Raw genomic sequence first — 1,064,753 nt, forward strand, 5'->3', positions numbered from 1 at the left:
GCACAAACCAAGGCTCAGTTACTCCACCAATTGTTCCAGTAAACATCTTATGATTTAGAAACTGTACAGTATAGTTTTTTGCCTGTCAATTTTTATTAAAGAGAACGGGAAGCAACAGCATCCTGATGGTTTTTCTGAGTGATATTTTTTGCTGTGCTTTCTACAATGCTTGCTACTGAGTCCATAATTTTGCTTCTATCTATCCTGAAGAAGTATATAAAAGTCTCTTCTATGTTCTGTAACACGCTATCAAAGTTTTTATAGGGCATAAAGAAAGAAGAATTATAAATACCCTAAGGAAACCTGTGAAATGCTAGTAGTGAAAATAGTGAAAGAATTTCTTCTTTTTTCCTCACCCTCAAATAGGCAATTAAATTTTGCTCTTGCAAGTTTTAGCGTATTCCTTACTTTGGTTTACATAGCTTCAACTGTCAATTATTGAAAATAACTAAAAATTACACATAAGCATTTCATATGATGAACTTCCACATCTTTGATTAAAACAAGGGGAGTCTGTTCTTATATTGTGCTCTTTTTATTTTTAAATATTATAGCTTTAATTTTGAAACTTTCAGCCTTATACTTAAGGATAAAATGTATATATCTACATTTACATCAGTGTCAATGGCATAAGAGCAGCAGGTTAGCATTCAGCTAACACATTGCTCTAGAGTCGCACTGTAGTCAAGTTTAATGAATGCAAATTACAAATAAACTCCTGCTCTGACTCGCCTGTGTTTATTCCCTAATCATAAAACTTTATCTGAGTATTACTTGAATGCTCACAAAAGCACAGATACAGTTTTTTTTTTCTCAACTGCCAACGATCATATTGAGAAGAGCACAGGACTTCATGACATGATATTGCTATTGTTTACGTTGATGTGCCCATTGCATGTCACTATGCACTTATCTTCATAAGGCAACGGAAGGCAGAATCTTCCTCTGAAATCAAAAAAGTTAATACTAATTCAAAGCAGTATGATAGTTGGCTCTTAACTACTTGGTACCCTCACGTTGTTTATTTGTTAAGGCTCAACAACTTTTAATATCTTCTGAAATTGAAAATGCACATCTAAGCATAATAGACCATTTCAAACATTGTTATTGCCGTGTTCAGCAAGATCAATGTTCATATTAAGATGCTGTTAATGAAAAACTCAGACATATGGCTAATTTATGCTTCTTAAACATCTTTTGTAGGTTAGCTACTGTGACTGTCATAAAATATATTGTTGTCCAATTTATCCAGCTAGATTAAAATCATGGTCATAAATGACAGCTTTATACTTTCACTGTTGGTCTGCACAGCAATGATACAAAATGCAATTTTGCTAACACTCTTATTTAGTTAAATAAAGAAAAATGAAAACCAAGTGGAGCTGTTATTGCACTTGACTTACAAAACTTTGAAGATAAGTCAAATTCAGTGTTAACATGCTATCTTGGTAAACTGTGGAAGTTGGCTGATCAGCATCCTGATGTACAGATTAATGTATGTGAACTCTCCTAGTGAATGTGCATTACTCAGCCATAAAACACTAGTTTAGTATAAGTCACCTAAGCATTTTTTTTAATAATTAAAAGTATTTTTAACAATCTTTTCCTCAGCTCAAAGGACCTACATTCAGAATGTCAGCTTTAATCTACTTTTGATATCATGAACCTTCTTAAAAATGATTCTGCTTGCACTGATATAGCACTAAAATGGTTTCTGTTAAAAAAGTAGGGGAAGTATTTTGAAAGCAAAAATGATGAAGCTGTTTTCTGTTACGAGTATTTAGTTCGACTCTGATATGTGATTTACAGGTTAAGCAAAAATATGTAAGCTAGTAACAAACATAGGACAGTCACAGCTCCGAGAAGACTGTTGAAGATGAGTGAGAATTAACAAGACAGGAAGAGAGCCCATTAAAATCTTAAATCAGCGACACAAGCTTATTAAAATATTTCAACAGAGTATATCACCAAAATATCTCACCATAATATCTCCTCAAATATTTTTATGTGTGTTCTCTCAATGTCTTGGCCTAGCTGTATTTGGGTCATGATTTCTATCTCTCAATGCTCTTTCAGAGACTTTTTCAGTTGTTCCACACATTTGCTGCCTACTGATGAAGAGTTCCCAGGACCTGTTCTGGAGACTGGTCAGAGGTATGTAAGCCATCACTGTACAGAAGTAAAATATGGCCTTTTGAGGTTGACTTGGCAGAATTTGATAGATCTGGGACATACATATGAGTAAATAAAATACTTCGCTGAAACTCATAGGGGCACTAACCCTTGTTAATGCTAGAATTCTGTGCTTCGTGATTTTGTAACAACATTCTATTTATCCAAAGCATCTGAATGTTGATGTTTGTCAAGGTAGTTCCCCCACTAATGGAAATGTCCACCTGCTCCAGATTCAGGGATTTTGGAATTAAAAAAAGATTCAAGATCCCAGTTTGAAAGTAAAGATAAGAATGTACTCACATTGGGATATACTACCCAGAATGATAGATTTTGGGAACACCAGACTGCTCAGTAGCATTAGTATTCTACTCAGCCTCTGAGTCAACAGCAGCAGTATAAGTGGTAGGAATACCAATGAAGCCGCAATGAAGTCTGCTTCATTTCATGTTTTGGTGTTTTGAAATGAGATTCTGTCTGCTTTCAGTTAATAGGAACTTTGGAAATTGCGACTTCGGAGATATCTAGACCAAAGTCAAGATTAGGAACAATTCATATTTTCTGTGAATCACTAATTCTATTTTATTTTTTTCTTGACAGCTTTATTACCCCCTTCAAAAACATTGATGGAAACAGCAAGAACAAATTTTTATTTCACCTGGCCATAGACAGAGTTGCAGTTTCTGCGTCATGTTTATGTCTGCATGCTAAGCAGAACAGAGTTGATCAGTAACAACAAGAAATCACCACGAGAAGCATAAGAAAATAAACAGATAAGTGATATTTGCTCCTAAGATATGAGCTTCTTTCATAAGCTTCTTTGTAACATTTCAAATTTTAGGTTAAACATTTTTTTCTGTCTGTTTTGAATTATGGTAATCTTGACTTTTGCTTTTACTAAGAGTGATACACATAGAAGTAACTTTCTTAAACTATGTAATATGCATTGGTTTTGCTTTTGTATTTTCTTTTTTCTCAATTATTTCTAGTATTTTTTTCATATTTATTTAATAAGCTAAGTGCTTTTTAATGACAGTTTAATTTCTTGAACTGTAAAATCCAGCTCTTCAGCTCTTATCTAGCAGACTTTTAAACTTTCTGAATTTGAGCCACATATTAATTCAGTATTGGCATAGAATCTCATTGATATGTGTTGTCATCTACACTAGAATTTCTTCATCTTTTTATCTTTATCTCTTGAACCAAAAGAAAATTTTCATGTCTCAACAGCTCACCAAGCAGATTTCTTTGGCCAGTTTTTCTAGCTCATCTTCTTGAACTAGAGTAATTAATTTGGTAACAGAAATAGATTTAAAGGCAAATTTCATTGTTTAAATAAAATACTTCCATAGAGTGTCATAACAAAATTAGTACAAACTTCACTAACAAAACTTAATAAATGCCAAACCAAAGACATATAAGTTAAATGAAAATATGTAAGTAGTGTCACAAGTTTCTCTGTCTTCTTTGTCTTATCATTTCTGTAGATAGATACAAATTCCTGTACATCATAAGGAAAAAAACAAAGGGCAAGCTCAGTGAAAAAAAAGAGAAAGCAAGTTCAGGCAGCAGACTCCTGTCCCTCAGAAAATGGGGAACTGAACACCTTAGTTTGAGCAATCCTCTGGCAGATATCCTTCTTAACTGTAGCCTCCTGCAGATATCTTACAAATAGCCTTATGTGCAGTGAAGCAGGTCCTACTACAGAAGGAAGGATGGCCAAGGTATGTTCATGAGCATTTTTCCACTACTAGTAGCCACAACACTCACAATCAACACTCTCCAACCCAGAAACAAGAAGACCAGTAGAGAGCTTTCAAAAGCTATTTCTATAAGACATCTATCTAGCCCTTTTTGCTTCTTCTTTAGTTGGAGCTTCATCTGACACCACCACAAAATTGCAGAGAAGGGTTGAGGTGTATTTGAGTAAACTTCTACTGCAAAATCAGGTCTGTGATTAAAACCAGATTCTACTTTTGGGTGTCTGTGTAAGCGAAATAATTCAGGAGAGAGTTCTTTAATTACTATCCATCAAGTATAAGAATATATCCCACACACCTGCAATGTGTGTATGTTTCCCATTGTAAAATGGGAAATTTTATCCCACATTTCTCTGCATCAATGGAATACTGATACTGATATAAGGAGGAACCAATTAGATTTGGTATCACCAAATATTATCATACAGTCACATATTTTGCTTCAGAGACTGTAACTTGTCCAATCTGCAGCTTTTCAACAGATCAACAGGTACATGCCAATGTGTACCAACAGGTACATGCCCAACTTCAGAAATTCATTCTCAATGAATTTTAAAATTCTACTCTCATTATAAGGAAATACTACAGCTTTAGTTTAAATAACTTGAACAAGTGAACTTGTGTTCACTTGTGATGAGAGATTCACAAAGCACTGAAAAAAGCTCCTAGGGTTTGGAGATTAGGTCAACACAACACTTGTACAAAAACCACGATAGTAGGCCACAGTTAGTCTGAGTTACAGTGTGCCTAGTCCTCCTGTGGTGAGGTATAGCTCTGCCTTGCTTCCCATTCAGAGCTTCAGAGCCAAAGTACAGTACTTCAGTGAGTTTAAGGAATGACTGAATATTTCTAAAAGTAAAATGTATCTAAAACATAGGACATGAAAATCTGTTATGAATTCTTTAGAGTTTTTATTTGTTGCATCAATTATTATTCTTGATACAGTTAGCTGATTATAAGAAATCATGCTGTACTATTTGTAGCAGATCTAGATTCATCATAAAAAAAAACAATTTTCTCATGTGGCCTCCAGCATAAATAGCCAATGTCATATTAAAGAAAATAATTGCAGATGGATAAGCAGTATAGAATTTATTTTTGCAAGCTGCTCGAATTTGAATATCTAGAGATATGTTAAGAGGATGGCACTGATCCAAATCCTTCAAATTGTATTTAAAATCATTTGTGCTGAATATCCTTTTCTATTACATACATTATATTTTTTTTCATATTACATTTGGTCACCTCATACAAGAAGAAACTTTTATATGACTTCCCTTATTTTTCTGAAAGTGTATTCTTGCCTTACTGAAATCAATTCCAGAACTCCCCTTGAGCCCTTGGCAAGCAGACTGAGAGGAATTAATGTGCTTAATAATTGTGATAAGAATTTTATCAACCCATTAAATCAGTAATTTCTCCAATTATGTTAATCTGGCTGAAACATTAGTTTATTCTACCTTGGAAATTCCTCCTTGAAAGTTTTTACTTATTTAATAGACTTCATTGAATTGAGTCCCTTTTTTTTTCCTGAAGTTCTTTATCCAAGTGTTCATTGTGTCCCTGTGTCCTATTTCAGAGATCAACAGAGGATTTGCAGGAAGCAAAAAAAAAACAGAAAACATCTCAAAACCAGGGAAGTTATAAGTGAACTGCTTACAGAAAGAAAAAGATATTTTAAAACAAAACTATCACAAGCACATTTTATGTCTACTTTAAACTTTCAGGAGTCTTTTGTCTTTATACTACATAAAATAAATTCAATACATGATTTCAGTTTTATTACCTTTTTACAATGTACATCAAATAAATCTACCTATGTGAAGGTCTTTCTCTGTTTTTTTTAAAGATCATTTTTGAAATGAAACTTGCTTTTCATTTCAGTGCAACATATCCTGTTTTAATAAAGAATTTTTCTCCCTATTGACAGTATTTTAACAAAGTAATACAACTGTGGTTTTTTTGCCATTTGATTTACCATTGGATCAATAGAGTTAAATGTAAGTACTCTTAGTATTAAAAATCTCAAATTCTAGGGGAAATGGAGGTTAAATTGTAAACAAAATATTTCACTGGCATTGATCTCAAAAGCAGACTGGCAATACTGCAGAAAAAAATCATCAGCTTTCACATATAAATCTCACCAAAGTGACAAAAGATGGATTTTTTTATTTTGCTTTGCAAGGGTCATTCCTTTAAAGCTGGAAGAGTTTATCAATTTATAAAAGATTAAATGAACCATATTTTCCTTTCGTTCCTGTCAAAATTCTTGTTATATTCCAGGCTTGATCAGGTTTTGTGAGTGACTGGTTATTTTGATCTCTATTTTATGCAACCTCAGATTTGCAGAATTTATTACCCATACTAGATCATTTGTGATAAAAGACTACAGGTAAGTTGTACATACTTAGTTTAATGTGATACACTGCCAAGAATTATAGATATAATAATGTCTAAAGAGAATGAAGGAATGCCCTGGTAACATTGTCCTTTTAGGCAAATCCACCAAAATTACAGTAAAAGCTTTTTTCTTTAAATGAATAAATGCAATTTCTTTGTTTAATAAAAAAAAAAAGAAAGTCTCCTTTACTTGACCTTTTCCTCTTTCAATTGCTCTAACAAAAACAAGAGTAGGCTAGTTCTTTAGCTCATTGGTTCCTCTATTTCCATCCCTAATTGCAGATGGTTCTTAATGAAAAAGAAATTGGAATACTAACAATGTACAAACCAAGCATGACATCTTAAAAACTTCTGTATGGAATCTCTGGTGAAAGACTACCTTTCTCTGAAAAGCACATTTAATAGGGTCATTATTTGGATTCTCACACCCTCAAGACCTTAAAACTGTGGTTATGTTTTTGTTCTGCTGATATCAATGGATCAAGCTGACACCCAGTCACAGTAGATCAATACCTCTGCTGTGTTGATGTCAAAGCTCTCCAGGAATAACTTAGAATTCTCTACACAGTGTCCAGTGCCCAGAAGGCATAAATTCCCCCCTACTACTGATGTTCTTTCTGCAGCTTTGACAGTCAGAATAAAGGCAAGAATCCATGTCAAGCAACGATGGTACAATGATAACTAAGATCCAGTTTCTTGTGCAGATGTGGTACAGCCTTCCAGCTGATAAATTCCTACAGCACAGTCTAGTGAACTGTTTTTGATGGTATATCTGTAAATATGAGGAGAAATCAAGACTGAATACTAGAATAATGAAAACAAAGTTAATGAAGTTGTCTAAAGAATAGCAGAAAAATTTCTCATTTGAAGCACATTCGCATTTCACTAAACTATAACACAATCTAGTTTTGGACTACTTTTGGAGAATTGCCTCTTGACTACAGTAATAACCCAGGAAAAGCAGAATGCTTCTATACTGAGTACCATCTACACAATTGATTCTCACAGTAGATTCTTCACTAAGTATACTGAGAAGGCTTTGATTTACTAATTATTTTTTGAAATGAAAGAAGCATTTGTTAGTTGTTACTAGCACTGTTCTGTCAGCATTTTGAGACAGCTGGTCATCAAGAATTTAAAGACGCTTCTTGACTCTTTTAAGAACATATTCTTCCTTCTCCCCTAATCTCAGGTACCTACAGTATGGTAATACTAGGAAATAGGCCATTTTCTAAGCATTTACAGCAAAAAAAATCTCTTTCTCAAGAACTTATGATGATCTCTGAGCAGTGTGAAAAATATAGGATTATTAAAAACAGGCATTTATTCACTGCACTTAGAAGAATTAGAGTCTACTTTCACCACATTTTGGAAACTGATATCCCAATATCCCATAATATCACAAATTTACAAATTACATCCATGAAGCAATGTTTTCTGACATGGATATGTTAGATAGATTCTACTGAATTACGTGTATATTTACTAATAAATGAAGAACAACTTAATATCTTAACTGTAGTCCAAGACTGGTTTCATCCAGTTTTTTACAATAAGGATGGTGAGGCACCAAAACAGGTTGCCCAGAGAGGTGGCAGGTGCCCCATACTTGGAGACACTCAAGGTCAGGCTGGATGGGGTCTGAGCAACCTGATCTAGCATTAAGTGTCCCTGTTCACTGCAGGGACCAGATGACCTTTAAGGTCCTTTCCATCTCAAACAATTTTATGATTCTGTGTCATTCTCGCAGCATTATGAAGTGTTTTAAATAAGTTTGTGACCTTTCTGTGCTTTCAAAAAAATTGCTCTCTTTGCATCATTTTCTTGCAATATACATGGACAATTTTTGACGCATAACTCTTTGGTCATAATTCATCATATTAAGATGTGCTCTTGAAAGATGGAGAATAAGAAAGACAGAAAGGAAGTGACGTGTACATTCTCTTTCTGACTTTTGTTCCAAATCAGAACTGGTAGGAGAATCTAACAGCTTTGTCCAAAAAGTTTGACTTCAAACATATTTAGCATGGCACTATCCTTGTTTGATTTCCAAGAAGGGGTAGCTGACATTCTGATCTTGAAATTCTTATTCAAGAAAATCTACTCCTTTTTTACATTTCTTCATCTATTCTTGGCATCTTATTTTTATTTTTCAGTATCATTGGAACAGCTTCAAATCTGCACTACTACCATTTTAGTCAGTACTTGTGAGTTGTTGGTTTATAAAAATTGCAGCTGTTCAAACCATCCTTTATTTAAATTGAATTAAAAAATGTTACGCTACACACTAGTTTCTGTTACAGTTCTACTTTGTTTTTCTGCACTAGCACTTTTTGCAGTAATTCAATCTAATAAGAGCGAGCTCAGTTGAAAGAACAGCAATTTAATTTGCTTTCATATTGTATTTTCAGTTTCAAAGTTCCTCCATCCCTCACTCTCCCTCTTATATTTTTTTTTGTTTCAGATCCCTTACAGCCATTCTAAACATATTTGTGTCAATATTTAAAAGGTTCCTGAATTTCAAAAGCTATTAATTGCAGTTGGTATTTTATAGCATATACTAGCAACTCATCAATTTTTGGTAAGTATTTCCAGTAGTCTCCTTCCATTAATTCACAGGTAATCTGCCCAAGGCCACCGTTCATTTAAAGCCAGAGTATTTTAACGCATAGGTCTGTGAGAGTTTTCTCTATCTTTTCTATTTTTTTCAATAAGATTTCAATTTTTTTTTTTGCTTAGTTAACCAAGTACAGGGTTTTATTAACCACCACATTGAATAGTAAGACAGAAACTACAACACTAGAAGATTTGATAAATAATGTTTCAGTAGTATATTTACCAAAGTGACTCAATGCGTTAAGTAAAAGTTAGAAACTTGTAGGTACTGAGGAAAATGACGAGCAAACTTTTATATATTAAAATTATATTCTTTGAAATTATTAGATTGAAAAAGAAAAAGAGAAAAAGACAAGGAATTAGTCTTTAAGAAAAACATAAAACCCTTTTACATCATGTGTGTAAAATGGTATGTAAAAGATAATAGTATTTCTGTCAAAGACCTCATCTCATGAGTTGCATACTTGCAAGTCTCAATTACCCAGTAATAAAGCTTCACTAGGATTTCAGAACTGGTGAAAGTTGATAATCCTAAAAAGTTTTTTTGTGTTCAATAAAAGGGGAGAAAAAGTCATTTTGACATCAGTTAAGACACAATAATAATTAGAATGGAAAATGACATTTTCCAAAACTACTAATTCTGAATAATCAGAAGTGCTGATTTTTGAAAGCAATAAATTGCACATAAAAAATGAAATCAAAACCAATGTAAGTAGATCCTGTGTCTTTTCCTTTGACTCTGTGCTTTTTTGAAATCTGATTTAAATTCTATTATGAGAAAATCCCACCATATGAGCAAATATTAAAAACCTGGTCACTTTTATGTATCTGTTCATTACTTTTTGAAATCATAAGTTTAATGCCCTCTTGATTTTGAAAATACATTGTGGGTGCTCCAGTGGATGTTTTAAATATATTACTGACAGCTCAGCTAAATCTATGTGCACAGAAAGCATGAGCAGAATGATGACTGACAACCAAACCAGTTTTGCGTAGTGCTCTCACCACAAGTTCATAACAATGGTACAATTTATGAAAGATCTTGCTGACACGTTGAAGAGCTTTATTTTAACACTGGAAATGCAGTATTAAAATAACTTTGAGATACAGAAATATTTTAATCAGCAGAAAACAGCTGGGGTTCCTAATCCCCATGGAAGAAAAAAGGAAAAGAAAAAGACGAGAGAAAATCTATTCAGAAAGCAGTTTTGATCCTAAAGTTGCTGGACTACTTTTTTCATGTATTTCATTCTTCAAAATTAGAATAAAGAACTCTTTATTTCAGTCAAAGAGAAATAGGTGTCTCCACATAGCCTGAATTTGTAAAAAAACATGTTTTCCAACAAGCGTTAATATAAAATTTAAAACCACAGTAAACACTTAGTGAATGGCCTAACTCAAAACACTCCAAATTAGGGAAAATACTTTTTTTTTTTAAATGTTGTTTCCTCTTTCATTCTGTATAAAATACACAATTCACACTGAAATGTGTGAATTTATAGACCTTGTTTGAGAAACACAGCCATAATGTAAGTAACACAATGTATCCATCTGCTATATTCATTTCGGTCTCTATATATGGGATTTTTGTGTTTTGCCAATCCCATTAACATCAGTTACAATGAATATAAACTTTGGATGAATTTTTTGCATTTGGAACAGGTTCAATTAAGTGACTGAATCCAGCTTAGGACATTAAAATAAAATACAGACTGCATACAGTGAGTATATGGACCAAGTTTGTTTGAATAAAAGGTGAGTGTTGTAAGGAACAGTTACATGCCTCAAACGAGTTCAGATTCAAGATGCAAATACAACTCAAAAGACAGAAAGTAAGGTGCAATAAAGACAAATCTCCATTATGATGAAATGAAAAGTATTTCAAATATGCTCCTCCCACTTGCCCCTACTGTGTTTACAGTTTAAAACAGAACCTGTTGTAACATACAGGCACAGTCACTCCACCTCAGATTTCAGAGGGCAATCCCACAATAATGACAGAAGATAGATTGATTGTAAAATACCACATGTTAAAATTCCCCTCCTCTGTATTTCTGTATTTCTATGATGCATTCACAATAACCAAGAAAGCCTGTTTACTTTTCTGTACATCTTAGGTCATTATAAGAAAAAGCATTCCAAAAAAAAAAACAAACAAAAAACCCACACTACAATGAAGTCTAAGGCCAATCCAGCTCCATAAATGTATGATTGGTACTTCCCAACTATTACATTTGATTCCTGGCTTAGAAATGAACGATGATCATCTAAAACTTTTGAATGATTATATAAACAATGTTCTTTGTACTCTTGAACGTTCTAAAAATACAATACAGACTTTAGTCTTATATACACACATTTATAACCAAAAGTGACAGACGAGCTACTTACATGAGCAAAAGCAAAGTGTGTACAGCAGAATTCTTTACTCTGGACATCCATCCTCTGGTACTAGTACCAGTAAGAGAATTCTGCCACTGTTTTTGGCTTTGGTACCACTGTGACATTTCAGTCTCATGGAAATTGTAACAACTCTAGGGACTGAAATTAATTGCTTTCATATATTAATTTTGATGCTGCCTGAAAATACCTTGATGCATAAATCTGGAAAATACATATAATTTCATGTATATGAAATCATGTTTTAATGAAAACTATTACATTTGAGATATATGAAGGCAAGATTGGGAAGCTTGGTATTTTTTGTGTAATTTTTCTTAAGATTTATTTTTTGGTTTAATTATTTCATATATATATTCAGCTCTCTGAACTTACTGTGACCTCGCTTTCAGCCAGTCAGCAAAAACTATAAACAAAAAAGTTTGCACATAGATTTATGTTTTCACGTAACTGTTTACAAGTCAACATTCTTGTCTGACTCACTAAAATAGAACAGATTTCTCAGGAACAAGAGGGAGGAGAAGCACAACAACATGCAGCTACAGCAGGCCAATGGTTTATGCTACTGTTTGCAGAGCAACAGACAACTGGCCTTATTTAAAGAATTTAAACGAAATTCTCAAATGACAGCTTATATTACGACGGTTTTTATTATTGGTAGGTTTGCTGACAGTAATACAAACTAATATTTTCGTGAAACTCCTAGATCTCAAAACATTTTACAAAGTAAGTGGCTTTATTATCTCTACTTTATAAATAAAGCAAGTGGCATGAGGTAATGAAATGTTTATGATGTTCGGTAGGCCCATGATAGATTTCAAGATAAAAGCTCAAGTTTTCAAATCCTATATCATTGATGAATTCATGTGCTTTCTTCTTTAAAACAATTTAGAGAGGTTTAAATAATCTATTTATATTTGTTTGTGAGTATAAATTCAACTAAATTTAGAAGGGAACCAGGAGTTTTCTCACTGAAAGCATGCATAGAGGAATACTTTGTTTTGGGACAAAAATGGAGTATCTGAAAAAATGGAGTAGCTGAAATGGAGTATCTTCTTCTCCACTGATCAGCTAAACAGACAGGCTGCCAGAACAAGAAAGCACCACATTTGCACTTTGGGGAACAGAAATGATCTGTTTAAGTGGACACTGTTGAGAATTTGAGCTTTGTAAACCTGCTGCAAGAAGAACTCAGTCTTGCTCCATCCTTTGCCTGAGTTACACCTCCAGTCAGGCTTGAACTCATGAGCACAATGAAATAGAACATACTCTTACAGGCAGAATGCCAGAAAATACTTCTGCCTAAATTACTTACTCTTCAAGGGTCACAAAATCTTAAACTATATAATCTAGTCTTGATAATCCTTTAAACCAGTTGCACTTGTAGAAAAGATCTTAACTGAAATTTGAAAGAAGTAACCTTTTTTCACCCATTTTCCTAGCTAATTTTTCACTGAGAGCTCTGCAGTATAGGCAATATCAATCACACAGGACTGCAGTGCGTCATACAGTATACTAAGACATGACTGATTTAAACTAATATTACTTTTCAGAACCATTTGTATTACTAAAATACGTCAGAAGTCAAAAGACCACACTTGTATGTGGTAGAAAGTGACCTTGCTTGATTGGGTTATTTCAGTAAGAAATTACAAGACAGCACACACTTAAGCTACCAACTCTATGCCATTAGGTTTGATCATGATCATTAGCTGTATTGTTGCACTGATCATGTAACAAGCTGATGTAACACATACTCTTCTACAGATATTCGACTAGCCATAGAAAATTACTTCCTTGAATACAGGTGGTAGAAAATTTTCTAAGCAGAATTGAAGTGGTACTGTTTGGCAAAGAAAACGTTTCAAAAGTTTTCCTTGAGTTTATTATTTCTATCTGTTGACTTAGAACAAGAAACAGTTGGGGTCCTTGTTTGGGTCCTTCCAAATCCTGGAGCTTCTCATGTTATCACTCTCCATAACATTCATTGATTTTACTGGTTTAATTTTGTCTGAGGAAAGTTTCTCTAAATCTCCATATTTATCATCAGACCAAGAAGGCATGGCATAACTTAGTTACTAACTGCAGACTTAAGTCTGTGCGATGTATGTTGCTAAGTTCCATACAACGTGACAAGCGCTTGAGCAAAGGTAATGTTCTGACTCATACATAAGAACTTAAAACGTGTGGTGATGTGATGTTTTCATTAATGCAACCAAAATGAGGCTGTCCCACATTATACATTTAGGACAGTAAAAGCAGCAAACTTCAAGGCCATATTTTTCTGAAATAGTATGCAGTGGGTAGCTCATTGCTGTTCCATCCAAATATTCACATCAACAGACAGACTACTAAGAAGATGTTTTTTTCCAAACTAATCTAAACTGAACGTTAAAACTCAACATTCCATTAATATCTGACTTTTTTTCCTCATTAACACAAACAAAATAAAACAAAGAAGCAAACAAAAAATCCACAGCAAACTGCATTTCTTCTAAACTGCAAAATGATCAGCCAGTTAACCCTTTCTCTCAAAGAGAGCTAGCTGCTATGATGTTCCTCTGTTGTCTGGATACGGGGAATGTGAATTGTTAAAAAAGATATATTTTGTTTTCTCTTCAATTAATAGTGTTTATCTAAACATTAAATTGTAAATTACCATTTTATGAACATATATTTAAATTAGAACATTAACTTCATGAACATAAAAGTCATTCAACCTAACTGTTTGCTCTAGTTATCCATTTAAAATTTCCTCTTATTCATGCCTCACAGAAACCAGCTGATTAAATTTTGTGGTTGGTTGTCAGCTATTTCCATGTATACTGCAATGTACTTGAATTTCAGCCACCATATTGTAATTTATTTTCCCATCATGCAGATGGGAAACTTTGAAGAAGAAGAGCATAAGATAGAGGTAAGATGCACACAAGACAGAGCCACAAAATGGAAGCATATTTGTAGATATATTCTGTAACCAAGAAGACTACTGTTAGATTTGGAAATAAAGACTGTTCCAGCTGGCATAAGCTTTACTGAGCTGTTAGTGAATATAATATATTTGAATATATTGGATGGAACATCCAATTCTGAACATCTCTTCCATGCCAATGGCATTGAAATTAGATGATCCTTGAGTTCCGTCTCAAGCCAAGCCGTTTAGTGATTCTATGAATCTATGACACTATTCTGAAAGACTAAATTGTTTCACCTAAGCTTTATCTTCAAGCACATTTTTCTCAAACGAACAAAAAATTCAAAGCCTAGAGGCAAACTGCAAATTGCTTTTTTCTTTTCTAAACTGTTTGTAAGAATTGACATTAACAAACTTTCTCTCAAAAAGTTAACTGATCCTTGTCAAGATCAATAAATTTTTCAGTGGTAACAGAGATGCTTGTATGTGTGTGTGTATTGTTGTTGTGCATTGATTTTAAACTGCTGGCAGTTGCCTGAGTTGAAGTATCTGATAGATTTAAAAGGAGAATGGAAAACCAGAGGTGCTTCTTTCCACTTATTTGATGATTGCCACTTGGATGACTTGCTGTAACAATTATAAACATTGCAAGATTTAGGTAAATAGGAAACAGTAGTCTACTATGATCGCTATCTTCCAAGCACAAAGTATATATGAGTTAGAGACCTGTTAAAGTCAAATTCTACTGTGAGTTACATGCAGGCTGCATCAAGAACTTCTCTGGATGAGATAGATGTATCCACTAAGAGAGACCAATCAATTAGGTTAGTTTCACAGAGGAGAGGTTAAAAAGGAGGAAAAGAAGATTCACTATCCATTAAGTCTTTTTTGTAGTCAAATCTTCCATTTATAGACCATTGCTGCTTGCCAGCCCAAAAAAAACTTGATTGACGACTGTTCTGATTTGGTATACTACTCTGTATTTACACTTCATACTGGTTATAGGAGCTGACGCATTTATTTCAAATCAAATTCAGCATTTCCATTCACAATTAAGACAAAAATATGCACAGATAAACTGGGTAGCCCTTCATAGGGATGGAAATACATACAGTTTATACTGTCAAATAAGTGAATATACTAAATTTTAATAATATAACAACACTAAAAATATAAGAAAATATAGTAAAATATTATATTTAAAAACATACGAAATAGTGAAAATCACGCAGAATCACATGAACTACCTAATCCTTTCTTCTTTTCTCTAAAGATTAGATTATTTTTCTGTGGTGATTGAAATGATAATATTGTAAGTACACCATACTGTTAGATGTCACCCATGCAAGTCCTATCTAAATAAAATTATAAAGATCATACATGATTCCTTTATTTCTTTGCATGAAAAGAATTGCTCATGATAATATCCTATCACACACCAAACGTAACTTCTGCCCAACTCATCTGAAAGATTAATGCACACCCAAACCTCCAGATTCTCGTTCTCTGAGTTTTCCATAATATGTTTAAAAGACAAATATCTTCACGTTCATCAAAAGAGCGAATTTACAAATACTGTAATAAAAAGAGAGGCCTTTCAGAACTATCAAGGCTATTTCTAAAATGGAAAAGCATTGTGATCCTGAGAATTTAAAATTGCAACTAAGTTGAAAACAATAAAAGAATGATATTCAAATGTTAAATTCTTAGAAAAGTATGTCCAAAAGTTATTTTTCATAACTTAAAGAGAAATTTAATGTCAGTTCCATCTATGATTTTATCTCTGTTCACACTGAACATGTTGTCAGTATCACGGTTCTCTAGTTATGGGGCAGAATATAATTTTTACTTTGTGAAGGCTGGAACTCAGAACAAAATCATGCAGTCTTAGGTTTTAGAAATAAAAGCTAGAACTGGTTTTAAGATGATTGTAAAAGGAATTTTTTTTAACAGAAGTGTGCTACACAAACTATAATATAGTTAGTCATACTGTTCTGTCAGTTTTCTGAATATGCTTTAAAAGCTTACTTTCATTTACGTTTAAGCTGCCTATCACATACATTCCCAGTAAGTCTCATGTTAGCGTGTGTGTACGTCCTAGGCCATCTATGAAGGCCTATCAATTTTCATCTCCCATTAGGGGTTTTGTATCTTGGGAAATCCATGTCTGTATTTCTTTTGCTTCTTTCTGAACGAGTAATTATAATTTTTGAGTTTGATACATTATTTTATGAGAAGAATTCTCATGAGAAAATATAAAGCCTACAGTAACAGTTGGAAAGGAAGAAAATAAAAAGGGAAAATAAACTATTTTGGAAAGTATCTAGTTTAGAAAATATACAAATTTTTGAAATTTCTTATCTAGAATAGAAAAGAGAGTGTATTTTATCCAAAATTGTTTCATTCTTTTACTACATGGGAAGTTTTTGATGAAAAAATATTTTAAAAAAAATTGTCTAAATTAAGTGCACTGCCGGATGTAAGCATAGAACTTTGTTGAAATAAGAATTCAAGTACAAGAGGATAAGAGTGAAATAAACATATTGGAATACAGGTAATTTAGTCCGAATATTTCAACTTCTCTTTACTGAGTAATCATAGAATTACAGAATGGCTTGGGTTGGAAGGAACCCAAAGGACCATCAAGTTCCAACTCGCCCTCCTCCAGGCAGGGCCACCAACCTCCAAATCTGGTACTAGACCAGGCTGCCCAGGGCCCCATCCAACCTGGCCTTGAACACCTCCATGGATGGAGCATCCACAGCCTCTCTGGGCAGCCTGTTCCAGCGCCTCACCATTCTCTTTGTGAAGAACTTCCCTGACATTCAGACTAAACCTTCCTTCCATTCCCTTTTCTCCCATCACTATTTACCCTTGTAAAAAGTGAATTCCCCCATTCTTTTTTATAACTCCCTTTTAAATACCAGAAGGCTGTAATGAGGTTTCCTCATAGCCTTCTCTTCTCCAGGCTGAATGAGCCCAGCTCCCTCAGCCTGTCTTCAACTAATAGTGGTTTATTGGCTGCTATATCAAATACATAGAGGTGAAATGTTACCTAAGAAACAAGAGCTATAAAGACATGTGAGAGTGTCTTTACAAAGAGTGAAAAAGACTCATAACACCTTTACTATATTTCTGAACAAATACTCACAAAAGCATTCTATCAGCATAACCATGAATAACAGACATATATGGAAATAAATAGATGTACTTTGTGCACTAAAACAATCATAGAGAAAAACAAGATTTGAAACTCATCTTCTAAAATTTAACTTTCTGAAATCTACTGAATCAGTCAAATTCATTTAGTAATTTCAGTGCTTTGGTAAGGGACATAAAATAAAGATGTTTTGTAAATAATGGAAGTTTATAAATAGTATTTGTTTTCTTATTGGACAACCTCTAGTGAAGTTCCAAGGCTAAGTCAAATTAAGAAACTAATTGCAGACTGTAAGAAAATAAACTTTTTTTGTAGTAGAGAACATTTCCATAGATTGTTTGAGCCAATTTCAACTTCATTAATTGAAGTAGTTATTCAACATACATTAATTCAATGCTCAGAATTTAGGCAACTAATCAATAAAAATAAATTAATATTGATATTGTAGGACTTTTGCAATGTTGTATTTATAGTGCCCCTGAAGCAAGTTAGATCTTACATTAAAAGATCAATAAACTAATGCAAAAGGCTAATGCATTGCATTCAAAAAGTCTTGGTGTCAGAGGATAAGGGGAAGGAAACTAAATATTTATTCCTGTATTTCTGATGAGATTGCAGAACTTTTTCCCCTTTCTTGTGTGATTGAATTTAGGACATTGATTACCTTTCTAGTGGAGCGCAATGACATTTTACAACGGTCAGTCTGCATCCATACATTAGAAAGGGTCTTCCTTTTCTTTAGTGTTTCAGCACTCAAGTATGTTAGTCACTAAAGAGAATGAGAAAACAAAACACCACTTTAAATCATCAAGCACATAGCTGTTTATATGTTGCTGAACTCACTATTCTACTTTCCAAATAAAAGAAGAATAATAATGAAACCAAACTCCTCCCACTGAAGAAATATAAACAAATGGATGCAAACACCAGGCTAAATAACTTGAAGCACAAAATTCAGTAACAGCAATCGACTGCTTAAAATATGGCTTTAAAACATAAAGTATTATGCTTAAAACCTTGATTAAGTGCTAGATTTTATCCAGTAAGAATAATATAACATAATGTGTGGATACATTATACACACACCAAAAACCCAGCATATTAATGCACAGTTTAATTTAGCACTTGAGTACTCAGAATATAAAAGTAGGCCTATTGGCAGTTAGAGTTTTGGCCTGGTTATTACATAGGAGTATTAGCTATGACTGTTATTGGTTTAGACCAGTCTTTGTTGTTGGATCTTTAATTTTTTTTTTAAGAAACACCACAGACCTCACTCTGCTAATTCTGAAATTCTGATGAACATTGTAATCTGTCCTTAAAAGGCCACTTCTTTTTAAATAAAGACTTTAAATTCCTGGCTGAAAATAATATAATTCAAGTAGAAGAATAGTCTTTGTTCAAATTCCCAATGTTTTGACAAGATATAAGAACTGATTCTGTTTCTAAATGTTTGTACTGAAATTAAGATTGATGAATAGGTATTAGAACAAAATAACTTTGAGTTAAATGCAATAACTTTTAATTGCATCATTTAAATTCTTAAGCATTTCAATTTTATATTCATTCAGGGTTTTGCATAATTAATTTTCAGATTTCCAGAATGCATTAGGATGAAACTTTTAAATGGATGGATGGTTATTAATGGATGATATATTATTCATTATTTTTGATTGTCATTGTAAATTGCATTGAGTGCTTCTGAACTAATACTAAATTTAACATCATCCCCTGAATTCAAAAGCAAAATGCATTCTCGGTGATAATCTGCTGAAATAGAGAAGGCTTCATGTGTCATTTCCTAACAAATACTCTGTAACGAAGTGTTAAAATTTGTTAATGTCACACTTTCTTTCCCTGTAAAATGACAAGATTGTCCAGGTAAAAAAGAATGTCAATTAGTCAAACTCTTTAAAGCCTTCTTTCCAGGCTCATCAGGTCTAGTTCAACAATAATAGACAAAGATATTCCCAAAGCTCAAATTTACTAAGTGATACTTGTTAACATTCGTAGGCTGTCACAGTGCCATGGTAGGGAATAAGTCTTTTGTTAATAAAAAGCAAGCAAACAAAACAGAGAACATGTGTAAGATGATGATCTCAGATAAATACTGATACATACTAAAGCAAGAAGAGGAAAAAAATGTAGTCTGAATTAAAGGCCAGAAAGCTCTGACTAGTGGTACTTACAGCAGGTGACACATATTTACAAACAATTCTTATCAGCTAGAATTCAAGCACTCTGTAAATCTCTTTCTTTGTTTCTTCTGCTTTTTTAATCCTTAAGTTTTATGCCAGTGCTAATCATTACTATTCTGCATAAAATAAATAAAGAAATATCCTGAACAGCAGTCTGTAAAAATTCAAAATACAAAGAAAACACATGGTCTCTTTAAATGTGAGAAAATCTAGAAAACGTTTAAGATTTGCACTGAGGGTACTTATTTATGACTGGTGAGTACCAGCAAATAGAGAGACACTCAGAAAGTAGACTCCTATTTCCAAATGCGTTTGAGACACCTTTCCCAAGAGAGAACTATAGCCATGCATAGGTAGGCACACATTGATAACATAGTATAGGAAAATCTCAGAGATTGCTTGAATGCTGTTTTTCAGTTTAGATTATTTCCTATAGCTATTTGTACTGGGTTTGGCTGGGATAACGTTAATTTTTTCACAGTAAGCTTCTGTGGTATTGTTTTCAATTTGTATCTAACACAGTATTGTTAACACACCAGTGTTTTTGCTGGTGCTGAGCAGTGCTTACACAGCATCAAGGTCTTCTCTTTCTCCCACTCTCTAACTCACTCAGTGAGTAGGCTGGGGCTGTGTAGGGAGCTGGGTGGGAGCACTGTTGATGCATCTAACCTGAACTGACTTAAGAGTGATATCATACATGAAAAGCTCAGGGAAAGGAGGAAGTGGAGACAGTCACTGTTATACTGTTCATATTCCCAAGTAACTACTACATCTACTGAGGCCTGATTTTCCAGACACCTGCCTGTCTGTGGGAAGTAGTGAATAAATTCCTTATCTTGCTCTGTGTCCACGTGCATCTTCATAAATTAAACTGTCTTCATCCTGAACCATGATTTTTTTCACTTTTGCTCTTCTAGTTTTTTCTCCACCCTTCTGAAGGACAAGTGAAGACAGCTTGGTGGATGCTTTAGTTACTGGTCAGTTGTAATGAGTTGCCAACTCATCACACTCTTTCACATGGAATATTTTTTAATTCTCTAATACTATATGTGTGCCCATGAAAGGAAAATGATTCTTTATGGCATCTGACACGAGCAAGTTGTTAAGCTGTTCCAGGGACCGTGCTGCATAAAGTCAACAATTTTGTTTTCTGCCTGAATCAAGCAGATCTGTCAGGCATCTCAAGCTGAAATGACAGAAATCTCCTATGTTAGTACTAATCCTTCATTGACTAATCCTAAACTGAGCATACTTCACAAGCCATGATACAGGGGAGTAACAAAGAGATTTGTAGTAATCATGGATGGACTAAATCAACTTAGAGAACAATGCACCTAAGAACTAGAATCAGTCATGTCAGAAACCAGACTTTTCTGGTTACCATTGTTCTGCTTAGAATTGCAGATCTTGTGTGGAACATATTAGCATATGAAAGATCATCTCTGATTAAATGTTGTCAGTCCTATTTAGTTTTTCATGTTCAGTTAAGCAGATCATATTTGCAACAGGTGAGCTTGTACTAAAAGTTAGAGGAAAGGAATAAACAGAACAATATACAGTTTGTAACATTTCCCAGAGAGCAACAGGTCTTCAGAAAACCCCCTTTCTGCTTTAGATTTTATTTTTACCTAAATACTGTGATATACAGGCAAAGATTTATTTCACTTTGTTCTGGTGGAATAAAAATAATGGAAATGAAACCCAGCAAGCGGTTGAGAGGCAGCCAAAAGACCCAAGCCCTGCAGTTACTTAACATTTATAGCTTTGTTAAAAATGCATTGAAGTAAGGGTTAAGGGCAGATAGAAAACAAGTAGAGAGCAAAATTATTTTTTTGAAGAGAATATGCCTTGAAGTGATGTTTTCAGGCTCTCAATTAAAAGACAAGAGGATACGTGGAAATTATCCTTTCCACTACAGTAATACAGAAAAAGAAGATTAGCACTGAAATAGAATGCCAGTGTAAGAAGTATACTGGCATGACTTTTGACAGTGCTAATGAGAGAGTAAAAGGGTGATGCCCAAACACGCATCACACTCAGCAGTATTTTATAATCCTTTTAAAATACACAATCTCTAATGAATTGGGAATTGTATTTGTGCAGCTAGTTTTATGTCCCCAGTTTTCTCTTCTAGATGGTGGCCAAATCTTTCCATAAGCTGTCACTTTCCAGCTGATCACTGAAGCAATTTTTCATGCGCGTAATCAAACTGAGTAGTCTTTCGGAACTTCAATCTTCCTCCATGTGAATTATGGTCTCAGTGCTTTGGCTGCAGTGAAAGAATTCCAATCATGTAAATCTTTAGCAGCCCTTTACTTCCACTACTGAAAATATTCTGCTATTCCTTAAACTTCTATTTTCCCTCCCTTTCCTCCTTTTGACACCACCTCTCTCATTTTCTGTTTCTCTACTCCTAATGATACTTACAAGAAGTGAAGTTTCAGTGAGTTTTGCAATCCTTGAAACTAGTTTTTCTAGAAGCATAAACAAGAGAACCATGTGAACATTAAAAATAATCAAGAATAGAATTAAAATATCTTAAGTGCTTTTCCAATTCTTTTGTTGCTCAGACTGAACTTATCATAAAGCAGTGTTTTACATTGAAGAAGCAAACACAAATGTATTGAGTGAAAAATCATGTCATATAAATACCACAGTGAATTAGGTATCTTTTGCATGTTTTGAAACTATTACAACTATGAGTCCATTTTTCCCACCAGTTTAATCTAGATTTCTTCCTATTTCACTTCTGGGAAGTCTGCTGCTGAATGCCAATAAAATGTGCAAACCAAAATGTTACTGTACTTTCAATTTTCATTCATGAGATATGTACTAGCCTCAAAATGCCAAATATTCTCAAGGCACTTGCCACTGGATTTCACTGCCTTGGCTAGTCACATTGTGATAATTCCAGCCTCCATGGACTGATCTCACTGTGTTGATAGAAAGCCATAACACAGTTTCCCCTTCTCTCTGGTCCAAACTTGGTTTTCTGATTCATACACACAGTTTGCAAAGCTATACATACCAAATGACCATGCCAAGAAGTCTGGCCCTCATGATTGAGGAGAGGAAGGTCCTACTTGCTAATACAACCTGTAGGAATTGGTCCCACATGGGAAGGAAGCTACTATATGTTTTTAGCTCGTATCAGTGAATTAAAAATAGTTCAATAGCATTAAATTTTGCACATAATACATTCTTCACTGGTCTAAAAGGAGCTTTCTTTCAGCCTCAGTTTGGGAGAACATCTGGATGAAAAACAACTTTCTTACAGGTGGATTTGCTCTTAATTTTCCAGGGAGAATATATTACTGCTGCTCTTGTAAATGTGTAGTCTATTACAGCAGGTAATGAAAAATCCATCTGTCCGCAGTAGTAATCTCCAGTGAAAGCAGTCTTGTGTAAAAGTTCCTACTCTCCCACTGGATGCAATAATAAAAAAATATAAAGCAGAAGGAATATGATTCCTAAATATTTATTGATTATCCAAAATAAAGGGAGTCAGAGGGACCAAATGCACTCTACAGAAGCAGATCACTCATTTAAATGAGGTATTCTGCTAAAAGACAATTGCTCATTTTTCAGAGGATTTCACAGCAGCTTAACTGTAATGTCCAATCTAATGTTTATGAACTAACAGTCGGCAGTCATCTCTTAAATATCCATTATAAGTGTATGGCTGTTGGTTGTATGCTGACAAGCCAGTTAAAGGGATCAGCCTGACTTTACAATGAATACAATGCCTGTATTCAAAAAGTACATAAAAGTAGAAAAGTAAATTGTATTCTTATGTTATCAAAAGATAATTCTTAGTTAAGATTTATTTGTAAAAAAAAAAAACAAATAAAAATAAAATAAAATAATTAACAACCTATTTAGTCCTACTCAGAAAGCAATAGAATGAATATTCTCACACCAAGCAAGCTCTCAATTATAATGATAGTAATTGGCTCATGAAGCCATCTTGGCAGACAAAAGTCCTAAAACAATGAAAAACCAAAATATATTAAGAAAGTACTAGGTAATTATATAGCCTTCACCTCTTGAAAGAAAGGGAAAAAAAAAAACAACAACCTAGTTTATCATTTCCACTGGACTCACCTTATACTTTGACTTCAGAATTAGGTTATACACACTGTATTTTACTCTAAACTGTTTTAAACCAGTTGCATACCTACAGAAGAGGACCATAAGACAAATCTAAAAATTAAAAGCTTTTGATGTAAGTTTAATGGTGATCTTGTTGTCTTTTTCTTTTTCTTTTTTTTTATTTTTATTTTTAGTTTTTTTCCCCTTTTCTATCATCTCCCTCCTTTCTTTTTCAAGTACTGTTGTATCCATCATTACCTGGATGAAACTTCTATGAACCTTTCAAGTATGAAATTGGAGCCAGTGTGCACTAAGTCTGTGCTTAGAGCCAAAGCTAATTTAGCTACAGCAAAGAGACAATGCTGGCTGCTGGTGAACAGAACTGGCTAAGTTCCACCATTAATATCTCCCTGCATGGTATGCTGAAGGATAAATTCAGAGCCAATTTTAACTATGATGGTAATCTGAGAAATACTGTGGGACAAAAATTAGATAATGAGAAATCTTCTCTTGTCTTTGCACACAAAAGGGAAAGTCTGCTAGTTTTCTCTTGCAAACACATAAATTCCTGAAAAATATATTTGCATGGGCCATGATGAGAATGACATCCAAGAGATCTGGAAAATGCCAACAGCACTTCTTTACATCTGAAAGTAACTGAGATAAGTAGAGCTGTAGCAAAGAAATAAGATATGTCAAAAAATATGGGAACTCCATGTTTGGGAAGCCAAATAACTAAAGTAGTTCTAGAGATCAAAATGAATTGATTCTGTAATACTATTTCTGCAGAGCTAATTTTTGTACTCTTGGTCCAGTTGTGAAGCAATGACAGAAAAACAATTTGGTCAACAACTGCAGTTCATAGACAAAACTTGAGCAAATGAAGAAAAAGTTAAGTTCGACAGTGTTGTCATTTACATTGTGCTGAGTCTTGTGTTTAACTGATTTAACATAAAATCAAAACATGCACTACAAAGAAAAAAAATGAATGACAATGAGATAATCACTGGATCACTACTGAGAAGAAAGATGAGGAAAAAAAGGTAGGCAAAGCCTCTAGCGAGGAGAAATTATCAGTGGGAAATATGAATTGATCTTGTTATATTAGAAGAAGTATTCTGCAGACTTCAGATGCAGCACTACTGTAAATCTGCATAGACAGCAATATAACAATAAAACTATTACAAGTTAAGTCTTTATACTAAAGTATCATGCAGTTTCCCCGAAAGAGTTTTGTGGCTCCATCTAGAAATGTTTCACATACAGTTTTTGGATAAAATTCTGAAAGAATATTAAATATTCACAAGGCTTTTGATGACTGATAAGCAGACAGTTACTTCACAATACATACATTTTGCATCACTAAAGAGTCTTTCCATTTTTTCCCCCCTAACATTAATGCCCTTTTTTGTGTTTTCATGAATGAAAAGCAAAATACTGAAGTCAGTTGTAAGTGTAGGGGTATTCTAAAGGTCATTCAGAACTTGAAATCAAGTTCGGGATTCAGAAATAGCAGCTGAAGACTAAATATTCAGATGATGCAGTTAATAAATTCTCTTCCTTCTACCAACAATGCAATATACAAGAAACACACATCTGTTTATCTTGTGCTCATATTCTGTAAGATGCTCAACAGTATTCTGTACTACAAATGTCATGAGATCATTCTTCTATAATTAGATGTAAATCGTACTCTTGGCCTCTCTAGGAACTGTTCAACTCTAGTGAGAAACTTTGGAAATATACCAAAGTTATTTAAAGTGACATGTTAGCAACATGAAATAAAGAAAAAGGTTTTATTTTCTTTCCACACACACATTACAGTAAACATATTTAACAGTGAAGAGTCACCACAGATTTTTTAAATAGGCTTGTGGCTTTAAACTTGAAACCTTACCATCTGTTCTACACTAATTAAGGATGCAAAGAGAACATGTTTCACAGTTACATCAGCACATAGTAAGATTAAACTGTTTAAATGACTAGGTAAAAGCTTTCCATGCTCGCATAACAATATTTCCAGCAGTGTTTCCCATGTTCATGACTTAAATAAGGAAAAATTATACCTTAGATATCATGAAAGCTTAACAACTCCTAAATACTTACTTGTATCTGCTATTAAATACAATGATATGTAAGCTTAAGACTGCAATACCCACAGCAGTCATTTTCAAATCAAATCCAAATGTTAAATATGCCTTTATAGTTATTCATTTGCTTAGACTCAGTCTCTGTGGATGCATTCCGAGCCATTTTCTATATAAGGAACACTGCAAACGCTGAGGCGGTGTTCTGAAAGGTAAGGCTGGGGACATTTGACTGTTACACCTAAACCATTGTCTGGAGTTGAGCAGTAACTTCACTGCTGAGTCTGAAGGGTATTTTTCAATTTTAAACAATACTGACTACAATCTAAAACTATTTATTCACAAAAAGTTTTTAGATCTGTGTTTGATATTAAATAGATGGAACAGTTTATACTATTTTCAAATTTCCTAACTTAACTGCGGTTGTGTCAGTTTGTTCTTCTGAATCCAGGAAATTTAACAGGTCAGAAAATGACACCTAGCTGGTGATAGTCATAAAATGAGATATTCATTTTTGAAGAGTAAAATTGAGTATGTCTGAAGCTGAAGAAAATCAAAATGCGGAACATAACAAATGAAATGTAAACAGAGAAATTAAAGAAGTAATCAAAAGAACAGAAATTTATACATGTGAAATGCAGTCTGATTGAAATGCAAAGGATGGGATTGCAAAACTGTAAGAGAAAAAGGAGGCAAACACAAGAATTTCTTGTCTTTTATTGAAGATGAGATTCTGCATCTTCTGCAGCAAAGCATTACTGTGTTTCTTAGGCTTCCACAGACTGTTATAGTTTCAGATTAAATAAGGGACCAGTTATGGCTTCTTTCTGATTTGTAAGCTGTATAGAATCATCTAGACTTCTGACTATAAAACAATAATTAGATATGTAGATGATTAGTAGAGATGAAAAAATAATTCTTGAAATTACTCCTGAAAGCATACACTGCATAACCTTGCATTCAATGTTAAATATACTGTATTGGAGTTGCAGGGAGTTTTCATGTTCTGATGCTAATTTCTTCAGATTTTGTAACAACATATTGTTTTAAAAACGTAACTTGTCTATAAAAACAAAAACCACAGTCTTCAGAATAAAGTCATACCCACTCCTTTCTCAATCTTTGGTAAGTTTTGTACCAACACTGCTCCTACATTTTACCATACTTACAACCAAACACAATCAAACACAATCAGACATTCTCCTTGCAGAGAATGTGTACATTTCTGTTTTCAATCTCTGTATTTTCCCCAAACTAACTTGGACAGAGCACGTAGTTGTGCAGGCCTGTTATTATGTGTGATCACAAAAGCTGAACCATCATGATTATTCACTCACTTAATGCTAGCCTGCTGCAGTTACAAAATGTGATTTAACTTAGTCATCTCCCATGGACTCTATAGCACTGTATTTAATGCTGAGGTGAAACATTTATAAACCCTTGGACACGGGCAGCGGGGGTTGCTGATAGCACAGCTCGCAGTGCAGTCCTTGATAAGGAACGTGGCTGTACACCTCACCTTACTGACTCAGTTGCTACCATCATTTGAGGAACATCGAAAAATATTCTTCTGAAATGACTTGTGAAAAGGTTTGAGTGAGACCATCTGGCACCTGAATCAAATGGGGCAACCAGAGGTATTCTGCTCGCTTTTGTTCTGGGAGCGGCAGAGACATCTCCCCCCAGCGGGGTGGTTCCAGCTCTGCAGCCGATCGGAGCAGCTGCCCACAGGGCTGCGGTGGTGCGTTTCATAGAACTACTCATGTTGGAAGGAACCTTGAAGACCTTTTCTCCAGCAGGTCTGCTCCAAAGCCTCCTGTAAGAGGAGAAAGACTCAGGAATAACTCACCAAAAGCACCCGACGACAAGCAGCAACAGGCTTTAAGCGCAATTATCGCCGCAGCGCCCAACCTATCGCCCAGCTGAGACAAGGCTCAGGGCAGGCTACCATTTCCTTCGGGAAGTTTCCCTGCGCGGCGGTGCTTACCGCCGGTGCGCGCGATGCTGAGCGCGAGGCGGTGCTTCCCGCCGGTGCGCGCGATGCTGAGCGCGAGGCGGTGCTTCCCGCCGGTGCGCGCGATGCTGAGCGCGAGGCGGTGCTTTCGCGCTTCCTTCCCAACCGGCCGCGCGGTTCGGAGCTTGCTCTCAGGTCAGTGGGCTTCAGCCATCACGTGGCGGCGTATCCTTCTCAGAGATTAACAGTAGGTTCGGTTTTACCTTGCCTTTGTCGTTGTAAGTTGGTGATGTTGTTCGTTGTAAGATGCTGTGAGCATCTCCCCCTACCACCTATGATTGCTTTGCTGTGTGTCCCTGACTGGCCGGTGCTCACGCAGCCACTCTGGGCTGGCAGGGGAGGGTTAGTATTGCTGCTCGTCCTCGTTAGTCTCTTTTTGTTTAATAAATTGGCAGCAGGGTGCTAGGGAAACAAATTGCAACTACTAATGCGTGTTTCTGCTGTATAAGAAAACAAATTCATGATTCTGTTTTCACTGGAGCTCAAAGTCCCTTAAGGGAGTGGGATGGGTTTAAAGGAGCTATTAAAATTATTGCTGGGAAACGAGATTTGATTAAAAAAGCAGCAGTGAAGTTGCTTAACAAAAGCATTCTAGTGAAATAATGATGTTTTGGGTCATTACTTGAGTTCCACGTCCTTCTTTATTGAAAATATAATATTTCTGGCAGTTATTAAAAGAAAAAAATTCCAGGTGGTTACTTAATATTTGAACAACAATGGCAGGTTGCTACAAAGTAAAACAATGATCTTCCCATTTAGTAAATACATGTTCTTCCCCTAACATGAAAGGAAATGACCATCACAAAATAGAGCTGCATTGTTTATATATATATATATATATATATATATATGAATAAAAGTTTCACACTGTGCAACTCAGGAACTTGAGAAATGCTCATTGTTTTCTCTCTGTTTCATTCCAAAGGCTTCTCAGTCAGACTCTTAGTGATGTGTGTTGTTAGGTGTCGTTACGTGACTACATGCAATATTCTGGTACTTCCTGGCTGCTATTAGGATTTACTTAATAAATGTGCAAAGAGACAAAAGAAATGCTGGTAGTGTTACCATGATTGCTGCACAAGTCATCTGAGTCTCCAGCAAGGCAGTCTTTCATAATTAATGATATGAAAAGATGAGAAGACTCAGGGTGCAAGGTGGCTTTCTAGTCTTTTTTTTTTTCCATGTGTGAATTGGTAGTAGTCATGTTTATACATCTTGAACTACAGGTGGGCAGTCATCATTGTAGTTTCTCCTGCCAGTTTTCAGAATTGTCATCCTGAAATGCTGTAAAATGAAAGCACTGAAAGTTCTTAAAAGCTATGACTATGGGGAATGGAAGTCTCTGGGATAGTAGTACATCTGGTGATCAGGCAAATAGCAGCTTCGGTTGGTTGTTTCCTTTTATTGTTCTTAGCTTTTTTTATACTTGGGCACAAGACATCTCTTCCTAGAACTGTGTCCTAAAGTCCACGTGTGAACGCTTGGTATACATGCTGAATGTCTATGCTCTGTGATCCTATAATATCAGGACTGAAATAAGCCAGCTTTTTTTTTTTTTTTTTGGACTGATGCTGTAGCAATTGGACAGATCAGTATAGTGGGAAAAGTTGTTTCACCAGAGGTGTAATGACAGAAGGACCAGCACAATAGAAAGGTGCTATAAAGGAAGGGAAGAAGATTGCTCACCTGTATCAGATTTCAGGTTCACAGGGGAAAGCTCCACCAAGGAGAGATCTCCAACCAGAGATCCAGTGGCAGTCAGCCCTTCAATGAGTTCTAAGAGAGGTGCAGCCAGGCTCCACGCCTTCTGGTCACACAGCTGAATTGCCTTCACCTGTGCTCCCAGGGCTGACCAGGTCCTTTCCCCAAGTGCTCAATCAATGGGTCAGGCCATGACTCAACAGTTACCACACAGATGCTAAATCCATATTTAGCAGGGATTGGTAATAGTGCCTGTAAGGGAACTAAAATGCCAAGTCAGTCATTGTCTATAGATAACTTACTGGCAAGCTGTTGGAGGTGACAGCCTGTAGTACCACTTGACCCTCATAGAGCTGGTATTAGTTCTAATTAGATACAAGTGGTAATGCAAGCTAAGTAAGGAGTAGGGAGATCATCTCCGTTCTGTTCCTCCAAAATTGATTGTGAATTGTGCGATGCAAATATTTTGTATGCTCATCTTTATTTCTACTGAATAAAGAAATCTTTTGTTAGAGGGAGAAAAGTATGGATAGGACAAACACCTGAAAGTAGGAAGTGGGGTTTATGTCCCTGGTTTGCATACCACAGACCAAGGAACTGAAAGTTATTCAAGTCTTAGGTCACTCTGTTTTTAATAGAAAATAATAATAATAAAAGTCCATGATATGGAATTAGAAAAACTCTAGCTCAGAATTTTGAACAAATGCAAACTGTGACTCAGGTGTCAGGGAAACTTTCATGGGTAGTTTAGAAATCATTTATTATGATTTAAACCAGCGGGCAACTAAATGCCTCACAGTCATTTGTTTGCTCATCCCTCTCACCCAAATTGAAAGTGGGAGAGAACAGGAAGTAAAATAGAACCTGTAGATCAAGATAGAAACTATTTAGTAAGGAAGAACAGAAAAATGAAAACAAAAATCTAATGATAATAATGTGTATACATATCTATATGTATCTCTATATGTCCACAATGCAAATAATTACCACACAGAAACAATACAATGGCCCACAAATAAAACAAGATCTCACCTCAGCAATCCCAAAGCAGTGGCTGCTCGCAGCTTTATGACTTTCTGCTCGATGTCAGGTGGTATGGAATAAACTTTAGCCTAATTTAGGCCTCCTGTTCTGGCTCTATCCTATCCCTACTGCAGACCGATGAAGGTGGTAACTGTTCCCAGGTGTGCTCAAATCATTCAGTAACAACCAAGATTCTGGTTTGCTATTAACATTGTTTTGGCTGAAACCAGGACATCTGTAAACAAGCATAAAATTGTTTATAGGGCAAATAACTGTGTCTTTCATATGATAAGTTATCTATCATAAAATACTGTTATTGTCTTCATAAAGGAAAGTCTCAGCTAAACTGGTTATGTTTGTGTAATTAATGCTTGTAGCATCAACTATTAGAGCCTCAATTCTAATACTTGAATTAAATTGGCTTTATATTATTACATTCCCTTTCAGATGTAGCAAATTTGCTGATGTTTTATTATGCTGATAATTTGTTATGATCAGATCCAACTTTTTTCACAAATCTGAATGAATGTTTCCTAGCTTTTTAGTTTATATGATAGATGAGTATATTTCAATTTTTCTCCTTTGTCTGTTGCAGCCTACTTTTTTAACAAATGCGTATCATTATTAGTAATATTAAAAATTACATAAACTAGAACGTTAAAGTGCAATATCTCTTACTTCCATTAGGTATTAAAAATGTGTTTCATAGAAAATTTGGTTTGTTTTGTCCTCCAGTAAGCTTACCTATAAATGATTGAGCAGTGGTAATACTTGTATAAACTCCTTCCCTTAAGGGAACCTGAGCTCCTCAATGTGGAAGTTGTGCAACTCCCTGAAATGTTCTGACTTTTAATCTCTGTGTGCATTTAAGTTCTAGTGTTTCATAACAATAGTGGAGATATGTTAGGAGAAAGGAGTTTAAAGTCAAGTTAAAAAAAAGGTGGATTCATGGTTCATTGATAACTTATCATGGGATCAGTAAACTTAACTATTTAGTTTCAGTTTCTTAACTCTGTTGCTTCAGAGACTTTCATTTTATTTTTTGTTGAGGAGCTAATACAGCATTCACAGATTTGTTATGTGAAAAATATGCTCCCTTCACAGATAGCAAATGCTTATAGGCTAAATTCATATACATGTTCTTATTATGAATGTGTTTTTTTTAATAAACCTTTTATATTTATCCAAGAATATGGAAGAGTTGCATGAAATGAAAACTATAAAAAAATTAATCGGTTCATCTATCCTTGTCTATATTGTGAGGAAAGCCTGTAGCACTGTAATTATTTCATGCATAAAAATCTTGCATTCAGATAATTACACACTTATTCAACCCTAGTATAATGCATAAGACTATCACAATTAAATTATAGGAATAGATTAAATACAAAATGTAAACTTCTAAAATATTTGGCTATTTCTATATAGGACATTATTTTATTCATCTGAAAGCATAATAAAACTTCAACTTCTCCTTTACAAATGCATCTGCATAATTGCTTACTGCTATTAAATATATTTCTTCCACAGAGCTAATGATTCTAGAATGCCCATACAATAAAGCATTTTCACAGTTTAAAAGAAGGTTGGAAGAAAATTCTACATGGTCTTCCTCCTATTCTGAACTCTGACAGGGTTTAGACAGTTCCTTTTAGGATCAGTAGGTAAATTAGAAATATGCCCCATGGACCGCTATTTACACAGTCTTTTACTCAAATTGGCACTGATTTTCCCACAAAGAAGCCATTTATTTAATTATTTTTCAATTCTGTGCTCTTAATTTGTCCCCTCTTACTACTACTGCTTATTATTAAGTCTGGAATATATCTTTACATTAGGCACAGAGTGCAATAAGATGAACATACATAATTTCTTTTCTAATTAACTTGTTAGTTGTAATGGGAATATTTATGAACTAATTACAAGGGTAATATGTAGTTTGTTTTTTTTTTTAATTTCTTATTAAGAAAGAATAATCCTTCAAGAAGTGGAAGTACAACACACAGTTCTAGCTTAGACCTAGTGACATGCTTCACTTTGTACTCCTATGTTATTTATTTGAGGTAGTTATTCATATTGTTTAGAGTATGTTGCTTTCTGTATAATGAGCTCCAGTATACAATTTAGCATTTTTCTTAGATTCAGGTTTTGAATTCAACATATACTGTAAGGGAAAGAATATATTGTAGGAATGGTAGATGTAGAGGAAGGAAATTAAAACTAACTTCAAAAATTGCAGCATGATCATTAACTAGTCATTACATTTTGTAATGTGAGATATACAGGGGTTCCTTCCTTTGCTGGTACATTGCAATGCGACAACAACCTCTGTGTTCCTGTTTTTCACTAAGCTGACAGCACATTTTGCCATTATGTTCTTTTTTCTTGGAATCTAAAAGGATTTTCATAGCTAGCCTTAAGTTTCCTTAAGTACCTCTCTTTGGTTACATTTCCTTTAATTTTATTTTTTCATTTACTGTCTATCATTGTTACCAGATTACATGTGTTCTTTCCATTCATAGTGAGAAAGAAAAAGGAATTCTGTTCAAATATCTCAAATTTGAAATTAAGGACAACTAAGACTTCTATGTATCTTAATTAAGAAGAGAGAAATTATGGAGAGAGAAAAGCAGTTAGCAGCAGACTAAGCTGTCTGTGGTAAAGTCAGTAGTTTAATAATACATTCAGTGAATTTATTCTTTTTTCTTGGAACAATGTGAAACAAACAGAATTGTTCAATAAAGTTTCAGTGTAGGCACGTAGCACAAAGTATCTATTAACCTGTGTAATGAAACAAGGCAGATTTTGTTGAAAAAGTTTGTGTTCCTGTTGAAATTGAACATTCTTTCACAACAGTTTCTAGTTGTCACATCTGAGATGCTAACGTGGCAGTGAAAATTGAATGAAGTATTTCCCTGGTTTTGCAAGGGTGTTTGTTCCATTCTTTTCCCCTGAGCACTGTTAAGCTCAGTCAAATGGCTAAAATTATTGAGCTTATTTCTCGACACATCAGCAAAACCTCTGGCACCAAGGCTTGTAATAATGACCCCCCTATTTACTGAGGTATCCATAATTTCTGTTGAAATGTCTCAGAAGACTTAATTTCTACTGAATAGAAGCATGTATTTCATTTTAATTTCTCATTAAAGATCAATGCATCTAACTGAATATAAAGTTTCCTTTCTCTAAATCTAGTGTAAGCCCTATTTCAAGGACTTAAGTGAACTAAAGAAATGCCTGGGACCCTGTTTGTCCCTTTATTTAGAATAAGCTTCACCTTCAAAACGTACAGTATGTATGAGCCCAATCCTGGTGGGAAAAGTAGTTTAAAATCAGAAGCATAACATGGAGTTTCATAATATTACTGAGTCTTTCAGTTGACTGTATTGTTCTTTTGATCATGTTATTTCCTTCTGTATGCATTCTAAAATGTTCTAGAAATTAACCAATAATATGTCAATGTTTGTCTCTTGAATCTTCCAGTTGTTTGAAAACTAAATCTTGTCTTATTTGAACTCTATCCAAAACTGTCCTAGCACTCTTTTAATTAAACACAGAAGCCAAAACAGAATTCATATTTAAATACAAAATGGACATAAAATACAACTTCTGTAATTAGTGCTTCTAGACTACTAGTGCTAGCCCTACAACAGAAGGTAGTGGTGACATAAATTGAATGTAATAACAGGAAGAAAGTGTGAGATAGGCACCTTGTCTGTTATTTGTCAGCCTTGTACGTATGTCTTTATTTGACTTGATTTGGTGGGCAGCTGTATATATGAACAAGGAAACACAGCACACGGCAAAATGCAACTGCAAAGTGCGTGTAATTATCCGTAAGGAAGGATAGGTGGTCTTCTGTTATAGTAATCAATGGACATGCCTTATTACATTAGCAGTACTTAAATGTAGTTATAAGCTTTCCAAGATTTGAGTAGAGTTTTCTCTATATCTTTTGGTATCAACCAACTATCAGACAGAATGTGTTCTATGCATATTTGTAAGTCAAAAACACTAAGTAGGGTAGATTATTTTAACTTCTCATTGTGTAAATGAGAAGTTTCAGCTGAATTGTTTTCACCAGTTAAATATTGTTTAATTAAAGCAATGTGTTTCATGACCTGATTTCAGCTGAAACAGTTTTAAGAGCATACTGATGTTTTGGGTTCTGCTGAATGATGCCTGGACAGGTTGCTCAGCAGGAAAGAGCTGCTGTCCTTGTGGTGTGGCAGCAGGGAGCACAGCGGAGTCAGGTGGGCTGAACTAGGCAATGCTGCGACATCATGTGGAAGGCTACAAAGCTGTGGGGACATGGCTGAGGAGCGGCTGTCAGTTTACAGTGGTACCTTGCATTGGTGGGGGGCAGTTGTATTGTTAGCTGGGCGTTGGCCAGCCCACGGTGGCTAATTGCGTTGTATATGTTATTGTGCATCTCTTTTGACTTTCCTCTTTTGTCTTAGTAAATAGTTTTTATCTCAACATACTTACGGCAAAGTACTTTGACATTATAGGTATTTTTTCTGTTGAATGTTAGTGTAGCAGCCCACACAATATGTCATACAGCATGAAAACTTACAAAAACTTACGTAGAAAGTGCATTAAAACAGATCCTTAAGAATGCAATAAAGGTAGTTACAGCAAATGTCTGTAATAGTGATTGTAAAAAGCAATCAAGTCTGGATGTGAAGAGTGTACTGTGATTTGTGTGATCGTGTAAGAAATGCATACATGGGTGACCATCAGAATTGTAATAAAAATGGACTGCAAAAGCAGGCAATAGTAAAGTAAATAGAAGTTCAAGTAAACTGTAAAATTAAAAAGTAATCTATGCCTTGAGTTATAAACAGATTAAATTAAATGACACTCCAGCATTGTGAACTACTGGAGATTAGACTGGGAGCAGTAATTTTGGATATTCAGCAATGCATGCTAATTGCAATTGAAGTTAGAATGATAAGGGAGAGAAATGAACAGGAGTGATCAGTCTCAGTTGATTTAAGATTATAGCAGATATTAAAGCCACAGGGCTAAAAAGACTAATTCAGAAATACAGTGTTCCATAAAAGCATGAATAGCATGCAATGCAATTGAAATTGCATTTCAACTCAGAAATTCTTGGGAGGTCCAGGATTAGAATTCTTTTAAGAAAGAGTTCAAATGCAAGGATTATAGATCTTACCAACTCATTTGTAGAAAGTCTTAAAGAGTGGTGATCTGATGAGACAGATACATTGTAACTTCCATTACAGCAACCCTAAACTTCTGCCTTTGCACAAAGAGAGGTGAAAATGTTCAAGTCTTTTAATGGCAGAACATACAAATTGATTTGGGGGAGAGGTTCCAGTCCACACATCTGGAGTGGATGAAGGTGAAATTGTAAAGGATTTTAACATTTTGAGGTATCAGATGTTAGGCTGATGGGAGGTGATTATATGCAGCAATAAACAGCTCCTTACTCAGTGATGTAATTTGTCCTATTCTGACATGGTGAATTTCTAGTTTCCCTTTAAACAGGGCAGACAGATTTTATTTCAAGAATATGACCTCCTCAGGAGCCAAAAGATGAAGTTTTACACCTAAGTTTTTTCTGTGTACCTAGCTTAACGGCTTAGCTGGTGATTTCTGTTTTTAATGATTTTGCTGATTCATACTAAATGAACAGTTCCAACCTTTTGCTGAAGTTGATATGAGGTTCAAGTTTGATGAACTTGGAGTAGCTCCATTCTAGATTTCGGTATGCCTCGTTTCAATTGTTGTATAAATGAATGTGTGTATTTACACGTACTTCAGAATTCAGTATGAGAAATAAAGAGCTCATTGTGGCAGATGCAACTGTACCTTGAAATCTTAAGTTGCTTTTCAGTGCAAAATACACAATTTTTCCAAATACTTCGTGTTTCTTTCCTTCTTTAAAAAAAGAAAAAAAAAAAAAAAGACCTTCTCCAATAATTGTTTGGTAAACATGGGATAGTCCAGAAAAGATACATTGGACCCTTTTGCTTTAAAGGTTGCAGAGCTGCAGCTTGAGATAAAGGATTTAGTTTTAGTTTTAAGAAGAATGAGGACTTTTCCTTCTGCATCTGGGAATAAAATTTTAGCTGTATTTTGCTTCATACTATAATTTTTGAGTTAAAACCTCCTAGGCATAAATATTTAAGTGGAAATATACATGCAGTATGGATACCAAGCAAACAAACAAAAAAGAATAACGTCCTCTTCTTTATGAACTAATGCTTGTAGCTCTGAAAGCTTTTCAGAATCCCTACTTTGGGAAGAAATTAGAATAAAGCTTCTATTATCTCTCTCTGCAAGTTTTTAAGAAGTCTGGAACAAGAATAAAGAGGAAGAGAGTATCATGACAGAACATGCCTTGACCTCCCTATCCCATCATTATATTTCCTCTGGTGGTAATCTGCATTTTATGGTTGTATGAGAAAAGGAGATGTTTATGTAATTGTGTCACAGTTCAGCCTAGTTCCATGACAAAAAGGGTGAAGACCCATCCCCGAGAAAAGGAGGAGTGGAAGGGAAAATGTAGGGAGATGGGTCTAGATGTGGAAAACAGCATCAATGAGCAAAGTAAGAAAACTTTTTTTACTAAATATAATAGCAGAATATGAGATAATACAACATAATACAACATGGTTGGAATTGAAGCTAATAAACAAAATGAGAGAGAGGGAGTTTCTGAAACCAAAGTCCTTACTCTAATTCTGTGGGCGATGTGTTGAGGGAGCAAAGAGCAGTCTTGTGACTCCCAATCAGTTTTATCTTTCCCTCTGAACAGAAAATGGAAATGAAACAATGAAGTCTTCTGGGAGTTGTAGTTCATCCTTCTCTTCTGAGACCGAGAGACCAGAAATATTGACAATCCTTGGAACTACATTGTTAACTTTCTAACTCCCAGTATACTGCATGATATTATGATATGGAATACCAATCAAAAATCATAAAACCACAACAAATTGCTGCTTAGTTTCCTGTGTGGAAGATACCGGATCAGTAAGTGATAAGTCTTGGACTCTTCTGCTGAATCTGCTGGCCGATGTAGCCAAGCTAGGATAGCCAGGACACAACACATTTGAGATAGTATCTGTAAGATACACTTACAAGCTTAAGGATTTGTTTCTGTGCAATACATGACCAACTGGATTGTGTGGTTACATAAATAAACTGGTGATGTTGATAGTCTTCCTAGACAGAATAAGCTCTGTTTTGTATCCTGAAGGTTTAGTGCTAACGTTAACCCTGGAAGTGTGGAGAGTGGGTAGTTCACTGTTGAGTCACTTTTGTCCTCACCCTATGCTGTGTTCCCTGGGTAGATAAGTCCCTAGCACCAGAACTCTGTTCAAGCAGTTTATGCATTTCTTCGGACTTTCTGCGGCCTTAAGAATATAGCAGTGTATTTCTGTTGCTCCTTAATGTGTGTACAAACAGTGTATTACTGTTTCTTCCGGAGTGATGCGAGTGAATTAAAATTTTTAAGATGTTCTGAGCCTTCTGTAAAAATAAGTCATTGCAGAGTCAGTTTTGAGAGGTTCTTTTTGAAAATATGCATACTTGTAGCTAACAAATCACTTTCTTCATCGTCTATTACATGTCTCAGATCAGATGCATGAGCTTGCAGTTTCTGTTGATATTGGGCTTCTGTAGAAAGAATCCAACTTGTTTAAAATGCTGCAGAGTTATGGTGATCTTGTGTGCCTTAATATTGGCAGTGGTAATTGTGAGATATTTCTTGATATTGAAAAACACTGAAACTAGCTTTAATGTTCCTTGAATGTGGCCTATGCAAGAATATTTTAAAAGTAAAAATTCTTCTTCGATTTTACACAAAAATTATAAGGCATGTCTAGATTTATTATTATTTTTTTCCCCCCAAGGAATTGGTGTTATTTATCAGTTTTCAGCCAAGACTGAAGAATGTGAGACAACATAATGAAATCTTGCCAGGGCTCCATTGGATTTTACAAGAAAATATAGTTAAAAATATAAAGTCTGTAGCAAAAGTAAAAGTAGCTTGTCCTGCAGCAATCTCAACTACAATTAGTTGTCATTAATAATGCAAAACTGAAAAAGTTTGCTAAAGAAATCCAGAGCATTAATATTTTATGGTTTCTAATATGCTTTGATTTCAGTTAACTTTTTCCTACTTGAGCCAGGAAGAAGTGATTTTGAGTAGTGTTTTTCCATATGAGTTGAGAAATATTAAGCATTTTGTCAGGAAACCCCATGGGAAGTTGCGTCTTAGAAGACTTATTTTCAGACTGCTTTCTCATTCAAGTTGTTGTGATTAACATTACATGAGTCTTTCGCTTTTAAGTCCAAGTGAGAAATCTTGGTCTATCAAAGCCTGAGGCAAAAGTTGCCTGGTTATATTTGGAATGAAATCCTGACCCTATAAATAACCAAAGCTTGACAAATGCCAAAGATTTGAATGAGCTCAGATACATACAAAACTCCTTTCACGTAACTAACAGTTAAGAATTGAAACTTTTTTTTCCCCCCACAGTCCTGAGGCCAAACAGCTTCAAGTCAAGTCTGCTAATCTGTTTTTATCTTTATCAAAACTAGTTTCATAATCTTGGATGGTAACTCACAGTGGTAGGTAAATGTACTGTGGTAAAAGAAATTGCAGTCTGTTGAATCAAAATGAAAGGGAAAGGAGTTTTATTTTATCTATATTTCAGAGGGGAGGTAATGTGAAAATACATAACTGCATACTCTGCTCATGGCAGCAGGTCTATATGGAGAGTACCACCAGAAACCCAAATCTTTCTGAAACTGCAGAGGTAGCTACAGACAGAATGCTAAGAATCTTCATTAAAAACTTACTGTAAATCTCTCTGAAATCCATGAATTACTGGCAAAAATAGTCTAAGACTGGTGTTTTTGATGTTAGGGTTAGTCATTCCAGATATTTAAAAAGTTGCTTTTCTTGCTGTGAGTTTTTCATTGGGTTAGAGCTAATTCTATTTCAAAGTCACGTATGATTACCTATTCTGATTACTAATAAAGGAATTGGTCCTCTCTTATCATAAAGCAGTATCATAAAGTGGTGGTTTTGCTGTTGTTTCACTAGAAAGAAAGTACTAAGACACTGTTCATAGAATTTTGCTCTACCCTTAAAAGGACAGTCTATCTCTGAAAGATGGAAATTTCTCTGAACAGCTACTGAAATTAGATGTAGTGATAACTACAGCATACAGTAATCATTACATTTACGTCAACATGCCCCTTTTCAGTACTTCACATGAAGGTAACATTTTGGGACATGCTTTTATTAGAATTTGAAAAAAAAACAACACACAAGCTTATTTATTTCCTTTTTTATTTATTATGAAGACTTTTCTCAGTTTACTGTTGTCTGACATTTCTTCATCTACCTGCTCCAGAGAGTACTTTGCCTGAAGTGTGATATTGTATTTGGCAAATATTACTGGAATTTTTTATGCATGAATATACAAAAATTGGCCTTATTATAACTCTTTGTAAAACAATTATGTTTGTATTTTATTAAGTCACAAAAAATCTTCCATTTACCTCCTCCTCCCCTCCAGTTGTTTATTTTTTTTAAGCTGTCATTTTGTAGGAAAAAAATAACATCCAGTTGGTGATTATTTTGGCACTTTGTAGAGATGTAAGAGCTATTAGATTTAGCTTACTTATTAATTCCTGCCAGTATTTTTCCAAAAAAAGCATAACGTACCTGGTATTTTAGTAATTTTTAAGGATGTTTCTTTGAATCAAGGAAAACTCATTCTATTTTTACTCTACAAAAAAAAAAAAAAAGCATTATCAGTAAAATATGCTATCTTCATTGTCTTAAAATGACATTATAGAGGATAATTACTTTAAAGATTTATTTACTCAGAAACGTTCTAGATTACCTCATTCATTAATTCCCAGCTTATTAATGGCCTTGTCAGCATTTAAGACCAGCATGACTAATCAGATGTCAACAAAATGCAATTACTACAAACTGAAATATAATTTTCCTCCTTATACTTACACTTCTAATGAGCCCAATAGAAAGCAAATTCTCCTTTAATCACAGTGTTTCTCAACTACTCAGCATAGTTACAGCTTGTGCTTCCTATTACTGTAAACTATTTCTGAAATGATTTTTTTTTTTTTTTTTTTTGAGCTTTATAGTTAGGCTGATTAGTCCCTTAAAACCTTAAAATACATTTTTTGTTTTTATTGATTATTGCTGATTAGTTTTCCAAAATACATAAGAGGTATTCCTTCCAAGATAAATTTATTTAGGAATTCAAAAGAGAGTTTTAGCATCTTTTTGAGCTCATAATGGAAAGTAAAATCTATGTGAAGTTAACTTCAGTTTCTTTTGTAATTCTGGGGATTGGAAAAATTAGTCAAACCTTAATCTGAATGGCACATAGGCAGATTTACAAAGTTTTTATACAATGAAGTCATGATTATGAGAACCCTCGTCCATTAGGGAAATGAAAGTGGGAGAGCCGCCATTCCATCAGGCTTCCCTAAACTGTGGTCTAAGTCCTCTTCTTGGTATGGCTGGGCATTATCTTCTCTAGCATCCTGGTTACTTGCAGTAATTACATCAGTCCTGTGCTATTTTTATTCTCTACTCTGATCACTACTTCTGTGATTTCTAATATTTCCTCAACTCCCATTAAACATCACCTTAATCTCCTCCCAAGTAAGACTTCTGCCAGAAGACTTGCCTTTTCCTTCTGACTCTTCATTTGTCTATCTCTTTCTCATCTCTTCGATTACACAAAAACATGAAGAATCCCACTGATTTACTTTTGCCTCCCTGGGGAATACTTAGAAAAATATTTGATGATATGACTTCTTGAGATGAAATATTTATAATTATAAACATATTTTGGTATTAATATCTCTTTTACTGTTTTTTTTTTTTTTTTTTTCCCTTCTTCCCCAAACTGTTTTATTGTTTTTTTCTGTGTTGCTAACAATTGTATTTCATCAACTTCTTTTAGGTTAGGGTGGATGCCATAAGTCATCCATTGTATGGAACAGAGGCTAGGTTTTGATATTTGCATTTCCTGTATGCTTTACTTTTGTATGCACTCTGAAGAACAGTTTCCACTCCTATGGTACATTCCAGCATTAGAACAAACACAGAATGTTCCTTAAATTGTTAGCAGTGAAAATTTTGATTTGACATGTGGCTTTTTGCACTAGCTGTTTTTCTTATATAATCCGCAATTCTATTTTTTCAGTTTGTTGGAAAAGAGGTGGAAACACATGTTTAGTTTTTTTGGGGGGATGGTTCTAAAGTAGCTCACTTCTGCTTAACTTTTTTACATCTAAGTTCTCTGTGTTACTCGTAGCACCAATCAGAATATCTCACAAGAGACATATCAGAGCATGTCCAAAAGGTAGCAGTAGTTAACTTATTGTTACCTACTGTATGGGGCTGCTGAATCATGGCCTGAACCTCTGATTGATCACCTGAGGCGAGCAATGAGTCAGCCATGGGAGCACAGGTGAAGGCAAATCACCTGTGCTGCAGGAAGGCGTGGAGCCTGGCTCCACCTCTCCTAGACCCATTTAAGAGCTGACTGCCAGTGGGGAAGGATCTCTCTGGAGATCTGCTCCATTGGAATTCATCTTGCGAGCCCAGGACAGGGTGAGTGACTTTCTCTCATTACTCCAATATAAATTATATTAGCCAAATTCCTGGACAGACAGACAGACATACCATCTGTATATCCATTGACTATATACCATCTGTATATTCATTGATTATACACCTACTAAACCTTCTAGAACTGTTGACCTTTGACCAGAATTAAAATTCATTTTTTTGAAAATTTTTTGATACCTGGAAATTATTACTTTTTTTTTTTCTTTAGAATATGGTAAGCATGGTTAATTCCAAGAAGAATGTTTGCTATCTCCATGATTTATTTAAACCATTATAGGAACATAAGAGAAATGTTAATTAATTTATGTACTATATATTAAATACATTTCTGATTAGATCTTCCTGACTATGTTCTAACCTAAGTCCTATGATATGACTCTGTAATGGAAATCTATCATGAATTTGTCAGAAATTGTTTTTAACTTCTTAAAAACTATATGAGGTAAGAAATAAAATTCTTCATACAGATTCCATGTTTTGTCATTCTAAAAAAAAAAAAAAAAAAAAAACTAATCAAAAGTGAGTATTTTTGGAGAAGGTTTTCTTGAAAAGACATTCACATAGGTAGAAGCTTAGAAAACTTTTCTTTCACAATAGCAAAGAAAAATTGGGTATGATTTTGCTCTTAACAGGTGATTCTGTTCTTAAGAGACTTTTCCTCTGGAAGATATGGTTTCTGAGGTTAAGTAAACTGTCTACTACTGTCAACAGAAACTGAGACTGAAAGTCTGAGACTTTCTAGTTTGTGCAATGGAGTATGGTAAAATTCAGTACAAAAGTAGTTGACAGCAATCAAAAGAAAGGCTAGAAAGGCTAGACATTCTTATTGAATAATTAAGAATAAAATAGAATGGATTCCATGAATAAGTGTACTGATTTATAATGCAAGCTGACCTGATTGCCTTTTGCAGCTAAAAGTGTTATCTTGGATTTCCAAAAGATCTTAATCAGCTTTGGAAGAAAGTTGCTCTGAAATGTTTGTAGAGGAAATAAAGTTAGTTGGGAAATGAGATCAGACTTCAGTTAGCTAAAACGAGAAGAACCTAATCTGGTATTCTGCTGCCTGGGTAATCTAATTATTTACACTTAGTAAACTTTAAAGATTTTCCATAGTATTTCTTTTTGTTGTTGTTTTTTTCCTGTGGTACCACACAAACCATGCCATTAGTTAATTTTATTTATTTATTTTAGGTGTTGGAAATGTACCCTGTCTCAAAAGATATTTATTCCTCTTCCAGGTAAGGTGCATTAAAATTTGGCTTGTCTTGGACATCAAAATTTAAAATCGGGACCCAACAATTCTGCGTGGCATTGTATTTTTGTAGTGTGTTCATAGACTCTTATAGTAGCTTACTGCATGTCTTCTATAGCCCTGGAGCTACAGATAACCTCCTTTTTGGTATAAAGTCCTGCTCATGCTCTGAGGAGGGGAGTTCTAGAGAAGAATGTCCATGCAGACCTGATCTATCCCCAGTTCTGCCCAACCTAAGATCATCCCTAGAGTGAGATGAGAGGCCTAGTAGCAGCACATGCATGCAGGTGACTATCTGGAAAGAATTACTGCAAGCATCATCATATTATTTTGGTCAAATGTAATTAGCTAAGTTGCGTAAGTTTCATCCCAAGGCAATTAAATGAAACACAGTGCTTCCACAAATGTGAGTTACCTAGTGAGCTTCTCAATGACACCTAGAAAATTCTGAAGATTTTTTCTGTTAATCTGTAAACAAAATCATTTAGTATTGTTAATCTGTACTTATCAAAAAAGGGAGGAAAAAAACCCCAGGAAAAATAGCTCACATATATTGCTCTACTTATGCAAATGGTACATCTGGTGCTTTTTGAGGTCGTGCCAGTGGTTATTTCACAGCAGGCTTAGACGCCTGCATTCAACTGATGGCAAGATCAATCAAGACCACATTCTGCCATGCTTCAGTTTTTATGGCATTTTAGGGGAAAGTAAGCATACACCCCACCTATATAAAAGTATAAAAATGTTATCTGAAGAAATATAATTAAATACAGTTTATGACTTATAACATGATCAAAGTTGCTCTTGTGGAACATTCAGATCAACTTAATTTTTTGTGTTCAAAATTTTCCCTTGTCAATCTCCAAGTCTTAACCAAAACAAGAAGGAAAATATTGTGGCCTGTACTAACAACTTGATGAGTACAGTACAGGAAAATTAGGGGAACTACATAGATAAGTAGATAATAAGTAGATAATAGATAAAGTGTCTGTGACTTAAAAAAAAAAAAAAAAATGGGCAAAAGAGGAAATACCAACCATGTTCCTACTCTCTCACCCATCCCTGAAATGAAAAGAAACGGGGAAAAAACAAACAAACAAAAAAAAACAAAACAAGAAACCCACAAGCCTTGTAGCAATGTGTCCATTGATCTGTTTTCTTCATTTTTTTTTTTTCTTCATGAACTCATTGGGAAAGAGGGATTTCACAGGGCCCCAGCTCTTGGTGATGCATGATAAGGCAGATTTGTTTGATTGTTTAGTGTTCATTTCTTGTCTTTCTTGTTAACACCTGCTGCTTTTGGTATTTGGATGTATAATCTTGAGTACCTTATTATATGAAGCCCAAGGATTGCTGGCTCTTCAAGCAAAAATAGCAAGATATTTTTTCCTTATTATGAATGTAATTCTCCCAAGTATATACTGCTGAATCTATTTTAGTCAGGAAAATGAACACAATATTTACAGATTGGGGTATTTATTAGTGTGAGTGCTATGTTTGTACCAGTGCAATTGTGAATTTGGGCAATGTTATTATTTTAATCCTGTCCTGTCTGTATTTGCTGCAGCAGAAGTGATGCTGAGTTCTGATATAGTTGTATCATTGAAATCGCTTGTTTTACTTTGTTGTTTGGTTGAGCTGAAGGCATTTATTCAGATTTTTCAAGCTAAACTGAGTTACCACAACTCAAGTATGTTTGTCCTCACCTGCAGCCTCAGTACCAGATATAATTAAATTAAGAGATACTGTATTTTCAGAGTTTTATATTGCCAAATGAGGCTTCTGGTAACCAACTCTGACAGCTTTTATCTGTCTGGATGTTGTTCTGACAAATTAAACTTTGTCTTTTGCTGCTTGCACAAAAAAATTGTTTACTGATTTCTAAAATACTTTTTGAGGAGATTAACAGATATTACAAGAAAATGACTGCTTTTGATAAGCTACATGACATATCATTTATTTTTCCAACCAAATTTACAGTGCGTGTATTCAATTCCCAAAGCCGTGTACTTTGCAAAACTATCACCTCCCAGTACCCTAGTACCCTCAGTCAAGTAGCTGTAATACGGTCAGTAAAACAAAATCAAGATAACAGTTTGGACTTTGAAACTAGCCTGGCATCTTCTCATCATTGTGGCATAAAGTATAGCTGAGGCAAGAAAACATGATCCTAAGTCTGTGAAAGTATTTATTTTGTTTTTAATTGTTTTCTACAATTTGATTAGGAGAAGTTCAAATGTCAGAAATTCACAATACGTCTTGAATTAGTTTGTAGACTAAGTCAATTTTGAGTCTAGCTGTAGAAGCTGACCAGATCTTTGCCCCTCTTGGGAGATGTTATTTGTTGACACATCTCCTGACTAGTGGGGTACAAAACTATTGCTATTGTGGGTTGCTTAAATTGAATTGATACAGATTGTTGAAAAGATGGTTAAAGAATTGATATAATTTTTCAAGCAAGAAACCAGTGTCTATTAAAAAAAAAAAAATGTTATTTGTCCATATCACAGAGAGCTTTAATGTAGCATAGACCTAACTTTCCATTTAGGATCTCAATCTAAAGGGATAATGATAAACTTCTCATTCTTCTGAAAATGGTTTAGATAATGAAAACAGACTGTTAGATTCAGGATGTTGTGCTGAGCTACTCAAATAAACCTTGTAAGTTTTATTCTTTTATACACACACACACACACACACACACACACACACACACACACACACACAAAATTGTAAGTTGTTGTCAAGACATGATTCAAAAAAATGTGTCACATGCTCTGACAGATCTAGAAGAATTTACATAAGCTGAAAATCTGCCTCTGAATTTTTTTGTCAAGAATTAACTCTGCACTGAGTGATCAAATAAGCAATCATTGATCAAAACTGTTCTATTTAATTATCCTTCAGTACATGCGTTTTCTACATGTTATTTTCTTCTGATTTAAAATTACCACTGATTTTATTAGGTAATCTGAAAAGCTTTTATGATAGCTCTTGTTTGCCTACTTCTTCTGAAGTTCTTCCTGTTTGGTTTTAAGCTGTTAACAAGTAATACTCATTCCTTAATGTCTTGGTTGGCTCATAGCAGCCTATGGAGAGGCATAATATTTTTCAAAGCCAGATGGTAGTATATTTTGCATCTGTAGTAGAAACAAAATTAGTACCTTGTGGAAATACCTTCTGCAGTTTATTTTGATTAATTTACTATGTCACTAGTCTTAATAATATTGTGTGTTTGCTGAGGGAGAAGAAAGGGATAGTTAGCATTTTCCATCAATATATATGCATTTTTTGAAGTTGGTTTCCTTCAGAAATTCAGCTTGTGAGATCCCACCATTTTGACCTGTTAGTTTATTCAGTTAATTGATTTGAGACTACTGGATAATTTCAACAAAATGGGTGCTGCTAGTTGTATGGGGCTGCTGAATCGTGGCTTGAACCTCTGATTGATCACCTGAGGCGAGCAATGAGTCAGCCATGGGAGCACAGGTGAAGGCAAATCACCTGTGCTGCAGGAAGGCGTGGAGCCTGGCTCCACCTCTCCTAGACCCATTTAAGAGCTGACTGCCAGTGGGGAAGGATCTCTCTGGAGATCTGCTCCATTGGAGTCCATCTTGCGAGCCCAGGACAGGGTGAGTGACTTTCTCTCATTGCTCCAATATAAATTACATTAGCCAAGCTCCTGGATAGATATACAGATGGTATATGTATATTGACTATACACCATCTGTATATCCATTGATTATACACTAGTTGTATCTGAAAGTTTGATGAACAGCTAGAAAATGCCTAATTAACAAGGACAGAGTTCAGACTTGGGTCATATGGTGCGTTTTCATTTCTTAAACATCCTTTTTTCTCTGTATGTATTTATTTAAAATGCATGTCCATGTAATAGTAAATCATAGATCTTCTTATTGATTTATAGAATTATGAATGGGGTATTATTTGAAGCTTTGGTGATATAATTAATTCTTCAGGATTCTGCTTCTCTTATGGAGATTCTAATCCAAACAAGAAAACATGGCTAATTTATCCATCTCTATAGAATTTCATGATTGTTGATTTTTTTTTTTTTTTTTTCCAAGTAGTTTATCTGAGTCATTTGCAGGGACTTTTTTCTTATCTAACAAGCAGACATACCAGGAAGTCAGAGTATTTTGAATCTCTTTGAAGTTTTAATTCAAAAGATTGTAGAACTAATGAGAAAGGAATTTTCTATTGGGAAACCAGATGTTCTTTGGTAGTAGTAAAGTGCATTTTTTCCTCATTCTCACCTATGTTGCAAAGTGCTAATATCATTTATCTTACGGATGAGTCTTAAAAGTGTTTTGAGCAATTTCAGTACTTGTTCAAAGTTCACACTGTTAGGCAGAGATTCTGTGAGAATATGAGAACTCATGGAAGTCTCAGATTATATATTGCTGCCACATGTATTCTTGCATCTGATCTGAAAGTTATGAAAAAACTTCAGTTAGATTTATTTTGATAATCTGGTTAATTCAGTCAAAGAACATGTCTCATGAAAAATGTAAAATAATACAGGTAAGGCTGGGCAAGATGAATATCACTTCATAACTTAAAAAACAGTTGTTCATATTCTGAAAACTTAGAAATTTTCTAAGTATTTTTATTTTAGTATCTTCTAATTATAGTGAGAACTTTTTAGGAGATGGTGGCTTTTCTACATTAGAAAAAGGATGAGTATGTCTCTTATAAAAAAAAAAAAACAGTTCTTTATATTAAAATGTGTTTTCAATAATTATATTAAGAGAAAACATTAGGGAAGGGGAAATGTGCATATATATATATATATATATAATATGCTTTCATAGAAATATGCACTCTAAATTCTTTTGATTTTCAAGTCAAATAGTGTGCAGTGTATTACAAATTAAAAGTTATATCAGAGACACCAGAGCAAATTTCAGAACCCAGAACTAGTTGTAACCTAATTTCTTACTTTGTGGTGCACTTCTTCTTCAAGTTATTACTGTTAGAACTGCTTTTGCTTTAAATTGTTAGGAATAAGAAATATATTTAGAATCACAGAATGGTTGAGGTTGGAGGGGGACCTTAAAGATCATCCAGTTCTGACCCCCTGCCATGGGCAGGGCTACCACCCACCAGACCAGGCTGTCCAGAGCCCCATTCAGTCTGTCTTTGAAAGTCTCCAGGCATGGGGCAGCCACAACCTCTCTGGGCAGCCTGTGCCAGTTCCTCACCACTCAGTAAAGGATTTCTTCCTAACATCTAACCTAAATCTCTATTTAGTTAAAACCATTCCTTCTCATCCTATTGCTATCCAATACTGTTTTATTACCTCCTATACTGAGGGAGAAAAAAAAAAAATTGTTAAAAGTTTTAACAAAACTTTTGTTAAAAGATTCTACAGAAGTTTCTGAATGCTTGTATTCAGCTGGTCTGAAAACCAGCTGAGTAGAGGGTGCCAATTACTTCCTGCTTGTTTGCTTGCTCAAAGGAAGCTGGAAAAAGTGCATGCCCTAAAACTCCACATGTAAGTGTCGGTGTTTGTTAGCTGGAAGAAAGTTATGTATGTGATTGTCACTGGAAGAAGAGCTGTTCAGGAAAACAGTGTTATTAAAATAGGATAAAATTATTAAAAATAGGCTGTTGAACTTGGTATATGTAGGGGAACTGTTAGGTCAGGGTTTGAACTGGTGACTGAGCACCTGCTGAAGGGGTGTGGCTGGCCCAGGGAGCATGGGCAAATTGTTTGCACCTGTGCTCTCCACCTGATCAGAACAGGTGGACCTAGGGTAGAGTGACCCTGGGCTCATTTAAGGGCCAGCCACTGAAGGGAGGGTTTCTCTTAGACCTGGACTGTTTCCTGAGAAAGAGTGCTGTGAAGACAGAGTACTTCACTAGTTGGGTGAGTTCTGTTCTTCTTTCTATATCTGATTTTTGGCCTAACTGTGAATATTTTGTCCATTATTGCTAAAAGCCTGTCAGAAACCATTTTGCTTCTCTGTAAGCAGAACAATATATTTATATGTATTTTTCTAATAAGTTTCTCTGACCACTTGCTATATACAAGACCTCAAATCATTCTGGACTGTTAACTGTCTTTAAAGATGTTCATGGAGATTAGTTGAAATGAGGAAAAAAAAAATTTATTTCTGCATTCTTATAATCAAAATTTCTTGTATTCAAAAGTATGTACTTGTACATTATTTTTTCTAGTGCACATGTAGCGTTCATCCTAATTGTTACAGTTGGATTCAAAAGTTGCTTGCTTTTAGTAGAGACTGGACAGCATTCCTTACTCTTAGAACAGTGTAATTTTGTAATTTAAACTGAGAGGCTATGGTTGTTGTTTTTTTTTTTTCCATTGTTAGTAATCCTTTCCTCATGTATATCTACTCCTATGTACTTGTGGGAAATCTTTGAATGGCATTCTATTGCTTCATAATTAAATGCAGTCTTTAACTGTTCTGCAGCTTCTAAAAATTTATATTAAAAAAAAAGGAAAAAAGGAATAAATATGTAATAAAGTACTGAAGCAAAGTACTGGTTTTGGAAAGAAATATGTACGTTTATTTACACATATATGACAGTGCATATTTAATTACACAGAAATCATTGGTCTGATTCTGTGTCCTTAGGACAGCAGAATAAATTCTCAACAACTTTCTGAAGAGGATTATATCCAGTATTGAATTAAATTATCTTATTACATGTATTTGTATGTATTAAAAAAAAGTAGATATTCCATGTTGTTTTGTTGGAGATCATTAGGTATTGTAATAGGTAGATGAAAATCACTTAAACTACTACTCATGCATTATATCACAACTTCTTGAAAGGCAGAAGAATGGATAGGCCCTGCAAAATAGAATGAAATGAGGAAATCAGTTCAGATGTTTCCTTTACGCATAGGGAATTGGACAATTTAAAACTTTGTTCTGTTCAGAACTTCACAAAGGCTGGTCACTAACCAGTGATTGCTGCGATTAATGGAAATATTTTTCTTGATCTTAAGGAGTTTTGTGTCATACGTTGTTTACTAGATCCCGCAGGAGAGAGTCAAATTCATGAGAGAGAGAGGTATCTTGTATATTTTGCTAGTAGCAAGTAGAAAATTCTTATTAGTTTGGTTTTTGCAAAATTTCTAAAACAATCTGTTGAGAAAATAAGGCTTACTGAACTGCTACTTAGAACCTGGAACTAGACTTTTTCTTTCTTTCATTGTGTAGACAATGTTACCAATCCACACCCTCCATAGTTGTGCAGGGGTCTTGCATGCATTGCTCTCCTGCATGTTTTACCTATTGCGTTCCTTATTAAAATGTTTCAACATGATTTTTAATTCCTTGTAATTTGTTTGTTGAGAAATGTGGGTACCTATTAATGAATGTAAAGGAGTGGCTGTTGCAGAGGAAAAGCTAGATTCTCTTGGGATCAATATTATTCGTAATAAATACACCTTTTCTGTTTTCTCAGTGTTCAGGTAAGCAAAGCTGCTAGTAGAATATTGAAAAATACTATTTCTTTTTTTGTTTGTGTGTCTTTGCCCTAATTATAGTGGAGGAAATGAAAGCTATCTTCATATCCAGTAAATCATATGCAGAGGCTCAGGAGTAGAACCAGATCATTATTATTGTGTTGTTTTTAAACTTTGATGCATTTGTATTTAACTTACAAGGCTGGGAGTGGAAGCTTACTATTGTTGTGCAAACCAAAATAAATTTCTTTGTACTTTATTTGATGAAGTGTTTCAGTATGAATGTGAGGTGTTGATGTGTTGACTTGTATGTCTGTATTCTTCCAAATGATTATTCCTATTTAGATGACAGCAACAATTTATCTAAGGTATAACAGATTGAAAATAACGTGAGTTATCACGCAAGCAGATGGTGCACAACAGTAACTATGGTTAATAAGGCATTTTTCCCCTGAATACCGATGTTAGCAGATGTGTCCAGACAAGTGAGGAATAACAAACCTGTTTGGAAAGCAGTTCCATCGCAAATTTGGTCTGAAATGAGCTGTTGAGTGTGATTGGGACATCTTTTGAGATAAGTTCCTTGCGGAACTTATTGGTGCTTTTAGTGGTTGTAGAATACAACAGCAAAAATGTACTATAGTGTGTAGTGAAAGGATGAGTGGCATTGAACCCAAATTTATAGTATGAGAGATTCTAAGTATGAGGAAGAACTTCTTTTATCACCGAGAGGGTGAGTACTGGCAAAGGTCCCAGAAGACTTATAGCATCAGTATTTGGAGAAGCATTTATTGTTGAGCTGGGCAAGCCCTGGCATCCTAATCTAACTTGTCTGCTTTGAGTATTGAAACTGAATTAACTGGCTTTCAGAGTTACTCTCTCTCCTGAATTGAATGAGCCTGTGATTAAAAAAAAAATAATAATAATAATAATAATAAAAATCTGTATGCTGAAGTTCTCAGCAACACTGATGTGAAATTCTCTAATTTTGAAAGGTTGGAAATAGAGTTGGATTTTTACACATTCCTTTTGGAGTAAGGGCTGTGTGGAGGAGTTTTGAGTAAATCATACAGTAAAATTAGCTTTAGGATTCAGAGAATTTAAAATAAAAGCAACTTCCATCTGATGTGAAATGTCAATTCAGAATAAACTTGCAACACTGGCTACAAAATGTTGAAATATTTTTGTGCAAAGTTTTTGCTCGCGAGCTCCATGTTCATTAAGGTAGCAGCTGTCCAACCTTTTCTTACTCTATTCTGAATCATGCATCACTTGTCCTCCTACAACTGCCATAGAAGTGGAATGAAGTTATCATTAACTCCTTGTCTATTGTGGCAGACTTTAGAAAAATTTAATCCTGTTCTCCTATCTGATCTTGATTGTATTTCTACTTTTTTGTAATCTGAGGCATGTATTAAATTATGGAACGCAACCTGGTTCTACTTTGAGTTTTCCTTGAATATCTGTAGTGTTTATTGTGAATTCTTACAGCCACACCTACCAGCTTAATCATCTTTGAAGATAAATCTTTGAAGAAATATTAAAGATGTAGTACTCTACCCTTTAGTTTTCTGAAACAAATTTCTTCCTGTTCCCTTACACAAGCTAGTGAATAGTGTCAGGTTTCTTTGCAAGGAGATGTGGATGTTCTAAGGGCTAGCATTTAAATGAAAGTGAGAGAGATGTGTTATGTATTTTATGTTCAATGAGTGATTACATAAAGGAAACTTAACATGGTCATCTAGTTGTATGATAACTCTGGATAGCAAAGGCACGATTCAGATGAGCATGGCACCTGAAAATGCCAGAGAATTCTATTGGAAATCCAGAGAATTCCAGGTACGAATGCAGTTAGAAGTAAGGCAGAGAAGAGTTTGTGAGTTAGTATGATTTTTTTGTTTCTGAATTCATTGTGTAGGCTAAAATGTAGAGTGATTGCTTTTGAAACTCCTTATAAGGTTAAACAATTTTATTTTTTTTACTTTTTAAAATTTTTGCAAGATTTTTTTCTGCTTTGTTGTATATGTTCAAATTTATGTAATACACTATCAAGTCTGAACTCTAATTTTTCTTAAGTTGTGAAAAACTTTGTTCTAGTGATTGACTGTTTCAAGGCTGATTGTATAAAAACAGCAAAAATAAAAGTTTGTCATTTATATCATTACTCAAATATTGACCTTAACAATAATTTGAATAAATATGAAATCCTTTTCCTTCTCTCAGTATCATTCCTATCATTGTCACTTGAAGTTGTAGTAATTTCTTTGTCACCAGTATGGAAGCTGAAGTTTTTTAAAACGTATTCTAGAGTTTGTGGAAAGTTTGCATTCTTATGAGTTGACTCTGTTTCAGTAAACTATAAACAAATTAAAAAAAACCACCTAGGTATCTGTAAAGATAGGTGGCAGCAGATATAGTTGCCCTAAACCAGTTTTGGATCACAGAATCAAAGAATTGTAAGGGCTGGAATGGACTGCCAGAGATTGAGTCTAATCCCCCTGCAAAGCAGGCCTCCTACAGCAGGCTGCACAGGCAGGCATCCAGGTGTGTCTTGAATATCTCCAGAGGAGGAGAATCCACAACCCCCCGGGCAGTCTGTTTCAGTGCTCTGTCACCCTTACTGTGAAGAAATTCTGTCATATGTTGATGTGGAACTTTCTGTGCCTGGGCTGTTCTCTGCAGAGCTCCTCTCCAGTAAGTCGTGTCCCAGCCTGTACTGATACTTGTTTATTCCTTCCCCTGAGCAAGACTCTGCACTTGCTTTAGTTAAACCTCATTTGGTTTATTATTTTATTATTTTCTATTGCTGAATGTCTTTGTTCAGTACAAATGGTCAAGATGACATAAGAAGTGCTTATTTCTTAGTCTTTAGCTGATAATAATCAGAAGAACTATACATGATTTATGGGGTGATACAGGGAGTGAATTGGGAGTACGTGGACAGGATGTAGTGCACCTGACTGTTATGTGCTTGGCATTCCAGGGAGGCTTGGGTACTGTGGGAAAGGTAATAAGACTATGAAAGGTATTGAAGTGAAAGCAGGACATAGAGCAGAATAATACTAAGTAGAAATTTAGTAGTGGATTATGTTGTTTGTTCTATAATTTCAGTGAGGCAACATGCCTTGATAATCCAATAAGGGGGGAGAAAGACCACATGGTAGAAAGGGAGAATAATGCTTAGAAGCGCTTCTAAAATGTTAAAAAAAAAAAAAAAGTGAAAGAGCAAGTCCATGTCTTCAGTGCCCACTGGTGATGGAATTGTGCATTGGCGAAAAAGGGGTAAAGGCAGTAGAACTGGATAAATATGGAATTTCATATCCTATGTTTGTTGTTGACCAGTTCTTAGTCCAAAGGTGGAACATACATCACAATATTTAAGGGTTTGTAGTAAGTTCTCAAGAGTAGTTTCATTACTTCCTGTTTTACTTGAATTTAAGCGTGCTCAGGGATTATTCCCATGCATCTTTTTCTAAAGCAGTTGATTTTAAGATAGACATTTAAAAAAAAAAAAGTTCTCACTGATCAAGTGAAATTCTAGATATTTTAATTTAAATTTTGTTTTATATTATTGCTTGTCTCTTAAGTTGTAAATAGTTCTACTTTGGAGTTCTTTTACATGTGTTACACTCTCTTTAGGTGATGCAGAGGGCTTTTCTACAAGGATAAAAGGAAGGTTAGTTGAAGGTTTCTGACAGGGAATGTTTTGTTGCCAGTTGGAGTTAGTGACTGTCTGTCAGATCTATCATCTATTTATTCTTATTGGGCATGCAAAGCACAAAATGTGAAGGCATCATACTGGTTCAGTGGGATTTTACTGGACTGTCCATTAAAGTCTGTTTTAAAATCCCATCAGAATACAAATCATGCTTCAAACAACGAATTTGAATCATCCAGTGGGAATACAGACTTGTTTCAAGCTTCATTTCTTGAACTGAGAAGTCTCAACTAAAGCTTTTATTTGTAAATGTACAGAGCAACTGCTGATTTTTCTTCTAAGAAGCTATGAGCTATAACTATTCACATGTAAAATGTCTCGGGACATCTGAGTTGTGCTTTAGGGATTTCTTAAGTTACCAGTGAACATCTGCTCTGTACCTTTTTTCTTTCCCTCTATGGTGTCATGTTTTGATGTCTCGGGCTCCTTGATCTACAGCATTTTTGCAGTACTCTATTTTTTTTTTATTAAGGAACTGACGTACTACAAATGTGTGCTCTCTCCGATTGAAAGCATGATTTCTCTTCATTGTAAAGTCCCCTCTAGATTTCTCACATATTCACAAAAATACTTCCCTGGCTTTGATGCTGTTTTGGGAATTTCTAATTAGGCCCACAAGCAGTGGTGATAGAGTCTAGAGAGGATATTTTGTTTTGCAATCAAGTTGGCGTAGTTCAGCACAGGCATAATTAAACAGCTGTATGTAATCTTTGCTTCATATGGGCACTACTATATTTCCTAGTTCATGGGGAGAAAAAATCACATTTTCTCCCAAATGTAGAAGCTAAGCCATCTGTGTGCAATTTCCCCTCCACTTCCTGGTCTTATGTTGGTAATGTCTAGTTTCTACTTCTAACCTGCAGTCTTTAGTCCTGGTCTCTCAGTTCTTTGTTTGTGGTCACAGCAGCCTACTGATCAGTGCTTTTCCTTTGACAAACTTTTTGTTTTGTTTCTTTTATTTTTTTTCCCCTCCCTCCCTATCTTCCAGTTACATTCCTTCTCTGGATTTCTCTCATTACCTTCCCTGGCTGTTTAGTCCAAACAAATTAGGTAGTTTATTCAACTACTTACTGCATGAGTCACCTCCTTTGGGATAGTAGAATGTACTCTGAGATAATTTTTTTTCCATTCCAAGGAAAAGTCTGCATTGTTGAGAAGAGCACAAAGTGTACTTTAACTCTTTTTTTGAAGGTAAATCTTTCAGGCATGTGTTTTGTATCCAGGATCCACACTGTAAAGCTGAAAGTGTAAATGTTTGCTGACAACATATGATCTGTATGTTTAGCTGTTATATTGGTTATTTTCATACCAAAAATACGGTATGAAAATCCACTAAATACATATCTCATGTGGTGTTATTCTGACACCACTGAAAACTTTTTTGTTCTAACTTATATCTGATGGTTTATCACAACTTTTTTTTCTTTTGAGCAATAGTGTATGAGGATGCAGATAGTAACTTTTCGTCCCTTTTCTTTCTAGTCTGCTCCTTTGTAATTTACTTCATAACTGCATTAGAGTCTGAGTGCCTGAAATGTTTTACTATTATGTTTTCAAGGTTAACCTACATGAAAGTTGCATCACTCTTCAGTTTTCAGTTTAAATACAAAATAAAATCTGTGAGGACAGTAGAGTATGTCATGTCTATGAAACTGAGTTTGGGATATAATCTATTGTTAGATAGTACTCTACCTGCAATAAAGTATATATTAGTGGAGGTGAAGGAGGAAAAGATTCCTTTGTTTGTTTTTGCTTGAACATAGCTAATTTTTCTTTAAAAGTACTTTCACTTTTCAGTGCAAGTGAGTAAAAATAACCAAATGAGTAGCTGTTACCTGATGATAATGTTATAGATCAATAGTCAAACTCCAAGTTTGAATTGGCAGAAATATTAAAGTATGATAGACTACTTAAGTGACAAGAATTTCTTATATGAGAAACAGCCAACTCCTGTCCTTACTTGGATCTCATATGTCCATTTCTTACAGAGTGTAAATGAATGTTGCAGCTGGGTAACAAAATCTCAACTAAAACACTACTTGGTTTTCGTGTACAGTACAGAGTTTTTAATACAGAGTTTTTGTGAAATTTTAATAGTCTCCTGAGGTAAATGCAACATGTACCTGTTGTAGTGAGTAGCTGTGAATGTTTCACTTCTGTATGCTTCTGATGGCTCTTACTGGCACACATTTGCCTAATGCTTTGCTTCCTACTTTTATTACCTCCTAGACTTTTCTTATCTGTAGTGGTGTGTACTGATCGCAGTTATTGGAGGTAGACATCATGACTTCACATAATAAACTAACCCAAGAAAAAAGTGGTTAAAAAAATCAAAGTTGAAAAATATACTTCCTTCTAATTGCTTTACCTGCAGCCACTGTTCTATAATCATCTTCTGAAAGCAGGAGTTCAAAGAAAACCTTATTTGTGGCCATTAAAACTCCTGATCAGGACTTTCAGGAGATACAACCCACTAGGGTTGTCAGTACATAGAAAATTGAAAACTTTTTGCTAGGATGGATACTTCATGGCAGGTTGCCATTCGGAGGGCTAAAGGGTTTGAAGGCAAGGAAGAAAGTGTTGAAGGTCCCTCTGTAGGAAAGACTAAATTCAAATTCCTACTCTTGATGGTCTGGATGTATTTTATCTAGTGACAATGTGGTGTAAAACATACAGATATGCCATAGAGAATAACACTGGCCTCCCTTTGACTAAGTCACCATTTTTCTAAACAGAAACTTGCATCTGCTTTTTTATTCTCCCTGATTTATGACTCCTTAATTCTTCTTTATGTGTGGCTGAAGAGTTGCTGATTAAGTTGCTGATTACATGGTTGCTGATGCAATCTCACCTGGGGAAGATAGTGATATCAGCCTAAGTTTATGTTCTCTGGTGGAGGCCCAAAACAGCTATGCGCGAAGTATATTTATTACTTGAATTAAACAAAAGAAGCAAGACAATTGCTATTTGCCTATCCATGGCAATAACTAATATTCTGGAGTTGTTTCTCATTTTGCAATTTTTCCTGTTGACTGGCTCTGGCATGCCACCTTCTAGTGTTTGTCACAAATCACCTTCTTTGGTACATCACCTTCTGGGTAGAGAAGAGGAATATTGTGAACTAGCCTTCAGTGGTTGAGTATTAAGTCTTAATTCTGTCATAACATGCCAAAATCCAAGTGTCTGCACAAATGTGGATGTTAGTAAAATGACAAGAGCTGCCCTGAAGTGAGAGACACTCAGTAGTGTGCAATAAATCTCCATGCAGATGACAAATTCATTCTCTAGCCCTGTTTTGGGAATTGTTCACTTGGTTTCCATAGAAGAGGGAAAAATGCTGCTTCCCATCCAACGATAAGATACTACTTCAGATGATCTGGCCTGAAGTTGCTGTCTAAATATGTCTCTCTCGGAGAGAATTCTTGACAATCTATGTCTTGCAATTTTTTCCAATTATCAATACGTAAATATATGCCCTAGTTTAGGGGATCAAGAATGGAAGAAGAAAATCTCCTTGCTAAAGTCAGAGTGAGGAAAAGTAAAGAAATAAAATGTGCTATACTTGGTGTCCAATTTCAGTGCAACCTAGTAGAGTTACAAGTGGCTGCGTGTGTAAAGCAGCGCTACAAATGACAAGCTTCCAAGCTGCAAACTGGTGCTTCTCAACCTTGACTTGTATTGACTTTCCCAGTGATAACAAATCAGTAGTTGATACAAAAATCTCTGAAGTATTTCTTTAGTGTAAGTTAGCTCTCTTGATGCACTCGTTTATCAATTTCTCATTTTCTTTGGGATGCTGCGTCAGGTAAACTGGAGATTGTACTCTTTTATGATGCTTGCATGTATATCTACACATCTATATAGTTTTCATCATAGTAAAATACTTTCCTGCAGTATGAACAGTTTTGCATCAGGAGAAAGCATATTGTAGAATCATAGAATCATAGCCTTACTCAGGTTGGAAGGAACCTCAAGGATCATCAAGTCCAACCGCAGCCTAACGATAGTACCCTAACTTTAACAACCCTCTGCTAAATCATATTTCCGAGCACCACATCCAAACAGCTCTTAAACACGTCCATGGACAATGACTCAACCATCTCCCTGGGGAGCCTATTCCAATGTTTAACCACCCTTTCTGTAAAGAAGTGTTTCCTAATGTCCAACCTAAACTTACCTTGTTGATGTGGTCTACCTGAACTTCAGTAAGGCCTTTGACACTGTCTTCCATAACATTCTTGTGGAGAAGCTGGCTGCTCATGGTCTGAATGGGTGTATGCTCCACTGGGTGAAGCACTGGCTGGATGGCTGGGCCCAAAGAGTCGTGGTCAGTGGAGTTGGATTTAGTTGGTGGCCGGTCACAAGCGGTGTCCCCCAAGGCTCAGTACTGGGGTTGCTTCTGTTTAACATCTTCATTGATGATCTTGATGAGGGGATTGAGTGCACCCTCAGTAAGTTTGCAGACAACACCAAGCTGGGAGGGAGTGTTGATCTGCCAGAGGGGAGAAGGGCACTGCAAGGGGACCTAGACAGACTGGATCGATGAGCCCAGGTTAATGGCATGAGTTTCAGTAGGGCCAAGTGTTGGGTCCTTCATTTTTGTCACAACAACCCCAGGCAACCCTACAGGCTTGGGGAGGTGTGGCTGGAAAGCTGCCTGATGGAAAGGGACCTTGGTGTTCTGATGGACAGTTGGCTGAACATGAGACAGCAATGTGGCCTGGTGGCCAAGAAGGCCAATGGCATCCTGGCTTGTATCAGGAATGGTGTGGTTGAGCAGGACTAGGGAAGTCATCTTGGCCCTGTACTCGGCATTGGTGAAACCTCACCTTGAGTACTGTGTTCAGTTTTGGGCACCTCAGTACAGAAAGGATGTGGAGGTACTGGAGCACGTCCAGAGAAGGGCAACGAGGCTAGTGAAGGGCTTAGAAAATCAGTCCTATGAGGAGAGACTGAAAGAACTGGGGCTGTTTAGTCTGGGGAAGAGGCAGCTGAGGGGAGACCTTATTGCTCTCTTCCAGTACCTGAAAGGTGCTTACAGTGAGAGCAGGGTAGGTCTCTTCTCAATGTTGACAGGTGTCAAGAACGAGGTTAAATGGCCTCATATGAAGCTTTGCTTCTTTATTACAAGAGTTAATGGAGAGGTCTGAGTTAGGACTGTAAATATACTAAAGAGGCGAAGAGCAATAGAGAGGTTCAGCATCCCCTAGATACGTACAGAGTATAAGTAATACAAGACTTGAAATGTTAAGAAATATTTAAAGCTACTGAAGAACAAGGTTAAGACTTGATTTTGATGCAGTATGAAAGATTATTCTTTAAACTGAGTTGATCTGTATTCCACTTTATATTTTCTTTTCTGCATTACTTACTACAAATATGACTGTGCAGCTAATCTTTCACGTGTGTGCGTGTGTGTGTGTGTGTATATATATATATATACACATAATATTGACAGAGGTATAGATCTTTTTGTGTGTGTCCATAAAACATTAAGAAAAGCTGAGATTTTGCTATAGTATTCAGTTAGTGTTGTAGGGATAATCCCAAGAAATACCAGCAAGGTCAGGGGAGTGTCAGTTTGAAAGATTTATGTTGCAGAACTGTTGCTTTAATTGGTAGTAATTAGTCTGTCTGTTAGTGAACTGTAAAGAAGCCAAGAAATACTTTAAGTGATGTCCTTCAGTGTGATAAAACCATGTTCATGCATTTGCACTCCCTCAGACATCAATGACTGTCAGCCTCACATTCTTCACCAAAACAAAAAGTGCTAAAAGCTTTTATGGAATTTAACTGGCAAAAAAAAAATAAATCTGTCATACACAATCCTGTAGTGAGCTCTGTGTGACCAGACACTTTGTCCTGTAGAAGAAAAATACTCATTTAAGAGGAACTCATTTGGGTTTTCCCTTAAATACCAGCAGCTTATTCATGGAAAATGAGTGGCTCAATATAGCTGTGCTTGATGTTAAACCACACTTTGCTTCATTATCATATAAAAAATAGGAAACGAGACATCTGGAAACTTTTATGTTATATTAATGACTTGGAATTATAGTTAAAATGTGGAATTAGTTTTCAGGATGTAAAACCACAGCTGTTTGCTCTTCAGAATCATACATTCACATCATGAACTGTCTTCTCTTTTTTTTTTCTTCCATATTTGTTTCCCTGAATTCTGAAGAATTGAAGTAACTGAAGTAGAATTCAACTTAAAGAACTCATTTCACTTGACTTTATTATAAAACTGCTTGATAGGAGAGGCCCAACAAATGTAAATGTGTGTTCCTCTTAACTTGTAGCAGACTACCCTTTTTTCAAATAATAGTCTCCTGGATTTTCCAATGTGTATATTTTAATAGTTGATTTCAGCAACAGATATCTATTGGTATAATTTATTGTTTTCTGCATTTACTCAATTTTATGAAATCAAGTATTTGTCTTTTCTATTGTCATTTGTGTATGAATTCATGTGTTCTTTGTACTATATAAAAGGAGGTAATTTTCTGATAAAGATTTAGTGAAATATTTGAGAAGACTAGGATAAACATGTGATTTTTTTTTTAGTCTGTTTTTCACTAAATCACTACTACAGTAGCATACATCTCTGCTTTTCATTTCCTGAACGAATGTCTGGTGACCTGTTGACTCTTCTGAAGCTAACTCATTGAAGAATGTGAGTTATCCTTGTGCTAGTGTTTAATATTAATAAAATAATATCATAATATCAAAATCATCTTAGTCAGCTCTCCATATTGCATTTAAATTGTCATGCTTTTGCTTTGAAAAAATATTGAGAGTTGTTTTTGTTTCTTTCTTCACCCTCAGGCGTGAAAATATCTTTTGTAAGGTTCTGGTTTTATAAGCATGTTTTTTTTTATGGTGTGGTTCTAATTACTCTTTGATAAGCATAGCAACAAGTTTCCCAAGTTGCTTCAGATGAGTTGATGGGTTACTTTATCATCATTTATTGTACACTTCCAGAACTTGCACTCTATAAATATTCAAGCCACTAATGGTTTTAGCAAGCAGTTGAAATGCCCAGTTGTTCTGCTGAGCCAAATCATAGCACACATTTCCTCCAGACTAGATGGGAGATATGGCTAGCATTTGAAGCTAATCTGTAGTGAGACAACTAGGGTTAAAATTGCTTTTACATTAGAAACTCTAGTAACTTTAACTTGAGACCTGTAACTGTTTTCATATTACGTGTTCCTGGCAGAAAAAAAGCGCATCACTTTTGGATGTTAAAATAATTTAAAACTGATTTGTTTAGAACTTCAGATATTTTCTTCATTCTAGTGAGTCATAGTTGTCTAAACACCATTTTACCTTTACAGTACCTCCCAAAAATGTTCTGGCAGCTGTAGCTTAGTCTCACTCATAATTTTGATACACTGTCCTTAATAAATGCATTCTTAGATAGCCAGTTGTAATTACCTTTAAATGAATTAAATGTAAATGAGTAGCATTTATGAAAACCTCTAGAATAGCTCATGTAGGAACACAAATTCCTAGAAAGTACATGAGTTAAGAAGTTAAAGCAGGAAACAGTTTCCTCTTTTTTTGCATATAATTAGTTTCTCTCAAGCCTACTCTAGTGTCTTTACTGTCAGCTCCCCTTAAGGCTTCAATCTTCCTGCACGGTCAGTTACATTCATGAGACAGAATTTTTAGCTTTTTTAATGTATGTTAGCATTTGCAGATAAATATATTTTAGGTCTGAGGAATTTTGATAGATTTAAGTTTTTTTTTTTTTCCCCACAAAGTTGACTCTTCCTAAAAGCATATTCACTTTTTATGGACCTCAGATATCATCTCATTGCCTTGTGACCTGACAATTATATCCACTAAACCAAAATAATTTATCAGTACAGCACTAAGTAATAAATCCTCTTTTCCTTTTAGATGTGCAATCACTTCCCTTTCATGACTTGATCTTCAGTTTTTAGTGTGGGGAGTCTTCTATCACTGGCATTAATCCACATAGTACTTTAGAAATCATAGCTGAGAAACATTTATATTGAATTTGTATGTGAATTTTATTATGAAGAACAGTCAACCACTCTTGCGTGGATGCACCCTTTTTTAAAGATTGATTTCATTATCAGAGCACTTACCCTTTTTTTACCCTGGAAAGACATTGCATAGCAAAGGGAATTTTGCAGAAGGGAATTGGTGCTTCATTTATGTTATTGAAATTATTCTGCTATTTTCAAAGTAAAAGTGATTAAGAAAGTGGTGATGTTTATTTGAGTGAAATACAGAGAGGGAAGATACAGTCTGTATTTTCAGAGGAGTTTGGGAGTTTGAATGCTATGTTTAAGCAGCACTGTGAAGTATCTGTTTTTTTCATGGTAGGAGATTTTGAAGACTTTCTGTTCCCTAGTTTTTCTTAAAATCTTATATTTGTAGCGTGCTGTGGAACTTGAAGAAATACAGCTTAAATCTACAAAATCAAAAATCTACTTTCCAGTGTCATCTGTGGCTTAAATCCTTTTACTCTGAGCCTTGCAGGCTGTTAGTTTTTGGTTGGTTACGTTTAATCTCTTTGAACTAATGAAGTTCTTTCTCTTATAATTCAGTGACCTATAAGGCTATCTTACATCAAAATAGCATTAACTATTTTTTTCCTACATGTACTTGTATTGTTTTGGTTTTCTTAATGATGGTTTAGCAAAACTTTTCTGCAACAAGAGTGTTTTTGATCCTAAAAAAGAACTTCTTACTTAGGGTCAAATTATGAATCTTTTATGTTTCATTGAGCTGTTTCATTCAGCTAGTCAGGAATGTCTTCTCCACTAAGGATTGAAATAGAAAGGACGTACCCCCTGCAGAATGTAATAGATTCTGCATTTGCTTTTACCAAAGGAAATGAGAGTTGTGAGAAATACAGTGGTGATCACTGGCTATGGCGCAAGGAATTTACTTTTAGGAAAACATGAAGATAATGAGGGCACTTGAAACCATTGCAGGGCATATTTATTGACAGTGACAGTGGTTTATGATATTTAATGGAAATATGTTGTGGAGGTAGAGGCTAACAACAGCAGAAGAGCTAATGTTTGCCTTCTGGCCTTATACCAGACTCCAGAAGAAAGGCTAGCAGAAATCCAGTGCAGCCTGCTTCATCAAGTGGTTGGAGTTAAAACAAAGCAGACAGGAAGCTTTTGAAGACTTCTTCAATAAAGCTCTGACACTGTTATTTCATTGTACACGTGTCAAGAATCTGAAGAGGAATGAGTCGAAGGAGCCGGCAGAGGGACTCTGTGAAAGAAACAGAGGTTATGCAGGTTATAGTGAGAACCCATACTGGGAAAGTGATATTTTTGGTATATTCATTTGCTGCTACAAACATTTTCCAGATCGAACAGAGCATATTGAAGAAAATGCTCTTAGAGAACCACTTGTAAATTTTCCAGTTGCAAGCTGTAGTTTATCTGTTGTAAGAATGGAAAATGGGATCAGATTCATCGAAGAAACTGGACAATAAGCCCAGCATCCTACGGCATGGATGAAGAAAAGGCGTAAAATAATTATTTTCTTTTTAAAGTTCTTTTGAGAACTCTAGAGATGTGTTCCCTTCATAAGGGCAAAGATGAAACTGCCAGTGAAAGTTCTTCGTAAAATTTTGGATTCTTCTTAAGCTGTTCTCTTCAGATGCTGCTCACTAAAAGAATGCTGCATATCACCAAAATGGCACAAAGATGATATTTGTATTTGCAACGAATTTCACATCAAATGAAAGAGTATCAACTCTAGCAGCTTCTCTGTGAGCTTCAGAGTTGCCGGTGCCTAATCTGTCATGATTCCTTGTTTTATATTCAGTAGAGGATGAAGGATTAAAGGTATTCTGGGAATAAAAAAAGGAAATACTTTGACTGTTTTTCTCCATCTTGTGAGAGATTAATATCATCTTTCTGTTTAGAGGCATTCAACTTCAAACTAGTTTTTTGTTTTCCTCTATTGCTCTGCATTGCTAAATGAAGTAGAATGCAAAGTGTTTGCTTTACACAGGTTCATATAGGTTGTAAAGAAAATATCTTCAGATTAAATTCTAAAACTTTCCTACGGAGGCATCTGCCATGTGTCATAGCAACAACAAGAGGACAAAAAAATGTGGTTAGCAGGAGGATGGAGTACTAGAAGGTTCATGTGTAGAGAAAATCTGGAGTTAAACTGAGGGCTGGCATTGATTTATGCTTCTTGCGGTGTAATATTACAAAAAGTATTACCAAAAAACTGTACGATGTAACTCTTCACAGACTCCTTTTTTTCTTTGTGTGGTTGTTGCAGTGAAAAATTCAAAGCTTTAGGCATGCTTGCCACATTGGTGTCTGTGTTTTACCAGAAATAGTCCTGATAGTATACATTTCTGTAGAGACTTTGAACTCTTTTTCATGTACTGTGCACTCCTGAGGTTTTATCTTTTCCAGTAGTTATCTACTTCATACGAAGATAACTGTTACTAATTAGAATTGTTGTGTATCAGATCTGAGTGGTGAAATATTCAGTAAAACGTAATGCCTAATATTAAAGAATTTATGAGGTTCCTTAATTAATCATTAATTTATCTGTGTAAATTAATTGCTATCTAATAGTGTATTACCAATATTCTACCTTTTCTTAGCTGTGTGAGTGATGTCGTTTTTCAGACTGGAATAAACATACAGAAAAATTTTATTTGCTTTTCTTTACAAATTTTACAGGTTTCTTTATCTTGCTCCTTTGCCTGTAAGTAGATCAGCACTAAGAGTATGACTGGAATCTAACCCATATTTTCTTAAAACATTGTTTAAAAAAACAAAACTAAGAAATCTTGATAAGAATAGAAGGAATTTTTTTTTTTTGCAGATGGTAGTTGCTCAGTTAAGTCCCATAGTCTATATTTCATAACCTATCTTCGAATGGTAGTAATTTTCTTTCTACATCATTAAATTTTGAATTATGACTACTCAATAGATTTTTTTGTCCATTTGTATGACTTTTTTTTTCTCCTACCAGTAGAAGTCCCAGACTAGTTGAATTTTTACCTTTAGAGTTAGCTGGTGCCTTGGGGCCTGCTTTAGAGAACAGAACCTTGAAAGACTGCCTCATCAAGACAAATTGTCCCACACTTTGAGTCTTCTGAGCCTTGAGAACCTGCAGTTGTAGATTTGTGAGTCTTCAGACTATAAAAGAATTATGTGCAGTGGTGTCTGCAGAGAAACACAGGCTAGGATAAAGGCAAATGTGTATGGAAATTGTAGTTAAGTCATGTCTCATGCAAGTTTTTAATTATTCAATTTGTCAGAAAGTGAGGTTTTGAAATACACTGCAGAGCAAGTTAATTCCTGATGTTTTTGAATATGTGAAGTGACATCTAACCTAGAAGCAAATTACCTTAAATTAAAGCATCTGCATCTCAGCTGTCTTCATTTTGGGTTTTTTCCTTTTACCTTTATAGTATGCTGATACATCGCTTGTAATTAAAGTGGTGGACAAAAAAAGGTTAATTTTGAAAATTTGTATGTGTAAGCAAAATAATTTAGTTTCCTATTCAATGCTTCAGTCTTTAGAGTACTAGAAATAGTGTGATTCTCTTATGAGCAGTCTACTATGTATTGATTTTGTATAACTGATTTTAATTCTTTTGGACAATTGTGACACAGAAGAGAACTCTGAACCTGAATATCAATGCTGATGACTTTTACGTTTGTCACACTGAGTTAGAAACTTCTGATCACTTGAGACCAGTTTTAAAACTGCAGAATTTCATGCATATTAGTAGTGTTTCTACTGATCCAATAATTTCTATTCAGTTTACGCTAAATGCTTGAAATTTGAATGAGTTAGTGGAGGTGGTTCTGTGGTCTTTTGTCTGTAGTTGGAAGACTTTTGGCACCAATTAATACTGACTGTTTTAAAAAAAAAAAAAAAAAACTAGAGTGAAAAAGTCAATGCATGGATCGCAAGAATTCTACTGAGAGATACTTAATCTGTTTTGATAATTGTTTTTACAAAGTTTGAAGAAAATTCTTAATTTGAGTCACCAAAATTTCAGGAAGGTGTTTTAGGTAGAGATATGGAAGGTGGAAAGCAAATTCTTATGTCTTTTGTGTGCAGCTCTTAGCACACAGGACATTTAATGAGAGATACAGAGGAAGGATTTCTGTGAATTCTTTTGGATGTGGTTGACAACACCTCTGTGTTACCTGGAACTGAGTTCAACAGCAAGAAGTGTGATGCCCTGAAGATCTTAAAACTTGAAGTATGTTAGTGACATTAGGGTATGTCCATGCCATAAAACCAAACACAGTGATATTGCTAGACAAGAAGCAGTATGTGGCAGGTGAGCTGCAGCTACTGCGTTAGACTAAAAGGGTTATGTCACTTTCTGAGTTTATGCGCTCTGATAGAAATATAAACTTACTGATTCATTAGGAATTACTTTAAATATTTCTGTATGGTGCTGTTGTATATTTGTATTATAAAGCAATGAAAATTCTTGTTGTTCTGATGCTTTAACTTAGTAGTAACCTTCAGTGTAAGTTTATCTGAAGTTTAAAAGATAAAAATGTAGTCCCATTTCTGAGTAACTTTTCACTGATGCAGAAGAAATTGTATTTTCCTGTGACTAGAATGGAGAGCTGAGTCTTCGCAGTGGTTTTCTTCTACCATGTTTAAATTATAGATGTACACTGATTCTGAATGTTTGCTGAAATTTTAACTTAGGTTTGTATTATATCGTGTGGAAAAATAACATGAAATATATGTATGTTTACTTTTCCAGGAACGTGCTTTAAATGATAAAACACTTTGCTGACATGTTTATGAGAGATAATGAAGTTGCATTAAAAATGCACTATATATCTTTTTATTCCTTGAATATTCAGGATTTATATTTTGGGGAAATACAGTTTTCAAGCAAAATTGTTATTTAATGTTACAGTTAAAGACTAAGAAATGCAAAAATGTGCAAAAATGTTTAAAATACTTTCGGTAACATCCATCTCTATTCACAGGTGAAATCTGCATGTAGGATTGTCATTTCATAAAAGAAACAGGAAACTTATCAGTGTTTTCAAGCAGATTCTAATTACAATTTCTGACATCTGTAATGCATGCTGTATGAGGACTGCATATTAAATACTGAGATGCACAAAGCTGAGAGCTTAATGAAGCTAAAAGATAAATGTATTTTCTTCAACCTGGGCAACCTGTTGCTAAACTTATTAGTTTATATGTACGAAACACAAATGTGTTCTGTTGTTTTGTACTTAGTTTTACAAAGATAAGATATGACCAGCAGTCAGAAAGTAATGAAAATCTCTATTGAATATAGCTGCAGATTCTCATGCAAAGCAGGCTCTCAGCTGTGAGGCCATTTGTATGCAATTGCTATGCCTATTTTTCTGAAGTTAAGAATACAGCCAGTATACACTACTGATAAATTTGGACAATGTATATAATAGAATACTATTTTAAAAGTCTCCTGAAGTGATGGGGAGAGATCTTTCACAGAATGTTGGTATTGTTACTTGGGAAACAATTTTTCTGTTATGTGAGAATGTGGTCTATCGCAATTTGTTGCTTGTCTCTTACATGGGGACATAGGGAGGGTGAAGAAGTGGCAGCACCGTTTGAAGGTAAGTCACCAAAAGCTCTTCATATGTTAATATTTCTGTAACTAAATGTGTTGTCTTAGTATTATTACGCAATACCTAGATTTATGAAGTTATTGTTGCTGACTTTGACCTTAATTACTGGAAATAGTGTTATTCCCCTAAAATTTATATTAAGATGCTTTTTTTCTATTAAAAAGTCTAAATTTTTTTGGCCATAATACATTTAAAGAAAACAAAGTAATATTGTGTGTGGGGGGGGAAAAAATCATATGTAGGCATAATTATAGAAAGATGGAAAAAAGAGTGACAACAGCTAGTATCTTTACTGTTGTTTTTGATGTTTAATTTTATCTTTGAACTTTCATTCTCTATTTCCTTTTCTGAATCTGAAACAAATCATTGTAACAGCTAAAGGGAAAAGAAAGTTGTTATAATGTTCTCATCTTCAAAAATCCCTGCAAAATTATCATTTACTTCTTTTTAATGTAGTGTGGCTCTAAGATAGTTGCATCCTACACGTTAGCACAAAGGTATAGATTCTCAGCTTTATGACTCTTTTTATCCATCTGCATGCAGTTCTTACGTTTCTCCCCTCTCACGTATTATCGCCACAGGTTTCTCTAGATGAAATTTGTGAGTAATTTACAATGTAGAATTCTTGAACGTCAGAGGAACACACTGCTTTTTTTTTTTTAATGTTCGTGTTACTCCCTGCAGACAACTGGCCAAAATAATTCTGTGATGGCTAAATATATTTTCTCAAGCCATATTAATTTTGATGAGGTTTTTTCTATTTCAACATCAGATAATTCCTTCTTTTATTAAGTGCTTTGTAGTAATCTGATTTGTTCACAGCTACGCATTTAGTAAACCCCATTTCTCTCTATACATCATCTTGCAAACTCAAGAAAGATAAGTTAATGTAATTTTATCTTGTCCAACTCATCATTTGAAGAATATTAATTGTAGCTTTTTGAAGTGATATCATTGCTTTTTATCCTGAAATGCCTTGTTTGAAAGAAGTACCCCTAGACAAGGTGGCTGTCTTCAAGTTGAAGTAGTATCATGTGGTTCTAGAAGTTGTGAAGTATTAACTTCATATTTTCAACAAAAAATGTTATACTCTGCATATATATATAAAGCCTGTGCTGTAACTATGATGTGCACAGTGTTAGCAAAAAAAAAAAAAACTGCAGCTACCTTTCCTGGAGACCATATAATTGTATCAGGCAACCTATTGAGATAAGCACAACCCAGACTCAGATTACTGCTATGTATTGTTTATTTTTAAGTGGAGAAAACATGTTTCTGTTGTTATCTGTAAAAGGCTGTAAAAGAGCTGCTGTTATTGCCAGCTCTCTCAAGGGTATGTCATCGTCCAATTTGTGGCTTTTTCAGCTGTGAATGGAGTTCTTTGAAAAGTGATTGACACCTGAGTTGTTGGGTTAGAGCCTGTAAAATTGCAAGTAATTTAATTACACAGGTAAGAACTTGCCAGGAAAATATTGAGATAGACAGGAACGGAGCAATGACACTTTTGTCACATCACAATTTTTTCCTCTCTAATTTATCTAGAGATTTTATCATAAATCTTGCTTTGAAGTAGACTACTTAAAGTAATTGACAGAAATTGGCTGCTTCATAGCTTTATTTTAATATAGTCTAGATTGCTGAATTTTTGGACAGTTTTCAAGATGATGAGTTACTTTGCAGAACTGTCTTTTGGAAGTATGTGCCTAAGTAATTAGTATTTTATTTCTGCTGCCAATCCAACACTGTCTTTGTCTTGCAGATTTGAGGAACTGAACTTGAGCTTAAGCTTGCGTACGTTTGCAAGGATGATATATACAAATGAAATGGGTTGAAATAATAGGACACACGTTTTAACGTAATGGATTAAGTTGCCTCCATAATTAGACATGATTAAATTGGCACAGGACAGTTCCATACTTCCAGTGATCGTGGCATGATGAAATCCTTTGATCAAAATCTGATAGCCATCCTAACTCTAGAGATTTTTGCCCTCTGAGCTTGTGTTTTCTGAAAGGTTATTCCTTGGCCATATCTAAATTTAATTCAATTTCTGATTGCATTTGGCTTATGAGAAATAATGTGGGGTTGTGACAGTATACTGAATTGTACAGCTTGCTGCTTTCCGTAGTTCCTTTAGAAGCTGAGAGATTTGAATGATATTCCCACGAAATAGCTTCTGTTTCACTGATATAATGAAGGTAAAAAGTTCTTTGTCTTCACCTTGTCTGATTATCTGTCAAAACCATTTCCTTCCAGAACTGCAGACAGCTTCTTCATCCTAACATGATTGCTGCTGTTCTGTGTCTTGAGAAAAGGCTGGCTTCTCCATCCATAAGCAGTTTTGAGGTGACACAAAAATCCTTTCATTTCTCCCCACTCTTCCAAAGTTCTAGATGCATAGATCTCTGGATCAAGTGGGGGGCAATGCCATCCAGAAAAAACACTATAGATTTCTTTAGATTCCAGAAGTTATATAAAAATTAGGAAACATTCTAAAAATTACATTAGAATAAGCTCTCAAAAGACAAGTGAGAATTCTGCCATTACACCTTAACCACTTCTCAGATGGTTCAAAGGGTATGTACAAGCATCATACCGGAATCTGAGGATCAATGGATATACTTTAAGAAATGTTTGCTTTAAAGCCTTAGAAGTGAGGACTGTGCTGGAGCAGATATCTGCACTGCAGCCCGTAGAGAATCCCATGTCAGAGCAGGGAGATACTACCTGCAGGAACTGCAACCTATGGAAGTGATCATAGAGGATCATTTTCACCTAACAAGAACTGCAGCCTGGGATTAACTATGCTGAGACAGTGGAAAAAAAAAAAAAGGAAGAGAAGTGGAAGAGAGGAACACTTAAGGACTGATCACCCCCACTCTCCTTTGTCCAATTGTGTAATGAGAACAGGTAAAGGAGTTATGGATGATGGGGTGAAATTGACCCTGGCACGATGGGTTGTGGTGGGAAAGGTATCTCCGGTTTTCTCTTTGTATCTCAAAACTCCTAAGTCAATTCTGTTTTGACTTTTTAGTAATTGGTGATAAAGCTCTTTGCCTTTATCTTGACTCATCAGCTTTTTCATTGTATTATCTCCCCCTATCCGGAGGAGAAAGGGCAGCAGATTGGCTGTGTGAGTATCTGGCAATTAGGCAAGGCTGACCCACCCAACTCAGTGAGAGAAGTGAGCAGGGAAGAAGCAAAGAAATTATTATTTAAGTACTAGTCCTTATATTGAATACATTCCACTTCAGTAGGCTTAGTTGTAGTCACAATTTTAATTTTGGTAGTCATAGTTGTAATTTTCTTTTTGTTATATTTCCTAGAGAATCTTTAAAATGGAGAAAAATTCCACTTCCTCTGAACAGGCACATATAATTGGAAGCGCAGCTGGTATTTACTGTTCTCTGCAACAAGAGAACTTTTGACTCCCAACAGATGTACAGCCCCATAGCAATCAGTGCATTTATGTGAAATTATGATAGTGATTCCTTCAGTTACTATATAGCAAAAACTAGTTATGTGACACAGATGAGACATGGATAGTATAGTTAGTGTAAAAGAAATTTTTAGATTTTAGAGGATTTCACTGCAGTGAGAAACTTTTTTTTAAAGATTCATGGCTTCTGCAGCCAGCTCATTATTAGTTGTTTTGCTGAATGGTAATCAGATGAATTCTTAAGTTCTATTTCTTTTTTCATCTCCTGCAAGTTCCTCACTGTATACTGTGAGGGCTCACTGGGTAATAAGAGGTTAGAAACAAAAGGAACTGAGCAGAAGATCTCAGTCTTTAGTGATGGCAACCATACTGTAAGATTGCCTTTCCTCAGTTAATGAAGATTTACTGTAGTCGTGGGGAAAAAAAAAAAAAGAAATGATGCAGTTAATTAAGTTCAGGGTCATTTTGGAGATTTTCTGGACAACTAAATGATTCAAACAATTTGGAAAGCTCTTAATTTCTTCTGAATAGTATTTGCTTCAAAAACAAACAACTACAAAAAATCAGTATAGCTATCTGAAATGGTATAATGAAAATTCTACATATTACATAATGTGCAATCATGCAGTTTTCATCAAGATAATAAAGTATACTTCCTATTTAAATTTACTGTTATTTCTGTGAAAACAGATGCTGCTACTGAGCATTGTTCTCATTGAAAGATTTTAGTAAGTAGCTCAAAAATTGAATCTTATGTTTTAGTGATGTACCAAAAAAAAAAAAACCAGGAAATCACATCAGTGGGCCCAGTGCATTTCATTGTAGAAATTTACCATGAGCAGTTGGCATTCCTAAAATATAAAATAGAAAATGGCTCATATTCTGAAGTTCATCACAGCTGTAGACAGAATAAGAGGATTAATATTTATGCAAAGGCTTAATCCCATGAAAAGCTAGAACTTGATTCAATTGGAAACACTTCCATGATAAGTATTAATATCTGTAACACTCTGGTTAAGTCCTTTTCTTTGAAGAAAAGGTATAATTGTCAGCAAATTTTTCTCCTAAGTGTTGTATATTTTAACATATGGTGGCCCTTAATTATTTATCTGTGCATTTTCATGAATAGTATTAACAAAATATGTAATCTGAAATTTAATCATATGTGGAGCAATATTCACATATGATTAAAAAATTTAGAACAACTTTGTCCTATCCATCTTAAGCATTGTGAGCATATAAATGCATATAAATCCTCTATACCAGGACTTCCCTGTTACTTTCTTCAAAATTAAGTTTCTGACCCTATGAACTTGTTTGTGTTTTAGTAAGCTGGATAGCAATCTTGTGCGTTGTAGTACATTGTTACTGACTGATAGTGGTAAATAATCAATAGGGATTCAAGGCACAAATGGAGGCTAAAAACGGAAGACTTCTATATTTCAGTGTGATACTGCAGGATTTTAAGTGGATATTCCCCAAAAGGAACAAAATAGATTGAAATCAGACCTTTTCTCCCATATTTTCTTTTTTTGTTTCGTTTAAATTGAAACAGCCTTTGATGTGAACTGGAAAATGTAGTTAATTTGGTCAAATCAGGTCACATAGTCTAAGTAGTGCTCTTTCAGAGTCAGCTCCATGACTGTTTAACACTTATCAGGTATTTACATAAGGATTAATTTTCTAACTCTGGTACAACCTTTCACTGTTTTCCCACAAATAGAGAACTAGTAAACGAAGATTTTCAGACAAAAGGAAGAATCAGAGCTGTTTTGATTTTTGCATCTTTAATGTTGATGCAGTGACCTACCAATTTTCCATTTGAATTCAGTGAGTGTCTATACCCCTTTCAAATTCCAGATGATAGACATATCCCTGGGGAGATGTCAGAAAAAGATGTTGATATGCTGAATTGAATATAAGAAAATGTGTCAGAACTGGCTGTGTGTCTGTGAGTCACCAGTGAAAAGGATGTAGTTGTGATCATGGGAATGAATTAGCTCATTCAATGAAAACTTCTAAAGGAAGATAAAGAGAATACAAATGGCATTATAAAGCATTATTGCACAGAGACTGAGTTATTTCTGATCCAAGCAGGGAATACTAACACAGACAGAATGCTGTGCCAGTGTAATTGTACTGCTTCTAACATCAAAGTAGGTAGCTTAAATATCCCTGCACACCACTGTTTTGCCAGGTACTATTTTGGATGGCACAAGTGTCAGAGATACCTAAAATAATTCACTGTCTCTGTGGCTCTGTGCCTTCATCAAAAGGACAGGGATTCTGATTTTTTGACTTAGGTTTTCTATTTTTGGTACAAGGAGTTGAAACAGTTGAGTCCTGAGGGAGAAAAATAACTTCGTTATATTCAGCCACAACCTTTACTGATTGGAGGGCATATATGTGGCAGATACACAGAGGGATAAATACTCAAAATTATGAAAGGCCACAATCGATTTGGTTGCAGGCTTCATCTTAAAATAACCTGCAGTAAATTGATTCCTATAAAGCAAACAACATAATAAAATTGAGCAACCTGAGCTCATCCATTAGTTCAAATTCCTTCTGCTATTCGTATGGTTAATGAGCTGGATGACTGTTCTTTTGAAACGGTATTCATAATTGCTGTCTCTTTCAGTGTGGCTACTTAGTACCCCAGCTTTACCTTTAAAACAGTACCAGTGTTTTTCTGATGGTTAAAGTTTATGCTACCTATCCTTCTAGAATGATACAACCTTAAGTGTGCTCCTCTAGTCCCCGTATAAATCAAGGAATTGGAAGAGTAACATAGTACTGTCACCTGACGATAACAAGTGATGATATTGGAGGCCTAGAATTTAATTAGAAGTATTTTCTATTTTATTATTAACCAATTAATGCATGTCTGATTTTCTTTTTCTGTGTGATAACTTAAACTTTTTATTTATGTAGAATTGAACATGTGATAAAAATCAGTTTGCTGCTGTTCAAAAAGTAGCTTTGCTCTCCTGCTCTAAAAAGTCTGTTGTGATTCCTTCCTGTGCAAGTTTAACTTCTGTTATGGTTTTGGCCACAACCACAAATTTGGAAACGACTGCTTCACACAGATGAATGTTTAAATTAATGATTCTGTAAACATTCTTTTTTTTCTTTTGCTGGGCAATTAAGATTAATATTAGAGTGGTTCCTTCACATGTTTTATTTGTACCCTGGCCTTTCCTTGAGATGATTTTCTGAAGAATTAGCCTCAGAACTTCTATTAAATAGAAACATTAAAAGTAGAAAATCCAAGAGTGTTAGCGTCAGAAATACAATAATGTGAAGAAACATTCTGAAATTACTCTCAAATTAAAAAACAAAGCTGGATATACTCATCTGGAAGGTAGAAATGATGATGTTATTTATGTTTAAAGGAAGTGAAAAAAGTGCTTCCCACTTTATTTATTATGGGTCAAGAAGTCATGCTTCTCAGTTGTGTTAGGAAGAAAAGAATATGTTTTCAAAAATCTTGTTTTGGTCTTTCTGATTGTACTTACTGACCTAAGCGACTTATACTTCATAATTTTACTTCTAAAATTTTATAGCAGCTTGCCTTATACTTCAGATGAAAAAGAATGCCCTCAATAATTCTACTATAAATCTATAAATATTCAAGAAGATGTTTTTTAAATGAGATTTACTTATAGAAATTAGTTGATTTTTGTATTGAGTGGAAGGCAATTAAATAACATTGTGTAATACGTACAACAAAAGCAATAAAAATCAATGCATTTCTATGTAGTTATTTTATACTTGTATTCTTTCAAAAAACAGAGGCAGTTATGCAGTCTCAAAATGCTACTAAGTTTGCATAGTTTCAGTTTTGATACTTGGGTTGCAGAAGTATTTAGTTATTCAGTGATAGAAACTCTTGCATATGTTTGAATCTTAAGAGCAATATTGCTTTTTAAAGTAGAGCAGCTGGTGTTTCTTCCTCTTGTATTTCTCAAATGATGTAATTGATTGCCTTTTTTGTTTTATGAATCTGACTTTTTCTACTACTGAACTACCTAACAGATTATTTCCTGACATGCTCCTAAAAAGTAGGAAGATGCTTAAGGTGGCACTAATGTACTTGTTTCGACTTACCTTCCTGATGAAACCTATGGAAGAGCAGAATTCGACTTTATTTGAATTCTGGGAATAAATGTTACTTATCCTGTACGCACCACTGATTGGTAGATAAATTATTGTAGGTTCTTTCCCAGATCATTATTGCAGATCTGTAGGATTTATGCTGCCAAAAATCTCCAGACAATTTTACGGTTCCTAATATTTTGTTTCTTCCTCCTCCTTGTCTTTTTTTTCTCCTTTCTGGTTAGGATTCGATTTTATTGAAATGGATTTTATTTATCAAATCTATCCAGACATAAAAGCTGGAAATTGAATATAAGAGATTGCAATGTGAAGAAAAGTTATTGTAGATACTACAGAGCAAATTAAGACTCTTTCACATTAGAGAAATGTGAAAAATCATTAGGTTTTTCTAATTAGATTCTATTAGTTTGGACAGGATTAACATTAAACTGTAAAGTTTAAAAACTAGAATGTCTTTAGATCTTTCACAGGTAGAATATCAAGATCTGATGCAGTCGTTAACTTGCCTGAGTTTGATCACAGTGATTGAACAAGGCTTCAGCATAGCGTCTATAAAAGTGCTCTGAGGTTTTGAGCAGATTTTCATTGGACTGCAGTGCTTTATAATATAGTTTGCAAGTAAAAAAGATGCAGGTTTAAATAGATACAAAACTCTGTTTAAAAATCCTTTTTTGTGCATATTCTGTGGAGGCCTGTCCACAATAGTTTTACTTTATTAGAGTGAGCCAATTCATTTAAAACATTGCTTTTTGTCTCACTGTAGAAGTGCCAGTAAAGCTCGCTTGGGGGGGGGAGGTATGAATTTTGAACTACTTCAAATTCCAAACTGAATGTTTGGATTCACAGAGTCCCAGATAAATGGTATGATAAATAAAGCACTAGATTTTATTTTTCATTGCTCTGCTCTATCACAAATTAACTCAGACTTTTTTTTCCCCACAGTGGTGTAGCACAAGTAAATAGCTATTGAAATGGGCATCGTGGATTATGTAATATAGTTTGATAATTATTTCTTTACAGTGCTGTTTTGAGGATATGGTTAACAAATCTCTGAATTTGAGAATTTGGATGAGGTAGATACTGATTGAATTACAGGAAGATTTATGTTACCCAGCAACATTTACTTCATTGTATGATTTTTTTTTTTTCCCTAATATCCAAATTCTTGTTTCTTTGGTTTATGTAGTTGTTCTCTCTGCAAGCAGTTGCAATGAGAATAACAAGGCAGCACACTTGCAATCATGCTTTCATAGTATTACCTCTTATCTGCATTGCTATGTTTTTTTTTTTTTTTTTCAATTTAGGAGGAGAAAGATGAGTTATAAATGTGACAGAACCACAAACTTGTCAGAACAAATACTTTTCCTGCAACTCACATATAGCCTCAAAATCCTTAGAATAGCTTGCAGATCAATGAGCTATATGAATTAATCTTGGCTACTAAACCTTTTGCTACCTGTAGGGAACAGTAAGTTAATTCCCACTTCAAAGCATCAAAATATCTGGTAGTTTTTCTACAGAAGTATATCCTTTTATGTATATATTCTACTTTTAATATATTTTCAAAATACAACTTAATGTATTCTTTCAGATTAATTTTAAAAAGATGATTATTTTTTACCTGCTAAGAGTAAAATACTGCATGTAATTTACAGGGGCAGATGTAAGCTGAAATCTAAGGTGGTGATCTCTGAAGCTCTTCAACAAAGATAACTGATCTGTCTTCATCAAAGTTATAAACAATTCAAATAAGAATGTTACAACAATTGTCATTTGTTGTTATTCTCAGGGAAAGGCTCATGAAAGAATGGATAGCAGAGCATGAAGAAAATTACTTTTTTATAGTGACAGTTAAGCGTGAAGACAGTTTGCATCAGTATAGGAATCTCTAAGCCAAAAATATTCAGAAACAGTTTCCAGGTCCCCAGTTAAGAATTAAAATCAGTTTTGATATTCAGCCTACCTGGAAGTCCATTAAAAGCTGTCCTGCTTTCTTAGGAAAGGCATCTTAGGATGCCTCCTATCATGTGCTTTCACAGCTTTCCACCTGCTTTTGTGGGTGGCGTAAAAATGGCCAGAGTAACTTGCTTCCTGATGGCTCCTGCCCATCCACAGTATAACTTTTCTGTTCATTTTTTCTCTATGTTTGTGTTTCATTTTATCTTTCACAGAACTTTTGGACCTTAAAATACACATAGTGCTTGAACACCGATTTTTATCTTCTCCAGTCAGTGGTTACTAGTATGGGTAAAGCGTAATTTCGAAGTTATTTTCTACCGAGATTATTGAAATTTTGTTTGTTTAATTCGGTGAAATATTTGGCAAACTGTTACTGACTCTTAAATAATAGGAACCGCATCCACAAAAAGCAATCACTTAGAAAGCCAAGCTAAGGCAACTCTGGAACACCAAGCCAAAATCTGTGACCAGATCCGCAGTGCTTGTCACAAACTCGGTCTGTTTGAGCATCAGGATACAGATCACCTCTCCGATTCTTGATGGTTTCTTTGGAAACCTACAGTGCAGAGTTAGGCATGCTCACAGTCCTTGCTGTTGGAGTGATTGGCTCCTGGCTGTGCCTCTGCAACATAGAAATTAAGATTGATTCCATGAGGTTTGCTTTTCTTACATTTAATTAGGCAGAATTAGGTTCCTCACAGAACACAGACCAGCTACTTTCTTTTTCCATTACTTCTTGTAAAGTATCTTACATCTTACCCACTCATGTATTTTAAGTTAGCCAATTAGTGATACTGAATAAAATACCTCATCTTAAATTACTCCCTTCTTGAAAATGATATTCTTTAAGTCTCCTGATGAAAACACTCTTTTTAGTGTTGAATAATTAAATTTAATAATGTGTAACTCATATAGCGACTTTCTGCTCCATTTGTGCTGCTTCAGTATGGAAAATGTAGCTAGTAATAGTTATAGTGTTTAACTACTGATGGTCTCTGTAATTTTAATTTCTACTTCACAATTGGTGTAATTTTTGGAGGGCTCTTTTTCATATGAGCCAAGGGAATGAAGTGGATGTAGTTTAAAAGAGAGGAGGGAGAGTATGGTTATGTTGACTTCATTGTTTACCATTTGCTCTACTGATGGTGAGAACCGGTATTTTACTCTCTTCAGTCAGTTGTAGATTTTTGCTTTTTAAACCCAGCAACTGGCAGCAGTAGTAGACTATGCTAGTAATGAAGTGATAGGAGCAAAAGGAGTATGATCATGTAAGATTGATAAAAGGAAGGTAGAAGATCTTAAATGAAGATCTCTTCTGGTTGGAAAAGACATAGGCTGGGGAAGAGAAAGAGAATAGGTCTATGAAGTCATGAAAACAATGAGTCGGTACCTAGACGGTCTCAAATGAAGTAGCAAGCCATAGATTTGGAAGAAAAGGGATACTCCTTTGAAACTCCTTTGAACTGTGTAGTTAATCAGTGTAATTTTTTTTGCAACAAGATTTTGAGCAGACCAAAAATTTGTATAGATTCAAAAAGCATCTAGATAGATCACAAGAAAAACTGTCTGAGGGCTGTTAGAAGTAAAATGGAGTGTTTAGCTCAGATAATCTATAAATCATGAATTATTAGAGATTGGGAAAATGTCCTCAGGAATTATTGCATGTGTTGCCATGCCGCTGTACTTTTTCATAGAAGACTTTTTTTGCACTGGTAGAAGACAGATGATGAAATTAACTTCTGTTTTGACTTGAAAGGGCTGTATTTATAGTTTCTTATATTTTTATCAGTTGTGATGCTTAATTCTAATAATAAACAGTCTTTCTGTAAATCCCATTGAGAGGGAAGAAGTTACTTGTTAGATGCCTAATGTAGTAATTACATTGTAAATGCAAGAAACTTATGAACCTGAGTTCAAAAGAAAGTATAATTTCAATTATGAATTTTAGTCATTGAATAAAGATAAATGGATATAATAGAAAAGCTATATGAAATCGAGTTTACTAATTATTTTTTCAAAGCTTCCATTTCATTCATTAAAAGTTGGTCTTTAGCACTGCTTTCTGTAGGAGTTTTTACCTATAAAAATCTGGGAAGTAGGAACATGAAGATTTTTGTGCCACACTTGTGTTCAGTATGCTCAGAGGATGCTGCCCATTCTATGCGTAGGATCTAACTGGTGCAGAGAAAAGAGATGGATTCTTTTTGTTTTCATCTTAAAAATATCATATATGTATAAGGTTGTCATTGCTTATTTTATGGCTGAATAGATACCAGCAGTCTTATAGTTTATAAAGCAGAAATTAAATTTGAACACTGTGGATACATTAAAAAATGATGATTTTTACTTTAAGCGTTAACATATGTTTATTCTTCGAAGTTGCTTATGGGTTTGACCTTACCAGCATGATAAAATATAACTGACAGTATTTTGAATATCGTGCTGCAGAATGACCACTTCAGTAGTCCTTTCTAATACCTTTGTGTAGATGAGGCTTTTTAATCAGTTTAATTATCCTCTTTGAAAGCTCCTAGTGCTCTGTATTGACTGTTATAGCCAGCTTGTATATACTCCTCAATGATATCTTTCCTGGTTTTGTCTTCAGAGTTGTCTTGAAGAAACATGTGATTCTGGCTGTAGTTGTTAGCTGCAGTGAAATACAGCTTATTTTTGCATGCAGGGACAGAAAGAGGGTCTAGCTGTCTACTGATAGTTGGATGTTAGGAAATACAACTTCCCTGAATGAGTGGTCAGCTGCTGGAGTCACTGGGGAGTGGTGGTGGGGAGGTGGTGGAGTCACTGCCCTGGAGATGTTCAAGGAACATTTAGACACTGTGTTGAGGAACACTGTTTAATGAGAGCTATTGCTGATGGTTGTATGGTTGGACTTGGATGATCTTGTAGGTCTTTTCCAGCCTTGGTGATTCTATGATCCCTATGGTAAAGGAAGCATGGGAGCATAATTTCAAGTGAGAACACAAATATTGTGTAACAAGATCACTTTTACAGGCGATTTAAACTTTAAATGTGGTCTCAAAATTCATGAGATGGGGCCATGGTGAGAGTCTCAGTGATTGTAGTGAATAGTTATTTTGAGCCATTAAGTTTTGGTAACCCTAAAATAAGTTCTTGCTGTCCCACGTTGAAGTCACTTGCCCTATTTGAAGCACACTGTGTGAGCAAATTTTCTTCATCTCTACCACAATGAGCTCAGGGTAAACAGAGGAAGAGAAGGACTAGAACATGGTGATGGAAAATAGTGTTAGCATTGGAGAAGGGGGGAAAAAAAAAAAAGGCTTAGCAGGAAAAAAGTGTCAAGGAAAGATGGTATGAAAGAGAAACAAAGAGGACTGATAATATATTCTATTTTTCTTAAGAATGCGACAAAAGGGGGAAAATGTTGTACTGTATAAACCTGTTTTCTTAATAACAGTGGTTTGGCTTCCACAGTGAATTTTTTTTCCCTTAGCTCCTCATGACAGTTTGAAGTGTAGTAGCTTGCATAAGGAAATACTAACTCAACAGAACTTTGGTTAACACACTGAAAGGCAGACAGTTTGCAGGTGTCATAGATTAACAAACAGGCACAGTTCAGACACTTTTGTAGAACCATAGAATCATGGAATGTACTAGGGCTGTAAGGAATCTTAAAGATCATACAGTTCCAACCCTTGTGCTGTGGCAGTGTTGCTACCCACCATAGATGAGGCTGCCCAGAGCCCCAGCCAACTTGCCCTTGAGGATCTCCAAGACTCGGACATCCGTACCTTCTCTGGGTACCCTATTCCTGTCCCTCATCACTCTCTGAGTAAAAAAAAAAAAAAAAAAAAAAACAAACAAAAAAAAAAAAACACTTTCCTGATTATCTAATCTAAATCTCCCCTCTTTTAGTTTAAAATCTTAGTTTGTATTCCATCAGAATTTATGGGTAACATTACTTTAAATAAGAGTGTGAGACTGAATCAAGACTTAATAAAATAAAACTTTTAAGGAGATAAAAAATAAAACTGCGTTACTATGCACTTTAATGCAAGCCAGCAAGTTCTTCTTCACTGGTGGTTGTCAGTACACTGCTTAGGCTTTATTTCGTAAGCTCATACTGTCCTAATTTAAACTTTGACTTCCTATTACAAAATACAAATCAGAAGATTAAAAACTTCCTCCAGTAGACTTTTTTCTTTTAATAGAAAGTGACAGTTTAATTTGGAAGAGTTGAGCTGAAAGGATACTTAAACTTAGTAAAGAGTGCCAGCATCAGCATCTCCAGAGTAGTTGAAAATGAAAGCAGAAACATGAATAATTAACAGATAAGCTCAAGCTCCTTAGATGTTTTCAAATTATTTACTTCAGAAAAGCTTTTTCCTCCCGTGGATCTCAGTTCTGTTAGTCAACCTGGTTATAAAAAAAAAGTATTTCTATTTTTTTCAAGGATATTTTTTGACTTAATTGAAAGAAACTCATATCATTTGGCTCCATTTTATTTCTTAATTTATTATACTTGTGTTTATGTCCAAACATTCAGTAACTTTTAAAAATAGATATATTCATGTGAGTTTATTGGCTTCCTTGTTGCTAAATGATGTGTATTTTTCAGGTAAGAAATATGTGAGCAATTGTAGCCTTGTCAGTAGGATATTCTACTCTAGTACAGCTTTGTGTAACAACACTGAACTCTTAGACATCTGAATTATTCCATGTGATTATAATAAGGAGTATGCAGAAAGCTCTCATCATGACAATAGCACTTTTTTTGTGTGTGTGTTTATACTGCCTGTTATGTGCTGTGCAGCAGCTTTACAAAGTAGGATATAGTTCAAGCACACGCTGGAATCAAAGCTGCTAGTTTCCATATCAATCATATTAATATGCAAATTCACCATTTTCAAAAGTTTCACTTATGTTCACTTATGTATTCAGACCAGAAGAGACTTTGCTAACTCAGCTTTTGATTTCAGTTAAGAAATTTGTTTAGAGCATCTTGGTGGGTAAAATGTATATAATTTTATTTTTAAAAATATACTGCTCAGTGCGTTGGATGGAAATATATTTTCTGTCCAATCCCCTCTTATACTGTAACTTGGAAATCTGAGGGAGGTGTGCCCTTAATACGAGGAGTGAGTAAAATTAATTTTGGTCCTACTGCTATGACTTGCAGTTAAGTGAATTTCCAGTTAGCAAATCCAACAGAAATCTAGAAAGAATACTACTCTTTTAATGGTAATTCTAATGAATTTTACTGTGGAATGATTTTTGATTAAATCAGTATTGTCCTGCAGCCTCCAATGTAAATAAATACATCAATGTTTTCAGCAAATTAGTGCAAGATTTCTCTCGGTATTACAATGTACATGAGGATGGTCAACATCCTGAGCAAAGCTTCTGCCAACAATATTAATTGTCATCTATACTCATAGAATTATTTAGGTTAGAAGGGCAGCAGGAGTTCAGTTAGACTAAGCTTCCCACTGTGAGTGGTTCCAACTAGTTTAGCTTGTTTTGAGTATTGCTAAGGATGAATACACAGTTCAACTGAGCTGCTGATTCCTTTTGTTTTATAGAATCTGTTCCTACTGAAATGATGCTGCTCATTCAAAAAACAAGATTTAAAGGATAAAATGAGAAAAGCAAACAACTCAGGTTGATGCAGGAAGGTGGCTGGTTTTCTGTAGCATAGTCTGCTCTGTCCTTTATGAAATTTTTCATTATACCTGTTTTTATAGGTGAGAATGGAAGAAAAGTGAAAGGAAATAACTGCATGTGTGCTGTTCACAGGAAGTCATTAAAAGCAGATGTAAAACCTCTCCTGCTACAAATCCATTTTCTGGGGAATGCATATTGCATGAAACAGTAGGAAATAAAAGATGAAATGACCAGGTGTAGACAAGGGTTTGGTCCTTTGTATATGCACCTTTGAGGCCAGGTAGCAATTCTTAGTGGTTTTATTTCTATTCTATGAGGGTACTGGATTCATATTTCCATAGTCTGTAGTAGTTTTCACAAAATTCCTGTTAGATCCATAAAGCCATTGTGTTGTGCAGGAGAATCTGTCCTGCTCCAGAGCGCTGTGTGGTAGCAAGCACTGGCTGCTGAATGTCATTGACACCAGCAGACAACCTGCCATGGGGTGGTCACACACCTGCAAAGGCCTTTCTTTGAGCAGCAGCACAGTTTTCAGTAGTTCTGCTGTCGTGTTCTGGCATGTGTCTGTGCAAGAGGTGGTACATCAAGGATATTCTAATCTGGAATGTTTGTCAGAGTAGTAGGCCAAAAGTCTTTAATATCTATTGATTCATGAAAAGTGTCATTTTTCCCTCAGTAACATGTTATTTAGATTGAAACAAAGCAGTTATGGTGTATGTCACAGATGTATAGAGAAAGGAGTGAATCAGAATGTTCTAGCTGGAAGAGAATTCAGAGGAAAATAGTAGATACAATGTGGAAGCAGTGATTAACATATTGCTTCTTTATAAAATAGTTTCTTCTATTTCAGCATATTTTAAACGGTCTCTACATAGTTGTATTTCCTCTCAAACTTTTACATGATAACCATGTTATCTAATTCTCAAGAAGTGAGCATGTGAAATTAATGTAATTATATGATGGTAGAAATCTTTCTAATTTTATGGACGTCTGATTTTTTTTTTTAACACTTGATGACTGCTGTAAAAGGCAAAGAATTGACACTTAAAGGCAGTAACTATGCTTTCTTAAACTTAGAAATATTGTAGGAATCTTTGTGTATGTGTCAATAAATTAACTTAGAGCTTCTAAAATCCTTTTGTTAGACTATGTATTCTTGATTTCCTAGGAATTAAGAGGTACAAGCTCTATTATCTTTGTAAAGCCATCTGGTAGAAACCTGAGTGAATTTATAGTAATGCACCACCTCAACTACCTTAAATGATGCATCTCTCGGAAGTAACTGATAGACCATTATAACTTTAGTTAAACAGTATCTCATGATTGGAAGAAGAGTCTGGTTAGAGTCTTTACTCCTTCTGAACATTTAATGAATAAAACACGTTACTTTGAAGGGTATAGGAAAGGATGCTGAATCATTGGTATTAGAATTGTGTTGAGTGCTGGAGAATTTGAAATGATTATTTTGAAAGATTAAGCCTTTACTTTATATATCTTTTTTTTTTTGTCCTGTTTGGACAGTGTGATTAAAAAGATTACTTTAAGAAGTTCTTTACCGAATGCTTAAGCTACAGAAGGGGATCTTGAAAGGAGAGTGCACAAATTCAAATTCTGTAGGATATACTGAAATGTACTTTTATGTTATGGCCAGTATAAAATCAGTGTTTCCTTATTCTGTCCTGGAATGCAAAATGAAAGCTATGTTTTTAAAGATAAAATCCATGAATATGAAATACCTAGAGAAAACTGCTGTTACAAGTGTATTTTGCGTGAAAATAATCTGATAGTGAGATATAAGGGTTAGGAACGTTTAAGAAGAAGAATGCAGTGATATATCAAAGAAATTCTGGTAAACTGTTTGGTTTCTAATTTATATTAGTTTGTTTTCTTTGGTTTCTAATTTATATATTAGTTTGTTTTCTTTGGTTTCTAATTTATATATTAGTTTGTTTTCTTTGGTTTCTAATTTATATTAGTTTTTCTTTTCACATGCACCTGTAATAATTCCTGTAAAACTAAATATCCAAAGTATAGAAAAATAAAACAAAATAAGAATTTCATGTTAATGATAACTTAAGGTATCATGACCTGTAAGATTCTTTTACTAGAAAAGAACTATGGCTTTTCATTGGCTCATCATTATACTTGAAATCTAAAATGATTGCCAAAGAAGTAGGGAATATTAGATTATTTTTGAACCCTACCACTCAGAAAGTAATGAAAAATATAGCTCTTTTCCTTATTACCTGCTAAACAGCTTGAGTTCTGAAAGAAAAATATACTTCTAGTTTCTTTATGAGTATATATCTCTGAAGGGTAATCCAGAATAAAAATGTCTGCAGAAATCTGAAATTTTGGGAGTCTAATTCCCTATCCTGCAAGAATGCTTTCGTCAAGCATGTCAGCATGGAAGCAGTACGCAAGCTGGAAAACATTGATAAAACATGACAAAGAGCTTTTAGTGTGTTTGATGTGTCGTTCAAGTGTAAACAAATGCTGCAGCATAAAGCAAGAATATATGACAAGTAGATGGGAAAACAGTGGAAATGCCTTCTCCAGAACAACAAAATAAGCAAAAAGACCATTTTAAACCTACTTTCCTTCTGCACTGTACCTGTGAATGCTGTGCAACACAATACTTGATTTTTGCTTCTGAACTAAGGCTCATAAGCAATGAACAATAACAACTTCCAACAACAATTTCTGTTTTGCAATTAATAATAGCAAAGTCAGCAATTCTCTAATTAGCTGTTCAGAGAAATACTGGCACAGGTACAATGCACTGGAATTTGTTGTGAATTATATGAAGAAAAGGATGGGTGTATTTCTGACATGAAGACAGTTGCTACTAAACTGAATTAATTTACTTCAGAATGCAAGGAATGAAAACATTTATTCTGATATTTTTAGAAACCTTTCTGACAAGTACTGAACTGGCTTTTTTTTTTTAGTATCAGTGACTTCATTTGTGCTTCATTTTTCCTTTGGGGGGGAAAAAAAAATCCCTCGAATGTGAAGGAAAATAAGATATATTCTTTTAACGTAGAAGGAACTGCACCACTGTGAAATTCTCTAATTGTTGACAAAATGTCTGTGTGCGCCAATGACCAATAATAACATGCTTCTAAAGGAAAAGCTGTGATGTGCTGTAGTATTTTTTATCATTATGTATTGAAAGAGGAGGTGGATAGGAAAAAAAAAAAAGCCTTAAATTCTAGCAAGTGTGAACATTTCTTCTCTCATTTAATATCAAATTATTCTGTAAAGAGACTGACGCCCATGGATCGTGCCTCCATATCTCTCCAACCACCCATCCTGTCTCCCATTGAAGTATGCATTAAGCTCATCTATTGTGAAATAAATCCTCACAAATCTCTCCAAAACAGACTTAGAGGTGTAATGGACTGAATTAAAATTGAGAGAGGCATATTTTTTTTTTAAATACTAGGTAAAAATACTTAATCCTGATGAAAGGTATTAATACCTTGCCTGAAGTAAAGATAACTTTGAACTATAAATAATGTAATACATTTTAATCAGTTTTATTGCACCAATTTTATCTGTGAAAGAAGTTATCTTCCAAGTTCTTTTAAAGTAACTTGGAAGAAGGATATAATTCATTTGAATAGTACTGTAGTGGTAAATTCTCCTTAGTGTGGAATCTGAGCATGTTAGTAACTGCACACTTTGTTACCTCCTTTTGGAAAAAGCAACTAAAAAAGTAGTTACTTAAAGTGACAGCAAATAGAATTTTAGAAGAATAGTATTTCTTGTGAAAAATCTATTGATTGAATATTTATTCCAAAAGTTGTGATTTACTCTATCAAAACTTAGTCTCAAGCAGAGAACCAGCGCAGTGTTATGGAACATTGAATCTTGTTGTCCTTGCTTATATTAGAAAGATGACCCCTAACACAGTTTTATATCACTGATTTTGATGTCTGATATGTAGGTAGCTACAAAAGTAATTCCTCATTTCCATGGAAACTATCACCGATAAAAAGAGCGCAATAACACTATTTAACAGAGTGAATTCTCAGGTACACCATGCCATTTTTCAACATAATCAACGCAATCACCACCTTTCGCTATATATTTTCACTAGTGAAGAACAAGAGCCTGCATGCTATGCTTGTAAAAAAAGCTGCACCAGCGTAGATGACTCATTGTCATCACTGCTGAAATGGACCACATCTCCTGTTTGGTCTCCTTAAACATTAAGTAAGCATTGTGGAATATCACTGGATGCAAATCTTTCTGCGTGGAGGAATTCAGTGTTGTGCCTTTTCTTCATATGCCCTTCTGTGTCAGATGCTATTTGATCAGGGTGAGGGAGAACACAACAGTGAGGAAGCTTGTCATTTCTAAAGTACAGATGAATGGGACACATTCTTTGTTATCCAGTTTCTTGTGTAATGCTTTGCATTTTTGAAGCAGTGATGGAAAAATGTTAAATGTGTCCATGCTTTGGAACATATGATAGATTTGCACAGCTGCTTGACTTCATTTCACAGCTTTAAATATGATTTAAAATAGTATTTTAAAATATTTTTCATCATAGAATGGTAGTATTTTATATCAGCTAGATATAGCTAGAATAAATGTTGCCTAGTAGACTACAGAAATAAGTTCAGTATAGATACTGTGAATGAAATCAGAGTGTAGCTGAGGAATACAGACAGTATTGTTCTCAATTGCTTGCTCTTAACACTGGAAGCCTGTATATGTACTGCACGTTATACTGCTCTGAAATTAATTTGATTTTTGAAGAGAGAAGAGTTCTTATGTTGGTATTCAGTATCAATTTTGATGCTAACTAACTTCAGACAATTTCCCTCATTTGGCAGAATTGAGAGAAATGAAGTAGGAGACTGGAAGTTGCCATGCTGTTAGTAGTTTTTTGTGAGTTTGAGTTATTTTAATATTTAATGTATTAAAGCTAATCTTGTAATGATGTATATATTTAGAATTAATCTGTGTGGGCATTTTTTTTGTTTGCTTTCTTGGTGTTTATTGTGAAAGTAAAAATTCTTAGCAGCACAATACTTTACAGGAAAAGTATGTTACAGAAATATTCTTTGGAGTAGGTGGTACAACCACAATGCTCATTTAATAACACAGATCAGATTTTTGGAAGTACTGTGTAATACCATAAACTGCGGTGCTTTCTACAGTTGGTTAGTTCATTCTTTGAGTTGTTTGTATTCAAGAATGCTTCCCTCTTTTTAATATGTACTTTTTAAATATTAATAAATAAAATAGATAAATTCAAATTCTCCCAGCTTTATATGTTCCTTTTCTTGCTGTAGGTCTTGTTTTGTGTCCAGATTGAACATGGATTGGTAATGGATGGTAGTAAGAATCGCTTGTGATGTAGCACCAGTTCCTGAAGCCAGAGTGAGGTAAAAGCATCATGCATATTGTAACACATTTTGGTGGGATTTTCTTCTCTCTTGTTGATGAGCTGCTAGTAATGCAAGAGGCATGCAGGCATGATGAAAGAAGCTGAAAAATTTTTAATAGCTTCAAGGTACTCAGGTACTGAGTTGTCCCTTGAAGGTCACCTCCAGCTAGTCATAAAGACAAAAGCCTGCTTGGCCTCAAATCCATGCAAGGAGAGGTTAAGCGTGACCATAGATGATCATCTTTGTATGCTGTTTTGTCATTCAGAGTAAAACTGTAGCTTCATTTGTAGCTGTGAATGTAAGTCTCTAAATATAGACTGTTGTGAGATTCTCCAATGTTAGAGGAATTTTTCCTTTTAGGAACTTCGTTGTTTAAATGAGGTAGACGATCGTTATGACAGAGTACTTTAAGAGGAACAGCCTACCTGTAGACTTGTAGTAGTAGTAGAGGGAGCTGGGGGAATAGAATAAGAATGCTCTGTTATTTCTTCTTTTTCAAGGTATGAATGACAGTTGCAGCTATGATACTCTTTAATGTTGGGTTCTCTAGACTGCCTCAAAGTAGGCATCAGAGGAAAGTGGTAAGATTCATGTGATCTTTAGATTTCTCTTAACCAGATGTGTTTTATGTGAGTCTAGGACTACCTTGCCTGTGGTAAAGCCAAGGATAAAGTGAACAGTTAAAAAAGTTGTACTTTTCACAAGCCATGTAAAGGATAAAGTGACACACGGGATGAGGTGAATGTTCAAAGTCTCAATCACAGAGAAATACTGTGACTCTTGAAAAAGACCATACCAATAATAGTAAATATAAAGGAAAATTACTTTCAGGTCAGTTGTTAGAACAGTTAGTACCCCTGTCTGTGTTGTTGATCAAGATGTTGAAGAGCACCAATCCCAAGATGAACTTCTGGGGGACACTCTTTGTGACCAGCCTCCACCTCGCTGTTAACAACAAGACTCTGACTATGACCATCTAATCAATTCTTTATCCACAGAATAGTCCAGCCTTCAAATCCAAATCTTTCAAATTTAGAGGTATAAGGGCGTGGTTGCTGTGATCATGTCAGACTTTGTTCAAGCCCCGGTAGACAACATCAGTTGCCTTTCCTTTGTTCACTGATGCTGTTACTCCATTGTAGAAAGCCACCAGATTGGTTAGGCATGACCTGCCTGTGGTCATGCTATGCTGGCTGTTTCTACAACTTTTATGTGCCTTAACATATCTTCTAGGAGGGTCTGCTCTGTGATCACCTCACCTGAAGTGAGGCTTACTGGCCTGTAGTTTCCCTTTGATTCATGTCATTTGGCCCTGTGGATTTGTACATGTTCAACCTTACGAGGAGAGCATGGACTTACTTTCTTCTTAGAGCAGAAGGTATTTTTCTTCCCTGATATGCAACTCAAGATCCCCAGTTCAGGGATATGAGATGTGAAGGAAGTAATTCTGCTGACTTTTCTTTCATCTGTATTTTAATGACAGCTTTTCACAATCATTTTAATATAAGCCCATCCCAAAATAGATACCTAGAATAGTCATTGTTATTGAAATTATTTCTGTAAGAAGGAGGATACAGTTTAACATGTCTACAATGCAGACTTAATAACATAGCTAATGCTGACTCTCCTATAAAATGCCAGGTAGTACCTATAATAAGCAGAATTTATTTAGGAACAATGAAAGGCAAATATTAACCTTGACAAATTAGGTCAAGAAGATGAGATACAACACAGAATACAAACGGTGAAACACTACTTTTCATTTATAGTATTCCAACCCTGAAAGGGGAGAGAAGTCATTAGAAAGTTTTGAGCTTTCGTAAACTCTGTAACCTTCTAAGTAAACTAAAGAGTTTTTATTCCTTAGGAACATTTTTCAGACCAGATATTATTACCACTAATACAGTTCATCCCTCCCACTTAAATGTTTGTAGCGCATAGTCTACTTGGATGTTGTTTCTCCTTGTGTATTATTACTGGTTTTGAGAAAAAGGTGGAATCTCTTATTATTGCTTTATTTGTAGTCATTGTAATTGACACTGAACAAACTTTTTGAATGATTGTGAAATAGCATTACTGATTTTATAGAGGTATAAAGCTGCCGTAAAATATTTTTCTTCTCATAAGCGAGCTTATCTCTAAGTATTGTAAAACATGGGTTCTTACTTATTTTCTAGTAAAAAACACTATGCTATCTGTTACACTACAAATTCAAGACAGCAAAATCCTGTGTCAAACAATTTTATAGAGAAAAGCCTTTGTAACAAAATGTCAGTGATTACTGCTTTCATTTGTAGTCAGTTCAGGTGCCAGAATAATTCTGATGGAGTTCCACTTATTCAAAAAGAAAGGCTTTTTCACAGTTTATGCTAAGGACTTTATGGATAATTAATTGTAATAGACACCTTAAAACTGAAAGCACTTTATTTGTGCTATCATGGGCACTTGGGATAGTACACAAGTATTTGAAATAGGATTTCATTTTATATGTTATGCTGGAAATTAAATGATGGCTAGCTTGCGTATAAATCAGATTAGCTACTACATTTACTATAGCAAGATATTTCCCACCATAAAGCCAATACTGTTTAGTTGTGCAGATGGACTACAAAACTGCTGAAATCAAAGCTTTCAATGAAGTAATTGTTTAAATAAAGCATGCATTTGCACCACAGCTAATACCAAAATAAGTTATTAAATTGGAATTTACTCTGTAATTTTCTGAAGTAAAGTTTTGAGGTACAGCAGTGGGACTTAACAGTTTTTGTAAAGGTTATATTTTTAATGTAGACAGCAAAGTATTTGTTAAAATGGTTTGAGGATTTTGCATAGTCTTACCACTTCTAGTTTATTGTTCTGCATCCTTTGCACTTGCAATATTGAATTGGTTCCTCTTCTTTCCTTCCTTCCTTTGTCATAATCATGATGTATTTTTCCTGAGCTACTTCTAGCCTGAAATGAGTAAGTCTATAACATGCTGACTTCACATTACAAGCAAAATCTTCATTTCTGTTTTTCATCATTAATCTAAACACATTTATTATCCAATTAATAAAACTACTCAAGAACTAGGAAGATTAGACCTGATTTCATTATTCTAAAACTGCAAGATAAAAAGCACTTCCACTTTTCCTAACACTACTTACTAAAGAAAACTGGCTCTGCCACATTAATTTGAGTTTGCTGCTGGTGTTCTACAGCTGTTTGTGGAGAGACCGAGTATTCTGCCATCTGACCTATCATTCCATTCTTGAAGAGTGGAAAGATCTTTGCCTCTTTTGTTTTGAAAGTGATGTGTTGTGGTTTTAATTTTGCAATATCTTGCTCATGATGTGCTGCAATCAGATACTAAAAACACTGTATTGGTAGTTAACAGTCCATAAGAACACTGTGTAGGCAAACTTCACTAAATGAATATTGTTCTTAAATGCTGGACTGGAAATGAACAAATTGACTACAAAAAAAGTTCTTTGACTTAGGTAACGGTACCCAACTTTGTGTAGGGAGTGAGGTGTAGAATATATCCGGAAACCATATTTACACGCAAGAAAGGTATAAAATGATAAGATCAATTTATCGTGACAGAAAACATTTATAAATTCACTGAGTTTGCTATGTTCTCGGAAGTACATGAACTTTGGAGTTGAATTCTAAAGGGAGAAACAATTTTTCTCCCTCCTGTGTCTTTAATTTTCAGGCTGCACTTCTGATGGGTGATGGATTAAAGGGGAGGTGTATAGGGAACAATTAGAGGGACAGCTGAAAGTACGCTGACTTACCTATGCTATGTTGTTGTATATAGAAGACATCCTGCTTATATCATGAAGTGACTGCAGTGTGACATAACAGTCTGGGCCTTTTAGCTTGCCTACTTATATGGCAGGCAGTCAGTGTAATCTGCATCTGCGGGCTACAGAAATTCCAGGGTAGGAAAGGAGAAGATAGATAGGAAAGGCATTCTATTTTACTTTTTGATAACACTCTTCTGAAAAAGGATTTGAAAGCATTCTATGTAAAAGGCCTTTTGTCAGTGATGTATACATAGCACATTGCTGAAGAATGGAAATGTCTGAAGCTTTAGTGACTGGCTGAGAGGCCAGCAAGAGCAATGCTATACAGGCCAGGCGAGCTACAGAAGTGGTTATTCGAGCATGATAAAATAGCTTGAATAAACATTTGCTATGTAAGAGGGGAAGTAACGCCTCTGAGAGACAGCAATCCCAAATTGAATAAGCTTTTCCCTTTGGTGCAGAGAAGCAAGAAAACAATTGTTTCTTGATGAAACATCTAGCAGATATTAGATATTTTGAGCTATACTTTAGAAAAAGAATGCATGCACACTTCAACTATGTAGTGTTTGTTTAGCTGCTTATGTTTGAAAATGTATGAAGTTTGCACCAAGAATGCTTTGCTTATTATCATGAAGGGGCGGTTTGTTAATGAGTCTTAACATTTAATTTGACCTTTCAATAGGCAGTCCATATACATCAGGCAGAATAGCATTCTAACAATATGTATCCGCTTTAATTTATTTATTTAAATGAATCTTATTTGTGATTATCTTAATTACTGGTCTTTTCAGTCACCTTTCTCCTTTGTATTTTGATCAAACCATATCTGTAGCAACACTTTTCTCTTCAGGAAGCTAAGTCACTGAAGCTTGAGAGGCTTGAGTCAGCCGATGAGTGACTGTGCATTATGTGATTGCAGCTCACGCATAGCAGGAGAATTTGTTGTCTGGATGAACAGAAAACAGACTTCTGCGGTTATGTACCCTAGACTCTACAGTGCATATCTACTTTTTCTCAGAAGTTATACCACCTGGTTTTTATTTAGTGAACAAGAAAGATGAAACACATTCTGTCCTACCTTTTAGGTGCTGGCTTGAGACCAGAGTGAGCAATCCTTTCCAGAAGTACTTCTGGGAGGCATAGCAGGTAGAAAGCTAAGGGAGTCTAAGCTCATCCATGTGGAGGTCAGTATAAGGAAACAGCTAGGATGTGAAGCATCTTCACAAGTCTGTTCAGTTTTTACACCATCAGAGAATGCTGTTTTTTTTTGTTGTTGTTGTTCAAGATCCAAGATGTCTTTCAGGTGGGGAAGGCTGTTTGAGGAAACAGGTGCTCTGCAGAGGTAACCTAATGTCCTGCTGATATAAATGGAAATCTAATTCTACTTTGATTTGACATCTTACCCTGTCAGTTGTACTTAATTTATGGCCCAACAGTAGTTTTAGAGTATAGAAATGTCATATTGCTATATTGGAGGCATTACTTTCTGAGCAACCTATTTATTTCCATGGAAAATATCACAGATACAAGGAGCACAAAAACACTACTTGATAGAGCAAATTCTCAGCTATGACACATTATTTTTCAGCATAGTCACCACATTTGCTATACCTTTTCTCCAGCAATAAATGTGAGCCTGCATGCTGTGCTGTGAAAATCTGCAGCAGTGGAGGTGACTCACTGTCTCTGTCAACACTGCTGAAATGCACCACCTCACTGCTCACATCCACTGCTTGGTCTCCATAAGTATTCAGCAATCACTGAATATCAATCATTGCAACTTTTTTCTGTGTGGAGGTGTTTGCTGACACACTTTTGCTTCATACATGCTTCTTTGTCAAATGCAATTCTGTGAAACTGCCCCACTGCTGCTCTGTGTCACACAGTAAGAAAATGTAATAGAGTACCGGTGGGAATGTTCAACGTCTGCTGCCATACCACTTCTGACAATGTAGGCTAACATAATAAATCAGGAGGCCTTACTTTTGGAGTACCCATTGTAATTAATCAGTTCTTCTGGTAACAGAAGCTGTATATATGTAGCTAAGGTAATTTATCTCTTTTCCATTAATTATTATGAATACTCTTTTATCCGCTAGCATCACAACTACAGTACATTGGATCATACTTCTGTAGCAGGATAGGTATTCCAGTTCAGGATGCTTGTGAACTGGAAGAGTAACTGTATGACAATTTCAGGTTATAACACCTCACAATTTCACTTCAGTGCCACTGTGGTTGTGACATTTCATTAATATTTGTTCATAATACATTAACCAGCATAACAGAGCTTGAACCAAATTCTAGGAAGATGTGATTTGCAAGCACATTGGATCAATTATTCACTTTCTCCAAAAATGTAGCAAGTGGATGTGATTTAGAGGCCAAATATCAGTAAACTCAACAAGTGCATTGTTCACTAACTTTTGAGCAGGAAATAATACTTCCTTATAAATAGTCATAAAACTTGCAGTCATAAACCTGTTGTGTGCTGTTAGCTAATTCAAATCATTCTCTGTGAATAGTATTTTCAGATAATATTTTTGGTAAATTGCAGCTTTTACTCCTTTTGTGAGATGGTAGCCATCCCTTCCTCTCTCACTCACAAACAAGGCACGTAAACAAGTTCTTTAAGAAAGTGCAAGTCTTTGAAGTGATGTTATTGTCTTACACTATGTAAATTAATTTAAAAATTCATTTTTTCAATGAATTAACTAAAAATTAAAATAAAATCAAGGTTAAATTAGTACTCAAAGCTGTCTGCAACGCTGAAGACATAAGGCTTGCATTAACACTTCTGCTTTTGCCATTTTCCATTTAATTGTTTTTACAGTTTAGGCTGATAACAGTCACAGATTTTCAGTTCTTTAGCTTTGCCTAGAAAGCTTAATGCAAGCAGCAGACAGTTGAATGAAAGATGATGTCATGGTTCTGGCCCAATTTGGCCTGGTTCCGTGACTAATGGGACAGAGTGACCTGTGGATCCATGCCCCAGGAAAGGAGGAAGGGGAAGATAGGGAGGTGGACACAGAGGAGGAATGCAACAATGGCAACAAGCTAACGGAGAAAACTAATATACTAAATATGATATCGGAATTCAGGATAACATAATGCAGTATAATTGGAGTTAAAGCTAATAAACCAAATAAAATGAGAGTGCAAAAAATCAAAGGCCTCACTCTGATGCTGAAGGCAGGATGGCTAGGGAGCATGCACTGCAGAGATGAGCAGAAAGGAAAAGGGAAATCTCATGTCTACTAAACAGTTTTATTTTTCCCTCTGAATGGAAAACAGAAATGGAATAATGAAGTCTTTTGGGAGCTGTAGTTCTTTCTTTCTCTTCTGAGAACAGGTATGTGGAACTGTGGATAGTCCACAAAAATGGAGCATTAACTCCCAGTGCACTACCTGATATTATGGTGTGGAATACCAATAACAAAAATTGTAAAACCACAACAGAGGGAGAAAACATAGTACAGTAATTTTGCTCATTTTCTTCCACAGTTCAGAAAATAAATAAATCATGGCACTCTTTCTGGCAGTGTGGATCTAGACAGTGAACAAAATACCCCATAAATCACAAGTGTTGTCCATTCTTTCTTCAATCATCTCACCCATCTTCTTGCTTCTCACCTCTTCTGTGTCAAAGGCAGAGATGGAAATAAAGGTACAGTATAATAAGCCTTGGAGTGCTTTTCTGATTGTCCTGTGGTTCTTTAAAGCTCTTTATTTAATTTTATATACTGACATAGACAAAGGAAGAAGTTGAGTCGATAAGAAATCTCCTTTTGATTTTTAGGTATCGCTAGCAAAACTTTATTCTGAGGCTGAGCTGTACATGACCTACCTGAGGAGGCAGAAATATGTTTAAGAATGAAGAGCAAATTTATCTGTGGGATTTTATGGGTGATGTTTTACTTGTACCAAGTACTCTGAACACCTGATAGAGGGATTAATTACTAGGAAAATCTTTGAATGTGTGTTACTGCTGATACCATTACAAATGTTAAAAGCTTCCTTCCCTGTAGCCTTCTGGAAAGATGACACGCTGCTGAGGAGAAAACATGGAGAAATACGTTAAATAGATTCTGATAGCCAGAGGTGGAGGAAGCCATTTGGAGGATGAAGCATACCTGGGATACCTGTTGTTAGATAGCTGTAGTTAAATGGCTTCATGTCAGGTTCTTACAGTGTTTTCAGAAGATTGATGATGCTCCTGTGTATTCTCAAAGTTATTAAATAATAATTCTTAATTATTAGTGCAGTTGTGACCATGATAAAAAGAAGGTATTATTAAGATCCGATAAGAAAAAACAATCTTGTTAATACTCTGTGAATAACAGTCTCAAGTGATTTATCTCACTTTAACAGTGCAACAGCACACAGATCTGCAAGGTATACTCTCATTATTAAAGTCTTAGTGCAAATATTTAAACGTCTAATAATTGAAAGACTTGACATTTATTAGAATGTAGATTTGGGAAGGGCTTAATAATGCTTTTAATGTAACTTGACAGCACTAAAAATTGTACATTAATTCTATTATTGGAATGCCTTAAAGAAAAATTACAAAGCAATGAAACTTTCATTTGTACTTTCCTTCCACCTTCTTCCAAGTCTCAACTGAATTCTGTTGTGATTAGAATTCTTTTCTTAGAATAATGAGGCTGTACAGAGTCTTTAAAGAGTCTAAGGTTCAGCATTCATGGTATTTACATGCCTGTACAAAGCAGGAGTAACAAGACCAGGAGTTACATTTAAGAGCACAGATTCCATCTTTTCTGCTGCAATCAATGCATGTTGATTGGCATGTAAATTTGATGTTTTTGATAAAATACCAATTATTATTTTGAGAAGGAAAAATATATGATTTCATTGAACAAATTTATTGAGTTTAATATAAGAATCTGGGGCTGCCATTTTTAATATATTTTGTGCAAGCTCTGGAACTGAAGGATTTTAGGTTTTCTCTGTATCTTGGTGTTAAGTCATTACTTTCAGTGAGGTTGTTCAAGGCTTCCTAGTAGTGAATGCTGGATGTTCGTTTTATGGAACCGTAACAGTGAAATAAGCAAAAGCTTGAGGTGAATTAATAATATTCTGGGGGCTTAGGGAGGGGTCAGTGGTGTTTGAGGCAGTGGGAGGATTTTGAGATATGAATGCTTGGAGCTGTAAACCTTTGAGATTGAGACGTCTATGTAGTTAATAGTGGAGAGAAAATTTAGGAGTAATCAGTGCATCTTCTAATACATTCATGTTCACCTCCTTCAGACACAGAATAATACGAGCTTTTCTCAGACTTTGGAGCCACATAATTGTACAACAGCATTCATTATTTTCCAAGCTGATAGGAGGAGTTTGGAATGGAGGACTTGTACCATCATAGATGTTTTCTCTCTAGGTAGCAATAGGAGATTGGAGAAGGCCTGAAAAAAGAAACAGAAAGTTTCTGTAGCCCCTGGCATTGCATCTCCTTGCTTTCATATGCTTATGCCTATGCTGCTTGTGCATTGAACCAACCCTAATAATTCTTAGAAAAAACTTTTGAACACTGTAATACCTGAGGTACTTCAGTAGTTAGTTTCTTTTTAACTGTTACAGATCTTTACAGTTTAATGAATGATGACTGTTCATGTAGACTAGTTCTAGACAGTAAAAAACCACGTTAGGGTATTCATGCTGCTTTTTTCCATTTAACTTTAAAAATGGATTCTCTCAAGCTGCTTCTTTTTAAAAGAGTGCATATTGACAAATGACAGTCCTTTAACGCTTTCTGACAATTATAGTGATTTTTGCCAATTTGAGCTGCTAGAAATAATGACTGTCTGTTAAAATAAACAATTAATGAATGTCTCCAAATGACCTTTTAGCAACTACTGTCTTTTAGAGTCAACATTAGTTTCTCTATATCATTTTCAGCAATTTTCTGTGAAATCAACCATTTTCTTATAATTTTAAGTGTATAAAGGTAAGTAATGTAACTGACAATTTGTATATAGGTTAGTTTGAATAACATTGCTAGTGCTAATCTAGTCCTGCAACTTACTATGAGCACATAGGTTTACATCAACAGGTTTAACTAGGAGTACTAATATTTGTGAAAATGTTTCATGTAGAAAACTAAAAAGTATAAAGAGTTGTTCTTTTATTTTCATGTCAGCACAAATGCTTCTGAAATAACTCAATGGCAACATCAATTTATAAAGGAAACTGGGAGTGTATGTGAGCAGTAGTGGCTGTGCTGACCTCCATAAAAGTCTCACCTCATTCTTGATTTTATAAATTCTTTTAAAATACTTCAAGGCTCTTTTCACTGATTCATGTTAAAATAAAAAAGTGTAAGTCTCAAATCAGTGCCACTTCTCTGTAGGCACAAGAGAGAAAAAGAAATTCCTTCTAATCAACATCTGCAGTGTGCAAGCATTAGGGAGTGAACTACAGAGACTATTGGACTATATACGTCATGTAGTTCAAGAGCCTTTGGAACAACACACATTCCTAGAAAATAGAAAGAAAAATATGTTCAAGGGACAGAAGCTAGAATTCAGGAGTGAAATTTCTATCTCAGTAGCATACTTCCTGTAGGGTCCATTTAAGCTTCTTAATAACACAACTCCTTGTAATGTGTGTATTACTGTTTTTCTGTTCCATGTAATTTATGCTATACATATCAGGGAAGGTTCTGTTCACCACTGTTTGGAGATGACTGCAGTATTCCTTTGTCTGGTTATAAGGATGCAAAATTATGGATTGGTAAACCCATCAGCAGATTTTGAAAATGCAAGGGGAAGAAAATGAAGTAGGACAAAATCATATTTCTATGACTTTTACTTTGCCCTTTAATTAGTCTTGAAGCTTAGCGGATAGAAAAGGTTTTTAGCCCTTGAGGAACAAGCCAAACATGAAATATATTTACAAAAATGGCTCAGAGAATTTCCAATAAAATAAGAGAAAAATGGCTCAGGGAGCATACCTGCCTGCTATGTTTTTGGTTAGTACAGTAAAATACAAACTGTAGATTATCCTTTGAATGGGAAAAACTGTAGGTGAACAACACAGCTGCCTTCATTCATCAAACAATGGATAAAATATTCATCCTGGCTAAGTATTTGGATAGTGTTCTTTATTCCCAATTACCTATCTGTGGCTTCCAACTCAAAATGAAAATATTTGAAGGAAGACCATAAGCTTAGTTTTAGAAGAAAGCAAATATCTCATTTATTTAGAGAATTGTTCTCCTGAGGCTGATGAGAGAAGATGTATCTTGTTACATTGTATAATCAAAATTTCATATAAGTGCAAAATAATGGTCAGAGAATTAAAACTTAAACACAACAAATGCTAGCCTTGGGATACTGCAAAATAGGGTGTTCTACAGGAAAATATTATGTTATGAATTTGAAATTACATTTCATTTCTACAGTATTATGCTATAAATTATTTTCATTAACCTGTATTTTTTTAATTATAAACCAATGGTTCTTGCTAAATATTTTTAGCTATAAATTCATGAGTCTCTTCACGTATTTAATTGAAACTATTTATATGCCAAAAGTTAAACCTGTATGTTAATTCTTTTAAAGTAGAACTACAGTTGTTAACTTGTAATATATTGCAATACTATTCTAGGTTTGTTTTTTTCATGACATAATACATGTTGTTTAATCTGTGAAACAAATACAGAATGTGTGATCTGAAGTACAGTGCAAATAGGTTAAGCCAAGTCCTCCTGTGGCGTGAAGGACACCTCGTGCTTCAACACTAATAAAGTGAACATGTATCTTGGAAGGTTTCTACAAATTTAACTCTGGTTCATATTATAGAATTAGACCTGGAAAGTTCAGATGAAATTTTTTAAAATTGCTTTCCACACAGAAGCATTAGCACAAGCAGTGGCATTTCTTTGTTCAGCTGAAAAGGACTGAAACTGTTCTGGGATTTCATCATACCTTCTGGAAATGAAGTGTATTCTCTGAAGTCTGATAAAAGTTGAGGCCGTATTCAGTTATTCAGTGATGAATTTTAAGTTAGTCTTAGTTTTGAGCTAATTTAAATTAAGAAACTGAGAATCTTGCATATCCTTTCAATTATATGAAAAGAAAAAAATCAGTATAAAATGGCTTTTATTGTTATGATACACACTATAAGAAAGCATCCTGCAAATAAATTATCTGCCTGTTACTTTGAGTCTGAGGTGATCTTTGATACATTTGCATAATATAGCAGAGCACCATGCAGCTATGTACTTTTAACTATCATGTGATTGTTTTAGTATTAAAATGTGGTTACTTGAAATAAAATATTACGTGAGTTTTAGTTGTAAACTTATTCTTGATATTGTTTGTTGAGGTCTAAATAATACAATCTGTATCTTAGTGTACATTGGCTTTTGACACTTCAAAGACAATTTAGAGTAGAATGGATATTGAGAATGCTAAACGTTGTTCAGAAAAGGCCGTAAAATCATCAAGCTGTCACAATTGTTTTGTTTCTTTCTTTTTAGTTAAAAGCTGTCCAAATAGGTGAATCACTTAAAGTAACGCATGCATAATACCTCAAAAACCTGAACATTAACTGTTGAATATTATGCAAGTAAGAATTCAAAGTCATAATTTTCTGAAGATTGGGATAAAATCACAGCTGAATACTAGTGTCTTGTGCGTGTGTTTGTTTTTTAAGTTAACCTCAAAAATATTTCTCTAGATAACACTTTCCTTTTTCTGCCTTGGTATTTAAGTGCAGACCTCCTCAAATGCTGAAACAGTGGAATTCCTGCACAATAAAGTGATGACGCTTATTTTCACTTCAGTGTTCTTTTTATTATCGAAATACAAAAAAGTGCAGTTGTATTTGCGTGGTCCAATTACTTGTTATCTACGTGAGTGACTTTAATATAAGAGCATGGTGAAGTTTGTGTTCAGTTTGTGCAAACAAAATTAAAGCAGATGAGAAATATTGTTTATTACTAAGATATTTTAAATACAGAAAGTAAAATGGTATGCTATACTGGCTTCTTGGCAAATTACTACAATGGACAGATGGTTTTTCATTATCTGTTATACAAAAATACAAGGATTGCAACAATATACTTTGTACTGATACTTATTCATCTGTGTGAGAGTAATTTTCAGGCTGCTTGTCCAGAAAACATTCTAAATCTTCCTTTGCATCTGCAAAACATCTGCTTAAGCTAGGATTGTCAGTGTCAGGTGTTTTATTTGCTAGTAAGCCACAGGCTGTCTTAAAATCTTTCCGAAGCCAAATAAATGAGTATAGTATAAAATTTCGTGGTTATCATCCAACGTTTACAGTCTAGATGTGTTCCTCACTTTGGATGATTTGTAAAATCTTACTCAATACTCATTTTACTTCTGGTAGCATATGGTCTTAAAAATTAGCACAGGAAAAAAACAATTTCTCTTTCTAATAGTTTGCAAATGATGGGAAAAAAATATGCATTCAGCTTAGATATTTATTTAAACAATGCCTGATAGCAAGATAAATTGTACACAGTAAAAGGCCTTGTTATAAACATCTTTGTAGGATGCATGCCTCAGTTTATTACTCTAAGGAGGGAGGAGTGAATTTCACATCTATGTTTACGTTTTTTAAAGCTACAAATGATAGTCTCTATTTGAAAGTCTCAGTATGGAAGTCACAATAGATAACTAGACATGTTTTTCAGTTCCTCTAGTCATCTTATAAGCAACAAACTGGTAAATTTATTTAGAATTGAGAAATGCATTAGAATTGACAGAATCATTCACATCTTTTTTTTTAATCAGTTCCTGTTGCCATTAAGTGGAAGTGGCTTGATAGAATGAACATTAAAGAAGAATGGAGTTTTTCAAGCACACAGGTAGCAGTTCAGTATCTAAGTTTTGTTGGCTTTGGATAGAAGTGGAATGGATACAGACATCGTGCGTTTTGAAAATAAAATGTCAAGGATAACATTTGCTAACACATTTACTAAAGGGTACGGAAAACTGTTGATAGATCTGAAGATGAAGGTAGTTTGACTGACACCCTTGCTTTCCTGTATAATTCTAACTTTGTGACTGAAAAATGCTATAAACCATTTTCTTTTATTTTACTATTTGAAATTAAACATAAACATCTTTCTTCACAAAAATGGAGATGCTATTATTACTAATCTGGAGTTCTGATACATAATACCCAAACATACATATTCAGCCTGCAAATTTACATTTGTCACACGGACTTGAGCATGGAAACTTTATTCTTTATGCTTTTCTGTATACTGAGCTTCACTGATATGTAACATTTAATATCACAAAGAAGTGGCATGAGATTTCTCAATCAGTATTTCGAAGTTGCAAGTTTGAGACTGGAAATCTCATAATAACTATGGTGTAATTAGAAATTAAGATGAAGTAATTTTATTTATGCATGCAAATTAAAGAATATGATAGTGACACAAACTGGTCATACTGGAGCAACCAGCTACAAAGGGTAATTAATTATTCTACCTAACAGCTGTTTTGCTTGAGGTGTGGATGATATGAGTAGAATTGAGACCATGATATGATACTTGTCTCTTTGTACCCACATCTTATCTTTATAATTAGAGAAGGCTTATTCAGCTTCTTAGAATTTTGTTTCATGACGTGTTCTGGTATTTGATAGTGAAACAGCTCTTAGTCCATAGCAACGTCTCTGCTTTATTCAGAATATTCTGGTAGCATGTGCTGAAATGTAAGCCAGTTGTTTCCCTGTGTTACAATGTAGTCTTGAGTGAGGTGATCATATCTTTCATGAGATCACTACGTTTTCTGGAAAGAGAAGAGACATGTACATACGCATGCAACAGTAAGAATGCTGGAAGAAATTCTGTGCTAAAAATTTTGACCACTGCTCATCGTATGGTATGGTATATGCCTTTGGTTCATTTGGGTCAGCTGTCCTGGCTGTGTCCACACGCAGCTACTTGTGCACCCCATCCTTCTTGCTGGGAGGTCTGACTGAGAAGGTTTTTGGCTCTGTGTGAGCACTGCTCTGCAACAAGTTGCTAATTATCACTACTAATTTCATCAAGAATCCAAACACAATGCAAAACACAACACCATATTAGCTACAATGAAGGAAATTAGTTCTGTCCTAGCTAAAACCATGTTACATGTGTATTCTAGACATGAGAAAATTTCATTGCCTTTATTTTAGTTAAGTATTCTGAAAGTGCGGTTTTTATTTCTCCCTAGGAACTTTACAGGATTTTTCTCTTCTGCTCTCTTTCAAACCTAAGGTAAGCACAAATGTATTTCCTGACATATATTACTAAGACATACGCAATTACCCTGCCTATCTTTGGAACTCCTTAGTTTGCATAATGATTGGTTTCAACTCTAATGTGAAGAAGTATACTAAAATAACTGGCTTAGTCAATGATTCTATGAGATGGCTAGTGATCTTCAGCTGTGTATGCAAGAGCATAAATACAAAAGTTTTGTTTCTAGATCTGTATTTTGAGATTGCATCTTGAGCGAAATCTTGTGTACACCTTCAGAGATGCTCTGTGTTTTTCATTTACTCTGGTCTTAAAAAGTCTACTTAAAAAGTCTAGTTCAAAAATGCGATTCTTAGATTCCTTTTTGTCCTGGTTTCAGTTTTTGCTAATTATGTTTCATAAGTGCATATATTGATAATGTTTAGTGCTATGACTGCCACAACTGATGAAGTCTCCCTTCTTGAATGCCCTTCACCTATTCTTCATTTTCATACAAATTTGGATTTTCATTTGGGAGTGCAAAAGGAATTGCCTTCCCTTTTTCGGTTGTAGAAATTGCGAACGTTTGATAAAATGATGCAATCATAATAGTTGCTCTTAAATAAGCTGCCTTTGAAGATTCTGGAATCTTTGTACAGATAGCTTCATTAAATGTCAATAATAGCGCTAGGTATAATTGGATGATTTGAAAGGAATTTATATCTTTCCCATTTCATAATTTGGCTGTGATACTTGTGATTGTAAAGTAAGAAAAAAGAACATATTAAGAAGTAAATGGTACAAGAAACCAGCTCTTAGTTTGTTTCTTCTCTACTTTTCAATTTGTAAATCCGTAATATTTCAGTCTAAAATGAGTAGGCAAAATGATGGAAAGTCATTTAATAAAAAACCATTCAGTCTGCTGAAAGTTTAGGTTTCATAACTTTAGATACTATTTTCAAAATTGTAAATGATGACATAAAATAATCAGACTAGACTTTTTTTTTTTAATTTTTTAGAAAGCTTTACCTAATTTCACCTACATGGTATATTTCCTTAGATTTTTCTGATTATGAAAAAAAATGGTGACTATTCTGATCTGAATTGTTTTATGTTTTTTGTTTTTATCTTTGACTGAAATGATCTTTTCGATCTCCCTTGATTCAACATGAACTTTTAACTTCAATATGAACTTCTGAGCTAAGGATTTAATTACCTACACCCCCCCTTTACAAATAAAGTTGTCTTTCTCAACTTAATTTGATCAAAGATCAGCTTGTAAGCATACTCCTCATTTTCTAAAAAAGCAAGCTTTTTTTTCAAAGTATATTATTTTTTGTCTGGATTTCAAATAGAAGACATAGAGTAGATGAATAAATGAGTGTTCTACTGTATTAGCAAAATTAAAACAAGCATTAGGCTTTTCTCTAATATTATATCCTGTGAAAATAAATCTGTAGTTTTATAAACCAAATTATACTAATTTATAGTAATTGAAGTAATTTAAGGTGTTATGTAGAGACTGTACCTTTAGTTGAATTAATTCTTTGAAAAATAAGTATTAAAAAGGACAGAAATAAATACTTAAAACGCTATTTGCAAAAATACATCTTTAGTATTATATTTGCTCATTCAGATAACTATAGCAAAACCAAGCATATTGACTTTAAATATTTAATCAGAATTTTTACAGAGAAGATTTTACTTAAAAGCTATTCAAGTAGATACATTTTTTTTCCTGTCGATACTGAAAAATTTTGTCAACATACCGTAATATTAAATCCAGTACTAATTTGATGCTTAACAAGGCAGGTTAAGAATTACTGGTGAGATGAATACACTAGCTTTCATAATACTTTTTAGTCAGTGGTAAATCTGTATTGTTTTTAAACTTCAGTTTCATCAAGTGGATTTCTAATATTTGTTGAATCTGCAGTTTGAATGGCAACTTGTAACACTTGGTACAAATAGCCAATTGAAGAGTTTAATAAAAAAAAACAAAAACAACATGCTCTAATGGGAGCACCTCAGTGTGTCTGCAACCTTCTTTTTTGCAATGTCACCTTTTAGCTTAAAAATAAAAATATGGTTCTCCAAGTTTTATAAGTAACAAAAGAGTTTTGTGAGTTTTTTTCCAAAGTGACGTATATAACTTGGTATCACAATATGCCTCCAGCTTTAATATGCCTACGTTTACTCAAAACTCTCTTTACTGGATGTTTGCATCTGTTGTCCTTATCCTAGTTGTGTTTGGAGTGTGCCAGTTGAAAATATTTAGATCTACATTATATGGAATTCTACTAACCTCTCAAAAAGCTCTTCATATATATAGCAGAGATCTTTCCTTAACAGAATGTGTCGCTTTGAAAAGGTGTGGTCTGGACTTCCAGATAAGAAAGAAAATATATTGTTGATTTAAGAAGCCAAAACAAATAGTTCTATGGTTTTAAGTAATTTAATAAGTATTAAACATATTTTTTTTTCTGCTGAGTAATAATGAGTGGTGTTTTAGATTTATACATAGCTGCTTTGTAGAACTGTCCACAATATGTGTTCCAATCCAGAATTGTAGAGGATGACAATAGTGCTCAAACTTCTGTAGCTCTAAATGGATTTTGTTTGCCCTTGAATCCACTTTTCCAAATAGCCCTACAGAAAGTTTGGTGCATTTTGTCTAGAGTTAAAAATATTATAAGTTACTTTGTTCATTTTTGCCCTTAGTTTAAATGACTGTTTTTGAAGGGCAGTACGTTGGGTTATGCAAGCTATCTGTATGTGTCATGACTCTACTCATGTATTAAAAAAAAAATACTATCTTGTATATTAGGTAAAACAAAAATATCTGAATTAGGCGTTAGATATTATAGTACTGCTGTATGTCTTCCCAAGAGCATTTTCCCTAGAAACTGCATGGCTTGCATTTCTCTCCCACTAAGGTTTCGTTAGCCTAATTCAGCAAGATAGTTGAGCAAATTAGTAACTGTGAGAAGGACAGGAAGGTCAATGAGTCTACTTAAATGAGATAGATGGTTAAGTACCATCCTGATTCGGAGTATTTTTTCTGATTGTGTGACATGTGCTACTACATTAGTAACTGAAGATGTATTGCCAGAAAAGCAAAGAGTTTCATCCTATCTGGACCACATATTTTGTGTGTTGAAAGGAGAAACTGTAATTTCTTGTATTGAGAATGACTCTTTGTAGTGAAAATCCTGACACTGAAAAGGTTTTGGCCCAGCTGCTAATTTAGCAAGACGCTATGAAAAGACTCATTCTGCTTTAGTTGCACAACCTCAATGACACTGTAGTAGACATGAAATGCTTGTGCAAGGAAAGGCTATTAACTATAGAGTATAAAAAACAAGTTCAGAAGAAAATCAAAGCTTATCATTTGCCATCTTGCAATGGTGTATTCTTTTCTTAAATACACAACAGTGTATTTAAAAGAATTGTCACAAATTTGTTGATCTTCACAATGCCCCATTCTTTTTATGATTATCACTGAAAGTTTACTGTTGGTGGTTTAATTTTAATGATCATGGCATTTTATCTGCTTATGGAGAAACAACTACGTTTATTTACTCTGCATTAATTAATTCTACATATACATAGAACTGAGTACTGGAAATTGTGGAAATAAAACTTGAAAATAGACATTAAGGTTACATAAGAGAAAAATTTATAATTGAAGTATAAGACCTTTGCTTACATCAGTAGCTTTTTTCTAATGTTAATTTAGTGAAAAAAGAGTTTGTGGGAGAAAGTAGTAGAAAAGATACAAGTAGAGCATTTTACATTCTTGAAAAACATAGATGTTAAAGGCTAAGTCTGAAAAATGTTCAGATTAGTTCTAACGTAGGAAATGTGTAGAAAATAATCATGTCTGTTGATTTTCATATCTTCTTCCAAATCTTTTAAGGCTTAATAAAGTTTGAATATCCCATCAACATATAAGCTCATTTCATGTAACAAATGCATTAAAATGCATGTAGAAGTTTTTTCAACAGATGAGGAATGAGTCCTTAAGGAGGCTGTATTTGTGTTATTTTGTTGTTGATGTTTGATTGTTTCTTTAATTGTGGATTGATTTTTTTGTTGTTGTTGTTTTGAGTTTGTTCTTTTTTTCTTTTTAATTGGCATTCATTCTGTTTATTTGTGTATACCTTAATTTTGGTAGGTTCCTGGTATTACAGATAGTGTAAAACTAGGATTAAATCACCTGTGAAAGATAAAAAAAAAAAAAAAAAAGAATATTTTATAATTTGAGAAAGAATCATTTCTATAAGGAAAAATTAACCTTAGCTGTAACAGCAAATTGCCATGTTGAATGTCACTAGAAACTAGGATTTTCAGTCTTCAACTGAAGCAGTGTTTATAGGATGCATGTAAAGAACTAAAGCCTTAGTGCTTCATAACATATTGCATGAAACAGAATCCATTTCAGTTAAAAAATTACCATAATAAAATGCAAGAATTCTAAAACTATAATAAAGTTAATACATAAAAAGTTATTTAGTCAAAACAAGAAATAGGGAAATATGAGACAAATTTTACCCTGAAGCAGCTTTCCGGCTGTACACCTCTACTGTCCAGCTGTTTGTCCTAGAAAGAGAAGTGTGTGATTCTATTTATAATTTTTTTTTTACACTACTTTATAACTAGTTGTTTTGGTACTGTGGCTAGGTATTTTAGAGAAAGTACTTTTTAAAGTTTTATAACTGAAAAATATGGGAATTCCTTGGATAACAGTATTAAATTAAGTGTAACTCAGGACATTGCATGAAATGTGTCTTCAGGGTTATGATATTTCCTTAACAACGTGGTCCTTTCCTTTGAAAACAAACATTGCTCCAAAATAGAAAAAACAACAAAACTTTGGGTAGAACTCAACATTGTTCCTAATAGTTCCAGACATATTGTGCCTAAATACTGTTTCAGGATAAAACACACAACTCAAATTCTACTTGACAGCATTCATGGTAGAGGAATAGAACTCCTTTATTTTTCTTGGTGAGACTTTCATGTGGCCAGGTATTGTGTGTTCACTGGAGAAACCTGTTTATAGTCTGCTTTTACCCTTCCAGTGTTAAGGAGAGAGAAAAGCTAGGAAAGAGGAGCTTTGTCTCTTCCCTTGGGCAGTATGTTGTATGCTGCAAATGTGTTTGGTATAAGGTGTTAATTAAAGATCCAACAGAACTGATGAAAAGTATTTTCTCTTCTTCCGTATCCAAGAGAATAATTTTCCCCTGTGCTTAGTGAGTCTGTATCTGCATTGCCCTTTGGCAGTCACTTAAATCCTTAGCTGACTGAAATGTCCTCATTTGCTTTACTTTTCTCAGTCTATAGATAATATTCTTATTTTTCTGAAATTTTAATACCACACCAAGAAATGTTTTGCTGAAGGAAAAGGAATCACAAAGCGTTGTTTCACTTGGGTAATGGGAGCTGAACAGGTCATTTTCTTCATGAATTCTTCTTATGTTTTTCCATAAGATAATAGTTTTAATTTATTTACAAGGATGTTATCCCTGTAGAAATAGCTGATAACAGATACAGAGGCGTTCAAATCTTCAATTTTGTGCAGTTAATTGATGAGAAATAATTGTAGTTAAGGCAATTAATAATAGAAATAATTGTAATTAAGATTTCTTAGATGTCTTTCTAAGAGTTGCACAGTTTCTTAGCGTTTGTACTGCTATGTACCTATCCTTGCTTCCATGTATAATGTGTTGTGACATATTGAATGCTATATATTTCTGATGATTTTTCTTTAGGAATTTGACTGAACACAGTAACTGTAACACTTGTGCATGTGAAATCAAATTTATAAAATTAAAACATGTAATTAGGATGTAGTATCTTTCACATAAATTCTGGGTAATGTTAGTGTGACATAAATTTTACTTCTGCTCTTTCTAAGTTATGAGTTGTGTTGCTAAAGAGTATTAAAAAATCTTTGATCCTTGCAGTTGGATCTTTGGGGACAACAAATAGCAGGGGATTAAAGAAAAGAGTGTACAGCAATAATTTGTTAGGAAAATCTATAACAAAAGGATTAAGTAACTGTCCCTAATGAGAAAGAAGCATCTGAATGTATCTTTTTGACTGAAAGACAGAAAAAAATTTAATGTAGTTTTAGTCATTGGGACTTGCAGGGTCAGCTGAGTACTGGAGTTTAAAATAAAATATAGTGTCACTGGAAATGCTATTGCATAGGTTCTATTCTTTGTCCCATTACTGTTTGCTTAATAAATTGCAAGAGAATTTGGATGTGATAATCTCTGTCTCAAGCTAAATGCAGTGTAGAAAACTAAACTTCTGATTTCCTGAAGTGTTTGAGCTTTTCTCTAAGTCTGTTTACAATCCTCTGTCGCCTGCAGGAAGAGATTTCTTAAAACTCTCAGAAAGACAACGTAGTAAAAAAAAAACAAACAAAAAAACACCAACAGTATACTGAAAAATGGTAAAACCTTCTAAGTGGGAAGAATGACTGTGAATAGGCAGTGAGGCAGGAACTAGCACATCAAAGAATTTACACTAGTTTAAAATGTTTGCTGTTTTGATGTGTTGATAATACAGCATGAAACTGAGTTATGTTTCAGTTGACAAAGCATATGGCTGCACTGTCAGATGGAAACATCATCAGGGGACTTAGTGAGGCATTATCCAGTGATCTTCAGATGATCTCTTGCTCTAAATAATTTTTCTTAGTTTATGTTGATAAGTACTTCGTATTTTAAAGAGTATCCTGATTATTTACTACCAACTAACATTAACTTTGAAGTCATTTGAGGCATAGCAGAGGTAATTATACTATTGGGCCAAGAGAATGCAACACACTAAACATTTATCCAAATATATTTTTTCTTGATCCATCTTTATGCATTGCTCTTGTAGCTAGAATGCAAATGACTCTTCTGCTTGCTTTTAATACCTACCACATTCTAAATTTATTATTGCCAGTGAATGCAGGTCTTAGTCTGAATTAATTTTGTAATTCCGACTTTTTCTTAAAGATAGTGTTGTTACTGCTGTACAGGGAAAGTTACTGTGGCAACCATCAAGTTTCTGAATTAACATTCTTAGTCTGAGTCCACATGCGTAATACCAGTTACAATGATTAAACATTGGTGGTAAATGCACTTGTGAAGAAAGCTCTAAGAGCCTGATTCCATCTGCTTTCCCAATTTAATTAAGAAATATTTTTTTCCATGTAATCTGTGTGCATCAAAGAAATTGAGGTTTTAAGTTAAAAAACAAACAAACAAAAAAACCAACATACAATATACAGAAGAAAAATTGTTATAGAAATTTTTAGCAGCTAAATCTATTACAAGCAGTATGCAGTCTTGAATGTGTCACAGTGCTCGTTTATCCATCATTGTCTTTCCAAGTTTGTATTACTACTGTCTGCTTGGACTGTGACTACTTCTGTGTTAAATCATACTTGGGTATTACTGAAATCTTCAAGGAGGCGTTCCCTGGCTAGGATGTTCTGTGAGCATCTACACTGCAGGTCATCAGAATGTCTCTAGACCACCAAAGGTGGTAAGCATTAATTTCATTATATGCTGTAAAAGATGTCCTTGAACCCCTACTCCACAGATCCTTGCTCTGGTTGAGATGTTTTTTGTGAACTCCAATTTATGATTGAATTTGATTTCTTCAGGCAGGATAGTTAAAAGACAGTGCAGATAGGGCACAAATAATTATCTTAGCAATTATCTTGCTAGAGAAACTTTGCTGTCTGCACCCGCTCTGAAAGAAGTCATCTTTTATACAATCTTGGACAAAGGCAAGGCCTTCGTGATGGTAGATATAAGGCAGTGATTTTTTTAGTCAGCTAAGTCATATGAAAGTCAAATTATTTGTCAAGAAGGTAACACTTTTTTTGTGTTCTTTTCAGAAACTGCCATCTGTTAGGCCACGAAGCACAAGCAATATCAGAAGAAAATTCCAAAGTAGCCATGCTCTGAGAGTATTTTGTCCTGAACTGAGTAACACTCAAGTAAGAAAATAACCTTTCATGTCAGTTTGTCCTTCTAAATTAAGAAATAACCCTGCTTCCCCCATATAATTTTGAGCAGACCTGAATAGAAATAATACAAGGTAGCCCATGTTTTAAGGGAAGGTCCTTAGATGAAGAAGTACAGAAAACACTGCAAAGACCTTGAGATGTCTGATTTCCATTCTTGCCTGAAGCTCTCAGGTTTGTGAGCTATCTTGAAAGCAAGACCTGGCCTTATTCTTGTATTGCAGCTGTACTTGTCCATCCTGGCTGTCCTTGATGTTCAAGTGTAGGAGCGATTGCTAATTCCACTGATAGAGTCCTCTTCAGTCTGTTCTTGAAAAGCCCATGTGGGATATCCTGTGAAGTGTCAGGGGCCCCTATCCCAGTATCATGCTGTGCTATATGTTAGGGAGTGATGTCGCGGGGCCATTAGTGTAGGGAAAATTGAGCTGTAGAAGAATAGCCCTTTGAATCCATGCTGTAGTTGAAACAGATGAAATGTTCTGCCTTCATTGATTCAGATCCAGTAAATGTTGTGAGTCCAAGATTTTAATGATAAATAGATTTGTATTTTCTGTGTGGTATGGTGAATAATTGAGAAGTTGAATTGATTTTGTTATTTCTCTTTTCCTCTGATTTTTACCCAGATGTTATCTGAATGTTGGAAGAAACCATTTCAAAGAAAAATCTTTACAAGCAATTATGCATGCTGAAGCAATCTACATAGCATACAGAAGATTATGGTAATGTAGTTTATATTTGATTTTCACAACCCCCTGAAATACAAGGGTTAATTGTCTGTGCAACTGTGGCATGTGGGTTAATTTGAACAGATTAGATTACTATGATTAGCAATGCCTGGGGAACAGTATAAAATGATTCACTGTCTAAACTGGTTTGCTGCTGCTAGAATGAAAACAACCTATGCAGAAAAATCAAATGTTCATCACTGAGAAAGGAAAATATTAATGTAAGATTTTGGGGTTATCTTTTATATGTCTAATTTATCCCACCTAAAACAATTTCTAGATTGGTAACAAACTCAGAAATTGTAGCCGAAACCTTGAGGCACTGCAGAGAGATGGACTATCTGGAATATTATGCTTTTAAATTACGTATATGAGAAGTTGAAGATTCTTGTTTGTTTTCTTTTTGAAATAGCTTAATTTCTCATCAGGTTCTATTTTTATTTCAAATAAACCTATTGATGATTTGTCTGTAGCATGTGTTTGTTACTTATATATACCTTTACACTTGTCAATGATAATTTTTTTTTCTACAGTAATCCATATATCCACATCACTGAAGAAGTCTGGTGAAAACTTTTTTAACAAGACTGAAAGATTAACACAATACAGAAAGTCTTCTTAACAAATATTTTCTGATTTTTTTTTCCATAGCTGTGATTATGACAATCTGTTCAAATTCAGTTTTAAATATGTAAAGTAGCTTTATAGGGAGAAAGGTAAATTTTCCTCGTATGTCTGAATTGGTCAGCTAATTCACCCACCATTTTTCCTTTCCATCTTTCCAGATCATTACTGGCATATGACGATTGTGAATTTCTGCCACCCGGATCATGAGCACATGATGATATTTGGATTTTGGGATAATTGATTGTTATTCAGGTCATTATATACCACCTCCAAGCACAGCTAATTCCCTCAGGTACTGAATACTTCTTTCTATGGAGTCGAATCCACATGATGAGCAGTCACTAGAGCTATTTCCCAGGGGTCAGTATTGGAGCCAACCCTTGTTTGATATCTTTACTGGTGATCTGAATGAGGGAATTGAGTTCAGCCGCAGTAAGTCTACAGATGATGCTAAGCTGGAAGGAAGGGTTGATCTGCCTGAGGGTAGGAAGGCCTTACAGACAGGTCTGGATAGGCTGGATCAATGGGCTGAGGCCAATTGTGTGAGCTTTAACAAGTCCAAGTGCCTAGTTCTGCACTTCGGTCACAGCAACAAAGCTGTTTTTCACCTAAAGCCAAATCATAGCCCCATATCAGATGTTATGAATTAAATCATCTTTATCCCAGCTGAAACCAGCACATGAGGTTTGTAAGGTTGAGTGAATTATTTATAGAAAATTAACTCAGATTTGTTTGGGCGGTGTGTATGGCACTTCTTAGACTGTTTGTGATATGAGTTGAATGAATTCACCAAGTTCTGGCTTTAGTTAATGCCAGCAGTTTGTAGTGGGTTGAAGCAACTAGCAGACCCCACAGAAACAATAGCATGATCTATAACATGAATGCTTTATTGTCTCTCCCATTTGTCCAAAACTTTGGAGGTGTCATATTCATATGAAGGTTGCTTCAATATGTGCTTGTTGTATCTTCACACTAAGGCAACCTGAAAGGTTGTAGTTTATCCAGGTAATCTCAGGGTCTTTGAAAATATCCTTTTTTTCCCTATTACTTTGCATGGTTTGTTGAGTTTCTTAAACATTTGCAAAATTACTGGATGGTAAATCTCTTATTACTCTAGCAAAATCCTACATTAATAATTTATTTTCTTTAACATTGTGTATGTTAGAACCTTATGACTCACGGGCTCTTAGAAAGTTCAAACATAAATTAACACTTCAAAGATTTTTTTTTTTTTGATCAGTCCAACTATGCTAAAATAATGAAGGATGTTAAAAGAAACCCCTTTCTGTAAGATATTTCTTACTATATATTTCTTACTATATTATTTTCAGCTGTTTTGGGTTCATTCTTGACAAAATTTTGAGTAATTCTGAACTTCTGTGACATGCTCAAAACAATTAAATATTTATGCTCATAGTGCATTTTTAAAGAACAGTTTCTTTTTACAGAAATCAGGTTTGCTTTCGTTGTATGGCGTCTTTTGCAGATTATAAGATACATTGTTTCTCAAGAGGGAAAAAATACCTCTTTTTGTTTGCAAAGACTTGTTCAGCTGAAAAAAATGATAGATGGAATTTAGCATTCTGTGTTCATCACTGTTTCTCTTTTATAAGTTCTACTATTTGCAATAAATTTAGTTTCTACTAGGCCTGGAACCGGAAACGATGTAATATATAACAAAATCCCAGATTTTTTCCCTGTTACTCTAACAGCAACAAGAGTATGCTATTATGGTTTGAAATATAAACGAAGTACAATTTTGGATTTTCAGCAGGTACTCAACTGGAACTTCTGCAAGTGAAATACCATGAGTGAAACATAGCTGCTGACTCTACTGCAGACTGCTGCTTTTATGAGTCATTTATATCCCCCTGTTTTTTGTTTGTTTGTTTGTTTGTGAGTGATTTCTACTGACTTTGTGGAAAAAGAATTACTTTTTCTTTGCCTTGTAATTTTTGAGGTCCAGCCAGGCATATAGGAAATTGGCCATAGTGTATGGCTAGTGTAGGGGAACTATTAGGTCATGGCTTGGTGATTGGTGATTGAGCACCTGGTGAAGGAGTGTGGCTGGCTCAGGGAGCATGGGAAAATTGTTTGCACCTGTGCTCCCCAGGTGACTACAAGGGTTGGAGCCTCACTGGGCTCATGTAAGGGCTGGCCACTGAAAGGACAGCATCTCTTGGACCTGGGGTGGCTTCCTGAGAAGCACTGCTGCACAGTCGGATATCTTCTTCACTGGTTAGCTGAGTTCAGATCTTTTTTTTCAAAAAAAAAAGACTACTGGCCTACCTGTGAATACTTTGCGTGGTCTGCCACGAACCAGTCAGAAGCAGTTTTGCTTCTTCATGAGCAGGATTTTTAGATTCGTTATACAGGCATACAGATGTAACCAGGATACGTAAGGTATTATGTTTGCCCTGTGTCTGCAGTGCCCAGATGATCTTCTGGAAGTCACAAGAAGAAATAAAGAAGTCCAATGTAGAGACTCAAATGTTGAAATAGGTGAAAATTAGAATATGCCATACAAAGCGATTGGCAGTGGTTTTGAATGGCTGCAGTATGTATTCATTTTCTTTATCTATGCTAATATATATTTTTTTCTGCATTATTATTATGCTTTGTTTCCAAGGATGAGGAAGTGCCCTGTTACAAATTCCTGCATTTAGCAGTCAGAGCTGCATGTTTTGGACCAAAGTCAAGGATTTCAAGATATTATCTTCTATTCTTTTTGGCGAACTATTCCCTTTTTCATCTCAGTTCATCCCCATATTGACACAATCACAGAATGGCCAGGGTTTGAAGGTACCTCAAGGATCAGGAATCTCCAACCCCCCCGCCACATGCAAGGCCACCAACCTCCCCATTGAATACTAGACCAGGCTGCCCAGGGCCCAATCCAACCTGGCCTTGAACACCTCCAGGGACGGGGCATCCACAACCTCTCTGGGCAGCCTGTTCCAGCATGTCACCACTCTCTCCGTAAAGAACTTCCCCCTGACATCCAACCTAAATCTTCCCTCCCTCAACTTAAAACCATTTCCCCTTGTCCTGCTGTTATCTACCCTTTCAAAGAGTTGATTCCCATCCTGTCTGTAGGCTCCCTTTAGGTACTGAAAGGCTGCAGTGAGGTCACTCCGCAGCCTTCTTTTCTCCAGGCTGAACAAGCCCAGCTCCCTCAGCCTGTCTTTATAGGGGAGGTGCTCCAGTCCCCTGATCATCTTTGCGGCTCTCCTCTGGACCCTCTCTAACAGCTCTCTGTCTTTCTTGTACTGGGGACTCCAAACCTGGACATAGTACTCCAGATGGGGCCTCACAAGAGCAGAGTAAGCAGAGTAGAGGGGGCAATCACTTCCCTGTCCCTGCTGGCCACCCCTCTTCTAATGGAGCCCAGCATACCATTTGCTTTCTGAGCTGCAAGAGCACACTGCTGGCTCATGTTAAGTTTTTCATCCATCAGGACACATAGGTCCTTTTCTGTAGGGCTGCTTTCAAGACTGCTCCTTCCAGTCTGTATAAATGCCTGGGATTCCTCTGGCCCAGGTGCAAAACCTTGCACTTTGCCATGTTGAACCTCATTAGGTTCATCCGTTCCCACCTTTCAAGCCTGTTGAGATCCCTCTGAATGGCATCCCTTCCTTTCAGTGTGTCAACCTCACCACTCAGCTTGGTGTCGTTAGCAAACTTGCTGAGGGTGCACTTGGTTCCATCATCGATGTCATTGATAAAGATGTTAAAGAGCACTGGTCCCAAGACAGACCCCTGGGGGATGCCGCTTGTTACCAGCCTCCACCTGGACACCTGGACATAGAGCCATTGGTAACTACCCTCTGTCTGCGGCCTTTCAACCAATTTCTTATCCATTGGGTGGTCCACACATCATGGGATCATCAGTTAAAAAACAAAACAAACAAAAAAAAAAACCAAGACAAATCAATACTGAACTTCTGCAGACTTGGGTAGGAAAGTTTTCTCCTGTGAACTTTTCACACAGCAGGAAATGGTAGTATTCCAAAATGCTTGCTTTTTTGGCTTCCATCGCAGCTTCAATATTAATAATAACTTCTGCTTGAAAGAAGAATGTCAGGATGTGAGTTTCTCACATTGCCTAGAATATATATACTATGTATGTATTTAAACAGGCACCCACTAATTACTTTAAATATTATTGCTGTGTTACTGAAAGTTGTTACAGTTATCTGATACTGAAAGGTAGAGACTCCTTCCTTTGTGGCCTGGCAGGTAAATAAGTGTCTACTTATTGCTCTTAGCAGGAGTTATGTATTGTTTAGTCACAGTTGCTGGTTGCAGAAATGATTAAGTCATGGCTATTTATGAATTCAAATACAAAAAAAACCAAAGACAACGAACTTCTAAGAGCAGATTAGTTCTCAGTTAGGAGTGGTTTGGGGTTTTTTTTGTTCTGTTTTTTTTTTTTTTTTTTAAATTTACATCCATATTCTCACAGGAACTACAGAGAGAGCAGAAAATGTGGATTGATTGAGAGTAGAGCATTGTTTAAAATTTCATGGATGGTTACCTGCATTTCAGGTACATTATTTAAACAAGCTCTATAATGTCAACAAGAAATCATAGAATGAGGCTGAATTTCTACAATGTATTCATGGCTGTCACTATCATGCAGTTTCCATAGTTTATGAAGATATTTGTCCTATAGCTTTTGCTTTCTCTTAGAATTAAAACAAAACAAAAAAAGCAATGAATAAAAATATATTTGCTTATAACTTTTAATTTGCAGTCAGATAAGATACAGAAATTAAATACTCACATGCCCTGATCTTCCATAACAGCAGATTTACAATGCAGTTGTATAACATGGAAATGCGTATTATCTTGTAGCAGTATAGTGTCTTTAAAAAAAAAAAAAAAAAAAAAAAAAAAAACAACAAACGTTTAAATAGCAGAATAAACATCTTCTGTATTGTGGTTGTTGTAAATTATTGTAATGCTATAGAATCTCATTCTCTTTTTTTCATTTATTTACGTACTTTTTTTTTCTACTAGCAAGGTGTTTTTTCTTTTGATTAATTGTGTCAGAATGCTTGTGCAAGCTCAAGATTTTATGCTGTCACGTTTGTATTTCAGTATCCTTACTTACATATAATATATTGATAAATAATACATTCTGTGTGACCATTTATCTGAGGAAAGTATTCTCCTTAAATTTTCTGAAGTATGTCAGTGTGCCTCCTGATTCACAAAATTCAATCATTTGGGACATAATTTCAATTCATTAATGTTAATTAATAAGAAGATTCTTTACTAAATGAGGAAATTGTAACTACCTTACTATAAATAAATTGCAAATGTTTACATAACTGTTAAAATGTCTTGTTAGAGAAGTTATTATATGGTTGCTTATTTCATTCACCTTATTAAAAGTAACATTTGGTTTCTTGAGTAGTGAAGGCTATAGTGAGAAGCTCATAAAGATAGGAACTTTGAAGTAGGAGTTCAGTCCTTTCTAGCTTTACACTTTGCCTCATTATTTACATCTGTACACAATGAGTGCAAAACTACTATCCTGTCAGGAGGACAAGATTTTCATATCCTATTTTGCAAAGGCAGAAATCATAGTTGCAATAAAGATCAACATCTGAGAGGCAAATGAATCATCAGGAGAGTTCTGTTTATTCAGAGGTAGTACTGTCAGATTTGAGTACACACTAATCTCCCACCAATTGTGAAACATCGGTGGTTGTTTAAAAAATAAAAATAAGAAATTACAGAATTAAGGTAAGTACTACTTCATTTGCAGTAGGGATGAATTTGATGTGAATTTGTGTTTTCTGTTACTATTCAGTGGATTTTTGTTCAGTCTTTACGATCAGGTCAGGTGACTGGATCTGTTAAAATGTTGATGTAGTTAACATTGTCATTTTCTTACTACCTACCTAGTCAAATACCATTTTTTGCCTTGGTTCCTTTTCCCACTAAACTTTGAGCTGTGTACTGATCCTGAACTGAAAGTAAACAGTAATCTAATATAATTCCTTTGTAGTTCATGAAACCACATTAACCTCTCTTTTATTTTAGAACATAAACATTATTTGTTAAAGCAGTTAACTGTAGCTTTACCTATGCCAGCTAAAGCAAGCTCCTTTAGGATTGGGGAGGAAGCTCTAAAAGGCACTGAGATTGAAAAGATCCTGAATCATTTGTTTTTCTAGAGAGTTTCTAATATGTTCTCCAACTAAATCAATTATTATATCATAGACCTGCTCTTAAAATAGAAATACCTATGCAAATAAAGTAATTGTTGTTCAGAACTTTGAGATTACAATAGCAAGTACTGTAATGATACATGTGATAAATACTTCAGGAATAATACTGTCTCAGCTCTCTTACATTAGTTTAAGTTTTTAGCAAGTCTCAGTAAAGACGATAAAGTACTGATATATGTAAAGATAATGAGTTGGAGTAGAAATTAGCCTTTAATGCTGTTACTTTTAGACTCATTGTTACTAGCAAATTCATATAGTAATCAAAATGTTTGTTCATATTTGAGAAACAAACAAAAATTGCAATTATTTATATATACTACTAAGAATTAAATAATTTCTGTAAGTTAATTCCTCAATTCATTAGGAAGTGATCTGTTCTACTGAGTACTATCTAAAAACGTAGTCATCATTTCACTTTTCCTGGATTGATTTATTTTTATTCTGATAATGAGTCAAGCAGCTGTAGCGGTACGAGCAGCCATGCAAAATGTAATCAGTTTACTATTAGAGTGCCAGTTAAGAATATTATTGTAAAATAGTGGAAAATATTAGATATTTGTAGGTAATAGAGGAGTGGATAAATAATTAAACTCTAAAGTGACCACAGTAAACTTTTCTCTCAACTACCTTTTCAAAGACTAATTTACATGCAAAGATATTAAAAGGAAATCACTACAAAAACAGAAGTTCAAACTGACTGAAACAAGAAGCAGGAGAAATGGCAAATTCTCTGAACAAAAGGAGGAGAGAAAGGTGAGATGAGTTTGGCAGTGCTCTGAATTCATATTTCAGAAATATTCTTCATTCTTTAAAAACAGAAAGCAGGTTAGGATTTTATTTTTGTAGGCATAATTCTTGTTATACAATAATGTTTAAACAGATAATATTTTACATATATTAATATTGTTTTCATAAAAATGTCTATAGTTTTTAAGCGAATGGCCCTCCTTACTGAATTTTCTAACTGTACTCCAGCAAACAGTCCTGGGCTGAGAGTTCAAATTAGAAATTTTTGTCCCAGTTTGAGGTGAGATTCCTCTTACCTTCCATTTCTCTAATAAAGCATGTCTGTGAAAGTTATCAGATTTTCTCATACAACTGTTCTTCAAATGGAGGGCAGCTAAGGAATGGAGAAGACTGGAAAAAAGTAAATCTTATGTGCACAGTGAAGCTCCCCAGTATTTTTCAGATTTTTTTTCAATGTGAGTGAGGAAAGTGTTTAAAACACGGAACATACAGAAACTAAAATGCTTTTGTGTCATCCTGAAATAGTCAAAAAGACTTGGAATGTGAATACTTTCAAATGGCAGGGCCACTTGATTTCAGATTGTGGGTATTCTATATCCCATATGGATTTTCTTGTACTGGCACAGTCTAACTCAGGCTTACTTGCAGTATCATGATATAAAATGCCTATGACACAAATTTGTGTCTTCTTAGAAGTAAGGGTCAGGGTCATGGAAATTTTCTCGTCAGCTGAAAGGTTTAGCATTTTGTAACCAATATTGTCAGTGACTTCTGTTTTACAAATTGTCAATTTTTGTCAGTTGACAAAAATTCTGTTTGTCAGAAAATACGAATGTTTTTAATAGTTTCATCTTCAATGCTATTTAATGTTTTACATTGTTGAAGCACTGTAAGAAGAACTTGCACACTGCTTCTTTTTATCTGATCTCATATTTTTGAAAGCATATGCACAAATACCAAATTACTTTAGGCCATCTTCTGGCCCAAATGGACAAATAGATTTGAGAGGGGAATAAAAATAGAGCAACAAACACAGCAGCTCATACTGAGTGTAGTTGACGCTGACAAACTTGCAAAGCTGAGAATAGGAATATCTACTACTGTGTAAATCACCATGAAAGTGTGTTGCTGTTTATATTAAAGCAGAGCAGGAGGGTTGTTAAAATTGTCAAAGTCACACAGAAAAACTGAAAGTTACTTACAGTAGCCTAGCTAGAGCTCTACCAATTGCCTGTGTCTCATTATTTCAAAATTGGCTGTGCTAATTTGTGCATAGTCACCAAAGGCATAGTGCTTTTTAGAAAGGCTGATGTACACTGCTGTTTGGGTACTAATCTGAGTTCAAATGCCAGTGTTGCAGGGCCTTTTAAATCAGATTCTCTGCAAAGATAATTGTGTTATTTCTTTGTGGATGGTGAGATTTCTTTTTTCAAAAATGCCTAATAACTGATAATAAATTGTTAGTGCTTACAGTCTCCTGTGTTGTACTAAGAGCATTCTTAGAATGCCTTTGTGTGATTGATACTTTAACTTTTTAAGATGCAAGATATTTAGTACTATAAAAAAAAAAACAGCAAAAAAAGTTACCTCTTCTTCTTGTGTGTATAATCTGTCTTTTTCTTATAATTTGATATGAAGCAGTGGACAGAATGATAAAAGATGCAGAGTCCCATGAGATAAGGCTTCAGGAGCATGAGGAAATTGTTTAATATAAAAGAAGTGAAGATGATTCTTACGAAAACAATTAGAAATTTTGGAGATTCACCTGATTGAGAGACTTGGAGGGAAATTTTCTTCAAACTCTCAGTAGAAAGATTTTGGGGGGCCGACCAGAGAAAAAGAAGTCAGCTATGAATGTTCATCTGTGGTTTTTTCATGAACATGATTGATAAAGGGATAAATACTTGATCCATAAATGTGTTGATCGTGATAACGTACCTTTCCTGCACCTTTGGTAAACATCAAAAAAAAAAAAAAGGCCCTTTTTCATGCTGGATTTGAAAGAAAATATTGATAAATAAATAGTGATAATGTTAGAAGTGACTAGTAACATAGGAATGATGTTTTAAAAGATGTCTTAAAAAAACAGCCCTGAAGTACTTGCAATGAAATGTTGAAGTACCCTATGTTCAACATCTCAAAAGTAGCATGGATGTACTACAAGCTTGTTTGCAAATAACGCTTCAGCAGTGATCCAGAACTCAGTCCCAGATAATAACACATGTTAATCCAAAAGTAGATATCAGAATTAATAGGTACCTATAGGAAAAAAAAAAAAAAAAAGCAACATTTTTTTCCGTACAAATTCTCAGTTACATTAAATATTTCATGCTCGCTTCACTGTTTGCATCTCTAGTTCAGGGCAAAGGAAAATATTTGTGGAATCAAATTTTTATTAAGAATTAAAGCATTTTCATTGACAGAAACACTTCTACTGATCTCAGTAGATTAAATTTTACAGTACATCTCCAATTTATGCAGAAAATCAGATTAGTTTCTCACCTTTGTCTTTTCTGAAAATGATTTGAAATACCTCAAGAACTGTTTAAATCATCCCAGATTATTTAAAATCTGGGGAAGCCGGTCTACTGGATGTGTCAGGTGGCATGGAATTTCACTTCTTGTTGATTTTATTTAATTGAATTATAAATTGTTAAATTATAATTAAATCAACACCAAGCTGTTAATAATTATAACTCCATTCTACAGTATAAATTCATTTCAAATAATTGAGGAATTGTAATGACCTTGTTACTCACTCACTAAAGCTATAATTTCAATTTTGCATTCATAGGGATTGGGCATTGTCCGCCAGAGAAGTCCTCATTATACCTTTATGACAAATAATTCCTGCCTGTTTTCACAGACCCCTAGATTCTTCTGGTCTTTCTGCTTGCACGACAAGTGGGTCATATTGAAGTGGAAAGATAACTTGTAGCAAATATGATAGCTCAAATGCTTCCTAGTAGGTGATATTTTATAGTATTTGTGATGTAGTTGCCTGAATGATCCATATGGACAGTTAATATCATCTAGAGATTTTATTCAGATATTAACATAATATTTTGTTGTCAGATTCAAACTGCGTTTCTAGATTAATTCAGACTGTTAACTCCCATGTCTCTCATCAAATAATAGCTTTTCCTTTTGGAGTAGTCCCATTTTATGTAACTACTTTAGTGTTCAGTAAACTAGAGAAGGGCAAATAGTAATTAGACTGTCTAGGAGTTAAAAGACTTGAGTTCATTCCTACTCTAACCTTAATGTTAAAAGAGAGTTTTAAAAAGTTTACTTCCTGTAAGTTCTGTCAAAGGATTCACTGTCCTCCAGTATGTTTTTACGTACTGTTCTTCTTTATAAATTTTCCTTTGTGTCATTCTTTAGATTGAAAGCAATTTGCTGTAATAGTCCTTTCTGTTGTAAGACAGTGAGAATTTATCATTACAAAATCATATATGTATTTTGTTTTGAAGGCAGTGGGAAATAGCATTAATATTATTTATGTTACAGTTGAGACTCCTTTGGAAAATTCATATGTCTTCTAGAAAGGATTGGAGAATTGAAAAGTAGAAGTCTGTTGCAGAGTATTTAACATCCTGCTAGTCAAAACATCCTGCTAGATCTGGATGACTGAGAATCACTTCAGTTTGATAGCAGAGACTCAAATGCTATTAAATCCCAACCTAGGTGAAAGCCTTGTAATCTGACCTACCTATTAGCTTTCATTCAAATAGAACCTTTTCTTAGCTGTTATCTTTCTTTATTCAAATACCATTTTAAAATACAGAAGTCTGCATTCTTTATTATGGGTAAATGCCCTTTACCAAGATAATTCAAATTGTCTGCTTAGGTAAATCTAGAAATGACTGTTCTTTGTGATCTAGAATAATGTACTTTGCACAAGAACCTGAAATCGCACTGGAAGGAAGGTATAAGGGCCACTTCATCTTAATTGATTAGCAGCTCTCATGTGGTTCATAGGACAGTGCTGTAATTTGAGTATGAATGGGATGAACTTGTCTTTATGATCACAATTAAGAAACTCGTGAATCAGTTGCACATTAAATGTATGGGATGTTTAATGAGTTTTTGTCGTCAGACTGAATGTCTTGCATTTTTTTGCTCTATGAAGACTTTATGTGATGCAACTTTAAAATGTGTCTTGTCTGTACCACTTCAGTACAACCTGCAGTTTTTTTCCACCAAGTAACTCAGTGCGTTTTAATGCTTTGACAATTTTTTTACATTATCAAAGTTTGTCCAATGCAGTGTCAATGGTTTACAGGCTGGTTTGGCCATCATAAAACTATAACATGCAATAATAATGGAATGTTGTGATGCTGGTGTTCATTCTGAATAATTTTAAACATCAACAATAATTAAAATTACTATTAAAATCTTAAATTCCTAACTTCTCAAATTGATGCTTCTAAGGATACGAATATTCTAGGTTCAGAGAAATTTGGTATTATTTTTCTCATGTAGTTTTGTGTAAAAAAAAAATAAAATAAATAATAATAATAAAAATCACACTCTGTGTGTGTGCGCGCAAGACAACTTATACAGTGGGAAATCTCTCATGAGTGATATTTATTTATAGATCGACGTTTTCAAGCAGTATTAGTGAGAGCAGTAGCAGTTCATAATCTTAAAGGATAAGCATCACATTTCTTTAAGAATGTGTTTTCACCTAGCTTATATCAAAGTGATTAGCTTTTTTCAATGTTTCAGTCTGATTTTGGCTTAACACTGAATTGTTTTAACAGTGACATAACTTAAAATATTCAGCAACTGCAGGAAGAGTTCACCAGAGAAAGCTAGAACAAGTTTTCAGGAGATTTGTTCGTAGTGTTCACTGCATTATGAGTTATGTGATTAAATCCCTTAGTATTATTGGGAGATATTGAATTCTGAGGAGTTGGGGATTAGACTTCTGAGCTGGTTCTGTTATTCTAGGTACAGACTAGAATGACTTGTGGAAATACTCTGCGTATGTCATAAGACATCTGAAAAAAGCAAGTCCTAGAAGATTTTAAGAATGTTGAATGTAATTCTGAAATTGTGTTGGTGTGTGGAGTGTTTTTTGAGACTAATTATATTATGTATTGGAGATTGGAAGAAATTTGGAAAGGATGTAAGGACTTTGTAGAGAGAATTATTGCCTATCAGTAAAATCATCATATCATATGATATGTTTTGAAAGATAGGCTGGAATTCCTTTCATACAGTCAAGATGTTGATGGCTGGCAAACTGGTGTTTAAGTAATAGGCTGTCCTTTCAACAATATTGTACCAGAAGATGGAGCTGAAGAGCCTGTAATCAACATCTGTGCTGCGCAACAAAACTTAAGTTTACTAGTGTTCATCTGAGTTTTGTAGTCCCCAATGATGAGATTAAAAAAGGAAAACTGTGATTGTAGCAATTTCAGCATTTTATAGTCCTGTAACCTTAAAAACAGTTAAACAAGGTGAAACCAAGATGAAAACAAATTCAAACTAAGCAGTTAATGAGCGTGTTTCAATGGGAAATATTCATACAATAATATTTAGATTTTTTTGTGTGTGTTAGAAATATGCAAAGAATAATTTAAAAACTTGGTCAAAGAACTCCCATAGGTTAAACTGAATGGAGTTAAATGCTTTTATTATTGTTCATACTAAAATATTTGCAGAACTGTGACATTATTTAGGTTGCAGACTCACATCCCTTATTTTTCACAAAATTTTTAAACAGAATGACTCCATATAGCGAGAATATGCTATGGAATTTTAAAGAAAGAGGGATAACTCCAATTGGTATGAAAAGATTATGAACATTTCTATGGCTGATGGATGGCTCTTGTAGTTAGTATTTTCTGGCATTCTATTTTATAGCTTTGTTACAGAGCTGTGCTCATGAAATGTGCACATTCTGTTTTTAGAGTTTCTAAACAAAATAAAAATATGTAAATCTTATTAACAGAGATGACAGCATTTTAAAACTGAATCGTAGTCATCTACAAACATAGGAACTTCCCCTCTCTCTCCCACTAATGCAGCAGTAATTAAGGATTAACTAACCTTAACACAGAAACGTTAAAATATCATCATTTCCCTTTTTCACTGTAGCAACACTCCAATAAATAGATGTGTAAAGAACAATATTTGGCACATTAGGCTGACTAGAACTGATTGAAGGCTTCCAAAAGTTTCTCTGCTTTTCTATTTTCAGTACAAAAAATGTTTAAAAAGCACTTAGAATATTGAAAGTACTATTTTGATATTTAATTTAAAAAGCAGTATATTCTGTCACTCTATTTATTCAGTGGAAATAAGCTCAGGAAAGAAAGAACTTTACCTTGTCTGTGAACTTGTACATTTTACGTTAGGTCATTTTGCTGTCAGCTGTGATGGAAATCTTGCTGCATCATTCTTCTCCATCCAGCCTGCTGTGTGCTCCACCCACAATGCCAGTCTACCAAAATTATTAGGCCAGAGCTTTAATGGGCAATTATCTAATGAGTTCCTCTAATGAGTAACACTTTGACTTACATTCCTTCTGCCTGTAAAGTTTAACTGTGCAGGATTACAGTTCAAATACTCTTTTGTTCAACAAAAGCTAAGATCATAAATATTCCTATGCTTTCCAAGCTTTTATTTTCTTTGTTAGTAGATTAGAAATGCAAATGGAGAAAGGTTCACCTGTCTCAGTCTCTATAACCAGTAAGAAATATATAGTAAATGATCACTTACTTATTTGCCCAGAAAGATTGTGCATGCCCCCTGCCCAAAGTTCAAGGCCAGGCTGGATGGGGCTTTGAGCAACCTGGTCCAGTGGGATGTGTCCATGTCTTTAGCAGGGGAGTTGGAATTAGGTGATTTTAAAGGAAAAAAACAAATACTGTTTTTGAGGTTACTGCTGGAATAGATAGCTGTTTAAGCTTTTTGCCGTGTTTAACCATTCTTTCCTTGTTTTTTTTTTTTTTTTTTTTTTTCCCCTGTAGAACTTCGTTGTGCTTTGTAATTATTGTAGACTTTGTAGACTTTGCCTCCAATAAAATAGCAATGGTTCTAGTTGTCACTATTTGACCTTGGTTTTCAAGTTTGACATAGCAGTATGTGGGTCTGAATGAATGATGTGCTATTGTAGATTTTTGAGAGGATAACTGCTTTGAATTCAGTAGAATTATCACAATTTGGAAGTGAGGTAATGTAGTGATGAATCAGTATAGAAATGAGATAATAAAGGATAGAATCAGCCTTACTTCTACTGCCCATAATCCTTAAATAACCTGTGACAATAAAAGTAACTTTCTTGCAGAATTCTTTCATAAATGGATGCGCTTGAGGAAGAGTCTGAAGAAGGAAGAATGCTCAGAAGACAGAATTGTAAGTACTTTGATTAATATTCAGCAAGAGTGAAAGACAGAAGTCTTTTCGTAGGCATTTATGTCTTAATATTTTTCTGGAAATATTTTATAAATCAGCTATTTCACAGGACATTCTCTACGTTATAAAGAAGTGTACTGAAGAAGTGCTAAAGAAAAGCATTTGTTGGTCATACTCCGAATCTGATCACATTCTGAATCCCGTCATTTTTTTAGTGACTTTGCGAAAAGACTTAAATGACAGAGGTTTTATAACTGTCTGTTTCACTCACTTATTCCATTAAGTCCTTAAATGTTTCAAGCGTTTCTTGAAATTAAGCATCTACCACCTCTCTGGAAAGCCTGTTCTGGAGTTGGTCCACCCCCACAGTAAATAATTTTTTCTTAGTGTCCAGTCTGAATGTCTCCTTGTGTAGCTTACTGCCATTCTTTCTCATTCTATTGTTATTTTTTCACTGCTTGAAAAAGCTTAGTCATATATCATACAAATCAAGACATTATTATTACAGATAGCATATTTCTCTTGAGGTATTTTTGAAAAGTAAAGCTTTACCATATGGTCTTTTTATGTATGGAGTTCTCAGGTAAATCTGAAGACAGCTTGTAGAGGTAGTAGGCCTACTGTAAATTTACACAATAGGTCTACAACTTACATCAGGTTCTATCTGACTGCCTTTATTCTATGCATAAAGTTCTCCACCTTCCTGGTTGTAATAAACATGACTAATGAGCAAAACATTGTTGCAGGGGCTGCAGAAGCCATCTTAAAGCCATATCTCATTATTTTCTATGTAGAAAATGATTTACGTACATTTTTGCATGGAATTGCTCTCCATTTTTTAATAGTATTGCTATTACATTAATTCAATTGAAAATCAGTAGTCTCAGTCATATTTCTCATGGGCCTGATTTCAGGGTCTTGTGTACAATCTGAATCTTAACCACGTGACTGAGTGACTGCTACAGTGAAAAACTATCTATGCCAGCTTTCTTTGGGGAAGAAAGTCGTTGCATTATCGAATGTACTTAGGATGACTGAAAGGGATGTCTCTCAGAGCACTAATACCGTTAGTAGTATTGGGGTCCACAGAAAATACAGTTAAGATAATCTTTTATGAAAAACTAAGGAAGGGAAGAATCAGGTCATAGTTTTCCAGTTTAGAATCTTGTTTGGTTGAACTAAAGTTTATTGTGTGGTATCATGTTCCTAAGGATGTTACTCTGAAGTAAGAACACAGTTAGGTTGTGACCTCATTATAACTGGTTTTTACATTTGCTGTTTTGCACTTTTGCAGTTGAGATAAAATTGGAGGGGGGGAAAGCTGATCTCAAAGGTGAATAGATAATAAATCTTGCAGACAATTAATAATCTGCTAAAGCTCACATTGCTTTATCTTATGTTTTTTTTGTCAAATGGTTATATTCTCCCAGACGCTTTCTAATTAGCCTCTTTCAATCTCCCTCTATCAGTTCTATTGGTTTCATTTCCCTGTACTACACTTAGCACTCACATTTGAAAGCCTGTATTTTTATGCTTAATGCTTCTGCTGCATAATTAATTTGTCTTAAAAGAGACTGTGTATGCATAAAACAGATTAACATTCTTTCAGTCTCTTAAAATCTGAATTCATTTTGGAATATTGTTAAGAAAAATTTTCTCGCTCTGTTTCTGTCCTTGAATGTAACTCCCTTGGCAATATTGAATCTTTTTTTACACAGAGGAGAGCAAATAATTCAGTTACTGCTGCTAATTCTCCCAGAATGTCTTTACTGATGCTGCACCATTCTGTGTAACCTGACTGTATTTTTAAAGTATAAAGGTTATAAATAACACTAATGTAAAAAGAAAAAGAAAAAACAAACAAAAAAAAAAATCCACAAAAAAACCCCCAAACAATACAGACTAAGCTAAATATACCTAAGCCAAATATCCTCTCCTTTTGGTAGACACCTTTCTCCTCTAGCTCAGTTCCATTCTGTTTTTCCCCTTCTCTGCACAAAATAGAAGAAACACATAAGTTTTGATGCAATGCCCACTGAAGCCCACTGAATTTTCTCTGATTTCAGTGACCTAACTACCCCTTGTAAATCACATGATGCTTTAATTGTATGGAATTATAGTTTTAAAAGTAGCAGGGTAACTTTTTCTTCAACACCATAAAGAGTGTGGCAATAAGTTTTTGTTTAGTTCTGAATTTTTAGTTTTATGGAAGTTACGGCTTCACATATTTCTTTCGATATCCTATCCTTCTGTTACATTTCACTTTGTAGTCTTCATTTTAACTCTTCTATAATGACTTTAGGTAGCAGTGTTTTCTTAGTTTGGAGTCAGTGACTCTGTTGCTTAGTTAAGGCTATAATTATATGATAAATGAGAAGTGATTAAATAATTTTAAAATTATTTAACAACTCTTGTTTAAATGTGCTTTGTTGCACTACAGGCTTTAGAATATTTTGTTGCTTACACAGGTCTGAAGTCTATAACCTATAAAACAAGGAAGAGGTCTAATTGCTCTGTGCATGGATTATTTATAACTAAGTGGTTTATGTAGAAATAAGAGTCCATAAAAAGAATGCCACTGAGCATTAAAAGCAATCTGTTTGTCTCATTTTAACTGGGATAAGAATATTAGCTCATAGATTTCAGAAATACAATCTTATATATGTGATGATTGCATTCTAATTTTAAAATTAGAGTTAAGATTAAAAGTAAGTGTCAATTAAGAAATCTCATGTATCAGAGTGGAGGCCTTGAGAGAATTATGTCTGTCTTATTTGTTCAAAAACTTGGAATGTATATGCTATCAAAAAAGGGGGGCTTTCTCATATTTTTCACTTACTTTAATGCTCTTTTGGTGAAAGAAGGCAGGTGGTAAAGATCTCAGCCTTGTGAAAACAGATTCCAGACCACTTGCTGCCTAGATTAGAGAGTCATTTCTTTCAGGGGAGTGGAAAGTTCATTTTACTGTTTCTGCCATTTTAAATATTGGAGTCAATCTCCTTTCTCAGATCTGTAGTATTAACATTTAAATGCTTATCCTAGTTATTTCTTTATCATAGTTAGGAAAGTAAGAACTCAAGACATGAATTGGCAATGCATTCTGTTAAAAAATCTCAGATACCTTTTCTAATTTGAAGGTCCAGCTATTGGAAGATAATATGTGGCTGTGTCTTACAGGCCCTGAATAGAGAGGAGAAACTTGTGAAATACTAACTTCAGAGGAGTAACACTGATTTAACTGGGAGGGGAGGTACAACTCAAGATCTTTTTAACATGGGATTTTCACAATAGTTATGCCTGCATATGTATTGATACGGACATAAGCAGGCATAACTCTAGTATGCAGAGAATGCTTCTGTCAGCCTACTTCTTTCTCTCTTTTCTCATTTTTATCCTGATTCAGAATTTGTCACTTTCTCCTTTCTGAACCCATACATCTTGACTTTTCAGGATATACAATTCCGCTTCATTTTTCTTATTCTCACTAGCACAAGATTCTAGAAGCATGAAATTTGAAATAATCTTGGATGAGATTTGGTTTCGAGTTGGCAAATAGGGATATCAAGCACGCAAAATATGCTTAATGTTTTTGAATGTGTAAAATTATTTCCTCCTGGTTTACTACAGTTCAGCCAACAGTCATGTTTAACACCCAAGTAATTAAAGAAATAGTAATATCTTGCCATTTAATGGTATGAGCCGTTTGAATTGTTATTAATACATAATTAAAATCTGTCTTTAAGGTGATACTTGATCACACTTGAAAACTGCTATGGACACTTGAAACTTAAGCTGATGCACCAATACACTAATGCTCTCCTTTTGTTAACCTGCTGGTTACTTAATCACATTTAATTTACCCCTTTGCTGAAGGTATTGCTACTAGGGTACATGCACTTAATAGTTTTCTTGATTCGTAGCTTAGTACTTATGTCTTTTGAAAAGTATAGTTTGGGGAATGCGTGATGGCTTTCTGTGTAGTAGAAGCAAGAAGTTGGCATTAACTATATAGTACAACCCTGAAAAGAGGGGGAAAAAGAAATATAAATCAGACAAATGTAGTACACGACTCTTTTTTTTATGTGCATGAGAAATGGAAAGAGCTGTATGGAGAAAGTAGATGGAGTGGTAAATGAATTTTCTGTTCTGAGAAGTAGGGTAGAGTAATATCAGAATAGTATTAGTACTAGAAGATCAGGAAGAAACAGTCTATTTTTACTTTTTTAACAAACTATTTTAATTCTGATTTCATGCTTCTAATTGGCAGCACAGCACAATCTATATCTAGCAATGACAACAATGTGTGTCTATATTCGGTTTATCAATTTTATCCATACATTTTGAAAGCAATACTCTTAACAAAAATTGAGGTGTAAAGTGTGAAGTATGTTTCCTTAGTCAAGCTGTTTGTTAAAATATCTGTAAAAAATGGTGCTTTAGAGTGCTTCGTAAACATGATATGCTTTGCTGCATGCATATATTGATGTAGTTAGTAACACTGCCAAATGAAAATACTCATGTCGTTAGTAGTGTTCTTTCCAGAGACCCCAGGAAAAATTAAGACAGTAATTAGAATTTTTTCTTAAAACAACAGCAACAACAACAACAAAAACCTTCATCATTGTCCACCAGTGTTGAAAGTTATGAGATACCACATGCCTTCCTATACCTTAATTTCATCTACCTTGAAATCCCACTTTAAATCCTTTTCATTCTTCTGTTCCTTACGTAAAAGGAAAAATTGAAATTCAAGAGAAGGTATAATATGATGTGATATGTGTGAAACACACTTCTCTTGAAATTTCTGTTGACCTGAAGCGATCAACTATATCTGGTGCCTAGTCTGTATGTTTCTTTAGATTTCGGTCTGATGTTACAAGTCTGAGACCCTTCTCAGACCTCTTCCAAAGGAAAAAAAAAGTTCCTGTTGGCCAGATATACATGACTACATGAAAGTATGTTACATATAGGCTGGAGCATAGAGCAGTTAGAATACATCTGAGATCCTAAATCATAAACATTCCTACACAGGAAAAGATTGACTGTGGGAATTGCATCAGTACAGTCTTCTGTTCAAATCAACAAAGATGGAAGGCTGAATGAAGTGCTCTGAAAGTCATGTAATACATGTCAATACAAAGTCATTAATACATGTGCGTTCATATGTGTCCCCAGTTTTTTCTTGTATTTTACATATTGATCTTGTTCTTCACACTTTTTTCAGAGAACCTAAAAAGATACCATGACTTATAGAAGCCTGACTGTTAAGACTGAATTACAGGTACTCATACAATTGAAAACAAGTAAACAAAGAAAATCTAGTTAACAAAACTCCTATTTCATTTGATCTTTCTTTTCTGACCTATGATGGTAGTATGTCATAAATGTTCTAGATGAAAGTTTGTTTCGGGCAGTAAAGTACCCTTGAAATACTGTTAAGTCTTTATGTAGAAAACAAATCCTAGGCTGACTGACTTGTACAGTTTATGATTCAGTCATAGCTGCTGGAGCTTGGAGCAGAGAGTATATTCTAAAATGCCATGTTATCAGTGGATTGTCAAGTCATTTCTGATTTAGCCTCTGGCTCTAACCAGACTGTCCTGTTTTCTGAGATAGTAATAAAAAGATAAGCCCTGGGAGTTAGAGGAAAAAAAAAAAGCCTATTTGCATTCAGATGAGTGATTTTTTTTTCCCCAGTATCTCTTTCTATTTTATCTTAGGAAAATTATCATAGATTTGATCAAAAGTAGAGGGAAAAAGCATAAATCCAAAGACAGGTTAACAGAAGTATTTCTTATTATGATAACTTCAGTAGATAACTCATGCATACAAAAATGTCTTTCCACTCACTGAAATCTAGTGTACAGTATATTACATTATTGATCGAGAGTATTAAATGTGACACTGAAATGTCAAATAACTTCAAAACAACCTACAACACAGAATTTCATTTTGAAAAGATTCCTCTCAAAATGTTGCTATGGTTCCTCAAATTTAATGTCATAAGTCTCAGTCGTTCCTGAGAGCATGCAAAATATAGTGGTATATTAATGTGATCATAATATATACACTGGACAATATTTTCAGCTATTTTCTCAGATATTCTTCTGGTAATAGCCAATAGGGCAACTTGTTCATGAATTTACATAAAGAAATCTAATAATGTAAATGTCCTCATATTCACTTAGTAGAATGTTAACCAGTGACAGAACTTGGTAGGATGGAGAAATGTTGATTTTTTTCACGTAGGGCTGTCCCTTTTCAAGGCATACTTAGGCTATGTGTAGAAGATTACCATACAGGGATTAGAATTTAGTGGCAGATGGCAAATGCTTCTCCTTATTTCTCTCTGAAAGATATTATTGCACAGGAAGTCTACTTGTAGTAACAATTTTGAACAAACAAATGAAAGTGAAATTCAGTAGATAAACACCATTGAGCATAAATAAACTAAGAACATATATTTTTATAATGTTAGCTTTCTGTAAGATACAAAGCAGATACTGTTCTTTCAGAAATGTTTAATGAGATTTATGTGTGAAATGTAGAAGTGGTTATATCATGGCTTGTGAGGAAAAAGAACGCAATTGAAATTTCTGCTCCCAAATAGGAGTCAGCTGTACATCGCAGTGTATTTTTGTATCCTGCAATACAAGCATTTGATATTAAAATGTGTTAGAGGTCTGAGCTAGACTTAATTAAGTTAAATTGCATTTTCTGTGATCTGAGAGCTGCTTTCCTGTCTGTTTTCACAGCTCAGATAGCATACAAAGTGTAATAGAGTCAAACAATGATTTGTATTGGAAGAGACCTTTAAGATCACCTATTTCCAACCCCCACGCTGTGGGCAGGGACATCTTCCACTAGACCACATTGTGTGAAGCCCCATCCAACCTGACCTTGAAAACATCCAGGGAAGGGGCATCCAAAACTTTTCTGGGCAGTCTGTTCCTGTGCCTCACCACTCTCTAAGTAAAGAATTTCTTCCTAATGTCTACTGTAAGTCTACTCTCTTTTAGTTTAATGCCATTACCTCTTGTCCTATCACTACACTCCATGAAAAATAGTTCTTCTGTAACTTTCTTTTAGGTCCACTTTAGATACTGAAAGGCCATTATAAGGTTTTCTTGGTGCCTTCTCTTCTCTAGACTGTACAACTTCTCTCAGCTTGTAACCATAGGCTCTCTGATTATCCTTGTGGTACTCTTCTGGAGTTGCTGGAGGTCTGTGTCCCTTATATGTTGGGGGGTCCTAGAAATGAATACAATAGTCCATGAGAGAAGGGTCTCATGAAAGCAGAGTAGAGGGGGATAATCACCTCCCTCTCCTTGCTACTCACACTTCTTCAGATGCAGGGCAGGATACAGCTTGCTTTCTGAAATGCAAGCAAACATTGCTGGCTCATGTTGATTTTTCTCATCAGCCACTATCTCCAAGTCCTTCTCAGGACTGTTCTCAATCCATTCTTCAACCAGCCTGTATTTGTATAGTAATGATGAGTTTTTTATACTTTATTCAGTAAAGTGATTAATATTCCACATCTCTTTACATTCTGCTGTTTAAAGTCTTGTTCTTAATTATGTAATCATGTCTAGATGTATTTCATTAGTCATCCAGAGTGTAGGCAAGGAAGACACCACTGGAAGATGATAGGAACCATTCCTGTACAGCTTGGAACTCTCACATAACGAACTTCTATTTCTGTAAGGAATGTTGAGGACATTAATTTCAGATATATGTACATAAAGACAATCTGTAAAGAACAGAGAGCTTCTATAGGAATGATTGAAGGACACATAGAGTGTGTCATAAGAAGACAGCAGGAAAGATTCTGACATCTCTGGTATTCTGTATTGCTATAACAATGGACAGTTTGTTAACTGAACTTGGAGTGGAGGGGAGGAATTTATAATGATTGCTTTTTTTTCTTCCTTTTTTTTTTTTTTTAAACCATTCTTTGGGTAGGCCTTATCCCTTTGTTCCACCACTGAAATACATTCCTTTCGTTGTACAGTAAAAGAGACTTCTTCTTAAGAGGAATTCTCCTGCATTAGTGAATGTAGTACATTATGAATGTTCTGAGCACAACTTTCATAAGGGTTTTTATATTACAATAAGGCTAAATATATTTGGGTACAAAGTCTAATAGTTTTAACCATTAAAATGAAACCACTTCTAGGTAAAGGACAGGCATTCTTCCTGTTACTGAGATTCTCTATAGAGCAGTTTACACAAGTTGAAGAAAAATGTCTGTTAGAGATGGATGAGAATGTGCATAAAGGTGATCATCTCAGGAATGGTTAAAAACTTCAGAGAAATATTCTCAGTTCTGATGGTATGAATAACAATATGCTGTCTTGCAGTCATAACATGATTTTTTTTTTTTCTGTTATCATCTATAGTAAATCTTCTCATAGTTAAAAAATGAATATTAAAAAATTGAAAAACAGGCTGAGTCAAAAATGAGGTGGGTTTTTAAACTTCCTTGTTTTCAGAAAGTTATGAGAGTCTTTGCCTCTTAGCAGAATACTAGGCAGTGCCGGTCTATGAAATGCCAACCGAAGGCTACATGATCTTGCTTCCAGCAGCTACATTGAATCAAAGTGAGTAAAAGTAAGTTGCTTTGACTTTTGTGGAAGAAATTATTACTGTTGCCAGAAGGTAGTTGTGCAATGGCAGGGCATATGCATTATGCTGTTATTCCACAGTATGAAAGGATTTGAACATAGCAGTCATATGCAAATGATAGGTCTATGTATGTAATTAAAGATGAGTTCTCAATTGGAATAAAATACTTCCACCTAAAGCAAAGTATTACTGCGTTTTAAATATTGGTGATAAAACTACGAATCAATCAAATAAATCTTTCTTTGCCTTTGGCTTCTAATAATTCAAAACATTGCCCAAATCCTCACTTACGATAACGTTTCCTTGAAAACAAATAGATGCTGCAAAGCACAGCTGTATTTATTTGAAACATGTACATATCACTATACTTCATATATATCTATATGCAGCATTTCTACATACATATATACAAAATAAATGTGTCACAAATTTACACATGCAATATCACATTGAAATAGTCACAGGAAGTCTAAAAGTTGGTGTTTCCCATCACTACTACATCAACGCTTCAAAATGTTGCTGTAAATCTGTACACAGCTGTCTTGGCAAATGAACTAGAATGTTCTAAAAATAAGAGCTAAAAAAGTGTTGTTTTTAAACAGACAAACTATTTGAGTTACAGACAACATTTGATATTGTTTCTGCAAACCATCTAAGAGGCTGTTGTTAATAATGCAAACCTCAAAGTGTGTGTCTGCTTAGTACCTTCAGGGCTGAATTCAGAGAGAGCAGTGTTACAGAAAGAAAGGTTAAGTTTTTTAATAAACTATGTGTAAGTTATATGGAACACTAGAGTCAACGTCGCTAATATTATAAGTACATACACACAGGTTGCTCCAAAAGTCATGCCTCCTATTTAATTCTGTGAAAACCACAACAGATACAAAGAACACAATAAAACTTTTGATAGAACAAATTCTCAGCTATAAAACAGTATTTTTCAATGTACTAAAAAATGTTAGCTATGTATTTTTACCAGTGATAAACAAGAGCCTGCATGCCATGCTCAAAACAATCTGCATGGTCATCCTGAACGTGGCTTGTTTTTCATGTTGCTGTCACCACTGCTGAAATGCACTGTCCACCACCTCAGTGTGTTCACATCCACCGTTTGGTCTCCAAAAGCATTTAGCAAGCATTGATGGATGTTAATGGGTGTCATTTTTAATTCATGGAGAAATTAATTCTCACACCTTTTTTTCATAAGCACTTCCATGTCAGATGCCTTTTTGTCAGACTGCTCCTCTGCTTCCATCTGTCACACAGTAATAAAATACAGAGGAATATTGGTGAGAAGGTTTAACTTCCACATACTGCCGATGTCTGCATCTGATGTGATGGGCCAATGTAATCAAATAGGCAGCATTACTTTTGGAGCAGCACTCGTATCAGGAAAAAAAAAAATGTTACAGTGTTAGCAGAAAAATGATATGCAGATAAATGGCTTGTTGCAGAATATTGAGCAAAAAATTTCTCCTGCAGTATATCTGAGAAATCATGGGATATTCTAGTATTCTGTTTGGATTACAACTTTAATTTCTTCAATTGCTGCAATTTGAACTTAAAATGAAAAGTGGAAAAAAAAAAGTTATTTGACAGGTTCCACGGTCTCTGATTAACAGACCTTCTGTTACTGTACTGTACTTCCTGGATATTGCTGTAAATAACTTGCATGGTTTTCTCCTTTGAACGTGTTCTTGCACAGCTATGATCTAAGAATTTATTTCTGCAGGAAGCTTTCTAAGCAGTGAATTACCTGTTTAATCAATGTTAATCCTCTAAAATGGAGTAGGAGCTGGTGTTGGAAACTCGTAGCAATGTATAGACTACAGCTGTAGTTCTAGAGGTTAGCTGTAGTCTGCGCCTTTAGACGACTCTACCTGCATAGCATTTTTGTTTCTAACTTCAAGTAATTTTACAGGTTGTAAAATTTCACTCCTAGATGAAAATATATGTAATTGTGGCTGTTGGCACCCTGAGGATTACGTAAATGTAAAAATTTAGTTATGCTTAATTCTGCCGTTTGTTTTTGGAGAAAAAAAAAAAGCTATGTTTGCTGAACTGAGATTGCAGATGTCTAGGCTCTAGTTTTAATTGATGTGTGAGCTTGGGAAACATTTCAATTTGCCTGTCAACTAGCTAATTGGGACAGTGATAACAATTCACTTCTATGAGAGTTTTTAGGACTATCAATAAAATGCACTGTAGAAGAAAAGAGTTTGTTCAAGTTTTTTAAACAAACTCCTCATAGAATAATTCTAATAGATAAATATTCTATCTGCTCGCTATATATGTATTACATAAGTATTTCGTGTGTCTGGATATTCAGTGATGTAAATTTAGGTGAATAGTCTTGTGAATTAGACTTGTGAACCTTCAGTTGAGAGCTCAAAAGTGAATAGACTATTAGACTATGAATTATTCCTTCTATCCATTTCTGAAAGGAGACTTACTGCATTTTTTATGTACTCTAACAAGTGTTTTTTTTCTTTGTTCTGTGCTCTCTGTGATTATTCCGTTTTCTTCAGGTTATTCTTATTTTCATTCCTTGCTTTGTTCTTTAGTCATATCCTGACATTTATACCAAACAGTGACCTCTTCAGTGCATCTACTTGAAACCTTGTTGAATCCTTAGTGCTTCAAGGGAAACAATCACAATCTAAGCAATTGTGCAATGTATTATACAGTATTACTTTTATAATGATAATCAATGACACAAATGATAATCAATGAAACAAATGATAATCATTCTAAACAGAGTAGCAAATCATTCACGTGTTTATTATTGTCATGATATCTTAAATAATTGAGTAATTTTCTTCATTAAAAATTCCTCCTGGATAAGACAAAAATTCATTGATTGTCAAAAAGACTGAGCAGTGAAAAGGCTTTCCCAGAGAAGCAATGGAATATTCCTCATGGGGAAGTCCCAGCTCCTTCCCAATTTCCACTTCAGGGCCTCAAGTGAAAAGATCATGAGCTACAACTATAGCCTTCTTTTCAACAAAATCTTAATTTGTTCCGTTTTTAACTTTCTTATTCAGTGACACTGAGAGTTTGAGGATGTTTTTGGTATTATCTATTTGAATTACATCTTAAAAATTATTAATCCTTTATTACTGTAGCACTATTTTTATTTTAGAAATTTATCTGAAGCCACAGACTGTCTTTAAAGATGGTTCATGAAGGAAGTATACTTCTAGCAAAGTGTTCTCACAAGTTCTTAGCTCTGGTAAAAGAAGTTCTCTCTAAATTTTGATGTGATTTATTGATGTGATCCTACAGTATTATCAGAGGTTGTATTGTAGAATGAAGATTTTGTACTGTAAGCAAGAGGAAACTATTTTGTTAGTTGAGGAAGTTAATTTAGGAAGAAGTTTACAGTAATCTGAGTGTAAGTTTTAAGATTGTTTCATTTTCTGATTTAATATCCTCATGATTTCTCTTCTGAGATTTTCTAAAAGACACATTTGTATGTTCTCACTATTTTGAGACTGCATATTTTGAAAATAATGGATGACAAATTGGACATGGAAAATTTATAGTCAATATGGCAAGAGCCTCAGTTTTATTGTGAGTTTAAATTGATGTTCACACATAACATGACAAAAAGTTGTCCAGCAAATACAGAGCACTACATTATTGTCATAGTACTGTTTTGATTAACTTTATTACAGTTTTACCTGTCTTCCCAAAGAAAAACAATAACAAACTAGGAACATTCTTCTTTTTTAAATTATTATTTTTTAACCTCTTTGCAGTAATCCTTTAACTGTATCTATACAAGGAAAAGGATAAAGAAAACTTCCCACCACGGCTATCTTTGAGCTCTACAGAATGAAGATAGCTTTATTTGAACTGCCATGTGAACATTTTAAGTTTACTTTATGCAAGTCTCTCAATGGAGGTATGATCAGCAAGGTGTTAAAACTTTTAAAAGGGCTTCTGGTACTTTTCAGAGTGGAATCATTATAAACACATGTTGAAAGTTTAAAGACAATACATAAAGTTAAAATGGGACAGCAATACATAAATGTTAAATAAAAATAAAAATCTGGGGCAGTTCACATTAGACTTAATCCTAGCTAACAGGTATGCAGACAAAATGAAAAGTGTGGATTAATTCCACCAGCTCTTCTCCATTAGCTGAAATGGCCTCATGGATGTAGAGGGAACTGGATCAGTTGGCTGACCTGATGAGCAGATAAGCCACTAACAAAAAATGTTCATTAGCCTACAGTGAGATTGCAGAGGAACAAGAGAGTACGCCCACAAGCACTTTTCATATACTGAGATGTCATTACAAATGTTCTTTTCCTTTTAAAACTTCAGTATTTTGGATTTATTTACTGTGTTCTCTAAATTTCAATCTTCTGTGTTTTTTATTGTTTTTCCCAGCTTTGGTAGCTTATGTGGAAGGAGATAGCTCTGTGCAGAAGTAGAATCTTCCTCGAGACAGTCTAACTATTTTAAACATCTCATTGGTTTTGTGTAGGTGGGATTTCAATATCCATGTTTCTCAAATTAACAAAAACAAACAAACAAAAAATAACAAAAAACCACAAAAAAACAAAACAAAAAACACCTGTAATTTTATGTTTTAATCTCTTTTCACTAAAAGGAGACATTTTTCTTCCCCTTGGTTCTACAACTTTCTTATATATTCCTGCCAGAGTTCTGAGCCTTTTCAAGTTCCATGTGGTGAAAAGTCATTGCTATGGAGAGCTGAAGTCAAAAAGGATCTTTCCTGACTTATTTGAAAAAGTAATTGACACAGGAAATATTTCCTCATCGAATCAGAAACAGACCTTTGATTGTATCCTACATCTGTGAAATAGGAAGGAAAAAAAAAAAAAAAAAAAAAGGAGAGGGGAAGATAGTAGCTGCTCCTCTCTTTTAAAGACGGATTTTCAAAGAAGGATATAAAATTGCATTTGAAAGGTGTTCCGATTCTTTCATGTGCAGTCTAAGAATTGCAGTTTTACAGGTCTGCTTATTATTTGGTCCATAAAAATCAGTCATTTGCTTTGCATTTTGGGATCTTAGGCCACTGAAGATGATCAAATGCTGCATACTCTGTTCTTCCTTTAGTACAGTTTGTTTATTGGGTTTTGAATTTCAGTCAAAGAAATACAATTTTTTCTGTTAGCAATTAGACAGTTGTTGCATGGAGCCCATTTCAGGTTGATTTACTCTAGAAAAATAGGTAGTACATTAGCTTCTGTGCTGTCTAGTCCTTCTGCTTCATGATATACCATCCTTATAGGTAGTATGGGTGTCTGTGACTATTCTGAGGTCTGTAGTGTTCATGTGCAGTTTGCAGCATGTGCTTTTCAGTATTAAATACATAGTAGGTTTTATCACTTGTGGAAATGAGTAATCTTTGGAGTAATTTAATCTAGCCCTGCTTCTTCTTATGCTTATGTTTTGCTACCCCAAAGGCAAGTTAACCACGCTTCTGTGGAATCAGGTTCTACCTCATATGATAATAAATATTAGATTATGCCCTGCAAAAAGAATCTTTTGTTTTTATTTTCTTTTATTCAGATTAGTGATTATTTATTTTAACTGGTAGTAAATTAATTTGTTCAAGTTGAGCCTATTTCATCTGTGGAGGTAATTAGTAAGAGATTTTCCCGATCTTATCTTGAAACAGTTTTATTTTTTTTCTCATTTTTCCTATTTTCTCACCCTGTCGTGCTAAATAAGAAGCTGGGTGGTGGGAGTTTGCTAGTGAGGGCCATTCCATGCCAATAGCCATGTATATTCAGTCTTAGGGATCTGATCAGGATTTTACTGTTGTTACAGTGTAACCCTGGCAGCCAGCACAACATCACACAACTATTCACTCCCTCTCCCCAGATAGGATGGGGGAAAGAATTTGAAAAATAGAAGTACAAGAACTTGTGGGATGAGATGAAAACAATTTACTAGCTAAAGCAAAAACTGCACAAGCAGGCAAATCAAAACGAGAAATACACTTTTTATTTTCCATCAGCAGGCAAATGTTTAGCCATCTCCTGTAAAGCAGGAGATGAGGAGGGCTCATCGAGGTAATGGAAAGACAAATGGAATCACTCCAAATATTCCTCCTCCTCCTCCTTTGCCCAGCTTTTATTGTGAAGCATGACATCATATTCTGTGGGATATCCATTTCGCCATTCTGGTTCAGCTGTCTTGGCTGTATCTCTCCCAGTTTCTTGTGCATCCGCAGCTCCTCACTGACAAGGCCACATGAGAAGTAGGAAGTCTTTGGCTCTGTGCAAGCACTGATCTACAACAAAATAGCAACATCTCAACTTCAATGAGAAAAGTTAATCCTGTACCATCCAAAAACTAGGACATATGCATATATGTTATTTCTTAGCAATATTTGCCATCAACGTGTGACATGATTAGTAGATGATAAATCCAATCAATTCCAACTCCTGCTTTCTTTCAGTTTATCTGTTCTTACAGTACTCATGTGACCTAAGGACTTGCCTCACACCATACTGATGAGAAATTATCGGAGAATCCATTTTCTTATTGCCAGTCCTGATGCTTCATTCTGATTTCCTCTCCTAAGGCTCTGTCAGCTTATTTACAGACCATTTGAATAACACCTCAGTTACTCTTTCCAGACAAGAGTAATTTAGAAAACTGTTCTATAGCTCTAGCCTTGTAGTAACACTATTGATGTTTGCTCTGCACCTTAACAGGTGCCTTGAAAACATTGAAGCAATGTAGAAAAAAATTTTACAGAGAAATTTGGAACTAATGAAATGCTCTTTTGGAAAAGGCTGTGGATTAAAGGTCTCTGAGCACTTCAGCCACTGATTTACAGTACTTATGGGGAATCCTTTCATCATCACCTACTCGTCCCAGTCATACAGACATAAAATTAAATCACACCATCTGCTCTAGATTTGAATGAAAGCAGGTACACTCTTACCATTTTGGAGGTTTGCCTGTATTTGGCTTGCTAGCAATTGTTTGAGAAGATTAGGATTCAAAGCACGTATTTGTCACCATGCAAAGCAAAGATGGATTTGGTTGAAATCTAGGTTTACTGATGTTTCCTTTTCCACTCATCCTCACTTCAGCTGTTTGGTGAATGTGAAGAATTGACATTTAATTTATAAAACTATCTTTGAAATTATCATGATCTTCAGAATTATTGAAGAGTAGTAATTGAAACTGATTCATTGCAAAGAGTGAAAATATAGTTTTCATAGGTAACTCATTCGTGTAATCAAATCCAAGAACGTACACAGTTTTAATCTGAGATCCTTCCTGAATGAGACCATAAAGAATATAATATTTATGCTTGCAACATACTGTCGATAGAGTAGAACAATTTATAAGCAGTTTGGAAAGAAAGAGATTTTATCTTTGCTGAACTTCTACTAGCAAAATTCATTAACCATCTCTACAGTGGAAAATATTTTTTCACTTTTTGAGACTTTGTCTAGTTTTGATGGTTAGTTTTTACTAGTCCTGAGACAAGTAGGATTTCTCTGCTTTCTAAGTGGAAGAATGAGCAAACACTTAAATCTGAGTTTGGGGAAGATTGCTGCACATGACTTTATAATATGCTTCTGAAAAAACTCGATAATGATGACTATTTAACATAGCAAATTATATTATTTAATATCAAAGTATGTACATGAATTTATTTTTAAATAAATATGGGAGAAAATAATTAAGGTTTTTTTGGCGTAAGCATGAGCTGGATTTTACATTTACATTTTACATGGTAACTTCAAATTCTTCTCCTTTCTGCTAGACTTGTTTTGAATCTGTTCTAAATTTATACACAAATATGATATCTGATTTTTAAATTATTTTCCTTCAAATAAGAATTTTCTTATTTGGTGTTGATATATTTTCTTGAGTGAGCAAAGAAAAAAATGGGAAAAGTAAAAACAGCTCTGTTTTGTTTATAATACAATTTTTCTACTGCTTAAGTGACCCTCTCTGAGTTTTGCTGAGCATTGAATCAGGTTAAAACTGAGTGGATAACGCATACTACTCAGGAGTTAAAACTACATTTTGTTTCTTGTGTTATGGATTTTCTGTGGCCCATACACAAGAAAGTAAACCAATCAAGTTTCACTAAAACTCCAGAGAAATTAGTGTAAAAAATTGTGCTATTTTGAATTTATTTGTCCTTCTGTAATGTCTTACCAGCTGTAAACATTTGAAAAAACTCCAAATACATCTTCATTACTCCATATGTCATACTGAATATTATCTGTCATTGTAATTGATATTTATTTATTATTATATTGAATATATCTGAGGAACGTTGGTATCAGCAGTGATGGTAATAACATAGTTGTGAGAGATGAGTGAAACAAAAGTAGTTATTTGCAAAAATTAAACAAATACATGCATTGCTTCAATGGTTTAGTTATATGTTCCCAATTAGTAACTGCATTTTTTATGAAACAAAATTAGATTTTTCCCCAGGTGTTTAATTATCTAGTACATATATAACTGCTTTGAAAGAAGCAAATACAAAGCACATTTAAAGAAAAACATTACTGGCTAATGTATTTATTTTTATTGTATTGTTTTATTCACAAGCAAGTATATATTTGTTTTAAATTTCAGCTACCTTCAACCTCATGTCTTATGAATATTTCAATTCAGACTGATGGTTTTTAAATAAAAAACAGATATAAAATTGTTCTGCTAATTCAGAGGCAAGCTATTTTTTATAGATGTTTATTTTTCCTGTTCAAGAAATGCCAAATATTTATTTATTCAGCTTCCTCAACATTCTCCACCATCATTATTTGCAGTGATCCCTGCAGTGATAAGTGGTCAGTGACCCTAGTGCAGGGTGAACCACAGCAATCTCTCAGAGTTGCCCGTTATTCATCATGGTGTTAGAACAACAGCGACAGCACAGTGACATTTTGCTAAAAGCACACATTTTTCCCAGTAGGTTATTATACAGGTGGAATAAAATCTTTTCTTAAAGACCAACCACATCTTTTCTCCCTCTGAAAGGTCACTTTTATTTGTTCTTTCTTATTTTGTTGAAAGATGAAGTTGAAAAAATGAAGAGAAAACTCCAAAACCACAAAATGCTAGTATTTCTGTGTATCTCCATTTACATGCTCTGACTTGCTCTTGAAGAATTCAGAACTACTTTTATTTACTTTTCATCTTTACTTGCTGCTGATTATCTGAATGAGAGAAATGAATGTTGGTTCTGGTTGTTTTCTGTATTGTTTTGATATTGCTTCAGAATGTTACCACTACTGAAATCATTGTTTAACATTAATTAATAGCTTTTACATCTTTGAAATTGTGAAGTTGAGTTGTGATCTTATCTCCATTTAGATTTGTATAAGTAACTAATTTTTTTGGACAAAGTACTAAGAAATTATTTTGGAGTCTCTCAAGGGAAATTTCTTTTGTGAAAATGAGGTTAAATACATTGTAATAAAATGCAATCTGCTGCAGATTGGGTTCACTGCATCTCCTCCTGTCACTGTACACCTCATAGATGAGGCTAGCTCTCCTTTCTGTTCCCTCCAGTACTGATCAGAGTGGAGAATAATGATTACCTAACATCAATGACTCTGCTTTTGCTAATGCAGCTGAGGCTGCAGTTGGCCTTCCTCGCCACCAGGGTACACTGCTGATTCACCGCATTCACTTCTTTGTTGACTAGCACTCCCAAGCAATTTTCTGTACAGCTACTTTCTAGCCAGTTCGCCATGTAGGCATGGTCAGTTTTGCACCCGATGTGCTTTTTGGATGTGCTTTTGTTGAACTTCAGAAGATGTGTGTATGTTCGTTTCTTCTAGGCTGTTAGAATTGATTTATCTCAATAGATTTATCCTATGGAATCTTGATGACTGTCCCTTAGCTCCCACCCACCCTGCTTTGCTATCATTTACCGGCTTGCTGAGAGTGTGCTCTACCTCACTGTGCAGGTCATTAAAAGATATGTTAATGAGTATTGGTTCCAGTATTGATCCCTTAGGGATGCTGTTAACTTGCTGCCAGCTGGATTTCTTATAGCTGATCACAACCATTTGAGCCCTGTTGCCCAGATATTTTTCCACCCGACCTATTACCTGCTTTTTTTTTCAGTTGATATCTCACTGATTTTGGAAGATCTGATCTGGTGTTTTAACCCTGATGGTGAAGCTATACACTGCTCTCTCACTCCACCTCCATAAAGGAGAAGGGGGAGAAAATCAAATGAAAGAGAGCTCAAGGGTTGAGATAAGGAAAGGGAAATAACTCACCAATTACTATCATAGGCAAAACAAACTCAATTTAGGGACATTGGTATAATTTATTCCTTATTAGAGATTAGAGCAATGAGAATTAAAAGCAAACTAAAAACACCTACCACTTTATCCACCCTCCTCTACCTTCTCCTCCTCCTCTTTAGCAGTTCAGGAGAACAAGGAATGGGGCTAAGGTCAGTCCATCATGCTTTGTCTATGACACTCTTTCATGGTTACTCTTCGTATACTTCAGCATGTGAGTTGTTGAATGGTGCTCCTTAAAGATATCAGTGGGCTATTTACAGCTGAGGAACAGCTATGCTGAGCTATTCAGCCACTTTTGGATGGTCTAGACCAGACCAAGCATGCAGCTTGGGACCGCTAGTCATATCGCCCCATATGTTCACAAACCTTTTTAATGCTATTATGTGAATTTTAGTTATATTTCTCATGAGTCAGTTGAGCTCAACTTGAGTGCGGATTGCATAAGTGACGGCAGAATGCTGTGGAGGGGAGGGTACAATGCAGTACTAACTCTGCCTCTCATGCCAGCCAAATATATTCAATCAAATCAAAATGAATATATTAAGCATTATGTGCATTTGTGATGCTTTGTGAGTAAAACTCAGTGATTGCCAACAGTTTTCCAACCTGCCTAATGTCTCAAAGGAAAACAGAACCCAAAAAGGAGAAATCAGAGAAAGAGTGTTAAAAAATACTGATTAGTATTTTTTTGTCAAGACAAATAGTATGGCGCTATGCCTAATTTTTAAGGAAATCATGTTAGTTTTGAAATATTGCAATTTGCAAATATGTTATATGCAAAAAGGTACTGCCAAATTTTATGCATATCAAGGAATGTTTCATATAACCAAAACAGCAGAACTGAGAAATAATTTTTTTAAGTTACTCTATTACGCCTAAAAGCTAGATATGTGATAGTAAATTTGATTGCAAAATAATCAAAACCATTTACTGATGGCGAGTTTATTGAGAAATATATGGAAAACATAGCAGATGTAATTTGTCTTGATGAGACAAATTAATTTTTTTAATATAAAATCAGTTTGTCTCATCAGACTATAGCCAAGTGAATTGAAGAAATAGGAAAATCTATCAAAATAATTTTGGAGAGTAAAGCAGTTAATTTCAAATATTCTGTTTTGGTGTTATGAAAGTATTGATACTACAGATGTGGCTCAACTTGCCATTTCCATTAGAGGTATTGATGACAAATATAAAGGCACTGAAGAAATGTCTCCTTGATGTCATTAAAAGATACAACTAAATTCCTTGTTATGTATGAAGCAGTCAAATTTACATTAAAGCTATTTTCTTTAAATTTTTTGGTATAGCTACTGATGATGCTCTGGTGGTGGTTGGTAAGAAAAAGAAGTTTTATAAAATTAGTAGAGAATGATGCGGTTGCCACTGCTCACATTTGATGAAATATCACTGCATTTTATGTAAAGAAAATTTATGCATGAAAGATTTAAAAATGAATAAATGTGTGCGAATAGTTATCAAAGCTGTGAATTTCATAACTTGAATCTTTACCATTTACAGGAATTTCTTAAAAGTATGTCTGCTTATTACAGGGACATCATTTTCTTTTCTGAAAAAAGGTGGGTAAGCTGGGGTAAAACGCTAAAAAGTTTTTGTGATTTTTGAAATGAAATTAAGTCATTTATAAAATCAAAAGGAAGATTTGAGCCAGAACATGAAGATAAAAAAAATAGCTCCTAGATTTAGCATTTTTGGTGGATTTGACTGCTCATTTAAATGAGTTAAACGTCTCGTCAAGGTGAAAATCAACATACCTGTGCTATGTTTCGTCCATAATGGCATTTGAAATGAAACAAATTATGGTAAGCTCAAGTTATGGTTTCTGCATTTTGATGAATTGGCTAAACGCTGTCCTGCAAACAGTAAAAAAAAACCCATGCAGCCATGCTTTCTGTTTTGATAAAGGAATTTGAGAATAGATTTCAAGATTGACCAAAAAAAAAAGAAACAACAACAACAAAAAACCATCAATTTTTTGGCATATTTGCAACTCAATTTTCAGTCTAAATAGAATTTATAGAACTGCAACTAGACACTCAACTCAAAGAAAAATTTGACCATGTCTCTCTACAAGACTTTAAATAAGACCTATCTTACCAGAGAGAAATATTCCTTGCTTCCTGATCATACCTTATTCATGAAATCACTTTTTGACAGTAAGTACATTTCTGAAATACTGTTTTCAAGGATGAAGTATAAGAAAAGTAAAAGTTCATCAAAAATCTCTGTATAGAACTAGACAACCATTCTTCACTCAGTGCAGCCCAGGCAAGCCAAAAGGTTGTGGAAACCCATGGTCTAAACAACATTCTCTTAAGGCAGCGGATAGATTTTGCACCTGACAATAACCTGCTATTCATCAATCAGCAGCCATCTAGAAATAGAACTGACAGACGTGCATCAGCCTGTCAGTCAGGTAACTAAAAGTAACAATCTGAGAAGTGTACCATCCCAACTTAAGCTCTGGATAGCTCTCTTGCAATGCTAATGCTGTGGTAACAATGATGGTGAACAAAGTAATTGGCCACTGAACAAGCAATGTTTATGGTCTCTTCCAACTCAAAGCATTCTCTGATGCTATTCTATAGTTCTATTTTTAATCTGCAAACTGATTTTTAGACTTCTCAGAAGTATACTTTCTCTCATAGCTGAAGCATGTGTGATTCGTTCTAACAGGGTGACTTTTATTGTTGCTTTGGTTTCATAGAAGAATAGTCTGGAGAGATTTTTCTTATTTTCATGTCATTTGTATTATATGTATTACAGCCTGATAGACTGACCTTTACAGGTTGCATGTTGTGAAGTGTTGCTACTAAGGACAGTTGATATCAAAATAGGCTCTTTTCTAGCTCTAATTAAAAGTATTGAAAGAAAAAAGCTACAGAACTCTGTATTATTACAAACTGGTCTAGTTTAAAAATTTATACTACTTCTCTTCACATACCTAGGAAGACAGTGTCAACTGAAATTCTGAAATAGTACGTAGAATTCATTAGTTGTCACCATAAGCGATGTTCAACTTTGAAAGATATCCTTTTTGTTTGAAATAGTTGTTCTACTTTAGTGTTATAATCTTATATCCTAGACAGGTAATACTTGTATGGCTTTGCACATCTACTTGTGTTTTATATTAATTGTGTTAAGATTGGAGGATTATAAACACAATACAGACGAAAATTCAGTATTCTTTTTGCTATAACGTACTTCTAGAAAAAGATAAATACACTTCTTTTTAAATAAGACTGAAAATTAACCATATATACAAGGAAATTCTAGGAAGAAGTTAACTGTTAAAATAAGTCTTTGCAGAAAAATCTGAGAACATTTAAGATTGAAAGCAATTTACTGCGATAGCTGTTTACATTGCAAGAGAGTGAGAACCCGTCACTACAAATTCATAATATTATCAAAGGCAGTGGGAAATAATGTGCTAGTTTTATTTATGTTACAGTATACATTTAAGCGTTACCCATTAGTTTATACAGAAATTCCAATGATTCATTAAGGGAAGTGACTGTTAAAGTGTTTAAAAATATCCCATAAATACATTTTTACTTCCGGTATTAACCTAGTACATATTATGTTTTTTATTCTATCCATCTGTATACCTCAACATACTAGAATAAAAGTTGAATGTATTAGTGGAAATCTAACTACCCATTCAGTACCAATAACCAGTACAAATTAGAAAATTCTTCTTGTGCCACTGCAACAGCCTTTATATTTCTTGTCTTGTTTTCATCTTATTTATTTTATATTTTCTGAGGCTGAAGCTTCTCTCTGTGTCTTCATAATAAGTAACTTGTTGGATCAAGTCAAAGCTTTTAAACAGCTTTATTAGTAATATGAATGCAATTTTGTCTCTGCCTGTTTTCCTATCTAGAATGGATCTATAGAGACTGGCAGATTTATCAGTAGTAATTTTTATTTGCAATCATCCAGAAAAAAACTGCTTACTTATCTTCGACATATTTTTTTTTAGGAATATGACTGGTTGTATTTCATAACTACCAACTGTGCATACATTGATTTTCTTTAACTGAAGATGCATATATCTATGGTTATCATTTAATTTGGACCTTTGTGACAGTTACTATCTTTGTGGCTGCTTTGGGTACATAACATAACAAGATGAAGTAGATAAAATGTGGTTTAAACAGACAGCAGTTCAGTGATTACAGCAATAGCATATCAGCATTCTTCCCACAACTCTTGTTTGTTGCTATTTGTAGTAGGCCTGGAAGTCAGTCTTCCTTCAAGTCACTTGGTCTCAGTTTGCTGGCAGTCCTGCATTCTGCTCTTTCATAGGACTATAAGGTAAGCTGATGCTGTACAGAAACTGGAATCCTCAAACTTCTATACCACTTTAAGAAAAGTGTCTTTTAATAAATATTCCTCATATTTTATTGAGGACTCTCATGAAAAAAGCGCCTTCGCTGAAAATCTAACCAAATAAGAAAAGAACACAATATACCTTGACAGTGTAACCTTTTATTTTCTTTCCAACTCCAAAGCAAGGAGGGGTCACAATGTGATGAGAAAAAAGCAGAGCATGTAAGTCATCCTCTAGACCTGGAGTTAGGAGTGTGTAATAGGAGCATACAGGAGCTAAGTATATTTCTCTTTGGTCAGTTCCTTCTCTGTATGTTTCTGGTGATGATGAAAGACAAAATTCTAGAAAATGTGTCTCAGGGAGTACATTTCTAAGCCTTCAAAATTTCTTACACCTCAAAAGCAAGCAAGTTCATCTCTATTTTTTGTTTCTCTTCTATGATCTTTTGCGTTCAGTTTTCCAATAATTTCTTCCTTCAGTGTTATTCTGCAGGCTTTGCCATTGAGTTTTTACAAACCTTTGATTTCTTTTTACATTACTTTGTTCATCTATTTTTTGTCTTCTCCCTTTAGAATATTTTTACCATGCAGTTCATAACTCTTGTTTTCCATTTAACTTTCTTCATTTCCTTTTTGGCTTTTTAAGTCAGTGACAAATGAGAGCATGACAGCATTTAGAGGGAAATAACATATTTGTGTACACAAATAAACTTCATAGTAGCAACTTGAGTGTGTTCCAAAGAACCTGGGTGTGTTTTGCATTTCTCTGAAGTGCTGACACCCACAAGATAGCACACTATATGCATCAATGATCTGATATGGTACAGCAAATCTCGTTTTCCTTTGAAATTTTTTTGCATATATGGCTATCAGAATAAAGAGATTTTAAAGAGCTACAGATGCTATGGTTTTTTTATCATTTATTCTTTTTTCAACTTTCTGCAGCATGTGTAAATTATTTTCCTCCAAGAAAACAGATTCAAAGTTGAGCATATCATATGATGTTCTCTCAGATCTAAATCACTGTTGGAAGACAGGAAGATAGGGCGAGTCAGAAAATTCATTTTTGTCTGGAATTTAAAGACAACATGAGTATGTCTATATACTTGATACTAAGCAAGCTGTTGCCATTTAATCATAATAACTGTCTTCTCTAGACAGCTAGAAGAAAAGAAAATGGAAACAAGTGAAAACTGGAACTAGGCGAACTCTTTGTCATTAACGGGCTGGAAAGAACATTCAGATACTTCCTATATGCAGTATCAGAGCTTGTTACCCCGTAGTCTCTAATCAGAGGAAGACAGAGGAAGCCAGATTGGGTTTTCTTGCTTTGCTAATATGTCCATGGAAGAATGGCTTATGGTTTACACAGATGGTTATAAGAAGCGTTCTAGAAAATTACTCAATCATGTTTCCCTATTTTACCTAAATTTGTAAATGTAATTTACTGTAACTATGATTTCTGCAGTTGTACTGAAATAATAGCATAGAATGGGTTTTGAGCCAGTAATTAAATGTAGTAGCAACAATCAGAAAACAGAAGTATCAGTTCTGTAAACTCGCTATTAATTCCAAGTGTAGACTACTTTTACTCAGGTAATTTCAGGTAATTCTTTCACAGTAAGACTAAACTTCACAATATTCAAATATTCTGAGAATGTGTAAGGTATGAAATCTAAATCAACCAAGGCTTATGTAAGGCTTTAATGTCATTGGACTATTTGGGATAAAGCAGGAAGTGTGCTTACAGGCCTGGTAATTCAGTTAAAGCCATAGCCTCCAAACCAGCCTTATATTACATAAAGAAAACAACCAAACAAAAAAAGAAAATTCAAGGTTCAGTAGCTTTGACAAATACTTGTGCCAGAGTAAAAGATTAATACTGAAACACCCATGCTTCACTTAGACTATACACTATTTTAGTTAACTAATGCAGGAGAGGAGTGTTCTGTTTTGTCAGTCTGTAAAGTCATATTCTATACAGTATCATTTGTCAGAAGTCCATTTCACTTTTACAGTCCTTCTCGTTTCCTATTTCTGAATTATAGTTTTGTCTATTTCCATTACATGGGGAACTCTTGGTGATAAAAGAAGTGTATGGTACATAAGGTATTATATTACTGATTGGATTTTTTTTTTCTGATTTTGTTTTGTTTGTTTATTTGCTTATTTGTTTTTTCATAGAATCATACAGCAGCTCAGGTTGGAAGAAATTCTGAAAGATTGTTAAGGTATGTTGTTTCAGTAATTATAATTACCTTTTGTTTCTTTCATTTCCTTTATTTCTCTTGTGGATAATTGACTTTATAGTTTCTTGTTTCTTTGTTTCTTTTTTTTGTTTGTTTCTTTTTTTTTTTCCCCCCTCAATTGCTAATCGTGCTCAGGGGCTAAACCAAGGAAATAAACATTTTCAATGAAAACGTATTCTTATTTGCCCCCAAATTAATTAAAATACAGTTATATTGCTCTCAAGTACTTAATTTAATTTGTAGAGCTTAAAAATCATGTAAAGTGAAATAGCTGCCTTTGTGATAAGTAGTCCACAGGCTTAGTTTGGAGATTTACTTTTAAACAATATTTGTTCCCTCTACACATCTCACTTTTTAATTTTTTGTGTGGATGGTTTCCTTTCAATATATATATAGGAATAAATATTCCATAGAATTTTTAATCTGGACTGAATGTGTTTCTTAGAGCTTGAGAGTATATCTTCTTTATTTTTCTTAAGTAATAAAGAACACAGAGAATTCCTCCCCTGTTGTCTGAGGACAGCAGTCATTTCTGTTTGGCTTCTTAAAATGCTAGCCACAACTGAGCTGCAACTCTCAAGGGCAGGGACGTTCAAGTAGGGTAAATAAAAAATAATTTATATAATTTGGACTGTTTCAAACCTAACACTGTGGAGTTTAACATTAGAATAATGTTTATCCTCAATTCTGAGTATAGTGACAGTCTTAGAAGGTTTTGCTGTTCAAATGTTCTAGTCTAAGACGTATGTAAGGGGTTTACATGGGGATGAGCAGTTTGTGAGATTTGGCCTTTCTCCTGAGGAGTCTTACAGTATTATGCAGAAGTGGTAAGAGGTAGATGGATGTGAAATTTAATAAGGATTTGAAGATTAATAAATCTGTTTCCACGGGAAAAAATATTCTGATGTCATGAGGCCATTACTAAATAAAGTATTGGAATAGGCTCTGAGAAAGGGTGTTTCCATTGCATATAGTTTTTCTGGCATGCAATGAGGCATAAGATTCACTATAACTAATAGGATTGTAACGAAACAGAATGCAGACATTTTTCTTATAATTTAGTGAGGCATCTTTTGATCTTTGATCATCCCTGAGCTGAGAGCTCACGGTGCAAGGCTGAAAGTGAATGACATGCTCTAAAAAGATTTTGGTCTTTGTGACCTTTGGAGGATGAATAAAATATAATACCTTTGCTCATTGGGGCTGCATATTTTAGTTTTATTTCACTTCTATGTTTCTAGACAGTGCTAAAAAGGCATGTTATTTCCATCTGGTTGAATGGCAATGCAGACTGAACTAATTAGTGTAGACTACTAACTTACACTAAAAGCTTTTGTGAGTGGAATGAGAGAAAAATATGTTCTGTTTGAGAATATTCATTGTACTCTATGAAGAAAATGAAGTGTACATTTTTTCTTAAACATATTTAATGAACAATGTATTAAACAGAGTCCCCTGAGATAAGCAGTTCAATGAGGAGTCTGTGAAGCCACAGCATGAGATGAATCCTTACACAGAATCATCATAATCATAGAGTTTTTGAGTTGAAAGGTACTGTTAAAGGTCATCTTAAAGGTCCATCAGTATCCCCAGGTCCTTTTCGATAGAGTTGTGCTCCATCCTTACATCCCCCAGCTCGTACTAATAGCAGAGATTTCCACAATAGTTATGCAATTTTATCAGCACCAATCAAGTCTTTACAAGTCAATAATGTGTCATTTCTTAACCTACCTGCAAGGGAATTTATGCTGCCTTAACATAAAGTTGATGAGTGGGCTATTACTTTTCAGCCTAGTTGTACAGATAGACTTTCCTATCAATAGGACAGGTCATTCCTCAGGTAAGAATTACCTTGGATAAGCAGTTGCAATTTTAATTTCTTCTTCAATATACAAAGTGAAAAATATTATTGCTAGTCAAACTGAAGTCTGTTCTAATAAATACAACAAACTACTGCTATAAACATTTCAGTTACAATGATAGTCACACTCCCAGATGACACAAAATAGTCTAATTATCACTGAAGTCTTAGTAATAGTATAGTTTAAACTGTGACATTGTCAGTTAGTAACACCCATCCCCTTCTTCCAGTGGTATGCTTACATTCCAGTGTTTTTCTGTCTCCTAGAGTGACAGTGTTATTCAAGTAGAGTGGCTACTTGAATAGTAGTAGAGTATTCAAGTAGCTTTTACTGTTAATGTTATAAAGAGAGCTAAGGTACAGCTGCCTCTTTGTCACTAAAGAATTGTTACCACAGCTACAAGAAGCTAAAACCTACTAAGACCAAGAAAAGCCCAGAAACTTGATTAGGTCTGCAGTGCTAGTACAATGCTTGTAATATTTTACAATAGCAATGACAAATCATATACACTGGCTTTTAGACGCTGTAAATTTAGGACTCCTTAAGAAGTGTATTAACTCATAAAAATAAATCTAATCAAGTCAGCCTTAATTTTTCAGCTGGGAAAAAATTTTCTGGATTCCTTACAGTCACATGTGACATCACATCTATTTAGTAGTTTATAAATGTCAATCAATACTTTGCATCTTTGAGGAGTATTATATAATCAATATTAGTAGTAAATTATATTCTTTCATCTGTCCCTCCTCCACCAGAGACTTTAAAACTACTTAAATGTACATTCAAGATGTAGTGGCTTTCATGTAAGAAACTGCAATATTACATAGGTTGCTCTGAAAGTAATACCTCATTTATTTACATAGAAACTACGACAGATACAAGGAGCGCAATAACACTATTTGATAGAGCAAATACTCAGCTACAAAGCAGTAATTTTCATCTTAGTCATCACCATTAACCATGCATTTTCATCAGCAATGAACAAGAGTCTGCATGCTGCTTGTAAGAATCTGCACTAGCGGAAGTGACCAGAGTTGTTGTTGTCATCACTAATGACACCACCTCACAGCCACAGTTTGGTCTCCATAAATGATCAACACGCATCAATGAATGTCGGTGTATTTTTTCCACACAGAGGAATTCAGTGACAGACCTTTTCTTCATACATACTTCGACATCAGACACCGTTCTGTCAGACTGCCCCTCTTGCTGCCATCTGTCACAAGACAACAAAATGTAACAGAATATTGATGGGAAGGTTTAACCTTTACTACCATATCACCAACAATCTGCATCTGATGTCACAGGGCTACATCATAAAGTAGGAGGCATTACTTTTGGAGCAGCTCTCCTAAAATCTATCCAAGCTTAGGAAAGTACATTTTCTTAAATATTAAATACATAATCCTATGTCACCTGGAAACCTTTCTTGCGAAACTGTTAGCAGACATAGCTTTTAGGTTGCTTGAACAATTGCCTAGCTTCCTTAACTTAAAAGCTTTAGGGTAAAATCACCAGTGTTTACGAAAGTGATCACTGGAATAAACATGCAGTCATGATGTCTGATTCTTTTTAAAACTGCCTTATTTTTCCCAAAATAAATATTTCAACTAAGTTGTTGTATCAGAAACTGATAATTCAACTATAATCAAGGCTTTTTCATTGGTGACAAGCATTTCAAAGATTATGTTTTGTCCCAATTACAGCTCTTCCTGTTCTATTTTCCCATAATAGATGCATACCCAACACACCCTATCCTCATATTTTCCCCTGACTACATCTTGTTACCTACCTTCTGCACACCTTTGCTTTCTCATCAGAAGGAATCACTAAAATGGAAAACAAGCAAAAATGGTCTTACTGAGTTTACTTCATTAAAATAATTCTTTTGCTAATTTCTAAAATCCACTTTACAGTCCATCTTTGGCTAAATCCTAGTGCTGGAATATATGTAAGGTAGTAAATCTTTGTGAAAATACTGTGCTGAACCTATTGTAAATACATAGAGAAGAATTCTAATTGCTTTATTTCTATGGAAAAATTTGAATTGAGCCTGTGAAAGTTTGCCTGACAGTGCTAGCTGGCACCTGTTGTTTGTAATGCTTAGTAACCCTATTTATTTAGTTTTTCCAAAATGAAAGAGAACTTGCTGACTGATAGGGTCATGTAATTACTGCAACTTTATGTTGCCATAGCTGGGTGTTCACAAATGAATAGTTCAACCTTTACACTCCATTTATGCATAAGATTATTGCAACACGTTGCTATGGTGATGCCAATTTGATACAAGTGTAAATTTGTTTAAAAAAAAAAAAAAAAAAGAATAGCAGATTTGTTAGCCTTCTCAGAATACTTGCTTTTGCAAGGAAAGCTTTCATGAATTGTAATCCTACGATACCTTTTCTGTGGGGGAATGTTACATTGAAAACAGAAAAGTCCAGTATTTTTTTTCAGCAGAAGTATGTTCTCTCTGGCAGAATTTCATGATCTTGGAACTAGGTTTTTAACACAGCAGCACTAGTTCTGATAATTTCATTTTTTCTGTATCCCTCAGGTAGATTATGAATCTTAGAAAATCTTGGGAGGGTGGGGTGGGGGCTGGATTTTGATTTTTCTGTGGTATTCTGTGGTATTTCTGTGGCATAAGAACAACTTATCTAAGAGGTTAGGACATACTTTCATGATTCATTCTTTTGTTCCCCAGACATTGATAGGAAAATCCTTAAATCCCACAACGTTGTCTCAGCACAGCAGCAGATACGTTCTTCCCAAAGTCCCCAAAAAGACCAGAGAGAGCCTCTTTTTCCATGTTTGGCATGTATGTCAGCATTTTCTTTTTCACTGCTGGTTTAGCAGAACATACCTTCTAAATCACATTCCAATAGCTGTTCATCTGTTTCTGTTTCTACCTATTGAAAAGAAGGAGCACTTCAATGTCTATATTTTCTTTTCCATAAAGCTTAGGAATTGTGAGTAGAATCTGTAGTCTTGGAATATTTCTCATGGTATACTTCAGTAGTCTCAAATCTTTCCTTTTTTGTTGATAACATAAAGCAAACATAATGTAGTTTGTCCTCCATTTTTATTTATTCTTGAACTTCGAGCAGTTAGGCTTGTTAGTTTATGGAAGGTAGCAGGAAGAAAACATGATTTTTAATACCCTTAGGATATGTGTGTGCACATATGTGTTAAAAATAAAAAAGCAATGAATATTCTGTCAACTGGTATCTTGGTTTTGCAGTAGATGCAGAGATTGATTTTAAAAAGTTTACACAAAGTATAGACAAATTTAATAAAATTTATAATTATATATTATATAATATAAATATACAAATTTATTATTTGAATACTATTTAAATGCTGTGACTACCACTTTCTAAAATATTGATTTTGTATGATTGAAGAAGAGAAGTGAATCTCATATTTCCCATTTTTTTGAGATCTTTAAAAAGAAAACTTTTTTAACTTGGCTCTCTCTGCTGGATATGTAGTGGAATCACTTGATCTCTTGTTTATCATGCTGGTAACACAGTTTAGTAGATCTCCAAGGTATGGAATACACCTCAGCTTGCTCTTTTCCTTGGTAGCATCCTGAGATCTGTCATGTAGAGTCAAAGGGACCAGTTATTCATCTCATCACTGCAACACTTATGCTTTAGCAGGCATAAGAAAACTCAGTTGTTTTACCTTCTCTGTTGCTTTCAAAACAGTTTCCCAGCTGGCTGCCTGTAAAACTTCTGCCATTCTGGGCATCTGGCTTTGTATGTATTTATATCTCATTTCTCTAAAACATCAGGAGGCATTCTAACTACAGTGTGGCTGAACTACTGGCTGAGCTACAAAAGAAGACCATAAGAAATTTATAAATAAGTCTTGAGCAGCTGGCTGCCAGCTTTATTTTCAAGTATCTTTTTCACCCTGCATGTGTTGTAGAAGTCAAGACGTCTGTTAGAAAATGTTGCCTTTAAAAAAGCAACAATAAAACAAAAACAAGCAAACAAACTCCAGAAAACCCAAAAAGCAGGATATTCTGTGAATGTATTGTTAATGTTTCATTATTATAATTAGAAGTAATTTAGCATGAATTTAGGTATATTTTATCTGTGGGTTGATGGATCAAAAAAATACAAAATTTGAATACATAAAAGAAAAAGGCACAGGAAAATGTAATTATCTTTTCTTCCATCTCCCCAATTTCCAACTATCCTATGTATAAAATGGATTAGCTCAAATAATCGAATTAATGGAATTAACGGATGTGTTTCCTTATGCAGAAGGAGATGGCTAGTGGAAGAGGGCACTGATTTCTGCATTTTAAAGTTCTGTGGCAGTTCTGTGAAAATTTTAACTCCCAAAGAAAAAACTAAGGTCTGAATTTTACCCTCAAATACTTTCAGTGGGAAATATTTTCTTAAGGCTTTTTCTATTCCTGTATTACTCTTCATTTTTGCTCTATGAAATAGTGTTATTATGCTCTTTGTAACTGTTGTTGTTTCCATGGAAATAAATAGGAGGCATGACTTTCAGGACTATCTATGCATGCTATTTCAGGTTGAGTTGACTACAATGAAAATCCAGATCTTTGCACAGATGTGCCTTTAAGCTGTTGAGTTTTGAGATCTAGAATTAGTGCCAGACTGTCTCCACACTTTGCTATGTTCTAAGGGCATCTATTCAACAAAATATTCTTCAGCCCTTTATCTCTTTCCCATACACTGATAAGTCCTTCTGCAACTTTCTTACAGTTTTGTTTTTGTTGTTTTTTAAACAGTTTATAGTGTTCCTGTAGAACAAGACTTAAACCAGTGGAAAAATGCACAACTTGCTAGTATTTTTAATCAGCACCTATATTGGTATTCAATCTTTAAGTCAGATTGTTTTCAAACAGTTAACTGTTTAACCAATTGAATGTTCTAGCATAATCAGGCTCATTATGTTCAAGCAGTTGAAAGTTCAGTACACAAAGAGGAGGATAGCAATTATCTTACCCACATCCTTCACATGAACCACAGGTGGTGCTTGTACTCAAGACTGGAGTCCTGGATAATTTGTATCATCAACACAATTCTGTTTTTAGCTTTCTAATGTGTTTTAGAAGAAAAGAAATCAGCATTGAAATGATTGAAGTCATTTTTATGTTAATCCTCAGACTGCTGTGAGTAGGAGATGAATGTGATTTCAGACTTTCAGCAAATAAAAGTGAAGCAGTTAAGATTCTAAGCTCTGAAAATGCAAGACAACTGCTTATTCCACATATTCATTAAAACCAGATCCTAGCATATCCTAAAAATTAAAAATGAGCTGTGAAAGAATGTAAGTTTGCAGCTAAGGCAGAAAAAGAAAGCACAACAGCAGTAATACATTTTTCTTTGTTCATTAGGAACAGGTAATGTCACAACCAGTAATTTGACATTTTTAAAAACAATCATTGTTTTCTAGAATTTGCACAGGCCAAAGAAGTAAATTTACTTCAGCAGAACTGTTCATGGTAGTGTAAAATTTACCTGAGAACAGAGTGAAGGAAAGATGTATTGAATTGGAATGAAAATTATATTCACAAGACTTTTTGATGACAGAGTTACAAATAGTTTATTTCTTAAATTCAGCTTGACTTCTAGTTTTAGAATTGTTTCTTCATGATTATTAAAAATTCAGTCAAAGTAGACCATCAATAATGCAGTATTTTCCAGAACATTGTCTAGATTAGGTGTAGTTAGAACTGTATTACATAGGTTATGAAATTCGTACTAGAAATGCTCCCATTCAGAAGGGAATATAGCTTTCTTTGTCCTGATATTGAGCAGTAGTGTGACTTATTAAACACCTAATGTATTGGGGGTGTTACAGGCTAAATGCCACATGCTGGATTCCTCTGAGCAGTGCTTAGAAACAGAAAAGGACAGTAGACCTTTTTTTTTTTTTTTTTTTTTTTGAGACCTTAAAGGCTTAAAGGAAGTGCACGAGTAAACCATGGTTAACCACCACAACTGATTTGTTCTTAAACCATCATAGCAGAGGGTGAATACTGTAAACAGCAATGTAGGCATAAGTATTACTCCTTTTTTCACTAAAATAATTTCATAATTCTTTTTCTAGTGGGAGATTTAAACCAGTCTTATTCATGTAGTTAGTGTGACTTTTTTTCCAATAATAACTTTTTCAATTGTCACTTTTCCATCTTAATTTCAGGGGAGTAGTCTATTTATATAAAGGTCACATGTGCTATGAAGCACTGTGGTCCCCACTCATTTGAATGAGCATGCTGATGTTCCTGTTATGTATAGGCTAAATCATAGCCGTGTGATAATTTTTAAAAAATTTCTTTTAGTAAAAAGGAAAAAAAAAAAGTTTAATTTGGATGTGCTTATGTTTGAAACTATACTAGATGCTGAAGCTTTTTGCTATTTTAGAACTAGAAGTTTTGTCTGAGTATTGGCTTAAAGATTTTACCCTTCCATTACAAGTATTTGAAATACTTTCAAATTCAATTAGAACCTAATGAAATTCAGTTTCAACACAAAGCCTACATAAATCTAAAAAGAGAAAGATAATGAAAGAGACAAAAATCAGAAGTCTGCCTTTTTGTTAATAAATCTTTGCAATCTGTCCTCTACAAGAACCACATTTTCCAGTAATATTATAGCATTATAGACAATGGATGAATTACACCATTGTCTGGTTGATTATATATACAGGAAAAGATTAATGAAGTCAGGTAAAAGGTTGAACAAATTTAAAACAGGAGATTTTATTTCAATACACTTGTAGAGAGAGAACCTTCCTACCAATATTCCAGTACATGTAGTTGCTGCATGACAAACGGCTGCAGAGGGGCAGTCTGACAGAATGGAGTCTGACACAAAAGCACATATGAAGCCGAGGTGTGTCACTGAATTTCTCCATGTAGAAAAAATTGCACCCATTGACTTTCATCAACGCTTGTTGAATGTTTCTGGAGACCAAACAGCAGATGTGAGTGCAGTGAGGTGATGGGTGATGTGTTTCAGCTTCAGTGTTTCACCTTCACTGGTGCAGATTCTGAGAAGTGCAGCATACAGGCTCCTGTTAATTACTGGTGAAAATATCTAGCTAATGTGTTGAAAATTAGTGCTTTGTACTTGAGTATTTGCTCTATCAATAGTGCTATTGTGCTCTTCGTATCTTTTGTAGTTTCCATGGTAGTAAATAGGAAAAATTACTTTCAGAGCAACCCATGTACTTCATATGTTTTCGTGATCCTTTCTGCTGATAGAAACTCCTAGCTAACAGTAGATAATCATTGGAAGTATGGAAAAATTGCAAGATATGTGTAATTTAAACATAATCTTTTAGTAGACACAGATTCTTGCTTGTAAATATTAGTTTAATGTAGAGATCAAAGCACAAGAAAAACTTGATCATAATTAACAGCATGTAATGATTCCTTCTGTAAATTGTCACTGATTACACTGAGGATTATATGCTCTTCTGGCTAATGTTTCGTAATGCAAATATGAAAAAATGAAGTGCATGCAATCTGTTATTTTCTGAACACTCTCAATTGAAGACGTTTGCACAAAATGTTTTTCTGTTAATTTTAAGTGCATTTCTTCTTCCTCTGTCATACCTATAATATTCAGTATTCAGCTGACAAACAAAATGCATGATGTGCTAAAATGAAGACAGCTTTCACAGAAAAAAATGTTTCATGCTGTGGAAGTCTTCTCTCTCAGCACCTATTAATTACAGACCCTTTTTGTAATTGGTGGATATTAATATTTTTAAATATGTATGTGTGATTAGGAGTTTATAGATACCGATGTTCTGAATGAGCTGGGGATTTCAAGCGGTATACCAGAAAAGAATCTGATTTAATATCATGAAAAACCAAGGCCCCTGATCACCTGAGAACAATGGAATATAGTTTCTTGGCTTGTACCTAGAATCAATCACAAGTTTAATTGAGTTGTACTCACTGAGGAGCAAATTCATTGGGGAGCAAATACCTTATCAGAATCATTTGCTGGGATACCCCCACGTCTACAGAAAGAGAATTTTAGCTCCGACTTTGGAAGAAACACCTCTCCCGTGTATATTTCTGCATAAGAATTAACGATCTGAATTTATTTTGTTGCATAAAGCTTGTTAGTATATTCTCCATTTTGCATGACAGTTTTTAGCACTGTCTGAGGCTAACACAAATGTGTTAAGAATACAAATTACCCCATGTTCTCAGGCAAAAAGACACTGTCAAAGACTGAATTGTCAAAAGAAAAACTGTTAAGACGTGTTGATAAGTAGATTTGCAACAATCCCTATGTGACCAGATGGTGCACATAGGAAACTTCAAAAAATTAACCGTTTTGTTTTTTATGTTGGTAGCAAAACATATGTTTTCTATATTTAAATAAGATACTTTTACTGAAGAATTTCAAAGTAATTTTGACTTTTGTCAAAATGGCATTAGAAAAACTATTAGGCAAGATAATACAGCACTAAAGATGCTAACATTGTTTAGCATTTTAGAGAGCCTGTCTGAATACAGCTGCATCCTTCTTCTGTTACTTGTTTTATTATTTAGTCCAAAACTTCTCTTCCTTGTCTTTTCTATTGAGCATTGTGAATCTTGCAAAGCATCATCTTGTGGCATAAACTGGCCAGGTGTTTGGCCATATGGAAGACTTAAACATATATTAAAATATTAAAAAAAAAGAAGTAAAGCAGACAGTACAATTACCTAAGAAGAATATGGGAGAACAGGATGTTTTAATATTTCTTAAATTATTCATTTGAACCTCAGTCTTGATGATACCTAAAATAGTGTCAGGTCCACAATTCTTATCTTAAAGAATTCTAATACATTCTAATTAAACTGTTGTTTTGTGTGTCAGATCGCTGTTTAGAAGGCTGTGAAAACAGATACAAAGAGCACAAAAATGCTATTTGACAGAGCAAATTTTCAGCTGAAGAATAAAACAGGAGGCATTACTTTCAGGGCAGCTCTCACAAAACATATAGTTAATATATAAGTTACAAAGCTTATACTAATTACTAGTTTTTATAATTTTTTTTTTTTTAATTAAAACATAGAAAAAATAGAGCAACAAAACATAAAACTAGTAGTAATGGATTCACATTCTGGCAATGGTTTCCATTTTTAGTGAGGTTTCAAGGAGTTCAGTAGAGATCTTTGTTGAAATTTTACTCTTCCTGTGCTTCATCCTTGAAAATAACTGTTCACAAATGTATGTAACTTCCAAAAACTAATGGCATGAATACTGAGTGATTATGAGGTGAGGCATGTTTCTATCTGGTAAGATAGGGCTAATAAAAGTCTTCTGAAGAAACATAATCAGATTTTTGCTTGCTACTCTGTATATTTCATTTGAATATTCTTGAGTAACTTTTTTTATGTTGACTGAAAATGGAGTTGTAAATAAACAAAAAATGGATTTTTTTTTTCCCCATCTTGAAACCTCTTCTCAAATTTCTGTATCAGAAGGAAAAGTATGGCTGCATATTTTTTTTGCTGTTTAAAGGACTGTTTTTTAGCCAATGTATTAAAATCCACAAACTTATTTGCTGTAACTTAAGTTAGCACTGCACTGCATGCTCCTCGTGCTCTGATTTCAGCTTACAGGGGATTAATAGCACAGCGTTGTTTAGTTGGTGCAGAGTGATAGTTGCATGCCTGGGGAGGGTCACATGACAGGGCAAAGCTGCTGCCATGATGGCAGTGAGCAGGGGGTGAGCCAACTGTGAGCTGTGCTCAGCCATGTAGCCTGAGATGTGGGCTGGACATGCTTGCTGTAGTGATGACAACCCTACCCTTGACGGGGGGGATTGGAACTAGATGGTCCTTAAGGTCCCTTTCAACCCAAGTCATCCTATGGTTCCATGGCTTTATTTATTATAACGTGAAGAAGAAAAAAAAGAAAGAGCAATCAGAAAAAGACTGTTTTTTATAACAATCTGGCTAAATGATATGGTATTACCATCTTCCCTTCATGCCAGTGCTACTGCTAAGTCTAGTAGGGATGACATGCTAAGTCATATGTACTTACAAGGATTTCATCTGAGTCATCGCTACATTTTGTTTTTCAAACCTTTACATCTCTGATCCTTTTTATATGAAGAGGTTTATATTCTTTTGTTCAGAATTAAAACAGACCCATGCTGTTCTTGAGCACAGGTGATGTCTTCTTGTTTGTCTCTGGATTGTCCTCATTATGTCTGAATATACCGAATTAACCGTAGAACATGTAAAGTAATCTGGTAAGGATTCATGATTATGATTCTATGATTCTTCAGACATAAATTTTTCAGTATTTGGTTGACTGCTAGAGCAAAAGTTAACAAACAAACAACAACAAAAAAAGAATTTTTTTTTTAAACTGTCAACTCTCTTTACTTTTTTTCTATCTTTAAACTGGCACAGTTCAACTACAAATTTTTTTCAGAGAGAACATTTTGTCAATATATACACATAATTACAAAAATATAATTTAACCCCTAAGAGAATGTAGAATTACAAGCATTGTGCCTGGAGTACTCTGAGCATATTATTTTCCCTGTGAGTTACATGTGAGAAGATTCCCTTTATGAATATTTTAAGAATAAATAATTTTATGCAGTTTATTAAAGAAGAAAAGAGTTATCAAAAGTTTGTTGGGTTTGCTACACTTTGCTCCAAGTAACATTTTCTTTGGGTAACAGAGTTCTTTGGGTAATGAAGCCCTTCATTCTTGCCAATAATAATAGAGTTTGTAATGAGCATTTAAGTCCCAAAGGTTTTTTTTCCTGTCCACTGCTTAATTATGGTAACAAAATTATTTCTATCCATACTTAATTATAGATCTAGGAAGAATTGTGTTTTATACTCAGTACTCTTCACTCTCAGAATGTAGTCTTCAACTCCAATTAAAATCAAAGGAAATGCAAACATAAATAAAAAAAGATGGCATGTCATTTTACTAAAATTTTGTTGAAGTGCAATTTTACACAGACAATGGGTTTAGAAGAGCATAAAATCAATATAAAAATCAGGTTAAGGATGAAGGGAAGGATCATTTTTTTGTTTAGCCTCTATTTCACTTCAATTTCTCTCTTTGTCTTCCTTTGCTGTTTCCACACTGACTCCTGTTTTGCCTCTCCTTTATTTTTCTATTATCTAGTGTTCATTGTGCAATGTAATTGAAGATACTGTTACATTTTTCTCAAAAAGCCAATCTTAAACCATGTCTCACATCTTTCTCTCAGCGGTGAAGATCTGTTTCTCTTGCACATGCAAAAACATGCAAAAAAAAACCCAAATATGTTAGTTGATTTTCCTTCCTTCTTCCATTTCCTCACAAGAGAGGGCTAAAATGTTTCTGATGGATTTACCCTTGAGAGATAAATGAGAACATCCAAACCTTTATGAATTGGAAATCAATGCACATAAAGGAAAAAAAATAGACAAATTATCAAGCAAATAGTTTGCACAGTTAGTTAACTATTGAAAAAAATAAGACCATTTTATTATCCCTAGTTAAGCTGGTAAACTGCCGTGTGATCAATTCCAACTACATTCTCAAGTCTTACTGACTTAAGTATACACTGATAGAAGCTTAGTGCTTTTCATGATAGTATCTAATTATTTTTTAAAATGTGATCAGCAATAATATTTTCCTTTGCATTTGGAATGGTTGTTCATGCTTTGTGTGCAATTTTTTAAAATCTTTTAAAGTTTATACTGATATTTCTTCACATTGCTGTGCTAAAGTTCCATATTGGAAACTATATTAAGGAAAATATTTGTAACTGAGAGTCCTGTAACCAATTTTATATCAGAACATCAGATGTTCTTTTGCATCATGGAATGTGATTTTTTTGCATTGGTAAGGCCTGTATACTTTTACTGATGTGGAGGAATATGGAATGAAGTAGGGAAACAAAAAGTAGAACCAGTCAGACAGGGTACTGGAAGTAGGTTAGAAATGGGCTAAATCTGGAAAATGTGTGATACTATTATGTCATTAGTAAGGGAATCCATATGTCTCCCAAGGGATAGTTAAATCGAAAGTGACAAAACCTTTTTATTTTTATCTGAGTCAACAAAAACAGTATTTCATAAAAACATAATCTTTCATCAACTTGACATTCTAGTACACTTCTTCTTTCTTCATATGGATTATTTAGTCAACTCCTTTAATATCTTGTTGCATTAATACCTAAAGATGGAAGTGTTCAGTAAGATGATCATTATACCAGACTATTTATAATATAGGTTATACATGATATACAGGGATGATTAAAAAACTGAATGACAGGGAGAGAATTAAACAGTTATGGAGAAAATACTTTCCCAAACTAGCATACACAATTCAAACCAATGGCTACGTCAAGTAGGAAATCTGTGCACATTTTTCAACCTTTAATATATATTTAAAAAAAAAAAGAGTCAATCGTCAATAATCATATGTCAGAAAGGTAGCAGATCTCCCAGTGAGGCTTGTGTAGGCAGGAATGATGGAGTGAAGGATGTTAATTTTCTCTGAAAATTTAAGGAAAAATGGTTTCCTCTGAAATATTTTTTTTTTCCAAAATATAGCATACATCAACCAACAACGGCTGCTTTGTTTAGAACAACTATGGGTGGCAAGACCAGAAGAAAGAAAATAAAGAAAATTCTTAGATGTCAGTCATCATTTATTGGAAAAACAAAACAAAACAGAGTTTTATTTCACATGAAAATATACTTTATTCAGACTTCTTCCAAGAAATTGGAATTTAAGTCATAAATGCTATTGTCTGTGGATATCCCAAAATTATGTATGTATATATATACAGAGAGAGAGAGAGAGAGATGTAGCAGTGTAGATCCTAAAAACCTAAGCATTTTTTTTAACTAAATGTGCATCCTTCACTAATTTTGATTCTTGAGGTGATGTGAGGGAATAAACTCATATGCTATTTCAAAACAGTAAGAATGGAAAGAAAATGGGGGGATTATACATTTAATAGCTTGAGCCTTGACTCAGAGTTCACATATTGATTGTTTTAGAACCATCATCTGTTCTAATTTCAGAGGGATATTTGATTCTCTTCACCCACTATGGATACGGAATTACTGTATATAGCAGTAGCAGAAAATTTCCTTGCTTATGTTAAGCACTAGTGTAAAAACAGATTATATTTTATCTGGATTGTCTTCTAATGTTTAAAAAACGTGTATTTCCATTTTTTTTAGGGGAAAAGTTTCGCATTAAGCAATAATCAGACCAGACTCAGCATCAGCAAGGAAAAGATCAGTGTAAGTTCCATTTAGTGATAAAGAAACCTCAGAACATTATTTTCTTACCTAATGGAATAATTACATAGAAGTGTTAATGGAAAAATCTGTTGGAATCTTTCTTGTTGCCATATAGTTTTACTTTGTTCCTGCAGCCTTTCTCTCAGCTTTTTTTTTTTTTTTTAATTCATACATAAAATTAAAATTTTTGTCTTGTCTCAATTTATTTCTGATTTCTATTTCCAGTGGATATGATATTTCTGAAACTTAATGAAATTAGCTTTTTAAAATCTGTAGTATGTTTTTTTATTCTTCTCGGTAATTTCTATGATAAATATCAAGTGTTTGTGCAAATGCAAGCATACACAAAGAAAACTTAATCTAGCTATGGAAGAAACACTATCTAGGACCAAAATACTGCTGTCAGTATTGCAGGGCTAGTATGACGGATTATCTTAAGGTATTTCTTAGTAGATGTGAATTTATTGTGAAGTTATCAAAACTTGAGACTATACTTTCAGTCCTGCCTAAAAAACAAACAAACAAAAAAAAAACCTGTTTGAAAATGCTAAATAATTTGGGACTTTTTAATATAAAATTGCCTGGAGATTTTTGGATTATTTGCAGAAATAACTTTGAACTGTGACTTTGGCTTAATCAATACATTCATGAGCCTTAGGCTTCTGTACTCTTGTTTGTTGACCCACTGCACTATTTTTGTGACTGGATGTCAGCTTTGAGAAATGACCTGCCTTTTCATATGAGTTTAGGAGTGTGTGCCATATTTGGAAAGGTTTTCATTAAATTCTCTCTACTGTAAAAGTTCTCATAAAAGCAACATATTTTAAGAAGAGGAAAAACAATGATAGAAGTTTTAGCAGCTTGTAACAACTTCAGGGACTTTTCAAGGGTATCATATTGAAAACTTGGGGGCACATAAGTGAGAAGATATGTAAGAAATAAAGGCCAATGGTTGGGAAATGCTTTTATTAATTTTTATATTTGCTTGTAAACGAAAAAAATCAGCAAATAAATCATAAAGATATGTAATATTTTATTCATGACAGCAAGAATTTATTTTGCAAATTGAATAGGTGATCTGAAGAAAATGATAAAACAGGAAAAGAACTTGCTATAAAAGCCATGGTTGTGAGAGACCAAGAAGACAACCGTGAAATAAAGGCGGGTGTGGTTGTAGAATGTGTCCAGTAAGGTATTTCCAACAGATAGAAAAATATTAATACTGTTGAACAAGATTGGAAAGATCTCATTTGGGAAGCAGTATGCAATATGAGTCACCAAATAATAAAAGATGGGGGCTGAAGAGATGCAGAGGACCAAGAAGCGAAAGAATAAAAGTGCTTCATAGTCTAAGGCACAAGGGAGACTGAAAAAGGATATTATATGTATATTAAAAATGTGTCAGAAGTATGACAGAGACGAGTTTTGGAAGGTGTAGGACATATACAAATATGTTTCAACCAGCCATAGGTTAATCTGCTCTGAAAATTAAAATTAAATTTCTAAAAATCAAATGTGGCAAAGTTTGCAACAATTTTCAAAGAGGAGCTTTCAAAAAATTGCAAAAATTATCTAGTTGCTGAGGTCACAAGGCACTCAAAAAATTTTACCTTTTACTAAGTAATAGCCTTTTTTTTTTTTTTTTTTTTTAACTATATGCGCTTAAACTTTTATCAGCAATGCTTCTTGTCTGCTCTTGGATATTGCAAATGCAAACACTTATGATTCATTGTTTACAGTCAACACTGAACAGGCGTAGGTAAATTACCAAGTGGTTACCTTGTGTCATTAATGAAAGATTAATGTCACGGTGTATTCTTGTTTTATTATCTGTTTATTTTAAATCACTGAATTTAATGACAGGGTAGTAGAGTTCCTAGAAGGAATAAACATCTGTTACAGATGTTAGTCTGAGCATTTTCACTCCATAATATTTTTGTTCTGCTCTCTGCTAGTAAAGTGAAAAAAGCACCACAAAGTTACATGTGAGATGATGGGTTTGGACCGGTGTGGGAAGAGACTCACATCAACGTACAATATTTCAAGCTTCTTTTGCCAGATCCAAAAACATCTCTTCTGTAGTAGTTCACAAACAATATGAAAGATTACATACTTCATGAAAAATATGAACTACAATTAAAATGTAAATGAAATTGTAGTATCAAAAAACATTTTTAAATGAATATATTAGTCTTGAATCCATATATTTATTTTAAAAAAATAACAACTTCACTCCCCCCCACCCCCAACTTTAATGACTATTGGTACCTTTTAGGATAAGTTTTACAACCTAATGTTAGATTTCCTCTCAGTTTAGACGACCAACTTCTGACCTGTGTCTTTGAAAAGATAATGAGGGGTTACATTTACCTATGATGATTGGTATTAAGTCTACAAAATAGACTTAAGAGTTCTTAATTGTCACAGTTCACCATCTTTTTTGTTCTGAGATCTTACTTTCAGGTATGCTTATAACTTTAAAATGAAAGAAAATGCAAGCACTGTGTCCTCTCCTCCTCACCCCCAGCTGCCTCTTTTACATATCTTGTTTTCCTGCTATTTCAGCCTAGCTGTTCTCTGAAGCATAATTAACGAATAATTTGTATTATCCATACTAATAAAATCATATAACCATTTAATCCAAATGATCCCATATTTTCTTTATGTTAAAGAAGATGCTTGAGATGAGAGGAACTATCTTTTGCCTGTATAGGTTTTCCATCTAAGAAATTTGTCTGTCAGGTCTCTAGCATTTTACAGATATTTACTAGAAACATACAAAGTTTTGTAGCTGATGTCTCTGAAAATGCTCTTGGCACTGAGCCTTCAAAAGAAATATGAGTTCTGAGTCCACTGTTGCTGTTACCATTCTTCCCCACTGCAATTAATTTTCCTTCAGGGATTCAGACAAAGGGAACTTTGCACCTTGAGTTTCTCACTTGCTCCGTAACAGAATAGTAGCTGCAAATGGTATCTTTTCTCTCATCCAGCTGAGAGAAAAGTTCATTCTTTCCTGACTGGAGCAGCTGATGTTTGATGGTCATGCTGTTATTAGTTCTTGATTATAGAACATACTGGAACAGTAAAACATTGATTACTTTGGACTCTGCAGCTTGTATAGAAAACTTCAGGGTTCCCTTGAATGTGGACTGAGGAGAACACAAATGAGATCCATTACTTACACACTGAACTAATTTGCTTTATAGCATTTAATTAATTAAATTAAAAGTCCGGGTACTTAGATATACTTTTCTGATTTTATGAAAACTGAGTTCAAGAAGGCTTTCTAGATGGGTGACTGTTTAGTGAAACATTCTGTCTAATATTTTAATTTCCCTTCTGCAAAGTGTTTATAGGAAAAGGACTAAGAAGAAAAACGAAAGTCATCTAGCTTTTGTTTTTTTAATTCTTTTTGTGAAGGAAACTCATTTTCTGTAAAATTTTAATCATAGTGATGAACATAGTACAAGAAGTGGGAATTACTAGAAGAAAAATCAGGCCCTTTCAGGAAATGAGATGCCTCTGACTCAGCTCTGTGTTTAGACATGTGGTGAGCAAAGAGTATTAAAGTGAATGCTGAAAATTTGTTCACTTACAAACCACAGAGCATGTAGATCTCATCTCATTGTACACATGAACATGTTCGCATATTGTGCATTCAGATTGCCTTTAATACATACCTCTTCACATTATACTGTCATGACATCTTTATTATCTTTATTTGCTAGGTTGCTGTAACAAATGAGATAACATCACTATTCTGCCCCTCCCCTTCTTTCATCACACAAATTATTAAACATAAAGTGTTGAACACATCAATTTTAATATTGGAGAGAATGTCTTTCTTTTTTTTTTACTTTGATGCCGTAACACAGTCAATCAGAAAACTGTCTAAGACCACATTCTTTACTATCTCCTTGGTTCAGAGACACAACTCTGTCTATTAACTGAATAAAAATTGCAGGGCAGGGGTATCTATCAATGAATACTAGCAAGCTTAGCTATGGATATAACTTGCTTCAATTCTATCATTCTTTCAGGGATATTTGTCAAGGTCAATTTTTCTTATACATGTAAAAGGATGTAACACAGAAACCATCTGAATCATATTTTCCAAACCTTTTTTCTCATCTTCACTTTTGTTATCTGCTTGGTTTCCAGTTTGTTTCTTTAAAATGCCATGTCCCACACTGAATCCAGTCAGTCCTGCTGTTGAAACTTGAGCACTGCTGAGCAGAGCGAAGGCTTATTGTACTGATTTGACGCATGTTGTTATTGTTAAGATAATCAAATACGGCATTTGTCTTTTTTTTTTCAGTATAAGCATCTTATAATTGATTCTCTCTCAATGTATAATGACCATATCTATATTTGTATGAATGTTTCTTGGCTCACATTTATTGTAAGTATTTGCTTTTCATTTAATATTCAGAAGCATTGCAAATTTTTAGACTGTAACATATATATTAAAAAAAATGCATATGAAATGTGATAGGTCGTGAAAAACTAAGGCAAAATAATTTTGTGTAATAAGGAATATGCAGATAAGATATTACAGATTAAAGGGAACTTTAAAAAAATGCTAAATCGAATACTTGAATGGTTTAAAATGGGATAATGTGTTTCAAGGGTCCCCCAGCAAAAACTGTTTATCCAAAAAAACAGGAGCCATTTGAAATTATGAGCTGGTTGCAAGTAGGTGCAGAAAACTGAACAGAAGATCCAAACAAGATAGTTAAGTTCAGGTGAAAAGACATTACATAGAAATACTCTTAGCAGGCACTCTTGCTGCAAAGAGAGCTCTCCCAGGAAAGCACTGTTGGATATTACTGGATAAACTCAGTAATGCAAGTCACTGGTTCTGAAATGCTTCAGCATAACTGAGGTAAAGGCTTATCTATTCACTTGAAAACGTACAGAATTAGCAAGTCTTTGTTCATTATTCTGATATCTGATGTCAATCAGTTGCAGTCTTTTTAATCACAGATAAAGACTTCAAATCTGCAGTAACTTTATTGAGAATTACTATTCAGGATAGGTAGCAATCAGGCTTGGTATCTTAACCACTCTGATGCTACAGTATTGCATTCCCAAAAATATTGCTTTTAATTGAGAAAAATTGGCACAATAACAGTGACGTTTGAAACAGAAGGGACAGTAGAAACGTAATGGTAGAGTTCAAATATTTGCTACCAAGTTGTCTCAGCTACAGATGTCACCTTTCAAGTGCTGAAGTTTATTTCAAAATCAGTAGTTGAAATCAGTTGAAACTGCTACTTTAGTTCACTTTACTTTTGCACTACTAAAGAGACATACAGTCATGCTCTGCTATGGATGTAAGTAACATAATAGATGGAGTTAGGAGGGGAAAGGCTAATCTAAACTGGTTTTTAGATTGTTGTATATAGTATGCCTGGTTGTCTCTTTATGTGAAATAGTCATAAGAAGCCCACAAAAGATAGCATTGTTACTTACGTTGCTTTAGTACCCAGTTAACTCAACAGGTCACACTCCTGTCATAGTATACACTGTACATTTAAATACTCTCTTAGATTCAACCTATGTAAATAATATTCCACACAATTTAATTTCTGCTCAGTCTTTGAGAAAGTGATCTTTTCACTTTGCAGTTGAACCTGATTGATCACTTGAGGCAAGGACCTGGTCAGCCCTGGAAGCACAGGTGAAGGCAATTCAAATGTGTGACCAGAAGGTGTGGAGCCTGGCTGCACCCCTTCAAGACCCCGTGTAAGGGCTGACTGCTACTGGAAAGGTTCTATTTCTGGAAATCCTTCCTTTTGGGCTTTTCTATTGCGAGTCTAGGACATGGGTGAGCATTTCATTTTTGATTGTTCCTTTCCACCATGATAATCTAACTATAAACCTGTAAAATACCTTCCTAACCATGCCACTCCTCTAACTGTACGTTTGTTAATTGTAGAGTAGTAGACCATATACTTGGTCTCTTCAGCATGTAAATTCTAAGGATGCAGTTGGCAGATTTATCTGTTTTCTCTGCTTTGCTGAGGCTAGCCAATGTAAATATCCCCCTTTCCCCAAAAATGAATAAAGCTCTTCAACTTTCTGTTGCTGCTCTCAGAGCAGACTATATACAAATTTACTGGTGACTCTGCTGATCGTGGAAAATGATAGATCTTTTCTGAAATCATGAATTCCAAGTGAAAACTTAAGAATATTTGCTAGCTATGGGGCAATGATACAATCAAAGCTCACAGGTGTTAAAAATAGTAGGAAATCAGGAATATGAGATAACCAGTGAGTGTTACTAATGAAAATTGTCTGATATTTAGTTTAACACAGTTAATCTCCAAGAAAGTTATTATCTGGAATGTAATCACAGAATCACAGAATTGTAGGGGTTGGAAGGGACCTCTAGAGATCATCGAGACCAACCCCCCTGCCAAAGCAGGTTCCCTACACCAGGTTGCACAGGTAGGCGTCCAGGTGAGACTTGAATATCTCCAGAGAAGGAGACTCCACAACCTCCCTGGGCAGCCCGTTCCAGTGCTCCGTCACCCTCACCATAAAGAAGTTCTTACGCACATTCGTGCAAAACTTCCTATGCTGTAGCTTACGTCCGTTTCCCCTCGTCCTGTCTCCACGTACCGCTGAAAAGAGACTGGCCTCACCGCTATGGCTGCCACACCTCAGATATTTATAAACCTGGATCAGGTCCCCTCTCAGTCGTCTTTTCTCAAGGCTAAACAGACCCAGTTCACTTAGCCTTTCTTCACAGGGGAGATGCTCCAGGCCCTTCACCATCTTTGTGGCCCTCCACTGGACTCTTTCCAAGAGATCCCTGTCTTTTTTGTACTGGGGAGCCCAGAACTGGACACAGTACTCCAGATGAGGCCTTACCAGGGCAGAGTAGAGGGGGAGGATCACCTCCCCCGACCTGCTGGACACGCTCTTTTTAATGCACCCCAGAATGCCATTGGCCTTTTTGGCCACAAGGGCACACTGCTGGCTCATGGCTAACCTGTTGTCCACCAGGACGCCCAGGTCCCTCTCTGCAGAGCTCCTCTCCAGCAGCTCATCCCCCAGCCTGTATTGGTGCATGCAATTATTCCTCCCTAGGTGTAAGACCCTACACTTGCTTTTGATGAACCTCATCTGGTTTCTTACTGCCCAGCTCTCCTGCCTGTCCAGGTCTCGCTGAATGGCAGCACAGCCTTCAGGCGTGTCAGCCAATCCTCCCGACTTCGTATCATCAGCAAACTTGCTGAGGGTGGCCACTATCCCCTCATCAAGGTCATTGATGAAGATGTTGAACAAGACCGGACCCAGCACAGACCCCTGGGGGACACCACTGGTTACAGGTCTCCAGCCAGACTCTGCACCACCAACGACGACCCTCTGCGCTCTGCCAGTCAGCCAGTTCTCAACCCACCTCACTGTCCACTCGTCTATCCCACACTTCCTCAGCTTTGTTATAAGGATGTCGTGGGAGACAGTATCAAATGCCTTTCTAAAATCAAGGTAGACTACATCTACTGCTCTTCCCCCATCTACCCAACATGTGACAGCATCATAGAAGGCCACCAGCTTGGTCGAGCACGACCTCCCCTTGGTGAACCCATGCTGAGTACTCCTGATAATCTCCTTTTCTCCCAGCTGTCTGGAGATGGTATCCAGCACAAGCTGTTCCATCACCTTTCCAGGGACAGAGGTGAGGCTGATAGGCCTCATAATATAATTTATGTGTGAAGATACTCATGCCTGGAGCTTTATTTTTTCTTATACTGTACTTTTGTGTGTTGTTTTCAACTATTGATACAACTTTTACTCTCTCTACAATATTTATTTGTTAATTATGAAATGTGTTTCTCCTGTAACTTAAACAAACCTTGCCACACAAAACAAACAAAAAATCCCAAATTCTCCTATTTCCTCTGTAACAGCCTAAAGTTTAGACGATCAAGATTAAGCTAAATTTTCTTCACTTGTTTGAATAGCCTCAATGGCATTTTTTTTTTTTTTTTTTTTTTACCATTTCTGTGAGTAAATATGAGTAGCATTTGAGTTCCAGCTGTAAAATACACTGAACAGCCCCAGTTTCCAATAAGTAAAAGTCTTATTCAGAATCATCTGGAATGACTATTCAGTAGTATTTCCCCTGTGAGCTTTATAATTCTAAGAACATTAGACTTTAAGTTCAGTCCCTAATTCATTTCAGAGGCTTCCATCTGCATATGAGCTCTTATCATTCTTTATACCTCATTATGTAATCTCGTTCTGCAAGAGAAGTCAAAAGAAGCTTTCATGAATAGGACAGGTTAAAATCTCACTGTGGGCTCTCTTAGCGTTATGGGCATTTATTATGTGTGATTGAGCCAATAGATAATAATTTTTATTTCATCATCAGAGAAGTTTCCAGTTTCTGAAAAGAAACTGAATAGCTTACAAAAATGCTCGCTATTTCTGTTGCTTTAATTCTATTAGAGAAAGTGACTGGCATTTGAGGAAAAAAACAAATATTACATTAACATATTAACTAGTTCTAGCACTATCAAACTTCCCTTACTTTTCATTATAAAAGTGGTGAACTCAGCTTTTTATGGTAGTTGTCAGTATCCTGGAATGAGGAATAAGATATTGAGATATTCTCTATTGGACCATTTTCAGTAGGTGAAATTTAGCATAATGCTCTCAACAGAGGAAAAGGATTCTTGAGAGCAACTCTCCAATGCAGTTTATTCAGTTTTATTTTAGAGAGAAAGAAAATGCATATAGATTAGAAAAATGAACAAGCACAGGGTTTTTGAGATCTGTCTTCTGTTCTTTTGTACTCTGACACTGTCACGGTTGGATTTTGATCCCTGAGGTGGACTTTGCTGCAGTAGTATGGAGTTATATAAAACCACTGAAGCTACTGAAGTGCAATAATGCTTATTTCACGACTAGACAGTATCTCCGTGGAGACAAAAAATACCTGTAAGCAGGGGAAGATTCATTTCTGTCTAGAATCTTCTTTTGAATCCTTTAGCCTGGAGAAGACCAAAGGGAAGAGAAGGAACACCTGTGTCTATGAAAGTGTCTACTTCATAGAAAGATCCCAGGGGAGTATCAAACACTGTGCTATAGAAAGTGGAATTTGTGGAAATTATCAAAAGTCAAGTGAATTGTTCTGTGATATATGCAACAAATTTTGTTGGTGTAACTTAGAAAACAATATAGGCAAATCTGTGCTGTATGCTTCAGCACTAGATCACATGTAGTGTCTGCAGTCAGTAATGAATGAGTAAACACTGTTGTGGGTAAAGGAGCAATACATTTCCATCTGAATTGAATAGGCTATTACTATGTACAGAAACCCGATTTTAGGTTTTTATAGTTCTAGATTTTATATGCCCAATTTGTCCTTCTGATTAAAGAAGGGTGAAATCTTATGGTAAAGGTCATAAGTGAGAAATCTATGTAAAGTACTTTGATAAGAATGCAAGTATTCTGATTTTGATTACATTATATTAACAATGCAAAGGTTTAAAAAAATTGTGGCACTTAGGAGCTAAATAATCCCATTGGATCTGCGTAGACTGCATGGATTGTTGTGCTGTTGCTTTGTACTGAAGATTACAACTTAGTTCCATTCAGGCATTATGAATTTCTCTTTCACTCAGGAACAAGTTGAGAATGATTTAGCTACCCAATGCAAACTGGAAACTGGAGCTAACCTGCATTTTCTTCTCAGATGGATAAGCTGATTCTTTCATGTGTACTCTGCATTATAAGTTATATTTTGTTTTGCTTATTTTGAATATTATTGCAAGTCTTTATTTGCAGAACTCTACCTGCACACAATTTAAAATGAGGATGATTGTGCTATCAGGCTATTACAAAATATACTTTGAAATACACACACACACACATATATATATATATATTCTGTCAATAAAATTTAAGTTGTATATGGAATCAGATAGAGATAAAAACTGTGAGGTTTTTTTTTTTTTTTTTTTAAATTCAGGTTATAATTTAAGTAGAATATTTCACGTTTAGATTGAGAATACTTTTCACCTTTAGTTTCAGTGTAGTTCAAAGAAGGGTTATAAAGAAATGGGAGAACACTATTAGGTAGGAATTCAGAAAGAGTTATTTGGTGTGTGGGAGTCCTGTGCAAGCAGTTAAAAAAGTCTTTAGAAAAGAACCAATCTTTCTGTGAAAGTTGTATTGATTACACAGAGGAAAGTCCATTTTAAATGCTTTTATAGTGCTGCATTGCCCGAGGAAATAAAATCTACTATACTTGGATTATGAACTTTTTGTTTATGGACTCCATTTTCTTAGTAGACAGCTGGAAGAAACAAGCATTGTTATTCCTTCTATTAAGCAACGTTATTAAGAAGTCTCTTTTTCCTATTTTTGTACTGCTGATATTTTCAAAACATATGTGGTTTGCCATGTGCTCCAGCCAGACCCAGTGTACGTTGGCTCGCAGAATGATTTTTCAGGACAGCCAGTTTTTCAGATCCAGACCCTTGGGGCAATGTATGTACAACACTGGATAAGATTTGGGCTGCAGCTCCTCATTAATATTTTTCTAATTACTCAAGTCACTACAGGCATTCATCCAGCTGTAGTTGATTTAGTTGTGTTAGGAGCATGACTGAAATACAACTATGATTAAATATGATGTGAAAAAAGCTACCCAAAAACTATCACTCGTTAGTGTGAATGCTGCTGCCTTATACGAAGAGATTGCATATCTCTTTGGCCTACGGAAATATTTAAGGAAAAAAAAAAAAAGAGAGAGAAAAAAGAGTAGTTCTTTTTTCTTTCTCTTAAGCTGGGTGTATATTAAGCTGAAATTGAGGATGTGAAATCAGTTTGGAAGCTTTGTTCCTTTGTAAGTGAAAGCTACAGGAAAATCCCATTTTATAGTGAGAATGACAGATGCTGGTGCTATAGTGGTAATATAAGAGTATGGCAAAATTTGAGTCTCAAAAAAGGTAGAGTGTCTCAGCTTAAATCAGCAGTGACTGCAAAACTCATGGACTGTACAGGTCATCTTTTTGTGTGTGGTGGTTGAGATCAGAGTCATTGGGACTAAACTAATTATTGGAGACAGAAAAAGGTGAATTGCATGCATACCATGTGTTCACCCATTTCTTGTTTCCATTAAGGGGTCTGACATAAATGCCTCATTGATGCTGAAATGATGTAACCTGCTTCTTCTGGATGGATGGGGGAAGAGCAGTAGATGTAGTCTACCTTGATTTTAGAAAGGCGTTTGATACTGTCTCCCACGACATCCTTATAACAAAGCTGAGGAAGTGTGGGATAGACGAGTGGACAGTGAGGTGGGTTGAGAACTGGCTGACTGGCAGAGCGCAGAGGGTCGTCGTTGGTGGTGCAGAGTCTGGCTGGAGACCTGTAACCAGTGGTGTCCCCCAGGGGTCTGTGCTGGGTCCGGTCTTGTTCAACATCTTCATCAATGACCTTGATGAGGGGATAGTGGCCACCCTCAGCAAGTTTGCTGATGATATGAAGTTGGGAGGATTGGCTGACACGCCTGAAGGCTGTGCTGCCATTCAGTGAGACCTGGACAGGCAGGAGAGCTGGGCAGTAAGAAACCAGATGAGGTTCATCAAAAGCAAGTGTAGGGTCTTACACCTAGGGAGGAATAATTGCATGCACCAATACAGGCTGGGGGAAGAGCTGCTGGAGAGGAGCTCTGCAGAGAGGGACCTGGGCGTCCTGGTGGACAACAGGTTAGCCATGAGCCAGCAGTGTGCCCTTGTGGCCAAAAAGGCCAATGGCATTCTGGGGTGCATTAAAAAGAGCGTGTCCAGCAGGTCGGGGGAGGTGATCCTCCCCCTCTACTCTGCCCTGGTAAGGCCTCATCTGGAGTACTGTGTCCAGTTCTGGGCTCCCCAGTACAAAAAAGACAGGGATCTCTTGGAAAGAGTCCAGTGGAGGGCCACAAAGATGGTGAAGGGCCTGGAGCATCTCCCCTGTGAAGAAAGGCTAAGTGAACTGGGTCTGTTTAGCCTTGAGAAAAGACGACTGAGAGGGGACCTGATCCAGGTTTATAAATATCTGAGGTGTGGTGGCCATAGCGGTGAGGCCAGTCTCTTTTCAGCGGTACGTGGAGACAGGACGAGGGGAAACGGACGTAAGCTACAGCATAGGAAGTTTTGCACGAATGTGCGTAAGAACTTCTTCACGGTGAAGGTGACAGAGCACTGCAACAGGCTGCCCAAGGGGGTTGTGGAGTCTCCTTCTCTGGAGATATTCAAGTCTCACCTGGACACCTACCTGTGCGACCTGGTGTAGGGAACCTGCTTTGGCAGGGGGGTTGGTCTTGATGATCTCTAGAGGTCCCTTCCAACCCCTACAATTCTGTGTTTCTGTGATTCTAGCAATGTTTGTTTTTTTCTTATCTTCAATTTCTGCTCAATACAGCTGAACTTGGTATCTGGAAGTTCTTTAACTCCCAGGAACAGTGCAGTTGATTAAATTGATTCAGAACAAGTGTCTTCAAACAACACTTTTTCCTTCCCTCAAAGGCTCAAGGCATGTAGAGAAAGCGTGAAAATGATTTAAAAACAAACAAACAAACCTTACTTACTTTCACCTAAATCTTTGGAGTCTACAGTACTTTTTGCTTTGACTGACCTTTGTTTCTAACTGTAAGAAACAGAATGTGCACAGCAGGTTTTCTCTGTCCTCTTGTAATCCCCTTCCTGACAATTCTCAATGACTCTTTGAATTTTTTTTTTAGCAACAGAATAGGAAGATATGTGAAAAAGATTCATTGCCTGTAATACAGAAATTTAAAGAATATTCATCTGTGCAGAAGTGCTATAGTTATTATTTTTCCAGGGCTTGCAGTCTCATGCCAGTTGGAGACAAACACCTAGAAAGACTGAAAATGCCTTAAAGCATTCTCAGTTCTGTACTTTTTTAGTAACCTTTTGTTTTCAATATAACTGAGTGGTAGCTTTAGCAGTAGAATTATGGCAGGTTAGTAGATATTTAAAATAGTTTAAAATTTTTTCTTAGGAAAACTTTTTGTTTGTTTGTTTGTTTGTTTTAGGGGAAAACAGAAGATTCTAGGAAAAATTTAACGAGGATGTAAATTATAATGAAAGAAATGACAGAACAGTTATGAGTTAATGAAATCCCTTATCTTAATATGTAGGTGTACCACCTTTCATGACATTCTTGCTAGCTATGGGCTGGCATTTTTCTATAGTAATACAATATACGTAATCTGATTTATTTTTTTTTTTTTAAAGTAATATATCCTAATATGGACTGTGTGTTTGGATATGGGAACTGTTTTTCTCTCAAAATGGATTTATTTATGAGTTTCATGCCTACCAGCAGAACTTCAGAGATTAATTTGCACTGGTGACATCTTAAAACATTTGCCATGCTTTAATATTCAGAAATTCAGAAAAAAGCCTTTGTAGTGACCAGTGTGGGAATTATTGGTGTTAGGGAAAGATTGCTCCTGATTTTAATTAACTAATGTGTTCTGAATGATAAAATATACATAATTCTGTATCCCCAAATGGATCATTCATGTTTGCTTTCTGGTATAGGAATTGTTGGTGAAACTGTCAATCATTCTAAGTGAAATGATGCAGAACCTGGAGCTCAAGGAGCAGGCTGACTCAGGTGTATGGAAACTATCTTCACACCTTTCTGATTTTGGTTTGCTCCTGTTTGTGAAGTACCCTTCACTATAGTTCAGATAGTCATCTTTACACAGATAGGAGTAAGAGATGCAACAGAGAGAAGCATTCTAGAGACTCTGGACACTGCTGCCTTTAGAAGATACTTCCTTATCAGACAGCCCCTCCAGACCTTCTGCGTTCTTTCCACGGGAGGGAAATTCTCTCAGAGGTGTCTTACTACTTTGAAAGAAAGAAGTGAAATATAATAGAGAATTTTATTAAGTCTTCTAAAATCTAGTCAAGTTGGATTGATAAAGGACAGAATTTTTAGTGTGGTTTTTTTTATGTGCTTCTCGTGTTTTTGTTTCTTATTTCATTTTTCTTAAAGGCTACTGCAGCATTATTCTCCTCTTGATATAAAGGCCTCTTATGTCAATGGAAAAGTACTCTCATGGTGTGCTTTGATTTGTGTCCCTTGTATTATAGTGTAGCTGAAAGCATTCTCAGCTGGTAATTTGTATGAGACGGTGTAAATACTCATACATACTTAACATTGGTATTTCTACAACTATTATTTTGTATGAGGAAAAAAGGTGCAATGTCACATGTTTTGGCAGCCAACTGCAAGTTCTGCCTTTTTTTTTTTCTTTTTATCTCACAAATTACCTTAATTTGAGGCTTCTGTCTCACAAGGACACTTGAGCTATTTCTGTTGTCTAAAAAATGGCTGCCTGAAAGGGGGAATGGTATTGACAAACTTTAAATGGTTGTGTTTGGCTTAAGTGAATTTTAATTAAAAAGCAATTGGAGTTCCCTAAATTAACCACTGGGAAGGAAGGTGATATTAGTGGCAAATTGAGTGGGTATTTTACAAATATACCTACAAATATGAATCTGACACAAATTGGACTCCTTCCAGGCTATTCTAATTGAACTTAACTTCTTTGACCTTCATCTATACTTTTGTATAATGCTAATCTTATAGGTTTAAACAGACTGGTATGGGATTCTTCAAATAATTATATGAACAGTTGTTATGTGCTAGGTACTGTGTTGAAAACGAATTATGTGCTCATAGGAAATGTTAATGGCTCAGATTCCTTCTGAGCCTTTCCTGCTTCTTCCATACTCTAAAAGAGGAAGCATGTAGTTTTGAACAAGAAGCATCTTTCTTCCTCTCCAATGCCTGGAAATGGGCATTCCCTATGGTTGCTCATTGTAGCAGGACTGCTTAAATTTTAAATTCTATGCAGGTATGAACCTCAGATTTCAGTGATTTAAGTGCCTTTTAGGTTTGTCTTCTCTAGATAATTTTTTTAATCAAGAAGTGTTTTTAAGTAATTAGTTGAAGATAACAATTCTTGTTCCTCCTGTTTCAAAACTTCAGGTCAGAGTTTGGTGTGGTACCCACAAGGAAGCAATGGCATGCATGATGCTGTTGAAAAAACACATTCAAGAGATGAAAAGCAGTAATGTAAGTAGTAAGACTGAAAAAAGAAGAGCTCTTGGCTTTTCTCTGAAAGTTTTCTTAGCTCTTTGGTAAGATTTTTGATAGATAGCATGTAACTGAAAATAAAACTTTTATCAGTAAGTTTGATTAGCTACATGATGATAAAAGCTTTCTTTCGCCTCTCACCTACTCTATCCACGTATTAAATTATTTTTAATATAACAATGTAACAATCTAAATCTTTGAACAGAATATAAATTGTATATAGCCATGCCAATTTATGCTAAATTAAAAAAAAAAATTAAATTAAATCAAGCACATACCTCATTAATCTGATTTGTAGGAAATGGAGAATTATCAGTTATAAGTAGAATGCTTTAAATACAACTTAATTCCATATGTGAATACATTAGCTAAATATGGCTCTGCTACTATAAAAGTATTTTGGCTTTCCTTTTAAATCAGCATCTTTTTATCTCAACTCTTATGTCTCAGAAGCTGGCCTTTTCCCTTCATCTGCATTTGTAGTAGAGATATAAATAATTCTCCATTTATTTCCTTGCTTACTGGTTGTAAGACAGGCATTTGAAAACTGAGTTAAAGACTTTTAATTATATTCTTAGGGGCACATTTTCTCAGTTGGGTTAAATTCAGTATCTTTGGTTATATGGAGCTCATCTGAGGAGGCAGAGTTTATTCCTCAGCTGTAGTGAGGTGGAACTGCAGGGCATCCTGCAGCAACGTGGTGAGCACCTCCTTACCCATAGCAGCCACATCCATTCCCAGACTGCTTCCCTGCGCTGAAGGTCAGATCACAGCTGCAGATTGGCTCCAAGGCCAGGGGCACTAGTGTCTGGTGAACAGTTCAGCACTTGGAAACAAAGTGGACAGAGTGAACTAACATGGGTGCCAATTCCCATCTCAGCTGCTGGGTTGTACTAAAAGAAATCTCTGAGGTCATTGGTTTTATCACAGAAGTTGATTTGACTTCAGCATTTAGTGCAGAAATTAACGAGATCACTGCCATCTATGAGACATCTTCATCCCATATTGCTTATTAATGTTTTGAAACATTTCCTTTCAATTACCAGTAACATGATGTGTGAGAAAAATCTGGAACTACTGGAAGTTTGCTGTCTTTCAGTCTCTGATGCAGTAACATGCCCCTTTGGAGTCAGCAGTGTGGTTTCCAGATTTCAGTAGCTGATCCATTTAGAGTCTGAATTTGAGATCATCAAAACCAAAACCCATAAAGTAAAACAGAGCATCCTTGTGCAAACCTTCAAAGGGGCACAACTGTCTGACTCTTTCAGCACTAAAAAGCCTCCCCATCACATACTAGTTACTGGATGTTCGTAACTATAGGAGTCAGAGCAAGTTCACCAGCACTCCGTAGGTCTTCTCAGCTTTAGTCAGCTTTTGTAGAATAATAAAATGGCTTAGGTTGGAAAAGACCTTAAAGATCATCTAGTTGCAACATCCTGTCATGGGCAGGGCTAACCCCAGATCAGCCTGCCTAAAGCCCCCATCCAGCCTGGCCTTGAATACCTCTGGGTTGAGGCATCCATAACTTCTCTGAGCAGCCTGTGTCAGGGCCCTATCACCCTCTAAGTAAAGAATCTAACATCTAACCTAAATCTCCCCTCTTTTAGTTTGAAGTAGTTCTCCCTTGTCATAACACTATTAGAGCGTGTAAAATGTCACTTGTCTTTGTGTTCAATTGTGAGATAGATTTAGCTCATTTCTGCATTCCCTCAGTCTGAGAATGTAAGCTTTTTCAAGTTTGGACACAAAATGGTGTTTGTGATGAGTACTTATGTAAGCATATGAAATGTTCATTGTGAAATTAAAGCTCTGACAAATGCTTTCATGCTGTGTTGTTTATACTGGGATGTATAAAGTTTGCTTCTGTCTGGGAAGATGTCTTGATAGGCTATTCCCTGATGCTCTGGGAGCTCTGACATCCAAACAGATTTTTCATGTCTGATTACTCTGAATCATGTATAGCAGGGATTTGAACATGAGCCTCTACAAATGAGGCAGTTGTCTTGATCTTTTGATCCTAAGCATTAAAAAAGCACATAGAGGAGCCTACTACTCCTGCTGAGTAGTTACTCTTTCTGATTAGACTGTTCATAATCCAAAAATAAGTAGAGGTTATCTTTTTTTATGTCTAAGTGAACATTTCATTTTTCTGGAATCTTTCTTTTGTCCTATACTGAGTTAAATAAATGTTTCTTATTCTTAGGAAGCATTTTGTGCTTTCTGTTGATGGGTAGTCTTATTCTGCCATCATTGATTACTTTGAAAAATACTTCTGAGTCAAGATGTTGTTCTATACTTTATCCATTAAAAAAAAGTCAGAATTATACTTCATAAGATTTTTATTCTGTGGTGTTTGAATACGAGTCATGCTTGATGACTTTACTGTCTTAGTTATATGCATCAAGACAAAATGCATTTTCTGAGCTCCAACTGCTTCCGAATAATCTGTTACTTGATTCTGAACCAAACAACAATTATCTTCTTAAGTATTAAAATATTGTGTTAAGATCATTATTGAGAATCAAATATAATAATTTAATTCTTCCACTAACTGTAGCGTGTATCATGTCTCACCTGTGAAGAGTGGGAGGGATGACCAGAATTTGGAAATTCCCCCAGATAGATTTAGGTGAAATGACAATCAAGGTCCAAACATAATTGTCAACTTTAGTGAAAATGTCTGTACAATTATCTTAAAAAATATTGGCATTCTTACAATTATATCTATATAAGCTGTGAGGTTAATATATGCAAAATTACTATATGCAAGAAATTGAAATAACCTTGGGTTACTTAACAATTTCTCAGAAAGAGAAATAGTGCTCTCATCCAAGTCCAGAAGTTCCAAAGTACCAAAGTCTCAAAGTTCCTCACAGTTCAAAGTCTTCCCAGAGCCCCTCTTTTTCTTTCTTTTCCCTCTAGTGTATGTGAACACGTGGGTATGGCTAGCTCAGTGATTGGATAATTTCTCTTGCTTTTGTTTAGTTTGACAGGTGATGATACACACTTTTTTTTTTTTTTTTAAGGAGTTCTGCCTCTTCTCCTAAGTTTTTATTACACTGAATAATGCAAGAAGATGAATGAATCCTTTTCTTCCAGTGATCACTCAGCTTTGCTGGGTTAGGCTGGAGATTTTGTAATACACATCAAAGGACATTCCCATATCTTACCAGATAAATTCATTTGAGTACAACAGAAATGTAGTCTTAAAAAACACCCACAATGGGGAAGGCACAGAAAAACCTGCAGACTAAATTGAAACTTTGTTTCTTATGCAGGTTGCTCCCAATATAAATATACTGGGTAGGACTGGGGCAAAAAAATTTTCTGACTGATCTCAGTCAGCACATCAAGTTTAGCTTGTCGATTCTGTTACTGTTGCTCTGTTTCCAGTGTATAAGCCAACTCAATTTTCTTTTACTAATACAGATTTTTCTTTTAAGAAATTAATCTACATAATTTTTCTTATCTTTTTATTTTATTTTCATTTTTATATGCTTTATAAAAATGAATGTAGTGTAAAAATATTTTCCTGGTTTTAGCTTGTCTCTGGATGATGTTAATGGATTTATTTATAACAGTTTTAATATTTATCTATTAAAAACCTTCAGTAGTCTCAAGTAACTGCAATATTAGAAAATTGAAAATATATAGAGTGTTCCTCTTTTTATATATCTATTTTTAATTTATACAAAAGAAGCAGACAAACTGCAATGTTCCATTCGTATGTGTGGATACACAGTGTACTGCATGTCTGACAATGTTACATACTTACAGTTATATCACAATGAAACTTTAATATTCTGGAATCCATATACTATTTCATGTTTCTGTGTAGATCTATTCAAACTGAGACAATTTATATGTTATTAAATAGATACTTGATTTGAAAGAGATGAAGGAGCTCGAGGAAAATTGCATAAATCTGAAGTAATATCAATAGAAATAAGAAACTTTATTTACTAAAGAAAAGGATGATACAGAAATCAGGACAAAAGATTGTGTTAACAATATTGCTTAGACTATGGGACTCTTTAGAATAACTGAAAAATAAGATCTCTGCTGATTTTGCAATGATAACAGGTTAGCCACGTGCAGAAGCCAAAGACAGATAATTATTTGGAAACATTCTTGCTGCAATGGTAAGTATAGAGGTCTTGATATAGAGATATCAGTTAAAGGTAGGTTGACAGATGAGGTTGCCATGATGTATGTGTGGAGGAAAAAAAATGCATTGAAGACTGAGAGCAAGGAGTGTCCTACTGAAAGCTAGAGGAACAGTGAAACATTTTGCAAAGGTTGAGTTAAAAGAGCAGTGACAGTCACAGACAAAGGACAAGCAAGAGATGGGTGAGAGAAGCCAGGCTGGTAAAAGATAGAATGAAAAGAAATATAGAATAAGTAAAAAAACTTTGAAGGTGATTGACAGACCAGAGAGCATGAAAATCTAGTAATGGATCAGGGACTGATAAAGAGAAGGTCATTGCAGACTGTCAAGTGCATTTTCTGTTAGCAGATGTATTTTGGTTGGTGCTGATGGAAAGGGACCTTAGGCAGGTGCTGTAAACAATGAAAGGTGAGAGGGAAAGAAGTGATATTTGGTCCATGAAGCAGGGTTGAGATTGGGGCATTCATTCTTCTATTTAAGAAGGTCAGATATATCATACAATGTCAGTGAGGAGTATCATATTTTAAGGGAAGAGCTAATTCTAGTGCACTCAATTTCCAAATTGCATTTTATCTCAAATAGAACAGAGTTTATAGCAAGATCAAAAACATGAGTAGAGGAGTTTAATTGTGGGCTGCATTCACTGATTTTCTTTAGTGTTCATAAGACTTTGCCATGTTATCATCTGTACATCGATACAGTGTGTAAGAGTAGATAATGCATAGAACTTGCTTTTCCCAGAGTGAGAGTGTGAATTAAAATTTTTGAATCCTGTAATCCATGAACATAAATTTTACGTGTTTAGAATACATTACTACATGTATTTGGCATCTAAAACTTTTTACTTTAAATAAATGCCCAGCATAACACAACAATATTTCTATATAAAACACACTTGTATATTTCAAATTAATATCTCAACTCCTGTGAAAGCAGTTCATTTAAAAATTTTGTGGTTTCTATTTCATCGTATACTCTAAATGTTAAATGATGCTAAAAGTAAAGTGTGACAATGTTTGATTTTGATGTTCATGTTTTACCATTGAAAATTTCAATTTCTGTTGAAGATCTGAAAGTAAATAGAAAACTTCCCTTAAGGCATGAGCATGCTTAGTTGTTTGGTTTATCTGTCTATAATGTAGGTTCGTCATTGTTCAATGTAAGTAGTTTATAAGCTGGTACTGCTACTTGCTCATATGTAACCACTGCAAAGGTCTGAAATGAATTGCTTCTGTATCCTCATTTCTTACTTATGATTTCCTTCTTTTCTTCTTTTTTTTCTTAGCCAGCTAAGTTTATGGAGAACTATCATTGTCATCCTTTTTTTTTTTTTTTTTTTTTTACTATTCAGTTAAGATAGTAGATTGCAGCAAGACTCTTCTATTACATCTGCACAATCATTTTCTTTCCATCCAATCACACTAATCTCTCTTCTTTATGTAATTTTCTAAGGTGATTAGAGAAGTAAGATGCCAGAGCTATATTTGTCCTGTTAGAAGATACAGGACCTCAAAAAAATAAGGTCTTCTGTAAAATGAATCTTTATTATGTAAGCTGGGCATGGATTCAAAAACTCTATTACACTTTGAACATAAATGTGTTAAACAGGAATAACAAAATTACAGCAGACAATAAATAAAATTCCAATGGTGCAGTTTTACAGCCTTAGCAAAATTAAATCCTTATAATCATGGGAATTATCTTAATATCACTAATGGAAGAATTTTTCTGGGAAACAGACCAGACTGTTTCATTTCAACAAATTCAGATATCATCCATCAGAGTTCAGTGAGTGCCATTCTTCTCTCTGTTGCAAATTTCCATATACAATTGTTGTGATGGAAGCATCAGATAACCAAAGCAAAACCCAGTAAGACATATTCAAAGAAAACCTTTCTTAGTTTATCCAAGTATGATATTACTCTTTTGAAAAGATGTATGGGTTTTCAATGTTAAAACACAAGAAAAAAAATTTCATCAGAGAACAGTATGTTAAAATAGTTAAAAAAGGATTATTATTGGTAACTGCATAGTTAAAGCTCTTTTATCAGCTTTCACTGAAATGAATGTGGTTTCTCTGCACACTTCAGTATAATATTTAGCTGAATAAAATTGGATTTGAGTGCAAGATGAGAACAAGAGAGACAAAATTTACTAAAGAACTGATGTAAAAAGAACACCATGTCTGGTCTCTGAATCAGTCTAAGATCTGGATGTACTGAAGTTCCATTTGATAGCTTATTTCAGAGATCTTAACTAAAAGGATCCTCTTTTATCTTTAAACATTTCTCTTTACAAAAGGAATTGTTTAAAGTAACATGACCAAGAGAGTTTCAACATTGTAGAAGGATAATTTGTTCCAAAATCAGTCCATATGGATCCAAATTTTTGACAATTCTAAGACCAGTACATATTCTGAAGACTTTTTTTTTTTATTGCTGCAAGCCAAAGCTTTTCAAATTAATTATCATTTTTGTATTTTGTTTATGTGCATTTAAACTACATTATAACAGATAGGTAAAATAGTGTGTCATGGTTGTCTTTAGATCTATCTGTGTCTGTGACAGGGGGGCAGTAGCCCAAAATCCCACTGGTCCAAAAGGGGGGGGAGGGAGGAGAAGGGGAATGGGAACAAAGAGTTTAAAACTGTCAACGGTTTACGGGCTGGTTCGGTCCGGTTCCGTGACTAGAAAGGCAGAGGGATCCACGGATCCGCGCCCCTGGAAAAGGAAAATAATTGAAATAATTGAAAACAGTGGCAACAATCTGAGGTGAAACAAACTAATTTACTAAATATAGTATCAGCAGAATATAAGGAGAGAGAGAGAGTGTGTGTCTGGAAGGTGGATTGGCCTCACCACAACGCTGAGATGAGAAGTGCAGTCCAGTTGAGCCGATGAAGAAGTGCAGGCAGAGAAGCACAGGCAGAGAAGCGCAGGCAGAGAAGCGCAAGCGAAGAAGCGCAGGCAAAGAAGAGAGAATCAGGTGACCTTGCTGGGAGTTATATCTCCTTGCTGACCGCAAAGCCCCCTGGGGAAATGTAGTTCTTCTTCTCCTCCGGACAGGCACCCGGAACTTGAGCATCAGCAGTCAAATCCCCAGTGCATTACATGAGGTTATGATGTGGAATACTGATAACCAAAAATCATGAAACCATGACAAAAACAAACAAACAAACAAAAACCTAACAGTGGCAGTGATCTCAGGAGGAAAATTAGCTTGCTAATCATAATAGCAGAAATACAAATTAATTGGGATTGAAGCTAATAAATTACATAAATGAGAGAGTTTCTAAAAACTGAGGTTCTTACTCTCGTCCACCAGGGAGAAAAGTCTCGTGACTTCCAGTCAGATTTATCTTTCCCACTGACTGGTAAATGGAATCAGAGCAGCAAAGTCTTCAGGCAGCTGTGGTACATCTCTTCTCTTCTGAGAGACTCCCAGTGTTCTAAATAATGTGATGACTTGGAATACTGATAATAAAAATCATGAAACAACAAGAGAGTGTTAGGGAAAAGTATATATGTTGATAATCGTAGTAGATGCAGCTCCAAGAACTTTGGGAAACAAGTAAGGTGCAGAATTTTTATCGATACTGTCTCTACTCAGAATTGCTTCTTCATGTGCAGAATTTCTCATGGTCTTCCTTAATAGTGTCACTTTCCTCCTTTGGAAGTTTTTGGACAGTTTGTGGGAGAGAAGTCAGTATTCAGTCTCACGCTCTTATAGCTTCCTTTCAGAGCCTGGTCATTAATTATTGACCACAATATTTGGACAATAAGTACTTTTATCCAGGAGTTTAGGTTGGACAATTGTAGTTTTTGTTTTTAATGTAAGAGAGAAGTGTATTTTAAACCTTCACTTAACTGTCCTTATCTGAGACGACTGTGGCCAGGCATCATCTTGAAATTTTCTTGGAGATCATGCATACAAGGCTCCCTGTGAAATTTAACTTTACTAGCTATTAAATCCTATAAATACTGGCCAAGAGAAATGTTATATAACATCTGACAGAGAACCTTTCTGTAAACTGATTAAGAATGATTGTAGATTTTCACACAACTAAGTAACTGTGCCTATTTGAATGAGAGGAAAGTGATCAGTATTTATATATTTTATTGTTTTCCACTGCTGGACTTCTTATTTTCTCAGAAATAGCAGGCAAAATTTAACTATTTTGAACTATTAAACTTTTATATATATAATATATTTTATATTAAAATTTTATATTTTGCAGCTAATAAATTGAAATTTGGGGAAAATTTTCAGTTACTGTATTTTCTGCATTAATCATTCTGTAGGGCTAAGAGGATTAAATTTGTATGGAGTTTAATTGATAATGGCTGTGCTAGCAGGGGTCCCATAGCACTGTTTATTTCAAACCCATGTTTTCATCTGTGAACAGCCAAATACATTTAAAAAAAATAATAATAATAATCCACAATTCTATTAATTCTACTCTGGTGACCATTAATTTCATGATCTGTTCTGCTTTAGAATGCTGTTTGATTTCTTACATTGCTAGTAGTGTGTTTTTTTTCTTTTTGTTGTTTGTTTTTAATCACTTCAATCATGATTGGGATGGTCAGGAATTGATTGTAGCATACATAGCATATCGTCTTTGACTCTGTGAAGTAATCCCTCTCATCTACATTTTAGAGTACCAACTGGTCAGATTCTACTTGAAATAAAGACCCCAGAGCAAATCTGCAATTCTTTCTAAAGCTTCAGTACATAGGTGGAAGAGACTGACATACTGCTCTACTTCAAAATTTATAATTCTTACACTGAGATATTTAACAGTGAAAACATGAAATGTACTTGTTGAATTTAAAGGGACTAGAGTTTAACATATTTCATGGTAAACAAGTAGAAAGTAACATAATGAAGTGAAAGTACCATTTGAAATTTTGGCATAAGCTGAAAATTAAATGCAAAATCAGATTTATATATTTCAAATAAGTGCAAGTTTCAAACCATCTAGCTTTGTGTTGTATCTGATTGACACGCAGGTTGTTGGGATTTTTCGTTCTCTATCTTCAAGAGAGTTTGAAATCTCAATAATGCATCTAATGCCTAAAATATCCTCTAGAAAATAAAGTTAGTGAAGCTCAAATTGCTTGTCTTGACCTGTGGTGGAAAAGATCTTTGACTGCTAATTATGGTATCCCTGGTGACAAATGCAGCCTAAGGAGCAGAAACTACAGGATCTGTACTTATAAACTGCAGGATCTGTACTTCTGAAAAGAATTAATTCAGGCTTTTTTGCACCCAGAAGGCATGATACAACTTAAATTCATGGAGCTGAACCCTCTTACCCTCTCAAACAGGATGGCTGCATCGAGGTTGCCAGAGGGGAGCAGTCCCTGGGCCGTGCTTGTGTTTGTCTTATGCTCAGGAGCTGTTTTGGATAGCACTAATTGGTAATGGCCAAAATCAGGCCAGGGTTATTGGCACAGCATAGCTGTAGTGTTCAGAAATGGAGTTAAGGAGAAAATGTTCTTCTTGGACTTAACTCTGAAGCATTATTTTTCCTAGTTCATAATAGTGTCTCTCACCGTTAAATGAAATTATTTTCATGCTTTCTCTTACTCCAGATTTGCTAGGGGGTGGCTGGGAAGACTCTTACGATGTTTATTCTTTAATGTGTGAAAAGAAGTCAACATCACTCATCTATATTCTAGCACTTCATCAAGCCATACAGCTAAGCACTTTTCATATGGGAAGGGTAAATCTTGATATTTGTGTTCTGACAGACCATTTAGCATAATTATGTGAGGAAACTAGACCTATGCAATTATATGGTGAATGGTGGAGGAGATGGAGGAAAGGAAGGAGTCTATTTGTTTCTGTGACCCCATTCTTGTGCCCCTGGCTGTTCTTTCCCCCTCTGTTAATTGACTGCACTGGAAGGCATTAGCTACTCTCAGGTAGGTCTAATAAAGGATACACTGGCTGCTGAGTAGAATTTCAGCTCGGAAGTGACTAATGACTAAGTGAACTAAAAGAGAAGTTGCAGAAGAAACTCATGCCCTTCTACTATTCAGAAAACCGTTATCAAAGACTTCTGAATGATACCTTTATGTTCTTCAACAGTGGGAGGAATCTTTAGCCAGGCCTTCTTTGGCACTGATGTAATCAACTAGCAGATTAGTTGAAATTCGTAAAAAAATAGACTAATTAATTGTTGTATTGGCAGAACTGCCTCCTTCACTCTTTTTTTTTTTTTCCCCTCCAGAGGAATTTCAAAAAACAAATAAAAACAACTTTCCAACTTTCTCTATGAAAAAAATCAGTTTTGCTGAGAGTTTTCTCAAATGAAAATACTTCAGATACTCTACAAAAATGTACACATGTATATACAGTACATACAGATTTTTTCCATGCAGTGTAAGCACGTGTGCACACATAGCACTGTTTCTCTCTGAAGAAACCTTCATAGTTTAAAGTTGTGTGATAAGCTCATTATATTCTTGCTATGTTTTTCTTTCTTCAGTTGGTAGATTCACATTTTACAAAGTGGCTAAGATATCCTAGCCTTTCAATTTAGCAATATTTGAAGTTTCTGTTTTTTGTTTTTTGGTTTTTTTTTTTTGTTTGTTTGTTTGTTTGTTTTTAAAGAGTAATATTGTTTTCTCTCATTTTGCAGCTGTCACTTGTGGAACTAGAAAATCTTTTTGCAAAATAACTGAACAGGTCATGAACTGCTGATAGAATGGGAAATGACAATCGTTAGATAAATTAGTTGTGCAATGGGTGCATCTGCATATACATGAAAGTTCATGTTGCAGTGGAGATACTGCAAGTGCTCCTCTGACTCATTGGTAACACTGAGGCTTTGTCTCAAATGAAACATGGAGAAGAGCACTTTAAGGAGGAAATAAAAATACTGAATACTAAAACATTCACAAACATTGATTAAATGTAGTTTGTGGTGGAAATTATGCATTTTTTGTTTTCTATGAAATTTTGGAGTAGTAGAATGAATTGAAAATAGATTTTAAGACTCAAAAGTTGTCAAATGTTATGCAGTTGCATAGATCCTGTTATGCTGAAGATATCAGTGAAGCAAGAAACATGCAAGTTTATTTATTTGTTTGTTAAAAAGAATGCTTCTTTCTAAGAGCCATAGGTAACTTTGTTGTAGCAAAACAGGAAAATCTCTTGAAGCATCTGAGTTCTCATTGAAGATTCACACTTTAAAAGTTGAGTTAGAATTATGAGGAACACTTCTCTGGGTTCTTCCCAGATGTCAGTATGTAATTCCTTGTTTGTTTAAATGAATAAATGTCCATGAATCACACTGGCGTTTCAAATCTGTATTCAGAGCAGTGCTCAGTAAAGGAAGCCTGAGGCCACACGTTAAATGAAGTGGAGAAAACTGAATGCTGACTGGCTGCCCATTTGTCTGAGCATTGACCACTCTGCACGGAGAGTTAAGCAGAAGTGCTCTGAAGAGAGTTTGTCCTTGGGCAGTTACATTTATGTTTAGAGCAGCTGCAGGTGTGTAACAAAGCCTGCCTACCTTCTGCATTTACCAATATTTTGATGCTTGTGTTTGCTTTTTGTATCACTCCTAATTAACATATATTGGAAGGGAATTGGAAAGAAGCTTGCTTGTTATACTTTATTCCTTTCTGTTATTTATTTCTGAACTAGGGAGTCAGACCGTGCATGTTACAGAATCACAGAATTGCAGGGTTGGAAGGGACCTCCAGCGGTCATCAAGGACAACCTCCCTGCTAAGGCAGGTACTCTACAATAGATCGCACATGTAGGCATCCAGACAGGTTTTGAGTATTTCCATAGAAAGAAACTCTGCAACCTCTCTGGCAACCTGTTCCAGTGCTCAAGAAGCTCTGACAAAGTGGACCTCCTTCTTGCAAGAGACTTCTTTGCAAGGAAGCATGTAGCTGAAGGATGTAGTGGTTGAGCAAATTTACTGGCAACATAGAAGACTTCTACTAGCACTTGTCACGCTGGCACACATTTCAAGGCACTGTGATGTAGTGGGGCTAACAAGGTACTCTCTGCTACTTGCTGGCTTGTGATTGCTGCCACAAGTGCTTGTGCGAAGTGCTGAGAGCAAGAGTAAGGCTGCAGGGTGGTGCAAGGAGGAGCAATCCCATCCCTTTTTGGGAACTTCAAAGTCACTTCAAGAAATCTTCATAGTCTGTCACTTGAGCTTGCTGCCTTTTGTCCATGTGATGGAATTTGTGGAATTATGCTTTTATGTTGGAATTGTAAGTAAGGACACTGCACAGGGTAGACAGATTCTTAGTATATCTATATTGATTTTCTTTTGGACCTAAATTTCTTAAAAATGTTGACAAACAATAGAGAAGAATGATGATGCTGATACCTGTAATTTTTTCAGATGCAAGGTTCACAAAGAACGTAAGAAACGGGAGACGTGGTTCTGTAGCAACTGCTTGCCACCATGACTGAGAATGTGGACATGTCATTGATAAAGCAGTGAGGAATGTCTTTCAGGTATTCTTTTTTAGTGCTGCCAAGTAGCTCTGCTCATTATGAGGCTCAAGCCTGAAACTTGAAGTACGTATATAATGACACGCAGAGATCACATCTATCTCTAGAATTTGTGGACTTCGGATCCTATGTAAACTTGGGAAGCAAAGTTATCTGGAATACATCATTGTACCATGAAAATACAGTGCACTAAGGTAATCCCTTACGTAATTAGTGAAATATACGTGCATGTTGTGGTTTAATTATACTTGCAGACATTTAAGAATTACCTTAAAAATACATCAATGATTTTGTAGTTTTCTACTGTTTTCCTCCTTTCCCTCTTTCTTAATACATCACAGCATGATTTATAAGAATTAGTAGCGATATGTAGTAACATGCCATTCAGAAAGGAAAAGGAAGGTTCATCTTGTTAATATTCCATATTTCATTTGGCTGGCTCAATGAACCTTTACCTGTGTATTCATGAGACTGTGCCTCTAGATGAATGCGGAGGTGGAATTACCAACAAATATGGTGCTGAATATTAAAAATGAACTGTAAAAGGTTTCAAATTTTTCATTTCTGTGACAGGAGTTATAACTACAACAGACAAGAATTATAACTGGAATGAAAAATGGCAACAGATAAATTAATTGTAATGAAACTGACTGTAGCAGTGGAAAAGAAAAATTGGAATCTTTATCAGAATTTAAAACTTTAAGGTCATTACATTTTGGTTGCTTTCAGATGTTCATCATGGAGAATGCAATGATTATACGAAAATGGAATATATATTAGTTAATTTTATACTATTTTTTTACTAAGGCTGCAATTCTTGTGTTTAGTATTGTTCTTTTAAAATATTTTTTCTGTTTCTTTCCTATTCAGTACTGTTTTGCAAATAGTTTACATTGAACAATAAGAACTGATTTTCATTCTTACTTGCTCTGTATTCATTTGAATGACAAAAATCATAACTAAAGGAAAAACTAGGGCAGATGTAATTCATTCTAATATCACAAATCATTAAAAAAAAAAAGGATAAAATAAGCCAACAATTTGCTTTTGACATGCCAGAATTACTCATAAGAGTCACTACTTTAATTGCTCTGTCAAATTATTGTTTCACTCATGCAGTGGTTTAAAAATAATTCTTGTGCAAAACCATTGCATCAAGCTTATAGAATGGTATCTAAATATTCCTTTCAGAGAAATTTTAAACCTGCAAATTTTAGGATTTCAAGGATGTAAAATGTCATAATCTGGCTGCACAATGTTTGTAAGTGCATTTGTAAGCACTAATTTTACAAGTTGAAGTTTTCTGCAACATTTTTGCATCAGAATACTTGGAATAAAATATTGCTAAATATGCAGGACTTAACACAATGCAGTGTATTACTTTTAGAAGTTATTTTGGTATATACTAATTAAAAATAGAAAGTTTCTCAAAACACTGTTGTAGTGTGAGTTAAAGTAGCATAGAATATATATTTTAAACAACTTTATATTAAAATGTTTACATTCTTCACCTCAACTTACAAAAAGCATCTATTAGACTTATCTAGAATTCATATTATTGTTTTACATATTTAAATGCCTAGCTGCATACCTTACCAAATTATTGTAGCTCTGCAATGGATTTACATTAGGAAATGTTCCCTGATGTCTTTGTCAGAGAAGAGGAACAAAAAAGGGCACACAGTTGCCCTAAACATAGTTGGAACACTATGTAGTACAACTTTGTGAGCTTCATGTAGGTGAGGGTTACGCCAATAGTTGTGAGGATGCTTTCTCTACTACTTGATACAGGATGCAAAGTTAAAAAGAAGTGCTGCTATGATGCTGGATAAATCTACATATCAAAAAGTGTCAGCTTATCCTGACATTCTGAAAACAGAGAAACTATGCAGGATCCTGGAATCTCCTACACAATCTAACAGGATCCCAAGGAAAACACCAGCATATGCATTTATTTTTTACTATATGTGTACCTAAGTCAGAAAAGTCAGCTTTCCAATACTTTGTCTTGAGTCTAGCACGAGTACAAATTACTGGCTAGAGCAGCAATTAGTGCCAGGCATGGTTGGAGCACTGTTTGTAACCTTTCCACCCAGCATCAATCAGTGTGCAAAGGATCTGCAGGAGTACAGCTTCTGCTGTTATCAAAATGGAGAATATAAAGCAGATATTCATCATTCAATAAATTAGCCTTATTGCTTCTTATGTTGTCTGATAATTTTTTAACTGTCTTGGAAAACTGATTGCTTGAGCTATTGTAATTTTACTTTTTTTAGTCTCATAGAAGAAGTTATCTAGCTAGATAACTAGATTACTTTCTCCTTAAATTATCACCCATTTTTAAAGTGCAGAATACCAGGTAGGTTTCTTTTGCCTGCCATTTTTATTTAGTATCTTATAAGATCTTATGAACACTGAATTATTTCATATGTATTGTACGTGATGTATGATTGTTAATGTGCCTTTTCTTAAAGTCTGTTTATTTTCGTAATTGCTAATGTTGCAGCTGTTTTAATGCGTAATATATAACATTTGATGTTAAGATTTTTCTGATTTCTTCAGCTTGTCACCAACTTTAAAATGCTTTGTTTCTTCCAGGATGAAAACATCTCTTTACTTTCTTGTATAAACTCTGTGCAATGTAATCTTAGCAAACTAGAACACCTACGAGAAATTAAGAGGTAATTGAAGGAGTGTTATTGTATTTTGTTCAACTTTTCAGACAGAAAAAATAGGTCATGTACTAACGGTCCTAGTTGTAATGTGAAGGAAATGTTGAAATTTGGTAAGAATTCATTTTCAGTAACATGAAGAAGTTATGCTCCTAGCCATTTTTTAGATAAACTAAACCCTGAAAAAGCTATCAGAGATAGGTGAGATATGAAACAAGCTTTGGTAGTTAATTTCATGTCAGAAATGCCATCAGTAATCCAATGGTGGAGAACATTTACAAAAATACATAGAGGATGAGAAAGGGCTGTATGAGCAGTGAGAGTAGTCTTAATTCTCAAATTGCTTGCCATTTTCATGTTTCAGTGCTACATTTCAAACTGTGATTCTGATTTTATTACTAAGAGATGATATGTGCATGCATGTTTATTCTTCATAGTGGCCTGTTAAAGATGTGTAATTGTCAGAAATATTAGACCTTATCAAATCTTTGAAAGCTTTGTCTATAGTCTGGCAGACAAAGCTATGCTGTTTTTGGTTTATGCATGATTAATTTTGCAACAAGAACTTAGTTTATGCCAATGCTGGCAAACCAAAATTGAAACCACCTTACTTTCCTAGAGCTCTATTAACTTTGAAGTGCTAGCAGGACTTGAAACAAGTAACCATTTATTTTAGTTACTAGGGTTACAGCCATGTCCCTGAATGCACTCAGGTAGTAGCTCAGTTAAATAAAAGTATGTTCCATTTAGAGTAGAATTGTGCTTTAATGTTGAATGAATGCTAATTTGGGGTTGCATGGGGCTACTTCACTTTGTATGATATACAGCATTCTGCAGTGCATTGATGGTTGCTTAGCATGGCAATGTATAAACAGAAGTACCTTCCAAATGTGTTTCCAAAGTTTTTCTTGCTCACATATATCTTCTCATACTTAAATTATCTTATTTAAAACATCTGCTTTGCAGTCATGGGAAACTCAATATTAATAACTGTGTTTTTAATCAAATATGTCTTGAATTAATTCAGTTTCTCCAATGTGTATAGTTTGTTTTTTGTATTACAAGCAAATATTTGAGGATGTCTGAAGTACAGTATGTAATGTTTAGTGAAGGATATGCAGAAAGTAGTATTAAATTAGAAATATGCTGCTCAGATATTAAACTGTTCTCATTTCAGTGAGGTTTTTTGATGACTACTGTAGATGTCTTCCATTATCTTCCTATCCCATATTTATATTACCAGATTTCATTTTAGTACAACAGTCCAATGGTTTTAACTCTGAAATAACTCTGAGATTCATTATTTTTTATTTGCATACCTGAATTTTGATGTCTTCCCAAAAATTGATCTTATAATATTCTTAGCCTATCACTTTCTATAAAGGTTTAATTTCAGCAACTGAGTATGTCAGGTTAGCAACTGTGAAGAGATCCCAGTTTCCAAAGGCTTTTTTTTTGTTTTACACTTACAGTACAAAAAGCCAGCTTCTCTCCCACTGCCCTCCCCAATCTAAAAGATTGGTCAAAGAAGGTCATACAATGCTGTTAATCTACTGAAAAACAAACAAACAAGCAAACAAACAAACAAAACTGGCTATTCATACACTTATTTGTGATATGAATTTATTGTTATAATAAATAAGAAAAAAATGTTTTGATGTTACGTAGTTCAAAGTGAAAGGTTGAGTAGTCAGGTAATATAGTTTTAATCCTCTTTCCTTATTTTCTGAATTAAAAGTTAAATCAGCTAAAACAGTGTGGATGGATAAATATGCTAGAAGGCCTCTGGAGGTCATCAAGTCCAACCCTCCTGCTAAAGCAGGTGTGCTATAGTTGGTCACAAAAAAAAGTGTCCAGGGAAGTCTTGAATATCTAAAAAGAAGGAGACTTCACAGCCTCTCTGGGGCAGCTTATTCCAGTGCTCCATCACCCTGAAACTAATTCTTATGTAACTTCCTGTGTCCCAGTTTGTGGCTGTTGCCCCCCATCTTGTAGCTGAACACCACTGGAAAGAGCCTGTCCCCATCCACTTGATTCCTGCCCAATAGATATTTATGAACTGTGATCACCTCTCAGTCTTTTCTGAACAGCCCCAGGTCTCTCAGCTTTTGTACTGGAGAAGCTCTAGGCCCATCACCATCTTTGTGGCCTTTGCTGATCGATGTCTAGAAGTTCTTATTTGAACTGGGGAGCCCGGAATTGGACTCAACATTTCAGATGTGGCCTCACGAGGGCAGAGGAGGGGGGGAGGATCACCTCCCTGACCTGCTGCCCACATCTTGCGCTGGTAAATTTTTTAAAAACATAGACAAATTTTATCATCTGTTAACTATTCTGGAAGTCAGAAAGCAGGTTATTCTGCAATTCTGTTTCTGAAATTTGAGCACCACTAAAATGATACTCCGTTGATATTTTAATATATTAACTCTGTAGCTGCAGACTGATGTGTTTGATGACAGGTTCTTGTTCTTACAGCACATACACTGGATATTATGCTTTCAGCACTAACAAAGGAACAGTGTTTTGAAAAGCAAACAGAAGCAGCAGTGTGAGGGAAGGCAGATTGGTGGCCTTTCATGGATAGGCAGCTAGTTCCTCTGGCTGTGCTGCATGGACACTCAGTCTTCAAAGCCAGCTTGCACCTCCTTAATGTGAAAGCTGGAAGCAGAAGGAAAGGAACATCATACTTCTGCTTATCTGAATAGAGTAACATTCCTTTGAACTCCATCCCTGTAGGGCATAGAGAAGGAGTGTCCACACAGTTCCAGCACTCACTGACTGAGGCTTGAAAGGCAAAAGCAAAGTAGAAGGCTTTGTACAACCCTGGCAGAAGGGTACAGGTTCTCAATGGAATGAACTAGTGTGTCAGTGAGCTCTGAGAAATCACTGGATTGGCAAAATTTCAATTTTCCTGATGCTGTTAAGATCTCTAGAGACAAGACTGAACACCTGTGTTTTACCTCACAGATACATTTGAAATTCAGCTCCAGAACTGAGCTTTCTGGACTTCATGCAAATCTTTGCTAAATATTCCTCCAAATCATGTTAAAGTCCACCTGAATTTTTTGACTAGGGATTTCTAATTTTATCTTCTTAGGTATAAGCAGTTTTCGTTTCTGTTCAACACTGCTGATCAGTTTTGTCTACATACCTCAGGGGTCAAAGATTGGATCCAATCCATCTTACTTAGCAAGCTTGTGTATTGCATTCTTTAAAGCAGAAATAGCACCATCATTGACAATACATTTTGCTTTTCAGATGGGGAATCTGAGAAGGAAATGGTACAAGAGAGACAGATGCAAAAATTCAGGTAGGGTCCATGAAAGAAAGGTAATTGAGAAAGATTGCGCTATGTCAAAACACTGTTGTTTAACTCCAGACTCCTCAAAATCTCTTTGCCGTTAGAGAGACTATAGAATAAAAGTTCTACAAGTTATTTTCGGGTTCTACCCAGATGTATTTTGGTGCTGAGCAGTCTGGATCTTTCAGTACGTCTCATGTTTAAGCATAGTCAAAGAATTTGGCTCTGCCTTATTCTCTGTAGTGACTAATGATATAGATCTTCCGAGAGCATTTTTAATGTTTCTGTTGAATGGTAGAGAACCACTGTGACAGTTCAGCTGTTTAGATTATGTTCAGTGGTAGAGTGCTTAAAAGCTGTTGCTCAGAGCTGTGATAACTCTATCCCTTGATGGAGCAAATCCCTCTGCTTTGTTCCACCCAAATCTTTGAAAAAGGAATTATTTTTCCTCAGGCTGTCTGCTTTAGGGAGGTGGGGAGAGGATATCATCAACCTGCAGTGTCAGACTGTATGTGTAAAAGCATAGCTCATTTTGACTTACTACGTCAGCAGGCTGTCTGGCTAAATTTGCTGTCTGTTTTTATGTATGTGAATATTCATTATTGCCTTTATTGCAGTTATTTTTGCATAAATAGAAAGAACAAATTTACTGTGGCATTATAATGACCTAAAAGAGGAGGTTCCAGCATTATAGTAAAATAGCAGTCATGTTGCAGTCATCTGAAATTGATATCTCTGTCCAGATACATTAGAATCCCTCTTGGAGCTGCAGTGCTGCCCTGCATAATGTCATTGTACTTGCTGAATCTGTCTCTGTCTACCCAAATTAATAAACAAAGCCAGAGCGTTCTTGCATGTGATGTTATGCAGAGAAGATGTTAGTAGTTTTGGTATTAAGATATCACAGCGACTTGTAATTGTATGAAAATTCAATACATATATTACATCAAAGTTACATCTGACAACTACACGAGTTCTCACAATAATATATATATATGTATGTATATTTTATAGCATTACAATTATAACTTGAATTTGGATTATCATTGGACATTTGGAGTATCATTGCACATATAAGAATGGTATATTTTTTTATAACTGAATAAGTTAGATATCTTTCATAATAAGAGGATACAGTGCTTTACTTTGTTTCCGGAGAAAATGAATTATAAGAAAATAGAGAAATGGCTGTTTAAAACTCCTCCTGCTATGGAGAATCTGACAGCATAGTTTTATTTATGTTTTATATAAGATAGTTAATAGTCAGTGATATAAAATTTGGCTTCATCAAGGACATGTGAGCCAGTCCCATTATTTGCAAAATACTCATAATTCAAAATCAATCAGTACTATTTTTAATTATTGCATGCATGGGGGGGGGGAAAAAAGGTAAAGAAAAAGTGAAAGAAAAAGAACTATGTATGCACCAAACTATATATATGCTAAAAATCCAAGTTTCTTATTCAGGCTTCTGAAGTGGAAGTCTCTAAACACAAGTACTGGGTGCTACACCATATTGAATACACAGAACATCGTTCAAAGGGTAGACTATGGTTTTCACTGAGTGGAGTAGACTCATTTAGAAACTTACAGTTTTGGGAAGCTGCCTGAAGCAGCTCTCTCTAGAGTAAGCAGAAGGAAAAGGGACTCTGGAGGGTTCCTTGTTTGATTACAGTTCACTGATTTCCACATCAGATTTGCTCAGCCTACAAGTACAAATATGGTTTTCTCTCTGGTTTCTTTATTTTGTGAGCCTGCTCAGAATGTTCACCCCAGGATCTGACAGTCATCCGGGTTCTTTCCATTCCACGTCTCATTGCTGGTAATAGATTCTCTGCAGGTTAGTTATGCCTCCAACACATCTCCGTATGGTTGTCTTCAGATTATGCCATCAGTGACACTTGTGTAACCCTATTAGTCTTCAGTGGTGTGGTTAAAACACTGTGAAAGGCACAATCTTGAGTGAATATACAAGTGGAATCTTTCTTATTTCAACTTTATATCTTATGTCCAGTATTAGATATTTATGAACATTATTTCATGTGTGGCTTTACAACAATAAATAGGAGGCTGACATACAAGAAAGTCTTCCACCACCTGCTATCTTCTTGCCTCATTCTTCACAGCCTCACAGGTGCTGCCTGTGTGGCAGAAGCAGCAATAGCAACATACCCTGCCAGAGAGACAGCAGGCACAGTGCTAGGCATTGGTGGAAGCAGGCTAGGGGTTTCACCGGCTGGATCAGTGCCTTTGGGAGATTACAGCCGAGGAAGCAGGTGAGATGGAGAGTCCTGGGTATAAGAAACCAAGAGGAGATCCCTGTCAATCTAAAATGTTTAAGATGAAAACAAATGAGTTACGCTCTGCTGTGAAATCAGGTTTGAGGACTGAAAACGTTTACTTCAAAACTAAAAAATGTCATAGAAATCCATAACCTGATGTTGCCACTACATAGAAAATCAGTGCTGGGATTAGTTGTGTCCTGAGATATGTAATTTCTACAGGTAGTTTGTTTTTTATTTTATTTACTTATGAAAATTCAGACTGCATTGACATTTTCAGTAGATGCCCAAGATGAAAAGCAACTGTGAGGATGCTCTGAATTACTCTTGGGTGAGTTCATCCTGTCCAGCCTAAAGTTCAGCACAAAGTAAACAGGTTCAAAGGTTCTTTCTTGTCTATTCCAACTAGAGCCTCTTCACAGCAGGAAGCCTGATCGTGCAGATTGGATATCAGGCTGCCCTTTTCCCAGACAACAGAAGGCAGGCTTTGAGATGAGCTGCCATACTCTGTGGCTGAGAACAAACCTCTTAGGGAGGGGTAAACTGTACATGTTTAAAATTGAGCTTCAAGGGAATGAAAAGAAGAATTGGATCAAGGAACAATAAACACTAAAGAGACTTCTCTGAAAATGACAGTTACATACCAGTTATTGAATCCCTGTGTGTGGTAAAACAAAGCAACAAACAAAATCCTTCCAGACTATCTCCTATCTTGTGCAAACCTTGACCCTCTTTCCAAATTAACTCTTCAATTTCCTGTGCAAGTTCTGATAGCAAAAACTAGGTGATAGTATATATCCGCTGGCTGAGAGCTAACATTTGAGCATTCTTGAGGCTGCATTCAGCTTGTGTCATGAGTTCTGGCAACAGCATAGCAGCCTGTGTGAGAGAGATGTTAGAGTACGAGCTGTTTTCCTGACCTGGCAAGTAATACGTTTGCAGATGAAAAGAGGAAAATTCTAAATTGTATAGCCTACTGATGATTTTTCTTCAATCATGTAAGTAAAGATTATTGGACAGCGTAACTGAGGAAATTATTGTTATTTTCCATAGTACCTCAAATGGGAAAAACCTGGCAAGGCAGGAAGAAGGAATAGAAAACATAAAGAAAGCTCTCTTGAAGTATTTTGTCACACAAACTTCCTAAAATTGTCATCACTTCTGCAAAGGAAAGGTGGGCTATATAAACACTGGAGACTTGGTGCTTGCGTAGACCCAGGATCTAATTTATATGTAGAGCTTCTGGTTTTCTGACTTTACCTCCTTGTGAGACTTTCCAAGCAATAGCTGCCCTTAAGTGAATTATCTTTTGAAATCTAGCCACAGGGAAAACTGTTCCCAGCCATAACCTCCAAACACTTCCCAAACTTTGAAGCTGCTGCTGAATGAGATCTTCTCCTTCCACAGTACCATACATCCCCATTGTAAAGGCAAGACCTAAATGACTGCTTTTTTGATATATATACCTCAGATTTAAATTGAAAAGGATATTTAAAATAGGGATAATAAACCACAGGTATGTCTTCAATATATTGCAGATTGCTTTCTGCAGGGTGCTTCTCCCTCCTGTTGTGGCTGATTTTTCTAGGATGGGAAAAACAATTTTTTTTGCATCCTTGTAAGAGTTGGAAATGGCAGTCTGTACAATCTGTACCTGTGTTTTCAGTCATGTCAGATTTCTTAAGAACAAACTGCTGAATGATTGTTTATGCTTTCTTGGAAGATGTGACATGCAAAAGGCAAAATCGCTTTCTGTAGCTTTTTTTGTTTTAGATCTGCATGCTTACCAGCTTCTGAATAATTCTTCATTTTTTTTCCCTGGTGTTTTATTTTCAGAGAATACACTTGTATTCATTCACAGCTGATTCACTGCGAGTGCATCTATTCTCTTAAATATTTGACCATGTAGACGTTATCTATGCGGTTTTAAAATTCCAAGCAATGAAGAATTCGTTAACCTTAAGAGACTTGCAAAAAATAGCTTGGGATTTTAAAAATGATTCTTACGGGTTTGTAAAAACCAGTGGTTTTGTTTGTTTTTAATGTACGCATCCAGAATCAGTAAAGCCTTTAATACTTCAGTGAGGTGAAATGGTTCTATTTCCACTGTTATTTTCAAAGAAGAATTTCAGCAACTGTCCCTGTTATTGCTAGGCTGGTCCTGAGGAAATGTGTGTGAAATGAAACAATTCGGTTGAACTATTCCCAATACCTCAGGGAGAGGTGAAAGATAAAAATAAATTGTGTGAAATCTTCTTTTTTATTTATTTTTTGTCTTTTCAAGAGCCGTCACAAATAAATGCTTTGGAAGCCAGCTATTATTTGGAAGAATGTAAGCTAAAGTATCTGATTTATTTGATGGGGAAAAAGAATTTTAAAATCTAGTTTGGGCATATTTCAAAAAAAATTGCAGAGATTTGATTTACAGTTCTGTAGTTGTACAAGTTCCTAAAGCTTGAATGTCACAAAGGATTGACTATAAAAACATAACTTCACCAGTGTTGTATCCATCTCATTTTATTTTGAAGATCAGGATATCACTAGCTGATTTAACTTAGGTTCAGTTCAGATCACAACTTTTTTTCTATTCAGTAAATATAGTAATTTCTCCAAGAGCCAGCTTATTCTTTCAGTGATTCCACAAACCCTAAGTCGTAAGGAAGTCCAATTCAGGGACTAACATCTATTAAAGTAGTTGAATAAAATGTGTGGTATTTGAATAAATGGGTGTGGTGAAAAATAGCAATTTTCTGACCAGGTTAATGTTTCTCGCTTTAGGCTTTATTTAATCACTTCCTGTTATGTGTTTCTTTTCTCCCTGTTAGGGTAACGGTAGAAATATTTCAGAGCAAGATTTCTTCATTGCATTTCTGATGAAAATAGTAACTTTTTTTTTCTTTTTGGAGATTATTACATATTGTTAGTGGTAAAAAGATGCCTGTTGTCAGATAATTTATCATGGAGTGCTTTGTTTGATTAGTGGAAGCTAGTTGAGTATTTCCAAAATTGTTGATGAGTTAACAGTTGAGGTTTGGTGTAAGACTGCAAGTCACAGAAAGACAGACTATTTCATGTGTACTTAGATGGATCAGTATTTCCAGGTCCTACGATAGATTAACTTCCTGTATCCATACACTGTATTGTGTAGATGTATGTAAAACTCAGAACAGTAGTTATAAAACCAGTAAATCTTCTGAGTAACTGGATCTTAGCCTAACAATTTAAAACTTTTCTCCTAATCATGGATATAAGTGTAATTCTAATTATTATGGTATTATTTTTAATAGTAATATTCTGATGTGGACTATATTTATTACTGCAGACATTATTTTAATGTAAGACCATTCAGGTATGCATATAAAATTTGAATTAATAGAAACCATAGAGGTGAGTCAGCATTGGAGATTTCTGTCTGTTTTAATGTAGTAAAAAGGATGCTCTGAGAGGGCCAAAAAAAAGATAATTTGCATTCCCATCATTTAAGAAGTAAAGCTGTTCTCAGCAGCACCTGAATACCTTTAAGGATGTACAGGAGGGCTTTTAATAAATTACCTTGTGCATTTGAAATAAAGGTGCTTCAGAGTAATTATGTAGGACAGTCTAATATATTAGGGCAGGAAATTACTTGAATGCCATTAATTTCATTTGTGTCCTGTCAGAGAAAAGTCAATTAGAGGTGTACATCAGGGAAAAGCACTTCTAAAGGAAAGATAGAATGTGTAAAAGATCCCATTATACGTCTGTTTCCCTAGATCACTATTTGGTTAGAAGACTTGACATAAGGTGAGCTAACACCAGCAGCTATCACGGAACTAGTACCGCATTAATTAATAGGGCTTATATTACTCCATTAAAATACTATGTGAGGACCTCAGAGATTTCAATGCCTATACCTTCACAGCAAATCAGAGACAAGGAAATGTTAAGAGCCCCTTTATACAGAAGGAGATGAGACAAAGAGATTAATGTACTTACAGAATGATTTCTGTAGTCTTCTGCCATCTAAACTAGTTACCTAGGATTCCCTTACAGCAGCAGAAGAAGAGAGAGGCAATAGTATGGAATGATTAATTCCACTTGCTGAAGGATGGGATGAACCACCTTGGATGAAGTGTTCTCTAGAGAGGCTCAATTTAAGAGAACCAGGACTTCATTACCCAGCCTTTTCTTGAGAAGCCCACCCTGAAGTTGTCCTCAATGTATATGCTGGACACAAACAGGTGGAGAATACCTTTGTTCTTGAAGACTGAAGAACATTTGCAAACATGCAAAAGCAAAAATGCAGGAGTTAATGGAGTTAAATAGATGAGTTTGGGCACCTCAGGAATTGTAGTTTTGGGTCTGGATATCAACGACAAATCAATTTATATATAAAACTTGTAGATTTCATCCTAAATGAACTTCTAGTAAAGAACCACGCAAGAATCTGTGGTAAAACATCGTACTTAGTAGGAGATCCACTGTTTCTGTTAAGGGAGCAAGAAAAATGTGCCACTTTTTACATCTTTCTCACCACTCTCACTTCTTTCGGATCTGTTTTGGAAGCCTTTGTATACTAAGCTCTTAAGAGGGACCTGTGGTCCAGAGAAGAGAACAAAAAACAAATTCTTAGTCAGAATTTTTCATGTATAGTCAGTACTGCAGATATTAATTAATGCAAACATTAATTTCTGAGGAAAGCAACATAAATATTAGATCTCATGTTCCAGGAGAGCAAAGTATTTGAAATCTAAATGAAAGCAAGGGTCAAGTTAGAATTCTGAACATGAACTTCTAAACAGAAAACTCAGTCATATTTAGGTCATATAAACATTTGTGGTACTTGATAAGACATCGGAAGATGCACTTTCTCTTTGACTGCTATCACTAATAAATAAGAAACTGCTCATGAAGCTTCCGACCACTGTCAAGGTTGACTTACAATATCATTTCTTCATACTCTTTTCAAATAGATGAAAAATTCCACATGTAGTAATCTTAGAAATGAAGCAAAACAGTTCAAATGTGTTTTCTTTGCTGTCAACTTAAACAAGTCTAAAATCTCCCAACTGGAAAAGTCTTGCATTTTCTTTTTTCTACATCAGAACATATGGTTTGGCTTCTTCAGAGAGCTGTAAGTCAAAGTCTTAAAGTAACATAGTGCTCCTGCTTTCTATGCTTACCCTGATATCCTTGTCACTTACTGTGCATATATTGTCAATAACAAATGTCAATGAAACACTATAGCATAACATCAATTATATTAGTATGTTCAGTGAAGTACAAAAGGATTGCCCTTCTGTTAAGTAGTTTCTTCCCTAGAAAGCCCTGAGGAACTCTGTTGTAGACAGTGATGTAAAATTCCTAACCAGAAATGCTGTCAAGATTTATCAGAGCTTCAGCTCTTAAATTTGTCGTGGTTCCATTTACTATATTAGAGCCATATCAGCTTACATCAGATGTAGCACTTACATAATTATATTCTTATTATATTTCTTTCTTTCTTTCTCTATTTCTTATTTATTTCTTGTTGCATATTTTATGTGATAAAATAAGTTAGTAAAATGATCATGCAGACATGGGAAAAAATAACGCTGCTCTATGGATGGCCATTGAAAGATCCCATTAAGACTATGATAATTGATAATAGATATTTTCTCATCTAATTCTATTTTCCTAGATCCTGAAATGGCAAAATAACTTTCTTGAGTTACTTCCACTTGAGAAGGTGACATAAGAAGAGCATTCAGATTCCCCAATGAAAAATTTCTTCTGTTCTGCTTCTACCCAGAACCTGAAACTATTGAATCTACCCAGAAAAACTTGGTAAAAAGTGATTGCTTTCTCACTTCAATGCAGTATATATAATCTGCAAATATTGCACTCTGCCCAGTGATCCACAAAGTTTATTTGCTCATTTATCTGCATTAGCCTTTTGCTGTTTGTTTTCCCACCAATAAAATATTTCATACTGCACAAGAGTTGGTGAGGTGAGTGTTGAGGAGAGGATGAATGTGTGCATATGTCTGGCATACACCATTACAGAGAAATATGAGTAGTTTCTCTGAAGTTCTTTGAATATAATGAAGAAATCTAGGACTTAGCCTAGATCTTCGAACAAGGAATTTCTTGTTTGAAAGTGATATTACATCAGATTCATAAGGATTTAGAGAAGGATACACACTTCATGAAAACTGGTCAATGTCCAGTCTAGGTCCTTAAGACCACATTAGTCAAATGATATGCTGTAACTGCACGGATGTTTAAGATGGTGGTAGCCCAAAAGATTGCTCCGTGATACAGTGATTTTGTTTCATCTAGAGCAATGAAGAAGTGTCTCTGCTTGGCCACAGGCAATAATTTAGTTCCTGGATAGCAAAATAAACCTCCTCGAGATTCAAATGTTTGTTTGCTATCCTTACGTTGTTAATATTGTGTTGATTCATTTTTGACTAAAACGGTCTTACACCAGTTTAGTCAAGGACCAGAAAAACAGCTAATTTGGATAAATATCTCTTGTGGTTGTTTTAGAGATTGAGGTTTCAGTGCTGTCCCAAGAGCAATAAGAGAAACTTATTCAGGTTTTTAGATATTGTGACAGATCCTACTGAAATATTCTAAGGCAAATAAACACTTAGCAGTTGTCACTTCATGTGTGTTGGTCAAGGTTTTCTCATAGTTATGACACATCATTAATGGTTAGATGGGTAACTTACTCCCTTTTTGTGGAACATCTGTAAATGATTGGCTTGTGGCAGTTTTCAGTATTTCACTTAATTTTGCAAGATAATATTTTCAGTTAAGTTTTTGTATCTGAAAGTAGACAATTTCCAATTTTTCTGTCTCCCCTTTTTTCAAGTAGTATGTTGTCATTAGTTTTCATCTTGTTTGAGCTAAATGAAGGCTGCAACATCTTTCTACCAGCTTTCTAATCTAATGTGATTCCCATAAGATTATACAGAGTCCTGTTACACGTGTAGTTACATAACATTTTGAATTGATGAATTCTTGATAAAATACAAACTGAATGATGAAATCCATAAACTTTTTTGACTGTTTTCTTCTTTAGACTGATCAGGAGCAGGTACCATGCTAATAAATATGTGATAACATATCAGCAGCTATGTAATATCATCATGCATTAAAGCTGCGTTCTTATTTTCCTTTCAAATCTATTTCCCGTTTTAGCAGCAGAATTTTTATCTTCCTTACGAAATAAAGTAATTTAAAATTTCATTTACATATTATTGAGGAAAGAAGAATCAAAGAAAAAGTGTTTAGGAATTACTGAAGCGTACGATTAATTGTAGGCCTTTTCTCATTCAGTTACACATTAATCTTGAATTGCTGCTTCACTCCTGGTGACTGAAAGCTCACCATTATTCAAGGGACTTTTCCAGCTGTTGGAGTTCGTAGAAATAAATGACAGTCATAGGTATCTGCTAAGAAGCCGCCTAAATCTGAAAGCAAACAGTATAGCAGCATCATGACAGAGCGAAAAGATCCTATGGGGCTGTCTAATCAATCACCTGCCTGTGAGAGGAATACAACAGTTTGAATTTGTTTCTGGCAAAACAAATTTGTGTCTCAAATCCCAGTGGGCCAAATTTTGTTGTCATAACACTAGTAGAACTGGTGATTTACTCTGTTGCAAATAGGATGGGAATATGACTTAATGTTTTTATATGGCACTACTGAACAGTATTTATTGTCTTCAACCATAGATTAAATGGTGATCTTCTAGAAAAAGTTCCAGCCTTTTCCCTGTCTTTCCATTCCTCCATCTAAATAACGTTAAACAAACTATATATTTTCTGTATTTCCTATGTTTTAACTATCCTGCAATAAGTCTTCACTTTGTAGAAAGAAAACTTAGGTTTTTCCCATTTTCTCCTTTTAATTAGTGCTTTTCTGTACTGTAAGCAATTACATTTATATGATTTGAATGAGACAGCTGTCTTTGCCTGAGCCGTAGGCATACAGAAGGTGAGCAAGAATTCTTAAGGTACGAAAACCAGGAAGAGTTGGAAATGCCTCTCTCTTATGTGCCTCCAGTATAGAGGCAGCTTCTATAGGACACAAATAGTGTTTCTCCATCTGTGTGTACCCTGATGTAGTTGTTGGGGCAGGGTGAGAAGCTGCATTGCAAATTGTGCTGAAGAAGAGAGCTGTGAATCACTCCTGCTGCTATAATCGTTTTCATAGGCTCCTTGCAGAACTGTATTAAGCTGGGCAGGTTGCAGTTACTATAAATGCTGCATGTTAAGGGCTCTTCTCTCTCTTGCTCTTACTTCTCCCTCCATTTCTAATACGAAATTCAGAAAGACTGATTCAGATGGAAGCAAAATTCAAACCAAACCCTGCTTAAAATCCTTTGCTCTCTGAGTCAAACCTTGGCTGTTTTTTTTGGTGTTTTTTTCCTCATCTGAGAAGTCATCTTTAGTGACAACTCCTCTACTTTAGTAAGCGTGCGCTTGTTAGGGAGGGAATTATGTTACTTTGGGAGGTAGGATGGAAGCAGGACTTCTAGCATTTGTAACAGTTGTCTTATACAAATTCAGAAACAAATTACTACATTTTCAGCCTGGTCTAAAGGAGGGCCTTGTCCATGTGGAAGTTGCTAGGGAAGAGCCAGAAGACTGTGGTGCAATTGGGAGCTCCTGGTTTGCAAAATGATCGAAGGTGGCATTGCAACTGCATGGATTCTGCTTGTCTTGAGAACAGCAGCTCAACTCTTTAAGTCTGTGTATCCAAGAGATGGTCTGAGGAGGTAAAACCCACAGTTAGCTGGCAGGTCCGCTGCAGTGTTCCTGGTGTGAGGTTCTGTGCCTGCTGGAGCTCAGAGAAGAGGTATGAAGCTGAGTCCCAGTTTCTTGGCTCCTTTCTGGGCTTTCCCACACAGCATAAGGCATAATATGGTAGGATGATGGTAGTAGGGAGTCACCCTGCCATACAAGGAACAGATTCTGCCACTGCTGGAGGGGTCTGTTAAGAATTCCAGGTGTGTAAACGAGACTTGGGTTCCCAGGGGTTTGCTTCAGGCAAGAAACCTTAGTGACTATTCAGCTTCCTCAGCATGGTGCAGAGTGGAGATATCTAAATACAGGCCATTGGAAGAACACTGGCAGAGGCTGTTGCTTGGGTAAATGAAAAATTCCAAAGAAACTCTTCCAAGGCTGGATATGGGTTTTGATCTTGACCACTGGTGATGCTGAGTATTTTGGTCCTTATTTTGTTAGAAAGTATTTGAGTGAAGGGGCTGACCAAATTAAAGTATTGACACTTTGTGACCCTGAATTCTTCCCTGAAGTGTCTTGGACAATGTCTTCTTTTTTTCTTTCCAAATATTGCAATTGGAATTTGGGAAACTTCTTTCATTGAATGTGATTGCTACATTAAACTACAACACATAAGTAAATTGGAACGTTATGACTGTGTTTGCAGATTAAATTGTGCTATGTACAGTTAAGATAATACTCACTGAAAATGGTCATTTATGTATGATCTATCCAATTCAATTTAACAGGAATTGGCTATTTATTGAAAGGATCTAATGAGCTGTGAAAGATTGTTTCCAAACACGTGTCTTCCTCCAGCTTACACACAGTTAAATGACAAGATCTATAAGTTTAAAACTTAATCTGTGGACTCTGGTCGGGTTTTGCAGATGTTTTCAAAGCCTGTTGGTCCCCTGACTTTATCACATAAAGTAAGTATTGATGTTTGCTCACTGTTCAGTGAGCATAAGCAAAAAGTAGGAGTTTCTGAGACAGATGGGATGTGTAGGTGTCAAGCTTTCACCTTACCTGCTTGAGCCAGTATTCACATAATTGTAATCCCAGAATAAAATAATTTGAATAAAACCTGGATACTGTGGTGGCTAAAGTTGATGATCCAAGATAATGGAGTAGAGAGACATGAATTCATTGTTTATGAACATATTTTAAAATATTTAAATTCAAGTCCACAGCATAGAAAAATGTTGGACAGGTACTGTTGAAACTGTAGTATTGATGGGACTGATTTTCTTAAGGCCAATGAAAATGGTTTGCTCAAATCTCAGTTAAAAGGTTTCCATTCCTTCTGTATAACAGCTTCAGTCTTACAAATTGTCGTTATCCCCATTCTCCTTTAAATGACCAATGTTTCTGCAATTGCAGTGGGACTACTCACTATAAAGACTGGACAATATTCCAACTCAATCATTTTGCACATGGATAAATTCTGTTAACTTGAATAAAATAATTGATGCAGCTCCCACAAAAAAATAATCATATTATTTTCTGTACTACAATTTGCTTGGCAGTAACTGAACCTTCTTGCTTTGAAAGTTGATCTTTGTAGATGTTATCTCCTGCCTGTCACAGAAAAGCCTCTTCCAGTTCTTGGATAGGTACGTTCTGGATGATACTGGATCTCTCTATTGGAACGGAGAGAAAAAGAATGAATGCAAGGGATGCAGAGGTAAGAGGGCAATGTGTGTGAACACACATAACTCTAATTATTGGAGTTTATGAGGACAGTTACTTTTTACCTCATTCATTACAGTACCCAGTAACTATACACATTAGCATTGTGTTTACAAACTCTTCATTATAAATGCAACAAATGTGTACTGAGATAATGGGAAGAGATCAAGTCTTTAAATGAAAGCATTTCTTTATTTTAGTTAAAGTCTGACCTGTTTACTGATCTAAATCTAAACTTAAAAGCAATGTTATTTTCTTCCATGTATATGAATAAGTTATTGGAAAATGTAGTGTTAAATATAATATTTTATTCTTACTACTAGCAGTATAAGTTTGGTATTTAGACTTGTTTCCATTAAAATCAACTGAAATTTTGTTTCTTACTTCTCTTAGACCTGAATTGAACAATTCATATTGATGTAGGAAATGGCAATCACTACATTTTGAATGTGATTAAGCATGTGTAATAGAACATAATATCATTGTTCGTCTCAATAGTCATAGTAAAAAAACAACAACAAACTATACTTTTCATAGAACCTACAAGTCATACAAATGATTTACAGCCATTTAATTGTAAAATATTTTAAAAGTGATGATGAAAACTTAGAAATAACTGCTATGCCAAATTTTAATAAGATAATGACAGCTTCATTAGCTTTAAAAATGTGCCTAATTTACAGGAAACTTGTATTAGTATTGAGGTGACATTTTCTATTTTATTGAGATTAAGATTGTGTAAATAGTCCATTTGAAATGCTCACATTTTATATTAAAATTAAGTATCCAGAAATTAATTATTCAACTTCTCGTGAGAGTTAGCCTTATTCACAAAAGTAGTCTCATTGACTAATGCTATTTCTCTGTCGTGATCAGATGACAGTGAAACAAGTGAAAGAATTACTGGTGAAAAATACCAATTCCATTTTTCTTTGTTGAAACATTTACTGATAATTGTTCTCTTCTTCCAACTAACTACTTCTTTTTTCAGTGCTGTACAACAGACAGTGGGAAATTCTTTCATGATCTCAGTGGGTAATCTGTTTCTTCCCTGACACATGATATGATTAAACTAAATACTGTAGAAAAAAAGATGAAAGTGTGGAGGCGATAAGGGAAGGACACAGGTTTTTTTTTTTACCCAGGTAAATCAATATAATCTGTCTAAGAGCATGCATCGCATATTTGTGAGTCCAGATTAGTAAAAAGCCTTGTTCTGTCTTGCAGTCAGATTGTTTTTGAGGCATGTGCTCTAAGCAAGGTGGACAGTTCTAAGAAAAATTTCATTGTGAATAGTTGGGACTTACTCCGGTCTTTCAGTACTGATCAACACTACAGATGGATGCGTCTCATTTTCTCTCTTATAGCCTTGTAAAGGGGAGAAAATTGGGGGGAAGGGCTTCTTACAACAATTTTTATGATCTAAACCAAATAATATATTCTTTTAGCATTAATTATTGTGACATATTTTTATAAACCATCTCTAGAAGATCCATTTTTTTTTTTCCTCTGGAGTAGCTTAAAGTATCAGAAAGAACAGAAGTCTGCTACTATGAGTGAATTATAAGGAAATTCTCTCTGAGACAATGGGCTGCACATATAAGGCTTCTGGCTGCTAAATTAGGAATATCCAGAATTGTCTGAATCCAGTGCTTCTGCATTTCCTCTTCCATTGTTCCTGGCAAAATGTTAGTCTTCCTACCTCATACTGTTATTGAATACACCAAAAGCTGACTGAAAAGGCAGCAAACATCAGATTCAGTCCTACTCACCCCTCCTAAGCAGTGGAAATATATAATTTACTTAAATGGATTCAATATTTCACCCTCCTTTTTTCTGTTACTGTTTCTTGTCTTCTACCTTTTTTGTGCATGTTGTTGAAAGTAGAACAATTAATATTTTTATTGTTATAATTTATTTTTGCAGAGCGGAGGGAATTTTAGCAAATATGCCTATGCTGAGGTAAAGAAAATGAATACAATGGTGAGGACAAAACACAAGAACATAGACCTTTATTAATAAATGTTTCTGTTTGTTCTCTGGTAAGTACAGCCTTACTAAATGGTAAGTAGTTTGTGTGGTGTTTTGGCCACAGCTCTCAACAACAGTGAGATCCCCAGAGTAGATGATAGCCTAAAATATGATTCAAGTGGTTGGCCTAAAATTCAACTTCGTAATGTAAGTGCACAGTGAAGATAATTGAGGAAAAATACAGGTTGTTGCTGCCTGACATCAACAATTGGTTTAGTCATCTGTAACATATTTCATTGCACATCCCTATAAACATCTGTTTTGCTTGCAGATTTCTCATTACTCTGCAGTAAAAAATCTTTCAACAAGCTCTGAAAACTAATACGTTACCACCAAATAATTTGTAGACCATTGGCTGAAAAACAGTGGTTCAGCTGATGCATTAGTTTCATCCTGCCTAGTATTCCATGTTATTGTTTTCCATTACTTATTAAAAGGTACATATATTTGAAATGAAGAACATCTTAAGCATTTAAAAATCTTTATCCAGTGATATATTGACATATCATGGGATTTACATGAGTCACTTGTTAAAATATGTCAGCTACTCATCCTGTTGTTTATAAACAGAGACTCTTCATCAGAAAGAGAGTTGAAAATGTTTCTTGAAGCAGACTTGTTAGCTTTGTAACAGATCAGATTTGTTCAGTATGGAAAGTAATTCAAAATAATAATAGAAGAGGAAGGCTGTAGATCCTCTTAAAGGACTATTTCTTCTTATTAAGTGTGAAGACTACAATCTCCTATTATACTGATATTCAGAATACACTAAAACATTTTTTTTGAAAGCAGCTTGCATTTTGCGCATTCTTCATAGTTGATAATGAAAAATAGTTTGTTTTTTTTATTATTTTCTTTTTGTCCAAGAAGACTTCTTAGTACACCACATTTTTTTTTGCTTGCAGCAAGTTTAAAAAAAAGGAAAGCACTGACAACTACTGTGAACTCTGACTGCTGGATTCAGAAGCACACTCCAAAAGATTTAAAAACTGGTATTCAGAAATGAAAATTCAGCATAACACTGTATTCTTGTTTGTGTATTCAACTGCTTAAATAGCAGAATCTTTTATTCACCATAAAGAAAATGTTCAACATTTGAGCTGATTTCTTTCAGTTAAGAGCGGTGCAAATCTTAATTAATTGAAACATTATTTATATTCATATTCTTGAAGTGTTTGAAAGACCCCAGTAGTATTTCAGCAGTTGAATTCAGAAGATTATCAGAGAATTTCTAAGGAATTTACACATTTTTTTAAAACACCATTTTGGTTATTACCCTTTTGAACAGGAACAGAGAGGTTGCTGCAAAAAATGAAAATGGCAGTGTGCAACTATATGAAGAAATATCAAAGTCATAACATGGAGTCTTTTAAGCAAGCCAAAACTTTTTATTAATACATGGAATTTTAAAAACAGGATGGAATATCTCTAACATGATATGGAATCACTTTTGCCACATTAATTAATTTGCCCCTGTGTCTTGTAAATCATTTCATGCCACAAATAATTGATTAGAGACTGAAGAAGAAATGAACAATTCATCCTGTGATTTAAAGGGAATTAATTCTTAATTAAGTTGGCTTACTTTGGATTTTCATCTTTAGGGAGAGTATGCTGCTAAGCTTTCACAATGCCTTCACTTAGTTTAATATTAGGGAAAGACTTCATAAGAGATTAAGGCACTCTTCACATTAGGGAGATCAGAATGAAGTAGCTGAATTTATGACTAAGAACTAGAACTCATCAGTGTAGAGGGATCTGGTGTCATCCACTTAAGTGATCTTCAATTTATGTCAAGAAGTGATGGAAAATTGAAAGTTCTATGTTTGCATAGGAAGCAGACAGTTAATCCAAAATTCTTTGTGTGATGATCCCTCCCTCTGATGTATTTTCCTAATATAGCTTTTATCTAGAATTTTGAGTAAGAATAGTGCAGTCCTTTGTCATTTAATTGCAGTATATTATAGGTACTTTTGTATAAGAATATTGAATGTTATTTCTAAATATTTCTATAACTATATATACTGTTTTAAAAGCTCTGCTTCCCTAAACCTTATAGTTCTTTTATGGTAATTCTTATACTGCCCTTGTGTTATTTGTTCAGAAATGGATATGTGTTTTCATGTTATTTTATAACATGGTGTGTAAACTGGATTAGTCTAGCTGATTATTATGAGAAGAATCTTCATTATTTCTAGGGACTGAATAATCAATTATTCTGCATAAATGCAATAACTGCTGAAAAAATATGCTCATGTATACAATACACATGTATAAGAACAGTTTGAATCATGCAAGTCAAAATATTTTATCTGAATTACCTAGACTACAACAGGCCATTACAAATGAGCTATTTAAAGGGTATTCAAAGACCTAAATGTTGAGAAGGCTTCTGGATGGGTTCTTCAAAAATGTGTAGATGTTTAAATTTCATTGTTTGGAAATCTGGCTCTTAATTTTTCATTGCTACAAAAATTGATTCATGCTTGCATTTTATTAAAAGCGTATAAAATTCTGAGTTTAGCAGTTTGTAACCGAACAGTAGTACTCTCAATTTAAAAAGTGCTTTTTTTTTTTTGCCTAAAAAGTAACTTAAAAATCTTTCACCAGTACCAACTCCTCATAAACAAAAAGGATAACTTAATCATCGAGGAGCACTGTGTTTTACAATGCTTAACTGTAAACTTTTCTCTTTTGTTAAATATGAGGAAGTGAAACAAATTTGTTAGGCAATGTTTAGGAATATCCTAAAGACTGATTAATAATAGAAAGGGAGCAACCTGACTCCCCTCTCCACCTCCCCATATCAGGAGGTTGGAACTAGGTGATCCTAATGATCCCTTCCAACCCAAATCATTCTATGATTCTATGATACACTTTGACAAGAGAATGTATTTGTTAGGAAACAGCAACAAGGAAGATGAAACTGGTTGCATGGCTAAGGATTTAGAAGGCATCATTGGAAAGAGTAATAATTCAAATTCATTCAAAATAAGTAACATAGAAAAACCACATTATAATTTTGGTAGAATTTTGGTACAGTTTAATTAATATCAGATGCTAAATCTATGTTTGAATCTTCTCTTTCATCATAAGTCCTAGCGTTCATGGTGAGTTATTAAAGTAATTGTGTATTTTCTCCTACTGCATGAGCTGTGATTTTGAGGACACCAGAAACCAGAGCAAAAGTAAACAGATAAATAGTCTGGTAGATGTTTGCAAAGGTAGCAAACAATGTTAATATGGGCTGTCCTGCAATTGAGGCACTTGCATTTGGCACATCTGAGTGAGCTATGGTGATTTTTTTACAATATTAATGTTTTAATTAGGTTTTAGCAGAAATGTGACAGTTAATCTTTGTTTAGGCATTGTAAGGATTCACTGATCCTGAAGAATTAGTATTTCAATATAATAGAAATATGGTAGGTGATAGGGTAGAAGTATGGGTAGTTATCTTGCTAATTGCTGCTTAGTGATGGATCTCTCTGACTACTAAACCTCATCAGACTGTAATTGAAGTAGAATAGCAAGTCTTAACAAAGAATCTAGGCTCTTAGGAAGTTGTTAACACTTATTTATAGCCATCGAGTAACAGCAAAATGGTCAAGTGAATCCAAGAGTCATCTTTTTCATCCATCTGAATATAATTTCCTGAGGACTCATGTTTTTAAGACTTCCTTACCTCACCAAAAGGGACAAGAAATTACAAGCTGTGTGACATGCGTGCCTGTGGATTAGGCACGTTTTGGATCAATCTATAGAGTGAAAACTCTGTAGAATATTTCAAAACAAATTTCTTCTTTACATTAATTTTAGTCTTGGAGATAGTCATGTCGTATTTGTATTTTATAGTAGGTGGGCTTTTTCAGAAATTGGGTCTCCATTTTTACTGCTGGAATATTTAAAAATCAATTGTGTTTTTATATGTGTTGATGAGATTATTGGGATGCTGTTCCTTCTCTAGTACATTTCAAAATTACTCAGTGCTATTACCTAACAGCCCAACGTATTTTAGTAAGTTACCTGATTAATTGCTTACAGTATTTGCAGAAGTCAGGAAATGAAGCATCATGGTCAGTTCTCATGATTTTATTGCAATGCTTTCAAAGACATGTAATTTAGATCATTTTCTGCTATTATGTTTTTAGGTCTTGCAGTTGTGAGGAAAAGGCAGGAGATGTGATTCAGAAGACTGACAGGAATAGAAAGCAAAGAATCATAGAACTAGCTCAATCAGGTTGCCAAGTGCCTGACCTTTAACGTCTCCAGGGGCAGGGCACCGACCACTTCTTTTGGAAACCTGTGCTAGTGCCTCACCAAACTTATTGTGATAAAAACTTCTTCCTTATAGTCAGCCTAAATCTCCCCCCTCTTTAAATTCAAAACCATTTTCACTTATCCTATTAAAAAAAAAACAAAAACAAAAACCACTATGTCCCCTTCTTTCTTCTAGCCCCCTTTAGATACTAAAAGGCCACTGTCACGTTTCCCCAAGCCTTCTCTTCTCCAAGCTGAGCAGCCCCAGCTCTCTCAGCCTGTTCCTGTGGGTAGGAATCAGGAAAGACTCAAAATAAATAAACACCTCAAGACAGTGGTAACACTTCTTAGGATCTATCTTGTAACTGTTCAGTATAAATAGCATTATGAAGATAGAAAACGAAGTCTGATTCAAGAGTTAGTTTTGTTCTTCATGTACATTAGGGTTTGTGTTTCTGTAATGGAATGCGAGAGTATTTGTTTTTTCAGTAAACACATCAGTTTAAAATTTTTTCATAAAACAACTTTCACTCATGGCTATTCTTGAAGATTAGTTGGTCATGAGGCAAAAAAAAATAACAATAATTAAAAAGAAAAGGACAATGTTAAAGGAAAAAAATGGAAAAACCCTGATCTAAAAAAAAAAAAAAAAAAATAGAGAAAGCTATTTTATCTTTCTGCTGTACATGCATATTGTCCTCTTGACTAAGTTTTTATGCATCTTTTACTGTGTTTCTGTTCATTAGTGTCTCCAGACAGAGGTAGTTTAGCTTTTAATTAAAATACAATTTTCAGGTTTTTTACTGTGTTAATGAGACAGCAAAAATGATTTCATTGAAAGAGGAACAGATATGTAGGCCTTACAGCAGTGCAAGTTAGAGCCTCATTAGTTGCTAATTATGCAGAACATTGTATATAAATAGAGCTGTTATGGCATTAAAAAAAAAAGCCTCAATGCATTACCTAAAGACATAAAATGTTTACAGTCTGTTCTGAGTATGGTATAATGTCTTAGTGAAGTAATTAATGGCATATTTAACAGTGACACTATCACAATCACAATTCCTTTGCCAGGTACGTGTTGAGGGCAAACGAATGTTAAAAAAAAAAAAAAAAAGTCTTTGAGAAGTAGGTTATTTGTTCACTAATAAATATGAGAGTATTAGAAGATAAAGGAGGAACACATGATTTATTTGTAAGTTGGAATAATGTCTCTTTCTGACAAGGGTGGAGTGCATAGTATTTTTATTTTCTGTTTTTCCAAAATTACGAGTGAGATGCCAGAAGTCCAAACTGTCACTTCCAAAAAGAGCAGATTCCTGAGCACTGAGGTCCCTCTTCTGATAACTAAGGTGGAAAGGGTTTTGGAAATCTTGTTTTTAGATATAAAAATAACAAACAGGACCAATTATACAAACAAGGTGAAAAAAAGAATTTTTTATTTGACTGTAAGGGCCCAGGTAATTAGGCATATTGAAAATAATACTCTTATAGCAAATTAAAAATGTTTCTTATATGTTGAAATTTAAACTCTATTTTCACTCTGATTAACGAGAACTGCATATGCAGCTTTTCAGTTAATTATTATAAATAATAAACATCATTATGCTTCCATAAAGTGATTCTTCATACTAAGAATAAAGGAGTAAACAGAAAGAATAAGTTCAGCTGCTTGGTCTCAGTGCCACAGCAGCCTTGGTAGGGGAATGGCTAAAGGAGAACATTACATTTGGGAAAACATACTGGCTATGAAACCAGTCTAGCAGATCAGAAATAATTTGGTTTTCGGTAGAAAAAATATTGTGAAAAGCTGGAGAAGGTGAGGAGGCAGATGAGGAAGTGTTTATGCAAATAAGAAAGTCCTTGAAAATGATCTGAGCATTACTCATGATGATTTCACTCACTGTTGTATTGACTAGCAACCGCAGAGCCACAGAATCAATTATAAGTTTAAAAATACAAAAAGCTATTTCCTTGATCAATTTGTTCAGCAGTCAAAAAGTTAGAGTTTGTTCTGGGTAAATATTTTGGAATGATGATTAAGTGAGAAAGCGGTTAATGTCTTGCTGTTGGTAGGTAAATTTGAATGATTTTGCAATTAATTCTATGCTTTATTTCACATGTGTGACACTTGGTGAAATAATCTAGAATTATGGAAAATAAAGCATCTGTATATGCAGCACTGCATGTACTAATGACATCATCAGCTATATTGGGAGGAAGAGTTAATGTCTTGCCAGACTGTATTTTGGCAGATAGACAATGGAGCTATTTATTACTTGTGGGTGAGGATTTTTTTTAGCTCATTGGTGAAATTAATGTTGTCTTCATAAATAGTCTAGGTCAGCCACAGATGAAGCCTTGAGATACCTGTTACATTGTGGATGCAGTCAAAGAAATGACAATGCCAGCCTTGCAGATAACTCACCAATTTTCTTAGTTTCTAACTGGCAGATGTGTGTGCATCTGTGTATATCTGTATTGATTATTTTTCCTGATCACTGAGTCCTAAACTTTTTATTACTTTTGTCAGCATGAATGCCAAACCCTGGCTGGGATAATGCTTCTTCTAAAGAATGAATAGAGTTAGTACAAATTTGCTGAAGAATCAATATGTATTAAAAGCAAAGGTAATCAATTATGTATAACAAACTTGCCCATAAAAATTGGTAGCACACTTCCTGTACTGGAAGTATTGAGCCCATTAAAAGAAGTACTTTCCAAAATGCTTTCAACCTTTGCTAAAGGACTTTTCTCTTGCTATATGACTATGCAGAGAAGTGATCTTAGGCCAGCTATGGATCTAGAACAAACTAGCAAATATTTGTGGCTGCTCATAGATACGTTGCCTCTAGTAAGATAATACAGTCTATCTTAGTAGATCTTACATCCTACTTCCATGTTTTGTCTTTCTTGGAGGAAGAGAATGCCTGTAGCATGGTGCAAATTGTGTACTTTTAGTATAATTTTTGTCTACATTGAAGTAACTTGTTCATCTAGCCATGATCATGGTTCAGTTCAGATGTGCCTGGGTTGTGGCAATTAATAGACTATGTATTTCCTTATCATAAGTAATCTAGTTGCCTCTAGGTAATTTCTGGGTGCAATGTCTTTAGCTGAACGAAACTGTAAATTACAGTCAATTCAGATTCCTTGTAAAACCCTCAAATTTGGTGCATTCAAATAGAAATTTATTCAGTAGAAACTCGTGAACTTTTTAGCAGTGCAGCTCTGAGTCACCAGTGTACAGCAGTCCACTGGTCATCTGAAAATCAGTATTTATTGCTATTTTCAGCTAAGTATTTTGAAATACTTTGTGTTAAGAGGTGCCGTGGTATGTAGACATCTGCCTGTGTCATCTTATACAAGAGGAAAGCTACAAAGCTAATGCAAATCCTACTTTCTATTCTGCTCTGCCTATCTCAGAAAGGCAAGCATGTTCTGTTCTGCAAGTCATCCATCCTTAATCTAGCTTTTTGTTTAACAGCTGCAATCATCTTTTGGTCAGTCTGTTTCTTTGGCAGATGCTGTACACCAGGCAGGCAGACTCTGCACAATATGCTGCTCATGGTTTCAGGGTTTAAGCTGCTTAGGCTTCAGTCCACAGCTGTCTTCCACCTTCATTCTTCCCTACGTACAACAGGCCTGCATTCTTCTTCTCCATCCTCTGGCAGTGAGACGTGGCCAAAATGTTCCATTTGTGTTTTGCAATATGCTGTTGGTAGTGGTGGTTGCTATAATTTACATAACTTACTTTTGCAGACCTGAGATGAAGCTGGGGAAGAGTTTCACAAATAGCCACTGCAGAACAGCTGAAAAGGGTTGCATAGAAGTCCTTTCTTTACTGACCATAAAGTATGGCCATAGAAAGCAAGGGTCCATGTTTGGGGAGAGCTTCAACATAAACATTACTCTGGATATTAAAAAAGTTTATATTTGAAATTAATTATCAGTGTGGCAAGTGAGTGACTCAGAAACTTTCCAGATATAAAAATAATTCCTATACAGTATAATGCAGTTGCATTCCTAACTTTCAAAATGGCGGTTTCTATCTGTGCTGTATAAATATAAATCGAAATACAGCAGAATTAGATTATTGGCTGACTGTGTAGCAGAATATAAGGAAATAAGTCTTCATTTCCTCATCCACTATGTTTTGTGGAGAAAACAGATGATGGATTCAATGTTCTTAGTATAGAATATAAAGTAAAAGTGTGGCTAGTGAAGAATCTTTCTAGGAAAAATAGAGAACCCTGTATGGATAGATACAAGTCAAGATGAAATAAAGAAACTAAGAGTAGTGCTTACTAGGGAGTTGGGGATCCCTCCTACTAGTATGTCTATAATCATTGTTAGAATATGAGCACAGAACTTCTTAGGTAGTAAAATACATCTACAAAGCTAATCCACACGAGCTTTCACAATAGATCTCATTGAAGGGACTGGTAGGAACAGATGAATCCTTAATGCATTAATTACTTCATTCTCTTTCTAATTTTTTTTTTTTTTGTCTTTTACTTCATTTGTTTCTTTTATCTTATAAATTTCCTCTACTGAACCAACTGTTTTCACCTTTTTTCTTTTTTTTTTAATTTATTTTCTTCTAGCAAATAAATTGTAATAGAGCCTAGGCACATGGTCCACAAAGCAGTTGTATTCATTATAAGGAATATTACCAGCTGTTTAAATTGAGAGACAGTGTTGGAGAATTGCATGGCTTGGGACTGGTTTTCTAAGAGATGTGCAGAAGGAAAATATTCAGAAAGTGAGAGAAGATATAGAAGCATCCTTCGCGTAATGGTAGTACTGATTCTGTTTGTTGCCCACCTCCAGGAATCCGGGCCTCATTTTCCCTTTCTGAGATGTTTGGGGACTGATGTCTCTAGTATACTAGAGGAGGAGGTCTCATTAAAAACAGACTTCATTCAGCATCTGGCTTGCAAGTTTCAGTTCTCTTTTCTCAAGTTGATGATACTTTTGCTCATCACTGTGCTTTAGCTACTTTGTACTTGAGGCCTTTTCTCTTCTTCTTCCTCATTAACTTAACAGACAATTTTAACCAAGAAAAGAGAAGATAGCTATCTTGTGCTTTCATGAAAATCCATGACTGAGAAGTGGAGGGATGGCTAATGTATGGCTCACTGAGAAGAAGCACACACAGTGCAAATTTAAAATTCAAAGCCCATCTATTCCAAGGGCACTTGCCAGCCCATAAGTATTAGCAGTAGCCAGTGCCCTCCTGCTTCCTCCAGTCCCTTTAACCAGTGAAAGATTGGGAAGGTAGCTGGAAGTAACCGGAGACTGGAAAAAGCACTGAAGGTCTCTCGCTTACCATGGGGAGATCGTGGGAAAGATACGGAGAAGGAGAAGTAGGGAATACTGCAGTGGAAGGAAAACATCACAAAAGAAACAGGACAAATGAAATTTGTGCCGCGGGAGACTACATAGTTGTTTCATTAGCTGGATAGTATTGCTGCATCAAATATTTGACAAAAAGATGTGACAAAACTTTTTGGTTTTAAATCCAATGTGTTCTCATCTTCTGCACCAAACCAATTATTCTTTTTTTTTTCTAGCTTGCTGTTTGTATGACAAACTCTGAATTACTGTATGCATGGCAGTGATGGCCACAGGGAGATGGTGGGGCAGATCTCCATAAACAGTAAGGAAAAGTCTCTGCGTTGTTTTTCCGTATTCCTATCTTTCTTTATCAGAGTGTCCTGCTGTTTGGACATAAGACTAGAGGGCGTAAGATTCAAGGACTAGAGAGGGCTAGCAAACTTCACTAAATCATATATGCTAGAAAATTTTGATGAATACAAATAATTATGTTTTATTTAAAGCATTCAGTTCTATTAATCTCAAGGAAAAAAATTTTGGTCAAAAATTTTTTGAATTTGGTTGAAAATTATTCCTCCTAAGATTTTGAAACCTGATTACTTTCTTATTTATATGCTTATACAACCTCTGGCTTTCCTTTGAGCCCTGATCATGGGAGCTAGAGATACGTTCCTGACACTGAAAGAGCTGAAGTCCTTACTCCCATCCCACGACGTAATGTGTGAGCTCTGTGTCACAAGACACAGAGTAGCTGTAGGATGAGGCTACTGTCAAAATACAGCTATTTCCAAATGGCAGTAGCCTCCAAAGAGCTGCAGGAGGCCTCAGGTTGACCTGCTCTGCAGGCTGCCGTCTGCGTATTGTGTTCATTGCCCTTGCAGCACATGCTTTACAACCGTTTGCTGGCTTTTGGGAATAACTGGCAGGATCTTTTCTAGTTGTCCCATCACTATATATATTAAATTTTTTAACTAAATTGTGAAGTATGATAGTTTCAGTGGTTTAGTTCAACGATAGCAATTAGAAAGTGATAGGGTATTATAATAAGGATATAATAATTATTACCAATAAGACACAGTATTCAATAATTAATGGCAATGAAATAGTGTCTAGTTCAATCAGAGTGTTACAGGGACTTCCACAATCCCTTTTTGAACTTGAAATTGAGTTTCCTTGTTAGCTGTATGGTGTTACAACATAAATAGTCAGTAGAAGAATGAGATGGCATCTGTTAACTTGTGTTTTTCCTTTTTTCTTTACCAGGCAGGAGAAGCATCCTCACAATCCTTAATTGCCTAGAGAGTAAGAACATTTTTTTTGTCCTGGCTTTTCTTTTTTTCTTTCTGAAACCATTAAGGAGAGTCTTGTATTACCAAATACATGCAACTAATCTATTTTACGGTTATTTAAATCTGATCTTTGGAAACGCTTTCTGCAGAGGTTTTGATATTATTCGTTTTCATTATGAAATAAATAACCTGTATGATGGAGTATTTATTAATGGAAATTATTTCATGTATTGGATCGATGATGGAATCAGCTAGTGGGGAAAAAAAAAGCTCTGGTAGATTAATCTTGATTAGCAAATTTATGGATCAGAATGGTTTGGGTGATGGTAATGCATTGGGACAAATCTTTATTTTTATAGCTACTTTTTAATTGAAAAAATGACTCAGGTTATAATTCAAAGACTCTTCTCTATTTCTTCATTAATTCACATATTTATTAAGAAAAATATGCCACTGCTAAATGTCTATGAAAAACATTGAATTAATTCTAGGTGATTCTAATAATGATGAAAAATTAAGATCCTACTGTTCAGCCTAATGTACTGCTTTTAAATGATAATTTTTATAATATAATGAAGGAAACACTGGATATTCTTGCAAAAAAGTTATGGACAATGCTCTTTTCAGTACCATGCATATAATATCTCCTTTTTTTTTTTAATTTATTATCACATGTAAATGATTCAAAAAAGTCATAGATTGATAAGAAGTGCTAGTTCATATAAGATACCTCAGTATTCTTAGATATTATTCTGATATTTTTATTTACTCTTCGTATGTGAAAACTTTCAGCTTAGTAAATATAAGCATTTCTGTTCCTATGAAGCAGACTTTTTAAAAACTATAAAATTATAAAAGATTAATAAAGACTTTGCTGTGTAACTTATACCATGAAGGCCGTGTGATGTGTCAATAAACCTATGCAGTAAAGGTTTACTCATATCCACTTTTTTGTTATATGTAAATGTGTGCAGAATTAAAACTTCTGAGATATTCCTATTCCTCATAGGAGAAACCATATTTCTTTAGATAATTTTGTACCACATTTTGTCATTTGTAGACACTCCTTCAAACTCTGAATTCGTTAAGTCAAATTAGAAGCTTCAGTTTTATTCTAGGATTTTCAACAAGTTTCTGTCATGAAGGTGAGATAAATATGAAATCATTTATATGGTTTTATGTTAATTGTTTATGTTAGTCTTTGCAGTGGCATTCACAAATGCTTGATTACAGTGATTACAGTGACAAAAAGAACTTGTTGGGAAGCCTACATGTGTGGAAAATTGTCTGATATAAAAGTGCTGATACAAAACCACTTACTGCTTTCAGTTTTCTCTGCTGCACCATCGTTTTAGTGCTCTTGTCTTGACTCCATTTAATTTCTGTGACAGGATATCTATTTCACTTGTGAGTTACATAGAAAAACTGAGATAGTACTAATAACATCCAGAGATGTTCTTCTGAAATAGAGAAAATATTCCAAAACAGGAACATTTAAGAATTAAAAGTAAAATGTGAGCTTACCTGGTGTGAAATGCTGTTAAGCTTGTAAATTCTACTAAGTCAATGGAGATCTCTTTTGTGTTATAGAGAGTATTTGGTTCATTTTTAAAATTAATTCCAGTTAGGCACTGACAGCTGTCTAGGTGATTGAAAACTGTTTACCTGAATTCTCAAATCTTTGTCCAAGGAGCAGAATTACATTTGTTAGGCAATTCATTAAACATAGTGATTACGATTGTTTAGATGATGAAATGCATTTGAAGCAGGTTAAAGTCAGCCCTAGAGATATAAGTGGTTAAGAGTTTAAACCCATATATCAATACATAAGTAAGCATATTGTCTTTGGGAATTCCAGGGCATGTTTCAGAAATGCTTCCAAAATTACAGAATAATAAGAACTAACGTGCATCATCTTACAAAAATCCAGGCCTTGCTTAAATTTGTCCAAAATATTTCTCAAAATATCCATTTCTTCACATCTTTTTTTTTAACCTCAGAATACTCTTATTCCTGTAATTTTCTCCTCTCCTCTGTGAAATAAACATAAAACATAACAGCAGGTGAGGAGAAAAATATCCTGTGTTTTGTATCATGTTGTTAGTTTGTAAAGAAGAATTTTGTAGTGTGTGACAGTGTGGTGTCCTATATAGCTAGAAGTCAACAGAAATGTCCAATAAGTTCTATGGCCCATAGAAGTTATGGTGCAGTTCATACTGACTCTGATTTGCAGGCACTGAGGAACAAGACAAAGGCAGAGGCCTATTACTGGATATTACAGAGAACTTCTGATGTTATCCTCAAATGCGGACTCACCTGCAGCTTCATTCACATCACTGCTGGAGCACATGGTCCTCAGTGCAGAATTAGTAAGTCCCTGAGTTTTACTGTCATTTATACTGCAACATGGTTATAGCATTGTTTATTTTAGAGCGATTCTGCAGGATTCACATACAATTCATGTAATCTCAAAATACTCAAAAATCTCTGTCTTTGAGTGTTTTTTTTGCTTTTTACAGTTTACCTGGAATGTCAATAATCTTAAGAGAATATCATGCCTTTTTGTTAAAACAGTGAAAGAGGGACATAAGAGCTAGTTCTTTAATGTTTCAAGCATTAAACACTTAGGATTCTTTTGTTAAGTGAAAAGAGAGACAATCTCAGACTGGTCAAAACAGCTGATAAACTTTTATGCCCTTCTTTTCAATGCCATAGGATCACACCTATTTTATCAAACTGATGAGACAGCCTCGTGACCCTCCCTGATGAGATATAGTAGTGTTTCTAGACCTGATTTCCTGGACAGTGATGTAATAGCAAAGTATAAGTATATTGTTAGTTGATAGTTTGGTTTTACCAAAAATAGTCCAAAAGAAGGAAGGTACCACAGAGACTTTCTTTTAGCAGCTGGGATTATTAATGCAGATGTTATTGCATAACTGCTGTATAGATTTTTCCCAGATCCTTCGTTTCATTTTTTATTTTTATTTTTTTCCTAGAATTCATGAAAAAGTGAACACAGTAAACTTAGGGAAGAACGTAAATTCCAAGTGGATGTTAGCTGTCATCCTGATGTGAAAAGACATCAATGATATAAGAACTTATTTGAACAAAAATGAGGCAATAGTTAGAAATGTATTTTTTGCAAGTAGCTACAGAGAATTCTGAAACATGGTTGTTCTCTTCATCATGTACCTCTGTGATGATCCTGATAGAATAATAGCTCTGAGTTTTCATACTCTATTTACTTCATCAGTAGAACAAAATTTCTACAGAAGAGATGAACAAGATGAGGCAGCTTGCGAGATTTAACCTACTTTCTTTACATAGGTACGATAATGTGAAAACAATCCTCATATTTTTACTGTGAATACTAACATTTTTATCTACATACCAAAGATGTGAAAGGAATAACAAAGAATTCGTATTTGTTATCCAGATCTACTTTCTAGAGCACAAATTGATAATCTGTTCTCTATTTTGTTTATTAAAACGAGTAAATCCCTTGACTTAAATGAATTGATACCTGTGAAAATGTAATGTAGATGAAAGCAAGGTTAAGCATCCAGATGCTGAAAGTATGGACACTTAGAGCACCTATAGCATGTTGAAAAAGTGTTTAGGTCTTTGTAGCAACAGAAATTGCTTACCTGGCAAGATCTGGGTATGTGAAATATCCTCCTTTACTCTAATTTTTGTAGTGAATGTTTAATATTCTTGTCTGATAGACAGTAGTGTAATGCCCCTCATTCAGTCTTGTATTATTAATGGCCTCATTATTCAAGTTAAATATTTTGAGAATCAGTGCAAAAACACTGAATACTGTGGAAGTACTCCACTCCAAGATGTGGGTGCCTACTTATCCAACAGCACATGAATGCCTGAATTTATGTGATGAACAGGTTCCTGAACTAGGAATTAATTTGGATTTATTTGTTTTATTTCTGGGGGGAGAGGAGATTGCTAAATTTTTCCTACCTATATGCCTGAAAAGTCCTACTGAGTTCATTTTATTGCAGATGTTTTTTCTCAGGCAGTTTCCTCACAAACCCGTAACTGGCTCACGTGCTTTTTTCCATAAAGATTATCCTGGTAGTTGAAAACAGTTGGAGAATAGCATTCAGACTGGGGAACTTTACTTAATCGTTGTTCTTAATGCAGTTAATATCTGAAAAGTATCCCTCTATACTGGCAATAAAAAACAGTGAAGGTTAAAAGAAACACTGTAAAAAAATAAAATTGTTATATAAGGTGCCAGGGACATATAACAAATCTAATACTTAATAGATCTCAGAAAGTTTCTATTTTCAAAAGAGAAAAGCAAAACTGTATGTGATAAGCTACAGTGACTTTCCTTAGTCTATAAGGAAGATAAAATCCCAGGAAACACGCTTTTTTTTGGTTGGATAAAAGAATGCTTAGTGGAACCATTTAACATGGTACTAAAAGGAAGTTAGTAATTACTCTTGGGTAAAATGACAAGATCTGTTGCACTGCAGAAACATGGGTGAAACTGTGTACAATTCATAATGAAAGATAATCCAGAAATTAAAGTGGAAGGCCAAAATGAGAGTAAAGTTGTTATCTAGTTTTAGTAAAAAGAAATACAACTGGAAGAAAAGTTAACTGCAAAGCACAACAAATATATGTAAGCACATGTTAATAAGCTTCTCTGAATTTCTTCATTTTGTAAGCATTCATTATACTCTCCATCTTCAGCTGGAGAAAAAACTGAAAAACAGAGTATATAGTCCCCTGAATGACAGTTCTGATAAGCCATAGTGACAGCCTGGCTTGTGTAAGCAGGAAACGAAGGGAGCAGAACTGCAGCCATTTTCATATTCTCTGAAGGAAATTAATCACATCTCCAGAAATATCAAAGACTGAAGCAGTAACTTGAATAGAGGATTTTTGTAGCACTCATCAAGTGTGATAATGTAAAAAAAATGAGCTAATCTATTAAAGTACTGTACTCATTCCTACTAGTAACTACATTCTGGGGAAAGGCATGCCACACACTGCAGCCTACAACTACTTAGCAGTTGGAAAATGCTTTTATTCCAAAACAGTGTCTCCTCTACATGCTGTGACATACATAGGAGTGTGTCATACATGGAAGACTTCTTCTGCCTTATGAGCCATATATATATGGTATATGGTTGTATATGTATATAAAAGCCTTATATATATATAACCATATAAATACATGATTAAATGTGCTGCTCTCTAAATGGGAGTAACGTCAGGATTCCAGCCCAAGAGTAAAAAATTTAATCTCAAAAGCACATTATGCAATGCTTTAGCAAAAAGTGAGTCTTTCCTCCTAAACATTTGAAACAAGTGTGCAGCTTTTGATTGTTTTCATCATATCTACCTAGGCTATGCTGAAAACATTTGATTATTTCTATATTCTAAAATAATGAGCGTATTTGTTTCTGCTGACTGGGTCACCTATAAATCAATTGTCATGGCATACTTTCCAGTGGACTGCAGGTATATCACTGACTCAAACTTTTTGTCAAAGTTCTTGATTCTTGTAAGCAAAAGTAACAATAGAAAGAAAAGAAACAAAAGCCTACCAAACGACAGTAGAGAGATACTATCTCTGAGATTGGAAAAAAAAAAAAAAAAAATTCCTATGAAATATACCTAGATGTTTTGATTATTAATTGCAATCTTTAGTTAGTTAATTCTTGGGTGCCCTTGAAACAAGGTAAATGAGATTGTGATTGATAAATAGCCTTGAGATAGAAAGTAGATGAAGCCTATTTTCAGTTTCATTTTTGGTGGTGCCATGTATTAAGGGAAAGACTGTGAATCCAAGAAGACTTTGCCCAATTAAGGAACTGGGGATCAGCTTAGAGAATATACAGAAATCTAAATGCTTTACATGAAAAAAAGTTTAGTTGGTACAACAAAGCTATGCCATGCTTAATAAAGGATTTGAATTTAAATAGCTTTCATTTATAACACATACAACCTTTTTTCAAATATAAAATCATAGTGCTTTTTTTCTCTAAACTTTACTGGGGTTAAATGCATTATGATAAAGTTAATAGTGCTTTCTGTAGTGATATATTATCTGAACTCCATCCCTTTTTTTTTTTTGGGGGGGGGGGGGGGGATATGGGTTATCTATGTCTTCCCAGTTCTCCTTTTTTCATCTTCTGAATTTGTGAGTTGATAGTACTATTTAATGATGCTGGCAGTTGCTTCTGTTTTAGTTAGAAATAATGCTTGATATAATTGGTTTTAATATGTATTATGAACTCCCATTTGAGTTCACTGTACTTAGGTTGTCCCTAAATGTTTCTAACTTTCATTTAAACACGGAATTGTAAATGCATGGGTATTGGCTTGTAAACTTTCTTCAAAAGAGAAAAAAATGTACATATGACAGGTAGAATAACAGAAGCTTCAAAGCCAGCAATCCTATCTCAGTCTTCATTTTTAAGCAGTTATTTGACAGTCATCAGTTAGAATGGTTTACATTAATGTGGCACGCTGATTACATTATTCGCTCCTCCCTCCAGGATTTCTGTTTATATTGTAGGTATTGCTTCTTTCAAGCTTGAGTTTATTGTGTTGTGCTGTGTTTTATGTGTCAATAAAACAGGGGAATGTGGACTATAATGTGACCTTTTTTTTTTATATATTACAGCACATCAAATACTTTTCCACTGCCTGCACAAAGCACACAGAGTACTGGACTGTATTTATTTCAGCATGATTTTTATGGATCTATGGGATACTTTCTTTGGCACTGTATGGCTGACTCTTTAAGCTAGTATGGGTTAGGACATCATAAAGCTTTATCACAGAAGAGTATTAATTTATCTCAGATGGCATCCTTTCAATTTGAGCTTAATGTACACACAGGGATCTATTTTGAAGTCTGGAAGGCAGTTTCAGTAGCAACCAACGGAGTTCTTTGGGTAGGCACAAAGCCACAGTCAAGCCCAGGCAGCACTTTGAATCAAGCTGTTGTTTTGCAAGGAGTTAATTAAAGGGTTCTTCTGCATAGCTGGATATCTTGAGTGAAATATTGTATGCATTTAAACTTTGTAACTTGAGACTGGACTCCTATTACTGTGTGTTTAAAGTTTATTTGAATATTCTCCATCTAAAACAGTCACAGTAATCTTGGGACGGCTAAATAGGTAAAACAAAGCTGATAAACTGTCTTCATAGATACGTTATTCTGTTGTTGAGTAGCCATGTATGCAAGAGAGAAAAAAATAAAGTATTTGTATTCAGTTCAGAACAGTGTGAAAGCTTTTGAAGTAGTTCCCATCCATAAATCACACATGCTGTAGTGTTGCCTGCAATGTTGCAGGGAATGGACTGGAGAAATAGTCAGTTGAACACAGCTGTAAAAAGGAGTTGCTAAAGCATATAACAATGTAGCCACTGGGATCAATTTTTATCATGCTCAGTGACTCAAAGATACTCAATAAGTCATTAACAAGATTAATGAACTCTAATAAAAAATGTAAGATCCTGTTTCATATTTTATTCAGCTCACTGCAGCTTAAAATTGCATTTTACGATTTTATTAAACATATTACTTAATTTTTCTCAAATTGATCATTTTATTTAAGTTAAAATATATATATTTTTTTTTTCCACAGAGAAATAAGATTCTTTTAAAAAGTCTTTATACAGTAAAGTACCTTTATACCATAAATAGTTATCTAATCAATAGGCTCAAGTCTGGTCTATTGTAGCGTAAGACTTAGAGTGAGGCTTTGAGACTGCATGAGTGCATAATTGCACTACTTTACCGGGTGTCTGGAGTATAAGGAGTGTTATATCCCAGTCATATATCACCTAGTGAAGATTATTTCTTTTGGTGACTCATACATCGGTGAAGCCCTGCTAAATCTTTATCTAATCACTCTTTGCCCTTCTGTTCAAGAGGAAAAGAGCCTTAGGAACGTCTGCAGAGATCTCTTCCAACCCTTATGATTCTGTGTAGGATCACCTGGACAAGTTGTGCTGAAGGTGATGTTAAGTTGGCTTTCCTTCAGTAGGAAGCTGGTTTTCCTCATCAGAATATGCCTAGCTGTGTTTCCATGAATATCCCTCTACAGTACAGTATCCTCTCATTGGCATTAGGGTCACTGGGACATTCACAAGAAACACAAACCCCTGTGCCAGATTCTGCTATAGCTTATAACACACTGCTGTCTTTCATAATTGCACTCAGTGGCCACAGCAGACTTCTTGACCCTACGCTCTACCTCACAAGTAAATGGCTTCAAACTTGTTGAAGATACTGCAGATACAATTTATAGGAGAATATTTCTTGCTCTTGCTGACAGCTGTGGGATTCCTAAACTGACAGAAATAAATTACTCTTTGCCAGTGATTAAGACTGAAGGAGACTTAATAACCATCTTTTTGCATCTGGCTTTAGTTGCATCTAGTCCTATTTTACCTTATCTATATAATTTAAGGATTATATCTGAGAAGCTGCTTGTCTTTCATATCCTTCTTAGTGAAAAATTTCTATTGTGGATTTTTTTTTTGGCCTTCCCACTTTCACGTGTATTCATAGTATGCCATCTCTAAATACTCTAGTTCTTAAAAACAAAACAAAAAGACCCAAAAATAAGTACTAGTGGTAAAACTTAGTGGGCAAAGTGGCCTTTCCTTCAAAAAGTGGTTTTTAATTAATGCACTTGCACTTCGTGACTGACTTTCAGTTGACATACGCTTTTACGCTCCTCTGTGATTCTTCTGAGCAAACCCACCCCAGAGAAAGTGATCAGTGTCACAAGAAAGTTGGTTACCATTCATTTCTCCTTATGTACAAGTTCTACTTAATTAATAACTACCTTGAGTCTTCCTTTATAAAGCTTTGCTGTGGGGACTAGATCTGAGTGTATTTTTATGATTTAAAAGTTAATTTAAAGACATATTGGATGTCACACAGTATGAGAACAAAGCTTGTTTTTTGATTCTTATATCCTAGATTGATTGTTTTAATAATATTTCCTAATAAACAGTGTGTTTTATTCCTGTGGGCTTGCAGGATAGAGAGTAAAAAGTTCCAGTTCATAACTTTGTAGCTTTGAATTAGCAAAAGTTATGAGATCTATGCCATGCAGTTATTTGAAAAATGTCTCCAGTATACTCAAATATATATTCTTACAAAGTATAAGTGAGCTTGCAAATGTAGTTATCAAATAGATTCTGGGTATTTATTTAGATGAGATCTTCTGTTTTTCCATTCTTTTGTCCATAGATGCTGCGGTCATGGGGCACTACTTCAGGAAAGCCATCTTGGTTTGAGGAATTCCACCTATTTCCTCCATTGTGAGTTAACCTAAATATTTGATTCATAGAAAAATCTCTACCCTCTCTCTTCTCCCCTCCCAGTTTTTTTCTTTTCAGAGCACTTACAGTATCCATCTCAGTTCTACTTGTCTTACCTGGGAGGGGGGGGGGGGGGGGGGAACACTTTACCAGAATATTTAAAATATTGCATAATCACTTTTGCAGAGTGCTGAATTCTACCCAGTGTTACATTATTGTATTCTTAGAAAACATCTAGAAAAGCTCCTGTTATATGGATTCCAGGATAAGCATGAGAAGTAACCTTCTAACTGCAGCATACTCTGGATCTTAAACCTTATTTGTTTGAGGCATGTCTTCTGCTGAAAACTGCAATGAGCTTCTAAAAATCTCCTTTCTACTTGAAATGTGCACATGAAGGAGACGTGCTTAAAATTACTAAGAAATTGTGGAACAGGTTTCTCACACAGGGCTATTCCTCTCTGCTCAACAAATGCTACAGCTCTCTGAGATTTCATGTGTGAGCAATGAGGTGCAGAAGTATATTTACAAAAGTGTTATCATTTTGTATTCTTCAAATGAGTGAGAACCTAAAGTGCATGAGTTGCTTGCAACATTTTACATCATTGGCTAACGTATATCAGATGCCGTGCATATCTATGAAGCAGTATACAGAGAGCAAACCTGCAAAAGGAAATATGTAGGTGCTAAATTAAAGGAATGCCTCTGTAGGAAGACCAAAAAAAAAGGGTCCTGTACAAATACTCCTACTTTGCTGAGGCAGGCAATAAGTCTCTTGTATTCTTTTATTGCAAAGCTGTCATTCCTTTCTCATTGTATGAATTTCTGGAGTTTATACTTTTATACTTTCTGTGCATCAGAGGCTCATGGAAGAGAGAAAAATCATTTGGAACATGAAACTTGACATACTTCTTTAAAGCTTAACAATGCAGATGTAGCAAATTCTGTAATTGCATGATTGAGGAAAATTATTTTGGATTCTCCTAAACTAGTAGCAAGCAATGAATACAAAATACATAATCATTATGATTCTTAATAGGCATAAGTAAACACACAATTTTGGTTGATTTTTGCTATTATCACACATCGTTAGGAAGAATAGGTTCTATATTTTGAAAATAAAAAGGTCCTCAAACGTTTATGATTTGAGAATGGAAATTGAGAGTTTTTGTCATTTAGAGAAAGAAAATTTAAGATTCACTCTCTTGAAATCGTATGAAAGATGTTTGAAAGGCTCAGATACAAGCTCCAATATGAGAAATCAAAATCCAGAAACAAACAAGTAAACAGAAAAATATAAAGCAAAAAGGAAACAAATTGAAAGAGAAATAACATATATATGCTCTTAGTGATCAAGCCCATTATATCTATTGTTTGCAGAACTTTCCCTAAAAGAAGTTTGATTCTGACAATTTTTGGAGAAATTTTAGCAGAAATAATGAACAATACAAAACTTCCCGTGTGAATATCAGAGGATTTCCAGTCGCAGTTTAGCCACATCATACATCTCTCCTACCTAAGATTTGGAAGCTTTTTGGAGTAAAAATAATGATCCTTCCTCCCAGTTTCCTTCTTAATTTAAGTATACACAGGGTCTTCCTCCTTCTGCCCTGAGAATGTCTTCCCAGAGGAGATGATTTCTTTGCCGTCTTATTTTTTCAGTGCAAAATATTGAATACTCAGGGGCATGCACTAACAGCAGAGTCATGCTACAAGTCTGGGAAGAATGATTATTTTATTTGTAATTTATTCATCAAAAAGGTCAGCTCAGACACACATCTGTTTTCTGCTGTGATCCTGATTTCACCAAATAATTTTATATGCTGCTGAAGTTTTCACTAAAAAGTCAAGATTACTTACATGTTTCAGAGGACTTTCAAAAGTAATCTGAAATGCTGTTACTCTGCATTTTGCACATAGCGAAATCATTCCAGGTGAGATACATCTTAGTGTCTTACAGGGAGAAAATTGGGAAGAAATACCATGAGATGAGAGAACAGATCTGATTTGAAGGAGAACCATAATGGCACATCATTTACACACTTTTCAAATTGGAGAATTGAGCCTTTGGTAAAAGAAGTAAACAAAGTGAGCTTATAGCCTAAAAGTGTTTTAGTTAATACTTATAATGCGCATCCATCTTTCTGTTCCCTGGCTACGTGCTTAGCATCGGTATTGGCTGGACTCACATAGTGAAAATGATTGTACAAAGCAAAGTGATTAATGTCTGTTGAGGTAATTGAAAGGCTTTTCTCTTCTTTTACAGTGCTGCTTTATGCACAGCCTACGTGCGTAGTACATGAGGTATTCTACTAACAACACAGATAGATATTTATTGATCTCCTTCTGTTACACTTCACAAACTGGAGCTATTTTCAATGAGGCATAGCAGCAGGATAATCAAGTATGCATTTAATGCTAAGAGTGCATGTGGCTATCAGGTCTAATGAATTCCAAAACTTAAGGAGAAGAGAAGACTAAGGGAAAACAAAAATATTTTAATGGTAGCTGTGCTGAAATGATTTAAAGCATGTTGAGGACCTAAAAATGGCAAAGACAAATGGTTCTCTGAAATTAAAAGATATTTTGAGAGATTTTGAAAATTAAAGTTGTATGCTCTAAACTATATATAGGATTTTGAAAACACTGTCACAAAGTGACAAATTTTGTTCAATACAAATTAAAGAGAAAATTGGTGAGTAGAAATGATGAGAAACAAGGGAACTATCACTATATATTTTCAATATTTTTTTCAACTGACTTTTTCTATATAAAAATGTAAGTACTCGATAAATATTAAAAAACAGATATGCCTGAGCTGGCTTGAAGCACCAAAAATCTAATTAGAGTCTGAATCATTATTAAATAACAATTTTAGTAATATATTTTCCTTGTAGACTCGTATCTCGTACTCGTACTGGTATCACTCGTATTAAAATAACTGAAAAAAATATATCTTTACGTGCAAGAGTATACATATTATTCAAATGAATTCAGTTAAATGTATATCAAGAATCTTTCTCTCACAAATTAGGAAGTATCTAATAGTAGCAATCGCAGGACATCCATAATGTATTTTCACTTGTATTTTGGCAATATTAATCTCATGGCCATAGTGGTTTTTTCATGGCCATATTATTTTTCCATTAGGTATCCAATATAATGAACTATTTTCTAAGAAATTTAAACATATAAACAGCAATGAAAGTAACTAAATAAGCAAAGAGAACGAAAACAAAAGACAATTTTGAACACTTTACTCAGGAAGTGGCCTTAATGTAATACTGCAATATCAGCTCTTAAATTTAGTTTTATATTTTTACTTTAAATCCTGTGAAAATGCATAAGCTAAATTCATACCACACACTGTATAGTGAAGTACTGAGAAAACACTGTGATGATAAATCCATTAAACTAGACCCAGCAAAATTACCAATAGTGAAATAAAATACATTGATTTCCCTTATTATTATCACAACATGAAAGCTGTTTATGCAAACGTTCCTAACAAATCCCATCATTTTATTAAATAGCTGCTCCTAGGAAGAATTTTTACCTGCTTTGTACAGAAGAGGAATTTAAGATGCTAAGACACAAAGTTATTCACCTGAAGTCTCACTGGAGCTGAGATGTGAATTGGGATTTCCATTTTCTAGGTTGGCATCTGGAGCATAAAGCTATAAAGGGAGACTTTTGGTCTAAATTGGAGGGAAAATAAAGACATTTTTGGATATAAGGGAATTCTGATTTTGTCTGCTAGAGATAAGAATACCAGTCAGCTCTGTTTAGAAACATGTACGTAAGGCACCATTACTTCCTGGCTGTTTATACCCACAGGTATACCCACAGGCAAGTTTTGGAATCGCACTTATCTAAATAACTATTTAAAGCTGATACCAATATTTACTTATCTGTAAAGGCATTTACTAATACTCAGACAAAAGGGACCTATCAGCAGGATCTCATATGAGAGTGGGCTTGTACCTTCAAAAGTATGTATCAGGTCTGCAGCTGTCTGGTGAAAGAGGACAGCTGGAAAAAAGCCCTTGTGAGGATGAATTGTGCTAGTGGGCTGCAGGCTGCTTTGCAACTGAGCAGTATTGCAGCATTAAGCGGGTGAAAGCAGAGCGAGTTTCTGCATGAAGAAGTTTGGTGGAGAGTTTTGTTGTTTTTTTTTTGTTTTTGTTTTTTTTTGTTGTTGTTGTTGTTTGTTTGTTTGTTTTTAGACTAGAAGACTGCAATGTTTTGGGTTTTTTTTGGATGGTAATCTAAATGAAAGATATCCAAAAAGCTGGTCAAGAAAAAGAGTCGTGACCAATTGCCCAAAATTCCTCTAATAGGACCTCTGAAAACTGGTAAAAAACACATAGAAACCAGCTTTATAGGATATAAATAGATTTTGAAAGCTTTTTAAGTGCTGAATTTTGCAAACAGGCTGTCTCACTGATGCATAGAAAAGTCAGCTGTCTTTACTTACAGTTGAGTACTACGGGTTATCATTGCTAGATGGAGGAATTTTTTTAGTATCTTACATAATTTGATAATAAGCCCAATTTACTCTAAAGCCTGTGTTCTGATAAAACATCAAAGAGAACAACATATAGTATTCAGTACTTCCAGGATTTAAATATGCCACTACTGTAGTTTATATATATTTCAAATGTATCCAAGAATTTTATTGTTAGGTTGTGTTGATTGTGATATGAATATGATAAAAAAGGAGCACTAGGTTTCACAGCAAAAAAAAATTCAGAAGTCCGCATAGTAAAATTGAAATTGATTTCACTCATTATCTTGAGTATCAAAGCAAAGGAGAATGAAAAGCAGTGGAAATTATAGGTTTAAAACTTTTGCCCTAGTTAAGAGTTTAAACTGTTTTGAGTAAACTTTTGAAGTACATGGTTTACGTGATCAAAATTTTGCATCATGAACATCAGGATAAATATGTGTAAGAAAAAATATTTCTGTTGAAAAAGCGTTCTTGCTTCTTGAGAATGACTTGATTTGTTTTTCATTTCAAAAAGGTATTGTTACTCTGGGCTGTTTTTCAGTCAATACTAATACCCATGGATCAAAGCTCTTTAAAAAAGTGCACTTTTTTATAGGATCTACTAATGTAAGTCATTGGCTGGTAAGAAAATCACTTAAGTGTACCAAATTATGATTAAGTACTGTATTTACTTGAATGTTTTATTTTGATTTCTCTCTGTGTTAGTGGCACTGTAACAATCAGAAAGATCATCGCGGTGGAATGGTGATACAGGAGGTGCAACAACAAAGGGCCTAACACAATAGAAAGGTGTTAAAAAGTGCTCACCTGCCTCCAGAGATCTAGGCTCAGAGGAAAAACTCCAAGGGAAGGATCTCCTTCCTCAGCAGCAGCCAGCCCTTAAAAGTTGGCTAAGAGAGGTGCAGCCAGGTTCCACACCTGTGCTCCCAGGGCTGCCTAGGTCTTTTCACCAGGTGTTCAATCAGTGGTTCAGGCCATGACTCAAAAGTTACCATGTATACTAATAGTGTTTCTTGTGTAAGTGAAATATATAAGGATTGTTCCTCAGTATTAGAAGATTCCCTTGAAAATGCAGTGCCCATGTGTGTCTCTATCACCACCATCAATAGTATTCTGTGGAATTACAATTTCATAGTAAATTGTCAGGAATGCTGTCCAAATCCTTTTGGTTTTGCATATCTTTTATTTATTTTTAAATAAAGTACTACTTTTTTTCTTTGTGATTATTGAATTTCTCTGTGTTGAGCAATTATAAGAACGTACAAACTACCACAGTGACTCTGACTGCAGAGGTCTCTATTTCAATCCAGTTCCAGACATAATGGTCTTCACTGATTTTTTTTTTTTTTTTTTTCAGAGAACGTACCAGAAAAGTTCAGGAAGACAGGAGTTTATGGGGTAAGCTACCTAAACTGGGTGTTTCCCCCTAACATTTAGTAAATGAGTATTGAGTTGTGTTTGTTTCAGAACAAGTTGTTTGTTTTTTTTTTTTTCCATGTAGGCATTTACAGTAGCTGAATTGTTCTACGATCTATTACTTGCACCTCCTCTAAATCTTGCAACTTCCTACTTTCTGATGTAGCTTCCCATTTCCATTTAACCTCCAACATTTTTCCATGTCAAATCCTTCACAAGGCAAGGTTTAGATTTTCCTGCCTTAGAACCATGTAATGGCTGTTATGCCTTTTGCCAATATCTTAAATAGCAAGAGCAATTTATGTCAGACATTTAAAATCTTTGGTGATTTTTAGAAGAAAAAAACCAGTGCTTATCACAAAGCCATTATGGAAATTACTTTAAAGGATGTGTCCTGCAAGATCCAGTGCCTTTGGATCAAACAGAGGTAAAAAAAAAAAGTGTGTAAAATAAACAAAATTATGTATTTCTGAAAAGTACTGTGTCTGAAGTAAATGTCAGCGTGAGAAGAAAATTTCTTTATATTGAATCAACATATTTTAAGTATATGTATGAACAAAGAATATACTAAAATGTGTTATTAAATTCCAATTAATACTATGCAGTAATGAAGCAGCAGGTAAAACTTGCTCCAGTAGCAACAAGAATTGTTCCATAAATCGAAGAAAAATATGCTTGTGAGAGAATGCTTATCAGGCTCTTTACACAATTGAGCTACTTTAGCAGTATTTTTCTTATCACCTGTACAATCCATGGGTGGTAATGGTTTCTAAACAAGTGCAAATTCCATTCAGTTATGGGTACCCTGAATTTTTTAATGTCCTGTGTAAATACTGAATTTGCTAGTTATTTAATAATGATTAAAAACATGATTAAATAAAGTTCTGGTTTGATATAGTTAACAGAGCTGCTTTCCAGATAACAATAATATTTATTCTGTGACAAACGTATAAGCCGTAATGGAGCTGTTAGAATTAGCTGGAGGATTCTGATCAAAGGAGCAATTTCTTATCAGAAGGCGCCCAAACATCTTGCCTAGCAGGGCACAGACTTCCCTCCCTGGAGCCACCCTTCAGGGAGGGGCTTAGCAATAGTTGGGAGCTGTTGTCAGAATTCTGTGACTGGAATGGAGATATGCCTAAAAAAATGAATGAAACTACAGCGGCCCTTACTTTTCAGGAACAACATGCCTTTGTGTGCATATTCAAGGGAAGGTGTTGATAATTGATGAGGATGAGTGATTCCACAACATGGCAAGAACACCAAGCATCAGCTCAGTGAGTCAGTCTCAGTCAGCCAACTATCATCTGAAGGCTTGCAAGCTATTTTTTATTCTCTCTCTCTCTCTCTCTTTCTTTTTTTTTTTTTTCCCCCATCCCCTGAGAGAAGTTGGCTTGCTTGTGCTCAGAACCTCTAGTTTGAATTTTCAAGCTTAACTGATTGGATTTGTCTGGTTGCAATATCCTGCAGATAAAAGAACTCCTTCAGTTAGCCCTGTCTCCAATAATTAGAACCTGAGCTTCATAAATATCTGATTTTGTCAATGCTTCTGTGACTATAAATGGATGAAGGCATAAGCTACTCTGGTTGTAGACTGTAAATGAACTAGTAATATTTACTGAATGTGATAGAAAGTGGGAATCTTTAGAAATAGTGAGCAAAAATCAATATTAAGGAAATAATCATAAAATTTCAAATCCTTTTTTACTCTGATAAACAGATTGATTCCTTTGGGCTCTTCAGCATGGCTTAGTAATTCTACTGGCATAGGACTGGAAATCTGTAGATTTCCTTCTCAACTTACTTTGCTATAAAATACTGACAATACCTGCAAGCTCATGTATTTACTTAAAGATTTCCATATATGCTCAATACTAGTGCTTTCAGATCTTAGAGGCTAATGTTCTCCTGGAGAAGCACATTTCTCCTATCTATAACAAACAAAAATACGTGTTTAGAATTAGTAGTGTTAGGTTCAGAATTTCTCTACTTTTTGATCAAAATTTCTATCTCTGATTTGATCATGTACATGGAATTTTTCCCCATTCTGATCAATGCAACTATTTTTTTTTTACTCTACAGAAAAGTGCCAATTATTTCTATTCTGAAAAAGCTCCCACATGAGCACTTTTCTGGCCCCCAAGGCCAAGATTATCTCAGTCCTCACTGATGCATCAGATCAGTTCTCTTGGTATCAGGCATAACGATGCTTGTTGCTATCATTCAGTGTATTTTTTTCCTATAATCGACTAGAAAAAGTATGCAGTATGACATCTGCCACGCTATGTCTGAAACAGTCACATTTGTTAATATTATCCATGGAATGCATTTAGCATGATTTTTGTACTGTATGACACTCAACAATTAATTAGGATTTAAAAGCAGTTTTCTAGCAGTGGGATCCAGCAGCCTTGGAACACATCTTCCCTGACATAATTGCAACTGACTGCATGTCCTGTGGCTGACTGAGGTCCTGCAGAAGGGATGCCTTGGACCAGAGCAATATATACTCACATTGGAAGGTGGCTATCTTTACCTGCCTTCATATGAGAGATACAAAGCTAGATCCTGCAAATTTATTGGAAGTCCACTTTTCCAAATTCACCATCTGTGATGGGCTACTTTGTTCACATATGTATGTAATTACCCAGATGTAAAATAATTTACAGTTAAATTTCTTGACCATTTATTGCACCTCCTTTTCCTGGTGCATACTAGTGGCTTGAATCCTAAGGTCAGCAAACATGGTTTCACTTCCTTGTTCCTTCTGAAATGTGCTGATTCTGCATAGCCTTCCTCTCCTTCTAATGACTAGAAGAAGTGTTTTGTCTTCCTGGCATTTGACAGCCTGTATGATCATAGCTGATGATGGATGTGTGAATTAGCTCTCAGACTCTGAAAGTCTCTCGTTCTCCACTTGCTTGAGAAGCCAAATTTGACTTGCCACTTAATTCAAGTTGCCGTATCAAATGTGTAAGGCTAAATAGAGCAAATACTCCTAATAATGGAATTTAAATATATGATAAAAAAAAAAAAAAATGACACAAGAAACTTATGTCAAAAGTAATCTGTTGGTAACATCTGCTCTTAGAAAGTATGATCAATGCACACCACAAATGGCTTTCTCCACCACCGATTCTAGAGCTCCCAATTTTTTTCATATCAGCATAGCAGCTAGAGTTAAGGCATCAACATTACGAATTACTGCAAAAAATGCAAAGGCAGGGAAACCATTGGGAAAAGAAAAGCCTTTTCTTTGATGGTAAAGATTTTATTATATTTAAGCAACAGCTGAAAGAATTTGCATTCTGTTGAGATTTATTTTATTCCCCCATCTGTTGTACCCTTTTCACTATATACTTTCTTTTTTTCATTTTAAATGTAAGTTCTGATTGAAATGGAATTTGATGAAAGGCATTGGAGAAAACATATGTGTTGATGGAATGAGGAAACTTGTGAAAATAAAGGGTTTGAAAGTAGAAGTGTTTTTTAGTCAGAAAGTTGAAAAGAAATGCAGAGGAAAGAAAATTATCTGAATATTCAGAGACGTTGATATAAGGAAAAGAGATTTTTCTATTCAAAGCCATTATATAATAAGATAGATGAATATGCATTCAAATCACTGTTACATATCACTTTCCAGGGAAAGAGTTTCTCAATTCATTTGTGGACATAGCCTGTTTATTTATTTATTTTGTCAGGCTCTGACTCAAGACTAATTAAAATCAAAGATGTAACTCCAGTAGTTGGTAAAATATGTCGATCTACCAGTTCCTGTCAAAATGAATCAAAATACAGCAAAAAATGGTTGGAGACAAAAGGACATGAGCAAAGTTCAGCTAGCAGGAAATTTTGGAGCTTTGTGGTTCAGAAATGTCTGCATAGCTGCACTTTATTATTACTGGCAATGTTTGTGCAGCTCAGTGGTGGGAACCCCTGTTTATTTAGATATTCTCTGTATTTTATATTCTGAAATTCTTTCAGAAAAACAACCTTGCTAATACAGCATTTAAATCTACATTCAATATTGCTTAAATCTCAGTGGGACTTATATTTAAATGGTATCCTTATGAGATATTTTCCTGAGGAAGTCATTTTCTGGAACACAGCTTGTAAATGCTCTGAAAAACAGCACAGCATCTTTGTCTTCCTGATACAAAACCTTCAGATCAATTATAAAAATACAATTTTTAAAAGTTCTTCAGCATGAGCTATTTTTCTGTCATGCACATGGATGTCAGCCTCATTTTCAGCTGGCAATGGGAAAACCAACCTGCCGAAGCAGCTACCTTTGTCATAAATTTAGCTTGACAGCTTCTCTGCAGAGCTTTCAATTAGGATCTTAAAAACATTAAAAAGAATGAAAGTGTCTGTCCAAACGTGATGAGTAAAGGCTATTTTATGGCGGACCTACACATACTACCTTTTTGTTCAGACTCCATGACAATCTTGAACCTTTAATGTCAAGTGTTAAATGGAAAGCATTATGCAATACTTAAAAAACAAACAAAAAAAGACAGATCTCATTATAGCCAAAAAACCTCCACCTTCCAGTTAGTATTGCAGGGCTTGGTTTTGCTGCTGTAGCAGACACATATATTGGATATCATGCAGAGGCAGCAGCTTGCTGGGAATTCCTGCTGAGCTGAGGGATGCAGGCAGTGGAGTGGATCTGTGATGCCACTTAAATTGATCAGATCTCTTTCACTTAGAGATTTGTACACATGATAGAAGAAATTTCAAGTAAAACCTGTTTCAGTTGTTGGCTGCTGAAAGCTTTTATTATGAAGCAATGAGAGCCCGTGTGCCTAGAAAGAGTTGAAAACCTCAGCTGTGACAGGAGGCACGCAGAGCCTCAAGTGTAAGGTGCTCGGCAGTGCTGGCAGGACCATTTGGTCAGCTTATTAAAGCTGCAGCCCTTGGCAGCTCCCTTCCTACAGCTGCCTACCAGGAAATCCTCTCTGACTTTCAATCACAAGCGATTGTGTCTGACCTTGTGTCAGGATTGCCACTGCTGCCTGCATCTATCTTGGTAAATTTTGTCATTCAGGCCCTGGAACTGTAGGTTTTCTTGTGATGTGTGGAGAGAAAGATAATAATTAAATTTCCAACTTGCAAAATGGTAAAAATAACCTCAAAACCGCTATTAACTGTAAATTGCTTCAATGCATTCTGCCTGGATCTTCAAACAGTCTTAAACAGTGCATTTGGAAGGTGTGAACAGACATGCAGAAACCCCTAAGTCTGTCTAAATGAAGGGCCAGGTTTTGAAATCACACAGACTTTAGATTCATCTCTGAAATGTGAAGCTGGAAAACTGGTAAAAATCTTTGGCTAGATGCAAGAGGTGAATGGGCCAAACAGCACCCTAGCACAAATACCACACATACTTTTTGGGTTTGTATCACTCCAGCATTCCTTCCTCACTTCCTCTTTTTCATACCTATTGAATCTTTAACTGTGATAGTGTAACCATCTATGTGCTAAATTTGTTAAATATACTTTTTTTTTTAAAGCTATTAATATAGGTGGGCAACAGTGTAATTACAGAAATGGACAAAGTTCAAAAGTTTGTTGGAATTTCTCTGCACTGTAATTATCCTGTCTTAGTTTGAGTTACATGATGATTGTCTTGCAGAAGCAGTTAAAGGGGGGGTTGAGGAGGGGATGAACTGACAGTAACTTACCATCAGCACATTCTTATAACGGGTGCTTTTGTGATAGAGAAAGTTATTATGAAAAGGTATTTATAAGCTCTCCATTACTATGCACGTGTATTCACCCAACTATCCTGACCGTGCCTTTCCTTCCTCATTAACTTGGGCCTTGAGCCATTTAAGAGTGCCTTGGAAAGCTCCCTTGAGTTGCTCTCTGGAACAGACAAAGCCAGTTACAAGCTCTGTTCAACAGCTTTGACACCCTTATATTAAGCCTGTATATGCCTGAAGGGAGGACAGGGCTCTCTGTAAGCATTTCCCACCATTATTCCTGAGTGAGTTTGGCACATTGCAGGGTGAAACAGCCCTTCCATGAGCAATGTGTCAGCACTCAAAGAGATACTTCACAAAATCTCTCACTTGGCACAATAGAAACATATTTCTTAATTTCAGAAAGTGCTCTTACTACCTACCTTAGTGTTAATGAGTCGGTCTCTCTCTTCTTCATCAGTATTGATCTGCTTCTCATTGCAAATAAATAAAGGGCTGTGCCAATCTGTAGATAATTCCTCCCCTCTGTGTTTGACAAGATAAAAGCTTACAGCTAGACTGTATGATTTCCCTAATAATACTCTATTTACTTTCTCACTGCTGGTATTTCTGCAATCTATAAAAGAAAAATAATGCATGAGAAAACTGATTGATGCAGCATGAAGTTCACTAAACAGTGCTTTGTTAAATCATGCATAAATTGTGCATCTATCTGAAAGATGGACGTGACATAGTATAATAACACTCCTATCAGATTGCCATTTTGGATTGAGTTAACTTGTGTTAAAGTTTTCCTGCTGTTCCACACCTCATCTTCAGCTGTTCATCACCCCTTCCCTGAAATCACCAGCCTCTCAGATCTGTCAGTGTAACTGCACATATAGTTTTGCCATAAGCCAGTTTTGCTAAAATGAGCTGTGTTAGATAACCCCTACTATTAGAAGTGTTTTAACTGTTGGATTCCTTTAGACAGAACTGGGTTAGAAGCAATTACACATGCCATTAGTTGACAGTTTGGAGAAGTCTGTAACCTCCAGTAGAGATGAAATGGGCAATGGGATCAGCAGAAAGAAGAACATTAACCTCTTAATGTGACACAATTTCTGCCCAAGTAGTCTTACTTAGCATGAAGGATCCCACGTAGGTGGTTGCACTCATTAATACTGAGAAACTAATGTAATTATTATACCTTAAAAACTAACAGGGTTGTTGTTCTACCCACTACTTGAAAGTGGCAGAATCAGACTTGCAGTTACCCTCAAACTTTTCTGTTATGTTAGGAAAACAGTCTTTTATTAACAGGGGACCCTATCTGATTCTGGAGAAGTCAATGGCTAAAACAGCAGCAGGTTACCTTCCTGCTCATTAAAGAAAATAGATGTCAGGAGTGTTCTACTAAACACTAAAAGTACAGGAGCCAAACAGCTAAGATGAGGTGAGTCACAGCAGGTTACACTATATTATTTCTGTGAAACTTCTCTTGACTGTATGAGTGATAACAAGATTGGAACAGTTGTCACAAGAGTTGTTATAAGTTTTCCCTATCCCTAATAAGCTATTTGTGAACTAAGAAAGTGTCCGTATATTTGTGTGTGACATTATTTTCAAATTTTCAAAATGAGAATCGGTTTTAGTGTTGAAAGAAAAAAAAAAAAAGAAAAAAAATTACAGAAACTTTGAACAGATATAAATGAATGAAGAGGCAACTTTTAAAAAATCATAGATGTTTTAAACTTCAGTATTTAGTGCACTGGAGTATTAACGTAGCTAAGGACAGCATTACAGATGCAATTAATCGAACAGAAGTTTACATTTGCTTTAAAATAAAAATAAACCTGATTTTGAATGCAAGATTATATGTTTGCTTTTAACTTAGGAAGTTTTAATGAACAGTTACATGAAAGTGAATATTTTTCCTAATGATATTATTTTCTCTTTTTAATTTTCTCAGATTCTCTTTGTCAAGCTATGACAAAACTATCCAAGGTTCAGCTCAGATGGGAGCAGCCTCTCCCCTCCTGGCTGAGGCAGGAGCTGCAAAAGGTGAGATGGCACAAACATGGGAAACTCGTGCAGCGCTGCTGTCACATGGGAAACTCGTGCAGCCTAAAAATAGATATAAGATTGAAAACTAAATCATGAGGTGCAGGCAATAAGAAGTGTATTAGCATTTCCATGTTTACTTAGATTCTTCTGTAATTAGTTTAGTTGCTGTAAACTACTCTCAAGGGAATAAATTACAGAAGAAAAAAAAAAAAAGTCCCTTCATAAGGACTGCATCTAGCAATGTAAAAGAGCTGATCTTAAAAGAACAGTATTAATCCAGGAGAAATGGTACACTGTCATGTAAAAGATTATCATATTTTTCTACGCTAGAAGAATATATTCCGGGAAAAAAAAAAAGTAAAATCCCAAGAGCCTGCTTCTGACACACTTAGCAGCATGGAAGGGTGGAGGGGTCAGGGCATTTCTTTTGCATCCAGAGGTGGCTAATTGACATATGAAACTCACATCACATTTTCTTCTAAGTAGTGTAATCCGATATATGTACCATGGACAATATGCACTGCTCTGCATGTGACCTGATTAATTATAGTGTAATTCTGAGCATTATGTAGGGTCCATTATAGTAAGGGAAGAACACTGAGTGACCAAATTCTGAAGCTGTTTTTTTTTAAAAATTGTGTCTTTCTAGCTGATAATTCTTCCTTGAAGAATGAAAAAAAAAGTTCTAAAAGTTATGCCCCCGCCCATTTTAAGAAAAGGAATTAAAAACAAACCTTCTTACAGAGTAGAGAATGTGACCACATTTATAAGATCTAGTGATGAGAGAAGCATTTCAGTGTGTGTATTTGAAATAAATATGCTTTCGTAGTTTCAAGAGCTATTTCTTGGACTGACAGTAGTGACGTAAGGAAGGAAAAGCAGTTCTGCTGGTAGGAGGGTTGAGTTTGTATGTATTTCTGTGTAAAACATTTTGTACGTGTGCTAGAGTTCTGTGAACAGATGTCTTTTTTATAAACCCAAATAAGTACTGAGAGAACCCATAAACACCTGGGATGGCTAGCAGGGTGGTCATCTGTTTGAGCCTTCATTTGTGATCTCCTCTATAGTTAGTTGTCTAATTGCTTTTCTCAAGTTGCAGCTAATATATTTGCAAATGTAATTAATTATACTTAAAAAAATATACAATAACCAGTTTCAATTGTTTGTCCTTCTTTCTTCATTTCTGGAAAGTCAAACTATGATGCTACTGAACTGCTATCTTGTTTATTTATGGACTGCATTATGACTCCATTCTGGTGATGATGAAGAAAGACATATGAAACCTAATTATTTCTCAGGCTAAGTAAAAAAATCAATTGCAACTAAATTAACTATTATGGCCAGTGGTGGGCAAGACAGGAATACCTGGAGAGCATGGCTGGTGAGAAAGCTAGCCATGATTTTTATACTGCTATTTAATATCGATAAATGATCCCATTGACATTCAGTAGCACATTTGTATTTCTGAAGAGGGTTTTTAACCTTACTAGCTACATGAGGTACTTGGCAAACTTCTGGTAGGGGGTAAAATTGTAATTTTCACTTCTGGAAGAGTTCTTGGTCTACAAAGTGCTTCAAGACCAGCTTTGCAGATGTGTCTTTCTACATGACACATGTGGCAATTGGCAGTGGCTGCAGTGCCTGTGGGACAAGACCATTGCATATTGTCTGGTGCTCAGGTATCCACTTTTGTATTTCTGAAGCCATGGCTGCTCAAGGTTCTGGCTGCACTCTTCTGGAATCTTCCGTTCTCAGTTACATTTAAATCTGTATTCGGGCTCAGATCTTGGTGAGCTATTGGAATGAGCTTCCCAGGGAGGTGGTGGAGTCACATCACTGAGTGTCTTCAAGAAACGTGTACATGTTGCATTGAGCGACATTGTTAATGGTATGAAAGTGACAAGTTGATGGTTGGACTACATGATCTTAGTGGTCTTTCCAACCTTAATGATTCTATGATTCTATGATTTCAGGATCCCTGTGTATATGTCCTTTCCTGCTTCCTCTCTACGAAAGAATCAGGAAGGAGTTCATGACCAGGTTGAGTGGAGCTCTGGACAGCCTGATTTAGTGGTTAGTGACCCTGCCTATGGCAAGGGATTGGAGCTTGATGATCTTTAAGATCTCATGCAACCTAAGCCATTCTATGATTTCTTCCAATTTCCTTTTCTGTCAGTAACCCATGGAACTGTCACAAATTCCACCTTTCCCTTCCTTTTCACAGGATGTATTGCCCTATGGATAGCACTTCTAACTTCATTAGGACAGAGAAGAGAGGCTGGGAAAACCATTATGATGATATTCAGGATACAGAGTAAAATCAAAGCTAAATATAGCTAAATAGCTAATAGAATCAGGCAGTGATTAAGGTTGGAAAGACCACTAAGATCATCTAATTCAATCATCACCCCCAATCAAATCCATGTTTCTCAGAATTTGTTTTTGTTTTTGAAGTGACATCTGTGATATAGTCACTGGGAAGTTTGAGTGAAAAAGAAGATTGAGGGAGAACTATCAGAATAGTTAATAATTATTCACAGCTGGTGAATGGATTCCAGAATAAATGGTAGGGAACAGATATGTCCATGACTGTGAGGTGGAGCCACCTGAATACACCTTACTGCCAAACCTTTTGGCAGTAAGTAGTATTAAGAATACTTCTTGTTGTGTTCACTGTGAAAGATTAAAAGCTCACTATATTCTGGGAATAGAACTTCTAAGGTGACAGGCTGAAGATCTTAAGATGTAAAAGACATTAGATCAGATACTGATCTCTACTTTAATCTAAAACATAAATGCTTTATTGTGATCAAACTCAACTTTTGGATTCAAAATCAGTATCAAACAGATCAAACTCAGACATATTGAGCAAAAGTAATAAGAAACTTAATCCAAAAGCCTCTTTGAATAGATAGCTGGAGTTTCATAGGGCAGTTCTGCATAGCTCTTTGTGATGCTGTGACAAAAAAGTAGTTCAAGCCCAGAAAGTGACATAAGCGTTTCAGAATCTGCAGGGATCCATGCCACAGCCAGTGCTTTTTCTGCAGGAGAGGAAAAATAACTGCTCAGGAATAAAACTGACAGGACTAACTTACTGAAGTATTAGAAATGAGAACTGTGACATTGCTCAGTTAGTCTTCCAGACCTCTCAAAAAATAAGAGAAGTTTAAATGTCTTATAGCCAGTTCATTGTTTGTTAATTCTGTAACTTTAATGATACATTAAGGGTAAACAGTGGTATTTTGTGAGACTTAGCAGACTATCAGAGTATCAGCACTCACAGATTCGGGTTTGTTGTTTTTGTTTTTTTTTTTTAGTTGTAAAATATTATATAAAATATTAAAATATATATATAAAAGGTAAAATATTAATTTACCTTTATTCTTAATGGTTAGTTAATTACTATAACACCACTTTGAGACGAGAACTGCTCATTTAACTTTGTTTTGCTATTCTGAATCTTATGTAGTTGCAATTACTATTAGAAATAGTGAAATAGGAAAGTTTGCTTCCCAGAAAACTATCAAAGAAAATGAAAATAATGTGAACTTGCAAGTCAGTATACAAAGAAAATGGGGAGGCTGAAAATACAGCAAAGTAAAATATATTTGAGCAATAATACAAGCTCACTGGCTGAGTTAGGGTAAAAGATCATTCATTATAAGAAGTGGATGATTTGAGAAGAGGTACAGGAATTCTGCAGTAGACAGTTACAGATTCATCTTTCAGGAGGATGAATTTATTCTTCCTTAGAGACTCCAAATCTGTAATACAAGATTATACATTCTTTTAGAAAGTATTTAATGATAGTTAATAGTTAACTCTGAAGGCTGTTATTATCTACAGATATCCTATTCACCCTTGGAGCCTACTAAACTATTAGCTTCAGTAATGTGTTGTAATAGTTAGATAAAAACTGCTTTAAGGATTGAAAGAAAAAGGAGAACCCAACCCGTAGGAACTTAAGATGGATCATGGTACTTACCTAACTCATAGCAATACTTGAGAATAACATCTTATTAGAGAAAATATGACTAGGTCTCAGCACTTCTCCCTTTCCCCCCCAAAAAAAAACAAAACCCCCCAAACAAACAAACAAAAACATACACACAAAACCAAACACATCACAATGCAATGATTGCTATAGAATTTAGATAGGAAAGAAAAAGTTAACCACACAATGAGGTGGTTACTGACTTGCCAAACTCTGAAACAACCCCTGGTGTCTGGTGCCAGAGGAGATGCCCAGCAGTGGCTGCCCATCAGCAGATTGCTGCTTAGGGGAAGGCTGTGCCGCTGGCAGTGAGTAACACCACACAGTGTCCTAGGGGCTGTGGCCCTGGCAGGACTGGGACTCAAGATACAGGAAAGGAGTTTGACTCCAGGCAGAGCTGGTAGCTGTCTCCTGTCCCTGGTAGAGGCAGAAACCTGTCAGAACAAGAGATTATACTTGAATATTTCCTCTGATTATATGTATATCAGGCTAGTAATAACTATTAGGTGGTACTAATGCAGCTACACTGCAGTTAGCAGCTGTGATTCCCAGAGGTGAAATACTGAGCGAATGTTCTGCAGAAATTTCTGCTCTTGATTACTTTAAGCTGTTTACATAGAGTTAGATGTGAAATCAAAGGAAAGAAGTTGATTCTGTACTGAACTTTTTACCTGCAGCCATTTGGTGATGATAGCTCATACTCATTACTCAGGGTAAAACTTCCATAGCTTCATTTCTATCATTATGAAGAAATACTGCTTTGCTTCAGATCTAAAGAGTGGCATAGGCTTATCTTCTTTCTGACAAATTTTCCCCGCGGTGTAACTGCTTCCTTACGCCACTCACCACTGAGCTACCTGTATTTTTTTCTCTCCCTTTTTTCTTTTATTTTCTGGTTTAATTTATGTGGTCATGTGTGTTATCATAAATGACCTGTGCAGTGTATTTGAATCAGCTTCTGCAGTCTGTAAGCTGATTTTTTACAACAATTTAAGGTATTGTGTGACATATTATATGCAGTGTTAAAATAGAGTCGACAATTTTCAGATTAGTCTGTTCCTATAATAGAATAAATCTGAAAAATTTTCATAGAATAAAACTGTGTTCCTTAGTCCATTTCCAACCACCAGACTTCAAAATGCTCTTTTCTGTGTTTGCTTTCAGCACTGACTCTCCAGGCAGCCTTATTTCTGTCTCTGAGATGGGGAAGCTGAACGAGTGGAGAGGGGAATTGTCGAAAGCCATTGAAAAGAGTCTGACAAAACTCTGTAAAATTTGCTGAGCTTAATGATAAAGGCTGTCAGGGGAGTGGCAAGGGGGGCAGAGGGATGGGACAAGTTCATGAATGTAGGATGTAGGCATGTAGGTGTTTGGCTGTAATCCAATTCCTGTCAAGAAACATTTTATATATCTAAAGCTTGTAATAGTTCCAAAATTCTTTATCTTATTAAATAGAAGCCATAGCTGTAGAAAACTGATTTATCTTATTTTATGTATTTTATTTTATTTCTATGCTGTTGCCAAGGTTTAAGTAATGAATATGGAGACATTTGTGGAAGGATGAAAGAATTCAGTCATGATCTTATTTTAAGCATTTGTAACTTTGAAGATGTAGTTCCTACATTGTGTTCGCCTAATGCAATTCACAGTGGACAAGGAGACATTTTGCCTGTACTATAATGGCTTCTGAAAAGTCAGATATCTTGGGCTGTTTTGCATCATTTTTATTTTATAATTAATCATTAACTGTTGCCCTTTATAAAATAAAAATCAGGCACAGCAGCTGAGCTATTTGCCTTTGAAAAGCTGTTATTATGCACACAGCATGCCTTTCTTCTTGTCACTAATAATATTACAAAGATGTAAGGAAGGAAAATGCTGCAGTGACATAGTGTCATGTCCAGTACAAATGAAAGTGCCATAAACATTTGAAAAACATATGAGTAGAAAGGGCTTCATTGACAAATGCTTCTACTGGGCCATTACAAAAGATGATTCTGAATGTGAAGTTTGTATACATGGATAGAGGCTTAGGAAATGTTTCTACATGATTGTCAAGCCATGTTCTGAATTTGTTTCTCTTTACACTGTCTGTTTACCTGCACAGTTGTGGTATTTTTGTTCCTCAGAGAGAATTAAAGAAGTCATTAGCGGATACATTGTTGCAGCAAGACCTGAGCCCCTGAGCATCTGCTCTAATAATGTCAGTGCCCACTTTGACCTAGTGAATAGGTTAAACATTACCACCCATAATATTCATAAAAGCTGATATAAGTTCTATCTCAGTTAACTGTTCTGACCCCATGAGAAATATTAGTATTTAAAATGCACAGGAGAGGCACTAGTGTGAATCATACAATATAATAACATATGAGCTCCCTCCGAAGTCAAGTCACAGTCCATTATGCTCAGTAAGCTGTCTCCAAAGAAGGCTTGGAGTTGGGTGAAGAGAAGAGAACCTGAAATTCTCCTTAGGTTGACTATACACATGAGTCTTTTGGAAATCAGAAAGAAAGATTCTGAGGTAGTCAGTGCAGAAAAAAATATTCAGAGAGGTCACTGGATTTGGAAATTTACATAAAGGGATATGTGAATGGGATGTTAAAGGCAAGGTACTGCGTGAGTTTTTAGGACTTGCTCCTTCCCTAAAGGCTTTTTTTGCTGTTCTCAAACTGATGAGATATGGACACCTACCACACTCTAGCTTTCTTCTTGAATGCCAGGCAGAGGTGACCCCCCTGCACTATCCTCCCTCTCCCCCAGGACGTCCCTCTGCCCTCTTTGTCTTTACTTAGTGCTGGTACTGGGGAAGTAGCCAAGCTGCCGTCACTCCTGGAGGTACATGAAAAGGAGCTGACGAACCACAAAGAGTTGGATTTTGGGTCCTAACTTTGCCATATGTTGGTAACATATCTATCTTCTCCTTGCTTGTCTGAACCTTAGTACTGTATAACTTGCTTTTCTCAATTATTTCTTTTAGATAAAGGTGGTACACAAATGAGTGTTTGTGACCTGCAGAGCAGCAGAGGGAACTCAAATATTTTGTTATTAATAGTCCATCTGCACACACACATACAAAATCCAAAAATCTATTTAATTTTAAAATGGCCTAGTCTGTGTCTTTGACTGCTTTTTATATTGTTAAATAAAATCAAAGTGTGGTTGATAATCTACAGATCCAGATCTAGGCTTCTAAACTATCCAACTGCATCTGCAATCTCATCATGAGAACACCCTGTCATCAAATGCCACATCTTTTCAAGATATGCTCACATATCTCTAAAGCTCTCCTTGGTAATTAAATGACTTTATCACCATTATAACAAATGCCACTCATAATGTTAATGAAAGCATTAGGCTAGTGTTTCAACTGAGAGCTTAGCAGGGGACATTAGTGTATTTTGGATTCTATTTTAAACTCTTTGCTTTTTTTTTTTTTTTTTTTTCCTTTTTAATTGGAAGCTTAATTTGAATATGGAATATGCAGACTTTCAGAAGTCTCCTAGCATTTGAATATTTTTTCCCCTGCAGTGGCCTTTTCAGATTTTTTTAAAACACTTTTAGTACAAAAGTCTATCAAGATAATGCATACAGGAGATGGACAGGGAAAAATACAGCATCAATACATGTTGCTGGTTGTAAGCTTGACAGCTGTCAACTTACCTGTATGCATTTATCTTCTACTATATTATTTATTCATCTGAAACATATTTGAAAATCAAACAGATGAAAGGTAATATAAGATAAATTAAGCCTATTTATTGCAACCAGAGATTAAAACTGAGTAAAATACCTGTAAGTCCAGAGCATCTGGCTTTTGATGGCTTCTTCCATACATGAAATGTTTCACTTAAAAGCATTACATGAACTGTTCAAGACTAGCTAGCATTTCTACCCCATAGCATGTTTAGCTTATTCTTCTGAGTGTGCATATAATAAATATTTTGCATTTTAAACTTTGAGTCTTTAAATGATTGAAGGAAGGAAAAGGGGAAGAAGGGAAGGAGGAAAAAAATACAATGCAGGTGAAGATATTTATGCTTGGCAGCTGTGTCCTGCTACAAGTATGACTGAGGTCAAATAGTGATGAAGTTGTCTTAGATGTCCTGTTATGCTGAACTAGATCATAAAGTAAAACTAGTGGAGTTTCAAAGTTTCTCATCTTCTTGTGTTTAAATTGTAATTGGCTTCATTCAGCTTAGCTCAGGCTAACAGAAGTGTTTGAGGTATCCATATTTCTCAGCTGCTGTTTAGTTTTGAGCTGGGATATTGCCATTGCTGCTAGATGTTGCGTGAAGGATGATAAGTTGACCTCTGTCTGAATGCCTTTATGTGGTGAAGGGCTCTTACCACTATGGTTTGCATTCACCTTGCACTATTTTATCCCTATTATATTGTAGTAAATGGATGGGGAAAGCTGTGTAAACTTTTATTAATCCTAACAATGAAGTGCCCTGAATTGAAAATCAACATTAAGTGATTCAAGCTGGATTTGTTTTCAAACTGCTGGTTACCTGTAATTTCCTGTATTTGTTACCTGTATTTGTTTCCTGTATTTAATTAGCTTGTTTCTTTATATAAGGAGTAAAATTTCACGTATGATTCAGGCAGTGTGAATTGAGTCTGTTCTCTGCCTTTCTGTTACCTCCTACCACGTTAAGACAGAGCTACTCTTCACAGAGCATTGCAGTCTTAGAAATACATCTACAAGATCACCAGTAACTCTACAGACTCTTGATGACTGGTTTTATTATAGATCTGGGTAAGTCAGTAGCTGTACTGCATGCTCAGAGATCTTAAAACATAAGTCAGCTGTTCCATTTCAGTAAAAACATCAAGGAAGCCTTTGATGAGATGACCATAGGTTACAATGGCATTTTTTAAATTCAAGTCCTGTGGCTGGAGTTCTCTATCAGGATGTGGGAGCACTATGATATCTTTTCAGCATTTTGCACTTAAACTTTCAGAGCTTGGAAACCCTATCAGCAGTAAGTAGATTAGGTGGAAAAAGTTGTCTCTCCCTGACTTTGTGAAGTCCACCCTGGGTTTTATAAAATATGTGAGTATTTATTGGAGCAGTGAGAGAGCTTTAGGGGATATATAAGGGAAAGATCTGGGTTCCAGGCCCCGCTTCCTTCAATTTAACTATAATTTAACTATACTATACAGCAAAAAAAAAAACAAACACCCTGACACATCTTTAAACCCAATTGTTAGAGATAACATTACCTTTATGTTGTCCCTGACTTACCAAATCATTCCTGTTGTCACTGGGCAAAGTAACACAGCTACACTGCTTTTGTTATCAACAGCTGCTCACAAGAAGCATCCTATGGTAACATTGCTTTGAGAGTCTTGGGTCGTTTCTAATATTTGTGAGATGTCCTTTACTCAGATGCTTGTTTTTATGAACTTTAACTAAACAAATATTTTTCAACTCTTTTTCAGGATAGAATTGTTTCTGACTTCCCATTTTAGTGACAGTGAAGCTCTGTAGACTGTTCTATCAAGGAAATGTGTATTTTGTCATAAGCTAAATCTGTTCTGTTGTGTTTTGTGCTCACCTCACTTTTTTTTATTTCCTTTGCCAAATATGACAGTAATACATATATTCTGGGCCTGTATCAAGATTAGTGCAGTCTCTGGGTGCATCAGGATTCTTTGTATCATTTACCTCATTTCTGTAACTCACATGCTTTATATGAAATTTAAGAAGAGACATTCTCTCAAAGTAACTTCTATGTTTTTTTTAGATCATAAATGTGTCTGGAGAGCTGTGTTCCTTATTCTACTGAAGATTTATAGTATTCCTATTCCTAAAACTTGAATTTCAAGTGAAGAGAAGATTTACTAGCATTCTGCAAATGTAAGTATTTCATAATGTAAGGCTTTTCCTGTCCTTTCAACATACTATGGTACTGATGCTGCTTTAAGTTGTGTTTGTTATTAACCACGTGACTTTTTTTGTAGTTGGGGTTAGCATAAACAGCTTGAACCTCTCAAGCTATGTTTAGTAATAACTAGTAGTAAGAATCTGTAACTTCGAATGTCTATTTTATATGGGTATATTTAAAGAAATATAACTTTGTATAGTTCAGATTTTTCCCAAAGTCTGAATAAATGTATCCAATAAATGTTACCTACTTCTATCGATTCTCTGGTACTACATAAAGCACTATTTCTTCAAAGAATCATAGAATCATTAAGGTTGGTAAGAACCTCTAAGATCATCTAGTCAATCCGTCAATCAACCACCAATATCACCCACTAATCCATGTCCCTAAGTACCACATCTAAGAGTTTCTTGACACCTCCAGGGATGTTGAATCTGCCACCTCCATGGGCAGCCTCTTCCAACATCTGAACACTCTTCTGGGGAAGAATCTTTCCTAGTATCCAACCAGAAACTTTCATGGCACAACTTAAGGCCATTCCCTCTCATCCTATCAATTTTTTTTAGAAGAAGGTGATACTCACAATGTCCTCCTCTGTAAATAAATGACAGATAGTAATCAAGCATACTTTGAAACAAAATACAGTTCAACCTGGTACTCAGATTATTTTGTTGTAGATGTTTAGAGCTTTTTCTTTCAAAAATGATCAGCGAGGCCTTAATATGGCTTTAAAATGACATGATCTCAGTAGTGGTGTTCAGAAGTGAAAAATGGAAGACAGTCCTCTGAAAATGTGTAATGCTAAATTTCCAAACAATACATTCATCTAGTCTAGAGAATATGTTTGTCTCTGAACTAGGAATCAAAGTGGTTATTATTATTATTAAAATCTCATTCTAGTTTGGTTTGATGCATACTATAGTTATGGAGTTTTAGAGATTTATTTTTTAGTATAAAAAAAAGAAATGAATGAAGTGGCTCTAAGATTGGGGTGGCTACTACCAGTAGAAATGGAAATACTGTCATCACAAACCAAGCAGCTATGATGCAGAGGGAGAAGACTGTATTTTTTATGTCAGTGAATCCTTTTCAAGCTAATGTGAATGTACCCCCCTTTTGTGAAAAAGAATTTGTTTTCTTTGTGTTTTTTAAGAATTGAGTTTGAGTTGACAACAGTGCAAATAGATTGAATATTATCTTGAAGGGGAGGTGAGTGTGTACTGGAAGTGAGCAGTCTTTCCAGGATGTCTGAAAGCAATGCTATTAATCTCCCTACTTCTTAGAGAATGTCACTCATCCATCATCAGCAGTTTTTATGGTGTAAGATAGATGTTGTCATTTCAGTGATTGCATTAGCTTAGTTATTCTTGTGAACATTAGCCAAATTCATCATTTAGTTTGCTTAGGAAAATAGGTTAGGGACTACCTTTTGTAGGACATGCCAGCAAAAACAATAGATGTTACATTTGGTTTTGTTTAGTAACTATCTGGACTGTCTACTTCTTCATGCAATTTATGTTATGCTGATTCCAAAATTCTTTGCATTCTGCATGCCTGTGCCCATATATCCTGTGTTCAACACCTTACCCTGCCTGGATCACAGGTTTTTGCCCACCTTTAAACTGTATCACTTTTCTTCCCTCCACCTGCAGTTTCTAGGCTAGCATGTTGCTGGTATGGGGAAAGGCACAAGGATCAAATTTTCTCAGTGTGGGTATTGTAATGGTCACTCAAATTTACTATCCCTATTATGCTGGGTGCAGTTTCCTTCAATTCTGTGTCCATCCTTCCCCCTGCCACAAAAGGAGCAGGTATCCAGATGAACAACTTAATTTCTGGTGCAGTTTCAAAACAGACTACCTTAAGCTTCCTTCTTAAGGTATCAGATATGTTGAAGCACTGAAGTAATATGGGCTTAAATAGGAAAACAAGCCTTGGGACGGAGCAATCTTAAGAACCAGGATGGACCCCAGGGCAACAAGCCTCAGCTAGCATCTTTATCAGGACAAATTTAAAAACCAAGACAGGGAGGCCACAAAAAAGATCCTGTCTGTGTTTGGCTGTAACTGGCTTCACAGGGTCACCTGGCCTGAACAATGCTTTACGGATGATCAGCATCTCAATGTAAGGGTTGAGGGAGATGCTTCAGTGTTGTGCCTCTGGAAAGTAAAATCTTCTCCATCCATCAGCAAGACCCAGCTGTACTCAAGTCTGAAACTGCTTTGACACATTGATCTTAACTTTTAAAAGTCCTTGACTCACATTTGAGTTTCTCCATTTTTAAGATAGAGATATCTAACAAAAGCCCTCACTTACTTAACTGCTTCTCAGAGGTTTGAGACACTGTTAGATGATATGCATAGCACAAATTGAAGATGAAAAGCACAAAAGAAATGCTAACTGCTGTAAATATTAGTCCATATGGGAATGAAATGATAGTAAATAAAGGATAAATGTCCCAGACATTTAATAGATACACTATGTGAAAAGTTTAATATCCTTTGAATGCTTCAGAAATCAGCTTTCAGTACTTCAGAGAGCTCTGGCTCTTTGTTTCATTTTTATCCCCTCAGTAGAAGTGACAACAAGCTGAAGTATTATTCTAATAATCTTATACTTCTTGTTTATTGTTGCTTATAAAAGGGCTTCTGGATAAATGTTCATTGCTTTTTTCTTTATTTATTTATTTACGTAGTCGCAGCTAATATATATCATGACTGTAAAGATACACTAAACTAGATGACCCATTTAAAAGTTTTGAAGACAGTTTGAAAAGGCATAATATGCTGGAAAGTAGCATATATGCTGTATACAACTAAAGGAAACCTCTTATTCTTTTGGAAGAGAATGGCAAAATAATAAATTGTGACTGGTGACATTTCCCCATGCTACCATGTATTTGTAGCACAGTTATTTAAAGTCTGCATTGGCCATATCCATTCATCTTTCCTCTTGGGTCAGTTATGCTGTTTGCATTCAAATCAATCCCTTAATCAAGCCCATTGATAATTGCAGCAGTGCAAGAGAGATGTAATGAAGGCACTTTGTTCCAGTGCAGCAGAGTTTAATGTAGTGTTGCCACAGTGGGCCATTTATGCATACGCATGTAGTTAATTTTCCTAATCAACAGTCTCAGATGCAAGCATGTTTGTGCCCCACTGATGGAGTTAGAGGGGCATGATACTAGCCTACCAATGGCTCCAAGATTTTCCATGTAGTCTCTTGGCATTGCTAACTACAGGAAGTTTCAGTAACTATTCTTGTCTAAAGGTTACATTGACAATGATTTCAGAAACAGTCTTAATTCCAGAAAAGCTGCTTCTCACTCCGAGGGATGCTTTGGGTAAAGTTGCTAGTGAGAAAGTTGTTGTATGCATGATGATGTGAGAATGTAAGGGACAGGGTTTATGAGGAAATAAAATATCTCCAAGTAGAATGAAATATGTAGCTAGGAAAAGCCCAGTCATATGATCTGGACCACTAATACATTTCCAATTTGAAACAAAAATATCAAGCTGTAATCTGAAGATAGGACTTTGGAATTCCCATCGTCTTACATAAGAGATGAACTCGGGTTTTTCCTTTTTGGCAAGGTCATTGTAAAACTTTGATTTCTTTGTAAACTGTAAACACATTTGTAACAGTTAGCTCTTAAGTAACTTGTTAGGAAATTCTAACAAAAATGTGCTTTTAATTGACCTTGAGCAAAAAAAATCCTGTTACTTTAATAAAATCCAGGTAATTTGGATGTAATGAGCTGAAGCAGGTGGAGCCACAAAGCCAACATGCTTTTGCTGTCTTCTTCAGTTCTCTTTGCAATGTGTGTTACATCCAGTGCAGAAGGCTAGGTCCAGGGGGCTAATGACAGAGCCCATGCATCTTTTGTGACAGCTCTCTCCCAGTTTGCTGACTAAACAGTGCAATGCAAGAAAAGGACGAGAAAGGTGCCTTTCTCCCAGTCTCAGCTGAATGAGAGCAGTAACTCTTGCCTTCAGGCTGTACACATAATGAGGCTAAAATATCTTCCAGTCTGCAGTGCTCATCTTTTCCTCTCTCTTCTTTTATAAAAGGTCTGGTTAAACAGGGCTTGCCTTGGTTGTATCCTCTAGCAGTTAGCAAAGTGTAAGTAACATTAGCCAGTAAATTTACGTTTCTTTTAAGGGAATTCAGCAATGTTCTTTAGTATTTTAGCTGCTAGATAATGGCATTATGTACCGAGATTCCTTAGTGTCCTTTCAAAATATCCACGTGCAGCTTTAATACAGAACATCCTACATTCTTTTGTACTTAAAGGTTAATTATAATTAAAAATCTTCATTTTAAACAAATACAGTTCTGTGGAAAAAAAGAAGACATTTTAATTGTAGAAAAACACATAGCTCAATTCTAGAAATATGGTACCATTCTTCAAAATAATGTTGTCATGTATAACATCAGAACACAAGCTTAAATGGATGTGATGAACCTGAGCTTACAGATATTAATTCCAAAGAAATGAACATTGAAACAATTTATTTCTGATGATTCAGTTTATTAGCACATACTTCTTTGTGCATCCAAGCCTCAAATAGAGCTGTATCGAGGTTGTGTTCATCATTTAGTAAGCATTCTTTGAACTGCCATTCAACTCAGAAATGCTCTGTAACTGCCTCAATTTCAATTTCACTTTTTATTTCAATTCACCAGGCTTCATATATCCTACCCTCAGCCGCCATTTTCTCTGGGGATCCTGTACAGTCTAAAAAAAAATCCATTTTATTGCCCTGGTAATGGTGTTATTTGAGACTACCAATTGGTTAGGAGTATCTCAAGTAAAATTTTAAGTGCTGAAACTTCAAAACAATTGTTAAAAAATTGCAAAGAAGAGGCTCCTTACTTGTTCTGTTTCAGACTAAAGCTGAAATTCTGCTTATTTTAGAGTTTACTGGCACTTTTCTGGATTAGGTTTATATGAGTAACCTAAATTTAAAAACATTTCCAAATCAGAGATATGTAGAAGATTTCTGCTGAGGCTAGTTCAAATAAAAGGGATGATTAACCTGCTGATGTGTATTTCTATGGAGAATAGACAACATAAACAAATTCCCCTGACAACTTTTTATGACAATTACAATATCAAGTAAAAAAACCTAGACACTGATGTGACAATTGAGTCTGAATTTTCTGATCAACTGGGACAACTCCCTACTGTCTTAATGGCAGATTTTCCCCTAGTTCTTGTGCTGTAAACCAAATAATAGAAATGCTATATTACTAGCAAAGAACACAGAAAAGAACTGTTGGTAGGACCACAGTGTCTCAGCTACAACCTAGTGACCTAATACCAGCAAGTTTGCTAAATGGACCACAAGCCAACTCTAATAAACAGATTGGGACTGCCTGCTGGCTTAAATTTAAATCTAAACCTATGTTCTACAGAACTACCAGAGGAAAAAAAAAAATAATTGCCTATAGTAGCTCTCCCTGTAGTGCCAAATACACTTAGCAGATCTGCCAGCAGAATTCAAAAGCAGTGTGGTTTTTTTGGTTCAAATGAACAGAATCATCATGTTCTGCTTCCTCAGAGCTGCTCCTTGATCCCCTTAACACACTTTTCAGTCATTGCCATGTTCCTGCGGTCCTTTCCTCCTGAGTGTCTCTAGCAACGTAGTACAGCTGGGGCATTATGGGAGAGATATGCCTACATTAGGTAGAGATATGAAATGCTCCATGAGTTAATAAGAGATGACTCTTAACGTGGCTCATTAATTTAGAGTTGGGTGTTTTGTGAACACATCTCCCATATTCCACACTGCTTAGATCTCACTTCCATGCTGCTGCGAAAACCTTTGTAAGGTGTATCTTCTATTACTGAAATTAATGCCCAGTTAGCTGAAAAAGAATGTGCATGTGTCACTCATGCTCAAATCTGTCGAGTTTTTCTAAATGCTGTGAGCTACATTCACATCAATTTAATTCATAAATTGTTTGGCCAGGAGTTGAGTTCTCCTATCAGAAATTGCAAGAAATATTGAAGTCAAGGAGAATTGTGCATTTGACAACAGATTTGGATTTCTTGTGGCACTACTTAAAATTTCAGTTTCAGATGGATAATCAGGCATATTTCAAATACTGTGAAGTTAAAATTACAACTGTTTTTCAGAATATCCACTCTTAATATTGTTGGGCAGAGAAAATAACTGGGAGTCATTAGTTCCTACTGAACACCAGAATTTTGTAATGTCAACATGTGATGCATTAGTGGATATTACATAGAAGGCAATAGGAATAATAATGTTGGTTTAAGTCACTATTGACCTCCCTTTACTGTGACACTCCAAGAATAATTTGAGATACTTTGATTTCTGAGCTGTGGTCGCACGCTGTTTATGCAAAGTAAATAACCATACCTCCAAATGCTCGTTGGTTACAGAAAGGAAATCAGGACAGAAGACAACAGCACAATAGCACATTCTCAGCAAAACATAAACCATGTCACAGCATAGCAGAGGAAGGCTTTGGTGGACTCAAATGGAAGACCCCTGCTGCCTAAGGTGAGTGACAAGAAACAGCCAGATCACAATGATAACTAGTGTGAGTTTTTTAAAATACATATATATTGACTGTGATTTTTGAGACCTGTGGCACTGAGCTGTCTAGAAACAGCTTTCAAGAAGCCTAAAATGATCTCAATCACAGATTGATGGCTGCGAGTGGAACTGTGGTACTTGGTGCCTCTGAATGGAGGCTAGCACTGTAAATGGGACTGATGGAGACATAGGAGATACCTGTGGAATAACAACCATTTTCCATGTTCTGGTACCAGTACACCACAAAATGACAGCTGATTGACCGGCTTTTTTTCCCTCTTGTATACTTGGTTTGTTACCAATATTGAAACAGAATGCGAAGTAATGGTGGAAAAATGTGTATACTAATTTCAGTTCACACTTCTGATACAGATAATGAGAGCAGAACTAATAATAGTAGAATGCATGAGCTTAATATTCTCCTATTATGTTAATCGCCTCTCACATTTTCATGGGCCATAAATCAAGTGTTTTCTGCACCTTTCAGACAACAATGTATGAAGCTGAATAAAACCATGGGGACTGTAAGAATTTAAAAAGAGGTTACCTGATACCATTAATGCTCCACCTGCTTCACAATAATTTCTTGTTTATAAAAACTCACCGACTGCCTTTTTTCCCACGAGAATTAACAATTTTAGCTTATCCTATCTACCATCAGTAGAATAAACCAATTTTCACAGTACAGAATAAGTTAAGAATGTAAGTAGATTGAAACTACAGAAGTTTAAGTAAGTGACTTGGAAGGTACCTAGTTACTGATAACAATAATGCAAATAAATTGACTTTCAATTCAAGAAAATGTAGTGATCTAATTTAGGGGAAATGGTCTCTTTAAGAAACATCTCAGACTGTTGTCTTCAGTTAGCTGTTGATGCTTAATCCAGGATGAATTGTGACTTTATACCTTAGTACACCTTAGTACATACTGTCTCATCAGTTATTCATTTTCTGCCTAGAATTAAAATCTGCCCGTGCTGTAACTGCTGCATGCTCTTCTGCAAAGAGATTATTATCAGAAAGGAGCACTGAGCACCCAAACAAGTGCAAGAGGTCTGATGTGCCAATGGGAGAGGAGCCTGGGCTCCTATCCCATCAGAAGCAAAGCTTAGGACCTTTGTCACACAATTACGCTTAAAATGGAAATGAGTGCCTCCAAAGAGATGCAGATACTACAGACATTTTGTTAGGGTGAAATGGAGATTAGCTGAATGCATGAAGGAAATACCATACCCTAATTTGAATTCAAAGATCTCATCTTTGCTTTGTGAAATCTCTCAGCCACACTCTGTGAGAAATTAGGAGAGCAGAAGAGAAATCTCACTATATACTTGATCTAAGTTCCTACACTTCTCTGGGTAGACATCCCTGTGATTTAGAATGGTTTTTCTCAGATCTGCAGAAAGAGTGGAGTCTTTCCTGACCAAACCCCTTTCTGATCTCCTAGATGCTTTTGGAATCTGAGAAAGCAAGTCTTCCACTTCACCTCCCCACTGAGTGACATTTACTTTAGTTAGCTTGAAGTTAACATCAATAGGTTTTTGGTTAATAAGGTTCACTGTACTTCTTTATGATGTTATTGCTCTTAAGATATTTATGCATCTGCATTTGGTCAAAGCCCTGAAGTCTTCTGTTTCAAGGTAATAATACAGCATTAGCTTTAAAGCCAAGTTCTTCACTACTTTAGAAGAAACACTTTAAGTCATATTTTTCCAAGAAAGAAATGATCTCATCACTCAGTGGCTAATAGTGTAGGTCACATTTCAATCAAAATCTTACTACTATTGCTTTAAAATGACACAATTTGTAAAATTGCATTTGAATTGAACCTTTGATATTGGAGGGTGCATCATCTCTACTGGCACAAACAGAAGGAACATAGGGGGAGTAGGAAAAGCTTCACTGAAGGAATGTGTAAACGTGTAGAGAAGAAGTTAGAGAGAAATCATTAAATATCTTGATTCTTATTTATTTATTTATTTAATTTATTTATTTATTTTGAGGAGACCTTTGGTATGGTTAAGGAAAGCCTGGTACTGAGATGTTTCTCAGCTCTGTTTTCAGAAGTTAGACCTAACAGCAATGTTTCTTGTCAGGTCTGTGGTCCCTTTAGCACCCTGAGGCTTACGTAAACAGAGGTTACACATTCCAGCCCAGCCATGATGTTGATGATGGCTGGTGCTTCTCCAGCATATGGTTTTCCCTGAGCAAGTGCTAATGTAAAGCAACCAGCTCACTCTGAGATCAAGGTTTCACGTATTGCATTTATGTTTATCCCTGGGGAAAAATCCTTTCTATTTACCTGAGGTATTAGTTACTTCCCTTATTTCTAGAAGGGTTATTACAGTACCCTTCAGTAAATGTTAGCCATCAGAAATAATTAATATCAGGCCCAAGAGAGCACCTGGGGAAAATGAACTCATGAAATGTTTCTGGCTAAAGACCTTCCATGGATAAGGAACAGGAAATAAGTTACTCATGCTACAGCAGTCATGGGTCATTTTTTGTTTTAGGAAAGTGCTATAAGGTTATTATATCTTTGAGATGATTCTTGGATGGCATTTTTGTTTCTCAGTACAACAAATCAACTTTTCAGAAATGCTCACTAAGTAGTCTTTATCAATGAAAAATATAACCTAACATATTCAAATGGAATAATCCAATTTTTCAATATTTACCATTTCTAAAGAATCTAGCAATAGGAATATTAATAGGAAATGTTCCTCAACACAGATGAAAAAGTTAGACTGATTTTAAAATAAAATTAATTCATGCCAGGTATATTGTTACGTGTTCGGTGGACAGATTTCTGTATTGACATTCGAGGAAATCACATAAAGCTGTGGCCAGACAATGTGATGTCCCCTGTAAGGAATTTCTCCTTGTTGTGGAAAATCTATTTTGATTGAACATCCCCAGAGAAGCCATTGGCAAGTTCACCCAAAGGGGGACAATACAGGGTCCCCTGGTGTTCTGAATCTCAAGCCCTGCTGTAACCTGTGGCGGGACAAGGGCACTCACCACTATGCTGAGAGCCAGGGTAATGTGCCACTGGGTCATCTGGGGTTGGGCAGCAAGGAACTTCTTGACTACATCTGCAGTCAACCAAGGAGTTTGTGCCTGACTAGAAAAGCTGCATTTCTATTCTTGGTTATTTTCATTTCTTTGAAGTCACTGTCAGTGCAGCAAAAAGTGATCACTTCCACTGCAATATATAGCATGGCTGGAGCTGGAGCATGAGGGTACTTGAAGCCACAAAATCTTATCATTCTTATTTCCAGCAAACCCATTATCTTGAAGGGGAATTTAGGATGGATAACACAAAACAATGCAGGCATGGTCTTTTCTGCTGAGACTGGATTAACAAGAAAAATAGATGTCTTTGCTTTAGAGAATGTCAGTTTCTTCATCAGCCCAACAGAAAAGAAAAAAACAAGATCCTGAGGAAAAACTTGTTTTTTGCTCTCCTTATCCCACTGGTGCAGCACTGATGGAAGTAGCTCTGCCATCTCTGCATAGCAGTGATGCCAAGAAGTTTCAGTGAAATCACTGCACCAAGCATGCAGGCAAGCCATTTATTTATCCACTCATTCTTAGAGAAACGTGATTAATAGCATGAAAAAAATAAATGGGCAACTCTTTAGAGAACCCGGATATCATGATACTGTGAGGATGTGCTTTTGCTTAGTCTGAATCCTTGCCTGTGCAAATATTAGCTTATTTTCAGTAGATATGTTTCTGTAAAGTGTAAATGTCTAAAACCCTTTTTGACTAAAACTAGGGGAATGCAAGTTTGCAAAAAGCTATTCACGTTCTGAAACTGTATGTTCTGGTAGGTTTTGCTTCAATTTTTATTTTTGCTGTCAATATTTCACTGAAAAAATCCAGGCCCAGGGATGTCCTTGGTTGTTGAGTGCTGAGATCAGTGGTGGAGTAGTGTTTTCTACTAGATTGCCCTCCTGGTTCACTGAGGCACCCAAAACTGGGATCTGAAAGCTGCAGGGGCTACACCTGCCTTCATTTTACCAGCTTTAAAGTAATAGCATAGGCCTAATTTTATCTGATGAGGAGATTTTCAAACAGCAGTATGAGAATAAGTATGGATAAGATAGCAGAAGGCAGGAAGATCTAATAATCTTTGGGTAGGTAGCGCCACAGCTGCTCTGTATTGTTTTTTTTAAAGATGTGAGTATAAGTGGTAGTCAGGAAAGTGAAGAACAGTGATCAAAACTCCTGTTAGTGTGGATGGGGGCAGGAGCTTGCCTGTGCACCCTCCAGGTGGGACCAGGGCCCAAAGATGGACTGTGTGTTCCTGTGTTGGCTCAAATAAACTAAATCTTGCTTGAGCCATATCTCCAAAGGCCTGATGTACTGGGTAGCACAGGGACACAGGGGCACCGTGGCAAGAAGCCCCAGTGGTGTGGGTTACAAATCCCCAACTGCACAGTGTGGTGAGGCTGGAGAGCTGGCAGGAGAGCAGCAGATCTGGGAGATGGCAGCCCAGCTCACATCTGCTCTGAGCCAGTCAGCCACAGTCTCAGTCTGTGCCCAGAAAAATCCCTTGGCTGCTAAGTTTCTTTGGAGCAACAGTGACATCTTGTGGGTTAATTTTAACTGTGCTCTAAATGGAAATGGTTTCCATCGCCTCTGCTTGAGCAGCAACTCATCAGTCTGAATTCAAGTGGCATCCTCAGCCATCTGTTCAGCACATCGCTAGGCCTGACAGCAGAGCAACTGATGGATGGCAGAGGTGCTCATAAAGTACTATGCCAAGGGCTTGCTAGGAAATTCAGTTAGCAGGATCATATTATTTGGAAATAGCGTTTTAATTGGAAACTAACTTATAAGTGGATATCACACATATTTCATTATGAGAACATATAAAAAGCTTAGTTCCACATGGACAAGAGGAGACTAAAGGATGTGTTAACATGAATGTTTTTGAAGATGATTGTAACCTGGATTTAATTTGAAAGAATGCAGTTGCTTCAGTTTTCAGTCTCATCATGGTAACACTTCTATTTTGGTTTTCATTGCTGAGCATAACTTCTGCTACTGTGCTTTGCAATATGCACCAGTCTGATTGTAGGGCTTTATGTGATTCAGACCTATTTTTATTATCCTGGCATATTGAATTGTTGCTCCAGCGGATTTTTCATTCCAACAGGACTTCAGTTATTCTCTAATTCCCACATGGACTCATAGTTTGAATGAGTCCTATTGTAATTTGCATTTGTAGACTTCCAAGGGGTAAACATTCTAGCATCTATGTTCTGTCACAACCTTTCCAATGGCACTCAGCTCCTGCTTGTCTTGTGAAAAAGAGTGATGCTTTGCATAATACTCTGTATGACATTTAGTTATGGTGATCTTCACATTTAAAAAAAAAAAAAAAAGTAAAAGAAGAGCAATCAGCTATTAATTAACTGTCTGGTGCACAGGACTCATGCTGATAGTATTGGTTCCCCTGTTATGACTTTATTCATCCAGAAGAAAACATGCCATAATAGATACCAAAAATTCATTTCAAAATGATACTGCCAGCTTAAAAAATGGAAATTATCCTTCCAGTTCATTAATATTTTTATTAGAACAGTTTTAAGTAACAAGTTTGGATTTCTTTAAACTACATATTTCCAGCAAACTGGATGATAACATCTTCATATGTATGCCAGCATTCTAGTGACATGCACATGTAAAGAGGGACCTCCTGAGCTCATATTGAAGTCCTTTGCACTTTTTTCCTCATAGCATGTGCCTACATACACATGAGCATGTCCACGTTTCTCTGAACATACAAAGGAACATAACATTTCTTTCTTTCCAATGAAGTTTTGAAAATGAATTTTAACAGCATGCATCTCTTGATCACCTCCTCTTCCTCATTTCCTTGCATCATCCTTATTTTAAAATTCAGATCCTAAATCCCTGATGAGACATTTTCACAGGCTAGGAACCATCCAGAATATGGTGACAAGTAGGTAGGCAACACTTAAAATGAACTAGAGTGTGAAAACACAAGTATTTTTTCTCTAAACTCTTTCCACGTGACTATTATGTGATAGTGGCACAGGATTAACAACTAGAAGTAGCTTCTGATAGGAAATATGATTTTGAAGTAATGCTGCATGTTAAAAAGATGCTTACAGGCAGTATTTTTGAACATATGAGCTATTATCGAAGTGGGTGTTCATACACTGCAGATGCCATGCTTGGGTTGCTTAAATTCACAGCAGTGAAGTTTTCTTATCAACTACTCCCTGGCCATAAATGTGAGGCTTTCCCTGGTGCACCTCCTTAAGGGAGCCAAAATCTCATACCAGGAGGTTTCTGCAGGGCTGACTGACATGCTGCTTTTTGCCCAGGTCAATAAAAAGCTAACCAGGACTTTCAGAATCATCACATCTCACCTTCTTTGTAAAAGCAGCAACATCTATGAGGGTTCTCTTGTTGGAATCAAAGCTTTAGAAGTGAATAATCATGAGAGAGAGCCCACAACCCAATAATCTACTAATCTTCTAAAGTGGTAATTCATCACAGTGCCATCTAGTTAGAAACGTTATAAATCATGTACCTTCCCAGTACCTATAACTATGTTTATAGAAGAGGGGTGGTTTTTAATCTATTAAAGAGAAATTAAGGGAGATAACAGTCCAGCAATCTATCAGTTTCAGAACTACATTCTGCTGGGCATTAACCATCAAGTAATTAAATAATATATGTGCAGTTTGTCATTGCTATAATACTTTTTTTTTTTTTTTTGGTTCAGTTGATATTTCCCTTTCATAAATTGTTGGAGATTATAATTTCTGTTCTTTTGGTGATTTGTGCACATTAACAGGGCAAGGCAATGCATGTCTGTCAGAGCAAAATATACTGCTACATTATCATTTAGCATTTATTCTGTTTTCTTTGAAGGAAAAATTTATTTACCATGATTCATTTTGCAGAATAACTCAACTACTCTTTTTGTTGTTTGTTTGTTTTCCAGGTTCTTCTGGCCTTGTTATTTTTTATCTAGTGGCTTTCCTACCTGAACTTTTGCATGCTTACTAAATCAGAAGGATGGAGGAAAGATGTTGTCCAATGTATTTGAAATTTGTCTTGCAGGTTGGTTCAGCTGGGAAGGGGTATTGACCAAGTCAAACTTTCCTTATGCTTGTGATTTGTGCCTGAGACGTTGATCTTTTAGTGATTTCTAATAACCTGGAAGGTAAATGGAAAGTTCAGATAGAAACTGTCCTAAATTTGGGAGTTTGCAGTTACAATATTGTGATTTGAGCTAATTTCAAGTACATACATTTTCTTCAACAAATCTCACACTCTCAGTAGCCTTCCCAGATTCAAACCACATGAAATGTATTGTTCTGAGACGGCTTTTAAACATTTTGCTCTGGAATTCAGGTAACTTTGGGATAGCTGAGGAAAAAAAACACCTACTCTGAAAATGCTGTACATAAAACATCTCCTGATATTAAAAAAAAAAAAAAAAAAAAAAAAAAAAAAAAAAAACCAGAAAGACTGACAGTTATGTCCTGGAGACCTTCTTAAGACTCCTTAATAATATGTCTTATTTTCAAGTAGTATGAAGTGCTTGACAGCTCATGAAGAATGACATTTAACAAAATAGCCTCTACTCATCAGTAGAGAACTGGTGAGTTTTTGAAATACAAATGGTGATTGCTTCTAACTACAGACTTTGAGAAACTAGAAAAAGACACTTTTTTCATGTCATTTTTTTAAACGGAACATTGATTTTAAACTTTAGATAAGAAACTGAGTGACAAAATTTTTTCTATCGTAAACTTAAAGGTTCTTTATTCCTTTATTTATTAGAGGCAGTTCTAAAATGCTTTCCTTCCCAAATGCCTGCTCTGCCAAGAAGGCAGTAGCAGCTGTTTTCTGTAATGGAAGTTCAAAAACTTAATTGAAAACATGAGAAATCCTTAAACACAATATGCACACCGAGATGGGCTAAATAAAAAAAATAAAAATAAAAATAAAAATAAAAATAAAAAAAAAAGAGGATGATTACCTTCCTCCCAATCATTTTTATTCCTCCCAATTTATATGTCTGCAGACATAAAATCTGGAGAATCAGAAATATTATTCAACCTAATAATGCCCACAATTTTTTGTTAGAAGAAAATGTCTACAACTTTATCGCGTTCAAAAGGGAAAAAGTTTATCTATTTGATAGATTTTGGGGAGGTGAAGTTGAGGTTGTGGTGTTTTTTTGTTTTTCAATAAAGCTATGCCATTTAAATAGTGGAAAGAATGAGGAATCACTCTGTACTTTTCCATGTGTGCCAGCTGGTATCTGTTTCAGAGAGGGGAGTGGAAAAGATGTTTCTTTAGTCTAGCATTGACTGCAGTATTATAAATTGAGAGAAATACAGCCTCATTATAGCCATGAATGAGAGCAGACATTTATGTACCTGTGAATGGTGGGTGTCCTCTCACTAACAGAAACAAGTGGCAATTTTTTCACAGTTGTCTCATCTTCTTTTTTTGAAAGTGCTTTCTTGGGAAATTAAAAGTGAAAAGTAGTCTAGATTGATGCATCTGTGGCATTTACAATAGAAAAGACATTAAGTGGGACAAATCCTGCACACCAGCCCTGGTGAATTATTCCTCTGTAGCTTGGACATATAAAAATGACAAGAAGGTCCTGCTGCAGAAACACCTGCCTCTTGCACCATTTCCTCTTTTAGCAAGACAGCAGGTGTAGGCTCTCATAGTGTAGGTAGGCCCCAGAGATGGCTTCCATTAGAAGGGGTAGCCCCCTTACTTCCAATTGTTTTCTTTGTTTTCATTTTAAGTAGAAAAAACAACAACAACAACAACAACAGTAATTCTTTCCTCATGAGCTGATGGTCTTCAAAACTGAAAACTGCTTGTTTACTTCTCTTTGTTTCTAGCAGGTAAAAAGTACTATGATACACCAGAACATTTACAGACAGCATTTCCTGTGTGAAAAGTTGTAACGTTTGTTGAGGGGGATGAATTTTGCTTATGGGAAAAGCAGAAACAATCTAAAGACATAAAGGACATGAGGTCTCTTGAGTGCATTCTGAGCCCATCCCACATAGGTGGTGGTACCACAGGAGTTAAGGGTGCTGCTGGTTTGTGAGGCAAGATGATCACTGCCCCCATGGTCCATAGACAGTCCTGGAGGTTTAGGTGCACATTTTGAATACAGGGCAGAACTCAGAAAAAAAACAATGAATATATATGACAGTGATAGCTAGAAAAAAAATAGCTGTCATTAGCTTATTTATATTTTATGGAAAAGGCATCTGAATCAAGACTATTAGCTGGGAAAGTTTAAGAAGAATTGTGAAAGAAAGTGAGAGATCAAGAGATTTAGGAGAGAGACAGGAATTGTGGACTTTTTAGTAAATTTATTTTTGTAAATGATCAACTTTCTGGGAGAAAATATGAAATGCTTATACAGAGGATGCTCTATGGCTTGCTAGCTGAAGAACACAACAGGGATATAAAAAATAACTTGTGTCAATCAAACCCGTGGTGATGTTGATAATGTGTTACTGATTTAAAGACATAAAGGAAATGAAGAGGTGAAATGCTAATATGGCAGATTCTCTTTCACATGCAGTTTGGTGCCCTGCATTCAGTGACCTACAGATAAAAAAAACACTGCTTTGATTTATGCAAGACTTTCATATGGAAAAAATGAGCATCAGGCAATATTTCTGATACTTGTGATAACCTGTTGGAATTGTCCACAGAATTTTATTTTTTGTCCCTGAGATTCGTCCAGTATTTCAGTGTATCTCGCACTAAATATGACGTAGAATTAGCATTCACTCTGCAGCTCCATGCAGACATCTCAGGGACAGGAACACATATTCTACCAGACAATTCAAGTTTCATCCACTGAGCTGTCATTAATATTTCAATTGGTCTCTTTCCCAGTAGTCACTTCTCATATTTTCATTGCAGTGCTCAAAAAGTATTATAAAAATAATAGTGTACCAGTGGCAAATAAGTGTTCAAAGGAGATGAGTTTTATGTACTTATAACTATGACTGCATGATCTTCTCCCTGATTATTTTACTGTGGTTTTCTTATTATAGTGCAGTGCCAGGTAGCTGTACTGGCTTCCTATTGTGAGTTTAATGAGAGACCCTGCAACATGTACAGATAATCCAAGAATCACTTCTAGAAGTAAATTTTGTGTTAAAAATCTTCACGGATTTCTATTGAAGCTGAAGTATTGGTTCAGAGGAAGGCCACTAAGATGATCAGAGGGCTGGAGCACCTCTCCTACAAGGAAAGGTTGAGGGAACTGGGCTTGTTTAGCTTGGAGAAGAGAAGGCTCTGGGGAGACCTCATTGTGGCCTTCCAATATTTGAAAGGACAATATAAACAGGAGGGAGAACGGCTGTTCAATAGGGTGGATAGTGAAAGGACAAGGGAGAATGGTTTTGAACTAAGACAGGGGAGGCTTAGGTTAGATATTAGGAGGAAGGTTTTCAACCCAGGTTATTCTATGATTTTATGATACGATTCTATGATTGTGCTAAAGTTAGCATTTCACTAAGAGTCTAATGTGAGCTAACAAGTAAAATATCTATAGCTAAATTCATGTCCAATATATTTCCTTTCATAAGCTTCACATACAGTATGAACTTAGATTAACGTCTTTAAACTTGTGTACTTGCAGAGAAGGCAGACAGAAATGATTATCTATGCAGTTTATTTGAAAAGGATAGAATAATTCTTATTGACTTTTCTCCTCCTTATTCTCATTGCTCATTCCTCATTAAAGGGGCAGTAAGAAAGTGACAAATTTGTTCTCATCTTCAAGCAGTGTATAAGAGTTTATTAAGTGCAGGCATGATGGGCTGAAGTCCTAAAAACTGCTTCCATTTCTGAGTCCCTTTGCTAAATGTAAGTGCAGGAAGTTTGTGTTTTGAAATCTGGTCAAAGATCATCACTTAATCCAGCTTCATTTGTTCGTCTCACAGAATTTGGGTTGTGGATTATGATGAGTTTGGAGCTCAAAACCTCCTATATTTACTATGATTTGTCTACAAGGTTTTCTTCAGAGACTGAGCTCTGCTGAAAGAGATCCTGAGCAGTGTCAAGCTGCAATTAGCAACAGAGTAAAGCAGTTGTTTTTGTGGATACTAAGCTGTCATGGTTCCAGCCTGGTCCAGTCCAGTTCTGTGAGTAATGGGGCAGAGGGACCCACAACCCAGGTAAGAGGGAAGGGGGAAGACAGGGAGATGGGCCTTGTTGGAAAAAAAAACAGCAGAATGAGCTAAAGGAGAAATCTAATTTACTATATATGATAGCAGAATGTGAGATAATATAATACAATATAATTGGAATTGAAGCAGAAAAAGAGAGCAGTCTTGTGACTCCCAAGCAGTTTTATCTTTCTCTCTAAATGAAAAACGGAAAAGGAATAATGAAGTCTTCTGGGAGCTGTAGTTCATCTCTTCTCTTCTGAGACGGGCACCCAGAGCTATTGGCAATCCATGGAACTGTAGCATTAACTCTTTATCTCCCGGTGCACTACATGATGTTAAGATTTGGAATATTGATAACAGAAATCACAAAACCACAACATAAGTAATCTCTGGTCACCATACTAGTACAAGTAAAAAGGAAGAACTAGGAAAGCTGAAAGAACAGGAGCAGTTAAAATCCCCTACCAGTGGTACCTATGAAGCATGAGGAGCTTTGAGTAGGACAGTGAGGGCACTGGAGTTTCTGGGCTGAGTTTCAGAGATCAAACCAAGCCACTATACTGTGGACCCACTGTAGCTGCAGCTCCCTCCCAAGTACCCCACACAGAGTGTGATCCACAGCTGAGCATCTAATAGTGCATGGTAAGAGCTGCAGAAAATGGGCTATGTGTATTATTTCACTAACAACATCAGTTTGATTTACTCTTTATAGAAGAGCACAAGAAGTAGATCTCTATCTTCACTGAATCCAGTGGCAAAATATTCATTGGCCTCATTGTGAGCAGCAGCAGCTCCTTTTTCTTCAGACACTGAATCATGCTACAAGAACATCGAGCAGCGCTGTAGCTGATCTATGCTGTGGAGAAAGTCATTCCAATTTCTGGGGTAAGTACCTTAGCCCTCTTTTGTGAGAGGCTGAGTGATGCTGCCTGTCAGGAGCAGGCCTCCATTAAGCACTCTCAGTGCTGGTAAGAGCTCTGAGTCTGTTTCAGTGTCAGTACCTTGTGTAATGCATTGCCTCATGCTGCTGCTTCGACTAAGTAATGCATTATGTATATCTTGAGGTATAGTGGTTAGTGTAATATTTATGCATGTAGGTATCTGTGAGAGTCACCTTGAGTACAGCACAGCCTGCAAAGAGCAGATAAACAGCATTAGTGCCTGCAATGAGTGCGGCACACTCATGGGAGCTTTACTTCAATCCAGCATCTAGACTTGATGTAGAAAAGGTGTAAATGGTGTAAGTTCACTCATCCTAATGATTCCTCCAGTAAGAAATAAAGATCTCATCTAAATAGATGAGATCTAAATAGAGATCTCATCTAAAATGCATGCTTTTAAACTTAGCATCAATAACTATGCTAGAAACATGATTGTGTTCATTTGAATGAGTCAAACTCTTCTCATCTGCTAGGAGGAAGCCAGAAGAGCAGTAAAATGGCAGGCAACACCAGTGCTGATAAATGGTGCTCTCACATAATGAGTGCTGTGTGCAGTTCCTGTCTTCCAGCTTTACCATTTTGTTGAAATAAGGTATTGATAAGTGTGACAGGAATAGCCACAAGTGTGGTAAATGTGCATATAAGCAAAGAGTAAATGGCCTAGGACCTTTTAACTCAGCGAAAGGAGGAACATGGGGTATGTATAGAAATGGTATAGGCAGAGGGGCTATAATGGACTTCTGCAGTTCTGTAAGTGGCGTGGCAATTCAGCAAGGATTGCTTTTTCGTCACCTTTCATTACACAAACCTGGGAGGTGGCAAATTAAATGATCAGATGGATCTTTCAAAGTAAGCCAAAACACATAATACCTTTTCTCACGTATAATCTAGTGGTAAATTCTTTGCCACATGGGTTTGTGGATGTCAAAACTGTATATTTAAAAATAGGCAAGACAGAAAAACTAAAGAAAGGAAAGAATGCATATTTATTGAAAAGCAAACAAACATAAACAAGGAAGCAAACAGAAGAAAAACGTGCAACTCTAAGTCCACCTTAAGCTTAGGATGTCCACCTCCAACTCACAGCCTGGGACAATACTAGGAAAGTATCACACAGTAGCCTTCATGACCTCACTCTTCCCAGCAGCTGAGCTAGCAGAGGGGTCCCCTTGTACTGTAAGGAACAGAGCTTGATGTGACCAGGGGTGGGCAGACAAAGGCTCAATAGCTTGGCACTTTCTTCAGCAAGGTATTTAGTTCCAGTAATCTTTAAGAGGTCAGCTGAGCATTAACAGGATGCACGGATGCTCTTGCTGTAGGGTTTGTAATGGCAGTAAGCATTCAAACCCTGCTGGTACTCACCTCCAAGTGACAAAGTGAACCAAGGAACTGAGCAGCATGCCAGTGTATTGATTTCAAGCTGAAGTATCTCCATTGCTCCTTCAGCTCCCGAGGCTTTTTGTGAAGTCTTCCATCCAGATAATGAAGAAGTCTAACCCTCTTGAACTTACAAAACCTGATGATTTCATGGTATAGTCTGATCTAGCTTGAGGCTCAGTCTTGCTCTTCCAACTTCATTATTGCTTTATATTTTGGTGTGTATAAACCACCTAATTTTCACTATGTTATTTTCCAGGTAGAATCAGTGCAGGCTCTATCCTGTTTAGCAGAACAAGGGTCAGCACTTGAGATGAGAATGAAGTAAACAGACTTGCCCTTTTCTTTTGAAAAATGAAAGCAAGGCAGATTTGCTTTTAGAAATGAGGGTTATATGTCTGTAGCAACTTCTTGTCCTGACATTGCTGTTTTTTGTTTTATTATTATTTTTTTTAACATAAAGCAGCATTGCTTCTTGGTCTGTAGTATTGAAAAGATAAGAGAATCTCTGGAAAAGACTTGGGTGGTTCCCTGTCACCTTCCACCTTGTTCTGCTGTGTACCATCTGTCAATGCCTTACCATGGCACCTCAACATGCTACTGATGGAAGGAATTCTCTCATCCATGGTTTGAAAACCCCTTGCTCCACTGGCAAGGCAATGCCAATGTCAAGATAATTATCCCACTCAGATCAGCAGATTTATTCCTGTAATTAATGACCCACAATAGGAAGAAGCAAATTAAGATAATTCTGGCCCCAAATAATTATTGCCATTTATATGGTTGTTAAATATGTAATTTTCAATTTCACTTACTTCCTTTCTTACTGCTAGCATTATCCTAGCAACCATCTTGCTGCAATTTTCCATTATTCTGCTGCCTGTGCTACAGTCACTTGCAGTCAGATGGGGCCCTATTAGGCAACAATATTCACATCAAATAATTTTCACTAACAAGGAACAGAGGCAGTTCAGTTGTCATCTGCACCATGCTGGTGGTGCATCTTTCATCGTCTTATCCGCACTTTTCTGAGTCACAACAACGCTGTTATTAGCTCTGACAAATAAAGAGGCAGAGGTATAATTGCCAGTGATGGTGGGAAAGAAAAGGATGCTTTCCACTCTCTCAGAAGTGGCCATTTTCTGCATAGAAGAACAAATTTCCAGTTGTTCCCCAGGGGCTATTTAAGGCAGATACAATGGCTACATTTTGTGGCATAGGCCTTCAGGAATACACCATTCCCAATATGATTATTGCTTGTCAGAGTTTTATTAAAGATTCAGGGAGCTTGGGATGCTGTAAGAGAGAACCATTAAACACTGGCAGTAATTGTGATCCCGGAACCTGACCACTGTTAGCCATCTGCAGAGTGGTGAGCCCAGCACACACCTCCAGCAGCACTGGCATCACAGGGAACAGGATCAAAGCAGGCTCCTGAGATGATATCTGTCACTTGCTGAGGCTAGAAGAGGTCGTGCTACTGATGCTAATAGGATAGAGACTTAAGCAATTTTTTTTCCTTCACCCCAAAATGCTTTCTTGTTCCCTTTCACATCTGCCTTTTGCTATTTTTCTGTGCATTTTTAGGCTCATCTCTTGCATGCACTGTATCTGCATTTGCTCGGAAGGCAAATGGTATCCTGGGCTCCATCAAAAGAGGAGTGGCCAGCAGGGACAGGGAGATGATTGTCCCCCTCTACTCTGCTCTTGTGAGGTCCCATCTGGAATACTGCGTCCAAGTGTGGAGCCGCCAGTACAAAAAAGACAGGGAACTGTTGGAGAGGGTCCAAAGGAGGGCCACAAAGATGATCAGGGGACTGGAGCACCTCCCCTGCGAGGACAGGCTGAGGGAGCTGGGCTTGTTCAGCCTGGAGAAGAGAAGGCTGCAGGATGACCTCATTGCAGCATTTCAATTCCTAAAGGGAGCCTACAAAGAGGAGGGGAATCAACTCTTTGAAAGGGTAGATAACAGCAGGACAAGGGGAAATGGTTTTAAGTTGAGAGAGAGAAGATTTAGGTTGGATGTCAGGGAGAAATTCTTTACAGAGAGAGTGGTGAGGTTCTGGAACAGGCTGCCCAGAGAGGTTGTGGGTGCCCCATCCCTGGAGGTGTTCAAGGCCAGATTGGATTGGGCCCTGGGCAGCCTGGTCTAGTATTCAACGGGGAGGTTGGTGGCCCTGCATGTGACAGGGGGGTTGGAGATTCATGATCCTTGAGGTCCCTTCCAACCCTGGCCATTCTGTGATTCTGTGATTCTATCTTCCACCAAGCTGCACAGGGCAGGCCTCTGGCTTCTCACAGCCCCAGGCCTGCTTGCCAGCATCTTGGGTGTGTTGGGGCAGTGTGGGGAGCTATTGGTCTCCCTAGAGCTCCAAAATGAGCCGCCATGAGCAGGGCTGCACCGACTGGCACAGGGACTGACATCCTCAGCACACTCCCAGTGCACCAGCGGTGTAGTTTGCCTGGAAAATCTGTCAGGCAAAATTTGTTAGGTTTTTCGCAGCTCTGATTTCTCTATCCCCGAGAGTGTCTTTGCTAAGAGAAAGCATTGATTTTTGCCATCCAGCACACACACGTATGAATATGATTCATTCCACCCCATTCCTCAGAATAACTTCTGTGAGTTGTTACCCCTGCTAAAATGAGCCTTTTCACAGGTCTGTATTTCCACCTAGTATACACACAATAAAATTACCAGAAGTGAAATAAACTTTCTTTGACTTGGAGGAAATTTTATATTGTAGAGGACTCTTCTCGAAGAAATAACAGTTAGCTTTATACTATATTCATTTATAAGTAAACTTCGCACCATATTTATTTGGTGTAAATGTGGGATCAACTGTTGAACCAAATGTCCATTTAATAGAATTATACTGTACTAAAATGAAAACTATCAAATGTTAGATAGCAACACAACTAAAATTTGAGATTAAAACACGTTTCTTTGTCTGAATATTTGAAAGTGGCTACTCATTCAGCTTCGGTTAATAATTTAAAGCTAGTGGAGCGTCGCAGTAAAAACTTTCAAGTTGTACATATTTATTAAATATTAAATTGGTATAAATATTAAATTGACAAACATGAGTGTATAGTAAAAAAATAGAGATTCTTAAAAATGAAACCAAACTAGAGGTAAAATTACGTCCAGCCAAACTTAGAAAGGAAATACTTTTGGCTGGGGAAGAAAAAAACAGCAAAAGTGTAATTAAAACTACATTGTTTGCACCTATCTGGAGATCTGTCACCATTCCGTTTTGTTTTCTGTCATTTGCACTCCTTCACATTTAATAAACTACAGTATTGTTTAAGTCAAGTGGCTGGCTCTTAACAGGAGACCAGGCTTATTTTCCAAGCCTGGATCAATTGGGACTGTGTCTGCTATAGCAGTTGTTTTTCCATATATATTTAAAGTCTTTCAGTGAGAATAATCTGCACCCTCTTTATCCGGATCTGATGTTTTGCAAGCCTTGCAATTAGAAATTTTTCTCTACCATGTAACTTCAATTTCTACATTTTCTCTTCTGTATACAGATTATTAAAAAACAACATTTGCTGCCTTCTTTGCAACAGTCCTTCATGTATTTTGCTATTTTTGCTATTTTTAACTATAGTGAAACAAATGTGAATTCACAAGCTTCCTTATAGACTGCATTTCTCAGATTTTTTTTTATTTTTTTTTCCATATTTCTTTGGGCTTTTGCCATTCATCTACAGTTTTTCTTGAAGATGCATGCCCAAAATGGAAGGGAATTCCCTTCAGTGGATGCTAGAAGTTCTGAGTATTATAGGGTAATTCATCTTCTACTTTAAAAGCCACATTACAGCACAACTTGGCTTAACATTTGCTTCAGCAAAAATATTAAATGTTCATCTCAATTTTTTCTGAAGATGTGTTATCTACTTGCTGTCCACCCCGCATTTATTTACTTCAATCCTGCTGCTTAATGTCACAACTGAGCAATGTTTTCCTTATAAGTTTCCAATGTGTGAAATGGTCAAGTGGATATATTGACATCTAATCTCGATGTTGATTTACGTATATTACCTTAACTCTTCTCCCTTTCAGGCTCTATAAATGACATGTGAAATGGCTTCAAAGAGCAAAGACAACAAGCCACAGCTCAAAAATATAACCACCTGATTTTTCAAGGTTCATCATGCCAACCAGCCAATATTTTCCAAAACTCTGCTAGTCAGGTGAGTTGAAATTATCAGAGCTAAGTACTCTGATCAGTTTCTTCTTTCTTTGAGATCTTGTCTTGGACATCTTACCTCTTTCACTGTTAACAGTTTGAGCTCCAGTGATGTTCTGAGACTAAAACATTTAACAGTATGAACATCTGTCATCAGCTTTCCTTTACAACAGATATCCTGTTCCATCTAGTCCAACATTTGGGTACTTTTGGCCATTCACAGAAAGGTTTTTAACTACCATAGCTATCTTCTGCAGAACTCTGTGTTCTGTTTTTGCATGTTTGTTTGTTTTGTTTTTTTCCTTTTTTTAAGTGAACACTCAGATATAATTTGACTCAAAACCTTTGGAAAGTTTGAGTCATAGAGAAGAAAATCTTTGAGCTGTGCATTTTTTATCCAAAACCAAAAATACATAATTTTTTTTTCTTTTTTCTTTTTCTTTTCTTTTTTCTTTTTCTTTCTTTTTTTTTTCTTTTTTTTTTTTTTTGGTGTGGGTAAATGTTATCTACCAAAACTTTTATGTAAACAACACAAACTTTGCTTAGCTTTTGAATGTGTAGTTTCACTTACATATCCACACTGTAAAAGTTAATGAAGAATATACATAATCTTGCTTACATTTCAATTCATGAAAATGTATGCTTTTGTTAAAAAGCTATTAAATTCCACAGAACATGAATAGAAAAAAGTACTGGATTTTAACTTTTATATATTTAAATGAGTTCATGTCATTTATATAAAATTCAATGTTATGCATGCAAACCAACTCATATATACATAAATACATACAAATTTGTTCAAATTTGCAAATCTTTATCTTCTAGCAACTACTTATTTTTTCCATGATTGGGAACTTTTAGTGTCCTAATTGCCTTACTGGAAAATTAGGAACTGAAATTAGTATTATTAGGCACAAAATAAACGTGTAAGTTGAAAAAAATCCCACCTTCAAATGAGAGTCAGTATTTCTGCAGGTACAACGATCATACCCTAACATATCAGGAAAACCACCATTAATCAGAAAAAAGAGAAAAAGAAGCAGATCAGGAATATGTTTGAGCATGATAAGATAGTAGCTGTAGCAGCAATATAAGTAGCAGCTCTACAGGCTGCAATCTCTCATTCTTATTTCTCTCTAGAAGTAAGACTTATGATGTAATAGGATAAAATGCAGAAGGTTGAGGAGCCCCCGTTCCACACAAAATAGGCAATGCAGTCTTATCTTTTTTCGTTAGGGAAAACAAATTGTTTTTCCAAGTGAACAATCAATTGTTTAGGCACTGGAATTGGAAGAAAAGGGATAAAAACAAGAAGGTAGCAGCAGTGAATTTGTCTAACATTGGAAGTTCTGTAATAACAACAATAATAAAAAGAATAATAATTCCAAAAATTGCATTTCATAATGAAGAAATAAATGAAATATGCTGTAAAGGATGATAAGTATTTCTGAAGAATTAACCTATCATAAAGCTCTTCTGACAAAGCGAAAATTAAGATCACTATGAACATGGGCTACTGAAGAAATCCTATAGAATTGTACTTGATACTACATGGAGACTGAAGTAATCATATTGTTTTATCACAGTGTTTCTTATTCTTTCAGTTGAGTTGCCTACAAAGAATTAAATCTCTAGAATTTTAATTCTGTTAAAGAGACATTCATGTATGGAAAATATCTTATGGTGTTTGTTCCATCAGGCTGGATTCGCTATCCTTTAAAAAAATAAGGCTCTCTTGATGAGAAATTCTTCTTCAAAGAGAAGGATTTTTCTTTACCTTAAAATTTGAAATGCTAAAATTCGTTATACAAAAGAAAAGAGGTAAGTCATGAGGAAGGAATGGAAAAAAATGGCTTTGGACACATTGTACTCTAACTATTCATTTTTGTTAGGAAAAATAAAGTTAAGTAGTCTGGTAACTAGTTAGAATTATTGATTACATTGAAGAGAAATCTGAAGAAATAAAAGAGAAAACATTTTGAAAGCTGCAATTTTTAGCATGTATCTTTTTTTTCAGTGAGCCATGAGGAGGTAAACAGAAAGGATTGTATTTTAATAGCAGACAGTACAATATGCTTTAGGTTATTTAAAAAAAAAAAAAAGCAAACAAAAAACCACATCAAATAATAGCACACAAGTTTTAAATGGAAAAAATTATGATTAGATTTCGGCTGATTTTGATATGGGCTTGGCTGGTCAGACACCATCAGCAAAATTCTTGGAGAACTGAGTATTCACAATATGAAGGAGAGGGAACACAAGAGTGCTACTTTTTGCAGTCTACCAATTCTAAGCACCAGAAATTATGGTGTGTGAAGACACCTGGGAAGATGAGTAGCGAGCTACAGAGTTTGGCGTACTCACACTAATTTTTTTATATTTGTGTGTATATATAGTAAAAAAAAGTATAAAAGCATGGACCTAGGTCACTGTGTTTTCAGTGATTCTGGAGAGGAAGCAAGGTAAATATGAAATGAGAAGATAACTTCTCCAGTCATTCTGTCCTCTGATGTCAGATTTTCATTGCAAATACATGAGTGGTGATATGGTCTAGGCTGTTTGAAAAGGCAAAGGCTATGTGTTTCAAAACAAATGGAATAAAGATGCAGTAATTATCTTAACCACATCACCACAGTATAATAAGGGTGAGTTCATTTTTCTACTTGATGGCCATTTTCTCCTTAGGAAGTCAAATCCAACATCTCCTGTGCATGGCACAGCTTAAGAGTAGTGACAGATAGGCTAAGAAATGGGGAGTACTTATATTATATTTCTCCTGCAATATATATTATATCAATCTTACAGTATATCTAATGTTCACTATGGAAGCATAATCAATAGCTGAAGCTGAAATTATTTGTCAGCAGCTTAGACCCTCACAGGAGCCATGAATTTGGGTATAGGTGAAAATCAATCCTATGTCTTTTGTATTCAATTACAGGAATGAATAACTATTCTTGAATTCAGGGTTAACCCCCTCCAGGACTGGAGCTCATATTTTACTCCTGGTGAGAGATTTGTCTTTAGAGGACTACTTGGTTATGTCAGGATCTTGCTGATATAACCTATGGTGGTCCGTGCACAAAAGCCATTCAATTTTCAGATCTGTCATTGAATTCCAGTATGGTTTTGAATATGTTTTTTATAAGGTTCATCAATAAAATGCTCGATCATCTGAAATAGGAAACAGTAAATGATAATTCAGCAAATTTGGAATAAGGACGAAGTTACTCAGATAGACAGTGTTGGACATTACTTTGTTCCATTCAATCAGGATAGGTGATGTTATAAAACAGCTATTTCAGTATCTTACGGCTATTTTGAAAGAAATATTCTGTAAAAAAAGTTTTAAAATACATTTACTTACCAAGTACCACCTAATAAGTTAATACCAAATGTTACGTATTTTCTTAAAAAATAAAAATAAAAAAAAAGAGAGAGAAATTCAATCTGGCTAACAAAATTCGGGGAGAAATGGCTTATATCCACAGAAATCTGAAGGTATATTTAACCTTGCAATTTCTGTAGCAAGCAAAGTTTTCTATAGCTTTAAAGAAGGTGGGAAAAAGTAAGTTTGATTATCTCTGAATTACAGTAGGGTTTACATATTCAGGATAACAAGGATCTCATTCAAGAAGAATCTTGAAGCTTTTTGATGGTTTTAAATTTACTGCTTTTCAGTCATTCATTGTTTAATACCTGAAGGAAAAAAGAAATGGTAGCTCAGAGCAGTGTTTTCTTTGATAAAGCAACTAGTAACCACACACTGCTGGAAACAGACAAGCAGAACATTACTGTATCATATTGCAGGGCGTGTTTGCTACCAAATCTGTTTACAAATAATTTAACAACATGAAGTCAGACTTTGAACTGTGCAGAATTTTACCAGAAGAAGACAGCTCTATGTCATCTCCTGCTCTCAGTACTCTCCTGAGTGTAAATCTAACGTGTTCTGCATTTGCATCTTAACCTCCAATATTCCCCACATGCAATGGCTACTTTAATGTTGGCGTTATCATTATTTCCAGTTCCAAAATTTATTTTAAGACAGTTAAAATGCCAATACCAAAGAATTAAAATGATGATTAAATCCTTCAATAATATTATGTTTTCAATTACTCTGAGTGCTAAAGTGAGCTTTAACACATTGCAGAAATGGAATATGAGACACCCTAGGAGAAGATTTTCTTATAAGGCTCTGGTGTGCAAATCTATTAAGATAATAACCTAAGAACCACTTATTTAAAGTAATATTGTATAACTGCATTTCTTCTATAATACATTAGTAAGTATTATTTGTCTTGTTAATCTTGAATAGTCTAGAATGATCTGTCTTCCTTGTTTACCGCAAAATCTAAATTCACAAACAGTAGATGATGTATCAGATATAATATAGAAACTAAAACATGGCAAGTTCTAGCCAGACATATTTTTCTTGTGCAGGAGACTAAGCACAGATGTAGGTTTCACAGTGAAGCTGTATAGTCTCCATTCTTCGAGTTATTCTGAAGCCATGTAGACCTGGTCCTGTGTAGTTGGCTTTAGGTGATCCTCCTTGAGCAGGGGTTTTGGACAAGAAGACTTCCAGAGGTCTCTTCTAAACTCAGTCACTCTGTGATGCTGTGAATGCATATTTGTAATTTATCAAAACTTGAGACTGGGATCTTATTTTCATAGATGAAAGTCAAGACAAAAGAAGTAGAACATTTTCACTTAGTACTGATAACACGTGAGAAAAAGGATAGCAAGACAATATGAAAATTCCAGTTCATTTACTTACCCTGTAAACTCATAATGTATGTCACTCAACAACCCTCAGTCCCAAATATGAAGACAACAAAAGTTGAAGTGCCATAACTGTAGAAAGTCAGACTTGCTCCATATTGGCAGCTGAGAGAATGCTTTGTGTATGTCAGTCACTGATTCCTTAGCCCCTTCCTTACAAGTGTGCTAAAATAGTTCATCCAGAAATAAATGCCTCCTATTTATTTTCAAACTAAAACAGATACAAAGAGAACAATAACACTATTTGATAGAGCAAATTCTGAGCTACAAAGCACTATTTTTCAACACTGCCACCAACATTAGCTATGCATTTTTACCTGCAGTGAACAAGAGCCTGCATGCCACACTTGTAAAAATTTGCATCAGCAGAGGTGAACCACTGTCACCATAGCTGAAATGCACCATCCACCACCTCACTGTGCTCACATCCAGTGTTTGGTCTCCTGAAACATTCAGCAAGCACTGATAAATGTCAGTGGATGCCATTGTTTCCATATGAATGAATTAACAGTGACACCCCTTTGCTTCACACGCACTTCCACATCAGATGCCATTCTATCAGACTGCCCTTCTGCTGCCATCTGTAACACAGCAACAACATGTAATGGAATATTGGTGGGAAGGTTCAACCTCTACTGCCATACCACTAACATCTGCCCCCTGATGTCATGGGCCAACATAATAAAACAGGAGGTGTTACTTTCAGAATAGCCCCTCATCTTTAAGCAAAGTGGTTATTTGATGGTGTTTGCCACTGATGTTTCTAGAAGGAATGGGTTTTCTGGAAGACCATAAGGATCAGTGAACTCTGCAGTCCTGGTAATGCTGTAATGCATTTATTTTATGTGAGCTTCTGATCCAGTTTGACAACTTCTCACGTATTCCTGTCCTAAAGGTCAAACCTGTTTCTCACCAGTGTTAACTGACAAATGAAAATATCGGTGTTTTAGAAAAATGACATCCATATTAGGTTAATCTCATCTTTATCAACTGAACTTGATGGGATGCTCTTCAAAAGTGATTGGGGATATTCACCATAAGCATTTCTGAGTCTGTGAAAAGCTCAGTTTAAGCTTTCTTTATAACAGACTGTAAAAGTGATCAATGTGATATCTGAAAAATAGTGGTGGATCAAGGCAGGTGCCAAGTTTTGAGTCACTTAAGATTACTCATCAGTGGCATTGACTGCATAACTGAATCTGCAAAGGTGCCCTCCAGAACAGAACAGTTTTTAAAATGTCTTGTCAAAATTGCTAAAATCCAAAAATACATTGCATTTTTTGAATATATGTTGCTGCATTTGAATAATAGACAAAAGAATTTTAAAATATCTTGGAAAAACAAAACAAACACGTTATATTTCATGTGTGTCTATAGTATTATTGGAGGTTTAGCTGATGTGTTCTTTGTAGTAAAATTAATATTACTACAAAATCAAAGATGACTGGGATAAGGAACAGTACAACTAAATGGTCTAGAACTCTTGATTAAGAAAATCTCTAGGAACAGTGGTTCACTGTTTTCCACAGTTTAAAAGCTAAACATCTCTAGATGAAATTATAACACTAATCATTAAAAAAGGAGATGTACTTAACTTGTTGAGTGTACCACCACCACAGGCTGATGCTGAAAGCTTCCATGGATTCCAACAGCAATCAAAGAGACATACATCGGAAGGAAAAAAGACATCAGTACTTACTAAACTGAAATCTTTGGGGGTGATTCATTAAATTTCCAATAAAAAGAGGACTGGAGCTTGGGAGAGACCAGGCACACATTAAGCTTGTAGCCTTAGACTCTCCAGATACCATCTCTTTGGGCCACTGCAAGAGACTTTTTACTGAACTACACAACAATATGGCTGTAAATATTTTCTTCCTCCTTGTGCACTTTATTGCAATGAAGAACTGTGATTTAGAATAGCAGAAGACATCAGGGAATTTACAGCTATTGTGTATAAAAATACATTTATTCTTTTCTGAGTAGGAAATAGTACATGTGTTTAGGTAAAAAAATAATCAAATTACATAATTATTCTTAAAGAGTATGTTCCCTCCACTATGCCTGTAACATACAGCAATGGCTGGGCTCCTCAACAGCCAGGTGAGTCTGGGAATATGCTTACTCTTTGCCATTCTCAAAAAAAGAACTTGAATCAAATTTGACTTGAGGTTTTGAAATAAACTGCTACGACATCTCCACCCTTAACATATCCCAATATGCCATTTCACTGCCAGTTACTGTCAAGATCCAAGATGGTAATGCAAAGTCCTTCAGCAGGGTTTGTCTCCGTGAGTAGGAACAAGACTGAGAGAAACCCAGATTAAAAGGGAACTTTGAATGTGCTTTCAGAGGTTATAGAAAGAGCAGTTTTTTAGAGCCGCATTTACTCTTGGTATAATCTTATCCAGATTAAAAAAAAAAAAAAAGACTGAACATGAGCTCAACTAGAAACATTCTCATGTCTTTTCAGCAAAGAGAAAAAACAGGAAACACCACAAATCACTGAAGAAAATACATACTCATACAATGATACAGTTCACCAATGCCTATACTGTATATTCCTCCATCGCTGTACAGAATTGGTAGTAAAGGTAATCTCAAAAGAACAGGTAGTATTTCTGTATCAGTGCAGGTTTGGGCTGCCTACATAGACATTATGGTGCTGAGGCTTGGGAATGACGTTCACGTTAGGTTGTTGCCAGCATAGGAATGGTGTAACACGCTATATTTTGCAAAGTATATTTGCTTAGAAATCTGAGAAAGAAAATGTAAGATTTTTGTTTTAAAAATCTATAAAGAACTATTTTATAAAGAACTAGACTAAAAAATGATAGAAAAAAATTAATGATGCCACTTCACAAATAGTATTCTAGAAAAAAATCATTAACCTGAAATTATTCTTTGTGAATGCAGCTCAAAAAATATTACTGTCAGAGATCCCACTGCTGGGAAAAGCTACAAAAAGTCATTGTAAATGCTGTGAAAAAGCTGAAAACAATTTATAGATCCACTTTTTTATTATGTTAAGATGACACTAACATGATACCATGATTATTAATTATAACACTGTAAAAACCATCTGTGACTTGGCTTCTCTTTATGGATAGAAAAGACATGCTGAATGTATGGATAGCCTTATTCGCCACTACATTAGTACAGCTTTAAATGGATGTAATATTACAGCAACATGAGTATGAAGTACCACAGCAGGAAGTCACGAATCTTGTATGCATTATTCAAGAACAATAAGCAGATGACATATAGATAATAGCATTACATTCTCCTTGAGAGATGGTAAAATGTAAATAAGACACAGCATCTTCTAAGCAGTTACACAAGGCTTAATGTAAAATATGTTATCCTACATCTGCCCAGCAGATGCCCACTAAACATAAGAAAGGCAAATAGTTGTTCTCCAAGTCACTCTCCTGGTAAGCTGGCAGTAATGACACTTGAAAGTGAATTCCTGTCCTTGCCTAAGTGAAATGCAAAATGAGAGTGCACATATGTATGTCGATTTGGGTAGGAGTATGAATTCAACCTCCAAGTACCATTCTGTGCTCCATATCCCAATTACTTACAGTCTGCATTTCCACATTGCTTAGAGAAGTGCCAAAGCTAAAAACTTGAGGAGCAGACCTTAATCTGACTATTTAGGTAGGCTTTAATAATCTCTCTCTTCTTTAATTTTTAAGTTTTGGAGGAAATCCTAATTATCTTTAGTTTTACATAACCAAAACTAATCAAAAATTGGTCTCCCTTATTCCAGACATATTCAGGCCACTTTCAGTCTTTGTCTAGGTTATGGAATACTCAAATGATTTTTTTTTTATTCCTTGCTGTTAAAGAAAAAAAATGAAAGGAGAAAGAGATTTTGTTAGCGGATCTCATTGAAGGCCAATTGCAAAGTGCCCTGCTATCACCTTGGAAATAATGAGGGAGAATATTGCCCAACCGACAGAAGATTGAATTGATGAAGATGACTTTTGATAAATATATAAGGAATCATTATATACAGAAACCAAGTGAGTACTGAGGATGGAACTCAAAGATTCAGTACACAGAATTTCTCTAAACAGGACTAAGTATTTTCTACAGTTATTAGAGATTAATAGTATTGTTGTTATTATTGCTGTCATCTTTTTGACTTTCATCTCAGGGCTCAGGTCAGCAACAATTTCTACAAGGTTATCAGGTTGCTGAACATTTCCTTTTCTGCTCAGTGATGTACAACAGTCCCATTTCTGGTGAAAATTGTTTTATTGGAAACTATGAAGCATAAAAATAATGAGACCAATTTTCATAAGAACATTTTTCCCTTGTGAATGCAATGTGCAATCACGGCAGAGCAGTGGAGGCAACTCACCATTTGTGCTTCCAAATCAAAAAGCATTAATGGAGCTGAACAACACTGGTTAGGTCTGTGGTATCCTAGCTCAGGAAAGAATACAAACTATGAGAATACATGCAGATAAAGGATTTTTAGGTATAAAAGAAAGTCATTCATTCTGAAAGACAGGAAGTTACCTTCAGCAGAAGGCTAAAAAAGGATATGCATCTTTTCTTTTGGTATATAGATTGCAAGAAGAATTATGCAAGATAAAGGACAATCCTGGGAAATTAAATATAATTTGGATAGGAAATCAGACAAATGGTTTTCTCATGCCAGTTCTTACATTCTGGTTTCTGCAGTGACGGAAAATATGTAGGTCGCTCTGAAAGTAAGAACTCCTATTTATGTCCAAGAAACTGCAACAGATGCAAAGAATACAACAAATCTATTTGATAGAGCAAATTTTCAGCTACAAAATACTATTTTTCAACATTGTCACCAACATTAGCTATACCCACAATGAACAAGAGCCTTCATACTGCACTTGTAAACATCTGTACCGGTGGAGGTGACTGTCACTGTCAGCACTGCTGAAATGCACCACCCACCACCTCACTGCACTCACATCCACTTGTTATCCAGAGACATTCAGCAAGCATTGACGAATGTCAATGGATGCCACTTTTTCCTGCATGGATGAATTATTCAGTGACATCCATTTCCTTCATATGCACTTCCATGTTGGATACTATTTTGTCAGACTGCCCCTTTGCTGCCATCTGTCACACAGATGCAACAAAATATAATGGAACATTGATGAGAAGGTTCAACCTCTACTGCCATACTACCACGTCAACCTCTGATGTCATGGGCCAACATAATAAATTAGGAGGCATTACTTTTGGAGCAGTCTCCATATTTTTAAATTGGATTCAAAAAAGTTCCTGGTGGGGCTGTATTGACAATGGTGGGACCAGAGTTCTGAGGATGGGCTTTGACTACCCACAAGCTGCTATGCTTTTCCATATGACTGAAAACACAATTGCTGGCAAAACTGTATAACCAGTACACGAGTATATACTGTGAGTACATGCTCAGGTATGTACCCATGACTGACTCATTCAAATTCTAGAAGGAGCCTGGGATCTGGTTCCAATTAAATGCTTCTGGAAATACCAGAACAATGCAGTTCAGAAAGATTTTCAGAAAGCAACAATCACTTCCTTTCTTTCTCCTGGTGACCTAAATGATTTGCAGCTTTTAGTATGAAAGGGATTACCACAAGCTATTTGCTTTCTCCCCTTATTGAATTCACAGCTGTAGAAAGAATTAAGCAATGAGGTGAAATAATTGTTTAAAATTACTGCAAATGAATCTTGATCACAACCTCAAAACTGAGAATCATGATCATTATATTTGCATTCTCATGAATGTACATGAAGTTATTGTTGTGTACCAGAGTATATATTTGTGTATTAACTTTATCAAATTTAAGTGTTTGTGATATCTCAGTGAGCATGAAATGTAGTTACTTCGTTGCACCTGTTCATAATAATTGGATTCAATATTCATGAATGATTTTCCAGCAACCATGTGCATGAGCAGTGATCATTAAGTCAGGCTTCCAGCTCCCCAAATATTGTACTGCAAGTGATCTGTGAGGTCTGTGAAAACAACTGTGTATAAAATATTACCTGACACTATGAAATGCAGGCACAGGTGATTGCTTCTCTTGGCCTGGATAACAAATCTCTGTTTACAGATGGGAATTCACCTTCATATAGCAATTAGGAATGATGGTAAATGGAAAGAGATGCTAGTTAAAGTTAAAAAGATCATGCTATATCTGACAACTTAGGTGAGCTGAACCAGAAGCAGCCTGGAAAAGACAGAGTATTAAAAAATTGGATGTTAAATGTGGCAAGATTGACAAAAGTAAAAATCAAAAATGTAAGAAAAAGCAAAAATCTAAGAAAACGTAAACTGGAATGATAAAAAGATCATTGAATTAATCCTAAAATTCAGGGTGACAGTCTTTTTCTTGTCCCACTTCTCTACAGGTTAGTGTATTTTTATTAGGGATATACTAGATTAAAGTATGCATCTAATGCAGCACATAACCCATGGGCAGTTAGCCCAATGTTTAGAAGATACATTGGATTTGCTGCAAATGAACAGATGATGTCCAGTAAGGCCAGTGTTTCTGGAACAACATATAAAAAACTTGCAGTTGATTTGTATGGGCAAGGCATCCAAGTCACACATTTCCAGACTGAGAGCTCATGTGGTTTCTCTGAGTAAAATACCAAAATTCATTGCAGATAACATTTCCTATCAGAAAGAAAAAAAGAAAAGAAAAAAAAAAAAAGAGAATGCAATGAAATACCTACAAATATAGGCTAGCCCTTACAAGGCCAGTGGCATATACAAATGAGCAAAACTTACATTTTCACATTGCACGAGTTAAATGATCGTCTGGACATGTCTAAATCATCACATCCATTTTTAAATGTCCTTTGAATCACATCTGATTTGGCAGGAGATGGCAATTCCCAATGAGATGAACAGTTAACAGAATCATAAAACAGCTGGGTTTTGGCTCAACTCTGTGTTGCTGTAACTTCACATTGCTGGGATTCCACTAAAATAAGCAGCCGTATCAGGAAGATCTAAAATGTCAAACAGGTTAATCCGAGACCAGTGAAAAGCAGGAATAAGATGCATTAACCGCCTATCCCCTTTCTGATGGACTGCTATTTCCTCTTGTGTTAAGAAATAGCAAAGAAATCTTAAGTGGTAATCTCTGTTTTGGTGGTATTTTGCAGCCATATATATTTTCTGCAGGTGAAGACCTCAAAAAGAACAGTTCCGTTTTGAAATGTGATAAAGACCAAACAATTAGCAGTCAGCCCCTTGGATAAGTAGTCAGTCGTGACAAACCTGAGCACTGGGGAAAGCTTCTGGGTTGTCTGAGAATAACTCTGCTGGGCTCATGCAGAAGATCTTATGCAATAGTAATCAATTACTTATGGATGGAAATAACATTTAATAAATAAATTATCTGTACATTGGCAAAGAGGACTTTTTTTCCTCATCTCCCTGGTTTAATGTTATTTTTCACTAGGAAGAGTGGTGAGATTCCATACAGATGAACCTCTCAGAAACCAAACTGATCTTATGTTAAATGAGTAACTATACAAAACTGTCCATTTATCCAAAAAAAGAGGAAAGGGGAGAAGTTATCAAGAACATCCAAGTTCAGCTTTTTATTTAAGTGCATATATACAGGCACACAACAAATATACAGTCTATTTTTTGTCCCTTATTAGCTATAGTTTTGGCTCATAAATGGAACTACTGACAAAATAAATTTTCTTAAAGCATACAACTTTTTATTGATCCTGAATTCTGAAAACTCATGAGTTTTGAAGCTATGACTTATATCTGATTCAATATTCATTATTTAGAAAGCTAATCATGAATTGTATCATCTTGTTTTACAGCCTTAGCCCCCAACATCATGAACTTTAGATCATATTATTTATTGCAGAATGAACAAATGTAATTTATTTTGTTATTATCTATTTGATAAAAATGTTTCCCATGCTAGTGTCATCAGAAAAGATTACAGCAAGCTTTACTGTGAAAAGCAGAACAGGTTAGAATTAAGATATAATAATGAGATTACAGGGAGACAAAATAAAAGATAATAAAAGTAGAAGATCATGTAGATAAATACAGAGATTTCTGAAATGGAAGGGTAAATATGCAAACATCTGGCATTGCTTTTAATTTATCATTTTCATCTCCTGCTTTTGAAATCTAGTTAGTAGCACAATATTGGCCTAGAATTTTAAGGAAGAAAATGTCAGCAGGCATTATCAATCTTATTTTATATAATTGTATAAAAATATGTAAAGGAAAATAGCATCGTTTATCTTTGTTTTGAAGCCTACAGTTATTGTGGCAATTTTGCATAATGCATATTGCTATTAGTTGTTGTGGTATTTAAACCTAAAATGAATATTAAACCCAGTGACTTATTACTGCTTAAAGAGCACATGGTTCCCAGACTTACCAGCGGCACCACTGACTGCTTGTGTTTCCCCGTGCCAGCTTTCGCATGTGCTCTCACATCTGTCTCCTCCTCATCCCAAAGCCTACCGCAGAGGAAAGCTGCCATCAGATGAATTTCATGTGTGAATACAAGCCAGCTACACTGAGCTTTGGCCCCCTTCCTGGTCCTTCCTCTGACTTTGGACGAAGGAAGAGACACAATTTCTGCAGTGAGTGCAGAGGTAGCAAGAAGACCAGGCAAGAAGCTACTCTATTCCACCTGCCCAGCAGTACATTCTTGCTCTGTAACTGCTTGAGTTTCTATTTTAAACTAAATGGATTTCTGAGCAACTTACAGAAGCAGATTCTAAACTATTTCAAGTATCCTCTAATTTTGATAGAAGGTTTTTCAAACTGCCCTTCAGTCGTCCACACACTTGGAAAGTAAAATTCCATCATTGGGTACTTTCTCCTCAGGAAATCTCAGCTCTGGATTGTACATGCGGTACTGGAGAGTGCTCTGTAAACAGGGGTCAGTATTGGCTATAAGTGCAATGCCAAGAGTTAACACAGGTGGCACAAACTTAGGATTTTAGCTTTAGGAATCATGGACAGGACTGCTGTGTTTCTATCCCACATTTCACAGGCACAAACATACTGTCATGCTATATAATAGAAAACAAAACTTTCCGGTTACACTCAGCTGCCCTCAGCTGCTGTCACACATAGGCATATTGGGTAAGGTATTTTGGAAGGAGTTGACTATGTAATGCACATACAGTGCAGGCAAACTATGTGTTTGCTTGAGAAATAGCTGTCTCTCTCTGAGAGAGATTGGCAGGTCAGGAGCTGGTGTTGCCACCACCATCCTCACTGATAGCATCCAGATAAACAAAGCTTGTGAGCCTCTTGTTGCTTATACCAGAAATTACATAAGGATAAGCTCCTCCGTGCTCCTACTGCCTGTGTGTATTTCACTTTCTATGTTCACAAAAAAATAGCTCTTTGTCAAAGAAATATTAAGAAAATCCCAAGTGGTTCTTGAGGTTATATTTAGTACTTTTGTCAGAACTGTGAGAGAGAAAAGATGATGTAGTCAATTGCCTTTTGAACGATCTCTCGTAAATGGAAAACCGTGTTTCTTTTTTTCAATTGCATTTTAATAGTGGCTAGCCTGTTTGTGGGTATCCATAGAAAATGGATCTACTCAATGTTATTTTATTTTCCTTGAAAGCTCAGAAGAAAGAAACAATACAGAATATATAGATCTCTGGGAAATATCACATTGCTTTTTCTCATTCTTCCTTTTAATTTATAAAAGTTTCGTTAAAAACATTAAAGGTGAAAATTATTTTTTTAATTGAGAAAAGCTGAAGGAGACTATCAGGATCTACACTGGTCACTCCAGAGGCATGCCTCCTTTTTATGCCCATGGAAACTACAATAGGTACAACGAGCATGACAACACTATTTGATAGAGTAGATTCTCAGCTACAAAACACTATTTTCAAACATCTTAATCACCATTAGCTGTGCATTTTTACCAGTGATAAACAAGGTCCTGCATGCTATGTTCATAACAGTCTGCATCAGTGGAGGAGCCACTGTCACTGTCATCACTGCTGAAACACATCACCTACCACCTCATTGTGCTCATAGCCACAGGTTGGATCCAGAAACATTCAGCAAGCATTGATCAGTGTCACTGGGTTCCATTTTCTACTGCATGGAGGAATTCAGTGACACACCTTTGCTTCAGATACCATTTTGTCAGTCTGCCCCTCTGCTGCCATCTGTCACATGGAAACAACACGTAATGGAGAAGGTTCAACCTCTACTGCCAAACCACCAGCATCCACCTCTGATGTGATGGGCCAGCATAATAAAACAGGAGACATTACTTTCAGTGCAGCAATTGTATAAATTGTATGCTCTTTGACATTTATTCGAGTTTCTTAAAATACTACCAGAAGTTCTTGAATTTTCTGAGCTATGGACATCATGATAAGTTAAATGCAGCCCTTCTCATTGCTTCATAAAGAAATTCAAATACTAATTTCAGGAAGCAAACATTTTATCTTTTTAGATACTGAAAATCACAGCCCATCTTAAAAGTTGTTCCATCTGAGTGATTTTGAACTTTTTCTCTGGCACCTCATCTCACACTGGCTCACATAAGTCTCACGCTTCCCAGGTACTGGAAACAATCTGAATTCAATCTGAAGTTGTGAGAAAATCTGATAGAATGATTATAGCTTGCCAGCTCAAAATTCAGAAATGAAACAATCATTTTTCATCACAGCTTCATCACTATTTGCTTAAGGGAGACATTCAGATGTAGAAAAACTTTTAACTACCATAATATAATACAGTAGCTTTAAATATTCTCTCTTATGTTTTCTTAGTACTGTTCACTTACACAGCAACGTTTACAATAGAGATGTTTTTCCAGCTACAAGCAACAGATTCAGATTTTACTTTCATCTGCAAACTCGCTAAAAATTGAACTTATATCACAGTTCCAAACAACATGTGTTGTGGAAAAATAAATCCCATTAAGGAAAGAAAAAATAGTCAATCTTTAGTCTTTGATGGGTACAGTTCTAGACCAACAGATATCTTAGTGAACTGTAGAAGTAATTTATCTTATCACTTTCAAATAAAGTTTCTCAGTTTTAGTGCATCATTCCACTTACATGAAAACTGTAAGATGTGAATTACTCTTTAGTTTTTAGTGCATGCTGAATATTTTGAAGATTCTAAAATTAAATGAAATGTAGGCTCCTAGCACTTGGCAGACCCTTAAGCTAAGAAAAACATGGAAATAGACTGGTTAACTCAAGCAGAAATTGCCCTAACAGGAAGACATCTGATTCTTCAAGGTTTTAAAAGCATCTGTCTCAGTGGATAGCTCCAAGACAGACCCATTGCGAGTGCCACAGGACAATTCAGAGGGAGTGATCTGGAAACCACTAAATGGGAGGGAAAGATAAAAACATATTGCGCAGGAAGATATATATGCATTACGCCAGTTGGGTTGATGCCAAGATTTCCTTCAAAAGAAGGCAGAAATACATTTATGCAGTTCTTGTACAAATGAAGAGAAACACACTTCAGGTTGATGAAGGCTACTGGAAGTGAGACTGCCTGAAATCAGCGAGAGTTAAGGAAAATAGGGAAATCTTACCAAATGTTTTTATCTGCAGTAAGGAGAATTGTTGCAATAACTATGGCAGAAAAGTACAGCTCCTTCTTCAAGTTAGACTATCAAGAGCATCACTAAAAGCTTGGTCTTTGTTGTTCACAGGGTCTATTGTTGTTCACTTGGTCTATTGTGTTCAAGGGAAAGAAATATGCAAGGAAACATCATCTTCTATCCCACAAACATGTGGGGTGAAATAGAGATGCTTGAAAGAGTCCTTTACATTCAGCCCTGCTCCAGAGCAGTAAAAGGCAGCAGGCATATGCTCTTGCAAGTTTTTGATCTTTTTAAATGCTTTCTCCAAAAAACACCACACACTGCAGCGCAGGCAGTGCATGTGAAGTTTGGCTCTTAAATCTCCACTGGGTGCATGTTGGTATTTACTACTCTCATGTTGCTATTGCATTTTCATATCTTCTATAGAAACACTCCAACACTGTGTCTCCCTCTGGCCTTTTTGCCTTTTTTAAAAACCATTTGCAGAGGACACCAGTTGCTGGGAAGTGGTGGACTTTTGGAAACTTCCATTTCAGTTCCATTTCTGCAGCAACAGCAATAAGGCACGGTGCTTGCAATTTTGATTATATTCTGCATTGCTTACTTCAATGTCTTGTTACCATGTAAAATAGCACTATCAGCTTCAATTTTCTGCATAATTAAAATAACCATAATAATTTGACATGGAAGCATGCCAAGTTTATTTTTACGAGACGTTTTCAAATATTGCTGAGAAAAATTAGATTAAAAAAATTCCCATGTGATTGAAAATGAACACACAAATTCTGTGCGAATAATACTATGAAAATGTGCACACACATTTTCAACTCTTTAAGGAGATAAGAGTCAGTGCTTTCTTGTGCTTACTCTGCCAATATTTAATACAGATGATAGCATCCATTCATCTTCCCTTATTAAATGCTATCCTTAATCTCAATCTGAATTATTGTTGTGTACTCCAAAACAGGATGAATTCAGGAGTCCTGATATGATATATGACTGTGGTGTTTCATATTGTGGTGCCTAGCATGACACTGCTGTAGAAAGGTGTGGTTTTCTGTTTGCTGAACGCTTAAACTTTGTAAAAACTTTGCAGGCATTTGTCAGCTTAAATATGTGCCAAGTAACCACTGTTGTTGTTTTGTTGTTAAGATGTAACCCTAAAAAAAGTTAACAAAGTACACTCTAAAACACCTTGCATGTTTTGTTTTCCCTTTTAAATTATTCTCAATTGTGTTATCTCTCCATCTCAATATCACAATGACATAAGAATCTGCTTTGGCTGTCTGTAATGTGATTTTTTATTTAATGCATTTAGAATGACCTTCTACGTCCATTAAATTATATATGATCTAGTTTCTTGGCAGGGCCATTTATGATCATTTGTCTTAGATTTTATGTATTGCTTTTCATTGTTGATCTCAGAAATTGTCTTACTTACACTGAATAAAAAGTGACAAGATGTGATAGAGTATTTTGTTAGAAGCACTTTGGAGAGTCCTGATTCCAGAAATGTTAGTTTATAGCCTCAAGCCTCGATAAATGTACAAAGGGACAACTAGCTAGTGACAGCCCCACAGAAAGAGCTCTGGGGTTTCTGAGTGATGGCAAGTTGAATGTGAGTCAGCATTGTGCCTTGGCAACCAAAAAAAGGCCAACATACCCTGGGATGTATCAGGTCTAGCGCTGCCACCAGCCGAGAAAAGGGATCGTCCCACTCTGCTCTGTACTGTGTGGCCTCACCTGGAGTGCTGTATGTGGGTTTGAGGCCACAATATATGAATGATGTGAAGCTATTAGAGAATGTTCAAGGGAGAGCTATGAAGATGTTGAAGAGTCTGGAGGGAATGACTGAGGCCCCTTGGTTTGCTTAGCCCAGAGCAGAGAAAGCTGAGTGGAGGTCTCATGGCAGCCTACAGCGAGGGAACATTATTGAGCCATGTCAAGGGAGGGTCAGGACAGGTGTTAGGAAAAGGTGCTCCACCAGAGGGTAGTGGGCATGGACCAGAGCAGTGGTCACAGCCCTGAGCTGACAGAGTTCAAGGAGCATTTGGACAACATTTCCAGTCCAGAGCCTTGGTAGACACGGAATACCTCTTTAAAATCTACAGGATGATCAGAAGTTGGCTCACTGAGGGTCATTTCACATATATTGTTTGATTGAATGTGTCTCTGAATGGCATAAGCTCTTTCTGGATGTCTGCAGAGGACTGCAGAGGACTACAGATTCCAATTCCCTAGCTTGGGTGCATTTTGAAACTACAATTCCTCTGCTTTTTTTTGTTTGTTTGTTTTGTTTTGTCTCTTCTGGTATTCCTCATCAATTTATTTATTAGATAAATGTTTTCTGAAAGCTTGTCTTTACTTTAGGGGTATCTTGAAAAATGTCTCCAACTTTGTTTCACGCTTATTTGGCTACGCATTTCTATGAATGACAGATCCATGCATTACATTCAATGGGGATTGTTTGTAGAGCATAAGTGAAAATTGGTAAGTAGTGTTTTTCCTTTTTGGTGTGTCAACTTTGTTTTTTATTCTCAGCAGTGTGCCCAAAAATGATGCTTCTGCATAAACAGATGAAGTATGCACTGAGGCCGTATTAAGTAAGTCATGTTACTGCCAGGCGTTGCTCTTCAATGGGACCATGCAAGTCAAAAGCAAGCTTTAGTCAAAGGACAAAAGTATTAAAATAAATATGTGCAAAGTTACTTCTTTTGCTTCAGGACAGACTCTGCAATAAATTGTATCAATAAGAGTTTTTGTGGTTTTAAGAACACTTGGCTTCAGGGTGAATGAAAGCTCTTTGATTTCTGTGTTAATTTAGTTGTCTTCAGAGATTAGGAAGACTGAAGGAACAATTGTTTTAAGATTACTGTGTCTATCCAATTTCTGGCAAAGGCCACCAGGGTTTTCTTGTTTTTTTTTTTGTTTTGTTTTTTGTTTTTTGTTTTTTTTTTTAATTTTAATAATTTCATTTATGACAAATGATGCAGAAGAAAACATTTTTCTCCTACAGGTTTATCAGTTTATTAAGCAATTGAATCGATATTTCACTTTGTTCATCTTTGCTCTTACAAGAAAAAGGAGATAAAATAAGGACTTTATTCCTTCGGGGTATTTTGGGAATGCCCTAAGACATTAACACAACCAGGGCAGATAAATCCAAAAGTAAGTCTGAGGCTCATCTAATTTTTCAGGGATCAATGAGAAATATGTGAGCGTCATTTCTCATAGACAGTTACATTTGTTTACTCCTGTCCTACCCTAGGCTTCCTTGTATTATTTTCAACTCCTTTCAAATCCAAGAATGAATACATAACAGAAGATAAACACAATAAAGTGATGAAAAACTCAAACGGTTCTGAAGTAAACAGCATCTGAAGCCCTGATTGTTCAGTTATATAGAATTCATATGAACATGAACGATGGTTTACTTTAGTATTTTTTGAACTTCTTTAGCTATTTTGTAGGAGAAAAAAGTATTCTCTGGTGTTCAAATGAAAAAGTTTCTAATGTACACTTATGCTAACAGTTATTCCCTGCTAACGATAATTTTAAACAGTTTTTTGGTTGTGTGTTATTTTGTTGGTTGGTTTTAAATTTCTGTCAGAAATGATTGTGCAGCCACCATTTAATTTACTTACAAAAAGACTAGTCACAGTGATGGGAAATGTCTCCTTCTCTCTGTATTCAAAGCCAAAGCATTCTCACTTCAACACCGAACATTTTTGATTCAGCACAGAAATCTGGCTAAATTTTAGCAATAAAGGGTTGTGCAACATCAGGAGATCTCGGCACACGCGTTATAATTATGCAAGGAAAACAAGAGGATATTCTTGCATATCAGTTGTAAGAGACCATCAGGTAGATTTTTTTGTTCTTGTCATCTCAGTTGTCATAACTGATCTGAGTAGGCTTAATGTCAACAACGTCTCTGAATATCCCACTATATGTATACAATAAAATATTTGCCTTTAGAGCAATCTGGTCCCTTACCAACAGTCATGAAAATAAAGCAGTGCATATTATGCTAAAAAACCAAACGATGAGCATAAAATTCATATCTGCAAAATTCTTAATCTATGCTTGTAGTCATCTGGCATTGTCCTTTGGGACAGTGACCTTCCTCTCTTCTCACTCTCCCAGTATTTTGTCCACTTACCACTTCAGTTGTACATGAATGCTGTCTTTCACGTCTGTCTTTCTCCTTCTTCCTATGTTTTTCTTTCTATTCTTTTCCTTCTTTCATTTCTTTTGGTACAGGGCAGAAGTGAAAGGAAACAGCTGCCTTCAGAAGCACGTTCAAGCATCTTCCTCCAAAGTGATCTCAGAGTCACTTTTGTCCAAACCCTAGGTCTTCACAGTCTGCAGAAATAGTTTCCCTTCAGTCCAAATGGCCATAACATTTAATCTCATACTCTGTCTGCGGTTGAAGTTGTAATTTTTAAATATGAATAATATCTGTGTAATGGGCTTAATCTGGAAATAATAATAGCAAAAAAAAAAAAAAAAAAAGTTAAAAAGTTATATCCCCTTTTCCACTTTCATGAAGCAAACAAACCAAAGCCTCCCCAGCTGAGGCTGGGAAGGCTATAGCACAGGCAGCACTGCCCTAGCTGGGCAGCATGGATGGTAGACTACAGCATATGTTTTTCCACCTCACTAAGCAGTACATAAAAGCTAACTCACCTGCTGAAGTTATTCTCAAAAATCTAAACCAGATCCGTTCCTTGATATACGCTGAACAGAAACAGTCTCTCTGACAATTGCCTTCTGAAGGTGACAGTAAGAGAAGGAAAGTTGGCTTCTTTTCTTTCTGCTTTTATTATTTGACTTAACTGCTACATTTGCTCCAATCCCTACCCTGCCATGGAGAACATGCATTTGGCCACTTATAAATTGTAGATTCATCAGCTTCTGTATCAATATTAGAAAAATGGTGTTGTGAGTGCCAGACACAAATATTCAGATTGTGAAAGAAATGTGACTAAGTGCAGACTTGAGTGGAACAGGACTATCATGTCTTTCAGGAGGCAACTGATCATTGGTTCCTGGACTCACTGCCTGTAAAAATAGGCCTAGTGCCCTCCTCAAATATTTACCAACATCAGCAATTTAACTTCACATTGTTTTACACTTCTAGAAAACAGATATTTTCTCCCCAGCAACTCTAGAAATCCAGCACACTCCAACACAGGTATCAGAACTCCATAAACTGCTTTGACTATTTCTGCTGCCTTCAGCTGACATTAAGCAAGGTACATCCTTGTTCAGCATCACTGAGGGGAAGAAAGCAAGCAATCACCCCACATGACCATCGGCATACCAACACTTCTTTCCAAATACTATCCTTTAACATTTTAAGTAGCTTTTTGATAGTCCTGTTGATGCTTCTTTGGCAAAGTTTGTTTCTTTGTCCCCGTTGTACTTTCAGACTAACCGTCCATACATGCTGGAGATACTGCAGGCACAAAACTCTTCTGTAGATAAATAGAAAACAATACAATGAACATACACAATAAGCTGAATGTTCAGGCAGTATGGCTTCATTAAAGTTAATGGGATTTCTGACTTTTAACAATGTTTATCCCATCTGAAAGTTAATCCTCTGCACAAATAATGCAATAAATACAAGTAAAAATCTTTCTAACATACTGAAATCTACATAGGCATCTCCATACACAGGCCATGATCTTCTACAGACAAGATTATTCTAAATGAAATGCTGATCCTACTGAAGTCAGTACAGTAGTTTTCTTTCTCTACAATCATTATTTGCAATTCGGTTTCATTGTTAATGATGCACCGCAATTATAATTTGAAGGCAGGATGTTACAGATGGCTTTAATGGGATCATGTACTACATGACTGAAGATTTTGTAGTATTAGTTAATCCTAATGCAAAGTTTTTCCTTAAAATTTAGGGGTGTTGCATGAAAATCGACCTAACAGTCAACAGAAAAACTCTAATTTACTTGATTGGAGATCAGTTTTGCCCTATTTAATTTAACTCAATATTGCAGATATTACAGGAAAAAGTTAAAGTCTTTAGCTGGACTTCACCCAGATTTTCACTCATTAAAAGCTAAAATCTCCAAGCAAAACTCAGCACTTGCTACAAAGTCAAGAAACAGAAACAGAAAATGTTTTGAGATGCCGCAGAGGTCCAAGATGCTGTTCTAAGAGCAACAATGCCAGCTTACATCCTTGGCAAAAAGATACAGAGAAACTTTTTGTTTTCATATTCTCATTTACTGTTTGCTTGTTGACCCGTTGCATCTTTTTGAACTTGGGGAGTGCTGTAACTGTTACCATGCAATTAATTTACTCCTGTTATGCTTCCAGGCATTTTCAGTGTAAGAAAATGTATGTCCAAAAGAATAACCTACTTTGATCAGAAAAAGATACTAGTACAGGCAAGCAAAATGTTTTTGCATGCTTTGGCAAGACTGCTTTCTGAATACTTGCTAAACCTAGACTAACCTAAGAGCAGTATACTCAGATCTGTCCATGAATTTTTAAGTAAATGTATAAAATATATACACAAATGTAATATGATCTATAGAAAAATTCATTGATTAGTATTTTGTTTAGAAGACCAAATAGAGAGTGTAGGAAAAAAAAAAAGAAAAAAAAAAAACCAAACTCGTTAATTCTTATATATATAATGCAGCATTTCAGAATTTTAATTTCTAGAAGACGTTTATATCAAGCTATCATTATGTACTGAGGTTCGTGGAGTTGGATACTTTGCCACTCAAAACTATTATTGTTAACTGGATTTAACTGATTCCTTATTTACATCACAGTTTTGTTTCACCATAAACAACCATGTCTATTCAGTGCTGCACAGCATCATTAGGAAGATGTATATCCTCTCTAATTCTCAAGGCATAAACCCTTGGAGTACTGAAAGCCTACATTAATTACTATGTAGTGAGGGCCGCAGGCAGGGAGAGATGTAGCTGCTTATCTTGATCTGCAGCTGGTTGGCTTGCTATGCCAATTGCAAGTATTGTGCATTGGGATATCAGCTGCAGGGCTGCAATGCAACTGGTGACAGCACTCCTTTCGATCACACAAAAAAAGGCCTTGTGCCTGCGGTCAAGCATCATGATCTCAGATGCAGCCTCACGCATGACCAGAAGACAAGTAAGTTTCTTCCGAAGGATAATCATTTATCCTTGTGAGTCAAGAAATCAGAGAGAAAATTTCTGTATGCACTAAATAGTTAAGTAGATAAGACACTGGTCACCACCCACTGGAATTTAGTTTTGTATTAAATTGCCATGCAGTAGTCATTAGAGAATACTCCACAATAGAAAATGGTCACATAAAATGTGGCACCAGTGACAAGATCTGTAAAACCAACACACAGCTAATAAGCAAAAAGAATTACCTCTGACCACAAAGGGATAGGAGGTGGTCTATCTGTGGCTCTAGTTTTGCAATGATAGATAAGTGAATAGCCTCACATCATAGATTATTACGTATGTTTCACTTTTTGATGGAAGATATTATAGTATACTGGCATTAAATTATATAATGTCTTTATCAAAATGCAATACAGTGTTTAAGACTCTAAACAATACAGAATTGACCCAAAGATTATATGTTATGGAAGACTAATTATATTGTGATGTCATACAAATACCTAAGAATGAAACTGTTCAGAAAGGAACCAGGGAAAATTGTCATTATGATCAATACATAACTTACCATATGAGAATATATGCATATACACCTCCTCTGTCAATATCTAAAGGTCACATCCTGGAAGGGCTCACATACTGTGTCCCAGGAGGATTTATAGAAGTATGCTGAAACAAAACATAAGCCAAAATATATTTTATACAAAAGGAAAAAGGAATGCCACTGAGGTCATTACTCAAGCAGAACCCTTCGTAGTAGTGGTTTTAGATCTTAAATACAGGAAAAAACATCATTTCTGCAATAGTCCTCTTTCTGCATAATACAACGTGGTATTTTGAGGCTGGATGGAAACTATTCATTCTGGCTTTTGATTAAAAGACTGTACAACGTGCAAGGCAGCAGCAAACTTATTCCGAGATTTGTGAGTTATTTCTGTTCTGCTAGAAGCTGACATTACACTGACAACCATCTCATATTCGCTCTTTACTTACAGGCTTTCGCCGTTTCTCATTTTGGGGAAACAAACCAGAGGAAGACATTTTTTTTCAAGGTTATGTACTTTGTTGATTTGTGAAAGCAGATCGAAGGATGTTTGATATCTTTTGGCTTTGATCTGCAGGCACAGTTTTTCTACTAGTATCAGCTCCTCTAAAGCCTGTAAGATGACTTTTCAACCTCACTTGCTAACTTAATGTGGATGTCTTGCTGTTACTTACCTAGATTGCACTTCTTCCTGGTTGAATAGAAAGGAATAAGAAGGAAGGAAGAAAGAAATCCCAAAGCTGCTACTGCTTCTTATCTCAGCTCTTCTGACTCCCAAATAAAATAATACTCATGACTCCCATTAAGGGAATATCTGAAGAATTAGGGTCTTCCAAGCTCAGGAATGAATGTTTTCATTTTGATACTATTTTAAAATGAAGACAAAGACTGAGGTCATGTGAACTGAATAGTTTTGGACTTCCTATGCTGAATGTTAATTTATCAAATGACAAGCAAAAAAGTCACTCAGCTATACTTCCTTATTTTACCCTCTAGCTATTAAAGAAATGCATACTTCAAATTCCAATTTTTTTCCTTATTTAAAAGTGAACAAAAAATGCTGCTTCCTACAACTGCTTAGGATAGGTTATTGTATTGAATGAATGATATAAGTACATGAGCAGAGTGAGAAAAAGGCAAATCAAAGCCTTTAATCTACAACTTGTCACCTTCTGCAAATTGTCTTGAAAAAAATGCTAATCATCACATTGCTTGTAATCTGCTTGTCTCTCAGTTTCTTCCCCATTAAACAGCATTCTGTTCCTTAAAGTCCTTTCCAGTTCCTTACACTTTTCACTCGCTTTTTTCTTTTGCCTGTTATAATAAATTCTTCTTGCTCCATCATTCTCCCTGACAGATTCCTATCCCTTTAGCTTTGGCAGAACACTGATTTTTATTGTAGTTCCTGTGATCTGTTTTGGTGCTCAGAGTGTCAGCTCATTTCTGAAAAGACTTATCTGCTTGTAAGAGAGGATCTCCACTCATCACACTCCTGATGTAAACGATTTAGACTCCATTTTTGCAGGGACTGGAATCCAAATCTTTCCTCTCCCTGTGAAGCCTTGATGACTAAGTTGTTGCGTGTCTCTGGATGAATTAATTCCTAATTTCTACATGCAAAGGGCAATAGATTTGATAGAATAAACGGGGGACCCATACTTTGTCCACCACCAAGTTAAAACCCTGCTGGGCTCCTCTGAGCTGAAGGGAATGGAACTTGCCATATGCTAAAAAGAGTTGTTCAGTCTTTTAATAAGTTATAGGGTGGCCTCACCTGCATTCTTTTATGGGAAAGTATATGATTCAGAGTCCTGATTGATCCCTATGGTCAGAAATTAGTTCAAATTAGACAATTGTACTGAAATTCTCTAATTTTTGTGTTGTGATGCACCTTTCTACAGCATTTCAGACATGGCTAAGGGCATTTGTGGTTGGTTAAATTTTGTATTTCCCGAATTTCTTTTTTATGCATCCCACGCGTCACTTTTTCCTTTAAAATGCATGAACAAACATAAGTTCCCTAACTCCCAGAGATGTATCCTAGTAAGCTAGAGGACACAGTATCGAAAAATCAATGCTCCAATCTGAACTTATTTTTTGCAGGTTGAGGCCTAGAATCAAGCACTATCACACTTTGGAAACAATCCATGCAGGTCACAAGCTGATGGGCTCTATCTCTGCCACCTTTCTGGTAGAGAGGTGAGTCTCCTGGAAGCCTGGATAGCAGATGGGAGAATATAGGGACACTTTTATTACCCATCCCTAATGGATGATGCTGCTGTCTTGGGAATAAAGTTGTTGGCTAGATTAATAAGAACACATGCATCCACTTCCATAGTAACTGTAGAAGATGACAAAGCAAGTTGCTGTGGAGACAACTGGAGGAAATGGTACAAGGGGAAATTTTTATAAGGTAGGTGTACTTGAAAACTAATTCAACATGCAAATCTACTGTAAGGAAATCAGTTCCTCCACTCCACTTCCTTTGTTTTTGAAGTAGAAAGGGACAGGTAAAGGTACATATAAGAGCAAAACAAAAACAAGATGTTAAGAAGAGGCTGTTCATATTAAACCATACTTTGCATGCAGTAGAGCATGCTTATTCTCAAAATATTTTCTTCCTTCAAGAGTCTGAAAATATACAACACAAAAAGTGGTTGTTATTTACCTCTAAATGCAGCAAACACTTAAAATAAAGGGCAAAATACTGTCTGATCTTTTTATTGCATTAGAAAAAACAGTATGAACAGATAAAATGTTCAGGCAACAGATGAAAGCAGACAGAACCAATAAAATCAGAAATACAGATGGTGTTTTATTGTGCTCTGGTGGATGGGTGAATTATACCTCTGAAACATATTTCACCAGCTTACTGTGTGCATGTTTGATGTTAAGTAACCCGTTTTGTAATTGCTGCTTAGAGTATGCTGAATAGTGCAAGACAGTTTAAGAGTAATAACAACCTGCTTAAAACTCTTCCAGTGACCACATAAAGACCAATATTGAGGTCTTTAATAGTACTTTAATGACTGAATAAAGAATCACAGCACATTAACAATGGTACTGGGACACAGGGTATGCCATCAGTAAAATAAGTCATACATCAGCCTTTCCTAAGTGTAGATAAATAAGTGACAAAGAGTATTATGTAGAATAAGAGATTTTTCTGGGCATAAAGATCATTAGACCATTTAGACTCACCACCTGCATAACACAGTAAATAACCTCTCCCAGTGGCCCTGGAATCTTTTCAAGTATCCTATGCTATGTATATCCAGTAAGGCACCACGTCTTAATCTGAGGGCACTGAAAAGACAAAGTCTAACTCTTTCTTTAATATAGTGTTTCAGCAGTAAAATACATGCATTTAGACTTTATTAAAAAGCAACTACCATGGGAAATATCAGTGCTAATGGTTAAAAAGAAGCAACGGTACTCACTTCAGAATTGGTTTGTCCTTTGTGAACGTAATTCAGAGGTGACACCTCAGCCCTAGGAGGACATCCTGCTAGAAAAAAGAGATCTAAATAAAGGTGTGTTTTTTTTTTTTTCTTTAAACTGATAGAAGTATTTTTAAGTGATACGAATATTTTAAGAAAAGCCATGTATTCTTAAAGGGAATAATAAGGGAGTAGGGCGTGTGATGGCTGAAAAACAAACAACAAAACAAGGAAGGAATTATCATGCACTATAAGTTGTAGACTAGAAGAGCAGACTTAGCTGAGAAGTTTAGCTCCAACTTTCAGCAATTCATTTTGCTGAATAAAAGCTACTGTGCAGAAAAGTAAGAAGCAGAAGTTAGCTCAGCAAAAAGAACTATCTTGCAAGGTGAATATAGTCATGGATCTTCTGTGGATGATCCCTGTAACATCAGGTAATCTACAGTTTAGCAGTGAATGGAGAATCTGGCATGGGTTGAACAAAGTGCACCTTACCAAAAGAGGACTGGGACCTGACTGAAATGGAAGACACTAATCTCCCAGAGTAGGCAGTCCAGATCTTAGGTGTTTTTATGCTGCCACAGTGAGTGCTCTTCTAGTCTTACAGGAGTTTGAAAACTGGTGGCTTCCACAGTACAGAAAGAAAATACATTGCAAGCTCTTCTGTGTAGCTGGTTAATAAGTTCCTGCTAGTGACTGCACATATAGGATGTGCAGAACAGAGGTATCTTTTACTCAGAAGAACTCGGAGACTGGAACACAAATTATGCACTAGAGAGGTGAAGGATTTGTAGTCTCTTGTAAATACTTGAGAAGAAATCCCAGCTTTTATTGGATTTTATGACAAAATGGAATACCTCTTTGTGATCTTGCTGTTGTTTTGTATTTCATTGTTTTTTCCAGATTTTTCTTAGCTCATGCAAACAGACCTTCTGACATAGGGGCTGGTATCCACTCAGAGAATCAAGAAGTTATGAATCAGGGGGAAAAAATGTCTGGTTTAGTTCTCTTGGCTGCTGTATGTGGCATATGAACCAAATTCCTGCTAAACTGCAAACCACAGGATTTGATTTGGAGCTGAAATCCAGAGTCTCCTTCAGCATCATCAGATGAAGGTGCTTTCCATCTATCATACTGAATCTATTTTAAAATCTAAGATAAATGTTTTGCAATGAGGAAAAAATGTGATATCAATTGTACAGGTCATCAAACAACCCATAATTAAATATATATTGAATTTACTTGTAGGAATACATAAAACTGAAAATAACATGTTGAGAATTCAAAAACTAGAAATTAAGGAATAGTTTTGGAAGCCCTTAAAAACATGCATATACAAATTGCAAACACAAACACATACATACAAAGCAAAGGTTACATTAAAATGTACATCTTTGAAAGAACTAACTTCACAGTATTTCATTAGTTTTCCAAATCTTCAAGGAGGATTCCTTCTCTCTGATCACACTGAGAGCAAACCAGGCATGGAGAAGCCAAAACAACTGTGTGTTGCTGCACCTTCTTTGTAGCAAAAAAAATTACACACAATGAGCTAAATAGAATTGCTCTGTTCTAGACCTGTGAAGATTTGCAGGGAGAATTAGTGGGAAATATTAATATTCTGAGCGCAGTAATATATACATCCCTGATGGAAAACATACCTTGTATCCCAAGTTTTCACAGAGTACTGCTACTTGCTCTCTTGCAGCTAATGAGCTTTCCCTTTGCAAAAATACGTCCTGGGGTACCCAAGTGGGAATGTAGTAAACTCTCAGCTCTGCCTACATTTGACAGTTTTTCAGGTGCATCTTGCTCCCCTCTGCTTCCTCTAATCGAGAGTAGCGTATGGCCACTTGTTAAATCTCAACAGGATTTCCAATGATTGTGGTGTTTCTAGAGTCATTTAATAACAATGATAGATGTCATGGGGAAAAGAGAGGTAGTTACAGTGTCTGTATGCTTAATTTTCAGAGAATTAATTATTAAAAATTGAAAAATGCTTCCTTGAATTATTATTAAATGGTAAAACAAAACAAACAACAACAAACAAACAAAAAACAGCACAAATGAAAAACATAATGTCTGGATTCCTGTGATGGCTGGATCCTTTCAGAACTCAAAAAAGAGAAAAAGAAAACTATTAAGAACTAAAAGTTTGGGAGATGAAGATGTGCTGGGACACAGAAATATAAACTGCACTTCACTGCTCTCTTCTCACTGCATGGTTAGAAGTATAACAGAAAAGACAACTGAGGGAAAAAAATCATCACATAACAAACTTTCAGCTTTTGTTCAGACATACATTGCATGGTCACACCACTGAAATCGGTGGAAATACACCTCTCTTTAGTGGGCTTTAACAAAATCAAGAAACTCTCAGGACATTTGTATCCACTTTTAAACATAACATTAAAGCAGACTTTTGACACGACTTGTAACTTGTTAAGGAAAAAAGAACAGCAACACACGTATGTAATTTGTGTAAAAAAACATGTATTTTGTACATGAATTCTAGGTCAATATGAGAGAATGTAAAATGGGAAATATCAACTACCAGAAGATAATTATTCTTAAAGAAAGCTGTGCAATAATCTATGCTGTAGAACTGCATAGCAGGAGGATGCCCTATCTACAATTGTCCTGATGCTGAATGGTAGAATGTCTGTGCGAACAGAAACACAACAAAACACTCAAAAGCTGAGCAGTGCACTGACTGAGGAAATTGGTCCTCTTCAAAGAATATATGAACATTAAATTGAGAAATATGTTCATTATTGCAGAACAATGTCCTGTCCACACCGCTTCTAGATTATGATAACAACTTCTGGTTTTAATGAAACACTTGCTTCCTAACAGAGGTTTTATTAACAAGTTTAATTTTGGGTGCTTCTATATGTTTGTTTCATCACACAATAATTTATCATCACAGATATAATGTAAGGAAATCAAAAGACTTATATAAAAGATTTATGAAGAATTAGAACAGCCCAGCATAATCCAGTAATTGAATCTCCAAGTCTTACTTGAAGTTTATGGCTGCTGACATTTAATCTACATGATTTGATCTAGCATGAAATCTTGTCTTCTCTCCCCGGAAAGAGAGTTTGTAGATATATATTTTACCTGTACTGCACAGGAATAAGTTATATTTTGATTGACCACTAAGGGATCGTTGATAACATCTATGCAATGTTTTGTCTATGCCCACAAAACAAACACAATAGCTCTATGCAGTATACAGTCATGATATTGACAAAGGTTAGCCATCATATGTCTTCTGAAATCTGATCTAATAAGTGTTCATATCAGAAACAAAATATCTAAACAATTTGTTGGTTTTGCAACACTGGCTGAACTTAAATTAGAGGTTATTATAATATGAATGACTGCCCTATTTGCTACTGCATGCAAAGGCAAACTCAGATGATTAAGGCTCTGATGTGCAGACTGCTAACTTGATTTGCTTAGGCAGCTCCTCTGTAATAGCACTGTATAAAATGGAATTGTTTGCCAAAGCCCTGTAATGTGCTTTCATAACTTACCAGAATAGATGGCTTTACATACAAAAATCTCTGAAAGAGCTGCTTTGATATTAGGAAATAATATAAGTAATTGCATTAAAGCTATATAAATATGTTTATCCTCAATGCAAATTTGAACCTGTTATTCAACATTTGGGATCTTTCCATTAATTATTCACATTATTAGGGCCAAGTTAGCAGACGGTGCATCAGTAACCCTTCAAACACCTACTGGCTGTGGAAGGACACACTCTACCATGACAGCAGATGAGCTGTTCAACTTTGCCCAGGACTAGGATTATATCAAACAATAAAAAGTGCATTAGAGAACTTCTGGAAGCATTTAATATCTATGTATTAGGGCCATCTTTTAATGCAGGGACTGTATTTTTTTGCTGAAAATAGATGTAATTAATACAGTTATTCCTTGTCCACTCCCTATCTGGCAGTGTGCATTTAAGTAACTTGTATTTAATTGTTTTTTTTTACTTCTATACAATTAAAATGTACAGCAAAGCTTATCATAAACATGGTTCTGTAGCAGATTTAAAAGAAAGTTGAAACGTTTACTCATAGATTGTGGGCTGTATACCATCAATAATTTCAATTCATCATTTTGCCTACTGATTCTCTCCAAGTATTCCAATTTCTGACATTTATTATAGCATTCAGAATGTCCCAGTCAATCTCTAAACCTGAGAACCTGTTGTAAAGTAAGTGCTTATCATCTTTTCTAAATGTCTCAGTACTGTAACTTAGAAACATTTGCTAAGTCCCCTCTTCTTGTTGAGCTCAAATTATTTACATGTGCAAGGCTCTCCTTTTCTAGGACTCTGAAATACGCATAGAAGTCTGGTTTGGTAGAAAGTAGTTCATTTCATTTATAAAACAACATCTAACATTGAGGCAGAACACTGACCTCTATATGGTTGAGAAACTATTAGACAAATTAAAAAAAAAAAAAAAAAGTTGACTGTAGCCTAATGAAATAATAGATTTTGACCATTTTGAAAATCTTTGGCTCCTGAAAAATTCTGAAACAAAAACTTATTTAGATGTTCTAACAACTGAATATAATATTCAGATTTAAATATATATATATATATATATATATATATATATAAATCTTATGAACACATTAAAGGATTTGGCATTTTTCCTGATGTTTTTTTTCAATACATTTTTAAAATCTACGCTCAACTGAAACAGTTATGAATACTATCAAGAAAGCAAAATTATATTTTCTTCTCTGTCTATAAATAGCACTATATCATTCAATGATGATTAAAAATAATCTCAAGAAGTACTGGAGTATAGTCATCTTTTCTCTTTATTGTTAATACAAAAGCGTAGGGAAATATTTGCCACAGCACATTCTGAGATTTTATATCTATATTTTAAATACTCCTGTCTTATACAGTTCAAATTTTTGTCAAAATATGAAACAAAACAGACAAGGGAACAGAAAAAAAAAGTCTTTGAAATATTCCTACAACATACGGGCATCACCTTCGGCTACTTGATTATTTTTGTGCCACACTGAGAAAAAGAAATTGATTTGGACTTTGTTCTACTTTCAAGGTCAGTGAATGGTCTGTGATTTAGAATAAAGGTTGTCAACCGAGATTATTTCAGTATCCTGTGTCGTGAAGAGTATGGTGTAATGTCAATATCTGATTTCAGTCTACAAGTCTGTATGGAATGTCAGATCATTTCCAAAACTGAAATTTTTCACTGGCAAAAAAAGGTATTCTGTGCTATAAAAATTCTCGTCAGACTTGCTCCTGTTGAAAGTATGCCAGACAAATTCAATACACTATAAGCATAGCATGAACTGGAAGGCCCTGTGTTGCTCACTGTGGATTTGATATACCTGGATGGGTTCCAGAGAAAAATAATAGCACATATCAGGGTGTATATATACACAAGCTCTGCATTTAGCACATTTTGCATTAAATAATTAAAAAACAACCCCTTGAAAATTATGTCATAGATTTATACTGAAGGAATAAAAACATATGCATATCTGCGCTATTTTACATACTGCTTTAATACTTGCTTTCCAAGTAGCTAAACTCTAATGACAATAAAAGTAAGTAGTAAGGAAATTTGGCTAAGTATTCCTGTTTTCTTTTTTAAGTGGGCCTCCTAAATACAGACAAGAGTACTAACAGTAATGTACTCTCAGTACATTTTTTAGAGAGGTGTGGGTGAGAAAACAAACATTTTTGCAAACCATGGCCCAATGGTACCCATTCCAGTGCAGATATGGAGAATGGAGAATGCAAGAATTCTTCAGCCCTTCTATGCTGACAAAGCAGGTTGGCCACAAAAGGTTATAAATGTTTGAGAACTGAGCTGGGCTAAATGCTGGTCCCATGGAAGAAACCCCTACTAATGTTTTGGAGAGGAATTGCAGTGCCTTGGGAAAGAGCAAGATCCTAGTAAAAAGGGACTTTTCAGCGCAGATATTGAGCTGGCCAATGCCAAAAATAAATCTTCATGTATAATTTTAGTAGCTGTCATTTGGACGTCTTAAACCTTGGCAGCTTGTTGTGATTAGATTATATAAAGTCTCTCTAATCTCTTTTGTATGTGTATACCTATACTGAAATTATGGTATTATTTCTAAGTTAAACAGGGAGAAATGACAAAAGAACCATGCCTGGGAGTAAAATTCCAATTTAAGTGTAAGCTTGTGCCTAGCCACTTACTCATATGAATTATATAGAAGCCATGGATACTCTGGGTGTAAATTCAGGTAGAACTTCACTACTAATTTATGAATGTCTTGCATTCCTGTGAGAAGAAAAAACAAACCTTGAGATATTACTGCCTTATAAGAACATCCCCTTTGTGGCATAATCTTTTAGAAAAAAAAATAAATCATATCTCATCTTTTTGTAAATTGACCTGTAAGTTGCTGGCAGCAAATCAATAGGATACAAATGAAAAATAATAATGCAATAACAATGTTATGTATTATCTTGGACCCCAGATGAAAACTTGTAAAATGATCAATATGATAAAGATTCAGTATTGTTACTCTTTCAGAAAGAAATGACAAAATAGCATAGATTTCAAAAGGTGGCTTTGAAAAATTACAACTCATCTACTAAAAAATGAAAAGATAAACCCACATATAAAATATTTCCTTGTTTGTTTCCTTTCCCCTAGACTTCTATTACTTTGAAATAGATTAAAATAGAGCAATTTTATTTTGAGGGAGAAAAATTGAGCATCCTTAAGAAACATCCATTTTAGCTGTATCCCAACAAGCTTAATGAATGAAAACTTGATACATACAAGAGAAATATGAAAACTAGTGGTTTCCATGAATTTCCATGAACATGTGCTAACAAGCTCAACTGATTAAAAAAAAAAAAAAAAAAAATTCTAGCAGAGCGTTTGTTAAACAGAACAAACTCAGTGAAGCTCAGGAGCTGGTTACATCAATGCTTTGTGTACCAAATGCTGTTTTGCGCAATATCTGCAAATCTTGTCTGGATCTCAAGGTCAAGAAGGACTATACTTCTCCTATGACCAATAAATAAATAAATAAATAAATAAATAAATAAATCCAAGTATCACCTACTAAAAATGTTATGTGTTTTTCACCAATTTAAAACTGTACACAAATTCAGCCAAGCTCCAAAAATGACTCATACCTAAAAGAAATGGTAAGATTTTCAGTATTTCCTTTCAGGAATTAAGGTAGTTTTTGTTGTTGTTTGTTTGTTTTTCATCTTCGTTGCTGGTGTTGTTTCCTTATTTCAATGACTGAAGGCTTGTCAAGCATATTTATAATTTAAAAGAAAGTTAAAAAAAATGCTAGTGTAAAATAAATAGTTTTTACACTGGAAATTAATAAATAATTACACTCAACTTTGAAATATCTTCATGTTGAGGTATCAATCAGTGCAAATGAGAGATGAAGAAACTGACCCTTTATCTGTGATGTATTCCAAGATGCTTAGAAGAAAAACTATTAATAATTACAAATGATTGATTAACACTCAGTGTATTTTAGCGGCACATTCATTGCTTATGTTTTCCATGTATTTGTTAAAGAACAAAACTTCAGAAAGCGCAAGAGGCACAGACTAATAGTGTGAAACTACATCTCTCTACTAAAGTAAAGAGAACTTGCAAGAAAACAAAGAAATAGGAAAAACATCATCCAAGATCTTAGAGTTTTGTTTGAAATAATTTAAGCTTCTGACCTCTATAGTTGTAAAATATAATCTCTCTAATGTGAATTAACCAGAGAACAATTCATGTTTTTCAATACAATCTAGCAAAGTCAGAATCCATGGTTGAGAACAAACATAACCTCACACCACTATTTTACACATATCACGTACAGACCACACCAAGGTCTAAGAAAAAATGATTTTTAATGCCACCTTCTGGCTGGTGCATGTGTAAGCCAACAGTCAATACTAAGGCCAAGAACTGCAAGGCACCTTGTTAAGCATTAATCATGAATGATACTTATTTATCCCTATAGGCTTCATGATGCTTTTTAGATGAGCAGGAACACAAAGACCTCACCTTGGGGATTTTAAAATTAAAATGAATCAATAAAAATCAGGCAATAAAGTGAGAGGGAATGAAGACAGAACTGAAGAGAAGTGTTAAATTTATGCGAGGGCAACATTTACATGGAAGAGTCTTGCTGTTCCTGCATGTTTTCTTACAAGTACAAGGTAAAGAGCTGTCTCTCATATTATTATTAGTATCTACCCCAGACACCTAATTGTGCAATATTTTTATAAATGAAAGCATGAAAAAGTTGTGTTTTCTCAGAACTATGTAAAATAACTTGCACAATCAATGCAGAACACAACAGTTACCCTTCAATTTCACTTGTATTTTCATTCTGGATTAGTAGATGTAGAGTGAAAATAAAATGCCTTTTTTGAAAGGCAACCAAAAGCTACAGTTTTCAAATTTCTGTTTCTGTTCAGAGCTTTATTACAATTTCATATGAATAACTTCTTAGCTTAGAGATTTACACAATTGCTTAAAGATGCATTTAAAGTCATTTATCTCCATATAGGTGCATTGCTGTAGGAATTTTAAAGCTATTTCAATATTATTTCACAGCCCATTGTTACAAGAACAGATCTGAGATGGCCATGTAGCTGCAACTCCAAGACATACCACCATCTATAGGGTGACATATGACAGTCCCGTGTTTCTTCCATTTAAATCTCACATATTTAATTTTCTATGACTTGATTATAAAGAATAAAAATCTTGCTAACTGTGCAAAATTTTAATATCTGTGGCCCACCAGACCATGCAGATGTTGGAAATTATTGCTACAAGACTGTACCTGTCAGAGTACAGTATGATTCTCTCATCTTAATATGTATATATATTAGAAATTCATGTAGAAATTCATGTTTCCAGTGTTTTTGTTTTTTCTTTTTTAAGAATCTGCCTCACCCTTTGTAAATGTCATATTTTGAAAATTAGAACCATCTCAAAATTGAAAAATCCTTTTAAGCACCTTGAAAAAATCAAAATTATTTGTGGAAGGAAGATGAATTTTTAGACAGTTGCAATTACCGACTGTTTAGAATCATTGAATCATAGAATTGCAAGGTTGGAAATGATGTTTGAAGCATTTAAGGAAAGAAATCCACAGGCCTTATTTGCACATGTCCCAAAATAGTTTTGTCCTTTATTCCACCCTTCTGTCTCGCTTATGGTGTTTTATCCGAAGAGACAAAAAGTACAAGTTGCAAGAAATACCTTATTTTGAGAATATCTTTGCCAGTTATTCCATGAAAATAAAACAAACAAACTAACTAACTAACAACAACAAAACCCCCACATCACTATGAGGAAAACACTTTGACATCTAAGAGTAGTAGTAGCTTGTTTCCATACTCTGTTGGCCAACACTACATTTAATAGAAGTCCACTTTGCCATCTCATGTCTGCTAACCACAACATAATCCCCTACTGCTTCTCACTGTCATTTTGCTGCAGATGAATGTGTGAATATGCCCACAGCTCCTTTGGGCAGAAGATTTTATTTGGAGAAGGAGCATCTGAATATGATTTAAGCTGTATTAGGTAAAAGTCCAATACCAGCCATTGCTTGGGAACAGAAATGAAAATATCTTATCCAAACAGATAGAAACTTCTAAGTCTGAGCACACTTTCAGCTGTAAGATTTGACTTTCTAAGCTATTTTTTTTCCATTGAAGACTTCATAAGAAAATTTTCTGGATGTATTTACAGGCAATTTCAAAAGAGGAGCAAAATTAACCCTGTCAGTACAGAGGTCTGTGGAATTTAGGTTGACATACTTTGTGCATCTGGGAAGAAATTTCCTGCAAGAGGTGCCGTTAGCTTACAGCAATATGAAAACAACAAACGAAACCTCTTGGTGCACCTTATGTATGGCATTTTGGAAATGCCAGTATCAGTACTGTGCCTTGTAAGGACATGCTCTGCCTGAGTCTGCTAGTTACGAATACAGTCCCTGGCATCCATCCAAGGGTCCTGTCATTTTGATCACATTTTGGCAAGAATTCAGTGGGTTTCCTGGCCTAGTAGTCATCCTGCAGACCTGGTCTGGCACTGGTTGCCACAGAACATGAAACAGAAGCAGAATTAGTACCCATTTACCTTCTGTCTTGTATAAATCTCCCCTAGGAATGCGAAAGATTCGGCGTTGCAAGTTTCTAACTGTAGACTTGAAATAGTGCAAGAAAAAAGACAGGCTGCTGGATAGATAAGGAAAAAGTTTACAGTGGAAATGACACAGCTTCAATTTTAAAAAAGCTAGGAAAATATGTCTCATAAATATTCTTTTCTACAGTCATGGCTAGTTATTGCCTTGCTATGCTAAATCATAGCTATATATATTCAGAAACCAAGAAACCAGTTCTCTTCATCTGCTATGAAACTAAACAATATTCTGTTTTCTGTTTCCAAGTAGGCTGTTAAACCACACAAAGTATTTTTATTTTTAAATTCTATTTCTTAGGTTTTTTTAACTGCTGGACTTTTCTGTATGACTTATGTCCAGTAAGAGCAGCTTAAGCTCATTGAAACTGGAAGTACCAAATACTACAGTTCCCTAACTGAAAATGAATGCAATTAGTTTTGAAATCTTTTATACAATGCAAAATTATCTTCACCTAATTTCTACAGCTGGCATAACTCGGACTATTTCAACAGCTTAGCATAATGGTTTTAGTCAAGTGGAACAGTATCTTAATTTTTCATTTTTTGTGCTCAGGTGTTAGTATTAAAAGTCATAATGTGAAGCAAAACAGAGATAATTCAAAAAAAGAAAGAGCAAAAAAGGAAAAAACAAGGGAAGTTAGGAAAAAAAAACCACCACACTATCTCTGAGTCAGCTCTGTATGGAAGATTTGGAAGTGTCCTTAGTCTTCTCAATTTTCTGAGAAGTCTCAAGAACATAAGGGGCAGTAAGTCACATGTGTAAATATAAAAATGCTCTCTGCTTTAGTTCAACAGTATTGAAGGCAACATTTACTTGCTTCCTTATATTTTTGGTTAGGTATTGACAAAGTGACAAATTTTGCAGAGATGGAAAGACTACAAAGTGTTCTACAAGGCAAAATCACTTTCCAAGACAAATTTAAACTATCATCTTGCATAAAACAAGATGCAATTTTTTTTTTTAACCTAATTAGCTATTCAACTTCTGTGTCAAAAAGGGAAGAGAATTTTAACTGGATTTTTTGACTTTTATCTTTAGAAAAAAGATTTTACGACCTGCATACAGAATAGAAACTCGCTTAATGTTTCAGACATCACCATTGTGTTGAGATTACAACGGTCACAGTGTATTTGGTGCTGGGATTCAGTAACAACATTTTAAGTTGTACACTAGGAACATTTTCACAATATTGAGTTACATGGAACTTTGAAAGTATTTTCCAAACGTGGCAGGAGATGATCCTGCATTGTAAGAATCATTCATTGAGCTCTGCATGCATCAATAACACACTGATCAGTACGAATTAGATTTCTCATCACAGAATATGTGATGGATCTCCTATGGAGAACTGAAGAGTTCAAGTTGAGTCTCAACATGGTGTATGGGAATTGTTGATCATGGCCTGAACCTCTGATTGACCACCTGAGGCAAACAGTGAGTCAGCCACATAAGGAAGGGGTGGAGCCTAGCTCCATCTCTCCTAGATCCCATTTAAGTGCTGACTACCAGAGAGGAAAGATTTCTTTCTGGAGATTGCTCCTTGTGGAGTTTTCTGCAAGCCTTCAACATTGGTGAGTATTTCTATTTATTTTGATTATCTTTCCATTACAATAATCTTACTAAGCCTAACCTTTGTATACCTACTGATTCTACATGGGGATCAAAATTCTGACATCATTAAGAAAAATGTCCTTGTTTAGATTATTGAAGGGAAAAGGTAAATAAATGTTTCCTGAAAATAAATAAATAAATAAATATATTGTCCTCAACACTACTTAAACATCATTACTGCAGCCTAGTGTTGGGTAGACTAAACAAATACACTATATAAAAATTATAAACTAAGACCCTGAAAAAAAGCTAAAAGATGTGCTTCTTTTCGCTTAATTTATTCACAGTGTTATTCAGAACAAAGACACTTGATCTCTCATGTAAACCAGCAAAGAACATTATTTATCTTTAAATTGACTTCAAGGCTAGTGTAGTGCAAACTGAAATTTTTGTGTTTTTATTGAGTGGATTGAGAAGTGCTGGATTAAACTGCTTTCTTTAGATATCAACAGATAGTTTAAGGAGGTAGCTGCAAGCTGCAATTCCTTTGGGTGACTCAAGTTTCATACTTGTTCTCTTTAATAAAAGAAAGCTCACAGTACACAATTAAGAATGACAGAAATGTGGTCATGTAGTATTGGTTCTGTGATAATTTTGATTATATTTGATGCACCTAAAGTCAGTACTGCATTATGGTAGTCATGGGTAAAGCAATAGCTAACAGAACCAGGCATATATATGATAGTAACAGACTTTACTATTTATGGGCAATTTTATCCCACAAATAAATGTTCATGGTCATAATAAAAAAGACCCTGAATGCCTTCATAGTTACTGCATGATACATTTTGCATTCTTCTAATAAAATGTCATTAGTAAAAATGAAAAATGCCTCTAAAATACCTGGTCACTTATTTCAGGAAAATGGTTCAAGGGGTTGTTCTATTTATTTTGTCAAACTTAGAAAAAAAATCATTTTAATGAAGTTATTTTATGTTTTAGACCTCTTGTCCTTCTTCCAGTGGGCTTCTATAATTCCCTCTCATGATATTTCTATGCTAAGAGCAAAGGTGTTTTAGCAGTGTTGAAATATATTATGTATACAAGCCTGAAATGTGTGTGGTCTGTAGTTTGAATAAGTGTAAAGCTGTAGGAATGCATGATCAAAGTAGCTGCAACAGCTTTTTCAATAACCTTTCCATTGCAAAATTAAATTAAAAACCAATTTTGAAGAATTCTACTTTCAAATGGTTTGCTTCTAATCAAGGAGGTAGGCATTGTTTGACTGGCACTAGCATCTTGCCCTCCCCAGGATAAGTCCTAGTTTTTTCTACAATGAGTCCACTGTCACCTCACAAGATTTCTTTAAGCAATCTAGAGCAACACAGTTATGGCTGATAGCTAAATAGGTCCTGATTGTACCCTTACCATTAGCACAAGGAGGCAAGTAACCCATCAGGACAAGAAAATGTTCATTTGTATGCTATACCACTTCACCTCAAAGCTGTTTCCTCTGCCCATCCAGTGATGCTGTTACACCACCATCTCGTGGATGTAAAGCCCTAGAAAATCATGCCCCAACATCTGACCTTCTCGCACCGACGCTATGCTGCTCTTTGAGGCACTGCTGGTGGTTGCTTCAGCACACTCTATGCCACCTGGTTGTCATCTTCAGAATGAAGCATTTGCTCCTTCATCTGCCCTTAAAATTGGTAGTTGTCCTTTTGAGATCCCTATACCAGAGAGAAGAAAAGGATGAGTTTTAGGCTTGCACCCTCCAGTCTTCGCTATTGCTGGGCTTGGGGCTGGATACGAATTATCTTTCCCCATTTGCTCATTATGAAGCTTCCTGCCAGGATTATTTTCCATGCCATTTGCCTTTCTATTTTTCCCCTTGCTGGCTCCAGCTTCTCTACTGCATTGAAAAAAGTTTTGTCTTTACTTTCAAGGTTCACTGTAATTTACACTCTACTTACTACTTCTCATTAACTATCCGGAAATAGACTCTCTTCTCTAATTAGTGCACAGTGCCAGTTCAAGCACCCATGTATTACACTGTTAAATGCAGATGACCATTTGCTTTCCATATTTTGGTTTTCCTCTGTGTATTTGGCAGAGGGGAACAGACATATGGTAAGAAAGACCAGTGTTAAGGCAGTAAACCCTTTGGAGAAGACTCAAGCTTTTGTTACAAGCCTGAAAAGTGATTTGCACAAAGTACCTACAGCTAATCTGCATAAATAAGCAAGAGTGAAATAAAGGAGACTAATGAACATACAACATGTAAATATATTCTTAATAGCATTTCTATACATAAAATATGTAGCGCAGTGACATTATGCACTGAGAAAGAAAGATGGACCACAGGAATAAAAATGGAAGTTGGCGGAGTTGTAAAATGTGTTTCTGACCAGACTGCATTGTGAAAATACCTAATCTCCATAATATATTAAGCTATTTGTCTCTTTAAGGCATACATAGACTGACTCGCAATTTCTTGAACTAACGGTCCTTCTATTACTTTCAAGGTGTTTTGGAAGAGGCCACAAGAATTTATGCATTTGTTCACTTTGAGGAGTTTAGAAAAATGACATATTGCAGCATAAATGACAAACCAAGATGGTTTCTTCAAATGCTTGGTAGCTGTCAGTTTTATAGGATGATGAGAGTAGAACTCAAATTAACACACTTGATATAGTGTATCAAACTGACGCTTTCTGAGCTACTAATATAAAAGATGAATTCTCAAACACCAGACAGGTGACAAGATAAGAAGCCCAGCATATCATATATAAGATATAAATGGATCCATCCATCAGTGGTTACCTTATAAGTGAATTGTTTTCAATTATGTTAGAAACAACATTTAGTGGAATGTAATTTTAAAATATTATGCAGAGAAAGAAATTGTACAAAGTAAATTCCTGATATAATGAAAATTGAAAAGAATGATAGATTCTGCTATTATAATTGGCAAACAGAATGAAGGATTTTGATAGAGGTGACAGTGGAACAGCTCTTGGTCTATCATTTGGCTAGGACCGTAATCTTCTAATCATATGTCCAGCCTGCCTTCAGAGGTCATTTTCAAGGTGCATGTTCAGATGAGAGATAGCAGTGTTATATGACATTTTCAATGACGGCTGCAAAGAAACGTTCATTATGTTGCCTTCTTGCCATATGAGAAGGTACCAATCATGTATCAAATGATAAACAGGTGCAAATGAGAAACTGAAATTTAGGTATTTGGAATTAAATCCTTAATTCAGTCCACATTCAGCCCTTTCTCCTTTTGTTGCAGTTTCCTCAGACATAAATAGGAGGCATTATTTTGGAGAAATAACCAACATATATCTGAGAGTAGAACGCCATTTTGTAGGCTATCTAGCTCTTCAAACAGTTTCTATAGCATGGCTGATGGAAGCATAGTACTTTTTTCTGAACTGAAGGTACCAGTCTTCTAGCCTCACAGACAGTATTTGATAATGAATTTAAAGTTATTAGAACTACTATGGCTTTCACAAGTACTCAAAAACTGAATTAATTACTACATCTATTTGAGATCATCTGAATTATAAGTAGTCTTTCATTGACTGATTTATGTTGGAAATTCACATTTACATATTATATTCATCAATAAATTAGGCTTAGATATGACACAGAAGTTATTGCTGTTATCCATGAAATGTTTTCTACTTTGCTTTTTGTTCTTGGGAATGCTGTACAACAAACGATATATTTCCCATATGAAATAGCTTTCCTGAAACATCTGCTGCCAGAAAGTTTGTCTGCAACTTGCAATGATGGATGAATTTTTGACAGGTAATTGCAATTCAGATCAGATGCAGACAGATTTAATACCTAGAAGCTCCCAGTTTATTAAAATCACCATTGATTTATTTTAGCACCCCCACTCTTTTCACCACCATTCAGAAATTAATCACTTGGGTATGGTATTTAGGGCTCATACAGCTGCTCATAATATGAAATACATCAGTTTAGCCTAACTTTATTTCTCTCTCAGCACTTCTGAAGAGTCTATCACCACAGTATCTAGTCATCACCACCAAAATGGACGTGTACAATTAGTGTGTCTTTCTTGAAAATTGGAAGAAATGTTAGAATTCAGATTAGCTACATGGCTTCAATTCTTCAGGCTTACTAAAGCAAATTAATAATTGTCACTACTATCAATTATGCCTAGGAAATTGATGTTTATCTTTTTCTTACACAGTAGCTGAAACTACCAAAAGACACCATTACCTTGGTCTCAGTCAGTACTGCTTTTTATTGCTTATAACACAAATTCATTACTGAACAATACGTGCATCACAGATGTATGTGCATATATATAAATATGTATACGTTTCCACATGACAAACAAATAGAACAAAATCAGATTTTTCTAGATCATCACTGATCTGATATGATTATGGTAACAGTGACAAAATGAAAGGACTTAATCCAGCCATGAGCTATATAGGGCAATTTCATAAGCCACACTAATGTTTTTCTATTAGATTAAGAAAGATGGTTTATACTTGCTTTTGGCTTACTAGATCCCATAGTGTACTGTTGGATTTTTTTTTTTTTTCCCCACAATGGCTTAGCAGAGACTAACTGCACTAAAACTTTCTTTAAGAAGTTCTTGCTACTTTCTGGAACTAAATTTCAATTTAGCTTTGCTAAAGATGAGGTAAATGACATTCACTACTTTCCTTTGCCCACTAATCTAGTCATTTTATCACAGAAATATCAAGGTCAGGCAAGATTTACCCTTGCGAAATCCATGCTGTCTCTTCCCAGCCACCTTCTCTTTCATGTGCCCAGAAATATGTTCACGGATGACTCACTTCATAATTTGCTCAAGCCCAAAGTGAGGCTGACTAGGCTGCAGTTCCCTCAATTTCAGCCTTTTTTGATGATGAGAGGCCATTTATTTATTTATTTATTTTAAGACAGTGGACAGTCTGGCCATTCTACCATTTGCTGCCTGTTTTACAGCTGTCATGGTTGATCTACTCGGTCTTTTTCTGAAAATAAATGTATCTTCTTAATTTTAATTCCATGTAGAGTCAAACTGGAATGATTGTTAGCTATTCTATTTGAGGGTCAGAATATCACTTCAGTGCACTCAGAAGATGCACTGCGCAAAGGGTGAACTCCATCGGGCTTGGATATTTATACTAACAAAAAATGTAAGCCATAATAAACCTAGTTCTGACTGTGACAGTTTTAGACAAATAAAAGTTTCATTAATCTTCTTAGACTCTAGACAGAAAGGACAGATCACACCTAGATATCAGATGAGATTAAATTAAGATTGATTTGAATAATGCTTTCAGCATACAGTACTTCCATCAGTTCAGAGTAAGTAAGCAAAGAGATAACCATCTTCATTTCACTGCAGATATTTCACTCAGTTCTGGTTGTTTCCAGCTCGGCTACTATCAAAACTCTGCTAAGCATAAGATTTTAACCTTCTTTGCAATTCACTCCTGTTCTGATGAAGGATTAGCTATGCATGGATAGTAGCCATATGACCTTCAGCTATTTTACTCATAACTTTCCCAGGCTAAACAGAGCTGGATAATTCTGGGACATGCTTGGAGAAGCACCACAGAACACTGAGAATGCTGAGGTAAAATGAGTATGGCAATTTCAGATAGTTAAAATATTTCTATGTGACTTAACCCAGAATTGGCATTACAATTATTCCAAAATAGTTGCTGAAGTAAATCAAGGAGGGGAATGATGGAAGGTAGTGGGCGATATCCTCCCTCGAATGCAAACTAAAAATATACAAATGCCAAACAGTACTTGGTCAGGTATCTCAAGTCTTCCTACAGCAGCAGATACAAGAAGATATCTGTCAAAGGACAAGTAAGAACAGAGCAAACATATGATATATCCCTGAAGTACTATTCCATCTTCCAAGTACTTCCAGCTCAGAGAGATGTTCCCAGACATAATAATTTTGCGCATTTACTATCTAAATTCAGAATAGTTTGGCTCATTATGGATGTTATGTGCCTACTCCAATTTGTTTGTCATTTAGAACCTATTTTGGATGCTGGTCTTGCTCTAAACTATCAAATGTTTGTTTTATTATTCCATATGCCAGTAAATACACTTCAAGAATAAGCCTAAAGGCATGCCTACTTTTGTACGGATACTGTAATCACTAGCTGAAAACAGTAATAAGATTTAACACTGACTTTTCAACTGGCTTAACTTTTGGTGAGAGAAATATCTACTGCACATACATTCTTCTTGTACATTCAATAAAACAACATCAAAATATTCATCTGTAGTTAATCCCATACTCTAACAAGAAGAACTGTTTTTTGCATTAAAAAACAAAATTAAATCAGTTAACAGATGTAGGCTTATTTTGTGCATATTCATGATAATTTAGCCAGGTTTTTAGTGTATGTATGCAGCATACTGTCTCCTCAGCAGATTATTTGGTGTTCCCACTTTATGGAAAGAAGTGAGTGCAGGCATGAGTCCTCAATCTTACATAGTTATGTTATGTTTCATTTTGCACTTTTTTTCTCAGTATTGCCAATTTCTATGAATGTTTTGCACATTTCTCACACAGAGAAAGAACACTCTTTCCCTATCACTCTTCATTTAGAATCATAGAATCCTTAGAGTAGGAAGGAACCTATGAAAGCTGTCTAGTCCAACTCCCCTGCAGTAAACAGGGACACCACAGCTAGATCAGGCTGTCCATGGCCTTCTCCAGCCTCACCTTGAAAGTCTCCAAAGATGGAGTATAGAGTCATTTAATTCAGATTAAGAATGTAAACAGCGAGGAAGGCATACATATATGACACACAAACTTATATAAAGCATATCAAAACAGAGAAAGAAACAATTATCTAAGTCTATAGTTGACAAAGAAAAAGAATTAGAAAGACTTAAATCCTAGTGAAGTAAAATTAGGCTAGACATTTTGAAAAATCCCAGAGTAATGATGCAGATCGTAATTAACTAAGCAAGGCACCAAGTTATGCTAAATAAAGTTTGTGAGTTACTTGCTTCAGACTAGGTACTGCTATGTGGTCAGATATATCCAACCAAAATAAATTTTTGTTGGCAGATGACCAAAGGGAGAAATCCTTAGCACTATTGATTAAAGGATTTTCATTCTTCTCCAGGTACCTACTTCAACCTTACCAGGTGGCTGATTTACCATGCTAAATGCAGAGGTGTACACATCTGTACAAAACCAATATTTGCTCCATGTGGTTATTTCTACTTCATTCACTGCTACAACAAAAGGCAGCCAGAAAATATACATCAGATCCTGTCTTCATGTACTTCAAGGCTTGTGTTTATGAATTCTTATAATAGACCCACATGTACATGCTATCAAAGGAGAGGAAAATATGGTTTTATAAGCTGAAATCCATCTCAAGTTAGTGTAAGTGAGTAAGGAAGAACATTTTTACAAGTATTCATTCATGGCTTAATTGCACAGGCTGTTGTAAAGAAATTAATCTAACAGGATTTTTCCACTCATCAATCTTTTAATGATTTTAAATATGCAGATTCCCTTTCTTATGCTTATAAATAGCTGTTTGAATTTTTAGTAAGCTAATATTTTAAAGAAGTAAATATCCGCAGTGTTTCTGACAAAGCTGATTACAGAACATCAGAATGAGAATTTAACTCTATTAAAAAAAAAAAAAAAAAGGAAAAAAAGCTTTCTAGGGCATAAAAATTTATAGAGGTGTTCTGTTGATCCATAAAGACTAGATATAGAAATTAATTTTTGGAAGCCATTCAGTGATGCAATACATAACATAAAATGCATTTGTCTGTAAAGACAAATATGTACATTGGCTGATTAAAGAAGATATATGAACATCTGTAAAAAGGAAAAGGAAGTTATCAGGAACAGAACAGCTAATGATAAAAACAACATTAAATGAAATGTGGGTACTGTATAACTATATAATTTTTCCTAAATATGAAATATTCATTATTAATTTCTAACATATTTCACATGCAACCTCAGTATGTGGTGATACATACATACTACTACATATTTGAATTGTCCTTTAAGTTTCAGGTAAGTTTAATTAGGTTGTTTGGGTCTTTTTTCTTTCTCTTTTTTATGTTTTGCTTCTTGCTGGCCAGTATTTTTTTCTTAAGAAAGGTAAGAAATACCAGATCTGTTCAGTTTTGCTTTCAATAATGGAACTCTTTTGAACTCAGAGTACATTTGTCAGTGAAATAAATAAAATAATAAAAACAGGAAAAGAAGCTGGAAGCATATACAGATCAGAAAATCTGGTCATCCTTCAGTGCTCAGATGCCAGCTCTGTGATTCACATGCTCTTCTTGTTCTAGACAATTTTCAGGCAGGTGGTACTGGGCATGGTGATCCACAGAACTCCTTTCCACTCCTTTATTTCATACACACTTCCATGCCAGATGCCATTTTGTCAGACTGCCCCTCTGCTGCCATCTGTTGCTCAGCAACAAAATGTAATGGAATATTGATGGGAAGGTTCAAACTCTACTGCCACATTACCAACATCTGCCAACATATCATGGGCCAACATAATAAAATAGGAGGCATTACTTTTGGAGCAGCCCCTTTGTATGCTGGAGCCAAGCCATGGCAACAGCTGAATTGTAGTAATCAAATTTCCTGTCAGAAAGTTAATAAAACAAAAGTCAATAGGACCAGACCCTTCTTCAGGTCATTCATTGCAGCATGGACGCAGCAAAGTTCTCCCTATGATTAATTCAATGCTGAATATAGATCTATAATCATTGTCTATCCTAAATCCTGTTTATAATACAGGACAAAAGATGATGGCAGTAAAATGTCTACAAAGTGTTCAAAAATGTACAACTATCAGTTAATATAAGTTCATATGCCAGCTAAAAAAAGCTTCATTTTTATATGTTCAAAGTTTTCATACAGAAAATATGGGCTCATTACATTCCATGCATAGCAGTGTGGAGTTTTTATGCTTGCTTTATTTCAAATACGAATCTGTCAATCTAAGAAATACTTTTTGAGGAAAAAAAAAGCAGTTCAGATTCAAACATTCAACAAGTGAGAAAATAGGTTTTTCAAAAATAGCAGTGCCTAGATGTGTTGATGAGACAGTTTGTGGATGCTGATGGATAATTTGCCTGAGAATGCTAAATTTCAGCTTGTCCTCACATGTAAGCTATTTGTATTTCTACAGATGTGTTGATTTTACGTGCCTTATGGACAAGAAAATGGAAATTTTAAAAACACCTTTTTCCTATTTATATTTTTATAAACAACTCAGTTCTGTCAGGTTCAGAGACTTGTAGCAATTGATGATGTATGAACAAAAAGATGAGAGACCAAGGCATGAAGATCAGTAGCTAAAATTTCTCTAGTTCTTTTGCAAAAGTAAGAACCAGTTGTACGTTACGTTCAGGAATGCACCTCTGAGAGACAAGTGCGCTGACATCTGTAGATTTCCCTGAGAGATAATGGTTCCAAACGCATACTTGTACGTTTCAGCTTTGCTAAAATAAGAGATACATGCAGCTGGCACTTCTCAGTCTTTGTATTCACCCTAGCTTTTACAACAGCTAATCACTAGTTGGCACCTCACATTAGTTATAATCCTTATCAATTCCTTCATGAATTATACCATTTTATGCTCTGGTTCTCACAGATGATGCAACTGGACGACTGGTTCATCACATTTGCACTGTGAGGCAGAAGCACAACTCTGCCTGACGTGACAACCCACAAGTGACACAGGTTTCAGATCCAACTCTCAACCCCAGGTGAGAACTAGCTATCACACTGCAGTCCTGCAGAATAGACTAGCTGGAGAAAAACCATTTTCAGTAAATATCAGGTAATACATTCATATGAAAATATTTTAAAATTGTGAGATGATGTGTATGACCCAAGACAAGATGCTTATTTCTCTCATTTTGCAGTGTTCACTGATTCTCTCTCATGTCATACACTAAACAGAAAATGTTTGAGGTGGGCAACATAGTGCTTATCCAGGAATACACAGTATGAAGAAAGAGAACATCCTTATTTTTCTATAGGAATTGGTGAATACAAGATGGAAGTTAACAGATGGCTTTCTTTTCCTCTTCTGCACTGGCTAGATTGCTTACAGATACCTTAGAAAGCCACCTGAGAACTAAACAACTTGATGAGGCAGAGGGCAAGCCATTAAGTTACCACTTCTCTCAAGAGCTGCACATGTCTATCCAATGAATATCTACAATCACATTACTTCCAACATAAGAAGCCATCAATCGAAATTATGTATTATTTTAACCATGGTAATCTCCTGGCATTGCATCTTCCCTGCTTCTCTTGCTAATTTTGGCTTTTTGGACTAGTGATCTTTATCCAGCCTTTCCCCCATCCATAGGCAGAGGTCACTTTTCTGCCTGCACTGCCCTTTGTAGCTGGAGATTACTTCTCCTTCATTCGATCCACCATGTCTATCTTGTAAAGTTCACATTTGACAGATCTGTTTAAATTAAAAATGACGACAGATAGCTTTTCTGGAACAGTGGTTTACTCATTACTTCATTCATATTTTCAACTCTTTCCTCTTTGGCTCTTTGGTGTGAGTAAACCTTAAGTTTGAATCCACTTAGAAATAGTTTAAAGCAGCAGTTGTTACTTAGCTTGGGGACCTAAAGATTAGCTTGAGAAAGATGACCTCACTTGACATTTCTAACACCTACCACAAACCAAAGAACAATAAAACCAAGCAAAGGATAAGATGATTAAATTCTTGCATGAGTATCCCTAAAACAATTTGGTAAAAAAGGTTAAATAACCACTGCCCAAATACTCCAGAACAAGAATTACACAGAATCACTGTTCTCATACTGGGGATTTGCTGGTCAAAGGCAAGTATTTTCTAGAACCTTATATGCTTCTTAGCAGTAAGGACAAGGAATCTGCTGTTCCAGTTACACAAAACTGTGCATGTTGCACAAGATCTTACAGGTCTTTCATTTCATTAAATAAATTGGCTGCCCTAGCACACCTACCCCAAGAATATTGTGTCAGTATGTCCTGTCAACAATATTACAATTCATCAGCTGCAATTTCCTATGTCGCTATTACCATCTCAGTTCAGTAAAGCATTTAACATAAGCCTGAATCGTAGGGAAGCCTAGAATGAAATTTAATGTGATGCACAAACACAGATCTAAATCTAAGTGGCGTGGTTTATATTTTGCCACTCTGGGACCTTGAATCCTACCACAGTATTTGAATCATTATCCAGATTGTACATTTGCAATGCACATTTGCTCAGCAACTGCATCCTCATAGCTATTTCTTATCTGTTTTATTCTTTGAGTGTTTGGATTGATATATCCAACCTAAATATTACCCTCTAGAACAGGAATCAGATAGATAAAACAATTGTTTTAACCCTTTGAAACATGAGTACAGAGTAAAAGATGTGAGACCAGAGCAAAGTTCAAGGAAAATTATGTCTGTTTTTAGTTTTTCTGGTTTCTCTACTTTGTTAAAGAATAAACAGACCTTCAGTATCTTGAGGGAAAGAAGTTCTTGATGCCATCACAATTACGAAACCAAGTTGAATTCATCATTTGCAGAATTCTCATTGCAAAGAGAATTTAAAAAATTGAAATAATGAAATGCTATAAAGCACTGAGAGAATGCAATATGTTTATGTATGTCACCAAGTATTCTTTGTAATAAATGCATGACAAACAGTCAATTTGAGTTGATACTTAAGCAATTCATGAGGAAAAGTACCTTCTGTTATTCACACTGAAACTAATCACAAGTACTGATCTAGTTAGTATATAGGTGAAAGTTCAGTTCAGCTAAAAGTCTTTAATTTTCTTCAAAAATGACAATATATAGCACATAGCTTTAAAAATTAATGTCTGATCCTATTTCAGTGTTTTCTCATAGCATTATACACTATTGTAAAAATAGGACCATGTGCCTTTGGTTAAACATTGCATACTTTGTGATTATTTATATGTATATGAAGTCAGAATTATTTGGAGAACTGTAAAAATGATTTAAAAGCTGTAGGTTGAAAATAAATCCCTCTGATGTCATTCTTTCCAGTGCTGTCCTTTCCTCTGCTATTGTTTATGCTGTTATTTTGAGCAGAATAGTTCATGCTGTTCTGATGTCTACCCAAAAGGACTGAAAAATGGAATTTCAGTAGCTGAGCAAAAATATTTCACCATATAGAAGAAAAATAGCCAAATGTATTAATTGCTAACAACCCCACTTGCTTCAGTCCCCTACTCCCCAGATAAATGGGAAAACTACTAAACTTAGTCAATCTCTTTAACATTGCAGTAGATGAAAAGGAATTAAAAAATTGTTAATCACAAGCAGAGAAGCAACATCATCTTTGTCTGGTTACATTTGATAAAGATGACAGGACTTTTTCTGTAGCTCTGCTGTAAAGAATCTAGGAGTCTTGGTAAACACAAAGTTGAACACAAATCAGTAATGTGCCCTTGCCAGAATGAAGGTTTGGCTGTGTTAAGCAAAGTATCACTAGCAGATCAAGAGAGGTGAGTCTTCCCCTCCGCTCAGCATTGGTGAGGTCACACCCCAAGTAACAGCTCCAATTCTTATACTGGTAACCACTTACAAGAGAAACCTAGACATACTGGAGCAAGTCCAGTGGTGGAGTACCAAGATGATCAAAGGACTTGAGAACCTCTTAGGTGAGGAGAGACTATGAGAGCTGGGATTGTTCAGCCTGGAAAAGAGGAGATTTGGGACCATCTTAACAACCTTTGGATGTCTTCAGAAGCTGACTGGAAATGCTCCTGGACAGTTTGATTTGAGGAGAGGGTTGAATCAGATGTCCCTTCCAACATTTACCATTCTGTGAGTCTTTGCAGGGTTTACAGAAAAGTAGCTAACACATATTGATCATCTTCCTATGAACAAACCTTACATTGGCCAGGTGATAAAACAGAGTCTGTCTCTGCATCTCCCATCACTACTGGAATTAGAGGCTGAACAACTTTTGTATGATGAAACTTCTCAAGAAACTGATACCCATCTATGCATTATCACACTTGGTAGTACAGAGAAAGATTAATTCCTTATTCAAGTTCTGTGTTTTGTTGTTTTTTTTTTTTACATATGAACAAGGCTACTCTGGTACTGTGTAAATAACATAGGCCTATTATTCAACTTCTTATTTACTTTAATTTAAATTTAAAGCCTTTAGTTGAAACTTAAAGCCTTCATCTAAAAAGATTTATTCTCTAAAAATACAATTATATTTAAAATGAAGTGCAAGATATTGTTGATAAGAACACTAGAAAATAAACACTTTTCAATGAAATCATCAGAGATTCAAACCCTCAAAAAGTAATAACTTATGTCATTTTCAGAGAAAATGAGCTCTCTGATTCCATAAGAAAGTATGCTAAATCTTTCAAGAAACTGTGAAACAGATGTTAAGAGTTGTGCAAAGATTTCTTTTTTTTGCAATATCTGTCTTTAAGGTAGAGGTGTTCCTCAGACCAGTGGGAAGAGTGACTGTGAAGAGACATCAGGATGTAAAAACACAGAAGCTTTGGTATACTGATATACAAGCACTGGAATGTCTCAGGATGAAATTCCTGAGCCTTTTGTCTTACAAGAAGTATTTAAATAATTGATACTGCATTGTATTTGTACTCCAGTGTTCACCAGTACGGTACGAATCAGAGCATCACATTCTTTCAAATAATTAATTAACAAAAGATGTCTCGAATCTGAATTTTGCCACCATCATATTCTCCAAAGGTTGCTGATTGCCCAGTTGGTTACAGAGTATATCTTTGCTTAAACTTGAGTATTTACTACTTCTCTAATGGTCTTTGACATCAAATCCTAACTAAGAAATATTTAAACATATATTTAAGATGAATGCTTTGTCTGACAAAGAAACAAGGAATACAAATAACATTTTTTTTACCCCTAATTTTATTTTAAATGTCACTTTTCTTGCAATTCTGACTTAACTGCCTAATGCTATTTTTCAAAATGAAATAAAGAATTTAACAAACCTTCTTACTGAGAAAATTGTCTGTTAGGAAATTTGTGCCATATTATTACAGATGGTTTACAGAAAATGGGATATCTGATAAAAGTTCATTATAAAAATGTCAGGATTGGAGGGGAGGAGTATGGGTCATTTCTCAAAAGGAAGTGATACATTCCTGATTCTAACGATGTTAAAAAGAATCAATAGTTTCCTTATTTTTGCCCTCTTCTTAGGCTGATAGAGTATTATTGCTGTCATTACTCCACCTGTGCTCCCACTTCACAAATGATACTGAAGAACACTCCGTTTCCCTTCTAATTTCTTCCCACTCAAGTGCCACCAGCCTGCAGAGATCAATACAGAGGTAACAACTGTGTTCAGCATTCTACTGCTTAGACTCAGTGAGAGATGGGATGAACACACAAGACCATTCAATATGTGTGATTTAGCACATTATACAGAAGTGGATAATATGTTACTTGTACAGAGTTCTGTGGTTCTTTGGCACTTGTACAGAGTCTCAAATGCCAAATGAAATGATACAAGAAATTAGGGCCTGGGTCAGATCAGGTTGAAAGTATTATAGAAGTGTAATTTAGATTCAATATTTTGTTTTGTTTTGTTTTAATATGTGAAACATACTGTAGATCACCACAATGTGAATATCAATCCAGTGTACAAAGAAAAAATATTCATTTCTGTGGTTCTTCAGTGTCAAGTCTCTTTTTATGTACAACTATAACAAACATCTTCCTAGTTGAAAGCAGCGCACAACGTATGAACTCAATCCTGCTGACTTCCCCTACTGATGTAGACAAAAGAACTTTAAAAACTTAGACTAAAAAGCCATCAACTCTGGAAAAAATTATGTTAGCTTGACACACATTATACATTTTTGTCTTCAACAGCAGTCTGACTTTCTCCAACCTCTTAATCCACCAGTGGATTTTAAGTACAGTAACATCTTTGATTCAGAAGACCTGAAGAAAATAACTATACTTAAAATTTCTTCAAATAGAGAAAGTATACCTGAAGAAAAACAGAACCATATCTGAAGGAGGACCATGTATTTCTTGTGCCTACTTAAAACATGAAACAAAGAATTCAGTTGATGGTACATAGAGTACAAATAAACGGACGAGGACAAACATGGACCCAACACTACTTGGAATGGAAACACAAACACTTTCCCTTTATAAAAAAAAAGATCCCGTAAATCCAGAGATTAATTTTCCCTTCTCACTATAACCTTGTTTGCCAGGCAAGTATTACTTTTCTAATAAAAATTCATACGTGCTAAATCTCCAGTGAATGCTGCAAAATATCATACATTACAATTACCGCACCATACCCTATTCAGTAATATCATTGAAACTAAACTTCAACATTTTATTAATGCAATTTAAATATGCAACCTATAGAATATTGAAATGCTAAATAAAGGAGATGAATCAATGTATAAAGATACATATCTGTTCATATACATGGACATATATATATACATATTTCTCACATAGGGGAAAAAGATAGAAACATGATAATAACTTAACCACCTAATTTAAATAAATTTTAAATACATTTGAAATCCATAGCTGAACAAGATAAGGCCAGCAGCTGATTTACAGTACCATGTCTGTGGAAATTGACAGAAGTTTGTGGAGACACTAGGGATTACAGGTATCCCTCAAAACCCTGTCAGAAACCTGTTTGGCACTGGAACCAGATCAGAGAGAGCCAGTCCATACTTGTGGGTAAGGGTGGGAAGAAGAAAACAAGCTTCAAGAGTCCACTGTTTCAACCCAGCATCTCTTCCTCCTACTCTCTAGGCCCTCAACCACTTCTGTGTAGCAGAAAATTACTTACAATCTAATAAACTAAAAGAAATGGTTTTGGCACAGTCTGAAATGTTTCGTATTCCAATACAGTATGATCAACAATTAAAGATCTCCAGCAAGTTGTTTACCTAAGCAGCGGTTCAGGACAGAACCAGGGTATATAACTGTGTTTTTTCCTCTTGTTATGTGTCTTTTCATTTTGAGTAAAGAAAAAAAATATGTAATGGGTAAAATGCTGGGAGCTGGTGAAGTACCAAATTACACTGACTTTCCCAGAGAATGATGATCAGACTGGGGCAGGAAATAGCTGAAAGTAAGATCCTGTTGCTAGCAACTAGTCAAAGTTGCAAAGACTACAGCAAAACATTGTTAAATTCCAATTTTAAAATTTTCTATTTTTATATATAAATTAAAAAAAAAAAAAAAAAAAAAAAAAGCACATCTTTATCTGTTTCCCAGCTTTCGATGCCCTGGAATTGGACCCCTGGTTTGGTCTTCTCCTCTGGGCTGTTTATGTGCACATGTAAATCCCATGTTTTCTCCACTGACCTAAAGAGGTGTGGAGGAACCCTATCCTCTCCTCAGTGGGACTGTCTCCACCTGAGCTTCAGCACCTGTCTGTGATCTGGTGTTAGTTACTAGGGCAATATAACAAGTCTGAGCATCCATCCTTAAAACCTTGAAATCTTTATATTAGCTTGGAACATTAAAAATTTAAACACAGAAAAAACATGCCAGAGTTAGAAGCAAATGAGTAATAGGATAGCCTTAATGAAAGCAATCAATAGTAAATCATTGAGCTAAGTAGACATTTATATGATATGTGTGCCAGAAAAAGATTTTTATATAGGAGAAACTGAAACTAGAAAAAACTATTCATCATCATTAGTAAATACTTTCACAGCATTTTAAGGAGGGAAAATGTAAAAAACCCCAAAAGAAAGGGTAAGAATTATCAGCTCCTAGAGCTGCTGAACCATCTAAGATGAAGCAAGCTGCTTGCTTCCCTTACTTACATTGTTTAATCACAGCTATGGTTCACTTTTTTTCCTCTCCTATGAAGGTATGATATGTCATCACAACTAGACTTCGGTAGTACTAGGAGCACAAAATGAACAAGTATTCTACATTCCTTATTTCTTTAGATTTTGTATCTTTTAGATTTTTTAGAATATTCACATATTACTTCCATATATATTTCTCCTGTCAACTGTTGATTAGAGACAATTCCAACTTGTCGTGATTGGCCATTGAAGTTTTCTCCCTAATTCTTTCATATAGATTCAGTTTCTGAATAACACTGTAAGCACGGTAGGCAATTTCTGAGAGTCTTCAGTAAGCCATCCATGCTTTTATTTCCACATTTGTAGATAAAGAATGAGTTATTATATCAACAACAAAATAAAACATTGAAGAATTACCAGAATATAACCAAGATCTAGTAAAAGCAAACTAGAGAACTTATTGCTATTAGGAGTCAATAGAAGCTCCTCAGTACTGAGCTGAGGGGCAGAGTTAGGAGGAGGGTGGTGCAAGCTACGGAATCCTGGGGTTTCACAGATACTCGGGTCAGTTTGCTGGGAAGAGGAAAAAGAAAACTAAGACACCTCCTATGCTAATCCAAGAGGCATGGAAAGCAGACCAGAGACCGAGCCTATAAACTGTGGTGTCTCCAAGTAAATCTCATCAATTTTCTCTGAAAGTAAATACTGGTGACACGAGGTCTTGACATGAAGTCTAGCAGATGAGAACAAAGGCCTTTCCCTTGTCCTTGTCATTTTTAAGTTGCACCATTTGTCTTCACTTTGTGTGATAACTAACTGTTATGCATCCCAGATAGATAAAATCAGACATTTCAATCCACCTGCACATTGAAGCACACATAGTACTGCTCTTTTTTTCCCTTTCCCTTCCAAAATGCTTAATGTCCAAGAGATCAAATGTTACCAAAAAAAAAAAAAAGGAAAAAAAAAAAAAAGAGACAGACAAATCTCAGTCTATCTATTTTCATTGCACTCCCACAGATACATTTCCAAAGCTTCTACAACAATATCTGAGTTTAAGGTAGAGCAACATAAACAAAAATTTACCCTCTCCAGATGCTAAAATCTATGCTATTTGATAAATAGGGATTTAGTTCCAATTTAAAGGTTCAGAGCCCAGATGATTAAAGAAGAGAAAGCTTGGAGAATAATCAGCACTAATTATACTAATGCTGCTAGTGTAATTAATCAGTTTTGCAATCTGAAAAATTGAGATAAAGAGCCATGAGATCTAGAGATGAAAAATCACTATATAGGAAATGCGGACCATCATTATCTAAAATAGCATATTAGCACCAATTGCTCTTGGGGCTGTTTTGTCTTTTGACCTCTTTCTCCTGGTTTTTAGAGCAAGAAAGTAGCTTTGATCCTCCACATATCTCCTCCCATGGCCATGAGTGATCAAGGCAATATCTCTAGCTCTGGTTACTGCCAGTGCTACCCTTCTGCTCTCTCCTGTTTCCCTCTTATTCAGCCATGTACAAGATCTCTATTGATCGCAAAACCATCATGCAGGTTCTCATCTACACAATGAATCTAATTTCTCCACATCTCCTTTTCTTTCTAGCATATACACTCTCATCTATTTTATACCATACTCTTTTCAGTTCTTTATAATGCACACAGTATATCATGCTCCAGGAAAGCTCAGAATATCCCTGAAAGATATTTCCATTGCATGGTTTCATGCTTCAGATAAGCATAAGATGTGCTAGCACAAGAAGTATTAAGACAGAAAGCAAAAAGTCCTCCTATTCTCACAAGGATGTGAGAATATCCCAAAAGTAGAGACATTGTAAGGACAATTATAGTCAGGCCCTTGGTAAAGTGGCAATTACAAATGTGACATAGAAAGCACTGAAGTCAGCATAAACATTTACTTTCAATTTCAATGGGCCTGCATCTGGCAGGACTCAAATAAGGCTTTAAGAAATCAAGCATGACTGGAAAAGAGCAGATCTCTATGTCTTCAGTATCTGCTCTTCCATTGTCTCAAGACTGATCAGATTTAAATACTCAAACACAATGATTAAAGTGGTAGAGAAAATTTTATGTCTTGGTCTCAAAAAATTGAAGTCGGTATCATTTACATACACAGAAGAAGAAGTCTCGTTTGCTCCATTTTAAAATCCCTGAAATCTAGGTGGCCCTAATTCCCTCATTGGCTGACTGAAGAATACAGTTGTTGTTTTTTCCCTTTTCACACTTCTCATGATGGGCAGCAACATCTTTAGTAGCTTTCCCAAGGGATTTGCACACAGGAATGCAGGGAGTTTGGGGTCAGACCCTCTTGCCCACATGAGCCCCACCCACAGACCTGCAGTCAATTCGAATTCAGCTCTGGGAGTTGCCTTTGACATGTCCTGTGGTCCCAAGTGGTATCTGTTCAAAAGGTGCAACCACACAAGCATGTGCAGGATATTCATATAGCACCAAGCAGGACTACAGCAAGAAGGCATGTTTGCATGTTTTACATAAAGTTTGTACTGATTTTTATGATAAAGTGTGTAAATTGAAATAACATATCTCTGAAGTTGTCCAGCAGTTAAAACAAGCACTCTTAAGAAGATTTTTAATGAGAAATATATAAATATATAATACTTAATAACTATTATTCTGTACTTGTGACACTATTTTTGCAGACTGTAAATACTTCAGAAGTCTGTACTGACCTAAAAGGACAAATATTATTAACATAATGCAGGCATTAATACTCATATCTATGCACTCTAAGAATCATCTGGCAGACTAGAGTAGTTTATAAAGCCATTTTTCATGAGCATATAAAATTTTCTTGCATTATACACTAGTAAAACACACTATAAAAGTAATTTTGCAATGACGTGAAAATGAGACATCATAAGGACAGAAATTCATGGATGTATCTTCATCGAACATGCTGTCTTTGAATCCCCTAGTTATGCTTATATAACAAATACTCTCAAATAATCTGTGGTTCTACATATTGACTGTAAAGTGATGTTTGGCATAATGGATGGCTAAATAAAAACTGTTTGTCTCAATTGTGTTTCAGCATTAGTTTGATGATGTCCTGGCCCCATGAGTTTAAGGAGCATCTTTAGCATTAGTTCGAAGTAGCTTTTGTGATTTAATTTTATATTTATGCTTTTGCTCAGCTGCAAGAGATTTTTCCAATAAATAAAGAGAGTGGCAATGAATCTTACATTACAGCTGTAAATTCTGGCACCAGGCTACAACGTTAGTGATGCAAAGGCTGTGCTTGTGTTTGAGTTTTTTTTCTTGATAAATATATCAGTGTCCGTCTAAAGCCTCTGGTGGAAATATGGCTTCAATTTTTTTCTTAAAAACATGGATCAATCATTGTTGCCCTTGCCTATTCTTTTCTGTCAAAAGCTTCAAATATGTTGGAGTATCTGCACAAAGTTTGAGAAACACTTTGGCTACATGTCTTACAACCCTACTGCATAACATTTAACTTAGGGCAGCTCTTCCTCACTTTCTTTCAGATATACAAGAATCTGATCAGCACCTAAAGATGAATGTGAGTAATGACAATCCAACATATTCAAAAGACATTATATCGGAACATAAGCACCTCTCTTGCCTGCAGAATATTTTGCTATTAGGACCTAACTTAGCTTCCCATGCCCTCGGGCTCTAGGTTTTATACTGCATATCCCTAGAAGAAATCATTGGATTTCCTATCAGTAGATACAGGAGGAAAAGGAGAACCATAGGTTTACATGCTAATTAAATTGAAGGGAATTTTGTGCTTGGGACTATGGCGTCATTAGGAATGTTTTGCAAAATAACCCTAGAAGCTGTCTGTTTTGCTGAACCACCTGTATTTTTTCTGTGCTTCGTAAATATATTTGATCTTAAATGTGTGCCTTGTCTTTACAGGAAAGAAAAAAAAATAAAAAGAAATTCCAGACAAAACCATTAAGAACTAAACACTTAGTTTTGTGATTCTGTAATTTGTCATGACCACTAGTAACAAAGAATAGCCTGTATTCATAAATCTCTTATCAGAGTTATATAACCCTCACAGGCAGATTCCAACATGCCTCTTTCAAAATGCAAATAGGTTGTGATTTGCTACAGGCAAATGAGGAGGAGAGGAAGACGAGGAGTGGGCTTTGCCTGACGTGATGTTTGCTACTTTCGCTTTTTTGTCAGTGACGTACTTACATCTCACTGAAACATAACATGTGGAAGTAGCTTTGATCCTTTTCTCTCTAATGATCTGTTCAGTCAGCAACCTTGTCATGAAAATGTGTCACTACTGTCTTGTTAATGCTCACCTTATGAAAGCAATATTCTTTGAATGGAAACATCAAAGATGTTTCTTAATCTACCTCATGGAAAAGTCTCTATTTTATGGCCAACACCAAGTACGTAGAGAAATTGCAATACTGCACGTCACTGAAAAAATGCTCTTTGTTAAAGCATTGCATAGCTAAAGTCAGCATAATATCACTGCATTAGTCATTGCCTGGACAGCCTCAAAGATTCCATAAATAAATAAAAGTCATTGTATCAATATTTGCTTGAATAAGTAAATGTTGCCTTCTTATCTAACTAAAGTTAGACTGATACATTAATGAAATTTCTTTGGACTTGTTTGTGGATAGAAACAGAGTGTCTATGTTGCAAAAGGACCTAAAAGTGTATCTGTGCTGCAAATAATGTAAATTCACTCCTAAGGTGAGGACTATATCCTGTGGAGCCTGCATAAATAAACGTGCCGTCCGGCACAAGAGAAACACACCCCTTGGAGCAAGGACTCGTGTGCCAGGGCCAGGGAGCATACAGCCTCACGCACCATCTGCCCTTTAGCCATTGGAGGAGGCAACTGTCATAACAGCCTCATCAGAGACAAGACTTTCAAAATTGATAAAAGCTTTAACAATAACAAATTGCAGACTCTGAGTTTGAATAATTCTACCAAAATCAATCGAAATCCATAACACAAACAACCTGGTTGTATTGATGCTTCCTGGCCAGGACTTGAGAAGTGCACCTTTCAGCACTACAACATCTCCATTAAAAAGATCAAACCATAAAAAGAAATTCAATATGAACATAATGATTAAATAACTTACATCACCTTGAAACCGTGTGGATGCCCCGTCCCTGGAGGTGTTCAAGGATAGGGGGATGGGGTTCTGGGGAACCTGGTGTAGTATTAAATGGGAAGTTGGTGGCCCTGCCTGTGGCAGGGGGGTTGGAGATTCAAGATCCTTGAGGTCCCTTCCAAATTGGGCCATTTTGTGATTCTGTGAAATAGAATGGTTTTAGGGGACAGTCACTTAGTACAGGTGTTCAAAGGCAACTGATCATAATTTGAATACCAGCAAAACTTGTTCTTAAAAACAATAATCAAACACCTACTTTCAACATAAAAACTATTATTTTTTTTTTTCACCAGACCAAATATAAATATATAAAAAGCAAGCGTTTTAGTGATAGACGTACTGGATGGGAACTGCTGAATCACGGCCTGAACCTCTGATTGATCACCTGAGGCGAGCAATGAGTCAGCACAGGAGACAGGTGAAGACAATTCATCTGTGCTGCTGGAAGGGGTGGAGCTTGGCTCCACCTCTCCTAGACCCATTTAAGAGCTGACTACCGGTGGGGAAGGATCCCTTCTGCAGATCTACTCCACTGGAGTTTCATAAGTGGGTCGAGGATATGGGTAAGTGTCCTATCTTTTCTCCTTTGGTATAACAACTACCTAGCTAAGCTCTTTGGTATGCTATAGCATCTGTGTATTCATTGATTGTACACATACAAATAGGAAGTTTTGACTAGAAGAAATATGTCGTAAAGAACACAGCTACTAATTATATGACTAGAACTATAAGAAATAGAAAACAAACTGAAACAATACTTTATATTTTCACTGACTCAAAATCTGTAGTTAGACCTGTAAGAAACACAGATACTACAAGGATCCAATGAGGGTAGATTTTTTGGATAACAAATTTAGTTTTTTTTTTCCTCCTAGCAACTTAATAATCATGAAATTATATAACAAATCTGTGAACCAATTACCAAATGTCAGAAGGTGCCCTGATTAAAATACACATATCCCCTGGAACGTGTCATATTCACAAATTAGCCATGTGTTATTTATAGCTCCTCAAGGCACACAATAATGAGGAAAGTGGTAATGAAATCTGAAAGCCTGAATATCTCCCTTATGTTTGAAAGCAAATCCCATGAGACCCATCTGTAGTTCAAACTGGTGAAAAAGTCTTTCTGAAACAAACGAAAAACTAAAAAGAACATCTATCATCTCTGCAATTTCACATTTTGTATCTTATTTTTAAAATAATGAAGCTCACAGTTAAAATCATGCCATTCTCCATGTTCCCATAGATTCCTTCTATTATTTCTTTGAAGTTATCTCTGAGTTTCTTATTGGTCCTTAGTGGGATGACAAAAGACATCTTCAGAGTTTCAAGACAAAATCCTTGTAACTTCAATAGCCCAAATTTTTTTCCTGTTTTTATTCTGCTTGTTATCAATAAGAATGACTATTCTGCTTTGCATGTAAGTTTTTCTTCTTATGATCATGTATACACATAACATAGGTCATCACCATGTGCTGTGTATTTTTACCAGTGATGAACAAGAGGCTGCATGCCATGCTCATAGAAATCTGCACCAGATGAGGTGACCCACTGTTGTTGTCACCACTGCTGAAATGCACCATCCACAGGCTGGTCTTCATCAATGTTCAGCAAGTACTGATGAATGTCAATAGGTGACCTTTTTTCCACACGGAGGAATTCAGTGACACATCTTTGCTTCATACGCGCTTCCTTGTCAGACTGCCCCCCTGGCTGCCATCTTCCACATGGCAACAAAAATAAAACATTAAAAATCATAAAACTACCAAAAACATATCAGAATATTTAAAATATGTTTCTAATTACTCACTGGTAAAATAATCAGCATTGCTATTTCTCAGCTCCTCAATAACATCTGATCTTCCCTTGAGATCTTTCCACAAGAGTCTCCCTCCATAAAAATTCCAAAAACAAAATGAACAGCAACACCTTCCACCCAAAGTCCTGTAAGAACATGCTGGCTTTTTCTTGTTCCTGTCCTCCTTCTCCCTTTGACTGTGGTTTTTCTTTCTCTCTCTCCTTGCCTTCATTAGCTATTTCTTGTGTTCTTAGATTCTTCAGGCAGCCAAAAAGCTCTTTGAGGTATCTGAAGGGGCAAAAATCGTACTAAAAAACAGGAGATGCATCTTTTTCTTACTTTTGCAGACCTGATTCTTAGCCAGAGGGTTAGCAGATGGACATGTGCTGCCAGAACATGTTTTGAATTTAAACAAAATGATACTGGCTCTCTCCAGGCTGCTTGAGAGACGTAGTGATCTCAGGTACTTCTTCTACCTGTACCCAAAGATGAACTGCATGAAGGTTTGAGTTACTTGATTTTAATCTTCTCTTTATGTTTAAGAAAATGCAATCAAGTCTAAATAAAATAGTTCACATCTTCCTTAACCTCTCATTTTTGCAGTGTTTTTTACCTATTCTTTAACATTCTGCATTTTGAACAGATCTGAAATATGATTTTGAAGTACTTCTAATGAGTAGAAGCTTCTGATTTTTGGAGACTGATAAGGAGCTTTAAATGCAAAACTACAAAAAGCAAACCTCAAAATATGTAAATTGCTCCAAAAATAATGCATTCTATTTATTTCCACGGAAACTACAACAGCTAGAAAAAGCTCGTTAATACTATTTGATAGAGCAGATTCTTAGATACAAAACAGTATTTTTTCAATATCCTCACTACCATTAGCTATGCATTTTTCTGAACATTGAACAAGAGCGTGCATGCCATGTTCATAAAAGTCTGCTTCAGTGGAGGAAACCAGAGTTGCTGTCACCACTGCTAAAACACCATTACCCGCCACCTCACCTTGTTCACATCCACTAGTTGGTCTCCAGAAACTTTCAGCAAGTGTCAATGTGAGTCAGTGGGAATCATTTTTTTTCACATGAAGGAATTCAATGACACACGTTTGCTCCATACACACTTCCATGTCAGATACCATTTTGTCAGACAGTCTCTCTTCTGCCATCTATCACACAGCAAGAAAAAGTAACGGGCTACTGTATGGAAGGTTCAGCCTCTATACTGTCGTACCACCAACATCCACCTCCGATGTCAGGGACCTACATCATAAAATAGAAGGCATTACTTTCAGAGCTGACCTTGTAGATGTCTTTCTGTTTACTTCAACCAGAAGCATTAGTAGTTACCTCTAGATGACTTCAGTGAGAAAAAGACTTCCCACCAGGTGAGCAGAAAGCCTTTGGTTTTAGTGATTCATGAAAATTTTAAGCTGAATGGAGCCTTCTGCTACTATTCCATTTTGGTCTGTGTACTATGTTGCTCTTGAGTGCTATAAATTTGCAATTAGGGTTGGCCAGCAGGGTGAGGGAGGTGATTGTTTCCCTTTATCCTGCTGTTGTGAAGCCCTGTTTGGAGTACTTCATCCAGGCCTGGAGCCCCCAGCATGAGAAGGATGAGGTGATGTTGGATCAGGTCCAGAAAAGGGCCATGAGAATGATCAGAGGGCTGGAGCACTTCTCCTGTGAAGAAAGGTTGAGGAAGTTAGGTTTGTTTAGCTTGGAGAAGAAAAGGCTCAAGGGAAACCGTGCTATGGCCGTCCAGTACTTAAAGAAGATTATAAACAAGATGGAGTATGACTTTTTACATGATGTGATAGTGAAAGGACAAAAGAAAATGATCTTAAACTAAAAGAGAGGAGATTTACATTGCATTAGGAAGAAATTCTTTACTGAGAGGACTGACATAGGCTTTCCAGAGAAGCTGTGGATGTCCCATCCCTAGAAGCGTTCAGGTTGCATGGGGCACTTGGCAGCCTGATCTAGCAGCTGGCAATGCTGTCCGTGGCAGGAGGTAGGAACTAGATGATCTTTAAGGTCTCTTCCAACCCAAGCCATTCTATGATTCTACAATTTGTGTCTCCTACTGATGACGGTATTGAAAATAACAAAGCCAGAGCTAGCTACTTGTCAAGTGCATTCACAGGCTCCTATTCATTAGACAGATTTGCTTAGAATAGATATGAGTTGGGTACATCAGGTTTTGGTCATCAGGAAGACTTTCTGGGGCTATCATACCATCCATTGTTAATGCAGATTTTTTTCCTGCCACCTCTTATGTTTCCTAACTCCAGAGCTGCCAGCTGGAGGGTTCCTATTTCTCCCCGTCAGGGACCTCAGGGCAAGCTAATGGAGCACCCTGTCAAAAAGAATTGTGTTTTCTGCATTTCACTGTCTGCTCTCTGAGACTGACTTCTTTTCATGACTTAAGAGCTGACAGCACAACCTGAGCAGATTTGGTTGTGTTGAGATTTCATGCTGAATCCAAGACCAGCTCTAACTGCTTCTGTTCCCTGGAAGAAATTTCCATTAACTGCAAATACATCATCTTGCTTCAGAAAGCTTTCTGATGACCTCTGGGGCTGAGAGGCCGCTTCCGTACCCAAATATTTGCAAAAACTCTTTAAATTGCAGATATCAACTGATGCCCTATTTATTTTAAAATTTGATGGTATTTTCATTGAAGGATAGAATACTTATTTCAGGAAAGATTCCACTTTCCAAGAAATTCTTCCATGTCTTCTCTGACCAGCGGTGCTGTTCAGGAGATGTAGAGGATCAGTGTCCCAATGGCCAGCTCTGTGTTGCCAGCAATTGTGCCCCAAAGGGTTCCTGCATCAAAGCAGCCCACAAATGTCTCCCTTAAGAATACCACTGGAGTCACTGATGTGAAGATAAGAAATTGAGTAATGCAGTCAGCACCTATTCTCTACTCGAGACCACTTTCGGCATCACGGTGTCATCAGAAAGCCTTTTATTGAGAAGTTCAAGTTCAAGTACCTTAGCTTCAAAATTTAAGTTATCTTCATGAAACCATGCTATTTTGTTCATTTCAGAATGTAATTACCTTTTCTTACCAGGACTGTACAGAGATGCTAGGTGGTAATGATTGTCTTTTGTTAGCAAAAGCAGACTCTATAAGCTATTGTGTTGCTAATTTTGCAGTTATCTTGACTTCCTTAATATCCATTTAGCTATTTCTTTTCTTTATGGGTACCTCATTCAGCTTGATTCTGTTTCACTTTGAACCTCTGTTGATGCCGAGTATTTAATGCATTTTTTTTATCATACTATGCAAAATGCTGATGGAATTTTTGTGCAGATTCTTTAGTGAAAGAAAAAGATTATTATTATCCTCCCCTTTGTATTGTATCTCCAGGAATATATGCACATGCTTTGCAGCCACCCACTTTGCACAAGAGTTTGAGGAAATCATTTTGTTTTATTCACTACAAAAGCACATTTTTAAAGATGTCTTCATAACTGTCCTTTTTTAAATTTGTGTATGCATAATACATTGCTTTTAAACAGGACTTGAATGAATTGTGTCAATTATACATACCTCACCACTCAGTTTGCTTCTTAGCTCAGAAGTGAAATCATTTATGGCGAAATCAAAAGGACTTTATTAGATTTGAATGCAGAAAGAGAAGACTTTAACTTACTGACGTTTGTGATGAGAAATCCCCATCTGTACTCTGTATTAGTCATTCAATTACTCAATTTCTAGCATTTTTAACTGTGCTAAACCGATCCAAACTTTTTATTGTCCCATCCAACCAATCCTTGATCTACAATGGCAGAGAAGGAAGAGTGAACTTCCTGCATCCCTGTCCTCCCAAGAGTTTTCATACTTCCATTAAACTCCTTTCTATCTGCTACTCTGACTTATCAGTGATCTATGGTAAGGATCTGCAGTTACCCAAATTAAATGGCAATTGACTAAAAGTATTCAGAAACATTTTTATGTAAGCACTGATTACACTCTGCCTATTATTCCAGCTAGCCAGCTATCCAGCCATCCTGATTTACACATGAATAGCAGCTGGTTATTAAGATGTAGTTGTGATATCCATATATTGACCATATGCTCATGTAGAGAAGCAGAAGCGAATGTTTTCTATGAAACAGGATTAAATGAAAATAATTGAATAAAACAGCATAAGACTGAAAATGCTGCCTAGTGAGTCTATTTACTTATTATGCTCTGTATTTCTACAAATTCATTTTGCAGTCAGGACACATGAGTTTGAATAATTTTCTGCCATTACATTTTTCGTGCTTCTAAAGGTAACATGGTGATGATTTTCAGTAAATATAAATCTGCTCACTTCTCTAAAGATTTGCGTACACTCTGAATGCATTTGTGACATCAGGTTTTCAGTGGAGGAGTGAAAAAATAACAATCTATATTCCTGAAAAAACTGCTTTTTTTTTTTTTTTTTTTTTTTTGGAAAAGAGTAGAAGAGAGGAGAAGTGAGGCAAACTCTGTGTTCAAGTGCAAGTAGGCTGAGAAGTGTAAGCAGGGAGGCACATATGTAGTGTGGCACAACAATTTTTGAAAGCTAGACACAAATACCACATCCAAATAAAAACATAAAACTTCTAACACGCCTCTCAGCAGCAGCACAGCTCACTAATGTGTTAGGATTCCTTGCTAATAGTGCTCTGAGAGCAAAGCTATGGCACAAATTAAACAGGGAGTCCATTTTACATAAAGTCTCAATCAGAAATATGTCATATTCAGTATTAGTGTTTGAGAAAAAAATCCTCCTCCTTGAGCCTTCAGATTATGTGTTTTGAAACACATAATCTTCCAGCTGCAGCCATAAGGAACAAGAAAATAATTTCTGAAGAAAAATAATATCTATATAGCCTCTTCACAGCTTTTTTATTTTGTGCATACTTCCTTTTAGGCACTGACAATACCTGAATACGTGAAGCAAGCAGAAATTATCTCTTCTGCAAAGAAAACCTGCCTCATTGATCAAAGCCATATTTTCACTTGTTCACATACCATATACTGTTTGTTTAATAGGCAAATATTGAAATTTGAAAGTGCTTGGATACCACAGAAAAGTATATTTAAAAATAATAAAACATATAAATAACACTGAGAAATGCTTTTAAGGGCATCCATTCCCTATAAAACTCTCCCAGCTTCAGGTGTTATTACTGCCTTAGCAGAAATTGGCACTGACATCAGTGAAAGAAGACTCGGCATTTCAATTTTTTAAATAAGGTATCTAAACAGGACTGTCACTTTCACTTCACTTGGACTGACTCAGTTGAAAATCCCATATAGAAGAATCTGTTTGGAAAAGTCAACCTACAGTTCGCAAAATATTGGTTGTAACAGCTGCAGTAAATATTTCTATAAAAGATTATCAATATTTCTATCAAGGATGAGCTGAAAGCAGATCAAGATCTAAAATTTAATTATATTTACATATGCGTGCCTCTATAAATAAGAAAAAATGCTAACTCGATGGAAATTTTTCACCAGCTTCAGTGGAAGCAAAATTTCCCACTGAATGCTTTACTTTTTACGATATCAACTGCAGACAAATGACTAGAAACTACATTACTCATTTTCAGTGCATTTTAAAACTAATTAGAGGCAGGCCAATTGTCCAAGTGTTATGCTTATACTAAGAAAATACTTAGAAAAATCATGTGAAGCTGTATAACCTGAGGGGAGAAAAAGAAAACAAGCTTAGGTTGAGGTCTAAATCAAATACGAAGCAATCTATATTTTCCATTAAAGCCAATGTGAAATTGGCCATTTTACAAAGGTCTTGATTGAAAACCATGTGAAAGTTAATGGCTTTCACTCAGATGATCCTCAGCTCTCAAATAAGAAACAAGGCAGAACCAGACTCAGAAAAAAACAGAACTTGAAATAAAGACCGACTAGCACAAATCACAGGAAATAAAAGAAACAAATTAAACATCTCTAGAAAATTATAAATTGATAAGACTAGAGGGAGAATCAACAATGAAGAGTCTCATTATACTTGCCATTTCTGCATTATATTTCTCTGCTTTCTTTTTTGTTCTTTTTCCTTTATCAGAGACATACCAGTTAGATTTGCCAATATTGATTGAATATACTACAAGCCTTATTATCTATTCTTTGGTGTTTTTCTCATTCTTTACTTCTAACAAAAAGCAATAGAGATGTTTTTAAAGACTTCCCAATTTGAAGTCTAATTAGCTTTTGTGAAAAAATCCAATGTCTTTTGAATTCCTATTTCTAGGTTCTTTTGTGGTCAGTTTAATTAAATTTGTTGATATGATGATTCACGAATAAAGAATGAAAGAAAAAAAAAAGTCTTAATAGTTTAATACTTTAGGTTGGGCTTGTCAGTGCCAATTAATAATTAGTGTCCAATAAACTATGGAAGAAATCAGCTGAATCATTTTCTAGTGTGGTTTTCTTTACAACCTAAGCCATCCTATGATTCCACCATGATTTTTTTTAATGTTGTCCTTAAAATTTTGGCATCTTATAAAAATAATACTCAAAGAAGAAAAAGAAGTCATGAGACAATATGGCTATTTCTGTTCTCCTCTCTCTCCCCAAAACAAGAGGCAAAAAATTGTTGAAAAGCTTGAAAACATGAGTTCACAGTTTAAAAGGCCTGACAACCTCTTATGATGCTCTGCTGCAGGAGCTGTGATTTCAAGAGTGAGAAAAGTGGCTCATAAACGCTACTGATAGCCGAAAATTAGGTGATGAAGAACACTTCAGAATGTTTAAGTGTGGTAGGTATGATTACAGCAATCAAAATCCTATCCCATTTTGCTACAATTTATTTTGAACAGCAAGGTTAAAAAAACATATAAAAAAACTGCATGATCCTAAAATGTGCCGTACGCATAAATGTTAGAAACAGTAGTGACAGAAGCGTACACAGGCAGTTGACCCAAAAAGGCAATGTAGCTTTTATTTTGTTTTGTTCTTTCAGCCAAAAAGATTCCTACTGCATCTCCAGGAGGTTTCATCCCTGGTCTGAAGTAATTCTTTGGCAGTTTGGTATTGCAGACTGTCCTGTTTCCCACAAAATACCTATGCCAAAAAAGGGCTTCATCCTTAATCATAACACTTGGGCATTGCAAGGACGTTTGCATAAGTAATTGATGAGCTGTAATGATTTGGTATACATTACTACATATAAGCAGCAAAACAGCACAGCAACATAGGCAGTAAGACATGAATTTGGTCTTACAACCATGAACGTAACCTTGTTGTTCCAGAAAATGAATATTACCTTAACATTTATATATACTATATGCGTAATAGTCTTTCTCCTTTGCCAAGCTATTTTTGGCCACTTGGGATATTTTCTCCTCTTCACATAGTGACTTCCCATGTAGTTTCAGAGATGTTTATTGCTCTTGTTCCTTGCCTGGCAATTGCTCCACAGCTTGAGGCCACAGTTCATACAGAGCACTCTAGGGTGAAGCCAGCACTAAACACCCTCAACTCTTGGCTCTCCTGTGAAAAGGCTGTCCTTGCAGGAGATAGGACATCTCCAAGGATCATCACATAAACCTTCCTATCTTCCCTACCAGTGCAAAATAGCCCCATAAATACACAGTGACACACATTAAAAACTCAAATTGAGCTAACCTACCACAAGAGATCTCCTCTTTCAGCAGAGGACAAGAGAATAAACAACAGATGACAACTGTTAGGTTAGACTCATCTTAAACCAGCATAACTCCACGCTGTCACCAAATACAAATCCTCTTTCTTAATTCTGCCACTGAATCAGCAAGCTCATCTCAATTCATTGGAAAGCTGCACTACCGCTAAAGGATATAGACGAGAGTCAACAATGTAGAACAAACATATAGAAGAAAACACAAAAATCTAGTAGTGATAGCAGTATTCAGTACTGCTCAGATTAAAAAAAATGCAAATAAAATTCATTTCTATCTTTTTAAATCTAATACTTAAGGACAAATTCAGCATGAATGTCTGCGTGCTTTATTCATTACCTAGTAAAATAAACTAAAATAAAGTCTTCCAGTAAAATAAGATAAAAACTACAGAAACAAAAGTTGTAATGAAAGAAATACAAGTTAAATGAAAATCTCTCCTGTGAGGTTAGGAAGCAACCAGATGTCCTTAACTTCTGCCAGGAACTGAAGGTAAATCAGAATAGGCATGTGAAGTTCTCAGATGAAGATCTGTACTCCAGACACAGAAGTTAATTGGCAGCTAGCTTCTTCACAATGGTTTAAAAGATTTTAAAACCCAAAGGGATTAGCATGATCGACAGATTTGACCTTCCTTATAACAGAGGCCAGAAAATGTCATGCAGTAAATCCTACATCAAATCTCAAAACTTCAGAGCTAAAGTAGAATACATATTCAGCTAAGTATCCAGACCCAGCTTCCAAGATTTAAAGACATGGAGTGTTCATCAGCAGCCTTTAAAAACTGATCTACCTGCTTTTATTGATAATGGTTGCCTACTAGGTTGAGGATGCCCTGAAGCATTCAAGGCCAGGCTGGATGTGGCTCTGTGCAGCCTGGTCTAGTGGTTGGTGACCCTGTACATACCAGGGGTTGTTGAAACTAGATGATCATTGTGGTCCTTTTCAACCCAGGCCGTTCTATGATTCTGTGACTCTACAACCCAGTTTCAATAGCCCTTTCTTCAACAGAAGTAGCCACTGCCATTAATTCCTGGCTTCTTATTACACTTTTTTTTTTTCTCCGTTATTATTTTAAAGAAGTAAAAATGAAATTGTAATTTCAAAAGTGAAATAATGCCATGGAACTAAAATTAAGAAAAGAAAAAAATACTCAACGGTGCATATTATATGATTTCAGAGAACTTCTGATTGCAACTGTTTGAGAGAACTGGTGAAAGATATTTATATTAAGATATTCATTAAGCACAGAATGCACTACTCATTGATTTAATCACCTTTCATAAACTAACCACTATTGCTATTCTTTGTCATCATCTCTGCGTAGAGAGTATTCAGTGACATAATATTATTCGTTTTGCACAGTGTCCATTGCATTCAAAGGAAAAACATAACATAAGCTAAGCAAGCAGCCCAGGAGGACTTATCAAACTCTTCAGGTTTCCTGCGTACAGAATCACTCAAATCACTTACTAAACTCTATTAGGAATAAAACTGCTTTCTTCAACCTCCTCCCTTGCAGGCAACCTACAAATTTTCTAGCAGCTGCACTGAAGCCATTCAACTGGTGCCTAAAGTGAGCAACATATAGTAGCCCCAGGTGCTCACCAAGCCCATGGTATTGCCTGTGATACAACAAAAATCCCTTTTTTCCCTCTTTTTAATTAGTTATTGAAGGAAGCCTCTTGCTGGCTTCTCCCTTGTACGCTGAGCTGCTCGCTCCCTGCCAGGCTGATGAGATCTTGTGACTAGGTCCTCCCTTGCAGTCTAATGCTACCAACTGCAGACAGGGAACCAATCCTATACTCAAGTAACCATAAATCAGGATTCACTGATGTGAAAATTTAGGAGCTTGCATTTTCAAAAGCATGTGTACAGGAATTGCTTATACAAACAAACCAAATAATAATACAGTGCAAAAACGGTTGTGAATCTTTAAAAAGTATAAGCAGGCACTCCCACCCAGCAAAACACTTACCAAGCAAATAAAGTAAATGCAGCAATTTCAAAAACATCAATAATAATGTTTGGCAACTAAGCGGATGTTTGCTTATGGAAATACCATAGACAAGTATCAGCCCTGCCACCCACTGCCTTCCTTTCCGAAGAAAAAGAATTTCATGATCATATATCATCATATTATAGAGAGCTCTCTGCAGCCTTTTTATTGATTAAAAAGCACGCAGTTGCTGACAGGTTTGGTGGAGCATAGACACCCAGTGCTTGCATCTACAGATGCAAGAGTAGAAGCTTCCTTAGGAAGCACCTTAGGAAGACATGCTTTGAAGTTTTTTTCTGATGTTTTGAAAAAAACAAAAAAATAAAAAAAACCTATCATAATAAAAAAAACAACAAAAAATAAATTCCATAAAAACTCACAAGTTCAGTACTTTCAGAAGGAAGTCTGTAACCATTAGCTATACTGTATAATACTGGAGTATATTGATGAAGTGGGGAGGCAAAGTGAGAGGGAAAGCATTCTGATGCTAAAATTAAAAAGAAAAAAATCAAAGAATACATTATCTTCGGGCATCCAAAGTGTAAAATCAGTAATTTTCTTTTGTAACTAAAAAAAAAAAAAATATTATGGAGTAACATCAGTACAGGAAAATAGGAGACAGCATTTCTTGTTACTTCACATTTTCTCCTATCTGAGTGAATATAGTTATTACACAAATTTCTTTACAGAGGATGTTTCCCATGTGAGAGTGATGCTCACATAGAAGCAACCCAACTGAGTCTCCTACAGCTGTAGAGGTGAAACAATCTGCCTGAGTTTTATTGCACAGCTTTTTGTTTGTGGTTTGGTGACGTCTGCTGTCGTTGCTTACTGCAATTTACGAAAGTATATAACACTTTTTAATAAACACTAAAAGTCATTTCGTTTTAAAAAGTAATTGCTGAGAAGCACATGAATTTCATGAATTCAACTGTTGATTTATATTTAAAATGTATTTTATTATTTGTAGTGAATTGCTGAATAAAGACTAATTATTTATGATTTGTGATGTAATTCCTGCTCCTGAACTAACCATTCCACATACACTACAAACTGATAGCTAGCAAAATACAATGCTTTACATTAATGGGAAAAATTATGTTTCTTTTTCTCATCTATAGCAACAAATTCAGAATACAAGTGATGTACTAGAAGCAAAGAGGATCTAAGATAGATGCAGAAGGAAAACCTGTGAAAGAAGACAGTCTGGCGAAGTGTCACATACAGGGTAAACCCAAAATGAGAGCTGGAGAATTTCTTCTGTGCTAAATTTCATAGAAATGGTTCTTTGGATGGTGAATCGCCGTATTAGCTGAGTGGTCATACCATGGGGTCTTAATGAACGATCAGCAACTTCATTTCAAGAAATTTTACACAAAAACACATCAGACAAGCACAGCCATGACAATTCAGCATCTGCTTTCACACTGCCAATGCAGCCAGCAGTTGGAAATCCAGCCAGTACAATCATTACAGACCTATTCCCGAAGGTCTGCTTTTCTCTTGGAGCACCAGGAAATATCATTTAATGAAACATAAGGAACTCCCATTCACCTGAACTACACATCCATGAACAAAATCAGTCGGAAATACAAGTCATTATTTTCACAGATCCGGCAGCAATCTGGATCACTGCATCATAACAAAGCAAAGCATGTGTGGAGGGAACAGTGGAAGAATGTCAAGGAGAAAACACAGTCCATTATATGTTAATGGCTATAAGAGGACAATGTAATGCATTTGGTTTTGGTCCAAGATAGAAGCAAGTAACATAACATCAAATCAGGAAAAAAGTACACTTGTACCTTCATATTGTCACTGAGCAACAGCTTCTTATTTGAAAACTTTGCATCTCAGAGTTCTTCCTGATGTGCCCCAGCAATATGTCTGTACATGCACACTTTTTCTATGGCTTATAAGACGATTTATTTTAAGAAATCTGTTTGCTGGCAATAGGTTTTCTTTTCTGTTCATAAACAATTGATAGTATTCTGATGTACTTTTTCATAAATGGTCACAAATTAATCTGGGCTACAAATACAGGATTGCTAAAGTGTTTCTTCTAACATCCTTCTATTATTTCTTCTGTTTCCAAAGTTTTCCCCTTATCTCCAGAGAGATGAATTACTCTTAAGTGGTATTATACAATACAGATAAAATGCAGAAAAGTAACTGATGCGATTTAAGGTAGACAGCCAGTGAATCCTACAGAAACATAAGGAGCTGTACACTAATACCTGAAATTAAATATAAACTATTTTTTTCCCTGCTGAAAGTTTGTGAATGGTTTTTCCACTCTGTCAGACACAATTCTTCCTAATCCCCAGTTCAGAAAAAAAAAGTTTAAGTGGCAATAGCAGCAAATGTCCAACAAAGGAGAACTGATGAATATTTCTTACTGCCTCTGCGTATTTATGCAAATAAAAACCCTCCATAAGTATTTGTGTAACCAAAAGCATACATGCTCGAAATGTTGCAATAAAATAAACAAGTGGAAATACTGTTGAACCGAACAGTTCTTAAAATAACTGCTTTCAGAAGAAACTTGAAAATGTCACCAGAAGTTTTACTGATATTCTCTGTCAATAGTACTGGCAATTAAACACAATGGGAAAAACAGCTCCTTCACGCCTTTGACTGAATACAATATTTAATATAGGAGAAAATGAAGCTGCAGGAATATGGCACATTTATATAGCTACCCAACAATCTCATCTATAACCATTATTAATAGACAACCAAAAATATGAATTATGACTCACCAAATCATCTGGATATGTGGCATCTGCATCGCCTCCAACAGATTCAGTAACAGAAGAGACTGAGAACAAAACACAAAAAAATAACTTTTATGACATGGAAAATTCAATATTCCACCACTTATTTTCATTCGAGATGGGGAGTAAAGCTATCTGAAACTCCTCCATTTGTCTGAAAGAAAACAGTTGGGCCTTTGCTCGTCAAGAGGGTCGAGGCACTGGGCTCTGCCATCTTGTGGGGAACTGCAGGCCTTGGCCATGCTAGCATGAGGAGACCCTCTGTTCTGAGGGCTACTGATGCAGTAAGTTGGCTTTTGTAAATAAATAACCTTGGCTAACCAAAAAAATAAAAAATTGAGGAAATAAAGACTAAGCATAAAATGTTCCTTTCTTTTTTCTATTTGTTCTTTCACTTAAATAAAAACACTCCTGAAGAAGTCTGAAGTTAATATAAGCAAAAAGTATTACAGAGGAAAATACAAACTGCATTTCAGTGGACTTAAACTAACATTTTGGCAATGTGAATCTGCCCCAGAATGTTAGCATGTTTGTTCAAATGGCTTTCCAGAGCTGTGACTGTGTGTTGCTTCCCTGAAAAAATTGGTTAGAAGCAAGGAGATAAGGGATATAAGACATTGCAGAACATTAGGAAGAGAGCAACATTAGAAACAGAGACTGCAAAGTAGAGATTGCACCCAAAACCTTTCATTTAGACCTAACTAGCCAAATAGTCAAGTATTTTCAGTGTCATTTCTAGATTGAAAGGAGAAATATCACAGAACTGTAAGCACCTGCACTGTGAAAAAATATTTCAAGACCTCCAGAAAATGCAAAGGCTGCTCCAAAAGTAATGCCCTCATAATTTATTATGTTGGCCCATGACATCAGAGGTGGATATTGGTGATATGGCAGTAGAGGCTGAACCTTCCAAATGATAATCCATTACATTTTGTTGCCGTGTGACAGATGGCAGCAGATGGGCAATCTGATGAAATGGTATCTGACATAGAAGTGAGAGTGAAGTAAAGGTGTGTCAGTAAATTCCTCCAAGTGGAAACAGTGGCAACCATTGACATTCATCAGTGCTTTCTGAATGTTGATAGAGACCACACAGTGGATGTGAGCACAGTGAGTCAGTGGGCGGTGTGTTTCAGCAGTGGTGACAGTAATGCAATATGACAGAGAAGCTGGAATGGGCAGATAAACAGATTTTTTTTTTTGAGAAGTGCAGCATGCAGGCTCTTGTTCATCACTGGTGAAAATGCATAGGTAATGGTTGTGATTAGTTGAGAAATAGTGTTCTGTAGCTAAGAATTTGCTCTATCAAATAGTATTATTGTGCTTTTTGTATCCGTTGTAGTTTCCAGGGAAAGAAATAGGAGGCATTAGTTTCAGAGCCACCTATGTTATTTAATAAAGAATAGCCACTTACAGGATCAGGATGATACAGGCCACTAGAATATGTGGTCAAAACCCTACTGCATAAGTTGGTAAAATTTACTTTTACAGTATAATCACTATTATTTTTCCTCCCTCACACACACTCTTTGTCAGAGCTTTCCAGTAGTTTTCTTACAAATATAACTATATTACTGACTGTTTCCTTTCTTTTAATAAAGCTGACCTAGCCTTGTTAAGTTTATGCAAGATATCTGCCTAACAAGTGTTATCTCTCTAATCCCAGCAAGTATTTTATATATGCCTGATTATCTTCTAAGTACACACTGTTATTTTCACAAAGCAGAGAGATGCAGTAATAGATGTCTCTGTTCTTCCTCTAAAAACTTTAAATTCGTCCCTTCCTTTCTATATTATCTCAGTTGACAAAACAGGAACCAAACATTTATTTAATTTCTCTCTTGTTCTTTCTGTCCTCCATGAGAAAGCATGCAGCATGCCATACACTTGCTAGATTGCGGACTTTAGAAATTGAAAAGCCTTCAGGCTCGACAGAAATGTGGATGAAGCGAGAAACTATGACTACAGTTCTCTGAGGCAGTTACCTGGGCTGTGACTTCTGCCACTGGGACAAAGCACATTTCCTTTCATGATTTTGCTTTCAAGGTCTCCCACCGCTTTTTTTTTTTTTTTTTTTTTTTTTTCCTCCTTAGCAGGTAACCTTCTCAGGACGCCATGGGCTTCTGCTCATGCTTCCATTCCCTTTTAAAAGAGAGTTTTCTGAAGTTCTCTGCCAAAAACAACAAAAAGTCAGTTTTTCAGATGTGATAAGGAGTAGAAGTATAGCTAAATTGGGCAAATTTTTGGATAGAAACATTCAAATCTCCACTCATTTAACTTCTTATGATTTCTAGCAGTTTTCTGATCACTCTCACCAAATACCTGCAGGCAGAAATGTTCACATTTCCAACTCCTTTTTAACTGAAAATAGCACAAACAGAACAATCAAGTTGGGAGAAAACCTTCAATACTCAATCTTCTTTCATTTCCTCATTGTTAAACAGGCACAGTCTGCATTTTGGAAACTCCCATGTTTATTCGGTTCTGTAGAATAGCAAGAGCTTCACGGGTTGCATATTAAACAGAATACAGTGCATATATCATTTGCTGGATTGCCCTCTGCTTGTTTTTTTTTATATAATTTCAGTGTTTTGGAGTAGCTCTGTTACAAGCTAGCTTTGTGTCTGTCTAATGAAAAAATTTCCTTTACTTGCAGTTGAAGTAAAGAAAACAGCAGTGTTTTTCTGCCTTAGCAACTTCCATAGGCTCAGCAGTTAAAAAAAAAAGCCTAAAGCTGCTTTTGCTTTTTTTCTTTTTCTAATAGCTATAAAAATAACTGTAAGTCTCCTGAACACACACCATTTGACCTACTGAGCTTATTAATTTAGTGGAGCAATGCCTCAAATAAGAAGTCAACAGATGTTTAGATGAAGTACTGATGATGTGTAGGCAACAAGCTAAAATTCTAAGGAAAATGTTGCTTTAGAAAACTTTAATTCCTTCTTTGCTTCAGTTTTCTCAGGGATCTCTGAAAAATCTCTTTTGAACCACTTCATGATTTTCTATGTCTCTTTAAAGCATGTCAGTGGAATGAGCTGTAAATAAATAAATGAAATGAGCTGTACCTAAGTGTACGAACACCTCCTACATAGAACTTTTCAGAATATCAACATATTTTTACTGAGGGAGATCACACAGTGTCATCAGTGGAAGAATTTTACCACGGTAATTAATGAGAAGTATCTATTCACCAACACTGAATAGTTATCCTCATTATTACTCATAGGGCCACTTTAAATGATATAGCATCTCCTGAGCTTCACTCAACTTCCACAGCTCCACGGAGTCATACACAGGAATCTTAGTTCTATCTTTACGCAGTTTGCAGTTTCACTTCTGAGTACTACTACTGGTAATCATAATAATTTACAAAAATCTAATTCTCAGAAGTTCAAGGAATTTGTGTTTTATCCAGACTGTAAGTGGCATTGTAGGTGTTTGACTGTCCTAAGAACCACCTCAAAATAGTAACCATTTGATGGAGCACCTTCTCACACAGCTGTAGACCTGGATGACACTGCGGTTTGAAAATATTTTAATGCTAAACTTCATAACAAACACCCAACCTTCTACGTTGTCTCAACATGAGGTGGAAATACCAATGAGTCAATATTTTTTAAATTAACTCTATTTTAATCCTAATATCACACTGATCCTTGAGGAAATCTTTTATATTGACTTCAACAGCAGCTGTAGAACAGGAGCACCTATTCATGTTTTTAACGAAATTGAGAGATAATGACTGCAGTTTTTCAAGTAAAGAATTAAGGTTTCCTTTTAATAACAGTATTAGAGATTAGCATTCTTTTTATTTTATTTTTTGTCCAGGATCATACAGCTTTTTACAGTGAAATTTAATGAAGTAGGCTTTTATTACAGGTATTTCCTGTAATATATTTCAATGGAAGTAAATATAAGCCAGCAAAGTTGCTCATGTAAGCATCTGGGATTTAAGGAATTACTTAAACAGTGAACACATAAAGTTATTGACCTTCTTAGGGAATTAAAATGTGATGAATGAAAATCAGTAATCATTTCAAACTTAAAGGATTGATTCTGTACACACAACTGAAAAATAATTTAAAAATTACCGTACTGTGTTGCTTCTGCAGAAAATTTGACTAGACTTTAGACCAGTACCTTCGCAACAGCTTATTTCTGGTAAATTTATAAATCAGTTGCATCTTTGTAATGGCACCAACTCAGCAAGATTATATTATAGTACTTATCTTCAAGTAAAGTAACAGTTCAGTGAAATTAGAAATGTTTTGGTTTTATTCCTGTGCAATATTCTGCTAAATAGAGGCCATTAATAGGATTACTGTGAATAAAGTAAAATTTTGGTCATGCGCAGCATAAACACAGTAGCAGCAAAAAATATATATATATAAAAATTAATACCAGACTAATCTGCATACAAGTTATCTGCATATGTCAGGTATTTGACAGCAAGTTATAGATGATAAAAAAAGGCTGAGAAAGTTTTATAACTTTTTTTTTTTTTTTTTTTAATCTCAGGTCACAGGAATGTTCTCTTTTGAAAGCAGCAGGAAATCTGAAAGCACAGGATTAAACATCATATTGAAAAGACAAAAGAATTACCAGATATTATCAGCCCTTTCTGGTATCCTTTTGGTGTGTCACAGATTTGCCCCCATTGATTCATTTTCCATCATTATCATGCTTATCTTATTAGTGCTAATCTGTCATTCTCATTTAGGAACTCAGGAGATCACTCTTGATCATTAGATAATATCTAAACGTAATTACCATGCTAGCTACCAGATTTTGTGTTTGGTGTTTTTTTTGTTGTTGTTGTTTTTGTTTTTTTAAAGATTGTACTGATTTGTTTGGCTGCTGAGTCTTCCAGACATTCATAATAATGCTAGTATAAGTTGTTTGCGTGTAATTTAAATAAGACCACACAAATACTACATATTTTTGCTATCTGCATGGAGTGATTAACAGCTCCTACACAAGTGATTACTGAGCATAATGATATAAAAAATGTGCAACTGCCCTCTAGCTATATTCAAACAACAGTTCATTTGCAGCTTCTTCACAATTGAAATGTAACAAAGTTTAATGTAAAGTTCAGATCTGTTTTCAGAAACACTTGACCCAAGTGGGAAATCTCAGCATTCTCTCTTTAAGATGCTACTTTTTTTTTTTTTTTTTTTTTTTTTTTTTTTTTTGCTATTGTAGATTTAAAATAAAGAAATAACTATAACTATAGTGATAATTCATTTCTAATTTCAATTTGGCAGGGCTGAAGAAAAGTAAATCAACACTGAAGAGTAGAAAATGGTTAGAAAATTGCATTCACTTTTTTTGAACATTTTGAAACATTTTTGAACACTTTTCTATTTTGCCTCTTGACAAAAGATTTTTATGCGTAACTGATTTTAAAAAATAATTTCAACCCATTCTACTGAGTACAGTACAGAAGTGTCTGAATAGCAGAAAATTTGGGCATCATCTCTATTACAGACTGACAGAAATTATTGTTTTGAACCAGCCCTAAGTTCCCACTACTTTTGTGCCCTGTTTCTGAGTGTGTCCTATAACATATTCTTAAAAGGATGCAGGATTAGGGCTCTGTGAAGAGGTTTCCCTTTTCATCGCAGTGCTGCTGTCATAACGTCTCTGCTAACAGCAGGAAGAGCTGTCACCACAAAACTCCAATGATCATGGTCACTATTCAAAATGGCAATTTCCTAATCTAGAAATGATTCCCTCTTTATAAAGCCAGGGGACTGTCATTAAAGGAACCGACACGTTATCTGTGCTCCATCTGCTCTGCATTTAGTAACTAATATTGAAACACGACTAAAAACAAAAGTACAAAAAATCACCAGAACCAACAACAGCAACAGAAGGAAGAAAACATCATAAAGAAGAAAAAAAACTCCCTGCTGGTCATTGTATCCCTCACCTGTCTGCTGACTTCTCTGTCAGTTTTAATGGGGCACAAAAGGAGGCAGACTGGAATTTAAAAAAAATGCTTATTTAAGAAAGAGGTTTTCACAGGAGACTTGACTCTGTTTGGGAAGGCCAAAGTACAGGTGAAAACACAAGTTACGTGCAGGTTGTAATTTGGTTCTCCCTTTTTGGTTTGCTTACTTTCTGCTTCCCTTATGCCCATAAAATGTCTTTCTTTAATTTCTCTTTAACATTTATTTGTTTTCATATTGCCCTTGCTACAATTCGCCTCTTCCTTGTGCTTCAGCTCAGCATTATTTCTTCTCCTCTTAACCTTCCATTTTTAATATTAAATGCTTATTTTTTTTTCCTTCTGTCTAGCTTTTGAAATTTTCCCCTTTGTTTCTTCTTTTCTCCAAGTATAATTATTTTCAATTACCACATATAGAGCACACCCACCTGCTGGGAATTATGGGTTTTAAATGAAGTGGTCAGGATGCAGAAAAAGGCAGAAGGAGCAGGTGGAGCTGAGCACTTGCAGAAACTGAGACTGGTTTTATCTCAGATAAAAGGGCAGATACTCCTTGCTCCTGAGACTCCATCATTGTTGGTCCCATTAATATAAAAAATGTGGTAAGATAGTTGTGCACAGGACATGAAATGAGCACATCAAAACATTTCCCCACACTATGGGTAATTACATTTCACAAATAATCTAATTTGCATGTGTTTGGGTTTGTCTTGTACTGGCAACTAATTTTTTATGAATCATTGTTCACATACGCTGTCAGAACACTGCCCCATTTTTTGTGCAGCCCAATATAATCTAGTGACAACGGCAATATAGCTGTAAAGTCATGAAGTGGTGATTTTGTATAATAAAACTAGCATAGTTTATTTTCTAGTGATAGCGGCTAAGTTACTTTTCCCAGTGGAAAACTGTCATCTCAAAATGTAGAATGGTGGGAGGTCAAGCATTCAGATTGCTATTCCTTGAGCCAAGTACAAGCAGAGAGCTCAGGAAGATTGGGACTGCTATCAAACATCTTAGTTAAATACAAGAAATATCATATGTACACACTTGTACACAAGCCTGAGGTTTTATTCATTTGATTCCATCTGTGTTGCACAGAATTTGTTTCCCCTTTGAATTCATGGAAGTATCAGGATTTAACAAATCCTCTGATATGAGTTCAAGAACCTGAATTCACTAAACATAACAGATACAATAATGAAACTTCAGCACATCAAAAACTAGAAATAAAAAATGCATACTTTCATAAAGAATACAAGAGACTGAGCACAACTTAATAAGTCATGAAATAGAAGCCACTGATACCTGGCGTAAAACAGATCACACAGCTAGTAACAGCTGATTTTAAAAAAATCTCTTACCAATCAAATCCAGAAACAGACTTTACAAGAGTAATAACAACCATGTCTGGTTACTGCATGATTAATGTGCAAAGCATAATTTATTCGTTAGCACTAATTGGACTCAGGATAGTGCACCTTGCTCACTACCGTCACTGAGATTCCCTGTGGTCTACAGCTAGCAAAAGGTAATTTTTTTCTTTAGCTGATAAGACAACCACTAACTGCCTGGGATTACGAAGCAACTTTCCTTACGGATAAATGATTCCAAGCTGTTCAATGTAAGCATAATTAATACAGAATGGTAGCCACCACATCAACCACAGATAAGTTGGTCAAATACTATGATGAAAACACTTAATCTTTCCATTTCCTAATTTCATTCTGTATGCTGATAAGTCACATCCAGCACAGCAAACGATACACCAAACCTATGACTGGGCACACCAGAACCATAACTTTCCACGAGGAACACGTCAGCAACAAAGACCAACTTACTGGCTGTATGGGAACTGCTGAATCACGGCCTGAACCTCTGATTGATCATCTGAGGCAAGCAATGAGTCAGCCATGGAGCACAGGTGAAGGTAATTCAACTGTGCTGCTGGAAGGGGTGGAACCTGGCTCCTACATCCTATTTAAGTGCTGACTGCCACTGAAAAAGGATCTCTTCTTGGAGATCGCTCCTTGTGGAGAATATTGTGAGCCCACAACATCAGTAAGCATTTTCCATTTATTATCTTCCTGTTAAAATAATCTAATTAGCCTAACTTTCCTGGATATTTCTTAATTATAACATCTGTATATTTGGTGATTATATACTGGCTCACAGGCCTGGCAGGATGGTATGGGTGCACAACAGAGCTGCTGTCACTCTGGAAAGCCCTGGGAAGTCAGTGGTGGAAAGAAGCCACAATGCAGGGCTTGCAATAGGAAATGGACGGGAATATTTGACTGCTAACTCATAGGACAGAGTGCTGGCATTCTGAATAGCCTCTTTTCACTTCTGCCTCCTTTTTCTAAAGGCTTTTTTGCTTTCTTATTTACTTCCTTAGCACTATTTCTCAGTTTTTAATCCTTTTCTCTGAAGTCTGATACCTCAATTATATCAAACATTTCCAGCCCAAAACTGTGAACTTCTCACGCTTTTCTTCTTACTTTAACATTGAACTTCAAAACTCCAAAGCAAGTCCAATGAGATATAACAGAAATAAATAGTCAAAGACTTTCCCAGTAAGTTCACAGAACTACACTCCCCTTGTATCTCTTTAACTATTGCCCTTCAATTGCTTGTTTGCACAGGCTCCAGTCATCCAAAAGGCACTTCAGGACCTGAAAACCACCTCTTGGCAAAGGCGGGCACAGAACACTGTGCCAGGTTGACATGTGTGCCCTTTAGAAGCTTTACAGCAAGTAGCTCAGATGAAGATTCAGCTGGCAACTTTGTTCATATTTTGACACATCAGTGAAGTGCTTTGCTTTTCTCTAAAACCACAAGGGACACTCAAATCCTGTCTAAATGCCTAGCTCACTTCTCTCTGACCCCTATTTTTAGGGCTGCACCATCCTTCTCCTTAGTGTACATGTAAGCAAAACCTCTGTATTTGCTATCTCAGCTCAGAATAAGTCACTTGTATATTTACTCGATACTTACATTTTGTAAAAGGAAAAAAAGAGAAGGAGGACCACATAAGTGTCTGCTTATTGTTGAATCCATTTGCAGAGACCGGTGATAATTTGGTGTTTCTCCTCTTGGTGCTGTGTCTTCTGAGAAGATACTAGAAAAATAAAATAACAGAATCATAGAATGGACTGGGTTGGAAGAGACCTTAATGGTCATTTAGTTTCAGTTCCCTTGCAGTTGGTAAGGCTGCCAGCTACTAAAATCAGGCACCAAATCAGGCTGCCGAAGGCCTCATTTAATCTGGCCTTGAACACCTCCAGGGATGGAGCATCCACAGCTTCTCTGGGCAACCTGTACCAGGGCCTCACCACTCTCTGAGTGAAAAATTTTCCCATAAGATCTAATCTATATCTTCCCTCTTTTAGTTCAAAACCAGTCACCTTTATCCTGTCACTATCAGATTATGTAAAAAAGTTGGTCCCCCTACTGTTTATGAGCTCCTCTTAAGTACTGGAAGGCCACAATGAAGTCTCCCTGGAGCCTTCATAGTAAACAAGCCCAGCTCAATTAATCCTCCTTCATAGTAGAAGTGCTCCAGCTTTATGTTCTTAGTGACCCTCCTCTGGACCTCTTCCAACAGCTCAGCATCCTTCTTGTGCTGGGTGACCCAGGCCTGGATGCAGTGCTTCAGATAGGGCCTTACAAGGGCAGAGTACAGGAGGGCAATCACCTCCCTCTCTCTGCTGTAACCTCTCTTTTGATGCAGCCCAGGCTGCAAGAACACATTGCTGGTTCATGTCCAGCTTTTTGTACACCAGAACCCCCAGCTCCTTCTCAGTAGGGTCACTCTCAACAATCTCTTCTTCTAATCTGTACTCATATCTGGGATGTCCCCAACCCAAGTGTAATACCTTCCGCTTGGCTTTGTAGAAACTCATTAGGTTAATGTGGGCCCACTTCTCAAGCTTATCCAGGTCCCTCTGGATGGCATTCTCTCCTTCTATAATGTCAACTGCACAACTCAGCTTGGTGTCAACAGCAAGCTTGCTGAAGGTGCACTCAATTCCATCATCAATGTCATTGTTGAGGAGCACCAGTCCCAAGACTGATCCCTGGGAGACACCACTTATCACTGGCCTCCACCTGAACTCAGAGTCACTGACAACAACGCTCTAGCTGTGACCATCCACAGATTTTTTTATCCATCGAATATTCTATCCTTTAGATCCACCTCTCTCCAATTTAGAGATAAGTATGTGGTGTGAGACCATGTCAAAGGCCTTGCAGAAGTCCAGATAAATGATATCAGTTGCTCTTTGTTTGTCCATTGATGCTGTCACTCAATAGTAGAAGGCCACCAGATCGGTGAGGCAATATCTGCCCATGGTAAAGTCATACTGTCTTATATCACCTCCTTGTCTTGCATGTGCCTTAGCTTCAAGGAGGATCCATTCCATGATCTTCCAAGGCACAGTGGCGAGGCTCACCAGCCTATAGTTCCCCAGGTCTTTCATTCAATGGGAGTGATGTTTACCTTTTTCCAGTCACCAGGAACTTTTCCCAACAGTCATGACTTTTCAAATATGATGGAGAGCTTCTTGGCAACCACATTAGCCAGTTCCTTCGGGATTCCGTCATGTCATGTCATCTGACCCCACAGACTCGTGCACATTCAGCCTCTTGAGGTGATTTCAGACTTATTCTTCTTTTACAGAAAAAGAATGGCTTTGCTCTCCTGTCCTATGCTTAAGGTTCAGGGACATGAGAGATGTAGGAAGACTGCCAGTGAAGTCTGAGGCAAAGAACTTGTTGAGGACCTCAGTCTACTCCATACTTGTTGTAGACAGTTTCCTCTTTTCATTTATCAGAGGGGGATATATTCTCCTTGGTCTGTCTCTTCTTGACTAATGTATCTATAGAATCGCTTCCTGTTATTTTTCTCATCCATCACCACACCTTGGTTCCACACCTTGGCTTTCCTGATCCCATCTCTGCATGCCTTGTATTCTTCCCAGGCCACATATCCCTGTTTCCAGTGCCTTTACATGTTCCTCTTTTCCCACAGTTTAACCAGCAGGTCTTTCTTCAGCAATGCTGATTTTCTGCCTCCTCTGCTTGATTTCCTATGCTGGCGGATAGAGAGCTATTGTGCTTTGAAGAACGGTATCCTTAAAGAACTGCCTACTCTGCTCTCTAAAGGCAGTCTCAATCATTCCTTAAACAGCCAAAAGTTCTCTTCAAGTTCGAAGTTCTGATTTCATTTTTTGCCAGGCCGATATTCCTCAAGATCACAAACTCTACCAGGGCACAGTCACTACATCTCAGATTGCCTCCAACCTTAACCTCTTTAACAAGCTCCTCTGCATTGGTGAACGCTAGGTCTAGGAACACTTCTTCTCTGGTCATTTTATCTAATAGCTGGATCAGGAGGTCTCAGCACACTCCAGGAGTCTACTGGATTTCCCAACAGACAAGTGGTTGAAATTCCCCATCAAGATGAAAATCTGCAAGCACAACACTTCCTGTAGCCAAAGCACAAAGGCTTCACCCATGGGCTCCCCTGATCAGGCAGCCTGTAGTAGACCTTGATCACCCAACGTCCTTTGTTAATCCAGTCCCTGATTTTTACCAACAGGCTCTTGACTTGATCATGGCTGTACTTCAGAGAACTTCACTGAATACCTCATGGGTTGCACAAGGAAGTCTCACCAACACGCAGTACCAGGCTGTAATCAGGATCTGGCACACAAGTACAATTCAAGGACAGCCTTCCCAAACCTCTCAATTACAGTCTGGGCAGGCCAAGCTTCAGGAGCATTAATGTGCACTCATGCAGCACAGTGTTGCATAGTCAGGGAGCTGCTCTATATAGATCCTAGAAAATGTATGTGTGTTTTAGTTCAGTATTACATTCAATTAAGTGGTTCCACTTTTTAACAAATAACCTCAAGAGTTTGTACTAAATCCACAGCTCTACTGGTTGGAAAGACGAGGAATTACAAATTATAAACACAAATCTGTAATAATACTAACACAAATCTATTGGTGAGATTATAGCATCAGCCTGCATATGAGTTTCGTATGCAACAGCTCAAGGAAGGAGACAGTGAACTGCAGGATATAGGTTGATTCTCTACTAACCTAGTACCAGGGTGAAAAAGGGCTGATGAAACAAATACTTAGCTCTTCAACACATGTTCTCAGAATAGCTCACTCTAAAGTATGTGGAGAAAACTTGTGCCCCACATTGAAGAAAGCTGGGTTCTGTTTGAGAACCCAAAGAGAGAAGCAGCTGTACCGGAGTCAGAAAAGAACAAAAGGCACCCTATGCTGATAGTCTGGCTTTAGACATGAGAAAAGAGGTTTTCCCTGAAACTGGGAAACTAAGGACTGAAAATAAGTATAGAAAGAGAAATTTTTTTGTTTGTTTGTTCTAGGAGGCAGCACTGAGTAATAATGCACATTTTGCAAGCATCCAAAATTGTTTGTTTCTTTACATTCATTTGGGCTTCTTGCGTGTAATTAACTACACCTAGAAATAAAATCCACAAGGATGAAAAAGTATAAACATGAATAAACGCAACTATTATTTTTTTTTCTTCTCTCATATCACACACTTTCAATTGGAGGGGAAGGTTTCAGTTTATCTGCATGTTGCTAATAGAAAGCTTGTTTGCTGTCTGGTCTAGTGCCAGTGCAGTCACAAAGCACAAGCAACTCATGCCCCCCAAACCATCTCTATCTCATAGGGCAGGAACAGCATAAGAAAGTCATATGGAAATCATACACTGAGATCACCTTCCGCTCAGCAGTTACCTTCACGCTATCTGCTCTTGGCTATCTAGGCACTAAAAGAAAAGAAAAAAAAAAAAAAAGAAAAACACCCGCTTCCTGACCGAACACTAAGTAAATTTTAATTCCAATATTCCTATTCTCTGTACAGCACTATGCCATTTCTTATATATGTCAGGGATTGGGTTCAACACATTCTTCAGACTTTTGCCTGCAGTAGCAGGTAATACACAGACACAGCTCTTGGCCAAATCTTCCACAGTGAACAAATTTGACAGAGGAACCACTGATGCAGAATGAATGCAAATCAGGATGCCAGTTTATTTTCCAGTCAGTTCTGCACATAACTAGAATCTAATCCAGTTATGGTAAATATTCAAAATCTAGATGCAACAGTAAAACATATGTAAATTGCCATTGTGATTATTTTTTTAAATAAACAAGATTCTAGCAAATCCATCTCATTTCATTATCCTCTGCTGCAGAAAAGAAAATTCAGTTGCCAAGAGCAAATTAAAAATAATACTGGCAATATATAGTTTAGAAAGGCATTCTACATCTTAAAAAAATAAAGTCCCTGGATGCCATAAAGGCTAATAAATTATTGCACAGGCCACAAGCAACATATCTCTGCACAAAGTAGATTATCTGCTCACATAAACAAAACAAAACAAAAAAGAAAGTGTGCCACTTCAAATATGAGAACACCACTGTTATTGCATTTTATATTTTTAATGAAATTTTAGAGGCAATAACTGATTACAGAAGGTCTGTCCACTCTCAGGTTGTCAGTTTACATAAATGCCTAGTAGGGAAGCCAATATTAATGGCCTCAGCTTCACTGTAGCCTGGAGCTACATTTGGTTGTGAACAGAGAAGCTGTAATGCCAGGCTCTCTGCCCTGTTTGCCTGCCAGATTGTGACGCATCTTTCAGAGGAGTGCTGCAAACAGACATGAGTGCCTGCCTGCTTCTGCTGTCAAGGTTCTTAAAAGCAAACTTGTCGACCAGAGAATGAAAGCTAAATGGTTGTCTAGCCAAAATTACACTATGCTGCTGAGGGCATTTTTAATACAGGAAGTGCTGAGAGCTCACTTTTGTATATATGCCCTTGCAGATTGAGTCAAATGTCAACACAATTTATGCATTCAAATGGAAATATGCTACATGTACTAAATAAAGCCATATTAAGAACAATAGTTGTTTTTGTATTATTTAATTTGTTTTCTAAGCAAAAAAATGTGAAGTTCAGTATAGGAAAAGACCAAATTCAGGAGTTTGCTCTATAGGAATGTAATGGAAACAGCACAAAATATTTTCACTAACAAAAGTTAGTGGCCATTTTATACCAAGAGTAAAAAGAAATGCTGTGAGTTTTGAACTGAGAGGAATGAATTTTAAATTCTCTCAACCTCTTATTTTTTTTTTCCCTGGTATTGTGTTAGAGAGGTAGAGAAAGTGAGGTGAAGTCTAGAAAACTAAATGCTTCTAAAGGGAAAGCAAGGACAACACAGTGTAGCTCCTGAGTAATTCTTGCAGAAAAAATCCTGGTATGCCGAAAACAAAAACACAGTTATGAAATTCTCAATGCATATACAGAGCATTTATCTGATGCATTTTTCTTTATCTTCCTCACTTAATTCTTCTTCAATTCTTATCCAAAAGAAGCCAAAGGAAATATTCTCATTAGTTCCACTGCCCCTCCTCAGGCTCCTAACACTATCATTTCATTTAGGTCCTACAGTGCACACTGCTATCAAGTATCACAAAATGTTAACAGATTAGTTAACTTTCATGAAAATGAAAAATTAATCTGATAACAGATATTGCTAAATATATAAAACAAATAGCAACACTCACCTTTTTTAGCTGTATATCTGTCAGAAGCAGGATATACATCTTGGCAGGAAAGCTGCATTTTTGTTTTGAGAAGTTGCACCCAGATACAAAATTTGTGACCACTGCCTTTTGGACTATAGGACAGCCTCCATGTTTGTATAGCAAACCTCATCTACTTTCAACAGTCACAAATAGAAAGGCTACAGGGTTTAAACCATTTCCCAGATATGATATTCCTACCAGGCAACAACAGCTGAGCAATAAACTCATAGCCGTAAACGTTTCTGAAAGCATCAAGTTCATGGCCAAAACCATAACTACAGTAGTATCAATTGATGTCCAAAATGCAATCTAGTTGCATGGTTCCTTTTAACATGAAACAATATCTTACATTGCAGGGTACTTACAAGTAGCCTCCAGGTTAAATAAAATGGCTTAAGGTCAGGTGGGATGGCTCTGAATGGATCTGTTGAGTCAGCCTGAGATTTGTGGCCTCCTCTGAGCCTTCAGGGCTCTCAGATTTCATCCCCCTCCTATCGAACACTATCAGTATCACTTTAGACTGGATATTGAAATCACTTAGCTGCAATAAAGGAGTGCTACAGAATTGAATCCCATTTTGCTCAGCACTATCTCTAAACTATTATCAGTGTGAAATGAAATCTAATGTCTCCCTTAGCAATCCCATCTTCTTTGTCCTCTTGTTTTTCTAGGAATGTTATGATACACTAAATTCATTTATACACCCAATAGTACATGGACTGTACTACAGATTTCAAAAAGTGTTTTCCAAATTTATGCAACCACTGTGTCAGGTTGCTATTCAGCCATCATACACTCAGAGAAATCATTAATAGAAGTAAAAAGAGACAATGCAAACACCTTAGATAAAAGACAAACTTACATAAAATGATTAGAAATGTGAGGATGGTGAAATTACTTTAGTAAAACAAGTTAACCTAATCTCCAGAGCACTCACACTAGTGGCTTTATGGGAAGGCAGTCAAAATTCCCTGCTGCCATTCCACAATGTTAATTTAGATTTTTTCACACACTCTTAAAAGAAAGTAATCTCTGTTAGGTTGAATACAGAAGCCCAACACATCCACTCCCTCTCTCTTGCTAGCAATTAGTTACTTTCCTTTTCCTCATCTGATTCTTATTTGCTGAAATTTGATTTACAGATAAGATGCCAATAATAAAGGTATGGTTACCTGTGACCACATCTTCTTTTCCTTATTCAAAATTATATCATAATAGAAAAAAAGAAAACGTGACTGCATCTCTGCAATTTCGTCTAATGTCCTCGTTAACAAAGTGAGCTCTAGGACAGTACAAACATTATACAGAAAATAGAACCAGTTGAAATTCAAATGCCTTGACTTCCATGGGGAAAACAAGACAACAGCTATGGGTTATGCTATCTGAGATGCATTTTTTCTCAGTGCTGCTAAATACTTAGATTTCCATAGTCTTGTCTTTTTGTCATTTGTGATATCCCTTCTTTCTCTCTAATTACATCTTATATTCTGCAGTACTGGAAGTTTTACTGAAACAATGTACAAAGCAGGTGATGAATCTGCAGAGCTAACTAATTAAAGGATGAATTTTCAGGGCAAGTGAGGATATAGCCTGCCCCAAGAAGGAGTTTTAGAGGAGGATTATTGTGTTGTCAACTATTGAGAACAGATGTAGTTTATGGAGGTTGGGCAAAAAGCTCATCTGATAGCTCTTGGCCAAGTTAAGATGATGGCTAGTCAACAAAATACGATGTCCAAGAGACTGTGAAACTAAACCCTCCAGAAATATGTCCAAAGAATAATCCAAGCGTAAGGCAATACTGTACTAATAAATCAGCTTAGCCTCTTAACACTAACAGAATCAGATATGCGTATAATGATTCTGTTTAAAACATCTGAGGTGCTTGTCAAAGCTTTGTTATCGATATACATAATATACATAATTTTATTAAATAAAAAGAGATTGTCAGATTCCAGTTTTCATCAAATTTAATAAATGCTTTTACTCTTTTTATTACTGAAGATAAATTTCTTTAAATAGCTGCATGTCACAGTGTCCTCCTGGATAGCATTTTTAACTGCTCACGATTATTTCTGGAGTGCATTAGTTCCAATAATGTCATGAAGATAGGATCTAGAACTGTGAGGCTTTGACATAGCTCATCAGAATTACAGCCTGCTATGCATATGACACTACACTGATTGGTAATAAAGTAAAAAATGATAAATTAAAATAAAAATCTTGGCAGGGAATTATGCAAAATGTCTCCACTGTTTACCTTGAGCAGTCAGTAAAAATGGTATATAAAATAAAGCATATACAAAATTAACAAATTGTAAGCTAACAATAATTGCTGCTGAGTGTATATATATATACACACACATGTACATATATTACTCAAAATAAAGAAGAATGAATGTATTGCGTATTTCAAGGTAATTAACTATTTCAGTAGTTGTAGGATCAGTATGTAGCTTTTCTTCATATAACTTTCAAACTTAAAACAAAATCAGTAGTGAAGCAGAATATAAGCTATTGCTTGCATTAGGTAGTATATTGCAGCTTAGAGTAAGATACCACTCAGCATGAATAAAACTACCACAATTTATACTTACATTCAAGTTCCAAGTTCAGGATAAACATACTAGAAATTGTACCTTCCTTGTATTTTTTCTAACTTCTGAAATATAATCACAGCTTAAATGAAAGCAGACAAGACAGTTGCTGAGAAATGTTTTGACTGTGGAAATGAATAACTACATAACACCGTATTCAATTTACCTCACTTTTACCATCAGCTGGCATAATACATGATTTTAGCAAAGAAAAGACGTACACTCATGTGACAAACTGAACATACTGGCCAACGTGACACTGAACATCCAGAATCATTAGCTGTCAGGAAGTAAAGCTGTACCCGCATTGGAGAACTACCAGCTAAAGATCTGGTGAGGTAAGAGACTACCTGTCCTAAAGGCATCCATCTTGGACACTCCATCCATTTTTCAGCCTGAACTTCACAGTTTCTTCTTCATCCGTAGTCAAGGTGACAATTGAGTTTTCCACTTTTCTGAGATTCTTCCTTATTTCCATAATCTTCTGTAAATAAACAGGAAAATGAAAATAAGTGACAAACTTCCGAAAATAATTCCTGTTTTCTAGCCCCAGTATAGATTGCAGGAGAAAAAGGAAATGTTTGTTCTTACTTTTCTCTGATTAGATTTGAATTACCAGTATTAATAGGGATTACAATTTGCAGTTTCTTCCCTTGAAAGAAATTTCACACAGAGTAATTTGTCTCTCTTTAGTTCTTTTTCCAAACACACTGGAGCAGTAAAACTTTCCAGGACCCCTTAATTGGATGGACAGACATGTGAGAAGGGCAAAAGGATGCCTTTCCAAAGCAGAGTTGCAGGGATCATATCAACAATAATTCTGCCCCTCCTTTTAAACCATACTTCCAGGGGACTTGTTCTAATTTAAAGTGTTTTTGTTTTTTTTTTAATCTCTCTTTTATTCAAAAACATGTATTTGGGTGAAAAGCCCTTAAACAGTAATGCCCATCACTGCAAAAAAAGGTGAAAAACTCATTTAATGGAAAAATTATTTTACAAGGTACAAAAGGCTATCCAAACACTAAAAACAATGGCTACTTATGTTCCCCAGTCAAGGCTCTTACTGACTGCACTGAATTGACTAGATATATGGTAGACAACCAACTTATATCATTTGCAGATTATGCAAGTTATAACAACATCCTGATGTAGAAAATATTTTTTTTCAGAAGATATTGCCTCTTAAATTAGCTTTTACATGTAAATATAGAACAAGACTATTAGGATGGCTATTAGACCATAATAAGGGATGCTCATGATTTATCTCTTAATTTTTTTCCCACTACCGTAGCATAGCAGTACAATTCCCTTTTCAACCACAAACCATGTTCATGACATAATACTGTGCAATAAAATTGACACAAATAAGATCAATGGGTCATATTATTCTGTGTGATTGAATCAGAAGGCAACACAACTCCAGAGAATTGGTAATTCATTGAGTATCTTTCATAAGATTTTAGAAGATCCAATTGCCACAGATGAATTAGAAGCCAAACAGCAATAAACAACAAAATTACAGAAGCTTTCTATAAAAAAATCAGGCAAGCTTCTCCTCAAAACAGGTTAAGCAAGACATCACTGGCACTTGTTAACTAGGTCAGAGTCAATTGCAATTTAATATGTGAATTTTCATGCAATTAATCTAATATGGTAAAGAAGTATAATTAACGATCGTGTTGGGTGGGTCAACATTAACCACCTGCTGAAGATACAGATTGTAACAAAGGACACAGCAGGTCCATCACAGAAGCAGAGAATTTAAAGGCTTATCTCAGAAACCTTCCCTACCTCACCAGTACATAGGCTGCTCTGAAAGTAATGCCTTTGGTTTCTTTGCATGGAAACTGCAATACATACAAAGAGCACATTGATAGAGCAAATTCACAGCTATAAAATGCATTTTTCAAGATTTTCACCAACATTACTTATGCATTTTCATCAACAATGAACAAGAGCCTTTATGCTGTGCTCCTAAAAATCTGCTCCAGTGTAGGTGCCCCGCTGTTTCTGTTGGCAATGCTGAAACACACCACCTTACATCCATTGTTTGGCCTCCAGAAACATTCAGCAAGTGACAATGAATGTCAGTGGGTACATTTTTTTTTCCACATGAAGGAATTCAATGACACACCTTTGCAAAAAGGTGTGAAAGGCAAAAATACCCTGAAAGATTGAAGTAAGTAACAGCAGATGATTGTCTGAAGAAGGAAGCCATGATGATTCTATATAGTTTCAGTCTTTGGACACAAGAACAAAATTAATAAAAAGTAATAAGGAAAAAATATACTTAAATTTTTGTTTTCCCCTAAATAGCCCTTTGACCCTAGAATTAAGAACTCTATAAACTTGATGTCTGAGAAAACGTCTGTGACAGACACCCAAGAGAGGCCCATCAGAGCTTTACAAAAAGAATTTTTAAAGAGTCTGGATGCATGAGATGGAATGGTGTATCAGTTTCCAGATAAGTTTATCTTCCTGATCTTTAAAATAAATAAATAAATATTAAATAATAAAAAATAAGGCAAACACCCATAACACGTAAGCTTTACAAAAATAAAAATCTAGGCAAACTGTAGCCATGAAGCAGCCATATACACATTCAACTTAATCTCAGCGCACATTTTATATGTCAGAATACATTTTTCTTTTTTAGATGGAGAACTAATTGGCAAATAGTTCATGATGACTTCCTACAGTAACTACTGACAAATTAAAAACAAATTTTTTTTTGGCTATTTTGCCCAGCACATTCTTTACATTGCACACACACTGCAGTTTTTATTTGGTGCACCAGTTTTTCCATAAATTACACTGGCATAAAGCTGTTGAAATGCAGGCAGTAATCAAGATCTTAGTTTTACTAGGTGTATTATTTTGCGCATAAACATAAGGTACTTGCCTGGTTAAGTCACAGAGAACTGCTGGTTGAACTCAGTAAAATAAATACTGCATGTTAGAAAAATGGGTCTTCTAGTACAGAGATTATTCTGTAAAAGATAAGAAAAAAAATCATCCTAGAAATATAGTTACAATGTAACGTTTTGTTCTATCCTCAACCTGACAATTTTACTTCAAATCTGAATAATTTCACCTCTATCTGGAGAAGTAATATCTACACAAGAATTGGCTTAAAGTAATAAAGAAAACTTTTAGCAAGTGTCCTCCAAGAAATACTGGTGTTTTGACTATACTTGGAAGACAGGCAGAGCACTGAACTAGATATTTCGATTGATGGTGCAATCAAGAGAAGAAAGTCAGATGCTTTGTAGTGCTTCCAGGACTATTATCTATGGGGAATTTTGCTATTTTATTATTAAAAAAATAAAAAATAAAAAAATCAAACACATAGCCAGCATAGCTTCCTGTACCAAATACATAACCTAGAATTTTCAAGAACATTAATTTTTTAAAAAAGAAAGAGGGCTTAAAACACACTCACACAGTTTAGCTTAAAAAGCATAATCTTTGTTCATATAAAACAGGCTGGGCTGCTGCATTCTGACTACTTCTAAATAATAGCAGGTCACAATAGCAGGAAGAATAATACAACTGGGAATATTACTAAAGAGTTTGTCAGGTATGGATTAGGAACAAAGCGTGCAATCTTGTAGGTTGAAGAATAACTCCTACATATTAAAACAAGAAACACAAAGTTCAGTTGTATGTTCTTTGTGTGTGTGTGTATGTGTGTGTGTGTGTGTGTGTTGAAGACTATCACAGTAGACATGAAAACTGTGGATGTACTTTGCAACTGGCTGAAGATACCTGCAGTTTCAAAATGTCATAGAGGGTGGTTGCTCATCAGTCTTCAGCCATCTTTTAAATAGACCAAAGCCAAATCATTGGTATTTTAAATTGGTCTAAGATGCCATCATCATGTAAAGATAAAAGCTTCCACTAGGTTTCTGACTGCTGCACTATTTTCAATGGCAGTAGAAAAACAAGCTTCTTTACAATTATACAATTTATTTTTGTTTTTCCTCTTTTGAAAACTTACTATTATTTGCTATGAACCATTAACATAGGCTACCTAGCACAAGCATCTGGGTGAGAGAGAAGCGTACACTGTTGTCCCTGGTGTGCTGAATTGACCGAAAACAACATTGAAAGTGACATCCAGGATCTCTTCAGGTACTGCTATTTACTTCTAAAATATAGATTCCATTAGACAGAATAACACTTTCATTCCAGGCAGAATGAAATCTTAAAACTGATGACATGAAGATAAGAAACAATAACTGCAATGTCACTTTCAAGTGCCATTCTGCAAATAAAGTCATAATATCTGCAGACGATGTAGGGCTTTGGTGTAGGCTACAAGGGAATACAGCTACTGTTTGCAAATTGAACTGGCTGTAGTCTTCTTTTAACAAGTCAAACATGCTGACTGAGCCGCCTAACCTACCTAATTGAATACACTCAAAGCAAGGTAATAGTTCTTGCTGAACTCAAGCTATGATTCTGACCATCACTGCTGTTATATCATTTCTGTACTCTGTGGTGTTTATGCTTATTATCTATACTGGCTATCCAAATAGTGCTTTTTCCTCTAAATAACAGCTAAAGATATGGAGTTATGATTAGCACATATCTCCATGGGGACTAGATACCACACCACTCAATTTTAAGTGTGATATAACGGAAAATGGAGCAGGGATTTCAAATGGCCTTTAGCTGTTAACCTCAAAAAGCATCTTTAAAAATATTGTATTTGTTATTGTAATTTCTAATACTGTCCAAAAGGATAACTCCTGGGACTGCAAGAGCTCATTGGCTTCACATGTGTATATCCTTCTCTGAGGTCAAACAGGAACCTTTCAAGAGTGCACAGTTGAGAGAAGAATTACCTAATGAAGTGCTCTTGCCTGAGCACATCCAGCTCAGACAGTGCATCCTTGCAAACATAAAAAGCAGCTTTTAATGTGAGACCTGTTTTTGTTTGAAACTATGAAATGTTTATGGGAAATTTTGCCTGTAGGCTCTGAGACATGCACATGCATAAATGCACAAAGTATTGTTCTCATTTACATCATTGTGATCTCCAGGGGAAAAAAGGTCTGAAAAACAAATTTGTTCTTACAAAGGGGATGAAATGAAATTATCAGGTTAGAACATCTTACTAACTCTGACAACCAAAGGTGCTTGCTGAAGTACACTTTGTTGAAACCTAGTCTGTTGACAGACTCTTCAAGAAACAAGATACAGAAGTCAAAAACACAAGTTTAGAAGTCAGTATTGCAGAACAATGCACTGAACTTGGTTAAGCAATGAAAAAATGGGGGCATTACATAATGATATTCCTTTGGGGAACCAGAAATAAAGGGCAATGGTGAAGCGATTATATTACAGACAGTGTAACCTCCACAGTAGTTAGTTTGATGATAAGTTCAGTTATCATTGCATAGTAATTCCACAGCATATAAAGATATTCAGTAAGAATTGAAGTGAAAATCTCAACTAAAATTTCAGTGGCTCTTTCAACTTACATTAATTTTCTAGAGAATATCTTAGAGGCAGCGAGGACTTACTAAGAAAGAGAATTCAAGCAGATCACTGGATCAGAGCGATAAGGTTAGACACGTCAGATAAATAGGCTGGGACTGAGATTGATATCAAGAATGAGAAAGAACATATGTATTCTTAGGTTAATAATTGTAAGATTATTTCATTAGCTGATGCTTGGATAATTGCCAGCGTTCCCTGAAGAGAAATATTGCATGACGGCAGAAATTTTTCTAGCCCTGAATATACATTCTCTTTCTTGGTCTTGAGATCAAGAAATCATTCATGCAAAATGTGAAAACATCCTTAGACAACTCATGACCACCTAAGGGCAAAATGAATAAGGGGAACACTACCTAAATGACCACAAAGAGTTCCAAAAAACTCCCATACAACCCTTTGTAAGTGCAGGTAGCAGAGGAAAGCAGCCAAAGGGGGATAAAGTATCATGCTTACACATGATTATGTATTTAACAGGCATTTCTTTTGTATTAGCAAGGTGGAATAATGTAGCACTGCACGTAAAAAAAAATTGCATGAGCTGAAAGACGTGTGATAATTTGTGGAAATATTCCACCTGGTACTCTGACTAGAAAATAAACCAGGTCTCCTCTCAACATGCTTTGTGAGTATGTTTCAGGACTGCATAATTGCTACATTTTCAAGTATCAAGATAAGGAACCTTAAGTTTGAAATCTTAGACTGACAGTACTGAGGACCAGGGAAACAAAGAGAAAATTAGAAGCAGAAACAGTTTCTAGGGCACGGTGTGATATTTGAGTGCCAAGAGGTAAAGACCCACCAGCCAACTGAGCTCACTGCCCATTCACATCCGACACTGGAGGTGTGCCTCAAAATCCACAGAGTCCATTGACAACAGTACTCAAAAAACTCAGCATGAGTGTTTCTATGCCCATTTATTACTACAGATACTGGTCAGTTAGCAGTGCCCTTTATTCTTTTACCTTAATGAAAGGACAGAAGGATGTAGCTGACTCAAAATTCATTGTTGCAGATATTTTATATAAATGGCAGTAGAAGTAGTTTTACTGTTTGCTTTTCTAATGTCTAGCAAATTTCACATAGGATGTATAAACAAGCTATTAAGGCTGTGCTATCAGAAGTTGGATCACATATGAATGTCCGTGCTTCCCAGACTACATGATGATGTATTGTTTTTGCAGTATTATCCATCTCAGTGAGTGTTAGAACAGTCCAGCTGGACAATTTCTGTCAGGTGGAAGGGAGTTGTCTATAAAGTCCCAGTTTCACATGCAGCAGGGCTAAAAGCTATGTAGCACATATGAAAGGAAACTGAAGAAAGACCACCAGAACTGCTCTGGAGTCGCGAGAGAAGGATTCATGCTCTGCCTCAGATGACTTATGTGATAGTAAAATACAGTTGTTTTTTTAAAAAAATCACAAGACTACTGCTTGTATATTTCTCATCCTGTAGGAGCGTGTAGGAGTCTGAGTGACAGGTCATCAAAAACACTTCTTCAGAGAACAGAGAACAGTGAGCTTCTAAGATCTGCTCTTCAGAGTTCCTCCATAACATGAGCCACAGAATTTCAGCCCATCATTTCTATATCCACACAGAATACAATCTGTTTAAATGAATGAAATCCGTAATTTCTGACTGTAAAACTGCTAGTGTTCACCTTGGAAATATAATATAATCACATTGGATTGCCTACCAACACTCAGAAAATTGCGTAGGAAAAATCCAAGAAAGAAAATCCAAGAAAAGCTTAAAAATGTAGATTTGCATTTCTGGAAGTTTGTATTTCTTACACAGCTTCTGGGAATATGTAAGATATAAATAAGCAAACAAATTATCTTCTGCATCTTTTCCCTTCTACAGAACAGGAAAAAATAACAACAATACACTCTCATGAGGTGTTACAAAATAGAAGATTCAAAGTTGCTTATGTTTAAACCACAAGGGAGTGAAATGTAAAGACTAAAGAGACATTTAGTTGTCACCATCATTATTAGGCAAAAAAACTGTTAAACAGTGCTGCTTGGGAATGCTTCCTTTGCTTTTCTAATTGCTTCCCTATGGAGAAAAGGGTGGAATGCACGTGTTGATTTTACTAAAGTCTCCTTCTAAAAGAGCTGTTTAACTTTTAAGTAACACTGAAACACAAATAACCGCGTTCAATTTACATACAAACAGCTCTGACAAGCCAAACACCCTCCCCATAGCAATAGCTGAAGCAACACAGCCTGTGTCTGCAGCCTTTTAGCTCTCCTCCTCCTAGCCGAGCACCACTCAGACACTTCATATTCTAAGGGTATAGTCACCTATAAAGCTGGGGAGAAAAAGTACTTTTTAAAGCTCTAAATTTTCAGTCCCAACTTTCTTCATAGCATTTTTGTTTCAGCAAGGCACTTAGGTATAGATGTCAGTGAGAGGAATCAATACTGTTATTCACTTTCTTTTAGTTGGTCTGTGAAATGAGCAATGTGAAAATATGTATTGGCGCACCGCCAATTTCCATTAAAAACTAAGTCTGATTACATTTTTATTTCACTTTCAATAGCTTCTCTTCAGCTTTAAGTAGTGAGTACTGTACTCACGGCTGCATGCTCTGGGAAATCCCTGGCAATTCCATCCACAGAGAGTACAAAATAGCCCTACTCACTTCAGAGCAGATCTGTGCACCCTTGAAAGCATTACAGACTTGATTTGCAGGCAGAAGTGCCTCTTCCCATCGCTCAGGGGCTGCAGGGTTTGCCATGCAGGAGAGTCAAAGCTGTATCAAGAATGTTCCCTGAACGCCAGAAGTCAAAAGACAACACATGAGAAAAAACTAGCACATCCCTGCTGCATTAGCTGTCATGCTTACTTAAAAAGCATTTTGCTCAATATTTTTGGTTGTTTTTTTTTTTTTTTGTTTTGTTGGTTTTTTTTTAAAGCAGCCTTTTCAGTTACTAGATAAAAGAAAGTAGGAAAAAAAATCACAAGTTTATATACAATTAACAAAGACTTCCTATCAGTGTCACTGGTCATCACAAGGCTTGATAAATCAAATCTTTTCTTTCTCTCCCACTCGTGTTTAGTACTTCTATATAAAGTACAGCAGATTCAGAAGGATAGACTTTTTTTTTGTGAAGTAGTTCAATGATTAGAGTACCATTAAAGTGACAGAAATTCTCTTTTGCCTTAGCTAAGCTACACAGCAGTATTAAAGCAATACATTCAGTGAAGCAGAGGGAAAGCATCACTCTTTTTCCGCAGATTCTGAAAAGAAGTATAAAGAAAGGGATTTACACATGCATGACAGAGAAGACTTGGAGAGAAGGGTCTTTTCTGAACAATTTTTCCTCTCTCCTTCACCAAATTTTGCTTCCTAGGGCTTCCTCTGTCTTATATGTAGGGCCTACATACTGAATGTCACTGAACATCAAGTACTTGGTCCCACTAAAATGGAAGTACCAGTTAGGAAGCTTAACGTGGGTCATGGACATCCTAAACTCTTTTAATGTGGCCTAAGCTCCTAATCTCAAGCATTCTCCTTCAGGAATTCAGTCTCACAATTCAGTAACTCACTGCTATGATCATACCAACAGCTACTAAACGTTTCTGTGACACCATTCATAAGCATAACACCTCACTACCTCACTTTTCAGGAGTTGCCCTGGAGAAACGCAGCATCTGTAGGTTTCTCAGTCTCTCTGAGCACAGCACAAGTGGGGTCCCTTCACAGTGACATGTTTTGCTACTGCAGGCAACATTTCCTCAGTGGCAGTACTGAAAGAAGCAGCTGCCATTGTCACCGCCTATCATCTGCTTTAACAAATACTAAGGAACCACTGCCAGGATTAATCCCTCTCCTGACTGAAATAGATGTCGTAACATGTACAATGAGTCTTCTCCTTGAGCAGCTTTTTCTATTTATCTCTATTTTTTGCTACAGAAGCCATGTCAACGCAAGCAAGGGATCATGTGGAAGAATGAACGGGCTCTGATTATGCATATCATATCTGACAGCCTTTCAGAGGCACTTTCTGGGTCAGCATGCTCCATTATTCTCCAAATGTCACAAAAAGGTATTTAAATCAACAGGCTGAAGAGCAAGGATTAACAAGCACAGGAACACAGACATCAGAGCACTCAGTGACATGATGTTAAATACTGTATGCCATGTCTCCACCAGCCCTTTCTGTGACAACAGTTGGGAAGCATGCAAGCATGCTTGTTCAGGGCAGGAGCTGTAGATGCCAATAGGGCCCATCTTGCACACAAACATTTTTGATGACTATTTCCACATTAGTTCATCTTGCTGGGGCATCCATCAGTCCCTTTTCCAGGCAATAGACCTCACATACAACAGCAGCGAAGCCACTGACAGCCACAGCAGGAACATGAGGCCTCCTCAGGTCCAAGGCTGCCAATGAAGGCCTTCTACCACCAGGCACAGGAGGACATAGTGTAAATTGGTACACATCAGTCTCATAGCTCTTCCCATTTCCCTTGGTACTTCTCTTACGTCCCTCTCTGTCTCTGTTTTCTCCCATGAGCATCCCATCTTGTGCAATTTGCAGAAGAATCACAGAATCACCAAGGTTGGAAAAGACCTTCAAGATCATCCAGTCCAACCATCCATCCATCACCGATAGTACTCACTAAACCATGTCCCTCAACACAACATCCAAACGTTCCTTGAACACCTCCAGGGTCTGTGAATCAACCACTTCCCATTGGGCAGCCCATTCCAGTGCCTGACCACTCTTTCAGAAAAGTAGTATTTTCTAACGTCCAGCCTAAATCTTCCCTGGCGCAGCTTGAAGCCATTCCCTCTAGTTCTACCACTAGTTACATAAGAGAAGAGCCCAATACCCAGCTCACTACAACCTCCCTTCAGGTAGTTACAGAGAGCAATCTAGGCAGAATCATGATGTTCAGAAACGTTCTTCCCTACCTCTTCCCTTGCAAGCACAGTGTGACTCCTCAAACTCATCTTAGAATCATAGAATCATTAACGTTGGAAAAGACCAATAAGCTCATCTAACCCAACAGCCAATTCATCATCAGTAAACTGTCACTCAATACTACACGTACTGAGTCCAAAGCTATGCCTGTGCACCATGCCTCTCACTATGCTTGTGACAGCCCTTGAGTCTGCCTGAGTCAGCTACTGCTTTTATTTGTTTCTGATGAACAGAGACTGTGTTGAACTTTCTGCTGTCAAATAGCACCACTGCTCTCCCTCATTCTTCCACAAGTCCAAAGAGTGGATATACATAGGATCCATCATCACTTTACCCAAAAGCTTCCTTCCAGTGTACCCTTTTTTTTTTTTTAATGTACTTCCAAAGAACACAAAAACGTAAAGATCTATTACAGCAGGAGGCCTATAGCAACACTTAGAAAGAAAATGTCTGCTGTCCCTCTAGCTTAAAATGCAGAATACGACTGGATACCTATGTACACCCAATGACTCACCCAGTTCTTGGTAAGGACTGGAAGCAATGCATAAAGGCACTCATGGAGCAATTAGAAGCATATCAGTGGATAAACTGGCCAGCTGCAGCATGCAGCCTCCTCTGTGCAACAGCAGGGCTTGATTCTTCCCCATGCACTGCAGATCCTATCATCCTGCACCTGGCATCTGCACTGCATGCCACAGTAAGAGCGCTTACATTTGTTTTATTTCCAAGCATCAGGCTTGCCATTGTTAACTACTGCCACTAGTCAATTAGACACTAAGCAGTTCCAAAAATATCAGTTTGGGGTAATAATTTTCTCTCAGGTGAAATCTGGAATCTTGAAAAATAATGATGCATGTGTGTATGCGTATATATTTTGAAATATTAGCACTCGCAATTATTTCAGCATCAATTCTCACATCTTGCAGGGCCGAAATTAATTATTTAGAGATCAGCCTGTTCAAAGATTTTAGTTATATATTTACTTTTTAACTGTCACACCTTTTCTCACAGCTTTGAAGATGCTGTAACTTAAAACTTACTAAGAATGTATCAAGGGATTCATGGCTGGTACCAGCTCAGAGATTCACTCATCCAGTAATTATTTGGTAACTTTCAAATGCCATTGAGGTGCCTTCATTAGTGCCTTTACCTCAACGATTGCTCAGGTAACCCATCTTCATTTTTCTAGAGGAAAAAAAAAAAAAAAAAAACCAGACAAACATTTGTTTGTTTCCCTGTTTCCCGGGGGGAGGGGGAAACAAAAAAAAACTTTAAAAGTACAGCGTTACAGTAGGTGATACCCTCAGAGGATTATAAGGCTGTAACGGCATTTTGGATATTTAGCTAGGATTGGAGTTACTTGCTCACCTTCTGTATAGGAGTGAAGAAGAAAAGAAAAAAGATCTTCCCACCGTGCTTGCTATGAATCCTCACACTGACGCTTATGTGAAGTCCTAAAGTGTTTAGTCATATAAAGGAAACAGAATTAATTTTTAAACATAGTTGTTGGGCCTTATCTAGAATCTACATTTTTCAGCAAGCTTGCTAACATTCAAAGAAAGAAATAATCCAAACTCCAAGCCCAGTCTCTCTGCCTTACTGCTATGAACACATGATTTTTGGTGCACGTAGTCTTATGTTTAGGCTGATTAATATTTTTTTCTTTCTTTGACAAGAAACATCTCTGATCTCTTTTATTTAAATATGGACTGTGTGGCAATGACTAGATGGTTGGGATGCAGTTCTTGAGTTCCCTTTCCATTTTCAGGCAAATTAAAACTGCAACCACATTAAGATTTTATGTTCTAGTAAACCTATCTACTAGGAAGTGATTTTCCAGTGTTAATCCAACAATTGTAAAATACCGTATTTTAGTGCGTGTTTCTTTATTAACAACTGCTAATGAGATATGCTTCTACTGAAAAGTCAGGATGAAAGATCTCCACAATACCACCTTCTCAACTTTATTACATACCTCAAGTTAGCAGTCCTGAGGAAAATTTATTTGCATTGATAAAGATCACTCACAACCACAGACATATTGGAAAGCCTAATGTGCTTCCACAGGTGCTCTGAAGATTTATGAGGACAATGAACTTCCAAGTACTCAGGTCACCCTCAAAAGATTTATAGGTCAGGATGGTACAAAAGAACAGTGAACTGCGGGTCTTCAGAGACTCTGTATGTCTGCCCATGGAAAACAGGCTTCACAAGCAAATTTTATAGTTTTAAGCTTAATTCTGAATAGGTGAGTTCTGAGAAAACAACTGTCAGGAGTGTTGAATCAAAATGCAGAAATACAGAAAAGTATTGGCAGTCCTCTTGAAAGGCTTTAAAGGTGGAATTGGTAATTTGGGAGGGTTTCAGGGTGGGCAGCTCAGAGCTGGCAGAATAGCTCCTCTTCCTCCCAGGCCGCTCAAAAATCAGGTCAGGGTTGCAGCTTCACCCTTCTATAACCTTCTGGATATTAGAATAATGAGAGTAGGGTCCCTACCTTAAGGTCTGATCTGCTCCTCCTAAAAGTTCATAAATCAGCCTCTGGGACTGAAGCTCTTTGTCAGTTAGAAAATATTTATGGGTTGGAGACATGTTTCAGGTACATGAGGAATCTCAGAAAAAATTAAGCTGTCCACATAGACATAGATATTCTGCAGAAGGAAGTTGCTTGTATAAGCAGTCTTCAAGGTATCAAGGACTGCATAGTATAGCTTTTCATTAGGTATTTGAATTTGAAATGTTCATTTGAAACGGCCATGCTTTTGCGAATGTTGCCTTTGTTCTATGTTTCTTTATCATTGGATTATTCAAAAACATTATCCTTCACAGATAAACCTGATCTGCTTTTATGGATTGAAGCAACAGAGATGGAATAGTCATGAACTGAGTTTGATTAAAATAGAAAATAGTGCCAAATTACACAAAAATTTAATTCAGTACTTGATATTTTGTTTTCACTATAATAAAAAAGCAAGTGCAATTTACCAGAAATTGTTGTTCACCACAAAAAGTGCATGCTATTATGCACCAATTGACAGTGGTGTATTTAAATTTTCAGTACAGTGGAGAACTGACTAAAAATAACCCTGTCTTTCTCTTCCTCGTCATTCAGCAAATCAGGTGTAGTGTCTTCAACATAAATTCAGAAAATACATTTCAGCACTTAAAACCAGTTTTAAGCAGTTCTCATTCTTTCTAAATTCTTTGCCTATGCCTTAGAGGAAATAAATCACACTCTTAAGCTGCTGCAATAATCCCCAAGAAACAAAACAGGAGGAAGAAATAATGGGTAAGATTATGAGTAAGATTTTGGCAATGCAAATGTAGTATCTCTGTTCTTTACCCCAGTGTTTAGATTTATAGCTGTCAAAATCAAACAAAAATAGTGGGATTTTCTTTGTTAAAATTATGTGGTACATTTTATAAAAAGCACATTTAAAAAAAAAAAAGTAATGTCAACCTGCACAGGGAAAAAATACCTCAAGCAACAAAATACTTAAGTGTTCTCCACTAGATTTTGGAAGAGATCTCAGGAAAGGAAGAAAGCAATACCTGCAGAGAAGTATAAAGACAGACAACCTGTTCTGTTTGTAGACATAACCACCCTTTACATCTGCAGCTCCTTGGGTTTCCCCTGTAGCTAGGGAGGACACACCATCTCCCTTCTGGACAGGGAGACTTGACAACGTGGAAACATGTCAGACTTGATAATGTTGGAAAGAGTTGCACTGATTGGGCATGGAGGTTCTTGAAAGGAACCTTGGAGCAGCACCAATAACAACTTTTCTACTTTGTTTTATTGACTTCTTCCCCCTGCCGTGTTCCTCTTCTTCAAGCCCCTTGAGATTATACAACCCTCTGAGACATACGTTATCATCCCTTTGGCCCTAGTTTTGCTCTCCTAATATTTCTTTTTTGTTACTTACTGTTTGATTATCTTGATAATACTCCCCCCCCACTCTTCCACCTCCCCAAAGCAATTTGCTAATCCTCTATTTTTATTATTTACAAGATTTGACCAACATTACCTCGTTGCAGCCATAAAATGAGGTTATACTGGAAAGCATGGACATTGCTTTCTCCCTGTTTTTAAGAAAGTTAATCAGTTCCTTTTATTAGTTTTGTTTGTGCAAATACATGGCCAGGGTAGGCTACTCTGTTGGTATTATTTGCTTTTGATATCAGGAAATTCTCACACTGTTGTTCTGACCTACATAATTAGGACAGGTTTTTTTGTCTGCATGCCTCAACACAGTTGTAGTTCACCCTTTTCTACTTATGGGTCTTCCTGATCTTGTGAAAAAAGACAAGTTATTTTTCCAAATAAATGGTATTTCACTGACATTAATCCTACTGCAGCATGGGTAAACTTGTCTCCTATCCCCAGCAGAACATGGATAATTGCAAACAACTTTAGTTTTATGGGAAGCCCAATAATGCATCTGCAAGCCCTTTTTTAGCAAGAAACATGAGAAGAAATAGGCACAATTTTAAAGTTTCAATTTAAGTACATTCAAAATAACCTGCACCTCACTGACTTGTCTTGATTTACTGAGAATTATACCCCCTTACAAGAAAACCACATCATATTTTGGAAGCTTGTTTGTTTAGCTGTTGCTTTCTTTAAATTAATTGATGAAATACAATTGAGAGTACATCTTAAAAATGGTCCAGAACTGTTTTCCCTCTTTGTATAGCTCTTATGTGTACAATGAACTTGCAGGGAAACTTACCCACTTTGGCCTTTATGCATTCTTTTAATGAAATAGGACTGAATAGCAAAAGAAATAACAAAGAACATACACAAGGATCCTGCAACCTTACAGGTATCAAGTTAAATTTAAAGATACACATCTACTATCTTGAAAGAAATACCTTTTGGGGAATTTATCTTGACTAAGAAGAAGAAAAAAAAAAACCACTAGAAATACATAATGCTTTATATAGAAGTCTGTGTGCATATATTTGGGTGCACAGTCACGCATCTTAAAAAGGCACACAGCTCAGGGGCTTTTTGGTTGCTTGATTTTAATCTGTTCCAAATTGTGGTCCTCAAATTGTGTTTTCTATAATTGCTTTTAGCCAAGCTATAACTCACTGTATTTGGAAACCTTAAATCTTCCTGATCTTACATTGGGTTTTGGAGATGATTATTAAAATAGACTTTGAACCATTTTAGTAACAACCACACGAACCAAGTTAAACTTTCAAGAGTTAAGAAAAACGTAACAGCTTAATTTTTGAAGTGGAACAGCTACAAAACCCCCTGTGAACATTTGTCTTTTTTATTTCAATACTAATATCTTAGATTTTATGACCTTATTAAAAAAAAAAAAAAACACAATAATTTAATTGTTCTTTTTACATTGTGTTTGTGCCCTTTACATCATATCTCCTACTACTAATAACTAATGAGGATAGTAATTACTTAACAGATGGTAAAAGTGCTTTAATTGCTTTTAAGGACTACTGAGCTTGGCTGTATTTGGGGAGCATTAACTTCTGTGACTTTTCATCTTCCTCAGCTCATTCCAAGTTTGTTCAGCCATCATTAAACATTGAAAGAACTTAGCTTTTTTCTCCAGCACCATCGAATGGGAGGCTAGTAACATGCGGCTGCAGTCCATTGTTATTTCAGACATATGTCTTTTGTGAGGTGGCTCTTAGCACTGAGAAAGAAGTACTCTTCCCTTTTCTTCTCAGTCCTATCACCATGTCAGGTTATGCAGCCCAGGGCACCCGACCTTTAGTTACCAGAGCTGCATCTCTCTCCTTTTCCCGCAGCAAAGAACTATCAGATCATTAAGAGGAGGCTAGGGGAAAGAATGTAAATCCTCAAAGGTAAATGGGCTGAAGCCTCATTAACATCTTACAATGCATTTACATTATCTCCTGAGTAACACAGGCAACAGAAATTTTCAAATCAGAGGAAAGAAATTCACAGTCAACACAAACACAGTGACGCTTTTTAGACTTACCTTGCTCTTCAAATAAATTGCACACTAACCACAGGAAATGCTGGCCTAATTAGTCAAGCTGCACTACAAACCACCATGAATTCTGCTGAATGTTTCATCAGATCCAGTGTTTGTCTTTCTGGATTTGTATGTGAATTTGGACAAGGAGCTGCAGCAAAAGATTAAAAAAAAAAAAAAGAAAGACTCAAAGATAGCAAAGGGTATATCTAGAGACACATCATTCTACCTCATAATTGTAGCTAAAATAAATTATATGGGTCTTGCTTTTTGCAGAATCTGAAATTATAAATAAAGAAGAACGATTTAATCAAATTTAGGATCAACTGCTTTCTTACTTAATAACTAAGGTTACAATTAAGCCGTACTTTTTTTTTTTTTTTTTTTTTTTTTTTTTTTTGGTATAAGGAATTGTACAACAAATATCAGATGTGCAAATTCTGGTTAAGTATGCCCATAAGCATGATTCGTTATTAAAAATAAATATTTACATCAGATTTGTTACTTGAAATAAAATAGGTAAATAATTGGATGCCGCCCTGGGCAGACTGTGTGTGCTCGATCTAGTGGTTGGCAATCCTGCTCATGGCAGAGGGATTGCAACTGGATGACCTTTGAGGTCCCTTCCAACTCAAGCAATTCAATGATTCTATGATTACGGACATATTATAAGGTAGAAGTCATTACGTTTTTATTTCAAGTATAAAATGTAAAGGATTGATTGCTTTTTGGGAGGAATTTGGAGCCAGCTAGTGGTAGAGAGAGACAGCAAACTCTCTCTCTCCTTTTGCTGAGTGATGACCCATTGCTCTCCATTCATTGGTGAGCATTTACATAAGGTAACCATTCAATGACTGTATGGAAGGCAGCAGCGTTGCCATCTCCTGTGATGTTTAGCCAGTTTTCCAATACTAAAAAACAGCTCCTGGAATCATAAGGGACATTTTGTTCTCATAAAAAATGCCCATTTTCAGTCTTACCAGTTCTTGGAAAGACTGAGAAAAATATGGTATAAACAATTAACAACAGGAATGCAGAATAAATAAACATTTATGTTTTTTCAATATTTCAATATTTATCAGGGACCAAATTCTACTTTTGAATGCTTGCCTACCATCCAGGAAAATGTTTCCTTGGGCTTTTTAGATTGATGGCACCTTTCACCAAACCTTTACATCCCCAAGCTCCAGGACTGTGACTGCACCCATTCAGCATGACCCCAAGCCTTAGCTCAAGCAGATCTTGTCAGAATAAGTGGTTGACTTCTGCTTATTTTCCTCCATGTACCTCTGAGTTCCTCCGAGTGCAGATATAAACTGTCCATTTATATGCACTGAATCTGAACACCTCCTCTAACACTGCAATTTTATTTTTCATTGAGAAGAAAATGATAGTTATTTGCCCAATGAAAACCCGAACATGACCTGCAACTTGCATTTTGTTCAATAATCTCCAGTACATTCGGTAAACTGCTGTTCTGAGTGTATTATGTTCAAACATAGAGCGAATAATTATAATCATTACCATAAAAAGAAGGACTTAGTAGGTATTAATTTTTTATGCACTAGGCACTTCCTTTGCAATTCTGTTGTCATCTGGCATCATTGTCCCGTAAATATAGAGTGCAGCCTGAAACAGCTCTGCCTTGTTTTGTAATATGGTTCCTTAGGAGTTAGAAAGTTTAAGCAGATATAGCTGATTGTAGAGACATTAGCATTTAGCACAGATATTATGATGAAAGATACAATATAACTTTTAAAGTAGAGCTTCACAGTTTAATAAATTAATAGAATCACTTGAGTTGGAAGTATCCGTAAATGCCATCTAGTCCAACTCCCCTGCAGCAAACAGGAACACCTACAGCTACATCATGTGCTCAGAGTTTGGTTCAGCCTGACCTTGAGTGTCTCCAGGAACAAAATACCCACCACCTCTCTGGGCAACCTTTGCCAGTGCCTCACCACCCTTATTGTAAAAAACTTCCTCCTTTTATCCAATCTAAATCTTCCCTTTTTTAGTTTGAAGCCATTTCCCCTTGCCCTATCAAAAAAATTGTTTTGAACAAGGAGAATCCTTGATTATTTTACACACCAACTTAGGCTGGGCTTTACATGAGCTTGTAGAGGCTTGGGGAAAAAAACAAAAAAGACAAAAGAAGACTGAGATTGCCAAATGAATAAAGGCAGAAAAGTAGAGAGAAAAAAAAAAAAAAAAAGAAGAAGGAATAATCACACAACTGTGGAGACACTAGAAGGTAAGCACCAAGCCCTCTTTTGCCTAGTTTTTCTTTCCTGCTTCATAGTAATGGATCCTCACATGTTGCACAGGATTCCCTATTCTAGTGAACTCTTAGATTTGGCTTGGTTTTCCTAAACATGAACAAAACATTACAGAGCATGACAAACTGCTGTACACAGTTACTGCAATGTTTTCAAAACTGCATGCACCACTCTTTAGAAACAGGTAGATACAGAAGCTGAGCACTGGGCTGTTTCTGCAGAAAGGAAAGCTGTTCTTACAGTCTCCCAGCTAGTTGCAGCTGGGGTGCATCTCTCTGCCTAGCTGCCAAACCCCTCCTCCAACTCTGCCCATTTAACTATCTTCTCTTACACGCCAAGTCGCTCAAAAAAGCCTCCTTGCATGGAGGACTGTGCAGCAGAGATAGCTGAGCCCTCCTCTGCACGGGCCAGCGGCTGAGCTGGGCTTTGGAGGGGTGAGCCAAGTCCAAATATAGAGCTTCAGGAAACATCCTTGCATGAAGAGCAAAGCCAGAGCAGCAATGAGGATGTCTCTCAAAAATTCTCTTTAAAAATTCTCTTTACTCTCTTTTTTTTTTAAAAAAAAATCTCACAAATAAATATTTTTCCATTTTAATGTACCACTGAATTAAGTGAAATCGGATCATGAGACTTTGCATAAATGTTACATATGACATACAGCATTTAGTCTTGCAGCCTAACAAAAGAAATTGAGCTTCTTTTACACACTATTCATTAAAAAGTGAAACAGAAAACATATCCTCTCCCCACCTGAAAAAATGCAAAAGGTGCATTACTGGAACTTTAAGCTCTCCTCCTCAGCAATGAGCATACTTAAAAACGTCCTTTAAATGTCCATACTTAAAAACACAGGAAACAACACATGTTCATTAGGCTTTATGTACTTTTTTCTATCTTCCTTTAAAAACAAACAAACAAAAAAACAAAAACAAACAAACAAACAAAAAAAACACTATGTTCTTTCAATTCCTCCAGAATCACTAAAAGCAAGCACTTTGCAGGAGGCTTCCTGAACCTTGTAGAATTAAAGCCGTGAATGGTCTATCACCTTAGTTACACTACATGATTTCCAGACCCGGCAAGTGCACTAAGCTCACTCACAGCAAATCACAGATTTACTGTAATTCTGAGAGCCCTAGGTTGGAGCCATTTCAGACACAAAGTACAATCAATCATCCTGAAGCATTTCAGGCTTTTCATTCTTGATAAATGTAAAACACAGGGAGGGTAAACAAAGAAACACCTACAGTTTAATTAAAGGCTGAAAGTCACAGGTATCTTCTGATATTTGAACAAAATTTTAAATAACAAAATTTTAAATTTTGTTTGTGTTATCACACATCTTCCAGTAGAATGCTTCCATGGTTCTAAGCTAACATGTTTTTTGTCTTTATCTTATTTATTTTGATTGAAAAGGTAAAATTAATACTTTTCTCACAGCCTCTGGATACTCAAGAACAAAATATACAAAAACTCCCTTGGTGTTAAAACAATCACTACAGCGAGATCTCTGAATCTGTAATTATAAAGAACATTTATATTCAGAAAGCAAAGTAAGCATGTTTGCCTTACTAAAGGTGACAGCAAATCGGTCTGGGAAAAGGGGAAAAAAAAATGAGTTCAAGAAAACTTTAGTAGATAACACGCACTCACATCAGCCATCCTGCTACAACTGCTTAAAGCAGTGCCAGAAGTCATGTCTGAGTTAGTGGCAGAGAAGGTGGGAGGAAAATTGACCGCACTCAGCATCCTTTTACTCATCAGGCATTTTCAAAGCAAACTCTGATTTACTGTCATCCTTCCAAGGACATCAGGGAAAGGAGAGAGAAGAGAGCTCACCCTAATGAGGAGCTGATTTGCACCTGAGATCTTGGAGGGGGTGGGGAGGAAGCAGTTCTGATGCAGAAATACCAATGAAGAGCAGAGATGGTCTTTGGGGAATACCTGTATCCTAATGGAGGAGGAAGAGAAATTTCAAGATTTCCACAGACCCTGGAGTATTTGTTCTGAGGTTTCTAATGTTGTTTGCATTTGTCCTTTAGAGATATATGCTTGGGCTAACTGCATGCAGATCTGGTTTATCATTTCAACAGTTTAGCAGAAACTTGCTCCAGTGGTACAACAGTGATTAGAGTACAAGAATGACTGCTCCCAACATCAGTAGAACAACTCAGCAAGTGGATCAGGAAAAACTGAATTGATCTTAAGCTCTTTGGTCCATTGTCCCTTCTGGAGTCAGTGCAAAGAAATATGTTCTACATCAGTTACCATGAAGCTTGCAAAGCACATCTTGTGCTTTGTTCTTATGCTGCAAGGATATTTCTAGACTGCATCCAGACTCATTTCAGCTTCTTGGCTGGTTGCACAGGGGATGGAGCAGCATACCTATTTGAACAGCTTTCTGGGGAAAGAAAAGCAGGAGGGCAAAGGCGCACGCAGCCATCAGCTGTCTATCAGGGACAGCAGCTGCTTATTATTAGCTTTTGCTCTGCACTAAGCTCAGAGCATCTGGCAGCTGAGAGCAGCAAGAACACAATCCAACTCTCACATCAGCCTGCTTCATGCAAAGATTTTGCAGGAAGGGATAGGTGGGAAGCCGGACAGAGCCTCAAAACTCCCAGGTATCCACAAGGGAACTGATTCACTACTAAACGTGTATCTGGGAATAATTTCTGTTCTACTGACTGGTTCAATATAGAACAAACTCTACAGGCATTTTCCATAATGTAATAGGTTTGCTTTCATAACTGATACATCTGTGGAAAGGTATCTACTCTGTATAGAAGCACCAAGTGGTTCTATGAAAATACGGCAAATGCTTGTGAACCCAAGGCTCTGAGAGAAGATCTGAAAAACCTTGGAAATAAACACTGCATTTACTTATCATCCCAACAACCCTCATAAAGAAGAGGCCATGAGCCTTCTGCAGAATAGCAGGCTTTAGGCAGAAGAAAAAAGTGGTGGTACTAATGTCTATGCTTCTTCTACATTCTTATAGTGTATTTATTTATTAACTTGTCTCCACTCTAGTGGAAGAAAAAATAATTAGAAAGAAGAAAGAAATTAAATCCAAATATGTTCATTAGCCTGCAGCTGGGATTCTGACAGTCTGGTGCTTACGTCTACACGATGCTTTGAGGAGCTCTAGAGTACATCCAGCATCTGCAATTCTGAGGATAAATGAACAGCCTGAACTGAAATAGATGCTCTTGAAATAAAACTAACTCACAACATTATGAGTTTACACTCTTTTTTCCCCCTTTTTTCATTTTATATTGGTAAATTGACCAAAACATATAGAAGAAAGTAACTATTTCTTCTGGGTATTTTTGTTGTTATTTTTGTTGTTATTGTTTAATGCTAAAACTTTGAGAAAAAAAAGTTAAGCATACAATGTTATTGAGGCCTTGTGTCCAACATTACCTTGATCCTTGAATTGCATACACCTGCATTTACATTTAAGCAAGAAATCCTTTTGAATCTTTATGATTCAAAATAACTAGCATTTTGGAATGAAATGATTTTTTAATTTATAAACATAGCCCTACACGTAGTATTATACATCATGATCTAAATCTGTACAGTTAATATTATCTGTCCAATTAAAAGGGAATCAGTTTTTCATTGGCAATATTCTGGTCTAAAATTATTTGCTGATGCTGTGTTCATATATATAGATAGATAGATTGATATATTGTAGAAACTGTTCAACTTTGGATGAGGATTTCTTACCATAAGAAAAGGAATCTGTAAACCCATTACTGAAAAAAACAGTGATCTCTGAGAAATGGATCAGACAAATTTCTTCAAAGCTCAGCGGTTACGAAGTTAGTTTTGGCTTTTTTTAATCCCTGGAAATCCATCTCCTCCAGCAGCTTTGTAATAATAAGTTAGAAGAGATTTTCTTATTCATACAAAGTGCCTGTGGGAAAAAATCCTGCTTAATTCTTCACAGCAAATCTTTGAGTACAAACTTCCACAGAGTCACTTTAAGTTACTCCGAAAACTGGAAATGATGTTTTGGTTACAGCTTACAGATGGGCACTGCTTTAGAAAGATCCTATAAGTAGATAGAGACAAATCTTATTAAGTCAAATCTCTTCATTTCCGCCCTTATTCTTCAGTATGTTTTGAATATGATTTCAGGAAAGATGATATCTGAGCTCTGAACTTTCAAAGCAATGAGAAAGACATGTGCCACTTAAATCTTCTTTTATTCCTAGAATATGTTTTTAGATCTGGAAGTACAAACTGTGTCAAGTTCCAGGGTAAGAGCAGAGAGAGGGGCACAGGAAATAACCAAAGGAATTTGGAGTTTCACACTGCTGGTAATATGAGTATCATCTGCCCCATTAAACAGCGGCTACAGTTTCTTTGAGCAACACTACTGTTATACAGCTGCCTTTAATGCTCAGTTTAGTAAAATGAACTACCATGTGGCTGACAGATGTTTGACTCGAATAATGTATTATGATCTAGTGGAAATGTCAGATAACATTCTTCACCCATTTGCTTAAGGTTCTTTTTCATCATTCAAAATGTCTCATGTAAAGTGCAACATCTTGTAGGTCTGTGAGTAAAACTCACTTTTGGATTAAAATTGCATCCTCTTAGATGGTGTGCAAAATTATGTAAACATCTATTTTAGTGGTTTCAGCTTATAAAAAAGTGAAAAATGTTAAATAAGTAGATAAGTATGCAACATAGGTTTATTTTAGCTTCATGAGAGACGGATGGACAAGATCATACAGTCCTAAATTTCCACTGTTTGCCTGAGAGCAATGCTCTCTGTGTGGCTTTTTAAAAGATCTTGTCAGTAAGCTCAGCCAAAGTATCTTGAATTTCAATAACATTTAAAAATTATTGTTTTCTTGGGGTAACCACTAGTCATACTGATCAACAGAACTTGTTTCCTTACATTCTTGTTTCTGTCCAGGTGGTACCTTTCCATATAATTGCATTAAATGGGGCACCTTGAGGATCTGGAGTTATCTTTTATTTCAAGGTGCAGTCATTATTAATGAATTGAGTATGTCAGTGCTTTGTACCTTTCAAAGCCTGCAACAGTAACAACATTCCATTATTAAATGAGAATTTTAAAATTATACAATAATTGTGTCACTTGGCAATAGAATACAAAAATAATTGGGCCAATGCATTTCTATTTAGAGAGAGCTTACCTAACAAATTGGGGAAAACTATGTTTTGGTAATACAAGGTTCACAGAGCTTAGATAATAGTGAGCTGCAAACCTGCAGCATTTCATAGTCCCCTGAACTGAACTAGCAATCTGAAAATACTGGTTTTCCAATTACTAGGTAATGCATTTCCCCTGACTGCTAACAGAAATGTATGCCATAAGAATCTGTTGGTTTGGAATGTTTCTCACTGTAGTAGCAGTTAAGCACTAGCAGAAAGGGAGATAAAAATAAAATAAAATAAAATAAAATTATAAATTAAAAAATTTAAATAATCATGATCAAGATTAAAAAGTTGAGTTAGTAAAAAAGCACTGAATGTTCCATAGTCCCATTTGGAAGATAAATGTTCAGAATTTTTCTTCCATAAGTCTATATGTTTCCTTTCACAAAGTTTTGGTATGTTGGCATATATATATTTTAGCTTACTAGGCTATTTTCCATCTGATGAGGAAAATCTAAGCAATCTAAAAATCTGAGATGTTCAAAATGAGTTTTCAATCAAAATATATTATAAATGTGCACAAGCCTTTGGAGAAAAGGTGTTAATTTTATAAAAATTTCTCTAGATGAACTGTAAATTTTGTATTACAAGAAATATAAGCAGAACTCATGGAGGAGAAGAATAAACTTGTAATGAAGATCAAGGCTTGATGTCACAAAAAACCTTTACTGCTATTAGGTAATTCTTTTTCTCCTCTAGTCACACATAGAATAATTGCAGAGTTTTATTTGTTTTTGTCAGGATGTAGGAACCACATTAGACAGACACATAGAAGGCATTCATCTGAATACTCACAAATTTGCCTCACTGAATAAGAAATACTTAGATGACCTCTTCAGGTAGTTTCCAACTACAAATTACTTTAGTTTTATTCTTTCTATAAGTAAATAAATGATGTACACTCCTCCTTGGTAACAAAAGGACAGTTCTTCAAGTATGTTTGTGCACTTTAATAAGAAGATAGCACCTAGTAGAATTCTCAGGAACAAGTAGAGAACTATTTCCTAATTCAGAGTCATCTTGATAACAGAAAGATGATCCACACAGAAATTTTTGAAAATTAGACTAAATATATTAATATCTTTGATATCTACCCAAATTCCAGACTAACTAGTTAAATGGACCTCTCTTTGGACTTGTTCCATTAAAACAAAGGATGTTACAGTCATTTATGGTCTTGCTTTCATACTCACTAGAATTACTAAAACAGCCATTTTCAAATAGAGTAAACTAAGTCATACGTACAAGGGGGCAACATAACGTGTGTATTTTTATTAAGAAAATAATAGGGGAAAATCCAGAAGAAGTAAATGCTGTTAAACTGTGAGAATTCCTGATTCAGGATTATGGTACAGATATCGGTGATCTGTTTGTAAGTGAATAATTATAATCATTCCACGAATAAAAAGTTTCCAAAGAAGTTCTGATGAAACATTTATCGAATTGAATCAAATCTTGTTTCTAATCCTTTGTTGAACATGTGGAACATTTCAGTTTATGGCTTCCAGCAAATGTGGTGCTGTTTTAAGAAACTTGATCTTTATATTTTTAAGAATGAAAGAAAGAAGGGAAATTGCATGTTGACTCTGATTTATGAAAGAACATGCCTCACTTTTAACCCATAAAGGAGTACATTCATTCTTCCCTACAAAAAAAAAGCCAATTGCAGCAATTTTCCAGGTACTTTTTTTTTTTTTAATATGAAAATTCAACTACTGCCATCTATTGATACACAGTGAAGGGTCCCTGTGAAATAGCACATCTTCCCTGTATCCTTTCTAAAAGTAAAATATCAAGAGTGAAAATAGGACACTGAAAGAATTCTTTTCTTTCATAGTAGTGAAACACAGCGATTTTGGGAATTAAGACTAAGTAGTAATTTGAGGGTGGAGCAAAAGAACAGGCTGCTTTTAATTTAGAGGTAAATTTTGAAACATGAAGGACAACATCCACATATATCGGGGAGATCTGTCATTAAATGACTTGTCTAATAAACACATCCGAAATGCCTACTTGCACTATGTTCATTAGATCATATTCAGGTGCGTTGGCCTGCGTTCAGCTCTTTAATAGCTGCCTCATCTCACTGGACGTGCTCATTCTCAAAGCCTTTGGAAAACATCCTGTGTTTCCAACCATCTGTGGAAGGAATGCACTGACCTGAATTAATTAACTGAAATCAAGCCAGTATTATAAAGGAACAAGACCAAAAAAAGAAATGCACTGAATCAGAACAAGAAGAGAGTTCTGACTTTCACAAAGCTCAGCTTCACAACAGAGAGGAAATTTTGATTTTCAGGAAACTGCCATTACAGCTGAGGAATGCAGTTAGAGCAGGGCAAGCTCATGGGAGTGGAAGGAAAGGCAAGGAAAGGTCTGAAGTACAATCTATTCATTTCTTTCTGTTGTATATCACAGCAAATATACTGCAATTCTCCAATACTTATTTTGGTTTCTCTTGTGCTGAACAGCAACAGCACTCACTACCTCCTTTATTCTAAGAACTAAGGTCTGCATCTATATAACACACATTGCTCTCCCTTTCTCAAATGAATAACAAGGCTATTTACATCTTCCATGAACATTTTTTTGCACACTGCCTCCTGCATCTTCAGCTGATGATGCACATATAAGAATTCTGCCCTTCAGAAAACAAGGTTGGCTTATCTGTACAGAAATCTGGATTATTAATTTGTTTTCAGCTGAGTATACAAAATACCTGCTGCGCACTTTCTACATTTTGTCAATATCTTACTAATTACTTAAATGATACAGTTTTAGTTTTTGTTTTGTTTATTTTTTTTGTTTTTAATTTTTAATGAGACATACAGGGGAGAGGGAAAGTGGAGAGTCTGTCTTCAGTTACTCATTTCATTTATTCAAATTACAGCTTTCCTATCCAATATTGCAGAAAAAAAATGCTCCAGGGTAAATTTGGAAGTCTGTTTCATTATGATCCCTTAAGTATAATGTAATTAGAATCATGCCATGAATGAATAACAGTTTAGAAGCAATTATTTTATGACTAGGTGAATTTCTACCTCACAGCAAATATTCTCACATTTTTGTCTGCTAGCCTTTTCAGCTGCTGTTAAGATTAGAAAGATTAAATAGGCATTTATAATCATGAAAGGAAACCAAGAGCAATCTTACTTTTGTTTGAGAAAGCTGAACTGGGAAAGCTGAAGACTTGGGTCACCCATAGGTCCTGTGAAATAAGCTGGAGCATGATAGAGACCTGATGCAGAGATCACTGAAGACTCACAGTGTCTATTGGATGGGGTCCTTCAGAAACTGTTGGTCCTTAGTCTGTGATCAGTGTCTTGGAAGAAACACAACACAGATTCAGTGTTAGGTTGGAGAGGGCTTTAACTGATGGAAGCACACCACCCTCATGGCGATGCGTTTGAGCACAGAAGTGCAATGAACCCAGAGAAAACTGAATTCAGTTAGCCCACAAATCAGTTAATTGCTCTACTATAGAAAGGTAAGAATGGAGACTTCAGAGCTGAGGCACTTCTCAGCTCATTGCTCTCACTCTCTGCTTGAGTTAGAGCTGCCAATGCTCCCAAGATATTGTGTCAACTCAGGGTATTTCTGTTTCAAGAGCCAAGCATCAATGGAGAGCTTCCAGGAGAGCTATAGATTTCATGACCAGTAGTTTCCTGACAAGTATTTGAAAAAACTAGAGTGGTAACCATTAGAAGTTCACTTTTTAAGAAATTATACTATTTAGACATTATAGATGAAAAACATATAAACAATCTCTTCAGCCATTTGAAGGAATTCTGCCCTTCCTAATTAGGATTGTGTAGTCTACAACTCTTTGCCATACCATGTGAAACAGTACGAAATAAGAAGTGCATTGCTAACTGCTTCTTCATTTTAGCACTGTGCAAGAACTGTAAATCATTTAGTATTCAACCTGAAAATGTAGCTCCATACATCTCTGGTGGAATTTCCATTTGAAGGCCTTGAGGCTCACCACAAGTGTGTCCCTTCTTTCTTTTCTATTAAACTTATTTTTCTTTTAAAATAAAAGTTACATTAGTTATTATTGTAACAGTCTGCACATAATCTGCTGAGAATAAATATCCATGTAATGAGCCTGAAATGATATGGTAATTTCTTAATTCAAAATAATTACATGGCTATTTGTGCCCTCTAAAATAAGGTATTACTTATTCAGCCCAAACAAATTGCTATTTGCCCAGGTTTTGAACTCTAGTAAACAGTAGCACAACAGTCAGCTGAATACAAATTCTGAAACAATTTTATGTTAGATGTTTACTCACACAGAAACAGAAACAAATATTTGACAAAGCAACAGACTTTAGTACAACCAAGGGAGAAACAACAAAAAGGCCTTGAAAACAGGACTGAAAGCACAGCCAAGTCAGTGTTACAAGGTCACCAGCTGGCACAAAGTCACCTCGATGCCTGCTAAAGTCTCACAAGCTTGAAAACGTAGATAAAAGAGTGGGATTTGCTTGGTTTATTTCGGCTTGTTGTTTGCATTGGAGTTAACTGACTTCATCACCTGGAGACACAGATAGGAAAGCCAATGCAGAGATGAAAACTGGAAGAAGGAACATGAGAAGCTATTCACATTATTGATTCTTCCAAGTCAATAAAAAGTCTTCCACTGGCTTTAATGGAGTCTAGAGCAGACCTAGATTTCAGAGCACTAATAAAAGATTTAAAAGTCACCTCGTTCTAAGTGGCAATACAAGGCTTTTTATTAACTTTAATAATATCAGCTAAAGCCACAGGCACTCGTGACTATTGACTACTAAATGGTAATTCCTAGCTTTCTCAGCCTGGAAGGATGACTGATAATGAAGGACTTGTAGACAGATTGGTGCTGCTTTGTGTGAAGGCAGAGCCCTTCAAAACTCAGAGCGGACTTCAAGTATGAATGAATGTGCACTGAGTGAATTATGCAAGTGAATGAAACTGTGTGTACTAATCATTCTGTGATGATTAAATATTTGGGCCTGTGATGAAAATTAAATCTATACTTGATTTCCTATGTCTATGCTGCCTAGATACTTATTTCCATTTCTTGGTTGAAACACAGTAGACTGAGATTTAAACCTGTATCTGTACTTGGAATTGCAGACAGCACTCATAGAAATGGACCTGTATGCACGATCTGTTATACTGTTTCCTGCTTCTAGAAAAGAAATTAAAATGAACTAAAATCTGATCCATCCTAATTACATACCTCCTGGGTGAGGAATAAAATTCAATAACCAACTTTCCACTTAAAAAAACATAGGCAACACACAATAATCTGAAGAAAATATTTTCAGAGGATGATAGATTACAAGGAAGAAACATTATATAAATGTTTTCAACCTAGAACAGAGTGATCCAAAAGGTGTGGTGAATAAAGCATTCCTCCATGTTCAGAGATATCTCAGATCCACTCCTAACAAGAGTAAGTAGCTGCTCCAAATCTCTAAGAAGAAAATACTGCTTATTTTCAGTTAGCATATATGCAAAAAAGTATGTAAAAGTTTGCATAACTTAAATTGTAGCATTAATTTTTATGCACAACTTTTTTCTTTCAGTATTAGGTATCCTTGAGCTTATTTGTGCATCAGATTATTGCAATATTGTTACTTAGAACTACTGCAGAAAAATCAACATTGTACTCTGTTCTTCATTTGCTTTAGTTTTTAAAAGTGCAATATGTGGAATCTGACCAAATAGAAAAAAATTCTACTTTGCACAGCATAGATAGGGTTAGAATTAAAATTCCCCAACCAGGTGTTTTGCGTTATTTGAAAAAAAAAAAAAAAAAAAAAAAAGCTGCGTGTAATGGTAAAACATAATATCACTCACACAATTTTATTACTTAGTTTTTGACCAGAAACCACCATTTTCTGCCATTATATCTTATCATTCTATATTTCTTATCATTCAGAAAATTGATGACATGCTGTGTAAGTTTGTCTTCCAGTTTGTCTTCCTGGAAGCAGTTTTCTGGTTCATCTGTGGTTGTGTCACTTCAACAGCATCCTATACATCTGTCCTATGGCTAAGTGGCTTCAGGTTGCTTTGTGCTTTTTCATGTTTGGTCAATTTAACTCAACCTTGATCTCTGCCGTACTGTTTTCCATAGCAGTATTGTTTTGGGTGCTCTTGGTATTTATGCTTACATATTTTTGAGAAAACAGGCCTTAAGCTACTCTCTCTACAGTTTTCTACTTGAATTCTTTTAAAGAACCACAAGGAAAAGAGGAAAAGAAAACCAAAAAAAAAAAACCACCAACAAAAAAAGAGGTTTGGCCATTTCTTTAGCTGTCAGTTAACATTTTCCTTTTAGTCTGACATAAATGGCGTTGAATTTGGTAACTTGTGATAGCACAGTAGTTAATAGTCCCACCATTGTTTCTTGTAAACAGTAAACAGCAATGAAGATTGTTTGGTCTCTCTCACATTTTTATGGTACAACCAATGAAACCTCCACTACATCCAACATGCTGTTCCTACTGCCTCTAATGGGACTTCCGTCACTGGGTTTAGATTTGAACACTCCACTACTAGTAGCAGTACATGTAAAAGAATGGAACAGAATATCTAGAATTGGAAAGGATCAAAAGGATCATCAAGTCCAACACCTGGTTCCACAAAGAACCACCCCAAAAATCAAACCATATTTATGAGAGTGCCATTCAAATGATTCTTGTAATTCAGAATGCTTGGTGCCACAACCTGGGGAGCCTGTTCCATGCCCACTATCCTTCGGTGAAGAACCTTTTCCTAACACCCAACCTAACCCTTCCCTGAATGGCTCCATGCCATTCCCTTGGTCCCTGTCTGTATCATCAGCACTGACCTTCCACTTCTTTTGAGGAGCTGTAGGCTGATGAGGTCTCCCCTCAGTCTCGTTCTCTTTTGGTCTGGGCCAAACAAACCAAGGAACATCAGCTGCTCCCCATACATCTTGCTCTCTATAGTTGTCATCTTCTTCCTAGCCCTCCTTTGGGCACTCTAATAGCTTAATGCCATTCTTAAGTTATGGCCCCAAATTCGCACTCAGTGCACGAGATGCATACAGGTGCCTTTGTCCATTTTAGGTGATGATATCCAAATGATCTTGAACATATCAACTGGAACTTCAGCTTTTATTCTAATGTAAATGTTGTTTTACCATCTTGAATAAAGGCATCGTTCCTATCTCAACAATATTGCCTGTTTCAGCTTGTTTGGTTTTAATTCAGGCCTAAGCTGCTCTATAATGATTTGTTCCAGTTTATGACATTACATGTTGTTGACTAATAGCCTCATTTTGCTGAGTTTCCATTTATTACTGTCAACGTTACAGCTGGTTTTGAATTTTTCTAAGTTGCCTATTCTGGCATGAATTTAATTTCATTGATGTTTAACACTGATCCTGAGGGCTCCTCTTTGACTGTTTGTCACCCAAAGATCAAATACTTTTGCTGCTGACTTTTAAAATCAATTATAATCTTGCAGGATTTGGCTGAGAGGATAACCCAAAGTGAAAGGCAACGAGTCTTAAGAGAGAAAGTTTCCTGATGCATTAAATAAGATTGATTTTCTATGTGCAGAAACAAAAGATCTAGTAAAAAAAAGGAGGAGAAAAAAAGAGCTAAGTCTTTCCTATGATACATATAAAATGTGCATAAATCCATATTGCTGTTGTTGAATTTTAGGATCTGTTATAATAGAAGACAATCTGGCAAAGTGCTGGAGGATGCTGTTACACAACACATTCACAAGTCTTAAAGGCACCTTTTCTTCTTTCTTTTAAACACTTCAGTTTTTCCTCTGACATATTCTATCTTTGGTTCAATTAATAAAATAAAGCAAAACAAAGTTAAATATATCCCTGTCAATAAATGCCTTTAACCTAATATTAAGAAAAAACAAAAATCTAATTGAACTGCAATTTTTCATTTCTACACATTACCTCATCTGCTGCCCAGTTCTGATAGTCTTGTTAATTGGATCTGAACTAAATATCCAAATTTAACAAAACAATTGAGCCAAACTGGAGTAATGCACTATATATATTTGTTGTTAATAGATAAATGCCTTCACTTTCAGAGTCATTTTCTTATCTATAGAAGTGACTAATACAGATTAATAGATCCTTGGAAAAATACATAATATCGTAGATGAACAAGCAAATATTTTCTTGAAAATATCCTTTTCACACTGTGAACAACAATTCCTCCAATTCACAGAAAAGATGTACATTTGCTTTACGGTTTGAATTAAATTGAAAAACATTTTAAGGTACTGAATTTGAATTTTTTTGGAGGAATTATTCACATATGGAAAAGCAGAAGGCCACTAAAAACAGATTTAAAAGTGATGCATTTTAAAACCTTATTTTTACAGCATACTGAATCATCACAGAATATAAGCATAAAAGTGTAAGGCCTTTTGTCTAGCGGTTCTTAGGAAGGAGTTGCTGCTATGTGATCAATAATAGGGAAGAAGCTTGAGGAAAGACAGCCAGAAGGTAGAAAACAGTGATAGAGAAGCAACTCAGGGAAAGATGGAAGAGCTGCAAATAGCAGACTCAGAGAAGTTAAGGAGAAGAGCAGATGGGCTGGCAGAAAAAGCTACTCAGAGAAGCCCGTGATAATATAATTGCTTAATTGGCTAGAGCGTCTGAGCAAAGAACTGCAGGATTGCCCTTTATTTGTCTTTCCAGGCCACAGATTGCTATAAGTAGCTTCTTTTTACCTCTTCTGCTTTCCAGTTTCTCCTTCCCACTGTTGAGAACCTTCCCATTAATGAGAATTTGTCATTACAGAAGCAAGCCACAAGGTCCTGAGAGACAGGGAATGGCCTCTCCTGATGCATACATTGACATGGAACATAAATCCAGAATTATTAGGAAATCATTTCACCTAAAAATTATGTTTGTATTTTCCTTCCAAAAGCTGCTTTTTTTTTTTTCTTTCTTTTTCTTTCTTTCTTTCCTTTTTTTTTTTTTGAGTTCAAATGGCAACAATTTATTGTATTAAACAGGACAATGTGTTCTGCTTAAAAATCAATGATAATCATTTTCTTAGAATGTTGTCTTCTGGGAACTTGGACATTTGTAGCACAAGTGAGGAAGAGTTTCAAGTTACAGCCAATTATATAGCCATGTTAGTCATTAGCTAGCTATATGTATTTCAATCACATTATCTAGGGACGTATATTTCTCAACCCCACAGAGAAAATGGGAGCCCAGGCAATAACAGCAATACAAATGTGGCTACATGCTGATCAGCTCATGAACAAAAGAAAATGAACCATTTCAGGTTCAGGAATACAGTGTTTTATTTCAATCAAAAATGCCAAAACAAAGCATTTCAATTTCTCCAAATGAATGTTCTGTGGGCTGGTGTTAAAATTCCATCTTCCTCAAAATAAAAGCAAATCTTGATATATCCCGGGGAGGAAAGCATGCAATTTCTTCTCATCTACTTGTTTCTAGTACTCATTTTCAGAACACATCCTAAATTAAAGAAGTAGTTAGTAAAGAGGCCAGTGAACATTATAAAATGTTTAAAAAGAGGTAATCTGAGCTTCACAGTAAGTTAGTAGGAACCATACGAGTCTAAAGAACCCTACCAGTGTGATGAAAATAAAATTTTATTTGGTGTTGAATCATTGCAACTGAAATCTAAACAAAAATAAACAGATCCACAATGTAACTGTTCATACACATACAAAACACTAAAAACAAATTCATAAGGATATCCTGTTGTCAGAACTCAGCATTAATTTGCTTTCCAATTCCAGTCAATTTGTTATCACAAATGCCCTCTATTAGAATGTTTTATCTGATACAGGGTGAATTAAAACAATCTTTTTATTCCGATGATAGAGATGCACTTAGCAGGATATAAAATAGTGATTTAATGGATACTTAATGGTCTGATGCTTTAAATGAACAAATCATAAATTAAAGCTTTCGTAGACTTTTATGCTTTCCCATTTGGATCCTAAAAACACAATTTGCATTCATTATTTAGGGCTGATATATAGTACTTTGCCTCTCAATGACATTCAGTTGCATCACAGTGTTTGTCCCCACAGCACACTTAATAACATTTTGCCTTTTAAGGAGCTCTTCACTTAAGGTCCTGGTCACAGCCCTCCCAAGCTGAAGATGGGCAACAATTGTTTCAAACTCCTCTGGGCAACTCTGAATTTACTGAAATACCTAGAAACTGAGCAATTGCTAGCTATAAATCTATTTCTTCTTCTCCAGTTCACTTCATAATTTCAATTGAGACAGTAGGGCGTGGGTTTCCTAATCATCATGTGAAAACTGAGCAAAGAGCCTTAATAAGTAAATCATAGTCTTCATGCACCAGTTTATGACACTACAAGAAATACCTTCACAGAAATAGGTTTAAAAAAAAAAAAACACACTTTTTCCCTTCTGTAATTATTTTGTGTTTTAAAGTGCTCTTCTATATGTTTTTCACAATCTCAAACTATGACACCTGCTTGTCTCACAAGATAAACCAGAAGAAGTAAAACAAAATAAAACCCCAAAATCTACTGAAATCAAAGCATCAAGATATGTAAGTTCTTAAGCACAGCAATACACATATTCTAAACTGAATTCAAGTACTTCTACCCTACTACCTGGCAGTTTATGTCCTGGTCCCTGCTCCTGGGAGAGGGAAGGCAATTCTGTGCTCCCCACCATCCTCAGCCATGACTTGATAGAAGAGAAGGTTCATGGGAGGTAACTGTGCCAGTTCTTTAAGTACTTCTTAGAAAGAGGAGGAAAAAGTCATAAATGTATTGAATGAAATCTGTTGTAAGAAAAATAGAGTCTTGCCAAAGCACTCACACATCAGACTGCTTGGTAGCAAAGGCAGAAACACACTGTCCCATTTCCACCTGCATATGCAAACCATGCAGCTGGCCTTTCCTCCAAACCCCAAGTATGAAAGCCACTGTTCCCATTATTACTGTCTAATAGAGTATTCTAGAATCTGTCCAAACAGGGAGACAGATCTGTAGCAACAAAGGCATAGGTGTTTTTCTGTTTTGTTTTAAACAGTAGTTAATCCTCTTGTAGTTTACCTGGCAAGCAGCTCAGCAAAACAGCTGGTCACTCACTCACTCCTCCAATTCCAGTGAGGATGAGAAGAGAATTGGGAAAAAAACATAGAGCTCTTGGTTTGAGAGTATAACACTTATTTATCGAGACAGTAAAGAAAAAGGAAAATAACAATGGTAATGATTATAATATAAATAAATTTACAAAACCAGTGATGCACAACACAGTTGCTCGCCACCTCTCAACCAAGCCAGCCAGTCTCTGAGCAGCAGCTATTAATCTGGCCAGTTCCTCTCATTTTTATGTTTGTTTTTTTTTTTTTCACATGATGTCATATGATATGGAATATGCCTTTGGCCAGTTTAAGTCAGCTGTTCTGTTTATGTCCCCTCCTGGCTTACTATGCCCCTCCAACCCCCTTGCCGGCAGGACGGTATGAAAAGCTGAAAAACTGGTATGTTCTTAGCTCTATACTACACTGCTCAGCGACAACTAAAACATCAGTGTGTTATCAGGACTGTTTTTCTCCTAAAGTCAAATCATAGTATCATACCAGAACCCAAGAAGAAAATTAACTCTGTCTCACATGCAAATAGAATCAATCACTTTTTTAAGGGGCCATTTTTATACGCAAGTACTGCTATAAATGTAACGCAATCTTGCACATTATCCAGTTTCCCTTCTTCCTGCGTCACTGTGGCTTTCAATACATAAGTAATTTGTGATTGAAACAAATATACAAGCACCATATAACACACATACACATAGATTTCTAGAGATATATGTTGATTTTGCATAGAAATATTACTTTTATTGAAATACAATACTTACCTAATATAAAAATAATTTCTTAGTCAAAATATTCCTGGTTAAAAGCAATAAAGCCAAAAGAACTTAATCATTTGCTCAATATATTTTGAAATTTTAAAATAGAATGCCTTCAACTATTTTTTTCAGAATAAGTAATGGAAATAATTTTAACATTACAGAAATAATTTTAATTTTTTTTTTCCCAAAAAACTTCAATTAATTTTGAGGGTTGTTTTATTTCACTTCTGAATTACTTCTGCACATCCTGGTTTATCACAATCTGCTGATAAAGCATTTTCAGATTGTTTCAATGGTACCACGTGGGTGGAGTATTTGTTGACCCCATAATATGGTGTGCTTGCATTTTTTCTTTTTGTACTGTATCACTAGAACTTACCTCATTTTTAAATGTAGTTGTCATCTCTAGCTCATTTCAGTCATTTCTGCCTTCTGCGCAGTTTCCTCCTACTAAGTATCTACATTTGCAATAATTCTCTCCTGACCAATTAGTTTTGAAAGTACCATACTGCATTTCCTCCTATTCTCTTTCACGTCCATTTTCAACTTCTTCCATACTGCAAGCCTAACAGGATTATATAAATATCAATATTAGTATCTCAAATATGAGAGCTTACATCCTCCTACTTATTCTGATTGCTATTATTAGTTAATGGTCTTTTCCTCCCACAAGTAGTAGAGTTTTCTTTTTTATTTCATACAAGACTTCATTGCATTTTTAAAACATATAAGTAACATTTTAATGCCATAAAAATGAATGTGAATTTCATCACAAAAAATGTGTTTAAGTAAAAAGAGACATGAGAGTAAGAAAAGGTTAAAAAATATTTTTATGTATACTGAGTCTTTCCAAAACAGCTTTCTAGTTGCTTAATATGTGTGACACAGTCAAATCTACACTGTCTTTTTCATCTGTTTCATCTATATTCATTCCAATTAGAACAAAAATCCTCTTTATAAATTGCCATGTGATGCCTGTTCTTCAGCCAGCCAGCTTTGGGACTGCTAATACAATCACTTGTAAACCATTATCAGACCTTCAGAAATTCATATCTTACAGTCTTCATATTTCTGTCATCTTTCAGGGACTTTGGATATTAAGTAAATTGCTCTGTGACAGTCTGCAAAGAAAAGACTTAAAATTACTGTATAAAAATTGTGTTCAATTTCCTTAATAAAAAATCACTATAAATAGTCTATTAAATGGTCTTTTGGCATTTTTGCTGAATTTATATGTGACCAATGCTGGAACAAGCCTAATTAGAGATATTAGTATGAACTATTGTTAGGGTGCTATCACATGCCAGTTCTGCAACATATTTCTTCTATAGAATTTAATGCTTAAACCTTTTATAATTAAAGGCTAACCACATCCATTATATATGCTTATTTGTGTACAGAGCTCTTTCTTCTTGTAACCAGGTAGTCAAACAAATGTTATATTCAAAGCACTGAACACACCTTCTAATAACTACAGATATGAGAAGGCACTTTTATTTTATCTTCCCAGAACTCATCACAGGAAGGAGAGCAGCAGGACAAAACTCAGGACTGATCTCCTCTCTCTCTTTTGTAAAACTTGAAGATTCACACAAGAGATTTCAGATCTCTTAAGAGCAGATTCCCTATCACACCATTCTGAAGAATTTACATCAAAGTAAGACAATATAACACTTTTTTTCTTATATTGTTCTCTTTAGTTTTTCCTGTTCTACTGATACAAATATTCCTAAATTAATCTAATGCATACAATGGCACTCTAACACTCAATCTATGTTCCACCAACGAGGGAATTTCACCTGATTATATTGTAGATTGTATAAGCGTTTTTATGCCTAATCAGGATTACATGGCTCCTTATTCAAATATCTTACAAGTGTTGTGTTATAACAGAGAGACTTAACTCTAGAAGACCCCAAACTTTCCCTTCAGAAATGATTTTGATTATCCGTGAGTTTTCCTACAGAACCACTGCTTTCTCATTTCCGTCTAACTACTTTGCCCTTAATCCCTTCTACCTTTATCAGTTTTCATTGCCTCTAAGTTTGGATTATTTCAAACTTCAGGTTATATGAAGACTTATTTTACAGCATTTGCCCATTTAAAAGGTTTTCAGATTTGACGTGTCGCTTTTCTGCATGAAAGTATTGCAGTTATCACAGTAAAAGATCTTTAGAGTGAGTAGCATCATGGTGACTGAGGAAAGACAAAGTCCAGTTAATGTGCAAACAGTCCATTATTAATTTGTAAGAATATGACTTGAATAGTCTTGCTGAATTATTCATTTTGCACAATATCACTATATTTGGAGTAGTTTATAAGGACCACTGCTATCTCCAAAGTTGATTGTGAGCTACAAGGAAACCCCCGTTAATTAATTCTTACATTAACTTTAGCCAAGATCCTCTCCAAAACAAATGCTCAACTTTTTTCAGAAGAATCTCACTTGTTTGATTTGATCTTCTTTCAGCATGGAAGAACATACTTGGGAAATCCTTTCTGCTTTCACAAGGCAAAAATACCTTTTGCACACACTATCGGTACAATCCTGTCTGCAGTGGGTTTTTTTTTTTGCAACAAATTTTAAAGAACAAGAAAGGTTTGTGTAAGAAAGTTTTTCTATTTGAATCTCTAATATGCCTATTTATCCAAATGCTCTCTGCCAAATGCTCTCTCTTCCCTGCAAATCCATTTGCAGTTTCTGCTAGATAATAAAAGAAACAGAAAAAAAATTGTATTCTAGAACAGCTTCAGACACACAAATGACAGAAAGACAATAGATACTTTAAATTGAAAAAGAATAATTAATATAAACATAAGTAGGACGCAGCAAAGTAAAATACACTAAGTAGTTCATTAAAAGCATATAAGTACAGAGGTTTACTGAATATTAGAAACGATCAATGTATTTACAAATGTCAATCATAAATTAACTTAAAACAAAAAGCTAATAATACAACTGTTTAAAAGCAGACATGATAAAAACTATTCAAAATAGTGAGCATTTACAAATAACTGTTGAAAAAGCGATCAGTACAAATATTCTTCACATGCAGTGAAAAGTGAATAAGGAAAATTACTTTTCAAAGTTGTGCAAGCATTTCAGTATTTGAAAGACTGTTTATCAGAGTTTTGTAGAATATATTTTTTAGTACTTGAAAAAACCTTTTAAGATATTTACAGATTTTGATTGACAATTTCTCACACTGATTTTAAGACTAATTTTTAAGTCTTTATTTTTAATACTTACTAATCCCATAACTAGTGCAAATGAAGTCCTAAATTATTTTGAACTGAGGACAGAAACTGAAATATCTTTTGAATATATACTAATTAGTCCATTATAATCACATCTACTGTTTCTCCATTTAGTATTCTGAAATGATCATAAAGGAAAACTTAAAACTTCTTTGAAAAAATAACTGACTACTGTTTAAAGACGGGGAAAAAAGTCTGTGAGAAGTTATATTATCTTGCTCCCATCTCTGTGAAGAGTACATTTAGAGATGGTGACATAATAAATTCAAGTCACTCACAGTTAAAATAGACAACTAAAGAAAGACAAGTATGCCCTGGCTCTTTCTGCTGGAAGAAATTGTTTATTAACTAAATGAATTTACAATGTACATAGTAGTTTTAAGTTTTTGCACATAGTAGATGTTATCAATAACTCTGAGACTCCTTTTTACATAGGTGAACAATTAGATATATGAATATAAAGTTCCCCCAAGGTTTTATTACTATTTTTGTTCATGCATTATCAGAAAGACAGCATTCTTCAGTAAAATCCTAAAAACCACACTTAGATTAAAAGTGAAAATGAGCAAAGCAAATAGCAACAGAAACACTAACGTGGATTTGATTTATTTCAGGTAATGTATAATCAGATAAAGTATTCAGGATTACACTTAAGTACCTTCAAGAAGCCTGCGCAGCACGCGCTTCTGTTTTTGTCTGCTAGTGTTATAAAACAGCGTCTGACAACCATTAGGCTCAACTTTTCGTAAGTATTACTCATAGTATCTTCCTTGAATGACTGCCTCCTGTGGACCTGGAATAAATGAACATGATGAAACTTGCACACAAGCCATGACTAAAATTTTTCATGAGATTTATACAAAACAGATCCTTAGCAGTGAGAAGATACACTTAATAGATATTTTGGGAATATTTTTTTATTCATGAAATGCTGCAAATCCTTGAAATTCCCCAGAAATTTCCAAAGCTCTAGTCATTATCACCAGTTACAGCCATATTCTTTATTTTTTAAAGCTTGAAAATGAAAAAAAATATATATATTTATATAACAATCTTTTGCCTCCTTAGAAGAGGTTCTGCTCCTACTTTGGTCTTACTAGATAAACTTAAATAAAAAAGCAATAATTCTCAATTACATATTTTCCCATGAATATTCCTTAACAATGAGCTAATGAGATAAGCTAATTGATGCTTTAGTTTTGCTAGTAACAATCAAAAAGTATGATCCAGGGCAGGGTAATAAAAAAAAACACAAGTTATAAGTAGCAGAAAACAATATTTCACAAACATGTCTATATCACTCCTCAGAAATCATATTTAAACAAGGCATTACCTTTTATAAAAAATATTTTTTTATGAGATTTATGAGTTTGAACTAAACACATCCAAGTCCAAGTCAGATGACGGTTCAAAAGCTTAAACTTTTTTTTAGAAAATGTAGATTTTTAATCCAACATTATTAGAATTTTGCAAGAATAATAGATGAGTTTATGCCACTGAATTAATTAATGAAATGAATCTAATCTACCTGCACAAATCACGTTATTTGTAACACCACATACTCAAAACAGTTTTTAAGTTTGAGTAATATATATACTACAATTAATCCTACATGATCAATACTAACTAACTAACTAACTAACTAACTAATCAATACTTACAGTTTTTCAACCAATTTCTGCTGTTACATCCTTTTGCAAATCAGCTGTTTGCTTTGTTCTATTTTGTCACAAAATGCCTGCCAATTTTAGGGAAATGATTCACAATTCTATCACAGGATCACATTGTTCACTTTCTGAGCCTCAATCCCAAATCACTAATGTCAGTGAAAGGTTCTAATTGACTGTAGTGGATGGCAGAACAAGTGTACCCAGGACGTCTTGAAAATTGCTTTTGAGGTTCTCTGGCTTTTTCACTTTAGCTACTTGCGTGATCATAGTCATAGAATGTCAAGCCTAATTTGTTACTGATTTAGAAGTGGATTTTTCAAAGAATTTCTTGAAAAGCATTCTTTCTTGTGTCTAACTGTTTCTAAGAATCAAACCTTTTTCTGCTTTTGTTGCTTTTTGGGATCCATTGCATCTCTCCCATACCTTCACAGAATGAATCTTATTGGAAGATCCTGATATCTGAAGTTCCTATACTACACTGAGCTAAACTGTTAAGCTAAACTAAAGGAGACCATTTATGACTTTTGTTGTTCCAGTTTACTGGGAAAAAGTTACTGAATTAAAGCAAAGCAATATATACTTCCAATATAAAGATAAGTATAAAGATAAAATGCCTCAGAAGGTTGACCAAATATCTTCAGAATCAGTACACTAACACCTATGAGTAAAAGGAAACAATTTTAGGTCACTCAGCAAGCAACAAATTCCCTTGTTCTGTGACAAGAAACATTGTGTTCTCACAATTCTGTTACTCTTCTTCTCTTTCCCGTGAGTCACGTGTCTAATTAGCCTAAGGTAATTAAAGAGCAGTGGCAGGCATGCTTGGAGGACTTCAAGAAAAAGGTAAATGCACTGAAGGACATGGTTTAGTAGGCATCGCAAAAACGGGTTGATAGTTGGACTAGATAATCTTAGTGGACTCTTCCAAACTTAATGATTCTGTACTTACAGGTGAAAAGCAATCAGGACAAATGAACAGAGCAGGCAGTTCTCCTTCAGTCATTGCTGAGGAATGTAAATGCTGACATTTTTCCTTGTTATCTCTAAAGTCAAAATTTTAGCAAGATGATGTGCACAGAAAATGATTTTTAGCTTTCCCAGTGAATAAATTAATTGTAATTGCACTTTATAAAACTAATGGGAAATGAGTGAGATTATTTTGGATCCTGCTGTTTGTTGCCTCTGTAAAGCTGATACATACTGCATCTTGGGGTGCCAAGGCCTTGTAGTAACTATGCAATTATGCATTCCTGCCTGCTCGGCATCTGTGATAATACCTCCTCCAAAGCTATTAAATATACGTATACCTGTGTCCAGAGAGAGTACTACATGCTTGGGTTTGATAGGTGAGAGCCAAAATCTTTCTTTTTTTTTTCCATCTTTCATTTTTTTTTTTTACATCTGGCGAAACTGAATGACACAGTCACAGAAAGACCAGGAAAAACTAGCATATTCTTTTAAATGTTCAACCTAAAATCTCTACCATGAATGTTTAATGTCGTCACACTACTTCAGAGTAGTTCAGGCTACTACTAGTAATTCACATGTCCTTGATTTCAGTTCCAATAAAAGGAGAGTATTTGATCTCTGCCACATGGTATGAGTATGCCCAAGTACTTCCCCTACAGCTACTTACTGAAAGTCCCAGTTCTGTTTCCAGAGACTGCTACAAAGCCCACTGGGAGCGATGGATTTCAGTGGAGCATTTGAACCAGGTACTCAGATTGAAAATATGCAAATGCTACCGGTCCCCTTCAATCATCCAGCCAACCAGCTCAGTTTTAGTCTGAAACAGAACAAAACACATGCACTATTAAAAATCCTATGTGTACTAGAAGCGTCTCCTCAAAAAACTAAAAATTTACGAGGCTTTATTCTTTAGAAGACTTGAAAATAAATGTTACAACAATGAAATATTAATATTTAAAGCGGTAAACCAAAACTTCAGAAAATAATAAATCAACTTACAGCTTACTCACTAGAAGTTACCATTGTATGTTTCTTGGACTAAATGGGCTGACATACAAAATGAAAACCCATAAGGACTTTCATTCCAATTCTTGACACCTAAAATATTTAGTTAAACTTTGATTCGGCTATGACAAAGCATGATATTTTAACTGTTAATGTTCACCTTTAGTGCAAAATTTACTCATTGTGCAAACTATTCACAGAAACTCTTCTAATAATAAAAATCTAGGCACTGTTTCTTTAGAAAGATCTTTAGATGCTATTGCAATTTTCTGTATTGCTCATAATACTTCGAGAGATGCCTTCTTACCTATGCCATATCTTAACTTAGGATGGCATATTTTTACATAAATATGTAGCAAAAACTACAGAAGGAATGACAGCACAGAGATCTCTGGTTAGAATGGGTTTTTTTTTGTTTGTTTGTTTGTTTTTTACCAATATGATCTAAATGAAGAAGAAAGCGTAATTCTCAAACGACTAGCAGTTACCAGATGCAACAAGTGTTGGTGCATGGAAATTGCACAGCAACTTGAGGAAACAGCAACTAGACCATCTTGCTCAGTAACATCACATGGATTAGATGCATCAAACATTCTTTAATTTAATAGTTAGAATTCAATTTTCTGTTCCCCTAGGCTAGTCTGAAAGAAAAAAAAATCATAGCACAAATATACCAATACAGCAGATATGAAAACAAAGCAAGGTGAAGCTCTGAGGAATGTTTATGAAGAGAACTTTAGCAGCAGAATGACATATCTGACAGTCTCAATAGCACTGTAGATGAAATAGTCCAGAAAGTTCAAGAGTAATGAGAAAGCCATGCCCGTTAAGATGAAGAGGCAAAAGTAGCAAAAGCAACTGAAGAATAGCAACAGGATTAGACAAAAAAAAAAAACCCACAACAATTAAGATTTGCAGAAAAAGAGGTTATGGTAGTTATTCACCTGGTTCAGCATAACAGGGAAAAAATAATAATCATACGGCAAAAATTTGGATTAAAAGAAGAAAAAAAAAGAAAATTCTAGAATTTTACAGCAATATACATCCTGGGAAAAAAAAAAAAAAAAACAAAACAGAAGAGCTGACAGGAATATAAAGAATACTTCTGCTGACTTTTGGAAGGTAATAGCTGTTGTTAGAACTGTCATCTATAAACCAGTCAAAAGACAGATGTACTTGAAATGCCTTGCCCAATAAAGATCCCACATGTCACTCAAAATGATCAGACTATTTATTACGGAATTTGTAATGGAAACATGAAAGAAGGTATGAAACGATATAACAGAGACAGATGGACTGTTTTCTACATATGTCATTTAATATGAATCAGTGACTAGAATTGATTAACAGTTGCTGCTATAATGGATTAAACACATTCAAACGACTAGAGAGTAGGTGATAATTAAAATGCAAAGCACATGGCTTCAAAAAGTAAAATATTCTCCTGATAACAGCTAGTATAATCTATTAAAAATTAAATAAAATAGACATCCATTTTTGAAGAATAAAGGTTGTTCCACTGACAGATCTATGGAAAGATGAAAACATCAGCATTACATTGATATTGCTTACTGCTGCTTCTTCACCCAACTCTGCTTGTTCCCTAAACACTTCCTACAATACATTTGATGTAAGCACATATACCTGAGTATTGTTTCCCATCAAGGAAAGTCCTCAAAAAGGCAGCACTCAGCTGCTGGAGATACTGCCGCTATCACAGTTTTCCCCAAGTACCAGCTAGCACTTCCTTATCTTTCCATTGCATAGCCTGTAAATTATCTGTCAAAGCAACTCTAATTCAGTAGCACTGTATCATATATAGTGCTTGTAGGATGAATTCACCAAATAGTATTTATTATACTGAAAAAGACGAGAGAGTTTTTCTCACATTCTCTTTTGTCATAGTCATTCACAGTGTTTGAAGCAGCCAGCTCTGGTGAGTAATTATTTGTGATATTTCCAATGAGTTATCTAGAAGACAATTTATTTATGTAAAAGCAGACAGAACTTGTCTGGAAGAAAAGTTATTCATTGTTACTTGACTTCTTAAAAGAGCAAGATGTAAATAATTTTAGGATAGGAAAGACTACAGAAAAATGAATGCAGTGACCTCATTGTACAAATTTGATTTCTCTTCATTCTAAAATATGGAAATCTAAGTATAAGAGTGTCAGTTGAAGAAATTTCGTACTGATGCATTTTTTAAATTACTTTAATTATTTTAAGTAACTAAAAACCAGAATTCAGATTTCCCTAAAAATCTCAAATTGTCATAAATATGCCACAAAGTACACTTGTACTTGAAGTATTTTACAAGATAATTCTCCTGTGCAAAGTACAACTTGATTCTGTAGGTTGGTTCCATGATTTAAGTTGAAGTTTACTCATGGCTTGTATTCATATTAGTGCCTGTCTTCCCAGCTACAGCAACAAGAAATATCATGAATACACCATAAAATTAACCATATAAGTACTAAAACAAAAATATCAATCACTCTTGCACTCTGCAGTCACAGTAGCATTATGTTACAACTAACCTGAAGTATGCTGCTTGGCAGTGGAAAGAATATTCAGGAAAAATAGGTGTTTTTTTGTTTTGTTTTTGTTTATTTGTTTTTTTTCCTTCCCTCTGCTTCCTCCCTTAGTATTTTATGGTGTCTTAATAAATCCTTTCAGCAATATTTATATAACAAAATACAAAGCTAAAAAGAGGAAAACAAATAGTTTCAATCAAAAATTCCAGAGGAGGTTTGAAAAAGTAAAATTTCAAACCTTTGTAATTTACCTTGAGGAGATACTTCTCTTATGGTCAGAAGACACAATTTTTGCCAGTTCTGTAAAATTATCCATCTACTTTCGTGCACACAACATGCTGAAAGAAATACTAACTTAATGCATAATCTCAGTCCTTTGAAAAACAGGTGTGCATCTGTGTATATATAAATTTCCCTTCGGTTCGCATAAGCTGATGTACTGGCCTTTTTCTTTAAACCTAGTTGCTTAGCAACTAGGAAAGATAGAGCATTTTTAGAAAATAAGTCCTCATTGTTTAACAACAGTTTTAAGATTTTAAATTGTGCGGATTTTTAGTAGCTGGGACTCAGTTACACAAATTTTAATGAGAAAGTCATACTCCCACTGTAAACAAGGGAAGATTTTTCACTCAGTTTGCAAGATAGGACTTCCTGTTTGTTGCTTTTCCTGTTTCTTTTTGTTCTAAAGCCAGCATTGAGCACAATATATAGACTATTTCCCTGAGCGCAAAAGGTGCTGAATGTTTTCACCAACTTCAATTACACCTTCTCTGAAAATGATTCTTTCATGAGCACTTATGAGAAATGACAAATGACATTCATAATAAGCCATGTCACTGGAGCACTAATCAAATTAGACTTACTACCTTTGCAATCACAAGTGGGTCTTCATGTTTTATATCTGAACACAATTTGAGTCAAGTTAGCTTGCCAGAACATTGCCTCTATCCTCATAAAAGTATATGACAGCTATAACAAGCATTTTGGGAGTAGGCAGGTGCAGCACAATACAGACACAAGAAGTCTAATGAAAACATAAACCAGACTGTTTTCCTCACTAAAAACTGTATTTCTATTAGCAATTCAGAAAAATATCAATGGTAATCAATTAAGAGTGATTTGGATAAGACATTCTGCAGATGTAGGAGATTAATTATAAACATATTAGCTTACTGATTGGCTAGTTCTGTGTATTTATTTGGACATCATAGTATGCCTTGCCTCTAACATTAAGTCTGTTTTATATTTCCTACTGTGTGGATAGAGAAAGACAACATGCTACAAAAATTTGTTTTGCCTAATGAAAAGGTTTGTGCTCTGGTGCTTACAAATTGTGATTCAAAAACCAGGACTGGAAGTAGACTGAGAGACACATTGTTTACTGTTTGATTAAAACACTTAAATAAGTTCTGAACTGTCAAGAATAATAAGTAGGTGCTCAACACATAATTTCTTACCCAATTATTTTTAAGAACTCTTAGATATATAGCTAAGCGTCATAACCTTTGCCCTCAAATCACTGCAGTAAAATAGCAAATGAATAATTCAGGTAAACAGTATTAGCAATTAAATTATAACTTTCTCAAGAGAATCCACTGTCATGCATTACTTAATAAAAATGTATAAAAAAATAAATTTCATAACCATCTCACCAGGTAGACGCTTTGGAATAAGGTGTTATGTGTAGAGATAAACGCATTAATATAGGATTCAAATATATAAAACTCTGAATAGAAATTATAGTATAGTTTCCAACAATGGCAGTTGCGCTGTGCCATCTGAATGTTTTTATAAATTTTCAGTGTTTTGCAAATATTAAAAAATTTCATCCAAAATCTGACAGATTTCATTTCCATTTGCTTAATTTGTCTTGCTTTTCACCTTTATCATTGCTGTTTTATGCTAGTGCCAAGTTGTATCTAATGCAAACGATTCCAGTAGATCTTCACTTACATATTTTAGTTAAATTACCTATTTTAACTAAATAGGTAATTTAAATCAAGGAATTAAATCAAGGAAATTATTTACATTAAATTATGTGACATTTTTCCTTATAACATAATGAGTGCTACGTCCTGGTTTTGTTAGGAATTTTCACCAGGACAAGGTGAAGGACAAAAAGAACTAAGCTTTTATATTTTGAGCAAAATTCATATGCTCATAAACATGCAAGTTTTACATCATTCGTGTCCAGGGAAACACAGAACAGCTAAGTTTCAGCTAACAGTAAGCTAAGTTCATCTACAACCACTAGGATGGCAATAAAAGATGCAAGAGAATTTGGGAGAAATTTGCAGATTTCCTTGATATTAATTCCATTTTCCTTAACAAACCTGTCACTTAAAAATATAAACTTCCTGAATAAGACACACACTTGGGAATGTTGTCAGATGAGTATCTCCACACGGAAGGTGCTGTCTGGTGCAGCTCTCCTGCAACCAGTTCCTCATTCACTGTATAGAGCACCCAACATAAGTATGTGAATAAAGAATAAGCTGCATGTGAATCAATGCATTGGAGTTATCTTCTTCATTTTAAAGTAAATATTAAAGCAAAACAAAACAAAACAAAATAAAATAAACAACCACCAAACCACTTGAGAGTCCAGTAAGAAAAATATGGGCCATTCTTCTCTGCAGAGTTTAAAAAAAAATCTAACAAAAAAACAGCTGCACCTAGAAATTGTTTCATAAAGCGTGCTTCAACTTAAGGAGTATTAATTGTTACTTACATAATTATTTATCTGCTTTTAGCAATGGAACTCTGAACTAGAGGTGGTTCTAATATCTGATTCCATATAGGAGTGAATTTTATAATTGGGTAAGGTTGTTTTTTTAATAGGAGCTCATCAGTAGTTCTCTGTTTTGTTGTTGTTAGTTGGGTGGGGTTTTTTTCTTTTCTTTTTTTTTTTGCTGTTGTTGTTTTGATTTAAACCAAACCAGAAATGAATTAATGGCTGTAGTATTTTACTTATATTCTTCATTTTCTTATTAAAGATGTCAACTACTACTTCAACACTTGTCAGAGATACAGCAAGCTCTTTGGAAAATGTATGTAAATCTCCATATATTCCAGGCTGACAAAGCACTAGCAAGGTGAAAAGTTGTAAATACGCATCACTGTTCCCAGCCTTCTGGTACTTCATCACATATGACATCTAAAAAATTAAAAATTAAGAATTCAAAAATACCTATTTTTGCAAAAATACAGGTCTTTCATATGATTATTTTTATAATAACAAAAGTCACTTCTGGTTTTTCTCAAAGACCAGGGCTAAATAGACAGCCACGTTTTCAGTTCTCCTTTCAAGCAGAAAGGGCTTAATCATGTTCTGTATTAACTTTTGTCTGCCAGCACCATGTGCTCTACGTCCTGCATGCTAAACACAGCAATTAATATCACCTTTACTGATCTGCTCTTAGAGAGAAACAGGCAAACCTGTCTGCACACCTTTCATTGCTTCTGTTCCTGTCTGAGGGATACAAATATTATGGATTGAGCATAAAAAGACTTGAACTGGGCTTAAAAGATTCTCTCTGAATAGCAGGACAAGATGAGTCAGTAAATCACATCCTACACCAGGTCATGGGATATGCAAGACTCTCCTGTTCCATAGGAGATTTTCTGCCTTTTATTTATTTACAGAATAGAGAACTCAGGGTTGCTAAAAAGCAGAGTGGCTGATACGTTATTAAGCTAACAGAGACAAATAATTTCCATCAGTAAGTGATTTCTGTCACAGCAGACTATCTAAGCAGTAGATCTTGGTACATTACAGAATGCAGAATAGAAAATTCCTGAGTTTTTTAGCACCTGCATCATTTTTCTCATGTACGTACCTTTCAGCTTATTTCAGCAGAACTACTAGAAATCCAATGTACAGTTGAAGATCGAATTCTTTGCCTGTTTTTAAGACAAGATTCTCTTAATATTTCATGGTGTTACACAAAATGAAGCTTGTTTTTACTACAGCTTGTTAGACAACATGTGAGTAACAGGGACAAAGTTAGAGACCAGATACATCGTGCACATTCTGCTAACAGATCTAATATGGGTAGACTGAAGATACTGCAGTTTCTTTTCTCACTCTGTCACCAGTGAATGAAATGAATGAAAGGAAAAACACTTTCATGCTGTCAGAAAAACCGAAGCAGTACTGCTCTTCAAGGGGCAGCATCTACATGGAGGGTCACTGGCAAAGTATTTTTTCTGATGTATTAAAACTGTTCCACGTTCTTCATTCAAACTTCTTGTAAATTAAACATTTGTAATCAACAATTGGATTAAAAACTCTCACTTCAGCCATTTTTGATGCTTTTGGAACATGAATTGTTCCTGAAGGCGTTTAAGTTCATAGGAAGTCTTGGCGATTCTTGAAGGATCCTTATGGACCAGTCCCAAGAGCTCTAACTCCCATGACAAAATCTCAGCATCTCTTCCCTCCTGTTTAGGCTCATTGTGTGCTGCCAAAACCACCTACCCAACAAGGCATCTAACAAGCACAAATCACAGGTCCCAGATAGCTCACTATATTTCTAGAGAACTTCAGAGAGGACACTGATAAGGTGAAATCTGAGGAATTTCAGCATCTTACTGATTCAACATCCTATGCCTGATAAAACACATTTTGATCAATATTTAACATTTTTCTAAACATAAGGAGGTGTTCCAGCAATGGGCAAGCATCTAGCTGCAATCTCCTTGTTTGGCCATAGATCTTAGTATGGCAGCATATGACAGCCTCCATTATACTACTTAAACTTGAAGCAATGCAGCACGCTAACACAGAAGTTAAAACTCTTACTTTAAAGATGGGGAACAAAGAGGTAGCCAAGTACCCAGAAGACAACAAGGTCTAGTCATGAATCCTTCCCCAGAATGTCCTAAACTGAGAAAAACTGCCTTGTGGATATGGCAAGTTAAAAGATAGACACAGACAGATAGAAGTATTCTGGAGGATTGTTTCTGGATGAAATTTCACAGAAGGCTTTTTAGAAGATCACATAGGCTGTTCCAATAACTTTTCTGCTGATCTTTCCTATACCTTAAGCAAAATAGGAAATAATTGTGTTCTTTGTCATACTTATCCTCCTCTTTTGTAACACATGAAACTTTCTAAGAGTTCACTGGCAGCACCATGTTAAACACATCTGTGTTGAGGGGAGAGAAGATAGATACATCACAGAAGGTCAGCAGAGCTAAGACTGGCAGGAGACTTCTGCCCCACTGCTATGTTCGAAATCCAGAAGCAAATCTGGGCATACCTTCAGGATTGTTATGTCTCTACCCAGGGATTTCCTTTCATGGGAAAAATGAACAGCTGGAAGTATTAAAAACAAGGATGTACATATAAAGTCTTCACCAGTAACCTGGGCTGAAGAATGAAACTTAGCAGATGGGCTATTTTCTCCAGGCAAAACTGGCAGTTCCTTGGAAGGCAGGTGGCAGGCAGCTTTCCTCCCTAGTGCCACAAAAGCAATAAAAGGATATCAGTTTATAAAAGAAAGAATAGCTAAGTTAGAGTGCTTATTTTAATTCTCCTTCTGAGGTTTAATGACCGTATCTTTGCACAAAAGCTTTATAGCACTGAATTACCCAAGGATGGGGTTTTGTTTGTTTATTTTATCCTCCTTTTCAAAGAAAATGAAATGTTTCCCAGAAGACTTAATAAGAATTTGCAATACTGTTAACATATAAACTTGTAGTTGGAAACACTACTGGAATCCAGTAGCAAAAATGTTATATATTTTTTTCCCACTTTTTTGGCTGGTGTATGATAACAATTCCATAGACATGAACGGGGTGTACAGTGGCTGACAGGAACAATACAAAATCGCAGATGTGGTGTAAGACGGTATATATGTATATATATAAATATTTACTGTTTTTGGTGAATAGCGTGAAAAACTGAAGAAGATTCATGCTTCCCACTGTTTCTTTCATATTCCATCTTTTTTTTTTTTTCACAGCTCAGAAATTTCTCATTATCGCTATTTAGTTCTTGAGTCTCTGAAATCTACTTCCTAAAAAGTTCTGTCCTTTGTTTTCCATCACCTCTCCCCTACTGTCTACACATCATAAACTATGAACTACTGCATTTTGACATATTTTTTTTCTATCTTTTTTGTTTCCAAGCATGTTGTAAGTTTTGGTGATAGCTGCTAGGAGAGAGATGTGTCTAAGGGGTGACTTTAACAGCACCACTAAGCAAATCACTAAGTGAGAAACCAAGTGTAAACAAAATCAGAAATGGTTTTGTTAAGTCAAATCTTAGATATTACTTATTTCAACTCTTGCAAATATTGATAAGCAGCTTTTCTAATCAGTATCTGTTTCATGGGCTATCTTCTGTCCGTCTCCCCCTCCCCATTTCATTGAATCAGGATGTGTTTCCATCTGTACTATAATCAAGAAAATATCCCTGTGTTTAAAACTTCATTATATGCTTGAAGAGAAATTAATTTTGTAAGTTTATTCTTTATCTGCATTGCATGCTATTAAAAGCAGATTGTTAATCATTGCCAAAACAAATCTGTAATTGAATTAAAAAAAAAAAATCAGCTTTCAACAACAAATGTTCATTTTTTCAGCAAAGTATCTGCTATATCAATATAGCAAATTACATTTGTTTTATTTTTTAAACAGAAAAAATAGATACTAGCAAATAATTAAAAAAACAACATTTAAAAGATTTTAAAGTCTTCTACTGAGATGTCAAGAATGCAACCTTTCTTTTCAGTACTGCTGTATTAGCCCTTCAAATGACATTACAAATGTCCCACTAGATACACGTGCTAACCAAAAAGTAAATCATAGGGCAAATGGTTAATGTTAAAATATAATAAACAATTATAATTATAATTATAAACAATTATAATTGTAAATTTTAAATAAACTGTATTCCCAAGCTTAAAGTTCCTAAAATATAAATCTAGGCTCGCTTATTTTTTAATTTGCCTTGAAGTCTGCACACAGATCAAATACTTACAGAACAAACTCTTCTGTAAGGACAGAATGACCGAGTTCTTAAGAAGAGCAGATTTATGTCAAAGGCTGCCAATAGATGATGTCATTGAAGAAACAAATTTTAATTCCTCTGAATATGAAAACATCTTGTAAACATCTTTACATTTAATTGCAGCAGTTCTATTCTCCTGCCTATGTTCCAAACACCCATGAGGATTAAGAGCATTACAAGAAGAAAACGCTATGCCCAAACGAATTACTCTTTTAAAAACATGGAACAGAAAGAACACCAGATGTTCGAAAAGAACAGAGTATAGATCTAAGAATCAGAAAGGATGATGAATATGGACCATGAGATAAAGCATTAAGCAATGTGATGAGCATCTGTTGAGTAATAAATCTAATCTTTGTACAGTTCTCTTTCCAAAATGAATTTAAACTGAAAGTTTTCCGACTTGGTGAAAATATTGTCAAGTAAGAAAATATTGGTCATTTTCACAATAATATTTCATATGTTAATATGAATAATCACATGCTAATAAATTATTTATCTACAGATAAATAAATACTTCTGGCAATTTATGAATAAATTGCAGTTTTTATTTATTTGTAATCCAAATGGGGGGTCATAATTGATTAACCTTCTGAGAAAACTATGAAAGCTAAGGGCACATGGAAGCAACAGCTATAATTTGAGATTACGTAGAACCCTTTGCTAACTAAATAAGCTTTTAACATTTGAAATCATGAAATCGAAGTTGGTTTCTGAGGAAAATTAAGTATTTGTTGAGAGACTGAGAAGAAATGGTATAACACAATCTCAAGATCAAGAGTAAATGAACAGCAGGAAGAGAAGACGTTTTGTTCATGAAAACAGTTGCAGTTGTGAACATCTTTGAAAGACATTTGCAACTGAAACAGCTGCACTGGAGGGCACAAATTCAGCATGTAAAGGTTTCTCACTGAGTGCTTATTGCCTTTGAGAAGTCTTCTGAACATATCTGAGCAGATGCAGAAAAAAATATATACTATAACTGCATGCAATATTTTTTTTGTCACAGTTTTTTATGCAGAGCACGCAACATGCAGCTAGGGAAGGATATACTTGCATCACTGCAGAGACCTTGGCTCAGGCCCAGAAAACTCAGTGAATGACAAATATGACCTGTTCAGTATTTTAGAAAATGTTTATATCAGTATAATGCAAAGAAAGTTTGGATGGGGAAGAATTACAATTTGATATCATCTTGTAAAGAAAGCAAGCTCTACTCTACTTCATCACAGAATTTCTCTAAAGGAAAGCAGAGCCATTTGGCACATGCTCTTCTAATTGTGTTGCACATTAAATAGGGAATAGTTTATACTTTTGTTTCTCTTGGGATTGTTTGGTGATGGTGATGATGGTTTTGTAATGAAAATGAGAATCACGATAATATTGGAAGCTATATTCTTCAAGTAACTAGGAAAATATTTTCAAAGAAATAGCATAGTAATAATATCCTAAGTTCCCTCTTTTTGCACACTGACAGCCAAGATTCATCCTGTCAGTCTTTGTTGTTTCAAAGCATAGGTTTAACAGAGACGATGAAAAATGTCCAAACCAGAGTAAAGGAATTCAACTTGAGTCCAAGATATGAAACTCCAGTGTGAAAGGCTATATAACCGTTTCTTAGAATACCTTCTGAAATGAGATTTATTATTTAGTGTGTCTTTTATCTATGCCCTGGTTTCAAGATTCAATAAGGGGAGTGTGTTTGTCACTTTGCTCTGGACAGCAGCAGGTATGCATGGAAGAAGGTTGCTCCAGCAAAATTCAGGAGGATATCTGATCCCCCTTCAGACCTAATTTCAGGTGCTTGTGTTTTATTCCATCCACATACACCCAAAAGATTAAGACTTCTATTCCAAAAGCAAAAAGACAAAGAAACAGTCTATATTTCCATATTCATATTTTAAAACAACTTTTATCTGCAAGTAAGTTTGTAAGGAAATGACTCCTAAGTTGCACAAATTGAGCTCTTCTCTTATCAACAGTAGTCTTAGCTCATTTTACCAAATTTTTGCTCTAACTCCTTCAACCTCACCTTTTCTTTTAATCGCTGATCAGAATTTCTAACTTAATTACACAAGAATATGTTGCTGCACATCTTTCACCTTCTCCCTTTTGTTGATTTACTATTTAACTTCTCCTTTTCTTATTAATTTTTATCTACACTCTGCAGGTGAATAGATCAGTCTGTTCATCTGTCACTGAACTGTAGATCACCAGCTGTTACATTCCTTACAACAGTTGCACTAGATTGGGAAAATCATTTTTCATTATTTCATCTTAGCTTTTGGAAAACATCCACATCAAGTAAATGTCTAAATGTCTTGACATAAAAAATGTAATCTCTACAAACACAGAATTAAATTGCAGTATTGTACTATATCAGGCCTTATATATTTTGTACCAATCAGCAACAAAGAAACATGTATGTGCCACACCAGGCACAGTATTGATGGTGGAATAACCATCTTTTCAGTAGTACCAAAACTAATTTTCCATTGATGATAATTTATTTTTATTTTTATTTTTATTTTTTAATTATTATTATTATTATTATTATTTTTTTTATTAGGGTTTCAACTCATCTGTGGGCAATGCAAGGCTCCTGCTAAGAGAAGTAGCAGATTAGAACTCTGCAAGGAAAGAGATTGTACTCAAGTGAAAAAGGAATGTACCTCATAACATAAAGGCATAATACCATTAAAATTATGTTGCATCTTACCCTTCAGGATGCAGTGTTCTTAGATTTGTAGGAATTCTTCATTGTACCTACAATATTTAATTGAGAAATGATAAAGGCATTTTGTAAGAAACATTCTCAGGAAGGAAAACACATACAAATATGAAATTTCCAAAACATAGATATGGAATGTTTTTCAGTTCAGATGAAATCATAGATCCAAACTCATTAAAATTGCCCCTTCTCTTCTCTACCATCTTTTCTTCACAAACTCCTAAGGAGGTTTTACTAAATCAGTGACAAGGTCATGTACCAAGAACCAATTTGCTGTGATACAATTAAGAAAGCAAGTGAAATCCCTTCATTTATTTACTATCCAAGAACATCAGAAAATTTGAAGTAAAAACTCTTGTAACCATGATGTACCGAAATTATTTTAAAAATTCCAGTCAAATTGCCTGAAACATGCTTCAGTTCATGGTAGTATCACGGTTTCTTGAAGCACTCACTTGAATGAGAGTGATGCAGAGAACAAGAAAATTGCTATTTCAGGCCAAATCTGTGATGTGTAAAAACTTCTGTTTCAGAACTGGATAGAGAAGGTAGAACATCAGTGAATTATTAGATTTATAATTTTATAATTTTTTTAAATTTATATATTTATAAATTTCCTATTACCCCTATTAGGTCCTAACGATGTTACCTAGCACAAAGACAGCAGTGAGTGGGAGCTGCTGGCCCTGCAGTGCTGTACCACTAGATGTCCCAGCTCTAGGAAGGGAGAAGCAGAAGGGCACTGCAAAACTGGGGCTAACTTCCAAGTCCAGATGAATTGTGAATCTGTAAAATTTTTACTTTGGCATTATCAGGTTTGAGTTTATTGCATCCAGATTAATGCTGTTCAAATGATTTGCTCATTACATAATTCACTGTGCATGAAAAAAGTTTCTTACATGATTTTTCTAGTGAAATTGGATTCTGTTCACATAGGAAGATAAAAACCTACTTCTATTTACTTATGCATTCTAGTATAATTATGCAATTTAAAATGTCAAGTGTTGTAGATTTAATTCTCAAATCACACAAACAGTACAGTAGTTACTTAGGGTGGGCATGGTGCCTACTCAGTAACTCTTTCTTCCTTAATCTAGAGTTTCACCACAATTTTTGTTAAAATTTTATACAAATGTGACTAAGAAAAATAATGTTTTGTTGACAAAAACAGAGGAACAAAAAAAAATTCATGGTAACTTGTAGATTAAGAGCTCTGAATGCACTTGTATAATATTCATGAATAAAAAGAAGCATCATTTTATTGAATATTAATATTCATGAGTGGGGCTAAACAAAATCAAATTCTCTTACTGACTATGCCTTCATCTAGAAGATTAATTAAATTAAGTTCTATAAGGGCAGTAATTTCATTTCAAAACTCATTTGTGAAGGAATGGTCACTTTATCCAAATGTTATCTTTAAGCAATAAATTCAGAAGCATTACTTCAGGCGACACTACTCATATTACATTAATGGATTTGAGAGCTTGATGCTTCTTAATGACCTTAATATTCAGGGAAATTATTTAAATCATGATTTTTGTTTAATATTAAAATATGTTGATTTCTGTTGGAAGCTGCTACATATAATGAAACAAACAACCATTATGGATTCCCTCCACTATGCTTCACAACAGTAGAAAGCTGATAAGTAATGTTTCGCTGGAAAATATTAATTTATTAAATGAGATACTTCTTCATATTTTATGCAAGTGAAGACAGGAGTGAAATGCCCTCAGACTGATGGATTAGTTGAAGCTAAGTTTTATATTCAGCCAGCATGGGTTCATGAAAGGCAAGTCGTGCTTGACCAACCTCATCTCCTTCTATGACTGGGTGACCAGACTGGTAGATGAGGGAAAGGCTGTTGATGTAGTCTACCTAGACTTCAGCAAAGCCTTTGACACTGTCTCTCACAGTATTCTCTTGCAGAAACTGGCTGCCTGTGGCCTGGACAGGTGTACCCTTCTTTGGGTAAAGAACTGGCTAGAGGGCTGTGCCCAACGGATAGTGGTTAATCAGTTAAGTCCAGCTGGTGACCTGTTACAAGTGGTGTCCCCCAGGGGTTGGTACTGGGGCCTATCTTATTTAATATCTTTATTGATGAGGTCATAGATGAGGGGATTGAGTGTACCCTCAGTAAGTTTGCAGATGACACCAAGCTGGGAGGTGGTGTCGATCTGCCTGAGGGTAGGGAGGCCCTTCACAGGGATCTAGATAAGCTGGATCGCTGGGCTGAGGTGAATGGAATGAGGTTCAACAAGGACAAGTGTCAGGTCCTACACTTTGGCCACAACAACCCCATGCAGCGCTGTAGGCTTGAGGATGAGTGGCTGGATGACTGTGAAGAAGAAAGGGACCTGGAGGTGTTGGTTGATGCTCGGCTGAACATGAGCCAACAGTGTGCCCAGGTGGCCAAGAGGGCCAAAGGCATCCTGGCCTGCATTAGAAATAGTGTGGCCAGCAGGAGCAGGGAGGTGATCATCCCCCTCTACTCAGCACTGGTGAGGCCACACCTTGAGTACTGTGTTGTTTTGGGCCCCTCACTACAGGAAAGATATTGAGGCCCTGGAACATGTCCAGAGACAGAGGGCAACAAAACTGGTGAGGGGTCTGGAGCGCAAATCTTATGAGGAGTGGCTGAGGGAGCTGGGATTGTTTAGTCTGGAAAAGAGGAGGTTCAGAGGAGACCTCATTGCACTCTTAACTACCTGAAGGGAGGTTGTGATGAGGAGGGGTTTGGCCTCTTCTCACAGGTAACAAACAGGACCTGAGGTTACAAGTTGTGTCAGAGGAGGTTTAGGTTAGGCATAAGGAAAAACTTTTTCTCTCAGAGAGTGGTCAGGCACTGGAATGGCCTGCCCAGGGAGGTGGTGGAGTCACTGTCCCTGGCAGTGTTCAAGAGGCATCTGGATGAGGAGCTACAAGATATGGTTTAGAGGCTTGTGGTAGCAATGGTAATGGGAGGACGGTTGGACTAGATGATCTTGCAAGTCGTTTCCGACTTTGTGATTCAATGATTCTATATTTCTTAAACAAGCATTTTTGTCATTGCTAGCCTTGCAGACAACGGTGCAGTAGCACAGCACTATCATTTCAGTTAGGTAAGCAAAAATCCTTAACTATGTGAATTAAAGAACAAATGTTTCACCATTCAGTAAACTTTTTTTAGCAACTTTTTTTTTAAACTTCATTTTTGTTTTTATCAAGTGCTTTATTTGAAGCATGTTCTTAAATTAACCTTCTCCAAACAGGTTCTCTTAAATTGAAGTGTAACTCTTCACATCATCACACCAAATGCTCAATCAATTCTTCCTACTCTTCTCTACCTCTCTTCTAGTTGTTCATATACCCCTATTAAGGACATCTCTCAGAGTCCAGGATCCAGGAACATTTCTGCCCAGAAAACAATCTTCAGTTAAGTCACTGACCAAACTATTAGGTGACAAAATTCAATTTCATCCTTATGCAAAACAAGAAGCTCTTAAGACCTTCAAAAATGTTAATTACTTGGGAAAATAATTTCTAATCTCCCTTTGGTATAAGTACAGAGATGAAACCCTCATACGTAAGAGCTAACTCAGAAAAAACATCACTGGTGCTTAAGTCCCTCAGGAACACTGGAAACGTAATTTAATCTTTCTAAAGTGGACAAATCTACCAGTGAAGAAAGGAAACTATTTATATTTTTAAGGACAGACAAATTTACAGATCACCAACATTATTATCTATGTCACCTGAAACTCATACAGTTCTAGGAATTAAATTTTTCTTCCTGTGAAGATGAAGCAGGCACTAATCTGTTTGATGGTTTATCCTATTTGGGACTAAATGGAGAACCAAGTAGCATTTCAGTTTGTGAGGTGTTAGCATCCGTTAATAATTATATTAGTAGATTATATTATATTTACTAATTATATTAGTAAAGCAAACTATAACATGATCCATTTCAACATTGAATACCTTCCAAAGTCTTTAATCCAGATAGAGTTGTCTAACTCCTAGTAATTCCATCTAGCTTGTAATTCTACTTTACTAACCTTGTTTTTCTAACATCCTGTTTCATAGAGCGTCAGCAGGAAAACAGCAGAACACTTGATGACTCTATAGTGTGATTTATTTTAACGTCACATTATTCCTCCTGTTCAGACTTCAGGGAAGAGAACATGCAAAGCAATGCTAAACATCCAGAAAGCTTTCTTCTGCTATTAAAGCACCTTGTCCCACAAGATTACACCCAGTTTTACTCTCCTCTTTACTCTGTTTTCAGCAAGCACACTTCTCAATGAATGGATTTTCTCTTACTAGATATGATCAGAAAGTAAAATGAGGACTTGACCTCAGTTTTGCATCTTTAGGTCATGTTGGAATTAGACTATCTTCTATGGCACATGAGCACATACAGCATTTCCTACATACATTTAAACAGAGAGAATAAAACTTGGAAACTACAACCTTCATCTCACTAAACTAAGTCTTAATTTATTCTTGCCCCTGAGAACTTTATATTGTTCTTTTATTTGTAATCTTCTTTATTTTTTCAGTATTTCCAAATTAAGTACGCTGCCTCTGTGCTGGAATTGCAATGAATTGATAGCTAATTTTCTAGAATTCTAGAATTTTTATGAAGTACCTATGATCTACAGTGAGAAATAAATTAAATGAAAAAACAGCATAAGAAAAATATAGATATGTCAGTAATTACTTTGATTTCAATATTACTTAGTAATATAGTAGTAATATAAGTATAGTAATATAAGATAGTATTTACTATCTTCCCCAAGAATACTGATTTTTTCCCAATGTGAAGAAGAAATGTTTCTTAGCGATATTCTTAATCATGGTGGTATCAATTGCAATATGAAACTGCTTTGGTCAAGGCATTACACATTAATTTAGTTTAGCAGGGAAGGAGATTTTGAAGAATTAAATCTGAAATCCGATTTAATTATTGGAAACTCCTGCACTTTCATTAATTTCTGTGACATAATGCAGTGCCTTTAGTAGCTGGAAAACTTTCTGAAATTTTTTATTCCAGTTTATCCGTTTTTGCAAAACAGCATATTAGACACATGCCTTGGTTGCAATTTTTAAAAATATTTGTTGAAGTATTTTAATATATGTTTAACAAGTTAAAAAGAAAGCCTTAAGCATCTAATTATGAGGATATCTGACATACTTTGAAATCTTCAAAATCTGACTACACTGAAAAAATATTTGTATTTTACTTAGTACTTTGCAATCCTCCCTACATGATGTTGGTGCTCAACTTTTTTCTGAACTGATTTTCTAGGTTTAAGTATTCTTTTCAAGTCAAACTGTAACAGCTAAATTTTTATCAGTAAATACATCACATTTTCCTATGAGAATTTATGTCAGACTAATGTGATATTCTATTATGGATAATTAAAGTAGCTCTAAAATATCACTTATATTAAGGGAAAAGTTAATTTACTGTGTATTTTTAACTAAGGGTGGCATTCAGTATTACTCATAAACATGCTAATGGTTTGAAATTTCTGTATTTTTTCCTTTTTTTTTTTTTTTAAGTTTTCATCTTAGAATTCAAAGCTTAACTAAAAAAAAATATTAGGACAATAAGCAAAGACGTTGGAATTATTGTGGAGCAATTGAATTTAACAGCTAGAATTTTTTGATCTGTTAGCTTTTTGGCACTGCTTTTATTTTCTTTTTCTTTTTTTAAATATACAAGTGCATTTCATAGTTTCCTCTTTACCTTAATATTAACAAGAACTTGCCAGCTCTTTTTACGTTTAAACATTTAAAATTAAAATTTAAAAACATTTAAAAATTTTAAATTAAAAAATAAAAACATAATAATGAAAAAATTCTAAACCACATCTTTTAGAAAATTTTTGACAGATTCCATGCTAATATTATCAATTATATATTTTAGCAAAAGCAGTTTTCTTAATGATTATCCAGTTATCACAGACCTCAGTAGCAATGGTATTGCATTCTTGCTGTTACATGGAATAACACCCGGTTTACATTGTTTAAACCAAATCAGGATGAAGTGGTTTATTGATTTAGTAATGACTTGTAATAAACATACATTCAGGATTGAGATCAGTGATACTACATACAAACCCCATTTGTGTGCATGGGCTACATGTTAACACCCGCACATTCCTACAGCTAATCTCACAGCAACATACCCCAAATCTGCAACTTATTGTGCCTTGAGCTGCTGACTACTCTAGAAGGACTGCCCTGTCTGTACACTACTGAGGTAGAGTCCACCGTATGGGTAGCAGGCACCATCACACCAGATTTGGGTCACTGCCACTTCCACTCCAAGGAAATTTTCCTGCTTCTTTCAACTGAAAAAATGATCCAAAGTTTAGAATGGCAAATACATCATAAAATCATAGAGATCAGAAAAGAAAACTAAGATCATCTACTGCAACCATCAACCCTACCCACCATACCCACTAACCACATCCCTCAGTGTCACATCAACAAGTTTCTTGAACACCTCCAGGGAAGTGACTCCAACACCTCCTTGTGCAGCCTGTGCCAGAGCATTATCACTTTTTCTGGAAGGAGACAGAACCATAACAGTTGATCTAAGCTGTCCAAAGGGATATTCCATATAATATGACACCACATGAAAAAAAAACAAAAAAACATAAGAATGAAGAGAGTTGGCCAGGGGGACAGCTGCTGTTTAGAGACTGTCTTGGCATCAGTCACGGGGTGGTGAGCAACTGTGTTGCACGTAGTTTTGTAAATATAAATCAACATTATTATTACTTTTTTTTTTTTTTTTTCCTTTTCTGTCTTGGTAAATGGTATTTTATCTCAATCAACAAGTTTTACTTTGCTTTTTTTTCTCAGTTCTCTTCCACAATGCACTGTGAAGGAGGGGGACTGAGCAAATGACTGTGTGGTGCTGAACTTCCTGCTGGGTAAGCCACAATAAGCATCATAATAATCACAAGTATAAAAGAAACACAAGCACACAAAGTGCAGTATTGATCAGAAAATCTATGAAGGATGATAGAAGAAGAAAAAAAAACCTTAAAACAGAGTCCCTTCCTTAACTTCTGGAAATGCTTTTCATTCTTGTCTATCCAAGCTCATTAGATGACAGACAATTTAGTCTCCTTTACATGTGACAGATTTAGTATTCATTTGCAGTGTTCCCAATCCAAATGTGTTACATGAGACACAGCACAGTTTCAATATTTGATATTCACTGTTCTTCTAGCCATCTCAGAAATATGTTCAGTCAAACTCCCAAGATATTCAGAACCGAGTTTATCAGGATATTGACTTTTCTCAATAATACAAAAAAATTTATACTTCAAAAGGTTTTAAAAAGAAGTTGTAATATTCCATATGTGTATTCTCTCCACTTTTCATTATGGTAAATGATTATTTTTTTAAAAATCCATTATAGGCTAGAAGGAAAACTATTGCTTGTGTTTCCTGGATTTGTTGCAGAATACAGCTGCCAGAGCCCCTCGGAGAACACAGCAGATTTTCAACACCTTCAAGATGATCTAAAAGTTGTCAGTTATTGAGTGGTAACACTGATAAGTGGGAAAACAGTTTGATTAGCACTTGATACAAAATCATTCCCAGCACCCTATCAATTAGCATTTATGCTGCTGTTGCTGGCTCCTGCATATATTTTGTTTGATGTGTTGAATACCAAATTTAAAAAATCTACGTAGTTTTCACTCATCATAAAATTCAGTGAGGAGTTTTAAGTCAACTATATGGCACTAAACATACCTTGACTACTTTCTCACGAGACCTAATGATTCTTCAGACACTTCCTTTTTAAAAAAAAATCATTTTCTAATAACATATGGCAATGTCATCAATGTGACATTTATTTGAGTTTTATAGGAAAACTACTAGCAAAGTTATTGAAATAAAATAAAAGAGAACTTCAAATTGACTTAGTGTCATATTCTCCTCTCTCACTCTTTAAGAAAGCAAATGCATCAGCCTGTACAGACTAGTGCTGCATTGGTGTGTTTCTCTACAGATTGCAAGATCCTGCTTTTTATTTTAGAGGAAAACTAGAACTTAGAATTGAATTTAGAACTTAGAATCTTTGAACTTAGAACTGAATTTGACTCTAAGCTGTTTTGAAAATACCAAAGTTCACAAGCAAATTTTGTGCATTACTTAAAATATAATCCATTAAAAGCAAGGCAGGATATCATATAATCACACAATGCTAATGATTGATTTGGAATAAATACTAGTTTTTTTCAGAACACTACCAATGTCAGAGGAAAAGCAAAAAGAATCCATAAAAGATCTGTAAACTCCAGGTGTTGCAATTTTCTCTCTTTTGATGACTCTTCCGCTCTAAAATTCAAACCCTACATTCAAAAATCTACGTTCACTCCAGTCAACAAGAGGAACAGCTGACTAAGAAAATCTGTGCAAAATGAGCACTTTGTCTGGGAAACTCCAAGGATATTGACAATAGAAAATGCTAAGTACAGAGGAGAAAAATGTACCTGACATTTTTGCCGTCTCTGAGCAAAGACATGTTAATCAGAACCAGTTGCAAGATAAGATGAATAACCAAAGGCGTATTCAGTTAGAAACATGCAAGTTTGCAGGAGTCACTTTGTAAATTCTGAATAGCAAGAACAAGAGTCAGAAACAAGAAGAAAAATAAAAGATTATGACTGTATTTACTAATCTTAAAAGCTCTTACATCTCACATCTGAGACTTGGTTAAAACCCCCAGTTGTTCTTCACCTTTTAAAGGCTTCCAGAACACAGTATGTGAAGGGATCCCAGGGGACCCCTTTTCAGCACAGTCTTACTCAGCTTGTCATGGGGCATCAATGACTCTGGAAGAAAGTGTCTGAAAATCAAGTATTTCCTAGCTCAGATTCCTCATTAACACCTCACTCTTAATTCTTGGATATGGACTTAAGGAGGAGATGAGTCCCTCAGGCTGTCAACATTAAAGTACAGAAGTATCTCCATGTATCCACTTTACTTCCAACATCTGCCGATATGTTCACCTTGCTGGATATTGGCTGCTAATCCAAAACAGAGGCTGAAGATGATCTTTCAGTGTTTGGGTATTCATAACTAGAGATACATTTTCCTTGCCTGCCCATCTTTGTCCCAGACAGACATTCAGTTCACTACACTTAGTGATAGAAATCAAGACACCTCATAGAGCAGCCGGGGCACATAGCACAGTAGAACACAGTATCCTAAAATCTGACAACTCAAAAGACCAGGCCTCAATCAGTTTCCAAATTTTTTTTTTTTCTTCCTTTTTTCTTTTTCTTTTTTTCCTGTACTTCAATTTTTCTCATCCCCATTCTTTCTTTGTAACCAAATTCAAATTTGTCTTATCATTGTCAGTGCTGTTTTAGCTGTTAATTTAACAATTGAGCTTTAGGAAGTAAATTAAAATCTTGTAATTAAGTTGTTTTGGTACCTGGATTCTATTCTTTCCAACTACTATGGACAAAGAGACCTCCCCACCAGTGAACATGAGCTGTGCTACGATGTGATCTAACTTACCAGAGCATTTATAAAATGTTTTAAGGTCTCAACATAGCAATTTTATGTATTTATTTTAGTTTACAACCAGTAACAGGGAATATTTACTATATTCAAAGGTGGGACAAATTGGCATTGTAAGGCATAATTGAACAGACATTTTACTCTCTGTATCAATATATGACAACTCCAACATTTTGCTCAGGTTAAGACAATGAACAGAGTAGTGATTCGTTATTGTAATTTGTTTTTACAAATTGTTTCAATACCCCTTTGAAGTAAATGAAAGCTGCATTTTTCTGTGTGTCCCTCTTTAAAGTCCTGGAAATCCCTGAGTACTGCAGCCTATAAGTCTCTGTAGCATCCATAGAATCAGCAAATGGAAGAGTATGAGTCAAATTAAACTTTAAGTGAAAGCTGGGAACTTCTCTAAAACTATTGCTTCATGGTGCTATAAATCATATAATTTCAACAACCTTTGCACTGGATCCCAGGAACTATCTGGCATGGCCTATTAATACATTAAACAGATAATAAAAGCCACAGTGGTCACTTAAAGGACATTTCTTTTTTTTTGACTCTGTTTTTCTGAAGAGTGGAGAGGGATATTTACAAGAAAATGTCTCAGTTTTGCCATATAGCTTGAAACTACCTGGAGATTTTATAGATTTGTGCTAGTATAACATGCCAACGGGGAAGAAACTCTGGTGGATTTTTATTTTTCCACTGCAAAAGCTTTGTACTGTATAGGTGCTGTTCAAAGCTGTACTGTACTTCTGAGTAATACCACTGCCTACAATTGTGAGATATAATTAGTCAGTGCTTTTAGATTTTGTTCAGCAAAAACAGAGCACTGGCAGTGCATCAGACTTTTTGGAGTATTTGGAAGGTTCTCTTCAGACATAGTTTCACCCATACTATCTCCCCGGTATTATAATCTGTTGATTTGTACCAAATTTCTCACAGCATTTGAAGAGTGATCAAGGTGTAATCTAAAATTGCCAGCAATTTTAGTGCTCAGAAATGCAGTTGAAGGTGAAATTCATGTGGGAAAAGCCGAAATGATTTTGGTCATGCATTTCTCTTCAAAGTCTAGAGCTTGAGTCTAGACCTTGTAGACTTGAGAGAAACATTATAATATGGGATGTTATGGAGAAATATTTACGATATTTGGTTTATAGAAAATTCTGCAGGATTTTGGAGGGCTATGCTCAATTGCTTACTATTGCCTTGTGAAAGTGCAAAATAAAACTATAAAGTATTTACATACAAGATTAGTACAAACAGACAAACAAACAAACAAACAAGCTAAGTATAAAAAACCCATTCTCCATTCCTGCTTTGCTGCAGCTCTAAACTAATACAGCATGGATAATTATAGAAACTGACTGGGTGCCTTTCAGTATCACAGTCTTAAGCATATTATGCTTATATAGAATGTGTCCTGCTACAGAATTCTGGCTATCAGTTCTGGAAAATGTAAAATAATGTTCAGTTTATATAACATATGGAATTATGTATTAAAACAGAGTACAGCATAGCAAATGAATCAGATTCAGTTTAAGTTAGATTTAAACAGGATCTATATTTACATCGAACAATGTAAAGGCACTGTGTGTTAATTTAAATCTTTTCAAGTTAAAAAGTGAAATTATGTACCTAAATAGTAACCCAACTTTACACAATAGAGCCTCCTATTTATTATTTTTTTGCCATTTATTATTCCTTATTTATGGAAACTAAAACAGATACAAAAAACACAAAAACACTGTTTGGTAGAGCTAATTTTCAGCTGCAAAATGCTATTTTTTAACACAATCACCACCATTAGTTATGCATTCTTTGTCCACGACAAACAAAAATCCGCTGGTGAGCATGCAGAGGTGACCCACTGTCACAGCCACCACTGCTGAAACACATAACCAACCACCTCACTGTGCTCACATCCACTCTCTGGTCTCCATAAATGTTCAGAAAGCATCAATGAATTTCAATGGGCACAATTTTTTTCCACATGGAGGAATTCAATGACACACTTTTGCTTTATACACACTTCCATGTTAGACAACATTCTGTCGGAGTCCCCTTTGCTGCCATCTGTCACATGACAACATCATGTAACAGAATACTGGTGGGAAAGCTCAGCCTCTACTGCCATACCACTAATATCCACCTCTGATATCATAGGCCAACATCATGAAACAGGAAGCACTATGTTAGGAGGAGCTCTCATATTATGATCACATTTAAATCCTTTACACCTATAGTTAGAATTCAAACCTTTCCAATGAGCAAAGGGTGAAATTTTCATTCAGCAGGAAGGATGCGTGCACACTGTAAATCAATCTTCATGTGAGAGCTGTAAAGTCAAGATGAGAAGTACCACTCCAGGACAAAAAAGAAAACATACCAGTTTACAAATAGACTGGACATTATGGTTCACAGACACTCTTACCTTGAATTTTAAAAATGGGACTAAGATACACAAATCTTGTCATTTCTTCTAGCAAGACAAATTTCTGTTTGTTAATATAAGTATTTATATTCTCAACCTCTAATAAAACCTATGCTGTATTTTCCAGAATTCATATACATTTTTGGAGAATTTTCATATACTTCAAATGAATAAAAGATGTGAAGGCAAACTAATGTCATATCTCAACAAAACAATGAAAAACAAAACTATAAAGTGAACAGCAGGAACTCTGCTGTAAATGGATAAGGATAAATCACTTTCCAAAAGAAGTGTAAATTGCTATGATACCATGTTGAATATTTCCTGAAGGAAAGAACAGAATAAAAAAAACAGAATTCTTAAAATACCAAATTAATTTTCCTGACACATCCATTAATATCTTTCACTTCTTTTAACCCTTCCACTTCCATAATTCTTAGTTTCTGATGCATATCCCTTTCAGTGGCACTACAGTGGAAAGGAGCTGATGCCTGTGTTCACTGGTGATGAATATAATGTATTTTTAAGAAGTGTCTTAGTGTGACAGAGAAGAAAAAGTACGGAACTATGTATTCACTGATTCTTCTTTCCAGATCAGAATCACAGTCTGTAGTGCTGTAGTTTTAGCCTTAGCATTACGATTGGCTTTTCACATCTCTTCCTCTTGATGCCACACATACACAAAGAATGTTTCAGAATTAGCGAAGTCAACTAATATTAAATGGATTTTTTGTACGTGACTATTTTACCCATCCTGTTGGAACAAAAGTTGTTGGATAAAGACCACAGGTCAAAAAAACAAAAAACAGAATGAAAAATTTAGTACCAGTTTATTTGCGGAAGCCCTAATTCTGACTTTATTTCACCAGGTTTTAATGCATCTAGGTTCATGGCAAGTCTAATCCATTCACCAAACACAAAATCCTCTCAAACCCAACTATTCATCCCAGTTATGGTGAAAGATTCTAGATTAGCTGATATAAACTATCTCAGATCTGCTTTGGTTGTATCAAGTACTACATGTTCTACTCTTTCAAGTTGATATAAACACCCTGTTCCATAAAAAGTACTCTGGTGCAGATGTCAGAGAATCAGGCCTAGAACATTATAAAATCAAATACTCAATCAACTGGTCATTTGCTGTTGGAAACAGCAATAGCTATTACTGTTTATCTTCTTAGCAAATATGAGCTTATTAATACATTCTTTCTTTTGTGTAATTCTTAATAAAAAGTTACAGAAAATAGCTAATGTCAAAGATCAGGTTAAAAAAACTGCTTCACTTAATGGTGGCTGTTATTAAGATACATGCAATGCAATACATTAAATACATTAATATTTTAACTGAATAATGTGTAATAGGTTATTTTTGTGTTCACTGCCTAAGATCTTATTCACTTACCCCTCATAGCAAAAGTGATTCCAATTGTATGGGACTCAGCTCTATTCTGAGATATTTACAATACTCGTAACTGCAGTGACAATAGTGTTCTAGTGTTCTTAATATTCTAATAAACAGAATTAATTTTAAATCTTCTGTGGCCACCGAAAACATAGAACTAGCAAAAATAACGTGATTAGCCACAAATGTTTTGTACAGATGTAATTAAAACAGCTTATATTCATGTAAATAATTATTTGTCAGTTTCCTTTGTATCAACTGGATACTGTTGATACAAAATGGAAACAGTCTATAATTAAAGCTTAATTATCTGCTATGGAAAAAAACTGAGAAAGCTTTGTGAATGCAGTGGCATTACATTTCATCTTAACCTCTTGGGTTTTTCTGTCCCAAAAATATACACTTAATCTTTGCCAACTAATTAATTTTATATATAGTCTAGTCAAAACCTTGAATATATACCAGTAACAGAGGGATTTTATGAACACACTTCTGTACATCAATACAGCTAACTGAAAGAAACGAACAGTAGTCAGGTGATCTGAGGGAATGTTCTACACAACTTTGCAAGCAACTACATTCCAATTAATTTTTCAAAGAGCATATTTGTTTAAATCCAGATTTTGGCTTAAAAAGATTATTTCTCCTGTAAAACTACTAAAAAAAACCCTCATCCTAATTTTTTTTTCCATTTCAGAAACGTAGAAAGAAAATTAAAATCCTGAATTCTTAAATGCCTCCTTTGAGTCAATAGAAGAAGCTGGATGCTTATGGTCCCTCTAAATTAAAACCAAAAATGTAGTGTGTTTCAACTTGAACATAAGAAATTTCAGGGTTTTAGCTCTGGCAGTTTTTTTTTTGTTTGTTTGTTTGTTTCTTCCTTTCACGTGACTTTACAAGGCTGATGGATCTTTGTAATTTGATATTTCTACATTCAACACCAGTGCCTCTACCTATGAGTGAGGTCACATTACAGATAGTTATAACTTTTTTCTTCTCTTACAAATGTACAAGACTTCATTTTTAGGAAGGTGCAACACTTTCATCTGAATTTAAATGGAGCCTCAGCTGTGAAGAGCTAAGTACACCTCTGATAGATAACAATCCTTATGGAAAACCTGAATAAAAGTGTCCCGCTTAAAAACTTGCCACTAATTAGAAGGAATTTTATACTGGAAGAAAGAAAAATAAGTCTGACTATAAGCTGAAAGGATTAGACTTTTGTGTTATTTTTATATTAGCTTTAAAATACACTGGAAAGTACACTGGAAACAACTGTACTGCTGTTGATCAGGTGCACTCATTCCATTGAAAGTGTTTAACATGGAAATCTAACACAGCAATTTTATTTATTTGCTGTAAGAAATACTGTGAGAAAAGAAAAGTAGAGAAGATTACTAGTTTTTAGGACATTTGAAGATATGTCCTACCTGAGCTATCAATCATTGGACCAACAGTCTTGTGAAGTGGCATATTGTTAATGAAATGCTAATAGTTTGCTGCTTTGCCCTGTGGGTATCCATGCACTGAGAAGAATATAATATTGATCTGAGGATGTAATAATGCAATTGGCTACATAGATTTCCTCTGAAAGTCATTTCTGGGAAGTCCAGCAATTAGAAGCAATTCTTGTGCAGTTCTAGTAATTACTTAGGGGTCCTTTTACCCCTAAGACATTTGCAAACATTTCTTAGTCCTAATTGTAATTGGAATAGTTCTAATTACTATAGTGAAAATGTTTTAGCATATCTTTGTTCCCCTAATTGAATTAATTGAATTACTAGCATTGTAGGTATAAAAAAGGATGGAAAATAAAAGTTCCTAGACTTATCTTCAGATTTAGCAAGAGGAGAGTACTGATGCATCCTCTTATTTTTAAATACATTCTCCAAATACCTTAAATATTTTCCTACATATATCACCCCAAACTTTGCAATGCCATTATCTATGTTACCTGCCACATACGTCTTTCCTAGTGAGATGTTCAGATTCAGTACACTCCACTTATAGCACTTCTAGGACTGGTTTAATTATTTATTCAGAGACCACATTCTCTGAAAACACACCACCATATAGCCAATTATCTAGGATTACTCACCTGAAATGGAGAAGACCCAGGCCATGTCTCAATGCTGATGATGGACTTAAAACTTGCGTCATTTCTTGAGGAAGAACACTAATCAGCCTGGAGATAATTACCCAGGTAGGGACAGAAAATCGTGATGTTCTCTGTTAATGACAAGAAACATGAATTTAAATCCCTTGAAGACAAGTACTGGCATCAGAGAAATGAAAATTCCGGTTTCCTCATTAGCATAGAAAACACAGAACCATCTTTCCTACCAGTGTTTTAGTCTTCCTTTCCTATTCAGATTTCTCGAAGATAGAGTTAACATAATTTCTTATAACTAACTCTCCAAGTGCAAGAACATCATGGTCCCAGGAGCTGGCAAACAAGCCCATTAAAAATAGTCTATATTACAAACATCATCTGAAACAACAGAAAATTATGTCACAAATATGAGATTTCTTTGGGGGGAGGTATAATTTTCATGAAACCTAGTCTTAAATGTGTAAGAATACGTTTTCCTCCCAAGACTGTACAAGTACCTCCAACTTCTGTACAGGTAGTGAAAGAAGATCCAAAGACAATCGTCTGCCTTAAGGTAGTATCTTCTCAGAATTGCATCTATCTGCATGTCTTTCTCAGACATCCAGTTTTACTAGGCTGTGACAAGACTGGAATGCTTAATACAACATTATTGTTATTCAAATGATTCCTCATTCTGTTCCACGCAAGCACACACTAACGAGATCTCCTACAGCACTGTGCTATCAAATTGGAAGGTTATATGGGTCAGAAGCCTCAGATTGCATCTTTGTCAGTTGGTATTTGTCGCCATTCTGCATGTCGATCATTCAATTTTAACCTCCCAGCTAAGATATGAAACCAGGTTTCAAGGATGAATTTCAGTTCTCTGATTTTTTTTTTTTCCTTCTGTCCTTTAGCCTCAGCTTCTGAGTGATCAGAAGGTATTCAAATCTACAGACCAATTTCAGAAGCAATATGAAATTTTGAATTTATGAAATTATGAAATTTCTACGTCTCTGGAACCAGAGACACAGAAGATGTCATCATTAAACTGAGATGATGGCTGATCTAATCCGAAGTGCTCAATACCAGCTGCCTATGCTGACTACATCTGACCCTGCGGTTCATCTTTACAGTATCTCATTCTTCCTGTGTGCTAGGTGGGAAAGTAACTTAGTAAGGAAATGTGTTTTCTAAATATAGTCATAAATAAGCTTTAGATCAAAGAAGAAACTCATTTTTTAAAAGACATTAATATAAACTATTAATGAGCTCAGAGGAGGAGAGCTCACAAAAGCAAGATTAAGAAAGAGTTCTTTTGACTCTTTACATCCATATGCAGAAGTCTGAAATACAAAATAATATTTTTGCTGAATTGCCTCTGTAAAACAGAAAATTGAAAACTCAGACACTAGATAGTACCACTGTCACACTGAAATGCAAAGGAATGCAGTTGTGAAGAGATTTCCCTATGTTTACCATAAAGATATTTTTCGGATCTTTTCTTCCTTTCAACTTTGCATGCTCTCCAACATATTGTATAAATAGTATTAAGAAATACGTTGTTAGTTTGTTTGTTTTTTTTAAATTAATTTATTGTTATGTTTGTTTCTAAATACAGAGACTTGATGCTTCAACCTTCTAATCTCAGTATATTTTATAATCTTTGTTCTCATGTCAGTAGGTAACTATTAGGCTTACCACTTCCTTAGAAGAATATGTCTGACTTGTAATATGAATTTGATAGAGAAATATGCTAGGGAAAATAAGGATAATTAAAACACTGTGGTTGTCAGGTTTAGATATGTCTTCTCAAATAACATCACACCCATCTTAGCAACATTTCTGGCTCAGATTTAGAGAGGAAGTTCAGTGTGCACAGAACTTGAAACGCTTCAGCACTGCTATTTAAGCAAATGGAATTATTCCTGCCATTAAAACTGAGCAAATACTGAAGTGTCTTTCTACTCACAATTAAAGCTAAGCAAATACTGAAATGTCATTCTAAAATGAGGCAAGAAATATTCATCCCTATGACATAATTTATTTTATATATAAATATTAAGATAGCACAATTTTTATCGTGATAGAAAAGGAAGAACTCCTTTTCATTATCATTTACATACAAAAATTCAAGCTGTCCAGTCTTCTTCCATTTTCTGTATAAGAGGCTGTGTGAATGCATTAAGAGAACAGTGAGTTACCCATCATCCATTTAACAAACAGAAGTGGTTATTGAAATGTAGACATGCACAAGTGCTGAATTTCTGCACACCACAAAATGGAAGATATCAGTACTGAAAAAGCCAAAATGAGTAGAATGTTCTGAAAAGTAGCTGCTAAAATGCCTTCTCTTTAGAAATATCAGCAAGTAAATTCACAAAATTTTTAAACCTAATTTCCTCATTCTTGAACAACTTTAATTTCATTACTGGAAAAAAAACTTTTTATACAAGCAACAACTTCAAATTTGGTTGAGATGTTTCCACATAAGCAAATTTTTTCTCCTTCAACCTACTTCGGAACACTCTGATTCTCCCATTAGCCCAGTAAAATCTGGGTCTTCCACTATCAGTCTCTTCAAGAGTGTATTGTTGTCTGGTGCTTGTACAAGATATAGAAGAGGCATGAGCGAAGAAATAAGCCTAAATAAAATGCTGGTATTGGTCATCAGATGATGGGTCTCAAGTGCACCAGGGAACATCAGAAGTACTGCACTCAAAGAAAGATTTGAGTTGCAGACAGGCTGGACTTTTTCTAATGGCATAATACTGTAGCTGTCCTTACTTCTCTTCATACTTCATTTCATTACAGTTGAAGTATTTATTTGCATGGAAAGGTGACTCTCGCCTTGTTTCTACTTTTGAATGGTACTAAAATTACTGTAGCATAATATTTTGTGGCAAATAGTCAGACTGTGCAAGTTAAAAAAAAAAAAAAAAAGAGTATTCTGCAGATACACTGCACTGCCTAACATTAAATTATAAGGTCTATCGAATCCCATGGCTAAGGGCACTGACTACTATTATTATGCATTTATGTAGATCCATAAATGTACCCTATGCTCCAAGAGACTTGCAGATATTCTTGCCCAAAAAAAGTTACTATGCTATATGAGTGATCACCATCAAATATAAGATACGTTCCCACATGCCACAAATGTTGCAATTTCTCTTCATACTTCATGAATTTGCTAAGAAACATTGGACTTGAATTCCTTTTGGAACAAGGATACAAAATTAGATGGCCCACTGGACTTTGCTGGCATTTTAATCACTTCATTTACAAAACAGGGAAAACTGGTACAGAGCACAGAAAGCAGTACAAGATTATTTTGTTCTTACATTCAGAAGAGAATTAACACTTGCCTTACCAAACAGTAGCGAAGTTATCTATTGAATTCTCTCACAGGAAATCTTTTCTCCACACTTTTTCACCTATGTTTTCTAAGTCTGTACATATTGCTATTTCCTCTGACCCAGGATTCTTCTACAGTTTTGAAATCCGTTTGCAGCAATGACAACTGTTTCCTAATTGCTTTGAGAAATAACACTTTCCAAACAGAAAAGCTCTGCCTGGAAATCCAAGGCCAGTTAGCTACAGAATTACCAAGGCTTCAAGGGCAGAAGCCTCAGGCAGAGCACTCCTAGCCTGGAGAGCCATTGGTCCAGGGCTGTGACATCATGATAGTTTTCTCCAGATCCCTGAGGTACAACCTGAGCTCCAGCATCCTACAGCAGGACTGATCTGTTGGGCTTTCTAAACTCTGCAAGCCTGGGGATCTTTTTGGTTCCAGTTTGGATTATTAGATTACAAGGGATTATGAATGGTTTGGTAAGAGAACATGGTTTATATGTTTAGAATATTTATGAGTTAGGGAATGCGTGGAAAAATGGTGTCACATAGCCCAACGAAGCCTAACATCACAACTGTATTTGTGGGAAATGCACTTAAAACTACATCCTTCAGATTCACCATTTCCATATGGAGTCCTGTTTATATTCTAAATGCTCTGAGGATTCTTCACCTAATCCTTGCAGAGGGCATTTTAAACTGAAGGAAACTGAGTGCGTATTTCTTCAGATTACTCAGAATCATTTGTATCCTGAGAGAAGAGTCAAGAAGTTCCCCTGTTCAGCAATCAGAAGAGATACAAATTAAACTTTTTCTGTCATATGGTTATATGCTAATGATATAATCTTACAACATACATAATTATAACTAAAAAAGTACACATAGTATGCAAGACAGTGAAATTTAGCACAGTGTCTGGACTTGATATGAAATGCTAGCATCAAGGAAATGCATTTCTGGAAACCTCTCCCTCTCTACATCACCTTTTTTTCCTCTATTCTATCAAATCAATGTATCTAAGCATAAGTAGTGGCATTTACAGCAGCATGAAGCTGGCATGCCATAATGGAGATAAAGTTCTTAACTCTTTTCTAGTAAGGTGAAAAGGTTAAATGCACCTTTCAAGATATAATTAGTACAGTCATTTAGTGCCAGGCAAATTTTCAGTCAGAGAAGAGAATATTTTATAGGGCTTTGGCTGCAGGCCAGTCAGAGGTTTCAGATTAGTGGAGGCACTTCACATTAATTATTCTTTAACAAACTTGCATTATCCTTTAAAGTGAGTACTTACACAGAATGCTTCACTAGCTGTAATTTACTCTAGAGATAACCCTTAATAAGAGGAGAAGCCAAGTCACTTCTTGGCTTCTCCTCCTCTTTCTTCATTTCTCACCTAAAAATTTTATGAGGAAGGTGCCTTATTTGTGAGCCATGAACAGCTTTGTCGCTTACCCATGTCCTAGTCACGCTAACTCAGGAAAGGTTCATTTTCCTGACAGCTCTATACTCACTTCAACCACTGAAAGAATTTCCATCTTAGATTTTATCTTCTGTAGATACTGGTCCAAGTGTGCCAGATGCATCAGAATCCTTTGTCAGAGGCAAAACCTCACTAAGATTTTCTAGTTGGTCAAGTAATAGCAAGTTATGTAAGAATTTGGAAGCACATAGGAATAAAAACAGCCCACAAACTAACTTAATTCAACTGTTAAGCTTCTGTTCACATGATTCACATGATGGGGTACAACTGCAGAATAATGCTTTTGGCTTTCTTTTCTTTCTTCCTATTTTTCTTTTTATAAACAGTGCCATGGGGTTGTTTCTTATTTTATTTAGAGATGCATTGATGTGAAGCAAGTCTGATCAAAAATTGCTTCTAGTTATCCAGAGCTTATAGTAGTATACACTTCATTGGTTATTTTCTTCCCCTGACTGATAATTCCCTAATGATAAGTCATAGAGTTTCTTTTCATGCTTCTGTCTACCTTATGATGCTATTACATAATAAAAATTAAAAATAAAAATGAAAAAGAGAGAACACAAAACAAATATAAACCAAGCAGTCAGAAACAAACACACACACAAATTTGACATTTGAAAAAAAAAAAAAATCCAACCAAAAGCTAAACCCACAGCTTGTTGTGCTGTGTTTTATTTTGCTTTGTTTTTAAGAAAACATTTAAAGGAATGAATTTCTCAAATGAATTTCCAGATTTCTTGAAAATGTTCTTATTCATTAAATCATAGAATATCCTGAGTTGGAAGGGGACCACAAGAAACGTCAAATCCACCCCCTGGCTCCACACAAGACCACCCAAAATTCAAACCCTTCATTTGCGAGTACTGTCCAAACACTTCTAGAACTCTGGCAACTTAGGGCTGTGCCCACTGCTCTAGGCAGCCTGATCCACGCCCATCATCCTCTGGTAAAGAACCTTTTCATAACTCCCTCTCAACGCTCCCTGACACAGCTCCATGCCATTCCCTGCAGCTCTGTCGCTGCCACCAGAGAGCAGAGTTCAGCACTGCCCCTCCATTCCCCACCTCTCAGGAAGCAAAAAATCTTCTGCTAGTGAGGTTTCAGAAAGACATTTCCCCTTGCAAAAAGCACTTCAACATTTTGAGGACAAAAGCTGTAAATGCAGCTTTTTGGAATCTTGAAGACACAGCAAGAAATCATACTGTAATGTTACTTGCCCTTGGGCCATCTATCACTGAAATCATGGATATAAGGTATTTATAAAATTACACTTTTAATACCCAAGACATTGCAAGAAGGAATCCAACTCCTACATACCATAAATTTATGGTATGTAAAACCTAAAAATAGTCTCCATCCAAGCCTCATGGCTGTTTTCAACTTTGAAGATGGTAGTTATTCCTTTAAGATGTGATAGATTATTTCTACTACTATCTTGATTTCCCATTCTACTATACAAGCAAACAGCAACTGTTGCAAGACAACCATCATTGTTAATGTGCCAAAAAAACAATAAACAATGAAGTAATTAGGGCAAAGATCCTCTGCCTCCAGGACCTCACTCTTTCCTCCCTGTAGTATCTGCTGATCTCAGAGGTTTGTGTCAAAAAGTCTTTTCCAAAGGGCTCCCCAACTCACCATGACCAACTCAGAAAATGTCTAGACCTCTACCATTTTGTGGCTCTTTGGTGCCAGAAAAAAATATATTTTCTTCCCAAGATTGTGTGAACACCTACACAGAATTTACAAATTGCCTCTCTTTAAAACCCAGAAGTCAATCAGCAGAAAGTTTAATCCAGAGTTTCTAGCTCTGCTCTACTTCAGAATGGGACTACTTCATACCAAAGGCAAATCCAATCTGACTGCTTGATCTCAGCAGCTAACCTGAATAATTAGACATCCGTTAAGAAAGACTGCATGTTCCAGCAGGGAGGGTGAGCTGCCAAGACCTAGTTCTAAAACACATCTTTGTTTCTTATGCTCTGTAGGTAACTGAATTATCAACTTTCTGCTGCTAAGCTCAGGGCTAGAGCAAGAATTGAGAATGCATAATAATATAATGTAAAAGAAGAATAAGACAGAAACCTACAGAGAAAACCAAGCAAGCTTTGATTTCAGAGTTTCCTAAAGCTCAGAGAAGCCCATTAGAGTCAGCAGTAACTGGTAGCACATCTGTGGCAGCATTCAGGTGAAGAGCATGTGTGTCCTTGGGGAAGAGAGTTGGGGCAGGTTCTCCTTACACACCTTCCGCATCTCCTACCTTCAGGAAACTCACTCAAAGTGACACCCTGGATTCACCTCACAGAGACCACTGAACAGTAGAAGTAGCATCTCTGCATGAAGTAGCCCGAAGTTCCTGACAGCCTAGTGTACAATTACCAGCTGAAGGGCATACAACTTTAAAACTGTCAATCAATTTCTCACCAATTTTCAAACTCTTACTGTAGAATGCAGTCTGGTCCCCACTTTCATACGTGGAGCTGTCACAAGCTTTTCCTGGTAAAGCAAGTCACAATATGCTTCATCATTACTGAAACCATTGGTAGTCTTCCCCCCCAGAGACAGTGAAGCAGCATTAGACCATTAAATGCCCCAAAAAATAAATATAAAAAATTACTTTGCTGAACATAAACCCATGCCAAATATTTATCTCATTGCCATTCTGACATGTAGAATTTAGGGGAAGATGTTTTTTAAACCTCAGAAATAAAATATTTTTTACAAACTAGTGGGGATAGAACACAAGTTTAATTTTGTATCTGTTATTCAAAAAGTTTAACTCAAGTAAGTATTTAAGCTCATGACCTTTAAACTTTCTTTCTAGATACGCAAGTTCAGTAATATATGGCATGGAGATATTTGGCATGAAATGAAAATGGCCACAGATTTAATTAAAATGTAAGTTATTGTTAGCAAGAAAGGTCATGCTAAGAAAATGTAATTTCAAGAGTGTATTAGCAACAACACTCTAGTGTTATTTGCATCTAAAATATATATTTTGTACTTGACATTTAAAAGGGAAATTGGAACTATTTATAATGGATGCTTGAACACTTTTGTGTTCTTGTGCTTCTTTTGTTCACGTTTTTATGTAATTGGCTGGATCTCACATACAACAGTAGTTACATTTTATTCCCTATGCCTGAACGCTTAACTGATCTGGGAATTATTTCACAATAGCTGATATAAGTTGAAATTGAAAGCATGCTGCAGCATACTCCTTACATACCTAAACCTTCAAACAAGCATAGATCTTGGTAAGAATTCCTCATCTGGGGATAGCTAATTGCCCACCTTACTCATGAACGTTTTTCTCATTCTTCAGGCAGAGCAATTTTAATGGTGACCAAGACCCCTGGTTCCATCTTGTTTATAAGGCACTTCAGAAATGCCTGTGTGAAATAGGTATTGCTCTTACTCTGAGAGAGTTAACGTTTTATTATCTGCTAATAAAAGTAACTATGCGTCATACCAATCACTCTAACTTCAGGGAAAGTGGGAGGTGAAGGAAAAATGCTTTGACTTAATTGAAAACATTTGTTTAAAATAAATCAATACAGTGATCTCTCCTCCAAAAAAAAAAATAAAAGACTCTAAATATAATGACACCGTGTGGTTGACTACAAAGAGGTACCTCTATGCTCAAAGAAGTTTTTACTGATTTCTGTTGTAAATGATCTCATAGATGCATCTTCTACTCCATCAAAGGACTCACTGCCCTTCAGTATGCTACAGATATCATAGAATGCCTTAGGTTAGAGGGGATCTAGTTCCAACCCCCTGCCATGGGCAGGGCTGCCATCCCCCAGATCAAGCTGCCCAGGGTTACATCCAACTTGACCTTGAACACCTACAGGGACAGCACATCTAATCCTCCTTGAGCAGCATTGTTAGTGCCTCACCACCTACATAGCAACATCTGGACACAACTGAGAGATGGGAGAATAACATGCAATTGCTAAGATGTCATTTTGGCCTCCAGAATACATGCAACTACTAGAAGTCTAGTTGGAAATAATACACATTTTTTTGGGGAACATTTGCTTGCAAATCACACACCATAGTAAAGACACTTCCTGGCACTGTGTAACTCTACTCCTAGGCAGTCTCCCAAGCCAAATGACTTGTTCACAGGAATCCGAAGTATTAGGCATAATGGGATGATATACAAAATTTTCAGTAAGAATATGCATAGAACTCTTGTAAACTGCCTATAACAACAGCTTCTGAAGCTAAAAATGATATCATACATTGATATTACCCTCTCTACCACAACACAGAGGACCAGGATCCTACGCAAAGTGCAGACGTATGTTGTTTTTGTCAAGATTTTGCAATGAAAAACAGCCCTTAGTTTGAAGCAAAATATGCAGTATCAGATGGAAAGAGTCAGCTGATGAGGAACATGGAAACAAAGGTACCTAGGGATCGGCTGATCACTGCACAACAGATCAGTTTGTTCTGCAGGCTTAAACCTATTGATACTAGACAAACTATTTGATAAAATTCATTGGCCAGCTTGGAAATCCCTGTATTTGCAAAAGCCATTCCAGCCTTAAGAAGTACAGCGAGGTTGTGTGCAGTATTTCACTACATTTGGAGTTTCTATCTCTGGATTAGGGTGGATTTTTTTCATTAACCTTAACAAAATGACAGTAAATGTTTTGTTTATGAGTACGAATAGATTGTATTATCCAGTGTATGACAAGCAGCTCTAAATAATTGCTAGCTGTCAAGCTTTCTTTTAATTACAAAATCCCTTGCATTCTTGCCAGCAGGTCAGCTTCTATTTCAAATGCTAAATCTTGTTTAATGCCAACTAAGTAGGTTTAGAGAAAGAAGAGCAATGTATGTGATGGAAAAACAGAAGAATAAGCTGTGTGGTTGTGCATGATTCTGCAACACAAGATAATTTATAAACTGCAGCACTAGCTATTAATCTGATGAAAATAAAATAGAAACATAAAAATGACCTTATCAGTGCCCACTACCATTTCTCTAACACAGTTAAGTAATAAATGACTGTAATCAATGCATCTGTTATAAACTGAGCATGTGCTGAGCAGGGGATTCCTTCATACTCTGAACACAGTTGGATACTATTTTGTTGTTGTTAAGCTGGCAAGAACATTTGTTGTTATCCTAGGGCCCAAATGTTGTTTCTCCAGCCTGAGGCTGATGCCAGCACGCTCTCTTCTGTTGACCACTAACCTTCATGCAGTCCTCGATCAACAGGAGTAGCTCTCTTCTCTCCTTTTGCTCCTTGACTTACACAGAATCCCAAATAAAGTATTAATGTGCACTAATCAGGCACAGTAAAAAAAAAGTAAGCGATACTACAGTGTAGAGATCTCTGTTGCAACTACTGTAAGTGACACCAGACAACAGGTACAGGAAAGACTGCATCTGCTGCAAACTCAGCTTATAAGGTCAGAAATAAGCAGATGAACAAGGTAAAAAGGTAACCCAAGCAGATCCAAAAATGTCAATGCAACACATTTTCTGATTGTGTCATTTAAATCAAATAATCAAAATCAGCAGTATGATTTGTGCTCTAAAACATCTGTTAGCATAAAGGCACAGTAATTAGTCTGAATGTTTTGCAAATACAGTTTTAGAGGCCAGTCTTAATGCATTAGTGCCTTCTAAATAGACACTCTTAAAATTCAGTCTCTGAAAGGAAAGAAGTCATCAGCAGTGATAGAGAGAGAGCTGTCACCCAGCCAGGTGGTCTTTCAAGCTAGCCACAAATACAATAAATTACGTTGGGATGTCCTGGAAGGATCTATTCAGAACCACAGAAAACTCTGCCACTGGATGTTTAATTGCCCTTTCAATTAATGGTGTGATTTTCTTTTAATTTTGTCTTTAAACTATTAAGTATATAACTTCATTTAGTCCTATTTTAAAATATTTTATTGCAATCCTATGTAAAAGACTTGACAGACATCTAAACATATTGCACTGCAGTTATCAGCTATGTTGGTGATGTCCAAATCATTAAGCTACTTTGACAACCTCTAAGTTCTACAATACAAAATTACTCATTATCAGTGATCTTGTCTTTTAATTCCTTAGCAACTGATTTGAGTAATGTTTTTTTCCATGATCAATTTTATGTTTATTCATGTGTATTATCATTAAACCAGCTATCCTGTCATTGTGCATTTCATCCTATCTGACGTTTTAAAATACAGACAGAACATTAGCTACTACTACCCAGAGAATGAACCTTCTGTAGTCTGTACTTCCTGTAGTCAGATCATGGAAAGATTTCCTGAATAAACTGGGCAGGGGGAAAGGTTCTTTTGCACTTAGATAAAAATAGTAGCAATTTAAAGACAATGTAACTTAATTCTGTTTCTAATAATGAAATACTCCTAATTGTTGTTCTCTTACCTCTTTTCTTCCACAGATAGTTTTCTGAGGAATGGTGTTGCTTTTTTTTTTTTTCCCCATGCAACTCTTTTTGAGTTACACACATAAATAATCTCCTTTCCTCAAAACACTTAATCTTTGGCAAATGGGGTAAAGATAGTGACTGGGAAATACTATTTTCAGCTATAGCTATGCCTCAATGTCACATCAATTCTACTTTCAAAGTGTCTAGGAGCACAATTAGCAACAAAATAAGGTAAACACACAGGAAAAGTATATGTTTTTGCAACTCTATACTCATTTTAATAAACAAAAGTGCTTAAGTATCACAATAATAATTAGGAAATCTAAATTACTTTAAATAGATATCAATGCAAATATCAGAAAGTTAGTGTTAATAGAATATTTTTATGACATGGAAAAAATCTATATACTTTGAATATTCATTCTGAGGGAAGTTCTTACAATAAAGCATACATTCTGGGCAGGAAACATACAGTTTGTGCATAACTGAGAAACAGGAAAATACCACATCAGTATTTCATTTAGTATTAAATAGTAAATTATCAATGAAATGTAGGATTTTGCATGAAAGAAAAGACCTTTCAATTTTGTCAACAGTCCTAAGGGTATAGTGATTCCAGAGTGAGTGATGGTGTGTGACACTGGAACACGTAACAGATTCATACTTAACCAAAGACAGAGGTGTGCTGGAATCATGCCCATGATCATGGAAATTATTTCCTGCTGTGGTGGATGCACATAAATATAGTATTTCAACTTTCTTTCAAGGAAAAAAAAAAAAAAGACTTAATAGTCTTACTGTGGGCTATTTATGCTGCTTGTTAACAGGATCAGTGCTGCAGGTGCCTAATTGCCTAAGGCAATCATTTCCAAATGAAATAAGGCAGTTTTCCTATTTACTTTCTTTTTTTGCTTCAACAGAAACCCCGTGTTTACTTTTGTCCCAATGGGAGAGAAACTGCAGCCAGAAACTAACATAGGAGTGAACCGATTAAATGATTAGCATCCTAGAGAAGGTTAGAAAGTGAATGTTTTACTACAGAGCAATTGTCATTGAAAAGTAATCTTATTTATTAACTGCACTTTTATCTTCTCTGGAGGGATCTTTGACATAAGATAATGGAATTTGTTCACTTTTAGTGCTTAAAGCTATAATCATATCCAGAAAAGAAAGTATTTACTGCATCATTAAACCAAGGTAGAGAAGACAGACTTGAAGGTTTCTTGACGTCTTACAAGTCTTTTTATCGCATCAATTAACATTGCCAAATGTTCTGCTTTATGTTGCAGACATAACTGAAGTTTTACAGACTTTCTAGGTGAGCCTATACTCTAATTAATTTTAGCAACTGAGATTAGTAGCAGGAGTGAGATTACACATAGAAAGCACAGGAAAAGCTACTGGAAAGCAAGGCCATGAAAACCAATTTCCATGTACTCAGGGAATGTTGCTCAAAGGTATTCAGTGTACTGCCTGAACAACTTGTACTCGTGATAAGTTTATAATTTCCAAATATCAGGATAGAAGTTTGGTTGCCTCTTCTCCCCGTCCTTTAAAAAGGCTAAAAAATTACCACCACAAAATCATGCTCCTACTCTCTTACTGCATGTGAAAAGTGAATGATGCTGCATCCAAGATTCCTCTGCAATACTGAATCGATCTTTCTTTTTTTCATGTAGCAGATTCACTCAAAGCAAAATTCAAGTTGCTTGCTTGTTTGTTCATCATTTTGCTTCCGTATGAGAAGATTTACTACTGAGCCGAATCAACTGAAGCGCATACAGAATACCTGCAGTTTCTTTATCATAAAAATGATTGCCTCACTTAGATATTTCCAAACTTTAGGCCTAAATTTCTCTTTCCTTTTGCTTTTCTGCGTTCTTAGGAGTTCAGGAAATCAACATCATCTGCCACTATGCCCTCATACTCCACCTGGAAATGCTACAATATTCTGCATTTGTCCATTTTTGACAGTTGGACTTGATGATCTAAAGGCCTTTTCTAACCAAAATGATTCTGTTTTACACATCCGGTAATTTAGATGGAACCTCAGTCTAAAAGGGAAGATTGATTGATCTTAACATACTGGCAAGTCCTAACTTCAGGCTACACATAAAAACAATATTTCTCAAGTCATGCATTATTACTTTTCGTTTGTTTCTTATTGATTAACTGCCAAAAGTAAGATCTTGGTTTTTAAAATGAGGCACCTACTTCGGGTTTTTTTTGGTGGTGGTGAGTTTCAGTTTGTTTTTTAAACTTTATTGAATAGAATATATAACAACAAAAGCTAAGGCAAAACTAAGCATTATGCACTTTAGCACTGTTGTGTGTTAAAATAATAAGCAAATACCAACCTTGCAATATATAGTACTAATTCATTTTAGCAATCAAATATTCAGTTAAGTCTTACACTGAATTTCCACTGTTTTACTTGCACAAAATGAGAAGGTATTTATTTAGTTTATTATGCTACAAAATAAGAAATATTTCACCTATAGAAAGAGAGAAATGCATTGTTTTAAAATAACAAGGAATAAGTTTGTTACTTTATACAGACTAATGAAGTTAACCCAGAGTTTTAAGACATTTCTTGTATCTAAAAACAAAATCCCTATATGTTTAGCTCAAATCCTAGGGTCTAGGTAAACTAGGAACTTCTATAGTAGACATAGAAAGACAACACCACACAGTTTCAATAACAGGGTGCTGAGATGCTTCTCAGAGATGAGAACAATAACTCCAGAGAATTCTAGCCATGTAACCAAGCGTGGAGCTATAGCAGGCAATGATAATGCTATCTACTAAAACAGGAGCATGCCTATAAAGGCATTATTTAAGATTTAGTTCAGAAAGCAATACAGACAGTGGATCACTCTTTCTGAAGACAGGTGATGTCTCAAGAAGAGTGTGATCTCTGAAGAGAGGTGTTACTTTTTCAGCTGCTAACCTTTAAGCAAGGTTAAGGAGAGGTCTATCCCTTCTGGTTGGTTGCTCAGTGCAACCTGAGTTCCCAAGGCTAGCCACACCTTCTCACCTGGTGCTCAATCACTGGTTCAGGCCATGACCTAGCAATTCCCATACATCAAAAGTAAAAAGTGCAAGGCAGACAAATAAAACCTCGCTGTACCACAGTCATGACTCTAGCACAGTACCTCTCCCAAATGAAAGATGCTTCTAAGCATCTTTTTGCTTCCTTCTTCCTCCCTGCCTCATAAGCAATACATCATTCCTATACACCAGCCTTCTCCTGTGTATGCCAGGACATATACTCCTTCCTATTTGAAGCTTTCCAACAACCGTGGTGGGAGAAATTGCTTAGTTTCTTCAGTGTTTCTGCTCCCAGCCCTCTTGGCATCTTGTGGTTCCTAGCAAGAAACCTCAGAGTTGTTCCAGTTTGCATATGAGTGCAATGGTTTGTGAAGGTTCATTTTCAACATCTGGCAGAAATGCCCAGGCTTTAAAATGAATCCCATGGCTTGATTGTGATAGGCACTAAGTCAAAAGCATAAAGACCTATTTTTTTTTCTTGCTGAAGTCAGTCTCCCCTCTTTCTTATTAAGATACCATAGGCTGAATATTCTGTCTTGAAATTCTAGATTTCTGATGTATCAAGCTTTTCAGGGTAGCTAGTTAAATATCTACCCTAGTTTCTCAATAACTAAGAGAATGTCCCAAGTGAGGTTACTCGTGCAGTAACAAATACAGGTCAGCCACTTTCAAGAAGGCACTTTGTTGTATTGGAAAAGAATCTTTGGATTTTTTCACCTCATTCCAATATGAAAAACAGCAATAAATACCACCAATGATTATTTATGGAGAATACATTTGAAAATATGAACATGATATATAGCTTCATAACTGCAAACACTAACAGTTAAGAAAATTAAAAGAAGAGCAACATATTTTTATTTCATGTGACAACCAAGAAAGAATGCAAAAGATGTGTCAGGAAATAATCAAAGTAAGCAACTTGACCTAAGAGAGCAAACTGTTTTTCACTTGTAAAACTATTGTAAGTTTCTAGTTTTGTGGAGACTTTAGATATAGAACATCAGAATCAGACTTATGAAGATAAAATGACAGCTTAATGCTCTTTTCCATAAGAATTAATCAAGAAATTCAAGTATAAATCAAGGCATAAACTGTTTTCTGAATTATTGAAATGACCTCAGATATATTGCGTTTCTGAAATGTTATTCTTCATCTCCTTTTAAATCTGGAAATCAATTAATGGGTTGAAAAAGAGCTGTAGGCTGTGAAATAGGCTCCCTCTTACAGATCTATAGAAGGATTTACGTAGGACAAACAAAAATAAGATGTTGGCACTCAACCAAACCTATGATTAGAAGAAAAAATGCTGGTATTTATTATCTATCCTTTTTGTGGATTTTCTTTTAAGGATACATAAATATCTTAGATTTCTCTCATGTATCCTATTACACATTAGAGAGGACTTGAAGTTTGATTGGTTTCCTTTTTGTTTAAGTCAACAGCCATCACATAAAAGTTTTTCCCCCTAACCCTTAAATAAATGTTGCAAAATCAGTGAGAACTAAATTGATTAGAAAGGTTGTTCCCAGGAAAACAAGTGTCAAGTTGGCAGAGAAATTTATTGCAATTTCTCTATAAAATAAATGTGCTTTAGAAGTAACCATGGACTTACTCTAAAGACTCTGCAGGAACTACGCAGAAATAAAGAAATAGGTTTGATTTTGCCTTTCATACATGCACAACACAACAGCACTGTAGATTTTGTTTTTACAGAAAGAAGGTGACAATTTGTTCTTATTTTGTTTTCAAGTTAACAAAGCAATATATTGGTAGTATCCCTGTCCAGCTGTTCCCCAGTCTTCCCACAGTGAAAGTGCAAAAACAAACAAACAAACAAAAAACCTCAAGAAATGCCTCATATCTTGAGGTCTAAAGCAGGAATACAGGAGAAGATACCATGATGATGAATCTAGGTACTGTAAAGGAACTATGGCACACTTTTACAGTAAAACAAGTCAGGAGATCTTAAACACAACAGAGGTTGAGCTGAAAAGGCAGCGGTAATTTTTCTGGTTTCTAATCCGTGCCTCTTTGACAATACATTTTATAACTTTTCCTTCTATCCTGAACATTTCTCCTTTCTCAAGCTGGTTGATTCAGCAAGGAAACATCACCTATCAACACAACACAAATAACCTCAAGGAAATAAAAGAAATTCCAAAATTTTACAAAGGGAACACATTCGAAAATGATAAGTGATTTTTAATTTATAGGTAAGAGAAAGTCTAAAGTTAATTGCAGAATGCATTTCACTGCATTTTTAGCTGAATCTTGTTCTAATGCATCCTAAATTGTGCAGTATGTATCATTTGTCAGTTTTGCAAATCCCACAATGCATTCACTGCACTCACACCTTCTTTGTAGTTTGTCAAGATTCAAACAACACATCTTGAGCCCTAATGGGTATGAACAGTTTTTTTCCTGTAAGGCACAGAAAACACTGAAGTAGAAAATTGTTAGGAAGGTTAAAGAAATGCAAGGTTTTCAGAGTTTGAGAGTATTAACAGCATTTTTAAAGAATGGTGATATTATTGGTGAAGATATGAGAGCCAGTACAATGAAGCCATCTGGTTCAAGAAAACGAAAATACATATCTGTAAAATCAGTAGTGGAGATGAAATGCTCCAAGTTGCATTAGTTTTGCTATTACATTTTGGTCTCATTTTAAGGTTAACCTACTCCATATCTCCCAAAGTCCACTGAAACCATCCTTTTTCATTTTCTGGTGAAACAAATGCAAGCACACAAAATCCACTCATCTTTGCCCGTACACATATGCATAACAAAAGTCTTTCCGGTCCTGCTCTTCATCCAGCACAGGTAGTCAGAAAAGTTATGCTTCTTACAATTGCACTTTCTGCCCCAAGAATAATTAACCAAAGTCCCTTACTTCAGTAAGCTGAGGAATTTTTCAGAACACACAGTGTTTGTAATATGCTCAAACTGAGTGAAGTTTTCAGGATGTTTGAAAGCAACTTCTCTAGACACCAGTCCTGACAGTTAATAGCTTAGAAGTGTTTGCAGTGGATCAATCTGAGCAGAAGAGCTTGAGAAGGTCCCCCTGTGAGAAACTGCAACTTGCTGAGAGTCCCAATAGTAATAAAAATTTTAGGGGCCGTCAGGTTACAGATACAAATGAGAGCACCTCAAACACATGACATATCTCCTCAGTTTCTCTTGACTCACAGTGTGGTTGTAAGCTGTCCTCAAAACCTTTCACATTCCCTTATAACTGTAGCTTAGTAAGTATGAATATTTGAGCTGCATTACTATCTGCTGGAAAAGACTAATATTTTTAAACTACTGAGTTTAAAGGACTAATATTTTTAAACTACTGAGACACCACACCCTTTGGTGATACAATTTTCTAAGAACATCATATAGGCTGATTTTTTGTTCTATCTTACCAGTCCTTTCCAGCCCCGCAACACTGAAACATAGTTCCAACAATGAATTTGACAATGATGCTGTTTTTCTTCCATTCTCCACACATCTATGGAAAAGTCTCAATTATGCATCACTGTTTTGGTTTTTTTCCTTTGCTATTTCTCTCTAAAAACACTACTGACCTCTGTATCATTCTCTAGATTTTTTTAATTCTTTTTTTTTTGTCTAGTAGGTTACAAGTAATTCATTTTACATTGCAATTTCAACCTGGTCTCCCCCTGAGTAAAAGAAAAGACTCCATCCTACTTGCAATCAAAAGACAATACTTTTCATACCTATAAAGCATTTGGAAGCACTATCGTGATTTAACATTGTAATGGACAATGAACGATATATACATAATAGCTATTCTACCCTTTGTTCCACACATTCTGCAGGTGGTACTGTTAAATGTCATTTATCAAACACACAAAGACTATTTTCTCTCTCTGCATGTGCAAGAAACAGCAGTTATACTATTTAAGACTTTTTTCAGGGTAGAACTTTTCACTGTATTTTTCCCACAATGTTTACTTTGATATACATATATATATATATATTTAATAATAGTAATGTAATGGCATGATTAAAAACAAACAAAACTGATCAATCAGAAGTTTGCATATAATCCCGAATGTATTTCCCATTACTTTTATTTCTTTTTCTCTCTGGTGAAACAAAGCCTGGATCTTGGTATCTACCATCTGCTTTTAGACAAGAAAAAAAAATTTCCAGTAATTTCGCTAAAAATTGCATTTTTGCTGTTTGTCATCACAAGGAAAACTCAAAATATTAGAAAGATTCTAAATGGATTAGAATTTTTTTTTTTTTCATCCATTTTGTTCGCAGCAGGGAATTACAAGAATGGTCTTTCACTGTAGGACCACCACAAAACACCTTGTGTGCATGTAGAATTCCGTCATTCCAAGCAAATCATACTTTATTTCCACAAACTCAAGAAATTTTCTAATAGTCACTGTTATTCTGTATAATGAGGTTATCTGATATGCTGTTATATTGACTCAGTCTTGCAGTAAGAAACCGGATGAGGTTCAACAAAAGCAAGCGTAGGGTCTTATACCTAGGGAGGAATAATTGCATGCACCAATACAGGCTGGGGGATGAGCTGCTGGAGAGGAGCTCTGCAGAGAGGGACCTGGGCATCCTGGTGGATGACAGGTTGGCCATGAGCCAGCAGTGTGCCCTCGTGGCCAAAAAGGCCAATGGCTTTCTGGGGTGCATTAAGAAGAGCGTGTCCAGCAGGTCGGGGGAGGTGATCCTCCCCCTCTACTCTGCCCTGGTAAGGCCTCATCTGGAGTACTGTGTCCAGTTCTGGGCTCCCCAGTACAAAAAAGATAGGGATCTCTTGGAAAGAGTCCAGCGGAGGGCCACAAAGATGGTGAAGGGCCTGGAGCATCTCCCCTATGAAGAAAGGCTAAGTGAACTGGGTCTGTTTAGCCTTGAGAAAAGAAGACTGAGAGGGGACCTGATCCAGGTTTATAAATATCTGAGGTGTGGCGGCCATAGTGGTGAGGCCAGTCTCTTTTCAGTGGTACGTGGAGACAGGATGAGGGGAAACGGACATAAGCTGCAGCATAGGAAGTTTCGCACGAATGTGCGTAAGAACTTCTTCACGGTGAGGGTGACGGAGCACTGGAACAGGCTGCCCAGGGGGGTTGTGGAGTCTCCTTCTCTGGAGATATTCAAGTCTCGCCTGGACGCCTACCTGTGCGACCTGGTGTAGGGAACCTGCTTTGGCAGGGGGGTTGGTCTCGATGATCTCTAAAGGTCCCTTCCAACCCCTACAATTCTGTGATTCTGTGAAACTGTGACTCCAGATGCCTCAGAAATAATTCAATTACATCCTTTTCTATTTTAGTAGAGCTATTAAATTAAAAACAACAACCTGATCATTGAAAGAAAACCATTTAAAATAGCGCTGCTCACCCTCCCACCTGAAGATGTTCCCTGTCCTGGTGCACCAAATATAGAATGTGGCATGTTCTCTTCTATTTTAGATTCACAAAATAATTGCGTGATTCATAGACCATTTTATCAACTCATAACAACCAGTAGATTATAGACTTGTCACTTGACAAGAATAGTAAGAGCCTTTACAAACAAACAAACTACAAACATCAGGGGGAAGTTCTTTACAGAGAGAGTGGTGAGGTACTGGAACAGGCTGCCCAGAGAAGTTGTGGATGCCCTGTCCCTAGAGCTGTTCAAGGCCAGATTGGATGGGGCCCTGGGCAGCCTGGTCTAGTATTAAATGGGGAGGTTGATGGCCCTGCCTGTGGCTGGGGGGTTACTATAACACAGTCTTCAAAAACATCAAATCCTACACTCAGGATTTTCATTTATTACTGAAATGTTTATGTAATGCATCTGTGACTCAGAGAGTAAAACCTGGTCAGATTTCTTCAGACTTACTAGTTAGTTATGTGACTTTTAAAAATCACTACGGGTCATACTAATGAAAGAGAACATTTATTTCCCTTCCACCTTCTCCTTACTTATAAAATGATTATGGAAACAAAATGAAGAGTCAGACTTTCCAAAAAGACTAGAAGGCTTTCTGACTCAGTTAGCCACTGATGTGTCATATCTTAAGAAAATACAATCAGCAGGTTACCAGATAAAAAATAAGAGAAGTTCTAAAGTGAATCAGCAACACTTTCATGGAACTAGAATTTTTCTTCTGCAAAACAAAGTTAAAGACCTATATGAACAATATACAGTGACCATGTGCAATTCTGTACACAAAGCTTCCTGTTAGGTAAAATATTTTTTTGTCTAAGACATTAATTCATCTTTACTCATCATGCACTGAAGCACTGGCATAGCTGCACAGAGAAGCTGCGGATGCCTCATTCCTGGATATGCTCAAGGCCAGGTTAGATGGGACCCTGGGAAGCCTGAGCTAGTGACGTTAGCCCTGCCTATGGCAGGGAGCTAGATTATGGTCCATTCCAATCTAGAGTGTTCTATGATTCTGGCCATATTAATCATTTTAACATATGTATTTCTTGTATACTGCTTAAAGTGAATTACAAATAAAAGATTAGCTTGAGAAGAATTGTGCTTCAACTGATTTGGAGGAAAAATGAACATGGGAGCTTTCTCATCAACTAAGTGACCCAACACAGTGGTTCAGAAAAATCATGAATGCAAGACATCTAATGAAAGCCTCCAATGTGGCAAGAAGGTATTTTTGGCCAAGATTAATTTCACTAAAAATATTTCTATTTTTCTCAGTAGCATTACACATGAATGTAAATCTTTTACCAGCTCACATTGTACATGCATAAATGTCCATCTCCTGCCAGAGTAAGTAAGCTTTTAATCCAGGTACCCTTTGAACTTCTTTTCTATTTAAAAAGACAAAGAAACAAAAACTGCTCTAACCTCTACTTCTGTACTCTTTCCCTTGCTATATTTCCATAAAGTTTATCCTTACAATAAAAATATTACATCTGCAATTCAACACCTAGATTTGAGTAAAATGAAATGTACAACACCTAACATCAACAAAACAATGCAAATTTTTAGTTAGTATCACACTGAAAACATATTATATCTTGAAGGCACTGGAGAAAAACAAGGACTTCTTAAATTGTTTCTAACAATGTGTTTTTCTGCTTGCCTGTTTTTCTTTGAGAGAAGCTGTTTCTGAGCACCACAGCAGAGATGCTAGCTATCAGGTTTCCCCATCCCCTCCCTCTTTGGAATCCTCATCCCCTCAGCCACTCCTCAGAAGTGCAGGAGTTGAGATTACACTATAACAGCATCAGTGCCATTTCTAATGCACTGTCACTTTCAGCCATCAGGTTCTTCCTAATCTATCATCACTACCTGAAAGAAATTACCGTATTTATTTGAATTTACTCGTCTGTATTTTTAGGAGTTTGTTAATACGCTAAATCTGAAATCATATATTACTTTGCTTGTGATCCACAGTACTAAAAACTAAAATATGTCTCCATCACCCTAAAGATCTCCTGAAAAAGGAGAGCTTTTTCCTAGGCACTGCAATCTGGCATCCAATGATCTCTGAAAGTTGCACATTTAATTAGAGTGAGAAACTCATTAAGGTATCCAGAATATTAAGATGATAGCATTGTTCTAAATAGCACCATGCACAATTTAATATGGCAGATGGCACAGACTGCTGACACCTGCGCTGGTTTTGCTATCTTGCTGACAGTTACAAACAGTCAGCAGTATAATTGTAAGAAACATAATCATAAAAAAAAGGTTCTGAAAATAAAATACTCATCAAGTCTTCAGTTTTCTGGATGCCTGTTTGTTCATAAAGATGCATTTTGTATTCAGTCACCGAATGTGAAACAAGAGATGCACAGGTTGAGGTTTTGTTTTTATTTCTTTAAATGCCACTTAGGTGTTTATGCATTGATTATACTGAGGAGCCAACCGTATTTTTCCTTCTGTGGAAGTGACAATGTAACGCTATTGCGGTCATGGAAAATTTTATTTCTCCTCACCTGCATGCTCAGATGACATACTCACTTTTGTCCCTCATTAGTCCAGTACTTTCAGTGCTCTCGGGAATCTGATTAAAAATGAACGGACAAGCTTTAAGACAGTGCAATTTGCAACTACTTTACTTCCACTGGTAACACTGATGTGATGTGAGCCCTTGTTTCTCCGTAGCAAACTGTAAAATATTTTAGTTTTTAAAAAGGTATGCAACAGACAACACACAGAAAAGTTAACTGGAAAATTTCAGTGAAATGTTGTACTTGAAATTGTACCAAAGCCAGAGGATAGAGATAAATGACATTCAAGATGTAATGTTTCTTATTTGAATTTGCTTGAGGTCAAAGATGGAAGAAATGACTCAGATATCTCACAAAGTGAGTGCTCTGAAATTTTTGGAATGTTTTTGAAAAAAGTTTTTAGTTGTTTGTGTTTTTTTTTCATAAAACAACACTACTGGCAGACAGCAGCAGATATCCACAGAGAGAAAAGAGAGAAGAAAGATTATATTCATGTTATATTCAGCTTATAAACAGAAGCACTAAAAAACAAGCATTTTTCTGAACATGTAATCCTGTATATATTCCCCCTCCCCAAACAAAATTATATCTTCCTGATCAAGCCTTCTTGAAGTTCCAAAAACATCACACTTCCTATTGATTTGCTTTTATCTAATGCCGTAAGAAAACAATAGTTAGTACTATATCTACTTGCAAAGACTTGATATGATTCACAGCTACACCAGTTTCCAGGGCTGCACTAGTTGTCACAAACTGGTATGCTGTTTAATCAAGAAACATAAAGAACTGCCATTCCAAACAGTGAAAGCAATCTAATCTCTGATTTCTGGGGTACGTTTTATATCATCTTGTTTATTAATACAGAGACGAAAGAGCATTAAAATGCTATGGTCATGGAGAACTTCATGTATTGAAGAGTTTCTTCCCTAAACCACGTCTCATCTATGAAAACTACAATCTCTGTTTTAGCTTTTAAAAAACGATTCCTCTAATCTTATCTGGATTTTTTTTCAACAAGCTTGGATAGTTACAAGTATCTTTGTCAGAAAGTAAACTGCAAGTTTTAATGCTTGCAGTGTTTGGAGTTTCTTTATTCATTACTGAAATAAGCTTGGATGCATTCCACCAATCAATGCTGAAAATTAATTTCTTGTAGTTCCTGGCATAAATATGTCTCATCAGCACTGACTTTTTGTACCATAACCCCAGAAGGCCAAAGCATGCCAACCGATGCATGCAGACAGGCTTACAATTATTGGCAATGAATGTAATATCATCAGGTTTTATGAATGCCTTCATTTTCAGAAAATCATTAATATGCATGTATATCTGAGCAGGCCATTACCTCTTGCAGTGCTAATGCCACATTATCCATTTCTTCAGTTTGATCTTTCATCTTCAGATCAGAGGTTAGGCTGACCAGACAACAACATTTATGTTATTAAGTATTCTTTCACACCAAGAAAGAAATCTTCCCTGCCTGGCTTTTTTCAGAGAAAGTGTCCTTTAGCAAAGAGTATTTTTATAAATGACATAGCAACATACTTATGAGAAAACTAATGATACATTTTCTTCCAGGAGAAGGAATAAAACTCACAGCACAGCAAAACACTTTAAGGAAAAAAAAATGCTATGAAAATATAAAATTACTCTTCTGATACTAGTATTAAGTTTCTGTTATTGCAGTACTTATATATTAACAGCCAGTGGAGACTGGCTATTCAGTTAGCTTAATAATATGTATGTAATTCTAATCTTTGCAACTCAGTTTGTATGATATTCCGCTAGTGAAGCATGAATATCCAATTCTCTATCTGAAGACTTGTTGAATATATAAGAATTAACTAGTTGTTTTTTGTTTTTGTTTTTGTTTGTTTTTTTTTTTTTTTGAGATATACATAGATGGATATATCACATGAAATGCTTTTTTATTTCCAGGCATATCTTTCTAAATCTAATGAAAAACTCAAATGAGCTTGAATTTTGCTCTCTTACACTAATTCTCTTGCTCCTCTTAATTAAGAAAAGCAAACAAAAAATTGACCAGATGCTATGAAAAATGTCATAAGAATCTCTATTAATCTTTGCACTCTGGTCCACAATATTTTTCCCCTTTCAGGACAAATGTTATTGCACTTCTACTCCCTAAGCTTCTTGCATGAACTTTTCCAGATGTTAAGCTCTCCCCAACTGAAGTTCCACATTAACTTTTATACGTAAGTTTAAAAAGGAGAGTATGAAAAACAACGCAACAGCAAGTACATAAAGGGAAGAAACTGTTTCTTCTTCAGAACGAACCGCAGTGAGAACAAGTTAACAGTTACTACGCCCTTCTGAAAAGAGCTTAAATGCATATACTCCAGTTAGATTAGACAGTTCTTAGCATAAATTTGTTATAATGTTTACTGGATACAAGCAAACATGGATTATTTCTGCTATAGATCTGTCAGTTTTGCAAAATGCTCATCTTGTAAGGAAACCAGGTACCAATATTAACGCTGCAAAAACAGGCAGGAGAAGAAAAGCAATGCTAAGAAAGAAGATTCTTTAAGTATTTTCAGGTTTCCTTACAAAGGATCTGCACACTTAGGCAGCTGGTTGTGCCAATCATAGAGTTCTTCCATCTTTTTCTCAATTTGATGTTACACACTATGTTTGAGGACTTTGAGTCTCACGGTACAAAACAATTTCATTCTTAGGAATAGTAGATGAATGAGTTGTCTCCTTTGCTACAGCCTATCCTCCAATTGCAGTTCCTTAATCCTGGGTAGATTGCTTCTGGTGGTTTTACCAGCATGGTGCATTTATCATTGTTACAGAAAGTCTTTTCAGCTGATTACCTTTAAAGAGCAGAATGAATCAGAGAAGATTATTTTTCCTATTTTACCAGCAGTTTCATAAAACTACTAAAACAAATCCAGCAACTGACTAATATAAGTATTTTCTGGCTGTGGATAGGCATTGGGGAAAAATCATTGGTTATCAAAGGGACTTGACTCATAAAATGAAAAGATAGACCTGCCCTGCAAAAGAGAGAAAAACAAACACTCTACACAGTTTTGATATACACCAAAGGAAAACAAAGCCATAGAAGAACAGATAATTTGCTATTTTCTAGCCATAGCTATGCATTCTCCACCCATAAAGTTCAGGGTTTTATTTCATGTATACATTCTGAACTGAATTAGAATTTTGTTACCTTTCAACTTAAAAACTTCAAGAAAAATTTTTAAAATGACAATTTCTAATTCAACATGGTTTTATTTTGAGCTACCACCTGTTCCCTTAAGGCCAGGTAAAGTCCTCCCATCTTTAAAATAAAAAATAAAAAAAATTAAGCAGACAGACATGGATTTCCTTCTTATGAGAGTTGCTTTAGTTATTATCTGACCTTTCAATGAAACTGAAGAAAATGCAGTTAGACAACAGAAGATGATGTTAGACATTTTTGAGGGCAAAAAAAGGCAAAATATTAGCCTCTTCTTTTTCTCAATTTCTACTATACACCTGCTGCAATTTAAATTTTTTTTTTTTTTTTTTTTTTTTGCAAATGGATAGACTAGACAACTAATCCCCAGGCATTTGTAAATGATCTCAATTTGACAGCAGGGCATACATTTATTTATACTCAGCTTTGGATTGTAAATGCTTTTTGGAATAGCCAGTTCCATTCTCAGCCCCTAGGTGAGAGATTCAGTTTAAGAAGATTGTGTCTAAATTTAGACGGCTTCTAGCACTGTACTCTGGAATTGTATCTTGTCCTACTAGTCTACTGCAAGCTGATTAATTAAAATTGATAAATCTCTGAAGACTAGTGGCATTTTGGTAGCAGATGTAAGCAGAAATCTTGAAATTCAAAGTCAAAAGCATTAATATTTTTCCTCTCCCTGCTCCAAACACATTCCAAGAGTGACTAGAGATACTAACTTGCTTCTGAAATGTACCATTCCAGATTAAATTTATAGGAAGATTGACACATCCTTCCTGCTTTCTATCAGTAGATGAAGGCTCTACACCACTGACTTTGTCAAGGAAAGGTAACAGGGTAAATGTTGTCACTGCAGCACCACAAAGTCACTGCAGGACTTGAAATACACTCATGGTTCTGATTTTTATGTTATCAATATTCCACATCATGACACCATCTAGCACACTGGGATTTAAAGAGTTAATGCTCCAGTTCCAAGGATTGTTGATATTTCCTGCTACCTGGTTCCTAGAAGTGAATAAGAACTACATCTCCCAGAAGACTCTCACTGTTCTGTTTCCACTTTTCAGTTAGAGGGAAGGATAAAACTGCTTGTGAGTCATAAGACGGCCCCTTCTTTTACAACTCATCTCTGCAGCGTGTGCTCCCTAGCTGTCTCATCTTCAGCATTAGAGTAAAGCCTTTGGTTTTAGATATAGCTCTCTCCCATTTTATTTGGTTTATTAGCTTCAATTCCAATTATATTGTATTATATTGTGTTATCTCACTTTCCACTATCATATTTAGTAAATTAGTTTGCTCCCTAGCTCATTGCCACTGTTTTGTTTTTACACCCATCTCCCTTTTCCCTTTCCCCCCTCCTCCTCTACCAGGCTATGGGTCTCCCCACCCCATTAGGCCAAACCAGCACGAAACCAAATCCTAGACAGATACCTTTTCTTGCCTTTATAACAAATTATTCCATTCAAGCTTTTACACCCAGATGACAATAAGGTTTTGATTTTATAGAGCAGTAGTTTGTTTTCCATGGGACTTTTTGGTTTCTTAATTTCCCAAGAAATTATTTACTTTGACAACGTGCAAGAAATCCCCCTTACAAGTCTATGAAACAAGATGCATCTTCTTTTAAAAACATACAAAACAGATGAACAAAAAAAAACAACCAAAAACAGAATAAATACAGAATGCTGAGGTAGCAGTGCTTTCTCCAGGCTACGTAAAATACCTTAAAATACATTTAGGAGTCTAATGATATTGGTTGGTTTTGATTAAAAAAAAAGAACAATTTTTCAAGGTCATCTATTTTCTGGGAAAATCTAAGATCTCTTTTGTCACTGTTCCAAATGTCATATTGTCTTTGGTATTTATAAAAGTAAGCATTTATTTGGGTGTGACAAGAATAAGAATATAGACCTGTATTTTTTGTATCAGATTTTTATAGTCCCCACATTCTTAGATTTGAGTATAGTATTCTAAATCATACTTCCAAGGTTACCAGCAGCAATACTCAAGGCACCACATACATTCATCACTTTGTACTTGGATTTTCTCTTTAAGGGAAGCACTGACATGGCAGTACAATAGCTAAATCTTCTCCACATTATCCGTCTCTGAATCTATCATTATCTTCCACATCTAGAACAACAAAACATATGCAGTTGATGAAGTTGTTTTTTTTTTTCTTAATACATTACATGTTTCTTTTCCTATGTATTCACTTGTTAAATAATTCAGTCCACATCCTTTCATATTTTAATTTTCATCAAAGTGATGCAGTGACTGGGTATTTTTTACTTCCATGGAGATTATAAACCCAGTCCTGGAATGAAAAGATGTGCAATGCTGAACATATATAGATAATCTTTCCTGCATGATTCACACATGTACGGACATCCTTCATATATATGGATGTTCATTTGTAAATTTACAAGTTTACAAAAAAAAAAGGCAGAGGAGAAATGTTGAAAAGCTTCAGAACACAATCTCAGAGCACAGACTTATTTTCTGGATGATATCAAGTAATCCAATCCCCAGTTTTCATATATACATATATATGTATACATATGCACTATATATGTATATTACATATAGTAAATACATATATAACATATATATATATCACATATAGTCTATATAGACCAAATGCATCATTACAACCCAGTCGCAATTGCATATATGTACTGCACGTCTACTTTTTGAAGCTAAGATAAATGAAAAGAGAGAATTATGCTTTTTAGTGCCTGCTGAATGCAAAAAATCTTCCTGAAACTGCTGTAGCACTCTGTGCCTTGTGCAATTCATTCTCCATAATAAAAACATGACTCCTTTTTCAGTTATTTCATATTAAACTGATTAGTTATTTATATTATCACATTTGTTTCTGCTTTATTCTTAGTTGCAGAATATTAATAGATCAGTAAAAATCTGTAAACATCCATTATGGCAAAAATATAAATAACTCATACAGGCATAGAGCATAAAGTGGGTTGTAATCAGATTTTGGGGAGGTGTGAGAGAGACCTCCCACCTCCAAAGGTGTGAGCTTTTCCCAACCTGAAAAGAACAGATGAGTGTGTTGTACATAAAATTATGTTACAGAATTTGGTGGGATTATTAGCAATAGGTCTGGTTTTATTTCTCAGCAAGATGTGGAAAAAAAACAAAAATAAAGGAATACAGGTTCAGGCACTGACATGTACTGAAACTAAGAGCTGTGCAAACCCAAAAGCCAAATCTAGCGTCCTTTCAGAGCACTTACTTTAATCTTTCAGTGCCAGAAAAAACGCATTGGAGACTAAAACCAGGATGTCCTCTAATTACTTCTTTACCCAACTTCCCATCCAACTGCTTTAAAAATCTGGGCCTGTCTCTCATATAGCACTGAAATACATTTAAACTCTGAAAAAAGAATCAGATGCACACAGCATGTAAAAGAAGAGAAGGAAGTGAAGCAGCATCAGCTGGAAATAAAACGAAACCTAGCCTACGAGGCTCCATTCCTAGGCACTGGAATGAGCTGCCCAGGGAGGTGATGGAGTCACCGACACTGGAAGTGTTCAAGGAACGGTTGGATTTTGTGTTAAGGGACACAGTTTAGTGAGAAATATTGGTGATAGGTGGATGGTTGGACTCGATGATCTTGAAGGTCTTTTCCAACCTTGGTGATTCTGTGATTCTACATATAAAACCTGTTTCCAAGACTATCAAGGAAATGAAAGATGCAAGCACTGGGAAAGAATTCCACTATTACTTTTCAACATGAATTTAAAAGTGTACCTGGTATAATTCCTCCAATGTATAGAAAATATATATATATATATATATATATAATTCACAAAATAAATAAATAAATAAAAAATAAAAATAAAAAATGACATAGGTCAAAAGAAGAGAATAACTAATTTGTAATTACAGCTACAATGGAGGAGTTCAAAGTGTGAAAAAATTCACCCATTTTCATTGAAGTGTTTCATTCAGGAAGTAGAGACAAAAGAAAAGTCTGACATTCAAGTTATTTCATTTAACAGAAACCTCAAAATATCCTTAATAGGTTTTAAATATCCTTGACCTGAAGGTGTTTCATAACAACAGCATTCAGGCTTTAAGTAAAAGAGAAATAAAAGTTGGCTTGTGTTCATTAGTCAAAGCAGTTTAGTCTGCATGTACAGAAACATCTATGCAATAACAACACCACCTTGTCTCAGTTACTTTATTATATCCTCCAAATGTATTTTAGAAATCTGTCAAAATCTGAGACTAAGAGGTAAGGAACCCGTCTGTATCCCTGCCCTCTGATCTGCCCCAAGGGAACAACATGCCTGGAAACACCTGCTCTACTCTTACCTTCAGGTTGCCTCCAAAGACCACAGATAGCAATTTAAACTAACCAGAACTGGTGGTGTCACAGAATCACAGAATGGCCAGGGTTGGAAGGGACCTCAAGGATCATAAATCTCCAACCCCCCTGTCACAGGCAGGGCCACCAACCTCACATTTAATACCAGACCAGGCTGCCCAGGGCCCCATCCAACCTGGCCTTGAACACCTCCAGGGACGGGGCATCCACAACTTCTCTGGGCAGCCTGTTTCAGTACCTCACCACTCTCTCTGTAAAGAACTTCCCGCTGACGATGTAAAACATTAAAACTGTGCTACGAAATGAGGTGGTCTGAAACTGCTGCAAATGAAACAAATCATTCATATAGGAAGGGACAACATATTTAGAGGCTGCAGGGTAAGCAGCCAAAGGCTGAGAGAATGACAGCATGAGCAAAGGCAACCCAGCACTGCTTCCCAGCCAGAATCCCTGCAATTTTGAGTACTGCATTTATTTTGCATCTGTACTCCCCTTCCCCCTATTTTATCTTACCATTGTAATTTCTCATCACATTTTTTTATTTGCTTTACTCTTTATTTTTATTTATTTATTTTATTGCAGGTGCCAGACATACTGAAAGTCTGATCTTAATCAGGTCTTGAAAGCACAGTTCTACAAATTGCATCCTTCCAGCTATCAGGAGCATCTTATTTGAAATCTAGACATTGCACCACGCTTGAAAGTAGGTCTGCAACTCACTAATTCTGCTGCGAAACATCAAGCCTTAAAACTCCGTGGATCACACTAACATGAATTAAAATCTCTTGTGTGCAAAGAGGAGCAAGAGCTCTTCTGACAAGCTTTTCTTTCATTCTTTGTATCATGTTACTTTCTATGTCTCCTTGTCAATTTTTCCTTAATCAAGAGAGGTTCTGTCACTCAGGCATGCCCATGGGACTTGATACAACTTATATTAAATAAAGAAGGTAAGAAATTTGGATTCCTGGAACTGCAAAGGTTAGATAAGCCACGTAATACAAATCAGTAGATTCAAATTGAAATGATTTATTTTATTAAGAGTCAAATGATCTCTCCAAGCCATTAAATAGAAGTCACAAAGAGCAAAGCTGTACTTGTTCAGATTTCCAGAAACCTATTTTAAATTGAAAGATTTTAAAATTAAAACAGATATTTGTATGTAAATACTTAGGAGAAGATATTTATACATAAGCTATTTTGTCTATAGCCCAGATTAAATCTGCTCATTAGCAAGCTAGCATGCATCTTTCATAATATTGGAAGTAACAATTTCCATTGATGTTCACAAGCTTATTTGTATTTCATCAGGGTCATAATCCAGTTCTGCTTACCAATGAATAAACTTGCATTATACCCTGATATCAAGAATAAACAACTTTTGAAATGAATAACACAAGGACATAGCAGAATTTCAGAGTCCAGAGAAGGTACCTACTACATTTCATTCAAACTTACCCACTTCACTCACATTCCAATTTCTCTGCTCTTTCATGTATTTTAGTATTCTTCTCCTCCTCTACAAATGTGGAGCACAGAGTCCCCCAGCACCAGCCAAAACTATTTCTGAGCCTGGAAATTCTACTTTTCTTAAATTCCCATGAAGAAGAAATTTCCCTTTTCCTCCTCTCCTGAACACAAGAGAAAAATCAGAGTTGGGCCAGCTTTCCCACACTTGAAGTTTGCCTTGAGACCATCAGAAGCCTCACTGCTAGGACTAGCATCCAGTGGGGCAGCAGCATTGATGCATAGAAGAAACCAGGTTATACCATTTGGAAAGATGACGTTAAGCAACAACCACTTCTGCCCATTTTCTTGAGCATAGTTCTGCTCTACTTGATAATGCGGATGAAAGTGCTCATTTGGACTGGCACTGAAAAAAGTTTTGTCGGGTATTTTATACAATTGGTGTTACTCTCCACTTTGCTCTAGAAGCTATGTTTATGTTCTCTTTTCCCAGAAGATTCATCCCCTTAGTGGGATTAACAAATGTTTATTGTATCAAATGAAGTAAATATAACGTATTAAAAATGAATAATTAAAAAAGATTAGTTATTCTGGTTAAAAAAAAAATTGGTAGCGGCTTCCTTCTGTTTACTTGACACTGTAAATCAAGATCTAAGTAAATGCAGCAACAATAACACAGCCTTCTACTACTCCCATCCTTCCTTACTTTCTAGGTGTAAAAAGCACAACATTCTGCCTGCTTTTGCTAACCACTGTAGTGGTATATTTCTGCATAGTTTCATATTTATAAGCTTGGCTAATATCTTTTTGAAATAATTCAGTGAAGTTTCTCCTCTGCTATTGTCTACGGCTCTCCTGAGAATAAATATTCAGACAGAGCTTTTTGGGTTGTCTTTGCAGTAGGCTATCTCAGAAACGAAGGATGTTTACTCTTAAGTAAAAATCAATTATTTATGTATGAACTCTTAAAAGAGCATTCACATTAACTTAACACCAGTGTATGCAATTTGAACTCTTCAATACTCATATTAGCTATTTTAAAAAGACAATATTTCTGCCATTTTATATTGGTGCACTTGCACAGTAGTCAAGATCCTTTAACAAACTGTTTTATCCTGTAATTTTGCAGGTTCAGAATTAGAGTGAAAATGATGTACCCAGTAAAGTGTGCAATAAGATATTTATGTTTTAGTTTTATTAAGGCGTATTTCCTACTAAGCTGAATATTCTGTTTCTCCATGGATGTGGTGCTTCACAGCTTTCAAGAAAAGCATTTGTTATGAGCAGTATGCTATATTAACTATCATATCATTTATGATTATTTTCATGTTTAAACCTATTCTTTTTCTGTACTTCTTAGAAATAACATTATTTGCAGAGCTATGGATGCTCTATTTTATAGCACACACTAATCTCCCCATATTTTCAGCTCCTTAATTTTCCAGGTGACTGTTCCCTCGTGTTTTCATAGAAAAAGGGAGAACAATATATTTCTTTCAAAAATGAGTACATTCTGATTGAGCAACAATAACCATGTGGACATATGAAGATAAAAGGATGATCCTGAGACACCCTCAAAACAGAGCATGCTTACCTCATGTAAACTGTCAGTTTCAAGATTAAGCAAAAGCATCAGAGTATTGTACTCACTACAAACTAGTTTCTTAGCTACTTTTCTGAAAACACATCCCTTTTTTTTTTTTTCCACCAAATTTTGGTTACCCAACAGTACACAAGATATCAGTGCAACATTTTTATCTTCATTTATGAATGTACATGCAATTGTCCTCTCTCCTATCCATATCTGAAGTTCCCTCATACACTGCCTGAAAAAGCATCCAGAAGAAAATGGACTTAGAAATCTCAGCTGAAGCTTCACATAAACACCAACTCAGGAGGCCTTGGAGTCATTTCAACAGCTGAAATTTGTGTGCTAAATTGTTAGGTAAAGTTTTACTGTGGCCTCTTCAGATGATTTATTTAGCCATGCACACCCGTGTAAAAGGAAGGTATTGTTACATGGAGCAGAGAAAAGTAACCAACAGCAAAGACTTCAATGGAATCACAATCTGCAGCATTTTTAACTGTATTTCCAAAATACTCTTAGCTCCTTAATGTTAGCTAGCGTAGTCCTGCATACAGGAAGCAGAAGAATAGATAGTACTTGAAGTTATGAGGAGGAGCTGCTATGACAGGACAATAGCTAAAGCCATTTCCCTAAACAGTCAGAATAGATTTCACCAGACATACGAGATCTCAGAGTCTAAGAGACTTAGCAGAATTCAGAAACAAGTTCATGGTACAGGCAAGGAAGCTGCTAGGAGATGTAAACAAAATAAATATAGGTAACTCTTTTTCACCTGCCAGTAGAAAAAAGCCTACAAAAAGAAAGTATTATACAGCTTTAAAATGTATTGTGCAGTGGTGTTGTAACTAACCATCAGCAATTTCACATCTTATACTCAACAAGACGTATAATCAAACCAAATAGACTTGTGTTTTCTTACAACTGCCAGTCCTTGATAACTTAATGCTCGCATATTTATTCAAACTTCTGCCCCGTAACTCCTTTTTGCTCAATTTCTAGCTACCTGTCAACCTAGAACCACAGAGACTTAAAACTTTTCTTTAAGGTAGCCTGTTTAACATAATTATCTACTCTGGGTTATTTTGTTGATTCTGGGTAAATCAGATGGGAAGTACTAAGTCGTTACGTAAAAGCTGTACCTTTCTACACAAAAGTTCCTCCTATTACAGGTTTGGAGAATCAAGCCTATAGCAACAGTACTACTGCATCACTACATGTGTTAACAATAATATATCCTCTGTAACTGTGGCTTCTCAGTAAACAAATCACATAGAAATCAGATTAGGGTCTTCAGTATTCCTCCATCAAAAACATGGTATTTTCTATTGGTCAAGCTCTTAAATACACGAGGGTAACTATACACTTATCTTGCCAACTTTTCTCACTTTCAGGACAGTAACAAATAGTCTATTTCTAATCTTGTTAAGCAGTGTAGGGTCATAAAACCCATGATTGTATCACTCTGAAAATTCACCATAGGCCTGAGGCACTATTCCAGTGTGTATATTAGATTAGGTTTCCCTTCTACAATTGCTAACATATACTTTTAACACTGCTCACAGAGCAGGACCTTGAAATTCATTTTTAATTGCTTATGCTTAGAGTCTTTCTTTCTTGGTGTGACATGAATCCATTTTGCTATCCTAATGTCAGCAAAGAAAAAATGTTCATTACTTTCATTTATGGGAAAACATTATTTTTCTGAGACACTTAAGACAAGTAAATAGCCTTGATTTGGAAAAGATAAAGTAATAAACGTGCCATGATACAAAGGAGACATTAGATGAAGATTCTGTTAAGAAAAATTAAAGGAGAATCAGACGAAGAATCATGTCTATTTTCTCTTTCCAATGTTAACTGTTTTAATTAGCTGGGCAGAACAACTAGCGTACCTAGCTGGTGTGAAATAGCTTGTTTTCAAGTAAATCTCTCAAATGAATCTAGGTATAACACTGACGATGTATTGATCTTCAAGAGGTTACAAATGGCCTTATCGCTGTGAGCCGAGTAAGGCAGAACTTCTGAAATTACAGAATTACAGATCAAGAAAAGAAGCAATCAAGCATACAGATGATTTGTAGAAGATCTACAGAACAGTCCTATTGGATGCCTTCACCAACAGACCAACACTAAAACAGATGCAATTACTCAATACCTACTTGATTTTTGTTTTTCTCCTGAGATTGTTTTCTAGGAGATGTCTCAACAGTTTCCATGTTCTCATGACTGACAAAAGACATACCAGTAACACTGCTCCTTCCAGAAATAGGAACTTTTCATAAGCTATCCATTTATGGATAACCTATCCAGCTACGATTCATTGTAATGGATTTCAAGATTATTTACATATGAAATTGAAAATGTCTTAAACTGCTTAAGAGATTAACACTGGAATTCAATGAAGATTTATTATTAAAGTTCAAACACTTGATGGCAACAGACTTGATATATCAATTATCCTTAGTTTTGCTATTTTGAAAAAAATCAGAAAATGATTGACAATTCTATACTACTAAATTTACTCCTTCTATATAATCTAGTTTTAGGTAGTCACCTAAACTGCAAGGCTGATCCAGTTGAAAATCATTGGTAATTGAGCTGTGCGTATGCATGCAGTGGCAAAGATGTTCTATGCCTTTTTAATCTCCATTAAAAACACTTGTATTGACAAATTTGAATTACTATTTTCAACAGGAACAAAACTAGAAAAAAGTATGTATTTACTCAATTGAATATTCTCAACCAGTTTTAGTTACAAGACAGCAAAAAAAAAAAAAAAGCGTGATTACAAATTAGTTACAGGAAATGGATAAATGCTTAAAGGCTTCTCATAAAGGTAGATTGGTCTTTGCAAGTTAATACAGAGAATACCTCAGAATTTCCTTAGAAAACTTAGAATAAAAAGGTAAAAAGGTTAGGAAGCCAAACTGCAGAAGAGGATACTTTCCAAATACAGCAAAAAAAAAAAAAAAAAAAAAAAGTGAAAATTTATGATGGCATATATATAGGAGTTTTATTTTCACAAGGCTCAGTTAAACTCAGTATTAGCTCTCAAAGAGAGAAAGAGGATTTAATACCACTTTTTTCCTGGAGAAAGAAAATTACATACACAGCTTTAACTGGGAGAAATAGAGTGTTAAAGCTGAATTAACTGTTTTTATAATTTACTCAAAAAGTAGCAAGAAGGGAGGCCAAATTTAAGTATTTCTTTTTATTTGAAATTCAATGTTATAATCATTATAAATATGAAAATGCTAATAACTGTTAGATTTTTGAATGAGATAGGATACAAAAATATGCACTATTGCACACTCTCTGGAATGCAACTCTGGTGAGTGCATTTATATATATATATATATTATATATATAAATTTTATCTTAATAAATCAAATTCCAGTATGGAATTACTAAGCTCTGTTACTCTGCTGGAGAGTCTGGAAGAATGCTGATATTGCCTCAGTATCCTGTACAATAAAGCCAGTTGGGATGGATTTTAAGTTAGAAAGCAGGTGAAACCTCTTCATGATAGGAAAATATTTATAATTATTAATTCCTGGATATTCTAGAGATGTATATATTAACATTAATGTTACCAAAACAAAACAACAACAAAAAAAAAACAAACACCAAACACTATCCTGCTAATAAAATACTCTATACTAGCTTTTTTCTTCCCTTATCTAACTCAATGCCTCCCACCCATCCTATCTCAGGATGTGTAGGATAAAAGTTACTCAAAAGCTTAACTGTGAAATCTGATTTAATTGTTAATCAGATAGATCTTCAGCATTTATCCTTTTAAAAATATCTATTAAAAATACAAATAGATATTCAGAGACAGACAAGTCATGAGCATGGGGATGATAGAGAAGGAATAACAAATAAGAAATCAGCATAAATGTGATTAATACAAAATCTCCTAGCAAAAATAAAAATCTAGTGTAAAAATAGAGGTGCTTCAGAAGCGCTGAAGAACAATAAGTCACAATGAGGTGTATGCACAGGACTGTTGTTTCCACATCAGAGGGACTGATAGGCAGATCTCCTCTCTATATACTGTTCTTAACATTCCAATCCTAGAAAGGTATCAACTATCTTGGAAGTCTTGAAACAACAAACTTGCGAAACTGCAGTGTAATATTTGGATAGCTTATGAAACATGCATAAGTTTGATCAAGGCAAAAAATGGGGAGGATAATAGTAATGTTTGGAAGGATTTTAAGTGTATAGAGAAAAACAATACATTGTCAAGGAAACTATGGTCATACACTACACAGCAATAACATAAAGATGTATTAAATTTAAGATAAACTGCACAAAAATGTTTTCCAAGGAAAAACATAGAAGCTTCATCACTTCAATCACTAAAAATTGTATGGATGAAGCATACGAGCACCCACAATTGCAGGAATTAGTATGGCACCAAATCACACCTATTGCAGATGACTTGGTGGACTCCTTTCCACTTAGGATTCACAGCCAGCTCAAAACCAATGTGGCAGAGATTGCAAGTGCCCAGACCAGTCCTTTCTTGGGAGGAGGTAAGGGTCAGATTTGAGATGTACACTTTAACAGAAGAATAGTGAGAGAGAAGGTAAAGTTCAGTTTCCTGTGACAGAGCTCCTGCAGCTTTAGATAAACTTAACATAAACATAGAAATTGTCCTTACAAACTTTTAAATGGAATCTCAAATTTGGGATTAAGACATACTAAGCTTTTACCCAATTTTCTGCTAAAGGAGATCTTTTCAAACTCAGGCACATCAAAATGGAGATATCTGCTTCTATCACAAACTAATTTGAGCAAGCATTTTCAGCTCTGCCTAGCATAGAGATTAGATAACCCAGGCAATTTTTTATAACAAGTCCCAAGTTAGAGCAGTACGATTGCTCTTGGTGAGATTTATGGAAAGTCACTACTGATTAGTATTACCGATTGACAGTGATTAGTACTCCTGCAAAGATAAGCCTTATTCTACAGTACATAGTTACAAAATATCTATTACAGTAAGGGAATGGGTGGTTTTACACATCTCCTTGTTCATTTCTAGAAGAAGAATTGAGGCTATAACATGCACTATTGGCATCTTGAAAAGCCGTATGGAACATTTAGTGAAACAACATTTCTTTCATAAAGTACCATTTTTTTATGGTACTTTTAAACTTTTTTACTCTTATGCATCTGCAAAGGCATGTAAAACTGTTTACAGAAGCTAAAAGCTCTGGACCAGAATTGTTGTACTAGTTGGACCATTTTTTGAAATTGGACTAGCTGCGTATTTATCAAAATTCAGTTATACATCGTGTTGGAAATGATGCTGGTAATAGACAGTGGCTAGGTAACAGATCAGCTCCACTACTTCTTCAGTCTTCAGTAAATTCCATTACAACTACAATGTCATTTCTTTCCAGCCTCTCTCTGGTTCATTTAGCACACCTTATGTACTTTGTTTGACAGCTGTTCAGCAGAGATGTGCCCTCTCGTAGGGTAGCTTATGGATCTGACAAACACTATATAACTTTGGATCTCAATTGAGGAAGTTAATTAAAATTCAAGAGATCCTGAGCATTCCTCATAGGCAAATACAGACACCCATGGATGGAATAAGTTAAAGGCAATAATAATAATAAAAATATACATTTAAAGGCACTAAGCAGGTCTGAGATACCCAAGAACAGAATTCTCAGAAGCCCTAAATCTTTAATATATGTACCACATATCATTTTTGAAACAAGCCATGTTCTTTAAAAAACAACTGAAATAATATTTGCAAAAAAATTTACATTCTGTTGATAACAAAAAAAAAAAACCAAGAAAACTAAATGTGATTCAATTACAAGTCACTTTACATTCAACAGAAAAGGGTGACTTGTTCTCCTCTTTGGAATACAGTAGACATCCAAAAACTTCTAAAGTGTGGATCTAACAATTTCTTCTAGACATTTAAATTGCCAAAGCTCTCAAAAGAAGCATATTCCATTTCTAAAAGTGTAGTAAAAACTACCACAAGATAAGCACAGAATTCCTCATTCTTCATTCTCTCAGAATAAAATTACAATCTGCACACCGCTCTTTAATTCGTACATTCATCTCTGTTTAAACAGTACAATGTTAGTAAAAATAATCTAATCTGGATTTGTCCTGCACTGACTTTTTTTGTAAGGTCATTTGCCACATTTCGTGAACGCAGTTCTAATTACATCATGCACAGAAATAAGTTTCTTTATCCCCAAAAGAATGTCAGCGCAACATCAACAGGACAGCTGCAGCTACTTGCTGTCTTCCATAAAGGAAGTTATCATTCAAAATGGTAATTTTTTATTGAAGTACATCCATAATATCACAGACACATTTGCAAATTATTTGCATATTTCTATTAATAACCCCTTCTCTTGTTCTGAAACATTTAAAACAAATGAAAGTGCCTTTACAAACACTCGGCACATCCCTACCTAGCCCTTGTTTATTCTTTCTGTTCTCTTTATGGCCATCCCTACATTACTGTACTTTTCACACACAAGAGCGCTAGATCTGCTACGATAGATGTGAGTGAGATAGTGAGAAGCCCTTAAAGAAGAGCATGGTAAAAGGATGTGTACTTATATATGTATATATAAAACAGTGAGTGTAGGAATAGGAGCATAAGTGAATTATTATAGCTTGTAGTGAAACCTGTAACTGAAATAGGCGAGCCAAGTCTGCTCATGATGCAGCATACAGAGAGAATGAGTCCATTTAGTTAAAATAAAAATCAAGATTAGAGAAAGTAAGATTGGCGGATTATTGGCGGATAAATTGAGTATGTAAGTGTCCAAATGTCCAAAGCTGATAGAATGGATAGAGAAGAGTAGCAAAGGATATATTATATATATATATATATATTTTTTTTGTTTTCATGGCCTAGTGAGAAAATTATTTGAGAACTTGGGCCCAAAACACGCTTTCTTAAAGACATAGAACAATGAAAAATATGAAGTCGATTTAAATTAGAAATATGACAGAGTGCTCCACTGAAACCACCAGGCAGGGGTTAAGGCCTTATTCTTTTCAACATTAGTCATTTTTTCCTTTTTACATGATGGTTTTTCAACATTAGTCATTTTTTCTTTTTTACATGATGGCTCAAACATGCAAAGAGATAAAGCAATTTTATTTGGTTGTGCTAAAGTGCTTGCAACTTAACTGAAACCTATATGTAGTTCAATAAATTTCAAGTTAAAGCAAATGCTGTCCACTTTTATTTCCCATTTCAACTGGCGTGGAGACTGATAAAGGCTTTAGCAACCTTTTTTAGTTATATCACATTATTTTTTTTCAATCTGTATACCAGAATACATATTTAATTTTGTAAGTTATCATCTTAATTCCTTCTGTTTTTTTCCTAGTTACCCCTGGTTTGCTTATGAATCCCGAAATACATTTCTCTGCTGCCCAATAGTAGTTACCCTAATCAAAAGAACATGCAGTTCCCTAAATAGAAGTCTACAAAACAGAAAAAGAAAAGAGTGCAAGGAGAAACACTAGTTTGAGACAAAGAAATTTTAGTCTATGCTCTAAGGATGCTCTAATTTAAGTCTATGCTCTATACTCTGTCAAAAGGCAGAGATCCACAACTTTAGAGAAGAGTTAATGCCAGACCAGCAGTGCACATTATTGTCCCTCCATTGAGACGTTCACATATTTCTTTCTTGTGTGCTCATGACAGTGTTACTATCAGCTTTGCTAGAATCCTTACACTGTTAAGAATTCATTCAATTCACTTTCAAAGGAGTGTCTTTTTTGTTGTTGTTGTTTAAATGCCCCATAATATCTTATATTCCGTCTGTGTCTTACTTCAAGAAAAACCTTTACTCCTCTGGCTTGCAACACGATTAAAGGATTTTCTATTCATTCCTTCAATCTTCAGTTTTACACATGCACTAAATTGCCTGCTATGATTTAACTGCTGGCATATATGCAACCTCAAAAATGCTACATTTCCAGAAAAAAAGATTTCTCATTCTGACAGCAGGGTAGAAAAAGCCTCTAATAGGCTCCCAAGATGCTCATGTAATTGAATTAATGTATACGCCTAAGCTATGTGAGCTATAATATGTGGGAGCTAATACCACCCAAGCAGGATGGTACTAAAACTGAAGTGAGAGACAGACTCTTCCAGAAGACCCTGCAAGCACCCTAAATCTCATCCCCTCTGCCCAAAGGCTCACTGCTCGCAGGAAAAAATGCAAACTTGCAATTAATTTCAGAGTCTGATCTTGTACTGGAAAAGGCTTTTTCCACTGCAAGCTTACAAATTAATAACAAGGAAATTTTTAGAAAAGAGGATTTTTTGTTGATTAAAAAAAAAAATGAAAAATCAGTCATAATCCACAGGAAGAGGATTTCTGGTAATGAATAAGCTAACCAAAGAATTAAAATCTCATTTTTCATATAATAACACTGTAATTCTCTTTTCAAAATATTCGGTTTTCTTCTTTAATCTAGAAAAAAAAATATCAACACATGGTCAGAATTTCCAAATCTATTTCATAGTCATTCCCAGCATGTTCCTCCTTAGTGCATGGTATGATCCTGATATGTTCATGATGTCAAAATAAAAATCTACAAAAGTCTGCAGCAGATTTATTTATTACAGTCCCCCAAAGAGTAAGTTTCTGAACTCATTCCCTTGAAAACTTTCATCATGGATCCTAACCTCAATTCCACTGGAATTACAAGAGACCAAATTAATTTGATGCACCTGTGAGAAGACATAAGCATCTATGCAGAGGTATTACCACTAGACTGTGTTGGTTCTAAAAGCTCAGTGGATTTCTAACCTCTTTCTATCATTTTCCAGAGCACAGATAGAGCTGGTTTTCCTCCTTTCAACTTGCCACAAAAATACTTTCTTCCATGACCAAGTCTATACTACTATCATCAGGTTCCAATAATGACATAAAACACAAACTCATTCTTCACATATCCATATTCATAAGAAAAGAAAAATTTTAAATAAAACTTATCAAGGGAGATTCAAAAAAATGTAAATAATGTCTGAGAAATAACTTTCAAAATATGAAAAGCGTCTGCATGTGCTTAATTTTTTTTTCCAAACTTCATAATTTCCAAGTCAAATTTGACATATAAGTAATTCCATGATTAGTCTTGGATGTAACATCCAGATACTGAGCTTGATTGCTTTCTCATCTGTTAAAAAAAAATTACTTAGATTTTCTGACATTCTGTATAGACAAATAAAACATTAGCCTATAATAAACTTAAATAACTTCTGTATTATTTTTGTGATCTGATTACATATTTGGGATGTATCAGTAAGCCTTTCTGCAAACAATTTCCAGACGGCACACATATGGGATGTCTTTGATGAAATGGTGCCAGGTATATCCATATGCTGCACTGCAATAGCAAATATTTCATGTATTCCCAAGTATCTGGCTTCCAGGAGTGAGACACTGACATTTTTTTCTTTCCATTATTCACATGTGGTAACAGATCTGGTTCTCATTTTGTGCACAGTGTTTTAGAAAACCTAGAACAGCTTCCTCCCATAGGCATTGACCATGCCAAACATTCAAGTACCACTTACTCTCAATGTTGAGGAATAAGGATTTTAATCATTGTCTTCCTTAAGAGCAATGTTATTTTAGAACGCAGAATAGCTTATTTCCTAATTCCCATTTATTCACTATTTCCTCTTCAAATAATTAGCAGATGTACGCAGCTTATAACCACCAAATGAGATCACTGATCTAACTCCTCATATTTTCAACCCAACAAAGCCACAAACCCACCCTGCACATCTTTATCTCCAGAATTTATGTTGCCCTTACCCCCAAACCATCCTTAAATGATCAGATGTTTTCATCTTTACTATGTACTGTGAAGAGGGGAAGAAAACCATTTGCTTCATGGCTGGGTCACTACATGATAAATTCTGTTATGTGATTTACCCTGGGTTATGAGAGATGAACAACCACAGCAGAAATCGATCCCCTGCCTCCCATTCCAGCATGAGCTGCTATTAGAATCATATTTTGCCTTCTCAGCCATTCTCCACTCTATTTTCCTAGCTATGAATAGGTCATCTATCTGAAGAATAACCCATATACTGAGGCTCTGATCAATTCTTAAGAGTACATCCACAGATCAAACCCATCAACCGCTGAAATTCACGGGTCCTGTAAAGCCACTGATACCCTCATCTCTACTAGGCCTCAGATGTTCTTTATTGACTTCTCCTAGACACTCCTTTCCTCCCTAACGCTTTTATGCTCTGAATTAAATATATTCCAGTTATTCTTTAATTTCTTACTATATTAGCCCTTACCTTTCTGTCTTTATAGATACTAAAAAACTCTATGCACAATGGTTGCTCCAAAAGTAATGTCTCTCATTTTATTATGTTGGCCCACAACATCAGAGACTGATGGTGGTGGTATGGCAATTGAGGTTGAACTTTCCCCCCAACATTCCATTTCATTTTGTTGCCATATGACAAATGGCAGCAAAGGGGCAGTCTGGCAAAATGGTGTCTGACACAGAAGCGCATATGAAGCAAAGGGGCGTCATCAAACTCCTCCATGTGGAGGAAACAGCACCCACTAATATTCATCAAGGCTTGCTAAATGTTTCTGGAAACAAAACAGCAGCTGTGAGTGCAGTGTGGCAGAAGGCGGTGTGTTTCAACAGTGGTGACAACAGGTCAACTCCACTGAAGCAGATTTTTAAGTGTACAACATGCAGGCTCTTGTATATCACTCGCAAAAATGTACAGCTAATAGTGGTGACTGGTTGAAAAATAGTGTTTTGTAGGTGAGAATTTGCTCTATCAAATAGTGTTATTGTGCTCTTTGTTGTTGTTTCCACAGAAATAAACAGGAGACTTCACTTTCAGAGCATTTTAAATACGTGTAAATGAAAGTCAAAGACTTATCTGATTGTGCTTCCATAGATTTTTGCTTTTTTCATGTTTTTTAAAAAACAGAACTACAATAAAATTGATAGAGTTAGGTTATCTACAGTTTGACCTGACATATTTCAGCAATGGTCTACAATAGGGACACTTTTACCTTAATATTTTTCTTTTTAAAATTTGTAGTTCAAATAGGAGGATCAGAGGTTTCTGTCCTGGAGGACCAGCTGCTGGGTGGGATATCAGCTTGTGGGCTGCATAATGAATTCACATTATCTTCCATAGGATGCTGACAATTTAACAATCCCTTTTAAAGTCTACATACAAACACTTTAAAGGTCAGAAGTTATTCTTATAGGAATCCCAGATTAAAAACAGAAGAGAAGTGTGTTCTGATTTACATCTATTGATGTGGTGTTTTTCTTTAAAAATCTGAATGATTGATGTCTCAGTATACCAATTAAATAATTATTTTCTGTTCAAACTATTGAGCTATAAAACATATTCCTAGCAGAGACATCAAGAAACAATAGTTTGTCTTGATTATGCACTAAACTTGAAGATCAGTATCCTGCAGTTTAAAGTTAAGTTATATCTAGTTCTCACAAAACATGGATTGTCACTATTGCCTTCCAAAACAATCTTTCACTTTATTACACTGATATTTCAGTTACGATGCTGTAGGGAAACAAAATTCAAAAACATCATAAGAAAAATACATCAACCATATCTGTAAATACACCATTCCAGTCAACAGATTGCTATTCACAGGGGTTTGTAAACAGCCCTAGTTACTATCAAATAATTAAATGAATTTTTAATTCCTTTAGCTAATGTATTAAAGTAGTCTTAGAGACACAGGATGATATATATTTATATTTTATGCCTGTTCACTGTCCTGGGTTTTTTTGGGAAGGGTAAAAGTCTAGAGCCCTGGACTTCCAAAACCAAGAGATTAAAAAACAAAGAAACAATAGAAATTAAAAAGAAAAAGCATCTCTAAAACATTCAGTTCTTCAGTTAAATTGATCTCTCCCTCTCTCTCTCTCTCTCTCTCTCTCTCTCTCTCTCTCTCTCACACACACACACACACACCTCTAATATACCTTGGTGAGAACTCCCCTTATGGCCTGATCAGGAAAATTCTATTTTCCATTCATCAGTGCCACTCATTTTGGAAAATGAGATTTTTTGTGTAAATATCTCCTTCCTGAATATGCACTTGAAGTATTTAAGTAAATTGTAGTTTTTCCTTCTTCCAAATACATTCATATATCACCTGGATGTTCATTTGTTTGCATTCACTAGCAAACCTTTGCACGCTTACAGAACTTCAAGCAGATGTTAACAAACGTTACTTTAAAAAAAAAAATCATTATTTCTGTTTAAAAATAGAAGATTAACTATATGGAATCATAGAATCACTAAGGCTGGAAAAAATCTCCAAGATCGTCTTAGTCCAACCATATTACCAATATTGCCCACTAACCCAAGTCTGTAAGTATCACACTTCCACTTTTCTTGAATACCTCAAAGGATGTGGACACCACCTCCCTGGGCAGCCTGTTCTAATACTTCATCACTTTTTCAGAGAAGACATTTTTCCTAATATCCAATTTGAACCTTTTCTGGCACGGTTTGAGGCCATCCACTCTCGTCCCATCAGACAACGTACATGGTGCAATGCTACTTACTGTTTCTCAACTTAAACAAGGACAAAAAATGGAGACAGGAATTCATGAGCTGTTCTTGTAAGATGTTCAGGATCCTCCAGGATACAGCTACGTTTACTAAAAATTAATCTAAAAGCTAACTACTTACATAATAAATACCAAATTATTAGGATGTAAAAAGTCATTATTCATACCTCTAGCATTTCTCAATGTAAGATTTAAACTTTTTACTTTCTAAAAACCTCAAACTCTTCTACAAATCAGAACGTTTATAAGGCAATGCTATTATTGTTTTTATTACAAAATTACTAAATTTAAAGTATGAAATGCTATCAATTTTAACAAATTACATATTTCTTTTTCCAACATTACTTAAAATTCAAAGTATGAAGTGCTGTTGATTACAAAAAATTACATACTGCTTTTAAAGAACAAATTTCATTTACAGAGCAGACTATTTTCAATATAATATGCCTACTTGGTTAAAATATGCCATTTAGTTAAAATACATGGAATTTTCGCAGATCGTAATTAGCAGCAGTAGTTAAACTAGAGGTAAAGCAAATCAAGGGAATGTACTGATTTGCTCCATAATGTTTTTTGTTGTTTTTTGTTTGTTTTTTTTTTTTTTTTAATATATTTGCCTTAAGCTCAGATGATTTTAAAGTGTATTCAAAAGAGTAATCAAAACGATTTTAGCAAAGAAGCTACAGCACTCATTACCATCAAAGGAACCACAATAACATGGATCTAAACTCCATGACCCTTAGTTGAGGAATCCAACTCAGGATTCAAGAGTTGATTTCCTGAACAGCTGCAAACACTGTAACGGAAGATGTTGAGTCCACAGGTCTGAACAGAAGCAAACTGTTGCAATTATTTCCAGCACAGGGCTCACTGCACTATTAATCACAAATCCAGCCAGGAGCATTTGCTGCTGCTGGTTAAAGCCCACCAACAAAACACCTGTACAACTCATCAACAGGAGCATCTGGCCAACCAGATAGTGGCTCCAAACCACAACTCTGACACAGCTTCCCTCCCATGCCTGCATCACTCTTTTAAAAATAATTTTCATATATATAGTTTTAATAATTGCCCCACTGAAGAAAAGATGAGGAGTAACACCACTTCCTGTGTGTGTATAAGATGTCTTCTGTAACTGGCCCCAGTTTTCAGTGCAGCTGAATGTTATTAATATAATTGCTAATGTACAATAAAACTTGCTGGGAGACATCAGTTGCATCTTTGGACATGAGTAGGTTAAAATAACAGGAACATATGGGCAGATATTAGCTACACTATCAATGACCTCGTATACGATGATCCAAACTATTCATTATAATTGCAGTCTAGAAACTGTTTGCAATTTTAACATTAAGTTACATTTTGTTTTTCAACAATAAGAATTAATCATCAAGATAATGCAAGAAAAGATCCTATTTCATCAGAGTCATCTAAATGTAACTGAAATTTTAAAGACTAATTCCAGAATCATGATACAAAAGTAAGGTACCTTATTTTCCATATTTGTCACACAATGGATGACAAATACACTGGCAAAGGAGAAATGAGGCAAAGTTAGAATATTACTTCTGGTCATGATAGTCACTAAAAAAAAAATCCAAAACATGATGCTAGGAAGTGGAAGGTACTGTACAGTTTAAAGCTATGAATTTAATAGACTTTCTGACTACCTATGACAAAAACAAATTCCTCTGCAAAACATCACAAATTGTTTATGGAAAGCAGGACCCAAACTAATCTCTCATTTTTCTTTTTGTTCTAACATACTGAAGCATAAAAACAACTTATTTCTTTCATTTCAACTTTGCCTGAAATATGATCTTTTTTCATGAAATAACATTTCATTGTTGAACATCCTAGAAACACCAAAGAGAACATGACTGGCATGCCTGGTCTGTCAGACATTACAATATCCAACCATACTGCCACAGAGAGAGGTTGAGGAAGGCCAGCATTTAAACATCGTATCATCACCTTGCCAAGCACGATCACCAGGATGCTGCAAAGCTTGCTCTCATTGCTAGGACAGCCCAAGAGTTGGCATTAAATATTGTTGAAAAAAAACTTTTCTCTGAACGTGTAAGTCAGTCACTTTGCCTTAAGAAACTTGATAAACAACTCAATTTAATCACATCAATAGTAGACCAACATGTGCTAGCTCTGATTTAAACCAGAAGCTGGTCTGAAATATAAAAGTTTCCACTAGCACATTCAGGTTTTAAGCTACAGAAGCTTAATTTGTAAATATCTCAGCTACAGCCTTTAGTCCAAAGAGCTAAGAAATATCCTTAATGATGAAAGATCTGTGTAGAACAATGCACTGATACTGCTTGATCTGTCACTGTGTGCAATGTCCTTTCGAAACAGATGCGATTTTCCTGATTGAAAACAAAAAAAGTAATCCAAGAATTGCAAACTCCTGTAGAAAGCTGAATGTACAAGTGAGCGTGCATACAGAGTATTTCTTTTGCTGAAGTGGTGACTTTTTATAACCTGGGGGAAAGCTACATGATTTCCATATCAGTTTAATACATCACCCTCTCCTACCCTTCTCATCGAGCGTGCTAAAATCAAGAGAGTTTTCACCTCATCACAGTCCTCTCACCCCATTCTAAGAAGCTAAGAGACAAAGAAAAGATGCTAAACTGCTCATTTCATATGTCTTGTAAGACTGTCTACTTTGCAAGCAGACACAAGTTTTTTCTGTCCTCAACATATTTGCTGATTATCCTGTTCATACCCAACATAGATCAGAAACCACATCACAACAGCCCATGCCCTGCCAAGTCCCAAACTGATCACCTTTCCTTAGTGGAAAATTCAGCCTACTCCACTAGAAAGCAGCAATGTACATTTCCTGCACTTTCGATGTTAAAAATAAATTAAAATGAAAAGGACAAATTCTCATTCAATATTGGTTCTAATCTATATGATAACATAGTTTAACTTCATTTTCCCTCTAATGAAAGCTTCTTAATCAGCTACTAAACTATCTGACCAAAAAAACACATTTATGCTTCTAAGCTTGAAGTCAACCACTGAGAAAGTAGTAACCAGTAGACAATAAAAATAGTAAGTTAGTATGACAGATAAACACCTCAAATTTTACTGTTTTTTTTTTTTTTAATTTATTTTTCTTTCTTTCTTCCCAGAAACGTTTGCTGTCTAGATATTGGTTTAAGTCTATATTTAAAGCCTTACTAGTCATGTATTATAGTGAGAATAGTGCAAAAATTGATCCCATCTCATTTCTAAAAAGTCAGCCCTGATATGGTGGGAAATCCAAGAGTGCTTCAAATGTCTTTCCTAATGACAGGAAGCATTTTCTGGTGATATAAACTCATGAGAGCAACAGTTTCTTAAATTATATCTGCCTTATGCGTCTTACTGCCTTACTTATTTCAAAAGGTGTGGGTTTTTTTGTTTGTTTGTTTTGTGAAGGAGGCATAAATGGAGACTGGGAAATACACAGTTCTATATACAGCTAAGTTAGATCCCAAAACAAATGTGATTTGAGATTCAGAAAGTGATAGAGAGACTAAGCATGGCAAAGTAATGTACCATCTGTTCTCCAGGAGGGAACTGGATATGGCATCACCGCCACATCTGTTTTTTCCCAGCAGAGAACTTCAGGGGTCCATAGCCAAACCTGGGCAAGCCAATTCATTCAGTCACCACTTGATAAAAAAGGCATAGATTATCCCATAGGATATCAGCTGCCCATGAACTTTCAATTTTGTTGTTTCATTAAATTCAAGTGTAAACTAAGCAGTGCTCAGATGCTTCAGTATAAACTGGATATCAATTAAAAGATAATTTACTCCAGCACACTAATAATTCCTGCCTACGTAAGTGCTACAGACAAAGTAACAACCATCACTCTGCTGAAGTCAATGGCAATTTGCCAACAACTTCAATGAGAACAAGTTTTCATCTAGACCATTTTATTTTTGGAAAGAAAAATTAAATTAAAAAAAAAAAAGAGGAAAGAAAAACTATTTGAACAGGCTGAAGCACAGGGCAGAATTCTGCTAATAATTGTGCAGAGTGTAATTATTATTCAAATATAAAAAGCTACTGAAATAAGCATGTTTTTAATTTTACATTTGTAATCCAGAAATATAAGAAAGAAATGTATGAAGGTACTGGAAAATCCCAGTCTATAATAAGATATATCATAATTTTATTCATTTCTATTTGTTTATAAGTCAAATTGAACCTTTTCCCCCTCTATTAGGTAACAAGAACTATTAGCTTAATTTAAGCATATTTTTTGTAATAATTTGCTATAATTCACTACCTTATCATTCCCATTCTACTGTGACCTAAGTCACTGCTGAAAACATGAGACGATGCCATCCACCTAACACATCTATTAATAAAAACCTGAGCTGCATTCTGTCCCGATCAAACAACTCACACCAGAAGGTGGCACCAAAAGATTCAGCTTCAAAACCACATTTGGATACTGGCTTGAGATTAGCATTCATCAGTCTTTTTGCACTCAACAATATATCTGGGAATCATTTAATTGTAGATAAGTACGCTTTGAAAAACATAATCAATACAGATCATATAGATAAACACATGTGCAAATCCTGACCTGCTATGATGAAGAGATTCTCGTGGATTTGTTCGTTGCTCACATAATGATAAAATAATAAAATTCTTGTTTTTAAATGCAAAGACGTATAAAACTTGCATCTCCAGAAGAATCCCAGTAAAACTTATTTGACCATAGGTACATTCACGCATTTGTCTAACCAGATACTGGTAGATACTCCAGTCATTCATCTTCTTTTTATAGGTTCCTCTATTAACTGTTGCTTCAGACCTGGATTTTATGCACACAAGAAAATATTCCAACCAGTAAATTAGTAGGAAAAGAAAAAACTACCGTATTTATAAAAATATATTTTAGTAATTAAAAGGAAAATATCAACCCTACTCTTTTTTTAAAGTAAAGACTGCGATTTACAAATTCAGAACAGAAAAACCTGAAAAAATAAAGGAAACAAAAATGTCAAGCATCCAGGAAAACATGGCATTAAAGACACATAATCCTATCATCAGCATTTATTTTGGCTAATTTCAAAGGTCTCTGAACTTTTTTTTACTCTCTTCACATTCTTCACAGAGGCATCCACTCTCTTCACCAGCTGGAAAGGAGCGCAGTAGACTAACACTGTCCAGTGACTTCTGCTATGAATACCACTATAATTGTGAGTGAGACTATATCTAAAAAACTGTCTGAATTTGACAATGAAGAGCTCTACAAGCATGCCAGCCAAAATCTGTGTTTGTTTTTTTGAGATTAAATTTATGTTTGCCCTAAAGCTATCTTCAGTGTAAGTCTAAGAAGCTAGAAGAAAACTAAAGTAAACCAAGGGGAAGGGGGAAAAAAAAAATGTTAATTAAGTTTGATGAATGGAAAATAGGAGATTTTGCTCAACAAGGAAAGGTGACAATAATTTTTATTTATTTATTTTTCAGGGGTGCTTCTGTGCAAATATTTCCAAGCACCTGGAGAAAAACAGGAATTAAGAAGTTTAAGGAAATACAGTCAAGTCCTGAATAATGTTGACCATCAATAATTCATATCTATATAGCTAAATTACATCAAATACAGTTTAGTAACTGCAAGTTCAGACACTGGTTCAGTGCATAGAAGGAAACAAGTAGGAAGACTGGATGCCTTTCCCCAACAGTCTGGAAAGAATGAGATCTTACTAGACCACATTATTTTTAAGTAGCATCGTTACTTAGACAATAAGACAAGTCATATTTATGGAATGTTTTTGGCTATGAGCAGCAACAAATAAGGATTGTGCGATAATAAAAGAAAAAGGATACTATCATCAAAACTAGTTCAGAAAAATCATGAAAAAATGATGAAGTCATAAAGAAAATGAATCTTTATAAAAAGATGCTTTTGTTTTTTTTCTGACAAATCTGACAAATGCCTCTAGCTCAAAGTGTAAAAAAAGATACCAAAATAAACAATCTAAAAAAAAAAAATGCTTTGCTAGAATTCACATGATATGGTTAAACAAAAATTAGTCCAATTTGAAATTAATCTTACATTTACCATACAGTGCAGCGCTTCCTAAGAAATTTGTTTCTCTTGTAAGAAAAAAATAAGTAGAACTGCAAAATCCATCAGTCAAAATGTCCTCTCCTGTCAGGGACTCAACTTTTCTATCACTATAATATAAGTAACTGTCATACTGAGGAATAAATAACAAAAACTACTTTCACAGAGGTATTTAGACACCCTAGATATAAGATTCTTTATGATACGATGTGAACTTTAATATAAAAACGCAGAAAGATTACAAGTAAAAATAGACTTCCAGTAACACGTTAAGGTCATATGCTAGTAACATAACAGTAACAAAAAAGGGCCAGACTTCTGAAATTTGGACATAAACCACGCTTAAATGAATTGCTGTTGAAAGCTGAAGCAGTTCAACTAGCTAATGTTGAAACAACATACTTGCTAGCTTCTATCCCTCTGAAAACTCCAGTAGATACCATAGTACTACATCAGATATAACTGATAATAGAATAAAATAAAGGGTCTGCTCACTTGGGAGGACTCCAGAAACATTGCAAGGGCATACAAGGATGCATCAAGGAAGGCTAAGGCCACTTAAGGTATGACATCTGGTGAAGGAAGTCAAGGATAACAAGACAAGCTTTCCCCCCCCCCCCAAGTACATCAATAGCAAAAGGAAGACTAGGGAAGATGTAGGTCCTCTGCCAAATGAGATGGGTTCTGTCATAATAAAAGACACTGAAAGTTACTGAACACCTTCCTTGCTTCAATGTTTGCTACTAAGATTTCTCCTCAGGAATCCAAGGCCCTAGAGATAAGAGAGTCTGGGGAACTAGAGACTTCCCCGTGGGCAAGGAGGATCCAATCAGAGCAAACAACATACAGAAGTTTATTGGCCTCGACAGGGTGCACCAACAAGTGCAGAGGGAATGGGCAGAAGTGATTGCCAGGCTGCTGTCTATCACCTGGGAAAGGTCATGGAAAATAGGAGATGTACCTGAAGACTGCAGAAAAGTGACCACCACTCTAGTCTTCAGAAGGGGGAAGGAGAAGGACCTGAGACACTTCAAGCCATTAAGCCACACCTTTGTCCCTGAAAAGGTGATAGAACAGCTATTCCAGATGTCACCTCCAAGCAAGTGGAAAAGAACGTGGTCATCAGGAGTAATCAACATGAATTTATGAAGGGGAAATCATGGTTGACAAATCTGGTAGCCTTCTATCATGCCATGATAAGCTGAGTAGATGAGGGGAGAGCAGTAAATGCTGACTAACTTGACTTCAGGAAGGCTTTGACACAGTCTCTCTTAACATCCATAGGTAAGCTTAGGAAGTGTGGGTTAGATGAAAGAGCGGGAGGTGGACTGAGAACTGGCTGACTGGCAGAGCTCAGAGGGCTGTGATCAGTGGCACTAAGTCTAGTTGGAGCCTTGTAACTAGCACTGTCCCCCAGACTGGACAAGAGTCTAGTCTTGTTCAACATCTTCTTCAACAATCTGGATGAGGGTATAGAAAAGCCATGCACCATCAACAAAGTTGCAAATGGTACAAAGCTGGGAGGAGCGACTGACACATCAGAAAGCTGTTTGGCCATTCACTGAGACCTAGTCCTGAATTCAGTGACACCTTTTCTGGCTGGAAAGTTGGGCAGAGAAGAATGTTATAAGGTTCAACAATGGCAAGTGCAGAGTTCTACACCAAGGGAGAAATAACCACACACATCATTACAGATTAGAGGCTGGCCTGCTGGAAAAGAGCTCTGAGGTGAAGGATCTGGGTGTTCTGGTGGACAAGTTGATCACAAGCCAGTAGTGTGCCTTTGTGACCAAGAAGACCAATGGCACCCAAGCATGCATTAAAAAGAATGTGGCCAGCAGGTCAGAGGAAGTGATCTATTCTGCCCTTGCCTTGTGAGGCCACATCTGGGGAGCATCTCCCATATAAGGAAAGGCTGAGAGACCTGGGACTCTTCATCCTGGAGAAGAGAGGACTGAGGGGAAATCTTATCAATGCATACAAATATCTAATGTATAGGAGTCAAATGGAGGGGGGCAGGCTCCTTTCAGCAGTTCCCAGCAACAGAACAAGGGGAAACAAACACAAACTGGAACACAAGAGTTTCCACAGAAACATGAAAAAAAAAAAAAAACTTTACTCTGAGGGTGACAAAGCACTGGAACAAGTAGCTCAGAGAGGTTATGGAGTCTTCTTCTCTGGAGATATTCAAAACCCACCAGGATGCTTTCCTGTGTAACCTGCTTTAGGGAACACGCTTTTAGTAGAAGGGTTGGACTCAACAGTCTCCACAAGTCCCTTCCAATCCCCATGATTCTGTTATATTAGCCCAGCTTTAGTAACTACGTTCAGAATATGTGTATTCAGATACATCTAATAATCAAACTGAACCCTAAAAGGGCTTGCTTCTCTAAAAGTAATGCCTCTCATGCTATTATGTAGCCTCATAATGTCAGAGGCAGATGTTGGTGGCACAGCAGTAGAATTTGAACCTTCCCATTATATCATGCTACATTTTGTTGCTGTGTTGAACAGATGGAAGCAGATTGGCAGTCAGACAAAAAGGCATCTGACATGGAAGTTCATATGAAGCAAAGGTGTGTCACTGAATTCCTTTATGTGGGAAAAAAGACACACTTTGACATTCATCAACATCTTCTGAACATTTCTGGAGACCAAACAGTGAGCACAGTGAGGTGGTGGGTGGTATGTTTCAGCAGTGGTGACATCAATGTGATAGACAAGCCACGTTCTAGATTGCCGTACACAGCTGTCATGCACCACCAAAAAAAAGGCCATCTCAATCAGGTAATGGTGGTGACTGCTGAAGAAGTCTTTTGTAGCTGAAAATTTACTCCATCAAACAATGTTACTGTGCTCTGTTGTAGTTTCCACTGAAATAAATAGGAGGCACTACTTTCAGAGTAACCTACTTATATTTTGACTTACTGTAGTAAGACAAAACAGAATGTGAAAGTTTCATGAAAATGATTCCCAAATCAAAAATAAATTGACTTGTGCATTTTTTTCCTACAAATAAAATGAAAACAAAATTTGTCCTCATATACTCTCATTAGAAAACTGTCTTACAACATTGCAATCTGTCACCACTTTCAATAACAGCATTTCCTCCATTCTTTCTGATTGAGTTCTGCAGAATAACAGAACAGTTCACTTGCTGCAATAGATGATTGCAAAGTACAATAGAGCGGAACTGTGGCATCAATTAAAAACAAAACAAAACAATACAGTTGTTCCAATAATTCCTTGTTTCTACACTTCTGGAGACTTTACAAACTGTGGAAGCCATTGTAGGCTAGTAATGAGGTGCACTTGTTTGAAAACTGAAAGATCTAGATAAGACCCAATTTGGCACCTAGCATGCCATGCAATTCTGTGCAAACCACATAAACCTTTTCCACTGCAACCCATTTATGTAAGTGAAATAGTTATTTGTATCATTATCTCAATACTAACATATTCTTAATCCCAAGGAATTATGTGGAAAATATCTTACATGGCCTTCAGCAAAGCCATATTTTTTCATACTGCACTCATACAGTGCTTAGTGCAAAGATTCCCTACTTCACCTAAAGTTAACATAAAGTATGGATGCTGCAGTAAAAGAAAGAACACTATAGCATTAAAGAATGAAATGTCTTAGTTTGAAAAAATAGTAAAAGTGAACACTTTGCTTTTAATAGTAGCTAAAGCACTATTCTTTCAGTGAAAGCTGGTGACTGCATTAGTGAAATATAGCTGCCAGCTTTTGTCAACTTCAGCAGCACTGCAAGTTTGGATTTAATGAAGGCATTTTGGTCAAAACTATTTTTTCAGGAGGTGAAAGCACATACCTACAGTTTCAGAAAAGGCACTTTTTTTTACAGGAGGAAGAAGGGAGAAAGCATGCAACTGCATGGTAGAAGTGATGGCTAACTACATCCAGTTATTCAAAACCTACTTTTGATCCAGGGCATTTGGTGAGTAAGCCTCTTTAAAACTTTCTACACCTTCATAATTAAGGTTAGTCCCTTTCAATATATTAAAACTTATCTGGAGCAATTCTATCATGTCCAAAGTCTGATTCTAGAATAAATTCAAAATTTACCATAAACCCACTCTCCAGTATGCACCGGTAAAAATGACTCATTTGAATGGTACTCAATTGCTGTAATCATTTCAAAAGATGTCAGAAATAAAAGTTCACTCTGAAAAATAAAACAGCTGTCTGAAACCACACAAACAAATCTGGATGGGATTAAAACATCTTTTTCCTCTTTTTTATTTCCATTTTGAAGCTGATATTTCAAAAAGAAAACATTTTCTTAAAATACTCCAAATTTGAATTTTCCTCAGAGAATGTGTCTAAATTTTTAATTCGCTTCTACTTCATAGTTTTTGGTAAATTTTATGCCTAAATTTGGATCTTCAACAAATTGTTTTCACTGAATATCTTCTCCCCTGATTAGATAGGCAGAATCAAAATACAACACTGTTGTTTGAAATTAGTATAATGCAATCAGCTGAATAACAGCCTACTCTATATTTTCAATTGGAATATCTATAGCACAGACCTTGTAATGACATATCTATATAGAAAAATGCAATCTATTACATAATTATGAAGTTCTGTAAAACTTCCGTCTTTTAACGCTTAAACTTTGTAACACCTAAAAAGTCTTTTTGAGATCAGTCTGGCATTGGGTTCTGGTGCGTATGCAAAGTATAATCAAGGAGTAAAAGAAGCCAGAAGAAAGATTGTGACAGCAGTAAGACTTCTTGGAATGAGACACAACTGATGGGAAGGATTTTTCTTTCAATAGGCTCAACTATTCTAGAAAGACACACCCACACAGAGAAAAAAAATGAGTTGAGAAACAAACCACTACTATACATTACAAGTGCTCTGCTAGGAAAGAACTGAGAGGATGGTGATACTAGTTCCCTTTAATCACTGAAGGTCTTAAACAAAGAGACCCCTGGTATAACATGACTTGCCTTGCTTTCTTCAAGAAGCAGCAAACAAACCCTCATCCTAAACATACTAAGCTGTGTTTAAGACAAAATAAGGACATGGGACCAAAACACCAACAGAAAAAAAAAAACACCCTAAAAAACACAGAATTCAAGATGCTGATATCTATGTCATTTTCCTTTCCTATTGGACTCTGGATTTCTGAAGCTGTTGTCACTGGCTTTCAAAGCTAAAGAGCATGATTTTTTTTAGATATACGTTTTATTATACTGTTAGAGAAAATGGTAGATAGAAGAACATTTTTGAAAGGTCAAAAGCAATTTAGGTATTTTTCTAAAGGAGATGCTTCATCTAGAAAATGCACCCAAAATGCTGCATTCCAGAAGTTTATTATTTAAAGCTCTAATTTTCTTTCAAAACTATTTTTGTGATTGAAAATCATCTTAACTTTTAAAAGACGTAATTATTTAAAATAGACAAAAAAAAAAAGAGAGTATCGTTTTTGAAGACATTTTAACCAGTGATATTCACTCAGGGTCATTTGATTCATTTTATTCCTTCTCCAAGAAGGCATAAACATTTATCCAGAAACTGCATTGTTTCTCTAGCATCATTCTTGTGTAACATTCTGGTTTGTGTTGTATTAGTTCTACATTGAGAAAACTTTGCCACAAGCCCAGTTAAAAGTCCCGGTTTCTGGATATCAAAGCAATGGTTTCTCTGGCTCTGCACTTGAAACACTTATCATACAGGAGGGCTTTTGGGCTCAGATTCCCCCATGTTATTCTTTCAGAAACCTGGGCCAAACATACTGCCTCACCAGATCTACCAAACATGAATGAGTTTGCCTCCAGATGCCAAACTGCACTAAATACACATTTAAGAAAAAAAAGTTTCACATTCACAATCTCAGCTTTTAGAGTGATAAATGATATTATTTGCTACAAAATCACTTAAATTTTTTTCCATTTTCAGTTTCCTTATCAATGATACTAAAAAAAATAACAACAGCATCAAATCAAATTCTCAGTTTAAATAAATGTCATCAAAAGATCTACCCAATGGTTACTATATCCTACTTTAGTGTCTTATATTTTGACCTTTTACTGCAAATCTACTTCTACCACGCTCATCTATAGTCTGGTTACTCCACTTGATTCATGGCAGAATACACTGAAACCTTAAATCCTATCCCAGGTAGTCTGTTCAATGGTTCTTTTACCCACAGTGTCCTTTACCTCCTGCCTTTCCTCACTGAAGAACATCAGTTTATGTTTGAAACTGCTCAGTTCTCTTTTTAATTCCAGGATGAAGCTCTAAGGGAAACCTTAGAGATGCTGGACACAAAGAAAAGAGTGTGATGCAAAACAAAAACAAAAACAAAAAAACAACAGAACAAAACTTTTTTCTACAAATAATTGGGAAGAGGATGTTTTTTTTTTTTTAATAAATTTTTTACTTAAGACAGGAAACAGTTTGTTTCCAGATTAACTAAATAATAAATAATTATTATTAATACACTCTTCTTTCAATATAAAGATGCTTAAAGACTTTCCAAATATGAATTCTGCACTGGAATATCAGCTTCAAATTCATGTCATCAGTTACACCTGAAACACTACATAAGGAAAAAAAAAATCAATCATACACAATTCTATGACAAACAGCACACAGAACAACAGGGAGAATAAAATGTGTAGTTCCTTTCTTTGAGAATATACTTTTATTTTCATTTAATTTCATAATGGCAGAGACTTTATCAATCTTATAATTTCTGCAAATTCAAAAAAACATTCTCTGCATTCTCAAAAAAACATTAAATACTTTTATATAAGTGATATTCAACAACTTTTTGTTGTGAGTTTTTTGTGTGTATTTTTTTTTTTTAAGCTTTGGAAAAGTTTTTTAATAAGTTTCCTTAACATTTCCTTGCATTTTGCAGGAAAATGAAACCTACTATTCAATTAAAATTAGTCTTTCTTGAGCAAAAAGGCACCAAGGCACTTAATAATTTTTAAAGAAATATGCAGAACTAGAGGCAGTTTTAAGGTAGTAATATGGTCTGATAACTAGAACAGTTGAATTTCATTTAAGCTATATATGCTACATGGGCCAAATTACTTCTCACTTACTCAGCCTTCAATTTACGGAAAATGAAAGTTGTATTCTTTTAACTAAGTTTAAAAAAATCAAGTAAAACTTCCTTTGCAAATCTTGCAGATGAATTTATAGCATTAGGTTTAAATTCTGAGCATTGATTCACATCCTATTTAATTCAAGCTTGTAGAGCTGAAATTGCTGTTTGATCACTGTCATAAGAGAGGAAGGAAAGAGCAAACTGTATCCATATAATTAGTACACCGCAGTGCAGAAATATCACGAGCATACATTCATGGACTGTCTACAAGAAATTTGCACTTTGACAGACAATTAAGGAAAACCTTCGGTGAGAATTTTTAACTTCATTATCAGTTATGATCTCTAAAAAGACGTATGCAATGTTTACTGAGAATAATGATTCTCTGCCTTCAATTTAGCTTGAGTAAGAGAGAGTCGTACTTCACAAATTCAAGCAATACCCAGTGCCGAAGCACTTGGCACTAATTTAGAGCAGAGGCTTCACATGTAAGTTTAACTGCCCCATTTGCCAATCGCTGTTCTACAGCAGCTGTGGACAGTGGAGTAAGAAATTCTGTATTTCTGCTGTGTTCATAGTCGTGGGGTTCATCAATTGTAAATGAAATCATAGCTTCATACTCAACATATTCACCGAGTTAAAACATTTAACATCTTCCTTCTCCCTTCCCTGTTTGCTCCTGTTCCCGTCTCCTAAAGAAATACAGGACCAGGAGAGACAGAAGTGGCTTCCCAAAGTTTATCTCAACCTTTGTTTAATTCATGAGAAAAATTGAATTTAGGGGGCACTCCACATGAAATCTAAATTATTCAGCAGTTTTGGAAGGAAAAAAAAAAAAAAGAAAAAGAAAAAAAAAGATGATATGGCTTAATTCAGTCTCAGCTACTTGGCTTTGATCAATATGTCATACAATTCAAAAATAGAACACTGGTAAAGAACTTGTAGGTTCTTAGCACTCATCTCCACATTATTTAACTCAGACATTACGACACAAACTCAGTAAGAGATATTGAACAACACACGGTAACTAAAGTGGTGTAATTATTTACAGACCATTTCCTGGCTGTAAATATAAAAATCTTAAGCTCGTACTTTTTGTGCATTTGTTCATTACTAGAGTGTGAATGAACACCCCTAACAATAAGTTTCCTCTTCGGTATGAGTCTGATTTTCTCTACTTGCTCTGATTAACTTGATAGCATAGAGGTTTTTAAAAAATCCATGTGTTTAACATTCCCGTGTCAAAATTTTTATAGTTATGTTACATGCACAGTTTCGGGCAAGCCACTAAAAGATTAGAATTGCAAAGAATCGCAACTACAGAGCAAATACAGAATGTAGATGAGCAAGAAGATTTAAAATAGAACAATTGAAATGACGTTGATCCACTCAGACTGTGTAATTCAGGTAAATGTTAATTTTCATTCAATAACTACTATTTATTTTCAAAAGCAAAACTTTATTCCCTGTATGCTATGCTGAGAAATCTGGAATTTAATACTAAGCATTAGTATTATAAACTAAGAGTTTATAAGACACTTGTAATGTAACAAATTTTAGTTTGAGACGTAGACAGAAGTCTGGAGTTATCAGGAAGTTTAAGACTCCAGATCCTGCCCTGCTGATGCCCTCTCTGGCACAGTTGTCTTTCTGCACCTTATCCAATACTATGCTGAATAGTATCAAAGCACCACAGAATGAAACTAACGAAGCAGCCATCAAGGCATCATGTTTGCTTTGGTCTGAATAAGGTAAGGTCCAGAGGAGATAGAGAAGAAAGGCTATTGAAAGTATCTGAAATACATAATTCCAGTTGAATACCCACAGAGACACATAGCTAAATCAGCCCTTTCTGATTTTCCCTCATTTGCCCGCTGTCTCCCTCTGCATAACAATACCAAAAACAGTTGCCCTAATTCACCAGATGCCAAAGCAATTGCTTTAAGGTCTGGACAAAATTTCCTGCTTTGGAGTTTTATAGCCTCCAGTTATACTGGAGAAGTAAACAAATGTAATAAATAAGTTGGATCAGTTTGCATCAGGTGTTTTCAATGTTATAAAAAACTTTAACAACACATTGCTAGAAGGAGGCTTCAGGTAACCACAAATATAGGAGAAAAAAAAAAAAAAAAAAGACAGCCTGCCAATTCAAACATTGAAATTCAGTGTTTTTTTTTTCCATTTATATTTAAGGTAGCCTTTCACTGTTGGGTTCTAATTCAATTTGCACCAGACTCAATAGAAAAGCTGCCCCTTCTTTAAAGTGTTTTAGTGAAGATCTTCATAAGCACGCTTGTTAGAGTCACTTAGATATCTAAATCACAGAATGGCCTAGGTTTGAAGAGACCTCAAGGTTCATGAATCTCCAAAACCCTCTGCCATAGGCAGGGCTACCAACCCTCACATTTAATACTAGACCAGGCTCCTGTGGATTTCTCAAGCAGCTACATAAACATACACACAGAAATCTGGTACATTACAATTAAAGAACACAAATTTCTCATTTTATTTTACAGAAAATTCATGCCTTGATCCAAGCAAGCATTCAGCTTTCTGACAGAAGTGTATTTCCTTCAAATGAAACGCTAATAAACTCTTAAAAAACAATTTCATAGATCACTAACAGCCTACAATTTTTGCATTTTCTTCCTAAACAAAGCAACCATTCTGTACAGGAAATGCAACTGACTGACAGCAATGTTGCTCCACTCTCACAGGATTTGAGGGTCAAGTCCATTTCTCCAACTCTTGCAACCTCACTGATCATCTCTACAAGCAAAAGAACTGCTGCAGTGTACAACAGCCCTACAGAACTGCAATGGGCAGACACGGGGTCACAGTCTTTTAGGAAAGACAAGAGGCAAGATAGAAACCAGCAGTCTATATGTTGATCCATTTCAGTCACAGAAGGTTGCACAGGTATTGACAAAGAACTGATCAAAGTAAAGAATCAGCATATTCCAACTTCTTAGTGAAGTTCTGAAAAAATGTGGCAACAATCTCAACAGGGGAAAGACAGTTTGCACTACTGAACCTACTGCTACTATTTTCTCTCTTTGGCAGATAGATCAAGCAGTGTCCATATGTGCATCTGAATTTAATCAGCAGTTGAGTGAAAGGACACAACTACCACCAGAACTTCTACAGTTTCAGAGCTGACAGCGTCACCAGATTATTTCTAGCCTAGTCACCTACAGATCACAGCACCTTGCATATTGCATGTAAATGTATTTTCAGACAATAACTTCCCTTTAAAATAAATATTTCAGAAAGGAATCCAAGCCTTGTCTAGAAAGCCTCAAAGGCAAATCTCTTCTGATTTGTTAGTTTTTATTCTTCGCTCCCTCCTTTTTCCTGTTATTTTTGTCTTTCTTTATTCCCTCCCTCCTCCTCTGATTTTACATGTTAACTACTGCCTGTTTTCAAAAGTTACGCAGTCTAAAAGGTTGAGTTTCTCCAGCTGAAACAGGTGTACTCAAACTAATAAATACTGATTCATTAGTCATAATCAAAGAGCTCTCTATCACCTGCTATTATTCCTCTTTTACACTATAAGCAAGACATCTATCATTTACTAATTTTGCAGTTAACTGAATTAATCACAGAATAATTTAAGTTGGAGGGGACCTTCAAGATTATCTAGTTCCAGCCCCCTGCCATGGGTGGGGTTGCCACCAAAGAGTTCAGATTGAGCTGCTTACTCTGGAGCCTTTTTACACCATGATCGCTCTCTTCTGTTCTCTTCCAGAGGTCGTTTACTTTTTGAGATATTGTCTGTTACTCTACACATATAGCCTACAATCTTTTTAAGTTAGAGGTTATTTACATGCTTTTTTTTTTTTTTTTTTTTTTATGAGTGATAGAATATACGAGTAAAAAAGTCATGATATCTGTTTCTTTGGAGCTCAGTGATATTTTGTCATTGACACTAACTTTATGAAGGCTGTCAAATAGCTAGTTCTTAATTCATTTAACATCAGCTGTAATTATATTGGTTTCTAAAATGTTATTAGCAAAACACCATGTGATTCTACAATATCTTTACCCATCTGATTTCATTATCTCATGCATGTAAGTTTATTAAGCGAATGTCATTTTTCTTAAGACTTCCTGTTATAAACTGAATTCCTCATGAGGTTTTTTTATTCTTTTGTTTAGAATAGGTGCAACGAGACCAATCTACAAGTAGCTGTTTTTATCTGCCTTATCCTCTTCTTTCAGATATTCCTGAGCTTTTACCTTGTAACAACTCCCATTGAAAAAGAATGACAACTGATGGAGATTTCCCTTAACTTGTATTCTAGAAATCCCGGATCAGTCATACTAATTTAACAAAGTGAAATATCATCTTCTATGATAGAAGCTATAGCAGCATTCTGATGGAATGTAAGCACAGTCCTTCCTTTTCAATAAACTTACATGCAACTCTTCAAACAATTTTTTTAATTAACTTTTTCCACCTCCAAGCAGCAACTCCAGGCAAGTTAGGTAAAGCAACTCTTTCTGAAACTGTTGTGCTACGAATAATTGAAAAAATATTGTATATAATGGTGTATCAAAGAGTTTTCCATCTATAACCCAGAATCATTTTCCTGCATTCTCACTGTGAGATAGAAGAGGAGTAAGTAGCAGACTAGGTTGCATTAGGCTGTTTTTCTGTATGTTTCGTCTTTTTTGAATTTGATTCATTTTAAGGTCTACATTAGTAGGTGAAATTCTTCTAATTAAATCTTTTGTTTTTTAACACTTTTAGTTTCAGTTGATCAAGACATATCAGAATAAAGAAAAAACATGAATAAGAAAAAAATGTTTATCCTTAAAATATTCTCCCCTTTATAACAAATTAAACAAAAATAGCTGACAACATCCCGATCACTAAACACAGAAACAGAAGCTTAGCACAGCAGACATACTTTATAGCATTTTTAATAGCTGACTGTAGATTCAGTACCACTAAAATGTTATAATTCTTGAGCCAACCAATATCATACCATTAAAGTGCTTTATTCATTTATTCAAGTTGTTTCACTGACTTACTCCTTTGACATGTAAGCCATTACAATGTCAATTGCAATGTCTCCATATTATGATGTTACAGTAATTGCAGTCTCATACATTTCAATTTTTTTATGCTAATTTTTATTGCTTCACACAGCCCCTCTTCTGATTAGCTGCACTGTCTCAGACATTTCCACTAGCAGTAACCATTCCAGCAATACATAACTGCAGCTTATTGGCAAGAACTTAGACTTAGACCTGCTATTTACATCAAAATTAGTCCAAATCATGTTAGTTATATGAAGAAATTAATGATATTGACAGTAATTCCACCCTAAATACAATTTAGCATTAGAATTATGACTACATGGTAAATGGTGCAGGGAAGAGGGAAATCAATAAATTACATTCCAGATCTTAAACTGCAGCACATTTCCTCATACAAACAAAATAATTTTAAGTGTGACTTGTTTTCCAGACTGCAAGTTCTGTAAAGTCCTCAGTAGATAGAGGGAAGAGAGAAAAAGAGACCCCCCCATAGCTCGGTACTTGCACAGTACACGTACAGCAACATTTGGCTGAGCCAGTCAACAGACATACAAGGAATATAACTTACCCTGAAATCTTCCTCTTGCTCTTCTCTTTCTGTAATTCAGTCACGTTGTTAACTACATTTGCACGCTATAAGAGAGAGAAAAAAAGTGCATTTACTCACTAATGCTATACAATCTTTGTATATAAATATCCTACTTTCTGAATTAATGAATCAATCAATAAATGGTCAATAAATGGCCACTCGTGAACATAAGAAGTCAAAATGTAAGTCAGTGGAGTGAATTAAGTATAGAACAAAAGCTCTGTAATACTTCTTCTTATCTAAGTCAAACTCTTTACCCATTTTCACATACCAATTTTAGATATTTAGAAAGATCAATAAAAATTAGAGTAAAATATTCATTATTATTGATATTCACCTTATTGATCTACAAATGCAATAAGCAAATCAAATATGAAATCTAGCAACAAAACTGTTGATCTTTGGAAGTTGGCTGAAAAGAAAACTTTTTAGGACGTAAAGATACAGTATTTAGGAAAATATACTCTAACAATCTAAATCAAAAATTATTTTCACGATGAATTCAGTCCATAGAGTTCCTAAATAATCTGACTAGGTGATTTCTACATGACTATACATTCAGAGTGCAAATAACCATCTAAAAACAAATGCATAGAACACTAGCAGCCATTTAAGACCTATCACTTCTTGGTTCTTATGCTTCTGTCTTCAAACCTGTACATCAGGTTAAGGTCTATTTCGATAATGGAAATGGTTTCTGGTTCCACAGCCAGACTGTTTCAGACAACCACAAGATTTCCCTCCTCCTATTAAAACGTTCTCTCCCAGTAAGGACAGAGAAATTACATTCTCCAGGTTTTTCTGCTCCAGCATTCTCTAGAAGATATCTGAAAATAGATACCTATTTCTATTACATACTGTAGACAAAATTTTACTCACCTTGCTATTTTTCATGCCTTCATTATTCACTAATCCCATGACTAAGCTAGAGGTCCCAACATCACAAATTGCTCCAAGCTCCCAGAAACCTCCAGTTTAGCACAAGCAGAGTAGCGCTCTGTGCAATCTGCAGACTTTTTTTCTCTGTTAGATAACTACAGGCTACTTTGTTTCTCTTGATCTCTTTTTCCCTGCAAGGATGGATGAAGGCCATCATCAGGCGCTCTCAGGTGGCCCCACAGTTTGGAAACCTGTATTCAGGGGCAACAGATTCCCATTCCAACACCAGCTGCTGCAAAATTAGTTCACCTAAACTGAATGATCCCAATACCAAACTAAATTGTCAAGCATTTTAATTTGAAAATCATTTCCAAAAATATCAAATTTAGTTTCCTATTGTAAGAAGGCGGCTGTAAGACTTGTATTTCCCAATTAGATTGAAATAATTCAGCAACAGCACTTCAAACTCTTTTAGCCCAAATGTTCCATTGCTCCCAGTATACCATTAAAAATCATTCCATTGCATCTGGTCATTTATTTTTCCTCAAGTGTCAAAGCCCACAGTGTAGCTGCCACAGCAAGAAAAAGTTAGAAAAAGCAAAAAACTGCCGCTATGAGTACCATAAAGCACATGTATAAGGAAGAAGTATCAAGTCTACAATCAACTATTCACGAGATATTAGAAATGAATTCTCTGTATGTCACAAGCATCATTCATTCTCAAATTCTGAGGTTGGACTTGATGATCTTGAAGCTCTTTTCCAACCTGAGCAATTCTATGACTCTGCACTTTTTCATTAAATTGCGTCTCTTAATATGAACAGTCTTTTGTCTCAAGAAACAATACTCTGTACTTCATGATTCTAGTGAGAGATGAGAAAAGACTGAATCAAGCTGGTTACATTTCAGGTGTGTCAGGCTGCATTTAGAAGGTAATCCAAACAGTTCAAAAGAGTTATAAAAGAGTCAGGAATATTATTTCAAGTTAACCTTCAGTTCGTTGGGTTTTTTTTTCTCCTATAGAAACAGCACAGCATTATTATTTTTTCATTTTAAGATTTTCTTCATCATTAGCTGTTTAGTTTTTAATCACTAAACGTTTGCAAAAGTTACAAATTATTCCTGGTTGCTATTTCATTTTTTTTTTCTTCAGGAAATGCATTACTTGTGTACCCTCACTGTACTCATGCAGTATCATTAATAGCATTGCACATAGGCTCACATTCACTATAAAATTAGTGCCACCAGTGGGGATGATTGAAAATTAACTGTTGAAACCTGGATGTGTGGTCTAACTGACCAGTATCGTTACAGTCTTCCAAGGGATCCCTATCTCTTTCATTTAGACTTTGAGATTAGGAATAATAGTTTTCATTTTATAAGTACACAATGAGATCATTTTAAGTTAAACCCAGAGTGTTCCATGTGAATTGTACATGAATGGCAATGAGTAAATGCTGAACAATTTCATTAATGATTAAGCTGACAAAAAACAGGAATAAGTTCATTCCATTTCAAGTAAACCCAAATACATCACTACTGACCTACAAGAAGCATGAAACAGTCTCATTCTCTAATTCTGTATGTCTTGGTTTAGAGACCAGCCTGCAGAACACTGGAAAAAATTCTGCTTACAAGGTTGGCTTTTTTGCTCGCAGTTACCTTCCTTGGAAGTACTAAGGAACTGTTTTCCAGATAAACATGACAGAGCTCAGATTCTTTCCTTACAGCCTATGTATTGAAACCTTCCACTGTCTGCCTTTATCTACCACTATTCTACTTACTTAAAAAATAAATAAATAAATAAAAAATACAGAAGTGCAAATTGTTTCTTTTTTTAAATTTGAGTACTTGCAGTGACTGGAGTAATTTACCCTTAAGTAAACTGGGCTAATAAAGTAGTTTAATCATTCAGCAGGTTCGCTATCTGTATATGTATTTAAACCAAGATTATTATGAAAACAATCTTCTCCCTCTCTCTATTATGATTACAAAGCCATTCATACTTCCTGACAGACCAATAAGGTTGTTTTTTTCTGCCCATTCTAATAATGCAGCTATTTTCTGGTAGTTCTCTGAAACAGAAGACAACTAATCAATTTCTGCTAATTTGATAAATATAATAAAATCAATCAAGCATTATAAGAAGTGGACAAAATACACTGCTCTAAATGCAAGCTCATTTATTCTAGGCACTCTGCTTATAACTGAACCACAGAAGGAATTAATTCCATGTCCTCAATAACCATGTTTTCTATAGAAGAAGGCCCTTACAAAAGATCATACGTTCCAAAATAGTTGTAACTTTATTCTGAATCACACAGTTAAAACCTTATGACTATTCAAATGCTCTCAGTTTATTATTACCTACACATACGACCTAACTCAAATCTAAAACAAAAGCTAATACTGATTCTGAATGTTGTATATTACTCACATGACTGTTTTTCTGTGTTAGAAATGTATAAGCTAGAGTAGGAGTAAAAAGGCTAAGTAATTTTTTAATTGGAACTACAAGGTAAATAATCATAATGAGGTTCACGTATCCCAGTGATAGCTATTGCTAAGATCTTAAGGGTAAAAACATGCCATACACTCAGACTTTCTGAATATGGTTGTACTTGACCTTAAGAACAACTAAGAATCTATGAGGAACTGTTTAAATGCATAACCATTTATTATCACGTACAAGACATGTTCAGAACATTTTGGTTTGTATGTTTGCAAAGTTCATCAGTAGAGACCCTGCTAGTGAAAGAGTCAAGTTCATACTGAGTTAACTACAGTGATAATTTTTTTTTTTTTCAGAGACAAAAGATGGCATTAACACAATCAAGGGGAATCAGCAACCCCAGTTAACAAGAAAGACTAGTTTAAGGTAAGAAAACTGGCAAGACTATCTTCTAAATAAGAAAAACATAAGTTTGGTAGACAAATATTAAATCTACTTCCACCTGCAAGAGGACTTCTAAAAGGAGTTTTGCTATTAAAAGGATCATCCCTTGGTGCGTATGACTGCTGATGTGAGGCATTAGAAAGTGTCTGAGGAGATGGATGATAGCACAACTTCTTCATCCTAAATCGCATTTGTTCTTTCATCTCTTCAAGCACCTTCTAGAAAAGATTTTTAATCAAATAAATATCTTCATTTGTGTGACAATCTGCATTACGAGCAATTACAATGTAAAAATGATAGTGGAACTTATCACACCGAAAGGCTTACTTTATCTATAAATCAGGACACTGCAGTACCATGACAAGTGCCCAGATCTCCAGCAATGCTTGAAGGTGACAGCAAAAGTGGTCCTTGCATCCATCACTCAACAACAATCAAAATATCAGTGTGCTATTCCCCAGGAAAAGGAGAGGGCACAGTGCAGCACTAACTCCACCTCTCACGCCCACCACACACAGTCAAACTGAAACCCACTTGTCTTATATGTTACTGGTGCCTGTGCCACTTGGTGAGTAAAATGCACTGATTGCCAATATTTCAGCCTACTTGATGTCATCTCAAAGAAAAAAAAATTGTGGATGAAGGAAGAGCTTTCAACAAAAATGAGCAGATGAGTAATTTTTGTGGAGACAATATAGCATTAATCTATGCTTAATCGGTAAGGAAGAAAATCGGTTCTCAAAGACTACAATTTGAAAATTAAATGCAAAAACATGCTGCCAGATTCAACGTATATCAAGGAAAGTTTGATAAAGACAAAACAATGGAAGTGAGAAGTCTGTCATCTCAAGAAAGTTTTTTTGCTTTTTTTTTTTTTAATTACTACTGAAGTGGGTTTAATTATAAAAGCTACTTATGTGGTAACAACTTTGCAAGAAAAATCAAAAGTGGTGAGTTTATTATGCAATATATAGAGAGCATAGCAGACATAATTTGTCCTGATTAAAAAAAAAAAAAAAAAAAAAAAAGCATTTTTCTAAAAAACATTAGTCACCAGAATATAACCCAGCAAATGCAAGAAATAGGAAAAAATTATCAAAAAAAATTTGGAGAATAAAGCTGCTGTCAAATTTTAAGCTGTTGTGATAGATGAAAGTACTGATGCTACAGATATGGCTCAGCCTGCCATTTTTATTAGAGGTGTTGATAATGAATTGGTGCCACTGAAAGAGACAACTAAATCTCTTGTTTTGTATCAAGCAGTAAAAATCACATTAAAGCAAAGCAACGTTTTTAAGCCTCTGCCAACATACCGGATATAGCTACTGATGGCATCCCCATTGAGGAATGATTAAAAAAAAAAAGGACTTAAAATTAATAGATAATAGATGACGCTATTGCTGCTAGCAACTCAAGTTGGATGAAATATCACTGTATTGTACATCAATACAAGTTACAAGCAAATGCTTTAAAAATTGACAACATCGTGCAAATCAAAGCTGTGAATTTCATGAAGTCCAAGGGACTGAATCATCACCAATTCCAGAAGTTGCTTAAAGTATGGACAATAATTATAGGAGTATAATTTACTTTTCTGAAGAAAGGTTGCAAAGTTGGGGTAAAATGCAAAAGCAATTTTAGTATGTGTAAATTTAAATCAAATCATTTATGGAATCAGAAGAAAAAATTGGGCCCAAACATGAAGATGAAATCTGACTCACAAACTTTAGCATTTTTATTGAATTTGATTGTTCATTTAAATGAGTTAAAGGTGTCTTCAAAGTCAAAAATCAACTTACTTTACATTCCAAGCCATAACTGCATTAACAAAGAAACTTAATGGCAAGTCAAGTTATGGCAAATAATTTCACGCATTTTTGTGAACAGTAGATGTGCAGCCTGTTTTATTCAAAAAATTTGGGAATAGGTTTCAAGTTTGCTAAAAAAAATCAATTTTTTGTTCTATTTGAGACTTCATCAGCAGTTGACCTCTGAATTTTCCCATAAAATGTATAGAGTTGCAATCAGATATTCAACTCAAAATTTCATTGTGTTTCTTTACCGGACTTCTGTAAGACCTGTCTTACCAAAGAAAATATCTCTCACTTCACAATTGCACCTTATTCATGTAATCTCTTTTGGGAAGTATGTACATTTGTGAACATCTATTTTCAAGGATAAAGTACAGAAAAATTTCAAAAATCCAATGGACACCTCGAACTCAGTAATAATTGCAACCACTTTCATCACATCACATTGATGTATTAGTTTTAAGAAGCAGCCAAATATCCCAATAGTTTTATGTTTTTGTTACCTTTTTTAGTTTTAATAAAAAATATAAAACAAGTTTTGTTATCAACTTTGTTATAAAAAAATATCATACAGTTAATGTATATGTGGCCCAAGACAATTCCTCTTCACGCAGTGTGGTCCTAGAAACCCAAAAGGTTGGATACGCATGTTTTAAGTGGTTAAAAGAAAACAAAGTTATCACAACTAATCTAAATCTGCATTTCAAAGGATCCCTGTTTAACAGGGAAATTTTTTTAGCATATCATGGAACCTTAGAACCAGAAAAACACATTCTTTAAAGAATACATGAATATTCACTGAGCTATTAACTATTGATGAAGTTATCAAGGACAGTGATGCGACACCAAAAGAAAACCAAAAGCACCACAGCCAGAGCATGAAAAACAGATACAATGAATGGTTCATACTGAAATCTCAAGAAGAATGTCTTCTGCAAATATATTGTAATCTTTACAGTTTGAATTTTTGCATAAAAGAATAACAATACTATGCTGAAAATGAAACGCAAAACAAGAAATACACAGACAACTAGATAAAATTATTCATCAAAAAGAAAATGATGTTCTGTGGGAATGTTTTATTGTAGCCTGGAAAGACAACCTAGAATAGGTAGAAAACTTTGATACAAGTTTTTGAGACAGAACAAAACAAGAATTCCTTTTAATCTCTTTTTATGCTGCCTAGTATATTAATGTGCTTCTTAGTATAAGCAACTTCAAATAACGATGCATTAATAACAGTCATTTAATATACATTAGCATGTTTGTAGATGTCTTGTAATTATCTTTAGCTGATCTGAGGGGTGCTCATTTTTCTAGATAAAATCACATTCTTAAGAACTCAACAAAATGAAACTTAAAAATAAAACCTACAATTAAGAAAGACAGGCAGAATGGTACAGTTAATAGTGTACCTTCCCTCCTTAGTTTACAAAATATTTTGTCCTTATTCAAGAGGGTCAGTGCAAAAGAAAAGGAATAGATGGGAAAAACCTCCACCAGTTCTGTAAAACAAACAGGTTATTTCTGTCAGTCCCAAAGAAATAGAAGAAGGGCAATTGTAACACAAACATAAATTCAGTGTAAATATAAAGTCTTCTCTGTCACAGTTAAACCATAAATTTAGTCAAAGCAGCTTTGGGGAAATCAACTTTTTGTCAGTCAATACAGGACCACTTGGGAATGCCATTTGATCATCATACAGTTAGAGAAGCTAACCTGATACTTTAAACTGTCAGGAAGCTAAATTAATCATCTCCTTACAGTATTCAAGGGTCCATGCTTTTGCTATCAGTTACTCAATCCATGCATTAAAAAAAATAGAGCTTAGCTCTATTGAAGGCACTGCAGAAGGCACATGCTTCAAGATTGACTTTGCAGGCCTCACATAGAAGAAAAAAAATGAAATAATATAGCAAGAGAAGCTATCAAAGAAATGGCATGCTGATTTTGAATTTTAAGAGGCTTACTTTGGAGACCCCTTTTACTTATTGTGTTGATAGTAAAGCAAAGAAAATGTACTGAGTTCTTATGTAAGACATACGTAGCAAAACAGTATGGAACAAGTCAGTTTCTAGGAAGTCCTTCCTATTTTCTCTTACATGATACCAACTCCTTAAAGAAATATGCCTTAACACCATACAAGTACCTAAAAGTTTAGCACATATCTTTGCTCTCATGAATCTTTTACTCTAATTGTTCCTACAGTTTCCTCTTACAAAAGAGAAGGTTTCCCACTCAGCTAAACTATTTTGAGATAATTTCTGCCAGTTCCTCTTAGACAGTTCTCTCTCTTTTCTCAATCTCCAAGAGCATCAGTGCTCATGCAGCAGTTCCAAGCAAGGCAGTAGGCATTTCCCAAGGGGAACTGGGCTCCCCACTATGGCAGAATCACAGAATTGTAGGGGTTGGAAGTGACCTCTGGAGATCATCAAGCCCAACCCCCTGACAAAGAAAGCTACCTACAGCACGTAAACCAGTTCAGCCTGTGCAAAGAAACATAGGCAGAGCAATCTGACTGTCCTGCTCCTTTTGAACACTAAGAAAGTAAACCTTTCTTCCTTTACATCTATTGCCATCATTTAAAACATGCTTCTCTGTTACTAGTCAATCATATCACAAACTTGGGTTTAATTCCTTTACTGAAAAGGTCTAAAGCACGCATGAAACTCATTTAGAGTTGTTTGTCTAGACTTTCACAATCCACATAATGTCTATGCAGATTCTATTTTGAAACAGTCAAAATTATTGAATTTAAAATCTTTTCCAGTCTCATTATTTGGTCAACATTCAATAATTATTATTGTTAGAAAAGCCTTATGCAATAGTACTAATTTTGACCTTGGCTTTCTACCTAGTAGCCAAAGAATTAAGTTCCAGGACTTCATGACCATTCTTTATTCTCAGCATGTCCCATAATAAAATAAGGGCAGAGGAAGATTTCAGAGGATGCATTTGGGAAGGAAAGTCTCAGCCACATTAACTCAAAGTTTGTCCAATTTTAATTACAGTGTTTGAAATTAGATAACAGTGCCATAGAAAGAAATTCACCCAAGTGCCAAATGTGTTTATAATTCACCACAATATCCTTACATCCTGCTGTTCAATTTGCAATAATTTTTCATTTGCCAGCCAGTAATACCACCCTAATCACCTACTATATTTGAATTTTTCCCCTAAGAATTACATGCTTCATGCTATTAGCACTCCTGTACAGTACTGTAATAATAGTTTCATATCTTTAATTTAATTTTCTAGCAAGAAAGAAGCATCTCAAAGTGTAAAATTTAACAGTAAAAAGAGAAAATTAGAAGTTTAGACATAAAGCCTCTGAAACATCAAAAGTTGAAAAAATTGAGTGAGAATTATTTTCTTAGTCAATGACAAGCCCATATTTCTACAAGTTCTATTTGGAAGAGCATAAGCTGACTTTTTATAAATCTGCTTGAGTGAAGCAGCTATTAGGAGCCTCAGGTAGTCTGACATGCACTCAGAATGATACACAAGTCCAAAAGAAAAAGAGCGAGGAAAACATAAAAGGAAAGTAAAAGAAAGGCCTCTTCTCTCAAATCATGCTTTGTTAATATCTGTCATGGATTAGTTATATCACTTTTAGGTTTAGAATACAAAAGCTTTGTTGGAGGGAACCTTCAGTGATCAGTCAGCCCAACTGCCTGACAGCTTCCGAGCTAACAAAAGTCTAAAGCATATAAATGAAAGCATTACCCAAATACCTCTTGAGCACCGACATGCATAGGGTATCAACAACTCCAATAGGAAACCTGTTCCAGTGTTTGACCACCATCATGGTGGTCAACATGAATGTACAGTTTAAATCCCTCCTGGCACATCTTTGTGTAATTCCCATCCTACCATCAGATCCCAGGAGCAGAGACCATCATTACCTTCTCTGCCCTCCCTACTCAGAGAGCAGTGAGGGCACTTCTTGGCCTCCTCTTCTCCAGGCTGAGCAATGCAAGTGTCCTCAGCCTCTCCTCACAGGACATGACTTCCAGAACCATTTATCAGCCTTGGTGCCCTCCTCTGGAATCTTTTGAGGATTTTAACATCTGATCCACAGTGAGTTGGGTTTGTATTTTCCGAAATGGATAGCACGTTTGGTCAGAAGTGACTTGGTGTATCTATCAGCTTCCACGCTCTCCTGAAGATTCAGTTGCTTTCTTTGCTTGCAAAGTTGCAGCCATTTGTACCAAGGAGGAAGCTATTTCCATCCTAGACTTTACCTCTCCGGTTGAGGAGTTGGTTTTCACAAAGTTTTTCTCTGATTTCCAAGATACTACAATTTTCATGTATCATTTATAATATAAGCCTGATAAACAACTTCTAGATTTACAACATCTTTTTATTAGTACTACCACGACCAAGCAGGCAAAATGCTGCATCAAATTTGCAAAAAATCTCATATACGTAGATGTTACATTGTAAAAAAGACTGCACTTTATATACCAAGTGAAGGAGTGAAAATTGCTTTTTAACAAGAACTAAAGAAATGTCTGGAAAAAAAACCAAGCTTTCTGAGATATAAATCTGAAAAATATAAACCTATAGTATTATTTTTCTCTGGTTTTAGTATTTCTGTTTTTTTCAGTTTCCATTACATTCCACTTCTAAGTATTGTAGCACAATCATATATTTTATAACTTCACCACTTACACTTCAGGGTACTGAATTCACTTCTACCGAAGAGCACTTCGCTCTGCTTTATCAGTTTGAATTACTGCTCAGAAATATTTTGTGACATATGATGCACTGCATAACATTCCTGAAGTACAATGCATCTGTTTATTTTTTTTTTTAAGGTTACTTGCTATTTTTTTTTTCCTTTTTCTTATTACAGCAGCTTGCTTTCTATTTTTTTGATTACTGCCTGTTTCCTGGAGAACTTCCAATCTTTGTTCTTACAACACAGCATTTCTAAACTTTCTGAAATAAATGCAAAGACTCAGTTTTAAAAGATATTATATTAGCTCCTAACACTTATTAAGCTTGTTATGCTACTCATAAAGAGTAATTAATGAAAGGACTCAACCTTATATCTTCTATTTTTCCTTTATTAATAATCTTTATTACACCAACTTAGTCTAATGCATACATGGAATAGACACATCCCGTTTACTTTTTCAATTTTTCTATTCACTTCTATCAACTTTGCCACTGAATTAGGTGAAAAATTCACTTAATCACAATGAACACTGGATTGTTTGTCCCTAATAATCAAAGGCAGTTAGCTCAATTGCATCATTTTATTCCCAAATCTAATTGTTTTATTTGTTTTGCAAAACCTGGCTGGCCTCAGTTCTCTATTTACAAGTTGTTTTTCTGAAGTGTACCTTGCTACATTTATTATTACTCAAGGTGTGCAAGCATAGTTTAAATATTAATAAAAAGAATTGTTAGCCATATTAATATACTCTTAAGTAGTTTAAAGAACAATTTTACTTGAAATGAGATATTGAAAATGTTTCTGCAGAAATCCAAGTACACATTTTTAAGTTATTAGTACCAAGGACACATTTAGCTACACCATCTGAAATTCATTGGGATGGGAAACATTTTAACAAAATACCTTACAGAAGCTGTATTTTTTTGAATACTCAACCAGCCTTACCATTTCAAAATATAGCATTAGGTCTGCTTTTTCATGGAAACGTAACTAATGACAGCAATACTTAAGTCTGATGAATTACCAAAACACCAACCTCAACGTTGAAGAAAAATCATTTGTCAGTTGTTTGATGCAATAGGATATCTATTATTAGCAATGATAAATTGATAGGAAGCCTTCTAGTTATATCCAAAGTCCCAGTAAAGACTGATTACAGAAACACCATATGGTCTTCTCCTTCAAGTTATATTAGGGGCTGCATTGTTTGATAAATGTTTGCTTATTATAGACAGACCTTTATCAGGAAATGTCAACAGAATCTGGGAATCAAATCCTACCTGCTTCTCCCTTAAATTTCCTTACAATTATTCAATAAATTGAAATTGTCTGGAATATTCCACTGATTACTCCCAAGAAGAGGCCAGTGTTTAATAAATGTTGGGAGACTATTGCATTAGCAAGTTTGATTTTCTATACACAGAATAGGGAATAGCCAGCTTTTAAAGTAAAAGAAAACCTTAGGAAATATTGATTATTTTTAATGTAAATCACTATAATTGGCTTTGTACAGGTATGTATATTTCATAAAGATCATCTCCATAAAACCCTATATGCTTTCACACACTAGAGAATCATGCTTAAAACACTTCAAGACATTGCCTAGAATTTGCTCCTAGAAATCTGAAAAGCTACACTGCATTGTCTACCTAGTTTACAGCCAGTGAATCATAACATGTTCTTAAATGAGGAAAACTTCACTGGAACTGAGATTAAAAAAAAAAAAAGTACAGTAACAATTCTATTCTTTGAAATTGGAAACCTCCCTGAAGAAACAAGGCGTCTTGCTATCTGCCCAGCAAATAGTCTCACAGGTACCCCACTGTCCATCTGATTGTAAAAGCCTGGGAATTTTCAATCAATCTAATTGATTGATTTACTTGAATATATTCGCTTTCTCCCTTGTGTTCTGTTGTCAAATGCTTATTCCTAAAATTGATACGAACTCTGATTTTATAAGATATAAAATACAATCGACAAATAGCAAAAATGCATATCTTTGCAGAAGTCTGATCCCAAATCAGCCAGTAAGTAAATCTGGCTGGCTTTGGATGGTTTTCTAAAAGAGAGAATTGGAAATTCATCACCCTCATCAAAAACATTTTTCTGACACGTAGATAGAAACTTCATTGAGGTGACCTCAAGGAACTTGCCTTAGTGGTGACAATGAGTTAAATCTTATTAGAAAATGAGATTGTTAATGTGCACTTTAACACACAAAATTTGAAAGTTTAGAACAAACTTCTACAATAGCTTGAAATAAACATAGGAATTACTACCAAAGCAAATAAGAATGAGTAGCATTCACAATTTGAAAGCTAGATGCAAAATATAGTTCTCAATTTCTTGAGACACTTGATGACTGCCATAATCATATGCTTAAATACTGGGTGGAATTTCAAACATGACAAAGCCTGAAGTTTTCCTTTCACCACTTATGTAATAAATAATCCTATGGAAGCTGTTAAGAAAAAGGGAATACTTATTTTTTCCCTGCAATAATAGATAGAATACTGGAACATGAGGAGTAACAGAAAAGAATTACCTGAATTTGTCAAGTGCAGTTACTATGAGTGCTCAAATAGCTTGATCCTCAGATAGAGAATAGAAACTGTATAGAAAAAAAAGTTACCAACATTTGTGTCTATAGCACGAGTGTATCAATTGATAGATGCCTTGTAATTGCATCAAAACCAAGCTATAACCTAAGAAACTGACTTTCTATATTGAATGACACCAAGAGAACTTCCCTGTTGATATACTACAGGCAGACATAAATGAATTCATATAGAACAAAGCTCATATAGTTTAGAAGTAACCAGGTTTGAGAAACAGTTTAACTAATAGTGGTGTCACAGTAAATACTGTTAATGCAAAGATGCGTGGCATGCTAACAGAAAAAGATTCTATTTTATACAATATATAGTACCATGAAGACACAATGTCAATTATGTTCTTTAAAATCCCACTTTAAATGATTAAAATATACCTGAGAGATAAACAGACTGATCTGAAAAAGAAAAAGAAATTATTAACAGAACTGCATTGATTCACATCCTAAAACTATCCCAACACATTTGGCATAATCAGTTCTTGCTTTGTAGGAGGATATTATTGGATTAGATTGGTATAGACAGCTTTCTATATAGCATGACGTAGCATGTTATTAAAGGTGAGTCATAGTGACAGTTTTTATTAAGACTGTTGCTAGAAACTATCTTCAGTTGATTAGAACACCCTGATACTGACTCCTATTTTTTCCCTTATTGTTCTGTGACAGGTAAAACTTTGTCAAAGAATTAAAACAAGACCATTGTACACATACATTTCCAACTCCTTACCCTGCCCAAGAAAAAGATAATTTTTAAACAAGTCAACATAAAAGTGAGGTTTTTGAATGGTTTGTTGGTTTTTTACTTATTTCTGAAACAGGGAACACCGGTATCACTTTTTGTGGGGATTTTGTGCAATTTAAACCATATTTATAAGAATTTGTAAAAATACACAGCTGTATCACACAGTCAATGACACAGGTGGGAACAACTATAAAAAACTTAGCCATGTTTACAAGTCCTACCAACTTGCTGAAAATCTGCATTAACACCTTGTCAGAAATGTAACACTGGAAGATCTTTAAACATTGTCTTCCCTGAACAAAATTGTATTTCTTCTTGTGTTACAGATATCAAAGGGAGTTATTAGAGAAGAAGAAATCAAAGAATGGAATTAATTTACGTCATTATTATTTACCCTTTTTTTTTTGCATTTATTATCTATTTATTTTACAGTTCAGTGCAACCCTGCACAAGTTTTTGCAATTACAGACAAAATGTGTCTGTACTGTGAGCTTATGCAAAACTGTGCATACGAATTCACTTAAAATATATAACCAAAATTTGTGAGAGAGGTATGAGATGCTCTCTGAATGTTATAGACCATCATGGGTTCTGCTTACAGTTCTGCAAGCTACACTTGGGCCAAGTTAAGGATTTTATTAATGCAGATCTAAAAAGCAGCATTTTTTTTTTATATATATATTCTTTGAGAGCTTTTACATAAACACACGTGATAACATTCTCAAGTAGTACATTTTTTCTGTGTTAAGAAGTGCTAAATTTGTTTACTGTAACATCATTTGCTTGAACAAATGTTCACACTCTGGATGGGCACAACTACCTTTTAACAGACACTTAATACAGCTGCACTAGGATAGATAACTGCACTGGGATAGATAACTGCAAGGGACTCCTCTTAAAAGCCCTTATCTATTGTTGCTTTGTTTCACAAAAGACCTGTAGTGTCTGGGTGGTGTGAGGGGGGGGGAAAAAAAGGAAGAGGTTGAATTAAATCTAAACATAAACGTTAATTGGTGAGGTTTTTTTTTTTTTTTTTTTTTAACCAACACAAGGAAAGATTACAAACAAAGATGCACATCTAAGCTTTTACAGATCACCACTGAGCAGAAGATGCTATACATTCACAGTAAACAAAAACTCAGATTAGAGATTTCAGTTCACAGTTAGAAATTCACTTGTTAGTTACCCTGAGGATGCTTATACAAAAAACCCATGGTTTGCACAAATAGTGCCAGTTCAAAGTTTTTATATATGATTGCACTGTTTAAGTGGAATTGGAGAGGAGGACATAGCAAACAACAGTCTCACTTCACACATCCTCTGTGGATCAGTACATCAAAGGTTGGTAAATTCTTTGCAAAGAGAGTGATGAGGTGCTGGAACAGGCTTGCACAGAGAGGTTGTGGATGGCTCATTCCCTAGGCCAGATTGGATGGGGCCCTCGGCAGCCTGGTCTAGTATTGAATGTGGAAGTTGGTGGCCCTGCATGTGGCAGTGCAGTTGGAGATTCATGATCCTTGAGGTCCTTTCCAATCCTGGCCATTCTATGATTCTGTGATTATATTTTGGGGTCACTTGGACCATTTGATGAGCGATAAAAGAAATCTGTATTTCTTCAGATCAACTTCAGAATTGAGTTCAGAATCTGATCCCACATTACAGTTAGTTTTACAAAGAATGATAGAAAACAGGTATGGATCTGCATGCTTAGATGACTAGAAAATTGATCATTTTGTCAAGAAAAAGAAAAGTTTCACAGCAACAAACCTGAGCCCAACCAAATATACTCACATCTATTAAAGATCAGAACCTATGGAATTCCTAACACATTGAACATCTATTTAAACTGAATTATGTAAGCACATACTAGTAATAGAAGAAATCAGTCAGAGGTTAATCATTTAGAAGTAGATACCACTGACTTGCTATGAATCTGCTATGTCCCTAACATCCCACATACTAAATTAAAAAGCCAGCTTCAACACCACAACACTTAATTAGCTTTCTCCTCCTTTATCTGGTATGTGAAATGAAATAATGTTGTTTCTTAAATAGAGATCGTTTTGATGTCAGAAATTACATACCTGAACATTTGTGAACATACTGTCTTGCTCACAATTCAAAGTCTGAAAGAAAAAAAAAATAGACAAAGGAGAGTCTAGCCAATTTATAATTTGCAAATAAGAGACCAGTTCCCTGAAAATCTGAAGTTTCCTGAGAAAAAGTTTACTACAGTTTCATGTAGAGATTTGGAAGAATACCATCTGATATTTAATTGTCCCATTACCTTGGGTGTGGGGGCTGCTTTTCAAGGCCACAAAGAACTTAGAAGTCTGCTCATGTACTCAAATCACAGGAAAGAGATAAACAAAGGAATGAGAAGGCACTGATATTTGCTTCCATATCAGGAGAAATTTTCAACTCCTGAAAAATAAGCACTCCTGTCCTTAACTTAATAACAATTTCAATGAAGCATATATTGGGTTTTTACTGAAGGCTTCTGATATGCATGAATACACACGGCAGTTCAGCTCTCCTGCTGACTGACATCCATTTTGCCTGAGGGAGCAGTTGCTAGATGCAATAGGCACTTTTTCTTTAAAGAGAATGGTAAAGCCTGTTTAAAGCCCTTCTCCATTCAAATGTCTCTACAAACACCAACAGGATAGAACAAATGATAGTATGTACTATACATCATTACTGTTTGATAGATGTGCACTGTTTTAAATGAAATAGATTTTGGTCTCAGGAAATTTTTAGGAGGCTAGAACCCAAACTGCAAAAAACCATGATCACCACTGTGCTAAGTAGCATTCTCAGCAAGTGACAAAAAGTTTAGGAAAGCATTCCCTTCAGGCTATGGCAGATAAGCGGTAGCTGTTTAGCACAAGCAAGATAGCATGCTCATTACCACAGACCGTGCATTTTAATTATCAAAACATATGAGCTTTTATTTCTCTGGTGCCAAGATTTCTTTGCAGTTTTATTTTCAGTGCTGTAATGCTACACACTTCTCATGTAACTCCAAGTTGGATTTTCAGGATATCCTACAAATGCAGCTCTTTTTTTTTCAGACAAGTAAGAACTAACTTATTTAAAGGTCTTGGTATATCTTTAGATACAGCAAATATATAACTTTATTTAAATCAGAATGATCATCCTTGAGACTGCTTTAGTGATTAAATAGAGGAATTCTTCCCTGGGAGTTCAGCATCCAGTTGCAGTGAACTCTTAAGAAAGAGAAATGAAGATGAAAGAGAAGATCTAATCCCAAATTCAAAATCCAAGCTGGAATGGTCTAATACACGATACTGAGAAATCACAATGACCCCAAGTTCTAGGAGCAAGAGGCTGTTTCCACCACAAACAGGAAGATAAAAGATGCAGAAAGAGGCAAATTAAATAAGGTGACCTCATGAACCGGTAGCTGCTGGATCTGTTGTACAAGAAACTTTGAAAATATAGAAGAGACATTGAAAAGGAAAACATAAGCATTTACTGTTTGACACAGAAAAGATGCTAATTCAAACTGAATTGCAGGTGTAAAGAAGATACTGTAGCTACACATTAGAGTAATTTAGCAATTAACACACTTATTTTTTATGCTCAACATATTTTTAATAAAATAAAGTTAGTAGTTCTAGTCAATTCCATGAAAAAAAAAAAAAAAGAAAAAGTAATTTCTGTCCCAAGAACTGCATACTACTGGTAGTGAGTTTTGTCTTTCAGTAGAACATTTTGTGAGTCAACAAATAACTACTTTGCACAAATAACTCCCTTGAACAACAAATGATCCTGGATACAGGTGAACTGAAAATAAGGCGCTTTAGCACATCACTCATTTTTCCAGGTTGGCTGTTGATACTTCTGCTGTGGTCTTGGAAAGAAGTAAAGTTTCTACCCATCTAATAAGAATACTGCCACAGCAAAAGAGAATGAAAAGGACTAATACGTTGCTACATTGAAAAGACTATAGTGTGACAGATAAGCTAGACTGTGATTTCTTATCTCACTGAATATGTTATCATCCTCATGGTTAACAAAATAGTCTGGAAAGCATGTTCTTTATTAGGTAGGAATTAAATCATCTAATTCCTTTAAAACAAAAGGTAATAACGTGACCTCACAAAACACCTGGGAATTGCAACAGATTAAACTATAGTGATAGAGTTATAATGCTAACATCAGGAAAAGAACAAAAATTCAATTCCTAAACTGGGGCAGACTGTAGTAAGATGTCCAATCGTTAATTTAAAAAAAAAAAAAAAAAAAAGATTATACAAGCAATAATGACCAAGTGAAATTATTAGTTTAAGAGAATTGATATACAAACTTCCTGAAATTAAGAAAAAAATATCTTCCTATGTCATTAGTTCTTTTTAACATGGTACTGAGTAAAAGAAAAAAAATAAGTAAAATGTATGCTTTATCTTTGGCCATTATCACAGAAGAAAAACAATCAACAGGTGATATGGACAGTTCATACAAGAAAACTTTTTCTTCCCCTGAAGTTCTTTCATTCTCATTTTAGACAGTTCAGACCCTACTCAAATCAAGTTCTGAATTTTAAAATGCTGAGAAATAAGAGATTATTGCTCTTTTATAGATGAATTTGTAACATTTAAGCAGATAGACAACTACAAATGCAATGAAAGAACAGGTATGTTACTGTATGTGGTGAGAGTGATCAACAGAGAAAGACCAGTGAAATTCGTATCACAGAGAATGATATGGAGCTTAATCAGACAACTTATTTAAATCTATCCTCTTTCAGTTTAAAGCTGTTATCCTTCATCCTGTTGCTACAGTCACAGATAAGTTGCTTCACATCTTTCCTGAAAGCTGCCTTTAAATATTGAAATACCACAGTGAACTCACCCCAGAGTCTTTTCTTCTCCAGGCTGAACCCTAACTCTCATCACTCAGCCTGTCTTCACAGGAGAGGTGTTCCAGACCTCAGTTATCTTCATGGTCCTCATCTGGACAGGCTCTATGTCCTTTTTCTGCTGGTGGCTCAAGAGTTGGGTAGAGTTTGAGATGTCAGGTATATTCTTTGCTTTAAAGAGAGACAGCGAGAGTTCCAGAAAATCTTGATAGCATGCTTTGTGTGATGAAAGTAGAACAGCATTGCCTGCTTAGGATCTTGTGAGCAACAAAATAGTTTTGTTTTGCCTTTTTTTTTTTTTTTTTTTAAACCACAAACTCTCAAGCAAATCTAAAGGCATTTTTTAGTCTGTGCATTGAAGCACGCCCTATTTCTCACCCAGAAATCATGACAATTATCAATGACTTTGTGGCACGAGAACAGATACAGCAGCTTTTTCCACTTTGGGACACTGGTAGAACGCTACTTCAAATGGGTTCAATTTATGTATCATAACAGATAAACATTATTCATGACATTGCAACCTGGTATTTTATCACCTCTGCCAGGTGGTTAGCATCACAGATACATGCTCTATTTTGGAGTGATAGAAGAGAAAAATCCTGGAGTACACTTATAAAATTAATGGAGACCTCAACAATCTAACTATAAGAGACTGTTGGAGTGAGAAATGCAGCAAAACAAGATGCTGAAAATTAATAACAAGATAGATATCCTAATGAAAAAAATGCTGAAGGTATGTATTTAAAAAAGACTAGTACTGAAATTTCCATAAAGATAATATACTTCCATTTATATCAGCTTATAATATTTCTACATTTCTAACATTTCTATGACACTTATCTCAAAACCTCATATAGCAGAGAGAAGAGTTCCAATACAATTTTTCCAATTTAAAAACCTCCGATTCTGAGTTTATAACACCTTACTATTCCCATTTAAAAAGTGTGGAAATTACATTCCCATGTTTAGTCCCCACGGTGATCAAAGTACCCACTTACAACTCCAGCTCCAGGTAACTGAATTTGAAGAAGTTTGCTTTAGGCTACTTAGTGATTCTCAGACTTCAGGCACACAAGTCCAACTTCCAATACGTTTACAGCATATTTCCCATTAAGTTGTATTAAATTACTTACAGATTGCCCCAAACGCCAATGACTTTTTTTTTTATATTTACAAATTAGGTTTAATAAATAACTATGACATGTTAGTAGAGAAGAGCACTTTTATGATGCTAACCCAATTTTATAGTTGAAGGATTCTCTCATATGCCATGACTTGCAGGTTTTTATGTATGCTTCCTTCTGTAATATTGACACCCTGAGGAGCTGATTTTTGACTATATGAACAGCAACATCATCCTCTGCCGAGGACCTGATATATGAAAGATCATCTTTGTTTCAAAGAACATGTACTTATTGGATGATGCAATGATACCACTGAAGAGATTACAGGTACATTTAAAATTGTTTCATAATTGAAAGATCTGGTTTTGAGAGTATCTGTGCACTTCACTCCCATGCAGTAACAGATTTTGTGTACTGGCTGAGACAGGCATTCCATGTAGATAATAAAAGAAAGTGATAAAGTACACTAAAGGACAGTGCTAAAGGTTCACACATTATCCTTAGAAACATATTTACTAATAATCAACTGCTTAGGGTTTGTTTGTTCCCTCTCCCCAGACCATTATTTATAACTTGATTCGCTTTAATATTACTACCTGTAGTCCAATAAATAAACAAAATTTCTGTTTATTAAAGTAGAATAATCTCAATCAGTGAACAGTAGCGTCCAACTGCTGTCCCTGAATTATGAATGGCACTCGTCGAACTCCTTTTTCACAACATCGCAATCAGTGGTACAGATGTCAATGGGAGTAATTATTGACAAGGACTATTCCTGTGTCTGTTCCAGGACATATGTTTCTAAGTGGCTAGTTGCCAATACCACACAGCACAGCCGAGAATTCTGTCACTACTTATGTTGTGCAGCAATCAGCTACAGGACCAGCTGTAACCGGGTGAAGTGTGGCTAGAAAATGAGAAGAATAGGAGAATCATTACAACTCTCACTGTGATGCTGTGATGCTGTATCCAGAATGGCCTCCCAGATTAGTAGTCTTTAGTATTCTGGGGTTGTTTGTGGGTTCCCCCAGAAGCTGGAAGGTATACATTGTCTCTAATACAATGATTTAACCCCATGCCCCAACAAGATCTACATTAAAAAAAAAAAAGTAACTGCATTGAACTATGTAAAAATGGGCATTCTGCAAGGACTGGTTATAAGTGCCCCTGGAAATAGTTCTTAAAGTTGGGCAACCTATTTAAACAAAGGTGACAGCATTCAAAAACAGAGACCATCTCTTCACATATTCTCTTTGCTGTTAAGCTACAAAGCAGTCCAGTTAAATAACATTGTCTGAGCAATATATATATCTCTATGTTACAGAAGAATTCATCCATTAGAAAGATACAGAAGTGAATCACTATGATTAGTGAGAGCAGCAACATTTCTATTTATTTAATGGCTGTTCAGACATGATGGAAACATGCTAAATTCAATGAGATTTTTCTGCAAGGATACTGGATACAAAGCTACAACTTTGATGTTGGTGTTGTGACAACAAGCCAAGTCAGCAGCAGTAGGCAGAAAGGAAAGAAACTGCAATCTTTTTCAGAAGCAGAAGTGAAGTTGGGGTAAGAGTATGTGTCATAGTGACCCCACTATCCATTTGCCAGGGCAGAAACAGATGTGTAGGACAGCATTTTTCAAAAATACCTCATGATAGACTCTTTTTCTGGTCACGTTAATACCACTAAGAGTTTTACTACTATTTATGTAGGAAGTATTAGGCTAATATAGAGCATTTTGAATAATTCTTTCCCTCCTGGATAAAGGAACTTATGAATCGAGTTTTTAAAAGGATATTTCAAAGGAGTATATCTAAAGTTTAAAAAAAATAAATCCTACTTCTATGCACGAGAGCTTAAGCATAAAGATTTTTATGATTCTTTCTTCTATTTCACGCTTCCATTTTTTACTTCTTTGCAGTGAATGACCAGGCATCCCCACATTTCTTTATGAGTCTCTTTAGAAGATCCTGATTATGAGATGAAATAGTTTATCAAATACAAGAACTATTTCAGAGAACAAATGAAGCGAACTTAATATCTAATTCACACTTCCAACAGTCTGATTGAAGTCATTTTACCTCATCCTTGTTTTCTAACCTAAGACAAACAGAGCAATTGAATCACAATAAGAAGAATTGCTCCTATATTAAGTGAACAGTGAATATTTTAAAAGTGAAGCAAACTTCTGCATGACCTTATTACTACTTTCTCTGAAGAATCTGGTCAACTGTAGGATTCCAATTGTATAACTTGAAGTAGCAGCTAAGTTTCTGGACATTTTCTTATTTTTTCCTCACTAGTCCTACTCCATAAAAAAAACAACTACCACCACCGCAACTTTTAAAGCATATAAGATAGTAAAATGTGAAATTCAAATTTCAGTTTAATCTTCAAAATGATTAATTTCTACTGTTCATATTTTTAAATAAGTTTCAGTTGCACTTAGCCTAAAGTTTATTTTCTAGATACACAATTATAAATTCTGTACTTCGTTAACCTGTGCCTTAGGAAGTTGAATTAATTACTACTAGAATCTTCCACTGAACAACAAGGAACCAATGTGTTATTTAAATTAGCTCTAGAGGTACCCAGGTCTAGAGCTGAGGGTACGGAGAAAACAACAAGCTATGCTGAAGCTTTAAAAACTTAAGTCTGATCCCTAGTGGCTGCCCATTACCTGGTTACATAACAAATCTAAACAAGTTCGGAGGATTATTGCAATGATTAACTGAGCATGCTGTTGTGACAGATATGCTGCTATACAATGGAATACAATATTGCATCAAAGAACTTGCCAGTCTATATATAAATATGCACACACATACATATACATACATACAGATACTTTAAGACAGCATCTTGTTTTATTATACATGAATAAGAGGCTTAGAAAATTATTAGAATGCTCAGCAGAAAATATTGCAAACAAGCAATTCACACTGAAGAAAGAACAGTGAGAATTGTGAGGACAGCAGTAACAAGTATAAAGATATAATAGCATAAGATGCAAAGAAGAGAGCTATATTATAATACACCTCATGTGTATTGGAAGAAAATCTTCATTTGGTGTTTGGCTGACAGCAAAATCATAAAAACTCAGAGCTATGTAGTCTATAATAAAATGGTCCTTCTCTTTTATGGCTTTGCTGACAGGTATAGAAGATCCAAATCTTTCCGTACAACAAACTAGGACAAGTTTTACAGCCACGCTCATCACATCCTTCCTTCTTCTACTTTGTCACCTTTCTTCCCTTTCTCTGGTGAGGCTGGCACAATATCGCACTCGGTACTCCAGCATGGACTAGCAGTACGCCTGCATCACCTCTAGCCCAGGCAGAAACAGATCCCTCCATCATAGGCACCAGCACCTCCTCATCTCCAACTGTACTGAGCCAAACCCTGCCCCTACCTTTTGTTACCACCTAGTCAATGATGCTGACATTAGCAAGGAAAACTCATTTCTCTTTGGTTTAAAAATAAATGAAAAAAAATTATATATTGTCAACCCATTGTTTTATTTAACACTTATATTCATAGCTCTCCCAGCAGTTAGATATCTCTGAAAAGTTATAGAGTGACAAGTGCCCTATGTCAAAGTTTTCTACAGATTTATAGACAAGATATTTTATTTATTTATTTTTATTTCTTGCCACTGTCCCCCCAGGAGCACAGTATTCAGTCATATTCTGGACAAAACTAATCAAGTATCTGACTTCAATCTGTCCTTGAGGATTTCATGCTTTATTATGATGCTGATAGGGGAATTATTTTTCATTTCCAAGGACAGACTGGACTGCATAGTATGCAGTCAATGACAAAAATTGTAATAGTTAGATGTCTCATTAGGGCATGCTTTTATCAGACTTTTTACATTAAGTGTGACAGGTCAAATCATTTCTTCTAGAGAAGATGGCAAGAAAATCTGATACCCAAGCAAGGGAAGGTGGTATTTAGTAAGAAATCTTCTTCCCCCAACACTAAAAACCCACATCCAACTAAACGATAGATCTAGTAAATCAGTCTAGGAGAAACACAGACCTACTTGTTTATGCTTTAAGTATTTTGCAAGGTAGGGTTTTAGATTTGGAATACAGTTTTTTAGACTGTAACCCATGATCATGTGTGGCTTGTAACATGTGAAACGTCAATGTTTTTTTCAATAGATGCTTTTTAACATATACTCACTAAGTGTGAGAAATAAGACTATTAAGGATAGCTTAAGCTAAACTGATTTTTGTTTAATTGCATATAGGTGAAATCACGTAAAAATGGTTGCGTAATCTGTTAATACAAGAACACTTGAGAATATCTCAGTGATGCTGAGGTAATTTCCTCAAATGAGTCCGCTAATTTGTACAAAGAGAACCAATATGGAGACATTTGGTGGGGGAAAAAAAAGGAGGGGTGCAAGAACAACCTAGTGACAGTGGTCACTTCCAATCTGTTGGGAGCACCTAATTCTCAGGGAGTGCTTTGTTAATACAAAATTAATCCTCAGCAAGATGAACTGATGGGAATGTTGTTACAAACTATCAGCCTTCGGATCAGGGTCTTCGATTAGGTTACAGACATTTCAGATATTTGCAGCTGGAAGAATGATGAAAAATGATTTCCTAGAGCACAGACAAATGAAACAAGCACTTTGCCCCTTTTTTGAATGCAGACCCTCCTACTGTCTTAATAAGCCTAGTACTTACTTGCCCAGATTGAAGATAATAAATTGAGGATAATAAATTTTCAGTGGAGACAATGTCTGTCAAAAATACACCCAAATCCAGTGCTACACATACTAATTAACAACTAAAGCTTCTATTATAGCCTCATTATCAATGTATTTGATTGATGTTTGTATTAAACGAAAGCTATAGATGAAGGGGTATCACTCAACTCCTAGGTAATAATAGCTTCATCAAAAAGTTCTTGTCAGACTTTTAACACATTTAAATTTATAACTACAGTACAAGCTGGATGGATGCACATAGCATGATATTTTAAAAATATTTAGCAAAGTGATTGTTACTGTTAGTTGTAAATCATGGGCAACTCTAAACATGGTGGTTAAGTATAGTGTAGTTTTACCAATTAAGTAAGAGAGAAGACTATTATGTCTAAGATCTTCTTGTGAGATGTCAAATCTTGGAAGGCAGCAAATAATATTTACCATAATCTTCAAAAAAATTCATTATACACTACTCTCATATGTTGTAGAGTACCATGTACATTATTCCTTATGTGTATAGATATAAATATTTGTTCCTGGCAAACAGCTGCTGATATGAAAATGTGACAAAAGTTACTGAAAAAAAGTTGAGAACAAGAAAAAAAAACTGTGGTAGAACACTTACATCCAGAAGCTACATAAACCAACTTCGATGTTATTTAGTAAGGTACATATGGGAGTGTGCAGGTGAGCATCATCATGGTTTGGCTTTTAAGAAGGCCATGCAAAACAATGGATTTGGAAAAGAAAATTAGGAAACTTCATTTGGGGAATGGTTAATCTATGTAAGCATTTCAGATAGGAGCATCATTGAAATAGAAACCAAAAAGAGCAAATGGAAAAATCAGTGGTATTTGGAAAAAGAAGAAACAGTCACTGCATGTGAAACCTACACAAGGATACTAAAAGTTTTTCTAAATATGCTGAAACTTTAATAATAGTTCACTGCAAAACCACAATTTATTTATACAGTTGAAATATTCCCAATGACCTCTACTTCTATTACATCAATTACCATTGTCTAGATTGAAGTTTTAGACAAAACTGTTTTCATTAAGGTCTAAACCTACAGAAATAAGTATTTTTTTTTAAATGAGAGATGTGTAACTATTTGTACAAATGAGTAACAACAAAATAGAAGGGAAGACTCACAACTTAAAAACGTTGTAATTAACTGGAAATCAGATTGCTTCTATATATTTACAACATTACTCCATTTTTTTTTCCTTCGGAGATTATGTCCTTCATATTGCTTTTGATATTTTAATCAACAGTGGCTATCTGCATGACAGTGATCTTGTGAACATACAACTGAAATATTTTATGCAAGATTTCAACTTATAGATAAGTTAATTAAAAGAAACACAAAGGAAGTCTTCAAGAAGCATTTGAAATAACACACAACTTGCGCATGCAACAATGTAACCACATTCACTTTAACAGAACTACACTAATGAAAAGACAGGAGTACAACCAAAGTGACTAACTTGAAAATGTATGTGAATGAGAGGTGATGCAGAGTTAGATATAGTTGACCCGTCAACCAGAACAGCCATCCGTACAAAAAAGTCTGCAAGTATTGTGGGTGCAACATGGGCTTTATGAGCTGGCAAGACTACTTGTAACTTCACAGAAGGATTCTTCAAAAACAAACACAATTAGCAAATAAAAATATTTTAATACATCTTGATTAGGCACAAACTTCATTTACAGTGTTAAGTTTGTTAATGCTTCTAGGACTTGCATGTCAAATATGAACCAGTTTCCAGCACTACCTATTCATAATCATATGCATCCTGTAAAGTCTATTTGTTATCTGAGAAGCCCAATACCGCAGAAACTACGATTTTACTGCTGTGTACTTTAAAATGCATCTTGTAAATAAAGTATTATCCTGTGAGAAATGGCACATAAAGGAGCAAAATTTTAATTGCAGGAAACTTCACTTGGCATCCAAAAAACCCAGCACTTTTTAGGTGTTCCCATAATACAAAAGGTTGGCTGATCTGATTGTGAACTACAACATTGGAGTTTGACTTTCAAAAAGAAAACAAACATCAAAATAAACCTGCTCAACTTAATTTCCTTTAAGAATTGAAGTACCAGAACATTTGCAGATGTTTTTCACTGCCCAACACATCTCAATTTTTTCATTGCTCAAAAATTAGCAAACGTTAGTAGAAACAAAAATTATTCAACCAGTTATAGCTGGCAGTCAAGTACTGTTCATAGAAGATGAACTTTCCAGTTGTATTTCCATACTTTTACTAAAAGTAAAGGGGATACAGGTTGCAAATTGTGTAACTGTAATATGTCATGTAAACAGCCTGCTAGCACCATCCATTTAAACTAAAATGAATTTATGAAGTTTTTGAAGCATATGTAATATTGACAAATATTAGCATGAAGCTATTCATATGTAAAACAAATTATCACTGTTGTGACATTTGATCATAACACTTCCTTTTACAAATACTTTGCAATGATGTGACAAACTAGTTATTCCCCATAAGATTTCACTTGTTACTGAAATGCTGCACCATTATAAATTGCTGTTACAATAAACCTCAGTACTAGTTCACCTAACAATTATAACTATTTATGAAAATAAACACAGCAATTGAAAGAAATGAATCACTGGAAAACTGCTTTGTCTTTTATACTGGCATGAGAAATATAGACAAGAAGACAGATGCTAAACAATATTCCAAGAATGAAATGATAAAGGCCATTGCACAGTGATGCAGGCTGTGAATCTAACTTCAAACTGCTAGGAGACTTATTCAATTATCAAACTGTTCAAAGCAAAGCTAAGAATAGCTGTAGAAAAATAATTACATTCTCACAGTTTCGCACTGCCACTTATTTGAAATGTCCCTTAGATTTTCAAAACTCTGGCAACGTAAAAAACAAAAACATTTATCTCTTGTTCAAGTCAAGAGCTTTTCAAATATTACATGCTTTGCAGTTTAAAATTTACGTAACTTTTAAAGATGTTATTGAGCTGGAAAATAAAGAGATTTTCCTAATTTGTTCTTCAGTTATTTTCTAGTCATGTAATACAATCCTACTTTAAATTTTACACACAGTAAAAAGCAGTTGACTGTTCACAAGTCACCTGTGGTACAAATTGACAGTAATTTTCAATAAAATATATGAAGCTGATAAGAGTTTTTTCTTTAAACTGTAAATTCATACATATAATTGCAATCTTTTTTTTTTTTTTTCTCCTTACAGCTACATTGTTATATATTCGCATGTGTGCATGTATTAGAAAAACAAAAAGCATTTTAGTAAAAAATAAAATTCAAGTCCACATACACTGGGTCAATTATGCTCAAAGAAAAGTGTATGAATTCAGTTCCCTTTACTTAATTGAAAGTATGCATAAAACATATTACATGGTCTACGTATAAGCATCACCATATAACAAAACAGGTATACAGCATTAAACTGTTGTCTTTTGCATGCAGTTTTGATAAACTCATAAGGACGTAACAACTACAAGCAGTATAAGATCTCTCTGCAGAAATATTTCATTTCAAAAGCAGCATCAAGTTTGACAAAACAAAGAAGGTATTTCAGGTCCAAGGCAAAATACCTTGTTATTCCTGACTACAAAGACTCAAATTGAAAGTTTGACCTTTCAGAGTGGTAACAGATCTTTCAACATCTCAATTTTAGAGAAATATATTGATCTTGTGACTTCATACTTGTGCAAACTGCTTCTGAATGATGGCTGATGTTCAAAATTAGCAACAAGTCTTTTTAACACGGATCTTTTTTTTTTTCCTCCCCTTCTTTTTAATTTTCCAAAGAACTACCAACTAGTAGAACAGGATTATTTTTTGAGTTCCCCCCCCCAAAAAAAATTGTCAAGTTATACAGTTATATTAAGTTATATTAAAAAAAAAGTTTTTATAATTGTTATCGAAGCTGTAGAAACACTCAGTCCTGTGACTAGAAATAAATACATTCTCTAGCATTCTCTAGTGGCTATCTAATTGAATAATTGATAAAATAAAAATAAATTTTTAAAAGACAGCCATTTTTTCTCATGCAGGGGTCAAATAATTCTCAGTGTAATTTTATGTCAGTTTCTAGCAACCCTCACTTTAGCCTCTAGGAATGTGACACTTGATAAACGTGATACTGGCACTTGAAAAATAGTGTTTAAAGTATTCTGACCTTTCCCTACCTACCTACTTAATTCTTCAGCTATTTCAAGCTTACTCTTTTGGATTAAGTTGATTCCAATGCAGTTTTATCTCAGCAGTTAGCCTATTCATAATCCTGTGATAAAGATATGGCCACTGGGATGCTGCAGTTCTCTATACTTACAAAGTGGCTTGCGGATATTCTTTGAGGAATTTCCATTATTAATTCAAAACCCACTTACCCATGATACACCATATAAAGCTCTCCGTGAAAACTACCAGCCCACTGCTGGAAATACACCTCCCCTCTCAGTCAGTCCTTTGTGTAAGAGAACTAAAAGCAGATTTCCTGTACCAGTGAGAAGTTTCTGAAACTGATGGTCTATTAAATAATCCAGACTCAAATTCTGCTTTGAAGCCTGCATAAAACTGCTATTCATAAAAAGATGAAGTGGCATTTGTATTTATCATTGAAGTTTATCAAGTTTTTACTAGTCTTTATCCATCTGTTAAGTAGAAGAAAATTAACATTACTAAAGTAGTACGATTTTCCAACTTACAGGATGATACATATATCATACATAATTGTAGGCAATCTAGAATTTCATTTCTTCTGCAAGAGTTAGAAGCATTATCAGCCAACAAAACGCATGGCCTAAACACAGTCTGAAAGCAAAGATTTAAGCAAAAAGTTACTACAAGTACTGACAGGGAAGAACACGTTACTAGTGGAAAAAAGCAAATATTTATGCAGAACAGATAAAACACTTTGAAATTATTGTTATATCTCATATTTCTTTCCTCCCCCAAATGCCCTTCACTGACTTGTTCGAATATCAGGTTTCAGTAGGCTTTTGTTACCCTGCTTTCTGACTCAGTTCTAACGTGTTAGATAATATATCCCTGCAGATATAAGGTGAATTAGAGATGTTAATGAAGATGTGTCCTTGCTAACAGCATTTCTAGATCTGATGTAGCAGTCTTCCCTGATATGCGATGCAAATGCAAGAGGCAAAGGGACGAGGCCAGACTCTTTTCAGTGGTGCACAGAGATAGGACAAGAGGAAATGGCCACAAACTGAAGCATAGGAAGTTCTGCGCAAATGTAAGAGCTTCACAGTAAGGGTGAGGAAGTACTGGAACAGGCTGCCCAGAGAGGTGGTGGATTCTCCTTCTCTGGAGATATTCAAGACCAACCTGGATGCCTGCCTGTGCAGCCTGCTGTAGGGAGCCTGCTTTGCAGGGGGATTGGACTCAGTGATCTCTAGATCCCTTCAATCCCTACAATTCTGTAAACTCTGTAAATGTAGGTACATGTATCTATTATATATATACCTATATATGCACATTTGTATCCAAATACAAACATATCTTTAATACGTACATACACACATATACATCTTTGCAGGAAAATAATCAATTCATCCATAGCTAAAATAAGTGATTATGAATGGACTATGGAACATACACAAACTGCTTTTTTATTTATTCAATAATTACTATAATTATTGATACTACATGATAAAGTACTATCCCTTTAGAAGGTACACTTGAATTGCTCTGCAACTGAGCTCCTACACACTGGAATTCATCTGAAGCAAACATGAACCATTTTCAACTATCACAGCAAAGGAATAAGGTGATCCATCACAACTGATCAGGAACCCACCTACAGCTCTGCTGCTATTGCTTAAGTGTCATTCTGTGAATTAGTTGAGACTCACTAACAAGCATGTTTTCCACCTATATGGAACAATTAAATATGATACTATTAGCTGTATCAATTACGGTAGATAAAGTAATAGTCTAATTGAATGCTTGAGAAGGCTAATGGTCTTTCGTTCGTCTTATAATGGATGGCACACTGTAGTCATGTACTATAAAGTCAGACACAGGATCAATAGTTCCTTCTGCTTAGAAAATCTCCTTGCCTGGAGCATAACTTATCTAAGATATCTAACTTAAGAATCATTGCTCAGGCTTTATCCTCATCAAGGAATAATAAATAAATCGTGGGGAAAAAAAAGTATGTTTTCAGAGGCACCATTCTTCCCATCAATGCATTTTAAGAAAGTTTTAAGTTACTTCTTCAGCTTTTATTCTGTAGAAGGGGTCTACTGTCCCCTATGTACTCTTGTTCTCAGTAAATGGCAAGAGAACCTCCAAATCAGCTCAGTTGCAGAAACATGATCATATTTGGAGCTCTGCGCTCTTAGAATGGCTTTTTAAAGACTGCTGAATCACTAACAAAGTCTGCATATTTACAATTAAATCAACAATGAAATTAAAAAATTACATTGTCTCATTCTTTTGCTTGGTTCAAGTCAAGAGCACTGTGATGGAAAAAGACATCTTTATGTATTATCAGTTACTGGGAATGTGTTGCATATTGAAGACAGCATCATGTCAGAGCACAAAATACAGGAGAATGCCAGGAGTCTTGGCACTTTCTACAAACTTGGCAGAAGTAACTTCATAGAAAAGAGATACATGCCCACAGAGATTATCCCAGTATTTCAGCTAATGCTGCAGTTGCTGCAAAATTTAAGCTTAGTAGAATACATAAGCCTTCAAGGAAGACACCGTGAAGTTGAAGACAGGTGAATCTATTCCATTGTAAAAGTAAAAATACAACATGGTGTGCACTTACTATGAAATAGTTACCTCTAAATGTGAACAGGAGACAAAATAGAAGACTCACAGATTTCTAAATTGCTTGATAAAGCAAATATCCTAGACTAATTTACTTTGAAAGCATGAATGCCTGTGGAGTTTTTCCTTTGTTTCATTTTCACATAGGGCACTTATTCATATCTATACAATATAAAAATGACAGATTTTAAAACTTAGAAATTTCAATAATGTTTTCCCAAAGCCTCATAGAAATATCAACTATATATACATATATATGTACACACACATAGTTGGTAACATATATATATGATAACATATATTTATATATTTTTGAACATCAAAGTCATAAATTCCTATTTTTATGAAAAGAGCAGAAAAAAAAGATATCTAAATCTTCAAATGCATCCAGGCACCTAATATTCAATTTTTAAATATTACATCCAAGTGAGATGCCAACAATGCACTGTTTGGACTGTATATTATCAATGTCCTAACACTGCTTTTCCTATACCTGCCCAGACCTGACATCAGAATGGAGCTGACTTGAGCTGCAAATAAGTTTTATAGAGTTCATTCTGAAGGTAGAGTGGAGATATGCCTAAACAATGGTTTAGCATTCTCCATAGGAGATTGGCTCCTTACAACTCTCGCCTTCTATAGAGGCATGCCTATTGCACTGACAGCTCACTAATAGACCTGGTCACTATGAGCATTTAAATTGCAATAGAATACTTAGGTGGGTTCACAGCTAATACACTGAAACTTGGGAACTTATAGCTTATCCAAAGCACCAGACTGAATCTGATTTTCCTGGGGTACTACTATTTCTACTACTATTTTTGAAATCAGGATGCCATACGGTAAGCAATGAAAGACCAGTGAGCTCAAAGAATGGGAGAGGAAAAATAGGTGTATCTCCATTTTCAAAGGGAGACACCTGGATTTTAGTTTTGTTTCAACTGGTCACAACTTTTACTTAACAATTATCTAATAAATATACATAAATAGTGCTGGGAACATAACCAAGTGCCTTCCTCCAGGTATATATATTCTTTGCACATTCCTCTTCATGTGCTTTATCCTCCTTATCTAGCTTTCTGTTGAATTGATCTTTTATTCTCTTGTGGCTTCACAAGAAAAGGAAAAAAATTAAAACATCCACTGCTTAGCCTTTTGATTACAGTATTTTTTGAGAAATATGCCGTGAAAGATTGTAACCCCCTAAAGTGTATAACTCATTTGTAGATATTTTTATTTTTCACAAACAATGAAAAAGACAGCTACTTTAGGTGTCTGGAGAAAAAAATGTTTCCATACCACTTCAGTTTATTACTTTTACTCAACTGTATTGAAGTGGTCTGTTCAGTGCTGCGTAGGAAGCATACACAGAATAAGAACACAAGGTACTCTGAACCTCCTACTTCTAAGGTAATACCTTTAAGTCTTTCCCTTTCAGACTGATGTAACAATCAGAAAGATCAACGCGATGGAATGGTGATGCAAGAGGTGTAATAACATGGGGACTAATATAGTTGAAATGTGTTATAATGGAAGGATAAAAGGAATGCTCACCCATCTCTGAAGATCTAGGCTCACAGGGGTAAACTTCACAAAGGAGGTATCTCCAGAAAAAAATCTTTCTTCAGTAGCAGTCAGCCCTTAAATGAGGTCTAAGAGAGGTGTAGCCAGGCTCCACCTCTTCTGGTCACACAGCTGAATTGCCTTCACCTGTACTCCCAGAGCTGATCAGGTCCTTTCCCCAGGTGTTCAATCAGTGGGTCAGCTGTGACTCAGCAGTTTCCATACAACTGGTTCTTAGATACCAATAAGTCCTTTTTAAAATATACATAGGCATCTTATCCCGGAAAACAGTACATTACCCAACTTCTTCGTATTCATCTACTTCTTTATAGCTCGTCCAAAATTAACAGGCAGAAGTAGGCTTAAATGCTCTTTCCAAATAAATCTTTTCCCCCAGGTCCAATCAGAGATCAAAGAGAAAGTACCTGGACACAGAGAGAAATCTTATGTTTTGTTGTCTAATGATCCACAGATAGATTACTCCTTATGAAGGGAAGTGCACAGCCCTGCAGAGATCAGAAGTTGTTTTATTGCTCACATAAAGGCTAAATGCACTAAATTTAGTAATTAAATTACTAAATTTTAATATAAATGAAAACTGATAAATCTTGTATTTGACCTAAGAATAGTGCATTTGAAACATAAAAGGATAAAAGGATACACAAAAACAATGGTAACACGATAAGAATGAAAACTAAATCAGAACAGAGACTGGAATTTAAGCAATCCTCAGATGATTAGTAGAAGGTCTGAAATTCACTACTGCCAAGGCAGCAGAATGCACCTGATCTAGAACAAAGCTTAAGGCACAGCCAAGAATTCAAAACATGCAGACAGTGCAGATAGATGGATAGTAAATGAAACAACAGCATTTAGCTTCTGATGAACCATTACAACAGGCAAAAGCCAAGACAAGGCTAGTATAAGGACAAAATAGAGTTAAAAATATGATGTAGGTTATATCATTTCACCAGAATTATCTCAGGCATCACAGTGAAAGTCTCTGGACAAAAAGAAAGCACTTCATATCTCAAAACAAGTCCTAATCAAAGTAATGGGCATTACAGCCACAAGAGAAAAATGGTCTCCAGGTCTCCATGCTAAGCTTATCTGTTAAGGAAGTGTAGGGGGAGAAGGATAAAATTCAAAGCTTACAAATCACTTAAAAACAAACAAACAAAAAAACCTACATGCAAGTATACTGGCTTGTCTCAGACAAATGAATTTCAGAGGATTAGGTTGAGCAAAAGGTAGCCAGAGTAACATTTCCAGTCCTGAAATCAATGCAAAAGAGAGCTCTCAAGCCCCCAAGTGCAACATGATATTTTTCCTATGCATTCAATATGATAGTGTAACTACTTTTATGCCATGTAGTGCTCATATTTAAAAAAAAAAAAAAAGACAATTTCTACTGATTGCTGAAGACTAAATGTCAAGAAAAAAAGAAATTCATATAAAACTGTCCAAGCATGTAGGAGTAAGCTGTCTATGACAGCTACATTTAACAGAAAAGATATCTAAAAATATCTGTATTAGCAGATGAAGTAGCCAAACAACTAACCAGTCAGTTCCAAAGTCTCCAAATACTAAGGAAATAATTGAAAAAGCTGATTTGTATTTAGCACTAATATTAGAGTAGCACTAGTGAACAACAAGTTTTGTAAAAACTGCATATTCTGCATTTAGCAGGGAAATCAGAGCAAGCATACTTGTTGAAAGTATGTTATTTGTACCAGACACAATGAGACAAACACTAAAGGCAAACACAACAGGCATTAATGTACTGTTAGTTCCTCAGGGTGACAGCATCATGGCTATCTGTAATACGAGTGTCTTATTACAAACACCTGTGGTACCCAGAAGGGTCCATTTGCACTTCAGTGAGATACAAGCATATGGAGAAGTAGAAAACAGTTCCTCCTGCTTGCAAGTGAGAGGCCCAAAGGCATACTAAAAAGGGCCTCAAACAAGCCTCGCACAGGCACACCTGGATCACACAGACAAGTCCCACAGCATATGTTTGAGAGCTGGGAGGAATGCAATGCCTTATAGCAATGCATCGATAACATGAGGGAGACTGAGCTGTCAGAGAGCTCAGGTAGTGCTTGTAAATATTCTAAATTGTTTTATACAATGTCATTTATTCTCTGCTGTTATTGTAAAGCTTGACTAGAAAACTGTACATTTGAGACTACTGTTGTACAGTTCTGAGACTGTTGGAACAAACACTGAGCAAAGTAGATCTCTCAACTACCTGGTCCCAGCATGATGCTTGAAGACTTCAGCCATATATCTTTTCCTGATATGCAATACAACACACAGTTGAAATATATATGATTAAAGTAGCCCCTTCCAATGTATCCTTTTCCTATTCTGAGCTAAGAGAAGCCTGCACTTCTGCATCAAATAAGTTCTCCTGAGAAACCCCCAGATGTTTCTGATGTCCCTTCAAATACTGGAGGTCTGTAATGAGGTCTCCTCAGAGCCTTCTCTTTCTGAAGCTAAACAAGCCTAACTTCTTCAATCTATTTTCATATGAAGTGATGCAGTCCTCTGATCTTCACGGGCCCCCTCTGGACCCACTCTTATAGCTTTATGTCTTTCTTGTGTTGGGGGCTCCAGACCTGTTCACAGTACTGCAAATGAAGGCAGAGGGTGGATAATCATCTCCCTTGCCCTGCTGGCCAACCTTCTTTAGACACAGATCATCTGGAAATTTATCTGTGAAGATTTTTCAACATGTTTCATGCTCTAGAGATTCCATTTCCGAAGTGAAGAATGGTTAATGTAATGTCACCTTAGAGCAAATTGGCAATACCTTTCAAAATATCAACATGTATTAATGTAAGCCTCTACTATAATCATGCAGCAACCATGGAAAAGTTCCATAATGCTTGTATGGTTGCTTTTTTGGTAAATTTATAAATGCCTGTTTCTCACTGACTCTAAGATTGACTTGCATTGAAATATATTGCTACTTTCTCCAGTCAGTAACAAAATATAAATTGCAACAGTGCAGGAAATGTCCTGGGGTACATTGCTGAATGGTCATAACATTCCTTCCCCTCTCTTCAGTTTATTTATTTATTTTAATTCAAATTAATCAAAACAAGCCTCTAAAGCTTCTTTCAGTACCAACTATCAGCAGAGATTTAAAACTCCTCTAAGAAATAGTCTCCCTAGGTTCTGTGCAGTCCTTAGAGAAACATTACTAAAGGATGGATGATCCAAGAACCATTTAAAAGTGACCATTTCTCCTATATGAGAAAGCTAGGTGCCATTATTGGGAAGAAAGTGCAGGCAGAAGTTAGATGAAAAACCTGTTCTTGTGAGCTCAGTTAATATTTCTATTTTGCACGTTCTGAGAAAGGATACTTGAAACACCACCACATACAATTTTAAAGAACATGTTTTTGTGTCAGTGCAATGAACTCTCCAGAATGAGAAATACAAGCAGACTTATGGCAGTGAAATAGGCCTAACTATAGATCCACAAGTTCAGAACAAAGACCTTCAAAACCAGCCTCAGAATAGCTTCTTTGGGAAGTCTGTCAGCGTGTAATGAAGGAATAGGTTCCCAAGGCTTACCACTTTCTGTTGTTATGTTATCCAATCACCCTGTATTATCTTCCTTTCAGAAACTGTATTCTCTCCCCACATGTAACCTGCAGAGACAGCACTGGTCTTGCTCTCCAGGCATATGCCATGTTAAGTTACTATGAACCAAAAGGTGAAAGAGGTATTTTCTTCCTTCCTACAGTTCCCCATCCCTTTCTGTCTCCAGTACAGAAGTATGCAGACATCCATCCACACCACTGTGAAATGTCTGTTTGTTGTTATTCCTCTGAAATTTCAGTTCACCAATCACGCTGCAGGCACAATGTGAAAGAGAGACTCTGGCCTGCTTTTCTGCTGACACTGTTTCTGTTTAACTGAAAACAATTTGACAATAGACTGTTTCAGATAGCAGAGCAATCCAAGCCTGAGAACTTCAGATGCTCAGTGGGAAGATGGTAGAAGTTCTCTCATCCCCAGAACATCTGTGGGAAGCATCTAATCAAGAAATTCTAGGGCAACAGTAGGCTGAGACAATTCTCTCTCCTACTGCCTCTTTGGAGAAATACTGATTCTAAAAGAAGTTTCAGTGTTAAGAAGCTTGAAAACTGTTCAAATTTAAAAATTTTCAGAAAATTTTCTCTATGTGGTGTACTTCCTCCTCTGTACAAAAGTCTTTATGTACAGTAGGTAGACAGAAAAAGTGTAGCCTAACAACAAGTGATCTGCAAAAGAATGTAGACGAGTTAGCCCAAAACCCAGCTGGCCAACATAAACCGTTTTCCACACTTTATCCTGCAACAGTTGCATCCTATGGTTTCATATTTCAGGTCTCAAGCAGAAAACAATGTATCTAAAAGACTATTGAAAATTCTTTTGAAGTACTACTGATTTTCTCCCGAGAGACAATATTTAACTCAAGCTTTTCTTGAGGCCTTTGGAAATTGTTCTGAACACCTCTGAAGATAATAACTAGTACACCAAACTGCTCCCAAGATCACTTGTATGACAGTATACAATTAAACACACCCTCTGGCCACTTACTGAACATCCAGCCACAGCTTAAGTGCTAGGAGACCTTTATGATAAGGTTATATTTCCTAACATGAATATATCTCAAACATTTCAGGTTAGAACAGGAAAATAATCCTAATTAAAACCATTCTACCATCTGTAGAAGCAGAACTTGTGTTACACTGCTCTACGCTCAGCACTTTTGGTAAATAAAACAGGACATGCACAGAGGGAATGCCTAACACAAGTCATTTCTAGTGCATTTTCACCTGTGTGGAACATACAGCAGCACGATGGTTTTCTTAACATTGACATCAGAGTCCTTAAGAAGCCAAAAACACGAGCATCCAGAATATAGTCAGCCATGACTGTATTTTGAAATTATTCTTGGATTTTCTCCTTTCTAAGCACAGGATTATCTAAGTATTTTGCAGCTATTTTCAGAATTGCAAAAACTACCTTACCCTTTAATGTACACCTAAATTATTTGCATTCAAGTTCATACTTAAAGGAGCAAAAGCCCTCAAAGCATCAGCATTCATTAGGAACACTAGGTTGTGGGTTAACATAATATATAATAATGAAATAGACAGTGCAAGGATGGTTATCTGTTCTGCTTATGAAGAAGTGCAATTACTTCTGACAGGCTCTTAGCAATACCAGTCAAAGTATTCACAGGTAGATCATACAGAAAGAAGATTTGAACTCACCCAACTGGTGAAGATCTCTGACTATGCAGCACTCTTTCTCAGGAAGCAGCCTAGGTCAAAGAAATAATCTCTTCAGTGGCCAGCCCTTATATGAGCCCAATATGGCTCCACCCTTGGTTCACCCTTTCTGGTCACCTGGGGAGCACAGGTGCAAACAATTTGCCCATGCTCCCTGGGCCAACCACACCCCTTCACCAGGTGCTCAATCACCAGTTCAAGCCATGACCTAACAGTTCTGCAACATCATTAAAATTTCAGCAATCATTGCTTCTTTGTTTTAAATCCAAAAGGCATTGCTACAATAATACTCACCAATGAAAGAAGAGTATTTGGGGGTATCTTATGAAAGGACAGGAAAACAGAATACCTTTGCCTCACATATTTAAGTAGGTGTATATAAAAACACAAATAAATGCTGATCCTTCAATACATCACACTGTATTTTCAGTAGTCTTTGGGTAAAAGAGCATATATCATGAGATGGAGCAGTATTTGATAAGCATAATTTCACAGCATCCTATCATTCCATAAATACAGAGAGGTTTTATATTAAAAAATGATTGAAAAGATGTACCTGCATCCAGCACAATACACTCGACAATTTTATTTATTTTTAGGGAACAGACAAAGCTACTTCAAATATTTGCTTCTGACCTGACGGCAAGACCAGGCACAAAATATTTCCACCAAAGGTCATGCTGAACCTCTCACAGCAAACATCCTTAATGGAGGCAAAGAGTAGATAGGCTACTATCATGACATAGGACTGTGTCGATAGCAACATATCTACATGAATTTAAAAATTAAGTCACTAGCAGTGACAGCAACACAAAGTGAGAACTAAGTTAACTGCAGAAAAAGATGGGGAAATTCAAATACGAAGAGGGGAATTATGTAAAATTGAGAAATTGCACAAGGTATTAAAATCAAGAGAATGTGAAGTTCAGAAAAATGCCTATAAAAGATTATTGCTATGCAATTTAGTTGTTGGAATTGAAGTCATAGCCTTTAGATTGTTCAAACGGAAGAACAGCCAAGAAATATCGAGTTGCTCTCAGTTAAGAGGAAAAAAAGCAAACTTCTGCAAGAGTTCTCAGGTAACACTAAGAACATAATTCAAGCAAAATAGGCTTGCTAAGGAAGGAACAAACAAAATAATTTCAAAGTTGTCACACAATGCACATTTTAGCCTGCAGACTATTTTAAACTATAAATATTTGAAGGAAAAAAAAGACAAACAGCTAGCGTTTGGAAACCCAGTAAATTTTCCAAACCAAGGAAGAGAAACAGAAATATTCATCTTTAACATTTGAGATTAATCATTAAAGTTAGAAAAGACCTCAGATCATCTAGTCCAACACCAGTACTGCCCACTAAACCAGAACTCACTGAAGTACAATGGAAATAACAGAGCAGGGATGATAAAATATATGTTTTAGCTTAAAAAAAACCCATAAATAATTGCACATTACTTTTTACCTCATATTCACTCTCTCCAAAGGTAAATAGGCTAGTTTTCATCTCATGAAGACCCAACCCCCAGACAGCTTGTTTCTGACATACTAAGTCCATGGCATGGGTGATACTGTTCAAGTCTATTTGATTTTCAGCCTACTAAAGAATATTTTAACTTATGGTAAGCTGCTGACTAATCTAATTCTTAAATACTGTATTCTAACAAGTGTGGATCTACTAGGGATTAAAGTCTACTGGCCAAAAGTTAAAGAAGTTTTAGCAAACAATCTTTAAGAACTGTTCACGTGTGCATGCACAACTTTGTGAAACAATTTTAATTTCTCTTCCTCCTAAATGTTCAGTTATCTCTGCTTTAAAAAAAATCAAACTTACTTCATGGAAAGGCAACAATAATCATGAGAACTTTTTAATACTTTTTTAAGTATTGACATTATTCCATGTGCAAAAAATAAAGCGAACTGCTATTCTAAGCTATCTGTCTTTGCCTATAACATAGAAGATGAAGATGTACGACATGCTTTGCTATGTGGTAGGGAAACCAACAATTACTTTGTTCGCTAGTTTAAGAAGCCTTCAGAAACGGAATTGCTAGCTGTCACATGCACAGCATGCATTTTAAACTAGAAACTGGCAAAGGAAAAAAAGAAACATGCATAAAACCAAAGTAGCTTACTTAGGTTTCCCAATCTTTAGAAACACACCAAATATTCAAGCAGGGATTCATACAACATCATACCTAAAAAAGACAGCTTCCATCTGACATCCTAGTAGTTGATGAGAGGACAATAATAGTTTTTCCTCCTTATATGGCATTATACTTCTTTGATTCCCAAAATTCACATTCACTAGATATTCCAATTTAGGGACATCTGCATAGAATTTATTCTAGCTTTCTACTGATTTTGCCAAAAAAAATTAACCAACCAGCAAAACCTACAAGTCTCTAATGTTGAATACTGCTACCGTGCAGAGTCTTTCCCAGTTATCTGCTCCACTTATTTTTGTGTGAAGAGCTGTTCTTGATAGCACAATCAGGCGAATCAGTGGACCTTTAGTGACAGAGAACAGGAGTCCTATAGTAAAGCTCTACTAGGAGGGACAGAATAATCAGCCCAGTGATTCCCATTGGCAGGTCTTACTGGGAAGTGCAGCTAAGCAGTAATTACCAACAGGCATTATTAACTCTTTTCAAGTGTCCTCCTTGCATTGACTTATAGGGTTCTTCCATAATAGAAGATTATGGGCGTTTTTAAGCATTAGGTTTAAATCTACCCTACTCCTACTAACCTTTTTTCCCCCTCTTCTTCTTTCCCCTTCATCCTCTGCTTTTGAATATTAAGGACATAATGGCATTCCCAATCAGTGAAACAATGGTACAGAATGATCACTAAAAGGGTTTGTGATTTGTCTTGAAAGATCATGTCTTGATTGTCTTTAGGTCCACAGAAACAATCTTAGAGTCCTTGGAAACCAAGAAAATGTCCTTTGGACCATAGTACAGGATGATCCTTTCTTTCCTATTCTGGGTATTTAGGAGACACAGATATTTGTTCTCCCATTGCCACTGTGATACATTGAGCATGTTAGCCATGAATGGCATGCTTTAATAGTATATTAGCTTGATGGTCACAAATACCACCATCATTATTGAAAAATGAGAAACTGTCATGCTAATATTTTGCTATTCATTCTCAAAAGACAAGCACAAATTAAAAACATAAAACATTCCAAGGCAGTTAGCATTAAATATGAGATGCTATGAAAGTAATTCAAAGATGTGTGTATTTAAATGCACATATCTATGGTGCTTGGGTATTTATTCATTAGAATACTGTTACTAAAACAAACCTCATTTATCTGCTTTCACTAAAGAATCAGTGAAATTGAAAGTTTTTACCTGTGGTTAAATAACACCTAAGCTAAACCTTAGCATCTCCATAGCTTTATCATCTTTTCCCAAAACCACCTGAATTCCTTTTTAAGTGTCAGCTGTCTCCAGATTGAGGAGTATCATACGTCTTACCATCCAACAGTTACTTTACTTGCCCTTAGCTGCAGCAAGATGCTTCTTGCTCATATTTGAAAAGGGTGTAGTAGAAGTCTTGGCAGATCAGATGAAACATAAGGGAGACTGCAGTTTTGTCCTCTCAAGACCCTCTAACACAGAAAAGTGCCCATCGCTCTGTCTGCTACAATCCTAGCAAATAATGGAATTAACACTTCAGGATGACTGGAGGGAGGCAGGGTAAGTTTGCTCTTTTCAGTGCAGACTGAGGTGAGCTGCTGCAATCGTGGTGTCAACCCTTCCAGGCGTGCATTTGAGATAGCACACAGAATCCCATAGGAACCACAAAGCTCTGTTATTAACTGTTTTACTCAGAATAAAAAAAAACATTTTAACTACAAGAAAGCTTATTTTGGGGTGCCCAGATACATAGATGCTGCTACAGAGTAGTTTTATCCATGCAGCAAATGGATATTCAGTGCATTTGTATACATTTCAAGGACTGCAAACTACACTTTTTAAGATGACGGAAACTGAAGATAAATACATTCATCATCCCCCATGGCCAATTTTATTAAGTGAGTTACAGCTTCAATCTTGATACAGCTGGATGTTTTGCCCCTTTCTGATAAAGAAAAAAAAAAACCTTTTTACAACACACCGCCCACAGATACTACAGTATTTGGTTTCAATTAACTGCTTGTTATTGAATTCAACTGCTTTGTTAGGTTTCTTAGTAAGCTATCCTTTACTTTCTGGTTGACAGCAATTTCTGCATAACTATTGCGTGCTCATAAGTTGCATGAGTGAAAATCATTGTATAAACTTAAGTATAAGTGACTGAAAACATTTTAATAGTGATTCATTAAACCATAGATTTCTTTTTTCTTCCAGGTTTATTTCTGTTTCATCTTGTGACCATTTAACTTCAAACAAAAAATAACAACCACTGCCAAGAGTGGCACAGACCAGCAATAGCATCACATCAGCCCCCAGCACATTGCTGCTATAGGGAAGCCTGCACCAAAGCAGTCTGCCCAGTGACCTGCTGCACAAGAGAAGAGGATGTAGGGCTGCTTCATTGCCTCCTGCCCTACTTCAGACAGCCAAAGCCAACTTTTAGAGATGAAAGAAAACTTACATTGATTATTTTCTGAAAGGATGTTTAACACATTGTCTGAAAGACTCAACATTTGCTATATCTTTTAGTGACAAACATAAAAGAATAACATCTGAAAGGGGAAAGTCTTATTTGATTCGACCTCAGATTTTGCTTAAGCAAATGCTATCCAGTACTTTCACATCACAACTTTTATCAGCTTAGCTACATCACAAGTAAGTTTGGAGACAGTGGCATAAAAATCTGAACTTACTGTCAGATTTGTAACCATTTCTCAGAAACAGTTTATTTTGCTATCGCTGGAAGCATCTTAACACCTAGCTCAACTTTAAGAGCACTAACAAAGTCCAAAAAATTAGCAGAAGAGATACATAGCTAAAGAGCAATCGGAACCGGACACATCTGGTCTGCTAGGGCTGGGAAATAACTCCACAAAGTAGTCAACTGCAGAATCTTTTCAACCTTTCTCAAAAAGAATTATGAAGAGACAAAGTTGTTCCATTTTCCATTACCCTTTCAAACTTAGAGGGATTTTTTAGGATTGTTTTTTTGTTTGTTTGTTTGTTCGTTGTTTTTTTGTTTTGTTTTGTGACAACAAGCAGCACAAGCCAGCATATATTTTTAGTGCATCTTTTCACCTACTTCATTCTTTCCATGATTTGTCTTCAGAGAAGGAATACAACAATACTTAATTCCCAAAATAAACTGCAGTTCTGCTCAGATTTAGGTTTTATGTTTGCTCTGTACTTCTCTAATATGCACACACAAAAGGAGCAATGTGTTACTGAACAAGGTAATGATGTGGACTAAAAAAACAAAAAACAAACAAACAAAAAAACAACAAAATGCAACCACTTGAGATCATGCACTTACTCAGTTTTAAGTTTCCTCAAAGCAGGAGCATAGTGTCAGACCTCTGCCTGCACAGCAGAAGCTGAATCTCCTTGACCTCTTACTACTGTTCTAAGACTAACAAATACCCCAGTAGCTATAAAATTACCTGCCACAAAAATCCCTCCACATCCCAAGCCAACAACGCTGTTTCTAAAGCTCTTCAGAATTAGAGATAATGTCATATTCTAGAGAATGAGAACACAAAATCCAGGTTTAAGCTGCAATTCTAATTCTCTCTCAAACTGCACAAATCCTTATTTTTAATCATTTACCTTCTACTGTTCTCATCTCTTTTAAGATAATTAAATTATTAGAAGCTTTTGTTTTCCTGATATAGAATGGGAGAAGATTCGAAAGAATGAAGTTTAAAACAATAGCTTAACTATTTTCTAGCACTGTAGAGTACAGCAGTTTTGAGAAATCTATATTTAAACCTTTTGAAGCAATTCAGATATACCTGTTCAATATAGTTGGACTGAAATGCTGGTAAGCCATTTTATTCACCTGTAAAACAACTCAGTGGAAAAATCTTTTTCCACAAGACTGTGCTGTGGGAACTTAGCACTCCCTATATGATTATTCAAAGTCTCTCAACAAAACTATTATCATATCTTTCAATGTGAAACTCTGAAAAGATTTTATCTAATTGTGTCCACTTGAAGAAGTGTCTATTTTCTGATAGGTTCTACAAGCTTTTTCTATATCTTTTTTATTTGATCCAGACAGAAATCAAGCAATACAGTTCAGAGTTCTCTCAGATAAAAGCTTCAAGAACAAAACGGTACAGACTTATTGCATGCCAGCTTTCTGCTATTGTTTTCATATCTCTGTTATTGAAGAGGTAGGACTCTTTTTCCTCCTGTTGAAGTGTACTGTTTATTCATTCTATTTTTGCTAATAGTATATTGAATTAAAATATGAAGATAGGTCTTCATCTGATTTAGAGTTTATGGTCAGATTATTCTCTTCTTCCTGGGCTTACTAATTGGTGTAAGTATAATTTTCCACAAAACTACTTTTTTTAAGGCTTTCTCCACTGCAAGCATGCATTTAAGCATTACCTTTGTTGGGTTTTTGTTTGTTTGTCTGTTTTTAAATCAGAGAAAGTATAATGGCTTCATGAGTATCTTCTGTAGCCTGACCATGCTGTACTTCTATTAAAAACTTCTTGGACATTGAAGCTCTCAAGGATATTCGCTGGACGTTCAATGGACAGAGGTCCATTCCCAGATATTTCAGTCATGATGAAAGTAAACTAGTAAAAAGGAGATAGAAAGCCATTGAACACTGAAACAAGTAAGGTCTTCAGGAAAAGAAATTAAGCTATAAAAGACCAGACTAACTGTTAGGCTGATTTCTTCAAATAACACCTCTGTATGTTTATTGTATAAATAATACAGCTCCATTACAATTTCTTGTCTAAGAATGACATGCACAAAGACACATGAAGATGCACAATATTAGATCATATGAAATTACACAGGTTATCTGCACTGGTTTCGCCTTTCTTTTCAACAATCCAATCCACCAAAGTAGCTCTGATGCTACTGGAGCACTCAAAATACTTTGGCCATAGCTTAAAACAGATGTGTAATACAGCCCTATCTTTTGACTTTTTTCCCCCATTTATGTCTGAAGCTAATGCAGTTTGAAGACTTCTAATTTCTCCAGGCTATAAAAATAAATTGCTGTAACCATGTTGTGAAAATGCTAAAAAGTTGTCTAAGGTTAAGCTACGGGAAGATCTGAAAAAAGGATATTTGAGACAAAAGTTTCAGAACTTAGACACTGCAAAGAAGCATCCAAGATGTAAAATCTCAACTGTGTTATGAAAAAAAGAAATATCTGAACACGCTGGCAGTATCAGAGAAAAGTCAATTTTCTGGAACGTTCTATCACCTACAGCATTGAGGTTTGTTTCCAAAATCTTATGTTGTATGTGGCATAATTCTTATTCTGAAGTTCGAATCTCAAGTGTCCACTCCCAATTCCAGTGACTTCTATCCACCAGATCTTCCCTTTTCCACATACACAGAGGCTTTTTGCAATTGTAGAGGGCAACTCTGATACCTGTAGCCTAAGCAGCTTCTGAGATCACTTCCTTGTTCTCCCAAATTTTGTGTTCCTCCTGAGTCCTGCACTGCAGGCTCTATAATTGAACCTCATGAAAAATTTCTGCAGGATTGCTTAGTTTCTTAAAATTGCACATAATTTTTTTGTGATGGTGCCCACTGAACCCTAAGATAATCAGATGACCTGCTGAACTCATTTCCCCTTTTAATAGTACTTCACTCCTTGTGAATCTTTGCCCCTTTTGTACTGGCACTGTAGCATCTTTGATGTATAAATCACATTTTGTTCTCTGTATAGAACACTACATTAAGAAAGGTACACATTTTTCCTTTAAAAAAAAATAAATTGTCTGTGACATTCCCTAATTTTATTATTTTTTACTGGAAAATAACTGTCAGTAACATAAAGACGTGTCACCTACAGTAAGTTCTGAAAGTGACGGTTTTGCTGTAAAGGTAGGGTGATAAAAGTGAACTTATGATCACAGGAATCTTACATGTGTTCAATTGGAGAAGAGTTAGTCCTTGAATACAGCTGCTAGAAGACCCTAAGAAGATTTGGCATTAAATACATCTCAATCTCTTTTAACTGAAGTCAGTGAGAGATACTCCAGCACTCATAAACATGATCAAGTATTTAAAAAACAGCTCAAGAGAGCCCCATCTCAAGACAAGGCTTTAACACAGCCAGGCCAGGAATAGCACACACACACAACCTTTGCACTAAGTGTGAACCAGACTTAAATCCTACCTGCAGGAGAGGCAAAAGAGACTTGATGAAAGACAAGAAGATCCTTAGTGTGAAATCCAGAGTGCATTCATGAAGCTGCCAGTACTTCAGAAAAAAAAAAAAAAAAACACCAAAACATTTGTCATCTTTGTCCTTATGACACCAAGACTGTTTGTGAAGATTGTTACCATGACAGTTGCAGCCCTACAAAACTGTCTCCTGGGCAGACAGACACAGAAGACAAGCAATGACATCAACTCAAGGCTCCCAAAGGAATTAACAAAAGCATGAGGAGCAACAGAAGCACAGGAAGCACTGATTTAGAGCTCTGTCACAATCAAAGTGAAGCTAATCATCACATTGCTGCCTGACAACAAAGACTTGAAGTCTCAGGGGAACAGGAAGACTCTACGTACTGCGATGTACAAATACCCTGATGGCTTGCTGCCCGTGCATTGCACCAGTATCTCAGAAATTACTCAAGCATTATTATTCTCTGTGCATCTTATACATTTTTGCAATGATGAGGTGTTGATGTTTTGTTTTTGCTTGGTCTTGGGAGGAGGATGTAGGCAACTGTGTCTTTAAAAACCTCTTCAGTGAGAAGGAGTACTGCATTGTATGGGTATTCATGCGATGGTGAGCATTTACATCCAAGACACAAAGCTCTCTTGTTTAGAGAGTTGCGGGCAAAGGCTGAACAAAAGCTTATTTTCTGGATTACAGAAATGAAGAAACTTGAAACAGCAGTTCTCATCTGCTGTATGAAAGACAGAAGTATAGTCTGAATTTCTATTCAAACACATCTAACTGAGACAAGACAAAGATGTGGCACCTCAGCACGGAAACACGCACCTGCTATCACCCAGAACAGAACCTCAAGATGCTTGCAGGCAAACAGGCAGATTGTTTCACAGCCAGAGTGAACATTTGGAGCAGTGGGCCCAAGCCTTATAACACTGGCTAATTAAAACAAATGCTTTTGTGGTGCTTTAATTTTAGGCAAGGAAATTACATGTGAAATTAGCTTAAGATAAGCATTAGCCTGCTGAAATCTGAAATCTTACAACATATTTAAGTAAAATTATGAAGAAAAGGTGAAGTGTTCAAATTTCAGTTCAATTTACATGTTTGTAAAACTTTGAATACCTTGATAAAAAATAGTCTGTTGTAAATTAAATACCATTTATTTTCCTGTGTTGAAACAAAATTAGTCATTGAAGTGTTTTTTCTTTGATTACAATATTGTTGTTATCTTTCCTCTGCATCATTATTACAATAATCCTATTGGTGCAGTTGCCACTTCAGACAGAGGTACTCCATTACTAATCCAAAAAAATGTGGTGCACAGGGTACTGCTCCACTCAGCAAGATTAAAACAATATCCCACATTAAAAAGACTGTTAAAAGACTGATGAACCTTCTGTGACTTGAAGAGTAATTAACTCACATTGGGCTTTATGCTCTTTTTTTGTTTTGATACAAGTCACTGTTGATCATCCATTATTTGTGAACGTAGTAAGAATCGTATTCTGCTTTAAAATATCTAACTTGTTCCAGGTTTAATCTGCTCACAGAGACTCATTAATTTGCACAACAAAATTTGAACTCCAGCTTGGCTTTTAGAAAAGCAATAAAAATATTTGAGAGATATTTCTTAGAAAAGTCATGTTTCAATAAAGTAATTTCCATTTATGTTCTGTACAAGATGCTGTCATTAGTGCAGCCAACAAATTAACAAGTAAAACACAGGCAGAACATATTGTGCATTCGGCACCCAGATCAGCAATATTTCAAACTTGTGGAAATGTAGAATGGTAACTTACCTCTACTGGGATAGTTTCTGGGTAAAAGCCCATGCAAGACCTCAGATATTTGAGAAGCAAATGGCACATGAACTGAACATCCAACGTGAATTCAAATTTGAGTGACTTAGGCTGATGAAAGTTATGCAAATAGAAGTTAGTTTTAGAATGTCATTAGAGCATTATCCTACCCCATCTGCAAACATCTGAACATACAATATCCAACTGTTTGAATTGTTTTAGCATTAAAAAACTTACAGGGAAAGTCATTGCATTTTTTTTATTTGTACAGCACTTGTGTTGTTTTTTTTTTTTCCCACAAGTCTTGTTACATTAATATATGTAATAAATACAGTTTTAATGAACAGCCAGTATATTTTTACCCAGAGTAAAATAATCAGTGAGCTTAGAAGACGTGAAAGGCTTGATTACGAAGAGGAAGTATTAGGATTGCTTTTATTGGAGAAGATAAACTTGACTTGAACAGTAACTGACTTTTTAAAAAGCATACTCTCACTAAAGTTGCTTTCTTTCTGCAGAGGGAAACTATTTCCTTTTGCACAATTGAGAATTATTTTTATTTTATGTCTACATCTGTTGACTGCAGCCAGAAGTATAATTTCAGAAGTTTTCAAGAATTTCTGCATTACTGTAAAAGATTGCTGATACTAATATCTTTGATGTATTAAGATAAAAAGAGAACTAACATTACTACAAAATCTGACTCCACAAATGTCCTCAAAATGTACAAAACACAGGCTTGGCTAAATGTATCCTTTGCCCATTTTGAACATTTATTCTTAACTCATCAGATGCATGTCATCTGTTAAGGCATCTTGTAATTTGAACTTTTCGCTTTATAATTATTTCCAGCTCCACTATTAAATCTAATAAAGCAGACTGATTAGTTTTTCAGCAGGTACTACTTATTTCATCAAGGTGATACAAGCTACAGGATAGTAAAATCAGGACATTCCTTATCAAGGTTTGAAGAAAGTTATACTCAAAGGCAACGTCTATGAATTAGACCCAGTCCAAAACCTCAAAACAAGGCTGGAATTTCATATGTGCTTTTAACCATCTAGTGATACAAGTCACAGGAAGAGTTAACAATGGCAAAAACTTTGTGTACACCAAAGCCACAGCTTCTAGAAATGCAACTGACAACACAGACATAACTTCCAGAAAAGAATAAGCAATGGAATATAGCTCCCTACTGAAAACTGAAGAAGCATGTGAACTTCAGTAAATCATAAGCTGCTAACAGCTTCACAGATTTTTATAGCAAAAACATGTTAACTGGAGTTTTAAGCATATAAAATGGAGACTGGTAGATCAGCATAACTGAATAGCAAAAGGAAAAAAATATCATCATACTTCCTATAACGAGTTATGATTTCTCATTATATAAATGTGCCTTGAAGAGTCACATTACCACAGGGTTATTACACCCAATAACTACTGACCCCTGGGTCACAAATTAAAATCAACCAGATCTACAACTCTATTTAAATTATAATACACCTCTCATTTCATGGAAGAATCTCATCATGAAGATCATAATTGCAAATTGCCGACCATACACATTAGGCAGAAGTTGGATTTATTTTAAATTAAAAAGTAGAATTTCTTCTACCCCATCAGCATACCATAGGGGTGATTAAAATATTTTGGGAAGCTCTCGTATTAGTTCATCTTCAACTTTTCTGTTAGAGAAAAATAAGTTGCTAATTTGAATTAAAATTCTTGATACATTGTAAGATTATATTCTGGGGGAAAAAAAAAAAAAAAATACCAGAAGCAAAGTTATACTTATCGTTGCTATCATAAAGTACCAGGAGAAAATATTTAAGACCCTACTGTTAAAAACGGATTTGAAAAAGCTAGAATCAAAAATTAGGATAGGGCTGTGGGATAAATAACATACACAAGGTAAGATCTCCAAAGCAGCTTGCATATTTACAGCACAACAACTTCTTATTTTACCTCCCGAGCATATGCCACACAATGTAGGTGACAATAGCTGTGTGCAAACTGCAAGGCTAGGATTGTTCTCCCTGCTGAGATGTGGATATTCATTTCCTCTCATAACTTTACATGCTTCCAGTGAAAACAGAGCTAGAACACCCAGTAGGTAACCAGAGCGTTGGGACTCCAGCAGAGAAAACAGCAAACACCTGCTGCTTAGGTTAAGCAGGGATGCTGTCCAGCATAACCACAGTGCAAACCATAGCAAAGCAGATTTATGTACTGGTAATTTGTTTTGTTTCTGCTTTTCCTCAGTTTTATCAGGAGACTCTTAATTCAAGAACAGATTTATTCAGTAGAGATTCATTTGACTATTTGTCTTTAGTTTGTTTTATGCAGCTGCTGCACACCTCTATATTTAATCATGCACAATACTCTGAACACTGCTGTCCACTAGACATGGCAATAATACAGCATCCATCTTTTTTGTCCCACAGGAAATTAGAGTGTTTGACTAACTTTATGTGCAAAGATGACTTAAGCCACTGAAACAGTCCATAAAAGCTGAAGAGTAATAAAATTAAGGCTAGAATTGGAGACTAGGGATAAAAATTTGAGAGAATGTTGTCCTTGTTTATAACCCAAAGGACAAAACTCAACTATGGATGAGCAATTCCAAAAAAAAAAAAAAAAAAAAGATAAAAACAAGTAGTAAAAATAAAAGATGAAATTAAAGCAGCATAGCCTAGACTGTCTCAAAACATTTGAAGCAACTATCAACTTCTGTAGATTGTTCTATTTTAAAAATCTGTATAGACACATCTTGCTGACAGTGCACATTAGGAGAGCAAAGCACATTTTTTTGAACATTTAAATATACAGAAAACTTTTTTCATCTATATTTAAACAATAGAGAAAAGCATTTATGAATCACAGTAGTTCTACCCTGTAGTGCATTCTACTCATCTTATTTAAACCAGTGCTAGAATCTCAAGGAAGAGTCGTATCTGTGAGTAAACACCTACAATGTAAAAATCACTGAAACAACTCCCACATTCTGCATAAGTAATGAAATACTTGGCTAACGTTTTTCTATTTAAGAGGGGTTTAAGTGTCTGGACAAAGTTCTGTCTTCGAGCTACCGAGGTTATTCTAAATGAATACAAACAATGAATTATGAACTATTAACATAATCCCCTTTTCAAACTGTTTGTGAATTGCTCAAGTGTTGTCTTCAACAAATGTAGAGAATAAGTTTGGAAGCATTGTTTTTTTTTTTATTATGGGAAGGCAGTAGATTTATCACTTTGAGCAGTCAGCATTTAAAATATAAGTCTGAAAACTGACAAGAGATGAACAGAAGCCCCCAGATTTCAAAGCATTTCTACATACCCAAAAACAATATCTAAAATCAAATTGCCGTAGCACCTCAAAAGCCAACTACAAATTATAAATTAACTACAGAAAAGTCATTACTGAAACACAAGACCAGATAGAACTGATCAGTAGAGACAAACTAGAGCTGTACTGAAAAATAAAGTGACACACATCATCACGATGAACAGCGGACATGTATACAGAGGAGACAGTGTCAGAATTCGTAGAACTTAGAATGTTTAAAGAATGAGGCTTACAGATGTTTCTGGCAATTAGGTCTTGTATAATATGGGGGAAACAGAGAAAAAAGCAGCAGTGGTTAGTTGAAGAAATGGACTTGGGCAAAATTCAACATACGGATAGATTACTACACAAAATGTGCAAAGTGAAACAAGGTCCTCTCAAGGTGAAGTTAAAGTATTTGATGTGAAAGAAAATTAGGAGCCTGTAAGGGAATATAAAGAGAAGGTAAAAATGGTCAAAGCCAGCAGCAGTAAACAATCTGGCAGTATTTTCCAGTCATACATGAATTTGTAACAAAAATAGGGACATTACGTTTTGAAAGTCTGCTCAGGGAGCAATAGAGCAGAGTACACATCTTAAAGACAGTTTGCAGAAAGAATCTGTAATGGTTAAAGGTACCTGCACAGTCTAAGTTAAAGCAATATAAGAACAGTTGACAACTAAGGTTATACATACCTGAATGACAAGCAGCTCACAAGAGGAGGAAACGAGACAATATCCCTTGGAAGACGAGAGCAGAGGCGGAGTAATTTGCTTTAGTTATTTTAAGCTTGAACTAATAGCAAAGGGAGTGCTAGCGGGATAGATCAAGATTTCAGTTCAGACAGAAGACAATTCTGAAAGGGAACTGTATCTGAGGGGTTCTTGCATGAAGTCAAATATGTGCAGAATAGAAATATTCCATCCTTTTCAAGCAAAAATTACTAACTATTGCTAGGATTATTCAAAAACATTTCTAAAATAAACCCCTTAGTATTTGCAAGAAGTATGGAAATTGCTGGAAGTGTCAATCTGCCTGGAGGTAACAAGGCCCTATAGAGGGATCTGGACAGGCTGGATAGCTGGGCTGAAGCCAATAGGATGAGTTTCAACAAGGCCAAATGCCAGGTCCTGCACTTTGGCCACAACAACCCCAAGCAATGCTACAGGCTTGGGGTAGAGTGGCTGGAAGACTGCATAGAGGAAATGGATCTGGGGGTACTGATTGATGCTCATCTGAACATGAGCCAGCAGTGTGCCCAGGTGGCCAAGAAGGCCAATGACATCTTGGCTTGCATCAGAAACAGTGTTGCCAGCAGGAATAAGGAAGCAATTGTCCCCCTGTACTCAGCTCTGGTGAGGCCACACTTAGAGTACTGTGTCCAGTTTTGGGCCCGTCACTGCAAGAAAGACATTGAGGCCCTGGAGCAGGTTCAAAGAAGGGCGACAAAGCAGGTGAAGAGTCTGGAGCACAGACCTTATGAGGAACGGCTGAAGGAGCTGGGATTGTTCAGTCTGGAGAAGAGGAGGCTCAGGGGAGACCTTATTGCTCTCCATAACTACCTGAAGGGAGGTTGTAGTGAGCTGGAGATCGGCCTCTTCTCTCGTGTAACTAGCGATAGGACTAGAGGGAACAGCTTCAAGCTGTGCCAGGGAAGATTTAGGCTGGACATTAGGAAATACTACTCCTCTGAAAGAGTGGTCAGGCACTGGAATGGGCCCAGGGAGGTGGTGGATTCACCAACCCTGGAGGTGTTCAGGAAACGTTTGGATTTTGTGTTGAGGGACATGGTTTAGTGAGTACTGTTAGTGATAGGTGGATAGCGGACTGGATGATCTTGAAGGTCTTTTCCAACCTTGGTGATTCTGTGATTCTATGATCCAGACCTGCCTTGAGTGGCAGAACACATTCACAGCATTTCTCCGAGGGTTTCCCCAAAAGCTGTGATTGTGACAGGTTACAGGAAGCTACAACTGCCTATTAAACATTGTATTTGAAGAGCTTTAAAGAACCTTTGTATTGCATCTTCCTTCCACAGTTCTCCCAGACTCAGCCCTTTGGCTATGGTAGAAATAAGGAAGCAAGGGCACTGACATCTCACTTCTAGGCCCTCTGCATAAAGTACCGCCCCCCAAAACTATTGCATACAAAGCATTAGATCTTTTTCCTTATTATTCAAATTCAGTAAATGCCCAGTATTCTATGAGCTGTGGTAGGAAAGTAATTTCATCTGAAAAACAACATTTTGCTTGAGTTCTTAAAGTTCTGTTGGCCTCGAGCTGTTTTCATGTGGACAAAGTAGCACAATTACTCTTTCCACAGCAAAGATTCTCAAGAATGCATGAACAAAAGCTCAAAGCAACCTGATAGCCCCAGTGTTGATTATGGTGATGTACATTTTATTTCATTTCCTGCAGTCTGAAACTCTTGCCCAAACCTTGCCTGTAAACCTCAATGCATTCAGTTTTTAACTTAGAAGACCAGAGAACACTGGACAAAATACTCACTCAACTGAATGAGTTTTTCAGGTCTATTTCCATTTACATAAAAGACAAACATCTCACTTATGTCTTTACACATGCACTAGAAAACCATACAGATGCTCCCCTCAACAAAAAAGGCAAATCATACTACATACAAAAGAAAATACCATAAACCATACTAATAACATCCCCTTCTAGTATCTACCAGGGTTGAAGTTATAAAAAACAAAAAACAAAAAACTAAACCACACATCTTTAACTCTCTCTCCTAAAGGACACCCATAAGTTCTTTCCCAGAAGATTTGTCCCTACTCAACATGAAGCATTTCCCTTTTTTTCCCCTCCGCGTATGGCTGAATAACAGCGGAACCAGAGAAGACCTAAATTTCTGCAAAAGTATCAAGTAGATTAGCAATGAAGGAATAATACAAGTTTATTTTTTTCCAATCTAGTTCCGCAAACTCACATTTTTAAGGTAGTGATTTTAAATAAATTTCACTCAGAATTATCAGAATTTTTAAAGTTACTTATTTACTTATTATTAGTGCATCAGTTTTACACATTTAAGTTAAAGTCTGATCTGAACGCACAGATCAGATTTTCTAGGTGCTTCCTATGCAAATACTCAACATAAATAAGCCCATAAATATACGGTAAGTTGCTTCTCCCTTCTAGGTATTACCCATACTGAATAATTGAACTACGGATAATTGAGGTACTGTTTCAAGAGCAGAAAATAAGAAACAGTTTTGATTTGCCACATTCTTGTTTCCTCTTTTTACCCCCAGCACATTATTCCAATTATAAAAAAAAAAAACAAAAAAAAAAAAAACAAGTAAGGCAACTTAAGCCTAATGAGACAAGTGGAGCTTTAACAGTACTCTTGATAAAAAGTCCAGTCAGTAACAAGCAGACGAAATTCAGTATTATTTTCTCTACAGAATGGCAGTGAGCTGTTTCATTAAAAGGAAATTGTTTCATCAGCACATTGCTTAGAAAAGAAATAGGGCTATGCTACACAAAAATATGGATATTGCTTATTCTCACTTATTAAAAAAAGAATTCTGAGAAGTCATATAACTTCTGAACAGTCATGATCTTCTGAAAGTCTTCAGCATTACAGATTTCAAAATCTCCATATTAAACAATTTTATAAGGTACAGCGTGAGTACAAGTTGAGTTGAGTCAAATTACATTGAAGAGTTTTAAAACTGATTTTTTTTTTTAAATTGTCATTCAGTGAAAACCTAATAAAAGGTATTTTAATCTTCCTTTGAGATTTACATTAGTGATCTACTTTTACCTCACACTGAAATGAAAAGAACTTTTAAATGACCACAACTATTCTGTCTTCTCTCCACCTCAAACTACAATAGGTTTTGATTGAACACTGGCTAAGTTGTTATTTCATATATGAATAATGTGGTGGGGAAAATACGCCCCCTTCACAAGCAATCCGGTAGCTTTCTGTGCTGTCACAACCAGGTGAGGGGAAAGCAGTGGATGTTGCCTACAATCTATCACAGCTTTAGTGAGAAGCTGAGTAATGTAGAGAAACGCTAATCATATTCAAGAGTCGAAGCTCATGTACTTATTGGCCCATTTGTAAGATATGCAGATGTTCTTAACACCTCTCCTAATACCTGCAAGATCCTCCTATATAATTGTCTGTAAGCTAGTAATTTTATTATTTATCCTATAACATTATGAACCTTCTAGATTTATAAAGGTTAGTAACATTGTCATCTTCTTAAAAGAACTCAAAATTGAAATAGAATGGTATGACTTTTCCAGAGCCACCTAGTCAGCAGCAGACAAAGAGCAATAAAAATCATCAGGTCTCTACAGCTTTACTTGTTTCTTGCAACCTATTTCACACATCAGATATACCTAAAGTGTGGGTTTAGAGAGCTAAAACGAGTCAGATTTGACTCATGTAATTTTCAGATTAAATGGAGCATGTGAATTAAATGGAATACCTGAAAACGTTTTCATCATGTAATAAGAAGCAGTGATGTTAAAACCTTATACATAGAAAAAATACATAGAAAAACTGAGCTTTTGCTCATTTGTTTGTAGATGTAACCGAAAATATGGGATTTATATTTGAACAACAATACATACTCACACGTTACTTAAAAAATATTTCACTTCATCATTCCAAATATGAATCAATTTTTTTTTTTTTTTTAATTATTCTTGCCCTGAATATTCAGGAGCACATATGCCATTTCAGTTTCTTGTACTTACACTGACCTTCTTCAAAGAAGACTGAAAATGGCACTTTAAGCAGGCCAGGGCCTTAGAGCATTCAATGTTCATTCACTGCTTGAATTTAAAACTAGCCTTCTCACTTGCAAAACTGTAATTTAATTAGCACTTTTTCCCTTGTATATAGAACTGTTAATGAATCAGCTTGGTTAAAAGCTTTCTCTGAAGTTAACAACTTGTGAATAGGAGCATTAAAAAAATAGAAAAATAGAATAGGATCATGATTTCTTAAACTGAAATTTTTAATTATACAAGCATTTTTCCTCTGATTCATGACTCATTTGTTTTGGTGCGTGGTTTAGAATATTCTTCTCAAACTACTCCTAGTTTGTTTCTAACTTATGTCTGTCAAAACTTCAAGTCTGGACTACACAAAAGACATCTCTGCAAGAAACTGATCTTGCTAGTTACTGACCAACACTAAAGCACTTGCTGATTCCAAGCCTAGATAGCACTTCAGTGCCTGCAATGAAATAACAGCTCTCCCCGAGAGATCTGCAGAGCTGGCATGCTCAGGAGCAGGTCACATCTCAGATATGCCAGCACTCCATGGAATAGCCATCCCATTGAAAAACCTTGGAAAGCTGTTATATTAGTACCAGAAAGAATGTAAAATATACTCATTGCAGTTAACATTCAAAAAATGAAAAACTCAAGATGCAGAACTAAAAATGAGATATTAAAACTAGAGTTCTTTCTATTTCCTCACTCCAATTCCCCTTGTTTCATTTATCTTTAATATTATTGTATGCATATGAATTACTTTATAGCAGTGAAAAATAATGTCTTCCAAAACTAATTTTTATTATTTTAGTCTTCCCCAGAAATATTTTGAGACTCAGCATACCTCAGAAAAATATTACCTAGCTTGAAATTTTCCCATTTATTTTTCCAGCTTATGAAGTAAGAAAATGATAACTGGGGAAAAAAAAAAAATTTCCTCAACCTGCAAACATTGAGAGGAGAAAAAAAAAAAATCAGCATGGAAAGAACATTTCAAAACACAGCCTACATACATATTTATATTTTTAGTGCAGTGAAAAAAAACTGGATTAGGGATTTGTAGCTACCTCAGAGGTCACATTATTGATTTTCTCTAACTTTAAATATTTTGCACTCATGTAAATTCTGATATCAAGTAACCCATCTTGCTACATTAAGCAAATAGACTATACAACACTGTTTTATGTAATAATATAGTCAACTATCTCACAGAACTCAATGCTTTGAACTTACACAACTTAAGAATTTATAATAGCACTATCACTGTTTTTGAGGTGAAAATTTACCTTGCTTTAGTAAACAAACAGATCGGAATTACATCCTTTTGTTTTGTTTTTGCTGTGTAAGAATGACAGGACTCTACCTTCTCTTAACTTCCTCACTGAAGATAACGTGCCATTTTTTTCTTAATTCCGGTACCACCCAAGATATAAAGAAATAGCAACAGGGATACTAGTTTGATGGTGTCCTGGAATGACCTGAGACAGGAAGTTCAGTTTGAGATGAAAACGGCCGAGCCCAGCTACAGGAAGAGCTTTATTAGTGCAATAAGAAGAATGACAAATGGCTCACAACCGCATTTTAAGGTCACAAATAGAATTCAGATTTGAGCTATAAGCATTTGTGGAGTCAAAAAAAAAAAAAAAAAAAAGCCTAGCATTCTTCAACTTTGTTCCTGCTTCTCTCTCTTCTATCCTGGGAAAATACATATTTGAAATAAGCATACTTGACTGTAAATGTGTACACAATGGATGGAGTTTCCCTTTCTATTCAGGAAAGGAAAGGATTTTATTCATGATGAAGATACCTTTTAGAGTCATCCTAAATTATTATTAGCTAATATTCTTGTCACTATGCTGGTAATATGCAACATCCCAAAACTATGCGTATATCTGCCTACATCATAAAGGTCTTGAAAAATAACACCTGGTTTACGTTAAGAAAATAGCTTATGCCAACTCTCTTCCTTAGAACTCAAGCTCAGGTTGATTTGGGGGCACCTGAAGTTCTTGTTAGATTCCTCACTAATGGGAAGAGCTTAATTCAGCAATTCTCTTCAATTGGCGCAGGAGAGCTTTATTTCATCTCCATCCTTTATTGCCCCCTTAATGTACATGACAGAAATATTTGCTATGCACATCAAGCAGAAAGATGAAAGAGTGTAAATCATAGATCTAGGGTGATTATACAAAAATCAGATGGCTGAGAAATGAAGCATAATATCAGTTAAAGCATCACTAAAATAGAGTTATGAGTATAGTCAGGTAAAATACTTGATAATTGCTTATAATTTTCGATGTTTGGAAAACAATTTCCTGGCCAGATGTTTTCATATTGTATTAGATGTTTCACTCCCTGTCAAGTGTCGTACATTTTCTCTAATTTATGATTCCAAGTGTTAATCATATTCAGTCTTTCAAGACGATTACCTGGTGACATTAACATACAAATGCACACTGATTATCTCTGCTTTTCAGAATTTCTTGCATTTTACATAAGGAAAAAATAATAAAAGAAATAAATCAGTTTCTTTCGACTTGCATGATGCCTATTTCAAAAATGAAATTATTATGAATTCATATCCAATGAAAATTAAGTATTAATCAACAAAGTATGGCAAACTTTCACTTATACATAAAAGTAGCAGAGTCTTACAACAGGAAGGAATTTATAGGTTTAACTATTGTATATACTTTTCACATTCAGTCTTCAGTGTTCTCATGTTGATAAGACCTACAGAATACTGACTATCTACAAGCATTTCTAAGAGATATAAGTAACCTACTGTACACTATCAGTTAAAAAGTCCTTCTCCTCAGGGCTGCTCTCAAGGAGATCTTCCCCCAGTTTGTGTAAATACTTGGGATTATACAAAATTTACATAAAATTAGTGACTGGAATTGAGAGAATGATAGAGAGGAAAGATATAATTGAATGACTACTTTAATTTCTCCTAAAAATTTCATCCATGCTTCTCTGCAAGACACTCAAATCACAAATTTTTGTTGAAGACCAGTAAATATATTCTTATTGAGCAGGAACCAGAACCACCTACCTCCCAGTTTCGTAGAGTATTATCAGAACACAACTACTAGAACAATTACTAGAAAACACAACTCATAAATCAGAAGCAGAAAATTAAGGAAAATGCTTCTCTAGATTTATAAGAGAATATGCAGTCTTGCCTCATCAGTATTAATTTTACTTCTATCTACATTTATTCTATACATTTTTCTCCCTATTTCTAGGGAAGCATTCAAAAAATGAAATTTCCCCTAAGAAATATGTTCATCCAGTATCTAGCAGTAAAGAACTCTGAATTACAATCTGAAAAAAACTGAAAACAAATATTGCTTACTGGACAAGTATTTCATGTTTTCTGAACGAAATTACTCTTTATGTGAATGTTAATTTTTTCCCCAGTGTTTTAGCCAGTCATAAAAAGTGCAAAAAAGGACACAGTTGGTCTCAGAAATAATTTCTTATATTAAGGCTTATTTTAATATTCCCTGTGAGCATCCATAATAATAACAGATTTACCTGCACATATTCTGATAGTAGGACACAGATGTTAGGATCCACAATAAGCAGACTTGAGAGAAATATTAAAGATCTGTAAACAGTGTTATTGTTCTGGACACAGTTGTTCCACTGCCTCCATGAGATGAACACTTACAGAATTGCTTGTGGAATAAATACACATGGCCAAATACAGAATTCACATCAAGGTTTGCCCCACTTACTCACCAAAATCCCTCCACACTTAGAAGTTGTTTATTTCTGACACCCTGTTACTTTTCTTCCTCTATTCACGGGCTTTGGAGCTATGTAATGGCTAGTAATTTAGTCCATGAATTTGTAATCTCAAAAGGTTGCATTTTCAAGTAAAGATAATTGTTGTATTCAGTGAAAGGCTAATATAACACTATTCTTAAAAAAAAAAAAAAAAAGCATAACTAAACAGGGTTTTCAGGAACACAAGCCCTTACTGCTACCTTTAATAAAACTTGCTTGCTGTTCCCGAGTGAGATACTTTAAGAAGTCTTTCAATCTTCAATAGCAGTCTACACAATTAGAAATGAACCAAAGATGTTATATTCTTCTCATTCTCTCTCATCTTCTGAACTACATTACATTTTCCTTTTTTATTCTATGAAATTCTCCCTGGTTGTAAAAGCAAAGCAGAAAAATACAGAAACATAACCTTTAAGTAACTTTATTTTAAAGAAATAAATATTTCTACAAAATTTGACTGCATATTTTTTGTTCAATAATCTTTTCTTACACATTACTTTTTCCAAAATATTAGTCTTAAAACTTTACTGACTTAGGAAAAAAAACTGAAGTAAAATGAGAGTTACTTGTGGAGAAGTTAGCTAACACTCAGCATTAGCTAAGGAAAAACAAATGCAACTCTTCAAAAAGTAATATATATATTATTTAATGTAGTACACAATTAATGAGCTGCCATAATCAATGAATGCCTTAAGGCATGTTTCCATAAACAAGCTCAGATGAGCTCTAAGAGATGAATGAATGGCATGTCCTGCCAGATCTGCTGTCACAATTTCCTTCTGTTATACCTGGGGGACTTAAAGGATCACAATTTTTTTATTTTTTTTTTTAATAGCTATCTTCTTGTTAAACAAATCCTGCCTTATACTGTGCAAGTGCCATTACAAAGAAGCACGTGATACTAATTCAAGTGTTCAAATTAAATAGATTTTACAGGTATGGCAAGTTCGCCAAGTGAAGGGAAGTTAGTTGCTAAATAGAGATGCAGTCATCCCCCAGAGAACTGGTCTACAGGCCACATTATGCAGTAACCTTCATACCATAGGCAAATCCAAGTTAGTTGGCCTACGAACAGTAGGAAATAGAAAATACAGAAAAAACTTGCATTAGCCCAATTAATAATTCTCAATTATCTTTGTAAACAGGAAATCTCTGGGTACAAAATACCACTCCAATCATTATGCTTTCATGTGCGCTCAGGAAAGAGTACCTGAAGATATGACAACTTGACATCGTTAAGGTTGGACAGACCATTAAGATCACCTAGTCCAACCATCAAACCATGCATGACTGCTTTAGACCATGTCACTCAGTGAGGCATCTACTCTTGGACAACTGCAGGGATGGCAACGCCATCATCTCTTTGGGCAGCTCATTCCAATACCTCACAGATCTTCCTGAGAAGAAATTTTTCCTATTATCCAATCTGAACCTCCCCTGTACAACTTGAGGCCATTCCTTCTCATCCTATCACTGTTATCTGGGAGAAGAGACCAACCCCTACATCACCACAACCTCTTCTCAGGATGTTGTAGAGAGCAATGTAGTCTGGACAATAGGAGGCTTAGGGAAGACTAAACTCCAGGTGCCTCAGCAACTCCTTGTAAGACTTGCACCCCAGACTCTTCACAGCTTCATTGCTGTTCTTTGGACGTGCTCCAAACTCAACACTGAATTTGCAGGGATTTCTGCAGAAGCAGTCTAATAGTACAAGAAAATATTTTGAAAAAGGAGTGCATTGTCCATTGTGCTCCAAGAACTTTAAGAGGATCTTTGCTTAATTTTTATAATAACAGAATTGCACTGACTTTAGCTCTGAATTGAGCCCCTGAGTTTACTTGCATCTCACCATATATAAACACAAATTAGTTTTGTCTCCACACCTGGAGAACTGTCAAGGTTTGTACAGACATTCAGAGCCTGAAAAAAAAAAATATATCAGATAAGACTTTTGAAAACAGCAGATACTTATTTGTTTCCTTTCTTGTCAGCATAAACTCTCAGTAAGGCAGCAAACAGCAAGCATTCTACTCTAACAAGCATAAAGAAAAAAAAAAAAAAAAAGGAAGAGAAAGCAATCTGTGCTAAGAGACAGTCCAGTAAAAACAAAACTAATTGTGGCTTCCCCGACTCCTGAACTATTACATCTGAACCACAGAGATAGAAGACACTGCCCACTGCTCTCTGATATCTTAAATTATTTAAATTATGAACTCCTGAAACTTGGTACATGCTGAGGTTACTGTTCAAATTTAAACAACTGGGGAGCAAGACAGTCACAGTTCAGTCATACCTTGCTGATCCCTATGTCTCTACTGAAAAAAAAAAAAAAAAAAAAAAGAAGTGCTAACAGCATAGCAGAGAAGCTGCCCCAGCTTCTTTAATGACCACCTTGGATTATTCATCACTAACACCAGCATCAAATACTGACTAGCAAATAAGAAACAAAGTCCTATCTCCTTCCATGTTTCTTCTCAGTGTTGTCATGAACTGAGCTTTCTACTATCTGAACAAAAAGGATGGTTTACAATGCCAGCTGTAAAATTTCCCATAATGATCATACAGAATCAAGTTTTCATCTTGTTTTTGTTTGTCTGAGCATATTTTCATCCTACACTCCTGTTCATTGGGTAAAATTGTTTGTCTATCTTATTTTCTACCACAATATTTTGATAAATCTAAAGAGTTTTGGCTACAAACTAGATTTTCTGCTTTTCAACTGCAAAAAATACTCTTCATATAACTACTTTCTTTCCCATCTTGGTATTTCTTCTCTCATTTTCAAAGCATAAAACAAAGACCAGCAATAAGTGAAGATAATTTTCAGTTCCCTGCAGAAGAGCAATATGAAATTATGTTGCTTTCACTGAGTTCTTAAACACACAGTCCACAATTCGAGTAACTTTTTTTGTTTGATTGGTCATTTAAAGCAAGGAATATAATGTGAAGGGTTGATTTGCATAATGACTTCAGAACTGAAACAGTTACTTTAAGGTAACCTAAAGTAAATCCTGAAAAGCGATCATAAAGGAAGCATTTATTCATACAAAGCATAGGACTGGGAAAACTCGATACAATAATTATAGTTCTGAAATGTATGCCAGGAATGGGAAATTTGAATCTACTAATTTGACAGCTACTTCTGCAATTTAAGCACCATTTAAAATGTTTATTAAACAGCAAAGTCTCTTTATATAAACTGAAGGATAATATTTGATTTTTGAGGTAATAAATAATAGAGGACAGGGAATCACTTGTCTTTCATTTTTTAGCTAATTTGCGAAGATGAACTTTACCAGAAGTGTTTTTGTAATAATAGGTACAGTATAGTTCATAATTCATTAGAATGCAAAGAAATGCCTAAGTTTACAGCAAGAATTGCGTTCAGTGTTATTGAATAATTGCCATGACAGTAACAAAATAGCTTGTTGTATGCACGCATATATTTCTCTGCGAAAATGAAATGTTTGTCACCTTGTGATAACCAGCTGTGCAATAAGTCCCAATGGTGTTTTCTATAATTCTGTGACTGAGAGCATTAAATCAGTTAATTTCTAGCTCCTAGTATCCATGCAATTTCTCTGAATTGACCTCTCTGCTCCTGTCTTACATGCACAAGGGCAACACTTACACCAAGCACGGTTGTCAAATTGAGAAACCAAGGATCTCATAGAATAAAATGAGACAAGGCCAAAAGGTAAGTCTTTCCCTTACTCAAGGATTTTGAGTGAATTCTTATTTACAAATCCACTCACACTAATATCACACACATTTGCAACAGAAGCTTTCATTTTTGGCAGGGGAGAAGCAATGCTTGCAGTCCAAAGAGAGGAAATAGACTATCACAATTTTCCCCTACATTCACATATACCAAGTGACTTGGAACTTTCAGTGAGAGTTTCAGCCTGCTCCCCAGGGAACTGTTTTAACTGATGGAGGGGCGCTTCAGTCCAAAGACTTCTGAGAGCAAAATTCCAAGGACCTCTTTCAGCTGGGAGCTCCTGGAGCCCACCAGACCACCAAGGCAACAGTTGCTCATTGTTCACAAGCAGTTCAGGCTAGTTTTGCATATTATACTAGATAATAAAAATCTCTACATCGTATACGTGAAGTATTATATTGCCAGAAGCATTATGGATGCATTAGGATGCAGAGGTAGTTAACACCACGTCATCAAATAGACTGGGATACATTTACTAACAGATGCCAGTGAGCCATCACTGGAATGAATACCACTGTGCTACTCTATCCAACCGACTGGAAAGGTCATACACATTTTGCTTTCAGCATGATCATATTTAGTCTGATCATAAGAAAGTAAAAGCCTTAGATCACCTATGGTTGTGCTTCACTCAAATTCAACTCTACTGCACATAAACACATACTATCCAGAAGGCATGCATGTGTGAATGTATTTATTTTTTTTTTTTTACCTCCTGCATAACTTTAAAAAAAAAAAAAAAAACAGAGTTACATCACATGTTGAACTTTCTAAAGTTAACACCGAAAACCACTAAAACCTCATGTTTTGTTTCTGTTCCATGTGCCTGGGTACAGGAAATCCACAGTTGAGCCAAACAGGAAACAGTGTTGTATAAAACACAATGAGCTGCACAGCTTCACACACCTCAGCATCTGAGATAATTAAGTGGCTGACAGTAATTGAAAATATCCCCACTTCTTGCACAGTAAGTACCTTGTATTACTGGTTGATGTATTGTAGCTACTGACACATGACAGAATAATTTGTCTTTTATTCAACTCCAACACTGAATTATTGGAACTTGGAGTTGTCTGTGGCCTAGAGGGAGACATTGTCCCAGAGTTTCATTTGCTGTTATTGAAGGCAAGAGGTTTATAAAAGTTAATGAAATACAGCTAGCTAACAGACTGCAGTCAACGTGAATCTCAGGAAAAAAAAAAAAAAAAAAAAAAACAAATAGCTGCCTATCGTTATTACACAAGGCAGCAAAAATGCATTAATCTTTCCAAGCTATAACAAACAGAAAATATTTAACATTTTCATTGCAACTTCTGCCTTTGAAGTCAGCTGATTAACAGCATCATCTCTTTATATGGTAAAGCATGCACTGCCATCCTACAGTATAAGCAAATGCACTGTGAGGTAGACAATAGAACTCATACCCAAAGAAACTTCAACAACAATTGATACACTTCAAACTCTTTACTTGGTTTAGAGATGTCCTAAGATGCTGTTACTGGGGAGATGCAATCTTTACCTGACTACATAAAGTGCAAGTCATTTCAGAGAAAAAAAAATTGACACTTAATTAGACATTAAGAATAAACTTGTATAATCCTAGTATAAGATGAAAAGCTCTCTAACTGAAAAAATATTAACATAAACTTTACAGCTCCATAACTGTTGAACCATCACTGTAACACTTGCCTGTTTACATGGCTTGGTTGTGCATTTTTAAATTAAATCTTGCTAATAATTCGAGAAATTCATGATACTGTTTGCTTTCTGGGACATAGAAAGAGATTAAATGGCTCTAAAAACATCAGGTCTTCTAAGATGCACTATTACTGATAACGGCTAAATAAATTTCCCTTATTACTAAGAAAAATAATTCTGCAGCAAAATATTCATGAAGTTCTGTATAAATAAGTCTGATTTTTTTATTTTTTTTTTTAAACTGTAACATTTTCATCAGTATAACTTGGGAAAAAAGGAGTTCACAATTTTTTTCTTTTGAATGAAATAGAGAAAGAACCACCGACCTTGAAACTTCCCTGTTATTACAGCAGCTCCTCTAGGTTTTTTATAAGCCTCCAAGGTTACTATTGTTCTGGAACCAGCTTACAGTGCACATTACAAATAACGTTATTCTGGATGCTGAACTGTTTGCTGAACTGGGGATGGGAAGATCAAATGGGCTCCACAATACTTCCTCCATTCATTCCTATAAAACCATGAAACCTGTCTTTATGACATAGAAGGTAATTCTTGCACATTTCAGTGTATGAAGTGTCAGAAAAGATCCTTTCCTACAGCACACAACACCAAACTACCACTTCTCCTGAACTCCATCTTCTACACTCTTCCTCCTCATGCTCTGCCTCTTTTACACTCAAGAGTTACTGCCGAAACAAAACCCAATTTGTTGCAGATGGCTAACAATTTTCCATGTACAGGCAAGAAGTTATGTAATGCATAACTCTTGCTGTGTTCCCTTGTCTTAGTGAAGAGGAGAAAATCATTCATAGAAAAGAACATGGAAATATTGGGACAGATGTAAACATCCCTGACAGGAGGGAGACATGGGCAGTAAGAATAATTGAGTGTGTTAGAAAGGACTAAAAGAAAGCAACAGGAAGGGGAAGGATGCATGTCAGAGAGGAGGGGAAGGAAGTGGCTGTATATCACCTCAGATAAAGTCTTCCAGTTGCTTTAGATTCCTGTTCAGTTACAAGGAAAGCACTTCCACAGAGAGAAAAAACCAAGACTCCTTAAACCCCTGTAGAATAAAATCCCCACACAGCCCCACAAACTTCTCATTCATCCACTGTTAAACTCTTAGTTGTTCTTTCTTCAGTCTGGTACTACCACCACATCACCCAGTAGAAAAACACTGGGTAACTTTCTGTCTTAGTTTCCAATCGCAGTTAAGATACTCAAATGCATTTATAGGTTTGTCTCTATTTAGCTTTTCTTCAGCATTTATAGCAGCAAGATCTCAAACGTTGTGTATTTTACATAGCATAGCATTTGGTATGAAATTAAATTAGAATAGGATTGGATTAACTCAGAGGCTACTGTTTGTCCTAGAAGGCATATATTCCTACCCCTCAGACAAATCAGAGGCTGCTCTTTACCTGATAGTATTAGGCCTTAAGTCACAATAAAAACCTTCTTTACAAAAATAGCTAAGGTAAAAGCTTTCTATAACTTGCAAAATTTGCAACAAGTTAACTGCACATTAAGTGTACACAATTATTCAGGTTTTTTTAAAGACTTGAAATTGATTTCACTTTGTAATTGATGTTCTATGAACTACTTTCATAGTTATACTGCTTTGTAGATTCCAATGGTACATACAAGATGTCACCTTATTCCCTCCAAGAGGGACAGACTTCTTACCAAAATAGGAGTAGATACTTGTAATCATATCACCAAGAGTTAACAATGCCTATTAAGTACATCTGTTATTAATAGTTTTGTCAGTATCAAAGAGTAAATATTATTTAGAGCAATGGAAATTATCGTGTTAATTATTTTAATACTTTCTACTTCATATTTGCTATATCAAAGAACTTTGTATGCACATTTACCAAAGAACAAGTGTTCTGCCTGAAGATACTATTTCTGCACTGCTGGAAAAGCGTGTCTAGGGAGCCAGAAAGCTCTCTGAAATAATGCTGCTTCTCAGACTGAAGTTTTAATTCTTGTTTATTCTTCAGCCCTTTGACATAAACTTCACAATAAACTATCTGCTTATACGCTGCTTGTCTAGGTTCCCCCTTCTCCCATATCCCACCCCACAGAAGCAGATCATCCTCATGCATTCTAAATGTTAGTGACAAAAGTTCTGAAATCATATTTCTTAGATGATTTTGTACAGAACTTTGTACGCACCAAATAATTCTTCATTAAAGGTTCAGTAGGTTATAACACACTCAAAGCTGACATGATGCTCAAGATTTGTTTTTATGCTAAGCCAAGCACAAACAGGCATCGAAAAAACACTTTCCATATTACTGACAAAAATTCTGGTAGTAACTCACCTTTCAGAAAACAAGATTTCCACCACTACCACACCTACAGCTTTAGTTTTGTTTCTTCATTGGTAAACAATGAATAATATCTCAGGTTGGATATTGGGAAAAACAGCTCCAGAAGAGTGCCCAGGCACTGGTACAGGCTGCCCAGGGAGATGGTGAGACCACTGGAGGCGTCCCTGGAGGCATTCAACAAATGTGTAGGTGTGCTACTTAGGGACATGGGTTAGTGGGCATGGTGGTGATACACTACTAGTTGGACTGTATGATCTTAGTAGCCTTTTCCAACCTTAATGACTCTATGAGTCTACAAAAATCTTTCTATAATCATCTGCTGATTTTCTGAAGGGTAGCAGTTGTTCTCTAAAGAATGAGTTAGAAAAGTTTAGAATAAGACAAGTACATTTGAATTCCAGCTCAGATGCTTAAAGTCTGGTGAGTATAAATTTATAAAGCCAGTGACAACTAATCTCTCAACAGAAGAATGTGCTTCAGGTGCTCCTAACAAATACACATAATTGCATCTTTAGTCACATGTTCAAAAAAATGTCACTTATTCACTGCAGAGAGACAGAACATGTTTTTCAGTTCTTCTGAAAGCTCTGTGGAAAGTCATGACATTCACATGAGCTTGAATGTCATCAACCAGATACTATACACTACATGAACAGCAGTTTCTCAGCTGTGCACAAAAAGTTAATCCCATTTGATTTTGTACTAAATGGTATATTGGTGTGCAACAGCAAACACCAAAGCTAACAACAAAGCCAACAAACCTTAGAAAGCAAGGCAGCAAAACAGGTAATCAAATAAATGCTTTTATTTGATCATCTCTAAGTGCAGCGCTGCCAAGTTTGCCAGCTTGCACCCCATCTCCTTCCCTATAGCCCACAGTTCATGTCCAACAGGAATAGTTTTTCTGGCATAGCAATAAATGTGAAAGGATTTTAGCTCAAGCACTTCCTCCTAACTGTGCCTACAGCTGACACTTCTCAGTGCTTGTTGATGATAGTTTTGCAAAAGCTGAACTGGTTGGAAGGTAATAGTCCATTCCAGACAAGTGCCTCAGGCCAGTATTTCAGCCAGAAGTTCTTGCTAGAACAGCCTGTCATTTTCAAGAAATATCAATTATGTTTTCCTCCTCACCTTCTTTCCTCTTTTCCCTCTCCCCAGAAGAGTTTGTTTCTTCCATACAGAATACCTATTTTTTGTCCAGCCATAACTGGATGTCCATACACACATTCTGAAGCATGGTGGTGTGAGGTAAATCTCACCTGGCTACTGGTGAGACTAGTTTTTGTCTACAAACATCCACCTAAACTCAGAAAAGCTAAGATTTTTCTCTTTTGTTCTTCAGAGTTTCTAATCTACTTCCATTCATTTCCCTCAAAAAAAAAAAAAATCCATCTCCATAGAATACATGACATCAACATTATTTACCATTGATCCTCTCAGGTAAAAGAGTATAACAGAAGAAAAAAAACCTGCGTGATCAGCATCACCAGGCAGAGTTGCATTTAAGTTGTACAGGTAATATAGTAGTTGATGCTTCTTTGCTAGATATGGGTATCATCATTTTGAGGAGGTCAGAAAGTCAGCAGACCTACAGTTCATCATCTGCATAACTGCATCAGTCAGAAAGAATACTTTAATGTTCAGAACATGATCTGAGTAATGCTGCAGCACAGTGGACATTCACATTCTTTCACTCCTCGTTTCTTTTTTCTGCTATTTCTTCCTTCCCTCACACCTGCACTTACCCCACTCTCCCAGTTCTAGTCAAGCACAGGAAAAGGCACATCCCTTAGCCCTTGGTGAGGAGTATCCTGGCTCCATACAGTGTTTCAGTATCCCTTTCCATTTGTAGAAATGTCAGGGGAAGGAGTATTCTAAAAAGCATAGAAACCTCAAGAGAAAACAGAATGTCTTTGAAACCAGAACATCTTTTGTTGTAGATTCTTCTGGTTCATGCCGAAGCTCTAGAACACAACTGGAGTAAGGAAACGAAAGTCAACCATAGCTACTTGAGGAAAAAATAAAAGCTAGTTCATTAAGTTCAGAGATCTTGTCAATATGGCTTCAGAGACTGGTACCTGAAGAAATCAAGGTGAAGCCAGATCAGAAGTTAAACTGCCAGTCACACTTTTCCTTCTTGGACTTGTGTGCAACCTCTGTGGAACTTCTTACTGCACTTGCTTTTGAAATAAAAGCAAAATCTTTCAGCTACTCCTGCTTATTGTAAGAAGTGGAATAGATAATACTAGGCTGGTGTTGGTACTTCAGTCTGTCACAGCATGCAACATACTTTTAGATGTTTTGTGCATTCAGAAATTGTATTTGCTCTTCTTTAAGAATTTATTATATACTGTTGTAGTAACTGAAAAAACTAAAATATCAGTTAGTGAGCAAATATTAATGGAAATAAGGAGCTCATAGCTCATACAATTCTAGAAGATGCAGACAGGAAATTACTTCAGAATTTGCTTCCTAAGGATTAAACAATTTAAAGGAAAAAAAACTGTGCCACAAGCATGTTTTGAAAAGAAGATTCTGGAAGGAACAGATTTCTACTAGCTCCCAGTCACAGGCTGCAAAGTTGCTCTGACGTTTGCAGAGAATGCATGAAGAAAACAGTCCTCTTCTAAACTTTTCATTAAGTTCTACACCTAACTTAATTGAAAGCAAGTCTTCTACGCTATAATGGACATTAAATTTTCAGCTACTGCAGCTTTTAGGCCTCATGTTACAGAAGAGCACTTTCATGATAGACATCCTATACAGCATCGTGTACATTTATTTTTTATATTAACCCACTGCCAAGCAGTGATGCGTGAGTTTCTACCTAAATTCACAAGCTGACAATGAAGTATAACTCCCTGCATACAGAAAAAACTGCCATCTTTTGTTCTACTGAGGTAATCAAGAAAAAACTTTAGGTTCGACCTTATTTAAGACAAGAAGCATTTAAAGTTGTATGACAAGCCTCTCTTCATTATTGAAAAGTAGTGCAGTGAAAGAGCTGTCACAGAATCATTAAGATTGGAAAAGACATCTAAGATCATCTAGTCCAAGCATCCATCTATCACTAATAGTGCTCCCTAATCCACATCCCCAAATACCGCATCTACACATTTCTTGAACACCTCCAGGGACAGTGACTCCACCACCTTCCTGGGCAGCCTGTGCCAGTGCTCCAATTACTCCCTCAGAGAAGAAATTCTTCCTAACATCCAAACTGAACCTCCACTGATGCAACTTGAGGACATTTCCTCGTCCTGTCAACTCCCACCAGTACACTATTTCCTTTCCTGAATGAAGGAGACTGCTGCAGCCTGCTCAAGAGGTCTCTCACCAAGAGAGCAACAAAACTTTCTTCCAACATCTTTTTCATGAAGGTATTTGGAACATTTTATCACTCACTACCTATACTTGGTTTTGTTCAGTCAGTGCTTTATATTCTGGCTCTCAAAATAGTATCCCAAAGGGAAAAATATGTTTTCTTTAGATAAAGATTAATTTTGTTGTACCAAACCTGAGATTTTGTCCCAATTGCACATACATCTGAGACAGAGCACAAAGCACAATTTGTGATGGGATCTGACCACAAGAATGTAAAACTGCTTTTCATGAGACCCAGTAAATGTGAGAAGCTTCATACGTGTGCAGTCTTGACAGTAGAGGGCTCTTCTCATTGTCTTTTGAATATATCTAGAAGTCTGACTTGAAAACTCCCCAAGATGTGCATAAAGAAGGTAGAAAGCCTTTCCAGCACGTGAGATGGCATTACCAAGTGCAGGACTCAACACTTCAAGGTTCCCAGAAAGCAGTTTGTAGACATGAAAGAAAGTTTATTGGGCATTAAAAGCTCACTGAATTTTTGCATTAATTATTCCTCTCCACCACAATCCAGTGTCTCAGTTTGCTGTATCTACATTGTATTTCAGTTATTGCAGCATTAGCTTTTCTCAGAAAGAAACATAAGTTTTTTTCCATGAGATGAAAAAAAAACATAAAAGGCTCTTCCTTACTACCAAAACCAAAGTCTATTTCTGTCCATGTTTACAGAGATCAGTTTTCATTTCCTTTTCCCCTCCTTGGTTGTTACACCATTTGACCTAGTTCTCATTACATTGAATTGAGGCAATATTAAAAAATATATATATTCCTAAGCAGGCACTTATATACCAGTTTATAGAAAACACAGAACTACCGGTAAATAATTTATGAATGCTAACCTTGAAAAACAATATGAACCTAACAGTAAGGGACGGGCAGAAGATGTAAAGTCGGCCAGATGCAGCTTGATGCTCATACGCAGGTGCATAGCAACAGAAGGCACAGGATAGGAACACTCTTGTAAAGGTATTAGTCACCGTTTAGTTTAGAAAGTGACACAGGAAAAAGCAACTTACCATTTCTGAAGGCTTAAGGAGTCTCGAGAACAGCATGATCTCCAAAAAGACATAGTGCTACCTCAGCTGCTAACCCTTAAATCGGGTGAGGAGGGGGGGGACACAGGTTCTAGTCCATCCACCAGTATGTTAAAACATAAGCAGCCAGAATACAAGCAAGTATACGACCAGGATAATACAGTTCTTAACTATTTCAGATATCCCCTAAAAAACAAACAAACAACAAAAAAACAGTGCAAGTCCTTTAATTAACCTTTCTCAGGCATACTAAATACACACTGTTATGTTCTTCAGGAATTTACTTTGGGGGAAAAAAAAAAAAAAAATCTATCTATCTCCTTTCTGCTCTTTTACAGAGAAGATATGAGAAGTTTGTACAAGATATACAGAGGGACAAACAACTAGACTACCCAAACATGCAGATTAATAGAATTTATGGACAGGGAGATATATCTCATTCCTTGATAGCTGCATTTCTGACATAACCAAATACTTTGAAAAGAAACATCAGAGTAAGAAAGGAAGAACTCATGGCTTCAGCACAATACCAAAAATCCTGCTTTGGCTTACAGTGAACTCACAGACAGATGAAGCCATACCAGTACAGGCATCTCCACGAGATACTGCCTGGCTGTCCCCCACACCCAGACTGTTGGGTGGCTCTGAAAGCCCCTAGCTGCAATTGCACAGGGCTGCACACAGCGCACACCCAATCTAAGGTGTTCCAGCACCTGCAGCACAGAGAAATCATTACACCCCCATAGCAATCCATAACACCTCTTTCATGGAAAGTATTAAAATACTTAACTTTCTAGGCCAGTACAATACACACACACCTTCAGAATAATGAAAAAGGATACTTCACCCTTGCTTCTCCTCTGATCTACTCACATCATATTATCTTTAAGTGAGCTATATCTTCTAACCTCAAGCTTTTTGTAACAGATGCTCCTGATTGTCTGATTTCCTACAGCTGGGCAGGTATTAATGCACTCCCAGTGCTGGGGCAGGCAGCAAAGCCCCTCAACAGCTCTCACCCAGCTTCCTCCTCTTCTAAATTTATTTGATCTGGAACAGTAAATGGTCTTCTGTGAGAGTGTAGGTGAAACCTCCATCTTTGCAACATATTTTATGCTGAGAAATGTTGTTCCATAGCTATCTTGAAAGACTATTTTTCAGGGGGTAATGTGTCCCGTGCTAAAGGCTGATGGTTGCACAAGGATTGCCTAGGCTGGGTTTGGCTGATCTGTGCAAAACAATACACCATATTTGATAGGATTTGCATGGACCACTGACCTCAGCTTTCAGCCTGCCTTACTGTATGGCTCAGGCTACGTGAGTCTGTGCTGGAAAACACATAAGTTGCACTAGCAGAAAACTCTTATAAAATATTAACAAGCATAAAATAGTCAAACCATTCCTCACACAATCCTGTACTTGAGGACTTGCATCTAAATGTTTGATGTCATGAGGGGATATTTTTCTCTAAGTGTGTATAACTCTTGTAATACTAAATGAGAATACTTTCCACGATGTCACACTAACACATTCATTGACTATCCATTAGCGCAAAAAGGGGTCTGACTCATAAGACCAAAACAGAATGCAAATATAAGAATTTTCTAGCTGTTAGGGAAGAAGAAACACCACAGAGAGAATCCCTTTGCCACATTCTGTGAGAGCTCCCCCAGGAAGAAATATGAAGTCACATAGCTTCCAGATTTTATAAAGCGACTTGCCATATTTATATGTGCTAAAAATCTAGAGACTTATTTTGGAGTAAAATAGGGAATAAAGGTAGGGCCACACAAGATTTCAGATGGCTGCTACTAAAAAAGGACTAGCAACATATAAAAATTTTTATCGGTCTCTGAAGTTAAAAAGGCGATCAACATGAATTACACTACTGGCTTAAAGGAAGGCAAAAACTTTGGAGCCTAAAAAGAGAATGCTGCAAATATTATTGCTAAATATAAAGTGATGTGGCTGAATTTATAAAATTCTTACAAAACTGAAAAGGACAATGACATATTAAGAGAATGTATATACACAAAGATGTATAAATCATGAAGAAGAAAAGTATGTCCTGGCTAACATAAATAGGTCATCAGGTATCAGAAAGGATGTGATCAGATAAACACTTCCCCAAATTAGTCAATGTCCCTATCTTTGCTTGTGCTTCTTTTAAATAATCACTCTCCTTTCTGAAATCTTTCATTCTGTAAATGTATATTTACTGTTGTCCTCAAAAATGACTTTTATTATCTCCTAGTTTCTCCATGAAATGTTTAGATTTGCTTATTTTATTAAGAATGCATATACACAGCATGCTTTCTCTTCCAATAGGAGAGAGAGATATTTTGTCTAACTTTCTCACTGATATGCTGAAATGTTTGGTGCTAGAAATATCATTATCTAGATATGCTATTTTGTTTTTTGTTTTTTGTTTTTTTTTTTTCCTTAGGTAAGTGGCTGAGTCTTTAGAGAACTTCATTTTCTATCATAGGAAAGATCACCTTTCAGATTGTTTCAGAGTGATTCAATAGCAGCCAGCTGTAGATTTAAAATCACATTTCCTAGGTCTTTATATCATAATGCCACTAGTAATAAGAACATTTTGAGTTTCCATTCTTATAACCATAGCCACATAACTTTGAAATAACAATCGTCTCTAATAATTGTATGCTAACTGGTGACTGATTGCAAAATTGATAATTCACTTTGAGAAAAGCTAAAAGTCTTTATGCAGCAAAAAGCCTCACAGCTTTAATAAGAGAGAGATTTGCGGGATTGACACCTGGTAAAATCCAGCATGTTTTGGCATGTTTTGCAGTCTGTGTTTTTCCAGTGCTTTGCACACTGAGGAAAAGCAAAATTATTGCTTCTTTCTGTAAGTTCCAGTTTGGAAATCTATCATGGAAAGAATAGAAGGGATTAAATAGACCTGAGAGAACCATATTATGAAGGTGAGAAAAATTAAATCCACTTTTGCAGGAAAAATTTACCAAACTTTCAACCATTTTCACAGCAATTACCACCGTAGTCTGTACGAACTTCTTTAAAACTAGTTCTCATCAGAAGTATCATAGCGTTACTTTAAAGACAAAGCTGATGGGATTAAGAATAAATTCACTACTTTGAATAATATTTCATATAATGAATTATATCAGCTAAGATTGGGTAACTTCTGTTAGAGGTAAATTTAGCACAGGAAATACTGACTACTCACTTTGCACTGAGTTCAGTTACATTAAATTTAATGTCTTACAGCAGAAAACACCAGACTTGGCCTTCCAGCAGAACACAAAAAGAAGATGGCAAGTAATGGATGTTTCACATAAATCAGTTCTAGCACTGAGTACTGGGTTTTTGATCATATGATGTACAAGATTTAGATTTCAGCCTGCACTGCATTGGGTATTCATGTATGCAAGGAAACACTCCATTAGTCAGCTCCCAGTAGGCCTTTTGTTTATTCCTGTGTTACAGCATTTTTAACAGCAAATTTCTAAGTACAGTTTTCTCTTGGCTTTCAGAACATCATAATTTTCAAGCGAAACAGGAGTTTAGGGGATAACAATAATTGGTGGAAAATGCACACCAAATGTAAGTCTACATTCATCATATGTTAGTGCTGAGACCTTTTTTAGGTGCCTCATTTATCAGATATGACAAGTTTTAGCATCTTAAGAGTTCACTTACATTAGCACTCCTATGTCATAAATTGTAAATTAGACTTTTTACTATGAAGCTTAATCTATTTTGACTCAAATTATTTGCAATTTTAATAGATGGCAATATGCAGATCCTCACTTCTGAACTATAAGAAAGGATCTAGCAAACATGAAAGTGATTCTGTTAAATTCATACAAGCCTATAAGTCTCAGGAATGGGTTTAAAATTTTCTTCCTCTAATTTTATATTACTTCTTCCCATTTTATTGTATTACTGTGCTCAAGGGGCAACAGACCAATGAAAAGTGGTTCTGTATTGCTCATATCATTTCATGTTGAGAGCAAAATGTAGTGACACAGGTGTAAATAGAAGATTTTGTCCTTGTTACATGGCTCAAAGCTTAACTCATAAATAAAAGTAAGGAAAAAGAAGGCTGAATTCTTGCCTTATTTAATTCCCCATGGGGCAATTCTATTGTTCAATTAATTTTTGGTAATTGCAGAACCTGGGAAATGACTTAAATTTAGGCTGTTTTACTGGCATTTTTGCTCTTAAATTTAGATCACTGGCCTTGTTAAATACATCCTTTAGTTATATGGCCATGAACTGAATGGCTGTTAATCTATTTGACATGATAATTATGCCTGCCATTGAGTTTACTGCTTGCACTTTGAACAGCGCACTTCAGAATGCTACCTATTCAGAAACCCTTTTGTTAACCAAGTAAATAGTTTTGAAGGTCCATGAGATTACTGATATATGAACCAGTGATTCAATACAGCCAGTATATTTGATGGGGCCTACTTATTTGTCTTTAGCAGTGGCAACAGAAGTACGCCAGGTGGTAAGTCCATGACACTATGTAGCTGCAAATCACTTCATCAAATCACAGAACCATAGAATGGCTTGGGACAGAAAAGGGCTTAAAGACCATCCAGTTTCAATCCCCTGCTGTGGACCAGCTGCAGCCCTCTAGATCAGGTTGCCCACAGCCCCATCCAGCCTGGACTTGAGCGTCTCCAGGAATGGGGCTCCACCGCTGCTGTGAGCAGCCTATGCCAGTGCCTCACCACCCTCTGAGTAAAGAATTTCTTCCTAATATCTTATCTAATCTCCCCTCTTTCAGTTTAAAGCTATTTCCTCTTTTCCTATCACTACATGCTCTTGTAAAAAAAAAATTCATCTCCAGCTTTATTGTAGGCCCCCTCTAGGTACTAAAGGCTTCAATGAGATCTCTTCAGAGCCTTCTCTTCTCCAGGCTGAACAAACCCAGCCCCCTCAATCTATCTTTCCAGGAAAGGTGCTCCAGTTCTCTGATTATCCTTGTAGCCTCTGGACCCACTCCAATATATCTACATTATTCTTACACTGCGGCTCCCAGGGTGCTTACTGTCTGCAGTAAAGGTGCTTGATCAGGTTGGTTCCTTCCTCAGATTTATTTCAATCAAATAACACCTTACATAATAGGTTGCTTTCAGTACATATGCACTGTAACAGTACCCATTTACTTCCAATTTCAGCAAGTTTATGGAAAACAGCATGGACGTGGTCAGGGGTTTAATTCTGTGCCAGTGCTGATCAATGAAGGTAATGCAGCTCCTTTTGCTGTTGAACTCCAAGATAGAGGTTTTACCCTTAACACTGATAAAATGCATCATGGTGGTATACAGGATGCAATGCATAAATTGACTCCCTCCTGCACATACAGGACTGTTAGGGCACACTCTGCATAGTAGATGCTCATAAATATTAGAGGAAGTTCTCTCCATTAGAGTATCACACTAAGCAGTATTTCTGCTGCTGAAGAGAGGTTTTTTGACTTTTTTATTGATGTTTTGCTCAGAGGTTTCCCACTTTCTGTCCCATGTCCTTTGCCATTCACCAATACTTTGGAGTTAGTTCTAACTACAAGATGCTTTAGGATATAAATCAGTCACACAGGTGTTCCTTTCTTCTACCTTGCTACTTTTCAAAGGATCACATTTGGACTCTTGAGTCCAGAAAGACACAAGAAACTTAAATTTCAAGCTAGCAGCTGTAAAATCTTCCAATTGTTACTTATTTAATTATTGACTTCAATTAATATCATCGAAGAGGAGATAAATGAGGGAAGAAAAGGAACATACACATGACAATCTTATTTATTGGACAGAATGAGTAATAAGTGTCTGTTTATTTTTCCCGAAGGTAAAAAAAATATCAGAAGAAACAGACTTTTAAAAATGTTTCCCTTAGAATTATAAGGAGGAAATTTCAGTTTCAGTGTTTTTAATGAAAAAAATTAAAGAGCCATCATTCTATGTTTATGAGCAACACACCCCAGTGCCAGCCTCTGAAAAAATAAATGCAAACATTGGATAGTAAGTCTGAACTTGAGCTGCAGGGGTAGCAGAAATGGTTTCCACAAAACCCACTGCAGCAATTCTTCTCCACGGGTATTACTATAGTCTACACAAAAAGGTGTCATTTAAAAGTTCAAATCAGAACTTTCTTGGCAAAAGAAGTAGTTTAACTGTGAAAGCAATTCAAGATATTTTCAACACTGGATCTCGGTCTCCTAATGGAAAAAACACAAGCAATGTATTCTTAGGCCAAAGAACAGATTACTTTTTAAAATGTAAACCCCAGCTTGTACCTGGCCTGCCTGGCATAAAATCATATTAACGGGCTGTAATGCAAGGTGACTTCATCTTCATGTAAACAGCTAATATTTAATTTAGGCATGTATGGTGAGCAAATATGTAAGTGTATTAATCCATTGCAATCTTCTGATGTATACTGCAGCCGTGTGATTTGATTTGAATTGATTTTGCAACTGACTTTGGTGACCTCCAATAAAAAAAATTGTTGCACTCACCGCAAAATGATTTATGATGGCAGGACTCTCTATTACATAAATACTTTCCAATGCATTAGTCAGAAATCAACTATCTTACTTCATTAAACCAACATAAATAATCAATTCTTATCTGATTTACCAGGATTTTATGCAAGAAAAAATATTCTACCTTTATGCCAAATGGAGTTAAAATGTTGATCATGTAATACGAAATGTCTCTACCTTAGTGTGTAAGTGCGACTAATCAAAATCAGAGGCTGCATTCAAGATGTTATCTCTGATCAAATTCCAGGTTGCACGTTACAAGAATTAAATGCACTACTTCAGCACTTATAGCTAACCATGCATATGCATATTTTGATAATAAATAGTGCTGAGCATTAACACTGTGCCATTTCGAATTTAAATGGCCACCTAGTTTAATCACAATGGAAAACCAAAGACGTTGCTTAAATATGAGCATTTTACAAATGCCATTAGGAGACAAAGTCATTACTGGCAACACATTAGTAACATATATTTTATTCTAAAACATCCTGAAGCACTTTACTGTATGCATATGCTTGTGAATGCTAATATGTGCACACTGACATTATACACAGGAATCACTTCAATCATTATAGATACAGATATAAAATTTGCTTCCTGTGCACATGGAGACAGAGAATAACACATCTGCAGAAGCAATACGCTTTCTTTTTAATTTAAAAGGATAGATTTACTACTGAATCTATGGCTGCTTATTATAAAGCAGAGACATTAAAAAGGATTTTCAACCAACACCCACATGATCATCAATACTTCTGCCAGAATGCGGTTTACCACAGACCTCTACCTTCTCAGCCTAGTTACAGAAGGCAGAAAGAGTAGGACATGGTATTATTTCATCCTCTAAATGCTAAAGGTTTATAAAATGGGAACATGACATTGACAATCAAAACTGCAATTCAGAAGCACCTCAGTTACTTGCTGTCTGAGCCAGAATTAGGTAAGCTCTTCTTTTATACCTCCAAGAAGCTAAAATATCTAAGATCATATCTCTGGGCAATCCCTACAGCTACTCTGGAGACAAGACTGAGCAGCTGCAATGTCTAAACCAGAACTAATCCATAAGTTAAGCTCTTGTCTATATCTCAATGCAAATCTGATTGTGTATGCAACCCAAATTTCATTTTGCTAACAAGAATTTTGATAAGTCATTATTTAACACATAATATCATCATTTAATCCATAACATATAATGTACAATCCCCAGAGCAAGGACAGGAAGCTGTGATTTTCGTCTTTCAGATATCCATTCCAGTCACTGAACAACAGACACCTTTACTTTGCCTGAAGTCTCCCTCTGAGCCGTTTGCTTGGATAGTAATTCTGCAGTAAAACTTAGATTGTCTGGTCATCTTTTGTAGTCATATGACTTCCACATTCACCCTAGCCCCTTAAGTTCAAAATGTGCGGAAAAATGAAGGTATGAAGAACCTCAAGCAGAAAATAAAAAAGATTCTGTATTTCCTGTTCCTTGTTTATTTACTCATTATAATAACAGAAAGAGGTGATTTACTTAGTGAAATACTGCGAAGAAGTGATCAGGAGACGGATATTTCCACAACACCTCCTCTTCCCTTGGAAGATATGCTTTACAAAGAAAGCAACTAAGTCATTCCAGACCTCTAGGTTCATGAAAAGACTTTCATGGCATTTTCTTGAGGAGTGCCTCAAGGAACATGGTATAACTCAGCATCTCCTGTATACTGAGAGTTTTGGAGAGCTCTCAGCCGCTGTGCAATGGCCATTTTTGTTTCAGGGGACTTTTTCCTTGGCATGTCAACTGCACTGAATCCCCTTAGACAGTCAGCCAAATGTGGGCAGCGTTGAGCTCATGCTCCCATCTCTCTGAGATATACAGCATAGGCATAACCTTGCACTGCCTAGGAATCCTAGACAGCTTGTACAGGCTCTCCAGGCTAATGCAACAGCCCACTACCCAAAGACAAAGCATTGTAGAGTCCAAGTCCTTTTTAAGATTCAGTGCAAAGATGAATGATTAATAGTAAATCCAAGTCATGCTCAAGATTCTGTTGATGCATTTATGACCCTTATCTTCCCTCACTGAGGTGTAGGTGTCTGCTGCTGTGAGGGATCTGAATTTCTGTAATACTGTCTGAAAATATACAGAGTGCAGCTGTTACAAAACAACCAAAGCCTAAAACAGGGAGCTGCTGCTGTATGCATACCTGTACTGTGCTCAGCAGGAATCACCTGCCTGACTTTCATAAACAATGCTCAGCTACCAACATCTGAGCTAGAGGACCTGTTTACTTAGCTATCAGCTTCTGGGATTCCTGTTCTTTGTTGGCAAAAGTTAGACATCAGAGAGAGACTATTACCAGCATGCACCACAAGTAATACACAATTTGCCAGATAAGTTAGGACTGGCAACACTTTGAGTTCCACAGTATTTTCTTTCTGTAATGAACTGCAGGATCCTCTACAGATACCTGAAACACTGTGAAGACAGACACAGGATTGAACCCGTCTCTCTTTCAGCCCCTTGAGCTACATCAGTAACTTTGCTAGCTGCCAGGAAATAACAAACCCCTCTCCCTCTTTGAAGCAAAACATCTGATCTTGGTCACAAAGTCTTTGCCTCACACTACTAACAGAAAATTCAGGAAATATTTGATAGTTGGAAAGGAAAAAAAAGCAATACAAAAAACAAAACAAAAACAAAACAAAACAAAAAAAAACCCACACACAAAAAAAGAAAAACCACAGAACTCTTTATGGCATTTTAGAATTTTGCCATCAGTTTCTCTTCTCTCTGTCTATGATCCAGCACCACGAGGGAAAGAATAAAAATATTTGTATCAGAGGATTTCTCTTTTCAAAAAAGGAATATTGCTCTAACTAAAGGAATTGAAAACAGTTTCAAATACTAGAACATCTACCATACCTATGGACTTTTTCCAGTTGCTATATTTTTTATCTACTGGTAAAATGCTGTTGTATCTTCCAAGAGCTTCTACTTCATTGAAGTTTCTGGAATTAGAGTTTCTGCTATACTTTGAAGAGGTTTCTTGCTGATGTTTCCTAACCACCAACATACCTATGGAATTCCACTACACTGTACCATCTTCATACAGATATAATTAAAAAGACAACAGATGAATACAGGCTTAAACAGAAAATGAAATAAATAAATTTAAATAAGTGACAACCCCACTGAGGCACAGACAAAACCAGTCAGTTACAAGGAGGCATTTTCCTTAGGCAAAGATTTTTCAGCATGATGCACTGCCAGAACATTTTCCTGTAAGACTAGCTCATTATTTTTATGTTAACTTCATGTACAACAGAAGGTATAATACGTAGTTCAACATTCTTCATTTCATCTCTTCTTATGTGTGCATCTTTCATTTCAACTCACACTGAGCAGTGGCACTATAGCATACGCATTTTGCAATGTCATACAGTAGGTTTTGAGATGGGACAATAATACTGTCTTGATTACAAGGCACTTAAAGAGTGGATCAGGTAAAAGTGCAGTTTGCAAGGGCTAACATCTGCAGAGATATCAAGTCAAGACAGGAAATCACTTTGAATTTGGATCTCCAAATTTGCAATTTAGTCCTAAAGCAGAATGCTTAAAAAGAAAAGCAATGACGCAAATAGTCCCCAGGACTCTTTAGGCTGAGGCTGACCAGCTGTTTCAAGCATAGCTGCTCAAGGACCATTAAGAGGATAAAGAAAAAGGAAAATTTTAACTCCTGCAAATGGTTTGATTGTTGTTCATCTGGCTTTATTTTTCACTGATGATAATCTGCACTCAGGAGTAACAAGTGCTGCACAAGCTAAGTATATGACACTTGACTGCCTTTCTAATGGCAGTGGTGAATGGGAACCAGATAGAATTGGGTTACACAAACTCTGATTTAATGGAGTTCATTTTTTAATGCATGTGTTACAAACTGAGACTTAAAAAAATCAAAAAAGAACAATGGAATTATGTAGGTAGCTTACACTATCAGGTGTAGTACTATTACAGAGAAAGAAATGACGTTTTGAAATTGCAATTCATATGCCTTTTTCAAAACAAATAGTTGGGTATAAAGGAAATGTCTCGATGAATAATGGAACTCCTATTAGTGCAGTGTGCCCTATGTTTAGAAGTTTGCCTCAACAGATGAAATGGCCACCTCCTTTGATGGAATTTTTCCAGCACAGAGCTAAAAAAAAAAAAAAAAAAAAAAAAAAAAAAAAAAGCATAGGAGAAACAATGTCATGGTCTGATACTAAATTGCAGGTGAGCCTTGTTAAAATGATATTTTCCTATGTGAACTATATATTTCTAGGTACTGCCCGCAGATGTTACTTTCAAATGTCTTTTCTCCATCTTTTCTATTTTCTACAAATTATTTTGGTCTCAGAATGAAGTGAGCCCATTTATCTATTAGTTTCAGGTTTATCACATCAAATTAAACATGAGAATACTCAGTAATTACAAATCACTTCGCCCTAGAAAATGGGATAATGACAGAGTCCTTGAAATCAATGAAGGTTAAAGCTGCATGTTTATAACAACGTTTCTATAAACCACAGATAAGATGCTGATTAGGATATTATATCAGCAACAAAACAATTAAAAGTTATATTTAAATCTGAAGGAACAGGTTTATTTTGTGCACTGCAAGGCCTCACAAATGTATCCAGCAAATAAACCACCTGATGTGATGTCAAAGATAACAAACAGGGAACTTTGTTCAAACTTGTCTTATGCCCACACTTTTCTCACAGCTAATCATTCGGGGACATTAACTACATGTGAGATGTTACTGAAAATAACAGTCTGCAGAAAACTGATGGGCCCAGAGTTTTTTCCAATAGGAATGCGTAAAAGAACATTAGATCAGCTAAAACACGGACAAAAGTTTCCAATATAAAAACTGCAGGTTGTATCTAGGTCAATTTTGCGACTATTCATTATTAAAATGAATAGTCATCCTCCCTTGTCCTGCCCGACAGAGATGCTGTCTAACATCTTTTTACCAAAAGACAAACAAAAAAAGAGCTCTGCATGCTTTGTTGAGAGCATATGGAAAGTCTCATGTGCTCATTTCCAAAAGTCAAATGTTACAAGTCTTTCTCAGGCTGTACCTAAGAATGCGTCTGAAGACTTTCCCAAATCTTCAGAAGAATATTATCCTTCTCCAACAGTTAGCAGCATGCATGAAAACAGTAGCAGCGTTTTGTAACTGTAGTACCTGGCCTTTGTAAAGCTACATTTTTTTGTATTCATGAAATTAATTCACCCCTTATAGCCAGCTTAACTTCAGCTTGAACAGCAAGCTTTAGCAGCAAGAACAGGTAAGTTCTAAATGCAGTGCAACGCACCTGACATCAGGGAGTTTTCATAAAGGCCCCAGAATGTCCAAACCAAGAGAAAGTTTGCCAGTGACCTGCCAAATCATCTAATTCCTTCACCTTCATACTGTTGAATACATTAAATTTGCCATATGCGTAAATTAAAGCGCATGCTTTTCTGAATCAAAAGCTGACTTGAATTATGCCTGGCCTTTTTACTTTTGTTTTAAAACAATCTATTTTCCTAAGGGGCTTACTTGATGCAGCAAATTGTCCATATGGAGAATGCTGCAGCTAGAAATCACAAATTATTTCTGTTTTTCTTGCTTTAAACAGCACTAAAGACAACTTTCATTTCAAACGGCCTTTTTTTTTTTTTTCTTTTGAAGTTTTTTTTTTTCTCTTGAAGGCAGATCCAAGGAGGTAATAGTTTAGTTAGGAAAATCCATCATTGTTTCCAGTTACAGCAATATCAATTCTACATTTTCCTGAACAACAGAATGTTAAGAATTTTCTACATCTGGAATCAACCTATCTAGATAAGTAAAACAAAAAAATGTTGAGCTGAACACTCTCCATGAGAGCGTTATATTATTTTCCTGCCCTTGATCTGCTCTTTTCAATCAGCTTTCCCCTCTTTGTGTTTCCTTTAAGTATTAAGGACACAATTTCTGCACAAAGATTGTGAAGTTAATCTGCAGTGGTGGCAGCTCTTTGTTATTATGTGGGTATGATTCTATTGCAACACAGAGGTCACCTCTGGTCTCCTCCAAACCTATCCTTCTAAATAACATGCCAGATCTTTTCTGTCATTGGCATTAAAAAGGATCCAAGTTGTACATAGCATACATGGATAAGCAGAAACTATTTTTGACCTTTTCATCATGAACTTCCATTATTAATAATCATGGCGTTTGAAAAAATAATGCTTAAAGTTCCACTTTAAATAAAAGTTTCATATAGATTTATTGATTTTGCTTTAATGTAAGAAAGCCTGGATCACAGCCTCCTTTGTTTTGATCGCCCATATAATAATCTTCTCCAAAATGATATACACAACTTCCAATTTGCCACTGAACAACAATGTTCACACAAACAATAGCTAATGCACTGTAAGCCTAAACTCTAATTTCTCTGTTTGAGTTCCTGCAATTAAATCTGAAATGTGCCTTTCAAGTGTTCAGAAACCGCATTTGTTTAAAATCTGTAACACATTACTTACAATTAGTTAAAGATGTGAGGCGAGGTGGAGTTATTGTACTGCTCTTCAGGATCTTGAAGTAATAGGATTTTTTTCAATAATCTGTTTTCCTGGCCAACAGCTGGAGTATGAAATTATGAAGAAAAAAACCTGACATTCTCCAAACAATGTAATTTTAGTCACTTAAAATCAGATCTACCTTCCATTACATACACACAACACTATCAGCATGACGCAAAGGAAAATGTTTGTTCAAACCTTCTGAGACGTCTCAACCTATAGATTTGAACTAGATCTTCCTTTACATTATTTCTGTCTTATGTTTAAATCTACTCTCCTAAAGTATATTTTAACTACAGAATTTGATATATTATTTTTCACTTCCAGCTGTATTCAACTTTTAAATTTGATGCCCCAATCAATATCATCCATTTTTATGGTTGTGATTCAATTCTATGACTGAAAAGAAAATCACCACAGAATTGGATCTTACTGCTCCATCTCTTTATGAACAAAGATAGTGCTGCTCTAAAAAGTTCAAAATTTAAAAGGACTAAGGTTTGGGGTTTATATGGTGAATACTGGCCTACCCATGACTTCCATCTGAGCACTGAGGTGTCAGTGCCTGGTTATCAAGGCAACAGAAGTTGCCAGTCTTCTCACTCCTCTCATCTTTTTATTTGTGCCACTCCATGGCACCAGTGAGGAGCCTCTCCTGTGGGACAGGTTCCCACAGCACAGAGCTGCCCTGAGCCCCATAACTAAGTCCTGGTATGAGGAGGATGTGTCCTGAGCCCCAACACAGAATCAGAGAATCACCAAGGTTGGAAAAGACTTCCAAGATTATCTGGTCCAATCATCCTCTTACCAAGACTGCCCACTAAACCCCCATCCCTAAGTACCAATCTGTATGTTTCTTCAACACCTCCAGGGACAATGACTCCACCACCTCCCCTGGGCAGCCTGTTCCAGTGCCAACCAGTCTTTTTGAGAAGCTTTTCCTAATATCCAACCCAAACTTCCCCTGGGATAACATAAGGCCATAACCTCTCATCCTATTGCTAGTTATGTGGGAGTAGAGGCCAACCTCCACCCCAGCACAATCTTATTTCCTGCAGTTGTAGAGATTGATAAGGTCTCTCTTGAGCCTCCTCTTCTCCAGACTGAACAACCCCAGTTCCCTCAGCCAATTCCCACAAAGCCTGTGCTCCAGACCCCTCACTGGCTTCATTGCACTTCTTTGGATGAACACCAGGGCTTAATGTCTTTCTTATAGTGAGGAGCCCCAAACTTAACACAGTACTCAATATGTGGCCTCACCAGTGCTGAGCAGAGGAAGGATCACCTCCCTCCTCCTGCTGGCAACATTGTTTCTGATACAAGGCGGGATGCCTTGGCCTTCTTGACCACCTGGGCTCATTGCTGGCTCGTGTTCAGTTGAGTATTGATCAACACCCCCAGATCCTCTTCCTCAACACAGCCTTCTGGTCATCCTACCCCAGAAATAGCCAGGAGAAACACACCATAAAAACTAGGGAAAAGTTCAAGTTTTGAACAATAAATTCAGCAAATTAATAAACAACCTGATAGGAAGACTGTCCAAAGGATGTCCAACCAAGCAGAGAGTAAGCAGCATGCAATCTGAAGTTTTATAAGGTATTCTCATAATTTTTATGAGTTTGCAAAATCAGCTAGCATATATATACATTTCTTGACAATTAAACATACATTATTTTCACACATTAAGATTGATTCAGATTCAAATAAATAAATAAACAAGCAAAGAGACAGCCAAGGAAAAAAATCCTTCAGAAATAAAGACTTTCGAACTGAAGAGCTGAATTTCAAGCTAGAATATATGCCTTAGGGAAAGCATATGAGAGCTCCTGAAAGTCAAGCTGGTGGGGCAGTAGTTTTGGCAACAAGGTTACAGTTCTGTTTGTTACAGTAACCAACAAGACCTTTGGGATGACTTAGGAGGTATTTCAATTGCTATTGAGGTCATCTAGGAATATCAAGCTATTTTCACAGATAAACTAAACTGGCTTTAAACCTATAAATGAGCATACTAGACATTATTTCTCTGTTCTGATTTAAAAAAAAAAAAAACTTTTGGGTGTTACTTTTTCAAATTAGATTATGTTTGCAAATTAAACAATATAGCAACTCACTTTTAGGTAAACACGGCAGAACTTCTAACTCTGAGGACAAGCAAGCATGAGAACCAATGACCATGGAAAGGGCTGAGTCAGCAACCTTAAACATTACAGATCTATAAATCATCAAAGCTGTTAGATGAACTACAGACTAATATTTATAAAAAATGCTATATGATCATTCCTGTCAGTGTAACTCTGTTATTATGCTTGTTTATAATTTTCAATCTGGGGCTCATCTGTGCTTTTAAAGTGAGAGCAACACAACACTTCCAGAATAGGGAAACTTTCTACACTGTGCATTCTTCTACACCAATGACTAAGTAAAATTTTGTTTCTCAACCATATTGTGTGGAAAGCTATGTTGTTTAAACAACAGCTTTAGACCTAGACAGATAAAACCAAAATAAAATGTAATTGTTATTTTTTTCTCTTACCCTTACTATCTGGGTAATAAAAGATTCATTTTCTCAAATGAAGCAAAGCAGCAGGCTTGTTCTGCAATTTTTTTTCTGCTTTTGTTGGGTGGTAATTTGGCAGCATTAATTGTATTAGTGTTTCTGTCAGCACCCACAACAAATATGCTTGTTTATGAAAGAAGTCAAATTCCAGCCTACTCTGGAATACTAAATATACATCCTTCATCACATCCGGATTTAAATCCAGCTACAACCTGGGATTGATGTATGGTTTACCTAGTGAAACGCTCATAAAATTTCTGTTCCAAATATCATACTAAAAATTAACTGCAGACATTAAACCACAAACACTTTTTGCTTTTGCTTTTGCTTCTTTCTGCTTTCTTTTGTAGCCAATTCCTTTAACCCTACTTAGAATTTGGTATATCACATGCTCTTTTGGTATGGCCTTAAGTTGAATTTACTTTCCCTTGTTTTACATGTTTAGATAGAATACCCTAGGGGTACTGCAGCCCTTTGCACTACTCTTGATGTCCTGCAATACTTAGAAATGGATTCATGAATTTCAACAGGATCAGAATAGGATCTTGAGATCTATGGGCATAGATATCCAGAGAGCCGGGAAGAGATAAAAGTGACACTGCTTCAAGCTAGATCTTTCTCCAGCCCCCGTGGTTGTCCCTGGATATTGCCAGTTCAACAGATCAGAAACCAAATTTCAGCACAGCTATCAAAAATAGTTTAGACATTGCCCTGTGGTCTGTGCAGAAAGGTGTTCAAATATTTCAGATCTTGTGAGAGTTAGGTTGTGTTTTTGCAGTACAAAACTTCCAGCACTGAGGGACAGGCCTTCACTAAACTTTCTTACAAAACGGCTGCAGGGATTCTTGCCCACACGGAGCTGCTGAGGCAGAGCCTAGCACAGGGTACAGTGAGTCTGCCAGGTGTTTGTTTTCTGGAACATTCTGACCAGGTGGATAGAAATGATACTAGCTTAGGCAGATAGGCAGGGAAGGGAGAATCCAGTACACACTGTCCTCCCATCCCGCGTGAGAAATGGGGAACAACAGGTGGGTAAGAAACTTTATATGGAAGCGTACCTTAGCAACCGCGTCGAGCAGATTGCGAGCCTGAGACGCTCGGCCAACCGAGTGCCAGCAGCGACGTCACACGCTTCACAGAAACGGTTCGTACCGGTACGGATGGCGCAGATTGAGCGCGAAATTTCTCCCTCGCCACGAGGGGGCGCGCGCGCCCGCCCTTGCAATGCCGAACAGAGCTTTGCTGCTTCACTGAGATCTTTGCCTGATTGGAAATCATTGATTTTGAGTGTTTCTCACAATCTGCACATGAAAAGAAGCGGATTTCCTTTCTCCAGAAATCTAGACAGCAACCTTTTCTGACCAAGAAGTTTTCAGAAGTGCCTTTTTCTTGGTGGGGAGGAAACTGAAGCAGTTATCCATTTCCAGTGCCACATTCCCTTTCTTATACGTGTGAGTAATGGCAGTAACCACACTTCCAGAAATATAGGGTTTTTTCATTTTAAATTATTCATGTGCTTCAGAATGAGTCTCGTTTCTAATTTTACTCAGAAAATCTGGCTGTTCTTATTTTTCTTACCTTTCGTTATTACAACCAGAACATAAACACTGCAAAAGTAATTCAAGCAGTATTTGGGGGAGGGTACTTTTTTTTTTTCTTCTGGCAACTAATGCAACTCTTCCACGTTATTTCTGCCAAAGAAGAATGATGCTGCCACAGTGACATCTAATCACTTTGAAAAATACCACTTATCTTCTTTTAGAGTACAGTTGTGGGTCTACTGATCTTCAAGAAACAGGAACCATTATGACAAAATTGTATTAACTCCTGTAAACATATTAATTTGGCACTGAGATCAATAGCTTCTGTAAAGTGCACCTTTACAAATCTAATCTGATTCAGACATTAAGTAATGGGGAAGTTACTTTATCTATCTGTGAGTAAGTCAAAATAAAGTTTGCAATCTTAGAAGTATATTCTAGTACTTTGCATTTGGATTCTGAGTACTTCAGATTCTAGCCACCATATATACCAATACAGCTTTCTGAGATTTATTTTTTGCATTCTTCAATAAGTTTGTTTGATATTTGTGTTTGTTTCTATTTTTTTTTTTCCACTTATTTTTTAAGAGATTACACTATGAACATTATTTGATTCTGGCCACACAAAGCAACGATAGAATTGAAACTAAGGCATATATTTCATTCTCATGAAACCATAATGCTACTGAAGGGCAAAATTCTAAAGTTAAGCACATGCTTAACTTTAAGCATTTAAGTAGACTTGTTTTTTTGAGCTGAGGTCTAAAGTTCCTAGTTATAATGGACAACATTATTTAAACTCAGAGACAGTGTGAATGAACTAATGCAGAAATCAATGGTAAAATCTAATAGAAAGCAAGAACATTCGAAGCTTCATTTTTTCTTTCATTTCATTTAACTATAATTATGCCCTTTTAGTACTGTTTTTCCTCAGTCCTCCACACCTACTATGTCATATTTATAAACTCATATTTTAGAACACTAATTAAGAACATATTCACAGCAAGAATAGTGGATGGGCGGACAGAAGGAAAGTGTTCAAGCACCAGAGAGCAAATTAATACCCATAAAAAAGAAATGAAAACGAAGGAGAAAGGGAAAGAGAGAGGAAAAAGGGAGTTTGCTATCTGCTCGCAAATAAACAGAAAATTAGACTGTCAGATGCGTATCTATTGTCTTTTCTGTCAACATTGCACCAGCTTTAATGTCACACAATTGAACTTAACATATATGATTTCCTGAATATTTTGAAAATGTTATTTATGCAACTATTTAAAAAACAAGTACTCAGCTTCACCGATTAAAGTGCTATAGCATCAGCATTTTGCCGAATAATAGAGTGTTAAAGTATCCCTGTTTACCTGCTAAATGGATGTACACAGTCCTAAGCGTAGGTACAAGTACTCTAGGAGCAGCTTTTCATGTATCATTTTAGCTGATGTTTGATAACAACTCAGTGTGTCTGGGCAGAACCCCAGTTGCATGCAGAAGACTGACAAGACAGAGGAGACTGACTGCAATCTTCCTGCTGTAAGCTCAGAAACTGAAATGATTAGTGAAAAAAAAAAATGATTACTAATTGCCAATAGATTTTTAATTATTGTAAACAACACAGCTACTGTTAATTAACTTTAATGAAAAAGGTAGGCTGTCAGTTATCTTGGAGACTTCTTGCTCTGAAGCTTTCATTCCTGTGACAGATCTTAGTATTCAGGTGCACTGACTTGCTAACATGGGATTAACCTACTCAAATATGTGCTTATTAATGTTTGGCAAATAAAAAAAAAAAAAGAAAAAGAAACATGCTATCAGTTTCTCAGGAAATAAAGAACAAACCCATTTGGTCATTTTTGATTTCTAGTCTTTTCTTAGCTTGTTAAAAAATACAACATGCCGTATTTTAGATATTCATGTAATCCAAAGGACTTCAGCTCAGTCTTTGTTTCATATGAGATTCAGAGGTGGTAAGAATAATTTTCTTAAAATTTAAATGCCTGGTGAAATACCTAAAAGCAAACAATCACATATAACACAGAAAAAATGAGTGCCTGCTCATCCACAAAAAGGTAAATGACCCGCTCTGTAAAGACATTAATTGTATGTTATGTGTTTGAAGTCTGCAAAACAATTTTGTGGCAACTGTCACAAATGTATTAGCCATAACGTCATGAAATGTAAGACTGATATTTAATATTTTATATTTGAGGTCAGAGGACATAATCAGTATCACCAGGGTAATTTTAATCCATTTTTAGAGACCTTTATATAAGAGAGTAATTATGGAAGCAGAAAACACACATGCAAAGAGACCATCCTGTAAAAGGTGTTAAAATGTGCCCTGAAAAAGCATTGAAGGTTTGGATTAGCAGCTTGACTAAATGCTAGAGCTGTGAGCTATCAGAGAACCCTCCACCTAGTTTTCTAAGTCTAAGTTGCTTAAATATACCCGTGCTGCTTAAGTTACAAAATCAGCAAAGCTGCAGCTGTGTCCCTCGCCGAAATTAAAGCTAGAGGTCCTCTTACACTGAAGCAGTTTTACTTCACCTCCATTATCTGCTAGAAAAAAAAAAAAAAAGATAAATAAATTCCCTTCAGGGCAATGACATCTATAGATTGTGTGGAGTAATAGATCTTAATGTGCACTGCCTGTTTCTAAATAACCAGTCCACTAATGAGCTCCCAAGGAAAGCCAAACATAACAGAAGAGAGTCCTGTAATGAAAACACAATGTTTTTAGTGACATTCAGCATTCTCCTTACTACAATGATACATTCACGTTCATTTTACAGGATATGAGACAGTCTTCAGCAAGTGGTGGTTCTGAGTCCTAGAAATTTTGATTCCTAATTTGTGCATTATTGTAGAGGCCTTTCAAAAGCATAATGTTAATTTCATCAAAAATAACTAGTTTGAAAAATCTTAAAGTTGAGGAGACAAAAATGTAAGTGTTTTGAAACTTGAGACATCTATATGTTTCTTAATTTCTAATGGCAAATGCCAAAAATGAAGTTCTTGCAATCCTTACCAACAGATATATTTTTTCACAGATATGTTGGGAGTCATTTATTTTATTTGCTATGTCTGCCTGTGGGGAGAAACAAATGTGATTTACTCTGTATGTAAGCTGTCCTGAGCACAGTGGCAAGTTACACAACAATTAAAACACAGTATGGCTCTTGGGATCTCCAGGTTGTTTGCAGGAGATACTGGTTATCTCTATTTGAGACTAGATATTTGGTGTTCAGAATTATTTCCGGATGAAATGTTAATTCCTTAGATCTCGGGTTATTCATGAGCAACCAATATTCAACATGAGGAACATTTTGACTGAACATTTGGTGCTCTCAATATGGATTGCTTCCTGATTGTTTGCAAGTATCTTAGAAAATCAGAGCGCCGATGCTTGCATTCACAATCCCAAATATAATTGCTGTTACTGCTTTGCAATTGTTGCTTAAAATGGTCTGTTTTGACTAATGTTCATTGCCGAGCTCATACTCCCACAGGATGAATGAAGTCAGTTGGCCCAAATATGAAACAAATCAGTGATGGAGGGTGAGGGAGATGAAATATCCTCCATCAATTTAGATGACAGGTTTATACAGTAAAAGTCCAAGGGTCATATTTGCCAGGGCTGGCACAGGAAATCACATCTGACAACTCCAAGGACAGATCCATCCCAGAGAGGCGATTCACTTGTAACTGTAATCTTCCTTTCTCCCTTTTACCCCCGCTTCCCACTTGTCAGCACATGCAGTGTTCAGATGAAGGAACATACAAAACTGATGTGTTCTCTGGCACCTTCCAATGTGACTGCTATGCTCACACATCAAACAGCAGCAGCTTCCTAAGATTAATGCTTTTCAATGTTGTTTCTACCTTTTTCTTTCTACCTTTCCAGCTACTCTGGGTAGCTGACTGAAAAGCAAAATATCTCTTTAAATAACGTTGTGATACAGTAGTAAATCTCTATTCTCTCCTCCATAATTCTTCAAATATGCAAGTAAAGTAGAACAATTTGGAGTCGAAATTCTTTCTTTTTCCTCTCCTCTCTTTCCATTGTACTTTCTTGATAGGTGAAAGGCTAATTTAGTCTCAAGTGTTCTGTGTCCATCCCAGATACTCAATTTCAATAAATAACCTTGCTGTGAATACATTCTAATTAGTGATTTCATACATGGAATTGAACAGTTATAATATAGTAGGCAAGCGGATCTATTGAAACAGTATAAAAAAGGCATAATTATTTTCAAAAGCTCTGTTGGAATAATGCAGGTAAAAAATTCCCCCGCTGGTGTCTGTTTTCTGTGTCCAATGTATCATTAGCACTTCACACTCAGTCTGTGTTTATAAAAGGTTAGCAACTTGGGCTTCAGCTTGTATAGGATGCCCCACAGTCCTGGGGACTTTTTCATTTCTTATTTGCTGCTCTCTGCTGAGATGACTGTAATGAAGACAAGACTTTGAGTTCATTCAAAATTAGACTAAAGTTATAAGGAAGAAAAATAGGAACAATACCATGAGATTCAGAAGAACTTTGATAATGCTATGGATTTGGCCTGGGTATATTCCATGTAGAGTGGAGTAATGTAAAATAAGCCTAGGAAAAAAAAGTCAATCTTTGTCATGTTTGCTACCATTGAAGGCAAGCTGACAGAGGAAGAGGTCTGAAGTGTGGTGGAAGGAAAACCTGCAAGGACTGTAAGCTCATTTCAGCACTGAGTCAGAATAAGATGCTGTGCTTCAGCCTAGAGGGATGTGATACAGAATTAAAGGGGAACAAAGTATAAAGCAATTAAATCAGGCATTAGTTACACTTACTAGGACTGCAGCACCATAAATCTGGCCAATGCTCTCAGGACACGCATCACGGCACAGAACAAAAAAGATGATAAAGGCCAAATGGATTTTTGAACATTGCATTAGGCTGCATTTGATGTGCAAGTTCCCTTGAAGGGCCTTTTTATGCAAAATTATCATGTTTGAGAAAACTGCCAGAAATTCACTGGCACGTCAATGAAAACAAGAAAGTGTTCCTAAAATGTAGGCAATTTACACCTACTTGCAGAAACTGCTGTTAAGGAACACGTAGATGGAAGCTGTCATATCTGCCTCCTTCAACTCCCTCGTAATGTCTATGTGGACATTTTGGCAAGTTTCCTGTCCTGCGCAGAGTCTGAATGAGTAGGCTGTGTTCAGCTGTCATATGCACCTCAGCCAGGCTTTCAGCCCAGGGAAGAGCAACCTGTAAGCAGGCAGAGTAGCAAACTGCACACCAGTCCTCTGACTCTGCTCTGCAATGGGCTTTGAGTGGCAGCTCCCACTTTATTAAGCACTGTAGTATTGCGGACAATGCAGTTGACTGAAGTAACATTTTAGCCAGTAGCACGGTTGCTTTGTCACAGAGATGCTCTACTGATAGCTTTAGCGAGGTACCTAATGATAGTCAATGGAGGGAGAAAACAGAGAAAGCTGTGGATGCCTCATTCCTAGAGGTGTTCAAGGCCAGGTTGAATGGAGTCCTGGACAGGTTGTTCTGGTGGGTATCAATCTGGGCCATGGCAGGGAGTTGGAACTGGTTGGGCTCTAAGGTCCCCTCCAACTTAAGTCATTCTATGATTCTATGATTAGTTTATGGTCTCAGAAAAATGGTGAAATGAGAGGGTAGATACCCATTTGAAATTTGACTGGTTCTGAAAATAAAACTTTTACAATGCCTTTAAATGGCTTTAAAAAGGCTTGACAATGCCTCTGCTTACACACTCTGTTGTGGTGCAGACCTGGTGGCTGCTGTATTCATTCCCCATTTGTATTCCATTTCTGCATGGTTTACCATTTCTTAAATTTCTTATATCTTAAACACCAGCATCTCCACAGGAAAGGAAGGGAGAGGAGTTAACTTTTGTGTAGCCTCCTCAGGACAGCACAGCAGCAATGCTGCCTGTGGCAGCATTTTGTTGCTAAATAATTACCCATACATTGCTCTAAGCAGGAAGGTGTTTTCTCGAAGAGCACCACATAAGTAGTAGTTTTGTTTGAAACCTCAAGGCGTCATTATGTAGAGAAAGTATCGTGAGATCACCTGCCTGAATTCACTAATACTAAGGGTTTGGGGAGAGGGGGAATGTGGGAACAGAGTTTGGAAAACAACTGAGCCACCTGAAAAGCAGCAACTCTACAACCAAGGGTCAAGAACAGGGTAAAGGCAAAAGTGAGAAAGGAGTCTCAAGCATAAATGTGTGGCCAGTTATAGAACAAATTAACTCTGAGACCTATTTCTCTGGGCTTTTCCATGGGATGCTTGGGAAGAAATCTGAGAAACCTGAATAAACTTGAAAGGAATGTATAATAAAGTAATAAGCCATCAGAGAGTTTAAAGAGTAGAGAGAAGTGAGTGAAGAGATAAAATGTAAAGGTCAGCACGTAAGGACCCCACAGTATAGGCATTCTTGACTAAGTTTTAAAAGAGGAGAAAAATTTGTGTTGCAAAGTGGAACAGGGCATCTGGTATGCTTTGTGCAGATAAAGCTTACAAAATACTGTGTATCACTGAGGAAAAATAAAGACTGAAATCAAGAAATAAACAAAGAATAACATTTATCCACACCTCCTGCCTTGCAGTTTTAGGAAATTAAATATCTTAGATGTGTCTATCTGCACCAGACACAAAATTGCTGTTTAAAGTTCTCAGGGTAAGTCTGGAAAGCACAAAGAGATCAATATCTGCAAGGCATTCCCTCCCTTTTCATGCACCATACTCAACAAAGCAGTGACCACAGAAATTCTCCCCCAGTAACCAAACCTCTGCTTTTTCCAGAAATTAGAGTTGTAATAGCAGTAGTGGAAGAAAATCATCCTTCCCATTTATTCCATTTATACTGCCAAAACCTGAATTAGAACACATTCTTCTTGCATCTCAAGAAAATGGTTTCTGTTAGTGTCTTGGTAAAACATTCACCCTGGGGAAGAATGTGCAATCTACAAGGCTGTGCAAGAAAGGCAGAGGGACACACTGCCTCTCTGCCACCTCCCACTCCTTTCCCCATTTGGCTCACTGTGCATATTGGGAGTAACGGAGAGAGGCCAGGTTTTATTCCTGCTTGACTTTTTCAAAGTTTTCCAGAGATGAGCAAATACCAAAGACTGCACACCAATCTCAGTTCGAAGCACAATCTGATCCTATATAAAAATGATTTCTCTCCTCCTTGTACTTCATGAATGGAATAAGTAGATGGTAGTCCTATGTCACTGAATACGAGAAAAGCAGAGCGGCGAGGCACCCTCCATATTGACATAGCTATACTTTTCAGGTCTCTAGATTAGAATGCAGAAAATAAATGCAGTCTCTGCCTTAGTGAAATGCAAAGGAAACTTTTTTGCATATTTTTGATATGTGACCGTCTCAACTTTTGCTTTCCAGTATAGTAAATCCTTGTAATTCCATGGTGCAAAAATCTGCCAGTGCAGAAGTAAGCTTTATGATTGCTAAAAGTCTTTGCACAGCATATATTGCAGCTTACCGTAATTATTTATTACTGATATAACCATTACTGAGTGTTTAATGCACTCATGGCCAGTGGGCAGAAAATAAGCCATACTGAATGACAGTGGCAAGAATGCACTTCTTCAAACAGGAAGTAACTTTCTAAACTTCTTGTCAGGCTGTAGTATTTTTCCCCTCTGTGCAAGAGTACGAAAATAAAAACTTTGGATATATATAAGTCAGAGTAGAGTGAACTCAATCCTGTGCCAGGAGGAAGCTGAATGAATCCTATAGATGTTAAAGCTGAAAGGGCCGCCTAGATCAGTTTGTTCTACCTCCTTTCCCATTGCTGCTAACAACTGCTAGTGTCACAAAAGCACACTCCTAAATAGAAAGTATGGAAAAGAAATACTCCCTTCCAGCTGCTCATTACTGCATTAGTATTTTATACAGAATGCTTACTACAGCTTTATTTTTCAATACCCTTATATTTTCTCATGTACCATATCTAATATTCGCATCATCACCTCTGCAGTGATGGTACCCCAACAACTTTCTATAGATAAATTATTCTATTGTAGGACTGACCCTCCCATTTTTTCCTAATGCATAACATGACTTTTATTTTTTCTTGTTACAGTCTATTACATCTTTTAGATACTCAATAATTTCTTGCCGTCTTTACTGCTAGTAGACTTACATATTTATAGACAAGTACATCCCTTACTTACTGCTTCAATGTGGGGCATGGAATTGACAGCTATATGATAAATAGCATATTCACTTGATGAACTGAAGAATCATATTGGAGAAGACATTCAAAGACAAAAAGAGGAATTAATAATCCCAAGTACAAGTAAGCATGTATGCACACAGCTATGTAAAAAAAAACAGGAAAAAGAGAAAGGACTTTCAGCATGACAATTTCCCCCTGAGGAAATAATTCTTTAAAGGTAGACAGAGAGAACTGAGATGCATCTATCAGTATGCAATATTCTTTATTTTCTCTTCACAGAAACAATCAGTGGGTGATAAAATTAGGCATATGAAATACGGCTTATGAAGTCCACCACTCTGCTATCTGGTACTGCATAATAATGCTTCATGTTTTCCATATTATACAACAGGATTTGCTCTGCTTCCCTTTGCTCCATTTTGAGTCTGTGGTTAAATCCCAGCATACTATGAGAGCAGGTGGACGTGAGCTGGCAGCATGCCACCAGCACCAGGGCTACACTGTGCTTCCTGAGATGTGCCCATGCTCGTTATGAGCTTCATCCCCTTGCACTTTTTCTACCAGTACCCCTCATGTGGAATTCACTTTCTCACAAACAGCTCTCCTTCCTTCTCTTTTTGTATTGAATCATAGAATGGCTGAGGTTGGAGGGGGCTTTAAAGATCATCCAGTTCCAACCCTCTGCCATGGGCAGGGCTGCCACCCACCAGACCAGGCTGCCCAGAGCCCCATTCAGCCTGGCCTTGAACATCTCCAGGGATGGGGATGCCACAGCCTCTCTGGGCAGCCTGTGCCAGTTCCTCACCACCAGGTGTAAAGAATTTCTTCCTAACATCTAAACTAATTCTCTTCTCTTTCAGTTAAAGCCATTCCCTCTCATCCTTTCACTATCAGGTCATGTAAAAAGTTCCCTGTCCTCCTACCTGTAAACTCCCTGTAAGTAAAAGCTGCAATGAGGTCTCCTCAGAGCTATCACTTTTCCAAGCTGAACAAGCCCAGCTCCCTCAACCTTTCTTCATAGGTGAGGTGCTCCAGCTCAATGATCATATGTGTGTCCCTCTTCTGCACCCACTCCACCAGCTCTGCATCCTTCCTGTACAGGGTGCCCAGGCCTGGACGCAGTACTCCAGATGGGGCCTCATGAGGGAAGAGCAGAGGGGACAATGCCATCCCTTCCCTGCTGCCACCCCTCTGTTGATGCAACCCAGGACACCACTGGCCTTCCAGGATGCGAGAGGATTCTACTGGCTCGTGTCCAGCTTTTCATCTATCAGGAACCCCAAGCCCTTCTCTGCTTGCTTTTAATTTCCCTAAATGAGATACTGGAAATATGTCCATGAAAGGAATCTATCATTACAATTTCATGGTCATAGCTGACCATGGTTGTCCAAAGGGTGTTCTTTTCTTTCCCATATTTCTTATCTCACCAACATACGTATTAAAGCCTTTGAGTATCTTCAACCCATTTTCCTATTATTGACTTCCTGCTTTTTGAATGCTTCCGTACTTGCCTAGCGTTCTTGCGGTATATCATCTGAATGCAGGCAATTTTTTCCTATTATGCAAATTTTATTTTTACTAAGAGTTAGCTCAGTTTTCATGTATATTAAAGTGTTTGACAGCTATTATTGTTATCAGTGGCTGCAACTTGCTTATATCCTGAAACAAGTAATGCTAATGATGGTGGTATCAGCTTAGTAAAACACATAATACTTACAAAGCATTGAAAAAATAGAAGTGATCCAGAGGGCTGGCAAGCAAATAGTGAGATGATTCCTCAGACTGACCAATTTAAATTTTGCTGAATCTCAGGTTTTGCAAGCTATAAAAACTTTACAAGATGGTCTCATATTTGTTTTCAATTGAGGCCTGTTTTTTCCAAAAAAAGTTGTTTTTTTTTTTTTTTTTTTGCTATGGCTCAAAGTGCCATAAAGTAAGTGCAGAGATGGTAGCATAGCAACCACAAAAAAAGTAAGTTTAAACACTGAGAAAATGAGCTTTTTGCTTTCTAATAGCAGAGCTTTCATGTTCATATCTTCTTGCTGGCTTTGAAACACCTGTTTCTATTTCAGCTGACTGTTTCATCCTCTCAGCACAGGAAGCTCTGTGGAGCTTCTGAATTACAATTAAGTAAGGCTGTTTTCTGTAGGTATTCTGCGGTCACCTGCAAAGTGCTGGCAATATTTTGAATGATGAGGAATTCATTTAGCTTTTAAATGAAAATAGCATTTCCTTGAAATTGAAGTGGATTTTGATGCAATGCTGAATTGATTCGTACAATAGGCATGAAAATAAACTCACTTTTGGCTGCTGACTCGGGGAAATTTTAGTGATCACACCAAAGAACTCCCAGCATGAATTTCTGTGATTTTTTCTTATAACCCTTTTAGGAATATTTGTGAACTCCGGACAGCAGAGGGTCGAGAGTTCTGTGTATTGGCTTGTCACTGGTTTTGCCTGACTGGGAGGCCTTTGAGTGTAAGGCTGTGACTCACCTCAGATTTGCATCTTTGCTTTACAAGTTCTTGGTGCCTGGAAAAGTAGATGTGAAACACTGAATTTAATAGCATCCTTTCTAGTAACATCTACTCTCTGTGTGTCTATATAGCCACATAATAAGAAAAGCAATTGAGAACAATCAATGAAGATTTTTTAATTGTTTCTTTAATCCTTCTGTATTTAATCTGAAATCCTTTTGCATTCTCTATTATGATTTTAATTAGGGTGAGTTTTCTTGCCAAAATTTTAGCTGTAACAGACACTGAAGACTTTTGAATCATAGAGTATACTGCACCAGGTGCACCCTCTGACTGTGATTTACCCTGAAATGAAACAATTTCTACCAAACTGGTATTTCACTATCTCCACTTCAGTTAATGGCAATTGATTTTTCATCACATTTATCTGTATTTTCACCCATTCTGCCTTCCAAGCTGTAAGCCTCTCAATTGTACACTAGAACACCCATAAACAGGTAACAAGAAATTAGCTTCAAATATGCCTCTGCAGATTTTACAGTTGTTTTGGCTTATTTCCAAAATATTTGAAATATCCTGATGTTTCTGTTCTCAAATCATATGATTTTTGGTCTCCTCTATACCCATTGTTAATGAGGAAATGTGAAAAGCTAAAGGGACTTGTTCATGGAAGCTGGATCTCTGTCAGACATATTGCAGTGTCCATAAAAGACAAAGATTAGCATAAAAAGGAAGGAAATGACTGAATGGCCCTTATGATCACTAACATGATGGCTTCCCGTGTCTATGAGCTGGACAGCTTCCAACCACCAGGATGCGTAGATGAAGAGCTGACAGCTTGCCATGCTCAACCCCATGCAATTTCCCTCCCAGCTGGATCAAGAAGTGCTCAGGGCTCCTTTGGGGCTACCACGTCCTTGGGTCCCCTGCTGCCTTTGCCACTGCACAGTACAGTTGCACTGGTTGGGTAAAGACTGCAATGCAATGTGGGCTCAAATGGCTTCCGCTCTCTGATGGGGTCACAAGACAGGATGGAAAACTTCAGGAATGGCCCAAAATGATTTTCTGCCATAAGACTCATACAGAATGAAAATAACTCAATGTTCTTACACTGTAAGTACACGTTAGGCTTTCCCTCCAATTTTTTCCAGCCATGATTTTCCATGAACAGCAAATTAAAATGAGAAATCTTTAAACATATTTTATCACAGAATCATAGAATGACTCAGGTTGGAAGTGAACTTGAAGCACATTCAGTTCCAATCCTCTGCCATGGACAGAGTTGCCATCCATCAGATCAGGCTGCCCAGGGCCCCATCCAACCCAGCCCTCCAGGGATGTGCCTCCAGGGATGAGGCATTCCACAGCTTCTCTGGGCACCTGTGACCATACCCTCTGAGTAAAGAATTTCTTCCCAACCTAAATCTCTCCTTATTTAGTTTAAAACCATTCCCCCTTGTCTAATCACTACCAGACTTTGTAAAAAGTCAGCCCTCCTCCTGCTTGTAACCTCCCTTCAAGTACTGGAAGGCCACAACAAGGACTCCGTGAACCATCTCTTCTCCTAGCTAAACAAGCTCAGCTCCTTCAACCTTTTTTCACAGGAGATGTGCTCCAGCCCTTTGATTATCCTGTCATTGAGAAGCAGATATCTGCTATGACTTTAAAAAACAAAACAAACAAACAAACAAAACCTTATAACTTCAATGGCTCTTCTGCACAACTATATGCACACTACACACTTTGCTATGTATTTTTTCATTAGTAACTCAGTCTCTCTTTCAGTTTGCCTCTTCCAACTCTAATTCTGTTGGTAGCATTTCACTTGTTGTGAAAGTTTTGCTGTAATACCACACTCCAAGCTGTGCAAAGCCTTTAAGATTAGTGAGCTTTACAAAATGGACCTAAAATTCTTATGTCCGTGTTACAGCAGGGTTATCCAAAGCCCAGAAGTAATGTAAATCGACTACAGATATGCAGAGCAGAGCTCTGAAGAAAATACTAATATCCTTACTCTATGCCTCACTCAGACCTAATCAAAGAGAGATCCAGTGCCATCATTAATGTTCTAATTTATGACTTACAGTTTTTCTAAACATGCAATTGACACATTTATGTTTGCATTGTATTGAAATGTCTTTACTGATGACTAATTTGCAGTAAAATAATAAGAACAATTGAAATATTCTTGGAGAATTCTTGATTATTGAATAATGTGCTGCTAAATTGTGAACTCTATATTTTTTTCTCAAGAGTAGTAGATAGAGCCAGTTCTATAGTTAAAACTGGAGTTTTTCCTATCATTAAATTTATTATTAACTTATTTATTTTTCAATGAAATCTACCTTGGTAAAACATATATTTTGTTTAGCTAGAATTCAGTAAAATCTGCCTTCTGTCAAGAAGGGAACGATTTCATATATTTAATTTGTCTTTGAGATTTTCTCATAGATTAGCACATTTTTCGTCTAACTCTTAAGAGAAAGATAAAGGAAAGAAGTTCAGAAAGTGACTATAGCACAGCCTAAAGCACGAAGGGAATGGCTGACTTCATTAAAGCAGAATCTGAAAAAAGAAAAAAGAAAAAAAAAAAAGCAGACCTTTTTTGATTCATCTCATTTTTAGCAAGCTAGGAGTAAAGAAAGAAAGAAAATTGAAATTGAGAGATTTGACACAAAGTTTGCTCTTTTTCTCTCACACAATTGAACACAAGAACTACCTGTTGCTCAGTAGTAAGGTGTGATTCTGTTAAATCCATGTTAAAATCTAGTGCAATTGGATGCAGTTGTATTATTGAGGCTGCATTTGAAATGACAGGCCTGAATTTATGCCTAAGTAGAATAGAAATTATAATTGGAAAGCAAATATCAGGCTTCCTTCTTTCTCTCCATCATGTGACCACAGAGACACGTAATTCTAGAAAGCATGAAACAAACTCACTGGACTACATTTTTGAATTGTTATTTTTAATGTAAGGCATTCTTGTATTTCCCTATAGACAGAGTGATTGGAAATACTCATTTTTGCTACTACATTTCTAAGAGTTGAAACAAGGAAGTTTTTAACCCACAATTGATAAAATCTCTATCAGGAACATATTCAGCTCCATGATGTGGTGCAACATCGTATAAAAATGATTCACTGCTATACTATATATATTACATAAAGATAATATAGATGTATGGCCACCAAGTGTCATTCACTGACTTTTAAGTAATCATTAAACATGTAAATAATGAGACAAGAACTTCACAGAAGCACAGAAAAACACTAAGAATGATTTAGTTGAAAGCTGAAAATTGTCATTTACAAAACATAGAGCCTTCTACTAACTGCAACTTTCCCATAATTCTTAGCTTTTGCTGAGTCTACCTACATTCAGAACCTACTACAGACAGCTACAGTCTCCTCTTTCCAACTTTTTCCAGACTGCTAAAGCAGTGGAGAAGAGAAAATAAGCCATGTGATTCTAGAGGTTGCCATCTGCCTGCACACAAACCCAGGGCAGCAGAGGGAAAGCATCTACAGCTGCATCTGGACCCCCGGGTGGAGAGCAGGGTTTTGATATGGGATCTGGATGGAAAAGGCAATTTATAGGGAAAAAAATGTGCTTGCCAAAATATTTGGTAGCTCAGTTCTGGATAAAGAGTTTTTGTAAATCCTGACTGTACCTCTTGGGTACATGCCAGCTATTAGGAACTGGATTAATCTTGGTAGTTAACATTAGAGACAAAAAGGATTCCTTAGACTTTAGAGCTGTTATATGAGGAGGGAGAGAGGAAGGGAGGGAAGGAACGCAGAAAGAAAGGATGGAAGATATTTTTTCATTGTCATTAAACATCATTTATAGTAGACATTTTATAATCTGTTTCATTCAATGTTGTTAGCATTAATGACACTAAATACCATTTAAATATCCTTTATATCTTTTCCGTGAACATTCTGTGAGATTTTTTCACTTACTCTGGTGAAAGTTACCTCAGACTTGCCTTCCCTGCATTTGTCAGCAGGCTGCTCTTGCACATGGCAATGCCTCTGTATCCTGACATCATTTAAGGTGCCCTACATGAAGCCACATCGTCCCCACTGAGCTCTGACTGTACAGTCAATGCTCACCCCGTATTTTGCATCCAGCCTGAATGATCTATCCAACTTTTTTTGCCAGTTTCTCCTCCTTGCAAAAGCCAGTTGCTTGACCATCGGGGGTCAGTGCATGATAGGCATCAGGATTCCTCCTTTTTTCTTTCATATACTCTCACTAAGGAGGTCAGAGGCTTCACTTTGCCAAGCCAGATATGTCTGGAGAAAAGTAGCGAATAGCTGTTTTCATAGCTACAGCGAGCTGTTGTATCCAATGGGATCATACAAGATATACCTAAAATACACTTTATGTTTTCACTTGTTTTGTTACAGTTCTTTGGCAGATGGAAAGAGGCTTTCACATCCCTGTTGGAGCACTGAAACATATGCAATGAGCTGAAGAACTGCTTCTGTATCTGTCCCTGTTGGTTGCTTTTCTTTCCTAATCCTAGGTGGTTTCTGAGATGGCAGCACTAACAAACTTTGCTGCAAGCCTCTCTGGCCCACTTAGGATGGCAAACAGTTATGGAAACAAGTAGTGCCACTGACTGAACTATGATGTGAGAATAGCATTTACGGTGATTGTCATTACTAAACTTCACTACTAAAATATATGTGAAAAGAATATATAAAATAATATATATGTAATGCATATCAAAATCTAATTTGTTTAAATACAGTGGTTATATTAGATAGTATGGGGGAAAAAAAGCACATATTCTTTCACATTTATGTAAAGTCATTTGAAGCAGCCTCAAATTCCAATATCTCTTCTCACATCTGAGAAGCATCTTTTCCTTGAAGTCCTTTTTGTGGGCCCATCTGCGCTAGGACCACAGTGCGCATTGTATGCATTTCCCCATTGCAGCTCAGGTCTGTAGGGATCTCATGCTGAGCCAAGACCCAAGGGTTCACTTTTCCCCACCATGAGCTCAGCTAGAGAAAAGTCAGGAGCAGAGTTTAGTAAGCAACACAGCAACTTCCAAAAGGATTTTCTATCTGCATGATCTGAGGAGCTGAGGTATACTACTCTCAAGAATTAGTCTCAGCCAGTGCTATTACTCTTAGAAGGAGATACATGGTAATATTCACAAAAATACAGAAACCTGACCTGAAGTGACCTGCACACATTTCAAAGAAAACAGCTCATTCTCTGTCTAAAATCAGTCAAGTGCAATGATGTGCAAGAACAGACCCCTAAGTCTTAAGAAAATATTTCTCATTAAGCAAACTTCATTTTTAATGGATATGTGAAAGTAAACAGTGTACTATTCAGAGCAATAATTATTAATGTTTAATTCAGGGGACCTTCACTAGTACATCAACCAATCTGATTTCAGTGAAAATCTAGGAATTTACCGCTTTTGAGATTTATTCAGTTATCTCTAATCTGACTCAATCTTTTAAAGACATATGTAAAAGATTTTTCTTCATACAATTATAATGTCATTGTTTGAAAGAAACAGTGGGAACACATAATTCTTAGAATTGTAGAGGAGTAACCGCAAGGCTCTTGCTTCTCTGGAAAGAGCCCTTCCCTTCGAAGGGAGTGTATTAACAGGAGGGCTGTTTACAAGGGTGGATAGTGACAGGACAAAGGGGAATGGTTTTAAACTAAGACAGGGGAGGTTTAGGTTAGATATTAGGAGGAAGTTTTTCACAAAGGGGATGGAGCCCAAGAAGGCTGTGGATGCCCCATCCCTGGAGGCATTCAAGGCCAGGCTGGATGTGGCTCTGGGCAGCCTGGCCTGTGGTTGGTGTCCCTACACCTAGCAGGGGGGTCAAAATTAGATGACAATTATGGTCCTTCTCAACCCAGGCCATTCCATGATTCTATGATTCTATGATCACTATCCATGAAATTAAAGCCAGCACTGATATTGTGAACAACTTACTGACACAACTTTCTCAGTAGCCTTCATGAAGTAGGTAAATAAGGATAGGATAAAAAGTTAATATATGATGTTATTTTAAAGCAGCGTAGAGCTTTCCATGCTTTACCTGTTGAAGAGCCTGAGAAGAACTGAAGTTCAGGGTGCAATGTTGGCAACACATCAAAAGCAGAAAAGTACAAGAGTAAATTAAAACACAATGGTATATTCACACATGCATTTCACAGGAAAAAGTATACAAGAAGCAGTACAGAAATGCAGATGATTTCAGAATATTCCAGACACATCTATCGACAAAGGCTGTACCCAGGACTGACTTCACAAACTTAGGTGCATTTTCTTATGGATATGCTCAATCAACTTTAAGAGAGTATTACTGTGACTCAGTTGCCGAACAGAAAATATGAGCCAAAATGTGATAGTTTATACTTTACAACCTACAATTTGGTAATCTACAAAATTAATTTCTTTCATCTTTAACGAGGTTCTGTTATGTGGTTTTGTGTGCATTATTATGTGTATTAGTCATAGCCTGACTAAAGGGAAATGCGGCATCAAATTTATCGTAACAGCAATTTTCCTTAAAGTATATTAACACAGATGAATTGGCAGATCTCTAATATGTGGCTTAAACTTATCTTTTATACAATATTGCCCTCTATGGGAGCACAATATGTAACAGATTTGAAATAAGCATTCTGCTGTGCTTCTGCCTTTTTACATTTTTAGCATATCTGTCTTAAAATGCTTTTCTTTTTACCATAAAAGCTTTATACATCAGAAAAATCAACCTATTACCCTACTATCATTTAATCTATTTCTTTCAAGCCTACAGATCATATTGTAATAAATATATCTATTACTGGTATTTGGCTTTTATATGATAATTTCAGTTAACAGTGTCACTGCTCAAAGTGTATATGCCTTTCTGCCATCTTGTGTTTGTTTTTTTTAAGCACTTGAATCCAAAGGCACACAATGAAGTAGTTGCATCAGTGGCATAAATGTGCCAAAAACATTTTGAATAATATTTCTAAAGCACCCAGAGGTTTGTAGAGAGTGAAGATGCAACTCCAGAACATTATTACAGATAGAAACAAATATGTTCAAATGTAACCTATTGAACATGAGTGGCATGAGAAGTAATGAGGCACAAAAAAGCTTAAGGGGTAAGTCAAGCATCGAGAGCTTATTCACTTGAAGTGCTCTTACTCCACCCATGTTTTCCTTTGATCACTTTAATTATTTTCTTTAATTTGTTCCCATGATAAAAAAAAAAATCAAATGTTTGCACTGAAAGATGATTGCTTAAAGAACAACGATCATTGTGCATTTTTCACACTGCTATACTGCACCTTCTCAAAACACCTTCTGCTTCTCTCCTGATTTAGGAGAGCTGTGCTGAAAGTCTATAAATAATTCCTACCTCAAGGAAAATTAATCTATAGCATTTAGACATTAAAAGCATTTTTAGCTTATTAACTCTGCTCTCCTTACAGACACTGTAGAGAGATTTCACATTTCTAAAGAATGCCAGTGCAATATAAATATAAAATCATGATCTTGGTTTTTCTTTGTCAGACTAAAATTCCTTGAAGTCAGTTAGCGTGCCTTTTATTGAGCACAGCCCTGTACATTTTACTAAATGTTAAGGCAAAGCACGGTTGCATCAGCTTAAAAATAGACCTTAGAGGAAACATTTCCATGTACCTGTTTGAGCTTTCAGGTTTCATAGTTTGGAGTTGCTTTTGTGATCTCATGCAGTTCAGTGTATCTCCCTCCCAAGAGGGAGATGAAGAGAGCCCTCCCAGTGTACTGGCATATGCTAGACAACTCTGCCAGACTGGAGATTCTAGGAGACTCCTGTGTGATATGAGCATGAGCATGACATGATCATTCAGTGCCAAGTTCCCCATCCTTGAAAGTTTGAAAACCATCCTATAGTGTACAGCTAACGGTTACTGCAACACAAAAACACTGGACTCAGCGTTCTCATTCTGCTTACTCTAGTAATCCCACTGAAGTTAATAGAGTCACATGTCTAAGGGAGACAATTATATTTGAATGCCTAAAGACAAACATAATTTCCTCTCATTTTTTGCTAGTCTTAAAATAAAAAGCTACACAAAACATTCCGGAGACCTTTCAAGTGCACAAAATTCACACACCCAATAATCTCTAGAAACAAATGTATTTACTTAAGAATGGGAAGACCAAGAACTTCAGAATACCAGGGACTTGCCTCAGAGTTTTGGCAATTCTCAGAGAAGGCCACAGAAGAAAACAAAAAGTGATTTACAGAGGCTCTGTTCAACATCAGTATTTCCCACGCTAGCTAGGGCATTATCAGCAGCAGCTTGGAAGTGTGAGGCCTCCTCCTATAGGGCTAGATGAAGTAGAAAACAAATGATAATGGGATTTTAAAAATAAAAGAAATTTGCTAAAAGCTGAAACAGAACACTCTGTACAACAGCATCCATTTATTACTGTAATACTAGAATACCAGTTTGAATGTGGTTTAGTAATGGACTTTTCACTGACTTTTTTTTTTTGAGTTTTAAATTAGGATATATAAAAAGCTAAGCTTGTGAGAGCTAACCTAGAAAAAAGTAATCCTTAGAATGTAATGGAAGCTTGATATCTAGATTGCAAAGACAGAAAACTAAAAAGAGAAAGATAAATGCTCTTTGTAGTTCTTTCTTTGAAAATATCATTCCTAGTTTCGCCTTTTATTCAGAGTGGATTAGAGTATTTAAAGAACCTCTATAGACATGTTAAAGGGGACTCCCATTGGAGCTATGGTCTAATTAAGTTACTTTATGAACCCTTCTACTCTCTGAATAACGCAAAAAAAAAAAAAAAAAAAAAAAAAGGAAATCACTTAATACTTTTAATACTTTAAACCAAGAGTTCAAGCTTCTTAATTTTTGTAATCAAGGAAGAAATGCTTACTTTCAGGATTTGTACGCTGTCATTTTTCTGAAGGATGTTCTACATGATAGAGGCTTTGCAAACAGCTGTTTTGGATTCCTCTTTATAAGAAGCCATGTGCCTCCAGCCAGCTTACCAGCCCAGCAACAAATTCACTGTTTTTCTTGTTTGTTCTCTCTAAAATGTTCTGTTAGCTATTGGGTCTTCAAAAATTTTATTTTAAGTATTTACTTGTTGATTTATCCACCAGAATATAATGCACTGTGGTGGTATAACTGCTTTCCTTTCTCTCTACTTAGAAAGCTACCAAGGCTTAGCTATGCAGGTGGCATATGACAACCAAATGATGATATTATACAGAGATAAATCTTCTCACTGTCCCAAGTGTTGTGATAGAGCAGCAAGAATGAATTACTTCTATATTTCCCAATATTATGCTGTAATTTGTTATATAATTGCTCCTTAAAGTGAAAACAGAGTGGAAAGAAGGATACACATGACTCCCAAATGGCTGAGCCGCAGATTTTTCCTTTGAGCACACTATGATTCTCTCCCTTACTTTCATTATTTTAAAAAATAACTCCATTAAGTTTGGAATGGGAGAAAGAAGAAAGGCCTAAGGGATCACAGCAAAAGAGTGACTTAGCTGGGACCAGTCCAATATTGGATTCTTTCTTTTTTACAGAAATCCTGAATTAGTGCAAATCTTTGTGGTTTTGTTTGTTTGTGTGTTTGTTTGTTTGTTTTTCCCGTGACAGTGAGGCACCCCTTTGTGGAGAGACTTTTGCTCTCAGATTTGCCTCACTCCCTTGAGGGTTCCCCTCTCTTATGAGACCATCAGAAGGCAATGACTGGGACTGCTGAAGCCCATGTTGCAGAAGAGAATGCTACACAGCCATCTTGGGATTGGTTCCTTGAACTGCTGCAAGGTCATGCTGAACCAAATACATTACTCATTAAATTAAGTCACTTTATCACCCTGAACTTGTATTGTGAGTGGGCACTTGAGAACTGGAAATAGCTGACACATACCAGGATGATAGCATTTCTACAGTCTGTGCTTGCCTGGCTACAGGACTGGGGAAGAAAGAAACTCTATGATCATCTCTATGATGCTGAGAAAGCCCATACCACTGGCACAGGAGAAAGCAGTAAACAATCCTTCACACTTTCACAGAAAGGAAAAACGGGTGCTCCACTGGCATTTCTAGAACAGCAAATTTCCACACGTGCTGCAGTTAGCTATGTGCTAGAGGTAGCTGCATGAGTAGTGAGCTGTTCTGAGATGCAGTCATTGGGGGACTTAGTGCTGCTTTAAATCTACTCTTTTTGATGATTTTTAAAAATAGATTGACTTGCTGATTAGTGGGGAGACCACAAGCACAATCTTCAGGAAAACACTCCAGATCGGAAAGGGTCCATAGACACTGACATGGTGGTACAGGTGCTGACACAAATTATGGTGGAGCTAAGCAGAACAGAACCTTATTTAGTAATATACTCTCCTGCCCCATCGAAAAGCCTTTTTCTTTCTAGGCCTGCAGTTATTTACCTCACAGGACATTTCTGCTTACTTGAAGCCTAACCCAAACCTAGGAAAGTCCCAGTATGGCAAATAGTGGGAAAGAGCCCCAAAGGCATGCAAAGATGTGCTTTTCCTCTTGCACAATGCCAGCTCTTCTCTCAGTGAGCTCAATAGCTCAGAAAGCAGTAATGTAGATCAGACTTCGGTCTGAGTGGAACAAATACATTTTTTGCTTTGATAGCATCTTGATGACAATCCTTACAGACTAGAGTTTATATGTTCATAGTTGAGTAAGCATTTAGGACATAAAACAATAATGCAATTAGAGATTTGCAGAACAGCTCTAATGCTACATGTTAATGAATGTATGTTAGTTTAACAGATACTTCAATATTAGTTTATATCAACACTCTCTCTAAGACAAATACATCCGAAGGCTTACAAGAACTAAGACACACTAGGACACTGACATTATTTCACAAAGATATGAAAGGTTAAGATAAAGGTCATTACAAAACTGATATGTGCTGATTTGCCTTAGTCATTTGCAGAAGAAATGTGTCCAGATATCAGCAGGGGAGGTTAATAGAAGCTGTTTAGCTGGGGAAAGCCAGCAGGCAAGTAATCTAGTTCATATTTTTGCATATCTATTTTATTTTGCATATAGGACTTTGCAGTATTTTTGCTGTTGTTTCAAATCAGTTCTTCATGCTTAAGCAGCCTACTTGCAGCATGTTCTCCACTGCTATCTGGAGAATAAGAATAATCCACAAGTCAGGCACTTCCAATACAAGACAGGAATGTCTTAGTTGAGTTGTGGTGCTCAAAACTCTACTCCAAGTATCTGCATATTTCATTTCCACATTTTTGAGCATATAAAACCTCTAACATATTCGGGGTCAAAAGCAACTTACTTAGTAATTAAAGATAAATAAATAAATAAGTAACAACAGAACCAAAACCAACCAAATCAACAGACTTCTTAACAAATGCATGTTTGAATACCCTGAAAAAAAACACACTGAGCTGTGCCTTTCTGTTTCTTGCACTTTTGATGTGATTGAAATTAAGTTCTGCATATCTTGAGTAGCTGCTGGAGAATTAGAGACTAATCTATAATTCTTATAAGTTGTCATAGTTCCTCTGAAATCAATGGATATTTTGATAGTTTCCGAGGAACTGCTCTGTGTTCTTAATAAAAGACACATTGTTGTTCAATTATAGGGAAGTTTAAAAAGTCTCCACAGCTCAACGAAAAGCCAACCCTTTGAGCAATAGTCAATTTTTGTTTCTTTAAACTCATTATGAACTCACGAGTCAAAAGCCATTTTTCTTTCAATAAAGACTGTACAGATCAGATGCCTCTAGCTGAAAGAAATGCTCATATGTATTGTAGCCAACTTCATTTTGCAATGTGGCCTTTGTGCTGCAAGGCAAATTTTGAGAGCAGAAGTCAGGAATGCTCATTAAAGTGCCACCAGAGCACTGTAGTAACAGGTGAGAAATCAGAAGACAATTAGAGAAAACAAAAGCTCTGCGTAACAACAAAAAGTCCATTCAAATATTTCCGTAAACATTTTCAAGCAGCCCAGAAGTGTGAGCAAGGGAGAGATCATACACTATTTACTACTCTGAAAAGTATTTGCATGCTCTGTATCATATCTCTAAGCACAGAATTGAAGGAAATGTATTTTTATTCATTATAATATGTTATGAAGATAAATTTCTTAAAAACAGGTAGGTGCAGAGACACTGTAGTAATAGTACAGTACTGAGAAGAACTGTGAACACCAGAGTCTGGATTTAGGTACCTAAACAGGTGAAGGACGCTGAATTTTCAGCAGTTGCCCCTAGTATAAATGCAAATGCCCCTTTAAAAAAAAATAAAATCTGATTCAAAGTCTTTTTAACATACACAGAACTAAGCAGTCTATGTGAAAGCACTAGGCTTAGAAAAGCAAAACATTTGTTTACATTTGTGTAAGCTCCAAAAAAATTGGACAAACAAAGCAATGCTTTCACTGTAGTCTGAAATATAAACAAATCAAAAGCAAACAAACAAACAAAACACACCAAGAAAAACAACAGCAACATCACCACACCAGAGTTATAAGTCAAAAAGGCATGCTTCTGAAAGATAATATCAGATCGGGGGCAAAATATAGACAGGTTTTACCTACAACTTTAATTATTAAGATAGAAGGGCTAGGCAATTATGGCTAGCTACCATAGTTCTACATAGTGGGAATAAATCACATAATAATTAACTAAGATGCTATTTCCATCAGCTAATGTAAAATCCATGCTGCAGGTAAGTACAGAGAAACGTACACCCTATGGCAAGGATTTCAACATAAATATGGTACCTCATTACTATGGTATTTCATTATTAGAGTTTCCCTCATTTTACTGCCTCTCTCCATCCATACTTAATTTCTGTTTCTTCCTGCTCCAAATTTTGGTTTTTGGATATTCTCCCCTAAAGCAGAGCATGAAAATAATATCATGATTGGAAGAAAAGTATTGATAGAACGAGGGGGAATAGCTTTAAACTAAAAGAGGAGAAATTTAAGTTATATGTTTGGAAAAAATTCTTCACTCAGAGGGTGGTGAGGCATTGGCACGAGCTGCCCAAAGATGCTGTGGATGCCCCAGTCTGGAGGGATTCAAGGCAAGGTTGAATGAGGCTCTGGGTAGCCTGATGTGGTGAGGCGCAACCCTGCCATTACAGGGGTTGGAATTAGATAATCTTGAAGGTCTGCTTCAAGCCAAGCCATTCTATGATTCTACAATCCTAGGGAACGACACCAAAGAAAATTTGTCTCTGAGCAAGACAAGTTCTCACTTGATATTCCACTTAAAATGAATCACTAAAAAAGTGAACAGATAAGTTCAAAGAGCTACTTTAGCATCTGAATTAAAATACACTCCGACAGTATGCGTAACCACTTGGTTGCCGGCCTGCCGTGGGAACATCTGCAGCAGCAGCTCCACCAGAGTGCGGCAGCTCCAAAGGGGCAACCGCTGCTCTGCCACATCTGACAGCATCTGAGATGTCCTGTCACACACTCACATCTTGCAGCAAAGCCTGGCAGCTCACACTGATGTCTCTGATGATCTGAGTACAGCCAGGAACCAAAAGTAGACAGGCAGCAAGAGGAACGATCATTGGACTTTCTTCTCACACAACTGTGGCAATGGAATTAGTAATAGGAAGCCCTCACATTTTTGTAGTTTTGAACCAAGTGCACCCAAATTCTTTTTTATGCTGGGAAAAGATTCTCTAACTTGACTTGGAGATCTTACTTTACTGCCTGACCAAAAACTGTCCGTTTACACAGGGTAGAAAGAGACACCCGCTCATCACTCAGGTCCCGTGGGATCTCGGCCTCTCAACTTCCCAACAGTAATTGGAAAATAAACCCCAAATCCAGAGTCAGCCATAGGTGCGAGGGATTTTAAAAGACCCCAGTGCTTGCTTTGTAATTAGAAATTGCAGGAAATGACTCAGACATACTTTGAATTTTAATTTTCCCTCAGTTTCTAATTTAGCCAGAAGGAATAAATTAGTCCCCAGTCAGGAATATCTACCATCTTTGAAACCTGGATAATCATGGAGAGTAAACAGCTCTTCAACGCAGAAGGTCCCCGCTGAAGGATGTAAATGGGAAAATGCATGGAATACCATTTATTTACACTATTTTGGAAACATGAAAGGTTGAGCTGACCCTTCCATGATTCAAATCTGTGTTTACAGCATCATTCATCATCTCAGAATGGGTTTGTTCCAGTCTCCTTGAACAAAACTATTTTCTCCTCACATTTGCCGCACAGAATTGGCTGAATTTCAATTCTGAGGTGCACGGTACAAAGAACAGTTCTGGAGTGAAAGGTGTCAAGCTGGCAAAAATTGAAAATTAGATTGGTATAAAATCTAATTTTTCTAATATAGGAAGTGTTTAGATTTTCCTCTGTAATATAATTTAACCCTAGAAAGCTGCATAACAATCATGTATCTTGGCAATGGGTATAGGTTTCAACCTTAACTGGATGAGCTAAAGGATTTTAATAAGAAATTATGCAACAAATATGTGGAATTTGTGTTGCATACAGTAGAAGAAAATGCTTTGCACTTCCAAGCGCTGCATGTTTGCTGGAATCCACCCAGCGGTAGTAGCATCAAGAGCACTTTTTAGCCAGCTTGCTGGGTGACCTTTGCTTGATTTTGGTCACACCACACTGTTGCACAAAAAAAAACCATTATGCCGGGTGATCTTACCAGTGACCCAGCAAGAGTACAAACCACAAACTCTTGCAGTACTGTGATTTTCTGGAGCCTCTGTTAGCATTTGAGGATGGGGTGGGCTGCTAGGGGCTCCCCTTGCATACTTGCCTGAAGCACTCTCCTTCCAGAAAAAATGACTCTTTCAACTTTTTTTTTTTTTTTTTTTTTTTTTTTTTTTTTTTTAATGTCTAGGCTTTCAGCTGCAAGCTCCAGGTGTAAAATCAGAAGCTGCGAGCAGTGTTTTCCTCCCGCATTTTGGGCGGGAGGTGGACCAACTGCACAATGACAGATTATGCAGATCCTCTCGGAGCATCTCATCAATCACGGTGGCGCGAGAGGGACGCGGCTCATCTCCGAATTAGGCTGCGTGGCGGCGGCCTCGCGTGAAGTATCCCCCCGCCGGCGTGACATCAGAGCAGCTCGAGTCCTTGAAAGTCTCGGGGTTGATTAGCGGAGGAGCGGGCTGCTCCTGCCAATCACCGCCCCGATACTCGTGGAGATACGAGGCAGAAGGAGGCTGGCTCCGGCGAACAAGAGGCACGGCGGCAGCGGCACTAGTAACAGGAGCAGCTGGTATTCGGGTGATTAAATAGTTCTCGCAGCCTTTTCACTGCGCTCCGGCTGCTTCCTGGCGTAATCCCCGTGTCCGAGAAGGAAGCTGCATTTTAACGGTGTGCTGAGCAGAGGTTTGAATCGTTCCAGCTGGCTGCTTGTTTGGAAAAGGACAGCCTGTGTATAAATGAGATGTGACTGTGCCGGCAGAGTTCAGTCCCTGGGACTGGAGTGAAAGGAGCCTTTCCGGGATGCTCCTCTGACAGCTGCTATCAATTGAAAACTCTCTCTAGCTTACCTGGAGCCGCGTGAGGAGATGTGAATAGAAGACGTCTCTTTCCTGCACGCTAGGAAAAGAAATTCTTCTCTAGGTAAGCTATTCTTCAGCTTCTGCATGTGTTGCTACACTAGCCTATACTTCTGGGTATATGTTAAGCTACTGATTAGATAGTATATGTACTCAGAGAAAACTGTTCTTGAAAAGGTATGATACACACACAGCATACAAATATAACATGCCTATAACCTATTCATATACAACAAGCGCTTCTGAAAGCTGCTGACAGCCTGGCATTCAAAGGTTTATCAGAAAGTTTGATATCCCTGCCTTCTTTGCATGCAAGTGTCTCAGATGTAAACAGAGGGGAAATAGTTGTTGGGGTAGATACGTGAAAGAGCGCAGAAGTTAAAGCACTGGAAGTTAGATGACAAGAGGAAAAAAAAGAAGGTTGCAGTTCTTTAGTCTGCTCCATATACTTTGCTTTTGTTTGCCTCCATCTAGCAGTCTAAGTTGAGCAAAGCAAAGTTGAGCACTAAAATGACAATGCAAAAGCTTGCATGGGTATTTAGTAACAATGTACTGTTAAAAGTAAGTGTTCTGCAAGGAAGCCAAAGTCTGATCTTTTCCAGCAGTTTTGTTTCTGATCACCATCCATCGGCAATGTTATTTTAAAACAGTATGATCATTCAGTGTGGAAGCAGGGAGCATGTCAGGCAGAAAGAGGTAAACCAAAGAAATCAGCATTTATTCTTCAGATTACTACAGTCTGAGCACAGAGCCAGCCCAGCATTTTTAGGTTGCAGCTGGCACATAGGCTTTAAGTCATTACTGCTGGGAATAAGCGTTCAAAGGAGAATTGTGTGGAGGTGAATAAGTCTCTCCCTACAAGCGCTACACTACAGTAACCACACATGCATATAGAAGCCGTGATCATTAATTCTGTCTTCCCTGGGGAATTTGCCTGATATTTTTCTTAACCAACTTTTGCAGCTCCTAATTCTGTTGATTAAACCTTCCCTCGCTTTTCATAAATGTTTCTGAATTTGGCCTATCCTGTGTAGGTGGTTGTTCTGCCTTTTCAACCTCAATACTCTGGATGTTATCAGAGCAAATGTAAAATAGAAACAACAAGTAATTTTCTCTCAGTTACTTCAGTAGTTTTTAAATTATGCTCCTTCTGCTACAAGACATTCAACTTGTGGGATAATATCAGAATCTCCCTGCTCATAAAGTTTACATAGTTGGCAATGCTGCCAGGTGCTTCCCTGTCTTGCCCTATCATGTCTGCATACTTTCATCGTGCACATTTTACCATCAGCCAAGATGCACCGTCTGATTTGCTTTCTGAAATGCTGCTCTAAAGAAGAGAGCAGTGGGAAATGCCAAATCACATTTAACAAAGGAAATTCTTGGCTCTCGGTTTTCTTCTGAACCTTATCAATCCGGATAATATGATGGGCTCAATTAGGTTAGATTTTTCCTATTGACACTCTTCCCTGCAGAAGTTTAAGGTTGTGTATTAGGTTTTTGTGCAGTTTCCTCAGAGCATGGCTATTTTTCTAATTCATAATAAACACTTCATGTCTGAAAGTGTCAGAAATGAAAGCAGGAGTTTCCTGATTTCTTGTTAACATCTGTTTTCTATGAGGTTGGAGGAATGATGCTATATATTTCCTTTTATTGGAGTAGATCAAATCAAAGAAGTATTAACCACAGATCAACATACTCAAGTCACTGACTACCTGCGCATATATCTGTGTATCTATATATATATATATATATACATATATTTCTGTCTGAACACCCTGTTAACTCTCACTATAAAGTTAGGGAAGTCATTAAAACTTTATGGATGTCCAGAGGTTGTGATGGCAGCTATATTGCTCTTTGTAGTGGCACTGATCGCAGCTGATTTGGCAGCACACAGGGAATTGCGAGCTCCTCTGGAGTTCAAATATCATTCAGTATGGGTGCATGCGGAGAGGAAATATGCTAATAGTAAAGATTATTTTTGTGAAGCCATACAGTATAGGAATTCTTAGAGGTATAATAAGATACTTTAAGGAAAACATGATTACATATTGCAAAACCAGGGCAATATTGTTCAAAGAAAAACTGGCGTGTTACTAGCAAGTCATGACTGAGCTTTCAGTTAAGCAAAAAATGGCATTTAAACTTTTATACCACCAAAAAAAAATCTCATTTTATTTTTCTATGAGCAATAAAAGAAAGAATAACATGCTCTCTTAATCAAATCTCTCTATATATCATTTCTGTTCCAAGTCTGATTGAGCCCACAAAATTATGGTTTGCCAGTCTTTATGTCCATCAGGCTGGCTGACCTTCAGCTGCACGTATATACTGATGTTTGCTTCCATCAAGCACTGGCTTTGCAAAGCTTTAATAATGCTTCAGCTTCTTAGATGCATCCAGAGATCTACAACCCATGCCTACAAAATGGACCTGTCAAAAAAAAAAAAAAAAAAAAAACCAAACCCACTAAGCTATGAGCAAAGAATTTCAAGCTGGAGTCTTGGTGTCCAAAGGAAAGAGTAACTCTGAATTGTGCAGAAAACTGTGATTCCCCAGCCTGTAAAGTCAGAAATGGGACACTGAGCTAAAGACAAGAGAGGGCTTCTCCACACTTCCATGGTGAAGGGAGCCTGATTGTGAAACAGTTTGCAGTGATTGAGGAGTAAAGTAGAGGGTGGCAACTGAACAGCTGGGGACCTGAGTAAGGAGCCAGCATTGAGGGATTGAAGTGCAGGAGGAGGAGGGTAGTATCCATGCCGGAATTTACTTAAAGCATCAAGTTAGTGTTCTGTCTCACATTTTGAGAAAGGCTGAAGAATAGTCATATCACAGCAATAAGTCTTTCCTATTGAGATGTTAACATTTCATGGAGCAGAAGCCACGCAGAAGAGTGCAAAAAAAAAAAAAAAAAAAAATTTCTTTCCACATCAACATCTAAATTTGTAAAATTGTTTGAACTATAAAAAAAGAAATCGTCTGCTGGAAGAAAATAAAAGCCATGCACGTCAATCCAAAACATTTATTACAACTATTGTCAGTAATAATAGTTACAATGAAATCACAGATACTCCTGAAATTAACAGTTGCTATAGAAAATGAATAATATTTTATCTAAACAGTAATGCTACCAGAATCACATGGCAACAGCACAACAGTGTAGAAACCATGTCGGTATTTGATGAAGAAATTACACTGGTACCAGAATACTGTATTGTGACGTGATGTTCTAAACTATATCTGGAAGGAACAGAGAAGTATTAAAACCCATTTCCATGTCTCTGGCTACAGGAAGGGTCACAGCTTCTTTCCTCAAGTGCAGACGAATAGAGGAAATGAATTCTTCCTCCAAGGCTGCAGAGTCTTTTGGAGAACTAGAGCAAATATAGAAGTGATAGCAGGGTGGACTTCTTCTATGGGGAAAAAAAAAAAAAAAACAGCAGGAAGAAAAAGATTTCTTCTTTTTACTTGACTCACTTGAGCAAGAGAAAGCCTGCTGAATTTCTGAATTGCTTTTCGTGACCTTCATTCTATTTGCTTCATGTCACATGGAGTTTAGCACACAAGTTTCTTCCCTCCCTCAAAACCTGCTAAGGCAGGATATTCAGTAGTGCAGCCCCAATATGAGACCGTATAATGCAGTCAGCAACTTAAAATTGTTTATATACAGCTGCTAATGCATTTCTCTCAGACCACAGTACAACTACATTTAGTGAGTGCATGCTTTTTCACACAGCCAGCCACCAACAACGTTGCTGTTGGAGAATTTCAGCCAGGACAATTGTGAAACCTCAGGATTCATCCCTCAGCAGCCACAAGATGAAAGGAGTAGTTTCAGTTCTGCTACAGCCAACCAGAGCAATGTAAAACACACACCTTGCTAATGCTCAGGGTTGATTCATCTATGACAACAGAGTTTTACTTACGGCTGGGTCTTAACCTCATGCCCTTATATATCATTATTAGAGATGCAGCAGACAGTATAACATGAGTGGGTTCTTCCCTGAGCAAAACTGGGCTCAAGATGTATCCTCCTGAAGGACTATCCACAGCTACTTATTTCAACCTGCACTCTGCCAGGCTTCTACTGAAAAGATTGCATTTAGCTCTTAGTGTATAAATAAGTGTTGTGCTAAATAATTAATAGCAGCTGCAGGCCATAAAAGAGGAGACTGTTCAGAAAGTTAAAACAGTCTGTCATGAAATATGCACCCACCTATGTTCTAATTTCAGAGGATGCTTTATCCACCATCCTTTCCCTGTACAAGGGACCAGCATTTTGCAAGAAAGACAAAGCTTGAGCTCCAGAGCCTAAGGGTATTCTTTAAATAAATTAATTCCCACAGGGATGATTTATCACCCCCTAAACCACCAGAGGGGAAAGAAGCAGGTGGTCATTGTTTCACAGAGAAATTTTTAGATATGATAGGAAAGGAACTGGCCACTTTTGATTTTAAAGCTCTCAGGGCTTTTTTATTTTTTAAATAAAGTAGGACCATCTACCTTGATAGTTTTGCAAAAATACTGACATTTTGCCTACTTAAATCACTGATATAATGGACAGTTTATTCATCGCCAGTCTTTTTCATTCACTTTGATTCACTTCTAGTTTTTAGGCTGTATTTGTGCCATTTCATTGATTTCACTGTTCTACTTCAAAACAGTTGTACTGCAAATGGTGGGGCATCCTGTACACAAAGAGTTTGCAGTCCATTCAGTCACAAGGCGCTGTAAAAGCCAGTAAATACCATCAGCAACTAAGGGGCCATGCTTTGAGTTGAAATAGTGCTTAAAATGGAGGAGAGGATGCTATATTGCTGGTAACTGAAAAGCAGTGATTCTGGAACAGCATAACATATTATCTGAGTCTTATTTCCCCATACCTCATTGTTTCTAACTTACCTGTAGGGGTCCATGTTGCTATAATTCATACCAGAAAAATCACAATTAAAGATCAGGATAGCTCCGTGCTGTGCATTGTCCACACAACAAGGAACACTCTGTCCAGGCCCCAGAGCAACCCACTCAGACACTGATAAGACTAACTCCTTTTTGGGTTTAGAGAGAGATTTTCATGTCTGCATGAATCAACAGCAGTCATTTTGCATTCTTAACTATTGTACCTCAGAAAGCACTTTGTCCTACATGGAAAATATTTTCTTTCAGTTGGAACAGTATACATCTATATAGATATATGGTTTGCTTGAAACAACTATAGATTCTAGTGTTTTGTTGCATTAAGTAATGAGATATCATTTTGTAGGCTCATAACTCCCTTTCAAACCAAAAAGCCAAGCTAAGTTTCAAGAAACATCCTGGAAATACATATTGGAAAACCCAAGCCATATGAGACAATAGGAAACTGAATATAAAGGGCACTGGCAGCACATTCAGCTAAAAAGATTTTGATTACTGGTTGGATTTTCTTCTTCGTTGGATCATTTTTTCCCCCAAAAAACAAGTTAATGTCTCAGCAAATCAATAAGCAGAGAATTTTCACAAAACAGGTTAGTCAAAGCCTTTGCATTCTATCATATAACTCAAATGGTATTAGTTCAAGTTCCAGTCTGTGAGCTTAGTGTGACTCAACAAAAAATCCCTTGAATTCCCAAGTAGGTCCATTACCCAACTAGTGGCATTTCTAAATTCAGTTTTAGCTAGATGAAACAAAGAATAGATCACTTGAAGGGAAATACTTGTTTGTATTTTGAACTAAAAGAAAAACAGGATGTATAAGTCACAGATGATACACATCAGAAATCTTGAAAGTGCCCTTCCACTTGACGGAAAGTGGATTATCTCAGATAAATACTAAAAAAAAAAAAAAAAAAATTGGTGAGGGTATGAAAAATAATAAGATAAAAACAATCACTGTAATCATTGGTCTGTATACATGAAAATACTAGTTCTGCTCCGGGTTTTAAATGAACTGTGCAGTAATCACACTACGTACATTTGAACAAGTATGAATCTCAGAATAATAGAAGGGAAAATGGAAGCACTGAAAAAGCAGTGACTTCCAGAAAGCAAATAATGGTGGCAAAAAGACAGAAATCAACATTTTGGCTCCTTGCTTTGTTCTCTCACCACTAGGCATTTTTCCCTCTTTATATGCAAACACCAGTTGTACATTCATTTCAAGATTAACAAAAAAAATAAAACAGTTGAATTTGTACTAACAACATCCATAAGAATTTCTCGAACTATCCTGTCTTCTTGCAGTGTTGGAAATACTTAATGTATTAAAGTGAGATATAGTCTGTTGGATTGCATTGTAATATTTTTAGCAAATGATGAAGTTTCTGTCTAGATTAGTTTTACTGACAGTAGAAATACGCACAGCCATAATTGGCTCCCAAGAAGCTGATCCTTCCAGTTTTAAAGAGCTGGTAATAAGAACCAGAATCTTCTAACTCTTGTTTACTCTACTTTGCTTAAAAACCTTTACTACCAGTTACAAGTTAGCAATGCCAGCTCATTGCATTAGCCTGCACATTCCAGGCAAGTGCCAAAAGCCAAGATGATGCTTCCACTCATTGCTTTGCTCTTATCAGAGGCTGCTGGGACCAGACAGTTTTTGAGCAATCTGAGAGGTAAAAGGGTGGTCTCTGGCTAAACATATCATTGCACTACTACTTCAAGTATCTCCCAGAAAAGACTTGCTTTTGCCTAGCTCACTGCTTACACTACCTGTTTTTCTATGAAATCCTCTTGATGATAGCAAAATCCTCCAGACAGGGAGGGGGAATTTCAGTTGGAACTTATCTGAAGAATAAATATAGACAAACTGTTACTGTTGTATCCAGAGCTTGAAAACCATCCCTGCCTGCCTAGTGCCTGGCTTGAGCAAACTCAGAATAAACCTCTTTAAATGTTATATGGTAAACATGCTGCTCTGAGGATTTAGGCACAAAGTTGTTGTTATCTACATTTAAATAGACTTCCTTTGAAGCAAGTGATAGATCATTACTGTGTGACAGCAGTAGTTTTTCTTAAGTTAGTGGTCTCCTAACTCCTAGCACAGATGTAACCACATCGGACTTTCTCACAACTGCCAGTGACAGGATACAGGTATCAGAAAACACGTTATTGAGTGAAATAAATTGTTACTGGTATATGAATGAGACATTTGAATTATCTTCTATGACAACAAATGTTTCTAGGTCCGGTTACAGCAATAGGAAGTCAGAAAATGTGGGAAACCGTTAAGCACTGGAAAAGAGTATCAAGACCAAAGAATTCAGCCCAAAATAAGCTAGTTCAGAGCCTGTAATTGTATCATGTAAGCAAAGAAACTACTTCTTTGTAAAGGAAGAAGCTTTTAAATCTATTTAAGAAGCCTTCAAAAAGTAAAGTACCAGTAGCTAACCAGCAAATCTGTAATCACTGGCAGATTTGCAAGCTACAGAAATTCTGCCATTAGTTAGATGCTAACAAAATTATAAAAGAGATTTTTTTTTTGTTACTTATTCTGTTCTTTCTTTCTTTCTTTTTTTTTTTTTTTTGTCAGCTTTCACATATGATCAAACAATGTGCAGAGTTTAACTACTGTATTGACTGAATTTAAAGACTTTAATGGTAGGCTACCATTAAATTGCACAAATATTATATCTTGACTAAATTCAAAGCACAAATCATTCTATTGAAACTGCATTGCTAACTGACAGCCTTATAGGAGTAGACAAAGGTAACAGAATACATGAACTGTAATAAAACATCTGATACATCATCTCACAAAAGTTTCCTATGAAAACTTAAATTCAAATTGGCTTTCATCGAAGCATCAAACTATGAATTGAAAAGTGATGAAGAGCCATTAACCAAGCAACATCAGATTTGTTGATGGGGGAATGTTTTGTAGGCTGTCTTGGGGAAAACACTTGAAGTCTGCTTTTATTCACCATCTTAATTCAGAAGTACTTAGTGATGCTCATTATACCTGCATTCTATCTTAATCCAATTGGGAAAGGAAAGAATGAACAACAAGGACATGATCCTGTAGGTCACACCCTACTTTGTAGCATAGGAATACCTGCACTCTTTTCAACCACAACTTTCTGCTGTGACATTTTGGCTCTGTCATTATGACTTACGCAATAAGCTTCTGACATTCAGATCATAGCTCAATCTTCTCATTCTTGGTAGTATTTTTATACGGATCTCACAAAGGTTATGAAGACAACTGTCACTTGAAGGAGGTCATTATCCAAGAGCAAAATAGCTATTGCTTCCAGCTCAGCCAAACTGCCTTAGAGAGGACTGCATTCAGGAATAATGAATTATTATTATTTAATTTTTTTTTAGAATTTTGGTAAATTATCAGCAAGAAAGGGTATACATTATCATTACTCAAGCAAGACAAATACATGTTGAAAAAGCATGGTGTTCTGCTTATGAAGAAATACAATTGCTTCTGACGCATTTTCATCAATACTAGGCAAAATATTCACAGCTTGACTAACAGATGTATACAGAATGAAGAGTTGAACTCAGAGTACTGGTGAAGTGGATCTCTGGACATACAACACTCCTTCTCAGAAAGCAGCTTAATCCCTTCAGTGGCTGGTGCTTGTACCAGTTCAAGTAATGACCTAACAGTTCCCCTGCATATGGTGAGACTACTTAAAAAAAAAAAAAAAAAAAAAAAGTCTTACCACATAAGGTTTTCAGCCAGATGACATCAAAATGTTATATATATTTCAGTACATCATGATGCAGTGATATATCATGATATGTGATATTTTTGGAACTGAATAAAATGTGTACACAGTTAATGCTTAATGCAATAATGACAAGAACCACCCTATCAAGAAAAAGAAAAAAATATAGGTTTCTCTTTCATTTATGGGCCTCCAAAGATCATAGTTATATTTGTGGATGCTTAAGAAAAATGTTTAAGGAAATATTACAACCCCATATGTTCTAAAACACTGAAGTATTTGAGACTGATAACTAATGACAACTGGAGAAAAGGTCAGTGGACCACTATGCATGGATATTTATGACATTCCTGGATGGTCCAGATGACTGTGGATTATTGGAAGTTAATGGGCCAAAGTAAAGAAGAGTTAAAGCTGATTATCAAGCAACATCCACCAGAAGTGAGGTCTGGGTAAGACTTGGGTTAAAAATTCCTAGTGAGAATTAAGTACCATGAAATGTTACATATGATCTGGAGAATCAAAGGAGGCAACATTTCCATAAGGGAAGATTTGCTGAAGGAAAACACCACCCCTACAAGCTCACCAGTTCATGTTTGTAAGTATTCCATTGATAGAATGTTTTTGTGAGGTTCTCATTAGTGGAGATTACAGTTACTGGTCAAAAAAAAAAAAAATTATCACTGAGGAAAAACACTTGGCAAGTCAGCAGCTTCAGATATGCACGATTTAATGAGAACAAAATACATCTGTTTACACACTGTCATGAAAGTAAGCTATCATATATGTTCAAGAAAGTGGGCCTTATGTCTCCTACTCAGTTAAAAGACAAGTTGAGCACGGAAGTAAATAAAACCATTAATGTGCTTCAAATCACACTTAGCAATACTAAGCATAATAAAAATAAACCAACTTTGGTGATCCTGGAGTGAGATCAAAAGTTAGCTTCACATTAATTAGTCTGTATCAGTCAGATGTTACCTTCTTTATTAAGACTAAAGAGTCTGAGGACTCACTAAGTATATCCTTATATATGATAGATGGGAGATCTGATGTATTTGTTAAGAGGTGTATTTGCATATATGTACACATGAGAATGTGCATGTGTAAAACTCATCTTCAGATATGCCTTCAGCTGCCCTTCCACCAGGGAAGCATTATTTTCTTCAAGTTCTGAAATCATGTGGTAAATTTAAAAAGCTAAGAAATTTGGAACTCAAATAGCTAGTTTCCAAGTGTTCTTTCATGCATAAGATCGTAGTCTTTCCAATATTACAGGTGCACTATAATACAAATAGTTCAGTTGAAAGTGACCTATGAAGACCATCAAGTCTAGTTGCTTGATCAATTCAGGGCTAAACAGAAGTTAAAGTATTTTATTAACAAAGCCTGTTCCAGTGTTTGACCACCCTCATGGTAAATCAATTTTTTTTTAATGTCCAGTCTCAACCTCCCTTGGTGCAGCTTTGTGCCATTCCCATGTATCTTATCATTGGTTGCTGGAGTGCAGAGCCTGGTAAGTCACTGTCCACTTCCCATCGCCAGGAAGAGAGCAGTGAGGTCACCTTTCCTCAAAGGAGATACCCCGCAGCCCAGATTTTTTTGTCTTCCTCTGGACACATTCAAGTACCGTAAATTCTTTTTATATTATGGAGCCCAGAAATACACACAATAGTCAAGGTGAGGCCACACCAGTACTAAATACAGCAGGAGAATCAAATCTTTTGACTGGTTGTGCTGTGTTTAATGCACCCACAATGTTGTTTGCCCTCTTGGCTGCTAGGGCGCACCTTCTGACTCAGAGCCTACTGTCAACCAAGTCTCTCCACAGGGCTTTCTGCAGCCACTCATCTCCCAGTCTGTAATTGTGTCTGGCATTACTCTCTCCCTGGTGCAGAGCCTGGCATTTATCCTTGTTGAATTTCATGCCATTGATGATTACCCAACATGCCAATCTATGTAGATCTCTCTGCAAGGCCTCTTGTCCCTTGAGAGCCAACTGTATTTCCCAGTTTAGTGTAATCAGCAAACTTGTTTTGGATGCACTCCGCTCCTGCATCCAGATCACTGAAAAAGTGCTGAACGAAACTGGCCCTAAAACTGAGTGCTGGGGAATGTCACTAGTGACTGTACACTGGGCAGATGTAGCTCCATTCACAATGGCACTGAGCTCTACTGCTGAGCCAGCTCATCGTCAAGAAAAGCATCTATATGCTTATCTCAAAGTTGGACAACTTGTCCAAAAGGATGTTGTGAGGGACAGTATCAAAGGCCTTCCTAAAATCCAGAAAGATTTAAAACAGCATAAGGGCTATTCTCTCTCTGCACTGAGCAGAAACCCTGAACATTTGCCTGTGGTCAACAGGAATTATTTTTCACTTGAATTGGTTCTCTTGTTTCTCTGTTGAATGAGCAGTCATTATGTAAGGAGTAGTAAGCTGGTGTCATGGATCATTAGACTGCTAATAAATGGCAGAAGTCATATAAGCATAGAAAGGAAGGAAAAGAGGAAAGATTTTAGCCTAAAGAGAAGTTTTATATATAGAAAATAAAGACATGCTGACTTCTGATTTATACTGGAATAGGATGAGAGGAAGCCCTGGCCTGTTTCCAGATGAGGTGCACATAGAGCATTGCACTGGCTGAGACAGGCAGCCAGAAATCACCATATTACAGAAAGTGCACTGCTCCTCTATGTAGCCTTGTAGTCAGCAATGTATTGTTAACCTGCTACAGATGTGAAGCCTATTCAATCAATCAACAACATGGATAAAAACAAGTTTACTTGGTGTTAACCAAGATTTCTGCTTTTCATAAGCCAAACCAGAACCTTAGCCTGGCTACAATGACAGAAGAGCTGATACCCCTGCCAGGCAGTGTTCTCCCCACCCTTCACTTGGGCTGGCAGCCCAAGCACCAGATACCTGCTGCTATCCTGATACCCAAGCCAGACCACTAACATATCATGTATTTCTTCTGAACACAAGGCAGCAACACTCAGTCTTAATAGAACTCTTTATTTACCCAGGCAATAACTTCATTAATGCAGTGATCCCTCAACAGAAATAGCAAGCTGATTTTGCAATACGGAGCTGCATTCTGCATCGTCCGTGTTTCCCTATCCATTAGTTGCACCTATTTTGGTTGAAATATGTGCTAAAATCACTACACGCTGTTAGAAGATCCATACTCAGAAACTGGACCATGAGAGAGTCAGCTTAGCTTTTATTCCTGGTGCTGTGCTAACACAAGGCATTAATAACATGTTATTTCTTCTCACTACTGTGCTATCATTTTTTAGCCTTGAGTCTTGATCTCCCTATCAATCATCTTCAATATCAGTATGCTTTAAGCAATCAGATGCATTTGTATGAGGAAGCAGCAAGTATTCAGCAAATAAATGAATTTTTCAAACTTCCAGGATGCCTAAGTTAAAGAAAATTGACAATTCTTGCAGATATGTGTGGCACCTCAACGTACAGTTGTACAATTTCTGGCCAGGGACACTGTGTCTAGAGAGACAGCTAAACACAAGACTGAAACACCTACTAAAGGATCAAGTCTGGGAAAACATAAGCAGAATTCCTTGATAAGTGTACCCAGCTCTTTGTCCCTGAAGAGTCAGTGTGCTTTGACCAGTTATCATTGGTTCACAGGCCCTCAAATACCAGTTTCTAAAATGAAACTACATTAGCTAATTATGAATGATGGCCTATTTTCATGTTTTCAAATTAATATAGTACAGAAACACTCTAAAGAATTTTGAATTTTTGAGTGAATATAAAGCTGTTGAACTTTGAGGAGGAAGAGTTTAAAAGGCACAAACAGCACTTAACTTCCAATTACGCTTTGGAAAATGTCCCACTGGAGGCTAATAGAGCTGATTTATTTTCATAAACTTTAATTACTTCACACTTTTTTTTTTAATTTATTTAAACTGAACAATATAATCAGTTCAACAGATGAGCTCAAATGCAATACACAACACAAAAAGGGACCTGCTCCAAATCCAGATTTCCTCCTGGAAGTCTAAATTTTTAATTAATCTTCATATTGCATGTCTAGATCATAGAATTGCTCAGGTTAGAGGGGAAAGGGACCTTACAGACCATCCAGATCCAACCCCCTGCCTCACGCTGTTTTTCTTGCTGTCAACACCAGATCAGGCTGCCCAGAGCCCCAACCAACCTGGTCTTGGACACTTCCAGAGACAGGACATTCACAGCTTCAAGATAGATAACTGAATACTTGTGCTTGTGATAATATTTGTATACAACAAGCATACTCTTCTACATAATTAGAAACTACATACTATTCTAGATAACTAGGAGATATTTTTAGTAGTGATATTTATATTAACTAATTTGGGATTAAAAAATATTTTTGTTTTTTATGAATTTGCAGGCTTTTTTTTTTCTAGCAACATAAGTGATAATAACAGTGAAGAACTAGCTAAAGTGTATTATTTGGAGAGCTTGCAATGCCAGAGAGAGATCCAGCAAGACAGAACAGCAAGGAGAAATGTGCAGTTTTAGGTCTCCTTGAATGCAATTCCCCCTTGCACTGAAGATGTTGATTGAGACATCCAGTTAGTATTCATTGCAATTTAGCAGCAGATTTTTTAGAACAGAAACCCTCTTTATTTTATATATTTATTAAACATAAGTGTCTCAATTAAGGTGCTTTACATGCCTGGATGATTTGTGAGACCCTTCTGGAAAGAGCATGAGGACAGGGCTGTTTGCTCTGTGAGTTGAGGTGAGAACAGGTGCTATCTGGCAAAAAGCAAGAAAATATTGCCCTCTAGTGCACAAAGAAAGCAGAAGATGCAAAGTCCAAGGTGTGTGTGGGAGGGTGTTAATCATTGTTCCAAGATATCTCACATGCTAACAAAACTAAGACTTGCTGCAATTAGCTGTTTTGTGAGGAGATTACTCCCCCTCCCCCCTCTCCCCCACTAGGCTGTCCTTCCCACAGAGAGAGCAGTTCTCCTAATCCAATAAACCCTCAGAGTCGGGCTGAGTGACTCATCAATGTCACTGCATCTGAAGCACGGCCCCATAGACAATGCTTCACTTGATCTGGTTTTATCTTTTTATAAAATCTTAATTAGAGCTTTAATAAGAAGTGAGATCCCAACAAGCACACAGCAAACTGCAGAATGAAAGAAGTACCAATGGGATTCAGGGAGGGGGAGGGGAGGAAGGGGAAGATAGTCTTCCAATTAACTTCATGATTTTAATTTCTTAGCAATAGCTGCATTTCTTTTCTATTTCACCCTTCACACAGTAGACATTACTAAATACAGGGCACTTTTCACACTTTTTTTGACTGCTTATTAAACTCAGTGCAGAAGTTACCCACCTTGCTTTGCTGGTTTTGTTAACTGCCACGTGACACACAGCAGGGTCACTAACACTACGTAAAACTTTAGTAAACTCTCAGCCAGCCTCAGCAGTAACTCCCTCTGCTCTGCATTTTGTGGTGTAATAGCTGTGCACAGTTGCTTGTCTTTCATGTCACTGTCATCACTGCTGAAACACACTACCCAGCACCACCTCACTGTGCTCACATCCTCTGTTTGATCTCCAGAAACATTCAGCAAGCATTGATGCATGTCAATGGGTGCCATTTTTCTTCCACATGGAAGAGTTTAGTGGCACACCTTTGCTTCATATGCACTTCCATGTCAGACACCATTATGCCAGGTAATCCCTCTGCTGCCACCTGTCGCACTGCAACAAAATGTAACAGAATATTGGCAGGTAAGTTCAACCTCCACTGTTTTATCACCAACATCCACCTCTGACATTGTGAGCCAACATAATAAAATAGAAGCAGCTCTGGTTTGTTAAAGAAAGCAAGCAACATTTGAACTGTTCAAATAGCGCTTGAGCCTCCCTCTCAACTTATATCGCTGATATCATTGTCTTTTTTAACATGCATTTTTAATTGCTTTATGGATTTTATTTACTTTTATTTTACTTGTTGTTGCAGATAATGTTAAGAGTTTTCTTCATTGATTATTGGCAACTGCTGCATTCTGAGAAAGCCTCTTTCAATTTAGCTTTCCAGATCTTTTGATTTCCTGCTCCGACAGCTTTATAATCTCTCCAACAACTTCATAAATGCACTGCAATGGTCACATGAACGGCTCAGGAGAGGAATCAACACCTCTGCGTCTCACTGTTATTATGGCACTTTAGAAAGAGAAAACCAAAAAGCAACGAGTCCAAGTCAAGTTGGAAGTCTTACAAAAGATGAATCTAATAGTGAGGCTCCGAAGAAGTTTCAGAACACTAGTCATTCTCCTGGCTGCCTTCTGCCTAGCAAGTATTGTCATTTCTGCCTATTACCTGTACACTGGCTACAAGCAGGAGATGACTCTTGCAGAAACCACTGGAGAAGCAGAGTGTGAAGATCTCAAGCTTTTACCATACAGGTCCATGGAGCTGAAAACAGCTAAGCCAATCGATCCATCTAAAACTGATTCCACCATCCTTCTCTTTGTGGAAAGTCAGTACTCCCAGCTGGGACAAGACATCATAGCCATCCTTGAATCCAGCAGATTTCAATACCACATGGTCATCGCACCTGCCAAGGGAGATATTCCCCCTCTCACAGACAACGGAAGAGGAAAATATACAATTATTATATATGAGAATATTTTAAAGTATGTATCCATGGACTCGTGGAATAGAGAGCTTCTGGAAAAATACTGCGTGGAATACAGTGTTAGCATAATTGGTTTTCATAAAGCCAATGAGAACAGCTCCCCAAGTACAAAACTGAAAGGCTTGCCATTACATCTTTACAATAACATTGCCCTCAAAGATTGTGTTGTAAACTCTCAGTCTCCCCTTCTGCGCATTACCAAAGCACCACGGACTGAGAAAGGCCCACTGCCTGGTGAAGACTGGACAGTTTTCCACTTCAACCATTCCACCTACCAACCTGTGCTTTTAACTGAACTGCAGACTTCCAGGCCAACCCCCATGGCATTGCCAAAGGCTGCTCTGTATGCAACTGTCATCCAGGACTTGGGGCTTCATGATGGGATTCAGAGAGTTCTTTTTGGAAACAACCTGACCTTCTGGTTGCACAAGCTGATCTTTATTGATGCCATCTCTTTTCTGTCAGGGAAGAAGCTCACACTGTCCTTGGAGAGATACATTCTGGTTGACATTGATGACATCTTTGTTGGGAAAGAGGGAACAAGGATGAATGTCAACGATGTCAAGGTAAGGCAAGAACTGGGGAATACCAACCTGGATGCAAACATGTTCATTGGTAACAAGGAGACAAAGGGTCAAAAAACTGAGAGTCCCACTTCTGTTTAAAGGCTCAAAGTACATAAATATACCCAGCAAATACGGAAACAACCCCAGGCTGTTTTAAATGTCTCTTTACTCACATGCATACAGAGATGCATTCAAGTATGTTGAATGCATGGACATGGCCTCAAACAATAAAGTATATAGCAAACATACTGACCGCCTCTCACTCTTGTAAGTACTGCTCACTTGAGAAAGTGGATAAAAAAGAACAAAAACATTTGAATACCTCACATAACCATTTTTTTCTCTCCAAACTAAGACAAAGGCATCTCCATTTCTGGAGCAAATTTACTGCTGAGAACTCTGAACTCAGATAAGAACACATTTTACACTGCATTAATTCCCCCCCCCCCCCCTTTGAATATACATATATGTGTATGTCTGCTTATGACATATATAAAAATTCCATTTATATGCATTTGCTGTTATTTCTGTCATTATTATTGAAAAATGAACAGAACAATGAAAGATTGTTCATTTTTTGAAATCTCCCATAACTATCACTATATCAAAATAGAATAAAAAAGGAATGGAAAAATTGGTCACAGTTTGACTTTCAGGGCTTAGCAGGATAATTTTCATTAACAGATAAGAATCCAAAGTTACTAGTGATAGGTTGAAAGCACAGCCTACACTTTAGCAAATGACCTAAGTATCTGATTGTTCACAGACTACTTTTTGGAGAATTTTTCAAACTTATTTTCATAGTCTTTATATTCAGAGACTCAATTATATCTGTCTAGATTAATTCTTAAAAGTGCATGCACTATAGGAAGACATGCAGACTTAAAGAGGTAAATAGACAGAAGTCTATACTGCATGAATAGACAGAAGTCTACTGCATGAAAATTACTTTATTGCGATTTTCCACATGCATGAGAATCATGTTCAGATATTAACTGAAGCTCCTAAGCATGCAACATTACATTCTCTAGCCTTTATTATAGAATTTTCATGTAAATACTCTACTGCTTTTGTGAGCAATAAGCAAGCCTCCTTTTTCTTTCTTTCTTTTCTTTTTTTTTTTTTTTAACACCTAGATATCTATTTTGTTTCTTAATACTTATTTCCAGTTCTATGAGCTTTACATTTGCCTGCCAACTCATCTGGATCACTAAGAGAGTGATATAATAGCCTCCAAAAAGAGTAGTTTCATACAAATAAAACACTGGAAAACTATTAATCAAACCAGGAGTATGATAGATCATCAGAGCAGCATCCAGACACTTAAAGAGCCTGCATTAGATATTCCTGGTGTCTTGTGATCCAAGCACTACACACAAGCTAAGTGATCAAGTGTTTCCTCTGAAGAAATGCATGATAAAACACATTGACAAAGGGCCCATCTAAAAGAGGAAATTAGCTAAAAATGCAATTGTGGAACAAGTTTTTCCAAGTGAGCTTTTTGCACACAGAGCTTTTAGAGTCTTATCTATATTGATTAAGAAGTCCCTATTACTTGAACAGAACACCTACGTCAAGACACTTGTAAATTCAAACCATACTGTCATCTGAAATAATCTCCAAGCCCCAAGAAAAGCCCCATATCATTTTCCTTTTTATCCAGAAATCAACAATGCTCGTAGACAAACCTTTCACTTATGCTTGGCAGAGCAGCCATGTCCCATCATCATTCTTTATGGGAGATACAGGACACAATTGGAGATCTGAGGGCTATGTGAGGAGCTGAATGTCAGAATTCTAGCTGCTAAAAGCATTCAGCATCACTTTTGTATGCTGCACACATTCAGCCATCTGAAAACTGAACAGTCCAGAACACTGAATACCTTAACAACAAGAGAAAGGATCTGCTAGGCTTCAGACTTTAATAATAATAATATTAAGCATGGTGAGACCTCTCTTTATGGATTATATTCAAGTCAAGTTTTGAAGGGAAGCTTTCATTGTTCCCACCCTTCTCAAGTGCTGAACAAGTAGCCCACCTCCATTGCAATACTACAAATAGTTTCATTCACGGGATAAATTCTCTCTTGGTCTCAGAGAAGAAATCACATAACAAACACAAACCATGGTGAGATATCTTTTGCAGGCACAAGCTCAGAACTGACTTCCCCATCAGGCACACTTTTGGAAGGGATAGTTTATTTCCCTTTTAGATGATGCTCCCATGTAAAGAGATTCTGCACCTTGACCATCCGTTACTATTCTGCATGTCAAACTGGGGCTTTCATTTCAAATCAGACTAGACATTCTCAGAATACAGCAGCATTCAAAGCAGAATGCTTGCTAATGAATATGACAAAAAAAATCAGGGTGTACTTTAGTTAGTTTACAGTAAAAGATAATTACAGTGAGTTAGAGGAAAATCTCAGAAGTCACTTGGGAAAGAAAGCAATTAAGAGCCAGTGAGCCTGGCTTCACTTCTCATAACAAAGCAGCCTCCTTGGTCAAAACACAAAATAGCAAAGGAAAACAACATTTAGGAGGCTAATACTTAAGCAATGTCAAAATATTGCTAAGCATTGTGACTAGCTGCTCAAAGGGGGCTGTGTTTCCACAGCACAGTGGGAGACTGCCACGAAATGCATGGAGGTGACACACGGAGGCAACGGTTGTGCTTGCCTTGTATGTGTATTGTAAGAGTGAAAGCAGGAGCAGGGAGGTGATTGCCCCCCTGTTTTCATCTGTGGTGAGGCTATACCTCAAGTATTTTGTTCAATTTTGGGCTCCTTGCGACAAGAGAGATGTTGAGGCCCTGGAGTGTGTTCAGAGAAGGGCAACGAAACTGGTGCGGTGTCTGGAGCATAGGTCCGATGGAGAGTGGCTGAGATTGTTTAATCCGGAGAAAAGGAGGCTCAGGGGAGACCTTATGGCTCTCCACAACTGCCTGAAAGGAGATTGTGGTGAGGTGGTGGTTGGCCTCTTCTCCTGGGTAGGATGAGAAGGAATGGCCTTAAGTCGTGCCAGGAGTGGTTCAGGTTGGGTATAAGGAAGAATTTCTTCTCAGAAACAGTGTGATGCACAGGAACAGGTTGCCCAGGGAGGCGCTGGAGTTGCTATCCCTGGAGGTGTTCAAGAAAAGGTTGAATGTTGTATTTAGGGACATGGTCTAGTGGACAGTATCAGTGGTAGCTGGATGGTTGGCCTACATGTTCTTAGAGGTCTTTTCCAACTTTTATGATTCTGTGAGAATTGTACAGGCTCTTTATGTTGTTCAACGAGAATAAACGTTGAATGAGAAACAAACAAAAAATTTAGACCATTTCCTTTCTTTTCCAAGCTGCATATTTCAGGTATATTTAGCACAAAAATCATAGTCCGTATGAACAGTATTGTGTACATCAAAATTCATTTCATCCCATCTTCTGTAACAGATGTTTACATCAGTATCTCCAACATGGACTTATTTATACAATACTTTAAAAACACCCACAAACCAAACATGAAGTGCTGTTTGTAATGAAGAAGTTTCTCAGCATAGTACAATTCACTGAATTATACCACATCACTACTTCTTCAGTTCCTTCAGTTTGTAGCACTTGTCATTAAAGCTGGCACAGATTCATTTTGCAAACTTATTTGGGATTCTGTTAGACTCTTAAGGTGCCATAGACACTAGTGTTGCTTGGGAATGCTTTTATATGCACCAGATTCCCAGATGCATACAAGAAAACTGGAAACAGATGCACTCTTCTGAAACTGTGTTAAAAATACTGTCAAATAACATCCCTCTATTTAAGCTCTTAGGAATTTCCTCCCAGTGACCAAGTGTATAATAATTGCCAATCCAAAGGACACATGACTAGAAATGAGTTTTTTGATAACAGTATTCATATGTAGCAATAAAAAGACGAGTAACACTGTTCCTGTGTAATTACTTCCTGCAACTTGAATGTTTTTATCCTCTCACAAAGCCTTTCCTCAATTAGGTGCTTCGAGGATATATATATAGTTTTATAAAGGGTGGCATCAGCTGAAGAAACAGAGATTAGAAAACAGAGTTATTATGGGCTCTATTTACCACAAAAGATCTCCTAGTCCCTTGTATTACAGAAGTTGTGCAAGGTCATATCTGGCTAAGTAATTAAACAGGAACTCAGCAGAGCCACAGAAAGCTATTTTCCTAAGCTTTGCAGAGATCTATCAGAGCCCCTACAAATGAATTCCTCTCTTTCCCTCCTGCCAATATATTATCTCTCTGCTTGATTTTAGAAGGCAAAAGACTCAAGAACTCTTCGGTTACTTTGCAGAATTACTGAATTCGTGTACTTGCAAATTATTTTGGTTCTTGACCATGTGATGAGTCTATGATAGTCATCAGTGGTTTAGCAAAAACAACTAGAAATATCTGCTTTTGTATTCTCTGGGGGTTGCCACACAGAAAGAATACAGAACATTTATCTTTAGATTTCTTTATAAGTGAGCACAAGCAGTAGCATTACTCAAACAGGTAGTGAGATCTCATGAAGGATTTTCCTTTGCTGCTGTTATTGTACAAAGTCGCAAAATACATTATTTATATATTATTTATATTTTCACCTAGGAAAGGCCCAGAGCAATCACTAGGAAACTTTCAGCACCCTCCCTAGCCACACTTTCTGATCTGGGAATAATCATTTAAAACAGCACAAATTAAAAACAAACGAAAAAAAAACAACCCTGCAAGATCACATTACAAGCAAACATTCTTCCACCTAAAGTAAATAAATAAACAAATAAACAAAATGCAGAACAGCTTCCCTTCTATAACCTTCTTCCAGGTGGACCCTCTCAAGAGCAAGCCACCTGCTTCCCTTACTTTCCCAGCTGGAGCCAATAAGCAAAGAGAAATTTCTCAAAATAATACCAACACCACACAAAGCCCCTTTTTCTAAAAGCTATGTTTTCCTTTTCTCTGTTGCCCCTAATTGCTGCACAAGAATCATCCTTGTGCTGAGATGTAATAAAATGATGGAGCAATACTATTGGAATGTCCTATGTATTCTTACCTGGGTGTGGACTCTGCTTTTCCTAGCAGCATCAAATAACCTGTCTGCATTCTCCCCCATTTCCCTGCTCTAACCTTCAGTCCACTCACTTCAGTGGAAAAAAAAAAATTGCATTAATCTCTGACACCTCCTCGCTTCCATAAATCTGCACTTTGCCTTTGACTTTAACCATCATTAAAATGCCTAGAACACTTAAAAGGTGTGATTTCTTGCTCATCTTAGTATTTTAAAGGCAAGAACTCATGCTGGAGTCACATCTTTTCTGATAATTCCAAATTAAGGAGTACTGGCTCAGTAGGAGTCTGCACTCAATAACAGAATCTCTCTTGCATATGCTTTTCCTGATTTTTCTGCAAAGCAAATTGCTTTCAGATAGAACAGTTAGAAATTTCTGAGCCACATCATCAGGTATAACAGAGCAGTATTCAGTAAAAAGCTGCAGGTAGATGCAGGATGAGTAATACTGTGTGCTACATGTTCATGCAAACTCTCAACTTTTGAAGGAAGGAATTTAATAAGCTGCTGTGGACCAATGCTCTATTTCTGCTTCAGTTCTTCTGGAATCCCTTCCCTCTCATGCTGTTGAGGATTGGTAGCAAGGATCCAATCCAGGCATGTGGATAAGGAAGACCTGTTTGACAACAGACAATAGTGTATTTCTGCATCCCTTTGCACCTAGTATTGCAACATATGCCCAAGTTTACATAGAAGTTTGGCAGCAGTAGTCAAGAGCAGACAAAGGAGTCCAGGAGGACAATAATGGATAACTGAATTTCTGACTCAGGTTTCTACAGATTTTCTCTGGATGCCCTCCTCTCCTATACCCTTTTAGAATTCAGAACTGTGGAGAGATGATGATAGAAGTTGCAGTAGCCAAATACTTCCATCTCCCTCCACTTAGTTCCAGATGTACTCATTATCAGTTCCCCAAATCAATCCCCAGTGCTTTAGCAAAATCTGAAATTCCTGGTGCTGCAGATAGGAATTGGAAACAAATCTTATTTTTAATTGTTAATTCATCTGTGTCTTTTACCTTCAGCAAAAGTTGAAGCAATCATTTCCTTTCTGATAACGTGAGATACACTAGTCATTCCTTTAGTCCTTCTATAGTAAGAAACTCCTGCCAATAAAGTAACCACGTCAATGGACAATAACAGGGAGAAACTGAAAGCAGAAGATGTACGAGCATTGGATGTTAGAGCAGACAGCTGAGCATTAGTCATTACAGCCTAAGTATTACCATAACGACACCCTTTAAAGCACTTGAAAATGGTAGTGAAAAACACAATGAACAGAAATTCGGAAGTTTCCATTTGGATGATCTTAAAGACTTACAAAATGAATTTTAAGAGCAATTGAGAATGCATTATAAGAAAAAATTAATAATCAGGCAATTTTTTTTTTTTTAATGGGAGTGTCTATGCCATTCTACTTCAGCAGAGAAGACTGATCTTTCAATATTTTCTTTGTTGATATCTCTTGAGTCTCCCTGTTCCTTCTGTCTAGTGTTGAATACTGCTCAAGTGCCTTGTCTAGAAACATCACAAAAAGCATTTTATACTTCAGCTCTTTTCTAATTTTGGTTTCAGTAAAGACTGCTCTTTCATTCACAATTTCAGCAGTGACATAGTGAAAAAACACAATTCCTTTGCCGTCAGCAAAACATTTATTTTTCTCTTTGGCAGCCTGGGGGATTGACTGTCTGCCCAGGCACCTTATCTGAATTATAATAGATCTGGGGTTCTCTCGTGTTATAGATTTCCCATTAAAGATATGATAGGTCTTCAGCATAAAACTGTACTTTTACTGTAAAACAAAGTCAAGAAACTCCAATTGTCTAGTACTTTCATCCTGTTCATTTAGATAATTACATTGCTTCCACATGTCTCACATATTAAAAGAGTATCTCTCTTTTCCCAGAGAACACACTGACTTTTGCGCAGTGCACTTTGATATTGCTTGTGGGAGGATCTCACAAAACAGACTTTTCTTTCAAAAAAAAGCTTAATCTTTCACAAAACAAGAAAACAATTTTTTTTTTTTTAAAAAAAAGACAAACTCCTTAATTTTTCCGGCTTTTTGAGCAGCTATAGGAAGTAGATAGTTTAATGTTCAAAACATAATGAATTCTGATTTAAACAAACAAAAAAACAAACACAGAACAATACATTTTAATATGTAGAAAGGGCATGGGTTCTTTAGTCTAGTTCATAAAGTGTGCAACAGCTACTGCTCATAGTCTGTGCCTAGCACTGTTATTATTTGACACAGTCTTATGTCTACAATTCTGTGAGTTTCCTAAGTTCACACCTATTTCCTGAATGCCTTCAACAAAATAAGTCTGCAGTCATAGGATGTGTCATACTGGAATATATTTTGAAGATGTATGTGGTTCTCTTTGTTTTATTTAGCTTCATTTAATTTCATTTAATTTGTTTTCATGGAGTTTAGGGAATCAGTAGGAGCCAAAAAGCATGGCTGCTTTATATCAACCTCTCAAGTGGCCTACAGTAACCTGTGTTTTAAAACAATGCATGTTACTTAAAAAGGTGCACTAACAATTGTTCCCTGTATAATAAAACAGCACTCTAAGTGATGGAATACCTTTCAAAAAAGGCTAGCCAATGCAGATGTAAAAAGCAGTCATAATTATGCCTTAAAAGCACCTGATGCAGCAAAAAGCACATTACTATGAATGTCCTATATACATTGCAGTTGCTTTACCACCAGTGTTACTTAAGCAACTTCAATTTCGCCATTGTCACTCCACCTCAATCTAGTATTATTAATATCATTAGTATTATTTAAACAATTTGAAAACACAAATGTTCAGAAAAAGAGTGACTGGATAGAAGGATGGACAAAATGATGAGAGAACAGAAAAACTCAAAGATAAGAAGGAGTATGTTGATACTAAAAATATTCAGCAATATTTAACTGGCAATTTTCTGTCCACCTTTAAGTCATAAAACAGTATGAAAACAAATCTTTGTTTATGTCTGGTTTTGAATTCTTAGATAGATTCATATCTACACATATATGCATACGTCCACACAAATTTGTGATTTTTTTTTTTTTGTCTCTTCTACTAATGTGGTCATAGATGCCTACAATTAATACTTTTTATTTCTAGTGCTGCAAGTCTCTACTTGTCTTCTTATCACAGTAGCAGAAGAGTGTAAGAGCTTTTAAGTAAAATATACGAAATCCCTGAGGGCAGCAGAAGAGACTAGTGTGAGTGGCGTGTCAGATTCTGGGCTCAGAATCACTCCGAAGTCCAAAATCAAATTTTAGTAAGTGGACTCTAAATTATAATTCCTGAAAATGTTGCATATCAGCATGCAGAACTTCAAAACTGGTGGGTCATAACAGATTGTGGTAGCAGACAATAGGATAACCTTCAAACCAAAGCTCCTGTTTTCCCTTCAGAAAAATAAACGACAGTGATCAAAAACTGGTATATGAGTATTGCTTTCATTGAGCTGCATGTTTGTCTCTCAGGAGATAGACTTTCTCCAAAGAAAGACTTTCTCTGCTGGGAGACAGGCTTTCTCCAAAAGGGTGGATACTTTTCATAATGATTTCCTTTTCCTCTGGACACATACAGAGTCCCAGTAATTTCATAGAGACCTGAGAACAAATGACCTTCTGACTGCATTCTTCAACATGAGTCATACATAGCTTGGAATTGTTAGAGTGAATCATATATTGCTTTCAGCAGTTTGTTGGAGAATAGAGCTTTGCATACAAATATTTTGATTCATCCAAAGAAGTTCACTTTGCAAGAAACTATTTTAGTTAGGAAATTTTATAAGATCCATGTGTAGCTACTCTAAGAAATAAACAAACAACAAGGAAGAGTGATTTCATTGAACATTTTAAATAGTGGCAATTTGATATAACTGTTTCACTGCCAAATGGGATTTCCATGCATTGGACAGTTTATTGTCTTTTTTTTCTGCAGTGACTGTAAGGACACACACACAGAGTCAAACTTGATGAAAAAATCATTATGTATTTTATGTTTATGACACCAAATAATATTCTGTGTCCATATCGACTGGCCAAGCTGAAGAAGAGAATGCATTGCAAAGCATTCAGGATTTGCCAAGAGAGCACAAACTGTAATAAACCTGCCTGATGCATTGTGGTTTTCCATCAGATGAAGTCTAGCTAGACCTCAGTGTCACTTTTTGATCTACTAGCACTGGCATAACAACTCCACAAAACATTTTGTAAAGGTGCAAATCACCTGTGAGAATATCCAGTTTAAAATCAAGAACACCAGGGCAAGAGATGGGTTAACTCTTCTGTATGGGGCTGCTGAATCACAGCCTGAACCTTCGATTGATCACCTGAGGCGAGCAATGAGTCAGCCACGGGAGCACAGGTGAAGGCAATTCTCCTGTGCTGCAGGAAGGGGTGGAGCCTGGCTGCACCTCTCCTAGACCCATTTAAGAGCTGACTGCCAGTGGGGAAGGATCTCTCTGGAGATCTGCTCCATCAGGAGTTCATCTCCTGAGCCCAGGACAGGGTGAGTGACTTTCTCTCATTTCTCCAATATAAATTACGTTAGCCAAGCTCCTGGAGACAGACAGACACACACACACACACACACACACACACACACACACACACACACACACACACACACACAATCTGTATATCTATTGACTATATACCATCTGTATATCCATTGATTATACGCTCTTCACCGTCTTTGAGATCTCTTGGGAAGATACACATTTAGAGGACTTAGACATCAGCCTTTGTCTCTCAGACTCTTTCTTTATGTCAGAGCCTGGGGCAATGCAGTTTCAAAGGATGATGGATGTTAAGAATCTTGGCACCCATAGCCAATGGTTTACTGTCCAGGCACATAGCTCCTGAATAAGACTAGTATGCGCCACTCTGTCAGTAACGAATGCTGATCTATTCATCTCTATGTGCAAGTTCAGTTGCACATTATGATTTCAATTAAATCTAGACTTTTCATATCATTGCCAAAATAGTGAGGTCACTCTGAAAATCATGCCTCCTATTTGTTTCCGTGGAAACTACAGCACATAGAAAGAGCAGAACAGTACTGTTTGACAGAGCAAGCTTTCAGCTACAAACTAGTACTTCTTAACACAGTCACCACCATTAGCTATGCATTTTCACCAGTAACAAACAAGAGCCTGCATGCAGCACTCATAAATACCTTCACCAGTGGATGCGATCCACTGTCATCACTGCTGAAACACACCTCCATCACGTCAATTTGCTCACATTCATTGTTTGGTCTCCATCAACACTCAAAGTGCCAGTGAATGTCAATGGGTGTCATTTTTTTTTTTCTGCATGGAGGAATTCAATGACTCTCCTTTACTTCATATGCGCTTCCATGTAAGACATCATTCTGCCAGGGTGCCCCTCTTGCCCTCTGCCATGTGGAGACAAAATAGAAAAGGCTATTGATGCAAAGGCTAGTTTCTACTGCCATACCACCAGCTGACAATGTGGGCCAACAGAATAAAATTGGAGACGTTACTTTCAGAGCAGCCCTCATATATAGCAGAATGAACTTGAAATAGCTGAAGAATCACTACGTTCTCCATCATCGTACTCAATACCATAGGCTTGTGTCACTGCTACTGTCTCAGCATGCGCTGATTGGTGTTTTCAGCCCTAAGTATAAAGTTCTTTTTCATCTGCCTCTATTGTTTCCATTTGAATGGAAATATCCTGTTGAGGAAAAGTATAGCGCTGTTATGTGGGGCTAGCAAACTGCAGTACTCAAGAGACTTTGCCCATGCTCACTAGAAGTCATAAACTAGTGAAAATGCACTGTAGTGCTGGGAAGTTCCTGAAAAATCTTCCCCTTCCACAGATGTCAGAGCCCCCTTGCTTAGGAGTTTTGTAAGACCACTTCATTTTCTTTCTTTGCTGTGTGATGTGTGCATGCATGGCAGGACCTGCTGGGGGCTGGATGTTAACAAGTGTCAGATGCAGCCTCCTGCTTTGCTGAACAGGGCACCCTGACTCCCTTTGCAGCAATCACTGCTGCACAACTACTTTGAACCCCTCCACAGACTCTCAATTCTTTCATGTGTTTTTGCTGCCAGTACAGATTACTCACTCACCAGGTCTGTTTTTATTTACTGCTGCACACATGCTAGAAGCAACAAGGTTCTCCATTAAATCCCCCTGCTTTTTTACTGCCAGCCCATTCTCAGTTCAATAGCAGGATGCCAATATTAGTTTCAGCTTATCCTTCATTTTCGTTTTGTGGCCTTTATGTCTTATCTATCTGTACATTTCTTAGCATTGCTATCTACATCTCTCTTACAATGCCAGTTCCAAATGCACAGTGCTATCCTTCTGAAGTGATGCACATGCATGTAGCATAGCTCTGTATCGAACTGTAATCATTTTCGGCAGACAGCAAACACAATTACTGCATAAATGCAGAAGGTGAAAGGAATAAAGCTATTCTCCATGGTCCAAATGCACAAGGCAATGCTTTTCCAGAGATTTACTTAGCTATAAGAAGTAAAAGTTATTTGAGAACTGTTATCCATAGAGCATCATAACCCAGAGACAGGTGGCAGTCTTTTGTTCTGGAAACACTGTCCTAATAAATTAATATACCTCCATACATTTAATCTTCTTACAGTAGCAGAATACGCAGTGCTCCTAGATTCAAGTGTTCTAAGTGTTTATGAGATTAATCAGCACAGAACTTGCCTATGCTAAATGCCTTTTCAAATATTAAAATTGTACTCATTTTAAGTTCTTGTTTTTTTCTTTTCTCATTGAAAATGACATTGTAAAAAACCTTACTAATTCTACAACATTTAGATGAAAATGATTTTTTGTTGCTAAAATTAGATAAGGATTATTTCTGTTCTCTCATGGCTGATTTAAAACACTAAATAATCTCATGTCATGATATTATAATGTGTCATTTCTTGTAGATGAAAATTCTGTGCCTGTAATGGAGAAATAAAATACAAAAAGTGATAATTTAGAAAGTTGCAATATTTTATACAGAACATTTCATAAAAATTAAGAATTTATCTCAAGAAATGACAGGATGAAAAAAAACAACCACCTTTTTTTTAACCTTAATTGAATTTTACTTTCAAAATAAACAAAAAATTGAAAAAAGTAATTCACGATTCCTACAGAACCAATACGAGTAAAAACACTCCAGAAATTCCTAAAGTGTTTTTTTTTTAAGGATTTATCGCAAAATAGCGCATGGATTAAGGTTTTTCTGATTTGATACTCCAGCACTTATTATTGAATGGTATGGTGTACATCAAATAATTCTGGTTAAGGTTGGCAAAGAAAGACTGCCCAGGCAGTGTGGTGTCATTCCCACCTGAAGTCGGAATAGTTTGTCCATTTCTGTGGCCATCAATGTTGAATGAAAAAGGCATTATCCCATTTCTGGCTCCTTTTAGATTTAAAGATTAGGATTATAGCTTTCCTTCTTTCCAACCTGCTTACCCTTTTATTTATCCTTGGTCTAAAGGGGTGAAAAATCCTTCTGTAACTGCAAAGTGGCAAGGCAGGGGAAAATGAAGTTTTTATTCATCTTATTTGATCAATTTGGACTTCTCCAGTGAAACAGTTTCCCATGGCAAAATATTGATTTATTAAATGCAGAATGTTCCACAGGAATGAGATTTAAACAAAATGGCATTCTGCTAACTCATCTGCTCTGGCAGACTGAAGAGAAAGTGGACGATTTGAAGAATATTAAAAAAAAATAATTTCAAAAAATCATAATTAAATGCAGCTTTGGAACTGCTGTTCTTCCAGAAATTAAAAATGAAAATAATTCACAGTGTGTTGAGAGATATTTTTAATATGAGAATACTCCAGAAAAAAAATGGATATTTCAGTTTTGTACTGCCTCTTCATTTCACGTAAAAGCCAGAATTATTACTTTAACTTTTACATTGCATATTAAATCAAAAATGTCAACATTTAAGCAATCTTTAAAAGTTCACTCGATATTATCGTTGAATTGCATTGACTGAGTCAGATTGAATCAAAGTCATAGGCTTCAAGGACTTATGTTTTCGACCTCAAAACATCAGAGCTTTGAGTAAAGGCTATATAAAGAATGTTTGAATTCACATTGTTGACAGCATACAGTATTTGCTTTCGTTCCCTGAAACTCATGAAATATTGGCTCTTAAAACTGTTAGCGATTCTTGAAAGCACAAGTGCTTTTTTGGTTGAGGTCCAATTGTTTCAGCAGGGTTCGTCTCAGTGTAATTTTCCATTCCCTGGGTTTTTAAGCTCCTCACAAGTCTATAGGCCTGTACATTAGTCTGCTCATTAATAGCACAGACACAAAGCCAAGCTCAGGATCATTTTAGGTGATAGAAGTTTTGATATTGATTTAAATATCAAGAGACTGGTCTCAAAAATATTCTCTGCAGAAGCAGCTCCAGTTGTGATCCTCAGATGGTCCTACCTGGCCACCTCAGAGTTTCTGAGTCCCTCTCCTCCTGCTATAAGCGGGCATGAAATAACTCCAGACCAGAAGTCAAGCCAGACCTATGACACCTGCCTTGCTTAATGCTGCAAGTGCACAAGGAGAATAAAAAGGCAGGAATCACAGATGAGAAAGAGGCTATGGGATCCCAAGGGGAAAAGCAGCCTAGTAAAGTACAGAATGTGGGAGAAAGGCTCAAGGGAAAAGAGTCAAAGCAGACCCTGGATCAGGGTTGTGTTCTTACCATTTTCCTGTAATACTGTGTCCCTAAGGGCTACAGGGATTGAAAACCTCCTTTGTAATAATCTTTACAGTAGATTTGTCATCAAATTATCACAGATATTTGGAAGTTAATGGACTATACAGGAATAAATAAACATTAATTTATACTTATTTGTAATTGATACAGTTTAGATAGTCTATAACATTATTAATTTAGAATATGTTTAATGAAGCTCCAGACACGTAAATTGCTGAAACTATACCGTATATGATTAACAATAAAAGCAAATTAAAAAAAAAAAATAGATTCAGTTGCAGAATGTGAATTCTTTAATATAGAAGCTCTGCATGTGTCTTCCTTACAGCATAGCTCAAGATTTATGTGCATCATAAACAAATATTTCTGTGTTATTATAAAGTGTAATTCCATTGTATTTGTTATTAGGAAAGGGAATAAGGTTTCCCATATGCTTTCACTCCTATTTCTCTTCTAACTGGGAATGTGCTGGACACAGTATCAGGAAATACACACTACCCATCACTGGTGTAAATATTGTGAAGTGGTGCTAGAGTGGTCTGTTATAGACTGGAAAGGCTTCACCCTCCACCTTCAGGCAGCAGGTCCATTCCAAAGCTGAGCAACAAGAGACAAAGCCTTGGACTAATGACATGGTGTGATTTGTTTACCTAATATAAGGAAACATTTTGAGCTGATGATACACTGACTTCACAAATGTAATAAGATGCTGGAGGGAAGCTTAGAAATTTTCAAAGACCTTGGCTGAGACAAGGATGTAACATTACTTTACATTCAACCTACTTTTTTTCTCACTGCACAAGATTTCATGAGGGAAAGGAAAATTCCTTTCTTGTCCTTTGTGTATTGATTGTTGATATTAAAGTGCGATAAGACCAAAGGAAAAAAGAAAGTGCGTTTAGTAAAGAGAGTTTGTTACTGTTTTGCCATTACTGTTATGGTTTGCACTGTAGGGCATGAGTGCAGCCAGCAAGCCCCCATATATTCCACAGGGCATTCTCCAAACTCAGTAAAAACTCAACACGTTGACATGAGGGTACAAGTTGATGGTGCTGATGAATTATCCTTTTACTACTCACCAGGTTGGAGTAACATCACTTGAAACCATTTAACTGGTTAAATATGTTGAGGGAAAATTCTTGGCTAAATCATAACTTCTTTTTTCATAACTTGCTTTTTTCAACTGTTGTACTGGACAATATTCTGTGTTACACCCATGTCGAGCTTGTGAATGTGAAAAGACTACAATTCACTGTGATACATACAGACACAAATGTGCATGTGTACATCTACATGTACACAAAAAGGCTGGAAAAGGTTCAGCATAGAACAATTGAAATCGGCTTTCTAATACTCTTCTAACATCAAACTGATGATAAAACAGCTGAATCTCCTTACACAGAAATACTCTCTTTTCACTCATTCCATGGCTGTTTGCTGATCCCTCCTGAAAAGGAGGGGGAATGTAGAGACTAGGGAAGAGCTTAAGCAATAAGGAAGATTTTCCACAATGGAAAAATAACACCTATTTTTGTTCTCATCTTACAGTTGCAAATGCTTTTCAGAATTTGCACGTATATCTTGTCAAACAATCCCATTTGGGTAGCAGAGCATTAGCCAAATGAAACCTATCAGAACAAACCAGTATTTATGATTTTTAAGCAGCTACTCCCATATAAAATATAATTATGGCACTCCCCCACAGCTGTGAAACTAATAGTACCTCTCCAGAAATGACTGGAAATTTAGTGTAACGCCTATAATTAAAAGGCATATACTTTGCTGAACATTTTTCACAGTTTAATGAACCTAAGTTACATGAAATCATATTTTACACTGCAAGTGCCTACACTGTTTTCAATGGGAATATTTAGAGAGAAAAACACTACCTGTAATGACTAAGATTTAAAGTGGTAAGATTTAAAAGTTATCTGGCTCAGTAATGCTACTTTCATCCTACCAGCTATGCGCATGAGAGCTTTAAAACAAGAATATTTTTAAACAAAACAAAAATCACAAAGAAAGAAAGAAAGAAACAATCTCCCTGTCTTTTCTGTACATCTTTCATTTTCTAAAGTAATTTTATGACAGTATTTAATATTCTGGTGAGCCTTCTTCTCTGTTCCTGAGAGTAAGTTATTCACCATGAAGATTAACAGTTGATGTCCTCACTGATGTGAAAACAGAAATATACATATGTATACTGTAAGGTCTATGAAAGGATTCAGAAACTTCAGCAACACAGATTTTCAGGATATAATCACTGACATCAGACATTGTTGTACTTGGAAGACATACTCTTCTTCTAGGGTGTGATTTCAATCTTTTAGCCAAAATTATGAACTGTAGAAGATTTATATACCATGGGAATAAGTTCTCATACAAATGAACAATTGGTGAAAACAGTAAGAAATTTCAAAATTATTTTCCCATTCAAATACAGACATCATCCAACAAGTAGTAAAAGATATTAGTAAACAACCTCTGATTAAAACATGCTTTCTGGAAACGTTTACTTCTCCTTACAAATAATTCATGTTGTGTACTAATGGCATAGCACACTATTCTTCCTGTGTAATTTAGAAAAGCAGGCATTGAAGACCTCAAACAGAGAACAAGCATACCTCTCTAACATGAAATATTTCAAAGATGCACATTGCTTGGGGAAATTCAACACATTCCAACAGCAAAAAAGGTTGCTTGTCAGAAGCAGTTTTAGGAGCCCTGGGGATAAGTCATCCCTGTCAAGAATGATTTAGCAGTACCTAGAAAGGGATGAGCTCCATCAAACACTAGGAAATTCATCCAAATCCTCTTTTACTCTCTGCTGGCTAAAATTCCATGCCAGACCTCCCACCAACAGCAGCTCCCTTTGCTCAGGGTCACCTCCAGAGCCCTGCAAGCCAGGCTGGTCTTCTCCCTAGCTCAGTGGCTGAGTGCCAGTTTGACTTGAGCACCTATGAGAGGTGAGCTGGGAAGGACAAGGGGGCCTGACATTCTAAATAACATAGGGAACAAGATTTCATCAATCAGTTTATGTATTCACCTTCATCTGTCACAATCATTAGGAGCCTAGACCTACCTGCTGCCTATGGATTTGTCTTCGGTTTTGCTGCCAGACTGAAGGACTCAATTATCAGAAGTTTCCTACCTCATTGGTCAGTAGAAGTGCTAAAATAATCCTTCATGCTCGGGGACAATTAAGTGGTACTGCTTTAATACCTCAATAAAATGAGGTTTTCTTATTGTTGTGGGTTTTTTTCCCCCCCTGTATCTCCAATCAAGTCAAATCTGGGGGAAAAACAAAAACAAAAAAAGAAAAAAAAAAACCTGCAGTACTTCAGTTTTGCTCTAGGTACAATTTCTTTTCTTTTTTAAAGAGCGTGATAATACTCTCTAACTGTACATCTATAACCTGACACATTTCCTCTGAATATTAGTTTGTAGAGATTTGTTCTCCATTTTACCTAAAATTACTTGCTTTTATGATGAAGTAACCTACTGGAAAATCTAAAATGGTTCACTTCAAATTTGTCAGCTACATTTGATGATCTGGCTTGATTTTATTGGACAACTTATTGGCCTTTGATATTACCATTTGAGAGAACTGAATAGAATAATAACATTATTAGAGTATGAGAGGAAAAGGATTAGCAAATTTGCTATTGGCATTGCCATTTTGCTTTGAATCTTCCAGATTTTGTCATTGGACAACCTACTATGCTGCCTTTAAGTACTGGGAAGGATAATAAAGCAGTGTTAAGCAGGAGGATTCTGGAGGGGTTTTGAAGTCATTTTCAAAAACAAAATAGGCTTTATTTTGCTCTACTCTAGGTTTGAAACCTCTAGGACATGGCGGAGATAGCATGTCCTTCATGAACTTTGGTCAAGGAAATGAGTGTGATGAAAAGCAAAAACATTGCCTTTTCAACTCCCCTTCCATTTTACAGAAACTTCCAATTCCAGCCAACAAACAGAATCAAACATTGAAGTGATCTCCCTAGATAAAGCAAGACAGCATCATGAAGAAGCCAGAAGAGTCAAAAAAGTTGTCTGCTAGAGAAGTAGCAAACAGCCCAGAAGTATTATGAAGTAACAATTTTAGTGATTTTCAAAGTACTCTGTTGCCCATGAAAATTTTGCAAACTGCATTTTTCAGAATAACAGAAGTCTCCGTAGCCCTTCTAGGGAAAGCTTGTTGTGAGGAGTCTCCGAATGAGACTTACTTTTGTTAACAACTGAAGAAAATCATTGCGTTGGCAGATTCAGGCAAATCTACTAATTCATTGCAAGGACTCCAGTTCTAGCAGTTACATTTTCTACATACTGCAGCCAGATGTGTAAACTGCAAACAACTGAAGATAAAAGAGGATCTATAAAACTAACATGTGGATTAAATACACAATGGGTTTTCCATAAAATAAAAGCATTACTAGATCATTGGAAATAATTGCAAAGAAGACTATGAGATACACGTATTTCACTCGTAACACTGTCAAGAAATTTAAGAAATATTTAAAGATACACTTTCTCCAATTTTAAGGTATTACTCACTTTGTCTAAGAAATATTCCAGAGAACAGTTACAACTTTGCTGAAAGTGATGTTCTAACTTAGAGTGCAAGAAAGTGTGACTTTTTCTACTCCTTCAGGATCCATCTTTTTCTCCCCCGGGAACAACACAGTGAAATAGATGAGCAGGGCTGGACTGAAAAGGACAATGTCTGCTGCCTGTCTTCTTGCTCCCACCTATCTCCAGTGCTTCTGGGACTACCTCTGTGATTACACAGTTCACAAGGATTCAGGGATCTCTAATTAGAAGAAATGCTGTGCCTGCCTGGCAGCAGCTCTCTGCTGAAATTGATGCTTCTCAGTGTTCCATTGACTTAGACTGTTTTCTGATTTTCAGAGAGGATGGCAATGGATCAGCTTGCAAATAGAAAAATATAAGAGCCCACAGACAGAGCTGGTATAAGTGCTAGTAGTAATGTGTAAGGACAGTAGAAGGGAGTGAATGATTTTAGATTTCACTCACCTACTTCAGTAGGTTGTAGGGGAAAACAGCAACTAACAATAAGAAATACAATGATATTGAAAGGCTTTGCATGCAGAGAGTGTGATTTTATAACTATCTTTTCACAGACAAAAAGCAAAGACCCTAGAGACTCAAGCTTTAGAACACCATGATTTATACAAACGGAGGCATCCTCTTAGAAGCCACTACTTATATCCACCATCACACAAACACCCATTCTAAAAACTGAAGGACAGACCCGAATTTGAAAATATCACCTCTGTTCCAAGTTCAAATACAACTGAATGTGTGCTTAAAAAACAAGACAAAACCAAATCTTAATTCCACTACAAAACAACTACATTGGTTAGGTTTTAAGCAGTAAATTCAAAGTACAGATTTTATTTAGGGTAGGTAGAAGTTCAGAATTTTGAGATAAAGGTCTGCATTGAGAATTTGAAAGAATTTTTATGACAAGGTTAACACAGTAAATGATTTCCAATGGCAGTAAAGGAGCAAAAACCCAATCAGATCAAACCTCAGTATATCCAAATCCATAAACTAAAGAAGACCAATAAGGTGGCCTCCATTAGTCTAGCTCTTAAATAATTTAAAACTACTGAGTACGCACCAAATAGTTTTTTGTTGCTATATTTTTGTGCAAAGAAGCAATTCTCAATAACCAAGAAAAAAGTGAACAAATGTTCAACTGAAAGAAAGTGTAGTTATTAGTGTTACTCAGCCTTTACAATATATTTGCATTGTTTCAAAGATGGGGAGACTGATTTTTTTAAATTGTTTGTTTGTTTATTATTTGCATGGCATAAGCACTTCTTGGAGGAAAACTGTAAATCTCTGTGTTTTACTATTAGCCACATGCAGTTCAATGAGTGACATGGTACAGTCTGCTGCAGTACAGATTGCCGAATGTGAATATTTTAAGAGCATACTATTTTAATCTTGATGTTGCCCCCTTAAGATTGTTTGAAAGAGTTTCCTGTTCAATTTTTAATTATTTTTATTTTGTTGTTGTTGTTGTTATTTTGTAATTGATCAAAACTACATGATGGTTGTTCCCATCTTACGCTAGCACTCAAACAGAATTGTCATTAAATTCTGGTTCAAATGGTAGACAAGCAGTTATAATGTAACTGGTGTTGATATTGATGTAACAAGAAGGGGCGATGGTCTAGCAAGGAAACTGCACCTGACTTGTAGTCCTGTTCAGAAAGACTTAACAGTTTTCCCTCAAGGGGCAAGTGGTCTAGGGGACAATGGGAGGGCTTTATAAATTAGAGTGAGCATTCCTGACCATGCTATTTGTTTTAATAATTAAATCAAAAATCTACAGCTGGCAGAGATTTCTTTTGTTGAAAATCCTTACGTAAGAGACAATTTCTATGGCCCTCTACTACACTGCTGAAAGTGCCACAGGCTGCATGCAACCCAAGAGGAGGGACCTGCTCTGCGGCAGGACCGGTGCCGGGAGTCCACCTTACCCCTATGGGCAAAGGAAATGCCCACAGCTTGGCACAGGCTGGCTCTTCTCTCTTCATGATTTGTCAGCAGACCAGGTTAATATTTCTAAAAAATCCTTCAGCATCAGTAGTGGTCAATATTGAAGACCCTCAATGTTTTCCCAAATGTCTATACATCTTTTCTGCAGACAACTTTGACACAAAACAGCAATCAGAAGCAGGTAGCTATTTCAGCCATACACCGCAGGTCACTCCCATACCTAATGCCTTTGGTCTTCCCCAGGCAAGTCCTGCTGGAGAATTGGAAAGGATTGCATTCCCCTGCTTTTCACTAATGCTTTTTGTTTTGAAATTCACACTTCACCCCTATTAAACTGTTCCCTTGCTCCCTCTTTGAACTTTTTGTTGCTAGACCTTCTAGTACTAGACTATTGGCTGTGAATTCCTCTTTCCCAGGGCAAGGACTGAAGAGATGCCTTGGCTATTTGCCTGTGTACACAGGTATGCATTTGGCCAAGGCTCTCTCAGTGTTTCTGTGTCACTGCCATGGCACCATCGCTCCAGGAATGCCACACCAAAAGCTGCTTTCTGAATTCTCAAACAATGCTATTAGACAGTTGTGAGTAGCTGGTAAATTCGATACAATATCACCCCATTCATCTCATTCAGTTAAAAGCAGCTAAACCTTTACTGGAACAGATGCATTCCTCTGTGCTGAATTAAGTGCAATTAGACTTCTGACAGTTTTCTGACTTTAGGATGGGGTTATGAAAGAGTAGCAGACACAGATCTGACAAGTTGGGCATTTCACTCACAAAGAAAAAAATAAATTCTTTTGTTTACAATAAAGATATTACATATGAGTGCAAAACATGGCTTTTTTTCTTGCTTCAAAAAACCCGCACATCCTCCCAGACCTCACACTAAGACAGCTACTCATGGGAATGCTGAACAGACTCAAGTAATAGCTCTATAATAAAAAAAATAGATTTGTAGACAGAGCTGGCTGTGTTCAGAGACCTTCCTATTAATTATTTATATAGAGCTATAGTTTAGCATAGTACTCCACAGAAATAAATCTGAAAAAAGGAAAGAAGTAAAGTCCTATCTCAAAAAACATAGTGTATCTGTGGCTGAAGTATTGCTCATCGCCTTGGGTGTGGTAGTCAGTACTTGGAATCACCTTATTTGTATATTGCATTATGTGAAAAATGCCATAACAGAGAAAGAAAATCAGTGAGATTGAGAGCTGCACATTGATCAGGTGCCTGGTTAATTTCTGTTCAAATCAGTTTTGGCACAGGGCAAATAGTACAAGTGATTTTAAAATCTTATTAAGGATTTGACTGACTTTATCACCTAAACTGCTTTTAAGATCTAGCAAGTCAACAATGTTAATTCTTTATAATCTCTCTGCTGTTGTGTTAATGAATTTTCTATTAAAGTTCTGTTATAAAAATTTGAAGTGGACTGAAATCTTCACCACACAGAAATCAGTGACAACTTCACAAGGGTTACAAATTCACCACTGTGTTGTCCTTTTAGAAGGATAGGTAGAGCAGATGAGATTCTAATCTTCACAGTAGAAGTTTGCTGTTCTAAACAAAAGGTGAATCTGAGGAATCTAGAATCCTGGCCTTGCAGTAAATCTGTTGGTGATGTTAGGCTGCTCACCGTTTCTTTCAAATCCAGTTTTCCTCTGAGAAACTAGCTACTTCATTCCAGCCCTATAATGCTTACAGAGATTAGCTATCTTCTAGTGCTATGAAGATTGCTTTGGCTTTGAAAATTGCCAAGACTAAGAGAGGTGGTATCAGATTTTTTCTTAGCACAGATTTTGGAGAGGAAACAAGAACAGGAAGAGGCAATCAAACATCACATCCTGATGACATATGCTTGCAGTGGAAAGAAATGCTGCTCTGCTATTTTTTCCTACACATTTACAGCTGGAAATCAGGAGCAGAACTACTATTTTGTTATCCTCCGTCTTTCCACAGACCACCAGCAAATTTCTGCACAGAACAGCTGGTAAATGAACCTCAGGCTATATAATTGCAAAAGCATTAAAGACAGATGTTCAGAACAAAATAAAAACACTTCTTGGTATTAATAGCAAGTATGTATAACAGGAGCTTTAGGAAACTGCCTTGAAGTGAAAAATACAGGGCAAAGTTTTACTAAATCTTAAAATAATTCAGGCTGCAAGGGATTTCTGGAGGTGATCGAGTCTCAGCCCCTGCTCAAAGCAGAGGTAATGTCAAAGTTAGATCACTTTGCACAGGGTCTTTCCATACCTTACTTTTTGCATCTCAAAGGACAGATTCCTTAGCCTCTCTGGGCAACCTGTCCCAAATAAAAGTCCTCTTTGCTAAGCAATGTACATAAACATCAAATAAAGGAAGATATTCTCTAAAAGAATATCTACACTTACATATTTGCTTATATTTTTTATCTTCAGTACATACAAATAAATAATAATACATATATAGGTAGCATATATACTTTTTTATGCCCACACACACATTAAAGAGACAAAAAAACTGCAGCACTGGAACTACTGCACAGCACTAGGCTCTATTCCCAAATGAATGATGACTTTGAGTAATGGGAATTTAGCCCATTTTTGACAAGATTCTTAGTCATATCCCAGAGATGGTGATGGGGCTACATAACCTTGGCCATAGGATGCCTGCACTGGCATATCCTTCCACATCAGAAATGCTTCCCAGAATGATTCAGCAAAAATAATATAACTCAAGATGACAGTAAGTTATAGATACATTGAAAAGCAAAACTATCTACATTCCCCTCCTTCCCCTGATCTCTTTCCACATTGTACCAAGAACTATGTCCTTTTTCATTCCTTCTCAACATAATGCAGCCATGTGGACAGGCTTTATAGTAATCTGGGATCGGGTTTCTTTGGGCAGATCTAATGAGTAAAGAGCCCCACATGTTGGAGACCCTGGACAACCTGACCACAGAGATCCCTGACATTGAGATGGAAATCTCTAGTTACTAAGTTCTTGAGCTTTTGTTAGTTTGAAAAATTCACATTGCTTCAGGGAAGGTCCCTGAAACACCTGCAAAAGTAAGGAAATTTGGTTTGTCTTTGAGGAATCAATGTCTAGAGCTGTTATAAGGTCTTTTTGAAAATGTTAGGTTTTGTCCTAAACAATGTCTGTTTCACAAAACATTAGGATTTTCTTCCAAAAACAAATTTTAACCAGTTTTCACCAGCTGTTCACACAGACACCAGTCCTTTCACAAATACTCTTCACATCTCTATCACCACTACCTATGACATGAGCAGCTTCTCAGATGAGAGGTACATGAACCAATCTAATTCTAGGTTAGGCTGCTGTTAGGATGGTAACCAGGTATCAAATGCAAACAAAGAATATGGGTTGCATGTTAATTCCTTTAATTAATCATTTTTTCTTCGTTTAACTAAAATTTCCTCAATGTATTTTCAAAGAAGGGGTTCGCTTATCCCTTTTACTTGCATATGCACACATACACACAGAGTTGCATTAAACCTCTCTCACTACAAACAGCCCCCAGCACTGATCACATTTGCCTCACTTTCCCTGAAAAGAAATATGAGATTAATTTTGTTGACTCACTTCATCCAGCATCTGTCCTCTGCATCCTATAAATCACCACACGTGCTAACAAGGACTCATACTCTACTAGTAGTATTGATCCACAAGGACCTCTGAGTTAGAAGGAGGAAAGCCTCTTTAATTATTTGGCCAACTTTAAGTGGGTTTATTTTTGTGCTTTGTTTTTAGTTGTTGCTTTTTATTCTTTATTTTTTTTTTCTTTTTTTTTTTCTGGAGGGTGGGTGTTGGTTACATCTTGGAAACACTAGCCACCATGTTTTAGCGTTGTTGTCATCTAGACTTGGAGTTTCAGACCCCAGAGAAGTACATTCTACCTCAATTTGGCCTGCCCACGCTTGGCATCAAAATCAGAAAAAGTCATTCTTTTACTTTCTCTAAGGATTTGATAACCTCTTCACTTTTCTTAGCCAGAGGTATTTTGACCTTTAATTAAAAGGAAAATTTGTTGTCTTCCATTCAGAAGGCAGCAAATAATGAACTCATTAAAATGAGGTTAGTGTTCAGGCCTCGGAGCAATAAGAGCTGAAGTCTCATTAGCAGCTAACAATCCAGAACATAGCACATAAATAAACCTAATATGGCAGAGCAAAATGCCTTGGTGCATTAAATTTGAGCAGAATCAAATGTTTACAGTCAATGATGTCTGGGGCATGAAGTTTTAATGTACTTAATAAAGGAAAGCAAATTGCTTCCTATTAGCCATGAAATGTTACTCAAGAAATTGCCCCAAAAAGTTTATTATGTAAATGAAGGCTAGAGTTATAATTAACAAGGACATAGCAGAAAAATATCACTTCTGCGCAATAGATGCACCAATTATGAAGTAAAAAAAACACAACAACTTCAAATCTACAAAAATTTATTATATGGATTAATGTGAAATACTGCTGAATATAAATGTAGTATAAAGAAGAAACCATCCAACATCTCATGGATGTCACGGAGAGAAGCTTCATTGACAAAAAAAAGAATCAATTAACAAAATAAAACTTACAAGTTTTGAGATATTCCTGGCAATTGGTTTTTGTACTTCAAAGAACAACCTGGAATCACTAAAAAAAAAAAAGAAAAAAGCTATATTTACTTAAGCTGACACTGAGACATGCCAGCTTGTCCATGTGCAGATGTGCTCCATGGTTCTTTTCTTGGAAAACTATAATTATCTAGCACAGTTTACTTAACTGTTCAACAAAAAAGGAATGGTGAGCAAACAGCTTACAAACAGCCTTCCTCTACTTACAACTCTTTTAAGACTCAGTAATTGAAGGAAAATGAATAATCCTACTGAAGCTGGAGGAAAGACATACACTGGCAGATAGCATTTAAATACTATGGGCAGTGGAAATATTAAAAAAAAAAAAAAAAGAAAAACAACAAAAAACAAAAAACCTGAGGTCATGATACAAAGTGAATGGGAGTGGCAACAGGGATGGGGACAGATGAGGCTCTGGGGAGTGAGGTCTGCCAAGGAGAGGCAGGGAGAGCACAGCAGGACCTGAGCAGAGTGTGAATAGCTGTATTCACACCTGGTGGCAGGTATGATTTCCAGCTGTTAAAATTCAATAGTCCTTCCTCATCCAGCAAAGTCCTTCCACGAGTGTGATTAGAATTAAATAAATACCTTCCGCCTATTTTGAAGGCCATGAGACCCAGAGAAACTTCTAGCACCAGATGGCAGGGACATGGAACTCCTCCAGGCTGCAACACCCAGGAGCTGGTGGGCAGCAAACCTGCTTGAACAACAGTCTTCCTTGTTTCAGCACTAAAAGCAGGGGTTTAATCACTCACAAGCATGCAAGTCATCAGCTCTTTTCTTGTCATGGTACAGTGTGCTGTTACAGTCTGTACCCTGTACGATATAAAGTTCTTATTATTTACTCTGCAAAATTACCAGTGAGGGCAGCGTAGGTCATTAGAAATTTTGTTCAAATATATATTCTGTGAAAGTAGAGAAAGTAGACCCTAATAACCCAGGGAGATGTTTTGGAATCAGAAGATTTTTCCCATCCTCTACAGAAAGTAAGCAGTGACAAAATGCATTAGGTTAACAGTATCCTCTTAGTATTAAAACAGAGTGAGGTCATGAAAATGAAATTTAGCCACATATCATTTCAGTTAATATGTGTATATGGAAATGGCAATAAAACCAAGTATTTGGGACCAAGACAAATCTAGTGACAGATTCGAGTGACAGATCTGCCCTTTAGACAGAGAAAAATGTTTGACACACTGCAGGTTACAGGATTTACATCTTAATCCTCACTCTGAAATTTTAATGAGACCTTACTGGGATGTAAAGCTTCTGCCTATCTTCCAGTTCTGTGATCTTACTGAAACATGAGTGTGAGGGAAATTAGAGAGAAAAAAAATAAAGTCATATAATGACAGTTCTTTTGCATATCTTCTTGTACTATATGTAAAGAGATAATTTCTCAAGGTGCTCTTTCCTCAAAGGAAGATTGAATTGATTGTTCTCAGCCCATCAGTCTTTCTCAACATATATAAAATACTCTACATAGCTTGGGAAGTTATATTCTAACATATAACAACTCAGATTCTCTGCTTATGACTTTAACGAAGTCAGTTTAGTGACTTTTTTTTATCAACTGAGGATATTCCTCAATTTCCTAGAGATTAATGCCACTATTAGCTAAGATTAAACGTGTTGGTGAATATTTATATAGTACGTAGATAGAGCCCCAAAATATGTGAAGTTGTCACAGAAGTTAAACAATCAATTTATCAAATGTCTGCCAGTATAAGCTGGAAACCTATATGTATCTCAATACACAATGCTCAATCACATGATTTACTGCAATAAGATTGCTATATTTATTTCCTTTAGCAACATATCCACTAGGTGACTGCAATGGCTGATAACCACTGTTTGTTTTAAGTCTTCTTTAACATTCAATCAATGTTTCTGTTGGAACAAAAGTAAAATGAAGATGCACTTTCTGACAATCTTTTATATTACACTCCGAAGTGGCCTGGCACCTAAATAATGCCATTATTGATGGTGACTGTTAGCAAATGAAGCTTTAAAAAAGACTAGAGTTCCAACGTCCATAGCCTCTAAATATATATTGTAGTTAACATGAGATCCATACCTTTAGAAAGTTAATGTCCTACCAAAATAGCTGACAGCAGTTGACATCTCCTAACCCACTGCAACACAAAGGAGATATCAGAAATTGTGCTACCACAGATCTGTTTTGCTTGGCTCCCATCTGGATTAGGATTGCACAGGCCACCAATCTGCATTTCAGTTTCTTAAATCCATGATTCACCACTTATAAGGGACTAATTACACTTTGGGTACAAATAGTTCTTTCCTTTTTTTCTAATTTATACCAGTGAGTTGAACAAAATAGTGATGCTGTCTTCCTATAATGTAAAATGAACTTCCTAATGAACATATGAAATGTAATCTTCTGAAATTAAAGGAAACATTAGCTGGACTTTGGGCTGTGTGTAAACCATTGTGTTCACTTTGTCTTTGAACTTTACTAGAACATGAACATTCGATCAATAGAAATGTTATTAGTAGATGATGTGAAAAGTTCTAGAGACCCACATAATGGAGACATGGAAAATTGATGAAAATAGAGTTTATAACCCATTCAACAATGGCAAGACCAATAGGGAGATAAATCCACTATTCATCTCACATACGTAGCACATCCAGATTATGTGAGCTGCTGATTCAAAGCAGAAATCTGCGCAGCAAGGACTATCTTTAGAAGCAGCGCAGAGTTGATAACCTAACAATAGAGGTAGACAGCTCGTGCAGACAGAACCATTATCTTTTTCTGTGTTTGTTGGGAACATGCACATAAAAAAATGCACATTAGATAGATAACCAGGACTACACCTATTCTGTAAGCAATATACTTGTCCTCTCTTTCATTTAGATTGGTCTTATCCTTTTCATGGAGGAGAGATAAAATAAAAATGAATTTGATTTTGGTCATGAGAAAAATGGATGTTACTTCCACCATAGATCAAAATTTGACTTTCACAAATAATCCTGAATTAGGTAATTAAACACAATCAAATATGTTTCTGCAGGTAAGTAAACCTTAATGCCTCCACATCTGGATGGTAAGCAGTATTTCTAACCTTGGAGTTTAAGCACATTTTATTGAGCCTCATTAATAACTCCAAATGTGCGTTGCTTAGTGATTTATTGTACACTGACTCAATGACTAGATTCAAGTCCTGCCACAGACCATTGCAAATAATATATAGTATTTTGGTTTGCCATGTACTTCAGCACTTAGAAACTACTACTAGCATTGCTAGATCATCAAACTGATGGAGCAAATTAAGCTACCTGTAATAGTTTTAAAAAGAAAAAGAAAAAATAAATAAATAAATAACCTCAAAATAAAATGTAAAATATTTAACAGGATCTTCTTTGTTATATCTCCTCAGCTGGACACAATTTTTTTTTAAATGAGGCATTCAAAAATTAATGCTCACTTTTCTAAATGCATGTTAATTTCTTATTTATTTCAGGCTTTACTAGAGACTCAAAATTTACTGCGCACTCAGGTTGCAAATTTTACCTTCAACCTTGGATTTTCAGGAAAATTTTACCATACAGGTAAGAAGGAACTTCATGTTCTCAGGTAGCTACAGATAAATAGGTGACAGGATTTTAAACCCAGCTTTAAACATGCCTTTTCTAAATTAAAGCACTTACTCAATAGAGGAGTGGGAAATATATGCTCCACCATTTTAGATCCAGGGTTTCATTCGCTATCCACTGGGGCAAGAATAGCCTATGGATAATGTTATTAGGAATACATAGATGTCATTGGTGCTTTTCTGAAAGATGTATGATAGTAAACCTTAGTGTCGTAAAAGGAGAAAAGGAGCTGCCAAGATCTCTGTAATTCTTCACAATGCAAGAGAGCAGAGAAGATATACTAAAGATTTACCAGTATGACAGATATGAAGAAACATATAAGACCAAAAACAAAAAAAGAAAACATATCTCATAACCTCTAAAGAGGCAGATGTACTTAAATGGGACACATAAGATTTTGTTACGACTAGAAGTTATTTATTTTCCCAGTCTGAAAACTGGGAGGGATGATGACGGTAGAATCATACAGTTCAGAAGTACATTATTTTTCCAAGAAAAGAGAAAACAAGATGAAAATAAATTCAATTGAAACCCTGTTACCTCTGTACTGCATGCAGGAACAAGTTGTATACCCACACCATGCTTCCATGGAAGATTAGGTGCTTTTACATTTTCTTCTTTTTATGACTCCTCTCCTTTGGTCCACTTCTCTGCTGCACAATGTCCCCTTCCCGCCTTTTTCTCCCTCCCTTCCCCTTCATCTTCTTCTCCCTAACGTAAAAAGACATATTTAGAGACTCACTGCAACAGAGACATATACTGTCCTTCTTGTACTGCACCTTTCTCATCTTTCAAGACTCTAGAATCCTCAGCTGCCAATACATTCAGCCACATCTAACGCTTCTTGCCTGAGTGGCACTATGTAGGCTGGGAATCATTTAGAGGAGATGTGAAAGCATTGCAGCAGCAAAATGATGAGAGAACTTTAGAAGCAAGGAATGATACAGTCCTAGCTGTAACAGGTCACGAGGCAGCTGCGTAGTACAGCAAGAAGATGAAGATTCCCTGTCACAGTGTAAGTGCAGCAGTACTCTCCCTTTCATTGCCAGCATGTGAACATAATGCTAGCGAGCTCATCTACCTCTTATGTCTCTATTTCATCATCAATTAGAAGAGTAAAAAGGACCCTGGGAGATAAGGGGATGAGAAATCATTTGAAAGATAAGCAGAGAGAAGGAAACCAAAATTATTCATTGTGTACAGTTGGCACCACTGAAAGTCCAGGCTGTTTTCCCCTTATGTGGACACATAATGCTAGGCAACTGCTGCCCAGGAAACCTTACAGTCTAAAGAAATAAGCAGCAGAGTCTGAGAAAAATGAGATGTAGAGAGAGATGGAATTACTTGCCTGGAGTCATATAACAAGCTACTGGCAGATCTGTGATTAGGGAAGAACTTTGGAGACAAACCTTCAGTATTCTGCTCACTTCAGCTTGACCTGCCTGTATAGTTAGCTCTTCTGGAGATTAATTGGACATACACTTAATACAGCAAAATAAACAAAATAAACAAAATAGCCCAAGGCTCTGAGCAGCTCCGAAGCAGGATGCTGCTCCATTGTAATGAAGCTGGTATCAGACATTTTGGTATCCACCACACAGAAAGAAAATTCAAGGAGGAGAAGAGGTGGAAAAGAAGATAACTTATTACAAATATTATAAGATGAAGGCAGTGACTGGCAGAAAACATGAAGCTTTCCTACAAAATCACACTTAACCTGCCAAAGCACTTTTTCTGACAATCCCAATTGTCTCCATATGCTGTTACTATTTCTTAGTGAAGCCAGTTCCTACTAACCGACAGGTTTCATTTCCCAGCTGGTATAACACAGACCAATTTCTGATTCACTACTGCTGCCATAGCGAGAGAATATACATGCATGTTTGCCTGTCCTCCTAGGGATCCCAAGGTATACCAAAATAGCACAAAACTACTTAATGAGCTGAAGCATGCCATTGCCTCCATTAAGGCAATGCTGCCTGTACTCAGTGACGTATTCAAGTTTTTAAGTGAGCACTTCATTTACAGGTCAATGATAGCATTTGTCATATCAGTTTAGTGGAAAGATTCTAAAGTATCCTCTATGCAATATACGCTTTATTGACTCATAATAAATAAAACATGGGAAAGTATTATTTAATTACTGTAAATGTGGCTCATTTATCCCCAGAGGCTTTTAGTATCAGATATTCAATATGTTTTATTAGGTACCGAGATTGTTGTGCCTTATTGCCTTCTTTAATATGTGATTTTGCTTGCCTTTCCAGAACTAAGATCAGTTTAAACCTACAGGAGGGAGATGATCTTGGGAATGCGTTGGCATATTAAACAGTTAAGCATTTTCATTGAAAGATGCTGCTGACTTCTGTATGACAAATACAGATCCTATTTGGCTTGCCTGCATACCAGTACAATAACTGACACATCTTAACACCATCATTATTCCCTCCTGTAGCACAGGTATACTCTGCATTGTATTTGTGAAACTGATAGGGGGAAAAAAAAAAAAAAAAAAAAAAAAAAAAAAAGAGTAAAGACTACTGGTTATGCAGTTTTAGCAAATATCTTCTTGTTTACACTATGGCAACAGAAATGAAAATATTCTCAGAATTTGCATTTGAATTTTCTAAGATTATTGATGGCAACTTCAAACATTGTTTCAATCTTGAGCTTGAGACCTCTAAGTTGCTGTAGGTTTAAAATGAAGGTTTATTTATTACATGCAATCTAACACCAAACTATTATCCACCTGTATAAAGTGCAGACTGTCTTTCAAAATAGATATATGTGCATCTTCTTGATTGTAGGTCTACTGCAGTTTTCAGATTTCAGACTAAAATGAAGATAGAAAGTCACACGGAGAATACGGATTACACAAGAATTGAAAACTTCCCAATTTCCTGTTTTGCTTTCAATTCTTCAAACAAGGCATTGGGCAAAAAATATTAAAAATATATAAGCACTTTGCAAATATTGCATTAAACTTTTGACTTTTTATAAATACCTCTATTTGATATTTCATAAAAATCAAACATTTTTTTTGTAGCCTATAAAGAAAATAGTCCTCCAAAAAGTGAAAACGTCACCAAGTGTTAAATTTCAAGCCTTTCTTTCTGTTCCAACTCTGACACTTTGTCTGTATAAGATGGGAAGTGTTATGCTTTATCTTGTTTGATCTTTGCTATGGTAAAATATATATATGTGCAAATTTTGATGAATTGTATCTAAATTTATAAACAAATCACTATAAAATGTGATATAAAGTAATCTAAACAATCATACTTTAATAAGGCAATAAACTATCATTTGGACTAAATCGTACATCAAATAATCACAGTTCTTTATTATATTTGCCCTTTTCTCTTGTTCCTGCTTTAAAACAAGAATGTCTATGTTAATTATCTCCCTTCTGATTGCATTTCCCTGGGAGGGTGCAAGTGAACAATATATTCCAAGAAACAAGAGAGTAATCATTAAAAAATGCACCATCCAGAAGTTTTGGATAATGGAGCAGACAGGGCAGCCATCGGTCCCTTTGTCTGAGGAAGAAGTTACCTAAAAACAAGGTTGTTTTCCTCTCTTCCAGAAGTGCTCCCATCAGCAGGAGCAACTTTATGCTTTCTTAGAACTTGCAGAGTGCTACAAAGGAGAATAAATTGATTCAGTGATGCTAGGCAAAAGTTTCAAATAAATGTTCCCTTTGTGTAGTAGCATTCTTCAAAACAGACCTGTAAAAGTGAAAAATAAAGAGGTGAAGTGCACGCACTGAGCAGCTATCTGTGTGTCCCTGCTTCATACCACAAAGGTAAACAGAGACATCCATGGAGCATTTTCTTTCAGTGATTTTTGTAAAAACTGAAAGGCCCAGAGAGAGAAAGCAATCCATGTTTGCACCAGTAGTCTGATTTGGACAATTATTTCTTTGACCGAAGATAAATAAAGGCATTTAAATTAAGATGATAAAGGAACAAGACAGGAAAGTGCAATAAACTGAATGTTGTTCAGTAATTTGAGGGTAAAGTTAGTGGAAACATAACTTTTCCTTCCTAGATTAAAAAAAAACACTGGAGACATATGTCTGCATACTGTGGAAGTAGCACTGTATCATTTCTTAGATAGGGGGGTTTGATTTTTTATAAGCATGCGTGCTTCTGCCTGATGCAGATATTCTTCACTAACATAGGAATTTTCATTCTTTTTACTTAGAGATTGAACGTGGCAAGAATAGAATATTGACCCATAGGAAAAAACACGTAGAACTCTTGTCATTAGTTTTGCGTTTGTCACATTTTTGAAACTTTTTCTCATTTTTTACCAGAAAGTACCAGATTTCATTTTGCTGAGGTTAATGAGGTAGCTGTAAAGAGCAAGTTTTAGCAAGACACTGGTTCACAGCACTCTGCAGTGCCACCAAGCCAGCCTCAGCTGTGCATTGTCAACCAGGACCAAAACAGGTGGATAGAATTCATAGAGTCATTAAGGTTGGAAAAAACCTCTGTGACCATCCATTCCAATGTCCACCTACCATCAATATTTCTAAACCATGTTCCTTAGTACCACATCTCCACATTTCTTGAACACTTTGAGCGATAGTGACTCAACCACCTCCATGGGCAGTCCATCCAATCTCCATCTTCACAGGGAGCCTGAACTTCTGAAAACCTCTAGTGTATTACATAGAACAGCAATTCACTCTTAAAACTTACACTGTGTTAGAACTACAGTAAACTAACATGGTGTTAGGAATAGAAAGAGAGCTATCACCCACGATATCTCATCTGATTCCTTCTGTGATATTTTAGAGACTGTTCATAGCACAGTGAGAAATCAGAGCCAGACACCAGGTTTTATAGCAGCCTCTATCTTGAAAACAAACAAGAAAACCCCCACCAAAGTAATTATGGACATTTTCTGTTTTACTTTTCTATTCTTTTTTTTCATTCTTCTATCTTTTGCAGGCACTGAGGAGGAAGATGAAGGTGATGACCTGCTGTTGAGGTCTGTGGATGAGTTTTGGTGGTTTCCCCATATGTGGAGTCACATGCAGCCTCATCTCTTCCACAATGAGTCGTCACTGGTGGAGCAGATGATCCTCAACAAAGAATTTGCACTAGTAAGTAAGAGTTACCAGATGGACCACCTTTGCATATAAATACACCAAGGAAAGTGTGGCTAGTTAGTTGTATTATACATATGTTTAAATAGGTATAAAAATGAGGTTGCAAGATTGGTTAACTCAGCCCTAAAAAAAAAAACAAAAAAAACCACACACACTCTGACTCAAACTTGGGCTGACTTTTGCCTTTTTCTCCAGCACAGGCTTACTGGATAGGAAGCAGTCCATCGACCTTATCTTGCAAGACCACAGGGATCAGAAACAGGGAATTCTTGGCAGATGTCACTTGGCCTTTTGAGCTTAAGGAAGGGAATAATACACAGGTTATCAGCTCCTTGATGTCTGGTGCAAACAGCTTCAGAAGTGAGGGTGAAAGCTCCAGTCAACTTTGTGAAATGTTGTGCATGGTTTGTGAGAAATCTTGAAACTAATGAGGTAAATAAGTGAAGCTGTGGGACTTCAGAGTGCTTTTTTAGATGACCTGAAAATATGCTTTTTCACATAGCTAAGCTGTTAGTAATGCTTACAGATAACGTTTCCTTTTTGCTTTTTTCTGTTGTTAACTTACAAGAACCATCCTACTAGCATTGCCCAGAGCTCAGAGCACTTACACTCAGAGGTCAGTGGAAACCACTTAGAGTCCATTCAGGGTAATTCTACTAAGCAGCATCACAAAAAAAAAAGCTAAAGTCTGCAAATGCTCTCTTTAGAAAAGACACTTGTGTGGAATTTGTCAAGGCACAGAAATGCCAAGTAACCTGTGCCACTCAAAAGACCAGAGTAGCGCAGTGAAGCTTACTCTGCTGCTTAGGGAGCACAAAGTCCCTCACAGCTCAGAAAGAGCAGCCAGCAGCAGACCATGCTCCCCATCCCTCCATGAGCCAAGAGGCATCAAGAAGCCAAGCCAAGGCAGATGTCTTAACAAGCAGTTGGAAGCAATTTATTCCCTTGTTTATGAAAATATTTTCCTAACAATCTTTAAAGCAAATTCATTAAAAATGGCTTAACCGCTTACTCTTCTCTCTAGATAACCTCTCTCATCTGCTTCTTTGTAGGAAATCAGTGCAGAGGCATTTTGGATGACTTTTCTCTTCTACAACACAGTGTTACAGTGTCACTCCCGGCATGGCCTGTTCATGTCTTTTGTTTGACCTGGCCTAACTGCTGTAGAGGCCTAAGGAATCTATATATAGTTGAGATTTTAAATGCAAGAAGAATTTAAGTAATTCCTATCTCAAGTACACATTCATCTTCAAAACCTGCTGGAAAATTTTCCTAGTATTTTCAGGTAACATGATGTCTTTTAGATCAAATCACCTTCAGAAATAAAATCTATAATGCAGCTTGAAAACAGAGCTTGTAATAGAATGTTTGCAACTTCAGTTACAGAAAGATAAAGCCCATCTTCCTATCATCATTGAAGGGTAGAGACTCCTTTGGGTGCCTATAAATAAGAGGCTGATGTCAGGGAAAGGCTGCAGTTATTACAGCTTTATTTCCTGCTAGCATTTGGACAGGGGTAGTACCAACCTCTCAACCTTGAATCGATACGAGCTCTGCAATTTACTTATGAGAACATTTCTTTTCAAAAGGCTTCCTTTGAAGTCCACTCTGGGGTAGAAATTTGTCTTCCTGATATGACAGTTTTCCTGATATCTAACAGAGCTTCCAGCTATGACTCCAGAGTAGCCTTGTGCTCTTCTTTCTCATTCTCAGCCTCACGTCTTATTCAGGAAAGGAACTCCCTTTTCTACAACTGTACTTCTTTAAGTCTTTCAAAATGAAAGCGAGTCCTTTTTATTATTCTTTTACTTCACAGTGTGTTTCCAAATTTATATTATAGGTCCAGAACAGTAAACAGTAAATCTGCTTAGTGCTATAAATCTTATTTGTGCTCTATTATCTTTATTTAGCACCATACTCAGGAGAATACAGCTTGACGTTTATGCCATTTTCTCACACATTTCCTATTTATTGACCGTATCTGCCCACCTCCTGTTTTAACTGTAAGTAAAGACTTCGCCAGTTTGTGCAAGGAAAGTTGCAGTAATTATTCAGAAGTATGATCGCATTCATTCTTCACCTGATGCATTTCTTTGTTCATTTTTTAAACACGGTGAGAAGGAAATTAATTCTTCAAGATGGGAGAGCAAATAATTATATCAGAAAAGAGTAATCAAGGCTGCTTTAACATCCCAAAAAACACCACCACAACAAAAAAAAAAATCTCTTCATTAAGAACTATCAATTCCTCGGGGCATTTTCATTTTGGAAGAAACATCACACTGACTGGAAACCTGGACCTTTAAGGCTAGATCTAAATCCCTTCACAGTCTGCAGTTTCTTCGTGCAAGGGAGCGTGAGGCTCAGGAGTGGTGATGTTCACTGAGAGAAAACATTTCATAAAAGGAATGTTCTTCTCTGAGTGCTGTGGATTAAAGTCAAGCTTAACAAACATAAGCCAATTTATCTGAAACACAGTAATTCATGGATATTATCACATGGAGCTATAAATGTACACAAGCACAATTTTTATTGGCTCTTGCATTTACACAATGTATAATCTTTGGTTTGCAGAAGCTTGAGCATAAATACAGCCTGCTGGATACAGGCAAGAAATGCAAGTGTTACAGCAGCAGCTGGATAAAACACCTTGTGCTGTTCTACGCTGGTATGTCTGCACCTCAGCGTGAGGCTCTATAAATAGAGAGGTTACAATTGCAGCCTGCTTCAAACAGGTACATCACAAAATACTCGTAGAAATCAGATAGCTAAACAAATTTGTATAAATACAACTAATTGCTAATTAGGTGCGCAATTACCTTGATTTCAGTTAGATAAGTAAACCTCTGTGAATAAGTAAACCTCTGGGGCTTTATAAAATCAACAGTCTTTAAAGAATTCCCTTTGCCTGTAAACCGCTTGTGAATTAAAGAATACCACCTTTAATATGAGCACATCATTCCTCATTTCCGCAGTTCCACATCTACACGGTGAGAGGAAGCTGTTTTCTGACATCCATCATATATGCTGTTGCCCCACTGCCCTGGATTTATCATGAAGTGAAGGAAGTTCTGCTTAACAAAATCCCTGCCCACCCGTGCCTGAGCAACAGCCCCACAGCTGCCAGTGCCCATTGCCCCATCATTGCCGCACCTCTTCCCAAGCACTCACGGCATCCTCAGCCTCACACTCTAAGAGCAGGGCATAACAGCTATAGGAAACGAACGCCTGGTAGGATTCCATGCAGCCTTCCACCTTTCTGCTGTTTCAGAGGACATTTCTCTTGCATGGGGAGGAGAGCAAGCCCAAGCCCTGCACACTGCCACTGTTGATGCATCTAGTATGTTCACATTTCATTCTTTCCTCACTTTTCATAGACAAAGAGCAAAGTCCCTTTCTTTACATTTTGGTCTTTCTCTCTGTTTGTTACCCTTTAGGGAAGATTTATACCAGAAAGCTTAAACAAGCAGACACCAGAACTAGTGATTTTAACTTCAGTAAAGCAGGTTGCAGACTAACCATAACTCTGCTATTCTAACGTCTTATGTATATATGGATAGTACATTTCAAAGCTCAGCTAAAGGAAAATGATATTTATTTTGATTATTGATTTGTTTTGTCAATCATATTTTGTGGGTTGTTTTATTTTCTTCTTCTACCAGAGGATCCCCAAATCCTTTACAGACATTAATGGATTAAGCTTTGCAAACTGATAAAATCTCAGATATTATTCTTACGTCTTTATAGGCCAGACAACTAATACAGAGGTAAACAAATCATGTAAGCAGATGCCTCTGTTAGCCCATATTCCAAAAATAAAACAAACCAAGTTCTGCTGATTTTTACTGCCAAACTTTAATCATAAAATATTCTTCCTCTCCCTCTTGTATATCCTTATCTTGCAAAAACTAGGATATATTTAATCCAAAGCCTGTAGCTCTTTATTTTGTCCCTTCATTTATTTGCTCTCTAATTATTTTCTGCTCTCATTTGTGAACACATGCATCCAAAGTGTTGTAGAAAGAGGGCAAAAATTATCACAGGCTGTAAAAACATCACTATGATCTGATATGAAGTGAGATGCACCTATGCAAAACAAAACAATTTAGATCCTTTCTTGTATTGCTCCTTGGATTCAATTTCCTGATTATAAACTAGATTCACATTAGCACTTGTCTCTTAACAATAATTTCTTATTTGCTGAATCATTTTGTCTAGCTAGAGAATTTTTAAACAAGATTTAAAGTTTGGAATTGAACTAAAAGGATGAAGTATATATTCAGTAAAATTATCCAGAAATATCAAGAAGATTTTGTATCCAGGAAGGCTAGAATACCACATATTTTTATGATTGCTGACAAGTGGCTAATTCATTTATCAAATTAAAATTAAAAAAAAACACAAAAAACTTTACTAAGTATTAAACTTGCAAAGTAACATAATCTCATAGGAAATCTCATCCACCTGCAGAAATATTAGAAATATATCCCAGTACTAAAAGTATGTAAAGCTTATGTAAAACTCAACTTTGAAAGGTAACATCTCATGAAGTATCATATTTTCTCTATCACCTACTGTTGGACAAAGTCAAAACATTTTTTAAAACTTGCCTGAGGTTATATTAACTTCTTCACCAAAGAATTAGTTATATAAAGGTACTCTTGCAGTTCAATTGATTGTATGAGGAAATCCTCATACAGCAGACATAAGATTTGTTGAATTAAAGATCTGGGTTTTCTTATTCTCTCCCCAGTAATGGCCAGTATTATGCATTTCTGTAAAATAAATCAATCGTCATTTTTAAAAACCAGATTTACTGTTGTCATATAGCATAATTTTAGTCCTTATTGTGCTTTAACAAGTAAATGCAGTATTTGGTGCAATCAGGAGCTGAGTCTCTCTCTCAAACAACATCCTGCTAATATAAGTAGCCAATTTTCCTGTCACTATTTGTTTTGTTGTTGTTTTGTTTTTAAACTAAAATCTCCAGCATCTGCTCACAGAAGAAAACAGAACACAAACTTATGTTTTGAGAATACACCTACCCCTGGAAAGCAGCGCTAAGTCTCCATTACCTGTCTTTCTTTAGCAAACGTAGAATGAATATACATAGTACATGCGACATGATGAATACAGCTCATTTCTGTACAAATAGCAAGGTCAAAAGTCTTCACTTGCTTCAGCTTTTCAAACCACTCATAGAAGCACCCATCCTGCACATGGCTCTCGTAAGGTAGCTCTGAAGGTTGTGCAGATGAGCCAGGTTGCACTGGCAGGACTGAGCATTTCCAGTTCCTATTCTCAATTCCTGTCCCAGCTCAAGCATGCTCAAGAATGTAATACTGTTCTTCATAGTGCCAAAAAGGTCAAGAAATTTTCCAAACTATGCAAACACACGTACAAAGACTTGAATGTAGAAATAACCTTATGAAACCTAGTAGGAAATTGTTCCTTAGAGCAAAGAGTGTACTCATTAATGGCACCTCTCATTTTGCCTGACAGCTTGGAGCAAGTCCTTCTTGGATTCACATATTTGCTTCTCCTTTAGCACATTAATTCTCAACACCAAACTAAATTTGATAACAAAAATACGAAAAAGAAAACAAAATAAATCACTAAAATAGGACATCTAATGTTTAATTTACTCAAAATTTACTCCAAATTAAACATGGAACTGGTCACATCTAATTACGTCTTGCATATATCTTTTTAAAATCATATTGGGTGTCTGAGTGACATGTACTTAAATGATGAACTGTATAGTGTGCAGGTTTATTCAGAGGTTAATTATCTTTTTATATTGAGAACTTGCAAAGTGGTGTCTTACTTTATTTGTGAATGGTAGATTACCGTTTTGAGGTTCTGTTACTATAGCAATACCAGCTGCAAGTAGTAAGTAGATAAACAGGGTTTTGCATGTATTTATCCAGATACCTCCTTTCAGTCATATTCAGAGTAGCAGTCATTAGCTAGATCGAGATGCTTTCGCTTTACATTTTTATCTGTGAACTCCCTAGCAGGTTTTGGTGAAGTTTTATTATTGCACATTGTAATTCAGTACATCTGACTGTGAGCATCATAGACTGTTCAGACATTCTGTTAATAAATAGTGAGATTTTTGAAAAACCCTTAGACACAACCTATTCCTTCATTCATGTTCAGAGAAAAGAGTGACACTTCTAACTGTACTTCTATTCATCACTTCACCCTTAAACTGACTCATGACTTTCAGGTACATAACATTAACAACTGAAAGTCACACTTCTCTGTCAGTAAATTGCAAAAGCGTGTGTTTTGGCATCTCCCCACCTTCCCCAAGATCAGCAGGTAACCTAAGATATTTGCTAGTAAGAAACAGATAATTTTAAGTGGATGCATTAAAACGGTGTTTCTCAAGTGTTCCCCATTGGTTTAATTTAAATTTTTCATTGAACCAAAAGCTTTTCATTGCAAAGTACTTAAAGATGCCCTACAGAACCTGCCACTCCCAGAAGTAATTAACAGTTATTAGATAATATGGGGAAGATGAAGGACAAGCACACCATCTCAGATTTTAACCATTTTCATCTGTATCAATTATATATGAACAGAAAATAGCTGATGTGCAGCTCTCTCAGCACTCTCAGGGAGTGCTTTTATTGACACCTAGGGCAGAAGAGGAGAAAAGGTGAGGAACTGGGGCCATGGGCACTGTCCCACATCACATGGCACTGGGAGAAAAAGAAAGAGATGCAGTAAACACTCAGAGCATAGAAAAAGATCCCCTGGAGATCTCCCATGGGAGTTGAAAAGGACTTAGAAATTTAAGGGGTTGAAAATGAGTGTGAGGATAAGGAAGAAGAGGCAGAACATAACCTTTCTTCCTGGCAGTAGTTGGTGACAAAACGCCGGGTACATTTCTGTACATCACTCAGCCCAAAGCTAATCACTAAATCAAATCACATGCATTCTTAAAAACACCCCAGTCTACAGAAAATTTTAAGGGGCTCCATCAGATAATCCCATCAGATGAGTTTTTTCAGATAGACCACATGAAATCATGGATGCGATTAGTAGCAGAACAAAGGCAAGAGATCTTCAGGAGTAAAGGAATATGCTCTGCACATTAGTACACTTACACTCTAGCTCCTTAATTCTGTCTACCTGCATATAAACACCTCACTGTTCCATCAGGAGATACTTTCAATATAGCCTACAGATTATATCCATGAAAATGCACATAATTCCTTATAGGAACTGAATAAATATTTATGAGACAGAAAATGTGTCTTTCAGTTCAGATTTTTTGCTACTACCCTAATACTTTGGGAAACATAAGCATATTCAGAAGCTATAGGGGACATATGCCTATTTTTTTGTTTGTTTTGTATCAGCAAGACACCTTGCTATTATTCAAGTAATAGGAAAGAACAAGCCACAATTGTCACAGCAACAAGTTTTTCTGCTTATTGCTCTAATGCTATTTGATAATTTACAAGATTCTTTAAACAGAACCAAACAGAACATGTATTATAAAAGCATGCAACATCTAACGAACAGGCAGATAAACCTGTTCTCTACAACAGTAACACAGCGTAATCCAAGAAGATTATTTATCACTCTACAAACATCAAACTAATTCCAGCTCCCTCCACCTCTCCCCTGTTTTTAGCATGTGCTACATACAAATAGATACAAGGCTGTCCAAGGACAACAGCTTCTCCAAAGCTGTTATCCGCAGGAGAAAATCTTTGAAGAATTACGTGTTCTTTTTCTGCTCCTAAATATATCCTTCTCTCTGCTGTGTTGCAGGAGCATGGCATACCAACTGACATGGGGTACGCAGTGGCTCCACACCACTCTGGAGTCTACCCAGTCCACATCCAGCTGTATGAGGCCTGGAAGAAGGTCTGGCACATCCGAGTGACCAGCACAGAAGAATACCCACACCTGAAGCCTGCACGGTACAGACGGGGCTTCATCCACAATGGCATCATGGTACACTGCATTTCCATGCTTCATAGCAATATTACTTTAAGTGATTTAAAAGTCTGCTATTTTTACCAAATGTTTCAAGTTTTACAGCAATCATTAAAATTCTCTGTGATCAAGGATTTGTAAAGATGCCAAAAGAGTGCATTTGTTATGCAATTTTAAAAAGTCACACAAACTCAGGCAACTGTTAATGTAATCTTCAGAAACTAAGTGTATTTGTAACCCAATCTACTACCATCCATCAATCAAAATATAAATGCATATTTTTAAAATTCATTAAACTGCTTAAGACCTATGTTTCAAGGTCTGGTTCATCTCTGCGTATGAAAGGATTAGAAACTCAACACTAGAGAAAATGAACAGGTAGAAGTAATCTTCTCTGGCACTTCTCTAAGGCCAAGGTTTCTTTCTGAGCTGTGCTTCTGAATCTCCTAGACTGGACACATGCTTGACTCTTCTACACCCCACATTTGGGTAAGAAGGGAGAGGGTTCTTCACATGCATATTTCACCTGCTTGAAAGGCAGGAAATTGTGTAAAGTTTTTTGACCCATCCTCTCAGCCAGCAGCTTGGAGAAAAAAAATTTGAATGGACAAGACTGTGAGACTGAAACAGGCATCTGCAAAACTTATATCTGTATAACCTAGGTTAGGAATACATTTTTCAAAGCTGGGTCCTTAACCATAGAAAAGCCCTAACAGATGCAAATATTGCCTGCACATGTAAAATCTTTTTTAGGGGATCAACATTCTGACAAAAGAGACATAGAATCATAGAATCATTAAGGTTGAAAAAGACCTCTAAGATTATCCAGCCCAACCGTCCACCTACCACCAATACTGCCCACTAAACCATGTCCTTAAGTACCACTTCTCCACATTTCTTTAACACCTTCAGGGATGGTGACTCCACTGCTTCCCTATGCAGCCTGTTCCCAACCACCCTTATGGAGTAGTTTTTCCTAACATCCAACCTGAAACTCCCCAGCACAACTTGATGCCATTCCTTCAATATGTCTCAATCAAAACCAACAAGTTACTGCACGAAGTCCAATTATGATTGGCATAGACTTGAATTCAGCAACGCATTTACACATTAAAATGCTTCACTGATCTTAAGGTTTGTCTCTTAACTGAGTAGAAAAATGAAAGCACCGACTGTAGGGAAACAAAAGGCCTTCCCCAGGTGAATCGTGTCTCTGTATATGTTAGGCAGTATCTATAAACTCTGACATTTGTTGTCTTTACTCAGTGCACCAGAGCCCTTTGATTTTAACTAGTTAGCAATGTAACTAAAACATCTAATTTTCCAAGATCAGTCTACTTTCCACATCTGCTAGCTTGCAAGTTTCTGACATGCAGCCCCCTGATTAATGATGGTATGGAGGCCTGATCTCAGATCACTCTTACGTGTATGCTCCACCAGTCCTGGAAAGGTTTGACAGAGAGGAGAAGGGTTTCACTGTGATTTTCGGACACTATGTAATACACAATACGTTATGTTAAACTGAGGAAAATGTGAAACTCATTTGAGGTCCATAGTCTTGAATAACAACTCATTTCGGTGTCCCAGTAACGTTAATTACCTGCAATAGTGAAGATGGCCAGGAAACATTATTTATCCTTTAATAAACTAGCCTTGCCAAAGGAAGAAATATTTAGCTTTTTGTTTTCTTTCTCTTCCAAACACCAGGAAACAAGTCCTTAATTATTACTGGATAAGCTGGCTAAAGCAGTTTGCATGTGTGATGTAGCTTTGCATCTGGAAATCATATCTGCAGGAATTTGCTTATAGTGAGAGTGCAGAAGATACACTAGAGTCTATAAACACACTGGGTTACAGAATCGGAAAGGACTGCAGCTTTGTTCAAGCTGCTGGAAGTATTACAGTGAATATGTTAGAGTAAGTTTGCAGAAATAAGTTAATATTATAATGGTGCTGTCATTTTGTTCTCAGGTGCTCCCTCGACAGACCTGTGGCCTTTTCACTCATACTATTTTTTACAAGGAATATCCTGGGGGTCCTCAGGAGCTGGACAAAAGTATCCGAGGAGGTGAACTTTTCCTCACCATTCTCCTGAATCCTGTAGGTATCTTCTTTTGCTACTTTTGGACACACTGACTATTGGGACCGGGGGCGGGAAGAAGGGAAAGTATTAGTTTCCTTTGACCTACATTCCCACATTGGGAAATTAAAAAGAAGATTACTCGATTAGAGGGAATACACAGTTTAAGATGAACAAAGCAAAAACCAACCAGAAATTAGTAAAAATTATTCTGATTGTATGCAGCAAGTTGCTGGAAAATGTATTCCTGTCATTTTCAAGCTTTTTCTCACCCTGAAGCTGAGTCCTTGTAAGAGAAAAGGACATTACCACATCTAACCAATATTGAAAGAAAACAGCAAGGATAGAGAGAGCTGAGTGACCTTATTCCGCTTTCCTTTCTGTTTCCCCAATCATGGTTCTGCACACTCCTAAGAGAACTTGTTGGAAACTCCTGGGCTCGGGCTGATATCATTCTCTCATCACCACTTCTTATAAAAATAGGTCCTGCGTAGCTAAAAAAAAGTACCCTCAGGCACTATATAGCCTTCTAATGCCTACACATCACCTAGCAGTTATAGAAAAAAGATGAAATTGGATGAACATTACTAATGAGGCAAGTGCATACAGGTAAGAAAGTAATAATTTCACAAAATCCTTGCAGAATAGCACCAGGAACAGTATTATCCAAGAATATGTCATGTTCAGTTCTGTACTTTGTCAAAGTTTACACAAGCCATAACCCAATGCATATGTATGTAAATATATATGTGCACAAACAATCTACGTACATATGGTTTGATCACTAGCATCACATTCTTTAGGATGATTTGCATAGCTATTGACCAATTTTGTCTCTCAATAAAACAGTCTGAACTGTGCCATGCTAAAATGCATGTGCTCCTACAGTTAAGACAACACAACGTATGTAGGTACACAGATATGATTGTGCTTATCAAGGAAGAAAGCTATATGACTACAAGTGCTGCTTTTTGAAGTAAACAACAGTCTGGTGCAATTTGAGACAGTAGCTTAGAGGTTAGAGAAAGAAGGGCAAAAAAAACATACCAATTACTTTTTGCTGTTGTCCTCCTTTCCTCCTGTTCCACTCAAACAAGGTGTTCTACTCACAAGACAAATGACTTGTGTCTTAGTAGGTGGCCTAATTTTCAGTGGTTTTCAATTGTGGTACGCATTGACTTTTTTGTAGAGGTACAAAAAATTCAGTTGAAGCTAGTTCTCAAATCCAGGTCGCTTTTATTTAGAGACCTAAGTATAGAATTTGGTATTCTATAATTAGATGATTGTGTGTGTGAAAATTTTGGCTGGGGAGCTAAGTTGGTGCCTGAGTCAAAGCAATTCAGTGATCATAAAGAAAATGAACATGTCTATTAGGAACTTTCCTATATCATATGTGACAGCTACTTTAGAATACTAATTTGAAAATAGAAAGGCTGTTTTTTATCCTCTCTGACATGCTTTTCTCCCCATAGTTTATTTAGTTTAACCTGGCTTGGGATGCTGCTGAAATTTATTGTGAGTTTTCACATACTTGGATACTGTGCTATCTTTGACTTAACTGAATTTTTCCCCAGATTTAAACACGTGAGCACTCAGCAGCAGTGTATGCCCTCTTCCCAAGAGGAAGAAATGAGGACGTTCTCAGCATCCTTCTATCAATTGCCTATTCCACATCCAAGTTTTTGAGTATGCTCAAGCCACCCTGATTTCTTCAACATTTTTATCTTTTCCTTAAGTTACAAAATACTTCTTGCACCTTCCAATTTTCCTATAGTTTTCATGAAGTATTACTGAACAGGATGAAAGCAGATAGGCTTATTCCTACACTTATGATAGTCTCCTCAGTGTGTTCTTCTGGAATCTCTGAAGCTGCTTTTGAGCAGGACCAATCTCATAGGTGCTAGAGCATCTCCTTCCTTCTAGCAGGGGGCTTCCCCCAACTGGTCTTCACCCGTGAACAACCAAATCTCTCCCTAAAGGGGTTTACAGCCAAACAGGCACATTAAATGTCCCACTTGTTACACTGCACATAACAGAAAACTCAAGAAAAATAGTTCTACCCTTTGCTTATTAATGGTATGAGTTTTCAGAGGTGATGCAGCAGCAAAGGATGAGACTTTTCCTAGGGAGGTGGTACACAATGGCATGTGAAGCATTCCAGAATTAACTGTGCAACAGTGATGTTCACAACAGAGTTAAACAGACTTCTTCCAAAAAATAAAAAATAAGAAGGGGGAGGAGTAAGGTGTTATTTGTTTTTTTTTTCCCCTCAGTACTGGAGCTTGTTTTGACCAAATTATGTTACAATAACTTGCGATCACAATATATATCATTGGGTGGCATTTCAAAAGAACAGCTTTATATCTATACTGTTAATGTTTGATTTTTTCCCCCCTCTACTTTTATGATTTTCTATCTCTACCTCATCAAAACTGATATTTTATTGAGCTGAGCCACACAAATGAAATACTGACATGCTCTTCCCTAACTCTGAGTTAAGTATGAATCTACTCCAATATAGTGCTTATTCAGACAGGAAGAAATATAATTTAATCATGTGCGAGTTGAAGATATACCACAAAACTCCACCATCATTCAAGTCAGGTTGGTACACTACCCTGTGAAATATGTGCTGATGAGAATAAAAAAAAATCCAGCCTTATCTCAGAAGGCTACTGATGTGAGTAGGAAGAAAGAATAAAATGAAATCAGCAACAGCTATGCATCCATTTTTTTAAAATATCAAATTTGGACAGCGCACAAATAAACAAATGGGGAGGTCTGACTTTATTCCAAGTAAGAAAAGGAGGTGTAGAGTTTTGGTGGTTAATTAGAAACACAATAGAGATCAGTATCCTAAAATCCATGGTATCTTCTGAAAAGGATCAAAAGAATGTCTCTTCCAAACTCGACTGAAAAAAGAAGTATGCTGCAAATGTGATTTATTCTCCAAACTTCCATAAGAATAGCAATGAGAGATTTCCCAGCATATAGCCTAGAAGATTTTCACACACCTATGTTCATTAACAAGTATGCTTTTTCAAAACATTTGGATATTAACCTATATGCATCTGGGGACTTTACCAAGAGCAGTATGGTATAAACCAGTGTGTGCTGTCTGAATGGATTATGGAAATGAACAACTGTCTGGAATGCAAAGACTCTTTAAAAAATCATATTTTTTTCCATCTTATTTAATGAAATGCCTAATGCATAGAAATAATTTCCATAAAATAAAATCCTAACCATAACACAGTATCCCCTGCCATGTAAGCTGCTTTACCTATCGCTATAGTTACTCCACTAGATTTTGTACCAAAAGTAACTGTACCATTGTTTATTTTTGAACTGTTGACATTGCTTTCATTTTTCTTTTAATCTAAAAGCAACAGATCAGACTTTTACTGGTGAGGAGAAAATTTACATATACAGAAACTAATAATTGCATCAGTTTTGGCTAGTATAGTTTCCAATTTCACGTTTGGATCCTGCTTCTGGTATCCCTCAAAGTACAAAGTACAAAGTATAGTAAGTGCCTATTTTCTCCTGGCTTCACTATCAGAGATAACTACACAGTTTCTTCCAAAACAAATCAGGTCCAGTTTGGAGCATGGTTTGTCCCAGGATTGACCCTGGAAGCCAGTCTGGACAAGAGTGTTTTGGCTCTTGCAGACCTCCAACACCACCCACGGCAAGCTTTGAATTCTCATGTTTTCTTCATGTCTTTATGCCCTTAAACATGCAATTTGTTACCTGGGCTATCCGTAAAACCAGTGCCCTAAAGCAATGATACAGCTTTAAGTCACTCCTTCAGGTACCCTGAGCTTAAAAAGCAGACATGCAAGCAACTATTGCATTTGAGTCACGTGTGTAGAAGTGACATCTGGCAGGAGCTATGCAGGCAGGAACTTCCCCCTCAAGTGGGCACAGAATAGTGGCACTCTGCCCATTTCATACCCACACCTATACAAGGCACTGCTGGCACCGGCGTCTGATAGGGCCTGGAAGCAACCAGGGCTGCTGGGGCTCTGTTGATGTGAAACCTCTTTTTGTTTGCCTTGTTGGAAAGGGCTATAGGTGAAATTGTTGCTTAGAAATAGATTAATAGCACCAGCAAAACAAGCAAAAAGGCGCTGTGCTGCACAGCCCCTTTCTCTTCACAGTATTAATTCATCACCCCACTAACTCAAGTTGCCCCTCGGCACCAAGCAGTACCACATTTATTCACCTGATGGAGAGGGCAAGAGTACAGCTGAAATCAGTTCATGTCCATTGTTACCCTGAGACAAGGCTTCCAGAAGTGAAAATCTATACTTTATTCTCCAGTAAACAGAATTATTACAGGTTTGCTTCACACAACTTAAGACTGTCTTTTTCACTCTGTTCTGAGTTTCAGGAATAATTGCAATCCCTTGATTAAAATCAGCATATCACCACCTTTTGCCAAGGAGTACAGCTATTTCTTTGTCTAAAATCAAACTAGAAGTCAGCTATTTCTGTTCTCCCAGCTTCCAAGCTTACCAAGTCAAGGGGAAAGAAACAAACCTGAGTATGTGTGAACAAGTGGTGGCATAAGCCATTCTGAGCAGACACATGCATGATGAGGGAATGAGGGATGTTTAGCATGAATAGCAGCCCAGGCTCAATGGAAGCCAGTGCTGATTGGTTTCAACAGGAGTGCTCAGTTTTCAAGCCCCGAATCACTGTCCATACATCCTCTCTGCAATGATACCCATATGGCCATCATAACATCCACTAGTAGTCTAAGGAAGCAGGTTTCCGCCTCATTTCCCCCCCTCCCACCCTGAACAAGTGCGAGTACAAACACTACTTAAATAATCAAATTCTGATTAAATACTTTTTCAATTAGTTTGATTACTGAAGCACATTTCAAATTTAATTAAACGTGAGGTAGCAAATTTACAAAATAGGAATAATGTAACATAGGAAACTTTTATAGAAGGGAGAGGGTGGAAGATAATTAAGTTCTTGTTTGAGGTAAAGAAAATACATTTACATTTTGGAAAGGAAAGGAACTGGGCATCTGCTCTCCTTTCCTGATATTCAAGCACCTCCAGTGAAGGCTACTGGAAAATCCTCTATTTTTCTCTCCTGAATCTTGAGAAACACGGGGGAATCCAGAAACCCTGATCATTACCCAAAATGAAGCAATTTCAGCAAATGTATAACAAATATATATTAAGCTCATATACCAAAAATGTTTGCACTTTTGTAAAAAAATGCATCAAAAAGTAGTTAAATTAGAAAATGCCCAAGTGACATTGCATTAGGGTAGTTTCTTGAGAAACTGTCAACAGGATCTTATGATGGATTTTTTAAAATGGTTTCTACTGAATACTCTGTGGCTCAGATATATATTTTCACTCTCTAATTTATGAATCCTAGGGATGAGTCACGTCTGGCAGAGATGATTTAGTGGTATGCACAGGAGGGATAAATTCCACCAACAGACAGAAATCAAACCAACTTTCCTTTGAGTTTTAATGAAGGCTATAAGAATACCAGCCAGACCTTTCCAGGACCCAGCTAATGCAGAAGGCTGCTTGAGTCTAGAGTTTGGGGTACTTATTCTTTGCATAAACACTTCAAAGCAAAGCTCATTAAAGGTAGCAGGAAAAGTCTCAGTGAATAGATTGGGTTTGAAATAAATCTACATAGGGCAACTCTTTCAAAAGGTTTCCATCTAGCTCCCCTCTGAACAGTTTCATTCATTTGAAGGCTTTAAAACAGTAACAAGGAGCTTCAGATGTATTTAAAAATTAGAAACACACATACAATTTGGGATTGAAAATGGGACTTTACTGCAGCTATTAAGAATTTTCTGTTACTGTTCCATATAAAAAAAAAAGCAATGAAAAATTCAAATAGGATATTTTATCTCCTTTTCTAGACTAAAGCTAGCAGTTCAATCAGTGCTATGTTATTATCATTAATGCTGTTTGTTTGACAATGCTACTGTGATTTGACAGTGACATCAAAAATCAGTTAACCACAAAATTCTAATTAGGACACAGGCAGTGTCAGCATTTTCATGCCAGCACTGAGAAAACAGCAAAACCACCATAATCAAATAGAAATAAGCAAGGGAAGAAAAAAAGAAAACACATCAATTGGTCAAAAATACAACATTTTGTAAAAACTTTTGTACCTAGTCTTATTTTGATAGCAAAATTAAAACTTTCCTCCTAGGAATTACAGTTCTTATCTCTGCACTATGATAGCACACATGCCTGTATTAGTTGCACCTAGAACACAAAATAGACATAAGTTGCTAATCAAGACACTTTCAACTGAAGAATTACCCACTAGAGTGCATTCCTGCATTGCCTGGCAGCTTCCTTCCCAGCAATGAAAGCTTATTTCTGGTCATTTCTGATCTCATGCAAGCTTTCCACATGAGAACACCCACGTCCTTTGGAGGGTGTGCGTCCCACAGAGAACACACAGCCAGCATTAGCTGGCAACATGCAAACACAGCATCTCAAGTCATAGAGCATCAGAACCATTAGGAAATGCTTGTTTCAGCCTACTTGTTCTGATTTTTCTTTAGAGCACTAGACAAGAGAAATACCACAGCCTTAACATCTGAATCTAACACTACCCATCTACTTGACATCATAGAAAATTATCTGGACTCAACCTTGTAGAAACCTGATCCTTTGCAAAAAAAAAAAAAAAAAAAAAAGACATTTCTGCAGGTGTAGGGCATTCCACAGCTTCAACAGAAAAACTAAGTCAGCTTAAAGTTTTGAATGCATGGTGGGTAACTTTTTTTTTTTTTAATTTCTTGTTGTTAGGATTTTTTTGCGTGTTTTTCCTTTTTTAAGCAAACACAAATTTCCTTTTCTCCTTTCCTAAGCCTTGCCAGTTCCTTAGAAACATTTTGCAGTTCTTTGAGGTACTTTCAAAGCATTATTTTCTTAATGTTGACTTTACTGTTTCCTGTAATTATAAGAAATGCAAGAGAGATTTTATTTCAAAGAGTTCAACAGTCCAGTCATTTTCAGACATTTTTTTTTTTAGTATGTTATTCTAATTCTCATTATTTATCCAGCTTAATTTCTCCTTAGGAAAAGGTACCTTTTTAAATCCCCCTCCGTTGTTGTTTGTCACCAGCTCTGCTCCGCACTGCTTTTTTGGTTTTTTTAATTGTTTCCCTTCAGATGTCAATTCATGCACTTTTGTGCTCAAAGTGTTTGGTCCAAAGAGAAGACAAGTATACTGGCATTAAAGTCATCCTGCACCGAGGTAGCTCCTCCTCAAAGAGTTTTACTGTGATGCACCAGTTGGAGTAACATTTTTAAGGCATGCTTACAGCTGCTTCTATCATAAGCGTACAATTAATGACTATACCAATGTTATGGTATAGCAGTGTACAATTAACAAATACACAGATGTTAAGGTGTAACAGAGAGCTTAGCTATGATGTTATTACACCAAAGCAGGAAACAGAAATGATAGGTACACTCACCCGTAACCTGGGCTCACAACAGAAAACTCCAGTAGAGTGGATCTCCAGAAGAGAGCCTTCCCCACTGGCAGTCAGCTCTTAAATGGGTCTAGGAGAGGTGGAGCCAGGCTCCACCCCTTCCTGCAGCACAGGTGAATTGCCTTCACCTGTGCTCCCGTGGCTGACTGACTCATTGCTCGCCTCAGGTGATTAATCAGAGGTTCAGGCCATGATTCAGTAGCCCCATACACATAAGCTAACATGAACAAGCACAAAGCATGAATGTAGTGAGGAAGCTGGAGGAACAGATCAAACCTACTTTGCTTCAAAATGCAGTCCATGAAGACTTATAATTAAAAAAAAATAATCCTCATAGTACACTGTTCCCATACTGAAATGCTTTCAGCACCAGAAAAGCAGGTTTCTCACTAGAGAGCTTAAGGAACTCCACTGGAATTTAAATTTCTGGAGGTTTTTCCAGATCTGGGTGTCAGCCTCAGAACTAAGTAGTTCAGTCCATGTTCTCTGACCATTACCCTTTTTCAGTCTCCTGAGAAATACTGAGGCATATTTAAAGCCCACTCTTAGAAACTGTTCTGTATATCACATCTACAGCAACCTGTATATCACACCAGCAGTATCGGCAAGGTCTTCAGTATCTTTTTTCTAGTTCATCTCCTTTACTCCCCTGCTTCACAGACAATAAAGTACAGTCATAAATGTTTAACAGCCAAGATAAGCTAATAAATACAGCCCTAAATATTATCACCATTACAAACAAAAGCGAGAGTCATTTCTCCTAAAAATTCTCTTTAAACAGACAGCTTTTTATTAAGTCAGCAAGTAACAGCACAAGAGGCACCTCAGTCCAACACTAAAGCAAGAATAAGTAAACTGGGCTTTGAAAAGCCTCAGCAAGACCAACTAGCTCAAATAGAATGTCAGTTAATTGGATTTACTTGCCAGTCTGGTGCATATTGCTCTCATTTGTTGACCTTAAAAAGATGATGGATAAACCTTAATACCATCATCTCTTTTACCGCAGCATCCTTCCAAATTTCTGTTCACTTATAAACCTGCCTCAGGCCCAAAGCCACCAACCCCACCTTAGAGAAACCATCAAGTTAAGCTCAACAGAAGAAATAGCTATAGATCTTGCTGCATGCGAGGACAATGATTTGCACAATGTATGTACACAAGGCTACCTTCAAAAAGCAGAAAAGATTTCAGAAAATGAAACAAAATGGGAACCTACAATCTTAAAGTTTTCCCATCTTTGTCCAGTCAATGCTGACTGCAATGAATGAAGATTTTATGCAGGCTAAACTAGAACGTCCCTTAGAGAAATCGTTAAATTGAAGGTTTGTATCAAGGAGAAGATTATTCCTTATATCTGGTGTCTTAATTCAGAAGATGCTCCTCTCTTCCTATTCTTTCCCAGTATTTCTCCCTGGTATGGAGATGAAGTACACTGGGCTAACTTTTTTCTTATTATTGCAAGGTATTCAGTCCTCTGATGCTTCCTTTTTCATAGTTCCACTATAAACATAATTATAGATTTATATCTGCATCACCACAAAGTGCCCAGAGACAGAAGTATACTTTGCAAAAGTATGTTTTGTGCTCAAAATTAAAACAAAATACTGGCAACTGATATACCAACCCAATTTTTAATGTTGAGAAAAGTAGAAGAAAAAGGGAAAGTTAAACACCTAATAAACTGAATATTTATTTTAAGCTCTTCTTATGAATCAAACAGTCCAAGAAACTTTAACCTGAGATGAAAAGTAATATATGAATTCAGGAAAATTAGCTTTTTTTGTAGGTTGTTGAGAGTGAAATCAGACCTGTGATTGAAAGGAAACTTTGAACTCAACTCAGGAGAAGCTGCCGACTGACCCTAAACAAGGCACATTGTTATTCTAACTGCAAATGAAACATGACTGCACATCATAGAAAGGCAAATTCTTCATAAGTTTCATGGGATGCTTTTAATTTTGATGGCCACTTAAATGCATTTACAGTGAGTGTTTAGAAGTGTAAAGAGGCTACTGCTCATTTCTAGTTTGTTAGATGTAGATTCTACATTTCCCATGCGCTATACTTAGAATGATTTGTTCTTGTTTCCTGCCTTAACTCCTGAGAAGAATCACACTATTGCTTCAGAATATTAGAAGTAAATGCAAACAGGGGTTAATTCCTACCTTTCAAAGAGATCTGGGAATACTATTATGGAACATCTTGAGCATTAATAATATTTTTATTTGCTTTGTTTCACTGAGCATAACTGCAGGAAGAATAAAAAAATAACCTTGGGCTTCGTAGAAAATACAGTGCGATCCATAAGGAATTTATAACTGTTCTAATAAGGGCCATGTGAATAGATAATCTCAGCATATTTCAGGAACAGGAGAAACAAAATCCTCCCCACTACAAAAAGGTCAATACTTGTTGAGCCATCATTAGCAGCATACTGCATATGGGAGAGGGACATGCCTATACCTATTATTTTAATTACATTATGTTCTGTCTACCAACATAAAAGGGAGCTTTATTATTAACCAGCTATGTCAGAATTTGTTTTAATGGCTACAAACACATCAAACCAAGTTAATATATACAAATATAGTCAGTTCTTATTCTTTGTACTGCAACCCTCTGACCTGCATGGACAATGTAAAGACCAGTTTTACTGTGTGTAAGTGGACATTGCAGTGAAGCATAGGAGTGACCAGATGCTTGTCCCAGTTCAGAGGACCACGAGACTCCACCCCAGTAGCACACCAGCCAAGGCCACCTATATGGGCAGTGTCACTGCATGAAACAGTAGCATTTCCCTGAAGATGTGAGCGATATCTCTTCTTTATTCAGAAAGACACTTGTATCCCATGCACATTCAGAATTGCAGACACCTTCTGTCCTCCTCCTGCCACAGTCCATAGCGAAGCTCACTTTAACCAACATGCGTTAATACTGAAGGACAACATGCTACAGAAGTGCCTCTATCTACCACAGTCACCCCTTCCCCAACAGACAATTCTTTTGTAGCTAGAAGATCTATCACATTATCAGTGCTTACAGAAATACTATAATACAGACATCAAAGTTGAAACCACTTTTATCATTCAACTTCAGGTGCATGATTACATCCATTTCAACCTTGCTCAGACTTTTGAATCCTTTTTCTCCTTTAAAAATAATTCTTCCTTCATCCTACACTGTCATACCAGCTGGAAAGAGCTGGTATAGGAAAATATTATCCTATGGAAACACAAGCCTTCAGCAGCATATTTAGAAACTAATTAGCTTGAAATTGAGAGCATAAAGAAAATGTTTCTAGGATAACACATGATCTTTCTCTTTTTCTTTTATGACATTTTCCTTCTTTATGACAGTTGATACTCCACACCATACGTTTCGGTACTTTATCAGAATTACTTCTCAGCAAGCTGGGTGATGGCAGAAATAGTAATAAATGGCTGTGTGTCAACAAGAGGGTTATTGGGGAAAAAAAAAGAATCCATTGCCTTCAAGCACACACCATACAATAATTTATTAGTGTCAGGAGCAAACCTTTAAGGTAAGAATGAGCTGACTCAGAATTCTCTGATTATTGAAAATGAATCCTTAATAGAAGTAAATGGACGAGAACAAAATTTCCTTGCTCTATTCGTCATTTAAAATTAATTGAAAAGTGGCTGATTTGAGAATATTATATCCTCTAGTGAACTGAAAATGTTGTATTTTTTTCCCCTCTGAAACCAAGAGTAGAGAATTAAATTAACTCTGAGGTTTGTTTGCTTGTAGTAGGCCACCAAAATAGATTAATTAATCATCATTTATGAACACTCTATAACACACAGCAGTCAGCTCTTCATAAAAGAGCAAGAATAGCAACATGACAGTAGAACAGTTATAAAAACAAATGATAAATTTCTTGCATCTCCAATCTATATCAACTGACATGACATTTATCCCTCTGTAGTTTGAAAGAAAATATTCCAGTAAAAATACTGACTCAGTTTTTATAAGAGGACTCAGTTTAAACAGGATAATTTACAGTTGTTCCATGACAGTGTGCTACACAGGATCCTGGACAGACATTTTCATAGGGAAATTCACTCTTTCTCAGAGATTTTTACCTTCCTCTACTTGGAGAGTATGATGTGTCACATTAATGATTACAGATTAATTCCATCATTCAAAACACAATTAGGAAAATATCTATTTAAACATTTACAAAGAGAAATTTTGGAGAAACAGTCATTTATGGGCATTTATCCAAACCAGTGATCACTGTGACCATTATTTACTATCAGCAGATAGATGAGCATATTCCTCCTGAAGTTCAGCTGTCTCAGAGGATTATGTTTTAACGCACTGATCAGAAAGATAAACAGGGAAAGATGGCTGTAAATACAGTCAAAAAAAAAAAAAAAAAGCTCTGTTACTAGCTCAGGCTCTGAATTTACTGAATCCAGCCATAGCTGATAGGGTTGTTCGCATCTTTGCCCACTGTATTGAATTGTGATCTGCAAAATACTGACCTTTTTCTTCAGGTATTAAAGACACCATATGCTGAACTTATGGGTTATACGCAGTGCACTTTCAGTGCTCATGTGAATGCTTCTCTTCTTAAGGAGGCCAGCCTGTGAACCTTAAAAATATCCACAGTTACTCAGGTAACAGTTTTATTCTGCCGAGAAATACTCTTCCCTAGAAACTGAGTAGTTTGGGAACACCTCCAGGGCATAGGATGACAAGATTTAACCCCAGGTCATTGCAGAGAATATTTGATGGAGCATCCCCAGATGACATACAGCGAGTAAGTAGAAAGATCAGAGTCAAACACATAGATTGGCCTGTGCAAAACACCAGGCTCAAACACAGTGCTCATAAATATTTATTACCTCTGTTATTAGTTATTTGGCAGCCTGGCCACTGCTGGCTCCTTTCATTGAATGCCATCCAGTTATTTACACAGACTCCTGAGTGGCAATCTGCTCTTCTTATCCAAGAATCATAGCCATGCAAGTATTACATGGGTAGAGCAAACAGTCTCTTAATTATATATCATATCCTTTGGGGTCTACATAACTGAGGTTTTACATTGCTTAAAATGTAAGCATTGCATTTAAATTTCTTCAAGGTAATGGAAGAGCAGTTTATTTCCATTAAAATAAAAAGCCAAACAGGAATAAATGTTCTGACTCTTTTCCACTCACACAAGCTAAGAAGCCCCCTAAGATATTCTCCAAATTTCAGAAATAATTAGTTTCATTGCAAAGATATTAAATCTACGCTAAAAAGTGATCCCTCCTGGATTGACTGCAGTATCTACATGCTACTAAAACATGTCATTATTTAATTAGCTATCAAGCATTTAAGAACAACCATACACAAACAAAGGGCAAAGCTGATCCCTTCGCAGAAATAAGGCTAAGCAGTGGGAAAACTTAGTAAGGGTAAAGTAAAAAAGCTTCACGGCTGGCACCCAGGCTGGTTGACACTCACGGCTCCAGATTAAGCACTGAATGTATGGATCTCCCCATACATGGGCACGCAAAGCTGCTCTAAATGTATTCATTAATATCAAATCCACCAATTAATTAAACCAGTGGGTCTTTAACACCACCATCAACCCTTGCCTGGATACGTATTGTCCTCTGTAGCCCTGCTCCACATTGCAGAGTAGAATGCAGGTCGTAAGTCTCTGTGCACAGTCCTTTTCACCAGGTAACACCAGTTAAAAAATAAAAGCATAGAGTTCAGACAAAGAAATAGACAGCAGCCCCCACTTCACCATCTCCACAGAGTTGGACAGAGCTGTCCCCCCTCACCTGCCCAAACAGAGGACTGATCAAGGCCCAAGTTGTCTAACACTTTCCTCTATCGGCAGCCCTTTTCAGCCCATTCAGCTTCATGAAGAACAAGGCTTACCCAACACTCCTTCCCTTCTTCCTTTATAATATGAAATAAGGAGATTATTTACAATTATTAAAAATTTTCAGACATGCTGTGGTAAATGCAGAGCTTGTAAGAGCACTATGTAATGCTGCCTACAGCCCTCCACTCCAAGGCACTGGGAAGGACTCAGGCTAATGCTGACCCAGGATGGGCATTCACCTGCTGGCTCAGATCAACCCTTCTGCCATGACAATGCATCAGGAGAGAGTTGGGGCATTAGTAACAGTAAGGAAGGGCTATCCTTACCTCAGTGCAGTAATAGGGAGAACTTCGCATTTTGCTGTAAATAAAGCCAGTCAGCATGGGATATAGTTAGGCATCCTTGATGCCAAGGAATATTCAAATTAATTGGCACAAAATAATTGAAGCTATACTGATTTTCATCTGCAGAGGATTATAACTAAGAAGATGACAGCCTCAACTAGCATTATGTTGTTGCTTGATAGGAGTTAAAGAACACACGAAGTACACAGGCAAGGAAATGAGAAATTGATATCTATCTCCTTATACAAACTCTTTGATCATCTCTGAAATCTGAAGACTAAAACTGTCAGAGACTTCGGAGCTGTTTCTATAATGACACTTTCATTATTCCTTCAGAAAGTCTTGGTGTACAAATCTGACCTGAGACAATGGCCCACATCTTTTTTCATCTGGTTCATTTTTTAAATTTGAAGTCGGGTTTATTCTTGAGCCTAAACTGAATAGATTTTGCTTTCAGAGAGGAAGTTTATAGCTTAAGGAAACATTTTCAATAAGAAAACATAGATGGCAACAAAGAAAATCGCCGTATTGTGAAGTTCACCTAAAAATGTAAATATTTTCTTATAACAGAAGGATTTATTGCTCTAGACTTTTGCCAAGGCTTCACAGAGCTCACAGATGTAACTTGTAGCATCACATTTGCAGAGATTTCATTGGACTTCAGCCACAATTAAATGTAATGCTGATCACTTATACAAGTGTGACAAATGAACAGAAAAAGAAATCCATTTACTTTTTCCACTCTAATACAGCTCGGAACTGATTGCATAAAGTCAAAAGCATTAGGGCTATTTCCTTCCCCCCATTTTTAGTGGGGCTTTGTTTTAAGGGCATGCTGTCAGAGCCTGAAAAAGCAGTGAAAAAATAATGATTGGAATTACAAAATAATGGAGTGGAACCACCATTCCTTCATCTAGGACCACAGGCACTGGGAGTACCAAAAATATATATAACACAGGAGATGGTTGTTGTATTGAAATATGATCATGATTAATCTTTAAGTAAGAAATGAGACTCAGTAGATATTAGAAGATTAAAATAAGAAACAAGCATAGCAACTTTGCTTGCATAGGGAATAGAATAGGAAAGGACATGAATTTTCTGTTAATAATTTATGCAACCATATCAACTAAATAATGGAAAAGCAGAAAGCTTTTGTGGGTAAAAAATAATTTTACTTTTTGAATAGGGAATTCTAGAACAACATAGAAACACTACAACATTTGTACAGTTCTATCAAAGCCACGTACTACCACTGGTCAACAACATATATATAAAATATATACATATACATATATATGTGTGTATATATATATATATATATATACACATATATAACAACAATATATATATAATATATATATATTATATATTTCCTCTGTGTATATGTGTGTGTGTATATATATATATACATACACACACACACGTACACACACACACACCACTGCAATAAATAGGGGTGTGGGAAATAAAGTGCCATTCAACATTTTTGTTTTCCATTCAAGGGGAAAAGTGCTACTTCCCAAACACTGCTTTTGTTGCTTCCTTTAAAGATATCACATTTGGAAAAAATTTGATTACCCTGTGAAGAATGCTAAAAGAAAGAGATGTGAAAAGGAGAAATAGAGTAGAAGTTGTTTTTTTTTTTTAATTTTTATTTAAATGTGATTTTCAAGCACGTGGATGACTGCTTAGTAGCAGAAGGGCCATGAATATGAATAGTGCTGAATTCTAGAGAAACAATTTGTCATTATTAAAATTAGTGCTTTGTCAACACAAAAGTCTCAGTTCCAGCTTCCTTTTTGTGCTATTGCACAAACAGCTGCATTAAGGGCCCAGTATTCTGGGATTCATTATCAGTGAATGGGGCACTGGCTCATAAGGTACAAGAAAAGTCTACAATTCATAACAGGAGGCTGTCAGGATGTGAAATACATTGAACACTTGAAATTGAAAGAGGTATTTCTGTGGTCAGCCTACCATAGAGCTACTTCGTATTAGTAAATGGACACTTGACAGTTTTGCATTTCTCAGCCATGACATACCATTTATACATTCAGAAATACAACATGCTACCATCTAGATCCAATTATGAGAGCTTGCTCTTGGAGCAACTGCATAGCATTTTCCAAGCACAATAAAAAAAGACAGAAGAGCAAAATTCATTTTTCTGGGAAACATTCATGCAAGAGGAACAGAGAAGGGCAGTAAACATTACCAACTTTCTACAAGAAAGGATGCTTGCACCACTCATTTCCCAATATGCACAGCGTTGAATCTAGTTTATTTTACAAAAATTCACTCCATCTTGCTAAATTTCATTTAAGAGGCATGTAAGCAAAAGGGAAAGCTGCTTAAGATGGTGCAAAACAAGTTTTTCTTAGAGGAGGATATCTGTGCAAGACCTACCTTGACCTCCGGGCTTCCCAGCAAAGGGGTAATGCACCAGCAAAAGCAGGAGGAAGTAACCTAAGAGGAAAAATTTCTTCTACTTGTTACTGACTGTCTGTTAAGATGAGACAGAGCACACAATTTGTACAGAAGTTTTGTAAATTACTTTCACCACAAGAAGCATGGATTTATGGATAGGCACTGTTTCAAGTATTTGCATAAAGACAGACAGTGTGGCACTTTGGGACATAGTTCGCTGGGCATGGTGGCAATGGATTGTTTGGTCTAGATCTTTTCTTTGTGGTCTTTTCCAACCTTAATGATCCTATGGATACTTAATTCCCAATGTGCTGCAATACCAGGGAGGTTGGTTAGGGCACACTTTAGCTGGACGCTGGAGCACTAACAGCCCATTTTCCAATAATTTGTTCTAGATGTGGGTTATTCTCAAGCAGAAAGCAAACTTTATGATAGATATTACTGTGAAACAAAGATAGCAAGGACCTGAGTGGCTGTGGAACACAAAGCTTCTGGGAAACATGCAGAAAGAAGCCTTGTTTAATATCAGATCATGTACAAACAGCACAGCTGCAGTCTTCAGTCAGGGTGAGGGATTTAAGCCAGCTGAGGGCAGGACTCATCCTCACCCCTTAAAGGTGCAGATTTGAAGAGAAACATCAAACATTCCTGCATTCAAAGCTGCATGTTTAAGGTGAACAAAATCCTGTAGTAAACAAACGCATGCACACTAAGGACAGCACTTAGAAAGCAACTGGGCTCTGCTTAAGGAAGTCACTTTGCTCTTTGACATTCAGGAAATTCACATTCCTGATGTCTTATATACTGAGGAATTTAAGTCCCTGAGAATGAAGCTAATGGGATTTTCATAGCTACCTGGATGTTGTGAGCATGATGTGGATCACTCAGCCAGGATGAAAGTCCCACTAGAGTTCTGCATCTTTGGCAAACTTCTCCTTTAAGCTGCATCTACACTGGAAGATCTACAGCGGTTCACAGTTCTCTGGGTTGATCCTCCCAAAAAGGCAAATATAAGTTGCTGGCTTAGAGCAGACCAGCATCCTAATGTCCTCTAGAGACAGGTAAGCAGCCGTTGCTCAAAAACTTGCAGCCAGAAAAGCAGACCAAAGGCATGAACTCTGCTGCAACCATTTCCTAGCAAGATACTGCAATTTTTCTGGCACTGCAGTAGTACAGAGTCACAACCAAGGAGCCTGGATACAAGCCTGAACATAAGGTGACATGGCTGAGTTCTTATAGCTGAGGCTCTGTATTTTTTCAGTATACTTGATGCTGTTTGTAGGCAAAAACACACCACAATTCCCATATCCAGGTATGCTACCGTGGACAGACTTTCCTGTGATGCTTTATCATGGTGCTTAGCATAAGCTCCTTGTTGATGTTGAGTTAAAAGCTTCTAAATCTAATCATCTTTATACCCTTGCAGTATAAACTGGAAGATTTACCCAGAAACTCAAATATGTAATACAGTACAGCATTGCCATGAGTTTGCATATTGCTAATAATTCATTAGCTTTACAAAATATTTCTGCTGGGCACTGTGACAACTCTTCTCACTCTCATTCTGCATGTCACTAAACTAAGCAATTGTTAACATTAAAAAAAATTCAACCAATGTGTGTTACTCAGGTACATTATAACATAGCTGTGAGTGCTTTTTGTTAAGACTACACTAAGTTTTGCACTTACAAAAGTAAATAAACATCCAGATTATACATAAATAGGTACGTGGGCTGTGCTTACGGACAAAGGGCATTAACTTGAAGTACAGAATGCAGTTTCTGTGCATTTCAAAGCACAAGTTTCTATTTAATAATTTTGAAACGAGCTTCTCACCCTACTAGCTAATCCAGATATCACTTTACACTCCTTTCCCAAAGTGCTCCCCTAGAGGTCTGCACTCACACTGATTACTCATTGCTTGTGAGATGCTGCCTTTTTAATTAGCCTGGCCAGCTCTCCAAGGGAAGAAAAATGTGTTGTCACCTGACTGTGCTTAGAAATACAGCAGGAGCTGCCTGTTCCCTGCTGGAGCAGCCAGGAACTGTTTGAGAGCTGCTGACAGCTTCTCTGCTCTGGAGGAGCAGCCCGCGTGCTCAGCTGTCGTAGGTCACAACGGTTCAGGTTTGTTAATAACAGACTACCCAAATATTATGACTTAGAAGCAGAAAAGATGGTAAATAACCAGATGTAGATACTGTTGGATCATGTCAGATGGAGATGTAAAACATTCTCAACAGTTTTGTGTGTTAATTTTTCTGCCATTAACTATTTTAGTTGAAGTTGATACTGATTTTATATTATCCATTGCTCCCAAACAACAGAGCAGAACAAAGTAAAGCATCCATGCCCCAGTGAACCAAACGAAGTAAAACTTGCATCAACTGAATTAAAAGCACTACCAAAAGTAGAGAATCCACCAAAGGCACAGAAAAATGATCCACCAGCTCTGCTTCTGCTTTCCCTTGGACCCCACCTGCTCCCTAGAGAAGTACTCAAAAGAATCTTCTTTTATTGTTAGCAACCTTAACTGGGATTGTTTAGTTTGGAGAAGAGGAACTCAAGGGAGACTTTATTGCCTTCAAGAACTCACTGAAAGGAGTCTCTTCTCCCAGTGAACAGCAATAGGACAGGACAGAATGGCCACAAGTTGTGCAGAGGAGGCTCAGGTTGGATATTAGGAAGAATTTCTTCTGAGAAAGGGTGGTCAGACACTGGAACAGGCTGCCCAACGAGGTGGTGGAGTCACCATACCTGGAGGTGCTCAAGAAAATAAATGTTGCACTGAGCAACATGGTCTAGAGCAGACACAGGCATGGGTTGACAGTTGGACTAGATGATCTTCTTGGTCTTTCCAACCTTAACGAGTTTATGAACATTCTATTTCCATCTCCCCACCCAAGTCTAACAGAATAAAAACATGATTTATCCTCTAGCATTGTACATTAACTGCACAGTTACTCTGAAAAAATTAGGACCACTGTTGTCCTCAAACATCTTTCTTACAGAAAAGTTACAATCTACTTGAATTGTTAACAGAGTAGGTAACAGAAAATAAGAGGAAAAAGAATTCTAACTAATGTAAAAATAGAATCATAGAATCACCAAGGTTGGAAAAGACCATCATCTCATCCAACCACCCATTTACCACCAATATTGCTCAGTAAACCACGTGTCCCAAAGTGCTACATTTACACAGTTCTTGAATACTCCCAGGGACAGTGATTCCACCACATCCATAGACAGCCTATTCCAGTTCCTAACCGCTCTTTCAGACAAGCTTTTCCCTAATATCCAACCTGAACCTCCCTGGTACAACTTGATGCTGTTCCCTCTCATTCTGGGAGAAGATACTGACAACCAATTCACCACAACCTCCTTACAGGGAGATGTAGAGTGCAATATGATCTCCAGTGAGCCTCCTCTTCTCCAGAAGAAGCAATCCCAGATCATAACTTCCATCCAGCCTGTAGCCTACATCTCTCCATTCATTCTCATTTAATACAGGTATAAATAGGATGCTTCTGGAAGATACGTGTGGGTCACCTTACACAGAGGGACCAGTACAGTTGTAGCATTCCCAGCAGCTGCTCTTGCCACACTCTTGGGTTGTAACTCCAGCATCCCAGATGGGGCCAACTGGTCCTGCATCTATTTGAACAGCTACAGTATTGAATAACAAAAAGCAGGACTAAAGATTGCATATTTTATATATCTGCATAGAAGCTAAAGTTATTGTCATGAACCGCCCTTAAAGCAGCTGTTGGGAAAGAGGACTGCATATTAACTCATTTCTCCCTAAATGGAGGACAGATTTAAAAGCAATCTCATTGACTTTGAAATGCTGACCCCAGGTATATGTTACTTAGATATATACAGAGAAATCCAGCCTTTCAAAATGAACCTGACAGCAATCCTCTTCTTCAAAAGAGACAGTGCTCATCTTTCTGTCCAGCAGATATGGGGGTGGATAAAAGGTTATCTGGTTTCCTATTCCAAATCTTTCATTAGCCTCCCAATTAATTCTTTGCAAATCATACCATCCCCTCCGTGTCTCAATTTTTTCCACCAGCAAAATGTAAATCTCAGCATACTCTATTCCTATGAAAGATTTTGAAAACCATAGCTTTCAGCTAAAAAGCTGCAGAAATTTCTTATCTGCATACAATAAAATGAGAGATTAAAAAATAAAGGGAATGCTTCAATTAAAAAAAGAGCCCTGACTAAAGAGGAGGGAAAGTGATTTTGAGGAATATGTACTGTGGAGCATGAGAGGTACGCAGCAAGCAAGACCTAATCAGAGGGCAGATGGCAGAAAGAAGAAAAAAACTTTTTTTTACTTAAACTTTCAGCATTCTTCCCTTTCAGATCTCAAATTATTAGCGATCCCAGTTACAGGAGCAAAGGGAGAGGTGAACTGCCAAAGCTAAAGAGATATTGCATTGGTACAAACTAAAGAATCATTTGAGTATTGCTCTCCTACATGTCTGTGCTCTAGCATAGCACAGAGGAAAACAACCAGCAAAGTAATTCACAACCAATCCTGTCTCACATATCTTGGTGTCAATAGATTGTATGTCAATAGCAAGGGCTTGTACTCAGCTCTTCTCTGCACATTTGTCTGATACACATTGCTTATGCTAGTTTAACCCTAAGAGTAATGCCATGCAGCCAGGTCCTTTCCCAAAGCCCCCAGGAATCTGAAGTAATTTATTGCCTTTATACTACACTGCTGCACAAGCAGTATCATACCTCTCTCTGAAGAGCATTACCCCATCATGATGAAGTACTGGCTGCTGGTTGTTGTCAGCCTGTGTTCTATCTTGCTTTTTGTCATGGGGAGTGCAGAAACATGGTCTTTTCTCTTTTATTCTCCAGTTTTGATCTGAGCACTATGAGAAGAGATATTAAGCAGTTTTCACTGGTTTCCTCACTCCTGCCCACAAGGCTGATTCCTGATCCCTCCTGTGTCAATCAAAACAGCACAACAAAGACAGCAAAGCAGTGCAACTCTGTTGTGCAGCACAGTACCAGCCCCAAGGCATACAGCAGCATTGTGCTTGCTCAGCACATTTCTCTGTATTGACGCATCAGCAGGAAAACACAGCTTTGTGTCCATCCATGCTCTAAATATGAACGGTTAATAACCATCCACATTTCTCTCAAAATATTTGGAAACAGCAAAGAATCAGATATGGTTTCATCGGTGCACAATACATCAGATTCATACCCACTTCAAATAATATCAGTGGAGCAAAAGAAATCAAGAGGTATCTAAGGTATCTTGCCACCATAAAGAGTGATACAAGGATCTTCTAGACTGTACAGAAGCCTAATGAAACTAAATGACTAAAATAAGCTGAAACCCATCTTCTAGGTATACTGTTACACATACACATTCACACAAGTTCAAGTATAAATAAACAAAATAGCAATTATAGATTTATGTGCCTACATTATTTGCTGCAATAACATTAAATTGCTGCAATAATGTTAAATGCCATTTAGGAACACCTTGACACTCAAAAAAAAAAAAAAAAGATCTTAGAGACAAGATGATCTTCTCTATCAAGATTTCCTATAAGGGTTTGCTTTTTCATCACTTCTCAATAGTTTGTATGAAGTACTTATCACATTTATAGGACCAGAAGTGTAAACCAGAAAGGACACACTTGTACTTTGTTTTTTTGTTCCTTTTGTCTGTACTGGGAATAGGGAAGCAGGGGGAAAAGGATCAGCAGACTGGAAATTCAAAGGAAAAGATACAACATCTTGTTTATAAGTTTCTTGGGTACAGCATATGGGAAAGCACGAAGTCTGGGGAAATTTAATTGTTTGGCTTTGTTAAATATTTTCAGTCACATGATACATAGGCACTGAACTCCACCAAATCAGGTGGAAGGAAAGGCAATAATCTAATTTTTTCTCAAAGATGGCTCAGAACAGAATATGAGCAAAGAATAAGTTTCCTTGCATGGAGTAGAGCTGCACTGTGCAAACACGCTGCAAATAGGCCATGAGGGATAACTTCTCTTAAGCTCCACTAATCTTCACCTTAGAGAAGTACTAAAATCCTCATAAATAATATAACACATTAATGGGTAGGTTTTTAAACGTTGTGGTCTGCCACTTAAAAAGCACTAGGGTAGCAGAGCACAGTGGTAGAAGTGGGAAGTATGTGGCTTGTTATCCTGGGGTTAACTTGGAAGGCAGAACAGCACACTGCATTATGGCCACAACGTATGGAGCCAAAGCTCAAGCTGACCTCAAACAATAGCAGCCCAATCCTTCTCTTCCATACCTAGGTCGTAAAAATATTACACAAACAGTTCCCACCTTCAGGACAGAGACAGAAATCTCACTAACCTGAGCATACCAGATCTCCTACTACAGCTCTGAGAAAGGGAAAACATACCTATTCTCTCTCTTCTTATAGCCCATATGGGACTTTGTAAGCTCACACCCAATGCCATGAGCCTTCAGCTTTGCTATCAGTTCCCCTTCCTAATCATCCAAAAAGAGACTCATCTGGCCTTAGGTATCCAGTAATAAAGCAAACAGCTTATGAACTAGGAGTCCCTACTGCTGGTGACTAATCTCTTCCAATTCAGGTGTTCCAGAACCTAAAAGGTCCCACAAGATGCATACACAGAGTTGCATCTTAGCCTAACACAGGTAGCCTAAAAGGTTTAGCACACTGGTCATTTCTCTTATCAGTCTTCAACCAAACACTTCCAAGGCTTTACAACCCAGCTCCATAACCTAAAACGAGGCATAAAAAAGCTAAGAAATGGAGTGCTGAGCCTATGCCCCTCTTCTAAGTCCAGACCAACCTGAAAGCAAATGGTTTGTGAGCTGCATAGTGCATGTGAGCCGGCTGTGTAAAGCAAGAACAGAACATATTGTCAGTGTGGTGGAAACCTGATCCTTTCACAGGCTAACGTTTGCTGCCCAGCATTGTTCTTTTTCTTCATTAAGGGTCTGGCTCAGGCCACTTTTTGCTTTTGAGCTTCAGGAGTTCAGTGTAGCATGAAGAAATGCTCCCATTAAAGGTCATCCATAAATACCTCTCATATGGAGATATCTAAACTTCACATAAAGGAGATCTTTATATGTAAGGAAACATTGCCCTTGTATGAATTCTTCATCTGTCGCAGTTGTGATAGGTACACAAGACTTGAGGAAAAGTGAAATACTCTTATGGACTCTGGGTGCATTACCAGCTGACCACTGAGTACACAAAGCCAGTGCTCTATTTTACCTTTCCCAAAATTCTTGCATTGAGTTAGGATGGCAAAATGCCATTTTTCCCCATCACCATATATTTTGTGGTTTGCTGTAAACTATCATTATAACTGTAACTTTTACTTCACATTAAGGCCTCCTTAAAGTATGATTTGGTTATATATATATATATATATACATATATATATATACACACTAGTTATAAATATGATGACGGTATAATTAGATTCTATTGTCACTGTGCACCATATCCGAAGCCAATGTACCGAGCAAAACAGTTAAGTAACAATACCCTATTTTTGACAGCATCTTCAGAAAGCTAAATAATCACAATCTACAGATAAACTGGGCCTTTGCAGCACTGAAACTGAGTTTAATCACCTCATATAAAGAAAATACAGGGAAATATATTCTGCACATTATTCTTACAAATTCTTCTCTTTATCCCTGGGAAATAAATGATGAGATCTACAAAGCAAATTTCTCCACATGAAGGAGAACTATAAAAAGACTGATAAACAGACAGAAGTTTTACTGCCTTCAAGAAGAAATCAATGGCACTGATATTTAGTTGAGATATTATAATCTATAAATGCTTGAAAGTTTTACATTTCAGAATTTTTTTGTCAAAGTGGCCAACCCAGTTGGAGGAGACAGTCTATTTGTCAGATTTTAGTGTTAGTGGTGGACTCAGTTTGAATGAGGCAGACAATTAGTCAGATTTTAGTGTTAGTCCTGCAAATGGCAGCTCTGAAATTAATGCTTTTCTGAGATGCAACAGCTGGTGCTCCAGGAAGCTGGTGGTGGGCCCAGCCGCATGTGTGACTTGAACTCATAGGCCCTGGTGCGGGGATGAGGAAACAAGCAGGGGTTGTGCAAGAAACAACTTTGATGCAGTTTGACAAAAGAAATCAAAATGGAAGAATAAAGAATCCCTGAACACATCTCCTGAACAGAGACAGGTAGTCTTTGAGGTGAGAGGGTGGATTTTGAAGACATGGCACATATGCAACTGTGTCTAGACATGAAGCTGGCAGAGAGGTTGGGAAGTAGGATTGACTTAACATTTTCCTCTTCTGTTGTTTTTGAGTGGCTGTGAGACAGTTTGCAAAGCGCTATTCCTGCCCTTGCTCTGACTGAAAGGTTTCTCTGCTCTCCCAGATCAGCATCTTCATGACCCATTTGTCTAATTATGGGAATGACCGCCTGGGGCTGTACACCTTCTCAAACCTGGCCAACTTTGTGAAGAGCTCGACCAACCTGCAATTGCAGACACTGCCACCCATCCAGCTGGCACACAAATACTTCGAGCTCTTCCCTGAGCAGACGGACCCCCTTTGGCAGGTAATGTCCTGACCTCTCCCTGCCTCCAATTACATTGCTTGTCAAAAAACGAATCTGTTCCTGTAAAAATAATAATGAAAAAAAGTAAAGTGCCTGCTTCAATTTAAAAAGTTATTTTTCAACTCACCTCAAATCAGGCACATTAAAAGCAACTACACAAGTGAAAGCTTCTTCCCCTCTTATCTGCAAGTTTGCTGATGCATCACAACGTGTTAACTAGTTACAGGGCACTACCAGCAAGATGAGTGCAGACTGCCTATAGCAAGTGGTACCCCAAGGCAAACAGCACGTGTTCATTGTGCCCATCAATGGAAGCAGTTACAAGGATTTCATGCCACTTGAACCTCCTTCACCAAAGAAACAAGAAGGGAGGGAATGGGCTGTTTTAGGAAAGGAAAAGGGTTTCCACACAGTCCACAAATGGCTGTTTTCTATCTCTGTTGCAAATGCATGACAGTGCTGCTTATAATCTCTACGCTGTAATTTCCCAATCATTGTTGTACATGTCTGGCTCTTCTCTTATTCAGAATGTGATGTGCAACACTTTTAGCTATGTAGGCTTAAATCCAGTGACACAGTTGAGATCCAAGCAGTTTTATCAAGCTTATGCCCATACAAAGGAGTAGAAAATCTTGCTATTATTTTTGGCCCAGATGCAAAAAAAGCATAAATCGACAATATTCCCATTGAGTTTAGTGGAGCTGCAGTGATTCACATCATTTAATGATTTTCTCCTTTATATTTTGCTAACTTTTTTCATTAGCAAACTATATCTTCTATTACCAGCAAAAGCAAGGATCCATATGATAAGTCCTAACCTTTCTTCTTGTGGGGTCTTTTGTCACACATTTTTATTTTGCATTCATGGGCAGTAAAAAGATAAGAAGATGATGAGTAATATCCCACATTTCTATTCTGCCTTCCTTTTGGGTTCTTATGTAAATTTAAAATTGGTACTAAGAGTACTATGCATCTGAAACCATTTCATCACCTTTGAAAGTAATGCCTCAAAGCTATTCAAACAGAGGTTTCCATTTTAACTTCAAATGAAAACTTGATTAAATCAATGGTTTAATATTTCTTTTCTTTTTCTTTTTTTTTCCCTAATGACTGAACTTAATCCTCAGTCATGTAAAACCATTACACACACATTTAATTTTTGTCAAAGGGACAACACACATGCTTGCCTAAATGCCCATAGGCTCTGAGCTGATGAAAAGCACCAGGCTAATGGAGAGAGTAGTCTTACAATAGTCTTGTAAGGTGTGGATTTTGAAACCAATCTTTCCAGATTTTGCAGAGCTGTTCAGTTTTCCTGATTTCACTGGGGCCTCTGTAAGGACCAGTCCTGAATGGTATCAAGGAACTTAGTCTCTATATACCTGGAAATTCTGGTGCCCAGTACAATGGACGGATTTCTAGGGATTCCCACCAATTACCTCAATATCTGTGAGGAATAAACTCTTATGGGGAAATATCACAGAATCATAGAATGAATCATGTTGGAAGGGACCTCAGAGACCATCTAGTTCAAACTCCCTCTGCCGTGGGCAGGGCTGCCACCCAGTAAATCATGCTGGCTGGGGCCCCATTACAACCTGGCCCTGAGCGCCTTCAGGGATGGGGCATTCCACAGCTTCTCTGGGCAGCCTGTGGCCACCTTCTGCATAAAGAATTTCCTCCTAACATCTAACCCACATCTTCCCTTTTAGTATTGGAAAGCTCCCTTTAAGTACTGGAAGGCCACAATGAGGTCTCCCCAGAGCCTTCTCTTTCTTTGGACTGAACTAGCCCAGCTTCCTCAACCTTTCTTCATAGGACAAGTGCTCTAGTCCACTGACCATCTCTGTGGCCCTCCTCTGCACCCACTTCAACAGCTCCACATCCTTTCTGTACTGGCAGCCACATGCCTGGACAGAAGACTCCAGATGGGGCCTCACAAGAGCAGAATAGAGGGGAACAGTCACCTCCCTTTCCCTTCTGATTGCCCCTCTGTGGATGCAGCCCAGAATACAGTTTGCCTTCTGTGCTGCAAGCATGCATTGCTGGTTCTTGGCAAGCTTTTCACGTCCTTTTCAGCAGGGCTGTTCTCAATGAGTTCTTCTTTCAGTCTTTACACATGTCTGAGATTGCTTCAACCCAAGTGCAATACCTTAGGTTTTTACTATTTTGTGTAAGGCTCTGGTATAAGTGTGTAAGATTTAGATTCTGCAAAGTCTCATGTGTGCAAAATGTTTAGGATATCTCTGGCATGATGTGCCCAACTCTGTTTTTTTTCTTCAGAATCCATGTGATGACAAACGACACAGAGATATTTGGCCCAGAGACAAAAGTTGTGACCACCTACCCAAATTTCTAGTGATAGGACCCCAGAAAACAGGTAAGAAACAATGAATGTGTAGTCTAAACCAAATCCCAGATTTGTATCTATGTGTGTAAACTGTGACCGTTTCCCTGCTGTAGAAAATGCATTCCTCATCCATATAGGATTCAGGTAGTAACTCCTCCACCACTAACAAAGAGAGAGAATGGGGTGAATGGTAATATTGCATTCTCTTTCCACTACTAGCCATTGCTACCAGAAGAATGCTAAGGGAGTAGCACCAAAATTTCCCAGCAGTCTTATTCTAATGGGTATTATCAGTCTTTCCCAATGCTGTATTTATTTGAACAGGGAAGGCTCAGATTACAATTTACTTGTTGCCTTCAATTATGGTTTTCTTTCCAAAAACTGAAGACACTATAAGGTGTGAGGATAGATTATTTTGGCAATAATTCGAGTTGATTTGCTTTTGGGAAGAAGCATGAGCTCATCCCCATTTGCAGGAGGGATTGGGCAGCACTGGCTCGGTGCTCAGATGCTCTCCAGAGCTGGCTCTTGCTGGCAGCCAAAGGGTGGAAATCCCAGCATCTCTATGAAAACACAGTTGCTGATGGCAGCCTCATCCAAGCCACAAGCAGCTATGTGTTCACCTGCCTTGTGCACAGATGTTGAAGTAGAGTGTTGTGGCACTTTCAAAGCTGGCACTTGGCTGTGCACATCTAATTTCACTGCTGACTTCCACCCACTGGTAATAAGACAGTGCAGGAGGAGGCAGTGTAAACATTCGCCATAAAGAAATATGCTGTCAGGGTGCTGTAAGTTAAGTTTGTTATTAAGTTCTTTGACAAATTGTTTCCTCACTGTTTGAGACCCTAATTGCCAGTCAACACATTTACCTCTTTGCAGGGCTCCTCTGGGGGTCTCAGCATTATTTAAATTGAGCCACATATTCCCACTCCCCAGCTAGCTGTTACTGTTGTTGACATATTACAGAAAGTGGATACTGAGGCAGGGCAATGAATCAATAATCCAAGATTATATAGACATACTGTGACAGTGGCAAAGAGACAGAAGGTCTTGATTCATAGTCCAGTGATAGCTTGTATAGCATAAAATCTTTGAAGAGTAATTTGGAAGACATATTCTCCAGAGATTTCACTTTGTATTGAATAACATTTCTGTTTCTTTGTGGTTTTGTTTTTTTTTTAAACTAACAAATAACAACAAAAAAGTATGAGGATTTTAAAGTACACTTATTACTTGTAGGTTTGTTGACAGGTAGACCATGCAGATAAAATACACTATGCCTCCTTGATAGACCTTTTATTCCTCAATAGCAGACCCCCCCCCCCCAGGAGAAATGCACAGTGGAAAAAAGTGCTGTTCAGGAAACAAGAGAAGCACAATCACACAATTACTACTTTGGAAAACTTTTGTGCATGTAAACAATTTAAAAACAAACATGTTCAGGCCAAATTTTATCACTGGGTTAACAAAGCCAAGGAAGCAATGTCACCAACAAGAGTATCATTACTGCCTCAGAAAGCAGAATTCAGAATCCAGAAATGGGAACAGCTTAAGAAGCACAGAAAAAATTTGCACGTATTCCCCACTTCATCCGAAAGTTACTTGTGCCTACATACCCCTTTCACAAATAGGCAAGGGAAATCTTTCTAATTTTCCAGTATATCTCAGTATGAACTGAGGCAGAAGTACTTTCTTATACCAATTAAGTCAATGGTGGTTTTTTTTATGTATCCTAATGACATCTCTTTGCATTTTTGTAGGAACAACAGCACTTTATTTATTTCTTCTGATGCATCCTTCTATTATCAGTAATCTCCCAAGCCCAAAAACTTTTGAAGAAGTTCAGTTCTTCAATGGGAACAACTATCACAAAGGAATTGACTGGTAAGAAAAAATACTCGATACTGGATTAATTTGTTATTCTTGGCATTATCAGAGAGAATGAGAACCTTACTTCTAATGATAGGACATGTAATCACATCATAGAATCATCATAGAATCATAGAATGGCCTGGTTTAAAAAGGACCACAATGATCATCTAGTTTCAACCCCCCTGCTATGTGCAGGGTCACCAAGCACTAGACCAGGCTGCCGAGAACCACATCCAGCCTGGCATTGAATGCCTCCAGGGATGGGGCATCCACAACCTCCTTGGGCAACCTCTTCCAGTGTGTCGCCACCCTCTGTGTGAAAAATCTCCTCCTAATATCTAACCTAAGCTTCCCTGTCTCAGTTTAAAACCATTTCCACTTGTTCTATCACAATCCATCCTTGTAAACAGACGTACCCCCTCCTGTTTATACACTCCTTTCAAATATTGAAGGCCACAGTGAGGTCTCCCCCAAAGCTTGGTATCTTGGTCTCTTGTCCAAGCTAAAGCAACTTTTCTTCATAGGAGTATTGCAGTAACAATTTTCTTATTCTATTCACAACAGCAAGCACAGTTACGATGGCTGTTTTCTGAATAACATCTCTGTCTTCTCGTAACTACGTATTTTGAAAGGGATGAATTATACTTTTTTTTTCCCAGTATTTTTAATTAGGTAAAATTTGGCTTCTCATGAGAAGAAAAAAAGCTCTCCATAAAGATTTTCAGCTGATTCTCCTCTCATAAATTTTAAACATTGCTTTTATTGTTTTCGGTTAAGAAAAAAATTTTGTAAGTATTTTGTTTCCATGGGGAATGGCACTCCACATCTTTATACGAAAACCAAAATACAAGACAAACATCACATTATACAGAAACAGATCAATCTTTTCCGAGTTGTCGTGAAAAAGGAGGAGAAAGAAATACTTCTCATTCATTTTTCATAGTGTGTAAGCGAAGAGCTCACACATAGATATCACAGAGTATATGGTATACTACACAAGAGTGGGATGAGCAGGGCTGGTGAATCAGGGCTTGGCTCCCAGGATGGCAGGGCTGAAGTGCTGTGGATACCCATCAACCAGCCTTTATTCCCTAAAAACTATGTGAGACTGTGAGTCTCTCCTCTGCAGCACTGTGCACACAAAGAAGCTGGTCCTGCTGAGATGTGTTCTGGCACATTTCACTGGGATTGGCTGCTAGGCTCAAATGTCAGTAGAGTTTTGTGCAGAGGGTAAGGTCCCACACACTTTGTTTCAGTAGAAAGTTCTTAAAAACAGCCTGCCACATCAAAACGGAAGTTTCTGGAGTACTCAGCCAAACTAATAAGACCAAAAAATGCATCCATTTGAATTCTCCAGTCTTTGGATTAAACTTCCGATGCTATTCATTTTTACTTCAAATCAATTTTCAATAGAAAAGATCATCAAAGCCAAAATTTGAAATCTTGCTTTCTGAAAATGGCTAAAATATTTGTCAGTTCAAAGATGAAACTTTTCAACAATGTTAAAACTAAACAGTTTGCATTTTGCAGCTTCTCTCCTTTTTTTTCTCTGGCTAAAAGTGAACAGGCAAAAAATTTCCTTGTGACACTGAACTTATTAGAAAAACCCCATTCATCAAAGGGAAAACTGAATTACCTGACTTCATGGAGGATTTAGCTATTACCAGTACCATCCAAGAGCCAAAATCTGTTCTCCCTATTCCAGTTCCGGAGTGAGCTGAGAAATTTAATTTTGCTTGTTATGAATTATGTCTGAAAATCTACTTTCTGACCTACCATGAAATGAGATGCAGATGCATATGACCCTTTTAGTTCTAATTAATTTCTTTACCTCCCAGGTACATGGATTTCTTCCCCACTCCTTCCAATACCACCACCGACCTTCTCTTTGAGAAAAGTGCCAACTATTTTCATTCTGAGGAAGCTCCTAAACGAGCAGCTTCCCTCATCCCCAAGGCCAAGATCATCACCATCCTAATCGACCCATCTGACCGTGCCTATTCTTGGTATCAGGTATGGACCTTGCCTTCAAGAAACAGACAGTGAAATCAACAGCGGGGGATGATGACCATCATCAGGGGGAATTTGTGCCCTTGAGCAAGAACAGGATTTATTGCACAGCATTTGCACTGTGTAAAAGTGGAAGGATGCTGAATGCCAGCTTTTGCAGTTGGCACCTGTTACACCAGTGTCATAAATGATGAAACTTCTCAGCACAGAGCTGCCACTAGCTGTAAACAAGCATATTAATCTCAATTACATTTGACACTACATAGAGGAAAAGCAGTATTCTTCACCCAGGGAGATGCACGGGGGAAAATGAGCATGGCCTAGCTAGAAATCAGAGCTTTTTATGCTGAGAATCTGGTTCCTCATCTAGTCCTCTGTCTTGCAAGTTGAGTAATATGGAGTAGTGTACAAATATATGTAATGTCTTCTAAAGTTTCCTCCTAGCTGAAAAGAGATGTGTATGAAGAGTAGGGTTTCTTTCTTTTTGTGAAAATAAAACAAAACATATTAATTTTCTAAGGAAAATCTAGGATGCTCTTTCATGCCTTTTATCATGTCCATACCTTTCCATAAGAAAGTCTGTACACTGTTTTTTTAAAGAGATATTTTAGTATGCAAAATATGGTGTGATTAGAGAAATGAAGAAAATACTAAAAACGGGGTTAAAATGGACATAGATAATGTTGCAATAAGCATAAAGTACAATATTTCTGATACTGTGGCTTTCTAATTTGCATCTGTACAAATGCTGATATGAGATGTGGAGCAGTAAAACACTGGATCTCCTTTGGCCAAGTACCTCCTCAGCTCTTCTCTCACCCCTGGCTCCAGCATGGAGTAGACAGAGGTGCAGAGAAGGGCAGGCACAATCTCCGTCTCTCACACATTGCAAAATCTGAACTGAGGTTGTTGCCTTCTGAGTGGGGAGTTATAGGACGTATTGGGAAGGAGGCTATAAGGAGTCATGATCTGTTCTCTGTGGGAGTTAGAAGTACCAGAGCAATTTGTTCCTCTTTTTCTCTTTGATCATGGCTTAATCTTCAGAGTCATAGTGATGTGTGACTAAATATCTCCCATTAGCATCAGCGCTCTCATGAGGACCCGACCGCTCTGAAATTCAATTTTTATGAAGTCATTACGTCAAGCCCCTGGGCACCCTCAGAGACAAGGACTCTCCAGAAGAGGTGTCTGATGCCTGGATGGTATGCTGTCCACATTGAACGATGGCTTACTCACTACCCAGCTTCACAGGTAACTTCCAATCTGTTAGTTCACCAAGGTTGCAGAAGGTCCTGCAGTGAGTATTGGCCTCATTGATAGACGTAATGGGATACTTCCCACTGGAACTCTTAGCCATTATGAAGTGCAGATTTGTCAATATCAGAGCATTTACCAGAAATATTTTGATTTTTCTGTCTTCTGTTAAGATGCAACAGGAAAACTCTTTGGCCTGTAGCCACATGGAGTCAATGAGTGACTTAGGACCTTCCTTCCAAGATTGCCAAGGCTTCTGAGTCTCAAGAAACAAGTATTTGTAGCATGAGATACTGTAGGAAGTTTTGCCAAATTCATCCAGAAAATGCCAAGGCTTTATCAAAAAACAATTCAATTCCCCCTCCCACTCACTTTGTTTCTAGAAAATTTCACATTTATTTGATGCTGATAGGGAATTAGCCTTCCTCAGTAATGGAGCAAAAATTCTATCTTTTGCTTCATCTTCCTTCAGATGTTTTATTGAATTGTCTTTTACAAACCTTTCCATGAACATTTAACATAAACATATAGGCCTAACCAATATCATACAATCATAGAATCATTTGAACTATCTAAACCAACTGTCCACCTACCACCAATATTGCCCACTAACCTATGTACCTAAGTACTACATCTGCTTTCCTTGAATATCTCCAGGGATGGTGACTTCACCATCTCCCTGGGCATCCTGTTCCAGTGCCTGACCACTCTTTCTGAGAAGAAATTCTTCCAAATATCCAACCTGAGCTTCCCCAGCGCAACTTGAGGCCATTTCCTCTTGTCCTTTCACTGTTACCTGGGAGAAGAGGCTGATATCCACCTCACCACAATCTCCTTTCTGGCAGTTGTAGAGATTGAGAAAGTCTCCCCTGAGCCTCCCCTTCTTCAGACTTAGCAATCTCAATTTCCTTAGCCACTCCCCATAAGACTTGTGCTCCAGATCCTTCACAGCTTTGCTACCCTTCTCTGGACATGCTTCAGGGCCTCAATGTCTTTCCTGTAGTGAGGGGCCCAAAACTGAACACAGTTCAGAGCTGAATACAGAGGGACAATAACTTCCCTGCTTCTGCTGGCTCCACTATTTCTGATACAAACCAGGATGCCATTGGCCTTCTTGGCCACTTAGGCTCATTGCTGGCTGATGTTCAGGTGAGCATCAGCCAACACTCTCAGATCCTTTTCCTCCACACAGCTTTCCAGCTACTCTGCCCCAAGCCTGTAGTGTTACATGGGGTTGTTGTGACCAAAGTGCAGGACTCAACCCTTGGTCTTGTTGAACTTCATCCCATTGTCCTCAGTTCACTGATTCAATCTATACATGTTCCTGTGGCATCCTAGAGCCCTCTTATCCTGAGGCAGATTGATACTGCTTTGCTGAAGTCGAGGTATGCTATGTCAACAGCACTTCCCTCATCCACCGAGTGAGTCACTCAATCACAGAAGCAGATCAAGTTGGTCAAGCAGGACTTGCTTTTTGTGAACCTATGCTGTCTAGACCTGATCTCTGGGCTGTCCCACTCATGCCGTGTGATCTCACTCAAGATGATCTGCTCCATAACCTTCCCTGGCACCAAGGTCAGGTTGACAAGCCAGTAGTTTCCCAGATATTCCCTATGACCCTTCTTGACAATGGAAGTCACATTGGCATATCTCCAGTCCCCTGGGACCTCTCTAATTGACCAGGACTGCTGCTAGATAGTGGAAAGCAGCTTGGCAATCACCTCCACCTTTGGTGGATTCCACCTGGCCCCATGCACTTGTGACAGTCCAGATGAAGTAGTAAGTCTCTGTTTCCTTTATCGTGGGGGATTTAATCTGCTCCCCATCAAGTCATGAGACTGAGTACTCTGAGAAGAATTGGTCTGAAATATGCCTATTACCAAGCAACAATTGTTTTGTGATATAAACCTAAAGAAAATGCTTTAGTATTACACAACAGGGGCATTCTTTACCTGTGTACATGGTCCATTGCTTACATACTATTTCTGCCTATTTTAAGAAAAAAATATTAAAGGGTATTTAAAGAATAAGCATGTCTGTCCTGGGAAATCTGGAGCATGAACAGGGTACCAAGTCTCCCATGCCCCATCACCTATGCTCCTTATTCTCTTTTCTTCTGGACTGGGCTGCTGCCATCTCTCATGAAGATTTCTCTACTTCTCCTACAACAGCAAAAAGCAAATGCACACCTCTTATTAAACATGCAGGCGCACACTGACATATTTCTTGTAAAACTGGTAACCACTCATGTTGCATAGCTGTAGTGATTAATTTTACAAGACGCACAACAAAATGCACTCATTCTTAATAAGGTACGCAGAGAGTGCACTCACGGTGCTTACTAATGTGTAGTCAGTAATGTGCATTCACTCAGCCTGGGCACTCAAAAACTTAATAATTCATAATAAGCCCTCATGATAAATATAAAACACGTTTGTCCAGAACAGTTATTAGCATTGCTTCTTGGTTCTCTGGGAGACTTTTGATGCATACTCTTAACATTTGCTTGTGCAGGTCAATGTACCTTTACATCACGACAATTCTAAATTAAAAAAAAAGAAAGAGAGAGAGAGAGAGACCTTTGCTAACAATTTTGCAAGGCTGATGGTAATTCTGAAATAAACTACCACAATATCACTTTTGAACATTTAATTGTTTGGCTTCTGAACATTTAATTCTAAGATACAAGCATTCCATCATTTTTCTTATTCCATGCCAGACTTCCTATGGACACACTGTAAACCCTTGAAACATTTTTGCACTCCTTCCTTATCTCTCTGACTCAGAATTCTTTGGCATTTGGGTTAGGTTTGTTAGATCTAACTCTTCCTCTGAACAAGAAGGAGATAATGTTATTCCTTTCTTCAACCTCAATCTGTTTCTAACTGACTGGCATATTTATCCCCCTAGTTGCTAATTATTGATGGACAGCAGCTAAGAAGTGACCCAGCTACTGTGATGGATGAAGTGCAAAAGTTTCTTGGAGTCTCTCCTCACTATAATTACTCTGAAGCTCTAACGTGAGTCTGTTTCTTTATCATCTGCTTTACAAACTTTACTACTTTAATACTTATCTGAATTATAGACAGATTAATATATCGTTAATTGCAAACAACAACAAAAACTCACAAGAAAAACAATTTTGCAAAGAAAAAAGCAATTTTTTTAAAGTTGTGTTTAAGATGCATTCAGTTTTCCCCTAACTTGCATACATGTATTATAGAATTTAACTGCAACGCATACATTTCCATGTGCAAATTCTATTTCACACAATATACAGAGCAAATGATTGCTCAGTATTTTGTATTAGGAACAGAATAAAGGCCCGTGTTCATGTAAAAAATGTCTGCTATCTTTAAGTGCTAAACCACAGATGCCCAAGATGTTTTCTCTGGTTCTAGTGCTGCTTTCCTAGCTGCAGTGATTAATATGTGGGTTCAGTCGATGTAAGTTGTGCATGTACAAGCTCAGCATACATTTGCAAATCACACTGTTGAGCATTATGACATCCTCCAGAAGCTGAAGACCCCCAGTGTTAAGTCTAAAAAGATTAGTTTAAACATTTTTACCACATTTATGTAGCTGTTTAATGGCAGAGATTAGGAGAACAGCATTCAGTATGGTGGGATTCATCTGCTTGCAAAGTTTGCATTTATTGTAGACCAAATACATCATTCCCTAATCCTTTTTCCATAAGTGATTGGGCCAGTTCTGTTGCCTTTTTCCCAGCAGCAGTCAGGCACATGGCGTGGGTGGATCTCCTCTGCACGCTGGCAGTTGGGTGCAATTATGAACCACTACTTGCAGACCTCAACCTGGGATACAGGGGAAGATCAGATTTTCATCTGACGCTGGAAACTCTTTGTTGCCTGGGATGCCAGCGCTGCAACTGGAGGTGCTCTGCAGGAGCCCAAATCAAGGTCTTTACACAGAGTGGAAGCCTTGTGATTGACTGCCTGCAGCCTCTGGCTTGGAACTAGTGACTGCAGCTACGATGAGCCCGGATCATATTTCTCATCCTTGCCACCCGGAGGATAAGACTTTCCCCAGAATAGGGGATTAATGGCCTATGTGGCACTTTCTCTTTGACATGTTTCAATTCCCTGCAGGAAGGCAGAATCTTTGCAGAGGCAGGAGTGGGCTGAATTTATCTCTACCCTCCTAGTCCGACAGCAAATTGTAAGAAGCTTTTGCACAGAACATCTCTGTGTGAGGATCTTGTCATCATAAGCAGAGCTGCACTGGAGGAGTCCTGGCACATTCGTGGGCTGAGAAGCCTTGTGCCCTGATCAAGGCTGTTCCTAGCCCATGACAGAGGGGTTGGCACAAGGGAGAGCATCTGCCTTCCCTTCCTGCATACTGGCAACAGGAAAACTGCCAGAAAAATGAGGACACCAAGGCCCCTCTGGCCCCACACAGTTTCTTCTCCTTCTATAATCTGTCTTCAGTATTGCCTCTGGTGGGAAGGTTATACTTATTTAAACTGCAGGCATGAAGTGAGAGCTGAGGTCTGCTGCTCTTTGACTCTCAAGGACATTGCTCTGCCAAAATTCTTTTCTAGAGGAGAAGTTCTGGATTTCAGAATGTGATTTTTTAAGTCGTTAGTTTCTAAAGCGGAGGAAATACAGTTGAACTACTGGTGCTCAGAAAACTGCTGCCACACATCTGCAGGGCCTTCTGCTTTGCTCTAATAATACACACCTACATGCATATGGCTTCCTTTCTGTAACTAAATTAAAGTCAGAGGAGTAACAAATAGGGGAAAAAATGGCATCTCCTATGTTTTTGAACAGAAGAAAATGTATTGCAAAAAGTTCTATAAAATTATGCAATCACCATTTAGAGACACTGAGAATGCAAATGTGTGATGGAAGCCCACACCTCTGTAAGGATTTAGAATGGAAAATGAAAATGCGTTAAATGATGTAGTGGCTTTATCTTAGACCAGTCAAAGTAATAGGATAATTCCCAGTTGCTACTGCCTAATAACTGCATACCACACAGCTTTAAAGTCATCACACAGCAGCCTAAGGATACAGTCCTGCAAATGCAAGCGAGCAATAAGTTCATTATCAGTCATGAGTACATAAACATCCCATGGGAGAGTAATGTTCATGCAAGGACCAGAGAACCAGCCCTTCTCAAGCTGCAGAGTGAACAGAGCAAGGAAGTGCATATTACAGTGGGTTGCCAGCTGGATCACCATCTCTTCCACACATCAGGACACTCTCTTCCTGTTGAAGTAGTAAAACCCAAATGGAAAATGAACAAATATTGCAAGGACTCAACACGTAACATTGGTAGGAATACACTGCGATCATCAAGCAAAGTGCTAGGAGAGGGAAAGAAGTCCAAGGTGTTTCATGAAGTTCCCACCTGTTTCTATTCTACTCAATTATGTTTACAGGAGCCCTGAGATTTTTGTAATACCTGGACACAGTAGGTTGAATTAAGTCTGAGATGCCTTTTCCTCTATCCAGAAAAGCCCTCTCTTCTACTATCTAAACTTATACATTCCTTTAATAATATTCAGTATGCTAAGTCTGATGCAGAAATATTGTTCGGGGCATGGTTTTGCAGTTTTCCTTTTATGTCACATACTATATTACTTCTCCTCTTGGGAAATTAGTGCAAGCTAGCTAACGTGCTTCTGTATGCAATGAGCAGAAGGAGAAAGCCAAAGTAGAAAGGATTCTATCATCAATATATCCATTTAATCAAAGATTTATTTATTTTAAATTGATACAGCTATTGAAACAATTTAGGAAACAAGGATCAGGCTTGCAATAATAGGCTAGGCAAGAAAAAAAAAGGTGAAGAACATTCACTCTTCTCCAGAAATTAGTTCTGTACAGCAGCAAATCACAGGTATGCCTATGTTATATGGACAGATGCAGGGCAGAAAGCTAGTCTGTAACTAATTAACTCCATGTTCCAGACAGTTATACTTCATCCTTCTCAAACATCTGCTGAATAGCAGGAATGAATCTTTTCAGTGCTTTGTGCATGTTGCAAGTACCACTGCAATAAATCCAAAACACTGTATGTTGTTCATTCCTTAGTGAGTATATGCTTTAATGTCTTAATCCAAGATTCTTATACTTTGAATTTTAGATATCAAAATCAAATTGCATATTTCATATAATATTGTTAAGACAATGTTTATATTTTTAATCCCATCTTTGGAATGGAAGTGATACTTAGGCCTAATGATATGGAACAACCAGCTTCTCAGGTGGAGTTCAATTACCAACAAGAAAACAGCCATTCTGTCAGAAAACATAAGCACTACTTATTTCACTCAAAAAATCAACATAAAACATTTTTATATTGGATTTCTTATCATTTCATAGTCCAATCACACACTTTAATTTAGAAATATACTTAAGGATTGAGTCTGTGTCTGTCAAAGTCTGCAAAATATATCAGATTGCTCTTTTTAACCTCTTTGACAGTACTGACCTATGATATTATCAGCTCCTACTGGCCATCTGGAGCACTTTTCTAGAGTAAAATGATAATACTCTTGAGAATACAGTGTGCATACTTCCAGGAAAAGGGTTGGTCAGTAATTCTCCAACAAAGGTTTCTTTGCTCTTTGTCAACTGATCAAAATGTAAGCACTGATCCATTGATCTGACATGGATAACAGCTCTGAACAAAATCAGACTACAAAATAGGAGTAACAGTCTGGAAGATCTTTGAGGTTGTCCTTCAACTGGAAATCCTATAGCTCTACATTTGAAACATGTACTCTATATGCTGGGCTACCAGAATAAGAAATAGATAGCACAAGTAGAGTACAGTGTGAAAAACGTATTGCCTAGAACCACTCTCAAAATGAATTGGGGGCAAATATTAAATTATCAAAGTTTTCATGAGAGGAAAGCTACTTCCCACTCTGTTCTCACTATTTATGTCATCTAGAGATGTGTGCAGCCATAATTGTTAGCTAACTCTGATATTATAGTAGCTGTGAGATTCTTCCATGATTAAATCTTACATATAATTATAATCTTTTATAGGTTTGACCCTCAGAAGGGCTTTTGGTGCCAATTACTGGAAGGAGGGAAAACAAAGTGCCTGGGAAAAAGCAAAGGTCGAAAATATCCACCCATGGACCAAGAGGTAAAGGCTTTACAGAGATTTCAGTTAATGTTTTTTTTTTAATACAGGCGCTATGTTTGAACCCTAAAGCAAGCACTTTATAAATAGTAATAATAAAATAAAATCACTGGCTTGGTATTCTTAAAAACCAAAATTTTTCAATGATCTCTGAATAGTTGGAATCCCTAGAAGAAGCTCTCCCTAGGAGGCAAGCATAACTCCCAGGCACCCCACTGCATGGCAGCACGAGCCTGCTACCATTTTCTGCAGGGTGGGCCTCCTTGTCTGACTATTTGTGTTGTTTCCCCCCTCACAGTCCCGAGATTTCCTGTCAAGCTACTACCGAGAGCACAACGTGGAGTTGTCTAAGCTGCTGCACAGGTTGGGGCAGCCCCTGCCCTCCTGGCTGAGACAGGAGCTGCAGAAGGTCAGGTAGCACACACGGGCAGGGGTCCAGCCAAGGATCATTTCCTTCACCGTGAAACCCCTGCTTCTCCGACTCACCTGTGACCGTCAGTAGAGGACCTCGTGAATAATGCTCTTTCTTTAAAAAAAAAAATAAAAAAAAAATAGAAAAGAATAAAAAAAAACAAGTGTTTATATGCACGTGCTGACAGTTATTAGCATCAACCCCTTTTGTCAGCTTCCAGGAAATAATATGGAGCTATGTGGCATTACTCTTTACCCAGAACAGGATTCGTGCATAGTCTAGTCCCTCTGTTCACCAGAAAGTACCAGAAACTGTGTGTAGGACAGATTGACTTCAGTGTGTATGACAAATTGCAGTCTGTCAGGACACAGTCAAAGGATGGGAACATCTCTCGCCGGATTGTGAGGTTGGTCGACTCCTGTTGTTTTTTTTTCCATTCAATTGCACTCCAAGTTTTCCTAATATTTCACTGGGGAATTGAGCACTGTGCAGCCTGAGTCCTTCGTGTTTATGATATATGCAACATACTATTGTTATTTTTGCCACTAAATGAGGTAGACTAACTTCTTCTCTCTTTCTTCTTACCTCTTGCTTCAATGGGCTTATGGTTGGACAAAATGATCTTAGTTACCCCTATTCTTCTGGATTTCCTGTCATAACTCACAACAGTCTGTGTTCTTCTGTTGCACACTTTCCTGCTTCAAAAGAAGATATATCCTTATTTACTTAGTTACACGTATTGTTGACGTACAGCTCAGCAAGGTGGCTCTCCTCTTAGATCTAAATGAAATCCATTCACTTTCATCTTTATGGGACTGTTTTGCCTCCCTCTTCATCATATCTGCTCAGTTTCTATAACAGCTGTGATAGAGCTCTGAGATCTGAAGTTATATTAAATATTTTTTTCATAATGCCATGGGACTCCTTAAAACATTATCAAAACCATTTAAAAGCTAAACAGGCCATTAGAGAAATGTACTGACAACAACCTAATGTTGTCAATTTTGATTTTAACTGGAAAGTTTTTGCTCTGAAGCCTTCAAAAGAAGAGGATGGGTTAGGCATTTAGGGTCTCAGTCTGAAAACTATTACAGAAAAAAATCTCTAATGACCCAAGCCATTTATTAAGTTTTTGAAAAAATCTACAAAGACCATTGAAGAACAGAGTATTTCTGTAGATCTTAACAGAGTTGAATGTACAAATATATCCACTGTGTATCACAGATACATTTATGATGAATATGTTTTTATGCCTACATTTCCACATATTGCATGTATCTAGATCAGGTATACACTTAGTTCCAAATACTTGTGGTTTTTTTTGTGCCCATAAGGAAATGAAAGAATTTGTTACTAAAAATATAATATTATAAACTGCATTTTCTTGTCAAATCTGTGTGGGCAGGGTTGACAAGGCTGAGCAAAAATTCATTGGGAAACTTGAGCTGGGTAAAAAAATAATATTTAGTCACATTAGTCTTGTAACAACTTTTTCTCAAGGAAACAAAAGTTTTGCTACACGTTCTTTATTCAGACTTCCTTGAAATAGTTTCTAAACACAAGCCCTTTCAGGGGATGCATCACAACACCATTTTTTCTACCATTTTTTTCATCGACAAGCCCAGGGGTTCCCACAGCTATCTTGGATGCATTTTGCCCGCAGCAAGGGCAAAATAGTGGTGGCACTTCTTATAAGTGTCCTCTGGCACCACCTACTGACACATTTTTCTCTCACGTGTCCTTTGCTTTCCTCTACCATTGCCCAACAGTCTTCGCCTGGCTCCCTTTCATGTCCCTTCAGCCCTCTAATCAGTCTTAGCGATACCCTGGTCCAGGTCCCTATCTACATGAGGAGCCAGGAGCCAGCCCTGCCCTCCTTGGTTCCGCACACAGCCCATGGAGTTGCATGGGGAATCAGATGAAATGCCACCAGCACCAAGTCTCTGTGCAGCCCCTTGCGCTCCTCGTCTCAACCTCAAGCCTCACATTTTCTGCACGAGAACTCACAGTAGGGCAGGGAATGGCACAGGGTCAGGCATCTCCTGCTGCCACACAGGCACAACTTATCCAATATCACCAATCCAATGCCTACCTGAATAGAGGAAGACATGAATATACAGGAAAGCCTGAAAGACAAATGTTGTCTAATCTCATATTTGCTTTTAAATACTGAAATGATATTCATGTCCCACAAGTGAGACTTCTACTTCATTTTACAGGTGATAGAGAGAAATAACATTTCTAGGACTCATTTCATTTAATCTCAAAGTAGATTTCTTAAATGAGTGAGATTAATCTTGCCTCTTCCTCGTCAATGATTGTTAAAGGCAACTTGTTCAGAGGGAGAGTCCAGCTGAAGAAGTATAAAGTGAGATGAGCTAAAATGTAAAATGTAAAGCAAAATATAAAACATCTAAAAGTGATTCATCATCATTTAAAAGATGAATAATTAGTCCTCAATTACAAGCTGAAGAAACATGAAAAAAGTTTCAGGATTTTTTCAAGGAAATGAGGCAAATGCCATAAAATCCAGAAAATTTCTTTTTTGTTTTTAGCTTTTCTTTTTTTGGGGAAAAAAAAAAAAAGAATTTAATCTTTTCAACTCTCAATTCTGTAATAGCATCATGTCCTTAAAACGCATTGGACTTTTTTTATATCTCATCGTTATTTTTTTAGTTTGAATGGGCTCTGCATTACCCAGAGATCTCGTGTTCCATTGAAAACTGACATTTGAAGTGACTTCATTATGTGTCACATAAAGATGAAATAACAGCATTTCAAAGTTTCATTCCTTCCACTTGTAATAGGACCCATCAACACAGAATTTCTCCAGATCAGCACATTATAGAGGAGCCTTTGTGAACTAGCTGTAAATGATCTCGATTTCTTTTATACCTTTGATATCTCTGACCATGTAATTGTTGGGATTCTTAAAGACAGCAAAACAAATGCAATAAAAATGAAACATTTATTCACGGCAAGGGGGCTGTAGCTCTGAAAGATAATTCTGGGCCTTCGTTCCTATTCATAAGCTGCAGGTTTTGTCTCTGCAATACTTCCATGAGGTGCAAGCTGTAAATCACACTGAGTTTTACATCCCGAAGGCCTTGAGGGCTGCAGTTATCTCCCATTGCCCTGGAAATACTGATTCCTATATAGGTTTGAAGTAGTACTGCTGCACTAAGAACCTGACCTCCTGCTCACTGAGACCAATAGGAGTCTTCTCATTAATTCCAGAAGACCCTGGCTTGCCCCAGGATCTGGTTTTGTCAAGCACAGTCTGTGTGACTGAAGTTTCACTCCACCCTATCACTGCTGGAAAGCCAACATTAGCTTGATTTCTATTACGGAGCGCAATTTCTTCCTATCCTGTTACTTGATCATTGCTGTGGCATAGCTGGGGCTTCCTGACTTGCTGCCAGCTTTGCCATATCACTGCCACCAGCTGTGCACCATCCCCCACTCTAGCACCCCACAGGGCACTGTGATCTCCTCCCGCAGCACAGGTCTCTATCTGCTCTCGTCTCCTCCATCTCTGACCACGACAAATCGAATACCACAGAGGCTGACGTGGGGGTTAGGGTCTACTACAGCAGTTTTGATAACTGAAGTAGAACTTTGGCCCTCAGAAAACCAAGCCTATGTAATTGAGGTTCTTTTTGAGTGAGAAGCAATTAGAATGGCATCCAAAAACTTCTAAATTATGTATTGACCTCTTAAGGTCTGAAATAAAGTTGCCAGATTAACTGCTTATAGATGTTTTCTAATAAAACAAATTTTCTCTCTGATATGGAATCAGACTGCCAACTGTCCCCAAAACAAATTAAGATGGTGACATTATAAATTCTTGGGGGAGGAAAATGTGGAGTAATGAAAGCACTGACGGGTTGAGGCTCTCTGATGCGATAAGGCAGCAAGGACATGCCCTGAATACGAAGGCACAAGCTGAATATTTTCCCTTCTCCTTCCTCCATGCTTATCTTAAATTTTGAACCAGAGTAGTGCATGAAAATTACATAACAGGCAGAGCCTGTGAGAAAATGGAATATTGCTCATCTCCTGATCCATCAGCCAAGAATGAATGGGGTGCAGGGAGCTTGCTTCAGCTGAGCTGGGCCACCTTAAAGTTAGACATCAACTCCCAACTCGTTATTTAGTTTCAACAGTAGCAAATTATTTTTATAATTGGTATAAAATTGATGTTTATAATAGGTGAGCAAAATACCATCCAAACAGATGCAACATAGGTATATAAATCAGCAGAGATTAAGTGTCCAATTTTATTGTATTTAAGTAAGATTAAATTCACTACTATTGTCGTGAGCAGCTTTGTTTGCACATGCTATTTAAGTTTGCCATTTCAGCTCTCATTTAAAGTACTCTCTCTCTCTCTTATCGGTAGATACTCTCTCTCTGAAAAGGCTAAAAACTCATACAATCACCTCACTAGACTTGTCCTCATCCGCATCAGAACATGAAAATTAGCTTTAAATGTTAGTCTATCCATCACTGTATTAGCTCAAATATCTCTGGAACTGTTGCTTGAAATATTTTATTTTAAGAAAAGCTTTCTTGCAGGAAAATTCCTATATTGTCCTTATTTTCTCTTTTTTCTTCCAGTTCATCCTCTTAGTGCAACTGCAAAGGTGTGGACCTGCCTAAGGATTTGTCTCCATCACTATCCTATCTAGAAAAGCTACTAAAACCAAATGAGGACTTGCAAACAACACAGATTCTGAAGTGATCAATGTTCTAGTGACTGGATAACTTTTATAAGACTTAATATCATTTCTGTAGTATTTCAAAACAAAAGACATTCTCTTGATAGAGTTGAGGAAAAACTTCACAGTCTTGCCCAAGCCTTTTCTTTGTTTTTTTTCTTTCTTGCCCCATGTGACGACAGCAAATCCAGATAAAGTACTTGGTGTTGAAGAAAAAGAAATCAAAATGCATTTTAATCACTCAAAGTATTTTTGTTGGGGGGTGGTGAGGGAGGTCAAAGTCAATATTTGCTGGAATTGTTTTAAATAATTGATGTGAATACACTTTATTATTAGTTTTCTCACCTCTGCAGAATAAACACTTCTGATGGTGTATTGTACTGAGAGCTTTTATTTCCTCTCTCGCACTTTCTGAGCCAAAATCTACTCTTGAATGGCCTCAGTGGTGTATTTGGTGTTGCAGACTGACTCAGCACCTTCTCCCTCAGCAGTCTGGACACATTGGGACGCACAGTGCCCCATCAGCTGCCTCCCTCCTCGCAGGCAGTATTAACTAAGTCAAGTCTGGGATCATCAAGGGTGGTTTTTTCCCCCCTAAAATATCATGATGCTTCTATTTTTTATTATACAATATTCATTTGTTTTACAGATCTATGTCAGAATGAGGTTAAATCACATTACAGCCAAGAATTCCTAGTGCAAACTTTAAAGAATAAGAGATTATGTCTCACTAGAGCTTTTTTTGGTTAAGTGAATTAGGAGTGGCACTGCAGACCAGATCTTAATACTAGTCTGGCTTCTTTCTGGATCTGGTTGATGCTTTCAGACAGGGAGATGTAGTAGGTAAAGTTTTCGAAATATTTTCGGGCTTCAAGTCAGCTTTTCAAAAATGACTTTCAGGCCCTCAGAAACCGAGTGATTGGCTTTCTATTGTAATTATTTGTTAGCAATTGAATCAGACAGCCAGGCTCTTTCGAAAGCCTGCACAGACATTCGCCTGTCTGCTTCTTTGGATCCCAAATGCCTTTATACATCTAAATGAAGAGATTACTGAACAAATGTAGCTATTTTTTCCTGTCACTCGTTCTTTCCTAATCACCTCTTATTTTTTCTATCTATTTCCCAGTGGGGAAACGAAGCCCTGTGGAAATCACTGCCAAAACCCAACAACAAATCTGAACAGCACCTGTATTTTTACCTAAAAGAAAAATCTTATTTAGTAAAAAGATAGAGGGGTTCTTCCAATAAAAGCACTATTCCTATTACATTCATTAATGCTTGCATTTCCCCTTCCAGCTTTTGGAATCATGTTATTCTCTCCCAGACAAAGAGAAATCTGGAAGCATTAAAAGCTCTCAGCTCAGGTTCTTTCTACACACAGTTCATGAGAAGTGTAGAAGGCCATTTTTTTCATGTTTGTAAATAACCACATTCCAGTTAGAAATTGATTTACAGAATTACAGAAATAAATTCTAGATGTAATTTATCATCAATTTCATGAAGAATTAACAATTTCCAACAGAAACCAGACTGATATTTGCATTTCAGTCCGCTGCAGCTGTTAGGTTGGGGGAAAAAAAAAAACATTTAAAATATCTAAATAAACTCATACGTTCCACTTTTTGTTTACAAAGCCATTTCTTCCTGATGCAGCTAACTCTGATCAAATATGGGCTGGTTTTATAGCCCTCTTTCTTCTGGAAGAGGACTGTAACATGTTAATACACAAATCTGTTTTCACCACGGAAGGTCAACTAGGTTTATGAGCTGGTAGTTACAATTATCCTGTGGTTTTTTTCAGAGGTTATTTTCAGCCAGAGGAAGGTCAGTGGTGGGTGGAGGGGGATTCCTTAATCTGTCTAACTTGCAATTCCATAAAAACGCTATGGGGGTTCAGAAAAGCTCTCTAATTTGGGAGATAATTGCTTGCCATTCAATTGACTTTGTACTTACTACTTCTCTAACTCTGCTGTCTCGCAGAACTTATCTGCAAGCCACATTCCCTGTTGAGTAATTTAACTTCCTTCCATACTATGATTTAAATTACGAGAAAGAGCTGGATATCTGAGGGATGAGTTCTTACAGAACTTCCTGCAAGTCAGCTATTTATAGACATTTCCTTTAATATTTTTTGCTTCACTGTGTTTGCCCTGGCCAAGGAATCATCTCTGTGTTAATCTGCATGCCCTCCAAAGACACACAGTTCCCAGTAACATCGACGATGATTTGATATTCTCATAAAGGAGAGATTAGACTCACCAACAGAAAATGTCGTTTAATGATATTATAGTAACAGCACATCTTCCTTCAGAGCTTTGTGTAATCACACCAAGTAAGCAAACAAAAATTGTTCTGCAGCATGAAGCATTTAAGATTTTATAAGCAATCTTGGCTACATAAAAAGCCTTTCAGTTACCCTATAATGACTAAGGGCTGGAGAAACCCATGATTTTATTGATGTGAAATTCTCCATGCAATACATAACCAGGCAGTTCAATTTGAGCACCAGAGCCAAACTCACTACTGCCCAGATTCACTGCTAGGAAGGAAGCCCATGCCTCCCAGTGGCCTGAGGCACACCTCCAGCTGCACACCACAAACCCACAGTTTAAGAGGTTCTGCTTTTATCCCTTCAGATGCATTCAGCATTTTTGGTCTATGTTACCAAGTGATTACCCACCATATGGTAGCCAGGTGTAAGAGGCACCAGAGCAGTTGCTTGTCTAAATCCATGAATTGAACTTGAGTTCCCTTCCAAGACACCAGAACCTCTGATCAGCTCAGCAGGACTAAGAAGGATGTTGGAATCCTATCAAGGTACCACACCTATTACTGCAAGAGATTTCTGTACCACATACAGTAAAACCCAGCATAAACTGTAGCAAGAGTGTTTTATACAGAAAAATAAAAATATGTATTGAGTCTTCACTTATTTGTTTACTGTATGGAAATATAGGGCTTATGAATATCGTAAGTTTTCTGTCTTGGGTATGTCTTGTTCTCTCTCCTGCTAAAGGACAGCTTCCTTGCTGTACTGTGGTCTGCTTTCACTGTTTCTTTCTCTCTACCCATCTTCCTTTGGGGCTGCATCTCAACATCAATATCTGCTGTTCTGCCTGTAATATTTCAATAGCAACCATGTCTTCCTGTACCAATTTCTTATGTTCCTAGCATTCACTGAGGAAAAAGATAATTCACAAGTAGGCACCATCTTCCATTTCATAAACTATATGCATTTTAATTACTTTTGGATAACCTCATTAACTGACGTAACACATACTAGGAGTGTGATGAGGTTTTCTTAGATATTGCTAGTTTTCTGCTTTATTCCTACACTTCATTCAAGTGCCCAGCTCCGATTCAGGGAGCTACTCAGTTATAAAGCAAGACAGCATTGGATGGCACCACGTGTAAATCTGCCATCATTAAGTTGGGAGTTGAAGTTAAATTATAAACTGTCATCATAAGCAGGAAGAACATTTTTATGGATCTCAGTTCATCCTCTGCAGACTTCATCTATTTCCAGTAACTGCAACACTGAACATACTCAAATTTTTCAGCTGCTTGGAAGAGGAGAGAGTTGAGCCTGGAGACTTAATTCCCTTCAATCTTCTTAAAAAATATGATTCAATAACTCAAGATAAAAATATTTTCAGCTTAGGGAGATATAGGGAGGCAATCCAAAGCAGCTGGGACAATCAGAATGGACAACACCCTTGCTTAACGCTAAAACTTATTTTACCAAGGATTAAATGCACAGCCAGGAAGCCACCTCTTCTTCCCCCCCTTGTTACAAGATCTGGTTGAAGATGAGATTTTAGGTCTTGCCTGGATCATTGTGAGAAGCTGTAAGTGCTAGGACAACAACCATGTTGCAGTGGTGTTTCTAAGCCCCACTTTATTAGAAGTACACACAGGGTAGTTGAGATGTTTTTTTAATTTTTTTTTTTTTACAAACATGTTTTATATTGATGACATCTTGCAACAGCATTTTTTTCCTCTGACATGGAAAACTTATATATGAAGGAGGATATTTATGACTACAGAAGCCTGCTCAGCAACTGAAAGTTTTAGTGCAGATCCTAAATCACTTCTGTAGTGCTGTAGCTATTTTTTTTTTTCCAGCATTGCTCTGTAATTTTAACGTACTTTTGCTAAAGTTTCTGTATATTCGCGTAATGAAGTGAACTACCCATCATGCAATAAAGTCAGGTGTCCAAAGCATCCAAAATGAGCCAACCTCCCCAGTAACAAATGGAAAATCTCCACTTTTCCAAAGTGTTCAGCATGCAGCTCCTCAGTGGGCTGATATTTCATCATTGGGCTGCCTTTGGCATAGGGAATGCGACCACTTCATCTTCATGGTCACACAGAGGTAATGATGGTCACATCCAGACCAAGTCCATAGGAAGTGCATGCACTGCAAGCAGCCACCATCCCACAAAAAAAGGATAGTGGCTGAACTTGCTCTTCCGCTGCAACCAGTGTGAGAAGTACACATCCACTGAACCCCAAAACGAACACTTTCACACCCTGGACTGGCTCATATGGCAATGGTGATCCTCAGAAACTTACAGCCCAGTGAGGTTATATTCCCTTCAGCTGGTCTCTCACTACATCACTGTTGGTAACACATTGATTCAGTAAGTGAATCTAGAACAGAAATGTAAATTAGAGAAATGCTCAGAGTTATTTAGTGATTTAGAAAAAGATTTATTTTAAAGGAAAATACTTGAGAGACAATTGTATATTTTCTTGTAATCTTCAGTTGTGTTAATAAAATTTGTGCAAAAATCTTGTTAGCTTTACACTTCTAAGTTGTCTGAAAACTAGATCTGTTAGAAACAGACAGGAAACTACATGCTACGAGATCCCTCACCCTTCTCTCTGCAGACTGCCAATACGTCTGAAGGTTCTCAGGGTTTCAGTCCTTATTTGGAACAGATCTCGTAAACACTCCTGGATGGTTGCAATCATAATTTGTCTTCATTTGTCTTAGACACTACAAAGACCTCTAACACACAGACCTCTCCATGCCATATTTGTTGCAGTTTTTACACTCTTCCTGTATAAAATTGATTTTTGGCCCTCAGAATATTCATCTCTAAGAAGAGCTAAATGAAGCGTTTACCAAAAGCCCACTCTTCATTCTCATTCTGTATTTCCTTGTTTTCTGTAAGACATAATTGTCCAAACGCTGAGTATTAAAATAGAATTATCCTTTTCAGACTTGTCTTTTTCATGGCCCTATTTAATACTGGCACATTAAGCACATTTTTATTTTACTCATTAAAAAGTAAGAATTCTGGATACTTAATAGTGACACAATGAAGACACTAAAATTCCGTAATGTGCAATAAAACTACTTTCATAGATGTTTAACCCTGAGTAGATCCATTTTCTTGTTTTCTTCCAATGAAATTTTTTTCCAATCTTGACTTTTTGATTACAAAACTTAGAGCCAAATTAAAATTACTCATTTGCCCATAGATAACTCCAGTTCATTTTGGCTGCCTTTTCTTTTTGCCACTTGTTATCTTAAAAATTCATTCCTTCATAACTTCCTTACTTTTCCAACAAATCACAAGTTGAATTCTGGGGCAGACACTAATCTTTCTTCTTTGTAATAAATGAGCAGAGGAAAATGCTATTGTTTTGTGTGTCTGTGTTACTGAAATCTCTCCTACAGTGGCTAAATTGCTATCAGACAGTTTTACTTGCAGAGGCTAAACACTGCAGGAGAGTAAGAAAACTAGAAGATTCAGTTTGAGCTAGTTGCTCCATTTCCTGCATCACCATAATAATCACCACCGTAAAACACATGTTAATGAAGAGACCATAATTACAGCAAGAAGCATTTGAAAAACATAATGAGGGAAAAATGACCAACATCTCGAAATAGAAAGCCCTTCTTGGAGAAGATTTAATAAATGGTAAAGAAAACTTCATTAATTCCAGCAAAACATTTCATTAAAACCAGGCCCCTCAATTGCTACATTCAAGTCAGCTTACAAGACCTGCAACGTGGTGTTTCCCAAACAAAGAAAAAGAAGTCAGGCATATCTAAGTCTCTCCTTGCTGCAAGTCTATCCATTGTGAACTTTATTAGAGTGTTAAGTGTGTCTAACTCAGCAGAGGCAAGGAACTATTATTCCAGCAGGTGAGAGTAGTATTGGTGGCAGCATGAAGTAGAACTCCTTAGGGGTAACTTAGTGGCAGTCAAGTTTGATGTTCTACCTTAAGAAGGACTTCTACAGTGACAGGATCAGAGAGCATTTGCCGTTTTAAATACTTCCTATTGTTCGATGCTCTGGCAGTATTTAAGGAGGGAACTAATCCTGGACCTGAGGCAGCCTGCTGGAAACAAAACTAAGACCAAATTTCACCAGGGATTTTGCTTGCAGCACAAAGCCCTCAGGGACGGCAGCATGCAACACCTGGCAAGGAGGAGACAGAAGCTTGCAGAAATGATTACAGATTTACTGGAAAAGTCAAGACTTATTTTCTCCAGCAAGCTTCACTCTGACCAGCGTGAAACCTGTGCTACTTACTCCGTTCCTCAATTAGCTCAATGAATCACAACATCACTCTTCAGCTTCCCAAAACAAGCAAAGCCCATGGGAATTCAAATCTGATTTCAGAAGCATTTCTCTGAAGCTGGAATCATTCAGGATATAAAAGCATAATCCCATTACAGTGGCAGAGTTTAAACTCTCTCTGAGCCGCCAGAAGAAAGATTACAGCCAGCAAAACAACCAGATCCCTGCAGCATAGCAGTCAGACTCGGTTGGAAATGCCTTGGAGGAGCCTGCTGGATACCTGTGGGTACAGCTGGGGTGGAGGAGGACCATGGTCAGTTCTGCATCTCTAGCACAGGAAGGTGAAAACAGGGATCAAAGGAAAGAGCTGCATTAATTCACAAAAATATCAATTCACCACTTTAGTGTTAATGCACTGAAATCCTTTGGCTGATCCCATGAAGCTGCATGACTCAAGGGTCTTGAGTCACAGGCCATGCAGAAAAATCCATTTCATTGAATAGAGCTGAATGGAATAAGTGGAAAATAAGGTGATCAGAACCAAAAGCAATTGCATGTACTCGGAACAGCAAGGAATTCTGTCAGCTACCTGAGCTAAAAGTTGTTGGATAGTAAGTTAAAAACAAATAGCACAAAGTGAGTATTGTGTTTCACAAAGCAGCCACAATCACATATACAAAGCCAAAAAGCATGTTTTTTACTTTGTTCCCTTGCAGCATTTCTTGTAGGTGGATAATAAACGAACCAGACTCTAATTGTATAATTGACTTATCATAATAGAATGCTATCTAGTGCACAGCTCTGGCAAAAATTCCTTGAAAATACTTGACATGCACTCCTTCCTATGCTGCATTAGCTACCATTTTTCTCCAGAAAGCACTGTGAACATTTTAGTATGAGTTTGTGAAATAAATGCACAATCTCTCTAAAAATCTGTATACTTTTTCCGATGCATTCACATACGCTGAACATTGGGTGGACAAAAAGCAATGGAAGCACCGCATTTAAGAGGCACACAAATGAGATAACTAACATCTTTACATGCACTTAATGCCATGGATTTCACCTTGTGCAAGACATTATTGTCAAATCTATGAAGAAAGGTTGAGGGAACCAGGCTTGTTTAGCTTGGAGAAGAGAAGGCTCCAGTGCGACCTCACTGTAGCCTTCCAATATTTGAAAGGAGAATATAAACAGGAGGGGATACGTCTGTTTACGAGGGTGGATAGTGATAGAACAAGGGAGAAAGGTTTTAAACTGAGACAGGGGAGGTTTAGGTTAGATATTAGAAGGAAGGGTGATGACGCACTGGAACAGGAGGCATTCAGGGCCAGGCTGGATATGGCTCTGGGCAGCCTGGTCTAGTGGGTTGTTTTGAAAGAATGTTGAAGTTGTTTTCTTTTCACTTCTGAATATATCACAAATGCTTGACAGAAGATTTCCAGAATAACTTTTCATTTTTTTAGATTTGTGAAGATTTGTTCTATACATAAGGAAAGAATGGAAACTAGTATATATATTTTTTGCTCTCAAAAATCAAAAACGGGGAGCCAAACACAAGATAGTCCTTATGTTTATATGGGAGCAGCTACAGGCTTCCTAAACTTTTGAAAATCTGGTTGCACAAATAATAAAAAAATGCAAATTCTTGAATTTCAACTATTGCAATTTTGAGAGGGGCGTTTCTTAAGCAGTTCATGCACTTTTGAAGAGGAAAAATGAAAATCACCTCTACCTTACAAAATGGGCTGTAAGAAGACACTTTTGAGATGATTGATTGTGCCCGTATTGTTGTATACTACTGCTGGCTATTATTGTCATAACAAACAATATGAAATAGATTAAATTTATGGGAAGAAAATGGAGAAACAAGACTTCTTTTTGATTGATAACACTGGAAACCCTTGCTTCTTGGGTCCATCTGGTAAAGGATATGATCCTACAGTCTGGCAAGCATTCAACCACCCAAACCATAATGAGGACCACAACCAGCAAAGAGCACCCTATCACACGTGGCTTCTTCAGAAGGCATTACCAGGATACCCTGCTCTGCCATTCAAGTACCCTGTCAGCCTCTGGCTCTTGTTTGTTGCTGTCAACTTACCCAGGCATGTTGAATTCTCAGGTGCACCCCAAGTGGTAGGACTGAAGAGTGAAACCAGGTCAAATGTACAGCACTAATTTTAAACCATTTTGGAAGGCAGCACCATATGAGACAGGTCTCAAAGGAACTTTTTCCAGTCTTCCTGCAATGCAGATAGGACCACTCTCTTGGCACATTTCACAGTGTTAGAATAAAGTTCACCTGCCAGGAGCCTCACAGGTGCCGAACTGGAGAGGTTGATTTCACAATGTTAGAATAAAGTTCACCTGCCAGGAGCCTTACAGGTGCTGAGCTGGAGAGGTTAATAATAAGATTCCTCCAGATGCAAAGTTCCCTCGAGTGTCAGCCTTAATTCCACTACCAGCCTAGTAGCAAAGGAGGCACTTTTAATTAAGTGCAAGACAAGTATGGAAAACTGAGTTCAAGAAACAAGGAGGAATAAGATTATTATAATCCAATGAGACATAATTAAATGCAGAAATCAAAGGCTCTAACAAGTTCTGTGACACTAAGAGTCTTCAAGTGGGTATTTGCACTTTAATCTGACACACTGCAGCTTCTTCAAAAAAAGAAAAGCTTTTTAAGAAGGAATGAAATGATTACAAAGCCGTTCGTAAATCATTAACAAAATAAAAAGTGAGCAAAAAAATCTATAAATGAACATTAGAGCAAAAGCCTGTTCCTCACACACAAAAAAATGTAAAATCTGACAGCACTCATGAAGATACTATTTTTAAATCTATATTTGTATGTGTGTTTTAGTAATCTCAGTGTACCAGCATTAGAGAATAGAAGAAAGAACCACAACTTCACTTAAATTCATTCATTTCCGTTTACAAATCATTCTGATTGGCCTGATTCAGTGACATGTAGGCTTCCAGACCTCATTCAAAGTCTGTTTTAAATCAATAAAACTGCTGACACTGGGTCAAACCCATCATGAATCCTCTTCATGTCCAGCTCTGCCCTTCCACATCCAGAGTTAGACTTCTGTGAGAAAGTGATTACAGCCCCTCATCTCAAATGTTCCCACCCCATCCGCATTCCACTACTTACAGATACTTTTAGGACTTGCAGTCAGTCTTAAAATACAGTTAAACAGGAGAGACAGGTTCATGCACGTGTTTTGGTACTGCCATGATGTGCAATACCAATTACATCCAGCATAATTTCATCTGTCTTCCTGACCACCCCTGCATAAATGTTTTGCCTCCTCTGCTTCCAATGCTGTTATCATTGCAGTGGGCACCAGTATGGGCCACATTCTGTGTAACAACATCTTTGTCTTCAATAAGCCATGCATGAAACCATCTCACAATCAGTCACAAACATTCAACTCACATATCTTCAGCCTTGTGATACAGTTATCAGCTAACAGAACCAGGGAACCAAAATAAAAAAGGAATAGTAATACTTCATAGTACAGAGATAAGGTAAAGGTTAGTGCACAGACCACACAGATTAAATTTAAATATTATTTCCTTGTGTTCACCTTTTATTGTCTACTCTTACTTTTTGAAGAAACATAGTCATGATCCTTTTCCTAAGACTACTTTGATTGTAAAGTTTAATTATGGCCGCTGCTAGAAAAAGATTAATGAATACATAGTCCAAAATGCATTGTAACAAAAATATGAATGTCTGTAAAAAGGTAGTTTCTAACTTTATGTTTTTCTGAGCAGAAACAGCTCCCAGGATACTTCAGCTGCTTTTATTCCCTGATAAAACAGACAATTTATTTTTAGTTGCTGAATTGGTCAGATTGGGGAATACGAAGAGGCCATGAAAGAGCAACACACTGCACTGGGAACAGAGATAATAAAGTTTCAAGGAGGCATCCATGATACAAGATAATGTTATTTCAAGTGGTCTGCACTGCAGATCCAGCTCCTTTTCGAATCTTACCATCTTGACAAAATACACATTTTTATAACCCATTTTTTTTGGAAACAGGTGAGAAAAAGTTAAGGTTAAATTTCTATTGCTGTTCATTTCTCACCAAACGCTGTCCCCATATAAAGTGCAAAGCAGACAGGACCCTCATTCAGCTTTGCAAGGAGATTCTCCAATGAGATGGAAAAATGTTTGCTATTTTGAAGAGTTCAATAGAGCTTTAGTTTTTAGCCATATTGTCATTTAAAGCATAATGGCACAAGTTCATCTTTCTCTCATGGACATGATTCTGTGGATGCCATTATCTCACATGCTGGCATATAGGAGCCTCTTTATTACATATCCAGAACCACACAAATGGCCTGGTGTCCCTCCGAGCCAGCAGTCTCACTCACATTCATACTTTGGATGAGAGCCTAGGCCAAGACTGCCACCAAGAGCTGTGCTTCTGCAAAGGCAAGTTGAGGGACTGCCTCATAAGCAGAGTACTTGGAACAAAGAGGTGGGGTTTTGGCACAGCAGCTTCTCCTCCATACAGGGTAGAGAACCGAGGTGACCATCTCAGAATAGTGGAATCTCCTGGTGGTATTCCCAGTTAGGGCATCAGGGCCCAGAGTGACAACGTTCGCCTCTATACACCCCAGGTGTCCTTAGCGCACCTTGCTGCCCATATGCACCCCTACCTCCTGCAGGAAGATCTGTGCCCTCGAAATACAGATTTTTTTCTCAGAGCCACATCTGACCATTCCCAGCTGGCACTCAGAGTTGTTCACAGGGCCAGGGAGGGCGATTTGAAATGCATTCACTGTGTGCCCACAGGGAGAAAGGCTGAATGTATATGAGAAGAGTAATCGACAGTAATTCTTCAGGAGTCCATCATTAAATTTGTCATTAAACAGAGTCCACTGCTACCTGCCTGCCCAGACACCAGCGGCAAGTTGTGCACACCACGTAATGGCATTTTGATAGACTGTCTTTCCTGCAGCCTTCCCGAGATTGGACTGCATAATTTACACCACCAGCATAGCATTGCCTCACTGTTATTTGAGCAGTGAGATCCTTGCCCACTGTGATCAGACTGTGATTAATTGGATGCTTGCCTGCAGAGTCAGAGTACAGTGATGGGGACAATTGCCAAGCGGCTGGGACACGGCACAGAGCTTGCCATCCTCAGCTAACCAGTCCGGGTGTTTGTGCTGATTCATCCTCCCTCCTGCACAGTGTGGAAAAAGCAATTACATTATTTAAGTATTTATGGTGTTAAGAAGGACAGGGTGATGTCCCCAAGCCATCTGAACCCACCTATCCAGGGACATTCCCTGAGAACACTTGCTTAGGAATTGCCCAGCAATATCACCCTTCAGAGCCCAAACTCTTGCACCAAGAACCTGCCAGTCTCAAAGTTATTCCTAAACCTTTCAGCAAGCAGGAGAGGTGAGCTCCTGGGGGCATGTGAAGCCTGTGCTTCTGGTTCCACACCACCTACTGTGTCCTTGGGTAGTGCTACTGTGGACATAAGCATCTGTTACAGCTCAGTTATGGGATGAAGGTTTAATGAGCAGAAAGGAAATCCACAGGAATTCTTCATCATCTTCATAGCAGCTGGCAATCAATATACTCGAGGAAGGGTTGCATATTGATCACTAAGGTTGTGTATCCTTGCGCTAGCATCAACACTATATACAAGGATCTAGGGTGGTGTATAAACAGAAAATGAAAGGCGATATGTCTGTGGTGACGTACTGATTAACTAGCTATAAAACTGTTTCGGAAGAATGATCTCTAGGTGCCTGTCCTTTGTTTATGTCAAAGGCATGATTCCTTAGTTGGAAGAACCTTTAGTAACTACAGAGGTCTGATATTTAGGGAAAACACAGCCTGGGAATAAATAGCGTGGCTCATTTTAGAAAAAATCTGTTTGGTATTCAGTCAGCTCTTTCAAGCTTTGTTTGGATGGTGAGATTCATTCTGTCTCTGACAGTAGGGAATAAAAAACCCTCTCTTCTCCCCACAGAATAATACTGACAGTTCTATACTAAAAGACGTGGTTCATTCGTGAGTATGTAGATGTCACCCAGACTTCTTCCTTCAAAATCTGCATAAGATAAAACATATATTAGAACCCTTGGAAACCAATGCACTTATCTGTGCTGCAGAAGACTCCACCACAATAACAGTGCAGCATGAAAGCACCTAGTGCAAGCTTACATAAATCCACACAGGCCTTGGTACATGAAGTACCAAGTGCTTTGCTCAGGTTTCACTATGTGCCTGCACTGCTGTCCAAGCACACTGCTTATCCCCATATTATTTATGGCAAGTGCCTGCTTCTGTTTTCCAAGAGCTTGTAAGCTTTCTGTAGGCATTGTATTCCACTTTGCCTTCAGGCAACATGGATATAAGAACCACCCTAGCAGGAGGCAATGAGATGTCATCCTTTTCCTTTTGATGTCTTAATGATAAGTATCTACTCACATGATATAAGCAACACAACACTGATCGAAAAGCTTTGCTCCTTTTTAAATCTATGGGCTTTCAGTTACCTAAGTCTTCATCATTTCAGAGGGTGCCTGCAGCACTCCATAGCTCTGTTACAATACATCAGAACAGCTGTTGGGATCACATGGTGGCAGAAGTCTCTCCACTAAAATAAACCCATTATCAGTCTCACCATTAAACGAGCCTGGAGAAAGCCCAATAGTTTCACATCAGCACTGAGGCGAGCGGGAAGGAAAGGACTACCACAACTGCAAGAGACACTGAGGAACGTGACGTTTTCCCCCTCCAGTCTCACTAAGAACTCCGGTACAAACACAAGGCCTTCCTCCTTCCTCCCACCAAGAAAGGGAGCACATCTCTGGGACTAGGGATTAGCACTACTTTAACTTCAGGATAAATGGAGGAGGGGAAAATGTTTGGCAGTTGTAGTTTCACCTAAACCCAGTATTCACATATCAATTAATTCATACAGCCCAGAATGAGGTATGCACATTACTGCTCCCATGTGTGCTTAGTTATGTCAGCAAGAACTTCTTTTTCCAGCAGCAGATTTTAAAGCCACCCAAGCCCATCTGGAGCCATGTCCACATACACATGGTTTCAAACTAACCTCATTCTAGCAGTAGAGCTCGTAGATTCATATAACGCTAACTCTCTTATTAATGATCCTCTTAATAACATTGATATTGTTCAGCCATTGCTAAGCTTCTGCTGGCTGATCTATCTTACTTTCCCCTATAAGCACCCTGAATGCACAGTTCCACTCTCTTAAATTCTAAATGGGATCTACCCTTCCTAGACTAGCTACAGCAACCTTCAGAAACAAACATGCCTTTCAAATAACACCTGCATTTTCTTCATGCATACTTCATTCTCCATATTATATTAAAAAACAAACAAATAATAAAAAAACCAACAGTTTCCTTTCCAGTAGCAACCAACCCTATTGTGGACCACAAGCTCTCCCCCTCCAACTCAGGGGATGAATTGCCTAGGAGCTGTCTCAGTATTACAAATTCTTCTTCAGATGCTGCAACCAGCTAATTATCTCCCTTTTTACAGGCACACATATTTTTTTCAGCCGTGTTGACCTGTGAGAAGAGAGGGAAGAAGTACAAAGGAGACTCTTCCAAGACCTGCAGAGTATGGTGTTTCTACACAGGGGAGAGCAGCACAGTTTGTGACCTAAAATCTTTTTGGGTAGGCTCTGTGTCCTCTCTAGGTGTGAGATGTGGTGGTTCATGGACTTGTGCTAGTCAGCCCACCTCCCCACAGTCTGCAAAGCTTCCTTTGCTCCAACTGCCTCTACCCTGCAGCCATAGGCTGCATGAAAATCTGGGAAGTGGAAACGGCAACTAATTTAACATTGAAACCCAGCAAAGTAAAACAGGACACTGAAGTAATTACAAGTCAAGCTGTGTTATTCATTCTCATAAAGAATACGGAAAAAGACAAATTTCCAAGGTGTCACAGGAGAGTGGTGCAGGATTTAGGTCCAGTTTGCACAGAAACACAAAGCCATGCCCCCAAGGAGCTGCATCAGAGCACAGCTCTGTGCAGGACGTTGAAGCAGTGATGTATAATTCAGCAGCGCTCCAAATACCTATTCAGTGTGGCATTTATGAGCAGAAACAGCACAGTGGAGCTTACTGGATTTATTGAGTACAGCATTTATTATATTCATTGAATTCCCCGGTTTTATATGGGACTCCTAGTAACAATTTCATTTCAGCTCTTACATATTAACACATCCAGAATTGCCTAGCATGGGTTTTCAGCAGTACAGAGACGTGAGAGACAACAGCACTCACATTTAGAGCGGGGCAACGGAAAACAATAATACAGATATTACAAATAGCTTAATGGGGGAGCAATATGCACTGCAGAACAAAAAAAAACTATTAAAATGTCACTGAGCCTTCACACATGTGATCAGAGAAGCAGCAGCAGGACCACACAGGTTTATACTAGCGGAGGTCAGTCCGATGCCTCTCCTTTAAGCCTCCTGCAAGGAAGCTCAGCAGCCTGCTCCCTGCCTTATTGCCCTTGGTGTTCCATGGCTCTGACCTGGCTTGTTAGCCCTGCACCACCAGTTCATTTCTCAATAAATTGAGCTCATGACATCTTACTGATCTCTAACATCTGCGGAAAACAGCTGATTTCTTTCCCATTTTATTATAGTTTTTTGCATAGTGTTACCCCTTCCAGCTTTCTCCTTTCACCCAGCTCTTTGCCCCTTCCCTGACAAAATTCATTTTCTCCAACTTTTCCCTCTCAATCATTTCTAAATCTTTCTAATCTTGATATCCCAGCCAAACTGAAGAAAACCAACAGGACAACTGATTTAAGCTTTAAGTTTCAAGAGTGCACTCTCCATGCTATTGCCTTCATACATTTGTGGTCACTGGTCCTGGCACAACTCAAGTTTTAACTGACATCCCATGCTGTTCATAGCCATTCTTGATGTGACTCAGGACCAGCAGGCAGCCAGAATTAAAGCTGCAAAGGGGCAAAGGATTTATCTTCAGATATAAGGTAAGCTGGGGTTGCAAAGAGGAAAAGAAAACCAGCCCTGTCATCAATTTCCTCACTGGCCAAGTAAAACCCTTGGTGTTTCGCACCTCTTTCATTATCTAGAATTTCTGGGGACGAGATCTATGTCTGTTATATGTGTTTTGTAGGGCATGAAGCAGCAGGGTCATCTACTCAGGGTAGAGTCTATGCCAAGTTTCAAATGAGGGTAACCTCAAGCTTAAGAAGAGTGGGCAAGATCTGATCTACTGATTCAGACTTGCAATTTAAAGTTGCAATTACATGGATTTTCTTTTTTTTTCATTTGTTTAATACAATGGCTCAGTGGCCTCAGATCAGTGATGGAGATGGGCAGTGTGGCTGGCAGCAGCACAGCATCCCCCTTCAGGTCAATCCCATTTTGTAGGGAATGGTAAGAAAGAAAAAAACTCTATTTTGGGTTCAAATAAGCACATGGGTTTGGATAAGGCTTTGGAGGGTAGAAGCGGATGATGATAGTGTCTGAAGGTAACTTTGTCAGCATTCAGTGAAATGCTTTTTCTGCCTGCACCAAGCACTGCAGTGATGCATAGTAGGAACGCATGCCTATTTTCCAAATTCTCCACCAGTCACACAAGCAAAGCCATCACTTTTGCATGGACCTCCAGACTTTGGTTAAACCTTCACCACAGCATATGATCTGGCACATGAAATCATGAACAACACCACTGTCGACCTCTTTGCTCATTATTTTAAGGCACAATTGTGCACAGCAATTGTAAGGTCAGGGTATTGTTTTCACGGCTGTGAAAGAAGCATCGGTCATAGTGCTTGCATATGTCTTGTCTGGTATTCAGAATTTCCAGCCTTATTAATTTTAAATATCACATATGCATCATTTCAGCAGATAGAAAGGAGGAAAAATAATGTTGTCAGCATCATCTATGCATTAGAGCAATCTGAATGGTGAACAAAACCTCACACCCTAATTTGGGTATTCAGTCCTTAATACAAAAGAGATCAACATAGCACTATCGCTCTGTGGGGTGCTAACAACTTGCTTTCCATGAGGTATTTATCCACCAGCTTTCTCTGAAAGCTGTTGGTGTCACTCTGCAGTTTCACTTGAAATATCAGTAAAATTTTCCATTTTGCCTGAGCTCTGTTACACTTTAGGAAAAAAAAGAACCCTCAACCTTTATAAAACATTTATCAGTACCAAAAAAAATAAAGCTGAAAGGTAAATTCTGTAATAAAATTTCTTGCACCTATATGTGTGTGATCACAAAATTTGCATCCACACACCACTCTTTATATCTTAAAAGCAGATTCTGAACTTGAACTCCAAACTACGACACTTTCTGTAATAAATAAATGTGTCTTTTCAACTCCACATTTCTAATTGCAAATTTGAGATACCAAGCAATATACCTTCAGACCTGGAGTCAACTAATCCCAAATCAAAATAATGAACAGAAATATATATATATATTTATATAGCTTCTACAAAAGCTTTTACTAAAAACTACAACATGAAGTATGAAGGGCTTTGGAAGCAAAATTTTACACTATTTCTGACAGCGTGAATAGCAGCTTTAGAAAGGGGCTGAAATCAAAGCAGAAATGCCCTTGTCTTAGTCATTATTCCTGTGATGATATTATAGACTCATAGAATTATAGAATATCTCAAGTTGGAATATCCTTCCTAATCCAGCCAGAAGAGCAATAGCATTCGTTATATTCTTTATTACAGGTAGGGCTAGCGGGATGGCACATAGAGGAGGTTGCCAGGCTTTTGCATTAGCATAGAAATTTTCCCCAGTAGGCTTTTATCCAAAACTTGTTTGTAGTGGGGAGATGTTTGAAATAAATGCTCTAGTCATTCAAACACAAAAACTGTGAATTGCCTTTGCAATTTGCATCTTTGTTCAGATGGAAGGGTTGATGTCCCTACTGCAGTTTTAGAGCACCTTGCTCAGAGCTGTCTTCTCCCTGTCTTCTCTCCTACCCAGTGTCCCACCTCTGAACCTTTCCTGCAGCATGAGCACCTGCAGATCTTTCTGAACTATGGAGGGAGCTGCATGAAGGAAAATACTCTAGAAAATGAAACCCCTGCTTGGTATTCAGAATGAATCAGCCCATTCTGACTTGATTTCTTAACCATTCATAGCAAATAATAATAGCTCTTGTCAAATAGAAGTTGTTAGTATATAAAGCACAAGTTACTTGTGAGGGAACTCGCATATTTTGTGGCACTTCAGTTAGCATAGTGCCTTGTTGCACATTGGAGTATATGCAGGATAGGGAAGCCTCGAGGGAAATAATTCCCTTTCCAGCCAAATAGACACAGGCACCCAGGTGAGGAGCCCTGTTCCTTCAGGAGATGTCAGGATACAACCCATGCAGTGAAATCTTCATTGAACCATGCACATCAGTAAGGAAACCACTAAACATTGGTCAGTAACTTTTGATCCCAAACTTCCTCAGTTCTCTTTTTTGACTTAGAATCATAGAATCCTTAGAGTTGGAAGGGCCCTTAAAAGGACACCTACTCCAACTTCCCTGCAATGAACAGGGACACCTATAGCTCCATCAGGTGCTCAGAGCCCCTCCAGCCTGACCTTGAATATCTCTAGGGATAGGGCATCCATTACCTCTCTGGGCAATCTGTTCCAGTGTCTTACCACCCTTATTGTAAAACAACTTCTTCCTCATATCCAGTCTAAATCTCCCCTCTTTTAGTTTGAAACCATTTCCTCTTGTTCTTTCACCACAAACCCTGCTGAAGAGTCTGTCTCCTTCCTTCTTACAGCCCCCTTTTAGATACTGAAAGGCTGCTCTCAGGTCTCCTTGGAGTCTTCTCTTCTCCAAGCAGAAGAGCCCCAGCTCTCTCAGCCTATCCTCATAGAGGTGTTCCACCCCTTGACCCTCCCTGTTTTTGTGGCCCTCCTCTGGACACGCTCCAACAGGTCCATGTCTCTTCTGTACTGAGGACTCCACATCTGGACACAGTATTCCAGGTAAGGGCTCCAGCACAGAACTTGTTAATCTCCACTATTTTTTAACATATGTTGTATCTACATAGAATAAACGCACATATGAATCAAATGGTTAGTGCGCTGATAACTCAAATTTCTGTAATTTCTGCAATGCATTTCTGGTTTACAGGTAGAGAGGGCAGCCATATTTCCACTTGTGCTCTTGTTGTCAGTGGCAGAGCATATTGTGGCACATCCAGCAGGAAGCTCCCAATGGAAGAACAGGATAGGAAAACATAAACGTCACCAACCTGGATTTGGGGAAACACAGGAGCATGGGGGCAGCAGTGCTGTTACTCCTCACACTCAATGTGTGTACAGCCATCGTACTGGCTCCTCAGGCTGACAAAAGCACGGAACAAATTCATAAATTTTTGAATCACTCTGGAAAATTGCTCTTACACTTGCAGTTTGCATTGCAAATCACACTGAGGAATGTGGTGCATACATTATTATTAGGTGCCTGACATACCTCCGATTATCCAAAAGGTGCTAAACAGCTTCTGCCTTTCACACCTTCCGATTCATTTAAAAGGGACTTTGACAAATTGTGAGCAGGTGCAAACCAACAAACTAGCATGTACTGCATGATGAAGTAAAGGCCTTGATAAATACAGGGCCAGGAAATGTATGCTGAGTTAAATAAAAAGCCTCACAAATGCGCAGGGGGGAAGGTTTCAGGATAAGTAACAGGATCAGGAGCTCCCAGTAGTAAGGATGGGCGACTGATAATACCAGCACAGTGCTGTGCCTGGTCCTTTTAGCAGGCTGGCCAGCCAAATCGATTTCCAAATATATGCTGCAGTGTGCATGTATTCCAGACTCCGTAGGCACTACAGACTTCTAACATCTGTTAATCGTTTATATACTACTTATACATGTGTTAATATCAAGTTTCATCATGAGGTTAATAGCAACAATCTGTTCTTGCTTTGAGACTGCAAGGATGTGCTGAACAGAATCAATTTGAAGGGCAGGAGAAACATGCCCAAACATTTCCCTCTGAAAGACTGCTCTCTTTACAGGAAGGTCAGCCCTCTGGGGCAATGCTAGAGAAGATTGCTATCTTTTTTATGCCCTTTAAAAAAATTCCACAAGTCGGAAGGTCATAAAATCTTGAATCTTATTTAATAAATTTAATATGGTGTTAAATTTGTGAACTTCAGGATAGTTAACAGCTCTTAGTACATGTCCTGAGGACTACAAATGTATCTATGTACTCATTATCTACCCACAAATTGAGCAACAAAATCTTGCCTTGTTTTACTGGTGGTTTGTGGTTAACAAATAAACATATAACTCACAGAGCTTACAAGGGTAAGAGCTAGCTCTGATCTGCACAGGGAATCACACGTCTTCAGTCCAATGTGTTCATTTTCGAAAGCTTTGTGTCTGATAATTCTCAATCTTTTCCAGCAAGCCAAATTCAGTACAATAGAACATCTCCTTGTGTCTTGGTGTGGAGCTACCACAGGTTAGTATTTAGGTTGGTTTGGAGAGCCGCGCGGAGCCCTACCAAAGCCCAGCCATTAAAACACCCTTTACACAGATCTGTGTCAAGAGTAGGGGAGACAGGGTCATCTGTGACCATTCCAAATCTCCAGCCAAATCTCTGCTCCAAATACATAGGAGTTAGCATTAAAAAGGAGAAAAAACAATCATTCAATGTTAAGGCATAACTCCAAGTGAAATTTCTGTTGTTGGCACCTACTGACTCACAGCAGCCTCCTGCATGCACAGGCCTGGATCCCTGGCTGGTGACCAACAGTGTAGGAATGGGATGATAGAACTTCCTCCCTGCAAAACTGTCACAAAAGGTCACGCTGGGCCTTCCAGTGGGAAGTTTTCAAAGGCAGTTCAGGAAGCCACTGATCTGGGAAATCTTCTGGTGCTGCAATCATCGCAGTCAGGACCCTTCTCCTGGTGCCTGGCAGACCTTTCCCAGTGTGTTGTATAAAACTGCAGAGCTTGGTTGTCCTGCTCTTCTCCTAGCGTGTCAGCATGTCTGTACTTATTCTACATTTGCACTGATTAATGTGAATTCAGGCCCTGTTTTGGGGGTGGGCATTCACCCCCATGCATTGAGAGCAGGCAGGGACAGAGATCTGCTTCTGGCAGACACTGCACAAGACAGCAGAAAACCCCACTCTGGATGTTTATGATCTCTAAATGCTTCAAATTAAATTCTTGAACGTGGATTTTTTTATTCCTTAAGATCAAAGCTGTCATAAAGCATATAACATTGTGATGCCTAGAATACTTACAAGCTGCCATAGAGAGAACTTGGATTTATTTTTTATGTACTAATTACAAGCTGCCAGGTGGGAGGATTTGCTCTTGTAGGGCCACCTACCAGTCTGGTTATAAAATATTCTGTACTGAGTCCAAAAATGTGATGAACTATCCAATGACTCTATCCAGCCATATAGAGGGCATTTATCAATTTCTAAAGAGGGACTGTAAGAACGAAGGGGACAGGCTCTTTAGCAGAATCTGTGGTGATAGAACAAGGGGAAATGGTTTCAAACTGCTTGGAGAAGAGGAGGCTCCAAGGAGACCTGAGAGCAGCCTTTCAGTATCTAAAGGGGGGCTGTAAGAAGGAAGGAGACAGACTCTTCAGCAGGGTTTGTGGTGAAAGAACAAGAGGAAATGGTTTCAAACTAAAAGAGGGGAGATTTAGACTGGATATGAGGAAGAAGTTGTTTTACAGTAAGGGTGGTAAGGCACTGGAACAGATTGCCCAGAGAGGTAATGGATGCCCTATCCCTAGAGACATTCAAGGTCAGGCTGGAGGGGCTCTGAGCACCTAATGGAGCTATAGGTGTCCCTGTTCATTGCAGGGAAGTTGGAGTAGGTGTCTTTTTAAGGGCCCTTCCAACTCTAAGGATTCTATGATTCTATGTGTTTTTGTGACACTGCAGTCACCACGGCAGGTTGAGTCCCAGGCTCTGGGATAAGACCACCTTCCCTCCCCACAGAGATGGGAGAAAAAGTACACTCTCATGTACAACCTCCTGAAGTCCTGTTATACTTACCCAAAAATACCCATGAAGACTGCATTTCCTAGTGCATCACCGTGCCTTCTGCCATCAGCGCTGGGCAGGGAGTGAACAGGGCTGTTCCTCTTCTCTGCTTGGCATTCACTTGACTTCAGGCAGCACTCCCACACCCACATGCCCCACTAGGAATTTGATGTTGTTTGCCCAAGGAAGCATAAATAACAGCGGAGTTCAACAGCACCAGCTGAACAGACTGAGCCTGTGAGTCATCTGCATGAAGTTGTCACCAGTACATCACCCTCTCCGCCTCAACTTCTGTCTCTCACAGACTTAACATATACACATAATCTGCTATTAAAGCACCACCTTTGTCTTCCAGCAGAGTTTTAGCCAAAATGAAAATGAACACTCCTCCTTTTCCTAAAATTGCTCAGTGAGAACCTCATGGGGTTTAATTGTTCTCTGCTCAAGCCAAAATTTAAGAGAGGCTGTGGAAACAAAGTCACCTTTGTGTCACTTGTCAGCAGAGTTTTATTACTGTTTCGATCCTGATGGCTGACCAGATAAAAGGAGGAATCCTTTCAAATCATACAATGGATGTAACTTAATAAGTGGTCAACAAAATTGCTGTGAGCAAAGAACTCTACTGCTCCTTTTTTTTTTTTCTTCCTTTCTTCTGTGAGTTATGAGCTTCACATCCCTCGCAGTTCCCTGTACCAGTTCCCACAGGTGGCAGCAGTTCTCAGAGCACACAGCAGTGTGCTGGTGGGTGCCACGACTTCTCTGTCCCAAGTAGCTGCTGCCATACAGCCCAGTCCAAACAATTTTCATGAATGTGTTTGTACTGCTGAATGGGCACTGCTCTCTTAAAAGAAAGTGAACTCCATTTTCCATTTGAATAGCAGGATTTCTAAGCAGAATTTTGCCCTCAGTTTGGGATGGTAGTTTGCAAGAAACCTGGGCACACTACTGCTCTTTTCTCTTGTTGAAAATGGCTCTTCTAGAAAGAGACCAGCTGTTCACCGTTACAGGGGGGCACATTTTCTCTTGAGATCAGTGAGTCCTAAGCCTGAGTAGCTTGGCTTTGGCCTTACATCTTCAACCTGACCTTTTTGTCTGTGCACAGTCAGCCATATAAGTTTTAGCTCCATTTTCCAAAACAAGGCACTTAGAAGGACATGTGTAGCTTACAGCAAGAGAATATGTGACAGTGGAATATTCCTGACCTTAAATTTTGGGCAGATGGTTAAATGTCTACCTGAATCTTGGTCTCATATGGAAAATAAAGATGACTTTCTGAAAAAGATACGTGTTTTCATAGTTAATTTCCATGTAATTAATTCTCTCTTTCCCCTTATGTGTCTCTGTAATACAAAATTACAATGTCTGGTGTCCTGTGAGGAAAATGTCATGACCTGTTTTTTTAGCATCATCTGCAATCTTCCACTCTGAGAAATGAAAAATAAAACCCCTTTTAGACTTATTATTAACAAGAAGAAATGTACTGACAGCCTAGCAGTACGTGTGAATTATAGGAGTGATAGCATGAAGACAAGCACTGAGAGATTTACAGCCAAAACAGAACCGTCCACACAGCCCCAGGGCTCCCGGCTTCCATCCTGATCCAAACACCATCTGCCTTTGCCACGGCTTAGGAGAACAGCTTAGCATCCACTATACTCATAAATATCCTGCCACCTCATAAAACCCTCCCTTAAAAAAAGGCTTCTTAATTTCTAATTGGGCTTCCTTAATCTGGGGGATTTCAGAACCCTGATAAAAATTATTGAGAGCTTGTTTTTGCCAGAGTCTCCATCAGCAGAGAATACTGAATAGCCAACCCTATCGTTTTATTCCAATACCATTCCAGCAAGGAAAAGTTATGAAAGTCTGAAAATAACTGAACTATGTTTCAGAAACAAAAGCCTAAATTACTGAAAAATAAAGTTACCTTGCTTTATGATTGGCAAAAACGGGCCATTGTTGTTTGGAGTTTATGGGAGCAGACTCTCACATCCTCACACCATAGCTGTCTGGGAGGGTAGTTATTAAGATGGAGGCGCACACTGTCTCCTGAATAACTCTAAGCAGAACTGATATCACCACTTCCAACGACAAATGCTTCATCTCTTATCTATGTTATGTCCAGCTCATCAAGCAGCTGCTTCCTGAGCGACAAATCCAGACACCACCATCCCAAAAGGACGCCACTCCCCAATGGGCTCTGCTTCCAAAAGGGGCAATGCTCTCAAATGGATGCCGATTCCAAATGGATGCTGCTTGCAGGGGATCAGCTCCTTCCCCAGCCCTGCTGCTCACTGCACCACTGACTTTGGGGTACATTAATTGCATCCTGTTGGGATGGCAGATGATCATCACTCAAAGTAATTTGCAGCCAAGCCAATTTTTAAATTATTTTGGGAACTATGTTTCTTTGTTCTGTAAATGTTTACCCGCTAAATATCAGATGTGTTAGTTTCTCAGCGTACTGAGAGAAGAATCTGCATATGAATGAAAGGGAAGTAGAGATGGTCTCTGGTATACAGATGCAAATAGAATTGCAAAAGCTTTGGATCCAAACACTTGGAAAACATTATGTTGTTTTCTCCGATTTATCTTGTGTTGTTCTAGCTGCAGAGACAAAAACCTCAAATAATTTCATAATTTTTGATGTCCAGATTTCATGAATTCCAAGGAACATTTGCAGGAACATTTCCCACTCAGCTTCTAATTTGGAGATTATTTGAAGCACATTGAGCAATTTCGTTTTATAGATAGAACGGCCCCTCCAGGAGAATGTGGAAATGAAAAGCAGAGAGGGACACAAACTCAAAAGCTTCAGTTATCAGGTAAAGCCATGGCTTTTCCCAATTTCCGTTTGTGTGGTGAAATGAAGACTTCTACAACAGAGGTACAGGCATGAGAGATATAAAAGTATTTATCATTTTATGTAAGAGACTTTAGTGACTGCACTGGCAAAATTACTCTCCTAACATAAAGAGTTCTCGTACTGAGGCAGATAAATGGCATCAGTGCAGGTTGTGTAATCAGATGAGGTGTCGATCCTTGCTGGAATTCCTCCATTAATTTAAGGTACATTTTGAAGTTCTTCTCAAGGAGAATCACATTGTTCTTTGCCTCTTTTTTTACCCTAGCTTTTGTTTTCCATCTTTTTTAGAATGATTCATAGTAAAGGATCAGCCTAGACCAAAGTGAGGCTATTTAGAGGCTAACTGAAGGCTTTACAGAGCTGTGAAATCAAAGGAGATCAGCAACAGGTGCTCAGAATTACACCCCATGGATTTAACACACTTCATTCCTTCACTGCATTTACAGAAGGTACAAAACCCACAGCCATGCCAGTTCCCAGTCATCTTCCAGAGTTTATGATGTTCAGCCAGAGCTAAGTAGGAGAGTCCCCTGAGCAGGACCAAAACAGTACTCCATTGGGTCATTAGCACAAACTCTATTTCAATCCTATTGCTTCTGAAAGGTAGGGCTCTCTGGTGTCCATGGGAATGTAGGTCCTGCTCCAGAAAGGGAAGAAATGCTTAAGACTGTGTGGGGACGAGAATACAGCTGACATGCGGTCTCTGAGCCACATAACAAGACTGAGAGTGAAGGTTGTTCCCCTTTACTCAGGAGAAATACTGGTTGTTTTTGTTTTTGTTTTGTTTGTTGGTTTGTTTGTTTTTGCATGTTTTTACTATCAAAAATGGACTAATACCACTGCCTGTAAAGCATTGTAGGAAATCTTCCTAGGTCTAGGCAACACATTTTTTTCTTTTCCTTTTTTGTACTCTTCATCTAACTCTTAAGAATATAAAATCTGTACAGAAGATCATTACGCAGAAACACTTAAGAAAGGACATCAGTGCATCTTCTACAGAATGATAAACTAAAGCTTGAAAAGAAATGCAGTAAGATCTCAGTGGCACAGAAGAATATGGGTTAAACCTAACAAAGCTTCCACAGTATCTGATCAGCTCTGATTCAGCCACCATGGGACATCCTCAGAGCAAGAGAACATCAGCAGTGAAAAACAAAATGATACCTTCAAAGTCATAATATTAGTGAGTTTCCAGCCAGCCACTGCTCATGGACATGTACACTGTACATCATGCAGTCTGCAGAGAACAGGAATGCAAACCCCATACAATATCCAGTTTCCATCTGTATTTTGGCAAGGAATTTAGTTTTGGAGAGAGCTGAGCTTTCCATTCTGCTTATGTGTTCCCATCATTCACTGTGCTCCACAGCACCCAGGATGGATATGTGAGACAGCTCCTGGGAGCCAGACCAGCTCAGGGTGAGGTACCCAGAGGTATGTAAAGATCAAAGAAGTTCCATAACCTGTGGAGAATAATAAATGCCAGGATTTCATTCATGGGTGCCCACTTTGCCCCTTCCAGTACAAAAAGGCAGAAGAAGCAGAGGGATCTTACTTCACCATAGCTCTGCAGAAGCTGCCCTTGTGAAGTTAGATGCCTTCTGTCAATTGCTAGGCCAGTCTGAACTCTCGGCAACCCAAACTCAGTCCTCAGTGCATCTCAGCCACTGCTGGATGAATTGGGCTTTTGGCAGTTGACTCCTTAATCTTATTTCAGGTTATTTTTTTCCCCACATGACTAATCTGCAAATGGGTTTTGTTCCCTAATTCCCATAAACTATTTGATGACAAGCAAATTTGTTTCTCTTCGCATCCATTGTTAAGTGACTGTGAACTCACTGCAGATGCCACAAGTTCTTCTGGCCATCACAGATCACGCAATGGTTCCTTCCCACCTGCCTAGTTTTCTATAGTGCAGTTCAAAGATCAACAAAGCAAACTAACGTATTTCATATTTAAATTGGACCGAGAGTTTAAATGCTGTATAGCTGCCTGTGTACTTTGTTATAAATCTCTGTCACTATAGTATGCTTCAGACAATGAATAAACTAGGTTATTCACTCTTTTCATAAAAGTTAGGTAATTTTTCAAAATAGGTGACTTTAAACATGTTTTCTATAATGCAGATCCAAGCGTACTTAGTATTATCCTTCTTTGGGATTGTATTCAAATACAAAGATTGATTCTGATTTAAATCTTAAGGCACACAGACAAAGAAAAGAAAGAAAAAGTAACCTAAGTTAAGCGTTTCAATATGTTCATTACATATATAGAGAGAGAGAAATGAAAAAACATTTTAACAGAAATTTTTGCATCTGCTACACTGGCAACCCACAGGAATTCGTTTTGCAAATATTTATACATTTTATTTTACATTTAGCATGTGTTTTGTAATTATCTGTTAGATAATTTCTGTAAATATTTATTTGTGCAAATAGTGATTCGGTGATCCATTAGGAAAATAAATTGCTGATTTCTCTACCTGTGCAAACACAGTTAAAAAAAAAGTAAAAATTCAAATTCGTATCTCTCTTCAGAGCTGGAACAGTGGAAGAAGACACTTCAACTCTTCCGCTGGGAGTCAGGCACCAGGTCTGGCCAGAGCAATCCCATGTGCTCAGTTCATATGAAACAGCATCCTCTGGTTGGTGATTTCATAGGTTCATCCCTCTGGCCCCATTTATCTTCATAATGCATGACTGAACAACCCATTTGCTCTTTGGAGCCATAATGTCCTCTTCTGTTAGCTCCAAGAAGGATGTTAAGAATTTGGATCACGATCCGGTTGCAAGTGTCCTTAGCAGTTCAGATGACCAGCTTCAGGTTAACAAGCATAACAAATCTGTCAGCTCTTGTTAAAGATTTGTACCAGGGTGGCCTGATGGGTGCTTGCTGTTCCTAGAGCTGTGGGAGCACTTTCACAGGTATTAGCCAGGCTTCTGCCATGGGAAGTGATTTCTGCAATTAGGGCATTCTTGCTTACATGTCCCCAGCTACTACAGAAGAATAATTTGACAGGGTTTCATTATACCACCTGTGGGGCCCTTGACAAGTAAACATGCCATAAAGTGAAAACAGTAGGAAACGTCCTGCAGACAATCCCTTGCTCACTTTGCATTTTTCATTTTTCTAGCTTGCTGCAGAGCAGTAGCCCCTTGCAATAACAAAAAACTGTCATCTTTCTATCACCATTCTGTCAGCTGTCTCCGTGGAATCAAGAATCAGATGAAAAGTACAGCTTTCACTCCCCACTATTGGCATCAGCCTATTTTTGTCTGACAGCAAATCCTCAGATCCTCCATATGGGTTTATTATCCATATCAGAAGTGTCTCCATTTTGTGGGCAATGATTCAGGAGAGCAGGATGTATGTGATGGCACTCCAACAGACAGTGGCAAGCTGGGGAATGAACCGTAAGGTGGTCGGTGCACTGGGCACGTGTCCTCATATATACATATGAATGTTGACTCATGTTTTTGAGAGCTTAATTTCTCTGTGAATAAAGACACTGACTAAACTCACTCACCAGATGTCACTCCCTACTGTCAATCAGATAGTCAGTTTAAATCCCAGCAGTGAGCAATGCCTTTTTTAAAACAACAACAACTCAGAACTCACATAAATCTTAAACAAGCTTAGAAGTTTTGCTCCTGAAAAGACATTTTCCTTTCAGGATATAAAGGGAGGCAATAAGAAAGAAGGAGACAGGCTCTTTAGCAGGGTCTGCTGTGACAGGACAAGGGGAAATGGTTTCAGTCTAAAAGTGGGAAGATTTAGGCTGGAAATGAGGAAGAAATTGTTTTACAATAAGGGTAGTGAAGCAGTGGAAAAGGTTGCCCAGAGACGTGGTGGATGCCCCACACTCAAGGTCAGGCTGGAGGGGTTCTGAGCACCTGATGGAGCTGTAAGTGTCCCTGTGTATTGCAAGGGAGTGGGACTGGATGACCTTTACAGGTCCCTTCCAGCTCAAATGAGTCTATGATTTTGGTCAAATTCATTCTTCATCAGTTGTGCTCTACTCTCACTCTATTTCCACCTTATCTTCCTTCATCATTTGGTCTTTAAGTGTCTTACAGATTCACAAACACACGTCTCTTCTGCAGTTTTTTGGGGTTTTCATTCAGTACATAACTGAGGATGGGATTATTAAGGAAGTACCACTGGAATAGCCCTTGCCCCCCCCCCCCCCCCCCCAAAAAAAAAAAAAAAAAAAGAGTTGTTATTAGTTCTATTAATGACTAAGAGAAAAAAAGTTGCAATAAACAAATAAATGCCACCCAACTAACCCTTTTCCAGTGCCTTTTATTGACTGAGCCCTCCACTGACCTGCAGTGCCACCATCACAGTCAGCTGGAAGAATACTACCCAAACTTCCACAGAGTTTGGAAGTGTAGCATTATCTCTACAAGACCACATCTTCAACAAATTGCCCCAGACAGACCCCAAGATCACTAGGCCCCTGGAGCACACTTATGTTGCATGCATGCTTATGCAGCACAGCTGCAGTACACACAAAACACAGAGAAAAAGCCACAATGTGTGCAATTCCAGTCATCTTGGGAGACCTGTCAAATTGCTCGGGCTTAGAGCTCCAGATTCATCCATCCTGAAGACCTTGTCTACAAGGCAGCTTCTGTGTCAGAGAAAATCTATCTCATGACATTTTATTTTAGAAAGTGCCATCCATCCAGAGTAAATGAACCTTTTCTTTATAATCTACTTGGTTCATCTCCAAGATGTGGCAGAACACCTTGCGCATTGGGATATTATAAAAAAAAAGTCAAAATTTTTTTATTCCCCCATGTGCCTTTGTTGTGAGTGCCACAAGGTTCCATTTCACAGGAAACATGAAATCTGAGGACATCAGCTGTCTTTTTGACTGCTCGTTTTGTAGAAGAGCGATTGAAATTACTCCTGTAATGTGCAAGTGCTGACTATTTTACCTCTTTGTCGTAATCAGAAATTTGACTTTTTTTTTTTTTTCCTTCACGTCCTTCCACCAGGAAGTTTATTTAAGCCATCAGGTTTCAGTCAGGTAGCATAAGGCAGGCAGTCAGGTAGCGTATCTGGTCATTACTTCTCCTAGCTGAGAGTAATGACCAGAAAAGACTCCATGCATCACTGTTTATTATACACCTCATTTACTTTGATACAACGTTAATACTAAACCAAAGTTCAGAGCCTGTACAAGGCACGTTTTCCTAGAGAGGACAGCAAATTTTATTCATCTGAAGTATCTGAGAAGGCGCAGTATAACCTTGGCAGAGCAAGGCAGAAATTTGGCCATCCTGAAAATGTTTAGCTTTCTGTGGACACCAACAGCCAGAAAACACCACAGTTACATTGCTTTAATATACGTGACTGACTTCTTCAAACTGTGACATATCTTATTTATCTCTATCCACTTATTTTCTGCCCATGCTATCCCCTTGCCTTCCTTCACTTAGAACTTTAGATCTTGATTATCTATCATCAAAACTACGGGTCACAAGCAATGTAGAGCAGGATTATTTTTATTTTGTTTGTTTAAGAATAATTAGAAAAACACAATAGATTGTTTCCTCATTAATATAGTGAGATAATAATGAAAAGACTTGAAAGTCACCTGGGCAGGGGAAAGCTACAGACATGTACCATATTACCGAAGATTTAGTAACTTTGTTTGATACTGGGATGCACAGTAGCTTCTAGCAGGAACTTCATGAAGATAGAATCCCTCCTCTCATCATCAAGGAAATAGAGAAAAAGAAAGCTTAAGGAGTACAAAAGGTCACCTAGTCCATCCTCTTGACCCAGACCAAGTTCAGCTGCTACCATGGCACTGAAGAAAGGTGCCTGACCCATTTGTCTTGAATAACTGAAGACAATTGCTGACACCAGAGCCCTGCAAGACTCTGTAGTGTCTTGGTGTCCCTGTCAATATGTAGTATCCTAACCAGACTCTTTCCTGCAGCAAATTAAGCCTATTATTCCTCATTCAACCCTGTGGATCACCCTGGAAGGGACCCTAGGGACAGCCTGCAGGTGGAGGGGCAGAAAGACTGCAGAGGGGAAGGATGGGAGGCATGCAGTGCTGCAGCCCCATAAGCATCCTTGCAGTGGGGCTAGAATAGTAACACACTGCTGCATTTCCAGCTCTTCCACTGCTTGTAGAGTGCAGTGAAACCAATGTTTTTTTCCCACATGGAAAATTTTGTCAGATCCTACATCATGCAGCAACAAAAGTCTGAGGCCAAGAAAGGAGATAAAGAGCTCCACAGAGAGCCAAGGAGAGAATCTTTAAGCCAGTATCTCAGAACAACTTAAGAAAATGGGGCACAACTCAATCTAACACCGTACATGTAGGATTACACTGAGCTATGAGATTTGACATGTGTTGAGGAACATTTTCTGCCTTGTATTTAAGAAGAGGATATTTCATACATTTATCCTTCCTGAAGATGAAAAAGATGCAGTACTCTATATTTCATTTGGATAACATCTGTATTTCTTGAGGGCTTTTCTAAAGCGATACCAGACTTTTGTGCTCTCTAACCTCCTTCCTACAGCATTTTTGTTTGCTTGTTGGCTTTTTGTCTTTGTCACTGAGGATTCTGTATCTATTTGAGTGTCTTCATAAATTGAATATGTCCACAGCAACGGAACTCCAAGAAATGAAAGGCAAAATAACAGGGCTGCAAAAAACATATGCTTAATTTCACAGTCCAGTTCCTCAGTATAGATGACAGAAATGTCTCTCCTGTATCCTCCAGCCTCACAGGCCTCTCGTTCTGCAATTTATACCCATCAGCCCCTCGACATACACTTCTACAGTCCAAGCTTTCAGCCTGAAGCCCATTAAAATGCCAACTGACAATGCAAAATTTATTAAAAGTTTTAAAAAACTTAGTCACCAGTTCCCTGGCATTGTGCATCTTCACTGCAGGTAACAAAAGATCAGGAGCTGAGACTTATTATGCATAGATAGCATCCACACCTAAACACTTTTGAAGCTCTACTTTGCTTCACAAAGTCCCAGTCCATTTCTCTGCTATAATGCAGGAATATCTCCAGCAAGGCCAACAGGAAAGGCTGCACAGGAGAATTAGGCCCTGCATTTTCTCAAAGCTGTTCTTCCTATATGCTGCCTACTCTTCCGAATAGAAACTACCCCCAGGTACCTCAGGCTGTACCTAGGATGTGTTTTAATCTTCTCTGCAATAATTTTTCCTTTTACAGTCAAGTAGCACAATCTGGTATGGGTAAACACCTCACGGTATTAATGACGTTTGAAACAAAAAGCAATGCTAGAGCAAAACTATGCGTTTGCAAACAAAATTAGGAGGAAACATGTCCTGAGGGAATCTCATCTGCCAAAGGAATTGTTGCAAAACAAACAACACTGATATGGCAGGATGGTTTGTACATGGGTTAAACCAAAATAAGAACACAGAACTAAAATCCCTCACTACTGTGACGGTCTGATTCATTTCTGCTGATAAGAGACTTAAGGTGCTGTTTAAGCTATAAAACCTGCAGTGCTGTGCCCCCGTTTTCTGGCTTTACATGCATCTGAAATCTCAGAAGAATGATTATTCATGGCAGATTCTCTCCATTTCACCTCAGAAACCGGGTCTCTCTAAATCCTGGCTGCTGCGATCCAGGCACGGAGCGTGGCTTCTGCCTGAACCTGACCAAGCCCCCACGTGTGGCAGCCCCAGTCCTCACCCTGCCAGATGTGCAGAGCAGCAGTCACCCCACGTTGCTCAGCCTGCAGAGATGGAGCAAGCTGTGTCCATGTCAGCACCCACAGCTGATTCCCTACACTGGAGCAGCTATGTTTTGGTGCAAAATAATAGCTCCTGATGAGGGTGTGTCTAAGAAATAAAGCGTTCACAGGTACTCACAGGTTAAGGAAGGTGGGCTTGTTCAGCTTGGAGAAGGCTCTGAGGAGATATCACTGTGGCCTTCCAGTGCTTGAAGGGTGCTTACAAGAACTGGGATCAACATTTCACATGGTCTAACAGAGATAGGACAAGGGCGAATGACTTTAAACTAAAAGAGGGGAGATTTAGGTTAGGTGTTATGAAGATATTTTTTACTCAGAAGGTGGTGAGGTCCTGGCACAGCTGTCCAGAGGGGTTATGGCTGCCCCATCCCTGGAGGTATTCAGGACCAGGCTGGATGGTACCTTGGGCAGCCTGAGCTGGTGGGGGACAACAAACCCAAAGCAGAGGGTTGGGTTTGTAGGCAGTTTATAAAGTCCCCTCCAACCCACGCCATTCTATGATTGAAGACTTTACCATGAGCAAGGTCCAGCTAAACAGATTTCCTCTTGAGCCTTTAATGTACTGCTCACTTTTTTCTTTTTTAAACTCAGAATCTTTTAGGATTGGAGATTAATGTCGCAGAAAAGCAATTCAACAATGCCAACAGTGCTTTGAACAACCTTCAAAACCGCCATGAGGAGGTTAGGGTATTAATTTATTGGGAGCAAAATATTATTTGCAGCATACAGTGACTTCCAATCTACAGCTCATTTGCATCTTTCCTAAGTAAGGGCATAGGAAAGGAATGCAGGAAAGCCTTGAAACAGAGACCATCCTTCAGTACTTTGGACATGATTTTCCTATCTACTTGATACTGCCTACTCTGTTTTTGCATCCGATGACAAGAGAAAAATACAATGAGAAAATATGCTTGTTTCTCATCTAGGAAGCTGAGAAATTCCTCAACAGAAAAAAAAAAAAGAAGGAAAAAAAAAAAAAGAGGAGGGTGGCTTAACACATACACACCTCTTAGAGTGAGGATCCAGCATAACTAAGGGGTGAGACACAACCCTGTGTACCTTCACACCAACCCTATGGGAGGAGACAGCACCACACCCAGACTAAGACTGAGAGAAATAGGTTTACGTCTGTACATGCAGGAATGGACATGACTCTGCTGAACAAAATAAACCTCTGCCTGGCTACCTTTTTGTATCACATTTCTTTGTCATGGGTAACCTTGCATTTACATCCAGATCTTCTTTTCTGTGTATTTAAAACTGAAAGTGCTCCATAGCTGTAATAGATTAGCAAAACAAGACCCCGTACTCAGCACAATACAAGGGCTGCAATTTCATCTCTGAGACTTGGCTGCTCCACTTGAATTGTGCTTTTGTGCTTCATGGCAGCAACAGAAACATCCGCCTGAATTGCTGCCTTGTACTCAGTCACAGACAGCACTCAGTATTATCTGGCTTTTAGCAAAAAGGCATCTGTGAGCATATCCCTAGCACACCAGGAAGAAAAGCTGGGCAGGGCTGGAGGAGAGAGAAATGTTTTCTTTTTAATTTTGCAGGACTTTGCATTATTTAGACCTAAACTTGCCTTGCAGCAGCCGGGTCTCTCACTGGAAACTACAACGCAACCAAGTATATCTTGGGTCATTGGTGTCTGTCGCAGGGCTGACTCCCACTGAACATTTGGGGTGAAACAGTCTGGAAACAGGAGCAAATAGCATGAGTTTGTGCTACCTAAGGATGGTTGTGCTTCATCCCTCTGGCCTAGAGTTCACCCTGAGCTGGGATTTTTCAGGAGCACCGCCCAGTGAGGATTTCTCAGGCAGCAAAAGGTCTGTTCACCCATTGGAGATGTGGCACTATCCCAGAAACCAGCAAGAGCTGAAGCCAGCAGCTGGAATTCTCGAGGTTTCAAGCTTGTGTAAAAGAGAGTCGCTGTGTATTTCACTGGAAAAATAAATATCATCCTCAACTTTCAGCAGCCTTCAACGCCAAAGTCAGGCATATTAACCATGGTGATTTTTACATCTGTCAGCAAAGGCCTAATTCTGTGAGTCTCAGAGACTCACAGAACACAGTTAATTTGGATATGTGAAATTAATGAGAAAGTCAGTCTTCTGAGTCACAGGTATTCTTTGGTAGAAAGGTAATAAAAACATGGACATAACAGAGAGAGTTCCACTTAAATTATTTGTTCTTATAGTCTATATGGAATTTTATAATTATTTCACAAACATATCAGCTATATAGAAAACATTACTGGCCCCAAGTAGCAGTGACCACAAGGCATTGCATTTGCCAGTAGCAGAACCAAAGCAGCGTTATCACAGCCAACACAGGGACCCAAAGCTGGGGCCGCCTCAAACCTGCAGCACACTGACTCACATAGGGATAGGGATATGGAGAGGGACAGGTCACTGCAGCACTGCTCAAATCCCAGCTGATCAATCTTATTAGATATGTAATATATAGTAAAGGATTCATAATTACATCTAATAATTACATCTAATAAAAACCTCCTGCAAATGAGGAAGTTTCCCAGCTTTGTTTCATTTTTTTTGTGCTTTCTTTTTGTTTGTTTTATGATGCTTTTACTTCTCATTCCCCACATTTTTATTTATTTTATTTTTCACGTATTACGTTTATGCTTTATTTCCTTCTGTCGTGCGTTCTGTTACCGCAGGGCAGGCGGCCGCCGCCAGGTGGCAGCGCAGCCCCGGCAACGGCGGAACAAGCAGGGAAGGAAAGGCAGCAGGTCTGCGTGGAGAGAGCAGCTCTCAAGCGGGATGAAGAGCTGACATTTTTGGGGTCCTCTCGCCCCAGCCTTACCCTCTCCTCCTTTGCAACAAGCTTTGGTTAGGTTTAAACCTTGTAAAATGTCTTTTTATAAGGCAAATTGCACGCATTTCCAAAAACAACCATCCCTCGAAATAGGTAACAGAGATAAAAGTTCCACTTGAAAATATAGACACGGATTGCTTTAACAGTGAAATCCTTTTCCCCAGATCATTTTCAACGCCAGAAATGGCTACAGGTAGCAGGGCGAGAGGGGCCCGGCAAGGCCCGAGCTCCACAGGGATGCCCAAAGCGTTCTTCTCCCGTCACTGCCCCTAGAGGGCCATCCCGGACCCACGCACTAAAATTAAAAAATGACCAACTTACGCTCTCTCCCGGCCAGCTCCTGTCCGCCTGCGTTCGCTGGGCACCATCCTCTGGCCATAACACGGCCCTGAGCCCTCTTTGTGCCGCGTTGCTGGAGAACGGCACCTCCTCCTCTCCTTTGTGCTGAGGTGAGGCAGGATCAGCTGAACCCTGTGTTCCTTCCTGGGAACTAGTCTCTCCTTTCCCAAGACTGACATTTCCTCATAAATACCTTAAACATCAACAAGTTCATTTTTTTTTTTTCATTTTGAGAAACATTTGCTTGCAAGCTCGGGGCAGCTCCGTTTTTGGAAAGCTGTGTGAGGCCGGGACAGGCCCCGCCCTGGCTGAGGGCCGTGTAGAGAGGGCTGAGGTCACAACACCGAGGCCTCGGGATGCTTCTTCCTGCTGGAAAGCTCCCACACGACACATGGGTAAGGAAGCAGCTGTGCCAAAGTCCCCCAGATCACTAGCTTTAAGGCTGTTTATTCACTGGATGGAAGGTTTTGTCAATACTCAGAGTAAAAAGCAAAGGCCACCCAGGTGACCTGCACAGCTGTGTGAAGCAACACCACCCTGACCCAAACGGAAGTCAGGCACGACCTCTTCTGCTTTAGTAATGGCTACGCTGCCACCCAACTCATCTTCTTATATAAGATCTTTTTTGAGACCTCACCTCACCTGCCTCAGATAGCACAAGTTCCCAGCTATTGCCCTTGGATCGTGTGGCCCATTTCACCTCTGGTCACTGGGGATTCCAGGACTTACTTCCTAACAGCTTCTTCCTCACGAAGTCTGGCAGAACTGGGGATTTCACCTCACACCACTAGCCGCTTCACTTCTCTTGCAGGGCTTGGATATTTGCCAAGTAATTGCTCAGCTACTGATCTTGTCTAAAGTTTGTTAAGCATAGACTGAACACAAGCTGTAGCAACCTAATCTCAAAACCCAAGCAGCACAAAAGATGTACTCATTATTCGATACCTCATTGCACAACCTAACATAGAGGCAACGCCCTTTCTTCCTTTTCCCACCTGTGTAACCTCTCTTTGTGGTTAATTTACATATTTAACATCCTAGTTACTGGTGAGGTACAGGTGAACGTCCAGTTAGCAGGAACTTTTCTGGGAGGCCACTATTTATCCAGATTTCTTATGGAGGCCACAGTGAGGTCAAGCATGAGGAAGAAAACACAAATAAAGGCAATAAGCAGAGGGAGAGGGCAGCAGTGTTTCAGTGTTTGTAGGAATATTTGCATTTGGCTCAGCTGAACTGAACAGGGCTGAATTACACATGGTTTCCATGTGCACTGGAGCATTTCAGACGTCTGCAGTGTACTCTGGAGAAAAAATATATTCCTGTTTGGCTTTGTGGGATTTTTCTTCTTAGCTGGACACACACAAACTAAATAAGCACTACACCAGTTTGCTTTGCATGACTGCTATCTTTAAATCAATAATGGTTTCTCTCCCACAGCACGTGACATACCTGTTTGTGGCCCTGTATTGGGCAGTGACTGCACACAATGTTCTTGCAGATCTCCCAGCTTGAGAATCAAGTACTGTGTTGAGCAATTTTTAAACCACACAGAAATGGGAGGCTTAAAAGACCTGTATCTGCACATGCATATCTTCAGTGGAAACTGCAGATGGACCTAAAGCTTTGCCTTCCTTTCATTGAGAGTCATGGTAATTTCAGGTGTATCAGTCTAGTATATCTTTTAAACTGATAGTTTATAGTCAAAGGGTTAAAAGCTTGGGAAATGAATCTAAAAGAAAGTGTCAGAAATGATTTGTTGCTTCTGAATTACTTCAGCCTGAATGATGATATTTTCCTTTTAGTGCGATATGACCAGCAGGGCAACCTCTGGTCATGCTTACACCCATTCTGCAATTTCACCAATGTTCCCAACTATCAGAAGTAAAAAGGGCTCTCTCCATCCTAGCAGTGCTGAGTTTTTGGCAGAGCTGTCCAAAACCCTCCAACACCTCTCCATGAGAGTGGGCTCTGCAGACAATTGCAGTGCTGCTGCCCCAGCTCCTGGATCATCCTCGTCACTCACCCAGTGCTCAGCGGCTCTTGCATGGCACAGGCACAACTGCCTCCTCAGTTCTCACTTTTGATAGGGAAACTGAGCAGTGCGGTGCGAATGTTAATACATTTCATGATAGCATAACTAAATGAGTAAATCACTAATTTTCAGAAATTGTGCATCCTGCAAGGGACTGCACTGAAAGATCATGTTTTAATATGGGTGGGGCAGCAAGCTGATATGTTGCAGGTACATACCAAAAACAAGATGTTGAACAGAAGAGTGCAGGTCTGAAACTCAGTAAATAGCTCAAGAATGGCAGTCAGGAAAATCTTTAGCAAAATTTAGGTCTCGGTCAGAAGCAAAAGGGAGTGATGGGATAAGCTATAAGAGGACACAAGTGAAATCTGTGAGTATGTCGTACACAGAACATAAAAGTGTCCAAGATCAACTGGTGTATGTTGGAAATAGCCCATTCTTCCAGTACCAGAATGGGAAAAATGGGATAGCCGAAGGCCTGAAGTCCTGTAAGCCCAGACAATCATGCTTATCACACTGTAAGATGGAAGAGCAGAGTAGGAGAAGGCCACAGGCTCATAACCTCTGCTGAAAATTATCTCTGTTCTTCTCTTACAGCAATAACAGCATTGCTCTTACGCCAAGGTGTGTCAACATGAGAAGCCACACAGATGCATGTGAGTTGGCTTATATTACAAACTAAAAGCATCAAAGTTTCCCATCACACCCAGGAGAGCAGGACTGCCCAGAAACTGTCCTTGAGAAAAGATCTAGTGAAGCTACTTGGGTTTATATCCAGAAGGAAATGGCTTTTCTCCTCTCAGCCCTGAGAGGGAGCCTCAGCTGCCTACCACCACCACCACCACCACCACTCCTGTCTTAGCTGAGAAGCTCCTCAAAATACCTTCCAGGATAGCAAGTTATACAGGCCATGCTCACTCAAATAAACATCCCAATGGAGCAAAGGTGAAGAGGGTGAACTACAATCAGGATCCACGTGGATCATGCTCTGGATTAAAACCCTTGAGTCTGTTTCACACATTGGTTTCCAGGCTAATGAAGGAGCAGTATTTCTGTGGAGGGGAGCTGATTTCCAGCAGCTGTGGCTGATCTTATCAGCACGAGCAGTCCTGGGCTATGTATTTTCCCTTTCACCCATAAAACAACAGATGGAAGAAGCCATGGAGAAGGTTGATCAATGTTTTGAGAAAAACAAGTGCTCACTTATCCTACTCACCAGAAGACATCGACATCTGGCCACCGTGGCCTGTCTGGACAGTGTGATGAAAGGCTAGCATAAAAGCAAAACCAGTCATGGCTAAATAGCTGCTCTTTGCCCAGAAACTGCCCAGAGATTGCAACGCAGTGAGCTGTGAAACTCCTGCCTGGTCTGGTTCTATGTCTCCAGATATAAGAACTTACCCACTGAAATTCTTCCAATTTTCTTAAGACACTGAAAACCAAGAATGGGTTGTTTCCTGAGGGCTGGGTATTTATGAAAGAAGCTAGTGGCAAAGAAGTCGGTCACAGGTCTGTGAATAACCTATCCCGGAGGAAGCTACAGAAATATAGGGAGCAACTAATCCATAAGCCTAGGGAAACCAGATACAGTGCAAGAGGTGCAAATTTTGTGATTCCGAAACTCTTCAATTCTTTCTCCAGAATTCTTCCTAGAACTTCTCCAGACAATGGCAAGCTTCAACTTTTTATAAGATCATCACCAATCAGTGATGACAATTTGTTTATGATTTGAAGAGATGCTTTGACAAAACATTACTTTAGCCTTCTTAGCTAAAGCCTTTTTTTTTTTTTTAATTCACTCACTTAAAAATATCTTACAGTAGTCCTATGAGTGATCCCACGGACAGGCTAGAATATTTCCTGTTGTTGGCTTGAGATGCTCTTCTCTTATTCATTAACTCCGTATTTTTATTATAGAAAAGGAAGCTGATGAGTCTTTCTAGAATTGAAGTGCCAATCACAGGTGTGGATTCATTTGCATTTTTGGCAAAAGCATCATCATATGGTCCTTGCCCTTCATTACGTGTCATGTCTTACACATTGCATTCTTCATTGCTCCATCTGTTACTCTAATAGGAATTCTGTAAAACTGCTCAGAAAAAGAAACAAACAGGGAAATGACCCAGGTTTTATTTCTGTAGGGTTATTTTTAATCTTAATCTTTTTACTGATTAAAGCTATGGTGCAGCACCCACCCCTCAAACTTCCCCAACCAAAAGAAAAAAAAAACAAAACAGTGCCTCTGCACCAATAAGAGAGCATGCTGTATTTGATGGCAACGATTTCTTAGGAAAGAAAGAACGTAGAAAGCTCTTGCACCTTGCTGTGATCCTGGAAACAAAAAGCTGGTACCTTTCCTGTTCCCTGTGATCACTCACACTACAAATTTAACAGGATTTTATCTTAAGGCATAAACAAACAAATATGTTGGCATTATATTTTTAGTAAAGCAACACAGAACTTTAACATGCCTTCTATAATTGACAGATTTGTTATCATGTTATCTTAGGTATCACCGAAAAACTCAACATCATATTTCCTTCTGTAACATCAGACAGAAGCCACAGAAAGGCAAAATAAACTTTTCTGTCATCAGCATGCTTAAAGATGAGGCTCGTGGTGTTGAAAGGCATTATCAGCAATGAAATCAAACTTACTTAGATCTGAGCTTGAAAACACCTTCCAGAGCAAGACCTCCGCTTGACCAGAAAGTCAGGGGAGTCCAGACTAGACACAAGCAGTAGGTAAGATGTACATAAATTTGCTGTACACGCAGAATTAGGATGGGGCTGCTGGTACAGCTTCTGGCAATTACATTACTACCAAGAAAGTAGTGTCAGGTGGACTGCTAAATGCCAAGGAGCCTTAGTAAAGTGAAAAAAGAATGCTGAATATACAAAAAAATTAGTAAAAAAAGTTGTTGCACTAAAAACAGAATATACAGAAACATGTAGAAAAGGAAGCAGGAAAGCAAGGTTGAGACTAGAAAAGCAGGGCACAGCAGAGAAGAACAACGTAAATATAGGGCAAATGCTGTAATTCCTTGTAAAACTCCATGTTTTCTTTGCATTTGTTTTATTTACAAAGAGTTTTCTCAGTGGGCATCTCCTAGAGTTTAGAATCATTTTCTTGCTCTAAATCTCATGAGTCAAAGAAAGGAAAGTCAATTCAAAGGCTGTATCTAAGATAATCACGTATGTAATATTTAGTTTCCAGAAGTAAACAAGTTGTTTGTGTTTTGAAAGATAATAACATTTTCCTCCTGTGAAGCTGTGAGAGGAATTCACTGAATATTCACAATGAATTTTGGGAATGATCATTAAGTTTTAGGAGTCCTATGAAAAGTACAGATAACAGAAAACCCGTACTATAAAAGAACTTTTCCATCTAAAGCAGATCTATCACTTCTTCCTTCACTCTATGTAGGTTCAGTATTTAGGCCAAACTTGTCAAACCAAGTCCAATTAATGGTTTTTAAATTCTGATACACCATCACTCCAGATTCAGCCCATAACTGAAAGTTCATAGGTCAAAGCTAATGATTTGTCTTCCAAGTAAGAGATACCTGAGACACTAGGGAAAGGGACAAATATTTCCCAGTTCTGCCTCACTATTGCTCTTCTTAAGTTTTGAGCAGATAGGGAAATCTGCCACCTTCTAACCTCAGCAAAAATCTCAGTGTTGTTACTGACCAAGTTATCTACAACACTCATGGCTCTTGCCAAAGCCTTGTAGTAGCAGACAACATAGCAATAGCTTAGATTAATTACGTATTATGCAACATAGCATTTTATCTTCTTGAATCATTTTTAAATGTGATGCTCTTTAATTGTCCTGAGTTGTCATTGGGAAAGGCATATGTCAGTTCAGTTTTGCTTCCCCGTCTTGTTTTAGATCCTTTTAATACATCACATTTATATTGTTACAGTTCTGATGTGGCAGTGGTTACTCCAGCTTCATGCTGGGGTAGTACAAATCAGGTACCGATCTTTTTTCATCCTCTTGTTTTTCCTCAGGCTGGATGTCTTCCACTCCTCTCTTTGAACATTCCACAAACTGTCTTTTGCCCGTTCTATGTGTGGAAAGTAGCCCAAAACCAAGGGATCAGAGAAACTCATCAGTTTAATTGTATATGTTTATCCCTGGGCACCGGGCTGATACATACATAAAGATGTATGTTGAAGCTTGTTTTACTCACTACTTGCAGCTAATTTTGAACCAATCACTGCTTCAAAGTTTCCTTTCTCATACTTCACCTTTGTGCCCAAATTACTAAGCTGGATCAGCAGTTCCTACATGACCTTTATCATTCCCAGTTTTGAACAATTGTTGTAATTGTGCATTTTCTTGTACCACCAGAACAGATAAAGACATAAAACACTTCTTATCTCTCTCACAGGTTAATTATTACACTCCACAGCCCAATCAGTGCAACACTGTAAGGTAAAACGCGATAAGGAATCCTCCCTGATTTCCAGCCAACAGTTCATACCCACAAACCTGCTTTGCTAATCTCTGCTTCAACCATCTGCTTTCTATGTGAAGTATTTCTCTAACAGAAAGAATCTGGTTATTCCTACATATTCAGCTACACTATCTCACAGCCCACCCGAGTAATTTCCATTTTATGAGAACTGGTAAGATATTTTTTGTAGCCGTATAGGAACATAAGATTTTGATACTTAACTTGTCCTATATGATTCTTAAGGATGCAGGAATGTAGTAAAATGTGTATTTCCACAGAACTCTAATAAGGTTTGGCTTTGTCATGCAGAAATCTATCACAAGCAAAATGAGATAAATCTATTTTCCTTGCCTCCACAAGTAGAAGCACAATAGGGTAGCTTTCTCTTCCTGCATCATCACAGTGGGATGATCTTACCTGCGGATAAGGAGCACAGTCAACTGACAGTGGCAGGAAGGAGAAGAATGTCACATAGCTCAGGAACGAATACTAAGCTCCTCAGCTCCAGCACCACATATTGTCTCCTCCAGGGGCCACAGTGCGATTCCTTTTGTGAGGAAAGTTGATGTTCTTAGAGAGAGGACGCGAGGTCAGGCCTGGGAGCACTGCATCAGACACAGCCACAGAGGAACAGTTGTACCACTTGGACTCTCTACTGAGAACTGCCCACAAGTCAGTTCTGTTAGTACTAAATTGCCATTATGGAAACATCCTGCACTTGAGCAGAAGGATGCAAACATCCGATTTAAGGATACTAATGGCAGAGTACTGGATACTTTGATTGCCAGAAACCTGCATGCTTATTTGCAAAAAGTTAACTACCCTTCTTGTTTTTTGCTTTAGCAACCGATTTGTTTCATTACAGAGTAACGGAGAAGACCAAGATAGAAATGCATGACACAATCTTATTCCTGTTACTTTATGTGATGTAAATCAAGTACAGGAGTTTTGTTTAAAATAGGAAAAGAACTAGAGGTAGCAGTTTTATACAACTGATAGGGGTACTTTTCATTAGGATAAAATAACACTCCACTCACCCCTGGTATTTGCCAAACTGTTCACTGACAAAAGGCTATCTCAAAAGATTGTTGTCGGTTTTTGGTTTTCCCTCCTCTATTTTCTCTGTTTTAATGCTAACCAACAATGTTGGTTAAATAGACTACCAAAATCTGAGATTTAGTAATATCTCTTGGTGTGCAGTCCACAGTTGCACATTTAACACTGCTTAAACACTGACTGATTGAAATTCTGACTGAAAGCTGATGCCAAACACTCATGGATTTTTCTGCCTCAAAATATAGAAACATTTGCTTGCTATGGCAAAGTGGTTTCCCCACGCTCCCCATTTGTCTACAAAGCAGATTTGGAATATGTATCAAAAAATACAGGGTGGAGTTTTTTGCTGTTAAGTCTGAGGCAGTCCGTGGAGCACATACATTTTCCTTCAGATGACCTTGTGCTGTCATTGACAATATTAAGCTCACCCTCACACAGGAATGTGCTGGAATGCAGTTTTTGTATTTCCTGAGTAAAATAATTATCCAAATGAAAGGAAGTCAAGTTACAGTCTTCTTTGATATAGCTTAATCTCTCCTACCACTGCTGCAGGAGAAAATCAAAAACATTACTGGAGTTTCTTTATGGCTCTGTGATGGAACAATTGATAGAAAACCAACATGACATTTCTGAGGAAAATTCATTTCTCTTACCCTTTCTTCCCCTCAGATGATCTTCATCCCAATCTTTCCATCCTATTTACGAATTAAAAAAAAAGAGTGCTGCTTTTCAAGACCCAAGAGCAGCAGCAGGGTAGTTTTCACATCCTTTTTCTGACATCCATAAACCGCAAAGAGTAGGGATGTGATTTCAAAGACTTTTCTCCCATGTTCTCAAAATGGTATCTTCTCATAAAAACTACTGCCTTCCTTCTTGGAAATAAGAGAATTTTACTACTCCAGGAAATCCCAGAAGTATTTGAAAGAACTACAGCCCACTTTTTTTTTTTTTTTTTTTTTTTTCAAGCGTGTACACATGCACTCTGTGTATCCCAATGCACTATTTCTTGTATAGAACTGGATTTAGTGCATATATCAGCTATGTCTTTCATCTCCCCTCCCATGAATAGAAATATCTTTCAAAGAAAAGCAAGTAACTTCATTGCAAGAAAAAATTACAGCATGTTGAAAATTGTCACGTGAAAGAAAAATCATATCCCATATTTGCTGGCCACTAGCTGCCTCAAGTGTTGTACAGCAAGGAAGGTGGGAGCCACTTGTCAAGACACTGAAGACACCCAAAATTTATTGAAGGTTTTCAAGTCTTCCAAAAACCACCAGAAAAAAATGAAGCACAGCTCACTTTCAGAATAGAATTAAATGCCCTTCTTCTGTTTCTTAGTAATAGAGATGTGCATGTGTATTAATATACAAATAAACTCACTTGTAGACCCACGCAAATTAAAGAGAAAAAAACAGCAGCCTGGAGATAACAGGGTTATAATTTTGCTTACATATAGATACGTAACAATATTTTAACTCTGTCTCTGCTGTAACAGATCAGGCTACCTGTAGCAAATCCTGAGCTCTTACCTTGCCATAGGCTTAGTAAGCAATTGGTTACATGAAAAGTAGTACCTTTCAAGAACATCAAAAAGATTAACACAATATTATTAAAAACCTGGTCCTTCATGTGAACTGGGGAGTAAGAAAAAAAAATGGTGGCACATTTATTAATTTCCCTAAACTATGAATGTATGATAACTATCTCCAGAACCTGTTTCTGCAGATGGTAAATAAATGGTCTTGTTTTTAAGACTGCTTTACTCCTTAACAGTTCAGCTATTCAGAGAAAGTAAAAAAATAGAATATTAAGGTCTATGGCGAATGCCCAAGTCTCAAGCACCTCTGAAAACCTTTATGGAAGTGACCTATGTCTGCTATACTGCTTATTGTAGCTATTTCTTGGCTGCTGGTTTTGCCCATATCATATTTTATTTCATTTTCTCCCAATTACCTTACTGCACAGCTATGAAGTGCCTATCTGAGAAAGTAAGAAACCCAAGAAAGCAGTGCGAGGGCTATGCATTACACAGCCCTGCCATTCCACACAGGGCCTTCAACACACTCACCCCAGGAAATGATTTGGCAGCAGTTATAGTCTCCTCTCAGACACATTTGTGGCAGTGTTCCTCCCAAATAATTGCCATCAGCCATCTACTTCTTCTAATGCAACTTCCTGTATTACGAATTGTAACCACAGCACTAGATGATATTGCAGCTTAGAAGAAAGTACATTTGAACAGAACAGGTACTTCTACAGTTTGGGTGGATCAGACCTATCTAGAAGTTTGGTAATAAAACTGATAGTGTGAGAAATTCTTCCTCATGCAAATGAATTGAAATGTGTTCAGAAAGAGTATTTCAAAAACAACCATCACATCTCTTGTACCACTGCTCTGCTTTTTTGTTTTGCTTCCTAAGAAACAAATCTAACGCACAACAAACACAGGAAAATTCACACACAAACAAACTGACCTAAAGAACTTTGGTTAAGCACTTACTCTCTTCCAATTAATTCAACAGTCCCAGAGGAAATATATCTAAGTTCTACAGATAATAATGTTTGACTTCAAATACATGTCATGCGTCACTGCATATGCTGAAAACAAGAAATCTGTGTATCTTCATAGTTATTCACATATGCACACATACATGCACTGGGTATTTCAAAATAGCATCCTTGTGAATAAAAATATACTTCCAACAACAGATTTTCTCTATTAAATTCATGTTTATTGCTTAAGTTTTATCACAGTGGAGATTAAATTACTCTTAATCATCCGGTCAGTGCTTTTGTACCTTCTTCAATGCAAAAAAAAAAACATTTAAACCAAGTCATTCATACACTCGAAGTCTTACTACCATCCCACCATTCATCGCCTCCTTGTGTTCCTTTAGTTGACACAAACTGTAAGATTGTAAAAAGGTCTAGCTAATAGGCTTATTTATAACACCATTTTCTTCAAGTATTCAGAATGCAGTACAAGTAACTGTACCACGTATTAGAAAGATATCTGTACTGTTATTTATTGCTATAGGATAGAGGCTCCTGATGGTATGGTAATGAAATATTGCATCACTGTGTATGAGGATGATCTCAGCACTCTGTTATCATCACAACTCTTCCCATGTTAGTGAACAACACTAAGTAAAATGGGTTTCCTTCCTTCCTCTTCCAGGCATGGGATTTCAAACTACAAATAAATAAAGCATACACTCACAACGTGTGTAGTGCAAATTCCAAGTAAACAGAATGACATGGAAATAAATGCATAGTTGCCAACTCCGGTTTGGCAGGGCCACGCTGATTTTGCTGCTAGGTGCCCTGCCTCCCTGCCCTGGATTTGTACTGCACCTCCACCGGGTTCCCATGTCAGCTGCAGTGATTGAAAGAGATTGTTGCAGGGAGGGTCCGGAGCTGGGGACAGGAGGCACAGCTGCCCCACACTTTGCACCGGCCCGGCTCTGCTCCGTGTTGTGCCTCCCGCTCAGCCTTAAGCCGGAGCTTGGTGCCTCCCAGCAGGCAGCCTCCTGCCCCGTGGTCTCAGAAGGGACATTGGCAACTATGGGAAATACGGATTGCGCGGCCCAGACTAAGAGAAGGTAATAGTTTCTCAGATACAACCATTGAAAGAGAACGTCTACAACATTGTGAATTAGGAAAAAAAAAAAAAAAAAACACAGAAAAATAATGAGAATTAATAGGAAAGACATTCAACTTTTAGCATTTTCTTGTTTGTTTCTTAAATCCCAAATAGCAGTTCGATTCTGCACTGCTTCGGGCCACTACAAAATCTTCTGCATTAAGCACAGGGGTGGATTTTTTTTTGCTTTGTTTCATTTATTTTAATTATGCAAATCTACTTCCCACACAGCCATATTTAAACTGAAATAGAATTCCCTAACATTTTCATGGCATAAATTACATATGTAGAGAAAGGCAACAAATACAATTTTGTATAAATTAAAAATTAAGACTTATTGTAGACTTGCTCAGTACTCTTTTCTCTAAAGCACTGGTAGTGAGCAGAAGAGTCATGCAGCTTACCAGAAAACACAGTATACATTTTTGCCATTTTTCTTCAGTGCTTATTTTAAGAATTTTTTTTTTTTAATGTCTGTGTTCTCAGTTTGCAACTTTCTAGTTCTTGCACAAGCATTGGGAATTTTTTTTTTTAAACAGCATTCTTATACATATTGAGCCTTCAACATATGAAACACAGAACTAGCATTAAGTTCTCTCATCTAAAGATGGATATAATAATAAAAAAATAAAAGGGAAAAAAAACCTCTGCAAATAAAAAGAGACCTTTCCTCATTTGGGACACACACATTTAGCTTTTAAAAAACTGAAAATTCATAAATATGATCATCATATAACTTTAGAGGATTAAGGCTTCTAAAAACTTCAGTGCCAAAATAATCTTTCTACATCAGTATTAAGAATAAAATATTTCCATTTTAGGTTGTGCTCGGTTTTTTTTTTTTCTTTTTTTTTTTTCAAATACGTTCCTTAGTTCCATAGAATTTTGTCACATATTATTACATACTGAAGGGGAGTGTTAGAACTGCTTATTGATGTTTTAAGTACTTGTTAGACTAAGTTACAGCGATAAAACTCAATTACTTTACATGAGGGGTTGGCTCATTTCACCTTTTATTCATGCTTAATGTGGCCATTTCTTCTATGCTTGCCATTTGGTATCCCGTTCTGGTAATGTCCATTAACAGTGCTATGTTCATCATTTGACCAAATATGTTTGCTTTGTTTGCGGATAAATTTTGTTAGCTTGGCCAAAATATAATAAAATAAGGCAGCACCCACTAATACAACAAAGGCAATATCCAGTAAGAAATACTGATATAGAGAGATGTTGTAAACAGCGGCACGTAGATGTTGCGCTCCATTGTGACGGAGGATGTAGTTAATCCAGTACACAGTCCGGTTAACAGGATGACCAGGTTGGTCTTTGTGAATTTCAGACAGCCTCTGAGCCCGTTGCCTGTAGCTGTATGAAAGAGATGAAGAAAATGGAATAAGGTAAAAACCGTAGCCAGTGCTGAGCAATGCAAGTCTTCGTAAACTTATAAATGCACACAAGAGATCAAAAGGTGTCCTTCCACTGCAGGACTCTCCCATTAAACCTCATACAGAGGAATATACGCAAGGCATAATCTCTTTACATCTGTCATTACAGCTCATTGACAAAGAATTACCAAAAGTACAAAACCACGGGTGACTGAAGGCTGAAGTCCACCCTTCAACAGCAGGCCTGTGAAAGGGATAAAGTGTCTATTCCATCTGCTTTCAGGCAGGTATCTTATCTAATCCCAAGTGAATGGATTTGCCCTTCCCACTCAAAGTGGCAACATACTCCAACAGGCCACTCATGCTATTTTGCAACTAAGTTATTAGAGAAATATGACAATCTGAGAAACTCAGTTTTATACTCCCTCTTCAGCCCAGAGTTCAGCCTAAAACTGATTTTTCATAATGGGCTACCCCGAGCAGAGGATCACATTAAACTCCTTCCCATCCCACAGCTGCAGGATCAACAGGTTATTTGAGCAGAACTTGCCCTTTGCTGGGGATAATTATATAAGAGAAAGCTGGGACAACTGATGCTACTGAGATCTCTTTAGCAGTACTCCTCTTTACCGAGCTTCTGCTGCTAACGAGCTCATTTCTTACAGATTTCTCCTTTTCCAAGGCAAGTGCTAAAGACTTTGTTCCCATGAAAGCAAGAAACATTGTCATCATTGTACTTCAAAACATCTATTAAATTCATACAAAAAGAACTGAGCTGAGTCATTCTTTTTAATCCTGAGATTGTCTGCACATCCCAAGTATTTAAACTGACTCTCCTCAGACTTTGGTATTTCTGAATAAATTCATTTGATGAAACTAAAAACGTTATGAAACCCAGCTCATGAATGTGTACTGTATTGCATTTGAATGACAAAAAAAAAATTACAGAAGGAGGCTGGAGCCCTCATATATCATTTGCTGCAAGTTCCAATCAATGTGAATGACCTTTCCAACTCTAAGATCTATGTTAGAGATATCTTCTTTCTGTCCAGAAAGAAGTTTTCCTTTTTTTTTTTTTTTTTTAAATAAGTCACTTTTTGAGTACCACCATATTTTCAGCTACAAGCCAAATGCAGCATCCTGCAACAGTACAGCTATACATTTCTCAGGCCTCTTATGGAGCATAACAGACAGATAAGTTACCGTACTGTAATCAAGACACAAAACAAGAGATGCTGGCCTGAAACAAAAAATCAGTCTATGTTTGTTCCTGCAACCTTGTTGTTCTACCCATGGCAAACGTCACAGCCACAGAAAAGCAAATGAGATGTGAGCTTTGGTATGCTGATCAACAAGCTTGGCATCTATACAGAAATATCGTAGTTGAGTAATCCTATGAAATGCGAACAACTATCAAAGCCTTGCCACTGCCATGCACACAAGTAAACACCAACTCACATTTTCTCCCTTGCATGAAGGCTCTGTATCTAACCCACAATAATAAATTAAAATAAAAGCAAGAAACAATCACTCATTCCATACCTGGGATCATTAATAACTTTTTCTAGTGCTTCATACAATTCACTCTCAGTGACAGTCTTCCAGTTCAACAATATTCCCATGCCTTTGGCCTGCACTCGGGTCATAGTATCGTAATGGTCTCCAAAAAGGGGAATTCCCACCACTGGAACCCCATGATACATGGTTTCAAAAATGCTGTTCAAACCGCCATGACTAAGAAAAGCTTTAATGTTAGGGTGACCTGGAAATATAAGAGGTATGAACACACACACACACAAAAAATTACATCTCCTCAATGTAGCATTATTGAAGCAACTCGTTACAATACATTTATCATTGAATCATAGAATCACAGAATCAAAAGGTTGGAAAGGACCTACAAGATCATCTAGTCCAACAGTCAATTGGATTCCTATATCTCCAGTTCGGGAAGGTAGAATTAATGCAATTTTTTTCTGAAGTTTCCATCTACTTAAACCCAGTTTGCAGAAATTTTGAATGCACTGGGTTATTTCATTATATATGAATAGAGTTGAAATAGCCAATATGAATTAAAATTATCATGTCTGAGTTGTCTAAAATTACAAACGTCACTCCAAAAGTAACGCTTCCTTGTTTCCATGAAAACCACAACAGATGCAAAGAGCAGAACAACACTTGGATACAGCAAATCCTCAGCTACAAAACACTATTCTTCAATATTGTCGCCACCATTAGCTGATTTGTGTCAGTAAGCTGATTAAGATGCTCTTCATTTCATGATGTGACAACTGCGTGTGGCTGTACCGAGTATGGCTTGTCTTTTCACATCATTGTTTCCCACTGCTGAAATGCATTTCCCATGGCCTCACTGTGCTAACAGCCATTGTTTGGCCTCCAAAAATGTTCAGCAACTGTCGATGAACATAAATGGATGCCATTTTGTCTGCAGGGAGGAAATGAATTCCGCATCTCTGCTACATATACACTTTCACATCACATGCCGTCCTCTAAGATTGCCCTTCTGCTCCCATCTGTTGCATGGCAACAAAACACAGCAGAATATTGGTCAGAAGGTTCAACCTCTACTGCCGCAGCACAACATCTGCCTCTGACATGAAACATCAAAGAACAGGAGGCATTAATTTCAGAGCAGTCCTCTTATTAATGGAGTAATTAATACACTATCTACTCCTGAGTAACTGCAGTTGGTGACTAGAACTGGTATTTACCTGTTTAATATTACAAACGAATGACAGAAAGAATGATTTTCCTTATTATTCATATGAAAGACAAGCTATTTAATGACAGGACAACTGATGTTGCATTCTCTGAAGCTTTACATGCCTTATTTCAGGCTAGCAAGATATGACAATAATGACAGCAATATACTCCCCTATTGCTATGCAATGGAGAAATGAGAGTGCCTCAGCGCAATTTAGTAACCAAAAATATCTACCTGGTTCAGAAATCATTTGCCTAATAACTACATTACAATAACTACTCTGGTTGACGTGAATGTACATTGACACACACACATTCTTAATGTATTATTCAGTGCTCATTATAGTACCAGATATTGTGCAAATGCACAAATGTCTAGGTGTCCCAGAGACAGTCATAAGCATTCTGCAGACCTTAGGATCCAGTAAATTCAGCTACACTTCAACACAGGAGGAAAGGAAAGAAAAAGCAAATACATATACTCTAATATATAAACTTTACCAAAAGATGAAGGAAGACCAAGCTTTATCGTTCCATTCTCAGAGCATCTCCAAATAGTTAAACAGAAAGATTATTATCAATTTGCAACACATCCCTAATTTCTGTTAAGGATTTCATTGAAAAAATTAAAAAATACATATATCAGTAATATTAATAATAAACATGTACAGTATGTTCAGTGCCTAAAGACTTGGTGTAATATGAAGAAATTTTGTATGTTTGGTTTGGAGATTCTTCCATGAATAGTCCATACCACAGCTTCTTCAATACTGAGAAGTTAACAGTTATGGTCACAATTTCACTGAATTTCACAATTCATTGAAACAGCAAATTCTAGAAAATTCCCATTCATCTTTCATAATTATTGTTGTTTTTTTATTTATTTATTTTATTTTGAACTGCGTGCAGACTTTTCACAACAAACATTTCCATTTATTAAGTGAAACAGACTTGGGAGTGACTATGGCCTTCCACGCAACTGACTGAAGAAAACAACTGAATTAACACCAGATAAAGAGCATTAACATCAGAAAGAATGTTTCATTCATCAAGACATTGTGAAGAATGCTATATTCTTGCTCTATGACTTCTTTTACTGTGACTGTTATTTGAATAAAATATTGTTGGAAAAGCAAACTGAATTTCAGTGAGAATAAACAATATATTGTAATTACGGATACTCACCAAGAAGGTCGTTTTGTGGTAACCATTCTATAAGCTTTGTATTGTTGCCTAGATTCCTTGGTTTGTTTCCTGAAAACCTAAAGCGATAAAATCTAATTGAAGCTATATTATCAAAACCTCCAAAATGTGCAAACTCTAAACAGAGAATCAAACCAAATGATCTAGCTTTCTAATTACACTGGGATACTGCTTACTCACCACTACAAGAAAACAAATGCTATAAAAGTAATCAGGTATAATTTCAATTTTTTTTCATCATTCATTTCCTTATAATCCAGCTCAAAATGAAATGTTTTCTATTTAAATAATGGCAATACAGCTACTTTAAAAGCATATTCTAAGTCATACCATTGTGACTAGAAGAAAGTTTTATAAACCTTCTGTGACTGAGTTTACAGCTTTACTGAAAACTCAGTAATATTACATGAGTAACTCCACTCATAACAGCAGATCAGCACATAAAAAGTAAACCCTACTACCAACGTAAGGCATTCCCATACAGTTAGCCAGTTTCCAACAGCTCTTAAGAACTGACAGCATCTCATTTTAAAAGGAATTACTAGTACAAGGAAGGGGAAGGGTGACAGTCCAGATTATGAGACAAGAGCTACTGATGGAAAGGTTGGGATCAGACTGTAGAACAGCTGCATTTTGGTTAATTAATCGACTGCCCAAAATCTAGTGACAATGTCTTGTTCACCTTAGTAAGTTTGTTGGGAAAGTTTAATTAACCGAATACAACCTTTAAATACAAACTGATTTGTGTGTCACATACTGCTTATATGCAAATTAAATATACTCTAAACTGAAAAAGAAGAGGGAAAAAAGTAACAGCGACTAAAGATTCTTTATGTTTTTCTTTTCCTGACAGCTCCAGAAGAGAGCTGTCAGAAAAAAAGAAGTATTCTGGTTATTAGAGAACATTAGAACAGCAACTACATAAAGAACCACCTAGATATTCTCAATTAAGTAAAGCAATAAGCCTGCATATTCCATATGTTGAAAAATAAACTAAGCATATTTCTTGACCTTATATAAAAGCAAGTCAACCATAAATCTCATGTTGGTTTTGGTGCTAAACAGTACCACATAACGAGAAGAAAATTAAGAACTATAGGCATTTCTCTGATTTGGCATTCTGACATGAGACTGTCAAGCAGTACTATCATTCCCACTCTCAGAAACGTCTAACACAAAAACTGCCTGCTTCCAACACAGATCAGAAATCAATAATCTGAAAAGCAGAAAATGACAAAGTGAAACTGGACTCAATTTCATATTTAGGTGTCTCGTTATGGAACTCAAATTCCCACTGATGTGACTGAAAGCCATTTGCTCAGCTCTCCTAAAGGCCCTGTCTCACAACTAAATATCTTCCCATCCCAGGAATTATGATGGAAAGAAATAGGGGTTAGGTCCCCGTTGAGGGACTTTTTGGATAAAGGACTAAAAATGGAACAAAACAAGAAACAACAACAAAAACAACACTAGTAAGAATGGCACTAGTGAAATAAAAAATAAATAACAGAAAGCTTCAATTGAAATTGTTATTTTTGCATTCAAAAAAATCTCCAAGAAAATATTTAAGTGGACTCCTTATTTACTAGTGAAAGTACAGTGAGAAATCCAGCAAAAACATGATGAAAGCATAGCACAATACAAAAGGCAGTAAGATCAACTGAGACAAATTACAAGCCAAGCACCAGTGCAGTCTTCACAAGGAACAAAGAGCAATGGTTCACATTAATTCCTCTAAATTATACTCCAATGTGATGAAGCACGTAAAGCAGAGCAGACTAACAACAGTTGTTCCTCAATTTTTACATTAAGTTTAGAGAGCTGCTCACAATGTTTTTACTATAACAAAAAAAATCTTATTACTTATTCTTTCTTTGCAGATTTTTCCTCCGCTGATTCCTTGAAGAAAAAGACAATTAAGAGGAACAATTATCAGACTCCATGTTTCCATAAGATAGGGGCGAAGGAAGTAGGATATAAGAGGAAAGCTGGTGGGTGAGGGGAAAGCAAGCCTTGAATCCTTCATGGGACTAGATAAGGAGAATGACACACTCACTCCCTATGGTGGCTTCTTGATTAGAAGTGACACAACTAAGTCACAAATGTTACAACCTTTTACACTCTTTTCACTGTCCTCAATCCTAGGATATAAATTCAGTAGAGGAGTATATAACCTATGCTTTATCCTGCCACAAAATCATTGCTCTTTCTTATTGCCAGAGGACTGTAATGCTTGTCCAAAGAGCATCTTTCAAAAGAGTCAGGTTCTCCGTGCCACCCAGACTGATTTCAGATTCTGCATTAGATGCAATACTAACCATGGCCCAATAGGAAATGACCATGCTTTCAATTACCCCAAGTACGTGTCACTGCACCTACCTCCAAATAACTCGCTGTGGCAGTCTTGCCAGAGCATGTGCTAACTTGTTTGCAACGTCTTCTGACAGATATTTCACTCCAGCTCCAAACGACACGAGGACAAAGCCATTTTCATTAGCACCGTTCACCCATGTTTGGAGATCCTGTTGAAGTAAAGTTTATGCCAAACACTTAGAAGAACAGACACATTAAATAAGCATTGCTTAGCACAGGCATTTTCTGATCCCTCATTACTTCACAGGTTAAATTTCAGCAGTCATAAACATTTTGGAAATTACTAAGTGCAATGTTTGAAAATACATGGTATAGACTATGAACATCAAAATTCTTCCAGGTTTGTTCTAGTTTCTGTATTAACAACTAACCTCCCAAGGCAATTATTTAACCTATTAGTTGGCACATTCACATGTCAAAAAAACAAACAAGAACAACAACAAAAAACACTTCATATTCTCATACAGCAAAATGTAAATAGATCTGTATTGAAGTATCAGCCCCGAAGTAAAATACAGGAGAAAAAAAAACATGAAGAAAGTCAGGGACTCAATTACGCCATCTCCAGCATTAAAGAAAATGATAGTACACAATAAAGGTAATTTTTATTTAATTTATATAAAAATAATAAAACAACCTGACAGAAGCCAGAGCCTTCAAAAAAACGCCTCCCAGCACCAAGGTGCTGCAGCCCTCAGTCCAAAGGGAGGCAAAGTAGGCATGAGGAGGACTGCAGCAGTCTTAGAGCATCATTCCCATGTGTTGAGATGACATGCCAGAGTGTGCTGTGACACCCATTCCTTTCGGTCAGGAGCTAAAATGGCTGTTCAGTACAATGGCAGAGACTTCGTGTGTAAAGGAAAAGACACCTCCAAGTAACTGTGATTACTGCTGAAATCATGGGTAAAATTTTCATTGGGACTGAAGAAATCAGCAAGCCAGAGACATGGTCTGAGCCCAGCTGGCACAGGAGACTTCAGAGCTGGTGCATTTACCCACACCCTGAGCTCCGCTAGCTGTAACTTGCAAAGAAAAGAGGAAAGAAACACCAATATCCATACAGTGCTAGTACCCAGACCCACATGTGTATTGCTGAAGGTCCGCTCCTAATAAACGAGTATCTGAAGATGCACTTCAATGCCAATGTCATCTGCACCTCCTAGCTGTGAGGGAGTGGAAGATGGCAACAGTGTAGCTGCTCTGTGGCATGCTCCGAGCCATTCCACACACATCTCCAAAAGACCACAAAGGTGCATTGGTTGGTGCACTGAACTGAGTCTGAGCTCTGTTCTTCAGACCCAAGCATCCAAAACGCTGGCTATCCAGCTGCTGTTGGCCACAAAGGCCCTGAGGCAGATCTCTGAGCAGCAGCCAGACACTACTGTGGGACGCATCTGAAAACAGCTGTGTCTGTGAGGAGAGCAAAGCAAGGCCTGTGCCAGCGGTATCAGCTTCCAAGCAAACCCACACCAAGTGCTGCTGGGCACCCTCAAGGTGTCACTGTACTAAAAACCTCTCTGCACTGGGTCCAGCCATATTTCCAGCTGGCGTGGCAGGCAGGTAACAGTTAAGTTACAAAGGAGACAGCAAAACCTGAGCCTTGGAGCTGACTCTGTGGCAGTGGGGTTTATGTAACTGGTAAAAACGCAAGCCAGCAGATGCACCTACCTAACACTACCAGCTCTCTGCAGAGTCAGAAGAAAAAACATCTGAGAGCGTTAGATGGAGCAGAGCTGCAAGCTAAACAAGTCTCAAACACAAGAGCAATGTCATCAGTCTTCAAAAAGAAAACACAGAAAGATGTAAAAGGTCCACCGTACCACAGCTTGTAGAAACAAATTCAATTTCTGATTTCCAATACAACTGTTTACAGTGGAAACTAGACAGTTACCCCACTGACTTACAGATGGCAGCGTGCCAATACCTTATTTTTCCCAGGATTGGTTTAACTCCATTATCATCCAATCAAAATGTAAGGCTGCTCAGCAATAGGAAATGAGTAAAAGGAAAATTAAGTGCCCTGTTCACAATGTGCCCCTTGTCCTGGCAATAAATAGCAGGCTAGACAGTAACGGGGCAATGCTGCGCTATCGTATCTGGGCACAAAACCACAAAAGCTATCACAAAAACCAGCAGGCAAAACAAAGAACCATACATTAGACACTAGTCCCTGTTGTGCACTGGAAAAAGGGATTTCCATTTTCTCTAGAATCCATGCTTCATTTTTCTTCATCTTTTTTCCAGTGCCCTTTCTTCTCCATTTTTTTCCTATTTCTGCAGAGGGAAGGGGAATAAGGGTAAAGGAGGGGGAAGTGTGTGCAACCTGCCTCGAAACTGAATCATTTATTATTGCCTACACTTTTGGCAGAGAAGTTTCCAGCTGGTTTTGAGATTTATTTCAAGTCTGTCCTTGAATTTTTCTTAAAGACCTGAGGCATGCTCCAGAAATAATTATATTATAGTCACTTAGTGGTTCAACTACTTACATCTTGAACTACTTCCTATCTGTTCTTTAAAGTTAAGCAGAAGAAAAAAAAGTGGGCTCAATGATAAGTATTTCTGAAAATCAATCATGTACCGTGCTCTAAATGACGAATCTGAGACCATTTGCAATACATGATCATGTTATACTCCAAGAACTAAAGTTACCTGTTATGAAATTCCGTGTCTTGTGTTTCCCTTCATGAGCAGGATGCAATTTATTTCTTAGTATGTATCTTCCATATAACTATTTGTTTGAGCTGAATTATCTTGTGGCATTACAAATGTAAGGCTCAAGAAGCCAGTGAGGGGAGGCATTCTGCTGTACGTCACACTTGCAAACAAGGAAGAACTGGCCATGAATGTGAAGGTCAAGGGCAGAACTGGCTGCAGTTATTAGAGGCAGTTGTACAGGATAATGAGAGGACAAGAGTGGGTCTCCTGAACTTCAATAGAACTGACTTTGGCCTTTAAAGGGACCTGCTTGGAAAGTAGGTGCTATACATCCTGGAGAGAAAAGAAGGGCTCAGGAGCATTGGTTAATATTCAAAAGCATCATTTCCTCCAAGCTCAAGTCCAGCTGAGAACATGTTTACTTTAAAAAACAAACAAACAAACAACAACAACAAAAACACCATTGCTGGCACTGCTGCTGAAACACTTCTCACTCAGTATCAAAGTCCTATCTACCATGACTTAGGCTTGGTCAGATATGTGGTTTCTACTAGAAATTAGCCTGCTGTAACTCAGATATGACTCCCAAGACTACTACTACTACTCTCCATCATGCTTAATTACAAATTGTGTGATACTTCACAACTTTGTGATGTATTCACATAATTCAAACTACACATCATTATGTACACATGGAGAAGGTGTGTAATATTTCCTCACAATGACATTTCCAAAAGAGTGTTAAACAATCTCCATGTGTAACAAATAGCTATTAAGCATGAAGAATTTTACGTAGGAGGGGAACAAGAAATGAACTTTACTCTGTACCATGGCAATAGTCACTCTAAAACCAGCCTTTTGCATTTTATTATTGTGCAATAGCAAGGCAACCGGTTTTATGTTATAATGGCTCATTTCACAGACAAACTTTTGTAATTCTTTCCTTTGAAACATGTCCTTGGTTCAATAAAACATATAACAAATGTACAAACATTATGAAGATACAGACTTTCCATGGGGGAACTTCACATTTTGACAGGCAAGACAAGATCCTGCCAGCAGAATCAAACACAATGAACTTGTTTGCCATCTTAAGTGAGATTATAAAAATTAACAGAATGCAAATACCTTCCTTTTGTGCAAATAGCAGATTCTGAGTGTTTCCTCTCTTGATGAACTTCCTAAGAGTATGAACACGTGTATATCTGTAAGTTCTCACAGCAGGATCTAAGTAATTCAAGTTTCCATTAACTTCTGAGGAAGCATACTTGAGTTCAACAGCCAGGCCTATGCAAGGAGGTGAAGTGAGGTTTGCCATGCTCTGAGCTACAGAGGCACAAACCAGCTCTGATCTGTCTCTGACAGAAACCATCTACGTGGCTATCGGAGGCTTCCACACCAGAGGTGGATGATGTCTGCCCAGCTCAAATCTGGAACTTAAGAACTTGGAATCTGTCCTTTGGTTCTATTTTAAAACACAAAATTTGACAGAGGCAAAACTGTTCTGAGCCAACCTAGAAAAGATCCAGATTTTCAACTCAGTTTGTCATATTTTGACACCAACTAGAAGTTGTTCTTCCATTCAAATTTGTCTGCATTTTACTTAAGCCTTACTTCTCGCTGGTAGTAAGAGGAATTGCTTGCCTGCCTCCTGATCTGCAACTCCTTTCCAATCTGCTTCCCCAGAGGGGTGCTGAAATCATCGCTGTGCAGGAGCTGCAGAAAACGAACTGCAGACTTGTCAGAACAAAGGTTCTCCTTGCATATATTTGTATAATTTCTGGCATAACATAGCAATAATTAAATAGGATCACTAAACATTGCTAAAAATGCAAGAGTTGGGGTAAAAATTAGGAAATGGAGAACAAGGGAACCAATGTTTCCTCTTTGCAAAGTCACATGAGTTAGTGATCTGGAGGAGTCTACAAACTCAGGTTCCTTTAACTTTCTATAACTATTTCTCGAGGGTTTTTTGTTTTTTTGTTTTTTTTTAAGTACAGATTTCCTAAGGTAAAGATCTAGCAGAACTGTATTCAAGTGAGCGGTGTTAATAAACCTTTGGTTGCAGAATCATTTGAATGTTCTGCTATAATAAGCTGCATCACAGTACAAGGCTCACCATATTTTGTACTTCCCTGTTCTTTATGTAGCCTATAAAATATAGCGGTAATAGAGTAAAAAAAAAGAAAAAAAAAAAAGCAGAGTATTATCTTGGCACATGAAAGAGACTGAATACTTTAGCACCTTTATTACTATAGCCATGCACTAAATTCACACATATATATATTCCTAATATTTACTTGGTGAAGCACACAGCAATAAGCAATGCAGGATTAGTAGCTCTAAAGTTTTGTTTAATCTTGCAAAACCTATCACAGAAGAAACTACGCTAATGCAGTACAACTCTTTTTCCCCCTTAAAATTTCAGCATATCTTGCGACTCCATTCTTGAGTTGCCTTTCTGCCTTTGTATTGACTTAGACCACATAAGCCATAGCACTCCAACAATCAGTGTCAAGAAATCAAGGACAGAAACCAGAGAAACCAGCTTTGCATTCATCCGGAGAGAAGGAACACAAGCATCGAGTTATCCACCAGTTACTGAGCTCTTAAGAATGGCAGTCACATAAAAAAAAACATTGACCTACACTAGAATTAAATGAAACCATCACTCTGTACACTAAATAGTTTCACAGATAACTAGGCTTAACCAGTGCGAACTTAGTTATTTCTTCTTTTGAATCCACTTACAATCCTGTCCTCCAGCACATTCTGTCTTCCTAATTTAATTATGCACCATATGAAAATAGAGCCAGAATGAGTCACTAGACCTGGCTTTGTTAAAAACAATGTTTTTTTTTTTATTTGGGCAGCATTTTACAGCTTCTCACTTGCAGCAGGAAAGCCACTGCATTTTGCCCAGTTTAAGTGATGTTTAGATTTGCTGTAAATTCAGTTTGAGACTGAATCAGGCACAAGAAATATTTCAGTCCTAGCCCAGTCTGCAGTTGCTGACAGTTCCTTCACTAAGGCAACCTCAACAACTGACCAGAAGTTCTGAGATACAGACCTTGTTTTACCCATTCTGTACTAGGAATCAAAGCCCCAACCAGTTCTAACTCCAAAACTGTGAAGAACTTGAGAGCACAATTCTCAAAATAAGGCAGTCAGTTTTGAATGAAATTTAGAAAAAAAACTTCCTTCAGGCACTTATGTAGTTTCCAGCTGAAGAGAAATGTTGGGGCTTTTAATGGTAAGATCACTAGAAGAGAAGCTGACGCTAATTATTAAGTTAGACACACAGGCACATACTGGGACTTCCCAGAAGATACAAACCACTGAAAAATCCAGGACTGGAGAAAGATCCACAGAAAGCACTTCTATGAGGCAGGCCACTCTCCCCAGGCTTCCTCAGTGGGCAGCAGAGAGGCTCACACCCACGACAAGCTGGGATGCCTCATTGGATACCGCTCCTCCCGGGCCACTGGTGCCTCTGCCAGGCAGAGCATGAGCGAGGGGGAGCACAGCCCATGTGAAGTACCAGAAGCCTGTTAGGTCAGCTACTCTAGCAAGTGTTCGGCTCTGGAACTGAATTTTGAGCTAAATTTTCCAACTGAATGTTGGCTCTCATCCAACTACAACTTTATCTTTTATATTCTCAACAAAAGATCATCATCTAATAAGTATATTTATTACCATCTTTACTTAAGTGATTAAATTCAACACATGCTACAGTACAAAAACACTTAAGCGTGTCCCAATTACAATACTGTGTCAAACCCTGTCGTCTGCCTGTCTTCAAGTTAACATTCATGAAAACTTGTATTGTTTGGGCAAATCAGGAAAGTCAGGCACCATAATAGTCTGCAGGTACGAGGCTTTCATGCGGTAACCAACTGGCCTTGTGCCCAATTCGCCCCTTTCAGGCATTACACATTTGCTTTTACAGCACTCCCTTGTGTTACTCACATATGCCACACACAGACTACCTGATCAGGCCATTGCTTTTTCAATGCTAGCAGTATTTACTGCAGTCAGAGCTTAGCACAGGAGCTGCTATTACGACCTTGCCTTGTTCTCTTCTCTGAGTTCAGCTGGCTGTGCACAATCATTTCTCTAAGATACTACGTTATGAAGGGTGAGGGATTTTGCATATAGGTCGGTCTTTTATTTAAGTTGTCCCTTGTGCCTGCATAGGGAGAATATAAGCACTTATTGATTTACGCTCTTCTATAGGCGAGATGGGGGATGGGGGAATAAATAAATCAAATAAAATAATCTTTTTACCATTCTCAGACAGGAATGCCATTGTGCGGACCCCACTATGTGAGCTTTGTTCTGTTTGGTTTGCTAATTAGCTATTCTTAGCAGGCTTGGATGCTAAATGCACAGCTGTGACTATAGAGTGAGGACCCAGCTGGCAGTAACCAGTGGTGCCTAATACTGAGCTTCGCTTCAGATAAACAAAGTACACAAATACAAACATAACCGGGTTTAATAATCGAAGCTTTCCCTGTTCAGCTGCTCGACTGAAATGTGCAATAGCACAAATGTCTGTTCTTTGAAGATGGTTGCAAACCACCACCCTCCAGCGGGGAGCACAGGCGCACTATGCAACTTCTGCTGCAGAATGCTGCTCAGGGCAGACAAAACCAGACCTATTTCAAAATAAATAAATAAAATAGCTCTATGAAGTGGCCTTTAGAAAAAAGATAATGATAAGCAAACAGAAAGGTACAGTTTTTTTAGTGACTTAACTTTTCTGGCATATTCTAAATAGTACTTTTCTCATGTGTGGTATTTAAATACATTTTAACATCATTTCAGATTTTATAAAAGAAAAAACAAAACACTGCATCAGCAGAGGCAGCTAAAAGCCACATATGAAGGTCACATCAGAAGTAATGCCTCCTATTTGCTTCCATGAAACTGCAATACATACAAAGAGCACAATAACACTATTTGATAGAGCAAATTCTTAGCTACAAAACATTATTTTTCAACACCATCACCACCATTAGCTGTGCACTTTCACCTACGATGAAAAAGAGCCTGAGCACTGCACTCATCAAAGTCTGCACCAATGGAGGTGACCCGCTGTCTCTGCTGCCGCTGCTGAAACGCACCACCCACCACCTCACTGTGCTCACATCCACAGTCTGGTCTCTAGAAACCTTCAGCAGCCATCAAGGTCAGCGGGTGCCATTTTTTCTGCATGGAGGAATTCAACAACTCTGCTTCATGCATGCTTCCATGTCAGACAACATTCTGTCAGCCTGCCCCTCTGCTGCCAATCTGTCACATGGCAACAACATGGAATGGAATACTGGTGGGAAGGTTCAGCCTCTACTGCCATACCACCAACACCCGCTTCTGACGTTGTGGGCCAACATCATAAAATACAAGACACTGCTTTCAGAGCAGCCCTCTTATGTGCAAATTATATGACCTTTACTGTCACTCAGCAAACGGGGTCCTGTCGCATCACCTGAAGGCTACAAAATAATATGTCTGTCTGGGTAAAGCCAGAGAAGCATCATGACTTTAGGCAAAGCTTGATGTTTGGCTTGACTTGCCATTAGTTCGCCTGTCACTTAACAACCCATTGCAGTATCTCCTGTACAGAGCAGAGGACACGAGGCGCTGCCGCGAGCACCAGACTGCAGTGACCGGGACAGTCACGGTGCCCTGACTCCACACATCCAGCTGCCAGCTGGCTAAGCCACAGCCCTTGGCTCATCTCCACAACATGCTGAAGGTTATTTTTCAGCTAGCAAAATTCCTGCCTTTTAAAAGCATGCTGGTTGCATTGTATCAGGATCTGCACTGTTTTGTAACACCAGACTCCATTCAACTAACACCTGTCACACTCTTCCCAACCAGAACAAGATCATTCCTGTGCTTCTCAATTAATTGCAGACGCTTTTCTCAGATACAAACTGCTGTCCATCACCCACTTCTCAATGGGGAACATGTAACTGAGCTTAAACTTCCAGAGTTCTATCTCCCCCTCCCTTCATTCTTTCTGTCTGAATTCAAACTGAAACTTCAAAAAATGAAACTGAAAAGGTCTTTTTTTTTTTTTTTTTGGCAAATTCTCAATAAGCTTTGTATCTGTCTTCCCTAGATACACTGATGTTGGCTGACCTGCACCACGTACCAAGCTGATAAGAAGCTGATATATCTCAGAATGAATAAGACAATTCCAAAAACAATACTTGAGGTATAAAAGATAGCATATTCAGGTTACAGCATCAGACTCAATTCCTCTATTTCTTGCTGTCTAGAGCTACTGCCTGTAAGCTACTCTAACACTCCCAGTCACAAAATAGAACATAACCTCTGAACTGCTTCCTGCAAGGTCTCCAAGCAGTGTTAAGTGCTCCACTGGCACGTATTATCTAAGAACTCTGCTGATAACAAAGTGCTTCTTTAACAGTATTAGGTACAGATTCAGCCCTGCTGGAAAACACATTCAGTGTCTTCCTACTGTTTCTCACTAATTTGGTATATATACACTGCCTGTTTGCCTAATCAAAAACACACTGAAAAGTATGTTTTAAAACACCTCCTGAAACTTCTCAGTGTCTAGAATGTTGCACTTTATCATCTTTGACCTCTACTGCCTTTTCTCATTTGACAATCAGTACCAAAAGAATGTTTAAGGGCATTTAACTTTGAAGAGGAATGAATTTCAGACTCCAAACACCATTAAGAAACACAGGCACAAGCCTTTGTCTTTTGTCTGCCTGATCTAGAGTTACAGCATATCCAATGAAGCCTCTGAGAACACAGGCTACCTAAAACTAGAGGTCAACCAGAAACTGCTGTGCAAGTACTTCCCTGATGCAACACTCTTCGTCAAAAATCCATTACTCACCAGGCCTTTGGCAAATACCCTGGGAAAGCAATCTTGCTTTACAAATGAATGGAAGAAAGGCAGTTGAAAACAAGAAGCTTGCCCTTCAAGAGAGGTTATCAAAATGACTGCATATTGACAGAGCAATAGGTACAAAAATGGCATCCTCACATCCAGGGTTCCAATTAAAAATATTGTTGGCACTAACACAGAAGCAGTATTTTTTTTCTCTTAAAATATAAACAACAAACTCCTCACATTGCTAAGCACAACATCCTCTAGAACATGTAAGCATGCACAGAAAGAAGTATTACATGCAAACCAAGATTAGGGCAAGCCTCCTATAATTTCGGTAATTGCATGTGTAGTAGAAAAGCTGTTCAAGAATGGTATTGTTTTTTGTTTTAATACAGATAACTGTTTTTACTCACTCCCCCTATAGGACATTAGGTCAGATTAGATTTCAACAACTACAGGGACAAGAAAATTGACAAGAAGCTGAATTTTACATCTAGGCCTTCACATTACAACTACTGTCCTATAAACCTGTCCATAAATCCATATTATAAAGTAATTTAGGCAAGCCATTTTGTTCTCCATTGCTCCAGTACAACATATGTACTCTGCGGATGGCAAGAGAGCTAAGTTTAACCTGCAGCTTTGATTTGATAATGACAAGTGGTTACTCGCTTCTCATTCAGGTTGAATAGTTTTTCCCTCTATCCTCCCCTCCCTCTTTTTAAAAATATATGCATGCATATATGCATATGGACAGTGTGTATATAGGTAGCCAGTCATCAGCCCTTCTTTAACAGGCTGAAGGTCAGCTGGCTTTCAAGACTGTGTTTAAGTGGTGGGATGTCCTATCCTTTAATAAAACCCCCCTAATCACAGCTGGTTGGGGTGATGCAGAAGCTCTTCAGAAGGCCCCACCTACTTCCCCAACACCACCTTTGCATAAGCAGCATTAACAGGGATCAAGCATTATTCTGGCATTTGCTAAGCAATTCCCTCTTGTCACCTCTCTCCAGACCTCTGATCCTTCAGGGCCTCACAGTGTCAGAAGGAGGCAGCACAGCTGCCAGCACACACCCCAAGCATAGCAGCTCTCAGCACACAGGCACCAGAGCACGGAACATAAATTGGGAAAGCATCAGCCAGATACCCACGTGTTTTCATGACCTAAAAAACTATCACACAGGTGATACACAGATCAGTGTTTTGCTGTCTTCAGAAGCTAGGAACTGCTTATCCTGTCACTGGCTAGGCGAGATAATTTGGATAGTTTTCCCAAGAAGTAGTGGTTTTGTCCAAAGAATTTTTCACAGCCCTGTTCATCTCCCTGGAGAAAGGAATAAAAGAGTGCACTGTCAGGACTATTGAGCCAGACTATGAAATACTTTATTATTTTAAGATGTAAAATATGCTCGTAAATTTCAGTTGTAAATATGCTGAAGTTGGACAACGAAAAACTTCCCGTACACCAAGTCTCAGTCACACATGAAGATCCTCCGAAGAGAAGTTTTTAAAGAGAACAGCATTATTTGACAGATGGATGCCAACGAGAAGCTGAAGACATATTAGTAATTTTCTAGCTCTCCAAAAGATCAGATAAAAATGTCTGAAACCACAATGCTGAAGAGGTTATGCATCACCTACTCTAAGCTGCTAAAAGAACATTGGGGGCAATGAAACCATGGGTGACTGTGCCCCTCCTCCACCCTCAGATGTCACCAACCCCTGCAAGTGACCCTGCTGCAGACTCAGACATTCCAACGTCCTCAAGGATGGCTGTCTCATAAACCTAACCAGCAACAGGGCAAATAAATGCCCAAGTAGGTTATTAGCTGAACACAATGTATCCTAATGTTTTACCTAAATAACTTTTAAGCAACTTAGACACCTGACAAGAAAATCTGGCATGATTACAAAGGTTTATTTTGTAAAATCAAAAACATTAATAATAAGGCTTGCAGCTCTTCAATGTCAGCTCTGTACACCCCTAACTATTCAAACACACCATTCAAACTGATGCGTTCCAAATACTAAAGAAAAGACATGCATTTGATAACAAGATCTTACCTGTCATTTCTCTACATGATGTTAGGAACTGTAAGTCTGGCAAAAACGATCAGAGAAATACAACTAGCTCATTATTTGCCCACTATGCAGCTTAGTCTTACAAACTTGCACCTGACACTCATGCACATTACCAGAATAAATTTTATTAATTTGTACACTTCAGTACAAGAATGAATTAGAACATTTTAGACCAGAAAAGCTTTTTATTGTAATAGCTTACACTAACCTTTTCTTTCAATAAAGGATATAGTCAAACACTTTCTGATGCTTTAGCTCTCAGAAATAAACTTATGCAACACCCAAGTTCTGGACCTTGCATTCTTCACTTCCAGCCCATTCAGTCATTTGAGCTAAAGAAATAACCATGTTATATGACTACCTATGAATCAAGTGAACTTGATTTTTGCTGGACAACACAGAATCATTGAAGGCCACGAACGTGGACTTCTGTTGCCAGCGTCATCAGGAGACTCAGTGTTTGCTCACCTGAGTGGTGGATGCCAGCTTAAGTACTCAAAGCACCTCCTTCTTAAGTGTATTGGAGATGCTTAACTGATTTCCAAAATCACCGTGGCATCCTCTTCCCTTTCTCTTCCTATTCAGGTACATGCTGAGTCACATTTCTTTCCAAATTTGAAATGCATCAGTACAGCTAGAACAATATTCATCAACCTAGCAATACTGGACCATCTGAGACTGGAGATTATGACAGGAAAAAGGCACTTTTCTGAGAATCTCAGACTACATTTCCTTGTGTAGCACAAGTTCAATAGTCCATGGTAAGAAAGCTGGATTTGGAAATGTACTTCAAGGCCAAAATATATGATTATATGGTACAGTACAGAATTTATGTAGTATCCCATAAACTCTGATATCCTTAAAAAGCTTCTGGTCTCCCTAGCTTAATAATAATATACATTTTAAAAGAGCTCTAGAATTGCTTCATCAGAAATTCATTACCAAAAGGAGCTAAGAACTTTTCTCTCAGAACTTAAAAAAAGAGATGGGTGCTATGTAACATGCAGCAATCTACTGCTACAGATTGCAAGAGCTTACAAAGTCTTTTAATTCAAATGAAATAAAAATCTGATGTAAGGAATGTCTCCTTACTGCCCCATTAAATTTTAAAAGTAAATAATAGTGCCAGCTAATGCCAGTCTAAATAAGCAAGGGACTGCAATACTTGAAAAAAAATGGAACTTTTTAGCAAAGACAGTTCAAAGACACCAATTTGTTACACAGATCTAGATCTATTCAACAGCAAGGTTAGATAAGAGATCTACAGAGAAGAGCAAATAAGTTACTGTAATTACTACTTGATGACAACTGTGGCTGAAAGGTTAGCTTTTACTTCTGAAATGTGAGCATCCTCGTTTGCAGTGTAAATTTAGTCTACTCAGGTAGAAAAGAATTAAAAACAAACTGATCTTTGTTTCTCTTTTCATAGCAACAGTAAACAGTATTCAGTGCAAAAGAAGTTCCTCAAAATCAGCACTGAAGAAAAGCAGGATATTACAGAGAGGAAGTTACGAAACTTTAAAAGCTGCGCAGATATGAAGAAAGAAAAGCTCAACTCCTATTTCAGAGGGCACGCCTGATTTTAGTTTGTGATTTTTTTCCATAAACACTAATACAGATGACTTCAAGTACAACTGTATCCAAACTGTGGGATTCAATCAACGTTCAAGTGTGCCTGTATAACTAATGGATTTAAACAAGTCTTCCAAAACAACGTTTGCTGTCTTCTCCTACAGCAAAGCTCCTGCTTGTTTTCAGCGCCCTTTGCCCCTCCCTCACAACAGAGCTGGCGTTTCCCAGTGCTGCTGCTTCCAAGAGCCACCTCATTTCTACCCTTATTCAAGGACGTATCTTATCAGGCTGATTAATGCCTAACTATGTATCAACCTACTCACAAGATACAAACACCACTGTAGAAGTTTCTTAAAGGTGTTGTAGTAAATGCCAGTTTCATCCAGCTTAACAGGATGAAACTGGAAAAGTGTGATACGAAGGAGGCAAAAGAGCCTTTTACTTTTTAATTGCCACTGTCAGCTAACTAGAAAACACTCTCAGGTGACGCCATGCATCGACAAATAGAAGTCAGCCATGACCCTCTGAGACTGATATTTGTTCTGTTTCTAACTTCTGATCCTTTAAGGCTACGTATACATCTGACCAATTCAAAATACACTGTTTTCACAGTTATCTATAGAAACCTGGAACTCTTTGCAATACTACATGGGCAAGTTTTTATTCATTTATGGGTAATAGGTACAGTCACATTAACAGACTTGCTTTTCTTTTTTCTTTCTTTTTTTTGGCACTTCCTTGGGGGAAAGCAAAAGGTGGATCAGAGGCTAATGTTCTGAAGTGTCAGGGCACACTGCAATCAACCCAAAGTTTGCAGGCTGCACACCACAGCTATGTGTGGTAGACTGCAGCTGCAATTACTACAGAGCTCAGCATGCACTAAAACTCATGCCCACTACATGAGGTAACTGCATGATGCTGCTTTCTGATCTCTGAACGGCAACGAAGACGTGCCCTGTAAGTCCAGTTCCCTCCCCATGACGTGTGATGTGCATAGTTAACAGATTGCTCCCACTGGGACTCCAAGCTGCCTGTACCCAAGCACCATACCAGCACAGCAGGACCATATTTGGCTCTGCACCTCCCCCGTGAGTGGTCCAGAAGCTTGGCTACCTTCACTCTGGACATTCGCCAGTGTCCCTGCGAAACACGTAAGGTAAAGCCATCCAAAAGGACCCTTATGTTCCTTATGTTCCCTGTTAGACTTCAAGTATTCAGGTAAATAAAGCTGCCAGTTTAGCATCCTCCAAAATGCATCTGGTTTACATGTACCAAAAGTATTTCATAAACCAAGCCAGCATTAACTATATGGGGGCAACTGTGAGATGTACGTGACCATTCCACAAACCTGAATTAAAACATTAATATAGATTAAACAGAGTGAAGAAAGAGTTAGGTCCCCTCGTCTTCTATGACATGGATATTCAGTACTTTCTGCTACGTAATACTTTAAAAGCTTTATAGCTTTCCTTTAAAGACACTGTAGGGAAAGCCCAGGTGCAAAGTCTGAGCAACTGTACCACACAGCTACAGTGCCAGAATCAAACAGCAGCAATACTGTGGCTGTTCAAAAGCCCCTAACCTTTGTCTTCCTAATGGACTGTTCCATTACTACCCTGCTCCCTTTCTTCCTAAGGCCTTATTACCTGAAAACTAGAGCTTTTCAGTTTCATTTACGAATTGTGATAGTTGCTAAGGAGAGCAACAACATTTTCTTTCTGTTTCCCAACTACAAGTAGCGGGTCCTGGAGCTCCACAGCGGACACTGGGCCCCAGGAGGAGCAGGCTGGACCCTGTCACCTGAAGGCCAGCATCCACAAGAAAAGGTTTGCCACCTTCCCACTGCAGCCCAAGGGCTCGAGAGCCTGCTGTGGTTTTATAAAGAAGATTTGGTATTGTATTGCGTGTGAATTTCAACTTGGAAACACAGACTATTTTTTCCCTAGAACTTCTCCAGCTAACAAAGTGGACCAGGCCTACACACAGACAGCTGTCACCAGCCAAACATCCCTCCTTCTGATGACCACCATCTTCTGAGCAGCACCAGCTCTGTGGCTTAGAGGCAGCTCCTGAGGCAGCATCTTTTTCAGGCCAGCATCTGCAAGTGAAGCAGCTCTGCAGCAGATTAACATTCATTATTCCAGAGTAAATTTTTTAGCCTTCTGGACTGGTTTATTTTCTGTGTGTATATAGAGGCGTATAAACACATTTTCATACACACATATGCACATCCTTCAAGCAAAAGAGGAAAATAAAACCATTCCTTTCATTTCCTTCCATTTCATTTTACAGAAAAGAAAATATCTACTTGCTTTGGTGAGTGTTAGGCTATTTGCTTGAAGACTAATCCATGGAGACCAAAAGACAGTGTTAGTACAGTACCCAAATTAATCACGCAACAGAAAGATATTTATCTTCTTACAGAATAATAAAATATCAGCTTAGAAAATGAACAAACAGAAATTCAATCCAGCCAGCAAGGTCTTCTTGGGAAGAATTCGGCTGAACTTCGTTAAGACAGCAAAAGACTACCTGTAGTCTGTTCTCTTAGGATATGTCTGTATGCTGACTAGTCAGACACTTTCTAAACATAAACATCTATATACGGATGGACTATATCAGAAGTGCTGTTTTGCTTACTTACAAAAGTAACAGGCGAGCTGTTATGGGAATCATCATCAAATAAAAGTCATGTAAAAACATGACATTCCTTAACCTAAACTTTTTCTCCCCAAACAATGGCAGGCTATACTTGTATCCCCCTGTGACATTACAAAGAGATATAGGAAGTGACAGTGCCATAAGTGGAAACATAATATTATCCTAAAACAGAACTCTTTTTGCAAGGTCTATCTGCTGTCTCCAGCAGCTCCTTACTCCTGAATTCTCATTAGAGAGTTCATCTTTCCTGTACTAGTTAGGCTACCCACAGAAACATCCTAATCTGTGCTGAGATTAGACAGCCAGGACATGTGCAAGTTTTTGTGAGGACACATCAGACATAGTATATCATCGGACAAGCTCTAGAATGTTCAGAAAGCTCTGGCAAGTGCTTGCTGTCATCCAGCTCAAGTACGTTTAAAGCTGAGCTGGACGGGGGAAAATAAAGGAATTGGTACCGCATTCCAAACCCTGCAGCATAAAGCAGAGAACTGTCTGATATTTCCCAAGTTGATGAAAAAGCCTATCATTACATCAGAACACTGATGGTGTAAAGAAAAAACAGCCTTCCAAGACTATTTTTCAAGGGGAAAAAAGAAAAAGAAAAAAAAATGAAAAAGCTGGCCTGGTGGGTTTCATGCAAAATGCACAGAAGTGAAGGCTGAATTTTTAGAAGCAGTCAAGTTTTGTTGAGAGGTACAGATCTACCTACCTATTTATCACCGAGTGATAAGCGTCTATTACTAGCCATCTCCAATTCAAGATCAATTTGTTCACGTACAAAAGCAGAAGTGCAAGTGACATGATTTTCTATGAAATTTTGTTCTGCTATTGACACACACTATTGTGCTGCTGAACAAAGGCATTCTTGGCTATCAGGTATCAAGACCACATGGTGCACTGAATTAATCAAGCTTAATTATTAATCTATGCAGTCAGGATTTCCGGAGTCAATCCAAACACACTATTACTATGTCAGCCTGAAACTTGGTGCCTGATGGTAAATGAGTGCACTGTAAAGATCTGTAGCCAAATACAGCCTTGATGTTTATTACGGCAACTCAGAAAATCTCCATTTGATCACCTTTACAAATTTTATTCACATACACCTAGTTTTAAAGCCATTTTTACCTATCAAACCAAAGGAAGCAAACTCCATAAAAACATTTACACCGTGAAATTAAAGATGGCACAACCTATTAATAGGTTTAGTTAAGTATAAGCTTATTCACCTGTTCATTCATGTTTTAATCCACATTTGGTTAAAAGTCACTGATGCAATTTTCAAAGTAGTGTGCACTGCTTTTTTCCTCTACTGTACAATTAAGGACTTAACTCCAAAGAAGAATACTTCCTGCAACCTCAAAAGTCTCATTCTGAGTTTGCATCTCAGTTTCTCTCCCTGCCTCAAGCCAACTCCAGTTACTTCAAGGGTATATTCCACTGAGCAGCAACAAATCAAGTTTTAAAATTTCAAGATACTAGATTCCATTTGAAATTCACTGCTTAAAAACCGTCACTCATCATATGAGGTCAAACAGGTACCGCAGAAATTACTTTAAGCTCAGCAAACCTTACTTCTGGCAGAGGGCTGGCCGGTTTGGTTAGGATTCCTCCCACATAAACAACATTCGGTAGCGTCGGTCTTGGAAACTCCAGTGCTATATCAGTACAAAGCATCCACAGGCTGGATCCATGAACCAAGTCATACATAGATCGTTCTGGCAGAACCTTGTGCTTCTGCATTATCCTTTCATATTTTGGCAGAACCAAAAAGCTGACTCCAAATCTTGAAATAAGATAAACAAAAGTATTTTTCATCCTCTCAAATAGGTTCATGCGATCTGTAAGTAGTGAGTTAAATTCTGGAACGTAAGAGAGTGGAGCTGGAGCACCCACTTCTGCTGGATACCAGAGGCCAGTGGAAAAGACGGCATACTTAACCCCTAAAAGGTGAGCTATAACAAATCCACACATCTCATTGGGATCTACCAGGAGCAGGTCAAACTTTTCCTGTTTCAGGGTACGCATGAGGTTTTGGTTGCCAACAATCATGTCGCAGTTCTTTGAATAGTGGTCCAGGATGTCAAACAGCTCCAGGGCCGTCAGTCTCCCAGAGAAGATACTCCTCATCTTGGACTGGAGAAAGTCATCTGATGTGCTGCTGTTAAAGATCCCTGGGTAGCGCTGAAGTCTATAGTGATTAGATGGAGGAATCTCTCTGCCCTCTGAGAGGAGAAACACTGTCTGGTGACCTTGGTCGTGCAAGGCTGAGGCCAGAGTCTTGAAAATATAAAGATGGCTTTCAAACATAATTGGCGGCACAACAACAATTTTGGCAGCCCTTGCTATCCCAACAGCGCTCCACAGGAGGATGAAAACTGGAGTGTACAGCTTCATAGCTGAAATGAGAAACAAGAGCATTACATCAACAGCACACAGGTTGGTATTTTACCTGGAAATTAAGAAAGAAAAAAAAAAAGAGTTATGTTTTAACCTAGTAGCTATCCCCTATCTCAAGGAATGTCTTTGCAATTGTGATGGGGAAGAACAGCGACACAAGGCTTTAGAATAGGTTTGGTAGCGTTCATTTTCCAAAAAGGTCTGCCTTCTTCCCTCCCTCTCTGTTTCCATCTGGCACAGAGGGTAGATGAGGCCTCTTCCAGCATGGGTAACAATACGGCATCGGCACCACATGCCAGGAAAACTGACAGAGAGAATGAGGTTAGTGCCCTCCACAAAGATACTGCATGCATTGCTTCTGAATTATACATGCTATCTAACAGCTACAGTACCTTGAAGTCAGGTCAGAAAGCTAGACCCTGTAAGATTTGGGATTATATTTAAAATCACAATTACACTGTAGTCACCATAACATACTCTGTGAATTGAACATTTTTTAAGGACACCACTCTGAAAGACCCAAAGGCTAAAAAGCCATACTTATTCACATCTGAGGATGCACAAGACATTTCCTTTCAGCACAGAATATGACTATTTCATAGATACATTTCAGTCTTTCATCCCTAACTAGAACTTCCACAACAACAATTCTTATTGTTCACTTTGTGTTCACAGTGCTGAAACCCCCACCCTCCTATTGTCAACACATGAGTAGTTCTGCTGCAAGTGCTACTGATAACCAACCACAGCTTTCAGGCTGTCCTCTTTCAAACCGCAGGTCTCTATTCTGATTTCCTTGACGCTTTCTGCTGTTTTGTTTTCACATAAACCAATGAGAATTGAGCATATAGAGACTCTTCCACTACAAGGATGTTGCTTTTCTTGTTTATTATCAACACTGATCAACACTGAGGTTGAAAGTTGAAACCTACCAGGGAGATGCTACCAAGAACCAATGCGACAACTTTAACCTTCTAAAAATTACACTTTGCATTTGAGAACAAGCGAAATAAAAGGGAATTAGAACCACGTACATGAATATCCACATCAGCCTCCAGCGAAGCAGTTTTACAGGTGCTAGATTCTAAACCTATTTAAATTGGCACTTACACAGACACTTAAGCATGAACTCTCACCTATAATGATAATAATATCATCCTAAACAAAGGCAGTTCTCGATAGCAGCAGGCTTCTGAGGGACAAGAAAATAATTTTCCTTGCGAATAAAGCCTACAAAACATTGTACATCAGATGAAATCAAAGCGTACCAGAAGCATGGAGAGGGAACATCAGCATGCTCCTCAGTCACATTAACCCTCTTAGGATAGAGAAATGAGTACAAGCCAAATCAAGCAATCTGCTATTTTCTTGTGCCAAACCTAACCCATGTGGAAATGAGAGTCTCTCACAGTGTCCTTTATAAATAAGCAGTACAGAAGCTAGTGATGCTACTACTCAGGCCTTATCATCTCCTTAAGTGTACTGCAAGGTCAGGCTGGACCAGGCTCTGAGCAACCTGTTCTAGCTGTAGGCATCCCCATTTACTGAGGGGGAGTTGGACTAGATGACCTTCAAGGGTCCCTTTTAATTCAAACAATTCTGGGCTTCTATGATTCTACTCCTGTAACTCTCCTAAAACAGATTGCTTAGAATTTCATTTATCTATTTTAAATGTCATGTGAGTTACCAGCTCATCAAAAGAGCATCTTAACTGTATCACTACAATCTAATATTGGACTTTCTGATAACATCCCACTTTTTTTCCTAGTCCAGCTTCTGCAAGTAGCTTGATTTTGAAGCATTTATAACCATGCACAGAGTTCAAGTAAAGTTGCAAAATTGCAACAAGGCACACATTATTTACACTATGTTTGTCATGTGAAACTCCTTCTGTACTTGACATCTGTTCCATGCTCATCTTCAGAAAGCCTTAGCCACTACCTAGGACATAACTGACCATCTCAAGAATCCTACCAATTTTAAATAATTATCACCAGCTGCTGTCTTTGCATGCAGGCAAATTCAATTAAAAAGTCCGTGAAGGCAAAGAGAGCTGGCTTAATTTGGTTTTGTTTTGTCTTCCTGTGAAAAAGCTCGCTGTATGACAAGGCAATGCAAGATCTTATGGTGCCCATGAGCAGGCAGGAAGAAACAGAAGCATAGGAATCACATTGAGATTGCTGGAATGCCAACACATCCATGGGCTGAAGTAGTGTTCTGTCAGGTTCTCCAAGAAGCTTCACTGTTTTGAGGCACAAAGCCCAATTTTACCAAGATAGTATGTCAGTGGAAGAGGAAGAAAATTACTTGCCGCAAATATTACCAGCAGCACTAATCTGACATCAGATGAGATTGAGTTGTTTGCTAAGCCGCCTCAATTAGGGTGTCAGAAGTTACCCCAAAACAGCTTCTCCCCTGCAAACTGCAGTAATCAAAATAAACACCAATTCTGTATTTTTCTCCAATCAACTTCAAAAAAGTACACTTTCTGTATGAGAAACAGCTTGCCTCTTGATTAAAACTTAAAACTATCACAGCTTTGACAAAAAAAAAAAAAAAAAAAGAATTATGACATCAACGTCAAGAAGTCCAGTATTGCATTATTTATTTTTTCCATTGTTACATCTGCAGCAAAAACTCCTGACCTATCAGGCTCTGTTTAAAGCATTAAATTGACTTTTCAGTTCAGGCCTTTGCTTTCATTGGTGGTTCTATAAAACCACAGCACCCCACAGAGCTCAGCTGACTTCCAGGAGCCTGACTGGAAGGATGTGCCCAGACCGGGTGCTGTTAATCACTCCACTCAGCACCGCGCTTCACTCCCACCCACATGTTCACAGACTTCAGGCTGCAGGGGCTGTGCCAGTGAAGAACACAGGCCTGGCACAGCATCCACAGCTCGGACAAACAAGCCACGCTCAGCTATCATCAGCAGCGCACTGCAGATTAACAGTGATGGAGGATAACACCCACTGGCTAAGTTTTGTTTGAAATAGAAACCATTTATCAATGAAACACTCAAGAAAAATGATTAGTCAAACTTGGAAAAAAAAACATTATTGACTACACTCCTCATGCTAGAAGCATTCTCACTGTATATTAAAGTACCACTTCTGTCAACAGGAGGGATATTACAAAACAGTAAACACATTGGGAAATGCAGAAAGAATTTATGTTTCTAAGATTACTGCAAATCAATGGTAGCAGAAGCTAGAGGCGAGCCGTGATCCAACAGGCTGTCAGATGCAAGCACCCGTGGTGCACTTTGATCTCCTGACCTGATACCGGCTGGAACACAGCATGTTCTAACAGACAGAAAGATACAATCCTTAGCTTCAAGGCCTGTTCTCCACAGCTGATGTCATGCGCATGCCACCAAAAGCCATGTGACATTACAGCTGCACTTCCTTGGGAATACTAGAATATCACACCATCTCTTCCCATCCCCGCCCTCAGTCAACAGCTCTGCTTTAAGTGAAAACATATGGGATGGTTTAATCTTCACAAAGCTCCTCTAAAGCACTGGGCTAGCTAACATGATGTCACTGTAATTACTGACAGTTTATGAAACATCAGTTTTCCCCATATTGTGGAAACAAGGATTGTAGATGACACAATTCCCTAGATCTTTGTGACATACAGCACCTTCACTATTCTGAACCAATAAAAAACACATTTCAAAACGTATTATGGAACTCCTCTTTTCACAGAGAAAGAAAAATACATGTACAGGAACTGCCAAACCACAGAGATACTAAACATGCAACAGTATTAGAGAAATACCCATTAGGAGTCCTTTTTATACTGGGAACAATGGCATTGATTCTATGCTGCATTTGACTAGAATAAACCACTCACCAAAATAACTAAAAAGGATCAACATCTGAGGTAACTGCCTTCTTCTGCTTGATCCTATATTAAAAGGAATCATCAGGTGTCCTTATAGTAAGGAGAAAAAAAAGCCAAAGATGACACACTTCTCCAAGATGTTAATAAGACTTAAAAATCAAAGTCTTCCACCTCCTGCTTAGGATTTGCCTTCATTAAAGATCTTTTGGTGTCTAAGCTAGCACACAGTATCCTTTTATAGGATAAGGATATATGTTAAGTATGAGAATGAATGAAAAAGAAAAAAGCCTTTTTTTTTTCATTTAAAAAATTACTGAGACAATTGTTATTGAATTGAAACCATTACCACTCTTAAGCCAAAAAGCCCCAAAAGCACGAACAAGTATGGAGAAAAAGGAGATTGAAAGGAACAGCTTTATATGAGTAAAAGCAACTGCTGTCTGTAAAGGGTTTGGCTATTGGAAGAAGTTAAAGAAATACCAAGAAGTTAAACATTAAACCTATTCCAATGGCTTCTCACAAAATTAATGGCCTACATGCAGTTTTTGAAATGAAAGAAAAAGCACAAGTTTTAACAGCTACTACAGAAAACCAAGCTCCTAATGAAAAGACTGCTGGAAGGATGCTTTCAGCTGTCCAGGAGGTCTAAATTCTGACTTAGTTCTTTGGAAAGCACATTGTCCTATTCATGCAGAAGGACAAAGCAGGACTGAGAACAGGAAATGTGACTATGCAGATAAGAAGTCAGCGTTTTACTCAGGACCTGATACAGGAAGACATGGAAACAAAGAAATCAAGGAACATTTAAGTTTATATGAATTTTGTGAGGAAAGTCTTAAAATGCACGCTATTAAAACTGAACAAATACTATGCTTGTATTTCAATTCTAAAAAATGATTTCAGAATCATTCAAATTAATAATTTATGCAGCAATCAGTTGCAGCAGTGACAAACACACTGAAGGTAAGATTTTCTGCCAATCCTTAATAATATGCCAACCATCCTTTAATTAAAATTTAGACTTTTCCTCTGGTTCCTTCCACCATCCATCCACCTACACACCCTACTATTTCTGAATCTCATAGAAACCCCCATTTTTAAAGCAGCAATGCAATTTTCAGTGGGTTCTTTACTGGCACCATCAGTTCTAGAAGCCAAAGAGGCTCTGAAGCACTGCGGCACGCAGCACAACTTCAATTCAAACTGAGTACCAGTGATAAATTCACTTAGAAGTGCATAAAAGCTGGCTACTTTTACATGTACCATAGAAAACTACACACTGTACAAAAGTAATACTTCTTATTCACTGATACTACCCAATGCTCCTCACTTCCAAAGAAGCAAATGAAGTTGACAGAGACAGAGCACTGTGACTGTAATGACTTTTTCCAGACCCTTTCAGCCTTTCTTTAGATTTGCTAAGGCCCACCTGGGCAGTTAGGTCAGAAGCCTAGGACCTGTGCCTAACAAGGTGCCCTTCATATGAAGCAGCAGCACTGCACTGACAGCAAAGGAACAATCTTCCCAGCCACTGCTTGCTCTCATCTTACCTGAAGGTTTCCAATTACTAATTACAATTTAACAGATACGACTACACATTAGAAAAGCAAGCTTACCAACTAGATTTTCACCTCTGCAAACTCAAAAGCAAATGCTAATTAGCACAGAAATGCCTATGTGTGAGTGGTAAGATAATGAGGTACATCACAGAAGTACAATTACCAAAAAGGGGGAATTTTGAGATTTACATGCACTTCAGCGAGCAGCGCTTACTGCAAACTGGTACCAGAGTTCAGGTAATGTACAGATTTATTCCTTGAGCCTTGCTCAGAGTATCATCCTCTCTCTCTACTATCAATTCGTTGTATGAAATTCAGTATTTTAGAAAGAATAAAAACCCTGCGTCTAGTGTCATGAACTCTTCAAAATAACACATCATCAGACCCAATTAGAACAAAAGGCAGAAAAACAGCAAGTTTTTTTGGACAGAGAAACGAGGTGTATTTGATCAGTGACTAAACACATTTAAGTTGCAAAACTGATGGAATTTCCAGACTGGGAGATGCAGAACAGGGGAGGTTGCCTTCCACCACTGCCGAAATGCACCACCCACTGCCTCACTGTGCTCACATTCACAGTTTGGTCTCCATAAGTGTTCAGCAAGCACTGATAAATATGAATGGATGTCATTTTTTTTTCATGGAAGAGTTCAATGACAGAAAATATGTGGGAAGGTTCAATCTCTACTGCTATACTAGCAACATACACATCTGACATTGTGGTCAGTATCATAATATAGGAGGCATTACTTTCGGAGCAGCCCTCATGCTAATCCCCACTATGTAAAATGGAATGCATAGCATACATAAGAATCTTCAATAAGCCAGCAAAGTGCTCTTGCTACTGCTCTCCTAGGCTACACTGGGCAGAATTTTGCCAGGAGATGATCTTTCCCCTTTGCTCAAGACAATGAAAACCTGGACTTTTGGGGTCAGCTCTGGGTTCCCCTGCATGAGAGAGATCTGGGCATACTAGGAGTGTCTGGTGAAGGACCACCAGGATGATCCAGGAACTGGTGTACCTTTTCTAGGAGGAGAGTCTGGGAAAGCTCAGACTCTTCAGCCTGGAGAAGGCCTAGGGGTGAATTTCACTAGTGTGGTTAAATATCTAAAGGGAGGGTGTAAAGAGGACAAAGCCAGGATCTCCCAAGTGGTGCCCACTGCCAGGATAAGAAGCAACAGAGACAAACTAGAACACAAGCAGTTCCCTCTGACCATCAGGAAACACCTCCGTGCTATGCAGACACTGGAGCACTGGCTCCAGAGGCTGTGGAGTCTCCTCCTGAAGATCTTCAGAAGCCAGAAGAAAAAAATGACAGATCTACTTCACGGAGGGGCTCATGAGTTCAAAAAGCAGGCTGTTGTTACCTGACACATTACTTATGTTACCTGATTTATTGAAGCCCCAGTACTGCCTATTCAAAATCCTATTGACGTTTACTTATTGCATGTGCAAATCTGTTTGCCTTCGCTGTTATTAAATACAGTTTTACAGATAAAACATTGTATCCAACCATCACAGGCTTGTAAACATTTCACTTAAACAAATAATGAACCAAGCCCTACATCGCTGGTTGCATGACCAAAGGCCCTGTAAGCAAAGTGTTTTATCATGCCCAAGATAACAAGGAATGGCTTAGAAAAAGCACTTACACTAAAGGGTAAAGCTGAAAGAGGAAGAAAATATTCCAAAACAAATAAAAGGTTCTTTAGTGCTGCTTACAGGATGATTCAGCAATAAAATACATGCAGCCAAACCAAATCCTAGCTCTATCAGCCACAAGCAAGCAGTTGATACTAAAAACAAAAATACAGAAACGTACACACACACACAAACACAATTGCAACGTGCCCTGTGAACTATGGAAGAGAGTGAATGAATGAAAGAACAAGTATCACTTTCTATTTGTGATTTCCTCCAATAACTCTTTTGAAGAAAAATAAACTCCAGACCCTCTCAGTTTTCTTCAAGATCGAACACCAGTGCAAATCAGAATTTGTTGCCAAGCCTTGCTATACAGAAATGCTACAACATGAACAAGTTTACTGATCAAATTATAATAACAAATTTCAGAAAATGAGCAAATTATTACAGACACTGGAAGATTACTAATTAAAGAGACACAGCAGATGAGACTAAGACAAAACTGTTTCTCCAGTCTAAAAGTATAAGTTGATTCTTAAACCTCTAAAGCTGGCAACTGTAAATTTGTTCTTTGCCTATAACTCTGCTACAGAACACCTTTCCCGTAGGTAATAGGAAGCATTATGCCATAAACCTTTAAGAGCTAAAGAAAAGCAGGCCCATACACTGACTTCAGGCAGCAAACTGCAGATTAAGATTAGAAAGTAACTGCTAATCAACAACCCACTTGATGTAAGAGACGAAAGCATCAGAAATCTGTGGATGTACAGAGCCTTGAAACAGCAAACTACATTGTCTGGAAAGAGATTCTGATAAGAAGTATTGCAGAACCTCTGCATTTGTATTCTGAAGTTTTTCATATCAAAGATCTTGTAACAAATTACTGAGGTAAGTGCATACTATGACTTACTTTGTGTTGCAATGTTTTAGATAAGTAGTAAGATTTGGCTTGTAACTACAAGCGCCTATTTCAATCAAATGAATAAATTAAGAAATCAGTGCAAATGATTAGAAAGCAACTGTGTGCACATCAACGAGGATGGAGTTTTGCATTTGCTTTGAGCCATTTCTTGAACTCCTACATTCCTACCCAATGACTTAAGCATTTCAATGACTGCAAGAATGTCACAGCTACAGATGAGAGGAAGGTTTATAGACATTCTGTTGTAAGCATTCATCACAGACTTACTGCATCAGTTATGGAAAGCAAAGCAGTTACAAAGAGGTTTTTCACAGGCTCTGCAATTTATGAAGCTCTTTTCAGTGATGACGTTTCATTTGTATATTAGGTTTTTAATTAAATACACGATTTCACCTGAGAGAACTGGGAAAAAAAGGATTATAAGAGTGGCAGTCTGACAGAATGCTGTCTGACATGGAAGTGTGTATGAAGGTGTGGCACTGAATTCCTTCATGGGAGAAAAATGGCACCCACTGATATTCACTGATACTTACTGAACATTTACGGAGCCCAACCAGTGGCTGCTAGCACAGTGATGCAGTGGGTGGTGCTTTTCAGCAGTGGTGACACAACGTGAAAGATAAGCTATGTTCCAAATGGCCATGCCCATTTTCAAAAGCACAGCATGCACGCTCTTGTTCATCACTTGCAAAAATGCATAGCTACTGGTAGTTACTATGCTAAAAAACAGTTCTTTGTAGCTGAGAATTTGCTCTAGCAGTAGTGTTATTGCACTCTTTGTACCTGTTCTAGTTTCCACAGAAATAAATAAAAGGCATTACTTTCGGAGTAACTGAAGTATTTGCAAATACTGAGTTGCATATAAACTTCTTTACTAAAATTCAATGCGACTGCAAATTCTTTTGCAAGGCTTGGTCAGGCCTACATAGGCTGCAAGTACAAAAATCCCAGCCTGTCTTGTGGTGGCCTAGGCCCAAACCCGTACCAAATACTCCACAGCAGGACCGGCCCAGAGCAGAGGAGGCCCCCAGGCCAGCAGCAGCAGGTAGCCCCAGAACTACATACAGTGGAGACAGCAGTAGACCAGCTTATATCAGGTTGGGTGCACCGGTTTGGACAAAGCAAAGCTGAGCATGTACAGATGTGTGGCAGTGGAGCTGACGGGCCATTAGTACAGCACATCACTATACGTTTTATTTAAACCACTGCGTCTTCCAGTATCCTCAGGACTAAAAGGAAGCACAGAGCAGAAACCTGAGAAACAAAAGGTGTGTTCCAAATCTCGAGTACCTTCAAATGCAAATTGTATCAGTGCACAGATGGCTCAATTTCATCTGCATCTGCTCTCCATGTTAGACAGTCTTTTCCTCGCTACCTTTACTTCACCCCCAACACCCAGGAAAATTAACTGCTGACTACATTCAGCAAAACAAAGTCACCTCTTCTAAAGTACAACACATATATTCCTCGAAGATACATATGAAAACATTCTCCCGTTTTCTCCCAAATTATCTACCTTCCTTACAGGTGTTTAGAGCTTCCAGAAAATGCAGTATACTGGTATCAAAAGATGAGCTCCCTGGCAGAGCCGCCTCAGGTTCTGAAGACCTTTCTTCTAAAGTACTGAAATCTAGAGGCAGTGTTTCTCAACCTACTTCAGCCGTTTTGCGCAAGACAAGCAGAAATGATGTTGGGACATGAGGGGAAGGATATTAACACAGAAGTCAGCAAGTCACGCTGTGTTCCCAGGGACTCAGTGCTGGTTAAGATGCTGTTCACTGGCTCAAAAACAAAGGCCCTGCTCCTGCTATGACACTGTGTGCCAAGAACAGCGCTGGTAATAGCACAGCTTATCACAACGTGCTTCGTGCTGCACGATCAAGAAGTACAGATATTAAGTTGAAGAAAAATGAAGAAATCCTCTTACATACACAGGGAAAGAAAAAGGAATGTATCACATCAGCTGGCAGAGACAGACATTTGCAGTAAACTTGGTGTAACAAAGCCTATGGCTACAGGCTACGATCAAGCATGAAGTTTGCTTCAAACAAGATTGAGGGTATGAAACAACATAATCCTTGGGAACAAGCATTTTATTGGGCATTTGTTCCAACTTTGATAATCCCTTGGGTAGATGCTTCATCTTTCACTACAGCTAGCTTCAGCTTGGTACAAGCTCTCCCTGGTCACGCCATCACATGGCATCCAGAAGAAGTGAATTATTTCTTTGTTCTGTTTGTGACTTCATCCTATAGCAAATAATTACATTTTAATAAGCCACACAAACAGATTTCTAAGAGAAACTACACAACACTTGTTACTGCAGTGGGAAACATTCAAAGTTAAAACACTTTATTAAAAATGTTTTCCTTTTTATTCAGCTCAATTAATTGTACTGCTTAAGATCACTTGCAGCAACAACTTGTTTCCAAAACAACCTACTAGCATCCACTCTGGATGTTGTTGGAATACATGTGCATTTACAGGCAGGTATTTCTTTGCTTTGTTTTTTAAACTGCTTCTTGCTTTCAGATGTGTGCGTGCTTTATAGGGCCTGCTCCAAACTATCTCCTAGTACAACTCAGTAGTAAAAATAAAAGTGAAAGTACTGTACATTACTGCTTTTCTAATTTAAGGCTCATAGTCTCTAATCTTAAAATCCTACTGGAATGAGAGAAGACGAAAAACAACTCAGAAACCTTCTTAAGAGGTGCAGATTGCACTCCCACAAGAGTTAAAAAACAAGACTCAAGGTTTTTTATTTTGCAGAAGCTGTATAAACACACTTTTAAATACACAAAAACTTCCTGCCAATTTCTAATATCAATAGTGAACTAAAACTGTATTGTAACATCAGAAAGGAAAATGACTGAAGATAAGGTTTGGGGTTTTTCTTGTTTTTGTTTTGTTTAATAAAGTGGTAAGATCCTGAAAGATGATCTAAGAATTAAGTACAATTGGTTAATTTGCAAACATTAAAGAAAAAAATTAGACAAATCTGACAGTTGCAGAGAGTTAAGACAGTGATGACTTGCAGTTTCAAAGATCAGGATTCACAGATGTGTAGAAGGTTAAAACAAATAAGCAACAAACCATCCAGATGGGCATAGGTGCACCTATCCTTACCCACTGCCACTGGGCTTTGAAGAAGGTAGGATTGTCTTCCCCCACTTCTGGAAAGCAACCGCAACTTTTTGAATACTATCACTGTGTAATAACAAACATTGATAGTGGATGTTCTCTTAGCATACAGTAGGGGTGTAGTTATCAAGTTATTTCAATGGCAGGTAGGTTAAAAAGTTATGGTAACAATGCTATGGCTGTTCAACAACAAGTGAGATTACAATAATTTATTTGGAGTCTCCCCAGTTGAGTGCATTTTCATGAAAATAAAGCTGACAAATTACACACTTGCTAAAGTACCACAAGGCAGAGTAATTAAAAATATATTGCTACGAATAGTTAAAGAGCTTAACTTAAAGCTGCCACACAAATGTGCTTCACTGAGTTTCCATACAAGTTCTCCCAATATTTATACTATCATCTAGCTCACTTACAGACTTTAAGACTCCCACAAGCAATAGCTCCCCAAACACAACACTGGCCTACCCAGTCAAGAAACCAATATCATCTCCAGTTGCCTACCACTGATTGCTGGGAACAATTTCCACAAGGAGAACCTTCCACAAGCACTTTGCCCAGTTTTTTGAGATTTTTCTCTGCCCAACTATCAAACACCATACATGCAAACATACTTCAAGATTCACTTTCCTTGATCTCACTGAAATATCCCAGTACAGGCAAGACTTAATCAAGGATCTAATTTCACAATAAGTCTTTATCTGTATCTATAGCACATTAGTATACACCTTTTATTTAGATAGTGGTCTAAATAATGAGTTCTCCAATGTCCCTCAGGCATAACGAGCTCAGTAGAAGAGAACCCTAGAAGAAAATTGAAGAGATTCAGATCTCATTTTACAGCAAGGTATAAAGTAACAGCAAGATTTACACGGCCTGTAGCTCACTCCAGAGTATCAGTGCAGCCTATAGCCCACAGCCAAAAAAATGCAATTTCAGTAGATGCCCTTGGGACCATTGGGAGCAGATGCAAATGCCACTTCACAATCAGGTGGCAAACTGATAAGTACAACGGTAGGGTTTTTTTTGTTGTTGTTGTTGTTGTTGTTGTTTTGTTATTGTCATTTTGTTTTTTTCTAGTTCATCCAATCCACCTTGCCAGATGTTCCCCCTTCACAGTCAAACTCTTTGCTATCAGTTATTACTGGAGGGAACAGTGGACACAAACTACAGCTTAACAAGTTGAGACAGGCACTAGAGAAATTTTTCCCCTTAGAAAAGTAGTATGATACTATAAAAGTTTATGAGAGAGGTTGTGAAGTTTCCATCTTCAGATGTATTCATAACTTGGATGAAAAAGCCAAAAAGTTGGTTGACCCCCTCATTCATTGCCAACAATTCTGCATTGAGTGGAAATGTATGAAAGAACATTCAGTGACCCTTCTAGCCAACAGTTCTGTAATTCTGTGCACCTGCTGACTCTGTAAGCACCACAATTGGTTGAGTCCTTGATTCTCCCAAGTGAAACTGCTGCAGAGATTTTGCTATCTGCAGCTCTACCCAAAGTGCTGCCACTTACGAGATCTTCAGCGGTAGCAACCTTCAAGTCAAGAATGCATTCAAAGGGTACCACTACTGAAGTCCAAGTTCAATAATTCGACACTCAAGCCAGTAAAAAAAAGTTCTTTCCAGCACTTATGAGTTGAAGTGAAACTGATGACTTTGGAAGCAAATATACAAAATAAACCTTCAGCTGCCTGCATACAGCACCTGTACCCTCTAACAGCTATCCCATTAAAAAGTTGTGATGCTTACTAATCTGAAAATGATACAACAAACTATTACTGCAGCTCAGTAACGGCTACTAAGAATAGGAAGGGAGAAACCAAAGAATTACTCTTCTGAAAGAATATTTCATTATAGTTTCCAAGAATATGAAACATTAATGTACTTGGCACATCTACTACATCTGCACTGTTATTCCTTGCATCTCTTTACCATGTGTCATCTTCGACAATAACATTTTAATCAAACTGTGGTGGGGGGAAGAAGGAATATTTCTTCTCCTGAAACAAATGAGATCCAAATGAATTACTACCTACAATCTCACTGAGTCCAGAGCAGCATTGCCAACAGGCAAAATGTACAACTGCATACAAAAGAGTAGATCCCAAGTGCTACATGCTCCTGAAAACACAACTAGCTACACTGAGTTTGTCAGGTGCGGTACACAGCTTCTTAGCTGTACTTCTGATTTCAACCTTAAAAACAAGCTGTTCATTTACACACTGTGTAAATTTTAGGATTATCTACAGCACTGTTCTGTCCAAAATTCCTGGTTTTAACCCACATTTCATTCAGACAGACATACTTTTTTTGATGCATCTCATAGTGTAAACTCAGAAATCCTGAATTTCCTCCGAATTTGAAAATCTCTAGTTTTAAATGTTAAATAAGGGGGATAACAAAGATGTCCCAAGAAGGAAGTTAAGGAAGTAAGAAGCAACACAAGCATTTTTGTTGAAAATTGTTAGTCCCCTGTTTAATCACCTGCATTTTATAAATTGATTTTATTGGCGCTAAATTACAAAATCTTATTCATTTGACTTAAGTGAAAGTCTAATGACTCCCAAGTTGGGAAATCAAAAAAAAGAAATCAAATTTGGATGTTAGGACTGATTAAAACTCCTCTCCCAATCCTTGAATTATAGATCTAATATTTGAAAGTTGTTGGAACAATACACTCAATCCTCATGTGTAACAAATGTGTGAAATACCAACTTGCTACAGACTTACGGTCGATTTATGGTTGAAAATGATTTCCTTAGCGGATTAGTGTTTTAAATTAAGGAACTCCACCTTCCACATTCGCATCACAATCTCCTCTTAAATACACTTAAAGAATGCATCAAATTGTTTTCTTCTTTAAAAAAGCATGTTGTTTCCCCAGGGCATCAGGGTTCATTTCTAACTCAGTTCAGAACCTGAAGTTGGCCCAGCACCTCTCATTAAATTCTCCCTTCGGTCTCTGAGCAGGAAAGAAAAAAGTCACTCACTTCTCATAAAGCTGAGCGATCCATTCATAGGAGGAAAGAACAGCACAGAGCAAAGAAGAAAGCTGTACTTGTTCCATTACACAAAATTATGTGCATGACAACTGTGCTACTGAAGAGAAATTGCAATAACTAGAGATAACGTGACTTGTTACAAGTCTATTTAGAAAACAAGTACCTACATGGTCTTTCAACTCCTCTTTGGCTCCTTAAATCACAATTGTTGAATGTACAGGGTTTTTTGTTTTTGTTTTTTAAAGTTTGAGGGTATTTTTTTTTTAACTGATCTAGTATATACTAGTATATAGTTTCCAATAGTACAAAAATCAATAAGGATGGTATGCATGTCCCTTAGTCCCAGGTATATGAGTATATAATTTCATAAAACCATAGGTTTTATGTCATCTCTTCCCACATCTAGGGATTAAGAACATATAAGACTGAATGTTAAAACCAACAAAAATTTTTAAAAGCTTCCAAGAGGACTCACTTCTTCTTCAATATACTTGCTCCAAATAGAAAACTGCTGCAATAACCTGCCATATAACTAGCAAAATAAATATAATAAGAAGGATCATGGTGTCAGTACATAACAGAGCAAAAAGAAAAGCTGACTGAGACTTTTAGTAACTAAAAATCCTTCTTCTGTTAGATGGCAAAATATTATACAGAAAAAAAACAATGAAAAATTTTAACGAACTGGTGCAAAAAACAGCAATCATTCCCAAGATTTTATGTAGAAAGTTACAACACATTTTAGACTTTTTCCCAGTAAGTAGTTATTGCATCATCTCACACACTGAGCTTTTAACATCCTAGATGTTACAAACCGTGAAAGACCAGAAATATTTTGTGAAGGGTTCGTGAAACCTTGCATGTCACGAGGCCTGAAAATTCAGTGCAAATACAGCCAACCTTGGGGAAAAAACACAGGCTTCTGGTAATACCTATTCATAAACAACACTTTAATCTATATGTTTAAGAAAAAAAAAAAAATCCATGCTAAAAACTCTTGACAGAAAAAAAGAGAAAGAGAACAAATGATTTCAAATGCTTCAAATGTATCGGCATTTCTAAAACAATTCCCTTCTTAAATACCACTCTATAATACTGAAACAGCAATAAAAGCATTTCCGTTAAGATCTGCTGAGAACAGATATTTAATTTAGTAAGCACTTCTTCAATACGATCTTACAACAAACATCTCAATAGCTTTTAAAACTGTAGTTGGATTTTTCTAGTAAATAAACGATAAGGAGCTCATTCAAGATGAAGTAAGCTGATGCAAGTCCCTGGTACAATTCTAAAGGAAGAAGATGACTAACACGTCATGAAAAGAAGGGCCTTAATGAGCCCAAAATGGAAAACATGAAGAAAGGTAGGGCAATAAAATATTTAGCCAATGAAGCCAGAAGCAACGTACTTCATGTTCAGTGAGGTCAATTAGAAAATAATGAAGTCAGAATATGATTTTTATAACAGTTATTAGTATAATTGTCAAACATATTTGAATTGCTGGGAGTAGTCCCTTAAACACATTTTCTGCGCAACGCCCAACAAGTTGCTCCACACAGAACCATGCTCCACACAGAACCATGCTCAGCAACACCATTTTGCAGATGAGGCTTACCACAGCACTTTCTTACCCAATGTCTGCATATGTAGTAACACACCTACCACAGGAAGAAGACTGGTAATTCTGTTTTCTTAGCCCTGGAAATTAAATAAATTGCTAGAAATCAATAAAATCCATCTGCAGCAAATTATATGGCAGAAAATTATGGCCAAGTTCACTAAAAACTTTGACTACATTGTCATGATTGATAGCACTCTCTGGTAATCATTTACTATGTCAATACAACTCCTCTGAGTAAATCCATTATGACTATTATTATTCCAAAGAGTCAACGAGACTTACAGCATAATCCGTCAAATGTTCTAGACGTAAATATGGCATTAAATATGGCATCTCATTGACATGGTAGTCCCTACTCCCTCCAATTTCTCTAAGCAGTAACTGAATTATCTGTTTATTATAGGGCACCAATCCAAAATTGAGCCCTGCCTTAATCCCAAACCTGGTGAACTACAAGAGCCACTAGCTGTCACCAAACTGGAGGTGCCACCAGTGCACAGACCTGATCCACTGCTAAGTCATCAGTGCCCTGGTACAGCACCTGCCCTCCACCCTGCTTGCACAGGTGGGGAGGAGACTCCTTTCAAAGCTCAGCCCTAGGCAGAATCAGGAGACAACACCGTCTCTGAATCTTCCTTCCACCCTTCGTTTGTCCCATAGGTCTCCCCATCCAAACCTTATTTCAAAACAATGCAACTGCTCAGTGTTTTAAGGACATGAAACATAAGGGTTATTTATAAAGTTCCTCCTTGGACTTAGCACACACAAAGTGATATCATTTTCTTGTTTCATGCAAATAGCTTCTGTTAATGGCAAAACACTGCACAAAGGTCACAAAGCAAGCGCTTCAGGCCAGGCATTCACTACCTAGCATTTTACAGGTAACTCTTCCGAGGAGAGTAGCTCACAACTGCATGAAAGCCATTTGAAAGAATGTAGAACTCTAGCATGAATAGTAGCTTACAAAAAAAAAAAAAAAAAAAAAAAAAAAAGTCACTGCAGTATCCAGTCTGGATCAATGGCTGAAATAAAAGAACAAAAACAAGGAAATGTGAAGTAAAGGTTAACAGTAGACAGTGTTGTGTCAGTGCTATTAAACTAGCTCAGCTAAAATACATAAGTGACCTTGTGTGATAATTGCTTGGAAAAGCAGGCAGGCCGTTCCAGATAGGAAGCCTAACCCTGGCCATTTGTAAAATATAGAAACAACCAACATTGTATGAATTATTTCCCAGATCAAGTCTCCTAGTCTAAGTATGAAAAACAAAAATACGGCTCTGAAGGAGTTTGCTGTGGGAGAAAATCCTTTAAGAACTTCTTCCACCGAACTCATCCACTGCTCTTCTTCCTGAGGCAATTCCAACACAAAATAGCCCATGTATTATTTATTTTCTTTCCTGTTTTTTCTTTCCTACTGTTCCGTAGTCATACTAAAATGAACACGTAAACAAGTCATAAAGACAAGATACCATTTAGCGTCTGCCTAAATACCATCACTTGGCTGACCCGTTCGGAGCGCAGTTCAGGCTAAGCTCCTGTCTTCCTTTCCAAAGGCAGCAGGGCAGTTCCGCAGCACTCACGCAGCGTTGTTCCTCCCAGGCCGGGCAGCTCGTTCCGAACCTGAGCGCCAACTCAGCGCAGGAGGCACTGAGGTCCCAGGCGGGACAGGTCCCAGGCCGGGCGCCCGCGCACAGGTCCGTAACGCGACGGGAAGGAAACGCTGGGCGTCCCCAGGCTTACATAACACACAACTTCAGGGCGTCCGTCGGCGACGGTCCCTCATTGCAATACCAAGGACCAGGAAACCACGCCATCTAGTTAACGTATAAGCGGCGGCAACGGCCCGAAAGGAGCAGCCCCACACCCCGCCCCGCTCCCAGGTAACGTCGAGCTGCGGCGTTTCCCTCGCAGCCCGCCCCGCCGCCGCTTACTTCGCTCTCCAAACTTTTTCCCAGCGCGTCCCCTCGGCCTCGGAGCAGCGCGGACAGCGGCAGGCGTTAGCGGCCCGTTCCAGCTCCGGGCGGAGCGGCCACCTGCCGGGCGCGGCAGCCGTTAGTTGGCCTCGGCCCGCGCTGCCCACTGTGGCGAGGGACCGCTCCCGCCTCGCGGCCGTGCCTCGCAGGTGTGGTGCCCGAATCAGATCTCCTCCCTTCGAGCCCCGCTCAGGGCAGCGCCCAGGGGCGGAGGGGACGAGAAGTTCCTTTTCGCCATCAAATCCTCTCAGCACCCCGCAAGGGCACGGCGTCCCTTCCTCACCGCTCCCGCCGCTGCGGGACGCCGCGTCCCACGGCCGCGTTCCCTGCGGCTCCGCTCTCTCCAGCCCGAGGCACTCCCCGCCGCACGCCCGCCTGTCCTCCCTCCCTCCGACCCCTCCGCAGCGCAGCGGTGCGAGGCGAGGACGGAGGGATGGGAGAACCGAGCGAGCGGCAAGGTGACACGAGAGCCGCCTTCCTCCCTCCCGCCCAGGCGGCGAGCCCTCCGCCTCGGGGCCGCCGGAGCCGGGCCCCTCCCGCTGCCCGCGGGCAGTTCCCGAGCTCCCTCACCGCTCTCTCCTCGGGGGCCGTTTCTCCGTGTCGCTGCCTCTGGTAATGAGCCGAGGACCGGGACGAGCCGCCGCTCGGGGCTCCGCTGCAGCTTTTCCCCTTCAGCCGAGCGGGGCACGCGGCTCCGTCCGGCCCGGCCTGAGGTGAGGCCCTGCTCCCGCTGGAGCCCCTCCGCCCCGGCTCCGCTGCACCTGCCGCGCTGCCGGACTATCCCTGCGGCGCGAGCCGAGGAGAGGAGAGGGCACCTCTCTCCGTCCTCCCTCAACTTCTCATCACTTTCCTCCGCCCCCGCTCGGCCCCACCGCGCTGCCGACCCGGCGCCCGCCCGCCCGCCGGACGCATGCACCGGCACCGCCGTCGACCCTCCGGAGATGCCCTCGGGCTCACAGGGAGCGGCCGCCTCTCGGCCCTGCTCCTCGCCGGTACGGAGAACCGCTGTCCTGTTCCCCGCGCGCCCTCCCGCCCCATGCACTGCCCGGCTCACGGCACGGCGACGAGCCGCCGGCGGGGCAGGTGCACTGTGCCCGCCTCTGGCGGGTGGGACCCGGCCGAGCTCCGCCAATCAGTCCGGGCGCGGCGGGGAGGCCGCCGAGGTGGCACCGCCGGGAGGCGGGGGAGGCCGCGGCCGCGCGAGGTGAGCGCTGAGGGGCCAGAGGTGCGGTGAGCGGGGTGGCGTTGGCGCGGCGGGAGCGCGCTGCCAAGCGTGAAGGATTGGGGAAGAGGGAGACAGAACTCCTCATTTCCGCACGACGTAACTGTGAGGGCTGAGCTCTGCCCTAATGCCTGTTTGCCTTTTCGTTGCCAGCAGGCTTTGTTTAAAATCAAAACGCACAAGTACTCCAGAGCTCCTCAAGCCTTACTTCCCGGTTCGTTAGAGCTAAGCTCAATTGCCTAATTGATGCCAGCTACTCGAGTGATGCCCCTTATTTCTTTTCCTCCAGGAAAGCGTGTTCAGCTTTCGACTGCTCGTGATCCCTGCTGGGGGAAAGCTGACTGAAGTGAGGTAGTGCTTCTGATCTCTTATTTTCTGTCATCCTGGGGAAAAAACTACCAGGAAGTGTCCAAATGATTACCTTAAGCGAAGCTTAAATAATAATGGTATTCTGCAGTGATTATTGCTGTGTTTTTGTGTGTGGTTTTTTTTTTTTTTTAACTCTTTTCAAAAGGGTAGTTTCGCAGCTGAAAGAAAGAACAGTATTATTTAAGAGAACGGGACTCCCCCATCTGCCATGTACCTTTCAACGCCAAAACTTTTGTCCTGATCAAGTTCTAAGTCCAAAAATGTTTTATAGACTTATCACATCTAAGCATATTCTTCCTATTGAAGTTCTCATAAAGAACTTTAAGGGAAAATGTGGTTCAGAAACTTTCTGGTTTGACAAGAGTTCAAGTTACTCCCTTGATAAAAGTGAAGTTGTAAGTCTCATCAGTCAAAGCAAGAAAGTTATATTTATATATTTATAATCCTTTTTCAGGTAAGGTAAAAGAATGCATGATAAAAACAAAGAAAGAAAAAAAATGCATAAGCTTTAAGTTGGTCTCCTTTCTTGTAAAGATGGCTTGCAAAAGAAAATGTAGGGTTAGTTTATTAGTCCAGTCTACTTGGGACTTACACCTTCGTATGATGTTCATCACGGTCTTTTAAAACCTCTTGAAGTTTCCAAGTATAAAACAAATAATCAAATTTTCTCAAATTTCACGTCCCACATGATATCTAATTAAGATTAAATGAGGTATTAAGTTTCAGCGGATGTTAGCTACAAGATAATAGTGGCACTTGACTTTCAGGTTAAGTATAGGCAAGCTTCTACAAATCAGGATCTGAAGTTAGAGGTCCCTTAATCAAGCACACAGAACCACTATTATATTGAAAGTTTTTATTTCAGCAAGGGAGAGTTCCTTAATTTTATTATGTTCTGATTTCCAGTTCCCCATCTTCAACAGACCAGAGACCAGCATAGGGCAGTTAAAACATTTTGTTGAAAATTAACGTGTTCACTGTTAATGGTTTCTTCGTACCATTGCAAACCTATTTTGTTATTATGTAGTGATGTTTCTCAGATGGAAATGTTTTTCTGAGTTCCATAGTGCCCATGAATTCCAGCTCTCATTACCAAGCATATCAAATCAAAGAACATGACATTGTTTTGTCTTCGCCTGTTACAGTTATGTACTACTGCAAATTTGCTTTTGCTTAGACTCCAAATGTATGCATAAGTTGTGTTGAACAGTTTTGTATTAAAAAGTCAATCTTTTTTGTTTAAGGGAAATACTGAAATACTCAGTATGTAATGTAACAATGGTACTTACTCTCAGAGCAGCTGACTTCTGGCTTGGAAGACTGTCTTCAAGTTTGAATGTTCTGTTAGCAGAATCTTCAATTTACTGTATTTTGCATGCAGCTAATCCTGTTATGAATTTTTTTCTTTGACTTGTTCAGGGAAAGTAACCTCAAATAATGACTGTAATTGGTTTTCCTGGTATAGAAGACTAAGAAGTACTAAACATAGACTGTCTTGCCTTTGATTAAAATTTTAAGTACAGAAGTGCAATTCGGTTTGAGATGAAAGCTTCTTCATTTCCACATCACAATCATTTTACAAAGTAATTGAATCCAGAATTAATAAGTTGTAATATAATTATTGATATGTGAAAACAAGTTTCATCTGTCACAATTTAATCTCTTTTAGAAATATTGGGCACTCCTAGAAACTCAAATTATGGGATCTTAGCAGATGAAGTAGAATTTCAGTCTGGAATATTGATGTCTTGTACATCACAGCACCAATCTTATTCCCTGACCTTTTTTGGGATGAATGTTTTAGTGATGTCCATATATTTGCTTTATCATTAAAGAGATGTGAGTTTCAGATTGTTTGGGGAATAAACAGTGTGTCTAATGCAGTTTTATGTGTGTATTTGTCATGTACTGCATATTTATAGCAACCCAGTTGTGGAAGTAAGTATAAGGTTCAGCCCAATACTGAAACCTGGAATTTTTGTTACTCGGTAAATTTTAGAATGTAACATAGAAATTCTATTAGAAGCATTTTAGAATCTTGGAATTCCTTATTAGGAATATTAAATAAAAATGTATTAAAACAATGAACATTCACAAAAAGCTATGGAGTTTTTAAAATTTTCATTAAGTTTTACATGGGTAATAAACACTTTTTGTTTCTGAAAAACCTTCCATTGTTACCCAAAGGGACACATCTATACTCTTTTCAAGAAAGGAATTTATTTTATTTGCTTACAAGTTGGACGTTTACATAATTCAAGTTATTTTTAATAAATGAGAAGCAAGGAATGAATCTTGACATGAAGTGTTTCTCTGAGGGGTTTAGAATTTGGTTCTATTGGATGAAAATAAGAGTGCAGCTGCTGGAGAACACTGATTTCTGTTTGCAAGACTATATTTTCTTTCAACTAGGATTTTTCTCGTAAAAATATTAAAGTCATTAATTCCAGATTTGTTTATCTTCACATCTAGCTGATTAAACTGGATGATAGATACGCCTTAAATCAAGGGTTATGTCCCTGCTGCTTTTATCCTGCATTGCACAGGTCTGTTGGTAAAAGTAATTTCCTAGATTCCCAGACTGTGATGATTCCCCAGCAATTCTTTAGGTGTTTCTTCCCAGTACCTTTATTGTTTTGCTTATATATGCATATGTTTTAAGGATTTCTGCAAGCAAAATAGAAGTGTAGCCTTCCATGTAACTCATCTAAGATAGCTTTAGCTAATTTTGCTTGTTGATTGGTATGAGATCATAAGCAACCAATATATTTAAATAAGGTTTTTAGTTTTATTGCCTTTACTAGTTTGCCAGATGGATCTAATTATCTTAACTGCATATTATCTAATTTAATTGCAGTGTTCCCAGACAACCATCTCTTCCACATGTACTTGCTACATCTTGTGACATTCTTCAGAGATGCACATAAATACAATAAAAGCGTGTGGAAGAGTGCCTTCACTGTAGGCAATAGTTGGCCTTATTGCCCTAAATAATTGATACTATCACAGAAGTGATGTTTATTCTACCATTGTAGGTGACTACTGCAATTGTGTATATTTCTCAATAGTGGTTGAAATAATAATTTCTAGTTAACTGCTACAAATCCAGCGTTTTTTCATTTGGTGGAAATTCCAGTGATGGAGTTGCAGTTTCTCTCTGCACAGCCTGTATGTTTACAAAACATACGTTTTCATTCCTTAGACAGTAACTTTACTAGAGGAAGAAAAAATCATTTGTAAACAAAGTTAAGTAAGCAGTAAGCTCTCAGCTTTGGCTGTTTGTTGTCTGATAGTACTATAAATTTCCGAGGAGATTTTGTTCTGACTATTTACTTTTTGGCAATAACACCAGAACAATTTCATAGAAAATTCTTTTAAAACTATTAATATCATTTTGATGTTGTTAGAAAGGACACAACTTGGCTAGCGAAGTTATAGAGAAGAGCACTTTAAGTGTTTAAGGAGATAGAGCAGCTCCCTTGTGAGTAGAGACTAAGGAAGCTAAAACCCTTCCATCAGCTGAGTACCAGATGGTCAAGATTTATGAAACTTTGAAGGAAGTAGATAGATACACAGCTGTTATTCAATAGATCCTATAATCCAAAAATCAAGTGACGCTTGCTGTAACATCAAAATAGATTAAAGGTATGAAAGAAGGTTCTTCTGAACAAGCAGCTGAACTTACTTTTTAACAAAGGGAATTGTAGAGGTAGGTGGCTTCAGTATCTTCTGGAAGGGAGGGGTAAGGATATTTCTAGCTATGTGTCCATGAACAACCATCACAGGTTGTACTACAACTTGAGGTACAATAAGCGTTTATTCTAGGGGTGAGATAAGGAAATTTATTACAGGAAATGGCTTCTCTCTTCTTACTGTCAGAACAGTGACCTAGAGGGGCTTGGCTCACCCATACTGAGAAGTCTTAGCTTAAAAGCATATGCACTTATGAATCAAATTATTTTGTGTTAGCTTTGTATTGATGAAGTTCTGTGTATGAAATTGTACTTGCAAAATCTAATGACTTTTGTTTTCCTTACTACTAGTAAATGGAGATGTGTTTTACAGAACTTAAGCTTTAGAAAATTAAGTTGCATGCTTATCTCTAAGCACTTTGAAGTATTAAGTTAGTATGGATTTAATTCTGAAATGTAATTGTAGGTAGAGAGGCTGGGTGTGGTGCAAATATTTCTTGATTGTGAGGAGGTTTTTTTTTCATTTGTTTGTTTTATGTTCAGCCATCACTTGCTGAAGTCAGTTCAAAACATACATAATTCTGTATAGTTCTTGTGTTTTAATACTGTTCCTTGGTCATTGTACTCAGATTCCTCTTGAATAGTGCAATAACAGTTTTAAAAAATACAGAATAGCAAGATTGGTGTAAATTTTGTGTCCTTTTTTTTTTTTTTTTGCTCTACTGACTTTTCTAAAATCGAAATTAAGTATGTATTAAAAAAATCTGTATATCAAAAATAATACACATTTTTATTTATCGTTTCTTTCCATAAACTTCTAAATCAAGTTGTGATTCTTTCTTTAATTCTTGGGAATTGAAATTAGAGCCAAAAACTAAAAAGCTGTTAGTCTTTCAGTTGAAGTTTGAAATGCCAAATGATTGTTGTATCTCTTACCAAGCTAATTCATGTAAACTTAGAAACAATCTGTATGGATTAAAAGTGTGTGTTTGTAGTTGTTGTTAAAATATGTTAATATTTACAAATGTAACTTGTTATATTTCAGGTTTCCAAACTGTGTGTGCAAATAATAGCATCTGAAGCCTTTCTTACCCTCCTTAAAAGAAGGTAGGAGCTATATTTTTATTTTTAAACTTTAGCAGGAGAACAAATAACAGAAAGTGTTAGTATAACCTTTTGCCATTTTAAAGTATCAAAAGATATTACAAAATTCTGCATTTGAATTCTCATTATGTGATGAGATTGGCTTAATCTGATTAGTTTGTTAAAAATGAAGGAGTGGCTACAAGATGCTAATATGATTTAAACATAGGGAAAAAGCTATCTAAATACTCAGCAAAGTATGGTGCTGGTAGTAATTTTATTCCTAACCTGCTTTTTCAGAACCCAGATTTATTTGGTTAACGCTAGCTGCATATTGTAATATTGAGTTCCAAATTGGAATGCCAAAAGAGTAAATCAATGCAACAAGATACCTGAATATGCTTTAAATTCATACTTCCTTGATATGTGACTTCAGTACTGATTAGGCTTGCTGAAAGAGGTATAATGTAATCTTACATGATGATAAGCTGTGCCTTCTGTCATTTTCTTTTATAAACAGAAAAGACTAGTAGCTTATGACCATAAATAAAATAATTAATAGTTCTGATATGCTTTACTAAAATGTCTTTCTGTTGGAGGGGGAGGGGAGGGAGGAGGTAGGGAAGGGTATGAGAGCAAACCAGTATGTCAGTCCAGCAGTATTTTTTTTGGTTCTTGCAACACTTCTCACTAATAAGAGCATTGTCTTACCACACCTTCTAAAGAAAATACTAGACTCAAAAACTTGTTTGCATCGTTTGCTCTTATTACCGCACCTGAAAGACAAGAGTAATGAATAGAGCTAATGTGTCTCAGTAATAACTCAGGGAAGTCATAAATTGAGTTGAGATATAGTTGGTCATTTGTATAACCAATCGTTAGGGGTGTGTGATACGGTGTGTTCATGAGTGTGTTCAGTTTTGTTTTATAAATGGATTTTCATAGTGTTAATTATAGAGTGGCAAAAGCCTGACAAAACAAATGCTTATTAATCTCCTTCAAATGAGGTTCCGCATTTCCTCTTTGGGTCATGAAGCTGAGTAGTTTTTTTTTTGGTGGTGCTTTTTTTGTTGTTGTTGTTCAGTTTTGAATAATAAGATGAATAAAACTGCATTGGGCTCAGTGATCTTACATCTTTGTCTTTAAAGGTGACACTCGGCAGTTGTCTGAAAAATTTGCTAAACAATTTTACAGCCGCTAGAGAAGAATTCAGGTCCTACTTCTATGAATGGCTGAACACATCTTCCATCTCCTAGGACAGTGCCCTAGCTGAATGCTTACAGATTTTACTAGATAAACTAGTAAAGACCCTATTTTTTTTTTTTACCGTTTCCATTTGTCATAAAAATACTGTTCTTAAGATGAGTTTCATAAGTCTTTGAAATAATTTGTAGTTCTGAGTTCCTGCAATAGTAGAATAGTAGTCTTAACTCAGGAGGTCCATTTCAATCCTGAATTGTTGATTGGAGATTTGAGGGAGAAAATAAACAGGATAGAGCTCTTCAACCTTCTTGTCAGGATATTTGTACGGGGTACGGGGCAGAGATCCTGAGTTCAAGCTCCAGCACCAGGTGATATTTAATATAAATACAATGTCTTGTTTTCACACGAAGCCAGAAGAGGTAGATGGCAGTGATTTCCAGCAACTGATATATAAAATAAAACAGTTCAACAATATGATGAATCAAAACTGCTAAGGTAATAAAATATAGTCATTGATACAAGTCCACAAAGCATGAAGAATTATATGTGGTATTTCAAATGCCGTAAGTATATCTTAGCAGCTCTGTAGTGCTTTAAGTCAGTAACTTCTAGTGTTAAATTCCTTGCGACAGCTGCATGCCTTCACTAGCAATGCCTGTTAATCTTGTTAAAACTCCTTCACTGAGTCTAGTGGGAGGCATGCCAAAATCAGTGTACCAATGACAAACCAAAAAGAAATTACCCAATGTTTGAGTGGCCACTGCTGTATCCTCATGCCACATATTCCAAATACTTCACTAGTGTACTTGCGTTTCATCCTGTGAATGCTATTATAAACTTCCAGAAAGTTTTGCTGAAGTCACCACCATCCACCATTTTAAGCTCAGCAGAAGTCAGTTTTGTATTACACCTAGAGAAGCAGACTTTCCAGAAAGTTATTCCTTTTTGTTCTTCAGTTTCTCAAGCAATACGCATCTTTAGACAATCTCCTTGTCACTATTTCATCTTTGCATGTTGTAGTACTTACTATGAGCTGCTTGCCATCTTCCTTAACTTTATGCAGCCTGGTGAAAAAATCTTTCTGTCAGACTCTATTCTGAATGCTGTGGAAGCCTTTTTTCATATTATACCAGTGATCAGTCTCCCTTCCTTTGGCATGTCTACAGGCTACAAGCATCATAGTGTGTTTTCTTCTGTTTTCATGTAAGAAATGCATGCAACCATAGTGTAAAATTCCACAATCAAAATCTGTTTTAGAGGTGCCAATTATGTGCAAGTAAGATTATATCTTGTTTTTATAACTAGCTATTTTGGAACGCTGTGCAGTTTAAATTACGTTGTCTTCTCAGTGGCATCCAATGATAGGACAAGGAGCAATGAGTGCAAGCTGAAACATAGGAGGTTCCATGTAAATATGAGAAAAAAGCTTATTCACAGCAAGGGTAAAAGAACCCTGGAACAGGCTGCCCAGAGAGATTGGGAGTCTAATTCTCTGGAGACGTTCAAAACCTCACCTGGACATTCCTTTTTGAATAAATATTTTGTGTACTTTTGTTTTCTAGATATCTTTCTTCCTGTTCTCCTCCTCCTGCAGGTGAAAGTTTGTCTTCTATTAAACTTTGCAGCTTATTTTTTCTTCCTTGTCTTCCACAAATAAATTGTCAAACATAGTTGTCAGTGTATGGAAGTACTTAGCTTATATCTTCTTGGCATCTATGACCTATGGAGAAAATCATTAATCACTTCTGACAAGCATGAGTCTACGTTTTCTACACTGATTACTACTTAAGATTTTTGTGAAACTACAGTTGCTTTCCTATATCTACATAGTTGTGCATTGCTGCAATCACATTATCAAAAATCTTAGCTTATACATCTGAAGTACTTTAGATCTAGAATCTGGAACTCTGACCTCTACTTTGTTCCTCTTTGAGCAAAACAAGGGAATAAATTATGTTCTACCCAGCACTGTTATCTCTGCTTAGAAATAGTCTATTATTATGCAACCTCATCTTTGTTTATGAACTACCAAGCAAACTAAAATTGGGCAGGAAGAATAGAATAAGGGTAGATGACTGCTGACAGTGATACGGACCCAAACCTGTGATGGAGAAAGAGCAGTTGGAGCATTTCTCAGCAGAAATCCTCTAACTCCTCTGCAGTCGTGTTGATGCTATCTTGTCACCATGCATTTGATGTGTTGCCCTACTCATATGAATGCTCTTCTGCAAGACACTGGCTTTGACTGAAACTTCAGTGATTTAATTGAAGCTATTGTCTGTGACTGGGCACATTTATATTAAAGCTCTCTTGGGAGCTTTGAATTAATATATTGAATATTTTGCTAAAGGAAATTGATTCTTCTTAGTTTCATTCCAATGCTGTGTAAAGTGCACATGATATTTGTAACAGTGGCTTGTTATACTTTAGTTTCTCCTATTATCCCATTACTGTATTAGGAATGAGAGAAACTTATGTGATTCTCTTCTGAGAGAGAGATATATATATATATTGCTTTGCATGCTTTATATTCATATGAATGGAAAAGTGAACTGAAATCCATTATAGACGTGTTTTACATTTAGGTCTGAATATTTGGAGATCATAATATTTTTCCTGCAGAAGAGAGGTCTGCTGCTTAATGTTGCCTCAGAAGAAGTTTTAGAATAAAGTTCTAGAGATCGTGTTATCTAGAGTAGCTATGACCAGTAACACAGTGATCCTTGATAAAATAATTTAGGCTGGAAGAAACATCAGGAATTGATCTACTCCAGCCCACACTCAAAGAAGCTCAAACTAGTGTTGGATGCTCAGAGCCTGTCCACCTCAATTTTGGGCACTTCTGAGGATGGTGATTCCACAGCCTGTCTGGAAAAGTTTTTCCAGTGTTAGACTTCTTTCATCACAACAACTTCACATTTATTTTTTTCCCCAGATATCAAATCAGATTTTCTTGTGTTGATCTTTGTCTCCATTGCTTCTCATACTGTCACTGTACTCCAAAAAGAGTCATCTTTAAGGCGTTCCATTATATAGCTTAAGATTTCCCCCCACCTTTCTCTCTTCAAAGTAGAACAAGCTTAGTTCTCATGTGTCGTATGAACATAGACCTGTAAACTGGACTCTGCTTCTGAAGAGTCAGTTGTTTATAGATAGATCATTATATCATTATAATGTTCCTTGCTGCTGCTTTTGTATCAGTAGGAGGAGTATTTTTGGATGTATCTTTTCATTTGTAGATTCAAAATACAGAACATTAGAGTAGCTATTAATCTATGTACTTTCCATCTTTGTTTGAGTGTGGATTTTGGGCTGTAGCATACAAATATTCCCCCACATCTACCAAAGTCTTGGGCCTATTCTGTAAGTTTGGGTGCAGAGGGTTTTACATTGAACGGAAACAGAATGGTTCCCAGAAAGACAGTACTTCAAGACCAAATTAATATGTTCATAACTCAGATCAGATCTTGAAATCTGCAAAAGCTGGAGAGAAGACAGTAGTGGTTCCTCCCTTTGGTTTATTTCATGTCTGTGAAAAAAGCATTTTCGAAGAAACTTGTTCCAGTAGAAGCAATTTGAGAGGTGGAATAAAAACAAACAAACGAACAAAAAGCAAAGATGATGTTGGTGGAAATGAAGGCACTGGTAACAGCAAATGTGACCAAGAATTAAGTATAGGTGGTAGAAGGTCAAACTGGAACTACTGCATGATGAACAAATGATCACAGAAATCACAGTATAAATATCAAGACATAAAGAGTTTTGTGGGTCTAAGTCATTCAGGTGCATAAAGTTGCTGCTTATTCTTTTAACTCTACAGTAATTTATTTCAGGGCAAGAGTAAAAAAAAATAGTAGTAATACTGTGAGAGGGGAATCATGGAAACCATTGCATTTCTGTAGTGCAGTGGGGGAGATTACTTGAAGAAAGGGGAGGAGTCCATTTGCTTTTCAGCCTCTATTTTAAATAATGAAACATTTATTCCCAAGCAGAAGAAAAAGTGAAACAATAGAGCTGTGTTTAAAGTAAAATGGTCATTTGTCTGGACTCTGATTTCTGGTTCATCAGTACGTCTTTGTGAGAGGTGCTTCCCTGAAATATGCCTTTGTTTCAAATGGAATGCAACCAGGGGCGTATAGTGCAAGAAGTCTCAGTTGGACGGGCTTAAACAAACAATAAGGCAGTGCAAAGACTGCAATTATTATTATTATTTTTCTGTGCCATGCTCTATTCATTACCTGATTAAAGCATGAGCCAAAGCAATGTAGCTTGAATCTTCCAACCAGATGAGTCCTATACCACAATTTTAAAGGTTGATTGGGGGTTTTTTTGGGTGGTTGTTTTAAGCAAAATGCAACATTTTTCAGAAGGCCACTTTTCAGTCTGTTTATTTGATTATGTTCTAAACGATTAAAATGAATTGTAAAGCTCTTTTTATTTTTATCTACTCACAAGGACAAACACCAGCTTTTTGTCTTTTCCCAGATCACTGAGCCTAGTTATCTTTTGTTATGCTTGGAGGGAATATGACAGGTGGTAACTGAGATGGCTTTGGGTCACTTTCAGTGTAACACATCTATGTTCTCAAGAGGACATCTGCTTACCCAGAGGCTGCAACAGTTTTTCTTCTCACCATATTGTTTATTGAAAGCAAATAAGAGCAAGGAATCTTTATTAATGCATTTTTGTTCATCAAGTCTCTGTTCTGATATCAATTACTGTTTTGATATCAAAGAGTATTAAGACTTCCTTTCTCTGTCACAGAACCTCAGTGTGGCCTTGTCAAAGCAGAAACTTGTGATTGGTAGCCTAAGGCATACAGGATATGCTTCTAGGTTTGTTTGTTGCACTTTCTCTCTGTACCAGCATGTTGACTTGGACTGGTATTTTAATTTTTTGTTATTTGATTCTTTTTGAAAGCACCACCTAGTGGTTGGAATGAAAAAAAAGAAAGGGGAGGGGTGGAGCTTTCAAAGTAGAGTTCTGTTTCTACTTTGGCACTTTTTCTGCTCTAAATTCTTCTTTCATTTTCTCTTTGCTAACCTAACTATGAAGCTCAAGAACATTTCCCCAGATTCCAGCCTCTTTCACATTTGGAAACTAGCTGGCTGCATTCCACCACTGTGCTGTTCGTTTTTGCTTAATGCTTAAATTGAAATGAATGATTACCAAGAAATATACAAGATGACAGCTGTATTATAGATGGAAGTGATATTGTACCAATGGAACCACGTATTGCTGTTTTAGGGGCAGGTTAGTCTTCAGCAAGGCAATATGGGGCAGAGCTTTTGTTCTGTCAGTGACTTGATTGTGTATGTTTATTTATTTATTTATTTATTTCTCTGCAGTAAAGTGATTTACAAATAGTTTTGATACAACAGAGTTCTAAGAAAATAGTAACCGAGATGCAAGGGCATTGTGATCTCCACAGCTAAAAGGCATGTATCAGGAGGCTGGCTTTCATGGGACAATGTGTGTACTGTTGAGAAGGAAGGATGGAGGGTGGGAGAGAGACAGCTTATGCCACCTGTTGTAAAAGCAAAAATTGCCATAGGATCAAGAGATGGATACAACCAACAACCGGGAAGCAATGAATAATAAATCACGGAGAATTTAAATTTGATGGCAGAGAATTAGGAGAAGTTGAATACTACAGGACTTAGGCATCTCCGTGACAGAAGTCAGGACAAGTCATCAAAGAATTTGTGAGGTGATTTGCACTTGCTTGTGTCAAGACTGGCAGTAGTTGTATTCATATGATAGCCTTGGCTCAATAGTATGAGCATCATTAAATCTGCACAAGTAATTGATGTTTTCTGGCCATAGAAAAAATCTATTCATAAATTTCAGCTCAATGAAACGAACATCAAAATTAAAAATGTAACTATATTTTTAATAATATAACTGAATATATAATATAACTGAAATTAATATATATATTTATATATATATATATATATTTTTTTCAGCAAAATGAAAAAAATGCATAGAAACAGCTAAATTTCGTAACCATTGGCAATCACAGGGGCGGTCGATGGTGTCACACCTTGCACTCTGTCTTGGATCAAATCCTGTCTCTGACTAACAGGTCATTAAAAATCTCACTCTTCCTCCCCAGTTACCTCTATCTTCCCTTATTGTCATCACCCTGTTTTAGAACTAGTGTTGTCTTTTAATTTCATTTAAAATATTGAGAAAAAACTGTTTTCTGATGATCACTGAGAATGAACGTATATAACTGTAGCATCTTAGCAGATAAAGCATAAAAGACTTGTGCTACAGTATGCTATCACCTGCTTATTGGAATAGAGAAGAAAATACAGAATCATGGATTGGCTTGGGTTGAAAAGGGCCTCAAAGATAATCTAGTTTCAACCCCCCTGCTGCATGCAGGGTCGCCAACCACCAGACCAGGCTGCCCAGAGCCACATCCAGGCTGTCCTTGAATGCCTCCAGGGATGGGGTATCCACAACCTCCTTGGGCAACCTGTTCCAGTGCTTCACCACCCTCTGTGTGAAAAACTTCTTCCTAATATCTAACCTAAACCTCCCCTGTCTTAGTTTGGAACCATCCCCCAATTCCTATCATTACCAATCCTGGTAAACAGATGTAGCCCCTTCCGTTCGTACACTCCTTTCAAATCTTGGAAGGCCACAGTAAGGTCTTCCTGGAGCATTCTCTTCTCCAAACTGAACAATCCCAGTTCCCTCAACTTTTCTTCATAGGAGAGGTGCTCCAGCACTCTGATAATCTTCGCAGCCCTCCTCTGGATCTGCTCCAACAGCTCCATGTCCTTGTGTTGGGGGCTCCAGATCTGGATGCAGTACTCCAGGTGGGGTCTCAGGAGAGCAGAGTAGAGGGACAGAATCACCTCCCTCAACCTGAGAGCTGATCACACTTCTTTTGATGTAACCCAATATACAGATGGCCTTCTGGGCTGCAAGCTTGTGTTAATTTAAACATAGGACTTAGTAGCTTAAAGTAGCATAAAGAATTCACTAAGTTCTGCAATAATACTGTATATTGCTACGTAAGCTTTCATCTACAGGTGTGGAAAAAGGATGTAAGACAGCTGTAGGTATCTCCTTCTGTTTGAGTAAGGCGCAGCACAGTTAGTAGTCTTTAAAATACAGGGAAAGAGAAACATTACTAAGAGGCTGGTTTCTATTTACTGTGTGATAAAAATCTTGTGAATGTTTTCATAAGTTATAAAAGACAGTGTATTTTCAGAGCATGAAACTTTGAGCTATCACAAGATCTTGATTCATGCCTTACCCACCAGAAGGGATCTAATGGTGTTCATTCACTTCTTTTCTGCTCGAGCAGATGGCACAGAGGCCAAAGGTGCTGGAATAAACCAGGTCAAGTCAGCAGAGCAGTCAGATAATTGTAAAGATGTGGTTTCATTATGGGACAAGTAAGGACATGATGCTGATAGTGACTCAGGAATTATTTTGCAACCCATGCTGCACTGCAGATGCTGATTAGAAATAACCTTCAAAAACTTTAAACTGCAATTAGATGTAAAATAATCATATAAACCTCAAGACATCTATGAAATAGCGTGTAAGTGGTATTAATGTGGTGATTGTTATAGTAAATTGCAATTGAGAATTGTAGACAGGAGATGCTGAAGTGCTTTTAAGTTGCATAGTAAACATATGAAATTAAGCATACCATACCAGTGACTTCTGATGCACAGTGCGTGGCTACACCTTATGTGGGTCAAACTATACTTATGAGAAGTTGAGCAAGTAGTAAGAAAGCATTGTCGTCTGTTTAAGATTCATTGATGAGTTCTCACAAAGTGAGTATCCCATGACTGCTTTGCTGGAAACATTTACAAATACTAGTACTCCTGTATCTTGTATGCTGAGTGAGTGGGTATGGTGCCTAGTGCAAGTAGATAGGTCTCTGTTTGGGGTGCTCTACTTCATAATAATTGACTCCACTTTAAAAGGACAAAAAAAAGACAACCTGTCTTTATCTATTTTATGTATGCGATGCATAGCACCACCACCATTTGACTGGTGGCAATGGTAACATAAGTTACATCCCACTGCATGATACCAGTGTATGTTGTGAAAGGAAAGAGAATGCAACTCTAAGGAAATAGGGAAGATACACAGTAAACAAAAGCCTATTGTGGAAATGCATTATACCTAGAACAACACTGAAACAGTAACGATTCAAGTAATGTTCTAGATATAATGTATACAAAAAAAAAAAAAAAAAAACCAACTATATTCCATAATTGCATCATCTAGTAGACAAGGCATCTAGTTAAAATATTAGAAAAATGACTGCTTAGGGTTGAAGTTGGGGTACAGTTTTTAACAGTTGCATCTGACAGCCAGATTTCTGTCATGTTGGAATGTCAAATATTGTGTTAGAAGTAAGTAATTTTTATGCCAGCTACATAAAACAGAAAGCTACAGCTCAGGTTCTGACTCCACCCTCTCCTCCCCCTCCCCAACACACGCACACACAGATTTTAGCAGTTACATTTACCTGGTCAAATTTTAGGCTTGCAGCAGTGCAGACTAGCATTGAAAATCAAGGAGCTGTACTAGTATTCTCCTCCTCGTGCACCACAGAAGCGATGTAAAAAACTAGAACTTAAAATACATTTTTAAAGCCTAGCTTTACAATGTAGAATTATTTGTGTTAGCTAGCATTTCATACATTTGTAGATATTTTTAAGGCTAAAGACCAAATAAAAAGCAAATAATTCTTCTAAAGTTTAAGATATTTGTGATTTATCGTCTAATAGGGCACTTTAATAAGTTAATTACCACTTCTGTGCCAAGAAGGCAAGGGTGGAGTAATAACTCTTAATATCTTCAGTTCTGAATGTTTGCTAAGTCAGTCAATTCATTTTGTGCTATTTCTTATTTTGTTGACTTTCATCTCTTATTGTGTAGACTTGGCAATACTGGACTGATGCTTGTGCCACAGTGTGGTTGTTGATGAGTTACATAATTTCCCAGTCATAGTGGTAAAGATGCTTTCTTTTTTCTTTCTTTTTATTATTGTTTCTTTTTTTTCTTCAATCTCTTGAGATTTTAACCATGGTAAAGTGAAACTGATAATAACTTACTCTTCATGAGATACCAAGAGGACTTCAGTGTGGCTTAAATATGGGTTTCACTTTGTGGTTACAGCTTACTTTCTCTTCACAGGGGTAAGCTTCCTACCTGGAATCCATAGTTTTAGACATTTTCTCTTAGACTTTGCAAGGGGAGGAGAAAACTGTAGGTACATGATGCTGTGTAAGCTATCTTACAGAAACAAGCTTATGAGAAATGATCTGTGCTGAGTATTCATTTTTCATATACAATCTTCAAAGTACATCAGATACTGAGTACTATACAGCATTCTCTGGCTTTCAAGTAAGCTTCCATTCTTTCTAGACTGCCAGTATAGAGAAACTGCCTTTGAAGCCCATGGAAAATCTATAGAAATATTTCAATTCTTCTTAATGGGTACAAGAACAAATGCTTGGTTAAGACAATTCCCTTCTTAATCTTTATGTTTGACTCACTCTAAGGCAAAAATCACTGGATCATGTCATAGCCTGAAATTTACCTTAATAATACCATGTCAGTCCCAGTGTAGATGAACATTTAGCTGAAGCATCATCAGTCATACAGGCATTAGTTTTTGCCTGTATGTGGACCACTGGATTCATGAGTGTTATTTTTGTAAATCGTTCTTATGTGGAACATCTGGAAATGGTGAGGACTTGTAAAACAGAAGAAGCCAAAGATTCATTGCTTATACTTTGTGTGACTACTTAGGAAGAAGGAAGCTCAGTAACAGATGAAGTAGTGTTTTCAAAATGGGATATTTGAGCACTATCTGAATATATAAGTCAGTATAAGTACACTGTTCTCTTATTATTGAACTTCACTTTAGGTCACATTATATTACTACTGGATTTTATTTCAGCACATGCAGTAGATCAGAGTCTGTTCTCTTAAATCTGTGTCGTTCCACTGATAGACTAGCTGCAGATATTCCTGTTTGTTGAATTTTTGTGAGTGCGAAACCAAACTCAGATGCATACTCATTATGTGAAGAGTATGAATCATCATAAAGGAATATCTCACCTGTTAATACCAGTGCATCTCAAAAAATGCTGTTTTGAAGATATGTGCATAATAAAAACTTTGCAGAGTAAAATATTGTGGGGTCAATTTAAATCATATCAGAAAAGAGGGTATTCTTAACAGCTTTTTACATCAAAAAAGAATCAGAGGGGTAACTGGTAGTTAAATGTGGTAAGATTAGGCCAAATCAATCCAGTCTCTGTCTCTATCTTCTTTCACTCTCATAAAACAAACTTATTAGAAATTCATCTTAGACAGGTAGATAAATTAGGTTAAAAAAGTTGCTACCATAAGAGTATAAAGCATCTGCATGAATCATAGAATGGTTTGGGTTGGAAGAGATCTTTAAGATCATCTAGTTCCAACCCCCCTGTTGTAGGCAGGGATACCTCCCTCTAGACGAGGTTGCTCGAAGCCCCATCCAGCCTGGCCTTGAGTGTTTCCAGGGAGGGGGCATCCACAACCTCACCAGGCAACCTGTTCCAGTGTCTCACCATCCTCACAGTAAAGAATTTCTTCCTCATATCTAGTCTAAATCTACCCTCTTCCGGTTTAAAACCGTTTCCCCTTATCCTTTCACTGCCTACCCTTGAAAAAGTCACCCCCAGCTTTCTTGTAGGCCCCCTTCAGGTACTGGAAGGCTGCTATAAGGTCACTGTGGAGACGTCTCCAGGCTGAAAAGCCCCAGCTCTCTCAGTCTGTCCCCATAGCAGAGATGCTCCAGCACTCTGATCATCTTCATGGCCCCCCTCTGGACCTGCTCCAACAGCTCCATGTTGTTCTTGTGTTGGAGGTTCCAGATCTGGTTGCAGTACTCCAAGTGGGGTCTCAGGAGAGCAGAGTAGAGGGACAGAATCACCTCCCTCGACCTGCTGGTCACACTTCTTTTGATGCAACCCAGGATACAGATGGCCTTCTGGGCTGCACATGCACACTGCTAGCTTGTATTGGATCTCTCACCAATCAGCACTCCCAAATTCTTCCCCTCAGGGCTTTTCTCAAGCCATTCTCCACCCAACCTGTATTGTGCTTGAGATTGCCCCAAACCAAAACCCTTGCACTTGGCTTTGTTGAACTTCATGAGGTATGCATGGGTCCACCTCTCAAGCATGGATGGCATCTCTGATTATTGGTCTACAAAGGAGTAAATAAAAATTTTAATTACTGGGGTTATTGTAGAATTCCATCTGCAATTTTTAATTTTTATTTTTTATTTTTTTTAACTCTTGATGACTTCAGAGAAATGTAAAAACAGATGGTAGTTTCCAAGAAATCTATGTAACTTCTGTAAGTAAATTGGCTTGGTTCATTAGTAATTAATATTTATTAATAGTATAATATGAATGGGAAACTCTAGTATTACATATTCCTAGTGCATATCCTCTGATGTTGTGCATTTCTATGAATGTTTTTAAAATACATCGGCCTTGGAAGTTTAATTTTGTATTGAGACTGTACATACTTACTAAAGTCTGCCAAGCTTGAGGCTGCCTGAAGTTTCCACAATTGAAAAGCGATCTTAACAATGAGTAAGTCAGGGTAATTAGAGCAATGTGATAAATCAGCCTAGCTGTAGCAGAGACTATTTTCCCAGCGTGTTGCCATTTGCCAAGTCATTGCATTGTCATGTAAGAGAAGTCCATGATCCATATCATGGATATTTTTCAACTGAAACTGAAATTCTATGTTGTAAGTACATTGTTCACGACACTGAACTAAAATTACTGGTTTTATATTGACTTTTTGGTTCACTGCTGTACAAAAACAGTAGCCTATGAAATAATTTTACAAACTGCTTTGGAGTATGTATTTGAAAGTGTTTCACATTTGAATAGTACCTAACTATTAAAAAAATGAAGTTTTACTGCAATGGAATGTTGAAGTAGGAAATTCTTAATGTATATGTTAGAAGCTACATATCTTGTACTGCTAACTCCATGTTCTTCTGTGTATATTGTCTTTTGTGTATTTAAATGGTAAGTAAAATCAACAAATTCATAAAGTAAGTTCGGAAGGCTCTGGGTGAGACCTCAGGATATCTAGTTCTTGCTTCTTCATTTGTCAAATTTTTGTGACCTCAATTGACGTCACTTGATTTTTTTTTTTTTTTTGGTTGCCTCAAATGAATTGTTTTGAAATTAACGTAGAAACATTTACTTCATCCCCAATTTTTATCCACATGTATTTGAGGCATAAAAGGTAGCTGATTTTAAATGTTCTGCATAGCAAGGTTGAGAAGAAATGCCATCAATTTTGCACCATCATTGAAAAAAGCTGCTGGGGAGAAAATGCAAAGAATTTGCTTTGAAAATAGAGATTGTCTTGTTTTCATGTGGAATACTATTTCTACTTAGTGTGTGAAATCAAGTTTCCTAGACAATCAAACCTATGTAGCCTTCCATGAATTACCTTTTCAATATCTACCTTTTACATTAGAAAACGGTTCTAGCTATGGAACTGTTTCATATTCTGGTTATTATTATGCTAATTGGCATTTGTTTGTTCAAAATATAAGATGATCAAAACTAAAAATCCAGAGTCCTATAAATATATATATATTTTTTTTCCTAGGAAGAAACTTCATGTAATATCTTAACTACATAGTTCAACTGTGGAAGTCTAAGGACTAATTTGTTTTTATCAGATTTAAAATGAGGTCTAGGTCAGGAGTGCGATTAAAGATCTTTTAAACCAAAGCAGAAAATGGTAATCTTCTGTGATATTAGGAAATCCTCTCACTGCCAGAATGCTTTAAGAAAAGTTGGTATAGTTTTTTTTGCACAGTTCTACAGAAATAAGCCTGTCTGACCTTGTAGTAGCTTTCTCCAATGTGTTAATGATTCAAGAACTGTAACATTGCAGATTCAAATTAGTTATGCTTTAATGCCTTTGGAGGGTACTTTGGTTCCATACCAGGCTCGCTCACATATCTGCCACTCTGACATAGCTGAACTAAATTGATGCATTAGCGTAAGGAGGCATGACTTAGAAATCCATTATGCTTAGTTAAAATTGTACTAGGACCAGGAGCTTCAGTTATCTAACCTTTCTGAATCCCTGTACAAGTCTGTAGTTTGTCCTTTTTATGTCTAAAGGGAAGAATCACAAATTTCTGAGCAGACATTGCAGCAGGAAACCTGAAGCTGAATTCCAGCTCTGTGACTGCAGAGGCACGCTCCAGCCATGCTCATGAAGCATCAGGGCAAGCCTGCTGGGTGTACCATCCATATATACCACCCCAATCACTGCTGAGCGAAATTCAGAACGCGGAGGCAGTTCTAGAACATGCAGCTGAACAATGAGGAGAGCAGCACCGCAACGTTTGTTGAGAGTAGTGATTAACCTGCTTGACATTTTAGAGATACCAAAGACAGATGGTATGCATGGAAAACCTGGTCACGTTGCTGACTACACGAAAGTTTTAAAGTGCAGCTAAGCTTCATGGAGTATCTAGTTTAAAATCTAGATACAGCTTTGTTTGACTTTTTTTTTTTTTAAAGTAAATTTTATGTTTTAATCATTACAAAGTCTTTTCCAGCTGTCTTTGTCTGTTTACAAAGAGAAACACATTTTTCTTTTTTTTTCTTTCTGTGATGCTTAGTATATGAGTAAATGAAATTCTTCCTCTGATGAAGAAGTCTGGTGTCAGCACAATGCCAGTAACAACTTAGTTCCTGTTAGCTGTAGAGTTCTGTAGGCTTACAGTGACAATTCTAACTTTTCTTCCTGTTTATATAAATCACATGCAGGACTCTTTAATGAATAAACATAAGAATGTATCGATCCAACTTGCTTCCTCTGGAATTCAGAATTGGAATGTAAGAACCAAATCTAAGACCTGTACTGGATCCAGGACTGGGGCCCTTGATATTGGAAGGTTGTGGAGCTGTTGGAGACGGTCCAGAGGAGGGCCACAAAGATGGTCAGAGGACTGGAATACTTCCTGTACGAAGACAGGCTGAGGGAGCTGGGCTTGTTCAGCCTGGGGAAGAGAAGGCTGTGAGGAGACCTCGTTGCTGCCTTCCAGCATTTAAAAGAGGCTTATAAACAGAAGGGGAGTCAACTTTTTACAAGGGTAGACAGTGATAGGACAAGTGGGAATGGTTTTAAGCTCAAGGAGGGAAGATTTAAATTGGATGTCAAGGGGAAGTTCTTTACAGAGGGAGTGGTGAGGTGCTGAAACAGGTGAGGCTGTGAATTCTCCATCCCTGGAGGTGTTCAAGGCCAGGCTGGATGGGGCCCTGGGCCACCTGGTCTAGTACCAGATCTGGAGGTTGGTGGCCCTGACTGTGGCAGCAGGTTGAAACTTGGTGATCCTCTCTTCCAACTCGAGCCTTTCAATGATTCAGTGATTCTGTGATTCTATTTTAATATATTTTTCTATTTATTTATTTTAACATGTTGGGGGGCTTGGATTGTTGGGATGATTGTGGATTTGTTTTCTTTAGATTATCTTGAAAACCCTTTGTTATACCCCTTCCTTGTTCCTGACTTCATTGTCATTAAACATAGGAGCTTCATATTAGATACCAGGAAGTTACACTTTTCAAGGTTTTCCAAACAGTAGACTTATTGTAATGTCATTCATTAACCAGTCACATGAGCTGTTAAAAGCCCACTTTCTATTTACACAGTAGTGCTCCTCCCAAACATGGCTTTGAGAACCCTTGACTTCACCCTAGTTATGGCTGTATAGAATAAGTATGTGTTGTTTATATCTGTTAAATGAAAGGCTATTAAGTAAAGAACACAACTCTAAGTATATTCATTAACATAAACCAAATATTGACATTTATATCACTGAGGTCTTAAAGATATAGCTTTAAGACTGGTAAATAATAATACTATGAAATAATGACGATACATTATATAAAACTTTTATCCTTTGGGAATTATTTTTTTACATATTTTGTATAATGTATTTGCTGCTGTGACTTACGACAACATCCAGATAGCACACCTAACAACCTAATAGACAGCATATTTTATAATGCAAATCACAAATATGTGATCCAAGGACTCTCAGCATTTCCTTTCAAGTTTATGCTGGTTTCTTACCTTTCAAAAGAATGTTGTCAACTTTTCTGAAGTTTATTCAGATTTTTTATTCTTCAATTGCATTTTTTTTGTTTCTTTGGCTATATAGTTGCCAGGCAAAGAATTGCAGTAGTTCTTCTGTGCTGTCTTTGCCATTTTATAAAAATACGATTGTATTTGGTTCATCCAAATCTATTTTATTGCAATGGTAACAAATACAGGTAAAAACATTCTGTTTAAATGCATTAATCAGTAAAGGAAAGCTGAAATTTCATTCATAGCCATAGGAAATAATTAATATTATTGTTATGATTAGAAAACCCCTGGCACTATTTAAGCAGGCATTTTGTAGATAACTAAGACTATTGTTTTGTTTTCATTAGCGCAATTGTTTGTATAAAGACAATTGTGCTGCTGCTGCCCTGCGTGCCTGGTTTTGTGCTCACGTTGCTTCTGATGTAGTAGATTTATCTGTTACATACTACAGATTTGGGAGATTTCACAGCACTAATTTTGCACAATTGTTAAAGAAAGTACCTGTGCTGCTACTGACCCAAAGCTGCTCACACTTCTGTCTCTTCTCAGACAGAAGACACAGTAACACAGCAGTAAGTGCAATATTATGGCAGTAAAGGCATTTTCTTTATCTTTTGAAGTGTAGTTATCAGAGACCGTTCTAATCTAATAAACTGGTTTTTATGGAAAAACTTCCAAATGAGTGTGAATGCAGACAAGATAGTTAGCAACTTCCTCGGAAATTTAATTCAGTTTTAAAGATGCGCTAAGAAAGTGAGAAGATGAGCAGTCAGAATAGTGAGAGTGGATGCTGTAAAGTCTTGCAAATCTTGTTTCTCAGAGCTCCCCACAGAGTGTCCAGTGTAAACTAAATTAAATAATTGATAGAGGGAATCAATTTAAACCACCAGCTGCTTTGCTTGTGATGGCTTAACTGCTTTTTTTTTTCTTTTCTTGTTTATGATCAGTCTTTTTTAACAGCAAAATTTGTGTCCTGATGCTTTCAGTTTTTTTTTTTTTTTTATTAAAACAAATTCCTTTCCTTGAAGAATACTTAGTCTAGTTGGATTTATTCTAGTGGTGATGAGCCCACAGAAGTACATTTGCTCCCAGGCATGCAGAAGGAGTCAGTTATACCAGCGAAGAATTAGAGAGAGAGAGGCATTAAGTTTTCTTTAAAATTTCTATTTCTATAGTCATATAGAATCATGGAAAAGCCCAGGTGAAAATCATCTCCAGCCTTTTATGGAAACAGAAACCTTGATGAGATTCTTTAATACCCAGTCCAGTTGCATCTTGAAAACCTCCAGTAATGTAGATTCCAGAGTCTAGTGTGGAGGTTAATTACATTGCTTGATTGTTTTTGCTGTAAAAAGAAATTAATATATAAATATATATACATATAAAGATGAAATCTCTCTCAGTGCAACTTACCTTGCACCCATTGCCTCTTGTTGTGAATAGGGAGAAGCACTGAATAATTTTGCCACATTAATATTATGTCTTATATAACTGACTAAAAGTGAGATGAAGGAAGGGAGAGATGGTCAGAAAGGGAATGTTAGTTAAGCTACTCAGAGATAGATCATAACTCCCCATGCAGTGGAAATGAGGGGAGTCCAAGTCATCTGCCTTCCTGGCTGATGCATTACTGACAGGAATGTAGCATCCGTGGTGGAAGTTCACCTTCCTGCATTAGCACAGATGCATTTATCCCAGCGATCACAGCAAAATACAGGCTATCATCTTTGACTATTACTATATACGAAGATGGGTGTTTTGTGTCTTTGGAAGAAAAGAGCCTACCTGTGCAGCCTGTTTTAGGATACTGGCTCTAGCAGCGGGGTTGAACTCGATCTCTTGAGGTCCCTTCCACCCCCTGCAATTCTGTGATTCTGTAAATCCTTAAATCCAAAAATAGGTAGGTAAACAGAGGAGGAAAGAGTAAGGAAAAGTGATCTCTGTTTCACTCAACAAGACTTTTAATCATCTTTATAAATGTTACAACACTTTCTATCTAGTCTTGTTTTGGAAGCGTTTAAGATACAACAATTTGGAAATCAGCTTTGAAGATTAACAAATAGATATCAGTAATAAACCACTTAAGTTACTTTAACTTATGTTTTTTAAAAAACTTCAGCATTTCTTTGAAGTCAGTAATCCAGAACATTGCCACTCTTCTGCTGCTTTTTATTTCTTCTCTATCGAGTAATCAACAGCCTGACCTGGTTGCCTTGCAAATCCTATCATGTCATGTCACATGAGCTTTTTCAAGAGACTAAGAATTCTAGATTTGGCCAAAGTTTGTATCCTTCATCTGTAGTCCTTTGTCTTAACACGTGGGATATGTTGTAGCCAGAGCAAGCATGGAAGAACTGTGAGGTTTTACGCTTGCTAAGATTTTAAGGGAGATTTTATAGAGATTCCTGCAGGAATCCAACCTGAGTTTTACAAAGCCAAAAGTTTGCTTTAGTAGGATTGTTCCTGTAGAAAGGTGTTTTTTGGTGGAGTTCAGTGAAGCAGCATTAAACTCTTGGGAGCGTTGGTAAAGTGTGCTTGTTAAGAACTGCATTGACAACTATATGCACTGTGTTGTGACCAGCATGGTTAAGGTGTATACAGATGATGAAGTCAAGCGCTTCAGTTTACATTTTAGCAAGTCAGAGGCAATTAATGAAATACCAATTGCATTTCGCTTTAATGCAATTTGGCTGAAAAGGTGAATGTGCTTTTAGCTTACACTGTTTTGCTGTTACGCCTGTAATTGCCAAGGATTTTCTTTTTTCCTGTGGCCCTAAAAACTCGAAACAAATTGTTGTATTGATCTGATGAGCTAGATAGGCATGTCTAGTAGAACAAGCTGTACTTAAAGGTTTGGTGTCTGAATAATATACCTTTCATTTTCTGTTTTGTTCCCGTGGAAACACTGTTTAGGTTGTACAACTAATTTCAAAGCCTCCTACTACTATTAGAAGATAGGAACAAAGCCTGTCAAGGTATATACACTGTACTGAAGGCCCACAGTGACTGTGAAGGTGTTAATGTGCTTCTATGAGTCCCCAGATGTTACAAAATACCTTTTATAAGAATTAAGCTGGGAGGGAAGAGGGGAGAACATTAAAAAGGAAGAGATTCAATTCTGCACAAAATTAAGCAGCCAGAACAGACTTGGGGCATGCTCCTAGCCCAGAGCTATATATGTAAGGTCTACCTATATATGTATTTTTTTATTTCAAGCTCATTGGCATTGCAGATCCAGTAGAGCAAGGGGAGCAAGACTACAGTAGTGGTTTCTTACAGGTGATGAACTAGTATAAAACACTGCTGCTGCACTCCAGGTATCTTCCCAGTGGGGGGACATGATATGTCTGCAGTTTGCTTCTGTGAGGGAAGCCACTTACTTAGTTTCAATTAGAGCTTATTAGAGTTATTTTAGCACAGAAGAACAAATAAAGAAAGTAACCAAAGGGTACAAAGTTACGGGTTTTAATAATACAGTACTGGAGGCAGGTGAGTTGTACTAGGGCATTTTTCTTTCTTATGATGATCTGCATTGCCTTCATTAGCAAACTTGGATTTTTCACTGTATTTTTTTTTTAAATTATTTTTACTTTTTAAGGAAGAGGAGAAATTAAGGGAATTCTAAAGATGATTCATCATAGCAAAACTAGAAGAGTTTTAACTTACCTGGTTTTCTTTTGGATACTACTTTCTGTAATGGTTATGTCTGGATTATTTTTATTTCCACTTGTGTCAGTACACAGAAATTAATAAGTACATACAAAGTGAGATATAAGATCACATTTCAGTGAGTAACTTATTGTACATGTGACAGTCGTCATCAGCAATTAACCTATCGGTGAAAATCCAAAGGACAACTCATGATTTTGTATATAGGAGCCATGTGTCTCTGATGTGATAACAGGCTTGTAAACTTCTGTGATCAGTGTAGAAGTTTCCTTGTATTTAACCAAAATACAAGTGTTTCTCATTTAAAAAATGTTTATGCAAAATTATAATTGCCTTTATTTCTGCAATTATATCTGTCTAGAACATCTAGTTTCACTTGGAGTCATTGTTAGAGTTAGGGTAGTATGGTTAGGTCATGGTTGGACTCAGTGATCTTTAAAGTCTTTTCCAACCTGAGTGATTGTATGATTCTGTGGAGCTGGCAGATGATACAAGTTCTAGAAGAGGAGTGTGCTTTTCCACAGTTAAATCTAGAAAACCAGATGAGAAGTCCTAAAAATAGCTTTAGGATCCCTGATTGGTTCACAGCCATAACACCAACTGGTTTCAGTGAGAGATTGGTATTCAAACATTTGGTGGAGCTAGGCTTCAGTTCCGGCTGTGTGCTTTTCTTGGTCACACTTCCAGAATTTTTGTTCCAACTCTGAGGTTATCTACAATGTATTACATTATGGTCCTACAAAACAATCATGGAATATCACAAGTTGGAAGGGACCTGTAAGAATCATTGAGTCCTTTGTATAAATGTCACCATTCCACAGTTTGCTCCCATGGGAATAAGCTTGGGCCCTATCAGGGGTATGTATTTAATCACTAATTAGTTAGGGGAAGTAAAAGAAAATGGACGTAGGTGGAGTATATTACATATCACTTGTGAAATTGCTGTACAATCCCAGATAGGAATATTTAAAGGTACTTTATTTTTCTCCAGTGTGAAGAACTATTCACCTCAATTTAAAATCCAGAAAGCTTCCTCATTTCTGATCAGTTACTGTAAAAGCACTGTTGATCAAGTTAATATGAAATAATAGATGTAGTTTCACTTCTGTTCTGAGCACAAGCGCTAGTGTTTATGACAGTAATAAAAATGCTGCATAGTGAATTCTTAAGTCAAATCCTAGTTGTTACAAAATGGTCCACATTAAAAGAAAAAATTAAAAATCCATTCTGAAGGTTCAGTCGTGCATGCACTCTGGAAGTGCTGTGACAGCAGAAAGAGCCTTATCTGAATGCCTGAGTAGCATGATTGCTCTCAGCATTGCAGCAGACTGTAGGTCAGTCTTCTCAAGGTCTCACAACAGCAATTCATTTTTTTTCTTCCAGGGAATTATGAAATGTAGTCTAGTTTTTCTATGTTGTCTGAATTAATAGCATTCAGAACACTTAAGAAACTGATTTTAAAATACCTGTCAGCTTAGAGTCCTTTTAAAAACTACAACAATTGTGAAACAAATTTCCCCAATGCTCAGTAAAAGGAAGAAGGAGGCATTTTGAAAATAATGAAGAAGTGCAAGAATTCATTATAATTATTCAATCTACATTCAGCTAAATCACTTCTGATCGCTGTATTTCTATCAGCAACAATATTTCTGCCTAGACCAAGGCTACAGTCCACTTTCTGTACTAGACAGTGTAACATGCACTATCTGTATAACAGAAATGCTGAAGATAGTGACACTAGGCTCAAAATAGGCAGTGACTGATGAAAGAAGAATAAAGAATTTGTAAAGTTTTTGGCAGCTATAGTTACTCTTGTTAATTTACAGAAAAGTTTTACAGTACATGAAGTCAGGTTTGCATACAGATGAGATGCTTCCTTCATACTTCGATACTTTGATATCGACACTTCTTGTGCATATAGAGGCTGGTAGCAGGAATGGGAGTTGGAGGGGAATAAGTCTCTGAGAAGCACTGTGATATATAAAAAGGTAGAGTCTAAAGCATAATATCAATATTAAATATCTCTTAGCTTGCATCCAGTCTTCAGGCTGTTTTTTTGAAATAGGAATTTCTCTGTTTTAAATTACAGACTTTTGTCGTAGTCCAGCATCAGATACACGAGTGGTCAAAATGTAGAATTAATTGAATGAAACTACATCAGTGATTAATGCATAAATTATCTGTATCAGCAGTGATCACAATTATGTAGTATTAAGGGTGTGTGAAGTCACAAGACAACAATTGAAAGGAAATTGTTTTCTGTGTACTTAAATGGGCAATATTACTTTTTAATAATTAAAATTTGAAGCCTAAAAGAGAAGCATTTTTTTCACCACTGCGCTTATACAAAACATTATTATTATTTTGGTTCTGGAAGGTGTCTGAGAATGCAAATGATGGGAAATTACAGCATAATTACTTAGTCATAGAAAAAAAAACAAGATCTGATTGATGTCTTTTTACTTTGACTTTAAATAAAGGAAATGTTATTTGAGTACTAACACTGAGTTGATCTAGTGTACGTTTACAGGAAATAGAGAACTGAGGAAGTGCAACCATGGTGCAGGTATGCAAAATACATTACAAGTATCAACTTTTCCTCTAACGCTTCTCAATTTTTGATATTTTTTAATACTTTTAGAAGTATTAATTTTCTTTCATAGCACGCATTTTAGACTTACATATTTTTAGGAATACCAGATATAGCTCTTTCTGCTCCTTAAAAAAAATACTTTTACTGCAGTGATAGCATTGCTATACAATCCTATGGAAATGCTGTATTTCCAGACCTTTCAATCCTTATAGACACCATGCTGCTGAAAGCCAAATAGTTTGTGCAGGTGGAAACCATGAGCATTCTTTCAGATTTTATTTCTGTTAAACAGATAATTCTGTCCTTATATTATGCATATGTTGTCTTTACAGTAAAGGAAGGAAGCAAAGTGCCAAAACCAATTTAAATGCTAGCTGTGGTGTCTGCACTCGACAAGAAAACATGAATTAGATCTACTATGCAGTAGCTGCATTTCTAAAGTCCAATCTAAAAACAACCCAACTGTAGATATAAGTACAGAGTTCTATTTTTGGAAATCATAGTTCAGTAAAGGAAATCATTCTGTATTTTGTATTTTTGATGCAAAGACAGTCTCACGGTATTTCATCTGCCACCTGAAATACATTGTAGATGTATTTTTATTTATATTTTATTTCTTTTATTTGGGACATTTTTCTTGCTCTAGCATTTGATCAGGTACTGGGGAATGGGTGTGATATGGTAATAAATTTGCACATAAGCCTGAGATGAGTCTAGTTTGTGTTGCATCTTATTGTTGTAGCAGTTTAAGTCAGGATTGTCTTCTACTATCTTCAGTTATTAAATTACCAGAACTGCAATTCAAACTTATTTGTATTCCTCTGACTTGTAGTCAATGCAGTCTAATTCATATTCTTTACTGATCATATAGAGTCTGAGTCCATAATGACATTTAAAAACATGGAACCATTTTCTAGCAACAGTGCTGCAAGAATATAAATATTCGCCAAATCCCACTGAGGTGTGCTTAGCATCACATCAGTGAAGAATTCTTGTCCCTAATCTCTGCTATTACTCAGCCTGTGTCTGGTATAGCTTTAGCTATGTAATGGGGAGTTGAATCGTTCTCAGCTGTATCTGTAGTTAAAGACGATTTGGCAATGCTGTTTTTTATTAGCTCAGAAAAACCAGATGATAGACAAAACTCTAGATTTCTTCTTCAAAGATCACTGTCAGCAGAACCAGTGGTGAGGCTTCTGAAACTCAGAATTGATACTGAATAGGAAAGCTGACCATGCCAGCTGAAACACAGAAAGGAGTAATAATTGACTTACTCTGTCTTTAGCTTGTGATTGTGTTCTTTCAATAGAAGTGATCAGCCTGAACGTTTAATGGCATATTCACTGAAAGATGTTTGGTTATATTGTAACATCTTAAAGAAATGTATTTGGAAATGATTTGTGGCATTGGCATAAATGTGATTTGAAGAGCTTTAGTAATATTCATGCAAGCCGCTTTAAATGAAACAATCGATAGGAAAACCACATGTATCTCTAGCATATCTCTGTACACTACTTAAGAAGAGGCTTAGAGCCACATTAAAAAACAAACAAACAAAAAAACCCAGGTAACTGCTTGCTTTCGTTATGAAGGTATACTAAACACAAGTAACTGACCTGAAAGAAGTCAGTACTCACAAATTTCAAATATTTATGTAAGGACAAAAGGAGAAACAAGAAAGAGGTACAGATATTGTACAGGACTAAATGAATCTAGAAGATAGGAAGTATAAAAGTATAATAAAGGAAAGCTATATGTTTTTCCCTGTAGAAGTAGTTATTAGTTAAGCATAACAGAGAAAAGCAGGTTTTCTGATGTGTAGCTTTTCTGGTAGAATTTGTGCTATCAGTAACACTAATCTGGTTTGATCGATTTCTAATCAATCTTATTTCAGACCTCCTTTAACCATACTGTAACTTTGATCTGCATAGCCCAGAAATAGCTTATTAACTGAAGAATCACAATGAATGTGCTTTGCCCCTGAGATTTGGAGAATCACATTTTATTATAGCTTTGGTTATATTGCAAATGATTCACCAGTACTGAGTCTGTTAGCTTCTTTTTCTCCATTGCCTTTGTCATAAGCATATGCTTATGATAAGAAGAGTTTTTGTGAAGCATGGCAAGTTAATAGTACTAATGTATCAGTAGGAAAGACATCTTGAGCACTGAATACAATGTATGAAATAGGAGATCAATTCTTTGAGTAGTCTGAAATCTCACCAATACACTTGAACTACTATCTAGTCATTTGAATTTAGCATTTGTATTTCAAGCTCTAGGACATAATTTAGGATTATGGCTTCTGCTCCTCAGATATTTAGGGTGGGAAAACAGCAATATGGAGTTCTGATAAAACAGGATGGCTATATTTTTCTTTTCTTTCCCCATTCCGAATTTCTGAAGATTTTTTTGGAAATGACATGTGAGATTTTGGTTGTATTAGATTTGACTTTTCAACAGACATTCAAAGAGGCAATCAAGTGGAAACCTATTATTGGCTAAGCAATATTTTGAAAGCAGAAAAGGAACATTTTAATGACAGATAATAACATTCAGAATGAAGTATGGCTTCTTGTTTTTAAAGCATTTGATTGACTGGAAGTACTGACATTTTTAAGCCTCACTCTTTTTAGTCAGCTAAGGAAAGGTCATGAAGAATCTGAGAACATCTCTTTTAAAGATCCAAAGCTAAAACAATAAGCAAGAGCATTCCTATTTTGATCAAATCCACACCAGTGTCAAGAGCTTCAGCAAGGCAAATGTGCTACATGCAGTCCATTTCAGTGTAATTCTTGAGAAAGCTATGTGGAGAGTTTTCAGTCATTTGCCTGGAGGCAGGGGGGGTTAGCTTCTCCCTCCATAATTTCAAGATTTAAAAAGTGTGCTAGGTAAAAGCAGCATAGAACAAAGTGCTTTGGTATGGCACTAGGTTTTTTGTCTGACAACAAAGCAACACATTCATTGTGCATAATGAATTTCTTTTGCAGTTCTGGAAAAGCTCATTGTTTATTCATGAAGGAAGGTCAGTAAAGCCTGGCTAATCCAAGCTTTTTTTTTTTTTTTTTAATTTCTTTTCTAAAAGGGATGATTCTTGCCTTGTGAAACAGAAAGATTCATAAGAAAATGAGTGGCTTGCAGAGAGAAAATAAATGAGAGATGCAAAGTGAGGCATGCGTTCAGAAGAATTTTAAATCAGACCGAGTTGTATTCTTTCAGTTATGTTTATTTTCTTCATGAACGATGACACCAATATTGCTTGCATTTTAATTCTCATATCTGCATTTTAACTGGCCCGTGATTCTACCAAGTTGTTTAGACACAAGTCTTTCGTTTTGCAGCTGGTGGCACTGGTCCAGTGGCAATAACCTGTAATTTGAATCTTTCAGACAAGGGTTCTGGTGCAGGAGCTGGCAAAATTCCAAAAGGATGTAAAGAACTTGAAAGACTAGAAATACATGTTGACAAATGTTAAAATATTGGTGGGTGAAGAAGAAAAAATTGTATAGCTGGGGACAATTCATATATTTTCCCATTAACAATTGGGAATGCTTGTTCTTAAAAGTTTTCTCTGGACATATGGCACTAAAGTTAAAGCTGAACTGTTCTACTGACTGAGGAATATTGATTCCATCAGGTAAGGAGGAAGACATGCACACATATGCCTCGGCCTCCAAGCCACTGCTCTCAGTGCAATCTGTCACTTCCTGGAGCGGAGCTCTGGACATGATGCACTTGTTGCCTTTTGAGTTCTTCATGATTCTTCTCAAGCAGCCCATCTTGGACTGCCTGGGTGCTCTTTTTTTCTTTTTTTTTTTTTTTCATTTTTCCCCCTTCTTTAACCAAGTTGCTTCTTACCTTGTATTTTGTGATTTATTTGTTTTAAAAGCCCAATATGTAGTGTAAATTATTTATTTAGAAGAAAAAAAAGAGCCAGAATTCCCTCTAATCCTACTGAAATGAAAATAAAAAGCCAAACTAAAGGAAATTTCAGCTCCCCAACATTTCTTCCTGACAGTGTTCTGGTGTGCAATGATAAAAGTTTTCCCTTTTCAATTATTAAAATCCACTTAGGCAGTAATTCACAACCATTATGGAACATTATCTACTTTTAATAATTTGTTTCTAAGAACATGTTGTAAGATTTCAATGTTAAAAGAAATCAGGCCAATAAATGCTGATTTATTTCTTTTAAGGCAGTAGTGAAGGCTTTTTTTTATTGATGTTGTTAGTGCAGCTGCCACTGTTTTGATTTATTGTTCAGTGTAGCTGAGAGAGTGAACTGAGACACGGACAGTGCAGGAGTGTGCTTCAGAAACAGAGATATCGAGTGAGCTATTTGAGCTGGTTATCAATTGTTAATTGTCTACTGATCCTTAAACTAGATACCTAAACTGAAAAGACCACTATCAGCAACAGATGCAAATTATATGGATCCTGTAGGTGTATAGGCCCTACAATGTAAGGGGGATACTGAATTTTTTATTGCCCATGTGAGCTTTCATATCTAGACAGTTCTAGCATGGGTCTCTGAACCCAATGTTGTTTTAATTTCGCCAGTAACTAGAAGATAACGCTTGAATTTGAAAGTGACTGCATACTGACCTATTAATTGTCCATTTGCACATTTGTTGCTGGATTTCCTATGTCACATATAATTCCTCATGGATAGCTCAATACAAAAACTTATTTTATGTCTACCTGGACTTTTCAGTGTTTCTCTTCAAAAGCCTTTGTTTCTCAGCCTGACAGTTTTGAAAGCTGTGGTGAGCCAAAATAATCTTTAAATTAATGATCTTACAAATAGCAAATCTGCCCGAGTAATGGAGAAAGTAACCAAACTCACCCAAGACCTTTTCCTGGCTGTGGTGTGTTCATTCAACAGGGACACAACCAATGACTGATGGCTCATTCATCCACATAAGACTGCCTTGATACAGTACACAGCAGTGTCTGTTGGCTGGATAGTACAGTAAGCGTTGTCCACAATCTGATGCTTGGTAGCCCAACCAAGATTTTTCACTGAGTGTCTCTTGACTGTGATCTCCCCCTGGTTTGTCATTTTGTAAACACTATGCTTAGTGAATGCATTGTCTTTGTAGCCTCTTTTCTATCTAAAGGATGACTGGGGAGCTTTTACTTCTTTAAAGAATTCATAAAATCAGGTGAGATCTTCTTGTGTGACCCATAGCCATTTTTAGCCAGTCAGGAGTGAGACCTTCAGTATGAGGGGTTTTTTTATGCTCAGTTTGTAACAGACTCTCTTTAAAGGGGGTTGTACCGTTATTTCCTTGCATTTCACTGAAAAGTAGCAGTTAATACATGGTATATCCTTTTTTTTTTTTTTTTTTCTTTCAGTGTTTCAAACCCTTGCTCAGTACAGTCTGTGTTGTCCTTCTATGTTGATTTTTCTTTATCTCTGTTAATGAGATTATTGAGGCTTTTCCCTCATCAGATATTTCTCACCAACTTACATTTTAAAATATGCAGACATCTTTCACAAACCTTACACTGATGCCCCTGGGGTTTAAGATATTTTGCTAAGAGCCCCTTAAAATATGATAGTGGTAGTAGTTTGTTCTTATCAACAAAAGCTGCAAACTGTTTCTTTTGAAGAGGAATAAGTGCCAATCTGCTAATTGCTTTCCCCACTCCTTTGATCTTTCCAACCAGTCTTTCTTAAAACATTGCAGGTCTTCTCTGAATTCAGAAATGAAAGGAGGCGTCTTCTAATCGGCCTTGGTGTTCTGCATAATTCTTTTTCCCTGAAGAAGCTAGTTCATAGCTCAACTGAACAAATGTGTATAAAAGTGCAATCTGGGTCATCTAAACAATAAAGCAGCTGAGTGTCAGGAAGTAAATTTCCTTCCAGTTTTCTTTCAAAGACAAAATCGAAGAAAACAGATTCAGCATGTATGTTTAGGATCTGAATGAGTTGTTCATTAAATAGTATAACCTATTCTGATTGAAGCCTTGGTGGTGATGACATGGGTTTTAAAGGGGTTCTGCTAAGACCTGCTAGCATTGGCATGGGAATATGCAATAAAGAGGAAGTTGCAAAGTTGCTGACAGATACACCTTCTGTCATTCATCTGATCTGAAGAGACACTGAATCAACAGAATGAAGATCTCAGGGATACCTCGCTGGAAACAGAATGATACCTTTGTCCTTCAGTGTTCATTCAAGTGCTTTAGAAAATGATAGCCTGAGCATTAAAACAATACAAAGCATCAAAGCCCTCCAGAAGAGTGAAAAAACAGATTTAACATAAAGTGATACAGGTGATACAGTGTTGTTGGTTTCTTCTTTCCTCCCTTTCCTCTTTTGTTTCCAACTTGGTTTTTGTGTGTGTGTGTGTGTGTGTGTTTTGTTTTCTTTTTATAATCATTAAGTCTGTTCCTTCTCTGGCTAACCATTATAATTTCTTATGCTCAGTTTGTGTTTGGCATGTAAAATCTAAATTGGAGCGACATACAAATCCTTGCCATATTGCAAGAATACGCAGAAATATTCTAGACAATAACTGAATGCATGAATTTTCTAGACAATAACTACATTTTTCTTTCTTAAAAAGTGGACAGTGGTTTATCTCAGGCTATAGCCAGGACAAAATAAGACATAATTGTTTGTTTTCCTTTTTTTCTATATTGCTCTTCAAGTTTATCTCTGCTATTCTTGTACTAAATTGAAGTTTCTTTAGTTGAGTATCTACATATCTCTGTGGATTTCCTAAATAAATTTTCAGAATTCTAAGCCACTGTCACAGGGAGCAGTGTTGTCTTACGTGATTGTCTGATCTTTTTTCTTCCACAATGAGTCACAGTAAGAATTTAGATCTGGTAGCTAAACTACTAAGCTGCCATGATGCTTTGTCTTGTACACTGTCTTGTCTGCTCTCAAATATATGATATCGGGAAGATGTGTTACTGATGCTTGTGCCTTTTTGTGAATGTGGAGAGAACTTTGATGCATTTGAAGCTGCAGCAAGCAGGCATGCTGCTGCTATTTCACAGAGCTTTTGATACCTGATAATATGCAAAAGGAGAAACAACATGATGGTAACTTTCTAATTCCATGTGCAGAGTAGTTTTCAAGAAAGGCTGTACTGGTGTAAATTAGCAACATAAAAAATGGATTAATGCAAACTGATGATGTAATTTAGATGTGAAGATTCATTCAACTGTTTCTGATGGTTCTTTTGTTCTTATTGGGTAAATTTTTCATTAATGTTGCTGACATTTAGTTGAATATGGAACTGTAAGGCAGAGTAGATTTCCTAGTACTTCCTGTACTGGACAATGCAATAGACATGTGCGTGATGTAGCATACTTGTTTTTTGCTGTCTTCACAATGCCTGTATTGAGAAGGGGCTCAAAGAAGCAGATTGCAGTAGAATGAGTGAAATTCAGCTTAGAAAAGCAAAGTGGCTAGAGATGTTACAGGTCACTTAAGGCTGTTGATTTGATAGATCAAAAAGAACAACATCTACACTGTGAGTCTCTAGAATCTGTTCTGAGCATGGTGTTGAGAAGGAAGGGATTGAAGTGTTAAGGGGTGAGAGGCTTTTTGGTCCACATAGTCTGGTGTCAGACACAAGAGGGGAAAGCATACTTCTAACTCCTTCTTTTCTGTAAATGTAAATAGCACTAATTGACATATGTCTCTGCAGCAGCATTTTCCAGTTGGCTACTGACCTTTGTCAGAGCAGCTTTTGCAACTACCAAAACAGTGATTGAAGCCCTTTTGAAAGCACTTTCCATGATGGCATCACAGGGAGCCTGTTCCATGCCTTGTTCTCTGGTCCTACTGTTCGAGTTCCTTTCATTGCCTTATCATTAGAAGCAGTTGAGGGGAACCTCCTTTTCATCTGCTGAGTACTGCCTTGAAAATACTAGAGTCCTCTATGCCTTGGGTTGAACTGGCAGGACACCAGTGGGAGCAGCCATGTCTGGAAGTAATCTCCGTTACAGAATGGGAAGAACAGGTGGTGAAGAGGAATTGGTTTAGTGGGTAGGTGAAGTGACAGGAGACATGATGCATACTGAAGCAGCAGAGATCAGAAATACACAAAAGTTGATCAGGTAGTTAGTTACAGGAACTTTCCTATGAACCCTAAAACAAAGTATTGTTCCTTCTGTAATGAGCATTCCTTCATTTTGTAATATGTCATTATTTGTGTGTGTGTTGTTTTTTTTTATTGTTTGTTCTGAGCATATGATTTACTTTAAGACTTGCTAACTAATTAATAAAATGATAGAACTATAGGAATATATAATGCATTTTAAAATTCAGAAAAAAGTGCTTGAAAGAAGGCTTAACTCCACAGCTAATTTTATTTTATGTAGATATCTGTGGGATTTTTTTTTTTTATTTTTATTTTTTAAGATTCAAAGTAACAGAAACAGTGACAGATATATCAGGTATTATTAAAAATGCAGAGCAGGAAGGATGCAAGAAATTATCCTATGAAACAGCATCAAGGAAAACTGAGAGCAATCAAGTGGTGATCTTCCAATAGCCGAGGAGTGTGCACTTATTTTCTAATAAAGAACCAGGAGAAAATTAAGTGGGTTTTAGGGTATTTGGGAAATCTTGATTAAATTTTTGAATTTGATCTGAAAGCTAATATCAGGAGCATACTTTTTTTGACTAATGGCACTGCTGTCGTAGCACGTGCTGCAAATCTATTGCAAACATTGGATGTACTGTGCCATTCTGTGTTACTGTTGTGAAGTACTCCCTGGTGCATAGTATTTCATTTCCTGAAAGCTTCTGCAACTTGCAGTTCTTTCATACTTCTTCAGTGTGTTTGCTAGATTTATATTTTTAGGTTAATACAGCAAAGCACTGCCAACTTCTATTTTGTAACTTCAGTACAGAGGAATGTACTTCGGGGTGCTGCTTTCAGTAGAACAGGAAATGTGAGTCTTGAATTAGAAGAGGCACAACCTCCCAAATTCATGTCTGGTTTTTCTTCCTTCACTTCATTATTTTTGTGCTGAAAAGATTGCTTAATCACTGTAGGTGAATACTGAGAATTTAAGACAGACTCCTCATCAGATTAATATTAACTAAATATTCAATGTTTTCACAATCTTATTATCTTCTGTCCAGTTCTTGGATTTGTGCTGTTCAATACCAATTTGTTTCCAGAGACAAAGACTTTCATTCAATTAAATTGGTTTTCCATTCCTTTCTTCATTTAAGCTAAATTTAAGGAAGCTCTGTGCAGTCACTTATTGAAAGTGGTGTTCTGTGTAGCAAGAGAAAAAATGCTAAGCATGTAAAAAAATCTAGATCTGTGTTCTGCATAGATTATAATAAATATGCATGGATCATAAGTATCAGTTGCAGAAAAGCCAGATGGTGCTACCTATTGTTATAACTGCATGGTACTTTGCCTCATAACGTTCTTTGTAGTGCATAATGGCTTTTCTTCTTAACAACTTGCTCTGAATTTTTCCATGTATCTTCGCCTGTCCATGGCTATGATATTATAGGCTTGGCTACAGTATCAAGGAAGTTTGAAAAGAAAGATTTTGAGGAATACAGTTAAACTTTACTGTTTCTATTCTGAAGAGCAAGAATTTGGTATTTGATAGAGGAATAGTGTATTGAAAAAAAAATGCAGAAACATGAGAGGTCTGTACATGCTTAGAAGAGACTTGTTAGGTTTTGGAAGTTAAATTTTGCTAAGGATGTGTATGTGCCATGTATACCATAGCCCAGGATAGCAATCTTCGATAAGCTCTTTCTTCCAATTTAATCTCCTAATAGGTGGAGGAGATAAAGAAACTGATTGTTCTTGAACCAGAGAACCCCAGGAACCTACTTGTAACTGGAGGCTATGCTGTAGTGTATGGGTAAAAGAGAGTAAAATTTAGTGCTCTGCAATTCATCTTTGTCTTTGCAACTTTTGTAGTAATGCATCTTTATTCTCTGGTGTGTACCTGTTTCTACTCCTGTTAGTACACTTAGGAAAGTGAGGGAGAGAAAATGAGGAAGTTCATGGAAAAACAGCATGTGTTTGAAAATAGAGGAAAAACATAAGAAAAGATTTTGGAATCTTTCCCTGATACTATGGATGTCAGTCAATTTCTTGCTGATACTTCGTAGCACAATGTATGTCAAGATGTTACTGCCAAAAGTTCTCTTTAATAAATGGAGAAACAAAAAGGAAATTGTTAAGTGGGTATGTCAAGTGTGATTTGTTGTCATTTTTTATGGTAAGATTATCTCTCATGAGATCTTTCTAAAGGAAATTTAATTATAGGGTGTGCCCAAACATAATGGGTTACAGTGATCTCTCTGCCAGGCCATAGTTTCCAGTACTGTTCCCGTGTACAGGCTTGCATGCAGTGTGACATTACAAATCCCAACAATTCCAGTTAGAAGTAAAGTTATAAAAAGTTGAAAAGTATGTCTAAAGATATTAAATATCCTTGCTTTTATGGTGGGGACTTGAATTGAGACTTTCTGTTGGAGCATCTTCCAAACATTTGAGATGAAAGTATATATAAAAGACGTATCCCAGTGTGGTTTCTATAGACAGAACAGAAGATAACCTGGTAGGAGTGATCCATTCATAATGTTAATTTTTCCAGATACAAATGAAATGCTCGTATTGTTGTATTTTTTTTACTGCACTTGAATTTTACCACACTAGTGTATGGATAGAGTTTCTGCTGTACCTTTAGAATTTGCAGATGATGTCAATCTTTAAACTGCTTGACCTTCAAACATAGTTTGGTGTCCCTCTGCAAGATTCAATAGCTATACAGCTTTTTCTTTTCCAGACCCATGAATAAGAGTGAGGGCAGTAAAAATTAAGGTAAGAATTATGTCCCATTAACTCTGATATGCTAAGAGAGTTCATATGAAGCATTAGGAATTCAGCCAAATTCACAACTTAGATGTGCAGATTGCATGGAAATTGGAGTTTACAAGTGTATGAATGTTTTTATCTAGTAAGATATTACAGAATATGGGAATATCATTTACAGTCATTTACTTAATAGAATTTTATTAATAAAAAAACAGCCTCTGGTGCAAATAATGAATGTCTACAGCAGCTGTGGAGGAACAAAAGCTTGTTTTGCATATTAGCTGCCATCATAATTTGAAACTGGACTCCACAAATTGTATCCTATGCTGCCCTAAGTGGATGATTACACAGGGAAAAGAATATCTTTGCTACCTCGGGCTACTTCCTTTCTGTGTCACAAGGTAAGAGTGGATGCAGAAACCTCTGTGTTCCTCAATTAACCACACAGTTAGGAGCCGTGTTAGGGCAGAACTATATTGCACACCCAAATGGTGGTTTTTGTGTATTAAATACTGGAGATATTTGTACTTCTGTCCTCTCCTATTTAGGTATCTAATACATTTACAGTGCTGAAAGATAGCCCTCATCCATAAACTTGTCTGGTTTTGTTACTCTGAGAAAGTATACCATTTGCATTGACCTGACCTTCAAAAGCATTTGGGAGCCACAGATTTTATTCAGATTCTACATGCATATTTGCTGTTTAATACATAATTATTATTCATATTGCTAGCTTTATACCATCATCACCTGAAAACATACATGCACAATCATTACTTTTCTTTAACTACCAAAATAATTGGAATTATTCCTCTGAGTGATGTGTGGCTCTCTTTTGTATCCCCATATTATCCTACATTGTGTTCTGTTACACTATTGTATCCAGTTGAACTTGATGGAATACATTATGTAAATCTGTGCCTGCTTCTTGTGTATCAGCAGGAGAGATCTCGGAAACGTAAGCACTACTGCAGAGTTGCTGATTAAAGTCAGACGCAGTCAAACACTACACAGTCCATTCTTTGTGAGAGGAAGGGCTGCTGTGGATAATATGGAGCCTTAACACCATGCTTACCCTTACCAATGCAGAACAATTAAAATTTGCTGATTTGAATAAACTATCAGCCGTTTCCGGTGACTAAATTAGGTAATGCTGTCTGAGAGTAGGAATGCTTTAGAGGATATCATAATAAATACATAACAGTGCTGAGGAGGGAGGAAAACAACTATTGGAGTGGGACAGGGACCAACAGAGACTTCTGGGAAAGCATTGTGTTAGAAAAGTACAACAAACCTTACCATACTAGTTTGATTTTGTATCCTGTTTCCTGCCACTGGACAGGACAAATAGTGAGAATGGGTGCCATTAGGCAGACTAATGGAACTGCAAGACTCAGAGGAGAGATGGCAAACCTTCCAGGAAGTGCAGCAAAGGAGAGAGAGTTGCCTTAACAACTGGGGGAGAGGCAAAGCAAGGGCTGTGTAATGCACTAAGGCTGAAATAATTGTTGGTTAGCATTGGTCTACTTAATTTCAGCTGAACAGTGCCTCAAGGAAGAAGACAGGACTCAGAATACGTGCACAGCTGAGCTTACCTGAAACTCACTCTGAGCTGTTTGTGTTGGCTGCCAGTAGAGGTGGGGAGGAGAAGGGCAGGAGTGATAGTGGGGGAAAATTAATGCTCAGTTTTCATTTATAGATAGACAGATCACACTTACTCAGCTTTAAAATTCTTCACCCAAGCTGACATGCTTGATGTTGCGGGTTTGAGAACATGCAGTTATACCCAGGATGTTATACCTGGGTGCTGTTACAAGCCACAGTTTTACTGACTTCAGGAGAACACAGTTCTGAGTTCAGCCATGAACATACTGATCTATGGTGTATTATTTACATAATATCAGAGGTATTTCAGGTGTTGCTAAATCAATGTAGTGTCTGAATTTTGTCATCTACCCAGGAGAAATAGAACACTGGTTGCTGTAGCACATTATAGTGTTTAGATTTGATTGCATTCCAAAAGTTTCAGTCTTGTAGTTCCTGTCCTCCTTAATGTGATGGTAAGATCATTTCCAAAGGAGCAAGATTGTTCTTCTTCATGTACCTACATCTATGTGGAACTGCGCCTAGCACATGTGGTGTGAAATCACACTGTCTCTACTTTCCTTCTATCCCATGTGCAACCTGTCCTTACACTCCACACATCTGTAGATAAGAAAGAATAAAATGGCAGAATTGTTTATGCGTGGCAAAAATGCTGAATAAATTGTAGAACTATTAATGAGTGTAGAACAAAGCAATCCTGTAGCTGAAAGGAAGAGGTTAGTAACTGCTAGGGTCTAGCTCTTCTTCCCAGGCTGAGCAGAGTCTTAGTCAAACCCGCATTGAAAGCTACTGACAGTACTGTTCTCTATGGGCTTACTGAAGCTGCACAGTCCAAATCTCAAAAGAAGTTCTCTCATGTGGTGATTAAGTTCCTGAATTAATTCAGGATTTGAAAAAAAAACCATATCAAACGATAACTTGAGATTCTTGCTGATGTATTTGGGGTGATTTCTTAGCTATCATCTATACTGAAAAGATGACAGAGTGCCCCAAGTGTATCATACTGAAAATGATTTGGACATATACTCAGGCCTTGTATGTCTTGTTATTTATGGCGGGACTCTAGTTAGGTCCTAACCAGCAATGATTAAAAAGTAATAATCTTTGATTTATTAACTTCTTGAACTTTCAACAGAAATAAAGTCTAGCATTGTATAGCTGGAATAGGGTGTACTCTTAAGAAATATAGGGAGGTATACTCCATGATAAACTTGCTCGTCATTCAGCTTGAAGTCTTTCTCACCTTTTCCAGAGCAGCATGTCTTGTTTTCTGAGGTTTTGCAATACATGAAGTTCAGTACCAGAAACTAAATTGCATTTCAGAGCAGGCATAGAGGTGACAGTGTTGAAAAAGGACAAACACAAATCTGTAGGCAAAGCTGCGGTTAGGTCATACTATGGTATGCAACTAGATCAATTCATACACCAAGCAAAATGTAGGACAACTCTTAATATCCTATAATTTTTTTTTACAGTCAGAATCCTTCAGAGATTTCTCAGGTCATGAACAAACATTGTGAGTCAAACAAATTCATTGCAAATTCTATTCCTCCCCACTTCATTGACTGCTGTCAACAGTTACAGCAAATTTGATGATTCACACCTACCTAAGTGGTTAGCTAAAGACAGGGGGAAGGTATCATAAACTTGATGCCCTATGTGTGTCAGATACCGTTGCTCACAACAGTCATCAAGTCTACTGTGCCAAGAGATTTCCTTGTCCTTTGACAAAAGTTTGCTAGATCAGTTTCCCGTGTTCTTTCCTTAGTGGACTCCATCTTGTTTCACTGAGCACCAAGGAGACCCTTAATGCTCTGAAGATGGATAGTACTTTCTATTTTTTTTTTTTTTGTGGTTATCTGTAATGTAGCTGATGGGTAAGCAAAACTCCACAAGAATACGCAAATCTTATCAGGATGTAAATTAAGTGCTTGTGAGGAAGAGTTGATTTCCTTTCTGTTTGTCTTATATAGTTCCATATGTATCAGGGAAAGTTTATTTTGGCTTCAGAATTTCATTTTGCAGTGAGGTACTATGCCTGAGAGAAAGGACAGAACTCTTTGGCATTCACATTGCATCCCTGTCCTCATTCTGCAAAAGCTATTTCTTTGAGTGCAAACCAGTTCTTGCACTTAATGTAAAATGACACAAAGTGTCTGTGCTGAGGGTATGTTATAAACAACTCCAAAGTCCCATGACACATTCTGCTACGCAGGGCCTGCTGGGTTGTCACATGATCAAAACAATGGAGTGCAATTCTCACGTTCTGAAGTTCTCTGGTTGTCTACATAGCATTTTCATCAAACCAAATACGTTTAGAGAAAGTTAGTAAAAATCATTCTTGCTCCGAGGAGTGGATTTATATCCCCTCAGAAAGCAAGTCTCTGAATTTAGGTTTCCTGTATCCTGAGGCCATAGCCACCACACTGTGGATGTAAAGGTGCTATCTTCACTACTATCTTTCTAATTCTGTGCAGATTTTACCTCTTGGAAAAACAGATTGGTCTTGAATATGCGAAGAACTCAGGCCAAGATCTCAAATAGTTTTAGACTGATTGTCTTTGCATTTCTACAAACATGTGCCTGTGTGTGCATACATGCACACACAGAGGCTTTTGCTTAGATTCTTGTCATTCTTCTGCAGTTTACTGCAGTAGGCTGTAGATGATGCTGACTCTCAGAAGCCAAAAGAATGTCCTAGCAGCATGCATTCCCACTGAGACAGTGGGCTTTAATAGGAATGTGTGCAGACCTCCTCCTCCTCCACTTTGTCTTCCAGAGTACACAATGTCTGTATTGGAGATAACTCACATAATTAAGACTTCAGAGAAAGAGTGATTGTATTTTCAACATTTAAATTTTTTTAATACCATGAACAAATATTGTTTGATATTTTGACAGATTTAGAGTATGGACCCTTAACAACTGCTTGTGTTATATTCTTTGAAGCAGTTTAAAATGCCTTTTAGTGACATGATTTGCCAAAAACGGCTGCCCACTGAAGCAAGTAGGCTGAAGGATTTTTATTTTTTTTTAACCTAACTTTAAAACAAAACAAAACCGAAAAAAGAATAGTATGGACTGTAGTTGTAGGAGTAAAGCTCTAACCTATTCAGTAATAACTGTTTATGAAAGATTTCTTCTGTTGAATAAAACAGATGTTATGTATAGTGGAGTTTGAGCTAATTCTTTAGTTCCATCATACAAAAAAATGAGTAGGTGTCCTGGAAAAGAACTCTGTGCCAGTGTCCAGGCTGGAGCAAATGAACTTAAAAAAATGTGAGTAGGCCACATGTTTATCTGGTGATTTGTTTTAAATTTTCTTCATCTTTTTATGTTGCTTTCTTGTCTGTATCATGGGATAAATTGTTCTTCTGTTAGATTTGTTGCATTTTCTGAAGAGCTGATTTAATCATCATTTATTAGATTCTGTTTGCTTCTTGAAGACCAGATTAAGAAATTTTGCAGTGATGAGCACAGCAAGAAGCTAACTGGATAAAATCAAGGGAAAGAGAGGCAAAGGGGAAAAGAGAGGCATTCCAGCCTGTTCACCTGGAAAAACCTTACTTTAGCAGTCTGTATACATACAATTTTACAACAAGTTGAAAATTCCTCTAGGACATCTGCTTATCTACATGTATTGCTGCAGTTTCTGGAGCTGTGTAGTTACTGTATTGCTGGAAATAGCCTTTGCTGTCACCCTAGTTGTCATCTCATGGGGCTGGGGGATGTCATTATTATTAGCCCACTTATCAAATTTAACATTGATGTCCTTTGACTGAAACTATATGTTTCTTTAAAAATACACTTGGGAGGGGTAGAAAGAAATAAAGCAGATCTTGGTGATGTTCCCCAGTGCACTGTTTGTGGACCCTAAACAGTGACTCAGTGACCCAGCAGTGTCATACTAAATTGTGGCTTCTATTGAACTGTTCACGTTCTGATGCACCACTGCATTTCCAGACAAGGGCTGCAGCTTAACTAACAGTGACTTGATTTGGCTTCAGACAGCTCCATTGTTAAGCAAGTTTTAGGTAGGGGCAAATATAAGATTTAAATAAGATATTTTTTCTGATCTTTTGTGTTTTGACCCACTTTGCTGACCAGTCAGTAAGATCAGCTACTGTTTCTGCTGCATTGTTACAAACAATTCAATTTCTGATAGCAAACCCCTTTTTAAAGTAGATTTTAAAGAAATAAATACTAGAGCAAATGTGCCCTGAAGCATGCAGTCAAACACCATAGTCATTACGCCAAACACTTCGCAGTTTAGCATGCAATCACCCTAAGTGAAGATGCCAAATAATAACTTCAGATTTAAGCAGTTTCTGAATAACATCCTGCCCCAGGATGGACATCCAAGAAAGAATTAAAACAATCATGTAAAAGCATTGGTGCTCTTAATCTTTCCACCCCCACCCCCCCCCCCAGCCCCGGCTGCAACTTGCAACAGTACTATGAGCTCCAGGAAGAGACTAGGCTTTATTAGCCCTTATCTGATGACACTATCTGGCAAACCCCTGTACTCTGGTAGCCAGGTCAGCCAGCTCTGATGCTCACCTGAGACTACCTTTCCTTCTGCCAGTACCTAGCTGGAGGGCTGTTCACTTGTTTGGTTTGCACCAAGGTCACAGCAAAGAATATATTGCAAAGTTATATTGCAACACAATGGGGATGCAGCCAGGGTGTGCATCCAGTATCCAAAATCTGCAGGCACTACCAAATACCCTAATCTGGGTGATGTCATAAGAAAGGAATGGCACACGTCAAACATGTTGCAACTCAAGAAAACAAATTACCATATATTTAATGCTGCTTGTGTTATTGACTAAGATCTCCCAGTGAGAATTTAACCAGGATGTTTTTTTCTTCCTTTGAAAAAGCTACTGGAAGTGCCAGGAACTTGCACATACTCTGTGGGTGTGCTTGTCTGTATACCAGACTGGGATGTGGACAAACAAGTAATGGGTAGAGTATCGGAAAGGTTGTCAACACATGCAGATGTCAGAAGGCAGCGTGTCCTAGACCATCATGAGAATGGGAAGGAATCACAGTCCACACAAGAGTAAAGATTGGTTTATGAATGTATCAAGAACAAAAAGAGCTAAAAGGTGACACGATCATCTGATAGGGTTACAAAATGTGTAATAAGCTATACTAAAATTTGAAAAAGCGCTATTGTGTACGACAAAAAACAAATTGACCTGCAGCTACACCCCAGGAAAGAGTAATTCATTATTCCTGAAGCTATCACTGGTGAGGGCAGGTCAGACCCTAATTGATAATGAGAAAAAGAAAAAAAGAAAACTTGGAAAAGCTCTCCTTTGTGTATTTGTTTTTCTTCATCTGCTTATTCTCTTATTTTAGACCTATTTTCTTGTATTTCTGGAAAGAAGAAGAATGTGTAATGATCGTATAAATCTCTGGTAACATTGTTGAATGTGTGCCAGTTTATACAGTATTTAACAACAGGTTTGTACAGAAGCCTCAAATATTTGCACGTAAGCTTTTTAAAATATGGAAGTATGTTCTACCAGATAGATATAAAAGAGCAGTTTCATGTCATCCTGGATGCTTGCACATTATTCAAAAATGTCTTTGAGATCTCTGAGAGCTTCAGAAATATCTTTTGATGTTATAGCTAAAATCATGTTCATTCATCATATTCACTACTTTCTCCATGTATTGCCTTCTCAGGGAAGAAACAAATTTAAAAGTCTTTCTTGTAAAGTTCCTTCAATATGTAAGTGTGCTATCTCCTAGATGACTTGGGAGGGAGGATGTAATTACACATTCTGTATGTGTGATGAGTTTGGTATCCTGCAGATGAAACGGAAAATCCATTTTCTTGCAAATTTTTTACACTATTTTTTGTGCACAATCTTTAGTCATATAAGGTGTCGTTGTGTGAGCTTATGAGATCTGCTTACAAGCTTTCCTTTGCAGGGAAGGGTCATGCAAAATGCAGAGTATTTAAACATTGTGTTAATTATGCCTGACTGATTGAATATGTGTGTTTTTGTGGCCTTATGTATACTTTTTAGTCAGCACTTTTGTATTCTTATGGTTGGGATGTCAATTGCGAATGGAAAGGAATGAATCATACTGACGCTGTCATTTTTATTCAAGAGGGAGCTTGTTATATAAAAAGGTAGATAGGAGACATTTGAAAGCAGTATTTAGGAAAGAGTTCAATTTGCACAAAAGTTGTAATAGTTTAAAAAAGTCAAGAGACTGAGCACCATCCGAGATGAGATCTGCTGTAGTTACAACAGATAACAGCTTTGAACCTGCTGAGTTTCTGTTAACCAAGCAGCTCTCTAGATAAAAAGCAGTGTTCAATTATTTATGTTCTTCTTACCCCTATTCAAGCTGAATCTTGGAAAACATTCTGCACATGGTAATCGGTAATCCTTATCCAGGAATTCTCATGTTGGTGGCAACTGGGAGCTATTCTTTCATTGTCCTGAATTAATGTGTTATGAAGCAAAACTTCTGTTCCAGAGTGTAATGGTCAAAGCCAACTCTTTAACATTTCTGAAGAATATAATATAACTATTTAGATTAGGAAAAAAAAAGATAAGTCAGTACTGTAGATGTTAGTGCTATGCAGCTATAATTCTATCTCAGTGAATTTTGGATATGAAATTTGTTTTGTAGTAAATTATCTGCTATCAGTAACAGAATCCTTCATTGTGTTAAATATTTACTTGGGAGGTACTCCTGCTGAGGAGCAGTTTAACCACTTGAAGCTTCAGTGATCAAAGTTGTGTTTGTCATGCAGTGTTGTAGCTGAGTCCCTTTTCATCATTTCCTTCCATTTCACCCTGCCTTACTGATATATAACTCACTATTTAAAAAAAACAAACTCGACAACATTAAAATTATTGTCTCTCATTTGTTTTAATAGCAGAAATAGGAAATTGACATATGAATAACTTTTTTTTCCCCACGTTCATTTTACTTGGCATGTTCTTTATAACAATTATTGACTCGTTACGAGTAAACTCAGATGTATTTTATGCATGGTCAGTTCACATAGGTGTACTGGAGCGTGGATTGTAGATTATAGGAAAATATTGAATGCAGTATTGAATGCTATAAAAGGTATCTCAGACTATGGCGGTAATGAGTTGTTGAAAACATTTCTGGTATCTATAGGAAATCCATAGAATCCCCTTTCTAGAACATTCAAATATGATCAAGCAGTGTTTAGTCCAAGATGAAAAGCTGATGTTACAGTGAATGAAAACCACGTGTGACTTCTTCTTCATCAGAACTACGTTGTTGTTTTGTTTTTTTTTTGCCTGCTTAAAATAGAAGGGATGTATACTAGAGTTGAAAATGTGTTTTTTAAGCCTTCATCATCACATGCATCGGGGCCTGGGGAACCCAGCAAAAGAGAGGCATGGATGCCAATCATGTGAAATTTAACAATGGTAAATGCACCTGGATTGGGGCAACTCTGGATGTATGTACAGACTGCATGAGAGACTGTAGAGCAGCTCTATGGAAAAGGATCTGGAGGTTCTGATTAATGGCAAGTTGAATGTAAGTCAGCAGTGTGCCCAGGCAGCCAAAGGGGTCAATGTACCCCTGGGTGCATCAGGCACAGCACTGCCGTCAGGCAAGGGGAGGGATTGTAATGCTCTGCAATGTGCAGCCTCACCTCAAGCACTGTCTGCAGTTTTGGGTACCACAGTTTGAGAAGGATGTAAAGCTATTAGGCAGTGTGCAAAAGCGAAGGATCTAGAGGGCAAGACATATGAGGAGTGCTGAGGCCTCTGGGTTTGCTCTGCAAGAGCAGAGAAGGCTGAGGGGAAGCTTCATGGCTGCTGCAGCTCCTCACAGGGAGCTCTGCTCTCTGGGGACAGTGACAGGGCCCGAGGGAATGGCACGGAGCTGTGTCGGGGAGGGTCAGATGGGGGCTGGGGTAAAGTTCAGTGCCAGAGACTGGTGGGCATGGAACGGACTGCCCAGGGTAGTGTGTATGGCCCCAGGCTGCTGGAGTTCAAGGAGCATTTAGACAGTGCTCTCAGACATAGGGTTTGTTTGTTTGGGTGGTCCTTTGTGGAGCCAGGGTTGGACTCAATGATCCTTATGTGTCCCTTCCAACTTGGGATATTCTATGATTCTGTAATTACGGTAGAGTATTCGACCCTGCTTCTAAAGAAGACGACAGGCTTGATTTATTTGAACATTTATGTATATGTACACACATATATCATGGTAGTGTGAATTAGAGACAGGAATGCTCTATGTTGTCCAATTGTAGAATATAATGTAGAAAATATTTTACAAATTTGACTGTGATTTTAGAGTACAGGAGAAGGAAGAAAATGAATACGTAAAATTATATAACTTGCAATTAAAATGCATACTTGTTATGAAATCTGAATCAACCTGTCTTTTATTATTATTATTACGGCTGTGATATGGATGTCTAGGAAGTTTGGTGTTTTTAGTTACCTATTTTACAGTACTTGTTCATTTCCACTGATCTGTAAAACTAGATTCAAAATGAGATTTATCTGCAACGCTTTTCATGTAGTATTTTCCCATTAATCAAAGTACGAATTTGTTAATGGGGATGGCAAAAAAAGATTTGCTACATCCTAACTTGTGCCTGTATGAGCAAAATATAATTGGGATTCAAAGTCTGGACCTATCCATTCTCTTCAAAATAGCATGGTGCAGTGTTATTCTGTTCCATTTTCTTTTTTTGTGGAGGAAAAAAATAGAAGGGGGTCTTTAATAGATTTTGACATTGAAGCTCAAAGAAATGATGGGTTGTATTCTGTCATCAAACCTTTATTGATTTTTTTTTTCTTTTTTCCTTTAACCCATTAAATGTTGAACAGAAAAAGAACTTCTTGTCAGTTTCATACATAGACATTATTTCATTGCATTTGCCTCCACTGCCCTTATGCTGGGCACAGTTGAGGTGTGCACAGGAATACAAAGCCAGATTTTTGCCTGGCATGCTGGAGTGCACTGTGGACCAGTGTTTCAGAGCACTGTGTTATTTTTTCAACCATATTGACTCTTTTCATCAGGCCATTGTACTGCTTTTTACAGAATTATAAAAAGAAGTCTTATTAAAGTTTATAATAAAACTTTAATCTAGTGTTCATTTGCATTTAGTTGAAAACCACTTCAAATCAGTCTGAGTGAACTATTATTTCTACAGGTTTCTTATACAATCACATTACTCGGGGTACTGTAGGAGATACAGATTTAGCAGCCCTATCCTGCTTTAATTTTTCAATTCTGATAACTGATTACTTCTTTTGTGTCTTCTTGAAGATAGCCGAGGACATTCAGAGAACTCTTGCAGAGTAGGCTAGTATGGTACAAAGTATACATTTGGGATTTTACAAGTGTCAACATTACAAGTATTCTATACACCCCCACAGAACATAAGAGAATAATTGTTTGTGAGAATAAGTGGATCTATTTTACAGTCTGTTTCTTGGAATGTTTTAGACGTTCTGTATTTAGCAAGTTAAAACACTTGGGGGTATCAGAAATCTTCCAGTAAACTTCTGCTCTGATAGAAATAAGGATAATTAACTTTTAAGGAGTGTAGAGGTTCTGGCTCTGTTGTAAGCTGATTATGTAAGATAACTATGTCTTTTAGGTCTATTTTGAGCGACTCCGAAGCTGCTTCTTTTGAGACTACATGAGAAAAAATGCTTAGAATTCATTACTGTGGTTGCTTTTAGGTAGTTTCCCTCATGTGTCAGATAGGTGTTTCAACAGGTTTCACAGTATTTAAATTGTGCCATGTACATTCAGATACACAAGAGTATTTATTGTTCTATCTATCAGTGAGTTCTTGTTACAGAACACTGCAACATCTAACAGTGTGGGCCAGCTCCTGAAAAGAGATAGATCAAAATCCTTCACATCTCACAAAGAAGCTCCATGTAACTCTGGTCATGTGAGACAGTAAGAGATGAAAAAATATGTATTTTTTTCACAAATTAGCTTTAGAGATCTGCCAGAACAGAGGAGGAAATACAAGCCAAGAATCATTACCTATCCTAGAATCACTGCCTATCATAGTAGGTGGTTTTGTGTTCATTTTTTAGGCTCTCTTTTAAAAATTGCAGCATCTGTGGGGAGATAATCAGATAAGTGCACACAGATTTATTCAGAGTTAATATTTTTCTTTTAGTATCAGTGCATTTCTAGAAGAGACAGCTAGCCCAGCACTCTAGGTATATTTTCACTTTCTCTACTGCATTGTCTGTTAAGCCTTCGCTCAGCTGGCAAGCTACATTCTAAGTGATGACTTTGAGCAGTTTGATTAAACTCTATTGAAGACTGAACACAGCCTTCCGCGACTGCAGTGTTTACAGGGGCTAGTGTTTCAACCTAATAATGCAATGATTAACACTGGATAGTCAGAACAAGTTTCCACAGGCCTTAGTCAATACTTGGATCTCGTAAGAATAAATATTGGTGCTCTTGTCAACGTCACATGTAGAGCTACAGGAAAAGCTAGATCAGGTAATTTCCCTTATCCTTCTGAAAGTTAACCAGATGGAAAATAAAGGTAGTCACTTTTCAGCTGAGGGGCTGTGGCTTGATGTACATCAGAAGGAGAACATGAATGCCTCCACAGGCAAGGAGAATGTGAGCAGCAGTGTGGAGCTACATCACACTGAATTGCTCATACACGAGTGAAAACAAAGAAATGAATACAAATTGAAGACAGTGTAATTTTTTTTCCCATGGCATTTTGTTGAAGGAAGATAGCTCATATTCCTTCTGCTCCTACTCCCCATCTAAATTAAATATTTGGAGTTTCAATGAATTATTTTTAAATCAGAAATCCTGATGATTTGAAAAAAGATATTTATTTGTGGAATTGTTTTGATTTTTTTTTTCTTTAGGTGATACATGTAAACAGGAAGAGTAGCACTTCCTGTAAAGCTAAACTTTACTAATAGCCTTTAAAGAAGGTTTATAGTTAGGTGTAATGCAGAATTAAGTCCTTACATTGAGGTTTCTAAAACTTTTGGTACAAAACCTGTACTTTATACTTAAATTTCTTGTAGCCATTTTTATGACCAGAATCTGCTAGTCTAACAGTTGAAGTTTATGTAGTAATTGAGAAAGAAACACAGTTTGGATATAGTTTGCATAATTTGAATGATCTTTTATCAGTTTGTCAGTGATGAATTAAATATTTTATGTATCCCTTGAAAATTAAAAAAAAAAATGTCATGAGAAGCAGGTAGTTATTGGCTTAAAAAAAAAAACAACCACCAAACAAAAAGCAAAAAAAACCTGTTTCTGCTAATGTAGTATATAGCAAAACATTTAATTAATCTCTTTTAAAAAGAGATTAAATTTTGTATGTTATTTAGGAGCATAGATTATCATTTGTATTTCGGTGACACCCCAAAATCAGAACTGAGGCCCTAGCATGCATGTTCTTGTATATGGAGAAATATGGTCTCTCCCTTAAAGTACCTTACTTCTAATTAAAAGTGATGTATAACTATGACACATTATAGATGGGAATGATGAGATTGAGGATAAGAGCAATTGACAGTGTGATCAAGTTAGGTTACCCTTGCATACAGAGCAAAAGGCTGTAATTATCACAGCTATTAGCCAACACAGGCCAGAGGAATGTCAACCCCTCCACCCAACAAGCAGGGAACCTGCCTGTATGCTGAAAGTCTGCCAGCTGACCAAAGCAGAACTTACTGCTCATTCAAGACTCCTGTTTCTCAGGTTGAGATTGCATTCTATTACTGCAGAGTAGAAATGTCAAACCGCTGAATAGTAACTCTAGTGTCTGGCCAGAACTGGCACTACGTAGTCTAAAGTCCCACTTTAGCTATGAATGAAGCAAACTTCTCAGTGGGAAACAAATAGTATAGAGATTGAGATTAAAATTTCAAACTCCAGACAGAGTCAACAATGTTGTTTGAAATCATTATTGCACTTTCACAGCTCAGGAACATCCACATGAATTAAACCTTACTTTCTCGTGCTATTTTTTTTTTCTCCCAATCTTGTATATATGAACTTTAAATGAGCAGATTTAAGTTACTGGGGCTGTGCATCCCTTTTAAAATGATTATTGCATTTCACTTGTTTCTACTTCATTAGTGATGATGAAGAATAGAATGTTTACAAAAAGTCTGAAAAGTATAATTGACTGTTTGACAGAGGGATGTTATAGTGCCCATGATGTTTTTCTACATCCTTGTGCTTTAGTGGAAAACGTCCTACCAAAATAGCTGGTTCATTATCAGTTCCTATGGTATTGGGTTTGGTGTTTATAGAGAAAGTGTAGGCACGATAAGGCTTGGTAGTTACATCCCATATGCGTACCAAAAGAAAAACTGACTCTGATAAAATAAATGAAATCTTAACATTAAAGATAGCATATGGGAGGAACACATTCTATGAAATACAGAAGGCTGTTATGGTAAAAAAGGGATTCAACAGCGCTCGTCAGCTCTTGATGGCCAAATGATAACCTTGGATATCAAATAATAAGCCCTGGAGACTGATATTTTTGTAGCATTTCCCATGAATTTGAATCATGGAATAGAATTGCTCAGGTTGGAAAAGACCTTAAAGATCACCAAGTCCAACCACAACCTAACCATCCTACCCTAACTCTAACAACCCTCCGCTAAATCATGTCTCTGAGCACCACATCCAAATGGTTTTTAAACACATCCAGGGATGGTGACTCAACCACCACCCTGGGGAGCCTATTCCAGTGCTTAACAACCCTTTCTGTAAAGAAGCTTTTCTTAATATCCAACCTAAACTTACCTTGGCACAACTTGATGCCATTTTCCCTCAATGTCCCCTCTTGTTCCCCTCTTGTCAATATCTAGCTTTGAGTACTTCTGTTGAATTTCATTCAGAAAAACCTCATTTTTCAACTTTTTTTCATCAGCAACTGTAACATACGATCACAGACTCTACCCAGTGGTAGACCATGCTTTCAGGCTAATTCAAGCAGGGGCTGGTTTGTGCTGCCATTCCTGAGAAGGAACAGCACTGTTGAAACAATAAATTGTCTTCCGTATTAGTGATAAATGGTAATTTGGGGTGTACCTATGATAACTCATGATAGTCATTGCCACTATATTCTTACAAATTGTCCCTTGTTAAAATGCAAACATGATGAACAACTGTTCATGTAAGTGCAGAAAGAGAGATGGTATCTTAAGTTATGGATATTGAGGCACAAAGTTGCAGGTCACTTGATACCATTTGTCAGCATAAGTCCTTACAAGACCTTGCAGTTGAGGCAGTTGCAACTTGTGGAAGACCTCTGGAGGGCAATAGTGTGTTATCATCCCTCTAGCAAGAAGAAGTGAATGATGCTGTCTTGTTCTGTGGTACACAAAATAGTGAATCAGGATGCACAGTAGTACTATGAAAATAAATTTGCAGGCCTCGGAGAGGTTTTTTGTAGTCATGTGGTAGTTGAGCTTTGTCCAAAACTGATTTTTATATTTTGTGCATTCATGAACATTTTAAAATCATTTTGAAATTATGAAGAATATCTGTCAGAGCAGAAAAGTTACCTTTCCCCCTTGATTTATACTGAGATTGCCCAACATTTTGGATGCTACTCTTCCTGCATTGGTACTTAAATCTTATCCTTCGTGTATTGCTAAACTGTAAGGTCTCATAAGATAAATTACAACTCACAGTAACCATTATCATCTAATTGTAATTGGCATTTAATAATGTATCAGTCCATTGTTGTTTTCATTGTTGTTACAACACTGGGGATTAGGAAGGATGCATCTCTGCTGAATCCTCAGCAGTGTGATTTACTGTGTTGCGTATACGCTTATATGCCCAAGCCTGTTTACATATAAATTTTGCAAGCAGTCACAGTTTGCACTTGACTTTTTTTCTAACCTTCTTCTAAGCCCTAAATAACACTAGTACTCTTGTAACATGTTGTCCTACTATACATCCAAGCTCTGAAATGTTTGTGCGGAACTGACTCCAGATGTGAAAATATTTGTATTGTTTTTTTCTCCTTCCATCTGGCACATTTAAAATTGGAAGTAAAACATTCCGAGAAGTATGAATGAGCATAAATGTTTTTATATAGTCAGTGATTATTGTATAGTCAACTTTTGAAAAATAAGCAGACTAATCTTCACGTGCTGTCTTCATGATCATTCATTTTTCTTGTGTGAATTCGGAACCTTCCTGAAACACTGAAGCTGGTATGCTGTGTGAACACACCAGTGTTTTGTCCCGTTGTCTACTATAAATTGGAGGCAGTGGTCAGGTGTGAGCATTTGATATGGTTGGACTGGTTAGCCCATAAAGGGTAACCTGAATCTGTGTGTCACTGACCTCATTATGAGGAATCACATCATCTAAACAAGAAAGCCAACGGGTCTCTTGATTCCTCGGCAGAGAGAAAGCAACAGCTGTTATAGGTTTTAAAGAGGTTTATTCATCTGAGCAGTGTCTGTTCAAGCAAGCCCCACCATATCACGTTAACTGCTGTGGCACAGGAATGATCCTTCTTTCGTGCTGTCTTCCTGTCTCAGGTATCGCCTTACAGCCTGCCGTGCTCTGCTAACTACCACCCTCTGGTGGATGCTGAACTCTCTGATGGGAATAGTCCATAATCTGTGTAGTCTTGTTTCTGATACTATGTATTATTTTTCATTTTAATATTATAAAGTAAAAATATCTGAAAAAATAAGAAATTCCAAACTTTAATTTTTGCAAAAGGAAAAAAAGTAGAAGGAATACCAGAATTTGTTTAATCTGTTGGCCGTAACGACCAGAAGACATCAGTTAACTTTTCTTGATCTTCTTGAACAGGTTTTCTTTAATCATCTACTACTTATATAAGAGCCATCTCTTATGTACTTTCTTATATAATTAATACCTTCTAATCCAGAATAAAATTCACTCAAAGACCTTATTATGAAAAATCTATTTTTTCCTATCAATAATATCTTCCAGAAGCATCAGATAAGCACCTGTGTACTGTCACTGTCATAGAATTGTTAAGGTTGGAAAAGACCTCTAAGATCAAATAGTCCAACCATCTATCCACCACCATCACGCTCACCAACCATGTCCCTAAGTGCCACATCTACACAAAGAGCAGTCAAAAATATGAACAGTTGCATGGATGTACTGAAATCTGTGCTGCTGGACAGATAGGAATTTTGGAATTAAACACTTTTTTTTTTTCCAAGTAGGCTGAGACTTTAGAGATTGTTTACAACATCAGTGGATAAAGGAAGAGCAACTGACATCATCTACTTGGACTTGTGCAAAGTGTTTGATGCTGTTCCATAGGACATCCTGATTGCTAAATTGGAGAAAAATGGCTTTGATGGATGGACAACTCAGAGGTGTTCCTGTCTGCAGCAGGGGAGCTGGAAGTAGATAATCTTAGAAGTCCCTTCCAACCCAAACCATGATTCTTTCTATGATTTTGTTATAGTTCTTCTTAAGGTTACATTAGACTATGTGGATTTTTTGCTAGAAGAGTTAGATATGTTTCAGCAGTCAATCTAAGTGATGAGGAGCCAGCATGAGATTGTAGTCAGTCAGGTTTATGAAAAATTAACAGTAGTTTAGAGGATATATGAAACTATCCCTTCTGGCATTGAACTCCAACAAACACCACAAAACTGAAGAAAACAACACTACCTCAATGGCAGATTTTATTTTATTTATCAACAGGGTATATCCAGAATTAGTCTGCGTACTTGATTTCAAGCTCATCCAAATATTCAGAGAGCACAAGATTAAAAATGTCCAATAGAAACCAAATAAGAAATTAAAGGAAAACTATACTTGGCTTGTTGGGGATTTTTTCCATAAAAAAGTAACTCCTCTGAAAAATTATCGAAAATAACTCTTTGATTTAAAAAAAAAAATCTAGGATATTTTATATCTAGGTTTTTTTCACACCCTTTTTTGCATCAATTACAACATTATTCAGAACACATACTGAAAAGGCTGAAGGCATTTTTATAACACTAATGTTTAAGTGTATATCTAAATAGATGTATCTCATTCAAAGTGGAAAAGATTTAGATTTTTAAAAGTATGCAAGAAATTTTCCTATTTAAAGAATTCTTGCTAATTTCTGTTTTATGTTCAGTTCATTCAATTATTTACATACTTCAGTGGCTCTTCCACCTGAAGATGTCAGTATTTTACAGTTGTTGAAGTAAACCCCAGTGAAATAAATGTGTAAAGGAATAATCTAAAAAATATTCTTGTAAAATGAAGGCCTAATGCTTTACAATTTTAATTTGTTCAGAAAAATCTGCTGCCATTTAAAATGAGCTGACTGTATTTCCTATATATTTTTTTCTATTTTGTTGATTAAGTAATTTGCTGTAGGATTATGTTTTTGATATCCAACACACTTTAGCATAAGCTTCAGCTTTAAAAATAACAATTCAGGATTCTTTAGTACCAACTAAATACCTTTGATAGTCTGCAAAATACATAAAAGCTAAACAAGCTGGAAAAGGAAAAGCAAATTTAGGAGGCTGCTATCAAGTATTTTATGAAAGCTGTAAGATTCCAGAAGGTTGTCAGCTGCCAAATAGCTTGTTCCCTTGCTGAGACGTCACTTGGTTAAAGTAAGCAGGTACATTGATGTAGAAACTGGAGAGCAAAGACAATCTTGATTTCTTCTATTTAAGGCTTATTTCAAAGAAAACTTATTTTCATTCAGCAATCTATTCTTCTAATTATGAAACATGTAGTACATATAATATAATTTCGATTCCTGGATAGCCTGTCTTTTAAAACAGAGAAATCATTGTAATGTGATGTTGTACATAGACATTATTGGCATACAAGTTCACAGTAGTGAAAAAAGTAGAATAATCATGGGTAAGTCCTACATCAGTCCAGAAGGAAAATTTTCAGTTATTTGATTCTGTGTCCACGTGCTCAGTTTTTACAACAGTGCTAATTGTATCAATATGTTATTACCAGGCATGTCATCTTTCTTTCCTTTCCTTTCTTTCTTTCTTTCTTTCTTTCTTTCTTTCTTTCTTTCTTTCTTTCTTTCTTTCTTTCTTTCTTTCTTTCTTTCTTTCTTTCTTTCTTTCTTTCTTTCTTTCTTTCTTTCTTTCTTTTTTCTTTCTTTTTTCTTTTTTCTTTCTTTTTTCTTTTTTCTTTTTTCTTTTGCTTTTTATTCCCCTTTTTTTTTCTTTTTTTTTCTTTTTTTTTCTGTCCACTTAGGTGATCATTGCAACATTTTCATAAGGAAATCAAATAATGAAGTGAATTTTCTTCATATTATCACTGTGAAAACTGAAAATCAAGGGAGGATATTACTGATTTAGGAGTTGAGCTTTGATTTATTTTCCTTAAGAATTAAAGAACAGTCTTTTTTTTTTTTTAATTTATTATGTCATGCAGTTTATTTCCCGAAGATCACATTTGCAGCAGCATATTCCTTAAAACTAACTCAGATCAAGAAAAAATGTGATACAGTGCATACAAGAAGAAAACAGCTATCAAAGTTTATTACTGTAAACAGTTTTTAATACAGTTTTTAAAACAGAGATTCATCAGATAGCTGAATCAATCATGGAGAAAATCCCAAATGAGAAATGTTAAGATAGAGAACCAACAGAGATATTATGAATTATAAGGTTAAATTCATCTCACGGCATGCAACATTGCTGCATGAGTTGATTTGTCAAGATTCATACTTAACGGGCTGACTTCTTTGTTCCCCAAGCTCCAGTGAATCACTGTGAAAACTTAATACAGAGTGTTGCAGATTAAATGAGGTAAACTTTTCTCATTTCTAGCCTCAATGTAATAATGGCCATTTAAAAATTATTTCTCCTTGTGTCTGCTTGGTTTTGCTCTCCAGGCTTCTTCATGTGGTTTCCATAGTGAGTTATTCGCAGAAAGTGCTCATGTTTCTTCTCAGCTTTGTTTTGGAAATCAAAACCAACTGCAGCCCATTAAGAGTTCCCTTTCTTTTAGATTTCCTTTGCAGAATTAAAAAAAAAAAAAAAAAAAAAAAAAGCATAGTTACTTCGTGGTTTGCTATGGGAAGTGTTTGCAGAACTAGAATTAATGGATCACTGAGCCCAGAATGCTCTATCAGGAAAAAGAAATAAAGAGCTGCAGCTTCGTAGAAGGAATATAAGTGCGAGATTGAAAGTGCGAGAAAATAAAACATCTGTTATTTAAATCCATTTTGGATCCAGCTTGTATCTGTGATAGAAAAGGACAGTATCCTCTTTCTTAATTACCTTACATGTGCTGTAGTTTTGATCCTATTACTTAACTGGAGTTTTCCAACAAAATCCCAGCTATGCTGTACTTACTTCCAAAGACAGAGTTGCTTTAAATCTTGCATATGCCATGGTCAAAAGGTCATCTGTGTCAGGAATAAAACCTATTTAATTTTCTACTTGCTGTTTTGCTATCAAATCTTATATGGGATGGAACTATGAGAGTAAGGAGACTTAGCTGCTCTTTTAGTATGCAGAAGAAAAGCTCTTCATAAATCTTTACTGTTCTGACTTCAGAGACCAGACTTTGCTAGTGCTTGAATATTTGTGAAATTACTCTAGATTTACACCAATAAAATACTGAACAAAGTTGACCAGGCTACATATCTGCTGTTGTTGGAGTGTATAGGCATAAAAACTATTCACTGATATATGTGTGCCTTGATATAAACTCTGATTCAAGTACGTTAAAGTAAATGTGATTCTTTCTGTTTGGTACAAAGGCTAATGGAATAAGCTTTTTGTTCAGCATCCTTTGTTTTTCTTCAGTATACACGAAGCAACTGTAATGCTGTGAATAAGATTCATCTTTTGTAAGGAAAATTCTGGACAAGTGCCAATGAAGTTGAGTCTCATAAAACACAAGAGTTGGCTTAGTGTTTTATGACATTATTCTCTTTTCTTTGGTCAGTGCTTGTATCTCTCATTACTTGTTTTTGAGTGCTTTGTGTAGGTTATTTTTCCAGACAATGGTCTGTGAGAAGAAAACATGTTTAGGAAAGGAAGAAGGACCTGGGTGGCAGCTAAAAGCTGTGGCAGCTGCTTCCTGGGATTAGATAGGGTTTTGATTATTTTACCTCTTCGTGATAATTAGGTCCATGTGAAGTTCTGCATATAGAGCTGACTGGAAAACCTGACCGCCTGTTATAGTAAAGCCACATTTTGAACAAGAAAATCCCAAATCAAGATGAAAAGCCAGAAAGTATAATATTTTTGTTGTACTGAAATCCCTCACAGTGTTTTGTTTCACTATATGAAATCCTTGGGATTCTCAGCAGCTCATTGAGCTGTTCAAATTCAGCCTTGCAGGGCTATGTATTGTGGTAGGAAGGTTCATGTTCTAGTGTAGAATACTCCAGCCACTTTAATTAAGATTGTTTGGTGTTGTATTGTTTGTTTTTTAAGTTTTGTTCCAGGCATAAAATCTTGGCTTTTATGTGCCAAACATTATAAGAAACAGACAACAGCAATGAAGGAAAAGACTCATGATACATACTTCATAAGTATAGAGGTTTACCTCATTGTAGTTCATTGAAATTTCTTTAGTGAGCCAAATCCCATTTGCACAAGCTACCTGGTACCTTTCAACCCAGGTATCTGTAATCAACAGTAAAAATATGCTCAGCGTAATTTTGAGCTTTCTAAATGTTTCTCTATGGTGTGTTTGCCACCAAGCAATATGTTTTTGCTAACTGTAGTTGCACTGTTTTAGAAAGAAAGAATCTGACGCATAAATTGTATAGACTGAAGTTTCACCCTCTCACTTTGTTCAATTACTTCAATATCCAAGTGACAGCCTAAATTAAAGTGAGAAGCAGGGGATTTAGAAAGATAGTTCATTTCTGAAATCACATCAGGGGAATGTCCTGTCTGTTCCTAAAAGAAAAAGAGCCTTTGTAGGCTACCTATTATAGCTTCTCATCCTCAAAAACTGTGACTGTTTTGAGGTCTAGGCAAATATCAGAGGGCCTGACCACACAAATAAAAGTGTCTTTATCTCAGGCATGGAAAGCTCAAAATTGTTATCAGAGAAGACTGTGGACATTCCTAAGGCTACTGCAAACTGTGAGGTAACATAGGAAGTTTTATATTTTATCTAACGCCCAAAACTATGTCACATGCATCTCAGAGTAAACAATGGGTCTGTGACCGTATGGATTAAATTACAGTTATTGATATACATGTAACAGAATATTACCTATGCATAGAAGTATTTGTAAAGAAACATCATTAATATTTAAACAAAGCAGTGTATATTTTCTATCAGAATTCTCTGTGATGCAGAGAGATCTGCTGGCACAATCAAAACTTGGACATGTAATTGCATTATATATAACTGCAAATATATTTAATCACTATGGAATGGCTTTAGTTTACCAGTCCCTTTGATTCTAACACACAGAACTGCTTCTGAAAATTATTTTTTCTCACACAATGAATTTGTTTTCTCTCTGATCCCCAGATGGCCTGGATGCAGTTCCATCCCCTTTGTTTTTCTGGTCTGGGAGTTGCTTTTAAATGCCAGTGGTACATACTGCAGACTCTGCTCTTCCCCTCACTCCCTTCCCTTGCTACATCAGTGCCCACCAAAGAAGCAACATATTTGCAGACAGTAAAATGCAGATAGTTAACAATGTTCGTCAGAAGTTGGAGTGCAACTAGGAAAACTCATTAAGAATTTGAGGAATGAGGTTAATGTCAGTTAGTCAGCAATGATGCTGTGAAAATGTACCTTCCCAGAACATCTCCAAACTTTAATGAGAGGATGGACTCACTCTCAAACAAGTCAAGATGCTGTCAAGTTCAAAAAAAGGCAAGTTCAGTTCTTATTTTGAGCTTTTCACCTCCTACTGCTTCGCTGCTGGTCTTGAGTCCTATAATCACTGAATCATAGAATGCCTTGGGTTGGAAAGGACCCCAAGGATCATCAAGTTCCAACACCCCTGCTACAGGCAGGATCGCCAACTTCCAGTGTCGGTACCAGACCAGCTTGCCCAGGGCCCCATCCAACCTGATCTTGAACATCTCCAGGGATGGAGCATTGGCAGCCTCTCTGGGCGAACTGTTTCAGCACCTCACCATTCTCTCTGTAAAAATCTTACCACAACACTTAGCACAACACACTGCACTTTGCTATCTTGAACCTCATTAGGTTCACACAGGCCCACTTTTCAAGTTTGTTGAGGTCTCTCTCGGTTGACATCCCTTCCTTCTAACCTGTCAACTGCACCACTCATCTTGGTGTCATCGGCAAATTTGCTGAGGGTGCACTTAAGCCTGTCATCGATATCATTGATGAAGATGTTGAAGACCACAGGTTCCAAGACAGATCCCTGTGGAACATCACTCATCACTGGCCTCCAACTGAACATAGTGTCATTCTACACAATGCTCTGTCTACAGCCTTCCGACCAGTTCCTTATCCACCAAATCATCCACCCCTCAAATTCGTGTCTCTCCAATTTAGAGAGAAGGATGTGGTGGGCGACCATGTCAAAGGCTTTGCTGAAGTCCAGGTAGGTGATATCGGTCGCCTTCCCTTTGTCCACCGATGTCATCGCTCCATCTTAGAAGGCCACCAGATTGGTCAGGCACGACCTTCCTTTGTTAAAGCCATGCTAGCTATCTCAGATCACCTGCTCATCCCTCATGTGCCCTAACATGTCTTCTAGGATGATCTTTTTCATGATCTTCACAGGCACAGAGGTGGGGTTCACCAGCCTGTAGTTCCCTGGGTCCTCCTTCCTTCCTTTCTAGTAAATGGGAGTGATGTTTCCTTTTTTCAGTCCCTGAAGACGTCACCCACAGCCACGACTTTTTAAATATGATGGAGAGTGGCTTGGCAACCACATCAGTCAGCTCCTTTAGGACCCTGGGATGTATATCATCTGGCCCCATAGACTCATATATATATATACATTCAGTCTCATGAGGCAGTCTCGGACATGCTCTGCTCTTACAGTGGGGGGGGGATTTACTCCCCAGTTCCCACTTAGATACTCAGGGATGCGATCTTCAGCATTGTGAGAAATGCAAGAATCCTGGCTGCCAGTGAAGACAAAGGCACAGAACTCATTTAGTACCTCAGCCTTCTCCATATCTGTCATAGCCAGTTCTCCTTTCTCATTTACCAAAGGAGATACACTCTCTTTTGCTCTGCCTCTTCTGGCCAACATATCTATAGAATCCTTTTTTGCTGTTTTTAACATTTCTCACCAAGTTCAGTTCCATCGGTGCCTTGGCTTTCCTATTTCCCTTTTTCAAGGCTGGACAGCATCCCTGTTTTCTCCTCAGGTGACATGCACTCGTTCTCACACAATATACTATATTACTATATCATTTCTAATATAATATAATAAATAGATATATATATTATATTATTTCTATAATACCTCATAGGAAGTTTTACATACTTAAAATCTGCACATGCTGATTTTGCATAAGGAGCAAACCTATGTAAAATAGGTTATACCTAATCGTAGGCTGAGATAGAGAAGTCTAGTCATCGTCTGGAAAGCTTTCTTTGCCCCAAGTCCAAAGGCAGGACAGGAAACAGAATTAGGCAGAATTCTCAGTGGAGGAAAAAAGGACAATTTGCTAGAATAAAAACATGATCAATTGACTGCATGCTACTCTAAGAGCCTGGTTACATTGCTTTCTCAGTACTCACTGTATGTAAAAAAAAAAAAAAAAAAAAAAAAAAAAAAGGTCCAAATTACTGATTTTGAATTTTTTATGTTCTGAGTAACCCTCTTGGCAAAGTATTCTTTATGTGATGCAAATCTGCATAGAATAGTTCATATGTAAAAGTAAGAAAAGGTCATATACAGCGATGCATGAGTCATCTCCAACTCACACTTGGTTTATGAACAGAAGTAAATTGAAAAAACTGATTGGAACATCTGGACATATTGCTTCATTGCTTTTAGATGCCTATTTGCAAGAAGACAGAAGCAATATTTTTGTGTATTAAGCTTTTAAGCCTGTTTGCAGACAGGAAAAAGATGAAGAGTTAAAGACTCATAAACATTTGTATTATTATTTCTGGTGCTAAGGTAAAGCAGCAGCTTGCAGAATTTACCAACTTATTGTCAAAGCAAAGTTGGTCTAGGGAGCAGTCTTTGGTTTGTTGTTTTTTTTCCTATACTGCAAAGTCATTTGAAATTCTCTTTCAGATTGTATGTGTTATTTCTTCCTTTTAATATGTGAAATCGAGGAGGTCTTTTGAAATACTACAAAGAGAAGTAACATAAACATAGAAAGATGTGTTTATTTAAGAAAGGATGTGTGCAGTCAGGTTTACAACATGCTTGCCTCTTCGTTTACTAAAACTTACCTGACTTCAGTAGAAGTGAGCCTGTTGCAGTCAGACCCTGTTGTGTGCCGATTGATTCTGGCTGAGATTCTTCACAGCCATACCAGAGAAGAACTAGAAAGGCAGGTTAAAATAACCTAGCATGTTCACAGTATGAAATAGTAGATGAGATAAATCTGGTAATTTTAAAAAACATTTTATAAAGAGAATAGAGTTTGAAGTACTTGAGATTCTGGAATAGTTTGATTTTCTACAGTAGCTTTGAAGCCTTTAACACAACTGTAGTTTTTTGATGACCGTACTCTGCTCACTGATATGAAGTAAATGTGATCCAAAACTGCTTTGTTTCTGTAGCTAGTGACCAGTGAAACGTAAGACGGTGGGTGTTGAATCTTCCTTACTCCCACTGGCACAATGGTTTTTGTACTCACTTGAAATGTGAAAGACGTGTTTAAAAATCTTCTATTACCAATTTGCAATAGAGTTTTGATTAAAATATGCTTGAGGTGTCTTAAGGAAGCCTTCTATCAAGCAGTGATGTTTTGTACAAGAAATCAGTTATTGGGGCAGGGAAGGAAGGAAAACCGAGTATTTTAACACTGCAGTCACATGTGAAGGGATTTGACTTATGTCCTTAATTCAATGTGTGTTCTGTTTTTTGTAACATTTCGTAGCTTCTCTAGCTTTTTCCAGCAGTCTGTTTGCCTGAGGCGTGTATATATGCCCATACCTTCCAATCAAGCAAGTTCTCCTGGGAATAAAGTGATTTGAGACTGAAGGGGAGAAGATTGTAGAGTGCTGACAAAGCACTGACGCTGAAGAAGTGCCTAATTCCATGACATATTCAGAGATAAAATGCCTGTATGAAGACAGACGTTAAATGCTATTACTGAATTAATTGCTTAATCAACTTTGAAGGGTGGATCCTAGCTGTACCTGTTCTTTTTGGCATTTCTTCTTCACTCCATTCTCAGTTGATGGACATCCTCTGGCATCGTAAAAGAGCCTGGGAGTTCAGCGTGGGACTCAGGTAGTTCAACCAGGTAGAGCTAGGGCTAGGAATGAAACACAGGCAGCCGGATAACCCAGTCATACTGTGTCTAATGTTTTGTATGTAGTCTTTCTTATTCTCAGTTCATGCAGGTCAGGCAGTTATAAAAGAATTCAGATAACAATCTTGGGTTTGTTTGGTGGTGGTGGTTGTTTTTACATCTCTAATTCCTGACCGATATTTGACCCTGTTTTCTAAAATCATGTCTGAGCAATTGAAAAGTAACATTTTTCCCTAGTAGTTTCCACAGTTCTTTTTATTTTTCCAGAAAAGAAAGTATAGAATCATAGAATGACTTGGATCGTTATGTTCCAACCTCCCTGCCACAGACAGGGTTGCCAACTGATAAAATATCTATATGAAGAACGTTATATTTATGAGCAGGGGGGAGGGAAGTGCATGTGTTTTAGCAAATTTGCAGTCTGTAAAAGAGAGATCCTTCACCATTTGTGCTTTCTCTCTTCATCCAAGGTCATTCATGTGTATTACTGATGCTAGTGATTTTTGGATCCTGTCTGCTAACTATGTATGCATTTAGTCTTGAGGGTTGTCTAAATTTTTATGCATCTTTGCTAGTCTTTAAAGCAGTCTAGTGAAGGCAGTTAATTTTCCAAACAAAAAGAGAAAATACAGGGATTCCAAATTGCATACTAAAATGAAGTCAACTAAAAAATTAAGGTTTTGTAATTGTTGCTAGGATTATATACCTGTATGGAACTGCTAAATCACGGCCTGAACCTCTGACTGATCACCTGAGGTGAGCAATGAGTCAGCCATGGAGCACAGGTGAAGGCAATTCATCTGTGCTGCCTGAAGGGGTGGAGCCTGGCTCCACCTCTCCTAGACCCATTTAAGAGCTGGCTACCAGGGAGAAAGAATTTCTTCTGGAATTTTGCAGCAAGCCTGGAACGCGGGTAAGCATTCTGACTATTCTCTTTTTGATATTATACCCTGCTTTGCCTAACTTTCTTGTTTATTTCATAATTATAACATCTGTATATTCATTGATTATACAACACCTCACCTATATTAGGCAGTATTTTCTTTTCCTTCCTTGACTCTTTATTAGTTTTTATTCCATGGAGTATCATTCAAGACTACTGTTCACCATATCCTTAAACACTTGATTCAGTATTTGACAATAATAGTAAAAATCTTTTCTATACTAATTCCAGTGAAAGAACTGAAGTTTTTCATGTTTCTTGTGCCCTTGACTCTAAGACTTTTAATTCGTCCTTGGATGCTTGTTGAGGACTGGCAATTTGTAGTGATTTTGTAGATGATCAGGAGGAATTGCATATTTCTTTTAATGTAAAAAGTTTAAATCCTTTAGTTTTAAAAATAACAGCGGACACCCTACAGATTGTTTAGAATTGTGAGCTAGATAGCAACTCAATATAGAAACATATGGCTATACAGGGAAATTAGATTTCCCATTTTCCTTCATGACCATTAATTATTATTATAATATCTTGAGCGGTCAGCACTTGATCTCATCTGCTTCTGCTGAAGGGATTTTGATTGTAAATGTACCTCTGTAGAAAGAACCGTGTGGGAAAATAGCAGCTATCTAGTGAAAGGTCACTTCCCAAGCATGTTTCCGTTTTTTTTAATTCTTCTCTATTGGCATAGTACTTGTAATTATATCACTTTTTATTCATTTTTTGAAATAAGTCTATTCAGATTTCTATAGTAAACAGAAACTGTTTGTGATGCTTGATCTGAAAAGAAATGGCATGCAACTGGTGAGAAAACACTGTGTTTGATGTTGGCACAGATGACCTTACTATGCCTTTCAAGATCACTTATATCTGCTTCAGCATCTCAGCCTTAACAAATTTATGTGTTCTAGGTTAATAAGGAGAAGATATACCTCAAACATTTTCTTACAGATGTTGCCTACTCCAGGAGCCTGCTTTAGAAAGAGGGGTTGGAGTAGATGATCTCCAGAGGTCCCTTAGAGCCCCCTAAGGTTCTGTGATTCTGCAAGAAAAAAGAATGAGAAACCATAAAACAAATTCTAGATGAAGCATTCTGGCAGATAGTTTTAAGTGGATGCATACTAGTTGCTGTCTGTCTTCTGTTTGCTGTCAGAGTAATAGTTCTCAGTGCATACCTGTTACCTAACAGTAACATATTTAAATTTAAGATAATCATTTAAATGATCATTTCCTCATGCTTGCTGATAAATTTCCAGTTCAAGGTGTTCTATTCCTCTTAGTTGAAACCTCATAGAGTATCATTCAACAGAATGTACACAGGATATTTAATTGGATGTGATTTTGAAATAATTTCTTAAACCTTTCACTCTTTCTTGTACAGATGGTAATTAATTTCAGATTAGCAATCCAGAAAACTGAAATTCAAAGAAAGAGTTGAGTGCTTTGATTAATCCCGACTTCCGTGCATAAATAGCAATATCACTCCATCTCCCCATGTGTGTGGGGAGTAGATATAAATTGACAAATCTTTTATCTCAAGCTGAATTTACTTCTGCAACAGCAACAAATCAGGTCTGCTTTCCATCCTGATGGCTGCCGAGGCTTAGAACAAAACAAACTTAAAAAAACACCAGAATTTGAGATTGTTAGGTAATGCTTAAAAATGTGTTTTGAAGTGTTCTGTGAAGGGCACTTCTGTCAGCATATCTTGACCAAATGTCCATCTTCTGTGTATTGCAAAATAGAAGACTTACCATATATATTTAGAAAAGATTTTCAAAGTTTGTTTATTATCTTTTGAAAAATTGCTCGTCTCTTTCTGGCAGCAGTAAATCTTCATTTTGCATTTGATCATTTCATAGGAAGGAGGGCATCTGGTACATCCCACTGAAGATGGAGAAAGAAAAGAAAATGCATGTAAAAGACTTGAGCATGCTCATTGGTTTTTGAATCTTTTACATATTAGGAATCTGTTGAAAAAAAGAAAACCACTGGTGCTAATAGAACTGATTACTAATCTTACTTGATTTTGAACTGGACTTCAGTATTTTTTCTTATATTAGCAAATAAAATAAAAAGAAAGCTGTAGGTTTTAATGTGCTGCCAGCAGATGTTTCACACATTTTCTTACAAAAGAAGGATTAATGATTTAACTAACTTTGATCATGCAATTCCAAGTAAGTGAAAGTTGATGAAATGTTTTTGGATTTATCTTCAGTAGCTTTAGCATCAACTGTTTTGAGTCCTTTTGTGCGAAATAGAACATAACAATCATACCAGAACAAAATTTCAGGGGGTCTTTCACTGTTTCTTTCTCAATATGAATCTTAGTGTGCCTAAGAAAGTGTTCATTCTTTTTTATTCAAACTTGGTTTTACTTCATTTTTCAGGCTGTGAGAAATATCATAAATCTTATTTTATTTATGTCCTTCACAGTGGTTGTGCAAATGGACTCCAAAATATCCTGGAGGTTACGAATTACAGCAAGTATAAAGAGTTTGGCAGAGTAGTGTTGATGCAAATGAAGCTAGCTGTGCTCCTCCATAATAACTGCTTTCATTAATTATCACTTCCACTATCGAAGGAACACTCTGAATCACGTTGTGTTTTATGCTGTTTGGCATTATACTGAAATTGCTACTAAAATCCTTAGAGATCCTGTTCTGCTGTGCTACATCAGCCATTTTCACAGCCTTAGTGTTTATGCTGTGAGTGAAGTCTGTGCAGACCGCAGTCTATTTAGTTTGCTTAGCCATGAAGCCAGAGAACAATTCTTAAAAATATATGCACTTGCTGCAAAATCCTTATTAGCTCGATTAGTCTGATTTCAGAGATGTAATTCTCTGGTAATGGTAGGCCAAAAAAGAAAAAGGGTTATATCTGTTCATGTGGGGTACAAGAGTGATTATACAAAATTGAGAGATACTTTCATTTTCTGTAGAAATGAAAGGAATCTGCCTCCAGAAGAGGAAAAGCTGTTAAGGTGCTTTTGTGCTGTAATAGTTGCATGAGAGAGGCAGATATTATTCAGCATTCAGACCCAATAAGCCTCTAGTATACCTAGATAACCAAGCCATGTAACATAACCCAGTGGTCTTCATTGATGAGAATGCAGGCGCCGCAGTGATCATTACTCTGAACACATCACATTTGCTTGCTATTCAATCTAAAGAGGAAAATAAATTGGAGCATGCAATAAAAATGGCATCTTCCTCAGTTTGAGGGAGGCATGTAGATAGGCAGATAGATAATACCTTTTAAGGCAGTTCACAACTAATCATTTTAGTTTCTTATTTTGTACATCCCAGTTTGAATTCAGTGTTTGTAATAAGGGGAAAGGAAAGGCCTGGATCAGGGGCAAACAAACAAACAAAAAACAAAAACAAGAAGAAAAAAACACCCTGAAAACCTATAGATGGGAGGGAGATAAAACCATATGCAGCAAGTAAAACATGAATATGTAACAGTTTTGTTGTTTGTTTGTTTTATAAAAAGATTCTTCTGTCTGTCATCTTGACAAAATTTACATGATAAATTCTGTATTGTGGATAAGTAATAACAATTTTACCTGAGGCAGACATATAAAAGGCAAACAAGCATAGGCCATCATTCTCTGCCACGCATACTTATCTTCTACAGCAAGAACAACCTAAAAGCAGCGCAAAAGCTTATGGAGTAGTAAAGAAAGCAGTAAAAATTCAGACAGCGGGTCCTGTATTCCTCAAGGGCAGCAGGGAGCGTCATAAATTAAATCAAATCATCACTTCTCAAAGACCACAAGAGAAATCCTAGATGTTTGCCTCCCTCTTGTCTCATAACGTTGTTTGCACATATGCCATCAATATAATAAGTCAAGTGGGAATTCAATTTTTAGAACCTAGCATTTAAAATCTTAGCCTTTGTTAAATATTGTTTCTGGATGGAAGGGCACTGAACTGCCTTAAAATTCAAACACTTGGAAATGTAATGTAGCAACATTAGCTAGCATTTCATAGTTTGGAAAATAAGTGTCCTTGCAGTTCTCTGGCTGGTTTTATAAGGTGGTGGATTTGAAAGACTGTGTGAAGACAGGAACAACATACAACTTAGACCTTTCATTCCACAGCAATTCTCACATATCTTATTCACATGGGAATAATAGCTTCAAAACTTATTTAAGTCTGTGTCTTACAAATCCTACAGAAGTCTCTCTCCCCATGGTTGTAATTTTATATCGTTCTTTAATAAGTAGTTTATAAATTAATGTTACAGGTTTTGTACTTCCTGTATTAATTCAGCACTCATATCTACAATACAATAGTGCTGCTGAATTCCTATTAAGCAAATAAATCCCTTCTGAATTTCACAGAAGAAAATACGAAATTCTTCAGATTCAACTTTTTTGTAGTGTCAGTCCTCTGGAGGGTAACAACCTGTAGTCACATCTCCTGCGAGAGATGTGCTCTGATGGGAGCAGTGCAGTACTGCAGTTATTTTTCCCAATGGCAGATACTACCACAAGCCAGAGTACTGACTTGCTGCTGTCAAACTAAGAAAAGGAAGTATAAAGTGTATAGTGAACCTTTGAATTTTGTTCTGCTTTAATCAGGGTTATGCATTTAGCTTGCATTTTGTGGGCTGCATTTGAACCTCTCATGATGTGCTAAAAGAGCTGCTCTTCCCTTCCTCACTCTGCACTTCATGGTATGAAGACTGTTTGTGGAGTAGACACAGGCTATTTTGTGCCCAGTATGATTTCTAGTATATTTACTTCGGGAGAAGTAATTTCTCATAAATACAGCCTGAGGTTTATATGTGTAAAGTCAGATGTTATTATCTTATTTCCACCATTTTCTTTTGGCCTAGCCTCCCTTCTCTTACTACATGTACAGAGTACAGGGAAGGAGAACCTGCCCTACAGACGTTCACTGTTGCAGACGTCTCTGGTTGCAACTGTGTTTGATCTGTGCTTCAGTGAGGCCTGGGCATTAGGTCTTGATAACTTAAATTGCTGACAAAACAAAGAACTTTGAACCACTCCAATTTGTTGGAATGTTCAGTAGCTTTCAAAAAATGTGCTCAAATCTCTGGATTTGGAAGAATTATTATTATGGCAACAAAAAGGACATAGTGGCAGAACAATCCACAGACAGAAATGTTTTCTTAAACTGTCTAGGATCTCCATGTTTGAAAAGGTGTTTGGCACTTCTTAGCTGACTAAAGTGTAGGAGAAGTAATCAGAAAGCTAGACCTAGGACAACAGGTTAATGTTGATATCCATGCAGTTGGTGTGGCTTTGCATCACCTGTTTTTCTTCCATTTCTGGGAAGTCCAGGTTCTGCAGGAATGGTCAGTACCCCCAGGGAAGGGCATGCAGCATGAGCACACTTCTCTGTTCTCATTCAACCTCACAAGAACTGCAGTTACTTGAGCCAAAAAAAGGCTTAGATCAGATCAGCCTTTTTCCAAGTGCACTGAAAAAAAGCCAAACCAACAGGTTCTGTCAAACAGCATAAGACTTCTGCTGATGATGCTTTATTATATTCTGCTAAGGAGATGAGACTCTACTCTGATAAAGTCTAATTAGAGGAGACTGAAATATAATTTTTACACACCTTCTTCATTGTACTTCTGTGCAGATATTTTCATGGGTGGTTTCCAGGTAACTGCTGGAGTCATAATGTAACTGTTGAGTACTGATTACCTGTGGTTTTTAGTTATCTTTTGTTTATAAATCACCATGGGCATATATTATACTATGCAAATATGATTATAAAATATATGGTGAGAAGAGATGATGTCATATCCCACACAGAAGATAAACAAGCTTCAAATTTGTCTTTTGAATGAGTATAGATACCACCTTTACATACTTCCACAGGCAAAATTTTGCTATTAAATTGCAGTTGTTATTTAAGTACTTTGTATAAAGCCAATAAATTTCTGCAATATTACCAATTCTTGTACTTTTGATTCCAATATCTCCCTTCTCCCTTTGTTTGAAAATCCATCAAGGAAATGATTTTACCAAGTGAAATGGAAAGAATCTAGGCAAAGTAACGTTTTTGCAGAGTGTTCATAACAAAAATACACTCAAATTTTATGACAAGGTAGGCTGATAACACCATTGATTTAGCAGGAAATCATAAGGATCTATTAGGTTTCTGTTTCTTCTCCAGGCATTCCCTCATCTAAGGATGGTTAAAATTATGAACTGTAATTTAAAAAAAAAAAAAAAACTTTGCAATTGGAGTGTTTAGAAACACTTTCTCTTCTTAGTCTTCCCAGCGTTGTTACTTTGACAATCTCCATGGACTTCTGTACTTCAAAAATTTCATCAAAATATATCAATTAAAAAAAAAACCAAGGTTTTTAATAGACTCGCTCCAGGGGGCTTTTTCCATAGTAAAAGTAGAAAATGATATCTTTGTTCTACTCAGGAACAGCAGTTTGAAAGAGAACGTGCACACAAAAAAATTAAAATTAAAATCAATTTTGATATAGTATTGACTTGTGAGACTTATAAAATCGTACATTTTTTTCAAAAGCAAACTGAGTCTATCTACTACTCAGAAAAAGATGAAAAATGAAGTGTTAATGTAATTGTTGATATGTTCTTCACAATTCTTAGTGATTTAAGTATGATATAAATATCTAAACATTAAATGTAGCAGATAATAAACCTCAGAAATTTCAGCTGTCATTTTAATCCAACAAAACTTGCAAAACCAACAAAGTGGGTAGGTGTTTTGAAGCTGAGCTCTTCAGCCAGCTTTGGTCTGCAGCAGTGTTATATGTATGTGGTACTAATTTCATCCAGAAGTCTGTGAACATGTCACATCAGAGCTATCTTCAGCTACTGCTTCAGCAACACTTTGGAGATAAATTCATTCCAAACCTCAGCCAACCCTTGAACAGTATGACTTTATCATTTACCTAAAAGCAACCAGCAGAGATGGTCAGGTCTGCAAATCCTGCATTTATAGGAAAGATTCCCTCACTCTATGGCCCTCCCTCACCCTGTGATGACTGACAGAGCTGCTGGTCTGCTCAGAGCAGGCTGGGCATACTGCAGTGACTGCAGTGCTGAGTGCTCTTTCTTGCAGTGAAACAACTGAGCTGGCAGCTGAGTCCATCAAACCTCGTGTGATCTCTGCTTATGGGGTTCCTGCTCTGCTGCTGTGGAGCGTGTCCTAACCACTTCATATCCAAAAAGATTACTGTCCCAGAGAGCTTAGGGCCTAACAGGGATAAATTATGGTTCACTGAGTATATGATTGGACAGAGGAATAGATGATTATTTAGCCAAGGCTTTGTTGGGATTTAATGACTTTTCCAGCTGTTTGGAAAAGAATGATGTATTGTTTGTGTCCCTCTGGATTCAAAGGTAGGAATCCACCCATCAGCCTCCAAAATGGGAAACTTACTGTAGTTTGACTGCAATATTGCTTCATGCTTCTTTCAAGTCACGGCAGCATTATTAAAAAAAAAAAAAAAAATCACAATTATTTTAAGTATCCAGAAAAAACTATTCCAGAACTTGGTCTTTTTAGAAACACAGAAAGGCGTTACAAGCTCTCTCTCCCATTTTTTTTTATAGGAAAGATTATGAAAAGAATGTTTCTTTTTAATTTGTATTAAATCTAGGCAATTCTCATGCAACAGTTTTGAAGCAATTGGCTGCAGATCTGTCTGTGTTGTTAACATTTACTTCAACAGTTCTTGCAACACTTAGAATGTTCCAGAGCAATCTTTAGAAATTAGAAAAAAAGAGCTGTCGGATAAATCTAAAGCTGTCAGGCCTGTGTACATAATAAAATTATTTATATGAGATTACATAAAAGAAAAAAATAATAATGCAAGGACCTGGAGAAGTAACTCTGTCTGAGCTAGCTTGTTGTCTTTGCGTGTTTCCTTTAGAGAACAATTCTCACTAAATCCCTTACTGTGAGTCCTTCCTTTCTGTCTGTGTAGGAGATGTAGCGACTAAAACATTTTTCTGCCTATTTCCAATTCTTCTGCATTCCCTTGTGTGTCATAATTAAAACTAACATTATTTTGAATGCATAAATGTGTCTTCAGGCCACTTTAAGTGCCTATTTACATTCTAAAATGCTTATATTGCTATGCAAATTAACATTAGCAAATTCTGCTTTATTTCCTTAATTAATCAAAGCCCAGATACCAGCTAACATTTATCAACTAAATCCAGTTTTATCTCTAATAACTGTATTTTCATGTGTTCTAAGATAGGAGTCTTGAAATCTGTGCTGAATATTAAGCAAATAATGTATTTTTTGTTAGTTTTGGCGTAACAATTTCAGTTGACCAATAGGTCTCTTTTGGCTAATTATTAGCAATCTTTTCTTACGTTTGCTGTACAAGATGAGATACAAGAAAGGATAAATATTAGGAGTAATACTGAGAAACTGGGGAAAAAAGCATCTAAGGTAAAATTTGATATGTTAGAAATTAAGCTTTGTTCATGATTTTTTTTTTTAGTCATTTTGTAAATGTCAGTGGCAAAATGATTTTGTTGAGCGATCACAAAAGTGTGATGAGAAAGTTGTATCACCAGAGATGGTAATGGTAAATTTATGAGAGCTTTGGGGAACTAGAGTGGGCTATTCCCTCCTTGTGATCGCAGGTTACACTGACTGAATCACTACTTACTTTATTCAAATATGGAAGGTTAATAATTGAGGTTAATGATAAGTTCTAATATCTGTAGGGTTGGCATGTCTGACAGTGAAGAAACACATTTATTTTCATCTCTTCAGCATCTCCTCATATAAAAGGACAAGTGTTTTCAAAGTAATTTGTGAGTTTGTTTCCGCAGCCTAATGGTGTGCAAGAGAACAGAAGCTTTTGTACTTAACCAGAAGATCTGGTTGTTTCTATTTTCTGAAAATTCTGTCTTCTCTCTTGGCCAAGGCTTATGGTACTGAAGAAGAAAAAACTAGAACTTCTTCCCATACTATCTCCTTTGAAGCCTGTTTTGAATGGCTCCTTGATAACTACTAGTAGGTGTAATATTAAATTTAGAGGATATTAAAAGATTTTAAAGTTTAGTATCTAGACTAACTAAGCTAAAAAAAATATATGTTTCTGATGCACATGATAATAATGAGCTTTTTAAAGTGTAACAGACAGCAACAGCTTCACTGATTAATATCAATAATTATAGAATTAGTTGAAACCTGAGGAATATAAATGAATATTCGGAGGTTTTGGAATGATAATGAAGTTCAGACTTCAGGAATATCCCAGCTCAGCTGTGGGTAGTATATAATTAGAATAAGTCCTTAAAAGTGTTATCATGCTAAAATTTGCTGTTAGGAAGTATTTACCAACTAGATCATATCCAGGCAGTAGACAAAGTTGCCATTTATCTCACCCTTAAAACCCAGAGTCATCCTTTTTTATTAGTCTCACACTGCAAACTGTGACACATTTAAAAACAGAAACAAATACGTTCAAAGCTTTTTGTGTAACAATGTAGACCCACTAAATGGAATTAGCATGGAGAAGATTGGCACTTAAGTGAAATAGAACAATTTGATCCATGTTGATTTATGAGCTTGTCACCAATAAATACAGTAAACTGCAGCAATTGTAGATCACAGGAGCGATATATAAATGATATTCACAAGAAATTTATGAATTGCACCCATAACTCAAAATTTGAAAGAGGGAGAAAAGAAAGAAATGCAGAAAGGTGATAACAAGAATATATTTAAGATGTCGTAGTGATAAAGTTAAATTTAGAATTCATTAATGAAAATGAAGAAACTTTAGATGTTACTGTCTCATCAATACTTTTCTTGTAGCTAACGTAATTGGTTTTATATGCACATTTAGACAGCTAAAGAAAGGTCTCGCGGGATTCTTGAATGCACTGCAAGTTTCCAAAATCATGGTGCCAGTAATGGTCATGTTCCTGCTGCACATAAGAAAAAGGTTGTTGGGACTGCTATGCACCTTCTCACTGCTCTTCTTGTATGTCTGGGCTCCTGGGCTCATTAAAAGAGGGGTGGCCAGCAGGGACAGGGAGGTGATTGTCCCTCACTACTCTGCTCTTGTGAGGCCCTATCTGGAGTACTGTGTCCAGGTCTGGAGCCACCAGTACAGGAAAGACAGAGCTGTTGGAGAGGGCCCAGAGGAAGGCCACGAGGATGATCAGGGGACTGGAGCACCTCCCCTACGAAGACAGGCCTCACTGCAGCATTTCAAGACCTAAAGGGGAGCCTACAAACAGAAGGGGAGTCAAATCTTTGAAAGGGTAGATAACTGCAGGACAAGAGGAAATGGTTATAAGTTGAGGGAGGGGAGATTTAAGTTGAATGTCAGGGGGAAATTCTTTACAGAGAGAGTGGTGAGGTGCTGGAACAGGCTGCCCAGAGAGGTTGTGGATGCCCCATCCGAGGAGGTTGGATGGGGCCCTGGGCAGCCTGGTCTGGTATTAAATGTGAAAGTTGGCAGCTCTGCCTGAGGCAAGAAGTTTGGAGCTTGATGATCCTTGAGGTCCCTTCCAACCCAAGCCATTCTATGACTCTGTGATCTGCATTTCTGGCAATCTTTTATCTTACATAATCTTGAAACACAATCTTTTCTATCATCTTTTAAATTATAGCCACAAAGTTATACATACTATGCTGCTGAGGTGTAAAGCCATAAAAGAGACTTTAATGTTTTCATCTGGTTTGCTAACACCTTTCTCCGTGAGCCTTGTTTACAAGATGTACAAACTTTGTTTCATCCCTAAAATTAGTTATTTTTCCCTGATATTGGGTGCAGTGTCAAAAAAAAAAAAAAAAAAAAAAGGAAGAAGAGATGGTGGGAGGAAGAGTGTGGCAGGGAGGTAATGGGAAAGAAGGAAAAGCACATCCTAGGAAGTGAGTTAGGAAAAAAAATGCCTTCTCTTCCACCCTGAACAAATGGGATTTTCAGATCAATCCATTATTTGCAGTTTTCTAGACTGTTTCCAAAAACTAAATTCCCATAAAATATTGATGCTTCCTTAAAACCTAGTTTAAAAACAAAAAATTAAAGCTTGACTTGTTTTCTTTTTTTGTGGGAGTGTGCTGACAGCATGCTTTGTTAATTTCTCTAGAGGTTGGTTTTCCCAGTCTATGACTTTTTATACTATTATTCTGCAAGCAAAGTATTTTTCAGCTTTGTCTCAAACTCTGCAAGTTAGTATGGTAGCCACAAGATAAAGTGGAACAAATTCAACCTCTGTCAGACTTAAAAGAAATAGATAGCTTTCAATTAATTGTTGGATCTTCAATTCTTTGTGTCAGCTCTTTTGCCTAATCACTTTTCGAGCTATTAATGCTGTCATTCTCTGGAGAATGACAGTAATTCCTATGGGATTTCTTGGCATCAGCTAGCTGCTGTTGTCTGATGGTAATGCTGTGATCTGTCAGTCACACGTAAAGTGCTTTAACAAATTGTTGTGTTTTCACTGTTAAGAATAAATAAAGTCAAACCTTATGATTTCTTAATTTTTTGTTATTGGATTTTTGTGGGAATGTGTAATGCTTTTTGGGGAGGATCACACCTTTCTAAACAGTTTATATTTTCTTTGGCTACGGAAGTGTTAGTTCGTACTACTTATGGGTAGGTGTACTGGTCACTGCCAAGACTCTGCTGACATTACATCGAGCAGTTTTCACAAATATCAAGATGTAGTCCTGGATGTACTTTTCAATACTAGATGATATAAAACATCTATGTGAGATAAATTCTGTGCTGGTACTGACAGAACTAAATTTGTGCCTCGTGATATGAACATTCATGCTTTAAAGTGGTTTCTGATAACGTGTGAAGTGCTGCAGAACTTTTCATGCCTAAGATGTAAAATTTTACAGCAAATTGTAGAGGATGTTCTAGCTAAACAATAGAAATGGTCACAATAACCATATGTATATACAAAGACATGCACAAAATGTTAATGGCTTTTACTAAGAAAATAGTAAGCCACTAGATCTGATGTTAGAAAATAGCCATTCTGAGCATCAGATTCTTTTCACAATTAAGCTTTTAGTGTTTCAGCTTTTCAGAGCCTCATCAGGAACAATTATGATCAGTATTTGGAGTAGTGGTCATAGAAGTGGTCAGTAAGGTCAGAAAAGACCTCAAAGATGATCTAGTTCAACTGTCAGCCCATCCTCACCATGCCCACTAGCCCACAATCCTAATGATTCTAATTAAAGAGGAAGGTGACCAAATTCATAATGTAGAAATTTTCTTATTGAATTCTTAGTGCATTCAGAATATGTAATATTTCATTATCTGAAATTTACCTTCTAATATCACCATTGGAAATTTTTCTTTGTCTGTCTGTGTAGATATGATATTTCACAAACAATAGTTTAGAGCTTTCTGAGCTCCCCAAAATATTCATCTGAACCTAATCACTGTTTTCTGTTACTAATTAAAAATCAGAATTATTTAAACTTCAAGTCAGTTTCTTTTTGCTGCATTTAAAAGCATGAAGAATTGTGGAGTTTTATCGTAACAGGAGATCCATCTCACTCAGGTTGTGCATGTGCACAGAGTTTGGATTTTTAAATTTCTTTTATAACAGGAAATATATGCATGATATATCTTTTCTCCATGGAGTTTAGACATTTATTTTGCAAAGAGAAAAAATTGAAGTCTGAATCAGAGTTCTGACTGAAATGGCTGCATGTCCAACTGGTTTCATCCAGTTGAATTCTTTGCCATAGGGAAGAAAGCAGCACATGCATGCATTTCACAGATCAAATTCTAAGTACTTTAGACAAAATGAAGGAACAGTTTATGTTAGATGCATTATGTCATTGCCATACTGGACTGTGAGGAACTTTGAACAGGTTTTGGATGACCTAACTGGTAGAAAACAATTACTTTTGAAGTCTGGAATGTGAAAGTAACATATATCTGCTTAACCAGTATATCAGGCAATGGTGAGATTTATCATCTATGAGAATGTCATTTAACTAGTAGGGAATGTCTGATAATTAAGTTTGAAAAGTAGAGAGAGACCTATTTTAATGGACAAATTATTAATACTGTTTTAAGGGATTTATCCTTTTATTTGTGAACTGCCTATGTCTAGAATAAAATTTATATTAAAAAGAAGACCTCAGTCAAATCCCATATTGCTCAGCTTTTATTTGTATTTATATTTTTAAAGTTAAAATCACAATTCCTGTACTGAAATCCTTCTTTAGATAGCAAGGATTTTCTCCATCTTTAAGAATGACAATGCAAGCAGAATTAGAACAGTCAGATAGAAGATTTTTAGCTAACCTCTGAATATCATATTTAGGAGCCATAGAAATCTAGTGATGTGATATTGCCCAGAAGGTATTCAGATAAGTGTATGGTCTCGACATATATCTCAACACAGTGCGTACGTGTCCTTTTTCTTCTTAAACCACTGATTTTTTTATTGCTGGAGTCCAAAAATAGGCTTCACTATCAATATGAGATTATTCTGTAGAAATTATTACAGAGAAAGTTAGAAAATTAGGAGAAATATCTGCATGTAGTGCAAATCACTGTATAAGAGAGCCATGTAAGAGAAAAATGAATGTGGAGCTACGTTTCGCTACTTGGAATTATGCCTTTTTAGAATTTTTTTGCAATGCTGTACAAAAAAATGGACACTCTTTTATTTCTTACATGGCACTGCAGTATTATTTGCTTACTAGATTGTTTTTCTGGTAGTATGAATTATATGATGTCTGATACTGTCCGGTTCTGGGACATAAAAGGTTTTCATTACACAACAGCAAAAGAGAGTTAGAAAAAGTTCAAGAAGAAAATGAAAGAGTAAATACTCAAAGCCTCTCAGAGGAAATAGGGAAATGAATTGGTTTTTTTTTTTCTTGCAGTATTAAAAAAAAACATTTATTAAAATGGTACACTGGGAGCTCCTCAGCTTATTCCTCAGTAGAGACCTCATTAAGCCAGATAATTTGTTCTTAAGTGCTCTGCGCACAAGGTCAGATTTCTCAAGAAACTTGGAGATACAGCTGCAGTAGTTTGTTTTTATGAAGTGTATTAAAATATGAAAGGTATTTTTTATGGGTTGTTGTAATGTTTAAATGCCATCAATAAAAAATTAATGACATTTAAAGGAAATACATCAAGATCAAAGTATTCCCTGTTGAATCATGGTTTTTAATCGCATGGCTACAATGGCAGTTCTGTAAGTGGCACTAAACAAAAGTTCCAAGTGCAGTTAAGTACCATCTGTATTTACTCAAAATTAAATGAGATGTAAGTCTTTAAATTCTCTAAGAAATAAATAGGTGAGTTAGGTTGATGTAGGAATTCTGTGATGAGTTTGGGATCTGTTGGACCCAGACCTGCTGTTTGCTCAGACTTGCTGTAAGCCTAGGGTACATTTTTGTGATCTTCTGCTGAAGCTGTGTTTACTCACTTCAGGACTTTTGGCCATGCTGTGATTACCATAAGTGTCTTATTAACCTAGTGTTCTGGTCGAGATACTACACGCTCTCTAGTGATCTCTAGAATTCTGGAGAGCTATATAGATTCTAGTTACAAGTGGTTTCTGGCTGGTTGGTTTGTAGCTTAGAAAGAGTGAACTCAAATTCATCCGCAGTAGAGTTTTTAAGCAGACATTTAACTTCTCGACACATCTTGTTCTCCATATAATGCTATTGAGGATAATAGCACTTTTCTCTCCCACTGCTGTGTCTTACAGATAAGCAAGTAATTTTTGAGACACAGGAAAAAAGACACCATGAACATCATTTATTAATTTGCTAAAACACATCCAAAGAGATTATGCAAAATATATATGAATTTCTAAAAGCCTAGGGCATTTTAATTAATTCATCTAATCTGTTAACAAAATAGAACTAATTTATTATTTATCACATTTTTAGAACTGTCAGTTCAGCAATTTTATAAACATAAGTGTTACCACTCAAGGATACCAATTTGAAATTCTGCTGTGTTCTGTTAAGTGCAGTAATGTTTAATCAGAGTACTACAAGATGGCAAAAGAAAAGCAGATGCGTATTTTTCAGGGAAATGTTAACCTAACCTCACTGCATTCAGTGGTAATATTGATGCTGACTTCAGTGGGTTTTCATTCTAAAAGCATTTATAGCATGCTAGCTCTGTACATGTGAACAGTATAACTGAACTCAAGACCAGTTTTATATTTAGCCTATATAAAAATACTTGGATTCTGCTTAAAGATCTGGCTTTTAAGCTGTACACTCAATATCAGAGATCATGACTTCTGTGTTTTATTCAGCAGAAAGCATTCTACTTTATGCTAGTTTCCATTAACAAGTGGAAGCACTTCAAAATATATTCAGGGTAGAAATGACATTTGCATTTCCTCCTGAATTTGAACTTCTATCTTTCCTGTTAATTGATGGTTATTGTTACAGGCTACTTACAGTTGTCAGTCCCAACTCCAAATACATAAAAGTTAAGGATTTGGTAGAGGTCTTCTATGAGTTTATGGGCGGAATGCAGATTTCACTAGGCTTTGTCCATCTCTACAGTCACTTTCTGTATTAGTTTCTCAAGTGACATTTTAGTAGCTGGCTCATGCAGTCTCCTGGTTTTCGTTTATCATGTGTTTCATAGGTGATAAAATATTTAGCCTGTCCGTAAATAATTATAACAGTTTGTTAACTACTTTCCAGAGACTTCTGAATACTTTTCAAAGATGGATACTTCACCCCCCCAAAACTCTGATGTGTCCAGAATTCATGGCAAGTCTGTGGTAAAACTAGGATTAGAATGGTATTAAAACAAATGTTAAACTGTTCCCATATATTGACTTTATTCAAATAAATACCACACTTCTGTTAGTTTGCTCTCATTATTTATTATTGTTTTGTGCCTACCTCTCCTCACTACATTTAATCATCATTAAACCACTTGCATTTGTTCATGTCCCCATAATGCTTGTTGTAAACTTAGCATTTTCTAAAAGCAGACGATTGCAAAGCATGTCTCCTGACTGATGACATGAAAACCCAAGACATGCTTTTCTTTAAAGAGTTGTCAGCTGAGTACAAGACCACAGGACCTCCCACAAAAACTAGCATTAAACTCCATGAGTCAGAAAATAATGTCAGTAGTTATGCAAGGAGAAATAAAGCTGGTACCTTAGAAGCAAGGAAGTAAGGAAATAACAGATTAACACAGTTCTGTTGAACTTCTTTGACTAAGAATATGAAGAGCATCTTGAAACCTACAGTTCTTTAAAGTAATTCAGCATTCTGTAGCGTACAAATTTGTAAGAGAAACATAGCTGAAATGGAAGAAAATGTCCTGAAATGGAACATTTTTGTATTTGACCAGAACCCATTCCATAACACACGTTTTGGCTCTCTTTTGTAATCCTTAACCTCCCAGTGCTTTGAAACTACTGGTTTAATAAAAAGTATATAAATGGAAGGGAGCAAGTAAGAAGCAAACAGAAAACAAAAAGACACACCTAAGAGCCTATCAGCCACCAAAGCAGACTGCAAAAATCCATTTCAAAGTAAAGATGCTATTAGTTAAAAATATTTTACTACGGCAAATAAATCAGCCTTTGAGATGATAATAGATAAAGAACATTTTGTCATATTAAATATATATATTAATATATATATGCTTCAAAATACTTTGAGAATATTTTTAGTGAGCCAAAGCCAATTGTTTAGGAAGATTCAGATAACTTCATGCTCTCCTCTGCTGTTTTCTTGCTTGGCTTCTAACCTCCCTGGGCTGTCTATGGGAAAGCTTTTTCACTGGCTGTCAGTGGTGCAGCAAATTTAATTATGGATAGTTTTAGCTAACCTTCTTCTTTTGTATATTTAGCTTGATGTTTTGTGTCCTAATGGTTGGGTGTCTAATAGAGCTGATTTTATTAAGGAGAGAAAGTTTTGTCTCATGCACTTACAGACTAGTATGCGATTGCTAGTGCCATATTCCTCCCAACTCAGTTTTGCTATAAAAATTACCCCAATATCTCATACAAATCTGCAATTCTGGACAAAGAATAAAGCAGCATGCAAGAAGAAAATACATTTATCACTGTATGATTTGCTGATGCATGTTTTGATCTGTTTCTGTTGACTTTTAGCTTTATCTTTGTGCTCGCAACTGTCAGCTCCTTTAATCTCTCCATAGCAAATCAGCTAAGAGACGGTGTTTTCAGCCCCAGCCTGCATATTTAAAACACTATCATTAAGTCTGTAAGAACTATCTATGATTTACAGAAGGCAATTGCCTAAACTCAGAGCAGAATGTCCTGTTTGATGAGAAAAACACTGAAAACATGTATAAAGAAATGTGTACTTTATCTGCTTGTCGAAAGCTGGGAAAAATACTTGACACACCAGTCAGTTTTAACAAGCTATCCAAATCAGTCTGCAGTAAGCCCTGTGTTGTTACTGCACTTCATGGCTTACTGTATACTGTGATTCATTCCAAGTTGCTAAGTTTTCAGAGATGAGTCTTGTTCAGTATTTGTGTGTTTTCTGAATGATTTTATGGATCTGCAACAATAGTTATGCTAGCAAAGGCTATTCCCAAAGCAAAGATGATAGTATCAGTGGCACTGTTGGTTAAGTGAGGCTTGTTTGCCAGCCTATGAAGATTATTTCAAGAAACAACTGTCTAGAATAACTGAAGGTTTAGCAATCTTCTATGAAATAACAATTCAAAAAGTTACTGCCCGGCCTTCTGCGTGTGAAAATACTTCAGTAAAAGGTGAATGAGATCTGCTTTTGAAAGCGTTGCTCTAAGTAATTTTTTAGCATAGCTGTATATACAGCAGTTGCCATCTGAAAAAAAAAAAAAACCAAACACTTTTCAGCTGTAGTGCACGGTATATGGAAGAACAATTTCTAGCACATCATTGGATAGAGAAGCGCATCTCTGAAGCAATTGTATGTTAGAATCTTGTTAGTTTTAACACACAATTCCAATCTATTTTTTACACTGATCTCAAGCTCATATGTTTAGTTCTTGTGATGTTGTGGAGATATCTCTTTCCCTCATCTATGTCCAGTCATGCTGACTTGGCATGATTATATCTAACACTCTCACATCGGTGACATCTTTCAGTTGTCTCTCTCCAAAAAAAAAAAAAAAAAAAAAAAGTTTTAAAAAATTACACGTGAGTGAACTTGTTCTGTGTGACTGTGAGTTGCTGATGTAATCAAGCAGTAGTAACCTGATAATCTGTGGATGAATATACCAACAAGCCTTAGCTTCAGCATGAAATGTCATACATACAGTATTTTTTTGCTTTTTAATTGGAGCTGAATCATACATAATTATTGCATGTATACAAAATGTATTCCTATCTGTGTATCATTTCAATAATGATTTGAATGTGCATTATAATGTTTCTGGATTGAACGTATTCTAAATGCTGTCAGTTTAAAAGCAGAATGTTTTTCTTCCAGTCTGTAAGAAAGGGTAAATATGTAGCAGAAATGTTAAATCAGGGCCTGATCCAATGATTGAGCACATGGTGGGAAGGCAGGGCCAACCAAGGGGAGCTCAGCTGCATGCATGCTGAGTGACCAGAAGGGATGGAGCCAGGATCTACCCCTTCCCAGACCTCATTTAAGGGTTGGCAGTGGAGGGAAGGGTGTCTTGTTGGAGATCTTGCCTATCTGGTATCTTCTGAAGATAAGCAGTTTCTTTCTTTCATTTCTGTGCCCATGGCTGCTGCATTTGAGCAAACCCTCGCTGCAGCCCAGGAGCTTTCTGCCCTGCTGTCATGGCTGTGCTTTCCTTTGTGTTACAGTGTAATAGTGGTAGAGCTAATGTTTTGGTACTGTTACAAGTATGGCAGCTATTTCTGTTTATTGTAGTATGCTGAAGTTATGTCCTTGAGAAACACTCATTTTCAGCTGTAATGCAAGATTTTATAGCTGGGAAGTGTATTTTCAGTAAACTCCATCTCTAGCCTCGTATCACTTCTTTGCAAGAGACTTCTGCTGCATGTAGTTGCTGCTTGTATGGTTTTGTTTTCAGGAGAATATGTCTCATTGAAAGGTTCCAAAATGGGGATGTTATAACCAAGCTGGTTGACTTGGTTATGAGTGTTACTTAGATATGAGTAATTAAGAAACTTATGAGGGCCTAATATCAATGGCACAAATAACCTCATGTTACACATCAAAGAAACTCCATTCAAACTGAAGAAATAATGTGATCCAATGTATATTCTACTTGTGCAGAGAATCTGTATTTTGACTTCCAAATTATGACAACTTCTGAGGGAATCACATCCTTCTTATTACCTACTTGATTTCTGATTTTGCTCAGACACCGGTGGTAATGCGTTACAGTTTTGCTTACACTGATATTTCCTGAACTCTCGAAGTGACCACAGACTCTGCTAGAGATTTTAAGACTCAGTAAGCCAAGTTGTTATTTCTAACTTTGCCCCAAGCAATTAAGCTTTATGAGGCTTAGCTGAATGCCCCCTGAATGCCTGCCACCCCTTTTTACAGGTAAAATGGTGATTCAGATCGTTATCCTACTGTTTGCATGTGGCAGTTCTTACTGAATGCAAAAGAAGCAGCAATAACGCGAAGGATCTGTTAAATTGATGGAGGAAGGAACTCTCCAGGAGTATGCTATCTCTTTATTTCACCCTTCATACCAATGCATCAAAAAAATTAACTGCAAGAGAACCACTGCTATAGAATCTCTATGCTGCAATATAGGGATGAGCGTTTGATCTGGAGATGGCACTGCAACAATTACCTCATAGGTACGTGCCTGCCTAATTAGAACTGCAGAAACATTGGGTTCTTTCCAACAGCTTATAACTAAAAGAAAGAACTGGACTGGCTAACGGAGCACTACAAGTAGTGGAATAATGGAGTTATTTAAATAATACTGTTGACATTCTATCATTATTGCTCAAGTTATTTGAGATCACGAATATATTTTGTTTTACTTCAAGGTGTCATCAAAAACTCTTTGGGTACATCACCACTTTATGTTAATTAGAAAACATTAGCACTTTTATTTTTGATCTATACTAGAGTTTGTTCAGCTAATGGTAAAGGCAAATCAAAAAGAGAAAGAGCTTTATGATTATCAGCTTTATGTTAATGAGCTCCAGGGCTAAAATGTAATTAGTAAGGAGCTAATTCTTTGCCATTTGTCACTGGTTATTGCTGTAGCTGACTTTATTGAAAGTGTAGCTTGTGTTCCTTTTCACTAATAAGAAAAGATTTGAAAAATCTTTAAAATAGAATACACAATCATATCTCCAAGTAAACAGAAATCAACATCAGTAATATAGATAACACTGAGCTTGCCTTTGTGTTAGAAACTTGCAGACAGTGAAGAAAGCAGAGTGCATACCTCTGAGCAGTCAGTATTCACAAGGTGCTCTGAAATTTCAATTATTAATCTATCTCTTCTTGTTTTAGTATGGCTAAACGTGTGCCTCCAGATTTTCACCTCTACTGTACAGAGAATTCATGTAGACAGTGATGTGTGTGGGAACAGCACCACCAACTCTGGTGATGCCACGGGGGCTGCTCTCCTCTAACCATAATTGACTTAGTTTTAACTGACCAAGAATTTTCAAGCGTTTATTTGTTGCAGCTGAAATTGAAATAATACAGAGAAATTCCTTGTTTTCAATAAAAAGATTCTGAAGTTTTAGTAAAGTTTTAGCAAAAACTGCCGTATGTTTAAAATAGTGGATTTCAAGCTGAAATTTTTTCAAATGACTCAAAAGATGCATGAGGATTTATTTTGCAGCAGTTGGAGATTTTTTTTCCTTTCTGTAGCCAGTAGAGGTGGAAAAACACCTCTCTTTCTCCAAAACCTCTGGAAAGAATGAAATTGCTTTTCTTCCTACTCTCAGGTAGTATCTAGTCACCAGGAATAATCACGTGGGATTGGATCTGTCAGCTCTTGTTTATTACAGTAAGATAGGCAACAGAGTTGAGCTCTGTTACCTTTCAAAAAATGAAGCAATGTTCTTTTAAAAGTCATTTGTCTGTCTCTGTATGTAACGATTTCTAAAAGATAGCAAGAAAATTAAAGGGTGTATTGAAAATGAAAGGAGGCAAACAAGAAGTATAAGATGTGAAAGCATTTAATATTCTGGCCAAGTGAAACATTTAAGAGCTGAAAACTTGCTGTGCAAACACAAAACAAATAAGAAAAACTGCATTATTAATTTATAATATAGAAAAATTAGTCTGGAGGCTTGAAGTTTGTTTATGACTAAACTGTTGAATTATATGCATGCCCCCCTGGTGGTGCAGCCCAGCCCTTCTGTGGCTTTCTGATCCCTCTTGCCTAGTGCTGAGGAAGGACCATAGGACCACTGCCTTAAGCAGAAGCTGAGGGCTAAGTCTCACTTTTGGCCCACACTGCACCTAGTGAAGTGTCCTGCTTCCATCTATGCTCTGATCTATGACTGCATAAACATACCAAAGTATTGTTATGTCCAGAAGAAGGACCTATTATATTCCTTAGGTGACAGGAGACAGGAAGAGAGTATCCTTGAAATGAAATATAAGAAAAAAATCTATTTTCTAAAATACCTTTATTTATCAGACCATTTAGTTATTCTTTGAGAAATGTTTTTGTTCTGAAAGAGGAAATATGAATGAAATGGATCCAGACATCTTCAGCAAATTGACAAACGTGGGGAAGAAACTTTATTACAATAATTACAAAATAACAATGAAGACCAGATATCTTTGTGCTTGTACAGAGCATCAAAAAACAATGTGAACTAGAGCAGCATCTAGTACTCTGTCTGCAAGCTGTGTGCTGCCAGATATGTTTGCACAGTACATAGCTTTGCTAGCACAGCTGTGTGGTGTCTAGCACTGCACCCTAAGGTGCAGTGAGGTGACTGAGCTTAGCTATTTGAAGTTGCTACTGCAGAGACACAGGGCAGAAAAAGTCTTCTGTGCAGCATATTTACAATGGTTTAGATTCATCACATCTGATAGTATTTCAGCTAGTCCAATAAACCTAGCAGATACCAAGCAGCAGACATGGAGGTGATCAAGACCTTTCACTTTATTTTCTAATGTGAGAGAACCTCGTATAGATCCTGAACTTTACCAGCAGAAATCTTAAGTAGAAAGAAGATATTCCTGCTAACCATATACTACTGTAAAACTTTGTAGCAGTGTTTTCTGTCAAGACAAACTGAAATAGCTGAATGGCAAAAGGAAAAGGCAATCCATGGTATTAAATGTTGAGGCATGGTAATAAGCCTCCAGATTTCATCATGCTGAGAGCAGAGGTACCTCAGATATCTGTGGCCAAAGCAGTCACTAGACATTGATCTTGCTTCCCGTACCATTCCCTCCTAATACAAAGGGATTTTCAAACACAAAAAGGGAAAGCACTGCCATATAGGCTGCTGCTAACCAAGAACATTATGCTGGCACTTGCTCCCTACTGCTAGCTCTGCATGCAGGAGTAGCTAAGGCAAATGAACAGTCTCCTTTTATGTGCACCCTGTGATTGGGCTCCTTGTATGAAACATTGACAGCAGGCAGGAAAATCCAGTTAGAAAAAGTCTTTTTTGGTTTCTACTGTCCTGTATGCATGCCTGTTGATGTGAGCAGTCTAAACCAAAAGAAATACACAGTGGTTTTAGCAGTAAGCAGTCCTGCCTTTGATGTTTGCCTACTCAAGCCACCATTCTGTGACCCTGAGAGACCCACCTTGGCCACAGTCCCTAGCCCTGTGACAAGTGTCAGCTGCTGTATGCTGATGAGACCTGCAACCATTCTTAGCTATACAGGAATCTGCTGCACCTACAGGTGAAGCAGGGGCTCTACTTCCATTATTCTGCATTGTCACTGGCAGATGTTTACACCCCATGCTTTCAAGGGGTTTTATTCATTTTTCAGTAATCAAAAGGCTGATTTGACCCTGATTTGAAGAGATATGTGTTTAAGCTCAGTGCTTTTATCTGGATTAATGTTTATTAAGAATCAAGGTACTATCAGGGTCAAATTGTGACAGATTGTATGGTCATTCTATTACCATGTTCAGTTTAGTAATTTTCACAATCTTGATCTCAATGAGACTGTTCTTCTTCTGTCAGCATGTAAAATGGATGTAGCATTTAGTTCCTAGAGAAGGCCATAAGGGGAAAATAACATCTGTATGGTTCTCTCCTCCAGATGATGTTATAGCAAACAAATGACAAAGTTCAAATTTGCCATAGAAAAAGGTCCTCACACAAATATTTTATTTTTCAAAAGGCATGAAACTGAATTAATCTATCGTGATCTCCAGACTGAGCTGCAAACACCTGCATGGCTATACTTATATGCATTTGTTGTCATCATTTTTGAGGTACGGGGTAGTCCAAAAGGTTCATCCATTTCTCTCTGGTCTTATTTGCTCCCCATCAAAAAGCCTCTCTAAATTCTAAGATAAACTAATGTAGGTATGGTGGGAAGTAAGTGCTTTTATTATAGACCCGTTACAGATTTGTATTGCAGTAACCTGCTGCACTTCTTTCACTTTTTCCTTGCATTCTACCAATTTGCAGGAGAGAGATGTATAACACGGTCCTGTGCTGCTTTCAGTGCTGAATGAACTAGGAACTAATCAATAAGACATTCAGTGATAGATTACAAACTTGACAGCCAGATAAGTTTAGCTTAGGGGGAAAAAAAGGTCCTAGCAAGGAACATTTGCTGCAGAAGGCAGTGTTTCAGTGTAGACTGCAATGGTGCCTACCTTTCCTACCTTAGTCAAAGGAGATTTTCCTCTTGAAGTCTTCATGAGATTTTGCAAATGTTTTAATGTCATCTCCTTTCTACCACACTATACCTCTTTCCCTCTTACTCTTGTACCTCTTATTATTTGCATTATGCTTTTTTGGAGATTTAAGTTGTTCCTCATCTGCTCAAGTTTTTTTGCTTCTATTTGGGAGTCACTGTTTCAGTCATTTGAATATTTTGTAAGTAGTTTGAGTTCCAATCCAAGCACTTCACTTACAGTCATGATTGCATTTCTCAAGTAACCAGATCTACATGTGTACCAAGTCAAAGGTTTGTTTCCTTTTTTCATCCCAAGTGTGTTCTTGTTTGATGAACTAGTATAAAATACATGTATCACATATGTTATCTAGGACTGAAGAATTTAAGAGTAAATGCTTAGAACTGCTATGACTTAGAACAAAACACACTGACCACAATGTAAATGTAAATCTGATTGAAACGATACTGTAAAATAATTAAAGAAGACTGGATATATTTATACATATTGCATATACACAAATAAGTATAGAAACTATTCTGCTGAGAAAGGTTGTCTTTTGGAGTATTTGAAAGTAAATGTTTTCCTGCTTCCTGTTTAAAATGTGCAGTAGATGTATGACATTACATTGCAAATAAAGCTCTTGCTTCATTGTTAATACTTGGATAAAAGGAAGATCACAGGAAACAAAAATAATGCAAAAAAAGATTTTAACTGCATAGCACAAGACCATCTATTTTAAAGGAGAATTATATATATTTGAATATTTGAGACTGGATATAGATTACAGTTTAGGCAATATGCATGCTGTCGGCTTCAGAAGTGTATAGGATGATGTAAACGTGATGTGCTATTTCTAAAATTAATCTACGAAAGTATTTTGCTTCCACACGGTTTTGAAAAAGCGTATAAACACTGACATGTTTATGTAAGTGTTGAAAAGGAAAAGCTTTTCATTACCTCTTGGACATGGCAGAAGAAATAACTAAACAATAGTTAAGATTTCTGTTTGTCTCTCAGGTTTAATTACTTCCTGAAGTTTCTAAGTCTTAAATGTTCTGCCTTGCCTCTGCCTGAAACTATTTGTGTTTTTATTTTGCCTGGAAAGTCTGAGCAAAGGCAATTCAACTGTTCTTGAATCTGATGAAACTGAAGGATAAAAGTATATACCAAAATATGTATATAATTTATATGCATTCATATTTATATAGAGAGTGACACTTAAATACTTCTACAGCCAAAACTGCTGGGAGTTGAAACTTGAAATATAGCATGGAAATTGCTCTCACCAAGAAGAAAGGCTTTTGAGTTTTCTAGAGAAAAATTGTTTTTTATCAGCCTGAGTTACAAGCATTTTAAATTGAATGCTGAGAGTGTACTGTATTTTGCAGTAGTTTTTCGAATGGGCTCAGAAACTGAGCAGATAAGAACAGCTTGTGCTAACAGTTGGTGCAAAGCACTCATTAAAAGAACTCTTTACTCAGTAAAAGTTTCATTGTTCCAGCAAACTCTGGCACTACGGGTTTTGTAGAAGTATAGCATTTAACCTAGTTGTGGTAAAGCTTTAAGTTAGCAACAGCCAATTGACCCATTCTTAAACAAGATAGATAATATATTTAGTGGAATACAATTTACATTTTTTTGTCCAATGAAATCCTTGAAACACCAATAAGGTGTTGTAGGTACATGAGAAATGCCCTCTACCTCTCTGGTATCCACCTCTGATGGACAGAGTTAGCTTTTCATCATCTTTAGTCTTTTTTTTTTTTTTTTTTTTTAACTGAAGATCAGAAGTTTTTTTTTATAGGAACTAGAAGAGATGTTTTGGCCTGGGCTGAAAAGAACCACAATGATCATCTCATTTCAACCCCCTGCTATGTGCAGGGTTGCCAACCACTAGACCAGGCTGCCCAGAGCCACATCCAGCCTGGTCTTGAATGCCTCCAGGGATGGGGCATCCACAACCTCCTTGGGCAACCTGTTCCAGTGCATCACAACCCTCTGTGAAAAACTTCCTCCTAATATCCAACCTAAACCTCCCCTGTCTTAGTTTGAAACCATTCCCTGTAATCCTATCAGTAGACTGTAGCTGTAAACTGTAAAATGTAAACTGTTGTTCCCCCTCCTGTTTATATGCTCTCTTCAAGTATTGGAAGGCCACAGTAATGTCTCCCTGGAGCCTTTTCTTGTCCAAGCTAAACAAGCCCAATATCCTCAACCTTTTTTCATAAGAGAGGTGCTCCAGCCCTCTGATCATCTTAGCGGACCTCCTCTAAATCCCTTCCAAAAGCTCTGCATCTTTCTTGTCCTGGGGGCCCAAGGCCTGGACACAGTACTCCAGATGGGTCCTCTAGGAGATCAATAGATGGGGACAATCACCTCCCTCTTCCTGCTGGCCATCCCTTTTTTAATGCTGCCCAGGATATAGTTGGTCTTCCAGGCTGCAAGCACACACTGCTGGCTCATGTCCAGCTTCTCATCCACCAGGACCCTCAAGTACTCAGCAGGGTTGCTCTTGAGTTCTTCTCCCAGCCTGTATAAATACCTGGGATTGCCCTGGCCCAAGTGCAATGCCTTGTACCTGGCCTTGTTGAACCTCATTAGGTTCTTATGGGTCTACTTCTCCAGCCTGTCCAGATCCTTCTGGATGGCTTACTTTCCCTCCAGTGTATTGACTGCACTGCTCAGTTGGTGTCATCTGCAAGCTTGTTGAGGGTGCACTTGATGCCATCGTCTGTGTAATTGATAAAGATATTAAAGAGCACCAGTCCCAAGACTGAGCCCTGAGGGACACCACTTGTGACTGGCCTCCACCCAGACATAGAACCATTGATTGCAACCTTTTTGCTGCTAACCAGTTCTTAATCCATCGAACAGTTCATCTTTCAAAGCCATACCTCTCCAATATAGGGAGAAGGATGTGGTGAGGGTCCATGCCAAAAGCTTTGCAGAAGTCCAGGTAGATGACATCTGTTGCCCTTCCCTGTCTACCAATGCCATCACTCCATCATAGAAGGCTTCCAGATTGGTCAAGCAAAATCTGCCTGTGGTGAAGCCATGCTGGCTGTTTCAGGTAACCTCTTTGTCTTATATGTGCCTTAACATGGTAACCAGAACACAGTAATTAAACAATAAGTTGAACTTGCTCTTTAAATTATAATAAAAGATTAGTATTTGGCACAAATAATTCAGAAGTCTTGATTATTTCCCACTGTAATTTCTTGATTTATAGAGGAAAAATGATAATATGAAAAGGAAAATTTCTAACCACAAGAGAAACAAATATTCTAATTTTTTCACTTAATTGGATGAGCTCACATACATAGAAAAGGAATTTATATGCATTTTTGACTGCTAGGAATTCTGTTATTCTAGATAGTTCACAGGAACAACAAACTTTAACAGGTATCACCTTGAATTTGACAAATCTTTCATGAAAGTCATTATTATCTGCCAATTTTTATGGCAGTCAAATACACCCACGTTTAAGAACCATATGTTCTGCTTGAATGTATTCTATCTGTCTGATGAAGGAAGAATATTTTCAATCAGACTAGGTCTTCAGATATTTTTCAAAAGTAGAATGTAACCCAGGGAAAATAAAAGTTAATGTATATTTATTGTTTAGCTCCTAAACAATTTCCTGCTTAAGTACGTAAATAGACTTTGAAAAGAGCAAAGGAGTCACTAAGGTGCTAGAACATTGAGAGAATGTTTGCTAAATAAAAGTGACTCAAGTGCTAGGATGCTTTGAATTATGTATTTATGAAATAGCAAAATTAATAACATATGCTAACCAAAGGTTAGTGATAAAACTCCATCAGGAAAAAAAGGAAGAAATTATTTAAGTAGTACATCTCAACTTTGTCAGTGTAGTACACCAATGAAGGCATGTAGAACTGTCTATTCCCCGCTTCTGGTATTAGTAGAGTTTTGTATCTTTTTGTATGTTTAAAGTGTGGGCATCTTTGATAAGCCAGTAAATATAAACCATAGGGCAGGAGTTACAAGGTTGTGCTTGCTTTATGCCTTACACTAGGATTTGAGCCAGAGCATGCTATGGCTACGTTCAGCCCTGGAGGCTGATTTTGTTCCCAGACATTAAATTGTGTGGAAAGGCTGGAAAGGGAGGAACGTTTGGCAAGACATTGGGATGTGTAGCGCTAGAACTAGGGATTGAAGAGTATACCTAAATGCCATGTTTTAGACCAAGATGTTTCACTTTCATTAAACAACCTGTTTCATTTGTTTGTTTTAAAATGGTGGCGAATTCATGCCAAGTCTGCAGCTAAATTTACGTTTAAAATTGAATATCTACTATGTTACTTCCAAGTTGTTTCAGATACTGAAAAAATAGACTGTGAAGGTCTTTGGAATGTGCAGAGGCTGCTTAGCAAGCAGAAGAGTTGGACTGGTCTTGCAAACAGAATTTATTAAGATCAAGATTTTTGTTTCTGTTCTAACCTGAATTCCCTTCTGCTTTTCTGAACAGAAATAAACATACTGAGTTGTGCAGAACGTCTATGCACTGAGAGATCATTCCTGAAGGGGCAGTACCCCTGGTCAATCTGTATTTGTTTTTCCAATTGCATGAATCTAAAATTCTCTATGAAGTTTGGTCAGTAGGTGCTTTCCTGGTGTAATTTTGTCCTTCTCATGGCTCTTTGTGTTATAGCATAGCCCTATAAATCAGAGGCAGAATCATTCTACCTCCATTAAGTACAGACCAAATATTCAAATGTTAGCCTGAAACAGTCATAAAAAAGGAGCTCTCCATCCATTTTCAGCCTAAGTCTACCATGATGATCAAAATAGATAATCATAGCAGAACTGAGCAGTCTTTGTGAAGGAACACCACTTGGTAGCATGCCAAGAAATTACTTCACAATAACAGCGGGAGCTGGCACACCAATAGCATTGTGTGTCTGCCGTTCTCCAGAGTTCATAACCTGTGGAATTTGAGAACCTGTCATATAAACAGCTTCAGAGAGGTCCCAAGGAATAGTCTGTACCAGGTAAAACAGTCTGATCCAATGTGTATGGTGGTTTGTGATGTCTATAGAAAAAGAGGGCATACTCTAAAAACATTTCAGGATTATGGAGTCTTTCTAAGTTCTCTATAACTTTATTGATTTAATCTCTGCTAACATTAAAGAAAGAAAAGAAAAACTCAACAAATGTTACCATTAGGAGAATTAGAAATTAAGAAACACTATTCAGGTACCACATTTCTCTGTAACCACCTCAAAGGAGTTTCCCTGGTTTGCACCTTCTATTACTTATATCTTTATAAGTAGTTCATTATCTCTCTGGTTCATTTTTTGTGTCTGTTGTTATCAGAAACATTTGGCAAATAAACGGCAAGCAGAAAATTGGACTCATACTCTTGATGTCTATTAAAAAGAAATCTGCCTTATTGCTGTCTGAAAATTACCAGAAAAGCGTCATGTTTTGATTGCTGAGTTTGAAATAGCAGTAAAACCACAGGCCAAAAATCAGAGGCGTCAGCTGAACAAAAAGATGGTGCTGATGCTATAAGCAACCCAGAATGCTGGAAGAAAGTTATGGAGGAATTGCATTGCCTTTTTTTCAATAAGTTTGAGTTCCTGGCCAGTCCCAGTCTCTATCAGAGCCAAGAGTTTCATGGTTGTTTCTTTCTCAAAAAATTGAAGAAGGATAAGGCTCTCAATTCACATTGTTATTATCTAGCTATGTTATTGTGACTTCAGCATATTACTACAGTTCTTAATGAGACTGATTTTTCCCAATATTTTTCATAGCTATATGCACCAAAGCTATTGCAGGTGGACAAATAGGCTTTCCAAATAAAGTTGTTTTATGAGTAGTTCTTTGGCTTCTCACTTTATTATCTGGAGAGGCTGTCATAATAGCATTTCACTTGATTAGGAGCAGTGTATCAGCAGAGTACACATAATAATGATGCTCTTTTTGCTTTATTTTGTACCAGCTCAGCAAAAACCACACTCAAAAAGAAAGATGAATTACATTTTTAAAAACTTACAGATGAACAGTTTCCGTGGGGCCTCAAAACCCACACTTTGGGGTTAGACAGACATTGTGCTCCTTCAGAACTCCCCTCTGTACAGACACAAACAGAAAAGTGGTTGTAGCTTGAGAAATTTCGTTCATCTTCTTTGGCTCTGTAATGCAAACAAAGATACATGGACAGAAACTGGCATGCTGAGACTAGAAGAACTGAGAGGAGAATAGTTCAGAACAGACTTGTATTGCTGGAATATCAGGTGTAAGTGTGTGCTCTGCAGATGTTTTTGAGCATGAGAGCTTCTGCCAAAGGCCTAAATCAAAAGAAGAGGGGATTACAGATCTCTATTGCATAACATTTCAGGCACACTGCATTCAACCATAAGATTATATGAATTAACAGACAGTTGCAAATTAGTTCATGAGCTGCAAAGCAAATAAGTTAGGCTTATCTTTCCTCTTTTTTCTATAATCCAAAACCAAACCTGTGAGTAGTTTTGTTTTATTCCTGTCTTCTTTAGAAGGGGTTTTTATTCTGTTTGCTTTCTTCTTTTGTTACTTTGTCCTTAATGTTGGCTGGTTTTGCTTTTTTTGTGTGTTCCTTGTTTTTTTTTGAAATGATCTAAGGGAGAAAATGACACAATTGTCCTCATCTTTTCTATACTGACTTGGATGTTTATTTTGCATCCTGTAAATCCAGAATTTTGGTGTACTTTGTACTGTTTACACCAGTTATGTAAAGTCTGTGTTGATTCTTATATGTAATATTAGTCTTCCCTCTGCTGTCATGTTGCTTTTTTATGTTTGTTAATACATTCTAGATATTCTTCCAGAGGTTTCTGTCTACATGATATAATGATGTGATATGATAGAACATAGCTTGTATTTGAAGGTCAGCAAATTTTATAACTGTCTATTGCTTTGAACTAAACTCACTCTTATGCACCCCTTTTTTGAGACCTAAAAAAACTGTAGATGTAATGGCTTGGCACATAGCACCACATTTTTGTTCTCTTGCACATAATGTTCTGAGTGACAGAAAGAGATGATGACTGGTAGAATTCTTTCCATCTATATCTTTCTTTTATTCATAGTTTGCCCTTCTTGTTATTCTATAGTCATGATTTCTGTTGCAGTCTAGACTAGCCGTAATATATCTCAGTTGAAGTAATCCTTTTTAAAATCCAATAACAAACTTTACAAATTAGCTTTGAGAGTACTCCTTTATGCATTTCTAGGATCTGCAAATACTTTTCTACAAGTAACATAAAAGAATTTCCTGCTACATTTTCTCTACTTTTTCATATCTTTTGGTTATCTGCCTAGCTCTTCAGTGCATACCTTAAAACAGAACTCTCAAAACCCTGAAGTCACTGTACTGCAACATTTTAGGCTCTTTTTGCACCAACCACTAGGGCATGGAGAGCTGTTTGAAGTAAATGCTGCTTCTGTACGTGTTTCTAACAAAAAGAGTTTATAGCATTTCAAGATGCACTTAAAATTTCATGGAATCCCCCCTGATAGTCTGTATATATATATATATATATATATATATACTAGCTTTTTATGCCATCAGTTTGGTGAGAATTTGGATGCATTGGTCCTTTTTAAGTTCTACAGCACATAGAATTTCTGACTATATTTGGATTCTAAAAGGCTTCTGAAAAGTTTTGGGTTTGTTTTTTTTTTATTTATTTTTTATTTTTTTTTCTGTAACGCATGTTGCTCTGACAGAAAACTGGGATTGGAAACCATCTGGTGAATAATTTGAGTAATCCTCTGCTTATGACATCTTAACTTAATGTACCAGCAAGTCTGAGTTTCTTTTATTACATAAAAACTCTTTCCTTGCATTCATTTTCTCTAATTGCAGCACTGTAAGCTAGTATGTGCCTTTCTGTTTCTATGAGTAGTTGTGAGAATAATTCTGACAAGATTGGAAGCTGTCTTTTTGCAGTAGAAATTTTCTTAAACCAACTTTGTCTAGATATAATTTCCAGTGCAATAAAAGGACATGTACACTGCAAATCTTCCACTTTTTCTATGGTTTCTTCAGTGTTAAAGATCATTGTGGTTTAAAATTTCTCCCCTTCTGAGTTCTAGCATTCTATCACAGTCTTTTTTTTTTTTTTTTAACATATTTGCACAAATTATTTTAGAACATCAGCTTTTACTGATCTTTCTGCTCCTGATATTAAAGCATAAACATATGGATCTTTAGGAGTAGACATTACCGAGACTATCTGGATTAATTATGTAATCATCTTGTGATGGTGGAAAAGTCTTTCGGTTGTACATAGGGCAGTCTAACTTCGAGAAATGACCACAGAAGTCCTCTCACATGTTATGACTTCAGAAACTATTCTTCTCTAGGTAGGTTAGTTTAACTTATACATTTATACCTCTATCCTGCTACTTGATTTATTAAGTCCAAAATGCCAGCCATCATACAACAGTGCTTTTCTCTTGAAGGACATTATTAGTATCCCTTCCTTGAATACACAGTACTTAGAAAGATGCCACCTTAACCCCTAGAAAAAACTGAAACCATTTTCATCTCATAAAAGTGCTCTGGATTAGCTAGTTGCTAGGCAAGCCTATACTGTTTTTTTTTCCGATGTGCTGTGAAACTTCAAATGATCAGTGCTCAAGTCTTCTTCCTCTTAACCATTGGATCTCATATGACCTGCTAATTCACTTAGCAGTATTAGAAGTATGAAATGTAGGCAGAAAATGGAGAATTCGGAACAATAGATTTTAAGGGCAAAAAAGATCATTTTGATATTCTCTGTCTTGCTTAACTCAGAGCATGGTGTTTTGCCCAGTGATCCTGCCATGAATAATGCTTTCTGCTGGGTAAGGGAGCTAGTGGCTGTGAACAGTTTGATTTTAAATACTTACACTATCATTTTATACCTAGCACCTAGTTTCCATTTTCTCTTATTACTCCTTCATTAGTGAATGCAAGAGAAAGAAGAATATTTCTGTAGGTGCAGATAAATGTAGGAAGTAATGTTCTAAAAGTAGAAGAGCATTAGATGTGGCTTCGTTTATTTAATGTCAATTGCATAACAGCAGGAAATTATGCTGCAGGGTGGTGGAGATCTGTGCAAACCATGGGTACTCACAGAGCCTGCTGTGCAGAATATCTGTGAGAATAATTTGTCTTCATAAAAGAAATTAAATTAGTTTTTAGTTTCTTTCCTTATCTTGCAAAATGGTGTTTCTCTGATTTATTTTTTTGTTGCTTAGAGGGAAAAATGTATTCTGACGAAGTGATCATATAGCTACTATCCAGACCGTTGTATACCAATAGAATGAAGCAAATTCAGGAATAACTTTGAAGCTATGGTAAATTGTCATATGCTTATATCTAAATGACAGGGCTAACGCATATGTAGTGTATGTGTTTTGGCTGCATCCCAACTTGGAGTATTTTTTTAATGTCCTTCCTAGAGAAAATGACATTTTGTAAATATTTGGCACATGTTAATGCCCTAAGTTCAATTTGCACTCCCTGCAGCTACACTGTGCATTCTGTTCTATGTGTTTTATTAGCTGAAGCTAATCTACACTCCCTTGAAGCAAATAAGCAAAAATGAATCTTGAAATTTAAATGCTTGGAAATGGTTTAGTTAAGTAAAAACTGCTTGTGAAAGCAATCAAGTAGGTTGTAAAATTATCCCATAAATTATAATGAAAAAATGAAGGAACAAAAAATAAGAAAGAGAATCAGGACTCTTTCAAAACAGTGATGAATCTAATACTTGCTTCTACAGAACGTTAGCTACAATTTGCCTAGAGATGAGCAGAAATAATTATAGTCAAAATATTAAACTGGCAACTTAGGTGCACAATCAGATATGCAAAGAATGTGCAGAATGGCATGAATTCACCTAGGCTGATACTTGGGTTGACTGTTGGTGAAAAGTGCTGCCACAGCTCATGCAGCACATACAGGTGAATCGTAACCAGGTACTTGGCTTCTGAATCAAAATATCTGAAGTGTCTGATCTGACACATATTCAAATCAATGAGAATCTTTCTGTATGATGTATATAGAATTACCATGATCTGTGTGTGTTAAATGCTTAGTTGACATGTTTTAGCATTTTACTGGAAGCCCCTTTCTAGGCTATGTCATGACAGAAAAGCAGGTTCTGTAGAATAATGATTAAATATGACAGCATCATGCAAATACTTATTGTCATGCAAATACATTCAGAAAGAATTCTGAGTAAGTCAGTATGGTGAAAAAGGCGGGAAGAAAGTTTCATGTGCGGAGCTCCTGCACTGTGATATCCCTGCTAAACATCCATAATCTCCAACCAAACCCTTCTTCATTGTTAGTGAGACATGTTTTTGGAGTTTAACATACTGTTACTGCTAATACATCGTTAAAACATTTGGATAGTCTAAGTTGAGTGAAATAAAGGTTTTGCCCTTTGCTGCTGCTGCTCATTGTCTCTGTGCATCCTCAATAATGCAAGGATTATGTATAAAAGAAGCCAAGGGGTTGAACTGATGTTGAATTCTGTCACATGGTAGCACTATTACTAGATACAAAAGTCCATATATGCTGAAATAATTGGCCAAGAAATAAGGCATAAGTCATTCAAACAGTCTATCTTGTTTCTCTTCTGTTACAATTGCAGTACATATACAATAAAACATATAAGGAAATGGCAACCTAACTTTGGGAACCATTCATAGGGAATTTCTTTTAGTGGAAGATTTAGACATTTTGAAATCTATCTACAGCAGAGTGGAACAAAATGTTAACATTTAAGAATTCTTCATGAAAAAGTTTAGTATTTAAAACAAGTTTTCTTCTTACAGTGACATATGTTTCAACTCCTTTTCTGTTTCCTCATGAAACAAAGTAAAGGTGAAATTTTTGTGTTTTGACAAAGTTTTGAGTACAATAGTTCTGCATATTTGAATAAAACATGCTTCCAAAGCTGTTTTTCCAACAAGCTGTATGAAATGAACTTTTCAGATGGTTTAACTCAGGCCTGTGATGTTATTTTTCCTTTACTTACATCTAAATATGAACGAACGTTTCATATATCACAACATTTTCCTATTACAAACTGAGGGGCCAAGTTTGTAGGGGGGGTCAAAGTCAGTTTGCGCTCATAGAGGCTTGTAAAGACTTCATAGCTCGCTTTTCTATAGCAGGTCAAAATCCATCTGGTGAAGGGCCTCAACAGCACAGGGATGTTGGCCATTCATTAGTGTTTTAAGACTTAAGAGTCATGAAGCAACTGTAGTGGCCTTGGACCACATACGTAGAGTTACGGCGTCTGCATTCTGGTATGGAATTCCAGGCCAGCTCTGGTCAGTCTTTGTGCAAACTCCACCCCAAGACACCTCAAAGCAGAGGGGATGATCTGGCTCTCAACCATTCTGTTTTCTGATTCTTACACGAAGAAATGTGTATCTTTGGCTCTTGTTTCTATTCCCTGTAGACCAGGCATCAGCCAGCTGGAAGCGCAAGTAGAAATTATAATATATCCCAACTAGCGGGATTTTTATGTTGTTATTAAACAGCTGTCCAAATATCATGTGAGTGTTATTTAGAAGAATTCTTTCTCTCAGGTTATAGCGCACATTTTAAGGCAAGTTCATGATCTCCCATTCTGATTTTAGAACAGAGTGCGTTGCTGATATTGTTGGTTTTAAATAATATTTAATTATTTATTCTCGAGAAGGATTTGGGGGTTGGAACTAGATGTTCCTTTAGGTCCTATCCAACCCAAGCCATTCTGTTCTATGATTCTATGATTTATTGTTGCATGGCTGTAACAGGGAAGTGAGTTTGGGATATTATGAGGCACAGGATGGCACAACAGTCACAAGTCTTGTAAAAAGGCCACTGCAAAATGTTATGCTAAAGGACAACAATTTTTTCTCTATGAGGAAAGGTACTTATCCAGGGAATATTCTTTCAGGGAAACAACTGAATACATTCTGGAAATTGCACATTTTTCCTTTAGTGTTGTGCCTTTAAGCTCTAGAATTTAATCTTATTAATCTCAAGTAGTGGTCATCTCTTCTGATAGCTGAACATGTCCCATTCCTTCAGCCAGTCCTCACAGGAAAAGTGCTTCATCTCCATGTGTTCAAGCTGCTCCTTCACGCTGAAGGCTTGTCCATCCCCATCACAGCACTCCGGCCATATGAGTTCCCACTACCTCAGCTAAGTCAGTCTGGTAACAAGGTGCACAGCCCTGCTTCCTGCTGCTGGTTTCCCAGGCTCCATGTGTTTGTGTGCATGCAGTCATCAGTCCATTCTCTGCTTTGTTGTTTATTAGGTCTCTCATGCCTGTCTTTTATCTTTTTTTTTTTTCCTAGAACTCTTTACATCTATCTCATTTTTGCTCTTAAAGTCACTGCTAGTGTCATCAATATTTGTAACTTCAGACCTCTCTGCAGGAGGTGTGCAAGATCAAATACTTGGGGGAATAAATGTTTCTGTGATTCCAGTTTTCTGTTGGTGTGTTGCAAACAAAAAAGTTATGATTTTGCATTTTATCAAAATACCCTTATATTAGAAAAATAAAAAACATTGTCTTATTAGAATTACAGTTAATTTAATGAGTATAAATACTGTAATAAATAGGAAGAGCCTGCCTTCTTTCTGTTTTGTAATGTCAGAATGTGAGTTCATTCTGATGTTCCTTTTATTTAAAAATTCCCTAGCTATTATCTCCTCAGAAGATACAAAATCAGAAGAGGAGGTCAGGCTCTAGTCAAAGTGTGCGTGTGTAAGAAGCCTATTATGTCTACCTTGCTTTTTACAGTTCTTTCTGAAAAATACTGAGGATACTGATGAAGTTATGCTAAAAGAAGAAGAAAAATTGAACCAGAGTAGATTGGTTAATTGTATTTAAAGTGAACTGTCAGCGGGGGTTGATGCTAAATAAGAGAGAAAGTCCTAGGCATAAATTGTACTTACTGTCTCATGGATATGAAAAATCATATCATTAAATAGGAATGTTAGAAGTAGGAATGTGAATTTCCAAAAGGCTGTGCATATGCCAAAACATTACCCACCGGTTAGGCCTTTCAGTGCTCTTTTTCTCAGAAGAAGAAATAAAGTGGCTGTTGGAAAATATTCAAAGCTGAAACCTTTTGCTTTTAAGAAAATATGACACTGCTTCTTAATTCTAATTGAAGTTGTCTGGCATACATGCCACATACTGAGCCTGCTGCAGATCACAGGATCATTAGCAGAAGGGAGTGTGAAAAGGCTTCTGAAAGATAAAACTGGAGCTCAGTTTGCCCTGCGCACCTCTGTAGTATCACAACAGTATCAACTGCCACAGCTGCTATTGCCTAAGATATTGCAGTCTTTCCCTGTGGAACACCTTGTTCTGAGACGCTAAGGAAATTGCTGCTCTTTCTCCTGTGTATCAAAATAATAGCCTCCTTTGCTTTGCCCTCCTTTCAGCTGCTAAGAAAGTCATCTGTTCTGAGCTAAAGTTTCTGCATCTGGTTTGTAAAATGTCTAGAAACTTCTTGGCATACCAAAGCATTTCAGAAGAACATCCTACCCCTTCCACAGGGCCTCAGCACAGCTCTGCATTAATGATGTCTTGTTGGTTTGAACTTCAGTCCTTCTTGTGAATTACATGACGTGGCCACTGTCAAAGAAAATTAAAAAGATTATTTCTTATTTCTACCTGTTTTTTGTTGTTTTTTTTTTTTTTTTTGCTGCAACTTATACATCAGTCTTTTTCTTCATTATTATAATTCATGATAGCACATTGCAAGAAGGGGGAGGTCACAGAAAAAAAGGACAATGCCATTGCAGAAGGACATGTGACCTGCCAGTACAGGATAGAGGGCATAGCTGGGGTGACTACAAGGGTGTCTCCACTTTGCAGTGGAAAATACACAGTAAATACTCTTAGGGACATTTCTTTAGTAGGAGCTGGTGAAGTTGGTTAATCTCCAAAACTTTAACCCTGTATATGTACAAGTATCAAGCTGTTTTTCTTTTTTCAATCCTGCTGAATATTCACCTTCACCTCGATGACTGCTTTGAAAACAAAACAAAAAATACCCCCCAAATATTTATTTAATGTTGTGACATATGGGAGGCACTAAAATTAGCTGCACAGCTTGTGGAAAATGCATCTCCAAAGCAAATCTTTTTAAAACTAAAGAGGAAAACACAATGTATTTTTAGCCAGAAGGAACTTTTTGCGATGTCTGCTCTTTCCCACTTCAGCGCTGTGTGTGTGTTTTTGTGAAGTTTTCACTTTGGTGTTTGCCAGCACTAGACACATTCTCTGCTAGAGTAAATAGTACAGTTCTGTGATCTGCTGTTTTTTTACACCCACTGAGAATCTGGTCCACTTTTTTGAAGATATACGTGGGCATATTAAAGTGACTAATCTTTAAAAAATGTTCTGCTCAACCATTGCCCACCCTTCCGCTTTTCAGCTGCAGACTTCAGAGCTCAGCTGCACTTCTGAGCCTTGTTTTTAGTTAATTTTGGAATAATAAATAAACTGAATGTGCAACTGCATTCTATCTTTCTGACCTACTCCAGCAGCAAAGATTTCCCTTAATTCTCAGCCCCTCCCCTTTTTGGACTATGATTTAATTGTACTTAAAAAAATAAAATCATATCCCTTCTACTATCCAGTTTCCAGCTGCACATTCCCAATGTTATATGCGGTGTTTTTGCCATATGTTTAAAATAAAGAGTCGTCCTTTCCCACCCCTTTGGAGAACAGATCACTCTACCTCAACCAATAAGAATGTAGAGAAGGACTTGTTAATATTGAATGGCACAGGGGGGAAAAGGGGGCACTTAGAACCAGAAGATTCTCCTGTTTCTTCTTATTGCAGCTCAGTATGTTAAGAAGCTATTCCCATAGGGCTATGCTTTCAACAGAGTCAAAATTTACATTATGCTAAGCCCTTTTCCTTCCCACGTGTGCACACATAAAGGAGAATATTTTATCTCTTGAATCTTGCAGTGTAGACATTAGCAACTTGTCTGAACAAATAGACAAAATTTCTTGGCATACAGTACTTTTCCATGTTAAACAAGTGAAAAATCACCGCAATTGTTTATATCTTCCCTCTCCCTCTCAGCATATGGACTCTACTCAGAGAATTGAAACCAGCATCAGTGTGAAGCATAGTTTCAAGAGCCTGTCAATTCAGAGAAGAGAACAAGCTTTATGTGTTGTTATAAAGATACAATCATCATGGCGCCAGTATATTTACTTCATAACAAGTAATCTCTGGAAAAAGCTAATCTGTGCATGCTGTAAACTAGAAGAGAGTGTTAGCTAATTTATAGTAGTCATATACTTCTGAAGAGCTTATAGCTATTATTGAAATAGAATTTCCTTGATTTTGTGAAATGAGGACTTAATGTTATTTCAAAGATTAATTTAAAAAAGTCCTCTTATAGCAGGGACAATTTTTCCAAGTCTGCAGTTATAGTAATGTTGAATTTGGACCAAGAATAATGAATTAGTAACTCATAAAATAAACAATAAATACATTAATAATCAGGAAAGAGGACAGAAGATGTTGATTATTATGAGCAAAAGTACTTTTTATGTCTTTCTGGTGTTCCTCTGCAGTCTCAATTTATGAAAGACCAAATTCAGCCTCAGTGTAAAATTAGTGGTTCTAATGAGGCTGAATCAGTCCTTGATGTGAGAAGAATGGCAGATGGATTATATGTGAGTGATCCATTAGACTTCCTTGGCTTAGTGAAACTGGTAAGTTATGTTTGTATAGGAAATGTGAAAATAGTTTTCTGGATTTTCATTTTTTATATTGTGTATTTACTTAACGACTGCAATGACTAGAATTCCTCTTCAAAATACTGACATTAACTCCTTCAAGAGACTGCATAGTTTAAAGAAAGTTTATCATTTAAGTAAGCATTTAAGTTGACCCTTTCAGACAATTACTAGTCCGTCTGGTAACGGAAAATAGATTGTCAAATAAAACTTATGCAAATGTTACATCATATAAAAGTTCAAATCCTCTGTTGAATTGCTAGGGTAACTCTAAGCTATGCGTAGAACTAGAAACCCTGTAAATGCCATCTGAGATCAGCAGTCAGAGTAACTTAAAAAATAATAGAATTTGAGTCAGTCTGATGTTTACCTGAAGAACAGTACGTTATTCTTCATCAATTTTGGAATATGGCTTAGAAAGGCAGTAAAAAATCACTGTCAGCTGTAAATCTGGCCCAAGATCTGCTAAAGAGATCTAGGGCATTGCAAACAGCTGTGATACTGTACTTGTAATGTGCAGTGAGATGGAAATCTGTGGTTGCATCTTTATGATCATATATACAGTTGCGTAAGTCAAACAACTGCTCTGGAAGTTGGAAGAGTGGAAGAGTTAACCACCCAGATGTAGTTCTGGTAAGAATATAGATGTTCTTATCTATATATTCCATAATATATTTGTGGGCTTTTAAGTAACATGGGAGCGAAATAAAGTAAAAACAACATAAGCATTACCACCTTCTTTGTGTAAGTCCTACAAAAATTATATAAGCAAATAATAGTTGAAGGTTGTCTGAAATATGTCACCTTGCCTCCGACTTTCATGTTTTTGTGAAAGAAATGCAGGAACTTTATTTTCAGCCACTGTCATACAAAAACCCTGGGCAGTAATAACATCCCTTGTTATTAAGTATGCAGTTGCCAAAAATAACATTAAATAAGGAGCTGGTTGACAGGAGCTAGATTTGCTTTCTCTTAGTAGTTTTTTTTTTTTTTCCTTAAAGCTCTAGAAACAGGAACAAATTTAACTTTTATTGAAATACTTGACTGTTCCCATTTATTTCTGTATGCTTGAGATTATACTGTGTCTCAGTAAGATCTGATGAAGCTTGATTTTTTTCATCTCTGTGCTATGGATGTATTGTCTCAGCTAGTATGGTCTTATAAAGGGTAGGGCCTTGCTGCATGAGTTACCCTGGTGAAATAGTTGAAACTATTGCAGAGTAAAGCACAATTCAACATGAAAAAGAATGTCAAAATAGACCATTAATCCTTCTCAAAGTGTTACTAAAGGTCAGTGGGATGATGACCCTGAGTAATACAGAGGTCTTTTTGTACACTGCAAAGTGTTCAGTTTTCTTTTATAGCCATGTTCTCTGGCACTATGAAATAAAAATATTCTTTGCATTTCAGTGGAAGCAGAACTGAATTTATATCATGAAAAAGAGAGTACACGGTAATTTCTGAGTCACTAGAGGGTAGTTTGGTGAGCATGACGGCACATATTAACCACATGCAGTACTTAGTTTGCAAATTTAAAATTCTCCTAAATGCACCCGAGCTTTCTGCCAGTCTCATTTACTTTTTATTGAAGCAATTACAGAATAATTCACTTTTCTCATTTGCCAAAAACCCAGATAAAGTAATGCATTCCAGCATGCACAGTTAGTAAGAAGATTTGGGTAGTTTGAAAGCAGGACAAAAGAGTTCCAAAGCCAAGGAGACTTCCCAAGAAAACAGCAGCCTTTTGCTTTCTGCCAAGGACACCATCCATCATCGCATCAAAATGAATAAAAATAGTGCATCTTTCCAAAAGGATTCTTTATGGAGGAATGAAACTTAAGGAACAGTATTGTGTCATGATTTGAACCAGTTCTGGCCACTGGAGGACTCCTGTACATTTCTGGCTGCTTGGAAGATTGGGTTGTGATACAGGTTAAGCCAGTAGCTTTCATACAGAGCTGTCAGTATTGGCAAAGCCATCAGCTATTGTATAGAACAAGCAGGAAAGAAAATAGAGGATTTCTTTTCATCATGACCATATTAAGGCTTCCTCTACCTGCAATCAAAAATTAACTTCTAAAAGATGAAAAGATTCCTGTTCCCCTCCTCCTTTTTCCAACTCTAAAACCATTAATATCATTTAAGGATGGCAAAGCACTGGAATGGGCTGCCTAGAGATGTAGTGGATGCCCTGTCCCTTAAGACCTTCCAAGCCAAGCTGAACCAGGCTCTATGCAACTTGATGGAGGTATAGTTGTCCCTGTTCATTGCAGGGGAGTTGAACTAGATGGTCCCTTCCAACTCAAACAATTCTGCGGTTATAGTAAACCACTGTAGCCTGTGGTAGAAAGACATTTACAGTCCAGGAATATGTGAAAACCCTGGGGAACTGGATCAACTGGATAACTCCGGTGGTGCGTCCTATCTCCAGACAGTCTCTTCTGTCTGAACTTAAGCATCAGCAGCACTTCTGCTCCCTCACTGTGCTGAGGATCGCTCAGCCTGCTGTGCATCTGGCATGTGGTCAGGCATCTGTTTTATGCAACCATTGTTGTCATATAAACAGGGATCTGCCCCGAATGCTTTTCCCTGTTCATTTCCAACGAAGATTAGAAGTGATTCCTCGGCTTCATAATGAATACCTGTCATGTGTGAAGGTGTTAGCACAGTGACATATAAATTAAATTCAAAGTTTTGGAAATGGGATATGAACTTAAAAGCTTGAAGCAGAGTATTTTCAAGAACTTTTGGCTGCACTCCCTTTTCCAAGTTAGGGCACTTAAAATAACGAGGTCTTGAATGCAGGAGCAGCTCTGCACAGCCACATCAAAAAAGCAGAGCTGTGTAGCTGGACTCAAGGCTGCTTCCCTAGTGTCACCTGCAGTGCCTAGGAAACTGAGGCAGTACTAATATTTATTTAAAAGTCCTGTCATGCCATGTTTCCCCCCAAGTAGGGGGAGGCAAGAACTGAACCACAGCCTCCAAGTAAAGACACAAAAGGTATGTGGCTAATGACTTATTCATTAGATGACTGTATGTAATTAAAAGAAAATTCTTATGAGGCTCTGAGAACAGTTCTACTGATGGAAAATATTGAATAGTGGAATAATAGGCATTTCCTAAAACTAATAGAGACAGTCTTCAATTATTATAGATTTGTATTATTAACCTGTGGAAGCTGTAACTATAAATCAGGATCAGTTGTGTAACACCCTATAGAGGCTCCAACTGACAAGACATTCACAAAGAATTTTGCCGTACAGTCAGGAGATAATATGAAGTTGTATACGAGGAAGCAGTAAGACAATTCTGATTGCTCTGAGAAAATATTCGGCGCAGATGCACTAGAAAGTCTGTTACCATGGCCTAGCTAAATAAATTTGGGCAAGTTCTCTACTTAATGCTGTTTACTTGCTTTTTCTTATTCCTTTAGTGCATCTGAGCATTCTGATCTCAGCATTGACTAGATGTTTGTGCATAATGGGGATTTTCATTTGAACTCTTTGTCTCACTGTGGGGTTTTTTGCTAACATTTTACTAAGAGCTTGTCATGTGAAATTTATCAGCGGTTTCCCAAAAGGCTAAGTGAGGTATGTGATGTGTTCTGCAATTTCTGTGGTTTCTTGAATGTAATCAGAAAGATTAGTTTAACAGCATCTTTCTCTGCTGAGGCTGTGCTGGTTAGAGATGACTGTGTATGCACTCTATTTTCCCTCATCCTTCAGGATGTTATTATTTTTAATGTTATAAATATCAAGACAATGACTCAATGGTCTATTATGTTTTTCTTAAATGTTGTAAAGTACAGCATAATCAGAAGTTTCTTTGAACTTATCACTCCACTGATTTTTAAAAAAATGCCAGAGCTGAAACTCACTCCCACATGCATCATAGAAGCACCATAGATTTAGCTGACGAAAATCACAAGATCTAAGCTTACTACATAATGACAGGCTCATGGAAGCACAACTGACAGAGGAAGAAGGCAGCCATCTTCCTTGTTTCTCTGAGTTCTTTTTCCAGAATAGGTGCTGATTTATCACTCTTCTTGTCAATTTCTACTGGTTTTGAGATTACCCAGTTTTTGAATTGAGAGGATCTTTGTGGAGAAGCACAAAAGGACTTGTTCTTGCAGTGAGGATTTTATGGCAGATACATAGAAGGACCTGTGTGTTTGAGGTCTGCCTAGTTCCCACTTAGACCATCCACGTCCTAGAACACACTACATTATTCATGCTGTTCTGCTACATTGCTCTAAAAGAACCTGAATCTTCAGCTGGTGCTTTGTACATTAACATTGCATGTCAAACCAGTTCTGCAAATGGCTCCATCTTGACAGCAAATTATTTGGTCCACTTTGTGGTCTGCGCCTGAATGGTTCAACCCACAATAGGTGCAGGCTGCAAAAGACTGCCATCATATTTTGTATTAGGTTACCTATTTGACATTACGTATGCATTGGAAGGGCTGACAGCCAAGTCTCTCCCTTACCAAATGACAACCTTGTTATTCTATAGTCTCTACAACTTTACTTAAAATGGAACTTCACCAAGAACCTACTGATAAATTCATAGGCTAGCTGAGATATGTGGATAAGGATTTATCATACAATTCAAGCAGCATCTGAGTAAAGGCTCTAACAACCATCTTATCTTAAAGAATAAACCAGTTACTTCTCCTTCTGCCTTTAAAAGAAAGGGCCAGTACTTTTGCCGTTTTTGAGAGAAGAGGCCAAGAAGTACCTCAGCACAGCTTTCAAGGCTGTGAAACTTAAATGGAAGAAGTCAGATGGCCATAAGATACCTCATTTTTTACAAGGTGAAAGCCACTTAGTTACTACCTTTGGTGTCCAAGTGTCCACTTAGCTGGCCTTTGGCAGCCCTTACCTCTGGGCACTGAATAGGAGGAAATACAAGTACTTGGTAAATGGTTACTCTAAACACTGTTCTGAGTTTGCCTTAAATTCTTGCACTGCAACAGTAAGACTTGAATTACCTAAACCCCTGACATTCCTGATGGTATTTTTCCTCGTAGAACTTTATTTAAAAATAAAAAAAATAAAAAATAAAAATTATATGATTATGAACGGATTTCCTATCTGAAACTCTGGTTTTAGCTTTCCGAAAACACTGAAAATATTTCTTGCCTCTAAGTTCTCTTAGGACAGATACAGATACAGATTTCTTTTCCAAATGTAGGCATCATTGTTATGAAAATGGTATTTTATCTGTGCTTTTAAAGAAGCAAAAAAATAAACCCCAAAATTAGATTTGGAAAGAAATAACATTTTCAGAAAAACAATGGCAAACAAATACTTCTACCTTCTTATGGAGAGAGATTCTGTCATGGGTTTAACTTAAAGTTTTGTCCTAAAAAGCTTACTGAAGGAAAGAAGGAATGGATTGAGATAAAGTAACCCAGAGAAAGAAGTACATGTGTTATTTCACTGCACAGGAATGGACCATATGTAAGACGTGGTAAATCTGAAAGGATTTTCACATTTTGAGAATTCCAGGGATGTGTTTAGTGAGGGATGCAACAGTAATAGCAGAGTTTGGGAAGGGAGTGGTTAAAACTAAGTATTCCCATAAGCTCTTTCTGTAACTCTGAAAAAGCACTTACTTGACTTTTTTCTCATCAGTGATCTGTGCATGCGGAAAATGCAAAAGCATTATGAGTCTTATTCACAGATACTAGTAGAGCACTTTCCATTCCCTGAACTGAAGATGTTATAATTAGAAAGGATGAGGGTTAGAGAACTTTCTCTTTTTCAGTCTGCAGTGTTTATCCATTGGAAGAATAAATATTCAGTGTATTTAAGATATAGCAAAAAATCATACTGTGTACAAATGTTTCACAATTCAGTCCTTATCTGATCTAAGTTTTATAACCAATAGTTTTCTGTTTGAGCTTAAGACTTGCACAGTGAATGGAGAGAAGTGTTGCAGAACTGGAGTGAAGAGCTAAATGCCAAGAGCATTTGGCAGCAACTGAATTCTGTGTTATTAATTGTATGCAGGCTAACAAGAAAATAAAATAGCTATGGGTGAATCAGCAGTGGTTGGTGCCTTGATTTCAAACAATGGTATCACCTGTAAGGCTTGAAGCCACTATGTTACAGTAAGAATTTTTTTGGTTTTCATAAACACACCGCAATGTTGAAACTCCACTTTTAGTTGTTGGTGGATATAATGAAATTTAGTCTAAACTCTGTGACTTTACCTATTTGGCATAGGAATCACTGTAACCGTAGAGGAAGTATCAGTAGGAAATTGTGAAGCATTTGTTTGAGTCTGTACTGTAAGAGAGTTTCCTGAACCACAGCTGTAGGGGCAGGCTCAGGGTTTGCACTGATGAGAGAGAAATGAAGTCCTCTTGATGGAAATAAATTAATTGAATGTATATGAAACAGGAGAATTCCCCCTCTTGTATGATTCCCTTTCCAGTTCTCATCTTTCTGTGGGTCATTTATTATTGCTGCTCTGCTTACTGAAAAGAGTATTTTACTATTTTACACAGGGAATAGTTTAAATTTCTAGTTCAAAGTTCTAAAAAAACAACCAAACAAAAAAAAACACCTCAGGTTGGAGAGTGCAATATTACAATATTTATACTGAATAAGAGTGAACGGATTATAATAAAAGTAAATAATAAAAGAAAGTGATATAATTCCTGAGAGATCTGCAGAAATGCTATAAACTCTAAAACTATCTTTCTGGTGCAGAAGAATGTATTATGAAATCAGAGCATCACAAGGCTGGAAGCAACTTCAAGAGATCCATTCCCTTCTCTCCTCTACTCCCCAAGGATATATCAATGTATTTATGTCATTTATTTATAATGTATTTATATCATTTATATCATTCCTGACACAACTGTCTAGCTCTTTGTTACAGTTTTTCAGTGGGGGATATTCCACACCCTTCTCTATCAATCTGGTCATTGCAGGGCTTTTTATCATGTGAAGATATTCATGAATCTCCATTGGTCAAATTAAATTATATTTTTCTTTCCTTGTCTTAACTACCAGGTACGTGAAGAAAGAGAATCCCATTTTTACAGCACTTTCATTCATTCTTTTCTCTTGAGCTATGTATTATAAACCAGTTATCATTTCTATTGGTTTTCTCTGAGCTTTATCCAATTGTTCCTAGCTTTTTCTGAAATACGGAATCCAAGCTGAACATGGAGCACTAGTGGAGCTCTTAGAAGTATTAGATTCCAGTATTTTTCAAATATATTATAAATACTTTGATGAGGTTCTTAAATTCAAGCATAACTTGAGTTCTCTTCTTGATCCCAGATTTTCTTCTGTTTTCCATCCTATATTTGTAGGCTAAACATTTCTACATAAATTTAAGTTTCTTCCACTGATCTCTACTGTTTTACACAGAAAAGGAAAGTTTTTGAGTTCTGCTTTTATGGAACTTGTTACTTTGCCTGACAAGTAAAATTTGTTCCTAACAAATTAGTACAACTTTTATTCAGCTCTTCCTTTCGGCCACATTCCCCAGTTATCCATTTTGAGATTTGACTTTCTTTTTCCTAACAAGGAATGTCATTCATTTTTATCTGAAAGTTCTGTTTGTTGCTCCTCTTATTTATACCTATCTTAAATAGCTTTTTATTTGCATCAGTATGGAGAAAAAACAAAATAGACCTCTGTAAGTCTGATAGAAGTGCTGGGTGGTCTTCCAGAGATTTTAAAGGTTAAAGTAATAGAAGAATCTGTTAGGAAGTAGACTTTAAGTCCTTTTTAAAGGAGAAAATACATCTTCTGTCCAGTGGGACACTACCAAAATAAAGGTAAAGAAGGACTGGAATTTCATGTATAAATTACAGCTTTGCAAATCACAAAACTAGCACATCAGTCCTGCATAGCAGTTTCCCCTCACTTTATCAATTCCTGAAGTGCAAGTACCTCATCAGAGATGGTACGGTTGAGATCTAACAGCCCTTTAGTAGAATGTTCTTATTTGCTTGCAGAATTAGTTAACTACTCTTTTTTTCTCCTTGTTCGATATCGGTTTAGCATAATTTTAATTAAATTATATTTAATTCCTTGTGGCTCTTTACCTTGTATCTGACAGAACTGTTGTGGCATCATGATTTCCTTCAGCATGACTTGGTTTTTGCAGACATGATATTGTTATCTGATCTGACTACACAGTTTAGGACAGTGTGTTTTTATTTTTCTTCATGGAAACAATAGTGTTACGTGTGGTATGTGTCATCAAATCTCTAAAATATGTGCAGCTTGATGTGTTATGCTCCTAGAAAGAAGATGGTACCACCTCTTCAACTATGCCACTTTGCATGTAAGGGTAACAGGCATTTTGAATGCATTGCTCCCTGAACTAGGAAGGGAAAACATAAAATTGAATGGCTTTTCAGTTCAATGTGTTGTACTTGTGATGAGAACTTAGTTTTGGAACTATAAAGATTTGAAGTTTGTTTATTTTATGGCCTCTGTAATCACGTAGGAAACTGCTACCTGTTTATGTGCTAGCATGATTCCTATTGTCAGGTAGGCAGTTTCTTCTCAGTTCTGAATGAAAGAACATCTTGTTCCTTCTGTTCCAGCAGCACAGTACTCACATGCTCATTTCCAAGATATTCATTATAATTAACAAAGCAAAAAGAATCCCTGTTTTGGATAGCTAGCTTTTATTAATATAATAGAAAGAGCTAAAGCTGTCAAAATTCATTCTTTGGACAGCCTCCCACAGTTGTGCCAAAGGTAAAAGTAAGGATTGAAACTCACCAAAGAGGTAATAATAATGTGAAATAAGAACTTTTTGAAATATTTGAATTTGTGAAGAACCAGGTACAAGATACCTAAGCTTATATATTCTGAATAAATTTTCAGTGATTTCTAATATAAAAGAGAATGTAAGGAGTTGTAGCATAAGTATAATGATGATACAGATAATGAATCTGTATTGAAAAAACAAGTTGAGAAAATTGTATTGTTCCTCCATATGCACAGTATTCAGAAATTGTTATCTGCTTTGTCTTGCTGCTTGATTTATGCTGCCGCCTTTGGTCAGTAATTCAAACTTTCCATGAATAAATTCTGGTCTGGGTAGAAATGTAGCACTGGAGAAGAATACTTGCTGTTTTATGGTCTGCTCAATATGACCACAGATGGTCACCTGAAGGAAGTCTTACTCTATTCACACTGGGAAATATAGCCACAACAGTAGCCTTTGTTTGCAATGTTTGAGGTTTTCACAGAATCATGGGGGTTGGAAGTGAAGTCTGGAAATCATCTAGTCCAACCCCCTGCTAATGTGGGTTCCTAAAGTAGGTTGCATTTTTACAGGCAGAGGCCTTCCATACTAGGGTTTGTTTATCAAAGATACATACACAGTAACCAAGAGCGTGGGTTTACTGCATGTAATTAGTGCCTGTTAAAATCTTACATGCATATTTTTGTTGCAGAGTAACATGAAGCGAACAGTGTTCCACAGAATCACTCAGTGCATGGCAATGTCATATGAATGCAGTTTGGGTGCTGTAAATGCATGCCATTGCTTGTTACACACTGTACTAATTTCCTGTGTAGATTTAAACTTGATCTCTCCCAGGAGTGATATTTGTTGAAGGTTTAAGCTCACAAAAGCAATTACAGTGAGCAAGAATAAAGGTAACTCTGGAACTTCCATAGTTTTATCAAATATGTTTGGAGATCATGTTTGAACAGATAGCTCAAATGAGCAAAGGCAGAAGTTATAGAAATAGTTTTATTTACAGAAGTGGTTTTTCCAAAACAAGTTTTTTTATTTGCAAGCCTTTTACCTTCCTTTTAATTGTTTTTCTCAATTAATGGAATGTAAGTGTTATTATCCTCCACTGTAGTTGGCAAGCCACATTCCAAAAACAAACAGTCTCCAATAGCTAAGGTGCTGTATAGATCTGGTCTTAGCTCTCCCTCTGTGGAGGTAGCAGTGTGAGACATTTGTGGTTAAGGTTAACGAATATATTAACAAGTAGCAAGATACGGCAGCTAGATATTACAATTATCATAATTATTTTGTTGGCCTTTTAGAACTGGCAGAATGTACCAGATAGTGATTGCTAACACTTGGTAGTGAGAGGGAGCTAGGGAGAGGAAGAATAAATACTTCTAAACAACCTAATGAAAAGCCTTATTTGGCAAATGCCTGCTTTCAGTAGTTCAGGATTTCTGCCAGCTCATGCATGAAAATGTGAAAATGAACCTAATAGAATTTTCCACACATATTAGTAAGGTCTTTACATGTGCTTTCCTAATCTTTCAGTACTTTCCACAGGAATGAAAACACCTACTGGCATGTAGAGTGTAGACACTAATATCACTAATATATACCTCTTCATAGTGCATCTACGTTACTGACAGTGATACTAGGTAGTATGTATAAAATATGTATGTTGTGTGTATCAGTTATAATGTGTACATTTATCTGGACTTTACCTCCTTTGCCATCTGAAGAGATGTACTGAAATAGTACAGACCTAAAATAAATGCTGTATAGAAAAACAGAGCAGTTAACCAGCATTTTTTTCTCCAACTGAATCTTCCTAAAAAACTGCATTGTATGAAGGGCTGCATCTATTCAATTCAGATACTGCTGTATTCCAAGGATAAGTTAGATAATCTCCTTCTGTAATCTGTGAATTATTTGGTGATGTTCTGCCAAACCTGATCTGGCAGGAGGCAGAGCTTTTCTATTTTCATTTTTATGAAACTCTGACTGAACTTTTTGAGGATAATTTGGTGCAATATAAAAATTTAAAAAGCTATCAAAAATATTTCCTTTTCTTTCCCCTCCCTTGTCTCAGTCCTGCAAATACACTTTGTTGAATGGAGTTGCTGGCCACAGTACATATTGTTTACTCTTCTCATTCAAACTTTCAGTGCTGGCTTCTAAGGAGGAAGGTTATCCTAGTAGGTAACTTGGCTGCTATAACTATTAAGCAAAAATACTGAATAAAATCCCTAAACTTGAAAGATAACTTTTTAACTTTTTAATTTATTTTGTCATTCTTCCTAGCATGCATGTTAATATTCGTCACAGTTGGTTAACATAACAAGTGGAAGCAATTTGACCTGACAGTTCTCAATTGAAACACTCTGGTAGCAAGTGACCTAAAGCTTCCTTTTCCTTGTAAAGCAGTTATCTTCCAGGTAATGAGGTCTCACCAAATGACACCAGCATTACACTTTGTAGAACAGAATTCTATGAAAGAAAGCTAACCGGTTAACAGAACTTGGTACTTTTACAGGCTGAATTATTTTATCCCTTAGGGTTTTTCTACTGGATTTTATGTTTTTGACAGCCTTTAAATCTGTTGATGCAATGTCTTGCACAAATGCTAATGAAATTTGGTTGCAATAAACAAATGCAATAACAGGAGTGAGCTTCCAACTTAACTATTCAAGCAATGTAATTGTTTAAGTGCAAGACACAAAGTTTAGAATATGAAGAATAGAGACATCAGGCAAAATGACATTTTCATCAGTGATTTGGAAGCAAACATTGAGTCACTGCTGATAAAATAGGCCAGTGACATGAAGATTTGTGGAATGGAAAATAATGATGGGGACAAGACAGTCGTACAGTGAATTCTGAAACACTTGGAAGCTGTATCTATGTATGTAATATGTGATTAAATGTAGCCAGATGCTGCTCATCTAGCAACAAGACACATTGATTATTTTAATTTCTACAGAATGAGGAATTCCCCTAACTTTCAAAAAAAGTAGTATGTAGAAGTTAGGAAGCAATTTCATCTCATAGCTATCATCTTGTTTTTTATTTATAGTTTGTTTTGACTTAGTTACATGTGTCCTTTTCCATGTTTGTGAAATTCCTAACACATCTTAGACACAATATACTTAAAAGAGTTATGTAAAAAATGTTTTTCTGGATGACCACAGTCTGTAAACCTGGATACTTGCAGTAGACTAGGGCTGAAATAAAATTCTACTTTTTTAAAGGATTCATATAGGTTCTACTTCAGGGAACGTGATAAATAAATGACAAGCTGATTAAGATCAGCTGTTGCATCATCAGTAGGACTTCATTTAAAGATTTTTAATGAATTATTGTTGTATGTCAGATAGTAATCAGTGGGTGGGTAAGACCTACTTCTAACTAATTAGCAGATCTCAATAACCAGTAATTATATGCTTACAGTAAAAAGTAAATATTCTTGTCTGGTATTCAGTGGCTTAGAATTTAGTAATGAGACTAAATGCAAAATCAATTTCCTGTAAATCGTCATCTTAATCATATGAAGTCACTAAAGAACTAAAATGTTACCAGTAGTGTTCATAAGTGAGCTAAATAGCCTATAATATAAAATTATTAATTCTTTGTAGCATTCCTACTATCCAGAAGGCCAAACAGAACAGCTTCATACAGCAGGCAGCATATTGTAACTCAACAGCCAAAGAATAAGAAGCACAAATATGGAGCTTCTCTTCTGTGAAAGTTTGCTTTGTCACTGGTACTTAATGTGCTTTAGGTCTCCATCTCTCAAACTGAAGAATGCTGCCTATCATTCTGTGATTCTCCATGAAACATAAGTCTAGAAAAGAAATGCATACAAACTGAAGGTTGTCCAGACTTCTATTTCTTCTTCCTCTAGGTTAGGTAATCTTCCTAGCCTAATGATGAAATGTGATATTTGATGTGGTGTACGATATAATCCTGACAGTTTACATTGCCAAACTCCGTTCTTCCCTCGGCAGGGGATTTGAAGGTAGAGAGTTGAGCAAGCTGATCCACTGTACACTGATTTTCTTGTTCTGCCTCTGTAATTAATACAGGAAAACACTAACCCTCCTCAATGGTCACAGACCTGGCACAGTTCAGTGAAGACAGAAGTAGTCAAGGAAAGTGAGCCCAAAATCTCCACAGCATTTCAGTCAAATGTGGGCAGCCACAACAACTGATTTCCTGTCAGTGGTTTGCCACTTGACTTAATTCTCACGTAGGGAGAGCAAATTCTTCTTCAGTCTCAAGCAAGGACATCATCTAGCTGAAAATTAAATAGATATATCTTCCAGTTCAGGAGATGAAGGAGATACACCTGTATCTCTGCTAAACACTGTAAATTGATTATGAGAAGGCTATTGAGAATTGCTGGTTGGAAACCAATTTCTATCTTCATGATTTTGTTATAGAATACCTCAAGTGACTTACTTCTCCCAGTGTTTGCGACCCCCCCTTCCTCCCCCCAACATTAATCTGTCAGAAGCCAGTTCTGTTAGCTAAAGTGGAAATGGAAAGAGAATACCTCTAGGTGAATACTTGAGAGCTGGAGTGATTTCTTGAGAGTCTTATCTAAAGCAGGAATTGCAATTTATATGGTTTTCAATTGCTGCTCTATCTGTAGCCAAAACATCCGTCCTAGGCTTCAGGAAAATTCTCAGTAAAACCTTTATGGATGTTTATCAAATGTCTCTTTCCTATAACAACTATTCTAATTCTGATTCAGCATCTACAAACTGCGTATTTTCATTCAAAACAAATCTAACATAAATATTCAACTGGTTCTATAAGGGATTTTTTTATTTTTTCGCAGTGCATCTTATCCACATTTGTGTAGTAGAAATTCCTATAACTGACTTCCCAGAGTGTCTTTCTCTGTACCATTTATTTTGTCAGGACCAGCTATCTGGGCTGTGCTGGATCCAGATAGGAAGGTTCTTGGTATCATTTATTTATAAGGTCTTACAAAACTTTTTAATCTCCTTTATGACTCTTTTTCCTGGAATATATTTGCCCTGTACTTCATTTTTCTTTCTGTGCTACCATAAATAGTAGTTTTTTCTTCTTGAATCTTCACAGCAGAATTTGATGCTTTATTTATTTAAAATGTTACTCTTCAGTACAATCCCATGAGTTATAAAAAAGGGTTGGTATTAACCAATATATTAATCAGTGCTATCATGATGTTTTTATCTGAATGCTCTCTCAGAAAGTACAAGTTTTCTACTGAAATGTCCATTACAGAAATACCCAGCCTGGATAAGGACCCAAATGTCTGTCTGAAAAACAGTTCAGGTGCTTGGCTCATGAAATGGAAAATAAGTCAGGTTATAAGAAACATTTCATTGCAGTTTCAGGATATGAAAAACACAAACATCTCAATGAAAACTATTTCATATTTAAAAAGATGAGGAATATATTGTATGGGCAAATCCTTTGAATAACAGAGCAAATCCTTTGAGAAAGGTTTCATAAATATTCATTAAAGTAAAAAGAGAAAATTGTTTTGTATTGTTTTTTGCTTCTAGCAATGCCTTTCTAAAAACTTCCTAACTTTTAGATAGCATATCTGACTGTCATACATTTATGAGCAAAAAGAAAGTACACACGGTTTATCTTTATTTGAAGATTATTTAAGAATGAGTACCTAACAAGGACAGTTAGAAAAAAATATGTATAAGCTTTTAAAAAATATGTGTATTTGTAATCTATTAAAATGTTTGAGTTTTCAGATCTTTCAGAAAGGTGCAGCTCAGTCTGACTAACAGATCCCAACACAGTATTGTTTGACTTGGATTATCCAAGCAAATTCCATCCTTTGATTATCTTCTGACATTTCCACCTAAAAGTATAGCCTGCTCACATAGTTGATAAAACAGCTCTGGTTGAACAAATTCTGACATTTTCTGATTTTCTAATTAGAACAGAAGAAATATGAAACTTGTTATCTTTTATAATGCAAACAATGCCACTGTGGGATGACAGCAAAATTCTTCTACCTCATGAATTCAATATTTGAGCCAAATCACTTTCCTATGCTCTCTCTTTTGATTTTGAATCAAACACACTATTTATTCTTTTGAAAATCTTGCAGTGATTAGGCCCAATTTTTCCACATCCAAGCAAATCCAGTTTGCTGTTACAAAGCAAAAAACGTAATAACTTGTAAAATTATGGTTTGTTTTTTCCTGGCTTGTCTTGCCACTGTTAACATTTCTGAAATATTCTTGACATTGAGTTCTGATTTTCACTTTCTCTGTTTTTAAAATCATTTTTCAAAACATGTCTAATTCTTGCCTCTGAAGAAATCAAAATGCCTGTGGATTTCATGTGTGATGAAAATGCAGTGTGGTAACGAAATGTTTATTTAAAAAAAATAGTTACATCTTCTTTTGCATTTGACATGGCAGTGAGACATTCTATTGAAAAAAGAAATTATAGACCAGCTTCAATTCTACCATGGACAGTCTTGCCACATATTTCACCCTACAGACCTGACAGTGTGTGTCTTGTGCTGAAATTACTCAATAGCAACATGGGACGATTTATTTTTTGCTGTATCAGAGACACAGCATGCTTACAAAGTGAACAAACTGTTGTAAAAAGCTGTCTGCAAAAATATGATCCCTTATGATTGGTTATTAAATAATTTAAAAGGTTGCTTCTTCCAAACATGCCACATGCTTTAGTAAATCACAAGCCATCAAAGTACTTCATTTTGGCTAGCACTACCATCATTTAGGTGATCTAGTGAGAATAAGTGAGAGTAGCCTGCATTCTTCTGGAGAGGAGATTTTAAAAGCAATTGTTCAAATATGAGCTAAAATGACATGTGACGTCCCTGCTGAAGAAACAATCTTTGCTTTGTAGCATTGGTATTGTACTATATTCAAAGAAGCCAGTAGTTATTTTGACTTGAGAAGTACCTCATCCTGTATCTGATCTATTAGTCTTTCCAAAAATTTCAGAGTAACCTCATTACCATTGGAAATATTAAAGAATGTGCATTTGGTAATCATAGAATTATACAATCATAAAATGACTTTAGAAGGGAATTTAAAGATGATCCAAAGAACCAACCCCCTGACATGGGCAGGGTTGCAAACCAGAATATCAGACTGCCAGTGCTCCATCCAACCTGTCCTTGAGCAGTTCCAGGGATGGGGCATCCACAGCTTCTTCCATCATTGTCTACTCATGTAAAAAGTCAGTCTCCCTTCCAAGTAATGGAAAGCTGCAATGATGTCTCCCCAGAACATTCTCTTCTCCAGGCTGGACGAGCCTGCTCCTTCAACCTTTCTTTCTTGGAGAAGTATTCCAGCCCTCCAGTCATCCTTGTGGTGCTTCTTTGAACACAGTTCAACAGCTCCATGTCTTTCTTGTGCTGGGACTCCTGGCTTGGACACAGTACTCCAAATGGGGCTTCACAAGGGCAGAGTAGAGGAGGACAATCACCTTCCTCTCTCTGCTGCCACCTCTCTTTTGATGCAGCCCAGGCTGCAGTCAGCCTTCCAGGCTGCGAGAGCACTCTGCTGGCTCATGTCCAGCTTTTCATCCACCAGGACTCCCAAGCCCTTCTCCACAGGGCTGCTCTCAGTGAGTTCTCCCATTTTGCCTACATATCTGGGATTGCTCCAGACCAAGTACAAAACCTTGCACTGGTCATTGTTAAACCTCATTAAGTTCACATGGACCCGCTTTTCAAGCCTGCTCAGGTCTTTGAATGGCATTTGTTCCTCACCACTCAGCTTGGTGTCATCAGCAAACTTGCTGAGGATGCACTATCCAAGTCCAACTATACATTATAGGTCATTGATGAAGATGTTGAAGAGCACTAGTCCCAAGTTGGACCACATCACAGAGTAACACCACTCATCACCGGCTTCTTGGACATAGAGCCCTTGAACCAACCTTCTGGCTGCTACCATCCAATTCATTATCCACTGAAGAGTCCACCCTTCAAATCCATATTTCTCAATTTAGAAATAAAAACATAACATCAACCATAATACACAATTTTGTGTAAACTAGGCAAAAGTTGAAAGTGAAAATGGTAAATAAGAAAATGTGGAAAGAGATAGATTAAACAAAATCATCAGTGTTTATTCTTGCTCCAGCTTCTTCCCACTGACTTGATGTTTCCAGGACAAGAGTGAATATCTACCATGTTTTTCCTATCCAAAACAAGTGCTACCAAAATAAAACAAAATTCCTTTGAATAGGTACAGATGTTCTGAATCTCCTACAGAGAAGGATACCAGTAATAAGGTGTAGGACTAGATATCTCACAAAACAAGCAGGTTCATAAATAAGTTAGACAGTGGAGCCAGAGATGTTTTATTTAACTGGTATGTGAATTATAGAATCATAGAATCATAGAATGGCCTGGGTTGAAAAGGACCACAGTGAATTTCCATGGCTGTATCTGGAACAATCGTCAGTGTTTCTGAGGCAGATTTTCTTTTGATTTCAGTTCTGATCAACACTTTTCTAAAATAGCACTTCAGGAAATACGAAATGTCCTGAGGTTTCTGGTCTAGCTTCTCAGAAACACTTAGGCTTTTCTCTGTCTGTTTTCAACTGAGACAGAAATGCCATAAGAGGCTAGCAATCTCATCTAACCCTTCATTGCAGCAGAAAGTTCAGCTCAGGCCTTCCCCTCACCACTGTGCACCCCTGTTTATTTTACCTTGCACTGTCACTTTGGTCCCATCTGGCCAGCAGAAACATGGCCTAGGAAAAGGTGGGGGCCCTGCAGCCACAGTGTGAAACCACTACTTGTGGTGGTAGGAGTCAGGCTGCTCTCAGGTCTGTCCAGCCATTTCAGAGACCTTCCCTAAATCACTCGAAGTAGAACATCTGCACACTTCAAGAAATTTGGCTTCATTTCAGTAGCATAAACTCTAATTTTTAATTTATTTTTTATTTTTTTAAAACGGGAACAGCTTGACTGAGCTTTTGGCTTCTGTCACAACAATTGAAGCTCGGCCCTCAGCTTTTTACCACCCAGACAAATGACAGATCCCAGAGAAGTTACACTCATTTTGTCTTCTTCCTCTCTTCCTTTTAACAAAAATTCTGTTGGATGCACAGTAGCAAGTCTCCAGTCTGAAATGAAAAGCCTCAGCCTGGCTGATGCTGCTGGGAAAGAGTGGTTTTAGACATACTTGCAGGTTCATTGAAATTTTTAAAAGGTTACATGGAACTGATCCGCTTCAACTCACAGCCAATAAATCTTGGCAAATTTTTATGAAAAGTTATGAAGGAAAATCAACTCCAGAAGAGAGCTACATAACTGATGTCAGGTTTCTGTACCCTAAGTTTTTTAGGAACTAACATCTCAGAATGAGAGGCTCTATTACTGAGCAATTTGTTGTTGCTTGTGATAAGAAAATCACATTGCCAATATTGGTCCTTGTTGTTTTTTTTAGTTCATTCATTAATTATTTAATTACCAGGACATTTCTGAAATCTGAAGTTTACCTAATAAGTTGCAAAACACCATCTTTTGTTTGAACTGATAGGCTTTTGCTCTCTGAGACTTGAATCACCTTGGTAAAGCAGAAGTAGCCAGAGTTTCAGCCATCTACAAAAGTACCAGAGTGTGACTAAATGTAAATAGAGAATGCACCCAAAGTGGGCTCAAGGAGATGGATGTAGCTCATGCCATTTGCAAATCCAAAAGCTTTTGTAGGTTTTCACTTTGTATTTGTGGTTCACAAGTACAAGTGTAGCTCACAATGAAGATTTTCTATTGGAGTTTTACGATTTGGATCAAAAAAGTTTTTGGTTTTCATAGGTCTACAAGGAAATATGAGGCTCTTGAATTCCGCTTGCGTTCTCAGTAAGGCTTGGTGATGGAAGACTGAGTGAGAATTGGAATCATAGCCTCATGGAATGATGCCAAGCAAGGTCTGACGCTTGCAAAGTGTGGGCCACTCTGAAAGGCTCACTTGACTCTTCCTCTGAAATTCCCATTGCTTTTTACACAGTTATGGAATGTGTGAGATATTTCTCGTTCAGTGCTGCCAAATGATTCTCTTTGCTTTGAGATATAATTCCATGTGTGTTACCCCGATCAATAATTATTTCTTAAGCACTATTAGATAGCATGCCTTGAGATTAAGAAGTTATCCATGTAACAAAATCAGGGTAATAATCAGAATGGTCCTTCATATCCATTGCTTTAAAATAGACCTGATTCACAAGAGTACTTAAGATTACTGCTGGTACTGATCCTTATATTATCTCTGTGCTTATATGGACAACTGTAACAATTACACTTTGGAATGCACCCTCCAGGAACTGCATTTCTGTCTGTCAAATGATTTGACACATACTGGAAGCAGTATTTGATACAGTGTTACTTTACAACATAACTGGATGTCTCCTGAAAAGGCCGGTAAAAAATCAGGTTCATTTAAATGCACTTTATTATAAGGCTTATTTTTAAAAGTAAAAATTTAAAATTTGCTGCACTGTAAAACTCACATTTAGTATGTACGTTATCTAGGACAGAGTTTGAATTAAACATGGCTAGCGTTAGGAAGTAATGTGAAAAACTGAAATATTGAGAGTTATGTGCATTTTAAAAGATACTTCTGTTTCATATCCAAGTGGTACAAGAACAGAACAGCATTTTCTGCTACTGCAAACATGAACATACTTATTGATTGGGAAGACATAAGCAAACTGATCCATGTTTTCAGTAATATTTTTATATGCATCTTACTTATAAGCGAGGCCCTTTTTAATAACAAAGGACATCATATATAATCCTCTTTCTTTTCATCTTTTCCCTTAATAATATATTTAAGATCTTTTATGCTTTTAGGTAAGCAGTAAGTGAAGCATTAAACCTAAAATCAGAAGTTTTATAAAAAATTTAGCTTCTTAGCAACAGCAAACAATCCTTTGAAAATAAGAAAAACAACGCTGAGTCATTTGTTTTTCATGGTAAGATCATCTAAGCAATTTGAATGCTTTTGTGATTATCTTAAAAGGTGAATAAAGTACACTTTGAAGAAGGAGAGAGATACAGAAACTTGAAAAAAAAATCTATCTGTGTTCTTTTTTCAGCAAGTAAAACCACCTTTTATAAATTTCTAGAAAATTTCTGAAGGATCCCTGTGTCACTGAAAGTAAAAACAAAACAAAAACTCACTGCTAATAAGGAGAATTCCCTTTAAAAAGATATTTTAAAAATTATTTAAAGTGAGATCTGCAAGCCGGGTAATTTTCCCAGGAGATTTTATGTTTTTTATGCTGCTTTATTTTTTTCACTCAGCTTGGCAACTTTTCAAGAGTATTTCTGCATGCAGGTGCTAATCCAGCCTGTAGCAATAGCACAGAGCAGAAAACTGAGTGCATTATGCTGTTCTTAAAAATATAGGAAACTGTACGTGCGTTAGAAAGCAGTATGAGATGTTTTGTCTTTAGGAAAGTAAGCATTAATGAACTATGATTAATGAACTTGGAAAGTATTTTTAGACTGATTTCTCAGAAATGTCAAATAAAAAGCAAGACCATATTATTTTGATAATTGACATTGCCGTATTTGACTGCATCTTTATGCCCTGGTAAACTGCAGCTACCTTTTTGATTGTGAAATGACAGAAAGGGACCTAAGGAAGAAGAAATTCCAAGAAATAAACCCATGCTGGAAATGCTGCTGAATTTTGCTTAACACCTCAGTCGTCAATAGAAGGAAGGAAATAGCTCTAGGCTTATATTCTAACTTGTGATGGAGGAATCTGTGAAGATTTGGAGTTCTCAGTTTACCGGATAAACAGACAGATATTCACATGCAGTGAACTGTCTTCTGCACCTGCCAAAATGTAGTGGAAATCCTGTGACAACAGGTTTTTTGGCAAAAATCAGTATTTTTCCTTCCAGACATGACCAGACCTAAAAACTGCAGAGGTGCAGAAAAAAAAAAATTTGAAAAAAAAATGAGAGGAGAAAGACAACGATTTTTGAAGCTGAGAAGATTTCGCTTGCTGCTTTTCATGGATCTTTAGATAGGTAAATATTTCACTTTGAACCAGTTTGAAGTACTTTTTTTTTTCAGTTTTTAAGAAAGCATGATAGTCACTCACAACCTGTATATTTGCTCACAATGTCTTCTCCAGGCAGCCTTCACATTTGACTCTGGACAAGCAGAAAAGGAAACCTCCTGAGATGGACTGCTAAGTAGATATCTAAAAAATAAAAAGAGGCATTCATTTAAGTGTAGCTCCTCAGAAAACATTGGCTCTATAGATAAACAACGTGTCAAACAACTTCTGTACATTCAAGATGTGAGGGAAAGTGAAAAGAAATTCTCCTCACCAGCAGGGTTAGTGAAAGAGCCACTAAAATGACAGTAAGAACTTGTAAACCACAACTGACTTCAGTGCAGTTACATGGGCTCATACCAGCATGACAAACCTGAGCTTTGATTTTCAAAGTACAACTTTTTTTCTAAGCCACTTTATTTAATTTTAGAATGCTTTAGCTACTAGCCACTCTCTTCCCCTCAGCAATCCCTTAATTTCCGGGCTGCTACATACAATTACTTTATTTTTAATTGCGTGTGTATGAAATAAAAGGATAGGATGCATTTATCTATTTTATATTCAAAATGCTTTTAAATTTTTCTTTTTTGTTCTTGAGTTATTTTATAGTTATCAAAAAGACTAGGGAATGGCACAAGAGAAATCTTGGAAGCAAATGTGTAGCTTTTCAGAAAAATTCTGTTTAACTTTCTGATTGTTATGTTTGTAGAATATAGAGTTATTCACCATGTTTGCAATCATCAACATAACACAGCCATGATTTATGCTGCTATTACTTTAAAGAATTAACTGAGAGATAAGTCATGCAGTGCTTCTTGTAATGTTCTGTTGTTCTAAGAGTAAAAAAACATTTGTGAATACTCTTGTATATACAATTCCAGAGCCTGAATTACTACAGTATTAGTCTGGATTTATTTTGGCACCAGTTTTAATGTGCTAGTCTACAACATTTGTTTATTTGCTTAACTCTTGTCCTAAGTTTCTAAGAAATTCTCAATTTCCATTCAGTCACTCAGTTGCTTTTCTGAAAATTGACACCATTGTGGGTTCTGGGAATATGGTAATAATGAAAATCTCTGTTTCCCTGTATTTGTTTTTATTCCTACTGTCACCCAAGACACTGGGAAATAAATCTCAGAGTGAGTAAAATTAAAGATAGAACCAATTTAAAATAGGTCTTTAAAACAAATTCAGCAGAAACAAGAGCAATTTATACACAGGTCTCTCCCTGCCCACCATGCCTTTCTAGATTTGATTTCAGCTGACTCAGAAACCTTCTGACTGGCAACACTATGTCCAGAGGCCCCTACGAGATTTTCTGTCAGTTTTTTGTTTCCTGATGTGACTCGTTTACCTTGTGGCTTCTTGAATCTTGTCTTCCCAAGCAGGCTCTGTTAGCCCCATGAGGAAGGAGCAGACTCTTAGAGAAGAAACCACCTGACCCAGTTATTTCCTCAAGGAATATTTATGAACATAAAGGAACAGTTTAAAAAATACTTTTTTTTTTTTCTAATAAAAGATCCATCCCAAAATGTTCATGCATTGTGTTTCATAAGAAATGAAGAAACCGATTATGTAAGCACAGACCATAAAACGAAAGTTCAGAGATAATACCCAGTACTGCAGAAATACAGCTGCTGCAGAGTTGCAGTATTCCTATTTTTACAACAAATTGTATGGAAGCCTAGACATGCATGCTGAGATTGTGAGAGTAATAGTCATTCTAGAGAATTTCCTGGGAACTGATTTCTAGTTGATATCACACAGCATCCTACTGAAAAGATTGGTGAAGGATAACGTTCCTTCTTTCTCTGGCTTGGCCATCACCTATTACTAGTTTTCTTTAGGATACTTTTACTGCTTTCAAATTAAATTTCCTTCACAGCACATGTATGAAGAAGCTCTGCCTTGGGGAACAGTGAAGTTCTTTCTGCTATATCTGTGTTACTGGCAAATGTCTATTTTATGTGCTGTTTTATATTGTGCCTTATAATCTGCTCTGATTTGCCACTCATAAGTTTTTTTCTTCAAGATACATCTGAAGAGCTCCTGATTATTTCTTTTTCTTTTCTTTACCACAATTTTATTTGAAACCATTGCTAATTTCTCCAGCAAGAGAGGAAACTCAGATGTCATGGTTCTCATCGCTGACCTCAAAATTGTGTCAGCCTTTCCATTATGAAAACTCCTATTTTGAAGAGTTTAAAATGTATTATTTAAAATTCAGCCTAGGCTGGAAACTTTTAATAAAAATATTTTTAAATGGATTTAGTTGCCTTTTGTATTTCTTTAGTCTTTGAAAGATCTGTCAAGCAACATTTAGAATGCTCCTAATGTGCTTGCAAGAACAATTTTCCAAGATGCTGTGTTTTTTTAGCTGTTTGCTGCAATTACTCAACTTATACTTTCAATCTTTTTCTAAAATATTTTGCTCTTCTAGTTTTTATTTTACTGTGTTGAAGGTTGTTGAACGTCACTAGGAATGCCTTATTTCCTTTCAGTAGCATGTTTACATTGAGTGCATATTAATTTCCTATTCACTTCTATTTCTGTGCTATTTTTCAATTTAAAATTTCAGGATTCTTGTCTTTAAATTGTAAGTAGTATGGTTCAAAACTCGATAGTCAATTGTTGCAGAGAATGGAGTCAGAAAAAATTTAACTGGCTCTACTGTTTTTATGATCTAGTGCTCTTATTGCAGTCCAATCTACTGCCAAATTTTACTCACTGGCTCCTGCATTACAATCAGGAAGATGTGGTCCTTCACAAGCTGCTGTCTAGTGGTTGCTCTGGTAGATCAGAGATCAATTCAGGTCAGATGTGGAGAGTAATATTTCCTATTCTCAGACAGAAGAGTAACATTTGTCATTAGTGTGGAAGGAAATAGAAGGGAAGGCACAGATCCTAGTAAAATGTCATTATTGATAATCCTTGTTTTACAGAATTACAGAATATATATATATATTCTTTTATGTTGGAGTTCTGCTTCAATTAGGTGATGTCAAGTTTGAAAAAGTTCTTAAAGCATTGACTTTATCATTTTACTCAATTTTTAGACCTGATGTTGGTATAGCCTAGATAAGTGGAGAAGGGTATTATAGCACAGATAAGCACTGAACTACTTGTAGACGAAGGAAACAAACTGTGAAATTTACTCAGCAGAATGGGCAAAGTGCCAAAGGAGTGTAGGTCACAATTCAATAAGCATTTAAGCATATGCTTAAGTTTATCCCTTTCCACCAAAGGACTTACATGGGCTTAACTTTAAGTACGTGCTTACATCCCATTGAAATCACGATTAATGCTCTGGTGAATGTAAATTACTTGAAATTATAGTGGAAAACTGATGGAGACAGTATTTTTCAAGAGCAGAAAGTGTATGTTAATAATAGATTACAGGTATGTACTTGCTGACCCTATAGAATTTCTTTTTGTATACCTTTATACTGTAATTGGTTTATAATGACAAAACCCTACATTTTTGAAGCACCTATTGATTTCAGGTCTTTCCTCATTTTCTTTGGTGTTTCAAAGCTGGAATTTTGTTTGTCTTTTCTTAAAATTATTATTTCCTGAAGTCACTGAATAACTAGATCACTTTGGAAATACACCTATTTTTGAGGGAGAACTCAGCTGTGGACTTTGTCTTTGACCTTCAGATTCTGAATAACAGAACATTTGACCTGACAAAATAGCCAAAATAATTGGATTTAGATTTTTCATCAGGAGGAACAGGCATTAACCTCCCTTTTTGTCAGCATAGCCAGTGAGCTTTTAGACCATTATAAATCTCAGCTGCGATAAAGCCTCAATTCTTAATTGAAAACTATCATTTTTTTCCAGTACAATGCTTCTGCTATTTTTAGACTTCAAGTCCTATGGTTTTTTTTTCTTTTGCTAACCCACATTTTCTCCCTGGCAGTCTCTCTGAGTTCTACTGTACTTCAAACAATTTGGCAACTAAATGAGTGTTTGAGGCTGATTTAATCCATTAGCATGAGATGCCAATTAGATATTTGTAGAAAGGCTTTGCTGAATGTTATTTCTTGAACAGCTGAACAAGGCGTATTGGCCACAGTTATTCAATTCCAGCCAAACTAACAATAATGTAAACTGAATCTCTTTCTGCATGTAATCATTCCCACAAAGAATAAACAGTTGATTCACTTTTATTCAGATGGTCTCTTGTTTTAATCACTAAAATAATATAAACTCTCAAGAAATGTTCTCATTTGGTTACATTTTGCCTTGATTCATTTTTATATGAAAGCTTGGCAGACTGACCAATTTTAAATATGAAAATGAAATAACTTAGAGCAAAGAACTAGAAGCCAGCTTCCTTGAATTCTCTTCCAGTTAGGTTATTCACTCAGAAATAATCTCTCAAAAACAATGCTTATTCATGTTAGACAGAGATAATAAGCAAGCACAATTCTCTGGAAAGCCAAAAAGATAGACTTCCTAGTCTCGTTCTGATTTTTATGGAAAGAACTTGAAGAATAGAATTGCGAGTTAAATGTAACATCCATTCAGGCTGTCAAATGATAAAGCTCTGATTCCAGTAATGGCATTTTCCTTAGTAATTCCCAATAAATGCCAACTCTCCATCTCTATAGCCCCAAGAGCTAGAGAGCATTCGGCAATTTTAAAAATCAGTTTTAATGTAGGACCCTGGTTATGAATTTCAAAGCCAATCTGTAGTATCTCTAGGCATGTATTTCAGAAATCTTTTACCCCAAGCAGTAATAATGTTATTGAAGTAAGTTGGGGCAGCCTGTCTGTGGTTTCAATATAGTTTAAATATTGATATGGCTATAAATGAACCTGGAGTCCTATTAAAATTAATGAATTATAAAGCATTTTGTTAACAAGTACAAAACCTAAAGATATATAAGATTCTATGTGTTGCATTAGAAACTGTTGTTATGATTATTCGTTGATTGTGGAAAGTTTGTGTTTGGAATTTTGAGCTCAAAGAATAAAGAGATTTGCACATTGGTACAAAGCAGAACAAGCTTTGATTATATGAATAGTGCTTTGCTCTATTGCAGCTACAGTGCTTGAAGTAAGAGTTTCTCATCTATGATCTTTTGGCAATATCCTGCAAAGAGCCATACTATTGTATTTCACACTCTGTTACTATGGAAACAAAAATATTTTTAGTAGTGCCTTTCAGTTGAAAATTTTGGTATTTCTGAGCCTCACAGCACCTGTGGGGCAGCTCAGTGCTTCACAAGTGGGAGTGATAAGATAATGAGAGTTAAATGACTTTCTAAAGTCACAGATAACACTCTGCTTAGCGTAGAGGTCATTGCTCCTGGCTTTAGTCTGTGCTATAACTGCTCTCGTGGAGCACCTTTTTCTCATTAATGCAATCTAATGTATGGTTTAGTAGAAGATTCCATGAGCTAAAAAGATGAACTGAGTTTAACTAGTAATTCATTTAATTTCTAAGTGCTTTGCTTACTTTATTAAAAATAATATTAACTTTATTTTTTTTTTAATTTGGTCCACACTGAATATTTGCTTCTGTTTACAGAAATGTGGAAAAAAGGACAGTGTCTTCTAATGAGAGAAAAGAAATCGTGTAAGGTAGGTTACTAGGGGATTGGTCTGATAACCTTCTTCCATTTTCTTAATTAGAATACCTCTGTTGATAATCTCTTTTTTATTTAGTTGCTGCTTCTGATTCAATTTATGTAACTAATGCTTGCAGAAAAGAAAAATGTATTTTTGGTTCCTTATACAAAAGGAGTGGTTCTTCATACAGCTAGGATGTCTCATAAATCATGTACTAGAACAATCACCATTTTGTCATCAGATGCAGTAGATCATGTGAACTGATGTGTTTTCTTATTTGAAAACAGTCTATCCAAAGGAAGGCTTAACTAATATGTGACTGAAGAACTTGTGCTGATGTTGTTTCTTCTGTTCTCAGGGATTCATTTTTAAACTAAATTCTTGCAATACTACCTTAATTTTTGTTTCCAAAAAGAACTGCCTGAATTTTCTCAAAGGCAGGAATAACTACCATTTAATACTCTTAAAAAATGACACCCAAAACTCTAGCTATGTAGCAAGTTCACAAAAGTGAAATGCATCTGAAACAAAGCAAAATGCAACTAAAAAATAGGACTTTGGCTAAGATCCATAAAATCTGTTAACTATTCTGCAATGTAACGGCTGTCCTCCCAGAGCTGATTTAAAACAGAAAACTGAGAAGATGCTAAGGATGGGAAAACTTATAATTTTATCTGAAATGTCATGGCCAAATTCTGAGGATGGCATGTAAATGTCTGTAGAGGAACAAAAAACTATCTCATTCAGAAGCAATCTGGCTGCCATTATGTTCATTTGGCCTGCGTTTGATACCATAAAGACTCTGAGGTACATGCAAGAAGAGTGTGCTTTCTCTTTTTTTTTTTTTTTTTTAGTGGAAAAAATATAATCAAAAAGTGGTAAACTTGTATCTTGTTTTGTTTATGCTGACTTTTAATCTCCTTCAAAGGCTTGCTGAGACATAAAATACAGTAACTTTAACCTGAAAAAGACACATTTCCTACAGGAACAGCTTATTGCTTTGCGTCTGCCAACTGGATGCCATCTAATACGTAGCAAGCAAAGACCAAGGCATATATGTTCTTTTATAAACCTGGAAAGCAAAGGCAAAACAAATTAATGTCCCCAAAATACTGACATTAGGTAATAGTTTCCCTACTGATTTTGTGATTGCCCTTAATGAGCTATACAAATATCATTTGTGATGTAATTTTTTTGTTGTTGTTTTGAGTTCAAACCTAGCTACTATGAAAGCAATGATAAGTGGAATGCAAATTCAGTTCCAAAGTATTTCCCTACTAGGGGAGAGGCCTCTGTTCCCATACCCTCTTTAAACTGGAATGACTTATTCAGAAGCAATACTGCTGAGAGGCTTCCACCAGAAACACATCAACACTTAATTAAATTGTGGTGCTATCTGAGAAAAGAAGTGCAGCAGTTTCAGTGGCTGACAGCTGAATTTACACTCATTGATTTCTATTAGCTGAGGCCATGCTTTCACAATGCCCAGAGTTTGGCAGCAATTGGGCTTCATGGCAGTGTGCCCTCAAGCCACAGTTCACTACCTCCAGCTTGTGCCAACACAGTCTAATTTGTCTGTAGGCTCTTCTCATGATATAGATGAGCTGAGCTGGTTTAAAATCTATATTTCCTTCCCCACAACTTCTTCAAAACAATTCACAATGCAATCTTTTGAAGTATCACTGGAAAGCTGCACTGGAACCTGAAGACAAAAAATAAGTGCTGGGGAAAAGTGGGGAATTGTCACAATACTAATTGTAACGTGAGAATGCAGCCTGGGATTGGGGTATGCTGATTTGCTTTCTAAATGAGGTTATGTTCAAAGATGCCTACTGGTTCACTAGGGGAGTTTTTATTTCATGTGATATCATTGAGCTTAGCTGCTGTTCTTCTTCTAAAAATGTACCCACCACAGAAACGCCATTCTCTTACTTGATCTTAGTATGTGCCAAGGCTTATCTTTGTGTAGTAAATTAAGAGTTTCCCTTGAATTTACTGTTTCTGCTTCACTTTCTTCCTTCTTGTTGGGAGATACTGAAATGATGATAAAACATGCATTTGGATTTGTTTTGGTTTTTATTGGTGGTGGTGGTTGTTTTTTTTTTTCCCCCCCATAGAATTTAGATTTGGGAAGGCAGCTAAAATGTAGAGATTAAATAATTCAAGTTTTTAAACTTTATGATTAAAGATAACTCATGAGGAAAATCTGCAGATGTGTCCAGTTTAGACTTCTGTGCAGGTAATGGGACAAAGTCCCCTAACGCAGTTATTTCAGTACTGAAGCTAGTTTGGACCACAATAAAATTTAGAGCAGTATCGGACCACAGCAGATCCTCTTTACTAAAACAGTCTTTGCAGGATGCTTCAATAGCCAAGCATTACTGGCTCAAAACACTACAATCAGCTACTGTCCTATGAAATAAAAGGCAGTACAGAGAAAGAGTAGTTTTCTTATGCTAGGTTTATGCCATCCTCACTTGGGGGAGCTTCAGAATTTGTTGATAAATCAAATTTTCAAATGTTCCCTTTTCAGAAATAGAACAGTGTGAGGTCATGTTATTTGGTTGTAACGATTGTTTTAAGAAGGGATCACTGAAGTGTTTGGGAGGTTACTAAAAGTTTATCCTACAAAGGACAAGAAATGTCACTGGTGGGGGGGAAAAGAAAACCATGTCCATTTCTGTCATCTTGGAGCAGGCTGTCATGATAATATTGTAAAGTATATCCAAGTTAGGCCTCAGAGCTTGTTCTATTGCAGCTGAAATGGAGAAAGAGATTTATTTTTTTTTAATCCTAACGTGATCTGGGAGTTCAGTGCCTTGAATAGGACATGGGCTACCTGGATTATACTCCCTCATCTGCCTGAGTACAGTTGAGCCTCTGTGTAACTTAAAGCAAGTGACAAAAATGAGCTTAGGAAGAAGGAAGGGTCTTGTGCCCTCACCACAAAGCCAGTCATTTTCTCCAGCTCTCTTCTGACTGCATGAGTCAGTCTGCTTTCAAAGGAATGTCAGGCTCCTCAGGGACCTTAAGGGATGTAGACTGCCAAGTTAGGTCACAGTACATGAAGCTGTTTGCTTCCTATGCTAATGTCTGTGTGTTCTCATTTAGGAAAGATGTTGATTAGTTTTTGTTTTATGTATTTATTCATTTATTTCCTTTGGTAGTAGAGGTATTTCATTTAAAATGAATTCATAATACATGACAGTTTCTATCTCTTGTGCAGTCAGATCTGCCCTTTGGATTCATTTGTTGCCTGTGTTCTTCTCGGTCCTGCTAAAAGCAAAGCAGAACAAAAATAAAAAAAAAAAACCACCATGTTTCCTTGGCAATTGCGGGCCACACTGAAGCAGTGTGTTAGTACAGTTAGTACAGTACCTGCATGTGTGTTCTCACTCCTGCACCCTCTCACATGCGTTTACCATGGGAATGACAGAAATCTGAGGGGAGATGTTCCTCAAATGCTGTTTGCAAAGTGAGTTAAGTCCTTCAAACACTCAGTTTGATAATAAAATGCATACAGCATTCAAATCCATATTCTGTCATATACTAAACAGCTCCTTTTTCTGAATTTTTGTATATGTATGTCTGTATATTCCTTTTTGCTTTCTCTTTAAATTAAGAAAAAGGAAGAGGCCCAAGCTTCCCCCTTGTTCATGGGGGAATTAAATGTGCTGCTATGAAGTGACTACTTTCAAGAGAAAAATTATCAAAGACTTGTTTCTTGTGGATTTTTACTTATAAGGTTAACCATCAGAAAGAAGACCCTTTTATTTGTCCTTACTTTCAGTGAAGCATGAAACTGAGTATAGATACCCCAATAAGCAAGGAACTTTCAGGAGCAAGAGTAGATCTGTGATTTATCTCCTACCCAGAAATATGGGTTACTAATGCTGCCAAGAAGCAGAGATTTTCTGAAAGCATGGTGATAGAGCTGCTCAGTATGAGAGCCTTTGCAGATTGAAGTAAGAAGGAAATTTGAAATCTGTGGGAAGACATGTCAGGAGGGCTAACCCCACAAAGTACTTGGGAGTTATTGCAATTGAAAGGAGAATTTGCTGTTTCTGGATGGTGCCCAATGAACCTTCCAGCTTCTCTCTCTACTTGTTTCTGGAGATCTCATTGCTCCTGTTCTAATTAGGATTCCCTTTCCAGCAGTTACCTTTCTTACGTGTGCTTTGAAACTTTAATTTGAGCCTGAACGCGATTTTAAATGTACAGAACTGGCAGAGCTACCTAAGACTTGTTTTTCCAAAAAGATCTGAATACTAGTCAAGTTTGTTAAAAGGAAAGGGCAATTGGATTTTAAGCGTTCCAGACTCCCCTTCCCAAATAAAACAGACAGCTTTGGAAAACACAGCTCAAGAGGTGCTTTGCCATCTCAGAGTGATGCAATGACTGTATGATTGTTTCAGAGCAGAACGACAGCTCTAATAAAAAAAAGAAATGAGCCTTCTTCAAAAAATTTTCTTCAGGTCAGTGGTCCCCATACTGTAACCCACCCATGACAAATTGCAGGTTTGTAAGGCTCATTGGAGCCCACTGGGTCTCATGCAGTGTATTACATATACATAAAAGAATGACACAGTGAGTATAATGCTTGACATCTATGAATTCCATTTATTTCACTTGAAAATTTTCTCTTGAAATTGGAAAGTGATTACATGCATTTCTAGCAGAATCCCCAACCAGTTTTTAGCAAATGTCAGTACCAGCCAGTACCACTAATTCTTCCCTAAAGGCTTGAGAAACTTTGCTATTCTGTATTCGTTTACTAATTCATCTGGCAAAGTAAAAAGCTCTCGTTGTTTCCAGAAAATGAACTGTATCAACTCAGAACTTCCTGTCCTTTATAATTGATCTGTTTCTTCTCCCTATGTAGTCATTAAGCCTGCGTTTTACCTTTGCCACAGTACTTCCCTAGCATTTGAGCATTCTTATGCTTCTTTTATTAGCCACAGATTTTCCATAAATTTTTGTCTAGTCCCCATGTTATCCTTTTTGTCTGTGGACACAACATCTGGCTAGGGAAACTGCCATTTATTTCTTCTTCCTTTTGGTTTGCACACCTGTTTGAGCATCAGAATGCATGGCAAATTTGCTCTTTTTTCATTATTATACCAATTGCTTCCAATCATTATTTCAGTCCTAAAATATTTAGAAACTAAGAACTGTCTAAGATTCCTTCCACATGTAGTTGAGTTTAGAGGTTTTGTAGTTTTGGTTTTTTTGTTTATTTGTTTGTTTTCTGTGATGGTCAAAATGATTTACATGAGGGTAATGTTGCCACAAGCTTGCACTGTTTTAACATGTCATGGCCCATCCTGTAATGAAACAAGAATCATAGTATGATTTGGGTTGGAAAGGACCTTTAAAATCATCTAGTTCCAACCCCCCTGCAGGGGGTTGGAACCCCCTTGGTAGGGACACCTACTAAACCAGGTTGCTCAAAGCTCCATCCGGCCTGGCCTTGAGTACTTCCAGGGAGGGGGCTTTCACAGTCCCACTGGGCAACCTGTTCCAGTGTCTCACCACCCTCACAGTAAAGAATTTCTTCCTAATATCTAGTCTGAACCTACCCTCTTCCAGTTTGAAATCATTTCCCCTCATCCTTTTGCTACCTGCCATTATAAAAAGTCCCTCCCCAGCTTTCCTGCAGGCCCTCTTGAAGTACTGGAAGACCACTGTAAGGTCTCCTTGGAATCTTCTCCAGGCTGAAGAGCCCCAGCTCTCTCACCCTGTCCCCATAGGGGATGTGCTACAGCTCTCTGATCATCATTTCTGTGATGTCTCCATTGCTTTGTGAAGGTATTGTGGCTGCGATTTTGTACATTCGGATGTAGGTTCTGAAATTTGCTTTTACCTCATCCTCTTCTGTATTGTAAAATGTCAAAGGATTTGGCCCATTTCTAACTCACTGGCAATTAGGTGGTAACCCTAAAAAGGTATGATTTCTGCTTCCAACAGTAATTGTGGGTGTACTTTATTTGCCCTGTGCAAGCAGTGGGACTTATGGTAGCAATTTTAAGCATGTATGTATGCATTTGCAGGACCAGGGTCCCAGTCAGTGTACAGTACAGGGATACACTACTGTAACCTACTGATGCAACTTACTGTAGGGGACATGCTTTAGCAGGAGGAGTTGCACTTAATGATCCCCAGAGATGCCTTCCAGCTCCTACTATTTTCTGATCATGCAGATTCCATCTCATGATGCTTGCAGCTACTGTTAGGAGCCAACAGGGAGAAGGTGCTTCCATTTGCCTTAAGGCAGCTCTTCTACACTGTGAAAATTCTTATTATGCCAACAGATATATCCTTGGGTTACACATATACTGACCTACATGACTTTGCTATGTGCCTGCAAATCAGAAATGTGTTTTCTGATTACATCAATGTTTCTGCATTCCTGCTTTCCTCTTTGTAAGAGATGCACTGAAGAAGTTGCATTTGTATATTATACTGCATGTAAGTTGTAACAGATTTCTTCCATTCCTGCAAGAATTTCCACAAAATTGCATGTCATTTACAACCAAGTTGTTTTTCTTCACTGAATTTGATATATCTATAAAACATCTGCCAGTTAAGATATGCTGAAAGGATAAAGCAAATTCTGCTCATGATATTCACTGAAGTAATTCCCAAATAATTTGTTTGTCATGCTAGCTAATGGATTTGTGACATGTCTTAATCATAAACCACATAATGCAACTTATGGACATAAAATACTGCTGCTTGAGAAGTGCAAAAACAGAAAACGAATTGTTCAAGATCAGTAAGAAATGCATATCCCGTGATGGCTCTTTACTTCCTTCTCTAGTGTAAGAAAAATCTAGTTCTTAAATCTTTAGTTATGTAAGTGAGAAGGACCCTGTCTATTGCATCACTGTCATTTGGCTACATATAGTCCAGTTAAAAACAGTATCAGCAAAATCACTCCTTTTTATATATCATTGTACTTATTGTACAGTTTTTGTCACTCCACAGATATAACATCTACCTGGCTATTGCTGAATACATTATTTTGCCAGATTTCTCTCAGTTGTTCATATGAATGTTTGTTTTACTTTCCTCTCTTTAGAAGTAGGAATATCAACACTTAAAATCAGGAATGCGATTTGGATTTTTCCCCCAGCTTTACCTTTTGGCTGACTTTTTTCTATCTTAGCACGAAAAGACTTCCCAGAGTATAATTCAGCCTGTAAGGGCTGCACTTACTGCTCACAGTGTTTAGTGAAAATAAATCATCCTGGACTTAGTCTAAAAGCATCCAGCAAGTGTGCGTCCACTTGTTTTTTCCATGTGTGAATTTAGCTTTCATATCCATAAACTGGTGCAGTGTTTTTAGATATACTAAAATCAGTTCAGTACACTGTATCAGAGTAGTTTGCATCAGTGTTGAATTTTATTTTCTTTTTGAAGAATTTCTCTAACAAAAGAAATGTGTTGTTCAGCAAATGTCTATGATCAGGGCTATAAAAAAAATAGCAGACAAATTGCTTGAAGCAGAATGTGTCATGCAGTAATTTCCAAAGAACTAACCATATTAACAGAGAAAATACTGGGACCAGTGTTACTTTAACGAGTTTGGCTTTATTGAGTGCTTCTGTCCCTACCTGCTGCCCTTAACTTTGCCTGATTACAAAACCATTTATTGAAACTGGTTTTATAGTTCAGCCTTCTTAAAGGCAAACAGCTAGCAAATAATGAAAAGAAAATACAGCAACATTTAAAATGTAAAATGTGAGGAAAAAACCCATAAGTATAAGACATATTTGATAATGACCTCACTGGACTCTCCAAAAGGCAAAATAACTGAATCTGTGACATTCAGTAACTGTTGGGAAAGTCAGAGGAATTATGTCAGTTTCAGTGAAATCTCAGTGAAAAGGGTATCTTTCTAGCTGATACCACAGCCTATGAGAAATTGTGTTGTCGTGGCATTAGGATTCTTTTTCTCCAAATTTAGGCATTCCTACTGCTTATTCTATACATTAGGAAAACAGTCTGTTCATAAAGTGTAATTGGCCGTGACTCTGATAAACAGCGTATGACAAAACATAAAATTGAGATTGCAAATTTGTCCAAAATGTTATTGCCTGACAAAACTTTTGTCATATTAATCACTTTATATTCATAATACACAGCTCTACACATCATAGCTTTTCTGGATTTGCATTTCTTAATTGTGTTAGGCAAATTACAGGTTTCCAGGAGCCTAATTGGTGATTAATGACTCTTTAGAAGGCATGGAAATGACTCAAAGAGTTTGTGGCAGAAAATGTTTGAGGTCCTATCACTTCTAATTTGAAAACCTATCTATGGTTGTTTTTTTGCTTAACTAGTCCAAGTCGCCAAGTCAGCATAATTACCTGTTGTGAACAGACTACGCAGGAGAAAAAGCAGAGACAGCATCTCTACTACAAACAATTAGGAACAAATTACACAAGGGTATCTTGGCAGTTTTCAGATTGGTATACATCTTAACAGTCTTGGACAAATCTAAATGAAATTAAGGTTGTTTGAACTTATCCTACAAGTGACCTTGCAGAGAGTTTAGCTAATCTGTTTTAACATTCACAACTGTACTGTCTGACTGAATTTTCTCATGAATCCCTAAAGCAGATAGCTACCTGTGTGTGACATATCAGAATTCTGTGGTTCAATGGACTTTGGAAACTGTTGGCAACAAACAGATGAATAGAAAGCCTTGTACTTTAGAAATCATAGGAGCTACACATGCAAACTTTCAGCAGCTATATGTTAAGTGATGCAGGAGTCCACTGGTAGCGTGTTACTTGTTACTGTGAGTTAGGCCCAACCTTTCACAGTTAAAGATTTTTACCCCCCCAGTTTTACCCAAGGTATTTTTTTTCTGAATATTATGCTGTACATTGGAAACAGTAGACTTGGATCAAGACTTCAGATCAAATTTTGATCAGTACAGTACTGGCCGCTTAAGAATTAATACATCTACAATATTAGTTGCACTACATGGAAAGTAAATTAAATTTCCAGTTTCATGCCACCGGACATGAAGTTACTCTATCCATGGAAATGGTGCAAGCAACAATAGGATATTGTTTGGTGAATTTAAAATGAGGCATTTAAGAATAGAACTGAATATTTTGTATGTACTGTTAATAACTGTGAGAGATCTGCTTTAACCAGAGATTAAACCTATTTACTTTAACCAAGAGATTAAACCTATTTAAGAAACTTAAATGAATGTCTCCATCAGTGTGGTTAAAAATTGATAAGTGAGCAACAGGGCAGTGATATTGGTTGCAAAGCATGCAACTGTGGTAGAGACCTCCTAAATTTTCAGCTCCAGTTTTCTGCCATAACAGGCAACCTCATTTTCAAGTCACATTTATTCAGTTGCCAAGTCAATCTTAAATCCATGGCAGTCTGTACTGTAAGCAAACACCGGCCTCTGCTTTTTAGTAAGCAACTGGTGAGGTTTGCCCACATACAGGCCATGATGTTTGAGCATCTAAATATTCATTTAAAACATTTAATTTAAAATAAATCTTCAAATAAATGTATTCTGCCAGTAAAATCAAAACCTATTTTGTAGCAAGTGTATATTCATTATTGATGAATACAGTGCATGTGTTTCGCTTTACTTTCTTTAACTCAGTGGCACATTGCTTAGTGAATCATATATTTCTTCTGTCAATTCTTTGATTTTTCTAAACCTAATGTTTTGCTTCTGTGCAAAACAGATGTCTATTTTTATCGTTAATATCAGGTATCATCTTTGGATTTTGCTTCTGGTCAGTGCTTGTACTAACAAAGCTCCACAGCTGGGAATGCAAACAGAGGGTGAAATACAGCTAAATGCTGTGCTTTTTGCTTTTACAATTGTATTATGAGCTGAAAATTCATTTCTGGACGCAAACTCCATTGTGAAAGAAGAACGAAACATGAATTGAGGCCATTCATGGTAAAAATAGATTATATTTGATCTTTTTTCTTTGAAAAAGCAAGGTAACACTAAATAAAATACATTACAAACTAAAAATTCAGATAGTAGGATCCAAAATGTATTTGTATGGGAACTGTTGAGTCGCGGCCTGAACCACTGATTGATCACCTGAGGAAAAGACTGAGTCAGCCTGGAAGCACAGGTGAAGGCAATTCCGCTGTGTGACTAGAAGGGGTGGAGCCTGGCTCCACCTCTAGTAGACCCCATTTAAGGGCAGATCGCCACTGTGGAAGGATCTCTTTCTGGAGATCTCTTTTCTGTGGAATCTTTCCTGTGAGCCTAGATCTTTAGATACAGATGGGCATTCCTTCCCTGTTTGTTTCTTTTCCCATTTTCACCACGTAACGTCAACTGTAACAGTATTAAAGAAATATATTTTAAAATCCCATGAAAATTAGATGCCTGACCCATGATCTAAGGGCATAGAGTTTTGGCAACACTACCAATGTCCATAAATACATATGTTATTGTTTACATCAGAGACGCTACTAGAAGGAACTTTCCACTTTCCTCTATAGATAAATCTCTTTCCAAAACCAAGAGGGATACGGCTTTAATGCACTTTTAAGCAAATGTTTCTACATGTCAGAAAAAAAGGCTTTGATCTTCCTTCTTCAGTCTTACATTTCACACAATTCTGTAGCACAAAATAGAATGTATATTTTTGATTTATGAAGGTTCTGTAGTGAAAGTTTAGACCACTGCCATTTCTGTGTCTGGGTGTCTGCACTGTTATGGTTGCATGACTTACTGATAATACAGAGTGAATGAAAAAGCCCAGGGAATAAAAAAGAATCAAAAATCTATAAAAATTATTATTCTCTACCGCTGTGGTTTTTAAAATATATTTATGTGCAAGTATACATACAAACAGCTGCAGAATCATGAGACTACAGTGAGCTTTATCCAAAATAGTCAGACCTCAGTGGATTCTGCCTCAGACTTCTTCTGGACTAGACTAATCAATCTCCCTTAGCCAAAATCTGTCCTAGTGTCTGTAGGCACGGTGCAGTAGAGTGGTTTTGGTTGCACACTGTTAAGTCAACAGTTTTTTTCAGCGATTGCATTTGGGAAGCTACCTGCATTTGTCAGTGTGCCTACATCCGCTCACACAAAGATATTTCCACAAAATTCCAGCTCATCTGCAGTCTGTGATACATAGATAAGTACATATTGTAAGCTCTAAGGAAATGGAAAATAATTAAGAGATATCTATCTTGTGAAGACTTCTCTAGGGCAACCATTTATTTTGCTTTTAGAAACATATACAGACCTTAAACAATGTATGCTTTGAATGCTCTGTCCGTTACTTTTTCTGCACAGGATAGGTATTTGCTTCCCTACATAACATGCAACACCGCAAAACTCATTAGGTAGTATAAAAGTATTACTGTTCAGTCTATGAACAGATGTGTCCCTGGTGGAAGTAAGCTTAATGACACTGTCAGTAGTACAGAGCTGGCAATGAAGCATCTGCATGGGTAATTCATCCCAAATGGGAGGGCAAGGAGACATGAGGATTTCATTTCAAGTACTCCCTATCTGTGGTGAAGGAAATGCTAACTCACCTGGGAGAGCAGCTTGATTTTATTGCAGGACTGTGTCTATCTAAAGTGCTCTCACAGGAACAGGCCAGTGTATAAATGAATCTTGTGCAATGCTGTTTGCTCAGAAAGAGGGTAAAGGAATGAACAGTTAATGAGGACAGGTAGGAACTGATCAGTGATGAGGTTACAGGGCAAGATAACAGACCACTTGAGCCTAACATTTGTTTTTATAGTAAAGAAAATCTGTTTGGGTTGTTTTGTTTTGTTGTTGTTTTTTTTTTTTGAAATAAGGTTTAAGTTTCCTCTTTCCCCTCAATGTTTGATTACTTGTGGGGACTTTTCAAAATGCATGAGTGTAATTGAAAAGAGAGCCTCATGGGAGTCATTAAGGAGGAAGTGGGGGGGCTCTTTATGGAGAGGGTGCTTGCCCACAAGCATGGGACAATTCTAGATTTGAACATAATTAATCTGAGCAATGATATGCATTACCAATGCAAAACAGTAGGAAGGGTTCTGAGAAAACTCTTAGGTTATGATATTTTCAGATGGGGAAAGCAAAGGATGGCAGGATGGTATGTTTTCATAAATGCTGGCATACTGACAGTCATCCAGGCCCAGCTGACATCATGCTTAATGTATGGAGCTATTGCTAACTTTTGGAATGCCCATGAATTCTCAGAGGAAGTGATAAACCCCTACCTGTGAAATTTAAGATCACTGTTATTACTTACACTGTAATTGTACCTTGAGGCTCTAATCTGCATAACATGCTCTTATAAGCATTTTGGCTGGAACTTATTACCCTCTATAGAATCCAAGAGGTCGCATTTTATGCTTTTTAATTACTGATGGAACTTAATCGACAATTTTCAATTGTACTAGTATTGAGAACTCTGCATCTTACAGATGCTACCTTCTTAATGATAGTGTTACACTGAATTCCCTAAATATGAACAAGTTCAATATATAATTTGATGAGTACGTTCTTTTTCTTCATTATCATATGGTTCCTTAGCAACACTTATTTTCTGCCAAATTAGTTATTTCTTTACTTGATTCCTTGTGACAAAAAAATACAGAAGTTCTGCTTAATACCTAAAATGATTTGTAGTGTTGAATCAAAATTTTTGATTAGAACTCTGGACTTGGATCTAAATCAATTCAAAACTGGTTAGACATCATTTACAGGTATTATATTTGAAATGTTAGTGGTTTCATCCTAGATCCAAATGGAAAAGGTGCCTGCATTAGAAAAGGCACATGCACCATTATTCATAACAAACTACTGATTAAGCAATACCAGATGAGATAAAACAGTGATTGCGGAAGCTGCTTTTCTGTCCAGCTAGGAGTCCCTTGCCAGTGGGTGACAGAGTCTCACAAGGTCGTATCTACATGGCAACTTAAATGAAGTTTATATATATAGCATATGTATCTCCAGTTATTTAAGGTATCTGTGCTCTGCATGGTCAGTTAAGTAGTTATAAGAAAGGTAGGTAGCAGTGTTTCACCCTAGTGGGAAAACTGGCAAAAAAAGCAAAGCTAACAGTGTATGTGCCTCAGTTCAAATACTGCAAGCAGTAGCCAGGTCAGACAAGTGTTACAGAAAAAAAATTACAAAAAGATGTTTGTAGAATTTTGGATTGGATCTTGCAGGCATCCCTCCAGTTCAGATCAAAAACACATTTGGTGATATCACAGAAAAGGCTTCTGGTGGCATTACTGTTATCCTAGCTGCAACATTTCTGTGGGGGGATGAAGAGGTCATTTCTACTATAGAACAATCCTGCAGCTTTCTGAGGAGCCAAAGAACCCACTTTATAAGCAAGTGAATAATAAGCCATAGTGATTTTTCGTTGTTTTGTTATTGTTGTTATTTTTTTTTCCACTGAGAAATGGAAATGAAAAGAAAGAAAGGATATTAGCAACTTGGAAGCATTTTCCTGATCTATAATCTCTTCGTGGTTTCCGTATTGGCTTTCCTCCCTAAATTTATAGTTGCTTATGTCAATATATTGATGTTGAAATAAGCAAATAAAATCCCAGAATAATGCCATAAATTGACCATTTATCTTAATTTCATTCAGTGTCTTCCTATAGATCCCTAAGCTCTTTGCAGAGACTCTTCTTTTGGTGAGAATGTGGTGAACTGATTGTTCTACCTACCACTGATGAGAAGGGGTGAGATAAGAAGGAGCAAGGAAATTAAGAATCTTGCACAACTTCATTGCTTCTTCTTATCTATTTCCAATAATTTAGCTACATCAAACAGATAGTCAGTTCTGAGTCAAAGAAACAAACAAGAATACCATGAAAAACCAGCTGCAGTTTAGGGAAATAAAAAATCAGAAGTGATCTGATTTTAACGCAAAATGCTGAATAGATGTTTTCATTCTAGAAATTGTTGTGGCCATGATCTATCATGTTTTCCAAAGATAATGATTTGAAGGACTGCAAGATCTTAGAGAATTTAGATAGTATTGACCTAATAATTCATAGGAATCCTAACGTGGAACACTGCTGCAAAAAAAAGAACAAAAAGTTGTTTGTTTGCTTGCTTTTTCTCCCCTACCAACTTTACTAAAAGAATTGTTAATTAGATGAAATGTTGCACTTGGTCAGGTGTTGCTCATGAGGGTAGTACATTATGGGAGCAAGCTCGGTAAATTTTCTGTTATGCTTTTTTAGCATGCTAAGAGGTTTTATTGTATAAACTTCCATGTACACTAAAAACAAACAAAAAATATCAATACCATTGTTTAGAAGATATTTTCCACCTATATAGTCACTATATTATTGGGACGGAAACAAGTGCACTAATTATATATATATCTCCTATTTTAAACTGACTCTGAATTTTTAGATTTGCTTAGGAAACAAAGGACCAGTCTGATATTCAGCAGAACAATTTGCCAACTCCTCCCCCTCCATAAAACAAAACAAAACAAAAAAACCCCACTAACTAACCATAATAGTATCTATATTGTTGGTATTATGAAATTGGAAGGAAAAATACTTCAGACTGGAGTGAAGCTGTGAGACCTATACTTATGTGAGTACAAATCTAAAGTAAAGAAGAGTTATTGCTTTAAGCTTTTGGAAATGGTGTACTTCATATTCCATAAAGGTATTACTGGTTGGCAGTATTTTCTGTTAGCACAGAGTGAATGTAAACATAGGCAACCGCTTATACTTTGCTCTGCTTATTTTTTTTTATAAGATAAAGCATTTTTCAGTCTTATCCAATAATCAAGGAGCTCAACATGAATCAAACAAACTACTGTGACTTTTTGTTTGTTTGCTTGTTACAGTCTATACAGTAAAAAACGAGGCCCAGCACAACTCAAATAGTTGCAACTGAATCTTGAAAATGTACTTTTCAACATTATTTTCAAACAGCCAGGACACAGACACACAAACACATCCAAAACCTAAATTAATACAGACTTCCAAGCACACACATACTTAATAACAATTTTTCAAGTTCCTTATGCTGTCATACAGACCTTTAGGATCTCCCAAGACATCTGCACAGAATCATAAAATATCTTGAGTTGAAAGGGACCCACAAGGATCATCAAAGTCCAACTACATTGCTGTTATCTAATCTTGTCAGGCCACTAGTTTCAGCCCTGCCATATACTAGAGCTCAGCCATCTTTATGAATGACTACTGTCTTTGACACATTTGTGACAACTTAGTGCATGTCACCTTCCTTACGGCACTTTGAAAAGACTGCCTATTTCTTCATATAAAGCTGCATTTTACAGTCTCTGTCAGGTAGACAGTAACCTTCTCATAAAGTATTTATTTGCAGTTCCCAAATCTCCCCAGTCATACCTGACTTTTTTGGTTGAATGTGTTTGTAGCATCTACACTTCTTCAGTGACACCAAAATAATTTTCTAACAGCTTATGTTTCAGTTCAAATACAGTTGTTTTAATTTTCCACTAAACAAGATGTCAGTGCTGGACAATTTGTCTTGCACTGGGGCTTTTGTGTGATACAGAACTATTGTGTTCAATCAAATCTTTATTAATAATGTTCTTTCGGCTGTAGTAGGGGATAGCGAGAATAGTGAAGGCATAAGATAAAACTAAAGCATGCATCTTTTGCCCTACTTTTCCAATATGTTATCTATAACAGTTTAAGAGTTTTCTACTTATAAGTTTATCAGCTATACTTGAATATTAGAGTTCAACTAAGCTATTCTGTTATTCTGCATATTGACTAAACTTGAAAAGCAGTATCTGTCAAATATGGTTTCCAGTTTGTTTTGCTCTAGCTATGCTAAAAAAAATTGAATCCAATGACTTATCACATTCCAGCCATCATGCACCTTCCCAGGCTTCAGCAATACAAACAGTGTGTTCCTTTCCTCCATTATCATTTCCTTTGTGGGTATCTCTCCTGTAGCTTTTTTTGACTGGTTTGTAAATTTGAGCTAAATGTGAAAGGAGAATATCTGAAATTCTGCTATCTTTTATAGGCAGTCAGGTACAGGAAAGAATGTGAGTGGAGCCATTCCCTCAGCAGCAGCTGGTAGGACAAGCAATACTTGCACACTGACATGTCAGTCAGCATGTACATAATTCCAGGCTCACCATAGTAAACTTTGTCTCCTGTCCCATGGGTGTATCAAAGACCGTGTAGATGAAGCTGGAAAAGAAAAGAAGAATGTTCTAAGAAACAAAAGACGGAAGGTTATCCTAGCATTGTGCAAACAAAATGATCCAGTTGGTTCAACATGCAGCAGTCAGCCTGATATAAAAGAACAAGGGAAGTAAACAGTGCAATAGTGTGCACTTGGAACATCAGAAATTGCAGTGAATACAGGTTTATCACACTTAGTGATAGGGAAATTTGCAGAGGCTCAGAAGCCATTATCTTTTTTTTAACAGGAGTTTCAACAGTTTCATAGCCTGAACATCTTCCAGGTCCCCAACAGGCCAGCAGCCACTAAAATACTTTGAGGCAGGACAAAACTATAAATATCAAAGGAGACATAGGTTGTACTGGAATATTTGTTGTTATCTTTATATGCATATGAAAAGATTAAACCAACTATCTTTCCAAAAGAACTGAAGAGCACCACAGACAAAATTGTATCTCTAGATTAGGAAGATATAGAATGAAGATAGTGATAGAAAAATCTTTAATAAATCTTTCCAGTAGCTCTCCAAGTGAGTTCAGGGCAATAATTATAGAAAATACTTATATGTAAACATATTTGTTTTAATTACATTGTAACCTCCCTTTTAGTCAGGCACAGGTGGTTGAACTATGGGACCTGAAAATGTATTTTATTTGACGCGAACTTTGTATTTTGTAAAGTAATGAGTCATCCAAATGCTATTTCTAGTATTTAACAACTATTTAAAACATCCTGAACCTTACAAGCACTTCATTATCATTCTTCCTTCTGAAGACCATTCACTATTCCAAATTAAAAGTATCCTTCTCCCTTGAAGCTCATGTTAGAAAGGTTTTTTTTTTTTTGCAGCTGTGCACCCATAACTTTGAAATCAGATATTTCACGCAAGGCCAAAAGCATTACGTAGAATTATGTTTTGGTACGACTGTAAGCTTTTGACCAAACTGTATTTTCAACTTTACTGTCATCTGGAAAAGAAAGGTAGTTTCATGAATGACAGGCAGTTGGTAAAATACTTGCAGCAGGTTATGCCATTATCCCTCCTAAACTAGAATAGCTTCTTCTCCACAAAGATTTCTTTTCTGCTGTAAAACTGCAGTTATTCTGAAAAGACCCATCATATTTAAAATTTCTATATTTACTTTGCCTTGTGCTATTTCTCATTCGGGCCTTTTTAATTGCTCAGATATTAAGACAAATTTTAGACATAACAGGTGACCCGTCATATTAAAAAAAAACCCTGTGATCTAACTGTTCCACTGCCTGTGCAAAATATTTTCTCCTCATCCATGGTGTAGCAAAATTCCATTTTGCTTTTGCAACTGAGAAGCTCTTGCTGCAAAAAGACAGTGTCAATAAATAAATGTAAATAAATGCAATAAATGCCACTCTTTTGCAGACTAGGCTTCATAATTAGTAAGTCAACATAACTACTGTGCCATGATGCATACCCACTTGCAGCCAAGAAGCACTGTGTCCTCTCTAATGTCTTTAAGAACTGCATGACGCTTTTCAGCAGGGATTTTTCCTGGCTACTACTAAAATATCCCCTTTTCCTAAGGAAATACACTAGGCAACATATCATCCGCTTGCGGTTTCCAAAAGCAGTTGTTTCAGTGAAACTGTACGAATTTAAAGAGTTTGGTTCTGTTTCATTTGGGGTAGCGAGCCCTACATATCAGGGAAACAGAAGGGTCCTCCAGGAAGGCAACTACCAGCTCTGAAGTTCTGTTGTTTCAGTCGTTACAGGGACCATTATGAGAGGTATATCTAAGGTCAAGTCCTAAATTTTCAGAGTGACTTTAATGGGATCAGTTGAGTCATTTACATCACAGCAGGCAGCTGAGATCAGAACCTGGACCTTTGCCTATGAAATACAGCAGGGAATCAGGGAAAATCTGTGTTAAATATAGAATAAGTTAACAGCAAAGTTCTGGTTATGTCATCACAAACCAGGGAGTAAGCCATGGGTGGAATCTGATAATTCTCAAGTAGCACATCTGTGAATTAATTACCAGATTCCACCAATGAAGGCGAAGGGGATGATCTAAGTCCCATGACTCACCAAGTTTTTATTCGTGTTTATAATACGCTGTTTCTAGTGATGAGCGCCTGGCTCAGTGCAGCAGTGAGCACTGTAGTCCTGGTTTTCTCCTTTATTCTTAGGCAGGTATGCTGAGGACAGTTGTATGAAGGAGAAAAAAAAAAAAAAATATATATATATATATATATATATATTGATATATATATCAAGCAATAACAGGTTAAAGGAAATGCTTAGTTACATTTCCTGCTCTGGCAAATAAAAAAATATTGGCTGTGCATATAGGCCAAAATCTGCTTTGCTTTTACTACATTTGTAGTTAGAAAGCTAAAAATAACAGCTCAGAAAGCTGTTCTTTAAACACGAAGTTTTCTGGCCTCAGGCATAACCAGGAAGAGCAGTGGAATGCACATATTGAACTGCAACCTTTCTTGTTACTGGCAGCTCTGACTGGAGGAAGAAACACACAGTCTCCACTTAGTAAGACTTACCTTTCTAATACCGATGTGTTGGAAATGCAGTTATAGTGTTATCATAGGATAACATTACAGTCATTTGGGTCTATTTTCACAAAGTGCTCAGCGCTGCCTCTCTGCTCCCTGTGAGCCGCCATAAGGCCTCCTCTCAGCTCCTCTGCTCTGGGCCTCAGCGTTCCTCATACCATTTGCCCTTCAGACCCTTCCCCATCTTTGTAGCCCCTTAAAATGTATCTCATTTGAATATAGATTTTTGTTTGTTATTTTCTCCAAAAACGACCCTTTGCCCTGCTCCCTGTTGTCTGACCAGACCTACTGCTACAGTCAGCAGCTCGGTAGCACAGAGGGAGAAGAGAGGAGCCATGGCTCACAGTTGTCCCTGAGTCACAGCCTCCCAGGCCCTGCTGCATAGCCCTTACCCAGACTAATTCTTTGCTGTCTCTGCTAGTGCTAACTCTGCTCTCTGTCATGATTGACTTTGAAGGAACGGTCTCCTTTAATTTTTCAGCTGTACTTAACTTTATAAAGCTGCTATCTTCTTGGGCTTATACTTGTGTGTCAAATGTCTGTCTCCAAAAGGTTAGATGGCAGCCTGATTTGAAACGAGGGGAAAAGGGCATGTCTAACAACAGCCCCTACCTTGACTGAAGATAACTGCAGATGAGCTTTCAACTAAAGTCATCCTCCCAGTGCACCCTTAATTGACTTAATTTTATGGTCTCAGTACTCACAGAGACTGCATAACTAGTGCTAAAAATATATCATTTCCTAATGGTATAACAAATTCAATTTTAACTTCTGTATATTTGGATTAATGTATTCACTACGCTCAAGTTTAAATATCTGTGAAGGTTCTGTATTTTTTCCCTAAGGGAAGAACACTTCTCCAGCTTTCACAGCTCTGCTTTTCACTGAGCATCCTGACTGGGCTGCGTAAGCCGTGCTTGCAGCTTCTGAGTGGTACCGATATTTTATGAAGTGCAACATTATGGGTAGCATGTTATCTTCCAAGGCCTCTTTACTTCAAGGTCAGCAGATATTTTACTGGCAGAAACCTACTTTTGTTTTAACAAGAGGGAAAGGAAAAAAAGAGGGAAGTTTTGTCAGTCTCATAAAGAAAGAAGGCCAAGCTCAGGGATGTCTGATGAGGTTGTCCTCAAATATCTTCAGCTGCACTTAGGCAATGACTAACAGGGTTTGGTATGGCTAACAGGCATTTTCATAAGGCACGGTGGAAAATCAAAAGCTGAGCTCTCCTGCTGTCTGCTCATACCCATGGTCTCTAGGGAAATAAACTCTGATGCATCTGTGTAATGATACACTTTTTTTCTCCGACTGCAAGAATCTGAATTCTAGACTCTTCTATTTGGTTCTCTAGTTCTGCTTGCTGACAGTCACCTGCTCAGGAGTGGTCCCCTTTAGCTAGGTGCCTGCCACTCTGAATTCTTTGGATGTGTTGAAAATGTTTTGATTATCTGAGCAAAATCATACTTGCATAATTACAGATAATTTTTAATGGGTATAATATATATATAATATATATAAATTATTATGCTTTCTTAATAAGTTTTCAGGAATACTTGATGTTAGTATTTTTCTTTTAAGACAATGAAAAACAGAAATAAATACAAAACATCTTTAGTTACTAGAAAATGTGAATCCTTTTTATCAGATGCTTAGTGTGATGCTCTAATGTCTACCTGCACCCATGATGCTTCCATTGTATTTTGTTTTGACATTGACATTTTTGTTTTGACATCGTATTTTGTTTGCCACTCAGCGGTAGATGCATTGAGGCAAAGTTGCATTACAAATCCAATTTTGGTGTCTTATATGTGGGGAAAAAGGAGTAAAAAAAATCTGAATAGAGAATTCTTTTAAAGGGAATGTCATTTCAGTACATGAAGGTTTCAGAATTTCTTCAGTTTAAGATTTGGAGGTGTTTTTTTTGTTTTGGTTTGGTTTTGACAAGAGCTTGAGTTAACACACTGTAAAGTTCCTCTGAATTCAAAAGAAGGAATTCTACCTTGGAAGTTAAACTTGGTAGGTTCTGTAATGCAGATATTATTGATACCACTTTTCAGTGTTGACAAGCTCTTAGGTAGCAATATTGACATCACCAAATCCACTTTTGTTTCCATGTTCTCCCTGTTGCACGGCTGTCAAGTATAGAGAAAAAGTTATTTCTGAATAACTCTTCTTCAGTGAAAATTTTAGTGGTGACATTTCTGTTCATGTTAGAGTGCACAAAATCAATTTGAATCAACAAAAATTAAGGTTCTGAGATGATAGCATAATTTTATTTTTTCTTTCCAGAACAAGAACACCAAGTGCTGTTATGAACTGAATTACATTTGCGTAGACATCCAGGCAAGCAAAATCTAGACACTTCTGTTGAACAATGTTGTTAAAGGTAAGTGACAAACACACAGCAACATTCAACATCTAATAGAGGAACCTTTAAATCTATTCTTGCTGCCTCTTAAGATGTGGTAAAGCTGATATTAGATATTTTTCATTCGAGAAGCTATTCCAGCTGATTTTTACCATGCAGTGCCAAATATTCCAATGTCCAAAAATATTCCTGTGCTTTGCAGAAGATATGAGGCAACAGTGCTCAGGGCTGTGGGGAGCAGAGTGGCAGGGGCAAACCAAGCCTTCTGTGCTAGTCAGCTTGTAAAAATGAGATGGAAATGTTGATCAGTGAGGAACACCAGCAAGCATGGGGTTAGCGGGACTGAGCCAGGGCTTCTGAGGCGCAGCAGCCACGTGCCTTAGACTAGGTGGCTGGTTAAGAGTTAACGCGTTAGAAAAACTAGTTTGAAAAAGTTGTTCCTGTCGGGATGACTCATGTTAGGCAGGTCAGACCTGCATATTCACTTCAGTTTAGCGTAATCATGCATGAATGTAAGTTTCTGCTTGTTTCAGTGCCTTTCAGGACTAGTGGGAAGTTGTATTTTGCAAGTGCAGCACATTCATGCTTCAACCCAAAGTTTAAGAAATGATAGTACTTTGAAAAAGAGCATTCCTCGCATTCGCCACAGTCTTACCAGAATTGGAGGGTTTGGGATTGGGGTCTGCTTTGCGGCTGAAAACAAATCCGGTACACTCATACATCATACAGACGTTTGCGGTGATTTCAAAAACACTAACAACTACCGATAGCTCTGGGAGGGAGAAGCGGGACCCGCCGGCGGCCCGGGCTGCCCTTCGCAGCCAAGCTGGGGGCGATGGCAGCAGCAGGAGCCGCGCTGAGCTGCCCCGGGGGCTTCGCACCGCTCTGCCGAGGCCGGCTGGGAGCTGCCCAGCACCCCGGGGCCCTTGGGGCGGGGGGCACGGACAGGAGGTGATGTGCGGAGAGGCCGGAGGGGCGGGAAACGAGAGAGCCACAAGTTGCCGCGGGGAGCTTGCGAGGGACCGAGGGGCGGGGGCTCGGGGCCGGGGTCCCCTGCCCGCGGCGGAGCCGTGCGGCGGGGAGGGGAGGGGAGACGAGAGGCGGGGAGGGGAGGGAGGGAGGGAGGCAGCGGCCCGGCAGCGCCGGAGGGGGCGGGCGGAGGGTGCCTCGCGGCCGGCTGTGCGCGGAGGGGCGCGGGGGAGGCGGCGGGGCCCGGCCCGCTGGCGGCGGCGGCGCTGCGGCGGGGCGCCCCGACTCGCCCCGCCATGGGCACCGGCCCCGGGACGGGCCGGCAGCGGCGCCCCGGCGTGGGGCCGGAGGCGGGCCGAGGGTGCTGTGACCCCCGGCGCGGCCCTGCCCACCCGGCCGGCACCGGCTCCGGCACCGGCGCCGGGCAGGGCGGCCCAAGCCGCTTTTCCCGCGGCAGCGGCTGGAGTTGTCGAAGTTGGTGGTGGCCGCGATGAGCGCGGCTCCTCTCCGCTTCCCCGCCCGGCGGGGCCCCTGATGGCTGCTGCCCCCGCCTCGCAGGCTGCTGGGTTTGGTCTCGGGTGGCTTTTTTTGTGTGTGTGTGTTTTTCTTTTTGTTATTATTTTTCTCGTCCGTCTCGCTCTCGCTCCAGCCAAGGTGAATGGCCCGCGGTGGGTGTAGCTGGCCTCAGCGGCTCCGCAAGGGGAAAATGCTGGCGGTGGGGGTGCTGGCCGGCCTCTCGGTGCTCAGCCTCCTCACCTACGGCTACCTGTCCTGGGACAGCCTCGGACGCGGCCACGGAGAGGCGCCGGCAGCGCTGGGAGAAGAGCCGGGGGTCGGCACCCCCAGCTCGCAGCCGCACATCGTCTTCATCCTGGCTGACGATCAGGGCTTCAGAGATGTAGGGTACCACGGCTCGGAGATCAGGACGCCCACTCTGGACAAGCTAGCTGCTGAAGGGGTTAAACTGGAGAACTATTATGTTCAGCCTATGTGCACACCATCCAGAAGCCAGTTTATCACTGGAAAGTAAGTTTACCGCTTCGTCCTTCAACTCATAGGCTTAAACGCCGTTCCTCTTGAAAAGAACCCGGGTTTCTTGGGTGGAACCCAGTCAGGTATGCCTCTGCCTTACCCTGTAGGCAGAAGGGTGTCTTTCTGATTCGCTTAAAAACCTTGAGTGAAATGGGCTTTCTTAAATGTTTGAAGTAGTGAGATAAAACTTGCTCTCTAAGAGCCAGTGAAAATTCAGCACTGTGAACTGCCCTAGCAGAATGTTGTGATACGTGTACATTTACTGCATTGCTAACATGTGTGCTAGTTGTCAAGTAATGTTGCTGGTACTGCGAAGTGATCAGCTAATGATTTGCTATTTGATTTTGTCGTGACTTTGAGGAGGAGCGTGCTAGGGAAGTGAAGGTGTGAGGTGTCCTCGAACAGACTGCAGCTGCACTTTGGCTTGTTGGTCACACTCAGCCTCACCTTAACGCAAGTTCCCTCTGGGGGTTGCATTGAATTTTTGGGATGGTTCCACAATGCCTCATGCGTGGATGGATGCAGAACTGTTAGGATCCTGAGGGGTATGGAATCCCTCTTATCATAATGCAGTCACCACTTTGCAAACATTTGGAAACTTTTCTCTGAAGCCCCTGAAATAGGGGCAGTGGTAAGAGCAGCGGGTGGGTATTGTGTAACTGCCTTTGGTAGTTTGTGTGTTACCACGTTCTATTAAGCAAACAATCCAACCTCAGGACTTTTTACATGAGAATGTTACTAAGATTTAAGGAGAGGCGCCGACGGCAACAGGAATTTGAGCTGCAGGAATAGTTCCCAAAGAACTCCAAATGTGGACACATTTACCCTGGAACAAGAATGTCTTGTTTCTGTTTAACTTAACTCACTCTGACAGGAACAGGGAAGTCTTAAAAGAACAAAAATGGAATGAGAGGAAAAAAATTACTTAGTTTATTTTCTCATTTCTTTAAATATAAACAGGAACAAAGCAATGTTAATACTGCTGGTAAAAGAAACACATGTTTAAATAAAACAAGCAACTGGCCTGGTGTCTTCATCTCCATATGGTAGAGCTGGAGATAATTCCTGGTCTCGTTCTAGTTGCAGACTTACTGAATAAGTGAGATTTGCACGGACAGACACAATATCTAGAGCAAGGCTTCCCATGGTTTTTCCTCTGCCCCCCCATATGTAGGCAACCATAAAGTTGTTTAGAAACACCTACTCACTCGTTCACAAGAGTATAGTTGCCCTGCAGCAACTAAAGTAGCGTCTAACATGGGTAATTAGTACTGGGAAAGCATATAATGCATCCTGGTTGTCTTTAAAGCCATGCAGCAGTTGGAAGTGAGGACCAGTGCCAGCAGCATGTAGCCAGCCAGCTTTCTGAGGACCGTGGTTTGGGAACCAGTGCTTTACAAAGGGAATGTTATGCTGCAAAATGACTCAGTCAGCGGTCAGAGGAATGGGAGAGCTGGATTCCGGGAGAGCTGGGGTACTGTGTTGGCTCTTGGAGGCTGCAGGAGTTGCCTTTATGCTAAGTAGAATAAAAATAAAGGAAGGAGTAGCAATACCTCATGTTGATCCTCCATTGCAGAGCGTTTACTGTGTAAATACATGGTAATAGTCAGTAGGCATGTTCTAAGGAATCCACTTTGTTCATCAGCTTATCAGGCGGAAATAATTCTGACAATCTGCCTACTTTGGTTTTGGAACCTTCTATAGGAAGAAGTAAATTTGCTTATACTTCATCTTTATTTTCTCAGTCTGCTGTTCTGAAACCTGTAGAATGTTTTTTTGATGTTGTTCTACTTTGGGGATAAAAGCAGCAGAGAGAGAAGACTGCATGACTGAGAAGTAAGGGAGGAAATGGTGACAGATTAATAGGTTTGGGTAAACTATTAACAAAGATCCAGAGGGACGCAGCCTCTTATGGCTCAAGATAAATGCTGGTGATAACTATTCTGAATGCAGAGGTGCCTTAATTAAAATGCCAGGACTCAGAAGCGTTTAATCCAGGAGAAGTGTTGTTACTTCTTGAATTCCAGCATGTGTTAGTTCAAGCCTATTTGTTCACTGAAGGCCCACCTGGATGCTCCGTGCTTCCCAACACACATACTGTGCGTAGTGCGTTCCAAACGATACCTGATTGATCTGTGGAAAACACAGGAACTTGTGTAATCCAGAATCATTAGGGAGCCCTGGCTTAAGTTTCCAAGTGGAAGTTAGACTTCAGGCAAAGAGACTTTGAATGCTCCAAATTCTTTGTAGGTCTCCAGGCAGTCTCTCTAAGGCTTACACTAGTAAAGAGACCCTTTTTTGGTAGCTCTCCCATTCCAGTGAATGACTGTGGGGGAGAAGGTTAAAGAAGTAAGGTTAATCCTTTTTTTTTTTTTTTTCCTTTTCATGTTATCCACAGCACTGCAGCTGGTAAGTCTGTCTTTTTCACCATTGCCTCTGTTTCACTTTCTCATGTCCAGAGCTTGACTCTTTGGCCTCCTTTAAATTCTTGCTCTCCACCACTGTTACCTGTCAAATTCCCGTAGGCTAAGAGTGAGGCAAGGTTCTACAGCTTTTATTTCATTCCATATTTAAAGGAGGAGGGAGGGGGCTGCAGCTGAGCTGAGTGTTGGGAGTAGGGAAGAAATGTGTGAGCCAGTGGGCTGGCTGCCACGTGTGATGTGCTGTCCCAGCAGGCTGTTCTGGGGCCACAACAGGGAGGGAAGTGAGGCGACTCTTGGGAAGCAGTGCAGCCCTTGCTGTGCAGCTGCACCAGTGACCTGGCGGAGAGTTTGCTCCTCCCTGAGCTATCCTGGGACTACTATAGTTCCTGCCTGGGCTCCTGCAGCTGGCTTGAGAATTTGATAGCCACTGCTCTCTGAAGACTTCCTGCTATTGTTGTGTGCTGGTTTCAGCAGGGCAGCAGGCTGCATATGCTCAAGAAGTATTGAACAGCTGGTAAATTGTAGAAAGGCAGTAGGCAAATTTGAACGTAAGTTGTCTTCCAGACCAGTTCTGTTGCATGACACAGTATTCTTTTTAGCCTCTTCCTTAAAAGTAATAGACATGCCTCAATAAGGAAAAATAAGGAAATTTCTAAACACATTATTTTACTGAAATTTACATAGAAGAACTTAAAAAGTAAGGATTGTAGCCAGGTTATAACCAGGTGGTAGGAAAAGGGTGCAAGAACACAAAAGGATGCTCAGCCTGTGCTCAGCACAGGCTGGCATGTGGTGAAACACTTCTTGAGATAGCTGTTTTATCTGTGTGCTTAATGGCCTTGATGACTTCTTATTCCTGTAGTCTACTTTTGCCAGTAGAGTTTAAGATGATTTTGATTTATTGAACACTACAGAGTTATATAGCATACAATGAAAATCTAAGATTATGTGTGAAGTTTTTTATTTACCTGTGTGTAAGAGTTGTCTGAGGTGAGATAGAAGGTATGTCATTTTTCTGCTATAGTATGGTTAGATGTAGTATTGCTTATTTACATAATTTCTTACATTATCACAAACAGTCATCTCCTTTTTAAAGGAAGGGTTACTAAAGTATAGTTAGTATAGATATTTTTCCAAAGCTTTTAAAGAAATTTTGAAAGATTATAACGAAAAGGAAAAGTATTTTTTTGAGCTGGAGAGACAAAAAGACTGTAAGCTTAGCTACCTCAACAGATGTTTATCTGACCCAGCTCTATATTATGCAATGTAGTTGTATTCACTAGACTGTACTTCATTTAGGAAAGGAATTTGAGAAACAAGATGGATTAGAATAGAAGAAATCTACTCAAAATATGTCATACTTTTTTTTTTTTTTTTTTTTGGCATTACAAAGACAGCAGATAACTAACTCCAATTCTATGTCCCTGGATTTCTCAGGGATCAGCTAGGTCTGTTAAGTCTTCTGGAATCCTTTTGGGCCACAGGAAGGCTTCTGACATACACAAGAGTATGGGGATCTGTGTTTGTAGAAACTGGTACACAGCCAGGGTTACAGATCACTAAAGAATCTGAAACTCCCTTTTACAATGAATACTTATGAATCATGGAAGCCCTACACTAATCTCAGGAATGAGCTCTGCGTGACGGATGGAATGTGGAGATGGAAGATGTTGGGAAATGTTGAAGGGCTGGGGAAATAAATCCCTTTTCCCCTGGGATAAAATGAGATACAGAGAACTTGCTCATCCAGAGGAGACAGAAATAGGCTGTAATAATTTTATGTGAGTTCGATAACTGTATAAATAATACACACATACGCATATATATATTACTTGTTAGTATGCATTCTCATCCAGGCACGACTGGATGTGTAGCTGTATGTTGTTCACCATTAAAAATGACAATATTTCAGCAAACTAAGAGTTATTTTGACAAATAGAATAGGAGAAAGTTTAAAATATTTTTAATTGAAAGCAGTGCAGCTGACTTGCAAGCAAACAGAAATATTCTAGGTCGAGGGTTCAGACTCTCGATACACCTTCTCTTCTGCCTCCTGGGCTCATAGGGATTGATCTTCTCAGCTGTTTGGTTGCTCTGAGCAGGATCCAGTACAACCATCTGTGACTGAGAAGTTATCTTCTGTGTCCTGAGGTGGAAGGTCTCAAAGACCTGAAATCTACACTCTTCAGTGCCCTGTGTGAGCCCTGAACCAGCTGGGCATTGGTGAACTATCAAGTAGAGGAAGGACCCCAGGTCATATATTCTCAGACCACCTTGCAAAAGGTGAACTTTGAAGGACATGAGTGATGGGCAGGCCCACCGTGGCACACTGGCCTGGTCCAAGCACAGAGACCCTGGTGGTTTCTACTGGTGTTCTGTTATCAGCACATTCAGAAAAAGTTTATTGTTCTATAGGAAGAAATACTGTGAGTAACACTCCATTATATTTGTAATTAATAAAACATGAAGGATTGCAAAATGTCTGCCCAATATGTCAAGAGATGGCCTTGTACTGTGTCTGTTCTGATGTGAAGAGATTTGGCAGTCACTGGTCTCGAGTGTAATTTTGGCCATTGTTTTCATTAAGAACCTGGAAAGTAAAATTAAATGTGCTGATTAAATGTGTGGCAGAGAAGGAAATACCAAGATTTAAGAGGCTGCAGTAATACTGAAAATCATCTTGACAAATTAGAAAAATAATCTGAAAAAGCAGAATTAAATTCAGTAGTGACAAATGGAAGAAACTGTTGGAGCAAGAGTAATAACTTCAAAAGCAGAGAATGGTGAACAACTGCTTAAACAGCAGTTCTTTAGAAAAGTAGATGGAAAGATAGCAAGTCATACATTGAATACAAAGTCAGCAATATTGTGCTGTTACAAAAAAGGAAAGCATCATACTGGTTTGTATAAGAGGGAAGTGTGGTGGATATGTGAAGCACCCCTTCTGCACTGTCACTGGAGCACTTGTGTCCAAACCAGGGCATTGCTGTCCCAGAGCACTGTGCGAAATTGAATAGAGTTGCTGTGAGAGTGAGCAGGTATCTCAAAAAGATAACTTTGGAGGAAAGATCAGAAAGGACAAGATAAATCTTCACTGATTTAAGATCAAGGCTTTAAAGCAAGGTGGAAGGGGATCATGGGCTATTAGTGAATGTGAGTGGTATTATAACTAAAGGGCTTTCCTCTGTAAGAAAAAACTTCTTGTTAGGTAGGAGGGAAAACTTTCAAATGGTAATGACTGTGAAACCCTGAATAGCTTGCTTTGGGAAACTGCTGAGTTTCTTTGTTGGCAGTCATTAAGAACAGACAAGACAAATATGTCAGGAATGACATAGTGTGGTTGAATTTGTCTTGGGGAAAAGGTTGAACTAGATGGCTTCTCTTCCAGCTCATATTCTTCTCTGGCTCATTTGAATTATATATTAACTACAGAAGGTGGTCTGAAGGAGAGTGATGGTAAAATATTTTTAAAACAATACACTACAAATTATTTTTGTTTTTGTTCTGAGATAAAGTAGGCTGTGTGAAAGCTCAGTTTTCTTCCAGAAATTCCTTTTTTCCATATTCTGATTTTTTCTGAAAATTTTCAGGATTTTTTCCCCCTAGGCCTTTATAACTCCTGTGGTATGTAATCATTTATTTCTGCTGACTTCTTTCCTGACAGTTTGTGGGACTGCTGCCAAACATATTGAGGTGTCTTTTTCCATGTTCTTGTTATACATCTTGCAGTTAGGATGACATTGTCCATGTATATGCAGCATATAGAGAGAACGAATAAGTAATTATATGTTAGGACTTCCTTTTCTTGTTTCATTCTTCTTCAATGCTCTCCAGTGTTCTTTCTGCAGAAAATTAGATCCAGTTAGTGAAATGCTCCTGTAGTCTTCAACTGAAAGTTAAACTCCAAGCCTGTTCATATCAGTGTAATTAGTAATGTGCTATAAAAAGGAACGTTTGGAGGAAAGAGCAGGAAAGGAAACTACATACGAACAATAAGGATTCAAGAAAAGTAACATAAAGGAAGGAGCAAAGTTTAGTGCAGGTTGTAATAAATTTTTCTTGCATTGCTTTCAGGAAATATTTCTTACGTATTTTGTAAGCATATTGCTTAATACTTTTGGTCTACTGCATATATGAATACAAGGCAAACATAGCATTATCTGATGTGTGATTAACTAGACAGTGGCAACAGATTTGCCTTTCTCATTGTCCAGTGTATACAAACTGCAGTAAGTTAAGTAACACGGTTAGATATAAATGTACAAAATCTTTGGTTGTCAATCAGCAGTACTCTGAGGAGGCTGAGTTACAGAGTTGTAAGAGAAAAGTGAAATTATAATCAAAGTAAACTTCGGCTTAAATTGATCAGGGAATTTTGCTGTCGTCATCATAATAGCCAAATAATATTTTCCAATACTGTCAGATTAGGCGGGACTTAAAATTTTGACAAATTAAAATCAAGTGTTCATTGAAATACTTTTTGTTTGATTTCTCAGATTTATGAGGTAAAGAAAGGGAAGATTTGTCTACCCATGGTCTTTGTGATACTTATCCTGGTGGCAGTATCAGACTCAGGGAGTTGCATTCATTGTTGTCTGCATCTTAGTTCTAGTTGTGATCTTGTCTATGTTTCTGAGTATTAATCGGTTTTCTATTTGATCTGTTTTATCAGGGTCTCTGAACATGTTAATGCAATATTGTTTTAAAGTAGTTCTTTAAACTTGTAAAATGTTTGATCATTCTTGAATACAATTCAAATGTTCCTCTAATTTTTGTTCTCATTTATGTACATCTAGTAAAACAGTCCTCATAAAATTGAGCACATTATTACAATATCTTCTATCCTTATAATAATATTTCACTGATATATGCACAAGCACATAAAATACATGATAAAATATGATCAATGAAAAATATAAACATTTGTTTTATACTATCACACGTCAAAGAAGATGAGCAGGTGAAATCTAAGGCAATATATTTGTGGAACTTGTTACCTTTTGAATTCTCTTTTGCTTTTTGACAAATTAGTCTACTTTGGGATTATTAGTCTATTTTGGGTCAAATTAGTCTATTTTGGGGATTTAAATATTTTTTCATGTACTGCAGCAATTGACATGAATTCATTTTTATACAAAAAAAAAAATTGCTGTGGAACCCAAAAGGATCTAAATTATTGATATTTTCTAGGAGGTACAGCTTGATAGAAACAATTGCCTCCTCGTGCATGGCACATCACACTGCTTTTTATCATGTTCTGCTGCAGACTGGTGCAGTTTCTGGTGGTCTGAGTTGGTGCTTTCTCGTTAATCCTTAGTTGTAATTCTTTGAGATTTCCCTTTCCTTCCCCTATAGTTTTTGACTTGATTTATATTGTTTCACTGTCAGGTTTTCTACCATGACGTGAATTTACTTAGTTTTAGAATATGTATTTAAGAATGAATGAGGTAATTTCACCAACCTTAGATTATTAAATTAATGTGCATAGTAAGAGATAAACATTGTGCCCGTGTTATCCTATGTAGGATATGTTTGTCTTCTCTCTGATTTTTAATAACAACAAACCATTTTATTAGTGTCCATACTTAAAAACCAGAACATCTATTTGGAGACATTGGATTGTCTCTGTAAATGTAAGTTGTTCAGCTGAAATTTGAATAGTTGAGAAAGAAATCAAGATAACACTAATGGTTAACAAATTTAAAATGTTGATATGAAAGATGCTTTAACCATGGAGATTTGGCTGAAATGACTTGATGTTTTATGGCCTATGATAAAGTAGAAGAATTTTAAACAGTGAACTTTATTGTACCTGCTGGCTCATAATAAGAAGTAAGTAAAACATGTTCCATGATTCTAGTTCAGCTGCTCTTGTAACATATTAATTAACTGTATCAGCTATCACCTGCCTGTTATCACTACCCTATCAAGCTGTAGTTTGAGTGGAAAAAAGAAAGTAAGTAGTGCTAGAGTTAAAAGACAAACATAACTGAATACTTTTCTCTATGAAATTATGTTCCCAAAGATACTGTATCAGATGACAAGCATGAAAATAGACATGAATATAGTGTGAATATAGTGTTCAAAAGACTTTATTTTCAACCTAGAGCGAAAAAATGATGTATAAGAACCAGATCTGTACCTTTGTTTGCTTGTTTGTTTTTTTGTTTGTTTATGTGCTTAAATGCCTGATTCAGTAAGACCTCTGTACCTTGACATCTATCTCACTGTCTTGACATGTAGAATTTGAGATGGTTGTTTATGAGCCACAGATGAGCTGTATCTCACACCTTGGGCACAGGTGTCAAAGGAATGGAGAATGAAGGTTGCTCTGTACTGATGGCACCAGCAAGTGTGGCCTGTGGGGTCCTCACATGTGGAACAGGAGGAATGTGAGAAAGTGCACAGAGTTAATCGTGGTTGTCATGTGAGGCACCAAAAGTGCATTTCCATACCACGTGTTCTTGGAAAAAGCAGTTCAATGCCTGCTTTAAAAGGTCTATACGGAGTAATAGAAATGTTTTTGGTTATTAATGCTTACAACCGTAAGTATAGAAGTGTTTATTCCAGTACTTGGAAGCTATAAAAGATATTGAAAGCAGTACAAAGGAAGATCTCACAAAACTTGCTTAAAGTCACAAACATCAGCAGACAGTTTTCAGCTTCTTTTGTACACACTGAATGTTCAGGTTATCATTTTGTGCAGAGATCCACATGACAAAGATGCTTTAATATATTATTACTTAGTGCTGTCAGTTTAGCTTCCTCAAGTATTTGTTGCATCGTGGCACAGTGTGGTGGCATGTGGGCAATCTTTGTGGTGGACAGTGAAAAACTGAAATTCTCCACTGTCAAACATTCAAATGTTGAAAAGATTCAAACATATTGCTTCTAATAATTAAAAATACTTGTTCCATACTAAAATTTGGTTGGACCAACAGACCTCCATAAATCTCTTCCAGCTTAAAAGCATTTTATGGGGCTAATTTGCCACAATAAAGATTCTTGGAGCAGGGGAAAGGAGCAAATCACTTCAGTGTTGCTTTTCCCCCTGTAGAGTTGCTCCTGGTAAAAAAAATAAAGTATTTGGAGTGTTTAAGTGTTTGGTCTGTGGCCTTCTTAACCAGCCTGAGCGCACTCTCTTCGGAGTCAGCACTATCATGGTCCTAATAAATCCTGTTTTTCCAAGACCACAGCATACTGGTGAGGATACAACAGCACTAAATTTAGCATTATTTCTTAAAGTCTCAACTGTTCCTTGTACTTTCACCAGGCCCACGCAGGAAGTATATACATTACTAAGCATACAGAGGCTTACATGTGTCAGCTGCATACTTCCTTGAAGCTACTTTACAATTTGTGAGATTTATTTCTGTCATCTTTCTTCTTAATCTGATTGTTGCTGCTTTTACAGTATGAAATTCATTTTAATAGGAAAATGAGAATTTGAGCCCATATATGAAGCTAGAAGAAAGGTAACGTTTTGTTGGTTCTTAATTTTGCAAGTAAGTGGTTGTAGCCCTTTTACATTGCAGAACGTATAGTCTTTTAAGGTGAAAAAGAGTAAGCCTCTGTGATGAGCTTAGGAATACTCGGCCATCTTGCTCATACTAGGGGTATATTCTGTGCATGATGCAGTCTTATGTAAAGATTAAGAGTTTAGGTAATACTATTTGGCACTATTATAGCCTTCTTGGGTTTTTACTGCGTCACAGATTATTTTTTACAACCCTTGGCAGTAATGTGTTTCCCACAGTGAAACCTCACGTAACATCTCTTGGAGTTTGAAGGTTTTCTGTTGATTTCAACGTTCAGTAAGTTTTGCCATCTCAGACAATTGCAAGGTTTATGTGTTGCGTTTCCGTTGTTACCAGCTTCTGTTTTGTTTGTAGCAACTTGAAATTTTGGCGCTTCTTTACCTGCTGCTCCTTGTAAACCTTTGCCAGGTCTGAGTTGGTGGCAGACAGAGTCCAACAACAGCAGGCTCTTGGAGGAATCAAATGTTTTCATAGATGCTTTCAGAAGAGATGTTTCTGTTGATTTTGGGTTCCGATCTTTCTGTACAGTGCATTGTATTTCTGCCATACAAAACATTGGCTGTTTTCAGCTGGGAAAATGTAGCTCAAGTAGTGTGTTAATGGCTTCTGTATGAACCCGGAGGCTCTTATCAGCATTGTCAACAGGAGCCAAGTGGCTTTTTTAGCATCCTTTTGATACTCTGCCTGCTGCTACTAAGTGTGACCTTCAAGTGACCTTGAAGTTTAATACTCTGCATTTGTGCCAACTGTTGTCTCCTACACTGCATTTGTTAACCAGTTCTGATCTCTGACAATGAGTTGATTTAGAAGTTTTCTTTGTAGAGGTGTAGCTTTTCTATGCAAGTCCTTATAGTGCTTTTTGACTCTGGAAAGCTGTCATAAGAGGATGACACTGTGTTATTCAACAAGTTTCCTCTGTGTAACTGAGTCATATCTGCTCACTTCAGTAGCGAAAACATGTTTCGCTACCAATAGCCATGGTGAGTCAACATTCCTAAGGCAAAATTAAGTTTGTGGGTTATTTTGTTTTCCTTAATGTCCAAGTCTGAGACGACTTGCAGGGAAAAAAAATTGTAGTAAGCATTTCCAGTTGAAACGATTTCATGTTGTAGTTGCTGGTTTTTATTCTGGCATTTTGAGTTCTTAGAAGACTATTGATCATCATCTGTATTTAGGGTCAGAAGCAGATACAGCATAAAGAGGCATTAACCGTTCGTGAAGGGAATGGGCTTTACTTTGTGGGCTTCCTTTGCCCTGGTACCTGTGTTGGGAAGCCCTGTCTGTGAGGTGAGGGCAACCATCACATACAAGGACAATTGGTGAACAAACCCCTTCCCGGCCTTCTAGTTAGGAGAAAGCTGCTTTGTGGTTTGTGTTTCTTTTGTGATGAATGTGTGTTTAAAAATACGTATATTATTAGATTAGCACAGACACAGTGATAGGGGTGCTTGTGTGAGAACAGATTTTTTTTTTCTGCCTAACACTGAATGCAGTTAGGTTGATGGTAATTGTAGATAAAGGACAAGTTTCTGCATTAGAATCATTGATTTAAATATATACGGAACATAGGAATAGAAAAGAAAAACATTTAGAATGTTTTCAAATTCTGGATTTTCATGCCAGACATAAAATTTCATATTCATAAGTCAAAGATTGGTGTAAGGAAAATGGTGATTGTTGAAAATACTATGGCTGGCACCAGGAAAGCTTTTTTGTACAAGTTTATTCCATAGGGAGTTATTAAGCCACTGCACATGCCCTCCTTCAGGTATCTTAGATAGAAATGAGTACACCACAGTTAGGATCCTATATAGACTTATTTATATGGTCAATGGAGGTAAATGGATATCTCTTAGGAGGTGATTAAAAGTGCCTTCGTTAAACTATATGACTGCTCCTCCCTTATGTAAGATGTCCTGAATGAAATTCCTTGAGCTTTACCGTGCTGAAGAAAGAAGTAACAAATGAAAAGTCAAATTAGAGTTTTGACAGATAAAATGTTTTCAAGAAGAACAATGGCAAGATTATTTAGCGGAGCTAGAGGAGAAGTGAGATAGTGGTTAGAGGATAAGGATTTCCACTCTGTCCTGATCTAAATCTTTTCTTGAATTGCCTTTTGGCCGCACGCAGTCAGCACAACGTGTCCAGGCTTCAGTTTGCACATCTACATTGGTGAACTTTCTTATGACATTGTAATATGTTTGGAGCAGGGAAGATTTCTGAAGTTTATCATTTGTTAACTTGACCCAGTTGCAGGTTCCTTCTGCAGTCTCCCATCTCACTACAGGAAAAGCATGTCCCCAGTTCTCTTTAGCATTTTCCTCCTGTTCTTAAGAATGCGTCTCTGACCTTTTTTGCACTGTGCAAATTAAAATTGAAAAGCAAAGCAAAAATAAACCAACACCACAACCTGAGCATTTTAGGTTGTTCCAGAATCACTTTTAAGATTCTGTAGCCTCTCAAATGTCTCCAGGCTTTCCTGGACACTGGCCCAACAGGTTGTGATTTTGGAATCTTATGTCTCTTTCTAAGGCCCATCAGTTCAGCTGTCCAGACTTAATCCATTTTTTTGCATTTCCCACTATCCTGCCTCCAACATTGAAAAAAGGGGAAGTCAAGCCACCCTTTCTCCTGAAGAAAGAATGGAATCACACCGTCATTTGTTTCTCTTCCTAATTCTTCAGGTATTTTTGGCTGAATTGCATGCTTGATATATCTTTCAGACAAGAACAGAACTTACGTTTATGTTCCTCAGTTACTGGCATGTAGGTTTTGTGTCTGTAGAGCAAGAATATTTATACTTGTTAGAGTCTTTTAAAGCTGGATTTATTGTAGTTGACCACAGAAATATATACATATTAAGATTTATCATAGATAATAGTCCTTGCACAGTTCCAAAAATATTTTTAAAACACTTTAAAAGCCTTCTATCAAAGGAGATTTTCCAATAAATAGTTGGTATTTAGCCTGCACCTTTCTATCACTGTGGTATGTTAAACCTGGAAAAGGTGGTCCTAACAAGAAGGAGTGGGAACTTTACAGAGGTAGTGCTAAGCAAATTCTTCAAAAAGAAAACAAACCTAAGGCACTTGAAAACAGTTCAGGACTTTCTAATTAGATATGACATGATATCATATGCAGCGTGATATATAGGCATGTTTATTCACCTTTCAAGTTTGCCCTTCTCTTTTTGAATCAAGCCATGCCTCACTGATTTACTTCAAGTCCTGGAATTTATACTACCAGCTTGTCGTAGCCACGTAGGGAAATTTGTTACACTTTGGTTTGCAATCTGATATGAGAACAAGGTGTTTTCAGCAGCACAGATGTTCGGCGTGCATCTGCAGCGCCCTGGCCCAAGCCCCTCTTGGCGCTGCCTGGCTGTGCTGGACTCGGCTGCCGCAGGCGCTGCCAGTGTTCCAGTAGCAGTGTGCGGCTGGCCGTCTTTGTGCTGGAGGAACAGATGAAGCACTGAGCTGCTCAGCTTGTTTGCTTCAGCCATGCTATGTGGATCCAGCTGCTCTTGCTGTGCAGCGAGGTGAGCTGGATCTGAGCAAAGCTCAGCTGACTGACGTGGGCACAGTGAAGGCTATGTTGGTTTGTCTCCTAAACTGAAATGGTCTTGCTCCTAGCCAGCCGTGAATGGAGAGAGCAAGCTGGCATTTCCATATCCACACAGTTACCTCCAGAAAACAGGGATTTAAGAAATAATAAATTCCCTGACTCACCTCTCTCAGGAAATGGCAACAAAAGTATCACTAAAATACTTGGAATTAACTTGTTCAGGCAGACTTAGTTATAATTTCATAATATATAATTTTAGTTATATAGTTTTTCTATTGCCTAACTTCTATCCTGCTTCAGTTTAAGTTTCTGATGTTGATTCCTAAGTGAATCAACACTTTGATTTGCTACAAAAGTTGATCAATCTCCTGTATGTCCAAAATCTATTATCGCGTCTCTGCTCTTCCTTCTCTTGCCTGGGTAAGATCTGTTCTTGTCATCTTTCTGCATAGATCTTGGTTTACATACTGATGATGATTCCTGATGTTCTCCTCTGAACATTTTATCTTATTAAAAATCATGCTCAGAACAGGACACAGTGTTCCAGTAGACCAGTACTGCCACATTATTTTGTTCTAAATCTCAAAGTTTCTAAAACGTTTTCATTGTTGAGCATTTGAAGGCAGTATGTGACTCCTTTATTGGCATGAATTCACCTCAGCAGAAAATCTGGCCAAAGCATTTGTGTATCATAGAGTGTATGACTCTTCTTCCTCTGCTGATGGGTAGAAAATGTCATAGGAACAAAAGATCTTGTGCTGTCTTTACTGGTTAAGTTGTGATTGGTTGATGATTATCCCCCATGGGTTTGTTCCTGATAGAACACCCACACTGTGTTACAGTGCTGGTCAGAGTGCACTGAAGCCACCCTGATACTTAAAAAGGAACCAGACATATTTGAGGTATGTTCCCTCTCTGGTCTGAACATTTGGAAATTAAGCAAATGCATTTCCTTTTCCTACAGCAGATTGAAAGTCCTTTGTCGGCTGTTGTATTTTCATGCATTAAACAGACTGTCATATGTTTTACTTCACCAGTCACTTTTATCTTTATAAGAGGATGTTTCTTTTTCCCCACATCAGATCATTGCTGACTCATCTACATGTTGGATTATTAGTAAAACCCAGATCTTGTTTCTGTGAGGAAAAAAAAAAGTTCTTCTACTTTTGCAATTGGTTATTGCTACCTAAAAGCCCTGCTTTGCAGTTGTCATTGAACTGCCTTCTGTTTTTGCTCAGGCTGCTCCTCTCATTCGTGTTCAGTTTGGATTTAGACCCTCCTGTCAAAAATGCAGCGCAGTGCTCTACTAGCATAAATTGTAGTCTGCATGGGTAATGAAACTTACTGTGTATAAATTTCACCTTAAAAATGTATTTATAGCCCATATGAAAAGAATCGACATAAAGGTAACAAACCGAATTGCTTTTACTTACTCCTCGAGGATATATTTTAAGAATGAAAAAGCCTGTAGCTTAAACATATTTGTTGCAAAATTCCTCGTCTTAGAACTTGAAACTGAATTTCCTGAATAAATTTTTAGAATTAGTTAAGCAAATCCTTTTGGATCACCTTTTCAGCCATAGGCTTTTAAAGCCTTATGTGTTTGTTTGGGGTTTGATTGTGTTTCGATGGGTTTCTTTTCCTGCTCTCCCTTCCTCATTTTTCTGATTCATATTCAATTCAACTGAATTATTATCTGTTTTGTTGTGACTATGTCAGAGGGGCCATGTAAATGCATCCTGATGTGCAAGGGTTTTATGGGTTGTCACCCATTGGTATGAAACAAAGTTAAGAATGGGTTGATTGTTGACTTTTATTTGTATTTCTCTGGAGAAATTAGGTGAAAAATTGCCAAAATGGCAGTGGCAATTTTGGTAATTAAAATTATCAAAAGAGCAGAACCTTTTCTGTGCCCATGTTGTTGTGACAAAGCTGGAAATATAAGGCCTGTGCAAGCTGAGAAGCCAGGCTGTCTTGTACTTCCCATGGTGAACAAGGAAGGATTCATCTTTTACAAGCTTTAATTTCTCTGTAGGTGGGGCTAAACCTTGTAGCTGGTAGACATTCCTTCAAGACAAAGTTGCTTGAATGTATTTCTTTGCAAGAAAATGTTTGTATTGCAGATCAAGGTGATCATAAATCAAATGCAAGGCTGCGGAGCTAATAGACAGGTACAGCTCCTGACAGTATTCAACAATACAGGTACTCATTAATATTCTCATTATTGTAGTTGCTTTGCTGAGGAAAGAACAATTTGATGAATTAATGGAAAGAGGAATTTCTCCTCAATGACATACAAAAGCATTTTCTTAAAAGACTTTCTGAAGCTTTCAGTTCTTTTGAAGTAGACATATGGTTTTTAAGAGCAAGGATCTTTTTCCTGCAAGATTACTGTTGGATTTTAAAGATCAGAGATGGCCAATCATCATGCTCCAGGTGTTTCCTCTGTTATGGCTAATACCTGTTTTTATTAGCAGTACACGCTTTATTTTCATTTGAATCATGTTCTGCAAAAATGCAATTGTCACCTGTTATCAGAGAACTGGATTTTGGTTCCATGTTCTTAATTGCCCTCTTCCTCTCCAAGAACGTGGATATGATGAAGGTAGGTAAAATAATCCCTTACTAGACCAAAATCATCAAGATTATATCCTAAAAACTGAAATTGGCAGCTTCTTCATTTGAGATAGCATTCCTGGAAGAGGGCAGCATCTGGCAATAATTCCTATTTTTTGCATATCAGCATTTTTCTTTTTTTTCCTACATCATTAGTAACAAACACATTCTTGTGCATTGGCCACATTCTTTGCACATTACTACTCTTCAGTAAAATTCTGTGTCTGTTACTTGTAATTCTCAGATGAGAGTGCTGAAGATTTTAAAACTTTACTATTAAAAATAAGTGCTATAACAGTACCCAGCCTTTTGAGAAGACTTCCTAGAAGAAAAACTGCTGTACTCAAAAATGTATTATTATTACCTAGAACCACTGCCATTTTCCTACAGTGATGATAGAGCAGTCTGTAGAATAGAGGTCTGTAGGCCTTCTTAATGTGTTGTCTGACCTAATTCTTTGTAAAGAATTAAAAAAAAGCAATTACTCTATTAGGAATTGTAATCCAAATGAAAGTCATGGCAGAAGGGTTTTAGTTTTAAAATTATTTATATCAAATCATTGTAGTAGTTTTTGTGAGTGCTATTTTGTGTCTATTTTGAAAGGGAACATTATAGAATATAGAAAGCCTAGTAAAGTTTTCGTATCTAGAAAAAACATTAGCGAGAGAGATATATATTTGCATTTTCTCTGTCATCATTCTTCTCTGAAAAATAAATTTGCCATCACCCTTGCACTTTCAATCTGCTGGCAACAAACTTAGAGGGCCACAATAGCTGGCTTAAAAAAAAAAAAAAATCCTGAAAAACTCACTCCGATCAAGCTTAATTCCCTTGGCTTGCATGTGGGAAATTTTGAATTTAGCAAATGGAACAAGTACGTCCTGAATCTGCTCTGTTTGCTAGCAATTGATCAGTTGTGTCAAAACAGTTCTGCACACTTGGAATTACATTTGGTGGGCTTTTTTTTTTTGAAGGAAGCACTTCCAAATATTACCATGTTGCAAAAAATGTCTGAAACAGTTGGTGCTGATAAAACACTGGCCAGGAAGGCATGGAATTAAAATATTTCCCCACAGCCGTCTGCTCAGGGCTTATCAGCTGCTAATGCCATACAGAAAACTGCGTACGTCTATACTGTGCTGATCCAAACTAAAAATGTTTTCCTGCATAAACAGGTTTCTTTTAATGGAATCTTTCACCAATTTTGGCTTTGACAACTGTGCTTAAATTGCATTCAACTTGCCTCCCTCCCAAACCTCCAATGTATCAAAATCTCCTGCCTTCTGCAATTTGGAACTCAGCATCAATCGCACTGACATGAATGGAAATATTCCAGGCTTACAGTGGCCTGGTGTAGACTAGTTAGTGACTTCATATTGGAAAGCATTCAAATTTTGAGTCTAAATGAACTAGGCTCAGAGTGTAAATTTAACTGCACATCCTTTAAAAGTGTGCTAAAATATTTTATGTAAATTGCACAAACACTACAGATCTCATATCGTAATTTTCAGTCATTTTAGGAAACATTAGCAAAGGGAAGGGATAACATGGAAATGAACTCCAGAAAGTTTACTGAAAAATTTAAATCAGTATAAACAAAGATTTATTTTAGTGATTCTTGCATTTCTAAAATGCAGTGTGAAGGACTAATTCTGTGTCAGCTTCTCGACCAAAGACTGCCAGTGCCGCTACTTCATTTCCCACTCCAGTGCTGGCTGTGTGGGTCACACTGAGTCAACACATGCAAGTGAAGTGAGAGCACTGTGATATTTACTGGTTGTCTTTGCATTCTCATTCTGTAGAGGAAGTGATGTCAGCATCAGGCTCAGCCCGTGCTGCCTTCTGTCACAGCAACATCTTGTCCATGCATGTGAAAGTTAATAAAGGCAATATAAAGACATTTAGGAGACAGTTAGATTTTATACGTTCGTTATGACTTCTCAGTTGCACGCAACGGTCTTAAAAATCTGGTAAAGAGACAGAAGTAGAGTGCAGTATGTTGATAATGTCAAATATGGGTCCATCACATATGGCACAGGTAGGAATAAAGGAAAGCAAAAAACCTTAGGCAAAGAGAAAATTGTCATCTGTCTCCAAAGTGAAATCCTGAGTATCTGAATTGCTAGTTTTTTTAATTGTCAGTGAATGCACTGTTCCTAATAATTGGTGTGCAATTCAGATGCATTGTTTTATTTGTTAGTTTATTTCTGCATCAATTTGCCTTTGTTTTGTTAGATGAAACTGAATTTAAAAATCAGTAAAGCAGTTATTTACAAGATTTTAATGCAAACGCTTCAAAATACACTTGTAAATAACAGTGTGGATTTCCTTAAAAGAGTTGTTTAGGTAAAGAAATCTAAATAAATCCAGGCAATCCATTGAAGCAAGTGGTGGGCACCTGAAAACAATACACAAGACTACACAAGAAGCAGAGAAGTAAATGCAGTATAGCTGGCTATACGTGCCCTCCCATTCTGCATCCTCTGCTGGGAATGAAGATCCTGTTGGAAAAAATTGAGTGTTTTCTGCTCACCTGGAGCGGAAAACGCACCTCTCCAGTGCACCTGGAGATTGGCACGGCAGAAAACATGACAGAGAGAGAACAGATTGCTTCCCTTCACTGAAGTAGATGACTTAACCTATTTAGTATGTATGACACACAGCCATTTTGGTTTAAGAAAAAATGTTCACAGACTGTGTGAGTTTGCTGATACCACTTGCCTCTAAGTTTGCACCTCATCAATTCATTATTTAAGGAAGTGAGGAAGGAAAGAAACCGTGTCTTAATCTGCGTAGGTGGATGATAATGCAAGAGCCAGTGAAGCAGGAGGACAGCCTGCAACAGAGCCAAGAGAGAACTTTGCTGTCGGCTGGGGCACCAGGAGGGAGATGGTGGGGCTGGTCTGCTTGTGCTTGTGCAGGGTAGAGAGCTGCAGGGAGTGCATGCTGCCTCATGGGATGGGTGAGTGAGAAATGGGGAAGTCAGAAAGATGGGCCTGACCTCCCCCTCCTTCTGTCCTCCTTCCCTGTAATCTGTGCTCTCAGCCTGGCTCAAGTTAGGAGTTTCTGAAAGCTGTTTTCAGAGGGGTAAAGATGAGAAGTTCTGTATCTGTAATTATCATCACAGACTGGAGGAAATCAGCGAACTGTGGAAACTGTAGCTACTTGGGTCTTAAAGCAGAGACTACAGTTTTGGCCCTCTGTAGCTGCTTCTATCAAAGGTTTTCACGTGGTTTTAGCACATCATTAAGGCTAGCATCACAGTATTCTGTGAGAGGAGAACTGGATTATTATTTTGGTTTGATAAGAATGAAGAGCTGGGATGGTCAAATTTATTTGAGCCTAGCTGCGTGACCTAAGATGCTTTGCTGAATTTTGTCCTTCTAACAGAGGTTACTGCTCTGTACTAGAGGAAGCAAATGAGAGTGTAGTTCTCTCTTTTTAAGATCCAGCCACAACCTGGGCTGTTTGCTTCAGCTGTCTTTAAAGTAGCTTTCTGCTAAGACTAAGGAAATGTTCTCTGGAGTGAGCAATCTCTGAGAGAGGTTAGAGAGAGGAACATCTCAAGAAGATACAGTACCATTTTAATACAGTCAGAGTTCTCTATAGTTTGTTCTACATGTATTGTGGCATATATTGTGTAGGAAGTTTGAGACAAATCAATAGAGATTCCACATTTCCCAAATCTGTATTTTGCTTCCTTAGCCACCAGTTTGCTTGATGATGGAAAGTGCAGTGTGCAGACATAGTTTATTTTCTAGAAAAGAAACAAAAGAAATGAAGCACTATCTGCAGGTAGTAGAGGCTGTCAAACACAATTTAAACAAATAACTGAAAACATGGCCATAATTGGGAAGAATTTTGAAGTTGGAATAATTGAGGCAGGGGAAGTGGAATTTTGTAAGCACATTCCTGAGGGAATGAGTGGGAGAAATCATTCTTTCTGGTGAGAGGGTGAAAGACAGTATATGCATTTTTTGGCTTTTGTTAAAAGGTATAGTATGCTTCATTTGTTTCCACTTGTCCAACGAGCTAATCTGAGTATTTCTTTCCCATCTGTAGGCTAATCAAGATCTCCACAATAGTCACACACTTGAAATTTTTTATTTTGTTAGGATGTTGTTTTATTTTTCCTTTCTCAGTAACACACCTTGCAATTTGTAGACTCAAGGAGAAAATGAGAAATTTCCTTTATTTTTTAGTCCCAAGAGAAGTTAGCAGGAAAGACAAGTATCTTTTCTTTCAGCTAGAAAAGCAACAGAAAATCAGGTGGATTAGCAAAATGCACTGCTCTCTCTTTTGTTATCTCCAGGAGTCTATCTCTTAGCACCAGACTATGTGTATCTATATGAGAAGTTACATGAATGTCTGAACAGCGCGCTTGTTTTTCAATTTCCACTTGTTTCCTTCTGTCGTAATTTAGCTGAAGGTATCTTCCTTTTTATGAGATTTCAGAACTGTTCCTTCTCATACTGATTCATGAGACCAAGAGAAAAACAAGTTTCAGGTGAAGGAGGTGATTTTTTGTTTCTTTCCTTAAAGTAAAATGCATAACAAAGTCTAATGTTTAAAGAACCTGGTTTTGAGACCATCATCAGAATCAGGAGCTTGAATGCAGAAACATGACCCTATCTGTCCAATTTTCCTTGTAAATGCTGTAGCTGTCGGAATATTGACATTTGTGAAGACACAGGGAATTCCTGAAGTCTTGCAGAGACCACAGTAGGTGACCTTGGGCAAAGCAGTGACATCTATGGAGAAACAAACAAAAATATATAAGAGCAGAAGGCAGTTACCTGAACTTCTTGTAGGTGAGTCTCTGAAGGCCATTTTATATTGGGCTTGGTGATTCCAGGGACCCCACAAAACTTGGATTCTAATGTCCCTAAATGTAGTTGATGCAAAGCATGTGTGTATGCTTGGCAGGAGTAGTGATGATTTTCTGGAACAAATGAAGTAAAGACGAGGTTTTGTCATAAGAAAATACTCTAAATCATAGTGAAGATAAAGTCTTCATTTTGAGTTCAACTGCAAAACAGTTTGAGGGTCCTTCATTAGATAGATTTTTATCTTTTCATGACACTACAAAATTGTGCATTTTTATGAAGCACTGAATGTTAGCCTGGGATAACCTTAACCTATGTGTCACTGTCACCTGTAATTCCATGCAGTAAGATATGTGGACATACACAGCCATATTTTTATTTTTATTTCCCTGGTGGAATTTGGAGTTTACGTTAACCACAATGGAAGAGAAGATATTCTTCCTTTATTCCTTTTCTGACTGTGACTTTGGGAGTTAATGACTTAAGATAGATGAAAAATGAATTGAGTTTGTGCAACTTCTTGAGAGTAAGTGAAAATGTATTGGCCTTTAAATTGACCTAGAGCATTGGCAACAAACAGAAATACAGTTGTTTGTTTGTTTGATAGGCAAGGATGATTATTTTCTCATAGGATATAGAATCATAGAATCACAAGGTTGGAAACGACCTGCAAGATCATCTAGTCCAACCATCCTCCCATTACCATTGCTACCACAAGCCTCTAAACCATATCTCATAGCTCCTCATCCAGACGCCTCTTGAAAACTGCCAGGGACAGTGACTCCACCACCTCCCTGGGCAGGACATTCCAGTGCCTGACCACTCTCTGAGAGAAAAGTTCTTCCTTGTGTCTAACCTAAACCTCCTCTGGTACAACTTGTGGCCATTTCCCTGGGTCCTGTTTGTTGCCTGGGAGAGGAGGCCAAACCCCTCCTCATCACAACCTCCCTTCAGGAAGTTGTAGAATGCAATGAGGTCTCCTCTGAGCCTCCTCTTCTCCAGACTAAACAATCCCAGCTCCTTCAGCCACTCCTCATAAGACTTGTGCTCCAAACCTCTCACTAGTTTCGTTACCCTTCTCTGGACACATCCTCAACATCTTTTTTTGTAGTGAGGGTCCCAAAACTGAACACAGTACTCGAGGTATGGCCTCATCAGTGCTGAGTACAGAGGGATGATTACCTCCCTGCTCCTACTGGCCACACTATTTTTAATGAAGACCAGGATGCCGTTGGCCCTCTTGGCCACCTGGGCACACTGTTGGCTCATGTTCAGCCAAGCATCAACCAACACCCCCCGGTCCCTTTCTTCTTCACAGTCATCCAGCCACTCATCCCCAAGCCTATAGTGCTGCATGGGGTTGTTGTGGCCAAAGTGTAGGACCTGATACTTGGCCTTGTTGAACCTCATCCATTCACCTCAGCCCAGCGATCCAGCTTATCTAGATCCCTCTGAAAGGCCTCCCTACCCTCAGGCAGATCAGCACCACCTCCCAGCTTGGTGTCATTTGCAAACTTACTGAGGGTACACTCAATCCCCTCATCTAGGTCATCAATAAAGATATTAAACAAGATGGGCCCCAGTACCGACCTCTGGTGAACACCACTTGAAATGAGTCACCAGCTGGACTTAACTCCATTAACCACTACCCGTTGGGCATGGCCCTTTAGCCAGTTCTTTACCCAAAGAAGGGTACACCTGTCCAGGCCATGGGCAGCCAGTTTCCCCAGGAAAATGCTGTGAGAGACCATGTCAAAGGCTTTGCTGAAGTCTAGGTAGACTACATCAACAACCTTTCCCTCATCTATCAGTCTGGTCACCCAGTTGTAGAAGGAGGTAAAGTTGGTCAAGCATGACTTGCCTTTCACGACCCCATGTTGGGTGGGCCTGATTCCCTGGACACCATGCACGTACCGTGTGATCTCTCCTAAGATGATTTGCTCCAAATATGTGATACAGCATATGTGATACAACTTCAAAGAGACAAACGGTCAGTGGGTCAGAGAAACATAGTTCAAAGACCTCTCGTTCATAACGTATTTAATTATTGCTATGAAAATAAAGGGAGAAAGGGAGCTTATGTAGCATATAAAAAAATTGAAATGTCAGAATAAGACTTACTTTTATAGTATGTAACCAAATCTAAGTAGTCAAATATTTCAAGTGAAAGCCCAACCATGCTTTTTCTGCAACTGTCTCAGGGCATGTACTATTTCAGAATGTACTCCAGTTATATTGTTGCTAGGCTGGATGCGTCCTTTCTAAGCTATGTTCATTGTGACCAACTGCTGAAAACTAATTTGCCACAAAATTGTTTTTCCCTTATGAGAAGCGTAGTTCACTGATCTTTGATAATGTCAGCAAGTGTTTGCAAAGCTGGCAATGACTTGCTGAGCTTAAGTTGTATTATGGTGAGGAAGTGCAGTACAGTAAGTTTCAGGTTTGCTTAACATAGATGGATAAAAATCTGTAACAAAAATGGTCAAGACACTACACTGGAACACTTGTTACTGGAAAACAGTTGCCATCATGCACCCAACTGTGTTCTTGCTTTTCTTGCTTTGCCTTGTGTGTACCTGGCTTTCTGAGGGCTCTCTTATTTCCCATTTCTGTGGCACTGAACCTAACTGCAAGTTTTTTGTATGCCATTTTGGAGTCCACAGGTGAGAGTGGAAGACCAACGCACATTCAGCATTTCTTTGGTGCTGGGTTACCCTGATCAAGTGAAGTAAAAAGCCGTATACTAATGAAACTGATGTGCTGTTCTGTTGTCACGCTTCAAGATCTTTATTTTCGAAGATAGCTCTGTGTCACATTGTATGTTTGTACTACAGACATTACTATGCACTGTCAACAAATTGTTATGCATGTGTTTCTTTGTGCTTACTTTCCCCTCTCTTAACACATCCTTGACTCCCAGAGAAGAAAGAAATATTTTGTTTCCTTATTCACAGCAGATACGAAGGAGACCTTGTTGTCTTTCTTCTCCATCCCTTAACATATCCCTTATTCCTCTCCCACAGGGAGATGAATATTAAAGCCAAGAAGAATAAATACTGAATGGTGGTGCTTCATGTTTAGCTTGGCAGTGTTTTGTTAATTTTGATGTTATTGTCATGGCTATTAACTTCATAACTTTAGAAAGGCATTGATGACAAGTTATTTGTCATTGATTAATTACTATGTAGCTAATTGTGCTTGAAAAGTAGTGATGGGTTGTGGTCTTGTTATTTTCTCTTTTAACAAATGTTTGGCTCCCACAGGAAGCCCTAAGGTTGAAGATCAGATGTGTAGGAGATGCTTTTACTTTGAAGATTATTGTTTTGGTTTGGAAACACTAAGAAAACCAACTTTTTGTTGGCCTTTTGCAAGAAAAAAGAAAAAAAAAAAGAAAGAAAAGAGAGAACAGAGAGGTAACAAAATAATTCACATTTCCTTAACTACAATATAGTTCTATTGTGGCAAGAACATTATACAATAAAACAGAACAGTTCACCAATCCTCTTTGCCAAAATAAGTGTCTGTGTATAAGTGTACCTATTTTTTCCTGGCTTAAAAACTGCCATTCATGTTTCTAAGGACTTCCCAATGCTCACAGAAGTATAGCTAAGTTTGTATTTACCTTAACAAAATCAGTTGTCCTGGCTGGCATTGTAAGGTCCAGATTGTAAGATCCAGATTTTACAAAGTTATTGAGAAGCTTAGTGATGCAGATTGGGAATCAGTAAACTTTTCAGTTGTGTATTTAGTAACTTGCATTATTTTCTTGGAGATTTAGGGACATGGTTTTGAAAATCCCATTAGGCACCTATTTGTGTCTTAGGTACAAATGTATTCACAGTCTGGTTTCTAAATTCCCATGGTGTTGCAAACAGTAGAATTGCATTTAAGCATCAGTTCAGAAAATAGCAAGAGTTTTAATCCATCCCATCTCAGAAAGCTCTTCTATCTACATGGAATTTATGGGAATTAAGGGAATTAATTTAGGGAAATTAAGTACCAAAATTAAGATGTGAAAAATACATACAAAGGGGTTTTCTAGTGTCGGAGCTCTATAGTTATTCAATGAAACATATGTTTTCCTAAATGCTGAATATGCTTTCCTCTCTCCTTATAACTGATGTTTCCCAAGTAACTACTACTTTTGCCTTTTATTCTTCATTTTTAAATGGGTTTTGATTCTCACGACTCCAAAGAAACCGTAGAGAAGGTAAATGCAACACATTCCAAAAGATGACAAATTATTTCAGTTTTTCTTAATTGACTTTGATTTACAATCTGAGTTACAAGTGAACTCAGAATGGTACACAGCTGAATGAGATAAGTGTGAGTATATGAATATCTTTGGGTTTGACTGTAGAATGAAACGAATCACATACAATTGTCCATCTGGTACTGACCATTTGAGTTCTTGTAGGAATGGAAATTGCAGCTAGGTCCAAAGGACCAAAATTAGAGCTCTGAACCAGTGCCCTTTGAAGTCAGTGAAAACTTCATCTTTGGCTTTCTTGTTTGAATCAGGCCACTAACTGCCAAGTTACCATTGGCCTTGAAGTTCTCTCTTAACACAGTGAAGAATTTTATACATGTGGATGAGTATGCCTCTTGCCTCACTACAAGTGGTCTGCGTTTTATAGGAGGTATCATTTATTGTAAGGTATGTAACGTTAATATCACTCTATCAAACCAGTGTTTCCATCCAAAGGGGAAGAAACTCCGCAGAAGGCAAGCATACAACACTGGCAGCATTGATTCTATTTAGTGTTTAATATACTGAATGCATACTGCCAAAGTTTTGTATGTGTCCACTTTCCACCTCATTTATGCAAGTGTCACTCCATTACGTGAGTCATTCTAGAAGTATTTTGTCTGGGACTTACCTACTTACATCTTACCTACTAACATCTTAAATAAGGCATAGTTTCATTAAAACATTCATATATCATAGAAATCATTTTATAGATGCTTTGACTACTTTTAGGTGTAATTGCTGTACATGTAAGAGATGTTGTTTCAGGACTTCTTTTGGACTTGCACTGTGTAGGCACCTGTTTCCATTCCCATGCAACCTAATACTCCATTTTATTACCCAGCCTCATTTCTCTCTGCAGCCTCCATTTCTGCGAGGCTTTTGGATACTTCCACTATGCAACCAGTAGAGCAAGATGTTACAGAGGAGCAAAATAAATGAGAAATTACTGATTGTTAGAAGGGATTAGAGAGTGCAGCAGTGATATTCAAGACAGTGCTACTTGTTCTGTTCCTTAAAGTATAGGAAGGAAATAAAGAAGAATTTGTCCAAAGCACTTTATTATTCAGTTGCTTGAAAGCTTAGACTACAGTTGTGCTGTTAACCTCAGCCCCATATTAACCATAGTTTGTTCTTTTCAGTGGTGTAGCAGGATGGTGGGAGGAAATTTTGTAGTACCCCATAGCCTGACACCGTTGCAGCCATCATGTGTAGCCAATAACCCCCAGTTTCACTGCAGCTTCTGCTCTGCCTTGTATTTTCCCTAGCCTTTTCCTAAAATAGGCAGAAATACAAGCAAGGAAACTTGGATCTGTTTGGTACATAAGCAGATAACGGCCCAATGAATCGCCAGGCTCCAGGCTTTATGCTATCTTATATGATGCACCTGTGTAAGGTGAATCTTAGGGGCATTTTAGTACTTTCTTTTATAAGGGAAGGTTGCCTTGAGCTGGACGTAGTATTTGTTGAAGTTTGGCTCCTTCTCAGTCCTAGCAAATGGAGCTCTGAACAGAGAAAGAAACAGGCCACCACAGCATTTCTGGAATATGTGGAAAAAGAGTTCAGTCTGCTTTCATGCTTCTGTTGCTTCCCAGAAATCTGAAAATCCCTTAAGAAAGAAATCATGCTTTGAATACAGGCACTTAACTTCCTTTGTATGCCATATTATACAGTATTTAATATCTGTGTGTTAGTTAAAATTGTCACATAAGATTGACAGCACTAAAACACTGTTCCCCATTCCTTCCTTCTTGTTACAGAAGCACACCTACATCTACACCCATTTGCTCAGATAATGGCAGCAAAAGCATTTGATTTCCATGTTGAATCTCCTTTGTGAATAAACAAATATGCTTCATTTCCCTATATTGTCAATCAAGAAACTTTCATCTGGGACCCACACTGATAACATACTTCATTATCGTAACACATGATTCCATGAGGAGCTGCACATGCTGTCTCCAACGCCAGCTGTTAGCTTTGGCAAAAAAGGACTTGCATGTTGTGGTCAGCTCTTGAAAGAAAGAAAGAAAGAAGGAAAGAAGGAAAGATTTTAATGCAATATTTCTCAAGTGAGTTGGAAAGTAGGAAAGGAAATCCAGTAGTGCTTTCAACAGTCTGAATTAAGGGAGGCAGTAGGATCTCATTTGGTAGCGAGCAGTACATGACAGAACTTATAGATGACTACTAGTAATCATTCTAAATAAATAGATGTTTGTAAGTGCTGTGTTTTAAAAAATCCTGTTGCAAACTGATCTTAGAATCAAGGTGATACTCCTTTATATCCTACCATGTTTTCACTTGAAGACTAAAAAGTCCATTGTGAATATCAGCTACTGTCCCTCTGCTGCATTGTATGAGGGATGTGGTACCACCACAGCTTGAAGGGATGAGAAACACAAAAAAATAAGGAACTAATATGGAAGCATCAGAAGGACTGAAAATTAGAATTCATTTTCAGTGTTGAGGCTTAAATCTGCACGGAGCCCAAAAGGAAGCGTGTCTCTTGCCTCCTGGCCCTCTGTTGCATGTCAAGCTTATTCTTTTTGCTAATGATTCAGTACCACTGCTGTTGTCAGTAAGTATCACTACAGCAAACTATCTGTGTTGTTGAAAAGTCAAATAGCATTTCAGTTCAATCCAGATAAAACTCTTCATACAATCAGGGCTGCAGCTTTTCTTGGAAAATGAATTCAATTCTAGCAGAAGCTCTGGCATGGCATGAAACCATTTCTGGCATGCATCTGTCCCAGGATACCTGTAGAGACTACAGCAGAAGGCATCTTTATCTTGCTGACAAGAATGCAGCTGGTGTTAAAGATCTTGAACGTGAAGTACCTGGGTGGGCATTGTAGTCAGTGTGAAGCTTAATATTGCTTAAGTGGAATAAGTGGATTGTGCACTGTTTCTTTTCACTTTTGAATAGCAGTTCATCATTTCATAATGTATTCAACAGCATTAACATGTAATTAAGCCCTCAACATAAATGCTCAGGTACATCTCATTGCTCTAGATGAATAACCTGCCATGTTGGATTGCTATGTGATATGTGGGAGATGAAAGAAGAGATAATCTTTTTCTTTTGATGTAAATGTACATGTTTTGTGATAATATTATATGACAGTGCAATTAGGCAGAACAAATAGAACAGTGAAGTTGATATGACATAAGCAATCATCTATAATCAGTATTCACGATCTCTGCAATAGAAAAGGGGTTTCATCCATTAATTCAGGGGCTTATTTTTGTATCTTGATGATGCTTAGGAAAAAAAAAAAATCAATTGAAATTAATGGAATTGATTTTTCTGTTTAAGTAGCTACGTATTAGTTAAGGGAACTAGAACTTAATCTCTTTTTTTCCGTAATAGCTGCCTTAAGACACTTAAGCTTCAGACATATCACAGAACAGGGTAATAGGAATATTCTAAATACTGAAAGGAGATTGTGGCTTGATTAGCATACTGTCAGTAATAATTTATCTCTAATTTAAAGTCTTAAAGCCTAATCTAAGGATTTGGAAGAAACTTAGTAGCCTATATATACTTTATATATATCTATTGTATATACTTATATGTATATATTTATATATACTTATATATACTTAAGATCAATAAAGCAATGAAAATATGGCAGTCTCCAAGGTCACACTCAGAAATGCCATGTTTATGTAGTTGTTCAATCATTAGTAGAAAATGATAGATTTCACACCATTTGGATGTTATGTGAAGATATCTAAAATAGTCTAAATGTGTCTGAATCTTGAATAAAACTCATTTTTTCAGTCCCACAATGTTCTTTAATTATAAAGTAATTATCTCTCTCAAGTTACATATAAAATGATATGGTAGTTGTTAGCCTCTATTTTATATCTTGTCATTTTGTCCTCAGTCATCCTCGCTGTCAATTCAAGGTCATTTTACAGCATTTAGATTGATATTTTCCTAAGCTGTCACAGAATTGTAAGTTTAAACCTCAAGAATTTTAACTTTCAAATATATCACCCAGGTAGATGGCACTACTTTAGATCTAGACATGTAAAGAGACCTATGATATAAGGCAATATGCTTTGAAGAGTCGCTGAAATTTACCATACCTGCAAACATGCCTAGTCCAGAATATTCATAGTATCTGAGCTGTATGCTCTCAAAGTGCAGCAGTGCACACACACACTGTAAGGTGAAGGCCACCTACATGCTGCTCTCAGTGCTCAGGAGTGGTGTGCTGTAGCACAGAGACTAGTGCCAACTGCTGTGTCCCGGTTCTGATGTGCTGGTCTTCTTCCAGCTGTGTGCAGTGCTTGTGCAGTGCTTGCAACAGTCTGTGGGCCATTTTATTGTTGTACCCGAGGGGAGAATTCTTCTGCACTGCAATTTATTGCTTTTAGATTCCCTTTATGTCATGTTCTTCTGTTTTCCTTTCTGCAAAAAGGACTGGAGCAGGTCAGAGAATTTAATGAATGGTGTTTCCGTTCTTATTTGCTTGCCTTAACTTCAGAGAAACACACAGGGATGGGCTGCTTATGTGACCTTCTTTTCTTATTGTTCAGCTCCAGTGCACCTCTAAACTCACAGCAGCATATTTCTTTTCCTCATAACACATTGATTAGAGGTAAAATCCAAAGGAATCTGTTTTTGCTGAGAGCACAGAATTTGGTGGAAACGTCTGAATGTGTGGTTGGTGTGCACAAAGCCTTTATTCAAATTGTTTTCATGTCATTTACATGTAGATTTGAAACCTAGAGTGTTGATTACGCCATCTTACATTTTTTTTTCTTTTTTTTTTCTAAATGAATAACATTCAGAAATAAAGTTGGAAGCAATGTGCACTGTTTCCACAGCTGCAGCAGTCTCTTGCAAAGAAAACAATAGCTGCACATACACACATGCATTCCAGCTGCTTCTTACTCCCACATTCTCCTTTCCCCTTTTTGTACTCCCATTTGAGCAGATAAATAGTCTCAGTGGCAGGGAAGTTTAGTAGAGGGTATGGTGAGAGCTTAATAATGTTTTGTGCAAAATAATATTTTCATACATTATTTCCTAATTGCAAGGGCTGATTTAAAGTTGAAACTTCTGCATGAGTTTCATAACACCGTTTTTATTTTTCACTGCACAAAGTGCCCCTTACAAACAGGGAGATTAACCTGAAGGAAATGCAGGTAAAGGTCTCTGTTTCTTTTATCTCCCAGCTTGGTTCTGTACTGAGCTATTTTTCCTTTAGAACCAGCAACCCTAGAGAGAAGAGATTTCTTCCTGCTGTTCCCCATGCTCTGCCTCCCTCCTGGAGTGTCTGTGGTGTCAGCAGGAGGTGGGCAAGATAAAAGACAGGATTGCTGGCACACATCCTCAAGATGCAAAATTGGCTGAATACAAAGCCACAAGGGGCACCATTTTCTGTGTTGATTCTCCTGCTTTTGAGTGGCAGAGTTCTGGGGCTGCTGAGCCATCACAAGGTGATCGCTTGAAGTCTCTCTAATTCTTGCTATTGATAAATGTTTATTTTTGTTAATGTAGCTCTGGGTGGCATTTCTAGGTGCTGGATGGTAGAAAATACATTGTCAGTATAAGCAGTATAGTTGTGTAAGGATGTTTTTTAGATGACCAAATGTCAGGGCTTGCACGAGATCAGAATTTCCAAGCGATTCTGAGGCTAAAGTTCCAAATGCCATTCAGTTAAACAGGCATACCTGAATGCCTATAGCTCCTTGGAAAAGGATAATTGAACAAAAAACCTGTGAAGTTCTTAGTCCGTTAATAAATCATTGCACGGCTGAGGGTTGTGTTCACTGTCACTCTGCCTTGCCTTCCCTCCCCTTCCTGGGCTTCTTGTCAGAGCAAAGCGGAAAGGTGAGGCAGTTACATCCCCCCAGGTCTCACCCCAGCCTATGCTCAATATTCCATTGGTTTAATAGTTGGGAACCAGGGCCACGGGGATCATAGGGATCATGTTTATTTTGGAAATGGTTGGTCTTTGTCACCCCCACATTTCTAGAAAATTAACCAGTATTGGCAGGCCATGGCATGGTGCTCTGGATCAGCTCCTCTGATCCCTCCTGCCATAGCTCATCTCTAGTGAAGAACTATCTTCCTGCTCTAGAGCAAACTCTTTGATCTTTCTGCCATCAAGTCATGCACCTGCCATCTCGGAGAAGCAACCCACTAGCTATTGTAACATTTCCATGTGTCAATAAAACCATTTCTTACCTAATTCAAATCACTTGGAAAATACTGTAGATACACAGAATGTCATAGGCACACCTGTAAACAGAGAGAAAAACAGGCAACGTAAGCCAACACATCATTTCTTTCATTATATCCTTAATTTCTATTGCATAGCATGAGGGTTGATCTTATGGCTGATCATGTTCTCACATATAAATAATTTTCTTCAGTCCATTTTGTTCAGAATTTTAACCAGGTCAGAATGCTGCATGGCTGATTTGTGAGTTATTTCCGTACTGGTAGCATCACTCATATTCATGGGACAAACTTTGATTACTTACTTTGGTTGTATTTCAAACCACTGTCTGACTGAAATCACACTCATGTTTAAACTACATGTTGAACTGAAATGTTAGCTATAACTTTACTTTGGAATCAAGTATCTGGAACTCACAGCAGAAAAAAATCTTTTTCCTGCACTGCTGCAGAGGCTGCTGTTTTTGAAAGACAAACTGACTTCTATTGTGCAGATCCAGGTCTCCTCAAGATTGTTTCTGAGAAGACTACATTGCTTGAAAATCAAGACTTCTATGGCAGTGCTTAGAAAACACATAACATGGAATTGGACACAGACACAAGCACTGAAGAGAAAGGATATGATTGACAGAAGATTTTAGTTAACCTGGTCTAAAGCAGAAATTCATGAAGAATGCTGATATGTCTGCTGCTTGCTTTGTCTCTCACCAAAGAAATTTGAGTTTTCAAAACTCGAACAGATTCAATATAAAGCTCATAGCTTTTATGGCAAATACTATGGGTGCAAAATCACATTTTTGTATTTCTTTCATGTTGGTCAGTGACTGATCAGGAAGTTAGCACACTGGTGTCGTGCTTTTCCCCAACCTTACTGGAGGACTGGAAGCAGAATGGCCTCTGCACAGCTGCCACTTTGCTAACAAGTACCTGACAGAGCTCAAACCAACTTTGAGCTAAGTAAAAGTAAAAACAGCTGCCCAAAGTAACAGCTTTTTTAAAAAATCAGTGTTTTTACACTGAATGCTAAAGCCTAGTCCATTGTAAAGAAGTCTTATTTGCTCTCACTGGTCGTTGAGTCCTGCTTCTAATCATTTGTGGGGTGTTGATGTTTTTTCCTCCCCACAAGCTTGGACTCCTGAGGAAGGGGAGCCTTCACACAAAACAATGTCACTGATTCCTGCATTCTTCACCCAGGTGAAATAGCTGTGTTTCAAACTATCTTTATACAAACAGTAAGGTGTCACAGCCTGTTCTTTAGCAGTTGTTAAGCCTCTTACTTTAACACGGAAGTGCGTAATGATCAGTAATTATTCTTATTCTTAATGCAGCATGCATACCTCAGTACTATCACTCTCTGACTCCTTTTCTGTTTTAAATAATCTCTTCTGAATCTCAGCCTGTAATTTATTCTAAAATTTGAGAAAACTCATTCAACGATTCTTAAGATGTGCAAACATAATAAAGATAAATTTTCAACATGCTAGCAAAAGTCCCTGAAATTAGGAACTTAAAACTGTGCTCCTTTGTTAGTCTTCAGTGAGCCTTGAAAGAATCCTGGTTTGAGGACAATTAATGCAATATTTTAAAATTACGAAAGTTTAAAATTAATAGTTTTTTACATTCACATTACAAAATAATCAAAAACATCTGAGCTTCTTTCTTGATGGAGAGCCTACGATGAAGTTAAGGGGGAAGTGCTCAATAGAAAACTCCTTAAGATGTTTTTAAAGAGAACTAGTTTGATGAACATATGTTTTAGACTCCATAAGCACCATGGGGTTGAGACATGCCAAGAAAACTTCTTTTCCTTACAGATCTATAGTCTTGTTCTCTGCTTCAGTGAATAGCAGTGAAAAAGTACAAATGTCAGTATCATTGATCTACTTCTGTAGTTTGGTTTGTTCTTCAGATGAGAAGTGGAAAAGTAATTTATCACTACTAAGGACATCAGAAATGAGAAATTAGATCTCTAAATGTTCGTACATTCCTCAAGTTCAGGTCAAATTGACTTTAGAGTCTCCGTGGGGATTTATATCCACAAAGACTCCAGCACCTGAACATATAGTTGACCTTTAGCAACTTAATGGTCACTGCACCTTGAGAGAGATAGTAGGAGTAATATACAAATAACTGGCTTAGCTGTGTGTCCTTGTAGATTGAAACAGGAAGGGAAATCATGCTGGAAAGCAGTATCAAACCCAGGATGAAGGATGTGCTTGTTTGTTGATTTAATTTAAGAAACCTCCAAAATATTTCTCTCAGCGTTCAAGAACCGAAGGTCGTACAAAGTCACCAAGATACTCTCTCTGGGAGGCCGGTGGCTCTCAAGTTTCCACTACAAGCAAGTGAACAGTGCTGTAACATTCAGCTAGTACTATACAGCTGCCTTAGCTGGAACAGTTACTGCAGTGTTTTTACTGTAAACATCTGAACAACTTCCACACTAATAAAATCAAAGTGAGAGTAGAAAATCCACCATGCAGAGACATGCCCAAGTGGCAAGGAATAATAACAAAAACATTTTTGTAATTTATAATTGTCAATAGGTATGTTATTAACTGAACATTTCAAATAATTTTTACTTAGGTTTTTGTTTTGTTGTTGTTTTTTAATAAGAACAGAAGGCATTTTTCAAATTTCAAACATCTACTAGGCACAGACATGGCCTAGAATCTTCAAGGGGCAGGGTGGAAGAAAAGACAGAATGGACATATGAAGAATTCACAAGTCCTGGACACCTACACTTTTTGCAGGATACTGTTACTCTTTCACCTTTATGTAAATATTGTCCATGAAGGTCAAAGTCTGAAAAACAGTACAATTACTTTGTGCAGCTCATCAGCATTTATATTTATTATTATTATTATTTATATTAACCTGGTTACTAATGTTATTACGATGAGGAGCTCCAGACTGTTCTTTATCATAAATTGCTTTCTGTATTTGGGATTAAATTCAACCAAAGCATTTTGAAGAGTTAGCAAGTTGGTGGTGGGAAACTATGAAATCTACAGAATGTATTCCACAGAAATTTCTTGGCAGATAGTGAACTCATGCACTAGAGTCTAGAGGACTCCCCCAAAGTCAGCATGTGCCTCTTATTTCCTTTATGTTTTGCCATACTCATTTTTTTCTTCCCTTGTGCAGTCTAAATACAGTTTTAAAATGTTAATGTTGAAATACTTTTCTTTTAGCTACTTATGCAATTTATTTCTATATAATCATTGTATTTTGCTCAGATTCCTTTGTTTTCTCATGAAACATCTGAAAGTCCTTTGAAAATATAATCCTTTCACTGGAAAAGTAATAGTGGCACATAATGGATCTATTAGAAAGGCATGTGGCGCAGAAAAGGGAGCAAATCCTGACCACTTTTATGATAGTGAGGAGTGTCCTGACAGTTATAGGTTGATACTGCATTGAGACATTTCTGCAGTTGAAATATTCTAACTTAAAAGTGATTATTTACATGTCAATTTACATATGCATATGTATTTGTATGTGTGCATGTATGTATATCCAGAAGCGTGTCTGTCATAAGTACCAGACACATACACATATGGGAAACATACCAGAAGTACGTGAAAGCAGAATTTGAGCAAGACTATTCCGTGTGTTTTATAACGAGCATGCTGAATAACTTACTGCAACAAGGTGCACTGCTGTATTTCAGTGCTTATTTTACTAAGAATAATGTGTAATAACTAAGAATAATGTCTAATAACTGAGGCTAATCCTCGATATTTTTTTAGTTCAATGTTTTTCAAATAGCCAGTGTAGGAATTTCATGCTTGGATATATAATTGAAAAGCCCTGGCTGGGAAATCTGCATGTTGGTTATAATTTTTTTATGTGAATTAACTTTGTATGAGTTTCATACTTGCTGTGTAAGCTTTGTCAGTAAGCAGCTTAGTTTGCAGTGTGCTGTGCTGTTACCCATTCCCCTCACATTCTGTTTGTCTGTCAAAGAGTTAGCAGGGTCTCTATTACTCCAGCATCACTGTAAAGAAAATTCCAACTCCCAGCAAAAATCAGTGTAATGGGAGAAACTGTCCAACTGGGGCTGGGTGGTGATCTTTAGTCTTGCAGGGATTGAGAAGGCAAGAACTGTGTGCTAGAGTAGCAGGGTGGGAGCTTCAGTCAGATCAAATGAGGGGAATTTGCTGAAAGAGTTGAACAAGGCAGGGGGTCAGAGAAGGGGAAGGAAATTAAATGTCTTCTGAGCATAGTCCCCTGAGGGTTCTCAAAGAATGAACTGAAATATGGGGCACTGCCATTATTCATTGTAGTTTCCTTGCTGTAGTTTACCTGTTCTGAAAGAAAAATGCAACTCAAATCATGGAAATGATGTGGATATTTGTGCGTGCATGACATTTCTTTCATGGAAGTAAAGTGTAAAGCCCAGAAACCCATAATTTTGGAAGTGCTCTGTAACTACTGCAGTCTGTCCTGTCTCAGCACCTGCCTGTGAGTTTTCGGACAGTTGGATGGCAGGGCTCCAGATGCACAAACTTGTTACAGATAGAAACAATGCTCTGAAAAAGTTCCAGAGAGACAAAGGGAAGCAGTGCTGCTTAAAGCAGAGGAGCACAACACCCAAAGCTTCTGCAATTATTTAGTTGGACTACAGCTTCTGGTTCTGTGAAAATAATGGAAGTCCAAGAATAAAATGGAAGTTAACACAATTATTACAGCTTGGCAGGCATTAAGAACATCCATGTTGCCTACTAAGATGTTGTCCAGGCAGACATCATATAGAAGCAGAGTAAGTTATTTATGGGCAGGCAGAGCTTAATGTTTTTAATTCTGTAGATAGCTCAGGAGGTCAATCAGATTGGCAGTATTAGCAGAATGCGTCAGGAAATCCCAACTTCTGTTACCATAAAATAGTAAAGTATTTTTGAGGAGGATTCACAGTGGCGAGGTACCTAGCAGTTCTACTCATGGCTGAGAATTTTGTCTCTTCTTATAATCAGGGAGAAGCCTCCTTTAGTTTACAATGTGCTGATAAATTTTAGTTGTAGTGTCTAAGTGTTAAAAACTGACTTGTGCTTAATTTTTGTTAATACTGCCCATGCTGAATTTATTTTTTAATGTTATGGATATTATATGTATTCTTTTCTCATAGACTATGCTGCAGGATTTATTATCCCATCCTTTAAATATACTGTTGTTGCAGTTTCCAAGTGCAGTATAGGTATATACTGTAAATATGTTTACCACTATCAAATCATGAGGTACTGTAAAAATTGTATTCATCCAAATATTTTTTTTATAATCATTGTGAAATGGTGATATGATAAAGCTTTCTGTGGAGAAAAAAAAATGTATCTCAAAATGTCAGTGCTCCTCTATATCTAGATATTTTGAGTAACTCAGTTTTTGACAGGAAACATTTCAGAGAAATATTAGGCATAGACAGAAAATGAGTGCTGAACAAAAGATTCATGATGAAATTATCACCTTCTTTTCAGTGATCTCTCATAAACAACTTTCACTGTAAATTGCCTTTTAGTTAGGGCAAACCTAACTCACCATCCGTACATGCTTACGGCTCTTCCTTAGGAGATAAATGTCACAGCATGGGACTGCAGGTATTCCGGACAGGGGTGCAGAGCCAGGTCCCATCATGTGTATTCTGATGACTGACTCAGTTATTATAACATTAGCAATGTCTCTGCTAAATCATAGCCCATATGCATATTGTGTGATGGATCACCAGAAATCTGATCATTGGGCCTTCAGGATTGTGCGTGTTGTGAGAGCTGGGCCTGAGTCAGGGCTGTGATACTTATTCGTGCTCAAAAATGCAATGCAATCATTCTGCTTTCTAGGGTTTGTATTATACATGAGGGATACTGGAAAAGTCTGTGAGTTTGACTGCTCGTTTTAAAATAGTAATGCCTAACTAATGCTTTGCAGGGAGCTTGTTGCCTCTGAGATTCTCTGAGATTGCTCACAACTACAAGGAAATTAAAATGCTAAAAATGAGGCTAAAAGGGAGGGGAGTGTGTGATGTGCTGTGTCATGTTACTTGTTTGGTATTGTTGCCCAATAGCCAGCGAGGGAGAAGCCACTCCTTTGAATGCTCGTGAAGTAAAACAGATGCCATTCTCCTTTTTCAGCAGATTTAATAGTATAACCTTGTTAGTTTTTGACATGTGCACTCTGAAATATTTCAAATAAAAATTGCTTTGTGCTTAAGAATTTTTTCTATCAGCTATACGCATGGGTGTCCATGGGTAAGGGCCTGAGGCTTTCCTTTTCCCCCTGCCTGATGCAAATATCTCTCTCCTGCCTGCCCCCAGGTACCAGATACACACCGGCCTTCAGCACTCCATTATACGGCCAACCCAGCCCAACTGCCTACCTCTGGATAACGTCACGCTACCTCAGAAGCTGAAGGAGGTTGGTTATTCAACACACATGGTTGGCAAATGGCACTTGGGGTTTTATCGCAGAGAATGCATGCCCACACAGAGAGGATTTGACACTTTCTTTGGCTCACTCTTAGGCAGCGGTGACTACTACACTCACTTCAAATGTGACAGCCCTGGAATATGTGGCTATGACCTGTACGAGAATGATAACGCAGCTTGGGATCACGACAATGGCATCTACTCCACACAGATGTACACGCAAAAAGTACAACAAATATTAGCTTCTCACAATCCCAGGAAACCTATATTCTTATATATTGCTTACCAAGCTGTTCATTCGCCTCTTCAGGCACCAGGAAAATATTTTGAACATTATCGATCCATAAATAACATAAACAGGCGAAGATATGCTGCGATGCTAGCTTGTTTGGATGAAGCCATAAACAACGTAACCCTTGCTTTAAAGAAGTATGGTTACTATGACAATAGCATTATCATATATTCTTCAGATAACGGTGGGCAGCCAATGGCTGGAGGAAGTAACTGGCCTCTCCGAGGGAGCAAAGGAACATACTGGGAAGGAGGTATCCGTGCTGTTGGGTTTGTCCATAGCCCCCTTCTGAAAAACAAAGGGTCTGTGTGTAAGGAGCTTGTGCACATCACAGACTGGTTCCCCACTTTGATCACACTGGCCGAAGGACAGATTGATGAAGATATCCAGCTAGATGGCTATGATATATGGGAAACCATTAGTGAAGGCAGACGTTCTCCACGGGTAGACATCTTACACAACATTGACCCAATTTACACCAAAGCCAAAAATGGGTCTTGGGCAGCTGGCTATGGGATCTGGAACACTGCAATTCAATCTGCCATCAGAGTGAATCATTGGAAACTACTGACAGGAAATCCAGGCTATAGTGACTGGGTTCCTCCGCAGGCCTTTAGCAACATGGGCCCCAACCGCTGGCATAATGAACGTGTTTCTTGGTCAGCTGGCAAAACTGTGTGGCTTTTCAACATAACTGCTGATCCATACGAACGAGTGGACCTCTCTGCAAAGTATCCTGATGTAGTGAAGCAGCTGTTGAGGAGGCTTTCACAGTTTAATAAGACTGCAGTTCCTGTTCGGTACCCACCTAAGGACCCACGGAGTAACCCAAAGCTGAATGGAGGAGTCTGGGGTCCATGGTTTAAAGAGGATGAAAAGAAGAAGAAGTCAGATAAAAGTAAAGGTGCTAATAAGCAAAAAAAGAACAAGAACAAGAAAAAAGCAAATCGGAAAAAAGGACAATCATTACATTGCCGATCACGTCTTGCTGGTGGATAGACTTTGAGCATACTTGTTTTTGCCAAGCCTAAGACAGCTTGGCCCAACTTCCCTGAATTCTGACAGAATATACCAGAAATGCCTGCTCTGCACTATGGAGGAAAGCTGTCATGTTTTAATTTGTTCTCAAATTTCACTAGGATGAGATATTTTGACACTCTGTATCAAACATACATAAACATCCATGTGACAGACTTTCTCCTCTACAGGAAGAATGGTGCTCTTCCATCACAGCTACATTCCAGATAAGAACACAATTACTCCTAGCTTCAGAAGGCCCATTTTTGATGGACAAATGATTGTTCCTTGCCTGAATTAGTTAGAATTTTTTGAGAGTCTGGAATGGCAGATGATTCATAGAGAGAAAGAAAAAACAAAGCTTGAAAACTTCTGTAGGTCTGAGAGTGTTAGCCACCAACCTGTGACATTTTTTGATAAAACATAGCAGAAATTGAAGCCAACAGTATCTTTTTTGGGGTTGCTGGGGAGAGGAACACGATAGTAGGAAAGCTGCTTTGAATTAGACAGTGTCTCTCCTAGGTAAACCGAAAATATTTTTTAAATTTCCTAAATGTGCTAACCTTTCCTCATTTGTAGTAAAACCAGAAAGTTGTTATCAGCACACATGAATAACTAGCACATGCCATGTATAATTTATTATAGGCATAAGCAAAAGCACATCACCAAAGTGAATGTAATATTTAAACACTTTAAGATATCTATATTACAGTACATGCAAGACGTAATTTATTTTACAGCACAATACTTTCTTCTTTTCCATTAAAACTTTAATTAGTGGGTGATGCAAGGGTTGTTTATTTGTTTTTCTTTTGATTTTTAATTTTATTTTCACTTGGTCATTCAGAGTTTTATTCAACAGATCCACATCCTCAGAGTACTGTAAAACAAGGAAATGCTGTAGACACTGCTAGGATGAGAGAGGAGAGTGATTCAGGTACATCATTTCAATATGTATTTGCCTCCAATTATTTTGAATGTAACAAAGTGATTATTTAATTAAGTAGTCACGTGAATATTGTTCAGTTTCTGTACAGAAGCTAGGCCATCTTTGTGTTTTGGGGGAAAAATCTACTTTAAACTTTTTATTTATGTGGCTATTAAAATAGTTTATTTTTATGGCATTTAGGAAAGTAGTCTGTCTCTTTTTTTGCATCAAAAGTAACAATTCTGTCCCTGTTTATTTTAAACAAACTCGGTACACTTTTTATTATTATTATTGTTTCAAGGATGATTTTGACATTTAACTTCTGAGGCAGAATTTCTTCTTCAAATATGTATATGATTTGAGAGCTCCTTCACCTTTGCCTACTTCCAGTGTGTCTGCGAGGATGATTAATGGATGTACAGATTGTATATTTTTGGTGATATGTGATAATTGATACAGTACACATACACATTCAGGTTTCAAGATGAATTATGTAAAATAGATGATTCATTTGCTAAATAGCTGGTAACACAGTTTGGTAAAATTTAAAGTAAGCATGCTTTCCAACTTCATCTCATTTGAATCAGAAATCACATTCATATAAATTGACTACAGTTGAAAAATGAAAACATTTCTAAAATCATTGCACACTAAAATCTGAATCACATTCAACACTTCAAAATGTCCCCAGTCTTTTTTAAAAGGAACTAACTGCAGATGTATACTATCACAACCTGGTAATTTGCAAATTTGCAGCTACAAAGCAGAATAAAGCTGTCATTAGCAAATATTTAGAAACAAGCTAGTCAAATTTTAGAGTTCCTTTATAATGCATACACTGAGAAGATCTAATGAGTGGACTTCTTAACTAATTACTTGTAAATAAAGGGATAATGTGTGTGTGCGTGTAAGTGTTCAATATTGTTACTATTCTTTTCCATTGTGTGATCTCTAGGGGAACAATTAATCCTAGAAATCTGTCTAGCTTTACTTAAAATGCAGAACATTCAGTGAGTAATTAGGATCTCAGCCTTTCTCTAAGAGAATTTCTCAGTTCTTTTAAAGGTACTATTAATGTCATTAAAAGGAGGGATAATAACTTCTTGAGATGTCATACTCCAAAGTGTCCTGTGTAAAATACGTCTTTGAGAAAACGCGTTTTTTTTTTTGTCCTTGAGAAAAAGTGAGACTTTTAAAAGTAGTCTGCATCTGTTACCGATATACAAATGTGTGTACCAAGTAGACAAATGCAGATATACTTTTTATGATGAATATTTCTAGTCTGGGAAAGAATCTACATTTCAGGAATAAACATTAGGAAAAAAGTCAAGGGAGCAGGAACTGGTTTTGAAACAGTATGCTGTCTGGTTTACATTTTAACACATAAATGATCATATTTGTCTTTGAAATATGCCTGTATTGAACACTGAGTTCAGCATCGGTAAGAAATAGTAACGTTTCTGACTTTCTGAGGTCATTTGGAAAGGGCCAAAATTAGATACGTATGCTAAGGTATGTATGAAAAGGGATTGAGATATTTTAATTTATTTTGGCATAATATAATTAAGACACTGTAGTAAAATGTTACACCATCAATGATCGTTCTCATCCATGAAATGTTTCATCATAGCTTTGGCTGTTACTGGTCTAAAGCAACCAGGGAACATTATTCTCTGATCACATTTTATTTTGTGATTATTTATTTCTGTTTTCTTTTTTTCTTAGGCAAAATGAGAGTCTTTGAATGCAAACAGTGCAAAGCAGAACAGTGGATCAGTTCTTGCATGAAATATATGTGCCAAAATGTAAGTGTTTGTAGAGCACACGTGAGGAGTACATTTTCTAAGGCTGCAGTGGCTGTCAGTTAGGATGATTCCCTTAAAATCAAAACTCTGATCTGGTTTAGGGCAAAGATTGGATTTACAGTGGGTTAAAAATATGCACAATTCTTGAATCTTTTGCTGAGAAGATCATGGTGTGAAAATACCACATTGCCATTTTCCTGTCTACTTCTACTCATTACTCCTGTTTTCACTCCAGCAATACATTGTTCTCTTGTTTTCAGTGCTACTACTCTGCTCTCAAACCAAACTTTCTGTTCACAGAGTTGTAAGTAGTACATTCATTCAAAGAGCAGGATTTCACAGGTTATTTACATCCCAGGATGTGTTATGTGTCCAAGCTCAGTGAAGATATGAGAGGTAAGCACTGCAAACAGTTCAAAGAAACCACTGAAACCACAGTCCTGCAACTCAGAATCAAATGCAATAGTCCTGGCAATTGCTGGACAGACACACTAAGGCAGTTAATACTTTGCTCAGGATGATTTATTGTGCAAATTTTGAGAAGATCTAGAAAAAGGCTTCACAGGGAGAATGGCAGGATTGAGATAACTTTAAGTTATCTCAATTTTTTTAAGTTATCTCAATTTCTAGGCATATTTGACAAATGCTATGGGTACAACAAAAAGCCAACTCTGATTATAACTCTCTGATCTGATCTTAGAGACATCTCAGGGCCAGGGAGACAATATTGCTTCCTTTTCCATGTGTTGTTATCAGCTGTGACCCTGGAGGATAATCCCTACCAGAGCAGCCCCAAGAATGAGAAAGACAAATGCAGGGCACAGAGTAAGAAAGAAAAAACATGAAAAAGGAAAAAACACAGAAACACAAAAGCCTGTTCTCAAAATCTGTGCTCCCCAAACATATTATTTCATGCTAAATTTCTTTTAAAATCCTTCAGGTGTGAAAAATACTAGTTCTGTCCTTTTTAAGATTTCTCAATCTTAGTCTGTGAATTGCTTTTCAAATGCTTCAATAATTTTATCAATCACTGTTATGTTAGGTTTTTGTTACTGTTATTACTTAGTTTCACATGAAGTTGGAGAGAAAAATATTATCCTGGCTACAGGTAAATACTAGTGAAAGGAAGTACTATGAATGGTAAGTAAATCTAAAATGACAATCTTTTTGTATGGATCTTGTTGTAAGAGGTGAGGGACAGTCCATGAGGTTCTGAAGCTCAGGAATGGAAGATGAGTTATCATAAGTAATGGAGTCATTAGTGTCTGAAGCCATCCAGTAGGTTTCTGTATCTGCTGGGACACACAACTGCTACAGAAAGTGAATTAGGCCATTAAACCCTGCAACTTCCTGTCTCTCTCCCTGGAAGTAATGGATGCTGATTGGATTTCAAGCTGATGAAAGAGCACTCATGCTTCCATCTATACAGAATTACATATAATGAGTTATCTGAGGTATTGTCTAGACAACACTGAAACTTAGTTTTTTGTGGTCTTACTGCAAAGAATAAACAAGTTTTTTTTCTTTCACTGCTCTGCACATTCAGCAGTGTGCACTCAATGCTTTTACACAGCCATCCATAGTTTCAAAGCTGCCTTTTACTCGTACAAATAGCATTAGCTTTTTGCATCACAAAGTGATACTGGAACAAAAGTTAGAGCATATGATGTCAGATACTGGGCATTTGGGACTAGGAACTAATGCTCTATTAAATTTTATTTTAATTGAAGTAGCTTCAGATTTGGTTGATGGCAAAGAGTAGCTTCCAGAATGCAATTAGATCAAAGACATGGTTATGTCTGAATTCTTGAACTATAATGAGATACTGAATTCCTCCCAGTGGCATTCTTGAGTGTAAATGTGGATTCTGGATCTACCGACTTTGACTACAAATGTCACTGAGAATTGGTCATTCTCTGAATAAGGAAAAGTAATAATAATAACACATGGTATGATCTGTAGGATTATTTTTTTTTTCAGATATAGAGATATGCGAGCAAAGAACTATATCTCTGCTGACTGTTGTTGTCCATTATATCTGAGTCCTGAAAAAAACGGTTTGTCTTTTTTAGTATATAACATTCAGAGGCTAACTATAGGCTCCCTTGGTCATCTTGCTTTAAATTGAGAATATTCCCTCGCAAAGTAAATAAAATATGGTTTACTTCATGTTGCATGTATCATAAACCGTACTATCAGTGTGAGATCCACTTTTCCAAAATACAGCATTAGCTCAGAAAAGTACTCAGAAATTCATCTGTTGACTACCGCCTTATTGAACTGTATTCTTAGGACAGCACTGGCTTTGCTCTTTTTGCTCTCAATCATTTATTTGCTGATTTCCAAGAAAAGACAGAGAATGCACATTCCAACAAAAAAAAAGAACCTAAGATTTAACTTAGCAGGTAGGTAATACAAGCTTCACTTCTGTGTTCCATTCCTGTAGAGCAACGTACTAAATAAAGCGTTTCATTTCATGTCCGTGGAACATATTTTAAGTTCTTGATGAAGCAAGAGGTTATGTAAAAGGCAGGCCAGTGTGTAAAAGGCAGGCCAGTGTGAAAAGAGAAATATGTTCCCTTTCCCTGAGTTATGCTTGTTTTTGCCTCTGCCAAATGAGTTAATAATAGTAGATATAAATATAGCTTAAAGCGTGAAAGAAGTTCTTATTTAGTGCTTGGATTTAAATGGGTGTTGCAACACAGGTATATTCCGTGATACAGTTATAAGCTATTTCATAAATTCCATTTGTATGAGTTATAATCAAGGCAACATTATGAAAGTTTAGCTTGCAACCAAAATAAAAGAACTGATTAATGAATGTTTTTGTGAATTTCAATAATGAATGGAGAATAGGGTCCTGAAGTGTCATATCAACATAGAATAAAAAATGTTTTTAAAATTCCACGTAAACATCAGTCTCAGTAGAAGTCAACTGTATATAATCATCTAAAATTACTATAGGCCATGATGTTTGTTGTCATTTCTTAACTTTGTCTAAAAAGAACACTTTTGAGAATTACTTGACACGACCATGATTATTCTTCTTTTAAATGAAACTTTGCTTCTGCTTATTAAGATTATCTAACACAGAACTTCATGCAAGAGAAAGTGAAATGACCTTAAAACCAGGAATGGTTCTCCAGTAAAAGTATCTGATATGCAGTTTCAAACTGGTATCAGAATCCAGTATTTCCTGAAATCCAGTGCGGCAGACTAATTTATTTGTTTTAGATAACAAATACATGTTTTTGTTTTTTAAGGTGGCTAGAGAAGTAGGGAAAACATGGCCCTATGAGAAAAGAAGGAGTACTAAGCTATGACTGGTATGGTACACAGAATGAAAAATTTGCAAGTTGTATAAAAGGAACAGTTTGGGAGGATAAACGAAATGTCTTTATACTTTGCCTGTCGTCACCTGCTGGGTTTTTTTGGTTTGTTTGTTTGTTTGTTTGTTTTTGTTTTTCTAAGAAAAACAACTTTATAAGCTCTGAATACTGGCAAAACTTCAAGGCTGAGGGTGTAACTAGTAATCTTTCTCCTTTGGGCAACCCTCTTAAATCTTTTTTTGACAGCACACCTCTTTTTGTATTGATTACTTCATCAGTTTTCATCAGCAAATTTCATTACATTTTATCACTTTGCATGGAGTGAATGGAATTAATTTTGACAAGGAAAATGTTGAAGCTTTCAGTACTGTTTATCTTTACCAAATTTCTTATGCCCTGAAGTCATCTCTGAGCAATCTCTTATCCAGACCAATTTCTAGTATACAAGAATAATTGATCTCTTATTACTTTGCGTGTAGCTACCGAGGATTTGAAAAGTACATTGAAATCCTTTCCACACTGTTCTGGCAGCAGAGAAGGGTATCCATTGTAGGCATGGGGTAAAATAAAAGTTAATCTCCACAAAGAAGGGCTTGCAGGGCCATGGAGGGAGCATACAGCCCCAGCCTGCAGCACGATGCCTTCAGCAACTCACAACCTTGCAGCTGCTCTCTTTAAACTCAGTTTCTTTGAGATTTGTACTGCCACTAGATTTTTTGAGTTCTCTTTGAAAGGAAAAAGGCCAGATGATTAATTTTGCTTTTGATATCAAATGTGAAAATGTGCTTGGCACCCTCCTGTGCTGAACAGCAGCATAAGAACAAAATGTGCCTGGTTTACATCAAACCTCCTCTGGGTTTCTGTAAAGGAGGAACATGTCATGCTGCTTCCACTCCCACTTCTCTCCTCAACCTCTCACAGGTCAAGCTAGCGAGTCATTAACATGAAAGTCATTAAGCTTTTTAGCATGTGAGTGTGCCAAGCTCCATAGAACAAGTTTAAATGAAACAGTACATCTCCTGGTTTCTGTACCTTCTTTCCTATCACTTTCTTCCACAATTTCACAAACTTGTGGTTGTACTAAAACCAGAAGATTTTCTCTATTGCAGGTTCAGCAGACTGAGATATCACTGACATCTGTTTCCTTCTTATCCACTCCTGCAAAGGCCGGCATCAGGACTTGTAGTAGAAGACAGTCCTTGAAGTCCAGCTAAAATTATGTCTTTCTCAAATTTGTTATGATTGCTCCCAACAAGTACACAGGCTTATACAGTAGACTTCTTAAATGCAGCGTCTTGCTAACAACACAAGCTTGCTGGGTTGCATTTTCTGTATTTTAATTCCTATTTAATTACTTAAACCTAGTAAATTCTGTTTAATTAGAAGATAAATGTTACTTGGCTAAAATTCAAAGAAAGCATCCAGTTCTGATTTAAAGCAGAAAAAATATGAAAAATCTATTACTTCCCATTTTAAATTTCTTGTAATATTTAATATCTGAGTTAAAAAATATGTGTAACTCCTTTTTTTTTTTTTTTTCTGGCTACAGTGTGCTGCCTTTTGATGCTTTTATTCCTAAGACTGAATAGTCCTTTCACACCTGGTGTTTTCCTGTTTTGATTATACATCTGTATACAATCTTTAACTTTTTTTTTTTTTTAAAGCCAAACAGTTGGGATCCTTATGGTGTTGTTATAGCATTGTATGGCACTTTCTCCAGTTCTCCAGAAACTGAACCTTTTTTGCACACCTTCTTCAGTTTTTGGATAGAAAAATATGAATGTCAGAAGTGAACACAACATTCCAGTATTAATTTCATTCAAGCTGTATGAAGGAACAAATACCACCTCCTCAGTAGTAAGGTGTAGACCTCTGCCTCTGATGAAGTGCATGTCCTCTGTGACTCTTGAATTAAGGGTTTTCACCACTCTAACCATTAATCCTTCTACACCTTTATCCCTTGTTATATTCATTCTGTGCATCAGTTCAGGAGCGTTCTGTTGAATTTATGAAGTTTGCTAAACTTATCAAGTAACTTTCATCACTTTGTGGTTGCCCTGATCCCCTTGCTGTATATCACTCCACCAGCCTTTGTGCCACCTGCACATCCTGTCTGCAGTCATTTTACATGGGTTGGACGCAGCACTGATTCCCATGAAAGTTCTTCTTTTTCCTCATGCTTTCTAATTGCTACATTGAAGGCCAACTGATAAGCCTTTTTCCAGTGCAATTTGGTGTATGCTTTGTTTGCACCATTAGAGTTACAGTAGCTTGTTGATTGCTTGGTTCAAACAGCAAAACAATTTTGTACCAAGTTGTGTAGGGAGCCTGAATCTCCTATAGTGGATGGCAGCAGGAATGTTCAAACCTTGCCCTGCTGGCAGCACTGAGCCTAGAGCATCCCCTGCTGCTTTCGTCTCAGGATGGCACTTCCCAGCTGGGGAGCCCGGGCAGGGAAAAGGCTTCACATCTCCTGTGCTTCTGTTGTCAGTGTGTCTCTTACCCCTTGTGTTTTTAATTCTTGCACTGGGAAATATATATATATATTTATATCAAAAACTTTTTTGAAACTTCACTGAAAAAAGGACTTTGGGATTTTCTCGGAGCAATTCCATTCCTTATTTCAAGTTCCATAGCCTTTTTCAAAAAGCCCTCTGTGCAAAACAGAAGGTGAAACTGTATCGATAGGATATCAAATAAACTTATCATATTTTATATCCCCAAAATAACCTAATAGCATCCATGCTTATAATTCAGGGAAGATACAGAGTTCCTCCTCTAAGGTAAATTTTTCAAAACTCACTTTTGTTCTTTTCGTGATTCATGAGAATAGTTCCTGTTTAACTTACACTTATTTAAACCACATGTATTAAATTTACTCAGACATGCTTCAGGGTAGCATGCAAGATGAGTGTTCTAACAGCTGCATTCTCCAAACTGTATGTTTTGATCATGTAAGTGAATATTCAGTGCCATAAGATAGCTGCTGTCCATGGACGTATCTTCATTCTGATTTTCTTGGTTCTGAGTATGCCTGGTGATTTATCATTGCTGAGTGATGAAACTTGCTCTGTCTCGCTGAAGCACTTAATGTGATGCACTACCTAGTTTTTTCTTCAACTGTTCTCCTTCACTGTGTGTACTCTTGGTTTTGAGCACTTACTGTACATTTACTAAATCTGCCCTTGCAGTTCATAGTGCAGGGTACTATGTCTGTCCCTGTTTTACCTACAGAAAATGAGACACAGGTTGTTCCAAGGTGACAGAGGAAGTCATTGGCAAAGGCTGGCAAAAGCCCAGTGTCCTGACCTGTAGCCTAATGTTTAAATCATAAGGTCAGCATTCCTCAAACACTTCATCAGATGTGCTTTGCTGGGGTTTTGTAGCAGCAGTAGTTAAATCAGAATGCAGGTACTATTGGTTGTCTCTTGATTGCTTTGTGTAGCTGCTACATACTGAATTTGGAGATGAAGAGAGCTAATGCATGCTCTCCTTGTCATTCTAATGGATTGAGGGGGTGAAGATTATGTTCTAAAATACACTGCTACCTGTGTCCACGGTTTAGGTTGGAGGAGTGAGGAGTAGAGGAATACTCAGGGCTACTTAATAATTTGTGTCCTAAGACCTTCAACTGAATACAGGATGAGTTATATTTTCCCCAGGATAATACCAATATATTTGTAGAACTGTCTTCTAATTCTATAATTTATTCTATCTGTAACTACATCATGATACCATTTCATCCATTCATTCACCTTATATTTTCACTTGGTACTTTCTGAAAATAGAAACAAAAGTACAGTTGTGTACAAGGGTATCCACAATGACTAAAAACATTGAGAGTTTTAATAATGAAAAATAGGGCAAGTCTGACACTGTAGGTACTGCTGTTCACAGGTCTAGGTGAGATATTTACTGGCTTAAATGAGTATTTCATGAACTACAAATGTTGGTACAACAGCAATAAACCAAAATGGCTATTTATTTAATTAGGGAAGGTAGATGTAAGAAACACTGTTGGTGTAATATCGCCAGCAATTGCTTTTATCCCCGGAGGTAAAGGCATGTCAACAACTCTCTCCCTCATTGTCTCCTGAGAAAGAAACCTTGCCAAGGCATGAAGGCATGTTTCTAGTGCTGCCATGAAGATTTATCAATCCAGTAATCTGTGTACAAATATCATACCTTCCTAGCTTACTTTAAAGAAACAAAGACTTGTGTTTTAATGTATCACATTATCCAGCACTACTTACACTGCAAGATCTCAGTGATACTTTAGATATCTGCTATTCATAACAGTCGTGGTAGGTTTTTCCTGATTCCCTCAACCTTGGTCTCTCATTCTTTTCTGTTACTATGTGTGTCTTTTTTGTCTTTCTCTTCATTTGCAATCTTAAATTATTTTCATTATTTCCATTAAAAATAGTAATTCTGTTTGTAATTCTCAATCTGTATTGGTTCTGTGTTTATGTTTTGAAGCAATACAGATATTTCCAGATCTGTCATACACAATAAATAGGTTAGCCTGTGCAACTAGATGGAAGATTAAAACGGCAATTTGTTAGTTAGTTGAAGCACAGGCTTTTGCTAAATTATCCAGAATGCCTTTGCCTGACCATCTGTTTCAAACGGAAATGAATCTTTGGCTTTAATTATAAAAATCTTATGGATATTGTTTTTCTTTTCTTCTTTTTCTAACTGAGTTAGAAAAAAATTCCTTTTGGAAATTGCTTGACATCTCCCTGTATTGTATGAAAGATGGGTAGGATTATCTGGATATAATAATATTTTTTTATTAGCCTTCCTTTTAATAATTTTAAATATCTTCCTGCACTTGCTGCAAGTTGAGGCAAAAGTCTCCGTTACCAAACTTTATTTACAAACTTATTACAAGATACCATGTTATGAAGCAGTCCAAGTACAAAACATGTTAAACCATATGGAAGATCCACTGCAATTTTGCTAAATTGTTCCAATGTTTAATTACACAGATCATTAAAAGTGTGCACCCACTTTCTAATCTGTCTTTCTAACTTCGCCATCTGGTCCTCATACCATATTATAATTTTTCAGGTGTTCCCCCAGAATTTATGTAGGCTAAGACCAAACACAAAAAGCTCCTACTTCAGATGCTGTTCTCCAACAAAGAATTACCTGTCTCAGTGCATATGTACTTTGTAGATATTTTTTAAAAGAAAGATGGAAGCCTTGTTATTTTAAATTAAATGACTGTGTGGGAGGAGGAGGAGGCTGTTGTGATCCTTTCTGGAGCTCTTAGCTTCAATTTTGTAAGGAGCACTAAGAGGAGCTCTCCTTTCCCTTCCTCTGGGTAGAGTGCATTCATGTTGTCAGCAAACCATCCTCCATTTGGTTTCTTCTAGCTGGGCTGGCCAACATGCATACTTCATCCAGCACATACTTTTCTGCCTACCCATTCTGAATCATAGCACTGTCCTAACTTGCATCTTCTGTTGTGCAGGGCAACAACTCTTTTTTATGACCAAGAAAGAAAAAAGGAAAAACAAACTGAGTTTTACTTCATGGCACGTTTTCCAGTTTTGCTAGAGAATTTGGCCCTAGCAAGTCACTAAGACCTTGAGCAAGGAGGGGAATCTGTTTCCTGCCAAGCTGTCATCCTGAGCAGAGGCCAACTTGTAGCAGTTCAGCGTGGAGATGAGTCAGTGAAAAATGGACTTAGGTAAACACTGTTAACTGATGTTACAGAAATTTCTGCAGTCTCTCCAGAGAGAGCTGCGTTCATTTCTACATCCAAGAACTACAGAACTGGGGAAATGTATAAAAACTCATAATTGAAATCCTGGGCTATGTGCTGGTCTTTTCATAACTTTTATCCCTTCAAATTTCAGTTCTTTTCCGTCTTCATCATCATGTGTTTGTACATGTTATCACATGCAGACCTACACATAGCACTGGTTGTGAAAAAGAAAAAAAAAAAGTTCATTCTTTTGAAAGGAACTCTGATTTAGAACATGCCTGATTCCCTTTTTATCTTCTTGAAGGTATTTTCTCTCCAGAATGACCAAGGTTACTTTTACCAAAACGTATTTTATTCAGATGGTCTCATAAAATTCTTAAATTAAAAACAATATTGTTTTAAAAAGAAAATTTAAAAAGAGATTTTCTTCTTTCACACAGATAGCTTTTACTGCACAGAAATTGATCCTGGCATGACACGCATAGTATACTTGCATTAAATAAAGACATTTGCTTTTTAGGAGAGAAGTTTCTCTTCTCTTACATCATGGTCAGTTAGCTTGTACTTTTTAGGCCCACTCAACTGTTTTGTACCACCTTTAATTTGTTGATGTGATTTTGTCAGTATATCTAAAGCCAATATCAGTATATTTAAGCCAACGCAACAGCTCCATAGCTTTTGCTATCCATGCAGAAGATAAGAATATATACTAATATGGGTTTATGTGGGGGCACCAATATTCTCTTTGCCTGCTGTATGGGAACTGCTGACTCATGGCCTGAACCTCTGATTGATCACCTGAGGCAAGCAATGAGTCAGCCACAGGAGCACAGGTGAAGGCAATTCACCTGTGCTGCCAGAAGAGATGGAGCCTGGCTCCACCTCTCCTAGACCCATTTAAGAGCTGGCTACCAGGGAGGAAAGATCTCTTCTGAAGATTCGCTTTGCTGGAGTTTTGTAAGTGAGCCTGGGATGTGGGTAAGGTTTCTGTCTATTTTCTTTTTGTTATTATAATCTGCTTTGCCCAACTTTCTTGTTTATTTTGTAGTGATAACATCTTAATATTCATTGATTATACACCTGCAAAGAGAGAATTGTCTTCCATTAAATTCTGCTTGACAGAAGTTAGAGAATCCTTCCTGCACACTTTGAGAGTGCTTGACCATGGTGCTTCTCTATTACCTTTGAATTGTGTTGGTCTGCCTGCCTTGTAATTTAACAGGGTGATTTGTACAATCCTTCTCTCCAAGCAGAACACTCAGACCTTGGATGTCATTTCCGAAAGCCTGTCATCTTAGTACTCCTTGCCACTGTTAAATCAGCCTGTGTGTTTTTTTTTTTTCCTGTGTGCTGTCCTTCTACTATGTTTGTACAGGAAGTATATCCACACTAAACATTTCATGCAGCCTTTAAAGGAGTCCTAGAAAGTTTTAGCTGTTACTTTAGAAAAAGGGAAAGGCAAATGTCTTCACACTCCTCCCTTCTCCTCACCCTACCATTTCTGTACTATATTCAGTGAGTGGAAATGATTCACTGTGATTCATTCCCATTCCCTCCCAGACTGTGTCCTTCCCCTGAAAAGTATTATATTTATTTTACTATTCTCTGTGAATACTGAGGTATTGAGTTCTTTCTTTTCTTTTTCTCAGAAGTTTTGCTGTAGTTCCTATAATGAATAGGCACTTGAGGAGCATGAGAGTAAAGCTGGTATTTAATGTGGAACCAGCTCTGTTAATATCTTGGAGAATAATGTCAGTTCTTGGCAAAGGCACTCATTTACTAGAATGAGTTCAGCTAGATTCAGCTGGAACTCACCGCTTCTAGGATATGAGATGCGGAATAATAGGATAAGAGAAGCAAGAGATAGAAGATATCTACAGTTTTCTTATGAAGACTGTGGCTTTATACTCTTGGCCTCTGAAAAATGTACATCGTTTACTGGATGGTTGTAATTGGTTTCTGTGAAATGGAAGAGCTGTTGATGCTTCATTCAGTTCTACATTTGTTTGAAGGAAGACCTCCAAACAGCGAAAGAGTTCATCTGAATTTTTACACCATCAGTAGATGACTGTTAAACATGATGTATTCTCAGTTACTGTCTGTGTATGTTTCTAGTGCTAGGCAATAAAATATAAGCCAAGAGATTTGCAAGCAATATCTTAATGATATTAGCACAGTGTGCAAAGTATGCAGCAAGAAGAGTCAGTGTATTAAGCAACCTTACCCTGGAATTTGGGAACCTTTACTTTTCCATTCAAAAATTTGCTAAGTGTTCTCCTAAGGCCATTAAGTGTTTGTCACTAGCATTAGGCCCTCTCTATCCATGTGGTCCTTAGAAAATGAAGCTTTGAATTTTTGTCTCAGATTCTATCTGCTACGTATTGGATTGTGAAAAGTGTGCTCAGACTCATTAAATCTACAAGGCTTGGAAGCTGTCCTTGTGGTTATGCCACAAACAATATTACATGCAGGACCAAAGTGCTGTAAGTCTTTGGCATGAGGTGTAGTGCATGCAAGAGCTTAAGAACAGTCACACAACCAGCTCTTAACATGTCTCCTGTTTTTCAACTGCTGACAAAGAGGTATTTTTTTAAAGAAGTTAGAAGTTAAACTTGGAGAGTTGTCCTTGGAGAGGCTGAAGATGAAAATATTTCTCAGGTAAGCAATTTCACTCATAGAGAATGGAAGCTATTTTGGTAGATTTCTACAGGTAGTGAGGAGCAAAGCTGCCTTGCTGTTTTCTGAGTTTTGTGGTTAAAACATGATACAATACCTGATGCAGAGAGCTTAAACACATAGAGGATGAAGTCCTATAGGACTTAATTTTCCCAGGCCAAGATGGGACAGTCTGTGTACAAATGTGCGTAAGCGAGCTATGGTACTGCACCACTTCAATTACTTCTAACTCCAAGTGGAGATCCAGAGGCACTTTGAAATCCACGAAGTGGATGATCTTGAACCTTTTTTCAGAGAAGCTGTGAATGCCAGTAAATAAATAGCAGATAAAGTAGAAACAATTTCTGTGCCACTGTTAATGGATGGCAGGGAAAAGCAGAAAGAAATATTAAGTAGAAAATTATTAGTTGGTGAAGGGAAGGGGAAAAAAGAGAATCTTTTCCTTAAAGATGCTCATTTCTTGAATTTAATACAGCTAACTTGAGATATTCTTTCTTTAAAAAAAAAACTCTGCCTCTCATTTGCCTTTGCATTACTTTCATCTTGAGTGTGAAATTCCAAGTTACTGTGAAAAAGCTGCCCTAGGAATATTCTTGGCAATACTGCAAGCAGAAAGTACAGGAAACCTCACAAGGGAGTTTATTCCAGCAACACTTCCATCCACGTTTCACAGCTGCAAGGACATTCAAAGTCAGTCTAAATACCGTCTTTTCCCTTGTACAGAATCTTACTGGAGTGGAAGTACCTGGGACCTGAAAAGTTAATGAAGTTATTACAGAATCACAAACTGCTGAAATAAAGTAGAAACAAAAAGTTATCCATGAGGAAAAAAAAAAGTTTCACAAACTGTTTCTCTGCTGTTTATTGTTTATACATCTCTTCAGAGAAGAGAGACCATGGAGAACATTTAAGGCTGTATGTGAATACCTGGAAAAGCCCAAACCATGTTGATTTTGCCATTAAAATATAGAAGCCTTCGGTGCTGAAACAGCATCAGAGTTTAGAGGGAATAGATGTGATTCAAAGCTTTCTTAGCTGATTTCACTTTGTGTTCAACTACCGTCACTGTTGAGTGACACAGAAGCTCAGCCTTGACTTATATATACTGTGCTACAATTGCTGAAGCTTCTCAGGGTGCCCCTAAAGGAAAGGTAATATTGTTGAAAATATACAGAGAAATATATTGACGTAAATGCTTTTCTGTTTGGTTTTAACATCCATTTTGGTTCAATTTTGCTATATAACTAAAACTTTTAAGCTTGTTGTTTTTAGAATAATTTTTATTTTTGGCAATAGATGTTTTATTTATTTTTTTTATATTACTGAACTTTCTCAGTTCTCTACTGGAATGAAAAATTTTTGTTTCTAATCCTACACTTGCTGCTTAACCCACTTGTGTGTCCATTTAGGAAAAATCATCCAAGAGGCCTGCTACAGTTTTAAGAAAGTCTGCATAGCAGTGTGTATGAACAGTGAAGTATATGTTTTTGGTAATTTTTATGTAGAAACAACTTATTATTTTCCAAAATATAAAATTGGAATAATTATTTTCAGGGCACATCTTGCCAGTTGTACTGAATACTGAGTAAAACTTCTCTGTAAATGTGAAGGTTTGGCTCAATAAGTTGAAATACTATTCTACTAGCCAGAAATAAAGCAGTAAATGGACAAATTCTAGACTGCTGAATTTACTGTAAGTAAAATGTAATCTCTAAGTAAGAATGACTGCTAATAGGCTTGAGCCTAATTGGCACAGTATTCAGAAATGAAAAGCTTACCTCAGCACTAAGAGTAAATTGAGTATAGAAATATTATTTTTGGGCACCTCTGTTCCAACTTTTAAGGATAAAGCACTCTGTAAAAAAAAAAAAAAAAAAAAAAAAAAGCATCCTGGAGCCTGCCTTCACTTTGTGATACTCCCGCTCCACTTTGATTCAGAGGGAAGTTCATTAATAGCATAGAATCTAAGCTAGGTCACAGAATTACAGAATTGTAGAATGGCTTGGGTTGGAAGGGACCTCAAGGATCATGACTCTCCAACCCCCCTGCCACAGGCAGGGCCACCAACCTCCCCATTTAATACTAGACCAGGCTGCCCAGGGTCCCATCCAAACTAGCCTTGAACACCTCCAGGGATGGGGCATCCACAACCTCTCTGGGCAGCCTGCTTCACCTGATATACAGTCTAAACTTTGAGCTTAAAACCATTCTCCCTTGTCCTGTCACTACTTACCCTTGTAACAAGTTGATTCCCCTCCTGTTTATAATCCCCTTTTAAATACTGGAAGGCAGCAATGAGGTCTCCTCGCAATCTTCTCTTCTCCAGACTGAACAGGCTTTGGTCAAAGGAATGGATCAAACTGTAATAAGTCAAATTGGAAGAAATGTCTATTATTAAGCTTCTAAGACAGCTTTTACAATCTTTAAACCCATGATAAAAAAACTAAATGTATTTTTAAGGTGTTTCAGGAGTAGGACCTATATTTTCCTTTCAAAGCATGACTTCCAAACAAAATGGTAATAATGTAGGAGAAAAAGGAAGTTCTTGATTGCACTAAATAATCCTCTTTAAGAATTTTCCTGATTGTCTTGACCTTTTCTTTTTCTCACTTAGCTGATCTGCATGTGATGAGTTACTAGTCGAACTGGGTTTATTAAAAAAAATGCTCAAAAAGCATCCCAAGAATGGCGTAAGTGAAAACAGATGACAGAAGATGGCTATGCTAAAACAACAATATTCATGATTAAAGAAATATTATATAGCAATCTAAATAGGGCACTGGGGGAAACTTAGGAAGAGAGAGTATACATTTTTTCCATCTGTTACCATTATTTTCACACGTGCACACTGTTTGCAATTATATTGACACATGACAAAATCAAAAAGGATCTGGTAAAAATTTTGATGTTGAAAGAAAAGTTTTTTTTGTACACCCCATGCACACACATGGACACACACAAATGGCTGTCAATTTTTATTGCTAATAGTAGTCTTCATTACATTCCTTGTTTTTTTTTTTGCAAAGTATGAAATATGAAGTATGAAATCTCTAAATTAAGCCATATTAGTCAATAAGCTATCAAAATAAACTAATATTCTGTGTAGTTACATTTTACATAGCTGGACTGATGCAGTAAGGATAATAATTAAATGTGTATATTAGGGAGAAAATATGCAATATTTTTATCCTCTTATTTATATAATTTCAGAACTCAGTTCCATTTTTTTTTTTGTCATAGCATCTATGCCACGTGCTTCAGAACAAGATGCAAGAACCTACCTATAACTTTCCATGCTGACTGTTGTTGTCTTTCCCAGTAGTTACATACTGGCCTAAATTACTCTACGTGGCATTTAATAGCACAAAAACGTGATAATCTTGATGACTCTATAATATTGCATTCCTCCTTGTAAGTTTTGTTTCTGGATTTGGCGACTTCTGGTAACACTGAGTTTCACAGTTTAGTTACTATGGAGAGATATTTTTGTGTCAGTTTTGATTTTCACACCCTTAGCTTAATTGCATATCATCATGTTCCTGCACTGTGAGGTACAGAGACAGAAGCTTCCAACTTCTGTTCTCTCAGTGCTTCTGCAGTGTGCTCCAGGATATCAGGTGGTGAGTGCTGCATGGACAGTCTGCTATGGTCTGTCTTGTCACTTAATACAAAGGCATTACAACATTAGTCTGCCCCTCAGTGTATTCCTCAAACATCCCATCATGTTAGTAGTGCTTTTCTTACAGTTGCATATTTTTCAGATATTGCAGTAGAGTTTATTATGAAATATCAGTGAAGTATCACAAAGGGTGCACTGATTAGAAAGGTATTTAATTTACAAAATACATAAAATGTTAAAGAAACTTAACCTTTTTTGCTTCCAGAGTGGTTACAATATCACACATACATTTGCATCTTTTTCTATAATTTTACCTTTTTTTTTCTTGTTCCTTTGGTGTTTTTTTTTTGTTGTTTTTTTTTTGTTTGTAAAATGAATCGCTCATACTGAAAATGTACTGTGACAGTGGAAGTACTGAGAACTCTTAAAACCTACAAGATGCACTGGGAAGGGAGATCTATCTGGAGGCAGAAGATATCCTTCAATATCCTTCAGCGCTTATCACATATACCTAGATTATTTACTTTTGTTTTAAGAAACTGCTTGAGTGTTGTTTTAGGTTACATCAGTGTAACTGTCGTACTTGATTTGTGTATGTATTCTTGTATTAGCAGTCGTACAAAAAATATAGAGAGGAAAAAAAGATGTCTGGGAATTTCCTAGTAAGTACAGGAAATTGTTACATGCCATTTATCTTGCTGTGAAACTACTGGGAAAATGCTGGTGAGACAAATGTCAGATCTGAGCATCTTGTATCTCCTATTCATAACATTGGTTGCTGGCTTTGACTGCCCACTTCAGATCTAAAGCAAAAGTTTGGCAAATGTAGGAGCAAAAAGATCCCTGCTACAGAAGGAGAGCTGCATCTTAACACAACAAAAGCTCCAGGCAGTGACGTAGGGTTTGGTACTATTAAGTGTAACGTCCAAGGAAGTGAACTGTAATAGATGAAAGTTACCAAATACTTGCATTCGCTGCATATGGAAATCGTATTCTAGTATTGTTTTCATATGCTGCATCTAATTAAGTGTTTTCTTTCCTGGAAAGTATGAGAGTTTAAGTTGGTGATGCTTTTTTGAAGGAGTCAATGATTCCTAGTATAAAAAGTATTTGACGTAGCTGGCCTATTCAGGCAAAATACTGAGAAATTGGTAGACAGGTAAGAGATGCAGAGACATTCACAGATTTTAAGCTTGGATCCTGCATTACTAACATGTGGTGAGGCTCCTGTTTAACTGGTGCTCTAGGGTCAAAATGCAGCTTTACATCTTCAGAAGATTCCGTTATGCTTTTCTATAGCAATACCTTAGCACTGCATAAAAGCAGGTTCTTCCTGCTGGCTTAGAAAAACATGTTACCTACTGCAAACACTTTGCAGTAAACAGAATTACACTGAGTTCTGCAGACTTTGGGTTAGGTACAAAATGCTGCAGTTTGAAATGGTTATCCATACACTTGAGCAAGGACAGCACAGAGTTTTCCTCAGCTTCATTACAAAACTCTTATCTACAGAAAGATCCAGAGTCTCCATTATTGCTTGGAAAGTGTCAGCATGGACTAGTAAAACTAGTGGGATTTTTCATAACTTGGCTGGAATTACCGTAATGACTCTCAGTATGCAATCATAATTTCCCCTTCGTGTTAGGAGGGTAAGAGTTAAGAGACCTCAAATCCTGTATTATTTTGGGCAGCTGTGAAGGAAAGTATTTTGCATTTGGTCAAGTAAAATTACTTGAACATGTATTTTAAACTGAAAGAGTTCACTAAATCAGTGATCTAAATTGAAACTAAAATAATGATTCACAAGCTTGTAAGATTTCCCTTAATTTGATCAGGGAGGAAGGGAAGGGAATAACTCCTCAACTAAAGTGTTCATAAAAAATGAGTTGACTATATTTCCAGGTTTTTTTTAGGAAACTGGCTATTGTACTTTTTCAATGAAACTGAAAATAATTATTTCTAGAAAATGAATCAAACCCTTGTTTAATTCATGTAGTGATCTGAATATTAGGACTGCAACATTTCCTATCAGATTTCAGTGGAAGAGCTATTGAGTTTATGTAAACTGTCAAGGGTTATTAGGCTTTCTGGTTTTCACAGTATTGGAAGCTGTGTTGCTGAAGCCTAAAGCTAAAGGGAACTTCTGCATGTAGCTTGTAGACAATGTTCAAAAATATTTATAGTTGAGAATAATGCAAAATGAGGGTAAGTGAAAAAGATTACATAATATCAGGAATGTTATAAATTGGTGATCTTTATATGGAAGAACAGAGGTGAGTGTACAAGTGGTGAATGAAATGTCAATTTATTGCTTTGATTTCCATATTTAAATCCAGTACGTATCTAAATACTGCTTTGACTGAGACTTAAGCACATATTATGGATATCTGCAGAAGTGTTAGAGGCCAGAATGTTGTCCAGAGCCACAGTGAGCATGCTGCATTCAGCACAAGAAAATGTAATGCTTTTACTTCCAGCATGAAGTGGTCCTGAAGATTTACTTGTTCCATTTTTACCACAGCTTGTTTTCTTTTGATTCCTGCAATAAGAAATCTGGGAATGGTGTTTATCTCCCGAGCAAGACACAGCAAACAGTAAGAGGGAACATCCATCCTGTCAGGTGGTGGTTATGAAAATACTATTCTACCTGAAATAACAGTAATCTATGTTTTATGGCTCAGTGTTAAATTTTTCCCTGTCCCAGACAGAGTCAATTTCATTCGTTCTGTTGGAGGTTGTCAAGATGATTTGCATTTCTTATGCTTTTACTTTATATCTTCCACAAACAAGCAGCAAATTTCAGCAGCTATATGGCTGCTGCAGTCCTTCTATTATTTACATTAAAAAAAAAAAAAAAAAGGAAAAGAATACCTGGGGAAAAAGTAAAGGGAAAAACCTTTGAAGCTGTAGAAAAAAAATAATTATGGTTTTCTGAATACAGAAAATTCAATTTATCATGAAAGGGTCAAATACAATGAAATGAAAACAAAACCAAGAAAACTATACCAGATAAGATGTGTACCTATAGTTCTGTAATTTTATGGTTTAATCCATCTGTCTTTTTCTGGGAAGTACCCCACATGCAATGATTATTACTAGTGACAGCTGTCATTTTGTTGGTAGTTCCTCCTAAATTGCTTAAGGCAATCAGATAAACAAGCCTGCTTCCCTACTATTGTTAGTTGTTACTTGTTCAGCTATGTTTTTTTTCTTTATGTCAGAAATATTCTCTGACAAACACACTCAAGATTAGGAAATTCAGACACAATTTTGGAATCTTTATGGACAATTTAGTATTGGCTCATTTGTATCCAGAAGCCTATGTAGCATTTCTGTAGAACAATCCCCCTGTCAAATAGGGAATGGCTAAAATAACTTGCCTTTCTCTGCCTAATCTGCCTACAGTAAAGGGAAAGTGATAATATGTAATATTTCTTGCATTACCCATCATCAGTCTGTCACTTTGAAAAGTGAGAAGCATCAGCTAAATAAATTATTTTCATAGCAATTCCCCTTTGCAAGGTTGATTAGATTATTCTATCTCTGCATTAAAAAAAAAATATATTCATCTGGCAGAAAAATGGCACTGCTTTCACCAAATGAGTCATTTATATTTTATTGTTTTAAGAGGTTTCCTCTGTATCTGTTTAATACATGGTGTATATATCTAGAGCATTATTAAAATAGGAAACTTCAAAAATGTTGACTGCAGGCTTTTATGTTTTCAAACAAGATAAGCAGTTTTAATCAGAAAGGAATTAACAGCTCACTCCTAGCACAAGCTGATCACGTTTTTACAGACCATCAGCAATTGCATAGATACTAACATCTATCCTAATACTTGCTTTTAAGAAAGAAAGTATTTGTAAAAGTTTGCAAACAAGATTGTAGCAGTGGTTCACCTGTGTTCTTGCAAATGAGTCTTACTATTCAAATCAACAGTATTAGACACAAGTTATAGAATCATAGAATCCGTAGAGTAGGAAGGGACCTCTAAAGGCCATCTAGTCCAACTCCCCTGCAATGAACAGAGACATCCACAGCTAGATCAGATTGCCCAGGGCCTTAGTCAGCCTCACCTTGAAAGTCTCCAGTGACAGGGCATCAACCTCATCTCTGGGCAACCTGTTCCATTGCCTCACCACCCTCACAGTAAAATCATTTTTCCTTATATGCAACCTAAATCTAACCTCTTTAAGCTTGAAACCATTTATCCTTGTTGTATCACCACAGACCAAGCTAATGAATCTGTCTACTTCTTTCCTATTGCTCCCCATTAGATACTGAAAGGCCACTATCGGGTCACCTTGCAACCTTCTCTTCTTGAGGCTGAACAGCCCCAGCTCTCTCTGTCTGTCCTTGTAGGAGAGGTGGTCTATCCCTCAGATCATTTCAGTGGCCCTTCTCTGGATGTTCTCTAACGTGTCTGTGTCTTTCCCATACTGAGGACTCCACACTTGGATGCAGTACTCCAGGAGAGGCCTCACCAGCTGAGAGTAGAGGGGCAGGATCACTTCCCGTGGCCTTCTGGCCACACATGTTTTGATGCAGCCCAGGATATGATTGGCTTTCTGGGCTATAAGGGTGCATTGTTGGCTGATGTCCAGTTCCCCATCTACCAATACTTCCAGGTCTTTATCAGCAAGGTGGTGCCCAATATTTCATCCCTCAGCTTGTATTGCTAGTGAGGGTTGCCTTAACCCAAGTGCAAGATCTTGCATTTGGATTTGTCAAGCCTCATTATGTTCACCTGGCCCACTGCTCAAGCCAATCTAGATCCCTCTGAATGGCATCTCATCCCTCTTGTGTGTTGACTGCTTGGTGTTGTCAGCAAACTTGCTGAGGGTGCACTCGAACCCAGTGTCAATGTCTTTGATGAAAATGTTGAAGAGTGTTGGTCCCAGCACTGACCCCTGTGGGACACCAATCACCAATCTCCATGCAGACACACTGAGCCATTGACCACCACTCTCTGGACTCAATCCTGCAGCTAGTTCTTCATCCACTGAACAGTCCACCCGACAGACCCATATCTTTCCAATTTGGAGAGAAGGATGTTGTGTGGTACTGTGTCAAAGGTCTTGCTGAAGTCCAAATTGATGACATCAGTGGTTCTTCACTTGTCCATTGATGCAGTGACACCATCATTAAAGGGCACCAGGTTGGTCAAGCAGGATTTGTCCTTGGTGAAGCCATGCTGGTTCTCCTGTATTACCTCCCTGTTTTCCATGTGCCTTAGCAGAGCTTCCAGGAGGATCCGCTCCATGGTATTCCCCAGCACAGAGGTGATACTGACAGGTCAGTAGTTCCCAGGGCCATCTTTTGTACCCTTTTTAAAAATGGGTATGATGTTGCCTTTTTTCCAGCCACCAAGAACTTCACCTGATTGCCACGACTTTTCAAATATAATCAAGAGTGGCTTGGTGACTACATCAACTAATTCCCCCAGAACTCTCAGATGTGTCTCATTAGGACCCATCAACTTGTGGATGTTCAGGTTTCTCAAGTGGTCATGAACCCAAACTTCACTTACAGTGCGAGGGGCGTTGTATTCTGTTATTTGAATCAAAACAGAATTTGTATTACTTTTTATAGAGCAGAGCAATTGTTTGTGTATTACTTCAATGCTTCTAACACTTGACAGCAAAATCCTCAACTGTCTGCTTGATGGCTATGTCTTCACATTTTAGCTTGTTCAGAAAGACCAGTATGCTTCAAGCATACCATTTGCACAGAGGATGAAAACAGCTCTTGAGTAAGTGTAGTTTACCAAGTATGGAGCCAGAATAGCCTGATTTGCTAATCAATACCAAATCTAAACTAGACTTGTAAGCATAAGGAAAGTATGCAGGGGCCATCAAAATTAACTGTACTTGAATGTAAACTGTTGAAAAGCAAAATCTCTTTAGGGAAGTATTTGTGAAAGTGGAGTATTCTTCAGGGAACCATGCAAATCTGCACCGCAGTAACTTGTTTCCTGAGATCTCCTTAGGGATCGTAGGTAGTTTATAGAAAAGCTGTATTTTTTGTAGCTACATTGCATACACCAGCTGCACAAAATTCCTTCTTGACTACATTCCATAAACATGGTTACAGAAAATTCTCATGTTCTTATTTTCATTTCCTTTCATTTCCTAGTAGTTCCATAGAGGCAACTTCTCTTTATTAAAGAATCAGTGATTGCATGAGTGATGATAGAAAATAATATGGATGAATCTGCATATTTATCCCTCTTTACACTGAGAATGCATGCTGTTTGCTACTTAATTGCAAGAATGTGTGCAATTTTATGAGAAATGCTAGAAAGGACATTGTAAGATTGATTTAATTTGTGCATTTGTTTGGTGGAATGTACAAAGGGAAACACTGGCAGCTTTGAGGGCAAGCACGAGCTCACTCTTTGAGGAGAAACTAGATATCTAAGAACGGACAGGCCAGAGATTTAGTTTCTCTTCTTATCTTTGCTAGTGTTGTTGCTTGGGAACGTGGTACTCATCAATACAGGGAAAAGGTCTTTTCTTTCAAAGCAACAGCACAATAAAAGACAGCAAAACTTGACCTCATTTGTTGGTAGCAGTGCTGAGATGTACTGCAGCTCTGACCTATTTCTCCAGCATTACAATTATCTGCTGTAATGGGTCCACTTTACTTTTCAAATCCAGGATTATAGTACTTTGAGATTTAGAGAAGTTACTCTCTTTCTTGTTTCAGGCCTTGTTATTTCAGAGACAAGCTGGCATGAAAAATGAGTGAATGAATGGAACGGGCATGTGGTCAGCCTATCATCCTGACTATAATTTTCATGTGAATGTATTTTTAATATATAAATGTATACGCAAACATAGTCTTGTTCATTTATGTGCACAATTCCTATATATACATAGGTATAAATATAGTGTACCTTCTCAGAATGATCCAAACTGAGGTCATTTGGTGAGGAATTTGGGTTTTGTTAATTTGATTGGCAGATGCAACGTGATGGGCATCTCTACATAACAAAGGAACTCTAAATATCAAAGAATTTAGAAATAAAGTTCTTATATTTTTCAATACTCAAGCTGTTGGTGATAAAAGTTGACATAGTTGCCTTAAAGTTCATTTAATACCTTTTTTAATCAATGGAAGGAAACTGAATTATATTACATTATGAACTGGTATTTAATATTTATAATATAATATTAATCTTTTTTCCTCATTATTAGCACTATATTCAGTCTCACAAAACAAACTTTCTTTCCCAAATTTCCTATTTATCTGTATTACAAAAATGAATGGAAAATGTTCTTAGGTTTTCATCAAGTCAGTTTTCCTTAGCAGATTTTCAATCTTCAAGACATATCATTCATGTTTGTTGTTTTTTTCCACTTGGAATGCTATTCACAGCATCCACTGTAATTCTGAGCTGGTAGCAGACATCGAGTGCTGCTAAGCCCAGCCATGCAGAAATCATGAGTCAGGTTCTCACTAAGCATATGATCAGCTCAAACTGTGTTTTCAGGACAAAATAAAAATAAATAGAAATAAATAGAAAAAAATCATTTACCCTCTGCTTTTTGGTACGTTTTAAGCTCTACCCCAACTCAGAAACAGTGATAAAATTCTTAAAATCACCATTCTTACACAGTCATGTGTCAACTGTTATAAACTTAACTCTCTAGTTCCAGCAATTTAATATACTGTTCATTTAGGCAATTCATTTTACCAAGATTAGACTTATTTTATCCAATTTATTTATTTTGTCTGCCTTCAGTTTAGATGGAAAAAAAAAAGAAGAAAAAAAGAAGAAAAAAAGGACCCTTTTTTGGTCACAAATCTACTCTATGTAAGGTGATCAAATAAAATGGTTGTTAAGGGCTTGTTTTTGCCCTGTTGCCTTTCATCCTTGTCAGGAAGATGCTAGAAGCACCATCCACAGAATACATGAATTTTAAAGAGTGAAAGCCTTTTAAGGGTTGCAGAAGGCTGAGTTCAAGCAAGGATAAGAAAGTAAACTATAACTTGAGTTCTTCTTAGTAAGGGGCCTCATTTGTTTTTGATTCCTCTGTGAAGTCATTAAGTTTTGCTGCAAGGGGAATGGTACTCAATGCAGTTTTGAGGAAGACATTTATGGCTCCATCCCTGGAGGGCTGACATGCAGGCTAAGCATCTGCTAGCTTCAGCTAAATATGCAGGAGAGAATAAAAGTCCTTGGAGGAGCATTAGAATGAACCTTGGCCAAGGCAGCTGAGAAAGATGAAATATTGCTGCTGTTATTTAAATTACTTAAAGAAATGTGAATCTTCTCCTGTCCTTCTCCATCAGGGTAGCAAAGAAGAGATTCAGATTCCACTAATGGAAAGTTTTGGAATAGAAGGGATTGAGAGACACTGCCATAGTTTGCTTAAAAATGAGACAGAGCATTTTCATTACTCCTGAAGGCTTTTATTCAAGACATACAAAAGGTGGGTACATTTAAAGTGACAACATATTTTTGCTATAAAAATGAGAAGGTATGTGAAAATCTCTGCACTAACTATAAAAACAAAGCAAACGTTTCCCTTGTACTCTGAACAAAACAACTGAGAAAATATATCAGAAAAGGTAAACAAATACAGAGTTATCTATTCAGTCTTGGTTCTCATCTCTCCGGGGTATTTCATTTACTCTTTGAATCTTGTCGATCTTAGCAGCGATAGTACGTGTGTCCTAGGTAGGAGTTATCTATCATTTTATTCTTACACATTAATACATTAAGATATCTTCCACTATATAATCATTTACATATTTATTAGTGTTTATTGTCATAATAAATTACATTTTTCCTCAATGAAATACTTAGTTACTGTCAAGGTCAAGACTACTTATAAATATCTAATATTTAGTGATCATTCACCTTGTATTCAAGCAAAAGACTTAAAAACATCATCAGAGATCTTGATGCAGGCACAATTGCAGTTTTCCTAAAGATTTCATGATATATTACAGTTTCAATTAGAAGAAATGCACCTTTAATCTCATCATCCAATTGAGCCAAGCTGGAAGCACTCAGAAATGCAACAGATCCTCCTGTCTAGCCACTCTATAGACTCTGACTCCAGATGGATACACTGTGTACACAATGTTCTCCTTTCGTGAATCCAGGTGAAAACACAAATATCAAAACAAAGATTGCAGAGAGGGTTATTGTAACAGGACACATCTTTTCAAGTGTCAGTACCTCAGAAGCATCACTGATTTTCAAGTCAGATAATGCTTAATCTGAGCTAAATTTCACCCACAAATCTGTTGTTTCATATCTGCTTTAAACCATAGTTTCATAGAGTGTTATGCTTGGGATACCTCTATTACCTGTAATGTATTCATTTGCTCATTGAGGCTGTGAATTGCCCGGTGAAGTTGTGGATACCTCCTCCCTGGAAGGACTCAAGGCCAGGCTGGATGGGGCTTTGAGCAACCTGGTCTAGAGGGAGGTATCCCTGCCTATAGCAGGGGGTTGGAACTAGATTATTTTAATGGTCCCTTCCAACCCAAACCAATCTATGATTCTATGATTCTGTGCAGGACAGACAGATGAAAGTGTATGTATCCATTTCTACAAACATTATGTAAGAACTAATTATGTTTTACACAGCGCAGTGTTTTGGAGTATGAAATTTTAACCAAAATAGGAAAAAAAATGCTATTAACAGTGGAACTGGTCAGGTTTTAAATGGCAAATGCTGACTGAAACCAAATATGTTTGAAGTCAGAAGAATGTGTCCCTGTTCTCATTTCTTCCCTGGTAGCTCACATGGTAGTTCTTAAAGAAGAGGAAAGAAAATTGTGTTCACCATCTGTTATCTGACATTTGAGAAAAAGTCATTGTTTGACCAGTAATGAGTTGGTTAGCAGCATTTGGGCTATAAATCATTAGCCCCTAATTTGCAAAGCTGGTGTATTTTTAAAGGCAAAATAGATAATACCCTATATAGAAATGGCCACATCACCCAAAATGTGGAACCTCATCCAAGCATTAAAATGCAAAACAGATGGAGGAAATGTTTTGAGGGAATATACATGGGGGTGGGGAAGTGGGGGCTGAAATTGTGAAATATAAGGAAAGAAAACTCTGCCAAACTCAACAGGACTATAGAAAGCGTTAATAACCCAGGGATTATCTTTTTCAAAACTATCTAAAAGGTTCTAAGGACTATGAAGACAGACATTCTCCTAACATAGGCGTCTAATCAAGAAATAGCATTTACCAACATGAGATTATCCCTGAAAGATGAAATCTGAAAAGATTTTTCATCCTAGTTGCATCAACTTTCTGAGGATCAAGTTTAGAAAAAATTACCCTGAAGCTGACATGACAACTTCACAGGGTAACCAAAATGAAAAACAAACAAAACAAACAACAACAACAAAACAAAAACAGATGTTCTGTATTGTGGAAGATTTCATGTTAATGAACCATATGCATTATATAAGCAAAGGACGGAGGGGAAAAAAAAAGATTATCTGAAGGCCAAGAGCTAGATCACGAATATACTAGTCACTGTGAAAATGTGGGGCATTAAAGAGCTCCTGCTCCATAGAGTTTAAGCTGTAAAGAGAAATCAGGTGGTGAAAGTGGCTGAATGCACTCAAGGAGAACAGTGTTGTAGAAGTAAAACTAATGGGCATTCATGATTGTTTCCTTTGCTCCAAGGTAGTTTACCTGGGAGGGGATTATGCAACAAAATAAAGTGAGAAAAAATGAAGACTGGGACTGAGATCACCACCAGGGATTGAAAGTATGGAACAAGAGCAGTGAGAAAGGACAGAGCATTGCATTACAGAGCAAGGCTGAAGGGGGCTGCCTACATCTGGCTTGTCCACGCGTGCAGCTATTCCTGGGGCTGAGCCCTCTGTATGGCTTCAGTTTGGGGTTTTCCCAGGGGCTTATGATGAAGATGACAACAAAGATGCTATCTGAATCCTACTTGGTTTGAATGGTGTGTTAATCAGATGAGGCTTATTGGGATTTGTTGTTCTAGGATGTATCAGAAGACAACTACATGGATGGGTAGATGGATATATGTATATATTTATTCTGTTTCAGCAGAAATAGAAAAGGTAGATCTCACTGTAAACAGCATTGAATAGGAAATTTTTGAATAATTTTTGTTGATATTTTCATATTCGTTCTACTTCTAAAAAACTAAGACATGCCTTAACATTGTCAAAGAGTACAGATTCTGAAGATCGTACTTTGAAGTCCATAAAGCTCACTGTAAGTCCATGCTTTCCACATATCTCATATGAATACACCTGAGTGTCTTTGTCGGCTCTATTATGGGTGCAAACATGCCCTCTTGATTAGATCAGTAGTTTCCTAATTGTTGGCACCTTTTTTTTTTTCTTTTTTTTTTTTTTTTTTTTTGTCATTTTACCTTGGCATTGGCTCTCCTCTTTCCTTCTCCGATTGAGAGAGCAGTTTTTATTTGCTCTCTCATGGGGGGGAAAAGCAATAGGTAAGAAAAGCCTAATTGAGGCCAGATTAATGCAGTTCCACAGGAGAATAAGGAAAAGATTTATTCTCTTCCAGCCTTCCACAGATGTCTTGTTAGGAGCTCAGCCTTCCTTACATATGCACCTTTATTCACATACTTCCTGCTCGTCCTCTGGGAGAAGCCAATCTCATGTAATTTATAGACTTGGCTTTCTTGTTTGTATTCATGTGAATAGTAAGATGCATTGAACACTCACATATTGGGCTTATTCTCAGATGAGAGTGAAGGGGGTTTATCTATGTTGAAAAATATGTCCATTTGGCTTACCATAACTAGGAGTTACTGTAAAGAAAATGTTGAAATTGGAGCCTGTGTGCTGGCAAGAAACCTCAAGGTTTGAGAAAGTGGGATCCAGCAGAGCTGCTGAAATAAAGCATCAAGTTCAGAAGAAATGTGCAACCCTGCAATCCTGCTCTATGGTTTTCCTTCTTCTAGCTAACTCTCACCTTGGACTGACAACTTCAGCTTATGCCAATAAACATTAGCAAGTGACGGAGGAAGGAAATATTTTCTTTAAATAATGGTGATGAAAGCTGTGAGAGGAGATGAGGAGAACATAGGAGTTCAGTTTAATTTCTCTATAATTGACTTTAGCAAGAGGAAGGAACTTGAGCCAAACACTGTATGCATCACTTTCTTGCTAACCTTGTAATCTCTGGTATATCAGAAGATCCTTCTGTTAATTCCAGAAGGGACAGCTTTAAGGGCTGCCCAATAGCATCATTGTGAAAATTCTCTCTGACAGCAAGACAGACCCTTGCATAAATTAAAAGGAGGATAGTTTGTTAAAGAATCACCCTGACTTTCAAGGAATGAAAGTGGGAATATTTGAATATTTATATTATATTATATATTTATATAATATTATATATTATTTATATTTATATTACTTTATTGTGGCTTTCATTTCTTACAAAGCCAGACTGCTTTTTAACCAGCAGCTTTCTTTTTCAGCCAAAGTTTGTGGTTTTGGGTGCATCTAACTGAAGTCTTTTATTAAATTCTCAATTATCATCCTCAGTTTTTCAGTTTAATTGTTTTTCTTAATCTCTTTTTGGTTTGTAAAACTGGCTCATTAAACACCAATTGAAACATATTGTTTTTCAGTATCAGGAATGGATTTTTGAGCTAGGGGACTCTAATGTAATTTGTAGAAATTCTAAGGCTATTTCAGTACTAGAGGTCTGAGTATGCACTTCCTTTTGCAGGTAAGTATTTATACTCCTGATCTTAGTGCTCAAGGTTCTTGTAGCAAGAACTAGTGATGAATTTCTTGTGCTTTCATTTGTAGAGCTTTGTTCAAGACAGTAAGTGTCCAGTCTATCAGCTCCTCAAAAAGCAATTAGCTATATTTTTTCCTAGGGTACTGATCTTACTTCCCTTTTACCTACTTGGTTCTTCTTCCAGCCACTGATTAACCAGTTCACTTGAAAAAACAAAACAAAACTTTGCACCAGGTGTGATATAACTCAGGTTGGATATTAGGAAAAATTTCTTCTCTGAAAGACTGGTTGGGCTCTGGAATGAGCTGCCCAGTGAGGTGGTACAGTCACCATCCCTGGAGGTGTTCAAGAAACGTGTAGATTTTATACTAAGGGACATGATTTAGTGGGAAAATATTGTTGGTAGGTGGATGGTTGAACTGGATGATTTTGGAGGTCTTTTCCAACCTTTGTGTTTCTATGATTCTGTGATTCTATAATGGATGTTAATCAACAGAAAGTTCCAGTTGTTTTTATTTATCTACTGCAATAGAATTAAAGTATCTCTTCACTTTTGTTTTGTGAGTCTTTGATATTTTTCTTGTCATCTTGACTCTTGCTAAGTGATTTTTGGTATCTCTTTCCTGTTTCTGCTTTTCCATTCTGAGTTGACTTACGGGTCTTCTTGCTAGTCTATCCTTGGTCGACCATAACATGTGGTTTAAAATATCCAAGATGTCTTAAAACTTTTTACACAGCCAATAGCACCCTTCTCTTTTCCTGTGGGACAGGAAGGATTTCTACTACGTTCCTTTAAATATTTTCTTCCTCTATTTCTCTGCATTATCTGTGAACTTATTTGGTAATTATAAGGTCATACATGCCAATTGGCACTATTATCAATAGAAATTTACCTGTCAGCTCCAGAAATTTAATGCGCCACTACACCTACCTTATGTCCCTGGTCATAGGAGATCATTCATACTCCTGCTGGTTTATTTTCTACTTTGGAATCTAAAATTAATCTCAAGTCATTATAAAACATGCCCAGCAGTTTGTGGATGTACATTATAATTCTGCATTCCAGCTCAGATTTCTGAGACTTTCTGCAGAGCCTAAAGCCCAGGCAAGACCAATTTGCCCTGTGCATCTTTGCCTTCAAAACCCCATTAGACAGCCGATTTACCGTGGACTAATTCTCTATCATTCAGTTGATTCCTATTGTGAGCACATTGGTCACATTTAATACTTTGTAAGGTAAGCAAATTAAAAGTTTGGGAGTTATTTCTGAACAATAGTGTTCATTTTAAATAGGAAAATTCTTCTGCTGCATTTAATTAGTGGTTGTTTTAAGCTCATCAGTAGTCAACAGTATTTGAAAATTATTTCTGTTGATCCATATCCACATAAAAAGTTGCATTTACCCTCTCTGTATTAGATTAGTGCGCAGATTTTATCTTAGTCTTCCTTAAACCATCCAGCCTCTGAAAATTAATGGAGAGAAGGAATCAGGTAGTTGACAGGCCACAAATAGCAGCCCGGGGTATGGGGGCTTTCATGGTTTTGAATGAAAAATGTCACTGCTTTTCAGATCACTAAGAGATGTTTTAACCTTAGCAATTATTTTTCTCAAAGTCAATGACACCATGAAAGGGGCCAGAAATTTATTTCTTTGGACAATTATAAGCAGAAATTGCTCTTGACCTTGACCTTGACATTTATAGGGTCCCCAACAATCAAGGGACTTGCAGCTAGAGGTTATATGAGTCTCCAGAGCAATTCTGCCGAAAGTTCAAAAAAGATCCAAAACAGCATTAATCCATGATTTCATTGTCCATGTCTAATTGTTTTTCCTGAGAGTTTCGCATGTTTGGCAGTTAGCTTTGTAACACAGAGATAACAAGGGCTGTAAATCCCTGAGCAGCTATTATTGCACAATCAAACTTCATAACTCATGCATCCCTCTCCTGGAAATGTAGTAATACACTGCTAAAGTCAGGAAAAAAAATAAGATTTGGGGCCATGGTATTTTGTTACAAGTTGTACAGACAGTTGAGACTCTATTTGTGAGAAATGATTAGTTAGGAAATATATCAGTAAAATACCTATCAGCATATGTAGCGTACTCTTTCCAGTGTTACTCAGGGAAGTAATTAGTTCATCCCTGAAAGTAAAAATAATAATTTTAAAAACTGTAGGTTTTTTCTAAACAAAATGGCTGACAGAAATCAAATTGTCCTTCTAAGAAATAATTATTATAAGTAGGATTAGATATCCTACTATAGTTATAAATAATATGTAGAATTTGCTTATGCATATTTGAAAAAGAGAATATCAAATTTAAACAGCTGCCATGAGAAGTCTGAGAGTGATGGGGAAATGGAAACCTATTTCCTGATCAGAGACTAAAGACAGAGACTGAAAGAGAAGACAAAGGCACTCTCAACTTAGCAACGCTATTAAGCAGCATTTAGGCACATGCATAATGGAAATTAAAGGACAACAGTGAAACAGAACAAATGGCTCCTAGCTGAAGATGAATGCACAGAGGCTGGATGCTAAGCGAAAGTTTCTAACCATTAATGTTATGTTGGCATGGAGTAGAATTTCAATCTGATTAGCAGAGGCAGAGAGGTGAACCTGTGATAAAAGGCTAAATGGCTCAGGAGCATTCGTCTAGCCCTGTATGTTTAATTCCTGTGTGTGGCATGCCTTGAATAAAAACAAGGCCTATACACTTAATGTCAAAGGAAACATAAAATTTGGAAAGAGTAGCAAGTAGCTCAGATTTCTTGCTGAGATTTCTAGTTCCCTCAGACGTTGTCATCCATGGTACAATTTCATGGTACCATGGCATCCATTTTGTGCATCTCTATGAATCTGATAAAAAAGAAACAAGCTAGTTATTATTCAGTTAAGAAAGTGTCTTCATACATTAAAGAACCAGTGGAGACTGTTGTTGATAGCAGGAGGTAAAACTGCACTGTTCTGCATGGTATTCACTCTCACCAGCCTGTTAGCCTGTTTCCCATTTTCTCTCTCAGAAGCCATTACTTTGGTAGCATTACAACTAAGCTGGTGCATCTGCACATTTTAGATGGCAAAAAATCTTTTGGCTTTAGTCCACTATAGATTATCATGATCAATTTATTCATGCTTTTTCAGGTTCAAATTTGTTAGAGATCATCCTTTTTCCCCAAAAAGTACATTTTAAAAATTCTGTCAAGAATACTTGGATGACTCTTTGACGAGAAAACTTATCTGAATCTTTGCAAGGAATATAAAACTCATAAGCTGAAAATCATCTTTCATAAAAATACATAGTGGCCTCACAAACATGTTTTTCTTTACAGCGGTACCCTCAGTATTTCAATTTTTTATCACCAAGGAAGACTAATCCTTTTACTGGCTCAATAGGAAATGGAACACCATTTTTTTTATACTGTTCTTCAAGTATTATTATTTTTTTAAAACTGAAATTGTTGGCCACAAACTTAGCATACCAATCATATTTTGGCTTTGGATCTGTTGCAGAGGTTATCTGTTTCTTACATGATTATCCGTGCAGGTTGTATACCATAGAATTGCACGCTACCTGGATAGTAGTTTTTCTCTGATCCAGCGTTTCAGACAGGAGTCCATTCATTCCCTACAGCTGTCATTCTAAAAAACTCTTTCAGTTTTAATGATTACCAGGTACTTTTTGAGCTATGAGCAGATAACCTCTCCAGAAGGTTTGGCAGAAAAGCTGCCAATTAATCACAGGGAGAACTGAACCAGGTTCTCCTAAAAAATCAGCTTCTTTATGACAAAGCCATTACTTGCTGGCAACATTTAAATTCTCTGGTCACAGCTGCTAAAGCCAGAAGAGATCATTAGGTCATTGTGCCCATCTCTCTCAGTAAAGCAGACCATTACATTTCATGCAGTTACCTCTGACCTAAGCTTTGCAACTCATGCATGATGAAAACGTCCCTCAAAGAAGAGCACTTGTTTTCTTAGATGTGCCAAAAAAAAAAAAAAAAAAGCATTTAGTTCTTGGGTGGATTAAGCATTAGAAAAACTAGACATTGCTGCCAGCTTGAATCTCCTTAGTTCATGTGATTCCATTCACTAGTTTATGTTAGCCTCTATTTTCAGTTTGATCTATGATTCCAGTGGGCACGCCTGTATCTGTAATGCCCATGACTTCAACTACAGCATTTGCTTATAAACTACATAAAAGAATACCCTTCTGCATGAGACCCTCCTTGCATGAACAAGCAGTTCAGTTAGAAAATGTATGCATCCATCTTAAAAAAGTCAGAAAGGCAAAGCAAATGTACTGCACTGGGAAAAATAACAGGAACTATTGGTAAACCCTACTTGATAAGAACAGCACGATATGAAAAAAAAAGCATCTAAAAAAAAGCATCTCAACTGAAGCTTCCCCTTGCTATTATTAGCATGTGTCTTTTTCATATCAGAAGCATTTTTCTGTGAGCTTCTGAAAATGTCCGTAATTAGTAAAGCCAGCACCATTACCCACACTTGGTATTTTTAATCTTTTTTTTTTTTTTTCCCATTTTGAGAAGGGCATCCCTTGAAAATGACTGCAAGAAAGACAAAGAGATGCAGAAAACTATCTCGCTTTAATCATTTAGGGACTGTCTTTTCATCAAGTTAGAGGTGAAATAAGTATATTATTATTTTTCAGCTGACATTGAGAAGATGGAAGCAGCAATGCAACCAGAGTCCCATTTCCACATTCTGAAGTAAAGAGGCAATCTTGCATCATGGATGAATTTATTCCTTTACAGATGGTAGGCAAGTTTATTCATAAATTATTGTTGTTCATATGTCAGCATCCAGAGATGTTCAGTTATAAATGCAGGTTAGAGGTGTACTTTAATGCTCAAGATGTGGCCTTTCTAAACTCTTTGCAGGTTTGTTAAAGTAAATACAAAGCTTTTATCTCTCAGAATTTCAGAGGGCATATTAACCCTTTGCTTGCAGGTTTATCAGATGAAAAGCTGCTTGAATTATTTGATATTTTCTTAATTGTCTCTGAAATACTGACAGTGCTATACATAGAGCAAACAAAGCCAGCTTCCAGGCACCAAAAACTTACGTGATGCATCTTCCGTTTGCAAGATACTCGTCTGAGCTGCTGCTCAGAAAAGTAATATTTGAAACTGAGGAACAGCCCATTGCTTGCAGTTTCCACTAAAAAGCCCATTAGCATGGCTGGCATACAAGGCCACTTCTAGAAATAAGAACCTCACTTGTCTAGGAGGGCAGTCCAGATATATGTACATTGTGGCTGCTGTGAGTTAGGTAAGTCTGTGTGTTTTACCAAACTGACAGCAGTAAAGCTGGCTAAAGTTACCTGTGTATCATGAGTTCAGAAGACTATCTTTGTGAGTGCTTTGAACAGTTTCATGCAAAAAGCCATTTTCTAAGAAACAATATTGCTCTTGGTGAATGGGAAAATTTCACAGATTTAACCACTCTGCTTTCTTCCCATGCCTTCTTTGCTATTTATACATGCCATATATAATGTATACTGCTATAAAAGTCAGGTGTGCATGTTTCCGGGGCTGGCACGGGGCTGGAGAAAGCAGCCAGACTCTGTATTCCAAATCTGCATGGCATTTCCTTCTGCTGAGGGTCAAAACACTAGGCTAGATGTGCCATTGGTGTGATGCAGCAGGGCTTTTCTGATGTTTGTATGCTAGTTTGATCCTACAAAACCTGACTTAAAAAGCAATCTTCTCTCATATAAATAGCTTTGAGCACTCAGGCAATATATGGTTCTTTAGCTGAGCATAAGAGACACGTTTTCAATAGAACATAATGGGTTACAGTCATTTTTCTTTGAGTCTTTTATTTGACTGATCCACATGAAGGTGAATCTGCTTCACTGGATTTAACCAGGAAGCCTGCTTTTGTGTGCCAACTACTTTACCAGCCATTTTTAAAGCTTATCATACCAAGATAGTCTATGCAAAAATGACACTCTTTTTTTCAAAAACTAGAGAGAAATGGCAGCATATTTTAATGTAAATAAGAAAGGATTTTAGCAGTAGGTAACCAGCTAAATCTGTTACACCATCATGTCAAATTGGATATCTGGTATAAAAATAAATTTTTTTGATGAAGAGTAGAAGGCTGTTAGGCCATGGAAAAAAATCTCTTCATGAATTCAGTGCTTCCATGTTGGGATTCAGTAGCAGAGGAGTTTAAGATCAAACTGGCTAACATGATGCAGATCAAAGTAGCTTTTTTTAAAAAATAGAAATCATTTCTTAACTCTCCTTTCAGAATGTACTTCATACAAAAAGTTCTGGATCAGATTCTATGGTCAGAAACTCAAGCAGCTTCTGATGATTGCGAATCCAGTCAAGATTTTTGAAAGAGAGTTTAGATTCCTATATACACATCTCTGTGCTTGAGTGGATGCAGCATGACAAATGTCTGCCCAAAAATAGCTGACATTATGAAATAGCTGAAATAGAGGACAATGAAAACTAGTGTTACACTGTGGGGCAAAATTCCAATTGAACCACAGTAAAACATCATCATCATTGGAGAAGTCATTACGATATGATTATTAGTGTATGCATGAAACACAACACAAAATTTTAGTATTCCTGGGAAAAATACTTCAAAGATTTCCACCTTTTCTTTATAATTCAGACCACGTCAGTCTGAGTTCTGTCTCCAGCATCCTTCCGCATGAGATGTACATTAAATAGATATCTGAGGCTCATATACTTCAGACCCTCACTGAAAGACCAGTGTTTGCTCAATGGCTAATCAGTGCTCAAGGTTGTATTCTGTTTACAAATAATCTCTCTATTCTGTGAGCTGCTCTTCCAGTCTGTCACGTGAAACAGTTGGGACTAAAACTGCTGAAGCTAGATTGCACTGGTTCTGAAAATCTGGAAGAACAGAAAGGTAAACAGTATCTTAACACATAGCAATCTGGCAACTGGTAGTACATTAATTACTCTGCACCTCCTACATCTCCATTAAGTTCATTTATTCTTTTCAGAGAATGAATAACTAATATGGAGCCTCTTCTTGCTGGTTTTTGTCACACTACACAAAATGATTTAAATGATTTATATGTGGAAGCTGCTATTAATAGCATTGAATGAGCTACTAATTGGATGGTTATATAATGGCATCGTTATAAAACCTAGTTTGAGTTTGACACCTACTGTTTTCTAAAAGTGACATAAAAACCCCAAACAAATCCATGGTTAGCAGTACACAGCACAAACAAAGGCTAACTAATTACCAATCTATCAAAAATCAAGGATTAGAAAGAGAAAAAGAAGGAAATTCACTTACTTGAACTCTAGTAGAAATGAGCTGGAAGTGAATCACTCAACTGACCTGCTCTTCAAAGGCATTCTTTAAAGTAACATTCTTTAATACTTGCCTCAGCAAATACTTACAAAGAATTCAAAGTGGGCCTGTTTTTGGGACTTATGAAATCTCAGAAAGTTTTGCTATTGAAAAATGGCCTTTGAACGAGATCTGGTATGTACAGAATTATAATTTAAGAAGAAAGAACTAGCAGAAAGTATCTCTATGACACATACTGATAAAAATTATATACTAGTATTAGGCATGGATCTGCACTTTTATTTTTAATAATAGTACAGATGTACCTATACAGCCTGACATTTTTAAAGTAATTTTTTTTTTTTTTTAAAAGAGAGAGAGAAACAAATGAGTTTGGCATTTTATTCACATCTTTGTGGAGGGCTTTGTGGAAAATTGCAGTCCATTAGGAGAAAGCTTTTATCTGGAATGGCCCATTGCAGTCCTATTCTGGGTTGTTCTGAAGGCTGTAGCATCACTGATGCAATGTACTGCACCAGGACTTCCTTGCTGATGAAACCAACTACTGGCTGCTTGCTGTGAGGATATTTTCCTTTTGATGATCAAACATGGCGGCATAGAAAAACCATGAGAAGAAGGCAAAACATTCTACAATTTTGTAGTTATATGTATCTAATAGTTACACAGATGAAAATTTGTGGTCAATGCAATGCATTTGTAATGCCTCTTAGTTTAATTTTTGACCATGAAATTACCTCTCAAAACACACTGTGCCAGCTCTTGTTATTGGATTGGTGTTATCTATAATCTTTTGTTCCTGAGGTAACTCAAAGTTGTCTTTCCAGAACCACTTCCTTAGTGAATCAGCCTGAGATGCTCTCATAAGCAAAGAAGCATTTCACATGTCTGTCTATGAATACACATCCTTATGTATTTGCAGAGAAATACACTAACTGAGTCACCTCTTAAACTTCAGGAAATTATAAGAGCAGTGGTAGCAATATGGGAGGAAAGATAGATGTTACAGTGGCATATGATGTGCGTGTAAAGGGATTTAGCCCCTGAAACAGGTAGTGGGTACAGAAGCATGCCCTGTGTTTCAGGAGACAGGATACAGCCAATGTACAGTTAGATGTCTATATGCTGTCACATGGATCGCCTCTGTCATCTGCAGCAGTTGCAGGTAGAACCTTCTGGGTTATGCTTTTTTTCATTGCTTTTTGGCCATCCAGAGATGCTTAACTGAGCCATGCTGACTCCATCTTATTATCAGCTCAGTGTCATTTTTTATTGCCTGAGCGATAATATCCAGAATATGTAAGGAGGAGTTTACATATATAAAGCAAAACTTTAATTCCTGGATTGTTAAAACACCCAGAGGAAGTAGTCAAAGGTCTTATAGAGATCCTGTCTGATTGACAGTATACCAGCACTGATGTAATTATGGCGTCATGCCTAAAAAGCTGTGATAACTTAGGAATCAGAGGGTGTACAAAGGAACAAGACATTATAGAAATCTAACAAGAATTTGGGTAGTCCAGATGTCTTCCATATGTATTCTGTCAATTATCAACAACCAGAATCTCTTCTCCAGACTATTATTATACAGAATATTTAGAAATCTCAGGGTTGCAAATAATACCAAAATCTTCCGTAATAATGTATCAGCAAGTTTTCCCACTCCTATGCATCAGGAGAAATACATTCCTTTTTAAATGCATTTTTTCAGAGATAGTGTAGTCTATGTTGTTAATAGTCCTTTCCAATTTCACTTGTATGAGGTTTATAGCAGCTCCTCAGAGTAGTAATGCTATGACATGTTTCTGTTATGGTAGTACCGAAGGGTTGAAACAGAATGCTATCACCCATTTCAGCATAATGGAGTTCATCAGGCAGACAACATTCATCTATAATGCTATGATTTCTCAATTCTCAATAACCTTGGATTTATAATGGTTTATATTTATACTTTCAAAATACTTCAAAAACCTTTAAAATAATTCAAGTACTGTCCAAGTCTTTTCACTCTGTCTGTTTAAAATACCTCAAAAATATTTGCCCGCTACCTTTAAATGGTGTTGAAAATTGGGGATTTAATTCCTAAATTTGATGTCACCTTTTATTTTTTTTTCCCTGTGAAATAGGGTGGTAGTGGGTTTTCCATTCTGTGTACTGCCAGCTTTCTCCAAGATTTATGTCACCTAATGACAATGAGAGTACATCTAGCTACAAGCAGCTTTCTGTATAACCTGCTGATCAGTGTTTTTCCTGTGGTACGACAGACTAAGCTCTCCTATTGGTAAGTGTATATAGTTATTGTCTACCAATCTCTATCACCATTTTCTGCAGGGTTTATATACTTCATTTCCTCTGTTGGTTCATATTTTAATTGATTCTGGAATTTAATGCTGATGACCAAATTCATGAGAGAAAAAAGAAGTGAGAACTAGAACCTCTGGACAAGGAATTTTCACTGATAATTCTGTAGCCAGCCTACTTGTTTGCATGTAGAAGTAGGTTATGTTATGAGATCATTTTGATGATATTTTGGGAACCCATCTAACAAAGTTAAAAAAAATTCACAACACCCTGTTCCTAGGCCTTCTGGTATTGTTATAAAAAGGAAGAAACTCTTAGCAAGGTTGTGAATACAGGAACTTAAGGCTGTGAGGGAGAAGCTCTCCAGGCTGATAAAGCTATTTAGGTGCTTTTTTCTTCCTTGTGGTACATGGTCTAGGAAGGAGGAACCACAGATGAAAACTAAGAGCTGAAAGAAAGATTGTTTTCCAATGGAGAAATTAAGAAACTACTTCTCTGTAGGATATCATTCAGGAAATAATTATTTTATTTTATTTTATTTTAGATTTTTCCAGGTCTTTTTTTTTTTTTTTTTTTTTTTTTTTTTAATGAATGAAAAGACTTCCCCAAAATTCTGAATGAGAAAGATTTGCCAGATAGCAATTTGCCAATTGCATGATTTGTCAAATTATAATGGGAAAACAGACACGTACATTTTGTATCAGCTGGAAGATAGAGTCTGGAATGTTCATGTATCTCCATTCACCCAGCTCAAGCTGAACGTGAGCTATGAGAATGGGGCTTCTCCTCTCCAAACTGGTGCCAAGGGAAGGGAAAAAGCTGATCTTAAACTATGAAGCTCCTGCAGTAAAGACTGTGGCTATTGTTGCTCTTTTTGGTGCTCTTCTATGGAGGTGTGGTAACATGTTGAGAAGAAAAAAGAAGCAGATAAAAAAGGCTGAATAATTCTAGTGATCAATGCAAAGACTGTATTTACAGACAAAATGACTGGTAAAGATATGCATAAAGCCTAAGTGAAAATACTGCATTTGTCTAATCATTAGCTGGGGGATGAATCACTCTATATTTCATAATAATTGCTAAAGAAATATTTACCTGAGCCAAAGCTTAAATACCATTAAGGAGATGAATTAATTCAGCAGGTTTCTATGCTCTCAATTGGCTATCAGTTTTGCTTGAAATAAAGTGATGGCAGCACATCCATCATATTCCACAGTTCCAAGAGAAAAACTTGACCTCCAAGTGTGAAAAGTTCCTGCTGGTTTGTGCAATCTATTTGGTGCTAATACATTGAAAGAGAGATAGTGCTGTAATCCTGATAAAGCCTCAGGCTGCATTAAAGAGCTTTCCTGTGATACAGTGCTTTTGAAAGCAGTTTGCAACAACTCTGCAGGAATCTCCAAATCAGGGGCTGGCAGTCCCACCCAGACCCAGCACGCTGCAGGCTCTGAGCGTCTCAGGTTGCACTCTGCACATATGTGCCCTCAGAGAGCTGTAGGAGCTAACTATTTACTATTTACTCTTTCTAAATAGGCATCCAATAAAGCTACCTGCTAATTCTAATTGCAAAGGAGGCTTACGTGTGCCATTCCCTTCTGTCTGATGGGAGTGATGCCGAGTTCACTCCTGCTTTTATTCCACTTGGTGAAGCACCATTACATAAAGGTTGCTTCAGTAGCTGTCAGCACAGACTATATTTGGATGACTGTACCAGAAAGGCCTGCCCTCCTTCCCTTTCTCTGTAAGCCATCCAGTTGCTCATCCATCCTTATTCTGAATAATGATGATGAGCAAAATAATCAGTGAAATTGTTGGTTTTGCCCCACACCTGAAAATGCTCTCATTTGGTCAGATGTCTCACTGTGAAATTTCTCTCTGTGTTGCAAGCAAGGGAATACTGCAGGGCTGGGCTGCTGAAAACAGTTGCCCTGAAGTGACCCAGTGGAAGCAATAGGCATCACTGGGCACAATAGGTCCAAGGAATGGCTGGAGAGAAGGAAGGAAGTAAAGTTAAAGGACTGATGGGATCATCTTTAATTTGCTTTGTAAACAGAGAACAGGAAAGATCATTACAGTAGTCTTTTGTACCATGTCAGCGGGGAGAACAAATATCACGTTACATACAACTGATATGTCGTGGTCACATTGCCAGCTGCACCCTTATCAAGATCACTACAACAGTAGCTGTTCTGTGGAGCTGGAGATAACACAGTAAGGAAATGTTGGGAACTGCTGGCATTCTTGCAAATGAGTATAACAAAAGCAAAAGGAAAGAAAAGGAGTTTCTTGTGCTACTGATTTACATTTTGCAAATAACTCTATTGGAAAAGGAAACCGAAACTTCCCTTATTCAAATAGTTTTGTTCCAGTGAACTATCCTTAATTCAAGGAATCTCTTTTACTTTACATTTTTTGGACAGTAAGTAAGTGTGTATTTGTTGCTTTGAGTATTCTGAAGTGTGCTGATTGCAATGTGCACAGAGGTAGGAAATAGCATTCTGACAAAGTTAGACTAGTGTGAAGGCCAGCTGCTTGGAATTTGTACATACCATTACTCTTATTCACTTTTCTCTTACTGTTAGCACTCCCTGCTGATTAGGTCACTAAACCAGTTACTCCATTCCTCCTCCGTTTGTTTTTAAAACCTTGTTTTTTTCAGAAGTCTTCCTTCCCAGACAACACTGTCTCAACACTTGCCTATGCACATTTCTGACCACAACTTTTCTCCCCTCTTCTGTTCAGTCTGCCCAAACTATTGCCGTGAAAATATTCTTCATTTCTCATCTCTCTGAGAATGTTGCCCTGTTTCTGAAACCTCAACATTGACCTATTTCCCTAAAATTCAATTGTGTTTCTTTTCTCAGCTCTGAATATCTTCATTGCTAGTTGGATCTGATCTCATCTCCTCTTGGAAATCCAGTCAGTCACCAATGTTGGGAGTCTCTTTGTGGGGGAGCTGTACTGTAATTGATTTCCTTCTTTAACTTTCTCTATCAGCAGAGTGCTCTGAATCTAAATGTACTGCAGATGAAATTACTCCAGTCATCTCCCTGGTTTGTTTTGGAAGTGCCTGCACATATTTATAGAGCAATCACCAAAAAACATTAAGATTCAGCCCTATGTAAACAACTACATACAATTTCCACCAAATGAAATGAAGTGCCTTGAACTTTACTGTATGTCTTTGAATCTCCTCTGTCCGTGGTTGGACCAGCCAAGGGGGATTAATGGCAGTGATACCAACAGGCATTTACTCTGGTGACTTACGAATGACTGAAGCACATCATCTCGTTACTGTTCCTTTCCACTCTTTTCCTGTTCTAGATCTTACTGAGATGAAACACTGGATTCATAAGACCAATGCATGACACAGTGAGTTTGTAATATTTTGAAGTTGCCTGCAATTTCCATTGCCTGTTTAACACAGACTGTTTAAAGCATGGGGAACACAACAGAGCAGTGAATGCAATCCTGTGTTTTGTATTGGAATTATATACCTGTGAGCTTTTATGGAAGATGTCAACAGAATGCAGTTAATTCATAATCATGGTAATAGTGAGGTTGTCATAGTCCACTTTACCAGATGCATATATTTCTCTTGAATTTAGATCACAAGATAATATGACAATTAGGCCTCTTACCACACCAGAAAAAAAAAAGCACATGTTCTTCAGATTCAGTCACAGCCAAACCAAAAGTAACATCCTCCATGGAAACTTTGGAGGCAGTTATATTTTTCCTTCTTGAGTCCCACCGACATCCAGCCAGTGAGCCTCAAGGCTGGTGGAGAAATTTCCAGAAACATTTGGAAAGCAACCACAGAAATAAATCCAACAAACCAAACCCCTGAAGAACAGTAACAGAAGGTACAGAAGCACACTGGAGCCAGCACCCACTCATCATCACGGCTTGTCTCCAGTCCCACAGTTTCCACCACACGTGCCACCTTCAGCACAACACCTCCAAAACTGCTGGGCTTTCTGCTCACACTTTGGAGTCCTGAGGCCTCCTGCAGCTCCGCTAGGTTAAGTTGCAATGAACCTAAAGCAGTGAGTGTGTCACTGGAATGATTGATCTTCTTGTATTTGTCATAACTATCTTCCCTGAAGTGGTTTCATTGCTTGAATGAGTGACCTGAGCACTATCACCCATAGCCTTATATAGAAAATCTATAGCCTTATTCAGACAAGGCTTCATCAGACATTTTCCAAAACTGGGGCTTCTGGGGTCTATTAGATAGACTAATTTTGTTGTTTCTTTACCTTTTCTTGGAGGTGCTTTGTCAACTGGATGCATCTCCCCAGCATCTTACTCATAACTCACTTCTACTTGGAGACCTCTTTCCCACTCTTTCTCAAAGAAAATTGGGGAGAAATTTAATAATTTAATAAGGCCTAGATCTATGGCTGCTTCAAATAAATTTGTAACAGATATTTCTATATTTATGTATGTTTCAGAGCAAGGTATTTTTTTGTTAATGCTGAAAACTTTGAGCAAAAAAAGTCAAAGTTATTATGCATAAACTATGTTAGTCATCTGATTGGGATGAAAATTCAGGCCACTTTAGTAGAATCTTGGAACCATTCAAATTTAATTATGGACATTAAGAGCAATGTTTTTGTTTGTTTGTTTGATGTATGAAATTTTTTCTTTCTTTTTTTTTTTTTTTTTTTGCTTATCTGTTCCTCATTGTACCCTCTAATCACACCATAATAGTGTATATATGTGTGCACACCCTGATCTATAGTTATTGATAGCATTTGAGTTATCAGCTCCTGGATCTTGTATATAGCAAATAAGTGTAGGCAGTTTAGTCTAGCGAGGTCTTGAATAACTCACTCCAAGTGTTTTTGCGGCTGTGATGCTCAGAAGATAAGTCAGTCTGGAAAAATGATTTCTGTCTTCCTGCTACGAAATACTTTTGACATTCAGCAGTAATGTTATCAACATGGCTGGTTAAAAATATTGACAGCCTAACACATCAAAGCTTTATCTCAACAGTGCTCACCAGGAGATCCACTGAAAACAGGGAAAGAAAACCCCTTTTACCTTTAGTAGGTATTGGGATATGTTCTTATTCAACTCAAAGGAAAATGGTGATTTGCTTGCAGAGAAAGCTAACTGATAGCAAAACCAGTAATAAACCAGCTGCTAAATGACTGTTTTGAGAAGTGTCCCTTCCTCTTTTTCAAAAACACATTGCAGCTGTGCAGTAATGTTCCTAAATACTACAGCTTGTAATAACTTTATTGAAACATTGAAACAATCTGAACCCTTTCTATAAATCACTGGTCTTTCCGAGCTGGATGTGAAGATTTACCATGGTACTGCTTCTGGCAGTGGTATTTGCTGACTTTGTCACTGGATCTGAATTCCTGGTTTGGCACCCCACTGGTAAAGTCTCAGTCATTAAGTGCATTATACAGCAACCTTCTGCATTCCTGTCTCTGTTTTGCTCTTCTGTGTTTCACTCTTCCTTTCTGACTTCCAGTCCTTACTCGACTGAGTAATTTAACCACAGTCTGCAGCAGCTCCTTATCCTTTTTTATTTTATTTGCTAGCAGTTCATAAATAAACACTCAGCTCAAAATTGAAGTGACTTAAAGAGAAACAAACTTCTTCATAAGTATTATTTTATTATTCTCAGTTAAAAATACCCTCAAATGAAGATAAAAAACATACTATTCAAAGTTCTGAGATGAAACTTGTATATCATTAGAGCTTTTTTTCCTTTCCAATGCAGACAAATTAAAAATTTCATTTTTGCTAAGCCTGTATTTTTGTTCTTGCCACAAAAAAAAATTAAAAAATAAATAAATATAATATAAATATATATATAATATATAATATATATATAATTTATATATATAATATAAATAAATATAATAAAAAATATATATATTTTTTCCACCTAGTTGTCCCTGTGGTGCTTCTAGAGGTAGGAGGCAAATGGCCTGCAGTGTCTCCTAGACTGTCAGGAGTAATGTTTTTTAGGCCAGAGAAAAGTCTTGGTTCCCCGCATAACAAGAGCATGACAGAATCACTGAGCTATCGAATCAGTTATTCTGCCAACATCTTTCTGCTTCACTGAAGAGTAAATTAATCCTACATAGGAGCGCTCCAGCAGGAGAATAAGAGGGAGCACACACATTGCCGTAGTTGAGTAGTAAGGTGCTTGTCGAGAGTGTAAATAATGGATAAATAATTAATTTTCTTTGGGGAACCTTCAAGGATCTTCTCTGAGTGCTTATTGCACACATGGTGGAACAAGTGCAGCAAGGGATTGAGCAAGAGAGCTTCCCCGTGGGAAGAAAACATGCCCTAAGACAGACCTTTCAGCGGCTTCATCTCGGCTCTTTCCAACTTGGTGAAGACCTGGGGTGGCTGCAGCTGGCCCCCGTTTCTAGAGATGGCAGCTGGGGGTCTCAACCAGAAGGTGCTTGGGAGGAAGCTGCTCCTGCAGAAGGCACAAAGACACACCTTGAACGACAATCAGTGCTTGGAAATGAAAGCATGTGGGCTACATTGAGTGATTCTGCCATACTGACCAGGTGATGCTACTGGAGTTACTACCCGCCAAAATCTTTATTTAGGAAAGCAACAGCTCCAATGAGGAAACAGAAGAGGTCCAAAAAATAATGTAGTGCTGACCTGACATCTGTTGCCTCCAGCTCACTTTGGTCTGCTGGATTTGAGGCCACTCATGGCAGGAAGAGCAGCTGAGTGTCCCTGTTGCTGCACGCCTCCTGTTCCAAATTAGTATTTCTGCAGCAATATGTAAAAGCATCGAGATCTATCAATTACAAAACAATTTCCTGGCAAGCTCCTATTAAAAAGCCATTACAGAAAGCTTAGCCTTGACTTTGAGCTGAAGCCCCCAAGTGGAGCTTTTTGGGAAGAAACTGCTCTTTCTTCCCATGGGTAACTTTCCCCTTCTGCCACCTCAGAGTGCATCT

General features: G+C 36.8%; 4 protein-coding genes and 2 long non-coding RNA genes across 33 annotated transcripts; 3 read left to right on the top strand and 3 right to left on the bottom strand.

Annotated features, from left to right (window-relative positions):
• The first annotated feature begins 49,224 nt into the window (after nucleotides 1-49,224).
• LOC104910714 (uncharacterized) lies at nucleotides 49,225-338,164 on the top strand. Of its 11 annotated transcripts, none has more exons than XM_085222849.1 (31): nucleotides 49,225-49,338; nucleotides 103,841-103,884; nucleotides 111,752-111,853; nucleotides 112,504-112,599; nucleotides 113,391-113,524; nucleotides 127,522-127,589; nucleotides 153,038-153,084; nucleotides 168,175-168,237; nucleotides 173,868-174,067; nucleotides 183,271-183,357; nucleotides 195,924-196,230; nucleotides 198,635-198,717; nucleotides 201,967-202,018; nucleotides 213,797-213,979; nucleotides 214,602-214,734; nucleotides 216,666-216,781; nucleotides 226,604-226,689; nucleotides 227,631-227,669; nucleotides 229,890-230,025; nucleotides 236,907-236,977; nucleotides 242,845-242,885; nucleotides 250,563-250,654; nucleotides 260,405-260,517; nucleotides 266,958-267,078; nucleotides 274,106-274,224; nucleotides 278,179-278,309; nucleotides 279,049-279,221; nucleotides 284,721-284,851; nucleotides 303,765-303,826; nucleotides 333,826-333,940; nucleotides 337,661-338,164. In XM_085222849.1, exons 19-23 carry the CDS (start codon nucleotides 229,948-229,950, stop codon nucleotides 260,444-260,446), a joined length of 324 nt encoding a protein of 107 aa, XP_085078975.1. In that variant the 5' UTR covers nucleotides 49,225-49,338; nucleotides 103,841-103,884; nucleotides 111,752-111,853; nucleotides 112,504-112,599; nucleotides 113,391-113,524; nucleotides 127,522-127,589; nucleotides 153,038-153,084; nucleotides 168,175-168,237; nucleotides 173,868-174,067; nucleotides 183,271-183,357; nucleotides 195,924-196,230; nucleotides 198,635-198,717; nucleotides 201,967-202,018; nucleotides 213,797-213,979; nucleotides 214,602-214,734; nucleotides 216,666-216,781; nucleotides 226,604-226,689; nucleotides 227,631-227,669; nucleotides 229,890-229,947; the 3' UTR covers nucleotides 260,447-260,517; nucleotides 266,958-267,078; nucleotides 274,106-274,224; nucleotides 278,179-278,309; nucleotides 279,049-279,221; nucleotides 284,721-284,851; nucleotides 303,765-303,826; nucleotides 333,826-333,940; nucleotides 337,661-338,164. The 11 variants fall into 11 exon arrangements, with proteins under 11 accessions (XP_085078975.1, XP_085078973.1, XP_085078972.1 ...); XM_085222847.1 differs by having other exon boundaries at nucleotides 195,924-196,039; nucleotides 196,144-196,230; nucleotides 278,179-279,221; XM_085222846.1 differs by having other exon boundaries at nucleotides 278,179-279,221.
• Nucleotides 280,241-768,474, bottom strand: LOC116216567 (uncharacterized). Of its 17 annotated transcripts, none has more exons than XR_014883027.1 (28): nucleotides 768,265-768,474; nucleotides 767,518-767,728; nucleotides 550,359-550,408; nucleotides 512,320-512,384; nucleotides 448,058-448,188; nucleotides 432,572-432,618; nucleotides 419,963-420,112; nucleotides 417,315-417,449; nucleotides 413,778-413,963; nucleotides 412,147-412,276; nucleotides 404,665-404,833; nucleotides 394,034-394,181; nucleotides 380,518-380,605; nucleotides 377,966-378,099; nucleotides 369,380-369,503; nucleotides 362,415-362,599; nucleotides 360,415-360,473; nucleotides 349,336-349,668; nucleotides 348,992-349,248; nucleotides 347,398-347,905; nucleotides 346,155-346,323; nucleotides 325,732-325,875; nucleotides 312,359-312,423; nucleotides 308,943-309,043; nucleotides 298,047-306,703; nucleotides 296,414-296,637; nucleotides 289,628-296,299; nucleotides 280,241-289,467 (listed from the first exon to the last, which is right to left on the bottom strand). It is a non-coding gene; the product is annotated as an uncharacterized LOC116216567 (long non-coding RNA). The 17 variants fall into 17 exon arrangements; XR_014883042.1 differs by lacking the exon at nucleotides 550,359-550,408 and having other exon boundaries at nucleotides 289,628-294,066; nucleotides 294,312-294,384; nucleotides 295,663-296,299; nucleotides 767,518-768,474; XR_014883031.1 differs by lacking the exon at nucleotides 550,359-550,408 and adding exons at nucleotides 389,099-389,243; nucleotides 389,427-389,512 and having other exon boundaries at nucleotides 767,518-768,474.
• Nucleotides 626,828-729,537, top strand: NDST4 (N-deacetylase and N-sulfotransferase 4). Its single transcript, XM_010709954.4, has 14 exons — nucleotides 626,828-628,082; nucleotides 642,679-643,922; nucleotides 672,362-672,449; nucleotides 677,453-677,607; nucleotides 685,405-685,590; nucleotides 687,544-687,672; nucleotides 712,191-712,373; nucleotides 714,657-714,753; nucleotides 716,484-716,607; nucleotides 718,434-718,608; nucleotides 719,686-719,856; nucleotides 722,770-722,879; nucleotides 726,885-726,987; nucleotides 727,283-729,537. The coding sequence occupies exons 2-14, from the start codon at nucleotides 642,942-642,944 to the stop codon at nucleotides 727,400-727,402; spliced, it is 2,622 nt and encodes an 873-aa protein (XP_010708256.2). The 5' UTR covers nucleotides 626,828-628,082; nucleotides 642,679-642,941; the 3' UTR covers nucleotides 727,403-729,537.
• A 9,327-nt stretch (nucleotides 768,475-777,801) lies between the features above and the next one.
• Nucleotides 777,802-822,215, bottom strand: UGT8 (UDP glycosyltransferase 8). The gene is made up of 6 exons (XM_010709955.4): nucleotides 821,884-822,215; nucleotides 803,845-804,668; nucleotides 786,426-786,568; nucleotides 784,029-784,105; nucleotides 781,662-781,881; nucleotides 777,802-780,099 (listed from the first exon to the last, which is right to left on the bottom strand). Exons 1-6 carry the CDS (start codon nucleotides 821,906-821,908, stop codon nucleotides 779,748-779,750), a joined length of 1,641 nt encoding a protein of 546 aa, XP_010708257.2. The 5' UTR covers nucleotides 821,909-822,215; the 3' UTR covers nucleotides 777,802-779,747.
• A 23,851-nt stretch (nucleotides 822,216-846,066) lies between these two features.
• Nucleotides 846,067-848,893, bottom strand: LOC146544472 (uncharacterized). Its single transcript, XR_014882782.1, has 3 exons — nucleotides 848,809-848,893; nucleotides 846,928-847,025; nucleotides 846,067-846,487 (listed from the first exon to the last, which is right to left on the bottom strand). It is a non-coding gene; the product is annotated as an uncharacterized LOC146544472 (long non-coding RNA).
• Nucleotides 848,894-977,350: 128,457 nt separating this feature from the next.
• ARSJ (arylsulfatase family member J) lies at nucleotides 977,351-1,018,479 on the top strand. Of its 2 annotated transcripts, XR_014883045.1 has the most exons (3): nucleotides 977,351-978,206; nucleotides 1,015,936-1,017,877; nucleotides 1,018,218-1,018,479. XR_014883045.1 is itself a non-coding variant. In XM_003205730.5 (2 exons), exons 1-2 carry the CDS (start codon nucleotides 977,839-977,841, stop codon nucleotides 1,017,335-1,017,337), a joined length of 1,770 nt encoding a protein of 589 aa, XP_003205778.2. In that variant the 5' UTR covers nucleotides 977,351-977,838; the 3' UTR covers nucleotides 1,017,338-1,018,479. The 2 variants fall into 2 exon arrangements, 1 of the variants encoding a protein (XP_003205778.2); XM_003205730.5 differs by having other exon boundaries at nucleotides 1,015,936-1,018,479.
• Nucleotides 1,018,480-1,064,753: the final 46,274 nt, after the last annotated feature.

The sequence above is a fragment of the Meleagris gallopavo genome, chromosome 4, assembly GCF_905368555.1.
Source record: "Meleagris gallopavo chromosome 4, MGAL_WU_HG_1.1, whole genome shotgun sequence".
NCBI classification, from domain to species: domain Eukaryota; kingdom Metazoa; phylum Chordata; class Aves; order Galliformes; family Phasianidae; genus Meleagris; species Meleagris gallopavo.

What these genes read in the sequence shown, in the direction of transcription:
- UGT8 (XM_010709955.4), bottom strand. Translation starts at nt 821,908, where the DNA reads ATGGTATTTAGGCAGACGCTAAATG. An exon ending in CGGCCAGCCCTCTGCCAGAA is followed by an intron (nt 786,569 to 803,844) that starts GTAAGGTTTGCT and finishes TTACTTCAACAG; the next exon opens with GATCTCCAAACATGGGTGAA. An exon ending in AAAGTTATTAATGATCCCAG is followed by an intron (nt 780,100 to 781,661) that starts GTATGGAATGAG and finishes TCTTTCATACAG; the next exon opens with CTACAGGCAACGGGCTCAGA.
- ARSJ (XM_003205730.5), top strand. Translation starts at nt 977,839, where the DNA reads ATGGCCCGCGGTGGGTGTAGCTGGCCTCAGCGGCTCCGCAAGGGGAAA. An exon ending in AGCCAGTTTATCACTGGAAA is followed by an intron (nt 978,207 to 1,015,935) that starts GTAAGTTTACCG and finishes GCCTGCCCCCAG; the next exon opens with GTACCAGATACACACCGGCC.
- LOC104910714 (XM_085222846.1), top strand. Translation starts at nt 229,948, where the DNA reads ATGTTATCCTCAAATGCGGACTCACCTGCAGCTTCATTCACATCACTG. An exon ending in TTCCACCTATTTCCTCCATT is followed by an intron (nt 236,978 to 242,844) that starts GTGAGTTAACCT and finishes TTTTTTTTTCAG; the next exon opens with AGAACGTACCAGAAAAGTTC. An exon ending in TGAGGCAGGAGCTGCAAAAG is followed by an intron (nt 250,655 to 260,404) that starts GTGAGATGGCAC and finishes TGTTTTTTTTAG; the next exon opens with ATCATAAATGTGTCTGGAGA.
- NDST4 (XM_010709954.4), top strand. Translation starts at nt 642,942, where the DNA reads ATGAATCTAATAGTGAGGCTCCGAAGAAGTTTCAGAACACTAGTCATT. An exon ending in AGACGGACCCCCTTTGGCAG is followed by an intron (nt 712,374 to 714,656) that starts GTAATGTCCTGA and finishes TTTTTTCTTCAG; the next exon opens with AATCCATGTGATGACAAACG. An exon ending in ATCCACCCATGGACCAAGAG is followed by an intron (nt 726,988 to 727,282) that starts GTAAAGGCTTTA and finishes CCCCCCTCACAG; the next exon opens with TCCCGAGATTTCCTGTCAAG.